At 37.6% G+C, this 1,153,433-nt stretch overlaps 4 protein-coding genes, 1 long non-coding RNA gene, 4 other non-coding genes and 3 pseudogenes across 16 annotated transcripts; 4 read left to right on the plus strand and 8 right to left on the minus strand.

Annotated features, from left to right (window-relative positions):
* Nucleotides 1-3,256: 3,256 nt before the first annotated feature.
* Actn2 (actinin alpha 2) lies at nucleotides 3,257-77,759 on the plus strand. The gene is made up of 21 exons (XM_005005241.4): nucleotides 3,257-3,586; nucleotides 35,797-35,911; nucleotides 36,815-36,934; nucleotides 37,919-38,005; nucleotides 40,919-41,006; nucleotides 42,586-42,664; nucleotides 45,776-45,857; nucleotides 49,556-49,641; nucleotides 51,180-51,272; nucleotides 52,889-53,119; nucleotides 55,879-56,026; nucleotides 58,102-58,252; nucleotides 60,821-60,929; nucleotides 62,046-62,186; nucleotides 63,585-63,767; nucleotides 65,615-65,749; nucleotides 66,794-66,973; nucleotides 67,684-67,830; nucleotides 69,424-69,489; nucleotides 70,343-70,501; nucleotides 75,732-77,759. The coding sequence occupies exons 1-21, from the start codon at nucleotides 3,461-3,463 to the stop codon at nucleotides 75,888-75,890; spliced, it is 2,685 nt and encodes an 894-aa protein (XP_005005298.1). The 5' UTR covers nucleotides 3,257-3,460; the 3' UTR covers nucleotides 75,891-77,759.
* A 4,802-nt stretch (nucleotides 77,760-82,561) lies between these two features.
* LOC111757889 (small nucleolar RNA SNORA33) lies at nucleotides 82,562-82,694 on the minus strand. The gene has a single exon (XR_002792144.2). It is a non-coding gene; the product is annotated as a small nucleolar RNA SNORA33 (small nucleolar RNA).
* Nucleotides 82,695-84,482: 1,788 nt separating this feature from the next.
* Nucleotides 84,483-193,182, plus strand: Mtr (5-methyltetrahydrofolate-homocysteine methyltransferase). Of its 3 annotated transcripts, XM_003473381.5 has the most exons (33): nucleotides 84,483-84,822; nucleotides 94,596-94,810; nucleotides 100,396-100,485; nucleotides 101,746-101,815; nucleotides 103,974-104,066; nucleotides 105,804-105,910; nucleotides 109,132-109,191; nucleotides 110,253-110,347; nucleotides 114,036-114,136; nucleotides 115,405-115,466; nucleotides 116,659-116,726; nucleotides 118,950-119,029; nucleotides 121,808-121,920; nucleotides 124,087-124,227; nucleotides 126,168-126,353; nucleotides 146,828-147,007; nucleotides 148,866-148,982; nucleotides 149,223-149,363; nucleotides 154,811-154,900; nucleotides 156,814-156,966; nucleotides 157,886-157,993; nucleotides 159,046-159,146; nucleotides 166,012-166,079; nucleotides 166,676-166,796; nucleotides 172,897-172,978; nucleotides 177,225-177,323; nucleotides 178,298-178,373; nucleotides 181,224-181,379; nucleotides 182,799-182,995; nucleotides 186,740-186,940; nucleotides 187,566-187,758; nucleotides 189,092-189,204; nucleotides 189,537-193,182. In XM_003473381.5, the coding sequence occupies exons 1-33, from the start codon at nucleotides 84,789-84,791 to the stop codon at nucleotides 189,621-189,623; spliced, it is 3,798 nt and encodes a 1,265-aa protein (XP_003473429.2). In that variant the 5' UTR covers nucleotides 84,483-84,788; the 3' UTR covers nucleotides 189,624-193,182. The 3 variants fall into 3 exon arrangements, with proteins under 3 accessions (XP_003473429.2, XP_063116170.1, XP_063116171.1); XM_063260100.1 differs by lacking the exon at nucleotides 124,087-124,227; XM_063260101.1 differs by lacking the exons at nucleotides 84,483-84,822; nucleotides 94,596-94,810; nucleotides 100,396-100,485; ... (5 more) ...; nucleotides 114,036-114,136; nucleotides 121,808-121,920.
* Nucleotides 193,183-241,278: 48,096 nt separating this feature from the next.
* LOC111757931 (small nucleolar RNA SNORA2/SNORA34 family) lies at nucleotides 241,279-241,415 on the minus strand. Its single transcript, XR_002792178.1, has one exon. It is a non-coding gene; the product is annotated as a small nucleolar RNA SNORA2/SNORA34 family (small nucleolar RNA).
* Nucleotides 241,416-272,572: 31,157 nt separating this feature from the next.
* On the plus strand, nucleotides 272,573-932,368 carry Ryr2 (ryanodine receptor 2). 6 transcript variants are annotated; one of them, XM_063260107.1, is made up of 106 exons: nucleotides 301,409-301,607; nucleotides 498,706-498,825; nucleotides 555,002-555,106; nucleotides 564,920-564,940; nucleotides 573,318-573,332; nucleotides 579,036-579,110; nucleotides 582,735-582,813; nucleotides 585,923-586,035; nucleotides 595,326-595,425; nucleotides 596,069-596,165; nucleotides 609,994-610,068; nucleotides 612,504-612,660; nucleotides 626,454-626,618; nucleotides 630,884-631,005; nucleotides 633,537-633,720; nucleotides 635,578-635,713; nucleotides 658,257-658,352; nucleotides 669,752-669,870; nucleotides 670,420-670,553; nucleotides 672,091-672,332; nucleotides 676,128-676,320; nucleotides 678,330-678,546; nucleotides 680,508-680,612; nucleotides 683,847-683,950; nucleotides 687,455-687,538; nucleotides 700,976-701,135; nucleotides 702,658-702,805; nucleotides 715,410-715,618; nucleotides 718,423-718,597; nucleotides 726,401-726,609; nucleotides 727,335-727,687; nucleotides 728,263-728,377; nucleotides 729,381-729,541; nucleotides 731,434-731,593; nucleotides 731,936-732,022; nucleotides 735,602-735,828; nucleotides 738,619-739,423; nucleotides 741,366-741,566; nucleotides 747,084-747,189; nucleotides 748,732-748,875; nucleotides 750,923-751,196; nucleotides 754,035-754,149; nucleotides 755,523-755,655; nucleotides 756,704-756,807; nucleotides 760,694-760,829; nucleotides 761,360-761,546; nucleotides 763,175-763,280; nucleotides 765,673-765,793; nucleotides 769,295-769,464; nucleotides 770,702-770,922; nucleotides 772,662-772,752; nucleotides 774,289-774,429; nucleotides 775,662-775,825; nucleotides 777,915-777,993; nucleotides 778,893-778,982; nucleotides 779,711-779,848; nucleotides 783,748-783,825; nucleotides 785,484-785,559; nucleotides 788,980-789,103; nucleotides 789,615-789,730; nucleotides 792,877-792,941; nucleotides 795,502-795,623; nucleotides 801,870-801,919; nucleotides 812,027-812,087; nucleotides 813,228-813,466; nucleotides 814,853-814,934; nucleotides 818,348-818,478; nucleotides 822,110-822,430; nucleotides 823,962-824,202; nucleotides 824,532-824,619; nucleotides 827,056-827,148; nucleotides 829,226-829,396; nucleotides 830,400-830,459; nucleotides 833,867-834,001; nucleotides 837,534-837,573; nucleotides 838,388-838,496; nucleotides 840,869-840,965; nucleotides 842,893-842,996; nucleotides 844,520-844,571; nucleotides 847,359-847,412; nucleotides 848,633-848,656; nucleotides 859,087-859,186; nucleotides 860,373-860,452; nucleotides 862,315-862,391; nucleotides 863,145-863,218; nucleotides 874,062-874,142; nucleotides 875,078-875,166; nucleotides 880,144-880,272; nucleotides 885,556-885,660; nucleotides 888,394-888,475; nucleotides 890,444-891,741; nucleotides 892,593-892,660; nucleotides 894,517-894,664; nucleotides 897,667-897,753; nucleotides 898,359-898,580; nucleotides 900,094-900,224; nucleotides 901,532-901,574; nucleotides 903,112-903,245; nucleotides 906,469-906,529; nucleotides 909,879-910,025; nucleotides 912,388-912,522; nucleotides 925,776-925,932; nucleotides 927,144-927,208; nucleotides 929,218-929,318; nucleotides 930,138-930,189; nucleotides 930,900-932,368. In XM_063260107.1, the coding sequence occupies exons 1-106, from the start codon at nucleotides 301,560-301,562 to the stop codon at nucleotides 930,993-930,995; spliced, it is 14,931 nt and encodes a 4,976-aa protein (XP_063116177.1). In that variant the 5' UTR covers nucleotides 301,409-301,559; the 3' UTR covers nucleotides 930,996-932,368. The 6 variants fall into 6 exon arrangements, with proteins under 6 accessions (XP_063116172.1, XP_063116174.1, XP_063116173.1 ...); XM_063260102.1 differs by lacking the exons at nucleotides 301,409-301,607; nucleotides 498,706-498,825; nucleotides 555,002-555,106; ... (1 more) ...; nucleotides 573,318-573,332; nucleotides 837,534-837,573 and adding an exon at nucleotides 272,573-272,593 and having other exon boundaries at nucleotides 579,034-579,110; nucleotides 838,384-838,496; XM_063260104.1 differs by lacking the exons at nucleotides 301,409-301,607; nucleotides 498,706-498,825; nucleotides 555,002-555,106; ... (1 more) ...; nucleotides 573,318-573,332; nucleotides 837,534-837,573 and adding an exon at nucleotides 272,573-272,593 and having other exon boundaries at nucleotides 579,034-579,110; nucleotides 838,384-838,496; nucleotides 892,599-892,660.
* On the minus strand, nucleotides 285,413-285,519 carry LOC134478593 (U6 spliceosomal RNA). Its single transcript, XR_010051343.1, has one exon. It is a non-coding gene; the product is annotated as a U6 spliceosomal RNA (small nuclear RNA).
* On the minus strand, nucleotides 296,409-301,104 carry LOC134478415 (uncharacterized). The gene is made up of 2 exons (XR_010051037.1): nucleotides 300,882-301,104; nucleotides 296,409-297,175 (listed from the first exon to the last, which is right to left on the minus strand). It is a non-coding gene; the product is annotated as an uncharacterized LOC134478415 (long non-coding RNA).
* Nucleotides 315,789-317,214, minus strand: LOC100714963 (ras GTPase-activating protein-binding protein 1-like; annotated as a pseudogene).
* On the plus strand, nucleotides 502,097-502,229 carry LOC134478590 (small nucleolar RNA SNORA2/SNORA34 family). The gene has a single exon (XR_010051341.1). It is a non-coding gene; the product is annotated as a small nucleolar RNA SNORA2/SNORA34 family (small nucleolar RNA).
* On the minus strand, nucleotides 645,130-647,096 carry LOC106028430 (kinesin-associated protein 3-like; annotated as a pseudogene).
* A 41,025-nt stretch (nucleotides 932,369-973,393) lies between the features above and the next one.
* Nucleotides 973,394-980,078, minus strand: Zp4 (zona pellucida glycoprotein 4). The gene is made up of 12 exons (XM_063260108.1): nucleotides 979,839-980,078; nucleotides 979,477-979,598; nucleotides 979,271-979,397; nucleotides 978,253-978,408; nucleotides 977,368-977,555; nucleotides 976,692-976,789; nucleotides 975,808-975,938; nucleotides 975,444-975,633; nucleotides 975,219-975,369; nucleotides 974,906-974,984; nucleotides 973,728-973,844; nucleotides 973,394-973,541 (listed from the first exon to the last, which is right to left on the minus strand). The coding sequence occupies exons 1-12, from the start codon at nucleotides 980,062-980,064 to the stop codon at nucleotides 973,438-973,440; spliced, it is 1,689 nt and encodes a 562-aa protein (XP_063116178.1). The 5' UTR covers nucleotides 980,065-980,078; the 3' UTR covers nucleotides 973,394-973,437.
* Nucleotides 980,079-1,036,587: 56,509 nt separating this feature from the next.
* On the minus strand, nucleotides 1,036,588-1,036,769 carry LOC111757895 (U1 spliceosomal RNA; annotated as a pseudogene).
* Nucleotides 1,036,770-1,153,433: the final 116,664 nt, after the last annotated feature.

A 1,153,433-nucleotide genomic window follows, 5' to 3' on the forward strand; every position in this document is an offset into this window, starting at 1 on the left:
GATCCATTGGTTACCTAGAAATAAATGTATTATTAAATTTTCAAGTATTCAAGGTTTTCCAGAGATCTGCATGTTACTCTAATTTAATTCTATTATGTGACTTGAATCCCTTAAATTTTAATGAGAACTGTTTTATTGCCTGAGTATGATCTATCTCATTGCTCATGCTGAGGTTCTCCATAATCCTTAATCCCAACTAGGATACAAAAGGCCCGTGATAGAACTCTGCACAATAAAAGTCTCACTACTAAAGAGGAACAAGGGACTGAGAGTGTAGCTCACTGGTAGAGCACTTGTCTGGCATGTGTGAGGCCATGAGTCCAATCTTTGGGCTTCATGACATTTATAGTAATCAAAATCAAGACGATTCTTTTTCTAGGAGAAGATAATGACTATATTGGTGAAGGGTGCTCAGTTCCAAATACAACCCAAAGAAATGGGCTGGGAGGAGAACTAGCAGGGTCTTAGCATCTTTGGTATATCAGCCAAAATATGCAGGCATATGGAGAATCTGTGGTGGACTGACCCTCCAACAAACTCACGAAAACTCTTAATTCTTTTGGATCATTTTTTTCTTTCTGTATTCTATTTTGGCTAGTTTGCTTGGCTATGCTTTCAAATTCATTAACCTTTTTTTCCTGCAGTGTCTAAACTTCCTTTAGTGTCATTTATTGTATTCTTCATTTCAGACATTTCAGTTTTCACATCAAGATGTTTTGTTCATGTTTCAAAGAATATATCCCATGTCTTTAAGTTTTGAACAGGTGGAATACAATTATATTGTGTATTTTAACATCCTTGTTTGCTGATGCTAACATTTATATCAGTCTTGGGTAAGTTTTGAATGTTATTCTCATTATTACAAGTTGTAATTTTTTTACTTTTTGTCTGTCTAGCTGACTTTTATTGTGTGCCAGATACCAAGATTTTTGACCTTGTCAGATGCTAGAGAATTTTGTACACCTATAAAACTTCTTGAATTTTGTTTTGTGATGTAAATTTTTTGAAAATAGTTTTATCCTTGTGTCTTGCTTTTATGATTTGTCATGCCACTGTAGAGCAGTGCTCATCTAGGACTAATTATTCTGATTTACTGAGGCAAAATCTTCCTAAATATTCTACTGAGTGCTCCAGGAGTTAAGAGGTTTTTTTTTTTTTTTTTCCCCAGTGTAAGCAGGTACTCCCTGGCCCTGTGTGAATGCTGTACACTGATTTCTCTCATCCTTTCAGGTGGTTCTTTCCTTGACCTTGGGTAGTTTCTTTACAAATGTACTCTGTAGAATAATTATGTGGAAACTGCAGATCTCTAGGGCTTCTATTTTACAGAAATTGCAGATTTTATTTTATTGAGGGTTGAATGTTTTTATACTCCTGTAAGTATTTCTGAGCTTTGTTCTGGTGCATGATTAAGTTTCTTGGAAACAGTTTGCTTTTTTTTTTTGTCTTGCTTTTGAATTCTTTTTTTTCAGGTAGGGCAAAACAACATTTAGTCAAGAGCTAATTTCCACCCACTTCTGAGTACTCGGTTAAATCTTATGTGAATTATGAGGTTTTCTACTCTGGCTGATGAGAACAAGAACTATTTTATTCTTAGCTCTTTATGAGCTCAGATGAGCATTCTTTAGTCCTTTTGAATGCTTCTTTCCTTGGGCTCAGGTACAGTATGTTTTTCCTGTGCATTACTGATCAAATTCCACATTGGCCCTCTGCAGATCTGTAGGATTCTCTCCCTTTGAAATTTGCTGTTTTCCTGTAATTAGTCTTGTTAACTCCATCTGCTTCACTTAGGTTCTCCCCCCCCCCCAGTTTATAGAGACCACGAACTGTGAGTTCCACTTTATGGTAATGCACCTTAGAAATTTCCTCCAGGCAAAAACTGACACTATGGACAATCCTAATGCCTCTGTTATTTCTTTTCTGTCATTCAGAAAATTACCTTTTCTTGCCTAATGACAAAATTGAAAATCTTTCTAGCATATATTTTTCATGCAGGTTTTAGTTATTTTGGACAGGGCTATAAGTTTGGCACTATTTATTTTGTGTCCTCTGGAATCTTAAGTCTCACGGGTTAATTTTGAAAACTAACACCATAGTTTTTTTGTAACAATTTCTAATAGTTAAAGCTTATTGATAAGCATAAAGTATTTTAATCCAAACTATAAGATTTAAATTTAAATCGAAGCAAATTAGTTCACTGTTTTGAGGGATACTTCTTCCTTCAACAGGTATTCAAGCACCTGCTACGCAGTAGATACATGAAGTTGCTGAAGATTGCTACTGTGAGCAAAACAAAATCCTTGCCCACTCGGAGTTTACATCCTATGAAAGATATTTTTTAAAAAAAATTTAATGCAGTGTACTTGCTAATTGTCAAGGTCTTGCTGTAGAAAGTCCACAACAATAAAACTTTTAAGGAACATGATCATCACAGTGATACTTTCACTTTGAAACATGTTAAGAAATTAGAAACCCTGATCCTTGAAAGATCCTATAGTTCTCCCTCCCCAGTTCAGATATGAATTTAACTGCAAGCAGGTGCCCTATCAGCTGGCCTCAGTAGCCGGGGCCCAAGGTGGCGCCTGATTTACAGTACATGCTTACTATGTAGCTGATGTAAATTTTCAGACTACTTGTCTCACAGGTCCTGGGTTGTGTTTCCTTCAGCGGCGTCCCTGGCAGGGAACAGCTAAGTAGCAGCACCAAGATGAAAAGCCAGAAGCACTACACCTCAGGATGACAGGGAGAGTAGGCAGAGCTGACTGCTCCGCCTCCATTGTCAGTTCTCCTAAATTTATGACTGGCAGGTGAGAGCTGAGGCTTCTGCTTTTGGTTAGGTTCCTGACATTTCAACGCTGCTAGTCCAAGTACTTTGCTTGATTTCCCCAATGAAAACAGGGAGGAAAGAAGAAAAAAACTGGGGAATTTTATGACTTTTAAACTTTCCTCCTCAGGGCTGTGTTTGTGGGTTAATGAGGCCCAGAGGACGCGGGAGGTCAAGACCCCGCCCACTCAGAGCCACCTACTGCAGGTCACAGCAGCGAACCAAAAAGCAGCGAGGTAGCCGCGGCGTGGGCCTGGCAGGAGCGCAGCTCTGTACCTCCGTGGCGGCGCTTGCAGCCAAAGCGGCGCGGGCAGCGGCCGCCGCACGTGCTCGGGCGAGGCGGGGCCTGGGCGGGGTCTGGGCGGGGCCTGGGCGGGGCGGGGCCGGCGCGGCACGTGACCCGCGGCGGGGCTATTAAGCGGCGCGCGGCGGCTCCCACGGTGAGCTCGCGCTGCGCTGAGACCCAGGGTCCCCGGCGTGCCGCCTGCGAGGAGCCGCGCGAAGGTCGTCTGTCTGCCTGTCCTCCTGTCTGCCGTCTGCTGCCAGCCCGCCGGCCCCGACGCGCTTCTGCCTGTTCGTCTGTCCGTCTGTCAGTCTGTCCGCGACCTGCCACAGTCCCAACCACCCCCGCCAAGCACCATGAACCAGATAGAGCCCGGCGTGCAGTACAACTACGTCTACGACGAGGATGAGTACATGATCCAGGAGGAGGAGTGGGACCGCGACCTGCTCCTGGACCCGGCCTGGGAGAAACAGCAGAGGAAGGTCAGGGGGCCCTGCCGCGCGTGTGTCCCGGTGCCCGCGGGGGTCTTGCACGGGCATCACCAGCAGAGCAGACTGACGAGGTCGCCCAGGGGGATGATGTGTGGTCCCCGAATCCCCTTCAGAAAGGAGAGCACGCCCAGCAATAGGCAGGACACCGGGCACACGTGTGTGCATGCGCGCGTGTGACATTAGAGTTAGAAAACAAAAAAATGTTAAAGGAAGAAGAGTGCTGTGTGAGTGTGCTGTTCCGCACACCTGCCTGTCGGAGGCTGGAATCTGACAGTTTCAGGTCTGCGCCTGACCCCCCACTGGTCTGTGACCTTGGCCACGGGGTTACTCTTCACTGGCGCTGACCTGACCCTTTTCTCTTTAGTCCATCTTTTCCCAGATAACAGAGACCAAATGAGCATCACCTTTGAGTCAGTCCATAGGGCTACTTTCAGTCATTGAAAGTCATTTATTTTGTGTTTTGGGCTCCTCAGGGAGGGATGCTAAGGAAAACTATTCACTGATAAAGTCACAATTATTCACACTTTATTTATAGTTCATTGAGGTAAGCACACAGGGATGAAGGAGTCAGCCAGGTCGCAAGTGCTCCCTCCTCATTCTGGTTGGCGCTCTCTGAGGCCCAATGGAACATTCCACTATTAGAAGGTTTCAGCCTTGATCCTCTTAGGACAAATAGGGAGTGTTCAGTGGGAGGCTACATCCCACCGCCTTTTCATTCTGGCACAGTGGCTGACTGGTCAGGCATGATGATGGAGATCTGAAAATCCAACCTTAGAGTGATATTGTTGTGGCCAAAGCCAAAAGCCTTGGGTTCCCCTTCGTCACACAGTGGATTTCCCTTCTAAGGACCTACTTTCAAATGGATAATCTGTGTTGATCTTGGCAATCTGTAGCTGAGACTCTGGGTGATCATGTGACTATGTGGAGAATACTTGTGTGATGGAAAAAGCGCATGTCCTATACCTGTCTCTCAACACACAGCTGGAAGGAGAGAGACCTTCTATGTAGATAACTATCAAATAACCAAGCACTATTTTATTTTTGTATCAGGAATTCTCTCTTCTTGTCTACCCTATCCCTCAGAGTATCACTTACCACTATTATTTTAAAACTCCAATTTAGTTACAGTTTAGTCTTTACTTAAAGTTTCTACCATCACTATCTAAGAGTATGGCAAAGAGAAATAGAAGTTGAGTCTACAAAGAAAAGCAAAATCAAACTACAACGTTCTATAAGTCTACTGTGAAGGAAATACATGGCCTGAGGGTTAGCAATGTATTATTACAGTGCTTTCATTGTTACATCATTAGTCAAGAAAAAATTAAAAAGTGACTTAACTTTTAGCACTTTTTTTTTAAAGTTTCACAACAGTTTTAATCACTGTATTTTTATGGGTTTTTGTTTTAAAAAAGACTGCTCCCTTGGCAGGCATGGTTGCACATACCTGTAATCCCATCACTCAGGGAGTCTGAGTCAGAAGGATTGCCATGAGTTTGAGGCCAGTCTGGGCCACATAGTGAATTCAAGACTAGCCTAACGTACATATTGAGACCCTATTACCAAAAAGAAAAATATCATTTCCCACATCTTTGTTTCAAAGATGCTTTTCTCTTACTAGAAATAATAAAATAGTTCAGGAACAGGACAGGTTCACTACCCTTATTTTATTGTGTAAATTTATTTGTTTGGGTTTTTATTTTATTTTACAGTACTGTACTGAATATTGAACCCAGGGCCTTCACATTGAGGTACATCCCTAACCCATTTTTTATTTTTAGTTTTGAGACAAAGTCTTGCCAAGTTAGTAAGTTTTTCTGGAGGTTTCTGTTGAGGTTTTAAAAGTACATTATCATAGCAGGAAAAAACCTATGTGAATTCCCAAAGGCTATAGTTGACATATTTTCTGTCATATTTAATTTTTAAAGGTATTTTCAATATTTTTGTATACTGACTAATGACAATTGTGGTAGTTTATTTTAGGTTTGAGAGTTCTCTGTGATCACATTATTATTGTTGTAGAATGCTTGAATTATATTATTAAAAAAACAGACATACTTCCAATCCCAGTGTAAAATAATGCTGAAAAGTTTAAAGTGAGAGTTCACTTTTTCCCTTAAGATAGATAGAATGTTGTAGATAATGGGTGAAAAAAACCCCTCAGCTTTCATTAGGACAGATCCAGAGCAGACTCTCTTTCCACTTTTGGTATAGGACTTGCTCAAGTCACTGAAATTATGTGGAACCATGAGCTCAGTGTGGCCAGAGCAGAGGCCTCTATTTATGTACTATGAGACAAACTGTTGGAACAGGGTGAGGACAAGATGCCATTGTTTCTATTGTGGGCTGCCTTCTCTACACTTGCCATTTCAGTGATATGCTGGGCATGCGATCTGTCAACAGATGCTGGTGGCACATGATGACGTCTGTGGAGTTCTAATGGATGCAGTACCTAATTATACCCACACTTTATAGAGTCTCAGGGACTGGGTAATCCTTCCTGGAATGCCTTGCTCTGAAGACCTTGGTGATAGTGCAGTGCTTTTCCCAGGAGGTCAAGCAGATGATGATGGTCTTAGTATGAGTATGTACAGGCATGTTAGAGTGCCCACCTTATCTTAGAGGGGATGTTTAGTTCCTGAAGGTCACACTATTTATATTCCTCGTATAGAAAATCATATTTTATTTGTTACAACTCTTGGGTTGGAGAAACGCTCTTTCAGTATTACAGACACAATATTTTAAATAGTAATGACAGGTTAAGAAGACCAAGGTGAATGGAGACATGCCTTCAGAGGCCTTTGATTTATGGTTGAAGTTGGAGAGACCCTTTTACCATTCAGGACACTTTAGGGACATCAGTTTTCAGGTAGTTTGGGTTGTCTGTAGGGGGTTGTTGGAACTTGTAGCACATTGGAGTCTGGAAACAAGCTTCCTCTACATCACGGAACACATTCGGCCTTTACCTCCTCGGAAACTCATGGCAGGAAACTGCCATTACCACTGTGCTGCTGCGTGCACCATCCAGCTGTGTGCTATCCTTAACCTTTAGGAAGGAGGTTAGCTCTGCCTGTAAGGAAATCAAGTAACTGTTTCCATACTTGAAGGGTCCTTAAATCTTACTCTTTAGATGACTCCACCATCAATAAACTTTTCTAAGAGTTCTGAATGATTTTAGTAGTTCCTACAAAAGTCCAAGTCCTGCACTCTTCCCACTTTGTATACCCCAGTTCTCCTTGTAGCATCTCTTGATGGTTTGGCCTTCCAGCTAACATGTTGCTATGTGTGGTCAGGCAGTATTGGAAGGATGTGTGTGCAGGTGTCTACAGGTAGAGGTTAGATGGGGAGATGGGGGCCTCCAGACTGCCTGTCCTTAGGGTTCCATGGGAACAACTGCCTGATGAGGGTGTGAAGTCCAGAGTCCTCAACTCTGCCTAGTGACACACATTCTTTCCAGGAGAAAAGACACTAACTGTTTGGACATATTAACAAGCTTATGGAATTTCTCAGATTCATCAGACCCAGATAATTGTCAGCTTAGCCTGATACTCTGTTTGACCCCAGCTGGGTCCCTAAAGCTTTCAAGTCTTAATTTGTTCATCTAGGAAGTAAAGATAAAATATTATCTTCACTTCCCTGGGCAATGTCTGGATCTAATTTGCATTGAAGAGGCTTTCTATACTGTAAAATGAGCCATAAATGTTTGAATATTATTATAATCCTCCTTTTGCAACAGTATTTTTCCCAAGTGATTTTAATACCAGTCAATACTGCACTTGAACTTTGTGAATGATGAGAAATTCACGCTCCCACCACTATCCAGTTCTAGAGCTTTTCCATCATCCCAAGCTGAAACTCTGTACCCATCGGACACTCACTTTTCATTCTCTCTTCCCCTCTGTGTGCGTTCATGGCAGGGACTGAGGATTAAACTTTGAACCCAGGATATTTTCAGTGAGTTATATCCTTAACATTTTCTTATTTTTATTTTGTGTGTATTGAGACAAGGTCTTGCTAATTCTTGTAGGCTGGACTTAAACTCGAGATCTTTCTGCTTAAGCCTCCCAGAATGCTAGAATTAAAGGCCTATGCCACCAGGCCTGGCTTCTGTTGTACTTTTAAAGACAGGATTTATAAACCCAGGTACCTTGAACATAAGAAATTATTTAATCTTAAGTGGTGGGTGCTAGTCTAAAGAGTATCTTAAGTGATGGATGCTTGTCTAAAGAGTAAATGTCATTGGAGGTCAAATAAGGAGAATTGTCGTAGGTGGAGAATAAGAAGGAAAGAGTTTATAAGGAAGTGGAACTTGGGTTGAGCTTCATTGGAGAGATAACAAGCTATTGGCTAAGTGGAGAGGGGGAGAGAGACAGCCTTCTTGGCTAGAGAAATGTTGTGAAAACCTGTTGTGTGCTTTTGTGGGGAAAAGGAAGGGAAGAGAGATCAGTGGAATATAATACACGTTTACCCACTGCTTTCACACTAACAATGCAGCCTTGCTGGAGTATTTTCACCCTGTGTTAAAGAGGAAGCAAGTTCAGAGGTGAGGATGAGTACTCAAGGCTGTCACACCAGCGCTTAGGACTCTGGAAGCTTGGCTTCATATTTCAGGGTTGTTGAGGGCTCAGGATGTGTTTGAGGAATTGTAAAGAACAGAGAAGGTGTAATAGAGCTGAACATGCAGAGTCAGATTTAGAGAGACTATTGGAGAGAGGACACAGTCAGGTTACCACAGCCGGGGGTGCCAGGATGAATGGAGACATGCCTTCAGAGGCCTTTGATTTAGTGGCTCCCTGTTTCAGGGCCCTCCTGAGTGGCAAGTGCCTGGAGCTGGGAGATTTAGGAGGAAGCCCACTAGGGACCCCGTGGGCAGAGCAGTGAGGATTAGGACACAGGGGCTAATAGATACAGCAGTGAGGAAGGCATCCATAAGAGAGGGATCTGGTGGGCTTATAGCAAGTATCAGGGCTGGGGCTATAGCTCAGGGGCAAAGTGCCTGCCTGGCAAGTGTGAGGTTGTGACCAATAAATAAATGAAAGTATCAAATAACCACATGTACACTGGGTATGGTGATATATGCCTGTAATCATAGCACTTGAGAGGCTGAGGCAGGAGGATCACAGTGTGTTCAGGCCGGCCTGAACTACATAGGGAGATACTGTCTCAAAAAACAAACAAAAAAATTGCATATGGTTCCTTGATATACCATTGCACAAATCCAGTCAAACAGATGTGATTCTACCTGGGCCTAAAATGAAAGACAGAGGTGTTGACATGTAGCTAACAAACTGATGAGCATCCGTTGTATCCCCAAGGAAAGTGTATCTGTCTGGGAAGATGAATATTTACAGGATGGGTCATCATTGAGTCGAAGGAAATGCTGAGGTGGCCAGTCTACAGAGGGAGGACTAGCGTTCGGGGTGGTCTTCCATGGGCAGAGAACATTCTTGATGAGATGGAGGGTGAAAGAAGAGATAAAAGCCAAACCTTTATGAGCTTTAGGAAACCTACACACCTACTTAGGGACCCTTCTTCTACGTGTACACTTGAGAATCCCAGGCATAGGAGTCAGAGATGGAAAAATCACTCTTTGTCTTTGCAACTTGTCTTGGGCACTTCATTATGTGCTGGGGTCTGCCTTGTCTTTTCAGTCAAATTCACCAAGAAAGAAATATGCGCCCCGAATAACATTCCATGTGTGTGGGAGGATGAATATAACTCTTAGCTGGGAACCTTAATTAACGCAGCCTCTGAAAGCTGTCAGAAAGCACCGCAGTCCCTGCTGCAGCTGGGAGACACCTACAGAAAGGCACAGGCTGGAGTGGGCGGGGACGCGGGATTCGCAGAGGAGTTGGTACTGTCGGAGGACAGTCAGAACTCTGCCGCCGTTTCCCTGGGAACAGGACTGATTCTTCCAGAAAGAACAGAAAGCAAAGAGTGGAGAAAAGCTCGCTAAGTGCCGGGAGAGACAAATTTCAAAGGAAGAAAAATCTTACGTGTGAGCATTTGCTCTTTCTGGAGAAGTATGAGGAAGGTTTTCTGTACAGACACTTGTGTGAGCACAGGCTCCCACATGAACAAACATACACCCCACACACAGTTTTCCAGGTTGGAAACTAGGGGGCATTTCTACCTGCAGTCCGGTCAAAGCGTAAAACAGAAATGGTCACGGCGTGGTTGTTCATTCATTTATTTGGTAGTCATTGCGTATGGTCCTTCGAGGGCCTACAGGGGAAGACTGAGCTGATACTACCTGTAGGCAGCTTGTGAGCCCCACCTAGTCTCAGAGGCAGAAGAGGTGGTGCCCAATTCAATAAGGCTAACAGGAAAGAAGCAGAGGGAGTGCTCTGCTTGCTGGCTTTGTGTCAAGAATGAAACATCTTCCCAGGAGCCACATCAGAAATCTGTGTTCCCCTGGACACTTCTGTCTCCCCGCCACCCTGGCCTGTTGCTCCCCATGGAATGGGTCTCCCCAAGTCCTCTGACCTTGCTCTTTCTCTTGTTGCTTGTTGTGAAAATGTCATGCATCTCGGGGCCTGAGTCCCGTACTGTATCAAGTACTGGCCATTTCTTTTGTCACCTTTCCACAGATCATGCTTTTCTGCAGCCTTTTCTCCATGAGGCTCACAAAAATGATCTTGAAAAGATGTAAGACTCTATGGGTGTTATGTTACATGCCTGTAATCCCAGCACTGAAGCTGATACAGGAGGATTGCAAGTTTGAGCTTAACCTGGGCATCTTAGCAATTTAGTGAGACCCTGTCTCAAAATTTAAAATAATAAAAGGCTGGGAATGTAACTCAGTGTGAAAGTCCTGGGTTTAATCCTCAGTGTCACAAAAACAAAAACAAAAGGCACAAGCCTGACTGTGGTGTTTTCCTGTGCAGTGTGTCTTTGGTTCTTTAGTGCCTTCTGGAGAGAGTTCTTGAGCTCTTTTACTCTTGGTAGGCGAGGCCTGAGGTGGGCCCTGTCCACTGTCCAGTCCCTCAATGGTTCTTTAGGATGCTATCCCGATGATTGCCTGTCTTTGTGTTTTACCTGCCCCTTTACCTCATACACAGCCGCTGTGTCCCTGGGATGTTCTCCCTTCAACAGCACCTCCTCTGGGATGCCTGCTTTCTAGGTCATGTGTCATCTGGCACTCTGGCTCCCTGTTAGGACAGTGAACTTTCAGTCTTCTCTGCAGGACCAGTACCCTCACCTGGCTGCAGAATGTGTATTCACATTGATTGAATGAAGAAATTATGAATCATATTTTGGAAAAAATTTAGTATGATTAGCTTCTTAATTTAAAGTTTTAATTTTAACAGTTATAACAGTTTTTATAATGCCTTGAGCTATAAATGTCTAAACCCTAACTCAGGTGCTGTAGAATGCTTTTTAATATGTTTCCTTATTTTCTTAAGTCTCTGAAATAATGGGGTTCTCTGATTTAATTATTGTTTTAAGACTGAGCTTCCAGAGACAAGTTACTCATTAAAACAAAACAAAACAAAACAAAACAACAAACCTGGAATTTAAAACTCTTGGAATTGAAGATAATAACATGCAGATTTATTTTAAATTATAAAATGTGTCACTATTTATTTAAAAAGTTCTAGTAACCTAAATTTGAATTGAAATGACTGCTTTTTCCAGATTGGAACTCTTCACCACTTAAAGAAAATTTCAAATTCATTTATAATTCAGATAAATATAAATTTAGTGTGTTTTGTGTATAAAACATGGAAAACATTTTGAAGATGATATGTTTCACACACAGCCATTGAATTGGAAAATGGAGAATAGGTATGAGTTACACTGCCTGGGGAAGAATTGGCATGTGCAGTATTGGTATCTACCATGTCTTAGACCTCGAGTTAACATCACAGTGATTTGTCTTTCATTTGGTTTCCCAAAGGATCAGTGTGTTGGTCATTGTTTTGGCAAATTACTATACATTGAAAATAGAGTCGTCTTAGTGTCCATTACCACTTTTTTGCTAAGAGCCATGCTAGCTTGAAAAAGACACTCGTGTTGTTAGTGAAAGAAATGAACAAACAAGTGAATATGGATTTTTTTGGGCAAATATAAAGCTGTGTTTAATACAAAGCTACACAGTTGTGCTTTGCACAGATAAATTGTAATTGACATTATAAAGGTAAATCAAGAAATCCTGTTTTTTGGGAGTCATAAGGAGTCTTTAAGTTACTTCATTATAGTCAGACAAGATGTGAGAATACTTTTTGGAAGGTAGGGAATCTCACTGCTCTTTATTAGGATTTTGAGATATTTCATACTTATTAGGTAGAACCATATGAAATTCTCAGAGCTATTTTGACTTCCTCAAATTGAAACTTATTATGGTTCAACCCAATGAAACCACTTTACCACCACTGACTCATTATATTCCAGATGCTTGGCCAGTACTATCGCTGATGTCTTTGGTATTCATGCAGATGAGAGTGTTAGGGTTTGTGGAGATTTTTTTTTAAGTGTCTTTTTGATCAAGGGCTTGTTTTTCTAATGAGGGTAACCAGGAGGCAGGGGAAAGCTGCAGATTAGGTGCAGGAATTATCCTCACAGAGACTGAGTTTGAAACTATGTCAGAGGGAACTGGAAGAGGATTTACCAGGACTGTACAAAGTGAGCTAAGAATAGAGGACTCCGGAGGAAGCAGTGACATTAACTCAGTGTGGAAGTCTTGCTTCTCTGGATGAAAACATGCATGTATTAGACACTTGGAACCACTTGAATTGTCAAGATGTCTCTGATTTTCTTTCTGGAGGAATCTCACTTTGGGATTTTATTGGAATTTTGCCAGTCAGCCTGAATCTGGCATTTGGGTTGGGTTTAGTTGCTGGAATAGAAACCCAGGCCTTGGCACTGTGGAATGGGATATCTCCTAGCTTCTGAGACAATTTATACTTTCAAAGCAAGTGAGAATCTGTAAAGAATTATTTATGGTGTGTGCTAAAGTCTGGGACATAAAATCCTTCTGACTTGGAATGGTCAATGATTGACTTTTTTGAAGAAGACTTCATTGAAAATTTGTAAGGATTACTGAAAACTGTTTGTTGCATCTTAACATACCAACTGTAGTATACAACTCCAAGATAAATCTTCCTTCCATAATTTATAAAATTACAATAATAAGATTATTGTCCTTAGGAAGCTGTTTTAAAAATTTTAAATATGTAATTACTTGGTGAGGGGTGGGGGTGGATGCCTGTAGTCCCAGTGCTTGGGAGGCAAGAGGACTGCTGTGATTTGAAGGCCAGCCTGGGCTCCACACTCTAGCCCCTATTGGCCATATAAAATTACTTTGGGTAATGGAGAATACCAGTCTTGAAAATGGCAAGAGACATACACAGAATTATATCAGTTTAGAGATTCATCCCTACAGATTAAAATTTTTAAATTTGGAAACAAAGACATTTTTTGAGGGGAGGTAGGAATCTTTTGAGGGGAGATAGGAATGATGAAAACTATGTTTTACATTTTATAGGTTAAATTATTCTATCCTATAGTTGCAGTTTTATAAAATAAGAGGTGGCTGATTATTCTATTGCATACTCTCCCCTTCAGTATAACACCAGTATCAAAAATATTGCAACCAGACAAAATAGAAGTGATATTTTCTTTTTTGTTTGTTTGTTTGTTTTTTGGTACCAGGGATCAAACTCATGACCTCGTGCTTGCAAGGCAGGCACTTATGCCATGGTGCTAAATCCCCAGCTGGAAGTGATATTTTCATGTATGGAGTAGATTTTTTAAAAGATACATGTGTGTGGTGGGTAGGGAATTAACATATCATCCCCAGTGTCAGTATATAAAGCAGAGAAATAAATGTTACTGAGAATTTCCAGGCAGTATTTTAACCACATTTATTATTGTTTGATCTTCATAATAGTCGCAAATGATGAGCATTATTACTTTTTGTCTAGGGACATTAAGTCATTTTCCCACTGGTGATTGAGTATAGGGAAGTAGTAGTTGGAAAATGCACACAGAATTATGTCTAAATTACAAAGACATGGTTCTGTCTCTCAATTAGAAGTTTATAGCATAATGGAGGTGCTAATGATTTTATTCCCTAGTTTGAGTCTGTAAATGGTGTAATTGCATTTCGGATCCGGGTGAGGCTGCTTTACTCTGAGGGCCAGGCTTTTTAACCATTACACTTTTCCAGTTTTGCTTCTTTTTCCAAGTGACCCAGAGCAGATGCCTGGCATTCCGTTTTTCCAGATTTTCACTTATTAGGAACCTCTTGCCCTTATGGAAGGATTTTTGTGTCTGTGAATTTTTAATTTCTCACCTGGGAACCTGGGATTATCTTATGGGAATAAAGAACTCTAGTTTTAATACACGGGCTATGTTCTTGTGCAAAGGTTTTCTCCAAGCAGAGCTCTGTTGCTGCTTTGACCAACAGAAATGCCAATAGGAGGAAGGTGCAGCCCCCTGGAAAAGCTGCCCAGCCTATCAGACATGCCATGGAGGGCACATCTAAGAGATATCAACTGCTGGTGTGTCTGACTCAGTCCCACCACGAATCAGAGGTCAGATGGCCTTTGGTCTGAATTTTCCACACCCTCCCTCCCCGGAATTAGAAAATGAGCCTTTCAGAGGCAAGAGTACATGTTGGAATTGTACTCTCAACTGTGTGCAGGAATTCTGCAATCCAATTTGGCTTAATATGTTGGGAAGTGAAAGTACCATAACCTTGCTTTACAACTGAGCACAGGGGCACAACACTTGTAACACCAGCATTGTGGGAGGCTGAGGCAGGAGGATTACAAGTTCTATCCTAGTCTAGGGAACTCAAAATAAAAAATAAAAAGGGCTGGATGTAGCTCAGGGTGAAGTCCCTGTGCTCAATCCTCAGTACCACAAAAGAAACAAGGATTCATTTTATATTTAAATAGCCCTGATTTTGCTTTTACTTAACTTCTCATGGAAATTTTCAAACGTATACAAAAGCAAAGAATATAAGAAACTTCTCAGAAACCAACTGACAGAGGAGAAACCAAGTTTCATAAGGAGACATTCTATTCTAAAAGGTAGAGGAGTCTTTATGATTACTAAATGTCCATTCTGTGCCTCACAGGTTGAACATACCTGTGTTACAATAAAAAAGAAGTTTTGTTACTTATACACGTGAACTATGTTACTTATTTTACATACAGGCCAAGACAGTTCCTCTTCACTGAGTGTGGCCCATGCAAGCCAGGCATGTCCAATATGCAGACAAGGGTTAGACGTGCCCCCAGGGAACTGGGCATTGGATGCTAGCATGCTGGCTGCTTTCCCCTGTCTCCTAGTCTGTCTCTTCCCCAAGCCCCATACTTTCAACTACCCATTCTGAGCCCTGGCCCTCTTCAATCCACTGCACACTATCCCCAGTCCCCAGATTTTCTGAATAATTGTTGATACCCTTGACATTATATTTTATTCTTAAGAGGATACAGATTACCACAACCTGCCTTTCAGGGATCACCAAAATGTGATTGAAAAATACAGTAACATTTTAATTTTAAAAAATTATTATAGTAAAAGATACATTGCTGTTAATCAACCTCAAAATACCTTCCTCACTTTGAACATACTTATCCCATGGCTCATAGCACTTTCTGAAAGCAGGTTTGGAAGTCCTGTTTCGAGAGTGTCTTTAAAATTAAAAACAGTGAATCCTGCTCCCAAGAGCCATCCAGCAGAAGAACAGCCTTGTAAAAGCACCACACTGTGCTCTTACCCACCTTAGTCATCAGATCTGCTTCTGTGTGAGTTCCGGCTTTTTCCCAAAGTCAAATGACCATGAAAAGTAAGTGTTTTGAATGGATTCAGCATATTGAAGTAGCTACAACAGTGTAACTAAAGACATGAATGAAAACTTCCAGAACTGCTTCATAAAGCAGAAACCACAGGAGGATACGTGTGTTTGAAGTGAGGAAGAAAGAGTATTCTGAGGGGATTTGTGGCAGTGTTTCTTTTACTATAATAAATTCTTAAAAATTTAAACAATTTTCTATCACAGCTTGTATTGTAAAGGTGACTTTTTATTTTAAAGACAGTATAATAAAAGAGGACACAACAAAGCAAATCAGAACAGAACAATGTAAGCAACGCAGCACTTCACAACAAGACAACCGGATATCAACGGTAGCTACTGTAATATCTCTTTTCTTTGAAATGGTTGAGTATACCTTCACACACAATAATATCAAACATAACAGAGTAGTATAAAACCATTCAAGAGGATGAAAGTGTTACAGGATATTCAAAACCAAATAACCGATAATGAACAATGGCTACTATAATATCTCATTTTCCTTAAAAAATTTGTTTATACTATCACACATATTAAAATCCAATGAGACACAACATAGTAGAACCAGTGGAAACAGAAGGACAAAAGCATGGTAGGACTTCAAAGCAAGATGATAGTAAATCAGCAATGGCTGTCATAATGTCTTGTTTTCTTCAAAGTAGCTGTTCATACCATCCCACATAATAAAATCAAACAAAGCAGTATAAACCATTCCAACCAATGAATGAAAACATAAGACTTCAAAGCAATATAATGGAGAACTATGATTTCCATAAAATCTTACATACTCTTACCATTTCTTATACTAGGGAGACTCTACGATATTTATACATGTGAGTTTGATTTATTTCACTTATGAGTATGGTCTTGTTGCATCATTTATTTATAAATATCTCATCGTGATCATTTTTTATAGCTAAGTAGTACTCCATTGCATAAAAATACACCTTTTTTGATGATTTTGGGCGCGTTCAGGGTGGTATGGCCGTAGACAAAAAAATACACCTTTTTTATCCATTCTTCAGTTGATGGACACTTAGGTTGTTTCCAAGATCTGGCTATTACAAATGTGCTACTATAAACCTGGGTGCACATATATCACTGTAGTATGATATTTTCAGTTCTGAAAATATGCCCAGAAATGGAATAGCTGGAACAAATGGGACTTCCAATCCCAGCTTTTTGAGGAATCTCCGAACTGACCTCCACAATGTTTGCACCAGTCTATACTCCCACCAACAGTGCAGGAGAGTTCCTTTTTCCTTGCAGCCTCTCCAGCATTTGTTATTGGTAGTTTTCTTGATCCTGGCCATTCTTTCTGGAGTGAGATGGAATCTCAGAATGGTTTTAATTTGCATTTCTCTAATGACTAATGATGCTGGACATTTTTTCATGTATTTATTTGCCATTTGTATTTCTTCATTTGAGAACTGTGTATTCATCTCAGATACGCATTTTTGGATTGGATCTTTGAATTTCAGGGATCTGATTTCTTTTACTCCTTTATATGTTCTAGACAGAAGCCATAAAAATGACTTTTTTGAGGTAATAAGCTGATTGTCTAATTTGGGTAAATTTCACCCTCAGTGGAGAAGAGGGTGGAGCTCTACTTTGGCAGAAACCAAGCCTTTTAGTATCCTGTAGATGTGGCAGTTAGCTGACCAGTGCCCTGAATGTGAGTACTGTAAGGATGAACATTTCTATCGGGAGTAGTTGCCTCTTGCTGTGAGCTGGTCCTGCAAACTGACCCCTGTCCTCTGTAAAGCCTGTGATCTGGTCCTCTTGTAGTGCCATGGTCACTGCTATTCCTGCATTAAACAGAAAGCATGAATTTGGGGCAGAAGTTGAGAATAATGTCTGAAGATGCTGAATGTGGTACTTCTGCGTCTTGATTTTCTCCACCTCCCATGAGTACAGCCAGAGGAAGGAACACTGAACAGGTTCTTCAGGAAAGGTTATTTTTAGGGAGCTATCTTGTCCAAATTGCTTCTGGGGGTTTTATGAACACACAGAGCAGCCCTCCAGCCTCTTAGATACTATGTTTCCAGGGTAGCCCCAGAAAAAAAGACGATCATTTACTGGTCTACAGTAGTTCTGGGGCTATCTTTTTCCTTCCATGATTCTCTTAACCTTAAAAGGTGAAAGATTGCACGAGAAGCAGTACAGTGGCCTGTGACCTTGGGCAAGGCACTTACCTCTCATGACCCTGTTCTTTATAAAATGCAACGATGGAGGGCGGGGAATGTCAGGGATGGGGTGACCCAAATCCAAGTTTGCTCAGGTCTATGGCTGTTGTCCCAGAGGATTATAAATATCACCTCCTTTGACTCTTAGAAGTGACCTAATTTAAACACCAGTTGGTCACCCTCACAAAGAGGTATGCAAGGCCACCACATGGGAAAATAAGGTCAAAATAATACTGATACCTGATTAATTTCCACAAGGGGTAGAGATGCTTTTCTCAAAGTACTGGCTTATTTCTGAACTTTAAAAAACGTAAACATTGGTGAAATCATTTTTTAGGGGGATACTGGGACTCATACTCAGGAATTATGGTTGCCATGCAGGCACTGTGCCACTGAGCTATCTCCCTGGCCCTGAAGCCAAATTTCTAATACTTTGATAAATGTATATACCAGGACTCCAGTAATTTCTGAATCGCCTAATTCCTGAATCTTTCAGAAGACTAAGCTTTGCAAATAGCTGTGAGGGTGGGGTAAACTCAGTGATTGGAGGAACAGGGAGTCAGGTCATCCTCTAAAATGCCTGTCTCCATTATACTTCTGGTTTTTATATGCTGTGTGTATGGTTTTATAAATATATGTATACTCCCCAAACACTTTTATATTAATCTGTGCTAGGCATTAAAGATACTTGATTTGTGCAACTGAAAAACTTCATAGTTACGCATTATTTAAATATCAGAATCAATTATCAAAGGTGTCTAGTTTTGTGCTTCTAACAGTTTGTTTCAAAATTATGAAGCCGCATATGGTGGTACATGCTTTATAGTCCTAGCTATTTAAGAAATTGGCAGGAGGATTGCAAGTTTGAGAGCAGCTGAGCTCACAATAAAAAAAAATGAAAAGGGCTAAAGGTATAACCTAATGTAGACTGCTTACCTAGCATTTGGGAGGCGGTGAGATCAATCTTTTGTACTGGGGGGAGAAAGTCTGTGACACTTGAAAATCTGGGGGCAAAATGGTTATAGGTATGATTACTATGTTAAAATCATGACCATTGAGGCATTTATGTTTTCTCATTTCTCTGGTGAGACACAAGTGGGATTGTCATTCGTGTCCTTTAAGGACTTGGGTGGAAAGCAGGAAAAGCCATGTCAGAGATGCCTGGGGTGTGACAGTGTGCTCTATTGCTGTAACTGGCATGTAGGTAACTGGATACGAAGGACTGGGAGGATTCTCTGCTGTGGGCATAGAACTCAAACAGTGCGTACCTGCCCCATTAGGATTTTAATGTGTGATATCAAAATAGGAATTTTAGTGTGAAACTTCAAAAAGTATAATAAAGTAGCATTTCGTTGAGTGATGAACTTATGAACTAAGGTTTCTAAATTAGTGCCTCTTCCCATGTAAGAGTGTAGAGTGTTAATGCAGCAAGGCTAGCCAGCATAATTACAGAGATAATCAGGGGAGTGAGAAAATAGGCTAGTAATCCAGACTAACAAATATTATATACTCTCCCCTTGGTGGTAGTTTTCTTTTCTTTTTTTTGTGGTGCTGGAGATTGAACCTAGGTTTTCATGTTTGTTAGGCACGTCCTCTGCCACCGCGCTACACCCGAGTTGCTTTGTTAAGGTGTAGTTTTAATGATTACATAAAGAATACATGTTCATTTGTTGAATATATAGGTAAAAAAAATTTTAAGGTTACAACTCAGAAAAAAGAAGTGTTAACATTTTTCTGTAGTGCATACTAGATTGCTTCATGCTATAGTTTAAAAACATATTTATATATTTTATACCATGATATGTAATTAATTGTCTGAAATGGCTCAGGACACCAAAACATCATTATATATTTTCATGAACACTTTCCAAGCAGCGGGAACCCTCTTGATAGTAGATATCCCAGCCTGGTTACCTCTGGTATGGACTCAGCGTCCCTGTCTTCATCCCATATGCTTACCCGGGGTTCTCTCCATATGTAGAGAAAGTTGTGAATGTACCTGCCTGTGTCTGGGACCACAAGGCAGAGAATATGGTGTATTACAGAGGGCTGTTTCCTTCTAAATGAATGCTTCTAACCCTCTGTGTAGGCATTTATTTGGGTCCCTGGAAATAGTAACAGTATGGTGAAATTGAATTAAAGAATATTTTGCGGTCTGTGTAGTACAAGCTGCTTCCCCATTTGCCAATGGGCTGAGTGGGGAAACATCCATGTGCTTTTCTTAAGCTCAAATTCACCCCAAAGAGGAGGATAAGCAAAGTATAATACATGGTGCTGTTGCCTAGAACAGCACTAGTTGGCTATGCCCTGTCATGAAGCTGTATCTTGTGCATAATTATCCAGGCTCCACAGGAACAAGTTATTTTGGGAAACATAGCTGAGGATCAATCAGATAGAGGGCTGTTTTTTGGGAACCTTGATATGGTTGCAAGTCCGCAGAGGAATTCTCCACATGCTTTGTGCCAGCTTGGGGGAGGCAGGTGTGACCCTGCAGAATACCATACTAGTGGCTAAGTTAGGCTTTGGCTGAGCATGTGTTTAGGCTCAGATGACCAGGCACCAGCAGTTTTCATGTGCTTCTTTGAGTTTACTGCTTTTTTTTAAAAAAGAAACCTTTTAGAGCATAAGTGACTTAGAATTTGATTTTGAAGATATTTAATTTGATTAGTATAACATATGCTTCCAGCCCCTAAAATAGTTTGGAGAAAATCTGTGTATTTCTGGTCTTCACTCTTTCAAATTGATAGTTAAACTGGGCCATTTCACTAGGTTCCCATGTGAACACATGTGAACCTTGCTTTTCAAGGGAGAATGTCATTTTTTTAATAATTAAAATTTTGCTTTAAGAATTTTAAAACATCCCTTGACATTAAAATAGAGCTATCTTGCAAACTAGCATCAGGAATCCATCACTCAGTAGCATTTGATGTCCTTAGGTTACTTCACTCTAACTTGAGGATGAGAGAGAGGTAGAGATGAGTAATTGTAGCTGAAAGATAAAAAATAGAAGAATGAGTAATAAGGACTCCTTTAAGTGGAAATAAAATGTTTGTAAGAAATTTCCTTGAGCAGTGAGGAAATTAGTGACAGAAATATTGTAGCTTTTTGATAAATGTAAGATCTTTATGAAATAGAGAAAAATGCTAAATAATTCAACCTAAATCCAGTAGTATTTATGATGATCAGCTTCCGAGGGAACATAGGGACACATACTGAGTTTTAAATGAAGAGTCATGGAAAAGGAATGTAGTGAACCTCTACTTAGGACTGTTGTCAGTTTCACAGAACAAGAGAGGTACACTACAGTTACACAGCAAGTGACAGACTTGCGTTTATTCTGTATATTATTGTCTGTTACTGTTTGCTTTCATCAAAATCAGTAAGATTTAAATTATGTTTTAGCTTATTTGAATGTTGATATCCTTAAAGAAAGAGTCTTAAATATTAAAGGCAATTTTCAAATAAAGGATAATCATAGTTCTCATGCAAATATAAAGGTAAATATTTTTTAGAGATGATACTGAACTCAGACAACCAGTGAGACCTTGCAGTCCGTCAGAAGACCATCCCATGGATAGACACAGACACAAATCAGGACTATTTAAATGAATGTCTTAATTGAGGAAGATTTTTCTTTTTCTTTTTTCTTTTGATTAAGTCAGGGTTAAAATGGGGAAGCAAGTCACATGGCAAGCAGGTGTGAATATACACTAGGGCCTTTGCTTGTAGGGGTTAGTGGCTCCTTCTGGCTTCTTCAAGGTTATTAATACCTGTGTAGAATATCAATCCCTGATATTTATCCTTAGGAAGTATATGGGTATATTTGTTTTATCTTTTGTCTTGAGGTCTGGACCACAGTGCAAAATGTTTCTTCCCCACAGTTGCAAGCTATCTGGTCTTCTGCACTGGCTCTATCAAGGGCCTGGCCCTGTCTGACTGCCTATAATATTCTATCTATCTTAGCTGCCTATAACATTCCCCCCTCTGAAGAACTATTCAGACTCCTCTGAGGAAGTAATGGGTGATAACTGATCTGGCTTCTTTAGGCTAAACGGAGTTGCTGTAGTTGTGGTAGTTGTTGATTGACAGTCAGAGATACTCTCCAGAGGGTTGATTGACAGTCAGAGATACTCTACAGAGGGTCTATCCAAAGGCCCTTAATAGATGCCAGGCATTTTCATCTTGAGTAGGCATACAGCTGTAAGTCTGGAGGAGACAAAGGCAAAGAAACAAGTATGCATGGGCCAAATAATAGAATCAGCAGGGTAATTATGAGTATAGCTAACAAGATTTCCACTAAGAGAGTTAGTAATGGCTTCCCATAAGGAAGGCCTTTGCCTGTAGGGGATTGGGTTAGGATAAGGTCCAGAGAATTTTAAGGTCTGACCTATCATTGATTTGTCATATAATATCTTGAATAGCTATTGTGATATTAACAGTGGGATCAGGAATGTACACACAACATTCAGTTTTTACAATTGCACAAATACCTACCCTGTGCTGCTGTTCAAATATCTAATGCCATCCAGTTTTGGAGAACAGTGAGGCCAATTTTTCTATGGGAGAAGGAGAGATTACCCCTCTGCTGGATTTCACTTGGGGATCTGTGGACAGGTGATTTTGCATTGCTGTCACTTGTCTGTACCTTAGAATAGTAAAAGCCATGGAAGGTAGGCTGTTGACAACAGCCCAGTTTCTCACTGGAAATCAGTGACTATATGACATTGTCATATATTAGCCATTTCCACTTTCAAGATTCAGAGTGGTAATCTTGCTCACTCTTTCTGTAAATTTGTCGTTTCTCAAACTGAAGTTAGTCTGGACTCAATTCGACTTTGTTGAAAAACCTCAAAAGCATTTCCCACCCTACTACATAACTTCAGAGCTTAGCACCTTGCTTTCTGTGTCGTAAGCATCTGTGTTCTAAATGGAAGTCAGTCTCATGAGCCTGGCAGCCGAAGCCCAAGGTTCAGCTAAAAATTTCTGATTAAAACCAGACCCGGATAAGACTGTCTTTTCAAGTGCGGGGACAGCCATCTTTAACCTACCCTCTTAAAAGATCATCCATTAGCTATGTTCTATTTTTAGGCACCCTCAGCAGAGAGGTCGGTTGCCTGTTACTTTTGCAAGGTCTTTTCCTCTGTCTTTGTCTCTGTCTCTGTCTGGCTCTGTCTCTCTCTTCTTTTCTTTCTTTTTTTTTTTTTTAGATGCTTACAGAGTCTTTAACATTTAAGAATTTTGTAGTTAAGTTTGATATAATAATATTTTTAAACCTATATTTGAATAGCTACACATTTTTAACTTCTCAGTATTTTTCATTTTTTTGGTTAAAAAGAATCTGATAACCATGCTCATTGACCTCTTCCAGAAAGCCCAAGTAGTTAACTTGTATTTAAGAAATGGTTCTTGAAAGCCATTGTATTCCAAACATTGTCTGGAACTCAAAACAAAAATTTATGTTTCTTTGTATGTCACTTTTACCAGTATTTCTGAGAATCTTCAAGTGGTAATTATGAAGAGACCTCTAGAAACTTGACATCTTTATAGGCTTTACTGCTCCTCAGTATAATTTTCTACCTATATACCTAGGCATTGAATAGAATTCCCAAGTCCTGCATGCAGGCAAAGTTCACTGGAGTTAATCAACAGAAAAAAAGAATACCTCTTTTTTTCTTTCCTGCCTTGTTGTTGTTTAATTAAATTTGTCTTCATCACTGCATTTGTTTTACTGTTGAAATTTCAGTTTGTTTATGGTAGCTCATCACAGCTTAAACTTTGAAATGGTGGAGGGTGGAGTAGGTTCTAACTTGGTACAGGCAGTTGAGACTGGAGTTAGGTTTTCTGGGCAATGCAGAGGTGAGGGAGGCAGCAGTGGAGGCTGCTATAATCAGTGTGGGTTTACTATGTGTGCATGCAGGCATCTAAATGGCTGAGCAACCAAGTCGAGGTCTTCTTTTTCCAATGGAATGCAGTGGGATTTGAGTTTTTTACAAGGCTTTTTGTACCTGTTATATTCACAAACCAAGTCTTGATTTGAATGTAGCCAATTATTTTAATTATCCTCCCTTAGTAGTAAGGGTTTTTAATTGCTTGGGCAAAATATTTTTACTCTCTGTTAGCAAACTCTGATGATCTGAGTAGGTTCTACCTGAGAAGATTAAGATGTGTGAATGATGTTCTGCATTCTCTGAACTGTGCTGGGAATATGTGTGCTACATGTGAAGATGAAGACTTTCGAAGTGTTCTGACTTCTTGGATCTTCACAGACCTTTTTGTATCCCCTTTCTGTCTGTGTAGCAGTCTTTGTGAATTGTGCTAAGCGACACTGTGTTTATCCTTGGTAATTGGAGGCAGAGTATCTGATGCTCAAGTAGGCTTTCATTGTGACTAGAGGTTGCCTTCATTTTTCTGAGCCATCTTGCCCTACTCTTTTGGTTTAAGGCCCAAATCACATTAAATTTCTTTGAATTACTATTACTCATTGTATATGTTTATAAAATATTTTCCAAACTCTTAGGATTCATTGTCCTTTCTACAAACTAGTTGAACTGGAATAGCATATTCTTTATGGGAAGAAAAATACTACACAGAGATGAGCTGATTTTCCCTCATCAGACACTGAGCTGATCCCAGAGCTTAGCTTCAGAGTGTGAGCGGCTGTATTCATGGATTCTGATCTGAGCTGTTGTGTGCTATGTTAGCTAACAGGATCTTGGAGACTAAGCATTATGGACAGGGAACAAAAGAACTGCCCACTATTTAATCAGATGTCTAGTTATATAGGTTATGAGAACATCAGGGCTCCAAATGGACATCCCAGTAATTAATTATAGCACATGCAAGATCTTTAGGAATTAGCATTCTTACATTTGTATTCTTTTTTGTTTTGATTAAATTTTAAAATTTTGTGTGAATAGTTAAAAAACATCTCTGGGCACTTGACAATCTCAAAGGGTTGGAATTATTTTTAGCTAGATGGTTATTCAGTGTTCATTATGGAAGATGGTTCTTCACCACTGTGAGTGACGTTTGAGTCCAGAGTTGACCTTTGAGTCCCGGATGTTCATGTGACAGCTAGCAGAGACACTTCTTTTTGTACTTGTATTACTTAACTTTAATATACATTTGCAATATATAATGAATACATACATTCATAATTGAGAGTTGGTATATGTACCCATTATGTCTTAATGCTTATTTCCCCTTCTCCCTTCCTTCTCTTCTCCCTCCGATTCTAGATCTTCTTCCCATCTCCAAAAGATTATTTTCCTATAATCTATCTTTTAATTTACTCATCAAATTATTTATACTGGATTTCTCATGTAAGAGAAACCATATGGTGTTTAACCTTTCTTGTCTGATTGCTTTTGCTTAGCATTGTGGGACATCAGTTTTTCTACAGATATCTCAACATTATCTTTATAGGGTTGGGGATTTAGCTCAGTGGCATAAGCACCTGCCTGACAAGTGCAAGGTTGTGAGTTTGATCCCTGGTACAACAACAACAATAAAATCCTTATGGCAAAGTAGTACTGCATTGTGTATAAATACTGTATTTCTTTTATCCACTCATCAATTGATGGACACATAGGCCATTTCCAAGATTATTGTGAGTTAACACTATTTTTCAGATTTTTCAAGATAGCTGTTTGAATATTTAACTTTAAGGCCACATCACTGATTTCTGATGTGGGTCTAAAGGACTTCATGGTTTGGCACGGGCTGCTGGTGCATTTGTGAGAATCACCCATGCCATTGTGCTGTGAAGCATACATGTTGGTAGGGACTTTCTGGCTGGGAGATGCGAGACTTTGTAGTGAATCAAGCAGTTCTGCTTTTGCCAGCTGCATGAAAGGCAGGAATTTAGAGCCTCTCAAGGGCTTAGGCCATCTATTCCTTGGGGGAGCAAATCACCTTAACTCAAGTAAGGCTACAATGAGCCCCTCTGCTTCAGAGGAGCAGCTCCAGTATCCCTTCCCCACTTTCCTTGAAGATTCTAAATAAACATGCAGCTTCCTGGAGCTCCCCTGCTTTTGCAGCATTTTTAAAGAACCAGGAAAGTGATTAGAAGTGATCCTGGCAAATTGAGAACTTGTGAAGTAGAAAAGAAGACACTATTAGACTCATTATTACAAATAGAAAATGGAGCTTTTTCTCTTTTTTCCCCCGCTATTTTTCTTGTTTCTTTTTCATTTTTAGAAAATTGTCTTAGGGGAATTGAGGTTTTTAGTAGTGTTGTGTGAAAGGTGTTCACAGCCACACTGCTAGGTAGCATGCTCCCACATGTTTGTGTTTTTTCTTCTCCTAGTAACCTTTTGAACTCTTTCATAATGCCGATCGTGGTAATGCACGTCTCTTTTTTTATCACTGGGAAAGCATCAGCACATGAAGGGCAAATAATTGCATGGTGTCAGAGTCAGAAATAGAATCTGAGTTTTGAGCCATGACTGTAGGTTGAAGCAGGTATCTTCCCTGTTCTTTCTGAGGACTTGGTCACCCACCTCACAGCATACAAGATAGGGCAAGTGTCAGGAGAAGCTTAGAACCCTCAGAATGGACTTCTTGATTCCTCAAGGAAAGTAAGTAATATGCAACTTCAAAATCATAGAACATGTTGACAGTTCCCCAGGTCTGGCCTGGCAGGCCAATTTGCGATATAAGTGGTAGGTTTAGATTTGAAAAGTTACTCAGGCTGTCTTCCCTTTACTGTCATGCTGTAGACCCCGAGATCACTTGATTTGGAAAAACCCTGATAAATTTCCATTTTAGAAAATGTAATTGTTATTAAAGAAAAGACAAATTAAAGAATGATGAAGGAAATTTATAAATCTGTTGCCAAATTTTTCATTTGGAGAACATGGAAGGGAAATCGAACAGATAGTTACCAGAGCTGGTCCAGGCTTAGAAACTTATTTCCAAAAGAAGTAACCAAAAGATGAACCAGACTCATTGAGACAAGCATTTCAGACTCATGATAGATCTTTTTGTCCAAGTGTGTCCCCACCAACCCCTCTTCCAAGGTAGGATTGTGCACATGTGTGGTCAAAGAGGAATGATGTACATACTCACAGACATACCTCATTTGGATGAAAATATTTTTGCTACCTTTACCCCATGGAACAAGTGGAATGCCAAAAGACTTAACTAACCTAAAAAGAAACCAAGTTCAAATGCATAGCAACTGCACAACACAAGTTGATCTCACCAATTCAATAAGGACATAAGTAACTTTTGTCATTGAGGACATGTGCTGACTGTCCTGCTGTATAATTTCACTGGGAGAAGGGCAATACTCTTGTAGTCCTCATGGACTGAGAACTTTTCTCACAAGTCCTCCATGAAAGATGGAACGTTCTTTCCTGCTATTGGATGGGGTTAGCACTTCTTGCTAATAGGTAATTGTGGGAAGTTCCTTCAACTGATGTTTTTCTCAATTACTTTGTTTTAGGAATTGCAGAGTATTTTCTGGGCCTTTAGCTCATGTTCAGAAATATAAAAGAGGCAGAAACTACTAACAGTTTGAGTCTCCTTCAGTGTTACAGAATGAAAGCTGACTACTGTGAGTCTTGGAGCTTGGCCTTCACCTCAGGCCCCTTTTTTTTCCCATTGTGCTTAGAGGGCATCCATTTGCATCCAAGAAAGGCCACACAGGCAGTGGGGAACAGCCCATGCCATAGACTACCCATTCTGGTCAGTGACTCAGGGGTTGTGATTCCTCATGTTCAGGAAAGAGATCCTTTTTTTTGTTAATCGGTAACAGGGATCGAACTCACAACCACCTGCTTGCAAGGCAGGTGCTTATGCCACTGAGCTAAATCCCCAGCTAGGAAAGAACATTGCCTAAAAGAACATTTGTTCCAGTTGTCTGAGGAACATATGAGGTGCAAGCCAAAAATACAAGGACTAAATCTAAAAAATTTATTATGGTAAAAAACATATAGCCTTTAATCCCCTCTGGAATATACCTCCTTGCTTCTGACATACTTATTCCGTCATTCTTGCCACTTTCTGAAGTCCTCTTTCATGAGTATCTTTGATTGTGTTGTCATGGCTGCCTCGATGGCCTGAATGAATCCAAAGCATGTACCTTTTTATGGTCATTTCAACTTCGCAGAAGAGCCAGAAATTTCACTGTGCCACATCTAGTGAATAAGGTGGATGAGGATACACTATGTTTTTATGAGTCTGCTTTTCTATTGGATGGCCCTCAGCAGGAGCATTCACCATATTTCGTAGCATAATTTGTAAACATTCATGAAAGAAGACTTCTAGAACTGGTTCAGAAACTGGCAGGAATGATGGGATAAATGTTTTAAATGAGGGAGAGTATCTTGAGGGGGATTAATGGCAGTGTATCTTACTATAATAGTTTTTAGATTAAAACATTCACCATACATTTTGACTACCTCTTATATACAGTGAGAAAACAGTCACTACAGTTCTTTCTTTTCTGTAACTTCAGTGCATTTCCCGGTTGCTTTACCTTAGACTATTTGGAAGTTGATAAGGTCCAAGATGATTTGTTTTTTATTCTGGCAATAAATGGTCTTGTGGTTTCCCATTGTAGTCTCCTTTGGGTGGCTCTGAAACATCTTTATGTCTTGGATTTTTGAGATGCTAAGAACATTTGCATTTATCACTAGTTGCAGAGGAATGGAGAATAAAGAGATAAAGAAAGGCTTCACTTGAAAGCAAGGGAGGATGTTGGACAATCTCATTGTGCCTTGAAGCTTCTGGGTTAACTATGGAGTGGGGTACAGTGGTATCTTTCCCCCGTGGGCTGTTTCTGATTCATAAAGTGCCATTTCTCTGCAGCAAGGACGTATGGCTTGGTAATCTGGTTTGAACAAAGCCCACCTCCAAAATCACATGGACCTACCTGCATATCCATTTGAACATTCTAGGTTTTAGGTTCCAAAGTCTTTAAAATGCAACCACTGACTCAAGAAAGTCCTCAAGCCCCTGGTAACATGTGTTGGGTTGTGTTGTTGCTGTGGGTCTTTTGTATCTCATCCTGGATCAAAAGGATTTTCATAGAAACCTCATCAATAGAAATATATAGCAAGTCTCCTGAGCCATGGTATTTAAAAATGTAAAAAGAATGAAAATCAAACCTTTTGCTAAAGTTTAAATTTCCTTTTCTGGGTGCTTTGGCCTCTTTGCAAGCAATTACCATAGGAAAGAATCTTTTTTCCATGTTTAAACTGGTTAGTCACCACCTTCCTGACTCTTAAGAGAACTCATTAAAGGTAAGGAAACTTCATTAGACGTAACTCAAGTAAGTAAATTGACCTTTTAGATTAAATTTGTTCTCTGAATTTCACAACAGAATCACTCATCTATGGCAAATTACCTTGATTGCAGGTATAGCTATGAAAAGGTAGTATCAGATAGACTTTCACAATATTCTGCTGCAGAGGTCAGGAGGCATTCATAACTTCATGAATGACCATGGACATGTGTCCAAAAGTATATCTGATATTTTTATTATGAGGCTTTTAAATAATTAGATAACAAGTTGTGGTGACTTAAACCAGCAATACAAGGTGTGATCTAAAAATACTGTAAATGTTTTCATTTTTAAAATATATTACAATAAAAGACATTGCTGTTAATTCACCTCAAAATACTCCCACTTTGAACTGACTTACTGAAACATTCTTGTCACTGTCTGAAGCAGTTCTAGAAGTCCTGTTTTGTGAGTATCTTTCATTGTGCTGTCTAGAATCCACTCAGAACGTTTACCTTTCATGGTCATTTTGATTTTGGGAAAGAGCCAAAAAGTAGCATGGTGCTAGATCTAGGAATAAGTGGGATAAAGGCACACTGTGATGTTTTTATTTGGCAGAAGTTTACATAAATGTTTTGAATTGGTTCAGGACGTTGCGGCAATCATAAAAAAATACTCATGAAAAAGGACTTCCAAAACTGTTTCAGAAAGTGGTAAGAATGATGGAACAACTGTGTTTGAAGTGAGGGGAATGTTTGAGGGAGATCAGTGGCAGTGTATCTTTTACTATAATAAATTTTTAAAAGTACAAATAAATCCCTTACATATTGATTACGTTTGGTACTTGTCCTTTTAAAGTAGAATTAAATAAAAACAAATGTTTAAACTACTGTAAATGTTTAAACCACTATACTTTGTCTCTGTTACTTTGAGAATTACATCCTTCTGTTTCCACTGTACCTTTCCTGTAACATCAGGTACAGGTATTCCCTATTTAACAACCATTTGTTCAATGACTGGTAGGACTTACAACCTGCTGCTTATACTTAAAATTCCTCTTATTTTGGGGGGTACAGTTCTGTACATATTATTTATAGAGGTTTAGTATCTTTTTCTGTACAGTATACCTTTTTTGCAGTACTGATATTTTTGATGACTCTACTATATAGTACTGTACTATAGTTTTATGTTCTGCTATACATTACAGTACTGCACATAAGAGTTATGCAAATAAAATCAGAGTCATCAAATTAGAGTTTCCTTTGACCATTTCTTTTCTCCAAATATTATACTTTAATATTATATACAGTTTCTCATTTAACAACCAACTAATGACCAAATTGGAGGACTGTAACTCAGTCATTAAATGAGGAATGTCCTGTATACAATTAGCTTCAACATTTGTTTCTTAAAAAACATCTCTTGAAGTAGTTTTGAGGCCAGGAAGGATCTGGGATGACTTTGCTAAAAAAATTTAATTAGAAACAACCTGAATGTCCATTCATAGGGAACCTATAATATGAAGTATGTTATGTACAGTTCAGTAGAGTTACTAGGCAGCTGCAAATAAAGGAATGATCTGTGCTAATGGGGAATGATGTCCAGGTCACATTTCTTAAGTTTGTAAAAACAAGCAAGATATAAAACAAGGTGTATACTATGATTTGTGTTATAGGGTCAAAAACCAAAACAAAATAGCTATACATCTCTGAGTTCCTACATGCATAGTTGTGGCTGGAGGAAACATAGAAAACCCCCTGTTTCCTTCCTCTAGAGAAGGGTAGTAGGGTACGAGGGAACAAAAGTGAGAGAAAGAGTGTTTACGTTCTATGCTTTTGTTCGACTTGATTTTTGAACCATGGAAATACATTGTCTATTCAAGAATGTTAAATATATACAATTGACAATAAGAGTCTTTTTTCTTTTTAAAATATTTTTATTAGTATATGTTTTATTAGTACGTTTTTAGTACATTTTTATTAGTACATGTTTGCAATACATAATGATTACATTCATCATGAGTTGGTACAGATACAAATCATATTTTAATCCTTTTTACCACATTTACTTTATCTGTTCATCTGTTGATGAACATATAGGACATTTCTAAGATTTAGCTATTGTGAATTGTGCTGCTATAAAAATAAGTGTGCCTGTATCACTATAATATAGTATCTCTGACTTTTTGGGGAAGATGCCTAGGAGCGTAGCTGAATAGAATGGAATTTCTGTTTTTAATTTTTTGTGTAATCTTCATACTGATTTCTATAATGGTTGTAGTAGTTTACATTCCCACCAGCAATATAGAACGGTTTTTTTTTATCCCCACAACTTCAGTGTCCTAGATACTTTTCTCACTGCTGAGACAAAATAACCAGTATACAAAGTTAAAAGGGGAAAGTTCAGTTTAGCTCATAGTTTGTAGATGTTCTTGTCCGTCATCAGCTGGCTCCAAGGCAGGATGGTATGGCAGAGGAGAAGCAGTTTGTGGTAGCGGAAGACGGCAAAAGCAACAAGCAACGGAAAAGACAAACCTCTTTCTGTCCTTTATATTTTTCTAGGCTACTAAGATTAGGGTGGTGCCAAACCAATCAGTGGGCTGATTTAGTAATCATACATCCTTAATTTCAGCATCGCACACTCTTGGTTCAGCCACCTCTGAAAAAGCCCCATCTATGACTGCAGGAGGCTTTGGCAGGACCTGAACCATAACTGCAGGTTTGGCAGGACCTAAACCATGACATTCCACCCTTGCCCCAGAGACTCATGTACATTCTTTTACACAAAAGGCATTTAGTCCATCTCTAAGAGTTTCTAAAACTGTTAGGAATTTGACAACTGTGAAGTCCAGTCCCCAAGGCTCTTCTGTGATTTAAAGCAAACTCAGCTGTGAGTCCCTGTACAAATGAAAAGTTATATTCCCTCTCTGGGGATTTAGCTCAGTGGCATAAGCTCCTGCCTGACAAGTACAAGGTTGTGAGTTCGATCTCCGGTACCTGTCCCTCAACATACAGTGGTACAAGATAAAAATTATCATTCCAAAAGATACGTATAACTATGAGAATAAAAAGAAATGGAACCAAAGCAAGTCCAAAATCCAGCAGGGAAAACATTAGGTCCTGTAGTTCCATGTGCAGCATTCAAACCAATCCATGGCAAGATACAAACCCTAGAAGGCTTGAGTGGCTCTGTGGCATTTCTGGTGGTGATAGCTTCCATGGCCTCTTTCTTGGGCCTGTTTTTCTCCTTTGCAGTTTTCCTCAGATAAACCCTATTCTTGACTTCTCCATACTTCTGGAGTCGCCAGTGCACCTTTGGCTTCATACTCACAGCTTCACATACTGCCCTTTCAGGGGCACACTTCCTGGCATCCCAGGCCTTCTTCTGAAATCTGGGTGGAAGTCTTTCTGACCTCACAGCTCTTGCATTCTGCATGCACCTAAAACCAGCACCATGTGGATGACGCCAAAGTCTGCTGCCAGTTGGAGAAGTAGCTAAGCATTCCCTCTCTCTTGGCTCTAAGGGGAAAGTGCCTGGATTCCTGAGTACTCTGAATTCAATCCTCAGGAACAAATTCTCTAGGCTGCTGTCATTCTGGAACATGGTTCTCTGTGGTCTTCTTCTCAAAGCAAATTCCTTCACCTTTGCAACTCTGAGGCTAGAGAAGTTGGAGTCCTGCTGGTTCTTGTGCTGTCTCAGGCCATATTTTTTGTTGTCCTCTGAAATACTTGACTTTTCCTTGCGAGTCTTTTCAGTGACCAATTTCTCCTCTGTTCCATCTTTTCAGAGTGCAACTTTGCGGGAGCTTTCCTTCTTGCCAAACTTGCTTTGTTTTGAATCACTCCCTTGGCCTTCTTGCTCTTGATTCTCAATATAGATCTGGCAGCTATGTCCTGACCTCATTAGACTGCCTTGAAATTTCTTCTGCAAGATTAATTAGTCTATCACCCCTAATTTCATTCTCAGGCAAAGTCTCTGGACATGAGAAAAATGTAAACAAATTTTCTGCCAAGGTATAACACACACTGTCTGAAGTCTAACAGTTAATTCAGTCCTTCTTTCTAGCAGAAACCTGCTGTACCTAGTCTTTACCAGTAGAACCTCTATCAGTCTTCTGGCCTTCTACTCTAACCAGAATCTCCCACCTCCCTAATGTGTTCAGCTCTACTTTTTCAACTGGATCTTTATACCTGTCCTAACCCTTCCTCATCCCACAAGCAGTTCCAAATACTCCAAAGCCATGTGGTCAGGTATAGTGTGCAACAATCTCACTTCTCTAGTGCCAAATTCTTTTAGTTACTTTTCTTTCATTGATGAGACAAAATATCTGACATCCAAAGTTAAAGGAGGGAAGGTATATTTAGTTCACAGTTTATAGAGGTTTCAGTTGTAGAGGCTGGTTCTAAGGCAAGGGGGCTTGGCAGAAGAGTAGCACAGAGAGAACAATCCATGGTGCCCACAAGGTGGCAAAGCAAAAAGGAACCTTAACAGTGTCTTTCTTATCAGACTAAGGATGGGTAACACTCACACTCTTAATCCTAGTGCTTTTAAGCCTAATGTTGCACCATGAATCAATTGCAGCACCACACACTCTAGATCTTGCCACCTCTGAAAAAGTCCCACCTGTGACTGCATGAGGCTTTGGGAGATATCTAGACATAAGCCATAACACTCACCAACTTTTTTTTTAAGTATTAGATGTTAGTCATTCTTTCTGGGGTATGATAGGCTCTTAATGTTATGATTTGCATTTCTCTAAAGGCAAAAGATGCTGAACATTTTGAGGAAGTAATTACTGACCATTTGTACTTCTTCAGAGAAGTGTATTCATTTCAATTCCCCATTTTTTTACTGGGTCTTTTAAGAGGTCTTTATATATAGTTTTTGAGTTCCTTATATATTGTAGATCAGTGGTGGCAGATATATGGCACATGTGTTGCAGTAGGCTGTTCATATCATTGTAAACTTTAAAGGATTTGTCATCACTGCTCTAAATATTAGTTCTGTATTCAAGAATAGCTCACAAAAAAATTCCCTCATTCTGCAGAGAAAGCAATCCAAGGCAATAAGAGAAAAGCTGGAGGCATCACAACTTTGGATTTCAAGTTATATTACAAAGATACTGCCATAAAAACAGCATGGTACTGGCACAAAATAGAGACATGGATCAGTGGAACAGAATAGAGGATGCAGAAACTACTCAGGCACATTCAGCCATCTAATCTTTGATAAGTGGATCCAAAGTATATGCTGGAGAAAAAACAGGCTCTTTAATAAATGGTGCTGGGAAAATGGCTTATCCACATCCAGAAGACTGAATCTCAACCTATATCTTTCACACTGTCCAAAATAAAATCAGAGCAGATTAAAGACCTACATATTAAAACAGAAACACTTTTCTTCTGAAAAATAAAATAGGTGAAACTTGAAGACACAGACACAGGCAAAAACTTTCTGAACAGAACCCAAATTACATGAAAAGTAACACCAAGAATCAATAAATTAGATTATATTGGATTAAACAGCATCTGTGCATCAAGGGAAATAATAGATTCTTACAGTAATTTTACCTTGAAAAACTAACCTTTTATTATCTCAAGTATCCAGAACTGTATGACAATGGGAATGTTCTACAGCTACATCATATCACAACTGATCCATGAGCACTAAAAAGGTGGGATTTGCAGCTCAGGGGCTTAATAATTTAGATTCATTTTAATTAATTTTAAGCTTAAATAGCCACTTGTAGCAAAGGGCTATCACATTAGTTGGATACAGATCTAGAATATTCCCCTGTCTAGACCTGACTAAAGTTCAGATATGTCTTAGGGGAAACACATTCATTTAGGCTCTCAGGATAAAAGTTATTATTGTAATCCCAGAAATTCTATTTTTTTCTTAGCCCTTGAATTTAATGCCAACACATAATTCTTGAAATGAGTAACTGTTAGATTTAAAAATCTTTATTACCAAGAAAATCATTTTTATGGACACTGTGTTTTTCTAATCTTGCTGGGAATGATTTTACATGTTCTGTAAGAGGTTGCTTTTATTATCCTGAAGATAAACCTTATTTGTGTGTCTCCTGCCTCCCACCTCCAGTTTAACATGCCAGACACTTTGTCCTCAAGCCCAGCAGCTGTTGTAATACAAGGGGACAGTTTGCATTCTTAGCAGCTGCCAGAAGCATTTCTAATCTGGCTTTGGCAGGAAATAGTACACAAGTGGGAGCCAAGTTAAAAGAAGCTTGAAAAATAAACAGAATAACTTTGGATGCCACTAAAATATGGTCCATTTTCTGCTAAAGATTACCCTACTGATTGGTAACCTGACTGGATGGTGAGCCCTTCAAGAACAAGGCTGCATCTAGTGCTGCTCACAGCCCGGAATAGGCTGGTAGTAGGTGGTGGTTGTTATTTTTTAAATGCATATACTGCAAATTTGTTTAATTGGTTAAGTTAAGAGCTTAAAACTGTTGTTCATCCGAGATAAACTGTTTGTTGATAATTAATGGTTATGGGTCCTGCCTTGCTTCTCCTTTCTGCTATACAATATCGCCCACCTCTGCTCTAAAGAAAGACATTTGAATATTCCTTTAACATTATTTATGAATCCATTCTGCAAGCAAGTTTATTTTTGTTGTACACAGTGAATAAAGTACATCCTAATTTAGTCTCTTTCCTACAAAGGACGAGTTTTTCAGAAGGTGGAGTTACAGGTGTAAATGTGGGAGCCTTTTTAGCTGAAGGCAAAATATCCTCCAGCTGAAATAGCAAATTCATGAGTTTTTGTCTCCAAGAAGAAATTTTTACTAAAATCTTAGCTCCAGAATTACAGTTCTTCCCATCACTTTCTGCTTTCTGTAGAAGGTGCAGGGAGCTCCTGCCTCTGAGACTCTCTGGGCTGTTTCAGGTGTCAAGAGTTATCCACAAGATGGGGGTCTAATGGTGCCTGTGCTCAACAAGTCTGGTTTTCCTTGCAGACTTTCACAGCCTGGTGTAACTCCCACCTGCGGAAAGCTGGCACCCAAATTGAGAACATTGAAGAAGACTTCAGGAATGGCCTTAAGCTCATGCTGCTTTTGGAAGTCATCTCAGGTGGGTACACATACTCTAGTCCTGTATTTAAATATACAATCAGTAGGTCAGCATCTGTTTGAAGATGACTTCATTATAAGTTATCCTTTGAACTTTGTTAGGCAAGAACATGTATTACTGGCAAAGAAAATCTTTTCAAAGAACAATCTTCTTGGAGTTATTTTTCTCTTCTGAAGAAAGAGTGAGTTTTGTTTAAAATGGACTTATTAAAAACTGCTTATACTACCCACACCAAAAGAAAATAAGAGAAGAAAAATGATATTTATATCACCGTCCACCCTGTTCACTGTTGCTCCAGCTAGTGTGCATTTTAGAAATCATCTTTTGTCTGAAGTGGCAGTGTCGATGTCATCAGCACTCTTGACCACATGAGTTAGCTCCCTGTGGGATTTGATTTTCCCTGAGTTTCAAATTGACTGGTTCATCCTGGACAGGATGGATCACCCTTACAGAAGTGTGCCTGGGAAGGAGGATGGCAAGCCTACCCTGGCCCATATATCTTCATAAGCAGATGTCTAAGACAAGCTCTGGCAGCCACTGCTGTGATTTTAACTAGGGCACCCAACTTCCTCAAACAGTGAGCCAGCAGTGCTAAATGCTCCAGGGAGGGTAATGGACTTCTCTCTTTACACATGTGAAAGTTAGCTTCTGGGCCAAACCACACTCTCAAAGTCAGTTTGAAAAGCACATAATCTTAAACCTGTGGCCCCTCACTGATAAACTTGGTCTTGATCCTGTTTGAGTCTGCTGTTCCTTGTATCCTGTGATTTAGAGAAACCAGGACATGTCAGAACCATGTGAGTAAACATTTCTCTTTAAGGAAAACCAAGGCTCTGAATTTCACCTTCTTGATTCCACACCAAGCCATGACTCTGTCTGCACTGTTCTCTTTTCATCCTACAGGAGAAAGGCTGCCCAAACCAGACAGAGGGAAAATGCGGTTCCACAAGATTGCAAATGTCAACAAGGCTTTGGATTACATAGCCAGCAAGGGGGTGAAACTGGTGTCTATTGGGGCTGAAGGTGAGAGGTGTGACATGTGATCTGCACTGACCTCAGGGTCTAGGTGTAGCCTGCAACACGAATTCTCTCCTCCCTCCACCATGATGTGGACAACCTGTTCCAGGCCCTCTGCAGGGCCATGCAGAGCTGAGAACAAATGGTACCAGGAGTGGGTGACCAGGCTCAAGCCTTATTTGTTTTTTTGGGTTTTTTTTTTTTTTTTTTTTTTTGTCTTTTTCATTTTTATTGGTACCGGGGATCGAACTAGCAAGGCAGGTGCTTATGCCGCTGAGCTAAATCCCCAGCCCCTCAAGTCTTATTTGTAAAGAATACAGTCAATTATAGCACTGTGTCTTCTTTATAGCAATTACAGGAGAAAGGAAGAATGTATGAATCCCAAGGTCTCTTAATATGAACTAATTAATAGAAAGATGAGCAGCCTCCTCATTCTAAGAGATGGAGAACCTGTGGAGGCCCCTAGGGACTCGTTGTAACTCATTGGGCACAGCAGTCTTGCTCCCACCAGCTGGGGATGGCTGTAAGAAGAGTAAGAGTACAGACAAGGCTGTGTCTATCTTTGATTGTTTTAAAACATTATCTTGGTAGACATGGTGGTACACACTTGTAATCGTAGCACTTGGGAGGCTGAGGCAAAAGGATCTTGAGATGGAGGCCAGCCTGAGCTACATGATGAGTTCAAGGGAGACCTGAACTATATAGTAAGTCCCTGTCTCAAAACAAAACAACAAAACACTGTAGCTCATAAAGTCTTAAAACTGTAGAAACTCAAGATGTGTGCTTGTGATTAACTCAGAACTCACTTAAAATGGAGACATTTGGTTATGAATACTACAGCTATAACTAGACCCATTGTGGTGGTTAGAAAACCATAAACTGGTCTTCTCTATAAATATTTTCCAGACAATTCTGAAACCAGACTTATCTATAGGAAAAATTACTGACTATGGTATCTTTCCATTAATTAATTATTTTTCTCCCCTATAGAAATTGTTGATGGCAATGTGAAAATGACCCTGGGTATGATCTGGACCATCATCCTTCGCTTTGCTATTCAGGATATTTCAGTTGAAGGTAAATCCATGTCAAAAGTCTTAATTGTATAATTTGGAAGTCAAGTTTGAAAATTAACATTTGAATAGGATGTTATAACATTGAACAGTCACTTTTACATGGTTGAATGAAAGGCATGCAAGCTAAGTTTTGATAAATTATATATTGTGTGGGAAAAGACCCTAGCAGCTCAGTTTCAGTCATGGGGGTGGAGTCATTTTGAAAAAGAAGAGCACATGTTCAGAACAGAAGTTGAGTTTTAAAATGAGCATTTATCAAGCTTCTGAACTTCTTATTATGCTAATTTACAACTGCAGCTGAGTTCTTTAGGCTTACAATCAAAATACATATTTGGGGGGGATGCAAAAATAATTGACCCAAGTTCGTTCATTTTTTCCCTCCTTTTGTCTTTCTTCACTTCTTTCCTTTTTCTTTTTTCTTTTCTTTCTTTTTTTTGGGGGGGGGCAATAATAGAAATAGCTAGTCTTTCAATCCTTATTCTCCCTCTTCCCTGCTTCTTTCCAGAATCTCTGTTGTCCCTGTATCTTTTGGCCTAACAACTACTGTGTCATTGTAACAGAATCTTCATCCTTGGGCTGCTACTGAAGATAAAAAAATCTTCAGTGTTTTACACCCAATACATTCCTAAATATTTGATAAATTCAGTACTATTGAAGAATGTCAAGTTGGTATTCTTAAAATTAGAACTTTGCTTTAGTAAACTCTCAAATTACAACATGTATACCACAGAATATGTTCAAGGGCAGGTGGATTGTCCAGTGAGTCAGCCTCCCCTAACTTTGTAACTCAGCAGACACCCAAGTACAAGAATGAGGAGCAATGAGGGCACTATTTATAATTCTGCTCAAACCAGAGGATTCCATGATTGGTTTTTTCCAGTGGTTTTAATTACTCATCACATTAAGTGTTAAGAACAAAGAACTAGCTTAATGTACATACCAGGTGATTTGAAGCCTACAGTAAGCTACAGTGCTTGCCTTTAACTAGTTTTTAATTTCACTTAGATTATTCCATTTTAACACCAAAGACCCACTCATGTCACCTAAAAATCAAACTAAGACTTAATCACATTAAAACTTCAAGTCAAGCTCTCGTGTATGACAGCCAGATTGAATTAATAGTCTGAACTTGAAAACTGCTGCACAATGAAGTTTTATTAAAGGATGTCCCCTTAAGCTAAATGAAAATAACAAAATGTTTCCTAGAAACTTCTGCTTTAATAAAAGTAAGTTGTTACTGCAAACATGTACTAATGAAAATTTTAAAGTTAAATAAAAATAATGATAATTTGTTGCAGTTCCCTCACATTTTATACATTTCTAAATTTAAACAGTTGAGTCTGCTTTAAAGAACAAATACTGTATTTTAAAAGTTTGTTCACACTATCACATTAGCTGGGCTAGCAAATCCTTTTCCAGCAAACATTAAAGGATTGATTGGATTTGACCTTGGTTTTTATTTATTTATTTATTTTTGATTGTTTAATTTTTGCGGGGAGGTACAGACTGTTGAATTCAGGGCCTTGTGCACGCTGAGTATGACCACTGAGCTATACCCTAGCCCCTGTTACAAATTCTGAATTGGTAATAATATGAATTTTAAACTTAAATTTTATTTTAGAAGTAGCTATGAATGGTATCAGCATAGTTTCCCCAAAATTATTATTTATACACCCCAAATAGTAAAATCACTGTTTTGTAAAATGTCACAGAATATTATGCATGTGTTCTTCATAAGACTAAGAAACTGAACATTTAAAAAGTAGTGATTTCATGTCAGCACACCTAAATCCCTTCCAGAAGATGTTTTTCAGGGCCCAGTACAGCAGATAATGTTAATTTGCTAACTTACATTTTTAAGTTTAGTTTTATGAAGTAATAATTTCTATTAATCTATAGAAAATTTACTTCATTTGTTTTAGTGATCTATATTAAATAGGAAAGGAGGCTGTTTATAAAGTTGAATACTTTTCTGCATGTTGTGGCACACGCCGGGGATCCCAGCACTCAGGAGGCAGAGGCAGGAGGCAGAAGGATTGCTTGACACGTGGGCTTCATAAGCGAGTTAAAGGCCAGCCTCCTTTACATAGTCTCAAAAACAAAACAAAACAAAAACAAAAAACCCTGAGAATTTTGAAAAGCCAGTTTTCTTTAATAGAATTATGGGTGGGCCTCTTCCAAGAAAGAAAAGGAGAGAGTTAGCTATTACCAAAGTAGCCAAACACATCAGGAGAAAACCTTGTTGGACATCGGTACCCTGAGTGCGATCAGACATGTTTAGGCAGAAATTAGGTGGGACTTGGTGTCACTAGATGTGGAGCTAGATGTCACTACTAAGTCTTCAGGATTTTGTTGTTTTATTTTTCAAACCTGGTAAGTTTTGCTTAAACTTTGTAAGATACAGCCAGTTATTTCCCTTTTTCTTAATTTACATTGGTTAGGATGCAAAGTATCACCTCACAGAGTGGGGAGGCCACATGTTTTTTCAGTTACTATTTTTGCTTTAAAAAGAGTAAGTTGCCAACTAGGGGTTATGATGCTATGATCCCACTATTCAGGAGACAAAGGCAAAAGGATCATGAGTTTGAGCCCAGTCTGGGCTGCATAGCAGGGCTCTACGTCAAAAAAACCAAAAATACATAAAATAAAAAGAAAGTTACTAATCACCCTGAAGTCTTGCTTTAGTATTTTTTGTGATTTTGATTGCTCCCGTGTTGTTCTTTTGAAGTCCCCTAAGTGTTACTAAATGTTCATCTCTTGGGTCAGTGTCTCAGCTTCCTTCTGCTTACAGAGGCTGGAAGGAGAGCTGATATGTTGGTGAATGGCCCCTGCGAGGCTATTTCAAAGGCATCTAGGAGTTGGGTGAACTAAGGAGTGTGTCCCTCTATGGACAATTTCTTGTTTGTCTTTACAGAAACGTCTGCCAAGGAAGGTCTGCTGCTCTGGTGCCAGAGGAAGACTGCTCCTTACAGAAATGTGAATATTCAGAACTTCCACACTAGGTAAGCACAGGGCTCTTGAGGCCCTTCCCATCTTCCTGAAACCCCTGCTGCCAAGAAAATCAGGATTTTCCATACCCAAATTCCCTCTCCTTTCTGAGCAGTAGTTTTATATTTGCAGGAGAACAGAGGCTTAGAATTCTGGATGCTTGGAGGCTCCCACAGATCCATTAAGGTGTGGGATGCTGAGGAGGCAGCACTGTGTCTAAGTGCAGGGCATCTCTTCGTGGTGGGAGAAGACAACAGGAAGGGTGCTTGCTTGTCAGACACCCTAGCAGACTGCAGACTTCATGCATCTGCTGCGACCTGGTCCCTCAGGATGCCTAATCCATCAGCTTTTCTCTGGCCAAACTCAAGCAGGAAAATAACATTTGAAAGATTATAGGGAATGGGATGGGTAAAATCCAGACATGATACAAGACCATGATTTTGTTACTTGCTTTGGTCATGCAGATTTTTATCATTGTCCTATATAGGTGGAAGAGTTGGTTATGGTTTCCACCTTTGGATGGTGAGTGAACATAAATGGGTTAGTGACCGATGAGAGAAAGGAAGGACCAAAATGACAGATTGGTGAGATTAAAATATCTACCAGGTGTCAGCACTGAGCCAGGACTCATGAACACAGATGAGAAAAGAAGTCATCCTATCCCTAGAAGCAGTCACTGGGTAGATGAGAGAGCTAGGAAGCACTGTGACTTCTGCCAGAACAAACAGCAGACTTCCCAGACTATTTCCACTCACTTTCTTGGGCTTCTGCTGGCCCCACATAAACACAAGCTTCTCACACTGAAAACTAGAACTCCTACCAGGGCCTCCTTGCACCAACCCCTTGGGGACTAGGACTCCGTGCCTAGGTCTCACTAACCCTGCTGTCACCAGCCCCTGTGAACCCACAATGGCCAAGGAGTGATTAGTGCTGTGCCTATGGGAAACAGGCTACATCAGGAACCTGCTTTCACTGTGTGTCCCCTTCACCTTCATACCTTGGCCTTTTTTTTTTTTATTACAGGGATGTAACCTAGGGCCTTCACTCTGAACTACATCCCCAGCTATTTTTTGAGAGAGGGTTTCACTAAGTCCCTATTTGCACAGGTACAGGTTTCAAATTTCTAATCCTTTTGCCTCAGCTTCCCAGAGTGCCACAGTTACAGGCTTGTAAAGTGTCCTACGTGTTGGAAAGACTGTCTCCCAGACATGGGCCTTGCAGGTGTCCTTGAGACACTGGACAGTTGTAGGGAGGGGTAAGAACCAGAGCAGGTAACTTGGAGAAGACAGTGGGAAAAAATCCAGAAACTAGGAAAGGTGGGGACAGCAGTGGAGGCACCTTCTTTCCTGTCATCATTTGTGCTAGCACAGACCCCACTGGGACAGACCATAGGGCAGGGCCAGTGAAGAGGAGACAAACTGGCTGGAACTATGCAGTGAGCCTCCCAGGGGCCATCAAGCTTGCTGGACAGGAAAGGGGGACAGTTCTCTCTTGGTGCGTGAAGCCAGACAGAAGTCACATCCCACCTACCAGATCATGCCTGCTGCCTTCTGTCCGTTAACCCAAGTTCCTCCTCTTCTCCACGCTGCGAAGCTGGAAAGATGGCCTTGGACTCTGTGCCCTCATCCACAGACATCGGCCCGACCTCATTGACTACTCCAAGCTTAACAAGGTCATTCTGGGTGACCCAGCATGCAGTGTCCCCACCTTGCGCTCAGCATGTCATCCTGAGAGTGAGCACATCAGCACTAATTGCACAGATCTTAGCTGCCCATAGCAAGGCCCCTAGGAAAAGCTGTTCTACCAATGAGCTTCTTGCGTGATGGCAGGAAAGAGTAAGAAAACACTTACCATTAGGGGACAGTCACCTGTCAGGGAGACCAGTCCCCTGTTACCTGTCACCTACCAGGGAGGCCACTCACCTATCACGGCAGTCACTCATCTGCCAGGGCAGACACTCACCTGGCAGGAAGGACACCTACCTGTTTGGGAGGATGGTACTAAAAAGCTAAGCCTTCCGGTGGAGCCCTGTCTGTTTAAGCTTGATGATTGGGCTTGGTTTCCTAGGAAGGCTTTAGATACCTTAAAAATTTGGTAATAAGAAAGATTTATATATGCTAAAATTTCCTTTACCTTTCTGGAAGTTTACTTGCAGATATATTAACTCAGGATTGATAACTTGTTCCTCACACATAGACTAATGATAATTGTCTGATTATTTATAGGGTATTAGCTGTCACATTAGAAAAGAAGTTTTGATATTTTTTCAGAAAAATTGAACTTAGAAATCTTTAATTCTCCCTTTATGCCTAAAGTTTAGTGTGCCTAGGTCTCAGATCACCATTTTGATATTCTGGGTGGGGGGGTGTGCTGGGGGCTGAACTCAGGGCCTTCACATTGAGCTACATTTTAACATTTTGACTGTTTTGTTTTATTTTGAGACAGGGTCTTGCTTTGTAGTGCAAGCTGGTCTTGTACTCATTATGTAGCCCAGGTTGGCCTTGAACTCACAGTGATCCTCCTACCTCAGCCTCCCAAGTGCTGGGATTACATTTGTGCTGTACAATGCCTGGCTTCATTCTTTAATTTTGAGACAGGGTTTTTGCTAAATTGTTAAATTGTGCAGACTGGGATTGATTAAGTTTTCAGTTTTCCTGCCTAAGCCTCGCAGAATGCTGGGCTTACAGTTTGTGTCACTACACTCAGCTTCCTACTCATTCCTTAGCTGTAGTTTTAAAATGTAATGTGTGATGCAGAAAGGGATGAGGGCCTGTTGGGAATGGGAGTCTCACTGCCTTAGAAATAACAATATGTGAAAATTCAGATCTGAGAGCTCGGCCTACCTCTGTTGGACATCTCCACAGTGGTAGTTAGACACATTTCCTCCAGGGTGCTGGTGTGCTTAGCTGGCGTTCACGTGTGTTGTGTGCTTCCATGTGAAACCTGACCCTGCTGCATGATGCCCTCTCTGTGTGGTGTGGACAATCACAGGAACGGTGTCCTGGGTTACCTTGTCTCTTGAGTTATCACTTACTTGCTCACCCTCTGGTACTCATAGAGAGCATGAGAAGAATTGATTGACACTCTGCAGATGAAGACTATACAATACTGTAGTCAGGAATGGAGCTTTTTCCTAGCCATCACAGGCATATGCTTTCTTATCCCTCAAGTTACCATGAAATATTTTAAATATATAGACCATGTACTTTTCCCCATAAATCTCTATTGAATTTGCAGAATGAAAAGTTGGACCAAATAGACTTAGCTTCTCTAGCAGTTTATAATGGTCAATTTCATCATGAAAAGATTCAGAATTGTGGAAATTGACCATTTACAATGAGAAAATGAATACTGCAATGAATACTTCTCTAGTAGTTCTAGATCAAATACTGTTACAAATAAATAAATATGTTTGCACGCTCAGATTGTGTGCACTTGTGTAAGATCACATACATACATTTATTTGAGCTTCATTCCAAAGTCGGTACTGTTATCCCAATATAATACACCAGTAAAGTGGCAACTTTGGTGATCTGGCTGTGGTCACATGGCCAGGTGACTGAGCTAGGCAATAACATAACTGCAACAGTTTATCTCTTATCCATTAAGTCTAAATGAGATAACTTTCATAAAGTCTCAGAGTCATTACTCTGTGTTTTTAATGCCAAAGTCCTTCCATATTTTTTTGGAAAAAATGTTTAGTTAGATATTTGGCTTCATAAATATATCTATAAAGTATGAAGTAAGATTTGGTTAGTGAGATGGCTGCTTTCAACCAAATAGTTATGTGCTTTAATTAAAACACTAGCCAATTGGATTTTTTTTTTTTGGCCTGGAAATAATTGTATACGCTATGAAGACAGGAAGTTGAGTTTGGTGTCTTCACTGAGCGCATTGACTGTGTTTTTGAAGCCCATGCTTTTCAAATATTTCACTGTATTAAAATGACTGTGCTCAGTCAGCATTGCAGTTTCTAAAAAAGTTTAAATGACTTTGTTGTTAAAATTGACTACAGTCATCCCTATAGTGACACTAATTTTCATTTTGGTTTTTCTATCATATTTTGTCCCATTTCAATTTCATTACAGCTAATCTGCTTAATAAAATAAAATATGTTAGGTCTTCTAGTTTTTCAGTATGTCAGTTAAGTGCTGCTGATTAAATTTATTATGTTATGTGTATTTAACAAGTTTTACAGTGATAAATAACTGTTCTTCAAAAATTTTTTCTTCATGAATTCATGTATAATTTTAAGGTTTTGTAAATTCTTTTAGCATTTAATCTCACAGAAATATGATTTTTGTAACCTCTTTAGTGAGCTTAACATCTCACTGGCAGCACCTTCTCATCATCTCTCTTTCCCAGCTTTGTAAGTTTAAATCCAGTATGTTGGAGTAAACGTTTTCCAAGATCACCTTCCAGCTTTCATGATTTTTTTGAATGATTGAAACTATGTTATTCACAGGCTGGAAAACAACTTCTGATGTGTTTAGGATGTTCTTCCTTATCAGTGAGAGGTTCCCTAACAATTTCTGTCTTCTTCTCACAAAGCATTTCAAATCTTTTGCTTAGCTCTCATGGAGTGTGCATGGGTTGTGTGGTTTCCGTGATTTTTGATCCTTCTCTAAACATTTGAAGTGATGGGGAAAAGGTAAGGAAAGTTACTTACATGTTATGGTTGTGTGGGAACAGGAAGGCATCTTGCCCTAAATGAGGGATATAAAAAGCATTATTTATAAGTCCTGATTCAATAATTTTTTAAAAATCTGGTTTTTAAATACAGGATGACCCCATAGGAAACATTAACCTGGCAATGGAAATTGCAGAGAAGCACCTGGATATTCCTAAAATGTTGGATGCTGAAGGTGAGATGAAAATTGTGCTTACTGTGTTACAGAAAATCTGTCGATATTACAGCTACACCCCAGGGGACTTTGTAAAACTACAGCTATGTTATACCTGCAGTATTCAGTTTCCTCCTACCGACCTAATCTATATAAAATATCTCCTGCTCGAAAGCAACTGAGAAAAATCATAGTGAAAGAATTCATCAAATATTTCAGCTAAGAAGCAGAAGGCCTTAGCTTACAATTTTTAAAATAACATTTTTTCAGTACCATAATGTATTTTCCTTAACTGCAAAGAGAAAAGTTTAACAAATGAATCCTGGTGACATACTTAAGGGAAAAAAATTCTTTTTCCTGGCTAGAAGTTATAAAATTAAATATAAAATATGGTACCAGAGTACCATACAAACTTTCATATTTCATTTTTAACTGTCTAATTAAATTTTAACTTTGTTAGATCTGAAAAACTCATGTATATTTTGCACTTTTGCTGCACTCATGCTGGGGACTTATTTCACATGCTTTTTGTGCCATTTTTATGTGGCGAGTTAATGTGAGCTGGGCCTATGGCACACCATCTAAAGCATATGTGTACAGATCACTCATATGCTTTGTGTGTGGTTCACTTAGCTTTCAATAGACCTTTGTTGAGTGCTTTCGATGAGCAGGATCCTCTGCTAGGTACTGCAGGAGGTGATGAGAGGATGAGACCCTGCCCACAAGGGTATTGTATTCATATATTATTTTGTTTCCATTGTTTTTACTAATTAGCACTGTTAGGGAAAAGCAAAGAGCTTAATTATAGTTTGTGGTTAATCTGTTTCTTCTTATTCTGATGATTCTTTGAGGGCTTCTGTAAATGGTTACAAACTGGGTAGCTTTAAACAACAAAGATTCATTTTCCCTCCTAGCTCTGGAGGTTGTGTCTGAAATGAAGCACTGGCCAGACCTGAAGGGGAGAATTCTTCCCTCCATCTTCTAGAAGCCCATGCATTCCTTGGCTTGTGGCAGCATGAACCTACTTCCTGCCTCTGTCTTCACAAGGCCTTCTGTGGTCTGTCTTGGTGTGTCTGCTCCTCTCATAAGGATACCTGTTGGATTAAGGGCCTTTCTTACTCTACTGTGACCTCATCTTCACTCAATTACATCTTCAAAGACCCTTCTTGCAAATAAGATCATGGCTAGCCCTTTAGCATCTGTTCTAGGAGGACACGGTTCATTGTATAAGAGAGATTTTTTGACTAGGACTCTCATATTGTCCATTTATTAAATGTACTGTTATTAGACACTGGTTCAAGTATTCACATTTGAAGGTAGTTTCTATTAAACTTTCTCCAAGGCTCTTTAGAGAAGGGATTTAAGTCAATACAGCAAGTAGTTAAAACATAGAAAGTTTCATTTTCCTCTTTATCCATTTATATTCTCCAAACTAAATTCATAATTTTGTGGCTCCTTCTTCTGTGACCTTTCCATATGATACATAACTTCACAGAGTTCTTGAATTGATAGCCAGGATGAATTAGTAAATTCATCTGATTCAGTAATGTCTTTAGACTATCCTAAATTAAGGACAAATCTTACTTGAAGCACTCACTTATGATCATAAGCATGATCACCATCATCATTCTTCTGGCCCTACTTACATTTTTCTTCTCAGTTCCTACGCTTTCTCTTAGTCTATGTTCATTTTTACTGGCAATGCGATGTGTTAGCCAGTAGTTACTTCTGCCTCCAGCCTTGCTTTCATTGCTTTTCATTGTCTTTCCTTTTTAGTGGTCCGGAAGAGTGCTCACATACTGTATTGTTAGTTTTGTAGATTAAGTTTTATAATCTTCTGAACAGTTGTGATCACGACTCCCTTGGGGAGGAACACACTGTAATGTGACTACTCCACAGATTCACTCTGCCTATTATGCTTTGTGCTGTCTGCACTGGGGACGTCTCATCACCTCCGTTCTGCAGGAATGCTTTCTCATCACTGTGTACTTTCATGGTAACACTGGGGCCAGGTCTCCCCTGCTCTTCTCCTTAACACTTCTCACTGAATCCGTGCTCTTCCCTCCTGCTGCCTGGATCTCACGTTTTGTGTTGGTCCTTGAACTCAAGTGGGTCTCTTCAAGTGACTGATTTGGCTACCTACCCATGAACTGTACCAGTGAAAATGGGTGACATTCTTCTCATCTTAACTATGTACCATTTGTGTTTTGCACGATGAACCTGTTTTGAGATGAGTCCCAGGTTTGGCTCATGTGGGCACACATGCTCCCTGCAGACTTGCCAAATGGATCTCTCTGACCCTGCACCTTCACGTGTATAGTGGTAGAATGAGCCTGGAATTGTGCTATAATTCTCAAAGTCTCTTTCTGCCCAGAGATGTGCTTTTGCTGCCAGTAAAGGCTTTTCTGGATTAGCCAGGGCCTGCCTTCTGATAAATCCTTTATTTCTCTTGGCCATTCTCAAAATGGCCAGAGTAGTGACTTTGCAAGTATGAGTTTTTTTGCTGTGAGCCAAGATTTTAAAAAGTGTGGGGCAAGAAGAAGATTTCTGCCTCAGCCTTCTCTGAGAATACACTTAGCAGAAGCCTTCTGGTGTTTGCACATCCAAGTGGTTAACTCTATTTTATCCACACAGACTTAGTACTCACTGGCAGACCTGATCGTCATAATGAACTATGTGTCTGGTTACTGTTATGCTCTTGATGCTAAGTAAGTATGTAAAACACAGGTCACCCTCACCCTTTGCCACTCGTGTCAGTTTTCTCTGTTGAAAAGGTTCTGAGCAGGCAGTCCTTTGTGTTTTTTGGTTTAATTGTCTTTAAAACTTACTTTCTGTTCATGCAGTGCCATGCCATCCAAGTTCGTTTCCCAGAAGATCCCAAATGCTTACCCAGTTCTACCTTGTTTCCATTAATAACCTCTGCAAACCCAGTGGCAGGGTTTCACTGCACTGTAGGGAATAATTACAGAAGGTATTATTTAACTTCATTCTGTTCATTGACTAGTTTGAATTAAAAAGCAGTTTACCAAAAAATGGAATTGCCAATGTGGAAAAAGAAAAGATGTGTGTTGACATGGTTCTATTTCTCTTTTTCAATTGGATAAATCAGCAAATGTAAGTTGTAGCAGGAGTCATAATGAGCACAAGTGTGCACACCCTTCTCTTTACTTGTTCTGTGCTCTTGGTGATTCCTGTAAGCAGCATGGTAAGTATGTGTAGGCAGTATTAAGGGACATGGCCTCTCCAGTGAATGTCACTCTCATTCCCAGGGAGGCCTCCAGAACAGAGAGCCCCAGCAATTAGGAAAGTGGAGATGGGGTAGTAGTGGGGCATTCCTGCTGGTGTGTCCCACATCCTTCAAAGTGATATGCATGCCTTAGTACAACGGTCAAAAGAGGAGTCTTGAAGGGTGACAAGTCAGATGTGCAGCAGATAGGTTTCCAGGTTAACGTGTTAGCTAACACTAACAGTACTTTCAAAAGCCCATGGGGGAGTCACAAGCCATTAAGTCAGTCATTAAAAAGTCATGCAGATCCAGAGGTTCACATTTCCTCATCATTTCAGTGCTGTACGGTCTTCCTGGGGGTGAAGTTCTTGAGCCTAGAAACACATAGAAAAGTGGTCAATGTGAATTAGTTTGTTTTTCCCTTTGTTCACCCTGGTTTTTCCTCTTCACCTGTGCATGTCTTTGTGTCCTGTGTTATTTTCTCCCCCCTCAGACATTGTGAACACTCCCAAACCTGATGAAAGAGCCATCATGACTTACGTTTCCTGCTTCTACCATGCTTTCGCGGGAGCGGAGCAGGTATTCGACCCGTGTACCTGGCCAGCTGTGTTGCTCTTCTGTTGTGTGTGTGTTTGTGTATCTGTTTGTGCACGCACATGTGTGTGTGTGTCTGTGTGCTTCACATCTTACCTTGGACTTTGTCGTTGTATTGTAATGACCTCTAATACTTCAAGTTCCAAACACAAATTCTTTTATTAACAGCTTTGGCAGTTCATAAAGTGCTTTTATTTATCTTTTCCTTCTAATATATTTCTTTATTAATGAAATACAATTACCAGTGGGGTAAATTGTAGAAAACATTTCAGCTTTAGAATGGAAAAAGTGTCATGAAAATCAAGCCATATGCTTCAGGCAGTGAAGGGGAAATTAACAAGGACAAATGCCTTTCCCATATCTGCCTATTCTCATCTATCTGGAAATTACCTTCACTCTTCTGTGATATATTCTAACATCTTTCCAGAATAATCTTATTTTTAGTTATATAGTGAAAAGGATAGCAACATTACACCCGCAAAAATTCATATTCCCCAAGACAAAAAGCCCATGGGACATGGGAAGAATGTTCTTCAGTTTCTGCAGTCACATGCTCTTGTTACTACCCCTTTATTTTATTTTATGTGGAAAACCTAATAGGCTGGGTAGACAGAGTATAGTATTTCTGCAACCTCTTTAAAAGCCTCACCAGGAAATCATGATAACAGGAAATTTTGCTGTGCTCATTAGGGCTTTAGAGGCCAGACTTTTTGGTCAGGCCAGGCTGGAAGATGAATTATTTTTCTACCTCTTATTTTGGATGGTGGTGGGGGCAGTAGTGGAAGTGAAACCCAGGGGTTTGCACATGCGAACAAGTGCTGTACTATGGAGTTATACTTCCAGCCCAACATTCTTCTTGATGAACCATATGATCATAATTTGAGGGGTATAGTCCAGGTTCCCTTCCAGAAATGATGATAGAGAACTATCACCTTCATGACTCCTTATGTAGGTTAAAAAAGTAGATTAAGCACAATCTTAAAGCAAGTCAGCTCTCTGGGAGAATCACTTCTGGAAAATTGTGTGTATTCATTTTAGGAGGTGAGGTCTCCACTGGATTCGAGTGCAATGGTATGTCTATATAGTCAAGATTCAGTTATTTTGCTTTGATTTCTGAAGATCAGTATCATTCATGGAGTTTCCACTCCATTGCCATGAGATTGGTGTCAGGAGTGTTCAGGTGGACAGACATTTAGGGACCGAAGATTTTCGTCTCTTTTCCATATATTTCTGTTACTAACATGCTCAGTGTTTTACAAAGCTTGCATCTCAGACTAATGTTATCTCCCCGCTACTCCCTACAGTCTGTTCAGCCTGCTGTGAAAGTCTGTGTGAAAACTAAAAATGGTGTGAAATGATTCATAGTTTCAAAAAACCATGTCCCATGTCACCTCCCGTCCTAACCCCGATCTGTGCTATTTCCACCATGCCACCCCACTCTGTCACCCTTACCTACCATGTCCAGTTTTGTGTGTGCGCAGCCCTGCAGCCAGAGCCATCCATTTACCTATTGTGTTTTGCAGGCTGAGACAGCGGCTAACAGGATATGTAAGGTTCTTGCTGTGAATCAAGAGAATGAGAGGCTGATGGAAGAATATGAGAGGCTAGCAAGTGAGGTAAAACTCTGTCCACACTCACCCAGGGGTGAGATGTAGAGGGGAGAATGGATCATCAATGGTTTTTGCGTATTTCACCTCAGATAGAATGAAAGTAGAATATACTCCACCCTCAGTTTGCACCCTTGCAGTCAGATCTAGATTGCTTGGGTTTACTCGTTATTTAACCCATGGCTAACCAGCAGCACATGAGATCTTCTCTGTAAAGGAGTCTTGCTCTGTAGTTACCTCACACAAAGGGACTCCCACAGCCCATTGTGGAGAGGTGGCTTAGTCTGTGTGTACATAGCTTCCTTGAGGGAGTTCTGGGATAGCAGAGCCCGCCCTTCAGGATATTCCACCCTGAGTTTTGATGATGCTTTCCCACACCTCTTCAGCCAGGTTCTTGGTTAGTGCAGCACCTTCCATAGCTCTTGTTCTTTTTGTCCTTAGTGTGTAGCATAGACAACAGCAGTGCAGTCTCCTTATTGCCCCTGTGCTGTTTTCCCTAATAGAAGCACAAGTGGCAGGTGTTCCATACTATATCCTCTGGCTTTGAACACAAATTCAAGACCAGCTCATTTTTGCATGGATTTCATTTACTTGCTTTTTGGTCTGTTACTGAGAAAAATATCAAGACACTTAGAATAAATCTTTCCTGAGCAATATTTCATGGTAATTAATCCAATGGTGCTGAGTTTATATTTTTGTATTGCTGCTAGGGAAAGGTTTAGGGTTTCCTCCATCTTTTGTTCATATTACGGCCATGGCAAAACTCAATTTGATAATGGTTAGGCCAGTGATAAATTTCAGAGTTGAAATATGACCAGGATAGAAGGATGGATGATCCTTGGGAATGAAATCTGTTTCTTACTGGCCCTTCATTTATCCTTCTAACACCCTTAGACAGCAGAACTATACTATTTTAACAGTTCTTTATTTTAGTCTACCTTCATTTTCCAAGTGATCAGTACACATAAATGTAAATGATGAGGCTGTAGGCAGGTCATTTCCCATATTGGGCAGTCAGTCATTCACGAGAGTGGCGTGTATTTGTTCTTGGAAATTCATTTATCTTGTGGGGATCTACTTAAAAACTAGACATTAAAATATACTTTGGCACTGAGTCAGTCCCAGGCTTATAGTACATTTGTCTAATAAATAAATTCACTAGATTTGAACTTACTTTTCTTAATTGTATTTTAAGTTAAACCCAGTTCCTTGTTGAATTTATTACTCTACATTTCTGCCATATCAGGTATTTTGGTTTTATTTTTGTTTCTTCTTTTAATTTGAAAGCTTCATTCAGCATTTGTCTGCTAGTGTCTGGTCCCTGAGTTTTTGTAAATGTCACATTTTTGTAAAACATGACTCTGCGTGCTGACTTTTAAGTTTTTGACCTGTGTGTGGTATTGTTGGGGTGATCACTAGTGGCCCTGTGTGGACACTGAATAGTTCATATATTGCAACTGTGCCTAGATCTGTCTTCCCCTTCTTTAGGTCAGGGGCATTATAACCCACACTTCCACAATTTGGGGGATGTTAGGTGAACCCATTCCAAAATATCAGCTGTTTCTGTTTTTTAATTGTGAGAAGTTTGCTAGTGTATTTAGCAGCCTTTTTGTGTTTGGGAGCAGCTTTTGGAATGGATTCGGCGCACAATTCCCTGGCTAGAGAACCGAACTCCTGAGAAGACCATGCAGGCCATGCAGAAAAAGCTGGAGGACTTCCGAGATTATCGTCGGAAACATAAGCCCCCTAAGGTGCAGGAGAAATGCCAGCTGGAGATCAACTTCAACACCCTGCAGACCAAGCTGCGGATCAGCAACCGGCCAGCCTTCATGCCCTCTGAGGGCAAGATGGTGTCGGTGAGTGGCTTCAGGCAGCCCTTGGGCCCTGGGGAAGCCTCGCACTTTCCTAGTGCTGCTTGATTGTGTTCCCTGATGGGTTGCTGAGCAGGAGACCACAACATCCTGAATCTTGACTACTATGTGAATGTAAGGCTGTGTCACCACTTCATTCTTGATATTTTTCTACCTATTATCCTTTGGCTTAGCCATTGACAGTGACCATGAAGAGCAGAATTTCAGCAGAAGCTTCAAGACCTCTCCCTTGCTCTCTCTGTGGCCTTGTCCCTCTTCCCCCAGAGAGCTACTCCCATCTAGATCTTGAGCCCTTGCCCCCTGCTGCTACTGCCACTGGCCCTTTCCACTGTCTCAGAATCTGAGCCCCATGTCCATCTAGTCTCCCCACATCACTTCCCCTCTTGGTGGAATCAACTCCTCGATGTAGTGCTCCAGCCTCTGCTAGAACCTCATCACTCCATAGCCCATTTCTCAGTTCTGTAGAAAGAGTCCTTTTGTGGCTTTTACTTCCTTCCCACTCATATCTTTAATTCTTCAACATACAGTCCTGGTTTCTGCTCCCTCCTGACATCTCTTCAACATCAGCAGCGTCCACATTGACAGTCCAGTTGGCACTTACGTTTCAGTATTCCTGGGCTTCTCAGTAGCCGCTGCCCAGTTGCCGGTTGCCTCCTCCTTCACCAGCCTAGGCATTCTCCAGCTCTACCCACAGCCCTGCCTCCTCTGCTGTACAGACGTTGAACATCCCTGGCTCTGTGAGGAGCCCCCTCTCTGTCTTTATACCCTGCATGTGACCTTATCTAGGCCTGTGGCTGTAATCACCACACAAGTGCTCAGGCCTCTTGAATTTCACCTCCCAGCTCTGGCTCTCCTTAGCCAGGCTCATATATCAACCTGGATGTCTCAGAAAACATTTTAAACCTGGATGTCAAGAGCTTTGCTTTTGTGTGTGTGTGTGGGGGGGGTGGTATTGAGCCTTTACAGTAGGCTATATCCTCAGCCCTTTATTTTTTATTTTGAGACAGGGTCTTGCTAAATTACTTAGGCTGGCTAGCAAATTGTGATCTTACTGCTTCAGCCTTCCAGAGGGCTTGGATTGCAGGCATGAGCCACTATGCATGTGAGTCTCAGAAACACTTCAAGCCCGGATGTCTCAAGAACATTTTAAATTTGACCTGTCTAGAAGAGGCCTTCCACAATCCTCTACCCTAGAAATTGCACCCCTGTCCCCTAAGTTACTAAGCCTCGAGCCCAGGTTCCGTCTTCTGTGTTTCCCTTTCGGTCACTCTGACATCCAGGGCCCCAGCTAGTCCTTTGACTCTCCTTCCTCATTAGGCCTTCGCTCTTCCCTTCTTTCCTCCTGCACCGCTGTTACCGATGCTGGGCCTCACTTCTCTCTCCTTGGACCTGTTGGTATCCCCTGAGCAGCTCTCCTTTTACCACTGCTGTCTGCAATTCATGCCCCATGCAACAGCCAGTCACGGTTTAAATATGTACATCTGAGCTTGCCACCCACCTTCTCAAAACCCTCCTGTGCCTTCCTGCAATGTTCAGAATGAAATCAAGGGCCATTATCCTGCCAGTAGCATCCAGCATGCCCTCCTCACCTCACTGGAGGCATCTCTTGCTGCTCCACCCATTGTCACCATGTAGCGACCACACTGGTCCAGAATGGGTTTTTTCCCCACACTGAGTGTTTCTCCTCGTTGTGTCCCTGAGTCCATTCCACACTTTTCCCCATAACTGGCTCTTCCTGTCTTCTCTAAACTTCTGCCTAAGGATCCATCCTGAGGACTCTCCATATAGCCAGGTCCTATTTTGTTTAAGACATATATTATTACTTCAAGACATATATTATTACTCACAATGAACTTATTAGTTAATTACTTGATGTATCTTTTCCTTACCCCTTAAGAAATCCATATTGGGAAAGAAAACCAGACAGAGAACCTATTGTTTAATTCTTTCTCGCTAGTGCCCGGGACACACTAGGCACCTAGGAAGTAGCTGATGACAGCCTGATGATTCATTACAGTAAAAAAAACATTTTGACTTGAATCACTTGGAGGCTTCATCATTTTGAGCCAGAAAAGTGAAACCTTGTATATCTTTTGTCCATATTTGGAGAAGTGTCAGCTTGGCTAATGAGAACAGCATATTTATTTTAAAAGATCCCAGTGATAATAATTAAGACATTTGGTAATTTGGGTGGTAAAAGGGGTGGCAGTGACACAGAAGAAGGACAGTATCAAACACATATTGAAGGATTCACAGAAGTAGTTCAAGGGGTTAGTATGTCTTAGTTACTTTTTAGTTGCTGAGACAAAATACCTAACACCTAAAGTTAAAAGGAAGAAAGGTTTCTTTTGGCTCACAGTTTGTAAGGGTTTCAGTTCATAATTAGCTGCCTCCAAGACAGGGTGGCATGGCAGAGGAGCATCTCAGAGGAGAAAGCAGCAAGTAGTGAAGAAGAACCTGCTGCAGGGGCCCACCTCTCCCTTTTATGCCGTTTGGGCTGCCTGCCCCTTGGGTGGTGCCATCCACACCACACCCGGAACCATGCCAAACCATCATTGGACTCATTAAGTAATCATGTATCCTTAATCCCAGCATCATCACTAAATCCCAGGATCACACACCCTAGATCCAGCCCCTCTGAAAAACCCCATCCATGACCACGTGAGGCTTTGAGGGGACATCTAGAAACAAGCCATGACATTGGGTGAGACAAGTGTACCTTTGCTTGTCTTCCGACCTTCCAGGATATTGCTGGGGCTTGGCAGCGGCTGGAGCAGGCTGAGAAGGGTTATGAGGAATGGTTACTCAACGAGATTCGCAGACTGGAACGTGTGGAGCATCTGGCTGAGAAGTTCCGGCAGAAGGCCTCGACACACGAGACATGGGCCTATGGTAAGGAGCAGGACTCACATTCCGTGTTTATTTCCAGTTACACTGTGCACAGCCACAGCACATCATTAGCTCTGTCTCTAATGTCTGTGACGCCATGGACAGGTGTCCTCACCTTTCTCTACTCTGTTGCCTCAGTGATGTATTTCTTCTAGAGGTAAACAGGAAAATACATTTGCTTTCCTTTCCTCTCTCTCCCTCTCTCTCTTTCCCTCCCTTCCTTTCTTTTAATCCCCCCAGTACTTGGAATTGAACCCAGGGCCTTTACACTGAATCACATCACTAGCCTCTTATTTTTATTTTTTATTTTGAGACAAAGTCTCATTAAGTTGCTAAGTTGCCCAGGCTAGGTTCAAACTTGTGGTTTTCTTGCATAAGCTTCCCACAGTACTGGAATTATCAATGTGTAGGAAAATGTATTTTCTAAACAGGCAGATAAACATGTTTCTTCATCAGATGGTACCCAAAGCATGCTCTTCAGGTTCTTACCTATGTACTCCTGGCCTCCTTTCACCTTTTCTGTTTGACTGCACTGTATCTGTTGGCTCTGAGTGTGCGCTGAACAGCTCTGGCCCTGCTCTCACTTCTGCCAACCGAATACATAAGGCTGCAGAGCGACATGATACACTTCTTATTAGGAGATCTCATTAGAAAAGGGAATGACGCTGGCTCATTTTCTGTAGTCTAACTTCCTTATTTCAGTTGCTTTCATCTGTTTCTTTCAGGCCTTATAAATGTGCCTGTGACTGTAGCCATGATAATATGGTTGTACTTTTTGGCTGTCTACTGGACTAAATGATCATTTTTTGCTGAAGTAGAAGAACAAAATATTCTCCCCATCACATAATAATCCATTTTGAGAGCCACCAGAGAGTCCTTCCCTCATTCTTTGGTTCCTTTTGTTGTTTTTCTTGATGTTTGATTTTGCAGAGCAAGGTGATAATGAATCCAGATGCTGGAGCCAGACAGTGTGGCATCCATGAGCCCTGGAGTCTTTAGCCTGTGTGTGCCAATGTCCTGTTCAACATGGACCTAGCAGTAAAAACTCCCTTGTAGGGATTTTATGCAGATGCGGTATTTTATTTTTCTCATTTTTTATTAGTATGTATTTGCAATACAGTATAGTTGTATTTCTTTGGGAAGATTGGTATGTGGATATAACATATCTTTACCACTTTCGAAACCTTAACTTCTCTCTACTCTTGCAATGAGCATTTTAATCACTGTCTGACAATCCTATGTTGTCATTAAACATGAACATTTGTTTTTCATTTTCAGCTTTATAGAATTAAATTCTTAAAGATCACTATAAATATTAATAAAGGTAGACCCAGTTATTCTACCCCAATAGTTAATATATTAAGAAATATTTATGAGTAAGGTGTGTTTGCACATGCCTGTAACCCAACATTCCAGGAGCCTGAGGAAGGAGGGTCATAAACTCAAACCCAGCCTAGGCAACTTAGTGACTTATTAAGGCCCTGTCTTAAAATTTAGAAAAGGGGACGGAATGAATAGCTCAGTGCAAAGGCCTGGGTTCAATCCCAGGAAGGAGGAAGGAGGAAAGAAAACAGAAATATTTATAGGGAAATAGGAAGAGGTTCAAAGAGGAAAACGTCTAATATTTGCCAGGACAATCATAGGCTACATTTAACTACAGAAACTATTGCTTTTAAACACAAAGATGTGGGGCAGGAGGGGAACCTGTAGATAGGCAGTCAGAGCAGGAATGTTTTATTCAACCACCCAGGTAGTGCTTAATTACTAACTGAACTGAGTTTCAAGCTGCTGAGGAATACAACCTGGCTCTGTGGAATCCCTTCGGTGTCCCCCCCTCCCCTCCCCACACTTCACTGCATCATAGTATATGCAAGTGAGCACCTGAGGGCTGGGTGTGCATTGCAGGTGACATCCTGAATGCCACCGCAATGGGGTCTGCTTCTATGTTCCTACCACTTTCAGCCCCTCCCCTTGCTTCTTTGAAATCTAAGTATTTTCTGAGCACTTTGCTGCCACAAGGAAGCCTTCCCATTGTGTGACATTGGGGTGTTCATACTGTCTTGCTGCCACTTTTGCAGGCAAGGAGCAGATCCTGCTGCAGAAGGATTATGAGTCAGCATCACTGACGGAGGTGCGGGCTCTGCTGCGGAAGCACGAGGCTTTTGAGAGTGACCTGGCTGCACACCAGGACCGAGTGGAGCAGATTGCAGCCATTGCACAGGAGCTCAAGTGCGTGTGGATGCCCCAGCCCTGGGGTCTGTACGGGGATTCCAGGGAGAGAGTAAAGGTGGCTGGCATAACCCTCCCATACTCGATTCTCAGAGTCAGGCAGAGCAGCCAGGGTATGGCTGCTTCTTGCTTCTCTAACTAGAAACAGATCGGGCTTTGGTTCTTAGGTTGTAGCAGAACCCCTGTTGTCTCCCACTCACAGCCCCTGTCAATATCCCCTTGCCATCTAGCATCACACAGCCGTGGCACAGGCAGCTCACTGCCAGGGGAGTGAGGAATCAGAATTAGCAGAGGCCAGAGGCTTGGATTGGTCTGGGAGGCCACTGCACCTTGGCTAGTGCAGGGGGTGAGACCAAAACGGACGTAACCATCTGTTCTACTCTGATGGTTTTTGATCTGCAGGGAGGGCTAGCATGTTGATCTGTTGAGGCTCAGCTAGCTAAGCACTGAGCCATCATTCTCTATCCCTGCTTTGTGCCGAGGGAGCCTGCATGGTGGCCATCCTCTGGGGTGGGGGCCTCCATGCTCAGGTGTCTCTGAGCTTTTATATGGCCTTTGCCCTCTTTTGATAAGTATAAAATTGCAATCCTTGCTCTTCCTCATTTGTTATAGTTGCTGATATATCTGCAGAATTTTTGAAGCCTAAGGCATACCTGTAACTTTAAAAAGTAAATAATTACGGGCTGGGGATTTAGCTCAGTAGCATAAGCACCTGCCTTGCAAGCAGGCGGTCGTGAGTTCGATCCCTGGAACCGATAAAAATGAAAAAGACAAAAAAAAAAAAAAGTAAATAATTAAAATTTATTTCAAGATACTATATTATATAACTCCCAGCTTCCTCACCCTTGACTAGAGCAAAGTCCTTAATTGACAAGTAGGGCCACTTTGACAAGAGTGTCCTGTTTGCAGCCTTATCTATATAGACTGTTAATTATATGTGACCTTCACATCCAATTTGTACACATTTGTGGCCTTCCTGTGGTCCTGTTTATCATGCTTCTTGCTTGTTGGCTCTTCACTGCTCACTAACAGTTACTCACCAATAAAATATGGGAGTAAATAGGAACTCAAGCTATTTAGTGCTTTGTAATGGTTCCCACAAGTAATTTGGAACAGTTTTTAGTGTAGGCTATAAAATTTAAGCAATAATTTTATATAATTATAATTATTCCTGGTGCCCTGGGTGCCCATTTCATCATACTATTGAGATGAACCAATGCTGAATTTAAATCTGTGATCCTCTTACTAACATCCTTTTCCTTTTTCCTTGTCCAAAAACGAGAAGTCAAACTTTTTGTTCAGTTAAAGAGCATAGTACTAGTTACACAAACTTCATACAATATGGATGAATTAGTGAGAAGAGACCATAAAGATAATGTCAGAGGGTGAGCAAACCCTTGGGGTCCCCCAAGGCCAGTTGAGGGACTCTTAGGGTTTTGTTTCTGTATTCTTCTTTTTCATATTTACATTTTGAAGAGCCATTGGCATTCTGTTTAGTATTCAGGGTTTGTAAACTATTGGTGTGATTTGCTTTTTTTGGTTATAACAAATAGGCAAAAAAATCTTAGTCATCCTCAGTCAGATGTGCGTATTTGTAGATAGTTGCTGCTTGCTCTTGAGAATAGAACAAGCTGTAACAAGGTGACAGGGAGCTCTTTCCCTGTTGGAATGTTCTGGAAGAACACGGAAGAACACTCAGACCACAACTATATACAATTAAGTCAGTAAATATGAATTAATGTTATTCCAGGAAAACAAAGTGAATGATCACTGTCATAACTTAAAATGTAAAAAGACAAATAAACCTAACTCTAAGGGAAATGATTGGCAGGGTAGGAGGAGACTTCTAGAAAGTTGTCTCATCCTGGATCATGTTTGAAGAAACCTCCTCACTTTCAGCTTAACTAAAAGGGTGATTGTGTTTTGTACAGGATTCAACCTGTTATCCCTGGTATGAGGGTGACCTTCTAATCAAGTGTTTCTTTAATAGTAATTCCAGTTCCTTCACCTCAATAAGACTTCAGATAGGGTACTTAAACGGAACTGGCTAGGCAAAAATAAGCATTTAGCAAGAACTCATTTTTTTTTTTTTCTGTCACACTAGCAGCACAAGCCAAACTAGAACCTTATTGTACCTAAGTGGAAGGGCTCTGTCCCTTTTAGAAAGCCCTGTGTGCTAGATAAAGTCAAGGCATCCCGCTTCATTTGGTGTCAGGTTTCATGCCCTTTTGGAGTAGCCAAAGACCCTAGGTGGTGGGAGCCTTGACTCTGTCCATAGACTCATTCTAATGTTCCAGTCATTTGTGAGTGTAGGGCTGTCAGCAAGTCAATGGCTGGCTTCACTTACAGTTTCCATTTTAAAATCAGGCCCTCAGAGGGCCTCACTAAGAAAACCAGGTAAAAGAAAACTAGCCCAGGCATAAGTTTTACTAATTCTTCTGGTCATTTACCCAAGGGATAATATTTGCAAAGGCAGTATTAACAAAACCTTTAAAACTCCCCTATTTGAATCACTTGTCCTCATATCACGTGGGTAAGTTAATTTTTATTTTTCTTTAACTTTCGTAGTGAACTGGACTATCATGATGCAGTGAATGTTAATGATCGGTGCCAAAAGATTTGTGACCAGTGGGACAGATTGGGGACACTCACACAGAAAAGGAGAGAAGCTTTGGAGGTGATGTCTTGAAACCACCCATTGACTTATTTATGAAGCCATATTTGTTCATGAGATCTTTAATACATTTTCTTTAAGTCACTGAGGCTATTTCTCTGTGACCTTGTGTGTACAAAACACCATCTAGTAAATATGAAGAATGAGAAACAGAGAGATGTGGGAGGTTGGTAGCTTTGTGCTATAACTTATCCATACAGCAGTGAAATGTACGTGGATTTTTTTTAAAAATCAAAGGTTAATGAGATTATAATATAAGCCTACTTTGTGTCAAGTAGTAATTACAATGACTTTCCAAAATTTATTTTATTCATGTTGAGGAAATTAGGAAAAATGAAATTCTTCCTAAGGGGAAAATGGGGGAAAAAATGAAGGAAAGAAAAATTGATGTGAAACAGAATCAGAATGCATTGGCTTTATCCAAGTATAAGATTTGGGTAAATGACAGTTGATATCTGGGCTTAACTAAACCTGATTATCTTTTGACATAAAGACTAATGTTAAGTAAAATAAATCAGACACACAAACAAATATTCCATAATTTCTCTTACAAAAGCAACCTCAAAGAGCAAAATAAAGGCAGCTTAGAGGAAATAGGGTAGTAGATCTTTTGTGAAAGAGAAGAGGACCCAAGAGTTGGAAGGAGAGGGAAGAAGGGAAGGAAATAAAAAAGAATTACTATGTGTTGGTACATATACCAACTTCCCACGATGAATGTAATCATTATGTACTACAGACATGTACTAATAAAAAATTTTTAAAAGACTAATGTGACATAAAAGCAGTTGACCGATTTTTAAACATTTCTACTTGACTTTGAAGAAACCTATAAAATATGTGAAATCAAGCTTCCTAGTTGCCAAGTAGCTGTCACAAATCTACGTAGAGGAAAAGAATGTTGAGAAAGGAAAGACAGGGCAAACATTTTAGAATGTGAGGAAATAAAAAAATGAATGCAAGTCATTCATTTTTAAATGAGCTCTACCTGTTTGAGCATTGGTTAGTCTTTTGTAGACACATGCTAAATATCAGATAACACTGTTTTCTAGGATACATATTTACATTTGTGCATCAAAAATATTTAATCTATGATGATGCTTGCTTCTGTTTAATCTTCAGAGGACCGAGAAGTTGCTTGAAACCATTGATCAGCTGCACCTGGAGTTTGCAAAGAGAGCTGCTCCCTTCAACAACTGGATGGAAGGTGCTATGGAGGACCTGCAGGACATGTTTATAGTCCATAGCATTGAGGAGATCCAGGTAACTGAGCCCTGACCCTGAACTCCTACTGTGTAGGGATCATCATCTATGTATGTTCGTGTGTATGTATCTATCATCTGTCTGTCTCAATCCACCTATTATATATATATTCGAACCTCTTATCTTCTTACTAAGGAGCAGTTTACTAGGATTTACTCCTCAGTGTTGAGAATTACAGATAGCCCCTAACATAAGTCATAAGCTAATTTTATGAAAGTGCAAAAGTGATAGACATTTAGTAGAACATATACTTGAAATTCTGAAGTTTGATCTTTTCCTAGATTAATGATTGAGTTGAGATACAGTCCTCTCTCTCATGTGGTACTAGGCAACAGCAGCTTCTGGTCAGCCCTGTGATCACAGAGGAAACAGCTGGCCCTTTGTAGTGTGCTGTGTTGCTAAATTATGATGTGTGGTAGGTAAGTGCATTCCGTACACTTTCAATTCAGGTTATTTTTAAACTGTGGAGGGCTTATTGGACGTAACTGCATTGTAAGTGAGGCAGCATGTGTATTCTTGCATGTTGTAGCTGTCATCTGAAGGAGGCGTGGTGATATTTCTTAAATATACACCAAGGCACAGGCTGACATCCTGAGCATGTTGCCATTGGTGGTGGTGTGTTGTTGTTTTGAGACAAAGTCTCACTATGTAGTTCAGGCTGGCTTTGAACTCACTCTGATGCTGAGGTGGCCTCCACCTTACAGCAATCCTCTTGCTTTATGGTGAAGCAATAGGTTTGATAAATGGAAGTTGTATAGAGCCTTGTGGTAAAGTGCTGGTTTCTGGTTTTCTTTTTGAGGAGTAGAGATGTTTTTCCTGGTTATTTTGAAATATATAAGTAAGGCAGCAAATGATAGTTACTTACGTTGGTCTGCAAAGGAAAAACTGGTCATTAGAAAGGACAGCTAAATTCTGTTTATCAGTAGAAAGACTAACCTAAACAGTAGCTGGGGACCAGGAATAATGTACCAAACATGACTTGAAAAAAAAAAAAGAGGACCAGGGGTTTAGCTCAGCAGCATAAGCACCTGCCTGGCAAGTGTGAGATCAAGAGTTCGATCCCTGATACCAAAAAAAAAAGCTCTTTTCTTTGATACCAGGAACCAAACTCATGCTTGCCAGGCAGGTGCTTGTATCACTGAACTAAATTCCCAGCCCCAAGATTTTATTTTTTGAAGAATAGATAAATGGTCATTAATTAAACTGCCTTGATATCTTTCTTCTATCTTCAAGGAACTTGACTTCTGCACACCAGAGAACTTTTCTGAAATATCCAGACTTTTTTTTCCTCCAGAGATCCCTCCAATCTAAAGACATTAACATGTGTGTAGAGGGAACAGCAAAGCCTGTAAAATGGCACTAAAGTCAAATTTTTTTTCTGTACTCATTCCCTGGCAGAGTCTCATCACTGCCCATGAGCAATTCAAGGCCACGCTGCCTGAGGCAGATGGAGAGCGGCAGTCCATCGCGGCCATCCAGAACGAGGTGGAGAAGGTGATTCAGAGCTACAACATCAGGATCAGCTCCAGCAACCCGTACAGTACCGTCACCATGGACGAGCTTCGCACCAAGTGGGATAAGGTGGGCATCAGAGGCCAGGTGGGCAGGAGGGCAGCGTCTTCAAAGCCAGGGTCAAGGGGCAGGACAAATACTTTAGGGACTTAGGGTGGCTGCCTGTCATAGCATCATGATCAGGATTTCCCTTCATCCTAAATTTCACAGGCAAACTACGTTAAACTCTTAAATGCTATCTAGTCACTTCTGCAGTTTGTGGGGAAAGTGAGGATTCTTTTCCTTAAGGAAAATCTTACAAATTTTGGTAAAGTCAGAACAGGTTATAATACTAATACTATAAAGAAAACCCTTTTTAAAAACCTCAAATATTTGATGAAATCAGCTTGCCTATAGTACTTCATGAAAGAGTTTTTGGATTACAGAATGGACATGCCCCAAATGTGTGTGAATTTTAAATGCAGAAAAATTTTGTAGAAAATTATATCTGAAGAACCAAAATATTTCTACAACCTGTTGCTGGCTTTTAATTATAGTCACAGTGGGATCAGCTGAACCCCTTTCCTTTTTTTTTTTTTGGTGTCCAGGAATTGAACTTATGACTTCATCCTTGCCAGGCAGGCACTGTGCCACTGAGCTATATCCCCAGCCCGATGCCTCATTTTTAAGACAAATTTATTTTCATAATGTAAATTATAATAGTCATCTCAGTATGAGATGACTGAGACATGGTCTGTATGAAGAATAAATCTACCACATGGATTCTAGATGGCTCACTATAAACTCACACCTAACAAATGAGTTATACACAACACATAACAGAGAAAAACACAAGTGGGATAGTAGTTAGATAAAGTAGAAGAGCTTTGGAAGTAACGTCTGATCTTCCTAACAGTCAAAGTAAAAAGGGAAATGTGTTGATCTAAGGAGTTTCCTTGTGAGGGAACGGTAGAAATATGTCATTTCTTAAAGTGAAATAAATATTTCTTCCTTCAGTAAGTTGTAAAGCAAATTAGACTTTTGTACAAGGAGCACTGAATCATATAGCAGCAGTTTTGCAGATAAAACATACAGCATTTCCATAGTGACTATTTTTGTTTGTTGATTGAGAGAGCTGAGGGGCAAGGCATTAACATATAATTCACAAGTAGAACAAAATGTATGAGACCAGGTGCCAAGCTTTGCTGTGGTCCAGAATTGCACAGGATTCCTCGTTGTGAACCCAGCAATGTATGCTTATGGACTCTTTCAAATAGTTATGTTTGAACATACATAAAAATACTTAAGATGATGAAGGGAACAGATTATATTGAAAATGTAGTTATTAAAATGTGTTAGAAGTTGGGAGTTGATAATGTATGTCCCTCTTTATTGATATATTTAAAAGCAAGATCTAAGAGCTGCGTGCTATTCTTGAAGAGCTGAATGTACATGATTTTGCTGGGCAGTGATCAGCCCAGGGCACACTAAAGTAAAGGTGACTACGTCCTACTGTGGCTTTGCTGACACATTCAAGACCAAAGCAAATGCTAACTTTCAATCAGCAGGGCTGGAAGTTGTCAGTCTCCATTCATGTTCATAATTCTGCACTGTACACTGGGCCCCATGGAGTTGATACTTCAAAGGGGAGAGCTCCTTGCTGGAGAAATGGCCAGCATCCCTTAATGCAGACTCTTAAATACCTTTCAGCTTGTCCAACCTTTCAGCAGCCGCTTGATGGCACTAGGTGGCAGTCAAAGCTAGTTCCCAGAGTAGGGACTCTTGACTGTCCTGCCTTTTCTTATCCTTTTCTTCCCCTGCCTTACTTACCTTCCCTCCCGCTCCACCTCTCCCCTCCCTCTTGGACACTTTTCCTGTGGTCATACCGATGAGACCAAACTAGCCTCTCACCTGTGTTGTCCTCGGGCCGTTAACAGGTGAAGCAGCTGGTGCCTATCCGGGATCAGTCCCTGCAGGAGGAGCTGGCTCGCCAGCACACTAATGAACGCCTGCGGCGGCAGTTTGCTGCACAGGCCAATGCCGTTGGGCCTTGGATCCAGAACAAGATGGAGGTAGGTCATGCCCTTTCCTGCCTGCGCAATCGTGGCCTTGGAGACAATCCCTTGGCTGATGGAACAGTACCTCCTATGCTGTGGCTTCCGGCCACCCCACTCATCCTGCTGTCATTCCAGGCTTTATCTTATCAGCTTCCGGGCTTCTGTGGCTGAGCACGGATCAGGGCTTGGAGGGCATGCTAAAGTGTGTGTGTGGAGGGAGACAAAGGTACTCCTACTGCCATCTGTTTATTTTGTTGTTAAAAACAGTGACTAGCTAGGCATGGTGGCACATGCCTATAATTGTAGCACTCGAGGCTGAAGCAGGGGAATCATAGTGAGTTCAAGGTCAACTTGATCCTACATAGCGATTTCAAGGCCAGTCTGAATTATGTGACAAGACTGATCCTGTTTGCAAAAGGAGAAAGAAAGGAGAGACAGATAGACAGACAGACAATGTTGTTTCTTACTTTTTGGTCTGTAGGAGCTAGTTTTAAACCACTCATCCCTAAGGAGTCCAGTAAAGAGTCACTTTGCACTTCTGGAGCACCCTAGGAACAGTGGTCTTTCAATGGCTCTGAGGTCTAGGTTGCTCCTATCAGTAAGAACAGGCAGGAGGCATTTTTTCTTTCCATCTCCTTCATGGTGATAAAACTTTACATAAAGGGGATAATACTTAAAATCATAAGAAATTCTGCTGGAATGGGTAATGGGGTCTTACTGCCAGCTTTGCCTTGCCACCCCAGCCTGTGGCGCAGAGGAGCAGGACGACTGCCCCAGAGTGTCCACTTGCTGACAAGAAGTCTGGCAGGACACATTCCTTACCCCTCTTTCATCTCTGCTTTGGAACTTGACTGTTTTCCATTTTTTCACTTTCCAGCAGACCAGAGCTAGACCTTGCTCCATCCAGTGATCCAGTTTTCCGTCCTGTTTGGGGACATCCAGTGACCTGGTCTGCTGCTGGATGTGGGTGTGGCCTCTGATGCAGAGTCAGGACTGGTGACTCCTGAGGGTCTGCCTCAGAGACCACTTTATCCCCATGTGCTCATTTGCCTTCCCCAGGAGATTGCCCGGAGCTCGATCCAGATCACAGGGGCCTTGGAGGACCAGATGAATCAGCTGAAGCAGTATGAACACAACATCATCAACTACAAAAACAACATCGACAAGCTGGAAGGAGACCACCAGCTCATCCAGGAGGCACTGGTCTTTGACAACAAGCATACCAACTATACCATGGAGGTATGGCGGCAAGACAAGTCCGTGGCCCTTGCTTCTGCTGGCTATCTTGTCACCTTCTCAGGGCATTTTCTACATGAATTTGTTTGTTGTTCCTTTTTTGCAAGTATGAGCATTGAGGATTTTTAAATCTTTCCACTGAATGTATGTGGAGAAGTTCTGTGAACTCCCTCTAGCACCATGGCAGAGTTAGATTATCACAACGTGGTTATTGGCTAGAGGTTAGCTCAGTGGTACAGCACTTGCCTAGCATGTCTGAGACCCTGAGTTTGATCTCCAGCATTGCAAAAATAAATTTAATAATTATAGTTTTACTATCAGTTAATTAGTTACATTTCTTTGTAGAGAGTACCAGGAATTGGTCATTTCTACCAGTTTGGCCCAGATTGATTTTCCTGAGAGCCAGCATTGTGCTACTTAGTAGACAGGACTTTATCTTTAGTGATAAATAGACTACACATTGTATATTGAGTCTACAAAGTGCAAGTTGTCACTGTTAGAATCCTGGCCTCACTTCTGAGTATTTTCTACTACAGAATCTTGCAAAAAAGGATGAAGAGGTAGAATTAAAAGGGGGAAAAACTGTATAGAAACGTCTACAACAAACCCTACTTGTCTTCATTTGGCTTGACCCTCCTGTTGTGAAAATGAAGAGACAAGGCTGACAGGCTGGAAAATCTAAAGCTGATCGCTTTCTCTTTTACCTTGCATAGCACATTCGCGTCGGATGGGAGTTGCTGCTGACAACCATTGCTAGAACAATCAATGAGGTGGAGACCCAGATTCTGACAAGAGACGCGAAAGGCATCACCCAGGAGCAGATGAATGAGTTCAGAGCCTCCTTCAACCACTTCGACAGGGTACCTCTCTCCTTTTGGTTATGTGAAAGGCAATTCTGTTTATGTGGAACAATGCAGCTAAAATAATATGCATGTTATCACTTTTAATCTTAATGGCCCAAAAAGTTTACTGGAAAACTAATGCCAAAGGATAGTAGCTACCAAAACAAGGAATGCTGAGCTCTGGTGCTGCTGAGGATGTCTTGAAGTATACATATTGGTGCTGTTTTGTACATATCTCTTAACACATTTGTAGTTAATACCAAAGCTTAGTTTCTTCTGAGTAAAATTATATCCTTAACAAAATGTGCTCATTAGGTTTTAGGTCATTTTCTAAAGACTTAATTCAAACCTCTGATATATTTTTCCTAAGTAATTGTTTATGTAAAATTTAACTCACTCTTTCAGTTTATAAACTCAATTTTCATCTAGATATGGGGCTATATTCCTGTAATGTTAGTACTCACGAGGCTGAGGCAGGAAGATCACTGTGAATTCAAGACCGGCCTGTGCTACATAGTGAAACCCTGGCTCCCCCACAAAAACAAACACAAAAACCCTTCAACTTTTTCAGTTAACAAAACTGACTGATGGTATATTTTAAGGAAAAGAGACCCACAACGTGGTAGCATTTTTTATAGTAGAAGCATATAAAAAGTTAAATACTGCTTGTAAAATAGTTTGCAATTTGATTTGCATAATGTTGAGTAAAACTTATTCTTTGTGACAAAATGCCTACACTCCCAGCCACTCATGAGACTGAGGCAAAAGGATCACAAGTTCAGGACCAGCTTGGACAACTTCATGAGGCTTAAAATTAAAATAAAATAAAAAGTGCTGGGTAGGTAGCCCATTGCTGCCTGTGCACAATCCCAAGTATCGCCAGAACAAAATAAATAACAAAACACCACTAACCTTCCATTTAACAGTTGATTTGACCAATAAAAGTATTGTCTTATATTTAATTCCATGTTGAAGATTAGATATCAGCTGATTCCTTCAAAACCTTTTCATCATGTCCAGGTCTTTGTATTGACTCCCCTGTTTCTGCAAAGCTTGGGATGTGGTTTGGCCTTACCTGGCCTCAGCTGAGAAAGCTGGTGTCTATGAGGAGCCATCTTGCACACTGTTCTTACACACTGAATTTTGGACAAAGCTTGAACAAAGCTTTCCATGTGGAGGAGCCACTGCCACCTGACCCAAGTGATTGTACCAACTTTCCAGCTGTTAAAGTTCTGGAAATGCTTTCATCTTGGGGAATTCTACAGATGACTTAGGCAGGGCCATTAATGGCATTTCTCAGAATGCTTGCAGTGTGTTCCACAATCAGTAGGTGGGAGTGATGAGCTACTGACCGGTTCCTTCTGTGCCTTTTGCAAATGGGGTCTCCTTTCCTTTTAGTCTAGTCTGCCTCCGTAAATCCTACCCCTTTTTCCTTCCAGAGAAACTATTTTGTAACTTTCTGTGTTGGCTCTCCTTCCAGTAAGTCCCCAGGGATCTTTATAATCTTCGTAGGGCTCAGGGAAGCCCTTCCTTTGCCAAATGTGCTTCCTTGGGCAAATAGAGCTGTTCATCTTGCCACTAATTCTCTGTGCTCTTCACATGTCCCAACAGAGGAAGAACGGTCTGATGGACCATGAGGACTTTAGAGCCTGCCTGATTTCCATGGGTTATGATCTGGTAAGAGCACAGTTAAAACTGCACTGAAGTGATATTTTGTTGCACTTGGATTTATATTGTTGGGAAGTGACTGGTTTAAATGTAAGGTAACACATGTGGGATTGGTCATTTTCATTACTTTTAAAGACCTGCTTCATGAGAACCATCTCTGAATTGCCTATTTACCATATAAAACCAATTTTACAAAGCAAAAACTTACTTTTATTCAGTAATTGGTTGGATATTTTTCCCAGTGAAGAAGTCAAGAAGATGGACTTTCCCAATGATTTTTAGGAAGGTTACTGCTATAATTCACACACTACAGTTCATTTCTTAAAAGTGTACACTTCAGTAGCATTTAGCATCCTGGTGACTTAACCTCTGGTTTAAGGTGTTTTTGCCTTTAACATTTTAAAAGGTAAAAAGGTTTTAGTAATAGGTAATAAGACATTTCTATGGACTTTGTTTGTTCCAGTATACCCAAACTTCTCTGTTTCCTTTTGATGCATATATTTAATATGATTTGCTTTAGCTCCTTCCAGAAATTGAATATAAAATCATGAGAACCATCTCTGAATTGCCTGTTGAGCAATATCACTTTGTCACTTGCAGTCTAAGAAAAGGCCCAACTCTTGCTTTAGTCTTCCTTCGTTACCTTATATGACCCAAGAAAGCATCATAGATCACAAGAGAAAAGAATTCTTATATTCAGGTACTTCTGACTTGATGCTACAGCAACTCTTAAAATTGTTTGATGGCAGCCTAATTCAACCATAAAGTGAATCTCTTTTAGAGACTGAAAGAAAATGCCAGATTATTTAGGTTTTCAGTGATAAAGAAACTGAATTTCTGTCTGTCATCTTGTCTCACTCAGGGTGAAGCTGAATTTGCCCGCATTATGACCCTGGTTGATCCCAACGGACAAGGCACGGTCACCTTCCAGTCCTTCATTGACTTCATGACTAGAGAGACTGCGGACACTGACACTGCAGAGCAGGTCATCGCCTCTTTCCGGATCCTAGCTTCTGACAAGGTCTGAATTGCTGTTTTTCGTTCTCCTTTAGCAGTAATTCACCACATAATTTTAGCCAAATAAACAGGTTGCCAAAAGAAACCATTCTCATAGCAGTGCATTTTGCACAGCATCAGCACGGAATGCGGCAGAAGCACAGTAGGGTGCTGCATACAGAGAAAAGGCACCTTCCATCCCTGGTATTTGCACTGTGTCTCATGCTGTTTTATAGCAGGGCTAATAGTGTGTATCTTGTACAGCTATGTGGGCATGGGTTACTGATTTAATCCCGTTATACATTCTGGGTTGGTGCATGTGACACAGAAAGAAGACATTAAACAAATCAGTTGTTAGAGAACTGGAAATTTTCCCTGTAAGGGTCACTGACCTGACTTTGTGCTCAGCTGCTGGAACAGTTACATATAACTACTCAATCATCTTAAAAACTGGCAGGAATTTCATTATACAGAGCCTAGAAATTAAGAATGTTACTGCAGGCTCAGAATTTTAAAATTTCATCTCTAAACAAAAAATGTCTCAGAATGCAGAAATTCAATTTGGAAAAGGATTATTTTACCCTGTGTTCTAACTGAATGGTAAAAAAACTATCCCAGGGGAAATGGGGATGCTAGAACATATCAGCTCAGCCATGTTTATTACCATAAAAATCAGACAGGAGCAACAATTTCAAAAATAATGTTTGTTTTACAGTGAATAACTTACTGTAAGAGTGGGGACAGAGAGAACATCTATTTTTTTTTATTTAAGGAGAAAAGAAAAGAAAAAAAAACAGTGAAGGGGTACAAGTTATACAGATTTACAGAAGAAAAAAATGTGCAGTAGGAGGTCACTAGTTACTGGATTACATATTGCCATCTTAGAAATAATTGTTCAAGTCACAAAATTAAAGCTTGTAGAGTGGACATTCCAACAATGATACTGCAAACAGTTCTGTTCACTGATCCAATAAAACTCTGTGATATCATTTTCTATCTCATACATTTAAATATACATGCAGTTATATAGTTTAGAGCACTTTCTTTTCCTCTCTTTTGTACTGTGACTATTACACATTTTGGGTTTCATTGCTCCCACAGTTCTTATTGCTTTTTTGGAAGAGAGTAAAACCAAATGTGACATAACAGAACCGAATCGGTCAAGTCAAAAGGGTGGATATAATAGATAACATAAAAACATAATACAAGGTGATCAACAATGGTTACCATAATGCCTCCCGCTATTTCTAATAGAATTGCCTATATCATTAGTTGTAATACAATTGAACAAAACAGTATAGAATAAAACCGACAAAACCAAAACATTGGAGATATTGTAGGTCTTCAAAAGTAGATAAACGTCAACGAGAATGGGCGTTATAATGAATCTCATTATCTTCTCAGCTGATGCCTATACTTTCGAACCTGATACTATCCAGCAAAACAGAATAGAGGAACCTGAGTCAAAAACAAGATGGTGAGAGTAATACAGGGCTTCAAATCGAGATAATAGAAAGTCATAGTGGGTTACTATATTATATCCTGCTATTTTTTCCCTTTAATTAAACGGATAAAAATAAAAAAGTAAATAATGGAGTGGAGATTGAGAAAAAAAAGAGGGCATAACAGCGAAACAGGGCAGATCAAAACATAACCATTTAAGCAGAATAGTGTTTCACCACCAGATATTTCCGACCCAAAAGTAGTTACCATATTGACTCTTTCCTTGAAGTCCTTGAGTACAACTTCGTATACTGTAGCATTAAGTATATCAAAACAATGTAAAACCATTTAAGAGAATGACAGCATTATAGAGTATTTAGAATCGACTAACAGAAAATGTACAATGGTTTCTGTATAGTCTCCTTGTCTTTACAAGGTTTTTGCTTATACTATCGTACATAATAAAATCCAATAAGATACAACCTGTTTAGACCATTGGAGACAGAAGAACAAAAGCTAGATGAGACTTCAAAACAAGATGGTACTAAATCAGTATTACCTATTAAGATGTCATTTTCTCCAAAATAGCTGTTCCTATCATCCAGTCGTCTCTGTCTCATTTCTGTTGAGCTCTGTTTCTGTCAGTAGCTGTCAGTTTGTCTTCTTCATTTTGTTCTCTGCTCCATTCGTTGTAGCCTCCCCGCCACTATTTCTGGGTTCTTTGTATTTTTCTTTTTTTAGAATATCCTGCAATACTTTCTGTAGGGTTGAATTGGTGGTTGCAAATTCCCCCAGTTCCTCTTTATCCTGGAAGCACCTCGTTTTTCCATCAATTTCCAGGGACAGTTGTGCAGGATATCTCAATCTTGGCTGGAGATTATTATCTTTCAAAGCTTGAATTATTTCCCCCCACGCTCTTCGTGATTTGATGGTTTGTGAAGAGAAATCTGCTGTAATTCTGATGGGTGTTCCCTTGTAAGTAGTCTGTTTCTTGTCTCTTACAGCTTTTAATATTCTGTTCTTGTATTGAATTTCTGGAATTTTTATTATTATATGCCTGGGTGTTTCTCTGTTTGGGTTGTAGGTAGCTGGGGTCCTGTATGCCTCATACATCTGAGTATCTTTACCTTTTGCTAAATTAGGAAAATTCTCCTGGATTATTTCTGTGAGTAGCTTTTGTAGTTCACTTGTTTGTGTCCCTACTTCTTCTTTTATGTTCTTAATCCTTAAGTTATGGCTCCTCTTATTATCTTCTTGTCTTTGTATTATTGCTGTTTGTTTCTTTGTCATTTTTAAGAAGTTTTTCATTTCATTCTCCCATATTACAAGTCTGCCCTCCAGTTCAGATAGTCTGTCCTTAGTTTCTTTCAAGCTGTTATGCCAGTCTTCGATAGACTTCTTAATTTCTTGATAGTCCCTTTGAACCTGCTTCACATACTCAATCTGTTTTCTCCATCAAGCAATTCTCCCCTCTTTTTCTGTTCTTCCATTCCACCATCTGTTTTTTCCTGGGTGGCGCTTAGCATTTCTCTAACTATTCTGCATACTTCTAGCTTCAGGTCGTTGATAACTTCATTCCTGAATTGGTCTATGAGGCTCTCTAGATGGCGCTTAATGTATATTGGTGCGGTGTCCACTATTGCCTGTTTCTCAGGATTGGGGGCCGAGGAGCCTTTTTTGTTGCTTCCCTTCCCCATATTTTCTCTTCCTTATAAAATGCAAGCTTACAAAGGAAGCCCGGCTTCCCTGCCTGTCAGCCACAGCCTGGTCAAATTGCGCTGGCTAGTTGTTCCCGCCCACCGCTGCGCACCAGGGAGTCACGGAGGAGGCAGCCTACGCGGGAGTCAGTCGCTCCTCCGGGCCACCGTCAGGCTCTGGGATCTGGGTTAGGCCAGCCTAGGGAGTGCGCCAGCAGCGTCACTCAGGCCAGGGACTTTTCACCAATCCCGTCCGAGAGGGGAATGTGTGGCTGGAGTTGCCACGGCGCCCTGCTCTTACAGGACTGCCCGAGCCCAGAAAAACCTCCGCTGGAGTCAAACTGTGGTAGGGGCTCAGTTTTCTCGCTCACCTTGCCACCAGTCAGTTTTCGTGTACGCCTTCTTGTCCGTCCTGTTTTCGACTCCGTTCGCAGACTCCCGTTCCCGAGCTTCTGCGCGTCTCTCCTTGCCGAGCCGCTTGTGGAGGCAGCCAGCCGCCGGGCGGCGGGGAAACCCAAATCGCGGCGGGATACCCAAATCGCGGTTTCCAATGGCGCGTAGTCGAGCCTCCACACCGAGCCTTTTCTGTTCCTATTTTAGCGGCAGGACTATATTTTAAGTTGGTTTCTCTCAGCCCAGTTCGTTCCTGAGTCAGCAGAGCATATCTCTACTGGTTCGTGACTCCTTAGTCCGCATCATTCCTGGCCTCTGAGCCGAGTCTTCCAGAGAGCCTTCGGTAGTTGCTGTTGTCTGTCCGCCATGTTCTCCTCCTCCCCAAGAGTTGGTTCTTTGAAAGATTAAAATTTGGGGCTAGGGATTTAGCTCAGTGGCATAAGCACCTGCCTTGCAAACAGGCGGTCCTCTTAAGTCAGCTAGCCAAGTCTGATGATGATGCTTATAACCTTCTCTGGAAAGCTGAGGAAGGAAGATCACAAGTTTGAACCAGCTTGGAAAACTTGGACAGACACTGTAATCCCAGTAACTGAAGCAAGAGGATCTTGAGTTGGCAGCCAGCCGAGAATACACAGTGAAACCCTGTGGTCACTTGAATAGAAGAGTCATGTGTGAGGCTCCAGGGGTGGGGTGGTGACTATTCAGTTCACTGTTCCATATCTTAGGGGTTTCATCCATAAAATGAGTGGTGTGGAATTCACAAGATAATGCAGTCAGCAAGAAAATCAGGAGGTCTGGATTCCACTCCCAACACTGTGACCTTGAATTAGTCACCTCATCTCTCTAGGTTTAAGGGTCCTCCTCCGCTACCGCGCGGGACAGAACAGGGGAGGGGGCTGGTGCGGGGCGCCCGGACGGCGGGGACGAAGGGCCCCCCGAGAGAACATCTAATTGAGCAGTAAATTCAATCAACCATTGTCCCCCCAAAAACTCCTACGCTATGGGTGATTAATTTATTTTTGACCATTATTCACCAATCCACTTTATCATAATTGTCCTACTTCTCATTGGCTATCTGACATTTAAAAAGGAAAACTCCACCACTAAATGTCAGTCATATTATAAACAATGGTTTTCTCCTGTAGCAACATATTTCTAGGTTTTTTATTTTTTTGATAATCCAAATTGGAAAATTACTGCTTTTTCTTTTTTTATCGGTACGAGGGATCGAACTCACGACCGCCTACTTGCAAGGCAGGTGCTTATGCCGCTGAGCTAAATCCCCAGCCCCAAATTACTGCATTTTCAAAAAGCTCATGGCACATACATTTTTGTTTCTAAATCAGTATACCGATTGAGTTAAATACATACTCTATTCTCTTCAGTGAATGACATAAATTAATTGAACTATGTGATATGAAATTTAGATCATAATTTTTATTGCCCACATTAGGAGTCTGTTTGAGAAACATTGATGATGCTTCTCCATTGGCCTTTATGAAGCAGTATTAAATATCCTCTTGGCCAAAAAGCAAGTTACTTTGTAGATATCCTTCCACAGTAGGACTCAGCGTTTTGTTGGTTGTCTGGTACAAATGCTTGGTAGGCTCCCTTTAAATCGATCTGTTTTTTAAACTAAAGGCAAGAAATGTGTAAGTATAATACTGTTCAAATGCAATGTTTCCTGGGACTGACTTGGCAAACACTTGTGTGTTTTTGCAGCCATATATCCTGGCAGAGGAACTGCGCCGAGAGCTGCCCCCAGATCAGGCCCAGTACTGCATCAAGAGGATGCCTGCCTACTCAGGCCCAGGCAGTGTGCCTGGGGCCCTGGATTACACTGCCTTCTCCTCTGCGCTCTACGGAGAGAGCGATCTGTGATGCTGAGGTTCTGTAAACCTTGATCCTGTCAGAATGCAATAAAAGCTGAAGTCACAGTTGGTTTCCTGGGAACTTTGACAAGCTTTATTACAGTGGGAAGAATTTTGTAGGAGCTCAGTCTAGCAGAATAACGTGACTGAAATGGATTTTTGATAGTATGGCATAGTGTGCTTCATAAATAGTTTTATTTCTGAATTCTTTAGCTAAATGCAATATGCAGTTAGTTTGTTCCTTTGAGTAAGCAAAGCAATTTATTAGCTTTAAAATGAGGAAGATCTGGAGCTAGAAGACAAGTTTAAAAAAAGAAAAAAAAAAGTGAAAATCCAAAATACTCAAGATTCAAGATCAGGGGAAAAATCACAAGTTGCTAAATGTTTGATATTTTTTAAAAAGCCCTCATATCTAATATGCTTATGTACTTATCTCTAGGAGAATGTTAGAGGTTGTAGCACTTTATTTTCTGGTTTATCCAAAGATTAGCTCTACCTAAGTATAAATGGTACTGCTGTCTCTCTTTAGTTGAGTAGAATATCTGAGAGGGACCTGCCCGGCAAAGAAATGAACTATACAAAAGATTTAGTATTTAGAATTTTTGAAATTGAGTTTACAGTCAGTTGTTCATTGTCTAAGACTAGATAATCCCTCGGTGGATTTAATGCCTTACTTATCTGAGGAAACATAGAACTGAGTTGTTTGCTAGAGATGAAAATGTGGTCAGTTAGGTAAATGAGTTTTAGAATTACTCAGATTCCTGTGCTTTTCCCAATCCTTATTCACAGAGATTCTTTAGAGATGCCATAGATGAGTGCTCTGATTTTAAATAAGTAGGCTCCCACAGTAGTTGTTTATAACAAGAGACAATAGGTACCTTCTAGCACTCCAGATTGGCCTTCCTTGTGCTATGTTAAGATCTGTTAGAATGAAACCGGAGTTAACAGGAAGGATTTAAACCTCTAGGGCAGTAGAGGTGAGTTCTTTTCCCTGGTGGACCAGTCAGCACATAGCCTTTGGGTGGATGCCTTTTGTGCAGCATGCAGTGGGAGAGGCTTTTGTTGGTGGTCAGGGGTTCACCACCAAGAGGGGATAGTGCCTTCTAACAGGTCCCAAGTTTGGCTGTGTTGGTGTCAAGCCTGGCTTCATGACACCAGATGCCAACAGCGCTCCTGACGTGGAGCCCTGCTTTGTTCAATGTTTGTTCACTTTCCTGCTTGTGCTACCATATGCTAAAACCACTCTTTCTGTTATTCCCCTTTGTTGACAGCTTATGGAGAACAAAGCAGAAACTATTTATTTGGGTCCTTAAAAACCAGGAAATGAGTAATAAAAAAACCCAGTTGCAAACAGCATTTAAAGTGTTTTAGAAAAGTAGCAATATGTCTATTTACTACAGTCTGTTTCCTTAGATTTTTGTAGATTTCCATAGACATCTGGAAATAATGACACTTTCCATTAGCAACTGTCTGGTAACATGATACTGTTATTACCGCACTGACTCACTTAGAATCCTTGACCTTTAGGCATTTAATTTACTTCATTACTAAGTTGTTGGTAGTTACAGATTTCTAAAATATTTGAACCTTGAGTTTTATGCCAGATACTTTTTGAGTAGTGTGTAGGTGAGCTCTTGACTCTTGTTTTATTTCAAGCAGGTGCTATATCCCATCCATAAACATGAGGGAGAAACTGAGAAGTTACTCTTCTTTGAGGGTATTACTAGGGGAACTTGTGGTGTTTTAGGGCTGGTGTGGCTAACTCACCTACCTAAATTTTTAACTTTACCACATTCAGTGAGAAAACGGATCAATACTATCTGCTAATAAATGAAGAAAGGAAATAAACTGAAAAATAATAAACATGTTTATACTCTCATTCTAGAAGTCACTTTCATTTCTGATGCTGAATTATCAATTAAACTAAATTTGTAAAAGAAAAAGGATCCCTGTTTTTATTTTTTCAAAGAAATAACCAGCCACTTTGGTTACATGCAAACAAACTTATTCTTTTAAAATTTCCATCATATTTTAAACTCTCATTTACATCTCTTAAAGAAGTAGAGAATGGCATGTTTGGTACAGAGTAAATTTAAGGTAGAAACCTAGGGTTGATCTAATTAGAGGTGAGTGAAGAATGGATTAGGAGCAGGTCACTTGTGAATTCCCAGTTGATAAATATAACACCCAACTTTGACCTCTAGATTTCACATTGTGAAGGTCTAGGTTAAGCCCTGGATATATAGATATAGATATAGATATAGATATAGATATAGATATAGATATAGATATATAGATATATACATGCACATATTTTCGGGCTCTGTGAAGATTCTAAAAACCTCTAACGGTAAACTTGTGGATTAAAGAGTTAGCTAAAAGCAATCAAAAAGTTTTAAGATCATTAGGAGAGTCCTGACAAATATTGATATGAAGTCCCATCACAGTAATGGGCACACAAAATCTTGTACATCTAGTTGGTAATATAAAACTGCTTGAAAGTAACTAATCGGTTTTACATGGAAACATTTGACTTTCTCATCTTAGCTGGAGATGAGCTCTCTACAGTTCTCACATGAAAGGAAACATCTAAACAATATCAAATCAGAAATTTACTTTTTAAGAAGTGTTAGTTGTTACCAAGATGACAAACATTTACCCAGTTTTCCTGGATTAGTTAAAAAGCTGACACCAAGTGTTTTTGCTATTTCTTTGCATTTTCTCAAGTACTCTAGAGCCTGCACAGGGGTCACACTGAAGTATCAGAAGTGTTTGCATCCTGCAGATAACATGGCAGTGGAGACTGGTTTTTATTTTTTCCTTTTGAATTCATTAATAACTCAATCTTGCGAGGCCTGATGGTACAAGCCAGTAATCCCAAGGCAGAAGGATAGCAAACTTGAGCCAAGTCTGGGCAATTTAGTGACTTACAGAGACTTCTTGCATCAGCCTGCCAAAGTGCTGGGATCATAGACTACCACAATGCCCATCCATTAAACCTTTAAAAGTTCTCTTGGCAGCAGTGCAGACTTCTCCATTGTTAAGACAGATGGACAGAAGAAATGCTGGGGAGTCCACCAGGGTACACTCAGAGATCCTTTGGCATGGCTCAGAGTTTCTGGGAAACCATTATAGCAGAAACACAGAGCCAGTTACCATGAGCCCTTTAGACAGCAAGCTACTAGAGAAGGAAAAGATTAGCACTGTAGGTAGCGTTATACACGGAGAAGTAGAGTATGAGTACTTGGTGTAAACAAATAAATGCCATTATGTTCACTTACTTGAAAAGGGCTGATCTGAGAAGAATAGATGAAAAAAGATGAGGTGAAATTAAAGTAGCAATGAAAAAAACATTTCTGTAAAGACAAATGACCAAAAATAGAAATGAAAACTGATCTAAATTTTTTAAAACCGTAATTATTTTTGAATAGAAATAGTAATCAAAAATGTCATTAAATAAAACTTACATTGAGTAAAATATTGTAAGTCCCTAAAGAAGAAGGATAAAAAGAAACATACATTCTGCTTTTTAAAAAAATTTTTTTAAATTATAAAGACAAAATAAACAATTATCAGGCATGAGGTGGTATATGCCTATAATCCCAGCTACTTCGAGGGACTGAAGTACAAGGGTCATAAGTTTGAGGCCATTCTGGGCAATTTAGCCAGAGCCTGTCTCAAAAAATGAAAGGGCTAGAGATATAGCTCAGTGGTAGAAAACTTGCCTAGCATAGGTTCAATTCCCAGCACCACAAAAAACAAACTACAGTTAACTAGACACAAAAAGAATAAAAATTCTGGCCTTCTACACAAAGTGCAAAAAGAATAATCCCAGCACTTCAGGGAACTGAGGCAGGAGAATCATAATTTGAGCCCAGCCTGGGCAACTTAATGATTTCGTATGACCCTATCTCAAAAAGGAGCTTGGGATGTAGCTTAGTATGAAGGCCCTTGGGTTTAATCCCCTGCACTGCAAAACGAAAACAAAACCCCCACAGGTGGTGTCAAGAAGGTAAAATAGGGAAGGTTCAAGAATTCATTCCCCTACCAAAACAAGTGAACTGGCAGAGGTGTCTGAAGGAACTGTTGTGGAATTCTCATCTCGTAGCATGAACAACAGGACCCAGAAGGGAACTTCTGAAAGAACTGGTAGTTGATTTCAGTAAATTTCAGCTTTCTTGCAGTAGCCACCACTGAATCCCAGGCCTCAGTCTCACAGCAAGCAGCTGTGCAACAGCACCAAGCATTCTTGGTGTGGCTTGTGGCAGCCAAGTGGGCAATAAGGACCTGGCACTCTGAAAATCAGGGTTGTATGTTTACTGGTTGCTGAGGGCACATCACAGGGCTCAGCTGCTGTTTCAAACCCTGTGGGTTGGCATGACTTCCCAGCCAGGGACATTGAAAGAAACAGAATTTTACCTTCCACCTTTCTAGAGCCAGACATTTAAGGAAATGTTGGTAGTTGATGGAGAGACAGTGGAAGAGAAAATTTACAGACCACAACCAGAAGCATGCATTTTGTAGAAATAATGTGGCAGTCACCGAAGGCATACTCCAGGCCCCAACAGACACAACCCAGAAATCTCTGAGGAGTGCGAGAATTGTATTTCAAGAGTTATCAGAATATAATACAATTTCTAATTCTCAATAAAAGATCATGAGACATGCAAAAAGTAGGAAAGTGTAGTCTATTCATAAGAACTAAAGAATTAGTGACTGTTTCTAAAGAAATCCAGACATTGAAATTATTAATATTAAATCAACTAGCATAAGTATGAGCTAAAAGATAACGATACGCAAAGACAGGACACCAAGAAAATGATGTACAGACAAAATGAGAATGTAAGCGCTCCTTAACATACAGTGGGGTTATATCCAAACAAATGCATTGTAAGATGAAGATATCATAAAAATGTACTTAATATTCCTAACATACTGAACATTATGGCTAAGTCTAGCCTACTTTAAACATGTTCATAAAATTTATATTAGCTTACAGTTCAGCAAAATCATCTAACACAAAACCTGTATTATGAAGTATTTAATATCTCATGTACATATACATGGGCATTTTGTACATCTTATGGGATGCAGAAACATAAAGCACAAATTATGCAAGGTGAACAACATGCATTAGACCTGGTGAAGGTATCTGACCTACCACAGCACAGGAAAGTCTGGAACAACTAACACTGGAGTTTCACGTTTGTTTAAACAACGAGCCAAGTAGAAACATCTCCTATCGAAAATGTAAAGCAGTTAAAATTCCAGGATTTCATCCCGTATTTAGCTTTCTGTTGTTGGGACAAAATGCCTGACACTCATGATTTAAAACAGGAGAGGCTTACTTAGCCTCGCAGTCGCAGAGGTCCATGGTCAGCAGGTTCCAAGACAGGAAGTTTATAGTGGAAGGTCATGGTACAGGAAAGCTCCTCAATTGAGACAGCCAGATTAGCAGGGGAAGAGCTCTGAAGGACGGGACCAAGCGCCCATGTAATCTCCAACGTTATGCCTTCCCCAGATTTCAGCCCAAGGTTTACCATGTGTTACCATGATCTGAGGGAATTGTCTAACTTCTCTTTATCTTGTGTTTCTTATCAGTAAAATAAGAATAACAGCAACTAGTTTTGAGTGAGATTCTGCCATAGCAAGAATCTTTAGAATAATCTATAATATATGATAATATATATGATTATCATTTATTTCATGGAGCCAATAAATATTTGTTAAATAAGAGATAATCCAAACAAATCATAGGACTTCAACAATTGCATCTTTAGATACCAATAGACCATCCAGGCATGGTGGCACACGCCTGTAATTCCAACACTCAGGGAGGCTGAAGCAAGAGGGTTGACTCCATTCCAGGCCAGCCTGGGTTATATAGTGGGTCCAAGGCCAGCTTCAACTTTGCAGAAAGACCCCATCTGAAAAAACAAAAACAACCTCCTCTCAGTAGTTCAAGAATACTTTTCATGACTTTGAATTGATCTAAAATACAACAGAAATTCTAACTTTCAACTTGATATCTTAATTGGATCTTACCTTCTAGACAGGGCCAGAAACCAATGCTGCCTAATTCTCTTAATTCCTACATTTCAATTTAAAAATTATTTCTGATTTCCATGTTTATTATGTAAATTTCCAAGATTCAAGTAATTTTTAAAAATACTTACTGAATTACTTTTATTTTTATGTCTCATTTTTAAAAAGATGTATTGGTAATTATCAAGTTTAGCTCTAATTCAAGATTTTAAGGTGATTAATATTGTTATCTACTAAATAAAAATATTTGTATTATTCTTAGCCAAAACCAAGTTTTAAAAAACCCAAAAAACAAAGAACAAAACAAAACAAAAAAACCCCACAAGATCAAACTAAAAAAAAAAAAGAAAAAAAGAATACCCTCACTCCACACTTACTTGGATTTTCTGAAGAAGTTTAAAAAACATTCTTGCACTTAAACCTTGTATAAATATTCCTTTTAGTTTTTTGGGACAGTGAACCAAAATTTTTACTCATTTGTTTCTTACATGACATCCTTGGCCTGAGATTCTTTGTCATAGTCCTTTGAAAATTACATACAAGTTTTTATTGATATTTAAAAGTTTCACTAGCTCTCAGCACTAGCACTAGATATAGTAAAGTTTTAAAGTTACAAAAATGCTTTCCATCATTAAAATTTGTAACCATTTTTCGGCACCTTAATGACTTTAATGTTTTTAAGGCTCATAATATGGCAGCATTACTATTACCAGCTTTTTCTAAATTTCTGTAGAATCACATACAGATAATCAAATTCAATAGCTGGCTTCCATCTGTAGTTTGAATACTGACACTTTTAGAATTTGGAAATACATTTTGCTTACTTATTCCCTGACTTACTGCATTGGGTGCTGACTCCTGGCTGAATAGTAGGGTAAAGATTAAATACGAGCGCACATAAGATTTTTAAAAGTTCAGTTCCTAATTAGTAATATCACATAACTAGTTAAATTCTGTTTTTGCTTTTAATATCTACCTTTGGGTGCTAGCATAGTTAGCTTGCTAAAACATAGACTGTTTTTGACAACTAAAAGGTGTATTAGTGAACACTTGTTATCTCAACTATTTGAGAAGCCCAGGCAGGAGGACTGAAAATTTCATTCCAGCCTGGGAATGTTTGGGACTCACCGATTCTGTATCAAAATCGTTAAAAAGGGGAATTGGGAATATAGTTTAATGCAAAATCTCTTGGTTGAGGGTGCCTGGGGTGATGGATGCTTTTGGAATCTGTAGAGCAGATGGCACAAATGAAGTCAACTGATCCCTAGGTATCAAATATCACAGAGAATGGTAATTTTCTTAATGTAGGAGGGAAGGTAGAGGGAAGCCTGTTACAGGTATTATATTTAGATATAAATCCCAAATTTCCTGGCTTTTTTTTTTTTTTTTTAAAGACAGAGTATTACTCTGACTACGAGTCCAGGCTGGCCTCAAACTATTCCTGCCTTAGTCTCCTGAGGGCTGGGATAGGCATGCACCACCATGCACCACCATACATCTGGTTCCTTTCCATTCTTTGAAATTACCTTGTATTGGTGTTAGAGTCACATACACAGTCTCAAAATCTCTGCTTATTTAGTACAATCTGTGTGGGTAATCATATGTTCATATGTGATACCAAGGGTGGGTCTAAATCTTTTTTTCTTTTCTTTTCTTTTTTTTTTTTCTTTTTTCTGTCTTTTTCCTTTTTATCGGCACCGGGGATCGAACTCACCACTGCTTGCTTTCAAAGCAGGCGCTTATGCCGCTGAGCTAAACCTCCAGCCCCAATGTGGGTCTAAATCTTAAAATTCTGGAAGAATTTGAGGAAGGGAGATAACAGGGTTCACCTTGGGGACAAAGTCTCCAGTCTTCTCCAGAAAGCCAAAGGTCACTTCAACAGACCCCGGCTGCAGCAATCCTCTGTCCCAGATCTGGCCCTCAGTTTACATTTTGAGGACTCTGACTAGCAGGACACAAAGAATAACTTAATGATTTTCTACACACGACCAAGTCCACAGAACAATGCATACAGCTGGCATATGAATTTTCTGCTTGTATAATGTAAGCGATGGATATTTAGGTTCACTCGTATCAGAACTTCTTCCTATGAGGATGAATCCACTGGGAAAGAAGCCTCACACAACCAAGAAAGTGTTGGAAGCTTAAAGTCTAAACTGGGTTTGGGGTGGATGAGTTCAATGGGATTTACAGTTCTATAAAATAGTAATTATTACCAGACCCCCATCTCCTATTTTCAGTATTATAGAGAGTCTAGGAGGTTATGTTGCCCAGGCCAGTAAAAGGAAACCAGTGCTGGCATCCTGACCCGAAGTTCCTGGCTTTTAACACTGCTGCAGGCCAACGCAGTTTTGGCACCCTAATTTGAACTTGCAGGAGGCCCAAAGCCAAACTTTAAGAACAAAGCAGCGATGCTTCTGGTCTCTGCGGAAACTTGGCATCTAGGACTACGTTTCCCAAAGGGCTCAGGGGTTAAGACTCCATCGATTGGTTAAGACTAAGAGCCAATAAGACGGCGTGCAACTCCTACAGACCAGTCACAGGTAAGAGGAGGCGGGTTCTCTTACGCGAGGCTAAATGGTGTGCGAAGGTAACCACGCTGAGAGCTACGCCTCAGCCTGAAGGCTGAGGGTGGTTGCAGTCACGTACTCCGCGAGTGTCTGGCTGCGTGGTTTGCGCCGAGGACCCGCGGTGTGCCTGGGAAGCAGCACGTGCCCAACAGCTACGGGCTAAATGCCCGTCTGTAGTCACCTTGCGGAAGTCGCGCCACTGGCCAGCTAGCTGGCTGGTGTCGCCGCGGCCGTCACCTGCGGAGAGCGCGACTCCTCTGTACGACCCCTGGGCAGGAGCGGGAATTGGGGCCATGTACCCCGCGCTGCGCGACCTGCCGCAACCTGGTAAGGCTGCGACCCGGTCCGCGGGATTCGGTAGTTTGGTGTGCGCGCGTGTGAATTCTTATCCCCCCGGTGACGTCCGGGTGTGGCCATGCTGGTGGGGTTCCTCGGTTGCTCACGACTTCTTTAGAAACCGGCCGAGAGAGAGCCGCGAGGCTGCCTTTCTTGCTTCTTTTCCTCCCAGGCCAAGAAAACCCGCCCAGGACTTCTCTCCTCAATGCCAGAAACACTCTTTCAACCTCAAAGTAATTATGGTTTTCGGCTCAAAGAAGCAACATATTCCAAGAAGGTCCTGCCAAAAGTTTTGCATAATGTAACGTTCTTACTCAGTAAACATTTACTGAATGTCTGCTGGCGAGGAAAGCTCAGGGGCCGGGAGACTGATACCCAGAGGACTACTGTAAATGGGGATGGAACAGTTATTTTTCACTTCCACTTCCACTTCTACAAACTCCAGTCTGGTTAGTGTCTTTAAAAATACATCAGCAAGCTCCACCTCCACATACACAGCAGGTCTGGATGGGAAATACTTATCTCAGTTGGCTCAGATTAACCACGAGGAAAAAAAGCTAGTTGAAAATAAGAACGAAGTTACTTTAGCTTTATATGAGCTCAAGGTCTCATAATTTGTGGACAAATACCCCATTAAAATGTATGACATGTGTGCTAGGAGGTGTAGAAGCGAGAGAATCAGTGGTAAGGGCTGTGGTAACTATCTAGTGACAGCATGCTCAACTCCAGAAGAAGAATGAATGCTAAATTTATAACGCACAAGGAAATTTGTCAGGTGATCCCATCGATCCTGGAGTCCTGATGGAGAGGGTTGATAGACTTGATCTTGTAAGTCCTGGGACTAGCAGAGAAACGTACCACTTGCTTTAACAGGGAATCTGCATCTCTCATAGAGGTATCACAAGTGCTTGAATACTTATACTAATGACTTCAGGCTCCCACCTGCCCATTTACTTTTAAAAAGGAAATATCTGAAGGTAGGCACAATGCTTCTTAAGATTTAGAATATCGAACGATCGTTTTACAGAAAATGACAAGAAAATTGAGTGTTTAGATTGAGCCCTGTCCTTCACAGCCATGTGAACGAAGAATAACCAAGTTTAGGACCCTTTAAGGAGCTCTGAATAGGCTTTAGATGTATTTTTGCTACTTACAGTTTTATCTTCCTAAAAACCACTAGTCAATTATTGGTATCTAGTTTTAGGTGTGTGTGCACTTGAACACTTTTTCTCTTCTTTTATTTCCTGGTGCTAGGTACATGCTCTAAGACTGAGCTATACCCCAACTCCATAATGTTCTGTCTCTCTTTGTGGCAGTATTGAGGTAGGTGAGGTTAAGGTGTGGTAAATTGCCTTGGGAGTATGGCCTGTTAATTACAGTTTCCTGACACACTGCAGAATGGTTCCAAAGCCCTACAGATGGAACCAATCAGAGAGTGCTACCTTTAGTTTTTTCTACTAGAACTGGACTGGGCTTCTGATAGGATGGCCTGGACCTGTCCTCATTGAGCCACTACTCTTTCACACAGTAGAGTGTACTTCTTTTCCTAGTTTTAGTTGGCCTGAACTTTCTCTGCAAAGCATGTTTCTTCTCTTTTTATATCTGTTTTCCTCTTACCTTTAATAAATATAAAACTTCATTACTTTTTACATTTGTCTTGACTAATTCTGTGTTCAGGATAGAAAGAACGTAAAACTACCTATAAGAAACTCCAGAACCCCAAAACCAGGTAGCAGCATTGAGGATTGAACCCAGGGACTCCTTAGCTACTTTCTCAGCCTATTTTTTGTTTTTTAGGACAAGGTGTCGTAAGTTGCTAAGTTGACCAGGTTGGGCTCAAACTTGGGATCCTTTTGCCTTACCCAGAGTACTCAGATTCCAGGCCTGCACCATGTGGGCTTGCTGTGTGGAATCTTTTATTACTATTATTACTATTATTATTATTATTTTATTTATTTTTCTGAGACAGGATCTCATTATGGCCTTGAATTTAGTGTCTGAAACTAGAGGTGATTCTCCTGCCTCAGCCTCCTCTGAGTGCTGGGATCACCAGGGATGTACCAACATGCCTGGCAGTGAAATCTTAATGTAGCTATTTAATGAAGAATTGGGAATTCCTGAATGTCAAGGTTGGGGCTTTGAGATTAAATGCCTGTGACCTTACAATGTCTGTGATCCCCTTGGTTATACGTCTTGGGGAAGGTGACTGATGGGCTAGAAAATACTTCATTTGAGAAAATTTGAACTATAGCTTCTACTTCATATTATCCTTGCTTAGTGCATTTATGTTATATGGAATTGAGTTGATGAATAGTAGAACAAAGAAATGATAAAGTGAATTAATATTAGTCTAATCCTTCTAGGGCATATTAGACTCACAGGTGGAAATAATATTTTTAAAAAATGGAATAATACACAAGCAGAGAGATGACTGCAAAGTGTAGTAGGTAAGCACAAACTAAAATTAGAAGTCCAAAAATAAAAAGTACCTCTTGGAAAGCAGAAGTAAGATATTGTAGACTTCAATATAGTGAGGGCAATTCAGTGCTGAGGAAGCACTGAAATCATGTACTAATGTGCAGGAAAAAAGACTTATTTTTTCCTTGCTTCATTTGGCATGGTGGAAAGGGAAATCCTAGGAATATCAAACCTATATGGATTGGGTTGAGGAAATAGGTTCCTGACACATCTTGGGGGTTTTTGGGTTATGCCTTCATACTGTCATTCTTTAGGTGTGTAAAGGTATTACTCTCTCACTCTGTGCTGTCACCTGTTAATCCCATGTTTATTGTTTGGGATACAGTTTTATTAACTAAAGAAGAAAATGTTAATACAGAAAAAGTACATTGGCTAGATCCATTCAAACTCAGGGAACTATTGTATGATCTGTTGAGATTACTAATCAGTATTTCTTGGGCCTGTATTTCAGTTGCCTGCATCATATACTCATTTATAAAACTACTTCTGAGTTAGAGAACTAATCAGCTAAATAATGAACTGTACGACTACTATTGCTATATTTATTATGAAATATGTTTGAAAGAATCCATTCTATTTAGGACATGACTAGTCAGTAGTAAAGTGTATAAAATATTCTAGAACTAATGGACCTAATACAGATAACATTTTTAGGAGGAAGGTTGATCTTCATAGAAGAGCAACATTTCAGTAAATGCCCACTCAACAAAAGGAAAGCATAACTAGCCTAGGGATCTACTCTTCTGAGAAAGTTCTGATGGTTCAGTAATTAGAATAGCAATCAGAAGCCAGGGAAAAATAATCTCCCACTGGAAAAGCTGGGGGCTTACAGAAGGTTAAGAACTATGGCTACTTAACAGCGGAGCTTCTGGAGGAAGACTTCTTAGTTTCACTAAGTGGGAAATCTTATATTATCCCCTGACGGAAAAATAAGTAGGTGGATGATGTCGAAGCAGTATATTTTTTTTTTTCTTGGCACCAGGGATTGAACTCAGGACCTGGTGCTTGCCAGCCCGGTGCTTATGCTGCTGAGCTAAGTCCCCGGCCTGAAGCAATGTATTTTTAAAGATCTTAGTTGCAGAGGAGTTTTGTAGTCCATTCCTATAATGCATACTCATACATTTTGTGCATTCCTTTTTAATATGTATTTCCTATTCACAAGTCTCTTGCTCCATAGGTAGTATATTTTACATACATATATTTGTATGTTTCCTTGTAGACTGTAGCCTGTGTACATATTTTTAATTTGCATAAATGGGATCTTGGTAACTAATCATTTCTAACTTTTTCATTCAAAATTCCATCCTTTTACTAGCCTTATGTTGCTTCCTTGTCATTCCCACAAATAGCCTGTTTGTGTTCCCTTAGGGATTTGTAAGAGACTTTCTTTGGAAAATATACCCGAAAGTGAAATTTCCTTTTTTTCCTGTCTTGTCTTGTCCTTTCTTCCCCTTTCCTCCCCTTCTTTCCTCTCCCTCTTCCTCTCTCTTCTCCTTCCCACTCCCCCTGCCATTTAGTTATTTACTTTTTATGTATTTAGGGATATGATGACACTTCATGCTGAGCTACATTACCAGCCCTTCTTATTTTCTGTTTTGAGACAGGATTCACCAAGTTGCCCAGGTTGGTTTTAAATTTGTGATTCTTGTGCCCCAGTCTCCTGAGTAACTGAGATTACTATACAGGCATGCTGTGCCCTGCATTGATTTTATGTACACTTAATTTTACTGAGTTTTGCTAAGTTACTGTATTCCACCAAGCACACTTGAGGGGATATATTTTAATTTAAAGAGAATAAAACTGAATAAAGCTAATCAGAACAGAACAATGAAAGTAATACAGAATTTCAAACCAATATAGTAGGAAATCTACAATGGGTACTATAATGTCTCTTCTTTTTTTTTTTCCCAAATAACTGTTCATGGCATCAGATATAATAAAACTAAACCAAACAAAACAGAAACCACTCAAAACAAAGCATTACAGGACTTCAAAATCAGATAATGGCTACTGTAATATAACTTGTTATCTTCAAAATAGCTGCCTGTACCATCAGACACAGTAAAATGAAACAAAACAAGACAGAAGAAAACCAAACCTAACAAAAGTATGAAAACAATACAGGAATTCAAAATGAAATAATAAGAAATTAACAGTGGTTAGTTACTACCTTGCCTTTTTAGATGTTTTCGCCCCTATCTCTTTCACAATATCTATTATACATTTTGGATCCCACTAACTTCTTCAGTTTTTTATTCTAGGGAAATGACACGATGTTTACCCATATGAATCTGAATCATTTCACCTGTGAGCATGATCTCACGTTGTATCCATTTACCTACAAGAGCCTCAAGATTATCCTTTATAGCTAAGTAGCTTTCCATTGTATGAAAATACCATATCTTTCTTATCCATTCTGTGATTGATGGGCAAGCTACTCCTGCTTTTTTGTTTGTTTGTTTCCTGCCTCATAAAACAATTGTTTTCTTTCCTTTGACTTTTGGTCTATGAATTTCTGTTTCTTTTTATTGGTGAATTGAGGCCATTTACATTAATGATTATAGCCATTAATGTACTTCTATGTTAGTGGTTACAACCATTCATGTAGATAATAGAAAATCAACAATGGCTACTATAATGTCTCTTGTTTTCTTCAGAATAGCTGTCCATACATCAGACATGATAAAATCAAAACAAAACAGAATACAGCTGGGCTGGGGATTTAGTTCAGTGGCATGAGCATCTGCCTGGCAAGCCAGGGTCATGAGTTCCATCCCCTGTTCCAAACAAAAAAACAAAACAAAACACAGAATAAAATCAATCAAAACGAGGTTATACCTAGCATGCATTGACTTGTCTCTGTCATGCTCTCCTTCTGCCATGGCCCCCCACTTTTCCCTTCCATTTAGTTGCCTACTCTGTTCTGTTTGTCAGAGTTTATATATTTTTGTCACTATCTATTGTTCTAATTATTGCCTATCTACTATGTATAAATTAATATGTTTTAGTTCATATTTCTGATAGCTAATGAGTTTAAGCATCCCTTTGTAATTTTGCTGACTATTTAGTTTGTCTCTTCTTTGACTATATCTTTTGCCTATTTTTCTATTTGGTTTCTTTGATTTGTAGGAGTTTCTTGTATGAAGATTCAAGATGTTAGTCCCTTTTAATTTTCTTTTTTTTTTTTGTATTGGTTTTTTTGAGACAGAGTCTTGGTGTATAGCTTAGGTCGGCCTTAAACTCATTATATAGCCTAGGCTGGCCTTAAACTCAGCAGTTCACCTGTCTCAGCCTCCTGACTGCTGGAATAAAGGCATGCACCACTGCACCTAGCCTTTTAAATTTTTGACAGTATGAAATCTTCTCCCAATCTATCATTTTATCATTTATTATTTTTATCTGTGGTGACCTCATTTAAAGAAATTTTTAGTTTTTATGTTATCAAATTCATCTTTAAAGAAAAATAGGGAATTGGGAGTCTAGCCCTTGCTTAGCACATGCAAGGCTTTGGGTTCAATTCTCAGCCTAGGGGGAAAGTCTCAGTCTGTCTCTCCATGTCTTTGTCTCTGTGTCTGTCTGTCTGTCTGTCTCTCTTTCTATATATGTGTGTGTATGTATGTATGTGTGAATGTATGTGTGTGTGTGTGTATATGACTTTAGAGATTTAAGTTTCTCCCCCTTCAAAATCATAGAGATCCTCCACTTAAATTATAGAATAAGTTGGACAATTTCCTAAGGTGAAAAACAACCAGGTATTTAGCTTAGCGTTTTCTAAAGTCTTTGATCTTTTTGCTTTTAGGGTGCCTCAGAAGATAAGATTGCAGTGTTACTGGTTGTGGAAGCTGGCTTATTTTATGTTAATAAACTACCTTAAATACTGAAAACAAAGTTTATATTTCTAGATTGAGAAGTGAGTACAACAAGAGTCCTATGAAAAATACTAAGACTTTATGAAAATGGGAAGAGGACTTGAGGTATACTTGTATAGTCAGATTTACTAAATGGGTTTATTTGTCCAGAGGAAGAGATAGAAGAAAAAAAGACATGTAAATGATGTTAGTTGATGATTGACCATTTAGTTGATGCCAAAGGATATATTTCTTTTTCTGTGACTGAGGTTGTATTTTTTCTAAAAGATTTTGAATATCTTTAAAAAGTGACATTTCACATGTATGACTTACTCCTCCACTACCATACTCTTGTGTTCTCATTATTCTTATGATTCAGTCACCCACTTGTGCTCAGTTGGTCTCATTTCAGAGTGAATTACAGCCAAATAGCTTTAAGGAGAAAGGAATTGAGTTGGGCATGCTATAGATTAGAGCTTGTAGTCCTCATTTACTCCCTCTTCTGATTCCTCATTTGAATGATCTCCACTTGTTTTCACTAAATGTTGTCTTCTTTCTGCCCTGATGTTTATTTCCAAACCTGTGGATATGCCATTCCTGTCCTAACATGAGTGAGGCTGAGAGCTTTTGGCTTTATATGCTGGCTATGTTTTCTCTGCTTCCTGAGCTTTATGGTACATAGAACATAGTCTTTAGAGTTTCAATCCTAAGTATGTGATAGTAACAGTGTAATAGAAGCAGCTAACATTTATCAGATGTTCACTGTGTATCAAACCTCTGTGTCTCATTTCATGACTTGTGTGACTTGAGAGGTCCAGCTTCTAACACATTGACTCACTTTATTGTCAAAATTCTGCTGGTTTTTTTTTTTATTTTTTTGAGACAGGATCTCGTTATGCATCCCAGGGTGGCCTTGAACTTGCATGTATCCCCCTCCTTAGTGTCACAAGTTCTGGGATTACGGCGGGTCCCACCATGCCTGGGTTGATGTTGTTCTCTTTTGCTGAAACCAGAGAAATCTTATTTAAAACCCTATAGCTACTTAGGGGAGCTGAGAGTAAAACTTAGATTTCTTAGCTTTTCTCATCCTTGCATGTTTAGGTAATCCTATAAAACTCAGTGTTTATTAGCTGAGAGGATTCACTTTGTGGGGTGTCTAAACTTGCCATATTGAATTTGCTTTGACTATAGCTAGAAATGACTGCACCATTCATTGCCTAATTACTGCTAGACTTTCTGTTAGACATGCCCTATTCAACCCTTCCTTTTTGTCCATATTTTCCAAGAAGTGCTTTCCTTTGGTATTTGAAGTATTATTGGATTTTTTTTTTCCTGCAGTACTGTGGATTGAACATAAAGACTTTTCATTGAACTATATCTCTAGTCTATTTTATAGTTTTTATTTTTAGAGAGGGTCTTGTTAAGTTGCCCAGGCTAGGCTTGAATTTGCAATCCTGCATCAGCATCCCAGAGTGCTGGTATTACAGGTGTGTGCCACCATGCTGGGCTTGGTTGCTGGATCTTAACTTTGTTCTTTTGTCAGGAAATATATTCTCACACCTGCATGCTCAATAAACACAACTAGTGAACTAGGTTTGGAATGGAATAGAACACCCTGAAAGAAACATAATATACTTTGAGAAAGAAACTGCTCCTTACAGGTCACCAGAGCAACCTCCCTTGAAATGTGCTTATAGTAAGTCACTGAGAATGATTCTGTGGCCACCACTTACCTGCTGTTTTTATATGGTGTGCTTGAGAGACTCTAGACAATAATAAAAGGCAAGGTGGGGCCCAATGCTAGCTAATAAATATTCTTACATTAGTGGTTTGGGTTTTAAGTAACCTTTATTTATTGAAAATATTTATTGAACATTTAGGCTTCAGGTACTGACCTTGTGTTACTAGTGATAGAGAGAAGTTGGTCTACACGGGTTTTTCCTCCAAGAAATAGCTTTAAAACCATTCGATTTGAGCTTTGTTTCCTTCTCAGGGAACATAAAAATTGACAAGACCGGTTGGTGTCCTTGTGATTTGTGCAGTGGGGAACCTTTGAAGGACTCTGCAGAGCAGGGGAACCAAGTCATTTAATATTCTCTTGTGGTTCATGGCTATCATGGCTATCATCTCAGCACTTTGAGAGGTAGGAGGATTGCCAACTTGACACACACACACACACACACACACACACACACACAGCTGAGAATGTAGCTCATCCATCCCCAGTATTACCAAAACAAACAAAACTCTTGGAAGATTAATCTAGTAATGATGCATAGGATGAATTAAAGCCTAGTGACTGGGAATGGTAGAGATCTTTTACCTTTGTACAATACTTGATTTTTTTTTCTTTTTGAGTCAGGGTTTGGCTTTTGCAATTCAGGTTAGCCTTGAGTTCACTTTGTAGCCCAGGTTGGTCTTGAACCACAACATTTCTCCTGCCTCAGTCTCCCAACTGCTGGGACTACAGGAATGCACCACCATGCCCAGCTAATACTTAATAACTTACAAAGCACCTCCACATATGTAGTCTGACCTCATTTGTATGCTTGCAAACTGAACTATTGAGAGGATTTGTGCTGGCTGCCATGTACAATGAGAGCTTGAAAAAACCCAGATCACCAGAATTTCCCAGCCATTCTTAGAAACCAGAAAGTAAGACTAGAAAAGGTAGGTGGGAATTGGAGCCTCTTCAGGGCCAGGGATTGGAAACTAAGGAGCAAGAAGGGAGTTGTGAAATTTGAGGGTGTTTGTCAGTTGTTATATCCTAGATGACGCACAGGTAAGTGAGTAAAACCTGTTTGTAGGCTGTTACTAGTTTTGGCAGTAGGTTGAGGAGATGACAGTAAACGCTTACACTTTAAATGTCAGTTTGGAATCACTAATGGTTTTCAATTATTCATGCTAAGTCTCCCTGTTAAGGAAGCATCTCCTGAAATTAATAAAGAGCCAGAGGATTCTCTAGCAGCCTGGCCTAGGATTTTGTTGCTTGATTCACTGTTGCCTGTTTTTCTCCTTTCTGAAATAGTACTGGCTAAGCCTCCTTTTATATTGGTTGGTGGTTCATTACTGATTTTCTGCTGTATACAAAATGTTATTTTTTTATTGTTATGATTTAATGACATTTTGGGGGTAGTATTTTTCTTATGCTATAGAGTAGTAGATACATCTTTTTGAGTACTACTTAGTCCCTATTGTGAATTATTATAAATTACTCTAAAATTCTTCCATTGAACATTTTTGTCACCTTTGATTCCTTTTTATTTTTATTTTTTTGAGACAGCATCTCATTGTATAGTTCAGGCTGGCCTTGAACTTAACCATGTAGCCCAGGCTGGCTTTGAGCTCACAATCATCCTCTGTCTTCAGTGTCCTAAGTGCTGAGATTACCAGCATGTGCCACCATGCCTGGCTCTAAAGTACAATTTTTATTTAAAGGAGATATGAAGGAGACTCTTCAGGATGAGATTGAAGCCATTCTGCAGAAGAGGATTATGGTGCTGGATGGAGGGATGGGAACCATGATCCAGCAGTACAAACTGAGTGAAGAAAGCTTTCAAGGTCAAGAATTTAAAGATCATACCAGGCCACTGAAAGGAAACAATGACATTTTAAGTATAACTCAACCTGATATCATTTACCAAATTCATAAGGTAAGTTACTGCCAGATTCTTATATATTCATTCAAGCTATTTCTTATATTAATGTCAGACCACTGTGCTATGCATTAGCACATATTGGAAAGAAGAAAGACATAATTTATTACAAAAGAAAATGGTTTATTTAAAAAGCATACATACATATATGTATGTATTTATATAAACAAAAAAAATACATATGTATATGTGTTTTTCCTGCCTTTGAGAAAAAAATTATATCTGTTAGTTATCTATAGTGTCAATACATATGCATATTATATAGATAAATAAATGTACATATGCATATATAAACATAAAAATATGTATACATGTGCATATGCATTTTTCCTGCCTTTGAGGCATTAAATGCCAGCAAACCCTTAAAAAATCAAGGGTAAATTTAGAGACTTTATGTTTACTGTCTTGTTAAGTTACAGTAATAACCTTTATGACAAAATACCAAAAGGAGAGGTCTTCATTGTTTTGGGTGACTGTAACATTATCATAGACTAGGTGGCTTAAATGATATCTTCGTTGCAGTTCTTGAGAGTGGGCAGTCTGTGATCGGGATGGCAACAAACCTTGCCTGCTGTAGGCATTCTTCTAGTTCACCATCTTTCAGGCATTGTCTCTAGTCCTCACATGGTGGAGAGCAGAAAGAGGAAGCAGGGTCTTAATGTCTCTTTTTAAGGGCACTGCTATGGTCTAAATTTTTGTGTGTCTCTCAGATTCATATGGTAAATCCTATTTCTTGGTTTGGTGGTATTAGGAAGTACCCTTGTAAAAGAGACCTACAGGAGCTTGTTTACCCCTTCCTTCCACTGTTGGAGGACACAGAGAGAAGATGGCTGGCTGTGAACTAGGAAGTGGGCTTTTGCCCAAAATAAAGTCCCAAGACATAACTGCCATTCACATATTTTAGTTTGTACTTTAAAAATCTAAGGCTAGAAAGAAAAATTAAATTGGGTCTATGTTGTTTTATAATTTGCATTTTTTACTTTTTTTCATGAGCATTAAATGTTTGCAAATGCAGTTTTCTAAGTTCATTATCTGTTCTATGTGTGTACTATTTACCTAACTAATAATTCAGTATTCCTAGGCATTAAAGTGGTTTTCAGGTTTTCTTGATATTTTTAAAATAAATTTTAACTAATTCATTCTTACAAAACAAAAACTCATAATAAAAAAGAATAAATTTCCATTTGACTACTACTGCAAGTTGCTGTTTTTTTCCTCAGTTACCCACTATTAGTTAATATGTCTTTCTAGTTCCTTCTGTTATGTTTATATAGGCAGTACGAGCTGAGGGAAGAAAGCTTTCTTTATATATGTAAATATATTTATCTAGAAAACCCATAGTACTATTTGTGAATGTATATATTTTAGTTTAATGGGATGCTTTACATATTTTATGTTTTCTCATTACTCTGGAAGATCTTAAACTTATTTGCAGATGTATATAAGATTTTTTTAGCTGTCATATAGTGCATAAGAAAATAAGTATATGATTTATTTAGTTGTCTCCTTATTGATAGTATTTAGGATCTTTGTGACTTACTGTTACAAATGTATTTATGTTATTTTTCATTTTCTAGCTACTGTGAAAAAGAAATCATCAGTTTAGAAATGGCTGAGTTTGTTCATTGTTAGAAAATCAAGGTTCTTGAGACATAATAGGGTACTAGTCAGATTGGAGTTGAGATGATGTCCCAAGAGTGAAAGCAGGAGGATGAGTTTCCAGCAGAACAGTAGGGCCTGAAGTCGTTAGTGTTCCAGTAAGGGTGCCAGTCTGAGTGAGAGGGACTAAGAGAGATGAACTGAAAAAAAATTGGTCAAATTTAGAGATCTCAGAGATTGTACAGTTCTCAGTGTCGACCATGTTGTACTGCAGCAGGAAGAAAGGTAAAGGAACAGAAGAGCTATTTGTTAAGTACCCAAGATGTACTCGGTGCTTACCAAAGAGCCATATTGTTTTCTTTTTTTTTTTTTTTTTTTTTAATTTTATTTAAGGAGAAAAGAAAAAAAAAAAAGCAGGGAAAGGGTACGAGTTATACAGATTTACAGAAAAAAAATGAACAGTAGGAAATCACTAGTTAATGGATTACATATTGTCATCTTAGAAATAATTGTTCAAGTCACAAAATTAAAGCTTGTAAAGTGTACATTCCATCAATGATACTGCAAACAGTTCTGTTCATTGATCCAATAAAACTCTGTGATATCATTTTCTATCTTATACACTTAAATATACATGCAGTTATATAGTTTAGAGTACTTTCTTTTCCTCTCTTTTGTACCATGACTATTACACATTTTGGGTTTCATTGCTCCCACGGTTCTTATTACTTTTTTGGAAGAGAGTAAAACCAAATGTGACATAACAGAACAGAATCGGTCAAGTCAAAAGGGTGGACATAATAGATAATGTAAAAACATAATACAGGTGATCAACAATGGTTACCATAATGTCTCCCGCTATCTCTAATAGAATTGCCTATATCATTAGTTATAATACAATTGAACAAAACAGTAAAGAATAAAACCGACAAAACCAAAACATTGGAGACATTGTAGGTCTTCAAAAGTAGCTAAAAGTCAACAAGAATGGGCGTCATAATGAATCTCATTATCTTCACAGCTGATGCCTAAACTTTCGAACCTGATACTATCCAGCAAAACAGAATAGGGGAACATCAGTTAAAAACCAGATGGTGAGAGTAATACAGGGCTTTAAATCAAGGTAATGAAAAGTCAAAATGGGTTACTATAATATATCCTGCTATTTTTTTCCTTTAATTAAAAGGATAAAGATAAAAAAGTAAATAATGGAGTGGAGATTGAGATAAAAGAGGGCATAACAACGAAACAGCGCAGATCAAAACATAACCATTTAAGCAGAATAGTGTTTCACCACCAGATAATCCTAACCTAAAAGTAGTTACCATATTGTTTCTTTCTTTGAAATCCTTGAGTACAACTTCGTATACTATAGCATTAAGTATATCAAAACAATGTAAAACCATTCAAGAGAATGACAGCATTACAGAGTATTTAGAATCGACTAACAGAAAATGAACAATGGTTTCTGTATAATCTCCTTGTCTTTAAAAGGTTTTTGCTTATACTATCGTACATAATAAAATCCAATAAGATACAGCCTATTTAGACCATTGGAGACAGAAGGACAAAAGCTAGATGAGACTTCAAAACAAGATGATACTAAATCAGTATTACCTATTAAGATGTCATTTTCTCCAAAATAGCTGTTCCTATCATCCAATCTTCTCTCCCTCATTTCTGTTAAGCTCTTTTTCTGTCAGTAGCTGTCAGTTTGTCTTCTTCATTTTGTTCTCTGCTCCATTTGTTGTGGCCTCCCCGCCACTATTTCTGGGTTCTTTGTATTTTTCTTTTTTTAGAATATCCTGCAATACTTTCTGTAGAGTTGAATTGGTGGTTGCAAATTCCCCCAGTTCCTCTTTATCCTGGAAGCACCTTGTTTTTCCATCAATTTCCAGGGACAGTTGTGCAGGATATCTCAATCTTGGCTGGAGATTATTATCTTTCAATGCTTGAATTATTTCCCCCCACGCTCTTCGTGACTTGATGGTTTGTGCAGAGAAATCTGCTGTAATTCTGATGGGTGTTCCCTTGTAAGTGGTCTGTTTCTTGTCTCTTACAGCTTTTAATATTCTGTTCTTGTATTGAATTTCTGGAATTTTTATTATTATATGCCTGGGTGTTGCTCTGTTTGGGTTGTAGGTAGCTGGGGTCCTGTATGCCTCATACATCTGAGTATCTTTACCTTTTGCTAAATTAGGAAAATTCTCCTGGATTATTTCTGTGAGTAGCTTTTGTAGTTCACTTGTTTGTGTCCCTACTTCTTCTTTTATGTTCTTAATCCTTAAGTTATGGATCCTCTTATCATCTTCTTGTCTTTGTATTATTGCTGTTTGTTTCTTTGTTATTTTTAAGAAGTTTTTCATTTCATTCTCCCATATTACAAGTCTGCCCTCCAGTTCAGATAGTCTGTCCTTAGTTTCTTTCAAGCTGTTATGCCAGTCTTCGATAGACTTCTTAGTATCTTGGTAGTCCCTTTGAACCTGCTTCACGTATTCTATGCTTTCTCTGTTTTCTCCATCAAACAATTCTCCCCTTTTTTTCTGTTCTTCCATTCCATCACCTGTTTTTTCTTGGGTGGTGCTTAGCATTTCTCTAACTATTCTGCATACTTCTAGCTTCAGGTCGTTGATAACTTCATTCCTGAATTGGTCTATGAGGCTCTCTATATGGTGCCTTATGTGTATTGGTGCGGTGTCTGCTATTGCCTGTTTCTCAGAATTGGGGGCCGAGGAGACTTTCTTGTTGCTGCCTCTTCCCATGCTGCCTCTTCTTCTCTGTTCCTTATATATGCAAGCTTATATAAGAGGCCCAGCTTCTCTCCCAGTCAGCCACAGCCTGATCGAATTGCGCCAGTTAGGTGTTCCCGCTCACCGCTGCGCACCAGGGAGTTACGGACCAGGCAGCCTACGCGTCTCCCCTCCCGGCCACCGTCAGGCTCTGGGATCTAGTTTGGGACAGTCTACCAGGTCCGCCGGCAGCGTCACGCAGGCCAGGCACTTTTCACCAATCCCGCCCGAGAGGGGGATGTGTGGCTGGAGTCGCCACCGCGCCCTGCTCCCGCAGGACTGCTCGGGCCCAGAAAGTCCTCTGCTGGAGTCAAACTGTGGTAGAGTGTCAGTTTCTCTCACTCACCTCACCATAAGTCAGTGCACGCCTCCCTGTCATTCGCAGATTGCCGTTCTCAGAGCTTCTGCACGTCTCTCCCCTTGCCGAGCCGCTGTAGAGGCAGCCAGCCGCTGCGCGGCGGGAAACCCAAATCGCGGCTTACAATGGCGCGGTTCCAGCCTCCACACCGAGTCTTTTCTGTTCCTGTTTTAGCACCAGGACTGCATTCCAAGTTGGCTTCTCTCAGCCCAGTTCGTTCCTGAGTCAGCAGAGCATATCTCCACCTGCTTATGTCTCCTTAGTCCGCACCATTCCAGGCTTCTGAGCCGAGTCTTTCAGAGAGCCGCCGGTAGTTGCTGTTATCTGTCCGCCATGTTCTCCCGGAAGAGTCAAATGGCAACTTAATTGTGTGTACTGAGCAATTGGCTAGATCTTACATCTTTGACATCCTCCATAATATATTAAAAGATCACTGTGTGTCTTTCCGGTCTGTAAGAGTCCTTCCATGAAGCCTGTAGGCCGTAGAAGTCTCAGTAAGCAGTCTAGCCGGGACAGAAATTCTCAGCACTACGTTGTGGTCAGGGCAGCCATGACACCGGAAGTTCATATTGTTTTCAGAAGAGGATTATTAGTGCTTTAAGATGAGGATACTGAGATTTAGCGTTTAAAGAACTTGACTGAATTTAAGTTTATTTGTTAAACCTCTTGCCTTTTGGTGAAATACTTGCAGTTTCCTGCATCTTAGCTTTAGTGTACTGCTCTACTCTGAGTGGTCCAAAGGTGATTGGTAATGGTGATAATGAAAGGACATGATCAGTGTTGGTGGACAGGGACTCTAAACTTTCAAGAACTGATACTCTTACCTCTTGTTGCAGGACTACTTGCTGGCTGGGGCAGATATAATTGAAACAAATACTTTTAGTAGTACCAGTATTGCCCAAACTGACTATGGCCTTGAACACTTGGTAAGAATCATGTTTCCTTGTATCTAAGATGCTTATGAGCATTTGCTGCATTGGTAATTGTCAGAAGGAAAGTTACCTGGAGCTCTAGTCAAGCTAATGCCTAGTTAGCTGTTGTTTGTGGTAAGACAGGGATAATGGGTCAAATCTACTCTGGTTTTAAGCATAGTAGCCGATGTATTTTATAACTAGCTTCTTTTTGTGGGCATGTAATACTTAAGTAAAAATGGTACTTATTATGCAGTGACTTTTCTTTACTTTTTTTGTCTTTTTGAGACAGAGTTTCACTCTGCAGTTCAGGCTGGCCTTGAACTCACTTTGTAGCCCAGGCTAGTCTTGAACTTGCAGCTATCTTCTCCCTCAGCCTCCTGAGTGCTGGGATTACAGGCGTGTGCCACCATGCCTGGTTTATGCAGTGGCTTTTGATGAACGTAGAATCATTGCTTACATGCACATATAAGACAATTTGTAAATAAATGGTTAATGACTATGTTGTAGTAAAACTTTATTTACAAAAGTATGCAGGAACTAGATTAGACCAATGAACAATGCCAGTTCTTACGTAGAATATTACAGTTATTTAATTGTCTAATGTGGGGCTCCATGACACCTGACTGGATAGGAAGGGATTGTGAAAATTACAAATCTAGAACCACTGATCCGGTGTGTAGAAGGGTTTCTGAAAAGCCACTAACATCCTTAACTTGCAAGCCACACTTTGTATGTGTACACATTTTATTTCCTAGTAAGAAGATTCATTTTTTTGAATTAAGTTCGTACGAAGTTAATAATCTGTAAAATGTGGAATGAATGATAACCATCCATTGTACAGTAAAGGACATTAAGGCCAGGGGAAGGGGAAGCTGTGGGAAATGCCCGGCAGGCAGTGACAGGGCTAGTCCTGGAATGAGGCATTCTGCTTCTGTAGCCTATATTTTCCTCTACCATACTGTTTCTAAACTTATGTATTGTTTAGTTGTTCTAGCTTATTCTGTAATATGCCAGAATGTCCAGAGGTGGTCCTTTTTACCACTGGCTCTGGATTTAGGAGAAGATCATAAATGAAAGCAGTTGTTTCCAAGAACACTTGCCATCTTCTCCTGCCTTTTAAGGCTGGGGCAACTGATAGAACTTGGCTACTCAGCCTCAGATTAATTCATTTTACATTTCCTTACTAAATATAATTAGGCGTTAGATGGTTATAGATTCCTTATTGTATAGAAGAAAAGCAGCACAAACTAATACTAGTGGTTGATGTGTTAGGCCTACCGAATGAACAAGTGCTCTGCAGATGTGGCCAGAAAAGCTGCTGAGGAGATAACACTTCAGACAGGTAACAGATGTTTTCTCTGATGTTCTTAGCTGTATGTACTGTCTTTACTGCAATTTTTACTTATGTTACTGACCTTTGGCCCATAAGCAACTGCATATACTGTATTTTAACTTATTTGTAGTTAATGTCTCTGTTACAACATTTTTAATATTTTTACATTCCCTACCACTCTGAAGTGATGCTGTCCCTGTGGTGCTTGGGTTCCAGATTTACTCTTTTACTCTGCTGATGTCAGTCGCCTGACTTTTGAGCTAGTCCTGTGTATTTAGAGCTGACATGATTTCTCTCATTTTGGAAGCACATCATCAGGGTATTAACAGCTGGATGATTTATTATTTTGGCTGTTGTTAGGATATTTGACCTCTTTCTTCTAAAGCTGCCCTCCTCTTCATAATTGTGTTATTTAGGCAGAGAGATTGGAGCATTTTGTTCTTTCCAGTACTGATGACGTTGACAGCTGTGCAGCACATAGAAGAGTGTAGCATTAGATTCAGTATTGCTGGGACTTGAAAAGTGACTCTAGTTAACCTCCTGAATGGATGCTGTGTCCTGACACAGCATCTGGGCACCAGCTGGTGGGGGCTTTGAGAGAGGGAAAGGAGTAGAAGAAATATATGGAACTCCTTAAATTTTGAAAGTGTGAAGTTATTGCCAGTAGGAAAGATGGAAAGCAAAATTGTTAAGAAGTTAGCTGTAGCATACTAATGAAGACCAAAGCAATTTATAGGAATTCTGTTCTTGGTGTGATAATGTTTAAATCCATGGAAATGCATAAACTGTTTCACCAGTAGAAAAGCAGAGCAGAGCATATTGAATCGACTTAAGCAGTGAAAGAAAAGGATGTTTTCCTTGTACCTATATTATCTCTCAGTTTCAGAGAAGATAAAGAATATTTAGGCCTGTAACTTGTGCGTAGGTTTATCAACTAGTGACCTTCTTCAGTTCAATTATAAGGCATAGCCCCGGTTATTAAGTAACTAAAATCACCAAAAGTAATGCATACTATGATCTTGGCTTTTGTGATGATATGTGACCACAAATTGAAGCCATTTTAGATGCACCTTGATTCTGGTCCAGAGGGAAGGTTATTAAAGTAGTAACATTCCATCTGCTTCATACTTGAATTTCAGACTTTATAGTTGTTAATTATGCAAAAGGCCTGCAGTACTAGAGAGTGTATCAGATTGAATGCCCCTGTGAGGCACTTTGTTGTGTTCAGGGTCTTCAAGATTCCCAAAGTATTGTGAGAGAAAAAAACTTGTCCAAACAAAACTGTAGTGATAAGAAAGGATTATTTACAGAAGTACTTTGAGGTCAAATGTCTTGAGAATTTATAGTTTTTTTTGAATTAGTTTGGTGGTAATATTTACCTATTCTTATTATCAAATCACTATCCTGGGCAATGGTTTACATATCCCTTATTTTACATATATTAATACAAATAATATTTACATATCCCTTAATAATATATATAATATTTACATATTCCTTACCTTATTATCAAACCATTATCCCTATCTTATCAGAGCATTGGGGAGACCTCTAAAACTAAAAATATGTTAGTAAAATCTGTGAATCATGCCACTGGTAGAAAAACTATAAATAGCCTTTTATTAGTTCAGTAGAAATCAAGTTTTATCCTCCAGTGAATTTAGAAAAAAATTTGGGCTTTTATAGATTTTTGAATTTCAGAGTTGTGGACAAAAGGTATCTTGGTTAACTTTGTTGTTGCTGAAACACAATACCTGACATCCACAGTTGTATGGAAGAAAAGTTCACTTTGGCTCACAGTTTATCCAGGGCAGGGCAGCATGGCAGAGGTGATACAGCTCATGGCATTGTGGCTGCAGAAGCTGAAAGGAATCAAAGGATGTAAAGGGATTTGCCGTTCCAGGCCACACCCCCCAGTGATTCACCTCCTCCAACCAAGCTTCATCTCCTAACATCACATTTAGCCATAAACTCATTAGTGGACTAATCTGCTGATGAGTATCAAACTCCTATAGTCTTATGACTACATGAGGCTTTTGAGGAGCATCTACAAACCACAACAAAATATTATAACCCTGTGTTCTGGGAAAAGTCTGATAGGCTATTGATTCACAATAAAGAGATTGAGCTGTTTAGAGATTTCACATTTGTTTTTCATTTCCCAAAGGAATCAAGAGGTTTGTGGCAGGAGCTCTGGGTCCAACTAATAAGACACTCTCTGTGTCCCCATCTGTGGAAAGACCAGATTATAGAAATATCAGTGAGTATTTATTGTATGTAATTTGGGTCTTGCCTTGGTGTTTCAGTAATCTGTAAATCTCTAAAATAGAAACAATAGCAGGACTTACCCCAGGGATGTTATAATTTTATCTGTGGGTTTATAGCAGTGCCTGAAATATAGTAGACATCTGAATAAAAAATTGCTGTTGTTATTAGAACTTGCTTGAGGATGGGTGTGTATAATGATGTGTTAATGCTTCTTTATCAAGGCTGGAACTATAAGCAATTGAAATAAAGTTTTAAAGTAAGAAGAAAAATTTTAAAGTGAGAAGATAAGCAAATTTGCTTACCAGCTCTTGATCTATTACAAAATTGTCTACTATATCCCAATGTAATAATATATCAGAAAGCAGTCCACATTACCTAAGCATACTAATGTTATAAATGAGTATATATAAGTGTACTGTATTGAGATTTGACAAAATCTGGGAATCTAGGTTAATGACTAAGCATCAAGACTATATAAAAAAGAATTAAAATTTTAGAGCTGAATAGTTACGATGTATGGAATGGGTTTTGTATAGATGACAATTTCTTTTTTGTTGTTGTTGTTTTTTCCTTTTTATCAGTACCGGGGATTGAACTCACGACTGCCTGCTTACAAGGCAGGCGCTTATGTCGCTGAGCTAAATCCCCAGCCCTAAATGACAATTTCAAGTAAAAACAGTTTGTAGGTTTTTGGTACAGACTTTATATACTGTGATATCATACTTTTTCATTAAGAATTGCACTTACCAGGCTGCTTGTGGTTATTGCTCTCTTTGGTCTAGACCTGACATTGGGGAAACTAAGCTCTCTTGGTATCTTATAAAGTCAGGCATACTTAGACTAAGCATAAATTTCCTATATAGGTTTTTCTATTGAATATCTCATCATGTTTTTGTTTTTTTTTTTTTTTTGTACCAGTGGTTGAACTCATGACCTAGCGCTTGCCAGGCAGGCGCTTATGCTGCTGCGCTAAATCCCTGGCCCCACATTTTTGTTTTTTCATTGGAAGATAAAATGGAAAAAAAGGATGAATTCTCAGGTTGAAATAACACAAGATTTTTTTGGGGGGGTTGTTTTGTTTTGTTTTTGAGGCAGACTCTCACTGTATGTTTCAGGCTGGCCTTATACTTACGGTAATCCTCCTTGCTCAGCCTCCTGGTTGCTGGGACTACAGGTGTGTGACACCACGCCTGGCAACATGAGATATTTTTAACAAAACGTTAAGAATGATGGAACATTTTTGGTTGAGACTTCTGCTTGGTAGTCTTCTCTTCAACAGAATTTGTATAAGGGCAGGAGTGAAATCCCTGCCTATATAGCCTTTAACCAGAAAGAGTGAGATCTGAGGCAGGCTGTAATATATTCAAATCATATTTCTTTCTTTTTTTTTTTTTTCCTACAAGAACAGTTGAGTATTCAAATCATATTTCTTACATTACCCTCTTGATTGGCTTACTAAAGTGATCTGCGGGAAGAATGATATGGTTTAAAGATGTTGAGCATAAAGCGTATAGTTCGAGAAGTTTACATACCTTTTTACTCCTAGTTTATGCACCGGAAGAGGAGGTCATATATCAAGTGTTTAGGACAGCTGTGTTCAGTTTGTTTGGCTGCCATTGTTGCCATATTTATTTATTTAATTTGCAATGGTTCATGGTGCCTGAACTGAATCCAGCATATCCAGAGGGTATGGATGATTGACATGCTGGGTGTGATTTGTTTTTTGTAGCATTTGATGAGCTTGTTGAAGCATACCAAGAGCAGGCCAAAGGACTTTTGGATGGAGGAGTTGATATCTTACTTATTGAAACTATTTTTGATACTGCCAATGCCAAGGTGAGTTAAGGGGAGAAAAGGTGAGGATGAGGGCTGGGCTGGTGGCTGTGAAGAATGCTGTAATGTAGGAAGACGATAATAGCCATTGTCCAAGTTGAATATATTTCCTGTAGTTCCTCCGTTTTGGTCTCAAATATTTTTCACTAAGGCCAGATGAATACGTAAAATTACAAAAGAGCTGTGTAAAGTGTTCTTCTAATGCAAATAAATGTTTGTATGTATCACTACTGTGTTTACCTATTTGTATACGTAGTGAATATATGCTGTGGTTGTAAACTTGAAAAATGCATAACTATATTGTATGAAAAGTCAGTATCCTTCTTTAATATAGTCTTGTATATTTAGCTTTATTTCCAGAAACAGCTACTATTACCATTTTGGGAGTCTTGTGAAAGATTCTATTTATTTAGTTTTCTGAGAAAGACTACAGATACAAGCATGTGAGTTTGTGCACACACATGTGTGTGCATATGTGCTCTTTAAGCATGCAGAGTGGAAATTATTTATCTCTATATTTTTGTACAGTACATCTATAAGAAAAATTTCTGCAAGTGAAATTGCTAAGTCAGAATGTATACTTTATCCTTAGTGTCAAATTATCTTGTGTTGAGATTGTACTCAATTTGTGGCTCCATCAACAAGCAGTTTGTAGTAGTGCTAATTTTATTATATCTTCTCTGATAACATGTCTTACTTTTTTTAACCTTTTGCAGTCTTACAAGTACAAAATGTGTAACTCCTTGTAATTTTGTGTTTTTCTACTGTAAATGAAATTGAACATCTATGTAGTTGTAGAGCCATTTATTTCTTTTCCTGTGATTTATGTCCTCTTTGTTATTGGAATTTTTTTTCATTTTCTTTTTTGTGGTGCTGAGAATTGACTCCAGGGTCTTTTTATTGAGCTACATCCCCAGCCTCATTTTTATTTTATTTTACTTTATTTTATTGTAAATTCTGACGTAGAATTTGTTATTAAGTTGCCCAAGATAGGCCTGAATTTGCAGTCCTCTTGCCTCAGCCTCTCAGCACCTCCCTGCCACCACCACGGCCAACTATTCCTTTAAATTCTTGTGAAAATAAAACCAAAGATTTAAAGATTTTAAGCCTTTTCAAATATTATTTGCCTAAATACATGCATGCAGGAAGCCATTCCCAGCAGAAGTTGGATGACTACCATGTTAATCAACTTTCCTTCATTTTTACAAAATAACTGAGGTAATTATAAAGAAAAAAGGTTAATTTTGGCTCACAGTTTCTGAGGTTCCTACTTAGGACTCATTGGTCCTCTAGTAGATGACAGTGGTGGAGAGACATGGCAAAGTAAACTGCTTACTTTATGGGGCTCTCAAGATCACCTTGTATGTGACCTAAATACCTCTCACTATGCCAAACTCCTATGTAAAAGTCCCCACCTCCCAGTACTGCCAACTTGGGCACTATACCTTTAACACATGGATCTTTGGAGAACATTCAAGATCCAAATGACATTGCCCTACCTCACTTTTTTTTTTATTTTTGGTCTTTTTGAGACAGGATTTCAGTATGCAGTTCAGGCTGGCCTTGAACTTATTTTGTAGCCCAGGCTTGTCTTGAACTCATAGTGATCCTCCTGCCCTAACCTCGCGAGTGCTGGGATTATAGTCATGCACCACCATGTCTGGCTACCTACCTTATTGTTAATGTCACTTTTATCAGGTTCTCTCTTTCAGAAATTATTTTGTGACGTTCGGCTTTGTGGTGCATGCCTCTAATCTCAAGATACTTGGGAGCCTGAAGATACTGTCTGAGTCCTGCCTTAGTGGAACTGTCTCAAAATAAATACAGTTTAAAAAGTTACTGCAATGTAGTTCAGTGGTAAAGCACTTGGCATACATAATGCCCTGAGTTTAATCTCTTGGCACTTAAGAAAAAGAGACTTTTGTGATCTTAGATAAATGAAAATTTTAAAAACAATTCAGGTATAATTTTGAAAACAAAAGAAATTAAACAAGGAAATACCTGAAGTGAGATTCAAGGCAATTCAGGTATAATTTTGAAAATAAAAGCAGTTAAAAACAAGTAAATATTGAAGTGAGATTCAGATGTACATTTGAAAATAATCGTAATATTGTTCACATTAGAAATACGAGTGGCAAAACACTAGATAAAGTGTTAAAGGTATGTTTTATTGCATGAGATCCTGAGTTCAGTCCCTAGCCAAAGTATCTTTTCTGTTGAGTTTTTAAGTCTTAAGATGTGTGCCATACACATTCTCTTGATTATTAAGGTTTCCCTCATGATACTTCTGGAATTTTAGAGTCAGAAATACAGGAGATTTTTTTTTTTTATTATTATTATTACCTGGTTTTTCTAATACCATCTACTAGACAAACTGTTATTTCCTAGTGATGGGAATGATGTGGAATGTTACCCTTAGTCCTAAATTCTGGAGTTCATTTGTGTCTCTTCTAACAGTTTGTTTACTGATGTACTATTTACCAGACTATTAGAACATGTCTGAGTCACTGTGATGCTTTGTTCCTTTTTATTAACCCTACCTTTTCCCCCAGAACTTTTCTGACTATTCTTATGTGTTTTTTTTTCATAAGATTTTTAGGTCCAATTTTTCTAATTCTAAAAAATAAATTTCATTATTACTGATTTAGTACCTTTCTATGAAAGAAACACATTGTCAGATAGAAGGTACACATTAATTATAGGTGGCATTCTGATTTTAGAAAATTAATTGGGAAAATATGAATATTCTTAAATCAGGGATATAAAAAGAGATGATCCATTGCCAGGAACTTAAAACATAGATTAACCAACACAGTGTAACATGAGATTCTGTCTTTACAATCCAGTCCAAGCTCATAGTTTTTTCTTCCATGATACACATCACATTCATTTACCATACATACTATATATATATGACAGGATGAAGAAGACACACATCTGTATGTTAGATTGAAGGAGGGAAAAAAATAATTCTTTCACTTTTCCTCAGAACAAGTATTAGTTCATAGGTGAAACTAGTCACTTTTTTTTCTTTGATATTTACAGTATCACTCTTGAGAATGGGGCACTGTTGTGCTTTATAGGGAAGATACTTCAGTGCACGGAGGGGTATGTACATGTGTCTTATCTGAAGAGGCTTTGGCAAATGATGGGTTTGGATCAGACAGACAAACCTTAGCCACATTGTCTTGGAAATAAAAATACTCTTTTTTTTTTCCTGATAGGCAGCCTTGTTTGCACTCAAGAAACTTTTTGAAGAGGGTTACACTCCCCGACCTGTTTTTGTAAGTTTTGGAATGTTTGTATGATGATTTTTATCTTCTATTAATAATTGTCAGTTTGAGGACCATTGATGTTGATTTTTAGAAACCACCCACTCTAACTTTCTCTGTTTGCACTTTCCTACTACCACTTTTAGGTCAATAGCAGGCTCACCTCTGAGCAGGCAATGAAAATGAACCAGAAGTGATTAGTGGGAGGCAGGCTGTTCAGAAGAAGACCTCCTAAAACCAGGGACTTAAAGACCCAATCTTATGAAGGTTCAGGGAGTGATAGACTCACGTGCTGACTGTCAAATATTCAGTACTGAAGATTCCAGACTCCAGTTCATTAACTTAATAGGCAGACCCTATATGAGAGTTCTAAGATTGGTTGGTGAGAATAGAACAGAATCAAAACAAGAGAATCCAAAAATAAGATGTTTGACAGCAGAAGATCAGATGTATTAGTCAATTGCCATTGGAACCAAATACCTGCTCTCCCTAATTTAAAGGAAGAAAGGTTTATTTGGTGTATGATTTAGTTTTAGTCCACAGTTGGCTGACTCCAAGGCAGAAACATGGCAGAAGAGCATGGCAGAGTAAAGCTACTTAGTTCCTGGTGTCCTGGAAATCAAGCAGAGGATCCACACCAGAGAAGGGGCTAGGGACCAGATACAGTACCCATGACCCACCCAGACACACCCAGGAATGTGTTTTGCTAATCTCTTTGTGGTCACTATCAAGCTAATCAAAGTTGACAATTAAGTGCAATCTTCACACCAAAATAACTTGAACCTTCTCTGGGAAAGCTCCTCCAGTGGCGCTGGATATGTAAAATCTAGTGCTGTTTAAGGCATTACTTTGCCTCAGTGATACTCTTCTTCCTCTGTTCCTGTGACTCCTCCCCTAGTCACTTGGCATATGTACATTCTGGCTCTTATGCAGACTGCTACCTTTGAATTTGAGTTCCATGGTTTTCTTTGTGAAAGCACAAAAAACATTAGCTTTTTCATTTTATTTTGTCTTTGTGATTATATTCTTTATCTGAGTCTATATTATTGACTTTGTTTATTTTATTAATTCAGATTTCAGGTACCATTGTTGATAAAAGTGGCCGGACTCTCTCTGGACAGACAGGAGAGGCATTTGTCATTAGTGTTTCTCATGGAGACCCACTCTGGTGAGTGATTCTTTGCTTGACTCTTGGGGAATAGCTTTCCTGATAGCTACAAACTGTGATGTGGAACGTGATTGCTTCTACATTTCAAGTGGACCACTTTTATGGTGTATTGTTTTTAAGTACTTCCAAGGGCTAATACCTAAAATAGGTCACTTGGAGGGAATGGGAGAGCTCGTACCTCTGGGGAAACCAACGCTTGCTTCTCATCTTGCTTGTAGGTATCTCTTGTGACTTACAGACTATGCTTGGCTGAGTAACACTTTAGAGCTTTTATTGTTTATTTACATTTTGGGGACAATGCTTTGTAAATTTTAGAGCAGCACCTCTCCCTACTTTTGGGGCAGCCAGCTAGCTTTGAACAAGATGGGAATTCTAAAGCTTAGGTTTTATCTTTTGTCAGTCTTATAGACTAAAGTAGTAGATAGAAGGCTGTAATGTATAAGAAACTATTGTTTACTGATTTGTGATTGTCACAAATTATGCATATTAACAAAGAACAATGGGACAGAACCCTATATTATTAATTCATTTATTGAAATCCTGCTGTGTGCCCAAGAATATTGGCAAATGTGAAACAGTCACACTAAGCATAAATAAATTAAAATATAAAACATCAAATTGTGTACGGAAAATGTGCCATACACAGGAGTAATGGGATCCTTAGGAGAAGGTGACATTTGAGCTTTTCTGGAATACATGAGGCAGTTCACTAAGCAGAAAGGCAGGATAGATGTATTAGTCAGTTAATGTAGACATGAGAACAGCATAGTTGATCAAACATTTCTATGTATCATATTTCATTTGAACTTTAACATAACCCTGAGAACTGAATGTTACTTTCTTCACTTTACAAATGAGGAACAGAAGTTACCTAACTATTGAAAAGGCAAATGAGAATTGGGTTGGAACTGAGTTTGGAAAAAATCAAGCATCTAGTCTAATAATTACACTGTGATTTAAAAAAAAAATTAAAGTTTTTTTAAACATGTATTAAGGACAGCAGTATAAGATGAAACAAAAAGTTAAATTACCAAACATGAGTGTAAAATAGCTAAACAAAATAGGTCAATTTTTGGAGTGGGTGGGGTGCACAGGGATAGGTTCTCACTATGTATCCCGGGCTGCAGTCCTTCTGCCTTAGCCTTCCAAGTGCTAGGGTTACAGATGTGTGCCACGAGGCCCAGCTAGTCTCGCAGTCTTAACTGAGCACTGCTGTTAGGCACTAGTGATCACAGAATCGTATTTGTTTTAGATCAGTTACAGGCTTACAGAAAAATTGAGCAGAAAGTACAGAGAGTCTCCATATACTCTCTGCTTGGTCAATCACCTATCCTGCCTTCCTCTCTTACTTTCCCTCTTACCCTCTTATTAACATCTTGCCTTAGTGTAATAAATTTGTTGCAGTATGAATCAGTATCACATTAACCAAAATGTTTGTCTGTGTTAACCTTACTCTTGGTGTTGTGTATTCTGTGGGTCTGAAAAATGTGTAAGGATGTGTATCCACTGTTTAATATCATACAGAGTATAGTGTTACTGTTGTGAAAATCTCCTGGGCTCCACCTATAAAGGTTTTTTTTTTTTTTTCTTGGTTTTTGGCAATTAACTTTTTTACTATAGTTTTCCTGTTCTGGAATGAAATATAGTTGTAATCAAAGTATGTAGCCTTTTTTTTTTTTTTCATTTTGCAATAGATGTTTAAGTTTCCTGTATATCTTTTTAATGGCTTAGTACAGTAGTGGCAGACCTATGACACATGTGCTGCAGCAGGCTGTTTGTATCATTCAAAACTCTACAGTTTATCATCTCTGGATGTCTCAGTTACTTTTTTCGTTGCTGAGACAAAACAATCCAACACCCAAAGTTAGAGAAGGAAAGGCTTATTTAGCTTACAGTTTGTAGAGGTTTCAGTCCATAATCAGCTGACTCCATGGCCAAGTGGAGTGGCAGGAGGCAACCATTCTTGGCAGCAGAAGCAACAAGAATAAAAATGGGGAAGAAAATATCTTTATGCTTGTTTTATACAGACTGCTGGGATTTGGACAGTGCCATTCCAATCAGTGGACTGATCCAGCGGTCACCCAGCTTTAATCCAAGCACCATTATTCCCAGCATTTGCACCACAAATCAGTCACAGACTCTAGAATCAGCCCACTCCCATTGACTACCTGAGGCTATGGGGAGACATCTAGATACAAACCCTAAGCCTGAGTTTATAGCTAATTTCTTTTTAGTGCTGAATAACACTCTGTTGTCTGGATTTACCACAGTTTGTACTTTCATATACCTTAATTGCTACCCAATTTTACTTACAAATAAATAAAGCTGCTGTGAACATTCAGGTGCAAGACTTCTGTGTCAGAATGTATGACCTCTCTTTCTTCCAATTACCTGTGGTTTTAGTTGATTTTCCCTGTGTAGCTCCAGTGTGGCTCCTCTCTTCAGCCATGTTGAATTCTTTGGATGTTTGTTAAATATTTTTTGAAACAATTTCAGATTTATAGAAAAGATAATTCCAATATACTCTTCATCTAGTTTTCCCTAACATACTACTTAGCCAAGGTACTTTTGTCAAAATTAAGTGTTAGTATTACCTAAACTCTAGACACTCTTAGATGTCTTTTAGTTTTCTCCATGCTGAGACAAAATACCCAACACTCAAAGTTAAAGGAGGAAAGACTTCTTGTAGCTCACAGTTTGTGTAGATTTTAATTCATAACTGGCTGAATCCAGGGCAAGGTAGCATGGCAGAGGGGCACTGCAGAGGAGAACCGTTTCATGGTGGACACAGGCACCAAAGCTGTGAAGTAGTGAGCAGATGGAAGCTTCCCCTTTTTACTCACACCCAGGGTAGGCCTTCCCATTATTGATACCCAGAGCTATGCCAAGTCAGTCAGTGGACTAATTTAGTAATCACACACCCCGTAATCTCAGCACCACACACTGAATGCTAGCATCATACACTAAATCCCATCATCACACACTCTAAATCTGGTCACTTCTTTAAACCCCTGCCTATGACTGCATGAGACTTTGAGGGAACATCCAGACACAAGCCATACCATTGCAATTTTAAGAATGTTTCCACTAATGTCTCTTTACTGTTCCAGGATCCAATCTAGAATGCCATGTTGCACATAATGAAAAAGAGTAGGGAAAAAAGCACAATATGAAAACAAAAGATCACATAGTCCAAGGGCTTCATGGTTGATTGCTGGGTTCTAGAAGGCCTTGAGGCCCAAGTTCTAGGGCAGCAGGGACTGTACTTATGTTCTGCTTTTCTGGACATCAGGATGGCTTCCTTTTTATTATTTCATGTTCCTCCTACCTTAAGATTGTCCTTTTCTCTTCCTTTACATATTTCCAGATTGAACTTTTTTGTTAGTAGTGGCAGTTTGCTATTTTTTCTATCTCACAATATACTTTTTCAGCTAATTTGTGTACATAAGGAGTTACACGCATGGCAAGTCCATTAACTGTAGTACTATCTGAGGTTGGATCCATGGGCAAACATACTTGGTGCTGTAGGAGACCTCAGTGAGATGACTTTGACTGTAATTGAATAAAGTGCTTTGAAATAGGCAATTTATTATTGGCTTGGTTTTAGGTGTATTGTCTTTATTATAACTGTTGTAAGTATTTTGAATAAAAGATGATCCTTCTAATATTTTCTTTTGCTTTTTTTCAGCATTGGATTAAATTGTGCTCTGGGAGCAACTGAAATGAGACCTTTCATTGAAACAATTGGAAAATGTACCACTGCCTATGTCCTTTGTTATCCTAATGCAGGTATGTGTTACAAGGGTTTGTCCATGGAAAGAGGCATGTATATGGGCTTACAGATCTTGATTAGAAGTGTTTGTTTTACAGATCTTGGTATATAGTTGACATTCAAAAGGGATTTTCCAAAAAAGCAGTTTGAAGAATATTTTGGTTTAGACTAGTATTTTCCTTTGTACCTAAAGGAACAATTTGACTCAGTCTGAAGCTGCAGAATAGGGCATACTTACATAGATTGAGCCTATTTATATAGCTGACCAGAGCCTTACTTTTACTAACAGTGATTGTGAGTGTGACCAGAGAGATGACCAAAGAGGAGAGTGATATATTTTCTCTTATAGCCCATAGCCCATTAGCAAACAAGTAGCAGAAGAATTTTTTTTTTGTGGTGATAACCTTTTCCTCTTTAACAGCTAGGATTTCTAATTTATTGTGTGTAATAGTTTGTAGGTAGTTCTCAAACCATTCAGTTACATATTGGTAATCTGTTCGGTGTTAACCAGATTTTGTTTTTCTTTCGAGAAAGGATATTATTAAGTAGTTTGCGTTGTCCTCGAACTTACTATGTGGCCTAGGCTGGTCTTGAACTTGGGGTGATCCTTCTATCTCCATCACTGAGTGCTGGGATTACAGATGTGTACCATCACACTCAGCTATTTTCTAGCCCTCTTTCTCCAAATGCATGCATTTTAAAATGCACAATAGAGTCTGGGACATAGCTCAGTGGCACAATGCCTGCCTGGCAAGTGTGAGGTCATGAGTTTGATCCCCAGCACAAAAAAAAAAAAAAAAAAAGAAAAAAAAGAAAAGAAAACCTAAAATAAAACGGACAATACATTTTATTTCTCACCAGAAGTAAGATACCTGGAAGGAGATAATAAGATTTATTTGGAAGGAGACCAGGTGTTTTTGTTTTTAATTAAATGTCAGGTAGTCTTTAGTTCAAAGAACATGAAGTGGTTCCCTGCCTCATCCCCAAGCAGCTCGGTAAGAATTTCTTTGTGGAGGTGGAGTGGAACTATGGCTGTCTATTAGTTGTGCATCAGATAGAGAAGAAATAGTGTTTATTTCCTTTTGTGATTGGGGAGGGAGGGCATGTGGTATCTCTGTTTATTATCTGAATATTAGTAATATATTACTTGATTTTGCAAATAATCCCTTATCAACACTAACTTTTAAAACTTTTAACTTAAGGCCTTTAACAATGTGAGGTATTTGTATACATTTATGTATTTATTAAGGTAGTTTTGAATAATGGTTGAAATATCTTTTCTCAGGTCTTCCCAACACCTTTGGTGACTATGATGAAACACCTTCCATGATGGCCATGCACCTGAAGGTCAGGGAGCCTCTTTCACTTGGGTTTTTAAGACAGGATTTTACAAGCAGAATTTCTCCCCAATTAAATTCTCATATATAAATAACAGAAGTTTGGCTACTCTGAATTAAGGTTATAGAGGGACAGAGAAGAGCTGGCTTTAGCTATCAGCATCATTATTGCTCACGGCACTTGTAGCTGTTGGAAAATTCCCACTGAAGTTGACACTGGACTCTCTGGATGTTGTTTACTGTGAACCCTTCCCAAGTAATAACCCCACACACACCTCTGTCCCCTGTCCCCATGATCTGCTGGGTTAATAGATGTCTTCATGGTGCACGGTATCACTTACAGTATCCTACTTACCCTCTGAATCATGGGACTCTGATACCCACTACTATTTTTTAGTGCTCCCATCTCAACCTCTTGGGCTCTTTCCTTTCATTCTTTAAACTTTTTGATCCTGACTCCCAGATATTGTCTCTATTTCTAACTTAATTCTTGTGATTCCGGTATCTTATATAGATGCTTTCCCCAGTGTTCTTGCTTCAGGTCCTTGATGTTTTGTCCCAATTCCTGGGTTCTTCATCTTTACTGAAACTCCAGACCCTTGCTGTCCAGGATGGAGCCACCACTGTGTTTTGCTTATTGGAGTATTTGACATGTAGCTAGTGTGACAGAAGAACTGATTTTTTTTTTATTTAAAAATTTTAAAATTAAATTTAAAAACTGATAATCATTTCATGTGCTATTTGAAAATACATCATCTAGCTCATACTCATTCATCTCAGCATATGAGTAAAAAAACTTTAATGTCTTCAGACAGGCAAATGAATCTTTTCCATTTTAAGTGGCATGAAATATTTCATAAAGTCTGTTTTCCCTTACATCTAGAGCTTATGAAATTTTTATAACTAGAGTTAAGTATGTTTAGGTTTCTTTTTTGCTAGTTACCTATCTTCCTATTGACTGACATATCTGTCTGACAGCATCTGACTGTATAGTCCAGACTGGCCACAGACCTGTGATCCTCTTGTCTCAGCTACCCTAATGCTAGAATTAGAGGCATGTGCTTCCACATCTGGCTTGTTTGGCTTTCTTGTTAGTGCAATCTTAGTTATGCAGCAAATATAGTAAGTAAAAGATTCTATGCTGAATTGGTTTTGGTGAGTTTAGAATTGAAATGAACTTGCTGATACTTTCCCTAATGCAGGACTTTGCAATGGATGGCTTGGTCAATATAGTTGGTGGATGCTGTGGTACAACACCAGATCATATCAGGTAATAATCACCTGTCAATATTTTACCGATTATTGTTTTGCTTTAGTACTAGGGATTGAACTCATGACCTCATACTTGCCAGACAGGTACTTGAACTGTTGAGCTAAATCCCCATCGCCCAACCCCCAGCCCTGATGGTTATGCTTTGAGTTATATTTGCCAAAAATTTGTGTATTGAAGTCCAAACCCCTAGTAGCTCAGATTTTGACTGTATTTGGAGATAAGGCCTTTGAAGAGGCAATTAAGGCAACAGTGAGTCCATCATAATCCGGTATGATTGCTGTGCTTGTAAGAGGAAGACACAGATGCATGTACTGAAGGAAGACCATATAAAGACCTGGGGAGACGGCTATCTTCAAGCCTTGGAGAGAGATCTTAGAAGAAACTGACTCTACCAATGCCTTAGTCAGATTTCTGTCTTCTAAATTGTGAGAACATAAGTTTCCATTGTTTAAACTGTTGGTTCTGTGGTACATTGTTATTGCAGTCCAGAAAAGTAATACATCTTTATATTATGAAAAATTATAAAAATAGAGAAACAGTAAAACAAGTATCCATGTACCTGTCATATAATTGCCATAATTTTCAAGGTTTTGCCATTATTTTATTTGTCCCTATATGATGAAGCAAATCCCAAACATCATACTATTCTACCCTTAAATAACATTTGAGTATTCAAAAAGAGCCACCTCACACTTCTTGTGGGCGATTCTTAAATCCATTAGAATTATTTCGTGGATGGAAAAGGCAATCAGACAAGTATCTTGAGGTCAGAAAGCATCTTCATCTGACCTGGTACACAGTGATTGCTTAATTTGTGCTCTTAAATGAAATGTGTGAAGGCAGTGAGTGAAACAAGAGCAAAGCCATGTGTGTGTTTAGTTCCTTATCATTTCTGTGGCTTACTGGAAGACTGGAATTCCATGAACCAGCGTGTAGTTCAGAACTTTTAGTGTTGTCTTTTTCCATAAAGTGACTGATGATCATATTTTGAACCAGTCATCTCAGCGGTCTATTTTCATGCATATGATATGAGTCCATAGTCCCGTTTTTGTTAACTTCCGTAGTAGACTATGTGTGTATGGATTAGTAGGGATTGAACTCAGGACTGCATTCATGCCAAGCACATGTCCTAACACTGAGTTAACATCTCCAGCTCCAATTTTTAAAAACCTCTTTTATATCTAAAAGCCAGGGATAGTTGAATATACCTTTTCTTTGGATCACAGACTTGTCTCTTTTGTTTTTCAGGTTATTTCCTCTTTAAAAAGAGGGATTGTTTTAAATATCTCTCTGTATTTCTGTTTGTATATCTATCATCTTTTTATCCATTTGATCCTTTCACTTAGCCCTCTACCCACTAATTTAGAAGGCAGTAGAGAGAAAAAGTTCTCAGTAGAGTTCACTGGAAAAACCAAACTTGGATTGATCAAAATCGTGATTCACTAGAGCTAAGAAAGTTAAAGAGAGTATAAATGACTAAAACAGTTTGAAGAGCATTTTGAAGTGCTAATAATCCTTTTTTTGGGGGAGGTACAGGAAATCGAACTCAGGGCCTCACACACACCAGACAGATGCTGTGCCTCTGAGCTATATCCCAGGGCCCATAACACTCTTAATACTGTGTATCCTCTCTACTATGTGTCCTGTAATAAAAACTGGTTCATAGGTCCTGATTTCCCTTTATTACTGATCCCTCTGTTCCTGTCTTTCTCCTCCTCAGAGCTGAAGCTTTTTTTTGGTTAAACTATTGAATAAGCAGCAGGCATGTTCTTTACATACATGTTCTGTGTGTGGATTTGAAGAGTAAAGGACATCTGTGTGGTGAAAGGGAGGAGGTTTGTAGTTTGTGTTTGGGAGACCATCACAGCTTCAGGTTCAAGGGCAGAAACAATATAGCACAAAGCCAACTGGGCAGGCACATAGAATTTAAGGGTTTTTTTTTTTTTTTTTTTTTTTGGTACCAGGCATCGAACTCATGACCATGCACTTGCAAGGCAGGTGCTTATGCCACTGAGCTAAATCCCTGGCCCAAAATTTAAGGTTTATAGATTAATTTCCTGTATTTTAGGAAGCTAGGAAAAATTGAAGGCATAATTCATGTTAAGGCATATAATTATGTGCACAGTTATAATAGTATGGACTTAATTTCATAGCTGAAAAATTGTTTTAATTAAGTTTATCTTATTCTGTGTTAATGAAGAGTATTTTCTCTTAACTCAGGGAAATTGCTGAAGCTGTGAAAAATTGTAAGCCTAGGGTTCCACCTGCCAATGTTTTTGAAGGACATATGTTACTGTCCGGTAAGTCTGAAGAAGTGGTGATTATGCTTTCAGAAACCATCTGTAGAATATATTTAGTATGCTTATTCTACATGATAGTGATAATTTGTGCCAAACAAACAAGTCAAAGAGGAGTACACGTTTTCTTGGCACTTAAATTAATTCTGGTGAAGAACCCTTTTTTTTCTAGGCGTGGGGCTGGGAAGACATCGGTTTCTAGGTAACATAAATGAAGGTTCCAGGTGATTTGCCCAGATTACCATGTGAACTTGGTGGTCCTGTCTCTATTGTGCACTGCTCTGAAGAACATACCCTTGAACACAGCCTAACAAGTTTATTGTATAGGTACTAGTTACTGAAAATTCCAACCTGCTAAGGATTATTGTTGAGTAATAGCAGCAACATCTTCCTGGAAAATTTTGTGTACTTCCAAAACATTATTATTGTAATCTTATATTTATTGTAGGTTTGGTATGTCACAGAGAAATGTGTATTTATTTTTTGTTTGGTTCTCAACAGTTCTATTAAGGTAGATAGCCTCTTATTTTCAATATTTGATATTAAAAGAAGGAACTAGTAAAATCAGTCTTCCTGCTTACTTTTAGAAAAATAACTTTAAATTTCCATTTTTTTCCTGATATTCAATAATCAATGGCAAGTTTAAGTCAAAAAATATTTTTATACAGAAGCTACACATAATACGTGAGAATTTATATTCTCTGGTAGTTTATAATTAACATCTCTATAAATTAAAATATTTTTATTTCATATGTTATCCTAAGAAAAGCAAAATAAAAGTGATGGAAGAGTAATACCAACTCTTCTCAGCTGGAACATATTCATAGAATTAGCCCCAGTTGAGTCAATAAACATACCTCTTTGTGGTACTGTTGTTTTCTTTTTGTGCTCCAGAATGTAGAACATGAACTTAGGAATGGTGGAGTTTATGATTTATGACTTTGTCAGAGGAAAATGTGGCAGAAAGGTTTGCCTTATCCTTGAAACCTGCAGTTCTGTGTTGCTTTAGCCAAGCACTTGTAACAAAGATATGAGACCTTCATTGGAATCTGAACAACACAACCATTTACATACGGTTTATTCTTTTTAGAATTTATATGTAAAAATCTTTTTTTCTTGAATTTTAATTTCTTACTCTATTTCTAAATTTCTTTAAATCACCTTCAATTAGATATTAATAGTGACATCAAACACTTGTTTTTAACTTGCTTTAATTCTTTTATAAATTGCAGACAAAATAAATCTGTTTTGGTATTAGGTATTTGATGTTTTAATAGAATTGAACTGTGTGAAATGCTGTTAGGGAGCTCACATCAGGACTCTTAAGAATTTAATTTGCTGGCCTTTCCATTTGCCTATTCTTTGTACAACCACTCAGCCCTAAGGGTCAGGGTACTCTGAAGCTAACTTGGGGTCATTACCAGCTGAAACTATGGAATATGATTGTCTTCTGAGTGGCTGAACAAATGTTTTGGGATGGTTTTACAGTTAGTTGGCTTAGATTCATTAATTTCCTCATCTGCTTTTTCAACTAGTGTTTTGGCAAAGGACTCAGAAGCCATATTCTTTTATTTTGCCAGTGTTGATTGCCAGTGTTAAACTTTGTGCCTATGAGTCATTTTCAGTTTCGTTTGTACAACAGTAATATGAGGTAGATACTTTCCTGTCATATTTTATAAGCTTACAGGCTATGTAAAATAGCCTCAGGTTGTCTGATCATTTAAGTAATTTAAACTCAGAGCTGTTTGTCTCCAGAGCCTACCTATAACCATCCAATGAGAGTGCCTTCTGTCTTGGTTACTTTTCTCCAGTTGCTGAGAAAAAATACCTGGCACCCAAAATGAAGGAAGGAAAGGTTTATTTAGCTCACTGTTTGTGGAGGTTTCAGTCCATAATCAGCTGGCTTCAAGGCAGGGTGGTATGGCACTGGGGCAACACTTCAAGGCAGCAGCCAGCAAAAGCAGCCAGAGCAAAGAGGGAGTAGAGGGAACAACCTCTTTTCCTCCCTTATATTGTACATAGGTCACCCCTCTCCCCTCCAGGGCAAGTGCAGCACTCACAAAATCTCCTTGCCCTCCTCTGAAACAGGATGAGGATATTTACAAAGTAAGATCCCTGGCTCCCTGCTGAATCTTTTAGTTAAACTTCTAAACTTCTCAAATTGACATAATGTATCAACCATAACCCCATCTCTTAATAGTTTAAAAATAAGTAGAACAAAAGCAGTTCAAACCCTTTTCTGTATCTACACTGTATGTTGCTTTGTACTGTAGTTAATTTGCCTATATGTGTTACATTACATTTGCTCCTGTTTTGGGAAATGGAGCAAAGTTGTACATACTCTGTTGCTGGAATTTAAGTCACTTGTACCATCAGCTTCAAGCTGATGTCTGAGATATAGAACAATCTTCTTTTCATTTCCAACTTTCTTAATGACTTTTGGCCCTCATACTTGGTCACATAGGGATATGATGATAACTTTTCCTTCTTTCTCAGAGATGGTATAGTTCAGCCAGTTAGAGATAGTTATAGTATTAAGCCCTGAATTATTTCTTCTTTTGAGAGTTCTGGCTGGAAATGTAGCCACAATACATAACCTTTGTTGCATTTGAATCTCCCTGAATCAGATTGTAGTACTCTTCCCACACTGGGTCTTCTGTCTGTCTGCTCAGATGGGCTTTAGTACAGTGACTTCTTTCTTACTGAAAACATTAGTGTCTGTGAGTCTTGTGTCATAGATATGTGTTTTCAGGAATTTTAAAAAATGCTTCTCCTTTTAAGGTCTAGAACCCTTCAGGATTGGACAATATACCAATTTTGTTAACATTGGAGAGCGCTGTAATGTGGCAGGATCCAAGAAGTTTGCTAAACTCATCATGGCAGGAAACTATGAAGTAAGCATCCTCATGAAACCCCAGAGGCATCTACCGTGTTTCTGGCTCGATGCCTTTGGTAGTGCTGTTAGAGGGTACGGGAAGGGTGCGAAGATGGTAATGGGTGTTTGCAGGTGATTAGTGGGAAGATGAGGCTTCATACAACTGAAGCTGCTGTTGTCAGTATTTATTAAAAAGTACTACATTGGGGGCATGAAGTGATATGAGGTGGGTAGGGTTCAGGTTCTCCCTATTTCTATTAACTGGCAAGTGAATACTCTTTATTTTGACCTCTTACAAATCATTGTAGGAAAAAAGAAAACCAAGAAAAGTTTTACCTGATTCCTCTTGAGTGCTTCAAATGCTGATTGGTAAAAGATCAAGCCTATTAACTGTAGACTGAAACAAATAAAATAGACCATTACTTTGGAAAATTTATGTAATGTCACTCTGTGGATGACCAAAATTTAATGTACACCAAGTTACTCTGTGACTGGCCTCTCTAGTCAGCAGTTTTGCAAAGCAGAATAAGATCCAAATTCTTGAGGCATCATTCTGTGTTCTTCACCAGGGTCTGGTGCTTTCCTATCCCGATTGACCTGCCCACCCTACAGGCTTGCGTCCTCGGCAGAGCCTGGCTCATGTTAGCTCCTTTCAGAAGTGCTGATGACCCCGTCTAGTCAGGCCATGTTCTGCAGTTGGCAATGCTTCTGCTTATGTGTTGATTCCTCTGGGGTGTCCTTTACATCTCTCTGATTTAATGAATTTGACTCTGAGAGCTGAGATTACTTCAGGAAGAAGCAAACTGGTAGAAGTAATAGTATCTGCTGTTTAATAAGGTCATTTCTTGGTGCTAGTATGGTAGTGTCAACTGTGTGATGTACTCCAACTAGACGTAAACCCTTCAAGAATGGGGACTGGGAATGGCCCTTTTTTTTTTTATTATTTACATTATTTAATCACTGCTGATGTGGAAAAAACATTTTGTTGAATTCAGTTGTGATTCTTTCTCAGTGCATCCTTGCCTCACATCCTTGCCTTGTTTCCTTATGGCCTGTTCCAGAGAATTTCATTCTTATTCTCTCACAAAGGCTAATAAAAATTCCTATTTGATTTTCTTGGACTAAGAAAAAATCTGAACATATCAACACCTACTACTGATTTTATACTTGATTATTTTATTACATTGAAGTCTACAGTAAGGACTTGAAAAGACTGCTTAACTAGTTAGAAAGCACTACTGAATATGTCCATTTTTTCCCAGCAGTGTTCAAAGTAGGACTATATAAGGCCTTTCTTTGATTCCAGATACTTCAGATCTGTTTGGAGGAGTAACTAGGAGACATGAACAAATGAGTAAATTATAATGAAATAAGCCATATGATAATGATGTCAAGAGGATGTAGTCATTATGGAATAAGCAGTGTTTTCCAAAGTGTGTTCATTGGAACATTGATCTTACTAGAGTTTCCTTAAATGGTCATTAGTGGGAGATTCTGTTTATAGTATTTTATTCTTGGAGAGTTGCAGTGTATACTAGAATATTAAGGGATTTGAGAAGCCTTCTAGAAGTGTGAAAACACTGGAATTTATCTCAATTCTTTCTTTCATTTTTATATGCTTCTGCAAACACTGAAGAGTTATGGGACTGGGTGATTTCTTTAAAGACTTTTTCTGTAAACTCTGTGTGTGTGTGTGTGTGTGTGTGTGTGTGTATGTGTGTGTGTTGCAGTACTGTGAACTGAACCCAGAGTCTTTGCACTGAACTACATCTAAGGATTTTTCTTAAAGGAAATGGGACTTCAGCACAGTCCAAATCAACATAGAAGGAAGAGGGAATGTGATCTGTGGAGGTGGATTTGGCTGGTTGTAGTATATAGTGGGGGCTGAGCAGGCAGTTCAGTTAAGTGAGAAGGCAGCCCGCTCCTTGACTACTTGTTGAGTTTAGATTCTTTATCATATGCAGATGGCATTAGTGGATTCCAAGTAGTGAAATGATGTAGTGAAAGACATATGTGAGGAAGGTTAATCTGGTCAGTGCTGTGGAGAGGAGAGCAGGCCCACAGTCAAGAGTAGGGGTGGCGAGTCTAGAGTAGTTAGCAAGGACTACTGGACGTGATGAGGATTTATTTTTGTTAGGCTTCTCTGAGTCTCCTAATGATGATGCTTCTTGAATTCTTCCCTCAGGAAGCTCTGAGTGTTGCCAAAGTGCAGGTGGAAATGGGAGCCCAGGTGCTGGATGTCAACATGGATGATGGCATGCTAGACGGTCCAAGTGCAATGACCAAATTTTGCAACTTCATTGCTTCTGAGCCTGACATTGCCAAGGTTGTACAGAGTTTACATTCAGCAAGGGAATTTATTCCATCACTCAGGTTTGCCAGTTGCTTCAATTATCTGTCCAAGGATTAACGGGTTTTCCCCCCTTACATTGAGAGCACAGTGGTTTCTGATTTTCAGCTTCCTTGACTAATGATGTTTTTGATATAAACCAGATTTTGAAGGGTGATATTCCTTCAGCTTTGCAGTTTGCAAGGCTTCTATAATTGGTCATGAGAACTAAATGAATTTCCCTAGGCGGTTGGACAGACTGAGACCCCACTTCTCACATTTCAGAATGGTGTCCTTACCTTTCCTGGCATGTTACTGGTTCCCCACTTCTGTCTTTGGCAGGCAAACTTAGTGCTTCCTTATTTTAGGAAGAGACCACCTTGTTAGGCTTACCAGGTTAAGACAGTAGTGTGAAACAAGGTTAAATCAAAGCATTATGTTAGCTTTTGTGCCTGTTCTTTAAAAGGTGAAAATTTAACTCTTGTGTTAGTCTTTTCAAAATGTTTAGAAGGGTTCAGAAATCTCACCTAATTTCTCCTTCATTAAATCTGTGACGAGGAACCTTCACCCCTTCAGTCCTGGGGAATGAGTGCAGGGACTTACATGTGCCGCGCAAGAGCTCTACCATAACCTTTCTTAAAATACTTTTTTGAGACAGTCTTGCAAGTTGCGTGGGCTGGCTGCAACTTGAAGTCCTCCTGTCTTAGTCTCCTAAGTAGGTGAAATTTCAGATGTGTGCCACCCCAGTCGGCTTGAGATTGATTTTTATAAAGTAAGGAGTGGTATGTCTCAGGTTGAACTCTGATTTTCATTAGGCTTCAGAAAATGCTACAGTTAGAAGTTATGGTAAACACTACCTATATTTCATTTGTGTATTTAAAAAGCTTCATCACTTGTGAGAGTGAACCTTTTGAGAATTTGAAGTGCTAAGAGTTTAGTTCAGAGTCAGTCAGAGTCATGGGAGCCGGCTGTTTATCAGCTATGGCGGGAAGAAGGGTGGCTCCCCATTCACTGAAGAACTATTGACCCTGGTTTCCTTCCTTATATCTGAGATGTGCTAGTCATACCTGCTTTACCTGATTGGTGAATTATAATGATGCAAGTGCCTTGTCAGCCATGAACCTCATGTAACTTAAGAGATTATTATTCTTTTGTCCTCTAATTGCTGCAAACATTTATCTTTTCTGGTTTTCACCTAAAGTACTACTAAAATTTATTGGACACCAACTGTCTTAGTTACTTTTCTCTTATCATTGAGATGAAATACCTTATACCCAAAGTTAAAGGAAGAAAAATTTATCTAGTTCATGATTTGTAGAGATTTCAGTCCATAATCAGCTGGCTGCAGGACAGGGTGGATGGCAAACAAGCCTTGCAAGAGAGAAGCAGTTCATGGCATGCAGAAGGTAGCAAAGCAACAAGAAAGAGACAGCTCTTTCTAGTGCTTCTGTCTTGTCCAGCCTACTTAGGGTATACCCATAATCCTACCATTGTACTGTATAGCACTACACACTCTAGATCCAGGGTCAGGGGTATAACTCACAGCACAGAGCTTGCCTGCCAAGTGTGAGGTTGTGAGTTCAATCCCTAGTTCAAAAAAAAAAAAAAAAAAAAAAGATTGAACAACTCTAAATCCAGCCACCTCTGAAAAAATCCCACCTAAGACTATATGAAGCTATGGGGGGACATCTAAACCCAACGCATAATACCAAGTTTTGGCTAATTATGGTAAAGCACATTTACTCGCACATTTTTACCAGAATCCAAACACCAGATTGTCACCAGAACTCTTTAACATGTTCTCAGCTGGGCCAAGGTATGTCTTGTTCCTGGGCAGGTCTGAACCTTCAGTAGTATGTGGGTGACTACTTAGGAGCCCTTGGGAGGGAATTTATGATGACTTGTGACGCTATGATTTTCTTTCCCCTCTATCTCAGGTGCCCTTGTGCATTGACTCTTCCAATTTTGCTGTGATTGAAGCTGGGTTAAAGTGCTGCCAAGGGAAGTGCATAGTCAATAGCATTAGTTTGAAGGAGGGAGAAGAGGACTTCTTGGAGAAGGCCAGGAAAATTAAGAAGTTTGGAGCTGCTGTGGTAGTAATGGCTTTTGATGAAGAAGGTCAGGTGAGTGATTTCTGTTGGCCTGGTTCCATTGTCTCACCCAGGTCAGATACTGAGAGAAAACAAAGTCTGAAACAGTTACACGTATATTCACACACACACACACATCCCCATGTCATATACAAGCACGCACATAAGCCTACTTATTATCTATATGAAGATTTAATATATAATAAAGTCTTTACGTTCAGAGGAGAAAGATTGTATTATTAAATAAATACTGTTGGGACAACTGGTTATTATAGATTTGGAAGAAAATAAAATTAGACCCTTGTTTTAAACCATTTTGTGCTGCTGTAACCATGCTATACACTTGGAAGATTTTAAACTATTTATTTGGCCTTCTATTCTGTAGTCTGAAAAGTCTTAAAATTAAGAGATTATATCTGGTGAGAGCCTTCTTTGCCACATCATCACATGGATGGAGGACAAAGAGAGTATGAGAGAGGAAAGAGAGGATGGAACTTGGTATTATAGCAAACACACTCTTGGGGTAACCCAACATTCAGTATTCTTGTGATGACAGCATGAATGAAGCAAGAATGCTCATCACTTAATCATCTCTTAAAGGCCTCACCTGGGCCCCCATCCAGTACTAACCCCCATTTCCCACTATAAGTATACATTGATTAAAGATTTAAATGTAAAAAGTTTTAAATAATATAGAGAAAATATTAAACTTGTGACGTAGATATTACTAATCTAAGAGGTCAAAAAGAAAATTGTAGAACTTTATATGGTAGAAGACATGATGCTATTTATAACATGAATAATAGCAGTAGGTTAGTACCTAATATGCACAGAGCATCTATAAGTCAGCAAAACATCCCAGGTCAACCGTAGAGGAATGGGCAAAGGAGATGATTAAGCAATTTGTAGAAAAATGATTACAAATAGTAAATCTATGAGCAATTACTAAGTTTTGTAATGATTAAAAAATAAAGCAAAACAATGAGATTAGTTTCCTCTATAAAGAATAAAGATTGATAAGTGGCATAATATTTGTGCCACAAACTCAGAGTGGGGCAAATGAGGCTTCAAATCTAATAAGGCTGGGGATACTGATAGTGCTGGACTGCTTGTGCAAATCCCTGGATTCACTCTACAGCACCACAGAAGGGAAAATAAATATATTTATATATAATGGCTCAATTGTGTGATGCATATACAGTGATTCTTGTTTGTCACTTCACATAATTTTTATACATATTTTGATCTTCAATATTTGATCTAAAACAATTGAAAAAATCCATTCCTTGTGATTAACTCCTGGAAATCTTGTAACAGATTGATGTAATAGATTGTAATAGATGTAATAGATTGATGTAAGAGTATTTGTTCCCATTCATTGTAGCTTTTTGGTAGCAAGAAATTGATTTTGTTTTGGTTTGTTTTTGTGATCCTAGGGGTTGAACTAAAGTTCTAGGCAAGTGTTCTGCTGAGGTATAAACTGTCAGTAAAAAATGTCGAGAACATTCTAAATGCCTAACACTAGGGAAAACTGTAAATCTTGGTACGTGCCACAAAGAATATTATGCAGCAGCTAAAAAGAATGAGGTGATAGAACAGACAAGTGATACCATCCCAAATTTTATTTAATAAGGACGTGTATATTTAGAAATATGTCTGTATAAACAAAACAAATTGTCAGCTAAGAGATTTGGGCTGGTCTCACATGGAAACACATTGGTAATTAGCAAATGGTGGGATAATACGTACTTTTTCTTCCCTTTCTGTTTTTTTTTTTTTATAAGTGTTACTAGTTTTGTACAAAAGCTACATAGTATCGTGAAAAAAATTCAGGTAATCCAGAAGAATGCAGAAGAAAGTAATTTTCATCATTACCATGTGACTCTTAACTCATACCAAGCAAATGTACACAGCATAATAAATTAGTTTTTCTTCCCAGCATGTTAACTTTGAGTATCTGTTATTATTTTTGTTTGTTATTTGATGCACCGAAGCACTGAGACATTAGATGTCACACAGCTAATAAGTTTTAGTGTTGGGATTCAGGTCTTCAGGAACTGGTTTCATGCATCAGGGCCTGTTCTGTAAAAGACCCAGGGAAAAGGTCCAGGGAGGAGTTGTAAAAAACTGTAAAAAACCCAGAGAGGAGTTGACTCTTTTTAAAAAGTAGTCTCATAAGATCTCTTAAATCAGTTGAAAACCCAGTAAGATGTAGGAGGAAAACGTGAAGGCGTGGAGAAAAGTAGCAGTTCCAGTGAATGGAAAGTTTTGTATATGTGAGATTAGATCTGCCAGTCCCTAAACTCCTAGCTTGACAGAATGTGGGCCTTTTGTTTTTCTTTTTTCTTTCTTTTCGAGTCAGGGTCTCACTGTGTACTTCAGTTCAAGCTGGCCTTGAACTTTTTGTACTCGCACTCCTCCTGGCTGCCTTGTGAGAGCTGAGATTACAGGTGCCACTGTGGCATCTTCCCATTGTAGTAAAAATGGATTACAATGATGGTTGTATCATATTTCAGTATATACCTCAGTCTTTTGCACTGATTTTTTAATACCATAAACAGTGGCCAGTGAATATCCTCTTATGTAGTCAGTTGCCTTGTACCAAAATTTTCTTTACAGATATCTGGTAGAAATAGGCCAAAGGATGTGTACATTTAATATTTTGATGCATATTGCTAAATTGTAAACACTACATCTAGTCATGTGAGTGGGATCTTTAGTTATTTTTGTTAAAGAAATATATGTAAGTAGACAAAGAGTTCTATCAGGCTATTAATGAAAAGTGGAAACCCCCAGTCCTTCACATCCTCAACTTTTTTCTTTTATTTATTTATTTAATGGGTACGGGGCTCGAACTCATGACCTCACACTTGCCAGGCCGACACTGATGCTGCTGAGCTAAATCCCAAACCCTGCTCTCACCTTTTAAAAGTGATTTTGTGGCATTTACATCTTTTTCTTCAAATTCTAGTTTAAATTTTTTATTGACTGCCAACAGTGGTTAAAGATTTAGGTTTTCACTGTTGCCTACTCCTAGTACATACATCTTTATTTTATGTCTTCGTCTCCCAGTTTGGTATATTGTAACTATGACTATTTTCAGTGTATAGGTATTAAACATTGTAAAAACTTAATCATGTAGTATACTCTGATTGCGCTTCCTTTCCTGCACCTTGTTTTCCACATTAGTTTCTTTTTATTTGCATTGTTTTCTCTATATTTTACTTTGAAATTATCTGCTAGTGTGTAAATCTCTACTACCCACTGTGTCCGTACACATTTGTATTTCTTTTTTTTTTTTTTTTTTGTCTTTTTCTTTTTTATCGGTACCGGGGATCGAACTCACGACCCGCTGCTTGCAAGGCAGGCACTTATGCCGCTGAGCTAAATCCCCAGCCCCTACATTTGTATTTCTTGAAGAATTCTCCAAGACTTCCAGCTTGATCTGAAAGGCCACTCAGCAGACCAACTGCACAATTTATCACTGTGGGATGTTCCTCTCACCTGTCTTGTAAGTTTTTAGATCTCACAATTGCCCCATTTGTAGTTAAACCCTCATTTGATAGAATGGCTCCTCTGGTAGATTCCTGTGAAAGAGCACATGACACTGAATATTCTTGAGTCCCTTTATGGTTGCAAGTGGCTCTATCCTACTTCATTAACAATTGCATGCTTATAGGAGTACAAACTTGACAGAGTCCTGTTTTGGGAAGGTCCATTGACTCCTATTTTTCATTGGTATTTGTAAAAAGTCCAGTGCTATTCTGACTTTTGACAATTTCTATGAAGTTATTACTTTATTTTTTGTGCTCCAAATACTTGGCTCTTCTGTGTCCGTGGTGTTCTGAGCCCATATGAGGATGATCTACTGCATTATATGGGGACTTAGTCCATTCAGTTGAGAAACAATTGCAGTTGTAGGAAATAACTTTGAATTGTATTATCTCTCTTCACACATTGTTCAGATTTAGGATGTTTTTGATAGATTGCATAATTAGGTGTCATGCTTTCTAATTTTGGTGTTCTGCTGTATGTGTGATTTGCATATTTACATTATCCTCCAAATCCTGTAATGAGTTTTTGTTTCTTCTTTTTCTAGAACTTCTTTTTTGTTATTTCAATGTTCCTTTAAAATATAAATCAACCTGTTACTTCATAATGAGTCAAATATATGTCAAGTCACATTCTAGGCTTTGAGGAGATAGCATAGAATACAACTTAGTTCCTCTTCTGATGTTGTGATTTATATTTATCTTCATAATTTCTGTTCCTTTAACAGAATGCACAGAATGCACAGTCTGGGCAACTTATAAACAAAGAAACTTTCTGACCCATGTTTTAGAGCCTAGCATATACTCTTGTTGCTAGCATCTGGCATGGACCTTCATGCTGTGTCATAACATGTTGGAAGGCAAATGTATATGTGGAAAGAGAAGGGAAATCAGATTGGATTGATCTTTTTTTATCAGGAAGCCATTCTTAAAGTAGTAGATTCTTTCAGTAATGACATTAATCTGTTCAGGAGGGCAGTGCCATTGTGACACAATCATCTTTTAAAGGTATTACCTCTTAATACTGTAAAACCAACAAAGCTATGAGAGTTTGAGGTTTTGTTTTTCTTGGTGGTGGTTGGTTGTTTTTGTTTGTTTTTTGAGTTTCAGAACAGAGTCTCATTTGGTAGTCACAGGCTGGCAGGGAATACCCTATATAGTCCAGGCTGCTCAGAGATCTTGGTCCTCTTCTCAACCTCCTGAGTGCTGGGATTTCAGGTATATGACATTGCATCTTGCTACAATTAGTTTTTGAGCAGACATTCAAAATATAGTATAGCCGTATTCTCAGGAAGATAGAGAAATACATTGGAAGCATGCATATATGTAGATAATATATGCAGTATGATTAGAATATCTGGTGAATGTTTAAATTATAAAATTATATTTGCAGTACAAGACACATTGCCATAAATCTCCCTCAGAATACTCCATTGTTTTTGCCACTTTCTCAAGCAGTTCTGAATTACTCTTTTGTGAACAACTCACCTTGATATGATAAAAAATGCACTGAATGCTGCTGCCAGGTATCCAATAGAAATGTAGAAAGGCATAAAAACATGATATATCCTCAGCTACCTAGTTCACTGCAGTCAGCATCATGTGACTTCTGGCTCTCCCCCAAAGTGAAAATGATCATGAAAGGTAAATGTCTTCAATCAGTTCAGGACATTGAGGCAACCATGATAGCAGAGCTAAAGATCCTGATGAAAGGGGACTTCCAGAACTGCTTCATAAACTGGCAAAAACAGTGGGTAAGTGTGTTCAGAACAAGAGAGAGTAATGGGAGGGGGTTAATAGCAATATATCTTTTATTGCAATTTTATTTATTTTTTTTTTTTTTAAAGAGAAAGCAAAAGAAAACAAAATAGAACAAAGCAAATCAGAACAGAACAATGCAAGCAACACAGCACTTCACAACAAGACAATAGGACATCAACAGTGGCTATCATAATGTCTCTTGTTTTCTTCAAAATAGTTAAACATACCTTCATACATGGTAATAGCAAACATAACAAAATATATAAAACCATTCAAAAGAATGAAAGCAATATAGGACTTCAAAACCAGGTAATAAGAAATGAACAATGGCTACTGTAATACCTCTTTTTCCTCAAAAAAGTTGTTCATCCCATCACATGAAATGAAATCAAATAAAACACACCCAGATAGAACCAATCAAAACAGAACAAAAGCATGATAGGACTTCAAAGCAAGATGATAGGAAATCAGCATTTTCTTCAGAATAGCTGTTCATACCATCACATATAATAAAATCAAGCAAAACAATAAAACAAATTAAATGAGTGAAAGCATTGTAAGACTTCAAAGCAATATAATAGGAAGCCACGATTACCATAATATATCCCATTATATTCAAAATAACTGCCCTTATTAACAGAGTAAAATCTAACAAAAAAAGAGCAAAGCCAAACCTAACAAAATTGTGAAAACAATACAAGTGTTCAAGACAAGACAATAAGAAATTAACTCTAGCCACCATCTTTCCCTCCCAGGTGTTTCCTCCCCTATCTCACAATAGTTATCTTACAATAACTACTTTGCTTTTAGATCCCATTAACTCCTTCTGTTTCTTATGCTAGGGTTTATATATATAGGTTTGAACTGTTTCGGCCATGAATATGACCTCCAGTTACATCCATTTACCTACAGGAACCTTGAGATTATTCTACTTTATAGCTGAATAGCTTTCTACCGCATGAAAATACCATGTCTTTCTTGTCCATCCTGTGGTTAATGGGCACATTACTCTTGCTTTTTTTTCTGGTCTCCTGTCACATGGAAAAATTGTTTTCTTTCCGCTGATTTTTGTTCTATGAATTTCCTTTCCAGTTAAATGTGTTTCTTGTATACCGTATATCAGTGGATCTTGTTTCTTGACCCACTGTCCCTGTGTTTCTTTTTATTGCTGACCTGAGACCATCTACATTAATGGTTACAACCAGCATATTGGTTTGTCTCTTTCACACTATCTTCCTGTTGTTGACCCTCTACTTTTCCCCCTCATTCAATTGCCTGTCTTGTTTGGTGATCCTCCCCTGCTGCTGTCCTTAGAGGCATGGTCATCTTTATCTCTCTTTAGAATATCCTTTAGCACTTCCTGTAGGATTGGTTTGGTAGTCATGAATTCCTTCAACTGTTCTTTATCATGGAGGTATCTTATTTTTCCATCAATTTTGAAAGATAGTTTCGCAGGGTAGATCAATCTGGGTTGGAAGTTGTTTTCTTTCAGGGATTGAAACACTTCACTCCAAACTCTTCTTGACTTCATAAAGTGTTGGTAAGTCTGCTGTGATTCTAATTGGTTTTCCTTTATAGATGATCTGTTTCTTTTCTCTAACAGCTTTTAATATTCTATTCTTGTGCTGAGTTTCTGGGATCTTGATTATTATATGTCTGAGTGTAGATATACTTTGGTTATGGGTAGTTGGAGTCCTATATGCCTCACTTATCTGCATGCCAGATCCATTTCCTATGTTTGGGAAGTTTTCCTCTATTACTTCTGTAAATAGCCTTTTAATTTTCATTTGTTTACCCCTGCTTCTTCACCAACACCTATCACCCTTAAATTATGTTTCTTTGCATCATCTTGCAGCCATTGAATTATTTCCTGATTCCTTGTTATTTTTAAGAGATCTTTCATGATCACTAGCTGCAGTCCTCTCTTCAAAATTTGAGTGTCTGTCTTCAGTCTCTTTCAGTTTTGCCAGCTTTTGATTGAATCTTTTAATTTCCTGGATTTCTCTTTGAACCTGTTTCATGCATTGTAATTCCTTTCTATGTTCATTCAAAGTTTCCATCATTTTCCTATGTTCCTCTTTTTTGTCTTATGTCTTCTTTAGACCTGCTGGATAATTCTTTCAATGTGTTTGTGATTTCTTCTTTTACCTGAGACATTATTTCTGATTTAACTGCTTTTACAATCTCATAAAGTTGTTTCTTTACTTCATGTGCTATCCTTTCTGAGATTTTGAGTGTGTGACTTCCATTTTCTTTCATGACCATGTCTCCCACACTTGTTTGTGGGCTGGAGGTCTGAGATTGCCTTTTGCTTCTTCCTCTTGATGTTCTCTTCTTTTCCTCCCATAATAAGCTGGTTGTGGGGCCCCAGGTACTTCCCATGTTGGATGCCCCTAAGGCAGTGTAGTGGGATGGGACAGTCACCTAGGTTCCTCTAATTCCTGATTTACAGGGAGATAGCAGGGCATAGAATAGGCTTCTCTAGACCTATGCAGCTACACTGGGGTTTCCTTAAGGATCAGGGGTAGGTGAAGGTGGGGCTGCTTCTCTCAGCCTGTGTGTCTACACTGGGCCTCCCATGATGGTGAGACACAGGGTGTATTTATCTGAATCTGCTATTGGGTCATAGCTGCCCGAACGAACCAAGGGCTTCCAATGGTGGCCTAAAGGTGCACAGGGCTTACCTGACTTTGTGGCCCTGTTCCTGCTGGCCACTTGTAGGAAGGAGCCTTCCAGTGGCAGCTTCCTACTGGTGGAGGTAGATCTGCTGGTTCTCTCTGCCTGCACTGGCTGCCCACCCGGTGGTGGCACCTGGCTGGCAGAGGCAGATCTGTCTGGCTCTCTCTACCCATGGTGGCAGCCCATAGGAAAAGGGCCTTCTGGTGGCAGCACCTGGCTGGCAGAGGCCAGTCTGTCTAGCTCTCTCTTCCCATGCTGTGCGCCCATAGGAAAGGGCCTTCCAGTGGTGGTGCCATCAGGCTAAAGCAGATCTGTTGGCTCTGTCTGCCCATACTGTGCACCTGTAGGAAAAGTATTGAATGCAATGAAGAGAAATGAAGAAAGCTAGGAGGATAAGGGAGTACCAGAGATACAGTGCGGGTTGCTGTTCTATGAGGAATAATGTGCCATTTTAACAGAAGCCTGAAGAAGGTGACAGAATGTGCTACATGGTGACGGGAGAGTGTTCTGGGCAGAGGGATTCCGTGGACATTCATTCATCACATTTTTTTTTTTTTTGTCTTTGTCCTTTTTATCTGTACCAGGGATTGAACTTGCTACTGCCTGCTTTACAAGGCAGGCGCTTATGCAGCTGAGCTAAATCCCCAGCTCCTCACTCATCACATTTGAAAAACAATAGGGCAACCCAAGTAATAGAAGCAGAGAGGAGAAAAGATTAGGAGGATATGAAGTTAGGAAGGGATCAGCTCACAGCACAGTGGACCTTGTGAACCATTGTTAACACTTTGGTTAACATTGTTATCTAAGTTAAACTGAAAGGTCTTGAGCAGAGGAGAAGGTGAGATCTGTTCTGCTTTACAACTGTGGTGGAAAAAATGGGAACAAAGCAAAACTATTGGAGTTTATTGCTATAATCCAGATGAGAAATAGCGATGGTTAGGACAAAGTTAGAAGCAGTAGAGGATGCTGAAATTCATGTTTCTAGATGAAGTTGTAACGGTATATGGAATTAGCCTTCACATTAGTTATGGGTTGTAAAAGAAGTCAGGGTTAATTTTCAGATGTTTTGGCATGGACAGTTGAAAGGATGGAGCTCTTGAGAGACAGAGGAGCAGGTTTGGGTTTAGATACAACATTTGTGCAGGGTATGTTGCATGTACAGTTTGTACAGTAGTTCTGGATTTTGTGGACAAAGTCTGATTTACAGGTAGGATTCCCTTACTTGGGAATTTGTACAAAGGTGGTATTTAAAACAGTAAGAACTGCTGAGCTTACCAAAGGAACAATTGTAGAAAAGTCCTAAGACCAAGTGAACCTTGGAGCTGCCATCTTCAGTTGCTGGGGAAGAGACTCCATCAGAAAGAGAGGCTTGTTTGGTAGGAGGGAACCAGAATTCTTCACTTCGAAACCAGGTAAAGGACAAGTTTTGAAGACTGTAATCAGCTGTTAAACATCACATTGGATGTGACCAAGAATTACCATTAGATTTAAATGGAATCACTTGTGTACTTGTTGTACTGTTTTCAAGAAGATGAGAACTTTGTTGGAATGGGTTTGAGAGAGAAAGAATGTCAGAAGCAAGTTTAAATGGCCTGACACTGAGGTTAGGACAGTGAGGTCAAGAAAGAGAGAGAGAGAGAGAGAGAGAGAGAGAGAGAGAGAGAGTGTGTGTGTGTGTGTGTGTGTGTGTGTGTAGATGATGTGATAATGTTTTTGTAAGCTGATGGAATGATCTAGTAGAAAATGAAGAATTGATGCAGGAGAAAAAAAGAGTCATATGTTCAATCCACGACCTTCCAAATCAAGAGGGACGGCAACCATTGTATGAGTGGAGGGGCCACTGCTGAGCAGTTGGTTCCCGGCATAGGAGAGAAAAGTAGAGAGTGGAGATCCGCTGGTGTGCTGGCTCATGTGCTGGTGTGTGATTTCCCTGTGAAGATGGAAGCAAGGTAAATGCTGAGAGTTAAGAGTGGGTTGTGGTACTCTCTGGAGCTCTTTGGTGCTTTACCAGGAGTGTGAAGCAGAGTCACTCTGACAAAGAAGGATAGCCCCTGTCAGAGTGTTTTATTTTTTTAAGTTAATTTTGTTGGTACACTTTTGATATACATAATGGTCACGTTCATCATAGCAACACATAACACATCTCAGTTCTTCTTTTCGTTCCATTCACTTCCATCAGCTCTTCTTATTTACAGTTTTCAGTTTTTCTATTCTTTTTTTTCCTTTTCCTTCTCTTCCCTTCCTCCCCCTCCCTTTTTCCCCCAGAGAATTTTGTTTAATAAAAAATAAGTACACTCTCGGACCTTAGCCCTTGAGGTTTTGACTCTTCAGTGTGGAATGAGGCCTGACTTTTGTAACTTTTTAAAAATATTTAAAGAGAAAAAAGCAGCAAAACAGAAAAAAGGGTAGAAATAATACAGAATTTCAAAAGAAAAAAGAAACCACTAGTTCATAAATTACATACTGTCATCTTAGAAATAGCTGTTTAAGTTACAAAATTAAAGCATACAAAGTAGACATTCAAACAGTGAGACTGGTTCTGCTTAACAATCAAACAAAAACTTAGTAGTATCGTCATCTATCTTATACACTTAAACATACATGCAGTTATATTCTTTAGAGCACTTTCTTTTCCTTTCTTTTACAATAGTAATTACACATTTTGGGTTTTATCATTCTTACAGTTCTTATTACTTTTTACACTAGAGACACAATGTGATATTTATAAATATGATTCTTATTTATTTCACTTATGAGGATAGTCCCAAGTTGCTTCCATTTACCTATTAAGGCCTCAAGATCATCCCTTTTTATAGCTGAGTAATATTACATTGTATAAAAATACCACTTATTTTTCATCTACTCTGCAGTTGATAGCCATCTTGGTTGTTTCCAAGATTTAGCTATTACAAATTGTGCTGCTATGCACATCATGCACATATATCACTGTGACGTGACCTTTTCAGTTTTTCTGGGAAAATACACAGGAGGAGAATAGCTGGATTGAATAGAATTTGCAGTCCTAATTTTTTGAAGAATCTCCATACTAATTTCCATAGTGGCTGCACCAGTCTACACTCCCACCAACAGTGGAGCAGTGTTCTTTTTCCCCACATCCTTGCCAGTATTTGTTATCAGTTGATTTCTTTTTTTTTTGTCTTTTTCCTTTTCCTTTTTATCGGTACCGGGGATCAAACTCATGATTGCCTGCTTACAAAGCAGGCGCTTTTGCCGCTGAGCTAAATACCCAGCCCCTTCAGTTGATTTCTTGATGGCAGCTACTGTTTTCAGAGTGAGATGAAATCTCGATGCTGTTTTAATTTGCATTTGTCGAATGACCAGTGATGGTGAACATTTTTTTCATGTATTTATTTGCCATTTTTATATCTTCATCTGAGAACTGTGTGTTCATCTCAGATGCCCAGTTTTGTTTTTTTTTTTTTTTTTTTTTTTTTTTTGTCTTTTTCATTTTTATCGGTACCAGGGATTGAACTTACGACTGCCTGCTTGCAAGGCAGGTGCTTATGCCGCTGAGCTAAATCCCCAGCCCCAGATGCCCAGTTTTGGAGAGGGTCTTTGAATTTGGGGGACTTGATATATTTCAGTTATTTATATGTTCTGGATATTAAGTCCTCTGTCTGAGGGGTTGCTGGCTAAAATTCTTTCCTATTCTGTGGGTTTACTTTTCACTCTTGGTGATTTTTTTGAAGTTCAGAAACTTTTCAATAATGTGAGATCCCAGTTGTTGATTCTTTGAAGTGTTTCCTGGGCATTTTGCCTTTTGTTAATGAATTCTCTGCCTACCCTATGTCTCCAAGATTTCTACCTACCTTGGCTTCAGTAGATTTAGTGTTTCTGTTTTAATATTTAGATCTTTGATCCATTTAGATTTTAGTTTTGTGCATGGTGTTAGGCATGGATCTAGTTTCAGTCTTCAGCATGTAGAGAGCCAGTTTTTCCATTACCATTTATTAAAGAGGCTATCCTTCTTCCAGTGAACATGTTTAGTTCCTTTGTCAAATATCAGGTGGCTGAGTGTCTTTGTAGTTATGTTTGCATCTTATAATCTGTTCCATTGATCCTCAGGTCTATTTCTTTGCCAGTACCATGCTGATTTTATCACTGTGGCTTTGTAGTGTAGTTTCAAGTCAGGAATTGAGATGCCTCTTGCCTTGCCTTTGTTGCCCAGAATTGCCTTTGCTATTCTAGGTTTCTTCTGTTTCCAAATGAATTTTAGAGGAGTGTTTTCTCTAGATCTGTGAGGTATGTTAATGATATTTTGATTAGGATTGTATTAAATCTGTGTAACAGTTTTGGGAGTATAGCCATTTTCACAATGTTGGTTCTTCCTAGCCAAGAGCAAGGAATATCCTTCCATTTTCTAATATCTTCTTCAATCTCCTTTTTTAGCATAGCATAATTTTCAATGTATAGTTCTTCAACATTCTTGGTTAGGTTGATTCCCAAGTATTTCATTTTTTTAGATGCTATTGTGAAGGGCAATATTTCCATAATTTCTCTCTCAGTGAGTTTTTTGTTGTGTACAGGAATGCTATTGATTGTTGAACATTGACTTTGTATCCAGCTACACTGCTGAATTTGTTTATTCCCTTTAGTAGTCTTTTAATGGAGTCTTTTGGGTCTTCTATATAGAGTACCATGTCATCTGTAAGTAGTGATAATTTAACTCCTTCCTTTCCTATCTTTATTCCTTTTATTTCTTTCTCTGGTCTGATTGCCCTGGCTAGGATTTCCAGAACTATATTGAACAGGAGTGGTGACAGTGGACATCCTTGTCTTGTTCCTGATTTTATTAAAGTGAAAGCTTTCAGTTTTTGTCCATTTAGTATAATGTTGGCTGTTGGTTTGTCATAGATGGCCTTTATAGGTTTGAGGCAGACACTGTGTATTCCGAGTTTCTGAAGGGTTTTTATCATGAACATGTGTTGGACTTTATCAAAAACTTTTTCTGCATCTATTGAGATGACCATGTGGTTTTTGGCTCTGTTGATGTGATGTATTACATTTATTGATTTGCGTATGTTAAGCCATCCCTGCATTCCTGGAATGAATCCCACTTGGTCTTGATGTATAATCTTCTTGATGATTTGCTGCATTGTATTTGCAGTATTTTATTGAGAATCTTTGCATCAGGTTCATTAGTCAGATTGGCCTATAGTTCTCCTTTTTGGTTGGGTCTTCCTCTGGTTTTGGTTCAGAGTAATACTTGCCTCTAGGAATGATTTAGGGAGGATTGCTTCCTTTTCAATTTCACTGAAGAGTTTAAGGAGTATTGGCATCAAATGTCTAAATTTCTTGTAGAATTTAGCCGTGAATCCATCAGGACCTGGGCTTTTCTTTGTTGATAAATTTTTAATTACATTTTCAATTTCAATAGCTGATATTGGGTTATTCAGAATTGCTGTATCTTCTTGGTTGAGCTTTGGTAGTTCATATGTTTCTAGAAGTCTGCCCATTTCCTCTGTGTTTTCCAGTGTATGTGAGTAGAGATTTTCAAAGTAGGTATTCATGATCTTTTGAATTTCCATGGGATCTGTAGTGATTTCCCCATTTTCAGTCCTTATTGCATGAATTTGGGTTTTTTTCTTTCTTTTTCTTGATAAGGTTAGCTAGAGGTTTGTCAGTTTTGTTTATTCTCTCAAAAAACCAGCTTTTGATTCATTAATTCTTTGTATTTTTTTTTTTTTAGTTTCAATTGTATTGATTTCTGCTCTAATCTTCACAATTTATTGTCTTCTGTGAGCTTTGGGTTTAACTTGCTCTTCTTTTTCTAGAAGCTTGAGGTGTGCTCGTTCCGTTTTCTTGATGACAATTTATTGCTCTCTCTCTCTCTCTCTATATATATATATATATATATATATATATATATATATATATTTTCCTCTTAAGACTGCTTTCATTGCATTCCATAGATTACACTATGTTGTTTCCACATTTTCATTGAATTGTAGGTATTGCTTTATTTGTTCCTTAATTTCATCTGTAGCCCACTGGTTGTTCAGAAAGTTGTTATTTAATTTCCATGTATTTATGCAGGTTTTGCAATTTATTTTGCCATTAATTTCCAATTTCAGTGCCCTGTAGTCAGATATTACACATGGGGTAATTTGCATTTACTTAAGAATGTTTTATGGGATAATAATGGTCTGTTTTGGAGAATGTCCCATGCGCAGCTGAGAATAATGAGTATTCTGATGTGGTTGGGTGGAACACTCTGTAAACATCTACTAAGTCCAGTTACTCACAGGTATGATTCAGCTCTATTATTTCGTTGCTGACTTTTTGTCTAGTTGATCTATCTGTTTATGATAATGGGGTATAAAGGTCCTGTGTTATAACTGTGTTCTTGTGTATTTGTTTTTCATGTCCATTAGTATTTGTCTTACATAGTTGGCTGCTCCTGTATTTGGTGCATATATATTTATAGTTGTTAGTTCTTGCTCTTTAATTTTTCTACTAAGGAGTATGTAGTGACCTTCCTTACCTCTTTTGATCATTTTAGGTTTGAAGTTCACATTGTCTGCAAATAGAATACTTACCCTGCTTTTTTTCTGGGTTCCTTTGCATGGAATACTATTTTCCATCCTTTGACTTTCAATCTGTGAGTTTCTTTTTGGGTCAGATGTGTTTCTTGTATACAGCATATTCTGGGATCATGTTTCTTGATCCATTCTGTCAATGTATTTCTTTTGATAGTTGAATTGAGGCCATTTACATTTATGGATGTAACTGATATGTACTGACTCAACTTTGCTATGTATGTTCCAGTTGTTTGCTTTCTGCTTTTCCCCTTTGTTTAATTGTTTGTCCTACCTGGTGGTTTTTTTCTGTTGTGTTCTGGTTTTTGGTCATTTTTATCTCTATCTCGTATGTCTTTCAATACTCTTTCTGCAGTTGGTTTGGTGGACATGAATTTCTTCAATTGTTCTTTGTCATGGAAGTATATTATTTTTCCATTAAATTTGAATGAAAGTTTTTCTGGGTACATCAGTCTGGGTTGAAAGTTGTTTTCTTTCAGGGTTTGAAATTCCTACTCCAAGCTTGTCTTGACTTGAGGGTGATTCTGATAGGCTTTCCTTGATAGGTGAGTTGTGTCTTTTCTCTGACAGCTTTTAGTATTCTTGTGTGTTTTTTTTTTGTTTTTTGTTTTTTTGTTTTTTTGTTTTTTTTTGGTACTGGGGATTGAACTCACGACCTCATGCTTGCCAGGCAGGCACTTATGCCGCTGAGCTAAATCCCTAGCCCTAGTATTCTGTTTTATGCTGCATATCTGGGATTTTAATTTTTATATGTCTGGGTGTAGATTTATGTTGGTTGTGATTGTTTGGCATTCAATATGCCTCACTTATCTGCATATCAGATTTTTCCCCCATATGTTTGGGAAATTTTCTGCCATTACTTCTGTCAATAGTTTATAGTTATGTCATTTGCATTGACTCCTGCATCTTCACTGATGCCTGTTAGTCTTACATTGTTTCTCTTGGCATCGTCTTGAAGCTGCTGGATTGTCATTTAATGCTGCTTTGTTGTTTTTAAAAGTTCTATCTTTTCATGATCACTAATTGTGATTCTGTCCTCAAAGTCTGAAATTGTATCCTCAGCTTCATTTAAACAGTTTTTCCAGCTTTCAATAGAATTTTCTGTTTCTTGGATGTCTCTTTGAGTTTCTTTCATGAATTCTGTTGTTTTTTATATTGTTCATTCAAGGTTTCAATCAGTTTCCTATGATCCTGTACTTTTTTTTAATGTTTCTTCTCTAGCTGTGCTGAGCAACTCCTTTACTAACATTGTTATTTCTGCCTTTTATGAGAGATTACTCTAATTTGATTTCCTTTATAGCCTCATGGAGTTGTTTTTTTATTTTACTTGGTATCTTTTCAGAGATTTCTTGTGTGTTACTTTTAAAGTCCTCTATTTCTGTGTCTCCTGTACTTGCTCCTGGTGGACTAGATGTTTGAGATTGTATTTTGCTTTTTCGTTTTGCCATTTTCCCTTCCTTCAATCCCACTAGTGTCAACTGTTGGTGGTGTGCATCTTGGGGTCCTACTGTAAAGTTGATGTTTGTTCAGTTGCTGGGCCCCACAATGAAGAGGTGGGCCAGACACCTGAATTCCCCCTGCAGGGCCTGTTAGATGAGTTCTGTGTTCTTCCTACGTTTACAAGCCTAGGAGTACTGATGGAAATCAACCCCTAGTTCCTGCTTTTATTATATTATCAGGTTGTTCAGAATCATCAGATTTCCCTGTTTATGTGTTTTGTCTCAGCTGGTACCCTACTATGTCTCTAGGTGTCCTACAGACCCCCTTAATTTTCTCCAGATTAGGGTAGGCCTTATTGGCACCCTCCTCAACCTACCTGATACTCTCTGTGTGGAGGGAGGACTCACCCACCCACTTGCCAAGCTTGCCTATTGCCTACTTCTGGAGGGGATTTGCTATTGCTCCTGTTTACCCACTGAAGGTGGCAAACTATTCCTATTTTAGGGGCAAACTCACCTCACTGATGGAAGCCTGCTGAGTTTTTCTGTTTAAATGAGGGGTTTCTGAGTCTCCTTTTGATACTTCATGGTTAATCCACTGCAGTCCAAGGTTCTGGGAGGAGGTGTGGAAGCCAAAGATCAATAACAATACTAGGTCCTACTTCATGGTTAATCCACTGCAGTCCAAGGTTCTGGGAGGAGGTGTGGAAGCCAAAGATCAATAGCAATACTAGGTCCAGGAGGTGGGGAGTCCCTGATGGCAGCAGTGGGCCTGCAGGGCCTGCATCATGGGCTGGAGTCCCTAGGTCCTGAGGTGGGTGGCCAGAGCTATGAGGACATGGGAGCCTGGTTCTGGGCAGGCCTGCCTGCGCTGCTGGCTGGAGTTCCTGGGTTCTGTGAGGTGGTCTGCTGGGACAGCAGGGGGTGGGAGTGGGCAAGCCTAGCCCAGCTCTGTACATGCTGCTGGCTGGAGTTCCCAGTCTGAAGAGGTGGTCTGCTGGGATGGCAGGAGTCACTGGAGGGGCCTCGGACCAGCCTGGTCCCATGCAAGCTGCTGGCTGGAGTTCTGGGTCCCAAGTGGTGGTCTGCTGGGACAGTAGGAGTCACTGTGGGTGGGACCGAGTCTAGCCCGGCTCCATGCGTGCTGCTGGCTAGAGTTCCCGGTCCCACAAGGTGGTTTCTCGGTTTTTTTTTGTTTGTTTGTTTCTTTTGGTACCGGGAATTAAACTCATGATCTCACACTTACTAGGCAGGCATTGTGACAATGAGCTATTTTTCCAGCCCAACTTTTATAACTTTTAAAGCCTTCGAGGTGATTCTCATATACACTCTAATTGACAGCCACAAACAGAGGTCATTCATGGCAACTACTATCTTTTAGCCGTCATCCCATTTTACAGTGCACCAAGTGTTGAGAGCCCTAATGGAGGAAAACTCCCATCTTGCTTTACCATACTTTGGTTCTGGACATGTGAAATCAGCACCATGTTTATTGCACAGCCCTACCTGAAGAATAAGACAGGACTGTAGAGAACCACATGGTACATGTTACGACATGCTCTGGGGAAGGATTGTTACACCAAAGTTTTAGTCACTCTGAGATCCATTTGTTTAAGCACCAGTTAGAAGCTGAGTGGAATAGTACGTCAGATTTTGTGGAACAGTCTGATAGGGACGTCAGCTTTGTGGAGGTTATAGTGAGTAACTGATTTTGGTGACTGGAAACAAATCCCTGTCCTCCAAGGATGCTCTTGCATGTCTCACAGATTCCCTCTGTGGTATGCTGATAGATGTCACACTCTACTCCTCTTTATATCACACTTAGCATGCCCTGCTCGGCCAGATAGCATTCATGTTGGGGGGCGCAGGGAGGGAGTGGGAGGATTGAAGAGGACTATGGCTTCTTTGGGTACTATTAAAGCTAGGTTACTAAGAAGTATCCGAGTACTGGTAGCTGTGCTGTCTGCTGAACCTAGGGCCTAGAACGCTCTTGTGTTCCCTAGTGAAGGCTAAACTGAAACCCACAGACTCTAGGTAGCCTGTCTGCTTTTTTCTGGCCCACCTTGTAATTTTATTTAACCTTATCACTAATTAAAGACAGAAGTAAAAATTCATTAAATTTGAGGACAGTGAGTGCTTGCTGCCTCTCATAAAGCCTGCAGTGGGGCACCAAACATACTCTTTTCTTTGTTTTCCTTTTGTTAATCAGCTAAGTTTAGGGGTACTTCCTAAGTGGGAGGTGAAGTCTCACTTTACCAGCTTTAGGGGCTATCCAAGAGACCAGAGAGAAAAGTGAAGACGCTAACTAGACTGCTGTAAGTGAACAAAAGGTAGATATGAGTGAGTTAATTTCCCTGCCTCCCCTTTCGAGAAGATGTAGTCTGACTAAATGTCCTTGAGCTGTGTCAGGCGCACCCCCCCCCCCATCTTGGCTGGAGAGCTCTCTGTAAAGGGCTGGACGTGTGTGATTGGAAATGACTTTCAGAAGACTCAGTGTCTTAGGTAATGGTATCCTCACTCACTGTAGGCTCCACAGAAGTCCACAATATGTATTTCAGTGGAGTTGAGTCATGTTTCAAGGACATTTTGCCCTTCCCTTTGAAAGCGCCCTTCACGATGGTAGGTGAGTTATTTTTGGGCTCACTAGTGACAGCAGTTGCAGTAGTTCCCCTCACGTGCTGGAGATAGAGTCAGCCCTGGAGATGCCTGAAGCCAGGCACAGGAATCCTATCCTGTACATACTGTTTGTTTCTATACTTATGATAAAGTATAGTTTATCAATTAGAACAATAATATAACAGCAATAACTGAGAATAATAACTACGCTGTGACCACTGTAACTGTGTCTCAAAACATGTTCTGTACTTCACCTTTTCACTTAAAAAAGAACCCCTTTTACGACCTCTCTTTGGCATATCGCAGTTGCCAGCATCACTACTCTTGTGCCTTAGGGCCATTATTAGCTAAAATAAGGATTACGTGACTATATAAACACCATCGTACTGGGACAGCGAGACAGCTAGGAAGTAACTGATGGATAAGTAATATATACAGTAAGTATACAATGGACAAAGGAATGAGTCACATCCTGAGAGGGATAGGCCACAACAGTGTAGGACAGTTTGAGATTTCATCACACCACTCAGAATGGTATACAGTTTAAAACAGGAATTTTTATTTCTGGAATTTTCTATTTAATATTTTTGAGCCGTAGTTGACTGAATAACTGAAACCATGGACAGTGAAACTGCAGCTAAGAGGATACTGTATTCATCTTTTTGACATTTCATGTAACCAAACATTCAGACTATAATAAGTGAGTATGCTGTGTGTTGAGGTTGTAAGTTTGATACAAAGCCAGCTTCCATGACAGTGTTACAAATGCTTTGGGTGAAAGCAATGGTCATGCATTCACTCAACAAATAATACTAAGCACATACCGTGACAATGGGCATGAAAGATACTGACGTCCTAGCTAGGGGAGACAGACCAACTATAATAGAAACAATAAAAGAATAGTTACGGCCCAGGGATTTAGCTCTTAGTCAGCTTTGTGGAGGTTATAGTTAGTAACTATAACCTGGCAGGCATGAAGTCCTGAGTTCGATTCCTGGTTACCCCCCCCCCAAGTGCTAAATTAATACAGTTTTTAGAAAGATGCTTTAAAGAAGAGAGGTGCATCAGGAAAGCTGGCATTGGGCTGGTATTGGAGAGATTAAATCAAGCTTCTGGAAGAAGGGATGTTTGTTTATATACCTGAGAGATACGAAGAACAAAACTATATCATGTTCTGGGTGGCGGCAACAATAAATATACTCTGGGGTAGCAACAAACTTGATAGGTCCAGCAGCATTGGAGAAGCAGTGTGAGTGGGGGTGGGAGAGTAGACGGGCACATGGCGTGACACGGCTGATGAGGAGACCCTGACTCTGAGGATGCGGAATCGCCTGGGAGCATTGGCCTTGCTGTAGTCCCTGTTTTGCCTTCTACAGTCTCTATTTGGAAGGGTCGTACTAATTTGTAACTTGGGGCACGTGTTAATAAGCCAGTGCTGTGGGGGCTGTGGGGATAAATATGTATCTTTAAATTTATGTAGAATGATGCTGTACAAAGATATGAGAAAGAAATGACAGGGTTCCCCAAGTGACATACTAGCACCCTGCACACAGGTCAGAAGAGGAAAAGACACTTACTTTTAGTCTGTCCCTTGGTAGTAGTTGAATTTATCACATTGCACACATTTTTAGAAGCCTCTTTACTAGTAAACCATTTATATGTATCTGTGATTTAGTTTTTAGGCAAAGCATGTAACTTGTGTTGATGAAAATACAAAGGGACCTTTAAACTGATTTCTTCCTCTGAGATGATTTGATAGATGTTTAGAGGCTGCTTAGCATTTGAATTTCTGTGAAATCCAGGCTTTGACACTTGAGTGCTTTGGATGAGTAGCATATACTGTTTTCATAGATGACATTTTACTTTTCTGTTTTAAATGACTTATTTGTTCCTTTTTCTAGGCAACAGAAACAGATGTCAAAATCAGTGTGTGTACTCGAGCCTACCATCTACTTGTGAAGAAAGTGGGCTTTAATCCAAATGACATCATTTTTGATCCCAATATCCTCACAATTGGTACTGGAATGGAGGAACACAATTGGTATGCCATCAATTTTATCCATGCGACCAAAGTCATTAAAGTAAGTATGAGTGTTTCATCTAGGACAACCTCAGATTTATCACACAGGTCTAGCAAATGGCTAGAGTGTAACATATATGTTTTTTTCTAAGAATGTTGAGTCTTAGTCTTATTTTTCTTTTTTTTTTTTGTCTTTTTCATTTTTATCGGTACCGGGGATCGAACTCATGACTGCCTGCTTGCAAGACAGGCGCTTATGCTGCTGAGCTAAATCCCCAGCCCCTTAGTCTTATTTTTCTAACATTTGAGGAATTGGTTTTTCTTTTATACAGTGCTATTTTAAATTGTGAACTATCACACAAACCTTAGAGAATATGTAAAACGTGGTTGTAGATATAATAAATAACTAGGAAGGATATAATAGCTTTTACTTAGACCAAAATAGCACATCACTAATGCCTTACGTCTCTGCTTTTCTGGGTACACCTCATTGTGAATTTCATGAAGTAGCCATCATCCTGATACTACATTGTTACTGTTTTCTTTTAGTAACAGAAGTGTTAACTGTGTTTGTACTTTCCCAGAGGAGGTTGAACATGAAGACAGTCTGCTTTGTTTCAGCTCTCCTTCTGTAAACTAGCTATCTATTTAGGGACCTTTTTATTTTTTTTTTCTTTTTGTTGATTTCACTTTAAAAATTATCCTCAAGCATAGTATTAGTACTGTCTGGCATTTTTGAATATAAGGAGATGTGCCTAATGGAGAAGTTACGTATTAAGTAAGCTTTGTTTAGGCATAAGTTACAGTGCTGTTGGCCGTGACATGAATTCAGTGTTAATGAATCAGCACTCGATATTAAACATGATGTCTTTAAACACACATAAAGCAAGGTTATGCCTTGATGTAAATATTATGACCAGAGGGATGTTGGCATCTAATCACTCTTGTGAAGAGTGTTCCAGTGTTCTGTAACTCAGGGTTTTCAATGACTATAGGGCACCAAGGAATAACAAGAATCAACCGACTAAGCAGTAGAGTTTAGTTTTGCCTGTTTTTGAGTTTCAGATAATCATAAAACATGTGTGTTTCCTTAGTCTCATTTTAGAGATTTATCTGTGTTGCTGTATCTGTCATTTATTCATTTTTATTGTGTAATATTCCTTTGTGTCACTGTGCTACTATCAACCATTCTGTTAGTGAACATCAGGTTAGTTTCCCGTTTTTTTGGACATTATGAACAATGCTGCTGTGAACATTCTCACATATGCATCTTATGCACACGAGACTGAGCTTCTCTGTAGGATATACCCAGAAGTGGGGTGATTAGGTCATAGGACCAGATAATGGCAAACTGTCTCCCTGAATGCTTGAGCCAATTTGTACTTAAGTCAGCAGTGAGAGTTCTTGTTGTTCTGTGTGCCTGCTAATGCTTGATATTGTCTTAGGCATCATAGGAATCTCAGTTGCCTTTTGTTCTTTTACAATTGGTCATTTATAAAGAATTAGAGAGTTTGTTCATTTAGGCTATAGAAGCCTTTTAGTAGTTGTGATTTTAGCAAGTAGGGAATGTGTGTGCACTCTGGTCCCCTTTTTGATTGTTTATCCAGCAGTTACTTCAAGAAATACTTTATGTTATGTCTTATCATGGAGTTATAGCTGTATACAAAGACAAAGTAGAATTTTGCATTTTTCCTTAGGCAGATGAAGGTCTAGTAAGAACAACTATTTATGAAGCTATGCATTTTTGACACTGTAATACAGAACATTTTAGTCTGTGTCTAGTAGCATCAAGCTCTGAATTACTTTGGTCTTTATATATTTTTTACTTTCTACTCTTACATATGAAACTTAAAAGATGTGATTGATAGCTGCTTTTGACAATACAGGAGAATCTTTTTGCATTTTTAAATGTTTTCTAGGAAACACTACCTGGGGTCAGAATAAGTGGAGGTCTTTCCAATTTGTCCTTCTCCTTCCGAGGAATGGAAGCCATTCGAGAAGCAATGCATGGGGTTTTCCTGTACCATGCAATCAAGGTATGGTAACATCCCTCCTTACCCTGTCAAACCCAGCTTTCTAATTCTGACTTGCTGCCTGTTTCTGTGAATGAGATTTTGTTGGGGCACAACCACCCTATCATTCATATGTATATTCTGCTTTTAGGCTGCATTGGCAAGTCAAATAGTGATAATCAAGGCTGTAGACTAAAATATTTTACTTTAGGCTATGATTTAGAGCCCAGTGGAAATCTTCACTTTTGTTTTTATTGCCCTTAGTTTGGTATGGACATGGGGATAGTGAATGCAGGCAACCTTCCGGTGTATGATGATATCCATAAAGACCTCCTCCAGCTCTGCGAAGACCTCATCTGGAATAAAGACCCTGAAGCTACTGAGAAGCTCCTGCGTTACGCTCAGGTAGAGAGAAAAGTGTCCAGTGGGTACCTCTTCCCTGTGTTTGAATTTTCATTCGCTTAGACTTACTGGATTGTAGGATAGAAGCAAGATTGTGCTTTCTTTTCTTTTCTTTTTTCTTTGAGACAGTCTTGCTGGCCTTGAACTCACTCTGTAGGCCAGGCTGGCCATGACAATCCTCTTGCCTGAGCCTCCTGAGTGCTGGGATTACAGGTGTGTGCTACCACACCCTGCTAGAAGTAAGAGTTAATTGTATCTTTGGACCACTGAAAATTTCTGCACAGTTCCAGAGCTGTTACAGTTAGGGTGAAGAAAAAGAAACAGACATGCCTAGGCTGCTTTAGCATTCTGAACTTCAGTTTCTTTTAAAGTGTGAAATATATTTTTGTTGTATCAGGCAGTACATATTAATTCTAGACATTTTGTGCAGTACAGATAAGCAAGTGAAGACTAAAGTCACTCATAGTCCCACCACCCAGAGTTAACCATTTTGAGATTCCATTATAATATCTTTTTTTTGTACTTTTAGATGTGTCTATACACACATATTTTACAAAAATAGAATTGTGTTCTTGAGTCTTTCGGTAACCTTATTTAGCAATATCCTGGCACACCTTTTAAATTTTTTTCCTACTTCATTCATATAAAAAGACTTGTATTTTCTCATATGGTACATTAGCATTACTTGGCTAGTGTTGTTAGGTATTTAGGTTTGTGTATCTGATCCCTCTGTACAGGGTTCTATAGTTGGTTTGAAGTCAATGTGCATTTTAAAACATTTTTTATTTGTAGTCTATATTTGTATTACATAATGATGACATTCATCATGGAAAGTTGGTGCCTGTACACAACCCATCTTAATTCTTTTTTCATCCCCTTTACCTCCATCTCTTGATCCCTTTCTCTTTTGCAAGAGACTTCTGTTTCCTATTGTGTCTTTTATTTTGCTTATTAACTGATTTATACTTTTGGGTTTCTCATATGAAATAAACCATGCAATATTTATGTGTTTTGGTTTATTTCAGTTAACATTATTGGTCTCAAGGTACATCCATTTTTCCACAAATGACTGAAATATATTCTTTATGGCAGAGTATTATGTGGTATGTAAATACCACATTTTCTTTATTTATTCCTTAATAGAAATATAGGTCACTTCTAAGATTTAGCTTGTATGAGTCGTGCTGCTGTAAACACAGGTATGCATGTATTTCTGTAATGTGGTCTTTTTTAACTATTTTGGCAAAATACCTAGAAGGGGAATTGTTGGGTCAGATGCAATTTCTGTTTTTATTTTTTTGAGGCATCTCTATATTGGATGTACTAGTTTATCTTCCCTCCAGTAGTATGGAAGGATTCCTTTTCCCTTACACCTTGCCAGCATTTATTACTTGGTTTTTTGATGATGACCATTCTTTCTGGAATAAGATGGAATCTCACTGTTGTTTTAATTTTGATTTCTATAATAGCCAGAGATGTTAAACTTCTTTTTTTTTTCATGTATCTGTCAGCTGGTTTTTCTAAGAAGTGTAGATGAAGTCTATACACATTGGGTTTAGGAAAACGAGAATTAAGTGTAGAAGACTGAAAAATCATCCTAGTTTCTACTTATATATTGGCATAGTGCTAAGCTCAGTAAGTATCAGTCTTGGATGCTGTTCCCTAGAATTCAAATTAAAGAAAGATAAGCTCTTTACATTAAAGAAATAACTCCTTTTAGTTTGTGTAAGAGTAATGACTAAAAAGGACATTTTCCCTGCATCATGTGTTGAGAAAGTGATGGGCTGTTTTTCTATATATTTCAGCTTCGTTAATGTTTTCCATGTTAGGATTTGAATTTCACTCTCAAGAACTCCTAACTCTTCTTCTTCCACAGAAAATAATAGAATGTTCTGGAAGAAAGATAAGAAAATATAGGATTAATTGCATCCTTGACTGATCAGCCTTCCCAGTGATGACTTGAATTCTGAAACCATCTGTGGAAACCTCAGACCATGTGTCACTGTGTGCATGACCCTGCAATCTCAGCTCCCTAAAACATTTCTAGTTTCTTTTGGACCAAGGACAAAATGTCTCTTGTCATGGTTGTTGCAAATACAGCCAGGTTCTGCTTTTCAACTAATTACATAAGGAATAATCCCTAGGATTGCTTCTGTTTCAGTGGCTGTTTATATGCTCACAGAGCCAAACTGCTCAGCCTTTCCTTAGTCTCTAAGCTTGGAGACAGGGCACTCCTCAGGTTTTAGTGATACCCTGTCTGCTGCTTGGCAGAGGCTTCGTTAGTAACTGCCTTTGACTGGGTTGCTATTGAAGGCCAGTGGACATCATAGCTTGTAGAATTCATAAAGTCACGATAGAGAGTTCTTAACTCATGAGTTAAGCTGTCACTGCATCTTTTCTCCCCACTTGTCCAGAGAACACATTTTGGAAAAAGAGGCTTCTCATTTCTCAGACCACTTCTATTTAAGGTTTTGTTGGCGTTGTATTTTGTCAGTTTTTCTTTCTGGTTGGATATCAGTTTTAGCACTTATTTACAAGGTTTTGTTTTTATATACTGAACTGAGTTGCCAAGAGGTTTTGCCTTTGGGAGCACAGCTGAATTGAGGGAAATCTTAATAGCAATTGCAAGATTCAACAATCCATCATATAAGGAATTTTCTCCTTAAAGTAACCCTGGAGGGAGCCAAAGGTGCAAAGGCTCCCTGCTCTGTAGGGGGCTGCTCTTGAGTGAATCTGGATCTCCAGAGTATTCTTAGTACTGTTTTGGAAAGTTCCTCAGGTCTTCCTTAACCTGTTCTTTGATCTGATTTTGATTCTTCTTAGAGCCATGTGAGCCCATGATCACATTTAACTGTCTCTGGAGTAGTCTACTCTCTTGAGTATGGTCCAGTTTGATTTGAGAAGAAAACTCAGCTCACCACAAGGGCCTTGTGCTAAGTGGACTGGAGAAGTAAAAACTGCTATGAAACAGGAGGAAGTTGTTTTATAACCAGCTTTATACATGTACAGTTGCATGAATGAGCCAGCTGGACAGGGGCACAAATGGTCCTTTTACGTGTTGGCTCTATAGTTTAATCAACTGCTGTAATATACTTGGAGTCAGACTTGCCTTCGCAGGCACCAAGAAAACTACATGCAGTGTCTTGTACGTACATAGCAGAGAATGCCCTGTTGAATACCTGTTTGGAAAGCAAGATAGGTTCAGCAGTCTGTTGTGTACTTCTGAAATAACTAAATGTTGATTTTCTTTATCAAGTTTGTCAGGTTTGGGAGAGAGCTATCAGTTGGAGCAGTTTTATTCATTGCAGCCCCCAGCACTTGAATGAAATCTTTAGTGGCCTTTGTGTCCTCATTTGCTGCTGTCTGTATCACATATTTATTCCCCTCAATGTCCCATGAGTGTGGCACATGGTATTCTCTGTGAACACAGCAAGCCCCTTTTCAAGAGTAGTGGAACAGTCTGCTCTGTTTTCATATGGCACCTGCATCGCCTGGGCAAGAATTGCCTGATTGTGTGATTGATGGAACAGATGCAGTTTATGTGTATCAGTGATGGGAAGGTGAGTGATAGGAGAACCTCTTCTTTAATACCATCTTGTTTAGTATTTCTGATATGATAGTGCCCTGACTCATTGTTACTCCAGTTCTTACCCTGTCCCTAAGTTTTGGCATTTTCCCAGTTTCTTTCTTTTCTCCTCATACTCATTGTCATTTAGTGACTTTATGTTTGTCCTTATCAACACTGAGTTCAAGTCTTAAAAAGTGTAGCTGCAGAATTTTGAGTAGTTTTTCTTGTCTCCACCTCCATTTGCCTCCACATTCCACAGTTTGCATTTCTGCCCTCCTGCATCTTAACCTCTACTATCCTGTATAAAAAATACTCAAGCAACATCAGCTCTTCAGCATTAGCGCATTCAGCTCATGTTCACAGATCTCTCCCTCTATATTCTGTGTGTTCTGTGCATCATTGATTGTAGAGGATCTGACTAGTAAGAGCTGTGCCCCTACCCTCTGGGGCCTGAGACAGGACTTGAAACAAGCAAAAATGTATAGAAATGATGGCGTGACAAGTACTTCAGTAAGGCAGGTGCATACTGTTGTGAGAGTGCTGATGGGGTGCTGACCCAAAAATCTAAGTGGTCAGGGCAGCTTTCTAAGGAAGGGTGGTGGATCAAATGAGACCTGGAAGAGGTACAGGGATAGGAGTTAGTCAGACCAAGGGTTGTGGTTAATGGAGTGCTGCCGGTCCTCCATTCCAGGGGAAGGCATTTGTATCATGATCAGTCTGAATAAATATATGTCAGTCAAGTTAATGTTAAGGCCTAGAGGCCAATGGTGATGGAGAAAGTGAGGACGGGAAAGGTTCTGGGTGGCTGAATTTCCCCTGGAGTGGCCTTGGGGGCATGGTGAGGAGTTAGCACTGTATCCTGAGAGCAGTAGGGAGCTTGGAAAAGATTTTTTCACAGAGGACTGGTTTGGTCAGATTTGTATAATGGAAAGATCTCCCTGGTTACAAGGAGGACACAGAAGACAAATTGGAAGTGTGGTTCTCAGGTGTAGTGGACAGTTAGTTGCCTGGAAAGTAGAAGCAGGGATAAGAAGAAGTGGAGGAGATGTAAATATTAGGACAAAGTGATGGATTAAGTGTGAGAAACGAACGGAGTTTCAGGGATGAAACTTAGGTTTCTGACTTGGGTGGCTGGTGCCACCAGTGGAGATCTGCCTGAGATCTGCCTGATATGCCATTATTATTGCACTTCTGTACCTGTGCTGAATCTGTCCCCTTAAGACCTTACCCTAGGCCCTCTCTCTGTCACCCTCAGAAGTAAAGTAAGACCCAAGATACAAGTCACATTAATATTAAAGAAGCTTTTTTTTACCACCTCAATTTATGATGAGCCCTGCTTTAAAATTACCATGTTCCTTGTCTATATTGTCCTCACAGCCCCTAACATATATTTTCTCCTTCTTTGGTATTTAGGTTGTTTATCTGTGCATTGTTTACTTCACGTATTATTCGGCAGTCTTGGGAAATGTGATCCATTTCTTCCCCTTCTTAGTGTGCCCCACTCCAGGGCGCTGTCTGCTTAAGCCTCTCTTTAGCCTATCTGCACTTGTTGGCGATGGGCAATCCTTGTTAAGATCATTAAAAGCCTACCAGGGTTACAGTATAGCTTCCTTACTGCGTTAGGAGTATTTTCGTTCTGAGTTGTTTTTTAGAAAAGAAGGAAAAAAAGATGGAACCTTACTCTATCTGTGCTAAACCTCAAACCTTAAAAGATTCCTCTTTCTGTCTCCACTCTCAAACATTTATTAAGATCTTCATTTATGCTGGACATGCCTCTAGAGGCTGGAAATTAAAAGAAGAATCAAACAATTGTTTTACTTTGCTGCCAGAGAGTTTAGTAAGTAATTGCTTGTATCCATTTTTTGGTCCTAATTTCATTCAGACTCAGGGCAAAGGAGGAAAGAAAGTCATCCAGACTGATGAGTGGAGGAATGGCCCCATTGAAGAGCGACTCGAGTATGCCCTCGTGAAGGTGAGTACTGGTGCCTCATCTGCATGATGGATCGCTCACTGAGATGATGTCATTGCTAAGGGCTGGTGCCAGCAGCTGCTAGAGGAGCCTCAGGACATTGCTGTCCACTGATTCTCAACCCAGAGTGCCTGCTCCCTACCCCATATAACATATATGATAATTTGGATTCTGTTGCTCAGGGAAGCTGCTAAACATCCACTGCACAGGACACCAGCCCCACACAACAAGAACTTTTCCAGCCCTAATGTCCTCAGTGCTGAGGCTGCAAACCCTGCCATGGACTAAGTTGCTTTCAGTCTGTCAGCAGATAAGCAATGGCCCTTCTATGGATAATTGAAATTTTAGGCAAGATAAATGATCTCTTGGCTTCAGTTTCTTTCTTTATGAGTCTGGAGAACTTCAAAATTCTTCTTTACTTTTTGGCTCTAGAATTTAACTTTTAATTCTTGAGCCTTTTGAGAGTCACATATTTCAGTAGTGAAACTAGCTAACACATCCAATAATTGTTGAGCAGAGGACAAAGGTGGAGGGCTTGTCAGCAATGGCAGGGGAAGTTCCTGATTTTGAACTTCACCTGAGTTTTGAACCTCCTCCACTTAGGTAATGTTGCAGTGTGAAAACGTTCTGATTTCATGAGATACTACTAGAGTATAATCTGTTGAAGTACTCGGATGCATATTTAAGGTTGATTTATTTCTCTTAACATTATGGTCTCAAGGTACATTCATTTTCCTACAAATGACTTGTCTACTCTTTATGGCAGGATAGTATCCCATGGTATATAAATACCACATTTTCTTTATCCATTCATCTGTTGATAGACACAGGGACTTCTTCCAAGATTTAGCTGTTATGAAGTTTGCTGCTACAAACATGGGTATGCATGTATCACTGTAATACAGTGTCTTTAATTCTTTGGGGAAGATAATTAGAAGGGGGATAGTTGAGTCGAATGGAATTTCTAGTTTTAGTTTTTTGAGGGATCTCCACACTGATTTCCATAGTGGTGGTCCTAGGTTACATTCCCACTAACTGTAGAAGGGTTTCTCTTTCCCCACAGCCTCTCATTTGTTACTCAATTTCTTGGTAGGATGTGTTATGTTCATGTTCCGACTCTGAACAAGGAATGTAAACATTATCTACTACAAACCGGTACCAAACAATAGGAAGGAGATGGGGGGATGGGAGAAGAGGGAGGGAGGGAAGGGAAAGAAGATGAAAAAGGAATTAAGGTATGTTATGTACGTGTACCAACTTCTCATAAGGAATGTGAACACGTATTGCACATGAACATATAAACTAAAATAAAGGATACTAGGGCACAAAGTGTTATTTATTTATTATACTAGGGATTGAACTCAGGACCTTGCACTTGCCAGGCAGATGCTTATGCTGCTGTGCTAAATCCCCAGCCTGTAACTTATTTTGAGTTTGAACTGTACCAGTTTGAGTCTACATTCTCTAATAGCTCATTTTTATGGCACTTTGTATTGATAAAACCAGCTGACAGTTTACGTGTCCTGTCTCCTTTAATAATCTTTAAATTAAACATATGCATTAGATACTGTTGTGATTTTCTGAGTGAGGAAACTGAAGCTTAATAAATTACATAAATTAGATAAATTAGAGCCAAAATTTGAACTCCTGCATTCTGCCTCTGGAGCTCACACTTTTTTGTTTTGTTTTGTTTTGGTTTTTTTTGAGACAGAATCTCACCTTGAACTCATTCTGTAGCCCAGGCTGGTCTTGCACTCCCAGCGATCCTCCTGCCGCAGGTCCGGGGTGCTGGGATTATAGGTGTGCATCTCCATACCTGACAGGGACTCATATTCTCAAGCATCTTTGTGATTCTTCTCTTTTTGCTGCTTGGATTTAAGCCAATTTTTAATGTGATCTATCTTCTTTTTTTGAAGGGCATTGAAAAATATATTATTGAAGATACTGAGGAAGCCAGATTAAACCAGGAAAAATACCCCCGACCTCTGAATATAATTGAAGGACCCCTGATGAATGGCATGAAGGTTGTTGGTGATCTTTTCGGAGCTGGAAAAATGTTTCTGCCTCAGGTTGGCCAAACATAGGGAGATATTTTCACAATTGAATTTTTCTTTGTGTTTCAGTGAATAATGAGTATTATTACAGATATTTTTCTCAAGTTTCAGTTTGGACAAGAGCTCAAAAGCATTATTTGTTCATTCTTTCCCTAGATGTATTTGGAGTCATGTCTGGAAAGAATTCATCTTTAGAGTAGTGTGGAGTTTAGAAGTCATCTAGAAATTCTTAACATTGTAGTCTTTATGTTTATGGCTTTCTGACTACTTCTTACCACAGTGCCTCTTTCTCTCTTCCTTAAAAGTAAAATAAGACCCAGGATATATGTGGTTAATATTAAGACTTGATTTGACTAACTGGTGCTCATCTTTAATGATGCCTACTTTGAAAACTACTGTGTTAAAGAGTTACGTTTCAGGTAAATTCTGAGGTGTTTGTGTTGCAGGACAGCCACTACTACATCAGTAAACAAACATTTGCTGAGCTTGTAGCTGAGGGGCCTTATGGCATATTAAAGACTGAAGGGCTTCCTGCATAAGACTTAGTTTTAACTGAGTTATAATGTGTAGCATTAAGATAATAAGGCTGGGAATGAGAGCATGGTGGGGAAGCTGGGGACTTGAAGAATACACGGAATTCACAGAAGTGATAGAGGGCCTTCTAGGCAGAGACAAACAAGCAGAGGTCAGAAGACAGAAATCACAGTGTTTGGTCTCTATTCGTGGTTTCCTTCGTTGTGCTTTATTTACAGGCTTTCCCCTACACAGCTTATTCCTCAGCCTACTCACTGTCCAAAAGTGACTCCCAGGAGGCTGGCCTGAGGTCAGAGCATGCATTACGTTTTCACAGGTGGCCATTAGCAGTGTGTTGTATTTTGGAATGACTGGTAGTTGGAATGGTTAATCAGATAACCTGTCTGTGTTCTTTTCTCAGGTTATAAAGTCAGCTCGGGTCATGAAGAAGGCTGTTGGTCACCTAATCCCCTTCATGGAAAAGGAAAGAGAAGAGAAGAGAGTCATTAACGGCACTGTAGAAGAAGAGGCAAGTTGGTTTATCCATGCCTGTGGGCCCTTTAAGTAGCCTCGTACTGGGTTGGGTTTAAGCATTTGTGCTTGGCTGTGTTTGTCCTTGAAGACGAAGTACAGAAATGATCCAGCATTTGACCTTCCCTTACCAAGCTTCAGTATACTCTGAGATTTTCCTTTAAATATGGCTTAATGTACTTTTTAATATAAATACATTTTAAAGCCCATGATTTCAAGACAAAACTAGTTCATTCCCACATTGACTGTTTACAGAGTTCCTACTAGGTACTGTACCTACCAAGTTCTTCCCTTGCTTTTGAGGTACTTAAGTAATGTTTGTTTTTAGAAAACTTTACCTGAATATTTTTCCACTGGTAGTATACTGAATACCACTTCTAGGTTCAGTTTATTCTTGCTAACTACACCATCAAAGTAAATCATTAAGCCCTTCAACTTTGTTTAGCTGTTTGGGAAGCTCAGGCAATTTCAGCCCCTGGGATTCGAAGTTCTTAAAATGACTGAGTTTGTAAATGGTGTAGACAGACTTAATGCTTATAAAAATGCTGCTTTCCTTGATTAACTTTCCTCTTCTACTTCTGGAGGGAGGGGAGTATGTCTACAGAACTCCACGTCAAAGAAATAGACACTCAAGTGCTTTCTGCCCTGGGCTGATATGATTGTTTTCAGATTTTGAGGGAACATCTTTATAATTAGCTAGCTGTTCCCTCCTGTTCCTCTCCTTTTAACTATTGACATTAAATATTTGTCCGTTTGGAGGGCCAATTTTGTGGTGGGAATGTTCTGTGTTTGAGCTTCCCTGCTGCTTGAGATGTTGGGATGAAGGCTCTTGGTTGAAGTTCCTTGGGCTTACCATGTAGGCAGGCTTCCTGACTACCGCTCGAGCTTATAGCATTCTTAAGAGCACAGGATTTGAGTCTCAGGCTTATCCTCAAGGTGGTCTTGGTTATATTAATTCCTGTCTTTGTAGACACCTGCCTGGCTCTTGAGAGCTGGGGGGTCTGCTCTAAATGATCCCAGCCCTGCTCAGCTGCTTGACTTACTTTCCAGGACCCTTACCAAGGCACCATTGTTCTGGCCACTGTTAAAGGTGATGTACATGACATAGGCAAGAACATAGTTGGAGTGGTCCTGGGCTGCAATAATTTCAGGTAATTTAAGTCTTTACCTCTTTTAACCCTTTTGATATTTAAGCATCCAAGTGTTTCATCAGGGTAATGCTTTATTGCTTAAGAGAGGTAGGGTATGGTAGTGGATATTAGAGGTTACTGTTTATTTGGTTTTATCTGCTGTGTTTTCGAATTGTATACAATGAACATAACTTTTCAGGTGAAATAAGTAACTGTTACATGTTCCTTAAGGTCAGAAAGAATATGAAAACTGTTCAGGCAGGTTGAGGATTGACCTGGGAACATAGGCTCTAAACCTCTCGAACATCAAGCTCTGCATGGCCAGAGGCATTTCAGATTTCCCCTTTTTCCTCTCAGTAGCTGTCAGAGTGTAGGTCAGAGATCTTATGGAATTTGGCTAAGTGGAATTTTATAGGAAGGCTTTGCTAGGAAGGCTTTGTCTATACCTGTCTCTACTGGCTTTAAAAGCCTATAACAGTACCCTGTGTATTTCTTGGTGGTGAAGAAGCTAGATTTTAGAATGTTGGATGCAAATAAAACCCCTTTCAAATATACATCCTTATAAAAAATAAATATTTATAACAAAGTTACTTCCACGTGAGAGCTAGTGGCCCATAGTAACTGTATGTTTTGTTCAGATGTCAGCATATTTTTTGCAGTGAAGAACCTAATACAACAAATGCCTTCCCTGGTTTGGGCCATGTCCAGTCAGCAGTCCATTTGTCCCATGGACTTCTTTCCAGTATGCTATTTTCTCTGAGTAGAGAAGAGAGATTAATTGGAGTTAGAGCTGTGTCCCTTAGAATTCTCTTTTCTGATTTCAAGTAACAGTGAGCCTTTAAGGGACCTTTCTACTTTAACACTTTTCTCCATCTCTTCCTTCATTGCTACTAAATGTATTCAAGAGGTAGTGCTAAGGGTAGAGGAGCAGTGCCACTGTGCTTGAGTGAGTCTGCAGATCACCAGTATCAAATCCTTGCTTTTCCCACCTTTTTAACATTGCTGCAGTAAATCTCATGAAATGACTGCAGTGCTTTTACTCTGTGGAGAAAGAAAGAAGAGGACTAAAATAGTTTGGTTTTGTGGGAAGTATATTTCTACATTTAAGGATTTGAATAGATGGAGAGATGTATTTAACAACAGTCTACTAATAATCTAATGCTTGCTTATCACTTAATATTTTATGTAGGTAGTGCTTGCATACAAGTTTGCTGTTTCAGTCCCCCCCCCCTTTTTCTTCTATCCTTTCTTCCCTTTGATAGCTTTTTTTTGAGATTTTTTTTTTTAATTTTGAAGAGAAAAAACAAAAACAATGATTCAGAATTTCAAAACAAGACAGTAGGAGATAGCTGAACGTGATACATGGCTGTAATCCCAGCAATCAAGAGGCTGAGGCAGTTGGATTGTTGCAAATTTGAGATCTGCCTGGGCTACAAAGTGAGCTCAAGGCCTGCCTAAACTGCATAGTGAGACCCTGGCTAAAATAAACCACAAAAAAAAAAAAAAAAAGATTAACAGTGGTTAATATATTGATATTTTTTTCTTCAAAGTAGTTGCTCAGGTTACAAGATAAAGGCAGAAAAAATTGTTCAAACTATATAAGCACAAAATGGTCTTTTCAGTGGACTATCAGAAATCAGTAATATAGTTATCTTAGCTATCTTGTGTGTTTTATATATATATATATATATATATATATATATACCCGTATATATGCACACAAAGGACATATATATATATAATATGTATTTCCTTTCCACTTCCTTCTTTTCTCCTTTCCCCCACACAATTGTTCTTTCCTTTTGAGCAGTTTCATGGCTTTGATCCTGCCCTGCCTGCATCAGAATAATTATATTTCTCATTTTATAGATAACAAAACTGAGGCTTAGAGAATTTTAGTGATTTTATGGTAACATGGCTCGCAAGTGGCAGTCTAGACTTGGCTTCTGATTCCAATATCTGTGTAATTTTACTTTCTGTGTACTGTGAAATTTTACTTTCTAATATATTTTGACTTGCGATCAACTTTAATTGTAGTATCTCATACTGATAATCATAATTGTTCTTAAGTAATTTAGACTACTTGAAGTATTCTTGATCAGATATTTCATTGCAAAAGAGTTAATCTAAGAAGTACTAAATGTAATTAATAACTAAATGTAAATATAGTAACTAGTAATAGCTCTAATAATATAGAAAAAGACATATGAGGCTTTTCCCACTTAATAGATATGTACACTACTATATACAAAATTATGATTTATCAACAGATATGTTTAAATTATATGTCCTGTACCTACTTGGTACTTTAAAAAATATGGATTTAGTGAAAAGATAGACATATGTGTATTTTCACCAGGGGTTCTTGTTTTTGTTTTTTTGAGACAGGGTCTTGCTGTGTATTTCAGGCAGGCCTTAAACTCATTATGTAGCCCAAACTGTCCTTGAACTCACAGCAATCCTCCTGCCTCAGCCTTCTGAGTGCTGGGATTATAGGTACTCCAGTCGCTCCTAATATAACTCTCTAGTATGAATTAAAAGTGAACCATATTTAGTGAAACATGAAAACAGTTTTAAAGTGTGTAATATTGTCACATGCAGCCAAAGAAGGAGGTTAATCTTGCCTAGGAGCCTCACGTGCACCAGTACTTTTTTTTAGAGGCTTTAGATTTGATGAGAGATGTTCAAGAATTTGTGAGTGTGTGTGAATGTGTTTGTTTGCTTGTTTTGGAAGAAGTGGTAGCAGGCGGTTAGGTTAGCGCTGCTTACCTGCAAGTGGCAAGCAGTGGCCAGGGCCATAGACTGGTAGAACATCTCCATCTAGCGGCAGAATGCATCAATTGCAGGGACAGCTGACCTGCCACCTTCCTTCCTAACAGAGAAAGCAAAGGGATAGCAAATATTAAACTCATAAGGATGCAGGAGCACAGATTTATTTCTTTTTTTTACCTCTTTTATTTTTTAATTAACATATCAACATTTATGAGGTACAGCATATTTACGTATATACAGTGTGTGGCAGTCAACTTATGGTAATCAGCATTTCTGTCTCCTTACCATTCCTTATCTGGACCCTTCAAGCTCCTCTCTTCTAGTTATTCATAAAATATATAACAGGTTGTGTGACCTTCAGTCATGCTGCTGTACTGTACTGAGAACACTGGTGACTATATTTTGGTATCAATCCCTGTTAACCTTCCCTTCCTCATCTCTAGTAATTACTCTTACATGCTCTTCTACTTTGAGGACAACTTTTTAAGTGTCTTCATCTGAGAAGTAACATCTTTTGGTGTCTGGCTTATTTCACTTAATGTCTTCCAGTTCTATTTTGCCACAAATGGTAGGATTTCATCCTTTTTTATAGTTGAATTATACCCCATTACACAGTCATATATTCCATTAAATATATATAATTATATATTCTATCTATACATATGAATTCCAAAATCTATTTACATATATTCATTCCTTGGCATATGTGTGTCTATGTATGTATGTGAGATGTGATCACAAAATCTGAAGTGACGTCTGACAGAAAGGCAGAATCTTCAATACAAGAAGCAACCCTGGTAATAGTGTATAACAAGTGTCTTGTTTGGTACAATTGGTTGTGAGCGATGATTGAGAGAAGGTGTGTTTTCAAGTGTTCCATAGATCACAAATCATGAAGAATCCACTAACATGAATTTTTATTTCAAACTGCAGTACAGTTCATTGTATTTTTGATTGCACCTCTGGTATATGTATTATTTTTCTTGCTTTTGTCCATTCATCCATTGGTACACTCCAAGGTCAATTCCATGTCCTGCGTCTGTATAATTTTATTTTCCTTCTTTATTTCTTCTGGAGAGGAAAAGAACTTTTTGTCTCATTGTCTAAGTTTTAGATTCTTAAATAGTAGTGAATGCCATTGCTAAAGCATTTAGGGTAGCTTACATTTTTCTTTTTTTCCAAATTAGAAGCCCAAATTCAATGTGTATGTTCATAGTTCCATTCTGAGTGCTCAGAAAAAGAATTGTGGAGTCAGGCATAGTGGAGTACGCTTGTAACCCTCGCCACTAGGGAAACCGATGTGGGAAGATGCTAAGGTCAGCCTTGGCAACCTTAGCATGACTCATGTCTCAAAAAAAAAATTAAGCCTTTTCTTTCAGTTTCCCTCAGTCTCTCAGATGGCACGATACAAAACTGTGGATAAAAGGCAAGTTGACATGGGTTTAGCTCAGAGTGAGGACGAGAGATTCGAGGAACAGGAAGTGTGTCAGGGCTGGGAGGAGCAGGAAGTAGCAGTAGTAGAGGAGGGACCGAGTAGGGAGAGTGATCATGCAGGCGAGACACTCGTGGTGACAAGCGCTGCTCTGAGCAGAGAGCCACATGATTTTTGCTGTCATACTGTCACTTTTAACTGAATTGTAAAAACATGCAATATTGAAAAAAAGCAACATTGAAGGGCATGCCTTTTTGTCTTGATTTCAAAGCAATATGCCATTTTGCCCAGTTTTTTACACTGCAGCATATGTGTAGCCATTATTTTAACAAAAAATCTGGTTACTAGACTTTCTTCAATATGTTAAAAAAAAAACACAAAGTGTTTGTGATACCATCCTACTCCTGTTACAGCCTGTAGGGTTATCTGTTATACAGTTATCATTGATTAGAAACTTATTTAACTTCTTACTGAGGATTCCATCTGGGCTAGTTTATTTGTTTTTACTCGTTTCTTTTTCTCAAAAGTAATATGGAAAAAGATAGAAATCCAGTAGCATAAAGGACTTATCATGAGAAACAAGTTTTCTTCCTGCCCTAGTATCCAGCACTCAACAGCTAATATTATGGCATGTAGAAATTTTTAGGCATGCTTTAAAAAAATTTTTTTTTTTTTTTTTTGTCTTTTTCATTTTTATCGGTACCAGGGATTGAACTCACGACTGCCTGCTTGCAAGGCAGGCACTTATGCCACTGAGCTAAATCCCCAGCCCCTTGCTTTAAAAAATTTTAAGAATTGTTCACATAATAATTCCATGCTGTAATTTTCAAGTGTCTTTTAATAAATACAGTAAGATTAAATTATAAAGCTGACTGATTTATAGGTACTCTACCTAAAACAGAAAAATAGAACACAGAACATTTCCAAGGACAGGCATTATTTTTTCCCTCAAGTTCTGAGAGGAAGTGCTTTTCTCCAAAAATGAGAATTTCTCCAGCGTTATTATGCTCTCTCAGAGCATGCTCCAGGCCTTCTCTGCCCGGTGAATTTAGTGCTCTCTCTCATGCCCACCCAGTGTCAGCTTTTCCTTCGAGTCTTGTGTGCCTCTCTCCCCCTTGCCTTAAGTAACCAACTTTTCTTGCTTAAGCTAAGCATGTGCAGAATCTGTCTGCTCCTGTTTCCTGACTGGCTTCTGTCCTTAACAGGTGTTCGTTGAGGAACTTACCCAGCATTTTTGTTGACCTAAATGGTCCTGATTCACATCCCAGGCCTGCTGCTAATTAATTATATGACTAGATAAATTGCTAAGCTTGTCTGAACCCTTCCTTATTAAAATAGAGTCCATGGTAGTTACAGGCTTACTGTAAGGGTTAAATTAATCTGTTATGCAAAAATGTTAGCATAGTAGGAATAGCCCTGATATCTACCAGTAGATAAATGAATAAATAAAATGTAATGTTTTTGTAAGGTTTCTGTATGTATAACAGATACCTGAATCAACTTATAAAAAGAAAAAGTTTATTTTGGCTCACAGTTTTAGAGGTTTCAATGCATAGTTGGTTGGCCTTATTCTCTTTGGGCCAGTGATACAAGCAGTATATCATGTCAGGGAATATCAGACCAAAGCTACTCAACTCTTGACCAGGATATGAGAATAAGAGAGGAAGAGGTAGGAAGTGTAGGAAGAGGCTTCGTGGCAAGTCCTTACTGACCAGAAGGTTCCTACCAGGCTCCATATCTTAAAGGTGCCACCATGTTCCAACAGTGCCTTGCTGGGGATAAAGGTTTTTAACACATGAATCTTGGTGAGTGTGTGTGTGTGTGTGTGTGTGTGTGTGTGTGTGTGTTTTCCAGATCAAAACACTAGCAGGGGTATATTGTACATAATGAAATGTTCAGCTTTAAAAGAAGAATTAGATTCTGCTACACACTAAAACATAGAAGAGCTTTGAAGACATCGTGTTAAATGAAATAAGCCAGACATAAGAAGACAAATGCTGTATCTGGATTGGGCAAATTCATAGCGACAGAAGAGGTTACAGTAGAGGTTACCAGAGGCTGTGAGTTAGGTAAAGTAAGGAGGAAGAAGGAAGAATTATTGCTTAATGGTTATAGTGTTACTATGTGGGTGATGGAACAGTTTTGGAGATAAATAGGGGTGATGATAGTTGTATAACATTTTAACTGTAATGCGTTGAATTTTACTTTTAAAAATGCTTAAAATGAAAAGTTATGTATACTTTTAAAAAGAACATATCAGAAGCTGTTGAATTGTCCATTTTGGTTTGTTTTGTTTTGGTTTTTGAGATATTGTCTCACTGTGTGGTCTAGACTGGCCTCAGACTTATAGTACAACTCATCCTCCAGCTTTGGCCTCCTGAGTATCTGGACTATTGATACATGCCACCATACTTGACTGAATTGTGCATTTTAAATGGGTAGGTATGTGGAATATGAATGTATTTTAGTAAAATCATACACAAAAAGCCTAGCATGTGCCTGGCATATGGTGAGTGCATAATAAATGATAGTTGTAGTGGTGGTGATCATGTTCAGTGAGCATTTCAGTGTGATTCCAGTTTATATTAGAACATTATTTAATGACTGGGATGAAAATGTTCATTCAACTTTGTCTCTGATGGGCTATTACTAGTTTTCTAATGTCTCATTTCTGTACCTCAGGGTTATTGATTTAGGAGTCATGACTCCCTGTGATAAGATACTGAAAGCAGCTCTTGACCACAAAGCAGGTACTGTGCAACTATCTTTTGACCATTTCACTCTGTCTCTTCCCCAGTAATCTGTGTATCAATGCTCATAAAGCTCATAAAGCTCATGAGCTCATAAAGCTCAGGCCACTGGGGTCGGAGGGACATTTATCCTGTCAAGTGCCAGCTCCTGTGTGGTGCTGCTCTGTGACCCTTTACATGGAGGTTGGGAGAGGTGAAGAAGTGCTCATGCAGCTCTGGAGATGCAATGGGGACAAGCTTCTTACAACAGAATCCTTATAGGCAGTGTTTTTCTGTGTGTAGTTGTTTGTTTGTTTATTTAGAACACTGATTATTTGAATCTGGGATATTATGAACTAAAGATACCTTGTGTTGTATTGCTTTCTAAAGTTGTGTCAAGTTCATTATTGCAACTCTAATTTATAAATCTCATTTACTACCAAGAGCAAGTAATAAACTAAAACCTTTCAGACAGAAAACATGTCTTAGAATTAGAAATTCATGTCAGGTCATGTGTCTTTATTACAAAAATTTAAAAATGGGTCGTCGTGCTTTTTTCTCACATCCTCCTTCTTACTGTCCTTTTTTTTTTTTCCTTTTCTTTTTATAAATAATAGATATAATTGGCCTGTCAGGACTCATTACCCCTTCCCTGGATGAAATGATTTTTGTTGCCAAGGAAATGGAAAGATTAGCCATAAAGATTCCATTGTTGATTGGAGGAGCAACCACTTCAAAGTAAGTCATACCAGTGAGTTTGTGCTCACTTTATTTTTTCATTCATTTATGAGATGAGATATTACTGTGTTGCCCAGGCTGGCCTTGAACTCCTGGGTTCAAGTGATCCTCTGCCTCAGTCTCCTGAGTAACTGGTACTATAGGCATGTGCTTCTGTACCTGGCTTTTTGTGTGTGTTTTTTTTAAATGTTAGGGTTTACAGTGATAAACTTTGCTTTGTGTTGTGTGTGTGTGTGTGTGTGTGTGTGTGTGTGTGTGCGCGTGCGCATGCATACGTGCATGTGTTTCCCCTTATGATTAAAATTGACTTCTCATTATGTGGTTTTCCTGGTCTTCACTTGGGTGAGAGTCACTTTTGAGGCATATGGAAGGAAACTTCTGATTCCCTGCTCTTTCTCTTTTTGGGGATTCCTTTAGTTTACAGTTATCTTTTTCTTAATCTACTCACTTGACAATCAGTTCCTGAGAACTGTAATAAGCTTTTATCTCTTGAAGTGACACTAAGTGGGGAAATCGTGTTTTTAGCACAGAGATAAGTGTTTAAATTTCTCACTCTGTCTTGAACCAAGTGTCTAATTGAAAAACTACAGATTCTCTCAGAAAAGAAGCACTAACCTTGTAACAGTTTTGTGTCAAAAAACCCATATATGTAGAATGAACTGAAAGATCATTTTGAGGAGTTGTTTCTGAATCTTGAGTAAAAGATGCAAGATCAAAGTTCACATATTGTCACATGGTCATTGTTTCATCAGATTTTTTTCCTGGGATTACGATCATGGTGATTTCATGAGAAATGTTAATTATAGATGCTAGACTTCCTTTGCAATATTTCTTACAGGATACGTTGTTTACTTTGGTAAGGAATTACTAGTATCAAGCTAGAGTGTTAAATCTGATAGTCCCATAGCATGCAGTTCATTTTTCTTGTGGAAAAGTATAGTAGTGGTCATAAGTACTCCTGAGTTCCTTGGAGAGATTTATTTTAAGAAATTGGTTTTTGTGATTTTGGAGACTGGCAGTTCTGAAATTTGCAGGCTGAAGCCAAGCAAGAGTTAATGTTGCAGTCTTCAGTTGGAAAACAGTCTGCAGGCAGAATTTTTTTTCCTTATAGAGAAGGCAGAGATTTGGTCTTTTTTCCTAAGGCCTAGTGATTCATGAGGTCTGCCTACATTTGGAAAATAATCTGCTTTACTCAGAGCTTGTGGATTAAAATGTTAATTACATGTAAAATAATACCTTCACAGCAACATTTAGATTGTGGTCTGACCAAAACTGAGGGCCATGGCCCAGCCAAGTTTGCAAATTTATAATCTGAATGGATGATTTTCACAAATAACCACGTATTGTATATATTTTATCCATTAATTGCTTTTTATACTTGAAGGAGTCCAGTTTCAGTGTTGCTGCTTATATTAGAAAAATGAGTTTTTCGTAAAGCACTTAGCTACCAGGCAGGATGGCAAATTGTTCTCAGTTGATAAGTGGATTTTACTGAGCATGATTTTGGTTAATTTATGAGAAACAGTAGTGATAGTTCTAAGGATTATTATCAAAATGGGAGATTTTTTTTTTTTTTTTTTTTTTTTTTTGTCTTTTTCCTTTTTATTGGTACTGGGGCTGGAACTCACGACTGCCTGCTTGCAAGGCAGGCGCTAAATCTCCAGCCCCTATTCTTTGTTTTTTTTTTTTTTCCAGAATGAGAGATCTTTAAAAGTGACACTTGAGATAGGCATGAGGCCACATGCTTGCAATCTTAGCTATTCAGGCTGACGCAGAACAGTCACAAATCTGAGTCCAGCCTGGGCAGCTTAGTGAGACACCCCGCCTCAAAAATTTTAAAAAGGCTAGAGAGATCAATGATAGAGTGCTTAGTTGCTATGTGCTGTGCAAGGCCCTGGATTCAACCCCTAGTACTGAAAAAGAAACACCACAGTTGTAAAATGGATTATTTAAATGAGTAGTTGTACTAAAATGTATTATGGCTTATGTAAATTTAATGGTGGTGTCAAAAATTAGAATCTTTAATGTAGTAAGATGCTATACTCAAAAATTTAAGATCAAGAATTTGCCACTTGCACAGATCTGAACTTAACCAAATTATCCATTGTAAGCATCGCCAGATTAAAGAAAAAAACATTCAGAAACAACATAACTAGCTTTTCAAGATATATCATTGGCAAAATTAAGGTCATCCATGATTCTTAACAGTTACAACTTCATATATCAAAGGACACTTAGTGATGGGAAGTCACCAGTGTCCAGGTACTGCCAAATATCTGTCTGTTTTCATCACTTGCAAAACTGAAGGCAGAAGTCTGGATCTTCAGACCTCCCAAAATTTCTTTCTTTATCAGAAATATGCAAATAGATCCTTCAAGTCTTGCTTATCTTTTGCTATCTCACCAATTGCGATTTGTGAGTCACAGTGTTTTAATTTTTGTAAAGTCTTGATTTCTCTATCTCTTCATTTATAGTTAATATCTTTTCTATCTGAATAAGAAAACCATCTGCTCCCAGGAAAGCCTGCTTGGTTATAGGCCATTTGGCAGTCTGGAAGCCCTTCTGAGACCCCTGACTGTTTCCTCCTAAGACCTGTTAGGGGCTCATCAGGGACTAGTTCTTTCCTTTGCTGAGTGTATTTGAACAAGTGGAATCTTAAGAATTTCAGATTTTCATGAATATAAGGGAATATAAGGTTTTACAGATGCTAGTAACCTGCAGTAGCATAAACAGAATTAGACCTGTGCCCCTTAGACCCACTAATGGCAGTTAAGGATGTCCAGTGGATGGTCCTTAGAGACATTGAAAGGGTATTATAGATTTGGGGTCAAAGATGGGTGCAAAATTATGGTTGGATTGTCCCTTTTTTAACCTATAGGTATAAAAAAGAGAGAACTGAATCATCTGTCTGTAGTGTATATAGATGATTTTGATGTCACATATAAAAAAAGGTGGAAATCTGTATAATAGCTCAAGGGCATACACTGTGGTAGAATTTTTCTGAGTATAAATATTTCCTTACTTGCTAGAAATTAATGTATTAAATCATATAACATGATTTTGTTTTCGTGTTTCCATTGCCCACAGAAAAGCTTAGAATTTAGCTCCATGTATAAAAATTCACTGAGTGAATTTGTATGCTGATCTCACTCCTGATTCCATCTTAATTTTCCCATCTTTATTTTTTCCCTGTCTTCCATTTTTCTTGTTAGATTTTAAACATTGATCCTGCTATAAAAGACCTTAAAATTAAATCTAGAATAGGGCAGGGTGTGAAGTAAATGCTTAGAGTACCTTTCTTACTCACCTTTTTTAAGAGGTCTTCTGAGGTTAACACATCATGGGCGCATGGCAAGCATGGGAGGTGGACAGTGGGATCCTGTGTCCAAGAGTGACTGGCAGGGGCAGCATTTGAGATTGATTGCCGTGGGGTGCAGGAAGGAAGGAGTCCAGTGTTGTGCATCTTTTCAGGCTGGAGAAACTTGCATAAGTAAAGGCCTAGAGGGAAGTAAGTGGAATCAGTGTCATTATTTTATAAAGAACCAGAAGCATTCTCAGCAGCTAAGGAAACTCAAATTGAATGCCTCTAGTTAACCTGCTTTGTCAGTTTTTATGCTGAAAAGCAGCACTTTGCTTTTATTTGTTTTAAAATACTAGAATCCATCAGTTTCTTCTCAGTGCCCTTGTCTAGAAGATCAATTAGATGGCACTTACTTGAGAACCCTCGAGTGCTTAATAAATACTTTGTTGATTTTAAGACATAAAGTTATACTGGTTTTCCCTGAGAGAGAGGTCATTTGAGTGTTACTGGGTTTAAAGTAATGCTTCTGTGTAGAGCATGTATTTCAAGTGGAATATACAGGAAATACTGTAGGAGCTTATCATCTGAAGAGGCAAGCAGCAAGCTTAATGTGAGTTGTGCTGCTTTACGACTGAGGCAGCTGCTTCTTTAAAACTTTTTCTATTTTTTGAAAATCATCCTTCTTACGTAATACTGAAGGTGGTGTCAAGGTTTGATCCCTGTCTTAGTTACTTTTCTAAATGCTGAAACCAAATGTCCAATATCCAGAGTTAAAGAAGAAAAAGTTTATTTCATTTCATGATTTATAGAGGTTTCAGCTGATAGTTGACTGACTGCAAGGTAGGGTAGCATGGCATAGAGGCATCACAGAGGAGGAATTGTTCAAGGCAGGCAGAAGATAGCAAAAGCAGCAACAGCAGTCCTCTTGCTTCCCCTTATGTTCTATCCAGGTTACCCTTACACCCAGAATCAGGCACTTTTAATCCTGTCATTGCACTATGAATCAACCCTAGCATCACATCCTTTATCCTAGCATTACACACTCTAGATCCAGCTATCTTTGGAAAGCTTCTCCTGTGACCACCAGGGGATTTGTGGGGACGTTTAGATACAAGCCATTACAGTCCCTGAGCACACAGCAGGGATGAGGTGCATACTCAGGAGGCGTTGGAGTTCCTTTCATGGCTCCAGGCTGCACCCCCAGCGCCTTCCAGTTGTTGGCCACCAGCTGCAGAATGGAGGTTGTGCAGGCCTGAGCTCCTGCTTCCTATTCATGAATGGAAGTGTTCCTAGAAAGTGAGTCCTACCTTGTTATGAATGTGTTTTTAGAGCTTCCTAGAGAGACAGTGTGGGTGTGGGAATGTGGTTTTGGGGATTGAACCCAAGGTCTTCTCACTTAGCTATATCCCAGTCTTTTTTAAAATTTAGTCAGGGTCTCACTAAGTGGCTGAGTTACCCAGGCAGGGCTTGAGGTTGCAGTCTTCCTGCCTCAGCCTACCAGAGTACTGGGATTATATTTGATGCCAATTGGGTTTTAAAAGAGTAATCTACACTCACTGGAACACCTCAGACATTAGAGAAGAGTATAAAGTAAAATGTAGCCTCTCCCTTCCCACCTTTAGCCCAGCCTTCCATTTGATATGTATCCCTCAGTGGTTTTCTAAGTGTGCAGAATTTTAGACGTCAGATTGATTGATTGGGCAGTTTGAGGGTGGCGTGTTTGTTTTTTAAAAATGGAATTGCATTAAACTTTGTGTCCTGCTACTTGGTTTCTCATACAGTAGCATATTCTGGATAATATGCCCAAAATCATCCACTTTAATTGAAGGAAAGAACATGAAAATACCAAGTTTGCAGAAAAGCACGTCTACTTTGGAGAGAGGGAAGAGCAGGAAACATGGAAGCCCTGTGCTGAGAACTGCTGCCATCCTTCCGTGCAGGCTGGGCCAGTCTGTGCTTCTCCTGTCCTCGATTCTCATCTCAGCAGAGCAGCAGGGTTGTGTATGTTTCAGTTCCCACTTTAGTTTGGTATGTTCTGTAATGAAACATTAGATATGTAGCCTATGCTAGTGGTATAAATATACTGCAACCAGAGGGCAATTTGTTTTATACTTTAGTTAATTAGGTAATTTTAAGAATTAAAGATTGTTTCTTCCCAGTACTAACATTTTCAAGTTTGACAGTGGGGATTTGGGCTGAGTCAATCAGTATAAAATATTTTGTTGCTTTTACATTCTTTTCTTTCCTATTGAATTTTGGGTCTGGGGTGCCTTACTACAAGTATAAGGTGGAGTTGGGGGACCGGGTGTTGGTGTCTCCCATAAGGATGGAGCAGCAGCTGGTTAGCATGTCTTCTGTTCTCTGCTTGTTTGCTGGTTCTCCAGGGACCCTGGCTGGTCTCCCAGTTTGTCTGGAGGAGGGAAAGTGAGCAAAGTGAAATGGCTGGGGTGGTTCTTCCCTTAGTCCAGACAGGCTGCTGCTGAGCACATGGTCTAGGTTCTTGTTGACAGAGGGCTGGTGCTCTCTTTCTCATTTCTTCACAGGCTTCTTTGTAGACTGAGTCTTATCAATTCATGTTGTTTGACCTTGTTTTCCTCATCTTGGGATAGGTAAAAAGTCATTTTCTTTTTACAATTTTGCAAGAGAAATTTGAAATTCAGTGTTATTATAATAAGCATGTTGAAATCTTTCTCTGGAAAACACTGTAGAAACACACTGTGTCTGATGGTTCTGAACAACAGTTGTGTAGGAATTGTCACTGTTGATGGATATGCTTTTCTTCCTGACCTTTCTTTCCAGAACCCACACAGCAGTTAAAATAGCTCCAAGATACAGTGCACCTGTAATCCATGTCTTGGATGCCTCCAAGAGTGTGGTGGTGGTAAGTATGAGCCTTTCTATTTTATTTCAGAACATAGGAGAGAACAAAGGAAGCAGTAATAGCTAAGCATGTTCCCTGAGATCTGTTTGTTCAAAAGAGACATAAAAAAGTAGCCCCAGGCTTATGGTGTGCCACACAGCATCTGCCCTGTCAGGAGGAGATCTTGTGAACATGTCCTGTGCTTTCAAAGACATTTAGAGAACAAGAAGCAGAGAGGGGTGGTACCAAGGTAGTCTCAACTTGAACCTTCCCAACATACAGATTCGTCCAGTTTATAAATGTGAATAGATACTTTCTTGTCGACTGCCAGAGTCAAACAGAATGTGAGATTTAAAAAATAATCTAGATAAAGTTTGAGAATGGGCTGGTTGACCCAATCCTAAAACAGAAAAACATTCACTAGGTATTTAAAAACCCCCAAGATAGATTCTGTTTCTAGTGAACATAGTGAACAACTCAGGCCCTGCTTTCTCTTGCAGTGAAGCCTAATTTCTTATTATCACGAGACATCTTCAGAGATTGTGTGGCCCTGTGGCTTGCAGTTCTGAGCTGCAGAGCCCTTATCTTTGACATTTCATGGGGAAACTGGGTGTGGTTGGGAAAGCTAAGCTGGCCCTTCTGCCCTTTATCCCACTTGTTCTCATCAGAAGAGCACAATCTGAGAACCACCAGTGAACTTCAACCTTCATATTTTAGATGATAGGAAATCTACTCAGGGGGCTTGGTTAATCTGGGAGATTTCAATGACAGCCTGCTCTAGAATCACATTTCCCAAACCTCTTCCAAAGGAATTCTTCAGATCTGTGAATTTATTTACATGGAACTTACACAGTAATCACTATCATTGAAAATTTACAGTGTGCTAGGTATTGAACTAAGTGCTTCACATAGATTATTTTATTCAACACATTCATGATGGGGCCATAGTTTGTATGTCTCACTGCTGGATGGGTTGAATTACTGGTGATACATGCATGATTGTACCATTGCGTGACTTTTTATTAATTTTATTAGTAAAAAAACAAGAAAAGTGACTAAATCCATTTGTATTACAAGTGGTACAAGCCACCCAGTGGGACAGTTACGCATGTACTGCTGGTGGTTCAAACCAGTGGGAACATATTAATACTTAAAATGACCTCAGAGGTAGGTGCTTCTTTATCCTCATTTTAGAGATGAGGATGTAAGAAGAACAAAGAGGCCACTAACTCCTGAAGCCACATAGCTATCAAGTGACAAGCTTGAGATTTGTACACAAGGAGACTTACTCTGTGCTAAATTAAGCTTTTTTATTAATGTTTATCAAGTTTTTAAAAGGGTAAAATTAAATTGGGCTGCAATCATAAAGTTGCCATTTTAAAATTTTCAGTTGAAATAGATTAATATGCAAATAAGCTACATTTCTGTAATTTGAAAACAATGCTTATAGCTTATTTATGGATTACTTTTCATTGGAACTCAGATCTATGGTTGAGTGACCAGTGGGCCCCTTTTTAGGGTTCATTGCTGTTTCCACGTGCCATGAATGTCCCTGAAATTTTTCTATTTGGAGCCAAGCCTGGTTGGATATTTCCCAATGTATTGCTCCCGAAACAGGTCAAGGAAGGAGTTAGACCTCAGTTCCATGTGTGGAAGACATGCTACCTCCCTGTCCTGAAGAGCTCAGTACCCCGAGCTTTGCTGGGAGCCAGGCAGGGGACGGAGTTTGGCCCTGCTGGATAGTGCTGTGCTTAGCTTGTCTTATATACAGAGAAATGGCCACTTTTTAAAGTGACTCAAGTATAAAGCTCATGATAAATAATTTGGGTATCTGCTAGTGGCACTTTCTAGAATCATTGTCTCCAGGTCTTTTTCACTAACTGTAATGAACAATGGAACAAAACATGCAGTAGCAACTGCTTGGTGTATTTAAAAGAGTTTAAAGAGGTACAGCAAATACTTAATGGCTAGAGTGTAGGTTTGGGGATTACCTTTGTTTTGTTTCCTCTCATTTTAAATAAAGCACAAGGTGTCAATATTTAGTTCTTTTTAAATTATAAAAAAATGTCAAGGTAGCTATTGTTATGAAAAATTGTAAAGGAAGGAATATCAAAACTAACAGTGTCTTGGTGGTTGGTGTGAAAACACCTGATGGTAAACACTTAATACTTTGGTAAAAGGTTTCTGTAGATTAGCCAGATATTGGCCTGAACTTCCTCCTTTCCCTCTTCTCTCCTTCCTGTCGTCTTACTGAAGGATTGAATGCAGGGAGTCACTAGTCCTAAGCTACATCCCCAGCCTTTTTTTTTTCTTTAATTATTCTGAGACATAGTCTCACTAAGTTGCCCTTGTTGTCCTTGAACTTGTATTCCTCCAGCATCAGCCTCCTGAGTAGTGGAGTTATAACTGTGCCTTTCTACACCTGACAGTGAACTTGTGTAAGTTCAAGCCAGAAAGACTGGGCTGGAAGGAGCTCTAGGAATGGGAGTCTCCCTGGAGTGTGGAAGGTGCCAGCAAACTGTAGTATATTCTTACTGCCTGATTGTTCCTACATGCCAGGACCTGGTATGTTCTGCAGCTCTTAGGGAAAATCAGGTTTTACTTTCTTAGGGTGTGTGATCTATCAGAATTAACACTAAAGCTCAGGAGTCTGTGTCCCCCTCTTATTTTCATGTAGCTCTTCTGAGTTTCCTAAATGAGGTCTCTGTGGAGGTGAATTTAGTGTAAGGCAGGGAAATAACATTATTTGGGATCCTAGTTGTAGGCCTGACACAGTGGCCTTTTCTGTTTACATTCCTTAATGCAAATAATTTTGTTCCATATTAATTCATAGGTGATTGTTAATAGAGATACTTAGAAAACTCTCACAGATCATGAATTTTTAAAGCTAGGAGGCACTTTAGCCACCATCTAGTCTAAGCTGTCAATTTCAGATGAAGATACTGACATTCCTTTCCTTTTTGTGTTAGAAAATCTTGGAGAAGGAAGGATAAGGCAATATTGTGTATTTCAACTGATGTGATCAGTAGCAGCCATTTCTTCTTTCTTTATAACTTTATTTTCAGCTTTGATTATAGCTAGTCTTTATTTTGTCTTTTTTTTTAACTTCTTTTCGGTACCAGGGATCCAACTCACAACCGCTTGCTTTCAAGGCAGGTGCTTAGGCCGCTGAGCTAAATCCCCAGCCCTATAGCTAGTCTTTTACTAGCTTGATAATCATAATCATGAATTACATTGTTTACCATTTAATGAGTATTTTTATATTTTCTTAGATTATTTCCTTTTATATTTGGCAAAAGCTTATAGCTGACCATGCTGAGTAGCCTCATTCTTTTATTAAACATTTAGTGAGGCTGCTGCTTGTACATGGCAGGCACAGAGCTAGGTACCAAGGGTATGAAGGTGGCTCTCAAGGGCTTGTGCTCTAGTAAGGACAACAGACATGGCTAATAGACAGGTACTATAGTAATCAGGTACTAAAGCCTGAAGTATGTCAGTGATAAGAGGTGAACAGAGTATCTTTCAAACATTGAAGAGGACATTGATCCCATATTTTGGGTTCCCCAAGACCACTCTCAGGTTCAGTGATTTACTAGAAGGACTCACAGATCTCAGAAATATTTTACACTTAAAAATCACAGTTAATTATTACGAAAAGCTGCAGCTTGAAATCAGTGACGGCAAAAGACATAGTGCAAAATCAGCAATGATAAGCACAGGCTTCTGGTGCTTCTCCTGGTAGAGATGATAACTAATTCTTCCACAGTGGTGTATATCAGCAAACAAGAGCATTGTCCACCAGGAAGCTCATGAGTCCTTGGTATCCTGGGTGTCTATTGGAAGTTGGCCAGTGACGTAAAGCCTGGAATGTCCATGTCTTGCCGTAGTTGCTCAGTCTTCAGTCCTCCCAAGGTCAAACAAGTATGGCCTGACCCAAAGCCCCCAGAATGTCACATGTTAGTATAAACTCTCTGGATAGCCCAAGATCTGTGAGATACATTGATTCTTACCCACTGGGATATCCCATGGGATATCTTCTAGGAACCAGTTCTGGACCAGGCCGCTGTTCGGCACATGCAAGCTGATGGCATCCAGGTCCACCAGGATTAGCCTGTACTGCACACAAAGCAAGAGGAGGAAGTTAGTGTAGCAAGAGCAGATATTGTTAGAGAAGGCTTCCTGAGGGAGGTGTTGCAGAGCAGCCCGTTACTGCATGACTTTTATTTTTTGCTCTCTTGTTGTTATGGAACTTTATCTTGCATTTCAGTGTTCTCAACTGTTAGATGAAAATCTAAAGGAAGAATACTTTGAGGAAATCATGGAAGAATATGAAGATATCAGACAGGAACATTATGAGTCTCTCAAGGTAGGTGACAGAAATAGATCTTTATTCATTTGGGTGATGAAGTGTGATCCTCCAGTTTTTAATGTGACTTTATTTACCATTTTGAGGCAGGTAAATGCCTAAGGTCCTTTCAGAGAAATCTTATTTTCTAGTTCAAATGAGATTTCTTCAGCATTTAAGTTCCCAATAACTTCTGGCTAGATTGAAAGGAATTTTATGTATTCGGCCAAGCATGTGCTATGTCCCCAATAGGTGTTAGATGCTGTGCTAGATACCAAGGTTATGAGAATAAATAAAACATGAGCTCATACCCAGCACGAAATTAGTAAAGTGTCCAGAGACAACGCTCACAGATCCCTGTTACTGAGGATGTGGTGGAAGGAAACAGATGGCGCAGCCCTGGCTGTGCAGCAGACCTGTGTTGGGGCCTGTCTGTAGATTTTAGAACTCGATGATCCTTTGAAGTCAAGAGGAGATTTCCTGCTTATCTGCCTCCTGGGCTCTTGTAGCAGGGCTTAGTGAACTGCTAGGGATGTGACATCAGAGAACACGCAGCACAAAAGAAAAGACAACATTGGTTTGTTAAGAGAGCCCCAGATGCTGCATGTGGCTTTTCTCTGTCTCCATAGGTTTAACTCAGAGCTGTGAGGTTCTGAGTTCTGCCTTTCAGTCCTCAGGTGTTTGATTGCAGGCCAGCAGCTCCAGGCCTAACGTGCTCTGAAAGCACTAGCAAGCTCACTCACTATTAGGCGTGCAGAGTTGACCTTTCAGTGACATCCCTAGCTAGTGGGCGCTTACCAGTCTACTGTCTCTGGTTCTGGTGCCAGTGGAAAGCATATGGAAATAGAAAGAAACTGCTTTTTAGGATAAAGGTTTTATTAAAAGAATTTCTTTTTTTTTTGCGAAGATTCTATACTGGCTCTCTTAGTCATGCTTTCATAGTAGAGGAGGAAATGCTAAGAGTTTATGACTAAATAACTGTTTTTCTTCAACAGGAAAGGAAATATGTACCCTTAAGTCAAGCCAGAAAAAATGGTTTCCACATTGATTGGCTCTCTGAACCTCCCCCAGGTCTGTGTGGCTTTTTGGAGACAGAATAGGTGTGATCAGCATGCTGAGATGTTTGCGGTTTCATTGCTATAAAATGAAACTGGCAGCGAAGAACTTTGAACCATGTGTAATAATAACTTTGAACGACGTATAATAATAATAATGGTGATGATGATGATAAGTGATCCTGATAACTGACAAGCAAGATCATTTAAGGAAAACTCATACCAGATGCTGCCCTAGGGTGGGCACAACATAGCTCACTGAGTCCTTCAGACAGCTCTGTAATGAATGTGGGTATTTTCTCCATTTTAATTTATGAAAACTGAGTGAAACTTGAAATTCTACCTTGGATCTGTCGTATAACCTTCTTCTGCACTGCACTTCAGTGGACTTTCTTCAGGGTGCCCCAGGTCTCATGTGGAATGTACAGCATAGAAAATAACCTTTGCAAGTCAAACATGATCTTGCATACCCGTAATCCCAGCACTGGGAGGCTGAGGCAGGAGGATAACCATGCATTTGAGGCCAGCTTGTACTACATAGTTAGTTCAAGATCAGCCTGGATTATACAGTGAGACCCGGTCTCAAAAATCTTTTAAAAAAAGGGACTTTTTTGCATTCACTGTTTGAAAACATTGCAACAAAGCTAAACCGCCTACTTCTTATCACATTATTATTTTCTCCACTGTTGGATCCTTTACTTTCATCTCCCTTGTTTTCTTCCCTTTTGTATTTCTAGCCATCTTCTAGCACCTTTCTAGGTGTTCATGAGGGAATAAAATATATAAGATGTTATGAGAGGCTTAGAGAGGCATGAGATACAAATACAAAACAGACGGGTGAACAGGGGTCATATTAATTGAATCCTTATTTTCAAGGTATTATCTCACATCAGCTTTCACTGCTCACGATATCTGTGTTCCACACATGCTTGGCACAGTTGAGGAGGTCAGATTGGAAATGTAGGTGTGTGTGATTCTGATTTCCCTCCTCCTTCGTTCAGCATGGGTTAGTGGGAGAGTACAGATTGAGGGCCCAGAGAGGCCATCCCAGCTCGGCTCCGGGCTCCGGCTTTTGAGGTGACCTAGAATGCCTTACATCCAGATTGAAGTTTCTAATGGGTGAAAAGGGAGTTATTTAATGGAAATATTGGAAAGGTAAAAGAGGATATAAATGTAAAAATCCTTAAAGAAACTAAATCACTTTATAGTCTGTGCTGTGATTACTTACTCTTCCATCTGTTTTGTTTTTGTTTGCTTTGTAACACAGTCTGTGTCATCCAGGTGATTTTAAACTCATGATCCTACTGCTTCAGCCTCCTGAGTTACTGGAAGTACAGGCTTATTTCACCATGTCTAGCTCGTTCCTCATCTTTCACTGTACAGCTAGCTTAACAGCACTAGGGCAAGTCTGTTTTTGGCCAAATTAAGCAACCAAAATGTACATTGCTAGAAATAGCCCTGTAAAGGCGCACAGTGCCCAAAGGAACACTTTCCAGGTAGCCATTTTAAGTCTGGTGTGCAGCTGCAGTCCTGCCCTGCTGTCTAAGGGGTGGGTGGCCCCAGCATATAGACCTCAAGTGTTTTGCGGACAGCCTAGTGTTGGGGAGCTATAGGAAGTAGGTAGAGGGAGAAAGAAGGGTATTCTCTTAAGGCTGTAGACGGTAGAACCCAAAGCAGCTCTTGGACCCTGGGGGCCAAACTGGGTCAAGGGTAGCACTGTCCTCCATCACCCGCCACCCTGGCAAGGGAACACTTTACTCAGGAGACTGTTGGTAGTTTCTTTTCAGCTTTTCCCCTGAGGAAACTATACAAGCCTTCTTTTTTTAAACTAAACAAACTGACGTAATAGAGTGTTTACAAAAAAGGAAGTATCCTGTGAGGTAGGAACATGACAAGGAACAGATCAGGCACAGTCCCAGTGCACAGTGTGCAAAGGCAGAGATCCTAGGCTCAGGTTGGAACCGCTCCTGTGGCTGTCCTCCTGTGCACTCACTTTGTACTTTCCCCGTCACAGGAGAGCAAGTATCCTGAGACGTCTGTGTTCTCCCAGGCCACCTGTATTTGCTGGAGCTGGAAGGCCTCTGATTCCATAGTCACAGGGAGGGGAGAGAGAGTCATCCCCTGGGGCTTTGATCCGTCATCCCTTGGGCTAGGGTAGTACTGTGTTACTGCTTTCATTATCCCAGAAAGCCTGGCAGTGCCAGTGTATGTGAGGTCTTTGGCATTATGTAAATTATGATGTATTCAAACCTATGGACATTTGGCTAAGAAAAACAGCTATCACTTGTTCTTTTAAAAAAACACACAGCAGGCATACACGGTGGCAGTGCCCTGTGTGTGTCTTCTTCCCTTGCGGAAATAATCACAGTGCTGAATTTGGGGCTTTATTCTCATACCTTTCCTTATACTTTGGGCATCTATGTCAGTGGGCAACACAAATTATGGTTTCATGTCTATAAACTGTATAGAATAACTCTCTGAATCCTTGAATGTCTTTCTGCATGGACCTTTATTTTATATTGGCTTTATTTGTACAAGTAAAACTTAACCCAAGTTGGTTCTTGTTTGCTTGGTTGATTGTCGGGTTTTTTTTGACTAGGGGTAGAGGATGAAGGGTTGAGGGAAGAGTTTCCAAGGTGTAGTTAGACAGCTGTATGGGAATAATAGCCTTATTTAAGATTCAGTGCAGAGTTACTCCTTTACAGTAATTTAAGGTTCCTCCCTTCATAGACAAGTCCTACGGCTGAGAGAGGGAGGCCAAGGGCGGGAGGCAGCAGAGCAGTGAGGAGCTCTCAGGCCAGGCCCTCCCAGGAAGGGCTGGTCCCAGCCTGGCCTCTGCTTTGACCACTCTTCTTCTTTCCTGTAGTGAAGCCCACATTTATCGGGACCCAGGTCTTTGAAGACTATGACCTGCAGAAGCTGGTGCCCTACATTGACTGGAAGCCTTTCTTTGATGTCTGGCAGCTCCGGGGCAAGTACCCGAATCGAGGCTTTCCCAAGATATTTAACGACAAAACAGTAGGTTAGTTCAGTGAGTCCCTCCTTCTTACAAGGCATTCAAGATGTGGTGTTGTGACTCTGATGACCAGACTAGACGATAAGCAGTCTGTTTGGATCTGCAGGACGCAACTGCTTCCATCTTACTTATCTGCTCAACTTTTACACTTTATAGTCAGTTCTTATGTCAACTAAATTTGAGATTTTGTTTATTCATCCTCTCAATGAATATTTACTGACTTCGGTTCCATGCTGGGTTCTGTACTAGGGATAAACAAAACAAGGTAGTTTAATCCGTGCTGTCTAGTTTGTAGCACAGCCCGCAGTACTGGGTGCATGCTGGGCTCTTGCAGACATAAGAGGAGGCTCTAGAGCTCAGATAAAGATGGAGTGTCATGGCAGGCTTCCTGGAGGAGGTGGTATTTGAAGTGCTTAAAGATTAAATGGTAATGACTGAGGACCTGGGGACATGAAGTTGTATTAAAGAAAAGGCTATTCCAGACAGAGGGGACAGAGCATGAGATGGCACAGCACACCTATGTTGGAAACCACAAGGAGTCTATTGTGCCCAGAGGACTCAGGGAAAAGACTGGGTGATAAACTAGAGAAATGGGTGAACTGATAAATTGTTACCCCCAGTTCTCACATCTAACCTTACCCCTGAACCCATCCGAGAAATAGGGGATTATGGTGCAAAGCCATTCACACGGCCATAAGGTGAATAGTTAGAGCGAAGTGAGGTGAAAGGTGGACTCGTAGGAATCTGAAATTAGAACCTGGAAGAGCCTGAGAGACCAGCCCCTTGTCAGTTTCCCAGAGAGCTCCTGGGCATTCTGTTAAAGGAGCATGGTAGTGGGCAGGGGTCTCCTCAGTGTGCTGCCCCTGCATCATTACTGGTACCTGGTCAAGGGGCTGGGAACTGGCTTTCACTGTGGTGGTACAGGTGGAAAACCCAGGGAGGCTGTTCTGGAGCCTGTCTGCTGCTCTGCAGCTGGTGAGACTGTCCAGGAATGGTGCTGAAGCCACTTGGGAGGATTTGGGGCCGTGCTTTACTCGTCTCCCTGTCCCATCCCCCAAGGTCACTGTGAAGTCAGTGGAGTTGCATGTGTCATTGAGCCAGGAATCTGGCCTTTTTTCCTCGCCTTCTGCCTGATAGAGTGCTCTGGGGAGCCACAGCTTTGGCTGTCTGCCTTTGTTGTTGAATGGAAACTATACGTGGCTTGACCTGGGGGAATCAGACTGTGGGAGCTGTTCTTCACAGGAACCACCAACCCCTGCTTTGCCTTAAGCTGTGTCCACAGCAAAAGCAGCAGTCTCTGAGGGGAGTGGTGAGGGGTGAGGGGCAAGGGAAGATGACTGACAAGGGGCTGTGGTTTTAAAAGGAAGCATTCTTTGCCACTTATTGTTGGGATCTTTAAGTGAATTTACATTGTTTTCTCAATAGGTGAAGAAGCCAGGAAGGTGTACAATGATGCCCAGAACATGCTAAACATACTGATTAGTCAGAAGAAACTCCAGGCCAAGGGTGTGGTGGGATTCTGGCCTGCACAGAGTGTCCAAGACGACATTCACCTGTATGCGGAGGATGTGGTGCCCCAGGCTGCGGAGCCCATAGCTACTTTCTTTGGGTTGAGGCAACAGGTATGGAAGGCGTACGAATGGGCAACAAGGACACTGCTTGTGCTTTTGGGTTTAGGCACAAACCCAAACAAAACATCAGTGAGAAGCCCAAGCTTGACATAAATGGTAATCTCCTCTACCTCACCCAGAATGACCAGCTAGAGGCCGAGCCCAGGCATTTGTAAGGATGATGGAGAGAAGGCCCCATAAAGGTGTCCGGCAGTGTCATTTGGGCACCAGTGGGAGTGAAGTATTTACTGTGTGTCCACGGATGGACAAGAGCATTGCCCAGGTGCCAGATACCAGATGCCAGATCTGTTTCTTGGTCTTCCAGTTTCTCATCTTCCAAAGCAAGAGGGTGCTAACTTGTTTAATAGCATCGGTTTGCATCTGTGTAGATGATTAAGTAGGCTGGCAAGGGCTGCTGGCAAGGGCAGGCCAGATGAAATAAATACTGAATGTGCATATGTGCAGGTGGTCAGGGGCTGCTGGGCAGACTGTTCTACCTCACTTTCACACGGCCCTGGTGTCAGGCAGTTTATGTTTTCATTTTGCAGAGGAGAAATGCAGGCTGAGGGAGGTGGTGCTGAGGTCTGCATCAGAGGGCGAGTGCACGTGCCGTGCTGTTCTGGGCACTGACTGCCTTCAGTGCAATGAGAAGGGGCTCCTCTCAGCACGGCCCCCTCTCATGTCCCCACCTTAAAAAACTAAAATGTCTGTGTGGTTCCCATTAACTGTTACAAATAATAGTTGTCCCAGTCAAAAAATGAGACCAGAATTCATCAGCATCATTAATAAATGTAGTAACTGGCAGAAAATGACTTCCAGCTATACTACTATTTTTAGTCATTTAATATTAGCAATGATAATACTGCCCTTAATCACAACGCAATATAATTCCTAAGGATAAGTATTTTGACCATAATATCTGGAGGGATAGTCAAAATTGGGCCTTAAACAGTACCATGAAGAATTAAGCAAGAAAAGCTGCGTCCTTACTGTACGCACTCTGGTTCAGTGATTCTTGGCTATATGCACTCAGGCTCAGACGTCACAGAGACAAAGCTGGGGATTCTAATGTTAAGTTCCAGCTCCTGCTTATTAGTACAGCTCCTCCTGTGCTAAGGTCAGAAGCCTCTGCTGGGCCCAGTCTTTAATCCTCCAGTGCTGTGTCTTCCTTGACTTTTTACTTCCAGAGTAAAGTGAAAAATCTCACATCTGGACAGTCTGTGCCATCCTAGATTAGGACACGTAATACAGTGGATTTTCATCATTCACCTTTTAATAACTCTGAGAAAGGAGAACTAAACTATGTACTTACATTACCTACTTGGATAGATACTTCTAAGGCCATGCTCTCTTCTGGTACACGCTGCAGAATTCTGGCTGCGGTGCCTTATTACTTTGGGAGTCTTCTGTTCTGAGTAGGCTCTAATCCCCATCCCTTCTAAAGTACCATGAGGCCCGTGACCTGTGTATCTTGTGCTGCAGGGGACTTTTGTATGCCTCTCTGGCTTCTGTTAACAAAGAACAGCTGATAGGCAGAGTACAACTGGATAACAGCTCCATGCACAGCTGACTCTGAGCTCTACAGCTTTCCGCACGCTTTTATCAGATGCTCCTTACCTGCGGCCACTTAGGATTGTATGCCCAGCGTCAGCCTGGACTTGCTGTTGTGACTGACAAGCCCTGAAGCTTGTGAGTGTGACTTACTGACCAATTGATCAGTCTAAAGCAGTGCCATAGATGCATGAGCATCAGTTATTAGTACTTACAGAGAATGGCTGTCAGCCTGCTGATCTAAGCCTAAACTGGTTGATCAAGCTGTCTGTGCCTCAGGTTTCTTGCCTATAAAGTGGAGCTGATGGTTATCACTTATTTCACAAGGCTAAGCGAGTTAAATTAGTGATTTATATAACGAACAGGCATAGGATAATCATCAATGCATATTAGTTGTAAGCTGTTTATCTACTCAGCACTTATTTATTAGCTGTGTAAGAGAGGCACCCAGAAGGTGGAAGCTATCATAGGCTGTGGAGGAAACCCAGAAGCAAATCCTGTGGATTCTTTTGTTTCAGGCTATTGTGGTATCCTCCACTGTTTCCTGTACTTTGCCTGTGGTGGGCAGCACACGTGATGTTGACCCCAGCAGTTTGTTAAACTGCATCTATTGTTGTAAATGGCAACTTAAGCTGTCTCAGTTCCTTTCTTCTTACTGACACACAATACTGCACCTGCAACTTAAAAGACAGATATACTTTGACTCATTCTTATAGTCTGTGATCCACTCCCAGGGAGCGCAGCATGACAGAGGGGCAGAGCAGAGGAATAGTCACTCATGGCATGGTTGAATGAAGGGAAAAGCAGGATAGGGGGGATGTATGCCTTTCCAGGCCCACCCCAGTGACCTGCCTCCTTTAACACCAGGCTCTACCCGCCATATCACACTTAGCTGTAAACTCATCAGTGGACTAATCCTCTGCTGATTATCATACCCCTGAGGTCCAGTCACTTCACAAAAGCCACATCTGTGAGTGCATGTGAGCTTTGGGGGGGACATCTGGCTATAAACCACAGTGTACGTTTAGTGGGTTTTATTTGAACATAGTATCAGGGCTTAATGTTGGTCTAAATTGAAATCTGTTTTGAGGGAAAACATTTTTAAAAATATGTGATTGTTTAAGGTTCAGTTCCTAGCTACCATAGTGCCTGTAGACACTCAGGGTGTGTTTGGTCAGTGTGTGAATGAATGAATGAACTGGTTTCTTGTTTATATATGTTATTATGTTACATCATTTTTCATATTTCATTTTATCTGTGTCTTATTCTATTTTCTTTTGATTGTAACAGAATACCTAAGGCAGGGTTATGGTTGAATCCAAAATGTGTCCCAGAAATGCTCATTGTGTTGCAGGCTTAGTTGCCAGTGGGCTTCCTGGGAGTGATGAGATAATGAGAGCTCTCACTTCACCAGTGGATTAATCGTGCTTTGTTGGCACTATTTGGAGGTGATGGAAACAGCCTAGTTGAAGGGAATGGAAAATGGGGTTATGAACTTGGGGACTATATCTGGTTCCCTTCCTCTAGTCTGGTTTGATCCCTCCTGGCTCCCTTCCTGGCTGTCATTTGCCTCCACCACTCCATTCTGATCTTGCTATCTTGGCACTAAAAATAAAATGAAGCCATTTGACCATGGTCAAAATCAGTATTGTCTCCTCCAAATTGATATCCTGAGCTATTTTGTCGCAGCAATGAAGAGCTTAGTAATACACTGAGTAATTTGTAAATAAATAAAGTATATTTTATCTCATGGTTCAGGAAGGTCCAGTAACCATGTGCTGCTGTGTAACATAATGGAAAAGAAAGAAGGGGAGGACAGAGGCACAGCAGTGGGGGGGGGGGCTCCCAACTCCTGCAGTAGTTAAACTGTTCCAGTAAGAAAGACATCAGCATATTCCTGAAGGCTTCTTCCCTATGATTTGAACACCTAGGCTTCACCTCCTAATATTGCTATATTGAGGAATTGAGATTCCAACACAAGAACCTAAGGTGAAGGGGAGTTGTGCTCAAATCATACTGGCAATTTGTTCAGCAAGTATTTATTGACTATTCTCTGTGCTGGGCACTGTTCTCAGTGCTGGTGATATAACAGTGAACAGGACAGGGAGACATTTCGGTCCCCTAAGACTCATATTCCCTGAAGATTCCAGATTGCTTTCCACTGTGTGCTGGTGTTACGTTCTCTGGTTGTTGCTTGGGTTTTAGGCCGAGAAGGACTCTACCAGCACAGACCCTTACCATTGCCTCTCGGACTTTATTGCACCTCTGCATTCTGGTGTCTGCGACTACTTAGGCCTGTTTGCTGTTGCCTGCTTTGGGGTGGAAAAGCTGAGCAAAGCCTATGAAGATGATGGTGATGACTACAGCAGCATCATGGTCAAAGCTTTGGGGGACCGACTAGCAGAGGTAAGGTGCTGGTGGTGATGCTCCAGGGCCCTGAGGCAGAACCTAGGTGGTGGGGATCCCATGATGGTGTCAGAAAACTGATCAGCTATTAGAGTCAGTGTTTTCACTTCCTGAATCAGGTGCCACTGGCTTTAACATTTTAAATCATGTATCCCCCAGATGGCTTTCATGTATACTCTCAGAGAAAGAAAAACCAGTGGTGCTTAGTTGGCTTATTACCCTCAGAATCTCCACTCTTGACTTAGGGCTGATGTTTTCCTTTGCTTGTTGTGAAGTTTTAAAAACAAGAACCGTGTTTCAGAGCTCTTCATTCTAATGTAGGCATCTTCTCTGTGTGCATTTTTGTCACGCAGAGGATGGACCATGGCTATAGGCTGTCTCCACTCAAGCAAGCGTAGAGGAGTACAGTCCTGGGCCCTCTTCTCTGCTGCTCTTTCCATAGGGGAATTGTGGTCTGGCCTTGATCTTTAAATGTAATACCTCAGGATCCACTGAGCAGCAGCAGAGTGGCCCGCAGAAGTATGGTCACCTGAGAATCTAGCCTGTCTGCCTCATGCCAGAATTGCCCTGGTGAGTCTGCTGAGGAAGGCTGGAAGCCTCAGGATGCCTCTGCTCTGTATTCCAGGCCTTCGCAGAGGAGCTCCATGAGAGGGTTCGCAAAGAACTCTGGGCCTACAGTGCCAGTGAGCAGCTGGATGTTGCCGACTTGCGCAGGCTCCGGTATGAAGGCATCCGGCCAGCTCCCGGGTACCCCAGCCAGCCTGACCACACTGAGAAGCTCACCATGTGGCGACTGGCCAGCATTGAGCAGTGCACAGGTGTGTGGGGCGTGGCAGCGTCTGTTTACTTCACTGAGTGGACACTTACCAATGTAATGGCGCCTATCGTTAAAGATTTTTTTTTCTTTGTACCGGGACTCCAACTCACAATGTCACGCTTGCCACACAGACACTGTGACGCTGAGCTGTATCCCTGGCCCAAAGACTGTTTTTAAATGGGAAAGCTTATGGTGAAATCATCCCCTGTCCCATCTTTTCTTACTTTCAGCTAATATTTTTCTGATACTTTATATTATACTACTATATTGTATTTTTATATCATCATTTTAGATTTATGAGTTTAAATTAGTTGACCCGTCACAGGAAATCTGAGTGACTTATACTTTCTGTGCCCTCACTCTAGTTTTCTGTGGCTGGTGTCTTTCACCCCTCCTGTCTGTCCTGTTGGTAGTACTGCCCGCCTCAGGCTGAGCTTGCTCACAGATGATGTCTGGATAGCAAGCTTGCAGAGCGTGCAGGTTTCCCTTCAGCTCCTTTTTCTCTTTCTACACTATGATTAACAGTTATGCTTTACATTAATCATAATTCTTCTGTGTTTGAAAAGGTGACATATGCCCTATTGAGATGGCCTCAGCATCCTTGGCCCAGGGCAGAAAGGTCTGGGTTTGTAGCTATGTTGCCCATCTGATGCAGGTTCTGGCCCATATTACATAAACCATGGTTGAGATGGTCCAGTCTCAGTTTTCAGTGGAATTAACCATGAACATTTCATCAAAGCTAAGTCAAGATCTAGAGTTCAGTGAGGACCTATGGGCTGTGTTGGATCTGGGTCAGCAGAATAGTTGACCCAGGAGATCTGGGGTCCCATTTCCCATAGTTTAGGGCCTTTGACCTTGTGGGCCTTGTCTCCTGGTGCATACAGTGAGTGGTGCAGAGAGGATGGCCTAGAGTGTCCCAGGAGAAGGTATCACTTTCCTCACAGTGCTGAGGTGGGCTTGTGTTTTCGCTGGCATCACTTATCTGTCCCCCCTAGTTTTATGGGCCCCAGAGCCCTTCAGATGGTCCTGTCAGCTCCAGGATTAGTTCTTCTAGCTGAGAATAGATCTTGGAAGATTGAGGAGTAATATAGAGGACCTTTTCCAGTCCTGTCCTCCCTGGAGAGAGGCATGTGCAGAGTTTGTTTTTCCATCTGGCAGGAGTTTGCTAGACTCATCTGGTCTCAGCTTTTGTGCTGTGACACATGAGTGTCAACTTAACGGCAAGAGTTGAGTTTACCTTCATTCACTGGTTCCACCATTGTCCATTCAATACTAGCTCCACCCGTGCCCCATGCCTACTGCCCGGTAACAAGCATCTGTGTTGCACTCTCTAGGCATTCGGTTAACAGAGTCCTTGGCCATGACACCTGCCTCAGCAGTATCAGGGCTCTACTTCTCCAATTTGAATTCCAAATATTTTGCTGTGGGGAAAATTTCCAAGGATCAGGTAAGTTTGCAGTGTCTTTAGATGCCTGTCTTGTTTTATGGGGAACTCTAGAACCTATTTTATTTTAAATGGATACAAAAATAAAGTGAAGGGTGGGGGTGAAAAAATTTACCTCAGATAGTGTCTTAATTTAATCTTGGCCTATTACCCCAGACCTAGTCCTTCCCAACACCCATGTGCCACACAGCTAGCTTCTGAGCAGAAAAATATCTGTCTCCATGTTATTAAGATAGGAAATGGAAGGCACTCAAGTTTCTTGGCAAAACCTGTGGAAACTTGAGCCTCAAGTGTCTTAGTATTGTAATTTAATAAGGTGCTTTTGTCTCTTACAGATTGAGGACTATGCTTTGAGGAAGAACATGTCTGTAGCTGAAGTGGAAAAGTGGCTTGGACCTATTTTAGGATATGACACAAACTAACTTCTTTTTTTATTTTTTAAACTTTTTTAAACTTCTCTCTACTTGCTGATCTCAAGGAGATAGGAGCCAGAGTGCCTTAAAAATAACAACAAAAGGCCTGCATGCTTCTGGTTGGCATGGCCCTACTGTTGGTCTTGGAAGATTGTCTTGTAGATTACTGTAGAGGAGCAGGCCTTCCCGTGATTCTGGAAAACAAGTGCTGTTTTTCAAGGATCGAAAATGGGAAGCAGTGATACTACAAGGGTATCCTTGGTTCCTAGGGGACTGGGACAGAATGACACAGTGGTCTTTTGCATTTCAAAGCAAATCAACTTGCTTTTTTCCATTTTTACCTTGGATCCAGGAAGACAAGTAACCCTCTTTTTCTCTTCCCGCTCCTAGAAAAATGTCTGAAGCACAGTTCAATAGAGAAACTTTTATAGAGACATGTGATCCTGAGGCAAAGTGTCACAGTGAGAAATGGGGCATTTTAGTCTAAATGGTTCCTATAGTAGACTCTGACAGGGAAGAAGATGACAGGGAAGTGTATCTCGGTGATCTCTTTGGAAGATCTCATTTTCTAAGAGTCAGTTAAATGGTTGCAGAATTCCTTTTGGCCAAAGCCATGCCGTCAGTAATTTCCTGTCAGAAATACTTGAGCTGTTTCCCCTGATGGGACCAGCACAGTTGCATTACCTGAGCTTTTTTCGGTCATAACCCCTTCTCCAAGAGAGGAGAAAAGGAAGTGAGGAAGTTGTTTTTAGAGTTGAGCAGGCTGTGATGACCTGTGCAGAGCTGGAGCAGTGGAGGGCATAATGCTACCAAGTCTTTCTTTCTGTACTGCCCCAACTCGAAGCGCATACGGAGTAGCAATAGCACAGGTGCCTTGTTCTGGATTATTTTGGGGAAAATAGTTAAGAGCCTGAGCTTTGAATCAGGCATGCATGGACTCAAATTTCAGCTTTGCCAATTAATTGCTGTATGACATAAACAAAGAATCGTACCCATTTTACTGCTTGCTGTTCTGTCTACTAAGGAGCTGATTTGTGGGATGAGATTAGGTCATAGAGTACTGCACTCCTTTGAGCTACTCTGCAAGCTCTCATCCTCCATTCATGCTGAATTCTGTAAAGAAGATTCTGCCTTTTCCCCCTTCTTTTAGGTTCACTCCCAATAAATACTTGGGTGCCTGCCATATGCCAGCTTTTCCCCCTGTCATCCTGCCCTTAATTTGATGAAGTTAGGTGTGTGTGTGTGTGTGTGTTTTCCCACCTTTCCTGCCACTAATGGTCTCTTTGTTACATCTAGCCAGGTGTGATAGTGCATACCTGTAATCTCAGCACTTGGGATGCTAAGGCAGGAGGATGGATGGCTATGAGTTTGAGGCCAGCTTGGGCTATATAGTCAGACTCTTATCTCCAAAAACAATACGAAAAACAAAACGAAATAAAACAAAAAATCTTTTAAAAAATTGTTAGATCCAATGACCTTTCCATCCAATGGGTTTCTGCTCTTTGGATACTGTTCACTTCTTCAAAGCTTTTTATTCTGGTTCCCCCTTGACATCACTCTTCTGGTTTGCCTTCTCCATTTATGATCATTTCTCAACCATTTTCTCTTCCCCTGCATACTTAGACCCTCATGTTTCTAAGGGTCTGTCTTTAGTTGCCTTCATAGTCTGTATCAGTTCAGTGGTGACCTCATTCATTTGGTGGTCACTCCTTCCGGACTCCTCTCTCCTGAAGAACATAGCTGTAAATACGTTCAGCTCCTCAGGAGGACGTGCAGGCATCTCACACGCAGTGTGTCCCAGACCAGCTCACAGACGATGCTTCCTTTTTAATCCCAGTGTAGTCAGTAGTGGGTGGTGCTGCTACTCAAGCAGCAGACCTCATGCTCACTGCATGTTGTCTCTTTCCTTGAACGGTTACAGCTTTTTAAAAACTTAGCACATAAAAGCTACCCTACCTTATTTTAGATGGATAATGGTGGACACATTCAAGGAACGCAGTGACTGAGTCCTGATTTAGAACCTGAAAGATAAAGATGGAGCAGCAAGGGAAGGACAAATGGACAGCTGCCTTTGTTCTTGAATAGGAGTGCTGAAGGCGCTCACGACATCAGAGTTTTCCAAATTGAGCTACAGTTTCGGTGCCATTTCCAACAGAGTTTAAGTTAAGCATAAGCAGATACTTGCTATATGTGGAATAGCAAAGGACTGAGAATGGTCAGATGCTTCTAAAAATGGAAAAGTTTAGGGGAATTGGCTTACAACATAACAAGTTCTGTTGTAGAGATAGCATCATATATGGTACAGAGCTGGCTTTCTGAACAATGGAGGAAAACGAGCCCAGAAACCAGCCTCAGCCGTCTTTGAGTTCAGACTGTGGTAGTGTGGGAGATCAGTTGGGACAGGAAGGACTACAGAAGCCATATAACAACGGTGCTTATTTATTTAGCAACAAGGGAAGCTGATTCCTGCCTCACACCTTCCTGAGCATTCATTCCAAACATGTAAAAAACTTTAATAGAAAAGGGAAAATAGTGAATGTTCGCAGGAAAAAGACATGCAGCAAAGGATTTCTTGAGAGAGAAAGCACTAATCGTAAAAAATGATAAAATATGACTATTACATCAGGCCTACCAAAACTAAAGTTGAAGTGCAAAGACAAGGCACAACTTGAGAAGAACTTTTGTAATTAAAATAACTGAGAAAGGATCAGCAGTTGAAAATATAGAGGATTTCTATTTAAAAATATTGAAAGGACTCAGGGCTTTCACATTGCGCTGACAGACAGACAAAGCATTAGTGATCAGAGGAGTATGAATTAAAATCACAGTGAGAGTCCACATTATATTAATAAGATTTGCAAAAATTGGGCCTGACAGAACCAGTCATTAGAGAAGATATGTGGGAACTCACATACTGTGTCACACAGTGCCACTTCTTAAGAAAACAGTTGTGGACCTGGCTAGTTAGAAATTCAGCAGAATCCTGTGCTTTACTATACTCGGGAATGTTCAGCCATGTTCATAGTAACATGTTGATAATTATTAACTGGAAAAAATGGAAATGTCTACAGAAGATTGGATTCATAAATTAGATACATTTACCCTAAAGGGATACTATTCTGTGGTGAATGAACTACCGCTGTATTTCACAGTAAGAATGAATCTCAGGGAAAAAAATGAATCTCAGAAGATATTACTTGGGAAAAAATGAGTTGTAGGAGACCACATGTGGTATGGTATTATTTTTATTGAGCTCATCAGCAAAACCAATATATTGTTTAAACATGAATATGTGACAAAACTATATTATAAAGGGTTTAGAAAAAGAACAGAACAATAAGTCAAACTTTAGCTTAGTCATTGCCTATGGAGGGAGAATAAAAAGGAAGAGAGAAACACAATGGTATGTGATAGTTATGAGGAATATTCTAGTTCTAGGGTGGGAGGTCTATGGGTGTTCACTACATGTGGTATTTTTCTTTGTAAGATACCATTTTGTAAATCAGTATGATACATTAATACATGTATTGACTGTGTTGTTAAAAATAAAGACAATGTGAAATGATAACCCAAATCTGGTGCTGTGATTTTTGTATATCATGTTTGTATGTGTCGAACATTTGAAAGAGGAGAACGTTTTAACCAAAGTGCACAGCAGGCACAGGCAAGAGTGTGATGTGTTTGTGCGCTGGTAGCTCCCAGACAGTGGGGCTTTGATGGCTGGTGGCTGGAGGAGTGGAGAAGAATTTTGAAAACATCTGATGTGACTGAACTGAACACACACATGTGTGAAAACTTATATTTTTGTTTATAGTACCTGAAATAGTGCTTGTTTCATGATGGGTCCTCAGTTAATTTTGGAAGATCTTCTATTTATCCCTGCATTCTTCAAATATAATTTAAAAAATGCCTTTGCCTCCAATCTTGCCTTTAAGTATTATTGTAATAGTTCCTCATTATCCTTGAGGGTGTTGCTTCAAGACCTCATGGATACCTGACGCCATTAACAGTCCCAGGCCCTGTGTACACATAGGCTGTCTTCTCTTGCACAGACTTCTACCAGTTGAATGCCTTTTCCATCTTAACTGAGCTCTTGTCACTTACTTTGGCTGTAGCCTTTTGATGTTTGGGTGCAGTAGAAAACTAGCACGGATATGCTTTTCACTATTTCACAAAAGATGTATTCTTACCATAGATCTTAGGGATATTTTTTTTTCCTCAAGTTTTCAGAATTTTAATGATTCACTTCGGAGGAAGCATTTTACAGCTTCTTAATGGCTTACCTGATTTGCCAGCATCACTGCTGTTGCTCTTTGAAGGCCATTATTAAATAAATGAGGATCAATTGACAGAAGCATTGCAGTATTGTACCAGTTGGTCCGATCACCAAGACAGTTGCTAACCAAAGGATGAGCACTGAACAGCAAGGGTGCTGGACAAAGGGATCATCCATGTGCCTGGTAGAACAGCAGGGACAATGCCAGATTGCAGCATGCTACCCACAGTGATGGGCAACTTAAAACTTAGACGACTTGCATATTTCTGCAATTTTCCATTTAAGGATTTTGTCTCATAGTTGTTAACCACAATTAACTGAAACCATGAAAAAGTAAAATTTTGAGTAAGGGAGAGGTATGGTGAATCCAGTAGTTTTTTGGAGACTCACAAGACAAGCAGACTTAATTCTTGCCTAAGAAAGGATCTTGGATTAAAAACAACTTTTTGAGAAGCCTGAGGTTATATGGACTATGAAACGAAAGAAATGGAAACCACATACTCAAGTGATGTTTATCACAATCTCTGTCATCTCTAATGCAAAAGTAATGTGACAACTTGTGTGAGGCTTGTGGCAGCTGAAAACTTTGAACTTTTGTAAACCTGCTTATTCTATCCAGAGAGCAACTCAAAGGAAAGTGACATTGCCTTCCAGATTATCTACAAGAATGGGCTGGGGATATAGCTCAGTGACACAATGCTTGCCTGGCACTGCACCTGCTTGGCAAGTGTGAGGTCCTGGGTTCGATTCTCAGTACAAACAAACAAAAAAACTAAAAGAATTTCAGGACTAGGGATATCGCTCAGCAGTGCAGTACCTACCTGACAAATGCAAGATCCTGAGTTTGATTCCTAGTACCAAAAAAAAAATTTTTTTTCTTTGTTTTTTTTTTAGTGCTTACTGCCTTTAATTGCCTGACATTGTTTTATTTATTTTGTGCAACTTTTCAATGAAGACCTGTAAAACCCGATTATCTTGGTAGATGGTCCTAAGTTATCATTAATGAAAAATATTTCAACCTGATGTTGATAGGTTTTTTTTTTTGTAAACACTTCCATTGAAATGTGCACATGGAAATTTGAAGGGTTCCAGGAGAAAATATCCTAATATTAGAATGTTTGGTTTAAAAATCATGCAACTTTTTTTTCCCAGAAAAGGTAGCAGTTTGCTCCAAGATGTGTTTCAATAGGTTATCTTACATAAGCCATTTTTTCCAGTCATCGTTAGGTTTTTCTCCACCTTGGTCTAGGCAGTATTTAAAGGCTACTGGGAAAGCTGACGTATGTACAGCACACTTTAGGGAAACTTTGATCATCTCCAGAACTTGGTTTGCAGAATCTCTTTCATCCCTAGGACTTCAAATTAATTGAATAAAGTTAAGAAATATCAGTCATATCTGTGTCCCCCAAAGTTATATTGTAGAAGAAAGGAGCCCACCTCAGCTTAGTGTAGAAGTAGGTTGGATTCAGTTCTCTTTTGTAATTGTAAAAAGTTGTCCAAAGCTTCAGATGGTTTAGAAACCTCATAGGCTTCATGCTCTGTACATTATTTCTGAGTAGATCAGATGCATGAGGAGAAAGACTATAAAATTGCTGATATTCACAATGCTTACAAATATCACAACATTCCCTTAGCACCTTCTGCATCATCAAAGAAAAGACATTAAAACTGAATACCCATTATTATATTTTATCATGTAATTACTCTATTTGAAGATTGACCACCCAAGTATGATAAATGTGCACCCTCTCCTTTGGCATATAGAGTAATCAAAATTCTTCCCCATTACGCCAGAGAGCAGAGTATTTTCTGCCATGACCATAATATGGCAGGGGAGCCAAGTGTGATATTTAAATTGGAGACCAGAGTTCTGGAGCTGGTTAATCAGTGTGGATGAAAAGATGGTAGAGCAGAGTGGTTACAAAATGAGCTGGTGTTGTGACAAAGGATGTCAGCTCAAGCCAGAAAGCTGAAGAAGCTGGTGCATGGCAAGGGTGAGTCATTTAGTGCCATTGGCACTGAGGGGGAAGGAAAGTGCTAATTTTGGCTGATTTGTATCGGATTAGCAGGATATCTGATTTAAGAAAGCAGAGTAATTATTGGGTTTTATCAAGTTAAAAAGTCAGGTTTGGATTTAGATGTCACCCAAAGTTTTACTCAAAAAGTAGGCAGGGTTTCCAGGGATGGGAAAAGTTGAGATTTCTGGATGATGAACAAGGATGAATTGTGCAAAGAGTTTGGTAATAGAAATGGCAAACATTTGTGGGCATATTACGTTGAGAGGGGAGTAGAAAAGAGAAATGGAGTAATGATAGCTCTAAAAATGGCTACCGAGTGGAGAGAACTTCATCTGAGTGTTTTTTTTACCCCAGCTTTTGAGGGATAAAGCATGCGTCCAGCAGGGGAAAGGATGTGGGTATTCCTTCCCATGAGATAGGTGTGTCGGTGCCCATGGCTTTGCTATCGTGCATATATTTCTATTACATCCTTCAGTTAAAAATTGAAAGAAGGCTTGTTATTTTGTAGATTTGATTGGCATCTTGTTATCAGGGCTGGGCCAAGATTGTTAGCAATTAAGAGGAAAACCACTTACCTTTCAAAATTGTCTTCTATTGAGTTCAGTGTTCAAGACCTGATAGGAAGCACTTGGCTGGACACATTCCCTCTGCTTTTCCTGTGGCTGAGATTTCTAAGAGTTGGTGTGTTTGTTATAATATGAAGTGGGTTCATTCATTCATATCCACTAATTTGTATGTTCATTCATCAAATATGCATTGGGCCAGATCCTGTACAAGGACTGGGTATAGAGGGACAGCCAAACTCCTTGTCCTCCTGGAAAATAGCATTCTCTGAGAGTTTGTTCCAGTTCCTTCTTGCCTTTGTGTTGCTCAAGTCCTACAGTCTTCCACTGTTGATTTAGAAGCAGCGGCCTAAAATTTTCAGGAACATTACTCCACTGATGTTTCAGGTTTCTTTTGCAAGGTCCTGCCGGTGGTTAGGATTCTTGACCTTTTCTCATGTTCCTCCTTGTGCATCTCCAAGTTCAAATGTCTTAAGCAAACTTACTTTCATGTCCTCTTGCTTAGTCTGCCTTGAAACCAGGATGCTGTATCCTAGCATTGAGATCACTGGTTCTGCATCCTGGCAACAAATTAAATCAGTTAATTTCTGTTGCTATGCCAGAATCAGGTAAAGTCTGTGGCTATGCACACTTATGCACAAACATGTGCACAGCCTGTGTCTTAGAAGGAAAGGTCTGTGATTAGTCATGGGCATAAATACTGTGCAGCGCTGCTTCGTGGATATAGAGCCAAGAGCAGCTGTCAAGCCACCCCCTCCTCATCTTGTTAATAAGACCTTTGAAAACAAAAGTGCCTGGACATCACCCCATGCAGATTAACAAGTGCACTTCTGAGGAGCATTTGCTGATAAACATCTGCCTCCTGAGAAGAAACCACTTATTTAGCACTCTGCTCTCCAGAGATTTACAGGTGCAGCTCGCCTCCCTGCCACTGCTCTAGATCATGAGGCCTTTCTTTGCCTCCTGCATTCTCTTTTGTAAATATTTGCTGTTTGAGCAGTACTGCAGCTTCCAAGGACTCAGTAATTTCACATTAACATAAGCAAAGAGAAAGCCCCCCACTCACTTTAATTTTTTTAGTCTAGAACAGGACCTTGTTTATAGCATCAGGCTGCTTTAGACACCTGCTGCAGCTTGAATGTCTCTCCACAGTTCCATGTTCAATCATATGGCCATTTAAAAACTATTTAGAGCATTTAGAAGTGAAAACATGAAAAAGGGATTAGGCCAGGAAGGCTGTGCCCTCAGGAATGGATTAATGCAGTAGTCAGTGGTACGGATTAGTTACATCAGGAGTGGCTTCCTAATAAAGAAGATGAAGTAGGCCCAATATCCCCCCACACATGTGCTTGCTTGGTTGCCATGCTGTGTAAAAAGGCTCTTACCAGCATGTGAACTTCCAACCCCTTGAACATTGCATCAGATTAATTTATTTATAATTTATCTAATCTGTGATATTGTGTTACAGCAGCAGAAATGAACTAAGAACACTAATCTCCTATGATGAACTTCAAACTCCACTCTTACTATCCCTCCAGTAGTATGCTTTGTTTCTTCCTTATGTTAAGTTTTTGAAGGCATATATTGATTGGTAAGTTTATGTATGCCATAGGCTATATGTATGAACTCCAAAACTAGATTGCATGATATTTGAAAAAAATAAGAACGGTTTCTTTCTTTGCATGTTTTAGAAACTTTACTAGAGTCAGGAGAGAGCAGAGGTTTAGGTGTTTGTGAATTAACAGCCCAACCTAAAGAGAGGGTGTTCTGAGCACAGGTGAGTAGCTGTAGAGTGTAAATAGTACCTAGTGTTGTGCCCTGAGGTCTCCTGTCTCTGCCTCCAGTGGTAGCTCACCAGGTGACTGTGGGCAGGTTTCAGGCCCAAGTTCCTGCTTCAGTACATGGAGAGGAAAAAGTAAATGGGAGTGCAAAGATCCAGAACAAGCATTCTGCACAGTTCTGCTTTACAAACAAAACCTTCCTTAACAGAAAAACAACAATGAAGACCCCTGGGCAATGTTCAGTTGTTTCAATTCTTCACCGAATCTCTGCTTTGTAGACAAAACAAATGTACATCTATAAAATATACCTGATTTGATGGACAATATACATAGCTCGTTGTGAATATTAATGACCCAGAGCAGGAGAACAACTATGAAGAGAGTGGAAATGTCCTCGAAGGAGCTGCAAATATTACAGATGGGCTGATGGGTGTGATCAAGGCTATGCTGCCAATTAAGAGAAGGCACACTGTTGGGCATTTCCAAAAATCTTATCATGACTGTGCTTTGCAGTTTTGTATATTAACTATCTCTTAGGGGATGTTTTAATGTGAATTTTGAGTGGGTTAATTTCTGAAGAATCTTTGGTGGGTAATTTATGTTGGTTCTACAACACAAATCAGTTAAGCCTGATGTAGACTGACATCTTACAAATGGATGACTCTAGTTATGAGGAGAAAGATAATCAGAACTACTGGAGCTGCAGAACTTAGTGGAACCCATCCCACACCTGGACATGTGCCCCAAATACATTAAGCTATATCAGTTTTAAGAAAGCCCCTATTATTTTATTTTTTAAAGGAAGAAAATTTTGTCTTGAGTCATGTTTTAGGAGTTTTAGTCTTTGTTCAGCAGGCTCAGACACAGAAACCACATGGTGGAGGGACCTGAGCTGAGCAGGGGACAGCTTCTCAGCTTGTGGTGGCCAGGAAGAAGAGAAGAAAGGAAGGAACTGGGAAGAGAAATACATCCTGCTAGGCCACACCCTCAGTTATCTGCCTTTTACAACCAGCTCTCATGTCCTAACATTGCATTTAGTTATAGCATCCCACGAGTCAATCACTTCAAATTCCTGCCTTTGAGTGCATGAGGCTTTGGAGAGACATCCAGCTACAAATCACAACAGTCCACCTCTGGCCCCTAAATAACTCATGCATATCTCTTTATCCAAAATGCACTTAGTGCATCTCTAAGAGTTGCCAAAGCCCTAACAGTTCCAGTATTGCTGAAAAGTCCAAGTCCAAAGTTTCGTTTGAGACTCAAATTCTTAGCTGTGAGTCCTTGTAAAAATCACAGAGAAAATAAAACACTGCCAACATACAATAGTCCATGGTAAACATTTCCATTTCAAAAGAGAGAAACACGGAAGTAAAAGGGAATGGACTCCAGGTGCTGCTGGGTATGTGGGTGCTGCTGGAGTGTGAGATCAACACATATTGGTGGGGTGCTGGAGATCAAGCTCTGCAAACTGCCCTCCAACCCCTGTACCACAACAACTGCATGCAGCAAGCCCACCGGGCCCTGCATCACCAATATTGCACCCCCTGCCAGCCCCTGCCCCTTGCACACCTTGTGTCCCTCACCCCCGCTGTGGGCCCTGCAATTCCTTAGTGTACTAGGACCGAGGGACACCAAAGCAGCAAGGATGCCTGCAGGGCCTGGTACCCAGAGCTGACTTGGGTCCCTTGGACAAAAGCAGCCTGAAAACACAACTTCAATGGCTGGAGTAGCCCTGTGTGGCAAACCTACTGGAGGCCCCCAGCCACCCCTCTTGCTTCAGACCCTTCCTTGCCCACCTTTTCCTTTATTGGGTCTGTTTTTCCCTCTGCTTGTCCACCTCTCTGAAGCGCCAGCAGCCCTCTCTTGCTATTTCCTATTCCCTACTTTTCCTGGCCAAAAAAAAGGAACAGACCCAAAGCAAACTAAAGCCCAGTAGGACAAACGTTAGATCCTGTAGCTCTATTTCCAGTTCCTAGGGCAAGTTGTGGCAAGATGCAAACTCCCAAATGGCATGGATGGCCCCAAATCTTATGACACTGCCAGTGATTGTAGTCCTCATACGTCTATTTTGGTCAGCTTTGCTCACTGCCTGTTGTTTCTTCAGATCCTTATTTCTTCAACTGTGTCTGTTGTACTTTCAGCTCCACATCCTTCCCTTTCAAGGGCACATTGCCTGAACACCCACACCTTCTTCTGAAATCTGAGTAAAAGCCTCTATGACCTTGTACCTGCTGGATTCTGCATTTCTATAAGATTGGCACCACCTGATTGAATCTTAAGATCTGCCTCCAGCTCTAGCAATAATCAGGCCCTTTTGCATCATAGTTGCAGAGGCCTTTTAAGGCCTGGATGACTCGGTACCATGATATCAGAGACCACAAGGAAGATAAAGGCCTAACTGGCCTCTTCTGTAAGCACTAGGTGAATGCACGCTGACATACTTCAGGGAAAATGAATACAACTGGGCTCCTGTTGTTTACTTGGATATGTACCATGGATGGTGGGAAACAGGTGAATTCTGTTTTATTCTGATTGCTTGTGTCCATGTTGACTACATAAAGCCAAGGGACACAGTCACTGGGGGCTCTTTGTTGAAGGGAGACAAAATCCTCCTGCAAGCACCCACATTTTAACCTATTCTGTGTCTGTGTTTCATCTTCACCACTCCTAGGTCAGATTCAAATTCATAGTTTGGCTTCCTACACTGTACCAAATCCTGGGCATTCAGTTGTCCCAGTAGACTTTGCCTTTCCAGCCAGATGCCTTGAGTTAGTCTTCTTAAAGCAAAGTCTTTCATTTTTATACCTGTGAAGTATAGGATCTTGATGATTTCTGAGGTTTCCTCAAGTCATCTTTCTTATTGTCTTAATGTAAATTGTCTTCTTTTTGAAAATTTTTTTCTTTTAGCATCTTTTGTTCCATTTTTGTAGCATTTTTACTTCTGATAAAACTGAAAACTTTTTAAGTGGGCTTTTTTGTTGTTGTGCCTGATTTGTGGTGTAGACCTGGCTAGAACATGGTACTCGTGCCACACTGGGTCTACTTTTAAATTTCCCCCGCCAGATCAATTGACCCACCACTTTTAATCTCAACCCCCTGCAAAGTCTCAGGACACGAGCAAAATGTAGACAAATAAGAAAGTACATCATAAGATGTGGACTTTTTCCTTATAAACTTTGTTAACTGCAAAAAAACCCTTATAAACTACAGAGATGTATACAGAGAAGATAATTCATAATGCTATTGTCCATGCTTAGTTACTGTTAATGTTTTATATATTTGCCAATTTTTATTGTGATAGTTGTGTTGGTTATGTCAACTTTACTGGCTAGGAATCTGCCCAGGGGATTGGTGGAACACACTTCTGGATGTGTCTGGGTGGGACACTGGACACTAGCCTGGGCCTTGACCTTTTCTTCTCTGGCACTATTCCTCTGGTCTACTTTCCAGCCACCATGAACTAAGCAGTTCTTTTAGTTCCTCTTCCATGCCCTTTCACCACAATATTTTTGCTTTAGAACCAGATTAAATCCCCTTAAAATGTGAGCCAAATTAACTCTCTTTTTCTTTTAAGTTGTGGGTGTCAGGAATTGTGCAGCAATAGGAAAGCCAACGAATGCATCTTTTTTCCTTTCTTTTGCCATCATTTTGGGTGTAGGCTAAACAGTAGTCCCCCTTGTATCCATATTTTACTGTGAAGAACCTATGAATATTATTGAATATTAATTGAATATTATCTTTTTGGGTTTTTTGGTACCAGGGATCAAACTTACAACTTTGCACTTGTCAGACAGGGGCTTCAACCACAGAGCCAAATCCCTGGGCCCTGTGAATATTATCTTATATGGTAAAAAATGTAGTTTAAAAATCTTGAGTGGGGCCATTCTTGTGGACCATCCAGTGGAGTATGTATACCATTAAAAAGTCTCCTCAGCAGAGCAGAGAGTGACAGGAAGGAGGAAGTCACGTGGCCACATCTGAAGTAAGATGCTGTGTGGTGAGCCTGGGAATGCAGGCACCTTCTTTTCAGAGGATCTCCTCTCAAAGCCTCTCCAGAGAGTTCCGCCTTTCTAGAAGTGACTAAGCAATCTCAGAATTTCTCACATATCTGCAGTAGAAAACCATAGCACCACAAACCTAGCAGTTTTATATAAATCTATCTACCCACATGTAATATTTTATATGACTGATATTTTACAGTGCATGTATATATATCTGTATACATTTTTATGGTGGTGAAGTATATATAACAAAGTTTGCCCTTTTATCTATTTTTCAGTGTTCTATTCTGTGACGTTCAGTGCATGTACATTGTAGCACAGCCATCACTACCATCCACCTCCGGGGTTTGCTCTTCTTCCCCAGCTGATACGCTACCCACCAAGTATTAACTCTCATTGTCCCTTTCTCCGCCCCCTGGAAACTACCCTTCTACTTTCTGTGCCTAATGAAGTTGATTACTTTACAAACCTCATATAAATAGAGTTATTAAATATTTGTCCTTTTGTGACTGGTGTTTTTCTTGTAGCATGTCCTTGAGGTTTATCCATATTAGTCAGTCAGAATTTCATTCCCTATGCTGGAATTTGTTTCTTTTTAAGGCTGAATAATACTTCATGGTATGGTTGTATCACTGTCGGTGTCGCTCCCGGCCGGCAGGAAAAACACACGACAGATTCTGACGGTGTGCAACCTTGTCTTTATTTGTCTCCGCGTGGGCCCCACGAGGCCTCTGCTCTGCCACCAGTCCTTTCTCACCGGTGGACTTTCTCTATCTCTCTATTAGCAGCGTGGGTCACACACATATATATGGACTCATTGTCCAATAGGGCAACAGCAAGCAATGCAAGCTGATTGGTCATCGTCATTGGTTGCTAGGTAGACCAATCTATTGCGCGGGCTGTTTAAGTCGCCAGGGCAATCAGGGGGCAGGAAGCAGGCGCCAACTTGGCTCACTCGATGGGAGGGGTAATCTAGCTCAGGCTTTGCTCTTTCCTACAGGCCTCACGTCCGCCAAGTAAGGCGACCGGGCTCGGCCGCGGCTCCCAACATCTCCCCCTATTTTATTTTAAATGAATACGCGCATCGCAGCCCGTCCTGGATAGAGTGCAGAGGCCTATGCCCTGTGTTGAGGCCCACCGTAGGCGCTTGGCTTGGACCCTGGTCGGCCGTCCCTGGGTCTGCCAAGGCCTTGAGACCCTCGTCCTTTTTCCAGGGCCAGGAGTGAACTGGACGGAACCTGGATGCACATAGGCATGCACTCATGCCCCTCCGTGCGATCCCCTCGGAGAGACATCTGGGCAGATTCTAGTAATCCAGCGGCTTTCGTGCAGTATGGGGTAGGGCCTGGCTTAGGTCGAGTCGTGCTGGGGAGGCACGCTCTTACCCGTCATTGACTCACCTACCCTGCTGTGTGGTGTCAATAGGGAAGGAGTGCGGAAGACCCGCCACATCTAGACCCGGTCGTAGGCCAGTCGAGCGAGCCATGCGTAAGCCTGGGGGTCATTGTGCCCATCATGGGCTGCTGCCAGGGCCGCATAGGCAACCAGGCGTACTTGACGCTGGGCCGCCGCAAGGCGCCCATTAATAAATGATGTAACCCATCGGAGCAAGAATGGTCCTACAAGTAAGAGCAGAAGCAAGGAGCACAGGGGACCTAGCATGCCTGAAAGCCTCAATAATCTATAAGGAAATGAAATAAAATTGCAGTTTAAATTTTTCACATTTTTTCATTAGAAAAAACACCAAACCCAGGTGGTTTTCATAGGTGAGATCTAACAAATTTTCAATGAAGAAATCATTTTAATCTTAGGGATACTCTTTTAGGGACTAAGGAAATATCAAATACCCCCAACTGGTTCATTGCTTAATTTAATCTTGATCACAAAACCATACAAGCCCAGCAGCCTTAGATGCAATCTTAACAAACAAGATAACATAATAGTCATTTATATATTAAAGCTAATTTACCATAATCAATCTGAATTTCCAGCAATGAAAAGATAGTGTAATATCAGGAAAACACACAGACAGACAGACAAACTATCACATACACTACATAGAATTATGAATTGAATGAATAAAAATTTTATTAATAGAAGCAGAAGTATTGAGGGAAAACAACATTTTTAATAGAAAAACTATAGAAAACCAAAAGAGTGGCATATCCTTGATGTGACAAAAATTATGAAAAAGTTTACACAAAGCATCAATATTAGTGGGGAACCTTTGTAATCATTTCCATTAAGGTAAAAATCAAATTAATTAAACATTGAATTGATGGTCCTAACCATTTTTGAGCACTAGGTCTCAACAGTGGGCTTAACACAGTAAGTCATGAGCAGAGACACTGTCCTCCAGGCTTTGTAGTTCCATCCACAGCATATGGGCAAGCCAGAGTTGATCTAATTCTGCTGAGCTCAGGGAGCTTCAATATGGTGATTGAGTTTTGCCTTCAACTTGAAGTCACCAGCTGAAGTACCCCCAACAGAAATTTTGAGCCATGATTTATGCTTTCTGGCTAGAATGGATTAGGTTATAGTGGATTGAAGTTTTCATTTAAAAAGATTAGAAAATACCTACTTAAAAAGTAATTGGGGGCTGGAGATTTAGCTCAGTGGCATAAGCACCTGCCTTGCAAGCAGGCAGTCATAAGTTCGATCCCCGGTACCGATAAAAAGGAAAAAGACAAAAAAAAAAAAAAAAGTAATTGAAAGCATCACGGGACTGTGGAGGAAACTGGCCTTCTGAAGCATGGTCCCTGGAGAAGAGCTCTGCACAGAGGTAGGCTGCTGTTCTCAGCCAGCTTCCTCTGGGAGTGTGTGCTGGCTCTTAGTGGTGAGATGAGGAAGATGTGATTCCAAGTAGAAAGCTGCACTGAGGAGCCAGGCTGCCTGCTGGATTTTCTCAGTCTTCCAGGACTAGCATGTCAGCAGCTGGACTCCAAGGCTGATACACCTTCAGAACCTGAGCTGGAGAGGAGTTAAGCTCTGGTAGACATGTAAGCATAGATCTACTGTAACCAACCATCTGCTGATATTCCCTTTAAATACTTGCAAATTTTCAAATTCTTTCTTAAAAGTTATTTACATTAGTTTATTTAGGGCTTCTGTCTTTGCCTCAATGGATTTTACCTATTTCCCACATGGTTCTTTATTTGTTAGCTCATCTAGTTCTGAAACGTTTTTCAGCTCCATTCTGATTAACCAGCTATCTGTTGTCAAATATCAAGTTTTCTTTTTCCAGTAAGTTAATACTATTTTTTATTAGTACATGTTTGCAGTACATAATATTTACATTCCTTGTGGGAAGTTGGTACATGTATGGAACACAGTTAATTACTTGTCTTTTATCCCCTGCCTTTCCTCCTCCCTCCCTCATCTCTTGATCCTCTTCCCATTTGAGAAAGATTTGTCTCTCCAAATCTTGTATCTCGTTTTGTTTTTTATTTCCATTTTGGATTTCTGATATAAGAGAAACCATATGATACTTAAGTTTGTGTCTGATTTATTTTACTTAACATTATGGTCTCAAGGCATATCCATTTTCCCACAGATGATTCAACTTTATCCTTCTTTATGACTCCAGGATTTTCTTTAAGAGCTCGATTAACTCCAGTTACTTCTGATGGAGGAGAATGGAATTCAGGGGCAGCTTTCGGCCTCTTCAAATCACTGCCTCATCTTGCTTTTTCAGTATTGTCCTAAGCTCAGGCCAATCATAGGAAACGCCATCTCCCAGAGCTTCCTGTGCAGACTTGCAGATGTCCACTGCCCCCATATTGTGTTCTGTTGTCACCCACTAGGGTTTCTCTGTGCATTTAGACACCGAGGGCAGAGTGGTATATGCACAGCATCAGGAGGATGCCCATCCTCACCATGGGTCAACACTCCAGGGTCATAGTTGGGAATCTGCAAGACTGCACTTTAGGTGTGGGAAAGGTGAGAGGTAGATGAAATCTTTTTTAAAAATTGTAAACCAGTCCCTGATCAACTACCACTTTATTGGCCTCCTGGAAATTAGGCTTAACTCTTGTGGGAGGAGGAAAACATTATCCAGAGCCCAAAGTACAAAATCATGAAGGGTGTCAGTAGAGAAAGAGAGAGAGAAAAAAGACAGTATAAAAGGGCATACAGAGCACAGCATTCTCTGGTATATAACAGAAATGGAGGTTAAAATCTCTGTTAGTCACATATTCAAAAGAAAGAATGACGAAGAGAAGAATTTCACTTGAGATCTGGGAGAATTCATTGGCAGATTTTCCTAAGTATAAATAAAGCTACTATAAACATTCTTTTATACATCCCCTTGTAGATACATTTTTATTCCTAACAGTGGAATTTCTGGGTCATACATAGGGAAATTATATTTTAATTTTATAAGAAATTGTCAAATAGTTTTCTAAAATGGTTGCACCAATTTATGTTGTCACAATTTACTTTTAATAACCAAACACGAGGAATGAAATCTTTAAAAGAAGAAAATTTCTCATATGTGACAAAATGGATAAACCCTGAGGACATTATACAGAGTGAAATAAGCTGTACATAGAAGAACAAATACTGCCTGATCTCATGTGCACAGGTATATCTTGTTTTATTGTGCATTGTATTATTAGAGCTTCACAGAAATTGTTTTATTTTGACAAATTGAAGGTGTGGGCACCCTGTGCTGAACAAGCCTGTCATTTTTCCAATGTACTCACTTGGTGTCTCTGTATCACACTTTGGTAATTCTCACAGTACTCGGCCTTTCCTAATATGATTATATTTGTTACGGTGATCTGTGATCAGTGATCTTTGGTGCTACCACTGCAATTGTTTTGGAGTGCTAAAACTGCACCCAGATAAGGCAGCAATAATGTATGTTCTGACTGCTCCCCCACTGGCTATTTCCCAGCTCCCCTTCTCCTCAGGCCTGAGACACAGTGATTCTGAAATTGGGCCAGTTAACAGCCTTCCAGTGGCCTCCAGGGGTTCAGCTGAAAGGAAGAGTTTCAAGTCTTGTACTTTAAATCAACAACAGTAAGTGACTGAGCTTAGCATGGAAGTCCTGTCATAATCAGAGAGGCCAGAAGCAAGGCTTCTTGTGCCAAACAGTTAGCCAAGCTGTGAAGGGAGAGGAAAAGTTCTTGACAGAAACTGCCTCAGTGTACACAGGAATGATAAGAAAGGAAAACAGACTATTGCAGATATGAAGAAAGTTTTAATGGTCTGGATATAAAATCAAACCACAATATTCCCTTAAACCCAGGCCTAACCCAGAGCAGAAGTGTCACTCTCCAGTTCTAGGAAGGCTGGGGAACGTGAGGAAGCTGCAGAAGGAGCATTTGAAGCTGGCAGTGGTTCACTCATGAGGCTAAAGGAAAGACACCGTCTCTGTAACATCAGAACACAGGCAGAGCAGCAAGTGCTGAGGAGAAGCTGCAGCAAGTTCCCGGATCTAGCCGAGGTCACTGATGGAGGTGGCTGCACCAAACAGCAGATTTTCAGTGCAGGTCAAACAGCCTTCTGTGAACAGAGAGGCCATCTAAGACTTCGATAGCTAGGGAGAAAAAGTCAGTGTCTGGCTTCAAAGGACAGGACGACTTTCTGTTGGGGGTACTTCAGCTGGTGACTTCAAGTTGAAGGCAAAACTCAATCACCATATTGAAGCTCCCTGAGCTCAGCAAATTAGACCAACTCTGGCTTGCCCATATGCTGTGGATGGAACTACAAAGCCTGGAGGACAGTGTCTCTGCTCATGACTTACTGTGTTAAGCCCACTGTTGAGACCTAGTGCTCAGGAAAAAAAGATATTTTCAAAATATGACTTCGATGCTCCTAGTCGTATAAGAGCACGATGGAGATGTACAATGCCATTAATGCTCTCATGCCTGCTAATACAACATTCATTCTGCAGCCCCTGGACCAAGGAATACTTTAAACCTTAAAGTCTTAGCATTTAAGCAACTTATTTCAATAGTTGCAATAAATAGTGATTCTCTGGTGGTCATGAGCAAAGTAAACAGAAAACCTTCTGCCATCATCCCAGATGCCATTAAGAACATTTGTGATTCATTAAAGGAGGTCAAAATATCAACATTAACAAGAGTTTGGAAGAATTTGATTCTGACCCTCATGGATAACTTTGAGTAGTTCAAGACTGTAGAGGAGGAAGTAATGGCAGATGTAGAAATAGCAACAGAACCAGAATTAGAATTGAAGCCTGCAGATGTGACTGGATTCTTACAATCTTATGATCCAACTTTAATGGCCAAGGAGTTGCTTTGTATGGATGAGCAACAAAGGTAATTTCTCAAGATGGTTCCTATTCCTGGTAAAGATGCTGTGAATGTTGTTGAAATGATAACAAAAGAATTAGAATCCTGCATGACTTAGTTGATAAAGCATTTTCAGGGTTTACAAGGACTGACTGTAATTTTTTTTTTAAAAAGAGCTAGTGTCTTGCAATGTTGCTGAGGCTGGAGTACAGTGGTTATTCACAAGTACCATCGTATCACCACTACTTACACCAGATAGGCGTGATATGGTACAGTCCCAAACTCCTGGGCTCAAGCCATCGCTACTCTCAGTTTCCCAGCTAACTGGAACTGCAGGTGTGTGCTATCAGGCCCAACTCAACTCCGACTTATTTATTTTTAGGGTGCCATTATTTGTGTTTATTGGGAGGCAGGTAATAAGAGGTGTGTTTGCTCGAAATGGGGAGAAGATGAAGGGAAGGTCTTAATAGGAACTGGGTAGACCCTATCCTCATATCTTTAACCACTTCACAGTCCAATTATTTAAATACACAGTGATCAAAAATTGCTTATTTTTATTTGTATGAGATAATATAACAGGTAATATTAAAACAACAATTTTATCAAATATATTCAATAATTTTCCTGTGTATGGTATATCTTAAAACATTGAATAAACAATGTAACATGAGAATCTGGACAGTAGTATCTAGTCTCTGTCCAATTCTTTTTGCATTATTATCTTTCTTTGAACTGTCATGTTGGCCTTTCTTTTTTTCCTTTGAGTGGTATAATTTCAATAAAATATCTACCCACTAAACATAATGGTGAGAAGGTCAATAATGGACATCCTGGTTTGCATTTTGCCATTCTATATTTTTCAATTATTTGATCTATTAGATCTAATCTAAGTTATAAATGACTTTCCAAACCCTCTTGTTTTGAATAAATAACAAATGTGTTCTAAACTGTTTGGTCCAGAAGGTGCATAAATATGTTAGAGTAATATTTTTTACTTGCCTTTTGATTACAGGATAGCTTGTTAGATATTGGTTAATGCTGTGAATACCACTTTACTATAGTCACTCTACTATACTATAATCATTGACCACTTTTGGAATTTTTTAGTTTTATTTCTTCTTTAAAATTTTATCATTTCTGTATTATGAATAGTTGACAGTGAGGGGACATCTTTTTTATCTTTCCATTTTGCAACACACTTTTCTTCTGATATGCTCACGTTTCTCCCCTTTTAAGTTTTTCTTTTGCAGATCTTTCCTTTCTCTTCAGCCTCAGTGCTTCAAATATGTTCATTTTGTATAGTAAAAGACTATCACTCAGTTCTGGAAAAATACAAAAATTATACCTAATATATGTATGATAAGAGTTTTTATAGACTGTAGCACAAAACTATAGGTTACTTTTCACAAATTAGTAAAAATAAATAATCAGAATTTATTGTTAGATTTCACTGAAAACAAACATCAAAAGCAAATACAATGTTCTTTTAGAAAAACAGTAGTCATGAAACAGATATATAAGTGCATCTTGTGCAAACAAGAATCGACCAGTTGAAACGATACCTGCCCAAGCAGTGCTCAAGATAACCAGTGTAAACAAATGAGCTGTCCGAGTGATGCTCAGGGTAAACTGTTAAATGGTTAAAAAAATTATTTTCAGTACTGAGATGGAACCCAAGTAGTGCTGAGCTCCATCTCCAGCCCTTTTTACTTTGTTTCAGAGTTTCTCTAAGTCACCCATGTTGACCTCAAACTTGCCATCCTCCTCCCTCAGCTTACTGAGAAGCCACCACTCTTGGATAAACTTTTTTGAATTTGAAGTCACATGATAATATATATATATATATATATATATATATATATATATTATAACTATTAAATTTCACCCAGTTCTTACATCTGCAGCACACCATCTGGGTAAGATAGTTTTCCCCTTTAATTATTTTTCCAAGTGGAAGAATCTCTTGGTCTTCTTAGATTTCACAAGCAATTGTAAGATAGTGAAATAAGTCCATATGCATCTACTTTAATCTGAATATTTCTATCAGACATTTCAGCTTGATATTACTTAAATTTTTATTTTTGGCTTAACTGGAGTAAGAACTCACAAAATCTTGGCAGATCCGCAGTTCAGACAACATCACCACCTTCAATTACTTGCCTGTTGCACAGTTTTTGGGAAGACTGACATGGAGAATGTGGGACGAAGTGTTGACCATCTGAGGGACATAGCACAGCCCAGTGCTGGCAGGGCGGTTCCGCTCCAGGTCAGGCCCCTGTGTGTTCTCCTCTCCTATCCAGTTGTAGCAGGCAGAGTAGTCTCATTGCTCCTCAAGCTTGCCCGAGGCCTGATGATGCTGATGCTGGTGTCTCTACTGTGATCATCACAGACCCATCCTCTGGAGCAGTACATTGTCTTCTGAGCATGATCCAGCCCGTGGGTCAATCTGTGGGGTGTACCTGGAGGGGGAATGGGGATGAATAGAACAGGGGGGAGACAAAGAGAGATTGAAGCAAGTTGAGAGAATCTTATCAAGCCTCGTTTATTCAGGAAGTGATCACATCTTTTATAGGCCAAGGGTGGGCTGGTGGGACAGGAAGAGGCTATGGGGTGGTTTCTGATGGGTCATCATCACATCTGGGTATGTGACATAAGCAGGAGAGGATTATGGTTAATGTAGGCAGGTGCATTATGTGCCCATAGGAGAGAGAGACGGGGAGGTAGCACTGGGGCTGCTGCGCTGCTCCCTACATCTCCTCCCTTTCTATATTATTTAATCAGGAGTATGGCAGACCCTGTGAGGACAGCACCTGTGTTAGGTCAAGGACCCTCATTACATGAATCCAACCAGGCCTTACCTGTCATGGGCGTGCCGACAGCAGTTGGTCCTGTGCCTGTCTTAGGTGGCCAGTGGAGTAACATGCAGGTCCTAATTGCCCGTCTCTGGCTGCCTGTCCATTGCCCCAGGGCAGTTAGGCTGCATCGTCACATGGGCCACTCGTGGGAATTCCTTCCCGGTAGGTTTGTTGATGTGCCATCTCCAGCTGGTGATAGCGTACCTGAATGGGCTTTGCCATAAATGCGTCTATCTGGCTATTAATGAGCATCATAATCCTCTGAAAAATACAAGAACTCACAGAAATGAGAAACAATAGGGCAGCTAGGGGACCCAAAAGGGGCATTAGGTAAGTGAAAAGTCCCCCCCACATCGAGGAGAAGGGGTTAGCAGCCATTTGTTGTCGTCACTGTTGAAGCCATTCTTCTATTTCTTGGAGCTTGTCTTGCATAACACCAGACTGATTGACATAGAAGCAACATTTTTTTGCAGTCTATTTGGCTGATTTGTGTTCCTCCAGACCGAAAAGAGCCTCCTCCGCAGTTACAGGGGGTTCTGTGCATGGCTGTCAGCAGTTGTAGTCTCTTTGGCAGGGTCCAAATCCACCATGGATGTGGTACGGTCCAAGGAGAAGGCTGAGTAGGCAGCATAAGGCTCCAAGGGGTTGTGTCATCTGTAAAAGAGCACAGGGGGTTGTGCTTCAGGAAATGACATTATTCCTAGGCATCGCATGAGGTCTTTGAAGAACTGTCTACTTGTTTTACAAGGCGCTCAGGTAGCCATCTAGCCTCTCTGTCTTGTTGAGAGTATACACATACTGAGCCTCGTCCCCATATGAGAATGGGGTCAGTATGCTATGAATTAGTGAGGGGGTGTCTCCATAGTACAGAAGCAAATTGCTTTTGTGTTTCAGCATGCTAAAAACGCATGGCTGCTGACTGTCCAGAAGCATCCAAATTTAAAAAATTAAGGATGAAAAGGCAGGAGATAGAATATTTTTAGGTGTTCTCTTTGTGGAGTACCATTCCCCCTTTTTTATTTCATCAACAGTAAGTTTTAGGGAGAGATGTGCCCTTTTAACTATGTCTTGACCTTGAGGGTTATAAGGTATGCCTTTTATATGATCAATATTAAGATTTGACAGAAATGAGCAAAGGCAGAACTAGCATAGCCCGGACCATTGTCAGTCTTTAATTGTTGTGGGCATCCCAAAACCGACAAGGCAGCCAACACATGGCTAACAACATGTCTGGTAGCTTCGCCAGTCCGGGAAGAGGCATAAATGAAACCACTAAAGATATCTATAGTTACATGAACATATTTAAGATTGCCAAACTCAGGAATGTGGGTGACATCCACCTGCCACAATGCATTGGGGATAAGTCCTCTAGGATTAACCCCAAAGTGTGGAATTGGGAGGTGTATGGCACAAGAAAGGCAATTTTTTACTATCTGTCTGGCTTGTTTTCTAGTGATCTTAATACAGAATTACAGAAAAATAAATGGCAAGAAATCACTAGTCGACAAGTTACATACTGTCATCTCAGAAATAGTCACCCAGGCCACAAAATCAAAGCACGTAAAGTGACATCCAAACAGTGACACTGCCAACAGCTTCACCCAATGATTCAATAAAAACCCAGTAACATGTTTATCAGTCCCACACACTTGCCTTCCATCTCAAAGAGGGCAAGACCAAACATATCAAAACAGAACAAAACAGTTTTTAAAAAAAGATTTAAAGAAATACAGATTTTAAAGCAAGTCCACTGGAGATCTTCACTGTTTATCTAATTGTCTCTAGTTTCCTCCAAACAGTTGTCCCCATCTTCACGCACATTAAATACACACTGCATATTATAGAACTAATCAAATCATTACAGGATGATGAAGGCTCCTCAGGTTTTTAAGATCTGACATTGGGGAAGACAATAATAACTACCATAGTGTCTCTCATTCTCCTCTCAGCAGCCGTCCCTATCCTTACATATGCTGAAATTAAACTTAAGAGACTAGACCAGTATCACTCCGATCAGTTAAATGAGTCAAAGTAATTGACATTGGAATCTCTATCGCTGGAGTCTTTTTGTAAAATGACCAGTCTCTCTGCAGGTAAAACAGTTTTGTTTATGCTTTTGAGAAAACAACTGTCTAACTGTAAACCCCTGCAAGGCCCCAGCCATAGCAAGGCCTTGTTGACAAGCAGTTTCAGTATCAGTGGTACCAGGGATTGAACTCACAGCCTTTTATTTGTCGCGCAGGCAACTGTGCCACTGAGTTAAATCTCCAGCCCCTGCTTAATGCTCCTGAGGAACTCATATTGCCCTTAAATTGCTTTTGGGCCTCTCTGTTGGCATAGGCATCCTCCACTATTAACATATTAAGGTCCCACCCATTGCTGGCTTGTGTATTGCATCTGGCAGTCTCTTTGCAATTTTTTGTATATTCTGATTTTTACAAAAGATTATCCCCACCGGATAAAGTCACTTGGGCCAATCTTTGTCAATCTGTAGGTGTGAGCCAGCTGTCAGCCAGAGAATTTAAAACAGCAAGAGTGAAAGCAGCTGTAAGGCCATATTGGGCAACTGCTGTCTTTAATTCTTTTAAAGCTGCCACTGTGAATGGCGTATGGGTCCTAATGACTTGTGGAGCTAGTGGTGTGGCACTCATGCTGTCTTGTGGCTGTGTGGCACCATCTTGGGGAGGTACATTTGTTTCCATCACCGGAAATGCAATTTTGGGGAGGGCCCACCCTGTTGGGGTGGAAGTGAGGCAAGTGCCATTTTAAGAGTGCTACCAGGCCTGCCGGAGGCAGGAGATATCTTAGGAGCACTATAAGGCTATGTAGCTCGGGGGGGGGGCCTTGTGCGACCATCTCCTCAATCTGAGGATCTGCATGCTGCTGGGCAAGCAGCTCAGAGATTAAATTCCAGTATGCAAAGGTGGTCACCAGAACCTTTTCCAGACTGAAAACCCTATAATAAACTTTTAAAGCATCTCCTACTCTTTTTCACCTCTTGGTATCTATAGAGCCCTCTAGGGGGAACCAAGGGCAAACTTTATGGATAAATTGAAAATACTGCAATAATTCTTTTGCTCTAACCCTTAATCCTCTTGTCTTAATGCCTTGATAAGGCCTCCCACAAACAATTTATGTTCACTCAATGCTTGACCCATGTCCGGGAAAGGGAATGGGGTTGCTGTTCACTCACTGTGACGTAGGCAGCGTGCCGGGTGGTCATCTGTGTAGGCCTCGGTCCTTGATTTAATGTGCTTTCACCTTTAACCTCGGTCCTTGATTCAGTTTGCTTTCACTTTTAGCCGGCATTCTCAAACGGCTCCCTTGTTGACTCCCCTGTACCAGGAGCCCCACATTGGGCGCCACTTGATCCGGCCCACGGATCAATCCATGGGGTGTATCTGGAGGGGGAACAGGGATGAATAGAACAGGGGGGAGACAAAGAGAGATTGAAGCAAGTCGAGAGAATCCGATCAAGCCTCGTTTATTCAGGAAGTGATCACATCTTTTATAGGCCAAGGGTGGGCTGGTGGGACAGGAAGAGGCCGTATGGGGTGGTTTCTGATAGGTCATCGTCACATCCAGGTATGTGACGTAAGCAGGAGAGGATTATGGTTAATGTAGGCAGGTGCATTATGTGCCCATAAGAGAGAGAGAGACGGGGAGGCAGCACTGGGGCTGTCGCGCCACTCCCTACATGAGCATTGGCAAGTTTGCTCACAGTCCTGGAAGTCGTGGCACTGTTGCTTTCTCAGGGTCCATCTGACCTCTCGCATCAGGGCTTACTTCCTCAAGTAGGAAAATGACAGAGGAGAGCTTTAGCATGTGGGGCCACAGAAGGTCTGAAGGACAGTGGTAATGGCTTTTTTTTTTAGACAGTGTCTCACAATGTAGTCCAGGCTGGCCATGAACTCACTTTGTAGCTCAGGCCAGCCTTAAACTCACAACCATCCTCCTGCCTCAGCCTCCCAGATTCTGGGATTCCAGGTGTGCTACACTACAACTGGCTTCCTAATGACTTCTTGAATGAATAGTTGATTTTTTCTTTTTTCCTATGAGGTCATGATTGTGCCTCCTTTTCCCCTGGGTGCTGTCATGCTTAGCTGTACATGCACTGCCAAAGCAAGTACTTGTGCTTGGCTGTAAAACTCGTTCTTGAGAAAACTATCTGAATTTTTCTTCATTTCTTTGCATCCTTTACGTAGTTTGTTATTCAGCCCTTAACTTGCAGGACACTTATCCATCACAATTTATCTATTATCCATTTTCCTCTGGTGGTTTCTTTTTGACATTCTTTCTGTCTTATGTTGGTTTAACCTTTCCTTCTTGTCAATAAACCTCTCCTGGTGGCACCTATAAAGTGAATGAAATCTCTGCTGTGGATGCACTGGGCACTGGCGAGGCCAGCTGTGCTGTTGCCCAGCATGGGCTGCTCAACAGCCACTTACAGCCCCTCCGCGCGTTCTCTGTAGAGTCCACCAGGTCCCGGATCCAGTGTCCAGGCCCACAGTCTGGAAGATTGGGTGCCAGTGCTCCCTTCCCACTGGGAGATGTCATGATGGTCTGACTCCACTTTTACAAGAAGGTCTCCTGTGAGTAAAATTCTACCAAATGATATCACATGCTACTAAAATCTTTTGTAGAAGGAAGAGCCAATCAATGTGCAAACTTCATTGTTGTTTCCTTTTAACGAATTGTCACAGTCACCTTAACCTTCAGCAACCACTACCATGATCACCCACCAGCCATTAACATGAAGGTGAGAACTTGTACCAGGAAAAAGATTATTACTCTCTGAAGGCTCAGATGGCCGTCAGCATTATTTAGCACAAAGTATTTTTAATAGAGCTATGTACATTCCAGAGGCATAATATATTACGTACCTAATAGACTACAGTATAGTGCAGACAAAACTTTTATATGCACTAAAAAACCAGAAAATTCATGTGACACAGTTCATTGCATTATTTGCTTCATTGCAACAGTTTGGAGCCAAAATTGCATTGTATTTCAGAAAGCAGTTACAAATATAGAGCAGAAAAAGAGATTATTGCCAAAGGCAGTCTCTTTGTTATCTTTATTAAATATGAACTTAAAAAATACTAGAATTCAGAAACATTGAGATAAATAGCAATTCATTGCATAATGAATCAGAACCTCGATAGTTACATTCTTTTGTAATGTGTCAATAATTTCCCATTTAGCATTGTTCTAAGACAGTATCTTATGTGCTTAAAAGATTCTTCTTTGGTTTGGAGTTTCCAAAGACTTTTTTTAAAATATCCTTTCCCACAAAAAGAAACAGTGGTTTTCAAAATATACACACAAAAGCGAGGAATTTTCTGTCAAAAGCCAGCATAGTCCTTCCCTGGTAAAGCCTAAATTGTCTGCTGTTGCCACTTTAAGCCTCTTAGTTGTATTTCTGTTTCTATAGAGCAAGAGCAGATCCCTGAAAAGTAATTTTTCTTGCTTTGTAGAAACTTCTTTATCTGGCAGAAAATGGTAACTCATCAAACCTGCAACAGAAGGCAACATTTCGACTCTCAGTCAATTCAATCAACATTCTGCATCCATCAAATGAAGGATCAGGGTGATAACCTTAAAAAAAAAAGCCCTGCTGGGCAACTAACTATTGATTCTGTGTTCAGCCTGATGAATGGAGGCACAGAAGCAACAAGTGATGGCAGAAGGCACAGCCTGGGCCACTGCCCCCATCCTGCTGTGTCAGGCAGGACTGTCCATGGCCGGAAGCACCACTGTTAGTTTTACCAAAAACCCTATTTCCTCATGACAAATTAATCAGAACTTGATCCTTGCTGAGATCAACTTCTCCTACCTTCTCCTTGAGATCTTCAGAAAAGCTCAGAGAGTGAGTCAGGATAAAACTTTAATTACTTTTAGCTCTGCTATTCGAGGTCCACTATGATTGGAACTGTTTTGGAGATGATGTTTGTGATACACAGTATACCTGAAAGGGAAAAAAATACTTACGTTCATTAAAGAGCTTGTAGAAAGCACTTAGTGTATTTCAGAGATTAAATTTTTTTAAGAGCTCTAGAAGCATCAAGTCATATTAAAATAATAAACGCGTTAATTACAGTTAAATCATTTCAGCTCATTAAGCCAGCACAGCAAGACCTCTCATTAGGCCTCTTGCTACTGGAGTGGTTAGAAAGTTTACAGGTGTTGCCCAAGGATGCTGTGGTCAATCCGCTGGTGGATCCCTGGGCTAGCCTTGAACAGAATCAGCAAGAATGAGATCTGTCTGAAAGTATCCAACACCCTTCGGGTTTTTTTGTTTGTTTGTTTGTTGTTTTGCCTCAACATGGCTAAAAGATTTCTCTGCTGAGTTGTCTTAAGAAGGACCAAGTAAATAAGTTGAGTTTTATTATGGCGTTTGTAAGATCCTGTTACAATGATTTATTTAGGTTTCTCTCCTTTCTAGACTGTGACTTCTGGTCAATACATTTTTTGTGGAAGAAATTAATGTATAATTAATGAAAGCTGTAGATGACTGATTCTGTCTGATTTCCTTAATTCAAAGTCATTAACATTTAATGAGCTAGATGATAAGCTCCTGGTGGACAAAGAGTGAGTTTTATTTAAATTGCTTCCTTTGGTGTAATAATGTCTGGCACAAAGTGATTAATTAATAAAAAAAGTAATAAAAAAATCAGTGACAATCTCACTACTACAAAGAAGCAAGCTCTAGTGGGAGAAATCTGACCTTGGAGGAGAGCAGACTTTTAGATGGGCATCTTTCAACACATTTTTTTTTTTTTTGTCTTTTTCCTTTTTATCGGTACCAGGGATTGAACTCACGACTGCCTGCTTGCAAAGCAGGTGCTTATGCCGCTGAGCTAAATCTCCAGCCCCCTGAGCTAAATCTCCAGCCCCGATGGGCATCTTTCTAGTTGCCCATATGAGCATGTGGTCTCTCACCAGGAGCCCACAAAATGGAAAGGCTTGTAAGGTTAACTCTCTTTAACTCAGACTCTGCAGAGCCACTGACAACCGCTGCTGGACAATAGTGAGTCAGTGGTCACTGGAAGTGGTCAAGGAGACTCTGAGTACATCCAGATTGGCAGATCAGTCCTGCTTCTAAACGGATTACTTTAGCTCTGAGGTTCTCTGAGGATCAAGTACTTAATTACTGCATCCTTCACAGAATGACAAAAGGGAACTGCCGTTATCAACCACCAGAGGGGCTCAGCATTACCAAAGAAGCAACAAGAACGGTTCCCACCCCAGAGTGTGACAAGTTTTTCTTAGCTAGGTTGGATACTGGAGCATATAAATCAATACCTGTCTTAATCACTCAGTGTGTTCCATAGTCTGAAAAGAGAATGCTCCATACAACCAGTTATGTAACAAACCTCTGTCTGTAGCCTGTCACCCAGTAATCTGTCTTTCCTGCCTGAGAAACTGTGAACAAACAGATTCAGGTAAACAATGAACAAGCACATGTTTCGCACCTTTCCTCACTGGAAGGTGTGATAGCTGGAGTGTTGTGTATACTATCTCCAGCTGTTGAAAGAGGGAAATGCCCGTGTATCTTGTGCTTTGTAAATCTGTCCATGAAATGCCCAGAGGGTGTGATGTTCTTACAAAACAATCCCGTTGGTTAACACTTGGTTTAGGAAAGAAAATCTCCTTAGAAGTTTCGGGAAGGGAAAAGAACCATGATTCACTCTTGTGCCTGTCTGGCATTGATTTGGAGACAGTGGAATAAAGGGTGAAATAGAAGTGTAAGACAAGTGGATCCAAAGACTTCTGGGGTTGATCCCAAGGGCAGGGCAAGGGACAGAGTATAATCTTCTGGTCAGCCTGCTTTCTCAGTTTCACCGCTGACTACAGAACGAGGTCTTCCTCAAAGCCTATTTTAAGGAAGTTGTTTGAGTCTGAGATGACTCAGGAACACATTTGGAATATTTTGGGGAGATATGTGTGTGTATACATGGAGAATATAAACAATATAAATCCTGAGGATCTTCCAAGCTCTAACAGTTTATTTCAGTAGAAAGAAAATTCTCTTAAGTGACTGAGGACATTTCAGAAGGCACAAAGTGGGGAGGGTGGGGTGGGGCAGCTTAAGTATGTACTCCTGGGCTAAAAGAGGACAAATTCGTTCATGTAGAAGGAAGTAAGTGAACATGAGATGGAGACCATTACAAGCAACTCTGAGCAGGATTTAAAATTAACCAATTGGCTTTCTATGATTATTTGTGAGTCTTTCCAAGGCCTAAGCCCCTTGTCTGGAGATGGGCAGTGGATTCCTAGTATGTGAACCCCTGTGAGTCACTGGTCCTGACTGAGGTTGTAGTGGCCTGTGATGCCATCCATGATGCCTCAAAGGGCAAGATAAGGTCACAATTAGGGATGCCTGGCTCCCACCCCAATGAACTAGGTGAAGACTACAGCTGCAGGCATCTTACTCCTGCAATGAATTCAACCTGAGATAAGATAGTTCTCCCAAGGTCCTGCTCAGTTTCCCACATTTTGCACTCTAACCTCTTCCTTGTTTGAAAACTAAATACATATGGGCCACCCAGAGAAGTTCTTGGTCTAAGCCCCCAGAAAATCTTGAATTCTGCTAGAGGCTTTGGATCTTCCTGGAGCCCTAAAATCATACCACTTGTCTTTTTTATTTAAACGTTTTCAGTCTACTTATTTGGAAGGTTATGGGCCTGATTAGTCCACAGTAAACATGAAAGGAAACAAAGTTTTTAAGAGGAATGAATGATGAAGGAGAAGACCTTTGTTAAGGATGGAGCTTTGTGATACCTTGATGCATGATGACTCTGACCATTGTCCCCATAAGCAAGTTGTGATCTATGCATCCACATGCAAAGGCCCCCTCTTTTTTCTGATTCCCATATCTTACCCTTCAGTTTGCCTCCTCCAGCAAATATGTCACAAACCCAACTTCTCACCCCTGTCTATCTCTTTGGTCCCATTTTCCTGTAATAGTCTCTTAAACAGACACACAGTGTCCACCCTCACCCCTAACAGCCTGTTCTTTGAAAGGTGTTCACAACAAACCTTTTAAAATTGTCTGCCCAAGACCCTTCAGTGATGTGTTAGTCAGGATTCTATTATGTGACAAAATACCTGACATAAAAAATTTAAAGGAGGAAAGACGTAGTTTTGGCTCATGTTTTAGTTTTGATAGCTGGTTTTAGTTCTGATAGCTGTTTCCATGCTGTAGGCCTGAAGTGAAGCAGATGTCATGGTGGAAGGGTGTGGTGGAGCAAAGCTGCTTACCTCTTGATGGCTGGGAAGCAGAAAGAGAAGGAAGGAGCTAGAAAGGAAGGGGTCAGGGACAAGACAAAGCCTACAAGGTCAAGACCGCAGAACCCACTCTCTTCAACTAGGTCCCACTTCCTAGTACCTATTCAGCTATGAACTCATGGGTTCATGTCTACCAGCAAGGGCCTTTATTACGAGTTGTGATTCTCAGAGCTTCTTAAGGTGGAAGACATGTGTAAGTCATGGCTCTGACTTTCCTGTCATGTGTGAAAAACTGTTTCATTTACAGTGAACATTTCATAGTGGAAAACTCAACTGCTCAACTCATAAGTTTCCTTCCATTCTCATCCCTTCTCTTCCCTTCCCTTCCCTGCTCCTACCTTGTTTCCTGTGGCTTCCATAGCAATACTTCAGGCTGGGGGTCTACGCAACAGGAATTTGTAGTTTTCTGGTCCTGGAGAGTATTAGCTGGGCTGGTTCCTACTGAGGCTGTGAGAAGTCCGTGTCAGGCCTCTCTCCTTATTTCATGTTCACATGGAGTATTTATGGCTGTCCGATTGTGTCCAAAGTTCCTTTTTAAAATATAGACACCAGTTGTATTGAACTAGGGTCCACTTAATGATCTAATTTTAATTTAATCACCTAGTGATATGCTGAGGTTTTCCAGGTTAGTAGTTCAGTACACAGATTTTGAGTGGATAGACTTCTACTCTTAATTCTTACTGTATTTTTGCCATAGAAGAATTGAGTTTGTATAGTTTTCCCTTCCATGAGCAAATGCGTGATCATGTTTCCTTTATGGGATATCCTATAACCCGTGTTATCTAGGCTTGTAGGTTAAAATGCAGTAGAGGAGAGTTTAGAAGTTCTTTTGCTAAAACAAGATCACCTTTGTACTAATTTCACCTTACTGTCAAACCCTAAATTGTTACATAATTGTCTCTCTTTGCATTTTTCTATGATGTTCTTTTTTTAAATTTTTATTTAAAGAAAGACTAAACAAGACAGAAAATAGGTAGAAATAGTACATATGTTCAGAGAAAAGAATAAGCACTAAGAAATCACTAGTTGATGTTTACATATTGTCGTTTTACAAATAGTTGTTCAAGATACAAAAATGGAACATGTAAAGTGGGAATTCAAACAGCAAGACTGCAAACAGTTGTGTTCAACTGTCCAACAAAAACTTAGGAGTATGGCTGTCAATCCAATACACTTAAACATACATGAAGTTATCCATATCTTCATTTATGTTTAGATTAAACAAACTAAAGTGGCTAACATCATTCTGAACAAAGAATAATAATATTGCTAGATTTCATATCATGACACTCCATGATCATCACTGGGTACTGTAGTGTCTTTTTTTTTAAAATTTAATTTAAAGAAAGACTAAAAACAGCAAACGGGTAGAAATAATACATAATTTCAAAGAAAAAATAAAACAGTAAGAAATCACTGGTTGATGGTTACCAATTGTCCTCTTACAAATAGTTATTCAAGATACTAAAGTGGAGCATATAAAGTGATGATTCAAACAGTGAAATTGCAACCAGTTCTGTTCAACTATCCAACAAAAACTTAGAAGTACACTTATCAGTCCTATACATTTAACATACATGCAGTTATCCATATCTTCAATTATGTTGAGATGGAATAAACCCAAGCAGGCTAATATCACTCTGAACAAAGAATAATACTATTGCTGGGTGTCACATTATGACACTCCAGGATCAGCACTGGGTATTTTAGAGTTTTTTTTCCCTTCAAAGTATCTGTTCATTTCATCATGTGTCATAAGATCAGTTCTCAAAACTGTTTATAGATTCTATACATGCATGAGTCTTACATGTATTTATATCCTTTCTATATTAGAGGGAGAAACAAAACAAAGCAAGACAAAACAAAACATATTCTGATAAACACATGAAATGAAAAAAAAAACATATAAGACCATTGTACAAAGAGTTCTACCAAGGTTCCTGTGTTGTCTCTTGTTATCTCCAATAGAATTGGCTTTATCATTAGACATAGTATAATTGAATATATCAGTACATAACAGTATTAATAAAAACACAACTTTGTATAGAGTATAGAACTTCAAAAACCAGCAGTTATCAAACCAGAATTTGTATCGTAGAGTCTTGTCATCTTCAGTGTAATTGCCTATACTCTCAGCCTTGATACTATCAATCATATCAGTTTTGAATAAAATCTTCTCTGCCTCATTTCTGTTATGCTCTTTTTTGGCCATCAGTTATCTGCTTATCTTCTTCAAAGTATCTGTTCATTTCATCATGTTTCTGCTCCATTCATTGAGGCCTCTCTGCCACTGTTCTTGGAATCCTAGTACTTTTCTCTCTCTAAAATGTCCTGCAGTATTTTCTGTAAAGTTGGACTGGTGGCTGCGAATTTCCCAAATTCCTCTTTGTCTTGAAGCATTTTGTTTTTCCATTAATTTCTAGAGACAGTTTGCAGGGTATATCAATCTGGGATGGAGGTTATTTTCTTTCAGGGCTTGGAATATATCTCTCCAGGCTCTTCTTGACTTGATGGTTTGTGTTGAGAAGTCTGCCGTTATTCTGATGGGCCTTCCTTTATAGGTTATCTGTTTCTTGTCTCTAACAACTTTTAATATTCTGTTTTTATATTGAATTTCTGGGATCTTGATTATTATATGCCTGGATGTAGCTCTGTTTTGGTTGTAGGTGGCTGGAGTTCTGTATGCCTCATATATCAGAATATCATTTCTTTTTCCTATGTTTGGGAAGTTTTCCTTAATTATTTCTGTGAATAACCTTTGTAATTCTTTTGTTTGTACCCCTGCTTCTTCATTCACATTCTTCATTCTTAAGTTATAGATTCTCTTGTTGTCTTCTAACCTTTGTATTGTTACTGCTTGCTCCCTTGTTATTTTTAAAAAGTTTTCCCTTTCATACTCCCACTTTGCAAAATTGTCCTCCAATTTGGATAATCTATCCTTAGTTTCTTTCAAGCTGATTTGCCATCTTTCCATAGAGTTTTTAATCTCCTGGTAATCTCTGTGAATCTGCTTCATGTATTCTATATTTTTTTATATTCTTCATCAAATGGTTCTCTCCTTGTTTGAGTTCCTCCCTTCTTCCGTCTGTGTCTGCTTGAGGGGTACTTAGTATCTCTTTTATTAATCTTCTTATATTTTACTTTACTTGGCTAAATATTTCACTTTTGAACTCGTCTGTGAGGTCCCGAATATATCTTTTCATGTCCACTGGCGCTGTGTCTAATATTGCATGTTTGCTGTTCTCATTCTTTGTATTTAACTGTCCTGGGGTCAAGTTCTCAGGGTTGGAACCTGGGGACTTTTTGTTGTTGTTTTTTTGCTTCTTCCAGGAGGCCCTAGTTTCTTTCTTTGTTGGTTACAGTTCTTCTGAAGTGCACTGGGTAGATGACCCTTCCCACTGTCATGTGCTAAAGAGTTGCAGAGAGGGACAGGGTATGCTGGCCCCTCCCCTCTGGGTCAGTCAAGCTGCTGTGGCCTGCACTGTATTACTTTGTACACCTCCCCTCTGGGTCAGTCAAACTTCTGAGGCTTCACTGGGTTAGTGACTTGATTTCGGATAACCTATTTGGGTCTCAGCCAGGTCACGTGACCCAGCCTAGCTCACTCCACCAATCCCGTTGGGAAGGGAACAACTGACTGAAGTCACTGCTGCCCCTTGTACTTGCCAGTCCTGCCTGGTCCCAGAATGTTGTCTGCTGGAGCCCCCTTTCTATGGAATGGCTCCACTCCTGTTACTCACTACAGGTCGATGCGGCACCCTGCCAACTCAGCTCTCCTTTCATCTCACCGACCCCTGAACTCAGTGTAACTGCACCTCCAGTGAGTCGAAGTAGTGGACTTCTGTTGGCTCAGCAAGTCGCGGTGGGACCTCGGCAAGTCTCGGTGGCACCTTGGATGGTTGGCAAGTCACCTGCTGCAGCGGGGACACTGAACCTTTAGCTGTTCCAATAATAGCACCGGGACTGTATGTTTGGTTGGTACTTCTCACCTTAATTTCTTCTTGGGACGAGACAATTCATCTCCCTCTGTTTGGGACTCCCCACGTTGTATTATGTTGAACTCTAAGTTGACTATCTCAGGGAGCCCCTGGAGCCAGTTGTTATCTATCTGCCATCTTTGCTCCTCCCCTTCTATGATGTTCTTAATCTTACCTCAACATCCACCCACCTCCTCCAGCTTGTGCTTGGCCCCAAGAAAGTAGATGCTCTGACAAAAGTACTACCAAACTACTACCATTATGATAAACTAAAGGATGAAGACAATAACCTTGGCAGGAATGAAACAAATTTTCTTGCTCTCCCATTTGCCAGGTTGAGTTTTGGTTAAAAACCCTAAAACCTAGTTTCTAATAATATTAATTGCAGAGAATTTAGTGTTCTAACTGAAGAGAAGTAGCTGTAATATTGGGGAAAATGTAATTTCAAGTAGGAAATGATTCAGGAAGCTAAAGAAATAAGACCAGCTTAGGACAGGATATTGAAAGCAAATTTTGACCTAAGATGAGGGCCCAGAAGTCTTTCACACCTTCCTCCTTCTGCAGTCCTTCTTTTCTCCCTGCCCTGTCCCTATTTCTCATTTTTCTTCTGATGAGCTTATCTTGCAGACCCTGTGATTTCAGGATGAAATTAATTATACTTAGGTTAACGGCATATGGGTTAAAAGGGCTTTTATGCATTGCTGTAGAGGTCAAACATTTTTCTTGTTTTATGCTTTCATTTTTATTTAAAAGTAATATAGCACCATCAGAAACCTTTTACCCATATCCCTACTATTTTATTACAGCTAATTTCATTTTTCTGTAATACCCTCGGGCATGCCCATATGCATAAATATTTCTGTGAAGCATTAATTACAGAGCACCTGCCAAGTGTATCTTCTGAGTCCTTCACCAACATCATATCATACTTTCCACACACATCATAACCATTTTTATATTTGCATAATTATACAACACACTAATTTTGCTTCCTTTTTTAAAACTAGGGGTTTTTTTGTGGTACAATTTAATATTTACTTCTTGAGTTTAACAAGAAATCATTGACTATCTTTGGTTCTTTTTTCCCACTGCATTGGTTTCTTGAGATTCCACTGAGATTCCTTGAGATTTCAGGGTCAATGATTTTAAACATACCCATGTTTTTTTGGGGGGGGGTCTTTTTTCATTTTTATCGGTACCAGGGATTGAACTCACGACTGCCTGCTTGCAAGGCAGGCGCTTATGCCGCTGAGCTAAATCTCCAGCCCCCATATCCATGTTTTTTAAAAATATAAATTTATAACATTTATTTCATGGGAATTCTGAGTCCTTCAACCTTCTACAAAAATAAAAATTTCTCACATTGCTAGTCTTAAGATTTGGGACTATTTGATATTACATTTGTATTGTATAAATTTAAACTGAGCACAGACACCAAATGTATCAGTCTTATTGTGAATGGGTTGTGTATTCTCAGTTTCTCAGAGCCGCACCATTTTGCTTGAGGGCAGGATTGCTGTTCCCTTCCTGTCCCTGGGACATTCTCAGCTTGCCAAGAACGTTAACAGATGTACTGAGCTGGATTCCATTGCCAGGGTGGGGCATGGGAGGGGAGGCGGTGTCTCTGGTGCACTAATGTCTTTCTCTAGAAGGTTCCTGTAGGCGGAAGGAGTAGGAAGTGTTGTCAAGGCCGAGAAGCAGGATGCAGCTGCTGCTTTGAGCTCTCCGAGGAGATGGGAGGTTTCCTTGTGGGCTGCTGTCTATCCCCTCTCAGGTGAAGCCACTTTTTAAATGTCTTGCTAATGTTGTTCTCAGGAGGAGCAGAGATTGGTTTTTTTCCCCTGGAGCCTGATGCCAACTCTGAATTATTTTCTGCAGCTGGCAGGGCTGCCAACAAACATGTCCAGAAAGGGATTTAAAAGGAGGAAGATGGAAAGGACTTCCCTTCCTTCCTTCCTTTTTTCCTTTTTCCTTCCATCTTCTGTTCCCTTCCTTCTTCCCCTTTCTTCTTCTCTTTCTCCTTTCTTTCTCAAGAATAAACAAACAAAAACACAGAATCTGTCCTTTAAGGGAAAAGCCAACTTTATGCTGACACTTCAGGACAAAATGTGCCACCCTACAAGTAACAGCAAGACAGCCCCTGGGCGCAGACCCTCAAAGCTGTGTACCCACATCTCTCCTCCTAAGTCCTTACCCACCATGATGGAATCACAAGGGAGACTGGGGAGTCACAGGATGGGTGAGCAGCAGGACCCGACACTCACAGCACAGCGCACACGCTGGCTAGCTCACAAAGGAGAGTTACACTGCTTGTCCTGACATGGCAGCAGATGGGTCTGGGCTTGCTTCTGTAAAAGGAGTGATGGTGTTTCACCGGGCCTGGTGAAGTACCACTTCTGTTCCAGGTATTTAGAGGCTGAAGCAAGAGGATCACTTGAGCCCATCAATTCAAGGGCAACTTGGACAATATAAAGACACCCTATCTCAAAAAAAATATGGAAAAAAGGTCATATTTTACCCTAGAAGTGGCTCCAGTTCCAGGGAATGGGAACGACTGCAGGTAAAACAGGCCTTGCACTGTGTGCAGCCGAAGCCTCAGCCGTGGTCATCAGAAGGGCCGTCCTGTGCTCCTTCAGTCTCACTGAGCAGTGCTTCATCACAACAGGATCCCTGGACACAAGCTGCACTTCTTCCTGCCCACACCAAATCCACAGAAATGATAGAAAATAAACTTTGAAAAGTACTATTTGCACCCAAACAAGTTCAGTGACATGGAAGCCTGAGAAATCTCCAAGAAAAAATAAAGGAAAGCCTCAGCTGATGACTGGCTTGGGGCCAGGCCTATATTTTAAAGAGCCCATCTTTGTGCCTTATACATACAGGCACACAAACAGAATCATGACACACTCATGCACACATGAACATATAATGCATGAACATATATACACACATAGTGTCACAAATGTACACACCTGCATGTACAAAGGCATGTACCTATGTACTTAACCACCCACATGCACATTTATACATGTACATACTGCACACATAAATGCACACATTTATATGTACCTGTGTACATGTGCACATGCACTCACACAAATTAGAGGATGCTGTGCACCTGCACCTGGCACCTAGTGCTCAGTTTGGGCACAGTGAACTTTGTCATCTGAACATATTTTCTGGCACCTGATGCGTCTTTGACCCAGGGAACTTCTTCACAGATTTGCCCACTGTCTTTAAACATCAGTCTCACCTTACCAAGCAATGACAGTCAGAGTTGCTGTCTCCAAAGGGAAAGCTGACTGTGGGAACCTGATTGGAGAGGGAGCAGGGCCCCAGGTGAATAGTTACACTTTATGAACACTGAGTCACCTGGGGTCTTCCTCTGGTGATAAGGACCCTTCTTCCTTTACTTCCTGCCACTAGAAGCAGGGCCAGTAGCAGCAGCAGTGAATCAGTCCTCCTTCTCTGGAATAGGCTCTGTGTTCTCCATAACAGATAGGTGAGTACAAGTCGGAATCCCCAGACATAGGAGCAAAACAAGCCCCACAAAAGGGAATGACAAATGTATGAATATACATTTGAAGGTATAAAGTTAACAGAATAATCATAAAAGTGTTTGTAATAAAAAAAAAGCAGTGAAAGAGAGTGTCCTATTCCTCAAGTAAGAACAGGTAGTTGTGAAGCAAGAACTCATGGATTTGACAAAAGCTATTTGGTTGTTTAAGAGACAGGAAATGCAGTTTTGCAGTAGCAACAATTTCTTCCTTAGCAGAGGTGGAAGTCAGAGCATGAGGGAGAAATCTCTCTAAAGTTCCAAGAGGGTGGAGATTTGTGATGGAGTTAGTACTTGGCTCTAGGATTCTCAACCACAAGAACCCTGAGAAGTAAATTTCTGTCACTGAAGCCACCCAGTGAATAGTATTTTCGTTATAGCAGCTTAAGCAGACCAAGAAATCCACAGGACATGGAGACATTAGAACTGGCTTTGAATGTCAGCTCAGTATTTGTTAATCATATAACCTTGAGTAAATAACTAAATCTCTCAAAGAATCAGTTTCTTAACAATAAATTGTGATGTTTCAGGTGACCTTCTGGGCACACCCTGGCACATAAAAGGTCATCCACAAATGTGATTTCTTCATTGATCTGCAAGACAAGGACCTAGGAGGTTTCCAGGGATCCAGGAGTGGGCCTATAAAAATTGACTATATTAAAGGAATTACAATGAATAAGTGCTATTCGGGTGGTATAAGTATTGCTATTTTGGTGCGAATAACATTGCTTTGCAGACTTTTCCTTCTGTTGGTTTCTCCCAGTTTCCATGGAAAATGTTTAAGCCCAGGATGTGTAGATAAGACAGAGGAAGTATTTTGAAAGGAAACTTCTAGGTTTATAGGTGAGCACCATCTGTAACTGGCAGTGTAGCCTCAGATAAGTCATTCCACTTTTGGGGGACACTGTAGGGAAAGGGGCTGGGTCACTACTGCAATTTCCTCTCCAGCTGTACTAGTCCATAGTTCTGCGTGTGATGGTTCATGTACTGCACATGAGATGAGCTGTGCCATCTCAAGTTGACATCATTTGGGATACAACCCAGTGATGGATCTGGGTGGTTCAATGCTAGAACAGTGATTCTTCCTCAGAGTGAGCCTCTTTTTTGGTGTCTACTGACATTCCCCTTTACAGACTAATTTTAGTCTGTACATAATCAGAGTTTGAACTCTATTATAGATACAACTTACATATGCTTCAGAAATTTCAGTTTATTTGGAAATTCTATATTCTACATTTTATAATTTTTGATCTTGTGGAATAATTTTCTTAAAAAATTCCTCAGTGTTTCTGTTTTGAATTGAAGTCAAACAACATTCTGAGGAAGTGCCTTTTTTTTCCCTTCCCATGGGGGTATACCATGCACCTAATCTTATTTCATAAAAGTGTAAAATCCACTGAACTTGTTTGGGATGTCTTTTCTTTTGAAACATCCCTGGGCCCAGCCTTCCTGACATATGGTGAGCAAAATTATGCTCTTCCCTGGGCAACAGCAGCTGATATGCTTTGCTCCAAACACAATCCCTGGCTCGAGGGATGGTATGAGCAGTTTGGGCTACACATAAATGGAGTATAGACTCACAATTGGACTCTCTTTCCTGCTAAGTCCATCTTCTCTATCAAATACTGAACTAAGAATGCCTGACTTCCCATTTATATCCTGCCACTAACTGTGTGACATTGAACACATCACTTAACATCTTTGATCATTAGTTTTTCTTATGCAAATAAGAGCAGTGTACTATATTTGGACTGGCAAATATTGGACATGTAGTTTACCAGCTGCCAAACCTGGGCAAAGAGTAGACATCACAAATCAATTACAGCACTCCCAATGCTAGAGAGAATCATATTAATTCACTGAGGTCAGCGCACATATGGCATCAATTTGTCTTCCTGGCATGAAATGATCTCTTAGATCTCCCTCAGTTTGTTTGAAATATGAGAAAATGCAAAAGGTGGCCAGTAGGTCATGCTCTCATTCAGCAAGGCTGAGGAGAGTCGTATCTAAAGACAAAGGAAGAGTAAAATGACCCTAAAATTTCCCAGTATGCCTATGATCCTGTAGCAATCAACAAATGAAGCCAATATTTGTTACACACCTGCCGTGATCATAGCTCTCCTCCTAGTGACACCGTAACGCAAAGACAAATGACCATCCCTGATCTCAAGAAATGAAAAATTGACAAGAGGAAGGAGAATGAAAAAGGAGGCAGAACTGTCTAAGTGCAAACAGCAATGTGAGCCCCAGCTGGGAGCGGAGACCAGAAATAACCTCTGGTCCTGTTCGACATTTTCAGCACAAAATCTCAGTCCTCTCAATGATCAAATGACAAGATTTTTAAAGAAAATTACTATCCTTAGTTTTCGGGACAAAGAAACCAAGACCCCATGAAGTTAAAAATTTGCCTAAAGAATGGTATGCTCAAAAGCTATGGTGAAAGTTAAACAGTTAATTACGGTAAAAGATACACTGACATTTAAAATGTCAACATTTGCTGTCTTTTTTGATTATTACTTGTACATACTTTGCTAGTAGTGAGGTCAGCAATTAAGGGATTCCAAGAGGTTAGTGACGCAGCACACAGGCATCTGACTTGGGAGATGTGATTTAGTAGGCAAGGAAAGGAGTGAGCATTCCAGGCAGAGGGAGCAGCACTGCATTGGTCAGAGGCTTTTCAGGGCCAGCAGGGCCTGCAGGACACTGACAGGGATATTTCCAAGCTCTTGTCCTTCTTTAGAGTATTCCCAGCAGGTACAGAATCCCAGGCTCAGTAACTGTTGGTTCCACACACGGTTGGATGAACAACCATGGGTGATGGCTGTGCGGTAGGTGATGAGGCTGTGGGTGAATTTAGGGACAGGTTTTGCAGGACTTGGAGTGCGATGCTGATGAGTGTCCACTGAGGTTGCCCATCCTGTGGGGCTCTGCAAAGCTGGAGGTGCGACAGACCTTTTGGAAGGATGAAAACCCAGACCCTGATGTGGATGATGGATCAGAGAGGCAGGAGCTGGCAAAGATGTCTGGGGCGGGGGAAATCCTGAGCAAGGACAGTGTCTGCAGAATAGAGGGAGGATGTGAGTTTGGGAATGTGAGTGAGTGAGCAGACTGGTTATAGTCTGCTGATGGAGAAGATGGGACATATGTACACACGAACACTGGGTGAATCTGTGTGCAGGTGCATGCAAACATTCATGCACATGTATACACACAGAAACAGGGATGTGCGTATGTGTACACATATGCTTCTCTGTTCTGGCCTGATGCTTTTCAAAAAAACCACTTAAACTAGGCATTTTGGTCATCCTTTTAATTCTAGTATTCTAGGAATCTGGGCAGGAACACTGCAAATTTGAGTCTTACCCAGGCAGTGTGGCAACTTAACAAGAATTTGTCTCAAAAAACAAAACAAACAAACAACAAAAAAAAACAAAAACAAAAACAAGCAAACAAACTGAACAGGACTGAGCTGGAGATGGAACTTAGAGGCCTTGGAGCTCAATCCCCAATGTTGAAAAAAAAAAAAGAAACCAACCCAAACTGGTTATGCTTAAAGGCTATGCAACCCGGTTCCATGATAAAGTGTCTTATTGGGCTGAAAGTAGAAAGCAGAATTGGCTGGACATAATCTTTCAGGGTCCATGTCACTGGAGCAGACACTACAAGAAGGCAGACGGACACACAGAAGAAAGCCGGGGACAAATGCTAGCCAGGTGCTCCTGCCCAGCCCCACTCTGGCAAGTCAGTCAGCAACAACACATGTCTGCTTCTGAGGACCAAGGACAGCATTGTACCTGAGCACATGGACAAGGCCAGGCGACAGAAGCCACTTTTAATCTCATTATTAGACGTATTCACAATTTGCACACGTCTGCATACATTATATGCTTTAGACCTCAGAATTTCAGGTAGAATTTTTTTATTTTAAAAAGCAAAACAGAAAAAAGGAACAGAAATGGTACAGAATTACAAAAAAGGAAAAAAAGTAGGGAATTAACATGAGTTAATATATTGCACGTTGTTATCTCAGGACTAGCTGTTCAGGTTACAAAATCTAAATACAAAAGTGATCAGTCAAACAATGACAGCACAAGCTGCTCCTTTTGATGAACTCAAAGAGACTGATAGTATAGTTATCCATCTAGCATACATATACATATAAAAATTTATATATGTTTACCAACGTACATATAATCTTTTCCTTTCCCCTGTCCTAGTAGTTCTGTCCTTTTGAGCACTTTCTTTCCCTTTTGTTATTACATGATCTATTGTACACTTTGAATCTTATTACTCTTTTAGTTTATTATTATTATTATTTATTTTTTACCCCAGAGAGACTACAATATTTACAAAGCAGTTACTTGGGCTAGCCTCCAGAGAACCCAGAAGATAATGCATATGTTCAGATTTGTAATTCTTCTTCCCTAGAGCAAAGCCCCCATATTAGGGTTGGAGGTATGAGGCGTAAGAAATGAAACCATTAAGCAGCAAGTTCCAAGGAGATGGAACGGGGACAGTTTACAAATCAAGGTGTGCCCGGGCCTTCCGGGTCACTGGGAGACTGTCCAGTGGCTCTCAGGCTGAGAGGTGCTCAGCACTAACATAATCCAAGGCAGGGGAGGAGGTAGGGGATGAGTGAGGCAGCAGGGCGGGTGAGGAGGGGGTAAGCAAAGAAGAAGGGAGAAGAGGGAAAGGGAAGAGAGGATTTTTCATTTCCCCAGCAGAGGAAGTGCTGGGGAAACATAGAAGATGAGGCATAGAAGATGAGGCATGGTTTTTAAATTCTAAGGTTTTTTTTTTTCTTTCCAGATAGGGTCTTGCTTGAGAAAGGATCTTGCTATGTAGTTCAGGCTGGACTTGAACTTACTATGTAGCCTGGGTTGGCGTGGATTAGTGTCTGCCATCCAGCTTGGCCCGCCTCACCTCCCACCCATGTGAAGAAGTCCCTTCCTGTCCCTAACACACACTGAGAACCTGAAGATTCCCTGCAGGGGCACAGAAAAGCCATGAGGCTGCCTCACCTTGGGTGTGTCACGGGTAGACACAAAGGAAAGGCTCCCCACGCTCCCAGCATGAAGGACTTCCCGATGGAAAGAGCACTGCGTTAAGCCCAGCTGCATGACCACTGCACCAGCTGAGGCCCGAGTGAGTGAGAGGGGACTCAGTGGAGCTCAGGGCACAACTCATAGCCGGGGGTGTGGGTGAGGGTGAGCCCAAGCACCTGGGCTGATGCTGAGGAGTGGCAGGGGTAGGAGCACTGTCACATCCGCGTGTTGAGGTACCACATCCTCTGTGGGTGTGTGCTGTGTGTGACTGCAGTAAAATGCAGAGAGCTGTGTTTACTGCAGACACAGTCCTTACTCACAGCGTTGCTGTTGTCACAATCAGGCCCTGTCCTGAAGAGGCCCCAGTGGTGTGGATTCAGTGCAAGCGGAAGGCGGCTTCCTGATGCACACAGGCAGGCTCAGAAAGCAGCTACCTTTCTTCTTCAGTCACGCAAGACTTGCCAGATAGGCAGCAGGGAACACATGAGGAATCTGGCCAGGTCATCTGATAATCTTCCAGCCACACTTGGAAGGCTATAGTGGATGAAACCCTGTGTGTATTTTGGATTAATCCACCTTGCTTTTGCAGAAAATAGGAGGGGACACACTGATTCAATTAAAAATATTTTTCCCATCTGAGCAATTTTCTGTATCAGATATTGTAAGGGCAGCAAAGACAACCAAAACACAGTCCTGATTCCAACGGTGGTGGTAGGTTGTGACATAAACTGTTGGATCAGGTGCAGTTTGGTCTTTTATTCCTTGAAGGGTGTGTATGGCAGAGGAGCTGAGCTGGACAGGCAGTGTCAGCCACAGCACCCTGGAGAGAGCCAAATGGGTTAGTTTTCAGTGGGAGCCAATGGCTTGGGGCCTGAATCTTGGCAATGGAGATGGCCTTGGGCATTTCACACATCTTTTCTGAGAGGACAATCCCCCCTTTATAAGTTGGAGAGAGTACCTCCTGTGGACACTATTGTTAGGATATAGTGCCACACTGATCATGATGGCATTCAGGAAATCATGCAGTCCTGTATGAATGCCAGCTATTAATGATAAATGGATCCTCCTCCATCCCTTCGCCTACCACTGTCTTCCAGCCCAACACATCCGTGTGCTCAGCTCCGTGATACTTCAGGAATCATTTCCAGACTCTTCCCTTCGTGGGAAGTACCTGCTCCCCTTTACTACTCCAAACCTCAGCTGGGCGTCAAACAGCTGAGGATTGGACAAACTAAGGAACTCACTGGTTGTTTGGGAGATTCTAATGATGCACTACAGATCTGATGGTTTATGCAACAGAAATATAAAACGTAGATCTGGATGCTGGAAATCCGAAGTCAAGGTCCTGGAAGGTGGGTTCCTTTGTGGCCAATGTCTTTGGTTTGTAGTTGCTTATTTTCTTCCAGTGTCTTTACATAATCTTCCTCTGTGTACTGATTGCCAAGGGCACCAATCTGATTATATGACAAACTACCCTCATAGACTTACTTTAGCTTACTCATCTTTCTGGAGACCCTATCTCAGACTGTGGTCACATTCTGCGGTTCAGAGATTTAGGGGTTCAACATGTGAATTTTTGGGGAACATGATTCAGCATGGAAATAGTGACAAACAATCCCTTTCTGAAAGTGTGCATTTGTAGAGATGATGCCGGAAGAAAGGCTGTAAAGAAAGGCTGTATGCAGGAAGGAGTTAGCATCTCATGACCAGTTGTGTGAAGGTATTTTTGGTGGGACCTTCTTGGCACCTTTCATATTCCAGCTTATAGGCAGCCACCTGCTCTGCCCACAAATATGTCTGTTTTATTTATTTATTTGTTTATTTATTTATTTTGGTCTTTTTCCTTTTTATCAGTACCAGGGATCGAACTCACGACTGCCTGCTTACAAGGCAGGCGCTTATGCCGCTGAGCTAAATCTCCAGCCCCAATATGTCTGGTTTTGATTAGAAAGACTGATTTTCATTTTCTTTCTGGATTCCAAAGAAATCAGCCCATCTCACCTTCCTGCCACTAAGGAAAACTGGTGTTTTAAAACATTCTTTGTATGGCAGCTGCTGCAGCTCTGTCTGGAGGATTTATCTCTGACCCAGCCACCTGCTGGGCACCACAGGGAGGGGTACTGTGGGGCTCTCAGGATGTCAGAGCACAAGCTCCCTAGCAAGGCAGGGCAGGGTCTGGTAAGAGCTGTTGCTTGTGAAAGCCGGGAAGGCCATTTTCACTCCTGCTGTGGTGAGTTGTGGAGACATAAATTACTCAGTTTTTGTGAGGGAAGAAAGAGAGAAATGGGCCTTTTAGCTCTCTGTAAAAAGACCAGGGCTCCTGCCGTAGGTAATTCAGACTCATGGCTGGGATACAAAATATATTGTTGGCAGAAAACAGAGTGAGGAGCCCAGTAGGAGCAGAGGCTGGCAGGGGAGGGTGGCTGGAGTTGCACCTGTGCCCTGAAGCAGCTGGATGTCTTCACCTGGTACCCAGGATGTGCACACTTTGCCTGGAAAGGGCAGAACCCTTTCCTTATCCCCTCCCCTGTACCAAAAATGTGTGTGTGCATGTGTGTGTATATGCGCGCACATGTGTCTGCATGCAGATGTGTGGACAGATGCTTTAACAATAAGAATTTGAATTCAGAGACTGCTGGAGCTTTTAGAAACAAATACTTTATAGGCACTCAACGCATTTGTCTTGCTAATTAGACATTTGTCTTGCTAATGCCCTTTCACACCAAAACACACATCCATGCGGCTAATCTTGTGCATTGAGAAAAACAGATGAAATATTTTGCTTCATTCCCCAACCTGGCTCAAACACAAAAAGATTGTTATACCAAGGATTGATTTTCTCCTGGTTCTCACCCGGTTCTTGGTCTCTAACCCCAGGACTGTCAGCTTGTGTGGACAGACTGACAGCAGCCTGAAGGTGATGTCCTGGCATCCGGAGCTCACTATCGCCTTTATCAGTAGGGTTTCTCAGGCAAGGCGGAGTGAGCGGGCCTTTCCCTCTCCCTGGAGTGGTGATTGGATCTGTCCTATTGAAGGACAGAGATACAGGAAAAGCTCGCTTCAGATGCTCGCATAGGAGAGGCCCACCCTCGCCTAGGACAGGCTTGTTAGTCACTCGCTGGAGACGTTCACTGCTGGATAAAATGACCAGCTGTTGGGAACAAAGAATTTGATAGAAGGGCATTTGGGGAAAAAGAGGACTGCTGCCTTCAGCAAAGAGGAATGTGAAGAACAGATACGGAAAAGATCCTGGTGAGAAAGTAAGAGTCCATCACCCAAAAGCAAGCCAGTGTCTTCCGGGGTGACACTGACACACATCATAAGGGTGGCTTATGATAAGGGACTGTAAAAGCAGGTGGAAGCCCCCCAGGGAGGGAAACGTAGCTAGAAGTTCACTGAGAAGGGAGGTGGTGGCTCAAGATGGGTATGTGACACTGCAGAGTTTAAAAATCTCACAAGAAAGTGGGATAGTTAGTTTTCCATTGCTGGGACAAAATACCTGACACTCGTAACTTAAAGGAGGAGGAAATGGTTTATTTGGTTTACAGTTTAAGGGGATTCAGTCCATGATATGCTGGTTCCAAGGCAGGAGTATCACGGTGGAAGGGTGTGGTAAAGGGAACTGTTCACTCCATGGTATCATCGAAGCAGAGAGTGGGGGAAAAGCCTGAGAAGAAGAGCCAGGGACCATATGTGATTCCCAAGTTCATGCCCCCATAACCTACCCAGACACATCAAAAGGGTACTTTACTATCTGCTGTCTATAGATCTTCTAGGTGTCTCTCAGGTCACTGAAGTTGAAGATCAAGATTAACTACCACTAGCCAGATATGGTGCCCACTTGTAATCCTGGCATTCTGGGAAGCTGATGCAGGAAGATCACAAATTTGAGCTCAGCTGGGGCAACTTAGCCAGAACTTGTCTCAAAATAAAAATAAAAAATAAAAGGGCTGGAGGAATGTAGCTCAGCAAAGGCCTTGGGTTCAGTCTCCAGTAATAATAAAAAAGATCCACCATCACAAGAAGAGAAGCTCACAAGCAGGTGCAGTTTGAGCATCTCTTATCTAAGATATTTGGGATCAGAAGTGTTTTGAATTTTGGATTTTTCATTTTTGGAAATATTTGCATGTATATAATGAAATGTCTTCAGGATAGGATCAAAGTCTACATATGAAACTTATGTTCATCTACACTTTAGACACGTGAGCTCATTTTATACAAGGTAATTTTATTCAATATTTTTCATGCATCTGAGTTTTGTCTGCAACCTCTCACATACAGTCAGGTGTGGAATGTGCCATCACTATATCATACTGGTGTTCAAAAGTCTCAGATTTCAGATCATTTGGGATTTTGGATTTTCAGATAAGAATGTTTAACTTGTATATATATATATTTTTGTCTTTTTCGTTTTTATCAATACCAGGGATCGAACTCACAACTGCCTGCTTGCAAGGCAGGTGCTTATGCCACTGAGCTAAATCCCCAGCCCCCAAGAATGTTTAAATTGTATATTAGTTTCTTATTGTACTGTAACAAGTTACTACGTGGTGCTTAAATCAACACACAGTTATGGTCTCACAGTCTTGAAGGTCAGAAGTTCTAAATCAATGGGTTTTAACTCAGGTGTGGGCAGAACTGTGCTTGGGTAGAAGGCTATTATGGCTTGTATGTCAATGTCCCCCCAAAGCCTCATGCAATCAAATGTGGGGCTTTTTCAGAGGTGGTTGGATCTAGAGTTTGTGCCACTGGGATTGATTCATGGTGCGATGCTAAGATCAAGGGCACCAGGATTAAGAGTGTAAGTGCTACCTGCCTTAAGTAAGCTGGATGAGATATGAGGAATAGAAAGAATTGTGGTTGTCCCTTGTTGCATTGCTGCATTCTGCTTGCCATGAACTGTTTTTCATCTGCAATGCTGTTGGGGTCTGTACCTGGATCCCCAATCCTCCAAAAGGGTGCAGGGCGAAGGCCTAAAGGAGTGAGACAAGAGGCATGTTCTTTAGGGCTCCAGGAGACTAAAATCCTTGGCAGAGCTCGTAACTCCGCTAGCTGACTGGCGGACTGACCCTGGGCAGCCTGTATTTAATCACAAGCGAGGAGTTGAGTGGACAATGGAGGAAACCTGAACAGGATCTTGGGAGGGGTTCAAGGACTCCTCAGAGCAACAGACGACGCTAATTAAGAAAAACTATCCTGAAAGTCTCCAGGTGGCCTCACCCGTGGCTATCTTGCCCCCTGAGGTGTCTCCCCATTCTCAGTTCAGTCATGCCCAGGTCACACCACAGCCCTGCACTGTATTCAGCTTCAGCAGTCTCCAACACCATGCCATCCTGCCTTGGAGCCAGCCAATTATGGACTGAAACCTCTGCACACTGAGCTAAGTAAACTGGTACCCTTTTAACTTTGGGTGTTGGATATTTTGTCTCAGCAACAAGAGAAAAATAACAAACACGAAGGCTCTAGGGAGAATGCACTTGCTTCCTTCTAGCTTCTGGAGCTGCTCTTGGCTTCTGGTCCCTTCCCTCATCTTCAAAGCCAGCAGCATAGCATCCGCTTCAGTTGTCACATTGCAGTCTCCTTCTGTAGTGAGATCCCTCCCGTCCCCAGGACTCAAATGATTGGTATTTAGGGCCACAAACAAATTGGGAAAATAAAACAATTAATTCTGGAAGCACTTCAAATAATAGAGGCAACTTCTGAAAAGAACCTAAATATGTTTGACTCAGCAAAGAAGTAAAGTAATAACACTCATAAAGTGAGCACAAAAAATTTTGAACCAAAAACACAAGTATTGAAAAGTTGGCACTATTGAGTGTCCTGCTGAGGACACTGTGGACTATGGTCCACTTGTCTCCAATTTCTGGTTTCTCCTGGCCTCTACCTCTGTCTACAGAATTGACCAGGGAAACCCATATGCACACTGGCTAGGAGTCCTGTGAGTCCCCAGGCAAGACCCCCATTCCTCTCCCATTTCCTCTTGCGTGACTCCCACCTCTCCACCATGACCATTCAGAGACACACAGTACCATCCTTTCTATGGACCTTAGTCCCCAAATGAAGGCTTGGGTCACAGGACTCTTCTTTTCCCACCTGTAAGGGAAGCCCTCACTCTCTGTACCCTCCCTGATTTTATTGTTTTCTCCACAACACTTACTACCATATACTCTCTATTTAAATTTATCTATATTTATTACTCATTTCCTCATTTTAATTGAAGGAGAGCATATGCTCCTGTATTTCATATTCTAGAGTCCTCAGAGCCTAGAAAGGTGCCTGGCACCTTGTAGATACTTAACAAATTACCTCTATCATCACAAACAGATAGAGACTTAATAAAGAGCCCATTACAAACCATGGAAAGGAAAAAAATAGTTATTTAAATAATAACTACAACATATGTTGGGTACATGCTAGGCTAGATGCCACTTATAAGAGAATTTAATAATTGGAAAAGCTGTGGATATAGCTCAGTAGCACAAGTGCCTACCTGGCAAGTGCAAGGTCCTGAATTCCATTCCCAATACCAAAAAAAGAAAAAGAAAAAAGAAAAAAAAATGAAGATACCCCAGGAAAGTGACCTGGAATGTAGGTCATATATATATATATATATATATATATATATATATATACACACACACACACACACACACACACACACACACACACACACAGATCAAGATTGTGGAGATGAATTATTAGGCTCTAGTGTCCACCCAATAGGGTTTAAAGAAGTAGAAATCAAGAGTCAATATTTAGAAGAATTTTATGGCTTAAAGACAGACAGTAATCTTCCCATCTTTTAATTGGAAGTAAACACCGGGTCTCTAGCAAGACTGATGATGCACAAGATCCTGTACCTAGACACAAAAATAATAGAACTGCAGAGCCTGAGAGAGAGAAAAATCTAAGAGACTTCCCAGGAGAAAAAACAAGTTATCATAAAAAAGAAAAAGCAGGCCGGCTGTCCACTTCTGCAAGCAATGAAAGGTGCCAGAAATCAGGGCTGAAGTAAAGCAACTCATCACAGTGCTGAGGCAAATCACTGTGATCTAGAAATCTATGCAATTAAACTCCCACTCGAGAATGGGGAATGTAGCTAAGATGCTTCCATACGCACAGGCACAGAGTTTATCACTCCCAGATCTTCCTAAGAATCTGAGAATTTAAGCAAAGGTAGAATTAGGAGTGCAGTATAACAAGACTGGTAAACAATGATATCAGCAAAATGCATTGGTGAAATGCATGGGCTATTGGCCTTTCATAAGGACAACTGGAATCTGTTGAAACAGGAGTGCAAGGAGGAAGGTTGATAGCATGCCAAGATAATTCTTTTATTTTAAGGAGAATAAAACAAAATGATAAAATGAAACAAAGCAAAACAATGGGAATAATACTGAATTTCAAAAACAAGACAGTACAAAATCAGCAGTAGTTACTGTAATGCACATTGTTATCCTCTAAATAGATGCTCAGAGCACCAGAGGCAGGTATGCAAAGTCAATCAAACAGCACAAACACTAAGTTGTCTCTTTACTTCAGTTGTTATCATCTCAGAAATTTCAGGTGTGTGGCTTTTTATTTCCTCTATGTCTATGTCTCCTGGACTTGTTTTGAGTGAGATATAGGCATGCAAAGTTAATTAAACAGTATAAGCACTAAGTTGTCTTTTTACTTCAGTTGCTATCATTTCAGGAATTTCAGGTATGTGACCTCTAATTTATTTTGTGTCTATGCCTTCTGGATTTGTTCTGGATGGGCTAGATGTTTGAGATGGCGCCCTGCTCTTTTGTCTTGATGCTTTTCTGTATTCCTCTGAATCATCAGTTGCTGAGTCCTGGGTGATTTCTGTACTGGCTGCCGGTCTGGCAGTGCAGGGAATTGGGTTAGGCACCTGGGTTTCTCCGATTCAAGGTTCCCCAGGTGGGGGGAGTTGCAGGGTGGCTGCTCATGGATGTTCCCCTGATGGCAGTGGAACCCCAGGGGTGTGGCTTTGTCTCCTCCTGGCCTGAAATAGTGAGCTTATGGGGGAGGGAAGGTGAGTTGTTTCTTTGTAATGAATTGACCATTACATTTCCAAAGCTTTGAAATGGCCAACAGATCATAGAAAGATACCATTTTAGGCTCCTGCTTGAAAGCAACAGCTTTAGAAAACTGCCAGCTTTGATTCAGGGCCATCCCAGATAATTCTTGAAATTCTGGAGTGAAGAACATCCAAAATGGTCAGACATTAGCCCGTCTTACTGTGTCATTCTTCCAGCATGATTTTTCTCAGAGTAAAACTACAATCACATGGCTGTTCCAATGTATGCTATTCATGTGAGAAATAAAATTTTTGTAGCAAGCCTTTTCCTAGAGCTATTATTATGAGCCTTGTTATTTGTTCACTTGCTTTTAAGGAATCTGATGTCATAGTCTATCTACAGTTGCTTAAGTTGCCTCTTACAGTGTCTACCCACATCAGTCATCCTATTCATTTAATCTTCTTGAAAAAGTCCATCCTGTTGCAATTGGGATGGGCTGCCCCAGCTGTCATCTTGGGTCCTCACCCACCACCATCTGGGGATTCCATTTCCCTTCCTTTCTTGTTTCCTATGCTTGGTTTCTTCTCTCCCCTTTTATGGATCATGACTTTTCCTCTATCCATTTGCTTGGTTCACTCCCTGATTGAAACTATTCTCTAGGGGGATCTTTCTTAGAATGGCTATATGGGAGTTTACAACATTGTGTTGAATGACTATGGCTTTATAATGTCTCAACATCGTACAGAGGTAGCTTCCCAATTCCAGCCCGAACTTCCTCTTCTTCAAAATTATTGTGACTATTCCTGACACTTGAGTTTTCCATAATATTCTGCTCTTTCATTTAGCAACCAACAAGTACTGATGGGACACCTATCCCATACACCCTGCAGAAGCTGGTGGGTCCAGCAAAGAAGATGATCACTTCTGATTTAGCAGAGCACACATTCAAGTGGAGGAGACAGACAATGAACACATACAAAAGCATAATGTATCCTCATAAGAAAATACAGAATCAGAGCATTAGGAGTTGGGGGATGCCAGTTTACTCAAGAAAGGCCTCTCCGAGACTATGACATTTAAGCAGAATCCTGAAGGAAGTCATAGGGCAGCTACAGCCATGTGAACATGTAAGATAAGAGTGTCCTGCATGTGGGGAGAACCCACAGTACTCGGGCACTGAGACTTAAGAAACAGGGAGCAGACAGTGTGGATGGGGGCAGTGTCTTACAGTGTTTGCTTTGCTATAAAAATATTTCTATAGACTGGGTAAATTATAGACAGCAGACACTTCTTTCTTACAGTTATGGAGGCTGGACAGTCTAAAGGCAGGGTGCGGGCAAGTCTCGGCTCCGGGGAAGGCCCATTCCTTAGGACGGTGTACCCTGAGCATCTGCCCCATGGTCAGTGGGGAGGAGGAAATACAGTATGTAGCAAAGCAGCAGGATCAACTGTTTGGCCTGTGACATGCCTGCCCTCAAGCCATGGCCTGGGTAGGCTAAGAGAGGGTAGAGAGACAAGTCTCTGGACAAGAGTTTCCAAGAGCTGGTGCAAGGGATTGCGGAGAGCCACGGGGGCCTGACAGGATATAAGGGCACAGAAAGATAGAAGGATGCTGATGTCTGAATAGAAGAAATGGCCAGTGGTGGGAAGGGCTGGAGCACTCTGAAGGATGGGTGTGTCTCATGGGTGTGTCATCTGCTAAACTGGGTCACTGTGAAAACTCCTGCCTTCTTCCTGCATCCCTAGCAAAATTCCTAGCACGGTTATCTTCTTTCAGTGGTGTCTGTTACAAACCAGCAGCTGTCTCTATTATCTGTATGTGACCTTCCTGGTCAGCTGGTGGAGAGGGAAAAGAAAGGGCACAAATATCTGTACCAGGACTCATCTTCTTGCCCATGTTAGTCTTTCTCATATTAGTTTTAAGAACTTTGTACTTACAGGAGGAACAGTGAATCTGTTCAAATTGCCTTTTTTAGATTACTTGATAGGGAAACAGGTAAACTCTCAGTGAGTAGAAAATTAAATTCTCTTATCTCATAGCAGGATCTAGTGGAGAGTTGTGGACGGAGAGAAGGGCAATTGCACTTTAGTGATGGTTTTCCCTCAGGAATGAGCCAGTTACTGTTAGATATGGGAAGCAAGAGGGCAGCCACTTGGTTCAAAGGAATTAGAGTGAAAATGGACTTTCAGCTGAGTTTAATGTTGCAAAGACTGGCCTTAGACCTAGGCGAACTTGACATTCAAGGAAAACACGTGGGAAAGAGATTCAGCAGCAGATGAGATATAGGAACTACCAGTTCAGTGGAGTCCTCAACACTGGGACGTGTCTATAATTCCAGTGCTTGGGAGGCTGAGGCAGAATGATACCACAGATCAAAGCCAGTCCAGGATTCACATGAGTTCAAGGCCAGTCTGAATTACATAGAAAGATCCTGTTAAAAAACCAACCAACCAACCAACAAGGAGTCTCAGTTCTAAAATCATAGCATAGTGGAAAAAGCTGGGGATGCAAAGACACTTTTAAGAACACTAATCCAATCCAATTAACAGATGATTAAATGCCTATTTCCAGATGAAAGTAGAAAATAAATATTGATTTATTAGTTTTGTATTTTAAAATGATAAATAATTTTCTGATTCTGATTTAATCTTAAGCATAATTTTGAGTGGATGTACACATTAAATTGTGTCCCCCACGCCCTCATGGCTATATTTAAAGACAGGCTTTTAGGGAGATACTTCAAGTTAAGTGATGTCGTAGGGTGGAGACCTCTTCTGGTAGGATCCGTGTACTTAAGAGAAGTGGAAGAGACCCCAGAGTGTTCTTTCTCCTAGGTGCAGAGAGGAAGGATATGCGGAGACACAGAAAGAAGGTGATTATCTACCAGATAGAGAAAGAAAGCCGAGAGGCAACAGACCCCTGTGACTCCTGGGTCTTGGACTTCTTTCCTTCGGAAATGAGAGGAAATAAACTTCTGTCACTTAAGAACCCTGGTTAAGGATTTTGTTATGGCCGCCGTCACAGATGAAGACAGTAGGAGACAAGGAGGCCAGAGTGCAGTCGATGAGAAGACCAGGTAAAGATGTTTGTTCTCTAGATGGGTAGAAGGTAATAAAGGAGAATATACACTGTCACCCTGGTATCATTTTTAAAGTACAATCTTATATATAAGTGTACATTTGCATATGTCTGGAAAAGTACACTGAACAAAATAGTGGTTTCCTGTGGGTGGGGAAAGGGTTGTTTTTATTTGTCCTGCTTATTTCCATGATTTTCTAAATTCTCTAGAATAAACATATACATGTATAACTATTTTTTTTATTTTTAATTTTTTGTCTTTTTGAGACAGTGTCTTACTATGCAGTTCACGCTGGCCTTGAGCTCATTTTGTAGCCCACGTTGGTCTCAAACTTGCGATGATCCTGTTGCCTCAGCCTCCCGAGTGCTGGGATTACAGGCATGCTCCACCACATCTGGCATTAAACACTTTTAAATGGACACTTATGAGAAATGAAGAAAATAATAAAGATAAATAAGTGAGTGCAGACAGCGCTGGATGCTCCCTATTCCCTGTCGTGGGGAGGCAGAGGCAGTTAGGAGGTCACTTTTAGATTTGTATGTCGGCTGCTGAAGTTAAATAGACCTCCCGAGTGACTCCATCCTGCTCCCACACCTCACTCAAAATCCACTCTTAAATCCTGTTGCTTCTGCATTCAAAAATACCTCCAAGCCAATCTCTTGTCACTTCTCCATCTCTAGTAATTTAGTCATCGCTTCCCTGGACTCCACAACTGGCTCTTGTCTGCTTGGAAAGCCTCTCCTCCCAATGTTTGTGTGGCTCTGCCTCTTTCATCCTTTAGATTTGTACGGGACCCACTCTCACCTTTTGGGAAGCTCTCTTCCACCACGCCAGGTAAACCGCGGCCTACAGTCCATGCCTCCTCCCTGTTCCCTGCTTTGTTTTAGGATGTGTCTCTCCTCTGTGCCTATAGTAGTGCCTGACATATAATCCTTAACACACTTTCATGGATTAAATGAATGAATAAACAGCTAATATATATTCATTATTAATACAACTGATTCAGATTGTGCTTTCATGTGTACTTATTTTCTATCACAGAAAACTGAGATAAAGTAGTTACTGGGTCCTTCATTCCTAGACCCAAATTCTACCTAAATGACCTAGAAAATTGAGATCAAACTTTTTTTGACCCAAATATAACAAGAACTGTTTCAGCTCTCTTTTTCATTTTGTTAGTAGCAGCCACGCTCTAGTTTGCTGAAATAAATTAGATTTTAGTGAAATTCAGTCATGGATTGTTGGCCTAACTAATGATGAGTAAATGAAATTTATATTTTCTTGCTTTTTAAAGTGAGATCTCAGATTTTACTCATTGTTCTTTGTGTATTTAAGACAACTACACATAAATACTAATTTCTTGAGAGTTTTTTAAAAGCTGGAGTAGTCCTTTTAATAGAGTAAATGCTCAGCGTAAACATCAAAAGGGCTCCTGTTTCCTTATTCATTCACAGGAAGCCAAACATTTGCCCCTTTCTTATTTTTGTAAATTATATATGGAAAGGGAGGATTTGTCTATGATCTCGTCTGAGTCGCTGGCAGAATGGCTACTTCTGTCCATCTTATGTTCTGTTATCCAAAACAAAAATTTTAAATAACATAAAAAATGAACTAGAAATAGGTGTTGTGTTCATGGATTGGAAGACACAAGGTTGGTAAGATGCCAGCTCTTTCCAACTTGAGCTAGAGGTTCTGTGCAGTCCCAATCAGGATTCTAGAATGTTGTCTTGTGGATGTTAAAAAACTGATTGTAAAGTTTATATGGAGTCCCAAAAGGCCCAGAGCAGTCAACATGGTACTGAAGAAGAACAAAGGTGGAGGATGGACACTAATGATCTGCAGGAATTAAAAGAATACAAACTGTGGTCAAAGACAGTGTGGCAGTGATGGAAGAAGAGGCCAGAAGAACTACAGAACAGAACAGAGCTCAGAAATAGAGCCACACAAATAGTCAACTGTTTAAATGAGTGTCAGTGGAAAGGGACTATATTGTCCATAAATTATGTTGGAACAACTGTGTGTATGTATGCCAAAAATCAACAAAACAAAACCTCACAAACTCTGAGAATATCATACACTCAAAATGCAAAATGCAATTTGAAAAAAGTTCACAAAGAAGACAGGGGAAGCCTAACGACCGTGACTTTACTGATTAAGTTTTATATATACTAAGAACAAGAACATGATCCAAGAATGAAGCATGTTGATGATAAATTGTACTTCATTAAAATTCAAAGCTTCTGTTCTAGAAAAGACACAATTAAGAGGATAAGAAGGTAAGTCATAGACTGAAGACTATATTTGTGAAACATATGTGATAAATGACTGATATCCAAAATATGCAAACAACTTATAACAACATGAAGAAAGCAACTCAACTAAAAAATGGGCAAAACATCTGAACTGGCACTTCCAGAAAAGGATATACAAATGGCAAATAATCACATAACAATATTGTTAACATTGGATTTCTTTAGAGAATTATAAATCAAAACAATAATGTGATATACTTCATACCTCTTAAAATGGCCAACATAAAAATCCTTGACAATACCAAATACTAACAAGAATACAGAGGAACATAAACTAATTCAGTGTTGGTGAGTGTGTAAAATGGTGTAACCATTTTCAAAAGCTGTTTGGCAATTTCTTGCAAATCTATCAATGTTTACCTCTTAAAATCAAACCCTGAAAATTAATGTTTATTTTTAGAAGGTCATTCAAAATTGCCAAAATGTAGAAGCAACTAAGATGTACATCCACAGGGGAGTGGATAAACAAAATGTGGTACCTTCGTAGTATGAAATGTCATTCAGAAATGAAATGATTTACTGAGTCATGAAAAGACAAAGAGGAGCCTATGTCCACATCACTAAGTGAAAGAAGCAAGACAAAAAAGGCTATTCCCTGCATGATTCCTTACTGTATGACATTTGGGAAAAGGCATGCTATCAATACAGTGAAGATCAGTGGTTGCCCAGGGTTTGGGAGAAGGGGAGACCTGAGTAAGGGATATTTAGGGGACTGGAGCTATTCTGTATAATTCTGTAATGGTAGATATGTGACACTATAAATAGTCAAAAACCTAGCACATGAATTTAGCAGATGCAAATTTAAAATAAAACTATTTAGGAGGTCATGTGTTCTTAGGAAGTAACACAGATAATGATAAGAGAAATTACAAATACATAAAACAATCTCAGAAACAGCAGAAGGTGGAAGTGCTCTAAATGAGTGGCTTTGGTAAGACCAAAGGCAAAAGGAGCTGTGTGTCAGCACTGAGTCTCACTACTGAAGCTTCTTCTCATGGGAGTTTAAAGTTCGAGCATTGCTGGTTATGTTTCCTGAAATAGAACAATCAAGGAAATGGGTAATGTGGTCCTCACAGTTGGATGGGAATTTATAGATAAAAAAGAGGAAGAAGGCTAAAGTGGACTATGTAGTTATGAACTACAGCTGGATACATCTAGTAGTAACTCATGTTTAACTCAGTCTGGATAGTTGTGTGTAGAAATATATACAGATATGCATATGCAGGTTTAATGTGTGGAAATAGATTTCTTGGCTCTGTCAGCTGAGAAAGTCAGAAAGCAATGATATCCCAGGGGCAGAGGGCATCCTAGCACCCAGATCTTGGTTTCTAACCCCATTCTTCAATAAAAGGGGCCAGGAATCCTTGGAGAAATAGCTGATTCTAGGACTGGGACAGAGGAAACATTTTACAATTCCAGGAAATAAGGAATTCCTTTAAAAAACATTTCACATGAATTTGGATATGTCAAAGAGTCAGAGAATCCAACTGAAGGAACTTTCAGTGGGCAAAGCTGGAGAGTATAAGCAATAAATACACAGAACAGAATTATAACCTAAGGTTTAAAATAAATATGCACAATTCTGTAGTTACAAATATGGAATAAATTAATAAATAGGAGAGAAAAGGAGAGACAAATCTCTTAAGCAGAGTAAAGAATTCGGCAGATGCTCTCAAGGACAGGGAGCACACCCTACTCTACAACAACTCAACCCACTCCTTCCATGTGGCTGCTCTAGCGACTTCCTGCCAGAGAAGATAGGATGGCAAGGAAAGAGCAACAGAAACGACGTCAACTGGGTGATCAAGTTTAACAGTGATGAATCATATTGATAATATATATCCTCGTGGGTTGAATTACCTCTTCCGGTAAGATGTGCTGAAATTCTAATCCCCAGTGACTCAAATTGTGACCTTATTTGGAAACAGGGTCATTGTAAATGTAGTTAAATTTAGAAGAGGTCACACTGGAGTTTTATGGGCCATTAACCCAGTGTAACCAGTGTTGTAGGAAAAGGAAATAGTCACACGTGGGGAAGACGGTCTGTGAAGAGGAAGTGGAATCTGGAGCTGTGGAGCTGCAGCCAGGGCCTGGAACAGGCATGGAAAGATGGTGTGGGTGGGGAGAGAAGACAGTCCTGATGTCTTGGTTTGAGAATTCTGTCCTCCAGAACTGTGTGCCAGTAACTTTCCATCATTTCCACCATTCAGTTGTGGTTTTTGTTTCCAGCATCCTTGAGAAATGAACATGTCTTGGTCTGATAAAATGAAAATGACACGTTTTGCTCTGTGATCCCCTTCTAAGCCCCAGAGTCCCAGTCTAATCATGAGACAAAAAATGTCGGGCAAATTCTGACACACAGCAGTGTACAGGATGCCTGACCGGTTCTCCTCGAAACTGCCAAGGCCATCCAAAACAAGAAAACTCTGAAAAACCGTCACATGTCAGGTGACACAGACAGCTAATTATGATACTGGCTCCCACGTGACGGCCTGTAGCAGATTAAGACATAAAAACAAGAAAATCTGAAGAGACTTTGAACAATATATCGATATTGTTTCGTCAATCCTAATACATACAATGTGCTAATGGCAGGAGAAACTGGGAATGGGGTTATGCATTGCACACTCTGTATTATCGTCTGTCTCAATTTATGAAATCTGAGTTTTCAAAAACAAAGTCTTTTAAAAAGTGAACATAAAACTAAAAACAGGCGCAGGTGGCCTTGCTCCTTTAATTACCAGCCAACTCACTTCTTTCACGGAGCTTCTGATTTTCACTCCCATCCTTTCTAAACATGTGCCCTTCCATGAAGCCTGGTCCTTCTCTCCCACCAGAGTCCCAGGACACAGCCACCTACCACTTCCCAGGGTCTGGATTTTGCTAGGGAGGGCTTTGGAATGCCAAATTCCTTCTCACCACATCTGAAGTCTTTCTTGATACATATGTAGAATCTATTGTTTCTGAGAGTCATTGTATATCTTTAAGAGAGGTGAAAAGCCAGGCACAGTGGCTCATGCCTGTAATCCCAGCACTCTGGGAGGCTGAGGCTGGGTAGGATCCCAAACTGAAGCCCAGCCCAGCCAATCAAGTGACACTGGGTCTTAAAATATAAAAGGCCTGGTGGTGTAGCTCAGTGTGAAGGTCCTCCGTTCAACCGATATGAGAAAGAGAGAGAGAGAGAGAGAGAGAGAGAGAGAGAGAGAGAGAGAACGAGAACTTGTATCACAAGTAACCAATAAACACAATAATAAACCACAAACTAGGGTGAAGCAAGGACCCCCTCAGGGGGTTTGGTGAGACAATAGCTTTGACAACACTTTCATTTTAATAAATAAACCAAACCAACTCAGTAATAATAAGGAAGTCATACATGACAATAGGAAAAAGACAAATAACCCAATATAGGAAAATGAGCAAAAGTTGGAAAAAGTATATTTCACAGAAGAGAAACCACTTACAACCAACAAGTTCCACAATGATGTTAAACCTCAGGGTACTCTTTTTTTTTTTTTTAAGAAATCAATTTTTTTTAAATTTTTATTTTTATTTTTATTTTTTTATTGGTACCGGGGATTGAACTCACGACTGCCTGCTTGCAAGGCAGGTGCTTATGCCGCTGAGCTAAATTCCCAGCCCCCTCAGGGTACTCTTAAGCCAGTGCACCATCAAACACCACTTTATACTCCATAATTATAGAATAAAGCTGTCTAGCAATACCAAATATTAGCAAAAAAATTATCAGTGAGATTCCCTATATGATGTTAGTAAAAAATAAGTTAGCACTTCTGCCGAGGAAAACCACCTGGCAGATAACTGTGCAACAGAATGTCTGCACATTTGACATTCGAGTTTAGATAAATATTCAAGAAAATCTTTACATTTGTATATTAAGATAATACACAAAAATGTTCCCAAAATTCTTCTCTATGTAGTAAAAAATGAAAAAGAACCCCTCAAATATCCTTAGTCATAAGCATGGATAAATCAAACTATATCCACAGGATGGACTATCTTGCCACACTGGATGTAAATTGACTCCATTCACATTCACTCTGGGTAAAAAATGTTAAGTAACAAGAAAAGTTTAATAATATATTGGTTAGAGATACATGTCACCAGGATAAAAAAGGTTAAGAATGATAAACACCAAGGTCCTAACTTCCTCTAAAAGCCAAGCAGGGGTATGGAATAGTAGATGAGCACATAGGTAAATGTGTATTGTTGGTAAATTCTTAATTCCCAGGTAAAGTTGGCTTAATAGCATCTATAATATAAAAATAATGACAGTAAAAGAGGGCCTTTTATGAGGATTAATGATGATTCGGCGTCATCAACGAGGGATTATCCATGTATACCTCTATGTTTCTAAGGTCCAAAATTGAAACACTAAGAAGGGGTGCTATCTTAGTACATCCCTGCTGCCATAACAAAAATTCCATGGACTGGGTAATTTGTAAACAGAAATTTCTTGCTCACAGCTCTGGGGCCTAGGAGTCCATGATCACGGTGCTGATGAACTCTGTGTCCAGTGAAAACTGCTCTCTGCTTCCAAGCTGTACCTTTGTTGTGTCCTCAGGTGGCAGGAGGGGCATAAGGGGCAAACACTGGGGTCCTCACAGGGCACGGGAGATGGAGGAGATCAGGGCACTTCTATTCTTTTCTCTCCTTTCCTTTCCTTTTTTTCCTTTCTTTCTCTCTTCTCCCTTCTTCTCCCTTACCTTCTCCTCTCCTCTCTGTCTCTCTCTCTCTCATATTACTGGCAATTGAGCCCAGGGCCTTTGCACTGAAGTACATCCAACACTTTTTTTTTTAACCAAGTTTTTGAAACAAGGTCTCACTAAGCCACTAAATTGCCTAGTAGGGCTCAAACTTTTGCTCCTGTCTTGATTCTCCACAGTGTGGGATTATAGTGCACGGGTGTTACCACAATCTGTTTCCTTTAATTTCCTTTGCAAAATAACCCCATGTCTCTTTCGTGCCTTGGAATAGAGAATATCGCATGTTTCATGAGCAAACCATAGGTAAGAAGGAACCTGGGCACAGGCAGTTCCAGAGCGGACTGATGTATTGGTTCCACCGTGTCAGGCTGTGGCCCAGTGTCCTGTGCTGCTCTTTGCTTCCTTTTGTTGGTGTCAGGTGGCTAAGGCACTGAGCACACAGGGTCGTACAGTGCACCACCCTGGTGAGAGAAAGCTGCAGGGTCTTGGTCTAACAGGGAGGAAGAGATCTCAGCAGAGCAGCTGCCAGTTGTGCATTGCTCCTTTGGTCAGAATGGACTGCCCTGCTTGCCTCATAGCATCAGAGCCAAGCAGTTCTTCTATGGCTCTTTGGGCGACATCATGGTCCATCCTGCACACAGAACATAAAGCCACCTGCCACCAAACACAGCTGAGGTTCAGCCAGCAAGCAAGGGATTGGAGTGGCTGCTGGGGAGTCCACAATAGCATCTGTACCCTTTTGCTCTCTGGATACTTCAAAGCTGGGTTTTCAATGACCGTCACAATACTCTGAATCCATTCATACCTCACTTTGCAGAGTCCTCACACAGTGTTTCATTCTATCTCACTGTAACCTCCAGAGGTGAAAAGCAGCTGTCCTCATCCTCAGACAGAGAAGGGGACTGAGGACTGTAGGTGGCAAGTGAGTCAGTCACCCATGGTCCCGTGGTTTTTTAGAACTGGAAATAAACTAATGCTTCTGAGGTGAGTGTGCATTAGTTTTGCTGCTGTTCCTTGCAGGTGAAGCCACACTGGAAGTTCTGTGTGCACCTCCTTTCCTGGCTGATGCCCCTACATATATATAGTGGTTGCTGGGTGCTGTTGGGTTGAGGAGTAGGTGGTGAAGCCACATTTTTACACAAACATGTCTTGTGCAATCTGAGTGATGTGCAGACAGAGACCAAGGTCCTGCAGCTGAGGAACAGCCCACGTGCAATCCAGGCACTCCAAGCAAGAGGCATCTGGGCCTTCCAGCTTTCTGTCAAAACTGGCTCTGACTTGCGTCCAGTCGTAAGCTTACTCTTACTGATTTAGATCAGGTAAGGAGAATGGCATCACAGAAGCACCTGGAACATGCAGACACAGGGAAACCCAGCTGACCACTGTTTAAAGCAGCAGCTGAAGGCAGTGAATTTTCCAGATTTATAAACCAGGGTTCTCTCAGCATCACTTGCCATCTGGTCCTCAAGGCTGGTCTCCACCCCCATCTGTCAGCTGGAAAACTATATATGGTGTTGCTAGTAGCAGTCTATGTTGAAACACTTCTTTCTGAAAAGCAGTTTGGAAATATATATCAAGAAGCATAGAGTCAGGTTCATGCCTATAATCCTAGCACTCAGGAGGCTGAGGCAGGAGGAGTGAAAGTTTAAGGCCAACCCAGACTGTATAGCAAGTTCAAGGCTGGCCTGGATTACATGGTGAGAGCCTATCCCAGAAAAGCCAAACCAAATCAAAAAAAAAAGCGTACAATTTTTTTGAAGATTAATTCGTTCCCTCTTTTTATTAGGTATTAGGTATAGTGAATAATTAATTTCATGGTGGTATTTTCATGTATGTGTGTAACCTTCACTGATACTATCCTTACTCTCTCCTTGCTTGTCTTCCTCTTTTCTAATAGTCTCCCTTCTATTTTCAAGAAGAATAAAAAGGTAAAACCACTTAAACCTTCCATCCCACATTTGAAACTTCATATTAAGGAAATAATTAAAGGGAAGAAAAAAGCACTAGGGGAGTGGTGGTGGTTATTCTTTTGCTTCAAGTGAATAGTTGGAGGTAACCAGATGATCTACACATAGAAATCAAGTGGTTGTTAAAAACACAATTATAAAGGCTGTGATCCACTCAGCAAAAATTCACTGAATGCCTGGATCATATCATGCAGAGATCAAATCCCTGCTTTCACTCAGTATCTGCTCTAGTGTGTTTGGCAAAGGGGAGCCGCTAGAATGACAAAAAAAAAATTGTCTGAGACTTAGGAAAATGAAAAATGCAGAAGAGAAAAGTTGTGTGTATGATATGACTCTTTCCATTCAGTATGCTAAATTCTATGAGCAAAGACTGGAAAAAACAAGGAAGATTAAAATGGCTGATGTGGTTCTGAACACTTTTCTTTCATTTATTGTTCATGTTTTTTAGTGCAATATTTTAAAAAAATCAAACGAGAAAAAATGTCTGATATTGTCAGCATTTACTCTTTTGGGTCAAAAGTGGTCAGTCATCTCACCGTATAGACAGGAGAGTGGTGGCAGGACCCCCACAGATACCAAAAGCTACAAATGTTGAAGTCCTTTCAACAGAATGACACAATATTTGCATAGAACTTCCCCAGATCCTTCTATACGCTTTAAGTTATCTCTAGGCTACTTATTATAGCTAACACAATGTAAATACGATGTAAATAGCTATTATACCATGTTATTTAAGGAATAATGACAGAAAAGTCTGTACTTGTTCAGTACAGATGCAATTTCCCCATTGAATATTTTTGTTTCATGGTTGGTTGAATCTATGTACGAGGAGCCCCAGGATTCAGAGGGCTGACAGTATATTTACCCAACTTTGTAGATGTTGAATAAACATAATAAAAATGTATTTGTTGAAATATGAAAGAAAGGAAATGAGAGAGGGAGAAAGATCTATCTGTTCCTCAGAGAGCCCAATTCACCAAATCTGGGTGCTGGAAATTCCCCAGAGAGGAGAAAGCAAGTGGGTAGATGGGTTGGGACCCGAACCCCTCACTTGCAGTGAGGATTCTGTAGCTGGTTGTGAGTGAGGCAGACAGCCCTGACCCTGGGCAGTGACCCAATTACTACAGGGCACACCAGGGTTGTTGATCAGAGGGAAGGAATACTCTAGCAGGTAGAGGTGTCAGGTATTTCAGAAATGTTGGGAAAATAGTTAAGTACAAGGACAGTGGAACTGGGAAGCTAGTGACTGATTATTGAGAAGAAAAGAATGAAATGCTAAGTGCTTGAAGAGATTCTTGTCTATTCCAGGAGGAGACAAACAGCTGAGAGCCAGGCCCAGGTCTCAGCCACTAGAGTATCAGGACTTGAAGAGTTTTACACAAATACTTGTGCATGAATGGTCTCTGTGGCATATTCATAATAGCCAAAAGGTGGAAAGATACAAATGTCCACTAACAGAAAGATGGATGAGCAAAATGTGGTATCTTCCAAGAGCAGAATTGAAAGGAATAAAGTACTGATGTATACTACAGCCTAATTTTTGAAAAAATAGTGATGGTAAGTGAAATAAGCCAGTCACAAAGGTCCAGATGTCATATGATTTTATTCCTATGAAGTCTAGACTAGGAGAAACCAGAGAGACAAAAGGTAGGCTAATAGTTACTTAGGGCTGAGCATGGAGTGCAGTAGGGAGCAGCCCGAATGTCCAACCACAGATGAATGGATAAAGAAACTGTAGTATTTGTGCACAATGAAGTACTACTCTGCTATCAAGAAGATAAACTTGAGTCATTCATAGGAAAATGAATGCACCTTGAGACCATGTTAGAAATAAATCAGACACACAACCTTAAATGTCACATAGTTTCTGATATGAGAATCTCAGACTGAAAATAAAGAGCAAAAGAAATGACAGATAATGGGAAATAGGAAGACAGATTATTCTCAAAGGGGAAGGGGATCAAAAGATAGAAAAGGGGACAAGGAGGGACCAAGGGATGAAAAAAAATGTTATGTACATGTACCAATTCCATACAAGGAACTTAAACATTATGTTCTAAAAATGTACACAGAAGTGGTGGGGGGATCGAGAGATAGGTGGAGATGGGAAGGATGGAAGAGATAGGGGCAAAGATAAGGAATTAAGATGTGTTATGTGCATGTACCAGTTTCCCACAAGGAATGTAAACATTATGTACTATACACATTTACTAATAAACTAAAATTTTAAAAAATTAAAATCAAGAACACTTTGGTACAGAGACAAGGGAAAGCAGCTATATTAGTCACTTTCCTGTCTTTGAGACTACATACCTGATACCCACAATTTAAAGAAGGAGAGGTTTATATTGGCTCATAGTTTTAGAGAGTTCAGTCCATGGTTGGTCGGCTAGAAGGCAGAGACTGCATGGTGGGAAGGCCTGGGCAGAGGAGGGCTGTTTACTCCCTGGCAGCCAAGAAACAGTGAGAGAAAGAAAGAACAAGGGACAAGAATGTAGATCAGATCCCCAGCGACCAACCTCTAACCAGGCCTTACCTCTTAACAACACATTTACCTACGAACTCGTCAATGGACGAACTCATCAATGGATGAATCCATCAATAGATGTATCACCCCTATAATGCAATCACCTTCCAAACCAATGAAACATTTTTTGGATGAAGGATACCAGGAATTGAACTCAGGACCTCATACTTGCCAGTTAGGCACAGTACCACTTAACTCTGCCCTCACCAAGAGACTTTTGAGGAACATTTTAGATCTAAAATGAGGCCTACTGCTGCTAAGGGAGGTAAAGGTCTGTTCTTTGGGGAAATGAGCAGACACAGAGCTGCAGCCTTCCTCCCCCAAGCAGCACAAGAAACATCTAGAGACCATCTTCTGTGTTATGGGAAAAGTGGCTGTCCTGGGCATCCCAGTGCAGATACTGCAGCAAGAATCACTGTGATGAAGAATGAGACCAACTACAATATTCACCAAAAAAGTGACAAGTGAACAAATATCTGCCTTCATAGATGGAAGACCACTGCAAAGCAGGCTGACCAATCTCCACCAGGTGAGCTAAGAAGCAGATTTGCCCAGGCATGACATTCCTAAACTGGTATTCCAATTTTCTTATCATTTCTCTCCTATAGTCTCTTTTTTTCTTTCTATTTTACTTCCAAAAGACTGCCTCAACTATATTGTCCATAACATCTGCTAAATTTCCCATATTTTAAATTTCTACAAGTTCTTTTATTCTTTCTTTCTTTTAGAAAGTTGTTTTTGTTGTACGGAGGATATCTTTAGTATTAAAAGAAATTTTTACAGTTTTCTTTTTGTATAGCCTTTGTAAACTTTCCTTTTACTGTTTGTTATTTTAGCTTCTAGTACTTCTAGGAGCTTTACTTAAGGTCTCGTCATTTGGGGTCACCTGCTATAATTTAAGAGCGGGGGCCCCAGAAGACTTAGACAGTCAGAGTTGCTAGTGAGGCTTGTGGATCTGTGGAATTCACTGTAGCTAGACTGCTGCGTGTGGGGAAGATTTTCTAATCTCCTGCATAGAATGATGAGACTCACTAATAGCATCTGGGGGCTGTCTTGGAGAGGGTTCTGTCGTCTATAAATAATTTTACACACACAAATGTTCACTTAATCCCCTTGCTTTTAGTGTAGCATTCCAACTCCGGCTGGGGCCATGACCTCTAGCTACCCTCCTTGGAGAGATCTATTCTCTCACTGGGATAGAAGGGGTCATTCGTCCATTGGTATGGTGGGTGTTAGGGAACAGATCTAAGATCAAACTTGTAAGCCATTAAGCATCATTTTGTTTAGACCTTCCTACACACATACTCACATGCACACATGCACATACCTGTACTGCTTCTACAAGTAATCATTGTCCATGGGTTCCTGAGCCTTTGGAAGCTGTCTGGTATAAACTGTGTTGGTTCTTGGCTTTTTTTCAGAACTGACTTATGATTCAGCTTTCTCAGGTGTCATAATTCATGATCACTTTTCTGATGTTTTTTTTTTTTAGCTGTTTGTCTCTTTTCTCCTATTGCTTTATAAAAGAATTCCTTCACTCTCATTATCAGTGGAAACAAATAAACATAGAGGCACACATTGCCCACTCTCTGTGGAAGTTTCTAGTCCCTTGTCTTTATGAGGATAACACCCAGTGATCCTCCCCTGAGTCCTCAATTTTTCTCCCCTCCCTGACTTCCCATCCTAGTCACACAATTCCAACAGTCCCCTAAGTGTATGACATCCCAGTGTCCACTTCAGTAACTACTTAATGAGCATCCACTAAGAGGACAAACTAACTCTGTTGGGCGCTAAGGGCACAGCAGTGGATGTCTCAACACAGAGCCCTTTCTTTGACAGCACTATTATCCTGCAGAGAGAAACAAACAGCAAACAAGTAAACACATAAGACAGTTTCAAATAACAAGTGGTAGGATGGAAATAAAACAGGGTGTAGGATAGAGTCTTGAGGTAGGAGGGACAGGACCATTTTATAGTTCGGCACACCCAGTGAACAAGCCCAGGGGGTTGGAAGGATTGGAGACCAGCTCAAGTTAGGGAGGATGTGGCAGAAATATAGTCGAAGGAGCCCAGGGATACTGGTTGGGAAGTTTGAGTAGTATCAGAAGGGAGCAGGATTGAGTAACTTGTAGTATCAGAAGGGAGCAGGATTGAGTAACTTGTAGTATCAGAAGGGAGCAGGATTGAGGAACTCAATGGATTAGTCCTGATGACCTTTCTAGTGGGAGATGAGTCTGGCATCCAGGTCAGTGCCCAGAATGTTTGGACATTTGGAGTCTCTGGGCCATGGCTCTCTGCTATAGAGAAAGCAAGATCACCAGGGTGATCACACAATTGTGACCATTTCTGGCAAGATCCTTCAGTGGGCAGGGAGGCGTCTCTGGAGCAAGTTCAAGGTATTGTAGCAGTTTTCTGAAGAAGCTCTGACAGGTGCGCGGAGGGAAGATAGGTCTGGGGTCATCTAGAACATCTAGGATATGTGTCACTGCATACACGGACAGGTACCTGTTTAAGGTGTGGCAGGAACATAGCTCACACAGAGTGGCTTTCTTCACAACTAGTCCTTATCTCTGAAAGTTTTACTAATATGAAGCTCAAGTTAATGAACTCAGAGTTCATTCTGATTGGTGACTCAAGCAGAAGTTTGGAGGAACAGAATATCATGAGAACCTTAAACTGTGAGACACCGCCATGGTCACTGGTGTCCTTGTTTGCACCATAAAGTCATGCTGGTTACACGAGCTTGATAATTGCTGCTCACTTTCCCTAGATGGAACCACAGAGAGCTGTCATCTGGGCATCCATACTGTCACATGAGGGCCTAGTTGTTCTGTGTCCCTATCAGACCCACTTACTAACAGGATTGTGTTCACAGCTTTGATAACCTTGACACGGAGAGTTCTACACCCCGGCAGCCTGATATTGAAGTGGCACCTACTGGTCTGTCATTCCTTATTGTCACCCTGTCACACACCACTGGCTCTATTTCCTCCAGGACCCTCAGGGCAGCTGATACTGTGGTTACTTGGTAACCTCATATGCTTCCGTAGGGAATGGGGCTGGTTGCTGTGTTTTCTCTAACACTGGGACTGATCTTTCAACACCATGATGGTTAGTGGAAACAAACAATTTCCCCCAAACTCACAGCTTCGGGAAAGAGGCAGAAAACACTACCAGTAAAATAAAAAGTCACAAAAGAGCACCATAAATTCTTGCAGTAGGAGTGTTTTAAAAACTATTTGAATATGATAGAACTAAATAAGGCGGCTAAACTCTATGCTCACATAATTCAGCTGGCAGACAAGAGTTTTGCCATTTTTACTTTATCTGAGAGCCAGTTAACTGGCAAGCTCTGGACCTGCCTGGCTGCCCCAATGCTCAGGACTGTTGGCTCAGTGCAGCCTGTGGCACAAGGCGTGGCTTCCTGCCTGACCACCAGATGGACATACTCAGGATTCCTGTTCTTGTTACGATGGTTACTCCAAAGGCAAAAAGGCCAGTGTTCCAGGGTTCAGTGCAGGGTCAGGGTCATGGGTAGGCCCAGGTATGCTCTTTTTTTTCTATTCACTCTTACTTGGATATTCATTTCCAGAAAACAGAGTTAGGGATTCTCTGAAATCATAAACTCCTTGACCTTCCTTGGGAGACCACAAAGACTCCGGGCTCTTACTCATGAGGCCAAAGCCCCTTTGGACAGGTGTGAACCAAGACCTTGCCGCGAACTTGGTGTGTTCATGGGTAAATCTCTGTAACTACAATTAGGGCAACTTGGGGACTTTCTCATTTTAAATATTCCGTAGTTCTAACTACTCTCTGGTAGCCCATGAGCCATGCACTGTTAGGTTTGCCCTCTATAGGCAGGAGCTGAGAACTTTATTGATTGAGTTTGGTCAAAGGATAGAGAGAAAGCCCAGGCATTCACATTCTCCTAATTTATTTTTCATGTTCCATGGCCGCTAGTGCTTCTGCAACCAGGAGAGGACGATTGGCAGTGTCACTGGGACTTTCAGATGTCTGCATAACTCTCCATGCCTCCTACTTCTGGAGCTCCCCAGTAGGTCTAAAAAGGGGCCACAGCTGCCCCTGTTCTTTGCTCTTTTCAGAGATAGTGTGGCTAGGAAGAATTGGGGGAGGGAGAGTGAGGCAAAGGAGAAAGAGGAAGGGAGAGAATCTTGAGTAATTATGTCTCCTAGTTGAGAGACAATGGTTCCTATCATATTCTAGCAGGGAAATGCTAAGGTGGCCCACTGGCTGTTTCAGAGAAAAAAATGGCACAGGTACAACTTGAATTATGTTTCTTTTCATGAAGCAAAGCTGCCTTCTGCTATGATGTTAGGGTTGACTTTTCCAAACCATTATGAAGATAGTGACATGTGTCACTGTAGGACACAGTTCCTTTCTTATCAAGATGAGGTTGTGGGGCTTGTTCTGTAGGGAAGTGATGTGGGATGCAGCAAGCACAGACACACCTTCTCTGTGCTTTGTTAAATAAAGCACAATTAGCACTATCAAGGAGTTATGGAGTCTATGACTCTTTTGGAGAGAGAAGTCTATCTGGTATGTCTAGTTCCTAGCTAGGATGATCCTGTAAGCAGGTGCCTACTAGGTAGGAAGGAAAAGAAAATGAACATGACTCTGACTTTTCTCTTACTTAGAGATCTCGGCACTGGCACTATCAATTTATGAGCCTAGAAAAAAGGGTGCTCTAATGATCAGTAGGTCTTTTACATCTTAAAAGACATGAGCCTCACTTCCAGGCTTCCTGATGTAGCTGAGAAAGTCAACACTGAATCTCAGAATATTCCATAGATGTCATCTGGTACAGTTTCCTTGCTTTCTCCAATAAAGTGGTCCAGAGACTCTACAAAGGGTGACTTAAAAGGTGACTTCTTGTGTTGGAGAAAACTATAGTGTGAACAGGACCGCAGAGAGAAGTGATGGGTGGTCAGCGGAGGGCTGTGTGATGTCTGCCCGGTTGGCCTAGTTCTGTTGCTCTTCTTGCTCTAAAGAAAAGTGTGGAGGGGCAACCACTTTCCAAGCCACCTTCTCTCTCTCTTAGACAGAAACTATTTTTTCTTTCAATAATCTCTTCCTACTCACAAAAAAGTGTGGAGTGCACCCAGCAGCCTCCTGTTGGGAGGTTTACTGGAGGATGAAACACACTTCTTACCAAACCTAGTCTTACAGTTTATATCAGAACTGTTCCCCAGATGTCTCATGTGCTTGGAAGGTGGTTGGATTATGGGCATTGTACTTATCAGTGGATTCATCTGCCGAGTTCAGTAGCTGACTGTACATTAGGAGGTGGGGCCTGGTTAGAGGTGGGTGACTGGGGGTGTGACCTGGAATGGTGTGTTCTCCTCAGCTCTTCCCTCTTCTTTCTGCTTCCTGGCTGCCATGAGGTGAGCAGCTTCCCTCCACCATGTCATTTCTGCCTCCCAGCCAGCCAAATGGCCTAAACCCACTGGAAACTGTGAGCCAAATAGGCCTCTCTTCCTTCAAATTGTGGGTGTCAGGCATTTTACACCAGTGATGGGAAAATTACTAATACACCCAGTGATACGTCTTCAAGATAGGTCTTCTTTAATCTATTAGTAGCTAAAAGTATTTCTTTCATTTTTGCAGCTATGAACTATAGAACATTCTTTAAGGAATGTCAAACTAGGTATACAAAAGAATATTTCTCATCATTTTGACGTAGAAGTTCCATATAATGTTTAGCTTTGCTTTTGACCAGATATTAGTAATAATCTGAAGTGAAGCACATACAAAACAATAATTGCCATTGAGATGCTAAATATGTATAGACACTTAGAATCCACTGAGTTTGTTAGGCTTTTGGGAATTCTTATTTCTTGTTTTTTCAATGCAGCAGAACTGAAGAGTACGTCTGGAATTGTACAAGAATGCCTCAAGCATGGCTTTGTGTTTATTTTGATAGCAAATTCTCTATTAGCTGTGCTTACAAAGATTCTAATTGATCTCACAATTGGGTTTCCAGCAATTGAACATACCTTTTATTCTTCTTAAACTCAAATCTTTTTTTGTTAATTTCACGTCTTCTCCATTATAAGTAATAGTGCTAGGAAATAAAACATAGCAAATGATATTCTTTGTGTAGAATGCCATTTGCTTCAGCTCTAAGGAGCTAATAGAATGTTCTATCTATGTTGCATCCTGCAGGCTACTTATAATAGATGTCTAGTGAATATTTATAGAATACTTAAATAGATGGTTGAGCCAATAAATACAAGGATGCTGACATATAACATTCTGTAAGTCACTTGCTGTTGTGTTTATTTTTTACTCTTTCCCCTCACCTGGATGCGGGAGTCACGAGGACAGATGTGTCATCTTAATTGTTTACAAGCATGTCCCCAGCACCCAGCACAGTGGCTGGCATGTAGAAGACATGCAGTAGCTCTTTCTTGAACAATTAATGGGTCTGAAGTCATCATCCCCAATTGTCCTCACTCATCTCTGCCAGATGGTTCTCATATGTATATTTTTGGTCATAAGGGGAACTGGGAGAAATATTCCAGAGTGTTAACAAAGAGAGCAGATTGCTTAGTGCTCCTGTCCCCTTTACACAAACCTGGCTGCCCTTTGAGTGTCATTCATGCTGGGAATGTATGCAAGACATCCACAGAGATTTATTTCTTAAGAGTTATAATCCCACACATATGGTATATCTAGATAGTTAAATGCATAGAGACAGAGGTATAAAAGTGGTGTCCAGGGACTAGGAGATGGGGAGAAAATGGAGTAAAATTACTGTTTAATGGGTATAGAATAACAATTGGATAAAACAAGTAAATTCTAGAGATGCATGGTGGTAAAGTTACACAACATCAACACATGCCACTGAACTACATACTTAAAATTGTTAGTTTTATGTTGTGTATATTTTATGACAATAATACTTTTTAAAAATAACTCATTTGCATCCATTTTGGCTCTGTTATTAAGCTTGTACCCTTTGTCTTGCTCTTGGTTTGAACCCATGCATGGAAGTCTTCAGGTATGAGCCTAAGATAGGCTGGTGGACTTGCTGGGCTGACTCAATGATCTGTGGCATGTTCCTGAGCTGCCACAGAAGAAACCTTGAACCCATCATGCTGGAGATGTGCCACGGCTTTACTCCATAGTCCCAGAAGAACTTGGTCCCCATTAAAGCACTTGGTATACTGGGAAACCATATTAGATCCTCTGGTCAGCCACCTGTTAGCCGAGCACACTGAGTGGCCTCTGTCAGTGCTGCATGGAGCAGGAGCCTTGCCTAGTAAACTCCACCCTGAACCTCTGACTCACAGACCATGAAAGGCAGGCGATGGAAGCCACTGGGCTTTGGGTGATTTGCAGATGGCTTTTGCCATATGACACATTGTTGAAAATGAAATTGTATGATGGTAAACGACACATTGTCATTGATTCCCCCATAATACTCCCCTTCACTTCCAACACATACATCCCATTGTTTTTGCCACTTTTTGAAGCAGTTCTGGAAGTTCTATTTCATGAATGTCTTTAGTTGTCACAGTTGCCTCAGTGTCCTGAGTAAATTCAAAACATTTACTCTTCATGGTCATTTTGATTTCACAGAGAAGCCAAAAGCCTCAGGTGCTAGATCCAGTGATTAATGTTTTTCCAAGCATGCCTTTCTCTTGGATGATACTTGGCAGAGGAATTCACTGTATTTTTTAATCACATCTCATAAAGACACCCATGAAAGAGGACATCCAGAGCTGCTTTTGAAAGTGGCAAGAAGGATGGGGTGAGAGTTTGAAGTGAGGGGAAGAATTGAGGGGATTAATGCAGTATCTTTTACTATGATACATTTTAAAATTTACACACTTGCTGTATTTCTCCAGTCACCCCTTGTACAATAACCTGAGAACCTCAAACACAGGAATCCACAGCCTGTCATTATCTGCCTGTGACATACCTTCAGAAAATCAGCATTACTAGTTTTTGAGTCAGGGTTTGAAGTCTTATTTTGTTGTTGATCTTGACTGGTGGCTCCCTGAAAGGGTTTGAATTTTGAAGGGCTTGCTCTTAGTTCTGGTAGCCAAAGTCCCTGTCTGTGCCAGGGTTTCTTTCCAGTTCCATGTCCCCTGCTGTTCCAGAAGCAGATCAGATGGGCAAAAGGTACCCTTAGTTGGCACTCAGAGGAGCTTTCCTTTGGGGATTATCTGCTGTTGTTTAGCTAACTAGGTCAATATACTGGGGAAGGTCTACACTACAAAGCTGCCCTATATACTTGAGATATTATGGGTCAGAATTTCTTTAGCAAAACTGATGACGATTGTTACAGTTACAGGGATGACTGAGGTAGCCCCACTGTTTCAACTACATTTGCACGTATATTCGAGGGGATCACAGACTACTAATTTTGGACTAGGCTTTTTGCCCGTGTCAGTTGAACAATTAAAAAAAGTGGAACAAAATTTCTTCTGTATTTATTTTCTCATATTAACTGTTCTTTGTTGTTACTTTGTTTAATCAATGCAACACATCCTCATGCCTAAAAGAAACTAAACAATACAACTATTGTTTGTACTACTGTCATTGCCTTGCTGGGCTGCTTCTCAGAGACAGTCCCTGTCACCGTCACTCAGTTTTTGGCTGTTTATAACTCTAACTTTGTAATAGGCTCATTACTTTGTGTTCTGAACTGTTGACCTTTGATGGTCTCTATTTACTCCTAGGGACTAACAATGAGCAAGTTCTCCATTTACATTGTTTCCTGCCTCCTTGTCTTCAGCCTGCTTACAAATTTGTCATTACTTGATGTTCTTCTGATGGTTTACCTTGATAGTGTTAATAGACATGAGCCTCTATGTCTTGTTCTATCCATGCTTGACACAGCATTATCTTTCTCCTTATCGAGTAAGAAGCCCTTCTTGATTATCTCTGTTTCAGCTTTTTGTGTTGTTACAATAAATGGTTACTTAGTTCATGGAGGCTGTACCCCAGAGTAAAGGGATAGGGGCCAGCTACAGATCACAAGGTCACATTTCTACAACCCCCTCAGACATACCAGAGGTGTGCTCCACCAATCAGGTGCAGCTCCTGAGATAATCAATTTGGCTCACTGAAGCTTAATTAACATATAATTCTTCCTGGGATTCTGGTTCTTGGTTTTGCTTTTCCCCGTGTAGCTTAGAAGCCTACCTGAAAGGGAGCTTGGTAAGTGGGAGGTAGTGATATTAGGAGCTAAACTGCCCTGTAAGTTACTTACCACCCTGTAAGTAATCCCTGACAAACTCATTTACTCTTTATTCTGGACTTGGCTGAGTCATTTTTGGTCTGTTAGTGCTACCACAATTTGGAGGCAGAAAAATTTTTTTTATGTCTTCCTGGGGAATTCTCCTAGAAATGGTGCAATCAGTTTCACCAGACCTCTGAACAGAGCTCAGTTGTACGGTCCCACCTAAATGCAATGTGCATAGGTAGGGATGTTTGTGGTTAGAAAATGTAGTTTAGTTGTACATCTCAGGAAGAAGGGAACTTGACTTTGGTGAACACTAACAATCTACCACGTATTTGCATATGAAAAGTATGTATGCCACTTTCTAGTTTGCTTCATACATATACATTCCCATTCTTGAAGCCGCATGTGCTTATATGACTTTCTTTGCCTAATGCAATGTCAGCCAGTGATGGCTGCATGGCTCCTTCTTTCTTGGCTACATAACTGGTTTCCCTGAGTACCTGACTGAAAACGATGCAGAGTGGGGCTCACGACAGAGGGGGTGAGCAATAACACTTTTTTAAATTGTTCAACTCACACCAGCAAAAAGTCCAAAACACAGAGATCTGGGTTTTATTACTGCAGTGTAACCCAACCTAACCTTACAGGAGCACATTTCCCTTATTTCTGATTCTTTCTCCTCCTGCCTCTGACATTTGGAGCTGTGGTGGATTTCCTCCAGCATCTCCTCACTCTCAGTGCAAGTTCTGGACCATTGCTTCCTACACTGTTTTTCCCCCCTGTTAAAATGCTTCCTGCACTTTCCACATTACAGAATTTGTCAAAAAACAACTTCAGTGATAGCTAACTTCTCCCATTTGTTGCACTATTTTGGTGTTATTCCATCTTATATCTTTTCTCTCTCCTCCAATTAAAGAGAATCTGGAAAGGAAGAGGAGTAATTATACATGTTACATTTATTCACCATCTTGAGTCTAAAGCAAAGAATTCATTTTTTTTCTCATTAGGCCATGCAGTCTCATTTAGGTCTCCACTGAGAATAGGCTGAACATGTTTGTGGAAGCAGGAAAAAATCGGGAACAATAGGTTGTAATTATCAAACTATTAAGATGGTGTTGCAGACAGAAAAGCTGCTAATATTTTAATGTAATACGCACAGATGTGTGCACATAGACCTTTAAAGTATTTGTAGAGGTATTGACCGGCGCAGCCCCCCAATGAAACAGGAGACAGGAGACGCTTTTGTGGACGACAGTTAACTGCTAGTTTATTTACGTGGGCTCTGGTTTATATATTTGGCCGTGACCAATCACAGGCTGCCACAAGGAAGCAGGGCGGGAATGGGATGCAGGCTCTGGCTACTATATCCAGTTGTGGCCAATCAGGAGTTGCCACAGAGTACGGAGTAGAGCGCGGGGTGCGCACGGGTTGGCTAATTTAAAGAGGGACGTAGCGCATTGCGGAACCTGGCGTGGTCCTTAGTCCCGGCTGGGGTATGGTATGTTGAGCGCCTGCACCCAACATCTCCCCCTTTCTTTATAACTGACGCAGGGTCTCCAGAGGTCAGTGCCCCTCGTGAGGCGTCATGCTGCGCAGTCATGACAGTGCCTCACTACTCGTTGGTGCTCTTTTGGAGGGGGTGGGAGTATTGTTTTATGAGCCCAACCCACATGCTCACCGACATGGGGACCGGGGTGTCTCCTGGCCAAGGACGACACCCCCTGCGATGCTTTGCTCCACACCTGCGTCACAGCATGGCGAGCCATGCTGCCGGGCTTTGACCAGATTCCATGATCAGCAATGCTTGTTTGGTACTTTGTCCCTATTCCTTTGTCTGCGAATCCGACAGAGCAGAAGTAGACTGCTGAATGCGGCAAGTGTAGTTATGGTAGCCAGAGCCCCTGTTCCTGCCCATTCCTTTATGAAAGGCAATTGGAGAGTTGGCCCGAGCTGGATCACAGGAAACTCGTCTGAGTCCGCCATAACTGGAACCGGTGCGAACTGGAGTACCTGCATAACAACAGCTGAAAGTGCACTGTTATCCCAACATTATAACATATAACAGGTTGCGGTGGAGCAATTTGGAAAAGTCATATTTGTGGTGTTTATGGTGGCCAGGGAGAATCCCCATAATATCTCCTGGGAGTATCCATCCAGGAGGTCACAAGCGGTAAACTGGAGGACCCTTGCCCAGATAGGGGTGCAGAAGGATCCCTGGGGCCTCCGAGCTGGCGCGCCCTTAATCAAGGCGGGCTTGACTTGGGCCCCTTGCAAGATGCGGGTCGGGAGGTAGAGCCGTAGGTCTTATACGGGGCGGCCCTGGGATCCCGTACTCGCTTTCGTTGACCCATTTACTCTGAGAAATCCTGCGTTGCAGCTCATTTATGGCCTCAGAGTAGGGCCCTCTCGACTGCGTGTGTGTGACTTCCCCTCTTTCGGTGGTGTCTGCATCCGCCATTTTGTATACTTCTCCTTCCTCCCCCTCATTATCTGACGAGTCTGGGTTGGGTGGAGTTACCTCGCCTGCGGCACTGGGTTCGCGAGATTGCTCGCGGGAGGATTCTGCCTGATGGTAATCAAGCGCCATGGCGCCAGCCCTTATATGGTCACGACAAGAGGTGTCTGTGAGGCAGCTTCTCACTACGGCCCAAAGGGGTCTGACTCCTGGCTCCAAGAGGCCATTTTCTGCTGCAAAGTCAAGATCTCTCCCTAATTTATCCTAGCTGGGGATGGTAACGGACCCCGTGGGACCAAACCAAGGTGCTACCTTATCGACCTGATCGAGGAAGTTTTGAATTTGTTCTCATTTCATTTGTAATCCCTTTTCTCTCAGTAAGTCGCTTAAGGCGACTGACAGTGGCTGAGTAGCTGTGTTACCCATGTTAACCGGAATTTCAAGAGTTTCTTTTTATTTTTATTTATTTTTTTCTTTTTCCTTTTTTTTTTTTTTTTTTTTTAATACAGGGACAGCCTAGTCCCCGCGCCCCTTTACGGCGCCCCCAAAACTGGCCTCTTTACGGCCCCCGGAACTCTCTTTACGAGTTCCTGACCCTTGCGACGCGTCCGCCCAAGGTTGCCCGATAGCCCCCGCCATCTGGCCCGCAGCCCCCGCTGCCTGTTGCGTAGCCCCCGCCACCAACGTTGAGCAGTTTAACCTGTCAGCCCCCGCCCACCAAGTAGCCCCCCGCTATTGGCGCTTGACGGTTTTACCTGTTGACGTCTCTGTTCCGTCGAGAGAGGTTCGTTCCCCGTACTGTCGGAGAGAGGGTCTCAGCGTTCGTCTCAGCGCTCGTCTCAGCGCTCCCCGTACGGGCCACCAGTTGACCGGCGCAGCTCCCCAATGAAACAGGAGACAGGAGACGCTTTTGTGGACGACAGTTAACTTGTAGTTTATTTACGCGGGCTCTGGTTTATATATTTGGCCGTGACCAATCACAGGCTGCCACAAGGAAGCAGGGCGGGAATGGGATGCAGGCTCTGGCTACTATATCCAGTTGTGGCCAATCAGGAGTTAGGGTTAGGGTTAGGGTTAGGGTTAGCTGGCGTGGTCCTTAGTCCCAGCTGGGGTATGGTATGTTGAGCGCCTGCGCCCAACAAGGTATTCAGGTGAATTGTACATTTGTTCATATAATATCCTCTGGCACAGAGATTTAGGAAGGCAGGGATTCTGGTTTGTTTTTCTTTGCTTTCTATTTCCACTGCTTCATCTGTGAACTAGGTGACTGATCAATATTAGTTAAATTAAGAGTAATTTTACACACACACACACACATACACAGAGAGTGAGAGAGAGAGAGAGAGAGAGAGAGAGAGCATCATTGCTGCTTGTGGCTTATTGACTAAATGATGTTATACATACAAAGAAACTCCAATATATCAGAACATTTGACGTTTTGTTGTTATTGCTGGGCATTATCAAACTCAAACCTTGGGCATGCTATGCACATGTTCTGCCACACAGTTATAGTCCAGTCCCAGAACATTTAGCTCCTGACAGCTTTCCTTTTCATGCCAAACTGTAATCATGAACTGTTGTAAATGACATTTCCTCCCATGCTTTCCAAAGGGGCTTGATTTTAACTATTTTGTATTTCAAGTAAATTCTCTTTTCCTAGACTATGTTGTGCATTTTCAATTTTATAAGAAAGTTGGAAGATGACTTTTAAGGGTATTAATAATTATGTTTGTAGTATATAAAGGAGGAAAGTACTGAATTTTTTGGTACTCTTTTTAATGTTTTGAAAACCTCACAGCAATTTAATAATTATTAAATTATTAAATTATCTAAGTAGGATATAGTAGCAAGTTATATAGACTTTTGGATGTATTTAAGACATCTATAATGTAATAATTATAGGTGTAATACCAGTTTATGGGTAGAAGTCAATATTTGTTAAGCATTTCATAATTACTTTTGTTAGTTTACTTCAGGTTATTGCCTTGAGACCACATAAGACCATGTATTGTTAATTTCCTAAAGTTCTTGGGAAGCAAACACTGCAGTTTTAGAGGTAACAAATGTCACAAATTTAACTGATTTGCCACACAAGGAAAAGATGAAAATTTCAGAAGTGGATGAAAACAATACCAATATTTTCTATTATGCATCACTCTGAAAATGTACTTGAATTTCTGCCTGGCCCCTTTGTATCAAACAAATGTGTTGTATTTTTTCTACGATAGAGCTTTTCTTTCAAGGCAAGTCAGAGCTGGATTTTCTCACCTGGGGCATCTCCAAAAGAGAAAGAAGGGAAAGGGCTGAATTCCTGCTTTAACTCCACAGTTCCGAAGTGGCTTGCTAAGTTGCTTTCTAAGAGCTTAAACAATTGAGGAACAAACAGAGCTAAATGGGGAGACAGCAAGAGTGGAGTTGCAGGAACGGGTGGGAAGGCACTCACCTCTTTTGTCCCTCAGGTCTCCCACCAGGACCCCTTTCTGGGTTTCTCCATCACTTCCTCCTTAGCACCTCATTTGCAGTCAGCTTCAGGAAAGGCATGGCATCTAAAGGGCTGCCGAGGGCTGAGGGACCAAAATAGAGGAAGTGGAGGGGATGGTTCTTATTAGACCTTTTCAGTTCTTTACTTTCTCTCTTTGCTCTTTTCCTGGCCCATTCACTTTTCCCATGCTGCCGTCCTTTGTAAGTGTGACCACAAGACTCTGTAATATAACATTAAAACTCCAGTTACTGAAAAATCAATTTGTCTATGCAGAATAGGCATGCAAAGAAAAAAGGATGCCTAGGCTCTCACCACCTGAGGCTTTAAGTGGAGGAGATGGAAATGCTGTATGGATACACTGACATCCGACATCCGTCATGTGGTTATCACTGAATTGCTGGTGAGCAGCAGAATTAGACAGGAAAGCTTGGCCCAGCTGAACAGAGCCAAAGTGGCCCTCATTGGGGTGAGGAACCCACAAGGTAGGAATATAAAGCTGCAAATAGAAAGCGCTTCATGTGTAGTAACTGTGGCCACAGGCCAGAGTACGTAAGCAGCGGTGCGGGTGCTATGTGCAGGCATTTTGGGGCAACTGGCCTAAAAATGGTATAATCCAGAATTAGAAAATGACTTTGTATATCTGAAATATACAATAACAGGTGGAAATTACTATGAGAAGGTCAGACACACTGGTCCACATATGAGATAAAACATTTGCTAGATTTTAAAAATTCTTTTTAAAAGTCCTTTTCTTTCTTTTTCTCCTTTTGAAAGAGGGTCTCACTAAATTGCTAAATTGTCCAGGCTGGGCTGGAACCTTCCATCCCTCTACCCCCACCTTCCAGAGTGCTAGGATTACACATGTGCTGCACCACACCTGGCCAACATTTGCTAATTTTGTGTAAGAAACATATTTTAAATAAACAATTTTAAAAACAATTTCTTACATAATCTCACAACAACTCTATAATGCAGATAGGAAATTATGTTAAATAGCTCAGCAAAGATCCTCTGACAGTTGTGTCTGTCAGTAACCCCTCACTGGGCTGAGGACTGCTTATGTCCGAATTATTGGGGCATCATGCTTCCCACTTCTGAGCACTACACTGTCTCTCACCTCTTTTGAGGTCACATGTTTCTCTTCTCCAGTTTGACTTCTTCCTCACCGTCTTGTGCCTTCATTTCTGATCAATTATTCAGACTCTGTGACAAAAGTCTGTCTTCTTGGGCTTCTCCAATCCCAATTCTACTGAACATGGCTTTCGCTCTCTCTGCTGTTGATGTCATTCCCAGAATGATACACCTCTGGTGAAGGTGGCCCAAAACTTTGGTGAATGGTTAGGGCTCAGCTCTGCTGTCTGCCTCACTGACTTACTCCTCCAGCCTCTTTCCTTTGGTGTCAGAGTCAGGATGGCCTGGTATCCATCCTCCCACCTACACTGCTTTTCAGCCCGATGGTCCTGGTCTCTTCTGGGTCCCTACCCACAGCCTCCTAGCGGCCCAAGGAGAGTCCAGTTTCTGCCTTAGGGTTATTTGTGCCTTCCCTACCTTCTTCATATCTGACAGAGTTTGCCTTTATTCATTCCTCCTGGATCCATGCAGAACCTCATCACAAACTGTCTTAGCTGGGCACCTCTGTGCCACTGATTTGGGTGACAGCAACTAGTTTGTTAAACTCCCCGAGGGAAGGAAGTGGTCTTACACCACTTAGGACAGTGTGGTGGCAAATGCTCGGCGCTTTTTGTCAAGTGACTTCCAGAGCAGGAGCCAAGTACCCAAGTTTCCAGTTCTCTGTCCTAACAAGCTATTGTTCTACAAGTTGTGGTACTGATACCCTAACTCTGTAGTAGCTTCTGTGTTTAGCCAGATAACATGCCAGTTCCATTAGGCAAGGCAAGTCTGAGGTATGTTGCTCACTGGAAAGTAAATGACACCAGCATAGTTCCATCTGTTCTTGAAACTAATTTGACCACATTTGGAAAAAGGTGATTATTTATGTTTCAAAATCACTTCATATATAGACAAAGATTCAAAGTGTGTGTGTGTGTGTGTGTGTGTGTGTGTGTGTGTGTGTGGTTGTTTGAAGGAATGATAAAAAGAAACATTTTTTCTGGTCTCAACTATGGTTGAAAACATCTTAATGATAATGTTGTCAGCTTTTTAGATATTTCGAGGTAGTATGGTCTGTATTTTATAATTCCTGTTTTCAGTGTAAAGTATGTGGAACATTTTGGAAAGCTTGTAGAGTCACCCAGTTCCATTCTTAGCTCGTTGGTATATAAATAGAGCATTATCTTAAAAATAATTCTAACTGGGTGACTAATCTAACAGAGGGATGAGATAACTTTTTGTTCCCACAAGTTGATTTTGCCACGTTTGCAGTGTTGCCCAAGGTCAGCGGCACAAACTCCTCTTCACCAATTGCTGCTGATCATCTTACTGTTCACCAGCTTCCCGCTACTGGCCCCAGACCATGTCCTGAAGGTCCACCCCAGCTCCTGCTTCCCAGTTAAGCCACACCTGGAGCAGGATGTATGTTAAAAATTGGGCCTTCCCTAATAAGATTCATGATGAAGACTGGGAGGTAAGTCCTGAGCTTCCTGGCACCCTGAGGAAACCAGCAGACTTTGTTAATTGCAACTTCTCCCTGGACTCATCAGTTTTCTTCCAGTGGTGGGATGTCTTTCAGAGCAGGTTTTGGCTGTGATCTTCGTTCCAAAGTTCTGACCTTACTCAGGCTATGATCTCCAGCTTGAGACAAGGTGTCTGGTATGGAAAGACAAACACAGTAAATCCCATGCTGAGTGACCAGAGCCAGGAAATAGATCTTGGCTGATGACTGATGTGCAGGTTGTTCCTGCCCTTGATGACCAGGCCTTTGTGCTCCTTGGGATGTGAATACTGTACCTTTTTGGGAGGCATGGGATCAGACGTGAACTTCCACAGCCTCACGGTGCTCCTGGTCATTATGCCTCTCTTGCCCATGTTCCAAGTTACAGCCAGGCTGAGACTAGATCTAAGGGTGACAACCGCAGTGACAATGCCCGTATTGAGTATCAGTGATATGCTATAATAATGCTTGTCATAATTTTCTCATTTAATTCTCACCACAGACCCATAATGTAGGAATCTCTCCTCCTTTGTAGGTCAGAGAACAAGATCAGTAAATTAAGTCATCTCCAAGGTTACTGAGCTACTGGTAAAAGTTGGGGTTCAAATCTAGGTCCACATGACCCTAAGCTTTCACTCTCAACTACCAAGACATTGGTAACTTTCAGCAGAATTTTGGATTTTCTTCCTTTCCCTCAACTACCTTCTTTTTAATTTAGGCTCAGGAGGGGAAATATATGGGTTCACATTAACCCAAGTTTACTTTTCTTGTTTGCATTATATCCTTAGCTAGATCAGTGTCCATGTAAACCTAAATTTTTTTTTTTCCAAAGCCCTAAGCTCAGTACTGTGCACACAGTGGGTCATCGGGTAGGGACTAGCTGGCCAAGGATAGGGCCATGCTGGCTAAACACAGAGACTGTAGTGGCAGTAGGATCCAGCTCAGCCTTTCTCCCAAAATCTGGTACCCCTGGCAAAGTCAAACCCTTGACAGCACATTAGTTGTGGTGGACTTGGCAGTACATACACTGCTATCTACAAATAGGAGTTCAGCCAGCAACTGCCCTTTATATGCTGACAGGATGTCTGGCCCTATATAAACATTTCTTTTTTAGGACTAGTTCCTAATTCCTGACCTCCTCAGTTTATCATTCGTTTTTCTGTCTACATTCTCCAGTCCGGGGATGATGAGGCAGGCCAGAGATCCAGGCCATTTTCTGGGTAGTAGCTGGACTTTGGGTCTTGTCCTGTTCGGACCCCTGCCAGCTTGCCACAGAGAGATGCCCCTTCCTCCTCCCAGTGGCCAGTGCCAGCCCTTCTGCTCCCTTCCTTTTGCCACGCCTGTCTCTGTGGTTGCCAGAGTGACCATAAAAATATTACTCCGCATGCTTTTTGAGAAAAAAATGTCAGTGCACTTTGCTATTGTTTTAATTTAAAACTAATGTGTGAAAATAACTCCAGCCTGAAGAAATTCTATCTGGTAGATAACTCCTCTGGGAAAAGAAAGATACAAAAATCAGTGTGACGAAGGCAGAAGTAGCAAAGATATTTAGATTTATTAAAGAGCCTCTCCTCCTACATCTAGCATACTGTTAAGTGTTTAACAAGTGCTTATTTAGTAATGAATGATTGAAAAATGTGGCATACATTTTCACACATACATCACATTTTTCAATGTGGGAATGTGTGTGTGTGTGTGTCTGCCTCCCTACACATCTGTGTCTACTCAGAACCTCAGAATGAGATTTTCTTTGGCTATAGGGTCTTTATAGATGTAATCAGTTGAGATTGTCACAGTGAAATCATTCTGGACTCAGGGAGAGTCCCAAATCCAGTAACTGATACCCTCAGGAGAAGAGGCAAGAACATAGAACATAGAACATAGGAAGACAGACAGGGAAGGACACTTGGAGATCATGTGACGAGTGGCAAAGATTGGAGTTATGCTGTCAGCAGTCAAAGAATAGCAGGAGCCACCAGGAGTGTTAGAGGTCTCCCTCTAAGCTCCCAGGAAAGCATGGTCTTGTCAGCATCTTAATTTCAAGTTCTGGCCTCCAGTGTTATGAGAGAATATATTTTTCTTGTTAAAGATACAAGTTTGTGATAATTTGCTATTACAACTCTAGAAAACTAACTCAGTAGGTTATTTAGGATTAATATTGATGTTTACTTCTAAAGAATTGAAGGACATGTTATGAACTTACCAGGTGTGTAGAAAAGTAAACTTTTTTTATTATTATTATTTTTATTATTACTATTATTATTATTTTTTGGTACTGGCATTGCACTCAGTACCTCATGCTTGCAAGGCAGACACTTGTGCCACTGATCTAAATCCCCAGCCCCCAATTTTTTTATTTTAAAGATAATGAAACCAAGCAAAATAAAATAAAGCCAATCAAAATGAAACAGTAAAAGTGATATAGGACTTCAAAACAAGAAAATAAAAAATCAACAATGGCTACCGTAATGCCTCTTGTTATCTTCAAAATAACTGCCCAAACCATCAGATATAATAAAATCAAACAAAACAGAAAAGAATAAAACCAATCAAAACAAAATAATGTAAGCAATACAGGACTTCAAAACAAGATAATAGGAAATCAACACTGGCTACCATAATATATCTTGTTATCTTCAAAATAGCTGTGCATGCCATCAGATAAAACCAAACCAAACCAAACCAAACAATGAAAATGATACAGGATTTTAAAACAAGATAATATCGTGAGTTCGATCCCCGGTACCGATAAAAATGAAAAAGACAAAAAAAAAAAAAAACCACAAGATAATAAGGAATTAACAATGGCTACCACCTTCAGAAGGAGATCCCTCTCCATAGATGCTCTGAATTATGGACTTTAGGCCTGCAAAGTCAATCAAAGAATACAGGCATTAAACTGCTGTTTTTACTTCAGTAGCTATTGTCTCAGCCTGTATTTCTCCAAGTTAGCCAGTTGCTTGCAGGTGGGTGCAGGGGGGGGGGCAGTGCTTGGCATTTCTTGACTCCCGGTCTATGCGCTGGCTAGCTTACAAGGAGGGGGTGTCTGGCCCCTGACTGCCATTGGCTTACAGGAAGGGGTTGGCCAAGTAAACTTTTTATGAGGATGATGGTAAAGAAAAATAATCTACCTGGTTTGATATTGACTTTTCTGCAATAAGGCCATTTTGAGGTGTTTTCTTCTTTTTGGTAAAACTGTATATTTCCAATTGCTCAAAGATGCAGATATAATGGGAAGAAAAAAATAATTGAAAATTTGGACTAAGGCTAAAGAGGAAGGTAGAATTCTTATCAGAGATGCGGTTTTTTAGGTACTAGAGAATAAACTCAGAACCTCAAACCTACTAGGCAAGCACTTTTGTACTGCACTACCTCCTTGACCCATTTTTAAATCTTGCTTTGAGGCAGAATCTTGCTAAGTTGCCCAGATTCCAGTTTGATCTTGGAATCCTCCTGCCCCAGCCTTCTGAGTATCTGTGATTACACGTGTACATCCCACTCTCAGTTAAGAAGGAATTCTTAGGGACATAGCAAAGTTCCTGATATTGCTCTGCATAATAGACATTTTTAAAAAGAAGATAAAGAATTCTGTGCATGAGATAGTTCTTGGAGAGCAAGTAGTGGGCTCTACAGAAAATGGGGGGGAGGCTCTGTGGGCAACATGGATAGGAAGTGACACACAGAGTGGTCAAGGGAGAGGGAACAGAGAAAGACAGACACCTGGGCTCTGGGAAGGCCAAACCCAAGGTCAGTGGGCATTTTTGGCAGAGAGGCTAGCAGGTTGTTTGCCAAGTGTGCCTTCTCTTTCTATAAAAGCCATCTGTATACATCACCTGATGACAGGTGTCAGCACTGCCTGGGGATATGCAGGAGGCCTCTGGAAGTCTTGTGTAGGACATGGGCAGAGGACACTTCTTGAGTAGTATGCTGGCCGTCCCCATTACCATGCTCTCCGTCGGTAGGAATCAGATTTTTACCTGGGCATAACAGGCTAAAGATGTACTCCCCACATCTCCTTGCAGCTGGCTGTGGCCGTGTGATCACCAACCGCGCTGGGGGCAGGTCTCTAGGGCCTCGCCTCCTGCTTTATGCTAACGTGATAGGTATTAGAAACAACTGGACAAGGTTAAGATACTAGAGAAAGAAGCAGGGGCCAGCTTTGGACAGCTTATTCCCAATATTAGATAACAACAGAGAGACACAGCAGCCCCCTAGATCCATTTTTCCAAGACCAAGGTGAATGCCTTAAACTACAGAGAATACTGAAGTCTGAATATACTGTTTTTTCTACATGTATACCAAAGATACGGTTTAATTTATGTTAGAGATAATAGAAGTGTAACATTGATTGTTCATAACAGAATGATTAAAACAAGATAGTGAGGAGTGAAAAATATGGTGAGTAAGTTTAAAAAATTATAGCATTAGAGGATACATTCCCTTCTCTGCGTGCCCAGTGTAGGCTGAAAGAACCAGGAGATAGGCCTTTGCCAGCCACATGTCACAAATGGACCCAGTGTGGGTTGAGGGAGACAGACAGATCCACCTCTGCCTGCTGTGCACCACCACCAAAAGGCCACATACTGCAGGGGGCCAGTGTGGGCAGAGAGAACCAGCAGATCTGCCTTCACTCTCAGGGAGCTGCCACCAGAAGGCTCCCTCCTGCAGGCAGCTAGCAGGAGCAGGGACACACAACCAGGTAAGCCCTGTGCATCCATAGGCCATCTTTGGAGGTCCTTGGTTCCCTCAGGCAGCCATCACCCACTAACACAATCAGACAAATATACTCTTATGTGTCTGCCACCATCGCATAGACACACACAGGCTGAGAGAAGCAGTCCCACCTCAATGCAAACCTGATCATCAATGAAGCCACGGTGTACTGCATAGGTCTGCATAAGCTTGCTCCAAGCCCTGCTATTTCCTGTAAATCTGGAATTAGTGGAGCCCAAGTGCCTGTATCATCCTCCTACACTCCCTAGGGGCAGCCAACATGGGAAGTGCCTGGGGCCCCACAACTACCTTGTTGGGTGGAACCCAGGAAAACGTCAAGATGAAGGAGCAAAAGGCAAACTGAGACCTCTAGCCCACACAGAATAAGTCTGGGAGATACAGTCATGGAATAAAATGGAAGTCACACACCTGAAATTTCTGAGAGGATAGCAACTGAAGTAAGGAAACAACTTCATGAGATTGTAAAAGCAGTCAAATCAGAAATAATGTCTCAGGTAAAAGTAGAAATCACAAACAAGAATTGATCAGCAGGTCTAAAGAAGACAGAGACAATAAAGAGGAGCATAGGAAAACGATGGAAACCTTGAATGAGTGTAGAAAGGAATTACAATACATGAAACAGATTCAAAGAGAAATGCATGAAATTAAAAATTTAATCCAAACCTGGCAAAACTGCTTGAAAGAGACTGAAGATAGACTCTCAGACCTTGAAGAGAGGATTGCAGCTAGTTATCATGAAAGGAAAGATCTCTTAAAAATAACAAGGAATCAGAAAATAACAACTCAGTGGCTTCGAGATGATGCAAAGAAGCATAACTTAAAAGTGATAGGTGTAGGTGAAGAAGCAGGGGTAGCAAAAATGAAATTAAAAGGATATTGGCAGAAGTAATAGAAGAAAACTTCCCAAACATGGAAATGGATCTGGCATGCAGATAAGTGAGGCATATAGGACTCCAACTAGCCATAACCAAAGTAAATCTACACCCAGACATATAATAATCAAGATCCCAGAAATTCAGCACAAGAATAGAATATTAAAAGCTGTTAGAGAAAAGAAACAGATCACCTATAAAGGAAAGCCTATCAGAATCCCAGCAGACTTATCAACACAAACCATCAAGTCAAGAAGAGTTTGGAATGAAGTGTTTCAAACCCTGAAAGAAAATAACTTCCAACCCAAATTGATCTACCCTGCAAAACTATGTTTCAAAATTGATGGAAAAGTAAGATACTTTCATGATAAAGAACAACTGAAGGAATTCATGACTACCAAACCAATCCTACAGAGAGTGCTAAAGGATATTCCAGAGAGAGATAAAGATGACCATGGTTCCAGGAACAGCAGCAGGGAGGATCACCAAACAAGACAGGAAATTGAATGAAGGGGAAAAGTGGAGGGCCAACAATAGGAGAATAGCAGGGCAGAGACAAATCAGTGCATGCCCATTGTAACCATTAATGTAGATGGCCTCAGGTCAGCAATAAAAAGAAATGTAGGAAGAGTGGATCAAGAAACAAGATCCATCGATACACTGTACACAAGAAACACATTTAACTGGAAAGGAAATTCATAGACTGAAAATTGAAGGAGAGAAAATAATCGTTCCATGTGACAGGAGACCAGAAAAAAAAGCACCTTTCCCATCAACCACAGAATGGGTAAGAAAGACATGGTATTTTCACGCAGTAGAAAGCTACTCAGCTATTAAAGTAGAATAATCTCAAGGCTCCTGTAGGTAAATGGACCCAACTGGAGATCATGTTCATGGCTGAAACAGTTCAAACTCATATGTGTGAATGCTAGCATAAGAAACAGAAGGAGTTAATGGGATCTAAAAGCAAAATAGTTAATATAAGAGTGAAGGGAGGAAACATCTGGGAGGGAACCTACTGTTAATTTCTTATTGTCTTGTCTTGAACTCTTGCATTGTTTACACAATTTTATTAGGTTTTTCGTTGTTCTGTTTTGCTTTGTTAGATTTTCTGCTGTCAGATGGTAGGGGCAGCTATTTTGAATATAATGGGATATATTATGGCAATCACGGGTTCCTATTATATTGCTTTGAAGTCTTATAATGCTTTCATTCATTGGTTTGTTTTGTTTTGTTCTGTTTTGTTTGATTTTATTAAGTGCAATGGTATGAATAGCTATTTTGAAGAACATAGGATATTATGGTAGCTATCTATTATACTGATTTACTATCATCTTGTTTTGAAGCCCTACCATGCTTTTGTTCTTCTGTTTTGATTGGTTCTATCCTGTTGTGTTTTATTTGATTTTACTATGTATGATGATATAGACAACTTTTTTGAGGAAAATGAGATATTATAGTGGCCGTTGTTCATTTCCTATTATTTAGTTTTGAAGTCCTGCAATGCTTTCATTGTTCTGAATGGTTTTATACTATATTGTTATGTTTGATATTAATGTGTGTTAAGGTATGCTCAACTATTTCAAATAAAAGAGACATTATGGTAGCTACTGTTGATGTCCAGTTGTCTGGTTGTGAAGTGCTATGTTGCTTGCATTGTTCTGTTCTGATTTGATTTGTTCCATTCTCTTTTGTTTTATTCTCTTTAAAATAAAAATTTAAAAAACAAATAAAAGATACATTGCCATTTATATGATGAATGGCAATGTGTCTTTTACTGTCATATATTTTTTGAGTTAAACACGTACCACATGTATCAATCAGTTTCTGAGTTATACTTTTCTGTTTCAGTATATCTTAGGCTGCATTCACCTCTCTTCTTGTGATGATGCGAGATGGTCCAGTGTCTATGTGGTAAGATGTAACTGGTGGATGATATAGTCATTGGGATGTAGCAGTAGGCTGGTGTGTAAGGATGAATTGAATGCAAGCCCTGCCTTCTGCAGCATCCAATCCAGTCACCAGATAGCTTGTTCAGTGACCCATGGGGACCCATTTGATGAAGTGATTATTCACATCCCATCCAGGAAAGCAAAATAGCTGGAGAATCATAATGCTACACACAATGGACACATTAAAAACTTACCAATTGTTTATTTCTGAAATTTTTTATGCAATAGTTTTGGATTGAGATTGATGTGGGTAATGGAATCCATAGCAATGGAAACCATGGAAAGTAAACTATAACTGATGTAACTTCAATGTTGTTTAGATTCCTGCTACTGTGAGTCTTTTTACAGAGGGTGAACATATATTATGCACAAGGAAGTTCACTAAAATATAGTATGTTTATTGGTTCAAATCATTTGTCCATTAAAAATTAGGCTATTGTTTGCTTGTCATTAATTGGTAAGAATTCTTTATATACTCAATATAAATTCTTTATCAGATATATGATTTAAAAGTATTTTCTGATAATCTTTGGATTGATTTTTCAGTTTGTAATAAAAAATATTAAATTTTATGAAGTCAAACTTACTTTTTTCATTTGTAGTTTATTTTTTCTCTTATAACATCTTAGATAAAAACAAAGTAATGAATATTTCCTCTGATCTTTTTTCCTAGATATTTTATAGTTTTAGACTTTACATTTAGGTTTACAATCCATTTTTGGCAAAATTTGGACTTTATAGTGCTCTAAAGGATACAACTGCAAGTGTGTTTAGGGGTGTTAAATAGTTGACCATATTAATGTTTTTGGTTGGATCATTGAACACAACTGTTTGCAGTCTCTCTGTTTGAATGCTCACTTTGTATGCTTTGATATTGTGACTTGAGCAACTATCTCTAAGATGATAATGTGTAACCTATTAACTGGTGATTTCTTACTGTTGTTTTTTTTGTTTTTTTGGTAGTTCTGTATTACTTGTACCCTTACACCGCTTTGTTTTGTTTTGTTTTTTCTCTTTTTCCTTTTAAATAAAATTTAAAAAATTTGGACTTTATTATAAGTTATGACTCAAAAGTTGTGTCTGAATGTCTTTTAGATCTATATAATAATATTAAATCTTTCCAGCATTAATTGTTGAAGAAAACTACTCCTTTCTTCATCTAATTCCCTCCCATTTTCATCAAAAAATCAATTGATTGTGCTTGTGTGAGTATATTTCTGTATTCTTTTTTGTTCTACAGAATTAGACTTACTGCACTAATAGCACACTGTGTTGCTTATTCTGGTATTAAAGTGAGTCTTGAAATTTATAATTTGTTGGCTGGAGGGTGTTATTCAGTGACAGAGCAACTTTCACCTTCCCAACATGCAGGAGGCCCTAGGTTTGATTCCCAGAACACACACACACACACACACACACACACACACACACACACACACACAGACACATACACACATACACACAGGCACGTGTGCGCATGAGTCTGATGCCTTTTGTTTCCATCTTTTTGTCCTGACTTGGAATTATAGCATGAAGTTGCCTAGAAGTGGTGAAAATAGATACCCTTGTTTTGTTTCCTAATCATCTTTCAACATTAAGAATGATATTTGCTCTAGTAATCTCATAAATGACTTTTAGCAGCTTGAGGAAGTTTCCTTTGATTTTTAGCTTGCATGAGTTTATTTTTTGTCAATCTTTTTGAGACTATTTAGATGATCATTGTTGTAGTCAGAGTCTGCAAGGGAATAGATTTAATACAGGACACACAATTAATGATTATTTTATAGTATTCACCCAGAAAGTTAAATGCAGAAGAGTGTAGTAGGAGATCTGTCCACAAACTAGAGAGTCACAGAATCTAGAGGAGAGCCTGGATCCTATGGCAATGTCCTGAGCAAGTCCAGCTGAAAGACCTACAGCCCATGGCAATGTCCTCCATGAACCCAGCTGAAGGCCCAGAGCCCAAGACAATGTGTTATGCAAGTTTGTATCAAGGATCTGCTCTGGGAAGGCCCAAAGCCAGTGGTGGTTGCTAGAAAGTCTGCATTAGTGGGATAAAGAACCTGTGCCAGCAGGCTGAGGATCTGCTCTGGAGCCAGGAAACAAAAACTCAAGGTAAGAACCAGATCTCCCACAACAAGAGCCATAGCCATCTTAGTGACAGCAAGGACCCAAGCTCCTCTGACAGTGAGAACAGCAGAATTCATATCAGGAAAACCAGCACGACAGGCTTCTCTAGAAGATTCAATAGCACACCATCTTTTCCTCAAGTTCTCCTTTTATGCTGTTGGCAACAGTCCTCAGGTGGGCCTTGCATGCCCAGAGCCATGCTGATTCAGTTCATCTGGGTGCTACAAGGGGACCATTAGCCCACCACAATCATACTAGTTTAATGTTGTTAATACTAGGGGTGAAGCCAATTTTGCATTCCTGGGATAAACCTGGTGATGCATTTTTTAAATATATTGCTGGCTTGATTTCTATTTTGTCAGAAATATCATGAAGTATGTATGACTTTGAGGAATATTGGCTGTAGTTTTCTTGTCTTATAATGTTTTTATCAGGTCTTGCAATGAGAAGATTTACAGAGAAATATTTCCTCTTTCACTGTTTTTTGAATTTTCTTAAAATTATTATTATATTTCCTTAAATGTTCATTTAAACTCACCTAGACCTAGAGATATTTCATGCAAAAGGATGTTGGTGATGAGTTGAATTTCTGCAATAGATACAGTATTATTTGTGTTTTGCTATTTCATTTGTATGGAATGTCTTTATACACTTGATTCACAATAAAATGCTACTTTTATGAAATGTAGTCTAACGATCTTATCTTTTAACTGAAATGTTTATACCATTTACCTGTAATGTAATTAGTGATATGTCTGGGTTTAATTCTCCTATCTTGCTATTTATTTTCTTTTTGTACCATCTTTTCTTTAATCCTGTTTTCTTTTTTTCTGCCTTTTTTTCAGACCAATTGGATATTTTTACAATTCTAGTTTGTTTTTTATATGGAGGGATTATAATACTTCTGTTTGTTTGTGGTTTTAGTATTTAGAAGGTCCATATTTTAATTTACAGTTCAAACTTTCAAATAGTCTTATACCACTGCACATATATGTGATATAATAAAAAATATACTGACTGCTTAAATAAAATTTAATATAGTCATTACAGGAAAAGACACATTGCCATGATATACATTTAATATAGTCATTACAGTAAAAGACACATCCCCCTCAAAATACTCTCTCACTTTGAATATACTTATTTCATCATTTTTGCCATTTTCTGTAGCAGTTCTGGAGGTCCTCATTTGTGAGGTATGATTAAAAACTTATGGCAAATGGTACTGCTGAATGTCATCTAATGGAAAGGCATACTTGTAGAAACATTGTGCTGTGTCTTTACCCACTTTTTCACTGGATCTGGCTCTTTCCCAAAGTTACAATGACCATGAAAGAAACGTTTTGAACATATTCATGATATTCAAGCAGCCGTAAGAGCACAACTAAAGATAGTGTAATAGAAAAATGCCCCCGCCCCAGCCAGTGTACTTCAGCTTCTTAGTTCCCAGGTAATAACTCCTGTTCCCGTTCCAGTTGCTTCTGTCTCTTAGAAATGGCTGGCCACTGTGACGCATGGCTGGTCATTCTGATGTACACTGTAAAACCAATCTCCAACTGACAAGTCATTCTGCCTCTGTATTTCCTGTTTGCTTATCCCATATAAGCCCTAGACCACCAGAGAGCAGGGCCTGATATTTTGGGAATGATCACAATCAGTCCATGACGATGTAAAATAAATCTGCCTCCAAATCCCACGTGTCATGTTGGTGTTTCTGTTTGCCTCTGCAATTCTCACAAAAGAGGTCTTCCAGAACTGCTTCAGAAAATGATGAGACTAGCAGGATACATGTGTGTGGAGCAATGGGCAGCATTTTGAGGAAAATTAATAGCATTTAAAAAAAAATTAAACATTCACTGTATCTTTTATAGCTTGTAGCTCAGAAACTTTACAGCTTCAATTTACTCATCCCATCTACTGTCAAATGTTTTACTTAACATAAAATGTTAGAGACCTCACAGCACATTGTTACTACTTTTCTTTAAATAGCTAAATCTCATTTGAAGAAATTTAAAAATTGGGAAAAATAATAAAAAATGTTCCTTACTACATGAAAATTCAGTTATTGTTACTTCTTTGCTTAAAATCTTTCAACAGTTGCCCATTGAACACATTCCACAAATTTAAACTATTTTTTTTCAGATAATTCTTTTTTTTATTTAAGGAGAAAAAGAAAAAAAAAAAACAAAAACAGAAAAAGGGTACAAGTAATATAAAATTTAAAAAATAAACAGAAATCACTAGTTAATAGATTACGTATTCTCATCTTAGAAATAGTTGTTCAAGTTACAAAATTGAAGCACCTAAAGTGGACTTTCAAACAGTTAGAGTGCAAACAGTTTTGTTCAGTGATTCAAAAAACACTCAATAATATGGTTATCTATCTTATACACTTAAACATATATGCAGTTATAACCTTTAGAGCACTTTCTTTTCTTTTTTTTTTTGTAGAATGACAATTACACATTTTGGGTTTATTACTCCCACAGTTCTTATTACTTTTTTTTAAAGATAGTAAAACCAAATGCGACATATCAGAACAGAGTCAGTCAAATCAAAAGGATGGACATAATAGATAATGTAAAAACTAAATATAAGGTGATCAACAATGGTTACCATACTGCCTCTTGCTATTTTAAGAATTGGCAGTTATAATAAAATTGAACTATCCAGGAAAGAATAAAACCAAAGCATTGGAGAGATTACAGGACTTTAAAAGAAAATAATAGTCAATCGGAATGGGCGTCATAGTGATTCCTATTGTCTTCACAGTTATGCCTATACTTTCGATCTTGGTACTATCAAGCAAAGCAGAATAGAGGAAAATCAGTCAAAACAAGATGGTGAGGGCAATACAGGATTTCAAATCAAGTTAATAGGAAATCAAAGTAGGTTACTATAATGTATCCTGCTATTTTTTATTTATTTTTCCCTTAATTAAAAAAATAAAAAGAAAAAAGTAAATAATTTTTAAAAAAGGGGGGGGATTGAGATAAAAGAGGGCATAACAACAGAACAGCGCAGGTCAAATCATAACCATTTAAGCAAACCAGTGTTTCACCACAAGATATCCTGACATAAAAATAGTTACCATAAAAATATAGAACGCTTCACGAATTTGCGTGTCATCCTTGTGCAGGGGCCATGCTAATCTTCTCTGTATCATTCCAATTTTAGTATATGTGCTGCCGGAGCGAGCACCACAAATTTAAACTATTAAGGAGAGGAAACACATAAGCCTGTTTTCAACATCTAGCTCCATGTTACTCTCATGGAAAGTTCTTAAGAAATGGTTGCATAGTTAAGTTAATTTTTATTTAGTGTAATTTACATACTAACCAAAAGAGCCATGTAACCTAAATGAGGGTCTCATGGTAAAAATGGTGAAAGTCCAATCTCCCCAATCCCTAGACAGAAGATACACTCCCTAAGAAGGGGACCATCTTCATCATGGTCTAGTATGGTGTCAAGCTTATAGCAGGTGATTAGGGGCAGCTGGATACAGTTGTGAATGGATGATCTGTGGTCACTGTGAGAGAGCTTAGCTACTCTTTGGTTTCCCTGTTTCTCAACCAGCTAGTGCAGCAGCTACTAATACACTCAGGCCAAGTGTTATGGAGTAGTTTCAGTTGAGTACTCACACTGGCTGACCCTCGCCTGGCTGAGGAATGGGTCCTGTGATCTCAGTAAGACAAGGAGCAAGAGTCTCTGACATTTATTTATCTGAAAGAACTTCTTCATTTTAAAGTCTCTTGAGACACACAGCCTGTTAGATTTTTTAAAACTTCAATGCCAACCTAATTTATTGTCCCAGATAAAACATTTTAATATAGTTTTAGTCTGTTATCACAGTAGGTTGTTTTAATTTCCTCATTTTGTACTTTCCTCAGTTTTGCAATGTATTTATTTATTGGTTGAGCAGGACAGCATGAACTCGTGTGGAGCTGGAGTGTGTTTTCTTTCTTTACTTTCATTCATTGCTAAGCATACCCCACCATAATATTATACTCTTATAGCTAAGTGACACAAGAGGTGTCCTGTTCCTGGCAGGGACACTTGGAAACTCAGAGTCTGACAACTTATTTGTACAGTGAGATATTTCTACTTTGAAAATTTCTGGGCCTCCTTTTCTCACTTATTTTGGCTGGAGAATGTTTGTTGAGGTTTCAGGATGTGAAATTTCACTGCTTTCAAAATCTTAATATCATGGGTCAAATTTGTGATGCCCCTTATTATGGCTTCCCAAACAGTGGATGTATTTAAGCAAAGTCCTTTTGGAGAGCTATTGATTTTATCCTTCCCTAGGTTTCGTATGATTAAATAGCTTTGTAGTCCCTCAGCCTTACCAAAGGGGGTTTTTGAAAAGTTCTGAGTAGATCACACATATAGGTTCAATCTTGTCCATGTGTCATTTTATCCCCTCAAAGAATCCAAGATGATTTAGGCATGATTTCCTGAGATAGAAATGATGGGGCCTTGTGTTCACTTTCGGACCCCTGGTTGATATGTCTACAGAAATCTATTTTGAAGTACAAATATTTCCCACCAAATTTCTTGGTTGAAATGTTAACCCCTAAGGTGATGGTTTTAGGATGTGGGGCTTTTGGGAACAGATTAGGAAGCAAGGTTAGGAAGTAAGAAGGTATTATCTACAAGCAGACATCAGAGCCTCACCAGACATAGAGCCTTGGTCTCGGAGTTTGGAGCTTTTAGAACTGTGAGAAATACATTTCTGTTGTGTAAGTCACCTAGTTTATGGCATTTTGTTATAGCAGCACAAATGGATTAAAACATCTATGGTCCCATATTTTACAATATTATCATTTCCACCAGCTTATCAAGTGGAAAAAGGATTTTCCACTTGCCTAAACTCTCCACACACTCTCCCTCTTTCCCCTTCCCTCCCTCCCTCCTTTCTTTACCTCTTGCTATAGTATTTTAGGAAAACAATTTGTCACCTAATCACATCAGATGGTTTTTTAGAGAACATGACTGCTTGCATTTGTGATGTTCCTCACCCTTTTGTCTTGTGTTTTTAATAGTTTGTGGTTTCTAGATGCTTTCTGCAAGTTATTTACTCTTCTTAAAAGATTTTCTTTATCATCACTGCCATTTTTTGGCAGTAGGTGTGGCATGGTTTATGTCTGGGCCCCCAGGCCTCATGGGTTTGCATTGTGCATTTGTGATCTGTTCATTGTCTAGTGCTTGGATTGATGGTGTCAGTGCTACATCCACTTAGGGGTGGAGCCAGGATGTGATGTAATGGCAGGAAGAAGGTGTGTCTTGCTCTTTTGTGGGTTTCTGCCTTGCTATTTGCACGCACCATGAACTGCAGCCCAGCCATGCCACCCTGCCTTGCAGCCAACTGAGTATGGACTGAAACCTACAAAACCTGTAAGAAATAAACCTTTCCTTTCCCATCTTGGTGCATGAGGTATCTTGTCTCAGCGATGAGTAAAAAGTAACTAAGACAGAATTTGGTACCGAGGAGTGGGGTCGTTTGCTGTGACTGTACCTGACCATGTTTTTCGAGAAGCTTTGGAAATGGCTTGTGGGCAGAGTTTGGAAAGGTTTGGACATGTCACCTGGATGCATAGAGCTGGAGCAGCTTAGGGTGTTCTGTAGAGGAGATTCTGGTCAGAGCTAGGAGACCAGAACGCTGATAGAAAGCCTGATGGTAAAGACCAGGCTTGGGAGGTTTCTGCTGAGAAGAAGGACTGCATTGGTTGTTGGACTCCACATGATGTGAGTTATGGCTTGACAGAAAGTTTGTCTCCATTTTGCTCATGCCCAGAGACTTTGCCTGGGACTGAGAGAAAGGACAATGGACTGATTAATATGGAAAAGGAAATTACAAAGCAGTCAAATGTTGAGGCTGTGGCATGGCTATTGTTGGGGACTTTTAGCCAGCTTTACGTTGCAAATCAAGAGCAAAGAGCCCAGCAGGATAATTTACAACTCTGTGAATTTGGCCAGAAGGAAAATTCCAGGAAGGCTGTGGATTGTAAAGACAGGGTTGAGACTTTGATGCTGAGGAGAAATAGAGAGATAAGAAAGATGGCCCTGGAGCATCCCAGGAAGCAGGTCTCCACCCTTTGCAGCCTCAAAACTGCAAAAGTGGAAGAATTTGCTCAGAGGAGAAAGCTGCAGAGCACTATGCTCCAGAACAGTAATGGAGGCCACATGAGGTTCCAGAACGGCAGCAACATAGAGAAGCTTTTCTTCATAATCAGGTTCATAGAGCCCAACAATCCAGGCAATTGACCCCTATAGCCAAGAGAGAGAAAAGCCTGGCTACTGCTCCAGCTAGCAGCAAACCTTGGCGGCATCCACATGGTGCTGATTTTAGGTACAAGGAAAATTCACCAATTCTGAGGATAAGACGGCTTCCACCTCGATTGCAAAGGACCTGAGAGGCCAAGCAGTGTGCCCCTGAGAGGGCAGTTGGTAAAGATGTAAGGGTGAAGCCAAAGGTGCAGTGGAGACCCCAGAAGTCTGGAAAAACCAGGAACATGGATCACCCAGGGAAAGCTGCAAAAAGTGAGCAGAGAGGGTTTAAGAGAGAAGCTGCGGGAGCTGAAATTCCTGGAAGTGCCTTGGGGGTGGAATCACCCAAGCCTTTTGGAGTTTGCAACCTGATTACTTAAAATGCTCAGTATGGAACTCTAGGACTTAATGTTTGCCCTGCTGGATGTTGGACTTGCTTTGTTTCCAATGCTTTATATTCCCCTGTTTGTAACTTTTAGAATGGTAATGTTTATTTTGTGCCTTTGAACTTCAGATATGTTTAACCTTGTTTCATTTGTACAGGGGTTACAGTTAAGAGTTTGCCATAGATCTTGGAGGAGACTTGGGACTTGGACTTTTCAGCAATGCTGAAGCTGTTAGGACTTTGGCAACTCTTGGAGGTGGACTAAATGTCTTTTGTATAAAGGATGTACATGAGTCCTGGGGGCCAGGGGTGGAATGTCATGGTTTATGTCTGTGGCCCCCAAGCCTCATGCATTTGCATTGTGCTTTTGTGATTTGGTTCATTGTCTAGCGCTTGGATTGATGGTGTTAGTGCTACACCCACATGGGGTTGAGCCAGGATGTAATGTAATGGCAGGAAGAAGATGTGTCTTGCTCTCTTGCCAGTTTCTGCCTTGCTGTTTGCAGCCGCCATGAACTGCGGCCCAGCCATGCCAGCCTGCCTTGGAGCCAACTGAGTATGGACTGAAACCTCAAAGTTGGGAAAGGAAAGGTTTATTTCTTACAGGTTTTGGAGGTTTCTGCTGAGAAGAAGGACTGCATTGGTTGTTGGACTCCACATGATGTAGTTATGGCTTGATAGAAAGTTTGTCTCCATTTTGCTCATGCCCAGAGACTTTGCCTGGGACTGAGAGAAAGGACAATGGACTGATTAATCTGGAAAAAAATCTTTGTCTCAGCGATGAGTAAAAAGTAACTAAGACAAGGCGCCAGCTCCTTCTCTTTCTCAGAATGCAGGGTTTATTGTCCTGTGCCTGCTGCTACCCAGAGCCACTGTGAACTTGTCACTGAAGACCCTGACACATTTCCTTTCCTTGTGGACTCTCAAGTGACCTGTTCTTACCCTCACCCACATCTGACCTAGACATGGCTGGTGTTCTGCCAACATGTGTGTGGGTCATGGAAATTCTTCATTCTCCTTAACTGACAGATTTTGATGTTTCTGGCGCTGGAGAAAGTCCCTCCCTGTTCAGTCTCCATGCTGTGCTGCTGGAAACAGAGCTTCCCCTTGGTGCCTCCCTGTCCCATCCTGCGCCCTTTTCTAGCCCTTGAGTCCACCATACTGAATGGATGGAAGGGCATGTCTGCACTTGACATGTGCAGGCTGCTCCACTGCCCACTGCAGGGTGGACATTCACTCTCATGGCTTCTATGTCCTTTCCTTTTTTCGGTCTATGTTCATAGACTACCAAGCATTGGGCAGTGGGTCCTGGGGAACTTTAAGGAGGATGAGGTACATCGCTCCTACTTTTTGGCCTTTTAGAGGTTGTGAGTGATTTGGTCCCTCTGTCCTATTTATAGAATGAGATGATAAAGTGTGGGTTAGGTTTTTTTCTCTCTCTGTACAGCACACCCCCCATCCATGGTTTTCATTTCTGAAGTTTCAGTTACCTGTAGTCAACTGCAGTCTAAAACCATTAAGAGGAAAATTCCTGTAATAAACAATTCATGACTTATTTTATTATAGTTATTGCTATAATTGTTTTATTTTACTATTAGCTGATGATATTAATTTTACATTATGCCTAATCTGTAAATTAAACTTTGTTGGTATTCATATTAGTATGGCAAAAAAATAGCAAATATAGGGTTCAGTTCTATCTGAGATTTCAGCCTTGGGATGTATCCCTGTGGATAAGGAGGGGACTATTAGATATGAGGCTGCATAGTAATGGTGTTACTTTCATATGTATCTATATTTTTATTTTGTACCTCTCTGGGCCATCTGCTGAGTAGCCCTGCTGTGGAATTTTCCATAGTCTGCTTAGACCCCGGCTTCCTGCAGCTCATCATCGTTAGTGAGCAGCAGGCACCTGTTCCCCCAGGAGCTCAGAGGGAGCTCAAACACAGAGTGATGCAGACATTTTCCTCACCACCCAACTCTTTTAACCTGGAGGCTTCAGTATGTACCAGTGTTGCATACTTTGCTTCTTCTCTCCCTCCCTCTCTAATATGTGTGAGAGGCCATGTTTCCTAGATTGGGACACCAGGCTTTTTCATATTTCTGTCCTATTTTCCATGCCTGTCTTTTTTATTCTACTTCTGTAAAATCTTTTTGGCTTTAATATATTACATCTCTGTTGAAATTATTCTTTTGGTTAACATTTAGAATTTCTAAGATTTCCTCTTTATTTTTTTACTCCTTTTGCATAGAAGCCTACTTTTGTTTTAGAGGTGGAAATATCTTATTACTTTGGGGATATCTAATGTTGTCATTATTTAGATTTATTATGTATCTTGTATTTTCTCTATTATAGGGGTCTTTTTTCTGTGCATTCTGAGTTTTTTTTGTGTGTGTGTTAGTAGCTTTCCTAAAATACCTGCTTATTTCTTCACATATATGTATGTATGTGCAAATATAAAGACACACACACACACACACACAGTTTCTTTTAAGTCACACTGGGCAATGAATTCAGAGAGCAATAAGCTACATTCCCAGCCCTTTTAATTTTTTTAACATAGGGTCTCACAAATTGCCAGGCTGACCTTTAACTTGTGACCGTCCTTCTTTAACCTCCCAAGTAGGTGGGATTAAAGGTGTTTACCCTATATTCAGCCCTAGTTTTATATTCTAGTTTGGGAAGAAGTAGTATCAATTAAGAGTCAAAGTGAAGCTTCTGTAACACAGCGTTCCCCCAAACTGCAATCTCCTTAATGCAAAGGAAATCTGTTGATCTCTCTCATAGGCAGATTAGAGGTGAACTGTCCTAAATAGTGGGCAGCTCTGCCCTACAAGGTAATTGGAGTCCAACAAAAGTTAACTGTGGATATCAGTTTATGCCAAGGATTGGGGATGCATGGTGAAGCAAAAAGACAGAAGACAAAGTGAGCCAAGACATAACAAAAAACTCTAATAGAGGACAGGAAAACATGAGCATGGCTGGTAGCAACAGGAAGAATAGTAGGGGGACTATTTGGTCAACAATATCAGGACAGTTTGCAGGTGAGTGGAACCTGGAGAGGACTGTGACAAACATGAGGCAGTCTCAGCCTAGCAAGGGACTAAGAGTCAGAGCAAGATCTAGGAGGAGGAGAAACTTCAGTTTCTTGCATTGGGTGTCAGATTTGGGGAACAAGGGAAAGAGCCTGTGTATGGTTTCCTAAATAATATGACTCGCTATTGATATTGTTGACTTTCAGTGCATAGAAATGAGGAGTAATTTTCTTCCAGCTAAAGATATCTTATGCCGAGCAGATTAAGGACGATGAGCAAATAATTAAAATGCATTAAAATTTATGCAAATTGAATTAGTAGAAACTGAAAAAGAAATGAAAACAAAGCCAAAGCAGAAACACTGAATATTTTTATATATACTGTATTAAGAACCAAATAGTAATTTCCATATATAGAAAAAGAAAAATATACAGTGAAAATGAATTAACTAAGCAAAACAGTTTCTCGGTGGAGCATAAATGGAAATGTTACAGACATCAAAGTGGGGCAGTCTGCTAGGAGAAGCAAAGACATATGAAAACTAACAGAAAAACTGAGAAAATAAAAGCAAAGTTCATCCCCTGTATTGCTCTCCCCACCTTGTTTTGACTGATTTTACTTTATTCTGTTTTGTTTGATAGTATCAAGTTTGAGGGTATAGGCAACTACTTTGAAGACAGTAAGAGTCACTATGGTACCCATTCTGGTTTGACTGTTATCATCTTTTGAAGTCCTGTAAGGTCTCCAATGTTTAGGTTTTATTGATTTTGTTCTGTACTGTTTTGTTTAATTCTATTATACTTGATGATATAAGCAACTCTTTTTAAGATAGCAAGAGGCATAATGGTAACCATTGTTGATCACCTGGTATTCTGTTTTTACATCATGTACTATGTCCATCCTTCTGTTCTGACTGTTTTGCTTTGTCACATTTGGTTTTTTTCTCTTCAAAAAAAAAGTAATAACAACTGTGGGAGTAATAAAACCCAAAATGTGTAATTGTTATTGTAAAAAAGAGAGGAAAGGAAAGTGATCTAAAGGATATAACTACATATATATTTAAGTGTGTAAGATAGAAAACCATATTACTAAGTTTTTGTTGTATCACTGAACAGAACTGTTTGCAATCTCACTGTTTGAATGTCCACTTTGTATGCTTTAATTTTGTAATTTGAACAACTATTTCTAAGATGACAATATGTAATCTATTAACTAGTGATTTCTTACTGTATATTTTTTCCTTGAAATTATGTATTACTTGTACCCTTTCACTGTTTTGTTTTCTCTTTAAATAAAAAAAGCAAAGTTCATGAAGGAAAATTGAAAAAGGCTAAATGCTTTGATCATGCGGCATATAAAAGAGTTTTTGTTAATAGATGTACATAGAAATCTGATTTTAAATGATAGCTAAGTGATTAAGATATTACAAAAGTCTACCTACTTACCTGTCCATCTTTCTGTCTATAGTGAAACAGTATCAATGATTTTATTATGGAAGTGCAAATTGAACCCAAAATATAGAAAACTTGGGAAAATCTGAGTCATATACATCATACTTTTGTTTATTAATCATTGTGAGTACTGTTCAGTGATTAGTTCCATTTTATTTTATTTTATTTTCCCCCATCCCCTGATTAGTTCCATATTAGAGAATTTGTGGGGGAAACATTTGGATAATAAAAAATATAATAAGTTTCACATTTATAGAAAGAATGACCCAGAAGTTTTCAGACTGATAAACTGTATCAAGGAAGAAGCCAGAGAATATAGTTGAGAAATCATCCCATGCATATTTTAATAAAAACGATGGCTCACACAGTGTGGTAGTACAAAGAGCACATCCCAGCAGGCTATGGCACCCCTTCCTCTAATGATGACAATTCAGCTAATTAAGAGGAAAGAGACATTAGCTATCGTGGTTTCACTGAGGGGTCTGAGATGTCCTGCCCAAGAAATACGTGACTGAGGATTGAGTAGTGCTAACTAACCAATTAAGAAAGAAATAAAACAAAATAGTAAGAAGAAATGAAGGACAGGAAGGTGCCTTAGAAATGGTGGCCAGCAGTGCTCTTGGACAGGACACTCAGCTAATGAATGAAGAACAGCCAGTTATGTGACAGTCTGAAGGAGAGTACTGCACACAGTCAGGGTCCTTGGCCTGTGTGCTGCACACAAAGAAAGGCAGGGCTGTGAGGTGCCTGAACAAAGGGACAACTGTAGGACAATGGCAGGGGAGGGAAGGACCCTGTAGGTGACTAAATAGCATGGCTTTCATTCAAGGGCAAAGGAATGAGGCACAAGATAAATGAGGCTGGAAGAATCTATTCTTCCAGTAGAAGAGGCTGCAGAGGTAGAACACAATTGTGTGTGTGTGTGTGTGTGTGTGTGTGTGTGTGTGTGTGTATGATCAGGAGCAACAAGATGTAGAAGCTGTTTATACTTGGGAACTGACCGTGGATTCTTGTGGGGAAGCGAGGGCAAAGCAGAGTCCCAGGCTTTGGTTGATCAGCTTTGCTCTACTAACTGCAATGGGGAAGACTCAGTATTGAAACCTGGGAAGAGATTTGGGACTAGGCATTCTGCCTGAATATTTGACTTGCCTCCTTTCCATTCATCTGATAGAAAGGAGGATGTGATTCTGGGGTGTAAGGGCAGAAGGTGGCACTGAGATACAGTGGTTAGAAGTCACGGTGTAGCAGTGATATTTGGTCATCTCCTTTGGGTCTTCAAAGTTTGTGGGTGAGGTAGCAACTTATAAATAAAGATGGATGATGCGAAGCCCTCTCTTAGCCTTTCCAAGGTACACTATCTTATATCTGCAGAGGAAAGATTCAAAGTCAGTTTCTAGCACCTTCTCTGCAGGTCCTACCTATGGCTTCTAAAATTTCTCTTTGTAATGTGGGAGTATTTCCCACCAATTTTGTTGGTTTGGCCTCTTGTAACTAAGCTGAAACTGAGATAAGAAAATGCCGATCTCACCATCATTACACTTTAATTCCTAGCTCCCTAAACTTGATATGACCCCTGCCTCCGAGGGACAGTCTGTATGTAATGCCTTGGCCCATCTCAGTTCCTGTGGATATTCCTGGGATAATACCACCCTTTCACTGCTCCTCATGGCTCATCTCTGAGCTTTCTCCCTCCACTAAAGTCAATCCTATGACTTTTCACCACAAAGACAACAGGTCTTCCCAGACCCACTGTTCTCGAAACTATGGATAACACCTTCTTATCATTCAGCTTGCAGGTCATTTGTTCCCATGTCCCTAATCAGCCTGTACTACACCTCCTTACTCTGTGTGCTTGTCCTGGCGCTCAGACTTCTGCACTGCCATCCTCTGTGAGCTCTAGAAATATGGGTGATCACCACCCTGCTCTCTCCTGAGAAACAAAGACCTGCCATAACCTGTCCTTGACCCCTGATTCACCCTATTTACTGAGATAAATAGAGCTGGATGTATTGGAACAAATATTCCTAGTAGTACAGATGCCAGCTTTGCATACATCAAAACTATCTATGCATTGCTAATTACAGCTCTCTGTGCCTGGTATGACTACAAAATTTCTTTTCCCTTTGCCCTTTACCCTCTGCTATGATCTCCACTCATTTTCCGGATGGATTAAAAACAAAACAAAACAAAACAAACAAACCCCATGAGCTTTGGGAGATGAGGTCTTTTGTTCCAGAGAGAACACTGGGTCATCCCAGAGCTTCTCAATGGCAGAACATTTTCTCTTTGTCTTTCTTTTGCATCCATGTGCCATATTTCCAGTTAGACCGATACCCTTAGCAGGAGTTTTGGTATGGGAGTGTTAGGGTTCCTGTTCATCCTGTCTCCCAGAAGCGAGCACAGAGCAGGCAGTGGTAATGCTGACTACATGGCTAAATGGATGGACGAATGGGTTGAACATCAACTGGAGAGCTTACTGGGTGGTCTGTCCTGTCTTTGCCTTCAGATGTCTTAGTGCAGAGTTTATATTTTGGGGAAGATACTGGTTTAGGCAACCTCCTTCTGCATGGTCAAATTCACCTCACATTGTTGGTGGGAAAGCATAGAAGAATGCCTATTCTTGCATCCTAAAGGCTGCAAAATCATGTTGATCTTTTCTCAAAGTCACCTGCTTTAGTTCTTCACCTTTAGAAAACTCACCATGACCATAACAATTTAAAAAACATATTTCTTGTATCATATTTCTTGTATATTGTATCTTGTAACATATTTCTTGTGTATTTCTTGTATCATAGCACCATTGCTCACTCCATGACCAGAAAAATCCTATAGAAGTCAGTGTCAATGTGTCCTGGATTTTTGCCTCTTCCAGAGAGGAAATATTAGTGGCACTCAGTATTAGTGACTTGATGTAGTCAGGGGTTGTGCAGAAAACAATTAGAGTCAGGACATGGAGTTTATAATATTGTTTTATGATGGTCACTGGGAGATAACACAAGAAAATGCAGGAAATCTATCCACAACAGCAGAGACAGAATATTTAGCCAAGGGCCTGAATCCCACAGCAGTATCCCACATGAGTCCAGATGAAGACCAGAGCTCATGACAATGCTTCCCATGAGTCCAACTAGAGCTCCAGAGCTCACAAAAGGACTCACGCCAGTCTCTTTTATGGATCCGTGCCAGGAAGGCCCAAAGGTCAGCGGTAGAAGCTAGGAAGTCTATGCCAGCAGGGTGAAGGAGCTGTGCTGGTAGGTTGAGGGTTCTACGCTAGAGCCAAAAAGTCACCCTCACAACAAAGACCAGGGCTGTCCTGAAAAGCACCACAGCCATCCTCAGCAACATCAAGGCCCCAAGTTCCTGTGATGATAAGCACAGTTGGGTATGTGTCAGGAAGCCAGTGTGACAAGTTCATCCTGAAGACCAAGCGGCGCACATCTTCCCCTCCGGAGCCAGGAAGCAATGCTCGATGTGAGGACCAGAGCTTCTCCAAGAGAATGAACGGCTCAAACAGCAGCTCATAGGAGAACCCACAATGCCTCAACCCCTCAATGTACCTTAATGCCTAGCTTCTCCTTCTCCACGTCTCTATTTATGCTGGCAACTTTCCTCAGGTGGGACATCTACACTCAGCACCATGCTGATGTAATCCAGCTGGCATTAAGTTGATCAGCAGTTTTTAATACACAACGTGGCTCTCATGGTAAATCAAGAAGATCTAGAGTAAGATATAACTTTGTGGTTAAAAGAATAAAAATCCAGTACAACATATGTAGGGGATATCTAATTTATGGACATCTGATTAGACTGGGAGATAAAGACAGAAGACACTTGTTAAGTTCCATAAATGTTTTAGACTTTTGAGGAATATCTAAAGTTTTTCCATGTGGGCATTAAGAAGATGCAAGTTTGATCACATGGCATGTGTCTCTTTTCTGCAGCAATTGAAGACATTGTCAAGACCATTCTCTTAACTATAAACTTACGTACCTATATCACAGAAAAGACATCCACAGTGGGCTCTCTACCTTATGTTATCTGTGGGTTCTACATTTGTGAATTCAAAGAAGTGTAGATAAAAAATATTTGAAAAAATATCACCTGTACTAAATATGTACAGGTTTTTTTGGTCACTATTTTCTGAACAACATAACAACTATTTACACAGTGCTTATATTGTGGTAGGTATCACAAGTAATCTAGAGATGATTCTGTTATCTGCAGAATGTCCTCAATCCAACTTCCAATTCAAGCCATGAAAAACCAGAATCTCCTAAAAATACACACTGTGAAGGAAGGCAGAAGCTGAATTTTATTTCTCAATTCACAGAGATCCTTGTTTCTTTCCAGAAATTAGTTGGCATTTCAAGAGCTAGTAGGACCCAGGTTTGGGCAGAAGCTAGAGACAGGGGCTGGCAGTCATTTAAAGTCCTAGACTTGGGTTTTCCATTCTTGGATCAGGGTGGGCCAGTAGCACAAAATAATAGTAAAGTTCACTGCCTGGAGTCCTCAGACCCCTGCCTCACCACTCAGAAGCTGGGTAGTTAAGCTATATAACTACTGTAAGCTTCGGTTCTATCTAGCTAAAATGGTGACATTGGCTATGTGTGGAGACACATTCCTCCAGGAGGCTGAGGCAAGAAGATCACAGGCGTGAGCCCAGGCTGAGAAATTCAGTAACTTAATGACACATTGTCTCAAAATAAAAAATAAAAGGTGGGCCATGGATGTAGCTCAGAGTTAAACTCAATCCCCAATAAAAAGGCATTATTATGAAAATGAAAACAAACAAAAAATAAATTGATCAGAGTATCGCAAATGCTCACTCAGTGAGACCCCCAATGTCATTGTCATCATCATCATCTTTAATGTCATTCCTGGCCCATGCTGTGATGTTGACTCAGAGATTCAGGCCATATCAACCAAGGACCAGCTTGTAATCTCCCCAAGGAAATCCTGGTGATTTTTTTTTCCAGGGGATATATTGGAGTTACATTTTATAGTACATGTGATAAAGACGTGACTATTGTGGAAATAGTCTAAAGCCTTGGTTTGTTGCTCTCTGAAGTGAAATGAGGATAAAATACATGAAATGTTCCTTAGATATTTAAAATCTGGTCACCTAGGAATGGGCCAAATCTCAGGATGTTAGGGCTTCTCCGATCCCGTCCTTTTGGGATTGAAGAGTGAACCCTGGGCCTTCAGTCACATGAGCTGCAGCCCCATCCCTTTTCTTATATTTTATTTTGAGGCAAGGTCTTGCTAAATTGCTAACAAATCATAATGAAACTTTCAAAAGTTAAAATGTTTTCTAGCTTTCATTGAATTTTTTTTTTTTTTGTAAAAAATCATCTTAAGGAAATAAGAAGTCATCTTGCCCTTCCTGTGAGCCAGTGGCAATCATGGGCAGAGAAGAGAGAACCCAGAAGTGAACCCACTCTTTTTGTGAACTGGCAGCAGCCAGATGGGCTAGGAAGAGAGCCAAGAAGTCAATGCACTCTTCCTGTGAGTCAGCTGGTGTGCAGGCTGGGAGACAAGAAGAGCCTCTTCTGCCAGCAGATTTGGAGGAGCATAGGCTGGGATGATAGCAACTGATGTACAAAAACAATTGAACGCTTGTATTGACTGACGGACTTTGCAGGCCTAAAGCCTGTAGTTTAAGTATCTGTTTAGAGGGTAACATTATGCAATGCAGCAACTATGGGGGATTTCCTTCTGTTTTGCTTTTGAAATCCAATATTGTTCCCACTGTTTTGTTCTTTTTTATTGTTTTGTTTTATTCCCTTCAAAATAAAAAAATCATGTTAAGTTTTATAATTATGAAATATATCAATATTTTAGGGTACAAAATAATACACATCCCTATAACCAGTATTAAATCACTTGCTGTATTTGCTTTAATTATTCTCTAAACAATAAATATTATTTATCTTTCTCAAGCATGTTTTCATACTTGTCTTCCAGATTAGAGATCTAGAAATCTCATACATTTTTGAATTTTAAAGTCCACATAAATCATATGCTTTATAAACATCTTCTCTATTTGCTTTTGAAGACTTTGTTGAGTGAAAAATAATTATTGAGTGCCTGGGTCCTTTAGCATTATTTCATTTATATTGAGAGAATCAAAGACATACTACATACAATTCTTGCCAGAAAATTTTATAACTTAGGTAAAAATACTGAAATGAAAAAATAAGAATTTTAATATCTTACCTAACATATAGATAGAATGGGGATAATTCCCAACCATATAGAACTTGTTTTAGGTAAGAAATTGTGCATGGTTCTAAATAAAATACTTGAAAAGATCAATTTGATATGTTCTAAGTTTAGAAGATCAAATTTTTTGGCATTAAATTATAAGCCAATTCCAGAAAATAGTCAACCCATATTGACAATTTTTACTTTATCTTCTGCGAGCTCATTCAGGGACTCCTATGATTAAAACTTCTGATAAATAATAATTTAAGATTTGGGTAATCACCATGGATACAAGAATATGTTAAGTTTTTAGGTAAGATTACTGGTACACTTCTGTAACATGAGGCAGAACATTATTAGTTCCACCACAGGGGGAGACTATTTTTAGATTTTTTTTTTTTTTTTTTTGTACCGGGGATCAAACTCACGACCTAGCACTTGCCAGCCAGGTGCTTATGCTGCTGAGCTAAATCCCTGGCCCCTAGATATGTTCTTTATGATATTCTTTCACTTAGAAATACACAAACACTAGTGTACTTACACTAGTAAGTACAAAGTTGGTGAAGGCTGGAAATAAAAGTAAGCTGCATCAAAACTTGTAAATTTTGTGACAAGTAAGATGCAGAATGTGAAACGTAAGTAAACTGATGCAAAAGTATTTACAGTTTCTGCTTTATAGAGCAGGCGTTTGTAAATTTTACTTTGTACAAACTTAAATTTTTAAGCAACAATTTTGAAAGAATTGTGGACTAGGAACAAGGGAGATGTGCTTTCTTTTCCAAATTGTCGCAGACCCAGCATTTCCAAAGTGATAGCTGTTTGTGAAGAGAGGATTTGGTGGACTATTGCATGAAGGATTTTGAGAACTAGATGGTGTTTGTGGTGAAATGCTGGACTTGCTTCTCCCTGAGAGCGTAGAAGATGCCACCATCTGAATTTACAGCCAGCCAGGGATTCAAATTCATAGATATTATCCCATACTTTACTACAATTCCTTGTTAAATTAGACTATCAAACCGCGGCTCTGTTGTACCATATTTTCTGACATAAATGCTCATTCTATATCTATTGGAGGAATTTGTTAATGTTCTGTGCGCCAAAACCACGCAAATCGTTGGATTACCTGTGAAAAGCATGGTGCCCTATACCTAAATATTAAACAATACCCAACTTGATCGTGAATCAAGGGACCCAAGTGTAAAACATCATGTGTTGGGTACCTCTAACTTGGAGTTTACCCATGCCGAGCACCCCGGAGGGAAATGGGTCTTCGTGCCATTCAAAGTGTCGTGGAAGCCGGTGAGGAGCATCTTATCCCGGTGCAGGAGGAAAGAGTGCGGGTTCTCAGGGGCTCTGGGTCAGAAAGGGCAGGTTGATGGCCCAGGCCCCCTTCTGGGCTCCGGTGAAAGGCTCTGCGCCCTCCGAGCGCACGCCGAGCCCGATTCCAGGCTCCGCCAGTAAGTGGCGCTGGGCCCCGCCGACGCCGGGCTGCGGATCACCTGCAGCGGCTGGCCCGCGAGCTCCGCCCCGCGCCGCCCGCCCCCGCCCGCCCCCGCCCGCCTCGGCCGCCGCACTAGCCGGCTCCGCGGGCTCCACGGGCTCCGCGCACACGCTCCGAGGAGCCGGGCGAGCGCGCAGCCGGCTGCGCTGCGGGGCCCCTTCCCTGAGCGCCCGGCGGCCCGGCCGCCCTCCTCCCGCACAGTGCAGCGCACGGAGGCCCCGCGCTTCGGCCGCCCCCGCGCTGCCTCTTCTGCTCTGCGGGCGGGGACCGAGGGGCGCTTGGCACCTGCAGCGCGGGCCCCTGTGGCCCCCGGCTCCGGGCAGCGGCCCGAGCAGGCGAAGGAGCGGACGGCGCGCGGGGCGGCCGCCGGGCTCCGCAGGGCTCGGAGCGCGGAGCCATGGCCGATGGGGGCGAAGGCGAGGACGAGATCCAGTTCCTTCGAACTGTAAGCGCCGCGCCGCGCCGCGCCGCGTGCTCTCCCCGGGGAAGGGGCGCCGGGGCTTCCGCTAGCCAGGTCCCCGAAGAGGGGCGGCGGGGCGGCGCAGGTGCCCCTCGGGCTGCGGGAGGGCTGGCGTCACCAAGTGTGTGCAGGTGTGCGTGTTGGGCCGAGCGCGTGTCTGTGCACGCGTGTGGACAGCCGGGGACAGAGCGTGGAGAGCTGACGGGAAGCGCCCAGGCTCGGACTTGGAGTATCCGGCACCCGCGCCTGGCAGCTGTGGGAATAGGGGCGACAGGGGCAGCTGATCTGGCGGGGCACAGACCTTTGGGGTTGCCAGGGAAGAAGACATAGCAGGGTGGCACTCGAGGCGCAGGGGACGTGAGGACTCGGGCTGTCGCCGGGAATACCGTTGCCACGCTGTCCCTTGGGCTTTGGGACCCGTGCGCTGTCACGGAACGGAGATAGCAAGATCGTACTTGGCTGGTGTAGCAGCGGCCAGCCAGGTTGAGGGTGCAGGATGCTGCCCTGAGATAGCCCTAAGTCGGCTGCTGCGAAGGGTGTGGGGAGGTTGCCTCTGTGGTGCCCGCGGTTGCCGGGACTGGTGCCAGGGGGTGTTGTGACCGCTTGGAGAGTGTGGAGGCTTGGGAAGTGTGTGTGTGTGTGTGTGTGTGTGTGTGTGTGTGTGTGTGTGTGTGTAGGTGGGTATCATGAACATGTCGTTTTCTAAATGCTGGCTTATTGAGTGCAGCAAAGTGCGTGCCTACATGCGTGCGTGTATGTGTATGTGCGAGCGCGTGTGTGTGTGCAAGGCCAGAGTGGTTGCCCGGAATTTCCACACCGGGTGGCAGACAGGGAAAGGTTGGCTCCACTCTAATACAATTTTTTTTCTCCTTAAGTACCTCTTGGCGCTGCTCTTCCTCGCTCTGATTTGTTGAAACACTGCGGATACTCCCAGACCGAGGCATTGCTCACCTCCAAGCAGGGGCTGAGAGCCTCGGGACCCAAAAAGCACTCTAACTTCGTGTTCCCAATAACCCACTTAGCCTTTTCAGCGTCCTTTCAGTCCTTCTTAGCTTCAGCTCTCCTTTCCAAATGTTATTCCCTTAATGGATTCTCCTGGACCCCCACGGAGGACTGCAGTCTCTGCTGTTACCCTTCCCAGCAGTGCAAAAAATCCCACTGCCCAGTTATTACGATTCCTTGTATAATCTCGGGAAATCCTAGAGATGGTTGCATTGCTAAACTACTAACCAGATGGCAACTTTTAGGTGTGAAATGGTTTTGATGCTACATTTTGATAAAATTTGCACAGAACATTATAAAAGGCCATTTTTTCTTTTGCTTTTCCTCATCTGGGGGGAAGGACCTCATTTGTGCACTAAAAGGGCTGGGAGGAGCCTTTGGAAAGGGAAAATTCAGGGCATCCATGAAATGTGGAGTGGTCTGACATGGCTGCATGTCTGCACCGCTGTTTGTACTGTTGGAGGTACTGTTGCCCAGGACCTGCTGTTAAGAACAGTTTCTCTAATACCTGGCTCTTGGGGAATATTTTAAACCTTAAGCCTTCTAGTAATACAGTTTGTGATTTTTCTTAGAGGAAAATTGTTGTTTTTAAAAAAATAATTCAAAGCCATATTTGACTTTTTTCTCAAAACTACGACGTTTTTTTTTCAGGCGGATTAAATGTTTATTCGTCATGCGATTTTTAAATTAGAGTTTTATCAAGCAACATAGGGTTAAAATTAGCTAGGAAATTTTGGATGGTTTCATGCACTCAGGAGCTTCCTGCGGGCTTAAATGTTAAGCTGAGCTCATGGAGGTGCTGCTATCAGAATGCTTAATGGAACTGTTCTGGTGATGTGGTTTTGTACATATAAAGCAATGGTACCTCGGTGCTGCTCGACAGCTGCCTGTCAGCTGGTGCAACACCTTTGATAAGTGGGTCTTGGGTATGATCTGGCAGCCCTGCACTGGAATTTTTCCTTTAATAAAAGGTCTGTAAGTAGTTGTGCTGATGATAAATGACCTTGAAGGGAAGGTAGCACTGTGGTGTGGGAAGAAGGGGAATTTCTTTTTTTACTAGCATTAATATCTGAAAGAAAAAAATGGGTCTTTTCCCAACATTTTGCCATTTTAAAATGGAAATTTTCAAATGCTGTGCTAGCGCTTGTGTCTACTGCCTTGAATCCTTTCCATTTTGTTGTCTTAACCTGAGAATGTTGACGGTTTGGAAATGTTAGTAGGATTAGTAAGAGAGAGCATGTCGTTCCTACGTTAAATTCTTCGTTTTTTCCCCTCTGAGGCATTTATTTCTTTGTGATACAGAATCTTGTCAATATGAGTTACTTCATCTTTTTTTTAAAAGAAAGTATTCCAAGGAATATTCAGATCGTACATTTGATAAAATAGTTGTCTGAAAACTTCTGATAGTACCTGATGAAGTTGTTGTGCATAGAAAGCATGATCAAATAGTCATTACAACGCCCTAATTGTGAAGTTGTTCTGGTTTGAGTACCCTAATGATTATCTCAAGCAGATCCTGTCTGTCGAGTTTGTATTCAGCAGTCCAGCACATTGAGGCATCTTTGTGGCTACTGTCCACAGCTTTTTCTTTTTCTACAAGAGGTCTGAGGTCATTGTTAAGGGGAGTGGAGGTTACATTTTTAATAGATTGAAAATGAAGTCTTAATATGTGAGTTTTTGTCACTTTTTAGCTTATACTTCCCTCTCCCACCTCCTATCATTAATCTGGTACTTGTGAGCCTCCCAACATTCCTTCCCACCAGTTGTGGAGATGAACAATCTGCTTCTATTCAGTGACTTCCCCGTGGTCTGGTTATCTTTAGAGAGGTTGAGAATATGTTCTGTAAACTCTGAGATAGGCTGGGACTTTTAACTAGAGGAATCCTATCATAAAATAAACCCTCAGCTCCTGATGTATTTCTTCACTGTCATATCCCATATATCCGTGATTTGAAAGACATGATTTATTTTATTTTAAAGTTTCTAATTTGTAAACATCAACATGGCAACAAACTGTACCTCGATATTTTAAAATGTGAGTCTTTTTAGCTACACTTGTCTTTATTTCAAGCAATCTCTTGGATTTCATAGAACGTGGATACCTCTAATGTTTAAGAAAACTATGATGTCAAGGGCTGATTTTTTTTTTCCTGAGTACTTTTTCTTTAAATTTGCGTATGCACAGTTGAAGTACCCTTGGGTTCTATTGTGTCATATGGTCTTATATTTATGTGCAGATGGAGACTTAAAACAGTCTTGGCATAGAAATGATTCTGTTAGGAATGCTTACAGCCTTCCTCTGGCCTTCCTTCATAGAGGAACTGTTTCACTATAGATTTCTTCTCAGTTCTTGTACATCTTGATTCACAATGACAAGAACCAGCTTAGAACGTATTCACCAATTCATAGCAGTAATAATAAAGTGTTGATGCTAATGTCTGACACTCTGTAGGGTAGGTTGAAATACTTGGTCCTCGCTTGTGAGAGGAACAATGGCTCAGCTGTGCAGAACTAGGACTGAAATGCGAATCTCAGGCCAGCAGTGTCCTTTGCGGGGGAGAAAGGCTGCTCAGGGATGTGTTAGGTTTACAGCAAACAGTGCCCCCAATTTTCTCAGCTGTGAGAGTGTCATCCAGTTCAAAGGAGAGAGTGAGTGAGTGGTGGAGATTTATACCTTTTGCTCCTTTGTTAATGAAGTCATGCCACTTAGAGCTTTAGATAGATGTGCGTGGCGGTATTTTGTCAAGGAACTCCATGCCCTCTCCCCCAAGGCTTATGTCACCAGATTTTTTTACTTAGAAGTTAGTGTGTACACATTGGCAGGAAGAGCAGAACCTAAAACACTATGGCACTAATTTATTTGCCATTCACTTGTATTCGTACTTTGTCTCTAGATAAGTGTTTTTATGAAGGCTGGATTACCTGAGGAAGGATTCCAGAAGCATGGGCCACTGTGGGGAGTGTTGTGGGGAGAGGAAGGAATGATAAGGCTCAGATTTGTCTCCTGAAACTCTACCACTGTGGGCATTTTATTAGTTCAGAAAAATATTTGTTGAGCACCTTTTGTGCGCATAGCATAGTTTTGAGTGTTGAGGAGGCATTCCAAGTAAGTAGAAAAAAGGTTTATAATTATAATGCACAGAAAAGACTTGGAAGCTGGCCTGGTACAGTTAGGAGGAAAAATGCATACCCAATCTCTAGTACAAGAGTAGGAAGAAACCTTTAGGAAATGTTCCCCAGTCTTGCAGATAAGAGAAACTCACACTCCAGTTAGTGCATAGAATAATGCAAAGTGTATGAAAATCGCTGAAGCATTGCCAAAAAATGTAATGCATCAGCACAGTGTTCTTTCTAGACCAGGTTTAAACCCAAGTGTAACATTTTATCCTTACCTTGACCTTCAAAGTGTACCTGTCTGTGACATCTCCCTTTTCCTTCCAACCACTGAAAAGATTTCTTTTCTTCTTTTTTAAGGGTGGCCCCTCATATACCCGGAATGCTGGTCAGTATGCATGCTTCATGTGTTTAAAATGTTTAAAAAAAATCTGTTTCTTTATCTGATTCTTCTGATTTATCTTGAAGCACAGTAATTGTTCCCATCTTAAAATGTCTTTTTTTTTTTGCCCAGGTGCTTTATTTAGCTGCTCAGTTCCTCCAAACGTAGTCTCTACCCACTGCTTGTCTCCCTCTGTAACTCCCTCCCCCTGTAACTACCTGCCTTTTCCTTTTGTTAAAACCACATTCAGCTCCTCCTTGCTGTATCTCAGTGTTGCTCTCCTCTGTTCCCATAGGCTCCACCTCAACATTCAGAAACATGGTGATCCTTCTACTCTGGTTATGGAGACAACATTCTGGGCTGTTTTTACACATTCCTGGGCACTTTTTTTTTTTGGTAGGGGGAGTTAATTTACTTCCTTTTGCTCCAGCTCGGTTATCAACCCTGAAGATTCCATTTTATTTTCTCTTCTATCTATTATTTTGCTTCCATGAACTTGTCTGTGTCACAAAGTCTGGATCTTTTGGATAATGGAGTTTGGAAAGACTTCATGACTTTATCCGGCTTTGAGAGGTAGAGATGGAATCTGTTTGACATGGGTATTAATCTCCTCCTGAAGGCCACGACCTCTTTTTACCATCACCTTGAATGCTAGCATTTTAATACATTAATTAGTGGGATCAGGTAGGAGATAAATATTGACCAGAGTATGATAGTTCTTGTTCCAGTTCTTGTTGTTCAACGTCCCCAGTTAGGCAGCCTACCCTGAATGCTTCTGCTGTTTTAATGAAGAGCTCAGATTCCTGACATACCCAGTCTCCATGTTCCATAGAATCTGCTTGGATCTTGTCACTCAGTTCTCATTTTCTTTCTCTATCTTTTGAGTTTTCTTAGCCAATTCTGTACATTTTGTCATTTATCAAATGCTCCAGAGGAACAAAGGAGGACCGTGTTGGAATGTTAGTTTCCTGTGATACTTAGCACACTGTTAGCTACCAGGATAGGTTTAAGAGAACTCTTCTGGAAAATAGATCAGGATGTGGAACTCGGAGCCCCAGTTAAGTGTGAAGATCACTTGATTGTATTTTAATAGAGGTAGAAAGCTAAGAATCTGTTATGTGGGAAGGCGACAAAGATTGTGGAAGTGAGATTTCTCTTACAGGCAGAAGCGGAAGGTTGGTAGGTCAAATTCTGAGATGAGGACAAGAGGCAGGTAGGACATGAGAGGCGCCATTTTGAGAGTGGCTGGGCCATAGGCAAACCTGTGCCATCTCAGTGTTTAGGGCAAATAATGTTTGTGTGCCTTTTTGATTTTGCCTGGGATCTTCTGACCTGAAATACATGTCAGTTCTAAGGAATAACCCCCTTTCTGGGATGGGCTTAGCCAGGAGGCCAGAGTTGTTTTATATAATTCCATGCCTGCTGGCATTGGTAATTTTATGTCTTGTAGGTTCATTTTATATATGGTGTACTATATCTGCTCTGACTATTCACATAAAATTTTCTTACAAAATCCTAACAGAATTCTTCAGAAGTTGGGAGAGATTAAATCACTAGATCAGAGTTTGCAGATTCAAGTGGTACAGCTATGGTTTTGGACTGCTGGCTGGCGCTAGAATTCTTACTCGGCCCTGAAAAAGGCATAGGCTGTTAGAGATAAACATATTTTAAAATGAGAGGGAGATGGGGCTCTGCTAGTCTCTTTAGAAACATCTTTTATGATACTAAATGTGAATTTCTTAAACTACCAGCACCTTGTGGGATACCTGAACCCAGTGTTTAATGCTTGTGGAATTGAATTAAATCTGTGAGACAGGGTTTGAACAACAGATATAGAATAGGGCAGAAGTCTGTAAAGTTTACTCTATTGCTTTAATTGGCTACATGAACTAGCATATGCTTTGTTCATAGCAGTATGCCAGGCCTCTAGGAAGTGCCCTGGAGGCAGAAGAGGATGTGTGAGATGTGATCAAAAATATAGTGAACACTTAATTTGAAAAAATTATTACAGTAAAACATACATTGACATTGATCCCTTCAAAATACTCCCCCTATTTCTAACATACTCACCTCATTATTCTTGTTACTCTCCAAAGCAGTTTCTGGAGTCCTTTTTTGTGAGTGCCTTTAGCTGTTCTTTTGTGGCTGCCTCGAAGTCCTTATTGATTGAGAACATTTACCTTTCATAGTCATTTTAACTGTGGCAAAGAGCCAGAAGTCACATGGTGCTACATCCAGTGAGTAAGGTGGATGAGGACACACTGTAATGTTTTTATGAACCTGCTTTTCCATTGGATGACACTCAGCAGAAGCATTCATCATATTTTTGATCACATTTTGTAAAGGCACTCAGGAAGAAGGACTTCTGTACCTGCTTCAGAAAATGGCAAGAACAATGGGCTAAGTGTGCTTGAAGTGACGGGGATTACTTTGGGGAGATTAGTAGCAGTGTGTCTTTTACTGTACTAATTTTTAAAGCTTAAACATTCACCGTGCTTTTCAGTTAGAGTTGAGGTGCGGAAACAGTGGGAGCTTATGGGGAGGTTGGAAACGGTGAGCTCAGGTGCTCTGTGTCATTCAGACAGAACAAAGGTGAGGCAGTGACAAAGGTGGCTGTGACATGGCTCCCAGACTCCACCTCTGCCTGGTAGAGCCAATGGTGTAAGAGCAGATTCCTTGCACATGAAATGTGGAAATAACCTAAAGCAACACTAGAATGTGGAATGACAGGGAAGGCAGGCATTATAGTGTCAGCAAAATGCCACGTCTCTCTCTGAAAGAGTTCCATAATTCCTTGCCTTGAGTTCCTGAAAATTTTAATTCATTTTGAGCACAGTTGGAATTTGGGGAGTGGGCTAAGAGAGGAAAACACATTGTAAAATATTAAAAAATCTAGATGCTATAGGTCAGCAGCACACTCCCTGCATGGCAAATTTGAGTTCATGAGTTTGATTCTCAGTACCAAATCGATCAGTCAATCAATCAATCAAAAAACACAGATGCTATTTTAAAGAACTATCTTTCAGGGGCATGCAGTGGTAATCAGGGAGACACAGTGTCTTTCTGCCTTTCAGGGTAGAGCAACAGCATTTTGCAGAATGACTGGGGCACTTGATGGTCCTGGACATGTTTGACATGATGTGTCTCTAAGAACAACGCCTGTATTAGGAATTATGGTCAGCTCACACCTGGCTTGTGGGGTCCCTGAGTAATCAGGAGAGCATTTCATCTGGAGTCAAGATGAATTGCAAGATGCCATGAAATGTCTGCTTGGTGACCGTCAAGGAGCCTCAAGTGTCCAGTTTACTTCAATCCCTTTTTGGCAGTGAAGGAGTGTCATCTCTATGACATCTCCTGGGTATTATTTTTGTCAGCATTCTGCCTGTCAGAGAACTGTGTTGCCCAGGATAACCTGCAAAATCTGCCCACTTGGAGTCCTCTGTCCATCAAAGGGGACACATACATAAGTGAAGGAAAGAGAAGGTTGTCACCCCTCCTGTTCCAGTATCTTGTCTCTTCATGGGGCTGAGTCTGGAGTGTTTGTGGACTGCCTACTGTGTATAGTACATCTTGCTGAGTTCTGGGGCTCAAACCGATCTAGCCTGCTCCTTCATTCTGAGACTTTGTTCTGTCTCTGGAAGGGGGGATGCAGAAGGGAGATACTAAAAGGGGGAATGATAGCAAAGAGGGAGAAACACGCAGCCCATGAATGTGGTCATCCAAGCAAGGCTTCCTGGTGGTGGTGGTTCTGACAGTTAAGAATGTTCAGACTGAAGAGAAACTCGGGCATCTTGGTCCAACACCTTGACATTACAGTGGAAGGAAATGAAAGGACGAGTGTGTTGTCCACATTCATTCAGCTCAGACAGGACTGCCATAATTCACTGGGTTCCTGGAACAATTCATTTAATCTGTAAAGCAGTTAATTGCATTTAGACAGATCAGGAAACTGAGTTGCAAAGAGGTAAGATACTTGTTCAAGGACAATTTATGAGTAAAGGATGTTGCTGGCCAACTGGAGTCTAGCAGATGCCAAAGCCCTTTCCTTCTTCCCTTTGTCTCTTCCTCTGTCAAGAAAAACTCAAAAGATTGTGAATTGAATAAGAAAAAAGGAATTACTGCTTTTTCCTTCCTCATTCATCCTGGGGGATTATCTCTGCCTTTTATTTGTCCTTGGGACAATTTGCACCTCTGTGAAGTTGCAGTAATGGTTTTGGAGCCTCCCATTTTTGCCGATGGAAAGTGTGTGTGTGGCTGGTGGGGTGAATGGCTGCTTTGGGCAGTTCCCCAGTGTCCAGCACCTCCTCCCAGCATTCCTTTAGGCTCATGGAGTCTCCTTTGAACCTCAGCATGCTAGTTCTTTTGTTAAGGAATTAAAATCTTTGCCACGTGTTCATTTGCTATTCGAATCATGTATTTACTTTTTTATAAAAATATTTTCTTTTACTTCATTGACATTCCTCCTAAAGTTGGGATGGTTGGGATTTTGATGAATTTGGGCAGGAAGGGTAGAAAGGAGGACATGAGGGGAGGCTGTGCGTTCCTGCTGATTCCCTGTCCCCTGGGAGACTTCATTCTTCATGGCTGGGCTTTGTGACCAGCAAGCTCCTGCTTTCTGAGTGCTGGGGACGTTATATCCTCCCCTGGAGCCTCATGAGGGCGAGCGAGGGGTCTTTCTTACTGCTGGTCACTACTTGTCCCACTGTCTGTGTGGGGTCTGATGCAGCCCACTCCTTGGCACATGATGCTTTCCTTAGACTCTTTGAAGTTAATCCCTGGAGAGTGCTGTTCTTTGCACTCAGGCAGGAAGTTCATAGGGACACACTGGGGGAAAGAGATGACAGGAGAGTGTGAGCCGTGGCATTCCTGGAAGATGGGGTACTTGGAGAGCAGGATCAGGGGTTTGTACTTAATTCATAAGCAAGAGGGGCCTTTGGAGTCTCTTTCCTCCCCTTTTTTCCCTGTCACATGAGAGAAATGGGTCAGAGCTGTCCATTAAGAAGATTAATGTGGCAGCGATTTATAAGATAAATTGGGATATAGAGTAACTGGAGAGAGACAGGAGCTAAGAAACCTATTCGGAGAGTCACCACAGAGTTGGTACAAGATACTTCAGGCTCATGTTGGCTGGCAGTACAAAAAATGGGAAGGGGACACCATAAAAGGGTTTACAGGATTGGCAACTGATTAGACTGTAACAAGAGGAAAAAGATAAAGGTAGCTCAGGAGACTTGGTGATGGCATATTTTATAAATCAGGAGGAAGGGAAAATTTTAGGGAATGGCAGTGGGGCTTGTTTGGAATTGATTGGGAAGTATGTCGTGGATTTATTTGTGTTTCTGTGAAAAGATAGGTTGAGGTACCAATTTCTCATTATCTGGAAAGGATCTTTACAGAGGTAATCAGGTTAAAGAGAGATCATTAAAGTTGTCCTGTGATCTTACACAACTGCTGCCCTTGTAATAAGAGCAGATGAGGACACAGACACAGAGGAAACAAGCTGTGAAGACCCACAGGAAGAACCCCTGTGAAGGTTAAAGCCCCGCAGCTACAGGCTCAGGAACTCCAGTGACTCCTGATGCTAGGCAGGGCAAGAAACAGATTCTCCTTTAGCTTCAGGAGAAACAAGCCCCGTCAGTGACACGTTCATCTTGGCTTTCAAGCCCATGGAACTGTGAGGCCATGAATGTCTGCTGTGAAACTGTCTTGATTGTGGAGCTTTGTTACAGCAGCTGTGGAAAGGTGGGCCCACAAAGGCAGACAGGGCACCATTGGTGGGATAGTCAAGCCATGAAAATGGCTGACTCAAGAAGGAGCTTGCAGAGGCTCAGAAGTAAAGGTGGTGAGGAAGTTGACTCCTGAGACTGATGTGGCCGTCACAAGTTTACTGGAGTTCTCTGAGAGGAAGGTGGAAGTAGATGACAAATCTCAGGAGACAGTGAGAGGGTGACACTAAGTGATAGTAGCAGACTTATACTCTTTTTACCACAGATGTAGAGGAAGACAGGAAGTGGAAACAGTGATCAAAGAAAGTGGTGTTAAGTAGCTTTCTATTATTCTAACAAATTCCTGAGGTAATGGCTTACAACGAGGAAGGCTTTAATTTGGCTCACATTTTCATAGTGCCTAGTCCAGGACCATTGGCCTTGTTGCTTTTGGGCCTGGGCAAAACTGCATAAGGGTGAAAGTGTGTGGTGGAGCAAATCTTCATGGCTCAGAAGGGACAGGGGAAGAGGAGGGGCTAGGGCCCCACTCTTTCCTTCTGGGGCACATTCTCAGTAACCTGACAGCTTCCCACTAGCCCCACCTCGTAAGGTTCTACCACCTCCTGGTAGTGTAGCACAGGCTGGGCCTAAACCTTTGACCCATGGGTCTTTGTGGGACACTGAAGATGCAGATGATAGCAGAAGTTAACTTTTGCTTTTTTTCCTTTCTCATGGGAAGACTGTAATGGGGTCATAAGCTGGGGGGGGGGTGATTACTGTGCTGGGTCTCAGGGATAGAAAAAGATAGAGACCTGGGCCCTGTTATACTGCACCATGCAGAAGCTGATACATTGCCTCTGGTTTTACAGATACTTAATTACTTGTTGCTTTACCTAATTTGGGAGCATACATATTTTCATTTGCCTTTGGTTTTGCTTTACATAATTTCATTTTCTGTTTGGTACCTTTTGGTAAGTAATTAAAATTGGAGCTCCATAAAGCTTTCTTGGTTCTAAGTTGGGCGTGTTTTGTTTGGATATTGCAGGATGTTGGTGATTAAATAATCTAGCTAGGCTTGAAAGCAAGCACATCTCATTAGGGTGAGTGGGAAAAGTTCATATTGCTACTGATTTTTTAAAAAAATGTAACTACTGACTCAAAAAGATTGTAGGATTTATGTGCAAGGGCTACTTAAAAACTACAGTACATGATTAAAATTTACAGTTATTACAGTAAAAGTTACATTGCTATTAATTCCCCTCAGAATACTCCTGTTTGGTTCGAACACACTTATCCCATCATTTTTGTCACTTTTTTCCTTTTCATATTAGTATGTGTTTGTTATACATAATTAATACCTTTACTTGGGGAATTGGTATATTCTTGCCATTTCCTGAAGCATTTCTGGGAATCTCTTTTGCGAGTGTCTTTACAAGGTGTGATCAAAAACATGGTGAATGCTGGTGCTGAATGCCATCCCACAGAAAGGTAAGCTTTTAAAAATCATTATGATGTAGGCTGGGGATTTAGCTCAGCAGCATAAGTGCCTGCCTGTCAAGTGTACAGTTGTGAGTTTGATCCCTAGTACCAAAAAAAAAAAATCATTATGATATATTCTGATCCACCTTAGTCATTAGATCTGACATTGTGTGTGTGTACCTTCCGGTCCTTCCTCTAAGTCAAAATGACCTTGAGAAGTAAATGTTTTGAATTGATTGAGGACATTTAGGCAACTTTCACAGTGCAACTAAAGACACACAAGATGACTTCCAGGACTGCTTCAGAAAGTGAGAAGAATGAAAGTGTGTGTGTGTGTGTGTGTGTGTGTGTGTGTGTGTGTGTGGAGGAGTATTTTGAGGGGGATTAATAACAATGTGTATTTTATTATAATAGATTAAAAAATTGAACATTCATTGTACTTGTTAAAACATGCCTTGTAGGTAATTACAAATAAGTTTTAAGGAAATGGTCAGTATAGGAATATATTTGAGTGATTTCCTCACAGGTCAGGTCAGGGGAAAATATTGCAACACCTTGGGAAACAAGATGATTCTGCTAATAGCAACTGCTTTTAGCTATCCTCCTACGATAAATGACTTGGCTTGCTAAACAAATTTCAGTGATTTTTTTTCAGAAAATTAAACAATTTTTATTTTCAGAGATATTTTTCATACCTTTTTTGTGTAATTGGCACTATATTGCAGTATGATTTATAGCTTACAAAGCACTTAGACTAAACAGTCAATGTGTCTAACACTTACATGTACAAATTTTACAGTGTGTTTATACTTAACACCAGTGATTTAAAAGTAAAAGCTTTCAACAAATGTCTACATTTAATAATAAAGCATGTATCCTAACCTCTTTAGTGCCTACCGCTGTCTCATAAAAGGAATCTGCCTTTGAGATAATTATTATTGTAGGATCTGTTTACAGCTAGCCAAACTACATGTGTACCATATACCAAAGATACCATTAAGACAAATGCCATCTTCTGTCCTTATCAAGTTAGATATCGTATCTAATTTGTCATACCACAGTATGTAGTGTATGTGCATATTGGTATATGTCAAATGCCAATCAAAGTTATATATCCTGTAATTTTTTAAAGAACTTTTTTCAACCAGTTATGTGCTGGGTACAGTACTCCTCACCCCCTTTATTTGTGTGCCTTCTGTGCCCAGGGCTGCCAATGCTTTGTCAGGCACGAAGAGGCCCTCACAGTGTGAAGACCAAAGGTTCTCTATTTCCACGTGCCAGCACTTTTCACCAAGCCACATTAGCCCTGATTTTGAAATTTTGAGTCAAAGTCTCGCTAAGTTCCCTGGGCTGGTCTCAAACTTGAGATCCTCCTGTCTCAGACTCTGCAGTAGCTGGGATTATGGGCCTAAATTATTTCCCCTTTCTGGGGGAAACTGATGTCCAGGGTTTGGAAGAGGGCATATACAGATGGCTTACTGGGGTATATAAATGAATGTTAAAGTGTTGGTGTCCATGATGTTACCATTGCTCTTGAGCATGAATGATAGAGAAAAACTAAAATCGGACCAAAACAGAGTCTTGAGAATTAATCAGGAAGACATATTTGCAGGTCTTGCCAGAGAGAAAAAATGAGTAATGGCATCCTTTTTGGCTTGTTCTTCATGATGCTGGGAGTTAAGACCTCAGCATAATTTAGCTGTACAATTTCCAAGAAGGGCTCTGATGTTGTGGATAAATAGTCTACTTTAAAGATTACATAAATTCAGCCTACTTTTCATGGAAAGTTATTGCCAGTGTGTATTTTTTCTTTTTTTTAATGAACAAATATAAATGAAAAATTCTACTTCAAAAAATCTAATAGTTTAAGAAAAGCTTATCAGTTACATTCTAGGCATTCAAAGCCTAGAAAGTTCTGCCAACACCTCTTATTTAGTTTTTAACCATGTCAGTGAGTTGTTCTTCAAATTTCTCATACGACCATTTTTCAAGATCAGAAGACAGTCATGACTCTCAAGAAATGATCTGGATTTTTCCTGCCTCCAAAATGTTTATCAAATCCTGTACTTCTCACAAGCTTTTGAAACACGTAAAAAATAAGTCAGAAATATTTCAATGAATGAAACATACCAATTGTCAGCAATAAGTGACACATTCCTTTGGGGAAATGGCTATTTAAAAAAAAATCCAGTCTGTATATGCAAAGTAAGTGAGGAAATTCAGTCTTTTTTTTTGTCTTTTTTGGTACCAGGGATCAAACTCATAACTTCGTACTTGCGAAGCAGGCACTTGTGCCACTGAGCTAAATCTCCAGCCCCTGCCTTTTTTTTCCTTTAAAATTCCATTACTCCTAAAATATCATTCCACAAAACTGGAAGAAAGGCCTAAAAGACCACGAGAAACAGGAGAAAGGGAGGGAGCACATACCATCAACACAAAAGCAGTGGGATTGTACAAACTGAAGCAGTTTATAACAGACTGGGGTCACACTGGCAGGCCTTGAGGGAGGGATGGCTGAAGGTGTTCAACCTTCTGCAGGGGCCAGAGTTCTGTGCTCATGGAGATCCATGAGGGTGATTCACTGCTAGGGAGCACCCCCCCCCCACCTACCCTGAAGCTGGGCTCCTGCACCCTTCCTCCACGGGGAGGGCCTTGCATGCCACTGCCCAGCCTACCTCGAGGGTCTGCAGGTCCCTGCAGGTGGTTGTCTTAATGGTCCCCTTCCCTGGCAGCGCGGGTCTTCTTCTCTTCCACATTCAGTTGGGCTTCACCTCTGAACACGATGAGCCTGTTGCTAAGGACCTTCTGCACATTGTTAGAATCATTAAATGCCACAAAACCAAAATTGGGTAACTTCCTGCCACCATTTATGCATAGCTCCCTCACATTCCCATGATTTTGAAAGAAATCTTTGAGTTCTAATTTGTCTACCTCACCGATGAAGAGCTGGTGGCTGTCAGGATGTCTCAACTTCTCCGGGGTTCAACCTCACCTTGCTCCCCAGGCTCATGAACTGGTCTGGGTCCCCTCTGGGGAGGAATATTTATTCATTGTTCTCACACTTGTTGATCCCTGTGAGGCCTCTGTGGTGGAATCTGAGATTCAGGTTTAGACTCTGCCGGGGCTGTGATGCTGGTACTTTCATAACATGAGGTGGTGTCACAGTAACAGAAACAGCTCTGCTAGGATGGAGGTTCTTAGTGGTCATAGATACCCAACAAAACGTCCTCAAAATCTTCTCGCACTGTCTGAGCTATGTCTGCAGGTGCTGGAGAAGAACTCTTCAGGAGCAGCTTCTCCTAAAACAGGCTTGGACTTCTGCTCTTGGATTTCACATGTAGGTTCTTGCTCTGATACAACAATGGGCTTCTCCAAATGTTCTTCCAGGTCATTGCTGAAGTTTGATCATAGAAAGTTCCAGAATCATCAGGTACAACATCAGGTGTCTGCTTTCTTCAGGCTCGTGTACTTCCTCAGATTCCTCCTAAGACAAAGCTGTCAGACACCTCATTTTGGTGTCTGAAGATATCATTATGACATAGAATTAATTTGTAATAGAGCCCTCAGGAACAAGGACAGTTGTCTGCATGAACCTCTGCAAAGCCTAGTTGTTGTTGGAGAGCAACCATGTTACCTAGACCACCACACTGTCACTCTGGCTAGCATACGTGTCCATGTATGGATCTTGGTGTGGCCATTGGTGAAGTTCTGTGACATCATTTTCCTATGAATTTCTTTGTGTCTGTAGATTGCATCTGCAGGTTTTTCATTTGAATCCAATCCCCCATGGACACAGGAAGAGTTCTTTCCATAAAATCGATGCAGCATGTCTGGGGCCTGGTTCAGCAGTGTATAATTGTTTCACAGATTTTCACTGGACTAGCAGGGCACTAGGCTTCTCGAACAACATTGCTTTGGTCAGTTCAACCTGCACAGCTGAGTGGGCAAGGAACAAGCTTTGCTACATGGCATGGAAGGTGACAGAAAATCCCTTACGCAAGTATTTCTGCTGCCAGAGTATTTTTGATAAGGTTCTTCAGTGTTATAAACTTAAGAAATACTGAGAGCATAACGGTTTTCCACATGAGTAAGACAGGGAAAAGAAAAGCTACTGTAAATTGCAGGAGGCTAAGGTTATGCATGGTTTTATTTGGAGACTAGTAAGTTTTCAAGCATCTTTTTAGTTTAGCTACATGATTGGCTTTGTGGCTGCTTTAGGTCATTATGAATTGGCTTAAACATGCTAGGTTAATGTTTTTACTGGGTAGTGCTACTTTCTAGGTACTGGTATTGTTACATGTAGCCAAAATACAGTCACTACCTTTTGTATATTAGGGGTTTATATGTGGTAGGTTTATCCCCACATATCCTTCATTTGTATTTTCAAATAGTTTATGCATAGTTACTAATAAGACTACATAGGAAAGGGCTAAAGATAGAACCCAGTGGCCAAACAGATTTCCTTCAGGGTCTGTGTCAAATCAGTCCCATGTTTGTCAGTAATCTTGTAGTCCTTTCAGTCAAGGAGGGAGTAATGGGAAAGATCAAATGCTGGGGCTCTGCAGCTATAAAAATATAAATTGCAGTATGTAAAAATATATATTTACATGCATATTGTTATGATTATGTATTTTAATCGCGCACACACACACACACACACACACACACACACACACACACACACACAGTGTAAGTGTGTTTGTTCCCAGACTGCTCTTATTCATATTCGAAGGTAGTATCTTCTCCAAGGTCTTATCTCAATTCTTGGGATTTCCCCAGATGCTTTTTGTGGCTAACAAGATCTCAATTCAGTGTGATATTGCCCCAATTTCTACACTCTAACTTGGGAAATTATGTTATGTCCTATGATTTGGTTATTCCGTACCATCTTGGAATAATCCTGTACTTCACCTAGTTTTGTAGTTAGAATAGAGTGGAAGGTTATTTCACCAGGAGCTCCTTCATCATAGCCAGGGACAGAGATCCTTCACTAGAAGTTAACTTTTGGCAGTGAATGACATAGTCCTGCTTATTTTCTTTTATTGTATTTTTAAAAACATTTTAGGTTGCAGTGATTCTGGAATCACAGTACATATTCTCTAATTGGTTTCTCCGTTGGGTATGTCTTAAATAATAGAGAGTAAAATGTCACAAGCAGAAAATGGGTGTTGGCATAAAACACATGTATAGTCCTATATTTATCATAGGTAGGCTTATGTGGTCCACAGTCAGAATGCAGAACTGTTCGACCCCACAAAGATCCCCCTTGTCAGACCTGTACTTCTTACTGCCACCACCTCTAATCTCTAGAAGCAGCTCATTTGTTTGCCTGATCCATAATTTCATCGTTTGAGAATATTACATAAACTGAATAACATACAGTATGTGGCTTTGGAAGCTGGCATTCCTCACTCAGTAAAATATCCTTCTCATGGTGTGACTGAATCACATTTTGTTTAGCCATTCACCTCATGGAATAATATTTTGTTTGTTTTAGCTCTTTGATTAACATGTGGCATGATCAGAATATATGGTGCGTGTTTAAAAGAGAATTTGCAGTAGAAGAGACATTGTCATTTTACACTTCTACCCCTCCTTACTTTGAACTCACTTATACCACTGTTCTTGCAACTTTCTGAAAGTTTTGAAAGTCCTTTTACATATCTTTATTTGTTCTGTCATGGCTGCCTTGATATCCTGAATTAATTTAAAACATTTACCTTTCATGGTCATTTTGAGTCTGGGAAAGAGCCACAAGTTGCATAGTTCCAGATCTGGTGAATAAAATGGGTGTGGATATGCCATAATGTTTTTAATTTGACAGAAATTACTCTAAATATTTTGAATCAGTTTAGAACTTCAAGGCAGCCACATAAAGATTCACGTGAAAGAAGACTTCCAGAAGTGCTTCAGAAAGTGGCAAGAATAATGGGATTAGTGTGTTTAAATTGAGGGGAGTAGCTCTTTTTAGGGGGGATTAATGGCAATTTGTCTTTTACTGTAATACTATATACTCTTTAAAAAATTTAACATTCACTGTATTTTGTAATCACATGGAATACCCTCATAGAATTAAAAGTTCCTGTGCATAATCTTATTCAAGCATTTATGTAGATATGTGTTTTTCTTTTTCTGGGATAAATGACCAACAATATAATTGGTGGGCTACTTGATAAGTATATATTTAGTCTTCAGAGAAATTTGCTGAATCCTTCTCATAGCTGCTCTGCTATTTTATACCACCATCAGCAGTGGCTAAGATGTCCACTGTCTCTCTGTCCTTGCTGGAATTGTCGCTGTGTTAAAATTTTAGCTGTTATGCAGATGTGTAGTGAAATCTCATCATGCTGTTAAATTTGCATTTCCCTAATGGCTATTAATGCTGAATATCTTTTCATGTGCTTATTTGCCATCTGTATAATTCTTTTCAGTAAAATTTCTCTTCATGGTTTTTGCTCACGGAATTTTTGTTTTAGTATTGAGGCTTGAAATTCCTTTATTCATTCCAAATAGGATTTCTTTATCAACCAGGTGGTTTGCAAATATTTTCTCCCTGTCTGAAGCTTACTTTTTTCTTCTTAATGACATCTTGTACCCAGAGTATTTAATTTTGATGAAGTACAATTTATTAATATTGTTATTTTGAAAATTATGTTATTGGTCTGCAATAGGAATTCTTCACCAAGATGTTGACCTAAATATTTTCTACTAGAAATTTTCTAGTTTTATGTTTCACATTGTCTTTTCTCCTTTCTGGTTAATTTTTATGTAAGGTATGATTTAGGTCAAGGTTCTATTTTGGTTTTTGTTTTGGTCTATTGATAACCAATTACATTTGATAACAAGACTTCCATTCTTCCATTGAATTTATTTTATATTTTGTAAAAAATTATTTGGCTTCTGGGTTTTGTATCTTTCCTGTTCCATCTGTATCTTCATTTGTTTACCTATACCACAATCTTAATGTCTGTGGCTTCCTAACTCTTGAAATCAGATCAAGTGTTTCTACATGACTTCTACTTTAAAAAATTAGTTTAACGTCGTACTTCTTTTGTCTATCTGTATAATTCACAAAATATATAAATGTATTTGTTTGATACCAGGGATTGAACTCACTACTTCACGCCTATCAGACTGGCGCTGGTTTGACACACTGAGTTAAATCCCTGGCTTCGCAGAATATTTTTGTCTGTACTTAGAAGGGAAATTTCATTGAGGTTTTTATCATTGAAGTTGATAGGTAGGTTTACTATCTACCTATCAATTTGGCCTGCATTGATACCTTTCTTGAGTCTTCTAACCCATGGACATTGTGGTTTTGATTTATTTGCTTGCTGTGGCATTGTGGAAATGTTCCGGATAAACTTTTAACGTTTTGTTCTTTATTCATCACATATTTCCTTAAGCTGAGTTTTTGGTTTTTTTTTTGACCTGTGAACATGTGAATTTTCCGTCACTTCTTGGTGATGATACTCATTCATCATGTATCATATACAGTATACGCCAGACAGGTAATCTACCAACGGATTCAACATTGTGTGTCTCAGATTATGAGAAATTCAAATGTTTTGGCTAAGAAATATACCTATTGTTAGATTCTTCATTTCCTTGTTCATCTTAATTGGCAGCACTAGTGTTTGGCTTTCTCTCTGGGGCCATTTTCCTCAGAGAGATATACCTTTTTGTTTTGGGTTGCGTAGATTAAGCCATGGCTTGGTGATACTAAGCACATGCTTTCTGACTGAGCTATACCTCATGATCTTCTCCTTAAAAACCCCACTTCTTGAAAATAAGTTTATATTGTATGGTGATTGCAATAAAGCCACACTGACTGCAAAGGCTGGCCTATTGACTAGAATCTGTCTTATCAATAACTAAAATGTTTGCTTGGAAAAATATTAATTTTATAGGTCATGAGCCTTTCAGCATGTCTCAAGAGCAGTCGAAATTGCTAAGTTATATAAGTATTGTTGAAATGTTTATTATGACAGACGATTGTGTTGGGCACCCATCTATCCTTGTCTATGAGTTCATGTGTATAAGTGTGTTTTAGCCCACAGGTTCATGTTCTTATTGGTTGATGGGTGTTCTTCTCTGTTTTGAAACAAATTCCCATTTGTTAATTTAGTCTCATGTATCCTGTATCTCCTCTTATAATATTTGCCCTGGGATTGGATGTGAGAATTTTTTTAGGAAAGCCTTTGCTCTGTTATTCTCTGAGTAAATACGTAAGTGAATTCTTGTTCACCACAGTTTCTTTTTACTTTGAGTGTTAAGTGGTTCCACATTTTCTGGTTTTACTATGTAACATAAACTTCTGGTGATGGTTTTTAGATCTCCCTGTACTGTGACCTTTAACTGACAATTTCTTTCAACTTGGCCTGAGGTAAGTGAGTTGAGAATAAGAGACATTGTACAGGGCAAAATTTTTTGCATCTCTTCATGTTTTAGCATAATTGTAGCAATTGCAGAGTGAGTTCCTTTTTCAAAGTAGAGGTAGCAAAGAAAGAAAAGTTTGATGATGGATGGGGCAAATAGCTCCTTAGGGCATTGTGAGCTCTAATTTTTAAAAAGTAGAAATATGGTTTGCTCTCCACTGGGTTGCTCTGGAGGAACGTTGGTAAACACAGTATATTGTAAATCCCAGAAAACTCCATGTTGTAAATTGCTGCATTTTTGATGATAAGACAAAGAGAAATACTAAAGCAAACCACTTAGCAGTAGAATTTAAAGGGAATGATTTTAAAAGGGTAATTTCTAATGTGTATCCAAAATATAAATTGACTTTAGGAATTTAAAAATTCTTAATATTATTTATATCTAGTATAAATAATTCATTTCAAAATAGGCACAGTAAGCTAGACATTTATAGCTTGTATGATGGGAACACAGAGGACTTTTGTGCTGGTCTTAATTATTAATGTCTGTCAGCCAGATGACTTAAAAGTAGTCCATGAAAATCAGGAATGTTTATATAACATTTAACTTAGGAGAGAAGTATTTCCCAAGGACATGCTTGATAATATTTTTATCAGTCAATGCTGCTGCCTTTCATAATCCATTTTAAACGAAAGTGGAATACTGATTTATCAGGGGTGAACAATTTGTTTTAGTATTTTAAATATCTTTGCAGAGCTAGTTGGTTTTCTTGTGTAATGTCATGGAAGAGTTTGGGTATTTTTTTTTGATGTTTTATTTCCAAGATTATTTTCTTTAGCATATTTTTATTAGGACATTTCTCAAGGAATATGTTTTATTTTATTGTTTTTCAACACAATACTGGTTTCCCCAAACCATTACATTTTATTAGGAAGTTTTTCTTAAAATCTTAATATTTGGAGTGAAACACCAAGAGGATGAAGCACAGTATTCATTGTCCTTTATTTTCCTTACCCTAAAGTTTCACTTTCCATTGTGCATTGCCGTAATGTAAACTTGTCATATTCATATAAGCCTATCATTTGGCCCAGTTAAGCTGTTAGGAGATGGTTTGTGTTCCTGTGTTTGAGTTTGACATTTTTCCTCTTCCTTTGTTTTTTTTTTCCTTTGCATGCTGACTTGGAGCAGAATCTGTTGCAAGTTCTTCTCACTCATCAGTAAACAGCAGTGTCATCTGTATGATAGAGGAAATGGTACATTAGTCCCTGTCCTCATGGATTTAAGGATGTAAGAACAGAGAGAAGGTTGGCTGCCTGACAGTGTTGTGCAGCTTGTGATCCATGTTAAGAAATTGTATAGCCTTGATGCCAGTTGAAAATTCTGTTGCCTTCTAGGCAAGGTGTCCTGGTGTTCAGTGGATAGGTAGAGAGGGTGAAGGAGAAAGGGTTGAAGGAAATACTTATAACAAAGGAGCAGAACTAGGAGGCCTTAGCTGTGTCAAGAACCTGGCACTGGAGAGCCAGGCTTCTTCAGAGTATTTTCATCAGTGAAGCAACTGGCAGCATGCAGGGAGTACATGCTGGAGATTTCCTGGAATGTCCATTTTCAAGCTGTTTTCTGGAAGCACAAAGTATATTTTGAGGCTTTTATTTAAGCAAATTGGTAGAGTTTTTGGCCTTCTTTTTCAGTATATGTCAGAGCATTTTACCATAAAAATACTCACCAGTTGGGAATCCCTGCTGCTCCAGGAAGATGTAGCACATTTGCCTTGTGACCCATTTCTCTCTGCACCCCACTGCATACTGAAATAGACATTTGGAACCTGGAGTAAAGGATTCACAGCGAGAAACTCTGTAAAGAGTTAAAGGCTGACCATGAGTGTTGTTTTGAGCAATGAAGGTTTTATCCTACAGTATTAGGTATGTAAGAAAACTTTACTAAATGTGGTGGGTGCTGCACAAGAACACAAACAGGGTTCCTGCTTTCAGTGGGCCCTGCTTTGAATAGACAAGTCCAACGATGTTGGGTAGACAGATCTGGCTGCAGTGTGGAGTGGGCAAGGCTGGAGACCAGCCACACAACTGTGTAGTTGTACTTATTGGTATTAACTCATATACTTACCAAGACTGTGTTTACTAATCAAATTTCTGTCACTGTAATGAAAAATTTGGGATACTCATAAAGAGAAAAAGCCTTATTTTGGTTCACAGTTTTGGAGAGTCCAGTATATGATCAATTTGCTTTCTTGCTTTGGTTCTATGGCATGGCAGTGCAAAACTGCTCACCTTATTGCCAGGAATAAAAAAAAAAAGTTAGGGGTTCCACGTTCCCTTTCCAGGGCATACCCACAATGACCTACAAACTTTGGGCACTCATAATGACCTAAAATCCTTACACTAGGCTCCACCTCTTCATGGCACTACCACCCCCATAATAATGGAGACTAAGCCTTTAACACACTGATCTTAGGGAGATGTTATCCAAACCATAGCACTGTATAAAATACATACATATATATACACACATAAATACATACATATATATTCATAAGATATATAACTATATAGTTGTTATCTCCATAGTAACTGAGGCAAATGCAGTTTAAATGATACAGCTTGTCCTTTTGAGCCAAGGTTCAAAATCTGTGGTTCAAAACCTGCCCATTTACTATGTGGTCCTGTATCCTGCAAGCCTGTTTTCCAGGTACTTCCCCATATTGCCTGAAGACAAGGTCACTTCTAGGAAGCTATCCAGGAACTGAGATGTTATTTTTAATGGTCTGGAAGTGAAGTGTTAAAGTAGTTATGTCAGTGCACCATTTTAATTTGTTGGTGCTGTTGTCATGTATTGCCCCATTACCTTGGTGGAATTAAGAACCTTCAGTTATGCTGTCAATTAAGAAGAAAAAGTGTGTAGTACACTAAGGCCCCAACTTACAAATGAGTTCCCTTCCTTGAGAGCATTCATAAACTGAATTTCTTTGTAAGTCTGACAAAGTGAGTTCTATACACCTTTGATACAGACATGCAAGGTATATTACTTTGTGCTTCCTAGCATCCCTTACACATCACTACCACTTTTCCTCTTGCTTCTGAGTATCCTGCTCTGATTGAGCACTGTAATCCTGTATACTATCATGCTGTACAGTAAGCACGTAGCACAACTGTAACAATATCCGGCAAACATGTGAGCCACCTCTGAGATTTGTTTGCATTTGAATGTTCCTAATTCAAGATCTGTTTGTATCTGAAAGTGTGCAACTCGAATGTTCATAAGTTGGGAACTTACTGTGTGTCAAAGAGAGAGGAAGCTCTGCTGCAGTCCTGTAGTGTTTCTGTGTTCTCAGAACTGTAGAGTTAACCCACTAAGTGCTTGAAGAGGCAGATGTATATGGGTTAAGGACTCATTAGTCTCTCTTTGAGTATCTTCTATATGTAGAGTGTTACATTGGACCTTGCTATTGGTATTATTTTTTGAGGAGTGTAATAAGGGAAGTATAAAAGTGATGCAATTTGCATGTGGAATACATATTTTTATCCGCACCTGCGGATTTATTCTTACATGTCCTTGCTACTGAAGAAGGTACAAAAAGCCTGAATAATGTCTATATTTTTGAAATGAAGACTTGGTGTTTTTAAGTAGTTGATAGCTGTAAGCACTTTCTGTAAGCTCGTACACATTTTCTGTTTTCTGAGTGTTTACAAGGCCCATAGCCCTCCCAGAACTGCATCTGGCAGGCAGGAGGGGCTCATTTTTGTCATGGGTTGCGCCATGTAACTTATAGGTAGCAATTACCCCTTTCAGCATTTGTTTAGTTGGGGGCTAGAGAGTTGGAAGAAAAAGCAGTTGAAATGTTTTATGGCAGTTTGGTGCAAGTTGTGTTTGAGATCATTTAGTAGTAAAATCCCTGACAACCATATAGAGATTTTTTTGATGAGTATGTATTTTGAACAGTAACACTTGAGAAGCCAACAACTGGTCACAAGTCCTTTTAGTGGTGCACATGCATTGTTCGCAGAACAATCAGTTAGCTTTTTCTCTATACTTCTAGCTTTTCTCTTATCATCTCTAGGATTTAAAGCAAAAACAGAAACATGGAAGGCCCAAGCTCTTTTCTTGCTAAATTGAAGAATACATATTTCATTGCGTGGCCATTATTTATTTATTTTTTTATGGCCATTTTTCTTATCTGTTCATGTCAGCATGTGAACTGTCCCCAGATAGCTTGGCAGGTATGAGAATGTGAAACGGAGAGGAACCATGTCCATGTCTTGCTACTATCCAGTGGGATCTGGAGTGCCATGTATGAATATATGCAAGTCTTCTTGCTAAATAACAAAATTAAATGTCCCTGATTCTGCCACTCTGTTTCTCTGCTAAAAAAATTCTACAGATGGTGATGGTTTATTTACTTCCTCTGTGGTCTGCCTTACTAGTCTCCAGAGTGACTTTCTGGAATATTGCTAGTCAATTCTTAATTGATTTCCCCTTGTACATCTCTGAAAGACATGGGGCTTTTTCTACCTAGGCTTCAAAATTCATTCAGTCAGTATTTTGTACTCAGAGCATCTCAATGTGGACCTAAGTTTGGTTCCTGCCCCACAGCTTATCTCGCTGGAAGATCCATTCACAACCATATCACCAGGTGTGGCAAGAAACTAGCCCAGTGCCTTGTCTCCATCTTTAGTGGGCTGCCCCGTTGTATCTGAAATTTAGCTTTAAAAAAAATTCATTGTGTAAAGCCAGCTTTTCAGTGCTTCTTTTGTTTTTCTAGCTTCTAATATTTTCTATAGTTTTATAAAGCTGGTGAAAGATAATTAGACTGTGTAAGCAAAAAAGATGTGGACATTAAGAACCCATGAGCTGAGGGCATTGTGGAAATTGACACTTGTTAAGAAAGTCCAACATATTTAATGATATGCATAGTCCTTATAGGCAGCAAGGTGACTAGATACATACAGCTGTTCATGAACATTAAGCTCGTATTACTCATTTATGGGCAGAGCAAGCAATTTGGTTGCTGACGAAAAAGTGGGGGAAGAGGAGCTCATGCCCTTGTCCTCTCTCTGATGCTTGAAGTTGCTGAGGCTTTGTTTCATCAAAGCTGAAGCTGTTGCTTTCTCACCTTGGCCCCATTCCTAGAGGCTGATCTTGTAGTTGCCTGGTATCTTTGTTCTTCCTGGTTTTCCTGCCTAGGAAATATGCATTGCTTTTAGTCAGGCATTTACTGAGTGTGCGGATGGTTTATGTGTTCTCTAGAAGAATTAAATGAAAAGCTGATTTGAGGCTTAGTTTAAGATTTCACCCTCGTTATCCATGCAAGAGGGATGAATAAAGCAGGGCTGGCCCTTCTGGACCATGGCCTCAGAGAGCTAGAGTGACCTTGTCAACAGAGCTGAGTACCTCAAATGCATAATAATGATAGAAAAGCATGGAATTCATATTATCTTGTTCTATAATTACTTTATGAAAGTAGATATTTTGCTGTTTTATCTTTCCTTAAAACTATTCAAGGGTATTGCCATTTATGTTATTTTTGGCATGGTCTGTGAAGTTTGAAGTTCCATGTTTTATAGTGTAGTTTCTTTATATGCTTGCATGATAGGGAGCATTTAATTAGTATCAATTTAAAAGAGTATTAAGGGTTCTAAGGGTATTAAGATACTGTTTATACTTAATTTTTTTTTTTTGCTAATAGATTGTTCAATAAAAATCTGACCATTTTGACTACATAGAAGAAACTGACTTGGTGGGAATAATACAAGTTTTAGGGTCAGAAGTACCTGTTTTCAGTTCTATTAGAGAAGTTACTTTAATCTTTCTGAGTCTCTTCTGTTTTGCATTAATAAAATCTACCCTATCAGAAAAAATTTGTAACTTACTCAGGAAGTGCTAATTTCCTCTCTGACATTCCTAGAAGCTGGAGAGGGAAAGGAAATGATGAGATACGATTGAAGCCACAGAGTATATTCTAACTGTGATTCTGGAATAGTGTCTCTGTGTGTGTATGTGTGTTTGGGTTATTTTCTTAATGTTTGAGGTGAAATGCCCCATGGTGTTAGATGGGGAACAGTGTGAGGGCCTGGGTCCACAGAAGACTGGAGGAAGAGAACACCAGGTGAGCAGTGCAATGCACAACGTGCACCTGGCCTGTGAAGACAGTTGGGTGGGAGATCAGCAAGGCACCCTTGTTGCATGGTGAGCTAAGGCTTGATTTCTGCCTGCCTTTATTAGCTGCTGCTTCATCCAAAGATTACAGACTAAGGATTTAAGAACAGAAATTAATTTTATCATAATTCTAGAGGCTGGAAGCCTGAGATCAAGGTGTCACCAAGGTTTGTTTCTTCTGAGACCAGAGAACCTGGGCTTGGAGAGCTTTCTCTTTACATGTGTCTGTATTCTTACCAGTGAGTTTGGTTTAATGACCTCATTTTAATTTGGTTACCTCTGTGAGACCACGTCTTAAAATATAGTCACATTCTGAGGTACTGTTTGCGCTTCAGTGTATGAATTTTGGGAAGTAAAATTCAGTCCATAACCCTTTCCATCTGGCGGTGAAGAGTTTTGGATTCTGTGCACTGGAGTTGTCCTTTCCTCTATTGACTTCATCTTGGGTGTTCTGGTGGAACAAAAAGAGATGGTACTGGTGTCACAAGGTCATGTTGGTTAATAATACCAGCCAGGACCCTACATAGAGGTGGGGTGCCAGTGGGACCCTATCATTTTACTTGATACCAGGAGTGTTTGGGTTTTGGGAGCCAAGGTCACAGGGAGTGTTATGGTTTAGTGTGTGAGGGAGGGTATTGGGCTTCATTTCCTATCTGCACTAAAACCATGGTGGCTAACAGCAGAAGAGATTATGTTTTTTAATTGGATGGACTTGACAGTGGTGGCCAAGTTAGTACTATCCCCAATGGAGTATGGTATGTGTGCCTCCGAGTCTTAGATTATAGTGTCATGGCTTGTGCTGCCAGATAAGTTCTCTTTCAGGCTTTGTGAACTATTTTTGTGACCACTGACTTGAGAAAATGATTTTGGACTTACGTGTGAGAAAGGTAGGAGGCTCCCTTTTACGTGACTGGTTGGATTCCCTGCAGAGGAGCTGTGTTAGGGAATTGTTTGGATTACTGAGGTTCTCTGCTTTGCTATTGAGTTGCTGTTGCATCTAGAGGGGCCCTGAGCTAGCAAATGGACTAAGTCAGGTATCCTGATTTTCATCATTGAGCTTGGCCGTGTGTATTCACAGCCATTCTTTCTACATTTTGTCTTGTTTCCAGCCAGGTTCAATTCCAGGCTTAAGACATACTGCTTATTTCACTTTTGTTTACTTCTTCCTCTCTTACTTTTTTTTTTTTTTGCCAACACGGCTACCTACCAGTGATGAATCATCTGATTTTATAGTCTAGCAAAGTAAGGATAAAAAACATAAACGTTTTTGTTTAAATGGAGATGCACAGTGTAAGAATGAGTAGTGATTTACTCTTCAAGTACAGTTTGCAGAGATAGATTTATTCCCAAAACCAGATGCACCGAGGCTTTTTTTCTTTCAGCCCACTGAAATGTCAATAAACAGAAAGTGGCGTTTGTGTGTCGTGTTAGAAACCGAGCATAGGAAGGTTGATTACACCATGTGCCCCAATTTGAGATACTGACACAGGGGTGCCCCAAAGTGTCTGGGTGGCTATTCTGGGCTCTCTCAACATTCTTCCTTCCACAGTGGGTTTGGATGTGCTTTTAAAAGGAGCCTTAATAAAAGTTTGAAAACATTTCAGTTTTATGTGGTTTTCATCCCATCCTTATTACTTAGAATAAGGAAAACATTCTAGGAAACTTTAAAGAGAGTATTCACTGCCATTGTTTCACTGAGATTGCTGGGTCAAATAATTGGTGTTTGTGGCACCTGTCTGATATCTGTTGGCCAGAACAGAACTATGCCCAATAACATCTTCAAATTTAGAGGTAAAATGATGGCTACATTTCCCATTTTCACCTTTGAGAGAGAACTGGAAATTGATGTAAATGAAGAGAAGATAAAATGTAGAACTTAATCCTCCCAACCAGCCCTCTGTTGAGTGCCTGCCCTACAGGCCTGGTGTGTTTGCATTTGTGCACTGGCAGCGTTGTGGTGCAGGCCGAACACAGAGGTCAAGGAGGTCTGCCCTCTCCCACAGCCCTTGTGACCAGTGCTCATGAGCCTTCATGCATGATCAAGAGACAGGAAATGGTATTTGTCCTTTTCTTTCCTCATATTTTTTACAGAACTGGACCTTACCTGTAGGTTCTGTCGATAGGTATATACATGTGTCTTGGGTTCCTTCTGGGTGTTTGCCACTGGAATGATGCTTTTCACAAATTGTCAATGCACACTTCTATGTTTGAGACCGAAGCAAGCAAAAAACAAACAAACAAACAACTACAGGTACACCGTTAGTATTTTAAAAAATGTTTCTGCTCTGTGATTTATGCCTTCAGTTCCATTTTGAAAGTGGTAAAAAAGTGGCAGAGAGAAGAGAGGAGGGGAGAGGAGGGAGGGGGAAGAGATTAGAGAAAGAAAAAGAGTGAATGAGACAGACAGAACACACCTTATTATCCCTCGAGGAACACTGGTGATACATTACGAGGTCATCTATAAAATTACATTTTAATTTAATTCATTCTTAGAAGATTATTTTGTAAAAAATCTTATGATCTTTTGGTTATTTCTTACTTACCTCTTATGGACAAATTTGAACTAGGACTAGACCAGTGATGGCAAACCTTTTAGAGACCAAGTGCCAAGATTGTAACCCAAAATCCACTTATTATTGCAAAGTGGCAACACTGCAATTAAACCTGAATACTGAGGTATTAGTTGTAAAGAAATAACTGTTTTCTGGTGCTCAGCTGCTGGCGCAAACTGGATTGTATGCCGACAGAGAGGGCTTTGTGTGTCTGCTGTGGCATGCGTGCCATAGGTTTGTTACCAACACTGTACTTACACTGAACAAAAATTATTTTCTTTTATAGCAACTCCTTGTCTAGAAAATGGCTTTAATCCATTCATGATTGCTCTGCATTCAGGTTCTAATCACCTCTGATCCTCCCTTCCCCTTAGCATTATTGCACTAGGGATTGAGTTTCTAAAACATGAATTGCAGAGGGCACATTCAACCTGTAGCAAAGGGTACAGTAAGTTCCTATCACTTTGCCCAGCTTTGTTTCTGTGGTAGGCAGTAGTTTCCCCTGGTGCTTAGACATATTTGGGTAAGGTTGTCATGTGAAGGATACAAGATGTGGTTCGTAATACCTTGCATTTGAGCATTTTTATTACTTATAAAACTAAAATGACCATTTCTTGCCTGAATTTTCAGTGTAAGAGGAAAAGCCTCTTTCGTTTCCTAATAGCAAACCAAACCCTTATAACTTTACAAGGCTGAGTTTTTTAGTCACCTTCCAATTAAACATACCCTGACTCATGGGGAGATGCCCCTGGCTCATTGTCCTTTTACTTTGCTCATTGTTACCTTTTAGGTATCCTCTCAGGAGACCCTCGTCCATTCCATTTCCCTCCAGCCTAGGCACTCCCAGGAGGATGACTCTATTGTATGACGCAAGAGGTCGGGAACTCATTTTTCTTGGATGTAAATGGGGAAAGCTAAGATCTAGGTAGGTACACGAGAAAGCCCTTTTCTTCCCATTCCATTAATTTTCAAATTATCAGGTGCATTTCCAAATAAGATAATAGTGTGAAAAGAACCGTTTCATATACTGTTTTATTCTTTTTGAGAACATTTATTATTGAAAATAATTTTTGTTCACTTCAGTATTATTCAGATTTTTCCATAAGAGGTAGTGAGACAGTAAGAAATTTAAGAAAAAAAAGCTGTATAATTTAAAAAAAATCTAAGAATGAATAAGCTAAAATGTATCACATCAATTTTATAAATGACCTCATATTTTATCAACAACATTCCATGAGAGAGAGTCCACATTACTTTTAGCAAATATAATTGCGTTTTGTTTTCAGAAATATGAAAAAGTCAGTAGTCTAAAATCATTTAGAAAACTAATTTACATTCCTTTTAGCTAATCCCAGTGTATCCTACCTAATGTTGAAATTCATAATGCAAATATAAAACTTCTGTTAGTGTGACTGGATAATGCATGTTTCACTAATCTCTGGTATTTCAAAAGATTATTCTTAATCAGATAAGCTGCAGAGATGAGTTTATAAGATTGATGTGGTTGACAGAGTAATGGCCCCAAAGAGGACCATGTCCTAATCCTTGGAACTTGTGACTATGTTACCTTACGGTTAAGTCAAGGATCTTGGGATAGGATGATTTTCTTGATTATTTGAGTGGGCCGATGCAATAATCACAAGGTCATTATATGAGGGAGGCAGGGGCCAGGAGTCAGAACAGATATGCCAGCAGGAGCAGAGGGGTGTGTGTGTGTGCATGTGCATGTGTCGGTGAGAGTGAGCGAGCGAGCAAGAGTGAGAGATTTGAAGATGTCATACTATACTGCTGGAAGGAGCCACAAGCCAACACATGGCCCCTTAGGGTTCCCAAAACAAGTGCAGTCCAACATACTCCTTTTAGACTTTTAATCTCCAAAACTCTAGCCAGCACATCTGCATGGTGTTAAGCTCTTCTGTTGTGTAATTTGTTCCTGTAGCAATAGGAAGCATTCATTTAGCTGTGAAGTATCACCTTTTGATAGGCACATTTAGAGCAATCTGCTCAAATGGTTTGAGGCCTTGTACACCATTGGTTATACCTGGCTGTCTTCTCTCATCTTTCCATGAAGTCTGTGATTTGATTTTTAAATGTGAGAAAGTTCCCAATTCAAAAGTTCACAGAGAAACTATTTGACATGGCCAGGTATTTCATGAGAAAGGCTTAGTTTTAAGAAAGAAGGTTGATATGAAGCATAGTTGTTAAAGAGCCACTGTGTCATGTTTGAAATGGATTCATGAGAACATTGCCATACATGTGTAAAGTGTGGTCATTTTGTAATGAACAGAAGTCACATGAAGATTATGTTCTTGTGTTTAGTAATGTATATTGACTTTTGGAAACGTCTTCACATAGTATTTATGTGAAGGAAGTTTTCATTGATACACCAGGGTTATGTTTTGGAGGGAAATCTTAATGGCATTTGAATTAAATGGTTAATTCGTAATGTGTGCTTGGGAAATAGACTGAAGAGAAAGAAATCTGGCCTCAACCATCCCTGTTAACTACTGTGGGGAGGGAAGGCTGTGAACTTCCAGTTACCCAGGCTGTTTTTGGATTTCCCTGTCGAGTGAGCAAGTGAACATAAATTCCTTTAGGCAGCAGCTCCTTATGAAGAAGATGTCATCTTTGAATGGTAATCTGAACTCGGAACTCCAAAAATATAAAAGTAGCAGTCTCTGTTCAAGACTTGTTCTTTAACTTCTAAACCAGGGCCAAAGCTGAGCCCCTATTTTCCTTCCTCTGAATTCTTATCCTTTAAATTCCAGACCTGCACTGCCCAATATGGCAGCCCTAGCCAAAGAGTTGTTGATGGCAGGTGCCCTGAAGGTGGGAAGCACGGCTTTGATGCCAGGGCTCTTGGCTAGGAAGAAGGGGCAATGGGGAGAAGAACAACGGAGCCAACAGGGCTCAGGTTCATAATGGAGGCGAGTGTATTTGATGGCCAGATGTTCTTTTCCTTTTGTTTGTCCTGTCCCTCTTTGGTCTTAATTTAACACATAGAGCTGGAATAAGAATTACTTGGCCAAAATATATTGAGCATGTTTATGATATAAATCTCAGGGGAAAAGAGTCTTTGTAGAGAAGATGAACTGTAAGGGTTTGTTGAATAATGGGCTATGGTCTGCCCATGACTGGGTTAGTTATGGGTTAGGGTTATCTAGGAGCAGTAAGGTGCTGTTTAGGTCACATAAAGGGGTATAAAAGTGGATTGAAATATTCTTAGGACCTAAATGACCTTTGTGATGTCTGAGCAGCCCCTCACATGCAACAAATTTATTTCCTTGGAGAGGACATTAGTGTCTTTTTAGGTTCTGCCATTTCTCCTGTGTGCCTTTGCATATGTACTTCTGCCATATGAAAAGTTACCCCATTTGAAACCATGTCATTAAAAACAAAATTCTCCAGTCAGATATGGATTACCTGTCATCTCAGCTACTCAAGAGGCTGAGGCAGGAGGATTGACAGCTCAAGCTCAGCCTGAGCAATTTAGTGACTTTGCAAGACCCTATATTCAAGGATATAGCTAGCATGGATGTAGCTAGCTCAGTGCTAGGCCCTGGGTTCAATCTTAAGTACCAGGGGGAAAAGTCTTCATGTACTCAAGACACTGTATAGGCACAATACAGTCTTATGAGTTCCAATCTTACTTCCATCATATTTCTTGGACAAATTCTGCTGCACTACATTGCCTTCTACCCTCTGTGTACCAAGCTGGCCTCTTCTGTAGCTAAGTGACAGCACATAGTGCAAGCCAGGGTTCCTTTGCAGTGATGTCCTTCACAGTCCCCTGTGATGATGGGACTGTTGTATACCAGGAACACTGCTTGCACATCCAACGCTCAACCTCCAGCTACATATGGCCTCTAAGTCCTTGAATTGTAGTTGGTGCTACAAGGACTTAACACTTTAATTTTAATTAATTTAAATGTAAATAGCATCACAAGACTAGTGGCTACCCTTTTGGATGATTTGAGTAGAGGAACTAGGCACCAAGCCGAGAACCTAGTTTTGAGGGATCTGTAATCACTTTGGATCTTAGGCATGCATAATGCAGTGTCCTGAGGGAGAAGCTACTGAGACTTAGAAAACTTCATTATATAAATAGAGGGCAGATGGTTCAGTCATGAGGTGGAACTCCCTGGGTATTCAGCCTAGAAAGAGATGAAGGATGTGGGAGATCAAGGATGGCCCAGAGGGGCTGCTATGTGACCCTGACTGGACACCAATGACTGTCTCAGACAGGGAGAAAGGGAGGAGGGAGAAGGGGATGGGTAGAGGACTCAGGGCTAAGACTGAAAGTACTTTGCCCAGGACCTTGGGTTCTGGAGAGCTAAGTGTGCTGGTAGGAATGGGCTTTGGGGACTGGGGGTGTGATGGACTGACCAATGCTTAGGACCTGGAGCTTAAAGAACAGCAGGACGTAGTGGGGTATAGAGGGTAGGTGGCCAGAGAGGCTAGCTGATTCTTTGGTTGTATGAGCATAATGGTGGTGACCTTCACAAATTGACATAACTCTAGAAACAAGAGTCCTGGGCACTCTAGGATGTGTTCCTGAACTACCGTCAGGGGCCTCAGGAAGAGAGGTTGCTTTCTGGGGAGCTGCAAGACTAAGCAGAGGCATCTCTGTTTGGAAGGGTGGGTGGATAAGCTGGTTGACCCCTCCTGGGCTCCTGCCTTCCCCCTCTTTGATTTTTGCACACAGACACATCTGGCATAACAGATCAAGAGGCATCCCTGAAAAGGTGTTTCCAATGACCAAAGAAAAGCAACTTCAGAAGGAGACTGTCATGCACAGGATCCTTGTGGATCATCCTTTGGTTTCAAAATAATTGCCACTAAATTTATTGGTTCTGTAGAGGATCAGCTGTCTGCAGTTGTCTTTTAATTTTCTTTTTATATCAAAAGCAGTACCTGCTTTTATGTAGCTTTAAAAATGTATTTTGTGTATTGTTAACTAAGTAATGAAATCCTTATAAGTGAGGGTCATAAGTGTCTTTTGCTTTTTGTGGGCAGGGAGAAGGAATGCTATTTATCGATATAATCTTGAGACATGTACATGCTCCATCAGTATTGACATGCATGGTACGGTGGCAGACACCTGTAATCCCAGTACTCAGGGGCTGAGACTAGATGACTTAGTGAGATCCTATCTTAGAAAGAAAGAAAGAAAGAAAGAAAAAGAAAGGAAGGACGGACAGGTGGACTGACTGAGCATGTAGTTTAATACTTCCTGGGTTTAATCCCTGGTACTACAAAACAAACAAACATAACAAAAAATTGATTGACAGAGTGACCTAATTTATGTACTTATAGGAAGCTCCCTTTCATTTTATAAGTGCATTTTGTCTTCTCAAACATTATTAGCAAATACTTCAAGAGGTTGTTCATCAGTTGTTTTCTGAGTGCCTTGCTCTGTGCAAAACCCCAGCAGCCTCCTCAGCGCTGTTGTCCTAATTCTACCGATGAATCTTCTGTGCCTTAGAGATTAGCTTCTTTAGGCTCCAGCTACAAATCAAAATGTTAAAAAAAATGCACCATACATGTAGCAAGCTTTATGTCACTTCAGTTTCTTTCTTTTGCTTTTTTTCCTTTAACGTTTTAGAGACAGTAAAGCAGAGGACCTGTCAAGGTGTCCAAGACCCACTTTATTTATTCAACCATGTTTGCCTTGCAAAGAGGGGTCTTGGCTTCACATGTGACACTGGGACTTGTGTAGTCCAGGCTTGGGTGCTGCATATGTGTCCAATCTGTGTCTCCAACTGGGTACTGTTCCACACAGCTCCACCACAGTGGCTGTTGGACTGAGTAGCTAGGTCTGGCAAGGACAGTATGGAAGTTACAGAGTCATCCTCCTCCTCTGCACTTATAAAAAGTGAATCTTTTCCCTAGGATCATGCCTGAAAGTGCTACAGCTGAAATGTGCTATACAGAGGGAAAGGGTTATTAATCGTGATTTTAGCTGACAGCAGGGTGTGGAATCCTCATTCTCCCTCAAGGCAAGTACCCACAAGGCAAGCTGCAGTGCATTCTGCTAGCCTGGTGACTGAGATGAAAGAGGAGGCTCTTACAGACCATCTATGAGGGACCTTTGGGCATTTTGTGAGGCTTGGGGAAAAGTAACTACCAGCTATTTCCCCAGAGTGCTTCCTGCTGGGGAAAAGCGCCATGTAAAAGAGACCAATCAGGTAATAAGACAGCGCATAATAGGCTACGTTTGCATGGCTTAATGTGGTTGGCAAGAGAATCCTGCAAAGAGAGAGATGGATGTCAGCTGGATGTTCTTGTACTTGACCTTGAAGTCTAGGTGTTCCAAGCAGAAGGTTCAGTATTAGCTCTGGGGAAACCAGATTCACTAGAATGGCTTTACTAGAATAGTTTTCCTTTCTCATACAGAAGTCTGAGTCTTCAGATAAAGTCTTGTAAAGAATGGCTTATAAACTATCACAGAAAAATGATGGAGGTTGTGGCCCCAGAGATCCTGGACATTATTTTGTGTTTTCATAGACTTTCATGGTCCTGGATTTATGGAAGGGAGGAATAAAAACCAGATTTGACAGTCTCTTCCTTCAACAGAAGAGATTGCCTTTTAGTGTATGACATTAAGCAATGTCCCACTTCAAATATTTTCCACTGCAGCAAGGGTGCCCTTTGGTGCCCAGCTACCAGCCTGGTAAAGCTCATCCTTGGCTTGTTTGGCTTTGGGATTAAATCATATGGAGCTCGTTTTTTCCTGTCTTGTCATTCTGAGATGCTCCTATTTTCTCTCTCATTTCTAAACTGCAAATCTGTTATTCTGTTTAAAAAAAACCTCCAGAAATGTGAATTTTTATTTTTCCTAGGCGAATTGTTTCTTTATAGCAGTGTAAGTTGGAAAACAAGACTGGAAGTTTAAAGTACTGAATATGAGACAACATTATTTTCTTTTTCTTTTTGAGTAGCTCCTGATTGTTCTCACTCTAGCAGTGGTATCTGGGAGTGATGTTGACTTTTTGCTGGTAATGCCATCTGTAACCTGCTTCTGAAAAGAACAATATTGAACTTTGTTAACTATAAAATACCACTTGGACCAATGATGAAAATCTCAGAGAGAGCAAATGAAGTGATCTTGGTATATGGTTGGGTGTGGTCTTCTGTGTCCTAGTGGTTAGAGAGCGTGGTCTCTTGTCCTCTTTAAATCTGTCTGATATGTTCTTGAAAGCCTTTGTCATGGTTTTGAATTAAGAGTCTACACACTGAACAAATTGCAACTCCTGGCCAGTACCCTAGGTTTTCTGTTGGGGCAGAGTCCCAAGTGAAAGCTTTTCAGTTGCACTTACGATCTGAGTCTATTTTAGTCATCCGTGTTTGTTGAAAATCTTACTAAAATTGGGGTTGACTGATGGTCTCCTTAAAACTGGATTGATTTTAGCTTGAGTGTGTATTTTCTTTTCTTTCTCAACTTCTGCATGGCTCATGTTCCAACTAGTATGATTCAAGTATTCCAGTGCAGTAAAAGATCCAAACTATGTCCCTTAGGTAGATAAATAAATAGAGAATGGAATTCTTTGGAGCTGCCAAACTGACCTTTTCCATCAGCACTAAGCTCTCTGAAAAAATAGTATGGAGATCTAAGGCTTTTAGTTACAAAGGGAAAGAACAGAGATGTTTGAAGTGAAGGATTTAGGAGCCTTGTCCTGTTTGTTTCCTCACTCCTGTACATTAATTTTTAATAAGGAAGTAAACCCCAGATGCAGAACTGATTTGCCTTTATTGAGTGACTGTTCAAATCTATTCCATTGCTTAAATCAGGTTAAATGAGAAAGAATGATGCTCTGCTAGTCTGGCCTCTGGTTCTCTGATATATTTACAGATATTTCTGCTTCATACTTATTTCTGTTTCCCAGGCATTCTCACAGTACCACCTTCTAGTATACTAGAGGGGAAAGGATAAGATGGAGGAAAGAATATCTTATATTGCAATCCATGGTTTTCTTCAGAGAATAAACGAGCTTAATTAGAAGACCCACTGCACTCTTTCTGGGAATTTGAGCCATGATGAGGCAGCATTGCCTACCGGGTGGATGAGGCTGGAGAGGGAGGAATAAGCCCCCTGCTCTGTGATCTCGGGGCAAGCAAATGTCCCTGGTCCTCTTGGCCTTTGCACTGCTGCTGTTTCATTGGTACACATTTGTATTTTAGATAAATACATTAGGTTGTGATTTGAATTTCAAATTGAATTTCCTTCACTATTTTCTTTATTAAAATGTATACATTATAATTTTTATACTTGACAATAAAAAAATCAAGATTGACTCTGATGATCTTTTCCTCCTTATTCATTTCCCAGAAGAATGGTAAATATTCAATTATTCATGTATAAATATGGCATTTAAGACCTTGAAAGTAGAGAATATTTGGCAAGTCACTTGTGCCAAAAAATTTCTGAATGCAGAAGCGGGGCCAGCAACTCCATTTTTATTGATCGGTTGTTTGATGTATTTTATTTTTCTCTCTAGCTTTATTTACATATAATTGATAAAATTGTATATATTCAAATTATACAATGTGATGTTTTGGTATCATGAAATAATTACGACCATCAAGCTAATTAACCTATTACCTCACATAGTTGGGTGTGTGTGTTACAAACACTGAAGATCTCCTTTAGTGAAGTTCAAAACTATGACTAGTGTTACTAACATGCTCTCCATTTGTTACAATACCCTAGATACAGAAACAATTAAGGATGACTGAGTAGATTAGTGAAATAAGGCATATGTGTGCAGTGGAATACTGTTTGGCCTTAAGACAGAAACAAATCCTGTCATTTGTGATAATATGGGTGAGCCTACAGGACATTATACTACATAAAATAAGCCAGGCACAGGAAGATAAAGTACTGCTTGGTCTTGTTTATATGTGGACTCTAAACACGTATAACTCATACAAGAAGGAGACTACAAGCATTTTCCAGGGGTGTGGCAGGAGGGGATGGGAAGATGTTGGTCAGAGAGAACTAGGTCATTTCTGAAAGACTAAACTATGGATACCTAATGAATCAACACTGATGTAAAGAGAATTCCATGTGATTTACTGTAGACCCTTCAAAATACACATCAGGAATTTACTGTCAGGGGTGTGAGCCATGACAAGACAGCATTGCCAACAGGATGGGTGAGCCCCATGTTCTGTGATTTCTGGGCAAGCAAATGCCCCTGGTCCTGTTGGCCTTTGTGCTGCTGTTGTTGCATTGGTACACATGTGTATTTTAGATAAATACATTAGTATTAGTATTAGACAGTCTCTCCCCATGGCACATCTTTAGCCATCTTTATCCGAAGCAGATATGAGCCTTAGTACATACAATAAGAAGGTACCTGAAAATCTCCACACTCATCTGCACAGTGTTGTGCCACATCACCCCCACCCCGTAAGTCAGTGGACTTAATAATTTCCTCTAACGATAAGAAAGTAGTGTGAACACTAGAGAAAGGTACCCAGAAAATGTAATATAATAATATAACATAATACGATATAATATATGTAAGTTAGTTTAGCTCAGTGGTTGACAGAGGGCATTGTTATCCCCATGCCCCTGGACCACTGCAGCAAGCTGGCCTCCATGTCTTACCATTGATTGCAAGGTGAATCCAAGAACAAATTAAAAATCCTTTGCTTTCGTAGAAAATTGTTTAGTTAGTGCCACATGGCTTATTGTAAGTTAATGGAACCTTCTTTTTCTCTGAGAAGTATTACTGCTATTTTTTTGTATTGGAGATTGAATACAGGACCTTTGCATTGAGCATCCCTTGTTTTAATTAAAAAAAATTTAGATTTTGAGACAGTGTCTCCTAAAGTACTAAGTTACTAAGTTGCTTGGGACCTTTCTGCCTCCACCTGCCTGAGTGCTGGGATTATAGGCATGTGCCATCACATCCAGCTAAAGTGGGACATTTTGAAATGAAATTGAAGTAATTGAGACGAAAATTAGAAAGGTAAGATATTGAGTGCTGGGCACTGTTCTAAGTGCTTAATCTTACTCCCAAAGTATAAGGTAGGCACCTGTTCTTTTTTTCTACGTATTACATGTATGGAGACTGAGGCAGAGTGAATTCTGTAGCTTCTGCAAGGCTCAGCAGCCAGCTGGAAGCAACATTGGACTAGGAATGCAGCTGCAGCCGGGTCCTGCTCTCTGTGCTGCCTCCATGTTCCCGGCAGCCGCCTCAGTGTCTCCCTGTGCCTCCCTTCCTGGGGTCCAGGCACTTGCTCACACCGTGGTGTTTTCCTTCGTGGGCCCTTCCATCTGCCCTTCCTGACTTTAAGAAATGGATTTGCTTCTGTTTCTCTTAGGGGCTTACTGAGACAAGCTGAGATAAGGGGCTGGAAGATGGTATGAAATTAGTCCACTTTATATCCTTTAATTTTGTAAGTTGAACAACTATTTCTAAGATAACAATATGTAATCTATTAACTAGTGATTTCCTATTGTTTATTTTTTTATAAAATTCTGTATTCCCCTTTTCTTTTTTTTTTCCTTCTTTTTCTCCTTAAAAAAAAAAAAAAGAATAACAAAGAAAATGCAAAGGCAAGCAAGGGCTTGAGGAGTTAAGGAACATGGCTATCCTTCCCTTTCTTCATCCGGGCATTACTTACCCAGCTGTCATGGTCTGAGCCTTCCAGGGGCTCCAGATCTGGCATGTCAGTGGACACTTGCTGAATGAACAGAAGCTAAACCAGTAGAGGTTTTGTGTGCCTGGGATTTGTTGGAATTTTCAGAGTCAGGCACTCAGACTTACCTTTGTGTCTGGATCCCACGTGTGGTCTGATGTTATATCCCTTGGCCCCCTGTTCAGAGGGAAGATACTCCCTATGTGGCATCTTGCCACCTCCTCTCCTGGTCTTTTTACATGCCATCAGTCCAGCTCCCAAAGGCTCACTGGAGTCAGAGGCTCTCTGCTCTGCTTGGTTTGTCACCATGTGATGTTTGGGGCAGTCTGTCTCTGTGACCTCACTTCCTGGGCGCCACCAGTTCTGGAGTTGCATGACTGTGCTTTCTTTTAGGCCCTCCTGTTAAGCTCATTGGCAAAACTGGAAGGAGGTGACTCAATGAATAAGCAAATTCTGACACTTGGCTCTAGCCATTTGTTCTGTTAGGTGCATCCTTCTGCTGGGAAATTACCTGGGAGATTTCAGCTGCTGCTTTTCATACCTTTAAAATAAACCTTACAGCAAAATCTTTTGTTGTTTAGATACAACATTATGCAGTCTAACCATTAGTGAGAGGAGTGATCTCCTGAGACTTTTTAAAATTATTATTCCTCTCCAAAATACAGGCTTCATTGGTGCTCATTTCCATTTTTGTCTTAAAATACTCAGCCAGTTAAGTAGTATCTGTTGGACACTTACTAAATCCTAGAGATGGTGAAAATCACGTGCACGTATGCACACATTACAGACTGGAAGCAAGAGCAAGAATTCCTTCTGTATAATTTTTACTATTGTTTAAAGTACCCATACAAATGCTACATAGCATAGCAGGCAGTATCAGACAAGTAACAAATTGGAGGCAATCAGTTTTATAACACCATGCAAATCTTTATTTGTATAAAAGCAAAAACAAGTGACTTGACTGTTATTAGAAGAGTTGTCCCAACTCTGAAACCTAGAGCCTTATGCATGCTGGGCAAGTGCTCTATCACTGAGCTACACTCCCAGCCCTCAGAGAGGTATTAAGATATTATTCAAAATTAGTTTTTTAACCTCTAATTCAGTTTTTCACTTAAAAAAGCATGTCAGCTCCTTAATATATATTAAGTATTTAGTGTACACCAAAGTGTGAGAAAAAAATGATCATGCCTATGTTTAAGATTTCAGTCTTGTGTGCATGTGTGTTCCCAGCAGATGAGTTGGTAAGGCTGTGTCAGACAAAGCCCCATGGGCTTCTCACAAGGAATAGTACAGGAATTAAGTGGCCAAAGAGATAACTGAGGGTGGGGAGGTTGTGTGCAATCTTTGTGGTGGGTGGGCTGGCGTGAGTCTTTACACGTGAATGAGACAGACAGGTGGGAGGTGCCTGAAGAGAACAAGGTACCAGAAGGGGTGTACATGAGTCTACCTGCAGCAACAGCTTGTGGGGGATGAACAGGTGCTGTGAGTGGGACAGTGGAGGGGCATCTTGGAAGGTTACAGATTTGTCACTACGTGACATTCTTCATCTGTGCTTACATATATGGCTATACCAACAATCATTCCTTATTTAAAGCCACTTTTTTACAAATACAAATGCATCTAGGAGGTTTATACCTAACTCTTCATTTAATAAAGTGGTCCAATCAAAGTGGGAAGCTGGGCAGCAATAAATACAAACTTGGATGTTTTCCTACAGGTTTCATCAGCTATCTTAAGAGAGTTTTTTTAAAAAAAAAATACGTATTTTTTTCTTCTTTTTTTCCAGTTTCTTTTTTTTTTATTTAAAGAGAAAAAAAAGAAAGGAAATAAAATAAAAAAAAAACAAAGCAGTAAAAGGGTACAAATAATACAGAATTCCAAGGAAAAAAATACGGTAAGATATCACTAGTTAATAGGTTACATATTATCACCTTTGAAATAGTTGTCCAAATTATAAAATTAAAGCATGTAAAGTGAACATTCATACAATGAGATTGCAGACAGTGCCGATCAGTGATCCAACAAAAGTTCAGTAATACGGATTTCCATCCTACACACTCAAACATACATGCAGTTATATCCCTTAGACCACCTTCCTTTCCTATCTTTTTAATAACAATTACACTTTTTGAGTTTTTTTCTCCCACAATTCTTATTATTTTTTTGGAGAGAATAAAACCTAACGTGGCTAAACAAAACAGAGTCGGTTAGAACAAAAGGATGGGCATAGTACATGATGTAAAAATAGAGTATCAGGTGATCTAAAATGGTTACCATTGTGCCTCTTGCTATTTTTTTTAAATAAGTTGCCTATATCAGGTATAATAGATTTGATCAAAACAGTACAGAACAAGACCAATAAAACATACACTGGAGACCTTACAGGATTTCAAAAGAAGATAATAATCAAACCATAATGGGCATCTTAGTGAATCTTATTGCCTTCAGAGTGGTTGCCTATACCCTCAAACTTGATACTATCAAACAAAATAGAATATAGTAAAATCTGACAGAACAAGATGGGGAGAGCAATACTGGGGATCATACCAGGTTAATAGGAAAACAAAAAAGTTACTATAATATATCCCGCTATTTTTTAATTTGGTTTTCCCTTAATTGAAAAAAAAATGTAAGAGAAAAATAGATTAATTTTAAAAAAGGGTGGGATTGAGGTAAAAGAGGACATTGTATTAGAACAACACAGGTCAGAACCCAACAATTTAAGCATTGTTGTGTTGCACCCCCAGATAATCTAACATAATAGTAGTCACCATAGTGCCTCCTTCCTTGAATTATTTGAGTATAACTTCATATACTATAGCATCAAGCATATCAAGTCAGTCTGAAGCTATTCAAGAGAATGAAGAAATTACAGGGTATTTAGAACCAGTTAACAGAAAATGAACAATGGTTTCTATATTATCTCTTTGCCTATAAAAATTTTGTTTATATAAAAATATTGATGGGAGAGAAAATTTTTGTTTTTATTGTCATAAAGTACACATGTAAAATTTACCATTTTGAAGTGCACAGTTCAGTAGTACTAAGTATATTCATAATGTTTTGCAACAGATCTCCAGTCTTTTCATCTTGCAGAACTGAAACTGCAATGGAGAGGTTTTTCATTTGTTTTTGTTTTAGTATGTGGGTACTTTCTAGCATGGCAGAACTGGGAACCTAATCTTGGCTATTCTCTGACTTTATATCTGGGAACACACATGCCTGGTATCAGTAGGAGCTGAGAGGCCACACAAGATAAATTCCCCACTGAGGATTGTGTGTAGTGATAGAAATTGTGTAGTGGACATTTTTTAAATTTTGTTTTGGACATCTGGCATCTGAGCCCTGTCCTACATCCAGACTTCAACCCTGCTGTGAGTCACAGTGCCTACTGCAACAGAAATGAGAAGGTCAGAGCCTGTTTTTCTGCACCCTGCTGCCTGGGGCAGGCAGCCTGACCTTAGCACAACCAATCCAGTTCTGGCTGGGTCTTTGATTCTGTAGTAAGTAATGTGATGAATGGGGGACAGGTGAGAGTGCTGGGCATCCTCATTGCTCCTGGGTATCCCTTGCTGTGGGCCCTCTGGCCAGCTGCTTTTGGATCCTGCCCATTTTTCTTCAGGCTCCCTTGTTTCCAACTCAATTGATACCTGTTGTTTGTAGCTAAGAACTCTGGCTTTCTTGTCTTCTGGTCACTATGCCTTTATTATCCTGGGCAGATGTTCCTTAAGAGATTTAGTCTCTTGTCACCTTCACTGCGAATGCATCAGTCTAGCTGTTGGTCATTTATCCTCTGAACTCAGAAAGGGGTCTCCTGTCACGGCTCATCTCTCACCCTTTGTATTTGTGGGGGGTCTGAAAGAGCAGCAGTAATCCATTATCCCTGGAAGAAGCCTTGTGACTTGGGCTTCAGGGATTTGCCTAATGGTCCCTTGCATTGTATTTGGTCCCTCATTGTTTGGAAACAAGCGTCCCTCATAGTGACCATCTAGGTCTCCAGAGCCTTGCATTGGTACTCTGGCCTATTTTCTTCCATCACAGTTGGATGGGCCTTTTCTGTTTCCTCTGAAGTCTTGCGAGGTGCCTGGTGAGGTAATTCAGGTGTGTTTTCCTTTTCCTGCCTTAATCCAAGCCTTCTGGTTTCTCACTGGATCTGAGTTTCCTTAGGGCCCTGCCCTCCCGTGCCTCTGCTGCTGCCCGCAGGCCCCACACATGCCCCAGGGGCATCTTCCTGACCATCTGTTCACACCCATCCCTCCAGTCTCCTCTTCTGTTAGTCTTTCCTGTGGTACTCCAGTCCAGTAAGCTGATCCCACAGCTGCTTTAATGGGTTCTGCCTTTTGTGGTTTTGCAGCTGCTGTTCCCTCTTCTTTCTTAGTTTTCCTGGCAAATCCTGGTGTTCATCAGTCGTTTCTCCTGTATGATGACCTGTATGACTCTCCCAGCTGTCATTAGCCCTGGCAGTGCTCTGCAGACCTTCATAGATGTGTCTGTGTGTATCTCCCTTGACTAGACCCAGAATGTGGGAAGGACACTGGCCACTGTGAGTTTCTCAGCACTTGCCACTGTGGGGCTGGCTTTCTACATGTTTACTATTTTGCGATATTCAAGCTGACTAATTTGTGCCCACACAATAATGGCAGTGAAGGTCTTATAACATCCCTTCTCTCCAGAGGCCGCATCCAAAGGTTTGATGATACTGCTGAGAATTTCAGCATTCTGGCAGTGAGAGAGAGAGGGAGAGAGAGAGGGAGAGAAAGAGAGAGAGAGAGAGAGGGAGAGAGGGAGAGATAGAGAGAGAGAGAGAGAGAAAGAGAGAGAGAGAGACACGGAGAGAAGAGAGGGAGAGAGGGAAGAAGGGAGGGGGAGAGAGAGAGAAGTTGACTGATTGATTTCTGTGCAGATAGTCCTCTGGAACCTCACACATAAGGGTTGCTCCTCCAGCCCGTGAATCATCCTGTTCTGGCTACCACCAGGTGGTGGGACCACCTGGTTCCCTACGTGCTGTCTGGGAAGTGTTGATGGAGCACCTGAGCATGTCCTTGTAGGGCTTAGGTGCTGGGGAGACAGGGTCAAAAAGAGACAGCAGGAGTCACTCTGTATGTTAGAAAGTTGTAAATACAATACTGTGGAGTAAAATGAGTAGAATGGGTTGAAGGAAGGAAAGAGAATTTTATAGGTTCAGGTAGGTGGGATTTCTCTGGACTGTGGTCTTTGAGTGGGCTTGAGGGGGTACAGGGTAGATGTAGGGGCTACAGGCTGAGGGAGCAGGCAGTGTGGATGCCTACTGGGAAGAATCCTGCAGAGGTACAGAGGAGAGGTCATGTTGGGAGGACTGGCAGCAGCAAAGGGACCAAGGGCAGTGAGGGCCAGGCACATGGGCAGCCTGGAGGGGTGTTATGGGACCTGGCTGTCAGAAAGTATGCAGAGCTTTGAGTGGAGGGCTCACTTGTTCCATTTTTCATTGTAAAAGGGTTTTCTAATTGCTGAATTGAGACTAGACAGGGCCATCAGGGAGACCATCTCCAGGTACCTGCTTAGACCAGGACGCTGGGTGTGTCTGGAGGTAGAGCTGGTTCCAAATGTGGACTGTGAACAAAGGCATAAGGTATCTGCCCAGGGCCAGGTGGGTAGCATTTCCGGCTGCAGAGCTGCAGTGGGAGGGTGCAAGAGTGTGCTTTTGGGAACATCTGTGACAGGACAGTCGAGTGGTGCTGTGGGGAGTTGTGAGTACGAGGAAGAGGGCTCTTAGCCTTGAGGATGTGGGTTTCACAGTGTAGTGAGTATGTGACCTTCCTTCCCCAGCAGGTTACTTTACTCTCTTCAGGTTACTATACCAAGTCAGTATGGAGGGGGTGTGCTGTGAGACAAGAAATTCATTTCTCAGAGTTCTGGAGGTTGGAGAGGTCAGGATAAGTCACCAACAGGTTCCATGTCGGAGAAGGACAGTTTCCTGGTTCATAGATGGTTGCCTTCTCTCTGCAGCCTCATAGCACTAATCCCATCCATGAGGGCTCCACCCTCATAACATAACCACCTTCTGAAAACAAAAAGAAGACGTCCCAATGCACAGTCCCATGTGGTCTTAGTTTGCAAGTAGCACCTTATGGGGGAGCACACAAGGGCTGCCCCTTTACACGTGTGCAGACTGCCATCTCCTTCCCGGGGGCAGACTCAGACTGTCTCACAGCAGGGCACTATGCTCTTCAATGCTGATTTTTTTTTTTTTTTAGGCATTAATCTCCTGGTGAAAATGTTTTCATCTTGGGCTCACAGTTTCTCTGACTTTCCTTTGTGGGAATAATTCAAGCAAATCTTACGTTACTGAAAACCTCTGTAGAAGATGGTTTAAGTCTACCCCAATTTGAAATAAGGGGGACCTCAGTACTAGAATATTCTTCAACAAAATTTGTGGATAATAAGACTCATCCAAGCTCCTGGCCCAGTCATCAGGTTCTGATTTAGAACTCTGGAACCAGAAGTTCCCATTGGGGAGTGTGTCTTGGTGTGTTCGTCAGCTTTCTGCTCTCTAACACACAATTCCTGACATTCACAACTTTAAGGAGGAGAGATTTAATTTGGTTCATATTTTCTGGGAATTTAGTCCATGGTTGACTGGCTCCAGGGCAGAAACATAATTGGCAGAAGGATGTGGTGAGACAAAGCTGCTTAGTTCATGGTTGCCAGGAAGCACAGCAGGGGAACAGTGCCAGAGAAGAAACAGTGAGGCTATATTGCATATAGCATTCAGGGTTACACCTCCTTGACCCAGGTAGACATACCCAGGAATGTGCTGTACTACACTACAGTCTCCTAGTTATGAATATTCTCATTGCAGACTTTGACAGGTGGCCTGTGTAAGAGTCACAGGTGTGCTGTATCAGTCTCACTTTATTAGATTACGAGCGAATCTGATTTAGGAACATTTTCCATGAGTGGAACTCGTTTGTAAATCAAGGACTTTCTGTAATCTGCTAGGTGTTTCTAAGTCCGGTGAAGCTGACATATCAGAATTAACAGTTACACATTAGAATCTAGGCAGTTATACTGCACCTGTTGGAGATATCCCAGGGGTCCAGTATCTAATATAGTACTTCCTTTTCCTGCCCAGGTTCTGAATAAATTGAGAGAAAAACAGTGACTAGGGCAAATGGAAGGTCTGAATGGCAAGCTTGGCTGTAGGGCAGAGCATCCAGCCAGCCAACCCGAGAGGCCTGCTAACTGAATTCCTGGAATGATGCTGATGGAGGAAGAGGCCCCAGCAGACCCTCCCTGGGGGCAAAGCCTTGGAGAACAGTGGAATTTTTTTTATTTTTAAAAAAAGATTAAGATAAAAGAGGACATAACAACACAGGTCAGAACAGAACAATTTAAGCAATATAGTGTTTCACCACAAGACAACATAACAGTAGTTACCATAGTGTCTCTTTCCTTGAAATATTTGAGTATACCTTCATATACTATAGTATCAAACATAATAAGACAGTGTAAAACCATTCAAAAGAATGAAAATATTACCGAGTATTCAGAACCAACTAACAGAAAACCAACAATGGTTACTGTATTATCTCCTTGTCTATAAAAAATTTTGTTTATACTATCACATATAATAAAATCCAGTAAGATACAACATGATAAAACTGATGGAGACAGAAGAACAAAAGCTTGGTGGGACTTCAAAACAAGATGATATTAAATCATCACTAGCTATTATAATGTCTTATTTTCTTCAAAATAGCTGTTCATACCATCACAGACAATAAAATCAAACAGCCCAAAATAAAACCATTTCAACTAATGAGTGAAAACCTTATAAGGCTGCAAAGCAATATAATGGGGAATCATGATTACCACATATTTTTATGTATTCTTACCATTTCTTCCACTAGGGAAACTATTCGGTATTTATACATGTGAGTTTGATTCATTTTGCTTATGAGTATGATCTCAAGCTGCATACATTTATTTATAAATATCTCAGTGTGATCATTCTTTATAGCTGAGTAGTACTCCATTATATGAAAATACTACATCTTTTTATCCATTCCTCAGTTGATGGACACTTAGGTTGTTTCCAAGATCTGGCTATTACAAATTGTGCTGCCATAAACATAGGTGCACATATATCACGGTGGTATGATGTTTTCAGTAGTTCTGGGAGTATGCCTAGAAGTGGGATAGCTGGAACAAATGGGGCTTCCAATCCCAGCTTTCTGAGAAATCGCCAGACTGACCTCCACAATGGTTGCTCTCCTGAACAGTGGAGTTTTGCACTGCCAAACCCAAGGTGGGAGCAGAGTGGAGCTAAACAGGGGCTGCAGGGACTCTTTTGGGTGTGTCAGTCAGAGAATGTCCTCCTCTTCCTTGGGAGGATCTAGAGAGGCCAGGAATGTAGTGGGGTCACATGGGAGGTTCCTGACCTCAGAAGCAGGAGTGGGAAAAGGTAGTTTGCATGATTGGGGAAAGCTGGAAGGTAGGTTTCAAGAAGTTCACAGAATTGCCTCTTGCTCTGTGATTTCACTGCCTTCTTTATGTTTGTATCTGTAATATGTCTGAGTGGGCTCAGCTTGTCTATTTTAGGTACTGACTGCTAAGGGCAGTTGGTTTAATTCTGAGACCTGATCTTACAATTTCTGCCACTCTGCGTATGTGTGTCTAGCAGAATATTAGTAAAATGAATCATACCATATATAACAGATATGTATGTAATATATACTTTTAGTTTGAAATAATTTTAGATTCATAGATTACAAAGAAATTTATAGAGAAATCTTATGCTCCCCTCTAATTGACATGTTCTTAAAATTGAGAAATGTAATTTTAGGAGGCCAAAAAAAAAAAAAACCCTACCCATTAAAATGGTAGAGAACCTGCAGTTAAATTCGAACGGGAAAAGGAAATTGTTGTTGGTTTTTAAATTTTTGTGGCATTGATTTTTAAAAAATGTGATGTTAGCTGTATGTTTTAGAAAATTCAAAAGCAGTATCTGATTATTGTGCTTCATGTCCCCCAAACCACCAGCATGCTGTGGCTATTGATTTTGCAGAAAGGCCCATGTGATGGGCCCCGGAGAGGGGGAGGCACCTGCTCCCTGTGGGTGGTACGTGGGCAGCATCCTTTCCAGCAGTGCCTGGCAGCAGGGATGCAATGCAATTGATTTGGGAAATTTAACAGGAGCATTTTCTAGAGTAAGTAGGGGAAACAGAAAGTGAGCTGATTTCCAGCCTCAAGGCCAACTGCTTTCAGAGGGTGTCACCACTGTGAAGGCCTTTTGTTTTGTGTGTTATCTTCACGATTTCAGCAGTGCTCCCTGAGTGTGTGATTCGGCTTTGAGCACCCCCAAAATTTCCCAAATAAAAGGTTCCCTAGCTCAGTCATAAGACAGACATGTGACCAGTACAGTGCAGTCAAGTGTACCCTCTTTGCTAAGCTGAGAATTTGGATCCCCAAGCTCTATTTCCCAGCAGTGGAAATGTTAAGGCTATTTTATGTCCTGTGCTAATTTTCCTTCTAGAATATAAGACTCTGGGGTGGAATTTTTTGTTCTCCTGACTTTTCTCATCAGGAATTCTCCAGCTTGTAACATAATCTTTTGGAGGCCTTGGTAAGATGCAGCTTTCTGGGCCCCAGCCCTGGAATTCCTGAGGAGGTGTATGTTTTAGGGCCTTCGGATGGGCATTTCTAGCAGTTCCCTCTTCTGATACCGCTGCTGCCAGACTGAGGTCCTCACTTTAAGGATCACTGCTCTAGGCACAGCTGGCAAGTTCATCTCAGACAAGTGCACACCCGCCGCATTCATAGATAAGCAGTGTTCCTTGGCTGTTGTGTGTCATCACACCGTCACCCATCCCTCTGGGTGCCCAGGCTCCGAATCCTCCTATTGTGGACTCTCAAAAATGCTGTGAGTGATTAAAGGGAAGATGTTTGATGTGGTTATACTAGGCATTTTCATGCTTTTGTGGTATTGGCTGCTAGGCTGCAAGGGGCTTGCCTTTGTTGTTCAATTTTACAATGTCACAAAATCAGTTTCAAAGTCTCTCTTTATTAAGACTTGAAAGTTTACTGACATTATCAGGTCATATGTGACGCTGAGTGTACCGCACTGTCTTCCTTTTGGATTGAAGTCCCTGTTAGGAGCATTTGTGAGTCTCCTTCAAGGGAGGACTAAATAAGTACATGTTTGTTTAGTAAAAGTTGTTATGTCGGGCTGTTTCAGAAAGGGGAAATCTTGGTTAGGATGCTGTTCCCTGCACTGTGCTTCCTGAGTCATTTGTAGAATTGCCTGCTTTCCACCTGTTATATTTTATCCTTTCTCCCAAATGCAGCAGAGGATGGAGGGACAGTTATATTTGTTGTGAGAGGAAACAACTATAATTCATTCCATTCCTTTCATTTCCCACAGTACCTCTGGGAACAACAGAGAATTGGGTGGCGATCAGATGGTAGTCATTGCCTTGAGGATGTGGCCATGTGGTGAGGTCTTCAGGGAAAGTGAAGGTTTCAAGTCCTGAGTATGAAATGGACATAGAGATGGAAACTGTCAGGTAGAAGACTGCCAGTCTTCAGGTTCTCTTCATGTATTGCTAATTTGTCTATCCTGAGAGATTCATAGGAAATTTGAATTTTGGGGTCAGACAAATCCACCTGACTTGTACCCTGACACTGTTCCATACAAATTGGAGTGTAGGTTGGGCCTCTCTGAATACAGGATTGAGTTTCTTAGAGCCCAAACAATAGGGTGACAGAATGTGATTTACTCCAGGGGAAATTCCATGAGATCAGTGTCCTGCGTGGTACCCCAGTGGCACCCACCCCTCACCTCCCACCTAGCAGGCTGTTGATTAGATACCTGGCCATTGGGGGTGATTGCGTGGATCCTGGGGGGCTGTCAGAGGATTAAGTGAGATAATATGTGTATTGAAGCAGGAAGAGCGTGGGATGAAAGTTTTGTTCCTTTCTCTGTTTCTCTGTGCTGTAGTACAACTGGCCCCTTTTGTTTAAGCTTTCCTACTTCTTTTTTTGACCAGGCTGTACCTTAGGGAGAAAGAACTCCTACCCAGTCCTTCTTTGTAAACTTTAACATTAAAAACAATCAACTAATGGCTCACCCAAGGCAGGCAAATTTCTAGGATTAAATGACTTAATGTTTTTGTCCTCTGATACAAGGCTTACCTCTCTACCCACATATAGTAATAATTACAGTTTTAAGTTTCTTTGGATCCATGTTTATTTGATTTAATCTCCCCATGAGGATGTAAACCTCTTAGGAACGGGTACGATGATTCCTCTATGACGTGCAGCTGACTTTTAAAATAACAACTGAGTTTCTGGCTTGCACTTAGTTTATACTCCATTGTATAACTAGCTGTCATTCTTGTGTTTGTCTGGATTATGCTAATCCTGTATCTTGATTGTTTTCTTTTTTTTAATCCCTAAGTGCTACACCTTGCAGAGTCTAGGCATAATGTAAATATTTATTGAAGGAGCTTAGCAGTGTTCACATATCCCAGCAATAACCCCTTTCCCCCACCGCATCCTAGACACAACACCCTGTAGGAGTCCAGGGTAAACGTCAAGTTTTTTAGTGCAAGTATTTTCTGAGGCTTAGTTCTAAGAAGCTCTGTATGGGGGACTTTCCACTCTCTCCGCACATAGAGCATTTCAGCACTCTGTCACATGGTCTTGTAATGGTGTTCCTGACCCCAGAGGCTAGAATTACATTGCACTGGTTTTTGCAGTCTGCAGCCCTAGGTCTCAGTTGTGGCCTGATATCTGCACTTGATGAATGTGTGTGAAATGGAATGGAGACTGTCATGAAATAGGATAGAGACTCTATCTAGCACTCTACTGAGAAGAGAGCTAAAAAGCAGAACTTTGTAGGCAGAGGGACAGAGAGAGCTAGAATTCATTTGGCTCATACTTATCTAGGAGTAGAGAGGTAACTTCTGATCACATTTGTTTAGATATCATGGAGTGAATTATTTTTAAAGCTTTCAGTGCACAAGTCTGGTATTGCTACGTGCTTAGCTCCTGTTGAAGGGACAGTTTTGAAGAAGTCAGGGCCTTGGGCTCAGGTAGAACAGGTAGCCTCAGCAGGGGAGTGATCAGAGCAGACCACTTGAGTCACAAAGGTGCTTTTTGTGCAGAAAGAAACACTTAAACCTGTGCTTCTCTGGGTGTTTTTGGTTGTAAAATTATCTGTCCAGGAAACTGGGAGAATCAGCACCAAGTGATAGGACGTGAGGGAGGCTCCAAGCTTAGGAGAGACAGCCCTCCACCCCGAGCTGTCCCATTCACTACTGGGAGCTGGAAGGAGCTGCAGCTGGTCAGGAACTTTGGCTGCCTTGCTCTGGGGCCGTTGGCAGCCACTGCTTGGGGTGGACACTTGCCTCCCTGACACAGCATCCATCCTTGAAGGAATCTTTTTCCTCTCCAGGAACTTGGGGACCACAGAGCTATCTCTGTACCAAGGCTGCTTCCACTCACCCTGCCTGGAGTACAAAGGGAGCTCCAGTGATTAAGAAGGAAAAATTGGAGAGGGATCAGGGAAGCCTTTTTAGGAAGTGTGGTAGCAAGTTCTCCTTGTGTGGAAGAAAGTGTTCCTCTTGATAATGAAGCTGATTTTGTGGTAACTGCTATCAAACACAAAGGTTCATTTTCGCAAAGAAAACGTGATGAAGCTCCAAACACTGGAATGCAGTTTTGATTGTAGGAAAAGGTAATAAGATATCTGCCTCTCCTGGTGAGAATAATTATAGTCTTAGTACTTTAATGACAACAAAAAATTCTGTGTTACTGGAGATTGAACCAGTAGACTGAGCTACATCCTTAGCCCTTTATTTTAAAAAACTTTATTTTTATATTTGAGGCTAAGTCAGTAAATTTCCTAGGCTGAGTTGTCCCTTGTGATCTTCCTGTCTCAGCCTTCTAGAGTTCTGGAATTATAGGCCTCAGTGTTTTTACAGCTATGAAATGTGACTTCAAAAACTTAACTGAAAAGCTAATTTAGAAAATCTGAAACTTTGCTCCAATGGTGATTTTTTTTTTAAATCAGGCTTACTCTAGATAGGAAGATTAAATGTGATTTTGATGTTACAAAGTGGCTTTATTTGTTTCTGTTCAATTTAGTTCCTTAAGTTTTTAAATTTTTTGTCTTTTTGAGACAAGGTTTTACTATACAGTTGAGGCTGGCCTTGAACTCACGTTGTAGCCCAGCCTGGCCTTGAACTCATACCACACTGGTTTTAGTTTCTTAATTTTGATAGGTACATATTTTTCCTGTGATAGAATTGAACACAGTGTCTAGGCAAGTAATCTACCACTAAATTATATCCTCAGCCTCGAATTGCACACTTTTGTGTTTTCTCATCTGTGGCTGAGAGGTGAAAGAATGAGAAAGAAGAAGAAAACTACAACGATGATTTAATAGATCATTTAATAAAGATGATTTCTAATGATCTTAAAGTCTGAAATCAGGATATCAGAATCTGAGTATCTTCTATTTAAGAATTATAATTAAAAAAGATTATAATTTTTCAGGGTAATCTTGCAGGCCTTTGCTGATTGTCACAAAACTGTGCAAAGGGGAGGCAGCGGCTATTATCCTGCCCTTGTTCCATAGAGAGAGAAGGGGAGCCAGCGACTACCATAGACCCAGCTGGCATGCACTGCTGTCACCAGGGAGAGCAGAGAAAGGTGGGAGAGTTGTTCCTGGCTTTCTTCCTTAGGGACCTACTCTGTGTGCCAGAAACTGTTGCCAGGCCTTGGGGAGTACAGATGACTAGAACACCTTGCCTGCCCCAGGGAGGTTCTGGTCTGGTGGAGAGGCTCCTGTAAGGAGCTACATGCACACAGCTATGTGTATATAAAGAGAATATATGGTGTATTCATCTATCCATTGTGAGTAATTGTCTCATATGATTGTGGGAGCTAAGCAGTCCCACAGTCTTCCCTCAGCAGACCCAGGAAGACTAGTGGTGTAGATACTAGCCCGAGGGCAAGATGAGACTTCTTAGTGGGGCAGAAATGGGGAGGAGATGATTATCTTCCAATGAATTTTGTTCTATTTAGGCTTCAGTGGATTGGATGATACCTACCACCACTGGGGGGGGGCAGTCAACTTCACTGAGTCCTCAGATTCTATATGTGATCTTATTAGGAAATATCCTCACAGACACACCCAGTAACAGTTTTTAATCTGGGCACTTTATGGCCACATTAAGTCTCCATATGAAATTAATCATCCTGTGTAGAGGGGTGAGCCAATAGTCTGAGTTCAGAGACCAGGAAGAAATAACCTTGGTGTATAGACAAGAAAGACCTAGATTATAGCATCTTCTTAGATAAAGAGGGTGCTGGAGGAGGAGGAGGAAGAACAGGAAGGCGGGGAACAGGAGGAGGAAAGAAGAGCAGATGAAATAGTAGAGAGACAGTGTCTAGAACCTTGTAGGCAATAGCAAGAGTAACTTGCCCACTTGGTGCAGAACAGGGAGATGATGGGAGGGGTGGAGGAGGCGGATGGGAGATCTGTTATCCTGTGAGATTCCAACGTGCTTTGACAGCAGTGGGAGCCAGCAGGGCTTTGCATGAAGAGAGGGGCACCATGTTAATTGTCTGGAAAGATAAATATGGTGGCACTGTGGGGGATGGAGAAGTTGGGTGGAGGCACTCATTTTCTTCCTCTATTGTTCGCCACCTAAGGTGGGTATTTCTGGATCTCTGCAGTGAAATTGAGCATGTCCTCAGACCCCAGCTTGGGATTTTAATCTTTAGGAAGACTAGGGTCCATGACTGGTTGGCTGGACTTTCAATTTCCAACCTTTGTATTTCGCAGTTACATACATATACCTGCAAGTGCTTGTGCCATCATTTTCAAAGAACCTACAGTAATGTTCATGTATGTAGGTGCATTTTAAATTGAAGTTGATTGGAAATTATTTACTTCTTGAGTAACTTTTTGAGAGTTGAATTTTCCCAGGAGCGTTTTGAACTCGGGCTGGGAACTACTGCTGTGGATCTCCATGGTCCTTCCTGACCATATCTGGTGTAAGCACTGTGGTCACAGTGGCAGTGACAGGCATTTGCTAGATAGAGTGATGCAGTTCCCCATGTCATCATTTGGAACCTCCCTGAGCTGCATCCTGGATGTTGTATTTGGCCCTGGACAAGTCAAAATAAAATCACTCACAGTCTTCTTGCTCAAATTCTTGAAGAGAGAAAGTAGAGTTGTGAGGGAGGGGAACACTGGGAGTGATTATTAATGGGAACAGTTTATTTTACGAGATGGAAAAAATTCTGGAGCTGGATGGTGATGATGGTTGGTTGTTCAACAACAATGGGGATATAATGTCACTTAACTGAATACTTAAAACTGTTAAGATGGCAGATTTTATGTTATGCAGATTTCACCACAATTAAAACTAATCTCCTCCCAAAAAACTTGTGCATGAGTATGCACATGTAAATAATTTAATTATTTTCAAAGTGTGTTCTGAATATATTGTGTGTATGCATTTCAGGAGGGCTTACTGTTTTAAGACATAATGAGGAAGCTCAGGTTCACAAATCTTTGGTGCCTGGATTGACAGGACAAATGCTAACAAAAGTAACAAATGTTTCCAAACCCTCCTAGAGGTAAGTTTGGTGCGTGCATATATATGTAGTTATATATATCTATATATCTTATATTTACATATTTATATATAATTTTTTAGGTGATAGGCATAATATTGAATATGATGCTATGTAATCCATATTTTTAACTTAATAATATATTGTGAACATTTTTCTGAGTCGTAAACATTCCTCAACTACATGCTTTTTCATGATTGTATTAAGACATTGTAATTCCATTTATTTATCTTTTTTTTTTTAGTGCTGTGGCTGCAACTCAGGGCCTGGTACATCCAGGCAAGTGGTCTGCTACTGAGCTACAGCCTTAGCTATTTAATCAGTTCCTTTAGTGTTGGGCATGTAGGAGGCTTCCAAAGTCTGCAGGACATTTACTTCCTTTTATGGAAATGTTCAGAGTAAACGTATACATGTGGAATTTGTTGGTTCAATGGAATTATATCTTTATTTTCCTTTTCTCCCTATTGTTAACAACATTTTTCAAATAATTATGGCTAAGTGTTTAAAGGAACCTGAATTTACAAGTTTTGGTTTTTAGACCTTATTGTCTTAGAAAATAAAAAGGAAACATAATTTGTAAAAGATGTGCTTTAAATGAAACTGTCCTGACTGGTTGTAAAGAAGTTTATCTCTAATGTGGATGTGATAAGCTGAACTGTGCATTCTCAAAATTGAAAGGCTGAATTCTTAAGCTCTGGGACCTTGGAATGTGATTGTGTTTGCAGACAGGGTCTTCAGAGGGGGGATGAAGGTCGAATAAGGTCATCTAGAAAGGCTCTAGACCAGTGGGACTGAAGTCCTGATAAGAAGAAGGATACCAGGAAACAGTGTATACAAAGAACATGCCACATAAAGACAGGCCGAGCATGGGCATCTGCAAGCCAGGGAAGGGCCTGTGGAAGGAGCCAGCCTTACTAACACCTTAATCTCCAATGTCCAGGATCCAGAACCAGGATAATATGGATTTCTGTTATTTCAGTTACTCAGTCTTTGGTGCTTTTTGGAGGTAGCCCTTGCAAACTGCAATGGGTGATTGTTAGAACTGTGCACAGTCATGCACACACTGTTTTCTTAATGCACCTGTGTGTGCATCTGTGACTGGTCATGGCAGTTGGGCTCCAGGTGTCCAGAGACAGATGTCCAGGTGTGGAGCTGCAAGCTCCATGGGTGCCTCTCTCTGAGGGCTCTCTGTGGTTTGGAAGATTCACATCTGATGGATAGCAGGAGAGGCTGCTTTTTTATCCATTCCTCAGCTGATGGGAATTTAGGTTGTTTCCAAGATCTAGCTATTAGGAGCACAAATTGTGCTCCTATGAACATGGGTGTGCATATATCATTGTGGTACGTTTTTAATTCTAAGAAGATGCACAGCAGGGGATTGCCTGGGCCAAGTGGGACCTCCAATCCTAGTTTTTTGAGGAATCTCCACACTGATTTCCAATAGTGGCTGCACACAGTTTGCACTCCCACCAACAGTGGAGAAGGGTTCCATTTTCCCTACAGCCCCACCAGCATTTGTTATTGGTTAATTTCTTTTCTTTTTTTTCATTTTCTTTCTTTCTTTTCTTTTTTTGATACCGGAGATCAAACTCATGACCTTGTATTTGCCAGGCAGGCTCTTACATCGCTGAGCTAAATATCTGGCCCTATGGTTGATTTCTTGATACTAACCATTCTTTCTGTGGTGAGGTAGACTCTCAGTGATGTTTTAATTTGCATCTTTCAAATGACCAGTGATATTGAACATTTTTCATATGTTTATTTGCTGTTTATATTTTGTAATCTGAGAAGTGTGTATTCATCTCAGCTGTATTTTTGGATTGCATCTTTAAATTTTGGAGGACTGATTTTTTTTTTAGTTCTTTTTTTTATGTGTTCTTGATAGTAATCCTTTGTCTGAGGAACAGCTGGCAAACATTTTCTCCCACATTGTGGGTTGTTTCTTCACTTTGTTGGTGTTTCTCTTGCTGTGCAAAGCTTTTTAATAAGATGAGATCTCAGTTGTTGATTCTCTGTGATAGTTCCTTGTAATCGAGGTTTTGTTCATAAAGTCTTTGCCTACTTCTATGTCTTAAAGAGTTTTTACCTAATATATCTTCCAGAAGTTTCCTTTTTTAATATTTAGATCTTTGCTCCATTCTGAATTTAGTTCAGTACATGGTTAAAGATATGGGTCAAACTTTAATCTTCAGCATGTGCAGAGCCAGTTTTTCTAGCAGTAAATGTGTGTAGCATCTTTGTCAAAGATAAGATGGCTTAGTGTGTCTGGAGTTGTTTCTGCATCTCCTGATCTGTTCCACTGGTTTTTGGATCTGTTTTTTTATTGCCAGCAACATGCTGTTTTTATCACAGTAGCTTTATAATATAATTTCAAGTCAGGAATTGTGATACACTCTTGCCTTTGTTGCCCAGGGTTGCGTTTGCTATTTAGGTCTCTTCTGGTTCCAGATGAATTTTAGGATTATTTTCTCTATTTCTGTGAGATAAGTTATTGCAATTTTGATTGGGATTGCATTGGATCTGTGTAACAGTTTTAGAAGTGTGGCCATTTTCACTATATTGGTTCTTACTACCCAAAAGCATGGGATATTTCTCCATTTTCTAATATCTTCAAGTTTTCAACATAGCATTCTTTTACATCCTTCATTAAATTGATTCCTAGGTGTTTCAATTTTTTGGGTGCTATTGTGAAAAATGTTGTTTCACTGATTTCTCTCTTGGTGAGTTTGTAATTTGTATATGGGAGTGCTATTGATTTTTGAGTGTTGACTTTGTATATAGCTATACTGCTAAATTTGCTTATTAAGTCTACCAGTTTTTTAGTGGAGTTTTGGTGTCTTCTATGTGTAGAGTATCATGTCCTCTGCAAATAATGATAGTTTAACTTTTCCTTTTCTATCTTTATTCCTTTTATTTATTTTTCTTGTCTAATTGCTCTGGCTAAAGTTTACAGGACTGTATTGAGTGTTCCTGAGTTTATAGTGAAAACTTTCAGTTTTTGTCCATGTAGTATGATAGTGACTATTGGTTTGTCATAGTTAGCTTTCATAAAATTGAGATAAAGCCTATCTATTGCAGTTTTCTGCAGAATTTTTTTTATCATAAATGAGTGCTGGACTTTTTCAAAATCTTTTTCTTCATCTATTGAGATGATCATATGATTTTTGTCCTTGGCTTTGTTAATATGGTGTATTACATTTATTGATTTATGTATGCTGAAGCATTCCTGCATTCCTGGGATGAATCCCATTTGATCATGATGTATAATCTTCTTGATGATTTGCTACATTCTGTTTGCTAATATCTTATTGAGGATTTTTGCATCTATGTTCATTAGGGAAATTGGCCTGTGATTCTTTTTCTTAGTTGGGTTTTTGTCTAGTTTTGGTATCAGGGTAATGCTTGCTTCCAGGAATGAATTTGGGAGTATTGCTTCCCTTTCAATTTCTTTAAAAATTTGAGAAGTATTGGTGTTAGGTCATTTCTAAATTTCTTGTAGAATTCAGCAATGAATCCATCAGGGCCTGGGCTTTTCTTTGCTGATAGGTTTTCAGTTACATTTTTGATTTCACTGATTGATATTGGTTTACTTAGCATGTTTATATATTCTTTGTTCTGTTTTGGTAATTCATATGTGTCAGGGAATCTGTCCATTTCTTCTGTAGTTTCCATCTTGTTAGATATATGTTTTCTTCTTTCTTTATTTCCTTTTTTTTTTTATACTGGGGACCGAACTCACAATCTTGTGCTTGCCAGGCAGGCGCTTATACCACTGAGCCAAATCCCCAGCCCTAGATACAGGTTTTCAAAGTAGATATAGATGATCTTCTGGATTTCTGCACAGTGTGTTGTGATTTCATCCTTTTCATTCCTAAGTGCATGGATTTGAGTCTTTTGTTTCCTTTTTTTTGATAAGGTTGGTTAAAGGTTTGTTGATTTTATTTAATCTTTCAAAGAACCAGATCTTCAATTCACTGATTCTTTGTATTATTATTTTAGGTTACAGTGCAATAATTTCTGCTCTTTATAATTTTCTCTTTTGTACAAGCTTTTGGCTTATCTTGCTTTCCTCTTTGTAGAAGTTTGAGGTTCACCATTAAGTTGTTTAAATGAACTTGCTGTGTTTTCCTTATATGAGTATTTATTGCTATAAAATTTCCTCTTAGGACTGCTTTCATTGTGTCCCATAAGTTATGGTGTGTTGTACTGTCATTATTATTTAGTTATAAAAACTGTCTAATTTGTTCTTTAATTTGATCTGTGACCCTTTGGTTGTTTAGGATGGTGCAAGCCTGTCTTCAGTATCTGAGATACCTATCCTCACATTGGCCCAATATTCTTCAAATACTTGAGAATTTTTATTCTCCTGGGTATTTGCTTTATGGATTCCATTTCGTTCCTATGCTAGGCTTCCATAATTTTCTTAAGCTTGTGTATCCTTTTGTCTGAATCTGCTCCACCATCACTAAACATGATCCTTATTTTAGACACTAGCTCTGTAGTTATCAGCGATTATTTCTGATTTCATTTTTTCCAAAGCCTCATTCAATTGCTTTGTTGTTACTACTTCAGAGAGGCCTAGTGGGAGACTTTTGGAGTGTCTCATCTCATTGCTCCCTGGATTTGCCTTTGGCAGACTCACTGTCTGGGGTTCCATTTTGTTTAAGTGTCATCTTTTTCTCTCTTTTGTTTATTCATTTAATTCCTGGGATGATGCTTGTAAATTGCCTATGGCATGTTGCTTTATTCCTAGTATTTAGGACCCTTAGGCGATGGCTACTTCTCTGAAGTATCTTCCAGTGTAGCTGGTTTTTGGCTTTTGAGTCTGTTCAAGAATCTTGCCTCTTCAGTTTGCTGGAGATGAGAAGTTGTTTGGCCCAGTCCCTGGTTCTTTGGCACTGTGTCAATCTCAGTTATGGAATGTCCACACCAATAGCTGTTTAGAACAATTATTTCAATTTTGACTATAGTGGTACCAGTAGCATCAAGTAGAGCTTAGAAATTGACAAACTAATCTAACCCTTAATTTGCCATTCTTAACTGTATAAACTAGATTTGTGGTTATATGAAAAAATCTAATGTAAACCAGAAAATTTAGTATATAATGATATATCAATGGATGTGTCAATTTTGCCCTCTGAGGTTAAAATTTAATATAGTTTATGGAGAAAAGAGAGAATTAGAAAGAGAGAAAGAGATTAGAAGTAAGGTTGGAGGACCAAGGGGGATCATGATAACCTTGGGAAACTGATGTAGAAGATTGGAGAGAAAGAGCAAAGGAAGAGATGGAAAGAGCAGAACAGAGCCACAGAGAGGCTAGACATTCACTCTCAGATAAAAACAAAATCAAACAATGAAGAAGCAAGAAAGAAAAGAAAAAACCCTCAAAACTGTAAATCAAAAACAATGTGAGTGAGAGGAGGGAAAAGACAGAAAAAAAAAGTGTACTTCCAGGTATGTCCAGGTTTGCCTCTGCTTTTACGGCAGACAGCCTCGAGAGACAGCGTCCCTATCCATGTGCTCTATCCCAGCATGCCACAAGTAGATTTTTTTGCGGAGTAGTATTTACTCTCAGTAAACCTGCGCTTTCTGCTGGAGACCAGCCAGTCACATTTGGCTTACTGTCTCCTGAGCACTCTCCATGGGTCTGAGCCTTGCTAGTAGACACTGCAGGGAGCCAGCTGCAATTCTAAGTTCCAGTCTCAGGCTGCTTATCTCCAAGATGGCTGCAGGCCAATGGGTTTCCCTGCTGGCAAGAGCAAGACCCCTGCACTCACCGCCAGTCAGTTCGGTCCTTCATGTCTGCAGCTGCCCTCTTCATCCGCTGTTTCTCTCCACCGCCGCCTGTCTGTTCAGAGGCCTGTGGGGTCACCAGCTGTCACCCTGACCATTACCATGACTGCATCTGCAGGTTTGAACTGCTCCTCTCCTGCAGTGCGTCCCGTCTAAAGGAGAAGGCACTGCCAGCTACCTCCTTCTACACTGAAGTTTCTCCCTTTACTCTCTCCAGGGGATTTAGTTCACACTTCAGATTCTCCTGGATCCAGGGCACCCACTTTCCTCCTCCTTGTCTTCCTCACATTGCTATATTCCAGCGTCTGAATGATGGCTCTCTGAGAGGCACTTTTTGTGCTGTTTAGCACTCCACTGTCTTCCCAGACCATGAGTTTATTCCTAATGGAAGAGGTAAAATAGTGAAATGCCTATTTTTATGGTCACTGGAGTAAGACCATTTAGTTTTGCTCTTCTTTCCTGCATTTGCTTTATATTCGTCAGCAAATTTGTTGACTTCTGCAACCCTCAGTTTCCGTGTCTTTAATAGTTCCTCATGTTAATAGTCATTTTTTCATCATGGAGGACAGGGAAGATTAACAAGGTCATCTCGTTATGGCCCGTTGTCACATTGCCTGACACATAACAAGTCATTGATAAATGTTGGCTCCTATTGTCCTATAAAATGGTACCTTAGGAATTTAGTGGTTGAGAAATGTACTTTGAGTTCCAGCAATACTAAACTTCTTAGTTACAGTTAAATTTCTGTCAGAAATATAGTAAATTTGATGCAATCAACTTAGCTTTGAAGTGTAGGTTTTTAATTTTTTTGCACTAAAAATCATATTTATTTAAATTTACAGAGACCATACTCTAAAAAGTTTTCTGCGTTTTTCTACCTGATGAAATGCAGAATTGTTATGAGCCTAAAGAGAGATTATGCATGGGAAAGGTGTAATGTAGGTGTGGAGTTGTGTAAGTGTACAGTAAATGGTGGCCAGAAAATGCCAAATCCAGAGGGAGATAATGTTGGTTTGGTCTGACTTCTCCCCTTAGTGACATAGTGTCCTGAAAGAGTTCTCTTAAGTTCTTTAATCCTAGGTTTCCTTGTTGGTAAAGTATAAACGAGAACCTGCCCACTGAGGATTGTTCTAAGGTTCCAGTGTGCCTTGTGAGCATAGTTTAGTTTTGTATTGTTACTGTTCTTATTGTCCTCTGATTTGGCACTCTAAAATCTTTGATGGCTGATGAGAAGCAAGAGCTTTCCAGGATGGATTTCTGAGTGGTGGGTGGAACAGTTTTTATGGTGCACTGGTGGCCTCCATGATGGCCAGATGTTTAGAGACCTTAGTGGGATCTCTCCCCTGTGCCACATTGCATCCCTCCCTAGTCTGCAGTCACATCAGCGGAATAGCTCTCTTAGACTGGACTGAGGGTGGGGAGTAGATTTCTGGGCAGACAGCGGCAGTTTTCTTCTTATACAGGAACCATAACTGCAGTTTTGTTGTGTACTCTTTATGTGTGCATACATGAACATATATGCTTAGTTACTGGAACCTGACTGATAGTAAGTAGCACATAAGTGGTAGGATATGCAAAAGCATCAGCCTGGAAGTTGGCCACAGAAGGTTTCCTTCAGAGGTGAAACCTATGCAGTTTGGAAGGAGTAAACAAAATAGCAATTACCATCTTTCTTGAGTTGATGTAGGTTACAGAGAAAACTGAGAGAGCCTTTCTTTGGTTCCTGGTGAAATGAGAAAAGGAATAATGCACATGTTTTTTTTTTTTTTTTTGGAATTTTTATTTTAAAAAAGAAAAAAAAAACCAAGCAAATAAAACAGAATAAAGCCAACATAAATGATGTGGGACTTCAAAGCAAGATAAGAGGAAATCCATAATGGTTACCATAATGCCTCTTGTTGTCTTCAAAGTAGTTGCCTATAGCTTCAGACATAGTAAAAATCAAACAGAATAGAATGGAACAGACCCAATAAAAACAAAACAATAAACACAACGTAGGGCTTCAAAACAATAGTAAATCCAAAATGGCTACCATAATATATCTTATCTTTTTTTATTTAAAGAAAGATAAAACAAAACAAAATGGGCAGAAATCGTTTCAAAGAAAAAAACAGTAATAAATCATTAGTTAATGTTTACATATTGTCCCCCCACAAATAATTGTTCAAGATACAAAAGTGGAGCATATAAATGGGAATTCAACCAGGGAGACTGCAAACAGTTCTGTTCAACTGTCCAACAAAAACTAAGTAGTATAGCTATCAATCGTATACACTTAGACATGTACTCATTTATCCATACCTTCATTTATGTTGAGACCAAACAAAACATAGCAGATTTAAAATCATTCTGAACAAAGCTTAATAGTATTGCTGGATTTCACATCATGACACTCCAGAATCAGCACTAGGTACTGCAGTGCCCCTTTTTTCCTTCAAAGTATTTGTTTATTTCATCATGTATCGTAAGATCAGTTCTCATAAACTGTTTATAGGTTTTACACAAGCATGAGTCTTAACATGTATTTCTATCCTTTCTATATTAGAGGGAGAAACAGAACAGAACAGGACAGAACAAAACATATTCCTGTAGATATATAAAACTAAAAAGACATGTAAAACTGCTGTACAAGGAGTTCTATCATGGTTACTGTGCTATCTCTTATCATCAACAGAATATCAGATAAAGTATAACTGAATATATCAGTTCATTACAGAATTAATAGAAATACAACTTTGTAGATAGTGTAGAGCTAGAAAAATAGGTAGTAGTCTAATCAGAATGGGTATCGTAGTGAATTATTGTCATTTTCAGTATAGTTGTCTATACTTTCTGACTTGATACCATCAACCAATCAGTTTTGATTCAATGTGTCAATAATAAGCAGCAATCAAACAAATCAGATTTAACTAAGATCAGTCAATATACAACAGTATAAGTCATACAGGGATCTGGATTAAGTTAATAGAAAATTAAAGATGACCACTGTGCTATATCCTTATATCTTCGGGACAGCTGTCTGTGCCCTCAGATCCAGTGCTTAAATACAAACTGGGATGGTACAAGTTCTATCCAAGCAGAGTGGTGTGAGTAATATGGGCTTTAATTCCTGATACACTATTAGCAATATCTTCTTGCTGTCTTTTTTAAAAGACTTTTCCTCCCCTTTCACTCCCCCAGGATGTACTTGTATTTTTGGGTCTCTCCAACACTCTCGGTTTTATATTAGGGGGGCAACCTGCTATTTACCTAGGTGTTTCCGAACTTTCTCAGTCCTGGACTTGATCTGTAGTTGTATTTCTTCTTTATTAAAGCCTGTCTTTTCAACCTATCCATAAGTACTGGTCTATTTGCCCCTATTACTCTCTGGTTCCCTATCACATTGAGTTCTGTTTTCTCATATTTGATTTTGGTCCATATACCCTTTTCCAGGTTAATTATATTCCCTATAAAGAGCCTCTTGGTGGACCCTACCTCTTGATCCACTCTGCCTGCGATTCTCTCTTTTTTCCCTTAAGTTGGTGTATCTAGGCCATCTATATTAGAAATTATATCCAACTTTCTCTGCCTCATTTCTGCTGTGCTCTTTTTCCGTCATTACTTCTCTGTCTTCTTCATTTCGCTTTTTGTTCCATTCATTGGGGCCTCTCTGCCACTGTTCCTGAAATCTTGGTGCTTTTCTCTCTCTTTAGAATGCCTGGCAGTATTCTCTTTAGAGTTGGTTTGGTGGTTGCGAATTCCTCCAATTCCTCTTTATCTTGGAAGCATCTTGTTTCTCCATTAATTTCTAGGCACAATTGTGCAGGATAGATCAACCTTGGCTGGAGGTTATTTTCTTTCAAGCCTTGAATTATTTCGCCCCATGTTCTTCTCGATTTGATGGTTTGTGCCGAGAAGTCTGCTGTAATTCTGATGGGTGTTTCCTTGTAAGTGATCTGTTTCTTGTCTCTGACAGCTTTTAATATTCTGTTCTTATATTGGATTTCTGGGATTTTGATTATTATTTGCCTGGGTGTAGTTCTGTTTTGGTTGTAGGTAGCTGGAGTTGTATATGCTTTATACATCTGAGTATCTTTTCCTTTTCCTATGTTTGGGAAGTTTTCCTTAACTATTTCTGCGAATAGCCTTAGCAGTTCCTTTGTTTGTACCCCTGCTTCTTCATTCACATTCTTTATTCTTAAGTTATAGATCCTCTTGTCATCTTGTAGCCTTTGTATTGTTACTGCTTGTTTCTTTGTTATTTTTAAGGAATTTTCCTTTCATGCTCCTACATTGCAAACCTGTCCTCCTGTTCAGATAATCTATCCTTAGTTTCTTTCAAGTTGTTATGCCAGCTTTCAATAGAGGTTTTAGTTTCCTGGTAATCTCTTTGAACCTGCTTCATGTATTCTATGTTTTTCTCTATTTTCTCCATCAAACAATTCTACCCCTTTTTTTTGGTTCTGTTCTTTCATCTGTTTTTTCTTGGAAGGTACTTAGCATTTCTTTAACTATTCTATTTATATCTTGCTATACTTGGTTAAATACTTCACTTTAGAACTCGTCTATGAGGTCCCAAAGATATTGTTTTATGTCTCTTGGTGCCTTGTCTGATATTGCATGTTTGCTGTCCTCATTCCCCTTTGCATTGACCCTTCCTGGATCAGTGTTCTCAGGATTGGGTTACTTGTTGCTCCCTCTTCCCATACTTTTTGTTCCTTCCATACAAGCATATATAGGAGGCCCAGTTTCTTTCTTTGTTGGTTTCAGTTTGTCTGAATTGCACTGGCTAGGTGTTCCCGCCCACTGCAGTGTACTAGGGAGACAGGGGCAGCCTATGCTGGGCCTGCCCCTCCAGGTCAGTCAACCTGCTGAAGGCTTCACTGCATTAGGGTGCACTGCCAGGCGTAGGAACTTGATTTGGGCTAGCCTATTGGGTCTTAGTCTGCAGAGTTACCCAGGTCGAGTGCACCCCACCAATCCCTCTTGAGAAGGGAGTAGCTGGCTGAAGTCTGCTGCTCCTTGTTCTAGCCTATCTGCCCGGTCCCAGAATGTCATGAGCTCACCCTTCTCTATGGAAGAGATTTTATTCTGCTCACTCACTGCGGGTCGATGCAGGGTTCCCTGCCAGCTCTGCTCTCAATTCGATTTGCCAACTCCTGCCCTTGGTGCGAACACCTCTCCAGTGAGTTGAGGTTGGCAGGCTATCCCGGCTGCGCCAGTTCAAAGCACAGCAGTGGCAGCGAGTCCAAGCAGGGAGTTCAAGAGGCAGCACTGAGACTGTAGCTGTTTCAATCATAGCACCGGGACTGTATTTTTAATTGTTTTTTCTCAGCTTAGTTTGTTCCTGGATTGGGACGGTCTATCTCTCTCTGGTAGGGACTCCCCATGCTGTATTATTTTTGGAATCTAAGTTGACTATCTCAGAGAGCCGCTGTTGCTTGCTGTTATCTATCTGCCATCCTTGGGGTGGATCGAATTCACATACCTTTGAGTACCAATTTAGTGACAAGTGCTGTGGCTGGCATTTTACAAAAATTCTCTCATACAGTCTAAGAGTAATTGAAGATAGAAAGGATGAGCACTGAACTCCTGCTTTGTTTCTCAAACAATGAGAAGACTATTTAGAGCAAAACTTTGTACAAAAATTGAAGCCTATGAAATACAAGGCAACAAGCAAACTCCCAGTGAGTTGGTTTCTTGATCTGGACAAATTGTTCCTACAGTTTTTCCAGAATCTGTCATGCAGATTGCTGATCCACTGCTATGAGCCACTGAGGAGCCATAGAGAAAGAGGAGAGATAGAAAGGCAGAGAACTGAATTCCCCAGATTGTTCATTGGTATTTTTGTATTAATCTCAGGTGATAATCTGGTGATAACATTTTATCATCAAATATGTGTTCCATGAGAAAGCAATGCAGTAATCACAAGTAGCTACTATGGATTCATTCAGACAATCATAGTTGTGATCTCATTGGGCTGATAGCATTACCTGGCTGGAAAAATCATCAGAATGCTGTGAACATTAGGTTATGTAGATTCAGACATGATATATTTGATAAAGTCTCTTTTGGTATCCTTGGGGAAATTAAACAGCCAAATGCAAGAAAAAGCATAAGGATGATGATGATTCATTAGAGACCAAATTAGTTCAATGGCTGTTTCCTCCAGGCAGTGGTTGGGAGTTAAGAGTTGACATCAGCTTGGAGAGAAGTTTACCTAACCCCTTTTGGGCTCAGTGTTTTTATCAGTGCCTTGAATGAGGTCATGGATGATGGGCTTATCAAATTTGTGGAAAATTTGGAGTTAGTTAAATGTTAGCTGTCAGAACATAGGTGTTGCATTTGGAGATCAGAGATGCTGATAGGAATAATCCAGTTAGAGGAAGGTGATCCTAAGGTGAGGTTGACATTAGCAATGAAGCCTGCACATAAACTGCTTGCTGATCTGAAATGAGAAATGAGTTTCTAAGTAAGGAGAGACTTAACAGAATTATGACATCTTCTTTTCAAAAGATGAAAGTGAATAGGGAACATGCACAAAAATGATGGTATACATTGGATGAATATAGACTTAGTCAGCAAATACTATGATCCTATTAAAAAAGAAGAGAACCAGTTAGCTAACTTTTTTAAAAAGGTGTATTACATGAGTTTCATTATATACTATAGAAATACTAAATTTTGTAATTGCAGACAAGCTTAAGCTATTTATAATTGGACCATCACTTTCTCAATTAATTTTTATTGCGAGTTAACATGTTTTCTCTTTTAAAATATTTTAATGAAAATTCTTATGTACAGAAGGACTAAAATAGAGTTGCCATGGATTCTGAGATAAAAATATATTTATATCTTCCTTGACGTTACATAATGAGCAAGTGTTAATGGTATTGTGATCATGTATAACTCTGTTTTTCTGTGTTGCAATTTTTGTGTGTGTCATTTGTATTACATTTGGTACTGCTGTCCTCTCCAGATTGTGCAGACCTTTGGGTTATGACCCATGGCAAGAGCTACAATTTTCATGGTGACACATGTAGTCATATAGTTACTCTATATACAACTGAAACAAAAAGTCATTACCTTGTGTCTGATCATTTCTCATAGTGTCTGTTTGGATTCTATTATATTTAAAATACTGATGAAGTCCTTTGTTGTTGGATTTTATTACTGGCTACTTTTAAAGCATCACTGCAAACGAGCCTTACACATGTTGAATGCTGTAGCTGTCCTGTTCTTCCAAGGAGAAATTGATTTACAAGATCATTTCATCTTACATCACTGTAAATGATGTCAAGTGGAATATTTTCTGACAGCCGGGAGTTTGTCTTTTACCAAGAGAGAGCAGAGTTAGAGGGAGTGTGTTGTAATCAGGAAACAAGATGGCATGTGGCCATTTGGGCTTATGGACTATTTTGTGATTACTTGCCCCAAACCTGTCGACCATCTCATGTTGCAGAATTAGGGAAAAATACAAATTTAGCATTCCTAATCTGAAAATATAAAATCTGAAATGCTCCAAAATCCAATACTTTTTGAATGCCAATATGATGCCAAAAGTGGACAGTTTCAGACCTGACCTTATGGGATGAGTTGCTGCCAAAATGTTCATATAATTAAACATGTAGAAGTTTACCTTCAGGTTATGTGCATTTTATGTTTAGATTTCAGTCCTATCCCCAAAGTCTCATCTATATGCAAATGTTTCAGAATCTTGAAAAATCTATAATCCCAACATTTTGGATGAAGGATAGTCAACCTGCATTTGTCTTTGAGTAGGAAAGAGCAGTAGAGGTTATCCATTGTGACTTCTCATTCAGTTGAATGGAGATCATTTTTTGGCCTCCTCACAATTGACCATTCAGCATCACTTGCTTACCTTTAGAAACAGGGAGTGCACTGCATGGCCTCAGTTTTTATTGTGCTGTAACAAATTGCCACATATTTAGTGGTTTAAAATAACCCAAATTTATTATCTTAGTTTTGTATTTCAGAAGTTTGCAGCGAGTCTTGCCAGGTTACGATGGAGGTGTTAACAGGGCTGTGCTTCTTTCTGAACATCCTAGGAGGGAATCTGTTTTCATGCCTCTTACAGCTTCTGGAGGATGCTCTTTGCCTCAGCCCTGCTTCACCGCCAGAACCACTAGGGCCGTTTGAGTCCTCTTGTATCTCAGTACTCTGACCCCTGTGTCTTCTGCTTCACCTATCTGTAACATTCCTTCTGCCTTTCCAGGTAAGCTAACATCCATAATATCTAGGGAGGATGACAAGGAAGGAGGACTGATCACTGTGTCAACCACACTCACCACCATGGGACTGGCCTATTTATCTTCCCTTCAGTTCTAATTTTGGAAAACACGTGTGTTGACTTTTAACAGTGACTTCTGTACATGCAACAGGTGAGCTTTTTAATGTTAAAAAAGGAACTCAAGTTATTGAAAAAAGATGTTCAACTTTAAGAAACCCGATAGTTTTGAAGGCTGAGACCAAGAGAAAATTTGGTGGAAACAAATTCATAGAAAGTAAGTGCTCCCTCTTCTGGCAGTGAGGTTAATGTGCATTTTATGGAGAAATTTAGTTGGTCTTGGCCAAAAAGAAGGGAAACTATGCTCTTGGATAAAAGGGCCAGAAGAATCTTTCACCCACTGTGAATATCTGAGTTGTACTGTTATTTCTCAGTCAGCATTGGGAAGGTATTTTTATGGTGGCTGTGACCAGGCCATGGAGGTTTGGTGGATCATTTGGCAGTTTTGATTTTATACAGTGTCTTCTGCTGAGACTTTCTTATCAATTTTGGTTTGAAGTCTGTGACTCCCAGCTATGGAGAGAAAATAGCTAAGTGGTGACTTACAAGAGTCTATTTAGTTAAAAAATTTGCAGATCCTGTGACTTAATGCCTCATTATAACAGTTGAGTAACCCTTTAGAGGATTTTGCTCTTATGAGAATACCTTCATTTTGGAAAGGTTAAAATTGATCTATAGACTGAAAAACAGATACAGTAAGGAATTATGTAAAAATATTAACAACATTGTTTATATCCTAAGTTCCTCAAGTGTGTTTAGAAATTATCAAACCCCCATACTGCAAACAAACAAACAAACAAACAAAAAATCAAAACCATACTGCAAAAAAAAAAAAAAAAAAAAAAGAAAGAAATTATCAAACTGAAGGAAAAAAATCAGTTCAGACACAGGTATTCAAATCAGAGTCCTTTGTGAAAGGCAAAATAAACATATTGCAAAATGAATCTCACTTTTTCTTTTGGTGCCTATTTTGGTTTTAAGATAGAATATGCAAGATGAGACCTTTGTTATAAATATGCCTCTGTCCCTGGAAAGTAATTCTAAGATGTTCTGTATAGATCTAAAACTGAATAACTACTGAGTCCTAGTTATACTGTCTTTCTTCCTATCCATAAAATACACCTGTTAGGTACTGTAAGAGATTGACATCAGAAACTAATAATAACAGAACAGTTATAAAAATGTACTATAATAAAGTCAGTTAAATCTTACGAATATTTTATTTCATGAATTTTCTACTTCTGGCTGTGGGTACTAAAACTATAGAAAGCAAAACCTTGGATGGGGAAGCTACTGTGCTTATAAAGGCAAATATTGCTTTTCACAGTGTCAGTGTCTGTAATGTAGAATATTGGATAAATTTTTCCAAGAAGTATTCAGCAGCCATGGAGGTGCCACTCAACTGTGCTTCCAGAGAATCTGCCATGAGGGTCATTGATGGTATTCTTCAGCTGAAGTGTTCGTATTGGATCCAGCTGTGCTTGGCTGCTTGAGCTCATGCTTGGGCATGGCACGTAGGCCAGGAACTAGAGCTGGGTGTTTTTTGCTCTTGGTAAGACTCTTCTGACAGGCAGCTCAGCCTCACCTAGACTCTGAGAGCTGCACTTCAGTGGAGGCTCCTCCTTCCTATCCTGTCTTCTAAGTGTTAGACTGGACTCTAGAGCTAAAGGTTCTCCTGATCAATTCCTGCTTTTCTTCTTCTTCATGCCTCCTAGGCATCCAGTGAACATAGCCAGCTGGTAATATTTCTGTCCTGAAGTGAGTCTGGGGAGGTTCTGATCTGTTGTACATGTAAAGAAGCATGGGACAAATTTTAAAGTCCCTTTGGGAAGTTGTTCATTTCTCCCATTGCCAGGGACATCAGGGCCATTTTGTAGATTTGTACCATAGCTTTGAGTGAAATAAGCCACTGGGAGCTTTGAAAATGTGGAGGATATTAAATTAAGTGAAATAAGCTTGATGCAGAAAGGCATATATCATATAATCTCACTTATATGTGGAATCTGAAGAAGTAGAGTTCATAGAAATTGAGAATAGAATGGCTGGGGGTTATAGGAAGACTGGGGAGATGTTGTTCAAAGGATCCAGTGTTTCGATTATGATTACGTCTGGAGTTGCACTGTGCGGTGTTGTGACTCTACACCTCCATGATGGGGCCATAGTTCTTATGTCTCATTGCTGGGCATCTTGAGCCACAGTTAGGACATTTATGACAGTCTTATGCATACCTGTACCACTTCTGCCCCCAGTAATACAAGCCACCCTATGGGACAGTCATCCATGTAGGTAGTTCAAGCTGGCAAGAATGTTTTTACAATTAATGTACTATTTATTTGAAAATTGCTAAAAGAATAGATTTTTAAATATTTTTACCACTCAGAAACATAAATATGTGAGGTGAGATATATGTTTTTAACTAGTCATTTGACATTGTATGCATATCACATACATTGTGGATGTGTATACAGTATTATAGCTTTTGCCTTGTTCAGAGGGACCTCTCATCATGTATGGAGGGCACATAGGTAATCTGCAGAGGGAGAAGCGGAGGCCTCCTGTCAACAGCTAGAGCCACTTGAGTGAGTCACCTTGGAAGAAGATCCTCCAGTTTTGTCCCATCCTTCAGTTTGTAGCTCTGCGTGACATATTGATGGAATTGTATGATAGACCTGAGCCACAGCACCAGCTCAGGTGCCCTTGAATTCCTGATCCTGAGAAATGGTAAGATGATAAATGGTAACGGCTTAATCCACAAGCATTTCATTTTGGGCCAGTTTACTTGCAGAAATGGATAATCAGTGTCTACTGGACATCTCAGAGGCAGAACTGATGAATTTGAAGAAAAGTTATCCAAACCAAGACATGAAGAACAGGGAAAAATACACAAACAAAATTGAACAGCACTTCTGAGGCTTACAAGAAAAATACAAAATACGTATAGTTGGGCTCCCAGAAGCAAAAGAGAGAAAGAGACAGAAGAAATGTTTTTTAAAAAATATGGGTAAAGTTTTTATAAAATTTGAAAAAGACAACTAATTGCATATCCAAGAAGATTAGAAAACCATTAGTAGAAAAACATAGAAACACGGTACAAACTATCGAGAACCAAAGATAGGAGATCTTGAGGGTGGACAAAGAAACAACACAAATAGGAACAAAGGTAAAAATGGTGTTCATCTTCTCACCATACACTATCCCAATAAATAAGTGAGCGTGATTATTACCGTGAAAGTGCTAAAAACAAAACACATGTATTTTCCTAGGATTATTTTTCCCTGAGAAAATATCTTTGAAAAATGAAAATAATACAAAAACATTTTCACAAGCAAGAGCTGAGGAAGTTCATTACTATCAGACCAGATATTTTCAGTGATGCTTAAAAGGCATATGGGAGATGAAAACAGATGGAACTTTGAGTGTGACTGTTGCTGGAAGTGATACAGATGTGGGTAAATAACAGTAAAAATTTTACTGTAATTTCAGTATCTTCCAATAATCACAGTCTGAAGAAAAGTAACAGCACTGTATTGTAGAATTATTAACATTTGTAAAAGTAAAAATGTGACAACAGTAGCTTAAAGAACAGGGCATTGTAAGTGGATGGATCTTCAGCCTTATGTGAAGTGGAATAATATTTGGAGGTAGATGGGGATGTGTTAACAGTGTATATTGTAAACTCTTGAACAGTGACTAGAATAACATAATCGTAAGAGCCATGCTTAATAAGCAAATCATAGACATAAAATAAAAATTTTCTTTCTTTTTTTAAAATTTTATTTAAGGAGAAAAAGAAAAAAAAAGCAGAGAAAGGGTACAAGTTATACAGATTTACAGAAAAAAATAAATAGTAGGAAATCACTAGTTAATGGATTACATTTTGTCATCTTAGAAATAATTGTTCTAGTTACAAAATTAAAGCTTATAAAGTGGACATTCCAACAGTGAGACTGCAAACAATTCTGTTCAATGATCCAATAAAACTCAGTAATATCATTATCTATCTTATACACTTAAATATACATGCAGTTATATCATTTAGAGCACTTTCTTTTCCTCTCTTTTGTACAATGACAATTACACATTTTGGGTTTTATTGCTCCCACAGTTCTTATTACTTTTTTGGAAGAGAGTAGAACCAAAAGTGACATAACAGAACAGAGTCAGTCAAATCAAAAGGGTGGACGTAATAGATAATGTAAAAGCATAATACTAGGTGATCAACAATGGTTACCATAATGCCTCCCGCTATCTCTAATAGAATTGCCTATATCATTAGTTACAATAAGATTTGAACAAAACAGTAAAGAACAAAACCAACAAAACCAAAACATTGGAGACATTATAGGTCTTCAAAAGTAGATAATAGTCAACCAGAATGGGCGTCATAATGAATCCCACTATCTTCACAGCTGTTGCCTAAACTTTCGAACCTGATACTATCGAGCAAAACAGAATAGAGGAACATCAGTCAAAACAAGATGGTGAGAGCAATACAGGGCTTTAAATCAAGATAATGGAAAGTCAAAGTGGGTCACTATAATATATCCTGATATTTTTAAATTTATTTTTCCCTTAATTAAAAGGATAAAAAAGTAAATAATAAAATGGAGATTGAGATAAAAGAGGGCATAACAGCAAATCAGCGCAGATCAAAACATAACCATTTAAGCAAAATAGTGTTTCACCACAAGATTATCCTGACATAAAAGTAGTTACCATACTGTCTCTTTCCTTGAAATCTTTGAGTATAACTTCGTATACTGTAGCATCAGATATATCAAAACAATGTAAAACCATTTAAGAGAATGACAGTATTACAGGGTATTTAGAATCAACTAACAGAAAATGAACAATGGTTTCTGTATAATCTCCTTGTCTATAAAAGGTTTTGCTCATACTATCATATATAATAAAATCCAATAAGATACCACCTGTTTAGACCAATGGAGACAGAAGAACAAAAGCTTGATGAGACTTCAAAACAAGACGATACTAAATCAGTATTACCTCTTAAGATGTCATTTTCTCCAATATAGCTGTTCCTATCATCCAGTCTTCTCTGCCTCATTTCTGTTGAGCTCTTTTTCTGTCATTAGTTGTCAGTTTGTCTTCTTCATTTTGTTTTCTGCTCCATTCATTGTGGCCTCTCTTCTGCTACTTCTGGATTTTTCGTATTTTTCTTTTTTAGAATATCTTGCAGTATTCTCTGTAGAGTTGAATTGGTGGTTGCATATTCCCCTAGTTCCGCTTTATCCTGGAAGCACCTTGTTTTTCCATTAATTTCCAGGGATAGTTGTGCAGGCTATATCAATCTTGGCTGGAGATTATTATCTTTCAAAGCTTGAATTATTTCCCCCCACGCTCTTCGTGATTTGACGGTTTGTGCCAAGAAGTCTGCCGTAATTCTGATGGGTGTTCCCTTGTAAGTGATCTGTTTCTTATCTCTGACGGCTTTTAGTATTCTGTTCTTGTATTGGATTTCTGGAATTTTAATTATTATATGCCTGGATTATTTCTGTGAGTAGCTTTTGTAGTTCATTTGTTTGTGTCCCTACTTCTTCTTTTATGTTCTTAATTCTTAAGTTATAGATCCTCTTATCATCTTCTAGTCTTTGTATTATTGCTGTTTGTTTCTTTGTTATTTTTAAGAAGTTTTTCATTTCATGCTCCCATATTACAACTCTCTCCTCCAGTTCACATAATCTGTCCCTAGTTTCTTTCAAGCTGTTATGCCAGTTTTCGATAGACTTTTTAGTTTCCTGGTAGTCTCTTTGAACCTGCTTCATGTATTCTATGCTTTCTCTATTTTCTCCATTAAACAATTCTCCCCTCTTTTTCTGTTCTTCCATTCTACCATCTGTTTTTTCTTGGATGGTGCTTAGCATTTCTCTAACTATTCTGCTTATGTCTAGCTTCAGGTCATTAATAACTTCATTCCTGAACTTGTCTATGAGGCTCTCGAGATAGTGCTTTATGTCTATTGGTGCTGTGTCTGCTGTTGTCTCTTTTTCAGGATTGGGGGCTGAGGACCCTTTCTTGTTGCTGCCTCTTCCCATATTCATTGTTCCTTATATATGCAAGCGTATATAGGAGGCCCAGCTTCCTTCCCTGTCAGCCACAGTTTGATTGAATTGCGCTGGCTAGGTGTTCCAACCCACCGCAGCGCACCAGGAAGTTGCAGACCGGGCAGCCTATGCGGGGCCTGCCACTCCAGGTCAGTCTACCTTCAGGAGCTGGGACCTGGGTTGTGCTAGCCTACTGAATCTCAGCCAGCAACGTCACGTGGGCTAGGCACTGCTTACCAATCCCGCTTGAGAGGGGGATACATGACTGAAGTCACTGCAGTGCCCTGTTCCCGCAAGTCTGCCCAGTCCCAGAATGTCCTCTGTTGGAGTCTCCTGGACCGTGGCAGAGTCCCAGTTTTCCCTCACTCACCGGAGGTGGATGCACAGCTCCCCGCCCGTCCTGCTCTCAACTCCATTCACCAATTCCCGTTCTCAGAGCTTCCGCGCGTCTCTCTCCCTGCCGAGTGGATTTAGACACAGCTGCGGCAGCAGGAAACCCGAATCGTGGCTTCCAATGGCACCGGCTCCAGCTTCCACGCTGAGGCTTTATCTGTTCTTGTTATAGCACCAGGATTACATTCCCAGTTGGTTTCTCTCAGCCCAGTTTGTTCTTGGGTCACCGGGGCATATCTCCTCCTGCTTATGATTCCTTACTCAGCACCATTCCTGAATTCTAAGCTGGGTGTTTCAGACAGCCTCCGTAGCTGCTGCTATCTGTCTGCCATGTTCTCCCGGAAGTCCCCCTAAAAATTCTCAATTAAAGGAGGAAAGCAGGAAAAGGAACAGATGTAACAATCAAAACTGAGACCAAAACAAATGCCAGAAGTAAATACATATCCAACATATTGATGATTACACTTGATGTAATTAATCTATAAACATACTGCTTCAAAGGTTGAAATTGTTAGATTGGATAAAAAAGCAGATAGCTGTCTGTCTCTCTATTCTTTTACAGCTATCTGTTCTTTATAAGAGACTCACTTAAATTAAATACAAGCATAGATAAAGAAAAAATATTTTACTTAACGAACATCAATTAAAGTAAAATTGAGCTAGTGTGGTGGGAAGAGTGTGTAATCCCAGTATTTTGGAAAGATTACAAATTCAAGCTGAGCCTGGGCAATTTAGGAAGAGACTGTCTTCCTGTCTCAAAAAAGAGGGCTAGGGGTGAGGGAGTGGCTGGGTTCAGTCCCCACCCTACTACTGGAGAGGAAAACAGAAAATTGCTATAATAATTCTGAGGTAGGTGCCAGAAAAAGTTGTATCGCAAGGGAAAAAGAATGACACTGTGTAGTGAATAAAGCCATTCATTATCACAAAAAAGACATACTTTAAAAATATACACACCTCTGATAACACAGCTTCAGAGTGTATGAAGGAGAAACTGATAGAACTGAAAAGAGAAACATAAAATTTTAATCGTAGGTGGGTTTTCCACATTCCTTTTTTCAGTAATCAATTAAAAATAGAAATTCCTGGTGTAGAAGATTTTAGCAGCATTATCAGCCAACCATATTTATAGATCACTGAATACCAAAAGAATACATATTCTTTTCAGATATTCTTGGGCCTTTATAAGGGTTGTAAATTGCATATAAGCCATAGGTACATTTCTTAATGATAGAAGATTCATTTAATGATTCTAAATTTACATGCAACTTACCATCCTAACAAACTAAATCAAAAATTGGCAGAACTTTGCTAAGTAATAGATTGACAATCATAAATGAGTAACTGATAAGCAGATGGAAGTCAATAATGATTAAAAGTTTGAACATGGAGAAAAATATTTTGTCAGTCTTTTAGATTCTCTGTCATATTGAGGGTGTTCATCTTCCTAGTTTTGAAAGATTTTTATTATGCATGGTTATTGATTTTTAGCAAACATTTTTGAAATGATATTTTTAATTTTCACTGTTACTGTGGTGAATGATATTGTAAAGTTAAAACAAGCTTGCATCACTAGAACAAGCCTAAATTGTTGCAATGTATTATAATGTTACACTACTATAATAGTGATTTTCTCATATTCTGTTTAGAATGTTTACATTTATATTGATGAATGACATTAGTAACTATTTTATTTTTGTGTAATATCTTTTTTGAGTTTTGGATGGAGCATAAATTAGAAAAACATTTTTTTAGTATTAAAGATATGTTTCAATCGCCAAGCAGTTTCACTCTTTGGTATATACACAACAGAGATGCTTGCATGTATTCACAATAAACACATAGAATACATTTATATTTACTGTAGTGAGAGACTATGACATTTTTCTGGTTGGCTCTAATTTTTTAGTGAAATAGATGGGTCTTTACTAAGAGTAAAGAATAGAAAAATGTTGGAGTGTTGAGTGAAAAAAATTTGAATAGTGTAGGATGATGTGAAAGTGAAGGGCGTGGTGGATTAAAACTGCTGGCCAATTTAAACAGCATCTGAACTGAGTTAGCGTGGTGCTGAGTGTAGATGGCCCACCTGAGGCAAGCTGCCAGCATAAAAGGAGAACTGGAAAAGAAGTAGTGTTGTGGGTTCTTCTAAGTGGTGGTATTGTTGGGAGCTGTTGGTTCCCTTGAGGAGCTTGTTAAGAACTAAGCTGCTGTCATTGGAGGTGCTCCGGACCTTGTTGCTGAGAATGGCTGCAGTTCACTTTGGGGGAGCTCTAGTCTTACTTGAAGCATCATTTCCTGGCTCTGGAGGGGAAGATGTGAGCTCTTCAGTCTCTAGGAGAAATTTGTCATGCTGGCTTCCTGGTACCAACTTGACGTTCTCATTGTTGGAGGAGCTCAGGACCTTATTGTCACAGATGGTTGTGGTACTCCAGGGGAGCCCTGGCCTTTATTTTGAGCGTCACTAAGTAGTGAGGCTCCAGTGCAGAACCGGCAGCCTACTGGCACATATCCTTTACCCTACTGGTACAGACTTGCTCACTTTTTCTCCTGACCGTGGGGCCTTCCCAGTGCAGATCTGTGAAACAAACCTGCATGAGTCACTGTCGTGGGCTTTAGGCCTCCTGTTGGACTCGTAGGGGACATTTTCATGGGCTCTAGTTTTCAGCTGAACACATGCAGATTATTACCATGGGATCCAGGCCCTTGTATAGATTTCTAGGTCTTTAGTGTGTGGACAGACTTCCTGCTCTTTCTTTGTATTTGACTCTTCAGGTGACTATCATGAAATAATATTGTAAATTCTGTGTTCTATATATAATTGTTTTCCTTGCAATTCCCTAACTACAGCGGGATTCCCCCAGGCCTCACTTAATTCAGATATAGGTGCCCCCCCCCCAGCTGGGGTTGATTTTTTTTTTTTTAAGGCAAGGAAAGGGAAGAAAGAGAGGACATGAGCTGAGGGTGTACACAGGAAATCATACAGTGATGGTCATGAATTTCTACTGAGTAAGAAGGGACACGAAGACTTTGGGAGATGAGACAGGTTTGGAGGCCAGTGGGTAGGTAACAGAATCAAGAATTATAGAGTTCAGGGATCAGACATAGGACTTGCAAGATGAGCATGGGCTGCTCAGGAGTGGTTATGTTTGGTAATCTGGGACTACCCCTGGATGTGGGGTACAGAGATGAGGCGGGAGCAAGAGCACCAGAAGAGGACAAGTCTAGAAATAGGCTATTTTCGTGGATGTGCTGTTCCTTGTGATGTGGTTCATTATGGACTTGCTGGTTTGTGTGATTTGAATCACTGATTTAGAATGTATTTTCCAGACTGCTTTCCATCTTTGAAATTTGATAGGAGTTAGGAAATGATTTGCTTAGCCTTTGATGAAGTCCTATGTATCTTGCTCACATCCAGGGGGGACAGGAGGTGAAACTGGCTTCTCCTATGGAAGGTAAGAACTCTAATATGCTCATAATGCCTTTTTTTTTAATAACTTAGGTGTACGAAGAAAATGTATAGCATAGTATCTATTTGAATGTTTAGTGCTGCATGTACATGGTTGGCTGTCCCTCAGGACAGATAGACATTTCCCCCATTGATTGGGAATGGGAAGGTGTGCATTTGGTGTGGATGTGGGTCATTCCTGTGGGACATGTAAGAAAACCCATGTGCTCTTTTCCCTTTCCACATTCCTGTTTGCAGTTTTGAGAGGTGCTTCCTTGGATTTGCCCCAAACTCAGGGGAAAATTGTGGGTGATTTACCCACTGATCTGACAAAAGTTAACACAGAGGATACAGGAGGGGTAGAGGGCTTCTCCTAAGTCTGCACAGTGTAGCAAGCCTGTGAACTTTTGGCATGGGTACTGCTCTGGAACCATCTCTCTACCCCTCACCCCCCAGCTTGGCACACTCTGATCTAGCCAGATAGGTCTTGCTATTGTCCCCTGCCTTGGAATGAGGAATTACTTATTTTTGGTGTCTGTCTGATTTTCTCTTTAATTATATATAAAGATGGTCAGAGTGAAATGCAAAACATTACTTCTTTTCTTGTCAAAACATTAGCGGTCAAAAGAACTGTCAAAACATTTGACTCCATAATGTTTAATAAACCCCAGCTGTAGGAAGTGCTAGGGACTATTGTAAACATTTAATATTTATTAACCTCTTTAATTCCTGAAATACTCTTTGGTAGCTATCATCACCATCAATTTACATATGGGTAAACACTGAGTCACAGAGTCAGTGAATGGCAGCGCTGGCTTCACATACAGATAGCTTGGTTCCCAAGTTGTTGTCTTGCTATACTATGCTATACTGTGTCTCACTGTGGCAGGGGAAATTGAAATGCAATAGAATCACACCTAGAACTTGAAAGTGGAGGCAGAGCCCAGAAAATATGAAATTCAGATCATTTTTAGTTAACAAGCCATTTGCAATGTACTTATATGCAAGGACTTGGTGGTAGGTGAGTCATGCTTTCAAAGCTTTATGTAAGGTATTTCGGTTACATGAAATTTATTTTCAGGTATCTTTAGGAATCTTTAAGAAATCTTAGCAACAGCAACCAGGGATGGTGTGGCATCTCTGTTCAGTCATCCTTGTGTTATAATACCATGAGACAAGTAGAATCAAAAAGTCTCTGTAATAGAATTGCATGGGGGAAAAGATTTTTTGTTCTCATTTACAAATTCTAAAATCACGCTGTGCAGTTTTCCTTAGTTGGTTTTTACTACATGTGTTTTACATTGAGTTTTGATTTATGGTTTCTTGAGAGTCCCTAATTTTGACAGATTTGTCTTTTTGTTGAGCCTTTGCTTTCATAATTATCTTTGTGTGAATCCCTCCAGAGGATCTGTGTTTTGCTGAGTACTGTTTTTGGAGGAGATGACATGAATTACAGAGAAAGTACAGATCCTTCATTGAGAGGATGTACTGTGAATATAAACCTGCTACTCATCTACTTGCTGTGAGTTTTTGATTTGCACTCAGGCTTCCCTGGCCTGGGAGAGTTGCCCATTGCTGTTGGGCACAGGGATGGCCACTTAGCCACCCTACCCATCTTCTGCAGGTCCTGTATATTTGCACAGAGACCAGGCAATGCACTAGACAGGGTCTTCTAAGAGCTCTTGGAGACAAGGACTGGATAAGAGCTTTTCCCTATTGTGTGGGTTCTCAGAGTCCCAGTGAGTCTGTGAAGAATCCAGCCTGCTTTCTCCAGCAGCCCTTGGGAGCCTTCTTGGTTAGCCAGCTTTCTGCTACTGTAACAAAACTTCTGAAGTAATCAGTTTATAAAGAGGAAAGGTTTATTTTGGTTTCAGTTCATGCATGATAATGTGTGCCCAGGAAGCACATTATGGCTTTAGTGAGCAGCAAAACTTACGACCAGGATAAGGAGGAGAGGAAGAAGAAGAGGCTGGGTCTCAACATCACTCTAAAGGTCATGTGATAAGGCCTTCCACTAGGTCCCATCTCTGATAGGTACTGCCGTCTCCTGATACTGTCATGGGCATAAGCCTTTGTAGGACACTTACCCAAACCATATTGCTTGGCCATATTGCATTGTGGTAGTTATTGAGGATTGGTGCTGATGATGGATCTTTCTAGGTCCAGATGTGTGAGGGAGGTAGGAAAAGCTTTGCCTGTTTGAATGCATTACAATGTGAAAGTAAAGCCATGGTACTTACCATCTCACAGGTTAAGGAAGGATACAAGACAAAATATTCCAGATCCTCTGGCCCACCTTAGTTCATGACTATTCTAGGGTTCTTGCAGAATTTTATTTTACTTTGTGAATCACTGGATACTTCATTTGTAGGAATGTGCTCCCAATTTTAACTGTGAATTTCACTTCCTTTAAGGGATGATTAATTTGCTAGTGGTAGGAGCCTGGTCAGGGAGAGTGCAGAGCATTGCTTATTTCTCCCATTGTCTCAGTTTTATTGTCCTGTGTGTTCTGGTGGGCCAACCTCTATTTACTTTCACAGCTTGGAAATTTCTGAGGAGCCAGTACTGGGCTGCTAAGTAGGGTGAATATTAAAATTTTTAGTAGCTACTGTGATATTCGTTGTGGTGCTAATAACTTCCTGGTGTGATCGAAGAATAGGTATGATCCTGAGCAATGTGCTCATTTTAGAGTTGACAAGATTGTTAATAATTTAGTGATCTTACGATAAATGTAATTTTCAGTCAAGTGGTAACAAATGATGTTTATCAAAGGGAAGTCACCAAGAGGAATAGGTTACCTTTGAAAGCAGTCCTTTGGTATTTCTGTGCAGAATAAATTAAAATGTGCACTATGGTCTTATTTTTATTTTACCCTATTGATGATCGGCTTCAGGTAAATTTCAAGGAATTTTATTTATCAAGCATAATCTCATTGTTTAAAAAGTTTCTTAATGTGAAACATAAAGTCCATACAACATACATAAACAGGCAAAAAATAAATATGTGAGCTTGTTTAATCATTTCTTCAAATAGAATGTTATAAGAACAACGGTAGTTTATAATGATCCCTGCTCAGCAGATCACCACTTCTGACTTTTGTAACAACCATTTATTTCTGTACTTACTTTTTTTATCACCTTGGTATTGGGCATATTTTGATGTGTAACACAAGGGTTTTTGAAAAATTAATTTTGTTGTTATCCTTCATTTAATTCTAGAAGGAGAATAGCCTGGGAATCAAGAGACTATTTTACTATTTTTTAAGCCCAAACTAGGTTTGACATTTAAAGTCATGGGCTTTATTATATATGGGAAAAAGGGATAGAATTGATTAGATGATTGGTTTTATAATTTTTTTGAAAAGTCATGAAATTGTTTATGAAACACCAATATAAAAACAAAATAAATTAGTATTTAGTTTTTAAGATTTATAAAATTCACTCATTACATAGTGAATAAATGATATCACATTAGCGTATTGCCTGGCAGTATTCAGTGAATTCAGATTTGGAAACTGGAGGTCTTCTATTTTAAGTATAATTCTACTTTGAATATATCTAACAGTTGAATGCAAAAGCAATAAATGTGAAAATATGCTCAAGTTTGTTATTAGGGAAGTACAAATCAAAATCAGAATGAGAAGTCATTTTACCTCTACTAGGTTGATTTTTCACAAAAAAGACAAATGTTATTGAGACACTAGAACATTGCTGGGAGTAATGTGAGATGGTGTAGCTGCTGTGAAAAAGCCTAGAATTCATTTAAAGGTTAAACATAGAATTAATGTATATGTTAGTCACATATATTATGTGAAAAAATAATGAAATACCTTAGGCAGTTAATTTATAAAGTGAAAGTTATTTCAGCTCATAGTTCTGGAGGTTCCAGCCCTAGACTGGGCAGCCCATTACTTTGGGCCTTTGCAAGCGTGGCATATTATGGCAGGAATGTGTGAGAGAGCAAACCACTTATGCCATAAGCCAGGAAGTAAAGAGAGAGCTGGGCAAGGCCAGGGTCCCACAGCCCCCTTGAAGTTCATGCCAGTAATCTCAGGACCTTGCATACATAAAACCTTATCTCCCAAAGATTCCATTATTTCCCTATAATTCTGCCTTGATCAAGCCTTTAACACATTGATCTTTGGGAGACACTCTTCAAATTATAGCACCATATAACATGGAATTTCAACTCCTGGAAATAGAACTAAAGGAAATGAAAATATATGTTCTCACAAAACCTTGCTTATGAACGTTCAGAGAAACAATATTTGTGGTAGCCAAAAAAGTAGAAACAATCCAAGTGTCTGTCAACAAATGAGTGGATGAAAAAATGTGGTGTTTGCATACAATGGACTATTTGGCCGTACAAAGGAATGGAGTACTCATGTATGTTACGTGTGTATGAACCTTAAAAATTTACTGAGTGAAGGAAGCATTTACTGAGGACCAGCTTTCATATGATTCCATTTATATGAAATGTCCAGAATTGACAAACCTTTAAAGGCAGAATATAGATGAGTTGGCTTCCAGGGGCTGAAGGCAGTGGTTGAAGTGGGGGTTGTGGCTATGGGATGCAGGACTTTTTGGGAGTGAAAATGTCCTAAAATTGTGGCAATGATTGTGAAGCTCAGAATATCTGAAAGCTACTTAGCTAAGGTCTTTACCGGGGTGAACTGTGTGGTAGGTGAGTTGTCCTACATTAAAGCCAAAAAGATGTTGTATGTGTGAATGTAAGTTAATAATTACATACAATATTAACCAGAGTGGGGGCAGAGAGAATAAGGAGTGTTCCTGAGAGAAGCAGCAGTATGATCACATCACTGTGACCACCGCTTGCTGTGAGCCTAGTGGAATCCTTGCTTTTCACATTTTCCACAGCTAGAGTCACCTCTTGTGTCATGCCTACTTTCTGATGATTTTGTCTCGTGTCCCTAGTATTTTCATCTTCAAACTATTTCGTGTTTTATAAATCACAAAAATGAAATGCACTAACAGTTTCAGATCATTTTATGAGTGGCATTGAAAACTCTGGCAGCTTTGGAAAAATGGAATTGCTGACTGGCAGACAGTATCTGGTGAAGTGGTGGCTCACAGTGTGTGCCCAGAGGTGCAGGCGAGTTCCAACTGTGGCATGTGATAGGCATGGAAGTGAGGCCTCTTACGAAGCTAAACATGGACAAATCGGTGATTTCTCACATAAGGATAACACTTTTGAATGTGTATGTTTCTTTATAATGGTTTGTGTAAGCATGGAGGCCACCAGGATAATAAATTAGAGGAAAAGGTTTATGGAACCCTGAAGTACCACTGAAGAGCATACTTTGTGTGTTAGTCAGATTTTGGTCTCTGTGACCAAAAATCTGAAAAAGTCAACTTAGGAGGAGGAAAGGTTTATTTTGGCTCATGGTTTGAGATGTTGCAGTCCATGGACAACTGGCTCCATTACTTTTAGGTCTGGGGTGAAGATGAACATGATGGAATAAGAGTGTGATAGAGAAAAGCTGCTCACCTCATGACAGGTAAGAGACAGAGACAGTAAGAGCTTGAGAGGAAAGGACTGGGAACCAGATATAGTCCCCAAAGTCATATCCCCACACTCATTTCACCTACGTCCTGCCTTCTGTTCCCAGTGCCTTCCATTAGTGCCATTAAGCTATGTCTCATTAATAGATTAATCCGCTGTTGGAGTTAAAGGTCTCATGATACAGGTATTTTCCAAAATCCTATGCTCTGAGTGAAAGGGGAAAAAGTTTAGATATAAACCAGATCATGTCTAACTTTTTCCTAGGCTTCATATTTTATGTAGTTTAAATAAAATGATAGTTTAAAGAAATATCTATTGTCATGTGAAGGACTTGATGGATGGATCTGATACATACAGAATTGTGGAGTAATCATTGTACTTCGTTCTTTTATATGATAAAGTATAAGATTATCTTCAACAGTATTATGAATGGAAGATATTTTTATAGGGCCACACACATTTATTCAGTCAGTCATCACAAGTTAGGTTGAATTTATTTTTATTCACACTGCTGTGTGAATTTGAATTTTCTCTAGAAAGACATCCAGCAGTGATGCCCCATTTGAGCCTGTCAGAAACATCCAGTACCAAATCCATTTATTCATAGGTGCCTTTATGTTCTCTTATTTGAGTAGGAGAAAAGTAAGGTTGTTGGAAATGACCTAGCTCAGTTTTCTCATTTCTAAAAATATTTGAAATGCGATATGTTGAGTTGGTGTACTTTCTTGGTGCTGTGAGGTAAAGTTAGGAATTTGGAATTAGGATTAAAAAAATTAAATAGGAGAGCTCTGGAAACTGGAATCTCTGGTTTAGGCTATTGTTTGTTCTTAATTATTTTAAGATTAAAAATTATTTTAAGATTGCTCTAAATAGGTTAATTTGGCTCACTTTGGATCTAGGGTTATTTGGAACATCTGCATGAAATCTGTCTTTGTTACCACAACTTAATTACACCTTTCCTTGCTTCTCAGTGTCTTTTATGCAGAATTGGACTGAGCTCAGCATCTTTGTAACTGGTATCTGCAAATCAAATGAATGTTTCGTTATATTCCATTGTGATTGCAACTTATTTTTATATTCTCATGTTGATGGACATTTACATTGATCTTTTTAAATATTTTCTCTTATAAAACAATTTTTTAGTGAAAAATGTTGCACATATTTCCAGTACACAGTATGGGACATCTTCTAGAGGTGCTTAGAAGTGAGATTCTTGAGTTGTACAGCATGCACATATTTTATTTACCTTTATTATCATGTTGTACCTCAGTTCATTTCTGGTACCATGATTTATAGAAGAACTATTGATAGTATCCTTGTCTCATAGCTGACTTTAAGGGAGATTGTTAATGTTTCACCATTAATTGGACTGTAGGTTTTTGGTTGAAACATTTCATCTTATAAGTGAAGTCCTCTTATTCTTGTTTGGTAAGTTTTTTTAAAAATCACAGATGGTAGTTGAATTTTACCAAATTCCTTTCCAGCCAACTTGTTTTAATCCAATCCTCCAAGTCTTTCACATTGGGTACTTTCCAAATTCCCTACTGTTTAATAATCAGGGGGATAGTGTAGGGCCTCCAGTGACTTAAAATTAGCATCATAATCTAGGAGAGTAATGCGACCTTTACTTGGCTCCACAGTATCAGAGTTTCCACTTCCTCAGACCACCTTTGAGATTTGCCTACAACAGTCCCTCTTTAAAACCAACCAGTCAGATAGATTCTGATGTAAGAGGCTCCTCTGAAGGGTTTCTTGATGCCTTCACTGCCTTGGTTTGTGCTACTGTGCCATTGGATGACTGTCCTTACCCTCTTGAGCATGTGAGCTTGGCCCAGCAGAGTAAGAGGAGGTGTGTGCATCTGGGCAGGGTCTGAGCCCCCTCTCTTTCAATTCCCACCCAATTGTGCACAAAGACTGCTTGTCAGGTACTTGTATGAAACTGACATCTTGGTGTCTCGTATTTGTGGGCAAGAAAGGAAGATGGCATAATTTGCATGATATTTAATGTTTGAGTGCTCTGTTGGTTGTCAAGAAAAGTCAAACCAGGCTGGAAGCTGAAAAAGCAGCCTCTTCTTCCATTTGTCTTGCGTAAATTTGAATAGTGTTTGAGCATGAGCTACAGTAGGAGGGAAGCAGTATGGTAGGATTAAGAGGAAGTCTCAGTAACCTGGGGAATGGAGAGAAAGTGAATTCAGTTCCTAGCAATAGCCACGGCACTACACTGTGAAAAGGCTTTTCGCATGTGGGAATCAGGAAGAACAGACCTCATTTGGGGGAAGAGATTTCTTATGTTGAAGTATTCATCTCATGGATCTGATAGAGGGCACTGTGGCCCTCAAGTTGTTCCTCACAGGCAGTTTATGGTATTCTTCCCTGTGTCACTGTAGGCTGGGTATGGGCAGAGTAGCAGAGGTATTGTAGCCTCTCCATGATCTCTGTGCGTGGAAACCAGTAATGGGGGTAGGTTTGGGATCTCTCTGTCTCTGTTCTGCAGCTCCATGCTAGAAAACATATACCTGTGTTCTCTCACTGCAAATTGGATGGTTCAGTATAGATAGAGACCATCATTCCATTTCTGCATTCTTTGTAGAATGAAAGTCCAGTGGTCTCAGTGGTTAATTTGACATTCATGATTTGTCAATGTTGAGTATGATGGTTAAGATTAGTTGTCAACTTGCTTGGCTTGGGAACCGTCTAGGGGAAGGATTAATTCCCTGTTAGGAACTGGCTCACACAGCGGGAGGTAAGAGCTTACCAGTGAGTGAAGCATTCTTGGTATAGCTGCTCCTCATCACCTGAGTGACTGCGAGCTCATTGTCCTGTCAGAGCAGCGGTGGCATTAGAGTTTCATGGGAGCACAAGTGTGAGCTCTGCATGTGAGGGATCTCGGTTGTATGGTCTTCTAAATCATCTCAAAACCACCCCATGGAAAAGTTATCTTCCATGAAACCAATTGCTCGTGCCAAAAAGGTTGAAAACCACTGCCCAGGGGGTTAGTAAAGCACACTTCTTTTGGTGGATGGTGGACATATGACCTCATCCCTGGGCCCTTCTTCTTTGACATTGTTCCCTTGCTTTGCTTCTTTGTCCTCATGAACTAAATAGCTTTCCTCTACTCTACCCTACAGCTATGATGTTCTGCCTTGGAGCCAGTCAACCATGGACTGAATCCTCTGAAGCCATGAATCAGATAAACCCATCCTCTTTTAAATTGTGGGTGGCAGGTGTTTTGTCTCAACAATGGGAAAGTTGACTAGTCACTGGCTAACTCCTAAAATCTATAACAAGACACATATTTATAAATATACTGAAGGGTTAAAGTACCTGTGTTTCCTTATTGTTTTGTTGTTCTGATTTGATGGTGCTAAACTATGAATTGTTATATAAAGCATTAAGTCCTGTCATTGCCTTAAAGTTCTTCAGTGAATTCCCATTGCCTTTAAGCTAAAGCTCAGATTTCCTCACATGACCTAAAGGGCCCACAGCCTCTGCCTCTGGCATTATCTCTGCTGTCATTCTGTCCTTCCTTGGTGCAGTACCTGTCTATAAACTTCTCTCTCCTCAGCTGTACAGCGCTTAGCTACCCAGTATAGACTTTTCACCTAGTCTTTGGGGAGATTACTCCAGACATGGGCTGCTTTGCAAACAGCAGCTGCTTACTGAGAATGTACAAATCTGGATGCCCTCAGAATCTTGTAACTGTCCAGAATGGAAGCACAAAATGCCAGATCTTCCTGAGGCAGAGACTACATGCTCATTTTTACTGGGGAACTTTAGCCTGCCATAACTGCCCTTGCTTAGCTGCCTCTCTGCCCCTGCCTTGCTTATCAGCACCCAAAGAGAACTTCATTATTAGTCTTATACACAGCTTTTCCTAGGCTCTGCTCTTTGGGAATCTGACCCAGGATGTCATCTAATTTGAATATATCCCCTCCAACTTCTGTTTGGGAAATATAATTAAAAACCACATCTCCCAGTCCAAAGAAACCTTCCCTCAAAGGATACAGAGAAAGAGAATAAGTTTAATGGATTATTGAGTCAGCATTAAACCAGAATATTAGGCACATCAGACCATTCACCAGAGATTAGCACAGACTGCAGTCTCACCCTTTGTGTCAGCCAGTGGATGCTATTTTTTACATACATGTTCTTGGACAGACAGCCAAACTTGAAAGAGGAACTGAGAGCACATCATTGCATATAATCTGAAATTTACCTAATAATGGGGTGATCATTAATTAATTAATTCATAGCTTTATGACAGGTTTTAAAACTTAGCAAGGGGACTACCCAGGTTAGACTCCTCCCCTCTCATGGAGTCTGGGAGATAGAAACCTCAATGCCCTTGGCTGTTGACAGTCCTCAGTTGGTTCCCAGGGCCTTGCGGGAGATATTTCGTGGTGGTCAGGTTAAAGAACTGATAGAAGCTTTACTTAACTTTTAAAAGAATTTACACTCACAGTATTTCAGAGACACAAGCAAGTTTTCTATAGTAAATGCTCTAAGAAAAGAGAACAAATTTAAGAGCAAAAAGATTTAAAATTTTGTTTTTACACTATCTCAGTCATAGCTGGTCTAGAGACTCCATCATCTCCTTCATGTTATTTTCTCCATAGTTTTTTGAATGTACTATGCAATGCATGCACAGTAGTATATGTAACACATACCTAAGTTATGAAATCTGGTAATATTTGTAAACTGGAATCCAACTACAGAACTGGATCTCATGTGTCTCCTGTTCTATTCCCAGAGGCCTCATACACTGAATTTAGTATTTATTGTTTCCTTACTTGTACCATGTAAGTATGATTCCCTAACCAATACCTCTAAATTAAACCTTTAATTCAGCTCTGCCTAGTTTTGAATGCAAAAACAACAAACAACAAAAGAAAGTGCAATCTATCTTCAGTCTTTGGGACTGGCAGTTTCTAGCCTGCATTGTGTTCGGCTCCCATGTGGCCTGTGGCTCCAGATTTTGGTTAATATAGAATAGTCCACTGTGATAACTCTGTCAGCTTTTATTTCTCCATTCTCCTGCCTGTGGATCACTGCTCTGGCTCCTGTTTTGAGAGACTGGTGACAATGCATATGGGAACGTTTTCATTGCTCCCCTGGTACTCTGTGTATGTGGCTGTCCTTTGTGTACTCTGAGAGATGAAAGTCTGGCCGCCCTCTTTTATTTTCTTCGCAGTGCCCATGCCTCTGAAAATCTCTTGTCCTTGGTTCAACACTTACTGTCTCTTCTCACTGGTGCACAGGTAAGCTCTGTTACTGTGGACCTTTGTTTCAGCTCAGGAGAGGTTGGGGTGTAGGCCTGTTGTACTTGTGAACATGAATGACCCATTTCCTGATCATCAGCTTTCTTAAACAGGCTTTCCAGAGAACACTCATTCTCCAATGTAGTGATAGCAGTAAAAACAAACAAAACAACACCCCAAACAAACAGGCATTCCCCTCACAAAAAAAACCCAATGCTAGGAAACTGGTGGTTCTTAGTCTGAAAATAGATGTTTCACAAGAGAAATTATATATCTTAGTATTTTAAAATATGATGTCTTTTTCTCTTCCAGATGTCATTGTGTTTGATTAAACAAAAATCGTGTTTAAGGCCTCAAAGTCTTAATAAACAGGATCATGTTGGTGTTAATAAGAATGTTAAAGTAAAATTTGAGTTGAGGTACTAAGTGTATTGATAATAGATGTTTACTGTGCAGGAATTTAAGATAGCAGTCATTTGAATAACAAGTTTGATATGAGACATTGTCTGTGATGTAATGGAAACACAGTTGTTGAATTTCTCTTAACAAAATCTCCTGAGAAAGTGTGAGAAGAGTTTATGGAATGGCAGGGTTTGAAAGTTAGGGAAATATCCTAAGTAGAACTTAAGATTTGACTTCAGTGATTCCAGCATTTTGAATCTCAAGTTTTAATTTAGTGTGTGGTATTCCTAGGCTTTCTGTAAGCTTTGTAAAGAGCATACCAGTGTTGGAGAGAGACACTGTTGAGTTTTGTGTGTGATTTGTGTCTTGATGAAAGTAGTTTGGTTGACATGGAGACGGAAGTGTGGGAATGGGGTTCCAAGAATCCCCACGTACCTCTCCTGGGACCCACTGTGAAGCTGTAGATAATGTAGCAGTCAGCATTGCAGGACTCAGCAGTTCCCACCATAGATAGGACTATCTGAATTGCAACAGTTTAAATCATTTTAAAATTGATTTTATACTAGTTTCTGTCCACTAGGAAGTTTCTTCTTCGGTCTGCTTGGAGTTGGAGCTATTTTGAATTGTCACTTTGCCAGTTTTGTTTCACTTGGAGCTTGTGTTAAGCTATTTCCAGAATGCATTTTAAGTATTACCTTCTTCTATTCGAGTACTTTCATTTCTGAATTTTGAACTATTGAGTCATCATTTTTTTCACACTCTGAAAAAAGAGACTAGAGTTTGGAGACATTGTCTGGAATTTTCTTCTACTTAAAATCCATTTTGCATCAAGCATAGGACTTTTTAAACTTTAAGTTTGCCTTTTCTTTTTTGCTGTCTTTTATACTAGCTTTACGTTTGAGGAGAGGGACTGCAAATGTTCTTTGTTCTGGGGTGGAGATGATTAGCGTTTATACAGAATTTTTTGTAAGAAGTCTTTGGAATCAGGCAAATTGAAAATATACTTTTGAAATTTTAGCAAACTCTTTACCTAAAATTATTAAGTACCAGAAAAAAATCAAGAGTACTGTGCTAAATTACATATGTGCACAAAACGAGTTGAGAAATCTTTCTAATTCAAAGGTAACACAATTTTTAGAACATTTTAATTTTAGTTTAAACAATTGAGAGTTCTGCTTGGTTTTCTAACTTTGATAAATGTTTCCATTTTTGTTACTGTAAAAGGAGTGTGATCTATAGTTATTCCAGTAACTAACAGTCCCCATTGGAAAAAAATGTGATGGGAGGGGTACATACAAATTGTCTGTTGTCTAAAGTTCTTTCTTTCTTATCAATTTTTCCTCTAAACTTGAGCCTCTAACAAATCCATCATCTGCTTGCTAAAACAATGACCATTTTATACCTTTTATGTGAATTTATCTGGAGGCAGTCAGACAATCTTGGGCTTTCACTGGCGATCACATCTTGAAATTTCATTATGAATGACTTTTCTCCAGATGGCAGCTGCCAGCCTCATGGTAAACACAGGACAAAATATAAGCCATAGCTTATCATTTTAAGTTTCTCTTATGGTAGACCCAGCATGTAGTTACTGTAAAGACTTCTCATGCTGGGGTAACAATTGATAAGGTTGTGTTGGCCAACTTCAGTGGTGTTTTATTAAAAAAACTTCCACTGCTCACTTCATCTTGACCTTGGTCTTCCAAAGGCATCCCTACTTGGCTTTATTCAGGCAAGAGTTTATTTTAGTTTAGGAGGCTGTGTGGTTGGGCCATTTGAAAATTTCATTTATCAAGATAGTTCTCTTTTGAAATAGGCCACCCCATAAGTAGATTCACATGGGCTTAAAAATCAAGTGTCCAATATCTAGTAAAAATCAGAAAGTAGGACAAATAAGACAGTTAATAAAAACGCTTTTTCATTCCAACTTCTCTATTTATGGGGGAGGAGTTTTTGCATAGAAACTTATGTATGTAGATAACTATTGATGTGGTTGTTGTAAATAGACCTGATGGGAAAAGGTAGCATTTAATAATGGAAAGAACTTGGGTTTGAATCCATTGAGCTTGTGTTTGAATCCTCGTTCTGGCTATGTGGATCTTAAAAAAATGGTGACAATTTCAAGGAAATGACATTTATGAGGTGACAAATATCCTGATCTGCTTATTGCACATTCTATAAATGTATTGAAATACAATCTTTGAGGGCTGGGGATTTAGCTCAGTGGCATAAACGCCTGCCTTGCAAGCAGGCAGTCATGAGTTCGATCCCCGGTACCGATAAAAAAGAAAAAGACCAAAAAAAAAAAAAAAAAAATCTTTGTTACTTTCCTGTCCCTGGAACAGAAGAACTGATCACATATTTAAGAAGAGGAAGTTTATTTTGGCTTATGGTTTCAAAGAGTTCATTTAGTCTGTGGCTGGCCACTCCAAGGCAGAAATGGCATGACAGAATAGCGTAGTTGAGGATAGCTGTTTCACGCTATCCAGGAAGCAGAGAGAAACACACAGACCCTCCAAAGGCTCACCCCAGCCAGCTTCTCCAGCCAGGTCCACTCCTAACAGCATGTCCAGCGTTGGGCTTGTCAGTGGCTCAGTTCACTGGTGAGTATTGTCACCCAGTGATCCAGTCACCTTCCAAAGTCCAGGTGCTGAACACAGACTTTTTTTGGGAGACATCTTCGATACAAACTATGACATCTTATTTTGTAAATATTAATTTATGTATCCGCGAGCAGTAAAAAATAGGAAAAATGATGATAACCTTATCTATTTTGTCAAGTTGTTACCAAGATGATAGATGATAGACGTAAAGTGTCAGGTATATACTAGATTATTAAGTGACAGTACCTTTGCTATTTTGTTGTTAGTGGAATTACATTTAGAATGTAGATCAAATAACCTTCTTAGTACTATTTTCTGAATTTTTGGAAAATTACTTCCTTACCCCAAATTTGTTAATTCTTCAAATTCGTATATTTTTTATTCACTTCTGTCTCCAAGCCTTAGCTTTTGATTGGTTGGATTGGTCTGCTCCGTTGTATGAATCAGGTAGTAGAAATTGTTAGAGCATTGCTGGAGTGTTCAGAGGATCAAAATACCAGGCAATAATTGATACCAAATATAATAGGGAAAACATGCTGCTTGCATTATTTTGTGTTTCTTGCTATCTCTCTCTCTCTCTCTCTCTCTCTCTCTCTCTGTGTGTGTGTGTGTGTGTGTGTGTGTGTGTGTGTGTGTATGTATTATATAGTGGTACGTCACTTGACAAGTGCTTTTTGTTTGCAGAAAGTTTGATTTGCAAACAGAAACATTTGGCAAAATTTTATATTTATGTGCAAACTGCATGGGATGACAAACATGGTTGTGGCCATCTTTCTCATACAAACACAGACATGGACACATTTTACAAAATTGTAGGACAAATTAAGTTTATGAACCAAGGGACTATTATATATATATATATATATATATATATATATATATATATTTATATATTTCTAGAATAAAGGACATAAAAAATCTTGGTATGGCTAGTTATCTTACCAGGTTATTTGGGTGAGAGTTAGCAGTTAGGTTCCTCTGTTGGTCCTTTTTTCAGTACTGTACTAAAATACCAGAGGGAGATTTACTTTATAAAGAAAATAGATTTATTTTGCTCACAGTTCTAGAAGTTCAAAGGGCTAGTGCTGGCAGCAGGTTGGCCCTGGTGAGGATCTTGTGGGGAATAGGCATTTGAGAGGAAGAAGTCACATCACCAAACAGGAAGTCAGAGTAACTGGGGTCCACAGTCACTGCTGAAGGTACACCTTCAGTGACCTAGCTAAGCCCTGCCTCTTAAAGGTTTTACTGTTTCTCAACATCCTCACACTGAGGACCAAGCTTCCAGCTCATCGATCTTTGGGAGACAACACACTCAAACATATCCAAATTATAGCAGTCTCCAAAGCATTCTTGTGGATGAAGTGACATAAAGCAAATAAAATGGTGAATGCATTTAGTAAGATTAGTCATAGGTAGCTTTCCCATAGAGAGGGAAAATAAAGGATGGCAGCAGAGTTGTTTTTGTTAGATCTTACTTAGAGTGAAATGATGGCTTTTAAAAATTTTCTCATAAAGTGTGATGAAAATTCCCATGTATTTTGTTAGCTCGACTTTTATTTTGACTTCTCCATTAATTTCTGGGGAACATGAAGATGTTTTACTACCTTTCCTTGGTTATTATATTACCTTTTTTACGTTTGGAAAGATGGCCTTTGGGAATTGTTAAGTGAGGAAGATAGACATGAATGTTTTCAAATTCAGGAGACACTGCCATTATGATTACACCGGCTTATTTTCTACCCGAGAAAGTTCATTAGTGAGTTTTGTGTTATGTAAGAACTTTGAAAGCTCAGTATAATGGCTGTTATTGCTATTGTATAACTTTCACTCAAAAGCAGCATCCCTTAAATCAGACACAGAAGATTAAATATTGCATGGTTTCTCTAATATGAGAGAATCAAAATATAATTAATTTAAAAAGGAAGTAAAAGATAATAGGGAGGTATATTCCATAGATTCAGGAAGGGATCTAGAGAAGGAGGAATGGGGAGGGTGTGGTGGTAAATGTGATCGAGATGCAATATGTATATGTAACAATTCCCCAGACTGAATGTGATTATTATGTATCCCAAATATATATTAATAAAAAAGTTAAAACAGTGTTTTCTGGGCTCTTACCTGCACCAGTGCCTTGTGTTATATTTTCTGTGCATTCTTGCTTTTCACAACTTTGAGTATTATCCTTAGAAATCCCCATATTTCCCATTATTTCCTAAAACTTAGAAGCATTAAGTAACTTTTCAAGGACACACAAGGGTAAGTTACAGCATTGGGGATCATACAGGGTTGTCTATCTGATGTCATTGCCTATGCTTGCGCACTATTATATGCCTCTACTCTGTAAGAGCTGCTTCTGGAAATGGAATTAAAAAGCATTGAGATCATAAATATGTATAATCAGTATGTGTTAATTAAAAACATTTTTTTAAAAGCATGAGGCTGAGATAAGAGGATTGCAAGGTAGTGTTTTATTTCCTATTTGGCTCTCAAACTATTGATGGGACAAAATGACAGGATGCAAGGTTCTTGGAAAACAAGTTTCTGCAAGAGCTGGGAATAAGTCTTTCTACTTTAGTATCTGCATTATATCTTCAGTGCTTAACATAGAGGCAATAAGAAAATCTCTGACTGGAGACTGAGTCATGAGGATTGCAAATTTGAGCCCAACCTAATCAATTTAGCAAACCTTGTCTCAAAAGAAAAGTTTGGGTATGTAGCTTAGAGCTAAGATCCTGGGTACCAAGCCTCTACACAGGCGGTGAGAAATAAAAACCCTCTGAATATAGGTAATTCATTGGAAAGGACTTTTTATTTTTTTGACTCCTAACAATGTCTGCCTAACTACATCCTTCCTTGTTCTGTGGGGGAACAAAACAAAACAAAACAAGGCAAACAACAACAACAAAAAACAGTGTACATAAAATTAGGCTAGTGAAAGTAATGGTGGTATGGGGCATTTAAACAATTTTCATTGAAGACTTAGGATACTTGAAAATTCAAGGATGAGTCTTTGTTGTTTTAGCTGGAAGATTCTAGAAATCTTCTTGTCTGGAAGAATTCATAGAAAGATTCCACCAATTTTAGTTTCAAAAGTTTAAATTTGTTTTTTGATTGTCAGAGGTCTGATGAACACTGTCGTGCTGAAAGAAGTGAATGCTGATTTGCTAACATGAGGGACAAGGGCTTAACTCAGTGGTTGTAGTTTTACTTAGGTAACCTCTTTTTATTTGGATCTCAAGCTTATGACATTGAGAATGAGATTTAACAATTAAACAAGAATCACAGAAAGTAGGTTGGGTTGATTAATTTTATGTAGATTTTTTTTACTTCTGATTAATGTTAGATTTAGGAATAATAATAGTGCTGTTAGGAAGATAGTTTTAGGGGCTGTTAATTTTGCATTTGGATTTTGGCACACTTGATTTTTTATTTTAAGCTTAGTATCAAGAAATTAGTATTCAGACACAGTTCTAAAATTGTTAGAACTGTCTAGAAATCGTGCCACGACTCTCTTGAAGGTCATTATTGCTAATATAAAACAAAAACTGGGTATATACCTACTTTAGTTACCAGATGTGTCAGAGTAGAATACAGATATTTCTTGTTTTAATGACCAAGCTCTGTTCTTATGATTAGGTCATTAAATGAGTTGCTCACTTAATGAGGGATTGCATATAGTGTGAACATTACAACATTGAAAACAAAGAAATGTTCAAAGGAAATTCAAACTTTGGTTTATTTTTGCATATCTCTTACAAGCAGTACTATAATGTATAATGGATCATAAAACTACAGTACTTTATGTGTAGTAAAATCAGCAAAAATGACAGTAATGTAACGTAGAAGCAGCCACTGTAAGGCTGTACTGTCACTTGTGTTCCTGCATTGTAAGTCCTAATGGAGGTCTGAATGAATGAACAGTAGTTAAACAGATAGGTAGTTAAATGAGGAATATTGTAAGTATCCTAACTGAAACAGGCACCTTAACTTTTTTTTTTTAAATGCAGTTCTGGAGATTGAATCCTAGTCTTTTGTATTGAGATGCAACACTAACCCTTTTAATTTTTAAAACTCTTAAGACAAAAATTTAAACAAAGATTAATTAATTAAGTTTGGAGACAGAGTCTCACTGAGTTGCCCAGGCTGGGCTCAAATTTGCGGTCCTCCCGTCTCAGCCTGGGTTACAGCTATGCATCACAAACCCTGGCTTTGTGTTTTGACTCTAGAGAAAATGCTGTTTATTATTGCGTATGGCACCGCCTAAAGTGTTCTTTGGATGTTACTTATTTTATTTAGAGATCAAATTAAATAATTTCTGCTGTAACTGACCTTTAAACGTTAAGTGATGTGATTAGAGTATGTTAGACCTAGGTTCAAATCTCCCTGCTTGAGGTTGAGCTGTATTTTCATATAAAATTGTGTTTCTTTTCCTAGCTGAGTAAGGACATGAATATCTCAAACAGCTCTGAGACACACAATATTGAATTTTATGTATGACCATTGCTGATGAAACAGGAGAATAATTCATACTTCTTGCCCTTGGGAGGTGGTGGCTGGCTAGGGTAGAGGCAGATGGTCTCACGCAATGGAATGGGACATGGCTTTTGACCTAGAAAATACTTATTAAGGGTTTTTATGACAGTTGCTATATTGGTTTTGAGATCAGATTTGTGTTTTAAATAGGTGAGTTAAACTAAGTGTAAATGAGAGAAATGAGGATGCTCTTGCCTGGTGAGAGATAATGAAGGTCTGGACAAATAGATACAGGTGAAGGACCACGTGGAATAGGCTGAATGGTAGACTTGAGTGGGGGAAATGTTGAGGGAGGGAAAAAAATGAATTATGAATGAGTAAAGGTTTTTTTTTTTGTGTTGGCAGTTGAGTAAGTTATGACTTTATGAATGAGTATAAAACATGTAAGAGAAAAAGAACCAAGTTGGTAGCAGATTGGAAAGAAGACCATATTTCCTAAGGAAGCCTTTAATTGAAACCTAAATTGCTCTGTGTTGTTTTTTAAGTAATGATGGGCCTTTATTACCCATCATTTTTCTGACAGCTCAAATTAGGTGATAATATTTCTGTTAAATAATTCTGATGCACTGATGCAATACATCTGGAATAATAATTTAATGTTGAGTCAGCTGGCATGGGACATTTATAGATGGTGCATAGGATATGTATGCACCTCCACATTTGTTTTCCTTTGGGTGTTTCTTGAAGGTTATAAACCACAACTCAATAAGTATCTTTAGGTTTTTCCATTAAGTTTGCAGGCAGCCTGTAAAACCAGTTTTTAGGCCACTGGTGGAAAATGAACATCATAAATTCAGATGATGCTTCTTTCTCTGAATTGTTACATATTTTTCATTTATGTCACCCTAAGGCTATATTTGTATTGGAAATCAAGAAGTGGTTTTCTGTTGTAGCAATACTGCCTTACCACTGTGCATAGAATATTGTTCAACTTTAAAGATATACATTAAAAATATTAAATAAATAATTTAATAATTATGCCTTTTAATTGTTTCCTAGGTTGGTACTTGTCAAATCCCAAATTTCCCATTATAAAGAATAGAAAATTTAAATAGTGGGTGACCTTGGGAATCAGGTTGCTCATAAATGGAAGGTACAATTCAAGAGTTTGATGAGTAGGAATAAAAATTACAACTTGGTAGAGGAGTTTTAGGCTGCAGAGAATATTGCTGAGCTTCAGTGATACTGCTTTCAGGGAGTCATAAGAGGAACTGTGGGTGTAGATTTTGGTGTGTTTCCTGCACAAGTGGGACGTTGGGCTTTTCCTCAACTTAGATATGCAGTTCTGACCGCTAGTAGTGGGGCTGATTTGCCATCTCATTTTTGCTTTACAGTGACACAAGTGGATGGTTTGCTTTTGTTTCAGGTGCTGTGAGCACAGCTCTGGCCCAGCAGCCAGATTTGTCAAGATCCACAGTGACCTAAGGAAGCAGTTATACCTTGTATGGTGGGAAGAGCTGGCCAAGGAAAGTCAGTTGTAACTTATTTTCATGTTTTGGTCAGTACGACATTCCCACTTTACTCAACTTTTTGAAAAAATTCAACTTTTAGCTGAAAATTTCTGTAATGAGATGAATGGTTTTAGACCTCTTCCTTTTCTCTGAAGAAGTTTTATAGATTTATAGTATATGGTAACACACATTGTTTAAAGGTCTTGTACTGGTGTATGTTTTCCCTCATACTTCTTGTTGGGTTTCTGGGTAAAATAGGATCTATTAAATGTTTGTATAATTTCCTCTATAGCAGGTTGCCATTTTTGTCAGTCATAAAGATAAACAATTACTCCATTGTTGAGAAAGAAAGAAAGAACACTTCATCTTTGCTTATAGTTTCTTTCTGTTTTTCCTAAGCCTGAGATGCTAACAGGAGCCAGTTGTAGTCCATGCCATAGAGACCTTAAAATTTACTTTGGGACATTTGTTTGTTTCCACCAATTAAGCTCCCTAATAACAGAAGGGAAATGAAATACATTAATATCCAATAATAACTAATGGTTTATTAAAATAGAGAAAGGAAAATTAGGTTTACATTGTATTTATGAGGATTTTGTGTAGTCTTATTTATGAGGAGTAATTTTTTGGTTTGAAACTGAAGGTGAATGCTTCCTGTTTTTTTATTAGAAAATTCAGTAAACTTTCAGGGAATGATTAAATGTTCATTTACACGTTCTTATGATCTGTTTTTAAGTGATCTAGTAGTATGTGAATGCTAATTGTTCAGTGATTTTTACATGTAGTTATACATCTGATTAGGATTAAAGGAGGTTAGGCTGTTATAGATTCTTCATTCTGAGAAGAAAAGTTGAATTTTGAGTTTTCACATTCATTGATTAACTAACTATGGATCAAAGATACTCAGAAAAAATTGTGTCTGTTCTAAACATATACATATGTATTTTTTCTTGTTATTTACTCCCTAAACAGCATTATAGAGTTGGTTAAGATACATGAGAGGATTATGTAGGTTATATGAAAAAACTGTGTTCTTTTATAGAAGGGGCTTGAGTATCCATGAATCTTGGTATCTTTGGGCAGGGAGAGTGTCAGAACAAAATCCCTGGGGACATTAGTGAGTCACTGTAGATGAGGCCACGCTTTTCAAGCCTGTTGGGATGCTACCTATCAGTACTGGGCTTTTATACTGCTTTTCCTTCTGTGCAGCTTTATGTTGATCTTCTTTGGATAATTCTTTTTTTGGGGGACAAGATCTCACTATGTAGTTCAGACTGACCTTTAATTCACTGTGTAGCACAGATTGGCCTTGAACTGACAGTGATCCTCTTGTCTTGTTCTTCTGAGTGCTAAGATTATATAGCCCTATGCATTGCTATATCCTGCTTTGGCTAATTCTTGACAATGGGAGTGGCTTAGTTACTTTTCTCATTGCTTAGGCAAATTCCCAACACCTAAAGTTAAAGAAGGAAAATTTTATTCTGGCCCACAGTTTGTAGAGATTTCAGTCCATAGTTGGCTGGCTCCAACACGGGTTGGCATGGCAGAGGGGTGTTGAAGAGTAGAAAGAGTTCATGGTAGGCAGAAGACAGAAAAGTCTTCTGAGGAAACAGCAGCAGCCTGCTTCTCCCTTTTATCCCTTCCAGGCCAACCACCCTTTGGATGATGCCACTCACATCCATTATCCACACCCAGAACTATGCCAAACCAGTCAGCGGACCATCTTAGTAATAACACACTCTTACTCCTAGTGTCACACACTTATTCTCAGAATCGCATGCCCTAGATCCAGCACATCTGAAAAGCCCCACCTATGATTGGATGAGGCTTTGAGAGGACATCTAGACAAAAGCAATAACAAGGTGTATGGTTGGATGTCTCTGGTGGAGGGCCTGTCTGATCCTTCCTTAGTAACTTGGGCTATGTGTTCTTAAGGTATCTTACTCTTCCCTTACCTTGGCCTGCCTCTCATAGCAAATATTCCTCACATAGTGTTCTAGGGGGTTCCACATCAGTGCTGTTTTTCACAAAAATTGATGATCAGAAAGTTCTAGAGTGGATGTTGAGGTGGTTCCTTGTGTTGTGAATATACTTTATGCCACTGAACTGTGCACTAAAATGCTTTTTATTATGTGTATTTTATAGTAATAAACCATCAAAGTCTGGGAATAATTTGTAATACATTCACCTCCTGGATGTTTTACTGTGCATATCAGTAGACTAAAGAATATGAGAAGTCTTAAACCTATTAGCTTTGCTGAACTCAGTGTTATCAAAGCAATTCATAGATTTTTAAAAAATGCACAATTACCTGTTAATGTCCAGTGAATTAGTATTCTCCAGTCTGCTAAGCTGTAGTTGCTTGGTTGTCTCTCTCCTACTAAATGGCATGGGAAGAGCATTTCTGTAGTCCTGGACTAGAGGTCAGAAGAAGCTTTCACTTAAATATGTGTTGAATGAAATACAAGAGTCAGTATCACAGTGTATGCAGTGCAGCTGGGTGGTATGAAAAGTATGTGGAATCATAAGGGATCAAAGTTTAACTCTTACCATTTCACATTTACCTGTGTGACCATCAGTAGAGTTATGAGGATGAATGGAGTTCGTATATTTTGAATACACGGCTTAGAAGCACCAGGTGAGTGGAAGATTCTTTCACTTCCCATAGAAAGTTAAATTATCGTACAGTAGTTTCTGGGGAAGTGAGTTGGTTGTTTAGGATGAGGTGGTTTCTAACTGTTGGGAATAAGGAAGGTTTTGCAATCATTTAAGTTAAAGGATGAAAAGAATGTTGGACATGTGGAGGTGAAGTTAAAGAATATTGAAGAGTGTGAACAAGGTGCATAGACATCAGGAAGTGAGAGAGTGAACACATACACTTTTAAGAAAATATCATGTTTCTTTCCACAGTTTGTACTTTTCATATACTCTTTCCCCCTGACTTTTGAGGAGGAAACTGATTTTTCTTAGCTGTGTATCTACGAAGATTAGACTATTTTGTCTTATTTCCCTTTTTCTGTCCTATTTTGTTCCTAAAAGTGACTAGACCTTACTTTCCCACATTCAGTTTTAGCATTTGATGTGCCATGTCTTTTATCCAGAATAATCTGTCTTGATGAACAATTGAACAGTAGACTATATGCTCCTTTAGGGGCAAGAATCCCATTCAAGTTCTGTTTCATCAGGGCCAACGTAGAGTAGGTATGGAATGAATGATTTCCAGATGAATAAATAAGTAAGAACAGACCTAAGACTGAAGCTCTTGATAATGAATCTGCGTCAAGTGCCAAATGGTAGCTTCTATTAGACACCAAGTCCTTCTGTCTGTGGTAATGTGATCATAATATATCAAATTGTAGGTAGCAGGTTATCCATTGATATTAGAAATTTCTGAGAAAATCCAGGTATAGAAATGAGATACAGTAGTTATCGTTGGACCTGGATAAAGTATGGTCTGTGGGGAGAAAATCTAGGGAAGAAGATGTGATCAAGTCATCAAGAAGTTCTGTTAAATGCCTGTCCATACAGCTCCTAATCTTACAATGATAAAAATATTCTTATGTGTTTATCTCACTTGTGATTCAGCTCATTACATACCTATTTTAGGGTATGCTTAACAGTGGGCCATAAAACAGGGATACAAAGAGCTTATGTGGTAGATTGATGCTTAATAAAACAGAAATTTGAACCATCTTTTAAGACTCACATCAATCACAGTCCCCATGAAATCATTCCCAGTGAAAACACTCCTATTACTAATGTGCAGTTGGAAACTTTTATGTTTTATGTTTTTTATGTTTTATGTCACCTTATGTAATTTATTCTTTATTTTCTTTTTTGGTTTTAGTCTTGTTTGCTCTTCGGCTTGAAGATTTGAGGTCAGGGACCATGCTAATGGAATGACCAATAAATGGTTAACACTTTGAGAATAGTGTTAGGTAATTCCTGAAATTTCTGACAATCTCCACGTGATGAACACATCCTTCATAAACAGAGGGATTTTGGTACTAATTTTCTTAACATTGAAGAATACCACGTACTTATAAAGCAGTCCAATCCAAGTTTGTATGTATTATTCATATTAATTTCATTAGGATTTGGAACATGTACATTAATGATATGTTTTGGAAACAAAAGATTTTCAGTTTTTATACTAAAAATACTCAGTTTTTCTATGGTGTCAGCTTGGTTCAGCAATTTTATTATGGTCTTCAGTTGTATTTTTCCTTCCTCAATATTGCTTTTAAATTCTTAACATCTAACTAATCCTTAATACCAGGAAGGGTGCATTTTTTAATTTAAGTATACAGATTTTTCTATCTTGAAAGACAGTTTCCTCCTTCCCTCCCTCCTTGTTTTTCCCACCTTTCTTCCTCCCTTCCTTCTTTTTCCCAATTTGTAAGTCCTTGTTTTCCCTTGGAACAAGTATTTGATTTTTCTTTTTTTAAATGTCTGAATTGTATATTCATCTTCGTAGTAATAGAGTGTCCACTTCACCAATATCTATGAACAGCCTTTTGTTGGTCTTTATAGTTCTTCTTTGGGAAGGTGAGATTGTATAGGCCCGGCATGATTGGTTTAAGTTAAACTTGGATTCACTCCCTCGGTCAGCTAGTAGATGGTTACAAAAAAATCAAGAGAACTAGAAAACCAAACGTTGAGTCTAAAAATTGTTGATGTTTTATCTCTGTTCTAAATCAATCCAATTTATATTTTACTAGTATTTGTACATATGAAAATGTAATTTTCACAAAACGTATATTCACATTTCTTGGTACTAGACCTGTTTTAGGAGGTTGTCTAGTGCACTTCATCACTCACTGCTGTTGTTCTCTGTAGAAGACATTTAAGAAATCATGAAATTTAAACTTGCTTAAGATAAAACTAAGTGATACACTAGCAGGCTTGCTAATTTAGGAGTTTGTGGTATTTATAGATTAGGAATCATTTGTTGAAACAGAACTAAATACAGAAATAATGTGGATAAAAAGAACATGTAAGCATTTTGAAAATCATCTGTGAACAGATGAAGTTGTGACTCTAATGTGTATTTGATTATGACTTTTTATAACAAGATAAATTGGTAGGACTTTTTTCTAATTGTAATCGCAAAGATTTCTATTACTTTTAGCATTTTTGGATCCTTCACATAGTGTAAGAAGCCCTACCATCACATTAATTAGCCAAATTTTTGAAAAGAAAACCTGTGTAATGAAAGTGGATTATAAATTTAAATGCAACTAAAGGAAGTATGTATAGTTCTGTGAACTAGAAGTTCTTTCAATTTACTGATAATATGGTATTTAATTAAAAATTACTTATTTCTATTTGAATTTCATTAGAAGAAAGAATATTAAATCTTTCCATGTAACTATTTACAGGTTGAAAATTACTAATGGATCTTTCTCTTTGCAATCAGAAGAGTACTTGTAACTTTAGATATTTTTGCATATGTCCATCATTTCCCTCATACATACATGCCGATATACTTGTTGATGAGATCCTTTTTCCAGTGTGAGAAAATACACTATGTGAAGTGAGTAAGTGATGAAAAAGACCTGACAGTGATCATAGAGAGGCTCATATTTGGGTAGAAATGTATGAAGCAATGAAGTAAGACATTAAAAACTAAGAAAACAGCCAAACGCATTTCAAATCAAAGTCTGTTAACTCCAAACCTCACCTCCTTTGCAGTATAAGAAAAGACCACATCTTTTTTTATTTGTAGAACTCATTATCAGAAGATCTGTGATACACCAGGGGTTGTTTTAGTTTTATGTTTGTGCTATCCAGTAGGGTAGCATCTAGTACATTTGAGTATTCAAACTTCAAATGCATTAAAGCAAGAATTTATAAGCAGTTCCTTGAGGGGAGGAGCCATACTTCCAGGGCTCAGCAGTAGTCACGTGTGGCCAGCAACCCTCATGAAAAGAGCAGCTTTGGAACATTCCACCAGCTCCGAGGGCTGGAGTCATAGCATAGAAGTGGTACGATTCTTGCCTTATGGGAAGGCCTAATGAAAGAATTCAGAATGTTAGATGAGCATGAGTGCTAAGGAGCAGAACTACAGAGAGGGAGATCAGAAGATTTTTACCATGAGCACTACTGGAGTCTTAGGGAATGAAAGTCTGGGGATATGGGATGTTGGAAGTTCTGGTCCCCATTTGGAAGCTGCTATAAATAAGGATCCAAGGAATTGTTAAATTTTGGAAGGAAGTGATGATAGTATTGTGATTCCATGTCTTTTAACTAGAGTAGGAGAGTCCTTAACTTTTAGGTGTACATAACTAAAGGTATGTACAAATTAACTATGTTTTGAATTTGTTCAAAACAGTCTTGAGGAAGAACCGGTGGAGCAATAAAGGAAACAGTCCTTGCTAATTAGTAAAGTTAGATGGCAGGTACAAAGGAGTGGATTATACTCTCTCTATATGTTTGAATATTTCCATTAAAATATATTTGAGGCTGTGTAAAATTGATCCTGATGGCCTCTGGCAGTGACAGTGAGGCCATGAATTTGGTCTGAGGATATGACATCTCTTTCTAGAAACTTACAGGGTTTGCAGGCCTTGTCTCAAAAGCTGGATCCTTTCTTATATTTCAGTGCCAGTCATTCGGTAGGGACCACCTGGAACATTCTTTTAGAGAACATTTCTCTTTGGAAAGATCAGATAGAGAGGTCTGCATGGAGGGAGAACTGGGCACTGTGTCAAGCCATTTGTTATCTCTGAAGCATGCCGTTTCCTTCCAATGATAGCTGAAGGATAATAGGTGGAACGGGGAGAACTGCTCTCTACTTGTCACTCAGTGGTCTGTTGTGCCTCCTAGGGCAACAGAGACACCAAGGGCATTGTCTGGGTGATTGAAGGAGATTGGCATAGTCTTTGAATCCACTGTGCTATAGAAGGTCGAGTATGCTGTGGTTAGTTGGGGTTATGTAACTTTCTCTGAGAAGGAGAGTTTTGGAAATGGGTTAGCCAGCAAAGTCTTTGTGTGGATTATTTATGTATCAGGCATTTGCAACTTTGCTTGGTATATTAATAAAGAATAATGAAACTAACACATATTACGTTGTTTATCCAGTGAATCTTTATTGGCTTCTGTGTGTCAGTAAGTCCCTTTTTGCCCTTGAATTAACCACAGCTTCTATCCTCCAGGAGGTTAAAAAAGAGTAGATCCTGGGCATGGTGGCACACATCTGTGCTAGCACTCTGAGAAACTGAGGTAGGTAGGAGGTTTGCAAATTTAAACCCAGTTTGAGAACTTAGCTACTTAGTGAGACTCTGCTGGGGGCAGGGGTACAGAGAATGAGAAGAAACTGAGGAGGTATCCTACTGTAAAGATGCCGGGTTCATTCTTTAACACTGAAAAACAAAACAAAGTAAAGTAGAGAAAATTAAGGACTTGCTTGTCAAAAGCCTCTTTAAATTTAATAAAGAAGCTATAATTTAGATCTACAATGTAGAGGGTCAAGTTCTAAAGGCTTGGTCCTCAGCTTGATGCTATTGGGATGTGGTGGCTCTTTGAGAAGGGGGTACCTAGGGCAAGTTAGGTCTTTAGAAGGGGCCTGTAAGAGGGATTGTGGTGTCTTCCTTTCTTTTTGCTTTCCAGGTGCCATGAAGTGAGCAGGTTCTTCTGCTCTGCAGTTTTACCATACACTGCCTCACCATGTATCCCAAAACAGTAGGTTAACCAATCCAGGTTTTGGCACAGGGTCTTCACCCTGTCAGTTTTTCACAAGAGACTTTATATCCTCTGCCCCATGGAGATTGGAATGAAATATCTAAAACTGTGAGTCAGAACAGACCTTTCCTCTTTCTAATTTTATTTTTCAGGTATTTTGCTATAGTAACAAAGCTGACCGATACAAGGCATAAATAATGTGAATTTTAAACAGCACATTTAATTACTGAATGGAGGCAGAGTTTGAGCAAGAATGAACAGGCCATCATCTTTTAGTTTGAATGCTGAATTGCAAAACAAAACCACTCCCTTAAAGCTTTCCTTTGCTGATTTTGGGAATCCATAGTGATCTCTAAACTATGTATAACTTGATTCCTACATGGAAGGTAACCAGTGACTCTTCCTTTTCCTCCCTATACAGAATATGCCATTCTCTATTCCTATCCATAGCATTTTATCCCAAATCAAGGTGTTTTAGAAACCCACAGGAGTATGTGATCCACTTCAGTTGTGTTAATCGTTGTTTCTGTTGCTGGGACACCATGCTCAACACTCACAATTTAAAGGAGGAGAGTTTTAATTTGCTTCATGGTTCAGCACCTTCAGTTCATGGTTAACTTTAAAGCAGAAACGTGGCAGAACAAAGTTGCTCAGTTTTTGGCAGCCAGGGGAAAGTCAGAGCAGGGGAAAGCGTTGGAGAAGAACCAGGTAGGCACCAGATAGAGTACTCATGGGCACTTCTCCACAACCGGACAGAACACCCAAGAGCACACTTTACTAATCTAGTAGGCATTTCTTAATCTAATGAAGCTGACAAATCAGGATTAGTGGTCACAGAAGGCCTGTGGGTTTGTCTAGAAATCACTGATGAAGATATCATTGGTTTATCCCTGGTTTTCTAGTTGTTATTATTTCAATGCTGATACTTTTTTTTTTTTTTAGACTAAAGTAATATTCTGCCAGATATGGTGGCACAGGCCTGTAATCCCAGTACGAAAGAGGTTGCGGTGGGAGGATCAATGTGAGTGATACCAGCCTGGACTACATAATGAATTCAAGCTCAGCCTGAACTACACAGTGAGACCCTGTCGCAACAAAACCAAACCAAGTCAAACCAAAACAAGATACCAAAAACACTGTTTTTTTTTTTTTTAAGAGTATGTGTTTGTGGTGGTTGGAGAATTGAAAACTAGAGGCAAATGAGGGAGTTGGAAGACATGCTGCCTTTTGGTTAGTTCTGAAGTATATTAGTTTTATCATCAAGACTTTAGGCTGGATTGGTGGTTGAGAGATTAGGCTTTGGAGGTGACACAGAGCTGTTGGAGCCTGTCATTGCATACGTGTCAGGTACAAAGGAAGCAACAGAGATGGACGGACTGTCTCTGGCACCTGATTGTCAGCCTGAATCAGAAATGTTAGTGTTTTGTAGTTGGTGATGGAGGAGCAGGAGTAGTATCAGAATGCTTCCTGGGTGACTGATGCTGAGTTGGGCCACCATTGCTGACTGAAATCTTGCAGCTGCCCAGTGCAGCTGGATGGGCCTCAGTGTGGAACTGGTCATCATACAGTGTGCTCAGGCTCTTAGGTCTTTTGTGAACCACAAATGTATTCTAGGATGAGCTAGAGGGAGGTGTGGTGATAGAGCACAAGTAAGCTGCTCCCAAAGGAGAGGAAGAACTCCCAAATGACACAGTAGGTTCTGTGTGAGGGGTCCAACAGAAGGCTGGGGCAGCCAGTGACAATGTCTTGATTAAACATCTGGCTGTAGCCAGAGGGACTTAATGAACTTGGAATCATGGGCCCATCTACCTTTTGATAGATATAGACTTCTTCTTGTTATGTTTATAAAGACAATCCTGTTCCTGCCAAATCTCTTGGGAAGTGATTCTGCATATCTTTGTCCAGTTTTGTTCCTGCCTCTTTTCACGCTTTCAAAACATAGTCTTCTTTCCATGCCCTACCCACTCCCATAAACAGATTAGCTATATGTTTAGCTCCTGCCCATACCATGTTGTATGTGTTAGGTATTTAAAATCATAAAGTAATCTGCCCCTGAGTACGAATGCACTTTACAGAATTATAAAAATGTCAGTGATTTTAGATTGCATGTTACTTATCTGCTTTATTTTTATTCCTGGGATAGGTGTTCAGATGGTACAGGCAGATCAGAGGGGGGAAGTGGCTGAAATCCAGGGGATGATTGAAAACCAGACATGTTTTAGAAGGGAAGCTTATTTTCAGGGAATCTTAAGTCTTATTAACAGAGTCATGGAAAAATTCCATCTTCAGATGGGTTAAAATCACTGTTCTTTTGGCTTATTTCCCTTGGACATTGTAGAGACAAATTTTTACATTTTTGATTCTATAAATGATCCTTGCTTCTCTTTGGGTAGAGGAAATGCCTATTCTCAATTATACAATGTTGTATAATATATTTTAAATAATGTTATATTTATTATGGAACCTTTGGAGTAAAAGCTGTGTATGTCCTCTATCAGATTACTCTGTGTGTGTGCGTGTGTGTATGTGTGTGTGCGTGCATGTGTGTGTTGTGTGTGTGTGTAGGGTGCTAGTCCCATTAGGCCAAATGGAGCTGAGAACTTAGCTTCTTAAATTGGATTTAGCATCAGCTGACTTAGAACACATGGTTATCTTTCCAGTTTCCCCTTCTCTGATATTGTCAGCCGTCTTTTGAAAATAATATCACGTATCAGCAGCAATGAAACTGATACTTGCTGCGTGAATGTGTTTGGAGGCAGAGAGATGGGCCAATTAAGTATTCCATGTTCTTATGCGTATGAAACATGTGGATGATTCTTTTGAAATTTGTGATTTGCTACTACTTACAATGAAATTTAAACTGAGTTCTCTCAGGGCTGGAACCCATATTTTAAAATTATTAGGAATATTTTCTTTCTTAATGTGAAATTATAGTGAGTAGAATCAGCCATATGGCTAATGTTGGACCACTAGCAGAGGTAACCATTGAAAAACAGGTAAAATGAGGCATGGATTTTATTCATTAGACATGTTATATCAGTTAGTCATTTAATGAGTATTTAAGAAAGCAAAAACAATTCTCTGGAGCTCCTGAATTCCATGTTGGCAATTTGGCAGAATAGAGCATTTGCAATTCTAGTTACAAATTGTACTGCAGTGCAGAAGGCTTTGTGGCGCTTACAGCATTTGCTACCTCATATGTCAGTTCAGCGATGAGACAATAAAAACATCGGAGTGTACTTGTTAGGTTCTAGGCTTTCAGGTTCAGTCTCTGCACAGAAAGATGTAACAAGAAAATCGGCAGACACCAGTGTGTGTGTAGTATTAAATTACCTGAGGTGAAGTTAAATGCTTTTGTTTGGGTTTGAACAAAAATATGCCGAAAAATAATGAAGCAATAAATCAACTAACAAACAAAACCGATCTCTTCACTGCAGACTGGCTCTTAATGCTTAGCATTCTAAGATTGTTAAAAAAAAAAAAGGTTGCCACCAAAGCTTTTTAATTTGATTTTGAAAGCTGGGCTTTGTTGAATATTTGATGAAACTGACTGCAGATATCTGCAGTGGCGTTCTTGGTGAGTCCCTGCTGGCAGCTTTAGGAATCTGCCCTTTTGGAGATTTCCCGGGGTTGATTCTCCATCTGGGGAGCAGGGAAGAGAAGCCTGATTATTCCAATCAGATGGGCAGGCCCCGGAGTGATAGGTGAACACTCAGAATTTCCCACCTTCCAATAAAAATCCCAACGGTCCTCACGTCAAACAGAGTAGTAGCCAGGCTTTCCGTAGAGGGACAGGAACTGCCCAGCAGATTGCCTCCAGAGAGGGCCGTTTTGCTGAATAATATCTCCGGATGATGGTGAGGATCTCCTTTTATTTCAAATAACTTTGCGACTTGGTGAATATGATAGCCTGATCATTCTTGCCTGTAGGGCAGAGAGGTAAGCAGTGCAGCTGTCCAATAGGCATGGCCTCTGAATGCAGTAATCAGTGAAATTCTGTGATGGCTGTGAGAGAATTTTGCATGTAAGAAATCCTCAGCTAAAAGGTGTAGCTTCTTGGAAGAAGCTTTTTGTCTCTGAGAACAAAAACTCCAGCAGTAACAACTTCTTTTCCTGGATGCTCACTCAGCCAACTGGAAACTGATTTGCTGGGATACCAATCTCCAGAGAGCAGGAATCTAAGTTAAGGGATGAGGGGTGGCTGGAGGCCGTGACTGACACAGCGTATCTTGAAGGCTTGTGATCTCTCACACAGTTAACCTGTAAATGCTTTCATGGATCCTGCAGGGTTGTGATGCCCGGCTGGCTGCAGGGTAGAGATGATCCCTAGTCTCAGCCTGTGTGGGTGATGTCCTTTTGGGAATCCTGGGGGCTAGTCCTTAAATGTCATTAGGAACGAAGCTCTAAAGAGAACTAGTTTGATGGAAATGGGAGGAGAGGAAGAGACAGGGAAAGAGAGGAAAGGATGGAAAGTGAGAGACACAAAGAGTACTGATTCGGCTGATTTGAGGACTTCACATTTGAATTTTGAATACTGTATTTTTTCCATATGGATCACTTATTTGGTAGTTTTTAACATGGATAGGTGTTGGCTTCTTGTAACCCTGCCCACTAAAAATAAGAGTCTGTTATTTGTTAAGACAGTATCCAGCTGCAAGGATTCCCAGCCTTCTGCTCATCTAGTCTCTTCTAGGAAACTGGTCTTTAATAAGAATATCCCTGCTTCATGAGGCTGGAGGTGAATAGATATCCATCCATAATACCCAGATTATAGTTTTGGTGAAAGAGATTTTGAGTGGTAAAGTAATTGGGAATTGTTTATTTCTGTTGCAGGCTTTGCGTGCCAGCAGGAGCAACAGAGCTCTTGCCTGCTTTCAGAGGTTGAGTGCTCCACACTGGTTGGAGAGCTGGTGGTCAAACCTGTTTTGCTTTCTGGTATTTTAGGATGTTGACTTAAAGGCACTAGGGATTTCAGCCTTTGCTCTGTATGGGACCCTTGCTATATGGTTACTGATTGTAGTTTTTTTTTTTTTTTTTAAACTTAGTTAACCTGAAAAAGCAAAGTGGGTTAAATGTTTCAATTAAGGCATTGTATTTTATGACTCTTTTTTCCCCCCCCATCTTTGGGTCTCCTATAAACAGAACAGGAAACTTTGAATACTTGCATATGTCATGGTAATTTCTCTCCTTTGGTTGAGATAGAAAAAGATGTCTATGATTGCATAGATTATTAAGTTGTTATTAAGTTTTAGTTAGTGTGAACATGGATTCATCATTTTCTAATGTCATCTAATCAGATTCTAATTCATTTCTCTTCCAGATACCAAAAGATCCTTTTGTTTTGGTCTTGGCTTATGATCTAAATGGGCTGCTGCATGTCATTGCCTTTTAATTCAGTGAAATATACTTTTAGTTTCTGCCAGGCTTTAAAGTATTAATGACATTTTACTTTCATATTTTAGGTGCAAAATATACTTGAAGTATTTTAAACAAAAAATAATAAGCTAAGAAGATCTTGGAATATAGAAATACTTGTACAATTTATACCTAAATGGGGTTTTCATACATGGATAATTCATATACTGCATTATCAGTATAGGCATGATGTCTATTTGGTGAAATTCTGAGAATGTATATCACTTAAACTTTTGCCTATTATGAATTGCTACATGTCATACTTTACACTTTAACTTCTGTAAATGAGCTGTTTAATGTTGATTGAATTATCTAACTTATAGTTTGGACACATTTTTCTTCTTTTATTCATTCCCTTGGTACTGTGTGAATTCATTATATGACATTAGGGATTTAATGGTGATAAAAGAGACAAATGCCCTTCTCTCTGGAAGTTTCTCTTGGAAAATGCAGGGACTCTGAGAGTAAAGTAAGCAGACAAGATAATTATAGCAGGGTGTAGTTTTGAAGGGAAAACTCCTGACATAATGGGAGCGAGAACATGTGGAAATTTGGGGTTAAGAAGGAGGTATTTAGGTAGGTTGATTTGATTACTTAGTCCCTGTGATTGGGCTGTGGAACAATCTAAAGAGCATTCAGAGCTCAAAGCAGCAGCCACTTAGCTTTTGGGAAGGACTTACGGTGTGTGAAGATGTGATGAAGGGCACACTGGCAGTATGTGAGTTGGGGGACAGATGGGGCTTTGAATGAAGACTTGAACCTCACACTGCCCAGCTCAGTCTCAGCCAGGCCCCCTGGGTAACAGCCAGGCCAACAGAGGACCCATCCACTAGTTAGAAAATGTAATGCAGTGAACAGAAGCAACTTTGAATTTATGAGAGTATGCATTTCATTTTATCTTTATAACAAGCTTAACATTTTTTTATAAGAAATATTTGTTAAAGTGCTCTGTGAGGACACAGGAAGCAAATTTGGAAACAAACGAGGTTGTTATCCTTACAGATGTAGAAAATCTTTCAAAGAAGCGTTGAGAAGATGCCTGTGACTTAGTGTCAGTGGCTGTGCTAGAGCCGGAGGAGGATACAGCTGATGCCAGCCACGGAGCTTGCCTGAGCTCAGAAGTGGTTCTGGAAAACAGAACACATGTGGGTGTTGGTTCATCAGGAGGTGTAGGAGTGGGTGTAGGTGTGTGCACGACACCAGTGATTTTCCATCTGTGTTCTAAGCAGTTCTTGTTGAGGCTCCAGGAAGGATATTGATTATGCTAAAGAGGAGAGCAAGGCCAGATGGGTGGGCTTTTTTTGAACATCAGTCCTGCCATCAAGAAGATGAACTCACTGAGCCTGTCCTTTGATGAGCACCTTCTGAGTTGACGTCAGCACTTGGCCCAGGAGGCCTGTGATTTAAACTGACTCCCTTCTATAAACCCACTTTCACCGTGTGGAAACCCTCCTTGCTCAGTGTCAAAAGTAACCTTCCTTTTTACATTTTGCTTGTTAGTCCTTGCACTATCAAAATATTATCACGTATTACCTGGGGATGAAGAATCTTCAAGGTTTCTTTGGAGCTTATTATTCAGATTGTGATTTCATCGGAGTCTCTAATTATGCAGTGCAGTGGTTCAGAAAAAGTCTGCAATAGATTCGTCTGTACTTGCCTCATTGCTTCAGATTTCTGTATCACATAATGATTAATTTGTGCCTTCTCTTCCTAAGAAGGCTGAAGATTATGAAGCTCTGTGCAAACATAGGTGGTTTCTTAGCCAGAATATTAGCTTTTATAAATAGTTGTCTCTGCTTGGTTCCCAGGAGGTTAAGAGCATTTGTTATTCTTGTCAACTTAGTGTTTCCTGAACATTGACCCTGTTTGCCTTAACATTGTCTGCTATGCAGCAAGTCTCTTCTCTTAAAAGTACGCAAGCCTTTGAGAAGAGAATGTCATATTAATTCGAGTGTGTGCCTTAAATGGTCTCCCTTCTCACCATTATTATTTGGGTATAATTAAATTATAATGTTATTTTTTTTTATTAGGGAGCTCTTTTTCTCTTTATGCAAGCTCTTAATATACAGTCATAAAAGGTGGATTTAATCAGTAAGATCTTTGACTAGATTTTGATTTTTGGTTGCTCTTGGATGGGGAAAACTCGTTACACATCTCAGGCCTGGTTCTAGCAGAAACTTCCTATCCTTAACTTTTTATCAAGTGGAGAATATGTAATATGGTTACCACCTGTGAGGACCATATTTAAGAGGTTCATTAAATCACAGAAGATCTATGTCATCTTGTTCACAGATGTTGTATAGCAGAAGCAAATGAGCTGATAACTTAAAACCTATTATCTTTCATTTTAAATACCTGTTTTGATTTCGTTCTTTAAGAAGGAAAGCCAGTTCTCCAGTGAGTAGAACAGCACCACAAAGGTAGGTGACAAATAGGATACTTTTTTTAGGATGAGTCAAAAGAGATGCAAAAAGAAGAGAATCTTTTCAGAAACTTACCAAATTTTCTTTTGTCCTAGGTTTTCTTGACCTGTTTTCTTTAGGTACACATTGTGTATACAGTGGTGGAACCATAGAAACTTCTGATGTCATTTACTTATGAAATTGACTATCCCCCCACCCCGAGATTCTTGAGGTTTTGGTTGGTGAAAGAGTCAGGATTTGGAACCAAAATTTCCTGATTCTGGGACACTCATTTGTGTTACACCACCCTATAGGCATAGACAAGTGATAGATTTATATCTGGGTGATGGCCCTCAACTGTGTTCAAATGTCAGAACTTGCATTCAGAAGGAGGATATGAAGCAGCCTGCTAATGTGAGTTGTGGCTGATTGGCATGCATCAGGGCAATCAGAGAGCTCAGTCAATCCTCATAACTCTGCTAAGGTTACTACAACAATAGTTATTGCTACTACTACTGAAGTATTATGGACCTGAATTTTGGATGAGAAAAAAGGCTCAGAGAGATTAATCTGAAACCACGTGACTTATACTAGATATGATAAAAACACAATGAATGTTTAAAAATTACGGCAGTGTAAAACACATTGCCATTAATACTCCTCAGAATACTCCCTCTCATTTGGAATACTTTTATCCCATTATTGTTGCCACTTTCTGCAGCAGTTTGAAAGTCCTCTTTTGTGAAGTTTTGAGTTGCATTGTCACGGCTGCTTTGATGTCCTGAATCAATTCAAAATGTTTTTCTTTCATGGTTGTTTGGACTTTGGGGAAGAGCCAGAGGTTGTACAGTGCCTGTTCTGCTGAGTAAGGTGTATGAAGGTACACCCTAAATTTTTTAGTCATTTCTTCCTAAACTAAGTTCTGTGAAACAACTGAATTTTGATTTCCAATTGGCCTGCTCTCTCTTGATATTAACCTTTTGCATTTGTCAATCTCCAGCCTGCTAAACACACCCCTCACCCCAGCCTCACTTTTCACCCTGCTTAGTCCTACTTACTAAATTCCTGGCTTACCGTGTGATCACTTTTTTCCAGGGGCATTTGCTGATTGCACGACACGCTGAGTTACAGATGTCATTTGAATATGAAAATGCTTTGTTTTTCCTTTAGACCCAATCTGAAATCTACCCATTTTAGGCTGTTTCTGATATCCTAACTGCTGTTTCAAATAGCTGTCGGCAGAGTGTGGTGATTATGTTTTAATTTGTGGTCAATATTTAAAGTAGTTTCGGGATGGGGTTCCCTTGGAGTTTTTAAAATAAACACTCTGACAATGACAAGGAATCAGGACTAAGTGGCATTTATGAAACTAGTGAGGCAAAAATGGTCTATGAGATAGGCTGCACATTTGTAAAATTAAGTCATGAGTTATGAAAATTTATCAACAAAGGCTAAATATTACTGTGCTACTTGAGGTTTCCTGTTGCCAATATTTTGAAACATTTTTCTCCAGATTTTAAGTGTATTACCATAAGTCAACCTTTACAATTGCAAAGATTTAGTTTTAGTAATAATGTATAACTTTCAAATGAGTCATACACTTATGTATATCACTTGAATATGTAAATTTTATGATCCTCATAATCTTAAGGCTCATATTTTTCTACTTATCTTAAACATGTTGGGTCTTATTTTCTTTACATTTTATGGATACATTATGTCCTATATGAACTCGACGCATTGCATTGAGTCAGCTTAGTGTCCTGTTAGGGTACCATAATTATATGCTTTGTTCTTGAATTCTTTTATGTATTTTTAAGAAATAGTTTGTCTTTTTTATATTCCTTTTGTATTTTAAAATAGCAGAAATGGTTGCTTTGGAACATGGTGTTACAGATGTCAATCATCTGGAAGAGTGTTTCAAGGTTCTTTGTTTTTAGTCATCTTTTTTCAGCTTTTAGAACTTTTTATAATTGCTTTAGCCTCATACTCATAACCTACAAATGATTTTTGCAATATATGTTTGTCTGCATGTACTTCCATATCTACCCATGTTGCTGGTATAAATGTGCACCTAGGATGTATTTGAAAATTGGCTGAGTTGTAATTGATTCGATTGAGATAATGGAACTGTTAATGTGAACTCTTTAGGGATATAATCCCTATATCATAGCTCAGATACAATTTTAGTGACTTTTGTAACTAAAAGTATTTGATTCCAAGCAGAGTACCATGCTATTAGAGTCTACAGAACAACATCTTTTGGGTTCCAGGTCCATCTTTGTCTCATTCCTGGATTCCTCATTTACAGACAGAAGGGTCTATCCCAGTCTCTTTCCTATATTGACAGCTGTTACTAGTAGAACTCATAGTTGAAAAGTTAATTTAAAAAATTATAGTTCCTGCAAACTCTGACAAATGGCAAATGTTATTCCATTTGGATCCTCACCATAGAATGTTCTCAAATAATTTTGTCTAATTATTATAGAAATGGTCCCTATATTAAAATATACAAAATGATGATTATTTACTGAATTCTGGCACTTAAATGCACCAACTATGCTTTGAAATAAGTAAACTCTTGGTTTTGATTTATTATTTCTATTGACTTTCCTGATTTTGTGATCAAACTGTTAGTATTTTCTACACCTAAGAAACTATGTACTATACAAATTTTTTAACACTACAGATATTAACTTTTTGCTTGGGATTACCATGAAAATATTGATACTTTATCTGGTACAGAGGGAAGCATATCTGTCTTTCACATTTTTTTGCTTTTGTCTGATGATGATGTTCTCTGAGTTCATATAAAAGTGTAGTAGAATATTCAAAACACAGTATTTCAGGAAACCTTCCATCTGAAACAAGTTAATATTGGGAACAGATCTATGTGTCAGATGTTTCGTTACAGAGAAGGAAATAATTTCTTGATATTTAGTGAATTTGACAGTGCTTTTGTAAAAAGTAACTTGATCTTTGGCTAAATAAAAATAACCTTTAGTATATATTGTGTTGTTCAAAATATTACTTCCACTCATGAAGTGTGGAGCTTGGCTTTAGTGACTTAAGGGCATTTTGCTTTCCTGTTTTGCTGAGGAGTCTGTCTGGGATCTTTGGCTATTACACACTAGAGTCAGACGTCTACTTTGGAAATACAGTATAATATTTTGATGTGGTATGACATAGCAAAGTTCATCTTCACGTTCTTTCAAAAATTACTCAAGTTCAGATTTTAAAATAATGTTGCAGGTATATAAATTTGGAAAGCTAGTAATACATTGAGCGTGTGTGTGGGTACTCTTCAATGTAAGAAGCCTTGTCAACTTTTAATGATACCCTGGCTCTACTTTCATCATCAGAACTCTTTTCTCGTCAGAACCCTATTCTGATTTTTTCTCATTTTCTTGTTTTTTAAATTTTTAAAAAAGCACAAGTATGTTATTTATGCCTAACCTTCAAATTATTTCATGTACTATAGATGTTAAGTTATTTCATATACTACTGTTATATCTTGCCTTTTCAAACACTATAATGCTTCTAACATTCATCCACAATGGTGTTTGTAGCTATAGCTCAGTCATTTTCATCAAGTATGTAATATTCCACTGTATTTATATGTGGCAGTTTATTCATGCAAAGTACTGTTAAAGATCATTGGAGTGTTTCTTTTTAAAGGATTGCTGCTGTGGACATTCTCATATACATCTTCTATGTGCGGTTTCTCCAGGACTTATGAATAAAAGGAAAATTCCTGAGTTGTAGGATATTTGGTGATATTCACAAGATAAAACTAAGTTGTTTTCTCCAGTATAAATATGTATTCCAGGGTAGCCAATACAGGCTATAAAACAATTTCAGGTTATTTATGATGAGTGTTTCTAGGGTCATTGTGTAAGAAGTCTGGTTCTTCCACATTGTTGCCATACTTGATATCATCAGAGATTATTTTTGACTGATAAAGGCAAAGCAAAGTCTCATGATTTTAATGGGCATTTTTCTGATTCTTAATAAGCTTGAATATCTTCTCATTTGTCTTTTCAGTTGATATTTTTCTTTTTAAAAATAATCTACATGCTAACTTTTATCAGAGACTTAGATCAAAAACATCTGTTTTCCTCCAATTTTTAGACTGTGTTTTCCATTCTCTTTCTGTAGCTCTTCAGTGAACAGATGTTTATATAATGGTATAATGTAAGGATATAATATGAAATATAAAATAGTCTATAATTCTTACAGAAGAAGAGTTTGTTATTTTTTCTTATAATTAAAACTTTTATGTATTTGGGTTAGGAAATCTTCTCCAAGGTCATAGAAAAACGTATCTTAAAATTTTTCTATTAAAAATGTTCAAGTTTTGCTTTCAACTTTTAAATCCTTATTATAGGAAGATTATATATACTGTACAGTATGGCATAGATATCTAATATTAAGTTTTTCAAAATGTATATCAACCACTGTCTTGGTATCATTTATTGAATGGGCTATCTTTTCCTTTTGACATCTTTGTCGTATGTGTTTCTGAACTATTGATTCTGTTAGATTTGTCTATTCCGATGCCAAGGCCATCTTGCCTGAATTGTAACAGGAATTCAAGTGTGAGGCCTTTTAGGGAAATCTTTGTATTTCAAGAGCATGTTATTAGCAAGGTTTATTTCTGCTCTGAGAATAATGACCAAGTAAAGAAATAGACTAGAGCTTCTGTATATGTTGTTTCTATTCATCTTCAGAAATAGTTCAAATAATAAGAGATCTTCTCAGAGCTCATTAGACAAAAATTCATTAAAATTGCTATCTGCTGATAAGGCTTATTACATTGTGTTGAACTCATTTTTCTTCATTATATTTTTTTACAGGCAAGCCTGAAGATTTAGCAAGAAGTTCACAAGGTTGGATTAGATTTTACTTGTGATTTCCCCTAGGAAATTGTTTATATTTAGAAGATGAGGAATACCTTCAGAAATCCTTGAGATAGTCTTCCAGAAGGGAAAGAGAAAAGAAAACGGAAGAAAAGAATTGGCATCTGTGACTATAAGCTACTCTGTGTACAATATCTCAATTAACGCCCCAGCATGTCTGGGATGGGATTCTTCTTTCCTAGAGCTGTTGCCTGATCTGGGTCACATACCCTGTCTGTCTTTGTGCAGAATACACTGTCTTCCAATCCACAATGGCTACTCCTGCAAATTGGGTTGCCAGTGATACTGGCCATAGAGGGATGTACAGTACAGATAAGGTAGCACTGCAGTATGTGGACAGCTGTTGAACTGCGGAAGCCTGAGGATGTTTGCCAGGCTGAGTCTCAGCATCTTTGGCTATACCCAAAATCTTTGCAGAGTTCTTTGCTGAGTTTACTTGTTTGATTAAGTAAAAGCAGAGAGGTTCCTCACGCTTTCGGTAAGCCTGGAGGACAAAGCAGGGTGCCAGCGTAGTCCTCACTTTCTGACTACATTTCAGTTCTGTGAAACAGGAGTGGTAAGGCTGTAACTCCTGGACTGTGTTAGTGGCAAGCCCGGCTTGTTGAGTCACATCCTTGTCATTCATTAAGGGGTGCAATTCAGTGTCAGGGCAGCTTAGAATCCCCTTGGGGAAGAGTATATGGGAGCTGGAGCCTGGGTCATCTGTCTGATGGCGAGTGTTGTGCTCTGCTCCCCATGAAAGCCAGGCTCTTGAGGGCTGGGTGAAAGGAGGAAGTGGCAACCAGGGAGCAGGTGAAGGATGACAGTGGAGGATTCCTATCCCCTTTTTTAGCTCTTGTGTCCTCTGTCTTTTCAGCTGTGGACTGTGGCTTCATTTGAACATCTTCCCTGTTATTCGGATCCTGATATCACTCTTGATTCTCTACCAGCTGACCCTCTGGCTCCTTTATTACTGACAAACAACTTGGCCTTATATCCCTCTGAGACTTTTCTTACTTTTGATCCTTCAGTACAACTGCTGTTTATTTATTTATTTATTTATTGCTTTGTCTTCCTGGGCAGCTCAAATAATCATAGTAACAGTGATAATAAAAGTATGGATGTGGCAAAATGAATAATATTATAATCATAATTACATTTATATTAACCAATCATTAAATATAAATGTAAGGTATGAATTAATGTTAATGAAATAAAATTATGTGACTATTAATTATTTAATTATGTGATGTTAATAATTATGACATTAATAAATAATAATTTTTTTAACTCTCCTGTGCAGATCAAGCCAGTACTGAAGGCACTTTTATACTTTCTCTAACCCTCAGGAAGCTCAAGAGAGAAGTGCTAATGATTGTGCCTGTTTTATAGCGCAGGCAGGCTAAGTCCTTGTCTCAAGGTTAAACTGTCAGTAAATGATGATTTCCTGATGACAGGCGGGGAGCTCTTCAGACATTTGGCAGCACCCATCAAAACTGCCCAGGGGGTCAGATGAGACCTTTTGATTCTGAGGTGAACTGGTATTGTTCTGCTGTGCTTCAGCTAGAACTAAATACAAACGGATAAAACCAACCCCCCCCCCCAGTGCCCTCTGGGAATCACACTGAACTCTTGGTGCCATTTGCAGTGCCAGGTCTAACAAAAGCGTCATGTGGCTGGAGACTAGGTTTGGGTGCCAAGAGGTGCGATAATTTTGATACAGTCTAAAGAAAAACACTAATGGTGACACAGTGTTATTCAGGTCTCTAAATCCTGTAACAGCTGGTTTTTTATGTAGTGGCTAAATCCTTCTCTAGAAGGACTGTAGTCAGAATCTTGCTACTAAAAAACAGTGGTTTACCATGACTAGAATGTGCATGCATTAAACTGAATTGGGTTGCATTTTAGTTGCAGGAAGTCATGGGTGTGGCACAGTGTACTTGGTTTTAAATTTCTTGAAAAATTATGAAACATTTGACACATACCAAAGACTATATGTTATGTATGTGTATGTTCTGTGTTTTCCTGTAAAATGCAACTTCCTAGGGCTTTTTCCTGATCCTTTTCTCTGCTTTTCTCTCTTCCTAGAAATTTTCAGTATCTTGCTTGTATTTTGTCATTCTCTTAATTTCTTTTATTCTACCACACATATCACAGATTTGTTCTTAATGTATTTTTAGATTTACTTGCTTTTAAACATCAAAAAATGACATTACACACTGTATTTGGTCATTTGATGTTTTTAGGATAAATCCATTGTAATGTGTGACTATATGTTATTCATTTTCACAACAATGTGTTCTTCCATTGTGTGAGTATGCGCAAGTTTTAAGTATCTAGTTTTTCCCTTTTGGGAGATTAGATCCAGTTGGTATATTTGTGGGACCGAGGCACAGGAAATGTAGTTAGGGACCAAACATGTAAACTTCTCAGACCACCGTAAGGAGTGTCAATTTTATTCTAAATCCATTGAGATTCCAACAGACCTTCCAAGTAGAAATCAGTTGTTGTTGAATTTATGATTTTCTTCATTTCTACCTTATTGAGTACTCTGCTTATTTTGGGAACCAGTCATATAAACAGTATAGTTACCAGAGTACAGGATAACATTCAGCCCAGCTACACTAATATTGGCAACAGGAAGTCATCTCTGTACCAACTAGATTCTGACCAAGCTCTTTGGATTAATTGCCATGTACCAAGTCAACTGTGACTGGACTGACAGGTTTTAGTACAAATCACACCCATTTTTTCTCTTTTTCAAAATGTTCCACCCCAACCTCTTAACTCTTTGCTTGCAAAACCTACTTTGCATTAATTTGCTGTATTTGTCCATGGAGTTCTAGGACAAGCCATTAAGACTTTTGTGGAGGAAGACTCTATAGAAAGTGTCTGGGGAAGATAAATTAGAGCAACAGGGCTGGACCAGAAAGGACAGAATTTAGGGGGAGGTACAAGATCACAAGAGGTCTCTGTTGGTTTTAAGAACTACAAATAATTAGTCCTTTTAATTTCCTAATTAAGAGCCCATTGGTGACCTTTTGCTAGCAGTTTAGGAAAGATATGAGCATGAAGCCACTAAGGACCTAAGGAAGACATATGTATTTAAACATTAATATGATGTATTTTGGTTAGGAGAAAGGTTTTCCAGGAAGGCAAGCTAGGGGACATACATAGAAATGAGACCGAGTAAGTAAAATGTTAAGATTTAGACTAACTAAGAAATAGAGATAACTAGGTGGCCTTTCAGTGACTTTCTTACACACTGTATTGTGTTTCATTCTTTGTTCCCTTTAGTGATTTACCTTTGTCACTGTCCCAGTGACTGGAGGACAAGGGCTAAAGAGGAGGAAGGACTTTTCTTTGTTATTGAGGGTAGGTGATGCTAGTGAGATTTTCCATAAACGTTTTACTTTATTTGGTGGTAGAAGGTACAGGTTCACATTGCATATTGCATATTGAGTCTGTGTGGTGGTTAAGTGGTTAAGCGGTTAAGTTGGATTATGTCACTATGATTGGCTTGGAAGCTGGCTAGGAGATTGGTGGAACATACTTTTAGGTGTGTCTGGATGGATCATGGAGGAGTGATCTTGAGTATTACATGATCAGGTCCCTCACTCCTCCCTCTCTGGCACTTTCATCTACTCTGCTTTCTATTATGAACTAAGCAGCTTTGCTTAGTCATGTACACCCTTGCATCAGGAGTTTCTGCCTTGGAGTCCGTTAGCCTTGGACTGAATCTCCTTAAGATGTGAGCCAAAGTAAACCTCTCCTTTAAGTTGTTGGTGTAGGGTATTGTGTCTGGCAATGGCAAAGCTGACTAATTATCAGAAATCCAAAACCCCAGCTATTTAGAGAAGGAAGTTTCAAATACTGGAATATCTTACAGTGAAGTTGCCTTGTCTTCTGTTGTAGGAAGGCTTCTGTTTTTGTGCTGCCTCTGGAAGGACCTGTCCTCATGTCCTCGCATGGAGAAATGCTGAGCTGAGATTCAGTGTTAGGGGAGTGAACTAGTCTGCCACATCAGACTGTACCTGCAGCAGGCCACTTGCCTCTCTGGGAAAAAGCCTGCATGTGGAGTAAGAGTCCAGTAGCTGTGAAGAGGGATGTGGGTGCACAGAGCAGTGCAGGTCAGCAGGAGTGAGGAATCAGCTGAAGACTGGATCACGGCTCTTAGCCCTTCCCCTGTGAAGTAGGAAGATACTGACTCCACAGGCTCCACTCATAATGACACAAATTTTAAGTTTTCTCAAATTATGGAATACAATTTACAGGAAGAGAACTACTTTCCAGGAACCACAAATAACCTTCATTAAATCTTAATTTAATCAAGAATATTTTTTCCAGAAACTTGCAGAATTTATTTTCTGTTAAATAATAGGTATAGTTATATAACTTGTAAGGTTCTTGGCAAGATAAATAGTTTGATAAAAATAATATGTTGACTGCTTTTACTAAAAAAAATAGATAACAGGGACTTTAACTGTTACTGAAATGCCATCTGGGGAATGGTGGTAGATTGATCTAGGTGATTTATAGCTTCATGATTATATATTAATGTTTACCATATCATAATGCTTATATTTTCTAGTACAGTAAATTTTTTTTTTTTTTTTTTTTGGTGGTACTGGGGATTGAAGTTAGGACCTTCACACTGAGCTACAGCCCTTTTTATTTTGTGACAGTCTTCCTAAGTTGACTAGGCTGGGGCTGAACATGCCATCCTCCTGCCTCAGCCTCGCAAAGTATTAGGTATTTATTTTTTTATTGATATGCTTATAGAACCTCCTGTGGTCTCACTGAAGGAGCACCAGTTTCTTCTTTAGTTGAAAGGTCCTATCCCTTCTGAAGAGGTCTTTGTACAGAAACATTTTGTGTGTCACTGTGTAGTTAACACAACAGCATAATTTGTTGAGATCTTGGTGTGTTTTGCCAAATTGATTTCAGATAGGTTTTGTGCTCCACATATCTAAACAAGGGCTCATCTTTCCTCTGCATATTCCTTTCAGCACGTCCCCTTTGGTCTTTCCGATGCTACTCCTTGGCTTCAAAAGAAGGTTTCAGATTCTCTCATTGCCGCTATTGTCAGTTAAATAGCAACCTGTTGGGTGCTTTTGTGCAACTGTGTAGAAATCAAGAGTCCCCTCTGCATAACCTTGTGGGTCTTCTTGGACAGGAAGTGAGGGTGTATGGTTGTCCATACCTTGAGTAAAGTGCTTGGTCCTGACTCATTGCTCCCAAAATTTCCAGCCCATTCTTCAGGTTTGGATCTGGGAGCATTACATTTCTGGAGGTGTAGACAACAGGTGAACCCAAGGCAAGCAAAGGCCAAGTGTGCAATCATGTTTTTGTTTCTCTTGGTACTTTTGTGTGTCTGCTGTGGTTAGACTGCCATGTGCCTTCTCATAACCTCTTCATTTTATCTTGTTAACATATAGGCTGCTTCCTTCACCTATTAGAATGTTTTGTTAGAATTCTACTGATACAAATCTGTCCTCTAGACAAAAGCCCTTGATTGGTTAAGTTTCAGGGATTTTAAAAATATGTTCGGGGAGGTCTACAGCAATGACGGCGAACCTTTTAGAGACTGATGCCCAGACTGCAGCCCAAAACCCACTTGTTCACTGCAAGGTACCAACACTGCAGTGAAACCTGCATACTGAAGTTGTAGTTTAGAAAAAGCAACTCATACTGTTGGCTCATGTGCCAACAGAGAGCTCTGTGTGCCTGCTACAGCACACATACCATAGGTTTGCCCCAGTGGTCTAAGGCCTGGGAGCTGACTTCCTGTCTGAGATCTGAAGCCCTTGTGTTGGTAAATGCTGTGTCTTGATTATGAGATATGGGATCTTGACTTGCAGCCATTAATAGTTGTGACTTAGGAAAATCCTTGTTCCATCTTTTTTTTTTTTCCCTCTTTCCATTCACAAATGTAGCAGAGTCTAGTCCTTTGGGCAGGCAGTGAGTGCATTTGGAATGTTTTTCATACAAATGTGGTGGTTATGTTTGCCTCTTTTATAATACATAGTCAACATGTAAAACTCAAACACATGGTCCTCTGAGATATGGTTAGTAAGTGAGTGAAAGAGCCATGGTGGCCTTCTTCTTCAGGTTAACTGGATCCAGGGGACACACGTGCTCAGATATTATTACGTGGCTTGATTTTTTTTTAACTTTTAAGTTTCAGTAATCTGGTTTTAGGGCAAGTGCTTTGATCTACAGTTGTGCTTTTTTCAAGTTTGATTATCAAGATGATAAGACATCTTCTGGATGGTAACCCTGAGCATTATTTCTAATAGAACAACAAAAACAGAGCAAGATTCACTTGCATAACTGGCCCCATCCCTGTGAGGAAGAGTACAGGCTGTCCTTTCCCACATGTCCCCAGAAATCCCATCATCTTGATTTACTGTTAAAAACAGAGAGAAAAGCCTTTAAAAAATAATTACTTGCTTCTCCCTGTGGCTGTAAGTGTAGCTGAAGCCTGCAGTAAGTTCTTGGCGTCTGGACGTATTTGTGTCAAGCGGCTGCAGAGCTAATAGGCTGCAGAGACTGCAGCCTGCGTGGAGAGGCCCCTGGAGAGCCCTGGTCTGTTGTTGTGCTGCCTTCCACTGCAGCACTGACGGGAGAAGACATGGTTTGAGGTGAAGAGGGCTCAGCTTTCTGCCTGTTTGCAGAGCCAGAAGCAGAAGTTGGCTTCAGCCTGACTCCTGTCCAGTTCCAGCCTGACTCCTGTCACAGAGTGGATCAGTGAGCTGCTTGGCACCCCTCCATCTAGTATTCAGACTGGAGCTGTAATAACATACAGTGGTAAGAGTGTCCCATAGAGAGAAGCATGTTGGCACATACCTGTATTCCCACCACTGTGGAGGCTGAGGCAGGAATATTTCAAGTTTGAGCCTAGCCTTTAGGAAGACATTGTCTGTGGGGGAAAAAAAAAAAAAAAGCATGGGGCTAGAGCTCAATGAGAAGGCCTTGAGTGAGAGGCCGTAGGTTCAATACCAAGGCTACACCCTCCCCAAAAAAGGTGTGGGGGGGGGAAGAATGTCACATAGACTTTTTAATCTTGGAGTTGCTTTCTTGACGACAAGCAACTATATTTGATTTTATTATAGAAAAGTGTTTTTTAGTTGTTTTTGTCTCTTTTATGAAATTTTATGTACAAATTTTATTTTTTAAAAAATTTTTATTTTGAAGAGAATAAAACCAAGCAAAAATAAAACAGAATAAAGCCAATCTAAACAAAGCAGTGCAAGTGATACAGGACTTCAAAACAAGAAAATAAGAAATTAGCGATGGTTACCATAATGTTTCTTGTCCTCAAAATAGCTGCCTATATACAAATTTTATTTTAAAAAGCTTTATTGCTGTATGTTTGTGATCCATGTCAATTGCGTTTGTTCTGGGAAATTGATAAATATACATATTACATCTTGATCACCATAATTTCACTTTTCCACCCTTTTCTGTTTCCCTTCCCCCGATCCCTTTTGCATTTCCATGAAGTCTACAATACTTCGGTGTCTGTCCTCTTAAATCTCATTGCCATTTATGTTTGTCCTATTATACATACCTCTACGTGGTCTTTTCTTTTCACATGTTATTTTTGTCTTTGCCAAACTTGCTGAATTAATGATGTTTCATGAACCTCAAGCCTTGAGCACTTGGAAAGTTTTCTTGTCTGAGGCAAGAAACCTGATATAGCTCTGACCTCTTGACTGCTGTCATTGGAGAATGTTAGTAATTTACACCTGGTGTGTGATTTTTCCAAGAAAGGGCAGTGAGTGAGGATATGTTAGCTGTAAATTATCATTCCCCAAAGGTGGCTTTCTGGAATTTGTTTAGACTTAAGAAGCCAAAACGAAAGAACAGTGAGGAGTCATCTTGGGGTAGGTTCAGTGAACCATCTGGAATGAGTGTACGAACTTCACTTTGGATAGTTCTGTGAGGTTGTTTTTCAGCATTGCTTTATTTGGCCATTTAATTTTACATAATTAGAAAATTATGGATTTTATTCTCTTGTCTAGGTAGGTGGTCGGTCAAAGAAGGTATTAGATATTGCAATATGTAACTCAACACAGAGCAGCCTGGACTTGGAGTCATGGGGTTTTGATTGGAATGTGACCTCGCTGAGCACCAGTGTTTTCTATAAAATAAGGATTTTAGTTCCTGATCTAATAGGTAGGATTATTAAATGAGACAGTGTGTAAAGCTTTTAGCTTGGAACCTGGCATCTGTGTTCCTTAAATGTTAGCAGATATTATGTACGTTTAAGATGGATTCTGAGATACAGTGAGGGAGGCTTCTGCTGTGGTATTATTTTGTGGGCTCAATGTTGACTACTTTGGATTTTTTTTATAGGGCTTTTTTGTGTGTTTTTTTTTTTTCTTTTTTCACTATAATAAACCAAACATTTACATTGTTGAGCAACAAACTTTTAGAACTTTTTAATGTCTCAAAATTAAGACTCTGTATGCATAAAATACTGATTCTCTTTCCATTTGTCAGCTTTTGATAGCCACCTTTCTACTTGCTGTTCTATGATTTTGGTTACTTTAGATTCATAATATGAATTGGCATTGTACATTATTTGTTCTTTTGTGAATGGCTTAGTTTGCATATATATATATCATATATATTTGACATAGTATCAAGATTGATTAATGTTGAGTGTGTGGGCACATGGGTTGTTTCCACATCTTGGCTATTGTGAATGATGCTGTGGTGAATGCATATGAGAAGATGTTTGAGATCATGTTTTGAATTCTTTTGGATATATATCAATATCATAATTGTTTCATACCACTTTTATCTCTGATGTGATATGTTCAAGTGTAACACCTAATGTGATGGTATACTGAGGTGGGGACTTTGGTATGTAATTAAATAATGGAGGTGGAGTCAGCAGGATTAATAACCCTAAAAAAGAGAAGTCCAGAAATCTAGGGCTCTTTGTTTCTATCAAGTGGGGATACAACAGGAAGGCAGCAGTCCTGGAAGAGAACGCAACCACCCTGTCACCTTGATCTTGGACCTTCAGTGTCCAGAATTGTGAAAGAGAAATTTCTGTTCTTTATAACTGAAACTACTTAGTAGTAAGGTTGCTGGACCAGAGGGTAGCTTTAATTTTAATATTTTTTGAGGAACTGCCATACTGTTTTCCATTGTGGATGCACCATTTTATATTTCCACCAAGTGTGCAAGCATCTGATTTCTCCATAGCACCACTAAATTTGCCTAGGCTGGACTGGAACTTGTGATCTTCTGTCTCAGTTTCCCAGAGTGCAGGGATTATAGGCATGTGCTACCACACCTGGCTTGCATTGAGCTTCAGACAAAGCTGCTCACTAGTCTTTACAAGAAAAGTGAATTGTTGGCTGTGAAATTTTTCTTTTGCTGCCCAGTGGACTGTGTTGCCAAGCATGTGTTCTGATTGGGGCTAGATGAGAGGACAGCACAAGTACATCATGTATCCTGTGGACAAACGATCCTTATCTCTCAGTGATGAAAACAGAAGAATATTGTAATAACATTTCATTTGGTGATATAAACACAGAGCATTACTTATTGTTGTTGATAAATACCAATTTTAAATGAAAGCACCTCATATCACAATTTCAGATGCCAGGTGACTAATAGAAATCTTGAGCAGAGGAAGCAGTAGTTGATTGGTGTTTTCTTCTTGGTGCTGTTCTTTGCTAATATTTGCAATGTTTTTGGGTTGGGTTCCTTAAGTGAGAATTCATGCATTTTGCATTCTGTTTCCTAATTAATGTAGTGATACCTTTTCACATTTCTTTTGCAATCTCATCACTTGCAGTGAAGTAGGCAGAAAAGAGTTCAGTATGAGGGGACCGGGCTCAAAGGAGTTGAGTGGGTGGTTCAAAGACGGGTGGTTCACAAGGGTAGGCTGACAGCCTAATCTTATGCTTCTTGGTACCAAAGCTTGTTTTCCTTCCTGAACAAAATTGGTTCAGACAATTCTTAAAACATTATTCCTAATTCTAAGACTCTGTGAACGAACATATATCAGAGAACACACAGTCAACTATGAGGCCACTTAATTAGCCTCTGGACAGGGCTTTTACCCAGTAGTCAGAAGGCCATGGTCCATGTTAATTATGGTAAAATTCAAGAATGAGAGGGAAGCAGAGGGTATTTAATTTTATGCAAAGAGTTTAGGGTAGAGCCATAAGTATAACTCATGACTGATAAGTATAACTCATGAAGAGCCCATTTTCTTGATTTTTACTTTACTTCACTTAAATGTGCTTTTTCAAATTAATCAGTGATTACGTACTCATCACTATGAATCATTTGGAATAGTATTCTAGATATTAGCTAAATTATTTGATATTGTTTAGTGTTCATACCTAGTGAGGCAAACTAAATAGATATGTTCAGTATTTTTCCAAATTCAAAACCCATGGGCAGGATGACACCTGTTTGGAGTTTCTTTGAAGATTACCATTCTCTGCATTGTAGAAATAGCTGGAGAGTTTTTTAGTGACGTCTTCTAACTTGTCACCATGATGAGGATCACTGATTAAAATGAATCTGAGGAGACTGATTGCGTTCTATCCCTTATCACCTTTACCTGTCTGGGCACTAAGTGCTGAGTCATATTTTTTTGGGGAAGATGCTATTGGAAATTGGAGACTTCTGTGGATCCTTTTTTTTTTTTTTTTTTACCATAGTTGTTGTTTTCCAGAAACTCTGTAAGTAAGTTACACATTTTCTATTAGTGTCAGAACTAACAAGTTTGAATAAAGAGGTGCAAATACACTGCAAAATGCTATGAAACAAAATCAAAGCTTAGGACTTGGAATTCTAGAAGAATGACTTTGTTATATCTTTGTCATTTTTTTTCTTTACCATACTTATAATACCATGGTAAAAAATCTTCTAATGAAGAAAATATTATTTTTTTTATTGAGTCAAATGTCTCATAACTGCTATTCTATCTTTAATTTTTCTAAAATTTGAGGTGCTAGAATCCTTTTGATGTCTTTGTGTACTTACTGATTGGAGCATTTGAGAATGAATTTTTCATTCTTAAATATTTCCTTTGCATAAGTGCATTTAGTTTATCTTTTTATAACTCTGGTGTAGTTGCTAGCAGTGTATGCATATGATTTTAGAATTTCTTACTATATATTGATTCCCTTTTCTAATGCAGGACATTGGTAATGCAAGCTTTGAGAATCCTGGATTGGAAATCCGGAGAGGAGAAGCTTTGTAGTCACCATAGTTCTCCTAGACACAAGACAACAAGATCATTAGTGTATTCACCATTGCTGGGCCTATTATTCCCCACTATGTACTATGCACAATGGAGACGCAGCAACAAGGTGCTAGCAGTCCAGTCTTGGAGATGACTGTGTAGAAGTGGTAGGAGTGGTAGGTCTGGGCACATGCAGTGATGGTGGCATGTCTAGTAGAATACCAGGTAGTGTACAAGGTGGTTGACTGAAGCAGGAAGGTATGGGGGGTGGGCCCAGAGCCTTTGGCAGGCAGGTGCAGAGGTTCAAGTATTTTTAGGGAATCCTTTACACGTTCATCTAGATACCAACCCTGAGCCTGACCCAGAAGCAGACTAACATTCTTCATTGAAGCAGGGAGAGTAAGAAGGATGGCCAGACCTGTTCTCACTGAACAGAAGATGACACTGTGTCTTTGCTTCTTCTGGAACCTGGTTGGAAAGAAAAGGATGAAGTTTTAGCTGCCAGTGTCCAAACACCATGGAGTCTTCAAGCAAAGCTTCTCTGAACATGCAGCCGTTCTCTTCCCTTGTCTGTAGGGCATATGTTCCAACACCCCAGTGGATGCCTGAAAGCATGGACAAAACTAACCTGATCTATGTAAACCTGTAATAAAGTTTAATTTTGATAGATTAACAATTAAGAGATTAACAATGATACTTAAAATAATTGTACTAAAATAGTACCATTGTAACAGTAAACCATAATAAAATCAAAAGTGTTATGCTCTAGTAAAATAAAGGTTAGCAAATACAAGCACCATGACACCAAGACAGTTCATCTGGTCACTGAGCTGGCTGCTAAGTGACTAAGGGGAAAGTAGCATAGACAGTGTGGACCGACTGGACAAAGGCATGATTGCTTCCTGTGTGGGGCAGAGCATGGCAGTGTGTGATTTCATCTTGCTACTTAGGGTGAAAAGCAATTTAAACCTTATGACTTATTTTTTCTAATATTTTCTACTTAATATTTTCAAACCAGTTAATAGCAGGTAACTGAAACTGTAGAAAGCAACACTGTGAATGTGGAACTGAGCACTGCAATAGAAAGGTGCCTTTGGAATAGTGGAAGGAACCCTGGGATGCAGTCCTCCTTTCTCTGGGAATTATGTGAACCCCAATTATTTTATGGGTAAAATGGAAATATTTTCAGCCAGTCTGTATTAAGATGACGTTTGTGTAAGTGCTTCATGGTGTGCCTGGCATCTGTGAAATGATCAGTAAGTTTATTGAATATTATTTGAATAGGTATGTTAGGATGTGTCCAAGTTCCTTTAACTGTTTTAATCTGTTTCTTAAGATGTGAAGTTTATTAACACCAGTTTTTTTGGTAATTTCCCAGTATGTTTGTTTTTGCTACAAAAGTTCATAGTATACCTTTAGTAAAATACTGTATGGAAAAATACAGAAAATATGATAAAATTCATTAAAATTCCCTTAAAATAAAAACTAAATCAGCCATCATCTTAGTACTTAGAAATATCGAGTATTAGAATTTAATTGGTTACTTTCCATTTTCTATTATTTAACTAGGCAGTACATTCTCTTTTCCCCTTTGACTATGTGAGTGTGCGTGCGTGCACGCGACGTGTGTGTTAAGAATGTGGAGTAGCGGCTAAAAATACCAGATAGACATAACTCTAGTCTTGCCAGTGGAAAATCTTGAGTTATGCCTGTTTCCTCATCTTTAAAAGGAGATAAAACTCTCCATTTCGTTGGGTAGATATGAGGAATAAATGATGTAGTACGTGTAAATGCTTCCTGTAATTTCTGGGAAACAGTGAGTGCTCGAGAAATGTTGAGTATATTTACTAGCACTTAATTGTGACTTAAATTTTATCTCTGGCACTGGAGATTAAAACCAGGACCTTTAAACTGAGCTGCATTCCCATTACTTTTTTCATTTTAGACAAGGTCTTGCTAAGTCACTAAATCGCCCAGACTTGCCCGCAGTCCTGTGGCCTCAGCCTCTCAGCTGGGATTACAGAACTGTGCTGCTACCCAGGACTGATTTTTGAATATTAATGATTAACCACAAACAATTCTTTGGGGTTAAAGTTCTTTTATAATTTCAGCTTTTCAGATCTCTGGTTATCTTAATTTTTCTTTTCTGGCAGGTTGATAAAATCATGTGGTACTGACAAGTTACTCACTAAGCACTTTTCCTATTTCAAGAATTACCTTTCAAGGACAAAATAGCCGTGCTTTCCCTTTTATATGAGATCATTCACAGCAAGTGCCAAACACATGGCAGAGTAAAGAACACCTGCATGTATGATGACCTAAGAATGCTCAGTAAAGTGTTCTTTTGGGTAGGCTTTTGATATTCTGCTAACAGACTGTCTCTAATTGCACTTTAGTCCTGTTAAAAAATATATTGAGATAAGGAAAAAACATTAAAAATTGTTGAGTTGGGCAGACTACATAGAATAAAACACATGGAAACATACTTACATGGCTTTATAATATTGCCTCTGTATATGTTACCGTATACATTTTCATATTAGATTTTTTTTCACAAAATCTTAATAGCAAGCTGTATTAAAACAAAAGCTGTTTGTATCTGGTTTAAAATTTCTCTTTCATGTCTTCTTTTATGCAATTTCTAGGGTTTTTTTTAATACTAAGTTCTCTTAGAGTTTCTTTGGAAGTTCAACATAGTTTTTCCTATACTGATAGTGATTTATTGTTATTCTTTTTTATTCCAATAATATGTATGCCACCTCTGATGAATATGAACTTGCAGTATACTTACTGCTCTCATTTCATCCTTCCAAGTCTGTTCTAATTCTGTGTCAGTATTGCCGTGACTTAATAACTGTGGTTTTATAGTACGTTTCTTCATGTCATTAAAAATAGTCAAGTCCTTTTTATCCAGACGACTTTGCCTCAGTAGCTCAGTGTTACATGATTACATAATTAAAGGATATGTAAGAGATTAATAAAGATAAAATCAAGAGATTAAGTAAAACTATTTAATAAAATGTACCCTAACTTAAAATGTTTTCCTGATTGTTTTGTATATGTGTAGGTATTTTTATTTGAGTTCCTAATTATGTTATTTTAGTGTTTATAAGTAAGAGTTTTCTAAAGTAACCTTCTGCCTGTTGAAAATGGGAACAGAATAGGTTTTCAAGTTGGAAGATTTCTTTGTTCTTCCTGATGTTTTGATCTTTACTTTTATAAAGAGAAACATAAATGGCAAATAATCTTCCTATTGTATTCAGCAAAAGTCTGAATCCAGTGATTATCCGAATTTATTTGGAAGTTCACATTTTTAGGGATTTAGGAAACTCATGAGGAAGATTCAGAAAATCAATATGGAAAAAAAGATTTTGAATATATATTTTCTCTCTTCTTATTTTTGAGAAGTGACTAAGTGTGATTGAGAAAGATTTTCAACAGCATGAAGAATTACAGCCTAAAAAAATTACAGTCATATCAATTCTTTATTCACAGTAAAACTTCAACAAGTTCAGTTGAATTCAGGTAAATGTCATATAAGTTGTTGTCAGATTAATCCAGGTATGTTCATTTTAATGAGTGAATGCTAGTACTTTGTAAGGTCCTACAGAGTGTATGAAATGAAAACTGGATATAGTTTTTCTCTTCAAGGGAATCTTACTTTATTTTCTGGACAGAGCTAAGACGTGTAATGTGGATTAGCATGAAGCTGTATCAGTTCTCTGGATTCTTTGAATTCTAGATTTATGAAAAATAATTTTATGCCCGAAAACATGTCATATACATTGGAAAATTGAATATAAAATAGTTTATTACTAAAATATTGATATTTCAGATTTAGATTTATAGTAAGTAAATCAAAATTGTACTAATTAGGATTTATTTCATAAATTTTTATCCAGGCATGATGGTATATGCCTAGAATCCCAGAACTCGGGCAGGCTAAGGCAGAAAGAGCACATGTTTAAGCTCAGCCTGGGCAACTTGATGACTTATCAAAGCCTTGTTTCAAAAAATAAATAAGCAAACAAAAAAAAGTGCTGGAAATGTAGCTTATTGTGAAGGTCCTGAGTTTCATAACCGATACCCCACTCCTCCAAAACAACCCCTCAAAATAGAAACAAAAAACTCCCCCTGCCAAGCAAAAGGAAACACAGTTCGTTAACATACTGTTTTTTCTGCATATTGTAATCATTTCTTAGGGTTTGTCACATACATATACCAAGTGCATTACCACTGATAATGCATCCAAACTGTCAGAGGGACCTTATGAAATAGGATTTTTTTTTTTTAACTATATAAGCAAACAAGACAGATTAACTAGTTTTCCCGATTCCATACTACTAATGTGGGGGAAGAGCTAGAATTTCAGTTCTGGAAGTCTAGCTCCTCTTTCATTCTTAACCTTTAGTTTTATTCTTTCTTTATCAACCCCTCTCAATTTTATCCTTTAAATGTTTCTTACTGTTGTTAATGAATGGAATAGAGACAGGTACTGGTCAGAGAATTAATGGAAACTTTGCAAATATGGGGGGAATCACTTTTTTATTCTGAGGGTATATTTAAAAAAATAATTTTGAGTAAATTGAAAGAGAGAAACTATTGGAAGTAGGATGCTACATTTAAAAACCAATGATAATAAAATGTTTCAATACTTGTGTCTTAGAATTTTGTTTAAAGGAAGCCCAGTTTTCCTATGAATTGCTGAGGCTCTGCCCTCTGTGGGTAGCTCTTTAGTTTTGACTCTCTTGCCTGATTGCTTTTGGTTCTATCCAGGATGGACCTCTGGATGGGCTGGTGCAGCAGCGTTTAGGAACCTGTCCTCATCAGCCTATCAGTCATATATGAATCATCCACATAAGCCTCCCCAAACCCATTCTTCCTGTCCTTGCTGCCAGGCCTTCCTGCATGGTTTTCCATGACACAGGATAACATTTGTGGAAAGATAGTAATTTTGCTGATTTGGAAACTTTAGAGTTTCACTTTCTTGAGTTTTGATCTTAACTAAGCCCTTTTAGTCAAGAATTGCAAATGATTGGACCAAGACATGTTTGCCCTGTGCCTTCCCCATTGGGAACTAAACAGGAAATTCACCTGACTTGAGGCTTGCTCACTCTGCAGTCTATCAGTGTCACTCTGAGGTCCTGGCGCTGCCCTTGATCTTACTCAAGGTCTTGTTTTACTGGCAGGACTTGGTCTTGACAGCCTTCTGGTTGTTTTTTCCCTAATAGTTCTGGACAGATATGTTGATTTGTAGCATCAGATGAGATGCACACTTGTCAGTTGGGATGAAAATAGCTTTGTGAGTCTTGCTGTGAAATCTCATTTGTGTTTATCTGGCCATTATAGGGAAACTGTAAGGAGACATGGGTAGCATGTCTTTTTCTTAAAAGCTTGATATTATTAGATGAAATTAATGAGTAGCTCATAGGTTTGGTGTTTTTAATAATTTAGGAAAGCCCTTTTCCAAAGTTGGGTATTAGCATCTACCCCACTGTCGTCATCATCATCATCATCATCCTCTTCCCCCTCACCCTTCGTTCCTCCTCTCTCCTCCCTCTTCTCTCCTCCCTCCTCCCTCCTCCCACTAGGTTGGAAAGGCACAAGTTTCTGGACAGCTGCTGATCTCTCACTCCTTCATGGCTGTCTGATGACTGTGATCCTGGACTGTGTGGGTTATGACAGACCTATGTAGGCTAAAATTGTGTGCCAGGCCCAGGCAAGAGAATTATGAGTTCAAGACCAACATGGACTATGTTGTGAGTCCCTGTCTTCCAAAAAAAATAGTCTACCAGGTTATGGGCTAAAAAACTACACATTGAGGGTTAGTTGGATAAGCTCCATTTGGTTCTGAGTTATTCCATCTTACCTACTGATTTGTTGAATTACCTGTCAGATGGCTAAATGATAGGCTATCACAGTGTGCTTGGATTTTATTTGCAGCTCTGAGAGAATGAACAGAACAGTAAAATGAAACCAAACAAAACAGTGAGAACCCAATATTGGATTTCAAAAATAAGACAATAGGGAATCTACTATAGTTACTATATTGCATATTATTATCCTCTAAATAGTTGTTCAGACTATCAGCTTAAGACCTGTAAAATCAATCAGTATTTTATGATACATAGGAAAGGATTTTATTCTATCCCTCAAAATTTTATATTTTCTCACAAACTTTGCCTTACAGTTTTCCTTAGGTTAGGCATGTGTATGTGACCTGACAGATATTGCAAAGACAGGAATGTTTCTGTTTAGTGACACTGCTGTCATTCCTTTGTGATTCACCTCTAATGGCAAGTGCTTCTCCCTCCCATTCTTTTTTTTTTTTTTCCCAGTACCAGGGATCGAACTCATGACCATGGGCTTGCAAGGCAGGCGCTTATGCCGCTGAGCTAAATCCCCAGCCCCTTTATTTTTTTATTTTTTCTCCCATTCTTGATTAAGAACTCTTTAGCACTAGGAGTAGAGTCAGTGATCACTTGTGGCATAATTGAAGTCTCTCCTGGTCCTTTTCCTTTAAAAGTGATACATGTGCAATAGCTACCTATAAAAAACCACGTTTTAAATAAAAGCTTATTCTGAACAGTTTACACTGAGAGATCCTGAAGCTGGCCATCTCCATCTTCTCAGTGTTTTTCTTACTCACACAGTTCCTCTTGGCTGTAATCTTTTAGCTTTGTGATAGTGAAATGTAGGAAGAATGTAGGTGACAGTGCAGGAGATGTGGAATGGAGGGGAGGGTCACGTGGACAGGACGGGTGCTACTGTGCACACTACTCCCTTCTGAATGCACTAAGTTAACATAGGAACGACTTGATAAAGCAACATAATGGAAACTTTCTTAAATATAATATTTTTACAGTCCTTTCACTCTCATAGCTCAGCTACTCCTATTTGCATATGTGTTGACTATAATCCATGTATAGTTCCAATCACAGTATAGGCAGTTTGATTTGTTGCCTTATACAGTTTGCATTGTGTCATACTAGTATGTTCATCCCAATATTTAAATTTCAAATAATAATGCTATATTGTTACGAATACTAATATTAAATAGACAGATTCTTCCCTATTACCAATATCTGTTGTATGTTTTGGATCTTATTTACTCCTTCGTTTTCTTACACTAATGAGACAATACAATGTTTACATATGTGTGTCTAATTTATATGAGTATGGTCTTGAGTTACATTCATTTACCTATGAAAGTCTCAAGTTTATCTTTCTTTATGGCTGAATTATAGATAAAAAAACCTCACATCTTTTTTATCTGTTCCTTGACTGATGGGCATTTGGGTTATTTCCAAGATTTAGCTATTACAAATCATGCAGCTAAAACATGGATGCAGATGTATCGCTGTGGTGTGATGTGTTTAATTTTTCTTTGAAGCTACCCAGAAGTGAATAACTGGGTCAAAGGAGTCCTCTAATCTTAGTTTTTTGAGGAATCTCCACACGAATTTCCACAGTGGTTGTACTGTCTGCACTCCTGCGAGCAGCACTTATTACTGGTTGAATTTATTACTGGTTGATTATTGGTTGATTTCTTGATGACAGCCATTCTTTCAAGAGTGAGGTGGAATTTCAGTGTGTTTTTTTTTATTTAAAAAAAGAAGAGAAAAAAACAACAAAACAAAACAGTGTAAAGGTACAAGTAATATAGAACTACAAAAAGAAAATAAAACAGTAAGATATCACCAGTTAATAGATTACACACTATCATCTTTGAAACGGTGATTCAGGTCACAGGATCAAAGCATACAAAGTGAACATTCAAATAGTTAGACTGCAAATAGTTGTGTTCAATGATCCAATCAAAAATATTAATATGGTCATCTATTTAACACAGCTAAACACATTTGCTGTTGTATTTCAGTGTGGTTTTAATTTGCGTCTCTTGAATGACCAGTCACGCTGAATATTTTTTCATGTATTTATTTGCCATTTGTATTTCCTCATCTGAGAAGTGCAGATTCATTTCAGATGCACATTTTTAGATTGAGTCCTTGAATTTGGGGGGTCTGATTCTTTTCAGTTCTTTATATGTTCTAGATATAAATCCTTTGTTTATGGGACAATGGCTATAATTTTTCCACTCTGTTGTAAAAGCTTTTTAATAAGGTGAGATCCCATTTGTTGATTCTTTGTAATATTTCCCTTGCAGCCTGGGTTTTGTTCATGAAGTCTGCCTATGCCTGTGTCTTCAAGATTACTACCTATTTTCTTTTCCAGTAAATTTAGTGTTTCTGTTGTAATGTTTAGATCCTTGATCCATTTGGACGTCAGTGCATTGTGATAGACGTGTCTGGTTTCTGTCTTTGGCATATGGAAAAATAGTTTTCCCAGCACCATTTATTAAAGAGATTATTTATTTTCCAGTGAACATGTTTGACCTTTTTGTCAAAGGTAAGGTGGGCTGAGTGTCTTTGTAGTTGTGTCTGCATCTTCTATTCTGTTCCATTGATCCTTAGGTCTGGGTTTTCTTTTTGCTAATACCTTGTTGATTTATATTTTGTAGTTTATCAGGTCAGGGATTGTGGTGCTCCTTGACTTGCCCTCATTGCCCAGGGTTGCTTTTGCTATTCTAGACCATTTAATATGGTTTGAATGGGTCCACAGTTGAGTGTTGCCAGTGTAATGGTATTAAAAAGTGAGGCCTTCATACATGATTACCTTGTGAAGGCTGCACTCTGGCGATTGGGCTTGGGGGTCTTTGGAAAGAAGCCTCATCCTGCATTTGTCTTTCCTTTTCCTCCTATGTTCTGCCAGGTGAGGATGAAGTAAGGAGGCCCTCACTAGATGCAGACATTTTGACTTTGGACTTTCAAGCTTCTAAAATTGTGAGAAAATAAATTCATATTCTTTATAAATGACCTAGTCTTGAGTACTGTATTTTTTTATGGCAGCATAAGACAGACTATGACATTGCTACTAGAATCCCTGTAGTCCAAAAAACTTGACATTCTTTTCACCTTGATAGTAGTGTGTTAATGTTGCCTTTGTTTTTTCTCAGATGGGATTATGGAAAATAGATAAGAAATATTAGCGAGAGTGTAAGGATTCAGATTTGCTCTAGGTGATGTCCATGTAACTCTAGGCAATCATTTTGCCCCAGGTGGGCTGATGCTAGTTGGCTGATCAGAATTAGGGAAGAATTGATGCTTATGGACACATTTTCTCCAGTTGCAAATGTGTGCATTTTATAATTATTTTTGTCAGAATAATGTATTAAAATATGTATAGACTAGTTAAGTTTCTTCTGTTAAGCATCTAGTCAGGAACAAAAAGAGATATCATCTTTATTGAGTTTGCTGATTCAATATTGTCAGTTTATTGACAATAGTAGTGAGTGGGCATGTCTTAGACTTTATGCTAATGCAGGTTGATGAGTGATGTTTTTCCCCGTGGGTGTATGCGTGCGTTTTCCTTAATTGAAGCACTGTATCTTCCATTGTATTAAGCAAGATGTTGGAATGCATATACAGTGTGATTTCTTTTGAACAATGCTTGAATAATACATAGTGGTTGAACCAAAAGTCATGAATCATGTATGCTTTTTGGGTTGTTTTAGAACATTTTGTTGGATGGACATGATTTTGGAAATGCCATCATCTTAAATTTTTTTCTGCTTTATTAAGGTGTAACTGAAAAAGAAACATTTATATATTTGAGATATATGTTGTGATGTTTTGATGGTTATATAGATTGTGAAATGATTACCATAATCAAGATAATTAACATATTCATTACCTCACTTAGTACTGTAATCACTTGTGTGTGTATGATGAAAATATGTAAGATCTACCTTTTAAAGCAAATTTTGTATGCAGCACAGTCATTAAATGCTATGCATTAGATCTTAAGAACTTTTTCATTTTATGGCATATTTATACATTTGTGACCTTTGACCACCATCACCCTTTTGCCTGCTCACTAGTTCCTGGTGTCTGTCCTTTACTCTCTGCTTTTATTTTACTTTTACTTTTAGGAAAATTTGAGGCTGGGATATAGCTAGTGGCACAGCCTGGCAAACGTGAGGCTGTTGCGAGTTAAACTCTTGGTAAAACAAAACAAAATAGTAAAGAAAAGAAAATATGACTGTACCTATGACAACATACATTATTTGAATCTGTTGGCTCCAATTATTTACATAGCTCTGTCCTGAAGGCATTATGGATTGAATGTGACCTCTCCAGAATTCAGATGCTGCCACTGTAATGGTGTTAGAAACAAAACTTTTAAAAAGTGAGCGGGTCATAAGTGCTCCTCTCGCATGAATGAGAGAAGGAAGCAGGGTAGGATCATCCAGGCAAAGCTGGGATAATTGCTCAGTGAGTAATAAGTCCTCACCTGATATTCTTCATTCCCAGTGCTATATATTTGTGTAGCTTTTAGGTATTGTCATGGGTTTTTCTGTTGGACAAGGTGGAAAGACAAATGACGCTTAGTGAGTTAGCTGTCATTTCCACAGAGATGCCTCTCATCGATTTGTTAATAATGGAGATGGGGCTGCTGGGAGAGTGGGCTTGATTCAGTGCCAAATTCAGTCTCAGCCCGGATGATGCTGAGGTCTGAAAACATGATGAGAGCTGTGCATTTCCCTTTGGGAGGGGCTTGGAAACCTCATCTGTTGCTTAGCAGCACACAACTTGAGGAGATCACTGTGGCCTCTGTTTCAAGTACAGTACCATCATCGCGTGGCATGGGCCTCGGGGACTTGTTACAGGCAACTAGCATTTGTACTGTGTTTGGCTATATGCATACAAGGGTGATCAAAATCACCATGATTGTTTAAATTTTAAAAAATAACTGCAATAAAAAACACATTGCCATTAATTCCCTCCAAAATATTCTCCCTCATCTCAGGCGCACTCATCCTAGCATTCTGGCCACTTTCTGAAGCAGTTTTGGAAGGTCTCTTTCTTCATTGCCATTGTGGCTGCCTCCATGTCTTCAACTGATTTAAAATGCTTACCTTTTATGGTCATTTGACTTTGAGGAAGGGCCAGAGGTTGCATGGTGCCAGATGCAGAGAGTAAAGTGGATGAGGATGCAGTACGATGTTTTTACAAGCCTGTCTTTTCATTAGATGGCACTTGGCAGCAGCGTTCACCATATTTTTTATCACAGTCCATAAAGCCACTCACCAGAGGACTTCAGAACTGCGTCAGTAAGTGGCAAGAAGTTTGGTAAAAAAAGTTTGAAGCCAGGATATTTAGAGTGGGGTCAGTGACAATGTATCTTTCCCTGAATTTCTTGTTTTTGCCATAACAAAGCTTTTATTTAAACTCACTCTCTTTCTATATATCTATGTATCTATATATCTATATCTATATCTATCTATCTATATATGTATATTACACACACACAATTTTTTTGGTACTGGAGATTAAACTCACAACCTTGCACGTGCCAGAAAGGTGCTTGTGCTTCTGAGTTAAACCCCAGCGCAACACACTATATTTTGATCCCCTTGGTATAAGACCTCAGTGTTTGCAGTGATAATAGAGACACTGATATTTCTAAGAATTGGGTATCCTCTTTAAGGCTTATCCTTGTTAGCACGATTTTGCGTTTACACCAAGTGTGATCCCCTAATGTTTTTTAGAGTTAATATTTCTTCAGGGAGGAATTGAAGATTCTTCTACTCATGAATATTTATGTTATCTCCAATTTACTACTGTTACAAAGGTTATAGTAAATACTGATATGCACATGCATTTGAAAAATTGTTAAATTCTTTTAGAAAGAAAATTGACAGTATTGAGGAATCAAAGCAGGCATATTTTAAAGCTGATACTCATAGGCATTCTCGGTCATGTAAAATGATGCTCATTTCCCAATACGTTAGGTGCTGTTTTTTAAATTCATCTCTTTCTACTTGCCAGACAGGCAAAAAATAATTTATTGGCTTATTTTTGTGCTTTGTATTTTAGTGATGAGGTTGAACTTTGTCTCTGCGTGTTTTGCTGCGTTGTGACTTTTCTACTAACTACACTCTTTGTTTTATTTTTCCACTTTTTCATCTCAGTATTTAAGAGCACTTACATGATACAATTATTTACTTTTAGTGAATCTTACGTAATTACTTTTTGTAGTTTGTAATTTTCCTTTGATGGGGTTTATGGTGTGGAGATTTTTACATTTGTATATGTATCTTCCTATCAATATTTTACCAAACTCTTATTAAATTTTCCCCATTTTGGGATATACCCATTTGATCTATCTGACATTTATCCTGGCTTTATTTTTTTCCAAATTGTTGCTTGTCCCAATCTACTTATTATTTCATTGATTTTAACAGTTAAAATGTATGTATGCATTTTAAAGCCTTTTTGTTAGAATATATTTCATATTGCTTTACCACAACCTTATATTCCATATAAAGGAATGTAACAGGGGTAGCTAAATTCAGTGCACTAACTACTTTTCGCAATTTTTTTCTTTCTGATGAATATATTCTTCCAGATGAACTTTAAGAATAAAAATATTCATTGAATATATTTGCAAAATCAATGTGAGAAATACAGTTCTTGGCATAGCAAAGGCATCTTGGGGAACAAATATATCTAGAAGTTTGGAATATACATTGGAAATTTTGCAAGGCTTTGGAGACAGGGATGGAATGAAGGATGTGTTCCTTGTTTTAGACAAATCAGCATAGGGTGGGTGCTCTATGAAGAAAAACTGGTGGCTTCATTTTTGGATTCAGCGTTGAGCCAAGAATCCTAGGTTAAGTTTTCTTGAATTATTTCCCCTAACATCATTTGAAAATCTTTCAAGGACAAACATATAGTAGGTAGTATTGGCAAGATTTAGTGAAATGTTGTGGGGTTTTTTATATTTTAAGGTTTTTTTATTAGTCCGTATTTGCACTACATGATGTTTATATTACTTGCGGAGTTGGTACATGTACAGAATGAACGTTAATTCCTTTTTTCACCCCTTTCTCTCTCCTCTCCATCTGTTGATCCCCTTACCCTTTGAGGTAACTTCTCCTTTCCACTTCCTATTATCTTTTATTTATATTTTGGGTTTCTCATATAAGAGAAACTATATGATATTTAAGCTTATATGTTTGATTTATTTCATTTAATATTATGTTTTCTTCCTAAAATGACTATGCTGGAAATGGTTGTTTCTCTGGTTCATCAAGCTTCAGTGTCTGAGATCCAGTCAATTACCCAGGCATCTAAAAGTGAGTGCTTGAATAAGCAGATTTTCCTTATGATATGGTAACCCATATCATAAAATTAAACTATCATCTCTGGTCTGTTACTATGGAGGACCACCAAGATGATTCCCACTAAAAGAAGATGATTTGCCTCCATTGGTTCACCTTTGCTCTGCTCCTGTGTACAGAGATGCCCAGAGCTGACTAGGGAGATGCTCAACCCCCCCAAGTGACTTTGAGCAATACAAATGGGGCTAGCCAAGGCTCTGTAGTGTAGCCTTTGAAGCAAAGTGACAGGTCTGTGGGCATTTTCGCCTACGGCTTCCTCTTACTAAATGTGAGCTAGGCCAGCCAAGAGACTCCAAACCTGTCTGCCTGAGATGGAGCTTTCAGAAAGAGGCAAATAAGGCAGGTATCAGAGCTGAGGCAGTGAACCCAAAACACAAGATGCTTCCTTAGACTGTTATGCAGAGTCCTCCAAATTTACAGTCTACCTCTTACTGGAATCCAGTATACCTTCTGCATGTCTCTCTCTGCATGTAGAGGAGTCACCATTATTCTTCCTACCTCGCCTACCTCACAGTATTCGGGTAGTTCAGGCCATTCTCACATTACTCAACCCTGAGCAACTCCCTTCTCTCCGTTTGGTCCTGGTTCATGATGTTCGTTCTGCCTGAATTTTGGACACCTGTGGCTCCCACAACTGCAGATATATCTCTGTCTCTCTTTTCTCACAGTGACTTGCATTGGAAGTGGTAGATTGAAATTTACTTGGAGGAATTCCAATAACTTTTCCCTGAGATTATAATTTATAAGCTTCAGACAGGGACGAGGTTCTAGGTGTGTTTATATGTTACCATCTTGCCAGATCTCACTGTTTGATCCTTTGATCTAGTTTGAGGTTCCACTATTGTCGTTATTAATCCCATCCTGATAAAAACTTCATCAAGCTCAACTGCCTTTTTTTTTTCTTTTTCTTTTTCCTTTTTATCGGTACCAGGGATCGAACTCATGACTGCCTGCTTGCAAGGCAGGTGCTTATGCCGCTGAGCTAAATCCCCAGCCCCTCAACTGCCTTCTTTTAGTTTTAAAATATCCTTCAAGTAACACAATTTGCTTTAGAATGACCATAATTCTTGTCCTTGTAGATCTTTTTTAGATGAATAAAACTAAAAGCCAAATAGGCTAGATAGAGATAATTATGAATTTTAAATTTGAAACATGAAATAATCAAGGCTCAGCTTACTCCAAATCCACAATCATTTTTGAAAATTTGGAAATCTACAAGTCAGATGTTTATTGGGCACATAAAACCATTACACATTAGAACCTTGTGTAATGCTGCATTTGCAACTTGTAAGCCACTTAAATACTGATTAGTCCTAGTGTTGGGGCACAATTATAATGTAAGAAAATGAGGCTTTGAAGAACAAGATGTACAAATTTACTAATCTTATAATCTTGGGAATTTTATCCTTGTCTTTAAAATGGGGTTAAACAGATTTATATATGTGCACATATATACTCTACTTATCTTAGTGTATGAGATGCAGATGGGACTTTGTATGATAGTGGAGAAATTTCTTTATAAATTTATAGCAACAAATAATTTGGGAATTAATTTTGTATGATATTCTCATGTTGCTGTGGATTCATATTTTAATGGATTAATATTCTAGTAGATCTAAGGATTTAAATTTATCAGTTGTTGACAGTTTTCCAAATATTTTCTATATTGGAGTAATTATGTTGCTGAAACTTTCAGATCATAAAAATTAAAGGAATTAAAAATAGGACCCTGTCAGATTATCATGCTATTATTGTTTGTATTTCATTTTCTGTGAGTTAAGTCAATATTTACAACCTTAAATAAGTATAAATTTTAAATATTTAAGGAAAGAATGTATTACATTGTTATTAATATAAATCCTGTAACAACACACGGAATGAAAAATATTAATCCAGTATGATCCAGTAAGGCCTTCAACTTAATTTTGACTTTTGAAGACTTTTGTGATTTATATATTTAAGTCCTGTATTACACCTGAATTTCTATGAATTTGTTTTTTTCTCCTTATGTAATTATTTCAGTGGATATTCAGAATTCAATATGCAGCCTTGTATATTGAGTCTGAAAACCAGAGTATTTCTGATTATAAAAAATATTTTAAGAATCTAAGTTAAAACCTAGAAAAGTAAATTTTCCAAGGTGTAAATTGGATGTTCAGTGATTTTACCTTTCAAAAACTATGTTCTCATTGTTGTATAGGTAGTGCATTTAATATTGGGCCCAGCATAGTACACACAATGGTAGAGCACTGTGTCATACTTATGGTAAGTGTTCAGTTAATGTTTTTGAGTGTGAAGAACTGTCCCCCACATCTCTTCCAGCCCTCCCAGAGTAATTGAAATTCCTGCCACTGTACCTTAGATATTTAATACCAATAGAAAATAGGAGTTTTGAGCTCAGGATTTAGCTCAGTGGCATAGATCCCTGCGTAGCTAGCATGCGGATGTGAGTTTGATCCCTGGTGTTAGAGTTTTCTGTTGCAATAAAGGAGCAGAATATAAGAAAAAATAAAAATGGCCTTTGTATTTAAAAGATGTGGAGAGGAGCTCACAACTAGCAAGGGTTTGGCTTTCTCCTTTGCCTGGATATGGGAATGTGGGGTATATGTGACCTTTGACCAGATGTGGCATTTGGGGCAGGCATTGATAATGTATGAGAAGCTGATTGGAATTTTCTTTGCATGCACTGAGAAAGGGAAGTAGAAGCTGTAATCAGGGAAGAAGGAGGAAGTGGCCATCAGGGTAAGCATCCCCGATTTGGCCTTCCACTATATCGAACTGCTGCCATAATGTCCTGTAATTTATTCTAGGGAAAAACTCTTTCATTATTATCTTTTTATTTTTAGGAAAAGGGCAAAGACTCTGTCTTACTACTTCCTGCTGAATGGGGGTGTCATGTTGGTGTTTAGGAGGGTTGATTGGATGACAGTTGATGCCCATGTAGAAGCTGGTACCAGGTGTTTTTAAACTTTATTGGACAACTTTATTTTTGGTGAATGCTCACATCTTGAAATGGAGAAATAACAAGACAAGCTGCTATGAGGAGGCAGGCCGCTATCATATTTAAAGAATCCAGGAGAGGTAGTAGAAGGAAAGGTGCCCTTGATCCAAATGTATCATTCCATCAGAGCCATGGTGAGGAAGAATCTGAAAAATGAGCATGGAGTTGTGAGAGGTGAAGTTAAGGGAAGCAATTATTCCCCCATCTGGAAGGGTAAAAGTGTAGGTAGAACTTGTCCTTGGTCCAGGGGTTGATCTGGAAAGAATAGGAAGTATGAGAAATATAAGACCTGACAATTTAATCATGTTTGGGAAATTATAGAGCAGGGATGAAGAGGGCTGTAGCTATGTCACTAGAAGGGATACAAGTGCCTAGACCCACAGGGGTCTCATGTTTAACTAAGCAGCTGAGAGTAGAGAGAAAAGATAGTTGTTATATAGAAGACAATTTTACATATGATGTGGGAGTCTTTAGAAAAGACTCCCAAAGTCCTACAGAAAAAAACAAATTAATAGAATGTAAGGGATCAGGAACCAAATAGGATAACAAAATGTGACGTAGCCTGAAAATTGTGGCTATGGGGCCTTGGTGAGATAGAGACAGGGAGATAAGAGATGAGATGACTACTCAGGATGTTTAGAGTCAGGAGATTCAGGGTTAGGAGTGCACTGCTTAGCTTGAGTGATGTGGAACCAGGATGGCAGTCCAGCGACTTGACTGCCGTTGGAGTTCCGAGGAAGACCAGGTAGGGGCCACTCCATTTTGGTTATAGTTCTGTTGAGAGATCTGAGAAATAAAGGCTGGACCATTATCTGACTGGATACTTGGAGGTAGATCAAACCTTGCAATGATTTTTTGTAATGGTACTTTAGTACCTATATCAGCAGTCTCCCTGGTTGTGGGAAAGACTTCTGTCTATCCTGAAAAAGTACAAACAAAGGTAAGAAAAGAAGATACTTGAAAGTTTTGTGGTGGGGCATGTGTATGAAATCTATCTGCCAATCCTGACCGAGGGTGTTTCTGTTATATTGATGAGTAGGAAAGGAAAGGGATGGTGTGTGTCCCTGATGAGAGGTTCTAATATAGAGATGACAGGTCTAAGTTGTTGAGATCTTAGAGTATATGGGTCAGCCTATGTAAGTACAAAGGAATCCTGACAATAGGATGTAGGGGGGATGGTAAAAAAAGGGAATTAAGGTGTAGGACTATGAAGTGAGTGGTGGAGGGAGGAATATGAGAGAACATAGTACAAGGATTTGGCACCATTAGGTGAATTGGGGTAACAGCATCATTGATTACTCTAAGTTCTTGTACCAGACCATAGGACCCATTAGGCTTGAGTTTTGGGGGGAATGGGAGAATTGTAGGGTAAATGCATAGGTTTAAGAAAACCATTGTCTAAAAGATGCTTGATTATAGGTTTAAATCCCCATAAGTGTTTGGGAGCTATAGGGTATTAGGGAACACAAGGAAAAATTAAGGATCCTTGAGATGAATGAAAATAGGTATAGCATGGGTAGTGCAGGTGGGGTTGGAGGTATCCCAACTTATGGGATCAACTAGAAAAGAAGGGAGAGGAGAGGATGGCTTTGCAGTGCGCTGTGAGGGTGTTTGGAGGACAAGAGCTGTGCGCAGGGAAAAGGTAAAGGAGAAGTTATGCTTTTGGAGAAGATCTCTACCTAAAAGGGATGTGGAACATGTTGGAATTACCAGAAAGCAGTGGGTGAGGAAGAGAGTTTGGAACCTGCATGGAATGGGCCCTGTTTGTAGAGGCTGTGTAGGTTGGCTGTCAACACCCACTATAGAGACTGAGGATTTAATATAATAGCCTGAAAACTCAGGAATAACACTATACATGGTCTCCATATACAAGTAGAGAGAATGTCTTACCTGAGACATCCAGTGAGACTTGAGGCTCTGAGAAGGATACTTTAATGGGAGCTGTGGGCCTCAAGCTACATCAGTTTTCAGCATCAAGGCCAAGTAGATCAGCAAACAATGAATCCAGTAGTGAAAAGATCTCCTGTGAGGCAAAGGAGTTAGAGGATGGCTTACTAGCTCTCTGGTGGCTAAGATAGCTCTCCCAATGGCCCTTGAGATTTAAGAAGGAGCATTCTCTTGCCAGTGGCCCTTTTGTTGTACTTGAAGCATGGTCCGGGAGGGGCTTGGGCAGCTCTATCTTGTCTCAGTTTACCTGTCTTAGAGCTCCAAGTGTCACTGATAAAAGATCAAATTGTTATTTTTCTTCCTTTTGATATAAATATCAATATCTCTGTTGAAAACATGGAAAGCAATACTAAGAAGGTCAACCTGTGGGTTTGAGGGCCAAGTTTAGCCTTTTGTCTTGGGATCTGGCCCACAGCAGGAGGTATCTACCTCCTCCACAGTCACAAGACATCTGGTCCTCTGTGCAGCTCCTTTGAGGCCTTAGCCCTGTCTGACTGCCTATAATATTTTTAACTGTCTTACCTCCCTGTAGCACTTTTCCTCTGAAGAAGTAACCCAAACTGCTGTGAGGGGTAATGGGTGATGACCGATGTGGCATCTTCAGGCTGAAGGGGGTTGAAGTTGTTGAATGGCCATCAGGGATACTCTGCAGAGCTTTTAACTAGTGGCCCTCTTTAGGTAGCTGGCATTTTCATCTTAGGTAGGTGTACAGCTTTAAGTCTAGAGGAGACAAAGGCAAAGAATCAATGAAGTATGCAGGAGCCAAATAATAGAATTAATAGAATCAACAGGATATTTATAATTTTAGTAATGGCTTCCCATAAGGAGGATAAGGATAAAGTCCAGGGAATTTTAGAAACTGACATGGCATTGATTTGTCATACACACATTTAGGTTTTACAATTTAAGTACCTCCTATGCTGTTAGAATGTCTACTGTCATCTGATTTTGGAGGATGGCCTGTTTTACTAATTTTACCTTTTTTATTTAGGAGAGAGCTCAGCTGATCAGTTAAGGCCAGTTGAGTATAGTTAATTATGGCCTCAATATGCATCATATAACCTTTTTCTGAAATAATCTGGTGGATCCCAGTAAAGGGAATCTAAAAAAAATTTAGTATATTTGTTACTGTTTTTATCTGTATGATGCCTTGGGGTCTGGCACCTTTTAGGCAAGAATAAACTTTAATCAAAGCATGTATAATCAAAGTATACAAAAGCATGTATAATCAAAGCATGAGCAATAGGGGCTGACAGTTTAGAAACTACTTTTAGGTTATAGAAGTTGTAACTCATTGGCTCTTAGGTCCTTTTGTTAATGGACAGTATATAAATTTTGTTTAAAAATTATCATTTGACTGATAACCTTATGTTGGTTTGACTTGAATGTTTTGGCTGGAGCACAAGAAAAAGACAGATGTCTGGAGCTGAAAGAAAATATTTATCATCATAATCCCAGTTTTGTGTTTCAGCAACAATGAATTGTCTTAACCATATGAACTTTAGATGGGTGTCTCCCATAAGGCTATGGAGATTATTGGGGCCTCTGATTAATGAATAAGAGCTGGTTAAAGTTATCAGGTGGCCACTTTCTTATTCATCAATTGAAGTCTTGTCCAGTATCTCCTTACCCCAAGGGACTTTGTTTAACCAGTTTTAGCATCATTTTGATCAGCTGGCAATCTAGGTGGAAGCATGCTTTTTAAATCTATAAACCAAATAAACCTTGATTAAATGATCTGAAAATGCAAAAGAAAAAGAAACAAAAGATTGTTGAGCTCAAATAAATAGGAACAACTGTTTATAGACAGCCAAATGGGCAAACATGGACAGACGGTATGTATAGTGTAAAGAGACCGGACAAACAGACAACAGGTATATAGACTGACAAACATCTTACAAAATCAAAGTGCACTCAAATATATTTGGCCAATTTGAACTATAATAAATAGACTAGTGTGAACCTTTTTGTAGGTTCTCCTTTTCAAGAAGATTTCTTGAAATAGGAATAGCAGAAAAGGAACCTAATTTGTGGTTACTCTGAGATAGGCCAGCAAGGGGAAAAAAGAACATGAATATGAACTAGTCCTCAGGACCAGTCTGTTCCTGAAGGAGGAATAGGGACTGAGGCTGAAAAGGCTGTGATTGGGAGGTATAGATGGCCACTGAGCAGCCAACCACCCAGCAGGCATTTGTGGGCAGTTACTGGTTTGTCAACCACAAGATGACCACTTGGCACCATGTGACAGGGAAGCACAAGATGGTGACTGATTACCATGAGACCCACAGCAAGATGGCTGCTGTTGGTTACATGGTTGTGGGAACACAAGATGGTGACTCACCATCATGTGACCTACAACAAGATGGCTGCTGCTGATCCTATGATGAGTGACCACAACATGGCGGCCATTTACCCTGTGACCTGTTACAAGATGATGGCACACTGTCACATGACGGAGGGCTGCAAGATGGTGCCTGTCCTCCATGTGAGCTGTAGCAAGATGGCTGCTGAGAACTATGTGGCCTGCTAAAACCCATGAGAACTGAGTATGGTGAGCTGGCAGGGAAAATGGTGATGCAGGAGTAGGGGAAAAAGAAGAAGAGCTGTCCAATGGAATAGATGGCTCAGGTGGAGGAATTGAGAAATCCGAGATGGGGGAGAGAAACTAAGGGAAGGATTAGAGGCCACTGGGGGTGAGAAAGGGGAGAGGATTACGCAGAGGGCACAGAAACCTCTGGCTGAGAAAGCTGCGGGGTTTGATCTTGGAGATATGGGGAAAGAGCCATAAAGACAGGAGATGCATCATCTAAGGAGTCTGGTGGGGAGAAGGGAGAGTTCATGGTGGAACAGAGTGAGCCAGAAGTATTTGGGCCATCATACAGGATAGAATGAGAGAAGGTCACATCCTTAAAGTGAAAAATGCCTAAAAATGAGGGGTTTCTGCCAACTTGCTGCCATTGTGACAAAAGTATAAATAGAAGATAAGCTTTTTGGTTTTTTATAGCCTTCTTGAAGCCAAGAGTACCTCAGAAGTGTGTTTTTTGGGGGATAGGAAGTGGTCCCCATGGATTGAATTATAAGTGAGCTAGAGAATAACTTTGCCTCAGGCCATAAGAACTTTAGCTTCCCCCCCAAGGAATGTGGAAGCTGACCTGGATCACATTTATCAAAAGAAGTCTTCACCTGTTTTGAAAGTATGAGGTGGAAGGTCCCAACAGCAGTTCTTACCTGTTATCACCAAGAGTGCAGGGTGGGGCCCCAAAGAACAAGAGGGTAACAGTTTTGCCTCAGACTGTCCTGCCCAAAGAACGTGAAGACTGCTATCTCTGTCCAGGGCAGCAACAGACAGGTTTTCTATTGCAAGCTTGCGAATTTGAGGAATGGAAACAGAAAACCTTGGACAGCAGCTCACCTGTGATGAACGAGGAGGGTCCATGTTACATGTGGATTAGCAAATAAACCGGTCCTGGAGGAAGGAAAGGTGGTTCCTAGGCAGGGGAGCTCGAACTGGGAGCGACTCCCAGGGGCTAGTGCTCTGCCATCCACGTCTCAAGGCACCAAAATGTGAGAGTTTTCTGTTGCAATAAAGGAGCAGAATATAAGAAAAAATAAAAGTGGCCTTTTAATTTAAAGAACACAGAGAGGAGCCCACAACTAGCAAGGGTTTGGCTTTCTCCTCTCCCCAGATATGGAGGTGTGGGGTATATGTGATCTTTGACCAGATGTGGCATTTGGGGAAGGCAATGATAATGTGCGAGGAGCTGATTGGAATTTTCTTTGCATGCACTGGGAAAATAAGGAAGAAGTGGCCGCCAAGGTTAGCATCCCCAATTTGGCCTTCCACTATGTTGAACTACTGTCAAAATGACCTTTAATTTATTCTAGGGCAAAACTCTTTCACCTGGTACCAGAAAAAAAAAAAGACAGTAGGGATCTGAAAATTGAGAGAAATGATACAGGAAATCTAGAGCTCTTCTTCAGGAGTTTTATTTTAGAGCCGGCTTCCCCATGGGAACCTTTATCAGGATGCCAGCCTCCTGATGGAGTAGTACCATCCAAAGGAGAATTCAGGTTCCCTCTATCCCCCATCAGTCAGTGCTTTGAAGGACGAATTTGATTTGTTTTTTATTCAAATCATTGTTTTACTGTCAGTCTGTGCTCTGTATAATATTAGTTCTTGCCTGCAAGAATTCTAGGTGCTGAATTTGTTCATCTATGTGTTTTCTTGTTACACTTTAAAAGGTATGTTTTCCCCAGGACTGTGCTGTACTGAAGTGACCATAGGAGTCTCTGGAGACTTTAGTTTAGAACTGTAAGTTTCTGCCAAGGGCTTTATGTAGGGGTTCAGTTTCAGTCTGCCCTGGCCTGAATTATGGCTGCCTATTCCTTACCAACCGTGTGGCCTTACAGAATTCTAGATTAGCATTATAGTCATTTAGTTATTGAGTATATAGTAAGAACTCAATGTTGGTGGTAATGGTCTGTGTGCAGATCCCAAGATAACAGATAGATACAACAAGCAGTGGTTGCATCTTTTGGGGAAACAGTAGCAATTTATGCTGGTCCCCTTTACCCTGTGCTCTCTAAAAGATCATGCTAGTGTGTCTGTCGCACCCTAAGGATGCACAGGGAGAGGGAGAGAAAGCAAGAGAGATTGGTGCTTTGGATTTGTGGTCTGCAGATGCAGATTTTTCTGTACTTACTATGCTCAAAGGGCCAATTGCTGTGTGTTCAGAATGTGACATGATTGCTAATGGAGGCAAGAGGATTAATAGCAGAATTTAAAAATCATTTACTGACTAATAACTTAGTGGCTTATAAAACCTGTACCTTGATATGCAGGGTGGCTATCATATTAACATTTCAAAGCTGTTTAAAAGTCAGTTGGATACTTTTCAGTGCACATTCATTTTTCATCTTTGTTCTTCTATTCAGGAAACATTCAGTAGCTCAATAATTCCCTGTCATTTCTGGAAAGATAAATAAGATTATAGATTATTAAGGGTTATTTTTCATTTTGATGGCTTATAAACATTAAAAGAACTTACTGAATGAAAACTGTGACTTATTGATTATGCCAGTAGAATTTATGTTAAGCCACTCATATATTTCAGTGCTCCTAGATTTTGTTCTAGTGCTCTGTAGTTACATTGAAGAATACTATTAACTGATTATTATTAATCATTAAATGCTTGCAATGCACACACTTAGGACTTACATGTGTTATGACTGATTCTGCCGTTAGCTTCTCAGAGTGTGTATCTTATAGTTGAGGAGATACAGGCTTTGAGAAGTTGAATAAGTGTCCTCAGAAGATTGAGATTTCACCTTCTTATCTTTTTTTTACATCAAAACATTTTATGTAGTTGCCTTGTCTATGAAACAAATTGTCTTCAATTTTCATGTGGTCTAACTCTCTATAGTTTAGATGGGAAATCTGACATTTGAACTCAATTGTTGGCTTATAGGTTTAAATTAAGTTATGTGTGCCAACTATCTAGAGGGTACGTGTCACAAATCCACTGCTTTATCTTCACTTGTCCTGTGGTTTGAGCTCATACCACACCTTTTGAGAATCAGTGGGATGTATCAGAGAAGAGAACAAGCTGAAGAGTTAGAGAAACCTAAGCCTTAATGTGGCACCTTTCACCGTTGGGTAGCAGGCCCTTTGGAATTCTTGAGGCTTCAAGTAAGAGACTGTTGTTTCTAAATGCTTGATACCAACAGAAGTTTGTATGTGTAAATTATATATATTTGAAAAATATATATTTAGAGTTATCCAGATGGACTCAGTGTAGATGATTCCAATTTTGTTAGTAGTATTTAAAGTGCCATAAACATACCAGTGGAACATACATCCTCTTCTCTCCATCAGATTTGATCAGTGTTGACACTGGACATATCAGTGCCATTGAGCTATTTTACAGGCTGTGTAGTGTTGTGCTTACTGTCTTGATATCTACCATTTCATCTTCTTCATAGTGACGGCTCAGCAGCCTGGGGGACTTGATGAACACATTGTGGTCAATGTCTTGTTTCATGTGAGGGTGATACCCTTGGATTCCTTCTCCTTCGTAACAGCACAAGAGCTCAGTAAAAAACAGAACTCATTCCTTTCTTATGGGGCCACGTGCCTCAGAGGGAGCCATCCCACTCCAAACTGCCAAAGATTATTTTTACTTTGTTAGTACTTGTAATTATTCTTGGAACGGGCATTTAACCAAACTGTGGTTAATGAGACAGCAACAAAACTCTCCTAGGGTAAAGAGTGTTTTGGAAAAACGTTCCTGACTTCTAAGAAGAAAAGTGACTAGAAAGAAAGAGGCTACTGGAAGAAATGGTGTTTCCTCTTCCTATGGATATGGTCATGTCTGGATACCTATAAAACCTGCAACCATCTTAATACACATTAATAAATCAAGAGACATCAAGTATAAAAATTAGGTGGACCACTAACTCTGGGACAGTTTTACCTCAACTTATACTCCATTTCCCTGAAAATAATACTTAACCAGAAAATAACCAGGCTTGAATACTAAGGATAAAAAAAATGCCAGGCCCAATCAGCCTATCCTTGCTTTTTAAACTCCATTGTTTTTCATGACAAATGTTTTCCAAAGTTGGGAATGCTGTAGTGTAGTTCACATATGTTTATAGTTGTTATTTCTTCCTGCTGAATTGTTCCATTAACTAATTTGTAGTAACCATCTTTACCTCTCTTGATCAGTTTGGCCTAGAGTTCTCTTTTGTAAAATTGCTAATCTTGCTGCTTTCTCTGGGCTCCTGTTGCATGGAAAATTGTTTTTTTATCCTTTTATTTTTAATCTGTGAAATTGTGTTTCGTACATATATATAGCCTATCATTGGGTTTTGTTTCTTGGTCCATTCTGCCAATCTGGATCTTGATTGGAGAACTGAGACCATTCACATTGAGAGTTATTACTGAAATATACTGACTATTTCCTGTCATTTCATTTTTTCTTGATGCCAGTTTTTTTCTTTTGCTTGCATATCTGCTGACCTTGACTTGTGTGTTCATTTTATTAGACATTTTGGCCTTGTTGGCTTAATTGTTTCTTTCTAGGATATTCTTGAGAATTCTTTGTAGTTCTCCATTACTTCTTCATTAATTTTGCAAGATGGTTTTTCAGGATATATGTCTCTGGGTTGGAAGTTGTGTTCTTTTAGGGTTTAGAACACTTGAAGCTTTCTTGGCCTGTACAGTTTGTGTTGTTTCTAATGGGTTTGTGTAATTCTAATGGGTTTAACTTTATAGATGATTCATTGCTTTTCTCTAATAGCTTTTAAGATTTTGTCCTTATGTGAACTTCTGAAATTTTGACTATGATGTGTTGTGGAGTTCTGTTTTGATTGTGGCTATTTGGGGTTCTGTATTCCTCATTTACCTGTATGCTTTATTCTTTTCCTACATTTTTGAAAGTTTTCTGCTACTGTTTGTGTAAAAAGATTTTTATACCATTTGTGCTATTTTGTGAAATTTCACTAAGTCCAGTTAATTAGTCTTTGTATCATCTAGATGCCGTTGGGCCCATTTTTCACATTTTCTGATTGTTTTTAAGGTATTTCTGACAATTGATCTCTGATAGCAGACCTGTCTTTTAATTCTGACTCTCTGTCCTCACATTGGTTACTTTTCCTGTCCATATTTTCAATACAGACTTTCCGTAGAAGTTTTAATACTCTGGATTTTGGTTAGAACCTTTTCATGGACTCTAATTCTTTTCTAAAATGGTCATTCCTGTCTCGCATTATTTTGTTTAGCTCAGCTAGTTTTTTTTAATTAGTGTCTTCTGTAAACTGCCTGATTATTTTGTTTATTGTAGCTATTATCTGTTTAATTATATCTTCTTTTAGACTATTAATTTTTTTAAAAAAAGCTACTTTGTTATTCTTTTGAGTAGCTCAGCTGTATGGTGTTTGCTTTCCTCCCCTTCAGTGTACCATGGATCTGCCTTGACGTAGAAAGGAGTTGCTGGAGTCCTTTTGTTCTGCTTTCTTACATAACCATTGGCTTTGTTCATTTGTTTTATGCTGTGTTTGTTCAAGTACATATAGTAGAAAGACTTTGCTGCTAATGTGGAGATCTCTTTAGTTAACATTTGCTTTTCAATTATGTACACTGAGTGTGGCTAACTATAAGCCTTTGACTCTGTCCCATGATTTGACCACTTTGGTTAATTTGAGAGCAGAAGATGCAGATAGTTAACTCAGCACCCAATTCTCCAGAAATGGACCACAGTATTGTTAATGATTCAAAGGGAATCCAGGTGTTAACATGTGTAAAAAACTATTTATTGCAGATATATGTAAAAAACTGACAGCTTTGTCACCCCGGTGACATTAAGTAAATGAGCAACAATGATACTGTCCAAAACAAACTGGATATTGGTGCGTAACAGTCAATAATGTACCACCCTTAACCATACAAAACAGAGGTACTGTATAATTGCTTACAGCATAAACACGAAGACAAATCAAATATTAAAATACAGTAAATATCTGGTAAGTGCTACAACTATACCTCAACTAACAATAAAACAAATTCAACATTAATGGCATAGTTAATTATCTAAAGATTAATAATGTTAATGGTTCTATTATAAAGATATGGGGAAATGAGGAACAGGTAAATGAAAGAAGAAAATTTTGAAAAATTAAACAATGGAAAAGGAGAAGGAGGAGAGAAAAGTGAGATAAAGGACCCTCGTGTCCACGGAAACAGGTTCATCTTCCTGGGAGCTGGGATGAGCTTCCAAACTGCTTTATTCTTTTCTCTGCAGTGTGGACCATTTCTCCAGCTTCTCTGTAACTTCTAATTTTCTTGTCAGTTTGTGCCATATTCCCAGCAATCTACTATTTTTTCTTCTCAAATTTTTTCTTTTCCAAGTGTTTCTAAGAGAGCCTGAATTTTGCTGCTGATTGCTACTTCGCCATTTTAGTCACCCTCAAAAAAAGTTAATTTATTAAAATTTCAATGAGAAAAGAACTTTCATGGAAAACACAGGTTTAATTAAACACCAAACAGTACACCCCTCCCTTCTTTGTACACAAAGCTGTTTAAAAGTCATTTGGAGGCCGGGGTTCCTGAAATGTGAAAGAAAAGGACTTATTTCTCTGAAGAAAGGAGTCCGTATTTGAAAAGTGTTGATGAATTTGGTTGAAATCATAACCATGACATTACTAACACCATTTCCTTTTAGGTACTGAGATAATACTTTTGTAAAAAACTAGGGGAGCATGAAAACATGGAAAGTTTAAGGCCATCTCAAATGGCCAGCTATTATCATTTTTATTTGACTTAGTCCCACATGCTGCCATACTTCAAGAAGGAAGATTTTTGATGCTTTGCCTTATTAGATACATATTCAGAAGTAAAGTTAATTGCTAGTTTTCTATCCATTTCTTTCATTTCTTTTTAGTACTGGGGCTTGACCAAGAGTCTCATGCTTGCTACAGCATGCACTCTAGCCACTGAGCTGACCTCCTTCCTAGTTTTTTGTTTAAGGCACATGTGAAGCATCTCTGGGATGTGACAGGGTGAAGAAACTGTAGCTCAAGAAGGCTAAGAAATTTGCTTACAGGTTTATTGTTGGTAGAGGTTTTGAACATTACACTCTAGTTGTTTTTTTTTTTTTTTCTTTTGACTTCTAACCACTATGCTGTGGTTTCAGTGTTTGTTCTCTGTTGCATAACTCTGAAAGTTGAATTTTATTTGCATCCTCTCAGGTGATGGTCTCTGGATAGTTCGAGTCAGTGGCCTTCATTTTATTCCTTGGGTTCTGAACAATTCGGGTGAAGAAGAGAAAGGCAGTAAGTCCAGGATTCTTACTGATAGAATGACCTGTTCTGTTTTGGACATCCTGCTCTCAGGAGGAAGGAAGAGCAGAGCAGAGTTGAGGATACCCACTGCTCCCCAAAGTTTCCAATCACAGAGGCAAGGGTGGTGCTTGAGAGAAGGGAGTGAAGGAACAGTGGGAAGCCCAGAACAGGGGTTTAGAAGGATTCCTTCCTGATGAGCGTCTGGAATGGAGGAAAGGGATGCTCAGTGATGGAAGTGTTCTGAGATGGTCGGATTGAGAATTGAGTGGAAGGTTAGCACTGCTCTTACACTAGCGGACAAGGAGGATTGCTGTGATGTTCAGTTTTTTGGTTTTTTTTTTTTTTGTGGTTCTTCAGGAAATAGCATTTTGGTATAAAGATACAGTAGTACCTTGGTTCAAGAACTTGATTTTTTCCATAATTTTGTTGCAAACTGAAGTGGTCAAGAAAGCAAATCAAACTCAGTGGTTAGATTTAATGGTGAGCTATAGGGACATTTAATTATTTAATTTGATTCTTGTCCAATTCAGTTTGTGATCAGAATCACAGAAAGCATTAATTTCATGAACCAAGGCGCTATCGCCGTTAGAATCTTCTCCTGAGTTTGTATTAAATTGTTGCATACGTTGTTGTCACTGATCTCTGAAGTTTAAAATTATATCTCCCTGGCTGACCTGGTAGCACATTCCTGTAATCCCAGGACCCTGGAGGCTGAGGCAGGAGGATTGCTTCGAGTTCAAGGCTAGCTTACGCTACATAGTGAGACCCTGTGTCAAAAAAACCCTCCCTCTGAAGAAACACCCCCACATGCCAAAAATGATATCTTCCTGAACCAATTATCTTGTGTTTGTTTTCTGTGTATTTAAATATATTACATATTTTTATTATTGGCTGTGTGGCCAATTATTATGCTTCAGAAGGTGTTCTTGTCTTTAAGAATGTTATATATTATTTAAAAAAAAAACAAATCTCACAGCTATTTGGAGAGCTCAGAAAACAGTGTTAGAAAAGATGTTTTATTGGATTCTGTCCTAGATCTTTGATCTCCCAAACGAGTGTACGGCTTCGAGGGTAAAGACAAAGGATTCTCTGGATCAGTCCATTTATATTTGGACCAAGGACAAAGGGCAGAGAAACTGAGGAAAGTGCAGGCAATCAGCAGAAACTTGGGGAGTCGCTTCAAGGACATCTCCAAGTCATGAATCAAGTCAATTAGTAGCACTGTCTTATCACGAAGACATGGTAGAAGTGAGACTGTAGGAGTAATCTTTGCAGCTGCAGTAATCTTTGCAGCTGGTTGGAGCCAGAGTGTCCGCAGCTGTGACCTTGTCTTGCCCTTTGAGGTGTCTCTGGCCTCACACACAGGCCACTACCGGCCTCAGCCAGGGCCAGTGATTCACAGAGGTTCACTTACTATGAATCAGCTCCTGTTGCCAGGCAAGGGGCCGAGGCCGAGGACAGACTCGCAGATTAACATAGAAAGCCAATTAATAAAATTTAAATCCTGCTCAGGATGGCTTCATAGTGGACTCCAACAATGTTTATGATATAACTTGGTACCTCGTCAGAATACAACCTGATCCTGGTTGTAATAGCCATTGAAAAAAGTTCATAATAATGGGATACTACTTCCCTTTGTAGAAAAGAAGTGACTAGAAATGAAATTTATGGTATTTGACAGCAATAAGACTCTGGAGGTGGAGGAGAACAGATTTTAATTTTTAGAGAAATGGAGTTGGGCAGGCATCATTGTCACACTGAATTTAAGAGTTAAAAGTGTAAGATGGGAGATGTTGGTCAAAGGATACAAAATTTGAGGTAAAAAGAATAAATTTTGGTGATCTTTTGCATAAATGGTGAGTATAGAGCATTGAGAAAATTGCTAATATAGTAAATTTTAACTGTTCACAAAATGTAAAGTGATAGGACAGTGGAATCTAATCATTTCATCAATATGCATATAACAAAATATTGTATATGCTAAATATATATTTATATAAATTGAAAAAACAATATATATTGTTTTGTCAATTATACTTTTGTCAGAAACTAATCAATAGCTAGTGTTAAAGAAATGAATGTGGCTATGTTAAAAAAATTTCTTCATATACAAAAAGGGAGGAGGAGCATGATCTACTCTTGTTTGCTGATGTCACAAAGTAAGAAGAGGCTCATTGCCTTAGAGTCATATCTCAGTAAACTCATAATAAATTGAAATATTATTATGTTGCGAATGCATTTCAAATGCCCAGTTTAGCAAGCATCATAGCTTAGCAGCACAACACACTACAGAGTTCTTGCTTAATTATCTTCACAAACAGGTGGTTAACTAGGACTATGATTTGGTGCTACTGCTCAGCACTGTGAGACAATATTAAACTGCTTTTCACCAACCTGGGAAAATACACAAATTTGAAGTTTGAAGTATGATTTCCATTGAATGTATATAGCTTTTGCACCATGAGAAAGCTGAAAAATCATGAAGTTGAACCATTTTAAATTGGGGTCAGTCTGGGATAACAATGTGAATTTTTTGGTTAAAAATGTGAATTTTTAAGGTGAAATCACCTGAGTTTTAATCTGTTTGTAGTTTCCTTGCTCTATTACCTTGTGCAAGTTATTTAACATTTCAGTAAAATGGGAATACTAATTAATTTTCTTATTAGGACTAAAATAAAGGATAAATAATAAATATTGTTTGGGCAAAATTTACATAAATTTGTGATCTGAAACATCACAAAATTCTGTTTTTTCATGGTTTTTTGAGTGCTGTTTGATATGTAGCTTGGAGTAAAGGCTTTTTGATGGCACAGAGGAAAAGGGAAAAAATGTTAGTTAATATTTATTGTGCACTTAAAATATTCCTAAAGCTGTAACAACCTTCCATCTTTGCTTAATTTAATTCCAAAGGTAGTGACCATTTTACAGATATGGTATCAGATTTTCAAAGGTTATGTTCCTTTTCCAGAGTGTAATGCCAATTGGTGGTATCAGCTGTCAGTTGGCAAGTGGTAGGATTTCCCTTAGGAAGCGAGAGATGATGAGTGATGCTGTGTTTACTTGATTTTATTTGGGTTGAGGGGATAGAATCGGGAAAAGTAATTTCTCATATATTAATAAGTGGAAACATAGTGAAGGTGCACCAGAAATGCATCTTGGGGACTTTTATGCATGTTGGAGATGGAGAGTTGAATGCTATACTTTTGCACATTTTGAGTTTCACTTTGTTTGGTGCAGTGGGATTTCCCCTATAGTATTACCTGATTGCAGGCCCTGGGCTGAAGGCTTTTATCACAGGGCTGATTTCTGGTTCCTGGAAGTGATCCTGTAGCTGGAAACTAGATGTGAACATGCTAGAGCTTCCAGGACTTTGAGTCTTTCATCCTCCAGTATTAGAGCAGTATGAGCCTCAGATAGCTGCTTGTGAACAGGCAGGTGGTGGTTGGGCCAGTTAAAGCCTTTCATCTGCACACAGGTTTTAAATTTATCTTTATTTTAAAAACACAGTGAATTGACAGAGAGTTTGGAAGTGGAGTTTGTCATACTCTTTTTGCAAACTCCAGTCACTGGACTTCCCCTGAGTTCTAAATGTTAGGTCTCCCCCATGCCTAAGCATGCATAAATGAGAGCATGTGATGTCGATGATCTTGTGGATAGTTCCCTCTCAACACCATCACTGTGTGCCAAAAATCACAAGAGTGACCTTAGACGATAGCCTTCTTGTAGTATAGAACTCTGCCGTTTGCCTTAAAAGTGCAGTCCAAATAATTTCTTTAGTGCTAAGTATCTGTTATTGATTTTAAAGGTGAATAAACTACTGAGATATTATATTTACCCAAAGACAAATCACTAAAATCGGTTATAAAATCAACTATACTTATACTGGGAAACAATTGAACTATAGACAAACACAAAAACATTGTGGCAGAGTGAGAGAGAGAGAGAAAGAGGGAGAGCGAGGGAAAGAGAATGAATCAATGAATGTTACTATAGTGGTACACACAGTAGCTTTTGAAATGTTACTAGTATTATCTCTAATACTATTTTATTTAAGGAGAGTATTGCCTTAAATCATTTTTATGATCACAATTATAGTTTTAGGTTTGTTATCAAATTACTTAATAGAAAAGCACTTTAGAAAAATAACCAATCAATTAGCCGACAGTCACGTGAAATGAACATTTGTCTCTTAAAATTATACTGATATTACTTTTCAAATTGAGATATTTTAAAGAAGTAAAGATGGTTTTCAGGAGTAGTTTTTTTAAAAACTGAAGTTTTCTTTTTGCCAAATGTACGCTTAATCCTGACCCTGATAGTTGCCTTAATAGAAGTCAATTGTACACTCAGATGTTTTTATATTTTAAATCATACTTTGTAAATTAGGACTACTTGTAATTTGGAATGTACTTAGTTTTCTTGTGTAAATCAGTGGTAATTTTAAGAAGATCATGATTTTAACATGATGAATAAGGATTATGAGATGTTTGTGTTGCTGATGTAATTGCTATGTTTCTAAACAGCTGTCCATCAAAGAATGTCAAAGAAGTGTATATTTTTGTGTCTTCTTTTTCCTTGTTTATTTTTAAGCCTTGCTGAACGGGGATGGGTAAATGAGTGAGCACTTTTTAGAACTTCCACAGCAAATGTAGTTCATGTTTGTTAAACTTATTGGTTCTGTGATGGAGAGCCCAGCATTAGCATTAGGGAATGGACATAGTTTATTTAAATAAATTTCATGCCTTTCCCTAGATTTTGTTTTACCCACATAAACCCCCCACAAGGCCAAGTCTTTGAAATCTGTATATGATATACATAAATACCATAGAAATATATATTATGCATACTTACGTGTTATATAATTTATATTTTATATAAAATGTGTACATTAAATATATAATGTTTTATATATAGACAAAATTCAAGGGTATAAATACAGAATGTGCTTTGTCATATTCTCTAGTAGAGAGAGATAAATGGTATTAGGAGAATCCATAACCAGGTGGTCTGGACTTGCTGATGTGTAGGAGGCTTTCAGTCATTACGTTGTAGTCATGGCTCAAATGGTTATGTGTGGCTGAGCTTTCTTCACTTTCCTGCTCTATCTCATCCAGTCTCCTTCCACTTTGCATTTTTGAAGAAGACATCATGAATTCTGTTTCTTTTTTTATGAATGAAGATATGGTGAACAAATTACTTAGCATCTCTGAGATTCCTGTGGGCTGCTATTTAGTAAAGTGACCCCTGTTCTCCAGTAGGTATTCTCACAGTTGTCTCCCTCATTTTTAGCTCAAGATGAATTAATTTTAGGTAGCCACTTCTTTATTCTGTCTGTGAAAATGTGAACATAAGAGAGCAAGTTTGACTGCTGGAATAATAGGAAATTACGTTGGAATGTACTTCAAACACTGAAGACATTTTTGTTTACTATATCGCTCATGCAGGGTTTGGGGAAAGCTGCACATAGCTGATATTTTGATCAGCTTTGCCCAGAAGTTAAGGTGTAGAAAGAGGTAACCAGGAAGGCTGCAAGAAAGGAGTGTGAAGACTGAAGAAATACCTTTTTTAAGTTAGGCAGGGAACATTTATTCAAAGAAAATGCCTGGAAATAGTTCTTACATTCTCATTGGTACTCCAAATTGTGTTTGTTGTCTGTGATCCAATTCATTTTAATGCCATAATTGTTTAATTACAATTGGGAATGAGATTCACAGGTTACCTCTATTCTTGAAATTCTTCCTTGCACATACTTATCAATTGAACAAATATTTTTTGTTACTTTCCGACAAGAAAGAGGTGTTTGTAATGGAAAAGATGGTTTTAGAGAGCTTTTTTTTTTTCCTTCTTGATCTTATCCAGCAATTTTTCTTAAGTTTGTGATAGACTTTTTTGAGATGACTTTTTAATACTGCATTTCCACTGGGTGGATTTTTTTCAGAATATTTATTTATTTATGCATTCTTTTTGGGTACCAGGAATCAAACTCGGGATCTCATGCTTGCCAGGCCAGCACTGCACCACTGAGTTAAATTCCCAGTCCCACTGAGTGGATTTTTGATTGATTTTTTTCTATATTTTTATGTGTCTTACCTGGCTGAACTTAGCATTTGTGCAGGTCAGTCAGGACTAATAGCTGTCAGTACCTTAGAAGTCATATGCTTAAAAAAATGTATTCATAGTTCTTGTAGTGTTCCCTAAGGGTAATAAGTATTTTTTAATGTAACTTTATTAGACAGTCTACAGATCCAAGCACCAATTTAAATATAATTCAATCAATCATTGTGGTGTCCACTGTAGGTATGCAGGAAGGCAATCATGTTACTAAACAAGACTGAATACTCAGTATGTTGGAGCCTCAGTGATACCCAGCGTCCAGCAGAACTTTTCTTAGCTTTGTGCTACAACATGGATCACTGAATGTACTGAATAGTACCAAAATGAGAGAAACTTCTAGACGTTTCTTCTGAGTCTATCCTTATCCATTTAAAATTTTTATTTTGAGAAAATATCTCACTTACTAAATTTAAATTATCAGGGTTTGGCTTGAACTTTCAGTCTTCCCGCTGTAGTGTCACAGAGAGCTGAGGTTATGGGTATGTTCCACTACGCCCAGCAAAATTTCTTTTTAAAAGGAACTTCACAGCAGCTACATGTTATTTGTAGAAAGAACAGCTTTGGATTCCCACTCTGGAGGTCCCAGAGCCTTTCCAACTTCTGGGAGGAAGGATGTCCCACACTATTCCCATTGGAGTTTTTTTTTTTTTTTTAAAACAAGATCTGCCTCTTATCCTCTGTCAGAAATTTAAGTTTTAATTCCTTCTTTCTCCAAGCCTTTTAATAATGTAAGCCCTGCCAACTGGAGCAAAAAGAGTTCTTTTTAATTAAAAAATAATTTGTGTCTCTTTTTTCTTAATTCTGATGTTACACTTTCTATCTTTGCTCATTTTTGTTACTTCACAGGCAAAATATGTTTCTTCTATATTTATTTTATACATTATTCAGTTTGCTGAGACTGACAGTATTTTGAATTTAGTCAAGGACTAAATTTTTAAGGATGTTTATATTCTGAGTGTATTCATCAGTGTGGGAGATGTGTCTGTTATGTACTGTATTCGAGTAGCAAGTGACCTAAGGGAATATACTGAGAATGTGATTATTATTATTATTATTATTATTATTATTATGCCTGCCAACATTTTGTTTTTAGTCTATTCCAAATTAACTTTAACCCAAAAGTAAAATCTTTTATTCTTCAGCAAGAATCACTAAACACTACACCACAAATTCTTAGATAAAAAGGTGGTAGAATCATGAGCAAGATGAATGGATCTTTCAAATGAACCTTTAAACCATTCCTAGGTGCCATCCAACCTGCTTTTTATCTCCTTTGTCTGTATCTGGACAGAATTAATAGCATTTTCCAGAATGTGGTTTTGCCCATTGGTGAATTGTGGCATTTAATTACTTCATGAATTGTTTATCATGGAGAGCCTATGAAATTAGAAAAGTCTACTTTTAGAATATCTATTCCAATAGGGTCCAAGGAAGAATCTAAATGAACTCCAGGATGAACGCTAACTTTGCAAAGCCTTAGAAATCTATACAATTGCCTTATGTTTTATGTTGTAGATGACGAAACTCATGTCTAGGAGAACCATATGATTTGACCAAAGTTTCAATTGGTAAAGTCTAAAGTTCTTTTTAGTTTTAAAATAAATATTAAAAATTATTGTAGACAAGATAGCAAAGTCTTTCTCCTTTGAGTAGTCAAAAGAGAAAAGAATTTAGTTTGAATTAAAGCAACCCAATAGACTTTTAAAACTTTTTAAATTTAAATTTAATGAAGTTTACATTCATTTGGGGGAGTTGGTACATGCAAAAAACACAGTTTTTTTTTGTGAATTCCCTTCACACCCTCTTCCTTTTTTCCGTCTCTAAATCTCCTTTTCCCATTTTCATTCTTGTCACTATTATTTTATTGATTATATTTATATTAATATATTCATTGTTTATGACAGAATGTTTACCTTCATTCTGAGGATTTGATACCTGTGCATGTCATATCTTACATTTTCTTACTTCCCCTTCCCTTCTCATCTCTCATACTCTGGGTCTCTTAGAACCCTTCCTATTTTCAGGAGATCTATACCTGTGTTTCTTTCTATCCATCATTTATTTTGCTCTTTATTTTAATACAGATTTTTTGATGATAGAAATTCTAAATATGGTGCATTGAATATTATATTGAAGAGATGTGTAATACAAGACATTTTTGTTATGGTCCTATCCTAAAATTTAGGAGGAGAATGATTTGAGGATCTATGGACATCCTTTGCTTATTTACTATGGTGTTCTAGCAAGGTCCTGCATTTCAGAGAAGGAAAATATTGATGCTAAAATATTGATAGTTCAAATCTATTCCTTGATTTCCTGATTTTGGCATCCTTATATCTCGGAAAGTCACGTCAGATGTGTAGTACATCTGTAGTTACATTTACACATTAATGATTTGACTTTTTTATTTTTGAATTAAATAATAAAATATCATCTAGTGTATTTATTAGCATTGGTGAGTAGATTATTTATGTAAAACAACAGTAAAAATCATATACTGTTTATGATGATTTGAGGACATTTGGATGACTGATGGTTCCAGGAAGGTCAACATCAGCATAATACACTTTTTTCAATTAGATTCTTTTTTTATGTAGACATTTACTGTAGTCAGTATAAGAGGTAGTAGATTTTCTTATAAAATTATGTATCTTTATTACATAAATTTAAAAGATAGGGTGAACTTTTGCCCTTTTATAGATATATACATGTTTGTTATTGGTATTTCTTTGGAAAATGCTTCTGAAGGAAGTTAGAGTGCCCTGCCCTTGATCATCATGAACCATGAACAAAGCTTTTACTTTTTTTGCTTAGCAGGTGTTACACAGCATCTACACCAAGAGAACATCCCAGTTGTTTTTTTTTTTAGCAGTTTGCTCTGCAAAGCTTCAAGGATTCTGAGGAATAATTAAGATTTAAATATTGCCCTCAGGAAGGGAGTGTGTTGGGATAAAGCTGTATCATCCTTGCTTTAGGATCTCATCATAAGGAAAGATCTTGGGACTGGACCATGGGAACTGCTGTTAGTGCCAGAGCACGAGGGACAAATGCTTTCATTATGCATTGTCTATGGTTTGCACCTGGTGTTTCATTCCCTAAGGTAGTATCATAAAAGTATCTGAATCTCGGACATTTCTGCTGATGCAAGGTCACCATTGTCAAAGGAAGCTGCTACCTCTCTTTGGGCCTGGGATTTGTAATTATTAGGGATATTTAGAGTTCACATGTTATCTATATTTTCACCACTAAAATTCTTCTCTTTCTGGCTTTCGCAGATTCTCTTCCATGTGTACCAAATAGGGCCACAGAATATAGATTTTGGAAAACAAACTGACACCAGCACTTGTCCTTTAGCACCTACAGTTCTATCTCCTCTAACTGATGCCCTTAACTGGCTTCTTTTCTCCTCCTACTTCCTTTGCTCAGACATGCCATCCTGGCAATGCACTCAGAAGATATTAGTATTAACTGGATGAAATGTTCATTTTTTTCAATTGCCTCTATCTTTGACCAGGTTTTCAACTCTGTAGAATGTCCTTCCCTCCCTACTTTGCTCTCACTCCTGATCTCTTGTTGTCTGGCAAAAATTGATGTATCCTTTAAGATTTCATAGAAACTTTCTCTGACATTCCTTTTTAACCTCTGTCCAAAGGCAGAGTGGTTTTTTTTAAAATTTTATTTAAAGAATAAACAAAATGGGTAGAAATAATACATACTTTCAAAGAAAAAATAAACAGTAAGAAATACTAGTTGATGTTTACATATTGTCCTCTTACAAATAGTTGTTCAAGATACAAAAGTGAAACATATAAAGTGGGGATTCAAACAGTAAGACTGCAAGCAGTTCTGTTCAACTGTCCAACAAAAACTTAATAATATGGTTATCAATCCTATACACTTAAACATCCATGCAGTCATCCTATCTTCATTAATGTTGAGATTAAACAAACCAAAGCAGGCTAAAATCACTCTGAACAAAGAATAATAGTATTGCTGAATTTCACATCATGACACTCTGGGATCAGCACTGCATACTATAGTGTCTTTTTTTCTTCAGAGTATTTGTTCATTTCATCATGTGTCATAAGATTAGTACTTGTAAACTGCTTATAGGTTCTACGCATGCATGAGTCTTAACATGTATTTCTATCCTTTCTATATTAGAGGCAGAAACAAAACAAAGCAGGACAAAACAAAACATATTCCTATAAACACATAAAATGAAAAAGACATATAAAACCGTGGTACAAGGAGTTCTATCATGGTTACTGTGTTGTCTCTTGTTATCTTCAATAGAATTGGCTATATCATCAGACATAGTATAATTGAATATGTCAGTACATAACCGTATTAATAAAAATACAATGTTGTAGATAATGTATAACTACAAAACAGGTAGTAATCAAACCAGGATGGTATCGTAGTGAATCTTGTCACCTTTAGTATAGTTGCCTATACTTTCAGACTTGATACTATTAATCCAAAGGCAGAGTGTTTTACAGTTCTATTATTTATAGCGTACCCTGATATGATATTCTATTTATTTGCCTGTTTCCTGTACTAGATAAAAATATATTTGAAAGGTACAGACATTTTTTTTGCTCTCAGTTGTCAACACTGACACCATGTATGCAACCAATACACAGCTGACATTTAGTGAAACAACTTCAGATAAGACTGGCATGCTATTCAGCTTGTGTAGTGGGGTATCATTGAGTCATGTGTCTGTCTACCTTTAATCTATCATAAATATAAGTGGCATGATAGCCAAAGTTTTCAAAATCTGGAGTGAGGGGAATTATGGATTTCCTTTTATTTTATTCCTCTGCTCTTTGAGATGGGCCAAAGGACAGAGATCCACTGAGGCCTTTCTTGGTTAGAGTAATTATATTGAAAAAGTCTGTCCTTACTACTTTAATAACCCAAGTTTTAGTTTCCAAAAATGATAAAATTATTATGTTTAGGTCTAGAACCCCTGCCCCCCACCTTCGTCACTTGCATTTGAACTGTGATTGGACCTTAGGGTACTATAGCTGAATGTGTTGTTAAGAAGTGGGGTCTGAAGCAGGTTCCTGGGAACATGACCTGGATGGGTTTATCTTCTTCCCTGGCTTCTACTCTCTTTCTCTGCTTTCTGGCCACCATGAAGTAAGCGGCTTTCCTGCAAAGCAAGCCCTTCCCCCATTCCCTTCTTGCCTTGGAGCCAGCTGACTATGGACTGAAACCTCTAAAAACCAGGAGCTCAAATAAACTCCTCCTTTAAGTTACAGATGTTGGGTGTTTTGCTCTGGAGACAAGGAAAATGGTTAAGATGGGATCTTGGTATATTCTTTCTTTCTTTTTTTTTTGGTACCACGGCTTTGCGCTTACCAGGTGGGCACTTGAGGCACTGAACTAAATCTCTGGCCCCTCTTGTAAGGTATTTGTTGTGACTACTTGACCATGTAGTTTAGAAGCCTTTGGACGTGGCTCACAGGAGGAGTGTGGAAAGCCTTGGAGATGTCAGCCAGAGAAGCCCCAGAATGCTGTGAACTGAACTTGAGGAGAGATTTCGGTCAGAGTATAGAAGAGCAGAATGCCAATAAAACGCAGATCATAAAGACCAGGCTCAAGAGGTTTAACCTGGGGACAAGGACTTCACTGCAGTTGGAGTTTAGACTATATATGCTGTGTTGTGGCAGAAAGTTTGTCTATATTTCATTTATGTCCTGAGACTTGCTGGGAGACTGAGATTAGGGTGGTGGGGGTATTTAATCTGGCAGAAGCAGCTTGAAGCCAGCTGAACATGCAGGCTATAGCATGGATACTGCTTGTTACTTTTAGTGAGATTTACATAGAGAAAAATGGAACAAAAATTCCATTTAATTTTATTATAGTTCCTCCAGAAATGAAGGCCTACAAAGTTGGAACAGAGGAGAGATTGATTCTGAAAAGAGTAACATTAAAAAGAAAACAAGTACTTTATATCTGGACAGTAGGAAAGCCAGCTTTTAGATCATGTGAAAAATCAGGAAGACCCCACCATTCATAGGCTCAGGGTTATAAAAGTGAAAATTTTTGTTTGAGAAGAAAGTCTCAGGATACCCTCCTGGAGAAAGGCCACCTAGGGAACAGTAATGACCCTTCTAATATTATCAGTGTCTTAAGATGATAGGGCATTTTGTATGTTTCAGAGAACATTCACATATATTATCACTTTACATCCAGTGGAAGTGGAATGGAATGAACATTGCAGTATATGTCAAGCCTTAATTGTTAGGGTGATGGATGCTGGCAGTTTAAGAAGAAGGCCAATCGCTTTAATTTGCAGTGTGTGCTGCGCAGTACAACTGATAATGAGACAGGGATCACTAGGATTGTTAGTCTGTTGTAGGACATAGTTTCAACTGGAATTCTCTTCCCTAGAATAGTTAGTTGTACGGTGTCAGGTTATAAGTTTGTGCTAATTACATGTTAGCATATGTATGGTGTCCTCCATGTTTGAAGCATCCTAAGATCAAATATGTTGAACTGTGGATAAATGTGTCTCAGAATGGGTGGAATCTGGTATATTACCAGAGCTGATTTTCAGAACTAATGGACAACAGCTTGGAGTTTGTTATTCTGCTTAAGTGCTTCTCTTAACCACTTAACAGTTTGCCTCAAACATCACTTGGGCAACTTACTTGTTTACATACTGACTATCCTGAGTGTTGCTTGGGCAGTTGTATTAGGTACCCGGAATGAAACTCAGGACTTCATGCTTGCCAGATTGGTGTTGGGCCACTGTGCTAAATATCTGTCTCCAGGTGTCATTTCAACCAGTTAATTCTTACATTGAATAAATTTTATAGAATCATCATTTTATATTTCTTATTATTTTATAAAATTAATGAAAAAATGTGCAATTTTTGGTCACCCTGTATACAAATAATTGGACCAGTAAGTGTTGGTCATTGTATTTAAATACTTCTAAGTGGAGAATGTGATATAGATATTTATCACTAGCACACAATGAATAGTTAAAAGGACAGATTAACAGATATGCCCTTTAGAAAGATATAATTTTCTTCTTGACTATTTTAAGGGTTTGACTCCTTCAGAGATATGAAGGAAAAGAAGAAAACTACCATTACTATAAATGTATTGTGGTGAATGAAGAAAGATATTTCTCTCAGGAGAAACATGATACAATCACAACATATTGACAATTGTTTTTTTGGTTATTCCATTTGTATTTTGAAAGTCACATTTTTCTATCAAGTCCAGATTCTAATTTCATTGTGCCGTTTGGACCGTCTTGGGCTTTTTTCCCTCTCAGGTTTTGAGTGGCAGCTTGATTATACATAAAGAATCCTCAGGGATAAACTAAGAGACTCTAGAAATTATCCATTGTACCCTCTTCACATTATACGACACTAATCTGCGACTTGGAGAAATAAATATGATGTTTAGGATCACACACCTGTGTTGCCCATTAGCTTGCAGTGCCTTTGCATGATGCAAATGGAAGTGATGGATCACTGGAGTGCAGCTCTGCTCGCTAGCAGTCCTCGTGTCACCAGATTAAACTGGGTAATGCTGGATGCCAACAGTTGACACAGCCACCACTGTTGCTGGCCCCACCTTCTGGTGCTGGCTTGTGGCAGACACTGTAGGTTGATTTTACCCAGTGCTGGCCTCGCTGAATTTCATAGATGTTGGTTTGGAACTCTTCTGTGTTAACAGCATCTATAGTTTATTGCCTATTTTTTTTTAACTGCTGCTGTTGCAGTACTACTCAGGATAAGAACTCTGAGAAGATTTACAAGAGTTTTATCACTCACACTACATGAGAAATAAATCACAAGCAGGTTTTCAGGATCACCGAAGTGAGGCTTTATTGTAACAGGGCTGGTGCCATATCACATGGGGTTAGAACACTGAAGGGAGCCCTCCTAGATTAACCTGAGAAGTACCTTGGGGGCTGCAGGCCTGTGACTGGTGCAGGGGAAGGCCACTGATTGGTGCAGCGCTGCTGTACCACCTCATTTGTCATGGCTGAGATCCAGTGAGGGGCAGGGCTGAGAGCAGGGCATCTCCTGGAAGACCAGCTGTGGGGTTGGGATATTAACAATGGACCCAGATGCCTCCCATCGTGTTCTTAATCTTGCCAATGTGCCCGTCTCTGCTTAAAAGGTGACAGTAGTGTCTCAAGTGGCAGAGTGAGGGAGGAGCACTACTGTGATAGTCAAGTTGCACTCATAATGGAGTGGAGTGGAGGAGAGTGATAGCCAGATAGCCACAGAAGACCATGACAGCTTGTTCCAGGTCCATTGGGTGGGAGAGGGGAAGCAAAGCAAGGTGAGGGGGTGGGCGGTGGCACAGTGAAAAATAGGAGACTCAGATGCTTCTCCTTTGTGTCACCTAGATTTAGGGCCTTAGTCAGGAGCAGAACCTTGTAGCTCTTCAGCTTGGACAGTTTTAGGTTAACTAAGTGGAAGGATAAAGGGGTGCAGAAAGATGGTTGTAAACATTCTTAGTAAGCTTCAACTCAAGTTTGATAGAAGAAATTGACACCTTTGAGCCACGAGATTTGATCTGACCTAGGAGAATGTAGAGGGAATTTATACCAATTCAAAAAGTTGGGTATTTTACTGAGGATGTGTATTCTTATTATCTGTGTTTTTTACATTTAATTATGAAATGGGGGGTTTGAGAAATTACATAATATGCAATTTTTTGCAGATGAGTAATGACCTTATAAAAATTACTTGAGTACAAGGTCTCTGCTATAGTTTGGATCCTCCATGGCCCTCAAAGGCCTGTGTGTTCCCAAGAGTTGTGTCATTGTAAGGTGGTGGAAGTTTACAAGGTAGAGTCTAGTGGCGTGGTCTTTGGGTTACTGAGGGTGTACTCTTTAAAATGATAGTAGTCTCTTCTTTTTCCCTTTACTTCGCTGCTATGAGGTGAGCTGTTTTGCTGCATAGTGTAATCTACCATGATGTGCTGTCTTGGTACTGACTAAAAGCAGCAGGATCAAAGGGACTCAGAAAGAAACCTTGAAAATTATGAGGCAAAAGTTAAGCTTTATCTTCGTTAGTTGTTATAATGATACAAAGCAAACACAGTGCCCACCGAACTTGCCTGTAGAAAATAATCTCCTTTCATTAAAAAGGTTTTAGGTTTGAGGTTGGTTGATTTATAGTTCCAGTGTTGCCATTGATGTATTGATTTGCAGAGTTACTGATGACATGGGAGCCTTGTGTGTTAAGCTCTTTTGGAGTATGTGTAGAAAGCTACTTGAAACTGGCCTATGCCAAAATAAAGAAGAACTGTGCTACTGAGTCACATAAGTGAAAAATTCAGGGCCAGTCTTTTACTGAGCATGACTTTCCAGGGTTTCAAGCTGTGCAAGTCCCACAGGTGTCTCTGTGTCATGGTTGAGCTTTCCTCAAAAATGGCTTTGTGTGCAGGCAGGATTTCCCTGGGATATCAGGGTACTCACTAGCAGCTCTGGGTACAAGTTCTGTCAGCTCCAAGCCCAGAAGAAGCATTCTGTCCTTCCTCCTGATCTCATCACTGGGGTTGTCTCATTGTATTGACGTAGGCAATATCCCTAGTAAGGTGAAAGGTACTGCCATGAGCTCAGACATACGGAAGTGTGAACTTGTTCTTCCAAATCTTAACTGACAGACATTTGGGAGGGAGGTTCCTCCTGAGGAAGAATGTTGGTGTCCAAATAATAGATGACCTCTACCTTTCTCCTAAGTTGTCTTGGTTACTTTTTTCTTGTTGCTGGGACAAAATATCTGATACCCAAAGTGAAGAAAGGAAAGGTTTATTGAGCTCACTGTTGTGGAAGTTTCAGTCCATAATCAGCTGGTTCCAAGGCAGAGTGGCATGGCACGGGGGCAACACTTCCAAGGCAGCAGCCAGGGCAGAAGAGCAGAATCAAGCCTCTTTTCCCTTATATTGTACGCAGGCCGCTCCCAGACCCCAAGGCAGGTGTAGCACTCACAAAATATCTGTGCTCTCCTCTTGCACAGGATAAGGATATTTACAAAGTAAGAACTGTCTTACTCTCTGTTGAGTCTCTCAGTTAAACTTCTAAACTTCTCAAGTTGACACAATGTATCAACCCTAATATGTGTCACTATCATTTGGATTCATGTACCAGGTACATTTAGAAATAGCTTTCAACATCTTATGTCTCTTACTTCAGGCTGCTCCCAGCATCAGCACGGAGGCTTTCATTCTCATCTACAAAGGCTGATTAAAAATGTGGTGTGCGTTTAACTAAAAATAAAAATCATTATCATAAAAGACACATTGCCATTCATCTCTCTGAAAATATTCCTCTTCTTTTCAAACACAATTATTCTGTCATTCTTGCTACTTTCTTAAGAGGTCCTGTAAGTTTTTTGTGAGCACCTTTATAAGGTGTGCTCACAAACATGGTGAATACTATTTCCAAGTGCTATTCAATAGAAAGGCAAGTTCTTAAAAACTTCACACTGTATCCCTACCCACATTATTCACTTGGTCTAGGACCGTGTGATTTCTGGCTCTTCCCCAAAGTCAAGATGACCAGGAAAAGTTAACATTTTGAATTGATTCAGAATATCGAGGAAGTACTTGTGGCACAACTAAAGACACTCATGAAAGAGGACTTCCAGAGCTGCTTTAGAAAGTGGCAAAAGTCAAATTAGTGGGTCCAAAATGAGGAGGAATAGTTTTGAGAAGAATGAATGCCAATGCATTTTTATCGAAATAGTTTTAAAATTTAACATTTTGCTATATTTTGTGATTGTATCTCCTATACCAAGTTCTTAAAGTAAGACTTACCCAAACCAAAGGACTCGCTGTTTTATTTCAAAAATTATGTTTAGTCACCCATTGTTTTTACATTTACATTATTGTTAAGGATGGCTATGTTTGTGGTAAGATCAGCCAGTCCAGAAGCTCCTTTGGTTCAACCTGAACACCTCTCTCTGGAGCATGGGCCAGTGCATGAGTCAGGTTACACAAAGGCTTCTCCTTGGAACCAGCTACCTGTTGGTGGAGAAATAAAACTTAACACTTTCTGTATTCATCAGGGCTCAATAGCAGCAAGGATATGAGGTTAGAACATAGGGAAAACTTCATTTCCATTAAAATATAAACAGAGTGGGGCAGAATTATTGAAAACAAGCTTCTACATATTCAGACTCAGGCTTGGAGAGTTTAAAACTATCAAACTGGGAGGAAAATTCATCAAAGATAATGTGAAAAGGGAATGTTGAGCAGGGATTTATAGACTAACTTGGAATTAGGATGCATTTGTTCTGTCTCATCATAGCGTCTAAACAGGTTTGCCAACCAACAATTGAACACTTCTTTTAATTCTAGAAGCAGCCTTTGTTTACAGTCCCTATATGCTGCCAAGTGTTTTGTTTTTTTGTTTTATTACACAGCTCAAGCCTTGTCTATGTCAGCAGCTTCCTGTACCTGAGGACTGACAGTGCAATGCTTTTGAAGATAGGTCAGGTTCATTATTGTGAATACCAGCTTTATTTACGAAGTACTTGACTCTTCCAGTAACATTAATGACTTCTTCATTGTAAAAGGGACTGAATCTTCTCCACTCATAATTTCTTGGCTTGGTTATTTGTGGCTTTTTTTTTCTTATTATATCTCACTTAATTTTACATAGAAATAGAATTGTCTTATAATTTATACTTTTAAAATACTGTTTGCTTTGGTAGGGTTTGATTTAGTGACCTCTAGTTTAATTTATAAATTCAGCCACACAATGGGAAATTTAAAATATTTTATTACCAGATTTAGTGGAAGTGTTGGAGTCATATTTTTGCCCAAGTTACTTTACTTATGACCCTGTATATTTATTTGCTAGTGATTATTAATTGAAAGCTATCTTTTTCAATTTCAATTTGTTTAATACTGGTACTAGTATAAATGTTACTCGGATCTATTTCTCATTTAAATTTGAAAAGATCTTTCAGTGCTCTTTGGCTTATCATGAATAGTTCCATAAAGAATTACTTTCCTAACTTTTCTATGAGATCACTTAAGAAGAAAAAGCAAGCCATGAAAAGAATTAAATAGTTCCAGAAGTATAAGCATTAAAGTCTGTGAAAAATTGTTTTTTAAAATCTGCTTTTTGCTCTAGCTACACTTTTCTTGTCATTTCCTTTTGCTACTGAATTTTTAAATTACGCAGGCAGGCATGTGAGTTTGCTCACTCTCCCACTCGCCTATTCATCATGCAAGGCTTCCTGTCAGGGCTAATATTTAATCAGAGAGGTGGTTTCCAAAGCTCCAACGGGGAAGGAGACAAAAAATGAGTCCACTCAGAAGTCAGGGAGCAGCAAGGTGCTGGTGGGCTGGAAGTCTCATTATGTTCAGCTGCCAGCAGAGACTTCTACCTTTGAGAGAAGCCTAGGAAAAATGGCTCCATGACAGCTTAATAAGCTGCCCCTTGCTGGTCATTGTGGTGCCGTCAGATATGCATGGTACCATGGGAAGATCATACAAAAGAGGAACAGTGCAGGACAAAAACTGCTCCATGGGTGTTTCAGTAACTAGAGAAGGTGGAATAGAAGCTGGTTGGTGACCAGTCGCACGTAGAGAATCAGTTTTCCTTAGTAGCCTGCTTCCTATTATGCTATAAGAGAAGAGAAGGTATCCAGGATGCTTAGGTGGTTTTTAAAGTAAAAAATTACATATAGTCTAGTTTACAGTAGGATGAAACAGAGCAGAAATTCAAAGATCTCTGTGACTGCTGATTCCTCAATTACAAATCACAATGCTGAAGTGCATTTGTTGGCTATTGGGAGAAGAAAAAGAAAGATGACCCATAATTTGGGAGGATCCACAGAGTTCAAAGAGAAATAGAGTTCAGTCTTAAAACCTCATTGTGTGACTGAATCACTGCTGTGTCGAGACGTCTTCAACATGAACCAGGGGATATTTTCTGGGTTCTATTTCTTGTCATCAGTAAATCAACCAGAGATTTCCAGGCTGGAAAGTCTTTTAATTAATATAATTTAGTTTTTGCTTGTCATACAGGCTTCACACCTTTCTATTGCTAGAAAAGGATAGAAAATGATGTTTTAATAAGATGTGATATTTGCACTGTAAGGCTTGGAAAGCAGTGAAGGAAGGAACTCAATTTTTGTGATAGATTGAGAAAAATAGAGCTATGATATCACCTTATCACTGAAAAATCTAATTTGGAGATATACAAAGATGGCCAGACACTGGATGTCTACAGATTATAAAAAATAGTTGAATTGCATGTCTTTGATTGGATACTGAGTTTAAGGAGCCACTTTCTATCTAGATATAATTTCGATGACAACCATGGGAAGATTAGTAAATTCTCTGTCCAAATCAAATATGGCTTTTGTGTTGCTCTTAGTGAATGCCTTGCACATTTTTCTTTACATGATGTCTTCCTCAAAGTCTCTGTCTGCCTGGGTCACTAAGCCTTCTGAATGATAGATCTCACCATTACTGGTTTACTGTCAGATGACCTTTATATCCTGTGTTACTAGTCCAAGTTATTAGTTATGCTGGTGTTAATAATTGTTATTATGTTGTACTTCATGGCTTACAGAGGGCTTTTGTGTTTTTAATTTAATCTTTGTGATAATTATGTAATGTTGACTTGGGTAATGATCATTTATTCTTCTTTTTTAAATAAATGAGACAATTTAATCTCATTAAAGTGGATTATTCAAAGGTTGGGCAGCAAGAAAGGGAGAGACTTGATATGTTAATGAATGTGCTTTGATTCTAATTCTGGATTCTTTCTCCCTATGTCTTTCTGTCTCAAATATTAAACTCAAGAAATTCTATTAGTTGTTTTTCCTGTATTTTTCTGCCTTGGCTAGAGTTTATTCATTTACATATTTTCCATCATCCATCCATCACACATGTATTGAACTTCTGTTATATTCCAGGTGTGATTACAGACCCAGGCGCACCATGATAAGCCCTGAACTTTGTCCTTGTAGAGTGTAGTCTAGGTTAAAAGAGAGTTGTAAGCACAAGGTATGGTGGATGCTGTGCATTGTCATCCTGATATTTGGAGCCTCAACAATACTCTGTACTCTGTAGAAATAGAGATTTTAGGTGACCTTAACAGCCTTTTTTTATATACCTCATGTATTGGTAGGGTGGATAATTCTGAGTTAGGAAACCAGGTCAGGTAGCTCTGTAGAACTTTGCTGCATTTAAAAGCAAGAGAGACAGGCCCACCAGTCAGGCTTGGAATTCCAGTGGGGTGGGGGTTGTCCTTATTTTGGGTCACTGTATTGTTTCAAATACATAGTTGGTTTTCATCAGTTAGCTACTTGTGTCTTCTCCGTAGGGTTACTCAGTGCTTCAGGGCCACTTGTTGCTAGCATTTTCAGAAAATTTAACTTCCAGCCCAATCTGTTCATATGCTGAGTGCATTTTATCATCTCTACTGAGCAGCCTTTCTTCCCTCTTCTTTTTGGTTACAGTATCACATGTTCCCATAGGACATGTTGCACCCGGTGTTGGAGAGGTCTAGACTCATGTCAATCCTGACTGGCCTGCCTTTTCTTAGGCAATTAACTGCCTATTATTGTTCCAACCCTTTCTTCCCTCTTCATTCCCAGCCAGTGAAGGTCTTACTTCACAGAGAAAAGAGGCAATAGAGAAGAACTTCTGCATCTTCCCTCTACAATCAGCCTAGCTCTGCAGGCTTTGGTGTCCTACTAGAATCCTGGAGAGGCGCCTGTTTCATCTCGTGCCTAGATCTCTGACTTTTCCCTTTATCGTATCTTTTTAGGATCATTTTCATCAGCCTGCAAACATGTCTTTATTACTTCTCCAGCATAGCAAGGCTACTCCTCTATGAGACATCCTTATGATTTCATTCAGATGTGATCAGAGAGGACTTCCTTGGTTGGCTTACTTAAAATATCAAACTATAATTTCTTGGTCTTACCCTATCTCCTTCATCTCAGTTTCTCGAGAAATGTGCTTGCGTGTAACTGTGTAGATAGTTTATCATCTACTTCTCCTATTTCATTTCCACGAGACCAGGAAGTTTTGTCTTCTCTTTTCGTAATTTCTAGAAGAATGCCAGAATTTTTATAGAAAACCCCAGATATTTTCTTCGTTAACTTCATATCCTTTCCAATATGATTCCATTTCTTTAGGACTTATTTCAACAGCTACCTATGTCTTCTGGTTTTCTGCCTCTTACATGACCTCTTTTTTATTTTTCAAAAAAACTTTTTTTATTTATTGTTATTTAGGTTAAAAAATTTGTGCTGAGGACTAATCCAGGGACTTTTGCTCTGCAAGCACTTTACCACTGAGCTAACTTTCCATATGCCTCCTGTTCTCTCTTACATTCCCTTGATGCGCCATTACTGACCACTACACTGCTTTCAAACCTGCACGATTGCCCTCACTCTTGTATCAACTTTCATCATCTTCCATATGTCTGTAAGATCGTATCTGACCTGCTAAGTCAGTCTCTGTTCCTCTTTCTTCTTTCCAGCCTCCTGCCAGGGCCCCCCAATCCTGACCCCATGGAGGGGACAGAGGAGCTTGCTGCCCTTTCCTGCTGGAGTATTCCATGTTTTCATTCCTGGCTCTGTGTAGGGCTTGGCTCAGTGTGCCTTCATCAGAGAGGTGTTTTCTGACTGCTTGTCACATGCTCCCTTTCAATTCTCTCGATCCTGTTCTTTTATTCTTGACTCTTATCATACTCATGTTAAAATTTGTAATGATTCATTTGCTTATTATTGATCTCTTCCTGGAGTACAGGCTCATGAGTGCAAGAATTTGTTCTGTGTATGTTAAATGAACAAATTTAATCCTTACAAAAATAGGAAGGAAGAGTGAACAGTTACTTTAAACTGCATCTGGGTTTGTTTTCTTGGCACTTTTTATTATGTTTTGATTAATTTAATCTCTCATAACAATCCTTTAAGGTAGAGTTTCATTTATTTTCATAGATGATTAAAACGGCAGTCACAGTGGCTATTAAAAGGAGAGCTAGAAAGCCAGGATTCCAACCCTGGGTGTGTCTCACCCAAGAGTAATGCTCCATCCAACTCATTTTTTTACTTATTATGAATTGAGAAGTAATAATTATATAATGGCAAAGTTACTATAAATGATTTTCATAGGACATATTAGTTCCTCTTAATAGACAACAGAGCTGAGGCTGAAGTGACAGGAGATCTGCTTAGGATTTTGTCCCTAGGACCCTCTGTTTGTGGCATCCAGGGGCTTCAGAATCTAGCTCTTGAATTCAGTCCTAGTAGGCTCTTTTTGCACAGCTACAAGATTTCTGTACACAGATATCTCATACATCTTACTTTATGTAAGTTTTATCTACGTAAGCTTTACATTTTTCATCTAGTATATTTGTATAAATTGATAGAGGTTCATATATATGAATTCAATATATTAAGCGTTTGACAATCGAGTCTTAAAAACTTGCACCATGATTATTCTTCACATACAGATTGTCCTTTACATGATTGTTACACTACCCGTGTAAACTGAGTGACAACCACAATTGAGCTGAAATTTTCTATTTTGTTTGGATTCATTTTTCTACAGTACAACTTGACTCTGACCAGGACCAGATTATTGCTCGAGCATTAATTGCTAGTTCACTGTCTCATTCCCAGGTCAGAGGAAAGCTCTCAAGTGAAATATTTACTGATTGCAGGAAAGTGAGGTAATTTACTGAAAGTTTCTAAAATTGTGGAAGTTACAGTTTCTGGTACACAGACTGATAATTTATATTTTAATTAAAGAATTACAAAAAGAGAATAAGTTTACCAGTAACAGAAATAAACTTCAGTTTGAAATATGAACCCTTATTTCACAGTTTTTGGAAAGGAAATCTGTGTTTTTGTACATAAATGTTCTATCCATACATGTAAGATCTAAAAAAGCCCTTGTGTAACACATGACACTTGGGAGAAACATGTTGAAACATATTCCAGAGACAAGATTGAAATTACTTTATGCATATTATATCATTCACCCTGTTTTACCCAAAAACTCTTTGGTGTTCTCCTGTGGTATATATCAGGGATGGTAAACCGTTTAGAGCTTTCAGTGATAATGAACGGCTGGCTGCAGCATGTGTGCCATGTTTGTCACCATTGGTGTAGTGTGTATCCAGATTGCTATATTTTTTTGCTTATTCTTAAAAATTTGTCCCTATAAGAAAGGACAGTGTGCTGAAAAGTCCAAATTTTCTTTATTTCAAAATAATGCATTTTGTGTATCCAGATTCAGATCTTGAAAATTGCCTCTAAAATTACTTCTCCATCTTTCCTTGTATGATATTTGAGGCCTACGTAATGAATAATCATTTTAGTCTCCTTACTTGTAGTACTTTTAGTAGCCTTCATTAGCATGTAGTCTTTTTGGAATCCTTACTTAAAATGTCGAGATAATTAGTACTCTGTGGTTTTCTTTTCAGGATTTAAACATAGATTATACAATCTGTGCCTAGTGTGACATGGTAAGGTGTAAATTTCTAGCACTTGCACATTGTGGTCTCTATCAGTGTTTAGAGAGGATGAGTGTGACTTTCAACATCCTAGATATGCACAGTTAGAAACCAAAATATCCTATATAATATATGCATATATTCATATATGTGGGTCTCATCTGCTCTTCATAGATACTAAGTCTTTCAGAGTAGCATGCATGAATATATTTAATTTTTTCATAGAGACATTGTATCCTACAGTTAGTTGAGGAAGCAGTACTCTCGGATGCAGTTGCCAGGGTAGATCTTAAGGGGTCACGTCTGGTTCTTACTTGGGTCTCTTAGTATTTTGTGCTTGAGCACCTACAGGTGACACAGAGATATTGATGGTTAGATTACTTTGCTTGTCACTCTGTTGATGTTAATCCCCTAGGAGTACTCATTTTGTTTAATACAAGTTGTGATTGAAATCCAGAGTCAAGGCTGCTACTGAGTGCCATTCAATGGAAAGGCAGGCTCCGGCTCCTAAAAACATTATGATATGTCCTCATCCACCATATTCACTGGACTTGGCACTGTACAACTTCTATTTCTTCCCCAGAATCAAAATGATCATGAAAAGTAAGCATTTTGAATTAATTCAGGATGTCAAGAAAGTTATTGCAGCATAGTTAACGACTCTTGAAAGAGAACTTCCAGATTGGCTTCAGAAAGTGGCGTGAATGATGGGATATGTGTGAGGTGAGAGGAGTATTTTGAGAGGAATTAATAGCAATGTATCTTCTATAATAAATATTTTTGTCAAAGCTTCAACCTTCACTGGATATTTTGGGAATACCTCATAGCCATTTTTTAATCTTCTTGTAGGTGTGAGAGAGGTGTGAGAGCATATTTTTGTGCTAAACACATATATTACAATGAATTTTAGCTGGAGTCTTGATATATGAGTCGGTCTTCAATGCCATGTAGGAAATATAGATCATTCAGAGGTTGGAAAACAGGAACAGAATTTATTCATGGTGTTTTTGAGTGGAAAAGGGAAACAGATACATTCTTTGGATGTCACTGCTTGGTGAATTAATTGTCAGTGTTAATCTGCATCTTGCATGCAGCAGACACGAAGTTTGAAGGTCTGAAATACGTCCGGTCTTTCTGGATCTTGTTTCTTATTTGCAGGGCAACTTTTTGTAGCACAGTTCAAATTAAGTGCTTAATTTTCCTAGCTCTTTCCATTGATGTGATTGTATCAAAAAGCCATGTATTCTACAAGTCATTTTAGGCTCTTTAATTTCCTTTATCATTTTCTAGCCCTGATCTTTATTTTATCATACCTGTTAATAGTTCGGAAACTTATTTTCAAGGATTTATTACATAAGAATGAAGAGATTTCCTTTTCCTCATGGTTTATGGAAATTTGTTTCTTTGTTTAATGTTTATCAGGAAGTAAACTTCACTGTCACTGAGTTTCAGATGGTGTTCATTAAGGCAGTTTCCATTCCCCATCTAATACTTCACAATAAAATTTCACCAGACACTTGGCTTACTGAGATCTAGCCCACCATACCTCCTTTTTGTTTCTCATATGTGCAAATCAAGGCTGACCTGGTGGTGCATGCCTGTAATCCCAGCACTCTGTGAGGTAAGAGGATTGCAAATTTTAGTCCATCCTGTACCACTAGGTGAGTTAAGGAGAATCTATCTCAAAATAAAATATAAATATAAAAGGAATAGGGATAGGCCTCTTTGCACAGGCCCTGTGTTCAATTTCCATCATCTCAAAAACACAAAACCCCAAATCCATCCTTTCTTGCTTGCGTCAAGGCCTTTGCTTTTTTATCCCTTTGACAGAAATGTCCTTCATTACGTTGTGGCAAATCCTGCCCAACTCTGGTCTCTCTAGTTCTTTCCTAATGTAGCTCACACTCTGATTGCTCTTGTGAGCACTGGGACAATGATGTGAATGGATGTTGCAAAGGGAGGCGGACAGGGATGCCGTAGGTTCTGATGGTGTGAGGAGGACCTGACCCACGCTATGGCTGGATAGTGGCAGGGCAGCTTCCTGGACTTGGGGAGTTAGCAGAGGAAGTACAAATACATCTGGTTTCAGTTACTGTTCGATTGATGGTACACTTATTGAGATACAGAAAAATAGTGGATGGGAAAATTTCTAAGAATTAAGCTAAAATGATTGTACTACTAATTCTATTAGTTATTGGAACAAAACAGTTCACATTCATAGGATTAGATCAATTTTGCATTTTTGTATCTAGTAATCTGAGTAACTCTTTTGAAGATAACTATGCAAAGTAACAACCTTAGTTATGGTCCTACCACCTTGTTTTGAAAGCCATATTATTGTTTTGGGCTCTTTGTTGTTGTCATTTATTTGTCTTTTGTTTTTTGTTTTTCTTATATTTTGTTTTGTTTTGTCTTTCCCTCTAATATAGAAAGGATAGATGTACATGTATAGGCTTGTACATGCCTGGAACTGCTCCTAAAGAATTTACAAGGATTGATTTTATTACGTGTTGATGGTATGGTATGAACAGCTACTTTTAAGAAAATGAGACATATGGTAGCCATTGCTGATTTTCTGTTGTCTTGTTTTGAAGTTCAGTAATGCTTTTATTTTTTGTTTTGATTGGTTTTAGTCTGTTTTCTATTATTTGATTTCAATATGTGTGAAGGTATGGACAGCTATTTTGAAGAAAACAATATACGTTATGATAACCATTGTTGATTTTCCTATTGTCTGGTTTTAAAGGCCTGTAATGCTTTCATTCTTTGTTTTGATTGGTTTTATACTGTTTCGTTTTATTTGAATTCATTGTGTGTGAAGATATGGACAACAGGAAACATTGTGGTAGTCACTGTTGATTTCCTGTTGTCTTCTTTTTAAATCCTGTGTTGCTTGCATTATTTTGTTATGATCTGCTTTGTTCTGTTCTGTTTTGTTTTATTCTCTTAAAAAAACAAAAAATTAGAGCAGTATTTAATTTTGGGCATGTCAGATTCCAAGGAGAAGACTAGACTTATTAAAAATGATATAGTTATTTATCAGTGATTTGTAAGATGAAGGCTTGATTATGTCTTTTGTATTTTTGTGATACTTAAGAATGAAATTTAAGAGCTCCATAGATATATTAGTCTTTGATTTTGCTGAGTCTTTGTTGGCATGAAGCTAAAACTCTTCTGTCCACGTTGCTGATGGTCTGTGAAGGCCTGAGAGTCAGTCTTGGAATCTGAGCGTTGAAGATGAACTGTTACGTACCATAGGACTGTACTTTGAATTTATTGGTATAGTAAATTTGCACAATGCTGATACATTTTTTGATTTCCTATATGAAGATGAAGATGGAACTTTTCTTTCTAATAGGGTTGTTTATTTCTCCTAAATGGTACTAGAAAGGCATTGATGAAATGTTTATATAGTCACAGACAGCATTCTGCTTCCTGCTTTCTGCTTTAGCAGCTGTCATCTCTGTTTGCTGGATGTTAGGAGGTCCCCTGTTCCGATAGTGTCTGGTGCTTGAGTGTTTCTATCTAGTTCTTCTTTTGCTGATATTTCACAGGCCGCTTGTGACTGTTGGCCTCACAGCCCACAATCTCTCACATGGCATTTTTTATATAAACTTTCACATAAGAGTTATCAGCACAGAGCAAGACATTACTTCTGTAGCTTTGTTATTTTATGGTATAAAAACCATTTCTGTCACTTTGCATTAGCCCATATATTCAGCATTAATAAGTAAGGTTAGCAGTGGAATATTCTCTACTTCTATTAAAAACAAAGCCAGAAATAGACATATATGTAAACATGTAAGAGTCTACTTAATTCTAACTTTTGAATTTGCTTAGGGTTAGAATTCTCTTCCTTTTGTCTTTTGCATAGAACCATGAAACCATAATATTGGAGGCATTCAGTTCATCTGTGGTGGAAAATGGAAGACTAGGCAGTCACACTCTAGTCACACTCGGCAGACATGTAGTCCAGACGAAATCATATCACTGAGAATAACAATATGATCAAGGAGATTAGATTTACCTGTCCAAGATTCTTTAGTATTACTTTACTTAAAATATTGACCATTATCAAACCACATACACTTCATAATCAGTAAGAAGTCAGTGCATTCCTTTTCAAGGCTGTTGGTGATTGGTTACTGTGTACCTGTTATTCAGTTTATGTACAGATGGCAAAACATGTGGTTGGGTTCCCTCCCTGTGTCTTGGTAATTAATGCAAGGGAAATTTAAAAGAATAGATTATTGGCGGTTGGGAAGCAGATGAAATATATTCAAGAAATGAAAAGTGATTATATTGGATATTATGATTTAGATCTAGAATGAGTCCTGAAAGGCTCATGAGTTCAGAAGTGGGGCTTTTGGAAATCAGTTGGATCATGGGGTGCTATTCTCATGGTGGATTAATTTACTAGAGTTCAGAGCTGACCATGCTCTTAGGAGGTTGCATCTGTAGGGCAGAGGTGGGCACTTCTCCCATGCCCTGCTTGCTTTGGAGCCAGCCAACTATGAACTAAACTCTCTAATAACCGTGAGCCCAAACAACCTTTCTTCCTTTAAATTGTGGGTGTTGTGGATATTGTGTCTAGTGACTAAGACACTGAAAATGGAGTTTTTGTTGTACAGACAGGATGATGCAGAAAGAAAATCAGGATGTACAGTGGAGGCTGTGTAATGTGTGGGAATTTTCCCACCCTGGGAAAGACTCTGTATGTACAACCAGAGGATGAACTGATAGTGAACTTGTCAGAGTAAACGAGAAGAGTGATTAGGACCAGGAGCGTGAAGATGTCCCAGAGGAAGCGGAATGGTGGAAAAACTTCCCAGGAAAGGAACTTTCAGAGACATTTTATTGTGTTGACAGCACAAAAGTGAAGATGGCAGAAGCTGAACCAAACATAGAAGAGTGTGATGGTTTATCAAGAGGAAGAGAAGATGTCAGTACACACAGAGTCACATGAAAGGAAGAAGCTCTGGGACTACCCTTCATAAATGATTTACAAAGAAAACTCTTAATTCATTGCGTTTCAAGTGTTATAAATCATAGTACACCAAATAAAGTTTAGTTTTATTACTTTATGTTTTTAAATAATAAATCCATAGCGTTTGAGAATTTTTAATGTTTGGACCAAAATTTGGAAGAGGTCATGGAACAATCATAAACCATCATTATTTTCTCAAAGATTATTTGAAGACAGGACGTTTCTATGGTCCTGTATTAATGTGTCCTCTAACTGAGGACCACTTGTATATTTTAAGAGCTTCATGCTCTACTGAGGTTGCCAAGCTCCTAGACTGCTTGTATATTTTAAATAAATACTAAATGAAAGTCCAAAAATGTTACCCTCTCTTCTCTTTGTAATTATCTCAACTGTTTGCTGTTAAGCACTATAAGAAGAAATAGTATAGATAATATTTTATTCAGCCATATGCCTCTAAAGCCCAAATCAGTGATGGAATCAATGAGAAAATGTGGTAAGCACGCTTCATAGCACTTGCAGCATAATAGGAACTTGATAAAGGCAAAATATATAAAGAATGTGATTTCTCTGCATCTCCAATGTTCCAGCCTGTTCTGAAGCACCATATCTTCCACTCCCAAATGGTTGCAGTAACCCCAGTAGGTAACCGTGTTCTTGTATCCAACATGTAGCCCAATGAGCTTCCTCTTCTCTTAAGAAGTGAAACAGTTTAAACGCTGACCTCAGAGCCTTTCATTGTCTGTTCCACCATTGCCAGCCTCACCTCATAAAGAATCATCCTCCCCTCTGGCTTATTCTGCTCCAGCCATAAGGTTCTTTCCTTTTTGTTTTTCCTTCTGGGGCTGAGTTGAACTTGGGCTGTTAGGCATACTTAGGCCTCTACTGTACCCGTGAGTAATACCCCAGCTTCTTTCTGTTCTCAAGTGTGCTGAGAGCACATGTTAGGCCTGAGGGCCTCCCATCAGCCTTTCCTCTCCCTGCGATGTTCTTCCATTGTCATGGGACTGTTTGGGTCCTTGCTCAAGACCACGGTTCAGTGATCCCTGTTCTGTCTTAAAGTCTTCATCTTCCAGTCCATTGCATTTTAGGCCCTCTGTTTTTGTTTTTTTTCATATAACTTTGTATCTTCTAACATAACTGTATACTTGTTTTGTTTTTGTTTATTGACTCTCTTCCATTTCCAGCAGGTAAGCTTAATGAGCTTATAGATCTTTGATTCATTCAACAATTATCTCTGGCATTTAGAACATTTCTTACCACATATTGTGTTCTAAGCAAATATCTATTAAGTGATGAGTGAATATTTTAAAGAAGCTGTTAATATCATCGGAGAATTATTTTCTATGGTATAACACTAGACTTGACAGTTTTTATTACCAAAATACTGTCTTAGTTACTCATCTAAAATTGCGTTAGATACAGCACTCTAGTTCTGGGCTTTCTCCCTATAAATATTAGACCTCTATTCTAAAAAGTTTCAACGTCAAAGACAATGCATGAAAAAATTTAATGAAAAGAAATCAACCCAACCTATGTTTTCTGAACATTTACTACATCAAATAGTCTAATGTAGATGATTTTATGATTACTTTAGGTTTCAAATGAAGCATTTATTTCCATTTTTTAATTTCTGTGGCATTTCATTTGACATGCAGGACAGGTAGTGACAGGGTAGGATATATAATGGGAGCTATTTGAATGATAGCTAACCCTGGAAAAAATTCTCATGATATAAGCCAGGAGAAAACCAATTAAAGAAAGTCTAAACTTGGGTAAACCTTTTGGAAGATGAGTATAGTGAGAGTTTAAGGAAAGTACTTGGCATGATCTAAGGATTTTGTAATAGCCAGAAAAAGCATTCTTGAGCTTTAAGCTCTGTATGATTGATTTGCCTGGGTTGTGTCTACAAAGAATATTGCAATCAAAGCCTTATTATGTGTATGTAGAAATATGAGAAAAATAAAGAAATGCATTACTTTTTTCCCTATGATTCAGTTGAATTTTGTATTGATGCTATGGATAGTTAAGGTACATTTAAAATATGTCACAGCTATCATAGACAGGCTTCATAATTTTCCTCCAATATTGCAAGTGAAACCATGAAATCACTTATTGGGGTCATACAATACTGGAATTAATTGGAAGTGAAATAGGATCTTACCTTGACAATTCTAAAAGGACACTCCATCTGCAGCATGCAGTGTGCATTTATGAACATTCATAAATAGATTTGGGTCTGCAATCATTTAGTGCATTATGCTTGTCACACACATTGTTAGGCAATGGAGATACATACTTGTGGTCAAGATGGATCTTGTCTCTACTCTTCAGAAAGCTGCTAATACTAGGGGTCATTGAAGTAGTATGGTCAATGCTTCTTAAAGGCATTAATTCCCCCAGAATATTCTTCTTTACTTTGAATGCATTTATGCCTTTAAGAAGCAGTGGAAGTCTATATAGTGTGATCAAAACGTACAATGTATTCTACTGCCAGCTAATATCCAACAGAAATTCAGATTTATAGAAATATTATACTGTGTCTTCCTCCATCTTATTCACTGGATATGGCACCATGCAGCTTCTAGCTCTTTCCCAAAGTCAAAGTGATCACAAAAGGTAAACATTTTGAATTGTTTCAGGACAAAGAGGCAGCCATGACAATGCGACTAAAGATATTTATGAAAGATTTCCAAAACTGTTTCAGAAAGTGGCAAGAATAATAGGATACATATGTTTAAAGCAATGGAGAGTATTTTCAGGGGATAAATGATAGTGTCTTTTATCATAATGAATTAAAAAATTAAATTTCTATTGTGTTTTTTGATGAGGCCTTGTACCATGGTGACATGTAGGGAGGGGCAGAATGTGGTCTATGCAATTGGAAAAAGTAGTTCCTTTCTGTACATGACATTCCCACAGTTTATAAAGTATATTCCTTAGTAAGTATCAGTTGGGTAGTTAATATGGAAATGCAGTGGGAGATGCTGAATTAAATACTTGGGCTCATCCTTGACTAACTAAAAAGTGTCAAGATGTTAGTACTGAAGTAATTGAGTGTTCTTGATTCTTATTTGTATAATAGAAAGACATAAAATACTGTAAGTGCCACCCATTGTGTGGATGGAACTCGATTATAGATCATTTATTTATCCATTCACTCAACAGATATTTCTTGACTGAGTGCTTCCAATGAGCTGGTGTTCTTTAGGCCATGGTGAAACCCATCAGCGGGACAAAGTCCTTCTCTTTATAGAACTTGTAGTCTAATGGGAGAGGCTTGAACAGCTAAGAGTTATATAATATCAGATAAGGGCAGAAAAAGGGGAAAAATCAATAAAAAGGATTCAAGATCAATAGAGACTGATAGAGTGGGTCTGGACATGGCTTTCCAGGTCTATGTGATCTAACAGGAGTGTGAGTCACAGTCAAGGTAGCTTTGCTTAAAATTACTACACTCAGACACAAACTCACTCTCAGTAATGCATCCTTCAGTTTCATCTCCCTGATCTGCTTCTCTCCCACTATTGCCACCTCTGATCCAGCATATAGATGTTCTGGTCACCAATGGTTTGGCTTTCTCTCTAATCTGCTTTCTGCTTATCTTTATCTGTAGTCTCTTAGACTATTTGATTTTCAAAGGTTTTCTGTTTTATTTATATTGGCTGTTATCAGCCAGAGTTTTCTAGACAAATTTGAGGTTCTTAGACAAATGTCTTACTCTTTTTCTTTGCCAAGGCCTGTGTTTGTCTACATTGCAGCTAAAATATTTGATTTGACCAGTCCCTGGTATGGTTATGGTGGTTTGTAGAAGGCAGGATTCCTTCCCCAGTGAGAGGGATCATGTTGAACTTGGTTCTTGAACTGCAGTATCTGAAGGGAGAAATCCAATAAGAGGATGTATTAATTTAGCAATGTTAAGTTATTACAAATTTTGGCCACTGTTCTTTTATTTATCAATTCAACTATTACTTTTGAGGCCCTCTGTTATCTCTGACATTATGCTAAATATTGATACTATAATTCTAAGTAGTAATAAGCTCAGTTAAATAATTGGACATTGATGAATTGTACAAATGAATATGTGAAACCAGCTTCAGAAATGGAAAAAAAAGAATATAGTACTACACCAGTGCATGAGTACATGCGCACACACAGGTGCACACACTGAAATTCATATAACCCGGTGGACAGGGGGAGCTCATTCCTGGAAAGGATGCCTCAGTAGGTTTTGCAAGGCGAATACGCATTAATTAGAGGAGGGAAATGAGATTTACTAGTAAATATAAAAGTTCAGAGTTTAGGAAGAAAGTAAGGGTGGCTGCAGGAATTGTTGATCTGGCACTAGCATTGCAAGGCCCTGAGGGATGATGGATACTGTTTTTTTTTTTTTTTCCTTTTAAACAAGGAGAAACCAGTAAAAGGTTCTGAACCAGAACAGAGTCAGGGGTTTGTGTGATCTCAGTGTAAAGACACCACTGGAAGGGAATTACAGTGTTTGGATTTCAGAGAAGCAAATGAAAAATGATTATAGATTGGATTGAGGTGACATCAGATGTATTGATGGAACAGAATAAATAGACCTGGATGAATGTAAGCTGATGTCACCCTTATTAAAATGAAGCTATTTCATTATTTGAAGGTTTTTATTTTTAAAAGTAATTTTACAATTACTTTGTTGTATTCTGTATTTAGAATTTGTATAAGTATTAGTAAATTCACTTTTTCAAGTTTGTTTTACAATATTGCAAGTCTGGTATAGGGTGAAGTAATTTTAGGAACAGCAGGTTACTTAACCTTATTATCATGGTAGTTATAGTTAATGGATTTTAAGATTTAAAGATATGAAATATAATAAGTTGAATCCATTTTGTAGCATTTTGTCTATGTATTTTGATTTTTTGTGAATCAAATCTAAATGTGTTACACAGGGCAAGAACTCTACAAACCATAATAAAGGGTGAACACTTTGGGGGTACTTTTAGTTTTTATGGGCTAAGGTAGGAAAGTAATAGTTATGTAGTGCCTTTTAGCCTCAGTTATACCATTTGTGTATACTACCAGATGTAAGAATGAGAATTGTGAATTAGAAGGCTGTATGTCATGAACTGGGTATTCAAAACTAATCAGGAAAGGGTTTGTGACTTGCTTCAAATGAATTTTTGTCCTTCTCTTAACTGGGCATTGCTAATCTTCTGGATCTCATTGATGTTGGACAGTGTTAATCTTTACTTTTAAAGATAGAAACTAGAATGTATTTATGAATATGCAAATTTTCACACATGTGTACATAATTATATAAAGCACACACTGTATATGTGTGAACCATAATCAGGATTATTACAGATAGAATAGAGTAAAATAAATAGAAAAACTTGAGTTACTTACCATAACCTAGCAATGCAATATCTGCATGCTCTCCAACTGCAGGGATGTTGTAGAGTCAGATTTGAGGTAAGAGATGGACTAATGAAAGGGAACTGGCATGTGATTTTGTGTTTTAGGTCTGTATTTACGTTGGTCCATCAGGTGTTTGTATGTCTTATTTTCTGTCAAAAAGCAACTCTGAACTTACTAGAATATAAAATAAAATATAGTATGTGTTATTTGCAGTCAAATCATGATTGAAAATCTGTCTCCATGGGGGTGTAACAGAGCTCCAAAAAACATAGTGTTGTGTTTGTGGCCACTCTGTCATATAGTGCTAATGTGCAGGATTAAAGTGAGTATAAGTGAGTTGATTACATAGAAACAAAACTTATTTATTTCTCTTCTTATGTGTAGGGCACTTCCCCATATTGATAGGCATCTCTACATGAGCTCTGTATTAAACAACTTTCCTGTCACTGGGGTAAAATACCCAACAATCACAATTTAAAAGAGGAGAAACTTATTTTGGCTCAAAGTTTTAGTGGGTTCAGTCCAGGGTCAGCTGACTCTATCCCAGGAAATACATGCTAAAAGGCCTCATGGGAGAAGGCTGCTCATATCTTAGGGGTCAAGAATCAGATAGATGTAGATGGAAGGGGTCAAGGACAAAAATATACCCATCCAGCTCACACTTCCAATGACCTGCCTCTTCATAGAGACCTGCCTTGTTTTCAAAACAGACGAGAGTTTTGTGGGACATTTTTAGACTTAAATCATAATATTTGCTCTTAGTCCTCAAAATGCCCATGTCCATCTCATTCAAATGCATTCAATTCATGTCTAAGAGTTGACAGTCTTAGGAATTTTAGCATTGCTGAAAAGTCCAAGTCCAAATTATTTTCTGGGAATCAAGACAATGTCCTAGCTGTGAGTCCCTCTAAAAAATAAAGTATTTCTTAAAAAATGATAAAAGGTAAACATTCCTATTTCAAAAGGGATGAATGGGGGATAGAAAAGAATCAGACTAAGCAAGACTGAAAACTCTTTTGAGTAAATATTAAATCCTGTCATGTCAAGCAGTGAAGTAAATTGTGGCCAGATGTGAATATTAACCGTTTTGGGAAGACCTGCCCCAATAGCCTTACTGGATTCAGCCCACATGACCTCTCTCATAGGCTGGTTGTGTTCACTGGCTGTGGCTTTCCTCAGCAGGAATTCTATATTCCTAGCATATCCAACTTCCTGGGGTCTCTGCTGTACGTTCAGCTTCACTCTTACAGCTTTAAGAATCAACTTCCCAGGGGCTACTCGAAGGGATTGTGACCCGGTTACACATTTTATCCAGCCTTCCTGGCCTTTTTCTGAAATCTAGACGAAAGCTGCTATCTATGATCTTCATTCTATGTGCCTGAAAAATCAGCACCAAGGATAGCACAAAGGTTATCCAAAGGAGCAGTTAAGTAACCAGTCTCCCTTGGATCATGGCTGCAGTGGCCTCTGAAGCCTGGATGACTGAACAGTGGGAAAATACTTTTCTAGGTAACCCTGAGTAAGCTGGCTCTCTGGGGCTCTCTTCTCAAAGCTCTTTCCAAGTTGCTTACCCTTTGAACCTAGAAAGGGTGGAGTTTGGCTAATTCCTGAGATCTTTCCTGTTGTTTGGATGTAAGATATTTGGGTTCTTTATAATGTTAATCTTTTTAGTAACCATGTTCTCTTGCCTGCAACTTTGGAGACTCTTTCTGTTGTTACTGCAGAGTTTTCATATCTGTTTTTTTGCTGCAAATTTTTACTGTAGATCTGGTTAAGAGCAGGCAGCAGTACATATGCCATAGCCTTGACAATGGGCTGCCTTGAAATTGGGGTGTCTTGAAATTTACTCCCCCTGATTAGTCTACAATATTTAAATTTAGTGTTTCACAAAATTTTAGGATCCGGACAAAATAGGGAAATTCTCTGCTGTAATGTAACATGCATGGACTCTAGCAAAAGGAAGTGGAGTCCTTTTACTAACTGATATTTCTTGAGCCATGCCTTTTCTGTCTACATTCCTGTCAGCATCTGGTTTTTCTGAGTTTTAACCATAATTACCTATTAAGCTCTGCATATAGCAGTACAGCTTCTGTAGCCCTCCTCTCCTAACTTTTCCAAACTCTTCCTGCAAACAACTTCCAAAGGCATCTAAACCACATTGCCATTGTCAAGTATACTCATATCAATGACCCCACTTTCTGTAGTAACTTTCTACATTAGTTTTCTCATCAATGGAACAAAATATCTGTAATTTAAAGTAAGTAAAGTTTATTTTGGCTCAAAATTCATTGAATTCAAACCACAGTTTGAGGAAAGCTGCTCATATTATGGTGATCCAGAAGCAGACTGAGAGGTGGAGAACCAGGAACAAAACCATACCCTTTTTGGTCCCACCTTCTTCACCTCTGACCTGATTCTTGTAAACAGAGCTCATCTTTGAATAAATGAGGTTTTTGAAGGCATTTACCTAAACCTTTACAAGTTCTGATTTCTGATTTTAATATACAGCTGTGAATGGTAGTTGTCAAATGCCTAACAGAGACTATTCCTGTCCCCCAAGATCTCTACATCCTAGAATTATGGCTCTTGTCCTTCAGCGTTTGTTAGAAATGTAGCCAATGTCCCACTCAAAACATAGAGAACCAGAATGTATTCTTTAGCAAGATCCAGGAGCAGTAGGATGCATATTAATGATCGAGCAGCACTTCTACAGATAACAAACCCAGGAAAATCAATTCAGTCTCAGCAGTGTAGACCCTGTGACTTTTATATTCAGCTAAATTAGATTCAATGACATAGTTCCTAGATTTTGTATGATAAGTGCTCTGTGAGTAAGAAGTTAATTCATGCCTCATGTTCCTCATCCATATGTGTGTTGAGTAGTCATTGTATCATTTGAGTGCAGTGAGGATTAAATAAATTAGTGCCAGTGCAGGTAAACCCCTTATTTTTGGTAATTATGGTATGCCATCTTGTCTTTCAGAACTTTTTCAAGAAAACTGTTCCCTAAGCTGTCTTTTAGTGATACATTAAAGTAATTATTTACTAAATGGCATTTAGATAATGTCCAGTATCCAAAAAATCTTTTGCTCAAGAGTGTCATTTATATATTAAAACTAGTTCCAAAAGGCAAATGAGACAAGATAGCAAAAATCTGTGGGGACTTGGTTAGGCATGAGGAAATCAGCACAATTTTTAGTTTTTTCTCCTGCTAATACATATTTCAAGAGCACCACATATCTTTGATCTTGCAGACATAAGGTGTTTCATGAATTTTTATTATAAGCATGGTATACATGAATTTATATTCATAAGTACTTGTATGAAAATGAGACAATTTTCCTTAACAGATGACTTTTTAAATAAAATAAGTGTTCACTGAAAATTAACAAGGGCCTGGAGGGAAAGTTAGAAGGTGGTTGATAAAATGGTTGTGGCTGGTGCTATAAACTAGGTGTTAAGTGTGGCTGTGACCTTATAAGATATAAAGATAAATGCATAGTGTTACATAAGTTTGAAAGGCAAACTAGAGTTGTACTTTTGTACCTATAATGGTATTTTCTTTAAGGTTAACTAAAAAAAAAAAAACCTTTTTTTCTGCTTTTGAAAATTTATCACATCTCTCACCTTTCCTCTGTTATTTTACTTTGATGGAACATTTCCAGGACAGAATTGTGCATTCCTTTTCACTTTAACTCTACTTAAAAGGATTGATCAGTATGTTTATTTAACTTCTCTTGTTATGATTCCGTCTGTATCTTTGATATTGAAATGTCAAATACAAACAGACTTTTTGGGGATTTTCCATTTAGAACCTGGTAAAATGAGATACTTTGCTACAGTTTATTTAGTGCCTATTTAGTATTATTTGAGTGTCAGTTATTGTGTATTTTATGTCTCTTCATTGCCTTAGAGATTCAGAGTGTTGCTTAAGATCACATGACCTATTTATGGTAGAGCCTAGCTAGGCATCTAGATTTTGATCTTTTTGCTTGTACTCACTTCTGTTTATTGCTTTTTCTCCTGTGTAGTTTTTCCTGTAATCCTGCTTCATTAATTGATTGAAAACCAGTGTTGTATTTCAGAGGTCTCCTTATAAATTTTTAAGAGCCCAAGATAATCTCAAATACAATATGTGGTTCACCTAAGATGACTTTTATAGTCAGTTTGAACTGAGAAGTTCATTTATTGTCCTGCTATACTGTGTTAGTTTTGGAATGACAAGTGTGCCTGCTATTAGACTTTATCCATTTCTTGATGGTCCTTTATGTCTTTGGAATGCATCAGAATATTTCTTGGTAATTTTTATGTTTTGTGTAAGACTGCTAATATGAAAATCCTGTACTTTGGTTATCTAAGCAAGTTGCCTCCAGGGAAGGTATTAGTGATTACAGTGAGAAACCCACCGATCATTTCAAATGCAGCCCCAGTTATTTTTTTTTGCAAATATAAGATACTTTAGGAATTGATTCTGTAGTATCTTCCCCAGTCACCTATTGGACAGTTGTTCTTTTTTGATTCAGTTTTTTAAAATGCTCGATATTTAAAGACATTCTAAAAGCACGTTCTTCTAGATTTGCTTTAGACTAGTTATATTAAATCTCACTTTTTCTTCTCTATTTGTCCCCCTTTGCAGGATGATGAAGTGGTCCTGCAGTGTACCGCAACTATCCACAAAGAACAACAGAAACTATGTTTGGCAGCGGAAGGATTTGGCAACAGACTTTGTTTCTTGGAGTCTACTTCCAATTCCAAGGTGGGATGAAGTCATTCAAAGTCATTCAAATGTGTCTTTCTACTTGTGACACTGAGGTTGTTTATGAGCACTCTGCTCTTTTCTGTGGAAAGCACACTACATGAACTAAGGGGGCATGAAAATGGTTTTACTCTGCAGTATGGAGAATTTTAATTCAGCCTCTAGTGGGTACACAGAACTGGAATACAGCTGGAAAGAAAAAGAGACAAAGTTCTTGCCTGTGATGCTTTTATTCTAGTGGAAAAGTAAGCAAGTCATAAGTTATGTAATCTGAGAATGGAAAGGGCTAAGGAGGAGAGTAGACAATGTTGAGCAGAAGACTTATCCTTTTACAAAGAGAATTTTTGGGAAGGTTTTTCAAGGTGGTGAGATTTGAATAAGTTGGAAACAAGTGAAAGAATATGTCATACTGTGTATTCTTGAACTTTCTACAGAGAGGAGCTTAGAAATGCAAGGTACTAAGGACAGAGGTGCACATGCAGAGTATTTAAGTAGCATGAGTGAAGTAGTCAGTGGCAAGAGATACAGTCTTGGGCCAGGTCTCAAATGGTCTTCCAAGCCATAGTTAAGAGTTGAGATTTTTTGCTAGTATCAAGGAGGGGCAGGGGGAGTGAGAGCATTGGAATAGGGATGTGGCACCAATTTGGTTTAGGTGTTTTAAAGATTATGTTTATGCTTTTGTCAATTTGAGACTTACGTAAAGTGGAAGTGAAAGAGCAGTTGGAAGGTGCTTGCTGAAGAATGGGTGGGAGCCTCCAACTGTAAGAAACAGCTGGGCTGTCAAGAATGCACTGTTAGTATATGGTGGATTTGCTGATCGGTCAGACTGTGAGAGAATAAAGGAAAGAGAAGAAATGGGGGTGCCTCTGGGGGTGAGAAAATACTCAATTTCATAGTCTATTGTATGGCACTTTTTGGTTTACAAGGTACTTTAACATTCATAATCTCATTTGTCATAATGAAGGAATTTGCAGTTATTGTTCTCATATTCATTGCACACACAAGGAAGTGAGAAACTAATAGAGATGAAGTACTGTACTTATAATACTCAATATGACTTCAAGCAAATAGTTCTAGCAGTGGCTGTTCACATGGAGACCTAGGTCTTTAATATCAAATCCTTGATTTATTCTTTATACTGTGGAACTTTTTTGGTTATTTTGTGAAATCAGTTGTGTGTGTATACTTTAGTAGTTCATGTAAAATAACATTATAAATATTATAATAGTTTGTAGAAGAACATATATTTTATAACCCTACTTAAATTTATTTTATTTGATGATTTTATGGAGTATTCTTTTTGTTCAACTTACTGTGACAAATTTGGTTGTGAAAAATATTTTTCTTAAATATCAGTTAATTTAATATGTAGCATTTTCTCTGCAGTTTCTGATATTTCTGCGGTGGCTAGGACCAGGATAGCATTTTTAGTTAAGCTAGGCTTTTTACTTTCCATATTATATTGAATAATATTCTAATTGTTGGTCTTTTTTACCAGTCTTTTATAAAAAGACTGATGTCAAATACTAAAAACTAGTATTCCTGACTTTATTCTACGTAAGTTATGTAAAGTATTGAAATATGACTAGGTATCCATTTAAATTGTTTAGTTCCTAGCACTGATGCTAGACTATCTAGTGACTACTGATTATATTGTAAACTGAGCATTTTATTCCTTTTGATTTTCATGCTTGTGGAGTTTTCTGATTTATCTGACAATCTACATTTGGAATGAGATAAATTATTATAAAGCATAGAATTAAGAAGGAAATTAAAGTCCATTATGCTAATCTGAGCTCTTTGTAAAGATCTTGCAATTTAAGTACTTTTTTTTCTTTCCCCTTACTGTTTGGATCATAGGTGATTCCCACCACGTAGGATTGTCTTGTGTTTCCTGGTGCCTTTGTTCTTCTGGTTTGTCTTTCCTGCAGTCTTCCTACCTGATAAAATCCTGCTTGTTCTTTAAAATACATCTATCTTCCTGCCTTACGGGCAGCTTTCTTTTCCTACTTCTGTGATCCTCTCTGTGTTTACATACTTTGCTTATGTTATAGCTATTTGGGCCTAATTCTGGGTGAAATCTGCACCAGCTTCTCTTCATGAATACATGCAGACGTCCTTCTAAGGTCCACACTCCAGCTCTTGAAGCGCTAAAGTCTGGATAAATCTCCATTGTTTTATTAAATTATATTTAGTGCCAAGCACAGTGCCTTTAACCTATAAAATTTATGGATTATTAAATTGGAAAGAGAACTAATAGTCGAGCTAATTCTATTTTTTCGAAGATAGAATTTCAGCTTTCTATACTAACAGAGTTGAAACCTTAGATCTTAGTTAATGTTCACAATATGTAAGCCTTCCAGAAGATGTATCTGGATTTTATTTTCACTGATATAAAACAGAATATACGGTCCACTTCCCTAATTGGTTTCTTTTGTACGTAGGATAAAAGTAGGGAGAACAGAGTGATTGTTATAATAAGTAGTTGGACACTGTAAATTATATTTTTGCTCCTGGAATCAGTGCCAGAGCTATCTTAAGCTATAGAATTGTTAGTTACATACAGAGTAATGTAAAGCCAAGAGGTAATGGTGTTTCCCCACAGATAGTATCAGTACACATAGAGGAGGAAGCAGAGGGAAGGCAGTGCGATCCGTGTTGTCTGCAAAACCTGGTAACGTGGTGGTAGAGTACACAGGAAAGCAGCAGCCATGCCTGAGAGAGGAAAACAAAAGAACAGAACAGAACCGAACGGAATCAAACCAAACCAAACCATGGACACATGGGATGTTTCTTGAGCAAGTTGGGACTTGGGCGCTTTCGTAAGGAGCGTAAGTAGAGCTCTGTTCAGAACAAATCCCTGCTCTGAGCAGAAACAATTGCAGATGCAGTCTGCATTGAGCAGGCATCTGAGGATAGACTAGGTCCAGACAAAAAGGGGCAAGAAAGTAGAATCAATACAGCTGGTAAGATAAGAGGTGATGCTTCAGACACAGTAGGACACAGTGGGAGAATCATGGAGGCGGGTGCCCCAGGGCCATGGAGCACTCAAAGAAACAAATGAAATCAACTCAATTTTTACCTGTTCATCTGGCATGCCTTTATTGCCTGTAGATATTATAAGATAGTAATACATATATAATCATGTAAATTTTTTCTATAAGAAGTCTAATGTGTATGTGTTTATAGAATTATTTACAATTGTCTTTAATATATACATATATAAAATTATCATATATAATTTTAGATGTAAAACAGAGTGAGATCAGAAATGTCCCTGAATCAAGACTGACAGTGTTCTGAAGGTGTTGAAAGCAGGATGGTAAAGTGGTATCTTTATATGGTCTAATGGCCATTTTAGAACTTCAGAAATGTAGTGGTTAATTCATTGGAAAGAAACAACTCCCTCCCTGTCCCCCAGTGAGCCTGCTGCTGCAGGCCCTTAGGAGAAGCTACTCCCACTGGTGAGCCTGTGGTCAGGGGCCCAGAGGAGAGGAAGCCACCCCACTGGGTTTCCACTGACATGGAGTGACTTTGATGAGCTGCTGCCCATACTCCTCCACCACACTGGAAACCTTGGGTTGGAGGAATCTAGGTGCCTAGCCCAGTGCCCTATACCATGAGATGGGCAGCCAGGGAAGGTAACACCCAGGACTCAGCATCCAGCTGATTCACAGGAATGCAGTAAAGTGTCAAGATGAAGCAACAGGGTGCACTCTCAGACCTCCAGCCCACCCAGAACAGAACAGAAGACATAGACACAAAAAAATTAGAAGTCACAGATGTGAAATTTCTGAAATGATAGCAACTGGAATAAAGAGACAACTTAGTGCTTATATTGTTTAGTGTGCTTTTTGATTGACTTGCATGCCTGTGTCTGGTGGTCTAAGCGTTTATTTAGAGGATAACAATGTACGTTACAGTAACTATGATTGATTTTCTACTGTCTTGCTTTTGAAATCCAGTATCATTCCCATTGTTTTGCTTTGTTTTGTTCTTTTTATTTCATTTTATTCTCTTCAAAAATGAATAAGAGCAGAATAATGTCCATAGATAATATAATTTACCTGGTAAATAAATTTACAACCATTACTTACTATTTCAAAATAAGCTAAAAAAATTTTGAAAATCAGAGACACTATGAAGGAGACACTGTAAATTAAAAACTCAGAAATAAGATAAACAGAGAGATAAAATTTGAAAAAAGAACTAAAAGATAACAGGAACAGGTTGTAAATGAAAGAAAAGGTAATTTTAGAAATGGAGACAGAAGTAATAGGAATGCCAGAAGACATACACCCACAGGTAATGTCTTCAGAGATAGAAGATGAGAAAGGGAAAACTTTCAGAGACCCAAAAGCTGTAAAGAAGAGATGAAAAAAATGGGAGCAAGTGTTAGGTATAGGCAGTAGGAAAAAATGCAATACATTTATTGCAGAGGATGCAGGTAGAAAGCCAATGCAGATAGAAGACACATTTGTAGTTGAAGAACTTTTATCTGAAAGTACACATTTGAGAGGGCATAGCACACCTAAGAAAGTGAATCTTGTAGCCAAAATGGTTATCTAGAACAAAGTCTTAAGAGTTTAAAGAAAAAACAGTCCTTTTGAATTAAGGCAAAAAACAGTCACTTTTAAGAGAAAGAAGATCTAGTCATCATTCAACATTTTAGCAATTGCTTTCTGCCAAAAGAATGGAGTAATGGTTTTTTTGTGTCTGAGTTTCTAAAATATGAGTCCAGGTTCTACTCAAAATGACTTTTTCATGACAAAGATCCTCAGCTGTTATGAACATGGATAATGCTGAGATGTTTGCATGACCCTTTCCTCAGGAATTTATTGAAGTGTGAGATCCTGACAGTTGAACTCTGGAGGAGGCTTGGGTGTGAAAGGCCTTAGAGCATCCTGTGCAGTTTCCCTGAGGATCTGAGCGCCAGCCATGGTTTAGGCAGAAGGATGTCATGTGAAGCGGTTCTGTGCTGTTACAGCACAGTCAGTGCAGCTGCCACAAAGCGGAGGGGAATGGGGAAAGTTCATCAGAATTATATTTAACTTTGTGATTGTCTTAAGTAAACAATGCAACTTTAGCCCGGAGAGGAAGGGAAAAGCAAGGAGTTATTAATAGCAGTATTGCTATTAGAACTAATATGTAGTAACCATCAAAAAAGGGACTTAAGCAGTTATTTAAAGATGCTAATATACTACTATTGATATTAGAATAGTCAAAACTTCTTAAAAGATCTTTTATCTAGATTATATATCTAGATATATTATTATAATATATATTAATATATATTATATATCTAGATTATATATCTAGATTATATATCTAGATACGATATAAAAATATGTATATCATATTTGTGTATATATATACACACACATATAAATATGTTCACTTTTTTTGACAAACACATGGATATATACACATGCATGTATACATATATATGTCTCATTGTATAAGACAGATTCACACATAAAATATACTATTGGACGTGGTGGCACACTCCTGTAATCCCAGCACTTGGGAGGCTGAGGCAGGAGGATTGTGGCAAATTTGAGATCAGCCTGGGCTACAAAGTGAGCCTAAGGGCAGCCTAAACTGCATAGCAAGACCCTGGCTCAAAAAGACAAAAAAAAAAAAAAAATACTATAAAGTGTGTTAAATAAAAGGAACAATTCAGTTTTAAATTAAATGTTATATTTAGCCTTTTAGAATAAAAACAAAGAAAACAACATTAGAATTAATAAAGGTATTGAGTTGATTTTAAAGATTGGTTCTTTGAAAAAATCAGCAGACAGACTACTAATTAATCTAATCAAAAGGAAGAAAGCATAAATATTCCAATATTAAGAAGTTGTGTATGGGCTAAAAGGGGATAATGATGAAAATGAGAGGAAATGGAACCATAAGGGGACTATTTGTGTAATTATATGCAAATCTATTTTAAAACCTTCATGAAGTGAATCATTTTCTAAAAAAATTATTTTTTTACAGAAAATATGAACAGACCCATTTAAAAAGAAAACAAAGTAGTAAAACTGTTCCCTGATAAGACATGCATCAAGATTATATAGACCTATGTACCTGTGCCTCATAAATTGTTCCAAAGCACAGCAAAAGAAGAAAATCTTCCAAATGTCTTACATCAGTTAAGCATGAAGTGGATTTTAAAATCTTATAAGATTATTTTGCAAAAGGAATTTGTAGATCAGTTTTGCTTTGGCTGATACAGAAATCTGAGGTAAATATTTAACAAAACAAATGTTTCATTAAAAAGTATATCATATTAAGGTTTCCTCTGGGGCTTCAGGAGTGGCTCCATCTATTAATATTATTCTTGATATTAACAGTGATAAGAGGAAAATTTTCAATCTTTTCCTTAGTGAAAAGATTGGATAAAAATTTAAATTATATTTGTACTTTTAAAATAATAGGATATGGATTGATAATGTCTGCACAGTATTATTTTACAAGGGCAGATGCAGTATGAGGAAACAGTTTATTTCAAGGTCAGCAAGAAGAACTGTAGTGGAAAGGTCAGATCTAAGTTAAAGACGTCCAGTGTGTCCTATAACTATTTTCTTGGAAGTGTAATAAAGCCTGAAGACCAGATTGAAAGAGGTAAAACTATTTCCAATTGGAGAAGATTTGATGACATATCTAACTAGAAAAATGAACAAAAGTATAAAAAATGAGAAATCAGTAAAGAAGCAGGTTACAAATCAATGTATCAAGAAATCTATCTATCTATATCTATCTATCTATATCTATCTATCTATTCTATGTATAGATAAAGCTTAGATATATTGGAATGCAGGTATATATGGAATGATATTTGGCACATACAGAGTCATTTTTATTAGGTCAGAAAGGGGACCAGTAATAATCTTAGGCCAATTATTTGCTAATATTCGATGATTAAAATTTAACACGTCATATTTGTTTGCTGTTTTTGATAGCAGTATCAACAGATTGTTTAAAGTATGTGTGCATACACTAATCAGTTAACTTTCCATATGTATTGCATGAATAGGTTTGTTTAGATTGCACATTTAAAGTCCTGTTTTTGTTTTTCTTTGTGTGATGTTTTTAAACTCAAGTATCATCGGCAGACTATGTGAAAATATTTGTCAAGAATATTTATGTAGAAAAGAATACATTCTGAGTCCCAGAAGTCTTTGCTCTTGAAATAAAAGATATAATTTAACATTGTCTTAATTAATGCTTTTAAAATTTTTATTTATTCTGGGAAAGACTACAATAGAATACAACCATGAATATTTTGTCCACAACTGTGAATAATGGAATTTGATTTGTACTTCTGAGAGCTGGCATTAAATTTTGCAACCCAATTTTACTGTTGGGCCCCCTTTTCTAAAAGTAAATACCTAACATTCTGAATTAATTGGACTGTCATGTGGAAAATACAAACTTAAAACCCTCAACTTAGCCTGGGCTGGCTTGCTTTTCTGGTAACTAAGCATTATGATGGAAAATCACACTCCTGGCTATGCAGCTAATAATCATGGCCTTTGTCCGGATGTATTGCAGTATTGCTCTTCCTCTCTCTTTTTCACTTATAATCACTTTAGGACCTAGTAAACTACTTGATTAAATGGAATAATTGCCAGTTAACCTAATGTTCCTTTGATAATATTTGGGTTATTCTAGAGTTTAACTTGAGTTACATTAAGAGACAATTCAATATGGATATTTAATAGTTATAATTAGGAACATTTAACATATAAGCAAATTTAAAATGAATGTTCTGTGTTTTTTCATAGATAGATGAGAAGAATTTTAGTCATCTCAAGTAGACCAGTCTATTTTGAGTTCCTTTAAGGAACAGGGATGTTTGTTTAAATAGTGATCAAATGAAGCATACGAGAAATAAAACTGCCTATGTAGTTCTGAGAAGGATTTCTATAATATTTGGTTTGACAGTTTCACTGGGACCTAATTTATTTGGTTTTTAAGTGCATAATACAGTGTTCTTTATAATAATGAGCAATGGTTAATATTGATTGTTTCATAAGATGCAGTATGCTGTTAAGCCTCACCTTGTTCACAGGATCTAAAACTTATGACAGTAAACACTATAAAATACTGAAATACCTAGTTTTGTACTAAATTGAGTCAAATTTTACTAGATGAACTTTTAATTGCTTTATGAATGATTATTGCATAAGTTAAAATTGAGTGAGAAGTTAAAACTCTGGGAAATACTTTAATTTCAGACCACAGCAAAAAATTCCATGAAACACTGGGTTCCATAGGAACACAATCTGGAAAACATTATTTTATACATATGTGACAGTTGGATCCATGGTCATATGGTATTGTCTTCAAAGAAGAGAGATTTACTTAAAAAGATGCCATTTTTATTTAGTGATCTTACTGTAACAAGTACAGTTTCCTGATGTTTATCATTGTGAACTCAGAGTGGGACAAGTAATAAGTATCTTTAAAAATTTGTTGCAGCTCAAAATTTCATGATTCTGTATTTCCAGGATGGGTCCATAACCACTATATGTATAAAAAACGTTGATTTTTAACAGGCTTCCAAAAAGTAAGTTGGCCCTCTACGTGTGGCAATAAGAAGAACTCTCCATTTCTTCCAATTTCTATGGCATCACTTTAATTAAAAGTATTTCTTCTCGTAATGGAACATGATAGAGCAATATTTTATCTTCAGTGACTCATTTCAGGATATTATTCACCATCATAAATAATACATTAGGATATTAATGATGCATGATAGTGTGCTATTCCAGATGAACAGCCCTTTTCATTCAAGTGAGAATTTTTGAATAATAAAAATGTCAGTATAAGATAAATGCTAGATGATGTAAGAAAGATTCACTTTTAAATAAGGTTTATGAAGCATCTTAAATATCAGAAACTTATTTTTCAATGTTTTCCCTAAAATTCAATTGGAATAAAACAATTATAGGGAGATAAATATTATTGTTTTCTTTATTCATTTTGAGTTTCACAGAATTTTATTTTGCATATAAGGAATGCAAAAGAACAATGTGTTTGGGAGAGAAGAGAAATGATCCCTAACTGTATTGGTTTTTTAATATCTTTGTGTTTTCGTTTTATAATTTATGTTAATTCACCAGTATTTGAATGGAAAAGAAAGTAGGTGGTAGATGTGGTTAAAAAAAATGCTTCAGTGATGTGCAAATATCCAATCTATAAATAATAAGCAATTAGATAGATTATGTTCTGGTAAAACAGAACAATTACAAGACAGTATCTGTTTTTTGACAGAGTATTACATTGAATCAGAATGGAACTGTTTGCTAGATTATAACATAAGTTACTTTATAATGAAATAATTCTTGCTAATATTTTAAACATGCACGGATGCTGTTACCCAATGAAGGTCCTAAGTTAGGAAGCATTTTATAAGATATTTGAATAGTATAGCATCAGAAAATTGAGCTACAGATTTGTCCTCAGAATCTTTGAAAGATTTGAAAGAATCATTCTTGTGTCTAAAAAAAAATGAAAATGAGCTCCTGATTTTGTATTTTTTGTAAGATGTGGAAAATGAAGTGAAATAAACATTAAACAGAACACCTAAGACTGAAAATGTGTAACCTGTACTGTGGTGATGATCTTTACTAAGCATAAGGTAGGTGAGGAGAAAAACCTACCTGGATCTCACCTCTTGCACATTTGAAGTCACATCCAGTACTGAGAAGAGGTTGTGAGACACTTTATCCCTCTTCATCTGTCTGTTCAGGCACAGTGGCCATGCTGACAAGCGCAGTGAGCAGCAATCTTCTAGTCTCTTTTGCCCCTGTCTAATCAATTGAGAATTTCCTCTATGGTATGAACATTGATAGATAGTAAGTTGGTCTAGTATGTCCTAGAAGCTTTAGTTCTCACATATACTAACAGGAACGGCTCTAGAAGAAGCTTGGGCTGAGGCTTATGATGTTGATTATGGTATGTCCATTGCAACAATAGAGAATAGAGCCAGAAGTACAGAAAGGAGACACTGCCCAATTCCGAGGATCAGAGCTGAATTAGGGTAATGTTTGTGAATAGCTGCTGACTATTCTGGGATCTAGGGTACCATCTTCCTTTCTAGATCTGAGAGTGTGACTTACCCATCACTGAAGTGAAGCACACTGCTGCAAATGAAGCTTTAACACAGGTTTAGCATATGCTATCTGTGAAGAACCAACTAGCAAATATTTTAGGTTTGTGAATTTTATGATATTTGATCACCTCTGACACTGCAGCATGAAAGTACCCTTGGAAAATAAGTAAATAGACGAGCATGGCTGTGTTCCCCCAAAATATTGCTGTTTGGCACTGAGATTTGAATTTCAAATAATTTTTTGTGTGTCCTAAATTACTCTTTTTTGGCAATTTTTTTTCCACCAGGGAAAAATGTAATATCCTTTCTTATCTCATGGGCTGTACAAACATAATTGGGGGGACAGATTTGGCCCAGGGCTTTAGTGTGATAATCCCTGACCTATCATATATACAGTATTATATCCAGGAAGCAGATGCTAGGACAAATGCAATAGGAGCAGTCATCAAAATTGTGATGGAAGAAAAATTTTCTGCCTGTAGGTTCAATGCTTTTGCCCTGTGCTGAAGGTAGGAAAGAGAGTATTTCCTCCGGGAGAGCTTGGTGGAGTTTCATGAGGCCCTGGCATGACTTGGTGTGGGTGTCCCTGACAGATGGCAACTAGTAAGTTAATAAGTGCTTTTGAAATTCGAGAGTGAATCAATGGGTAAAATGCGAATGTAGATGAATAGAGTCGGGGGTAAAAAGAAGGGAGCATTTCCTAAGAGGATGAGAACAAAGGCACAGAGCAGAACCATTTAACTGTGACTGGAAACTACCAGCACCTCACAATTTGCAAAGTTAGAGGGAGCTAGCTGACAGCTTTTGCATGACTTTTGTTCTACCTTTTCCTGGAAAACATTCTGCATTCTTCACCTGAAGAAAGCCTGCTCTTTTTTTGAAAGCTACCAAATATGCCAAAACCTTCCTGCATGTGTAATGCGTGCCCTTTCTCTCTAAGAAGGTGACTCCTTTTGGGGATTATGGTATATCCATTGCAAGGTAACCCTTCCTGCTCCTGCCTGTCTTATTTTCTCCTTCACTGGCTTTACTTGCTTGCTGTTTCTTTGTCTCTTTCTGTCTCCTTCCATCCCCCTGTCTGTGTCTGTCAAACAAAATGAATTCCTTCTACAGTGCCGGTCGAATCATCCATCCTTTTTCTTTACTTTTGCCTTGTTGTAGTTATGAAAACACTAGCAGTCAAAGACAGTCCCTTTTCTATCTTACATCTCAGGCACTAATATTTTTTTTTTTTTTTTTTTTGAAGGAAGTAGACCTTCTGGTTTAACTACTTCCTTCTTTAGACTGATAACACGGATCTATTTTGACAGTTTACCACTTGATTTGGCTTCTTAAAATTCCTACTGTACTTTCTAGAGAGTTCACAGACATTATCTTCCTGTTTCAAGGAATTAATCTAATATCCTTAATGTTGCTAGAGTAAATATTCACATTTGTGACTATATTAATGCTTAATCCTTTATAGATTTTAATGGTGTTGGTGTAGTGCATTTGCAGAAATAGTATAACTTCCTATAAAGAATAAATCCTCAGTATGCGTAATGCACAATATATTCAGAGACTTCATAGAAAAATCTTTAAAATATACATGTATAGTTGACAAAGTTTACATGGAATGGAATGTTAAGACATTTTGCCAGCATAGCTTCTGACACCTTTGTATAAAAGTATTTTGGTTGAATACATGGTTTTACAATAAGTAATAAAGATTTTAAAATTATATTTCAGTACAAAATGGTATGGTCACTTTGAAAAACAATTTGGAGGTTTCTTATAAAATCAAACTTATGAGAACATATAGCAGTCCACTCTTGGTTATTAATCCAAGAGTTATTTACCCATGCTTCTAGCAGCATCTTATACATACATTTTTAAAGCAATTTTATTCATAATAGCATAAAGTTAAAAGCAACCAAAATTTGCATCAACTGCTAAAGGTGTACTATGTGGTTAAAGAAGAATGAACTCTTAATTTGTGCAAGTCAAAGTCATTAAGTGATAGAGGCAGCACACTAAAGCCCTTATATTGGATAACCCCCTGTACATGAAATTGGAAAACAGTGACATAAAATAACTGAGTGGTGGAGAGAAGTAGATGGGAATATACTGTAGAAACAGGCAAACATTTTTATTCCATAAAAGTAGGTGGAAATGTTCCATTTTCTGATTGTGGTGGTGTTAGATAGTTGTGAAAACTAATCAAATTTTATATATAAAGTGGTAAATATTAGTGAATATAAGCTTATTTTTAAAAAGTTCAAGAAGCACAAATAACAAAGCAAAATAAGATTTTGACACAGTAAAATGAAAGGCTCATGGGTAAAAAACAAATACTATAACACAAATAACACAATACCCCCATCACATGAACATGAACAAATTTTAAAAAGTTTTGAATTGGGAAAAATATTTATTACTTAAAATATATAAAGATCTCACTATAAATTCACAAATGAGAAAGAATATCCAGTTAGAAAAATATTCAAAATATTTGGAGAAGTTTGAAGAAAATGGAAACTTAAATGAATTCCAAATATTTTAAAGGATTTTCAAGATTACTTGTAACAGAAGATGAGCAAAATAAAGCTATATTCTAAATTTGCATGCATGAAATCGGTAACAGTGTAAAATGGTGGCAACGATGTGGACCAAGAGGAATTTATATATATTTCTGTTAAGAGTATAAAATGACACACCCTCATTGGAAAGGAACATATTTATACTTGTTAATGTTTAAAATGATCATAAGTGGGACCAGCAAATTCATTCTAAGAAACATGCTGGCTTAGATCAATTCTTTAATATGTGCTTATGAAAACAAGCACATACCTTTTCATGTTTGAGTTTTTTTTTCTAGTAATAAAAAAAGGAAAAGTTTACTATAAACCTATTAGAAGGGCAAAAGTCCAAAACACTGAGACATCAAATATTGGTGAAGCTGTTAAGCAGAGGGTGTTCTTGCTTATTGCTGATGGCGTGCAGATGGATCAGACGCTTTGGAGGACAGCAGGACAGCTTCTTCCATCACTAAACCTCTCATAATGTGTCATCATACTCCTTGGCCAAATGAATTGAAAGCTTAGGGCACTGCAGAAACCTGCACGTGAATGTTTATAGCAGCTTTAGTCATAATCACCCAATCCTGGAAACTACCAGCACATCTTCAAGCACATGAGCAAGTAAACTGTGGTTCATCCAGAAAAAGTATTATTCAGAACTGAAAAGAGATGAACTATTCACGAAGAGATGTGGAGGCACTTTATATGTCTGTATCAGTGATAGCAAACCTTTTAGAGCTTTTAGTGATAACAGCCAGCTGCAGTACATGTGCCATAGGTTCACCATACTGTATATGATTTCCAACTATATGACATTCTGGAAAAGGTAGAACTGTGAGGACAATAAAAAGATCAGAGGCTGACCACGGCTCGTGGAGTGGGAGGAGTGAGTAGGTGAACACAGCAGGCTTTTAGGGAAGGCAAAGTGTTCTGCATGACATTACACAGCATTATAAAATTGTCAAAAGACAGAGAATATGTTACAAAGAGGAACCCTAATGTGAGTTATGAATTTGGAGAAATAATGTCTCATTGTGGACTCATTAATAATAGCCATTGTGTCACACTGGGGATGGATGTTGATATTGAGGCTGCAGTACTGAGACAGGGAGTATATAGGAACTCTTGTATCTTCTGTTCAATTTTGGACTGAACTAAAATTTCTGTAAAAAATGAGTTGCATTTGAAACAGAAATGAAGCAATAAAGAAAACATCTCTCAATGTTAATTAGTAAAGAAATCAATAAGTAGATTTTAGTAATGATATCCTGCACACAGTGAAACTATTAGAATACACTAATAGTAATCAATACGTGAACATATAGATTATGGTACTATTTTTTGTATGTTAAAATATATCAAACAATTCTATATAAATTACTGTATATAGGTATATGTGTATAATAACATGTTATAACATATATAATATATAACAGTATAATTTCATAATATAGCAAAATTCTAATAAATACTACATTCAGCAAATGGTTATTACTACTGCTTCATGAGAGTGACCAGAGTAAAATCAGGGCTGGATACCTAGTTGGTTTCAGTTTTGTACATACTGATTTATTTTTTAGCTTGGTATTGTATGTAGTTTATTGTAGAATTTCTACATATTTGTATTTCTGAAATATTCCATTAGAAAATGCTAAGAAAATGATGCTGGATTTCTGGCCAGAATATTTTTAAAATAAGTACTCAGGTAATTAGGAAGTTCTGATGCTATGAATAATAATTTTTTGTCTTGTTAAATTTACATTTTCAAAATTAGATAGATTAAAAGGCTCTAGCAAACATTGCTTAACTGGAATTTCATTATGATTCAAGGTTAGGTGTTGTGGTAAGATAATCAACTTGGTGAGTAGGAATAAAGAATAAAGATGAGGTTTTGCACTAGTTACTGCAACTGTAAGTCCTACCAGTCTGCAGTTTACACTTGCTGTTCTGGTTATTAAAGACTATTTCATTAGTCTTTTAGATAAAGGAATCAATTTGTATAAAAACCTAGGACCAAAGTCAAGGTTTCAGAAATTTTTTGCACACCATTCAGCAAAACACAACCAGATGTGTGGAGGTTGTCCTTACCTACTTGGAAATTCTCCAGACACTGAATGTCCTATAATTTGCTTCAGTTTTTGGCATGTGCAACTGGACATGGCCTTAAGTCCCAGTCTCACAAGACTACTTCTGACTTCAGAAGCCTATTACAAGTAGAAGAGTGTCACCTGTGCTTCTGACTGAGTGGCTGTAAACTGAGGCTTCCCATGATTATTTTCTTATGTTAGATTGGCTCTCAGAACTCAAGAAAATCCTGATGTTTAAACATTGATTATAAAAGGATATTACAGAGGGTATGGATGAACAGTCAGATGAAAGAGACATACGTGATCAGGAGTCTGGGAGGGTGTGCCAATTGCCATCGTCTCTCTCAATGTGTCACCCTCCAGATGTGGTTTTGGTGCAGAACATTTCCTGTTTGAGAGTTTTGGGGTGCTGTATTATGAAGGCATGGTTGAGTGTGTAAGGTCATTGGTGATCATCTGCCTCTCTCCCCTTCCTAGAAGTCAATGGGAACCACTAGTTCCATGGTTGGTTTCTCTGGCAGCCTGTTGGCAGCCTGAAGCTATCCAGGAGCTCACCAAAAGTTTATTTATTGTTCGCATAAGGCTAATAATTTGATGAGAGAAGCAGCATTTAAGAATGTGCTAACCTGATGTAGTGTTTTAGAATTGTGTTTTTTTTTTTTTTGTGTGTGTGTGTGTGTGTAGTCTCTTTGTTAGTGTTACATTTATAAAAAGCTATAGAGAATATTAAAATGATAAGAGAATAGAAAATGGATTGTATAAGTGGGCTGCATAAAAAAGCAAATTAAAGCTTTGAGTTTTCTTCATTAGGCAAAGAGAATTACTTTAATAGTATTACAAATAAAATGTTGTTTGTCCCCAGCATTGCACACAAGGTACATGGGCATGGACCATTGTGTGCATAATTCCTGTTTCTCAATATCTTAATTTGGAGTATATGTGGTAATTATACTGAGTTTATAGTATCTTTATGATATAAATAAAACATACTTCAAATGGTAAATATAACCATTGGCTTTTAATGCTTAATATTACTATTATTGTTAATCTGAATACAAATCCGTTGTTTTCTACTACTATAGAAAATTAAATGTGAATAGATTCTTAAGGAAGTTTGGATAGATTTATGATTTACAGAAGAATTTTTTTCTCTTAAAATTGAGAAAGAATCAAAATAACCCATAAATGATATTGAAAGATTAAAAAATAAGTTAGCTTTAATTCTACACTATTTAAAAATAGTGTAGAAATGTACTGGACTAGGTATGTAGCTACCTCAGTGGCACAGTGTTTACATAGCACCTCGCATGTGCAAGGCTCTGGAAGAAGGAAAGAACTGGTGGTGTTGCTGAAGCCTGTAATTCCAGGATGCACAGGAAGATCCCAAGTTTGAACCTGGCCTGGACAATATAATGGCTTAGTGAGACCCTGCCTCAAAAATTAAAAAAATAAAAATTAAAAGCACCTGTGAATGTTATCTCAGTTTTAAGGGCTTGGGCTCAATCTCCAGTCACACACAAAAAGTACGTTTCTCTTTTTAAATTTTACTGTGATGAATGTGATCATTGTGTATCTAAAATGTACCAATAATATCTGATTGAAAAATATTTGCTGTGTTCCATGAATTTTGAATAATTTATTCATTAATTCATTTAACAGATATTTATTGAGCACTTACTAAGTTTTAGGCTCTAGGAATAACCTTGTAAAAGTGTGATTCCTGCTTGGTGTTGAGTCAGACAGTAAGTATCTATACCTTTTAAGGGCTGCCTATAGTCAAGTACAAATGCTGATGGAACCCACAGGAAGGTCACCTTTCTTAATCTGAAGCTTTTGGGAAAATTGATGCTTCAGTCAAGTTCTGAACAATTATTGAGGTTGCTTGTAGTGAGAACCTAAAATTAGTACATGCAAAGCATAGATTCCTAAATACAACACAGAAGGTAGACTGGACCTTAGAAGTAAACAAATCTTGCATGTGTTTAAATTATCTATAGGTGCAGTTTTTGGAAAACATCAAAATGTAGTAATAGGTTTAGTCCTTGTAAATACAGAACTTGCATATGATTTAAAATGGACTTTCAGGGTTTAAGTCAGTTTTCTAAGGATAATTGAGCATGTTTAGATTTCTGACTAGAATTAAATTTTGAGACAAGATTTTTAGAATATTGACTTGGGGTTAGGTTTCATTGCTGTTTACACAAAGAGTGGGTTTCCTGTACCAAATGTCTTGACATTTTTATCTTTGATGAATAAAATGAGATGGGTAATAACTCATAAGGCAAAAAGATTAAAATCAACAAGTTAATAAGTTTATGACTCCTCATATATATGATGGCTTCTTATATATATCCAAACAAATGATTAACTGTGTTCTGAATAATTGTTTCAGTTATTATTTAAATTTTTGGTTTGGAGATAATTTCAAGTAAGTTTTCATCCACAAGTTTTCACTAATGAGAATAGTCTCAGAATTCTGCAGACTTATCAGTAAGATAGGACAGAGATCAGTAGGAATGGGCAGAGAACACTGAAAGCCAGAAGAGCTCAACAGGTAGAAGTCTAATCAATGAGGCAGCCGAGTGACATGAGATGAAGACAGAGATAGTGGCTGATCATCAAGACTGTCGAGCATTAAAATAAGTTTGGTTTATATTTTACATTCAGTAGAGTGCTGTTGTATCACTGTAAACAAGTGCATCCTATGACCTAATTTATGTTTGTAAATGATTTTGCCATTGCTGTATTGGGAGGGAATTGGAGAAAACAAGAGGCTGTTAGTAACTCAATCTGGAATAGTAATAAAAGTAGTAGAAGTAATAAGATTGAGTTTTCTTACTGTGTTAGATGTAAGAAGTCAGAGATGTTTGGGTTTGAATGTACTGTCTAGATGAGAGAAGTGGAAAGAATAGAGGAAGGAAGACTTACAGATATGCAGAGCTTTATTTTGACAATGTTTGATATTAGACATCAGAGTGAGGATGTCAAGTAAGCCCCTTGATGTTTGCCTTGAGTACTAAGGAGAAATCAGTGCCTGAAACATTTTTAAGAGCCTTAGGTAGTATTATGTCATTTAAAAGCACAAATTTGGATAAAAATCACTTGGAGGAATAACATAGTTATAAAAGAGAAGGAGGCCTAGCTCACATAATTCCCACATGTATATATATTTCAAAGGTGAACTACCCAGCAGGATGACACTTTTTCAGCCTGACTCATTCTTGGAATACCTGTTGTCTAAACTGAACAGTGGGCCATCAGTTGAATACATTCCCAAGACACTGCAAACTAAAGCATAAACATGGACACAGTTAAATTTTAGTTGTAAGTATATTTTGTTACAACAAAAGTTGAAGTGTACATGATGAACACAGAAAAGTAAGAGCACATTTTTGGGAATTATTTGACAGATGAATATATTTGGGAAAAATCAGGAATGTAAGAGAAACAAAATAGTTGTCAAAAATGAAAGCATATATATATTTAATTACACTCATATTTCTATGTGGGACAGAAAGGGAAAAGTATAACTAATAGAATGTTCCTTTGCAGAAATAGAAATACTTGAGAAGGAGAAGACTGCTTTATAAAGAAAAGCAGGGAAAGAATTAAAAGAAGAAGGCTGAGCCATGGATTTAAATATTTAGAGGGAAGACTGGAGGTAATCTCTATATTCTTCCATAACAAACTGCAGGAAGAGGCAAGGCCTATATGCTGTCTGTTTTTCATGCAGACTAATGACTTCTGTACAAGTTAAAATCACGAACTACCTTTTTTTTAGTAATACACTACCTCCAGGAAGGTAAGACAAAGCTAGGTGTTAGACTTGACTTTGCAGCACCTTTAAAACTTGGGAACAATAACTATTTCAGACAGTTTAAAAGCATTTTTAGTGGGTTCATATCAATTAGTATTTATGTGATGGTTTGATTCCAAGTAAGTTTGAAGTAATGTAGTTGGCCTTGAACATTCATAGTAGCCTAGACTTTGAAGTTCTACATTTAAAAAAGTCTGGAATTCATATTGAGAATTTCACTGTGAAACAGCATCTTCCTCATGAACCATGAGTACTCAAACATAGGTCTGTGCAAAGGAATGTACCTGAGTATTGTGGGGCCAGTGGGGAATGTGATAGTTTAGGTCTGATGTCCCCCATAGCCTCACGTGGTCAGTGGTGACTGGATCTAGAGTGTGGGATGCCAATATTAAGGGTGTGTGATTACTAAATCAGTCCACTGATTGGTTTGGCACCACCTTAATCCCAGCAGTTTACACACAGTATAAAAGGGTAGAATGATTCTGTGTTAAGGTTTCTTGATGCTTTGCTATAGTCTATCTGCCACAAAACTGTTCTCTGCCAGGCCACGTTGCCTTGAAGCTAGTTATGGACTAAAACCTCTAAAAACTAAGAGCTAACTAAACTTTTCCTCCCTTAAGTTTAGGCATCAGGTATTTTGTCTCAACAATGAGAAAAGTAAATAGGACAAAATTTGGTACCAGACAAGTGAGATCATTGCTATGACTATACCTGACCATGTGGTTCAGGAGTCTTTGGGTAGAGTTTAGAAAGCTTTTGAGATGCTGCCTGCAAAAGTAGAGCTGGAAAATGTTAGGTGGTACTTTATGTGAGATTCTGATCTGAGCTCAGAAGACCAGAAGACTGATTGAGATCCTCTTGTTAAAGATGAGGTTGAAGAGGTTTCTGCTGGAGAAAAAAGACTACATTGGCTGCTGGACTCCAGATGATGTGTTTTATGCCTTGATAGAAAGTTTGTCTGTATCTTACTCATATCCAGATTCTGCCTAAGACTAAGATTAGGTCAAACAGACTAATTAATCTTGCAGAAGAGATTTCAAGGCCATCTAATGTTGAGGCAGTGGCATGGTTACTGTTGGGAGTCCTTTGCCAAATCTATGTTGAGAATTAAGAGCAAGGAACCCAGCAAAATGATTTAAAACATTGTGATTTTGGCTATAAAGGAAGCTCTAGTAAAGCTGTGGACTGTAAAAATGGATCAGAGGAGATCTGAATTGCTGAGAAGAAATAGGAGAATAGGAAAGATGGCCTGAGGACATCACAGGAAGTAGCAGAACTCCATCCTTCACAGCTTCAAAATTGCAAAAGTGAAAGGCCCTGAACACCATGTTCCAGAATGGCAGAGAAGTTGTTCCTCAGGATTTGATTCAAAAAGCTCCCTACACTTAAGAGAGAAGGAAGCCTGGCTACTGCTCTAGCTAGTTTCAGATCTTGGCATCATCCATATGGTGCTGGTTTTAGGTGCATGCAGAATGTAAGAGTTGTGAGGTTAGGAATGCTTCCACCAAGATTTCAGAAGAAGGCCGGGGAAGCCAGTCAGTGTATCCCTGAGAGGGCAATGTATGAAGCTGTAAGTGTAAAACTAAAGGTGCAGTGGAGACTACAGAAGTTTGGAGAAGTCAGGCATGTCGGTTGCCTAAGGAAAACTGTAAGGAGGGAACACAACCAGTCCAGAGAAAACCCATGGAAGTTACAACCACCAGCAATGCCTTAGGGGTGGAGCCATCCAAGCTCTTTGGAATTCCCAAATTGCCACAGATTGCCAAGGATGCTAGATTTAAAGCTTGGCAGTTAAATGTTTGTCCTGCTAGATTTTGAACTTGGTTTGGTCCTTTGTGTTCCCATTTGTAACTTTTAGAATAGAAATGCCTATCTTGTGCCAGTGAATGTTGGAAGTGTTTAATTTTCATTTGTACAGGGGATGCAGCTAAAAGTTTCCCTTAAGTCTCAGAGGGTACTTTGGACATGGACTTTTCATCAATTCTGAAACTATTAGGACTTTGGCAACTCTTAGAGATAGACTAAATGCCTTTTGCATAGGGGGATTCAAATTAGTCTTTGTGGGTCCAGTGGCAAGATGTTATGGCTTGTGTTAGATGCCCTCCCAAAGCCTCACATAGTCATAGGTGGGGCTTTTACAGAGGTGGCTGGATTTAGAGTGTGTGATTGATTCATGGTGCAATGCTGGAATTAAGGGTCTGGGATTACTAAATTGTTTTACTAATTGGCTTGACACTCTCTAGTCCTGATAGTTTACATAGAGTATCAAAGGACAGAAAGATGCTGATAAGAACTCTTGTTGCTGTTATTACCTTGTGAACCGTTCTTTGTGATGACCCGCTGCCAAGCCTCCCTGCCTTGGAGCCAGCCAATTATCGACAGAACCCTTTACAAACTGAGCTTCATACACATTTTCTTTAATTTTGGGTATTTTTTCTCAGCAACAAGAGAAAAGTAACCAGAGCAGTGGTTGACTTTCCATAGCCAGGTTTTGTCTTTATCTCTCCCTTCTGTCCCCTTCTGTTCCCTTTGTTTTCCTTTCCTCCTCTTGCCCTCACCTCACCTTCCTTTCCTTTCCTTGTCTTGTCTTCTCTTTTCCCTTTCATTTTCATCCTGCTCTTGTATCATGTACATGCCTGTGCTAAGCTACTTAGCACATCTGTGGATATATTAAATGGTACTTTTGGTCAAAATTATGAATCCTTCAATGAGATTCTTGAGTTTTTTAATTACATAGGTCAATAAAGATTTGTATCTAAATGATAAAGTCAGTGTTGATCTTAGATAAAATTGTTAAAGTACTATGAACTTTTCTTTCTTCACTTTGTTCTGATGGTGGAATTGACTTATGATTGACTTGGATTTGGGATATAGCTCACTGATAGTGTAATTGCCTGGTATGGTCAAGACCTTGGGTACTATCCAAGCACTGCAAAAAGATCATTTACTGGAGTGCTTTTTCGCTAGTATAATTTCTAATGGTGACTTTATGCTAGAGAGAAGGGAAGGAACTGGAGATAAAGTTTACCTTTTCTAAATATAGAAGACAAGTATGAGTGATTTAATGATAAAAAGTGATACATAGCAAGATTATTAATTAGACAGTGTCTTTAAACAGGAAACTGTTCTCAAAACTGCTGTGGGGAATTCTCAGCACTATCATGACCCCACAAGGGTCTTTTGAGACATCTGTGATATTTCTCACACCTGCAGGAGCTGAGTCTAAGTATAGTTTTCTTGGGAGGTGAGTTACACTGATGGCTAATAAAAACTTTTATACTTTGACATGTTTGGATAAGATTTTATTGTGGGTTATGAATGTTTAATATCCTCTGAGGGGCTGTTAGGAGGATATGTTTTCATAACACATGTGGTGCCTTTACCCTTTTAGCCAAACTAATGGATTTTAATTATACCAAAGGCTGTAGACCCCTGAGATACTGACAAATTCATACAGTGTTTTAAATTGTCAGGATGGAAAGTACACATCGAAGGTTTAACCTGGAATAGTGTTTGGAAAACAATTTTCCTGTGCTAAGCTGCAACCTGTCATTTTAATTTCTCAAGCTGAGGAATAAAGTTGAGTCATCATTGAGTCAGACAGCACATTCCTGTCTGCACCATGGAAAACACAAAACACTGAACTTCACTTCAGGTCAACACTGAACCCGGATTAGTGGCCGGATTTTCACTTTCTTTCTGTTAGAGTTTGTTGAAGCACCTGATATTACACATTGTCCCTGCCTTGGTTGTGCTTCAGGGGAGAGCTAAAATGTGGGAAGAACTACTTAGTATTACTGAGAGATTCGGATAAAATGACACAACAAACAGCCAAATGTGAAAGAACACATCCTTATTTCTAGATCTGTTAAATGTTCTCTACTTAGTTAGGAATTTAGCTAATCTTGTTCATCTTTTCTCTTTTTGATCAATGTCATGGCCTTCTAACCTTCCTCATCCCCTTGTTCGATTCACACACTTCATGGGTGGTACTCTGTGCTTCCTTTTGTGACCCTTTTGATATGTAGGTATGTGTCATTTTGTTTTTTTACCTTATCTTTTGATTCTAAAAATGAGAGAGAACCAAAGACTGCCCTTAAAGAATTTAGTAAAGTTCTGTTCCATTAATAGGTTCTCAGGGATCATGTGCTTAGGTTGACTTTCTGGGAACAAAATTCCAACCTGAACTGAGGCAAAACATTTCTTTCCTAATAATGTTGGTATGGTTTGTCAATATATATATGTAGTTACCATGATGATAGGTAATTAATTGGTGCTAAAAAGGATACCTGTGACACATTTCCACATTTTAAATAAACATTTAAGAGTGTACTGAGGCATTCCACAATTCTTTTCCATAATGCTGAGGACATGGTAACATCCATGAAAATTGTTCAGTTTTCTGCTGGTGAGACTGATTATAATTACAAATATGTAACTATCTTGTTTTAACTGAGCAGAATTTAATGAAAGAGTAAAGTTCTTGGGACATAATCAGTACTCACTAAATGTTTGTGAAGCTGACTGATTAGGTCTTCCATTTATCCCAGAGGAAATAAGTTGATGTATTGTAGTTACGGGAATTCTGAGTGCATAACTTTATAGTGCTAATGAAAGTCCATGTATTCTCTAAACACTAGCAAATTGAATTTGATAATTAACAGAATTTAAAAATCATAGTCTTGAGCCCAGCGAACTCTCTTCTTTGCCTGGGGACCAGGCTCCGGCCTCCTATTGGATGGGTAAGTCCAGCGGAGGCCCAGAACTGTCTTCTTCACCTGGGGACCAGGCTCCGGCTTCCTGTAGGTCGAGTCAGTCCAGTGGAGGCCGGGAATTGTCTTCTTCATGTAGGGGCCAGGCTCCGGCTTCCTGTCAGGTCGAGTGGGTCCAGAGGAGGTGGGGAGCCCCATCCCAGCCCTGCGGAGCTCTCTTCTTCACCTGGGGACCAGGCCCGGACTTCCTGTCAAGATCAGTAAGTAAGGAGGGGGCAGGGAATTCCGTCCCAGCCTGGCTGACCTCTCTCCCTCACTTGGAACAACACTTGAAACTCAAAAATACAGGAAAATGACAAAACAGAAGACCAAAATGCAGTCTCAAACATCCAGCCAATCCCAAGAAGCCCAGGAGCCATGTGCATAGAAGAAAATACATACCAGATACCTGAAATACCTGAAATAATAGTAACAAATAAAGAAGCAACTCTGGGAAGCCTTAAAGGAATTCAAACTAGAAATGATCTCTCAGGTAAAAGAAGAAATGATAAGGGGTTGGGGACTTAGCTCAGTGGCATAAGCGCCTGCCCTTGCAAGCAGGCAGTCATGAGTTCGATTCCTGGTACCGATAAAAAGGAAAAAGAAGAAATGATAAAAGAAATGAAGGAGATGCTGAACATATCTAAAGAAAACACAGTTAAAAAATTGGAGGAGATAAACAAAAAGATAGAATCCCTGGATGAACAATATAAGAAATAAACACAATATATAAAGCAGATGCAAAGAGATATACAGGAAATCAAAAACTCCATCAAAAGCTGTAAAAACCCCCTGAATGAATGTGAAGATAGAATCTGAGACCCTGAAGACAAGATTGCAGCCAATGAACAGGAAAGGAAAGATCTTTTAAAAATAACAAGAAATCAGGAAATAACAATTCACCACCTGCAAGATGATGCAAAGAGTAACATAAGGTTAATAGGGATAAATGAAAAAGAGGGGAACAACATAAAGGATGTCAAGAGGATATTTAGAGAAGTAATAGCTGAAAATTTCCCAAACAGGAGATTGGAAACTGATATCAACATCAATGAAGCATATAGAACTCCAAATAGCCATAACCAAAATAAAACTACACCCAGACACATAATAATGGCCATCCCAGAAATCGAACAAAAAAATAGAATATTAAAAGCTGTCAGAAAGAAAAGAAGATCACCTATAAAGGAAAACCTATCAGAATCACAGCAGACTTCTCAGCACAAACAATGAAGTCAAGAAGAGCATGGAGTGAAGCATTTCAGATCCTAAAGGAAAATGATTTCCAACCTAGACTGATATACCCTGAAAAACTGTCCTTCAAAATGGATGGAGAAATAAGATACTCCCATGACAAGGAACAGCTGAAAAACTACATGATCACCAAGCCAACCCTGCAAAGAATACTGAAAGACAGCCTAGATATATTTAGGAAAAAAACACTAAACAAAGCAGACAGTTAAACAGAACTGAAAGATAAAGATGCAATAGCAGAAAGATAACATGTCAACAATAAACCAATGTATAACAGTTATAACCATTAATGTAAATGGTCTCAATGCACCAATTAGAAGAAACAGACTGGCAGAAAGGATCAAGAAATAAAATCCAACTATATGTTGTCTACAAGAAACCCACCTAACCCAAAATGATACCCACAGACTGAAAGTCAAAGGATGGAAAACAATACTTCATGCAACAGGGACCCCAAAAAAAGCAGGAGTGGCTATTCTGTTTGCGGACAATGTGAACTTCAAGCCAATAATGATCAGAAGGGATAAAGAAGGTCACTGCATACTGGTTAGGGGAAAACTCCAAGAGGAAGAGATAACTATCTTAAATATATATGCACCAAATTCCAGAGCACCCAGTTATATAAAACAAGTACTAACAGAAATGAAAAACCAAGTTAACAGTAACACAATTCCAACAGGAGATCTTAACACACCATTGACACCAATGGACAGATCAACCAGACAGAAAATCAGCAAAGAAATAAAAGAACTGAATCGCACCTGTGAACAAATAGACTTAATAGACATATACAGAGTATTCCACCCAACAACAGAATACACATTCTTCTCAGCAGTGCATGGGTCATTTTCTAAAATTGACCATATATTAATTCACAAAACATATCTAAATAAATGCAAAAGGGTTGAAATCATCCCTTGCATGCTTCTGGAACATAGTGCTATGAAATTAGAAATTAATGATAAAAGATACTACAAAATTCCCACTAACACATGGAAACTGAATAACACACTCTTGAGTAATCAGTGGTCACAGAGGAAATGAAGAAAGAAATTAAACACTTACCTACGAGAAAATGAAAACACAGATACAACTTACTGGAATCTGTGGCATGCAATGAAAGCCATCCTCAGAGGAAAGTTTATTGCACTGAATTCCCACATCAGAAAAATAGAACGAATACAAATAAATAACCTGATGCTACACTTCCAACATCTAGAAAAAGAAGAACAAGTCAAGCCCAAAGCCAAAAGAAGAGAGGAAATTATAAAAATCAGAGCAGAAATCAATGCAATAGAGACTAAGAAAACAATCCAAAGAATCAATGAATCAAAAAGTTGGTTCTTTGAAAGAATAAATAAAATTAATAAGCCCCTAGCCAACCTTATTTAAAAAAGGGAAGAAAAAGCTCAAATTCATGCAATAAGGAATGAAAGAGGAGAAATCACTACAGACCCTATAGACATACAGAAAATCATCAACACCTGTTTCGAAAACCTCTACTCTCAAAGGTTTGATAACACAGAGGAAATGGACAGATTCCTAGAAGCATACAAAGTACCAAAGCTAGAACATGAAGATGTAAAACTACTGAATAGCCCAATTTCTATTAATGAAATTGAAAATGTAATTAAATCCTTACCTACAAAGAAGAGCCCAGGCCCAGACGGATTCACTGCAGACTTTTACAAGAAATACAAAGAAGACCTAATGCCCACACTCCTCAAACTCTTCAATGAAATTGAAAGGGAGCAATCCTTCCTAAATCATTCCTAGAAACAAATATTACTCTAGTACCAAAACCTGAAAAGGACCCAACTGAAAAAGAGAACTACAGACCAATCTCCCTAATGAACACAGATGCAAAAATCCTCAAAAAATATTGGCAAATAGCATGCAGCAAATCATCAAGAAGATCATACACCATGACCAAGTGGGATTCATTGCGGGCATGCAGAAATGGTTCAATATACGTAGGTCAATAAATGTAAGACACCATATCAATAGAGCCAAAAGTAAGAACTACATGATCATTTCTATAGATGTAGAAAAAGCTTTTGATGAGGTCCAACATTCATTCATGATAAGAACCTTGCAGAAAATTGGAATAGATGGTCTTTACCTCAATATAATAAAAGCCATCTATGACAAACCAACAGCCAGTATTATACTGAATGGCCAAAAATTGAAGGCCTTTACTTTAAAATCAGGCACAAAACAAGGATGTCCCTTATCTCCACTCCTATTTAATATAGTGCTGGAAATACTAGCCAGAGCAATTAGATAAGAGAGTGAAATAAAAGGCATAAAGATAGGAAAAGAAGAAGTTAAGCTATCATTATTTGCAGATGACATGATACTCTATATAGAAGATCCCCAAAACTCCATTGAAAGACTGCTAGATATAATAAATAAATTGAGTAATGTAGCTGGATATAAAATCAATACTCAAAAATCAATAGCGTTCCTATATACTAACAACAAAGTCACAGAAAAGGAAATGAGAAGCCACACCCTTCACACTAGCAAACCAAAAAATGAAATATTTAGGAATTGCTTTCATGAAAGAAGTGAAAGACCTATACAAGGAAAATTATAATACACTGAAAAATGAAATTGAAGATGATCTCAGAAAATGGAAAGACATCCCTTGCTCATGGGTAGGAGGAATAAATATTGTGAAAATGGCCATTCTCCCAAAACTGTTACACAGATTCAATGCAATCCTGATAAAAATACCATCAACATACCTCACAGAACTTGAGAAATCACTCCTAAAATTCATCTGGAGTGAGAAGAGACCTAGAATAGCAAGTACAGTTCTAAGCAGCAAAGGCAAGGCAGGAGTTATCACAATCCCTGACTTGAAGTTATACTACAAAGCAACCGTAGTAAAATCAACATGGTACTGTAACCAAAACAGAGCTGAAGATCAGTGGAACAGATTAGAGGATACAACCACAACTACAAACACACTCAACCACCTTATCTTCGATAAAGGGGCCAAACATGTTCACTGGGAGAACGAAAGTCTCTTTAATAAATGATGCTGGAAAAACTGGCTGTCCATATGCCGAAAACTAAAATTAGACCCATGCTTATCACCCTGTACTAAAATAAAAACTAAATGGATCAAAGATCTAAATATTAAAACAGAAACACTAAATTTATTGGAAGACAAATTGGGTAAAAACCTTGAAGATATAGGGGTAGGTAGAGAATTCATGAATAGGACTCAAACCGCACGGGAAATACTTCCCAGAATCAATAACTGGGATCACCTCTTATTAAAAATTTTCTGCACATCAAAAGAAATCTCCAGCATAGTGAAAAGAAAACCCACAAACTGGGAAAAAAAATCTTAGTGAACAGCCCCACAGACAAAGGACTTCTGTCTAAAACATATAAAGAATTAAAAAAAAATCAGATCCCCCAAATTCAAAGACCCAATCCAAAAGTGGGCATCTGAGATGAATAAACAGTTCTCTGATTAAGAAATACAAATGGCAAATAAATATATGAAAAAATGTTCATCATCATTAGTCATTAGAGAAATGCAAATTAAAACCACACTGAGATTTCATCTCACTCCTGAAAGACTGGCAAAGATCAAGAAAACTATCACCAGCAAATGCTGGAGAGGTTGTGGGGAAAAAGGAACTCTCCTACACTGTTGGTGGGAGTGTAGACTGGTGCAACCATTGTGGAGATCAGTCTGGAGATTTCTCAGAAAACTGGGACTGGAAGCCCCATTTGACCCAGCTATATCACTTCTAGGCGTATTTCCAGAAGAACTGAAAGCATCATACCACAGTGATATATGTGTACCCATGTTTATAGCAGCACAATTTGTAATAGCCAGATCTTGGAAACAACCTAAGTGTCCATCGACTGAAGAATGGATAAAAAAAGTTGTGGTATTTTTATACAATGGAGTACTACTCAGCTATAAAGAATGATCACATTGAGACATTTATAAATAAATGCTTGAGACCGTACTCATAAGTGAAATAAATCAAACTCACATATATAAATACCTAATAAGTGATAAGAATACATAAAAGTACGTGGTAATCATGATTCCCAATCATATTGGTTTGAAGCCATATAATGTTTTCACTCATTAACCGCAATGGTTTTAACCTAGGTTGTTTGATTTTAGTATCTATGATAGTACAAATAGCTATTTTGAAGAAAACAACACAACATAAAAGCTAGTGCTGATTTAATATCATCTTGTTTTGAAGTCCCATCAAGCTGTGGTATATCTGTTTCCACTGGTTTTAACATGTTGAATCTTACTATATTTCACTATATGTTATAGTATAAACAAAATCCTTTATAGGCAAAGATATAATAAAGAAACTGTTGTTTGTTTTCTATTAGCTGGTTCTAAATACCCTGTAATTCTTGCATTCTCTTGAATGGCTTCACACTGTCTTGATATGCTTGATGGTATAGCATACGAAGTTACACTCAAATAATTCAAGGAAGGAGGCACTATGGCAACTACTATGTGTTGTTCTGTTACAATGTCCTCTTATCTCAATCTCCCCCCTCCTTTTTAAAAATTAATCTATTTTGTCTCATTTTTTTAATTAATGGAAAACTAAATTAAAAATAGCGGGATGATTATAGTAACTTTCTTGGTTTTCCTATTAACCTGATTTGAACCCCAGTATTGCTCTCCCCATCTTGTTCTGTCTGATTATTCTATATTCTATTTTGTTTGATAGTATCAAGTTTGAGGGTATAGGCAACCACTTTGAAGGCAATAAGGTATACTATGATGGCCGTTATGATTTGACTATTATCCTTTTTTTGAAGTCCTGCAAGGTCTTCAGCGTAGGTTTTATTGGTCTTATTCTGTGCTGTTTTGATCAATTCTATTATACCTGATGATATAGACAACTCAATTTAAAAATAGCAAGAGGCACAATGGTAACCACTTTTGATCACCTGGTATTCTATTTTTGCATCATGTACTATGCCCACCCTTCTGTTCTAACTGACTCTGTTTTGCTTAGTCACAGTTGGTTTTATTCTCTTCAAAAAAAGTAATAAGAACTGTGGGAGTAATAAAACCCCAAAAGTTTAAGTGTTATTGTAAAAAAAGAGAGGAAAGGAAAATGGACTAAGGGATATAACTGCAGGTACGTTTGAGTGTGTAGGATGGAAAACTATATTACTGAGCTTTTGTTGGATCATTGAACAGAACTGTCTCCAATTTCACTGTATGAATATCCACTTTACATGCTTTAATTTTGTAATTTGGACAACTGTTTCTGGGAAGATAATATGTAACCTATTAACTGGTGATTTCTTACTGTATATTTTTTTTCTTGAAATACTGTATTATTTGTAACCTTTTACTGCTTTGTTTTTTTATGTCCTTTTTTTTCTCTTTAAATAAAAAAAATCATAGTCTTATGATTAGGATCCTGCTTGAAGACTGAATAATACCTGTAATAAGAGCTACTTTTATCTTCTTCAGTTGAGTACTTACTTTCCAAATCTGTAAAATTCAAGGTTAGAGATTTTTGATACCATATGAAGGTTCTGTGCTTTCATTAATGTTATAAATATTACTTATAGCATTTTTGAGACAAAATTCTGTGCACAGTATAAGGAGTGTCTCCATTACTGTATGGAAGAATTTTGCAAAATTTTGCAGTTTTTCGTGTGGTTGATATGCATTTGAACAGGTAAGTAATTCCTTTTTCTAAAAACAAAACTGTTACAGCAACAAATTTCATTTTTTAGAGGATTTTTCTTCTGGTATAATTATGTAACACCAGTTTATTGGTAATGAAGATGCTGAAGCACAGGCCAACCTGATGAATTTTGTGTCTTCTTGATGGCAGATAAAAGCAGTGCATGGTTATTTATATAGTAGTGTGAGAGAAACAAAATGCTGGTGATAAAACCAGGATTCTCATCTGTTAAGGCTTCCCCATCTAAAGAAAATTTTAGCTACATTATAACTTGCTAACATGCCATCAATTCTTTAAAGCTGTTTTCATTGAGCAGCAAATCCTGGCTTATCTTATTTGAAGTAAAGCATAATTTAATTGAAATGTGAATGTGATAAATGTATTATTGCAAAATGTATTTTCATGAAATTTAGTGATAATAATTGATGATGTAGCTTTTAAATACTGTCAAATTCTACTCATATAACTTTTCCATTATTTTGATTCATAAATTGATCTTCTGTCAAATAAAAATTGAATAAAAAATTAGAGACATGTTTGACTTCCCTTTATCACCAATATAATAGCTTTTTTAAATTTTATTTAAGTAGAAAAAAAAGCAGAGAAAGGGTACAAGTTATACAGATTTACAGAAAAAAATAAACAGTAGGAAATCACTAGTTAATGGATTACATATTGTCATCTTAGAAATAATTGTTCAAGTCACAAAGTTAAAGCCTGTAAAGTGGACATTCCAACAGCGAGACTGCAAACAGTTCTGTTCAATGATCCAATAAAACTCAGTGATATAATTTTCTATCTTATACACTTAAACATACATGCAGTTATATCATTTAGAGCACTTTCTTTTCCTCTCTTTTGTACAATGACAATTACACATTTTGGGTTTTGTTGCTCCCACAGTTCTTATTACTTTTTTGGGAGGGAGTAGAACCAAATGTGACATAACAGAACATAGTCAATCAAATCAAAAGGGTGGACATAATAGATAATGTAAAAGCATAATACAAGGTGATCAATAATGATTACCATAATGCCTCCTGCTATCTCTAATAGAATTGCCTATATCATCAGTTATAATAAAATTGAACAAAATAGTAAAGAACAAAACCGACAAAACAAAAACATTGGAGACATTGTAGGTCTTCAAAAGTAGATAAAAGTCATCGAGAATGGGCGTCCTAATGAATCTCACTATCTTCACAGCTGTTGCCTAAACTTTCGAACCTGGTACTATCAAGCAAAGCAGAATAGGGGGACATCAGTCAAAAACAAGATGGTGAGAGTAATACAGGGCTTTAAATCAAGATAATGGAAAGTCAAAGTGGGTTGCTATAATATATCCTGCTATTTTTATTTATTTTTCCCTTAATTAAAAGGATAAAAATAAAAAAGTAAATAATGGAGTGGAGATTGAGATAAAAGAGGGCATAACAGCAAATCAGCGCAGATCAAAATGTAACCATTTAAGCAGAATAGTGTTTCACCACAAGATAATCCTGACATAAAAGTAGTTACCATATTGTCTCTTTCCTTGAAATCCCTGAGTACAATTTTGTATATTGTAGCATTAAATATATCAAAACAATGTAAAACCATTTAAGAGAATGATAGTATTACAGGGCATTTAGAATCAACTAACAGAAAATGAACAACGGTTTCTGTATAATCTCCTTGTCTTTAAAAGTTTTTGCTTATACTATCATACATAATAAAATCCAGTAAGATACAACCTGTTTAGACCAACGGAGAGAGAAGAACAAAAGTTTGATGAGACTTCAAAACAAGATGATACTAAATCAGCATTACCTATTAAGATGTCATTTTCTCCAAAATAGCTGTTCCTATCATTCAATCTTCTCTGCCTCATTCCTGTTGAGCTCTTTTTCTGTCATTAGTTGTCAGTTTGTCTTCTTCATTTTGTTTTCTGCTCTATTCATTGTGGCCTCCCCGCCACTATTTCTGGATTCTTTGTATTTTTCTTTTTAGAATATCCTGCAATACTCTCTGTAGAGTTGAATTGGTGGTTGCAAATTCCTCCAGTTCCTCTTTATCCTGGAAGCACCTTGTTTTTCCATCAAATTCCAGGGACAGTTGTGCAGGATATCTCAATCTTGGCTGGAGATTATTATCTTTCAAAGCTTGAATTATTTCCCCCCATGCTCTTCGTGATTTGATGGTTTGTGCAGAGAAATCTGCTGTAATTCTGATGGGTGCTCCCTTGTAAGTGGTCTGTTTCTTGTCTCTGACAGCTTTTAATATTCTGCTCTTGTATTGAATTTCTGGGGGGCTGGGTATTTAGCTCAGCGGCATAAGCGCCTGCCTTGTAAGCAGGCAGTTGTGAGTTCGATCCCCGGTACCGATAAAAAGGAAAAAAGACAAAAAAAAAGAATTTCTGGAATTTTTATTATTATATACTTGGGTGTAGCTCTGTTTGGGTTGTAGGTGGCTGGGGTCCTGTATGCCTCATACATCTGAGTATCTTTACCTTTTGCTAAATTAGGAAAATTCTCCTGGATTATTTCTATGAGTAGCTTTTGTAGTTCATTTGTTTGTGTCCCTACTTCTTCTTTTATGTTCTTAATTCTTAAGTTATGGATCCTCTTATCATCTTCTTGTCTTTGTATTATTGCTGTTTGTTTCTTTGTTACTTTAAAGAAGTTTTTCATCTCCCATATTACAAATCTGCCCTCCAGTTCAGATAGTCTGTCCTTAGTTTCTTTCAAGCTGTTATGCCAGTTTTCGATAGACTTTTTAGTTTCCTGGTAGTCCCTTTGAACCTGCTTCACGTATTCTATGCTTTCTCTATTTTCTCCATCAAACAATTCTCCCCTCTTTTTCTGTTCTTCCATTCCACCATCTGTTTTTCCTTGGGTGGTGCTTAGCATTTCTCTAACTATTCTGCTTACTTCTAGCTTCAGGTCATTGATAACTTCATTCCTGAACTGATCTATGAGGCTCTCTAGATGGCGCTTTATGCCTATTGGTGCAGTGTCCGCTATTGCCTGTTTCTCAGAAAGGAGCCTTTCTTATTGCTGCCTCTTCCCATATTCTTTGTTCCTTATATATGCAAGATTATATAGAAGGCCCAGCTTACCTCCCTGTCAGCCACAGCCTGATTGAATTGCGCCGGCTAGGTGTTCCTGCCTACTGCAGCGCACCAGGGAGTTATGGACCAGGCAGCTTACGCAGGGCTGGCCCCTCCAGGTCACCCTCAGGCTCTGGGATCTGGGTTGTGTTAGCCTACTGGGTCCGCCAGCAGCGTCACGTGGGCTAGGCACTGCTCTCCAATCCCGCTTGAGAGGGGGATATGTGGCTGAAGTCGCCACAGCACCCTGCTCCCGCAAGTCCCAGAATGTCCTCCGCTGGAGTCAAACTGTGGTAGAGTGTCAGTTTCTCTCACTCACCTCACCACAAGTCAGTGCATGGCTCCACGCCCGTCCCGCTCTCAACTCCGTTCACCGATTTCCGTTCTCAGAGCTTTCGAGCATCTCTCTCCCTGCCAAGCCGATGTAGACGGCAGCCACCGCGTGGCAGGAAACCCAAATCCAGGCTTCCAATGGCGCGTGCTCCAGCCGCTACACTGAGGCTTTTCTGTTCCTGTTCTAGCACCAGGACTGCATTCCAAGTTGGTTTCTCTCAGCCCAGTTCGGTCCTGAGTCAACAGAGCATATCTCCACCTGCTTATGATTCCTTACTCCACACCATTCCTGAATTATGAGCCGAGTCTTTCAGAGAGCCTCGGTAGCTGCTGTTATCTATCTGCCATGTTCTCCTGGAAGTCACCAACATAATAGTTTACTGTAATTGTTTAATATACTGGGAAACATGCAACTTATTGTCACAGTAAAAAAGACAAAAAGTTTTCTTTAAACTTAAGAAATCCCAAGAATTTGGATCAAAGATGCAGTTGTTATAATAAAAGAATTAAAGGGAGACTTAACAAGTCTTGTTGTATTACAATGGGGTATCCACAAGTTGTGTTGGTTAAGTGCCCTGATTAATGTAGGTCTTTCATCTCAGTGAGCTGAACATATAACCAAGCTTATCTGCAATTTATGTTGGTTATTACAGGCTTAGGAGAAATGTTAGGTTAGGAGAACTGAATCCAAATTTTTTAGTCATGTAAAGGCAAAATGCCTCCCCTTAAATTCCTAGGACTGTTACTTGTATTTGTTTTCCTAGTTGTGTGTGTGTTGGGAGGGATACTTTTTTGCTTTTATTAAACAACATTCTAGTGAACAGCCATGTATGAGTTTGTTTGAACACTGCTGAATATTTCCTTAAAATAAATTCTACAAATGAAGCGTCTAGGTTAGAAGCATGCATTTTTCAAGACTTTTGATATGTGCTGCCTTATTAGCTTTCAGAGTAATTGGTGATTTTATGTTCATTTTTCCATATCTTTATTAGCACTGGGCAAAAAAGTAAAGAAAAGCTGCTAATCTGAAAGATAAACTATCTCTCTTTTAGAAAAATTGTGCATCTTTGATTATTGATGCGACCAATTACTTCTCATGTTTACTCTGTGGTTGTGAATTCTCTGTTCATATCTTTTGCTACTTTTCTGTTAGAGTACTTGTCTTTTTTGGTATGTAACTTACTTATTCACATACATATGCAGACAGATACAATCATTTGTATATAACAAACTGCTTTGGTTGTAGTATTTTTCTGCACTGAAATATAAAAATGCATTTAATAAGGACTATTGATTTTGTTTTTTATGTGTGCCCTTAGAAAAATCTTTCTTATAACATACTTACAAAAATAGCAATATTTTTCTTCTAGTAGTTGCATAATTTTCCTGTTTTTAATTTCTGTGGAATTGATTTTGATATGAGACATAACTTTAGAATGTGTTTTTGAATGGATGATAGATTTACCAAGTACAAAATTCAAGAGCTACAATGAGAGTCTTCTTTTAACCCCTAAGTAATATGAATTTCACTATACTGAAGTGCCAAAGAATAAAATGTGTTAATAACTGAAAACGTTCTTATTCATATAAAATAGCTCTAGTTTGTCCCTCATAATCTTTTTTAAAAGTTATGTTTATTTCATCTGTAAATTCTATGATTTCACAATATTAAATTTACATATATAGATAGTCCTTACTTTTCCTGCCAGTTATATAAATTAGGATAATCTTTATGATCATGGTGAGTATAGAGATTTTTCTCCAGTTTTTTATATATTCCTCATCGATGATTTATATGAGTTTGGGGAAGGATTTATGTGACTGCCAGATTGCTTGAGAATCTAGACTCAGAAGGTCAAATCAAATAAGTAATTTTTCTGATATCGCTAGTTTATCAGACAGATAATTTCAACCATCACAGCCATGTTTACTCTTCTTGTGTAAGTTTTCTGTGAGGAGTGGACCGTGTGTTGTAAGGAAAATCTTGACTTAACAGATAATGGGTGGTATAGAAGAGTATAGAGCATCCTCCTATGAACTTGGCTTTGCAATAGAATGATTCCTGAGTATGATGTGATTTTTTTTAAGGAACAGTAGGTGACATTTGACTACATGTATGGCTTTAAGAGAGTGTCACTTTTCTTGCCTTGGTCATATTCCTTCCTGACCTCGGAAGCCAGTGAGATGCTGAGGAAGGAAGCCTGGGCTAGATATCAGGTGACCTGAACTTGCCTTCTTTTCAATCAGATGGGTTCTGGAAGGTGTCTGCAAACTTGGACCATAAGCAAAAAATGTTAGCACAAAATGGAAAAATTTCCCTTCTTTGTAATTTTACTAATGCTGTACTAATAAGCAGATGGGAAAATCTGTAGATCAGGTAAGAATGATTTGTTATCTGGTAGGTATAAATGTTTACTGAACTACTGAATTCATATAGCAACTGTAAAATTAAGTGCCATTTTGATAATTTTCTGATTAGCTGCTCACTATGCTAAAATATCAGCCCAAATGAAGTCTTTCATCTAGTCATAAAGTTTAAATTTTTCTCTGGCTAAACTAAAGATAATCCTTGTGCCTGTCAAACATCAAAATATGTAAGTCTATATTTTTTTATTAATGCTTTGATTGGTTAATGATAGTAATACAACACTATCTCAAAATGCTCATGTATGAAGAGTTTATGAAATCTTGCATTGTTTAATGTTTTTATAGTAGTGAGTTTCACTTGGGTACATTGAAAAGTTTTTGTTTAAATCAGTTTTTTTTTAATTGATGGAAATGTAGAATAACCATTTGATATTGTTCTAGTTTTATGTTCTTGACATTTAAATTGTGATTTGACCTTTTCTTTTGTGTAATAAACATCTTTCCTTTAATGTTTTGACTTTTTTGCATGCGTTTTGGTTTTCATGATTTAATTTGTATTTATGGCATTAAAGACTGCAAAAACAAGTCTGTTAATGATGTAGCAGAATGAACTGGAAGGAACTTTTAAGTAACTTGTCCACTTCTCATTTCCACTTGAAGAAACTGGGACATTGAAGGTTAAATAACAATAACAGAGTCCTTTTAATGGTAGAATTAAGCCTTATTTGGATTACTGAATTTCAGCCCATCATTTCTGTTGTATCCATTCTGCCCTAGTAGGATGACTCATTATAGTATAAATATACATTTTAATTAGTGATAAGATGGTTTTAACAATTTTATACAAATTTATACTCCAACACTTTCAGTAACTTGTACCTAAGAAAAGTATAGTATCTTGATGACTCATATTCTGCTTATTTTCTGTATTATATGTTCCTTATCCTAATATCCCATTTTGTCTTCTTACTTGAATCTAGCAAGTATTTTCTTTTTTAGATTAAAAGCTCTGGCACCAGTTGTATCACTGCCTGTTAGGTACTGCACATGCAAGCTTTCATTTATTCTTTACATCAGAAAGCAGAATCTGAGGGTTCAGAGAATTCTGGTGATTTACACCAGATTGCACATCAGTTGAAAGCTGAGTGTGGTGGTACATGCCTGTAATCCCCAGCATTCAGGAGGCTAAGGCCAGAGAATCTCCATGAGCTCAGGACCAGCCTGGAATACAGAGCAAAACCCTGTCTCAAAAAACCCGAAAACAAAGCAAACAAACAGAAAAGGCCCAACCCAACAAACAAAAAACACACATCAGTTGAGCAGCCGGGACTCTAACACATGCTAGCTACCTACAACATGATGAATTGTCTTAAACATGATACAAGCAGTTGATTTGTAGTGTCTTTACAGGCTGCTGCTGCCACCTCTTCTTCCTTTTCCCTTTTTTCTGGTACTAGGAAAAAAGGACCTCATGCGTGCTAGCCATACGTTGTGCCATTGAGCTATATCCCATGCCCTACAGGTGTTCTTAAACAGCAAAGGTTTTCATAGTACAGAGTAAGAGTGAGATAGTACCGTGTGAAGGAAGTAGGAATTTTACAGTGTTTCTATAATTACTATTGCGGATAAGCTTAGTTTGCTTTTTAGCTTCTGTATCTATTCATTGACTTACATTCTTTTCAGCTTTGCCCTTGAGTTTTTAAAATCAAGCTAATTTGAATTTCATTCTTATTTTCCACATTGGTTAGTATTCTGTCAAAACATCATGGTTTTTTGAACACACAGTAGTTTAACCTTTAGAGTCTATTTCTTATAATATTTATACAAATCTTGAGAACTGTTGCTTCTATGCTGAACTCAGCTTAATACAAGTTTGTGTCTTTGTAAGCTATGTTTGAACTATTAATGGGTTTCTTTGAATTGTAATCCTTTAGCTATATTATCTTGCCAATATTATGATTCTGTTGCAATCTACAGAATGATGGCCTGCACCTCCTAATATATCACTAGTGGTGATCTCCAAAGTGATTACCTCTGGAGGATGGACAAGATAATTCAGTGGAATGTGAGGAGATAATAACTTTTTATATATTTATCCAAAATAGTTAAAGAAAAATTTGCTAATACATTAAGTAAATTAATATTTACTATATAATCTGACAGTCTTTTCCATGGTTAGTACAATTAACACCACCACCTGCTACCTGTAAGTTATATTAGATAATGTATTTATGTTGCTGAGCCATAGTTCCAAAACTAGAGTGCATTTGAAAATATTTAATAAGTGCCTATTCTATATAAGTCCAGATGAAATTGAGTTAATATATGTCAGATTCTCATAACAGTAACAATTAGTGTAAACACTAGTTGGGGGTTAATATTCATTCATTCGTTCATTTATGCTATTGGGGATTGATGCCAGGGCCTTCTCACTCAACCACATCTACAACTTTTAAAAAATTGTTTATTTTTAGACAGAGCCTTGCTAAATTGCTCAGTTGCCCAGGCTAGGCTAGAACTTGTTATTCTTCTTCAGCCTCCTGGAGTGCTGCGTTTATAGGCATGTACCATGATGCCTAGTTTATATATTATATTATTATTAAACATTTTAGTTCTGTCTAAATTTGCTCAAAAAATGGACTGCTGATTTTAAGACATTTTTGTGGAGACACACTAATTGAAGACTGTACTAGCAATGTAAGCATAAATTAAAAAACATTTGAGAGCTGGTGTTTTTCCTCTTTCTAACAGAGACTCTTTGCTCGATACACTATGAGGTTGAAGCAGTTAGTTAAGACACGAAAATGTCCCAAAATGTTCAAGTCTGTCTGGAATGGGTATGTCAGTTTAATTCAACTACAAAACCTACTGGTTTGCTTTTATCCTTGTGATACAAATAAGTGTGAAGCCATTGGGTTAGTGACATATGGAAGAACTCAGTGTTTAAAACATGAAATTGGTGCATCATATGACTTTCTATGCCCTCAAAAGATACTTGGAAGTCTCCTTTTTGTCTTCCTTAATCATGGAAAACAAAAATCACTGCCCCTTGTAAAATACACTTATAATCATAGAATTAACTGAAATAATACTATAAAGCCACATTTCACATACTAAAGTGCATTCCTTTCTCATTAAGTACTGTTGGAAGGCACATAGAGACTTCATACAAGTTGTGAAAAAGAAAATGTTAAGAAAATCATTCTGCCTTAGGGCACTGAGTGTGTGATTGCATTAATTATGCTTCAGCAATGAACATTGTGGAGGGGAACTTCTGAAAGACTGAAAAAAATATAGAGAAAAATGTATTGTCCATAGTGAATGAGTGAGACTCTGAAAAATATTTTGGAGAAGATGTGTTATACATAGAGAATGAGTTCTTTGGTAAAAAACAAGGATTTAGGATTGGTGGTATTATAAAGAACATTTGTGAAAAATTTGTAGTGAGTTCTTTGGTAAAAAACAAGGATTTAGGATTGGTGGTATTATAAAGAACATTTGTGAAAAATTTGTAGCATACAACTGCTATAGCAATTGACTGCTTGACTGGAAATAAAAACCTTAGCTAGGTTAAGTTCCCAGAAGTAGCAAACTATATGGGATTTATTCTTTTCCAGACAAAGTATTGCTGAGAGATGTTAGAACCAGAATATAAAATCTTAATAGTATTTTGTAATGAGATGGAATTCATGGACAGTTTTCTTGAGGCAGAGTTCTTAAAATTTTACAAAAAATGACACGTTCTGTTAATGGAGTGATAATTGGAGAATTTTACAATGTAGTCCTTTGAATATATTTTCAATGTAAAGATGATTTATTTTATTTTTTATTTTAAAGAATAAAAAACCCAGGGCCAAGGATTTAGCTCAGTAGCATAAGCACCTGCCTGGCAAGCACAAGGTCATGAGTTTGATCCCGGTACAAAACCAAAACAATAAAAACAATGGTACAAAATTTCAAAACAAGATTATAGGAGAGTAATAATGGTTAATACATTGCATATTGTTATCTTCAAAGTAGTTGCTCTTATTACAAGTTACAGTCATGAAAAATAGAGCAAACAATATAGGCACAAACCTTTCTCTGCAGTGGACTAATAGCAATTAGTAGTATAACTAAAGGATGATATTTTTAGCAATGAGAAAGTACCTGCTTTTTGTGTAATCTGAGCCTGGAGGGAATATTATGAAAAGAAGTAATTGGATGTATTATTATAAGAATATGTTCCTGAAAATGTAAACATATCACATATTTAAAAAACTGCCACCTAGGTGGCCTTTAAAAAAATGAAAGTATTTTTTAATCCAAATAAAGAAATTGAGATAGTGCATGCTTAACTTGTAGGACTTAGTTAGTTGGCAGTGGAAAAAAATGGAAATTTGCTACATGAATTCCAACAAACCCTTTTAAAATTGGTAGGACTGATATAAAAAAGAATTTTTTCCTCTTTACATGTATTCATGTTTGTGACATTTCATTTTCAACTTTGAAAGTCATTAAACTAAAATATTAAGATAAACTTAAGTCAAAGACAGGCTTTCATTATTGAATCACAGAGTATTTATGATTTTAAAAAGAAATGAAGCATAAATACAATTTGTTAATACCTCAGTGTATTTGTCTTATTAAAATATGGCACAATTTTTAGAAAATATTTACTTAATGTACTTCTGTCATTGCATTTTTCAAATGCATAATTAAAATATACTTGTGGAATGTGTATGGCTCAGTTACCTTCAAAGATATTCAGAATTAAATCCTAGAACCTTATGAATATTACATTATATATGACAAAAGGAATTTACAAGTTGGATTCACAATTTTGAGATGAAATTTTCTGTTAGTGAACTCAAAATGTCATCGTAATTGTCCTAAGAGGGAGGCAGAGAAAAATTTGACTGTAGAACAGAAGATGTAGAGGCTGTAGTACAGTTTGAGGGGTGAGCTTTGATGATTGGAAAGGGACTACAAGCCAGGGAATGCAGGAAGCCCACGGAAGCCAGAAAGACAAGGAAATAGTCCCTCTCTCCTTGCTTCTTGAAGGAGACAACCTAGATGTATCCTAACTTTAGTGCAAAAAAACTGATTTCACATCATTATCTAGACTAGTTAAGAGAATGAGTTTGTGTTGCTGTAAACCAAAGTAATTTGTTACAGTAATATTAGGAAAGTGTACTTTATGTGTACTGAAACCATTTCGAGACTGTTAATCTCTACTCTAATTTAATAAAACATTCCTGCTAGCAGTTGCTGAAATTAATCTTTAATTGTTTTATGAATCTTTTCTTCCCTTCCTTTCTCCTTCCCTTCCTACCTGTCTCCCTTCCTCTTTCTGGTTGTCTACCATCATATTACTGATTTCCATGAGTTTTTGACCAGATTTCACATCTTACTTCTAATAACATTTTCAGCTCATTTGAAAGATTATATGTACGTAATAGGAAAATTAACTTTAGAAAAAAACTCAGCAGATAAACAATTTAAAAAGCACTTTGTTTCTGCGTAAATTTGGAAAGGCAGAATACTTACCTCAATTAAGCATCTTGAAAAAATAAGCTTTACATAAGAAGTGTACTATTGCCTGTTTCTTTTCTTCTTTGTAAGAGAAAATCTTTTTTGTCTGTGTCTTGGACTGTGTATTGGGGTATATTGGCAATAATGATACACAGTATATAAGTTATTGTTTGTTATTCTCTTATTTTGTTATGAAATTTTATTGTCACAAAATAAAATTATGGAAATCTTAAAAGAAAAATGACAAGCAGCAGCTGAGTTTTTGTAATTTCTTGAAATGTTGATAGCCAAAGGTTCAAAATTATATAGTACTACTCTCCTACTTTTCGAGTTGCTAGTCTAAATCTGAGTACATATGGCAAACAAATTACTAGTTTTGTACATATCAGTCAACATGTGTTATGTGAGTTTGTATTAACTAGTTTAGCAATTAAAGACTCTGCTACTCTGTTGGACAGAGGTGAAGGCTTCTTTCTGGTCTGTAATATTTTGTATTGCTTATCTTTTTTGCCCTGCTGCTGTCATGAAGGAATTGAAATTGGTTTCTTCAGAAAGATGCCTTTTAGCAGTTACTAGGGACTTTCTGGATCATTTATTCTTTAACTGTGGATAGTCATAAATACAAGTGACCACATAATGCAGATAAAATTATTATAAACTGGCAATAGCTTGGAGAAAGTAGAGGAGTGGTTATGTTAATGAAATAAAATAGTGAAAATTTAATGGTGGTTATATAATGAAATCTCTTTAGCATAATTTAAGTTGGCATCAATTACTGGTTTCCATTATGGTATTTGTCAAATGAAATACTTACAACTGAGTAATTTGTTCAACAGTCTGACTGCTGTAAAGAGCCAAGTTAATAAATTACATGTCAGTGAAGTAGGTGAATACAGGTATCTTTGCTTTTCACATCTTCTTTGTCCAGTTTCCACCCATTCCTCATCTGTCTACCTGCGAATGGATTGGCTCTGTCCTTCCTACAGTGAAGAATATTGAAGTAATAGAGTAAAGGTAATTTTGAGTTTTTAATATCTCACTTGGTGAAGATACTGCGCCTTTTTTTCCACATCAGTATGAATCTGAACTTTTAGTCTGCTATTAAAATTAGTTTTTATATTAAAATTAGTATTTATCATTGGAAGAATCTTTTACTTGGATTCATTTAAAAAATAATATAAAGCTATTTCTTGGGGAATGTTTAAAAGTATGTTTCCAGTGGTTCATTTGTAGTGATGTGTATCCTGACATAAAAATTGTATTTTCTTTTAATGCTCAATCATGAAACATGGGCAACAGTGAAGAATAGTCAACATGATGGCTGGAGTACTAGGATAGGAACCAAGTCTTCGTAACTTACGTAGTGTGAGAGATGTGTTGTAAATATGTGCTTTATGAGGTGGTTAGAGTCATCAGGAAGTCTTTTGTGAATGATGTAGTATTTGAGCTTGGAGTTAGAAATGGAAAGTCAGTTAAAAAATGATACAGATGGAAAGAGGAACTACATGAAAAGTAAAGTTATGTTATTTAGCTTAATAATGGTAAGCATACGTGTGTGCTGGAAAATTACATTAGAACCTGCTTCCGTGTAGCAGGTAGAGAGCTTGCACTTGAGTAATTCCTTGACTGGCCTAAAGTGTTATTGGAGGAAGTCTCATTTGGTAGAAACAACTCAAGATGGAGTGATAATAGAAGATAGGCATATGGGAGGTATGGAAAGAAATTCATGCCTAAGAATACTGGCAAATAAAAATAACTAATTAAAAAACTGCATTGAAACATAGAATATAAAAATTTTTTTATGTTACAGTTCAAAGGGCTTTTACTTGATTTTTACTTTTAGATCTGAATGTGATGGCTTATTTTCTAGGATGTTGGTGATTCAGCTGGAATACATACATGAGTATATCGCTGACACCTTACAGTGTTTCTTGCCTTTCTTGTTCTTCCATTTTAATAGCCAGTTTCTTAAATTGTCATTCTCCATCTGTTATTGCTGTGATACAGAAAACATCATCTTTTATAGGACTTTTGGAATAGATTTTTTCTCTAGTACTGCTACTAAAATTGTTTTTCTTAAATATGTTTGGTGGCATTTTAACTCCTTGATCTAGAAGCTCTGGCATTTTCACCCTATTTCACCTCCCTCCCCAATTCGTAGCTTGAAAAATGTGCTGTGCCTCTCTTCCTTTGATTGCCGGGTTTATCACCTGCCAATTTTGTTTTTTTCTTTTTGGTTTTGTCCCTTAACTCCAGCATCTTTCATTATTCCGTAATGTCACCTTCCCCAATGTCTTTTCCTTGTTTATATTGTTGCATAATGTCTTTCTTTCATTTAAAATAACATCTATTTCAGACAGAGGAGAACTTGAGCTCTTGAGGAGGCAGTGAATGCTGACTGAGAACAGGTGCACAGTAGTCCCTGAATTAGTACTAGCTAGTATTGTCCTCTCAGTACACTCAGGACTTTCCTTCCTCTGCCACCGGAAGACATTCACATCTTCCCATCCTCTGTTGCGTGAGCGTCTCTCTGACATGTCTGACATCTTCCTGTGAAGTCCAGTTTGTGGCTAATGTTAGGGTGTCCCTGAGAGAGTGTATTATCTTCTTCCTCACGTCTTCTCCTCCTCCTGTGTCCTCATTTCAGTCAGTGGCAGCACCATCTGGGTAGTGTTTCCTGTTTAAAATGCTGGCATAATCTTCAGCTCCTCTGTCACCATCCACATCCAATTACTTGTCAAATCCAGTTTTCTTTCATCTTTTGTAATGTACCTCAAATTTCCCTTTTGCCTTGGTTTAGGTTCTTCTTTACTTACTTAATTTTGAAGTGGTTCATTTTATATCTCGCCTTGTATCCTTGTTACAGATTGAGTGTTCTTTCTCTGAAATGCTTGACACCATAAGTATTTCAGTTTGGAGTTATTCTACATTTTTTGTCCTTTGGAAACAGTCTCACTGTGTGGTTTAGGCTGGGCTTGAGCTCATTTTGTAGTCCAGGCTGGTCTCAAACTTGCAAGGATCCTGCTGCCTCAGCCTCTCGAGTGCTGGGATTACAGGCATATGTGACTATGTCTGGCTTATCCTGCATTTTTATCATGTTTTTACATTTTATGTATTTTAACTATTACAGTAGGCATGATTTTAATTCACCTTGACTCATCAAATCTTCACAGTTTATTTTATATTAATGCTAATTTAATTCTAGGAAAATACAGAAAATTTGTTTTAACCTACCTTAATTTCTTTTCTCTTATTTTGTGCATTTTTGTTATTTATACATGTATATGTTATTACAGCATATTGCACCTACATATGTTCTAAACCCACTAATACATTATTATAACTACTTGATAGTATTGTAACTATTTCTTTACAAATTCTTATGTCTTTTAAAGATACTAAGAAATAAAAGTTTTAGAATCTTTTATATTGATCCAATATTTTATATTTTCCCTTCCAGTATGTTATGGTTTGTTTCTAGATGTCCTGTCAAAGCCTTATGCAGTTTTAGGTGGGGCTTTTTTTGAGGTAGCTGAATCTAGAATGTGTGATTGATTTATGGTACAGTGCTGGTGAAAGGGAAAAACTGTACAACAGAAATTGTTTAAAAACTTTGTTGTTTTTAAACTGCCTAGCTCTGTGACTGCTTCATGATTTTGTAGTTACTTTCTTGACCTTTGTAACCAAACACACAGGATACTATTGTACCAAGCTTTGGGGTCATTAATCTAGCTCATTAACTAATGATCTCACCCTGCTAGCTAATCAGAACTGCCAGGCTGTTCAGTCTTGCCTTTGTACCTCTTCTGTACCTCCTGCTTGTGTCTTATACAAAAATCCCTAGACCACCAGAGATTAAGGGTGCTGGGATTAAGGGTCAGCGATTGTTGAATCAGTCCTCTGGACTGGCACTACCCGAATCCCAGTAGACTGGATACAATATAGGGAACAGAAAGAGGTTTGTCTCATTCTTTTCTTGTTGCCTTTCCTGTCTTCCATTGCCATGAACTGTTTTCTGCCAAACCACTCTGTTTTGGAGCTAGCTAATTATGGGCTGAAACCTCTACAGACTGTGAACTAAATAAGCTCTTCCTCCCATAACTTTGAACGTTGGGTATTTTGTCTCAGCAATGAGAGAAAGTGTTATTTTATTTCTTCCTCTAAATTTGCAGTAAACTAAAGAATGTTAGTATTTTTTCTAAGGCATCTATGCTCAAAACAAATCCTCAGTCTTTACCTGGAAATGTCTTTATTTTACCTTCATTTTTGAAAGACAATTTAGGTAGATTTCAAATTCTTACTTGCTAGTCATTTCTTTCGGCTCTTTGAATGTGTCATCTCATTGCCCTCTGACCAAATTTCAAATAAGAAGTCAGCTGTTAATTATGTTGATGCTGTATCGCATATGATAAATATTTTTCTCTCTTGCTACTTTAAATATTTATTTTTGTCATTGATTCTCAGCAGTTTGGCTATAACGTACCTAGGTGTATTTGTCATGCCCAGAATTCATTTGCTTCTTACCATTCTCTTTTATTCTTCTACATCTCAAATTACATGCATATTAATACAGTTGATATTGTTTCAAAGATTTCTGAGGCTTGATATTGTCCCATGGGTCTCTGTTCTCGCCCTCCTTTTTTTTGTACTTCAGATTAAACTATTTCTATAGGACTATCTTTAAGTTCATTGATTCTTTCTTCTCCAGTCTGTAGTTGAGTCCTTCTGACATGATTATTATTTCAGTTACTATTCTGAAATACATAATCTCCTTTTGTAAATTCCATGTTCTTGTGAAGAATTTTTATTTGTTGGCTCAATGTTGTAATAATTTTCTTTAGTTCTTTAAGCAATCTTTTCCTCTTTTCTTCCTCCCTGTGCTAGGAATTGAATTCAGAGCCTCACACGTGCTATACAAGCATAGTACTATACCACTGACTGTCTCCTTCCATTCTTTTAACATATTATAATCATTTCTTTCAAGTTTTTATCTGCTAAGTCCAATTCAGAAGTGTTTTTTCTTGCTGTATTTCCCATCAATATGGAAGATAATATTATAGTGTTTTGCCCATGTCATAATTTTTTTTAAAACTGTATATTTGGTAATAAAATAACTCCAAATGCTAATACTTCCTACTGGAGATTATTGTTGTATGTTTTTGGTTGTTTTTTCATTGTTTGGTAAATTTTTGGACTAAGTCTGTAAAATAGGTCTCTCCTGTGATGCTTAGGCAATAGTATTACTTCTAATTTCTTTTGAATTCTTGTCTATAAGACCAAATTTGTAAGTGGTAGAGTTTGAGTAACGGTTGTATAGAAACTGTGCACGGGCGTTTTGGGTGCTGTGCTGTCCATGCAACATAAGTGGACTTGTGTGTGGGTAAGGAACTACATGAGAAGTCCTGGCTACTGTCATGTCTGCCTAGAAGTACCTTCTGCTGGGTCCTAGTTGCCTTTTTTGCGCATGTGCAACTTCAGTCAAGAATAGATTGAGTCAGACTGACAGAGCAGTTGGGCCTTCCTGGAATGTGTTCCTCTCACAAATAATGTAGTGTGCAGTATATGTGATGTGCTCTAAATCACATGAGCAGCACTTCGATGAGGAATAAAAACTGCTGATCCTTATAGTCCAGGCCATGCTTTTGCCCAACTGCCATGTAAGCCGACCTGGGGGAGATAAGAGAAGCCCGTGGAAAAAAACACCATACTGTTCTTACTCAAAGTTCACTGCTTTTTTTTTTTAAGCATACAAATTTCTTAAATGTTAGTATACCTTAAATTAATTCCTACAGCTCTGAAAGTGATATTTTTGTCAATTTTATTGGGCTTGCTTTTTAGGGAAAGGATATGCCTACCCCTTCCTTCAGCCATAAGAGGAGGTCCCCATAATTTCTTTTAAAAATGTGGTTCATAAACCTTTTTTCCTATCCTGAGTTGATCCTTGAACATAAAAATGTATCACATGTAGAGTTTAATTCATCAAGCTGTTAGCTCCTAAAATATCCTTTGAGTTCTTTGTGTTACCTATGGTTGCTTTTGAACAGAATTATGTGTTAGGTGAGATGAAATATGTGGTTTCCTGAATTGTATTTATGTTCCATTAGGCTCCTCTACAGGTTTATTGTTGATATGGATTAATGGATCTCTATATTGTGTCCAGATTATCTAACATTAAGTCAATCAAGCCTCACAAAACAACTTCAGCATCTTTAGGCCTCATAACCTAAAATACCTACCTTGACTTAGGCTTTTAATTCCATACTAGCATATTTCTAATTAGAGTTCCAAGGTGCAGAGTGTTTCAGTCTGATTCTTACGTAGAGTTTTGTGGGGAATCACTCAGACTGCTTCAAAGCTCAGGAACATCTAAGGACCCCTGACGATGTGACCCTGTTTGTCTAGCTCAGGTGCGCAGCATGATACAGTTATATAACCATGACTTAGCACAGGTAAGCACATGTGCCTTGGTTACAGCACTATGTAAGAATATAAATGTGAGATAACAACCTGTATAAGAATTATACAATAAAGATGCAGGTGGCTCTTGCTCTTGTTCTCTTCTCTGCTCCATGTCTCCTGCTGTTGTTGCTGGTGTCTTGCACATGTGTGATCTTTAGCTTTGGGACCTTCCCTGTGAAAATCGTCCTTGGACCCGCTGAGCTGCCCAACAAGTTTCTTGTTTCTGAGGTTCCATGCTATATAAGTTGCTTCCAGCTTGATCAGACAATATGCTGAGCAGTTAATTGACATTTGGCTGTTTTAAATTAATTGAGATAAAATTAATCTAGCACAACTTTATGAAATTATACACCAGGTAAGAATGAGATGTTTGGTATTTGTGTGGTTATGCCTGGATCATGTACACTGTATTATATAGCTAGTTAAATTTGAAGACATCCTCTTATTGCCTACATAACTTGATTTGGAAGCCGTAACTCTTGCTTTCTTCCCCTTTTCTTGTCCTTTTGACTTGGTGGAACTGTAGCTCAGTCACAGTCTCTTGGTTCACTTATCCATATGTTTGCGTGAGCTGTTCCCCTCGTTCACCCCGACTGTGAGGCAAGGGACCATGGCTCTTATAGTAAAAGACATACTGCAGATGGTTAGGTTCATCTGGGTACTGAAAAACTATTTACTCTTCCTTACTCTCTTTGGGCGTGTTCTCTCTAAATCTCCTTTTTGCAAAGCTCCCTGGAGATGGCGTTGTTGCTAATCATAAGAATTTTTCACTGAGGACACTATTAATTTTGTTCACAATCTGTGATTCACTGGTAACTTGTGTACAGCAAAGCTGGAATTTCACTTATTCTTTTATTCAATGAATATTAGGGGCATATATTATTTTTATCTTTGTTATTACTATATCTTTGTTTATGACATTGCCAAATGCTTAGAGTTTTTAAGGAAAATCACTGAGAAGAGAGTAATGTATGGCTGTTTCAGCTGCCTCAGTGGTTTAAATATTTCAGCTAATTACTTTGTCCCTTCAATTTATTTAATCATTCATTTATGTATTTCTTCAGACAGCTCTAAACTTTCTGAATTTAGCACTTTCACAAAAGGACCATACTTCATATATCTCACTGCTAGGAAGTTCTGGTTGGAATTCAGTGATTCCCATGTACTTTAATTGTGGGTAGTAGGTACATGCATGACTGTCCCATACGATAGCTTGTACTGCTTCTCAGAGTGTCTTTGATTACAATAATGTAAAGAAAGGCATTGATTCAGCTTTTCAGATGTTATCATATTACAATTCCTTAAGGAAAACATTAAAATAGTATAAAAGTTGTAATACAGCCAATTTTCCGTACAGCAGTTGTAATGCACATTAGATACACAAATGGGATACTTGTAAGAGTTCTATGTTAAATTGTAGAGAATTATTGATGAGCTGTTAACTATGATTGCAGATTACTCAAATTTTTGGATTACTAGTATGAATTTTTAAATTATGAATACTATTAATATTTATATTTGGGAAATAATCAAATCAAAATAACTAGATTTTGTAAATTTATAGAATTATTAGTTTTAATAGTAAAAAGACTGATACAGTAATTAGATCTGTATTACCAGAAATTCAAGTCATCTAGTGAGACAGTCAGCTATGCACCACCTATGGTTCAGGCCAGCAGGAACATGTTATTGGTGAGACTGTAATGGTGAGACTGCAGCTTCTCAAAACATCATTATAGTATATATATAAATGGTGGAAATTATATCCTAAATGCAACTTGTGTGATTGGGACATTACCTGGAGTTCAAATAAATTGATTGAGATCGTGACTGATCTTTGTTATCATGAATAATAGGTTAAAAATTAGTCTGAGATCTGTTTGGTGTTAGTGTTTAGAAGCAAGTGGTGACATAAGTTGAAGTATTAATTTGCAGATCTCATGTGGAGAACATAAAGATTATCTTGACTATCAGTTCACAGCAGGAGAAGCATCTCTTCTGGTTTCCCTTTCAGTGTTTTACTTTCCCAGTGCCATGTACTTTTTGCTCATCAGTGAAAAATCCTTCCCAGGATGTGTGTGAACACATTTGACCTGTGACAGACAGTGTTGCTTTGTTATGTTAAAGCAAGAGAGGCATCACAAAATGAAACAGTAAATTAGTCCACTTCTTATTTTGCACAGACATAGGTAGGTTTTTGACTTTTTAAATGATTGTAAAAATAAGATGATTACCATGTCTATGTAATATTATTTATTTAAGGGCTTTGTATTACAGATACAGAGAGGCAAAATGAATGCTGAGCAAAGCATGTGAAACTCCACTGATTCACCAGGGATTTTCATAATTAAGTGCTTAATTAGCACAGCTGTGGCCCTTTGCAGTGGCAGTGTATTGCTAATCACTCATTTAAACCTGATAATACATCCTCTCTCACCTGGACACCACTGTTGTCAAGAAAGCCAAGAGCAGTGCTTTATCTTTCAGAAAGCTGAGGTGAAAGAATTTATTAGCACAGGAACAAAGACCATCATGTTAGCCTTTGGCGCAAAGTGGGATAAAGACAAAATGAGCAGGACAAGGAAACTAGCCAAACCTGGAACACTCAGAGAAGCTCTGGAAATAACTTTTCTGGGCTGGAAATATGGTGGGATATTTTGACTGGAGTTTTGGAGAAATATGAAGAGGAAAAAATGGAGTCAGATTTACTTATAATCTGGTTGATAATTCCTTTCTGCAGTATTTCATGCAAATCAAAAATGTAGCACCGTGTTTCCTACAAATTAGAGGGATGTAAGGCCATAGTTTTATTGCCACAGTGGCGTCTCCTCTTTAAAGGAGATGATTATTCCCCATCTGGTAGCTGAAATTAGGCCTAGTGTCATGTCTTTGGTTGGTAAATTATCAACAACAACAACTTTATCTTTTGGAATAGTTTGATATCTCTCTAATGTGGGAGGAAGTTGACCCTTAACAGTCATAGTGCCTTGCCAAAGGCTCTCAGCAGGTGGTGGCCCAGCAAAAACAAACCCTTCTCAGCATCAGGCCATCTGTTCTATGTGCATGTATACTGTGTTCACTTGGTAGATGAGCAGCTTTGGTTTTGAGCTTTCAATTTAATTTAGGGTTTTCTTAAATTGGATGCATAAAATTATGTTTCAGCTCCTTTTTCCAGTTAATATTGCATTGCATTTCTTATTTGAATCACAGAAATTCTTCAAATGTATATGTGTTTTCCCCTTACCAGGTGGGGAAACACAGATTTACTTCAGAAGGGCTCTTGGCAAGTTAATTAGTAGACCTGGATTCTGAGTTCTTTATATATTTTCCTATCACACTATCAAGATTTTATTTTTTATTTTTATTTTTTTCTTTTTGGTACTGGAGATCAAACTCACGACCTTGTGCTTGCCAGTCAGGCACTTACTCTGCTGAGCTAAATCCCCAGCCGTCATACTATCAAGATTTAACACATTATTAATTACAAAAATATTTTGCGATACACTTTGTTACCCTGTGCACAATTGAAAATCGGTTTAAAAAGCCAGTTTAATGGCCTTCATGATAGAAACCTTAGGATTGTTAAAAGAAAACCAAAAAGTAGAGAAATCTCCTGGAGCTGTAACTGCCCCTGAGCCTACATGCATGTTTCCTTTTCCAGAAATAGATGAACTCACAGTTCGAGGTTAACTCATCAAACACTGAACACTTTCTTCATGCAAGTCACTATATCGGGGTGGTCTGGTAATAAAGGGAGTCCATGATGAATAATTGTGCCTTCTCTATAAGGAAAATGTTTTCAAATGTGATTTTATTTGTATGTAATTTAAAAATATGAAATCATTTCCATATGTAGGACATGGAGATGGGTATTTTGAGCAGAGAGAGCAAAAGAAACCCATTGGCCAAGACCCCAAAATGTTATAATGGAATAGGTTATTGTAGTGTTAACAGGAGAGATGGTATAATGTCACTTATATGGTTTTAAGTTATTAGGTACAGTTTATTTAAGGTAATGACATGGCCATAGGTTTTTAAGTGAATTAGGCAGATACTTCTGTAGAAAATCGTTTGGTGGGTACCTCAGGTGGAAGCTTAATTGATTTTACATGGCCTCTGCAGTGCCAACAAACCAAATGCTGCTTTGTGGTCATTCTGGAGAACTTTTTCCTCTAAGATTATGTGACATTCACTTGCTAAAGAGAATGATGACTAATTTTTATTTTAAAATGAAGAGAAGGCACACAGCCATGGTGGTATCTGAAAGCATGTTAATTTTGTCAAAATACAGACACCTTGATGAAATTAGTGTCATCTCCATAAGAAAAACACTAGTTAATTCCTGCCTGCTTACTTTGGGCACTGTTCTGTCAATCTGGATAGACATCCAGACAGACTGGGCCACTTTTTGTTATTTAATTTTGCAGGGCATGTCATGTGTGATGTAAGAGTCAAGTGTGCATGCTCAGTGGCAGTTTTGGGTTTATTTTCCGATATGATCTAAGTGTTTTGAAGCACAAATAATGGAAAGAATACTATATCAAGATTTCCTTTAACATTTGGGATCATACATTAAAAGTAAGCAAAGTACTTTCAAACTGAACTTCTAAAAGTTGACGTTCTCAATAATCAGAGTTGAGTGAAACAAAAATAAAAAACTCAGGAAAAGTTGACAATCTTTCAAAACTTGTGAACTGTAACTTCTGCCATGAATGTTTAAATAGTATTTACATCTTCTCTTCTGTGCCTAGTATTAGGAGTCATTCAGTCTGGGGACATGTAGGGTGTTTTTGGTTAATGACAGACTATTTCCCAGAGTTCAGATATAGTTTTAAAAAGAGGAGGAATGTCAGTGCTGTAGTGGATGTAAAAATGTCAAGGTTACTGGAGAAAGTATACACAAGAAAATGGGTTAAGTCCACAGAGACAGAGAATTGCCCTTGAGGGTTGCTGCATGCTCCTTTCTGCTCTCCTTGTCTGGAAGAATATCTGTACCAGGCCTGTCACTGTAAAGAAATGAAGTTCATTTGCCAAGATTAATTCATTTCAAATCCATGAAGTTTTTCAGAATCTTTAAAATAACATGTATAGCAATCCATATATAAACACTTTGATCGAAGTGAGGTATAAAGCAATGTAAATAGACTCAGAATATAAACTTGTAACTGAAAATGCCCTTTCTTGAAACTACTTGATATCTTTCAAGTGTACAACTTAATACTAGTCTTCCATAAAGAAAGAGAAATTTGAGTTACTTTTAGGGGACTGGATGCCCTGTGAAGTTATGAAATTCAATGAATTAAATCAGACCCACAAACTTAAATATTGCTTATCTTCTATGAGATAATTTAAAGAGCAAAATAAAAGATAGGCAATAGGAAAAAAGAAGGTATATCTTTTGCAAATCTAAGAGGAAGGAGATCTAGAGATGGAGCAACTGGTAAAGAGGAGAGGAGAAAGAAAGTTTAAAAAATTAAGATATGTAAATGTACCTACTTCCCACAATAAATGTAATCATTACATACTACTAACACGTACAAATAAAAAAAGAGAAAATAATAGAGCATTTTGATTGTTATGTTATGGACAGGTATGTAGTTACAGATTTGTATTTTGCAATTCTGCCTGCCCAAATTAGAATCTGTTTAAGAACCAGCTTTAATAAATGAACAGATACTTCATAGATGTATGAGTACAGACAATTTACAATATGAAGCCTAGTGATAATGGATTGCTTAGTTTGAGTCTGCTATGTTCTTGACACGGATAAATTCTTTACATATACTATCTCATTTCTTTTTCCCAACCACAATATCAGGATGATATAACGATTATCCTGTTTTTCAGGGAAGGAAGTTAAATACTAGAATAATTAAGAGCAGGTAATTATGAGGCCTGAATTCTTGCTCAGGTGGCCTGTTTGTTGCATTCAGTTTCCTAACTTTTATGATATACAAATTCTAAAGCAATTAATGGATATTGGTGTGAAATCAGCACAATGTTGTGGTTGAAACAGTTCTTAACACTACTGAAAGTTGATTGTTGACATTTTGGATTGTTGTGAGCTGATTTGTAAATTTTGATACACTGAACCCGGCATTGATTGAAGTATTTACATTACAAAAATAGGCAAATGCTATACATCAAAACATTTACTTTGTGTCAGTTCTCCAGCTTAGCGTTTAACATGTTCACAACTGGGCCATAATTTGTGTGTCTCACTGCTGGGCAACTTGGAGGCAGCACTGGTACATGCATAGCTATCTCATCAGGTGGCACAGGACAGTAATGTATGTACCACAGTGATGCAAGCTGGCCAGAAAGTGTTAATAGCATAGCATCCTAGCAGTTTTGTTTGCCAGAGTACATCTGATAGGGATATGAATGAAGAGATCACTTCCATTAATAGATTTTTTGTGTGTGTGCTACCAGGGATTGAACTCACGACCTTGTGCTTGCCAGGCAGTCGCTTTGCCATTGAGCTATATCCCCAGCCCTATTATCAGATTTTTTTAAACCTGATAGTGTTTGTCTTCATCTGAAGCAGAGAGAAAGAATAATCAATATACTTATAACTCCGGAAATTAAATTTAAGGAAAACTGTTCATTCCTAAATTCATAGTGGAAGAATCTCTTTCCTGGCTTCCAGTCTTTTACCCTTGGATTTGGGAAAGTAGGCCCCTCTCTGACTAGCTGCAGAGTGTAACAGCAGTAGCCAGGCTCAGATTTGAGAGGATTCCTGACTGCTGGCTCAGCTTGTCCAAGGAGGACAGGAAGTTGGTCAACATGGGGCATGGAGGCCTATGATTGCAGCAAGGAGGAACTGAGAGAAAGAAGGTTCATTTAATCAGTAGCACATTGGTGCTGCAAAGCTTGTGGGATGGAATAAGCCTTGTGGCCTGATTATGTCTTTCATGTACTGATGAAATAATTTTAATGTTAATTCTGAAACCCTAGTATTTAGTCTTTCTTTGAAACCAGAAAGCGCCACTCTTTGCTAATGAAAAAAAATTCTGATGGCTGTGATTTAAGTAATACCTACTTAAAACATTATTAACTGCTCCTTTGATGTATTGTAACAGCTTACCTTCCTAGTGTTGCTTTTATGAAGAAGATATAATCGTCCTTATATTTTGGTTTAATGTATTTATAATGATCTTTTTTCATGGATATCTCTGAGCATCTCCCTGTATCTACCTGGACCAGATGCATACTAAGTCCTGCTTATCTCAAGCTGAAGCATGGCAAGTCCAAGAATGTCCAGTTAGCTTTCACTTGTCAATCTGCTCTTACTCTGGTTCCTTTCCTTCTTTAGTAATTTCATTTTGAGATTTTCAAAAAATCTTATTTTATGGAGTTAATTATGGATTATGGAGTAATGAATGTGAGTGGAGAGAAAAAGGAGCAAAAATTGGTGATGAGAAAATAAAGCTACATACATATGTGCAGAATGAGAATTTAATTTCTGATCCCCAAGCTAGAAGAGAAGAAAAAAGGACATACAATGAAAGGAAGATAAAGTAATTTTTATCTTTGTGCATAATGAGAAACCTGTGAAATGAATATTTTACATCAATTCAATTTTATATTTGATTAACTGAAGTACTGACTTCAGGCAAGCATCATTTCTCAGTTATTATTATTATTGTTGTTGTTGTTGTTGTTGTTACTATTATCTTTCAACAGCCTGCTTGTTTAGAAATGAATAGCTGAACACTGCAGAAACCTGGCTTGCACATTTTGTAACTCTGTAACTTTGGAAAAGTAGCTTACTTTTTGTTTGACCCTATGATGATAGTGAGAATCTGTACTGTAGATGACCACAGAGTTACGGATGAAGCTCCAGGTGCAGTGCATGTCCCAGTGAACACTCCATAACTTTCAGCTTTTGTTACTGTGAGTTTTCGTATATGTGCTGCTGAAAGCATTATCTGTGAGTTCAGTAGCGTATGAAATGCAAGTGGTGATGACTGTGTCTCTTGATGGTGGGGAACTGACCGCAGGGTACTACCGAGTTGCTGGACTCTGTAGGAGGGCCTGGCGTACATGAAGATAAGCTACCCTTGATGCTTGATGAATATGGCATACTGATGACTCTTTCTCTTCCTGCACAGAATGTACCCCCAGACCTGTCCATCTGCACCTTTGTGCTGGAGCAGTCCCTCTCAGTGCGGGCCCTACAGGAGATGTTGGCCAACACGGTGGAGAAATCGGAAGGGGCAAGTACTAAGTTTATGTAGACTTGCAGTGTTGTAATGAACTCAGCTGCTGTATAAATAGTTGCTCCCACAGGGGCTGGAGATCAATAGCTATTACTTGTGATTTCTTTAGATTTGACTGTTTATTTTGTCTAGCAGACCTGTGGTGTCTTGGAGATTAGAAAAAAAAAAAAAAAACAGTCTTCGTGTGATATGTGTTGTGGCACCTCATGCTTATATCTGGTTTAAAATAGAGCCTTTCTGTGAGCATTTGTGTGTGTCCTCACATGTTCAGAGCTGTTGTTCTTACTGTTTTGACTAATTGCTTTGTGCATGGCTGTGTTTCGTTAACTTTTATTTGATTTTTAAATGCCTCTAACCATGTGACTGTGTTCTGAGCTTCTCTATGGCAAGTAATATTTCATGGCACTGTTACATATTTTAGGTAAAGAAAGTATGTTGATATGGCTTCAGTCAATTGTAATTTTGAAAACACCTAGTAATTTTCTTTTGAAAATTGAAATTTTTATTCTGCTTCCCAAGGTAGACCTTCTTTTTTGAAAGCCTATTTGGTGATTTCTTATTTTCCATGAGACATGCCATTACTAATTTCTGATATATGCGCATTTCTAACTACTTTAGAATTAAGTAGGAGGACAAATTACCAAATTTTTCTTTTTTTAATACTTAATTACCACAGTTTTGTACAGCTTAATTAAGTATATATTCAGAAATACAAGCAGAATTTTGTTTTGCTAAATGAATATTATTGTTATTATTATATCATTGCTCCAGTTTGAGTGAGAGATTTAATGTTAACAATCATTTCATATAAATGAGCAGTCAGTTCTGAGCTTTTTTCCAGCTCCCTATAGTTTTTAAAATTTCAGTGTCATAGCTTAGAATTTAAATGTGTTTGTGAATTAATTCTAAAAAAATTTAATTTTTTTTGTCTTTTTTGTTTTTATTGGTACCAGGGATCGAACGCACGACTGCCTGCTTGCAAGGCAGGCGCTTATTGCCGCTGAGCTAAATCCTCAGCCCCTAAAAAAATTAATTTTAACATACTAAATACAAAGGATACGCTTCAGTGACTTTTAACCCGGTGATGGTGGTGCGTACCTGTTACCCCAGCACTTGGGAAACTGAAGCAGGAGAATCACCATGAATTCCAAGGCAGCCTGGAATAACATAGTGAAACCTTGTCTCAAAAAGCCCAAAAACAAAACAAACTTTAGTGACTTTTACTTGATAATAGCATAAAAGTTTATTTTATAAAGCTCCAAAATTGTGTTTTTTAATATTTCAAATTCACTTTCTGGTTATAACAAAGTTGATATTATTGTATTAAAATTTATGAAACTTCTTATAAAATTCTATACATTCATGTAAATATTTATGGATAGGCTTAAATAAAGTGTAACCATTTTCAATTCAACTTGTTAAAGTTTACCTAGAATAGTATCTCCTGATTTTTAAATATCAGCATGGCCTACCGATTTTGAAATGCAAATCTGTCTTTACAGAGAAAAATAAATTTTCTTTTGCATAAGAAATTCAAAAATGTGTATTGCTATTTTGCCTGTCTTTGTAGGTGCCAACCCAAATTGCCCTAAACTTAACTTTTATATTGCTAACCTGCTTTTTCTAAATTTAACAACTATACAAAGATCTTTTAATTGCCCCCAAATCATGAGGTTGGTCTAGCCAAGTTCTAAATATTCTAAGTGTATAAGAAATGATTTAAAATACTATTTTAAAGTGTATGCTTTTAAGATTATTTATTAGTTAGAATATCTGGGTCCCTCCCTTTCAAATATTTTTATTTAGATGGATTTCACTTTGAATTTTTCTCTAGAAAAGCTTTTACCAGAATTAAAGAGGTAATTGATGAACTGTCTGGAATATCATTTTATAGAACCCAATGTGCCTATGATAACCATTAATTAGGTTGTGTAATTTGAGGTAAATCTGCTATAGGAAAGAAATATATTTTATGGAATTGAATCTTACTTTTAGCTACTGCTATCTTTTGGGAAGAAACTACTGTCCAATAGCAACAGGTACTTTAATTTAGATTGCTGAGTTTTTATTATGTTCAAGAGTGATATTCAAAATGTTTCACAACTGCTTTGGCATAGCACCTGCTTTGGCAGGTAGTCAGGTGGCCCCTAGCCACAATGCTGGATGTGCAGGTAGTCTGAGCAATTTTCACAGATATCTAGGAGGACCCTGCAGTGGTCCAGATTAGAGAGCACTTTTGCGCTTTAGGACAGTGACTGTTTATCAGGAGGGGAAGCTCTTTTCCACATCAGTGACAACTTTAATCATAGGAATGTATACTGGCTAAATAACATGGCTGGTCATATGATAACTAGATGCTGCTGGCACTTGTCGGAATCAATTATTAGACTGTAGATATCCATGTCCTCTTTCCTTACATGTCACAGTGTTTCCTTCGAAAACATCATGGAATTCTATGGTAAACTGTTTTGTCAAGCACGATGACATTTACAATTTAATAATATTCTGCAATAGATTTGCTAAAATGTAGATATGTTTTTCTAGAATGATGTATCAGCAAGGAAGTGCTAATTTTGTTGAAATTATTGTTTTCCTGACAAATTGGCAGTGCATCAAAAACAACCTTGTATATTATCTGATTGCTCACTTTCATGATCAACTTTATTTACAAAATCATGTTCCTTTTTAAAAATAATTTTTCTGAATTCTTTATGTAATTCAATAAGTGGAATAATACTGATTCTGTTTTATGTTCAGCATGCTCTGATGTGCACGTAGCAATGAAAATACAGTTGGTGATGATAAGAAAGATTTCCATTTAGAACCATGCCATTGCATTTTGTGTTTAAGAACCACTTTGTTCTTATTCTTGGGTTTATTAATAAATGCATGGTTTTCATGAAGGTAAAGGAAACCCACCATGAAGTTCTCGACAATATTTGTGACAAAGCAAATTGTGACGATCACTGGTAACACACACAGAGAAAAGAGAAATGTGTAACGTAAAAGAGAAAAAAACATTACCCACTTTGTGTGAGATTTTGATTCCCTGAAGAATGGATTGTTGTGACTCTTGAGTAAAGTAACTAGAATCATTCAGAAAGATTTCATCTGAAATAATGTTGAGTTAAAAATGTGTAATAAGACAAGATATTAACCCAATATACACATAATTTCCAGCATTCTTGGAGACTGAGGCAGGAGCATCTTGTATTTGAGTCCAGTGTGGGCAACTGAGTGAGCCCTTCTCAAAATAAAAGTTTAGTATAAAGGTCCCAAGTTCATTTCCTAGTACCTCAAAAAATATTTTTTTTCATCGAATGCTACTTAATTGGTTTTTCAGTGTATGCTAACACTTGGCATATCTTAGTAGCTGCTCTCAGAAGCTTTAAGATCTCTCAATGAGATGGAGATAATATCCATGCAACAAGGAGAAAGACATGCCTATTGCATAGTGTCCCTCACATTTCTTTGGCCCAGCTGTGTCTGGACTTCTGTGCAGGTACATCCTTGCTTTTCTGTTATTTCTTCTGTTCTCTCTGGGTTTTATGATGGACTTGTCTGCATCTGGACCCAACTCTGTGTGTCTTGCTTCAGAGATCTACTTTTCATGTGTGGTGTATAGGTTAGAGTTAAAATCAGCGACTTTGTCACCTTACAGAAATGCTCAATATTACCAGTCCTGGAATTCATTAGCTCTATGACCTATTATCCGACTTAAATAATTGTTACACAATAGAATAGGTACAGTAGTTAGCACAGTGTAAGCATATATTCAGCAGCTATGACTCTTTTACTTACTCTGTTTTCCCTTTGCTTGTATACCCCCTTGATTAGCCTGTCAGCAATTCCTGGCCATCTTTTCTCTGATTTTGACCACTTCCTTCCTTCTCTGTGCTCTTAGCTAATCCTCTTCTCTTTTCTTGTCCAATATTCCAAAGGGCTCTGCCACATGTAGTTTCTTAGTTTCACAAGAACACAATTATTTTAAATACTGGGTTGAGGATGGTATTTAGTTACCATAATGTGTTTTTTAGTTATAATAACTTTAATAAACTTTTACTTTTGGAATTTTAATTCATAAAAGTAATTTATAAATATTTTCTTCCATACAGTATTATTGTAATACATAATTTAGCAGAAGAATTACATTTGATATGAGTAAAAATGTCAAGTAGAGGTAACACAGTATAATGGAACAAGCTTGGTTTCAGAGTCTGTATTTACTGAAAATTCTATATTTGCAAATAATATTTCTAATAATGTGAAAAGGCATTGCTTTTGTTTCATTCCATGAGCATAATACACAACTTGCAAAGTCTATTTAGGAGAATATGCTTAACAACTATAACATTGGCTGGTCTTTTTGTTATTTCATTTGTTTCTAGAAGAATTGGAAGACCTTGTCCCTTTTGAATATGTCCCATATTACTTAACTATTGGTCCTATTGTTAGAGGATTGTAGCTTGATCTAGAAAAAAAGAGTTAAAATGAACTAATACTTTGCCCTTACATCCTGGTTTTTGGTGAGGAAGTAGGTTGAAATTTCTATTTTAGATTATTATGATTTATAGCACTGAATTATAATTTATGATATGTATATTTTTCATTAGTACGAGAATTGATAGTTTACTATGCATTATGAATGATGCTTTTTAAATTGATAAAATTCAGAATGAAATAAAATATGAATAATATTGAATTCAATATTGAATAAATTCAATTATAGTCAATTTACTTCATGCAAATGTTAAGATAAATTATTTCTTACAAGGACTCTGCAGATAGATGAATAATGTGTGAGTTTTGTCATTGATGAGCTTATAACTGCAAGGTAGAAAAACAATTTTAGTGTTAGCATGAAGATGGAACTGAGCATGTAGAATTTGCTATTTCTTTGAATGTTCTTTAATTTTGTAGAATAATTTTGAAAATTATATAATATTGAAACTACAGTATAAAATCTATTTGAGGTTCATCTCAAGGAGCAATTTGATCCCATTAAATTATTCTTTAGCAATCTAGTAGAAAACTTACCAGAAATACAAGGAAAAGCATATTCAGTGATATTCTTAAAATAATTTTTATGTTTTAATTAAAACAGCTATTATTAGATATTAATCTATAAGACTGGCTCTCATTTTGAAATAATACAGTCTAAAGACATGAAATATTCTAGTGATTTTATTAATATAGATATCCATCATACCCAGATATCAGTTTTTATGAAAAATGGTGTTGTGGAATGTGGAATGTTAGTACACTTCAGTCACTGTTCTAAGAGTGTCTCTTTAAGGCATATGCAGCAGTCTCAGTGACCAAGATTACCCACACAATAGTTCACCGTACTAATAAATGTCTGGAAAGTAATGGCCACCACTTTGAGTACCTCTTGTAATTGTAGAGGTCAAAGATAATTTGTATTAATCTCATGATGCCTTAATGAATTTAGCATTAATTATTTATGCAGGTTTTTCCTTTCCTGAAGTTTATATACCTTTTTTTTTTTTTTTTGCAAATTCTGTATATAATATATACCAAATACTCTCTCATGGGACATTTTTCTCTCTAGTCATATAATGCAGTGCTTTCAATATGTTCTTGCATGTAAGCCTTACTGTTTCCAGGATGATGAAAGTCAAAGCATTACAAGTCCTTACATCCTATTTTCTATTTAGTACAATACATGTCTCATTTTAGGCTTTATTTAGATAGTACGGAAACACAACTGATCAAAAGCCCTGCCCACTGGGTCCATACTCTAATGGAGAAAGTAATCTAATGGTAGGTAGTTAATAAACCAATCATGAACACAGAGTGTGTCAGAAGGTAGTAAATGCTTTGAATAAAACTCACAGAAAATGTCTGTCAGTTTTTTTGTTTGTCCATTTGTTTATGTGGTTGCTTTTTTGGGGGTGGGTGATGGAGTAATAGGTAGTACTATTTTATAGGTGGTAAGTAAGTATTCCATCTAACTAGATGAGGATATACATTTATAAATAAAATTATAACTTTTAAGATAGAAAAATTAAAGGATGTTTGACTCAGTGGATTCCAGATATCTTTAAATCACAAGTAATTGTGGAAGAATTTATCATGAAACTTCACCATCTGATTCATTTGTCAGCAACTATTTACAAATGAAAAAATTTTCTTTTGTAAAAAAAAAAAACATAAAAACAAACCTGAGAAAGAGTTCCAAATTGAATGACACTAATCTAATAAAATAATCTATACATTCAAGATTCCTAATCTAAAACAGTGCTTAACTGTGTCCCTGTGATTAAATTACATGCTGATCGAATTGACCTTCTTATTGAGTTTGAGGCTAAAGACTGCATAGCCTGTCATTCAAATGCATAGGGTTATGTAGTATCCTTAGTTTCTGACTTTAAATTCTCTGCCTTTACAGAATAAGGCAGAAAAAAAAAATGAATGTATCTGGATCAGGGTACATTTCTTATTTCCAAAATTCAGCTAGAAGACTAATAAGGTATAACTAGCAGCCTTCAGAGATAAAATGGAGTATCAGAATATTTGGGTAACATAAAAAATAAAGAGTAGAGCAGAAATGAGACCATATGGGATCAAATCTGTTTTGAAATTAGATTATGATGAAAGTTTGTAACTCTGTAAATATACTAAAGAGCTTTGAAATGCACTTTAACTAGGTGAACTTCAAGGCATGTACATTATATTTCAGTATTTTAAAAGAGAAAGAGATGAATAGTTTACGAATGATAGGATAGCAAACATAAACTTATATTTCAATAATAAAACTAATTGTAAATGGTGAAATTAGTTGCTACTTTTATATGGCCTATACATTTAATTATAATAGAACTCTGCACTTTAAATATTAAAACAGCTAAGCAATATGGAAGAAGCAACAGAAGATTTGTTTTTGTTGTTAAATTTATGGACTAATTCATGCCTATTACCCTAAATTTGTAATCAAAATGTGAATGCAAATAGAGATGTTGTATCAGTTATCTTCTTTTCATATGATGATAGAATTTTTAGTTACTGATACATTGGATTCTTTTGTTCCTTACATTTAAATGATTGTTTCTCTTATGTGAAATTTTATTTTTTCTTTTAAAAGTGAATTTAACCTTTTTTATCAGTTAGTATAATAAAATAGTGTGATAAAATATTTACTGTAATTTTCTTCAGACATTAAATATTTATTTTCTGTAAAGTAACAAGATCAACATATTTCTTAAAAATCCCACGTAGTTGGATAAGTTATTCAAGAAAAATGTTCATATGTCTTGTTTTATGTATTTGGTAATTATTCAAATTCTGAAATTGTTCATTTCTTTTGACTTTTATATTTCCTTTTGTAGATTACTTCTGTAAAAATCATTCTATTCTTCCCTGTTTGCAGGAATTTTATTAAAGCAGTCATGTTAACATTAATAAGAGACGTGTCATGAAATCGCTCTGCATCGCTTATGCATAATTACAACTTTGTCGTACTTAGTCTGTCTTGTAACCCTGTGGACCATTTGTCTTGTCTTGTGTGTCTAGCTGATGATTTCACGCCCCCCCCCCCAGATATGCCTTACTCTGGGTATTTAAATGTGGAGTCAGTTGTGTGTTTTTAATTCTGATTCTTACTGCTTATGAAACTGTGTTTCTCTATGTATATCATTAAAGGGTGTCTGTTGCTGATAATAATTAACTATGACTCTTGATTACAAATTATTTCTTCTGCTGAATCCTTTATCTTTGTATTGGAGTGTGTGTGTGTGTGGTGTGTGAATGAGTTTGGAGTGTGTGAGTGTGTATGAGTGAATGTTCACATCTACCTGTGAACAGGATGCTGTGACATATTTTTGATGATTGTTGTTAGCACTAATGATCTAGTATATCCTGTTTTCATGCTAAATATGGAAAGGAATCACTTCATATATTTTTGAATTATTTTTTGGGAAATAATAAGTATAAGAATTTGTCTTTTTGATGGAAGAAAAATACATGGTAGCTATTCCACATTGGATGAGGTTTTTGTTTCCTGTTAGTCCAGGATATATATAAAAAAAAGGATTTATTACTTAACTATATTAATATTCAGAGGAGGACTTGAGCTTTATATGAATGTGAAAAAATGTATAATACAAATCAGACTTTTTCATTTAATAAAGTATCCTCCTTCAAGTTATGATTTTGTTTTAAAAATGCCTGAAAGATGAATTTAGAATGATTTTTTTCTGAAGACTAGATAAATTACTAATAAAGCCAGAATTAATGCTGTGTTGTAGATAACATTGAATTTTACAAGGCTATCAGAAAATTTCATGTGTATATTTGGGTGATATTTTTAACATCACCTTATAAAATTTAAAAATAATCAGTTTGTATGTTGTATTTTATACACCTTGTCATCCAAGAACTTGCTTATCAAGAGATTGAAATTCTTTGCTGTAGCCCAGATTTTACCCAAAGTGATAATAAGCCCTTAACATATTTTCTAAGGAAAAAAAAATTATAAATCACAGCCATACCATGGTTGTCAAACTCAGTTCATTTCAAATTTGTGTTCAAACACCAAAAAGTTCGACTGTGTATTTTCCCATGAGTAATAACTGAAAGCCAAATAATTGGTTCTGAGACTCAGATATTATGCTTATAAATTCATTTTTCCAAGACTGGAACAAATTTCACAATGATCTCTTTAACTGAAACGTGATTCTCACAGTTTTCCTCTTGCTTCACTACTGGTATCACTAAGTTTTTTTGAACATTGGTGATGATATTTTGCACATATAAAGTGTGAAAAAGCGGCACAATGACAGATATGACAGTGTACAAACACAAGCACCGTATGTTGGTGGGCAGGAGCAGTGTTTAGACTGTGTCCGTGGTGCGATGTGCCACATGCGTTACTCTCGCATATACAGGATTTTTCAAGTCAGATTTTCAGTTTGACTATGTTTATGAACACCAAGCAGGTTTTTATTTTTGAACTTTGCTGTTCACGTAGTTAAAAGTTCAAGCTGTGAGCCATTAGACAACTGAGGTACCACTGAAATTTATACATGAAGAGTCTGAAGAAACCTTAGTTCTCATGGAATACGAATCATACATTCTAAGACTCTTTAGCTGTTGAGTTTGTCCCAGAGGATAGAATTTATTATTCTGATTGATTTGCTGGGAATCTGAAGACATTGTATTATTTGATTTGTTTGCTTGATCTGAGGACTGACAAAACAGTATTTGTTGATACATGTTTTGTTCTGTTGGCACTGAGGATGCTGTAGTCACTTTTTAAAGAGTAACATTGTAACTATAATTTGATTTCCTATAGTTCAGAATTTTTTTGGTAAATCATAAATTTTTCTTGAATGTGAAATTTTATATAATACTCAAAGGAGTGAGGTAAGAGAAATTTTACTTTAAATGCTGTAAAAGAAATTATAATTACATGCTGTGTCTCCAGTTGATCTTCCTAATTAAATAGAAAATTTTAGTAGTAGCACCTAAATTGGGATGCCTGTTGTGTTGGAGAATTAGGTAAATATTCATATTTGCTTTTGAATGTATTCAATTGTCATTATTTTATGTACATATTGTATTTTCAGTCTGATGCCTTTTCATGTTCTGATTAGTAAATTATTTGAGTTTTTTGTTTGATGAGGTTGAATGTTGCCAATTAAAGGTTTGAATATTGTTTTATTCTCTAGAATTAAAAGTAGATTTTGGTGCATGGACCATATTTCAGTTGACTTGTATAACAATCATTAAAACATTGCTAGATATTTACTTGTTTTTTAAAAAATTTATTTTGGCTTTTTCTTTCCACAGCAAGTTGATGTTGAAAAATGGGTATGTGTTTCCATGTATTTACCAAGAAATTGTGATTGGAAAGTGCATGTTTGCTCTTGCCTCTAATCCTTTTATTTTGCTTCCTAGTGTGGCTTGTCTTTTCATCCAAACTAACTGCCCTGCTGAAGTGAACAAAGGTTTTTCAGGCCTCCAGTTAGAACCTTATGTGTCTCTGGTTTTGCTTCATTTGAAATGAATTCTGTTAAAATTCTTGACATTCCCAGTAGCATATAGTTGTTACAGAATTGACTTTAATTATAGAAATTATGATGTGTTACTAGCCAACAAGAGGCGCTGTCTCTTTTGTCAAAAAACAGTGATTCTTTAATTTTAAAATCTTACTACTTAGACCTGGTACTATAGAAAGGGCCAGACCTAGTCACGTGATTTTAAAAAGTGAAGGTGAGTAAGTATAACTTGTGAGTATACTTGAGTATATAACTGGCAGTTTCAGGCTGCTGGAGTCTATGTTTGAGAACCTTAGATGTTACCAGTTTTATGATGTACAAGTAACCTTGCCCCTTAGTCCTAGTTTCTCCATCTTCTAGGACAAGAAGGGTGGTGGAAGGACAATGTGAACCAAGGTTTCTTCTGATTCTTAACACTTGAGGATTTTGAATAGAAATTAGAGTCTCACCAAGATGGATGCTTCCAGCGCGCCACTTTCCTTCCCCCAAAGTACCAAACAATGAAGTTTTTCAGCTTTCTCTCTGCCTCTGCCTCTCTATCTCTGTCTGTCCCTCTCTCTTTCTTTCTCTCTGTGACTTAGTGTGATGAAATATTCAGTGTTGACCTAGCTAGTACCCTCATCCTGCTTTTATTGTCCTTGGCCTGGGGATCCTGTTTGCTTGGTGTGAGGACCTGCGGATTTTCCTGCCTTCTCAGTAGCCCTCCAGGGCTTCCTCAAGTATGTTCCCCAAACAGCTGCGTGGCCAGTTGGCTTTTGCCCTTCTGTGCTCCTTTTCACTATTTTTAGCTCTTAATAGTCCAGAAATTTGTTTAAACATTTTCTGTTTGTTTTTAATTTTCTGTTTCTGTAGTGCTCTTAGAGAACTACAACTGGTATATTTCCTTCTTGTGAGTAGTTTAAGTTCATCATCTGTTTCTTTGTAACTATACTACTGCTACTTTGTTCAGCTGTTTCCTTTTGATATTTTATGCCTTGCCCTGTGCCTGGTTAAAATTCTGATCCAAACTCCACAGTGATGTCATCTCTGTTTTCCTAACACCCCTATCAGATTCCCAAAACACAGCCTATGTCTTTTGATATTTGCATCCTTTGATTTTTACTCAGTATTTCTGTGCTATCTATCCCCAGATTGCTATTTTTTGACCTAGCACTCGAGCCACTTTTCATTGTTTCAGAAATATGGATACTGTGTAAGGAATTAAAAACACTGTTTTTGGTTATTGTTAAATCATTCCCTCTTGCCCCTCTGTGCGTTTGGTTATTTTTGATTTACTTCACTGTGTGTCTTTTCTCTATTTATGTAATACATTATCAGCTTAAAAGATTTATTTCATTGTCTATTTGTAAATCTATTAAGACAGATAATGGAAACAGATAATAGAAGATAATAGAAGTATCCCTGAGGTGAGCATCATGAGGCTTAGCTTAGTAAGTGACTAGCTTTTGTGGCCTTAGGTAGCCCCTAAAGGACCATGATCTTGTCTAGAGGATTAGAACTGGGTAACTCCTTTCTTACTCTCCAATATTCCTGTTATATTATTGATAAAACACATTGATTCTGAAATGTGTGTTCACTTAGATACACACCAAATGATGAAGAGGTTCTGTAGAGTCTTTCTTAGAAGACCAGTGGTCTGCGTAGACATGTATTAGTAAATTTCATAGCAGAGTGACTTCTTTCTTTGAAAGCCTGTACAGTTCAAGTATTTAAGTTTTCCATATTAAATTAGAAGGGGTTCCATGATCCTTCTCTATAAGAGAGTGAAGCACTCCACAGTCATTTTGAGCCATCCAAGTCTTGTTTTAGTATTAAACTGTCCTGTTCTGTGTAACAGGTGGCCCCCTGAGTGGCATTCAAGTTAAGCTGTCTGGGATAGTGGTGGTGCTCCAGGCAGGACTTGGGAAGTGGCTTCACACTACACTCTGCAGGCTCTGAAGACTGTACTCCATAACTGCGTGCCAACTTCTGCCTTCTACTTTCTTCAAGGGCCAGTGGAAAGGGAGGTGGCAAGAAGGTTGGCAGGATCACTGGGCTGGCCCTTTGCTCAGAATGCTCTTTTCCTCAGGCACTTGGCAAATGCTTTGAGGGAGTGCCTATCACCAGAAATCCCTGGCCTGCAATTCTATCCTGAGCCTATCTGGATGCTGGGAAAAGACACTTCCTCCTGGGGGACCTTATGATGTTCTCTAAACAAATCCCAGAGTCACTCCCATCTGCTCTGAGCTAAAGCTCAGACCTATCAGATATGGGCACTCTGCTACTGAGTCCCATTCTTTGCAGACAAGATAATCTTTGAAGCTATTTTCACTAGGCTTGAGGTGAGTACTAGTGGGGAGGGAAGCAGGTCTCTAAGATCCTATTGTCTCTGTCCTCTCTGGCCTGGTGACATCCTGGAGGTTAGTGGAGTCAGCTAGGGGCAGCAGGAACTTTCAGAGCTACTATCATTGGTGTCCCTACTAAATGATATAACAATAGTTTTAGAATATGGTATTACTTATCATTGTTTTATTCTGAGACAGGCATTCTGATGTGACAGACTGTCTGTTTAGAATACATTGCAAAAACCTGCATTGAGATCTCCAGGAATCTCTTAAAACTTAGGTGTATATAGAAATTCATGTGGCTTCTTTGTAGATTTCTGATAGAAAAAATTCTTTTTTTTTGTCTTTTTTATTTAAAGAAAAACAAAACAAAACAAAACAGAAAAAGGGTAGAAATAATACATAATTACAAAAAAATAAGCAGTGAGAAATGACTAGTTGTCATTACAGGTAGTTGTTCAAGTTACAAAAGTGAAGCATACAAAGTGGACATTCAAACAGCGAGACTGCAAACACTTCTGTACAAAATTCTTCATATTTTCAGGAAAGACCAGATGCTATTCCCGTCTATCTCCCCATCCCTCCCTCACTCTTTGAGCTCCTCATTTCCTCTCCCTCCCTTCTCCTTCCCCTTCTACCTGTGTCTCTTGAACATCAGTGTACTTGTTTAAACCTAATCTCTCTGAGTTATCAAGTGCTGTTCTTCATACTCTAAAACAGCATAACATTTCTGAATTCTAGCTTAAGAAGTAATTAAGTATTATTTCATTTTACTGCTCTCACTCTCCAGAGCTCTTCCCTGACTTACAGCAGTGGTTTCCAGTGTGAAGGCCTCAGACTTGAAGTCATAGCTGGGGACAGTCATACAGTGGGATGTGCTGTGAAGTGGTGATGAATGAAAACTCAATGGACCAAGTGATATCTTGTTCTTTGTTCTTTTAAAAGTTAGTTTAATGGGGGCTGGGGATTAAGCTCAGCGGCATAAGCACCTGCCTTGCAAGCAGGCAGTCGTGAGTTCGATCCCTGGTACCGACAAAAAGGAAAAAGACAAAAAAAAAAAAAAAAAAAAAAAAAAGAAAAGAAAAGTTAGTTTAATGCTGTTGAATTAAATATAGTTATTTTAAATATTCCTAACTCAATAACTATTTGAAAAAACAATTTTCACACATAGCAACATATTTCAAAAGATGTATGTGAAAGTCTTTGAAATGATTTCATATAATCAAGATTTGTTCATTTTGAAATGATTTGAAAAAGGTACAGAATTTTCTATATCTTGGTACAATTTTTTTTTTTTTTATGTACGTGGTCATCTGAATGTGGGGCAGTCTTCACATGGCTTCAAGCTGTTATGCTTATGTCCTCTGAGGAGGTCAATGTAGTTGTTTTTGACTTAGAGAAATTCTCAGTTAAGAAGAGGAAAAAGAAGAAACCTCTCCAATCTTCTGCTACTTCATATTTTAGACATTTAGGAACTCTGTGATATATAAATATGTGCCATAGAGATAAAATGTCAAGATTTATATTAGCTTATCAGAGTCATTCATTTTCCTTCAACCTTCTAAACTAGATAATTATATATACATATAGATATATGTCAAACCCATTACACTCACAAAGAAAGCCAGCCCATATAAATATTGCTTGCACAGAATTATTGATAGGTTGAAGAAACAGCAGTTGCTATGAATCTGTCAAAGATATAGTGTATTATTTTTAAACATATCTGCATGCGTACTCAGCCAGATTTCAGTATGTGACACAAAAGCCACTTCAATGAGAGCTACAAGCTCATCTCAATGGGAGGTATCATATATAGAATTGCACTTTATGGGTTGAAAGCTGATCTTCTTATGATATTTTATAGGCCTATAATCAACATAGCTGTCTCATCACTGTGGTCTTGAATATTTTTAGCAGGGGAGTCATAGAAAGTAAAACATTCATGTAGGATCTTCCATCACAAGAATAGTAGTTGTTATATTTCACAAATATATACCCACATACGCTATTAGGCAATTTATACTGGTACGTGTTTAAAACTTGAAATTGCTCACATTAGTTACCTTTGTGTCTGAAAAATTATTTGCAACATTAATTAAGTATAGTTTCCATCAAACTCTGGTATTTGGTAGTGAAATAATTTTCCATTTGCTCAACATAGTGAAATACCAGATATTTTCATGTTAACAAGTGAGATGATATAGTTGAAGGGTTGTAGGAAATCCTAGTATCTTGCTACTTGTAAAAAAGAGGTGGCAAAATAGGCTTAAATTTGATGGACATTTTGTGTTCAGACTAAGAGATTCCATCTCTCTACTGGAAAATTCATGCCAGAAGGGCTCTTGGACCTAAGTTTTGCCTATTTTCTAAGTTTTGCTAATTATTTTAATTCTTCTTTGTTGCCAGTTTCTTATCTGGATACTTTTGGGGGAGTGGTTTTGGTAAAAGTTCATGTAAAAGTTCTAAGGTAGATCCTATACAGAATTACTAAGTTTTTGAAATATTTCATTTAAATAAACTGAAATATCAGTTGAAAAAATCAGAATCAAGTTTGAGCTCAAAAGCATCATTAATGGTAAAGGAATTTTTCAGTATTTTATTTTAAAGATAATAAAATCCAACAGAACAAAGCCAATCAAACCAAAGCAGCAAAACTGTTACAAAACTTCAAAGTAGGATACTAGGAAAACTACAATAGCTACCATAGTACATCTTATTATCTTCACAATAGCTGTCCATTGCATCAGGTATAGCAAAGTCAAACCAAAACAAGACACAATAAAACCAATTAAAAGAGAATATTGAATAAAGCAAAATCAATCAGAACAAAGCAAAACAGTGAAAATAATATTGATTTCAAAGACAAGATAGAAGGAAATCTCCCATATTTGCTATATTGTATACTATCATCCTCCCAAGAGATGCCCAGACTGCTGGCCCCAGGTCTGTGAAATCAACCAAGCAACACAAGCATTTAGTTGCTTTATTTACCTTAGTTGCTGTGAACTCAGCCTGTCCTCTGAACTAGCTGGTTGCTTGGTGGGGGACAGTGTTGGGGGGGCTTTGATTCTCAGCCCATGTGCTGGTAGGCTCCCCGGAGGTGCTCTTTGACTTTTCTCTTCCTGGAACCCATACAGCTTCCATGGCTTACCAGAAAGGCTGTCTAGTTGGCTTCTTGTTGGGTCCTCCCAGTCCCAGCATGTCTGATTCTTGGGAGGCACTGACTTTTCTAATCAGTAAAGGAATTTTTATACATCACATGAATTAGTTTTTTTCTTTGCGCTGATAACAAATGGAATATAATTTTGCATTCTCCCCATGTCCATTGCTAACAATATTCAGAGTAAAGTATTGCTATTTAACTTGTTTTTCTATTTGTAATGATTTGCATTTGCTAAGACAAATCTCATAGGTCTTTTAGGTCTTCTGCGTTCAGTGACTTAAACTTATAGAACAAACATGATTCTGCTGCTTTTTGGCATCCGTTTGTCTCTCAGTACCATCATGTTTATGCTAAAATGCCACACTAGCAATTGCTCTCCCTGATTTCCCTTGTTATCGGAGGTGGAGGTGGTTATGACCCAGCTCTTCCTCATCTGGAGTGTCGTCTGACCTATCAGTTCTTCAGTAATTAGATTAACCCTCAACACTGAGTTGCTGCCACTTGTAGTTTTACCCTACAGAACTAAAACTTCAACCCTTTATGTTTAGTGCAAATTGATTTTCATCCAAAAAATCTTTTAGGGTGGAAATCGGGTCAAGACCCATGCTGTGTGCCTGTAATATTATTGCCTTCATTATCACTTACTGCTCTACTTCATCCAGCGGGATTTTCATGAATGAAATAAGTCAAATTCTTTCTAAAATTATTGTTAGCATAAAATGATATTTTCTACACCTAAGGGAGCTATTTTCTTTTCTCCACTTTCTATCATGTTAACTGTTTTTTAGAGGGATTTTCTTATTCTTTATTGGTTGAGTTTTATCATGCCTAAGCAGTGTTTACATTTAGATTAGCATAATATGTTCATCCTTCTTTTTCTTCTTCTTCTTCTTCTTTTTTTTTTTTTTGGTACCGGGGATCGAACTCACGATCTTGTGCTTGCCCGGCAGGCACTTGTGTCACTGAGCTAAATCCCCGGCCATATTCATCTTGACTTAATGTATTTTGCTTTCTTCTTTGCCCCTGAATTATCCCCCTTGGAATATCTCATAATGCTATAACTTTGATGATATTCAGCACTTAAGTCAAATTCACCAATAAAATTTGTACAGCAAGTCAATGTTAATAATACTGCAGATAATTTTTCATGCTTTTAGTTATCTTCTGAAAATTATGTGTGCCTATTACATCTGCTGTGCTTTCTCATTCTACAGATGGATATTTTACCCTTTGCTAATTTGCAGTATTCTGTCTATTTTATTGTGTATGCAGATTCTGTACCTCATCTTATGCTTTCTACAGTAATATACAACTTAGGAATTCTGAAGAGCAGACCTCATAACTCTCCTGACACTCTTTTTATGTGTTACAATTTTAAACTAGTTCAACTTTGAGAACTGACAAAATAAGACTGCTTTGAAAGAAAAATCTGTCAAACCTGGCTAATTAAAAACAAATCTCATGAAGATAGTGTCTCCTATAAATCATGTGTTATAGCAGAACACTGGATTTTTGTGGTTCTTTGAATTAAGGCATAAACTTGATTTTTTCCAAGTTCCTCACTGGTGGATATTTCTGTCATTGGTAAATCATATGTAGGCATGAATGTGGTCAGTTTTAACATGGAAAATAACTGTGCTGATATAATTCACTATTAATACCAGTTACACAAATGTAACCAAACATTGTATTTTCTAAGTCAGGAAAGACTTTTTTTTTCCATTTTGCCCTTGAAAATACAGTATTGAAAATAAAAAATATCAGTCTCAAAGAAATTTTCATTTAGTAATGTATGTATTGCTCTGTATGTATGTTTCGGAAAGAGAGAGCTGTAATTTTAAAAATACCTATATTGAAATACATTCCTTTGTGGTTTAAGACCAATGTGAATACATTATCTTATACTCTAGGACTGAGATATATTCCTAACAACTAAATTCAGCCCCGTTTTTGGAAATACAACATTTTCTTTCCTTCTCCATTCTTTTTCATCTTTGTACCTCTCCTAGGAATAAGTCAAGGAAACTTTAGGGAATCTTATGAAAAATGGAGGAATAAAAAGCCATATTTTGTAGAAGAAAAGAAGAGCTATTATAATTCATGAGCAGAGACACTGTCATTTTCAAAGAAAAAGAGAGGCATTTTTGAGATCTTTCTTTGAAGTTTACCTCTGACAATATGCAGTGTCTAAGGAATCGCTGCCTTATTTTGCATGAGAGATGCACATCTTATTGCATTAGTTTAAAACCTACCTTGTTTCTAATTTGTTTTTACTAAAACTCGCTGTGTTGCTACAGTATTTATGTCATTGCATTTATATGCAAATGATGAAATAAAATGTTTTCTATTAAAGACTTTCAGAGGTTCAATTTAAGATTATACTCCTTTCTTACCTTTCTTAGTGCTTAGGTATGCTGTACATGGAATCACGCATTGCAGTAGGGTGGCATGTTTTCACAGAAAACTGAAGAACTAGTATAAAAATATATTCTAAAAAGAGTTTTGCTTGCTATAGCTTTTCTCTAGCATGTAGTTGATACTAAATTTTGTTGCAACAATGCAGTGAATTTTTAAAAATATTTATCTTTATATAGGGCCGTTTAGGACAGTGGGTTCTTTATAAATAAGAGAAATTTTGAAATAAATCTTTGAAATGACATATATTTAATATTTTCTTTCTTTTCCTTGTGTCCCTACAGAAATTCATGATGAAGGTAAGAATTTGGATCATCTGAAATGTATATATATATATATATATATATGAAAGTAAGTTTTCAATATGGTCATGCATACTTGTTTTTAGTTACTTGAACTGTTGTTTACATTTTAAATTTTAAAAAATTAAGTCAGACTTTGGAGTCTTTATGGTAAATAAATTAAATTTATTAACCATTTTGATTTAACAACTTAATCTCTGATATACAGGTCATATTGTAACATTAAACTTAGTTCACATTAGAATTTTCTCTCATAGTTGCCCATTTTTTATAGCTATATATTGAAAATACTTGAGGGATGATGGAGGCTTTTGGGTATGTAAGTATTCTAGCATGGATACTTTAGGAAATTTTCACGTTGGGAAATTACAAAAAAGCAGAAAACTACTTTTGGTTACTGTATGAGAAGTGAAAATAATTCAGCCCCTTAAAATCTTTTAAGAGAAGAGAAGATTAAACATCTGGTTCTGTCATGGAGGATAGACGTCAGAAAAGAAAACCAAGAAGAGCAGAATACTAGCTATTTTACAGTGTTACTGAAAAATTGTGTTTCATTTTAATAGACCCACCACATTTCTCCTGAAACTTTCATAAGATTTAGTGTTTTATCTTAACAGCCAAAAAAGGTAGATAATGACATTTATTTATATTTAGTTAATAAGGACTTAGTATAATTTATAATCTCAAAAGAATGTCATTCCGAAGATAAAAACTTCAAAAAGTGTTCATCAAAATTCTGGACAAAGTTTGAGAAGGTTACTTTGCAGGATTAGAAACAGATTACTCTTGCCAGTTTCCTGAATTACTTATTTAAGCCCGTCATTCATAGTTTACAGATGTTTGGGCCAGTTGTACTATGGGGTGTCCAAACTGGACCAATATATTGACTAGCAATAAAAAATTTGACCATTTGGATGGATGACAGAAGTGAGCATTTCTTTGATATCAACAAAAACATGAAACATCTTCCAAATTATCAAATAACTTTAGCTCTTAATTTCAATAGTAAATATGATACTATTATATTATAAGTTGAGGATATTATCTGCTAAGTTAGTTGTATCATGGCAGAAGGGTTTTGGTTGGGAAAATATTGTATGCAGCAGTAAAACATGAATATATCCTCTCCTTGCAAATATTATTAATAAAATTATGTTTGAAAAAATTCAGTCTTTCTTGCTAAATCTGCATTGAATATATTCACTTTATCATCTCATTCCTACCTCAATTTCCTAATCAATATCATATATATTTTCTCTTTGGTTAAATGGAATAGTTACCTAATACATTTATCTTAGCTCTTGTGCAAGAGCAGATTCATATAAAACTGGTGTGAATAGAGAAAGTGGTGTAGACTCAGTTAAAACTAGATAATATGTCTCAAATGATTTAATTAGGCTTTGCTTCTGTTAACTGCAAGGCCAGAAGCCAATGGCACATTGTCATACCTGCACTGGGTGATCTGGAAAGGTCAGGATTTGATTAAGGGGAGGGCATATGCATGCAATTAGAGTAATTTAAGCCACGTAACAGGAAAAGCTTGCTGAATATGATTTATCTTTCACTGTTCCATCATGATTTTGTCATTTCATTCCTGGAAAGGCATTGTTTTACAGCTTAGCATAGTGGTGGTGAGCCTAAGGCACATGTGTTGTTTTTCTTTTAAGATAAAAGATGTTAATGTATGAGTTGTTTCTAAACAAAACAGAAACCTCAGTATTCAGGTTTATTTTCAGTGTTGGCGCTTTGCAATAAATAAGTAGGTTGGGGGTTGCAGTTTGGGCACTCATCTCAGAAAGATTCTCCATCCATGGCTTAGTACCAAGGATGCCCTCCTGTTCCAGAGGCCCATTCCTGCTTGTTGTGATGAGCAGTCATGCTTTGATAGTGTTACGAGTCTGATGTGTTCCCTGAGGGTCTCCTGTGGTTAGGACACCAATGCAAGTAAACCATTCAGTGTCAAGTGCCCATTTTGACATTGGCCACCTGGCTTTGGCAGGCAGATTGTACCCTGAAGCCTGGCTTCTCCAGGAAGTTCCAGGCTCACATTCCCAAGCTGCCTCTATGTCTCTGTGTGCTACTTTAGTTCATCTTCGGTCATTCTTAGATGGTGGGAGGGATTAGGTGGTGAGAGTTTTCTCCCTGAAATCTGTTTTTCAAGTACTACTATTTGCATTTGAAGCTACACCTAAAAGCTTCTCCACTTGAGTATGTGAGTGCCCTGAAAGAAATATTTTTTACCACAATATCTAACATTGGCAGTGTGATTCAGTATTGCTTGAAGAAATAAGCCTTTTAAGAATCTGTTTCACTTGCAAAATCTCATATGATATCATAGCAGTCAAGATAAGAGTCACATAATAAAGGCCTAAAATTTTGAGAAATGGCTTAATTGATTAGCATATCATTATTGTACAAAGAAGATGATTAGGAAAATGAGAAAACCTTAAAACATTTAGATATTTGATATATAGTACATTAAATGACTTTAATAAGCAATGTAAGACATAGTTTAATAAGCCAACATGTTTCAAACATATTTAAAATATATAACCAAAGAAACCCTATAAAAATAACATATAAGAATAAAACATAGTTCCAGTAATTGTCATTTGCATATAAATCTCTTTAGCTGATCTCCATAATTATTATTATGGTTTTATGTTTTATGGGTTTCTGACCTGGTACATTTTTAGTTTATGACAGTAATACTTCAGATATAGCTATAATAATTCAGTTTGTCTCCCCTTCAAAGAAAAATAACTGAAGATGGGGTCAGGGATTTAGCTCAGCAACATAAGCACCTGCCTGGCAAGTGCAAGGTCATGAATGCTAACTCCAGTACTCCCCCCATAACAAACAAAAAAACCAGACGAATAAGTTATGCTGTATTAGAGAGTGTTGTTCTACAATGTATACAAAATTAGTATTTACAATGAAGCTTTTGTTTATAGTGAGTGTTCCATGATTTGACATTTATGACAAGAGCCTAGAAATCTAGAGATGTACGAATCTCTAGTAATAAAATTGGAATTAAAATAAGTTGTGAAAAACTTGAAATGTTTTCTTTATGATATTGGCAGTTGATTACATTGTGTCTGAAGGTTTGGAGATCTTTGTCCTCTTACAGTTCATGTTTTACGTTATTATGCAGTAATGAGACCAAGCCCACACACAGCACTGGAACAAAACAATACTAACTGATATTTTCAAAAAAGTGAAATTTTACCTTTTAGTAAATGATGCAGGACTCTGCTCACCAGGAATACTTACATTACTGGGAGGAATTTGGAAATGGTACCTCCCCCCACATCCAAGAGAGGAGCAGCCCCTTAGTATAGAGCCTGGTCATCTGTGGATGACTGAGCGTAGAAGATCCTGACTTCAGGCCTCCTATTCTGCGAAGTCTGGAAGGAGGGCTGCGAACAGCTTGCTAACTGCACTGCTGGCTCCAGAATTAGAAAGAGGAGTTGGGGTGCAGTGAGTGACAAATACATTTTCAAGAACAGATAGGGGCTTTGTCACATTTTCAGAAGTACTTCAAGGACGTGTCATTCCAGAAATACTTTCCTTAAAAGGACCCATTAATCCATTCTATAGTTGGAGGTGGTAAGAAATATGCAAAGATACAGTTCTCAAGCTTCCACTTTCTTTTGTCTTTGCTGCTGGTGTGCAAATATTTTGAAGGCAATTGCAGTGGATTTGGTAAATATTTGTTAATGAATAATTTGAGTTTTGCAAGATGACTTTCATTTGCAAAGCAGAGGAAAAGAGACTGTGAGCTTATTGTTGTATAAGATCTTTGGCACTAGTGATTATACCACTCAAAAAATATTTACTGAATAAATATTTTTTGAATGAATACTAAAGAGTATTTCCTTTGTTTAATTCTATATACTAGAGAATTAGCATGCATTAGAGTATACATGACATTGTGTGAATTGAAGATTTATTTGTACTGCATAAAATTTATTTTCCTATTTTTCTTTTCAGTTGGAGTATTGAACGCACTTCTTAATTTGCCACTGTTTTAGATTTCGAGGAGCAATTTGTAGATCTTGAAAAACATCAAGTTTATTATTATTTTATTTTGAGGTGTCTTTGAAAGACAAGCAGCTTGCTGTCCCATGAATCTGACTCTCTTTCTGTTGGGCCTAATCAGCTCCCAGAGCCACAATTGGCAGAGTTACTCAGGGCTTATAATTTTGGGCTGGGGTAGCTAGAGAAGAATGAACCCTTGTTCTAGAGTGCTGAATTACTTCTCCTTGTGATATGTCATCCAGCAGTGATGGGCTTTTCTCATTGAGATTGGGGTGGGAAGTCCCTCAGCCTATGCAAGGTATTGTAGACTTGAATTAATACCCCTAGTGGTGGCTCACCAATGTTTGCTGTAACCAGCCTTAAAACTTACCAGTAATTCTCCGCAGCAAATACTTGTCCAGTTCATATTTACTTGTTCGTAAATATTTGTTCAGTTAGTTTAAAGCAAGGATCCAGATCAAATTTAACAAGAAAACTGGAATAATGATCTAATTGAAAGAAGAAAAAACAAGAAAAGAACTAACATACCTTCTTGCATGAAATCCATACACACAATTATTTGATAAATGTTTATTGAATAAACAAGTTATGCAACCTGCCCAACAGTTGATACTCTATGTTTTACTTTGTTGTGAATCAGAGCCAATTAGAGTGGCTGCATTTAAAACGACAAGTTAGAGGAAAAGAGGCACAGAGCAGATGGCAGCAATGACATTCATTTTTTGTTAACAATGACCTCTTAGGTAACACAATTAATTTAGTATGACTTACCTGGATACTTCTTAAGAATCCTGTTGACACTAAATCTGCACCACAAATTAGCATGTAACTAATGAGAAAGTATTATAAAATCTGTATTTGTTTACTTGTTTAAAATCTCTAGTTGATGGGCTAGTGGTGTACTTCACAGGAGGAGCATATGGATAGCATTTACCAGGTCCTGGGTTTGACATATTTTCATATAGGTATAAATCAAATATCTAAGGAGGACTTGATTGTAAAAGGAATATTTTTTGGTTGAATCTAAGGTCTTGTCCTTAACTTAAAAATATCTTGTTTTAATTAGTGTCATTGTCAATTGTTATTAGAGCTTACTGGATTTTATAGCTGTGAAATTTTAAACTGGTATGGAAAAGAGAGCTCCTATATATAAGCCAAAACAGATGCATTGGTACATACTTATAATCTCAGCGACTCTAGATGCTGAAATAGGAGGATCATTTGAGCTTTTGAGACCAATCTGGAAACATAGTAAAATTCTTACTATAAAAGTAATCCAGACCAGATTAAATAAGTAGAAGCCCTCCTGGCTACCATAAATCAAATGTATTATAGAATAGAATATTCCCTGAAGCAAACCTCATTTTGTGATTAAATACAATTTTTCAAAGTAGATGTTTACCTTTTCCTCCTATTAATACTTTTAAATATCTTTTAAGAATAATTCTGAATTTAAATTCATCTCTTAAATGCTAACCCCATAGTAGAGGCTTCTTTGATAGCTGTATTCCAATTTAAGAATCATTTATCACTGCATGCTTTTGCAGTAATTTTTACAGTGTTATTCCCTACTAAACTTTCTGTAAAAGGCAGAAAAGCATTTTACTGACTTAAGTTTGTTGATTTTTGCTTTCTCTACCCTTTCTCTTCTCTCTGTAGACTGCCCAAGGTGGTGGCCATCGGACTCTCCTCTATGGACATGCCATACTGTTGCGCCACTCCTATAGTGGTATGGTGAGTGGGCATCTGAGTTCATCTTTCTGTGGTCATAGTGATCTACTCGGGGACATATAATCAGGAAATGTTGGTAATATTATTTCTACAGTAGTATTAATGAGCTTTCATGTACATGCCTTGACTCAGTATCTTATGATAGAGTAGTTTAAGAGTAAATAAGAAATATTTTCCTTTATAAATGTGTCTTACGCAATTCATTTATAAAAGAATTAAGACATCTTTCTGAAGGACACCATAAAAATACTGCTTATGCTCTTCAGTGTTAATTTTAACCACTTACTTTTTTTCCTGAGTAGGTGATTTCTTTCCTCAGTTTCTTTTACCCAGTTGTTCATTGGCCTTTTGTCAGGCACAGTTTTCTCATTCTCAATTTTCTATATTGATAGTGATATATATATATATTTTAATGTAATTTATAAATGCTTTTTAAACACATTTTATATATATGTGTGTGATATATAAAATATATAAAAGTTTCATTCCAGCAGTTTAAAAGCACTTTAAATTGTAAGATGAATACATATTTGTTCTATATTTGGAACTTAAAGAAAAAATATTTTATTATACTAATATGATACTATAGTAATTTAGGAAAATTATTAGAAAACTTATGAGATTATACTACTATGATTACTTCTTATTATACTGCTATGAGATTATACTAATATGAGAAAGCTGTTGGAGATTTTTAAAAGCATTTCTCTTCTATACATTTTTATATAATTTATATCTTAACATATAACTAAATTTTTATCATTTTAAATATGAGCATTTTCATGTGATTTAAATTATTCAATGTAATTTTTAATGGCTTTGCAATAGTCAGATATCTAGAAGCATAATGAAATTAATTTCTTTTTTTTAAAAAAACATAGTTTCCATACTGTATGTCTTAATTACTTTTCTTGTTGCTGAGACAAAGTATTCAACCCAAAGTTAAAAGAGGAAAGGTGTTTTTCAGCTTAAAATTTATAGATTTTTCAGTCCATAATCAGCTGGCTCCAATGTAGAGAAACATCATACAGGAGAAACAGTTTATGGCAGGCAAAAGGCAGCAAAATCATCCAAGCAGCAAGCAACAAAGTGACAAGTGACCAGACACTTGCTTTTTGTTCTTTATATCTTATCCAGGCTACCCCCCTTAGGGCAGTTAGCACTCACATCCAGGGTGGGGCAGCATTATCCTACCCAGAACTATGTCAAGTCAATCAGTAGACTGGGTTAGTATTCACACACCCTTGATCTCAGCATGACACATTCCAGATCCAGCCATCTCTGAAAGCTCCACACATGACCACATGAGGTTTTGGGGGGACATCTAGACACAAACCATAACATTGTATAAAGTTTTAAACACAGCCTCAATACCAAGGTCAAGCACATACAAACTTAATCTCAATTATGCATAGTGGTATAATAATTTGATTTTTAAATATCAGGTTAATGAAAGTTAGAAGTAAAAGTGCATAAAAAGTATAGGCATGACTTTAATGGTGTCTTACCATCATTTTTATTGATGTACTATACCATATAAATAAAGTCAAGCAAGAAAAAATATTATTCTAACAAGTGCTGAAAAGTTTTCAGTAAAAAATGTGCATTGCTAATGAAAACTAAATATTATTTACTTGGTCATAAAGAATAGCATGTCAATAGCTAACACCATAATTACCAATCCATGCATGATAAAACTACCTAAAATCAACAAATAAAATAAGAATATGTTTTATCTACCGTATCTAACATTGTTCTGAAAGTCTTTGATAATATGTAAATACAGTAATAAAATAAAATACAATAGTGGCTGGATACAAAACAAATATATATATAAACTATTGGTTGAGCATTTCATGGAAAGAATTCTTCTTTTTTTGGTAGCATTCAAAACTCATGGACTGAAAATTCCTCTTAGAATATTTTAAGAACCTAGAATAGATGTTTTGGTAGAGTTTAGTCTTACTTTGCTAAATGCAGACAACCTGGAATACCTTATTCAATCTCAGTAAGCCTGCAATTGTGTCTGAAATTTCATCTATTATATAAATATTATTGAGCATCTACTGTGTGCTAGGCACTGAATACAGTATTGAACAAGAACAAGTTCTTGCCTTTGTGGAACTTAATTAACATTTAGTAGAATATAATAACTACTTTAATGTTGGTGTGAAATTTAGAAGAATGTATTTGAGTGGTAGTAGTACCCATTCTATTTTTGTTAGGAAATATTGCAGACAATTTTATTAGTGCTTACCTTATGATTTTGCTTGAGAAATTTGATGGTTATAAAGTTGTTAATTTTTCCCAAATACAGATGTTTAAAACAGTTAAGATCTTAGATCTGTAAGCCCCTTGGGCTGCCTGTCTGAAGATCAGATTCACATCCTGCACTGGCTAAAAACAGATTTAGGAACCCTTAAAGCCTCTTTGTTTTTGTGGTTTTGGGATCCAGGACTTTGTAGTCAAAGGATTGAATCAGTCCCCAGGTCTGTTTGTTCTGTACCTCCAGGCACTCACTTTCTCCTGCCATGCCAGCATATCTGTCTCTAAACAACTCAGCCTCCACCCTCTCACGTTCATGGACATGTGTTTACCTGCAGGGGTCCTGTTTCCTAGTAGTAGTTCTATAGGCTTTGCATGGTTTAATTGCCTTTGCATTAATTGGAGTGGCCTAGGCTTGTTCAGACCCAAAGCTGTCTCTGAGTACTCTTTGTAAGCCCCTATGCTTACTGGCAGTACATTTGCTCAGGCAGATAGTAGTGTATTTTAAGCTCATAAACAGATTTCTCTTTGTGTCCTCATTCTAATAACACTTAATAAGGTGTTTTAAATTGAAGTAGAAGGGAGGTTAGTCTGATAAATGATCCTAAACCTTATGTCCAAGAGTATACAGTTAAGAACTAGGAGTGGTGACCCATACCTGTAATCCCTGCACTTGGGAGGCTGAGGGAGGAGGATTGCTGAGAGTTTGAGGTTGGCTTAGGCTACATAGAGAGTTCAAGGACAACCTGAACTATATAGAAAGTTCCATTGTCAACAACAATAACAAAAGAGTATATAGTTAGGAAAATTTAAGGGTGGGGGGACAAAGGAAATAATACAGTGAGTGAGTGATTACTCTGCAGGAAGTGATACATGTATACACATTATGAGACCTCCATTGTTCACACCAAAGTTATTATAGGATGGATTTCAAAGAGTTAAAAAGGTTTCAATGAAAACAAAACTAGAAGACGAAAGGGAAAAGATTTCAAATTTCTGTTTGGGAGAGATTTCTGACTGTCAGATCATGATGAGCTTTGTCTGATGGTCATGAATATCACATGAAGTGAGAGATGTACAAACACATCCCCAGTTACTTGTCGTCTTGTACTGACAGAGCAAATTTTCTTAGTCTTTATGAGGGGGGAAAAAGGACCATATTTCCTTTCAACTGTCGCTTCTAATGCATGCTATGTAAGTGCTGTTCTGCATAGGAATTTAAGTCTTGGCTTTGTGCAGAAGCATCCAGATTGTTAGAAAAAGACTAATCAGCAGAGATAGACAGATGTCAAATTGCTTGTCAGGATAAGACTTGGCTCTGACTGTCAACATTCAGTGACACTACTGATTCTATATTTTCAGTATCTGTGCTGTCTGTCCACCTCTCGGTCTTCAACTGATAAACTGGCTTTTGATGTGGGTTTGCAAGAAGACACCACAGGTGAGAGAGCCTTGTGCCATGGTGAAACCATTTTCAGACAGACCCTTCCTGGGACTTGGTGGGAGGACATATGTTATCATACATGATCAAGGATGCATTAGACATGTGCTTTTATGGGCAGAGAAACTTAAAAGAAAGAAGATTATGGTATATCCTCATTCACCTTAATCACCGGAACTGGCAATGTAGAACTTCTGGCTCTATCTTAAAGTCAAAATGACCATGAAAGGAAAACACAGGAGTCAATTCAGAATATGTGGGTAGCTTCAAGAGCACATCTGTTGAAGGATGACTTCCAAAACTGCTGCAGAAAGTGGCGAGAATGTAGGGATGTATTTGAAGCAAGGGAGTGCATTTTGAGGGGGAGTCGACAGTGTATCTTTTACTGTAATAAATTTTGGAAATATTAAAAATTCACCTTCTTCTTTAACTATCCCTCATAGGTATTTTCTTACTGGTTATTCCCATGTAATTACTTGACTGTTTATACTAGTCTTCATGCCTGATCTTCTGGGATGTTTGGAGAAAACAACCAGAACTTACTTGATTTACTGGATGTGATGCATAGTCATAAGATTAGTTTGTGAAGTATTACTGCATGTCTCATATCTTTCATCTTAAAAATATTTTTAACAGTGAAAATGTGGCATTCACAATCTCAGTATTCAACCAAAGAGGTGGAAAATCTTCATTTCTCTGCCCATGGGTACTGTGCTACATATATGTCTAAACACACATGTGTTTCCATATTTTTGAAGTTAAGAAAAATGTGTGTATTGAAACAGAGTTGCTACTAGAAAGTCAAAATAGGAAAGCACAAGTTTTATTTGTATTGTTGTTTTCCATTCTGCGAGGACATTTTATACCTTTGACAGTTTGTCTTATTTTTACAGTGATAACATAATGACTTTTGTAATGAAAGAATATATCAAGCAGAAAAAATTGAAGGAAATAATCCAGATCTTCTTTTAAGAAGGAATTAAGTTATCCGCTCACATTCTGACTCTTTTAAAAATATTTTCTGCTGATCTGGGGCTTTAATGACGTGACTCAGTGGTAGAGCATTTGCTTAGCAGACTTACAGCCCAGGCTTTGACCTTCTTCCCAAAAGAAAAAGAGAGAATCTGGTGTTCTGTAGTATATAGGATCACTATAGCAATTAGTGATGTTTAACTCAACAAGATAAAAGAAAAAATCTAAATATTTTTAAAAAAGCAATTAGTGATGTTTAACTCAACAAGATAAAAGAAAAAATCTAAATATTTTTAAAAAGCAAATGACAAATGCATGAGGAAATAAAAATCTTCAATGTGATTTGAACATTACATAATATGTGCATGTATCAATACATTATGAGCTACCCCATTAAAAGGTATACTTTTTATATTTTTGTCTCTAAAAAATAACTGAAAAGTGCTTTCTTATATTCAGATTTTCAAAATCCATACATGGATGAAAATAAATCTGTATTTATGGACCTAATTAACTTCTGAATGAACAAACCTGTTTTGCATATGAACTTTTGAGAATACTTAGCATCAGAAAATGTGTTACTCTGGTTTTTATTTTTTATTGGCTTAGTCTGATTTTTTCTAAATTTTATTTTTCTTGTTTGAACTAATATATTTTACTTATTGTATTTTAGTATGTGGTTGAAAAGGAAATCTTAAGTTTGGTTTTCGAAAGAAGTACAAGACATGATCCAGAATTTGTGTTCATATGCTGAGATGGTTACATAATAAGCAGCATTACAAGGCAGTCCCTCGTCCTATTTCTTGATCCCTTTATGCTACTGTCTTTATCCCAAAGCTATTTCCTCTGAATTACTGAATTTTAAAAATTATATGTATGCCTTGTTGTATACGTGCCTAAACTAAACTCACAAAGTGCATGATATTTTTCCCTCTTATTTGTTGACATATCTCCAGCTACTGAAGCAATGATTGGCAAATAGAGGATACACTGTAAATATTTGGGTGAATGCATGAAAAGTGCTTACAGCCCTAGCAAAGTGGATTGGGTGACTGAAGATAAGGCGCTCTGTCTGATGTAGGCAACTAAGATTGATTCGTGTAAGAAAAGCAGCATAAACCACAGATTACATATCGACTGTAAGCTTGCTGAAGATTTATTATGGGATGATTCATGTGTTTGTTCATGCAAAATTAATTTTATTGAGTGCCTCCAATATGCTTGTAGAACTGGGAAAATCCTGGTGAACAAAACTTACAGTGTCCCTGCTGTTCTGAAACTTACATTCTGACATTGCAGAATTAGTCAAGAAAAAGAAATGTATTAGAGGAAAATAGTAAAACTAGATAAGGGAAGGGAACAGTAACTAGTAGATAACAGATATCAACAGAACATTGTTGCCGATGTTTTGTAGACTTTAAATTGAGATTTTAAAATCAATTGGGAACAGATTGCAGAAAAGTGTGCATCCACTTATATAACAAGACTGACGAATAGTGAATAAACATGTAGTTTGTGTTTATGTTTGACTTGTTGTAGAAGAAATTTTTTAATTTAATACATGCCCAGGATTTCTTATAATACATCTATAATTTTTATATTTGCTCTTAGATGCAATTACCACAATGTAAAATGACAGGAGGCCAAAAAAAAAAAAAAAAAAAAAAAAAGAATAGTGAGACTTTAGATGACAAGTACTTTGCATCCTTTTTTGAATTAGCATCCCTCAAAAAGTACTGGGATGTGCATCACAAAACTCCAGGTCATTTTGGAAACGAAGTGTCAACAGACTAGAGATTTTTATAGAGAGCATGGTGAAGAGAATAATGACACGTGATTGCATACAGAAGGAAATCAGTTTAGGATGACTGGTAGACTTGGTCTTATGTTTGTACACATAAATATCCTTTCAAAGCGCTTTATTATGGGGTCAGGTATCAAAATATTGTACCCTGTTTCTATGAGAAGAAACTTGGCATTTCCTTAGGTCTTATCCTAAGCCAAGTACTTTTCATTTTTGTGGTTTAAAAGGTTAACTTACGTGAAATTTCACATTTGAAGAAGTCATGTCAGTGGTAAAGGAAATGAGATTTAAGTTACCAGGCACATCTGTGTGTTTTACTCTATCAATCTGCAGGTGAGGCTTGTTGGTGGACTATACATCCTGCTTCTAAGCAGCGGTCAGAAGGAGAAAAAGTACGGGTTGGAGATGACCTCATCTTAGTTAGCGTGTCCTCTGAAAGGTACTTGGTAAGTGTGGGAAGTAGGGGCATGGATTTTGTGCTATGATAAATGAAAAATCATTGCAATTACCTCTTTAGAGTTTACACTGCAAATTATCTCAGAAAAGTGCTTATAAATAAGCCTGTATCTCTATTTGGTGAGCTATAAATAACTCCTCATATACGAGAATAAATGTGCAAATATGACATACCAGCTCTGTTGAGGCAGGCTTCTCTCCTGACCTTGACAGTGTGTTCATGTTATTGATAGTACTTGTTGATAAATTGTGTTATTAATAGAGTGTAAATGTAGTCTAATCAGGAATTCCAAATTTCATGATCTTTATTTTGTGCTCAATGTAAAGGTCTTATTAATGATGTGATTACCTATTTTGATATTTAAAAAGTAATTTAATACATGTGAGAAACATTATGTTAGGGAGAAATAGATGCAATAAGAAAGTTTACCTAGTGTTGACTTTGCATTATTTCTCAGAGTATAGCTGAAAATGGGTGAGTGAAGAAAGAAGTGTGTTTACTCATTTCATATATTTTAAATGTTCGTGGTGAGGCCAGTTCAGTATTTAACTTACTTAGTAAGTTATGGATTTATTAAAGCACAATCCTACACAGAAGGATATAGAAGATTGAAATCTGTGGCAGTATGAAGGATTCCAATATAAAATATTACTTTTAAGATTGAGAAGGTAATTAAACATGAGGCATTGTAAGCTTTGCATGAAGCACTCCAGATGCGATTTTTATGTGAGTGAGGATCAAAACCCAAATCAGAGGCAGAACATGTTACAATGTTATGAATCAAACTTGTGTGTGACGGAGTAGGATGAAGTAAACAGTTGGTACCTGTTTGCTCTGTTAGCATGGAAAGAAGGAGAGTTGGGGGTGTTTTAAGTCCGTTTTGATTTACCAACACCTTTAGCTTCAGCTTTCAAACATTTGTGGGAAGAATGGTTTTGTTTCACTCACTTCATGGGGAGAGACAATGATACAGACAGGAAAGTGGCACAAGAGTGCCTCGTGTAACTGACAGGAACTATTAAATTAAATGAAGTGACTACTGTTGCATGGCTGTAGGGAGGCCTGAAGCATTTCTCTACTTCTGTTTCCCAACTGAAATAGGTGGAAATTGTCACCATGCAGAGTTCTAGGAAATCCAGGTGTGCAGTTCATTCAATAAGCATTTTTTAATCCTTTGCTATGTGGCCGAGCTAGTTTTAGAAGTTGGTGTATTTTGATCAGCACATGTGCATTTTGAATTGTAGTTGTTATTGGAAACCAATTGAGTAGAAATAATTTATGTAAACTTTTCAATATATAAATTCTATACATTTATATACAATTTATACTTTTCACTATTTAGGAAAGTTTATTGGACAGGATTATATTGTTACAGAATGAAGTAGTAAAGAGATTGGAACTTCTAATATCAGTTCCGTAGCTGACCATGTGAGCAAGTCATGTAACTCTCTCAACTTTAGCTCCTCATTTGAAGGTGGGGTTGATGCTAATGATAATATGTGATGTCAGGTTTACTGTGAGGAAGTAGTGAGATCATGAATTTGAATATGCTTTAAAGTATAACTCAGTGTGCTAACAGTGGCAGTAATAATAATGGTGAACAAGGCTTGCCTGCTATTAACTTTGGAGATAAATTTCTTATTAATTAAAAAAAGTCACAATTTATAATTTACATTTTGTGTAGTTACATTCACTTTTCTTCATAACTTTCTACATAGGACTGTAAAAGAGCAGCCTTTTTTGTTAAAACTTCAGTTTCATTTAGTAATGAAGTCAGTATTTTACTGTTTGTAGATGCTGGAACCTAGGATATACAGCAACAGGAGCAACAGACAAGACTAAGGGCGCAGTACACAGAATTTTTGACTTCAAGGAATTATTGGAGGAAATAAACATATTAGTCTGATTTCTGTCACTCTGACAAAATACCTAACATAAGTAATTCCAAAGGAAGAAAGGCTTATTTTAGCTGATGGTCTCGGAGGTTTCAGGCCGTGATCATTTGGCCCCATTGGTTTGGGGATTGTGTTGAAGTAGAACATCATGGCAAGGAGTGCACAGGAGAGCAAGGCTGCTCACTCACTGGTGGCCAGGAAGTAAAGAGAGAGAGGAAGGGGTTGTGGTCTTAATACTCCTTTCAGGGGCACACACTCAATGGCCTACATTCCTTCCAGCCCCCACTCCACAACCTCCTAATAATGCCATCAGCAGGGGACTAGCCTTCAACACATAAGCCTTTGTAGGTTAATTAAGATGCAAGCCATAACACAAACCAAACATGTAACCATGAGACATTAAACATGTGTTGTGGTACAGATTAGGGTTGCTGAGGAAAGTCCCTCTGGATAAAGAATGGTTTATGATCATCACATGTTTCTGCTGTGATTGATTAGCCAGGTGTAGAGTGGCATGGACTTTATGGTAAACTCAGTGATTAAGCCAGAAAAAAAAAGAGCAAGAAGTGAGGTAGTAAAAGGGCTTTGGAATGTACAGAGGCCACTAGAACAAGCCACACACTGAACCCTAAGTAACTACAGATAGGTCGTATCCGTATATCGTCATTCATCAATTCCAAGCCTGATAAGTGAGGCTGAGGCAAATGTGTAACTTCTTGACCTTATTTCTTCATCTGCAGGATGGAGAAAATAAAGAACTTAATGTGCATAGGTGTTAGGATTAAATGCTTCAATTCCAGTAAGACTCATAGCTTTTGCATCAGTGGTTGCTGTCATCAGTTAGTTACCCTGGGAGATTTGTGCCTATGGGAATGATTAAAGTAACTGCATATATTCAACCCCAAGAAAACAAAGTTGGGAAAGAGAGAGGCAAATTACAGGAGATATTAAAGGGATATACACTATGTGAAAATACAGTTTATATTCTGAGAAAATGCTGACGTGGCTCAAAAATAGTTATTTTTTGTTCTAAAACAAATTGGTTAAAATAAACATTTTCATTTGTTGCCTCAATAGGACGATGTGCTATTTTTCTTTCACTATCAGTGATAACTAAACTCAGGTCAAACTATTTTTAATTGTACATTTTAAATACTATTACTATAGAACATTGGAATGCTAAGTTGATTAAAACTGACTTAAGTGTTGTTTTTTTTTTTTACCCCATGCTCTGTGAAGGCATTATGTCTGCTTTTGTAAGTCGGATATTATGACAGGATTTTGTCATAGTTGTAAACTACTCACCCAAATTAGGTATTTTCTAGTTTCTGCTATTCTATATTTAATATCAAAGGATATCTTAATCCTCTTTTCAGGAATATCTAAAAGAAAAGCAATTTATTTTTCTCCTGTTGGGATTTTTGTCTTCTTTTAAAGAGAGCTTTAGCAAAGCTGCTTAAGTATTAGAGAAACATACAATTTTAAGTACAGAAAGCAGGAAAAATGGACCTTGCTGCTTGGTAAAGCATGCAAAACATTTTTACAAATGCTAGACGTAGAATCATTCCATCAGAAAAATTTCTGGGCTTATATTGGGTTGCTTATATTGGAAGAGTGATTGATCAGGTCACCTATAGATAGGAAATGTTTTTACAATACAAAAGTATTGCCAGACAAACAGCTGGTTAAAAATAAATGAGCAAAGCAGAATGTTTTATTCGACACAAAAAAGCTACTAATAATAGAGGCCATAAAAAGGTATTCTACATGTCTCCTCCTAGCTTTGGGATTTTTGATATATAAAAAGAAGTTTTAATTGCAGAATTAATTACTGAGTGGTCTCCACCTGCATAAAAACTGGTAAAAGATAGTTATTGTAAGTATGTGCAAATGTTTTATTATACCAACAGATTAGATTTTGGAGCGATGGTGGTGAGGATTGAACCCCGAACCTAATGCATGCTAAGTGTGTGTTCTTCCTCTGAGCTATATACCTTTTGGCCCTCTAATTAATTTTGATTAATTTACTTTGAGCTATTTTTTTAATCTCCCCTTGGCTCAGATGATGAAATCATGGACTGACATTTGGAAAGAGGATCTATCTTTATGCCCCTCACTTAGTTTTTCAGGAGAAAACACTGAAGCCTGAGGGGTCATATGACTTGTTTAGTTTGCGTGGATGATAATTTATTCAGAATGCTGGTCGCCAGAGCCCAAGTCCCTGACATTTAATGAGAGATAAATAAATGAGTAAACAGTTGAATCAAATAAAGGTTCAGAGATTCCTAAACAATTTATGGTTGTGGATGCCTCTAGCAATCTTACAAAGCTTTTTGACTTTATGTCATTAAAATGTTTTAAAATGTATAAAATAAATACACAGTGTTACAAAGGAAACGAAAATTATCTATGTATATGCTGTGGGCTTCAGGTTTAGCGGGTGATTTATTTTTATTTTTACTTTATTTTAAAGAGAACAGAAATTTCAAAACATGATAATTTGGGAGTAATAATGGTATATACATTGTGTAATGTTATCGTCAAGTCAGTTACTCAGAGTATAAGACACCTGCATTTAATCCTCTGAACAATATTAGTGCACCTTTCTCTTCAGTGAGCTCAGAGAAGTAAGTAGTGTGACTATCTTAACTGTTTTTTATATAGTTTCTTTTAGCTTCTCACACTAGCAAGACAATATGATGTTTACACCTGCATGTCTGATTTATTTCCCTAATGAGAATGGTCTCAAGTTGAATTCATTTACTTATAAAAATCTCAAGTAGGGGGGTGAGTTATACTGTGATTTCTTTTGTGGGAAAGTGTGCTTCTATCGTATAGTTATCTTATATAAAACAAGTTTTTGGACTAGCGTGGTTGCTTGTACCTTATTTCTATTAAATTGGAATCAACAATTTTGATAACATACTCAGATGACTCATGTGCTTTATAAAATGTGAAAACATTACCATTTGATTAAAGGTAAGGCCAGGGAGTAGATGGCTGTCCAAATCCTTGATTCTGCAGTGTGATTATATAGATTCCATGGCGGTTACACTTTTCAGCCTAAGACAGATTTTGCTTTCAACCTCTGCCAACATCTATTTTTGCTTTAAGGACAACTCATATTTGTTTCAGCAATTGAAACTGTTCCTGCATTTTTGAATATCTAATACCACAGGCCTGACTTGATGCTCTTCTTACTTCAATGTCTCTTTGCTGTTTAACTAGTAAAATTAAATAGAAGCAGCCAAAATTTTATGTCCAGAGAATATTTTATTTTGAGAAATTGACATTATGTAGCTAACTTTCTATGATTAAAAGATTTTAAGGCTATACTTAGGACTTTCTCTAACAACTAAATTTTGAATATTTTTATAGTTCTTTCACATGTATGATTTGTCTTTAGCCTGGGGTATAATTTGAAAATTGCATTTTGATTTCTGTACCGCCTCATTGCCTATCTAAAGCAGTAACCACTTACTGCCTAAAATATGTGGTCTGTGGTCTGGGAGTAGCCTTTATCTGCAGGTCTATAGAGCCTCACTTCTGAGAACGTCCCCTAAGTGGCAGAGAGGACACACTGCTGTTTTCTGTGTTCCCACCTTTCTGCCCCTTTGGTTGCAGCCTTGCCTTTGTCATACATTCCCCTTGTCAGACCTTGTGAAATGGCGAGGCAGGCCCAGTCTTCTGCCAGTGCAAAAGTTTCTAGTTAATCAAAAATGAAAATCAATAAAGTGATATACAGAAGTTTGTGTTTTAAATAGTTACACATAACACATTAGCACTGTTATTAGCCTTGTTTAAAGCCACTGAATGCATACATTTATTTGGAGACAGTGTCTTTAAAATGCAAAGGCCAGCCAGCACATGCCACTTGTTCCCTCAAAGCCCGTGTCCCATGAGAAATCTCACCCTTCTCGTGGAGGTGCCCCAGGCCTCCCTCATACAGTGAACTCTGCTCCCGTGTTCCGGCAGGAGTGTTCTCTACATTTTTACATACTGCACACAGCATTCGGTGTCTGCATTGTACCTGCCCTACAAGATTACAAGCACCCTTAGAGAATGCGTTCTGTTAATACTTGTCTTTTTTTTTTTTTTTTTTTTTTTATTGGTACCAGGGATCGAACTCATGACTGCCTGCTTGCAAGGCAGGCCCTTATGCCGCCGAGCTAAATCCCCAGCCCCTCATTCTGTTAATACTTGACCCAGTGTTTTATACACAGTACATTCAGTGAATAAATGATGAATTAACAAATGATTATAATATTGCATGGACTTACACTTGGTTTCAAAACCAAAATAAAAATATTTGTGTTTTTAATTATTTTTATATGGTTTGATAAAAATCTATGTGATATACACATACATACATATGGTTTTTTGTCATTAAGTATTGAAATAGGAACATTTGTACAATGTCTTTAGAATGTTTTTAAAAGTCTTTTGCCTTTATTTTAATGCTAGGGATTAATCCCAGTGCCCTCTGTATGTTAATTAAGTGATCTACCTCTAAAACTTAGGCCGCTTTGATTTTAAAGATTTGATTCACTGCTACATGTAATTATTTACTGAATAACCCTGTATAGGGTTAGAAAAACAGTTGTGAAATTGGTTCAGATAGGATAGAAGAAGAAACAAAATACATCAAATAATTACATATGAAAATTGCTGTGAAATGAAACATAGTTTGCTCATTTGTAGCATTAGGTAGGATATGATTAATTAGTAGTCAAAGAATTTTGACATGTTGAAAAAGAAGTCAGGTCTGTAGAGGATTCTCAGCTGGGATTATGCATAAGAACGATGAGGCTCAGGTGAGGAGGAAGTTGTACACAAGTATATTTGCTGTGCCTAAAATCCTGATAATGTCAGCAGAAAAGGCTTATTTTGACTTGTGATTTCAAAAGTTTTAATCCATGATTGAGTGGCTCCCAGGAAGAAATGTGATGGAGGAAAAGGGTGTGGCAGTGGAAATCTGCTCATCTGTGATAGCTTGGAAGCAGAACAGGAGGCGAGCCAGAAGAGGGGTAGAGAGAGGGAGAGGAAGGGAGAAAGGAAGGGGAGGGGAGGGGAGGGGCTGGACTAAGAAAGCACCTTCTGGGTCCTGTCCCCTGTGAATACACCTTTCCAGATCATACTTCCAGCCAGGCTCCAGCACCTACCAGAACATTCAGCTATAAAATCTTCAATAAATGAGTTTTGATACTCTATAACTCAATCAGTTTCAGATACCTTGCTTCGTTAAAAAAGCAGTATATATTGGCTGTATGTAATGATTATATTAATCTGAGGAAACTGGTTTATATACATACACATCTTAGTCATTTTTCCTTCCCCTTGTTTTTCTTCGCTGTCCCTCTTGCCATGCTCCCCTTCCATCTCCACAAAGTCTGCATCCCTGTTTCCTACCCTTTCTTTTTTATTTTGCTCTTTATTTATGTTTTGGGTTTCTCATACAAGAGAAACCATTCAATATCCTTTTGTGTCGGATTTATTTCGCTTAGCATTATGGTCTCAAGATTCATTCATTTTTCTCCAGTTGACTCAAATTTATTCTCCTTTTTGGCTGACTAGTACTCCATTGTGTACAAATACATTTCCTTTCTTCATTCAGCTATTGATGGCGATATAGGTTGCCTCCACACTTTACCTATTATGAATTGCTGTGTTGTAAACATGGGGATGGATATATCATTATAATATGAAGTTGTTAACCCTTTTGGGAGGATACTCAGAAGAGGTACAGCTGAATCAAACTGAATTTCTGATTTTATTTCAAAAATTCTAGTTCTGAACACAAGAGCCTTCTAGGGGAGCTTTTAGATCAAATTATAACAACAAAGAAGACAACCAGTGAAAGTTAAGGACAGGGATATGAACAAGAGGTTGTTTAATACCTCATCTGATACACTTTTACCAATTTGGAAAAATTACTGATGTTACAATTATGTATATGTCACAGTATCAAGAGTTTGTTCATTTTTTGAAAGACAGAAAAACAAAGACCTATTCTTGCTAAGAACTTGTGAGCTGCTTGAGTAGCCCTGTGGGTTTCTAGGTGTTCCTTGCACAGAAAGTGTCTACTTTAAGCTGTGACTAACCTTTAACTTACTAAGATGGTCAGAATCCTAGGAACTTGCTGATGTGATTAAAATCTTTAAAAACTAAGGCTGCCACTAGCATTGGGAAGGTGTTGCAAAACATTGAAGAGATGTTAGTGTTATTTTTGGGGGGAAGATACTAGGAAAGCAGGTTTTAGTTTGTAGTTTTGAAATTGTGAAGGCAGCCAAGTAGTGATTAGTATTATAACCATGTCATTTGGCTGTACTTACACTTTTTTCTTGGTGCACATTTCGTAAGTTCCCATGTTATGTCTCAAAGATATCAAGCATGATACCATTTTAACAAATTTTTATTTTTAAGAAAGAGAATTTATAATATCTAAGTTTTGGAAGAAATTTATTATGCACTTTCTCATAGCTACTGGGAAATATTGCCATCTAATGGCTATTATATCAAATTGCAGATAACAGCTCTTAAAGACTCCATAAACTGAAGACATCAGTTCAGTAGTGCTTATCTACCTGTGTCTGTAAACTAACACAGTGTGATATGGATAAAATTCATTTACAATTTTAACTCCCTACCTCCCATACCACTTTGTCCATCAACAAGTCAATTCAAAATTAGTTGCTTTTTACAAATTTATTCAGTATATTTATTTGTGTTTTTTGATTATTAATTTGTTAGTAACTTATAGAATGAAGCTGAAAGATATACCTCAGTCATATAGCAACTTTTATTATTATCTTTTGCTACTAGTTTTTGAGTTTGTGTTTGTGTGCATGTCGGGTAGTTGTGATTCTGCAGATGGAACCTGGGATTTCACACTGAGATGTGTCTCTAGGCCATGTTTTATTTTTAATTTTGAGACAAGGTCTTGCTGAGTTGCTGAGTTGCCCAGGCTGGGCTTGAATTTGCTTTGTTAGCTGGCTTTAGGGTTTTTTGGGGGGTGGGGATTGAGGGGGTATTAAGGGAATTAAATTTGTTAGGCCATAGGGGCTGGGGATTTAGCTCAGCAGCATAAGTGCCTGCCTTGCAAGTGCATAGTTGTGATCCTTGGTATTGGATTTAAAAAAAAATGTGTTAGGCTTTAGTTTTTTTGTTTGTTTGTTTTGGGCTGAAGGGGTGTTCCAGGAATCAAACTCAGGACCTTGTGCTTGCCAGGCAGGCACTGTGCCTCAGAGCTTCATCACCAGCCCTCTTCTTTAGGTTTTGACTGCCAGGTGTGAATTAGTTCTCTCTACCGGCAGCTCTAAGTTCTTAGTGTTGTGCTCACGTAGTGGAATTTACCAGTGGTGCCTCCTCTTGCCCCTCGCTGCAGCACTTGTCCTATGGCACTGGCAGTTTGCATGTGGATGCGGCCTTCCAGCAGACTCTTTGGAGCGTGGCCCCAATCAGCTCAGGAAGTGAAGCAGCCCAAGGTAATGACTCCACTTCGGTTAGGGACTCAGCCTATGCACAGCTGATGGTCATCTTTGGAATTGTAATAATAAGCTGGTTGTTAAGTAGAGATTGCCTTTGTTTAAATATTCTCTCATGCAGATACATGAGGCGAAGGATCTTGTTGAAATTGCCTCTTCAGAGTGAAGCCTGTGTTAAGATTTATCTTGCCTAACTTTTATGCTGCTGTCAACTTGAGCTTACTTGTTATCTTCACCCATCAGCTTTCTAAAGGCTGTTGTCTCTATACTTTTTTGGCCTTGGGGTATTGCACCATTTCGTTAATGTTGCATTTCTGATTTTCCAGGCTTCTGCCTTAAAGCTGTATCACAACAGTGTTTATGCAACAGGTTTCCCAGGGCAGTATCTGTTCTCGCTTGCATAGGTTTAAATCTGACCCTGTACATGATTGTATGTCTGATGGGGGACTCTGCATGGCTGAGGTTAGGAAAATCAATGTTTCTCATAAGTGCCAACCAACATTGGCTTCCTATGCGATGTTAGCAAGGTTCTTACACCTTGTTAGACTGTGGGCAGTAAAAGATTAGACCAGATTATGAGTCTGACCACCAGCACCTAACAGAGACAGTTCCAATGTAAACGACTTCTAATTACTTCTTGCAGGGTATCTGATTGGTGGCGATGTCCTAAGGTTGCTGCATGGACACATGGATGAATGTCTCACTGTCCCTTCGGGAGAGCATGGCGAAGAGCAGCGGAGGTTGGTACTTGAATTGAGCTCCTTGCACTGGTGTTGATGTAATTGGGCACATTTTTAGTTTGCCTTGATAGAAATTTTAACTAAGAACACAGAATGTTAGCATGACACATGGCAGACCATGGGCATTCATATGTCCTTTGAGGTGATCCATTTTTTGTTCTCCTTGGAAGTATTTCTTCTTGTGTTTTTCTTACCTATCAGTAGAAGAGGAATTGAAAATTTTCATATAATTACAACACATTAAGATGCATTGAGCAAAACAAATAGAGGAATGAGCACATAAAACTACTTTAATGTCATTAAATATTCATTAATTTGGATTAATTATCTGTCTAAAAAGTTTAATCTCATGTTCACTTGCAGAGTCAAGAGTTCTCAAATTGTGCAAAATTTCAGGACCTTTTGTTGGCACCTCCCTTTTTTGAGACATAATGCAATTTACTATTTTCCCTCATGTTTTATGTGATACGGCATCTCTCTTCTGTTAATATTTCTGGCATTGACACAAGAGGAAAGTAGTCTGCATCCACTGTGGGGGAGATTCACAGATATTACAAAACTGTAAAAATACTTAGGGTGATTTGATGCTACTGCTTTACCTCACAAATTAATCAGTACATTAGTAAACTGAATACATCTGTGAAGGAGATCACAATGGGAGAATGGCTGGATGGCTTTTTATGTGTCTTTAAATCTTTTAGTGGGCATTCTTTATATTATTAATATAGATGCTTGCATAACTTGTTTTATAAATAATTATTATAGTGATTTAATAAAAAGGCATAAGGAGCATTTATAAAATTCATAAACATTTAATGAGCTCAGAAAAAGTCACTCTGAGACCTAGTACTTTACGCTTATTGCTTCCTGGTGGATCTAGTTTATAGTGAAGAAACTGCAGACCCTGGGAAATTGCCTAGGCTAAATGTGCTGCATTTAATGAGTTAGGAAGAGATGGTGGTGGTGGTAAAAATCCTATATAAGATGGGGAGGATATCGAGCAGCACTTGACTTGAGGAATTCGTTGCAGACAGAATGCTAAACAGAAGAGGCAGCATAAAGGATGGCAGCATTCTGCGAGTAACGGGTGATGTGGCAGGGACTGAGAGAGCTGAGAGAGCATTTTAGGCAGTTGTTTTGACATTCCTTGGGCTGGCTTTTCCTCTGAGATAGCTGGGAAGGGTCCTGGCACTAGGGTGGGGTTGATCACAACTGTGATAGGCAAGAGAGGTCCAGTGTGGTGGCACACATCTGTAATCTCAGCACTCTGAGAGACTGAGACAGAAAGATCACAGATTGGAGGCCCAGCCTTGGTAACTTAGTAAGACCTTGTCTCAAAAACTTTAAAAAAGAGTTCTACCCCCAGTATGCCCAAAAATGGACAAGAGAGGCTTTGAGAAAGAGCGAGGAGAGTCTGAGTCAAGGGAACCAATTAGGCGAGGGCTATTGCAGTATTTTATGTCACAAAGGTAAGACCCTTAGCCCCAAAAGTGGCTTCAGGATGCAGAGAACTGAGCCAGAGGCATTCAAGTAAAAATGAAGTTTTCAGGCAGATAGTAGATATGAACTGTGAGAGTATTTGTCAGGTAAGGGGCAGCATGATATCCTGGCTCTGGGACTATTCATGGTGCTGAGGACAGCAGGAGGGGGCATATATTGCTATGAAAGGTGGAGTTTAAATGGATATAGGTAATATTAAGGGTTCATGAGACATCAAGCTGGAAATTGGAAAATCCTTTACTTTGGTGTGGCAAAAACATTGTGTATAAGCCACAAATGCATGGGAATAGTTGAAATAATGTGCATCCATCATGGGATCACTCGGAAAGACAAGGAGGAGCCAGTGTAATGGGAATGTGTTTGGCAATCTAGTGCTGGCTTTCAAAGACTGAAGGCCGCTGGAGCAGACATGGGGAGCAGGAAGCTGAGATGAGAAGCCTGCAGTACACTAGTACTTCAGGCCTACGTGGAGGAGGGAGAGTCATCAAGGACACAGAAGGATGGCTGATGGAGAATGAGGGAAGGAAGCTGTGGAAACAAAGAAGGCCTGGGGTGTGGCTGTGTTAAATGCTAGGATGTATTCACGTGGAGTCAGGGCTGGTCAGGGTTATAGCACTGTGTTTTTGAGTCTTCCTTCCTTGATTTGTTCGGTGGAAAACAACCAACCAATTGTTGGACTCTTCTGGCCATTTCTGCAGACACCATAGAGATCTGTGGTTAGGCCGATTGAACTAGAGAGTCAGACAGACTCCCTGTGTGACTCATACAGGTAACTTAGAGTCTTTAAAATTCATTTTTTTCACTGTAAAATATAGCTTAAATGCCAGTTCCTACTTCATAAGGCTGTTGAACAGATTAAGTGAGAAAATGTGCATAAAATATTTAACACTTAGAGCAAAACATTTATTGTAATGGTTGTTGTGATAGCCATTATTCTTCAGACTATACAGGCAGCATTTAGCCAGCTATTATGGAAAAGATTGAGGAATCCCGATCATGTGGATAAAAGTATTGTAGAGCCTGGACTTTGCTGAATAAGAGGCCAAAGTAGACTGAAGAAAGTTCTTTAGACAGCCCATTATGACTGTAAGAAAGCTAGAGGGAATTTCAAACATGTTTCTATACTGTCTGGCAGACTCCCCTGTTGCATACATGTTTAAGCCTGCTCCTCCACCCCAAAAAATAGTCTTGATTTAATGTTGATAATTTCCATAGCAATTTAATATCAGCATATATTCGGTTAAATATATTGAGGCCCTTACAAGATGATGGTGACAGTAAGAATACATGTATATGTGTCTCTTTTGATAACATGCTCACATGTGTGCAATTAGATTAAAATACATTCCAATCATAATTTAAAAAGAGAAAATGAGTCAGAAATAGGTAGTATGGGGGCTTAGGGACATTGTGAAGAGAGAAGAGGTATATTTGTGTTGATAACATAGCAGGATTGGGCATAGCGCATAGTGATGAAATAATTCCTTGAATTTTAAGTTTGTGGAATGCTTTATTACTTCAAGTCTTGTTAATTTCATTACAGAGACATTTTAAACCTATGTTCTTAACAGAAGCCATTGCCTGAGCCTTGGGGCACTGAGAGAGGTAAAGGACAACCTTATCTAGAGGTGGCCTTTCTTTAATTGATGTTAGTCTGTTGGGAGAAATGCATCAGGATAATCTCATCTATATTTTGAATCATTAAAAAAAGTAAAAATAATTTTATTCTTGGACAGGAATTTTAAAGGTAGGAAAATTGCAGGGAAGTATATAAATTTTTCTTTCGTCTCTGAGCTCTTCGTTGTAATTTGAGAAGCATTGAAATGATCAAGGAGATGACCAGTGGTGACATTTACTTGTGAGAGGTTTAGGAATGTTTTGAACATCACTGTTATATTCTTAAATGGATTTGTCAATTTTCCCTGCCTAATTCCACTGACAGGTATTGACTATACATACCTATAATTGTAGCTATTGAAAATGTAGTTCAATAATGTATTGACTATACATACCTATAATTGTAGCTATTGAAAATGTAGTTCAATAATGGGTCCTGTAATTCTAGGTATGGATAGATTAGTATTTAATTTTTCACACTGATATATGGTATGTATATGTGGATGCATATGTATATGTATATGTGGTTATCTATTCATTCTCATAAGGAATATTAATAGGACTCTTAGAATAGAGAGCTGTGTGCCATTCAGTTAAGTAGGACTGAATTAGAAAAAGACCTATCAAAGTTAATTAAGCTAATAGATATTTTCCTAAACTTCTTGCCTATATTAAGTACATCATGGACTTAATTCTGAAATGCTTATGAAATATAGTGTCACTGTTGTTTTAAATTGCTTTATATTTTTCTCAGGAAGGCATGATAGAGTGAAGTTGGAATATAATTTGTCTAAAAAATTATAGTGATAAAGACAGAATCTGTAGCAGTTATGAGTGGTCAGAATGTTAAAGGGAATGATGTCTTGAGTATTAACTGTGGGATTCAGACTTCTGTGTTGTTACTCAGACCTTGCAAACAATGAGATAGATTAGTGAGAAACAGGTTCTGGTAGTTGGTAAGGGGGCTTATGAGATATAATAGTTTTTCTTTATTGCTTCTGGAGTCTTGAAGTTTGATTATCAAATTTTATTTGAAGCATATTATATTGTATATGGCTAGTATCATCTGTTCTAGATGTTGTGTCTGAATTACATATCATTAATTTCACCCATAAGTTTATGTGAATGTAATAAAATACCAACACACACATTTATGCATTACATGTGCCCTATATGAATTAAGTATGACATACTTAATTAAATTAGTTAATTAATTTAGTGATACTGGTGATAGAACACAGGCTCTGTACATACTAGTAAAGTACTCTACCACTGTGCTACACTCTTAGCCAGTTAATAAACTTATAGAAGACTAAATTGGCAGAATATTATTTGGGATCTCTTCTCTGGAAGCTAATATTCGAGGAGAGTTGTGAAGCATTATTTTTATGCCAAAAGTAGGTTTGTTAAGTAGCTTGTACATACTTTTATTCATTCAATAAAAGTCTCTGAAATAATTGTGTTCTGGATTCTAGGGCTCTACAGAATATCGAAAGAGACAAAGTGTTCTCTCAAGGAGTTTATCTTCTGGTGGGAATAGGAGATTATGAAAACATGAATGCATTTGTTTGTAACTGTACATGTGTGCACATACACAGAGATAAAATGCATTAAATGATAAGTATGAATATAAAAATGAAATGGGAAATAAAGGTGCACATTCAGCTGTGTTGTGTGTTTTGTGGAAGAGAAGTGGGAGAGGGGCTGTCCTGTCTACATCTTAGTGGATGTCACTCTTGGCATGTATTTGTCTTGTCTTGTTACTTTAAAATGCAGGTCAATTAAATGATAGTTCCTGATGATCTGCGAATAAATGTTACATCTGCTTTCCAGCATGTAACTCTGCGGAGAAAAGTCATGTTATGTATGTACATGTCAGCACTTGTTGTTTACCTCTGTGCCCTTTTAATATTGTGATGATTTAGTAAGCTGTAAGGGCAAGGGATTGATAAGGCAAGCAATGGGCTTGATATAATGAATTGAATGTCTCACTGGGGCTTGGAAAGAGAGCTAGGGCTCATGTTCCTATAGACAATTGGGCAACTACTGTCCTGGTAAAATACCATCTTCAGTTACTTCCTAGGTGGTAGCTTTTATGGTAGCTTTTGTGTGTTATGTAATAGTCAAGGATGAAGTGATCCATTATGAAGTGAATCAGTTTTTTTATATTTTGACAAGTGAATGTTCAGTTGTTGAAAACACTATCACTTTTTCATTGAACTACATTTGCTACTTTGTCAAAGATTACTTGAATGAATTTGTATGGGTTTGCTTCTGGATTCTGTCTTTTGTTACAATGATCTATTTTTTAAATTCCTTTCCCAGTCACATACTGCCTTGATTACTTTAACTTCATAGGTTAGCTTTATTTAAAGAAAAAAAAAAAAACAAAAAAACAAAAACAAAAAAAACTTTTGAAGTTAGGTCATACCAGATCTCCAACTTTGTTTTTCTTCATTATTAGATTGCCTATTCTAGGTGTTTCATCTTTCCATCATGTTTGCAAAATAACTTTCTGGGATTTTATTTGAGGGTATTTTAAAGCTTTATACAAAATTCAGAAGAACTGACATTTCGACAGTTTTGGGTATTCCTTTCCATGAACATGGACTGTCTTCCATTCTTTTAGATCTTCCTTGATATCTGCCATCAGAGTTCTGTAGTTATCCTCAGGCAAATCTTTTTCATATTTTCTAGATTTATACAGAATGCTTAAATTTTTATTATCTAATTATACATAATATTTAAATCTGTGGTGCTCATAGAAGCAGTATTATTTAAAAACACCTTTTGTTAATTGCTGATATATAAGAAGGTAGTTGGTTTTTGTATATTAGCTTGTTATGCTACAACTTTTCTATAACTGATTGTTGGTTTCAGGAATTTTCACTGTTGCTACTGATTTTGATGGGGGAGGGGGAGGATTGTCAGAGTCATATTGAGTACGAAGAGAGTTTCCTTCTTTAATACTGGTAGGTATACTTTTAATTTTCGTATCATACTGCCATAAACAGAACTTCCAGTGCAATATTGAACAAAAGTGGTGAAGTGAATGGGGTTATCAAACTGAAGAGAATCTGGAAAAAAAATGAAAGATGAATGTGTATGGAATCTGAGAGTAGAACTCTGAGTAGCTCTACTCAAATCCCCGCTGCTGGAGAAACCCATGAGGGTCAAGAGTAACGCAGTGACTGTCTAGATTTAGGTGATAGGAATTGGGAGATGACAAACAGTAAGTAAAGTGTTTTGACTTGGATTAGCAAGAACCTTCTAAGTTTGATTGTGATTGTGGTTGTACAATTCTGTCAGTATGCCCAGGCCTATTGAAGCTTACATTTTATGTTTATAAATTATGTGGTATGAAGACTTTTGTTTTAATGAAGTGGTTTTATTTTATTTTATTTTTTGTTTTGGTACCAGGGATTGAACTCAAACTTCCACTTGCCAGGCAGGCATTTATGCCACTGAATTAAATCCCCAGTTGTTTTATTTTACAAAAGAGTAAAACACAAAGTTCACTTGGAACTCACCTCAAAGGACTTTTCTATGTTGAAGAAACAAAACAAGACTGAAGCATGTCCCAGTGGTGTGTGTGCGTGTGTGTGTGTGTGTGTGTGTGTGTGTGTGTGTGTGTGTGTGTGGTGTGTAGGGGCCTTGTTGTATAGTCCAGGCTATCAGCTGTTCTTTTATGGGGATTTTGTTTTTACTAGAAACAATATTCTGGAGCACTCTGAACTTACCTATTTCTACCAGACTGAAAAGAATCCATTCCATTATAGATATTAATTCCAGAATTAAAATGTGATTGCAGGTAACTAAGACGGCCCTTCTTTGGGGCTCTCCCTGAGATTACATGTACCAACCATGTAGGCACAATGGCTGTTTTGGAAAGGTAGTATTAGAACACAGCTGTGATAATTTTTCAAAAATATTGTCTGTTTGCTTTTCTGTTACGACAGAGTTTAATGTATCTGAGACCAAGTAACCTGTAAAATCGCATGTTTTACTCTGTCTCTTTAAAGAAAAGGTTTGCCTACTCTTGTTTTAGATCATCTTTTCAAGTGGCAGTGAAACTTGAAGTTGGGCTGGGGTTTCTTTCAGCCCAACAGTCCTGGAGACACATAGATTCCTTATGCTGAGAGCCAGGCAAAGGGTGACAAAGCAGGTGACTTCCACAGTACATTTATCAAGGAGAAAAGAGTTGAGAAAAGAGATACCCTTTTGCTCTCTATGATAATGCATATTCTCTTCAGAGCTTGAATTTTTATAGTATCCTTTTAGTATCAAAGTGTATCGTGTACGTGTGTAAGTAATGCTGTTCAGCCCCCAAAAAGAGAAGTTCTATTTTTGCAGTAACATGGATGAACTTGAGGGTATTTTGCTAAGTGAAATAAGCAGCAAATAAGCAGGAAGATGTTGATCAAGGGTTATAAAATTGAGTGTAAGAGATCTATTGTACAAAATGATGACTGTTTTTAATATAAGGGTGTATAAAGACATTACTGTAGCCATGGTAGATCTTCTATTATCTTGCTTTAAAATCTGTGTCACTTACATTGTTTTCTTCTGATCTGCTTTGTTCTGTCTTGTTCTATTTAATTTTAGCCTCTTTAAAATAAAAAAAAAATGCAAAAAAATATATAAGGGTGTATATATGGTCTACTTGAAAATGTCCAAACAGATTTTAAATGTTCTCACAACAGAAGAATAGTAATTATAAGAGGTGATGTATACAGATAATAAGAAAATAACTGTGTTAATTGGTTTGAATTAGCGATTCCATAATGAATATACATATTTTGAAGTACCATGTCATAGCATAGTGAGCCCTACCTGGACCTCGCTGTGGTCTGGGAAGTTTATATTTGTAATCCCATGGACAAGTTATTGGAATTCTAATAAGTTAATTCTAATCTACCACTTCCATGTAACCTATGGTGAGAATAAAGGCTTATTTGTAGTTGTGGGGTACCAAGGGGATCCTAAGTCCATTTGGGGTGATGGTTAACTGGAACAAAGGCCTTGATTCAGGGTTGAACCAGGAATTTATTAATTCATGGAGAAGGGAGTGGCTGAACGATACGTGACTGAGAATGGCTGAAATTATGTGAATGCTGTGCACTGGGCTAGGTAGGAGGCCTGAAATCACCTCTGCAATATGTACAGAGAAGGATACGCAGAAAGGGTGATCTGCACTACACAAGCTGAGGTAGTACCTAATGTTTTGGGGTTGGTAGTGAGCTCGGATGTGTAATCTTTTATGCCCTGGGAAATCATAGGCTCTTATTTCAAGGCTTCATCTTAGCCGACAGCAACAGTGTGGAGCCTGGCTCTCCTTCCTGCCCAGCTTACACATGTTTTTGGGAGCTTGTTACCTGGGTGAGAAACACAGACTTGTCATCTTGCTTCAAAGATTACACATCAGCACATCAGCTGGACTGATTAAATTGCTTATACCAATTGAAGGGATAAGGAAAAAATCTAGCTGGCCCTGTACACATCAGTACGTGGAAATAGGGCCAGGTTTAGCCAAAATTGAGGTAATTGCTCTTTTTTTGAGGAGAGTCTTCCAGGTGGTCCTTCGCAATGTAGCATAAATGTATACAGTTTTGTAAGTTAAAATATATTATAGCAGATGCAAAAAAGTCATACTGATTATTTAATATAAATGCTAAGACTAACGTGTTTTCTAAGAAACACGATTCGTAACCTAGAACTACTTAAAGAGAAAAGAATATGTAGCCATAACTGAAAGGTATAAATGTGTGAATGCTTGTATTTGTTCTGCCTGAGGGACACTCCCCAGTTTGAATTAGATCTCAGTGAGCTGTCAGGTAGCACTGCTGAAGGAGAGAAGGCCTGGGGCATGATGAAGTGGGTAGGGAGTAGGGGTGGGAGCAGTGAAGACATGCTGTAATGGGAAAATCCTCATGAAGCCTTGGGCAGGGACCGTGGAGACAGAACCTGAAGACTCCTGCCCACAGCCATGGGACTAAACCATCTTGGAAGTGGTAGTCCCAGGGGAAGCCTCAGTAAAGTCTGAATTGCAGCCCCACAGAGACCAAGCCAAAAGACTGTGCTGGATTCCTGTGCTGTAGAAACTGTGTGAAGTAATAATAGATACTGATCATGAGAAAGAGAGAGAGAAAGAAAAAGAGAGAGGGACAAACAGTCAGACAGACAACAGAAAATGCTGACATCCATCTGTAGCAGGAGCCATATAAGGACACCATCCCTGAGATGGCCAATTTAGGATTGAGGAGCAGTCACCTCATTTTCTACTCATGTTGCCCAAGCAATTTTATGACAGTGACATAGTGTATATTGGAATAGCAACTTGTCTATAATGATATTGTTTTGGCAATGGTCAGTTCAATTTAAATAAACATTATCGAGATCTTAAAGTCTGTGTAAAGGATTGGACATAACCCCATCAATATCATCATCAGGCTAACGTGTATTGTGCAAGAGACTGCCAAGTAGCCTCGATGGGTTATGTCATTTTTTTTTCATCCCCATAGTAACCCAATGAAAATGATTCCTGTTTTACATTTGAAGAGCATGAGCAGAGTTAAACAACTTGCTCAAGTTTGTATAATAACTAGCATCTTCAGAAAGTTAATAGTAATGAACCAAGAAAGTGACTTGTCAACTTCTTGGTGTCCTGCACAAGCAGTGAGCTCATAATTGTGATGCCATCTGTCAAAAATGGCCCATGTCAGAGCTTACCCTTGCAGGGTAGAGGGTCTCTACAGTGTCCAATCTTTTCTTAATTGTATCTTTTATGATTCTGTACTAAAGTCCACTAATTGAAATTGTATATCCTATAATTTTTTTTATAAATAAATACCATTTTGTCAGGCTGTTAAAAGCTTGTGAGGTTTTACGCTTTTGTTAATATGCTAATGTAGTCTTTTCTGGGCTCCAGATTTTGAAGATGAATTATCCTATCTGTCAAAGTGCCTACTTTTTACTGAGAAAACAAGTGGTTCAACAATTGAGATAAGACTTAAATTATATTTTATAACCTCCAATACAGAAATAGCTAACTGCTTTAATTTCAGCCAACCATATTATAATGTCTATGAGAAGTTGAACTGATGATATAATAGGGTGAATTTGTAAGTATAACAGAATAACCTTAAAGGGCCTCTTTCATCAGTTTTATGTGGTCAGCTTGAAATATGAGTTCCGTAATGAGATGTATTATGTTGGAGGACAATGTGCTACAGAGGCATAACTTACAGCTTGAAGCCTGAAATTATTCTAAGTACTGTTCAGTGAGCTCACACCCCTTGTTACTGCACATGCATATTTTAAAAATTCCTGTTCAGTGAAATAGTAATGATAATGACTTTGACTTTTCTGCTCATAAAGTGGAAGTTTCTCTACATTTTTTTTTTTTTTTTTTTTTTTTTTTGCGTAGAAATGATACCACAGCCAGATGTGGTCAGGGGTACATCTATAGTTCCAGTTACTCAGGAAGCTAAATCACAAATATCACAACTTTGAGGCCAGTCTGAAAATCTATCTAGACCATGCCTCAAAAAAATTAACAAAGAGGTGGGTATGTGTGTGTGTGGGTACTGGATCCTTAGTTTAGTGTAAAGGCCCTGGACTCAGTCCTGAGTACTATAAAAACAAAACCCCCAACAAAACTAAATGAAAATACCACAAAAGCAAAGGAAACTCATATCAAAACAAAAACCACTTCAGTAAACCTAACACTAGGAGTCTGAGACAGGAGAATCACAAGTTTGAACCTAGCCTGGCCAACTTAGTTCACTTAGTAAGACCCTTTCTCAAAATAAAAAAAAGAAAAGGACTGGAGAATGTGGCTCATGGCACCAACCAACCAACGAAACCAATCAATCACACCAACCATCAAAATGAAAAATCAAGAAAAGTTCAAAAACAAAACAAAGACATAGTATCAGTGTTTTGTCATTTTAACATGTGTTCTTTTTCCCATTAGCTTATTCTTTTCCGTAGTTGTAACTCTGTTGCAAAACTGTATTTGTGAGACAACTGCACAGTCTTCAGGGAATAGAGTTGCATGAGCATTATTTTTTTCGTAGCCACGGACTGCCCCTTGAATTTTGACACTATTGCTTCCATTTGCTTTGACCTCCAGTGAAGGTCAACTGCAAAGGTGATAGCTTCAGGTCTGCTTGATTTCTTGAAGAATTGTCTCCCCTTCTTAGTTTTCCTGTGGGAAAGATAATTGACCTGATGATAATCATGTATTTGTCTAAGTTTAAGAAGGTAATGTCATTTGGTAAACTTGTTGTTTAAAGCAATTGTCTTTATGATCTTTGATTTTATACTTGATATATATTGCAGATAAGTGGAATTATCCTTTCATAGAACAGGAGTATTCCTCTAGATGGACTTATTTCTAGACAAGCTTGAATGTTCTTTCTGTTAGGTATGATCAACTGAAATTCTTGTTACATTTAGGATCTCAACATTATCATGCCGTTTTTTTGTCTGAAATAGTTGATGAAGACAGACAACCATTGACACTCTACACATGCCATGTATGGAAATGAAGGAAATTCAGTAAAATGGATAGATTCCCTACTCAGGAAAGCAACCAAATGAGGTTATTAAATTCTCTACATCTACCAATGAAACAGTTTTTAAAAAGTAGAGATAATTCATGGCAGAAAGACCATGAGGAGAAAGCTAAATATATTTCTAGTATGAAGGAGCATCCTATTTTATATTCGTGTCCTAAAATTTTAATTAAAATAGTATTAGATTTTTGCTTAATTAGATAAAAACAACTACATTAAAATTTTGAAAGATAAGATATTTGAATGGCAATTCTTTATGTACTTCATTATATATATAATTTTACATATAAACAGATTTATGGTATTTCTATCTTAAAGACTATTTTATCCTTAAACTTAATGTCTCCAACCCAAATGCCTATCAACCGTGGAATAGATAGGAAAAAAATGTGGTTTTTTTAATGTAATGGAGTGTTACTGAGCCATAAAGAAAGATAAACTGGGGATTTTTATAAGTAAACGAATGCAACTTGAGACCATACTCATAAGTGAAATACATCAGACTCACATGTGTAAACATTGTATAGTCTCACTAGTGTGAAAAACTGAACAAATAAAGAATATCTAAAATGTTGAAGAGATATTGTGAATGGGGAAGAAACTATTCAAAACAAAAGGGAAACTGCGGTGGGGGAAAAGAAAGGAAAGAAGAGAAAAGGAAAAAATACATATACACAAGGTATTCAAAATAGTCATACAGCTGTTTTCTGTTAGTTCACTTAAAGGTTTGTGCAAATATTGTTTGGACAATATTTCATGCATATATCTTGTACTCTGGGTAACTACTATGAAAATAATACACAATATATTAATTATTGTTCTTCTCATTAGCCTATTTTAAAGCTCTGTTTTATTAATATTATTTTCTCTTTAAAAATAAAAATGAATTTTTCTATCTTTTCCTTATGTAATTAACATTTTGATGTTAAACTTCACTCATATATCAGAATATATGAAAATATGATGGATTTATAGTGATTTATTGTTGTATAGTAAACATGCATCATTTAATATTATGAACCATATTTATCTATAACAACCTCTTTATTTTTTTTTAGTATTTATATACAGTCACTGAAACACACACAATGTCTGTATTTTTTCATTCATTAATTTTTGACGTATGCCCAGAGAATGTTGTTTAATTAATATGAGTATTTTATCTTCATTAGTTTTTTTAAAGTGGCCAGATCAAGGTGGGGGATTTAGCTCAGCGGCATAAGCGCCTGCCTTGCAAGCAGGCAGTCGTGAGTTCGATCCCTGGTACTGATAAAAACCAAAAAGACCAAAAAAAAAAAAAAAAAAAAGCGGCCAGATCATTACAGTATATAGCCAAGATTAAGTCCATTATCCTGGGGAATAACACATCTTGCCCTGTGATTCTCAAAATGTGGACCAGCAGAATCAGCATCCCTGGGGACTTGTGACCAATGCAAGTTCATGAGCATCACGTTACACCTCCCTGGCAGTGGGACCAGCCATGTGGAATTTAACAAGTTCTCCAGATTCCACCTCATTAAAGGTTAAAAACCACTCATCCAAACCAATTGCTATATACCACAGAATGATTTCATCCCCTAGGGGACCCCTGGAAATGTCTGAAACAGTTTTGATTGTCATAACCCCGTAAGAGGCTACCACTGAGATTTAGTTACTGAAAAGTGAGGTGTTTGAAAATATCCAAGCTGCACAGTACGGCCCTTTCAACAAAGAATTACCCATCCCTCCACAGCAGTACAACCATGGAGAAATCTACCCAGACCTTTAGGTAGATTTCTTTGGTTCCCCATTACACTCAAGTACCGAGTTTAAAAAGACCCTAACTGCAGATCATGTGAGTGGTCATTGATGAGGATATGACATAGGATTTTAAAAGCTAACCATGTGATTATTGTATGCAGCTATGATTGAAAATCACCATTCTAGTTACTGCTCCTTGATGTACCTAAAACTCTTAGGCCCTAACAATAGGTCAGGGTGATTTTGAACCTACAGGTGGACTTTAACATTAAAAAATAAACTGTTTATCTACATTCCATCCCCTTTGCTTTTCTCTTTCATGAATAACTCTCTTAAAATGTAGGGGCTAAAGGGAACAAACATGTTAAAATTGTACTTTTTCATTTCCACAGAACTGTTCATTATGAAGGTGGAGCTGTGTCTGTCCATGCGCGTTCCCTGTGGAGACTAGAGACACTTCGAGTTGCGTAAGTAGAATATAGACCCAGCCTGGAGCTTCAAGAGCACAGAATCCTCGGTTCTCTGGGCCTCTGCTTCCCTGTGAGATGAGCACACTGACAGCTCTGGCAAACAAGCAAGTGAAACTCTGAAAAGAAGGTGGAAAGATTCTTTTTCCACTTTCTCTTACTGCCTGGTGTGTTCATCCTGGCTTGACAGGTGGTAGTCCTGCGAATGCTTGATGATTTTGTGTCTTCTGCTTTGGTCTTCAGCCTCTTTTGTTTTGGAAGATCACCTCATCTTAGAACCCTCATCTCCTGGCAGAAAGTGTGCTGGGACAGAGTGCTGGAAGGTTGAGAGGCAGCACAAGGTGCACAAACCTGGTGCATGTTTAGATCTAAAGTCTAAATCAGTGATGGTGAACCTTTTAGAGCTTGTACGGTTACAAATGACTTGCTGTAGCACATGTACCACAGGTTTGCCACCATTAGACTAGAATTAGCCTTCTAACTGCACGTAGCAAACAGAGGGAATTTGAACGTGAGTGGTGGGACAAAGAGTCATTACCAGTGGTCACTATCTTTTCTTACAGATATCTTGGGAGCTAAGCAAGAACTCTGGATTATAATTAAAGTGATTCTATATCCATCATAATAAGAATTTATACACATAATTTTCAGATGAATTCAAAAGCTTCCTGAACATTGCGTTTTAGTTTCTTTACATAAATGCAATATTGATGATAAAGGTGCAATTTTAAATAGAATTAATATATCAAAATTTTTTAATAGTTGAAAGATTCAGTCCTTTGTCTAAAAACCATTGAGTTTTTAATGTATTTTTCATCTATCATGTTACACTTTAAGGGAATTACTGATTTAAGACTCTATAGGTGGGATAAAGGGACTGTCTTATTAAAACAGCTATTTTTTGGATGTGAAATTATTGCATGTCTACTGGTAACTAAGAATCTTTAATGGTCTTTAGTTTGTTTTTATCAAATAAGATAGTCCGTATGATAATTTTGAAAACTTAAATACATCCTTATACACTGTAAGGTGACTTAGTTTTTTTTTCCTTTAGTAGCAGGGATTGAACCTAGAGCCTTTGCACTAAGCTACATGCCCAGCCCTTTTAAAAATTTTTACTATTTTGAGTGTCTTGCTAAGTTGCCCAGGTGTCTGAGTTACTTTTCTTGTGTTACTGAGACAAAATACCCAACACACACAAGTTAAGGGAGGATAGATTTATTTGGCTCACAGTTTGCCTACATTTCAGCCCATAGTTGTATGACTCCAAGGCTAGGTAGATTGGCAGAGGGGCATCACAGAGGATAAACAGTTTATGGAAGGCAAGGATCACAAAAGCAAGCAAGGAACCTCAACAGCATGTTTCTGTCCATTTTATAATGTATCTAGGCTACCAGAATTAGGGAGGTGCCAAACGAATCAGTGGACTTGTTTAATAATCATACACACTAAATCCTAGCATGACACAATCTAGGTTCAGCCACCTCTGAAAAAGCCCCACCTATGACTGCATGAAGCTTTGGAGGAACATCTAGATAGAAGCCATAACACTTGACATGGCTTGAACTAGTGATCCTTCTGCCTCAGCCTCCCATAGTGCTAGTATTACAAGTGTATGCCATAACGTGATAAAGCCATATAGATATAGATATAGATATAGATATAGATATTGTAGTGCTAGGGATCTAACCCAGGGCCTTGTTCATGCAAGGCAAGATCTCTATCATTGAACCACATCCCCAGTCCTCTAGTACATTAAAGAAGTGACATTTTCAAATAAAATTGTTATACCTCTCCTTTAAAAGTATTGTGTACAATTGATAATGACTACTGTTGTGATTTAATATTCACCTTCATTTATATAAAACACTTAATATCATCATCTTTAATAGTTGAAAATCTATATTTTCTCTTATTCATTTTTGATACCCTTTCATGACAGTACCCTGCTGAAGCATATATTTTTGTAGTTGAAAGGCTTTTTGCTGATACTTCTAAAAACATGTTTTATCATATGTTTTCCCCCCCGTGTTCATTCATTTTTAAATGTTAGTCTATAACTTTTCTTCAGTATCATTATTAATAATTGATAATATTAAGATTCTAGGACATTGAGTAAATCCACTTAGTTTTTAAATTTTTTGATAAATGTGGAGTTTAAAAGTTGACTTTGTGGGACATACACTTCTTAATCAGATAGAAAAAGAAAATATACACTGAATGACATGGGGAAAAACTCATAGTTTTTATATTTTATAATTATTCAGTGAATTTGGGAAAAGGGACCAGAATTAGATAGATGTGTCTCCTTTACCTCATGTATTATAAATATGGCAACTTTATTTTGTTTGTTATAAGTAGGCTGATTCCTATGTTTCAATTGCTGCTTTTGGGACTGAGGATACTTTGGATCAAGTCCTGATTGGTTTTGTTAGGTGGAGTGGGAGCCATATACGGTGGGGGCAGCCGTTCAGACTACGCCATGTCACAACCGGAAAATACCTAAGTCTCCTGGAAGACAAAAACCTTTTACTCATGGACAAAGAAAAGGCTGATGTAAAATCAACAGCATTTACCTTCCGGTCTTCCAAGGTAAAATGGATAATATCGTTTTGGTTTCTCTGTAAATATCTCTATTATTTCGTTTGATATTAGAAAAGTAAAAAGAGATGATACAAGTATGTTTTGCATATATTTCTAAATTTTTGGTTTTTCTTTCATCCATATTCCTCTCTAGGAAAACCAGATATTTCCCTTGGTTTCTGGTTCTTTGGTTATTTACTAATTTTATTTCCATCCCTTTTCATGTATTTTTTCCTAGGTGTCAACAGTACAGGTACTATAAATCCTGTTATATGACAGTACGACAATAAAGCAGACTAATTTTTTCCAAACATGCATTTTCTCATCCACTCCACATACAGACCTTTCTTCTTAGCTGCACTGAATCACTTTGTGTAATTGTGAAGTTTGTTGTAATGATAGCAATGGTGTTCAACTGCTGGCTAGCTTCTGTCTTTGAAAGGCAAAACTTCATGATTCCATTATAGAAAAAGACTGTACTTTTCATTTTGATTCTCAGATTAGTTTTGCCTTTTTTCTGAGATTATCTTCATACTGTTTGGGCACAGCCTCCTTTACAATATTATGCAGGGCCTCTATTTTTTAAAAAAATTACTGCTTTTTATATTACTAGAAAACTCAAGGTTCGCATCATCCTTCTCCATAGTTTGTGTTCTGCCTGAACTCAGGTTGCATTTGTTATACCAGTGTGACCAGATAAAGAAAAGATAAAGGTGGTCTGTAAAATATAGTCCTCACAAGGTCAACAATTGGATTACCATGCTTTTTTCAAGATTTTAGATTAGGTTTTGTGCCTATACTTTACCATTTTCTGGATATCTGTATTTCAGCATTATTTGTAAGAATTAATAAAAATGTTTATTCCCCATCTAGTTGAATATTTTACCTAAAAGATCAATTTTCCATATTTTTAATGAATGTTATATTATTGATCTAATAGTTGTATCCTTTTGGGGCATAGCATTGACAGCCTGAACACACAGTTACTGAATTTGGGAGGGTTTGCAGATAATGTGTATTTGCAGTTGTTAGTGGATGCTGCTGACCATTTTCTTTCTACCTTACAGTGAGTGTCCAAAATAGCAAACATTAATTTTACTGAGCATGAAAAAGTGTTTTTACTACATTCTTCTTAATATATTTTATATTAATATTTAAATTACAAGAAAAGTGACATGCCATTTAGAATAATATTGTAACAAGGGTTTCACCATTTATTGCAATTTAAACTTAACATATATATTAGTCTTCTAACAAGATTTTATTTCTTCTGGTTTTGGAAACAATTTGTGCTTATGTTAAGAAAACAGAAAATTCAGAAAAGCGTATTGAAGTAAGAATTCTGTACTTATGTAAAATATTGATGTTTCAGTTATTTTCTTTATGTTTTATAATTTATTATAAAAATACACACATTTATAAAATATATTTTTAGTTTTAGTTTTAATATCCTGCTTTCATTAGACAATGTATTTTTCTATTTTATATAAAATAGAAATATATAGTGAGTGCTATAATTTATTTAATCACTATCCTTTATTGTATATTTAGATTATTTTTGTACCTGTATATTAACCAGTATAGGTAACGCAAAAGGTATAAAAAGTCACAGGCAGGCTGGCAGGAACTCTGAGAGGACAGTGACCTGGGATATGCTGGGGCTTTTTTTTGACGACATCTGCTCTGGAGGATACTGCAGGTGTGGAGATGTTGCTGATTCTGAGTAGACAGTGTTCTCCATGCTGAACACAGACAGCAGACTTGGAAAAATTCAGTAGGTGACCCCAGACAGGATCTGCATATTGTAGGCTTGTGGTCAGAGTGGGTACTGTAGGGTTGAACTGCTCCATCTCTGTAGTTAGAAACACAGTTGATCTCACTGTGCAAACCTCAGAACCTGTGGCCCTGTTCCTGAAGTCCACATAAACGTGGAGGTAGAAATTTCCTAGTTTATCCAGGTAGCACCCCAGTGGTGAAAGAGAAAAATCTAGCTGAGACTGACCTTTCTCTCTCTCTCTGTCTCTCTTTTTTCTCTTCCTTCTTTCCTTCCTTTCTTCCTTCTTGCCTTGCCTTTCTTTCCTTTTTTTTCTTGCTTCCCTTCCTTTCTTTCTTCCTTCCTTCCTTCCTTCCTTTTCTTCCTCCCTTTCCTCCTTCTTTCTTCTTTTCTATTTCCCCCTTTCTTTCTTCCATCATTTTCTCCCTGAACCCCCAACTATTGAGGGCTACCTGATGTCTTGGTCTGGAGAGCTGTCCGGAGACTCTATCCCTAATTGGACAGTCATTCCTTTTGCACAGCACTGTTGGAGGATGGACCTCATCTTGGCTGGGGGATGGGAACATGCCGTTATCTGGTGACTTCCAAGAGCTAGATAGTGAGGCTCTTAGGAAGCTGGGTTCTTCTCCTCATTCCTTGGTGTTTTAGAGAAAATGGTTGCTGCCATTTTGTAATTCCTTAAGAACTGGCCAGCAGAGCTGAGGACCCTTTTATACATGATCTCATCTAATCTCAGAACCTCCACTCTAGAGGAAAGTAAGGCAGAGAGAATGAGTCACTTGTCCATGACACTGGGTTTGGAGCATGATAGATTTAAGGAACACAATGTTTTCTCTCTGCCCCAAACCACCTGGCCAGGGTGGTTATAGAAATAGGGTCTTGGCTTTAGTCCCTGCATTAGCTTTCTCATTCCTAAGACACAACACTAACACTACAATTTAAAGTAGGAGAGATTTGAATTTAGCATATGATTTCAGATTCATTGTATGGTCAGCTGGCTCCAACGCCAGAACACTATTCATATATACACCCTTTGACCTAACAATCCATTTTTTAAATGGAGGAAGTGAGTTATCTTATAGGAATACTGTACAGCCTGCATGTAGGTATTAATTTTTGTCAGAGTAAGAAACTTTGAAAAGACTCAAACGTTTAATAAAAATTAGATTATAAAGCAACTGGTATTAATTATCAGAATATTTTGATCTGGAAAATATCCATGAAAATATCAAGTGAAACAAAGCAAGTTGTATTAGATAGTGCAAATCTTATTTTTTAATTAAGGAGGAAATCTTCTGCATGTGTTTGTTCATATTTCTATGATAACAATGGAAGCAAGTTTTAACTTAACTTTAGAGTGGTGAATGTTGAAGCTATATGAAAATTTCAAGACAGTGGGAGATTATTGTATTTAACTTAAAAAAATAAGCCTTTGCCTTATTTTATGTGTTACAATGACCCTGTTTCTTATGTAACAATAAAATCAGGTAAAGGAATAAAATCATAAGAGTGACATTCTGGGACATAAGTCTTGTACATGTATTTCATTTTTTCATTAGAGTAGAATCTGAGAAATAGAAATACTGATTCAAAAACTGTGAATATTTTTGAAAGCTCGTGATACATATTGCCCACAGCAAGAGCTTTTGATACCTTTTTCTCCAAATTTTTCTCCTAATAGTTTGTCAGTGTTAGAGTAGAGCTCGTATCCTGATTCTTTTCACTGCCCAGGTCCTTTTGTACATTCTGCTGAGGGACTCACATTCTGAAAGCTGACAATTGTGTAATGTCACAGCTTACTCTGAAGGCAGAGCAAGGCCTGAATGTTACTCTTAAGTGAATTTTTCAGTTCCCTGAAACACTCTCTTGCCTGGCCATGGCAGCATGTTAGGAACTTATTGTGACAAGCTCCACTCTTTTAACTCCTAGTGGTGATAGAATACAGTAAGATGTGAGGGGCGTGAAGGTGGAGGAAGAAATCCAGAAAGATGTTTTACTTTAAAAATTATAGTACAGTTTTCATTTTCATATCACTGGCAGAAAGATTTTTCTGTGAGGCAGAGGCAATAACTATTAGCTTTTTTTTTTTTTTTTTGTCTTTTTCCTTTTTACTGGTACCAGGGATCGAACTCACGACTGCCTGCTTGCAAGGCAGGCGCTTATGCTGCTGAGCTAAATCCCCAGCCCCTTATTAGCTTTTAAAATTATTCTTTGTTATATATTTAATATATAGTCAGAGTCACTATAGAAAAATTTTAAGGAGAAGATAGTAACATGAAAATGGGGAAAACTGAATCATTCACAGTACAACATTGTGTGTGAGTGTGTGCATGCACACACCTGTGTATGTATTTTGATGTTAAATAGGATTAGTTACTATGTTGGGTTTAATTTTTAGTAATATATGATGTTGTTCTATATTCCTTAATAGCGTTTTGGCAGTAATTCAGTATTCTGTTATATAGATTTATACTTTATTGAACCACGGTCTTATGTTTGAATATTTAAATTATTTTACCTTGTCAACTGAACAGATTTATCTGTATTTCTACATATTCCTGGATTAATTCTGTCTTGAAAGTAGAAATATTTGGTCAAAGAATATGGACATTTTCAGAGGTTTTGGTACTTGGAGTTCCCAGAGGGCAGAAGTATGACTACTTTGTTCAGCAAAGTGCAGAGGCAATACTGGGTGCTGTCTGTAGTAAGTAAATGCATGTGGCCAAAGAGCTGTCCTAGGTCACCACAGTGTTCATTGTAAGCAGCAGAGTATGAAAGTTTGTTATTTATGTGAAGCCTCATCAACACATCATTTTAAAACTTTTCTAATCTTGATAAAAATCAACTGGATCCTATTATAGATTCTGTGGGTAAACTTAGCTCTATTGTAAAACTGTGTCATTTTGAAGGCATATTACAATGTTTGTGTCATTCCATTGAATGACATATATACCACATAAATGGTTCATAAAAATGACTTCTTATAATTTGCCTGGGCACATGTAGATGATTTAGGAACCTAACCTTCTTGCAGTGTGTATCATATCATCCAGGACAACAACTCTGGATTTTCCTCTAGGATGTGATTTTTGCAGTTTAATCTAGATTATGCTTCCATTTAGCTGATGTACTTTATGTATTTTTAAATATATGTATCTTATACATTACTAATACATATTTCAAATGAGTTCCTAATCGTTAGCTACAAAGACAAAAATATAATCAATCAAAAGCAGTAATATATTCAAGGTTGTGTACTTCTGAGCTGATCAGCAAAACTTATTGCAACACTGAGCATAAACACATTTAGGTGGAAATGAAGACTTACTCTCTAGGGGATCAGAGTGGTGCAGAGAGACTTGATTCTGTTGAACATCTCCTCTCTGTCTTTCTACTATAAATGACTCACCCCTCACACCAGAGAGAAGGGTGGATAGAGGAGAGGGGAGGCCAGGGTGAGGAGAAAGAAGAGAAATGAGGAGACAAAATAGGGCAACACGATGCCTCTAGAAACTCTGGGCTCCCCCTAGCTAATACAGGGGCAGTGATAGGTAGGGAAAACAAAAACCAGACATCTTAATTATATGAAGTGATAAAAGAGGAGACAGATTAATAAGGTAATTAATGAGCTTAAAAATGATATACACAGATAATGAATTTAATAAAATTATCAATGAGCCTGAAGAAAACACTATTAAAAATCTAGCTGAGCAAAATAGAGCAATACAAACATGAGCAGTTTAGTGAAGAATTACATCCACGAAAAGGTACCAAATGAAAATATAAGAGGTAAATTGCTACTGAAAGTAAAGGCAGCAAAGTGACCGATGTGTGGACAGAGTGTGAGAACTAGAAGATAGGTGGTCATGTGTGCTAAGATACCTTAAAAATAACACGAGAGCCTGGAAAATATTGCAACGATAGGAGTAAGTCAGTACTTTTAAGTACTTGAATAACTCTCAGTGTGAATGGTCTCATTTGGGGAACAATGAAATACACAGATTGGTAGATCAGATGGAAAAGCAAAATATAAAGGGACTGCTGTAAATAAAACAACCATATTTAATCTGAAAAGAAATTTATAGACTAAAAATTTGAAAATAAGCAGGAGCAGGTATCTTATTTTCAGAAGAAATAGACTTCAAGCTGAAACTGACCAGAAAAAGCAATGAAGAGCACTACATATTAATTTATATATATATATATATCCTAATGTGATTAAATAGACACCATTGAACAATAAAATTGAGACAGTAAGAAAAAACAACTATCAACTAAGAAAATCCCAAGACCCAATGAATTCATCACTGTATTCTTCCCGAAATTCAGGGGAGAAAATATGCCTTGAACTCTTTAGTGAAATTTAAAGGGAGGGAATACTTTCAAACTCCTTCTGAGAAGTAAGAATTACCTTGATTTCAAAACAAGACAGGGACTCAAATGAACATAGTTGCAAAAATCATCAAGAAGGTACTGGCAAACTGAATACAACAAGTCATTAAAAAGGTTATCTGTCATGTTGAAGTAGGCTTAATCCCAAGTATGGTTCATCATATGCACATCAAAAAGATAACACAATATATAAATAGGGGCAAGAACAAAAATCACATGATATTTCAATATATAAAGAAAAAGCCTGTGACATGTGTTTCTGATATAAAGCTTTAAAAGTAGATCATAAAAGACCTTATCTCAGTCTCATAAAAGCCATTTATGCAAGCTTACTGCCAGCATCACATTAAATAAGGAAAAACCAAAAGCTTTTCCTCTAAAATCAGGAACGACAGAGATGTCCACTATCCCCTCTTCTGTTCAGTATGAAACTTTAGCTAGAGCAATCAGATAAGAGAAAGAAATAAAACAGATATGTAAAGAGAAGAAAGGATATAAACTATCTCCATATTTGCAGATAAAATAATCTTTTATATAGAAAACCTGAAATATTTCACAAAAGACTCCTAGAACCAACAAATTCAGCAAGATAACAAAATATAAGTCAACACACAAAACTCAGTAGCATTTTTTGTACACCAATGATGAACTCACCAAGACAGAAAATAGGAAATACCACCATTCATAGTAGCAATAAGAGAAATTAAATACTTAGTGATTAACTTAATAATGGAAATAAAATGTCTTTATAACAAAAACTATAGTACTCTGGAAAAAGATATCCAAGAGGCCACCAGAAAATGTAAAGATGTCCTATTCCTAGACAGACAGAACCAATGTTGTAAAAATGTTCATACTTCTAAAACTGATATATAGATTTAATGCCATCCCAATCAAAATATCAACATTCCTCACACAACTATAGAAAACAATCCTAAAATTTACATGGAACCCAAAGAGACCCAAAATAGCAAAAGTATCCTGGACAAAAAGAGCAAACCAGGCTATATTGCAAAGCTACAATGATTACAAACAACAACAGCAGCAACAAAACCCAGCGTGATAGTAGCACAAAAATAGTACAATATATGTAATGTATAATTTGATAGTTTAATTTCAACTGTTACAAAATATAAATGAATATTCCACAAAAGACAGTACACAAACACATACAAAAATATTTGTGGATAATTAAAGAGTAATTAATAATGCTGATTATAATGTTTATGACAGCCTGTTAGAATTTAAAGGATGTTGAATGAAATTAAAATTCATTCATCTTGAAAAGTGTTTTCTACAATTACATATTCAGGAGCATTGAACTTATAATCAACCCAAGCAGAATAAAATTAGAGTTTTCATTCTTTGAACAGTATATGAAAAGTGGTGTAAACACTTTCATTCATTGTTTTGTTAATGATCACATTTGGTCCTGATCCAAGGTCCTTGTCCTTTAAAATAAATATTGAGTTTACTTTCACGTTAAGTTGATGCTTTTTTTTCTGGACAGTTGGTTGAAAGTATATACCACGCTTTTGCATATTTCTATTACAATATTTTCACTGAAAAGAATTTAGTATTTACATTTAGGAAGAAAAAAATCTTTTTATTGCATCTTAGACTCAGGTATGTAGTTCATAAATGAATTGATTTCCATAGTTTCTGTACTGAAAACCACATTTTTATTATTAATGAAAGAGTAACTTTTCTGTGTCAGTTGAAAATAGCAACTTTTATCTTGTATTTAGAATTATGGTTTATAAATTTTGAAATGGAAATCAGTACTGATGAATGCTTGTGTTGACATTAGCAGGCCCTTATTTCTGTGGAAGCTATCCCTTATTTCTGTTGAAAGTACATTTTATTTACATTTTGCAAATCATTAAGGTCATTGTCAAGATAAATAAATGAGACTGGCTTAAAAGGTCTATGTGAGCAGTTAGCATGAGGGCTTTTACCTTGATGACCATGGGGGTGTCTTAACACTAATGTGAACCTTCACGTTAGTGGAAAGTCTCAAATTCAGGATTTGACAAGAGAATCACAATTGCTATGTATTTGCGACATTAATAATCACGTAGTAAGTAGTTTGCCACCACATAACCTAGATTGGCACTTTCTTAGGGAAAAGATTCTACGTAATAAAGAATGCATGTTCATAAATCTAGGTTTTCTTCAATTATTTTCCACTTCTTTGCTTCTAGAACATTTAAGTACCAATCAAAAATGTATTTAAATGTCATTTAGAATCATGAGGTAAGTCTTGCTAATTGTGTATGCATTATAACCTTCCCCTAACTGAGGTTAACTTTTTTTTTAGATTAAAATGCCACTGAAACGTTCTTCTGCAGGTGATTTCCTATAATTTTCCACCTATTACATACCCAGAATAGAAGTCTGTTGCCACTGACATGAAGCACTGACAATCTCAAATAAGATCTTTGATGAGATTACAAAGACTGTGAAGCAAATGATAAAAATAGGTCATTTTTAGGATCTTATTTTTAATATATTATTTTTCTTTGTGGTCTTTATTCTTGGTTCAGAAAATGTTTAAGATATTTCAAAATATGCTTTCTAGCACAGAGAAAATAGGAGTAAAAGTTACAATTTGTTATATGTAAAAGTGCTAAGCACCTTTTATGCATTGTCTCATTTAATTTTAGTTCAACCAACTAGAAATTAGAGACATGTTTTTAATATTCTTTATGTCATTGAGGAAACTGAGGCATAGCCAAGTGACATGAGAGATTTGCACTGTGAACCTGAGTAATAAACCCAAACTTTCTTAGAAAATAAAGACATCAGGTAGAGGAAGCGTATTGCTCACTTGTCATTATTTATTACTTAGTGATTTAAGAAATTGAAACTAAAATATCTAAAAAAAGGTTCATTTTCCCTGTCAAAATAGGTATATAAAGCAATCAATGGAGATTAATATTACATTTAATCAAAATTAAATTCAAAGGTTATATTTTCAGTAACCTTTTCTGAGGAGATATTGATAAAATAATGGAAAGTCATGGAAATGACAGTGTTACAGGAGATACAGAACTTCAGTTACAGTTTTTATGGTGATCCTTTTTAACAGCCATGAGCAACTAAATAGATAAAACTGTCTGCAACCTTCTGTGGTTAATATGGAATGTCCGAACCAGGCTTCAACCAGAGAAGGAGACCCAGAGGGAGATATGCACACATCAAAAGATTTATTATACAGGTACAATTTGCAAGATTGGGACAGCTATTTGAGTAGGCTGAGAAGAATCAGGAGCAATCTAGGCATGGGAAGAGAAGGAAGGATCAAAAGTAGGGTGAAGCCCATAGCCTCTAGATGTCTGTAGTCTGTGCTTAGGGAAAGGCAAAATTCTAAATTATTTTTGGCTCACTAGGTTACCTTGTATCCAGGATAATTCCCCATGTCTTTACTCAAAGTGAGCTGATAGGCATTTAATTATATCAGCAAGCACCCTTCCTCTTATTGGAAAGATCCCCCACACTTTCCTTAGCCCCGCCCACACTCAGCTGGAGGGCTGTGCAGTGTATTACTGGGTAGTTACTTGGGCTCTCTGATCTGGCCTCCTTGGTTCCTTAAGAGCCCCCCAAAGACAACTTTTAGCCTGGGAAATTTTCTAAATCCCTTCACTCCAAAAAGTCCACCTGCCACTCAACCTACTGTTGAGATTTCTGAATCTCAAGGATAAATAGAGTTATCTAGTTTTTACATCGCTGCCCTGGATGAAGGAAGTCTGCCTACACATTCTATGATCCTATGACATTTTTAGATTTATTTTCTAGTGGTGGCCTATTCTGTGCTGTAATATGAGACCATGAAAGGACAACAAAAAATTTCTTTTGAGTTTCCTAAATTTAATCATTATTTATCCTAAGGAGACTTGGTTAATAAAAAATAGGAAAAATAAACAAAAACATCATCACCCAAATAAAAACATCATCATCCAAAAGGTAAAGGCCCCTCTTTTTCTTCCTATCAGTCATCTGACAGAATGATTTGGATAAATTTAAGGACTATTTCAGTGGATGTTAGAATTACCCATCTGTACTACCTGATACAGATTACTAGAATATAAATGTACATACCTAGTTTACTTCCTTTACTGAGTCTAGTTTGGTAAACCTTATGCCTGTATGTCATGTTATGAGGTCATTGTTGTTCAGAAATAGCTCTGGCTTTAAAACAAGGCATTTTGGCATTACCATGCTGAATTACTGAGTATTTTTCAGGCCAATCTTTTTTTACTTCTGGGAACATTTTGATCTTCATTTGTAAATGAGATTCTCCCGGAATTCATGAATGAAATTATTTGAATCCTTATATATACATTTTTATGGGGAATTCTCAGAAATTAATTAATTAGTTAATTAAGCACATCTTCAATGAGAACCTGGCATTCATAGACTCAATTCTGGTCCTGAGGCTATAGAGCAATTTCAGTGAATTGCTACATTGACCTGACACAGAAAGTGTAATATTCATAAGATCTCATGAATCAAAAGAGAAGATAGTGAAAGAAACCTCTTGCAGTGAATATGAAAGTCTTTACAATACTAATCATATGCTGTGTTAAGGAGAATTGTGTTATCTTTGAGCATTTTTATGGTTCTCAGCATCTCAAGATAAGTGAAAAATTATGGGAGTTAATTAAAAGATCATAAGGACCTCTGCATTCCCTTGATTAATTGTAGCAGGTTAAGAATTAAATTTTACAGTCTTTTGAGAGAAATTTATCTTTAATTGAAAAGTATTTATGCTACAGTGCAATGTAATTTTTAATGGTAATGTAAATTTCAGTTTGGAAAATTTTTGCTAACCTAATTTTAACTTCATTGGCTCTCAGACAATTATTAAGTCACTGTAGCTAATTTTTATTTCAGTTTTTGTTTTCATTTTGTTAACATACTTCATTTTTGTGATTTCTATTTTTGGCTGAGATTACTTATCTATTTGTTCATTATGAATATATTTTCCTTTATATCTTTTTACATACTTTGTACTAATAAGAGTTGTTGTAAAGTCCTGTCTGCTAGTGGTTAGATCTAGCAATCATCTGTGCTTTTATTTCTGTTGCTTCTTTTTGTATGAGTATATGTTTAGTGTGGCATACATCTTTTTTTTGACAGGACGTTGGGTACCAAAAATGATACATTATAAAGACTGAATTTTGTTGAGGTTTTTTTCTCAAAGAGTTAGTTGGTTTTGCAGTTAGTTAATCTTATTGAAGTGAAACCCAAGTTTTTTTTTTTTTCTTTAACAGTGAGCAGTTTATGTTTCTGCTCAGTTCTTTTAGCTTGTATCTACCATTATGTTGGATCTGCCAAAAGTATGCACACTGTAGTAGTTAGGAAGAATTTAGATGAATTTTATAATAAGATATTTTGGGTGCCTCTTTAGTCCAGGGTTTAGCCCATCCAGTCTTTTGCTGCCTGTGTGCCCTAAGGTGTTCCCTCTGAGATCCCAAGCTTGTAAGACAACAGATCTCTTCTACCAGAATGGTGGGTAGAATGGGCAGGACGTCCTTTCAGGCCCATGGCAGCCAGTTGTGAGTTAGATTAGTTATTATTTGCTTTTCCAAAATATTCATCTCTCCAATTTCTGTTTGGTTTTGTCCTTCTCAGGTGTCTTATAATAGACTCTTAAAAGTACTTTTCCCCCACATATTATAATAGTTTCCTATGGGAAGACCAGTGCATACTAAACCAACCTATCATTTCCCTGAAGTACAAGAACACATAGAAAAATAATGTTAAAAACTGATGCTATGATTCAATAAAAATTTTAATAAAAAATTTAAAGCATTGATTTGTTTAAAAAAAAAAAACACAGCAAACTAGTACCAAAAAGGCCACTAATGTAGAAATAGGCAGCTAGTGTAGAGCTTTAGTAAGGTCATTACTATTTTAGCCTGGATTCTTTATATCTAGCAATATAGGCTAATTTTCTGTTAGTTTTCTCATGTGTCATGTTCTTCACTCGCTTGTGCTTATGGTACGTCAAAGCACCAAGCTCATTTTTACATGAATTTCTCTTAAATCTCAGCTATGGAAAATGATAGAAAGTAAAGGCAGGAAAAATCATGAATGACCTTTGTTCTTTTCGTTCAGGAGTGGATGTTACTTTTTTCTCCTAATGCGACTTCAGCAGTGTTTAGACTGAATAGTCAGAGAATCTAAACACGGTCATCATGAGACATCATAACTAAAGCTTAGACTCTGCAGAGAGGTTTGAGCCATTTCAATAAAACACAAAAAGCATAACTTTATAGCCAATGACTCCATGATTTTTCAAAACACAATCTGCAAGCGCATAAATAGGCTACAAACTAATTTTCTTGGATAAAAGAAAAAAATGTTTACAAGGTCTTTATTTTCTTCTGAAGAGAAAATTGCATTGTTGTATTTTCCCCCAGAATTTAATTTTCAAATTGACAGAGTAGGTATAAGTGGATTAGTAGTTTATCTCATTTGATAGAATGAAATTAAAATTGTTTATCTATTTTATTGCAGATCCTTAGACTATTTTTCCAAGTTATTTGAATAAGAGTTAAGTTAATTGATAAGTATATATTTTCTTAGATGACCTTGACCTTTCTCTATTGAGAATTTCAACATATTTTAATTTTAATTTGAAGAAGTGTTCATACTGACTTTGGGGCCAATCATTCAGAAAATACATGACATGAAAGATATGAAGTTTTGTTTTTGGATTTCTTTAATTGTTATTTCGATATAACAAATATAAATTTTATTCCAATTTGTATTAAAAAACATTTGTGTAACTACAACTAATGTCAGACAATAATTAAATAAGCAAAGACAGCATAAAAATAAATTAACCAAGGAAAGTTAGGTCAAAAAAGAAAAGATTGCAAAAGGAGGTATATTAGGCTTTTTGGCTATTTTAAGGATTATGCAGAGCTTTAAGACATAAAGTCCCTGAACATTAATCCCTTGTGTAGTAAAACCTTCTGTGGTCCAATTTGGAAATTATGGTAGTAGAAATAGAATTACTAGTTCATATTGACACTGACACCATCATCACTGTTGTCACGGTCAAAATTATCCAAGTTTGTTAAAATGATTATTTTATCCCAAGTACTATGGTGAAAACTTTACACACGTTATCTTCTGATCCTATACAGAGGTACTTTTACTAGCTTTATTTATAGATGAGAAAATTCATGTTTAAAAAATTTGATTAACTTATTAAAATCTTAGAGGTCACAAGTGGCAGGGACTGGACTCAAGACTAAATCTTTCTGACACCTAATGTATGCTGTTAACCACCAATAATGAAAGAAAAACCTGGGAAGATTATGAAGTCTGAATCATTAATTTTAAGATCTGTGGTTTAAAGTTTGCCATTAAATAAAATAAATATTTATGTTACAACCACAATAATTTTCTAACCGTATAAACAGTTCAGCATTATGCTATTTATTTTGTTATTTTCTCATTTTGTTTTTCAGTAAATATTATGCTGTTAGAATAAAGTGTCTGATCATTATTATTTTAGGTGGCTTCGGAGAGCTGTATTTTTGAAAGAACATATTTACAATAAGGCAAATAACTATTGATAGTAACTAGATGTTTGCTGATATCTTCTATTTCTGTTTAGGAAAAACTGGATGTAAGTGTGAGAAAAGAAGTTGATGGTATGGGAACATCTGAAATAAAATATGGCGACTCAGTATGCTACATACAGCACGTGGACACGGGCCTGTGGCTTACTTACCAGTCTGTAGATGTGAAATCCGTGAGAATGGGTTCTATACAACGTAAGGTAAGGTTGCATAAAAACATAATTTGTAACAGTTTTTTTAAAATAAAAAAAAAATATAAGACCAAAGAGATAGACAATTCTTTCAGCCGCCTGAGAAAGTTCATTACTTTACAAGCTAGAGGGTAAATCCCACCATATGTTAATTTTAGTCCTGTAGCCAAGTTATGCTGTATGTACCAAATTTCCTGCCAGTGTGTACAACCCCATCTGCCCAATTTGTTTAAATGGGAGGAGACACCAGAGAAAATGAACTATTAATTTTTAAACTGACAGCTCTTCTGATCCCTATGAAATACCTCTGAATAGACTCTGGGTTTTTTGTTTGTTTTGTTTGTTTTTTTGGTGGGTATCAGGAATTGAACTCATGACCTTACACTTGCCAGGCACGCACCTATGCTGCTGAGCTAAATTCCCAGCCCTTAGACTGGTTTTGGAAGGAGAGCCATTAACAGAAGTGACATCATTAATGTATAGGACTAGGGGGTTCATGTATATAAATATTAAATGAAGAAATATACTGTCTTCTGGGTTCTGGCTTAGTTTAGCTAATTTCCTTTGTTCTCCACCCATACTGCTAGTCTTTTACTGACCTCCTCTAGCTCACATAAAAGAGATCCCTCTGGGAGGTACTGTGCTACTGCTCTTCCTGGTCTGCCCCTTTCTCCTGTTCTTTTGCTAATTTCAGTTTTCTTATCACAGAGCTTACAGCATATTCTTTGTAATTCATAAAAGCTATGACTTTTACACACTAGTGCTTTTGCATGATCTGTTTCTTTTGCCTGTAAAGTTTTCTTGTCTGCCTAACTCCTATTCATTCTTCAGATTTAAAAATCATCTTAAAAGTGCTTATTTCAGCTACTCCACTACCTCTTCCTTTGCGTTCTCATAGTATTTGATAAGATTTATTGAGTTTATTCATTGAGTTTCACTCTCTGTGCTGTTTTATTTACTAGGCTACAGTGTCTCTCTCCCCTGATTTGTGAGTTCCCTCAGGCAGGATGACATAGTAGATTGTTATAGTTGTACATACTGCATGCAGCCCGTGCATGGAACTAAATAAGACACACATTAGTTCTAAAAATGGGAGGCCCTGGTAAAGAAGGCTTTATTGAGGCAGAAAACTTTGTTTTCAGCAGAGTATTTAATCACAATTTGTTCATACATTCCAGTGTTGATCATTCACCATTACTGAAACCTGTTAGAGCCATCAGTGGTGATTTTAGGGAATTCAGAGACTGATGCTGTGTTGATGGGGTTTGCCTTGAGTACATTCCTGTGCTTTCTTCCTCAGAATGCTAGAAGGATTTTTTTCAGCCAATTCTGTGAGACCTTCATCTTTATAATGAGATGGTCAGTTGTTTTGTGTGCTCACAAATTTAAATATATTTTTATGCATTCAGTAATTTTCAAAACGTTTATTATTGCCTACAATTGGACCTGCCTGTTGTAAAACTTACTATGAAAAATTGAAATGATTACAAAGCAAAACAAAAAACAAAAAACAAAAAACAAATAGTATAGTCAACCCATTTATCCATCATTCAACATCATAGTCACCCTGTAGTCCTTCCCAAGTTTTCTCTGCCTCTTTTCCCCAGGGCAGTCATTTTCCACAACAGATTACTTTTGCTTGATGCAGATTTTCGTATAAGTGAAATCATACCCTCTAGGTTTTGTTTTTCTTTAATTCGGCAGAATGCCTGTCACTTTCATCCATCTGCTACCATATTTGGGTGCAAATTGCTTTTTGAGTTTTTGAGATGCCAAAGAGCTACAGGTTAAACCAAGTTCAGCTCACAGTCTAGGAGGGAGGGATAGGAGGAAAGGAGGAGACAGGAAGCACAGGCTTGATTTTGGCTGTCTCCATTGCTAGACTCAGAATGGAAGCAAGTCTCTTTGTTTCTGAGTGTCATTGTCCAGCATGGTGCCAGAATCATGGTAGATGATCCTCAAGTGTATTTTAGATGAAAGCATGTATTTTAGTTTGCTGGTTTCTTTCTCAGGAACATACTTGTTCTTTATGCTGGCCATCTTCCTTCAGAATAATCTTTGGTACTGTTTTGCTCTTTAACTCTTTCTAGTGCCTTTGAAATTTTGTTTTCATGTGTGTTTGTGTGTAAAATCTCACCACCTATCTGGTTGTTTATTAATCATGGCATATTTTCTCACTATGATGTTTCAATCTTATTTCCTAGAAGTCATAATTTTTTACATCATGAGGACAACAAATTATTGTAGTCTCTTGCTATTCCTGTTTATCTTTTTTTAAAAAAATAACACTGATTATGGAATCATTCAATTTATCAAAGAAAGTAGATTAAAAGTCATGTTTTTATTGTCCTTCAACTTACTGATAAATAAATTACCAGACCTCTAATTAGTAAGACAGCCTTACAGTCATGGAATAAACCCTACTTGACATAGTGTGTTCTTCTTTTGAAATCCTATTAGATGTAATTAACTAGTATTTTATGCAGAATTATTACTATATTTTCATGAGGGAAATTAAATTATCTTTGTTTATGGGAATTAGATTTGAATTTCATAAAATTTTCATGTTTACTAGTTTTCATGTGTAATGAAAAGTCATTCTTATTTGGACTTTTTCCAACCATGTAACAGTGAAATAACTACCCTTAGCTCACAGGCTTTATAAAACAGGCATTTTGCCAACCCCGGTCGAGACTAGTTTACTCTCAGGAATTTCTGTTCTCCAAAGGTTTGTGAGAGCTCCTTTGTAAAACCATTCAGTCCCAAGGGCTTTAAATACTATGTCTTAAATTTTCTGTCCAAGCTTTTAAAAACAAACGTCGGATTAAGCGAGGATAGTTCTTTTGAGAGTGATGATGATTATTATTTAAACAAACGGTCATCTTATATTGCCCAGGCTGTTCTCAAACTTCTGGACTCCTGATCCTTCTGCCTCAGTCTTCTTGGTATTTGGAACTACAGGCATGTGCTAAGGTGCCCAGCTATAAGGATTTTTCTTAATTTACTATGAATCCATCCTATTCTTCTGGAATCTCCTGTTCTGTTTGTAGTATTTGTCTTCTTTTCTTTCAGAACATTACTGTATTACTATAATTAATTTACCATCTCCTAAGTTTCACTTTCTATTTTATTTTTAGCTTGGTTTTATTGATCTCAAAGAATAAATTTTGAATTTACTCATCCTTTCTATTTTAGTTCTAGGTCATTAATTTCCTCTTTGTCTTACTTAATTTCACTTTATTTGATGTTCTTTTATGTCTTAAAATAATTGATACATTCTTCCAGTTTAGTCAACTTTTCTTCTGTAGTATTGCCAAGGGAATAATACTACCTTTGGGTGCAGACATACCTCTCATTGATTTTGATATTAAAAGTTCTTCTTGCTTTCTAGGTAGTTTACACTTGTATTCCTAGGGACTAATTCTAGTTCGTACTCATGATACTAAATTATCTTGCTGTGAGAGTTGAATGAGGCTGGGCACCAGGGCGCTTAATGACACTCACATATAGGGCACAGCTCACCTGTGCTGGTGATGTCTGTAAGAGGATGAACCTTGTGAAGGATGGGCAAGAAGGAAGGTCAAGGCTGTAGGGAGCCTGGCCTCCAGTATTCTCTTTCTTTCATGGTCTAGGTGCTAGTTATGCATTCACATTTGGAAATTCACTGTAGTGTTCACTTCAGATTCTTGCATTTCTCTCTCTTAATATAATGCTTTCATAGGAAGCTCAAAATGTAAAGCCTCGAAGAACTAATGAATATGTATAAATTCACACATATAACCATGAATTATGCAAAGTTGAGATGCCTTAGAAGCATTGTTCAGTACTTTGTGATCAATCCGTGTTGAGAACTTCTTTATAATTGGTAGTGTTATGCAGTAATATAATGCTGAGTAGTATTTCCTTTGCTCTTCGTTCACAGTTTGCTTAGGCAAACTGTGATCAGTCATTGAATATAGATATGTAGATATTGAATATAGATATGTATAGATCAGTCATTGAATATAGATATGTAAAGATACTCTGCTGTGTGTTTTATTCAACTCAGTACATTTACTGAATCATTCTTTTAAACCGTGACTGAATGAATGCATTGAATGGACAATGTTTACAGGGTACTGTGTATGTTGTTTAATCTGAAAACATCATCTCCACTATCTTCTCTACACATCTTTGACCTGGAAATACCATTATGGATCAACTTCTTGAGTGTGCATCTTACATTTGATTTGGATGGGAGATCCTGGGAACAATGGCTTTCTGTTTTCTTTCAGGCAATTATGCACCATGAAGGGCACATGGATGATGGCTTAAATTTATCTAGGTCTCAGCATGAAGAATCACGTACAGCACGAGTCATCCGGAGCACAGTCTTCCTTTTCAATAGATTTATAAGGTACTTTTTCTACTGTTATTTTTGTTTTCTTCCTAAATTAAAAATGGACAATTCCTAAATATATCATGATAATAAATGTACAATTTAGTATTCAGCAGAATATAATAAAAAGAGCATCTGTTTGTACGCTATTTTGCCTTGCTTTTAAATCAATTTTAAAATAGATTGTACTTTTAGAAATTGTATGCATAATTAATTGTAATTAATAGCTACAAGTCAGGCTTATTCTGTAACTTGTTTTTGTATTGGATTTATTTAATTCCATTTTACAGTGATGAGGGTAGTAAAGCTTGTAAGTTTTTTATACTGCATTAAAAAAACAAAGTGATTCTTACAATAACTAATTTTTCCATTTCAAAATTAAAATTGTTACATGTCCATAAACTAAATCATACTTGTGATCAAAATGTTTTCTAGTAATAATATATAGGCTGACCCATGGTGAATATCATGTCTCTTTAAGTTTGCAAATTTGATGGAGCAAGTTTTTCTATATGCATATAAGTTTTTATTTGTATATGTACACACAATATGCAAAATTATATAAACAATTTGTATTTCATTTTAAAAATTTACACACTTATTTCTTTCTCCAGTTCCTTTTGTGAGTCATGGGAATGTATATTCTTTATGTTTATTTACTGTGTTGTTTCGCTTATTGCTTTTATAATTTACCCTATTTCTGTTATTATTTCTATTTGGCTATTATCACCTTTTATCTTAGAGACAGTAAGGCCTGACGTCACTTATAAATTGCAAATATTGGGGTCAGAGGAGTAATACCTGCCTGGCAATCATGAGGTCCTGAGTTAATTCCCAACACCAAAAAATAAATAAATAAACAAATAAATAAATACATAGCACATATTTTCTATAACTTATTCGTTTTTATAAGCTGTACTTTTATTTTTTCGTGATAATTAAATTAATTGCTTTTTGGTTTTTTCAGTATTAAACAGGCTAAACCAAGATTATATTAATATTCATTTATTTTCCATATCTTTTATATACACTGTGTGTGTATAACTAAAGAACATGCACCACATTCAGCTGAATCACATCCCAAAAAAGCACCACTTTTTTCTCAATGAAGTATACTTTTTTATGTTTATCACCTGCATTACTTTTGAGTGTTACTTGTATTTATTATTATACCATTCTATATAGTAGTTATTTATTTTGATAAATGGAAAAGCTTGGAGAGATGACATAACTAGAAATAGATGAATTCCATTGATATGACTGATAAGGAATTTCAGGCCAAAACTTTAGAATACTTGTAGTAGTTACTATTTCTGTTGATTAATAAGGTGGAAAATATTCTTAAATTATTAGTAATCCTCATGTACATGGTAATATATTTAAATAATATTTTAAGATTTGCAAAATTCAGAGCTATATCTCATTGATAAAGCTTTTAGTTTTAAAATGTAAGTTCCAGCATAATCAGAAAATTAGAAACATTTCCTTGCAATAAAATGTTGCTGTAGCATTATGTTTATGCAGAGAGTACAAATGGAAGTATAGTATTTTTGTGCATTAACTTTTGTCATGACTAAGAGTACTACTTTTGCAACCATAGTATAGATATTTCTCCTATGTTTATGGTATCTTTGTTGTGTGTTTTGTAAAGCAAACTTTTTATTTTGGAATGCTTTTGAGTTACAAGCATCATTGCTTTATGTGCTTCTCCAGATACATTGGAAATGATAAGTTTTGAAACAATATCCATAACCTCAACAAATTAACATGTTTCCATCCCACTAAGGTTTTTCTTCAAAGGCTAGAAAACATCATCGTTGTTTCTTAATCTGACTTTTATATGCCTTTCTTTTGAATAATAGAAGAGCAGTTTGTTGTGTACTCATTACTAGCTAATTATTCTAAATTAATATAATATAATTTTTAACACAGGAATTAGACATACTAGCAACTGGTGTCAGTGATCACAGTACTTCAGAGAATTACATTTTTGAAAAACAAACCAGCGAAAACTAACATTAAGGCTATGGGTTTTGGGGGAAGCAGCCTTAAACCTTAAAGTATAAAACATAGCTTATAGAAAACAGGGAGATAGATCTTTTACAAATAGAAAGGGAACCAAGAGAATGAAAGAGAGATTATATAAAAACAATTAAGATGTGTCACGTACACGTACCAAATCCCAACACTGATTGAAATCATTATGTATTGCAAACACATACTAATAAAAAATGTGGTACTTCTAAATGAAAATTAGTTGGTGTCATAGTCAGTTACTCTGCAGGCTTTGGTCCTTTGGCCTGATCTGTTTTGCTGTGATGAGTGACCCTGCATGCTGGAGAGTAGAACACAACATGGCGGCTCCGTGACAGGATGCAGGGGTTCTAAAGTAAACGTATTTGTTATTGCTGCTGGAGGAAAAAAGATACTTCCTTGCATGTTCCTTTTATGGTAGTACAGGGGCAGAGAGTATCATATCTACAAATTGAAAAACAGTAGAGTAAAATTGAGAAGTACTGACATAGAGAAATATTTGCTGTTGCCCTTAGGGGCCTGGATGCTCTCAGCAAGAAAGTGAAGGTGCCTGCAGTTGACTTACCCATAGAGTCCGTGAGCCTGAGTTTGCAGGACCTCATCGGCTACTTCCATCCCCCTGATGAGCACCTGGAGCATGAGGACAAGCAGAACAGGCTGAGAGCTCTGAAGAACCGGCAGAATCTCTTCCAGGAAGAGGTGAGGCTTGGCTTACCTAATTTCTTTACTGTCATTCTTTTGGGATGGGCTGCGTGTATGTGTGTGTGTGTGTGTTGGGGGGGGGGTTGTTGGGAAAAGTCTTCTTTTGTTCCACATCTTTGACTTCTTCATTTTTGGGGGGCAGTAACAGGGACTGAATCCAGAACAATTGCACTGAATTATATCCCCAGCCCTCTTTTTATTTTGAGACAGTCTTACTAAGTTGCTAAATTGTCCAGGTTGTGTTTAAACTTGTGATCCTCCTCCCTCATCCTCCCAGAGTGCTGGGATTATGTATGTGTGAGCTATACCGAGCTCCTTTTGTGGTGTATGTGTGCACACTTGAACCCAGAAATCAGGCATGGGCAGAACCTGTCATTATTATTTCTCCATTAATGAGTATTAATTTTACAAGATTAAAAAGTACATGTACTTTGCAATTAACCTTCACCTGGGCACTTTTAAGCACTGCAGTTTGCTTCATGTTGGTTACATAAATACAGAACCTTTAAATAATACAGGCTTTTAAAAATATCAGGGCCTCTGAACTATTCAGCAGGTGCTTGGGGCCTCTGTAAAAATGCCCCAGGACCTCAGAAGCTCTTCCTTGGAGAAGGACAGAGAGGGCTGCCCCAGGAGAAGGCTGAGCCATAAGATTCCTGGACAGAATACCCCACTGTTGTTTTTTGCATTTATGTATTTGATGTTACCAACAGTTCCAGTCCTAAAAAGAGGTCTAGTGCCATTCTTCATAAGCAGAGTAAAACAAGGATCAGGGGATGTGACCAATGATCTAAACTAGTGTCCAACTATTGCCATATATTCAAGAGTATTAGGAAGAGGCTGTTAGCATTGAGGGGGCCAATCCGGGAGCTCCTGCAAAGATTTTCAATTCTTCTTGGCGTTGCATTTTTTCTGATATAAAATATCTGTGTAAAGGGTGGAAGAAAATAACTAGAGGACATTATTGAGTTCCTGTATCTCTGAATCTGTGTTTCTGTTTTCAAAGCTGTTTTCTGATACCTTTGAAACAGACGTTTCTTTTTGAAGACTTTTTTTCCTATGTACGTAAAAGAAATAATTTATCTAAGACCAAAGGGATATAAAAGAAAAGGAAATATCAATATCAACCAAAGCAACCTGGAGTAGTTCATTGGGAATTTCGAACTTTATACAGGCTAAGTTACTAGATTGTTTATATTTGGTTTATTTAACATCTGGAAGAGTAGGCTGGGAACATTTATAATATTGACTTAAATGTAACCAGCCTAATATTGAGTTAGGGATTCTTTTTCTTCTGTTTCTCTTATGAAGCAGTTTGGATGGTACCTAAAAATGTTCTGAGGTCAGTGTTTCAAGATACCTCTGAAATTTTGAGTGATTAGTCAACTCTTTATTATAATTTTTCCCTTTATTTTGGAAACCTTGATCCAGTAATAAAGTAAAAGTATAATTTCAAATGTGGGCTGCTTTGTAGAGTTTCAGAGTGAATTTTAAAAACAATTAATTTAGTAATTATATTAGTATCTGTGGAACAGGACTGGCTCTGAGACTTACTTAGCAGCAGAATGTCTTTTATGCTCAGTCCATTTACTCAAGGATTAAACTTTGTGACTGTGAGTACAATGTTCTTCCATGTCTGTTTGAGAATGGGAGTTTGGGTTTAAAATTCAGTTGGATTGTTTGAAGAACACTTCTTATGACATGCTGATGTGTATCTTCTTAAATAAACTGTTTTAATATTCATTAGGATTAATAGGCATACTTTTAGCCACATTTTAAAAATCAGTTTTCCATTTTTGGTCCGTGAGCAGAATTACTGTATTTTCATGTGATTCCTACCGCACCCCCTACCAGGGAATGATCAACCTTGTGCTGGAGTGCATCGACCGACTGCACGTGTACAGCAGTGCCGCACACTTTGCTGACGTCGCTGGACGGGAAGCAGGGGAGGCCTGGAAATCCATTCTCAATTCTCTGTATGAGTTGCTGGGTAAGAGGGAAGTTGGATTTTCAGAGCAACTGAATTAGTCCATAGCATAATAATTATAACACTTACAGAATATGCTTTCTAATTTTTAATTTATTTGTGCTAACCACAGTGATGTTTAGTGTTTATATCCTCCTATGAATAAGAAAAGCAGCCTGTGCTGCAGATTTGCCTCTGTTAGCTGAGGATTGGCCAGGGTGTCTTTTCTGTTTTTTTAATTTATTTTATTTATTTATTTATTTATTTATTTATTTATTTTGGTGAGAGGTAATTTAAGGATATGTATTAAAGTTTTCTTTCTTTCTTTGTTTCTTTCTTTTTTGGGGGGGGTTAAAGTTAGTGTCACAGGGTTTCCTTCTCCCCATAGTCCTATTATGTCAAGGGTCCATTTTTTGTTTTCTTTCCTTAGTCTTGATAAGATCTGTGCTCACCTATTTCCACCCACGTGTGGCCTCTGTTAAATGATACTTGCAGTGGTTTATGGCACATTCCTATTGGCTTCATGCAAATGTGTCTCCATTATTTTTGGCCTAAACTATTAGTATAGCTTGTTTCTTATTAAGAATTAGGAAGAGTTTAAGATTTTACACTATTTACAAGCAAGGAAGCATAATTAAACTTTCTTTATCTGCTCTCTTGCCTCTTAGCATTTGCATGTATTATCAAATATGTTTATTATTTGATTATATGAGATATGATCACAAAATATTGTATATATAAAATATATTACACTCAACACTACATTGCCATTAATATCCCTCAAATGCTGTTTTGTCTTTGAGACCAAGGTCATATATATTCATCAGAAAATATGACAAATGTTTAAAGAAAAATTTAATAGTATTATATGAAGAGACACATCATGTAGTCCTCTTCACACACACCCGCCTTGCTTTAAACACAGTTGTCAGTCTTGCTATTTTCTGAATCAGTTCTGGAAGTCCTCTTTCCTATTGTTGTGTTATGGTTACCTTGATGTTATGAATCATTTCAAAATGTTTACTTATCATATTCATTTTGGCTTTTGGGAAGAGCCAGAAGTCACCTGGTACCAGATCTAGTGAACAAAGTAGATGAGGACACAACATCATCTTTTTTTTGGCCCAATGTGCTGCAAAAATGCTCTGAATTTACTAAGACATCCAGACAACTAGGAAAAGAGCCTTGGGAAAGAGGACTTTCAGAACTTCTTTAGAAAGTGGCAAGAATAGTGGGCTACCTGCGTTTAAAGAGAGGGGAATTATTCAGGTGGGATTCATGGCAATGTGTCTTTCGTTGGAATAAAATTTTAAATGTTTATTTAAACATCTGCCATATTTTCTGATCATATCTAGTTTAACCCTGGTCTCAAAACAAGAACTACTCCTTTCTGTTTTTTGTGTCCCTGCAATTTAACTTAATGGCTGTCGTATAGTAGATACTCAGTAAATGTGTATTAATTAAATGAATGAGTCTAGTTGGGATGTAAATGTGTACCTGAATATAGAAAAGAAAGTATTTATCAGAAAAGTGAAGAGTATTCAAAAAGTGGAAAATTCTTTATAATATAATTGAACTTCATTAAAATTTAGAGTCATAATATAATTTATCAAATAAAACTCGTTGCCTATTAGAAATTTTAGTATGTTTTCATTAGATGGGCTATTACATGCATCAATAAAATTAAACACATGAAATGTGGTTCTTTTAGACAAATAGATAAGTTGTGGCTGTGTTTCCTCTGAACAAGACCAGAGGAATCTGTATTCATTATTTTATCTACAAGAAGGATTTTGTGATGCCAAAAATTCTAAAGATTTCTTTGGAAATGCAGTGGCTATCGCACTGAATTTCTGAATGTAAAAGAAACTGTTGTGTGGTAGTGTTTTCACAACCCAGTGTCACTTGGTATAATACCAGCAGAATTCCTCAGATGAGCTCTGTGCTTCTTGTCCCTGACCCATCCAGGCAAGATGGATTCTATGCAGAGGGAATGTTGCTGTAGGTAAATTGAGATAATACACAGCTCCTTACTTATCTTGTCGTGTCAGCACTTTCCATCGTTAGTTGATCCCTTTAGCAGCCCCTTTGCTCATGTATCCATAACAAATGAGCAGAGAGAGGTACAATGGCTTTTGTACACTCTTGGAAAAGCAGAGTCCACTCGTGAGCTTTACTTCTGAGCTGCTTACCTCTCAGACCTATATGTCCTGTAACTCCCCAGAATTCTTTGAGAATTCAATTTGATTATTTTTGAACCTACTGAAGTAGCATTAATATACTGTAAAAAATGCTAAGGACTTGGGTGTGAGCACTGTATCACTGTAATTCATTTCGTGGCTTATTATTAGATATGGTTGGAAATCTGATTTTAAAGTGGCATACTCATGCTTATTAAAACCAGCAGAGAAGGAGCAGGTGGTGCAGGTGGAATGACATGTCCATGAGGATGTGCTCCCTTGAAGTAACAGAGTAACCCAAAGAATGCCCCGATGGAATCGAGGCTCTGGCGACTTGAAACAGCAGAATGATCTGTGGGCTCACCTTACTGGCCCACTATCCATATGTTTAACTCAGTAACTGATTCTGTCTCCACAACTAGTTTATGTCACAGCTCTGCTGCCGTCTTGTCATTGTCTTCTCAGCCTTCTCCTCTCTTGCCTCTTCCTCTTCTTCCTCCTCTTCCTCTTCTTCCCTAGTTGACCTTGTGATCCTCCTGCACCAACACACCTACCTGCTGCTCAGCCTCCCTGTGGTCAGCTTCTGTGTGGCCCACTGGCTGCTGCTTCTAGTGCTGCGCTTTCCCCATGACGTGTGGAAAAGTGAACTCTTGAGAGCGAGCATGTGGTTTCCTAAACCTTTCCCTGTAGACCATGCCTTCCATTTCAGTCACCAATTGTGGCTGTCCCTGAACCAGTCATTCTGGGGAGTGTGGGGGAGTTTTTACCAGCACTGCCTCTAGCTGGGGTGGGGCCCATTCCTGAAACCCAGTCTGAGTGCTTAGACTGTCTGGATGTCATCCAGAGTTTGAGAGCGACAGAGGAAGCTGAGAAAGAAGCTCAGATGTCCTCCACAAATAATGGCTCGTTCACTGTACTTGTCCTATCTATTTGCTGAACCGAATTTTCACCACAGTGCTTTTACTCACTACCTACTGTCACCTGTAAACAGAGCAGACCCTCAATATGTATTGTTTGAGTTATTTAATAAATACAAGGTGGAGTTTCTTATTGGGATTTCATCATCAGTTCATGCTATAAAAAGCTAGTGAGCCTAGTCTTCAATTAGGTCCTTTTTTGGGGGAAAATACTATGCTTTCATCTGAAAAATCACCTTCTTCTTCGTCATTCAGAGTTTTTGGGCCCTGTCTCTGCCACGCCATGGAGGTGATTTTGGACCAGATTTGTGCTCAGTTTTCTTATCTGCGAAGTGGAGGAAATAAAATGCTTATATTTTGAGGATTATTGTGCCAGTTTTATGACAACACAAGCCACTTAAAAATACCAGACATATAGCTAGTGACACCTACTATGATAAATATCATCTGTGAAGTCACAATGGTTCCCCTCCCATGATTTTTGACTAATTTGGTAATGAAGTTAAAATAGTTAGCATACTATTTTTCTTTTCCTGATCGTTATTCCAGTTTCTTTTAGATATTACTATAATCACCCATCTTCTTGTTAACATAGTAAAGGTTTCTTCTCTACTTTCTGCTTCATTTTTGATTTTGTTTTCAATTGTTTTAGAAAAAATAAAACTTCTCTTACCCTATTCCATAGAACAAGGGAAATTCTGGAGCATGGTTTATTTGTTTGATTTGTTTATTGTATACAATGGCTTTTGGTTTCTTCCACAGAAGAAAGAAAAATAAAAATTTCCATATAATTTTCTCCACATTAAAAACATTCTACTCTATGCATATTCTCCCCATTCTGTAAACACATTGTCTCCATCTCACACATCTATATCCTCAGCATCTGGTGGACAGCTCCGATTCACTACAGCCAGTTTTCCATATCTGTGTGTTTCACATCCATAGATTTAAGTAATCAAAGATAAAAAACCTGGAAATAACTGCATGTATAACACATAGACTTTCTCCTTTGCATTAGTCCCTAAACAGTACAGTTTAACAACCATTTGTGTAGTATTTGTAGCCATTATACTAGTGTTTGTACAGTTTAACAGCCATTTATATAGTGTTTGCATTGAATTAGGTTGTATAAGTGATCTAGAGATACTTGGGAATGTGTGTAGGTTCTATGCACTAGCTAAACCATTTTATATAAAGGTCATTGGGATCTAAGGATTTTGTATCTCCTGTGTTATAGTTTATATCTAGATGACCTTCTAAAGTTTCATGAGATCATAGGTGGGGCTTTGGGAAGTGACGATCCTGGGGGCATGAAACTCAGCAGTAGATTAGTCCACAGATGAGCGTATAGTGAATGTGATGTTGGGAGGTGAAGCCTAGGCAGAGGAAACGGGTCCCTGGGACTGTGGCCTAGAAGGGTCCCTCCTCCCTCCGTTGTTCTCTCTGCTTCCTGCTGCTGTGCCATAAGCAAGTCTCTTTTGCCACACTGCCATGCCAACCATGCCTTGGAGCAGCCAACAAGGAACAGAAACCTTTACAATCTGTAGGCCAAAATAAACCTTGCCTTTTTAAATTTGTGACTGTCAGGTATTATGTTTCAGTGACAAGAATGTGGGAAGCATGTACTTCAGACCTCAGTGATGTTCAGATACTCTGAGCTTTGATTATAGTCTCCTCCTCCAATGCTTTTTTTCCTCCGAGCTTAATCCCAACCCCAAGGAGTCTGTGCACACTTCCTCATGAATGTCCATGGCTTCTAACAACTGAGTGTAGTTTTCATGATGCCATAGCCCTCGGCCTGGTGTTTACCATTCTCTCCATCCCTGACCTCACTCGTTCTGCCTCCAGTTGCTCTGTGTTATTTCCTTCTAGTGTTTTCCTCCAACTTCCTGAAATGTCTAGAATTAATTAATAGTGGAGAGATTTGAATATTTCTTTAAATATGTGAAAAGTTTATGTAATATTTAGATGACAAGTTTATAAAATATTTTAAAATTATTTACATATCATTTGATTAGGAACAGCTTTGATGGTGCCGTTACTTAATATTGATGTAATGAGAATCTCTCAAAACTCACGCCTTTAGGACATTTACAGTATAATCACCTTTTTCAGGTTAATTATATTTGCTGTAAAGAGCATCTTGGTGGACCCTATCTCCTGATCTACTCTGCCTGTGTTTCTCTCTCTCTCTTTTTTTTAGTGTATCAAGGCCATCTATATTAGAGATTATAGCCAACCTTCTCTGCCTCATTTCTGTTACGCTCTTTTTCTGCCATTAGTTGTCTGCTTTTTTCCTTCATTCCACTTTCTGCTCCATTCATTGAGGCCTCTCTGCCACTGTTCATGGAATCCTGGTTCTTTTCTCTCTCTCTAGAATGTCTTTCAGTATTCTCTGTAGAGTTGGATTTGTGATTGCGAATTCCCCCAGTTCCTCTTTGTTTGGAAGCATTTTGTTTCTTCATTAATTTCTAGAGACAGTTTTTCAGGGTACATCAATCTGGGCTGGAGGTTATTTTCTTTCAGGGCTTGGAATACTTCACTCCAAGCTCTTCTTGATTTGATGGTCTGTGTCAAGAAGTCTGCCATGATTTTGATGAGTTTTCCTTTATAGGTGATCTGTTTCTTTTCTCTGATGGCTTTTAATAGTTTGTTCTTATATTGTATTTCTGGGATCTTGATTATTACATGCCACGATGTAAATGTGTTTTGGTTGTAGGTGGCTGCAGTTCAGTATTCTTCATACATCTGAATATCATTTCCTTTTCCTATGCTTGGGAAGTTTTCCTTAATTATTTCTGTGAAGAGCCTTGTAGTTCCTTTTTTTGCGCCCTGCTTCTTCATTTGCATTCTTTATTCTTTTTTTTTTTTTTTTGTCTTTTTCCTTTTTATTGGTACCAGGGATCGAACTCATGACTGCCTGCTTGCAAGGCAGGCGCTTATGCTGTTGAGCTAAATCCCCAGCCCCACGCATTCTTTATTCTTAAATTATAGATCCACTTGTCATCTTCTAGCCTTTGTATTGTTACTGCCAGTTTCCTTGTTATTTTTAAGAAATTTTTCCTTTCATGATCACACATTGCAAACCTGTCTTCCAGTTTGGATAATCTATTCTTAGTTTCTTTCAAGCAGTTTTTCCAGCTTTCAATGGAGTTTTTATTTCCTGGTAATCTCTCTGAACCTGCTTCATGTATTGTATGTTTTCTTTATATTCTTCATCAAACATTTCTCTCCTTTTTTTGTTTTCCTCCATTCTTCCATCTGTGTCTTCTTGAGAGGTATTTAGCATTTCTTATATTAATCTAATTATATCTTGCTTTCCTTCGTTAAGTATTTCATTTTTGAAATTGTCTATGAGGTCCTGAAGATGTCTCCTCTTTATGTCCACTGATGCCTTGTATGATATTGCATGTTTGTCATCCTCAATCTCTTTTGTATTTACCTCTCCTGGATCAATGTTCTCAGGGTTAGGGGCTGGGGACTTTTTCTTGTTGCTTTCTCTTCTCATGTTTTTTGTTTCTTCCATACAGGTATATAGAGGAGGTCCCAGTTCCTTTCCTTGTGATTACAGTTCTTCTGAAGTGCACTGGATAGGTAATCCTGCATACTCCAGTGTGTTGTTGAGGTGCAAACAGGGGTGACGTATGCTGGTTCCTTCCCTCCAGGTCAGTCAACCTGCTGAGGCCTTCACTGCGTTAGTGTGCACTGTGCTTCGGGAATTGGTTTGAGACAACTTTTTTGGTCTCAGCCAGGGGCATGACCCAGGCCAAGCATACCCCACCAATCCCATCTGGGAAGGGAACTACTGACTGAAGTCACTGCTGTTCCTTGTTCTTGCTAATCCTGCCGGATTCCAAAATGTTGTCGCATTGGTGCCCCTTTCCTGTGGAAGGGTTTTATTCCTGGCATTCACTGCAGGTCAATGCAGATCCCTTGCCTTCTCTGTTCTTCATTGGGCTCACTGACCTCTGACTTCAGTGTGACTGCAGCTCCAGCGGGTTGAAGCCGGAATTTAGGTGCGCAAGAGCATGGAATCTTAGCTGCCTCAATAGTAGCCCTGGGACTGCATGTTTGACTGGTTCTTTTTGCTTTAGTTTCTTCCTGGGTCGAGAGGATCCATCTTCTTCTGTCTGGGACTCTCCATAATGTGTGATTTCAGCATCTGAGTTGTCTGTCTCGGGAGCCTCTGTATTCTGCTCTTATCTTTCTACCATCTTTATCCTTAGTGTCAGTTTTTCCAAACATCTTAGTTTGTTGCACAGTGTCCTGATGGGAACATCTTTTATAAGAGATACTGTCAGGATGGGGAGGCAAGAAATTGATATCTGATGGATCTCAGTGTCAATAGAAGCTCTTATTCTGTTTGGGTCATTATTAATAAAATATTGTAAGGTGGTTAGGAAATGTGTCCTGGCGATATTTTTGAATGTATTTAAAAGGCTAGCCACTGTGAAATTGTGCATAAATAGCATAAAATTGAAAACAATCATTTGATCAATAGTGAATTTGTTATAAAATTATAGTATGACATAATTGTATAGTGTAATACTGTGTTATTGAAAATTGAGATAAGTCTGTCATTTGGAAAATTATATGAAATAGACTAATATGTTGCTTCTTTTACTGTGGCAACTTGTGGTATGCATTGTAGAAAAGAAAAACATTCAAGCCTTACTATACACAGATTAAGATTTCAATTGCATAAAATTAAAAATGGGTCAAAAGGTTATGTTCTTACACATTTCTGAAAGAAAGCACATAAATATGACAGATGACTTCCTCAGAATGGGTGTTATGTTTTAGTTTTCATTTTCTCCACATTCTGTCACATATTTATTCTTAACCTTTTTGCATGCTTTGCTTTTATAATGCAAAAGTTAAAAATATATGACTGTGCTAGGTAACTGATAAGATAAAAATATACTTATTAATTACAGTTGAGTAAAATATTAAAACATTTTATATAATAGTATATAATACATAGTATATAATTTACAACATTATATATGCTACATAGTAAGATAAGTGATGTTCCTTTCTTTAATAACATGTATAAGGTTATACATAATGTATATTATATATATTATATACATATATACATAATGTCAGTAAGGATACTGCTTTCTGTTATATACAGAGCAATTTTAATGTGGCAGAAGGAAGTGTTTCAGTTAGAATTATGAGAGACTTTGTTTTTAAATGTTCCTTTGATTTTTCTTTTGGTTTTATTGTAGTGAACATTGATTTTACAACCAGAAAAAAAACTATATGTTGAATTTTGATATGCAAAAGATTTAACCAGTTTTTTGCTACTGATAGTTTTAATTGCCTTTAGGATAATCCTAAGATACCTGTGCATGTTTATAGTTCATTATGTCTGGAACAGTCTCAGTCTTCATCTGCAATTGGCATTAAATAAGATATGCCATTGTCCTATATCATGCTGTCCTTTACTAGCTATCAGAAGGTCTGGTTCAAATATCATCTCTGAATTCATGAAGCCTCCTCTTTCTAGACAGTAGATTTCCTCCTGGGGTTATGTGTGACATAACCCTTTTCTTTTTTCTATGGCTGTTTTGAATGGAGAAAAAAAAGAAAGTGAGAGTGATAATCTGTAACAATTTAGTGTTTGACATTCCATAGATTTAATACATGTTTTAGATAGCAAATGAAAAGGTAGGTTAATGAACTGCCATCTGGAACACCTCAGAATGTTCTAGACGTCGATGCTTATAGTTTGTAAAACATTGCTGTGGTGCCCTTTCATACATCTTTTCTGATATCCACATCATTAATCTATAAGATGCTGGCAAGTCAGCATGGCTCCAAAAGATGTCTGAGAAATGGCTCTTTGGCAATCTCTTTATGAATGCTACTGACTAAAAATTCAAAGTATGAAACAGAAGAGATGGCTGTTTTTTAGTATAATGGAAACACCAGTTTACAAATTCTTGAAGGCTTGTAGAGAATACAGCAATTAGGGATTTCTGTACATCCAAACTATTTTCCTAGTGTCCCAGTAACTGAAGTCTTTCTAAATACCATAAACTATTGAGGAAAGCTTGGCATGGGAAGTAAACAAAGATCCTGGGCTTCCAGCGCACTCATGCAGGTATTCTTATATTTGTGCAACAAGGTAGTTTGTCCTGTGCTCTGAGAAATCTTTGGAAGGCACCACATTTTTAAACAAGATCCACTGCTTTCTTCTTCTGTTTTGTAATGTGCTCATCTCTATGAAATGATGTGTCAGTCATTACCATGTTTTTAGTAAAACCTTATTTTGTAATCACTTTTGAGATTTTATCAATTTTGTTTATTTATTTTAGATTTTTCTTGGAAGACTTTATTTGCTAGGAAATGAATGCTGTCCAACTACACCTCAGTTTTGAAGGTAATAGTCATTAAAAAAATGTGGACTGGTCGTTTCTTCAGGGGCAGATAATCCATCTGAGCTATAGAAAAGGTCAGTGTGTTTGAAGAATTTCTGTTTCCTACATCTTCCATCATCACCACGTCACCACACAAGTGCTGCTCATTCTTGTTCATCTGATGACTTTTTCCATTTTGTCACTGAGAGTTCAGCCAGCAAAACTTTTCCCTCTAAATTTTTCTCACCCAGTTCTTCACCATGTTCTTCTAGGTATAGTGTATTATTACAGACCTTTCAACTTTCATTATTTTTGTAGTGTATCAGATCTATAAGATATGCTGGAGAATGTGCTTCCTTGACTGTGACATCTCTTGTGGCTTGGTGGAAGACCATCTGGTAGGGCACAAAATTATCTGACAAACAAATTCATCATCTTCCTATTAGTATTTAGCAGTTCAACAGGGGCAAGGATTATTTCAGATTAAGAAAATACAGGTGCACGAGAGTCTCACATAGATACAGTTTTAATACTTATAACCACTTCTAAATTACGATCATTTCCTGTAGGTCTGACTTTAGTTTATCCTTGACGTATGGAACCAACTTGTAATCCTTCAGAACCAGTTTCCAGAGCAAGTCTGGAATGGTCAGATATGTTAGTTCCCAAACATTTCCTCACAAACTCCTCCTCTTCATCATTAGAGATCTGGGTGACAAGGTCTCCACGATAATCAGTAAACAGATTTTTAGTTGATCCATCATCCTGGGAAGTATTTCTGATCATTTTCATCAGCAGTGGATTTTTGAACTTCAGAACCCTTTTCATGAGAATCTTTGCCCATTATGTCTACATGCCTCTTATTAGCTGCAAGATTAATGTGGACAGAAATGAGGTCTAAATCAATTCATTCATCTGAATATTCAAAAAGTATATCGTTACTGTGATATAGAGTCTGTGTCTACCAACATTGATTTAAAGCAATTATCTATGTTAATGTGGTAAAATGCACATATTACTATTTGTAGTTTTCATTGCCTAAGAGTGAAGTCTGAACTCGTATCATTTTGTACCTCAGTCCTGTGTGAAAAGACAGCTGGAGAATGGTATTCAGAAAATTTTCATACTTATATGGTATCATTTTTACAGCTTTTTAATGATACCCATTTCTTCCATATCATTTTTAGTGTCATAAAAATGATATGGCAGAAAAAATGCTCAGTTTCTTTAAAAATGTTTCAACTATAATAGCTCAAAATTGTCCTGATCAAGATCATTCACCAACGTATGAACTGTATCCTTCTTTAACATCTTTATTTCTATATGAATATCCTCATCTAGATTCAGAAGCAAATAAAAAACAACATTCAATAATTTTTCTTGTTTTACCACATACGTGCTTTTCACAGTACTTGCTGGAGCATGGAGAGTAGTTTCATTTAATCATAATTATACAAGATAGAAGATTTCTGGAAAACTGCAATATCAAAGTGAAGCCTTAAGCCTTTTCAAGAATATCTTCATACAATAATGCAGTGTATTCATCCATGTCATCAATGCTTACAACATTATCAATCTATGTTCTGTCAAAAGGAGGCATATCTTTAGGTTTGTTTGATTTTTCCTTTCCTGGCAATGAATCATGAGTGATTCTACTGATAGTACAACAGCTGTTGTACTTAGTTTAGTTTTGAGGGATGAATATGTTTATATTCTTCAACCACCTCTGTACCAGGGAAATTACATCTGTGTTGGAATTGTTGCCCTTCAGACAAGTAAGTTTTGGCATTCTTTTTGTTATTTCAGCATGGGATTGCCCATTTCTCCTAAGAGTGGTAGCCTCCACTTCATATTGATGAATAGGTGCTTTTTCCAATGAATATACATCAGTATTGCTTCCTTTAACTTTCCTTCTGAAGTATCTGATGCCCTGTATTTCCATGGTGACAGCAGTTGAGAGACCAGTGGCCTACTTTGGGGTTATGGGTCAAGCACCCTCACCCAAAGGAATAACACTTTGTGAGGCATGAGGCAGGCACAGACATGATAAGGCTATTCTCACAACCATTTCCCCAGCTGCCACACAGGTTGCCATGGGACCCCTTCTTGGCCCTTCTTAAGGTGCCTGCACAAGTGCCTTTGCTTCTTTTTTAAGCCATTTAGACACCACCAGGATCTTCCACTTGTTCTCCTTTCTAGAAAGGTAGTTCCAACAATATGAGAAAATGTCAGTAGGTGAGCAGAGACCCTGAGATCCAGAGGCTTGGCTTCAGCCTTGCCTGTGCTGTTGTGAACTGTAGTGACCTGGCCAGACTGACCCTCTATCCGAGTCCCTTATGCTTCCCAAGAAAGGTGCTCCTGCTCAGGGAAGGAGTGACAGATAGGGACTGCACAGTTGTTACTTGGTTACATGATTGTGTATCCACTGGCTCTGGCCAGAATATCAAAGATGACTTCCATGGGGGTCTGGAAGTGGCCTCAGCTGCAGGTACAGTGTCCCGAATGGCAGGGACAGTGAGACAGCATCTTCAACAGTGGGAATGCTGCCTCCAGGTGCAGGGCCATGGACTCAATCTTTTTAAGAGAGTCAACAGCACTATTTCCCTAAATTCTTCAGGTCTTATTTTTATTGGTTTTCCAAGAATTAGAGATGTGGAGTTATTAACCTGAAAGTTCTAAAAACTGTTTGTGGATTCCAGATCTATTGGCCCCTGTTGTGTGCACTGCCCAGAGCCTGTTCACCTAGTACTTGCATGCTTTGAACGTGAGCTTCTTGCAGGAATATTGTTTGACTTGTGCTCTATAGTCACCACCTAGAACAGTGACTTGATGTATAGTGAATGATTAATGGTGGCTGAATAAAAGGATAAAGGAAAAGTGGCTTCTTGGAAGACTTTTAAGTCTCAGTCCACCTGTAATTGTCTGATTCTGTATTTCAAGAAATTGTGAATTTCAGATTTTCCATTCTGAAGTATGATGACATGAGAATATCATGGGATACTGCAGATACTCTTTGCCCTCTAACAGGGTTTGCAGTGAGCTTTCCAGTTGTTGGGACAAAATATCTAATAACCATAGTATAAAGGAGAAAATGGGAGAAAAACAGCTCAGATGCTGGAATATTGCATCCTAGAGAAGACCAGATGAAGGAAATGGATCCTCTCAACCCAGGAAGAAACTAATTTAAAAACAAAACAAAAGAAAAATGTGTACAGAAGGCTGTAGCCAGATGCACTCTCACCAGAGCCAGCCCCACTGTGTGCAAAATGCCATTGGAATCCGAAGATGCACAGTCATGGTGAAGTTGGGGATTGGCAAGCCCAAGAGCCTTGGTGGGAGGATGAATTCGCAGAAGGGAGCAGCAGACTGGAGAACTGCATCGGCTTGCAGTGAGTGTGTGGGAACTCAATCCTTCCACAGGAATGGGTGATAGGCTGGCAACAGTTTGGAGTCAGGCAGGATAAGCCCAGAACCAGAATTGCAGCTAGCTTCATTCAGCCATGTGTAATGCAGAGCAGATTGTTGAGAACTGCTTGGACTGAGGCCCGCCCCTGTGGGCGATCCATTCTCCAAGACTGAGGTCTCCCTGAAGCTATCCCTAACCGCCGCTGACCATGTGGCACACACTAACTTGGTGAAGACTCCCAGTGGTTAACCAGCTCAGAAGGGAGGGGCTAGTCTGCCTTGCCCCTGCTTGTACTCCAGTGGTCACCAGCAGACTAGAGAGGGCAGCAATCCCTGGCCAGCATGCTTCAGAGTAATTGTAACCAACACAGGAAGGGCTGGAGACCCCCTCTATCCATTTGTCAAGAAGAAACCAGAAACATGACAAGAGGAAGAAACTAAAGAAGTCTCCAGCCTTCATCCCAGGAGAGGTAAACACAGAAGAGATCAGGGTTGTATACCTACAGGTTCTGAAGAAACAGCATCTGACATAAAGAAATATCTTTGTGAAATTATAAAAGAACTTAAAACAGAAATACTAATACAAGTAAAAGAAGATATAAGAAAATAATAAAAGAAATTCTAAGCACCTCTCAAGATGACACAAATGGAAAAATGGAGGAGTACAGAAAAAGGAGGGAAACCTTTGATGAAGATTATAAAAAAATCTAGAATACATGAAACACATTCAAAGAGATTACCAGGAAATTAAAAACTCCATTGAAATCTGGCAAAACCACTTGAAAGAAACTAAAGATAGACTATTAGACCTTGAAGACAGGTTTGCAATGTGTGATTGCAAAAGGAAAAACCTCTTCAAAATAACAAGGAACCAGGAAGTAACAGTACAAAGGCTAGAAGATGACAAGAGGATCTATAACTTAAGAATAAAAAAATGTGAGTGGAGAAGCAGGGTAAACACAAATGAAAAACGAAGGCTATTTACAGAAATAATTACACAAAACTTCCCTAGCATAGGAAAGGGAAATGATATTCAGATATATAAGGCATACAGAACTCTAGCCAGCTATAACCAGAATAGATCTACACCCAGACATATAATAATCAAGATCCCAGAAATTCAACACAAGAACAGAATATTAAAAACTGTCAAAGAAAAGAAATAGATCATCTCTAAAGGAAATCCCATCTGAATCATGATAGACTTCTCAACACAAACCATCAAATCAGTGAAGTATTCCAAACCCTTAAAGAAAATAACCTCCAACCCAGATTGATGGATCCTGAAAAACTCTCTCTCAAAATTCATGTAAATGTACTTATTCCATAGAAGATGAAATATTTGTTCATTTCCTTATTCTGAAAAATGACATATCTTCTAAGTTTCATGCACTGTGTAAAAGTATAATAAGGTAGACTATTAGATACAAAAGAATATAAGGAAAGATTTATAAACCACTGTGTTATGCTCATTTTATGCAAGCTCATATTCATGGTATCAACCACAGTACTTGATACATTTATGTCAGTGTTTTTAAAATAAAAGGAAAAAATGGTAAAAGGATAATGAAACATCTTAATTTAGTCTTTGGGGCAATTAGGTAGTATTTACTGCTTTTAGATATTGTACGCTTGCACTGCATTTGGGACAAGACATTTATCTTAGGTTTTGTAACTTGAGGCAGTCTGGAGATTAAAGGAGCCACTGCACTGTGGAGATGATAGTAGTCCTCTGAGATTGTGACAGTGATTGGTGCTGGCAGTAATGATGTTATTGTTCACTTGTCTTCTTGAAGAGCAAGCAATTTTATTGTATTACTCTATTTTAAAAGTAATATATCTTTAATATAAAAAGTTAGATAATCAAAGAAAAAAGATAGAAACTTAAATGTAACCTCCAATTTAATGCATAATCTTTTAGAGTTTTCCTTTTAATGTATCTCACATTATATACATGCAAAATGATACCATGTGTGTATGTGCATGTGTGCATGGTACACACATTTGTGTACTCCTAGGCCTTCAGCTGTGTCCTTTTTCCCTCAATGATTTGGTTATCAGTCCAAATTTTAGTCTCATGGACTGAGTCTAAAGCTTTCCTTTGGAAGTTTAAACCTTTGGGATTTATTTGATTATCTTCTCACTTTTATACTTCTCCATTATTATCTTTTGATGCTCTAAATCTAAATAATAATTTAATTCTGGAAATAGCCCCTTCACAGATTTCATACTTTATTCTTATTGAGTGCTGAGAATTGAACACAGGGCCTTTCCCCTGTGCTACATCCCCAATCTTGTGTTTTGTCAGTTTTGAGACAAGGTCTTGCTAAAATGCCCAGGCTGAGCTCAAATTTGCAATCCTCTTACCTCAGCCCCTCTGAGCACTTGCCATTTTTAAAAGAAATCTATTGCAGACTTAAGGTATCACCCAAGGAGAGCAGTTCTACCCACTTCATTCCTCTTCATGTTCTCCATTTATACCCCAGGCTCCTATCAAAACAGGTCGCCCACAATGTTATTCTCATTCCCTAACAAATAGTCTAAAAATCATATTTTTGCTGTTACTCAATAAATTATATATATATATATATATATATATATATACACACACACACATACATATATATATCATCCTATGTTCTTTTATGGCATATTTTTTACTTTTTAAAAAAATTTTATTTAAGGAGAAAAAGAAAAAAAGCAGAAAAAGGGTACAAGTTATACAGAATTTCAGAAAAAATAAACAGTAGGAAATCACTAGTTAATGGATTACATATTGTCATCTTAGAAATATTTGTTCAAGTTACAAAATTAAAGCTTATATAGTGGACATTCAAACAGTGAGACCAAACAGTTCTGTTCAATGATCCAATAAAACTCAGTAATATCATTGTCCATCTTATACACTTAAATATACATGCAGTTATATTGTTTAGAGCACTTTCTTTTTCTCTCTTTTGTAAAATAACTATTACATATTTTGGGTTTTATTGCTCCCACAGTTCTTATTACTTTTTTTGGAAGAGAGTAAAACCAAATTTGACATAACAGAACAGAGTCGGTCAAATCAAAAGGGTGGACATAATAGATAATGTAAAAACATAATACAAGGTGATCAACAATGGTTACCATAATGCCTCCCGGTATCTCTAATAGAATTGCCTATATCATCAGTTATAATAAAATTGAACAAAACAGTAAAGAATGAAACCAACAAAACCAAAACATTGGAGACATTATAGATCTTCAAAAGTAGATAATAGTCAACCAGTATGGGCATCATAATGAATCCCACTATCTTCACAGCTATTGCCTAAACTTTTGAACCTGGTACTATCAAGCAAAACAGAATAGAGGAACATCAGTCAAAACAAGATGGTGAGAGCAATACAGGGCTTCAAATCAAGTTACTAGTAAATCAAAGTGGGTTACTATAATATATCCTACTATTTTTATTTATTTTTCCCTTAATTAAAAGGATAAAAATAAAAAAGTAAATAATAAAATGGTGATTGAGATAAAAGAGGGCATAACAACAAAACAATGCAGATCAAAACATAACCATTTAAGCAAAATAGTGTTTCACCACAAGATAATCCCGATGTAAAAGTAGTTACCATATTGTCTCCTTCCTTGAAATCTTTGAGTATAACTTCATATACTGTAGCATCAAATATATCAAAACAATGTAAAACCATTCAAGAGAATGACAGCATTACAGGGTATTTAGAATCAACCAAAAGAAAATGAACAATGGTTTCTGTATAATCTCCTTGTCTATAAAAGTTTTTGTTTATACTATCACATATAATAAAATCCAATAAGATACAACATGCTAAGACCAATGGAGACAGAAGAGCAAAAGCTTGATGAGACTTCAAAACAAGATGATACTAAATCAGCATTACCTATTATGACGTCGTTTTCTCCAAAATAGCTGTTCCTATCATCCAATCATCTCTGCCTCATTTCTGTTGAGCTCTTTTTCTGTCATTAGTTGTCAGTTTGTCTTCTTCATTTTGTTTTCTGCTCCATTCATTGTGGCCTCTCTGCCACTATTTCTGGATTCTTCGTATTTTTCTTTTTTAGAATATCCTGCAGTATTCTCTGTAGAGTTGAATTGGTGGTTGCATATTCCCCTAGTTCCTCTTTGTCCTGGAAGCACCTTGTTTTTCCATTAATTTCCAGGGATAGTTGTGCAGGAAATGTCAATCTTGGCTGGAGGTTATTGTCTTTCAAAGCTTGAATTATTTCCCCCCACGCTCTTTGTGATTTGATGGTTTGTGCCGAGAAGTCTGCTGTAATTCTGATGGTTGTTCCCTTGTAAGTGATTTGTTTCTTGTCTCTGACAGCTTTTAAGATTCTGTTTTTATATTGGATTTCTGGTATTTTGATTATTATATGCCTGGGTGTAGCTCTGTTTGGGTTGTAGGTGGCTGGGGTCCTGAATGCTTCATACATCTGAGTATCTTTACCTTTTGCTAAATTAGGAAAATTCTCCTGGATTATTTCTGTGAGTAGCTTTTGTAGTTCATTTGCTTGTGTCCCTACTCTTCTTTTATGTTCTTAATTCTTAAGTTATAGATCCTCTTATCATCTTCTAGTCTTTGTATTATTGCTGTTTGTTTCTTTGTTATTTTTAAGAAGTTTTTCATTTCATGCTACCATATTACAAATCTGGCCTCCAGTTCAGATAATCTATCCTTAGTTTCTTTCAAGCTGTTATGCCAGTATTGATAGAGTTTTTAGTTTCCTGGTAATCTCTGTGAACCTGCTTCACGTATTCTATGTTTTCTCTATTTTCTCCATCAAACAATTCTCCCCTCTTTTTCTGTTCTTCCATTCCACCATCTGTTTTTTCTTGGGTGGTGCTTAGCATTTCTCTAATTATTCTGCTTATGTCTAGCTTCAGGTCATTAATAACTTCATTCCTGAACTCGTCTATGAGGCTCTCAAGATAGTGCTTTATGTCTATTGGTGTGGTGTCTGCTACTGCCTGTTTCTCAGGATTGGGGGCTGAGGGGTCTTTCTTGTTGCTCCCTCTTCCCATATTCTTTGTTCCTTGTATATGCAAGCGTATATTGGAGGCCCAGCTTCCTTCCCTGTTGGCCACAGTCTGATTGAATAGCACCGGCTAGGTGTTCCCACCCACCGCAGCGCTCCCGGGAATTATGGACCAGGAAGCCTATGCAGGGCCCGCCCTTCCAGGTCACCTTCAGGTGCTGGGACCTGGGCTGTGCTAGCCTACTGTGTCTCAGCCAGCAGCGTCACATAAGCTAGGCACTGCTCACCAATCCCACTTGAGAGGGGGATATGTGACTGAAGTCACTACAGCACCCTGTTCCAGCAAGTCTGCCCGGTCCCAGAATGTCCTCTGTTGGAGCCTCCTAGCTCGTGGAAGAGTCCCAGTTTCTCTCACTCACCGCAGGTCGATGCATGGCTTCCCACCCATCCCGCTCTCAACTCCATTCACCGATTCCCGTTCTCAGAGCTTTTGCGTGCCTCTCTCCCTGCCGAGCCAATTCAGATGCAGCCGTGGTGGCAGGAAACCCAAATCGCGGTTTCCAATATCGGGGCTCCAGCTTCCCTGCTGAGGCTTTATCTATTCCTGTTATAGCACCAGGATTGCATTCCCAGTTGGTTTCTCTCAGCCCAGTTCATTCTTGGGTCAGCAGGGCATATTTCCTCTCTTGCTTACGATTCCTCACTCTGCACCATTCCTGGATTCTAAGCTGGGTCTTTCAGAGAGCCTCCGTAGTTGCTGCTATCTGTCTGCCATGTTCTCCCAGAAGTCTATTTTTTACTTTTTAGTATGAATATCTTTCCTTGGCAGTAACTGTAGGTCTTCATCAGTTTGAGAAGATATATATGACCTTTCTGAGGGGATGGAGCATCATTTATTTAATTAGTTTCACTCAAGTTGCTTGATAATGTGGTATTACAAAGCATTTGATGAGTTTTCTTAAGTTTATTTGCATACCTTTTCATTTCTTTAGAAAGTTGCTTACCTCACTTCTTAACTCACTAATTCATGTGGTAAGTCATAACAGTTAATGTACCCCATTATCTATGAAACATACCCATTGCTGCCCATAGTGTAGGGCTAGACACACACACATGCAGGCACATAGGCACACATTTCTGGGTGTTCTATTTTATTGAGTTAATCTTATTTCCTTAGAACTATGTATATTTTCAGAGTCTATCAAGATCAGCATATTTTTGTGCATCTTTTTAGAGGTTCCCTAATAGTTTTTCATTGGAAGAATTGTTCCTACTGGACTGCTGACTTTCTTTTGTAAATAAATTGTAAAATAGTTTGACTTGTAAATTGTAAATAAATCCTTGTATAAGATTTGTGGGTTTATATCAGGTCCTGACCTAGATCCCCAATCTCCCAAATGAGTGTACAGCAGAGGCTTAAATAAAATGAGACAAGTGGTATGATTTTAGGGCTGCAGGAGGGTCAAAACCCTTTAGCTGAATGCAAGACTGAGGGCTAAGACAAAGATCTCACTGGACCGCCAACTTTTATTAGATCCAACAACAAAGGATAGGGAAACTGAGGAAAGTGCAGGGCCTTGGCAATCTCTTCAAGGATGTCTCCAAGTAATGAATCTTGGCAGTTTAGTAGAAATGCCTTATCATGAAGACATGGTAGGAGTGAGACTGTAGGAATAATTCCTGCAGCTGTAGTCTCTATCTACTTAATTGATGTTTGAGCTAAGTGTCCACAGCTGTGGCTTTACCGTGCTCTTTGAGGTACCTCTGACCTCACAGGTCACTACAAGCCTCAGCCAGGACCAGTGATTCATAGAGGTTCACTTACTATGAATCAGCTCCCATCACCAGGCAAGGGGCCTAGAACAGATTCACAGATAAACATAGAAAACAAATTAGTTAATTTTAAATCCTGCTCAGAGCCGCTTCATAGTGGTCTCCAACAGATTAAGAGTTACAATAAGAGTTGCTTCATGTTTTTGAATATAAATGCTTTTTGTTAGGTTTTGATATCAGATTTATTGATACTTCTCTTTAAAGCAAGGTGAATAGTTTAAATATTAAATATTAAAGTATTTAGAATAGTTTAAATATTAAAGTATTTTGTGTATATAAAATATGTTGGTGCTTGATAGACTTCTCAATATTATTGGCTTAAAATTATATTTAAATTTTCTCTCTGCTATTGGGTCAATGTTAGTGAGAAAAATACCTATTCTGAGCTATTCTTTCCCTCATATTCAGAAGTTTTAGTACTGAGACATATAAAATAGTTGTATTTATACTTTTTTCTTCTCAATTTTTTCTCTTTTTATGTTTTTATTTTTAGGTTAAAGTAATATAATTGGCTAATATTAAAAATTTTTTGAAGGTTGGACATTATTAGTGCATGACATGTCCATTTATGGAACTGTACAGGTAATCCTTTCAATAAATAACATTAACATGTTGACAATAATAAAATTATTTGAATATTTTGATCAGTTTTACTATTTCTGTTATATAAATCAATCTCTAGTGTATTAATTTCGACTTTTATTTGTATTTATTTCTCTTTTTTTTTTTTTTTTTTTTTTTTTGTACCAGGAACTCAAACTCAGGACCTTGTGCTTGCCAGGCACACATTGCACCTTATTTCTCCTTTCTACTTAGGTTTTCTTGGTGTTCCTTTACTATATTTTGAAAGAAGTGTTTTAAGATTGTCATCCTATTTTTTAGCAATTAAATATTCAATTAATTTTTCTCAGTTTTTGCCATTTATCTCAGGTTTTGTTAGGAAATGCCTTCATTTTTGATATTTATTAAATATTACCTATTAAAGCAGTGGTTCCTTCATATATACAAAAGTTGTATGAACAAAGTTTAAATTTTTTAATGCCCAATTTTATTTTTTCCCATTTTTCTCGTTAATTTCTGATTTCATTATATAATGTCAAGGAACATGATCTACATCTTTTGTTTCTAACAAATTTAATGAAATTTTATTTGTGACTTACTATATGATTTTCTTTTATGTCTAGTAGCATACTAAAGGACTTGATTCTTGCACTCTTAGTTTCTCCAAGAACCATCTTATTCCTGATATTTGACCTTTATTAGATGTATATCTTTGATTTAAAAATAATTAAAAGCATCAATTAAATATTATTATATGAATGAGGGCCAGGGATTTAGCTCAGCAGCAAAAGTGTCTGCCGGACAAATTCAAGGTTGAGAGTGAAGTACTTACCCAAAAAAACTGTGTTTGTGTGTGTGTGTGTGTGTGTGTGTGTATCTGTGTGTGTCTGTGTGTATGAAATGAATGTGAGCTTATAAAATTTAAGAACCTCCATCTTACACTTTTAACCAGTTGCTTTTGTCCTGAGTTTGGGGCAGATATCCCTAGAGTCTGCTTATGTCTCCTCATCTGTCTGTTACGTTCCATCCTTACTCCTGTTCCAAGCACCTGCCTCTCACTGCCTGACTCCTAGATGACTGCTAACCCCATAGCAGGGCAGGGAGAACCTGGGCTAGGAGTGCATCGTCTTGTCATCTTGGTACACATATCCTGGAGGCAGCCAGGGGCTCTTCTTCACAGCTGTAGGAAGAAAAGATTTCTTGCCTTGGTCTATTTCAGACCACATTTTTTATTTATTTTTCTTTGGCAAGAGGAGGTGAGCAGCCCATCTTTAAATTTGGTTGCACATTGTAACCTTGGGGCCCCTTCCAACTTTTTCTCATCCAGAGAGTACCTTCAATCTGCTTCCTAGTGGGACAAGACTGTAAATAGTGATTTTCCCTATGAGAACATCTTGTTTCCTATAATATACCATGCTCTTAAGAAATATCACCAAAGCTTTGAAATCTGTTACAGTGTTTTTGAACCATAGTACAGATTTAAGAATAAAATTATATTTAAAAAATAAGCCTTACTTTAAAAGTATTGAACTCACTGGATTTTTAACTGAAAAATTAAATATTTTTAATTGAATACATAAACTGTGTTAAAAGTCATGTAAAAATTTCATGCAAGGAAGGATATTTGGTCAAAGAATAAGATAGTCATAGGGTAAGCCAAGTTAGAATAGGTTTTTTATTCCAAGTTATCTCACAGTCCGAATATGCATTGTGAATCTCCACATGGGAAGATAGGATATATAAAAATGTGTACATGGTTTCAGTGTATCTTAGATATCAACCTTCACACCATTTCTTCCATGTGACATTTTGTTGCATCAGTGTACCTATAGGGTTATAGTTACTAGTTATATCTCCTAGTATTTTGTGATATGTTTTTAGGAAAATTGATGTGCACTTCTTCCTTGTATAGGTAAAAAAATTGGACTCAAGAGAGATGAAATAATGTAGTTTCTTGGCTAATTAAAAGCAATGAGTTTTAGGATCTGAGTGAGAAAACTTGCGGGACACTGGTTTTTCCATTACCCTTAATTATCACCTCCCAATGTGAAATGTTACTTTATGGAATTATATTCCTTCTAACGAGCAGTGTTTTTTTTTTAATCCCCTGTCCTTGTTAATAACAAGTGATTTTTAATGGCTCAATTTAGTGTATATATATATGAGTATGTATTTGCATAGAATTTAGATAATTTAGGAAGGTACTTTGTTCTTGATCCAACATTTTAGGGCTCCTATTAGCTAAACTTGATTTTTGTACTGGAAAGTCACATAAATGTGAAAACTTTTTCTTTTGCAGCGGCTCTAATTAGAGGAAATCGTAAAAACTGTGCTCAATTTTCTGGCTCCCTCGACTGGCTGATTAGCAGATTGGAAAGACTAGAAGCTTCCTCCGGTACGTTTTTCAATTTTCTTGTTGATGTGCTATCTTATTATTTTTTCTTTCATTTCATATCTTTTAAGACATAAAAACATAGTCTGATGTTGAACATAGTAAAAATGTTTCCTTTATAACTGATTAAACTTTTCTGTTGATAAACCACTAGTATTGTCCTTTTAAAATTTTTGAGTAGCAGTTTAACCATATCCTATCACTTCTGTGTTAAAAAGGTTAACTATGAAGTCCTGAATGCTAATGAACAGACAGAATTCTCATTCTTTTTCAAATTGGGGACTCCTTCTGCATTTGGTAAACAAAAAATACAGACTTAGAAATTCCATTTTTTCATTGTATTGAAAGATTATTTGTGTACGTTTTGGGTATGAGGGTTAGTTTCTGAAATCATGTAGCATACCACTTTATTTAAAAGGGATCTCATAAACACTAATAAACCCCCTGTGTAATAGAACAGTAGTTCTATTACAGCCAATCTCAATTCCAGCGATGGTGGGGATTGCAAGACATGCCCAAAAGTTCACTCACTGATCAAAGAGTTGGCCTGGGAGGAAGGAAGGGTTGAACACTCACTATGTTTAGGACTGAATAGTCGGTGTCAAAATTGGTGGTAAGTAGCCAAATGAGAAAAAAAAGAGAATAGACTCAAAGGATCAAGGGTCACAAAGTGAGATTTTATGAAAGGTAACTCCAAACTTCTGTCTTCCTTTTCCTTTTTTCACTGTTTTCTCACCAATATATTTTACATCCGGCCTCTAAAATTAAACCAAAGAAGACACCGATAATTAAAAGAATTATCTCCAACTTTAAATGTCCAGCAACAGATCCTTCTCTAATGTTATTGTCAACGTTTGCATTCCCCTTAGGGATTTCTAGTTTACTTGAATTGACTTTCAGATACTTTCCTACAATGTCATGAATTCTGGATCCTGTCATTGCTGTTGCTCATGAGAGACAGAAAGATATTCATACATGTGGAATGGAGCAAAGTGTGAAAGAGGCAGTGTGACTGATGAACTGAGGAGAGGCTTTTTTCTCCAGGCCTAGAGACTGGAGACACAGGAGGCTGAGCTGCAGTTAGCCCCTGACTGATAGAGAAGTGCTGGGTACTGGGGAGCTTCTGGAGGGATACATGTAACTATACCTTTTGGGCCAGGAGTTGGCATTAGCATTTTGGTTACTCTGACTAAGTAAAAGGTTTTGCCTAAAGTTTTTCCAACTTCATTCTCTGCTAGTATTTGGGGCCAAGGCAGCCAGGCTTAGAATGCAGAGTGAAGATCTGTACACTGAATCAGAAGGCATTCTAATGTTGGTGTGGAAGGCTGTGCAGAACAGCTCATTCATTCCGATGGGTAGACACATTCTTCTTTGTCCTGTTTACTTTTAGAAGCTGAAAAGCACAATTGCAAAATCATAATGTCACTTAAAACTAGGGCTTTCTGGAGTTGCCTTCTGACATGCGGTAAAGTACCTGGGACAACTTTGTTTTGCAAAGAAAGCCATTCTAGCAAATGAGACTGGTCTTTGCTCCTCTTGCTTAGAACAGAGATATGTAACTGCTACTTAGCAGCTATCCACAAGTCTGAGAGAAAACAATCCCCCGCAGGACCTGGAAGTCACAGAGCAGAAAAATCTGGGTCACATGGTGTGGACCTCAGTACCACATCGTGCCCCTTTCGGGTTTAAGCCAGGCTATTAGGGCTTTGCCTTATTTGTAGCTAAATGGCATGTATTAAAAGGTCTCTTGTGATATGCAGCAAGTACTGCAAGAAATGATCTCTTATTTAACTTTCATCCAGGTGCCAGATGCTGCTTTATGTGCTTTACAAATATTAATCATTTAATTATCATGATGCTGTAGAATAGGTGCTACCCCATATCATAACAAGACTCAGAGAAATTTAGTATCTGCACCTAAGCAGGGCAGCTCTGGACACCCGTGTCCTTATTCATAGGCATCCTGCTGTGCTGTGCTTTGAATGTTCTTACTGAGTATGAGATTGAGTTCAGTGTTCTTTTTATTTTTCAACACATTCTAAAATTTCTAAGTAGCTTTCATGGACATTTTCTTGCTCTCATTAGCTCTGACCCTATTGGCATACTCCTTAATTCTTCAATTGTATTTACCAATTATAAATAGCAGTTGTGAGAAATGATCAGCAATCTCAGAATTGGGGAATAAAAAAGGAGGAAAGTAAAGACATCACTTGTACTGGGAAAAGCAGCAAAAATTATAAAGATTCCAAGGCACCTTTTAAATATTTTTCTGCAAATGGAGAATGATAAAATTGTATGTATTTATGGGGCACAAATGATATTATGATATGTGAATAAAATGTGGAATGATTACTTAAAGTTAATTAGCATATCTATCACCTTAAAATACTTTTTTTGTGGTGAGAACATTGGAAACTCATTCTGAGATTTTGGGGTATATTTTATTATTGTTATGTTATATATGATAATGTACAATGGATTCTAAAACCTTATTCCTCTTGTCCTCTGAGTATACCCTTTCATTCACATCTCACCGTGCCCCCACTGCCAGCCTCTGGTACTCAGCACTTTTTCTTCTTCTTTGAATTCCATTGGTTTAGTTCCCTAAATGAATGAGAACCTGTCATGTGTTTCTTTCTGTGCTTGACTTATTTCATTTAGTGCAATGTCCCTCAGTTTCATCCATGTTGTTGTGAATGTCAGGATCCTTTTTCTTCTCTTTTAAGACTGCTATCTCATTGTTGATACATACAACATTTTCCTTCTGTATTATCCATGATGGGCACTTAGGTTAATTCCATATGTTAGCTATTTTGAATAGGGCTGCAGTGAACATGAGAATGCAGATACCTCTTTGACATGCCAATTTCAGATCCTTTGGCTCTCTGCCCAGAAGGTGGATTATTGGATCATATAGTAGTTATGTATCTAGTTTTTTGAGAACCCTTACATACTTTTCCATAATGGCTGTACTGACGTTCTCCAGAAGTCCATGTCTTTCTCAATCCAAGTCAGTATGAATATCCCAGGGAGGGGTGGGATAGTTTTAAAGCCCTTGCCCCTCTAATGTACCTGAGGGGCAAAAACCATTGCCAGCCTGTCCATGTCTGTACATGAATGACAAAGCAGAGATGGGGCACCACAACACTTAGGTTTCATCCAGAAAAGCAATGAGAACACAAAACAAATTTATGCAAATTTAAATAGAAATCTGAAGGAACCTTGCAAAGATTAACACAAAAGTGTTAATGAAACCAGTTGTGTTAGATTGGGTCCTACTGGAAGGGTACTTTAAAACAGGGAATCCAGGGAAAATTTCTTTGAGACCTGAGTGAATGGGGAGCTAAGTATGCATTGTTATCTAGTTGTTTAGCACAAACTGCCTTTTTTAATGTCCTTTATTGTTCCTTCATTATTCAAGTATCCTAAAATTGAAGGCTACAAACCACCAGAAGCCTAATTAAGGCTTCATAATATGTTATAATGCGGTGGCTTATTGTATGTGTTTTATTTCAGCTAATTTACATCAGAAAGTGTTTGACTCACATTCATCTTATCTACTGATAAAGTCTATCATTTTTGTGTGTTCATTTTTCTTATTCATTTATAATATTTCATTATTTTTCATATTAAAATAAATGTGGAATAACCTAACTTCCATTTTTATTAATTTTTCTTTCCTTTAACTAATTTTGACACTGTACTATATATTTTTAAATTTTTTTAAAGAGAAAAAATCAAATACCAAGCAATCAAAAACAACAAAAGTAGGGGCTGGGGATTTAGCTCAGCGGTATAAATACCTGCCTTGCAAGCAGGCAGTCGTGAGTTCGATCCCTGGTACTGGTAAAAACGAAAAAAGACAAAAACAAAACAAAAACAAAAGTAGAATAACAACAGCAACAACAAAAAGATAGCAAATAGCAATATAGACTTTCAAAACAAAGTGATAAAAATTTAACAATGAGTGCTATCTTCACACATTGTTATCTTCAAAATAGTTGCTCAGGTTACCAGGTAGAGGCATGCAAAATTGATCAAACTCTATAATTTCCTTTTGAGCAATTTCTTTCCTTTATTGTATCTATTGTAACTTTATGATTTTATTTACTCTTTCAGTTTCTTACACTAGTGAGACAATATGGTGTTTACACATGCAAGTCTGACTTATTTCACTTATGAGTATGGTTTCTACTTGCATTCATTTATGTATAAAAGCTTCGAGTTTATTGTTCTTTAAGGCTGTGTATTCCATTGGTCACTGTATTCTATTTTAATCTTCAATCACTTTCTCTCTCTGCAGCTTTCTGTGATCTCAAGATTTAATGAGCTTATTCTTTTCCTTATTCTTAAAATCATTATTTAAAAAATTCAAAGTACATGAAATTATGTGCTTTTCCAATTTGGCTTGAAACTACTTCTCTGGCAATTGTTATTTTTCACTCATTATATATTTGAGTATTAATATTAATTTAATTTATTTTTCTTAAGTCAGAGGTGGAAACCCTATTTAGAATAACTGTAACGTATTTCATGAGTTAACTTGATTAAAGAATGAAAACAAAATATACATTACTTTTTTATGTTTCATCTGATACTTATCAGAAATGCTTTTAAAAATTTAGAATTTGATCATATACTGAAATGTAAATAGTTTTTTGACTTCAAGTGTATGAACATTTATTTATTTTTTAAAATTTTATTTTTAAAGAGAGTAAAATTAAACATAACAAAACAGAACAAAACAGATCATAAGACAACAATGATAGAGACCCAGATTTCAAAGCAAGACAACCGGAGCTTTTCACTGTCTATCACATTGTCTCTTGTTTTCTTCCAAATAGTTGTCCATATGTTCACATACAATGAATTCATACAAAACAAAATAGTATTAAACTGATCAGAACAGGATGATGAAGGCATTTTAGGTCTTCAAGACTAAACAATAGGGAAGTCAATAATAGCTGCCATAACGTCTCTCATTCTCTTCAAAATAGCTGTCCATACCCTCATGTATGTTGAAATTAAACAAAAAAAAAAAAAAAAACAGACTAAAATCACTCTGAATAAAGAATAATAGTATTTTTGGATTTCACATCATGATGCTTCGGAATCAGCACTGGGTACATTAGTGTCTCTTTTTCTTCAAAAGTAGCTGTTCGTTTCATTGTGCATTATATAACCGATTTTCATAAACTGTTTAGAAGTTCTATGCATGCATGCATCTCTACATGTATACCTATCCTTTCTATATTAGAGGGAAAAACAAAACAAAACAAATTCCTAGAAAAATACAAAATGAGAGAGACATACAAACAACAATAGGAAAGAGCCAGAACACTGACAATATAGGCCTTCAAAACAAGGTGGTATGAGCATAACCAGGGTTGTTGTTTTACGTAATGATCTTCAAGAGTTCCTCAGATCACCATACGACAGTATGCACAATTGTTCCAATATTATGAATGTTAACTATTTTGTTCCAAGAACTTACAGAGTTTGTAGCATAGTCATCTTAGCTATCTTAAGTGTGTTTATATAATTTTAAACGTTTTCCCTTCCTTTTTCTTTTTCCTCATTTTCCCTGAGATATTATTTTTCTACTTTAAGCAGATTCTTATCCTTTCACTGTATTTATTGAGTTTGTTGTATCATTATGTACTCTTACCATTTCTTACACTAGGGAGACTATATGGTATTTACTCATGTGAGTTTGATTTATTTCACTTATGAGTATGATCTGAAGTTGCATCCATTTACTTATAAATATCTCAGTGTGATCATTCCTTTAGAGCGTAGTAGTACTGCATTGCATAAAATTTTATCCATTCCACAGTTGATGGGCATTTAGGTTGTTTCCAAGATCTGGCTATTACAAATTGTGCTGCTATAAACATGGGTGCACATATATCACTGTGGTATGATGTTTTCAGTTCTTCTGGGAATATGCCTAGAAGTAGAATAGCTGCATGAAATGAGACTTCCAATCCTAGCTTTTTGAGGAATCTCCAGAATGACCTCCACAATGGTTGTACCCGTCTACACTCCCACCAACAGTGCAGGAGAGTTCCTTTTTCCCCACAGCCTCTCCAGCATTTGTGGTTGGTAGTTTTCTTTATCCTGGCCATTCTTTCTGGAGTAAGATGGAACCTTAGTGTTGTTTTAATTTGCATTTTTCTAATGACCAGTGATGCTGAACATTTTTTCATTCATTTATTTGTCATTTGTATTTCTTCATCTGAGAACTATGTATTTGTCTCAGATGCCCATTTTTGGAGTGGATCTTTAATTTTGGGGATCTGATTTTTTTTTTAATTCTTTACATGTTCTAGACAGAAGTCCTTTGTCTGAGGGATCATTCACTAAGACTGTTCCCTAATTTGTGAATTTTCTTTTCAGTGTGCTGGAGATTTCTTTCAACATGCAAAAACTCTTTAATAAGACATGATCCCAGTTATTGATTCTGTGAAGTATTTTGCGTGCAGTTTGATTCTTGTTCATGAATTCTCTACCTACCCCTACATCTTCAAGATTTTTACTTTGTCTTCCAACAAATTTAGTGTTTCTGTTTTAATATTTAGATCTTTGATCCATTAAGAATTTAGTTTAGTACATGGCGATAGGTATGGGTCTAGTTTTAATTTTTGGCATATGGAGAGCCAATTTTTCCAGCACCATTTATTAAAGAGACTGTTTTTCTTCCAGTGGACATATTTGGCCCCTTTATCAAAGATAAGGTGGTTGAGTGTGTTTTTAGTTGTAGTTGTATCTTCTGATCTATTTCATTGATCTTCAGGTCTGTTTTTATTCCAGTGCCATGCTGATTTTATTACAATAGCTTTGTAGTATGTATGTGTATTTAAAATAAAAAAAATTATTTTCTTGGTGATGTTTCATTTTCTTGGTGGAGGGCTGGTAAATATTTGAAAACATGTGTTGCAATTCAATTATTTAATCTTCATTATTCAATCTTCTTCCTCCTTTTTCTTCTCCTCTTTCTTCTTCTTTAATCTGGGTGAGCATAGGGAGAGAAAGTTAAATTTCTAATCACTTCCAACTAGAAATTCCTATTATTTCATTTTCTGCACGTTTCCCAAGTGCAGAAAATGTTCTTGGGAGAAAGAAAACTGAAATGTAGCATGTGATTTGTCATTCGTTGGCAATTGAATTTAAATTAGGGAGAACGCAGCAGGTATGTGGCATTATCAAACCCTCTGGACTGCACAGCCTGCACACAAATTCGTGCTTTTACTTGTAATTTTCCATTGCTGTGTAGAGAAAACCAATGAAACAAAACACACTGCTTTGGATTTGTCACCAATGTGGAGCTCGCCCAATCATGTCTTCTGTGATTCTAATAGTGGTTATTTCATTCACATCCTTTCTCTTCTGAAAATATTAATATTATGGGAAGGAACTCTTGAGAAGCAGGAGTGTTTTGTATTGGTACATTTAGTTAAACTTTGACTGCATTTTTAGCTCAGGTCCTCCATTGTCCTAGATGTGCAAAGCCCTCTGTAGTGCTGCCTCATTCTGTCGTCAGAGTCTAATACACTGATGCAGTTACCCCTGGATTTACTAACACAGCTTGTTTCAATTACGGTGGTAGTCTTGCTTCTATTTCTTCACAATGGTCAGTAAGTCTCTTTCCTGAATTCCCCTTCTGATGAGTGATATATCTGTTCAGCATTCCTTGACCCCTTATGTCTAATTGTTAATCTCTGTTACAAGGGAACCAATTGGTAATTCCTCCCTTTATTTTTTATTTGACCTCAATTGCCTTTAATATTATTTCTTGAATCAGTAACATAACAATAGCTGGTGGTCATATAGCACAGCTCTGATCCAGGCCCTCTGATCTCTATGTTCTATATGTGCTGTACTCTTCTCTTGGCAACCCCTGCTGTGTGCACTGCAGTTGTCTGCATTGTGTGTATGCACTGGAGCACAAGAGATTGGGTAACTTGCCTAGACCTCCAGAACACAAATCAGGGCACTGGCTTGAATCCACAGTATGATCACTACATAACTAAATGGAATAATCATGGTACCTCTTCTTTGGATATCTCCTTATTAACGCTTGGAAATATCATGGCTATCCGTGTCACAGGCTGGTTGCTCCTGTTGGGCTAACTTTGGCCTGTATGTGTGTGTTTTCCTTTTCTTTTTTAGTCATTGCCCAGTTTATCTATCAATCCTCCAGTCATTTTTTTCTTGTTATGTTACTGTGTTTAAATTTTAGTACCCAGGGTTTTTAATACATATTTTATTTCTGTAAGAGTTTAGTGAGCTTTATACAGGTATTTTTAAGGTTATGGCTAAAAGACTGCCAGGATTTTCTACTTCCAGGTATGGAGAAAAGGACATCTAAGCCTGCTGTTTGAGTAATTTGCAATTCAAGGTTCTCTGATTGCAACTTCCCTGATTCTGCAGTGGAGACTCATTGTTATGGATGGAGTTTTACCTGTGCATTTCCCCTGTGTTTCCTTCATGAGATAGCACTTTATTTATACTAATTAATGCTTGGGATGGGGCTTTCTCCTTTTACTTATCACTAGCTTAGCCTAGCCTGTACCTTTTAGAGCTTTCAGTGTTAACTGACAGCTGGCTGAGCCATATATGCCATAGGTTCCCCACAACTGGCCCTATGTCTAGGTGAATAATAACTATACACAAATGGAGAACAGGCAAGCATCTACATATATCCATATTTTGTCAGGGAAACTGAGTCTTGAACTAAGCTGCATAGTCTGAGTAAGTACATTCAGTGACAGAAATAAAATGGAGATAGACATTGCTTGTATTGTGTTTTTATTTTAATGTGCATTTCTTAATTAGGAATGTTATGAATTGTTCATTTCATAGAATTTATGGAACATTGAAAGAGCAATATGCTACTTTAATAACTAGTAGTAATTTTTTAATGTATTAACTGCTAGTCTTTTCTGAAATAATGTGTTTTATAAAAATACCTTTTTCATAGTTGTAAACAGAAGGTGTATCTAATTTTGTATCCAGGCCTAAATATTTACTTTATATATTATGTTACCATACTATTAAAAATTAGACTAACATAATTTATTATAACTTGCAAAATCTAATTACTTTGCTTTACTATTTTTTGATCATTTTTGTAGCATGGCCATAACTCTGTTATTCTAGTAATACTATTATGAGTCTGTTAACTCCTTTAATTTTCATTTGAGCATGTAATAATAAACTTTATGAACTACTAGTCTTTCTGGGTCTTATTTGATATATTTACTGTTTAGTGATCAAATCATCTGTAGTCTATTATAGCCATTATAATCTTAGACAGTATTTGTGTGTCTCCATTGTCACCCAAAGGTTCAAAGAAGTGTCAGCATTTTCTAAATATGTATTTAATATAGTATAACCATTCTTTCTTTTGAGAATGATTTCTTTGGTGTTTCTTGTTTTCCCTTAAGAATTTTTTACTACAAAAATTTTTGTATTCATTCTAACAGTTGAAAATATGTTTTCTTTCTCATTTTATTGTCAGAATTAGTAGAATTGGAAAAAATAAAACTTTTAAACTAAATGTTTATTTGTTGGAACTGACCAGGTAGAATTAAAATTTGGTATTAAACCCAGAATTCTGGCAGCCGAGGCTCAATATGAGAAAAATCAGGAGTTTATCCTCATGTTGCTCTTCTCGCATTTTGTGGTACATGTTGTTCATTTACAAAGTCTAGTCTTAAATCCTAATTGGTATGGGCCTTCATGTATATTTATTTACAGAGATAATTCATTGTCTTGTTCTTCCTCTTCTTGATCTTTCATTTTTAGTGGTTAAATTTGTAGCAAGAATTGGCTTTTTCTAGAAAAGGCTAATGTATTAATTTAGGTTGTTTTAATAAAATATCTTAAGCCAGGTGATTTATAAGCCACAGAAACTTGTTATTCATTGTTCTGAAAACTCTGAAGCCCAAGATTTTGTTTTGGGTGAGGGTCCCCTTTTCTTCTCATAGAAAGCTCACATTAGTCGGCCATAACACCCTGAACGCGCTTGATCTCGTCTTATCTCGGAAGCTAAGCAGGGTCGGGCCTGGTTAGTACTTGGAAGGGAGAAAGCTCACATTATGGAAGGAACAAACTAGTTGCCCTGTGGCTTTATAGGACCTTTATAAAGGCACTAATCATATTCAAAAGGTATCCCCACTCCTCACCTCATCACTGCTAAAGGCCTGCTTCCTATCACCATCACCTCTGGGCTAGAATTTCAACATACCATTTTTGGAGAGGTAAACATTCAGGTCTTAACAGCCAAATAGAAATTAATTTAGGCTCCACGGACCCTAAAGTCTCTGTTAGACACTCAGCTCTGCCTTTCCCATGGTGAGGCAGCCTTAGACTTGAAATGACTGCAAGGACTACAATCAAACTTTCTTTCTAAAATAGGCAGCTCTATCTTCTGTAGTAAAAAAGAAAGAACAGAGGAGAAAACAAATACATCAGGATTATATGAGCACGCTTTTAAACATACTTTTCCATTTTCATTACTGGGGCTTTGCACATGCTAAGGAAGCCATTGTACGGCCAGCACATTTTGCTACATTTGTAATAATGTAAAAGAAGTGAACAGTTTCAATAAACTTAATAATGATAAAAGAGGTATATAGTTTCAGTAAACTTATACAAACATCTTTAGTTTATTCATCAGCTTCATACATTATTTTTTTCTGAATGTTTATCATCAGGGATTGTTGGAATATTGCACCTGATTTTTAATAACACCAAATTCAAGATCTTTTGAGATACTTTTTGAAGCCAAATATACCTTCATATTTCAATAAATTAAATCATAAGAAATTACTATGAATGACCATTTTATAATAAATGGATCAGGACTTGGGTCAAGTGTAGATTGTGACAGCTATCAAGAATGATTTTTGTTCCACTTTTGTAAATGTGATACTTTGTGTTTCTTTCTCAGAAGATGAACTCTGTGTGTAAATTTTTCATGGTGCTTCTTGGAGGCCCTTCCTAATTCTTGTAACTGTGAGAGAGAGACCACATACTCTTTATGTTGGGTCTCTTGGCTATTAATGGTGTGCATTCATTACTAACATGGCAAGATTTCTCTGAGCAAATGAACACATATGCACACATATATCTTTCCAAAATCATGCTAAACATTCTGACAATAAAATTTATTTTCCTCCTTTTAAAATTTAAGATTAAAAACTATATATTCTATGTGGCCTTTTATTATAACTATATATTATATATTTCTATTTATTTGTTGTATGATTCTCTTGTTTTACAAACTGATAAAGATTCTGTATCATAATCCTTAAGGAGAAGTGACTGATCTTGCTGGAACAGAACATGCTGGTCATTGCAAACTGATTAGTTACACATTTCCCCTTGGTTTTTAGGTATTCTTGAAGTTCTACATTGTGTGTTAGTGGAGAGTCCAGAAGCTCTAAATATTATTAAAGAAGGACATATTAAATCCATTATCTCGCTCTTGGACAAGCATGGGCGAAACCACAAAGTAAGTAAACTGTTTTATTTCCATGAATAAATTATAGGAGCAGTCAAATATAAAAATGTATTTTTCACTATACAGTGTGAAGAAAAATAGCTAGAAAATATTTTAGCTTTAAATAATGAAATAATAATATTTGAGGACATAAATGTGTTTGCCTTGATTTAAACATTATACAACATACACATGTATTGAAGCACTACATTGGATCCTATAAACGTGAACTTTTTACAATGTTATGTGTCTAAAATTTAAAGTAAAATATGCTAAAATAAGATGACTTTTTGAAGATGTGTTGACTTTTTATGAGTGTTTTTTATGTTAGGTGTGATTGAGTGACATTGTTTAGTTTGTATGCATAGCTTCAGTGGAAGGGTAAGCAATTCTCCACTTGTGTGTGAAGGAGAGTTGAAGGATCAGTGAGATACATGCTGTTATGTTGAAATGACTGAGTCAGATGGAACTGGAGGGAATGGTGTGCTTCACTGCAGGTACTGCTGATGCTTGAATTTAAAAGATGAGTTAGAATCCACTGGAAGTAATTTCTCCTTTCAGGTTCTGGATGTCTTATGTTCACTGTGTGTTTGCCATGGGGTCGCTGTCAGGTCTAACCAGCATCTCATCTGTGACAATCTCCTGCCAGGACGCGATCTTTTATTGCAGACCCGTCTTGTGAACCATGTCAGCAGGTAAATTCAGATGGACGATGTCATAAGTAGGTAACATAGCAAAAGTTTTCTAAGTCTGACTCTGTAGCTAATACCACAGATGGTCCGTTCATTTACTAGGCTATTTTACGTATCCCCCAAATTAATAATAGAAGTATTACTAACAGTATATCAGTTTGTCACAAATACATATGTAAGAGCTTTTGCTCCATTCATAGTTGAATTATCATTGACATCATTAGGTATAAGGCGAGAATTATAGAGATACAGTTGTATGTAGTTGTGTTGTATGTCTTAGAGTTAACTAAAAACACTTAACCTTCAAAACTTCTTTGAGTTGTTCACTGTGTATGATTAAAAAAGAGGTTTCAAATATATATATATATATATATATAATAAATATAATAAATTCCACAAATAGTCAATTAAATTACATCTTCAGTTAGTTCTACCTTCTAGAATAGCTAACATTCATTGAGTGCAACGTGCCATTTATAATATTGGGTACTTTACGCTTCATTTGTACTATTTTGTGTGTGTGTGTGTGTGTGTGTGTGTGTGTGTGTGTACTTTCCTGGGCATTGCTGTTACCTACAGTTTATGGAGCCAGAAGTGGATTTCAGGCCTAATTCCAGACATAGCTCTTAATCACTACACCACACAGCCTTTCTTATCCCCACTCATAAGCAAATAAAGAACACGTGATAGAGTCTACAGTTAGCAAAATGTTTTGTGTGACAGACGTAGCTTTGGTATACTGCATCTCACTGCTTTCCAGGAGATAATTTGCTGCTTTATACTATTTTAAACACAAGTGTGGAATAAGTGTATATGTCTATGTTATGTTTTTTAAACAAGATTGGTTTTGGATCTTTGTTGTTGTTTATATAGCCGACTTAATGTTAAAGAATAGCATTTTCCAAGACCTCCACTAATCCCTGGCATTACCGTAGAGCATAAGTTTCCTCTTCGCATGGAATAAAACTTGCTAAAAATTCCTCTCTTCACAAAGAGCAAACAGCCTCAAAGGCAACTTAGTGCTTCAGCTTCTGGCTCCATGTGACACGAAGCTTGCTTTAGGAGGGTCTCTGCACATCTTCAGTTCACAGCAGTGCCATTAATTCTAAAGGCCTGCTACACAGAGTGTCTCATTTTGTGGCTTACATTTAATTTAACATGAAAATGATGAGTAAGAGGGTTGAATAAAAAGTACAATTGTGGCACATTTCCAAAGGACAGTGCTGCTTATGAACAATGTAAGAAGTGACATTTCAATATGTGAATGAACTACAAAATGTTATGAATTTATAAAAGTTAAGAAAAATAATATTAGACCCCTGAGTGACATTGCTAGTAAACCAGAAAGTAAACACTGTTTGTGACCTGTCATTCTGTATGATCTCGGTGGTTATGTTAATTCTGTAGGATTGAAGACAGCATGTGTTTAATATGTAGCTTCCCAGCGAGCAGGACTAGCATTCAAAATAGCAAGACAGAAATGAGGACAATAAGAGACATGTGTGGTCTGCTCTCACATGTTGTTCCTATCTCTTTAAAGCATGAGGCCCAATATTTTTCTGGGCGTCAGTGAAGGGTCTGCTCAGTATAAGAAATGGTACTATGAGCTCATGGTGGACCACACCGAGCCATTTGTGACAGCAGAAGCAACTCACCTGCGAGTGGGCTGGGCTTCCACCGAAGGCTACTCGCCCTACCCTGGGGGCGGTGAGGAATGGGGCGGCAATGGTGTTGGAGACGACCTCTTCTCCTATGGATTTGATGGCCTGCATCTCTGGTCAGGTAGGCACTCTCCACTTTCTCTCACCAATTTCTAGTGACCCTGCTATGTGGTTCTGAAAGCTGTCAGTGCTGCTTCTATGGATAATTTGATTATTCAGAAATTTAACATGAAAACGATGAGTAAGAGGGTTGAAAAAAAGGCAGAATTTCAGTAGATAAAAATGAAAATGATTACAATTGTAGCACATTTCCAAAAGACTGTGGTGCTTTTGAACATTGTATTTAAAATTAACATTTCAAAATGTGAATGAACTACAAAAAACGAGTGTTTCTGAATTGTTTTAATTGATATATGCAGAGCTTTAGCTTCCAGTTTGAAAAGCACAAAACACAAACCCTGCATAATAATGGGAAGAAAGAGACTAGTTCAGCCTCCTGCAAATTAATGTATAGGCAGATGTCAGTAATCCACAAAGGCCTGTGTAACTAGTCTAGTCACAATGCAATACACTTTGACGAGAAAAATAGCATAAAACTTTCTTTTTAATGAACTAAGAGAAACTAGTAGTACAAATGCTATGACCTGTTTCTGTCATGTAAGAGTCTTTTTTATCTATGACTTGTACTCTGAATAACAGTTTTGGCCTTTCTTTTAAGATTATGGTACACAGGCTAATAGCTATTGTATTCTCTAATTATTTATTATGAAATTTGTTTTTTATAGAGAGTGCTTGTTAGTATTTTCTTTGTTAATATCTACATATATTACATTAAAATAAAAAAAAAGTATTAAAAAGGTTAGAAGTAAATGCATAGTTCAGTTCACTAGCTACCAGCTCCCAGTTGTCATGGTTGAGTACATAGTGAGTACTATGTATTAGAATAATATTGTTCTCTGATTCATGAATAACTATGTTTTGGTTAATTTTAAAATGCAGTTCTTGCTCGTGTACATATTTTTTTGGATAGTGGAGTTCATTTGGAATCTATACAGATCTATGCTTGTGTTCACAAAGCTGCATTTAGAATGGGGTCCTGGTATGGCCTCAAAATATTTTATGAAGTGTTCAGTGTATAGAAGATACAGAATACTGACTTAAGTTACAAAAATCTGACCTTTATAATATAGTTGCAAGTAATGTTCATTTAGCAGTGCTGGATAGGCCTGAAAGCTTATGACAAGAAATCTTAAAATTAAGTGAACTAAATCTAAGTTTATGATAACACATTTGTAAACTCGTCTGTATAACTGCATTTTAACAATAATAGTTACTGAGTTTGTCCATTAGTGCCAGTAGCTCTGTTGTCTAGAAGAAAAGAAGCTATTGTGTATTTTGGGTGGCTTATCTAACCGCCATAGTGTGTGGCAGATGTCAGGGTACCCAGGATTGTATGTATGCAAGAGCACTGAGCTAGACACAAGGTAGCCACAATAGTCACTTGTTTTCCCATTAGACCAGAGACTATGGGGAAAAGCACTACTCATTACTCTGACAAGAAAATTCTAAATTGTTCCCAATTATTTTAGCCTCGTAACACATTTTACCTGTTTTATTTTACATTCAGTTTGATGCTTTTCCTTTCACTGTAGTAAAAATATCTAGTACTTATGGAGTAGAATTGGGTTCAGTGTGTTACAAAGTGTCTTAAATAGAACAATAAGACCAAAATATTTTAGGAAATGTATTAGCTTTCACCGGAAGCATGGTAGGTAAGTTTTGGAATTTCAGGAGAAAATTACCTTAAAACTTTATTGTCAAGAGCCAATATTTGTTCCTTTAAAAAAGCGAGAGAAACAAAAGAGTGTGTAGTGTATCTTGCTTTAGTTGAAAATTTTGTTATCTCCAGTTAGTAAGGATCTGTTGTACGCGTTGCTAGGTTTTGATTCAGAGGCAACGAAGTGAAGTCTAATATAGTTTGAGTCTGACTGAGTTACCAAGGCTGAATTCATAGTAATTTAGCTCATCTTCTTGGGATTCTTCTCTTATTTGTTTTCTTTTTTGATTGTTAATATAGAATTTAAAGTGTCAAATATTGATGATTGATTTTAACTACTGAACATTTTGTAATTGGTGAACAGAGATGTTCCTTGGCACCCAGATTTGGTTCAGCAGCAAGCATTTTGAGCTATATCTTCATTTATTCTCCGTAATGTAAATGTTGTGTAGTGTTACTATTTGTACGTTCCAGATGTTTGAAAGGGGCAAAAATGTGAAAAATCTTGGAGCTTTTAGAGAATTTGAATAGTAGAAGTATAGAATAGAGGAATGATGAGCAATAGAAAAGAGATGTTCAGATTTCTCACCTAGGACCTGTGAATCCAGCTGCAGTTAACCCTCTTTCTGCTCATGCAGAGAACAGAAATACAGTTTTTGGGTGGATTTGATAGTTTCATCAATGCATCCTAAAAATGCTATTTAGTGGCTTGAACACTATGAGTGTCATTCAAACTGTGGGCCTCAGTTTTTTCACTAGTGGTTTTTTCTATTTGTTTCAAAGATTACAAAACAATTCACTGTGATGACTGTTAGACAGTTGCTAGCATTAATATAATATTATTATTCAAACTGAGCAATATATTTGGATTATAGTAAACATGTGTTTTTACTAAAATAATTAAAATAATAATTTTATTAGCTGCAGATTTTGACACAAACTAGGAAATAAATCTTCCTCCATGAACTGTATTGCATTTACATAACTTTGGAGAAAGCTGGCCTTATATTCAGGAAATTCTAGAAAAGCCTCTTGGTACTGACTTTGCAGCTTGCAGATTTGAAAATTGATAGTCCATATTAAAATAGAACCTTCATATTAAAAAATATTCTCAATAATTTGCAATACAGATATGTTCTTGGTAAGACTTTAGGCACTCTAGAAATTAAAAGAAGCATTATAAAAAACACAAAGCATATATCATGAAATCCATTTTGTGTTTGCTGAGATCAAAGTATATGATTGTATCTCTCAGTATATATATTTGGGGGAACTTTACCTTCCTTTCTTCTAGTGTGCTACGAGAAGCAGATGACTTTGGGGCTGATTAGCAAAGGGACTTTGAATCAGTCAAAAAGGGCTTAGGCTATTGGTTAACTAATAGTCTAAGAAGAGACACTTAATAAAAGTTATTTTCATGTCCTCAGTTGTATCCTCTATACTTAAGAAGAAAAACCAAGTCCTTGTGTGAAATAAATTATAAAACAAGAAAAATTAGTTGGTATATAATGGCCTCAAAATAAGCTATGTATGACAAGAATGAATGATCACAGATTCTGCTTTCATTATCCTTGTGTAGTTTTATGTTATACTTATTGAATAGACGGGGACTTTGTCTTTGATAAAAGAACCTGACCTATGGTGCCTGCTGTGCTTGAGACTGTGCTCTTTTTAAACTATTAATTTAATCGTTATAGTACTTCTAGATGGTAATGGTGTTTGATGTTCTAAGAAATAAAAGTTCAGAGCAGTCAAGGAATTGTTGGTTATATAAGTAATAGGTGGTAAGGTAGCTATTTTAAGTCAGATCTTTTCCTGGAAAATTTCTTCTGACATCATTATAATATGTACTCTTAAGATAATTTCTGCATCAAATGCCATCTGTCTACCTGAAGAAATTTTTATATATCAAAAGGATAATTTTCTAATGAAGCAGCTGGGCTTCTGGAAAAACCAGTGGTTTTTTTTTTTCTTTTAGACTAAGAATTTAGCATTTTACATTAGGATGGACTCAAGATTTAGTTCTTTCTCGTCATGTTCATTGGTATCTTACTGGCTGCTTAATTATTTGACTTTGGTTCGGAAGATAGTTCTCTGAGATGAAAATGTATTACCTTTCTCAATGTTTGTACCCAACAGGTTGTATTGCACGTACTGTAAGCTCACCAAACCAGCACCTGTTGAAAACTGATGATGTCATCAGTTGCTGCTTAGATCTGAGTGCCCCAAGCATCTCATTTCGAATTAATGGACAACCTGTTCAAGGAATGTTTGAGAATTTCAACATTGATGGCCTCTTCTTTCCAGTTGTTAGTTTCTCTGCAGGAATAAAGTTAGTATGTCTGCTTTCCCATGTGTTTCCCTTCTTATGTCGCACATTTCCACAGAAGACTCGGCCCTGTCATCACTCTGCTTTTTCTCATCTTTGTGGCTGTCTCCTGTGCATCTGTCCGCATGGTATTTGCCTGTTCCTTGAAGAAGGAGATAAGCTTCACTCAACTGGTTACTTCCAGAAGCAAATAGGTTGCCCACCTAGTGTGTGCTTCAGCTGCGTAGTAACTGATGTTTCCTCAAGTCAGTGTCCTGCAATACACTAGGTCCATTTTTCAAGTTCATTGTACGATATAATAAGGGAAAATGTGTGATACTATTAAAAATATGATTTTCTTATATTGATTTTTGTTTCTGTTTTACCACAATCTTCCATCCCATTTCAAATCCCCTCATTCTAGAGAACATACATGTTCTTTCTATGGCGAAGTCTAAATGACTGCCTTCCGTGGCCACTCCACCTGTCCCCCTGGTAACTCTCTGCATGTAACCAGCCGTGTCACGGTAATTTCCTCTGTTTTTGTCTTGTTTTTGTTATTACTAGGGGAAAACAATTATAATTCATGAGAGTTCTACAACGAATCCCCCATATATATATATACATCATTTGTTCCTGCCAACTATTTTGCTTATTCTTTTAGTTATAATTCTCACAGGAATACTTTCTAATTACAAAAGCATCACAATGAAAAACAATTGAGAAATCAATTAGCTGTCCTTTCTAGTATACTAGATATGTTTTTTTTCCCCATAAGCTTCTGGGTTGTTTTAAAGTTTTTGGTTTTCATCACATTTTGTTCTTGGATGTTTCTTTTATTTATTTATTTTTCCTTTCCTTTTTATCGGTACCGGGGATTGAACTCATGACCGCCTGCTTGCAAGGCAGGTGCTTATGCCGCTGAGCTAAATCCCAGCCCCCGTTTGTTTTATTTTTTAATCTGGAATTGAAATACAAATTAGAAAAGAGATTATATTAAAAATGAAAAATTTTAATTTTTTTAAAGCTGAAAGTCCAAAGAAAGTGTCATTAAAATGTTTCATAATGTGTCATTCAATGGAATTCACATTAAATGTTTTCTAATTAAATGAGTATGATGCATAAATGATTTTAGTAAGTTCTTTTTCTTTTAATATTGAAAGTGATAAAAGTGGAAAAAAATAAGGTCATCTGCTTTCTTTAGCAAATGGAGATAAGGCCTGAATCATTTTTAAAGAATTTCCTTAGTAAATTGGGCACTGAGAAGTGACTGTTCTCTTTCTTTATACCTAATTTAGTTGTACAGTTTTAAGCATATAGATACTTAGATCATGCCTTGTTTTTGTCTGTTTATTAGTTGGCCTTCTTGGGAAATTAAGTGATCAGTTGCTATGGACTCGTATTTCATTTACATAAAAATATGCATATACTTCTAGTTATTTCTAGTCACTGATAAGCCTTCTTGATTCATTAATATAATTTATCTAGGTTTTTTTCTTTTGATCAATATGATATCCTCATGTTTTGCTTTTTATTATTAGAAGCTCTTAGGTCATGACATAATGATACTTAGGGGAAAATGTAGCTTCCGATACAGTTAATATTTTTTCTTAATGTTTTGTTTATTGGAAAACTATCATTTACATCAGTGGTCCCCATCTTTTTGGCACTGGAAACTGGTTTCATGGAGCAGTTTTCCATGGACTGGATGTGGGTGTGGAGGGGGATAGTTTGAAGATAAATTTCCATAAGGAGCAGGGAAGCGAGATCTCTCACATGAGCAATTCACAGTAGGGTTCATGCTCTTATGAGATCTCATGTCCCTGCTCATCGGATAGGATGACCAGTTAAGACAGTGATTCCAATGATGATGAATGGCTGAAAATACAGAAGAAACTTCTTCCACCATCCTGCTGCTCACCTCCTCTGTGCAGCCCACTTCATAACAGGCCACGGACTGGTACCAGCCCAGGCATTGGGGCTCACTAATGTACACCAAAGATGTAACTGACTTTGACATGGGTTCTTTTTAGGGTCCGCTTTTTGCTTGGGGGGCGACATGGAGAATTCAAATTCCTTCCTCCACCTGGGTATGCTCCTTGCTATGAAGCTGTTCTGCCCAAAGAAAAGTTGAAAGTAGAGCACAGTCGTGAATACAAGCAAGAACGGACATATACACGAGATCTGCTGGGCCCCACTGTTTCCCTGACCCAGGCTGCCTTCACACCGATCCCTGTGGACACCACCCAGGTACTGAAATCACCTCTAATGGCAGAATCTTTTGTCATATAGCCATTCTGATAGCAGTGCAAGCTCACACTGCAATCCACTGAGGTGCACTTTTTAGTAATACAAATGACGTGTCTGATTGCAATAAAATCTTATAAAATCATGCTCCTTGCTATTGTCTCTATTTCCCTACTTTTAAATTTGCATTTTGAAATCACTAAAGTGATTTCCTAAGGTAGTAATGGGTCACAGCCTGAAGTTTTAAAATATTGTTCTGGATTGTCTTTAAGGTTTTATTAAACTAGTTAATCTTATTTAGCTTATGAAGCACATGTTTTAGTATTAAGAGACAGGGAGAACTAGTTGCAAAATTGTACAAGCAAGTTTAAGGTTTGCTATATTAAGATGACTTAATGTCTAGGGTAATATACATTTGAACTAATATGCTGTAATGCACAGTATTTTTAAAGGATACTTTTCTACAAGGAGTAGATATGGAGGTTTTACTTTCTTTTCCAATCTATATTATTTGAACCATTTAACTGAATTTTATCTTAAGTAAAAAACTGAGCTGAGATCAGAGGTTCCTGAGTCAAAGCTTAAGTTCAAATGCCTCATCTGGGACCTCGAGGAAGGTCTCTTTGTTCAATGGAATGCCAAGAATATGTTGACATAGTTAATAGATGACACATTATTTTACAAAAAGACACCTAAGCGATGTTGGCCGTTATTTGTGCTTTTCTGTCTAATAGATGTCATGACATTCCTAGGTTGACAGTGAATTAAATATGAATAAGTCTCTTGACTTACAAATGAGTTGCCTTCTGGGAGAGTGTTTGTTAAATTGAGTATGTTCATACTCTAACAAAGTGAGCTTTTTCCAGTGTCCCTGTGAATCTTACATAGTGCACCTGTGAGAGTTTCCAACTCAAATATTCATAAGTCAGGGACTTACTGTAGTGCTGTAGTAACTCCAGTGAGGTTGGCTAGAAACTCACAGTTTGTGTATTAGTCTCTGGAGATTGAAAGCCTTGTTTCAAAGTCTGAAGATTAATTAATACTAAACCTCAGAAATTTCAGTTGTTTGGCTCCTTGAATTATTTTTCTTACTTCACTATGCAGTTTCATGTATCATGTAGTTAAAATAAATATACAAGAATATTCTTGGTTGGGATTCTTTTTGTGTTGTTCACCGCTGAAAATGGCAGGGTACCTAGTCATATCACAGTATAGTGGGAACATGGAATTGGGCAGCCAGGAATGCAGTGGGGGTACTTGGGGGATGCCTTTGACCTCACTGATGACTGTTGCTCAGGGGAGGGTATATGGTAAGGGCTTGCACCCGGGCTAAATTTGGCTTCATCCACTGACACCATGGATCCTGTTGAGGGACTAGTTCTGGGGTCACATGGGAGGGCTATATCAAGATATAAACAATCAACTCCTCACCTTGTAAATCATCCTGTGTTCTTTATGGAAAGGTGATTAAACTTCCTCTTTTTAATGGGCACACGTGAATATTTTTTTCTTGAAGCTTATATTTGGGACCCACTAGACTAACACCCTACAATTCAGGGAAAATATAAATCACTGTAGTCAGACATTTACAGGCTTAAAGAGCCAATGCAATATAACATGGACACTGACTTTCCTTCACTTTGGCTTGTAGTCACTGGCAAAATCGGTGCAAGACTGCTGGGGAGACTTTTCTTTTTAAATAATATACCCCTTGGTCATTGCCCCAATAATGTCATTCAGTTGTGCTCACCCACCCTTCGTTTCCTTTGTTCATCAGTTTACCTACTGATAGAACCCTAAATTGTTGCCAAAAAGCAGGGAGAGTTGTCCAGGCATTTATATACAAGACATTGTGAAGCCTATCATTGTGTCTTAATGGTTCATGAGACAGTGATATAACTGATATTGAATCTTACTGAATTTGTTTCTGATACATGCTTTCTTTTTCTTTTGAAAAATTTTAGATTGTGCTGCCTCCTCACCTAGAAAGGATAAGAGAAAAACTGGCAGAGAATATCCATGAACTTTGGGTTATGAATAAGATTGAACTTGGCTGGCAGTACGGTCCGGTACATATTTTGAAATTTATTTTCAGATTCTGTCAATTCATCTTTCTGAAAATGTAACTTTCTCTCCTTTGTCTTGCTATGGAGTTATACAGATCAATGGATTGATTTATTTTTTAATTTGGCTGCAAATTAGTTTTGTGTAGTATTTTTACTAAAAGGAGTGAGCTTATTGACAAGTGCATTGAAGAATGGCTTAACTGTGTAAACAATTATAAAGGTATCAGTCTTTGGAGGGAAAGTTATACTTTCAAATCAAGATTAATAGAGACAATGGATTTTAATTTTTAAACCAGTTAAAAGTCTCCATGAAGCTCAAAGTACAACCTGAAATGAAAAAAGAAATCACTTTACTTTCTCCTCTTTGATAACCCTTTGTTCTTAGTTCCTTTTGTACACTGCAACCAGAAGTCTGTGGACAAAAGTTTACAGTTGGTTATGCAAATGGTAGATAAGCAAAGAAATTATTGCATGTTTCTAAATTATTTTGTTTTTTTGTTTAAGATCTGAGTTTATAATTTGTCAATAAGACTTAGATTCCAAAAAAAAAAAATCTTCCTATGTAATGTCACTGTATCATATACCTGTTTTTCAGCAGGACCTTCCTTAATAATTATTTCATTTCCATAATATTGTTATTCTAAGTATCTTAAGGGCTATAGTAGTTGTTTATACTTAACTGAATGTAGAAATTAGTTAATTGGTAATATATAGGCTATTTCTGGTGTGCCCCCAAAGCATTCTAGGTTTCCAAACCCAGACTCAGTGGCTCGGACCCATCTTTCATATACTTGCCCAAGTTCTCTTTGCTTGGTGGTTCAAAGCAACTTTGAGCTTCTTCTCTGGGCCGTATCCTTCATTCTTCCATTTTAGTATATGTGCTGCTGCAGTGAGTACCCTTCAATCTTCTCACATATGACCTTCATGCTGCTGCTTTTATAACGTATCTAAAACTCCTTTTAGTTCAGTAGTTACAGTCCCTGGATTTATGATTTCCATTATTTTGGCTGTAGTTATTTGTCTGTGACTAGGCTGATTCCGTAGCTCATTAGCATTTTAAATGAGAATCTTCAAGTGTGTTTTTCTTTAAAGTAGTTTTAATTAGCTGCCCAGTAGGTTGAATTACTGCTTGCCTTGCAAAGGCATCATTGCTTCTCTATTTCCTAGGAGCATCATGCAAGGACTGTTTTTTAGAATAACATTGAATAGATCTACTTTGTCATTTTTGGTCCTGTAACATTCTAGGCCTACAGTTTGCTTCGTTGTCCTTGGTACTGGGCTCAAAGATGGAAAGATTTTGATGTTGTGGTTATGTTTGCCTTTTAGGAGCTTACTGTTTATTGAGTGATAGAAATGCAAACAATCAGAGTGAAAAGGAAATATTAGATCTTTCTTGGGAAATCAGGGAAGGCTCCAGAAGGAAATAAATGATAGATCCGAGGCATGAAAGATAAGTACAAACACAAGTTGATTTTCAATTAGAGAGCATGACCGTAATCTAGACAGGGTTCGGTGTGTATGAGATCAAAGAGGTTGAAAGATTAGGTCACATGGGATGACTTTCAGTGGTGTAACACCGTCGTAGGATAGAGAATGGGGTGCCACTGTGCAGAATGGTAGAGGTGGAGACTATGGCTACTCAGGCAGGAATTGTGTCTCAGAGCGCTTTGAGCAGTTTGTTTTCATTCTGTAGGTGGTAAAGAATATTGGACAATTCCGTCATACAACTTTTCTGTTATGTTTAGAATTTAAGATTAGAAGTTTATAATTTAAATTTTGTAACTCATTTATAAACCCTATTCATTTGTAATGATCACAAGAAAGAAATTTATAAAGATATCACTTCTAATGTGGTGACTTGTGAAGACCTAAAAAAATTCTCACTCATGTTTGCCTACTTTGGCGCACTTAGAGAACCTGGTAATTATTTCCATGGTGTAAAGAGTAGCCTGATAGCATATGAATGCCATTCAGGTGCCACCATGGAAGTAATATCTATGTAATTCAGGGCTATAAGAACAAAAACCTAATTACTACTGCAAGGACAGAGAACACCTTCCTCATTAATTTATCCCTAAAATCTTGCATTTAGTTTAATATGATTGCTACTATAGTCAGCAGTCTGCTCTCTTCAGATACCAAATTTGTAGATTTGACCAACTATAGATTGAGCTAAACATGTATAAATTTCTTTTTTGTCATTATTCCTCCCTGATACAAGATGATGGTTCTCTCTGTAGTCTCTACCTTATACAGGAATCATAAGTCATATAGAGATGATTTAAATTATACAGGAGGATGTTCTTAGGTTGTATACAAATACTGTATACTTGTATAGAGGGAACTTGAGTACATGTGCATTTCGTACCTACAAAGAGTCCTAAAATGAATCCCTGGTAGATGTCAAGGAATGACTATATGTACTTTCAAAAGATTAGTATGAAAAGCAGTTTTGTTATTATGATAACCAGTTTTGTTAAGGTAACAGAATGATTTGTGAGAGCAGATGATTATTTACAAGAGATAAAATGAATAATCAGAATCACTTCAAAGTTTGTAATAGTCACGTTGCTCATGGATGATCCTGATCAGGTTAGGTCTAAACAGAAAAATTACTACAAATTAAAATGAACTCATTACTCAGAATGTTTCAGTTTATAAGAATGTACTGAGTGTCTGCCATGGGTTCAGCATATCCTAGCTATTTATAATACATCAAAAAACAAAAGAAACCCCTATCCTTGACCCTTTGTTCTTTTTTTCTAAATGCAGGGATAAAGGTAGTAACCCAATAAATATGGATCTAGGGTGTTTGCAGGTGATAAGTATTATGGGGAAATTGAAAAACAAAGCAAAATGAAAGAAGAATGAGATGTGTGGGCAGATTGCTATTCTGGGAAGGTTGGCCGGGTAAACATTATCAGGCAAGTGAAGTGTTAGCAGGTGTGGGAGGAGCCGGGTGAGCAAGTGTGTGGGCCTGGGGATAGGAGGGTGCATGGCAGAGCCATGGGAGCTGAGGCGTGAGCTGTGAGAAATGAATTGGGATCTCAGGTGATGCCAGCTGTAGCACTGGCCTTTGGAGTCAACTGGACCCAGGAGATTTCCCACGGCAGCTTCCCTGAGCAGCACCCCAGGTGTTACTTCTTGCTTTCTGCCTTCGCACAGGGTTACATTAATTACCACTGCTCCTGTGTGACACTGGAGAGGGTTACATGCTGACTTCCTGTCTTGTTTCAGGTTAGAGATGACAATAAGAGACAACACCCATGTCTGGTGGAATTCTCCAAGCTCCCTGAACAGGAACGCAATTACAATTTGCAGATGTCACTGGAGACCCTGAAGTGAGTCCTTTAACTCTGTGTTTTCCAGTTTTCTCCATCTCAAAGAAACCATGTTATCCTTTCAATTTAGCTGAGAAGTTATTTGAATTCCAGCTGGAAATTTCTGTAATATATAGATAGATTAGATCAATATTTGTGGGAATTCAACTTTAATCCAATTATTTTGTCTTTCTGCTGTACCTCAGTGTTTCCCAAATACTATTCTTCAGATGCTTATGGGTATTATGAAATGTAAGAGTTTCATGATCAATACAAAATTTGGTCTACTTACCAGAGTGTAGACCAGGAACCAGAACCCAGGCAGGTTGTGATAAGTGCGGATATTAAGAGTAAATGCTTAGAATCTTATATACCACTGTAAGAGAAAAATCTTATGCCTGTTAATATAAGAACTTATTTTAAAATGTAGGTCCAGTTAAATACATTTTTATTTTCACTGATGGGCTCTGGAGAACTTTTCAGATTGTCTTGTGTACTGTCAATCTCTAAAATGAGGTAGAATCTTTTTTGGTGTTTTGTAAACCTATTCAGCCATAGCATTCTCTTTCAGGGAGTAACTCTTGGACCAATTATTTGAGCAACATACTTTGAGAAAAGCTGCTCCAGGCTGTTTTATATCATATCATAACTGCCAATTTTGCTTTTGGTGACTTTCACAGTTGATCTCTTGAAGTTGCAGCCTTCCTTTGAAGACAGAAAATGGGGCTAGAGTAGAATACATAAAGGAAAATATTTTCAAATTTATTTAGAAAAATTCAGAAAAAAGACAGGGTCTTACTATTTAGTTCAGGCTGGCCTTGTACTCATCTGTAGCTCAGGCTGGTCATGAACTCACAACAATCCTCTTGCCTCAGCCTGTGTACTGGAATTAGGCTTGCGCCACCACACTCAGCAAAAAATATTTTTGAAAAGCCTGTAACATTTCTTTTTCCCTCTTCCATCTTGTCCTATGAAATTGTTTTGTTCAAAAGGTCACTTATCCTGTTTTTTTTAATTTTCCATTTTTTATTCCATTTTTTAAGAATAAGAAGTTTTTTCCACTGAAGCTATTTTTTCCAAGGATATAAAAGTTAAATAATATTTCAGATTGCATGGTTTGGGTTAAGATGTATTTTATATTTTTGAAAAGGCAGATTAATTATCATGGAAATAAGTAAATTAGGCACAAATATTATTCATAATTTAAAAGAACGAATGTGTACAAATCAACTACATTAAGAACCTACTAAAGGTTAAACCCGACAAGGTGGTCTGTAATAAGGAATGCAGTACACATTACCATGACTAGGGCTATTAATTCACCATCTCCTGTCTTCCCTCATAGTCATGACATGAGGTATTTACATTTAGCTCAGTAATTTATTACAGCTCATGATCTCTCTATCTTTTAAAACATAATTTAGTTAAATATTAAGTATATTTCTTATCATTTTGGCAATTGACAGCTAGGCTAGCTGTTTCAAAGAGTAAATCCTGGAGTGTAAAATCTCTATATTTGCCTTTAGTATGTTTAGAGTTTGATGCATATAATCAAGGCTAACGAACTAATGCTGATGATTGGTTTGATTTGTGTGCCCTGGTGCTGTTCCTTAGGGGAATACTAATGACACTTTTCATGACCTAATTCTTAATGTTTCTCTATTGTTTCTTTTAGCGAAGAAGCATATATTTGTATGATTTTATGTAAACTGATTTTACCTATGTCTTTAAAAATTAAATTAAGACACAAACCCATACTTTTCTCAAGTGTACATGTTGTCTCTTTCCTCTAGTTAGAGGGAGCCTCCTGCTTCTTTCTTTTAGGATTTCCTTTGTTCATGTCTTCAGTTGGAAGGTGCAAAGTCCTCCAGAGTGCAGGTCAGAGTGTCCTGACTTCCAGGGCTTGCTCCACAAAGAGAATCTTCTCAAGTGACTCGGTTTCTCTGACCTTAGGCTTTCTTCTCTTCAGGGAAATGGGGATCATAATGGGGCTACTTCTGGGGAAGATGAGGGGAACTAAGGAATGAAATGTTAATAAATGCTTCAGCAATACAAGAATGACAGATTGAGTACAGTCTAGCATCTCGATTTATTTGCTTTACAGAAAATCAGGGGAGGAATTAACAACTTGATTTAAATCCCAAGATGTGACAAGCAGCACGCAAGGCATTGTTCTAGTGTATCCCTTGTTCAGGGACAATTTAATGTGAATATGTTTTTGATCTTCTGTGACTTTCTGTCTTGTGCCTTGTTGACAAAGGTAGCTACTTTAGATCCAACTTGTCATTGTATCTTGTGTGTTCTACCTGCCTTAGTCTCCCAGAGTGCTGAGATTACAGGTGTGTGCCACTATGCCCTGCAGAATGATTTTTAAGACATGCACGATTGTACACCTAACCCTAACACATTGTCCACACAATACTTCTCAGATGTCAGCTTGCTTGAATATTTCACATGTTCTTAAAACTCTGATTTTTTAATTCTTTCCAATTTTAGGCTTCTTTTATTTTCCTGCTCCTAGAGTGTACAGTGATCTCCAGAAAACACAGCGGAGATACCTAAGAGTCCTTTTGCATACCTCGTTTTCCCACACTGTGACTTACTGTTGATCTTTTCATCTACCTGTGTCTTTTCTTGTCCCCTATCTTAATGATGCTGTTACCACACCATCATCTGCAGTCCTCTCAACACCTACATGTTTCTCGTCTCAACAGGCATCGTTTCTCATCTAAACCTACAGTGTAGTCCCCAGAGATCCAGTAGACATATTCCCCATCTCTCTCTTGTCCTGTCTGTATTTTGCCACCACCCAGATTGTTTCCACGTAGTTAGGTGTCATTCTCCCTATTTAAAAACCTTTAATGATTTTCCCATTGCTCTTAAACTGAAAACAGTGCCTTCCTTTGCTTAAATATTCCCTGTGCCCGTTTGCCATCTTAGCACCCCTTCCTCTGTGAGGTGCCCTTTATTCTTGTTGGGTCCCCTGACTTCTGATTGATTTGTATTTTCTCTCCCATCCAGTCTTTGATGTCCTCTTTGTGGAGCCCCCATCTGCCCTCTGTGCAGTTCTGTATGTGCATTTGTGTAAAGATAAAAACAGTGTTCACAATGCACACACATGCACATACACATGCATTTACCTTAGTATGCTCATATCTCTCCAGCAGGATGTATGAGAATTGGTAACAGGAGTTATCTTTGGGAAGGAACCAGAAATAGCTGGAAAGATTTAGAGGGAGATTTTAAATTTAATTCTATTTAAATTTTGAGTATTTTCCTCTTACTCAAGAGTAAACAACTTATATAACATACCCTTTTGGTTTAAAAACAAAAGACTTCAGTGACAGAATGTTACAGCTCTTTTTTTTTTTTTTTTTTTTTTTTAATTTAAGAGGAAAAAGAGAAAAACACAAAACAAAACAAAGCAGTGTAAGGTTACAATCTCTTTACCTCCTGGTGTCCTGTTAGGGAGTTGTGGACACAGGGAAGGAATTCTGGCGGCTCATCTCTGCTTTTGTTTTCCAGGACTCTGTTGGCACTGGGATGCCATGTGGGTCTATCAGATGAACATGCTGAAGAAAAGGTGAAGAAAATGAAGCTCCCGAAGAAGTAAGTTGAAGGAAGAGACCATATCAAACAATCTGCATGCAGACTTGGTGAGATGCAGATGGCTTACTCTCAGAGACACGATAAAATGCAGATTCAAAAATTTTACTGACTGAGTCACCCTGGCATAGCACATCAGATTCTGCTGAAAGAAATAGGGTCAGGGTGTATTTGGGAGTTTGTTATATGAAGTGTGTTGTTTTCTGTGTGTGTGTGTGTGTGTGTGTGTGTGTGTGTGTGTGTACCTGTGTGTTCTCTTTCTAGCTGATTATATGTAATTTGCCATTGCCTACAAAATTGTTCATAAGTTTTCTTGATTTTATGAGGAAAACATAATTGCAGAATAAGGAGAAAGTCAGTATTATTAACCCTATATGAAGGTGAGAAATTTAAGACAGGTACATGTTGCAGGAGTGGCTTTGCCTGCTGTGCTATATGACCTGTGTCTGTGGCACTATGTAATTTCTTAACCCTCAGCCCTCTGACTTATTAATAAGCCTTAATGATGCCAGATATATTAGGAAGATTTAGGCATTAAATGAATAAGTGCTCAATGAATGGTAGCTGCTTTGTGGTACTGTTCTTTTTTCCATTTTAACTTACATATGGAAGTCACTTTTCTGCGGCTTTAAATTATAAACAGGAAGTCTGAAATGTGGTAAGTAATACCATGAGATAAGAACAAAATATCTGCCTCATAATCTCCAGGCCTGATGATACACCCTAGATAAACAGAAAGTCCATGTAGAAATAGTGTGAATTCTTTCCAAATACAGACCCTAGTTCAACAGGCTCCGTTTTTCTCAGGTGTTTCCTGGAAAAATTTATGAAAGCTGTATCATTACTTTGTACATTTTTAGTTTCTAAACTTTTTCTCTGAAACTTAAGCAGTTCAAAAGGATGTCATTGTGCGGTCTGTTTCACATATTTTCCTTTCAAAATGACATTTTCGCATCACCTTTTTGGTGTATTTAATGAAAGGAGGTCCACTAATGAATGCAGATCCACTAATGAATGCAGATCCAGTGATTAGACATCATCAGAATCTTTTCAAAACTACAGGAAAACAGGAAATATTTTCCCCTTGGAATTGTAATTCCAGTCCATTTTTTTAAACTGTATTTTATGCCATACATATTTTTGTGCTGGCCAATTTTTGATACCTACCCTATTTTAATAGCCTAAATGTGTATTTAAATATACTTTTTAACATTTGTGTTTTCTGTAGTCATAACCATTACATGTTATCATTTTTTCTTCTGCATTATCATTATAATAATTTTTGTGTACTAGTGCTCAAAGGAAGGTACTTTTTTTTTTTTTTTTTTTTTTTAAGACAGCCTTTTTCCATGTATCCAGGCTGGCCTTGAATTTGTGGCAGTCCTCCTGCTTCAGCCTCCTAAGTGCTGGGATTACAGGCGTGTACCACCACTCCTAGCAAAACAAGATAAATTTCAAAAATCCATCATAGTGAAAGGAACTCTGCTGTTCTTTTTCCAGTTATATCATGCATTCACATATAATATTATTTATCGATAGAAGCTACAAGTTCAATTGCATTCTTTGGTCACAGAATAGTTTTTTATTATAAAAAGGATCATTCAGTTCAGTGAACCAAAAATCAGTTCATCATGAAAAATCATAAGTAATGATCTTTCAAGTGACAACTCAATCATGACCTTGTTCGGTTTTTTTAAAAGAAAAAATTTGGGAACCATCTACCTTGCAGAAGAGTCATTATTTTCTCATTAAAGTTATTGATTCAGGTTTTTGGAAAATACTTGAAAAAGACATATTAAGTTTTAAAGAGCAAAGTGAAAACAAACTGGTAAATAGACTTTTTACTCTGTCACTTGGATAAGAAAATTGAAATGTTAATTTTACATTATGTTTGAATGCATAATATTAAATGTATTGAATTATTTTTTTCTGTGCTCTGCATGTGTGTGAGGCACATATGTGTGTGTGTGTGTGTGCACATATGTATGCTCTGCATGTTTATATCTCATTAAAACCTTGGAGTCCAGTTTAGCTTATTTTATTTATGAAATTTATCTGTCATGAAACCTAGTTAATAAAGTTAATTTTGGTTGTCAGAACAACCAATTGGAAACAGAATTATCTTTTGCCACAAGGAGTCTGGCTTTTATTTCTTGGCTTTTTAAATTTCTTTTCAAATGAGTTAATGCATGCCTCCATGAAAACCATCTTAATTCTGATTTCTGAATCTAGGAGAGACAAGAAGCACAGGGTTGGCAGTAAGCTTGTCTTAGTGGGAATTAAGATTTTCTTTTTTTATTATGTATTATTGATTTTTTCGCATTGCATTGCTGTAATTATGTGTGTGTTATTTTAGGGTGGGTTGGACAATGAAGACGGTGAGGCCATTAAATGAAGGCTGTCCATATAGCGTCTGTACTATTCCTAAGTTTGCCACGTGGTACTATTTTATTTTTATCCTCATTGTAAAAATTATGGAATTGATAATATGAGGCATTTGGATCAACATGAGCACAAACCTAAAAATCTGGAGTGTTTTTATAACCATATTTAAAGAAAATGTGGTAGTCATCATGAAAAATTCAACATTTCAACACTTTCGCACCCAAAGTTCCACTCTTAGAGATGGAACTCTGGGTATGCTCTGGATGCCCGAGAGGGACCACATCAACAAATGTGCAAATCATTGTTTTAAGAACATTATTTTTAACAGCAAAAAACAAAGTAGGGTGGGTTTTAGAGATGGGAGGAATATTTTTAATATGAAAATGGATTACATTGTATACAGTCTAACAAAATGAATGAGTTGTAATTATAAATGATAACAGATGACTATAAAAATAACTGAGGATATAAAAACAAAGCAAAGAGTCTCAAAATACATTCATGTATATATGGATATTTGCTATATACCAAAGGTCTCATTACAAATAAAAAAGATAACGATAGACAATTCACTCAGTAGTATCAAGATAATTGATTAGCAAAATGAAAAAAAAGTTATATTTCTATCTTATATTATTCATAGCCATTTATATACCTAGGTGCTAGAAACAAACAAAAAAATTTGAAAGCAACAGAGTGACTATCTTCAGAACCTTAAAGTGGAAAGGAATTTTTTTTCTTAATTTCAGAGAAGGCACAAAGTCTTGTTTTTAAAAAATATTTAATCAAATATAATCTTCTTTGAGAGGTTTCCTAATTATCTATCTGTGTTACCATGATTGTTTCCTTTGCCCTACTGATATTTTTCATGTCCCCTAAACTGAAATATCCACTCAGTAGAGATCCATAGTTGTGTTTACTCCAGTTCTCCCAGTTTTTAAAAACACGAGCACTTGGCAAGTGTTCCATAATTATTGTTGAATAAACAGTTTAATACATTTGAATACATTAAAAATGCATGAATCCGAATAGACCATAAACTTAGTGGAAGGACTCATTGAATTATATCAGGAACTTTTAAAAATTAATTAAAAGATTTCCAAATAGAAAAAATGACTAAAGGATACAATCAAATAACCCACAGAAAAGAAGACTTACATTTCTAGTAGATATATGAGAGACATTCAGCCTCACTGTTCTGGCTTATAACTAGAGTCCCCCCAAAGCTCTTTGGAAGTGACTCTATCTACCATGTATAATGCTGCAGTTAAGAGTGTGATGGTGGGATTAAGGGTGTGATGGTGGGATTAAGGGTGCCCCACCCTTCATGTGAGTGCTGGGTAGCCTGGATGGAATATAAAAGACAAAGCTTTCTGCTGCTCCTGCTGCTGTTCCTCTGCTTTTGGTTCCTGCCTGCTCTGTGATGCTTCTCTGCAGAGCCACCCTGCCTTGGAGGCAGCTGATTAGGGACTGAAACTTCCACAAAATGTGAGCCAAAATAAACCTTTCCTTCTTTATTTTTGGATGTTTAATATTTTGTCTCAGCAACAAGAAAAAGTAACAGTCAATCACTAATAATAAAGGAAATGTAAATTAAAATCACATTGAAATCTGTATCACGCTTTCCAGGCCGGCAAAGTTGGAACATTATGATGGGAATCAAATTAATACAGTTACTTTGGAAACCAAATTACCCAAGCCTTAACAAGATGGTGATGATTCAGTTGTTTTTATCTAGACATAAATCTTATTGAAACTTCTGCACATCTGTGCAGATAAGTCTGAAAAGAGTGTTTTATGCAGCCTAGATTATAAATAATTGCTGCAAACTGGAAACAACTGAAAGCCTGTGGATCTAAGAATCTGAAACATTTGTAGACTTGTGTATTGAAATGCTATAAAATACTTAAAATATGTTAACTATTACAAAATGAAGTTACAGTACAAATTTCAAAAACATGACCTTGATCAAAACAATCCCCTTCCCCCCTAAAAAAGTGCGTTACCAAAAAGATAGAGTGTAATTCTGTTTAAAATTTAGGAAAATTAAATGCAATTTTTCACATAGTTTATGGAACCAAATATGTGTTGGCATCATATAAAAATCATGCCTACTCTTCTTCACAAAACTGGAGAAAACAATCCTAAAATTCATTTGTAACCAGAAGAGACCCAGAATAGCAAAAGAAAACCTGGGTAAAAGAACAAAGAAGAAGATATCACAGTCCCAGATATCATGTTATCTTACAAAGCTACAGTGATAAAAACAGCATGGTACTGGTACAAATACAGACATGAAAGTCAATGGAACAGAACAGAAGATGCAGAAAGAATCTCAGGCACATTACATTTTTTGTTCTTTGACAAAAGGGCCAAAAAAACATACACAGAAAAAAGATAACCTCTTCAATAGATGATACTGGGAAAACTGGCCATCTACATTCATAAGATGAAATCTAAACCTGTGTCTCTCCATGTCCTAAAGTAAAATCAAAATGTATCAAAGAACTCAATCTTAAGACAGAAACACTTTCTGGAAGATAAAATAGATAAAATTCATGAAGACGCAGGTGTCAGCAAGAATTCTGAACAGAACTCTTAATTCTGTTAACTCTTAATTTGGTGCAAGGGAAAGAGCCCCAAAAATCAGCAAATGGGATCATATCAAAATAAAAAGTTTCTGCACAGAAAAAGAAACAACCAACAGAGTGAAAAGGTAACCTATAGAATTTGAAAACATTTTTGCTAGCTCTGCCTCAGAGGACTCATACCTAGAATATATGAAGAACTCAAAAATATTAACTGCCTCCAAATAAAAGACCCAGTCAAGAAGCTGACAAGTGAATGAAAAGACGTTCACAGAAGTAGAAATGGGCAATAAACACACGAAGAAATGCTGAACATTGCTGACCATAGAGAAATGCAAATTAAAACAGCACTGAGATTCCATCCCACCCTTGAAAAATGAGTTAATCAGATAATAATAAATGCTGGAGAAGGTGCTGGGGTAAAAATTTCTGAATTATTTGTAGCAATGTAAACCAGAACAGCAATGATAAAAATTAGTATTGTGATTCTCTTAAAAACTAGAGCTAGAAATTCTATTTGGCCAACCTATTTTCCTTTTAAGTATTTTTCTAAAATTTAAAGTCACTGGACTAAAGTGGTACATGCATATCCATGTTTTTAGATGTTTAACTCATACTAGCTAATTCTTGGAAGCAGACAGTGTCCATCAACAGATGAAATGGATGAAGAAAATACAGTACTTACGATGGAGTACTACTCTACCATAAAGAAAGACAAACTTGAGTCATTTGTTGGAAAATGGATACCACTGGAGACCATAATTTTATGTGAAATAAATCAGACACAATCTTAAATATCATGTTTTTTCTTATAAAAGAAATGCAAATTATAAATAAAAAGTTAAATAGAAGGGACAGGAAGAAGAATATTTCTCAGATAGTGAAGGGGATCAAGAGATGGAAGGAGGGCAGGAAAAGATATATAAAATGAATTAATCCTGTTATGTATGGAATCCCTCTTTTGGCACCTAACAGTGGCACATCGTAATTTTTTTCTTTTCAAATTCTGGCTCCTTCAATTTTTATAGGTAACATATATGAATTTAATGCAAAAGCCAGAACATTGTAACCTTTGGCATAATAGATTAAGATGTACAGCTCCACACAAGGATTGTGCACAAGATGTTTTGCAAACATTTCTGATAAGATGATTAAATAAGAAAATTGAATGCAGGAAAAAAATAAGCACTTCAAAATCTGAAGAAGAAACAAGCAATGACAAATATAATACATATATCTGTTCCCAAATTCATTAATTTCCTCACATTTTTTGTGAAATTAAGTATTTTGCCCACTATATGGTTTGGTGAACATAAAGTTGAATTGCTTTGTGAATAATGAATAAACATTCCACTGAAGAGTGCGTGGTATCTTCAATTCACTTGTGTGTATTTATGTTTGTGTGTGTGTGTGTGTGTGTGTGTGTGTGTGTGTGTGTGTGTGTAATTTTAGGTGGGCTGTTGGAAATGCATGGGTAGACAGAAGCCCAGGGTGCACCTGGAAGTATGCTCTTGGGCTGAGGATGTAGCTCAATGCAGAGCACTTGCTTAGTGTGTGTATTGTCCTGGCTTTGATCCTCAGCACCACAAAAACAAAGCAACATTCTTTTTATATGTGCTTGGCAAATTTTACTGGCCTCAAATTTAAAAGTGTTTTTATGTAATGTTTTTTATTTTCTCTGATTGAATTTAGTTTCAGATTTAAGCCTAGTGGGTCTTGTAACCAGAGTACAGACTGATGGGGGGGATTTAATCACCTTCTGTTTAGTTCAGATTCAAACAAGTTGATGTTTCCTGTGTTTATTTCCACTTTTAGCTCTTGATTCTAATGTCATCATTTCAAAATGATCTTTCTCAATTTCTATAGAACTGTACCTTAAAATTGTACTCCCCATCTCCCTCGTAGCATTTGTCTTTCTGTATACTACTTTTACATGTATATTTTGTTTTCTCCATGATTCCCCATAAGAAGATACTTTCTATGAAAATACAGGTTTATGTCCTCATCATTCTGTGTTATATCATTAGTTCTTTGAACAGGGCCTGAGAACATTCTCCTGCAGAATGAGTGCTGGTTGGTGAATTTGAGTGAGACTGCACATGTTCTAGAAATTCATCTGAAGCTTGTGGGTGTTCTTCTTTGGTTTCTCCCATTTAAGTGGGCTGTCACGGGCTGACTCATCTCTGTTTACCTGTGCTGACCTCTTAGAGAATGCTCTCCCATTGACCTGTGGACAGGGATGTCCTCCTTTTTGTGGGTCATTGCTCATCTCTCTGGGGCCTTGCAGTGCTCCAGCAGCATGGAGATTGCAGTTTATTGGTGGGGGGAAGAAAGGGTTTCTCAGCCCTACCTCATCTGTTCTTCTGAAACATCTGTTTGCTTGAGCTGTGCTGCACAAGGACCAATGATAAGACCTGAGTATTTTACTGGGCATAATCTGGAAAGTAGGGCAGAAATTCACCTTGACTCTACAAGGATCTATCTGGTCCCCAGAGGGGAGATATGGAGAAAGTACTTGCTTTCTTCTGATTCTCCTTACTTGTAGATCCTTCCACGTTTAGCCTGTCTCAGACTGCCTGGCTGTCCTTCACTTCCATCCCAAGGCATAAAGGCTTTGCTTTCGAGTACTCAGAAGTAGATCTTACACTCTCACCAGGCCCTCCTCTGAAAGACTGTTGTCTCTGTATTGGATTTACAAAGCTATTTTAAAACCTCAAAGTCACAGTTAGCTTTTGTGGGATCAGTCTTTTGAAATTACCTTTTTGTAGAGCCAGTGAATGCTTTCTAGTCTTCTTTCAACCATCTAAAGTATGCAGGAAAGCTATGGAGTGACAAGGAACAAAGGTGGCAGCATAGGTTATGTTGCTGTATTAAATAGGTATTTGTTTTAAAAGAAACAAAATAGAACAAATACATCTCTTGTTCCCTATTCTAATTTCTGTTTCAAATTTAATTCCTCTGTATTTGTTTTCTGGAGAACAGTTTTTGAGTAGTCTTTGTATGCTTCCTGTGAACAATCTGAGCTCAGAATTCATTTCTTGTAGATGTGCTTCCAGCAAAACTTGTTCCCAATATCTCTGGTGTGCAGTCATGTGAGGTTTTCCCATTTGTTCCAAGACACTTGAAGGGTTGCTGTGGTACTGAAATTTACAGTTAACATCCAATGAACTTGGACATCATCTTTTCATGTTTACTGTGCATCTTTCACAACATAATGATTTCCAAGCTTCATTTAACTTGATTCATACTAAAGCAAGCGTGGGAGGTGAGAGTGGCTGGGAAAAAAGAAAAGGCTTGCTTCCTCATGTTTTTGGTATTTTGCCACATTTTTGTTCCATCACTTTAATTGACTCTTCAGTGAAATTATACCAACGACTCTTTTCACAGGCTTATTTAGTATACCTGCTTAGGAAAAATCTGGGTCAGAAGAAAATGAAGTACAAAACTGAATTACTACTTACATAACAATTCCTCTGGACCAAAGGCTATCAACTTTTTGTTTATATCTTTGGCAATTTGATGTAAATACAACTGGTACTTTGCGTTTGATTTTTGTTTCTTTTGATTTTGTTCTTTTCTACAGAGATGTTTTATTTTTGTCTTTTGAGATAGAGTCTTACTATATGGGTCAGCCTGGCCTTGAGCTCACCTTGTAGTTCAGGCTGGTCTTGAACTCACAACGATGCTCCTGCCTCAGGCTCCCAAGTGCTGGGATTGCAGGCATCCAGAGGTATTTTAAAAATAAATTTTACTGTAAGGACACGAAAGTCCAAACTTTTTGGCTAATTTATTAATCTCACTGCCATTTTTGTTATTTTATATTATTAGGTTATATACTTACCAAAACAAGATTTAAAACTAATAAGTACCAAAGAATCTCAACACTTTGGAAAGTGAATTGATTCCTTGTATTTGTTTCATTTTATATAAATTTCTCTGAAGCTAATGTTGTAGGCTAATGGCTGACATACAGACCTGACATATTAAAGGAAGGAAAGTAAAAGCTAGACAGGAGACACAGACTGAGTGGCTGATTCTGGCAGTTTTCCCAGGGTGTTCAAGAAAGGGAGAATGTCATATATCGATGTTTTTAATATGAACTTTAATTATTTTGTATTAATATGCTAATAATCATAACAATTTCTTCTATTTTGGGTTGATTACAGAATTTTACGTGCTAAGCAATTGCTCCTTCCTTTTTTTTTTTTTTTTTTTTTTCATTGTCTTTTCGAAACAGGGTCTTGCTATGCAATTTGGGCTGGCCTTGCACTCACTTTGTGGTCCATGAAAGATCTCACACTGGTGAGAAACCTTATGTATGTAAGCAATGTGGGCAAGCTTTCAGTACAAAGAGTTATTGTAAACTACATGAAAGAGTTCACACTGGAGAGAAAACTTACGTATATAAGAAATGTGAAAAAGCATTCAGCATATTTGCCATTTGTAAGACATGAGAGACCTCAACATGCAGAAAAATCTTATGTATATAAGCAGTGTGTGAGTTTTCACCAGCCATGAATATTGTAAAATTCATGAAAGAATTCACACTGGAGAGAAACCTAATATATGTGAGCAGTGTGGAAAACCTTTCAGCACACGTCAATATTGTCAAAACCATGAAACAGTTCACACTGGAGAGAAACCCTACGTATGTAAGGAATGTGGGAAAGCTTTCAGCAGAGACAGTCATTGTCAAAGACATGAAAAGACTCACAATAGAAAGAAACTACACATGTGTGCAATTGGTAAAGCTTCCAATACACATAATTATTGTCAAATATGCAAAAGAGTCCACAGTATAAAAACCCTTTGTATGCAAGCAATGTAGAAAGAGATTTTCTAAGTCTTCATTACATAGACATTAAGCAATTCATTGGGGAGAAACCCTATGTCCATAAAAAATGTGCAAGAAGATTCAGTGCGCATGTTAAGTACATCATTACATATTTTATGTCGAATGAAAAAGCACCATTGGGAAGAAACTATATATGTAAGCCTATTTTGAAAACCCCACTAGGATGTTTCATTTAGTGAAATTCTGTAGAAATAATACAAAGGGTTTTATGTCAATTTTTCCTCACAGATGTTCCAAAGACAAAAATCATAGATGAAGATATGAGAAACTACTTACATTATATGGTTTTAAATACACCACATTTGTAGACTATTTATATGCAGTGTTTTAAAATATTGAATTTCCAGAATGAGATATTTATATCTGAGTGTCTGAGCTTAGTCCTTGAGGTCTTAATTAAGCATGGTTGACCAAAATGTATTTTTTTACTTTCAAGTACCATTAGGGTTTGTGCTGCTTTTATTTTATCCTTAATTTTTGGAGGAATAGGCCATTAAAAACCTTAATTTAAAAAAAAAGAATTTTCAAGGATCTTCCTGCCTCAGCCTCCACAGTGCTGGGATTATAGGCATATGTCATCACACCCGGTTCTTCTTTATTTGTTTTAAATGTCTATAAGTCAGTCTGAAATTTTGTTTGAAACCATTTACTCTCCAAGATTCACATCAGTCATATTTTATTCCAAAAACTATTCATTTTTCATCCACAATAAGATAATCATATTAACAGTTGATAGGCCTTTCTGTGTCTTATTACATGGTCTTAATAAGGTGAAATTGACATTATCTCCCAAGGTATATTTATTTTCTTTATAAATATCATTTGTTACAATTATTTTGTTCTTAATTTATTTAAGATATTCTACAAAGGAAAAATGGCTTTATAAATCACTTCATACCATTAATTTATATTAGTGAAACATTTATTAAATCAGCAGTTTCATCAAATACAGTTGGTTGAATTGATAAATCTCAAAGATCTTTGTATTATGGCTATACACATTGAGATACAAGAGACATGGAAATAAAAAGCTTTAAGTACAATGATACTAATTTTAATTTGAGTTGGATTATTTGCTGTTTAAACCAAGCATTTTAATAAAGAAGTTTAATAAGCATTTTAAGGAAGTTTTGTCCTTCCCAGTTACAGAGAATTATTTTAACTAGAAATGAGTGTGAACTAATTATTGGGCTACTTGAAACCAACACACGCAAATGCATGTTGTGCATTTTCTCTAAAATGAACAGTTAAAACTTGGAAGCAATTCTGCCTAGGAAGAGGGAAACAAAAGGAGATGTTATGTATTATCCAGCTTTACATGTTAATAGGACTTGCCTGCATTTTTTATTTGGAAGGACTTCTACTCCTCCACCTTTTGAATATACTTTTTCAGTCCAAACGAAATTGTTAGAAAGTCTCCCATTAGAACTGGTTACCAGAGAGTTTCAGTTTTCTGTATGGATCTTGTTTGAGGATGCCATACAAAGCATCAGCTGTAATCAGTGCTTTGTAGATTAATACTGATCTTGATCACCTCTGTGTCCTCTGTAACACCCACGTTGGATCAAGGCTCTGGAAAGTCAGAAAACTAAGAAGGGTGTGTGTGTGTGTGTGTGTGTGTGTCTGTGCATTCCTGTGTGTTGGATGACTGTGGGCAAGTTGGTAGAACTGCAAGAGGGGTGGAAGTGGGGGCATGTAAACCTAGGCTCTCTGTTACCCTCGGAAAGCTACCTCTTGCAAACAGTGTTAAACTTGGAAATTAAACTGTGCTGACGTGAGTGCATTGGGAGCTCTTTCTTGCAGAAAGTATCTGAATTGTGAGGTGCTTATCTTCACAATTTAGAATTTTATTTGGCCATGTAAAACATCAGAATTCTATCATATACAGTGATTTGTTGGAGCAGTTTAAAAAGTCCCATATGACTTCTTTATGGGAAAAACAGGAAAGGATATTGGTAATTACCCATGCTTACAGGATACTGATTTAAGACTGCAAAAAATTTTCATATTTGTTGTATAATAGTGTAAATTTTATGTGATAAGACAGTTCTATAGTTAGCCATAATTATTGCTAGAACAATCTAATTCACTTAAAATAATATTTCTGTGACTTTTATTCATAGGTAATTTACTTATAAAATACAAGAATCTTCATACTGAAATAGAATTAAAGTCCAAGTAACTTTATTCAGCTTTAAAACTGAAATATTGCTGCAATGTACTGGTTCACTAAACATGTCTATTGAATGTGTGTGATATTCTGGGGACCACCTTAGGTTCTTGGATGCTGTTGGCAAGCTGCTCAGACCATCTTTTCTCAAGAAGTTCACCTCATAATGATGCCAGCAATGGATCAGACAAAGATCACTTAAAAGTGTGCGTGTGTGTGTGTGTGTGTGTGTGTGTGTGTGTGTGTATGTGTGTGAAAGAGAGTCAGGGTTTCCCTATGTAGTTCAGGCTGGCCTTAAACTCACTTTGTAGACCAGGCTGGCCTCAAACTCATAATGATCCTCCTGCTTCAGCCTCCCCAGTGCTGGGATTACAAGCATGTACCACCATCCCAACTACAGTTTTATTTTAAGGAGTATTTTCCTACATGTTCTAATAATTAACTTTTAAAGTTAGCATTATCTAGTGAATTTTCTTGTCTTTATTTCCACAAAAGGGTAATCTTTGAGATGCATTTTTCTAGTTACCTGACAAAATCTGTTTCTTCAAAAATTTGCAGATTGAGTTGTAGCTGCTGGGAAATATTTTGGGTATAATGAAAATTACAAAAAAAATGGAGCAAAACAAATTACAGTATAGTCAAATGCTGGTAATAAACCAGAGCAAAATCAGAAACAGTTGTGGACTGGGCTTTGTGTGAATCTCAGGAGTGAAGTTGGGTGTTGTGTGTTGGTGTGGAACAGGGCACACTTACGCCTTATGTATGTGTTGGTGAAAAATTTCATAGTTTCAATTTTTCATTTCTTGCAAAGATTAAAACTTAAAACTGTTTTAAGATCTTCTCTCACTTGGTCATACTGTAAGTGACACCTGCCTTGAGTCCCTTGAATTTCAGAGAAATAAATAAATGGCATTACATTTTAGGTGATTTCATAGCTAGTACTTCTTTCCTTTGTAGCTTCTCTTTTTTATGATAGGTAAATAAATTACAAAAGCATTAGAATTTCCCTGTAGAATAAAGAACGGATAATATGGGAAAGGATACACCAATTTATGAAACAAATATTTCATTAATATGACATTTAAAATTTGAAGAAAAATATGAGTGCTTTATAGGAAGAGAAAGATCATTAAATATTTTAATAAATGAGCAGTATTTTGCTTCAGATTGTACAAAAACCTTAGCTATAAAGAACACCCATAATGGTACGTCCTTTGCATTATCAGGCTTATTATGTAAAATGACAACATAAAGGTCATGTAGCTTTGCTTCTTACCAATTATCAGCTGAAGTGAAAGAGACTCAGGCTTCCTCAGTGGTGCTCTGTCACTAGCGACCACTGTGCTTCGTGGAACTTTTGGACTTAGGTGGGACAGTGACAAGACTGTCTTAAGATTTTTATGGGAAGATCAGTTATGAATTTCTGTGTCACTGCTTTGTAGTTACCAGCTGACAAGTGGATACAAACCTGCCCCGATGGACCTGAGCTTTATAAAACTCACCCCTGCACAGGAAGCGATGGTAGACAGGCTGGCAGAAAATGCTCACAATGTGTGGGCCCGGGATCGGATCCGGCAGGGCTGGACTTACGGCATTCAGCAGGTACGTGACCTGGAGTCACTACATTGGATTTAGCGTAATTGGCAGCTAGAGAGACTAAATTATGGCTGTTTCAAAGCTCGTATAGGAATCAGTGTACTTACACATATGCACAAAACCTGCTTAACCTTGCGCTCTAGAAATTGGACGCCCTTACTTCAGGTGCCATCATCCGGAACACAAAGCAGGTACACAGTGAGTAATGCTGCAATCTAAATGTGTAATATGGGTTTGTGGCATTTTTCTCCCTGGAGTTGTATTATAGCTTCACTTAAAAATAAGTGAAAACATTGAAGAAAAATGATTAAAAAAAATAGGCCTCGAATTTCTTATTTGCAAACCCTGGGGCCAGATGAATGTCGGAATTCAGATTTTTTAGGGTAGAGGTTTTCCGAGTGATAATTTCATGACATGTTACTTGTTCTGCAACACCTTCATTAGGGCAGCAGAGTAAATTACCACACATTCAGCAAAACATAGGCACAGAAATACCCGGGAGGATAAATAGACTGTATTAGTCCAGTTAAAGTTTTGCCAGGCAATGAGTTTTTGCTAAATTTAGGAAGGAGAAAGTTTCCAGAGTTTTCTGGATTTCAAAATAGAGCATCAGTGGAAGCTTTGAAAACGCTGCAGCAGCGTTGCAGTGAATTACTGGGAAGAGTAATTTCCCAAGTGGCCGTGCACTGAAGACTTACAGGTGTTCACATATCTTTGTTTAACCCTAAAAATAAATTCTGTATCTCCCCCCAAATTAGATACCTATTTACCTGTCCTCATTCTTTGTCAACATGTTAGTATGGGCTCCATTTATAATTGGAGCCTCTTTTATAATAGACTTAAGTCGGGGCTGGAGATTTAGCTCAGTGGCATAAGAGCCTCCAGCAAGCACAAGGACGCAAGTTTGATCCCCGGTACCAAAAACAAAACACAAAACAAAACAAAACAAAACCCCAAAATAATAGACTTCAGTCTTTTCGATATTCTTGGTATTAACCAGTTTTAACAATTGATGGGAGTCAGCCTTCATGCTATTGGAGGGACGTAGAATGACTGTCCATAATGCACTGGGTTTTCTCAAAAAAAAAAAAAAAAAAAAAAAAGGAAATTGACTTGGTGCTGTCTGTTGATTCACAGTCACTGAAGTTTGACCAGCACTGATTTGGCTCTTCTAGTAACAAATGCTTATAAGCAAATGTAGGAAATTACAGCTGTCTGTGTTGACCAGATACCTAAGTCCATGGCACCGGGAAGGTGGTTAGAGATCAGTGAAGCTAGATTTTGTTATTGTCTTTAGTCCTTTCTCTTCTCATGTAGAAAACCTATTTTAAATTGTTGCACTTAATCATTTATTTAAATCCTTTACATTGGTGGTGTTTTGATAACTTCTGGATCTGGGGAAGACACAGGGAATGTGGAGGGGCAGTCTCTAACCTTAGAGCCTTTAAACTTTGATGTATTTGGTGGCTGATTTATTTCCCATAGCCACTTGCACTGCTTTGATGATTTCATACCTTTTTTGCTTTAGGATGTCAAGAACAGAAGAAACCCTCGCCTTGTTCCCTATACCCTTCTAGATGATCGAACCAAGAAATCAAACAAAGACAGCTTGCGTGAGGCAGTGCGCACACTGCTGGGGTATGGCTACAATCTGGAGGCCCCGGACCAAGACCACGGTACTGGCTTCGCTCTGTTCCCTTTGCTGTATTGCAAAATCATGCTGATTCTTCAAAGTCAAATAAATGAATATAAGGAAAGGATTCGATAGGGTCTTCTAGACCAAGCACACATTTAGGCCAGTGGATTTAGTTCGCTGAAAATGGGATTAGACCCACCTGTCAATGGGGTAACAACGCACTAACTCTTCAGGGAAAGAGAAAGCCCAACTTTCCAGACAGTCTGTTATAAGCAGTGACCTCTCTGATGATAATGACCTCCTCTCTTACCTTACCAGTGCCCCTCCAGAAAAGCTGATTTTAGTGGGAGCTAGTGTTTTACTAACTCTCACCTTCATACTCATTCATATCAGCAATATTTAATTAATTATTGTGAAGCTTTTACCAGAGGAAATGCCCTAGTCACTTTTTTCTTGTTGCTCAAACAAAATACCCAACTCTCAAAGTTAGAAGAGGAAAGGTTTATTTGGCTCACAGTTTGCAGAGGTTTCAGTCCATAATTAACTGGCTCCCAGGTAGGAGGACTCAGCAGAGGAGCACAGTCAGGACAGGCAGAAAGCAGCAAAGCAACAGTGGAGAAGAGGCAGGCCTCTTTCTGTTCCTTATATTGTATGCAGGTTACCTGTCGCATGGTGGATGTAGCACTCACACCCCTAATCCCAGCACTGGATCCTAAATCAATCACAAACTATAGATTCAGTTACCTCCAAAAAAGCCCACGAGGCTTTGGTGGGATATCTAGACACAAACCATAACAGGAACACATTAGAATGAACAATAAATATTTCTTGAGTTAAGGTTTTTTCCCCACTTTGGTGATACTTGGAATAAAACCCAGGGCCTCACAAATGCTAAAAAGGTCCTCTATCACTGAATTATGCTCCAGCCCATAAGTTAATGAATTTTTAAAGGTGACGTAAGAACATATTTATCTTAAACAATTTTTTAAGAATATGATTTAAAGTCTTTTACTTCAACCTTTCTCATGCAATTTTATTTTATCATTCATATCCATATTTTAGATTTGGCAAAAATTAAATGCCAATTTTTGTCTTTTATTGTACTACCTGTGTTTTTTGCAAGGAATTAAAAAACTGTCCCAAATGTCCTCTGTTTAATATATTCATTGTGATATCTGCATGAGAGTGAATTGAGATCTTAAATAACAATAATAAAATAGTAGTTATAGAGTCCTTAATGTATACCTTTCATATGCCATAAGTATGTCCTAAGACCTTTGGAATTGTTGATCACTGCTTTGAGTAACTCTGTGAGAACTGTATTCATATTATGTTCATTTTATAGGTAAGAAAACTATGATCCAGGGTCTTCTGTGTCTTCCTCTTGGCTCATTGTTAAGTGCAAGGTTCTGACCCTGGGCATTCTCATAGATTTTAGTTCTTTGAGTTGATTAAGTTTATACTTAAATATTGAGAGACTTAGTAGTTATTGGATCCATCTTTTCCTGTAAGTAAAATTAAGTATCCATTTGATAAAAGTAATATTCATAAGCATAATACAACTTTTTTTTTTTTTTTTGCAGCTAGCTTTATAGATGTATAATACCCCTTTGGCACTAGGGATTGAACTCAGGACCTTTATGCAGAACACTTTCCAGCCCGTTAAAATGTTTTTGTTTAGAGCACTTTCCCAGACTACATTTGAAATTATTATCCTTCCTGCCTTAGCCTCTCAGAGTGCTAGGATTTCAGGCATGTGCCACCATAGCTGGCTACTGGTACACTGTTACAAACAGATGCTGTTAGATACACACAGGACACTAAAAAGATACCTATCTCAAGACTTGGAGACTGCATTGCAACTGTGTAGGAAGTGAACAGTAAAAGGCTGCTAGACCACAAAACACAATATAAAAAAAAAGAATTCTACAACTGCCTCATGTAGAACATACTTGGAAAGCTGACTGATTCTGTATTAGATTAAATTTTTATATTAAAGTATAATTTACATGTGAAAGAGTATACACATCTTAAATGTTGAGTTTGGTGAGTTTTGACAGTTTTATGCACAAATGGAATTTTCAACCAGAACTATAGGTTCAACACGTTTTTACTCCAGAAAGTTTCCTCGTGGTCTCAACAAAGTAGCTACTTCCTAAATTCTATTATCTCAAATTAACTTCACCTCTTCTTGTGGTTTGTATACATGTAGTCACTACTTTATGAATTTTTTGGCATGAGGCTTCTTTTGTTGAACACAGTACTTTTAGGATCATTCATGTTTTTATAAGTGTGACCACATCTTTTGCTCAGTGGTATTCATGGATAGTATATGCCACAATTTGTTCTCCACCTCTTCTGCTGAAGATTGGGGTGGTCCCTAGTTTTTGGTGTTGTAAGAAATCTTCTCTGAAGATTTATATACAGGTCTTTATGTAGATTGGTGCTTTCACTTCTCATAAATACTCTGGGCTATAATTGCTGGCTGATATTTATGTGTTTGTATTTATGTGCTTTTAATCCTAAGAAGTATTTGTTGTACTAAAATATAAAAATTTTCCCGCAGAGGTTTATTATTTTAGATTTTATGTTGAGGCTTATGATTCAGTTTGAATTAAATTTTGTTTTGCTGTAAAGTTAAGGTAGTGACTCTTTTTTCCCCCTGCATTGGACTGGGAATTGAACCCAGGGCCTTTGCACTGAGCTGTATCTCCAGCCTTTTTTATATATATTTTAAAATTTTGATATAAGGTCTTGATGTGTCATTAAATTGCCCAAGATGGGCTTGAAATTGCTATCCTCCTGCCTCAGCTTCCCTGGGCTGGGATTACAGCCATGTGCCACTGAGCTCAGCTAAGCTTTAATTTTTATATAAATGAAGAGCCAACCATTCCAGCACTATTTGTTGGGACATTACCTTTCCAAATTATTTTATCTTGCTATCTTTGTGAAAATCTTCTGACCACATGTAAATCAGTATGTATCTGGACTAACTGTTCCATTTCATCGTCTATACACTAGTGTATGTCATACTGTCTTTACCTTTATCACCTTACAATAATAAATCTTAAAATTGTAGAGGGTAGGTCCCTCCACTTCTTCTTTTTAAAGGATCTCTTTATTCTCATTTTCCCTTTTGCATTACTAAATACATTTTATATTCAACTTATCTTATGATGAAATTTCATTTGAGTCTATAGATTAATTTTAGGAGAATTGATGTTTTAATAATATTTACTCTGTGCGTTCTGGCATATACCTATAATCCCAGCACTCGGGAGGCTGAGGCAGGAGGATTGCCATGAGCTCGAGGTCCATCTGGACCATGTAGTGAATTCAAGGCCTGCCTGAACTATTGGTGAGACCATGTCTTTTAAAAACTAAAACCAACCCCCCCCCAATATTTAGTCTACCAATTCATGAACATGATACACTCTTCTGTTTAGTTTGGTCCTGTGTGGTTCATCTCAGCATTATTTGTAATTTTTAGGATAGAGGCTTTACATATTATTTGCTATATTCATCTGCTATTTTGATGTTATTTTAAATGAAATTAATTTTAATTTCATTTTGCTTTCTAGTTATTTACTGTGAATGTGAGAAAATTAATATTTGAATATGAGTCTCATAACCTTTGATCTGGGTAAACATATATACACACACACACACACACACACACACACACACACATATGCTTTATTTATTTATTTGTAAATTCCATAGAGCTTTCAGTATACATAATCATGAGATCTGTAAGGAAACAACTTAACTTTTTCTTGACAATTGCTATGTCTTTTTTGGTTTCCTAACTGGTAAAGAATTCAGAACAACGTTGAATAGAAATACAGTAGTGAGAAAAGTTATCCTGCCCCGTCTCCAGGTTGGAGGAAACAGTCATAGTGCTTCTCTACCAACTCTGATGTCAGCTGTAGGGTTTGTGTCAGTGATGGTGACCTGTTGGTGGTAACAGACAGCTGGCTGTGGCATGTGTGCCATGGTTCACACTACTGTGCAGATGGTCTTTATCACATTGACAAGATTTCCTTAAATTCTTGGTTTGTTGGGATCTTTTATCATGGATTAGATGGTGAATTTTGACAAGTACTTCTTTGTGCCAGTTATTGAAAAGATTATATAGCTCTTCTTCTTTATTACTGTTGACATTTTGAATACTATTTGCTTTCAAAACTTAATTCCAGTTATAGTATGTGATTTCCTTTTTTATCTAGCTGGATACTCTTTGCTAATATTTTGTTTAGAATTTTCATATCTGTGTTTATGAGGAATTTTGGTGTGTAATTTTCTTGCACTATTTTTATATTTTATCAGATTGTGATTTCAGGGTAAAGGTGGGATCCAAGTAATAATTTTCCTTGCAATACCTTTTATCAAATTTTGATATCAAGTTAAAGATGTCCTCATCATGTGTTAGGAATTATTCTTTCCTCTTAAATTTTCTGAAAGGAATTGTTAAGGTTTTATATCTATTTTTCCTTAAATATTTGATAGAATTTGTCACTGAAACCAGCTGAATTTTAAATTTTATTTTATTTTTTGTCTTTTTTTTTTTTTTTTTTTTTTTTTTTTTGAGACAGGGTTTCACTGTTATGTTCAGGCTGGTAGCCCAGGCTGGCCTCAAACTTGCAGTGATCCTCCTGCCTCGGCCTCCTGAGTGTTGGGCTTGCAGGTGTGCACCACGATGCCTGCCCTGAAATTTTATTTTTTAAAGAAAGTTATTTGGTTATGTTTACCAGGATATTCATTCCATTTAAATTGCCATATTTATTGGAATACAGTTTTAATGTCTCTTATCCCTTTAATGTCTGTGAGATCTGTAGTGATATCTCTATTTTGATGTTCACAGTTGTTCATTCCTTTTTGTCTGTATCAGTCTTCTTATGTATTGATTTATTAATCTTTTAAAGTAGTCGATGTTAGATATATGTGCTTTGTGTTAAGCTTTCAGACATTTTTTTACTTTTCCATATCATCTGTTGTTTTGAGTAAAGTCTCAGGATTCTGAGGGATGATGCATCTCCTCAGGAAGTCACTACTGAGTAACCACAGCAATGGGCAGAGCTGGTCTTTAGTTACAGTGTTGAGAGATCCTGGTTTTACAGCACCCTTTGAAATGATCTATTGAGTATGATTTTGAATGAATGGGTTTCGAGAAGAAAGAAAAGATGGTCATGTTTACAGCATTCCAGTGGATGTCAATATTGGATTTGAAATTCTCATTCCATGTGATTGTAATATATGGATATTTAATGCCTACTGTGTAGTTCTGGGGATTCGAGCATAGGTAAGGTGGATTTTGGCCCTGGATAGCTCTCAGTGCCTGCATTTGACTGCCTTGTAATTTCTTTTGCCAGATTAGTTAATTTATGGCCCTTAATCATAGTCTCAGGCAAAGACCATGAGCTTGAGTAAAATGTCATTGTGTTCTTTGGATATATAAATGAATGCTTTTTAATTAACTCATTAATTAATTTGATACCAGGGATCGAACACATGACCTCACACTTGCCAGGCAGTGACTTGTGCGGCTGAGCTGTGTCCCTGGCTCTTTTTCATTAAATTTAGAAAGTGTTTGCCTGTTATTTCTTCAGCTGTTCTTTCACTGCTTTTTCTGTTTCTTCACCTCGTGTGACTTTCATTGTGTGTTTGCTTGGTTGTGTCCAACAGACCTCTGAAGTTCTTACTTTTCTTTGTTCTTTCTTTCCCTCATTTTCATTCTTAATTATCTCAGTGAGTTTATTTTTAATTTGATTAATTCTTTTGTTGGCTGAAACCTGTGTTGAGCTTCTTCAATGAATTCTTAATTTCAGTGATTGTAGTTTTCAACTCTAGAATTCTATTTGGTTCCATTTTATATAATTTCTTTTTGTTTATTGAGCATTTCTATTTGATAAGACACTGGTCTCATGGTTTTGCTGTTGTGGTTTGTTTGTTTGATGTTTTTTACTTAATTACATGTTTCCCTTTAGGCTTTTGAATATGTTTAAAATAGTTTAGTATTTTTGTCTAGATCTTATCCTACGGGGTAATTTCTCTTATGACTGTTCCCACCTTATCCCCTGTGTACAGGAGATGCTTTCTTGTCTCTCTGCATGTTTCATCATTTTTTACTGAAAACTAGGTTTTTAACTAAGTTGTGCTTGTTGTTTACTTAGTGATTTTTCTAAGCCAGATTTGTGGTGTTCATATTGTTTATAACATATGGCCACTGAAACTAAAGTGTCACTAATTTAGCCATTAGCCAGTGATAGGACAGAGATTTCCTTAAATGCCCAAGAACAAGAATTTGCATTGTTCTTGCTGAGGTTGAGGCCCCGTCTACCTGTAGGTTCGTGGCTCCCACACCTCTGACTTCAATTTAGCCTTCACCTACTGTTGTGTAGCCTCATAGTCTTGAAGACCTTGTGAGGTCTTTCCTAAGTACCTGCACAGCCAAAGGGCTAACCATGACCTTGTAGATATGCTGGTGTTCTTCATAGCCGGCTGTGCATCTCATTCCCCAGATGTTTCTTTTAAAATATTTGATCAGCTGTTGTTTATCTCAACTATTATTATCACCTTAAGGAGTTACACTGTTAAAAAATTGCCTGTGATATTTTTCAACCAAATGTCTCTATGGAGAAATCTGTTGCACTGGGCAAGGTCTAAGTCAGTTGGAATACAGACTAGTCTCAGAAGTCAGATTTTCCAGTGAAGCACCAGCAAGGTAAAATCACACAGTTACCTGGGAATCAAGCATGGGGGCATCTCTGACCCTGTGCTGTCCACTGCAGAGGCTTCTGGGTTCTGGCTTCACTGAAATGAAGGGCTGTTGGTTTTCTGTGTGTCTAGAATTTGGGACAGGAAGAGGGAGAGAGTGGGGCATGCTAAAATACCACAAGACCTATTGTGCAAACATGGGCTCATTTTCATTAAATAACTATTCCTGCCTTTAGCTACTTTTCAGGACTCTGGAAAGGCTGAATAGGGTGATTTATAGGGAAGAAGATTTCTAGAGGTCCTTACTCTGCCATTTTTGCTGATGCCAATCATCAGCAGAGGTTAGAACTACCTGTTTTAAAAAAAATTTTTTTTTTAAGTCGTTCCTTGGGATTGAACTCATGGCCACACACTTGCAAGGCAGGCACTTATGTCACTGAGCTAAATCCCCAACCCCAGGCCAAACTAGCTGTTTTGTGAAATGAAACAGAGAGAGAACTGCAGGTTAGAGACAGCAGAAAAACATGAATGATCCAGTGAGGTGGAAGACCACAAATTAGTAGTGATACCAATCTGCTCCTTACATGTGTTTTCCAGGAGGCTCAGCAGAGCAGGTCTAGAAGTCAAGAATGAAGATAGTGAAGTTGGACAAGAATCGGGGTTGACAGAGCAATTAGAGAGAAGAGTCATAGGGACATTCAATGTGCAACATTCTATAATAAGGAGAAAGATGGACTCAATGAGTTTACAGAGTGAGTGTGTTTGTAAAAGGACATAAGCCTGGGAGAAAAGTGGTGATTAGATACCCACATTGTCTCTCGATTTTAAGAATTTAGAGATAGAAGTATTGGCAGTCGACAAAATTCTACTTCTCTGAAGTTACATGAGGAATGATCAAAGAGCTTAAGTGTTGTGTACTGCCCAGGAGAAAGTGAAACCATGTTTCTTGTTCACTGTGCCTACCTGATAGTAGAGATCCATTTGTACTCTCTGTTAATTACAAAAGAAAGATTAACTGTCCAGTGAGAAGAACCAGTAATCCTCTGAGTGAGATCATTGACGGGAACAGAATTTTCAAGAAGTAGGGATTTGTGTCAGAAAGGACGTCCCTGCATGAGGGCTTTAGTGAAAGCCTGTCTTATGTGATGAAGCAAGGAAAGAGGAAGAAAGACGTCTCTTCAGGTTAAATGCATGATAGAGGCGGAGGAAGTAGTAGTGGCTGAAGAAAGGAAGACTGGGACAAAATACGGAATAGCAGAAAAACAAGCTCGAAAGATGTAGATACATTTGCACAGGGAGTTCCCGCCACAGGAGCTTTTACAGCATCGCTTGATGTATGGCCTCAGTTTACCATAGCAAGGTAACTAGGGTAGCGGTGGGAAGGAATGGGTCAGGGGACAGGGCTGGGAGGCAGGCAGACCACTCAGAAAGCTTTGGAAACATCATGATTTTTCTGAACAAGGGATATGGTAGTGGAAATTAAAAGATGAAAGATTTGATGGTGTAAAACAAAATGAATTTGGTGATTAGGTACAAGTATTAATTTGTAACCATTCTGTTGGTGAAATTTTAAAAAGTTAAAAGTAAAGAAATTTTGTTATGATCGAATTTAGCTCTATTAATTAGGGCTACAATTTATTTCCTCTTTTTCAGCAGACATTTATTCCAGATTAAATGTTGATTCTATTTGAATTTTAATATCTTTGAAATATTATTTTCAATGAAATATTAAAACCTTTGAAAATGGAATCTACTTTTATTCATGACAAGGTCTTGTAAAGGTATAAATTGATTTATTCAAAACAATACAAGGAATTTGAAAGGCTTCTAGATACATGTAAAATTTTGGAGATTAGCTAGCCATTCCTGTAGCTTTAGCTGAGGACTTTAATACATAAGTAGATATTGACTGCCCTCTAGTGGTAGACATATATATTTTTATATATAAACAACATTGTTTATATATAGTGTATATAAATTGACTATGTAAATATATATACATTTGTGTTTGATACATACAATTGTTTTTGATGTATAAGTTTATACCATAACTTTTATATAAGTGTTTAAGTAGTTGTAGGTAAAAAATATAGATAGATGGAGAGACAGATAATCTTAGACTGGGTCTTTTAAAAACATTTCTGTGGACCCAGACTTTGCATTAGTATTTTCTTGTAGAAACAGAATTCTAAATTGTTGCTTCTTTAAACCATGGATATAAGCTACTTTTCACTATTTTAATAAATATAGAATATAAACTGTGGTCTACCCAGGCATATGCAGGAAGAGGCATGGAACAACAAAGAATAACAAAGTACATCATTCTAATGTCCTTGCATGTAGACCAAGAAGCTTCTTATTGTTATTACTGCATGTTCTGCATATGGTCCTCAGTTTTCATTCCTGTGTTAGTGGAAAGCACTAGTGACCTTTCTTGATACCAAAAGATCTGTAGTGAGCTTTGAAGGAAATTTACCTGTTATATTGTTAAATCAAATTTGCCTTCTAAAATATTCGATTAAAGTTACTATTAAAGTGTGCTAAACTATTAGTTTTGCATTACTTAAGGACACAGTATATTTGCAAAATCTGATGTCCTGAAAACATAACAGGAAAATGAACCTGGGACTTTGTAGAAATTTACTTTCTAAAGATAAAAACTGAATAAAACATACTTAGAAATTGTTAACTCTGTCACTGAATATTAGAATATAATCTAGAAATTTTATTTCAAATGTTAGCATAAATAAACATAAGTACATGAGAACTTTTTCTTCCCTGAAAATAATCTCCCAAAGTTTGTGTGATTCATAGCTTGTATTCTGTTCTTAGGTTAATTTAGGAAGTTTATAACTATAATTTTTTTTAAATGGGTTAGTAGGCTGTACTACATTCTGCACTGGAGTCTGTGCCTGGATCCCCAATCTCACAAATGAGTGCACAGAGAAAGCCCAAATGAATGAGACAAGCGGTACATGATCTTTAGGGCTCCAGGAGGACCAAAACCCCCTGCAGGTTTTTAACTCTGGTGGCTGAGACAGTGTCTCTGGGTAACCCATATTTATTTAGTATTCAAACAAGGAAGCGATTAGCCTTGAAAATGCAGGAAACCTGAGCAGAACCTTGGGCAGGGTTCAAGGACCCTGCCAACCAAGAGATGATGCTAATTAAGGAGAACTGTCCTGGGAGAAAGTCTCTACTTGTCCTTAGCTGTGACCTGTCTTGTCCCCAGACATCCCCTCATTCTCAGTTCAGCCGTGTTCGGGCCATGACACAGCCCTGCATGTGTATTCAGCTTCACAGGCTCCAACAATTCTGAATGAAAATTCAATTTTTCCTGTGATTTAAATTGTTAGTATTGTAGCATTGAGAATCATTCAATTAGTAATTGTCTTTAAGTAGCATATATTTTGATAGTATTTTTTTCTCAAAAAAACTCCCCATATTTAGTAGTAGAGCTGAAACTTTTTTTTATCCTTTCTAAAGAGATATTTCTTGTATTCAGAGACTTGACCTGACTTTTGAAAAGTCAGTCAGTGGATGAAGTCCAGCTATCTGTTACGATCTGCACTACCATTATCATGAAACAGTTAATGACTATATCATTAATTAATCGCATATTAGGAAGTTCTGTGATTCTGCAGCCCACGATCTTTTATGGTTTTACTTTTACATGATCTTCAGCTGTTCAATCTGTGTGTTTATTGGCAGTCTTCAGAGTGTATTTGTCTAGATGACTTTACAGTTGTAATTTGGTAATAACAACTCAATGGTTAAACTGTTATTAAACTGTTATTGTTTACAAGGTCTTGCCCAAGTCTCTAAAGGGAGCAAGTGAGTAGTCAGCACATACTAATTTCATGCCAGCAACCGGAGGCAGCATATGAGGAACAGGCTCATAGCATTAGATGGCTCCTCAGGTCTGCCGCTTATGGCTTGTGTGATGTTGGTCGAGTCCCTGAAGTTTCCACTTCTGGATCTAAGCCAGATCGTGAAGAGGTGCCCTGTTCTTGCGCGCATTATCAGTTCAGGGGACTCTCATCCCTGCCCCCTGGCTTCATGGCTCTCAGTCAGGTTCACCCTCCTGGCCCTCTCAGTCTCTCTGGCGTCTCATTTCCTGCTGTTATACTTTATGTATCTGTATATAGCTATGGAGTATGTAAGCATCCACACAGGGAGACATGTATGCCAAACAGTGATATAGCCCTTTGCACCGTACTGGGTCTGATGTTGGACTCTGACCCTTTCATTTTCTCCTCAGATCTCTTTGCTATATATATATATATATATATATATATATATATATATATATATATATATATTTAATGTTATTTAAGGAGGAAAAAAAACAGAGAAAGGGTACAAGTTATACAGATTTACAGAAAAAAATAAACAGTAGGAAATCACTAGTTAATGGATTACATATTGTCATCTTAGAAATAATTGTTCAAGTCACAAAGTTAAAGCTTGTAAAGTGGACATTCCAACAGTGAGACTGCAAACAGTTCTGTTCAATGATCCAATAAAACTCAGTGATATCATTTTCTATCTTATACACTTAAACATACATGCAGTTATATCATTTAGAGCACTTTCTTTTCCTCTTTTTTGTACAATGACAATTACACATTTTGGGTTTTGTTACTCCCACAGTTCTTATTACTTTTTTGGAAGGGAGTAGAACCAAATGTGACATAACAGAACAGAGTCAATCAAATCAAAAGGGCGGACATAATAGATAATGTAAAAGTATAATACAAGGTGATCAATAATGGTTACCATAATGCCTCCCGGTATCTCTAATAGAATTGCCTATATCATCAGTTATAATAAAATTGAACAAAACAGTAAAGAACAAAACTGACAAAACCAAAACATTGGAGACATTGTAGTCTTCAAAAGTAGATAAAAGTCATCGAGAATGGGCGTCCTAATGAATCTCACTATCTTCACAGCTGTTGCCTAAACTTTCGAACCTGGTACTATCAAGCAAAGGAGAATAGGGGGACATCAGTCAAAAACAAGATGGTGAGAGTAATACAGGACTTTAAATCAAGATAATGGAAAGTCAAAGTGGGTTGCTATAATATATCCTGCTATTTTTATTTATTTTTCCCTTAATTAAAAGGATAAAAATAAAAAAGTAAATAATGGAGTGGAGATTGAGATAAAAGAGGGCATGACAGCAAATCAGCGCAGATCAAAATGTAACCATTTAAGCAGAATAGTGTTTCACCACAAGATAATCTTTGCTATATTTTTTTAAAGACAAAGTTTTTTTTTTTTTTTTTTTTTTTTTTTAATTCTAAGTATTGAACTCAGAACCTTGCACTTGCCAGGCAGACACTATGCCACTAACCTAAATTCCAGGCCCTCTTTGCTATATTTTTATAGATATATTACACTGAAAATGTGGGAGAAAAGTTTTGAATCACATCAGTGAGTCCATTGGCTGTTCTCTGGGGGATAATTGTCATCAGTTATTTTGGCCTGTAGTTACATCTTTTCTTCTCTTAATTTGTCTCTGTTTGTCTTCAGTTCCTGGCTGCTGCTTTCTTTTCTGTCTTATCCATAAATAATTTGTTTGTTTCCTAGCAGAGCTTTTTTAGCTTTCTAAGACTCCCCTTTCCAGCCAGACCCTCAAGTTCTGATCTTCCATTACCAAACTCAAAGCGGCTGGTGGGATTTCCTCCTTAGACAGCTCCCTCTGGGGAGGGGATGCAGGAGGGAAGGGAGCCTGCCACGCAGGTCAGCACCCCTGAGTCCCTCCCCAGCCTAATCCAGGGAAATCCTGCACTCTCTACAGTGTGCACTCACGTGTGCTTGGATGGGTAGATAAGAAGACACTTGGCAGAAGTGGAATAAGAGCTGGCTGACTGATGGCTTAATCATCTTCTCAATTCTCCCTTCTCATCTGGATCACACAGCAGCCAGGGCAGAAGTGTGCAGTGGCACTGGTGAGCGCTTCCGCATCTTCCGAGCTGAGAAGACATATGCAGTGAAGGCAGGACGGTGGTACTTTGAGTTTGAGGCTGTCACTGCAGGGGACATGCGGGTCGGCTGGAGCAGGCCAGGCTGCCAACCTGATCAGGAGCTGGGCTCAGACGAGCGAGCGTTTGCTTTTGATGGCTTCAAGGTGAGTAAGTGGCCTTGGGAGGACTGATGTCTCCAGGTGGCCTTTCCTGTCCCCTGCTGTACTGTTAGGGAACAAGGCGATCAGTACCGTGCAGAACATGGCCTGAAGTACCAAATGCTCAGGAGCACCTTATTCCTGGTAGTCCTCCAATGCTGTCCCCTGTCTGGTGGATACGGTGAAAGTCACCCAGACGGATGAGTCATTTTGTTCATCAAAAGTGTTACAGATAACGTTTGTGAGAGGAGACAAAATCTACAGTGAATGTTTAAAGTTACTAATTATTTAAATAAAAGGCACAATCCCATTAGTACCCCTCAAAATACTCTCACTTTAAACACACTTATCTCATTGTTCTTGCCACTTTCTGAAGCAGATCTGGATATCAGCTTTCCTGAGTGTCTCTCATTGCATTGTCCTGGCTGCCTTGATGTCCTGAATTGATTAAAAACAATTACTTTTCATGTCACTTTGACTTTGGGGAAGTCACAAAGTGCCAGATCTGATGAATAAGGTGGAGGAGGACTCTGTAATGTTATGGGCCTGCCCTTCTGTTGGACGACACTCAGCATACAGTGACAGCAGCATTCACTGTACTTTGATCATACTGCATAAAGACATAAAAGATTTTCTGAACTGCTTCAGAAAAAAACCACAGGATAAGTGTGTTTGAAATGAGAGGGAGTATTGTGGGTTTTTTTTGGGGTGGGAGGCAGTTAATGACAGTATGTTTTCTGACATAATCAATATTTTAAAATTTGAACATTCTGTTATCAAAAGTGCATATAAATTAACACTGTGATTCTAATATAAGACTTGGTCTCAAGTAACGATGATGTTTGCATGAGCAGTTAGTAACCGCAAAAGTGCTAACTGCACAGAAATTCAGAGTAGATTGATGGTTTCCAGAGGTGAGAGGATGGGGAAAGACTGATCCTAAACTAAGTTACAGTTACAGGAGCCAGAAGCTTCGGCAGGGGCCTGCTGTTGCGTGACAGGGTGGGTATAGATCACGACAGGGTCTGGAATATTGTCACTGTGGAGCAGTGACGGTGTGAGGAGACAGAGATGTTCAGTGTAAATTGAATGTTATGTAGCGTGTCCATGTATTGAAATATCACAGGGGACCCATAAATGTACACCATTTTTATCATTAGAAAGTAAATTTAAGGTAGTTACTAAGAATGTTGAAGGCAATGTTAGTTAGGATTGCAGTTTTTATTTTCAACATTATTAGTATTTATATTTCTTAGATGGGAGCTTATGAGGTGCTTATTTCATTATTGATATACTGTGTAAATGTTTAAAGATTATCTTAGATGAATAAAATGTTTAAAAATATAAAAATTAATGTATACATGCTCATAAATACAATAGGATTAAAATAGTCATTTTAAATTCACAAAATTATAGATTTCTGTATTGTTTTATTATCTGATTTTCTTTATTAAATGGGTAGTCTTTTTCATATGAAGGAAGAAAGCTAATTTAATAATAAAGAATATGAGAATAAATAAGCAGAAATTGCCCTTTCAGTATTTCAGGTGTGTGTGCTGTGTGGGAAAGCATCTCAATTAGAAATTAGGATACTTGGCCAACTTTGTTCTATAGCATCGCGTTTCTTCAATCCTGTTTTTTATTTTAGAATGAAAATTTTGACATTTTTGGGGGGTCCAAAATTAGCAAAGCTTATTTAAATTTTGAAAAAGAACCCACTAAACATGCAGTTTTAGCCTTATCCTGGCTAAAGATCAAAAGTTAGGATCCAGGGGAGGTGCTTGTAGCAAGTTAAAGTACCCAAAGTCTCCCTACCCAAGCACAGGCAAGGAAGGTCCTCAAGTTGGGGACAGATATTAGGTGGGGCAGGAAGGTGATGACCAAAGCTAAGTAAGTAAATTCTAAATTTTAACGCCTTTGGACAAGTTGTTTTGGTAGGGTCTTTTAAAATACAGTGTTATTTTAAGAAGAATATGTCATTGTTTTGTGTAGATAACTGTACACCCTCATGGATCAGTTCATGTGATATGTGAAGGTATATAGTTAACAACAAGTGAAGGTGATACGCAAGAATTTAAAACATTTATCTTGAGAAAGCAAATTAATGTAAATAATTTTGTATAATAAACTAGTAGATTATACTTCTAGATCTAACATATATATTTATCCAACTTATGTTTCAAACGCATCTGCAATTTGAGGTTTCTCTGATAGCAGCTATATTCTATTTTTGATTTGCTATTATAGCAAATATTTTAAGAACAGTTTTAGGTTTGACTGAAAACGTTTTGGGTTTTATTATATAACTGAAAAGCTTCTGGATTTTCATTTTGTTAAAGTATCTTTGCCATGGGTTCTAAGAAATGAAATTTTATTTTGAAATAGATGAAAATCATAATTTTAAATGATAGCTTTCCAGCTTTCAAATCTTTGTATTTGTAGGACCACAGAAAAGCAACCTTTTTGCAGGGAAAATTGTCATTGTGGAAAATACAATAAATAGAATGAATGAATAATAAATAATAAATAAATATACATTATTGATTGAAAGCATGTGGGTTAGATTGTAAAAATAACATGCTTTAGGTCATGATATGGCATTTGAATTGTTTCAAGAGTTAAGTCACATGCCATATTAATATCAAGGATAGAATTCATAGTCATCTCTGTATGGCTCAGATCATTGCTGCAGGCTGATAATATCCTGGCTAGAGCTCATCCCACTGCTGAGTTCATAGAGTTTTATCAGTTTTGGTGGGGTGCTATTCCCTTGTATGACACTGTGACAAGAACTCTTCTGTCCTCTCTAGGCTCAGCGATGGCACCAGGGCAACGAGCACTATGGCCGCTCCTGGCAAGCAGGTGATGTTGTGGGCTGTATGGTTGACATGAATGAACACACTATGATGTTCACACTGAACGGCGAAATTCTGCTTGATGACTCGGGTTCCGAACTAGCTTTTAAAGACTTTGATGTTGGTGATGGTGAGTGCACTGTCTCCCATGTCATTTTAAATTTTACATTACAATGAGGCTGTTTGTTCTAATGCTTCATAACCAACCCTCTTTATTTGAGGGTGACTGAACAGATGAGCTACAGCTGTAAATCACCAGGGTCCCCTCTCTCTGATTTGATCAGATGCCCTTAAAACTGCTTTAGCAGAAATATTATCTGTACCACTTAGCTAGGATTTTGGTAAGGTGGAAATGGCTTTGATGAGTGCAGGAAAACAAGCAGCAGGCTGAGATGCGCTCCACAATGATTACATTTTCATTTAGATCCTCCCTGGTTAATTTCTGACTGATCACCTTTCATGTTCATTTCACAAAATGGAATGAGAACTGACCGTGGAAGTTCCTTGTGCCGGAAGCTGAGGGGACAGAGATGGATAAAACCCCGCCTGACGTGATTTGCCAGAGAGACTGACATTTGTGTAGCTCCTGTTCAGTGGGTATATGTGACTGTGAAGTGCAGAGAAGTCCACTGAAGCACAGTGAAGGCAGCAAATACTTGTGTCCTGTGGTGCTGAGATGACCAGCGAGCAGACTTTGAAGGAAATCTGGGAGCATTGGCAAAGCCCAGAGGAAAGCAGTTGTTCTTCATTTCTGACATGGTGGCCACTGCCACACGGAGCCATTTAAATGTAAATCAGTGTAAATGAAATGAAGTTAAAAACTGAATTTTTCAGTTATATTAGCTACCTCTTCTTACGTGTTGAAATATTTGGTGTTGCAGTGGTGCCCCGGCGGGGAGGTGGATGTATAGAACATTTCTGTGAGCACACTTTCACTGGACTGCTTTGCTCTGGAGCACATAAACCTGACAGCCTTTAATGAAAGCATTTCAAAAATAAATCTCATTTCCAAATGAGCCAAGACATTTTCATGACTTTTGAATGCATATTTTTATGTACTGCATATTTATATACATAAGTATACATACATGCATTTGCATATATATAATCTTGGATCTCTAAAATATACCTCAATCAGTATTTTAAATATTCTATACACTCTTCACTGATGCTTAGCCTGTTAGTTACTTTGTTACTTCATTAAGTTCTTCATTCAAATATTGAGTAGCATCATTTCCCAAACACAGATGTGTAAAAATAGTAGGGATTCTGCATTTTTATTACTTAATTTTTATTTTAAACACCTGTATTTCTGGGTAGTGAGATTGCCACTCTAACTTTCCCTCACTCTGGGGTCAAAATACCAAGGGTGACTGGGAGCACTGTTGCTGTCTGTGTTGTATACACTACGAATCTGACTTGAGATTGTGTTTTTAATTGTTTTTATTTGAATACTTGACTCCTGTGCTTCCCTTCGTGGGAGTTAAAGGTATTTATGCATGTTTGTGAGTTCTGTCATGTGTCTATGTCACAGCAGATGCATACATGACAGGATGCCCCTCCACACTGTTGAGGCATGTCACAAATGCTAGTGGCATAGCTCTGTTGCCTAGAACCACTCACCATAGCAATGATAAGACAAGTCTGAAATAAGTCATATATGACAACTGTATTTATTACTTTATCCTTTACTCCACACAGTTTTTTTTTTTTTTCAATCTGAAAAATGACTTTTGCCTTACCTTGATACCTCTACCACAGAGTTAATACTGGAATCTGATGGATTGTCTGAAAGTGTTGTGGTCTGCCTGGTTGGACTGTGTTGGAAGTTTTGGGGAAGTAGTCCCTTTTTTTTCTTTTTTTGAGAGAAGGTTTCACTGTGTAGCCCAGGCCCAGGCAAGCCTTGAGCTGACTGTATCCCAGGTTGCTCTTGAACTCACAGTGATCCTCTTGCCTCAGCCTCCTGGTTACTGAGATTAAAGGCATCTGCCACCATGCCCTGCAGAGAGAAATATTCTCTAAATCTCCAAAGGAGATTATAAGCTTAATGTAGCTGTGATCATAGCTGTTAATTTAGTAGAAAACATAGTTTGACTATGTTTTATACACTTCGTACAACTAAAATGATAACTTGTCCAAGGTAAGTTTTTAGCCCAATATCTCAAAAAGAAGAGGTCACAAAAGTCTTTGAAAGACTGATATAAGCATTCAGTTAAATTCAGCTGGAGATACAGTCATTCAGCTGGATCTGCACAAAACTAGGGCTCTTCTGTAAATATGCCAGTTGGACTTTTCTAAGGAGTTTCAGCTTTCTTTCCTCAACAGAGACTTCAGATTCCCTCAGTGACCACATACCTGACACTAAAGCTCATATAATAACTGTATGGAGAACACATTGCTGTGAAACATTGGTATGTAACAGAATAACGTGAATCCTTTAGCTCTCAACCTCTTGCAAAAGACTAGAACTTACATGGTCAAGATGAAGAATATGACTGAATACCTATTGGAGGGAATTTTCACGGATGGAAGCCCACTTTCTTTTTGGCAAATCCTCTTTACAATTCTTCCTTCTAGAATTTTTTTCCTTTAAATTTCAGAGTATCCCTAGGGAAATAAGGGAGATTGATTCTTCATGTTAAAAAGACTCTTCTGATTGTAATATCAACAAATTAGTACTGCAAAGCAGATATAAGAAGCAGTCTCTGGCAAGCTTTTACAGGAATTATTACTCATCATTTTTGTCCACTATTCTGACAAATTCCTAGAATTAGAATTGGTGGGAGATAAAGGAAAGAAGCTTTAATCCCACTGCTGCTGACAAAATTCAAAGATTGCCCCCAGGTGTCCTACTCCATGGTATAGAGTTCACCTTTTGCATAATCCCTTCATCATAAGCATCAGCAGAATTTGATAGAATGGAATATGATGGAATTATCACTGTTGCAATTAGGCTACCAATCAGTTGCCTTTATGTTATCCAAATAGAAATTACCCATGGGCCTGATCTAATTGGAGACCTTAAAAAGGATTGGGCTTTACTTGAAGTCATTTAAAATGCTGACTAAATTCTCTTATGGACCTGAAGGACCAGACTGTTGTAATATGGAGAGGGCCTTATGGTAGGGACCTCTGGACTGTCCCTGGCATCTAAGAATTGTCTCCAGATGATATAGGGCCAGAAGAACTAGATCTCAGCTCTTCAGCCATGGAGCACTGAATTATTTGAGCAGCCAATGGGCTCAGAAGCTGACTATACGCCCATGATGAGAATATAGCCTGTGCCAACACCCACCTTGGTTCCATCTTCAGGACACTGAGAAGAAAAGCCAGCCGTATTACTCCATTTCCGCTCTACAGAATCGGGAGATAATTAATGGCTTCTGTTTTAAATAGCCAACTTTGTGTTAATTTGCTCTATAAAAACAGATAACAAACACATAAATCAAGGAGTTTTGTTAAGTTCTGCTGATCCTTTAGACTCAAAAAATGTTAGAGACCACTGTTAGTGCCAGTCTTCTCAGAGAGACAAAGAACAGAACCCATGTCTTCTCAGCAAGATAGTCTCAAGGGTTAATCTTTAGCAGAGTTGTGTCAGATGTATCTCCAAGTCCATGTGCAGTCATATAATTGACTTTTATCATAAGCCACATTGCTTGATCACATATTTAATATTCCAGATTTTACCCACAAATCTCTAATGGCCAATCAAGCTGTGGCATCTCTTGCATATCGAGGACCTGGAAGAAGCTTTCCTGATGCACCCATGTTATAAGGTTATAACATGGTTTAAGGTAAAAGAGGTTTCCAAGGTAAAAGACTGATTCCAGGACATATAATTTATAGGGTTACTTTATATTATTCATCCCAAGAGACAAATGCAAAAGAGTACAGGATCTCTGTCCACTCACTGGGGACCCAAAGAATCCACCTAAAGGCATGGATCCTATGGCAGTGTCTTCCAGGAGTCCAGCTGGAGGCCTAGAGCCCATGAAAATTCTCATGCAAGTCTGTATCAAGCATCTGTGTGGGAAAGGCCAAAGGTCAGTGGTCGAAGCTCGAACATCTGTGCCAGCAGGATGAAGAATCTGTGCCAGTAAGCCAGGTGTTCTGCATTGGAGCCAGGAAGTGATGCTCAAGACAAAGGACAGAACTCCTCTGAAAAGAACCACAGCCATCTTTAGCAACAGTGAGGTCCTGAGCTCCTCCAATGATGAGAACAGCTGAATTCATATCACAAAAGCCAGCATGGCAAGCTTCTCTAGGAGAATCAACAGCACACCATCTTCTCTGGCTCTATTTTTATGCTGTTGCAGCAATCCTTAGGTGGGCCATCCATGTTCAGTACCATGCTGATTCGGTTCAGCGGAGTGTTACAAGTTGACCATTAATTAATTGACCACAACCCATTATCTGATACATCTTACTAAAACCAGAGGTTATTCTACATCAAGTTCTGATACTAAGGCTATTTCATTTAAAGCAGTGACTTTATATGGAGCATTTTTTCATGTACATCTCCCTCAAGAACTTTGTGGAGGTGTCTCCCATCATTTTAATTGGGAAGGAACACATTTCATTTATATATTCGTTCGTCTTACCACATGTTATTATGATTGCTTTTGTAGCCATTGTGTGTATGACTGAGCTGGCTCTTTCTGTAGAAGCATAAAGGAATTGCAATCATAGTAAGATATGCCAAATCAAGCAGTGACACAGATACAATACTGGTTGGGTATAAAAGAAATTTAAATATAAAGCATTTATAAAACCTTTTAGTAGTTATACAACCATAATATATTCCTGGGCTAAAAAAGTTCTTTTAAATGATTTTTCAAACTTGTCATGTGACAAGAAAAAAAAAAGAAATTTGAGATGGTAAGATTTGGAATAAAGGGAACAATTCAATCACTACTTGTAGATAGTATTATTTTTAGGGAAAACATTAAATAATCTATAGCTATTAGGAATAATTGGAAGGTTTCACAAGTAGTATTTCTGTACCTGCACCATGCCTAGGAAACCAAATTAAAGGAGATACTATTTATAGTAGCATCTGGGACTGTCAGTAACAGTTTGACAGAAGATATATAATCCTTTTATAGAAAAATTATTGAACCTTATTAAGAGATGGTTGATGCCTGAAAAGATAGTTTTTTACTGTATTTCTCTCCTATTCTAAATAATTGAAATAGTATTATTAAAATAACGTTCTTTTAAACGTTATCTTAAATGCTGTCCAAATACATAATAATGTTGTAAACATAATTTAGATTCTTATCAACTTTTTATTTTGACAAATGTTGGTTCCATGATCCTGCCATCTGCCTTCTTCTTAAATGGCAACTCTTTTACAAACCCCCGACTCTGGTCTTTCCACTCTGCCTGTATTCCTTGTGCCCTGCATAGATGAGTAGAAGGCTCTTTTGGTAAAACTTGTTTACTTATTTGTCTCCCTCTTGTCATCAGCACCTTTCAGCTAAGAGCTCTGTGTTTGCCACCTTTTAGTCTTAGTGTCTGTTAGCTGGCAGCTGTTTAGTAAATATTTATCAAATAAAGATATAAGTGATTGAAAGTTTCTTAATACATGTTAGCCATTTTCTTGGCTAAATCTTGTACTAACTTAATGCAATAAGCAGGACTTCTGGTACTGGACTCATCACACATCAGCCTTCAATATTAAGGCTTGAAATTCGGGCAATTAAACAGCCACACTGTTCTTCCAGAATTTTTTTAAATGAATAATCATGTCCTGTTTTAGTAAATGAAATATGTTAAATAAAAGTTTAATTTGTCTTTATAGTAAAATGTACATTCAATGAAGGAAATTTGTTAAGTTCAAAGATACAAAAAAAATAAAGTGTTAAAATTCAACCACTCTAAAAACTTTGATTTAAAAAAACCCTTGTGATGGTTTTATATCTAAAAGTAAACCATGCATTATATATTTTATCACATAATATTTACTGTAAGTATTTTCTTATATATTCATTGAATCTTTATGACTGAAATTTCAAGGTCTAAATAATAGTCCATCTCATGAAAAAGGTATCTTCGTTTAAAATGTTATTCTTGAGTTGTAAACTTAGCTGTGGTGACCAGTTTGGGAGATTGCTTGAAATATTAGCCAGTTTCTTTTTTTTTTATTAAAAAGAATTAAAAGAAAGGAAATTAAGATAAAAGAGGACGTAACAACATAATAATACAGGTCAGAACAGAACAATTTAAGCAACATAGCGTTTCACCACAAGATAACCCGACATAACAGTAGCTACCATAGTGTCTATTTAAAGGTGCAGAAAAGTTAAGAGATGCGTATGGCAGAAGACTATTGTGTAACTATTTATAGGTCTCAAATTACTTTCCTTATACACTAGAAACTTGTAAAAATATAGTGATCGGAGATAGGTGCTCACTATTAGGGAGTCTTTTTCTATCTCAGTGTTGCTTGGTTATGGCAAATAGACATTAGGTATTTGGCAGTTCGTGCTAACAGAGTTCAGGCCATCTCTGATCCGTTGCATTTTTTTTCACTCATTTTCTTTGATTTCATGTTTATTAAAACAATCTTTCTGGTTACTGCTTTGGCAGCTGTTCCAGTGGCAGATGACACTGTAGGTTCTTTAGCTTTAACTAGAAGCTCTGCATTGTGCTCCCTGGAACACACCTAGACATTTCTTTCCATAGCTGGTAGCAACTTTTGCCTCTGTTTCCTAAGTGCACACTACCATTAATTATTATTTCTTCTTTCTTCTTTCTTCTTCCTCTCTCTGTCTGTCTGTCTCTCTCTCTCTCTCTCTCTCTCTCTCTCATTGTTTTTCTTGGTACTGGGGATCGAACTCATGACCTCGTGCTTGCCAGGCAGGTGCTTGTGCCACTGAACTAAGCCTCCAGCCCTACTGCCACTAGTTTCTCAAGGCAAAAAGTGTAAATCATAACACTAGGACTAACTGAAATTCTTCTGAAAACCATTGGCTTATTATTAGTTTCCATTTCTTCTTTGATCTATAAATTAGAAAATTCAACTAGATCCTCTAGTTTGTTGTCTACCTAACAACCTAAACTTTATTGTGCTAACTACTTACATATTAGTATAAAACATTCCAGAAAGAAACAAAGAATGTATAAACATCCCACCCTGAAAAACATTTTTATCTCCTTAATGCAAAAAATATCATCTCAGCTCTTTGACAGTTGGTTCCAAACAAACTTGAGCAAAAATTTAGTTAACATTTTTTATTCAACAAAATTTAGTTAACATTTTTAACTCAACAGTGGAAATTTTTGCTGACAGTGCCACACATTAGATTATTTTATGAAGTACTCTATTGGTTTTGTCCTAATTGTCATTGCCATTGTGATCAAAAGCAGCTGTCAGTGGATGGAAACCTTTTGTAGGTAAGTGCCACCCATCCTTTCCTTGAGCTATGTATGAAAATGTATAAAGTGCAACCATGTCATGTGTTTGGACATAATATGCTCTTTGACCAGAGTGAAAAGCAAAATACAGGGCACCACACGTTCCTTGGCTTTGGTTCTTTTTCATTTCTCTGCATGAAAGAGTGACTTGTACCACTGAGCAACTGGGCTGTTAGGTAGGGATTGCCTTTAGACATTTGAGGATCTTTGGAGGACCAGACAATGCTTAGCTGTAGCCTCACTTTACAGAATAACTCCAGGATACAAGAAGGGAATTATCCAGGGCCGTACCTAGTAATTTACAATGCAGAGATTAAATGCTGTTCTTCATTGCCTTACATTTAATACTTTATGTCAGGTTTTTGTTTATTACATCATTATTTCTTTTCCTCCTGCAGGGCTGGCTATCAAAGAGAAGGGCCCTGGAGGTGTACATCTTTTTGCTTCTATACTAACAGGACCCCCTACTAATGATGCAAAAGTTTCTCTGTTTTTCTTTTTTTTTTCTCCCCAGGATTCATACCTGCCTGTAGCTTAGGTGTGGCCCAGGTGGGCAGGATGAACTTCGGAAAGGATGTCAGCACCTTGAAGTACTTCACCATCTGTGGCTTACAAGAGGGCTATGAACCATTTGCAGTTAATACAAACAGAGATATTACCATGTGGCTAAGCAAGAGGCTTCCTCAGTTTCTCCAAGTTCCATCAAATCATGAACATATTGAGGTTTGCTTTTTCTTTAAAAATCAGACCATTTTTAAAAAAAAAAAACTACAAGAATATCTTTGTATGTGAGACTTCTTACTTGGACAATTAGAATCAATTAAAATAATTTCCATGGTGTGTTACATAGCACATTAAGGATTGTGTTCATTACCAGTAGCATGTTAGGCTGATACGTGATCTCCTTTTTCTGCATAAACAGTGTCAGGCCAAATAAGAATGTGTGCAATTTTGAAAATTAATTCCCAAGCCATATTTACAGTTAGGAGCAGAAAGAACTGTGTGAATACTGTTATCACTCTTTATAAGTTATTTGTTCCAGAACTCTTGTGGTTACCAATATCTGTAGATGCTTGCATCTCAAATGCAAAATGATGGAGTGTTGGCATTGAATCTATACATGCCATCTTATATAGTTTAAATTGTCTGTAGATTGCTTATAATATCTTGGAGTATAAAGACAATTGTGCTATACTGTTTAAGGAAGAAGTCAAGAAAAAAATCTGACAACATTCAGTACAGATGCAGTTTTTAAAAAATATTTGCCATGGATGGTTGGTTGAATCCACAGATTTAGAACCTGCGGAGAAGTAGAGTCTTTTCTTACAAAATAGTGCATATGTGGATAGTGTTTCAAATTCTGAAACCATGATGCATGTTAATCATCTTTAGGAGCAAGAAATCAACAATGGTGATTAGAATGTGAATATCATTTCTTCATTTGCTAGGTGACCAGAATAGATGGCACTATAGACAGTTCCCCATGTCTGAAGGTCACGCAGAAGTCCTTTGGTTCTCAGAACAGCAGCACTGACCTCATGTTTTATCGCCTGAGCATGCCGATTGAATGCGCGGAGGTCTTCTCCAAGACCATGGCTGGGGGGCTCCCAGGTGCAGGACTCTTTGGGCCCAAGAATGACTTGGAGGATTACGATGCGGACTCTGACTTTGAGGTTCTGATGAAGACAGCTCATGGCCATCTCGTTCCCGATCGTGTTGACAAAGACAAAGAAGCTTCAAAACCAGAGTTTAATAACCATAAAGATTATGCTCAGGAAAAACCTTCTCGTCTGAAACAGAGGTCATTTGCAGATACAGTATGATTCTGAATATGTAGTTGTCCTGTGAGGAGAGTTACTGTATAGGGTAAAGGGTTTCCCAATATTGATTTGTTCTTCTTCCAAAAGATTTTATGGGAAAAATAGAGCAGCCTGCTGGTCTTCTAACTTGTTAGAGCAGATTTTATCTATCCCAGATCACTTTTAAAAATGCGTATATTTATATTCTTGATAAAAGAGTGTTCTCTCTAAATGGTATTTTTATGTTTAGAAAGGTAAATTATTTTAGCATCTTCTCTTGCACTCAGAGCTTCTCAACTTCAGCATGCTTGAACCTTTAATCAGTTCCTTCTTTGCTGTTAGAGACTATACTGGGGACTAAGGAGGGATAAGCAGCATTCCTTGCCTCTCCCACTAGATGCCAGTAACACTAACACTGGTTATGACAACCAAAAATATCTCCATGCATTTCCAGATGTTCTCCAGGGAGCAAAAGTGACCTAGTTGAAGACCATCCCCTTGATCATATGCTCATATTAGAAGTTGGCAGAGCATTTGTTTAAGCATTGCTCATTGCTGGTCCTCTGATGTATTTCAGATTTTTACTTAGGAGAACAAAGCCAGATTACAGCACAAGCCATTCTGCAAGACTCACTGAAGATGTCCTGGCAGATGATCGGGATGACTATGATTACCTGATGCAGACCTCCACGGTATGAGATTGCAGCTTTTGTCCTTTATTTCTGCTTGTCAATGATTATTATTTATATTTCATACAGTGTACTTTATGGTCTAGGGTTGTAGTTCAGTGGTAAACTTCTTGCCTGGCACAATCTGGGTCCTGGATTTAATTCCCAGCACCATAAGATAAAATAAAGTCTAACAGTAATCTTTGATTCAGTTCTTAAAATAATCATTTGCTTATGTTTTTAGATATATTTTGGGGTCACAATATTTGAAAAATGTATTGTAATATATGCTATGCAGTAAGAGAGCTACTTTAGGGAAAATATTCTTAATAACATCTGTAATTGATATTTTTGCTATCCTATTTCACTGTAAAAATTTAACTCACTACTTGCATTTTCCAAGTACATATAATTTTCATTGTAGTGAGTAGTCTAAAAGATCATTTATCATACTTTGTGAGAGGTCAGGTTTTGCTCTCTGCTATTTCAAAATTTTAAATCTGCTTTTCTTGAAATTCCAGATGGAAAAAAATATAAAATTGTGTGTGTTGTAGAATGCTCCCATGTTTGGGTTTGGTATTCACATGTTAGATTTGAACTATTTCAAAGTGATTTAAGATGTCAAAATATTGTATATCCAAAACAGGAAAGTCCAAGTATTTGCAAATGAGTTGGATGGCAAGCATAAAAACTCTAGCATAGATTAGCACTCTTGCATCAACTTGAAAAACTTGAAGCTAAGGTACCTAATGGATTGATGTGTTTAACTACATACTGTATATATATATGTACATGGACACACATGCATTGCTCAAGAAATCTTTTCTCTTTCCCGTTATTTCTGATTTAATTCAGATTTAAAGATCTCTGATATAAAACATTTTCTATTTTGCAATATTCATCTTTTGCACCTGTTGTAATTTATGCTAAATATTTTTTAAAAATTTATTCTCGGGTAATTCAGAGACTGAAATCAGAGTTTCATTTTGCTTTGCTTTGCCAATTTTTGGTTTTGCTATCTTGACAGTACTATTACTCAGTGAGAATCTTTCCTGGCCAAGAACCTGCTAACGTCTGGGTGGGGTGGATCACATCTGATTTCCACCAGTATGACACAGGCTTTGACTTGGACAGAGTCCGCACGGTGACTGTAACTCTAGGAGATGAAAAAGGAAAAGTACATGAAAGGTTGGTTCTCCTCAGTTTATTACTGCAATTACATCAAAACTATTGGTAAACCTGGGAATTTTTATTTCTTGGATTTTGTGTAAGATTTCTATTTATGAAAACAGTGTGAAAGGTCTGGCGATATAGCTAGCATAGCAGTGCCTGCCTAGCAAGTGTGAGGTCCTGAGTTCGATTCCCAGTATCCCCTCAAAAGCAAGACAATGTGATGAAATCATTGATGTCAGTGTCCTTTTTGTTACTCGTGCAAACAGTAAGAATCTAAATATATTAAAAGCAAGAAGCATAGAGTAAGAGTGGTACATCCTTTGTGGGTGGTAATATCTGCCCCAGTAACGTGAGTAACCTGGGTTTGCCAATACTTACACTGTGTTTTAAGGATGAGAGATGGGTAAAGTGAGCTGGTTAGCATTTGGTCTGGTAAATATCGGGAACTGGCTGTGTGGTGGGGAAAAAATAGGAAGTCAGCATGGGCTGGTAGTTTAGACCAGTTGGACATGTGTGAACTCCGACTGAGGAGTAGTGGGTTCTTTCCTCAGCTTTGCCTTTGACTCGCTGTGTGGCTTTGGGTAAGTCAGTTACACTTTCTGTGCCATCCTTTTTCATTTGTAAAACAAGCCAAACTCAAACCAAACCTTCAAAAAAGTGAAGAAGGCTATCTTCCTTGCAGAATCAGACAAGAGAAGATCTCACCATTTGCTGCTACCTTTTGTGCCCATGAATCCTCTCTGATCTGCTGTGACAGGTCTCAGAAAATGTTCTCCATAATGTTGCTTTTCCTCTATATCTGTACCATCCTTTTTGGTGACCTGGAATCTCAGTGTTCTGCTCTCAGCTTTATACATTTGAACATGATGGTCTCAGCACGTAAGATAGGGCCTAGGAAAGATTTCAAATGAAGAGTACTGTACATTGATACGGGACCCAAAGCCCTATGTTTCTAGGAGTGTTATTGGGAGTGCATTTGGTTTTCAGAGATAGAAATAGTGTCAGAAAAAGAACTTATTCTAGGGATGGGATAACTGATGGGTGATTTGGGGTAAGAAAGAAGATAGGAAACAGTCACTGAATCTAATATGCAAAGAAGCAGAGTCTGAATTTGATTATACAAACTAACTTTGTCCCAACCATTTTTTTTTTCTTTTCCTCTTGCTTGCCTGAGTTTTGCCTTTTTTCAGTAGATGTTTATGGGCTTACCATATAATGCTAGAGAGGGCACAGAAATGAAGCTCAAAGTATTTTACTTTGTTACCATCTTTAATAAAGATTTTGGAGAAGGTAAAAATTGGGCGTTTTCTTGTTGATATCACTGGTTTTGTGCATTCTCTAGTTAACTCTATCTCTCATAACAGATCACTAGGAATTGTCCAGTTGGGCATCTATTTAGCCAAATTTAACTATGTTGAATCACTGAAGGCGATGGCGCATGTAGAATTTGCCTAAGGGCTTGGATAGTGTTTGAAAATGAACACTTCTCATCTCTGAACCCGTAGTTACAAAGAAAATAAAACCAAACAATGGCATAAAAATTACAAATTTGGATATTAATTAAATAGTTAAACTTTTTTGAACCTCAGAAAAAGGTCCAGTTTGGTTTGAGTTTTTGGAGAGAAGGTGCAGGTCAGTTCCTTATTCGGTTCCAACTCGTTGGCCTGTCTCCATTAGGTGTGAAATTCAGAGATGAGTCAGACCTGATTCAGACGTCCACTGCAGTCAATGGAGTTTTGCTCAGAATCACAGAATCGGCCCATTGTGCACCTCTCCCATTACAGCATGAGCTTGTTGCTTGCGCAGCATAATTTAGGTTTAGATTGCAAGATATACATGCTTTCTCTCTTATCTGTGGTTGTACAGAGATAAAATCCGTCTTTTTTTCTTTCTTTTTTGCAATTCAGCATCAAACGCAGCAATTGCTACATGGTGTGTGCTGGTGAAAGCATGAGCCCTGGGCAAGGACGTAACAATAATGGGCTGGAGATCGGCTGTGTGGTGGATGCTGCCAGCGGGCTGCTCACATTCATTGCCAATGGCAAGGAGCTGAGCACTTACTATCAGGTACAAGACTAATGTTTGGGACTTTTCTATCTCTCAAAGGAGCGCATACTTTATAAGATCAAAAGTGATTTAGAAATGAAGAAAAGATGGAAATGGAAAAGTTAATTGTGTATATGCTCACTTCTGTTGAATATTGGTGGTGCCATAAGCTGCTTTAAATAAATAGATCCTCCAAAAATGTTTCACAGTCATAAAATATTCTGAGTCATTACTGAAAGAGTATCTTCATGTGAGAGAAAGGGGACATCTCTGGTTTCCTCCTGGCAAGGGTTCTAGGGTTGTTGTACTGAAATTATTTTTCTTGACCTTCACTTTCTACTAATACTATTAACTTTATTTAAGGTGGAGCCAAGTACCAAATTATTTCCTGCAGTTTTTGCACAAGCTACAAGTCCCAATGTTTTCCAGTTTGAGTTGGGAAGAATAAAGGTAAGAAAAATTTCATCCCTAATATTTTATTGGTACTGTTTTCTATTAGGGCTTAGCATGTGCTTCTTAAATGAATTCAGTATTTTATTAGTATGGATATGAATCAAATAAATTATTGTTTAGGGAAAGTGAACTGTGTTTGAAAAATCTATCTCAGGTCATTTTGGTAACATAATTTAAAATTTTCTTTTTATATCTTAGCTATATTATTCCATAAAGTGTGGTGTATAATAACCAGAAAATGCTAAGTTGTACACAGAACAGTAATCACCGAACATCTAGGTGGTCTAGTAAACAAATGTAAAGACTTGAAACCAAGTGATTTAGAACAGTGGCACTAATAATATTCTGTGAAGAAGTAAAGAAAATTGTAGCTGAGTTGGGTGAGGGAAGCAGGTAAATATGAATGACTGTTATTTAGGGATTCTTGGGGACACTGACTAGAAGAATGTATTTTGAAAAAGAAGGAGAAAGGAAGCAAAAGTGTCTAAGAGTGAAAATGTCAAGGTGAAGTGATTCCACGTGACCATAACAAAGGATGCCTTCTTTTGAAGATTACTATGTGGACCAAGTCCAGACTGGAAGTCTTGAGTATTACGCTAAGAGTACCCTAGTACATATAGTGATTATTGGAAGTTTGATGAAGGAAACTGAGTATAATGGAACTAATTTTAGAAAAACATGTTTGTAGTCATGTTCCAGCAAGCAAGACTGGAAGAAGGTGGGAATAGATAAGTGTTGAAAGTTTGATACTGTCTGCATCGGAGATAATGGCAAGAGCCAGGAAGGTCACAAAGGAGAGGAAGAGACAATGAAAATATTTTATGGATTTGATAATGAATTGGATGAATAAGGTTCTCTTAGTTAACTGAGTTCAAGTACTGGTGCCGAAGTACTAATTTCTTTTCTTTTATGTTTTGGACTGTTTGGTGGTGATAATGCCACAACTAGAAGAGCTTATTGAAATTTACGAAGACAAATTTAACTTTACAATTTTAAATTTGAGGTGCTACATAAACACAGTAGTTGTTCCAGGACAGTTTAGTAACCTTGGACATGTTTCTTAAAATATATGAGCACAGTTTCTGCTTTGAAAAATGGGGTTCATAGTGTCTGTTCTGTGGAGTTAAAAATAATATAATTAAACATTTCAAGCCATGACTTATACATAGTATCTGATCAACAAATTTCTACGTAATATATGATGCAGATGCATAATGCATACATATACACATGCATATATAATTGTTCTCAAACAAAGAAATATACTGGAGGATCAGATTTCAGCTACCAGGAAGTCATCTTTGAGAGTGAGTGAGATATCCCTGGGAAAATGTAGAAAGAGGGAAGAAAAAGATTGCATGGAAAACCTGATCTTGTGAACTGAGGGAACTGAACCAACTTGAAGTCAGAGAAAGAAACTATGAGGAAAGCAAGAGGAAGACAATAGGAGGCATCTTCCTCTAGCCAGGCAAGGAGAGTTTGAAAATGCGCGGGTGGCAGATGCCACCAAATGACCGCTGCCTGTTGGATTACAGACTCCATGGTTCTTGTTAGCCAGAAGGGCTTTGGTGATATTTCCAGAAGAATTTCTGACAGGAAAGGCATGTTATTTTGAATCCACAATTGAGGGCTGAAGGTGTAGCTCAGTGGTAGAGCATGTTTTCTGCGTGCCCGATGCCCTGGGTCCCACCCCTAGCCTAAAAACAACGATAACACAACAGACTGAACAGAAGAGAAAGACGACAGAAGTGTAAATGACATTTTAGAAGGTGAATCTGAAAAAAATGTGGCAGTGTCTCCAAACCTAACTGGTATATTCTCTTGGCTATTATGGCATGTCTCCCCACATCATCCACCCTGCCTAGCAGGTCCACCCCTCATTTCCTGAGCATCGTGGATCCCACTCTGGCCTCTATCATGCTGTCTTCCTCAGATGTCTCAGGACCGCCAACTGGGTGTTTTGTTCTTCTTTGCCCCACTGCTGATTAGGAAGCAATCAGTGATTCCCTCCACTTTACAAATTATCAGGTCAGATCATCCCACTGTGTAGAGCACTGGAAATGCTGTTTCCCTAAGAATGAAAATCAAGTACCTTATGTTAGTCCTTGAGCCCCTCAAAAGGTGTCCCATCCTGCCAACCCTCTGCCTACCTTTATGGTGCTCCAGCCTCCACTCGATGCTCCATTCCTGGAGGCCAAGTGCTCCCTATACCTGTAGGCCCCTGTCCTGGCCATCTCTTCCGTGTGGAAATGTCTTCCCCACTTAGCCACATAGTGCTTTTCTCTTTGGTGTTTCTTTAAATGTCATATTCTTAGTCGTTCCCATCTGACCACCACTGCCTTGCATTCTGATTCCCGATTCAGAACCCCACCCCCAACATCTCTTAGTATTTAATTTGCTCATTCAGTTTATTCTATATCTTCAGCAAGAAAAATTGAAGCTGTATGAGGGCAGGAATTTTGTTTGTTTTGTTCATTGACATTCTCAGTGACTAAAAGTGCTTGATTTTGTTGTTGTTACTGTGTTCTTTGTTTTGTTGGTAGAAAGGATTAACAAAGGAAATCCACAAATAAGCTGAAGGATAAAACAGACTAGATGATGTAGTAGAACAAAGAAGCTGAAGGATAAAATAGACTAGACGATGTAGCTCTCAAGAGAAGTAGAGATTGGCGATCATGCAGAAACGCCAGATACACATTTTCATATGATCCCAGAGGAGGCTAATAGGAATGATACTAGGATAATGAATGTCCAAATGTGCTTTGAGCAAAGGAGAGAACTCTCTTTCCCTGAGGCCTAAGGAATTAAGACTTGCATACCAGATGTGGAAGAGAAATAAGTTGTGTTGGCTAAAATCAATTCTGATTTTCTGGTTGGCGACTGGGTTTACCTGTTGAGCTGTCCTTTGATATAGTATATTGCTGGTTCCAGGGCACAGTTTAAGGGTGATGAGTATGATAAGGATAGACAATCAGAAAAAGTCAAGAAGATGTGACTGAGTTTGAGAAGTTTGGCCTTGATGGCCAGGTATGGTGGCATATAACTATAGTCCCAGCCTTCTGAGAGGTTGAGGCAGGAGAATCACAAATTCAAGTCTCATGTGGACAGCTTAGTGACTCAGCTTAGTGAGACCCTGCCTCAAAATTTTAAAAAATGAAATGAAAAAATTACCTAGAGATTTAGCTTAATGTGAGGGCCCTGGGTTCAATCCCCAGAACTAAGAAAATAGATTGACACAGAAAGTCTTTATAGGCTTGCTAGGTTTCCCCTGGGTTCAACCTGGCAAAGAAATCTAAAGGGGGCATGGTTATTCTTCCTTTATTGCATTCATATGGGGTATGTGGGAAAAACACATCTCAAAAGCTGTTTACTTGCTCTGAAGTTTTAGGTGTCTCATCCACTTGTCTTTTGAGGAGTATCTTTTTCAACCCAGTTTTTCTGTCATTTCTGATAATGGGTTTTGTTCGAGTTGCATTGTATCTTTCTTCTCCAATGTCTTTCCTTTGTAGGATTTTATCCATTGCTTCAGGAACTCCAACAGATGCTATAAATTCATTCTCTTTCTGCTTTCCCTAGAATGTGATGCCCCTCTCTGCGGGATTGTTCAAGAGTGAGCATAAGAATCCTGTGCCCCAGTGTCCCCCGCGTCTGCATGTGCAGTTCCTGTCACATGTTCTGTGGAGCAGGATGCCCAACCAGTTTCTGAAGGTGGATGTATCGAGGATAAGTGAGCGCCAAGGCTGGCTGGTGCAGTGCCTGGACCCCCTGCAGTTCATGTCCTTGCACATCCCCGAGGAGAACAGGTCAGCCCTTGGCACTCTTCCTGGTCTGATTAGGACACTAGGCAGTAGATCTCAGTCTGAGGGCCCAGGGGTGCTGCTGGAGAGGTGAAATGAGGGCCAAAAAGAATGGTTGGCAGTGGGCTCATTATTGTTCACCATCCAGGTTTAAATCTATTTCTCAGCCAGTGTGTTATTGAAATGAATTGTACTGTAATTGACACGTGACATGTGACAATGTATGATTTCTTCCTTCACTCTTTTTTCTCTTTTTAAAAAATTTTATTTAAAAAGAAAAAAATAAAACAGAAAAGGGTAGAAATAATTTCAAACAAACATACACAATTTCAAAAAACTAAATAGTAAGAAATCCTAGTTGATAAATTATATATTATTCTCTTAGAAATAGTTGTTCAAGTTACCAAAGTAAAGTCTACAAAGTGGACATCCAAACAGCAAGACTGCAAACGGTTCTGTTCAATGACCCGACAAAAATCTTCACTCTTAATTTACTCCAACATGACATGCATTTCACACAGGTTACAACTGCAGTATGACTTAGAACTTGGCAAAAATAATATAATGCAGAGTGGTAAAATATTAGAGATGGAATAATAGGAACCACTTAGTTCAACTCTTCTTGTTATAGACATGAAAAACAGTATAAAATGAGAATGAAAGAAAATTGTGAAAATACTGTATGTGTGCTCTAAGCAGTAGGGATGCCAACATAGGGCACAATACATTCTCAGAGTTAGCTTTGTTTATGGTTTTCCAGTTCTCCCTTTTACTTCTAGTTAAACCGCACAATTGCATCCCAAATACAGAGAAAGTTTTAAGTTTTGGGTCAAGATTCCCCTCTTTAAATACCATAACATATTTAATCACAAATTCAGTGAAAATATAGTATGAAAACAGTGTAAACATAATTGTTCTCATTTTAAGTCCTTAATCTTAATATCACTGTGGGACATGTGCCCTCTTTTATTAGTATATGTTCATGATACGTAATACTTTCATTGTGGGAATTGGTACAAATATATACCTATCACATCTGGCTCCTTTTCACTTCTGCTTCTTTCCCTTTCCTCCTGTATCCCTCTATCCCCTATTCCCTTTCCTGTCTCCACATAATTGATCTCCTGTCTTTTTTTGCTCTTTAAGTGATTTATACTTTGACTTCCTCTTATAAGAAAAATCATGCTATATTTAACTTTCTGTGTCTAATTTATTTCATTTCACATTATGGTCTCAGGGTGCATCTATTTTCCTGTAAATGACTCAAAGTTATCTGTCTTTATGACTGATACACACACACATATACATACATATATATATTTCACATTTTCTTTATTCATCTCTTTGTTGATTGGCATATAGGGGTCTTCCCAGATTTAGCTGTTTTGAGTTTTACTTTTTAGTTTGAAAGAAGGTCTGACTATATTGCTTTGGCTGGTCTTGAACTTGCAATCCCCACCTCAGCCTCCTAAGAAGTGTATTTGTTTATATGGTTGATGTTGTAACTTGATACCTTTACCATTTGGCTTATGCTTTGGGAAACAACTCATCAGTTTCTCAGAAAATTAAACATAAGATTTATCATATGACACAGCAATCCCACTTTCAGGAATATGCCCAAGAGAAAGGAAAACATAACTTGCCCATTAGAAAGTCAACTACTTTCCCTAGGCACTATGACAGGCACAAGAATAGTAGTAAACCAGATATTCACACACATACACACATGCGCACGCGCACACACACACACACACACACACACACACACAATCTGCACATACGTCTGTGCTCTTAGGAAGAAATGATTAAGTCTGAGAACATCTTTCAAGATAATTCTTTTGACTGAGGTTATATCGTGTTTCTACTTTTAATACTATAGTTTCACCCATGAACAATCTGTATAATTAACATAGCTTAGAACACATCACATCTGAAGAAAATATGTACTCTGTGTTAGTTAACTTTTCTGTTGCTGGGACAAAATACCTGACACTTGCACTTTAAAGGAGAAGAGGGTTCAGTCCATGGTTGCCTGGCTCTGCAAACAGACATCGTGGTGGAATGACAAGAGGGAAGAGAACCAGACAAGAAAGGGCCACGGGCCAAATTCCCCAGTCTTGCCTCCAGGACCCACCCAGACATATCTAGAAGTGTGCTTTACTAATTCACTGGGTATCTCTCAAACCGATTAAGTTGACAATCTAGATCAGCTATCATGTGTTCATAAAACTGATTTTCCCTTAGGTACCATCTGGCCATAGGCTTTCACAAAAGTAAAATGACCTGAAGTAAGCATACAGTATGAGCTCCCACTGCGATAGAAATTGAAAGGGCCCTTGGATTTTGCTGGGTAGAAAATGCCCTTTACTGTTTGTTTCATGAGCTGCACATACCTGTGTGGAAAGGTGGGCAGTTGTGGCAGGAGATTTTGGGGACTGTGAAAGATATGTAGGAAGGTGATTTACGCCAGAGATATTAGCACTCTGTTCACCTACTTCTGAGTGGTCAGGCTAAAAGCCCGATCATAGGACAGAGATGAGAACTGATTGCTCCTGAGCAAATCTTTCTGGCTTCTTGAGCCAAGTTGCTTAGTTGTAGAAGGGGATTGGAGATTTGTCAAAGGGCGTGAAAATTCTGAAAGAAAGGTATCCCAGTTTTACATTGCAACTACATGTCAAAAAGAATTATCTAAAACCATGATGGAAGATGGAGGAGGCACATTTTGAAATACATAATTCAGAAAGCGCTGTTGGTCCTTTCCTAATCTTGATGCCACTCCCCTCTCCTATTCCACAGATCTGTTGACATCTTAGAGTTGACAGAGCAAGAGGAATTGCTGAAATTTCACTATCACACCCTCCGGCTGTACTCAGCCGTCTGTGCCCTGGGGAACCACCGTGTGGCCCACGCCCTGTGCAGCCATGTGGATGAACCTCAGCTGCTCTACGCCATTGAGAACAAGTACATGCCTGGCTTGCTGCGCTCTGGCTACTATGACCTGCTGATTGACATCCATCTTAGCTCCTACGCCACTGCCAGGCTCATGATGAACAATGAATTCATTGTCCCCATGACCGAGGAAACCAAGAGCATCACCTTGTTCCCTGATGAGAACAAGAAGCATGGCCTCCCTGGTATTGGCCTCAGTACCTCCCTCAGGCCACGGATGCAGTTTTCTTCCCCCAGCTTTGTAAGCATCAGTAATGAATGTTACCAATACAGTCCTGAGTTCCCATTGGACATCCTCAAGGCCAAGACCATGCAGATGCTGACAGAAGCTGTTAAAGAGGGCAGCCTCCATGCACGGGACCCTGTTGGGGGGACCACAGAGTTCCTGTTTGTGCCTCTCATCAAGCTCTTCTATACCTTGCTAATCATGGGCATCTTTCACAATGAGGACCTGAAACACATTCTGCAGCTGATTGAGCCCAGGGTATTTAAGGAAGCCGCCTGTGTGGAGGAGGAGGGTGATGTGCTGGAGAAAGAGCTCAGTACTGAAGACTCAAAGCTGGAAGGTGCAGGGGAAGAAGATGTCAAAGTTGGGAAGGCCCCCAAGGAAGGCCTGCTCCAGATGAAATTGCCCGAGCCAGTTAAACTGCAGGTAACTGGAAGAAAATGAGCATGAATTTCAGCACTGCTAAGTATTAAAATGTTAAAATTTGCCTGTTTCTGTGTCTGTCTGTCATTCTCTCTCTCTGGGTATGTGGAATACTTCATACAATTAACTTACTCCCTATTCTTATCCCTTCTATGCATTGCAAGTCTCCTTATGCTTCTTCTCTTACTTATGCAAATTTATTTCACTGCATAATGTTGGCATGACTGACATTTAAGGTACTTGGCACCCCTCTTTCTTCCTGTCTTTCCCACCTTAGCATACTTGGTCGCCAGTGCAGGTGACCATTCTTATGTAGCAAAATCCCCTCCCTGGCAGGTTTCTGAGGAATCAAAGATATTGCCTGTCTTTTTGCTCATCAAGATGTATGAAATGTCTTTTCTTCATGCCTCTGTATTTCATTAGAATTGCTGTGAATTTGCATGATTGGCATGAGTTTTGCTCATTCTGTCCATCAGCACTAATAGAAGCGGTAATCTGGCCTGTTCTCTGAGCCAAGAGAAGAAAGTGAATGTGAAACTCACAATCTCTGAGAGAAGTGATGCTAATTTCTGCATTTCCTTTAAAATATCTTATTGCTAACTGCATTAAATACTCTGAAGTAAAAGAGTGAATTACTAGAAGAAAGAATATTTGGACTATAGTTGGAAAGGAGAGGAAAGGCCTCTCAGAGATGGTGACTTCTGAACCTAGGGCAAAGCAGTGGGAAGGGTAGGGTCTCCCACATACAACAGACATGTTGGCAAGGTCTTGGAGCAGGAGAGCCCAGCTGGCTGCTGTGAGGAAAGTGGATAAAAGAAAGAGACAGATGTCTAGTTCACGCTTGTTGGCAGCCTGCCACCAGGCTGGTGCAGACCTGAGAGGGTGGTGATCATGCTGAGTTCTCCATCAAAAGAGATGGAGAAGTGGTGGGCACTGGGCAACTCTAGAGAATGACAGAACATTCTCTCCCACGAGTGGACAAAAATGGTTATGTTATGTTTGGAGACATGCAGAGTTTTAGAGTTGTCTTTAATACCCTTGTGGATTTGTATCATAGTTGTTATTAACTGTATATAAATATTTTCTAAACTTGGCAGGATATGACCTTAGGGACATGTTTCTGTCAACATACCGTGTCAGTGAAAAATCCCTTTGGTTTCCTGTAAGAAAACACTCATCTAGCCAGGCATTGTGGGGGACACCTGTAATCCTAGCTCTCTGAGAGGCTGAGGCATGGATATTGCAAGTTTGAGCTCAACCTGGAAAACTCAACCAGTTAGTGAGACTGTTACAAAGTGAAAGGGACATGGGTGAGGGAGCAACTGCAGCATGAATCTGAGAGCAAAGGCCTTGGAGTCAAAGGGAAAAGGAAAAAGAGGGAGAAAAGAAAAGTGAGAAGGAAGAAAACAGAAACACCCAGCTCACTGGTGAGGAGAATTCTCTCCTTAATTAATTTGCATGCTTACATATAAGGTTTGGAGTTTTAGAATTGGTACAAGAACTCTGATAACATCAGAAACCAGATCTTAGTATCTTTCTACTCTATGATACTCAGCCTGTAGTTTTTCTTCTAAGAGACTTCACCAGATTCCTCCTGTAGGAACCAGATCTTAAAAAGTTACATGTGTTTTGAAAATAAAGGCATTGTAGTCAGTTATCAGCGGTGAGAACTCTTCCCAGAGAACCCTAGGAAACTGTTGCTTATTTGCCATATCACCTGAGGCTCCAGGGGAGGCTCGGAGTGCGTATCCACCAACAGGACATGTACTGGGCATTTAGGCTTAGAAAAATAATACTTATTACCTGGTGCTGAGGACATTGCTGCCACACAGGCTGAGAATACTGTTCTTAAAGGAGAAGAAGAGGCAGCTAAGTGCCAATGATGTTTTGATATGCATTAACTATTAAAAATTTTGTTTCATTTAATTTCATTTTTTATTCTTAGATGTGCCTGTTGCTTCAGTACCTCTGTGACTGCCAAGTCCGGCACCGGATAGAAGCCATTGTAGCCTTTTCAGATGACTTTGTAGCTAAGCTCCAAGACAATCAACGTTTCCGATATAATGAAGTCATGCAAGCCTTAAATATGTCGGCTGCACTCACAGCCAGGAAAACCAAGGAGTTCAGGTCTCCACCCCAAGAGCAGGTATAGGAATGCAAGAAGATTCTTTCTTTTTACTTTGAATTTTAGTTCATCCAGGGTCTGTTGTAAAATTGTATCATAATTATTATTCTCTGCTCTGCTTCAACTGGTCAGGTTGATTCAGACAGTAGTCATAGTTTCACCAAAAAAATTACTTGGTTGTTTTAAACAAAAGAGAAACTCACTGAAATATACTGAAAATACCAGATACATCACAGATGTTTTGAGAAGCTCAGAGTGCCACAGCTTAATGTTCTATAAATAGTAACAGTACTCCCCTACAGATCGGTCTTCTTTGGCTGACAAGGCATTGCCCTTGACATGTCAGAAAGACTGCCAGGTGCTTTCCATTTGATCTCCAAGGAAGAACCAACTGCCTCTACCACTTTGTGTTCTGGAAGGTCAATCACCTTATTTGTGGACAGTTCTCACATTGCCTGCACACCCAGATCTCTTGAGAAGGCAGTAGAACCACCAGAATGTGCCTGAATCAGAGCTAGTCTGAGGTTAAGAATTTTCTGGAATCTGACATGGGATGGGACACAGTGTGGAAAACTAGCAAGATGGAAGGAAATTGAATCAAAGATACAAATCACAAATGTTGTTTTTTATATTTCACTTCATCATTTACCTCTATATCCAAATTAGCTCAGAATGAAAGTGTGTAGGGACACAGTTTATTTTTTACTACCAGAATATAGTTTCTTTGAGGCAAAGGATATGAAATTTTCGGTTGTTTGCTTTTTGGTGTAAGCCATGTTTCCTGAGCAGAGGAGAAGGCTAGTCTCTATTAAACTACTAGTGGGAGACTTCTGCCACTGAGAAGATGAAATGTGTGTGTTCTGTCTTGTTCTTCAAATACACTAAAATCCTGGATGTTACATGTAAAGCTACACAAAGAACTCTGCAAGGTAGAGGGCAGGATGACTGGCTATGGAACCCAGGACTTCAGGATGTAGTGGTGGGATTCCTGGGTTTCCATTTTGCCTCTTCTCTCCTAGACTTGAATATAAAGAAGCCTGCGTCTAGGGAGTGCCAATAGCATATCCAAGAAATCTTAACCAAAGCCTACTGTAACCATGCAGAAGTCCAGGATAGGGACGGCTTAGCAAGATAAAATCTTTTAGGAAACAACTACACTGCTATAACCAAGCTCTGCTTCACCCCCTCTGGCCAAGGCTGCATGAGAACCTCTATGCCTACTCTCATTGGGCTGTAATGGGATATCTCCCAAGGAGAGCTCTGGTTTTATACTCAAGCAGTGGTAACAAGGTCTGCTCCTTCCAAAATATCCGCGGAGGCTGTGGAAGAAGAAAAAGACACCCTGACCCTGTTCAGCAAGAGTATGTCAAAACAGGAGTAACAAGGAACCTGAACTCTATCCCTGCCCAGCATGTGTGACCCTTTCTCTGAATCCTTCCCCTGCCCAGTTGGAGTAGGGCATTCTCCCAATCCTTCTCTATATTTTCTTTTGTGAGCCGTGTCAGAAGAATGTAGCTAAGCCATAAGTGAATAGGATTTTAAAGTTCTGCCATACTGACCAAAATGTTCAGATTTCAATTAAGTCACTTATTATAACAAGAACCAGGATAATGTGAATGAAAAAAAGATAATCAACATTAAGACAACAGAGTTGTTAAAACCATGAAGATACTTTGAAACATCCATCCCAAAAGTGCTCCAAAATGGAGAAAAAAGGAAAAGAAAATCACAGCAAAGAAGCAAAAGATAGAAAGAAGATCCAATGGAAACTTTAGGTCTAAAAATTATAATAACTGGCATTAAAAATTAACTGAATGGGTTTAACCATAGAACAGAACAAGCAGAAGAGAGAATCTGAATTGAGAACAGAATGGTAGAACCACCACCTTCTGAGGAGAAGAGAGAAAATAAACAAATAAATATAGCATCAGTGACCAGCATGAATGAGACAGATTTAATATCTAATATCACATGTGTGATATTAGAGTCACAGGAGGATAGGAAAAAGGCAAAAAAGAAAAAAGAAATGGTTGAAAATTTTACAAATTCACTGGAAGTTGAAATTCACAAATCTAAGTAAATCCCTACCAAAAACATCCAAATCTATAGTAAAATAAACTAAAGTCAAATTTTTGAAAATTAAAGACAAAGGCAAAGTGGGGTTTTCAGAGATCACCATGCCAGCAAGAGATGGACAGCATTCTCACATGCTGAAGATGAATACTTGTCAGCCTGACGTTCGTATTTCATAAAAGTATCCTTTCAGGAACAAAGGGGAAATTAAGATATTTTCAAATGAGGGAGAATTATGAGAGTCCATAGCCAGGTTGCTCTCATAGGAACCCTAAAGAAGTTCTTTAAATAGATGAAAGAAGGATATTTGGAAAATCAGAAAGGAAAAAAAGAATAATAGAAATTTAAAATATAAGTAAATATAATCCCTTTTTCTCTTCTTCTGAGGTATTTTAAATTATCTTTGGTAGTTCAAGCATAGATTATAAATGATAACTGATGTTCTAAATGGATGTATTATCAAATTTTAAGGCAGAAAAAGGATGTAGAAGGAGATAAGGTTTCTATATTCAAATTGGTAAGATATTGATATCAGTAGACTCATAAGATATGTATAAATAAAGTTAATGCCTAGGACAACTACTAAAAATTCTACACAAAGACATACACTTGGAAGTACCATGGATGGATAAAATAGTATTCTAAAAATTATACGAGTAATCCAGGAAATGTCAGCAAAAATAAATCAGAAGAAACAGCAAATAAGATCATGACAGTCTTAAATTATAGCATATTAATAATTGCATAAATGGGGGCTGGGGATTTAGCTCAGCAGCGTAAGAGCGTGCCTTGCAACCAGGCAGTCATGAGCTCGATTCCTGGTACCAGTAAAAATACAATAATAATAATAATAATAATAATAATAATAATAATAATAATTGCATAAATGTAAATGTTTTAGTTTTCTTGCTTCTGAGATAAAAATAAAGGTTTATTTTGGTTCACAGTTTGTGGACGTGTCAGGCAACAGTTAGCTGGCTCCAAGGCAGAGTGGCATGGCAGGAGGGCATCCCAGAGTGGGCGGGAGGCAACAGAAGACAAGCAGCAGCCAGAGAAGGAGCAGCAGCAAGTGATGGATGGCATCAGCCCTCTTTCTGTCCCTTATGTTCTATCCAGGCTCCCCATCCTAATAGCAGGCCATACTCACACCCAGGATGGGACACCCTTAATCCTAGCATTGTGCCATTAATCCCAGTTTTATGTCCTTAATCCTAGTTTCACATACCATAAATCCAACCACCACCAGCAAATCGCACCTATGGCTACCTGAAACTTTAGGGGACATCTACCTGTGAGTCACAGTAGTAAATAACCTCTGTATACCAATTAAAAGACAGAAATTAGCAGAGTAGATTTAAAAGTTCAGTGTAACTAGGTGCTGTCTACAATAAACACACTTCAAATTTAATGAAATGAATAGGTTGAAAAGATGTGAAGGTTGTGAAAAGATGAGAAAGATCTAATACTAAAAAGAAACCAGAGGTGAACATGCCATATGGACTTCAGAACAAAAAAGGCACCGGGCAGGAATATTATGTAATGATAAAGTGTTAGTCTGCCAAGAAAACTATGCAGTAAACAACAGAGCTACAAAAATATGAAGCCAGAATTTTTAGAACTGAAAAGGCAAGTAAATCCACAACTATACTGCAGACTTTAATATCCCTCTCAATAATTGAAAGAACAGCTAGATAGAAAAACCAGCCATCACATCACTCATCACATTATCACTTAACAGAACCTGTGAATATCTGTAGAATAATCCATCCAACAACAGACAGTACACTCTTCTCATTGAAACACTTGCAAAGATGGATATGCAAACACTTGCATACCCAAAAGTATAACAGTCCCCCCTGCAATTTCTTAGAATTGAAAAGATACAGAATATTTTTTTTCTAATCATGTTAGAATGATATTAGAAATCAAGGGCAAAAGATTTCAGAAAGATCTATTAATTCTTACGAACTTAACGATAGAGTTGCCAATAATCTATTCAAGGAGGAAGTCTCAAGGGAAACAAAAAAAATATATCAAGCTAAAAGAAAATAGATGTATCCCATGTGAAGATCTATGACTTACCTACAGAAGTCCTGAGATGGAAATTTATGGCAGTAAATGAGGACCTTTAAAGTGAGGCATTTAAAATGAAGAAAACAGATCAGTAACCTAAGCTGCCACTCAGAAATTTAAATTACAAAGAGCAAAACATACATAAAACAAGCAGAACAAAGGAACTAGTGTGGGCAAAAGTAGAAATCAGTGAAAGTGGAAAACAAGGCCAAGAGAGAATAAATCAACTCAAAATCTGATTATTTTAAAAAGATTAGTAAAGTGAACAAACTTCTAAAAAGACTGACAAAGAAAAAGAGAGAAGACACGAATTATACCTAATGGAAGGAAATGGGAAATCACTAAAGACTACAGACAGCAAAAGATTACATGGAATTTTCTTTGTTACTGTGTGTGTGTGTGTGTGTGTGTGTGTGTGCATGTGTGTGCATACACAGACAAGTAGATGATACGATTCGTAATTAACTTGATTTAATCTATATAGTGATACATATATCAGAACATTGTACCATATGTATGTATGTCAAGTAAATCTTTTTTAAAAAATGGATTATATGAGAATGTATGTATACTGTTTTATTTTTAAAATAGTTTTAAAATGACAAAATTACAGAGATGGAAAATAGATTAGAGGTTGTCAGGGGCTAAGAACGAGAGAGAGATGATAAGATGATGTGGTCATAAAAGGATCACAAGAAAGACCCTTGAGGCAATGGAAGCACTTGTCTTTTGTTTTGGCTGTACCAATACCCTGATTGTGATATTGTACTGTAATACAATAAATATTGTTTATTATGGCAAAATACTTTATTGTCTCTGTGGGAGGTTGAAAAGGAATATACTACCATTGGAGAACTAGGTAAAACGAATGAAAGATTTCTGTACTGTTATTCTGTTCTGTACTATTATTTCTAATAGTAGCATATAAATCTGTAATAATTGCAAAATAAAACATAGCAAAAATATAAAAAATTAAAACATTTCTTAAATATGTTATAGCATTCATTTATAAATTTAATCTAAGTGTTCCTGATGCTAAAAAACATGGAAAAAGTATCTTACAACTTTATTGAACCATTAATATTACTAGTAGATCTCTTAAAGATTCCAAAAGTATGCAAGAGTCTAACATATAGTAGAATTCAGAAAAAGGGCTCAAAATTGTGTGACTGGTTTGTATCCTGATAGGTTTTGGATGATCTGGCTTATTTTACGATACAATTGTATTTTGTGATAAAACAATAAATATGATATGTCATTTATTGCACAATAATTTGTGAACACTTGAAAACTGATTTTGAACAACTTTAGTTTTATTTTTTCTGTATAATTGTTGAAATTGCCTTTCTTTTATCTCTTGATCTTCCTCTATTTTGCTTTTCCTATTTTCAGATCAATATGCTTCTCAATTTTAAGGATGATAAAAGTGAATGTCCTTGTCCTGAAGAAATTCGTGACCAACTGCTAGATTTCCATGAAGATTTGATGACACATTGTGGTAAGATCTCCTTGATTTACAAGTATTACTAAACGTCCATTTTTAATCTATATGTAAGAATACAAAACTTACTACATATGTGAATGTATCTCGTTAGACTGTGTTAGAATCTCTGTGCATCAGAACTTGGTTAGAAGTTCATATAAGAATGTTTTATATAACAAAATGTGTGGCAGTTCATGAGGGCCAGAGATGCCATAAGACCAAGCTGAAAATGAGTGAAATTCTCTCTCTTTTCTCTCTTCCTTCCATTGAAAGTGAAGGAGTTGGAGTAAGAGGGACATGTAGTTGGGTGGTTACGGAAGGGAAATTGCATCTTATATTGCTTTAGTCACTGGCTGTAAATTTTCCATTTCACAAAATTAGCAGGTCCTAGAGATCTGCCATATAACATATGCCTACAGTTAATAAAACTGTGTTGTGCACTTACAATTTGGTTAAAAAGGTAAACTTCATGTTCTTGCAATAACAGCAACAATAAAACAAGAGAAATGAAGCACAAGGCAACTTTCAGGTGATGGAATTACATCTATTGCTTGTAGTAGTTTAATGAATATATGAATATATCCAAACTACTAAATTACATATATTGAATATGTAAAGTTTTTATCTATTGATTATACCCCAATAAAACTTCTTAAAATGAAAGCAAGAAATTTGATTAGAAACAATTGTATCTGAACTGATTGAAGGACCATATTTTAGGATTGGTGTAGGAAATCTAGGATATGTCCTTTGAAATTAATGAGTGCCTAAGGAAATCTTACATTATTTTATGTCTTTAGCCCAAATTGACTAAGACAAATCTCTTTTTCTTTTTAAAGAATTTTCAAAATAGAATTGATGATATGTTCTGAATATATAGTTCTTTATTCCTTTATGAAATGGTATAAACACGGTCATTCAATGAAAGAAAATGAGTCATTGTTCACACACACACACAACCGGTGGAATTGTGTTTCTTATTTTAAATGCGGAGATAAATGTATTCATTATGTACTGAAGATCCAGTGACTATCTTAATTTATACCACATACTGAAATACGTGATACTGACATTCACTTAGAATTATTAGCATAGATATAAAGCATTCCTGCTTTAGGGTACTTACTTGTGCCTTTTTTTTTTTGTCTCTCAAGTTATAAAAATACAATTGTCATTTTTGGTCAGAAGAGAAATTAGAAGCTGGGCATGAGTGATGTGGTGGAGTGATTAGGAAGAGCAGGACTGTGGGTTCACATGGATGGCATCCAAAGTTAGAAAAGCCTAAAGGATCAGCCCAAAAAGCATGATTGATATTTGCTGTTAAGAGTCTTTGATCTTTTCTCAGGCCATAATTTATCCTTGTTGTTGACAGCTCTAAACTTATAGGCACAGGAGAAAAAGAGGCTAAATCTCAATTGAGTGGTTAACTCAAATGTTGTCACATGTTTTAGACACTGCTTGAAGCTATAAATGGAAAAATTTGCAAAGCCTGAAATTTATTCCCCAAATATGTATTTTTCAAATAAATACTCATTTTCTCTACTTTTTTCATGCTAGGCATTGAGCTGGATGAAGATGGGTCTCTGGATGGAAATAGTGACTTAACAATCAGAGGACGCCTGCTGTCATTGGTGGAAAAGGTGACATATCTGAAGAAGAAGCAGTCAGAAAAGCCAGTTGCAAGTGATGCCAAGAAGTCCTGTAAGCATAAGAGTGATCCTGGCAGAGTAATATGACCACACCATTTACTAATGAGTGCATGTTCCACTTACATTTACTCTTGAGTAAAAATCATACTGAGTTTTTTTTAGTGAAAATGAGTATCACACTCCAAAAAGGCAGTGAAATAATGGCATTTACAACTTTCAAGAGTCAAAATCTTGATTTCATTCATGTAGCTCCCAGAAGTAGCCAACAGTGACATACTGTATTTACAGGTCCAGGGTGACAGGTAGCAGCAGGACATAGATGGATGGCCTCCAAAAGAAGTAAACTAGATGTTTGATCAGATACTCTCCAGAGACAGTTTAAGGGGAGAAATGTTGCTTTCATGTGTAAATACTGTATTTGCAGTTGATTTTCAGGTGACTGGGTCAAGTTAAACCTTTCTTTTAAAAGCTAAATCATATATTGGCTATGAAAGGTTTCCCTTTTTGGGTTCATCCTTATCCTGTGCATTGTGATTGAAAACTATAGTAAATCTTTAAATGAAAAAATTATTACAGTAAAGCCACATTGCCATTAACCTCCCTCTAAATACTCCTGCAATCTTTAGAAAATTCAATAATAAAGTATAAGCACTGCTTCCAAGTGTCAGCCAATGGAAAAGCAGGCTCATAAAAACATTGTGGTATGTTCTCATCTACCTTATTCATGAGACCTAGCACTGTGCAACTTCTGACTCTTCTTCAACATTAAAATGACCATTAAAGATAAATATTTTGAAAGTGAATATTACCTTAAAAGGCAAATTGAGCGTTTTGTGGTAGCCATAGAAGTGCAACTAAAGCCATTCATGAAAGAAGTCTTCTAGAACTGCTCCAGACAGTAGCAAGAACAATGGAATAAGTGTGTTCAAAATGAGAAGGAGTATTTTGAGAAAGATTAATAGCAATATATCTTTATTATAGTAACTGTAAATTTAAACATTCCCCCCATATTTTCGGATCACACCGCATATTTAACTATGAATGAAGGATGCTACTCTGCTAGGAACCAAATAAGCTCCCTTGGCTGTGGATCTCCTGGGAATTACAGTTATCCTGTTGGAGGAACCAAGAATCTTTTAGGGATCCACTTTTTTACTTCACTTTTAAGTCTCCTGATTTTATTATGCAGTACTGGCTTATTAAAGGCTTTTTCTGAAGGAAAGTATTAAATTCACTAAAAATTTTAATAACTCTCAGTGCAAAACTTTTATTCATGCAATTGCTTATAAATTTGTTCTTCACAGTCACAACCAAATTTGAGTCAGGTCATTTTGAAATTATAGTTGAAAGACTTTTATTAATCATATTTTGTTGTTAGCATATTAATGATCTTATAAAAATTATAGCATGATTGTGAGACCTATGAAATATACAATGGCATAGTGCCTTACTAGGTATATGAATCAGTGTCACATTGACTTCATTTAAATTGGGTAATTTTGCTATTTGCATTGAGATATTTGGAAGTGTTGCCTGTGACATTTGGAAATAATCTTGTGTTTATGAAGTAACTTCTTACTTTAATATATCTTCACAAATCCTTCTGAAGACATTTTTAGTGACAATGCAATTCAAATAAATATATGTAGTTAGTCTTGCAAATGACCAAACTAAAAATCAGCAGCTACAAAACCACATACCTTTTTGAAATCTATAAGGATATTGATGTTAGATTTTCTGGAAAGAAAACTATGGAACCAAAGTTAGAGTAACTTATATTGTCATACTGTGAATTACTTATGGGCTGCCAACAGTAATTTTGAAAAAGAAGTTGTAACTTTAAAAGAGCATATTTGATGCTAAGAATACCTTTTAAGAAATGTTTTTGTATTTTTATCCTTGGATGACATAATCTTTACTGAAATAAGATACCATCGAAATGAAACTTATCTTTTTCAAAAACCATTCCTAACTTTTTCAATTTGGGCACAAATAGAGATACTTCTTTGGAGGCTATGATGTATGAACTTGATATGTCGAGCTGAAGTGTCTTTTCTTCCTGTTTTCCCTTGTTGTCTATGCCCATGATATCACTACAGCCAGTCTCCAGCAGCTGATTTCTGAGACCATGGTCCGGTGGGCGCAGGAGTCCATCATTGAGGACCCTGAGTTGGTGAGGGCCATGTTTGTGTTGCTACATCGGCAGTATGATGGCATTGGGGGCCTGGTTCGGGCACTGCCGAAGACCTATACCATCAATGGTGTCTCTGTAGAAGACACCATCAACCTGCTGGCCTCCCTCGGTCAGATCCGTTCTCTGCTGAGTGTAAGGATGGGCAAGGAAGAAGAGAAGCTTATGATTCGTGGATTAGGGTAAATTATTTAACTATGTGCTTTGTCTTAGAAATTTTTTCTAAGTTTTATACAATTAATACTTCAGTTGGTGCTCTATACTGCACATACACAATCTGGATTATATGATCATTATATTGTCACTGTTTTTCTAGAGATTATATTTTTCAGCTCAGAGAGTTAGTAACAGCATCTACTTTTTCAGCTAGAAGCTAAGGTAATATGGCATATAGCAATTAGCTTAGAGTTTTTCTGATTCCTCAGTAATATGGAGTTATACATGAAACTTAATAAAAACACATTAAAAACTGTGAGGGGTTGAGGGAAAACACTTAACCTCAGAAAATAATAAAGAAACTTGTCTTCATATACTGGGCCTTTGGATAAAGGAAGAAGGGGAATACTTTTGAGTATCTAAAAACATCTGTTTCACATGGATTTGGTGGTTTAAATTTTTACCCTGTTTTCAGAAATGAGGGAAAAATAAGTAATATTTTCTTTTAAAGTTATCTTTGAAAGAACTTTAAAATTTGGGGCTGTGAAAATAGGAGTAGTTGACATAATTACAGAAATTCAAAGTATACAGATTAAGCTATATGATGAGGAAAATGCCTAAAGATGGACTAATCTAGAATGGAGAACATTAAAAATGGTTAAAAAGAGAACTATTCAGGAATAAAAGAAATTCTAGTGTAATTAAAGATCAGGCAAGAAGAGACAATAAAGGTGATGCATGAATAAGATAGATCATAAAGGAATAATAAACTGGATCAAAGAAACCTGTAGTTGGTTCTTTGAGTAAAACTAATGAAGCAGAATAAAGCAAGTTTTTTGACTAAACTATACTGAAAGTATAAAGCAATTGCACCAAGCCACAGATTGTATAGTGTCATTTAAGCACATACTTTAATCAGCTTTCCCACTGGTGGATTTAAATACCAGACACCCACAATTTCAAGGAAGAAATAGTTTATTTAGCTCATGGCTTCAGAGGTTTCAGTTCATAGTAACTGGTTCCAGTGTAGAAACATCAGGGTGAAAGCGCACAGCAGAGCAAAACTGCTTAGTTTATGGAGACCTGGAAGCGAACCAGGAGAACAGTGAACGAGAGAGAAGGGGCAAGGATCGTATGTGTTACCCAAGGTTACCACCCCATAAGCCACCCAGATACACCTAGAAGTATGCTCTACTAACTTCCTAGTGCTTCCTAAGCCATTAAAATGGAAACAATCAAACATAGCTCCTCAGTACTTTTCAAAAATCAGAAAACAGTATATGCTATGGGCCTATTTAGTATCCAAATTCATGAAAATAGACTGGAAGAGTATACTTCAAATTCATGAAATGGTTACACACTAATAATAATGTGTTTAATAGGACAAACAGGGAAAGCAGAAAAAAAGCATAGATTTTTTATATCTCCAAATGCAAAAATTAAGATCTTTATCATTGTATGAGCATGGACCTAATATGAATAGTTATATTTAAATCTTCCCTAAGGGAGCCTCTTATAAGATGTTATCATCATTACATAGATGAAAGCCTTCCTATAGAGAGATGAATTTCTTTCTTAAATAGACATAGAAACAATCATATGTGTCTTTAACAAAAAATTGTTTATTACTGATAAAATTCAAAGTGATATGAAATAAAATCCTACTCTTGTAATATTAGAAGTATTTCACATAAAGGACAAACCTGGTAAATGATAACTGTACTACTTGGCAGTATAATTATAAATCTACCTAAAATAACTAAAATTTATTAGATGACTAAATGAACAGGTGAGTGGTTCAGTGAAGGAGATCATATTTGAAAAAGCTTGTTTTCTTGCAATAAAGTGTTTTATACAAAAGGCTCTCGCATTGGTTTGATTATGATATAAAACAGCAAAGCTTTTCATTTAAAATAAGTGAAACTTATTACTGAGCATTAAGATTCTTAGACTTTGACACATACCCTGCAGTAATGTTTAATGCAATAATAATGACAATATGAATCATTTTAGGTATTTTCAGCTGCTGTTTCTTTAAATTGAATGTTTTTTTAATGAGCTGGGTTACTTGTGCCTGAACTTCATAAGCATTCAGTTTCTCCTGGAGAATATACATTCTTTCAAGCAGTTCACTGAAATGATAACATGAACATAGCAAAAAATATCACTAATGTAATTTTACATGCAGATATTGAAGGTAGTACTAAAATTTGTGTAATTAGGTAGAAAGTATAACTCAGTGAAGCACGCTTGTCTAGCATACATAAAACCTTGACTTTAATCCCTAGCATTGCAAACACAGCAAAAAGAATATGGAAAAGCCAGAAGTACTTAAACATCAAGAATTTACATATAGCCAGGCATGGTGGTTCATCCCTATAATCCCAGCACTCTAGGAACCTGGGCAATTCAGTGACCTTGTCTAGAAAAATAGAAAGACAGACTGGCTGTAGATACAGGTCAGGGAGAAAACCCTGTGTTCAATCTCCAGCACAAACCAAAAAGGAAAAAAGAAAATAATTCATATATAAATGTCATGTTAATACTGATTATTATCTCTAAACCAAAGAAGGTTGAATACATGGTTAGATTAGGAAAATATATTTCATGTGATAATGTTTACATATTTGGAACATTTTTTATCATTGGAAAGAGTATGTAAATTGTATACAACTTTGGTAAAGTATCAATATTTTTGTAAAAATTCAGTTGCAGTCATTGACATTTGTGGCTCAACTATGACCACTCTTACTTTTCCATACACAAGTTATTACTAAAAGACTTAACAGGATCCCAGATAAATGTTTATTTAACTTTTTCTCTGAATTTCATGCCTCCCCCACTTTCTCCATTGACCTTTCTAGGGACATCATGAATAACAAAGTGTTTTACCAGCACCCTAATCTCATGAGAGCACTTGGGATGCACGAGACCGTGATGGAGGTCATGGTGAATGTCCTTGGAGGTGGAGAGTCCAAGGTAAAAGAGAGTCTTTGATTTCTGAGATACTATTCAGTGTAACCTCTTGAGTATGTGGATTGCAGAGAGCTCATTAACAAGGGTTTCTTAAATCCCTTTTAGAGAACTGCTTTTAAAGAACATCACTTTTGAGATGAGAGTTGGATGTGCTCCTAGTCATTTCCTTGATGGTGATAAAAGTTTCTACTTAATTCTGTGTAATTTGCTTTCCCTTGAATTATTATCAGTTAGGTGCTATTTAGGAACTTTCAAAGATAATGCTACTGTAATTTATTTTGAATTATAAGTTGAGTCCTAACACATCCCAAGACCATGACACAGGCATGTGCTTGAGACTTAGCTATTGTTTATGGATCAAACAGAAGTTGACTTCACTAAATTTCTGAACCATTCAGAACTCAGCAGTGATGCTCTGAAATATATCTGTTGTAAGATTCTACAGTGAACTTTTAAACTTTGTTTTAAAACAAAGTCTTTGAAAATGAAATTGATCAAATCATAATAACATGAATCAGTATAATTTCATAACTTCTAATGTACAAAATGCATTTCTCTATTTTAAATTTTAAGATGTATTTCTCACATTATGGAACTAAGTCCATATTTCTCATCATCAGGCTGTCTACCAGTTAGAAAAACTTGAAAAGATATTCATAATATATTCTATTAAAGAAGGACTCAAGAGAGTATCAGGGTAAAATGTAGGTATGGTCCACGAGGAGCCTTTCTAGTTAGGGGGCTAAGTATACAAGCTGTGTGCTAGTCATGGAGGCCTTGGATCCTGGAATCTCATTACTATCTCCACCACCACTACCACCACCACCACCACCACCACCACCATCGTCATCATCATCATCGTCATCATGATCATCATCTTGAAAGGCATACCATGTTACAGAGCTCCAAGTACTGAACTGTGAATATCTCAGAAATTATCTTATTGTATCCTTTCCTCTTCTTACTTAAAAGTATTATCATTCATATTAACCCCATATTACACAATCAAAGACTATATAATTTCCCAAGGAAGCACAGCTAATAGTAGTAGTCAGGACTCATAACCGAGTATGCCTGATCTCTAAACAAGGCTGTTGCTCTCTTTGAGTTTAGGGCTGTAGCTTACAGCCTTACAGCTTACAGTTGTGCATACAGCCTGCTGATGTTAATGAGGCTTCTGAGTTAGTCGCCAGACTTGATGTGCAGTGACTCAAGACTTAAGATGGGTCAGTCTGCACCTTTGAAGGTCTTCAATATCTGAGGTTCGGCAGACATGGGCATATATGATTATATAATGTGATTGAGACCTCAGTGTCTAAACTAAGGTAAATAATGATCATTTGCTTTCAATAACTACCTAAATGCTTTTTACATAGGAAATCACCTTTCCCAAGATGGTGGCCAACTGTTGCCGTTTTCTCTGTTACTTTTGTCGTATAAGTAGGCAGAATCAAAAAGCTATGTTTGATCATCTGAGTTATTTATTGGAAAACAGTAGTGTTGGTCTTGGTAAGTAAACATAGCTTCTGTTTAACTTTTAAAATAAAGTACATATTACACTTTAAAATTAAATTTCATGTTAAAAATAAGCAAAGGTTTTAACAGATTTTTCTCTAAAGAATATATCTGTGGCCAACAGGTATATGGAAAATATTTAGCATCACTAAAGAACATTGAAGCTATAATAAGATTTCTTCACAGTTGTTAGAATTACTGTCATAAAAATGGGATGATAAAGATGAGTACCATTGCACACTGTTGTTTCCACAACAGTGGATTAGTACAACCAACCAACCATCTAGATTACTACAACCAACATGAAAAACAGTGAGGAGGTTCTTTAAAAGTTAATAAACTGCCACATGATCATACAGTTTCACTTATGGGTACTCTTCCAAAAGAAGTGAAATCATTATGCTGAACAGATACCTGCAGTCACATATTCATTGCAACATTATTAATAATACCAACCTCAGTTTGCATCAGTAGAGGATTAGATAAAGAAAACATGGTCTACAAGCACATTGTAATACTTTAGAATGATGGACATCTTGTGAGTTGTGACAGTGGATGAGTTGATGGACATTACATTAAGTGAAAAAAGCCAAGCACAGAAAGGTAAATGCCAAAGGAACTCACTTAAAAGTTGATCCCACAGAAATGCAGGCTAGAATAGGGCCTGAGTAGAAGGAACTAGGAAAATGTTGAAGTACACAAAATTTTACTTAGTAACAGTGTATTATATTCTTAAAAATTAAAGAATAGATTTTAAGTGTTCTCACCACAAAAATTGTTAAGTGGTTGAAGTCATGCATATGTTGATTAGTCCAATTGAGTCATCCCATACTGATAACATATTTCAGAACATGTTGCACAGAATAAATATATGTACATTTTATTTATTAAAATAACTTTTTAAAATTTAAGCTTAAAATGATTTATAGTAGTGCGATATGTGTAGTATGTAGAAATTAATTTTTAAAACACTGCACCTGTCTATATGGAGTTCATAGTTACAGCACAATCTAGGTTTGATTCCCATATTTGTCTGAATCAGCCTCACCAGCTATGAGAGGTTCAACACCGCTGGATGTAGCGGCAGCTTCCGTGATGGACAATAATGAACTAGCCCTGGCTTTGCGTGAGCCTGACCTAGAAAAGGTGAGTTGTGCTCTGGCCCCGGGTGTCTATCTGGGCAGTGCTTTCTCATAGTTCTTTCTTGGGGTAATTTTAATATAAAAACTATAGTATTAAAATTGTACTACATTATTACACTGTAATTTAATATGTATTGTAACTATATAATTCTATTGTATATTATTATGAATACCATGAGGTTTTAGATATGTTATCTCTTTTGATCACTAGCATTTTCTGTGAAATATTAGTCAACTTACTGTAATTGTGTGCTTAGGTATTTTTATCTTTTAATGATATTTGCTAGCACTTTTGTTTTAGTCACACAGTTTCAATTTCCTAATAAATTGTTTTAATATCTCTGACATACATTTTAAATCATAACTTCATTTATGTATCTCTGCACAATATATCAGTTATAGTCCTAGGGTGTACAATCTGAGCACATATGGCCATATGTATATTGTCTAGCATGTAGAGACTTTCCCCATAGTGTAGTTGCCACAACATTCCAAGTGATTACCTGATGCTTCCCTTCTTGCCCTAAAGCAGTAATGGTGAACTTATGACAAGTGTGTTATTTTTCTTTTGAAACTAAAGATATTAAAATGTAAATTAGTTTTCTGAACTAAAACCTCAGTACTGTATTCACATTTAATTGCAGTGTCCACACTTGACAATAAATAAGTGGGTTTTGGGTTGCAGTTTGGGCACTCCTCTCTGAAAGATTCGCCATCACTGCTCTAGAGTCTGTTCTCACCTTTAATGTCATCTCTTTGCCCTGGACTTTCTGTGTTGCTCCCAGTAGAAACCCAAGATGTTATAATATCCTTGCCCCCAAAATCTTATGATTCTTTCCCTGATAGCCTTCCAGTCTTGACCCCACATCACCTTCTTGTTCAGCTCCTCCATGTCCTGAACTTAAAGGTGAAACTCTGTCCTCCTTCCTTAACCATTTTGTATTCCCTTTAATGATTTACTTACCACAGTTGAAAATACATTTGTATGTATTATGCATATTTTAAAATTTTCATATTATATAACTATTTACATTTAAGGTATATATACACACATATACAGTCTTGCATCATTTAACAAAAACATATTCTGAGAAATGCACAGTCAGGGAATGTTTTGTTGTTGTGCAAACACTGTAAACAGCGTGTGCTTACATATACTAAAACAGCTACAGCATCAATGGGAGATGTTCTGTTCGGGGTCCATGGTCAGGCATGTGGTCATTGCCTGAAGCACTGTGCAGTGAATAACTGTAGTTCGTAGTTTTTTAAATTCAAATCATTGAGTTTGGAGTGTTTTTTTGCACTGTTAACGGCTTTTTCCAGTCTTAGAGAGCAGTGTTAGGACTGATGCTTTGTGTGTGATTGCTGCCTCAGCATCTCTCAAACTCCTCCTAAATCCTCCTTGCATACCACACCAGGCTCAGGAAGCCTTGTATCTCTGATCTGCCACCGAAGACTTTCTCCATTTATCATCTAAAATCTTTCCATTGGCACACTCATTTCAATGACTAATTTGAAGAATCTTTTAACCTCAAGTGTAGAGGAGGAAAAGGAGCAATTGAAACCCTCATAAACTACTGGGGTGAATAATAGAAGTCAATTTGAAAAGCACTTTGACATTTATCAGTCATTAAACACACAGCTACCATGAACTGTATGTCTAGACTTCTCAGTTCCTACCTAGCAATTTACTCAATAAAGAAAAAAATATATATCTGTCTTGGTTACTTTTCTCTCATTGCTGGGACAAAATACTTGGCACCCCAAATGAAGGAAGGAAAGATTTATTTAGCTTACAGTTTTTGGTAGCTTCAGTCCATAATCAGCTGGCTGCAAGACAGGGTGGTGTGGTACCTGGGTAACAATTCAAGGCAGCTGCAAGCAAAAGCAGCCAGAACAAAACCGGGAACAAGCCTCTTTCCTCCTTTGTATTGTACACAGGCCACCCCCTACCTCCAGGGTGAGTGTAGCATTCACTAAATCTTTGTGCCCTCCTCTTGCACAGGATGAGGATATTTACAAAGTAAGGATCCTGGCTCCCTGCTGAGTTTCTCAGTTAAACTTCTAAACTTCTTAAGTTGACATAATATATCAACCATAACAAGGTGCATGCACAAAACTTGGACGTGAATGTTTTTTAGCCATTTTCTTCATTATTGTAAAAACTGCAAGCAACTGAAGTGTCAATGACTGTATGAATTACCAAAGTCATACAGTGGTATGTCATATACAGTGCAGTGTCATTAGGCAATAAAAGAGAATTAAGTACTGACATGCTACAGTGTAAATGACTCTTAAAATCAGTTTGCTAAGTGAAAGAAGTCAGATACAGAAAGATACATACTTTAAAATTAAATGTATAAATGTTGCAGAAAATCAGAGCTAGTTTATAACAAGAGTAGGTAGTTTGTGGTTCAATGTGTAGGGAAGGGACTCAAAGAACACAGTAACCTTTGAGGATTGATGGGAATCTGCTACCTCTTGATTGTGGCTGTTTTTGTGGATGCAGACAACTTTGAAAGCTCACTGAATTTATACTTTAAACAGATGACTTACCTGTACATCATTCATACCTTGATATTGTTATTAGTTTTTAGCTGTGTATTTCTTTTTAAAAGTAATTTATCTTACCTAGATGTAATTCAATTTGTTTGATAGATTTATCTTAGCAGACTATTACCATTGAGAATAACTCCTTTTGGGATTTCTTGTAAAGCTGAATCTTTCATGAAATATTATAGAGGACCAGCATTCATACTGAACAAAATATTTTAAATGGGGAAGATACACAGAAACTTTTAATGTGCTAATTTCAACCATATTGGAAAGTAGTTAGTATTTTAGATTGAGTATTTTTTATTAAAAAATCTTGGAACCAAAAATGTTATACATTTCAAAATGCTTTATGGATTGTTTATGTATGCATAATGATATATCTTGGAGATGAGACTCAATTCTAAACACATTATATCCATAGCCTGAAGATAATATTGTATAGTATTTTAATGCATCTACATTTGGTGGGAGCCAGGATCCTTACTTTGTAAATATCCTCATTCTGTGCACAGCCCATCCTGTGAGGTCAGGTGTAAAATTTTCCACCTGTGGCATCTTGTGGACACTCAAACAATTTCAGATTTTGGAACATTTTGGATTTTGCATTTTTGAGTTAGAAAATGCTTGGCCTTTATCACAAATTTTTTAGCACATGTCTGCAGTATACAATATTTACATTATATAGCATTAGTGTACATAACATAGTATATCCTAATTCCTTTATCCATCCCCTTTTCTTCTTTTCCTCTCTCTGCTAGACTGTGGCTCTAAAAACCTAGGTAACTTACTTGAAATGATGACTCTAGTGAGTCATGTTAGTCTGATTTGAATCCAGAATATTTGCCTCTAAATTTAGGCTTTCTGTATTTCTCTGTATGTCTTTTCATACCCACTGCCCCATTAAGTGAATGAGTCATTTTGAAAATAATTCACCTTTTAAAAATGTGTATTGTAACGTATCAGATAGATTTTTCAATATCTCAGATGCACTGTGTTTTTACATTGGGCCAGAGGTCATTAGACATTCTGAAGTTTATCAAATATATGTGTAGTTCAGGGTCTCAAAATAAATGATTCAAAATTCAGGAATATTGTTCTTTCATGGATTTGGTTCATGCTTTATGAACATACTTTATTATATTTAAATATTTCTTAATTCTGAGGTTTTACTAAAGGAAGTGCATTGGCTTATCATGAGACTAAAAAAGAATTACGAGAATGCATTGTTTTAAACCATCCTTTGATGTGACTACAGTTACACTAGCTACCATACCTATCGTAAGTGTCCTGGTGACTCAGGCAGAGGGTGTCGCTGCTTATTCTCTTTTTTGTAGGTAGTTCGTTATTTGGCTGGCTGTGGACTGCAGAGTTGCCAGATGCTGGTGTCCAAGGGTTATCCAGACATTGGGTGGAATCCAGTTGAAGGAGAGAGATACCTTGACTTTCTCAGATTTGCTGTCTTTTGTAATGGTAGGATTTGATTGCTTGAGGTCATTTGTGGTCATTTCATTAAAACTGCATGAAAATAGCGATTCATTCTTTGCATATTCATGAAAGACATGAATATTGGTAAAGAAATTGAATATTTTATAAGCCCTAGGGCTGTTAAATAGTAATAATTATAAATATATTGATTATTTCATTACTGAAATTAAGATCTTTACAAACCTCTCTTGAATTTTTCTTGAATTTCATAAGTGTGCTCTAATAATTAGGTTTATGACAACTTTTTCCAAAACCAATTAATGAGAATGAATAATTTATGACTCCATCATGCTTTATTCTGCTTTGAAAATATTAAGTGAAGAAAAGAAACTTTCTGTGCTTTATGTAGATAAATTCATAATTTATGTGAAATTTTGACTTTGATAGTATGTTCTTGCACTTAGCTTATTTAAGCAGCTCTTATTTAAGTAAGAGCTGCTGGTTACTTGTATATTTATTTGATCACAATTTCCATGCAAGGTTAAAACTTGCTTTGGTTCCTCTTTTGTCTTTAGGAGAGAGCGTGGAAGAAAATGCAAACGTTGTGGTGAGATTGCTCATCCGGAGGCCTGAATGCTTTGGTCCTGCTTTGAGAGGGGAAGGTGGGAATGGTCTCTTGGCAGCGATGGAAGAAGCCATAAAAATAGCTGAGGATCCATCACGAGATGGCCCCTCACCCACTAGTGGATCCAGTAAAACACTGTAGGTCTAATGTGCACACCCTCATTAGTAAATTATATTTTTTGACTCCAGATTATAAAACATATTTGACATTCTGCTAATAGAAGTATAGTTTCTGGTACTGAAGACTTCTCTTGAAACAGAATGTTTTACATGTGGATCAGTGGACTGACTTTGCTGCTGGAATAGACTGAATGAATTGAAAGGGAGCTAGGGAAGACTGTGGATTTAGTAGAGAAAAATCAAAGTTATAGGAGGAGAGACATCTTGTAGATGTTCAGAGGGAGCAGGTAAAGTGGTTGGTTGTACATGATGGAATATGAAGTTTGAAGATGAATGACAGTCCAGTGGGAAGGCAGTTCGAATGAGTTCCTAGGATGTCATCAAAGAGAGAGAGGCATGACATTAGTAAAAGAACAGAGGATTGACTAAACTGTTACAGTGATAAAATCCAGAAAAGAAGGTGTCATTTTGAGAAGTATAAGTCTCAGTTAAGATATTAGGGACATACAGGAACAGTGGCCACTATCTTCCATGATAGAAATTATTAATACTTAATTCCATATTGGACATACGCAGTCCAGGCATGGTTCTTATCTTACTTTCATAGTTTTTTTTGTCATCTGTGGAAGGGAAAAAATGTTCTAAGGGGACTTGTAATCACATTGTTAACACCGCATTTCTTTTAAAAATAAAAGAGCTTATTGAAGACAAACTATCAGGCAAAGAAATAATAGAGCACACAGAGCTCCTAGACCCCTTCTTCTTCCACATGTAGACTGAACATAGATGTTCTATTGACACCATGGCCAGATTTCCAGGAGCACTATGGGCCAAAGAAATCATCTGCATCTACACGCATACATACACACACATGCATATATGCAATGTTACATGTTGTCCTCCCAGAGCAAAAAACATACCTAGAGGCCTGTGGTCCAGCACCTCACTAGCAGATGTATACGTGATGGCCCTGGGACAGCTTTGAGTGCCTGAAAGTGAGGTGGTCAGCCCAGGTCTTACTCCTGTGCCGCAGACACTGAATCCAGCTGAAGCAGACTCTTCCAGGTGATGAAGGAGGAAGGACATGATCCTCCAAATTATCTCTCATTAGAAAGATGATAGAATACTTGTGTTTTTCTTCTGGTGACTGGGAGACAGATGTTGATTATTTGTGGGAAGTAGGTGAGGGTAGGGTCATTGCGATAGAGGCAGGCAAGTACATGAAATAATATTTCTAAATATTACTCTGAATTGTGTATTACATAACATTTATATCACCTTTTATCTATATGTGTGCTGTTTATAATAGTTGTCTTAAACTTACAAACTAGTCTTTCCATCAATTACTTTCTGTAGTTGTTTTTTTTCCATTATAAATGAGATGAATCTGTAGAATTAGAAATTCTTTTTCCTCTTTGAAGGGATTTTAATAATAAAATTCCCACAGATGTGTAAGAGATCCTTAACTCAGACCCTTAGCTCATTATTTTCCTTTAAGAATGTCAACCTATAAATATAAAAATATATGAAAAGTGTCAGAAGAAAAATAATGCATCACCCTGAAGGTCCCCTTCCCTGTGAGATGTATGAAAAGTATGAACTGTTACCTTGTTTACTTTCTTTTTCTTTTGAAACATCTACAAAAGTGATACTGAGGAGGAGGAAGATGACACCATCCACATGGGGAATGCAATCATGACCTTTTATGCAGCTTTGATTGACCTCCTGGGACGCTGTGCTCCTGAGATGCATGTGAGTCCATGGGGACCCAGGGTCTTTTGTCTGGGTTCATCTGTCTGTGTTAAGACACTCCTGGTGGGCAAGGATCACAACAGCATTCAGAACCAATAATAATCATGCTCTATTAAAAGCAAGAGTTGTAGCCTAATTGCTGAATAAGTGTTTGTTTAGTTGGAAATGGACTAAAAATTAGTAGTGAGATTTCAGTACAGGCCATTAATGGAATACTTAGTTCCTTACACATCTCTAAAACTTAACGGCCTCCCTACATTTTAAGAAGAAAAGAATGTATTTTTCTTGTACAGTTTCCTTTTTTGCAGAAGACAGCTGTTCCCATGAGGTTTTTAGCTTGATATGCTTGCACTGGATCAAGAGAAAGTGAGTGGGTGGGGGGCAGGCAGAGGGAAAGACCATAGAGATTAGTATTTTTTAAAATTTTCTAAAATTAACCAAATTAACCAAATTGAAAAGCTTCATAGAAGAATACTTTTACTCTGTAATACATCCTGGTATTTTCTGACTTGTTTTCTTGTAATCAATTCTAGTTTATTCCATTGCTTGTAGGAAATGCTAGCCAGTGCCCATAAACTGTCCTCATGACCTATAGATGGAAACAACCCTAGAGTTTGAAACATGTTGACCAGTCCTGAGTGGTAGGGTTAGGAGTTGCAGGTCACCTTGTTTGCTTGTTTATTTTTTTGTGTTAGAGAACACCAAATCAAGGCCTTCACAAGGAGCTGCATTTCAAGCCCTTTTATTTATTTTTTATTTTGAGACAGAATCTTCCTAAGTCATCAGCGCAATGCATGAACTTTCAAACCTCCTGTCTCAGCCTCCCAGAATGCTGGGGCTATACGCATGTGCCACTGTGCCCAGCTTACAAGTCACTTTTAAACTGAGTTAAACATGAAGCCAGAGGGCTTTGCTTGCTTTCCCTAACCCTTGGTGTCTGTGTTTGTTTGTTTGTTTTTTTTTGTTGTTGTTGTTGTTGTTTTGTTTGTTTGGAGTGTTTTTCTTTTACATTCCTAGGTCAAAACTTACTGGATGTACCTTTCCATTATGAGAAGAATCATAAAATAGAGAAATGTTAGAAAACGTAGAACCTGTTTTTTGTAAAAACAGCCATTGCTGCTAATGAGACTTCCCATTTTAGCAAATTGGAACAGATTATGAAAAATGTATGTGCCAGAGGTGATTCCATAAAAAACCTTAATGCTGATGTGGTTTCTTTTTCTCATCTTGGTTGAAGATCAGAGAAACTAAAAAAGTATACTGAAAAGTAGAAGCTTTTTGTTCTTCGGTCATATCTTTGTTTTTAAGAGATAAAAGCACTAGTAAGTGAATGATCAAAGGATTCACCTTGGCACTTCTGAAATTAATTTATCTTTGCAACTATTTTCTATGGCCTCCTATGTTTTAGAAACAGAGTATGAGTTTTTTGTGGTATGAGGAAAGAAACAGACACCTGCACTGGCTGTAATCTGTCCCAGACGCATTGAGATTCTTGACTTTATGCTGATCTACTGTCATTGTATTACTTAGCTTTCCTGGCACTGAGGCCCAGTACATAATGCCTGAAATTTAAAATGAGAGCGACTTAATTTGGCTCACGATTTCAAAGGATTCAGTCCACAGCCAGCTGCCTTCAAGGCAAGAAGATCATGCTAGAAAATCATGGTAGAGCAAGGATGTTTAATTCATGGCAGTCAGGAAATAGAGCAGAGAAAGCATGCCAGAGAGGAGTGGATTAGGCAGCAGGTATATACCTCAGGGTCCTGCCTCCTTAACCCACCTGTACACATCCAGGCACACCCAAAAATGTGCTTTGATAATTTGTTACGCATTTCTTTGTCCAATCAAGTTGACCTATGAAGATTAATGATCACAGTGGCAGTCTTTAAGGGACTGTTAGGTTCATGTTCACCATTCCTCTAACATTATAAATCTCCCTTGGGGAAGTAGAATATGGAATAAAGATGGATATGCCATTAATTTCTCATCGGAAGGCAAGGAAAATGTCAACTCAGTCATAAATATTAGTACATGTTCTACAGCTACAAATAATGTTTAGCACATTGTGTTATTATGAGTAATGAGCGTTTATAGACTTACCAGATTTTCAGGATGTTTTAATACTCCCAAAGAGAATTAAAAACTGTTGTTGTAGTTAGTGAATCCAGAGGATAATATATATGATTTGGTGCTTGCAGAAGTTAAAAGCATTATGGACAAGTAGATATCTACCTCTACGCCTAAAACAATTTGTGAGAGAGGTCTACTTTGTATGTAGTGCTAACAGAAATGTATTTTATAGTTGTGTTCTCCCATTCCAGATTTTTCAGACAATTAAAATGTTGATTTCACGCATGTATTCTAATGTTTCTTTATCTTTCACTCTGTTTAGTTGATTCATGCTGGTAAGGGGGAAGCCATCAGAATCAGGTCTATTTTGAGATCCCTGATTCCACTGGGAGATTTGGTAGGAGTCATTAGCATCGCTTTCCAGATGCCAACAATAGCCAAAGGTAAGGCCACTGTCCATTCTGTGATGGTCATAAGGATGAGGGAAGGCATGACATTCTAAACTCCTCTATCAGTACTCAGCAACCCCCTTCCCACACAATGGCCAGGCCGAAATTTCTTTCTTTTCTTTTTGTCTTTTTCCTTTTTATTGGTGCCGGGGATCGAACTCACGACTGACTGCTTGCAAGGCAGGTGCTTATGCCGCTGAGCTAAATCCCCAGCCCTGAAATTTCTTTTAAAAAAAAAGGAATTATAAAATGTTTCACTTCATATAGCATTTTCCATTGTCATCATTTTTAAACAACTGTATTTTGATGAAATTTTTATTCTTTTTCACGTGGTATCTCTGGACACTCAGACTGTTTCCAGAGAAGAGGAAATAGGCATCTCCACTATTTCCTGGCCTATGATGGCCCTTAGTTTCTTCTGTCCCTTAATGGATGCTCTTTGATGATTTTCATTGTCACTTTCTTATAATGCTTTTCAAAATAATGACCATAGCTTCTGACTTCAAGATTTAAGATTACCTCTGTGTTGAAAAAGAATTCCGTTCAAGACACAGGAGAAAATTTTTTAAATATCTCAGGAATTATTGGAGACAGCCTAAAGACTTGTCCCATCCAAAATTGTACTTTGGTTTTATTTGTTCACATTTCAGTGTTGAGTTGTCTGTTACTTCACTGGCTGTTTATATAAAACCATTTTTACTTCACTGGCTATTTATATAAAACCATTTTTACTTAAACTTCTAATTTTAGGAAAAAAAAACATAATTAGGTAGGAAACACATGCTGTGATCTTTGTGTTTGATGAGTTATCACCCAAAGAACAACTCAAGCCTAGATCAAGGGGGTCACTGTGACCTGCAGGGGGCTAATGGTTGTTGACTGACAGGTGATAACCAGAAAGTAAAGCCTCCTGTGTGCTTACCTTGCAAACCAGTCATTCCAATTTTAGTGAAAGCTGAAACTTAAAAGCTGTCCCTGTGCTGTATCTACTCCACTTGCAGCAGTTCATATCCTTATATTACATCAACCTTACCTGCCTTGTCTTCATGTCACCTTTACTTATGTAACAGATCCTTTTCCTTCCCCTACGTTGTGAGCCTGCACACTGACACTGTCAAACAAATGTAAGAGTATTACCAAGTGCTGTGAAGGTTGGTAACTTAAAAAGCACTAACCTGTGTAATAACATTGTGATAAGGAGTCACCGACAGTGTGTACCCAGGGTCCCTTTCAGAAAGGTCCCACAGCCTCAGGTCCCTTTGTTTCCTCTACACATCCGTCAGTAGCAGCCTCCATGAGTGTTCAAGTTCTTTTTTCCCAACTCTACATAGTTATGTGTTAGTCATATACTTCTATGATGTTTTTACTCATAAATATACTACATTGTTTACATCAAGAGTTTAAGAAGTTTTCTGTTTTTGTAAACTTTCACAATCACAAATGAGTTAATTTTTAAAACGCATTGATCACTGGTAAATTGTTGGGTTTTTTCTTCTACTGCTTACTTTTGTGGGCCAGGCAGACAGAAACCTGAACATTTTTATTTTGCTCTATCTATGCATTCATCTGAAAAATTTAAAAATATAAGTATCCCTTTGTCTGTTTCAGGGACAAATCATTTCACTCTGTAAATGTTGTCAAGTAGCAGCAGCTTTGATTATTCTATATTTGATGTGTAAAGTTCATCTCCAAAGATTATTTTTTTCTTCCTTAGTATTTCTTAGACACATGTTCTAAGGCCTTCCAGCCATTTAAATCAGGTTCTGTCTAGACCTAGAGCATGCTGCAGTATGATAACAAAAGTGAGAAGGTTTAGAAGCAAGCCCATAGCCGGCAGCTGTTGGTTCAGGGACTTGTTTGGTCAGCCTATCTGCAGCCGTAATTTCAGGTGAATGAAGAACAAAGATGCTGTGGGTGCCCCAAGGGAAGGCCGTGTGCCAGACCATGTGGGTCCAGCTCAGACACTCCCGGAACTCTATGAGTGGCCCGTCTCAGCTTTATTACCGCTCATGTGTTGAGGGAACAGTAACAATAAAACAGCAACTGTGGCAGTTGATAGCTTTGAACCCCAAGGCAGATGCAGTTGAGTTGAGACTACATATACACTTGAATATGTGTTTGGATAATAAAATTTAGGTTAGGATCATTGAGTTGTTGTGTTTTTTTCCCCTTTAAACAGCTATATGTTAAAATAACAAAATCTTGTAAATTTAAATTCCCTATAAATGTGATTTTAGGAGACTCAAGTTAGAATTTCATATATATTTTTATTTGAAAATTATAGCATAAACTAACGTTGTATCTATTTTGACTGGATTTTAAATCTAATTTTCATTCGTTTAAATACAACTTTACCAATTACTAAGTTTATGGCTTTGGACAAAGTTACTTAACGTCCCTAATAGCTTCCATCACTCGTTAAGTGAGGATCATAACACCAACACGACTTCATAGCTGGATTATGGAAACCTTGTGTGACCCTGTCTATAACATCCTTAGTATACTGCCTGACAACTGCACAAACACCAAGAATGTTTATTTTTAGAAGGCAAGGGAAGTATTAGTTATAGGAGGGATTATTGTAATAAGGAATGGAAACTATTGGGGGGATCTTTCATCTAATTTACTTTATTGCATTATTTTTTTCATTTTCATGATACAAGTGTAAGTCATTTATTGACTCCAAATAAAATCAGAGAAGTTGTCATGTCTTCTTTCAGGATCAGCATGGTCATATGTAATCTTTTTCTGTTTGTCTTTCTTCAGCATATTGTCCATTTAAAAAATTTCCATGATATTTTTCATAGACTCTTTTAATGTGTTGTTAGCACCAATTTGGTGTAATTACATGGTCAAACAGAAACCAAATCAGTTTTTTTAAGTTGACATATAATCTTATAATTTCTGATGTCAGGGGTTTCCATCCTATGGAGTCATAAAGGAGTTTCTAATCTCTAAGTATCAAGGATTGACTCTTGATAGAAGAAATGATACAACTCTCAAATGTTTAAAATATTAAATGCTATTATCAATAAAACATTTCATTATTAATCATTTTATGATTATTCTAAACCATAATAATGGAAATATGCTAAGATTATCCCCAGAGGTACCTGACCCTTATTGGTGTTTCAAGGAAGCTCTCCTTGACAAATGGAGAAATGCCCGAGTTATGTTGTAACTTTTTGTGATACAACCTTCTTTAACAAGGTAGATTTGATGTTTTGTTTTCTTTTTATTGTCTAATACATATAATGCTGTGTCTTTGTAAAGTATGCAGTTAATAAGTAAATGCCCAAATGACATTTAAATGACCATGGATTTAAATTGCATTGTTATATTCTCTCAGCCAATGTAGCATGTGCTTGAGGGTAAAACAGGGAATCATTTCATCAGTAACTTTGTTTAAAATGAACCAACTGGAAAGAAGCCATTTGTAATCCATCCACCTATGGCCTGGTCATTGACGCCAAGATGTCACCTTCTCTCTTTTAGATGGGAATGTGGTGGAACCTGACATGTCTGCGGGGTTTTGCCCAGATCACAAGGCAGCCATGGTTTTGTTCCTTGACAGGGTCTATGGAATTGAGGTGCAAGATTTCCTCCTCCATCTTCTCGAGGTTGGCTTTCTGCCAGATCTCCGAGCTGCTGCTTCTCTAGATACGGTACGACAGGGCCAATGAAATTCCCTCCAACCTGACTCTGTAGTCTGTGCCTTCTGACATTAACTCATCTATTTTCAACAGACATTTGCGATGTACCTATCTTGTGTAAACCAAGAGTATGTAAACACAAAATGTGTCATTAAGAAATTTATTGAATACTGAAACTGACCACCTCATGAGCATGATAGGAATTCTGATTAGTGCTATGAGAATCCCTATGAGGTTCCTAGAACTGATTTGGGAGATCACAACAATTTCTGTTAACCTTAAGCTAGCCTCAAAAGTGGCCTACACAGTTATGCTTCTCAGTGAAAGCAGTTCAGTTATTTAGGTTATTTAAAGGACTCTCTTGAGTCATGTCGCTTAAAATTATACCTTCATGTCTTCATTTGGTAAATTACAGATTGTTAAGGTCTGTCATACATATCAAGAAGTCCACATACTTGCTTGAGAGTAGAACAAGGAAACCATTTCACTGATAACTTTATTTAAAATGAGCCAACTGGAAAGAAGAAATGTGAATCTGCCATTATCAGGTTAGATGTGCTGCTGTCTACAACATAGTAGAATTAGCCAAAATTCCATGAGATGATAGTAATATTTGCTTTTCATTTGTTTATCAGCTTGCTTGGTCCTTTTGATATCAGAGGATATTACATCTTGAGTTGATAATAGCTATTGGATAAAATCCATGGATGTAGAAGCATAAAAATGAAAGAAAATTTTTCTTTATTGTTTGAGTGTCCACACCAAATTCTGAATCTGAATAGTATAGATGATAAGCTAGGAATAAAAATCAACTTTTGATTATTTAGCTGATCAACATGAGCAGAAATATAAATGCCATTAATAAATAGAACTCAAAGAACTTGTGAATATAAGATCTATTCTGAAAATAGACTCTTTCTCTTCCCCTAGCACAGGAAGATGCTCACACCTTTAAGATCATTATTACTGTCTTCCTTTTACTTGGCTCTATATGGATATTTTATGATAGAGCCTAGAGAAGACAAATGTCATTTCATTTATGTTGTCTACTTAAGAACAACAGGTAGTTGACTTTTCTTCATGGTAAAGATCACTTGACCCCGTTTAAAGATATACTACCTGAGGAAGACATTTCTGGCTTTCATCTTAATGTCATTTGCAGGATGATAAAGTTCTCAACATGTTGCTTCCTTTGAAAGTTGTCTCCTGCCCAACCCAGATATTTTTGTACTGTCTCATCCCTTTGTAGGCTGCTCTGAGTGCTACAGACATGGCCTTGGCCCTCAACCGATACCTGTGCACAGCTGTCCTGCCTTTGTTAACAAGGTGTGCTCCTCTCTTTGCTGGCACGGAGCACCATGCCTCCCTCATTGACTCCTTACTTCATACTGTGTACAGACTTTCCAAGGGCTGCTCACTCACCAAAGCTCAACGGGATTCCATAGAAGTTTGTTTACTTTCTATCTGTGGGTAAGTAACAACCGTATGGAACTCTGTACCTCGCTTTGTTTTTCTGTAAAGGTGAAAATTTACCATTGTGAATCTCAGTGAATTGTTAGGAATTTTGAAAGTAATCTCTATAGCAAAATATTAATTCATTTTAAGATGTCCTCTATACTGAGTTATTAGTCTTCTCAGGAGTCCCTTGATCCCTAGGATGTCTCACTGTTGGCTGTTGCTTTGGGCCATTGTAGAACAGAGCTCTGGACTTTGGGGGAGATGATTGTGTCAGGCTTCCCTGACCACTGCATTGTAAGGTTAATAGAGTCACCCCTTCTGACTGTAGGTGATATGTTTTCACTCCTCCTGAAGAGGAAAAATGTAAAAAGGGCTTCGTTAAATGGAAAGATGTATAGTTAAAAGATTGCTCCTGTATGACAGATATTAAAGCTGAATACCTCCCTCTGCCTGGAAAACTTCTTGGGAATATAAGTGTTTCTTACTCTGAATGCCTGAACTGTATCTTCTCCTGATAATGCTTTCAGGGTGAAAGGGACAATTCCAAGCCAGAGCAATGGCTGCTTTCTAATTTTACAGGATCTGACGGGAGGTCTGCAGCCTGGCAATCCTTGGTGAAGGGAGGGGTGGAGTGTATGGGGTAAATGGAAGGGACACGGGTGGGTGAGAAAGCATAATAGTTCTGTAATCTCCACGACCTTAGATTCTGTAAAATGGAATCACATACCTACTTTCCAGAGGTTTTCTTGGTATCAAATGAAGTGAAGTAGATTTCTTTCTGTAGTAGTTTTCTTTCCCCACTCCTCTGTCAATGTTGCTGTCTCATACCTTTTTGCCTCCGTCCTGATTCTACATACCCTGTTCTTTCTTGCTTTCAATCATCCACTGGAGTAAGGGGAAAGGAAGCAGCTGCTAAAATTCGTGGAGGGAGATCTCTGCAAATGGTGGGGCTGCATTTGGGAGCAATTGGGAGGCGGGGAGCATAAGAGGGACTTCAGATCTGGGGACAGAGCTGGGAAATGTATCCTTATATAAGATGAAATACAGCTATGCTTACTTAATGACCAGGATATGTGCTTAGAAATGCATTGTGAGAGGGTTTTGTTGTCATTCTAAAGTCCTGGAATGTACTTGTACAAACCTCAGTTGGTGAGTCATTCCACGTGACTTGTTAATGTAGTCAACAGACTAAGTAAAGTTGAAATGAATGAGGCTCCTGAGGCGTAATGTGTCATGTTGTTTTACAGTAATTTTTCCTTTGGTTTTTGTTTTAAATATGGATATACTCTAAAGTAAAGGTAAAAAAGTATAATGTAGCAAATACATAAGGCAGTATTTCATTCAGCCTTTCATTGTCATATATTATGTAAATCAGATACTCATCTGTGTTACACTTATATGTGACTAGCATACATCGTTTGTCTACACCATCATCAGCACAAACACATGAACAATGTGCTGTGCTAAAACATTATGCCAGCTATGACTTTGCTAGATTATGGAATTGTTTTCACATCCATTGTATTCTTATGAGAGCACTGTCGTATATGCAGTCTTTTGTTGACTGAAACGTCATTGTGTGATCCATGCCTGTAACTATTGGCTATTCTTTGAGCCAAGAGCACCTAATGAATACCATCTGAAGAGAGATACAGGTGTAAGTTATTTGCTTGAATAATGTGGTCTAATGAAATATCTTCTTATTTTAGATGTATTTCTCTTATTTATTAAAACTGGCTTTGTTCCAACAGCCAACTGAGACCTTCCATGATGCAGCATTTGCTCAGAAGACTAGTATTTGATGTTCCATTACTGAATGAACATGCAAAGATGCCCCTTAAGGTAAATACAAGTGTCTTCTGTTATTTGTTTTCTTTGATCTTATTGCCTCTTATTACATGTGCATCTCTTGGATACAGCATGTTTGGTCTTTGATGCTAGGAATTTTCTCCCAATTTTTGGAATGGCCACAGATACACTACAGAAATGTATACATTAACCTATAACGAACAAGCAATAAAATATAGAATTCCTAAGGTCAATATCTTTGGAAATTAATGGACAACAATGGATCACAAAAAAAAGATAATCTGATGTCTTTGACTGGAAAGCCTGATCCTAGGCCTGGTGTATATTATTATCAACTTCAAGAGGTATAAATAGGCTTTAAAAACATTTTCTAAGTTGGTAATTATGTCATAAGTTCCAAACATGATCTCACAGAGTCCAAAGATAACCTCTGCGTATATACACATGCATTTTGTTGCATTTGTTTATAAAAGTCACTGACATTTTCTTTGTCCAGCTTTACTATTTAATTCATGAACAAACAGACCTCGTTCTATATACTGATTTATTTATTTATTTTTCTATCATTTAATATCCAAATCTAGGCTCAGGAAAGTAAGGTCTGTACATCAAGGTTATGTGGCTGCCTCGCCCCCACACAATATTTTTTGAGTGACGATTCTGTAATACAGCTAGTAGATATTTTCCCTCCAAGGCTATCCAGTAATAGCACTGTAGAAAAGATTTTTGGAATGTATATGAGTCTGTTTCTTAAGCTTTTATTAAAAGCATGCTTTGATATTTAGGAAAAATAACCTTTCTCAGCCAGGCACAGTGGCACACATCTATAATTCTAGCACTGAGAGATTGAGTCAGGAGGATTGTGAGTTTAAATCCCACCTGAACAACTTAGTGAGATCCTATACTCAAAATAAAAAATAAAATAATGTAAAATAAAAAGAGCTGGAGATGGAGGTAGGTGGTACAGTGTTCCTGGGTTTAATCACTGTACTGAAAACAGGAAACAAAAAAACATATGTAAAATATTTTTTCTATGATGATCTAGTTTGATTTGATAAATCTAGATAAATTCATGAGTCAGGTAAATTATATCCTTGCTATATTACAGAAGTTTTGAGGCAAGTCATAAGATGTCATAATTAAAAATAGGCAGAGAGGGAACAAAAATAGTCAGATATGGAGTTTCCTTTTGTGCCCCTGGGTCACCCTGATAGGAATCTCCTCATTTTTATGCATGAATTTCCAGGAGATAACAGTTCATATAACTGAATGAATGATAATGATGAGCAGAGAACACAGATCTATTCAAAAAGCTCATTAAGATTGCTGTTCAGATAGTTATTTACAAAATTGAACATTAATCCTGGTAGTGTGATCACCATTAAATTTTAAAGAGAGATATCTAGCATCCAAAGTAATTGTATTCTTCAAAAGAACTCAAGTGGGATTGAGCGATTTCCCTTCAGTTGTCCTTATTACAGAACATGGCATTAGAATTCCATGGGAAGGAAGTGGAACAACTAAGCAAGGTGTCTCAGCTCAGAGCTTTGTAATTGCTTTTCCACGTAGCTCCTGACAAATCATTATGAAAGATGCTGGAAATACTACTGCCTGCCTGGAGGGTGGGGCAACTTTGGTGCTGCCTCTGAAGAAGAACTTCATTTATCAAGAAAACTGTTCTGGGGCATTTTTGATGCCCTATCTCAAAAGGTAATTTAGTTTTGTGACTTTATTTGCATTGATAAGATGATTAAAAGTTAGCATTCCTAATTTATCAAGAAAATGAGTGCCTTTCTAATGAAGACTTAAGCAGTTTTTTCTCATTTCTGAATAAAATATTGAGAATAAAATTTATATTGCTTTCCATAGCCCATTATGGTATTAAATTCTTTGTGATCATAATGCTTTCTGAATTTAAAATAGCTAAGCCTTTTCAGGAAATAAGGTGCATGGTTAAATTTCTATCCATTTATATTTGTTTTCTATGAATATAGATTTGGTTTCAAACTCTCCCTAGTTAGTTCTGTAGCCTTAGGCAATCTAAAGAAATTATATAGAAGACTATAAAATATAAAGTCTTTTAAATTAGAATATTACAGTGCCTATTAACATTTTCTGTTTGTTGCCATAGAGATTTAAGTACCTATGCTTAATATTTGTCTATATGCCGTTACCTTCTATTTGCACATTTGTAACATATAGGGATAGTTCGTTTATTTTCACATGACCACAATATGATTTCAAAGAAAATAAGAACACACTTTCTAGGCTCATACTTAAATTGATCAATATTTGAACTCATAGCCACTATCAGATGATTGGACTAATGTAATTGCAAGTTTTATATACAACATGAGAAAGTTTATCCATAATTATGTTGAGTAGCTACATTCTGATGCATTTTCTTACTTAATTTCTTTTAGTAAACGAAGAATCCTTTTCAGGTAAAGGTTATTGCTTTACCACATTATAGTGACAATACATGAAACAATATACAAAGGATTATTTCACTCTCCAGAGAGTGAAAAATTTTAACTCATTCTTACTGTATCGCAAAGATATGAAAAAATGATGTTCGAAACTAGGAAATAAATTCTATGGGAAGTGCATATACTAAAAATTTCTGAGAAAATTTCTGTGACTGACATTGTATCCATGTGGTAAAGACATTTCGTAAGTTTACTTCATTTAAAACATGGGAAAATACACTCTTAAGAAGGGAAGATTTTATTGTCTTGAATAAAATCACAATAAGCCTGCTTCTCCTGCATTTTCTAGGATTTCAAAATGTGTGTTTCATTTGTCCAAAAAAGAGTTGTTAGAGAGTTACGTGAGCCCAAGGTAATCTAGATGCCCTATAACGTCACATCAGCCATGATGACGTGCTGACAACTTTTGATATCTAGTCACATTGTAATTTTTCTTGGTCCTTTTCTTCCCAGAAATATGAGCAAGAACTTTTCAAACTGGCACTTCCCTGTCTGAGTGCAGTGGCGGGAGCTTTGCCCCCAGACTACATGGAGTCAAATTATGTCAGTATGATGGAAAAACAGTCATCCATGGATTCTGAAGGGAACTTTAATCCACAACCTGTTGATACCTCAAAGTATGGACTCTTTCTATTGCAGCAGATTTTTATTGTAAATGATGTGTGAAGTCTGAAATTGAATAAGGTACTGAAGTGAACTTTCTCTAATACATGCCCCTTTTGAATTGGTATCCTTTTAATAGGAGTCCCTTTAATTTATCAAATGATGGTAATAATAATCGTTATACTAATATCAGAAATAAACTATGCCTTCTAGGTTACACTCTTTAACATAGTGAAGATTCTCTGTGTATAACATGTATTATAGGTGATACCTATAATAATGAGAATCAAGAAGGTATATAAGCTATCTTTTTCATTGAAAATTTATCCAAAATGTTTATCAAGAACTAAATAACTTCTTTTTATGTCATGTCTTTTATTTAGAATGACCCCAGCACAATTTTTTCTGTGCGCGAGGGGAAATTCCTTCACCCACTGTGTCTCAGGCAGACCCAGACTTAGTGGCTGATGGTTAGCATTATAAAGCATTTTGTGAGATTGAAGGGGATATCTAATGACAATGTTTATGAAAAATTTAGTGAGCAGTTGGAATGTAGTTTGACAACCTTAACCATAAGTAAAACATCAGTTAACAAATGAAAATCTTACATATATTTTGTTATTTAAATCATTCTACAAATAGGGTGTTGGAGTTCTGCAAGTGTTGGAAACCTCAGAATTTTGTCATTCCTATTGTCTTTAAGTAGGACCATCAGTCCCCATCTGCAAGGAAAACTGTCTCCTCATGCCACAGTATCTTATTGATTCTATGGTGACTGAGGAAGATCAGTTCTAGCAAGATAGTCACATGGTAGTTTTTATGTACCACTTCTGAATTTGCTTGCAAGTTCAACTTTAAGGCTTCTAGGCAGCTTCAATCACCAGATCAAAATTTTATCCCAAGTGAAATGCCATTGGTCAGATATGCTTTAAATTTGCATGTTTGGTATTGACCACAGTCCTGTGAGAAAAGATTCTACCCGCACAGTATTTGGCTTATGTGATTGATCATTTTGTTATCTCTTCCGAAGTAAGTAACCAAAACATCACAGTCTCACATTCCTACATGGGTAAGTGTGGTTTGCTAACATACAGTATAATCCAGGATTTTAAAGAAGATGTGAGAATAATGTCATGGTTTTAGTACTGATCAGTTAAACCCAGCTAAATTTCTAAGTATTGGGCATGTATAGTAATTTACCTGGGCTTGCCCCTTTGGGAACTTCTCAACAGATACAGAATTACATGATGAGATCAGTAATTTCTACATGATTATGATTTTATATATTGTTTCTTACCTGTCTATGCCAAAAAGTAACTGATATTTTTACTAGGAAAAAACCTCCAAGAAATCATTTAGTTACACTGTTTCATTTAGAATTCTATTCTCAACGTTAATTGCTTTAGTAAATTATATTCACTAATGAATGGAATTACATATATATTCAATTTTTCATTCATTATACATTTGATATTGTGAATCATATTCATCAGATTTGGTCATCAGTTGCATGTGCTTGATCTTTGTTCAGGGGTTAAATAGTTAAACATAAAAAAATCAAGAATGAATGTTTTCAAAACCATAAATCATTATTTGATCACTTTTTACTATCAGTAGCATTTCTAATATTGTTTATAATATACTAGTTGTACGAAATTAAAGTACAGAAGATCTGATTTCAGAAATATTTTATGCATTTCCAGTTGTATAAGAGACAAATCAAAAAGGAGAAAAGATTCAAAGAAAGAGCATGAAAAAGTCTGTCTTTAATCTTGCTGTATCTAAGCTTCATTTGGTATTGGTTTCTCTTTTGTGTAATCTGTTATTCTCATCTTTGAATGTGTTTTAATATCATAGATATTTTAATTTTTAATTTGTCATATTAATATAAAAGACACGATTTAAAGTGAAGAGACAGACCATTTTCTGCTTGACTTTTCTAATATTGTTCTGAAAATATGAAAAAATACTTTGTTAAAATTGTTTTTAGATAGTTATGAATTCAATGGAATCTAAGCATTCATAAGTTGTGAGTAAATTTTTAATGTTACTTCCTGTAATTTCCATGAAAATCAAACTTTCCTTTCTCTGTTTTTCTTGTAGTATTACAATTCCTGAGAAGTTGGAATACTTCATTAACAAATACGCAGAGCATTCTCATGACAAATGGTCAATGGACAAGGTAAAAATCAGAGCACTGCCTCCTGATTTAATGCTGCTGTTACTAACAGTTGGTCTCTGCCTTGATATACCTGACCATGATACTTTCCTCTTTTAAAGAGAGAACTTTGTGTACATTAAACATTTAATTACAATTTGCTAAAATATTTAGCTTGTTCTGTAATTATAATGCACCTATGAATGATTATGAATTTTAAGATTTCAAAAGATCATTAATTAAATTATGAATATAGTTTTAAACACATATTGTTCATAGGGGCAAAAGGTACTTAATAGAGACTTGAGGAAAGATTGTGGAGGAAAGTAGGGATGTGTACAGATTGGAAAAATAATGTGGGACAGATCTGTTGAAAAATAATGAGTCATAGCAATGGGCAAAGCAGGTGGTATTATTCTGGGAAGACCCTGTGGTGTGTTCCCCAGTTCTCCTGTTTAAAATGAGTAATTGCATAGGCTTGTCAGAGGTCCAGTATATGTCAGCATAAATAATACCAGGTTGTATGGCCCTATAATCTTCTAAGGCATGGTTTATGGGTACAATTATAGATGCAGTTCTATTTAAGGAAAACAGGATGATTCCAATGCATGAATTAGAACAGCTTGTTCTAGATGATTATTAAAAGTAGCATGGATTAGATGGAAATTTTTATATTAACTTAAATTAGATAAAATTTAATCTGGGGGTTTAACTCAGTGGTGCAGTGCCTGTCTGGCAAACCCAATATCCTGAGTTCGATTCCTGGTACAAAAGAGCAAAGACAAACAAACAAAAAACCCTTGAGTCTGATTCCTTGTCTTGGTCCAGTTTAGTTATTAATACGCACACTTAAACCACATGCATACCTGTATTCTCTATAAGTAATATAAGTACAACAGTTTTTGATGTCTGTAAATTTTTAGTTGGCAAATGGATGGATTTATGGAGAAATATATTCAGATTCTTCTAAGATTCAACCATTAATGAAGCCATATAAGTTATTATCTGAAAAGGTAAGGGATTTTTTTTTAAAGTTTGTAAAAGTTTTAACTAATATGTTTTATCATTAAAATATCTTTGTTTTATTTATGATTTTTACCTTTGTTCAAAAATTTCATATTTTACCTTCTTATGTATTTTTTCTCCATTCCCATTATACATCAGTATTTCATTACTTATTCTCTTTTCACCTTAATATTTTCCTTTCTTTTTTTCTTTGTATTCATCTCCCCTATTTTCAGGAACTTTAGAAAATATTGTTGTGTAAGGGTTTTTTTTTATGAGGGACGAAAAAGTAATATTTATTATGCTTATTATATGTAAGTTTTTCTATATTTTACTTTGAGGAAAGATGTACATTTTGATGGAAAATTATTTCTAGCATAGTGTTTATGGTGGAGGAAGAACTACTTCTCTATTCAGATGGTAGAAAACCTTTACACACAAACCACGCAATCTTCACTTTCCATTTTCTTTTTTTCCATTTTCTGCCCAAGGTGTCAGGAACAGGGCAGCCAAATTAAATTGACCTTCATGTGCTCTCAGGAGCAAGGAAACCTTTTAGCAACATCAGAAATTTCAGCGCGCACTTTTCTCTTTAGAACTTTTACATTGTTTTTATTCTTAAATAAGTGATACTAGTCAAATTTCTAAAAACTGTAGGCTATTGCAAAATAAGTCATTTAACATTTAAAATTTTAATTCATAATATCTTTGTTATTTTCTTCTTTTTTCTTCCTAGGAAAAAGAAATTTATCGCTGGCCAATTAAAGAATCATTGAAGACTATGCTGGCTTGGGGTTGGAGAATTGAAAGAACCAGAGAAGGAGACAGCATGGCTCTTTACAACCGGACTCGTCGTATTTCTCAGACAAGTCAGGTAAGAATTAATGATTTATGATTTGTTTTTACTAGTAATGCTTCTAATTCATGAAATATATAATCATCTTGGAGAGTGGTTACATGTACACATTACAACTTAATTCTTTTTTTAAAATCTCTTTCCTCTCCCCTCCTTCCTCCCCTGGTTCCCCTATATGCTTTTTCATAGTTATTATTATTTGTCTTATTTGCTCATATTGTGGCACATAGTGTTTACATTAATTGGGGTTATTAAGTTCTCATACATGACATATCTGTATTCTTCTTATTTCCCTTTCCCCTCCTCCTCATACCTCACCCTTGTTACCTTGCACCACTTCCCTTGCTTATGTTATTTTAAAAATGATTCTGAGTCAAGTATGATAGCATAAGCCTGTAACCCCAACTACCTAGAAGGCCGAAGCCGGGGAATTACTTGGACTCAGGAGTTCAAGACCAGCCTAGTCAGCGTAGAAACACCTGGTCTTGGACAATAATAGTAATTTAATTCTTCTAATTATTTGGTTTTTCAGAACAAATAATTTGAAAATTCTGACACCAACATAATTTAGAAAGTAGAAGAAAATACTATATTGGTTTGCCTTTAGTTTTTAAGAGAGCTTAAAGTGTGTTTAAATTCAGGAATTTTTATACCCATCCTTCTTTTGGCCATAGTAGAGAAGAGCACTTGCCTGTAAGATCTTGTGGCTTTTCTAACCAACGCTGTGCAATGTGTTCAATCATTAAAAACAGATTGCCTGCAGAACTTTCTTCCCATTTCCTCTGAGACCTGAGAGCTAGTTCTTAAGGAAAAGTGGGGTGATCAGACAGTGGGTCCAAGGTCTAGAGCCCATAGCACACTCCATGCAAGTGGACACAAACACCTGTACGGGTGCTGAGAAAAAAGGCCCTGCAGGCACACAGAGCAAGGATTCCAGGGTGTTGCTGGTGGGAGATGTCAAAGCAAGACAACAATACTACAAGACTCCAACCTTTGGGCTTCATGCTCAAGGAGGAGAAAATAATATTAAAGGTGGGAAGCAAGTATCAGCCATTACAATTTAGTCACAAGGCTATTTGAGCTGCTCACATCTGGCTATTTCCTTTCTCCTAAAGCCAAAGCTGTCCTTAACCTTTGCTTCCTCCTAAGACCACTATAAAAAATATCATAGAATATTTAATTTTCTCAAACATTTTTTCTCATTGTTAAAATAATTAAAAAGTAATAGCACTTTACAAACATGTTCTGGCAATTATATGAGATCCTTTGTGAGTTTTGTTCATGATAAACACTCATTTGTTAATTGCTGTTATTTTTACTACTGTGTATAATTTTAATGTTAAAGTCTCTGACTCAAAGATGGCTTATAGTCTACGTGACATAAAATTAAGGATCTGTCTTTGATTTCTGCTTTAAAGGAAGGAAAAATCATGAAAAAATAAAAGCGTGTTGAATTATTTGCATCACTTGCTGTTGAACTATTTATTTCTATAAACTGATCTGTAGGATTTAATCTACAGATAAAGTTTATAACTTTCATTTATCAAAGGACCATTGTCCAAGAGGAAATTAAATACTAAGAACTCTGTTTTGAAAACAAATAAAAAAATCTCAATATCAGTTCTATTTTTTACATTTATTCTACAAAATTTATAGTCTCATGCTGACTGTTATCTCTTTTAAGATGCATATTTACCATATTTAGTATTTGTGAGATTGGGAATCATACTATAATACAAAAGTTGGTGATTACAGGTATATGTCAAGCTCTGAAACTATTGAAATGAGTAAAATTCAGCCCAAGCCCACAGATTTTTACAGTAGAGTGGCAAGGGTTAGCATTAAAAAAGAAAATGAATCTTTTAGAACACAATTTGGATACTAATAGAGAGTTAATCAGCAGATGGTGAGACTGAAGCAGAAAAACAGATATTTTGACCAAAGGCTTAAGAAATTGGAGAAGAGAAGTAATTAGATCTTATTCCCTGAGACTCTATCTTGAGTCAGCAAGACCATAGTTTCAAAGGGCTTAAGAGGGCTGGGGGCTACAAGGAGTCAATCATGAATCTGACTTTAGATGCTGTGATAGACAAAATCATGGTTCCCAAAGTGATCCCAATGACCTTATTTGGAAACTATGGTTATAATGGATATTATAGTCCTAACAGCATATTAATAATAACAGCTATTTGCAAACATCCCTTGAATAATTTACGTGTGTCAAGCACTGCTGTGGCCTCTATGTCCATTGTCTAATTTCAAAGCTGACTTCAGATTGGCTTTTGTGTTAACTCTATTTAACATGTGGGTAAACATAACCTTAAAAGTGGTTAAATGGCCTGACCAGATTGTACCTGGTAGGACACAGGCAGCAGTAACTGCACCACAGGATCTAGTTACTGACTCTGTAATGGGAGCAGCAATGAGAATGACTGACAGATGGAGGTAACTAATGGGTAATTTCGTAAGAGAAAGACAATGAGTTTAGGCAATTAATGCTTATTTGATCTTCTTTCCTTTTCTTAAAAAAAATTTTTTTTACTGAAGTAAGAGGTGGAAATTAAATAAGACCTTGCCTATCTTCTGATTTCTGTGAATTATATGAAGGAAAGTATGTAGTAAAAAATTAAAAAGAACCTGTTGTTGAGCCATTTGATTTGATTATTACAGGAAGGATTTAAGTACTAAAAATGACTAAAGCTTGAAACAGTCATCCTCGAAAGGGGTGTGGACTGAAATGCAGTTGCTAAAAATAATGCTATAAGTAGGGTGCAATTGGAGTGGAATTTGTAATTTTTTATGACTTTCTGTAAGAATTAGGTATAACCAAAAACCTGGAAATGCTTAGTTAAATGGTAGGAAACCTTACCCACTCTAAAATTCAGAGATCATCTAAAATTCATGTTTACTTACAAATTCCCTTAGTATCATACAAGGCCCTGTAGGGGACTCACAGCTAGTTAAGTAATACAGGTTTACATTGAACCCCCAGCTTGCTTGGATCATGGGAAACCAAGCCTAATCTTAGTTTCCCAATTTTATATACAACACCATTAGATTCCTGAGCTGTGGCGAAGACACAGAAGTTGGTGTTCCATCGAAACTTACCTTCAAGTTAGTTGAGCACCACTCCTGAGTTTATACTAGTATTAGCTGCCTTCTATTTTACAGGCATGGGTTTTTTGCCAGAATGTATATATTCTCTTTGCTTTTTGTTTATCCATTTATAATAGAGTATACACAGTTATGAAATACATCAATACAGAATTTTATATTTGTAAACAGATACCACAGCTAATTTGTATGCCAGTTAGTGGTATGAGGTAAATGCCTACGGTGATTACAAAACTTTCTTAAAGTTGATGAGGTACATTTCGCTTTTTAAAAGACAAAATATAAAAATTCAGAAGTTATCTGGCCATCAAGGATATGCTAGTAAAGCACTGTATAACCTAAGCTAGATAGTTATAATTAAAATTAGGTTCTATTTTATTCTAACATTTGACTCATGAGGATATTGACTTCTTTGCCTCATTATTGCCTGGAGGAGGAAAGGTAAATTTCATTGCAGCAAAATAGGATTTGTAAAGAATTCATTATTAGTGACCCTTTGGATAAGGTAGCATCTCAGAAATTTGGATCTATAGCATAATTTATTGAATTCTGATTATTAGCTTTGGGGATTGTCAATCCCTAAACTATTATGATGAGTTATTCAGTCATAACTAATAGTCAGACCCCAAATATAACTTCATTTGCTAGATAAGTTTGTCAAATCATTTTATGCAGGTGTTTGCCTCTTTTATCTGAGAAAACATCATGTTTGGAAGTTTTTTGCCCTATTTTTATAAAGTATTGCTTAAGTCTCTTCCAAAGGATTTTTAATGAGGTTCTGTTTTTTTCCATAAATGAGCTAGGTTTCAGTAGATGCTGCCCATGGATACAGCCCCCGAGCCATTGATATGAGCAATGTTACACTATCCAGGGACCTACATGTAAGTAATATTTTAAAATTATTCTCCAATGTTATATTTAAAAAGCACAGCATAACACTTTCCCGCATGTATTTTGCAGCATTGATTGTTTAAATATGGAGATCATACATGGGTTCATGGAGTTCATAGCTATTATGTACCCTAACCTTTTATACCTAGAAGTTGTTAAAGATAACCCTACTTATGTATGATTCCACTTTCCAAGATTTCAATTACCTATACTTCACTGTGCTCTGAAATATTAAGTGAAAATTTCATAAATAGACAATTCATAAATTATAAGTTGTGGCCCATTCTAAGTCATGGGATGAAACATCCTGCTATCCTGCTCAATCCTGCCCTAGATGTGGATCAGCGTTTTGTCCACTGTATGCAGGCTGTATACACCATCTGCCATGTATTCTCTTAGTAGCTGTCAGGGTTATCAGCTCAACTGCTGTTGCATCTTGTTACTTGTGTTCAGGTTACCTTTATTTTATTTAACACAGGCTCCCAAAACACAAGAGAAGTGAGGTAGGGGAGGAGCCAGGAGGTAAAACATGGAAGGACAGATTAACTCTGGTACTTTGTGGGTGGGCTGCAGGCAAATGGGAAAAAACACAGAGGATTCAGTAGTAGCAGAGATTCCAAGCCTCCGCTGGGATGTGTCTCCCAGACCAAGGTGGACTGTACATCTTTTTCTAGGATGTTTCCTCCGCAAAACACGTTTTACTTAAAGACAAAAAATCCATTTGAAAAATCCTAACCTAATTAGCTGTGTGAGAGTAAATAAACAATAAATAATGGTTTATTTGAGGATCACTTTAGGTACTCACTAAAAAGTATATTTTTTAGGCAGTTTACTCAGAGAAGTTGGCAGCATTTTGCTTCCACCATCCATAGTCTGTTTTCCTCTGTCACTAAGAAACCTACTTTGTGACAAACAACTGATTTGAATGAAAAATAAATTTTTATTCCATAGAACAAAATTAACAGGTCAAGATGATCCAGTTATAGTGGCATTGTTAACATTATACTGGGAAATAAAAGTAGAAATGTAAATTTAGGTACCGTGTAATTGTTTGGTTTTCTCATTGGCATGAGAAACACCTACAGAACTATAGGAATCTATTAAGATGATAGTAAATTTGAACGTCAAAAATGAAAAGAATATTAGAAGTATTCTTACCAAAATTCCAAGAACATAGAGGATCGTGTGACTTGTCCTAGATCTGCTCCCTGGTTTATACAGAGAATGTTCTAGAAGCCAAATCATTATCTATGTAATGTTTTTTTGCATTCAATGTTTAATGAGGTTTAGATAATATTCTAAAGTTTGGAAGCGAAAATAAGAGCTTGTAAATAAGTTTATTTTGTGGTGAAGTTCATAGCTATTTTGAAGTTTCATTACCCAATGAAGAAAATATATGTGTGTAAACATTAAAGGTAACAATAAATATTCTTATCAAAACATATGTTGTTTATTCACTGTGAAGTTTCATAAATTATTACAATTCCATGGACTTCAAATTCCAAATAAGAGAATTTTTTTTGATTATCTTTCAAATATATTTTAGCACTACTACTTGGATATTTCAAAATTACATACTAGAAAGCAGAGTTATACTTTTGTAATCACCAAAGTTGGATTTGGCTTGTAAATATTTGACTTGTTTCAGGCTATGGCAGAAATGATGGCTGAAAACTACCATAACATATGGGCAAAGAAAAAGAAATTGGAGTTGGAGTCCAAAGGTAATAATTTTAAAAACTCATTATTAAAATCAATCAGGGTCTTTAACTACAGAAGTGTGTGGTATGGATGAGATAATTATTCTTTTTAACACAAAAGTTCATTATATCCCAATTTTATTAGAATTTTTCAAATGTCCTATGCTTGATTAAAGATGGAAATTCTGTAATTTCCTGACTTCTGTTTACATTGCCTCATTTATGACATTCTTTTAGCCATTTTAGCAAACAGATATATGTACCTATAAAAATACAGAAGTATCAGATATTACTTAGACCTCTCTCCTGACTCTCACCTCCAATTTAAATATTTCTTATTCCCTTTTATTTCTGTTTCAGCCTATTCCTTTTTCTCAGCATCTTTTATCCAGTTTTGTTACTTTCTCTTACATGCTGTGGTTGCTTTATCTTCCTTTAGTGTTAGGTATTAAGATGGCCTAATATCCTTAGTTGCTTATGAAATATTTTCTTGACTATCTGCATAAATATTTTGTTCAGTTTAATGCATGGTACACTGATGATCTCTTTCATTGCCTTTTATTTGACATCAGTCTGTACAAATATTGTGCATGTGTACGTGTGTGTGCATGTGTGTGAAAGAAACAGTACAGGAATCAGTGCCAAACATGTTTCCTTTCCCATTACTGTGATGACTTTTTATCATTCTTGAAATCTTTTGCAGAAGAGGAATCTGCTTTAGAAAAATCTAGAGAAAAATTACTATTTTGCTTGTTCTGGTCATGTGAGCTCCAGTGTTCTCTCAGTTCACTGGCAGAATTTAGGAAAGTTTGGGACATATCAGCTACTGTAAGGATAACGTGCATCATTAATAGAAAGAATGGAGGAAGTGTCCGGAAAGTATTATAAGTATTTTCAGAATAGTGAAACATCTCAAGAGCTGGCATTCCTTTCTATTCCTCTTCTCATACCACTACTTCAAATATTTTGTGTTGTGATAATCTGTCATTTAGCTGAATACAGCTGTAGAGTTAACCTATTGTTATGTTTGTTTATGAGTTTACAAGCTAGAGCTATATGTTTGAGGCATTATCCTAGTAATTACTGTATATTCATTTAGCTCCATTCTACACTGCTGCCCTCACCCATTTTAAGTGGGAAGATGAAGATTGGAAGAGCAAGATGAGTTCCCTCCAGTCTGACTTCAAATAATGTATCTGCCTATCTGGCTCAGGGAAGCTCTAATACCATGAAAAGCATGTCAGAGTCAGAGGTACTTCATGTTCTTGGGATTTTTGAATTATAGATTTTTATTCTGTTTCACTCACTATTGCTCTTTCCAACTGCCCTAGACTGCCCAACTTTCCTTGCTTTCTGACCCCAGAATCATTGGTTATAGATGAGATTACCAAATTAACATAATCCTCTAGAGCTAAATACAGTAGTGAAGCTCAAAATAGGTGATTATCGGTTGGAGTGATTATGATAGACAATTTTTCTCATAAAATATCTTGTTTAATTATATTTTTGATTATAGGAAAAGTCAGTTTGATTCCCAGTGCACTTAATAATACCTTCTGTATTCTCATGTTGTTTACAGGGTGTTAGTATTATCCTCTGACAATTGCTTATGCATGACACTGTTAATACTATATTAGGAATAAATGTGGTTCCTTACTAGGTTTAGTATTTGATTATTCTGACCTGTTCCCTTGCATTTATGATAGTATAGCATCACCTAATGTTCAGAAAGCTCAGTCAGTGATTATCTATCTGTAGGTGGCACTCTTAGGCAGAATCTTCAGGAAAAGACAGCAGTACCTTCTTTGCATTTTTGCTGGCTTGTTTGCCTAGAAAGGCAAATTCAACATTCATAATTGCTCTAGTGGCATCAGCTAAACTATTTTCAAACTCATAGACAATAGTTTGTCATAATTTTAAAAAATATTTATTTCTTTTGTCTTTCTCAAACTTCCTTAGCAGTTACATTTCAGTCAATTCAGCATCTCATACAATATATGTTACTATATATGCTTTATAAACTTTAAATTAAATTTAAACATACCAAATTCTCCAGTTTGCTGCTACCTTAATGGAATTCTTTATACTAGATTATTATACCTGAAATTAATGGTACATTTAAAAATAATTTTTAATATTTAGATTTAAAATTTTTTTATTTTTTGTTTTTCTCATTCATTTTAAATACTTTGTAATATTTTAATCTAAAAGAATAAAATGTGTATAGTATTTTTCAGCAGAATAGCTATGTTAGAAATCAGGAGTCTTGCCAGTGAGTACTTGTAAATTTTTTAAATCAGCCAAATATTAGGTAGTAAAAAGTGATCCAGTTTGACTTGGTAAACCTCGCTATGGTTTTTATGTATTTATAAAAAGTTGACATTAAGTACTTTCCGTTTTGGGAGATGTAATAAAAATTCTTTGTTGCAGCATTTCTTTATCTTAATGCTGCAGGTTTGGAAAATGTTACCCCCAAAACTTACCTTAGAGTTTTGGTGGATACCACTGTGAACATTTTAGTATTTATTTTTGCTCCCTACACTTAGAATTTGTTTGAACAGAGAAAAGCATGAAGCTGTTTCTCCCTTTTAGGTGACTGCAGATATGATTGGTACTGTATATTGTGACTGCTTTTACAAGTAAGCAGTGAATGTTTAAAGTAAAAAATGGTGAATGTTTATAGTAAAAAATCAGTACAGTAATGTTTAAAGTAAAAAATAAATCAGTACAGTAAAAGACACAATGCTGTTATTAGTCCCTCCCTCCAAAATACTCCCCCTTGCTTCAAGCACACTTATCTCTTTGTCTTTGCCTCTGTCTAAATAGTTATAAAAGTGCTTTTTTTGTGAATGTCTTTGCAAGATATAATAAAAAATTATATATGGCCGCCCAGTGCCATCCAACAGAAAGATAGGCTCAAAAACAACAGTGTTTCATCATTCAACTCATTCGCCAGATCTGATTTTTTCCCTAAGTCAAAATGAGCCTGAAAGGTAAAAATTTTGAACTAACTGAGTACACTAAGGCAGCCATAACAGCACAACGAAAGATACTCACAAAAGCAGACCTCCAGAACCTTTTCAGAAAGTGGCAAGAACGATGGGATAAGTATGTTTGAAGTAGCTGGAATATTTTGGGAGAGGCTAACTGCAATGCACCTTTTCTTTAACACATTTTTAATTCAAACGTTCACAGTATGTTTTGATCATACCTCATATATTCATTTTTAAATACCTATTATAAGATGTGTGAACAGTCTTTCTTTGAATAGGGTTTCTGAATTAATTGAAACCCTAAAGGCACCAGAGGGTGAAGAGTCGTGTGTGAGTCTTGTATGCTCTGTGTATTATTAAAGTCATCAGAAGTTCCACCATGGGATCCTCTTATATCTGTGCTATGGCTCATTGCAGATTACGTTGTGTTTGTGTCTTAATGTTCTCTTAGGAGGTGGAAATCATCCCCTGCTGGTGCCCTATGACACACTGACAGCCAAAGAGAAAGCCAAGGACAGGGAAAAGGCACAGGACATCCTCAAGTTCCTGCAGATAAATGGATATGCAGTATCCAGGTAGATTTACAGCTGCTTTATATTCTTCCTATAAGACTGAATGTTTGAATACCCTCTCCAATTGGTAGCTTAAAATGAACTCAGCAGTGTAAGGCTTGGAGCTACTACTTAGTATGTTCACAATTCACTCATGTTGTAATCATTAATGCTGTTAGTGGTTTGTCACATAACTGAATTCCTGTTTCTACTTGTATTAAGTTGCCATCCATCATTTAGGCAAAATTACTAGGCAAAAAAAAAAAAAAACCAAAAAACAAACAAACAAAAAAAACCCAAAACCACACTTGATTTTCATAAAGGGAGCATGTTATTGCATAATAATTGAGTTATTCACTGTGGTTTTTATATCCAATTCAAAGTGTTCCTTTTTAATTAAATGTTCTTTTTGCCTTGAGCTACAAGAATATTGGATCATTTCCAAAACTCATGTGTACATATGTTGTAAATAAAGCTTTGCCTTCTAAGAAGTATTGTAAACATTGGTTTGTGGATTTCTTTTTTTCTGTTGAAGAGGATTCAAGGACCTGGAACTGGACACACCTTCCATTGAGAAACGATTCGCATACAGTTTCCTCCAGCAGCTCATCCGCTATGTGGATGAAGCCCATCAGTACATCCTGGAGTTTGGTGAGCTTGTGGGCCATATTACTTGTACTCTGGCTTTTGTTGTTTTTAATGTTACAGTAAAGAGAGCAGCACAGACTAAGGGGCTATTTCCTGATTCTGTTGGCATATTTTGTCCTTCATACTACTGAGTCCAGTAGCCAAGAGACAAAATTTGCTTATAAATGAGTGAAGTTTGAAAACATTAAAGAAGTTAACAGCATAATTCTTTTCTTTTTACAACGTGCATTGGCGTTGCCTTTTTATTTTGAAAGGTATTTTGGAAGGGCATTAAAATTTTAAGGTATACATATGTACACAAGATAGTTAACTATACTACTAATTTGTCAGTTCATCTAAAAGAATAGTTTGTGCTTCCCACTGTTCAATTGCTTGATCATTTTTTTCACACCTATATCTACTACTTTGAAGATAACAATATACAATATAAAACCAGTATTAATCTCTTATTGTTTTGTTTTGAAATTCTGTATCATTTTTATTATTTTTTGTTTTTAAAATTAAAAAAATTAGAGTAAAATCTCCTATGAAATTAATCTCTCTACCCAGAAAAATGTACTGTAAAACTCAATAGATGCTCACAATTTCTAAGCACTGTAAACTGAGTTGAGCTCTTGCAAGGACACCCATGTGTAGCAGAGTGCTTGCAGGACAGAATTCTTAATTGTCCTCTGAGGTGACAATGTAAAACCTTTCCAAATCTTAGGTTTAGAACAGAGCATCAAGGCAGCCTTCCTTCACTGATTTGTTTCAGTGGGCTTTGTGAAAAACCCCCAAGTGTTAATCATTGACCCGCCTTGCAGACTACCTGTCAGCCCCAAAGTAGTCATAAATCTAGAAGTCAATTTGTCCTTTTTGGAAAACAATGACACTTTTGGGGACACCCTTTCATCTTCCTTTTCCCCTCTCAAGGTTTATTTTTGTTTTTGTTTGTAGTGTTCATTCCTTCTCTCTGGGCCCAGCACCCTTAATCCCTTAGCTGCCCTTTTTCTTAGCGTTTAAATTCAGTATTCTCACAGCTTTAAATTAGGTTTGTAGAAATTCCAGCTGTGATATTTGTTTTTCCTGACCTCATGCAGCACAAATGTGATTAAAGATTTTGCAGTTTAACATCATTTTCATAAGCCACTGTATGGCTTCCAACTTGCATCTTTTATAGTCCAAATATTCTTTTTTCTCAATAATCTAATGATACAAACTAATTTATAACACATAATATCTCTATAAATCATATAACTATAATTTTCAAAAATAGCCTAGTATCCTAACAAAGAGCCAATTAGTCTAAATTAATGAAATTCAACCCAAGAAGAACAAAGGAAGCAGTGGTAAAGTATTCATATTTTAACACTCAAAGTTCAGAATTGGAATTTCTGATCTCCATATAAAAGGATCTAATAATGGAATCCACCCAAAGATCTAATCTTCTTTTTGGCAAGTCAGGAGAGGTAAGAATGAAAAAAAAAAGAATAATCATTTGGAGAAGGGGATAGGAAAATTATTATTATTTTTGCCTGCATGTGGAAAATAGAGACATATGAAGGGTGGTGATTTGTTTAGGTATTAATCACACTCCACTCAGATTTCTGAATAAACTACCTACCACGGTGCGTACTGGGAGTGGTGAGAATCTTGGTCCAAGACAAATTTACCAACTTGGTACATTTCATTCTTTATACAGGGTAGAGGGTCTTATAAACACAATGCTGGGAGAAAATAGGCTACAAAGATGGAGCCAAACAAAATAGCATTTTTTTTTACAGTTTATGATATTGCATGTATTTTTTTCAGGTAGCCAATGAGAACAAATTGTAAGACTCAGTTAAAGGAAAAGGTGCAGCTGAGATTGTCAGTGCCATCATTGGTACTACAGTCAAAACTGCTGTGTTGCCTTCTTCATTATCTTTGACTTCATTGACTTGTGGCATATCTTATTTATAGATTTCACCTAATTGTGATAGCAAGAACATACTATGCCTAAAATTTTTGCTGTATTCTCTCCAATTCATTTGCACATAAGCATTTTTATTAAAAGTATAATGAAAGAAATAAAAATTATGTAATTTATTGAAGTATTAGCAGATTTGACTGTGCACAAAACTCTGTTTTGACATTTTTAAGGATCTAACCATTTTGCGTATTGTTCTTGAGAGAAATTTAATGCCAAGATAATACAAAAATGACATGTTCAAGAGATAAAAATCATTACTTTGTTTTTTCTGTGGCAACAGCATTGTTCTAATATTACAAAAGAGTACCTGACTTTCCTAAAAATTATCTTGAATTTATGTCTAAGATTTGATAAGGTAATATTCTATTTCTAATTGCAAAAACAAGCAGAAGTATGATTCTTATAGAATGTTATATCCAATTCTGAATTTTTAGCTCTTCAGTACACTCTGCATAACATCATAATTATTATCATATATTTTTACCTGTTTTGTATGCATGAAATCTTTTATGTATGCATGAAAGAGGTGGGAAAGGTCACTTTCTAAGCTAAATACATTAGGTCAATCAATTCTTAACCTTGAAATGTTTTTAAAAACCTTGAGTAAAATATGAGTGTTTTTGCTTCACTTATGGAAATTATCTTTTGACATAGGTCAGAACTCCTTTATTCTTTTGTAGACTGCTAATTTTGTAGGCTTATATTACAATTACTACCCTCTTGCTTGTGACAAGCCCCAGTTTCTGTAATTTTTCAGTTGTATATTCAAATCATAAGCCTTTATGTTCAGTCACAGCAGGAGATAATCATCTTTATCAGAGACCAAAGTTAAACCCTAACCAATTGTGTTACCTAGTTTGTAGTTACTTTTCCTACCTGTGAGCTTCCTTCTCCAAGACTCTTGACAATGTGCAACGTAGACTTTATTCCAGTTTTCCCCCTGACATGCCAATAGGCTGTCAAGGCTACTCAAAAGCGAATTTGTATTCATAGACATAAATAAGGGGTATCTGCAGTAGTATTTTTATTTAGATTTGAATATTTTTAAAAATGTTTTTAATTGTGTTAAATTTACCCTTTATATTTGTGGTTGACTTTTTATTTTCTGTGTAGTGGTAAAATATATTTAGCAGTACATCCTCAACTTTGCATTATGTTTGAAGTACAACATGTACCTAAAAACTCTTCATATCTACAGATGGTGGCAGCAGAAGCAAAGGAGAACATTTTCCTTATGAACAAGAAATCAAGTTCTTTGCCAAAGTACAGTATACAATCCGTCTTGTTTCTGTTTCAATATGTGTGTTTCCAAAATATATTCATTAGATCATTGCTTCTTTTCAGAATTCGCTTGTCTCTAAATGTGACTTTCACTACAAGTAAATATTCTGTGGCACCAAAAGAACTGCATGAATCAAGCAGGATAAATTTCCTGCCAGCATACTTGGTCACACTTCAACTTGATCAGCTTTCCCTTAAACAGCTTAGTTGTAGTGGAAGTCTAAAGCAAAATTTTACCTGTTTTTTTTTTATATTTTCTCATATGTCACAGAGAAATTAACATTTGAATATTGGCATGATTTACTGGTTTTATATAAGCCTTTCTTTTCTAAGGAGGGAAAGCATTAACTAATTCATATATGGTATATTGCTAAAACATTTACTGTAGAATCTGTGTTGTTGATCTTTAATCGTTTTACAGATGGGAAAGCTGAGGTTTAAAGAGAATAACTATTCATATACCAAGCATATTCCATTATCCTTTCCATTTAATAAGGATCTAGCAAGGACTCGCCATATTTTTGGAATGTTCATCATTTCCTTTGAGCCGAAAAGGGAGGAGACCAAAAGTTGTAATGTCTCCACATGGGGCTCCCTCACTCCCTTGGTACTTAGTATGTCCTGATCTGTTTCAGGCTATAGATTATGGCCTAGGGATTGTCACAAAGACATATGTGATGCCCTTGCTAAGCATTTCTGTTCATGCTATTTTTGTAGTTGACTCCAAGACCTAATTATTGCTCTCAGCTTTCTTTCAAAATACTTGCATTTGACTGTTATTACAGATAATTTACTATAAGCACAACACTTGAATACTTTAAAATGGCATGATTTTGGTTAATATTTGGCTTCTATTGTATTTTCACAATTTCACCCTTTATATAAAGAAAATTTGTCTTTTCTTTCTAACTCAACAGAACACTCAGAGTCTGTTCCAATCATATAAAGATTTGGTTCATTCTGTGGTGTACAGTGTTGACAGATAGCTCTATAAATTAATAGATCAATGAATCTCTAGTCCCTATTAGATTATAATTCACCTTGATAGCAAATTATCAGAATACTATATTCGTGGACTTTACTATACTCTTAAAATATATTCTTGTTTTTCTCAACTTTTTTCTAGGTGCTTCACATGGTTCAATTTCTACTAATCCTTTATTTCATTCATACACCATATTTATTGAATACTTATTATGTGCCAACCATTAAATTCAGGCAGCATCACAACTTTCAAGGACGACAGATAAAATTTATACATTCTTCATTCTCTAACTATTCTGTATCACATAGTAGGAAAAAAAGGGTATAGTAGGTGGACTTGAGTTTGAATACTGGCAATGCTATCATTTTTTTTTTCATTGATTCATTGGAAATCTATTTCAAACTGTTATCTAGTGCTTGCTATAGGCTCAGCAGCCTTTCCCATTAGAGATCCTCTGGTAAATAAAACAGGAAAAGTAACAGTTCTCATGGCAAGAAAGAACCTTAATGGGAAATAAACCCAAAATTAATTTTGCTTTCTTATACGTCATCATCTCTTGGGAAGAGAAACTTTAATCAAAATTCATATATATAAAATTTAAGATTGGCAAAGATGTAAGAAGAGCAGAGAATATAGAATGTTAGCTAGTTGAGAAGGCCAGCAGAGGCTTATCTGGTGAAGTTCCCCTGAGCTGAGCTCTGTAAGATGGGTGAAATAATTTTTGAGCAGGAAAAGCATCACAGACAGAGGGAATTACATATACAAAGACACATGGTGAGGGTCCTAGAGCACAGGGAGCAGAATTTGGCCCGAGGCCAGCAGAATTAAGTGTGCAGAAATAGGACACTGGATCCAGGTGTTGTGGTTATAGTCACAGCTCTTGGAAGGCCAGGGCAAGAGGATCATTGGAACTTTGAAGCCAGCCTGGGGTAGATAGTGAGTTTAACTCTAGCCTAAATATATAGTGAGACCTTGCCTGTAACAAAAAAGAAAAAGAAAATAAAGATATGGGATGTTGGCTTTGAGAAAGCCAGGTTAGAAGAATATTACTTAGGAAGTCAGGTGTGATGTGACTTTAAGCCTCTTCCTCTCTTTGTCTCCAACTAGTACTTGTAAAGCAAGGACAGCAGCCCCACATCCAATTGCCATGACAATAAAATGACACTATATCCTTTGTGGTCCTGACAGTTAATACTTGCTCAGTGTGTGGTCATCATGCATTATTTTGGAGCTTGTTGAACTACATTGTATAAAAATACTGATAATATCTCATTTGGAGAAAAATTTCAAACTATTAGAAATCTATTTCCCATTAGTCACTTCCCACCACACTCAACTCCCACTCCTCCACACTGTACACACACACACACACACACACACACACACACACAGAGGACATGGAACCCACAGAGAGGACAGAGAGAGGCAAACTTTGCTATGACGTTGACCTGGGGCCTGTGGCCTGGGAACAGAACTCTGACTGTTCTGAGCCTTTTCTGTAACCCATTCCCAGCAAGAGTCCACTCTGTAGATCTCTTTTCTTTTCCTTTCTTTCAGGTTGTTCTTCCTTTAATTGATCAGTATTTCAAAAACCATCGTTTATACTTCTTATCTGCAGCAAGCAGACCGCTCTGCTCTGGAGGACATGCATCAAACAAAGAGAAAGAGATGGTGACTAGGTAAAGAGCTACAACCATATAGCTTTGGGTGGGTTCTGTGTGTATGCATTTGGCGCAGACAGCTGTGGTGGGGCCATAAGCAGAGATCCCTCCCCTGACCTTTAGTCTCTGGCCTATTAACATCCAGTGCTGGGTGAGGAGAGTTTTTGTAACTTAAGATATGTGTTCTAGATGTTTCTTTATTCCTTGCTGTTAACTGCATTGCTGGAGAGGAGAAACAAAATACACAAAGCAGAATCCACAAGTAGAAGGCCAGGGAGGTTAGTCTCTGTGGAACACGAGGCTTTTAACACTGATTCCTTTAACATTTCTATAAATCTAATATGGTGCTTTTTGCTAGCTTTTATTTTTCAGGAAGATAAAATCCTACTTACATGTATTTTAATGACATAAAAATTTTAATGACCAATCTTGAAAAGTACTGAAATAAAAAATTTATTTTCTGGATATTTCCCTCATGGCACTCAAGCTAGTATCTTAGAAATGCCCTCTCATCTGTGCTTAAATTTAAGAATTCTTTCTATATATTTTTTCAGTTCTGTTGGGCATTTGCAATTTGTTTCCTCAAAGCTCTGCTAGAACTTACTATACATGGGAATTGATTACTCAGCATATCTATTTACATATTATTATGTTGCTCAGAATCCATACCAGACTTTTAAGAATGTATCTGAATGAAATGAAATTTCTATAAAAGTAAGCAAAATGTAGAAGTCAGAGCACTGGAGAAACTGCAGGAGATCCTTGGCTGTTTAATGCTGTGCTGAGTGAAGGTGTTGTGTTAACCTACTGGTGAAGGTGACAAGAAATTGAAGAAGTCCAATAGGATCCTTGTATTATTTAATGTGGGAGGAGCAACCAGGAAGTGATTTTCTGCTCATTTATTTAATTTGTTATCTATATCTCCAGCTAGTCAGTGTCCAAATACATAATATAGGATTGCTACAGCACTAGAAATGTCCTCGGATCACCTCAAATAATACTTTAACTCTGAAGCTGATGAAATGGATGATAGTGAAAATAATAGATGTGATTTATCACAGTGGCACATTTTGTTTCCAAAAATGCTTGTCAGATAGAGAACCACACACTGTCCCTTTCTTTCCCCTCCCACTTGGGCGTGACCTTCTTTCCCACCTTTCTTTGACAGGAGGGTACCTAGCCATCAGTATTTCATGACCAAGCCCAGATGTTGGAAAGTCTTCGAATGTTTTGTAATTGAAATTTAATTCCCAGAGGATACTGTAAATTTAAATTTCACTTGATTAAATAAACCAAGAAAAAATGTTATCAGAGAAAATAGTGGGCACTTTTTTTTTTTTTGTCTTTTTCATTTTTATCAATACCAGGGATCAAACTTGCCACTGCCTGCTTGCAAGGCAGGTGCTTATGCCTCTGAGCTAAATCCCCAACCCCCAGAGAAAATAGTGGGAAGATGCAGATAAATTTTTGCAAATTCTGCTTTCTCTCTTGTGTTATCTCTATTAGGTATCAGATTTATCCTCCAGTTTTTCACTTATCATAAAATATACATGTATCAAAACATCAAGTTGTCCATCTATAATATACACAATTTTTATTATTAGTATACATAAATTAAAATAGAAAAAATCAGTGAACTACACTCTGAAAAGAATTAATTTCCCATTACCATCCCTCATTGAATAAGTTTGAAAAGTGTTGTTATTCTATGCTAGCCTAGAGTGATACAAGTTTGAGGCCCAAAACTAAACCTCAAAGTTTCCTTTCTGTGATGATACTACACAAAATGTTTTCAAATGATTCAATTTTATTTCCATCTAATAGAAAGAGGATTATTAAATTTAGTTTTCCCATTATTATTTCCAAAAAAGTAACATATGCCATTTAAAATTCTAAGACATAGAAATGAGATGCATAGTGAAGTAACATATTTCATGATAATATATTAGTAACTAACAGGAATTTAACCTCAGGAAAATTCATAGATGAAAAATGAATACCATAATGATAAATAAGTTATGTACATGCATGTACAAAATAGCATGTGAAGCTATTAAAATTTTATGGATATGAATAATAGTTTAGGAAAGTGATCATGGAGTAAAACAAAATATATGTTCAAATAGTATTAACCAAACTTTCGAAAATACCTAAATTTGTATATGTAGAATGCTAGGAACAAATAAACTTAATTTTAAAAACTTTTCTTCAGGTAGTGTATTAGAGTTTTATTGCTATTTTTGTGTATTTTCTAAGTTTTAAAGATGTAAAGATATTATAACAATACATTTCAAGACAACCAGTAGCAAGCACCATTAAAATTTAAAAGCTAGCTCAATAATTAGGCACACTGAAATGGAACCATTGAAATTTATACATATCTGATTTCTTACTGCTTGAATTCAGTATCACAATAAAATAGGTAAAAATAAACACAGACAAAATCTGGTAAAATAGGTTAAAAAAAAAACCCACCTGCCTATGCTACTGTGAATAAAAGGTATGTATTTAAACATGCACTACAGTGATGGTTTCAGTTATGAGTAGCAATTTTACTCTATATTAAGATCTCCACAATTAAAAATTGATGTTTCTGTGGCATTAGAAACTGTGTATTGAGCTTTACACTGTTTGAAACCAGTACTGTTTTTCTGCAGAAATGAGATTTTGTCCCTCTTCCAGAAAGGTATCTTGTAATATCTAAATACAAGAATATAAATATAATCATGTTAAAAGAAAGCCAAGTGATTTCATGAGGTTCAAAGTTAAGTCTAAGCATGATGGAGGGGTTAGGAGAGACTAAAGACTATGGAAACCATGACATGCAAAGCTGATCAAAAAGAAGTCTAGATTAGAGGCTGAGCGAAGGGAACATTTTGCGAATAGTGTGTAACCACTTCAATAAAGTATAGTGTCAGGTAATTTAGAGAAAGTCTAAGTCATGTAGACTGTAATAGATTTTAATTGCCAGAATAAGGCACCTCTGTCTTTCTTTTTAAATTTTAAAGTGTTATTTTCAATTAATTATTCATTGACACTAAGAAGCCATTGTAGCCTAAATTGGAGGATGATCAGAATGGCCTTTGGGAAGGACAACATGAAAGCAGAAATGGGTGGACAGGAATGAGAGAGCCGTATATGGCAGAATTTCAGGACTGGAGCAGGACTGCAGACCGTCACAGCACAACTGCCACCCACTGGATGATTCAGTAGACACTTCTGAGAGCCTGCCATGCACAGCCAGACGTCCTAGGTCTGGAGATAAACATACACCCAGCAGAACACAGTTCCTAACTGTAGGGAGCTTGACAGTGAAGTAGATGTACACCTGTGGAGCTGACTGAATCCAAAGCTGTGATGTGTGTCAGTGGAGATGGATACAGAGTACTGAGTAGAGGAAAGAGCTGCCAATGTTGGAAGAAGCTGGGTGTACAAAACAAAGTCAGCATGATTGGCAGTAATGTGGCAGTTGGGAAGGAGCCGATTGTGGTGCTGAAGTTTTAGCTGTAGGTTGTTGGAACTTATTAGTGTTGCTCAATAAAACAGCTTATTTCAGGAAAAGGACTACTTTCCAGAGATGAAATTGATTAGTTACTCATTGAAGTAAAGTAAGACATTCAGCTGAAAACATTCAGCAGATAATTGAAAATATGCACTTGGTTCTTGTGGGAAGATAAGGGCATCATATGACATATTTAGGGATTATCTGTCCATGTGTGATTCTCAAAGCTGTGAAAGTAAAAGAAATTGAAGGACGCTGAACAAGAAGCAAAAGGTCTGACTACCAATCCTGGAGAATTGTTAGATTTGGAGAATTTTCAGTCATTGATCTTTGAAGAATATGAAGCACTATTAGGAAGGGAAAATATTGCTATAAAACAAAATCGAAGGGAGATAAGAGTTTTAAAGGTTTAAGTATGCACCAGAAAGCTACCCAAGAAGTAGACTAAAAACGAGTTATTAGATTTCCTGATGAGGAGTGTTGGTGAACTTCAAGGCAGTGTTTCAGAATGAGATAATGACCAATGCTGAAGGAGTGTAGTTGCCTTACAATTACACATTCTGAAGAATGTTATTAATGTCAAGAAGATCAGAGAAAGACAACAGTATCAAGGGAAATATTTTTAGAGAAAATATAGGCTAAAGTTGATAATCACACTTTATAGTCTGTATTAGAATTTGGCCCTTAAAATGGATGGCACAGAAGAACACAAACATATAATTTGTCTTTCTGTAGAACATAACTTTCCATATCTGTGTTTCTCCCTGGTGGCATGTACAGATAAGAAGCATCAGATATGGTTAAGAAATCACTTTTCTCTGACACATTCTCAGTCATTAGATAGAATCTGGTGGAATGAAATACAGCAAAGTTTTACACAAAGCAACCTATATTTAAATTAAAAGAGTTAAATATAATCCTAGCATTGTAAATCCAACATCTATTGTACCCTGAGTACTAGAGAGTAATAACTAAAAGATGTCACCATTTAAAATTAATTGAAATACAGGGATACAAAGTATGCAGTTCTAAATGTGATTGCTCTCTTTAGGAAATGTACTTGCATACAGGTGTTATCCAGAAAGCTCAGTAGATGGACTAAGTTTTTTCATATATATACATATGGTATTAAATAATACAAGTCAGTGATCTAATCTCTAATCTTCATCTAGTAGCTGCTTGACTGGGTTGTTATTTTTAAAAATTTTAATTATTATAAGAGATTTACCAAAACCTCAGCTTTACTCAGACATTTTGGCTGCATATTTTCTGATAAAAACTATAGAATGCCCTATAGTATTAATTTAAATCAATAAATTAGTCCACATTGATCCTGAGGTACGATATGATGGCCAAAACTTATAAGAGAGGTTAACCTCACAAAGGGGACCCTCTCTGCATTTTTCTCCACCTTACCTTAGGTTGGTCACCTTCATTTGTCTCTGTGGCTGCTCCACATCCCTAGTATGGGTACCCTGGGGATTTGCCTAATGATGAAGTTTCCCAAGAGAACCTGTAATAACAGGGCCAGTAGGCATCTACTTGTCCTCATTCTTGGGAAAAAATCAAGCTGGCTATGAGTAGAATTCATACATGTTTCTTCAAGCTTAGCACATTAAGAAGCACTAGCCAGGACAAACCTCTGTTCCTGAAAGCTTGGAAGTATCGGTCAATTTGAAAATAATATCAGTTATCATCAGGAACATCAAGTGCCAGAGAAGAAAGTGGCCTCTGGCACTGGCAGGGAAGAAATATCTTTCAGTGTGGTTTGAAAGTGGTACTGGAGATCTGGGGTGTTTGTTGAAAAGGTATTAAAAAGGCTGTAGCTGAGTCCTGAGGCATGGATAGGATAAGAAGTAGCATAGCCTGGGTGTGAGGAGAGGCTATTCCTGAACAGAGAGACCTACTGCCTACTGGACTGAGGCTTGGTGGACTGACAGCGCATTCTAGGCTCTCCAAGGTTCAGAGTCTGTTCTGAGAGGTAGTAGATTTAGTGCCTTGAGACTGAATGTTGACTATAGGAAACTGTTAGCAGACTCTTCCATTGCCAAGTGCAAGGAGAGGCTTCCCAAGAACTTCTTGTAGCATATATACGAAATATGCTCAATTTATAGATTAGTGTGAAGAATCCTTTAAATTATCACCTCTGTGATTTCTTCTGAGTGATTATCAGTTGTTCAAATTATATTTCTACTTCACTGTTTCTGAATTCACTGGAAGTCTGGTAACTGTGTAAGGTCTGTGCTCATGATTGGGACAGAAAGATATTTTGAGCAGCAAAGTACACTAAAATTTAAAGTAATATTTTTTTCCCAAAGTGCTATATTTTTCTTGTTAAGTCATGTCCATAGTTTTTCTTAAAAAAGATCTAGAAATCCAGAGGTAAATTTGGGAAGATATAAAGTTTTTCCTTATGGTTTTCAGTGGTTATATTCTTATGGGGTTCATACAGACTGCTTTTATATTAATTAGCTTTGCTTTCAATTTTTTTCTTTTTTTGGTTTTGGTTTCTTTACTTATAATATGTGCTTTTTAACCATGTTTGTTAAAGATACACACTCAAAGACTCTTTCTTTAATACCTTTATCCACATTCTGCTCAGAGAAGTGATTCTTTCTGCGTGACATCATGTTGCTTTTTCCGGCTCATATATCAGCTGTTTTTTTTTTCTTTTTCTTTTTTTATTTTTTAAAATTTCTCCCTGTCTTTTCTACCTTCCCTTCCCCCTTCCCTTTTCTCTTTTGTTTTTCTTTTGTCTTCAGCCTATTCTGCAAACTTGGAGTTCTTGTCAGGCATAGGATTTCACTGTTTGGTAAGGAGACCCTTGGAAAAAATGATTTGCATGGCTGGCACTTGGTTTTCTTTGCCATTTCGCATTGTGTTGTGTGCTGCAATGTTGCATGAATGCATGTTTGCACGGCTGCATGCATGGTCGTTATAGGCCAAGGCAAGGTCCTGGAGGTTCTTGCTAAGTATTATCTATGGTGATACGGGGCTCGGTGTCTTTTTGTACTGGTCCAAAGAATAATTAAAACTCAAAAAGGCATGAAGAGAGAATGAATGAAAATGGCAAGTTTTTATTTTAGTGTAAAACCAAAAATAGGTCCTTGGAGTTTTAAAAAATCTCTCATAGATTAAATAATGAGCTATTAAAAATCAGAATTTTAAAATGCACTTTTTAATACAGATTTGCATGTTTACCGCATTCCAAACATGGGAGCTCCGTAATCAAGATGGCAAAAGTGATTTTTCTAGCACCACTCAGCCCAGACTCAGTCTTTCTTGTGTCCAAGAACTCATGTAGCTGAAGTCCATGCTCCGGAGCACCTGCCTCTGGACAGCCAAGCAGGGTGGGTGCTCACTTTCTGCAGACTTTCCCTGCTACGGGACTTTAGAGCCTATACCAACTGGCAGAATTCCTGTGTTACACATTCCACCTCTGGTTTTATCAACTGCCAAAGAAAATTTGAGCCCTTTGCTCTAGTGCATAGATTTTAATGTTGGAAAATTTGACCAATAAAATACATAGAGGTGTATTGATGAGATGCAATAATTCAATTGCAGGAAAAATTAAGGTTAAAAATTCTTCTCTATGACTGCTACATTAATAAACTGAGACACACACACACACACACACACACACACACACACATATATATATATATATATATATATATATATATATATACACACACACACACATGCACACCCACAGACAAATCACTAAGTTCTTTATAGTTTCTGAGAAATGCTAGCTTTCTTGGTATACCTAGCCAATGCTGTAGTGTTTGGCTCCTACTATTTGCAATATTCAATGCTCTTAAATTTTGTGTTTAAAGTATATGTTTCATACAGATTGCTAGAGTTTTTATATTATTCAGTTGTTTAAAATCAAAGGACAATTGTGGCCAAAATAATTTCTGGGAAAATTACTTTGGATTTTTATGTACTGTTTCACCTTCCCAGTAGATTCAAACATCCTCCACTTTTCTTTATTGAGTACTACTTACTTATATATAGCTCCTATTCAGGGGAGGACTTCTCTAATTTTTGCATTCTTATTAATAAGCATAACAAAAGTTTGTTGTGATGTTTCTAACTTTCATATATAATTTATTCTTGTTTTCATGTGTTGTATCGCACTATGCTAAAATTAAAAAAAATCTTAAGAATAAATTGGTGAAATTTTGCACATGTATACATCCATTGAATCATTGTTTGGGTCAAGCCAGAGCCTTTCCAACTTTCCAGAAGCCTCCAGTGTGCCATTTTCCAAATGTACAACTGTCTGCAAGGAACCATATGTAGACTTCCATTACTGTGACTAATTATGCCTGTTCTTGAACTTCTGTTTTTCCATTTGAATATATCATCCAAGAGTTTGATAACTGACAATAAATTTTCTGCATCCATCATTTTTCATTCCTAGTAAGGAAAATACCTGAACTTTTAACAGTAATTCCATCTCTTTGTAATTCTAATATTTGTTTAGGATTGTGTTCTAAATCTGTTAGTCTTTAAACACTATTAATTTTATTTTTAATAGGAATTTATTGGAGACCTATTTCATAATGTTGTATAATTTTACATATTCTTTATATTATTAAACATGTCCTTAATGCTTCAGTTTTGCTTCAGTATTTGTCTTTATGGTAGTAAAAACTCTAGGATGCCTTTAACATACTGTATTATAAACATACTCTCTCATTAAATCTTAAGCATTTAAACCCTAGTGTTATCACTTAGTTTAGGCTAATATAATGCCCTGGAGGAATAGTGGTGGTTGAATCTGAAAAACCTAGATGTAAGTACTGGTTTTATAAATTAACCACCTGAAGTATTTACACAAAGGATTTAAACTGAACCTTTCTTCTTTCATTTTATAGTAAGTTAAAGTCACTAATGTTAGAGATACATTGTGTACATCAAATCTAAGATAATAAATGTTGAAGTGCTTACAGCTTTCGCATGTAAGTCATTCCTAGTTTGACTTCAGATTTATTTAAATCACATTTTATATCTTACATAAATCAAATTACATAAGCAAACTAGAGGACTTGGCTATTTGAAATACACATACTGTGAAATCTTTATAATTCATTTTCTAGACTGAATCAAAAATAGTTTAAACCAGGTATTTACTCTGTGTCTTATCAGCTATGCCACTGTGATTTTTCCAGAAAAGAGAATCTAATAGCATATATGCAGTGTTTGTTTGTATATAGTCATATTTATCTCTTATTTATTTCTTTTACCTTACCTTTATATAATTTGCCTGAATTCTGGTAGGAAATAAATAAATTATCTAATTATCTTTCCTGTTCTGTTTTAGTTAAAACATTTCATGCCCTAACCTAGAAATAAATTGAGACAGAATTCAAAACTGTCAAAGAAATAGTTGGGTTTCGTGATGATGAGCAATGGTAAATATATAGAAAGACAGACATAAAACATAAAAGTCAGGCATTGGAGACAAGAGCAAGTCTTAAAATAGACACAGTATTCATCCTCCTGGTAGTAATGGTGGCTAGCAGTGTCTAATAAGTAATGGAATATTTATTACAATTTGGTTGCCAAATTATAATTATATATCCAAATTTTATGTATAGCAAGAAAAATTTTCTGTCATCCAAAGAGGGGACCATAAATTTCGGACTTCCGTATTTGTGTATTTGACCTACTTTAAAATATTTCTTGGACATTGAACCACCTATGTAAGAAAAGAAAAGCTCAGTTGTGGTCTTACATCTCATCTGCTCTTTTGGCAAATTTTAAATCATTGTGTTTTATGTTGGGAAAGGTAAAGTTTGTTTTTTTTAAGAGATGGTAAACTGTATTCCCCACAAATTTCTGAAGCAAGCAGAAAGGGAAACACCAAGAAAAATCATCTCATTTTATATTAGGCTTCCTTGCTTTAGTTGTGGAATGTTTGCTAGTGATTGTGAGTTAGTGCACATGTGTAGTTGAAAATTTACTTAGGACATTAATAGAACCTACACAGGCTGACAAGTGATAAGGACTCCACTTAGCATTTTCAAAGACCCTTTAATAACTAAAGTAGTGCTGTGTTTTTAGATTTTATTTTTTATTTTTTATTTTTTTTTGGTATCAGGATTCAAACTCATTACCTCGTGCTTGGCAGGCAGGCGCTGAGAGTAGTACTGTTTTTGTTTTATTTCTTTCAACTTTCGTTAATTAGAAATTCTAATTGCTAAATTCAAGGCAGTTAGAGGATTCTCAAGGTCTCCTACTATAGCCTATTTAAACCTTCAGTCATTTTTAGAGGAAGCAGAATATAACAGAGACCCCGCCAGTGCTAGGACTGGTGAACAGGTCTTTGTATATCAGGGCCCTTTGAGGGCTTTAGGTTAGCATGTAAAGATAAATCTAGTGCCTTAACTGCATTATTCAGTTGACACTGATTGTGTGTCTGCTGTGTCTGCATTCTCTCATGACATGTAGATAGAGGAAGATTTTCTTTCCACTGCTACATGGAGTCCTATTTAATACACCTTCACCTGGACCACTCCAAGACCCCAGTGACCATTCTCTCTGAATCTCCTCTTGCCTTGTTAAACTATATTCTGCACAATCTTATCTCCCCCAGAGCACCAGTCTGTCATATCACGTTCCTTTCTTTCAATGATTCCATTTCTTTAGAATAGACACCAAATGTCTTCATTTAGCCATGTGGGATCACTGCATACTGTCTTCCTCCTGGAACACCCTATCCTCATTCTCTTGTCTTCTGGCTCATTTTGCAATTTTAGCTTCATGGGCCTTCTTTCTGCATGGGCTCTTTACATATGCTACAGTTATCACCTGAGGATGTCCCTATAAGACATGCATTCTCAGTTCACATCCAGAATAGAGTACATTTCTCATGCTTCAGATTGCAGTACCACTACTCCTCTCTGAAAATCTTTCCATGGTGTCTTAGTTACTTTATGCTCGTCACTGAGACAAAATACCTGATGCCCAAGTTGGGAAAGGAAAGGTTTATTTCTTACAGTTTTTGGAGGTTTCAGTCCATGCTCAGTTGGCTTCCAGGTAGGCGGGCATGGCTGGGCTGCCTTTCATAGGGGCTGCAAACTCAAACTAGCAAAGAGGAAGAGACACCTTCTTCCTGCCATTACATCACATCCTGGCTCCACCCCTTTGTGGGTGGAGCACTGACACCATCAATCCAAGCACTAGACACTGAATGAATAACAAATACACAATGCAAACTCATGAGGCCTGGGACACAGACATAAACCATGACACATGGCCTCTCTAATCATATTGCTACGTCTTACTTTCATACCAGTCTCCTGCTCTATATATCTTTGCTTCATATTGCTGACAGTGTGTTTTTTGGATTAAAATGTGTCCCTCGCAGGACTCTCAGTTCTGTGAGGGCACATAGTCCCCTCCACCCCAGGAATTAGCAGGCAATGTGGTACAGATTGTGTTTTTAGAATAGCTGATGAATGGCTGAATGACCCAACCAGATCCTGCCTTTAAGAAGCCTCCAGTCTAATATACAGTAGATCAAAAAGAAGGTACTGAGTATAGTGAAATGGTGCTGTAAATTTGAAGTTTTCTTATATTCACCAAGTTTAAGACTTTTTTCTTGAGATTATTAATAGTATTATATCCAGTTATCCTGTAGTTTAATAAAATCATGTCTTTAAATTTATTTTTTAAACTCCATCTAGAAAAATTAAAGTGCTTATATTTAAAAGGAAATAATATGCAATAAATGGCCCTTTAAATACCAAGATTATGAAAGTCACTCAACAGTGATCCTTTCATTTCCAGGAACTATTTGAGAAGACTAATATGAGATATTTGTCATTTGTAGACTTTTTCTACTTTCTCCTACCAGTTTTCTGGTGAATTTCCAGTACCCTAGTAAGATACTAAGTCCTCTAGACACCTTCCAAAGTCAGTGGAGAATTTCTGAAATTTTGACAAGAATTTCTTGGAAATTTGCCACAAGCCAGTATTTTGCACATCATGAGCACACTACTGCAGAATTTCTTCTGATTTAAACTTCATTGACAGAAGAACTCAATATTAGTACAACTCCAATATTACCTTCAGGAATACTGATCAAGATACATATTATGTGTTTAAAATGAAATAGTAGGCAGTAAAAATTTCATTTTCCACTTGAGCGCCTATTTTAAAACAGTGCATAAATCTTAATATTGTGTTTCAGTTTTAAAATTAAATACTAGAGTAGTACAATGAATTCTTTCTTTCAACTCTTATATTTCTCTGATCAATAAATTACTGTGTTGGGTTTATATTGATATTGTTGGTTTCTCCACAAAATCATTCATATATTTAAAAGACTGCTATTCTATATCAGTAGATACTAGAAAATTAATATATGTTTATGTTATTCCTATTGATGTTCAGATTGTGCCTTGTTTGGTAGCATACATGTAGTGGAGGGAAAATTATTTAAAGTACTAAGAATAGTGCATTTCTGAGAATTGAATGTCTCTTTATCTTGAGAATTTAATGATTTGGTCAGGTACAATCTCCTACCATGTATTGGGTTCTTTTATTTGAAACCTGAAAAATCATTAAAGTGTTTTCTAATTTAAAATTCTGTAGTTTTATAACAAATGCTTGGTCAACTCAAAGTTTTCTGAATTTAACTTGACATACATACTGTAAAAGAAAATGACATATTTCTTATTGGATAATAAATTCAGAAATATTGGAATAAGACACTTACAATGAAAAGAGTTTTAGAAGGTAATATTAGAACAGTAAAGGCATTTCTGTTTCTGTTAAGCATAACATTAGTGGAAAATTTCTTGACCTTAGGACAAATCAATAGAATAGGCAATTTTCCAAAATGTATTCTCATTTTAACTGAAGTTCTCACTAAATTAGGGGCAAATAATTTTACTCATTCACAAACTGCAAAAATGATAGTCAATGATAGTTTTCAATTTCCTTTTAATCCTTCATAATTTTAAGAGAAATTTCTGTTTTAGTATACTTTTATTTCATATTATTAATAATTCAGCCAACATGACTCTTTTCTTTAAAGAGAATATAATGAAATGTTATTTCACGAGCAGCACTAAAAAGTAGAAAAGAGTAAAAATAGAGAGAATAAATATTACCATGACTGCTATTGTTGTCTACAAAGGGGAAAAGGTTACCACCCTGAAAGTTCTCAGTGTATCAGATTATAAGACAAAAATGGTACATGATACCTCAAGTCTAAAAAAAAAGATTTAGAGTTCCTGAATTACAGAAACTTTGTATTAAAAACAAAAAATAATTTGGGCTTAAAATACAAAAAGTATCATTTCTTTATATTTTTAACAGTAAAGCAAAATAAAAATAGAACAATGATAGAGTTTCAAAACAGGATAATAACGAATTAACAATGGTTAATATATTGCACATTGTTGTCTTCAAAATAGTTGCTCAGATTACAAGATATAGGCATGCAAAATTAACCAGTATAAGCACAAGCTGATCAAAATATCATTTATATTCCATTTTAGCTGTTTATTATTTATTAAATTGTAGTAAGTTGTAGAATGAGAGTCACAACATTATTTGCAACCCAATGTTGTCTGTCGTATCTATCTCCAACAGATGCAGATACACACACCCAACCTAAAATCCCAATAGGATACTGCTTTCAGAGCATGTAAACCCTTATGTGTTTTTAATGATATGAAAACTTAATTACCACTTTAATGTTTTGCCATCTTACCATACTTTACTAGCCTTCCTGTTCTTACTAAAAGCATGGCTAACATGTCTGGTTATGGCAGTTTGGGTGGCCTTAAGAGTTACATTTACTTAACACTCCTTGGTCACTGCTTTCTTCTAGATTCACCATTACTGGCTCCTTAACCTATGCTAAAGGAGTTGATGCTTTTGCTTGGCCTGTAAATTAAAATGTTGAAGGCAATACTTTTTTGCCATTCCTTCAGGTTCTTTGTTGACATTTTTACACTGCAGTGATTCCATTTAAAGTTGTTCTGTGTGTAATAGGTGTATGAGGAAATAGAAAAGGGGTTTGTAGTTAGTCTCAACAATCACAGAAATCTCATTTTACCAGTACTCATTTTCATTTGATGGACAGAACATTCTGGCCACTAGTGCAGTTCCCACTCTTAAAGTCCCAGAGTCATTCCATAAATATTTAATCAAGTGCTTGCTACATGTTAGACACTATTCTAGGCGCAGTGGAAAAGCAAACAAGAAGCTCAACCTCTCAAGCTTGTGTGAGTAGAAATTTACAGTACCTCCAGCCACTCCTATGGAAAGAATGTGGTTCATCTTCAGGACCAAGTAAAACACTGATAATCTATAATTAGAGACAGAAGATCACAGAAGAAAGGGAAAGAAAAAGCACGTGTTTTAAGAGAGCAAAGGACCAATTTCTGTGATCTGGCTCTGGATAATAGCTGCATGGACTGATAAGCGCTATTGTTTCCCTTCTTCCCTATGGACTTTCTCTATCATTTTGGGACTGCATCTCATTTATCTTATATGCTTCAAGACAGTAGAGGTTCTGGGACCTTCTCCCATATTTTTGTTGACTAATTTCATTGAGATTCATAGTTTCTAAATTTATTTATGTACTTTTGATGCCCAGATGTATTTCTGCACTCCAGAGTTTTATAGCATCTTCCACATCTGAATAAGCCCATCATATTTAACATGTCCAAAGTGAGTGGCACCACCCATACATAATCACTGCTTTCCCCTGAGCTCCCCACACACCAGTGAGTGCTACCACATTCCCTATCTGCTCAGGCAAGCCATTGATGTTATCTCTGTCTATTCTTTCTCTCATCTCACATTCCATCCATCAGGAAGTCCTTAAAACATATCCTTAATGTCTTCACTGCTAATAATATCCTAATCCAAGTTTGCTATCATCAGTCAAGTGCTTCAGCTTTCTCAATCACTTCCCATTCCTGTTTTTCCAGAGTACATCGTGCATTACTCCTTTTAAAATAGAAATTGCGTTCTATCCCATCTTGCTGGTAACCTGAAGAGTCTAACAGTGGTTATGAGGCTCTAGAACTGGGCCTTTCCCAACTCTCCATCTTAAATCCTTCGTTTTCCCTTCATCTCATAGCCTCAGCCACTCTGATGTACTTGCCTGGAACACCATGTTCAGTTTTTGCCCTGACCTTTGCACCTACTATTTCGGTGTCTGGGTCTATTCTCTGCGTGATATTTTTTTTTCCCTCATGACATTTGAATCTGTTCAAATGCCATGTCAAGGAGGAACTCATGACCATGCAGTATTCTAGCCACCTGCTCTAATTCCTACTCCCTTTTGTATTCTATAGTCATATAATTATATATTTTATTGTGGCATGATAATTATGTTGTGTGCTGATTTTTTGACTTAATGGTTTCTTCATTCCCATTAAATTCAGGTACCACAAGGACTGTATTTTGTTTTTTAATGAAGGCTAGGCATGGGTGGTGTGTACTTTTAATCTAAGAGCTCTGGAAAACTGAGTCAAGAAGAGTTCAAGTTTGAACACAGCCTTGACAACTTAGTGACTTAGCTAGACCTTGTCTCAAAAAAGAGATAGGGATATTGGTAAATGCAGAGGTACTAGGTTCATTCCCTAGTACTAAAACAAAAACAAGGAAAACAAGATTGAAGGAGCCTAGTATTTAATATTTTCTTGTTGAAATAATTAAATGGATAATGTGTCTAAGGGTTATACTAAAATTTCTGGAGCTGGATTCTGCCAATAAATGATAGGTAAATAACAAATTCTACCTTCTTATTTTATGCACACTAATACCAGAAATTCCCAGAGTCAAAAGACAAATTAATGAGACATTGTCTTAAAAACTCAGTCCCAGTCTTAAATACCTTAATTTTGCCTTTCTTTGTATTTCACTGACTTGGCTTTGCCCATGTTCTAAGATAGATTAATTTTCACATATATTTAAGTCTGTTAGCATTATATAAAGAATATAACATATTTATTCTAAAAACTTTTTTTGAAATAAGAATTGTCACCCTCAGAACCCAGGACAACGTGTGTGTGTGTGTGTGCGTGTGTGCGTGTGTGTGTGCCTTTGTATATGTGCAATGAAAGTATAGAATGGGGAACAGATAATGTCAAATTATATGGAAGTGCTCAATATTACTTTGTAATCTTTTATTTACTTTTTTTGTATTCCTATCAAAAATAAAATACATAAAATATTTATATCACTAGTGTTTCTGCACACCCTGATGAAGCATGCCAACCCAAACGAATGAATCTCACCTTACTTTGAGGAAGAGTTATTTCTGTTTCAAATATATCATACATGTATTGTTTGATTTCTTCAACCTCTGATTTTTTTACATGCTGATATTATAAGATGTTTCTTTTTGCCAAAATAAAACAATAATGTTCAGGCAAATCAATTTATCTTACTACAATAAAATTCAGGCAAATTAATTCATCTTAAAGCACTTAATGAAATAAGAAAGCAAAGACACCTGGAGTAATTAAAGTGGGATTAAAATGCTTAAACTTTTATCCCACCTCATTTTATAAAGATTATGAGCTGACTTTAAAAATCTGCCTACGATATGCCTTAAAAAGGAAATTAAGTGGTGTGGGAGGGGAAACATACATGAAGAACTCAGTTAAAGTTCTTTTAGCTTTGTGCAGTGCTTTTGAATGCTTTTTGAGCATGTCAGCTATTTGATAAGACATGCTTTATTGCTTTTCTACTTACATTTGCATAACCACTTTTAAGCAGAAAAACTGCATGATTTAAAACTTGGTTATTAAAAGTTTTTAATTGAGTTATTACTAAGTTATGCCATTAACTAATTTTGCAACACAAATATTAGTAGAAAAGAAATACCTTGAGAAATTCTCAGTGCAACTGATATAGCTTTTTGTTTCCCCTTCAGGAAATGATGCAACCTCAATTGTCAACTGTCTTCATATTTTGGGTCAGACCTTGGATGCAAGGTAAATGGACACATTTTTGTCTAAATAAATGAATGTATTCTTATGATTCATAAGAATGCTAAGAAGGACCCAGTTTTTGGAATTGTAGTAAAAACTTTAGTAGAAAGAAAATCTTTAGTAAATTATGAACATACTGGCAGTTTACTTACATGATTATATGTTATTTAAATTTAAAATAATTTCCATAGAAGCTAGGAACATAATGAGGGTGACGCTGAGAATGTATCATGAGAGAAAAAATTCTACAGTAACAGCTCTAGGTGTCTAAATAGCTTCAAAGTGTAAGTCTTGTGTTTAGCATTCATAATAATGTTTGACTTTCTGGAAAATATGAGAATTTTATCCTGATTTTGAAAATGGATAAAGTAATGCTTAAGATTGCATGGCAGGAATGCAGGTAGACTCAAGGTGATGTTCTCAAGTGATGTGCTTACTATTCTGCCCTATTGTAGACTTGATGAGAAATCCTGTATGTTGACAAAAAAAATCATTTTATTTAGTATGATAGTATTACAGCCTTGGAGCTTTATATTTAACTCATATAGTGTCTAAGATAAATCACAATCTAGTTCTTAGATGTCTCCCATAAGAGGATATTTTTTGTCATTTGGTATCATGGTTTAGCTGGTATTAAATGTTTCTTTCATGCTAAGTGTCTGAGGAAATGCTACTATTTGGTTGGATCTGGGATTAGCTAACCAGCTCAGAAGCTGTGTTTTGCCCATTATCTTATAACTATCTCAAAATTTGAGAGCATAAAGTATTTGCACAGCCTTTTTCTTTGAAATCTTCAGTGAAATTGATGATGAAATCACTTGGAGAAAGCAACTTAAAAAGTTACATTTTCCTGTAACTTCAGATATATTTTAAAAAAAAACTTGTATAGTTAATTTGAAAAGTTTGGAGGACTAGGAATGTAGCTCTGTGGTGAACCAATTGTCTAGCATGCTTGCAGTCCTGGTTATGATCCCTAGCATTGCAATAATAATAATAATAATAATAATAATAATAATAATAATAATAATTACAATTCTGGGGGGCGCTGGGCGCTATAATGGAGAAATAAACATAACATAGGCCACATGTTTGCATTTCATTTGTACCGTTGGAAGGTACAAGCTCTCTCATATTAATTTTCAGGACTGTGATGAAGACTGGACTAGAGAGTGTTAAAAGTGCACTTCGAGCTTTTCTGGACAACGCTGCGGAGGATCTGGAGAATACTATGGAAAACCTTAAACAGGGCCAATTCACGCACACCAGGAACCAACCTAAGGGGGTGACTCAAATTATCAATTACACTACGGTGGCACTCTTGCCAATGCTGTCATCTTTATTTGAACATATTGGCCAGCATCAGTTTGGAGAAGATCTAATATGTATGTAAAATCTATTACTTAGAGTTTCATATTTGAGATGGTACAATTTAGAAATTGTATAAACAACATCTGGGTCATTCAAGAGTTTGCTTATGCATTAAAATGCCTTTTTTCCCAAAAAAGTTTATGTGTTGACATTTGAATTATAGAAACCATTTGTACAGAGTTAGCTCTCTAAATCACACAAGTCTACTGGGAAAACTGGTAAAGTGCTGATTATATACAGTGACTTCTACATTGTTGAAATATGGGTTCTAAAATCTATTTCTTCATTGAGTCTTTCCATTAAATTTTCTAAGTTGGATCATATGACATGATGCATTGAATATTTTCAAATTGTTTGATGAGCTATACTACTTAATAGTATGAAAACTACTGAGACACAAAGTCTGTGTGAACAATTGGGCCGCGAGGAGTACTCAGTTATCTTTGGTTTCTAGGTTTCAGTCAGTTTTCATGGAAGGTGTATTTGGTTGTAGCTTAAATTCTAGCTACAGAAAATATGTACAGACCTTCCCAAGATTAAATGGAAAACATAAAATGTGAGCTGGTCTAAGATCCTGGTTTGTCGCTGGTCTGAACAGGGGACCCATTCACACACCACACTTCCAGGATATGGGTTCCTCAGGTGGTGGGCAACACTCAGTGAAATTATCTTTCAGTGTCTGCCACAAGTACCAGTTTGAAAACCTTGGTTCTAACAAGTAGGAGCATTGATTACAGCACAGTGTGTACACAGAAACAGGTCTGAGCACAAAGGTTATTTCTCCACTCCTGATGTGGTGTATCCACCAGGAATGCTACCTGACTTTAACTTACAGATTCAAAGTCCTTAGATTCCTTTGCATTGTAAATATGTTTTATTGGATAATAGATCATCTAAAAGGTTTTAATTTACCACCATTAATAAATACCAGAGTAAAATGACTGATGTCTTGAAGGTCAAGTCATTTGGAAAGAAGTAACAGATTGCTCCACTTGGTATCCTCATTATCATTTGATAGTTATAGCAAACAATGCAGTTATCACATGCCTTTGGAACAAAAGTCAACAGCTGCCCATATCCTCCTCCTTCCAGATATTCTGGTGGTTAAGTTTATTCTTGGAGATATCTCTTATGTTTATACCTAGGGAAAAATTACAAAGAAATTGTTTCTGATGATTTTCTGGGTCATCACAGCATGTTCTTTAGAAAATTTTCAGTTCCCTAAAGAAATTAATTTTGAAAAAAAATTTTTTCCTTCATTTTGTCTATCTGTTCTTATTTTGCTTTTTTTCAAATGTTAAAATAGTAGAATATGTTTAATAAGGACCTTTTTTTAGTCTAATCTTGCTCAGGACAATTATAAATGGTTTTGTTTTAAGTGAGATTCTCTTTTTCCTTAGTGGAAGATGTACAAGTGTCTTGTTATAGAATTCTGACTAGCTTATATGCTTTGGGAACCAGCAAGAGTATTTATGTGGAGAGGTAAGAACTTTAAAGTTTAAATTTGTATTAATAGCTGTTTCAAGACTCTTCATTTTGTAACTGTCCTTCTAAGCTAAATCAGATAGACCTTTAAATTCTTTGAGAGTATAGTAATTAGACAAAATTTAAGCTAAATAAAAATTGGTAAAGGATTGTGGAGTTATGCAAAAAAAGTAAAACCAATAATGATAAAGAACATATTTAAAGTTGGGACAAGTTTCTGAAGAAACTTGCTAGTACAGTTTCTCATTGTAGATCACATATACAAAGTAGCCTGAATATAGGCAGTTCTTCAAATCAGTTTATGTTTCTAAGTTCTCAAGTTTCTAGAGAAACTAGTCTGGCGTTGCCAACTGCTGAAAAAGTAAAAACAGATACTGCATTGAATTCCAAGTAAGACAACATTGGCAACTTTAATAAGAAATTTCTGAGGACCAGAGAAGACAGCCAGGATGGATAAAATAAGCAGACATTATGATAACACAGTTGGTATGATCACAAGAATGTTGAATGTGTTAGAGTAAAAAAATACATTGTCATTTATCTCCCTCTAATTACATCCCCCCACTTCAAACACGTTTATCCCATATTCTTACCATGTTCTGAAGCAGTTCTGCACATCCCCTTTCATGAGTAGATTTAATTGCAATGTTGTTGCTGCCTCATCCTGATTGCCTTTCATGATTATTTTCACTTTGGGGGAGAGGCGGAAGCTGCATGGTGCCAGATCCAGTGAATAAGGCAGATGAGGACACACTGTAATGTTTTTATGAACTTTCCTTTCCATTGAATGACACTCAGTAGCAATAATACCCTTCATCATATATTTTTGATCACATCTTGAAACACTCACAAAACTTCCAAAACCACTTCAGAAAGTGGCAAGAACAATGGAGTGTGTTTGAAGCTACGGGAGTATTTTGCGAAGGATTAATGTCAATCTATCTTTTAATATAATAAATTTTAAAAACTGAAATATTTGCTATATATTTTGATGTCACTTCCTCTACCAAAAGTAGATATAAAGCCTCCCCACATTAATCTATAATTAATAACAATGCATTTTCAAAAACAAATTTGTTTTTTACTGAAATTGGTAAAATAATCTGCAAATTCATTTCAAAGAATAAGCCCATGAAACTAGTCAGCAAAATGTTGATATGAAAAGAGACAGTGATAAAAGGGTACTCAGCTACCAAATAAAACTCACAAATCTAAAGTAAGGAAATAGGGTGACAATGACATAGAAATATAAAATTATATGCAGACAGTGATGATTTATTTTACTCTTAATAATTGGTAAATTTTGGCTATATTTTATGAGCAATGCTTTCGTATGGTTTTCATATTTATAAAATATCTTAAAAAGGAAGTAAATTTATGTCATAATATTTTATTTTTGACATGTAGGATATTTTCTCTTTTTCACTAACTTAAAAAAAATGCTCAATTGGGGCTGGGGATTTAGCTCAGCAGCATAAGCGCCTGCCTTGCAAGCAGGCGGTCGTGAGTTCGATCCCTAGTACCGATAAAAATGAAAAAGACAAAAAAAAAAAATGCTCAATCTGTGTTATGTATACATTTTTTTTTCCTTCGCTATATCTCAGGATCTGGAATTCTAGATTAAAGCCATGCATAAATGAAATTATTATGATAGCTCAAAATCTTTTCACAAAATTGATGCAGTTTATATTTTCAACTTTTATAATCAAATACTCATTTTCTCATTTCTGATGATTTTTAATATTTGAAAATTTAATAGTTAAAACTAGAGGTTCTGTTTTTTATTTTTGAATGTATTTCCTTAGTTCCTAGTTATTTCTATTTTTATACTTACTTTTTCACTTGTATTTCTTAACTTTATATTTTTCTCATATATTATTTCTCTGTTAATGTTCTGTCTTAATGATAATCATTTTGTCCCTTAAAGTGACTAATCTCTTGGCTGTTATTTTTCCTGTTTTTATAAATGAAAGCATTTTTATACCTTTGTAGTATTTATATATAAAACACTATGTACAGATAATGTTTTATGACTTGGGAAATTTGAATTTTTATTTAAACAAATTTAGATATATTTAAACATATATATATATATATATATATATATATATATATATATATATAGCAAGTATATAGAACATATATATGAAATAATTGATAGTTTAAAACAGTTTGTAGTACACTTTTGGCAGGTAAAGATTCAAATATTTATTTTCCTAGATGTTTCCTATTTTCAGTTGTGTTATACTTACCTTTTTAATCCTATTGTTAATTCATTAAATATTAATCAAGTGCCAGATCCTGGGACATACCAGTGAACATGATAATTCCTCTCCTTCTTGGCTCTTACATCTGATGGGAGAAACCAAAACCAAACAAGATAAATACAATACTGTCAAGATTTGATTTGTTCTGTGAATAAGCACTAGTATAGAGAACCAAGCAGTTAGGGATGTATCTTTTAGAGGTTGACATTTAAAACTCATAACCAATAAATGTGCACAACCATATAATCACCTAAGGATATGTTTTTAGAATATCACCCTATTGCTGAATGTCATATGGTTATATGATAATTCTGTGAAAATTTTAAAACTGTATCCTAAGAGAAGTAATGTTTTTCTGAGAATGTCAGTTTTAAAGTAGTTTTTATTAAAATCTTTATAGGCATTTATAATGTGTTGAAATGGTTCTCACATTAGTCTACGTTTAACAAACAGCTTAATGTGCTAGCAGAGTCTTGGGTTCAGCAGCCTGCTAGTGGAGAGGTGGGGTTAATGGCAGTGGCAGAAGAGCCTCAGGTCAGAGCCTACCCTAGATCAGCTGGTTATAGTCTGATTTCCTCAAGAGCTCCTTTCTGCTGTAAACTATATATCAATTTTAAATATTATCAGTAGCATTTAGCATCTATCATGTGTAAGCATTTCTGCAGCTATCTTGAAATTACTTTCATGTAGTGCATTTGCAAAGGATGTATTAGTGTTTTAGTATCTGTGCTTCACTTTTAACTTTTCTGAATTCAATTAGTCACCTAGCAAGAATTTTGTTTTTCAGTAGGTCATTCTCTTAAAGAAAAAAAAGACATAGAGGCACAGAGGGAGAGAAGGAGGGATGAAAATGTTTAAATTTGTGGGGGAAAAACAGTGCTTTCTTATAATTTTGTTTTATCTTGTTATTTTGGTCTGTACTCTTTCTACCTTCCTGTTTAGTAACAGATAATTTACCTTTTATTAAGTGGAACATGGTTTGCTTTGGAACCCATATCATGTTTCGCAATCTAGAAATTGGATGAGGGCTTTACTTTATTAATAGTAATATAGTATTATTCCTTTCGTAGTCAAACATGGCAATTTTAATATAACTTCTTTAATTATTCCTTGGGAGACAAAATAATGATTTTCTAATTACAGGCAACGCTCTGCATTAGGAGAATGTCTGGCTGCCTTTGCTGGTGCCTTTCCTGTGGCATTTTTGGAAACTCATCTCGACAAACATAATGTTCACTCCATTTACAATACCAAGTCTTCAAGAGAGAGAGCAGGTAATGTTTTAGAAATATGTATGGCTAAAAGTTAATGACATTTGCTGTATTTTCCTACATTAGTTCTCAATAGGCAATTTCACTTTATGATTTCTCATTGCTCTTTGTTTTTAAGTAGTACTGATATAGGGGATGAAACTCCCAATCTACTAAATGTCCCAGTACAAGTTTGTTTTCTCTAAAACTGAAGAATGGTGTTTTGTTTCTTTTCTAATAACCCAAAAGGTTTCCAAAATGCAAACAAGATCTACCTTGTCTTCATAAATGCATGTCTCTCTGTGGGCTTCCTTCTTTATGTAAATGCATGTTTTTTAAATTTTATTTAAAAGTAAAAAGAGAAAAAACAAAACAAAGCAGTGTAAGGGTACAAGTAATACAGAACTACAAAAAAAAAAAAAAACAATAAGAAATCACCGGTTAATAGATTACATATTATCATCTTAGAGATAGCTGCTCAAATCACAGTATAAAAGCATACAAAGTGGACACTCAAACAGTGAGACTGCAAACAGTTGTGTTCAATGATCCAATCAAAAACATTAATATGGCCAGCTATTTAACACCCCTAAACACTCTTGCTGTTGTATCATTTAGAACCCTTTTTTTCCCTCTCTTTTTTACAACAAAATTTACACATTTTGGGTTTTATTACTCCTTAGTTCTTATTACTTTTTTTGGAGGGGAGAGAAAATAAAGTCAAATATGGCAAAACAAAGCTGTCAGTCAAACCAAGGATAGACATAGCACATGATGTAAAACAGAGTACAAGGTTATCAACAATGGTTATCAACAATGTCTCTTGTTTCCTTAAAAAGAATTGTCTATCTCATTAGATATTATAAAGTTGAACAAAACAGTAGAGAACAAGACCAATAAAACTTAAGCATTGTAAACATTACAGGACTTCCAAAGGAGACAATAGTCAAACCAGAATGGGCATCTTAGTGAATCTTATTGCCTTCAAAGTAGTTGCCTATACCCTCAAACTTGATACTATCATACAGAATGGAACAGAGTCTAATCAGTGAAAACAAGATAGTGGGAGTATTACAGGACTTCAAAACAAGTTAATAGGAAATCAAAAAGTTACTATTATATACCCTGCTAATTTTTAAAAATTTTCCCCTTAATTAAAAAAAACATAAAAAATAACTAAATAATTTTTTAATGAATAAGGCAGAGATTGAGATAAAACAGGACATAACAATATAACAATACAGGTCAAAGCATGACTGTTTCAGCAACCTAGTGGTTCACCACCAAATAACCCGACTTAATAGTAGTTACCATAGTGTCTGTCTTTTTCCTTGAAATATTTGAATAAAACTTCATATACTATAGCTTCAAGTATTTCCATATCAAGAAGCCCAGAATAAAGCTTTTCCAATTAATAAGTGAAAACTTTATAAGGCTTCAAGGCCACATAATGGGGAATCATGATTACCACATATTTTTATATATTTGAATCATTACTTACATTAGGGAAACTATTCGGTATTCATACATGTGAGATTGATTTATTTCACTTATGAGTATGGTCTCAAGCTGTGCCCATTTATTGATAAATATCTCAATGTGACCCTTACTTATAGCTGAATAATACTCCATTGTATAGAAATACCACAACTTTTTTATCCGTTCCTCAGTTGATGGAAATTTGGGTTGTTTCCAAGATCTGGCAATTACAAATTGTGCTGCTTTAAACATAGGTGCACATATATCACTGTGGTATGATGCTTTCAGTTCTTCTGGGAATATGCCTAGAAGTGGAATAGCTAGAATAAATGGGACTTCCAATCCCAGCTTTTTGAGAAATCTCCAGACTGACCTCCACAAAGGCTGCACAGTCTACACTCCCACCAACAGTGTAGGAGAGTTCCTTTTTCCCCACAGCCTCTCCAGCATTTGTTGTTGTTGGTTTTCTTGATCCTGGCCATTCTTTCAGGAGTGAGATGGTATCTCAGTGTGGTTTTAATTTGCATTTCTCTAATGACTAATGATGATGAACATTTTTTCATGTATTTATTTGCCATTTGCAGTAAATGCATGTTTTAATTAGCTCCTGGTTGGTTAGAAGAGAGTCCTATCAAGGTATTTTTCAATCGCTTAAATAATTATTATTTAATTTACTTATTTCATAATACCAATTTTATATAGCAGATGAAATGAAAAAATTAACTGTGTCTAATATTTTTCTACATAATTTCTATAATTTGTAAGAAGTTAGCGAAAAAATGGTTAGAACTGAACATGGTGATGCACAACTGTAATCCTAACATTCTGAAAGGCTGGAGCAGGATTGTAAGTTTGAGCCCAGAAGGCAGTTCAGACTCTGTCTTAAAGTTTAAAAGTCCCAGTGCAAAAGCCCTGAGTTCAATACTCAAGACTAAAAAAAAGTATTGTGTTAAATTATTAATCATCTAGATAGACATAAAATCTTATTGAGACTTTTCTAGCAGTTAATATTTCAGCTGTGAATGAAGATTATTTGTTGTCCTATGACAACCAATAGAATGTGTGAAGCAGTAATTTTCCTGCTTATGTTTCAGTTACATTTGTATTAACAAAGTAAACAAATTAAATTTAATGGTTTTATTCATCTTTTAATCACCTGACCAGCAACCAGATTTGTGATATATGCTTTGGTAGTAAAGGAAATATTCTATAAAGATGAATAATATATGATTCTTTTCCTCAGAAAATTTTTAGGTTCAGTAGCCAGAGAAAAATTAATAAACACATGTGGTGGATTGCAGAATAAAAGCTAAGCACAGAGGCATGTATCTGAAGTCCCAGCTACCCCAGAAACTGGCAAGAGGATTATTGGAGCCCAGAAATTTGAGAACAACCCAGGCAGCATGCAAAGACCCTGTCTCAAAGTAGTAGTAATAATAATAGTAAATAACTGAGAATAAAGACCATTAAGGTCACAAAAAAAAAAAAAAAGAACAGTTTTAGCAAAGATCTGGAAAGACTGCCTACTATTTATTCAAAACAAGCCATGAAATTAGAAGACTGGTACACTTGCACATAGGAAAACCCTGGAGCATTTTGACAGTGGCTGGAGATAGCTTTCAGAAGAGGGAAGAGTCAAAGATTAGAGTGCACAATCAGAAAGTGGGGCAATGAGTAACCTTCTCATGTCAGAGAAGGAGTGAGGACTATGCCAGTGGCCAAGGCGAATCCCTTTCCTGGCTTTGCAAAGAGAGTAATATGAATAGATCTATATTTTAGAAATCTCCTAGCAAAGATATGAAAGAAAAGCAACATTTGAGACACAGGTTATTCTTGTTTGCTGTCAGGTAGGTGGAACACCTGTTTAGGGTTTTCACAGGGGTAGCCATAACGTCATCCTCATGGGAACTTGGGAGGAAGAGGCGAGTCTTTGAAATAGTTGCCACAAAAAACCAAACCAAAACAAACAAACAAAAAAACCAAAAAAAAAAAAAAAAAGAAAGAAAAAAGAAAAAAAAAAAAAACCACAAGAAGCCAATTGAAGGCACACAGGTGCTGCTGAGTTCTGAGCCCCAAAATGAGCTGGTTGCTCATGTCTGTTGTGCACAGTGGAGACCTGCCACCTTGTACCAGGTGTTTCTTTGAATGTAACCTATTTCCCCCTGTGCTTCTTCAGCTCTCAATCTTCCTCCTAATGTGGAAGATGTGTGCCCAAATATACCATCCTTAGAGAAGCTCATGGAAGAAATTGTGGAGCTGGCCGAGTCTGGGATCCGATACACACAGATGCCACATGTGATGGAGGTGGTGTTGCCCATGCTGTGCAGCTACATGTCTAGGTGGTGGGAACACGGGCCTGAGAACAACCCTGAGCGGTCTGAGATGTGCTGCACAGCCCTGAACTCAGAGCATATGAACACCCTCCTGGGAAACATCCTGAAAATCATTTACAACAACTTGGGGATCGATGAGGGAGCGTGGATGAAGAGATTGGCAGGTAAGACTCAGAAAGAACTGTACCCCTCTACAGTTGTCTTATTTCCCAGGATGATTTTATAATACAGAAGCATGAAATGTTCCTGCACAGTCTCTATCATGCTGGTTTTTTAAAAAATTTAGATATAATCAAAGATTGGATAATGTTCTATAAGTTACTACTTTTAAAGAATCATTTTTGACTCTCTGTTTGAGATTAATCAATAAGCACAGTAATGATTCATAAAATCAGTAAACAATGATTGTGCAGACAGACACAAAAATAAAACTGGGTATTTAGTCAACCTAGTTTATCAGTTTATCCTGTGAATGCAGGAAGAACAATCAAAGGATAAAGTCAAATACTCAACAGTTAAGGCTAGCTATGGTTACAATGTTTATACTGAAAAATTAGAAGCAATCTAAATACTCAACAATTAGAAAGTAGTTTAATAGGTTATGTACATTCTTACCAGAACATTGTGCCATATTTAAACATACAATATTTTGGAAAATGCTTATCTCAGGGTGAGTGAAGAGAAAGTTAAAAAATGATTTATAAATGAATGTTATGTGCATAATATAAATATTTTTGAATTTATCTATTGATGAATACTCCAAACAAATATAGTGCCTTACTAGTTTGGATAGATGGTTGTGTTTGATTTTTAATTTATTTTTCTTTTGTATATTTCCCTCCTGTTTATGTGTTACTTTTAGGGAGAAAATCTATTTTAATAATGACCTATTCAAATTTAGAACTATTACTAACTACTGAAACCATTACTAGATAAAGGAGCAGTATTCCATGGGCTGAGAATGGGGAGAAGTGAAAATACTGTGTGTACTCTCATTGATTACGTAGCAGAGAGTGTTTCTCTCCTAAAGAAAAATCTGGGAGCATGTTTATTTCTTTGTCTGTAAATAAGTTGATTCCCAAGGTGAATAAAAGTCTTTTTTAAAAATTCTAAATTAGCTGTCAATCTTTCTGAAAAAAGCAAGCTCTTTTAGTCAGATTTTCCATTTCAGAGACATAGTACCTGAAACTCACAATTTAAAGGCAGAGAGATTTAATTTGGCTCATGGTTTAGTGGAATTCACGTATAAAAGGCAGGCTGCAAATGAGAAACATCATGGAAAAGGAGTGTGGAAGGCCAAAGATGCTTAGTTCATGATACCCAGGGTGTATATAGCAGGGGAACAGTTCCAGAGAGGAAGGAGTGAGGGACTGGAACATCCCTTAATGTTGGGTCACTATGACCCATGTGGTCTCACACAGAAGTGTGTTCCACTAATGCCCTGGCCAGATTCTAAACCAATTAAGTTGATACAATCAAGCTTAACCATCACGTAAGCACACTGAATTCATGTCAGCAGTCATTTCTGAAAAGCAACTATCCATTTAGTTGGTCTAGAAAAATGGCAGGACAGAGGTTTTGTCTTTAAGAGTCGGGTAGTGGGGGGAGAGGCAAATTAATTAACTGCATTTCAATTGGCATTGCAAGCTGTCCAAGTTTTAATGAGGCAGACTTCTAACATCCATCTTTAAACAGTGTTTTCTCAGCCTATCATCAATAAAGTAAAGCCTCAGCTCTTGAAAACTCATTTTTTGCCTTTAATGGAGAAACTGAAGAAAAAGGCCGCCATGGTGGTGGCTGAGGAGGACCACCTAAAAGCTGAGGCCAGAGGGGACATGTCTGAGGCTGAGCTGCTTATTCTGGATGAATTCACCACATTAGCCAGAGATCTGTATGCCTTCTACCCTCTCTTGATTCGATTTGTGGACTATAACAGGTACAATGTTCAAAAGTAGTGAATTTTCCTTGATTCATGGGTTCCTACAGAATTGTTTCATTCTTCACTGACTGGTTGGCCATGATCTTGTTTATGAGGTGCTGATGGGTAAATTAATTTTTACTAAGCATTTCAAAATTAGAAATTGCATTCTGAAGTATTTCATATGCGAAACTTGGCACTTGGACAGTTATAACATTTATGTGTTTTTAAGTGTTATAGCTGTACATTGAAACCTGTATGAGTTTCTAAGTTTGGGAGAGAAGAGGAAGTTTTTTAAAAATTAATTTTAGAAACTAACAGAAATTCCTTCTTACTTTGCAATCCAGGGCAAAGTGGCTGAAGGAACCTAATCCTGAAGCTGAGGAACTGTTCCGCATGGTGGCTGAAGTCTTTATCTACTGGTCAAAATCTCATGTAAGAGGATATTGATAGATGATATCTATGTTCCATTTTTGTAAAGGCTTTGTAAACAGGAAGCAGTTGTCCAGCCCCCTTGGTAAACATCTGTGGGATTGTTGCTTAGATTTGCCTCCTAGGATTCATTAAACCACAGAAGTGTATTGCTGGGGATTTTCAGAAAATATAATCCTTGTCTTGACTTTTAATTTATCTTTCAAAAATGGCAAAGGGCCAGGCAAAGTGGTACGTGCCTGTAATCCCAGCTACTTCAGAGACTGAGGCAGGAGAACTACAAATTTGAGTCCTACCTGAGCTTTAGGGAGACCACGTCTCAGTAAAAAGGGATAGTGGTGGAATTCAAGTGAAAGCACATTTGCCTAGCAGTAGTGAGGCTCTGGGTTCAGTCCCCTGCACTACAGTCGGTCAGTGAACAAGTGTCACAGAGATTTTTAATTGCATTGCATAAGCCTTTTTAAGATTCTGTTCCTAAATCATAGAGTGATATTGGCATTACCCAGAGCTATGCCTTCTTTACCCTCTAGCTTTCCCATCTTTTGGCATTTCACTGCCCAACCCAGCAGTACTCATGTCTCAGTTTGAGAAGTGCTAGCACAGACTGATACTTTCCAACAACTGAGTATACTTGTTTAATGTGTAAATTTATTTTATCGTCACACACTCATTTCAGTAGGAGTCTAGCTTGGCACATGTTTTAGAATCACTTGACATTTAAAGTACAGTCTCTGCTAGGAATTCTCTTGATAAAATTTCTATAGTACATCTTTAGTAAATTTTCATTAATTTATATGTTGTAAGTAGAATGATATTTTTTAAATTCTGGAAAATTTTTATGTATAGAAGAATTTTAGAGTGTTCAGTGAGTTAATTTTAATAACTGGCAGGATACACATAAATATGGGCATTTACCATTGTCCCAAATTATTTCAAAAGCTTATAGTTTTTATATCAATTATAGTTCTTTGTCACTTTTTAAAGAGGAAGATTCAAAAAGTAAAAATAAGAACCTCAGCCTTTGTTTCACCATCTGAGGAATTGTCCCAGTTTATGTAATCAGATTTATAAATCAAGTCACTTTAACTATGTAATTTTTTAAAAAATATATTTAATGATATAATAAATATTAATTATTTACTTATCTAAGGAGTCCATCAAACTTAATATTAAAAACACAAAACATATGACTTAGAATATATAAAATAACTTTAACATGGCTATTTATATCTTCACTCTGAGCTTTATTATCTATAATATGAAAGGAAATTACTTTAGGGTCCTCTGTTTTCCTCTAAGTAAAATCAGATGAATTCTTTTTTTTTTTTTTTTTTTTTGTCTTTTTGAGACAGGGTCTCGCTATGCACTTCAGGCTGGCCTTGAGCTCACTTTGTAGCCCAGGCTGGTCTCGAACTCGCAAGGATCCTCCTACCTCAGCCTCCCGAGTGCTGGGATTGCAGGATGAGCCACAACGCCTGGCAATCAGATGAATTCTTATCCTCCATAATTCATTTTGAAGTGATGTGCTAGATCACTCAGTGTTTCTGGAGTAAAATTTAAAGTTAAAATAAATCAATCCATCTTTAGTTGTGAAAGGAAAAAAACCTGAACTGCCAATCATTTGTCTTTTTTTTTTTTCTGAAAAATTGTTCATCAATAGGAACCCAAGGATAAATCACCTCAGAAAACTAAAAGCTTCGTACTCTCTCTTAGGGAATTGAGAGTATCCAACTATGTCCATAACTAAAATACCATAGAAGCTTATTAAAATATATATGTAAGACAGAATTTTGGAACATGTATTATAAATAGTAGGTTTTTAATATAATATCTAATACTGTGAAAAATAGGACAAAAATCTGAATATATACTTTTGAATTTCATTTATATATTTAAAGTAATATGCCTCATATCCCTCCCCAAATATTTATATGAATCAGATATATAGACTTCAAAATAACTAACAACCACATTATAGTTGTAAGTGTCTCTGGGAAGTCTATGTTTATCTTAGGACACATATAGCTCTTCCTATTCTGACATATATTTTATCTGCTTTAAAAAGTTAACAGCATTATTTTATTCTATACATTTTTATGCTGAAAACATAAACAAGAATGTCACAGTCAGTTCATATTAAAATTCTATTAACCAGCTGAACTGGGCTTTAGCACTTATTCTATCATTTGCTAGTTGGTGACCTTGTGATTTAAGTTTTCTGAAGTTTCCTACATATTTGTTTGCAGTTCTTGGAATTTTTACCCTACAACCAAGCAACCGCATGAGATAGTCAACACATATTTGCTTTCTTTCTTCATAAGTCTTAAATATCAATTTGACACTTGGTCTTGAAGAAACTTTTGGCACCTGTCTAACCACTAATTATATTGGTTTCTTATTTAAGGGCTTTTAACTGACATTTCCTTTATATCTTCTTAGAATTTCAAAAGAGAAGAGCAGAACTTTGTTGTGCAGAATGAAATCAACAATATGTCTTTCCTTATTACGGATACCAAGTCAAAGATGTCCAAGGTATTGTTCAAATATGTTGCTCTGTTGTTTAATGGAATGACAGATTTGATAATGTTACTTCATGATTAGAAGCATGCACACTACTTTTAGATTAGCAGGATTCATTTGAATCAGGTACAGAAATGACTGTACAGATGCAGATGCAGAAACGACTAGCATGAAGGCAGAAGTTTTTATGTGCAGAGCCTAGAAACAGGGCCAGCACTGTGGAGGTATCATGTAGGTATGCACCCAGGAAAATGTAAGTAAGAGCCTTAGTGTGGTTTTCATGGTGAGTCAGGGTAAGCAGGGTTAGGATTGGATAATTTGTAACTTGTACACAGGTGTCTGTGGTGGTCCAGTTTGTGGCCATGGGAGATGAGGGTAAATGGGGAGTGACCCAGAGTGTGAGAGCCTCATGAAGGACCGGGGAGAGGTAGGCTCATATAGGTGGGTTTGTACACACAGGAAAGCAGACTGGGAATCATTTACTTCTCTAGCAATCTCCTGCTCTAGGAAAGGTGGTCTTTCTAGGATATGCAAGGCCCCAAGTGTCAAAATGTCATAATAAAGACATGCTTTATACACTCACTCACACACACACACACACACACACACACACACACACACACACACACTTGCACATACTATACTTATAAACTGCCAGTCAGTATAAGGTGCATACAAGTTCTGCATGTTTTTCAAGAGTGATGATTTGTATACTTAAATATGCCTTAACTATAGATCTCAAAGCAATTAGGTGCATTATTTAAGAACCACATTGATGAATTCTCATTCATGAATAGCATCTTTCAAGAGCTTCTGATCTCTTGTTGTCTCTGTCCTTCATGTTAGGAAGAGGGGAAAGAAACTTCCCTCCCAGCATTTTAAATTTATGCCATAATCACCTGAGTTAGTATTAAACAATAAGGGCAAACATATTTGTATATGGAGAAGAATAAATGTATTCCATGAGGTAGCACACAAAATGTATTACCAAATGGCCTAAGATGCAAAATAGAATGATATTCAATCAAAAGAAATCAGCCTCTATGAATCCCATCAGTTATACTCCTCCTTACAATATGATGAATCAGTTGTTTCACTACTTTTGTTGTGCTGAAAACTTTTCTCAGTAGCATACTGTGATATATTTTGCCTTATTTTGAGTAAAGCAAATTATTTGTACATTAAATTGTTCTTTGTTGTTTACCTCAAGAGCCCAAGCTTATTACAGCGTGTCATTATCATGAAAATGTGTTTCAAGTTTGAATTAGAAATTCAGCATATACTCAGAAATGAATATGGGTCAGTTACTTTTACTCTGATATATAGACCATTCCCTTGTAATAGAAAGAATGCTTATTATAGAGTGAAAATCAATCTATCATTTGAACTAACTCCATGGCATTTCAACAGAATCACAAAAGAGCTCTGAAGTATCTCATGGCAGTATTTGGTTGTAGCCTGATCATTCAGGTACTTTTCAGTATTCATGAATCATTGATTAGTTTATCACTCCTATTTCTGCAGGAAAAGGATTGAGACTCTAGAAGAAAAGTTTATAGACGCTAAGAAATATATTTTATAATATATATATATATATATATATATATATATGTATAACTAGATATGGTATATTTTGTGTGTGTAAGCACATACCTATATGATATATGGTATATATAAATTTCTCTCCATGTAGATGTATATAGATAAGCAAAGTGAGCATTTGTCTGAAGAAATACAAACTCCTATTCCTATATTTCTTTCTATTAAGCTTTCTAAATTAGAGAAAATATATACCTCAAATTACCATTTAATTTCTCATATTTTACCTCCTTAGCATTATGGTATGTCTTTTGCTTCTAAAAAGTATAGGAAATGCATACTAATGAATTTTAATGACCTAAAATTTTGAAAGTAGGACTTAAATTAGCAAAAGACATGAAGTTGGAAGGAAAAATATTCTCAGACAAGCACAATTTTCAAAATAGGGATGAGCATAAAGTCTGGAAGACAAAATGATAAGCAAGAAGCCACATAGCCGTGAATGGGAGCACAGGAGGGGCGGGTCCCAGTCTGGCTCTTTGTTCCACAGGCAGCTGTTTCTGATCAGGAAAGGAAGAAAATGAAGCGCAAAGGTGACCGGTATTCTATGCAGACTTCTCTGATTGTCGCGGCACTGAAGAGGTTACTGCCCATTGGATTGAACATCTGTGCCCCTGGGGACCAGGAGCTCATTGCTCTGGCCAAAAATCGCTTCAGTCTGGTAAGTCTCCTTTTCACTCTAGTAATGGTGATCACCTTTGGTCCAGGTCCCCGTTCTTTGGGCTTGCTGTTCTATGACAGTATTCTATTTGCATTAAATGTCTCAGTGAATAGTTTCTCTGCATAAACCAAAGGATTTAAAGACTGCTTTTTTTTTTTGAGGCTGTTTTTATTTCTAAGTTATGTTAATCATCTCCAACACATATTGAAGAATCAAACAGAAAAAAATGGATTTTATATGAACTCCTATATAAAATTAATGAGAAGCATATTCTGATTTACAGAGTCATTTTTCAGTGTTAGAAGCATGACACATTGTACCAAAGGTGGTGAGATACGGTTTTCACTTTTATGTCAATGGACGTTTTCCTTTGCAAGCGTCAAGATTTAAGTTCTCAGAATTCCTTTTAGGCCCCTAGTTTTCTTCTAAAAAGATGAAAATGCAATCTTTCAAAAATATGCACTATAATTACTGTTTTAATTTGTGCAAACTGGAAGACATACTCTATCACAGTTCCACAAAGAATCATTGAAGCACCTCTGTTTATCCTGAATTTGGCAGTCTAAAACAGTGAATGGAAGGGAGATGTTGGCCTAGCGGGCTGCGCAGATACTGTCCTGTTGGTGATTGTCTGATGTCTGATTCTCAGATATACACCTTTTCCTGTTGATGGCATTAATAGCGTTTTATGGTTGTTTTGAGGAAAGTTGTGGATACACTTCTTTCTGAGCCTAAGGAAACATGCATCTGTTACTCTTCTTGTTTGGAACTGAGAACTTGGTTCTATTGAATCATGATATGTTTACAGTGGAGTTAAAGTAGGCTGTTGACCTTAGTAAGCTACAGCAATACCAAAAAATTATCTGAAGAAAATTGCCCCCAGTGCTTGGCATTTTGATCAAGATGTTCGTTAGACATACGCTATTTCAAAGGTGTTTGAGATGTTCTGTTGAAAGTTGATGCACGCCAAGACTTCTTTGAGGTAACATGTATTTCTTGACAGAAAGACACTGAGGATGAAGTTCGAGATATAATCCGCAGTAATATTCATTTACAAGGCAAGGTAAGCTAGATTTTATTCTAAAAATACTTCTAGTATCCATAAATTAATTCATGTATCTTTAATACCAAAACTAAAATTACATTAACAATTAAAAGAGTGAAATATTTTTATCAGGTATTTTCCTATTTGCAAACCCTGTTATATTAACTCTTATGGTAGTAAATTATATATTCTTAAAGTAGGTCCTCAGAAATTGTGATATTTTGAAAAACTGTGTGTCAGTTGAAGTAAAGCTTGGGCATAGCATTTGTATTGCTGAGTTTTGAAGGTTTTTGAACATGGAAATAGATATTCTTAGGAAACTGACATTGCACCTCTAGGAGTCAGAAATTAGTATATAGAAGATACTCAGAGTTGCTGCAATAAGAATAAATGAGTTTAAGATATGAATATTCATATAGAAAGAAAACGGGTAGAAACCAATGTAATATGTACTATATAGGGGCAAGTGAAAGAATTATTAAACGTAGTTTTATAAGTTTTTTTATGCCAGTGAATAATTATTCATTTGTTTAGCAACCGTATTATGCCATTTGACAATTCTGTTACTTTGATTCAACCTGTTTGTTTCTATTCTGTTGTCCCTTCTGTGGAATGTTTTTAAATTAGTAAAATGTCTAGGTATCAAACAGTAGTAACAACAATATAATTTATGCCTTTAATATATCAAAATGTCTCTTTCCAGGGATCCATGCTGTTTTCTTCTTTTAGGACTTGGGAGTATAAAATGAGAGAAGTGAAACATACCCTTACAATATTCTCAACACACAGAAATTTAAGAACAGATCCCAAGTGAGCACACATCAGAGACCATTTACTTAACCATCAGCCTTAATTTACTATAGTAATAACTTTACTATAGTAAGAGGTTAATGCCTATTAGGGTATGATCTTTTCAAACAGAAAAGGCATTTTATTCATAAAGCCTCCAAATACATCTTAAATAAAGTGTTCATACTATAAGCTTTCTTTCCCTTTGTTGAGAGACACTACTTTAGCATCCCTGGGTATTTGAGGGAATCCTGTATTCTGAAAGGTCCCAGAGAACCCCAGACCACACTTCAAGGCCTGCTGGTATAATACAACTCCTCAGCTGGGGACAGGGACTGTTTTGTGGCTCTAAAAAGGAGTTGTTACTTATGTGGAAGAATTTATAGCCAATATTTCAGTTCTAGGTAAATGGGACCTGAAAATGTAGAGGTAAAAAATACATATTTATTTTCATGTTTGTATGTATGCTTTCTTATGCTAGAAGTAAGGCATATAATTCATGGGTATATTGAAGCTTTCAAAATATACATATTGTTTGTTCCTAGTTCCTTTTGAATAAATTGCCTTGAAGTTGTAGGGCCAGTAATTATGCAACCAGAGAAATAATTCTGTATTAGAAAAAAAAACACATTTCATTTCATGAAATATTTATTAAGTACAAGTCAGAATGTTGATTGAAATCCAGAAATACCAAGCATAGTCTTCAACTAAAAAAAAAAAAAAAAAAAAACTGGGAGGAAAGCATTGTATTTTATCAAAGGATGCATGGTCCTGTGCAAAACTCTTATCTGTTGGTTTTCCACTAGATTAAAGTTATTTTTGACCTTTCAAACTCCATTTTCTCAGGCTAGGACTGCAGGTTTTAAATGTTGCCCATTTGTTTCTGTTTTATAATACTCAATCTCTCCTTTTAAATGGAAAATCCAAATCAGAAGAAAAAGAGAAAGGAACTGTTTTTCCTATTTTTAATGTTATAAGGTATATATTTTTTATTACTTTGAAGTAACATGCTTTGTCCCATTATGATTTATAATAAACTTTCTATAAAACATGAAGACTTCAGTTATAACTTCCATTTAAGAAATTTGACAATACTGACAACTAAAATATGTAAATACCTTCATGTTGAGTATAATTTTTGTAACCTTCCATTGATTATATTATTAAAAATCTTTGTTCCAATAAAACTCTAATAATAAGCTCTGCTTTATTATCCCTATGTTCATTGATATAAAGTGTGATTAAATGATATGGTGAATGTTTAAATTTTAAAAATATATTATGGTAAACATATTGCAATTAATCTTTTGCAAAATACTCCCCTCTTTTTTTTTGATACCAGGAATCAAACTCATAACCTTGACTTGCCAGTCATGTGATAAGCCACTGTGCTATATCCTTAGCCTCTCCCCCTCACTTTGAAGACACTCATTCTACGAATGTTGACTCTTTTTGAAGTCCACTTTCATGAGTATCTTTAATTGTGCTGCTGTAGCTGTCTTGATTCCCTGAATTGATTCCAAACATGTGATTCCCTTGGCTGTTTGGCCTGTGATTCCCATGGCTATTTGGATTCCCATAGCTATTTGGACTGAGGAACAGTCAGAAGTCACCTAGTGCCAGATCTGGTGAATAAAGTGGATGAGGATGCACTGTGATGTTTTCAGGACCCTGACTTTAGGCTGGGTGGTGCTCAACAGCAGCAATCACCATTATTTTAAGCACTCTTCCGGAAGGCACTCAGGAAAGAGTGGTTTAAAACCACTCTTGCGCTGGAGGCAGGGACTGTTTTGTGGCTCTTTACTGTTTCAGCAAGTGTCAGGAATGTGGGATAAGTGTTTTCAAATGTGTGTGTGGGATTTTGGTGGGGATTAATGGCAGTGTATCTTACTGTGATAAACTTTTTAAAAACATTCACCATATATTTTGATCACATTTTGTAAATATCCTATTCGTTCTTATAAAATTGAACATATGATTCTTCAACAGTTAGAATGTAAATGGAGAAGAGGAAAAGGTTGCCTCATGTCTTTCTTGACCTATCTCCAACTCATCCTTAAGCTCTTGTTACAACTTTTCTTGCTTAAGAAAATATTTCCAACTACTCACAAAGTAGGTTATAGCTCCTGTGTCTTATCTTTATTTTAGTAATCCTCATTACAATTTCAAATACTCATCTAAAAATTTTCCTCCTAGGTAGTGAATTCCAGGACTACAAGGGCTCATCTAAAATTTTCTTCCCCACTAGGTAGTAAATTCCAGGACTACAAGGGCCTTTTCTGTCATCCTCTGCATAATGCTTTTTGTTTAGTTGTATGTGCTTAAGGTATAAATATATTCTGATAGACGTACTGAGATGATTACGGTACTTAAACAAATGACCATATCCATTTCCTCATATATTTACCTTTTTCTGTAATTTGCTGAGAAAACTTGAAATCTATCTCCAGCAAATTTCTAGAATGTGGTGCAATGTTATTATGGCTATTGTACTCTACATAAGACATCTGCTCTTACTCATCCTATATAACCTCAGTCTTTTAACCTTGTACTATGCCTGATAATAATAGTAGGTGGACTCTTCTCTCTTTTAGTTGTTGTCTTGTATTTTATATACATTATTTTTTTTTCTGCAGTTGGAGGATCCTGCTATTCGATGGCAAATGGCCCTTTACAAAGACTTGCCAAACAGAACAGAAGATACCTCAGACCCAGAGAGGACAGTAGAAAGAGTACTAGATATAGCAAATGTGCTTTTTCATCTCGAGCAGGTCAGACTTTGTGTTAATTCAATTATATATGTCTTAATGATGCACAAATATTTTAAGAAGACAATGTTAATTTGTTAACTAAAGCTCCAAAATATTTATTCAGTATATTTGTTATAAAGAATATATAGAAGTATCTAGTATCTAATAAATAAAACTTCCAAACACATAATTTTACAATAATGTATAAGTAAAGCATTTTAGGAGATCAAGACCTTTGCTTTATTATCTTTTATTAACTCTATCTAAAGTTATACAGATGGCTAGGATTATAGTTCTAATTTTAAATCCTTTTAACAAAATATTTAGAGGTTATATTTGGAAGTATATATGCTTTCATAATTTTTATTACTGCTCATAATAACATGTTTACAATATTATCTTTCACTATGTTACTGTTTGAAGTATTTTCATTTTTGTTGATTAAACTTCCTTTTTATTAGACATATTTTTGAGCTAGTTTACTGAGAACAAGAAAAATTATATATTCAGAGCAATGTATTGATATTAAAACTCCATATGAGATTTTTCAGTTATCCCCTATTTTAATCCTACAAAGCTGGCTATATATTTTGTTTAGTCATTAACTCTCTATGCTCAAGCCTTTCTAAAACAATATGTGAAACATCTTCAAAAAAGGATTATCTTTTTACAGAAGTGATCCTCTGGCATAACGTGTGTACAACAGAGAGACAAACTTCTTTTGTTTATAAAGCCCATTCAGCAAAACCATTAGGGTGAAGGGATGAATATAACCACACAGAGTGGCCCGCTACTTGCTACATGGCCTCTGTGACAGTACCTGCAGGAATTGTTTCCTTTATACTGTTTTATTAAGTAATAATAAAGATGCTATCATCTTTCAAGTTTTACCATTTAAGTGAATTGAGTAATATATTTTTAACGCTGTATCACCTTTAGCTGTATTTGAATATATTATCATAGCAATAATAAACAGCCTTAATTCATGCTGTATATTATGTGATATTCCACCCTTATCTTGGTGGATTAAATAACATAAGGGTATTATCTAATGTATTCTTTTAATTTCCTTGTGTGGTTTCCCCAAACGAAAAGCTTTCCCTTGCTGGGTAATTTATCACTACACTTGATGGTATTAGAATAACTAGAATACTCTTAGGCTATCTAGCTGTTAGCATGTATTTACAGTATGTGACTGTGCTCAAATTTAGTGTTTTTCCTTGACTACTTCCATGTTTTCATAAAATGTTTAGCTCATGACTCAACAAAAGACAAGGCTGAGATAATTAAATTTCAAGTTATATATATATAAAGTCATAGAGATATGTTTCCAAAATTGTATATATATTTAATGATTATTAAATTTTAATTAAATGACTACTGCAGGTTCATTTCTGGCAGTTACCCTAAGTTTTTAATTCTTCCTGTTTTTATGTACATAATTGGATTTGCTTGAGTGAATTTTAGATAAATTCAACAAAGTTTGTTAAAATGTGCTTGTATGTTATTTATGATAAATACTAGAGTATATACTCACAGGTGTGTCCAGTCATGGTGACTGAAGTCATTCTTGAAAAGAGGTTCAGTGAACTACACTTCCATTCATGCCATGGATATTTTTGGGGTGCACTGTGCTAGGCTGACTCTCCAGATGCTTGTTGTTAATTCTTACCTGGGTGTAGGTAGCTTAGGCCCTATAAAGACACAGAAAGAAAAACAAATATAATGTGCTGAAGAAGGTACAACAGGAACCCAAGGCATCCAGCCTCCTTTTTAAGTGGGTAAATTCTTGTGTGTAGAACACATATCTTTTACACCCCTCTTCTGAGGCTAATTTGTTACTAAGTCACAGAGTAATGTGAAAGAATGTTGTAATCAGCTGAAGTCTATGCAGTAACAGTAAATGTGCTGCACCGGGAATATAGCTTTGTTGTAGATCATGCACTAAGTATGCTTAAAGCCTGGATTGGACTTAAGCTTCAAAAATAAGCAAACAAATAAAACAAAATGGTTGGTGCCTAAAATATACTTATTGATTTAATTTTCCACAAGTATCAGCGACATTTATAGATGTATTGAGTGTTTAAAAAATAAAGTGTTTAAATTTTTAAAAATTATTATAGGGAAGATATATTGCCATCCATCCTTCAAATATACTTATTCCATCATCCTAACCACTTTCTGAAGCAATTCTCAAACTCCTCTTTTGTGAGTATCTTTATGAGTTATAATCACAAATATAGTGAATGCTTCTGTTGAGTGCCATGCAATGGAAAGGCAAGCTCATAAAAAACATGAATGTGTGCTCACTCACCCTTATTAACTGGATCTGGTTTTATATGACTTCTAGCTCTTCTTTCCAACTCAAAATAACCATAAAAGGGAGACATATTAAATTAACGGCATCAAGGCGGCCATGACAACCCAATCAAAGACACTCAAAAAAGGACTCCAGAACTTTTTGAGAAAGTTGTAAGGAGGATGAAATAAATGTGTTTGAAGGGAGGCAGAGTACTTAGTGGATTAACAGGGATGTGTCTTTTACTGTAATTAGTATTTTAAATTTAAACATTCATTGCATTTTTAATTATGTATTATACTGTGCTTCCAGTAATTATTTTCATGAGATAGGCCATGTGTTGACTTTCATTATACTCCAGCTCTAGCCACGCTAACACATAAGCACATGAAGATGACCACAGTTACAAGGTGCACTGTGGTATTTCACCTTTGGATGAAAAATCCTATATATACTGATTTATTTGATTACGGGAAAGCCCTTAATTAAGGTTTTGCCTTGTTTAATAAATTGCGTGTCCAGATGGTGAACTTCATGGTAAGAGGAATATTTTCTAACATGTTTATACGATACTTAATGTGTATTGGTTGATTGTTACCCATGCTGATCAGAATGCTGAATGTTAGGTGAAATAAATCATGAGATTTCTCTCATATGGGAAACCAAGGTATAAATAAAGAGAAAAATAAATAATAGATAAAAGGAAACAAAGAGATCTTTTGCAAATGGGAAGGGTGCCAGAAGATGGAGGGAAGAGAGGATGAAGAAGAGAAGACTAAAAAAGAATTAAGATGTGTCATGTACATATACCAAACACCCACAATGAAAATAGTCATTGTGTATCACAGACATGTACTAATAGTTTTTAAATGCTATATCCCCATTAAAAGCTACACATTTAAATTCTCAGACCTCTCAGTAGAACTTTAAATTGAGTCATTATGAGTTGATCTGACTGATAAACACTGTCCTTGGTATTTTTTCCTATAATGTACTCAGTGCTGACACCCTCATGTAGAACAAAATTGAGGTGAACATTTATTAACAAGTTTTATTCAGTGGAAAGAAGAGGGCCATTGAAATAAGTACTTTTTAATTACACAAGTTGCCTTGTTGAAATTTTTAAGCCATGATAGTCCAAACATTCTTTATGCTTTCTTCAGTCATAACTAGATTCATATTTCATCCCTTTACTGTAAAATACAAAAATCCAGTTTTACTTTTTGGCTAACATAACATTTCTATTTCTTCCAGAAATCTAAATGTATTGGCCGGAGATATTACAATCTGGGAAGTACATCACTCAAATGTCTAGAGATTAATAATTAACTTAGAGTCACATGTTGTGTTTTTTTTTTCCTTTCTAATACTGCAATTAATCTCTCTTCCTCTTGGAGTTCCAAACACCATTGGTTAGATAAATAGCTTGCTTGCATCGTTTACTGTAACTTTAAAATTCTCATTTGTCTCTAATAAAAGTTACATATTTTAATATTTTTGCAAAATTAAATTCCTGTACTTACTCTTGGCACTGTGTTCACAAAGTCTTGTCTTCCTGCACTAAAGAACAGTAGATGTTTTATTAGCTCTATTTGTGTTTACTGCTTTAGCTCCTATGATAAAATTAATTCTAATAAATATATGAATAAGAATATGATTTTTGTATACACAGAAGCATGTTTAAGAATATAAAAGGCAGAAGAAAATTTTGGGAATAGAAAGATTTTAAAAAGAATGCTTTTGTGTTCTTTTAATTTTAGAGATAACGAAGATTCTTATATGTACATTGATTAGAACATGATATTGTAATAAAGGACATTAATGTAACATTTGAAACGATCTCAAATTTAGCTATAACTTTTAGGCATGAACTTTTCCAAAATAATTTGGAAAATAATTTTGTAGTTGGATTGTAAATTTATAAGTATTGGGCTGGGTATAAGCTCCGTAGTGCAGTGCTTGTCTAACATGTGTAAAATTCTCTGTTCAATCCTTAGCCCTCAAAACTAATCAAATAAAGAAGAAGTGCAGTTGCCCAATGCTATGTTATTGAGGGTAGTTTGAGGAGTGAGTAATTATGTATTTGTGTCTTTTTCTATCTCAGGTAGAGCATCCTCAGAGATCTAAAAAAGCTGTATGGCATAAGCTACTCTCTAAGCAGAGGAAAAGGGCTGTAGTAGCTTGCTTCCGAATGGCTCCTTTGTACAATCTGCCAAGGTCAGAGTTTTTAAATGTTTATAAAACTAAGTGTTGCTAATAGATTAAAATTATTTTTCCTGTAAATTACATGTATCTCTAATCTATCTTAACATGGTGCAGTTGTCCAAGAGAAGAATGGAGGATATTTATTTGTTCTGTGTAATACTTGAGTTTTGCTTTTTCAGACTTTTTGTGGTCTATAATGTAATTGATAAATGACTTTTACATACTGAGGAATATCTGCTCACATATATAAAGTAATCATAAGTGATTTGGAATGCATTCTTTAAAATGAAACTGTATTGATTTAACCAAGAATCTCAGCTTCCCTCCTGTTTGGCATTGGTCAACTTATTTATCTGACTTTGTGCTAGTTTTGTCACCTAGGTCGTGGTAGGATCTGTTATTATTTGTGCAATTATTAGCACTGGGAGAAAACAATTGATACTGTACTGACTGTACTGTACTGCATGGGAATGATGTAAATAAATTTGACAAACAAATTACCTTCTTTCAGAAATGTGGCAGATGTACTTGTCAATAAAGAAGTGACCTGGGTGAACGAGGGTAACATTTTAGCCTTCTGGTGATTCTCCTAAGAAACTTTGTACTTTTCCTCTGTGAACTTTATAGAATGTGACTCATGCTTATGACTTGTAAATAGGGCTTAGCTCAGATATGTCATTTAGGGGGGCATATATGACCTTCTTGAAAGTCAAATACTTTGTTTTATTTGTTTCTCAGTTTCTTTTACATACTTCTAGTTGTTGCAATACTGGGGCTGTTTGATTCTGACTTTAAGATACTTTATATTTTATTTAATCTTATAAAGTTTATATTTTCAGCACCATGGACAGCGAATGGTGCTAGGATAGTAAAAGAACAGATGCACATGTAAGAAAGTAAAAAATACAAAACTAATGCAAACAAACAAATACCACAGTTTTCCCTTCATTAAGATAGTTGAATTCCTTAACATAGTCGTAGTTACTAAGTTAAAATACATTGCATAGCTTCTTCTCAAATCTTGTGCTGCTTATAGTTTTTGCTGGTGCCAATGTCAAAAAGGATAGACTTGAACCTCATATTTTCACGCCTATTCCAGTTACTCCAATGCATTTCTCTAAATTCTATCAATTATCATGACCTATTTCACATCACTAGTCCTTCCCTTATTGGCACCTAATATGAAGTGGATGGTAGCAGAAACTCAGCAGTTTCTGTGGTGGCAGAGTTCTCACTCCCTGCAATATGCATATGTGTTTCTTATTCCAGTAGTTCTCCAACATGGTCTTTTAGGAAATACTGTACACTTAAATGGACTTAGGAAGTGTCCAGGCCTGAGTGTATAGAATTAGTATCTGCAGACCTAGCATCTCTGAGGTTTAAAAGCCACATAGATGATATTGAAATACTAACAAGTTCAAACATGTTCTTTGGGATTCCTCTTTTATGTTCAAGAATTTGTGGTAACTTAACATTGGTGCCAGCTAAGTTTTTCATTCTTTTCCTCTGGTTTCAAGACCCTTCCTATATCTACACCCCTTTTCTTATCCGTTGGCTCAACTTGCCACCCTGCAGTGACATCATTCTGTTCACATCCAATGTTCTATTATGATGTCATGAGATTTTTTTCTTCCTGGCTTATATGGAAATCTTACATCTCTCATTAATATCATGCTGAGTTCACTGTTTCTGCTAGCCTTTACTCATCTTTTCTTTCATAGATGGCTATCATTATTCCAAAGTTTAATCATCATTTATATACTTCCATAAATTCACATTATATATATATATATATATATATATATATATATATATATATATTGATACCGGGGAGCGAACTCATGACCTTGTGTTTGCCAAGTAGGCACTTATACTGCTAAGCTAAACCCCCACCCCTACACTTAGTATATTTTGCTTTGAAACCCTCAGGGCTTATATTTAGTGTTAATTGAACATATTCCCTATTGACATGTATTAATTGTGAGTCACTTTCTTTGGTAATAGCTGCTGGTTAATGAATAGCTCTCCAACTGCGCTTTCTTCTTTTATCTCATTTTGAGTCTTGTAACATGGAAATGTAGATGGGATTATTCTATGTTTAAAAAATATGAAAGAATGAAACTTGGGAAACTTGAATAACCTGACCCCTGTCAGAAAGCTGGAAAGAGACAGACTGAGGCAGGTTTTTATTCCAGGTCAGTATGTGATCCTAGAAACTTTGTTCTATTTGCTACAAAGTGCTGCCTCTGAAAAGAAGAAACAAGTAATATAAAGTTTATTTTGATTTTCTTTTTTTTAGTGCAGAGATAATCCAATCATAAAGCACTAATGAATTCCTTTTCGATTTTTTAAATCTTCTGATTGAACTTGTGCTTATCTTTTAGGCACCGAGCTGTCAATCTCTTTCTTCAGGGATATGAGAAATCTTGGATTGAAACAGAAGAACATTACTTTGAAGATAAACTGATTGAAGACTTAGCAGTATGTTTTTAGTATGCTTATAAAATGAAAGAAGGTTTGGGCTTAAATGGACTACGAAGGTGTAACAGTTGTCATATAACATGAAGAAAATATTGCATTATATTGGGTTTAAGAAACTTTTGTATTCCAATTATTACTGTGTTCAGTGTTTAAAGAAAAAGACTCTACTTATTTTCAAGAGCTATCACAAAAATTAAGTGGTTCAATATTTCAGATTAAAATGCAAGTTTATAGCTGATCATGATTTGTATATTTCTATGTTTTTTCTCAAAGCCCCTTTAATCTCAGAATCATGATAAACTATGAAAAGCAGAACTTTAAAATGTTATCCAGCTAGGTGTAGTGGTGCATGCCTGTAATCCCAGCACTTGGGAGGCAGAGGCAGAAGAATCTCCATGATTTTAAGGCCAGCCTGGGTTACATAGTGAGTTCTAGGATAGCCGGAACCCCATAGCAAGACCTGTCTCAAAAGATTAAAACAAAATTATCCAGCAAAAATAAGTTGAGGGTTACCAAAAAGTTGCTGACATCTAAAAACAAATGGGACAGTGGACAATAAAGTGGACATAGAAAAGAGGAGGCTGATGTTAATAGAGTGGATGGCAAAACAGTTTCCATCAACAGTGCTCAAAGAGGTTTGTGTTACTGAGGGCACCACCTGTTGGTGAATGACCACCATCATCTTTTGTAAGTTGAGAATCTATTTAAAAATTTGACAAAACAATTTTCCCAAAACCTCTGTAAGCATACAATGTTTCATAACTTTGTGGGGGTAATTTTTTTTTTTTTTTTGGTACCGGGAATCAAACTCACAACCTTACACTTGTCAAGCAGGCACTTGTGCCACTGAGCTAAATCTCCAGCCCTTATCATTCCCAACTTAAGCATCTCTTGCTTGAAAATTATTTTTTAGCTTGCAAATTTTGGGGGGATAAAATGTAATCCAGGTCTTAAAAACCTAACCATGATTTCTTCTATATGTTTTAAAAATCAATATGGTTCATCTTTAGAATCAAAACATTTAGGCCATTTGTATATCTTGTAGAAATTTACTTAGTACCTGTAACATTTTTATAGGCTTAAGATTCTTGAAAGAATCTCATTTGTGTAAATAGAATGGGCACTGAAGACATAAAATTCTTTAATTCATTTAATTAAAGATTAGGATTAATTACTACCACAAGCAGTAAAAATGTTTAATAATTGACCTAGTTAAAAGTTCTGTCCAATAATAGATTTTTTAAAGTAACTGAAAAAAAATGTATATGTAGCCCAAACATTAGATTGTTTAATATTCTTTGCCTAATATTCTTTAATAATTTTTCATCTTATAAGCACTTTGCATTGCTTGGTAGACTGTATTTTCATACTTAGCATGTCTTAAAAATTCATTGCAAATTTTTATAATCTAATCCTCCCCAAAAGCTGAATTTTATACAGAAAATACTCTTTCAGTTGGTAATAACTCTGCTTACAACCATAGTATTCAGAACTTTTAATTTCTGTGAGTCTTCTTTGCCCATAATGTTTTCATGTCTGGGAATGAATGTAGCTTGTTAGTAGAGCCCTTAACTGGCTTGTGTGAGGCCTTGTTTCCATGCTCACCCACCTGCCCTGCTACCACAGAAATAAATAAGATTATATATGTTTTTGGATACACAGTTTTAAATTGATACTATATTAAATATACAGCATATATGTATTATATGATATATATGCAAGACATAAATACATGTATAGAAATGTGTTTATGTGTATTACATGGTATGTGCATATACAACATGTACATGCATTATACACTTATCAGTTTATGATGCATGTAAGATTCATACAACAGGGAAAGAAGGACTTTTCTTTTGTTCTTTGTTCCTATCCCAGTTATTGCTCCTAGATTTGAGTGAATGTGACATATTTGACTTCTTTGCAGAAACCTGGGGCCAAACCTCCAGAAGAAGATGAAGCCGCTAAGAGAGTTGATCCTCTGCACCAGCTGATCCTTCTGTTTAGTCGCACGGCTTTGACTGAGAAATGGTATGGTGGGAAGGGTTTGCGTGATACATAGGAGGAACAAATAAAGGAATGTGTCTGAGTCTTCTGCGTCATGTATTCATGTTTCAGTGTCATCCTGTGCTTGTCAAAAGAGAATGTTACTCAAAGATCTCACTGTCTCTCATATACCCCAGACCAGCATTCATTCAGTTCCATGCTTTAATGGCATCCTGTAAATTCTGTTTCTTCTCTACAACTTTGTAATTCACTGATTTAGTTGAATCCAATTCTTTTTATGAAAGTGTGTTTCCCTTTATCATAAATAGTTTTAGTAATACAAGAAACCAAAGCAAATGCCTATGCCAAAAGTGTGTGGAGACCAGTGGTGACTCCAGGGCTTCCTGGTAGATTATGTCTCCAAGGTGAAGTGTCTTAGGAAGCCTTTAGGATCTAGGTAAGCCATTATCTCCCCTTGAGAGTAGTTCTGAGATCTGTTCTAATGATACTGCCTATTTTTTCTTGCCTTATGTAGTCTTAGTCATACAAATGTCTCAAAGCCTCGAAGGGTATGTTTTCACGGAGTCAAAGAAGAAATGTACTCTTAGGCTTGATAATTAAATCTTGCAGCACCTGCTTACTACAGGAGCACTGAAATGATTGGCACTACAGATGGGACATTACAAAGGTTATACAAACCTTATTTGCTCCCCTTCTTTGTGAAAATTGGCTTTGATACAGGTCTTGCCTATTCTCTACAGAACTAGGAGGATGATTTAATTATCAGTCCATAGCCCCACAGGTCTTCCCAGAACTTCTGAGGAATTCATGTGACCTCTGTGCATGCCATAACAATGTACATTTCTCCCTCCTAGCTACTGGGATCCATCCTTTCTCTTACTATTTCTCTCTTATTATTTCCCAACTAACAAAATCATCTCATCTTTAAGCATAGAGCAACTCTCTGCCATTGTCAGGTAATGAGGTATTTCCCATAAGTAAATTTTTCTTATACTTAAAGTTAAAATTGCTAAGGTAACTTTGCAGATTTCAGGTATTTTTTGATGGAAACTTTTTTCATGTATTAATGATTTCCCTACTTCTTTAAATAGAGGGTAACAAATATATTTTGTCCTTTCTCAATTTTTAAAAAATCATCATTATAACATCTTATTTTGAAATCTATAACACTGTAATTTGGAGAGTCCACCAGATATCAAATATCACTTCTGCTGCTGAAAGCACTTATTTAAGTTTGCTTGTTTCAAATTTTGTAGTTTGAAGAAAATTAAAGTCATTACATTTCTGTGTAAATCAATGTACCATATACTTTCTAAGACAAAGCCTCTGGCAGGTAAGGAGGGATGGCTGGTTAGGAGCTCCAAAGCTTATTCTAGCAATTTTTTTTTTAATTCTAACATAATTATAAATGATTACTATTATCTAAATTTTGTATTAATTTAAGTTTTAAAAGAATACTTTCAGGAAAAAATTTAGGCATTCATAGTATGCCCATATATGAATTGCTTTCTACCTAAAAATTTATATTCTTTCCTTGTTTTCCATAGCAAATTGGAGGAAGATTTTTTATATATGGCCTATGCAGACATTATGGCAAAGGTCAGTAAATACTTTTCCTACTTTTAATGCTTTATTTTAATAATGAGAAATAATTTTCATTTGACAAAGAATAAGAACATATATATGTAGATTAAAGCAAAATTTTGTTATATTTTAGGAGTGTCAGACGTGAGAATCTCAGCTTTTAATTTGTTGCATGAATCTAAAATATTGCTTCTCCATATTTTAACTTTTTATTTGCAGGTAGTTTATCAATTTTCCAAACATTTCTTTAACAAGTAACTCATTGCATATCAAGATACAAAGATAACATAGTGAATGAGAAAAAAAAATTATGTGTACATTATGGCTTGGAGTAAATCATCTGTGTGCAGACAAAAGTTAAATAAATGATTATTTTAAAACTGATAAATAGAGCAAATACTGGGGATGTTGAAAATATGTCACATAATATAGTGCTGAGGCCTGCTGAAAGGAATTCTTGGTTGTTGAATGATGGCTTAGCAGTGCTGTATTGACTAAGTGCTTATTCAGTTTGCTCCTGCTAAGACGAGGATGAATAAGGAGATGAGTAGAAAAGAATACTCAAAGTTTTATTGGGGTTACTGGTTTGGGTGCCATATCCTAAGCTAGATATCCCCAGAAGGATTGCAGTTACCAGATGAAGAGGATAAATACTGGACATATTAAAAGTGCTTATAAAACATTTAAGTGGAGATTTCAAACATGTAATTGGACATTATGTCTCACATCAGTTTCTAAGTATCCATTTGAGATTCAGTAGCAGTAGATGGACACTGAAGCCATAGGGGAGGATGATCTTGCGCCAGAAGAGAAGACAGCTTGAAAAAGAAGGCTGAGGACCAATCTTGTAAGGACAGAGGCCTAAGAGATGAATAGATTAGGAGCCAATATGCACGTGTGTGTGTGTGTGTGTGTGTGTGTGTGTGTGTTACACTCTATCAGAACATTAGTATGATCTGATAGACAAGTTAGAGAGGTTAGTGTGTGAACCACAAACCCGTATTGTGCTGAGGATGCACAAGGTAGGGACTGAAAATGTCTTGATTTTATGAAGTGTCCATGTAGCACAGTTTCGAGGACTATGGAGAGGGTCCCGGGGAGGCAGAAGTGCTGGACTGTGGGAAGTAAGTGAGGCTTCAGGTGTGAGATGTATTAGAAATGAGAGGGAGGTAAAAGAAACAAGGTGACAGATACCTAGATGGAACTATGAGGTAAAAGGGGAGTTGTTTTTGTTTGTTTGCTGTTGATTTCCTCTGCTTTTGAAAGAGAGCTCTAAGCACATCTGTTTCCTGCTGAGAAGGAACCACTAGAATGGACTCAGGGATAACTGGAGTGAACCCTGGTTATAGCAGTGGAAGAGAAAATGCTGGGGCTTTGTAATTTTATTTTAAATGATAACCCACATCAGAAATATATTTACCCAGAGTATTTAGAGAAATATAAAATACCTGGAAAGAAAAGTTTCATGAAATTATACTCTTAAGAGCACTATAATCTGTTATCTCTTATTTAAACAAACATAGATTACTAAATTGATTGCACATCAGGTTCATGGTTTAAAACTATAGTTTAAACAGTGAGTTTAAAACATAAAAGAGAAAGCATTCTTTGTAATGAAAATAAATTCTTCTTTTATAATGAAAAGGAAAGATTCTTCTTCTTTTGTAATGAAGAGGTAAAAGGGGCCATGCCCAGCAGGAAAAGGGCAAGCTGAAGTGTCTTCTGCTTGCTCTTTGAAGAAGAAAGGACAGTTACCTGCTGAGACTAAAAGGTTAGGGCATGGAGTCTGGACTGGAAAGTCTGAGTGGACTGCACAGCTGAAGGAAGCATTGTGCTAGTTGATGTGGCCTATTGACTAGAAATTTAAAAAAAAGGATTCCCAGGAAGTATAGAAAGCCTCATTCAGGCTGTTTTCTATGAATTTGTGACAGAAATGGTCTTGATTGTGTGGCTTCTTTCTAGCAATTCTCAGAACCAAGTACAAATTCAGGAAACACTAGTGCTTAGATGTGGCAAGGCAGACCACTGGTGAGGATCATGCAGTCATAGGTGTTTATACCTACTACTGAGGCCTCCTTTACAGCCTATGAACTAATGAGCATGTGCAGTAAAAAATGAGACGCTCCTGGTTTGAGAAAAGGCCATTTCTGATTACTAAAGTCCACCTCCTTAGCAACCAGAGTTTTAGCTGTGTGAATTAGATCAGAACACATGAATGATTTAGTATAACTCCTTAATGATTTCTGAGGGAAAGAATGCAATAGTCAGTTTTATTGTTTTTACGTATAAATAGAACAAAGTTCATTTTCTTCAACTAAGTGAAATACCATACAAATTAACTTAAAAATTACAAGGATCAATTTAACTAATGGGTGCTGCTGCTATTAATTTAAATTAATGATTATTGCATGTAGCTATGTTAGTGCATAATTAGGACAGCATAAAAAAGAACAGGACCCTGTCTTTAAGGCTTGTAGTTGGATTTGAATAAAGAAAATATGTGAATAGAAAAAAATACAAGAGTGAGTAGTATGTAAACTATGATGTGGACTTTAATAATCTGCTACATATATAATAGGCAACTTAATATTTTAAGTTTATAAAAGCATTATATATAGAATATGCTTTTCTTTTAGGTCATGAGTTTCTATTGATCATATTATCTAAGTATTCTATCTGGTATATATGTATTTAAATGATGTTGATAATAAATTAATATAAAATACTTGTTCTGTATTAAATAAGCCTTCTGTCCTCTCTACTTCACCATATTCTTGTTTCTTTTTTTTTAACCCATGTTAGAGTTGTCATGATGAAGAGGATGATGATGGCGAAGAAGAAGTGAAGAGCTTTGAAGTAAGATGAATCCTTCTAGAATTGCCTTTTCTTTATTTGGAACATTGTTTCATAGCTTATAACAGACCTTTATGTTTCTTGCTTCATGGCTTATTGCAGCTTATTGTATTGAGGAACTGCATGTCAGAGCTGGATGGACAAACCTGAGTCCTAACATTTGCTGAGGTTAAGACCAAGGAGCATAGCATAGCTGACCAATAGAGTAAAGCCCATATGTTCAGAATGAGTGTTCCTGAGATCTCTAAGAGATGAGACTGCTTCAAACTACTCTCATTTCAGTAATGTTGTTGTCTGGAATTTCAAAGAGATGTGTATGGGAAATATTTACTGAAGAGCAACATGGCATCAACTTTCTAATTACACCTTTGGTTGTGGTATTTTTTTTCCTGAATTGAAGTCTTAAAAGATTTGGCCTCTTGATTTCTGCCTGACTGGGTCACTCATTCCCTGTACATATGTAGATGGTGGCACAGGATGCAGGATGCAGTTTGCTTGCATGAGGTAGGAGAGCACCTATTTCTAGGATTTGATTCTATTTTATGGTTATTTTCTCAAATAGTCTCAGCTGTTAAATATGTCATGCAATTTGAAATGCTGCTTAATGTTAATTAGCTGAAAGAAAAGCTAATATTATTTTTCCCTTTGCTTGTAGTATACTTTTGCTTTTCTGAGAATAGCTATTTATTGCTATTATTTTTCTTATTTATTGACTTTTTTTTTTAGAATTTTCAAAAAGAACTTGAGTGAAGGAAAGGGTTTAGCTTAGGTTAGATTCTTTTTTTCTTATTAATTTACATGACTGGACTTTGAGCTAGAAATCTGGAAATAAATCAATAGCCAGCAATGAGTCTTTAATTATGGTGGACCCACAAAAATGTATAGCCAAAGAATGAACTGAGAACAATCAGTGCCGCTTCCTGGAACATTTTTTTATCTGCATCTCTGCAGCATTGTGTTAAAAAAAATGTGAAAAAGAACTACTTGGAGAATAACCCATGACTATTGCTGGCTGGTGAAAATGCCATAGGATTAATTTCCTATATAACACTATGTGTTCTAGTCTCAAATCCATCTTTTTGTTAGGAGACAGATAAATTAGAGTGAGCTGCAAACAGCAAATGATATTGTTTTCCTGAAGCACATACCATTTAGGGTCTCTTGGTTGTGTTTAGAGCAATTGTTTATTGCTATTTTGCTTCTTGTCCTCATCCTTCCTTAAGGTCACAGGATCCCAACGCAGCAAGGTAAAACTATGTATATGTGTGTATTTGTCTGGGTCTGAGTTTTGGTTTCTTGTGACATTTACCTTTGTTAGACCCAACATCTTGGACTCTTTTGTGATAAAAGGTCTTGAAAATCTTTCTACAAGTTTGTAGCTCCAAAGCAATTTAGTCTCTTAAGTATCCTTTCCTTGATTTATTCTTCTTGCAGTTTAAGTGACTCATATTTTGAAATTTTATCCTCCTTCATGAGAACTTTGACCTGCAGACTCTACTGGATAAAACAGCTCAGCCCTTTAACAGATAAATGTGTATTTAGGGATATTTTGATGCAGCTTCTGGTCTCATCCATCTTAATGTTTTCTGTACTATTCTTGTTACTTGAAAGCAGACCTAGTAAATGGTATTGCTGGTTAGATTGGACAGTAGTCTACTTTTCATTGTGCTATTAGTATCCAGTGATTATATGCCCTGATTTCAGTATTGACATTGGCAATCTATTAGAACTATATGACTGTTTCTGTATCTTAATAGTTTAAATATTTGATATGGATTTTCTTTTCCTAAGAGAAAACATTTTGGTCTAGAAGTACAAGATTTTTTTTACTTCGGTGTGGATAATGTTCGGTGTAAACTTTATTTCCATTGCACTATTTTGTAGGAAAATTTATCATAAACATCCCAAGCAGACAAGGCCTGGCTGTAACATCTTTAGTCTGTAGGTGGGAAGTACTAGCCAAATACTTGTGTAGCACCACCAAAAGCAAAGTTTTTCAGTAAATGAAAACTTCTGTTTTCTCTTCTGTTAGAAAAGTGAGATATTTGCTACTAAAATAAATTCACATTGTCATGAATAATCTATTTAGAAGAAACAAATTTTACTGTTTAGCTCACTAGTATATTTGAAAGAATATATTGTTCATGCAGTATTTCCTGAACTTTGTAAGTGCATGAAAAGTGCATGAAGATACTGCCAGATACAGTTCCAATCTGATGCACACAGTGGTTAATGTCACACAGTAGATATAACTTTAATAATATTTCACAATAATGAACCTACAAATAACTTGATAGATTTTGACTACATAGTCGGTAGAATTCCTGTGAATTGTTGAAAGATTAAAGCATGTAAGAACCTGTAACATCAACAAAAGGTTTGATCACCTAGTTAATAAATGCATTCATATCTCTTGAGTCTGCTGATAGCTGTACAAAAAGGGTGGGTGGTACAGGACAGGATGAGAAGGGATTGTCAAGAAAAGCATCTTACTTTGAGGCAAAAATGCAGTGTTGGGGAGACCTAAAGGCAAGCCCAATTTAATAAATAGGATCAAATTTGGTGACTTTGGAAAAGCTGCTTATTCCAGAAAGAAGTATAGGAATGACTGACAGTGGAATCTCTGTAAGCATAGTATAGAATTCAGGACAAGCTATGAGATGAAAAGCAGGTGACATGTACAGCCTGACTGGAGAGATAGAGCTGCCTGCATTTGGATTTAGAATGTTAGGCACATTCATGTAATGATGAAACCTGGTAATTAATCCCAAAAATAGGAGGTTAGATAAGCTGCTTGAGATACGCTTTTTAAGTTGCTAATGATTTCCACATATTCATATGTGTAACACAGTAGACCAAATTTGGAGGTTTTCACTTTCTAACAAGTTGTTTTACTGATCTTCATGTGATTCTGGATTTTACATTTGATTCTTTATGATTAATTTTGTAAGGTGGAACTCTGCAACATACACACCCTGAGAGTACATGATATGAAACTGTACACTGTTGAAAACCAGTTGTATACAATCATCTGCAAAGATGCCCACCTCAAGGTTTTTGATACCAGCAACACTATTGAGAAGTTTAACAAGACAATTGGATTATTACATTCTTTAAACTTTAGTAGCCTACTAGATTTTTTACACTGGTAATTTGACATAATTTGTATATAATCTAATAGTGGAATTTTTCATGTGAATTATAAGGAATCTGGAGGGTTCTTTGGCAGTTTCAATAGTTCTTACAACAAATTGTGTTAAATAAGTTTGTACAGAATATAAAATGTATGAGTCTTATTGGTATCACTGGTTGGTAGTTAATATTTTTTGCAGTTGCAACTTAAATTATTATTGAATACTTAATACTTAAATTATTATTGATGACCTAAAGTATTCAACAAAGACACTGAGAAGAAAAAATAAGTAGATATATTTAGTTTGGCATCTTAGATAAGATGTATCATTTGATATTAAAAATAAATATTTTAGAGGAATATGGGAAAGCTCAAGAAACAGTAATGCACATCTGTAATCCCAGCTGTCTCGGAAGCTGACCCAGGAGAATCACATGTTTGATTCTTGCCTAGACAATTTAGTGAGACCTGGACTCAATCACAAAGTAGTAAATTTTTAAAAAGGTCTGGGGTCATATCCTAGTATGGATGGCATGAGTTCAATCCCCAGTACCAATAAAAATAAAATAAGGCCTGGAATATGACATATATTGTGACTTAGATCAATAATTTAGTTCTCTTTTTTAACTACAAGATAATATAAATATGCCTTTCCTGTAGCTATTTAATAACTTTATTGCATACTTAATTATTTTTAGATTTATGGTTTCTTTATGATTAAAACTTTTAAAAGGATGGTTAAATAAAGACCCAGAACTAATTAAAAGGAAAGAAATTATTTTACCAATTACCTGAAAAGTTAATTATTGAATTGAGTGCTTTAGTAACACAATGGTTGTTTATTTCCTTGCTTAACTATAAGAATATGACATAAAATGATTTTTCAGAGGAAGCATATGTTTGGACAATAAATGTGCTATAATGTAAATTTCTCCCTGATGAGCCTGTTATTGGTGGTGGAGCTTAGATAAGTAAGAGGAATAAAGAGTTTGATTTTCCTCCAGGGCATCTTTCTCAAATAGTGGGCAAAATGCATCTTCTTTTGGCCAAAGCCCAATTTCTACATCACATGTGAATTTTATTCTGAGATCCTATTACTGTGTAATTAGGATAATTTCTTGTGTCTTTATTACTAAATATCCCTGTGGAAAAACTGAGAGCCTATAATAAAAACTTAAGAGATTAGTGTATTTTTCTCTTGGATGTGCCTCCTATGTAACTAAATTGATTTCGCACTGCTAAAGTACTCAGACTAATACCTGGTCCATATGTTCATATTTTAATGTTTGTACAGCATTATGAAGCATGGAAGAATCAAATTAGAGCCAAAATAGTTTTAGTGCTAATGTTACTAAATAGCACTACTCCAGTGATAAAAGAACTTCTGTTGGGTTGCTCCAAGTATCTAACATTGAAGAATTACATTTTTAAGATTTCTGAATGAACAAATTAGATATATGATGTACTGCCCCCACCAGTGGCTGCATAATTTGACTTTGAATGTATTTAATTAGTAGTGATACAGGGGAATGAAACTTCCAACCTGTTAGATGTCTGATAGAAGTTTATGTTCTCTAACATCAAAGAATGAATTTTAGGAACAATGGAGGTTAAGAGCAGAATATATTTATTGTGATAAAGAAAGCGGCTGTCTGAGAGAGATAAAGAAGGCATCCTGAGTGAGTTGCCAAAGGCTATATTTTCTAGGGACCTTTGTAGAGTAAATCCATGAGATGAGGCAGGTGCAAGGTGGGGAAAACAGGGAACTCAGCAAGGCAGATGGGCATGAGGTGGAACAGAACTATGATAAACCAATAAGTTTAATTGTTCAGATAGAATTGACCAAATCAGGGACAAATGAGGAAGACAGTCTCATAACAAGCAGGCATTCTTATGGAGCAGTGACTATTTCCGTAGGGGGTTGGGATGATGGCTCCTGGTTTAAGGTGAACCACATCTATGTAGAATAACAACTACTGAAGTTTACACTTACTGTGGTGTGGCTGCTTCATTGTTTTGCCTTTTCTCTTGGCCCACAGAAGGGAGTGTCTGTCTCCTCCAAGATCACATGATTTCAGGTCTTCTGTGCTGGTTGCCTCAGGGCCCAGCCCTGTCTGACTGCCTATAGTATTTCTATCTAGCTCATCTGCCTTTAACAGTAGAATCTTTAAAGGCCTAAAAACTGAATATATAGCTCTAGATAAAAAATACCTATATTCCTTCTCAAGAAAATTTATAATTCTTCGGTTTCTGTTGAAAAAGCTGCATATGGTACCCAAAATATGGACTGATGTGTTACCATTGAATTGTGGAAGGGAAAGGGGGAAGGAATTTTGTGGGCCAGTGTTGTCTAATACTGATGCAATATGCCAGCTTCATTTTTGTATGTGGAATTTTTTACCTCAAATAATGGGCACATCTTAGTCAAGGTTTTCTAGAAAGCAGAAACTAAAAGCTTATATGCTAATACTTTATTGTTACAATTCTAGGGGAGCAAGAGTGAGGGAGAAATGATACAGGGAAGGACATAGGGTAAAGAAGTAGTCTGTTCTTAAGCTGACCACATATATTCAGCTGTTTAGAGGCCTCAAAGGGCCAACACGCATCACAGACTCCCGAGGAAAAAAGATGAGTATCTTCCATCTCTTAACGGTCACTGGAGTGCTTTTCCTTAAGCTTCCTCTTGATATTAACTGACTTTGTCAGGCAGACACTGGGGAAGCCAGAGCTACCCAAGCACTGCGGTCTCACATCCACAGGGATCTCCTTTGTGAATGTTTGTAGTGCTAGCAGCCAGGTTTCATAGACATTGTGTAGCATAGGCCAATTTTTTGGGTTATTGTGGAAAGGCATGAAGAGAGTGGAGTTAGGTGGAAGTGGGGTTTTGTCCCATGTACAAGAAAAGTCACCAGGAACACAGTCTTCCATAGTGTAGGGATATGTGTAAGGGACTCAGAACATTGTCACATAATGATAAATTCTACATAAGTATTTAAATTATTGCTACATTTAAGAAATTCCACTTTCCCTGCCAAAAACAAATCAGGGAAGCTCAGAGAGAAACTTTTGTAGGACAGGGAGCACAGTTCAACACACCCCTGGATGCCCTATACCTTTGGCAAATCACACCTAACTACTGTGTCTCGGCTTTGTCTTCCTGGAGTGAAAAGCTTTCACTTAGATGTTCCCAAAATCAGAGCCATGTTTAAAATGTTTTTCTTATTTATTCTTTGTGCATATTCTTTTCTCATTTTTTCAAAACAATTTCACAATTCTTTTAAATAGGTAAATATTGGTAAAGGGACACAAATCTACATTACTTTTTAATTTTACTTTTTGTGGAAGATCCAAAAGAACATTCTGCCTTTAGAGAGTCAGAATACAGTGAAAATGTTTTATAGAATATAATTTGTATATGTGCATACCTATTGCCACTTTTTCCTAATTTAGTATTTAAAGAATCATAAACATAACACATTAAGATAAAGAAGAAAAAAGTACCAGAGGATATGAAATAGAATGTTCCAAGAATAAAGTAAAGCCCTAGATCTGTGCCACAGATTTACTGTAGAATGTCACCACGTGTAATTTTGAACTTTCTAGAAAACAACTTGAAATTACCTAAATTTAACAGGTCATTATGTCAATGGTTTTCTTTCTGGGGAGAAACTTTTTCTGAGGATAATATATAATATAATTAAAATGCTCAACAATTCATATATAGTAATTATTTGAAAATTTACAAAATTAAGACCAGTTATACAGGTTACATCTGTGGATGGAGTATCGGAAGATGGATGCCAAGGTTCTGGGAGGAAGGAAGAAATGTGTAACCTTAAGACAACCTGCAGAAAAATTCTTCTTCCAGCTAAAGAAGTGACACTTTTCCCAGAATGAATACTATATTAAGTACTTAGAGTTCATTGGAATTAATTATCATTTATGAAAACAGAATCACAGACTCTAGAGTTCTAGAGTTACAACTTCTTAAATTCCAAACAATGAATTCTTATGATCTGCTCCATGATGAAAATTCTTCAAATTTTTCATTTCCCAATAATTAACACAGGATCCTGGCATCTTCATGATCTAACAATAACTTTAGACTGTTGTAAGTCATTATTTACTTTCTTAATCTTAGTCTACATTTGTCAGGCAATAACAGTACAGGAAGGGCTATGTAGCAATTACTTTCTATATTCAAGGCTTTTATGGCAAAAACAAAGAAATTGATACCTGAAAACTGTTTTAAATCATTTTTTGCTGAGGACAAATAATATTCCTGCTGTTGAATAGCTTAACTTTGTAATTTATAACTTCTGATTTTAAAGTTACTCTTCCCTCACAATTTATGCCCTGTTAATGGAGCTCTTTATGGTTTAGTATAAACTTTACCCACTGGATTCTGTAAGAAAAGTTATTAGAATACAGTTAAGTTTTATTGATTTTAAATAGTTCTAAATTTTTTAGCTGAGGGGAAACAGTATTCCTCTCCAAATGTTTTGTTTATGAAAGCCATGCAGTTACATCACACAATACATCTAAACTTCATCTTCTAGACATTTGCTGAAGTCCATGTCTCTTAGGTTTTGAAAGTAAACTAAATAAACTTTCACATTATACAAGTTTTGCAGCTTTTCAAAGTAAGTGATAACTTTTTTAATATTTCAAATTGTGACCACAAACTATGTGATACCATATTTTGTTCTGTATTTATTTGTTCAAATTTTCATAAGCACCTGTTATCTGTAGGAACTATACTAGATATATGGTATATATGTGTTCTAGTTTTGTGATTATAACAAAGAATATGGCTCCAGTCTTCATATTTTTTCCTTCTAGGAAACTCCATATACATTTATTTGATTAAAACAAAAAAAAACCTTTTAGGAAGCGTCCATTATTAAAGTCATAATCTTATTGTTTGCCATGACTATGACTAATCCACAATTTCAAAGCTGGCAAAGAGAACAAAATTAATTCAAGTGAAGAATGGGATTTATGTCTAATTTTGGTTTTGGCTCTCCATAGTCTGAATTGACTTGTAGCATAAACCATATTTTCAGTGCTGTCTTACCTCATCCTCTTTGTCCCCATAGATGTCCAATTCAATCTTACATCTTTTAGCCTTTTTTGATAGTAATATTGAAGTTCAACATTACCTTATACATAATAACTGTATTTAAGATAGCAAATAATATTTGAAGTTGACATGACATTATTAAATTACAGAAAATTTTTTTAGGGTTCTTCATATTTGGGCAGGGTGGTACATGCCTGTACTTCCAGCACTCAGGAAGGTGAGGAAAGAGGATTTTAAATTCAAGGTCAGTTTGGACAACTTGGCAAGACAGTATCTCAAACACAAAACAGAAAAAATAGACATAATCCTAAAAGTTCCTACCTTCCTGGATTATAGCTTTTTTTCACATGCAGTTTAAAGGGGAAAGCATTACTAAAACCTTGTTGAAGTCTTGGAAAACAAAGGGAAAAAGCCAAACAGCTAGGTTCTTCCTCAAGATACAGAGACTTCCCCACTTTAAAATATCTTTTTATCTCCACTTTTAGGATAAACTACTTTCTCCATCCAGGAGAAAGGAACAATTATAATTTTATTCTTATTTCAGTAATTTTCTCATAAAAATTGATGAAGAACTAAATGTATTTTTTATTCTAGGCTTTCTATCATACTTATTTGCATCAGATGTTAAAATCTCAAGGCACTCCTAGAATGAGATTAGCTATTTAATTGCAAACTTCAGTTTTACAAAAAGTTAATCATGATGTAGAAAACTGTTCAGTGCAAGTGATTTGATCATGACTCTACTTTATGTCCACATGTGGCTCTGGAAGGGCTTACTCTAATCCTGTTAGGATAAGAACTGATAATTTGTGGTTACTTTTGGCAGTGAAAAGTTTTTGCCTAAGGGAAAATTGAAATTGTGAAACTGATGTTATTTTTTTTAACCTTCTTTGTAACCTTGGAATAATTTAAAGGTAAAGTGCAGGTTGAAGACATAATGATGTTTATCTAAGACCCTTTAGCAGATTGAGTAGGTCTGGAGAAGGGGAGAAACTCTAATTTTAAAAGATGCTTTCAAGATTCTCTGTCCCCCAATAAGATACTTTTAACAAAATCTATCCTCAATTTACCTAGAAAAAACTAATATGCAATAAATTTGAAATAAAAGTTTTAATCTTTCTTCTGCACTACATTTTATTGTCTGAGCTCTTTCTGGTTTAGTTTTCTAGGTTTATTTTGTTTAATCTTGTGATAAAATTTCCCAGTGAGCAAATTAAATTATTTACCCAGAGACAATTCTCAAAAGATAAACCACCAGGAAGAAATAGTATTACTAAATTCTTAAGAGAGGGCTTCCAGTGGAATCTTAGAGGAAATTCAAAACAAGGATTGGCCTGCTTCTTTGTGAAGAACAGATATTTCTGCTTCTAGATCAGTATTTCTTTTTGACTCAATGTTACATTCTTTGTTTTTGTTTGTTTTTAAATGAGTCTCATTATCTCCCTTGATGTATTTACTACTGTTGATTTTTAGATGCCAGATAGGAAAATGAGAGTGATCTTTGTCCTGGGAATTTATGTTTAAGAAAAGAGTTTGATAACATGTCATTTTCTTGGTCTTCTTGAGTCATGCATCATGCATGGTTTCAGCTGCTTAAGAGGGTCTGGGGAGCTTTGATCTATTTGCAAGTTGTCATACCCCCTTCTGGAACATAAGTGGCAAATTGTTTGTTTTGTCCTGGAATTTGAAGCATGCTGTCATTGTTTGTCTTCTGTTGTTTCCTGATGCTATTGACTGTATTCTTTGGGGTCAGTGGAAGAATGATTCTTTCTGACTTTTTTTTTCTGGTGAATGTAATTCCCTAAGCTAGTACTTTCTTATCATGTTCTTCCTTAAAACTCTTTTTGTAAAAGGAGTTGGTTAAGCTGTATGTGAGGGTTCCAGTTTTAGTTCTGGTGATGGAAGGAAAGTAAAAGATTGTTGGGTCTAAAAGAAAGAATCAAATGTTGCTCATCAATTTTAAGTAGCACCTGAAGAGCAGACAAAAGGATCTTCTTTCAGTTCTTCTGAAACCGTGTTGTACCAACAGTATGGTTTTGTGTGTCTGTGTGGTTTTGTTTTCGTTTTGTTTTTGGCTTCCCAGGAAGAGGTTTAAACATGAAGGCAAACCTTTTAGATGTTAGCATGGCTACATATGAAGCAAAGCTGCCTCTTCTTTTCTTTTTTCTGCTTCCATTTAGGCCTATCACATAATTTAAGAAAAAATAAAATTTAACCACAGGAGCTCTAACTATAGTGTGAAAAAAAAAAAACCCTGATCAATTTTGTTTTCGCAGCACGATATTATCAAAGATTTAAGAAACAAATTTGCCAGCCTCGGCGAGAACTCTCTGGTAACAGCATAAATGTCTGTGTTGGTTGCTTTTGATTTAAAGGTTTCTTTTTTCATTTGTTTGAGCCCATTTATTTCCCCCCTCCTTTTAGTTTACTTTATTTTTCATATTCTGTAACTAGCAAGCCTTCATTTTTTAAACCTCTTCCATCTTCCAGTGTCTATTTTCCGTACTTTGGATGGAAAGTTTACGGCAGCAAAGCTGTCTCTCTGGCTACCTCTGCTGCAGCTCTTACTGCTCTTAGGTCATATATGTTTTGGCCGTTGTGTTAACGGACATGATACTAATTGAGCGTTTCATGTCCCATTGACTAAGCTTCTCTACCACGCCATTTGATGGACGCGCTATCATAGGGCTCTATGCAACTTTCATTCTGCAACTTATACTGCTTAGTTCCGTCTCAATTCTCCAGCGAACTGGATTATTCCAGTGAATGGTCATACCAGTCTTGAATTTGCTGTGCCTTTATATTTTATTTTTATTTTTTCTTCTTTATGTTTGCAGTGGTAGCTTAAGTGGAAAAGAACAAACTCCAGCCATTGCTCTTAGTGGCCCATGCAGTCTTGTTTATAACCACCAGAGAATACAAAATATAAAGGCACATGGCTTCTCTTATTCTTTGGGGGGTGACTGGGGAGAACTGTATCATGAGTCTGCTATTCAGTTGAAGCCTACTTTTTTATCCATATCAGTTTTCAATTTTGCTTAATCTCTAAGACATCTCAGTTCATGTTTTTCTGTGATTCAGTGATAACTTGCTGAGCAGTATCAAGTTATGGCCATGACATAGGAGATTATCAAAATCATGACCAACTTATGCACAAATGTACAAATCGGAAAGTGCACATTTCAATGATGAAGTACAAAACTGATATAGGCTTTGGATTAATTTCAATTGAGAAAAAAATCCATCCTGATAAACCTGTGCCAAAAGTCTATCAAGAAAAATACAAAGGAAAAAAAACAACTCAAGAGTTGAGTACGTGACTATCTGTTTGATGAGATTGTCGGTGTTGAAATGGTCCATAATGTTGTCATAGAGCCCATACATGAAGAGATGACTAAAAATATTGAGAGCTGCTATGCTTATTGATCTCTACAACATAAACGGTTGGGATTTGTGTTCAGGAAAAAGAAATGGAAAAGCAAAAGCTTCTATACCAGCAAGCCAGGCTGCATGACCGAGGGGCTGCGGAGATGGTGCTACAGACTATCAGTGCCAGCAAAGGTGAGGCTCTCCCTGTCCTGGAGCAGCATCCTTTTATAATTCCCACTTTGCTTGGTGAGCGCTTTTTGATATCAGTTCACTGTGATTCTATTATCCCTGAATTTCTGACTCACCGTTGTTTCAGGTAACACTTAGCAAATGCCACAAATGTCATCACTTACAGAGTCCAGTGTTAGTGTTTTCACTTACATTAGAAAAACTTATTTAATGTTTATTTTTTAAATTTTGGAAACTTTGCTCTAGCTAAACTTTAGCATACTGACCCATATAAATCAGGAGTTTGAAAACTTCCTCTTTAAGGCCACAGAATGTTTACTTTTAATTTGTTGGGTCCTGTACTTTCTTGCAAATCTTTAGTTCTACCATCAGAACGTAAAAAACATCCAGAAGAAATAGGAAACAACGATTGTGTTCCAATAAAGCTTTATTTACACTCAGAGGTAGGAAGCTGTATTTGCCCTTCAAGCCAGTTTCCTGACCCTTCATTTAAATGTTTTGCCATTTTAAGTGAATCTTTTTCAACCAATTAAGGTGCACTGCCTATTTCTGTATCCAGACACATCAAGATGATTTTTCCTGCATTAGTAATATATTCTTTATGAAAACATTTTTAGTATTAATTTTGATGAATTAGAAAAATAATATTGGTGCACTCTGTTGTTAAGGGTTACTTTCCCTAAAATCAGAGATTATTTTTATTTCCAGGTAGAGATGAGCAATGTAAAAATAAAGCATAATATACTAAATAACACATAACTAGTTGAATTTTAAAGTGTCTTTATCTGAATAACTTAAAATTGGGAATAGTCATCCTAATGAAGCCTAACTACACACCTATTAAAAGTAATGATTGAAAATATAATATTGTTCAGTGCGGGAGAGAAATTTTCCTTAGTTTTAATTAGTCAGTATTTATATCAGTATTATTTTAATAAATATGGTTACTTTGAATCCTAATAATTTTAGGTCTCAGTATTTCAAAATGTTGCTTCTTCCTATGTTTCTGTCTTTATTTAGATAAATTCTTAAAAATATTTTACAGAATATAGTTAGGTTGTTGATGAAAAATATAAATTACTACTGTTTAACTAAATCAGTTTATCTTCCATAATTACACAGAATTGTCATAGATAATAATAATTTTAAAGTATACATTTGATGAATGCTTTTTTAAAATATTTTAAAGGTGAAACTGGACCAATGGTAGCTGCTACTTTGAAACTTGGAATTGCTATTTTAAATGGTGGGAATTCTACAGTACAGCAGGTAATGTCTTTAAGAAATGTACATAATGTACCTTTCAAACAAATAGAAAAAACTAAATTTTTTCTTTATGTAAAATATCTCTATTTTAACTTACCAAAATAACCAAAAAATAAAAAGCAAAGAAATGAAGTAATGGTGTGATAGTCTTAGAAGTCCAAACAGAAAATGGTTTGAAAACATTAGTCTAAATGTGGTCTTTTACTATGACAAATGGACTTTTAAATTGAGGCATGAGCCACCCTCTGATCATCCTTATATCAAACTATGGGGTTGAGTTTATGTAAACTGGCAGGATGAGCAGCTTGTTCTGTTTTCATAGTAAGTGGTTATATTACTTGTCTTAAAATAGCAACTATTAGTGTCTGTCACTTTTTTCTTAAAAAATAACCACCCTCCCAAATGTCTATATATTTTACCTGTCTCTCTTTTTCTCTCTGTCTCTCTCTCTTTACATATATATATATGAGTGTGTACACTCTACATGTGGGTATATATGTGTTTGTATACTGCGTGTATCCTTTATTTATTTAGTTTACATTACATTTGACTCTGATTTCTGAAAAATATTACTATAATATTTTAGGTTGCTTAGTTGAGCCCTATTTAGAACTGCAGTCATAATAGGATTGTTTTCATCTGATAAAGAGTGGGAGAAGCTGAGCATGGTATCTGACACTTGAAGTTCCAGCACAATTGGAATCTGAGGCAGGAGGATTGAAAGCTATATGCAAGCCTGAAACAGTGAGACTGTGACTCAAAATTGAAATTTTAAAAAGGCTAGAAATGTAGCTCCGTGTGAAGGCCTTGACTTCAATCCCGATTAAATACACACACACACACACACACACACACACACACACACACACACACACACATACACACACACAATTGGCAGAAAAGCAGAATCTTTACTTCCTTAAAGCCTTTGAGTAAACCTCTGTCATTTTGTATGCTCCTAGACTTGCATTGTGGTTTTGTCTAATAGCTCATAACTGAAACTCGTCAAGTGAAAATGCATTTGTAATACCTCGTCTATAGAATATCATAACTTAGCAACACTCCACACAGTAGAGTGTAGACTGTTTTCCATTTGGATGATGTGACTGATGGACATGTGGCTCACTGTTGTCACAAAGCATCAAGAGAGAATATCATATGTGTGTTGTCAGCCCATGAAGGAATTAGATCTAAAACTCAAAAGCATGATTTGTACAGAATGCGTATCATAGTTGCAACATCATAAAACTGAAAAACCCTAAACCCTAAAGTGTTGCTTTAGCATTTTTTAATGTTATGCTTTACTTAAAATATCAGTTATAGATGCTGGACATCACTTTAAGAACAGGGGACAAAAATTTCATAGAATACTGGTTCTTGCCTTGCTTTAGATTCAGAGACCATCATAGCAAAGACTAGATTCTTGTCACAGCAATAGGGAATTCAGAACTCCCAGCTTGTAATGCTATCTAGAGGCACAATTCCTGCATGGAAACCTGGGAAGAGCAGCCACATGGGCTTGCCTTCTGGTTACTTGTGCAAGTATCTGCATCTTACACGTGTACAGAGAGATAGGAAAACGAATTCCTGCTATGGCTCCCCCCAAGTATCTGTGATTCTTGTATTGGTGCAGAAACAACTCCCTAATTCATCATGTTTGTTTATTGCTGCATCTACAAATGTGCAGGCAGTCTTGCTTGCACATGCTTGTTACTCTTTCATGATTGAGGTGACATTCATAGTATTTGTATGTGCTGGTTATTATTTTAGCTTTCCTCCAAAATAAGCGAGCATATTTTTGTGCGTTAACAAAAATCAATGGTTTGTGTTCAATATGCATGTAGTTGGCTTCTCTGTTTCTACAGAAAATGCTTGATTACCTCAAGGAGAAAAAGGATGTGGGTTTCTTCCAGAGCCTGGCTGGCCTGATGCAGTCCTGCAGGTAAGGCCCCGCCTCACCTGTAGATTTTGAAGGATTTGCTCAACATTGGACAATAATTACACAAACCAAGAATTTTGATGATGAATGACACTTTAAAATGGGACAACAGGCAGTGTCTTATTTCTTGTCTTATTTTTAGTATTAGTAATGTTATGATTACTAACTTAATATTGTTAATGTCCTAAAAATAAGTCATTTCTCTGCCTCAATTAGGACCTTGAAGAGTTAAGATACATACTCTGCATACCTAAACAGGAATAATGTATGATTGTTTTAAAGAGAAAAAAAGAAAGTTCTGTTGAATTTCATTATGGACCTTGTAAGACATTTCTCATTTTTTCCGACTAAGTGGTCCTTAACTACTAATTTGTGACATCATATTTCTTTATTCTTCAGTAAAATTGTTCAAGAAGCATGTGACTAAGGAACGTGACACAAAGCTTGGTGTACTAAGATATTTCAACTTCATAAACATGATTGTTATAGTTATATTTCTGCCTGTGCGCTAACTTCTGAGTGTTCTTTCCAAGACAAAACCTATGAACTTTGCATTTGACCTTCTCATGGATCATTTCAGAAAATGGATCATCTACTATTAGGAAGCTGTTGTGATCAGAAAACTTTGGCTTGGGACACAGTTATGTGTCAACATGTTGTTCACAGTTTCAGACACATGTTATTTAGACGTTTACTCTTCTGCATGAAGAAATCATCCTATTGGTCCTCTAAACCATTTTCTCCTTGTTATTACAGTGTTCTTGACCTAAATGCATTTGAGCGGCAAAACAAAGCTGAAGGACTTGGGATGGTGACAGAGGAAGGATCAGGTATATATATTAATTACTTACATTAAAAGGACCTCTGTCCCGTTCTTCCCTGAAATAAGTCCATTGTCAGTTACCTTGTCAAGCAGGGCAATATAGGGTTGTTTTAAAACTGACAAATTTAGACTCATTTGAAAGTTCACAACTGGCCATTATCCAGGTCACACCCCAAAACTAATCTATTTTGGTCTACTTCTGATTCTTTTTTTGTCCCAGCCATACTTTCAGCACTCATTTCCCTAGTTGGATTTTTAAAAAGAGAAAAATTCTAATAAGACATAAAGACCCCTTATTTGAGAATTACATGTTTAATCACGTAACACAAACATGAACCAAAGTAAAGACTGTTTGACTTTCTTTGACTACTTTTGCAAATTGTCAGGCTCGGATTTTTCTGTTCTGAGGTAGTAATGCAACCAGATTCTTCAACCCACCATGAGTTCTGTCTCCTGCCTTTCTGCACATGTATCCTTCCCACTTAACATATCCAGTGTCTTTTGCAAGTCCAGACTGTGTTATGAAAGAAATATTTTTTAAATAATTTGGAATCCATTATTAACACTTGTGCAAAAGTAATGCTTTGCACTGTTTTAGAATTTTTCTTTCTGGAAACAGATGTGGGTATAAACTAAAAAGTTTAGCATATATTACATTTAAAACAGAAATAATGTACCTCATTCACTTTAGGAATATTTATGAGGAAAAATTAATCTTCAATATTTTTGTTGTAATTGGTTTTACTCTTTTATGTATGATTTTTAAATTAGTTTTAGTGAAGCCTATGTGTTTGTTTTTGTTGATTTGGTCTGGTTTGGACTTGTTATCTTGTCAATCAGTGTAGTAGTTTGAGTCCTTTATTGGACTAAACTGATTTCAAAAAATTAATTTTCTCTCTTAGTCTTTGCTGCTATTCTGAAAAATTCTAGAATTAAATAATCTTTTATCTATGTATTGTTATTCTCACAAAAAATAAAAGGGCCACTTATTCTTTACTGTATTTTAAAGCATTTCACTTATACATACTCTAACCCTGCCCATTGTACATGGCATCTTTTGACATTGTATGTGGCCTCTGGGTGACATTTGAATATGTAGGTCCAGTCATCAAATACAGATCATACGGTTACTTAAGCAAGTTAGCAACCTTCACGAAAAATCACCAGCACCACTTTGAATTTACTTAGATTATTTTGCCTGAAGACTCTGTCTGGAGAGCCTAACGCCACAATAAACCTCAGGAGAAGTCACCCACTTGTCTCTACCCTCTCCTAGAATCTTTTAGTTTTCTAGCTGTCAAATACCTAAGAACGAATGAGTTCTCTGCCTAGATTCTAACTTCCTTGTCTTAGAACTAGAAATCTATTTCATTTTTCCTTGTGGTTATTACGTTGCGTTCTAGGGTATCTGAACAAATTCCCATTAATGGTTCTCAGTCATTGTTAATATTAGTTCCCACAAAGAAATAATAGCCAATCTCCTAGCAGTTGTTGGCCCAGATATATAAAAGAATAATGATTTTTGACTCCAAAATCAGAACTGTTGTTTTTGAGAATGACCATTCCAATGAAAGAATTATTTGCATCTCTCAAAAGGATGTTGTTGCTTTAATTTGTGTATTCTTTTTCAACACACATAAAAATAATTGCCCAAAATGCTTGACACATTTTGTATTTTATTTCATTACAAGTAGCAAAACAAAAACAAACTCTCAACTTCTTTCTTTTTCCCCATTTCCTTTTCTTTCGACTACTATAAATGCTGTAAATGTACTACCCTCCCTTCTCAGTCATCACTCATGAGCGTGGTAATTATTAAAAATGAACTGCCTTTTGTTTATTTGCTCTTTTATTTGTGGTTAGCTTTGTGTACAGACTTGGTAGTGGTAGTTTTTGTGCATTATTTTTCCTTTTGTAGTCTGTCTTAATAAGTAGATGTCTTCATTTCTATCATTATGCATCCTGTTATTTTTAAAATTCATATACCTAGCTTTTCCCTTTTCTTTTCTTCTATGAAGATGTACAGTTAAATAATGTATCAGACACAAAGGGGCCACAAGTATTTAAATTAAATTTGTGGGGTTTTGGGTTGCGTTTCTTTGATTTACAAAAGTTCCTGGTGGTCCCAGTGTTTGCAACTGTTGTGTGAATGAAGGAAGCCTAGAATGTATGTACTTGTCCTCTTGTGATGTCTCTGTCTTTACGTGGCTTTATGGCTGCACTGAGGGTGCATGGCAATCAGTGACAGATCCAAAGTGACTTGTCATCAGCTGAGTGTGCTCTTTCTACTACCTTCCAAGTATTGGGAGGTTCACAAGGTTTTTCTCTATTCTTTTGAAAATATCACAGGTTAAAAATCCTTTGACATAGAAGCTAATTTTCATTCTTGAAAATAGATTAAAACAATAATTAGAAAGCAGCAGCTATTCACTCTTTAACATTGCAACAAAAATGACATTAATATTTTTCAACTATCTTAAACATATACTAGTCAGTAATAATAGGGGATGAAATTTTTGCATACAGCCTAATACATCAACAAGGTCTTCAAGATAAAATTGTGCTTTCTGAATATTGGCAGTCACCTTAATCAGGGGACTTATTAGGTGAACATAGAAAATAACTTACTAGCTCTTAATATTATGCTGTTTCTCACATTGCTTTAAAAACACCTATACTAACACACTTTAGGCATATTTTAAAATTTCCTGTTATGAGGTCATTCTTTTGATTAAAATTTTATAAAACTTATGAAAAGCTCATATCCTCACAGGATAAAGAAATTGGTAATCCCTTCATGGAAGATGTGGAAAAGAATGAAGACTATTATTGATATGTATAATTGCTTCACAGGCTTAGAACATAGGCTTAGCACTGAAAAAAATGATCTGTTAAATCTCAGTTTCCATCTATCTTTATTAGGCTAATTCTCTTTCTGATGAGGATAATATGACAATAACCTACATAGTCCACTACATGGAAAATGTGTAAACTTAAGTGCAAGAATTTTGTGACACCCATTTTGTGACACCAAATGAGGTAGCTATGCCCTGGATTTTGTAGATAAGGAGATTGAGGTCACTTGGCTTTCCAGTATTGCACGGCTGAGTGGCAGGGCAAGATGGATACATGCACACACATATCCTGCCTCCCACTGTTGGGTTTGCTGAGTCCCAGACCCCGATTGCTTTCCCTCCATTTTTTCATATTCTTTAGGGCCTTGTTTCCTGCCCAGCATTGTAGATAGTACTTTTTGCCCTTTGAGTTACTGTTCTTTGCATCATTCCAAAACACCAATCTGTTGCTGTCATTGCACTTATTGAAATTTCAAAATTACTTTTGAACTTTTCATGATTAAAAGTGCTTTTTATAATCTGGTATCAAGATGCCATTAGGAAGTATGTATTTGTGTTTCCTTAAGGTATGTATATAAAGATTTCAGACTAATGATTTATATTCTTTTTTTCTACTGCTGTTATTATCATGTAAGTTTGGCCTGTACCTCTATCCCTCCTCAATATATTTTCCCCCATTTCAACAAAAGTTGGGATCTCCACTTGTTAAAAATATTTCTTCAGCAAATGTGTTTGGTGGATTTGTGATGTGCTCAATGTTGTCCTCTCTGTATAGTTTAATATTCATATAAGGCTTTTAAAAATGATATAATGAAGTTCAAAGGCCAATATGAATATTTAAAATTCCATTCCATTTTTGGGTTTTTAATTTTGTTAATTAGAACCATTTAGTTAACCTCATTACCAGATCATTATGAACTTGAAAGTGCAATTTTCCTTCTTCGAAAACTCTTGGAAATATAGCAGATGATACCACATTTTGTTTTGGATCACTTAATAATGGTCCTAAACTTCGTGAGCAAAATAAAATCTTAAAATTGATCTGAATCCATAAATTGATTTGATTTTTAAAGTCTTATCTAAAACATTAACTACAAATCAACATTCTCCAAAGTCTCATTTATATCTCGTTATATCAATATTCTTATTGACATATCTGTAATATCAAAATCATCAAATCTATATGAAGGAACAAAGATTAAGTTTTAATTAATTAATCCTTGAATATTGGCCACCCTAACTTGTTGGTGCAGGTTTTATTGGTTTGTTATTGATTGGCTTTCTCTCCCTGAAGGTTTTTGAGCATACTTTCACAAGTGCAGTCTAGTAGTCTGCTCACTTTATTCTGCCATTCTGTGGGAAAAAGTCTTTAAGGAAAGTCCATGATATTGGCCATGAGGACCAAATAGGTTTTCTAAATGTTTTTATGTAATTTTAAACTTTGAAGCACTCATTTAACTTTGAGTAACTATTATGGGTTAGATTGTGTCCTTGGCATTGGTAATGACTTTGGAGCTTAGTAGTTTGTAGGCAGAGTCACAAACACCTAACATCAGAACAATGCTCTATGTGGGCAAGTTCTCTAATGCTCATGTACTTATACAGCTAAATGTGTGGAAGCATTTAGTTGCCAGAAGTGTGCCTGGCACAGTGCAGTAGAGATAACTTTTGACTTGAAGTAGGTGTGCATCTCTCTGGTAGGTAAGGAAACCAAAAAATTTCCACTGGGAGGAATTGCAATTACAAGAGTTCAGGATAAAAAATGTGACAGAGAACAGTGACTAACCTGATGGAGTTGAAAGGAGGCGATCAGTGTAGAAAGATAGTTGGTGAAAGACCAGAAGGGACTTTCTTTGTTCTGCCAGGAACTTTATATTTCCCTGGGGCCATGGAGAGTCCTTAAATAAGTGATATTTAATATCACTTAATATTAGTTAAGTGATTAATATCTCTTAAATGATATTATATATGGGTTAAATAACACACCTGGAGTTAATGTCCTATCACCCACTGTTAGAAGAATGCATCTGTTAGACTATACTAACACTAAAGGCAAAGATTTCGTGATCTACTCTGCCTGTGTTTCTTTTTATTGGTGAATTGAGGCCATCTACATTAATGATTATTATTATTATTTTTTTGTCTTTGGATTATGGCCAATATTCTCTGCCTCATCTCTGGCATACTATTTTCCTGCTGTTGTTGCCTACTTTTCCCTTTCATTCCATTGTCTGTCCCACTCAGTGAGCCCCTCTGCCACTGTTCCTGAAACCATGGTCATTTTTTCTTTCTCTAGAATGTCCTTCAATATTTTTTATAGGTTTGGTGGTCATGAAATCCTTCAGTTGTTATTTGTCATGGAAGTATCTTTTTTCTCCATTAATTTTGAAAGACAGTTTTTCAGAGTACATCAGTCTGGGTTGGAGGTTATTTTCTTTCAGGATTTGGAAGCTCTTCTTGACTTGATAGTTTGTGTCGAGAAGTCTGTTGTGATTCTGATTTTTCCTTTATGGGTGATCTGTTTCTTTTCTCTGACAGCTTTTAATATTCTGTTCTTGTGTTGAATTTCTGGGATCTTGATTATTATGTGTCTGGGTGCAGATTTGTTTTGGTTATAGCTGGCTGGAATTCTGTATGCCTCACTTATCTGAATATCATTTCCTTTTCCTATGCTTGGGAAGTTTTCTGTAATTATTTCTGTAAATAGCCTTTGTATTTAATTTGTGTTGAGCCTTGCTTTTTCACTCACATTTATTATTCTTAAACTATGCTTCTTCATGTCATCTTGTAGCCTTTGAATTGTTTCTTCCTGGCTCCTTATTATTTTTTAAGAGATCTTTTCTTTCACAATCACAAGCTGCAAGCCTGTCTTCAAGGTTTGAAAGTCTATAGTTTCTTTCAAGCAGTTTTGCCAGCTTTCAATGGAATTTTTAATTTCTTGGATATCTCTTTGTATCTGTTTCATGTATTCTAAGTCTTTTTTATATTTTTCATTCAAGGTTTCCCTCATTTTCTTATGGACCTCTATTCTTACATTTATATCTTCTTTAGAGATGTTTTGCAATTCTTTCATTATGTTTCTCATTTCTTCTTTTACTTGAGATAGTATTTCTGTTCTAATTTATTTTATAACCTGATGAAGTTGTTTCTTTATTCAGTTATCATTACTGCAGAAACTTCAGGTGTGCAACTCCTGATCTCTTCTGTGTTTACATCTTCTGGGCCAGAACTGCTTGGGTTGGAGGCCAGAGACTGCCTTTTGCTTCTTCTTATTATTATGCTCCTGGTTTCTTCTGGAAAAGTGGGTAGTGGAGTTCCTGGCACTTCCTATGTTGGCTACAATTTCTCTAAAGTGAGACTGTTTGATTTTTCTCGCCAGTTGGGTATTTAATGGCGACCATTAGGCTCGCTGATTTAGGGCTCTCTGTGGCTTTTCCCAGCCTGCTTTGGTTCACCAGTGGCTGGTGGAATGCAAGCAGGGGCTGGGCAAGCTGCCATCTCTTTCCCAGCTGGTTAATAGCAGGGAGCCCCCACTATATAGAGTGCAGGGAGCAGAGCTGGTTAGGGATAGCTTTAGGGAAACCTCAGAGATGGCTGTTGGAATGCCCACAGTGGCGGGACTTAGTCCAAGCAATTTCCACCAGTCTGCTCCAAGCTAGGAGTGCCTGAAGGAAGCTGGTTGCATTTCTGGTTCCAGGCTTATCCTGCCCTTCTCCAAAATGGCTCCCAGCCAATTGCTCTCTCCTGTGGGAGAACTGAGTCCTGTACATTCACTGCCAGCCAGTGCAGTTCTCCAGTCTGCTGTTCCCCTCCGCCACTGCGTCTCTTTGCAGAGGTCTTTGGGCCTGCCAGATACCACCTTCACTGTGGCCATGTGTCCCTGGGTTTCAACAGCTCTTCTCACACAGTGGATCTGGCTCCAGGGGAAAGCACCCCCAACTACCACCTTCTTCTTTGAGTTTTTCTTTTTGTCTATCTCTGTGGGCTTCAATTCTCATGGTAGTTCTTCCCGTGTCAAGGAGACTCACTTCCTTCCTTCTTGTCTTCCCCACCATGCTATATTCCAGCATCTGGACTGTTTCTCTCAGAGAGGCTGTTTACTCTGCTGCTTGCTGTTCTGCCATCTTCCCAGAACTCACTTACTTCTTTTATGCTTTGCAGATTTCAGAGCCATCTACTTATTTAAACTAATGTGATTCTATCAACAGTCTATGAAGTCACAGCTTTTTAATTACCTTAGCAAAATGATGAAACCAAGGCTCAGAGAAGTGAACTGACTTCCATAATGTGCTATATTTAGAAATGATTTTCCTTGCTTTCTAAAATTAATGTAAACAAGTATGAGTTCACAATTTAAAGAATATACAGTGATTCTTGGTCAAGTATTTTACAAAGTTTAAAATCTATGATATACCAGAATTAGAATGACCACACGATACTGAAGCAAATTATCTCTTTATTGCCTTTCCTTCTATTGGTCTGTGCACATCTGTAGGTTAGAGACTGTTCACCTCATAAGCTGCAGGAATAGAAGAGATGCTCAGTGAACACTTAATGAAGTTCACTGGAATCAAATCCTTCCCCAATGAAGAGCTGTATGTCATTAGATGAGTTACTTAATTTGTTTACTGAACCACAAAATTGGATTACATTTACCTAATTTATAGGATTATTATAAACCCCAAATAAATGATGATATATATAGCACAGAAGCTCATTATAGTCCATAAGAACCTTGAGTCCATTTTTAAAAATTTATTTTTGTTAAATTATAGTACAGTTAAGCCATCTAAATAGTGATAAACTATCCACCATGGAATAAATTACCTACTTTTATGCTTTTTAAAAATATTTTTAGCATTCTTTAGTTTTTCCATTGTTCAAAATAGATAACTTAGGTCCTTTAAAGATCAGTAATCAGAATGATTTCCTCCACAACAGTGGGGCATTTTGAGTTACATTTAACACTAAGTTATATGTTGACCTTTGATATGACCCGTCTTATATTTTATGCACTCATTCTTTTAACTGTCATTGTTAGAGACACTGACATGACAAGAGCTCACAACAATGGGAACTTTAATTAGACTTTTTGAATACTTATCATTTTAAAATGTGTATGCCAGGTATTATTATTTATGCCATTAAATTTTTATTAGTAAGTATTGATAATTAATACCTAATAGTAATCATGAGCAATTAAAAGGAGCTTTGTCTGGAGAATAGGATGAAAACTAAACTGTGTCTTAAGTAAACACTGAATGTGTGCACACACACACACAAGCACACACCAACACACTCAAACATGCTATTGAATTTAAGCAAACACTTGCATACTTTTCCACTAACTAGACAAACCAATTGTGAGTACAAAAGTGGCCTTTAAAAGTATGTTGACTTTATTAAATCTCTAAAGGAATTACTATTCATTGTCAGTTAAATAATAGCTATCAACCATTATTTCCAAGTGGAAATTTTTAATTTGTGAATATTTTGGTCCCTTAAAACTAAGATGGCGTTCAGGAAATATAAATGCACTTAATAAATACAGTGAGATAATTATATTCATAAACTAGGCATATTGGCTGTCTTTTTTAGTGTTATCACCACTGCTCCTAATATGCTAGCCTTTTCACAATTCTACAAATTTTGAAAAGTCAGTTAAAGGTAGATACTATCCTCATTTATAGAAGAGAAAACCAAAGCTCGAAGAATGTACTCATCCTAAGCTACAGTATTGTCTTCTGTTGTTAGATATGTCAGCAACTTGGAAGAAGAAAATCCAAGACATGCCCTATATAGTATTTACACTGGATCTCATGAAACCATTACAAATAATATTTTTTAAATGTAAGAGCACTTTCAACTACATGTACTCCATTGTGTTATTTGTTATTAATCTTAGTTTCCATCTTCTAGTGGAATTTCTTTTGCATACTTCATAGAGTAGACTGTTGCTCCTGTACCTTCTGCAGACATAAAGCCATCCTCCATCTCTGTTACTGGACCACTTCCTTGCAGCATGGGCAATGGCAGCATTTTAATCTGGTAGTAACATGTTCATTAAGCACACCTGCTATCACTTGATAGTAAACAAAAGCTGGATCTATCCCCTTCCTTCACCTTCCCCTCCCTATTGTTCTGTTGTGTGCGCTGTGTCTATGAAAGTGAGTTCCTTGTTTGTTTCAGTTTACATTTAAGAAAATACTGTGCATGTCCATAATAAATAAAACCTTCTATTAAAACTCATTTTGCATTATGAAGAGCATCGTTAGGCACATAGTTAGACTATGCATTTATCTCAGTGTTAACTTTTCTAAATACTTTCTACAAAGGTTATTTCACATTGGATATATATAACCACTGAAAGTATGTACATGTTTTATAAATTCAATTTTCTGGAAAAATATTGTGGATGAGCTCACAGAGTAAAGCAATCAATAAAACAATATAACTAACATAATATTTTGATTTAAGTATCATTTTAAGAGATTTCTGATACAAATAGCTCATGAAAATGATACTAAGTACCATCCATGAAGAGTTTAATGTAATTATCAGCCTAAACTTTTCTCCCTTTCTTACCCCATCATGAACTTAAACACTGAGGAATGGACTTATCAGCCATCTATGGAGATGCAAAATAATGTGTGTTTCACCCTTGAACTTGAGCCACAACATCTGATTTGTATACTTGGTGATGGTAGCTTGATCACCAAATAGTATATCTTGTGGGCTAAGAGGGATATGAGTACAGTGATTTTATATACTTTTTTTAATGTTTATATTAGTTATCAAAATGGTTTTGCTTCCTAACCCTACCATTATATGAAGCCTCTCACTTTGAAAGTCACAGACTGCGGACTGGTAAGTCCATCAGCTCTCTGTCATTATGATCATCCATCATTTTAGTTAAAGTAAACACATGATCATTGCATAGTTTTTTTTCTTAGCCCAAAGTATTTCCAGTCTGTGAAAAGTTATTTTCTTGTAAAAAAATAAAAATAAAAAAAAAATATGCATATTCATTCACTGGCTAACCAACATCTTTTTGGTTATTTTGCTTTTTAAACATTTAAATTCTAGAGCAGGCACTCATAACATTGAAATTTTATTTTCACTGATACTTTTCTAAAAAAATCAACTTTCATTTGTGTGGTACTGTTTTGTGCTTGTTTATTTTTTTGCATTTTTGCTTTCAAAGTAAATTATGGTCAAGACGCAATGAAGTTGGAATGTAGGAGAATAACCCAATGCTTTTGCTGACTTCATCTCTGCCCTTCAAATATTTTTAGTTTTTGGTGAGCAGGGTGGCTTCTCTGACAATAGAATGCCCTTCCTTTTTTTTTTTTTTAAGTTTAGATCTCACAGCAGAGCCATCAAAGGTTTGATATTACAGAAAGAAGTCTGCCTGTTAGCCCCCAACCCCACCTCTGGAAGTAATGTTCCAGAAGTCATGTTTCTATTTTATATATAAGCAGTTAATTAAAATAAGTTCATAAATATTTTTAAGGGTCCTACTACTTCATGAGAATCCTTTAATTATTCTTCCATAAAATCATCCCTTGACATTCTTTTATGATACATTAAAGTATCTACATTGAGTCATTGGTTTATCCCCTGGGAAGAAAGCAAATTTAACATTTATAAAAGATGCAGAGATCATTTCCATACACATCTTTCTCAAAAACAAGAGGGAAAAAAATGTTTAAACCTCCAGGTCATTTGTAAAATGTTGCCAAACCCATGCTGCTGTTTTTAACAGAGAGAAATCTGAGTTTTAAGATTCAAATGTTCTTTTCTTACAAAGAAAAAGTACATCTATCTGCCAAGCGCATGATCTTAGGAGCTTCAGATAGAAAAGTGGTTATGACTTGTGACTGCTATGAGTTCAGAACGATGCTACATGCTAGATGAACTTGCAAGTGGTGGAGGTGGGGGTAAATGGGAGGCACCTGACAGCTGGTCATGTTCACCCCTCTGTACTTCCTACAGGAGAGAAGGTTCTGCAGGATGATGAGTTCACCTGTGACCTCTTCCGATTCCTGCAGCTACTCTGTGAGGGTCACAACTCAGGTTGGTGAGCCCCTGGCCTGGCTGCCAGCACCAAGGAATGAATGTTTGCAGCCAGTGGCTGAGGGAGTCTCTAGTTTTAATTATGCTTTAGTTCTTGAATCAGGAAATAGTCCTTCAACATCATTCTTAGTGCTCACAGTCTACTATGGGCCATTTTACAAGTGATTTTACTGCTTCCAAAACTTGCGCATAGCTGCTTCACTTGATTCTTACATTAGAGAAGACAGGTGAGAGGTAGAAAAGACATAGAAATCCTTAGAGTAATGTTGAAGTTTCTTTCTTTTGGACCACTTCTCATTACCTTGGAAGCATACTTCATTATATTACTTAATGTATTTTCATTCATTGTTTTTACATCTGCCTATATGCTGGGTTGTGGAGCCCTGGAGGCAGGAATTATATCTTTATTTTCCCAGAATTTTGCATAGATCAAATGATTGCTGAATAATTTATTCCTGTATCCTTAAAGTTGGAAACTCTTTTCATCTATTACACACATATACAGCTCGAGAACTATAAATAAAGAAATAAGCATTAGCAATACCTTAGACAGTCCCTGACCTGTAGTCTCAGTTACTTGGGAGCCTGTGGCAAGATTCCAAGTTTGAGGCCAGTCTGGGCAATGTAGTGAGAGCCTGTAACAAAATAGAAAGGGCTGAGGATATAGCTCAGCATCCCCAGTCCAAACTCCAGTACTGAAAAATGAAAGCAACACCAAGCATTGATATCATATGAAGTACCTGTGAATGGAGTAATTGTTCCTTTTTCATGGAAAATACCAATTATTTCATATTAAAATGATCATGATTAAACACCACCATTAGGACAATGATTGTGCTGTTAGATATCATCATATACTTTCAGAGTTATTCGAGAAAGTCTATTTATTTCAAACTTTTGAGTGAGCATCAATAACATCTTTTGATCTTACATAGATTTTCAAAATTATCTGAGAACCCAGACTGGCAATAACACGACCGTCAACATTATCATCTCTACTGTGGACTACCTCCTGAGAGTGCAGGTGGGTTAGCGTGTATGCCCTCAGAAATACTAAAGAGAGGACATTTGGAATAGTGTGGCATTGTTGTTAAACTGACATGTTGCTTTAATGTGTTTGTGTTTATGACTTGATATAGTTTTTGAGATATTTTGTTTTTCTTCACAAGACGATAGGAATATCGTCTTGAGGCAAAACTGCTAAGTTATTATCTCTGCTTCCAATCCTGGTTGTGACTTTTGCTCCTTTGTGTTTTCTTCTAGAATATTTTTCAGATTTTATTTTTCTATTTGTACATGGTTGCAGTATGTAATGATTGCATTCTTTATAGAGCTGCACATGTACATAACACATTTCAATTTTTTAGAGAAAAAAAAAGCAAAACATAAAAGGGTAGAAATATTACAGAATTTCAAAAAACACTAAGAAATCACTATTTGATAAATTACATATTGTCATTTTAGGAATGTTCAATCTTAGTTGTTCAAGTTACAGAATCAAAGCATAAAAAGTGGACAATCATACAATGGTAGTACAAACTATTCTGCTCTGTAAATCAACACAAACTGGATAGTATGGTTTTCTATCTTATACACTTAAACATACACACAGTTATATCCTTTATAGCACTTACTTTCTCTTTCATTATTACAATATCTATTATACATTTTGAATCTTACTACTCCTTCAGTTTTTTTTAACTAGAGAGACAATGTGATATTTACAAATGTAAATCTGATTTATTTCACTTATGATAGTCTCAAGTTACCTCCATTTCCCTATAAAAGCCTCAAGATCATCCTTTTTATAGCTGAGCAATATTCCATTGAATAAAAACACCACATCTTTTTCATCCATTCTGCAGTTGATGGGCATTTTCGTTGTTTCCAAGATTTTTTATTACAGATTGTGTTGCTATAAGCATGGGTGTACATTTATTGCTGTGACATGATCTTTTCAGTTTTTCTGGGAAAAGACCCAGGAGGTGAATAGCTGAGTTGAATAGAACTTCCAATCCTAACTTTTTGAAGAATCTCCATACTGATTTCCATAGTGGTTACAACAGCCTACACTCCCACCAACAGTGGAGCAGTGTTCCTTTTTCCCCAAACCCCCACCAACATTTGTTATCTGTTGATTTCTTGATGTCAGCCATTCTTTCCAGAGTGAGATGAAATCTCAATGCATTTCTCAAATGACCAGTGATGTTTCTTCATGTATTTATTTGCTGTTTGTATATCTTCATCTGAGGACTGTGTGTTCATCTAAGAAGCCCATTTTTGGAGACAGTCTTTGAATTTGGGGGCTTGATGTTTTTCAATTCTTTATATGTTCTGGATATAAGTCCTTTGATGGATTGCTGGCTAAAATTCTTTCCCATTCTGTGAGTTTTCTTTTCACTTTGTTGGTGATTTCTTTTGAAGTGCAAAAAACTTTTTAATAATATAAGATTCCATAGTATTTCCTGTGTGGTTTGCATTTTGTTCAGGAATTCTTTGCATGTACCCTGTGTCTCCAAGATTTGTACCTACCTCGTCTTCCAGAAGAGTTAGTGCTTCTATTTTAATAATTAGATTTGTGATCCATTTTTACTTTAGTTTAGTGCATGGTGACAGGCATGGGTTTGCTTTCAGTCTTTGGCATGTGGAAAGTCAATTTTTCCAACATTATTTATTAAAAAGGCTGTCCTTCTTCCAGTGAACATGTTTAGCCCCTATGTCTAATATATGGTGGCTCAGTGTCTTTATAGTTGTGTTTGTGTTCTCTAATCTGTTGCATTGATCCTGAAGTCTGTTTCTTTGCCAGTACCATGCTGATTTTATCACTGTAGCTTTGTAATATAGTTTCAAGTCAGGAATTGAGATGCCTCCTACCTTTCTTTTTGTGCCCAGACTTGCCTTTGCTATTCTAGATTTCTTCTGTTTGAAAATGAGTTTTAGGAATGTTTTTTCTAGATAGTTAAGTTATGTTAATTGTATTTTGGTTGAGATTACATTCGGTCTGTGTAACAGTTTTGAGAGTATGGCCATTTGCACAGTGTTGGTTATTCTTAGCCAAGAGCAAGGAATATCCCTCTATTTTCTAATATCCTCTTCAATTTCCTGTTTAAGAGTAGTATAATTTTCAGCGTATAGATCTTTTACATTGTTGATGAGGTTGATTCCTAAGTATTTCATTTTTTTAGATGCTGTTGTGAAAGGCAATATTTCCATAATTTCTCTTCCAGTGACTTTTTTGTTGTGTACAGAAATGCTGTTGATTTTGGAGTGTTGATTTTGTATCCATCTACATGCTGAATTTGTTTATTAACTCTAGTAGTCTTTTAATGGAGTTTTTAGCTTCTTCTATGTAGAATACCATGCTATATGCAAATAGTGATAATTTATTTCTTCCTTTTCTATCTTTATTCTTCTTATTTCTCTCTTTTGTCTGATTGCTCTGACTAATGTTTCCATTACTATATTGAACAGGGATGGTGATAGCGGACATCCTTAACTTGTTCCTGATTTTAGAGTGAAAGCTTTCAGCTTTTGTCCATTTAGTATAATATTGGCTGTTGGTTTGTCATAAATGGCCTTTATCAGATTGAGGTAGATGCGATCTATTTTGAGTTTCTGTAGGGTTTTTATCATGAACAAGTGTTGGACTTTATCAAAAGTTTTTTCTGTGTCTATTGAGATACCATGGAATTTTTGTTTTTGTCTCTGTTGATGTGGTGTATTACATTTATTGATCTGCATATGTTAAACCATCCTTGCATTCCTGAAATGAATCCCACTTGGTCATGATATATAATTTTCTTGATAATTTGCTGCATTCTGTTTGCCAGTATTTTATTGAGAATCTTTGCATCAATGTTCATTAGTGAGATTGGCATACAGTTCTTCTTTTTGATTGGGTCTTTCTCTGGTTTTCATATCTGAATAATACTTGAGTTATTATTAATGAGTTAGGGATAATTGCTTCCCTTTCAATTTCATTGAAGAGTTAAGGAGTACTGGCGTCAAATGTTCTCTAAATTTCCTGTAGAATTCAGCCATGAATCCATCAGGACTTGGGCTTTTCTTCATTGGTAAATTTTTAATCCTGTTTTCAATTTCATTAGCTGTTATTGGGTTATTCAAAGTTGTTTTATCTTCTTGGTTGAGCTTTGCTAGTTCATACATTTCTAGAAATCTATCCATTTCCTCTGTGTTTTCCACCCTGTATGAGTAAAGATTTTCAAAGTAAGGATTCATGACCTTTTAAATTTCCTTAGGATCTGTAATAATTTCTCTATTTTCTTATTGTGTGAATTTGATTTTTCTTTCTTTTTTGATAATGTTAGTTAGGGATTTATCAATTTTGTTTATTCTTTTAAAAAACCAGCTCTTTGATTCATGAGTTCTTGGTATCTTTTTTTAGTTCCAATTGCATTAATTTCTACTCTGATCTTTACAATTTCCTCTTTTATGAGCTTTGGGTTTAACTCGCTCTTCTTTTTCTAGAAGCTTGAAGATGCTCATTCCATTTTCTTGATATGACAATTTATTGCTCTATATTTCCTTCTTAGGACTGCTATCATTGCCCCCCACTAATTGTTCAGAAGGTCATTATTTAATTTGAGTATGTTTATGCAGGTTTTGCCATTTCTTTAGTCATTAATTTCCAATTTCAGTGCACTATGGTCAGATAATATGCATGGGATAATTTCAATCCCTGAGCATTTACTTAAGGGCATCTCAATTCTTTTTCACCTCCTTCTTGACATCTTCTGTCCTCCTCCCTCTATCTCTTGATCCACTTCCTATTTGAAAAAATCTAGACAATCTTATTATGTTTCATTTTGCTGTTTATATTTTGAGTTTCTCATGTTCTTGCTCAGAAAAACCATGTGCTCTGCAAGCTTGTATGTCTGATTTATTTCTCTTAACTTTATGGTCTCAAGGTTTTTTTCTCTGATTTTGAGTTTGATGACATTTAGATTTATTTTCATTTTTAAAGCTCATTTACACTGTGTTCCTTCTATAATTGATAAATAATTGGGGAAAGGTATTAGAAATATCTGACTTGCGTTAATTTTATAGCTAACCTAGCATCTTATCATTTAACATATCTCTAATATCATACTCACATTTAGTGTTAACTAAACAGAATCCAAATTGATAGTCCTCTTAAATGATGAGTGCTCTACATGAATTTTATTTCCCTCATTTTACTTACAATAATAGAGATCAGGTACAGTATTTTAATTACAAATATTACACATTCAATGTTTTAGTTTTTCATTTAATATTTAAGGATATAATAGCACACTTTTTAAAAAAAAGCTTAAAGATTAATAGAGAGGAAAATTCACTTTTAAGAAAATCCGTCAAGTAGTGTTGCTGAGAACATACATGTGCTTTTAAAAATCATGTCTCAACATTCAATTATAGTGCATATGTTAGCAACTAAACTGTGTTATACATTTAACCAATAAAAATCACTTCAAAATATATGCTAATATTGAAAATATTGGTATTCTCATTTGGGCATTCATTCACAGTTGTTAGTGTCTATAAACTGTCCCACTACTGTTTTCAAGGGCAGCTATAAAAGCAAGGAATATCCTGGCTGAAATGTTGCTGATGTGTTAGAGAAAAATGAAGGGATGTCTATAGCCAGAAACATACTGTCCCTTGATACATCTAATTTCTAAGCTCATTTTCTAAACACATGCATCAGAAAAAATATGTACCAATCTTAATGAATCCTTATGTTTATGAAATTTAAAAACATCTACAGACAGCAATTTTTGAAGCTCAGTTTTCTGCTTCTTGTCTTCTATCCAGTTTTTATTTATGTCTGTGGAGTAGGCATCTATATGTGTGTTTAGGGAGATTATTAACAAATGATGCTTACTTCACAGATAGTATTGTTTGGTATCATAGTTATTATTTAAAATACTTTTATTTGTAGAGTCCAAGACTGAGCAGATGAATGATAGCTTTATAGCACTCTCATCTCCTTTTGTTCCAGGAATCAATTAGTGATTTCTATTGGTACTACTCTGGGAAAGATGTTATTGATGAACAAGGACAACGGAACTTCTCCAAAGCTATCCAAGTAGCAAAACAAGTCTTTAACACTCTTACAGAGTATATTCAGGTAAATATTTAAACATTGAAGCTCTCCGTCAAAGAGAAAAGAAACAACTTCCATAGAAAATGTAGCATGCCTAAAGCTTTTTCCACAGCTACTGTTTTCTGTCATTGTCTCTTCATCGGTGCCATCAACTAAAATACTAGATTGAAATGTCTACTTATAGGGTATAAACTTCCTCCGTTAGGTGGGTTGAGATATAATTCCTTAAATATGAACCATGATATTAGCTAGTTTGTATCTTTAGGGCCTGGCCTGTCATGCAGCACTCAATAAATCAAGGAAGAAAATGGGAGAAGAGGAGGAAGAGGAAGAGAGAGGGGACAGATTATTAAACTACCTTTAACAGCATTCCCTTAACAGTGTGTTCATCAGCTTTCCATGGTTGTGACAAAGTAGTAGGGGAAAACAGCTTAGAGGAGGAAAGATTTATTTTGGCTCACGGTTTCAGAGGTTTCGTGGTTGGCTGGCTGCATTGTTTCTGAGATTAGGTGAGGCAGGAATATGGCAGAAGGGCATGGTGGAACACAGAGGTCTCCTGACAGAAAGCAGAGAGCAAAGGAAAGAGAGAGAGGCTAATGGTGAGAAATGGCCTTCTAAGGCATCCCCCCCACCCCCAGCTTCTTCCTCTATGTTAACCCCACTTTCTGACAGCCTGCTCAGCTATGAATTCATCAGTGGGTTCATGTGGTGATGAGGTTTGTGCCTTCATGATTCAGGCTCTTCTGAAAAGCCCATTAGCTGGCCTTTGAGGGACATTTTACATCAAACCACAATAAACATTGAGGAAGATATTTTATAGCAACTCAATAAGAAAAAAATATTTGAAAACTGTATTTGCATGTGTGTGCGATATATATCAGAGATAAAATTCCAAATATCATGGAGAATGTTTCTTCTTTTTCACACTGATTGTTTTACTTTATCGTCTCCTTCAGGTAAATTTCTAGTGTTAAGATCAGATTCTCTAAAAGGTTTTATATAATTCTAGTGAGTTTTTTTCCTACCCAGAAAACCCTTGCTGTTTCTTAGTTTCCAGTCAGTCATCTTTTCTTTCTGTCTTTCATCTTGATGGCTGGTACACATTACCCTGAAACAGCAACTCACTGTGGTGGATGTGCATGTTGCAAAGATAAGAAACAGGAAAAAAGTTACAGTTCATTTTGTTAAACTAATCATCATCTTGTGGGAGTAAAAAAGACTAAGTGAGATAAAAGCAGATTGTATCCCAAGAGCCTCATATAGTGACAGGTGTTTATTGATTGCAGTGGACGCCACCCTGAGTAAGAATGATAGGGGTGGGCTGACCTCCATCAAATGCCTTTTCTTTTCTGTGTTGCACCCAAGTCTTTGAAAGGATCTCATTCATGGGTGAAGAAGAACATCTTTATTTCAGCTTTTCAAGATGGAATAGTCATACTTGATGATTCTATATAGTTTTCCCTAAAATCACATGTAAGTGATTTCAGCCCCTTTATTTTCCAGTGTCTTCTCTGCCCCTCTTCCATTATTGCATTAGAATTGTCATCCATAGCTGGTAAGATGTCAGTGCAAAATTCATGTGTGCTGTTCTGATTGAGTGAGTGACTGAACTATAAAAATAGTAAAATAGTTTCTCCGTTACAAAAGGAGCAAGAATACTTTTCCGCCAGAGGTGAATAGTTCTTAGTTCCTAAAACATGAAATTTTGATTTCATCTAAAGCTGGAAGCATCCACTGAACTGTCATGGTGTGAAAAACCCTTTAGTAGGTGTGTCACCAAAGAACAGGTTTCTAAATGGCTGTTTGAGGATAACAGGTAAGGTCATACGGCTTACTGTGCTTCCTTTACTTTAACTTCTACTGTTATCCCTGTTCATATGTTGTGTTCTTATAGTTTAATCTTTTCTGAAATATTTTATATATTCAGAAAAGCTGCAAAGATAATTCAGAGGGATTCTATTTAAGATTCTCTAATCTTGGAATTTATCAAAATGAAGAAATTAACACTGGCACAATCCTAGTAACTAAGCCACAGGCTTCATTTTGATTTTTTTTTTTTTGTTTTTCCAACAGTGTGCTTTTATTATTCCAGGATCTAATCTGGTTACCACATTGCATATAGAAATATATTTATAAAAGCTTATCTCAGTATCATATTTCCTAATAAATGTTGATACTATAAAAAAAGGCCTAGTATGAGCTTCCTGCTTATTTTGGACTGCCTTTTAGATAGTAGCTTTGTATATTGCTTTTTGAATCAAATTTTTGCTAAGTGTAGAATATCTAAGGAAATGATTCAAAAGCATTGTAATAAAAGCAATCATCTATAAAACTGCAACCCTGGTTTTAATGAGAGGAAAAAAGGGAAAAGAATTGCTTGAATAAAAGGATGTTATAGTTCTTGTTTCCTAGAGTAAGACCATGGAGTAATTAGAGGAAGTTTTATCTGTTTTTACTGCAGGTCCCTCTAAAACTGACTACTCTGCCTTCAGGTACTTGGCAAAGGTTTATATGCTGCAGACACTGGTTATAACAAAGGCCATATCCTTTTCAGATTGGTTAACAGCTCCCAGAAGCCAAGATCAAAGGTTAAACAAATCCTAGAAAGTGTACTCAGTGTGTTTTAGTTTTCAAAGATGTCAAAAGTCACAGTCAGAACAGTTTCACTTAATGTCTTAAATTGGCTTTATTTTCCAATCTATAGCTGGGTAACGCTTTATTCTGTAAAATAAAATAAATGCTCCAAGAGCAGAGAAGTTTGTTTTTCTATTCTGTCTCTCTGGCCCTGTCTTACAAGGAAAGTAACTTTGACCAATTATTTCTCTATTCCCTGTTTCTGCTTTCAGTCTTTCTCCATAAAATCAACCTCCTCTGCTCTGCTCAGGTCACTCAGTTTACCTTTGTTGTAAAGATTAAAGCAGAGGAAAATTCATTATCTTGCCAGTTGAAATAGACCTGTTTGGGAAATGTGGCTATTATCTTTCTCTACTGATTCCTCAGGAGGTCAGATAAACAGCTTGTTTTCAGTTTTGTGACGTGGTGCTTTGTGTATGACATTTTATTATTAGCCTGGTCTACATAGGAGAGTAGTCCAAAACAATGGTCGTCTGTAATTTTTAACAAAGGAAACATGGGAGCTTAAGCCTTGGGCTTGCCATCCTATTGCATAAAGGTTGCTAAAGCAACTGTTCACTACTTAGGGCTTACAGAAGATCTTAACTGTTTACAATATAAAATTTTAATTTCTGGTTAAAACTTTAAATATCACATGAAGAAAATTATTTCTTACTTAAAGAAAAATCACATTCATTTTCTTTAAGATAACATTCTAGTGATGGCTCTGAGTCTGTAAGCTCAGTTCCATTGCAGGAGGGATGCAAGGGGGAGATGTCAGCACATGGAAAGATCTCTCGAAGTATCCTTCATTTTAGCTTTAGCTCTTTGACATCATTGTTACTGCATCCAGTTTCTTATGTATAGTAAGAAAAGAATTGCATGGTGGTGGGGGAAAAGTAGATACATTTATTGAAGGTCACAACCAGAGAAATGGATGGCAGTAAAGGACACTAAATGCCATGCAGGGAAATCAGGTGCTCGGGCTCAGCAGTGAGAGAAAAAAAGGGCTTATGTATGTGCTTTGGTCAAGGCTTCTATGGATTGCTTCTAAGGTGGCATCTGAGCTCAAGTGGTGGAGGGTGGTGATTTGGGTGGGAATGCTTTAGGGCGGTGCTTAGGGTGGTGCTCCAGGTCAACTAGGTGGAGTAGAGCAAATTCCTTAGACTCCAGTATCTTATCTGTGCTACTTAGATGGAAAAGTGTATCATCTCTTACCTCTTTTGCAGGCATAGAGCCTTGTTCTGTATTATGAAGGTACTTGGTGCTCACTGTCTTCTCATTTAGGGAGGCCTCAAGGGAAGCTGAGATGGTCCCAAGTCCATCTTACCATCTTGATCATTTTGCCCCCTCTTGTATCTCAACTAAAATCTGAAATATTTTAATGCGGCTTTCCTATATAAACTCATTATGAGTCATTTGTATAAAGGACTAAATCAGCTAGATATTAAGAGACTATATTTTAGATACTTTTCTCTTTTGAAATAAAATTCGTATTGTTTATTTTCATGGTCAGTGTGGGTGTGTTTACAAACCTGAATAGTTGTAGAATTTTTCCTTAGAAGTAAAAGCAGAAATTGTCTCTGGCAAAACAGTTTGTCTACCACACCACACACACATTCAATAGTATTGATGAATATTGCTTCATAAGTATGAACCGAGGAAACAAAGTTGGCCTTGTTGAAGTGTAGGCACGTTAAAGTTTTAATGCATTTATTTACTCATTCCACTGTTCATGAATAAGTAGCATGAGCCTACAAGTGATTCAATGTAGTGTTCAGGAGGGAAGTGTATGTGTGTGCGTGCACGTTACTGGGATCAGACCCATGGCCTTCTCACTGAGCTACATCCTCAGTCCTTTTATTTTTGAAATGATTTGCTAAATTTCCCAAGCTGAGCTTGAATTTGCCCTTACCCTGCCTTGTTTCTGAGATTACAGGCATGTGCCACCACCAGTGGCTGGACTAATCTTTTATAAGGTGTTCTAGAAGAAAGAAAGAAAAAACTAATTGGTTAAAGTGTAAAGTCCTTAGATGTTAGTTCTGACTGGTTAAGTTTAAGTTTGCATTGTTTGAATTAGCGTAAATAGGAGCCCAAAGCTTTTAGGCCACTCAGTTAGGCAACCTCCAAAGCAATAATTTTAACAGAATCCCCAACTGCCTTGAGTTATAGAGAAATAAAAATAATGGCCAAATATCAAAATCTTTCCAAAAAGTCTAAATGGTTGCACTATCTGTAAAATAGTTTACACCTAAAAAATAGCAAATACTTTATCCAGCCTACTATATAGGAAAAAAAATCAGCCCCTGGCTTATCAAGCATAGTCTTATATTCTTTTTGCACAAGGTAGTGGTTGCTGATTGATTTGATTAAACAACGCAAACTCAAAGATAGCAAAAAATGAAATGACTCACTAACTCTTATACCAGTTTTTTTTATTACTTGTACAGAAATAGGATGTAAAGTCCTTTAGAAACATATTTTGAGCTTTATTTAATCATTCAAGAAGAATGCAGCTGTTTCTTAAGGTCCTTTGGTTATTACCTGTCTCTTTCCTTTTATTTAGGCCCTTATTCTTTCAAATAACATGTTTGGAATAACATATATAAACACTAAGTTAATTTTTCCCCTGTTACTTTAATGTTTATTTTGGCAAATGAATTATGGAATGACTGCTGTCTGTCTATGTTCCAGGGTCCTTGCACTGGGAATCAGCAAAGTTTGGCACACAGCAGGCTGTGGGATGCAGTGGTGGGCTTTCTTCATGTATTTGCCCACATGCAGATGAAGCTGTCTCAGGTAAATTAACTACTTTCTCACCTAATGAGCAAACAGGAGACTATAACTGTCAGCAAACTGAACATGTTTTTCTGTGTTAGAACATTATCTTATCTGGATCATTTGCTTAAACACCTTTTATGCTCTATAAAAAATTGGTTTCTTTAACAAAAAGAATGAAGGGTGGGAGTCATTCAAATTTGAAAACAAAGGATGTTAAGAGATGGAGGAATAAATCATGGGAGTCTCAAGGCATTCTCCATTTCATAGTCCTGATATTTGCACATTATCGTTCTCCTTCTACTACTAGAGGAATAATTGAAAAGGACATATAACTTGTTACCAATCTCTTGTCAAAGGAAGATAGTTATTACAGGGTCATCAACAAGCAAAAAAATAGTCACCCATTATGAGCCCATTATGAACAAGTTTAACTTCCTGAAAATCAAAAGAAAATAATGACTTTCAAAGATGACAAAGAATTAACACACTTTCTACCATGTTTTACTGTTATTTCAGGAGGCCTTTGAACATATCAGCCTTCTGTTTTCTCAGTACTGTGTTCCATTTGGAACTAAAAGATGCAGGAATAAAAAAGTTCTTAATGTCAGTCTTGGATAAAACTTTTCTTTTATATGGTGAATTTGATGGAATATTCTGTTTGTGAGGTATGGTATTTGCCAAGTGGTTAGGAAGAAGGAAGGATGCTAGATTTAGAGTCACAATGCTGCCATTTCAGTCCCTTAAGTTTCATTCACTTGTCCAACAAGTGAGGACCAGTTTCCTCTCTTCTAGGCTTATTTCCTCTGCAGTGAGTAGGGATGCTAACTCCTGCCCACTGACCCTTAAGCAGGGGCATATTGGTAAATCAAGCTGGATATTATAGAAGTCAGGAGAGGGTCTACTCAGCAATAACTGCTGCAGCAAGGAAGAGCTCGGTGTGAACTGAAAGCACTTTCAGCTTATATGGAGGTAGATGAAGATTTTAAAAGGAGAAACGCAATGAGGGATGAGAATGAGCCAGAAATCCAGCCAGCCATGTCTACTAACTAATCGTTGGTCCTGTATGTGGGAGTTATATGGAACAATAAATTGGATTTTCCCAAGCAGGTATTCTGTATTGGGTAAGGGTCACCTCAGGGAAACAGCCTTGAGCTATTAGAAACCATTCTAGTGTTTATCCAAATCTGTGTACATAGATGTTGAGACCTAATCAAGAAGAGGGCTCAGAGGCACCTGGCTAGAGTGTGGCCAAGGAGAGAAAGTATCTCATTGTTGGTGACGGCAACCAAAGAGTGATAATCTCATTCTTTATCTAACTGTTAATGATATTTTAGTAAGTAAAGGAAACTTGGCTGAACCAAATTTATTATACTCACAGGAGAATTCTCATTTGATGTTCTATATTTCTATCACTTTATTATCATATGTTGCTGCCGTCTAGCAATTGTTTCTGGTTCATCATGTTAACAAATATTAGACTAGCTGGTAGACTAGTAGACTGAACTGGTAGACTAGCTTAGTGGTAGAGCTACTTGCCTAGCAGGCATATATCCTGAAAAGAGAAAAAAATAAATAAATTGATTAATGTGGCACACACCTGTAATCCCCAGGTGTCTGGGAGGCTGAGGCGGAAGTATCGCAAATTCAAGTCTATTACCGGGCAATTTAGTAACTTACAACACTGTCTTAAAAAAAAAAAAATTGGAAAGTAGCTCAGTGCAAAGACTCTTACTTCAATGTAGAAATTCAGCCACATATATAACAAAATCCATGTGAATAAAATACTACTTTATACATTTTTTAAGAAAAATATTTTTAAAGAACAGTTTAGATAAAATTGGTAGTGTCATGTTATGTGTGTGTAAGTGTATGGAACCATTTTTCCAGGCATTAGATCTAAGCATGGTGATGTTTAGATATAACATACGTACTTAAAAGAATTTTTTTCATGGTAATTGATCAAAAGCAAAGCAAAAACAAAATTTTAACCAAAAATACAGGAAAACTTAATGAAATGGGCTAATAAGATGTATCATGTGATATTAGAATAGGTAATATCTGTGTGTTTTAATTAGATGTATGTAAGGTGAGTTTACCTGTCACTGATGTGCCTGCATTTTTCTGGAATAAATGAATTTTGCTTAATATTTAACACCTTTAGGAAACTATTAAAAATGGGAAAAAATTAGTCTTTCCAAGTTTCCAAGTTCTGAAGAAATACATCAGATGTGCAGCAGCCTGTGAGTCTTGCCTGGCACTAAAGCATCTACCACCACTTGGGGTCTATCATATGCTTGTTAGACATGTTCATGGTTGGTACAGGTACTTTAATGAGTATGAGTTGAAATCAGTAGTAAATATCATTGAGTCCTGAAGCATATGTCACTTGGTGTGGTGGTATACATCTGAAATTCCAGAGCTCATGGAGCTGGGCAGGAGGATCACAAATTCAAACCCAATCTGGGCAACTTAATGACTTAGTAAACCCCTATTTAAAAAGAAAAGTAGAAAAAGGGTTGCGGATGATGCTCAGTGCAAAATCCCTGGGTTCAACTCCTATTACCATGAAAAAAAAAAACACCTAATTTTTAATAAGTAGCATAATTACATTTGGGCTTCTTTTAATTTAGTTGAATGATGCTTTAAGATATCTACAGCGAATAAGCAGCATTTTTTGTGAGAATGAATATGATGTTCATGCCTGAATACTTTTCTCCTATTATCTCAAATGCAATATATTAATATCTTTAGGATTCCAGTCAAATTGAGCTATTAAAAGAATTAATGGATCTTCAGAAGGATATGGTGGTCATGTTGCTGTCCATGTTAGAAGGTAGTTTTTATTTATACTTTCAGATTCTCTTTATTGTTTTATTTTTATGATTGCGTGTGCTTGCTTATGAAGTCAGCCTGCAGTGAAGAATAAAATAACACTTAAAATGTGACAGATAGCTTGGATTTATTGCTGGTTGTTATTTTTGTTCTCAAGTTAGCTTTTAAGAAAAAAATCCTGCATGCATCAGTTTCTGTGTATCTACAGAGTGAAAACAGTCATACATTCTAATTATAATTTCATTTCACAGAGACTCCTAGTTAGTAAGCTCTCTAGAGAGTGTATGAGGAACATTTTATTGGTTTCTTCTTCTGTAGTTCGTGGAGCTCACAGATTTTTCCATTTATTCCAGTGGTGCAAATTACTGCTTTGAAATGACCACAACGTCCCCACTGTGGCTTTTTGAGGTCTTGACAGGGGAGTGAGATTGAGCTGCCAGCACAGCCGTGGCCCATCTCATTCGTCAGCCCACTGGCCTCTCAGTTTTTATTCTTCCTCTGTTCTCCCTCCAACTTATTTTTCTTTGTTTCTGCATTTCTTTTCTGTATTACAGTAAACATGGTGGTTAAGAACTTGAGCCCCGAGACTCACCACCAGGGTTCCCTTCTTGGCAGTGTGACCCTGGGGCAGGCTGCTTTTCTATTTTCCCATTTCCTTCTTTGTAAAATTGATGTAATGATGGATACATGTGAGAAAGCGGTGAAGTCATGTAGATGCCGTCAAAGCAACTAAGAAATGATTCATACTGTGTTAAGTCATTTCATTTCTCCTCCCCTCTCCCTGGTTCTCACCCTCCCCTGCCATGTGTTGCATTATTCCATTTTGGTGAGCCGAGCTGGTTGTCTTGTTTTCTGCGAGGCCTTCAGATAATGTGGAATTTATTAAAACCCATAGTTAGCGCCAGCAGCAGCCACTTCACACTCTGATCATAGGCCTCACGACCTCAGTTCAACTTTTGATTTAAATAGTAACATTACGGATAATAAAAATTGCAGCAGTAACAGCAGGGGATAACTTACCTCTTATGATGTCCTAGCTGCTGGTTTAGGTAATTTCTAATTCTAACAATAGGTTTATGAGTTTGAAGATTATAATTTTCCTTGTTTTATAAATAAGAAAACCAAAGTGCAAAGAAAGCCAAGCAATCTGCCGGAGTTGTTCAGTGACCTGAGTTGGTGGAGCCTGGACTTGGCCCACTGAGGAGCTCCAGATCTCACAGGCAAACCCACTGTGTCTATTGCCTCACCAACAGATCATGCAGACTTCATGCCATGCACTGTTTCTACTCTCTGTCTTTTGTTACATTACACAGCACATTCTACCCAGAGAATCAAAGAAATAGAAGTAGTCTGTGATTCTGTGGCTTAGGTTCATATTTAATTTTCTTAAGATATCCAGGAACCTGGCCTTTTCTACCACTGACACTCTGGATTAGGAAAAGCTATAGGAAGGCACTTTCCACTGTGAGTCAAAGGATTACATAACTTGCTTAGTCTTGATGTTAGCCTTTAATAATCATGTCTCAAAGAGCATACTATAAATGTGCTTGGTAAAGCTCAGTTACCTCATTTACAAAATTAGAATTAATAAAAAGTTCCTGCCTAACATGTATAACATTAATTCAAGTATTTCTTTGATAGTGATTTTTAAACTATTGGCTCCCATTTCCTTGTCTAAAACATGTTATTTATTTTATTAATCTGAGGTAAGAAAAGTCAGCTTTCCTTCAGACACTGTTTTATGTGAGTCACTAATCACTTTGTGAATATGGTTTTGCATGTGGAATCACTTTTAAAATCTGCAGTTTACAAATTGTCATTCATCTTTTCCCAAGACATCATACATTGTGAGATAAGAAAAGAGATAGCCTTGATTTTTTTTTATTACAGATCTACATTATTTTCTCAGTAGATCAAATAGTTTCATAAGAATGCTTATTTTGAACAAATGCAATTGTTTTATCACCAGGTAATGTTGTGAATGGAACCATTGGCAAACAGATGGTTGATATGCTTGTGGAATCTTCCAATAATGTGGAGATGATTCTCAAATTTTTTGACATGTTCTTGAAACTCAAGGACTTGACATCTTCTGACACATTTAAAGAGTATGACCCAGATGGCAAGGGAGTCATTTCCAAGAGGGACTTCCATAAAGCCATGGAGAGCCACAAGCACTACACACAGTCAGAAACCGAGTTTCTCTTGTCTTGTGCGGAGACCGATGAAAATGAGACTCTGGATTATGAAGAGTTTGTCAAACGGTTCCACGAGCCTGCAAAAGACATTGGCTTCAATGTTGCAGTCCTGCTGACAAACCTCTCTGAGCACATGCCCAATGACACCCGCCTGCAGACATTCTTGGAGCTGGCAGAAAGTGTGCTCAATTATTTCCAGCCCTTCCTGGGCCGCATCGAAATCATGGGAAGTGCCAAGCGCATCGAGAGGGTGTACTTTGAGATCAGTGAATCCAGTCGGACCCAGTGGGAGAAGCCCCAGGTCAAGGAGTCCAAGAGGCAGTTCATATTCGACGTGGTCAATGAGGGTGGGGAGAAGGAGAAAATGGAACTGTTTGTGAACTTCTGTGAGGACACCATCTTCGAGATGCAGCTGGCTGCCCAGATCTCAGAGTCAGACCTCAATGAGAGGTCCACAAATAAAGAGGAGAGCGAGAAAGAGCGGCTTGAAGAGCAAGGGCCCCGAATGGGTTTCTTCTCCATCCTTACAGTCAGGTCAGCCCTACTTGCCCTCAGGTACAACATCCTGACCCTCATGCGGATGCTCAGTCTGAAGAGCCTGAAGAAGCAGATGAAGAAGATGAAGAAGATGACCATGAAGGACATGGTCACAGCTTTCTTCTCTTCCTACTGGAGTGTTTTCGTGACCCTCTTGCACTTTGTGGCCAGCGTCTGTAGAGGCTTTTTCCGAATTGTTTGCAGCCTGCTGTTGGGGGGAAGCCTGGTGGAAGGTGCTAAAAAGATCAAAGTGGCAGAACTTCTGGCCAATATGCCAGACCCCACTCAGGATGAGGTGCGTGGAGATGGGGAAGAGGGAGAGAGGAAGCCCATGGAGACTCCGCTGCCCTCGGAAGACCTGACTGATCTGAAGGAGCTGGCAGAAGAAAGTGACCTGCTCTCAGACATATTTGGCTTGGACCTGAAGAGAGAGGGAGGGCAGTACAAACTCATCCCTCATAATCCCAATGCTGGCCTCGGTGACCTGATGTCCAACCCCGTCCCCATCCCAGAGGTGCAAGAAAAGTTCCAGGTAATGTATCTTGAAGTTGGCTCTCTCTGTAGGCTTTAAGTCTGTAAAACAAATGGGCCAGGCTTTGAGCTGGTGACAAAAGAGTATTAAAGACATAAACTTCTGGAAAGGAGTGGCTTTTTGTTAAACAAAGAACACAAGCTTACTCTTGTAAGTTTTTTGGGTTTTTTGTTTGTTTGTTTGTTTGCAGTGCTGGGGGTTGAAGACAAGTGCTATATTTCTGAACTACATTCCCAGCTCAATTAAGATTCCTTACAAATTATTAAATTATCTTACCAAGGTAGAAGCTTAAGAATTTACCTTAATGATGGTTCTGTTCAGCCAGCTGCCCAGGAATAGTTGTTAGTGTTTACTGTGTGTTTGACAACTTTGGGGCCATAGAGAATTATAGATAAGAAGTGATAAACAACTTATGTGGCGGGGGAAGGTCTAACTCATGTGAGGAACCTAGGAAATTACTAAGTGTTAAATAGGAGAGTCAGTGGACATGAGAGTTTACATCTGTTGAAAAAAATGCAAACACCAGTATGGGTTAAAGTAGTTAAATGGGGATTAAGAGGTAGGACTTAAATTGGCCTTGAAAGAGGATTTGTGGATGTGGATAAACTATAGGATACTTCTTAAATGAGAAAAGAAAGCAGAAAGGATGCCCCTGGAAAGTTTATGCCTTGTAGAAAAGTAGCAGAGCATTTGGAGCAGTGGAATGCACTGCTCACATGACTCTTCCCTCTCGTTGTAAGCAAGAGGATGTCCTGTCTTGGTCAGGGTCTGGCATATGGTCACATGGCTTCCTGAACATGGTCAAAAGTGATGTATAACCCCGCTTTTCTTTCCCCACTGACTCCTTCAAGGAACAGAAGACAAAAGAAGAAGAAAAGGAAGAAAAAGAGGAAACCAAATCTGAACCTGAGAAGGCCGAGTATGTGCAGTTTCTGTATTGTGTCCCTCTGGTTCAGAAAGTCTCCATTTCTTGTCCTCTCTTTGGAAGCTATAAGGGAGCATTTCATCCAGCAAAGGAGCCACAGGATACAACCAGGTTCCTCAGTGGAGAGATGGTAGTGCCAGGGCCTCAGCCCACAACAAGGATAAGTGACATGCACTGCTGGGCCGAATGCCACTCTCTTCTTCCTCTTTGTCCTGTGAGGGTTCCATCTATATGATCCTTTCACAGCACAGAGGATTCTAATGACTCCATGAGTTCTCTTTAAATGATGACTGAATTCTGTCTTTAAGACTGTACATGCATTTCCACTCTTTTGGAGAAGGATGGAAACAGGCATTCTAAGTAAGGTGTCCAAGGATCCTGTGGTATCATATTCCTCAAATGGCAGTTCCAGGGCCAGATTTAGAGAATCACTTGGGGTGTTTGTTAAAAATGTGGGTTCTTTTGGTCTGACTCCAAAATTCTAACTTACCATGTGTGATGGTGGGGCCCAGGAATCTTTATTTTTATGAGCAGGCATAATGATATAGAGCACAATTATAAATGTAGCAGGAGAAAATAAAGAACAAAATGCAATTCTGTCCTATCCCTGGCTTTGTTAATAATTGAAACCTGTATCTTTCTCTAAATGTATGGACCATTAAATGAACATTTTGAAAAATTGGAGAAAGAAATGAAAGTTTAAGGCTACATCTTATTCTTTTCGTTTATTTTTAGATTTTCTTTTTCATTGCTTATTCTTGGCACTGCCATTATCATAGATCATTCATTGTTGAATCTGTTGCACAAATAGCCATAAAAATGACAGATAAAGAGGAGAATCTATACCTCTTAAGGGTTAAATATTAAGTAATATATATATATATATATATATATTATAAGTTGTACTTATGTTCGACTTTTAATATTGTCTAAATATTGAAATTTAACATCAAAGGGCTTGGTTTTCTATATTAATACATTTCTATATTGATATATTAATACATACACAGGATAAGACCAGGTATGTATATGTGTGTGATGTATATGTAACTTTACTTTCAGAAGGGATTGATATTTTTAACTTAAAGACTTCCAGGTATAAAATTTCAGTCCTTTTAATTTCATTACTATTTGGAACTCATAAAAATATAATGAGCACTTACACTAAAATTAATACACTTTATTTAATAAATGATATTTGTATTTTTTTGTTTTGGTAGCACAAGGACTGAATTCAGGGCTTTCATACAGAGCTACATCTGCAGGCCTTTATATCTTTTATTTTTGAGGCAGTGTCTTGCCAAATCACCAACTAGAGGAGGCTGGAATAGGATTTGTGATCCTTCTGCCTTAGCCTCCCAGGCATGTACCACGTGTACCACATGGATTGCAGGCATGTACACAACCTCTGATAATGTATTAGTATCCTCAGCCCTTTGATGTTAAATATCAATATTTAGACAATATTAAAAGTCAAACATAAAACCCTATCTTAAAATATGGAATGTAGGAAAGTTAAAACAAAAATCTTTGTTGTTATTCTCTTCTATAGTTACATGCTTTTATTGCACAATTAAAAGAGAGGTGCTGGATATGAACATAAAGACTTTTCAAGCTTGAAAAAATCTAGATGTGAACTTAAAGAATTATACACCTATTAAGAATTGTGACCATCAAGGAAATCCCGCCATTTGGTCTAAAATTCAGAATAGTATCATTCATTGGAAGAGAAGTTAGTTTTCAAAAATGACTCTGACATGAAGTGTTTGTTCACTTGTTTATCTTTGTGCAGCTCCTATTTGGTTCTTTAATTTCTGGATATCTTGTGCTTTATTCATTTGCTTCCATAGGGGAGAAGATGGAGAGAAAGAAGAGAAAGCCAAAGAAGACAAGGGTAAACAGAAATTAAGGCAGCTTCACACACACAGATATGGAGAACCTGAAGTTCCTGAGTCAGCATTCTGGAAGAAAATCATTGCTTATCAACAGAAACTCCTAGTAAGATGATTTAAAATAAATGTTTCTGATTTATTGTGAGACAATAATAACTCAGACTTAGTAAATATTTATTGACCTACTCTTGAAGAGAAATCTCATAGCCAGCCATTTAGTCCTGCAGACACAGGTGTCTGTCATTATTTGGAGAGCTTGGTCCCAGGACCTGCTTCCACACCAAAATCTGTAGATGCTCAAGTCCCTGTTATAAAATGAAATGATTATTTACATAGAACCCATCCACATCCTTTTATAGACTTTAAATTATCTCTAGATTACTTATAAAATCTAGTACAATGTAGATGATATGGAATAAATTGTTATACTACATTGTTTAGCAAATAAAGGTAAGGGGAGAGATGTTTAGAATGGAGGCAGTTTGACGGAAAGATTTTCTGTCCACAACTGGTTGAATTCATGGATATAGAACCTGTGGATACTGTGTGTTTTATCCGCCCATCTTAGTGTGTTTATTTTTTCACAGTGAATGTCTTCGGTCCATAACTGCCTATTGTTTAACACGTGACCTCTGCACATGTTCACACTACCCAAAATCCTTTGATTTAGTGACTGCCAGTGCCCTGCTCTCAGTGTTTCCCCTAAAAATCTTGAGGGTGCCTAAGTACACATATTAAGAGGCCTTGAAGAAGCTTAAGACAAAACATGCTTTCTAGGGGTTAAGTAATTAATAGTAAAGTTCTAACTGGTTTAGTCTGTACCTCTCAAGTGTCCTCTTTTTGTGTAGGAAAAAGTCCAGTTAAAAAATATTCTTCACCAACTTTCCATTGATGACATTTCAAAGTTACTCTTTAAGTAGAGACAAATAAAAAATAAAGGAATGAAAAGAGATAAGACTTCTTTATGTATACATTTTGGCAGAACTGTTCCCCAAATTCTTTATTTTCTAATATCATTTACTGCAAAGCACACTGCACATAAATATTTCAGAGACAGCTCTGGATAATCATTAATGTGATATCCCACAGTGGGTGCAATGTAGCAGACATAGCTGTTTCAATATACAGGTTGAAAGGATTCCCCAACACCTAGCAGTAGTCTCATGGGTTCCTGAAGAGTGTGTTTAACTACAGTTGTATTAATTAAGCAGTTGAAGTTTTACTTCCATCTCTCTCTGGGCTCCACATGTTCTCTTGTCCCTGAAGAGCTCCGCATTTTCTTGCTTGTTTTTGCAGTTGATTGTCCCTGCTCACCAACTTGCATGCTCAGGACTAATCATGCTGCCACAAGACCCCATCTCCCTTGCTCCATTGCTCAAATCCTGATCCCTTACCCCATCCTGCTCAAATAATCAGGGTCGGCTAACTCAGGCCCGGTGGCTTTGTCCTACCTTCTGAGGAGAAGCAGCATGACTGGCTCACATGGGTGTAGTGGCCAGCCTTTGTGCAATTAGCTGTGGCAGCAGACAGGGCTCCCTGTGGGGAGTTGGCACCAACAGAGGTGGGATGTGAACACAGAGGGATATTGTTCCTTTGATGTGGCTTCATGATGCTAAAGCCGTGTGTTTCTGCCTGAATACTTCATACATATTGCCCATTTATGACCAAAACAAACACTTGACTTCCCCATAGTCTCTATTTCCTTAAACCCACTTCCTCTAGGTTATTTTGTTGTTATTGATGATGTTATTTTCCCAACTCAGTAAATGGTACCAAACATTTACTTAGCACTCAGCCTCGAAATCTGAAAGTTATCACCTTTGAATCCTTTTCTCTTACCTCAAATATAATTGCACAATAATTCTCAGTGTTTCTTTCCAAATGCATCCAGAGTAGGCCAGATTCTTGTCATCTTCACAGCTGCCACTGAGTCTAAGTCACCCACACCAATATCACCTCTTCCTGCATTCCTGTAAGAACTCTTAAGTGGTCCCCATTCTCTACCCCCACCCCCATGACCTATTTTCCACATAGAGGGCTGGAGAAATCTTTGTATATCATAATCCAGTTACATCATGTCCTCTTCAAATTCTCCATTAGCTTCCCATTGACCCTATAGTAAAATAATAATTATAATTTAACAATATGTAATCTTTTATAACAATGAATATAATAAGATTAAAAGATATCGTTCTATATTAACTCATTTACTCCTCAAAGCAAAATTATGAGGTGGCTTCCATTGTTCTCTGAACATTACCAATAAGAAAACTGTTTCTATAGTAGTGTTTAAGTCAGTGATGTTGAAACTTTTAGAGATGAGTGAGCCAACCTGCAACCTGAAACTTTTTTTTTAATTGCAAAGTACAAACACTGCAGTTAACCTGAATACTGAAGTTTTAGTTTAGATAAAACCACTCATACATTAATGTCTTATGTCCACAAAGAAAAATAACACATTTGCCGTAGGCTCATCAGCAGCACATTTAGGAAGTGCTGGGTACTGCCTTCATACCAGGCAGGGCAGTGACCCTCACGGTCATTGTCTGTTTCAGAGGTCATAAACCACTGTAGTGTAATAGTGTGAACTGTCATCAGAAGTCTTCAAAACCCTGATTCCTGCCCACCTGTCTGACCTCTTCTTACACGTCTGTGGCACTTTGTTTACACAATTCCTCACTGACAACAACATTGCTCTGGATTCAGGGCTGCCCTTGTTGCTCCTGACTCAGCACAGTCTTCCCCAGGCATTCAGAGCCTGAATTGCTCCAGGAGTCCACTCTGTGCAAGCTTCCCTCCTGGACAGTCCTCACCTGAACACCTCTCCAAAATACCATCCCATTCCATCAGCCCTTAACCAGGTGTTTTTGTTGTTGTTGTTTAGCTTTGTTTTGTTTTGCTTGGCTTTCAGTGTACTTCTTTGTTACCTGATTTCTCTGTGGTTGCAAAATCTTTCTCCTTCTGTGTGTGTCTGTAGCACCAAGATTAATGCTGAACATATAGGCTACCAACCTATAGTTTAGGGTAACTGAGTAAATGCTTTATTTAAATTTTCTAAAAATTTCAAGTGTGTTGACTCAGTGACCTCATAACTTTTTTCACCTTCAGAACTATTTTGCTCGCAACTTTTACAACATGAGAATGTTGGCCTTATTTGTCGCATTTGCAATCAATTTCATCTTGCTCTTTTACAAGGTGAGTACATTTAGTGTCTCAACAAGCAATATAAAAATACAAGTAGACTGAAGTGCATATACACATTTCTCAAACCTACTAAGGAGCACATCTAACTGTATTCTAAGTTGCATTTTAATGAAAGAGAAAAACTGACGCCCAGGTGTATCGTTGATACCCTGGAAGGCAGGATGGATTTGCTCCTTCAAAATCAATGAGAAATAACTCAGCTGTGAGTATTAGATTTGGCTGAAGGTTTGTCCACAGTGGCCCCATTTAATTCAGCCAAATACCTTACTTGTAATTCCATCTGAGTGTGATGTAACCTGTGTTGAATTCTTCTGATAATTGCCATGTCAGCAACCTATTTTTTTTCTTGCCTCTGATAGAATCCTTATAATTCAGTTGGATTAGAATGAACTTTAGAAACCTATTTATTACTTGCCTTTGATGCTTGAAAAGCTGCCCTCTTGGCCTTTGTTCTTAGTCTTTTCATCATGAAATGACTTCACATCCAACTCTTGGCTAAAAAGGTGGTGTTGTCCTTGTTTTTTTGTTATCTTAGATGCATCTTAGATGATATCTTAGATGCAGAAACTGACTACCCTTTACATGGTTTGAATCAGGTCTCCACTGCTTCTGTGGCTGAAGGAAAAGAGCTGCCCACTCGAAGCCCTAGCGAAAGTGCCAAGGTGACCACCAGCCTGGACAGCAGCTCTCATAGAATCATTGCCGTTCACTACGTGCTGGAGGAGAGCAGCGGCTACATGGAGCCCACATTGCGTATCTTAGCTATTCTGCACACAGTCATTTCCTTCTTCTGCATCATTGGCTACTACTGTTTGAAAGTAAGATAGTAAGGCACCAAGGCATCTGCATACATCTGTGCATGTGTGTGAAGGTGTGTGTGAGCAAACCACATGCGTGTGCACATGTGTGTATGTGTGTTAAGAGATTAGAATTTCAGGGAAGCTGATTCTGAACCGGAAATTATGCACCTGAATTTTATTTGGAAATGTCCCATGAATCCATACCTATAGGCCAAAGGAGGAAGCAGGATGAAGTGGAGGGCAAAGCTGGACTATTGTACAAATCAGCAAGGTTTGGTCATAGACATTTGTCACTGAAGCCGAGATACCCTTTCATGGTGTTCTGGTCTGGCCTTTCTGTATCTACACTGGCCTGCCATTCACTGCAGACTGCACTAGGAAGGGAATTCGTATTGTGGCTTTCTCTCTTCTGTTGATAATTATTCACACCCATAACTTGACCCCACAGCAGAAATGAGTTTATCTCCCACTGTTTCTCATAGAGACGTATGTTAGGACTTAGAAAAACATGCATGTGTCATTTTGATCTGTTACTAGATAAGTATCTAGTGCCATCCTTGGCAGAAATGCTTTATGGCTTGTGGCACTTTACCTAGAAAATCATACAGCTTTATCCTTAAAGCTCTGCCAAGGGAACAATAAAATTTGGTGAACAGAATTTAAGATAGTCCCTCAGAGTGCTTACAGCTGCACATTACTTGGCAAACCTTTTTGTCTCTTCCTAGCAAGGCTGCTTGTCATTTGTGGTTCCTTTATTTTGCTGTCCTTTGCCTCTGGTAGTAAAGGGTCCAAAAAACTTGAGAATTCAGGACCCAGGATAAATGACTAGGGTGTTAAATGTCCTTTCAAGCAATTTAATTCCCTTTTCTTCACCTTGTTTTATAAGGTATATATTCCTGGGATGCTTCCAGAATGCCTGCATCTCCCATCTGGCTATGCCTGTGTACAGTTGGTCCACATGAAAAGAGAATCCATACGTTCTGGAGACAGCTTAGCAAACTGAGAAATTTTTGCTAAAGTAGAAAAATTGTTTCCCCAAATAATGTGTGTTGGGCCTGCTGAGCATGGAATTGTTAGGGATTTTCAAATAAACTATATTTTTAGAAACACATATTTTGAAATATTAACAAGATTGCTAGATTTCTATGTTCATCCACATTGATACATAATACATATATGTGACATATATATATATGACAGTCATATATATATGTGACAGAATATATATATATATATATGTGACAGTCTAATGCTTATCTCTTTATTATTTAGGTGATATTAATGAAATTATCTGTTAATTTGCTATGTGTTTAAAACATATGCATATGTATTTCCTCTGTGTTGTGGTTTTCCAAAACTTTTTAGATGCTACTTTCTACTTCAGTGTAGCTGATTCATTTTTGCTCGATTTTTACCTTCCTGGAAATATATGGGAACTATTTCTTTTCTAAAGCTGTTTTGTAAAGATAGTGACCACAGGAGATGCCATTAAGTCTAAACTAATTTTAGTGTGTTTATTTTTCATCTGCAGGTCCCATTGGTTATTTTCAAGCGAGAAAAGGAAGTAGCACGAAAATTGGAATTTGATGGGCTTTATATTACAGAGCAACCTTCAGAAGATGATATTAAAGGCCAGTGGGATAGACTCGTAATCAACACACAGTGAGTGATGAATTATAAATGACATTTCTGCACTCCAAAATTTCAAAACATAAAAATACTTTGCTGAAGTTCTGGCAAATTTGTCAAAAGTTCAGCACAAATAAATATGAGTTACATATTCAGCCAAGAAAACCTAAAGTAGACACTGTTAGCCTCCTAAGGGATGCTCTCTATTTGTCCTCTCTGTTCTTGAGATCTTTATTCATGAAGGGCTTTGGGGCTGTTTCTATACTGTGATTGGAGTCGGTTCTGTGGCTCACTGCTCAGGGAAGCATGTGGCAGGAGGGATGTAAGCTGTAGCAGCAGTGTTTTCTCACCTCAAAGCAGAGGAAGCCTAAATTAATCACTAAGGAAAGAGTTGTACCATTAAAGATACAAATATTAAATTTTACTCCTTTATGTGTCTGAGTTCTAAACTTTCAGTTAAACCAGTAGGCCACTGTATATAAAGCTAGCTAAATGTTGTAACAGGATATAAAGTATACTACAGAAGTACTAAATCTCTTTCTCTTCAATCATTTAGTCTTATGAATTCAAGATCTAGTCTCCTAGTTGCTGTTTTAGGTATAAATCTATCACACTACACAATTTCCTACCATAAGAAGGATTAATGATATAATCCTTTCTGAGTAGTTTACACTACTTGAGAGTAAAATATTTTCCAGTGATTATGATTAGCTTGGCTTATTGTTTAAAAAGTTACAGTTTTTAGTAGGTTCCTAGTTTTCCAAAGATACTGATTTATTTATACACTGTATATGTATGTTTACTCTAAATGCCAAATGTTTTGTTTAGCAATTCTACACATTAATACTTAACCTACTAAAGTTGATCCCTTTTAGTAAATTCTGTATGTTAATCAAGATACAAGTGTCAAGGATTAGTGCTCTACTGACAGTTTCTTGGAAAATAGTTGATGGGAATAAGACTTTTTATTTTCATTTGAAAAAACAATGATTGATTTCTAGATATTTTAATTTTTAAAGACCATTGACTAATTTGTGTTGATATTATAAACAAGTGATGAATATAACCTAGTATTTATTAATAAGTATGATTGTTCATTAAAATATCTACCCATAATTTTAGTATGATTTATGTGAATACATTTATATATTAATGTTTAAAATAATGTTTAATGTAACTGGGACAATGAAAAATTAAGCAATAAGATGATAACCTAATTCATTGTCCTTTGTGGATGGAAATGTTTATATGTTATTTCAAGTATTTTATTTATTTCAAGGTGATATCATTTATCATTTTAAAAGAATAATATATTACTTCTCTGTCATTGTATTTTTTAGGTCATTTCCCAACAACTACTGGGATAAATTTGTTAAAAGAAAGGTAATCCTTCTTAGAAGGAATCAGTTTGCTATTTTTTTTTTCTTATTGTGCAATTCTGGTTTGAGTTTGATATGGTTTAGATACAGAGTGAGATATTGAGGGGTGCTTTGTCTGCCTGCTAATGTTATTTTCAGGTGACAATTTCCAAGTTATTTCCAATGATATTTTCCAAGTGCACTAAATATGAATTTTAAGAATAGCACAGAATTCATACTCTGTAGCTCCAAAATAAATAAACATCGTTTCATCCGCCCATTTTCAGACTCAGCTGAATCAACATGCTCAGTTCATAACAGTAACAAAGCTTGGTAAGGATTTTCTTTGAAATTGTCTAGGTTATCTAAGTTGGCTAAAGGCTATTTTTACTTTCTTTTTATAGCGTTAAAGATTTTTTAAAAACACAAGGCCTTATCCTTCTGTTTCTGGCTACCTTGGAGTGTGATAGGGAGAACACTTGATTCAGCAATGACTCTGAAATTACTATGGCTCTGATGTTAACCTTCTGGCTCAAGGATCAAGGGTCACTTCTGTAACACAGGTTTCCCTGTTTTTCTGGGATGAAATACATGTGTGAAATACATGAAATATACTTGTATATTGCAACCTGCCATTTTTTGCAGCTCCTTTCTTATCTTTTGAACTATCCTAACTGCCAGAATAACTCAGGCAGCACACTATTTCATAGCGAATTGTAGCACCTCAGCGTACCAAACATACAAATGGCCAGAAACGCCCACTGGATGAAGTCATTTTCCTTTGCTTTCACTAATTAAGTGCTGCTTCAAGGGTAGATGACAGTGAATTAACGTGAGGACAGAGATGGATGGTGACAAAATTGCAGGTCTGGGAGCTTTTGAAGGATTCCTGGAATCAGGAAACCAAAGGGAGAGAAGTGGGACAGAGACTTTGGTTGCAAAATTGTGGGGTTGAAATTGAGACCAAGAAGTTGTGATGCCATTCCTGTGATGTCCAGCTTGGTGGGATGCAAGGACTAGCAGAAGACCATCGGTTGAAGACTCAGTCATTACCTGGATGTTGCCAATCTCATCTCTTGCTAAGTTTAGCAGCTTTTTAGTCATGTAATGTTAGCTGTGTAAGACAGTTTCTTTGTAACAAAACGGGATGCTAATAATGTACAACTTGAATATTATGACAGCCATGTGAAATAAAGGTTAAAACTTAAAGGTATGACAATCTCATGCAATAAAGCAGAATCCCTGCCACAGAATACAAATTTGGTGATGGCCATTTTGCTTCCATTTCCACTTTTTACTGTTTTACTGCAGTCCTTCATCTTCTTTGTATATGGCTCCCACTCTGGAAGGAGAAATTTTGTTCCTCAGATGTGTATTATTTAAAATGCTGTAATCTGATTAGCTGTAAACAATGTGATTGTGGAAGATGGCCCATAAACTGGACTTTAAGTGATTTTTAAAATATGGCAAATAGAAAAAGTATTCATATAATTAGACACTGGTATACATACATACATGGTGTTGCTCATTGATGCCAATAAACTGCTCTTTCCCTGCTCCAGGTAATGGATAAATATGGAGAGTTCTATGGCCGAGACAGAATCAGCGAGTTGCTGGGCATGGACAAAGCAGCACTGGACTTTAGTGATGCCAGAGAGAAGAAGAAGCCCAAGAAGGACAGTTCCCTGTCGGCTGTGTGAGTGCCATTTCTGGTTTCTCCAGCAGACCAAGAGCTGGGAGGAAAAAGGAGAAAATAAGTATATTTTTGAACTTGTGGGATTTCCTATACTTTGCTATCAGAGGAAGAGCCAGATCCACAAAACAGAGTGTGTGGTGGAACACACCAATAATCCAAGCATTCTGGGAGCCCTAGACAAAAAGATTATGAGTTGGAGCCCAGCCTAGGCAATTTAGCAAGGCTGTTTCAAAAATAAATAAGAAGGGAAGGAAGGAGAAAGGCTGAGGATGAAAAAGGCTCTGGATTCAATCCTCATTACTGAAAAATAAGTCAATTTCCACATATTTGAGTATTTAGATCTATGAAATAGCTGGCTTTTTTCCTATTAATTTTTGAAGAGATTTTTTTATTTATACAGAGCACAAGGAAAAATAATATTCTTATTCTTAATTTAAATTGTCTTTTCCACCCTTAAATGCCCTGTAAAATCACATAAAACATGAAAAAATACAACATATAAATGTTTTTTGTTTCTTCTTGTTTGAGAAGTTTCTGAGGTGTTTTCTGTTTCTTCTTGTCTTTGTTATAGAAACTACAACTGGTTATATTTTTCTTAAAATATTCAAAGTTCATATCCTTTTGTTATAGTTACTATATCTTTTTTAAAGTAGAAAAGTCTTACTATGCTACAAATACTATACTATTTCTTTCTTGGAAGCTTATTCAAAATGAAATACTTTTTACATAGAATTTCCAGTGAATGCTGTTATAACTAGAAGGATATAAACCAGTTGGATTTGATTCTCCTGAGATTGAGTCTGTGCTTCACATAGCTATCACCTCCTCCTTCCCTCCATCCCTTTCTCTCTCTGTCCCTGTGTCTTTCTCATTGTCTCTGTGTGTCTGTCTCTCACACACATAAATTTATGTGATATAAGTACACATATATATCTGTTTATCATATGCAAATACATAGACTGTCTCTAAAGCATTTAGCCAAGGTCAGGCCCATTCAGGGTGGTGTGGCTGTAGACTCCTAAGCATTTAGAAAGCCAGTGTCTTCACATTGTGCTACATCCCCACCTTTTGATCGTCATTTTTAACCTTTTTTTTTTGTTTTCTTTTGAGACAGGGTCTTACTAAGTTGCTGGGTTGCCCAGGCTGGCTCAAAATTGTGATCCTCCTGCCTCACCCTCCCAAAGTTCTGATATTATAGACATGTGCCACCACATCTATCATAAATGCTGTCTTAAAGTGAATATCCAGATAAAAGGAGATTCATGTATTTGTTTAATTGTCAAATCCATGAAGCCTGGTACACATCAATTTAAGAAAGTGGCTAGCTTCCTTCCTGGAGGTAGAAGGCTTTGGCAGCCAGAAGGGCTTTGTGATTCATGGTGCCATTATGAGGCAAAAGCAGCAGCTCATTTATCAAAACAATCTAGCAGAAGTCCCCAGCTTGTGGCTTATAGCTTACCCTTTATCCAAGGCCTGTGGCCAGAGGAAAACTGAGTCCTGATTAGCCAGTATCAGCCATAGCTGTTCTGGGGATGGGGTCAGCTTGGGCCAAGCATGGCTACCACTCTCACTAGAAGAGACTCTTGTGTCCTACCAAAAGAAATGGAGCTACTGATGATGGTAGCACATCATCAGCCTAACAGATGATAGAGATCAAAAGCAACTAATAATAAAAAGTATCTTTAAAACAAAGTAAAAAACTATAAGATTCAGACATCCTGGTATAAATCTTTATTTTGCTTTAAATTAGTTTTGTGGAAAATAATTCACTCTCATATCATTTCCAACTTTCTGTTTTTTACTTAAGAAAATTTATTCTTGTATTGGAACCATTGTTAATGTCCAAGGAATTTTTAAGAGGCTACTATAATAATAAAAGTAATTATAGCTCAGAGACAGCTTTATTTCTTTAAAAAATAGAGCTGAATGCAGTGATACATACCTGTAGATACAGCACTGGGAAGGTTGGCCTGGAGAATCTCTTGAGCCCATGAGTTCATGTCAACCTGGGGAGCATACTGAGACACTCCCACGGCCATGCCAGGCATGTTTTTTTTGTTTTGTTTTGTGTTTTAAGCAAAAAGCCTGAGCTAAGGTAAAGGAAACTTCATCCTTCTGCAAAAAAAATCTCTTAAAACATCACCTTTGATTAACAACTACTTGTCCTGAAACTTCTAATTTAAGGTTATCCTAATCAAAGGAAAATATTAAGGAAATAAATACTACAACACTAAGTCTAAAGGAGTCCTTTTGGAAACAATACTACCCCATTATACCATACAGTATCTTTTTCTGGCTTAGCATGTCAGTTACCTAGAATCAGAATATTGAAAGACTGACTAAATGATTATAATTTCTATACCACAAATCAATGATGAGTCCTGAAAGTAATGAGAATTAACAAGTATATTGTAATGTATGTATCTTCAGTTTGCAAAGAGCATGAATATTCATGATCAGATTAATACATTCAGTGTATATTTATTGAGAGGAATTTAATGTATGTGATATGCTTGTTGGTAAGGTAATCACAGACCATGATGGAGACCCATACACACGAACACACACATACAAACACACACTCACAAGGTGACCCCAAACAGCTGCAAACAGAGTGGAAATAACAATAAGGGGAAGTCTGTCGAAACCACTGAGGAAACCAGGGGACAGGATTACATTCTTCACTGTTAGAAACCTGAACAGAGAAGGTGAGGTTTCTAAAGACAAAAGCAAACAACCATGTAAAAATACTCTTTCACAATTAAAATAAGCATAGTTGTAAAATAAATTTTACAGTTGACCAACATCATTCTGCACAAATACAATTGTAGGTGTATAACAAAAACAATTGAGGTAACCTTAGAATTGTACATATTGGCTAATTTAGTACAGCTTCCAGGAATAAATGTCAATTACAAAGTGGATTTAGCTAGTACTTAATATAGGAAAAGAAAGATGAAGATAATGGGGGTGGTGTCTTTTGTTGCTTTCCAGCACCCCACTAAAAAATAAACTCACAGAGCAGTGGTTTATATACTGAGAGGAGCTCCCTACAGATCTTTGGACACATGGGGTGGAAAGGAGTCCCCTGGGTAGGCTTCCAGTCTTGCCCCTGAAGATGAACGCATGTGGGCAGCCTCTGTCACAAGCTCATGGTCTTTGATTAATATGCATATCTACACATTCTGCTAGTTATTTACTTATTTATTTACTGTCATTCCAGACTGAACTCCATTGATGTGAAGTATCAGATGTGGAAACTAGGAGTCGTTTTCACTGACAACGTAAGCCTCCTTCATCACCACCACAGAAAGAGTGCTGAGATTAGATGAGTCTGTAGCTGAAAGGACCAGTGTTTAAGGAAGTTACCCAAATACCAGTGTGTTTAATTCAGAGCATTCCCTATGTGTAAACATGATTAATCAGCTCCGTCCATCATTCCATCTCTTAAAAACCAAAAGGCTAAACTAAAAATATATCTTTACAAGAAAAGGAAACCGAGATGCAAATTCATACGCATCTCCAGTTAGATTTTTAGTTGAGCAGAGCATACTTTAACTTGTGTATATGTTAAAAGAAATTGCTAAATAAATAAAAGTCATTAATTGTGCTAACTTTAGGTTTTTCCCCAAATTAAGAACATTATTATATCCCTTTTCATGAATGATCTGTCTGTTTATCAAAGAGCCTTTGGAAAGGAATCCTGGGGCACAAGTATATATTCAAATATAGTGAAAACAAGATCACTTTCAGCTGAAAGCCACCGTCTCCAGATTTCATTTGTTAATTTTACTGTTGACTTTTACAGTGAATGTTAGTTCCCACTGAGCTATCTAAATACCTATGACACTTTCAAATTTTATTCCCTTCACTCTCAACTCTATGCTATACCCTTCGGGACCAGAACTTTGAGTATTATATAGATATCCCCCTTTGCCCCCAGAGCTTGAAATCATGTCTCCTAAATATCTTTAAGAACCATAATCTGTTAACGTGCTATCTTACAACTAACTTATTTAATACAATTATATCTCAGTTCACAAATACTTTTGTTTGCAACAAATAGCATTTCACAGAATTTTTTTTTTTTGCAAACTCTACATGGGATAATAAACACAACCATGGTTATCTTTCCCGCAGAAGCACAAACACGTCCATCTTGTCCAAAATCATGGAACAAATTAGGTTCATGAACCAAGGTATTACTGTAGTAGAAACCCCTGAGGATAAAAAGGAGCACCCCAAACTCCAGCTACTCAAGTAGCTATTCCATCTGATTTGTCAGTCTTCCATGCCACAGTCCTAGTGTATCTCACTTTTACCCAGGCAAGCTGTCTGTAACAGTCACCTTGCTGTGGTCTTCTATCAAGTAGTGGCCCCGGTAGATCCTGAAGTCAGAAGCCCTCTCTCTACACATCCTTCAGAGGCATCAAGGTCTCTTCCACTGTGGCTTTATGGCTTCAGTCTGGCCAATCACTTCTCAAAATGTATTCAGTCCTCAGGAATGAGATTTCTCTCCAAACATAGTTAGGATTACCTAGATTCAATAAGAGAGTCCCAGGTACATCTCAGTTATCTCCAAAGGGGGGCGGGAACTAGTGTTAGATATGTGCTCAGTACTGAATGGCACATACTGAGACTAAAAGTGAGTCATTCTTTATCTCTCATTCAGGTTTAACTGGGCCAAATCTTGGCTCAGCTTATCAGTTATCCTATGCCCTAAAGTTGTCCATTTCCCTCAACTTTTCTATTTCTTAATAGCCTGCTAGTTACTTACTGCTGGTTACATTGCTAGTATCCTGTGGCAAACTGTCCCTCCCTACCCTCCTCCCTACTGAATCCAGACTGGTAGCCACACACAGTTTTCTCTGGTACTGTTTTTTATTGTTTATGTTACCCAAGCTGCAACTATTCACTTCAATACCACTTTTTCCTTCCCCCCAATACCTGCTGTGGCCCTTTGCTTAAGCTAATTCTGAACCCTTCTGACTTTGCCTGTCTTGCTGCTTCTTACAGATTGCAGCCTCTAACTGGAATCAGTGCATTAGTCCTTTGAATTTAATGGCCCTGTTTCTTGTAGATGTTTTAAGGTAGTAGCATACTCAGAGGGAGCTCACTTTCCTCGTTTGTAAATTGAACCTAAAGATGCCTCTCTGACATGGATATGGCTAGAATAAAAGGAGAAACTGTGTGCAAGTATCCGGAACAATGAGCAGCAGTCAGTAAGTGCTCAAGACAGTGCGCTGCAGTGCCTCTCCTCACAAACCACTCTCGTGCTCCCGACATTCTACTTGTTCCCAGGAGCTTCGCATTGTCTCCTTTAACTTGCACTTGAGGCCTTCCAGCCTTTGCAGCCTGATGTTCCAAAATGGGAAGCAGTACTCAAGCCCACTCTCCCTCCCAGGCAGACGCTACTGTCTGAGTGCCTTTGGTGTGCATGTGTGCCTGTATGTGTGGAGTGCTAGAAATTGAATGCAGGGCCTTTGAACTGAGCTACATCCTTAGACCTTTTTATTTTTTGTTGTAAAGCAGGGTCTTCCTGTGTCTAATTTGCCCAGGCTGAGCTCAAACTCTTGTCTCAGCTTCCAGAGTGCTGGGATTAAGGCATGTGTCACCATGCTTCAATGTCTTTTTTTAAATGCCCCTTTCTTTTCTTCTACTTGGCCTTTAGCTCTGGTCCCACATTGCTCATAAAATATCTTTATCAACAAAGATCCTCTTTCTTTTTTTCTTTTTAAATATTAGGATATATTATAGTCAGAGCAAAAGTTTCTACCTCTTTCCAAAATAAGTACTCCTGATCCTACTGTCAATATACTTAATGAAAAGGAACTCAAATCCAAAAAATGAAAGCAATCACAGGAGCTTTTTCTATCTTATTTGGTGCTCCCCAAGTATATACATTTTCTAGCATGTGTCCAAATTAATTATGGTCTGGATTTCTACAAATAGCACCAGTTGTATTATTAGATTTATTATAGATTTTGATGGCATCAGGAGCATTTTGATTTCTTTTACTTCTGTTCATGTAAAGTGAAATGTTTGGTTAATGTAACTCCTCACATATTCTCTTATAACTTGTAGGTCTTAACAAATACTGATTTAAGGAGTGAATAAATGAAAAAGGAAGGAAGAAAAAAGTTTTTATTTCTTTGACTGACTGTAGACCAGAGGTGCTCAACCAGAGAGAATTTTGCCCCCTTGTGACTTTGGCAATGTGTAGAGACACTTTGGGTCGACACAGCTGGGTACTCTTGGCATCTAGTGGATGCTAGCCATCCTGCTATGCCTGGGGCAGCCACTCCTGTAAAAAATTACCTATTGCAAAGTATTGGTTGTGCTGAGATTGAGAAAGTCTGCCATCAAGTAATAAATCAATATTTTTTCTCCATGTGATGGTAAATAACAAAAATCACTCTGCTTTAAAGGTGAGGCTGACATCAAACATTTCCATACAGAGTAAAAATAAAATACCCAATGTGCTACCACAGACAATTAGAATCATAAAGTTATAGTCTAAGAATCTGAGGTAGACTGAGACATTACACCAGGCAGGTTGAAGCCAGAGCTGCTTTTGACGATAGTCGTATATTCTGTCTTCTGACATGACTATCCCCTGATTTGTGTTAACAGTCCTTCCTCTACCTAGCCTGGTACATGACTATGTCTGTTCTCGGACACTATAACAACTTTTTTTTTGCTGCTCATCTTCTTGACATTGCTATGGGATTCAAGACGTTAAGAACCATCTTGTCTTCAGTAACTCACAATGGTAAACAGGTAAGTTGTTATCATTTTCTTCCCCTTGTAGAAACTAAAAAAACAAACACAGACAACAAATAAAACAATTGTTTACTGCACACACAGAGCATGAATTTTTTTTCTTGTTTGTTTTTTGCAGTGCTAGGGACCAAATTTGGCCTTGCATAGTTGGCAAGTACTCTATCACTGAGCTATTACACACTTAGCTCATGACAGTGTAGTTTTAAAGTTGTTTTCCAACTCTTATTTCCAACTCTCCTCTTCTGTTCTAAATTCCTAGGATTAGTAGCTTTAGAACCTCTTAGACCGGCTTTCAAAACTTGGTTTGAACTAGTAGCTCTATGATTCTGTATAAATTAATTAATGTTTCTAAATTTCAGTGCACTTATTTTGTAAAATAAAAATACTAGAAGTGCTTATCACATTTTAATGAAAATTAAGTGAAAGCAAATGGCGAAGATTTAGAACAGTGCATGTGAGGCACGGAGGAAATGAGTTACTGTTTGGGCATTAACCATGTTTGTTCTACTTGACATTGTGGGAACCAAACTACCTTAAAGTGTACGGAGGCATTAAAATTTAATTTAATGTGATGTGTTAAAATTGTACTCTTTTTCTCCACTTTTAAATTAGACCAGAAAAAAAAAAAAAAGATATCATGCCTGACAAGGTCATCCTGACTTGTAGGAAAACTCTAAATCCAGAAAATCAGCTTATGTTCTCATGGGATGTGGTTATTTTGTATTAAAATTGCCTGTTATTGTGAAACCCTTTGCAGAACATGTATTTACTACTTAATTAGCTATTTTTCAAGTGGCTACTGGGGTAACAGATTCTATGTTAGGTATTTGGATTAACAGAGGTTTTATTTTCCAGAATCTTGTAGCCCAGCATGTTTTAAAAATCTGTGTCCCTCCAAAAACTTGAGCCTTTGCATTTGCATTTTCATGGCCCATAGTTTAAAGATTCAGCCAGAGATTCTTTCATAGTCACTTTCAGCTCTGATTGGCTGTGACATGCACAGCAAGTTGTGGTCAGCGATACAGTTTCCTGTGCTTGCCCACCAGTCAGTGGTATGTGTTTGAGCTAGACTGGAGGTCCTGAGTCACTTGTATATTTCTACACAAAACATCTGGCTCTATATCCAATCAATTTGTGAGCTTTTGTGGAGATTATTCTTATCCTTTTGAGGTAGCAAATTTTCATTTGCAGAAATATGTAGAGCTGAGGAGCCTTAAAAGGGAGCACATGCAAAAATCTACAGTGTGGTTGTACTTCGTGGATAGAAAGGAATTAAGCTCTTAAGCTTCTATTAAGATAACATGTATCTCAACATAACTGTGAAGTGATTTTATGAAATATATATATATATATATATACACACACACATACATACATACATATATTCATATTTGGTCAGGAATATGTAGGTATATTGTCATCAGACAAAGTACATGTAAACATAACACCCTATATATTTTCATTTTATATTTGGTAAAAGTCATTATTTAAATGACTTATACCATATTTAAATGACATATACCAAATGCCATATAATACTGTAGCATATAAATATTCCACCAACTCTCTGTCTCTCTCTCTCTCCTTTCTCTTTCTCTTCCTTTCTTTCCTTTTTCTTCTCCCTATCTGTCTCTCATTCTGTCTCTGGAATTTAAGAAAGATGATGTAGAATTGAAATGAGATCAAACTGTGGCGTTTAATTATATGTCAAGAAAACTTGCCTTTAAAATAGTGTTGTTCCTCTATGATCCTTCTCATTTTGGTTGTTATGTTTACAAAACAAGATTTTCAGTTTTATATTTAATCTGTTTATATTATTATTCCAATTGTGTTTCTAGATTTCAGAATTCCTTATTAGTTCTAAAATATGATTGACAATAATTTACAACCCCTCTTACTATCATAACAAAAGTAAATGGGTTTATTAGGGGTGTAAATTATTTATAGAAAATACTGTTCATTAAAAAATGAAAGTGCTTCACATAATATACATCATTAAGTATGTAGAGATAAGAAAAATGAATGTTTTGTTTACTAGCATTATCAATTTTATTTGGATATGAAACGAAATTGTAATTTATTTACACGCCAGCTCTGCTACACATTTATTAGTCAAGTAATTAGGTTTTGTATAAAATAGCCTGACAACTTGATAAAAAAACCTAGAATCTGTAAATAAATTTCTTTTCTAGGAGGAGCTTAGAAACGTGAGAAGTAATGAAGTTGTGGATTTTATTCATTGCTAGTCAGTAAATTCAGCTATATTGTTATCAGCTATATTGTTATCATCCTAAGCAGATGTCAAACATACCAGTCTTTGGTCCTCTATTTCTAATACATGTTCACTGTCACTTTGCAGCTCGTGTTAACTGTTGGCCTGTTAGCTGTTGTTGTATATCTGTACACTGTTGTGGCATTCAATTTTTTCCGAAAATTCTACAATAAAAGTGAAGATGGTGATACACCAGATATGAAATGCGATGATATGTTAACGGTGAGTTTACACACTTTGATCTCATACAAGTGAGAAAATTAATCCGGTTTTTTTCAGTCTAAGTGATTGTGTATTTACTCTTTAATAGTGCAGAACAGAAAATACTGAACATAAGAAAAAACTGAGTAGCTCTTTAAAGAATCCCCAGGTTTCATTTTTTGCAGATTTTAGAAAGGACCATTTTTATCAATTTTCTGCTTCTGCCACCCAGACTGGTAATTAGTAAAAAAGCTGAGAAACATAATTAAAAGTAGGATGAACAATTTCATTTCTATAACTTGTTGTTCATATATTCCAGGGTAGCAGAAAAAACTATTTCCTGAAAAGTATTTTGAAACCTTAACTTATTGTTTGACTGAAGTTACTAAAATACAAAATGAAAATTTTAATGACTTTGCTACTTTGTGCTTTTATATTGAATATCTTGGCTTAAATTTCTGTTTTGGTCTTGGTTTTCAAAAATCAACAGATCTTCAGAAAATTTCAGATTGATTTTACCACTGTTTCCCAACTGCCTATCTGATAATATCACACCAGAAATTATCATACATGAGAGATTAGGTAGGGGAGGAAAAATCAGGCACAATGTGTACTGTTAACTAGAAAGAGTTGGATCTTTCAACGAGCTTTTCAGGGAAACATCAACCTCACTGGGGTTGTGGGAGCTGCTGTAATAATACCAAAATTACTGTACAAAAAATAGGTATCCTAAGTCATGGCAGAGAACTACCACTATTATAAAGACTAAACAATTTGATTTTCTTTTCTACTGCAGATTGATGCATCAAAATAGAACAGAAATATAGAGTAAAACAGATACAAATACTCATGGAAACTAAGACTTGATAAACATGCAACAAGCATGACATGAAAAATAAGTTAATAAATGGTATTGATATCATGGACAAGCTGTTGGGGGCAAGTGATACAAGTGGATACCTACCTTGCTCTCTCAGTCAATAACAATGGGGACATATTTGACTCTTAAATATAAGAATAGTAATTTGTAAATGAGGCAGAATCAAGATGATATAAAACCTAGGATGTACAAAAATGTAAAAATTATCTTTAAAAACAACTATAAATGAAGTATTAATGACAAAAGATACACTGGCAACAATACACTCAACATTATAACAAAGGGTAGTTTCCCTCATTTTCTTGATTATTATATCATTGAAAAGAAATGAACCAATAGAGAAGTGGGTACAGTATGTGACCAGACAATTTATAATAAATTCGTGAGCTAATAAATGAGACCATCAGAACAGAACAGAAATATAGAGTAAAACAGATCCAAATACTGGTTTGGTCTCAGCTTCGACCATAATGAAAGAAATGAAGGGCAAAACAAGGAAAGAACATTTTTCATTGTAAAACAAAATAAAGCTTGATAATACCTACAGCTGGTAAATCGGTGAAGTCAGCACTTTCTTGATGCTTACTGGGAATTTAAATTGAGGCAACAAATTGTTAAGGGAAATTTGTAGAGACTTTTTTTTCAATATCTAGCATATGTTTCCATTTTGTTGCTCTTGGACCTGTTGATTCTACTGCTAGTCACTAAAAAGTTTACTTACAAATATGCCTCTGTATATTCAAGCATATTAGCTACACTCACAAATTGGAAATAATCTAAATTCTCATCAGTCAAGTCCTGATTAAAATCTGTTAAAGTATGCAGCTATTTAAAAATGATATGCTAATTTTAATTGCATTTAAGTGTGTGTGCGTCAGAGGTAAGATGCTAAGTAGCATCATAGGATGCATCAGGAGTAAGACCTCAGATCACAAGAGAGACAAAAATGTATGCATTTCATTTTGATACTTTTCTCCTGTCTGAATTATTCCTGTTTTCTTTTTACCACATGCCATGTTCTTTCATTTTTAGAAACCTATTTTTCTTCATCATGTTATAAAGGAGAGCTTAATTTAGTTCCTCTCAAAATTAGTGTACCAGCACCTTGGGAGGCTGAGGCAAGAGGATCACACGTTCAAGCTGAGCCTGGGTGCCTTAGAATAGGCTGTCTCAAAAACAAGAGGCAGAGTGGGTTTGTAAATTAGTGTGAAGGCCCTGGGTTTGATCCCTAGCACTGCCAAAAATATTGTTAATGTAACTGTTATATGGATTATTTCCTAGTGAGCAGGAGGGGGCGGAACATGAGGGAACCTAACTGGGCAATTAACAGGAATTCATAATTTTCATATTCAGCAGTATCTCAGTTGTCGAACCCAGTTTGTTTGAAATTTGTGTTTGAACACCAAGACCACAACATATTTTTCCCATAAGAAGTAATGGAAAACTAAATAATTGGTCCTGAGACCCCCAAATTATACTTATACATTCATTTTTCTATTTTTTAATACATTTCACAATGATATCTTTCTTTACCTTTTTCATGGTTCTCAGTTTTCCCCTTGGCTTCATTGCCGGTATCACTAGCTTACTTTGGAGCTATTTCGTGCAAATAAAACACCAAACCAAAAGCACAGTGACAAGCATTTTAGCTCACACGCACACTACAGTAGATATTCCTGGCGAGAGTGGCACTTAGACTGAAGCGCCACGTGTTTGTCCTCACAGCTAGATCCCAGATGTGACTCATTCTCAGATACACAGGGTTTTCATGTCGGATTTTCAAGTTTGACTTTCAGGCAGAGTTAGGAAGACTGAGAATATTTTTAAAACTTTGTTGTTCAAGTGGTAGAAAGTTTGCGCTGGAGCCATTTGACAGTTGAGATATTGCTGTATTTCGTATCACTACTGTGCTGAAGATATGCTTATGACTTTGTGATATCTATGTGCTGGTCACCTGTTTGGAGAACATAAAGTGGCAGCTAAAAAAAAGTATGATGGTCATGCTCTTTCATCCACAGACTTTAATTTTTCAAGTAGAAGATATCATCCCAGTTATAGGTTCATAATTTAGATTATGCACTTATTAATCAAGAACTTCTGTAGCACTTATGAGAAATGGTATTGTTCCAGGTGTTTTCCTAAGACCCTCACAAATATTAACTCATTTAATCTCCTAATAACTTCATGCTATAGAGAGCTTTACAGATGAGAAAACTGCACTGCTGATTGCTTGAGTAACTTATAATAGATCACACATCATATAGAAGAGGCCAGACTCTTTAACCAGAATTCTGTGCAGTGCTCCCTCATGGATATCATTTAGTTTATCTTGGGTTAACAATTTAGTGACATTTAGTAACAAAGACTTGTCAGAAGACCTAAGTAAATAGTCAGCCCTCAAGGAACTTGCATGTTAAACATCTTAGAAACCTTGATAAACTTGTTCCTAGAAAAGAGTGCCCCAGAAAGTCCCGGAGTTTTCGAAACATTACCAAACACTCAATTTGTGGGTAGAAAGCAGGGGTGACTTCAGGTGGCAACCTTTGGTGATGTGTGTTAGGTCGTAGGAGCCATCTGTGACTGTGGCTCTGTTTCACATGCCAGGGTGACACTTCTGCCATGCTCTGTAGTCATATTTGATGCTATTGAAGTTGTAATCAGGGCATCCTTAACAGCACTGCATTATCACACTTATGCCCCATATTTGTTTTCATGAGTTTGATTAACTTTGCTGAGAAAAACAGTGGACTTCACTTACTTGATTTTGCACTGTTACATAGACCATGAATACTGAAGACAGAAACTTGTCTCACTTTAGGATGAGGATGAGGAGACTGGCCTCTTTTGATGGGTGGATGACTTACCTAGACTTTCTCATTTGAAGGATTTCTGAGGGTCTAGATGGCTGAGACACTTTTCCTGGCTCTGTTGTAGGTTTTTATCTCCCTACACCTAAGCATAAACTTTCCATCTTACCTTGGATTGGGGTGAGGTTGGGGACACGAGGATGGATGGCAAGTTCCTCTCTGCAAGAAAAAACTCCACTCCAAGATGCTAGCATGTCCAGGTCTTGGCTCCTTCACAGGACATGCCAGATGGTGGAGCCAGAGGCCACATTACCTAAGTTAACCTTAAAACTTTAAGACCCAAGAATCCTCTTTTTTCTGGTTTCTTACTAATATATACATATCAGCTTCTTTTCAAAAAGCCAACACAGTCTGAAATATGCCTGTTCACTACATTGCCATGCCCTTCCAAAGCAGAAGCAAGACTACACCAGACGGCCAGTAACAGAGAAGCATGCAACAATGGCATCTGCTCCAGGAATCTTGTCTGTGTCAGTTCCTTTAGTGGCACAGGGTAAAATATGCATTTGTATATGAAGTCCAGATTCATCTTGAGATAATGAATATTTTCCTCTTGTTTTATTTGGCTTCTTCCCTTGTGTGCCCCGCCCCACTGTTCAGGCTGTGTCCCAGAAAGATTTCCAGGACTTCACTCTCAGCTCCCCTGGTTTACAGCAGGTGGCGCTATTGCTGCATATTTACACAACGATTCACCTGGGAACACCCCACCACCATGCATACCATTATGGTGTTTTGAGTCTGAAAATCTAATTAAACTAGCAGTGTCCTGATAGAATTTGAACCTCCTCTCCAAGAATGTGGGAGGATAAAGTGAAAAATGATCTACAGTTCAGGGTAAGAAGATGATTGTAGCTAGGTAGCTGGGGAAACTGACTTGGATATACATAGGGACCTGTTTCCAAAGGACAAAAATTCCTGGGGCAGCTCCATAAACCCACAGGGCTGGTGGCTCAGCCAGACCCCGGAAGGAGAGTTGCATGTGGGCTCTGAGGCCTGTGTGCTTTGGAAAACACTCTTCAGGTTAGAGAGACAAGGAATATTCTCCCAAGATTATTCATTACCTCCTTCATTGTGCTCATTTTCACAGACTGTCCCAATGAGTAAGCTCTCTCCTTAATTCTCTCTTTAGTTTTTTTTCTCGCCCTCTAAGAGGGAGGGACAAGAGATAGTTTCTTAATGACCTTCACCAACTCACTAGAAGTTGTCCCTGGCTGTCTCCTAAAGGCAAAAGATTGATGGACCTCAATAATCCGTTCAGGGGATGCATGAGGAGAACAGCTGGAAGATATGAGAGACTTGACAGTTAGCATCTGCCTATTAGCAATTTTGTAAGACCAGGAAGTTTTCTTCCTTGTCATTCAGATTCTCTGAAATCTATATTTTATCTCACATAATTATTTCTTCCCGTCTCCCCCTCTTATTACCAGATGGAGGCTAGCTATGAAAAGCGAGGTGGACAAAAGGATTCTCATTTTCAGGAGCAAAAGGGTAATTTGCTTAGAAAAATTGACAGCTGCATGTTAATGGATGTTTACCATGTATCCCACGTTTTACTACAACAGGCATCTTTTACTCTGTCTGAGGCTAACCAAGGAGCAGAAGAGAGTTGGAAAACTGAAATCCCACAAAGAAACTGACCTTTTATTCTTTTTTTAATGTAGTATTTTTATTAAGTCTAAATAATCAAATCTGCAAGACCCTTGTATTTTCTCAGCATGACCATAAGTCTGCTATTAAACTGTGCTAGAATCTTTTCCTCAAAATGCAGAGTTGTTACTGGATGCAGATGAACGGTGACATACAGGGCTAACACCACAGAAGGCTACAGTAGATAGCTGATGAGAGATATGAAAAGAGAACATTCTCTTTGGTAGTTTAGTTCCATCCCATTGTTTTATCTTTAACTTTATGTATGTAGAAGCTAAAAGTGAATCATTCTTCAGTGAAAATCTTGAATTAACCAGGCTCTTCCAACTCTAATGTATATGTAAGGTTGCCAACACACTATTCAATCTGGAATCATGATCAGCAGGAGTCAGTAAGAGAAAGTAGCTGGATGGTCTTCATAAGCCACACCTCAAATAACCAGGGATGGAAAACTAGAACTTTCCAGAACCTGGACTGAAACTGTGATCATGGTTGGCTCAGAGTTTGGCATGGAGCAGTCCCAGGCCAAAGGCAAGTAGATTGTCCATATTGAGCCCCCAACGAGAAGAGGGGGATCCATCCCATAGCCATATGGATTGAATCCAGAAAAAATGGACAGTGAAAAAGGTGACCCTTATCCATTCACAGCTGAGGAAAAAGCAGCTGCAGATACAACACCTTGTTTCTGTGGCTCTGACTGAGTGAAGACCCAGACTTGAAAGAGAATATATAAATTCAATTTTGTTCTTAGTGAAGACAAGAAATATGTGTGGTAAAAAGAATTCAAGCTATGCAGAAACATAAGAAAAAATAAAACATCCTCTTACCAGAAAGCCACCATTTATAGTTTTAAGCACCAATACTGAGATTCAATTCAGTATTCTAAGGGATTTTTTGTGACTGTCTTCAGACTTTCACTTCCAGGATGGATTTAGGTGGCACCAGGAATTGGAAAATCCAAACTTTCAGGAAGATGGGATATGAATTAGGTTTGGGTACCTTGGCTTGGTCTGGCTCTGTCTCCCAGAGAGAACCTTCATAGGGCTCAGAATTGCTCTAGGGTGAACACAGCAAGGTTAGCCTTAGGGTACTTTTTGTTTGTTATGGCAAGGTTCACAGAACTCTCCTCTGAATAAATGGATCAAATAAATAAAATGTTAAAACAGAAACAATCAGCTGGGAGATAAAGTAGGTAAAACTCTTGAAGATGGAGGGAGGTATAGGCAAAGACTTTCTGAACAAAACCCCAGTTGCCTAAGAAATAACATTAACCATCACAAGTGAGATTATAACAAATTAAACAACAACTGGACAGCAAACGAAACAATCAACAGAATGAAGAGACAACCTACAAAGTGGGAATACATTTTGCCAGCTATTCCACAGACAGAGGACTAGCATACAGAATATATAAAGAACTCAGAAATGAGTAGACACTTTTCAGAAGTACAAATGGCCAATGAATACATGAAGAAATGCTCAACATCTCTGGCTGTTAGAGAAATGTAAATTAAAACAACATTGAGGTTTGAGCTTACTCCAAAAAAAAAATGGCAGTCATCTAGAAATCAAATAATAACCAATACTAACTAGATTATGGGAAAAATAAACTGTTCTACATTGTTGGTAGGAACATAAACTAGTGTAACCACTGTGGAAATAAGTGTGAATATTCCTCAAAAAAGTAAAAAAAAAAAAAATAGAAATTCTATTTGACCTAGATGTGCTCCATCCTAGGTATCTTCCCAAAAGAGTCAAAATCAGCATATTCTAGGAATACATGTACACTCATGTTTATAACAGCACAGTTTATAAAAATTAGGTTTGGAAACAGTATATACGTCCATCAACAGATGAACTGATAAAAAAATGTGGTATTTATACACAATGTAGTACTATAGTACCAAAGAAAAGATAAACTTGAGACATTCAAATGTGAATGGATGCAACTTAGAAAATAATGTTAAGTGAAATAAATCAGACACAATACACTATATTAAATACCACGTGGTTTATTTTATATGAAAGCCTCAAGTATAAAAAAAAAGATAATAGGAATTAGAGCAGTTAGATAAGAGGGAAAAGAGGAATAAAAATAGGAAAGGAAGATGTTAAATGTCATTATTTGTAGATGATATGGTACCCAAAATCACGACATTCAATAGTGTAATGGTGTAGTCAGGGGTTGTTCAGAGAACAATTAGAATCAGGACATGGAGTTTATAATATTGTTTTTGTGATGGTTACCAGGAATTAACACAAAAAAAAAATGCAGGAAATCTATCCACAACACCAAAGACATGGAATATTTAGCCAAGGGCCTGAATCCCACCGCAGTATCCTATATGAGTCCAGATGAAGACCCAGAACTCAGGACAAAGCCTCCTACGAGTCCAACTGGAGGTTTAGAGCTTACTCCCAAGAGTCCCACAAGAAGGACTCATGCCAGTATGTTGTATGGATCTGTACTAGGAAGGTCCAAAGGTCAGCAGTGGAAGCCAGAAAGTCCATGCCAGTAGGGTGAAGGAGTTGTACTGGTGGGATGAGGGTTCTGCGCTGGAGCTGAGAAGTCACACTCACAACAAAGACCAGGGCTACCATGAAAGGCACCACAGCCATCCTCAGCCACATGGAGGCCCCGAGCTCCTCTGCCCACAAGCACAGTCAGGTACCTGCCAGGAAGCCAGCGTGACGAACTCATCCTGGAAACTAAGTGACACATGTGAGCCAGGAAGCAATGCTCAATATGAGGACCGGAGCTTCTCCAGGAGAACCAAATAGCAAACTGTAGGGGAACCCACAATGCCTCAATCCCTTAATGCAACAACATGTTAACACCTTCCTTCTCTTTCTTCACCTCTCTACTTATGCTGGCAACTTTCCTCAGGTGGGACATCTATGCTCAGTACCATGCTGATGTAATCCAGCTGGCATTAAATTGACCATCAGTTCTTAGTCCATAACAAATGGGATACAAAAAAAAATGCTCAAAAATCAGTAGCATTTCTGTACCTAAACAACAACCCCACAGATAGAAAAATTAGCATCTAAATAGCATCTAAAAAATAAAATACTTAGCAATCAAGCTAATAAAGGATGTAAAAGATCTGCACAGTGAAAATGACACTACCCTAAAAAAGAAGGGTTATCAGAAAATGGAAAGCTATCCCTTACTTTTCGATAGGAAGAACCAACATTGTGAAAGTGGCTGTACTCCCAAAAACTGTTATTCAGATTTAATGTGATCCGAATCAAAATACTATTAGCATACCTCATCTAGACAAAACATCCTTAAAATTTACTGGGAACCAGAAAAGGCCTAGCATAGCAAAAGCGATTTTGGGCAAGAAAGGCAAGTCAGAGGCATCACAATCCCAAACCTGAAATTGCACTACAAAACTGCTGTGATTAAATTAGCATGATATTGGCCAAAAACCAAAACAAAACAACCAAACAAACAAACCAAAAAACCAAGCCTGAGGATCAGTGGAATAGAATATAAAATGCAGAAACAACCCAAACACAGTCACATTTTCTTTGACAAAGGAGCCAAACATGTTCACTGGAAGAAAGACAGTCTCTAATAAATAGTGCTAGAAAAACAGGTTTTCCAAATGCCAAAGACTAAAACTATGTCTATTCCTTAATAAGCCTATGTCTTTCACCAAGCACTAAAGTCAAAATGAATCAAAGATCTAAATATTAAAATAGAAACACTAAATTTACTAGAAAAGAAATAGAAATCTTGAAGATATAAGAGTAGGCAGAGACTTCGTGAACAAAACCCAGACTGCAAGGGAAATATTACAAAGAATCAACAAATGGGGTTTCATCTTATTAAAAACTTTTGCACAACAACAACAAAAACAAACAAACAGTGAAAAGACAACCCACAGAAGAGAAAGAATTATGGCCGGCTATCCCACAGGCAAAGGACTTACATTTAGAACGTATAAAATACTGAAAAAATCAGATTCCCCCTCCCCCCAAATTCAAAGACCCAATCCACCAATAGGCATCAGAAATGAATACAAACTTCTCAGATGAAGAAATACAAATGGAAAATAAATGCATAAAAAACTGTTCTCCATCATTGGTCATTCAAGAGACACAAATTAACAACATTGAGATTTCATCTCACCTCAGAAAGAATGGCTATCATTAGAAAATCAACTGATAATAAATTCTGGCCAGGCTGTGGGGGAAAAGGAACCCTTCTACACTGTTGGTGGGAGTGTAGACTGATGTAACCCAAAAATCTGGGATTAGAGGTCCCGTTTGACCCAGCTATTCCCTTTCTGGGTATCTTCTCAGAAGAATTAAAAACATCATACCACAGTGATATATGTGCACACATGTTTACAGCAGCACAATTTGTAATAGCTAAATCTTGGAAACAGCCCAAATGCCCATCAACTAAAGAATGAATGAAAAAAGATGGGATAAATACTACTCGGCCATAAGGAAGAGTAAACTGAAGAGTTTTATAGGTACCTGGATACAACTCTTAAGTGAAATATATCAGATCTGTATGTGGAAACATCATATTGTCTCACTAGTGTGAGAAACTAAACAAGCAAGATCCAAAATATTCAGTAGATATTGTGAATTGGGAAGAAACTATTCTAAAGCAAAAACAAACTGTGAGGGGAAAGGGAAAAGGGAGAAAGGAAAAAAGAAGAAAATATATGTATACATGTCATAGTTCAGATAACTATACAGCTAGTTTATCTTAGTTCATTGAAATGAAAAGTTTGTGCTAATATTGTTTCGACAGGACACCATGCCTATATTTTGTACTCTGAATACTTCTATGAAGACAATATGCAGTATATTAATTAACCTCCTACTAACCTGTTTGGAAACTGTCCCATTGTTATTTTTACCTTTTTTCTCTTTTAAAGAATTCCTCAAATTAATTATTCTGTTGTTCAAAAATATTTTGATATCTATGCTAGTTTTTTATTCATACTACTAGTTTTTCTTAGTTCAGTGAAAATTAAGTTTTGTGTTGTTGTTTCTTTGTAAGAAAAGAATCTTTTTTGTCTATGTCTTGTACTCTGAATACCTTGAAGATAATAATACAGTGTTCTAAATATTGTTATCGCCATATTTTGTTATCAAATTCTGTTTTGTTTTTTCATAAAATAAGAATTGAGATTAAAGAAAAAAGAAAAGAAAGGAAGAAAACAAATCATGCTTGTGAGGCAGAAAAAAGGAAGCCTTTTACATTTTTGGTGAGAGTGCAAACTGCTACCATCATGGAAATCAAAGAAGGAATCCTCAAAAAACTAAAACTACAAATTTTATTTAACTCTGCCCATTTCCTTCCTAGTACCTTCCCACAAAATTTAAAGACATTATATCATGATGATAGATGCGTACCCATAATTCTAACAGCGAAATACTACTAAGTAATAGTTACATCTCAGAAGTAAACCTCTGTGTTCATCAGCAGATGAGTGAATAAAGAAAATGTGACATTTATACGTAATGAAATGTTACTCTACCTTAAAGAAAGCTCAATTGAGTCATTTATAGGAAAATCATTGTACCTTAATACCATAATGTTTAGTAAAATAAATCAGGCTTAAGTACCACATTGTTTCTCTTTTATGAGAAATTCAAAATATAAATAAAGAGAAAAAATTTAAAAAATAGATATTTCAAAATAGTGAGATAGATCTTTCACAAACAGGAAAGGAACCAAGAGATCGTGGGAGGAAGAGAAGGAGGTGAAAGAAGGATTAAGCTGTGCTATGTACATGTGCTGACTCTCCATGAGGAGTGTAACATTATGTTTAGCAAACATGTATTAATAAAAGTAAGAATTGAGACAAAATGAATTCTGCCATGAATGACACATCTTTATTGAATTCTCCTTCAGTTCTGGCAGCTAACCAATAAACATTTATTTTCTGTGTCCCTCAAACCCACAGGGTAGGCTTTTTGTTTCACAGTTGAGCTAGGAGTATTCTGGTATCCCCTTGGTTACTTGGTCTTTGCTTACACCCTGTGCTTTTTACAGTGACCTGAGTACTTGTGGTTAGTGGGTTGCGGAGAGAAAGACTCCATGGAAATGTCTGGTCTCACTCCTCATTCATCTACAAATGATTGAGAGTCCCTCTCTTGCACTAGACATTGTTTTTGGCACCAGCAGTAACATAAGGAATTCTTATTGTAGTGGAGCCAATTCCAGTGGAGCAATATGGACATCAAAGCTAAGCAAGTGGAGTTCAGTAAGGAGGCTATGGCTGGACATAGGAAGAGTTGGCAGTAATTGGCACAGGATGACACCTTCGCTGAGAGACTGAGAAAGTCCCCTAAAAGCTGTTCTAAGGAAAAAAAGAGATCCCAGCACCAGGAAATTATTTCCGAGGGAAAGAAGGGGATGAGGAAGATGGGGTAGTGATACAGGAGTTAGTATCAGAGCCAAGAAGTGCAGTGAGTCACCAAGTGAGAGGTTTAGAGACCTTTGCCCCTTCATTATAGAGGCAGCAAGTAAATAGGTTTTGAACTGCAGAGTGGCAGACACATGAATTGAGAAAATAAGTCTGGGTCAGTCTAAGACTTCACAGAAGAAGGACAATTAATGTCATCCATAAAGGATGAATAGGAATGGGGTAAGAACAAAAAGTGTCACAGGATAAAAGAGGATGCGTGCCAGCGAAGAGCTGTGCTTGGTGGAGACCTCAGGGAAGGGAGACCATTATGGAGGAACCTGAGAGAACAACTTCAGAGATGTGTGTCAGGCTCGAATTGTGGCCTGAGAAGTGGAATTGGGCCCTATCTTGAATGTGCATAAATAAACCACTGAGTACTCTTAAGCCAGTGATTCTCAATCCAGTGCAGCTTCATCCTGTAGGGAACATTTAGTATCTGAAGACTTTTTTTTTTTTATACTGGGGATTGAACGCAAGCGTGCTCTATAACTGAATTGTGTATCTCTACCTTTATTTCAAAGGAGAATCTCATTATGTTTCCCAGGCTGGCCTCACATTTTTAATGATCTTGCTTCAGCCTCCTGAGTAACTGAGATTGGAGATGTGCACTGCTACTCCAGCTAAAGACATTTTTCATTGTCACTTTTGGGTGCAGTGCAGTCCATATGTAGTGTGTAGAGGTCGAAGTATCCTTCTACAGTGCACAGGACAGTCCCTCACAGCAAGAAAGTCACATCCAACCCCAAATAGCGGTGGTACCGAGGCTGTGGACCCTGCCCAATGGCTCTTCCTGGGGTGCTCCTTTCTCCGCACCAGACATCCGTACCTGCTCTTGGTGGCTTTCATGTTTCAGGGTTTAACCAGTGAAGTATTATTTCCTCTGTGTCTCCCCCTCCATCTTCCTTCTTTATCTTAGATATTAAAGTAGATTAATTCTCTACCTCGAGGTAAGGGAAATTTGGGTCTGATGAAGTCTGCTTTTTACTAGCTTGATTTCTGATACTCCATCTTTTTCCACATAGAATTTTTATATCCATTTCCCTACATCTTTTATGGTCAAAATAACTGGACAGTGCAATTACATGTAGTTTTATGTCCCTAAATGTCATCATAATACCTTATTATTCCAGATGGTTTGGAGCCAAGATGATAATGGTGTATTTTTAATTTTCTCAAAAATGAGACAAAAGGTATGAACAAAGGAGACACAGAATGGAGTTTTAAGAGACATGTATTTATGTCACAGTTACAAAGATTAAAATGAAACTCCAGAAATTATCAAAAAAGAAAGCCAGCAACCTCATTGTTTTCTGGAGTGGCATCAAGAGCTAAAGCTGGAGAACAGACCTTAATCCAAAGTTTGAGAGCAGATCCCAGGAATGTTGGGTGTGAAAGTGGGTGACACCCTCCAGAAGTGGGTCTGGGTCTTTTTTCCAGTGCTATATGTTCCACATGTATGTGGGGGTGCGAGCCGGAGGAGGCATTGGTGATGAAATTGAAGACCCAGCTGGAGATGAGTATGAGATCTACAGGATCATCTTTGACATCACCTTTTTCTTCTTTGTGATTGTCATTCTCTTGGCCATCATACAAGGTAAGCTTGCCCTTGCTGAAACTGACAGAGATCTGGGACTTGGGCCAACTGTTAAGTTCAGACTTAAGAATGAGTAACTTTGCGAAAGTGTGTGGCTATCTGGAGTTGGGTTAGAACTACTTCTGGTCCAGGCATCTGGCTTCACAGACCTCCCAGAAGCCAGGCCACACATTAATTCTTTCTTTTACTGCATGCTAACTTAGAGTATGGCATTCTTCTCTTTTAGGAAAATCGGTCATATTATTTTTCCCCCTGTTGAACACATTTATTCTGTCTTGTGTTAAATGTTTGTAAATGTGACTTCATCCTTTAAGTCCTACAGTCATAAAATGATACTGTCTTTTGGTAAAGTGTGTGAATGGGTTGAAAGGATTCATAAGCTTTTTGCTGTGTCTTTATTGAGCATAACAATAATGTGTTGTATAACAGGGCAAAGTCATAAACACTTAGAGGAAAGGCTGCAGCCAGTAAATCACAGGAGGCAACAGGGGCAGAAATACAGCAAACTCAGTATAGTTTCTAGTTCCTCCTTTTAATAAAACTATCAGAGCTGATGGAAAAGAGCCTCACAGAGCTTATAGAAAAGGTGCTTTGAAGCAAATTTATTACAGGCTAATGTTGTGTTTCCAAATTGATACCTGAAAATCTTCTCAGTGGGTATTCTAGATTTCACAGCCATGAACTGGAATTGCTGTTTTGCAGCATGAATTAAGTACTAACATATCATCTGTATGTACAAAATCAACTGACAGTTTCTTGCTCAATCATTTCATTTTGCAATGCTCTTTAAAGTTGGGCTTAGTGGCACACTCCTGAAATCCCAGTAATCTGGGAGGCTGAGACAGAAGGATCACAAATTCTAAACCCAGCCTGAGCAACTAAGTACCATAGTGATATCCTGTCTCAAAAGAAGGAAAGAAAAGATGGAAAGAAGAAAGATGTAGCTCAGTGCAAAGGTCCTGGGTTTAATCCCACGTACAAAAAAAGCCTTTTTAGTGACTATTTACACCTCTAGCTGTGTGTACTTCTGTCCCTAAAGATCGAGTTGCTTACCTAGTGAAGTATGGAACGTGGAATTATACTCTACCATATGTTAAGCATCTAGCATGATTGTAGGTTTTTCATCTCCTTGAGAGGAATAGCCAAGGGATTATGAAGTTAGATATATTCTCTGGTTGATAAATATTAAATTAAGTCTTTTTTAACCATAGGTTTAATTATTGATGCTTTTGGAGAATTAAGAGACCAACAGGAGCAAGTCAAGGAAGACATGGAGGTAAGCCACTGTCTGTGACTCAGCTGTGCTGTTGTAGGTGCTCATCTTCCTCACTATCTGTACCAAGAGTCGTTAATGTGAAGTCAAGGGTGGTTTCATTGGCCTGCTTTGCATTCAGGCAATACATATATATCTAGGCTGGGAACCAAAGTGGACTCCAGACAGCAAGCAATATGCTATTCCCCTGGCTCTCGGGAAGAGATGGTCCACCCAGAATGTTAGATTTGGCAATAGCTAAGAGCACACGTGATCATAGGGCAGCATGCTGAGCCCTTGGGGGAAATCATTTCTGAATGCTGGGGTCCATAGAGCTGGTGTTGGCTGCCTCCTGGTCAGAGAACTTCCTAAAAGAAGTTATGCTGAGTCAAGGCCTGAAAGTTGTGACGTTACGGGTTTGAGGGGCAGAGAGCAGGAAAGTTGAGGCCACCTCCCTTTCCCTGTCCCTTCCTCACCATGCTCACCTTGATGTGTATCAGTCACACTGGTTTCTGAGAGAATGTCAGCAAGACTCTGATTTTAGGGAACTTGGTATGCAGTATTTTTTCTAAAAAGCGTTAATGTTTCAGGATGAAACATTAAATTCTAGTGTTGGAGCTAGGGAAGAGGGCCAGCAAATGAAAAGCCTAATCACTCATTTGAAGAATTTGCAGTTTAACGTTCAGGCTATAGGAAGCAGGACAAGGATTTTGAGGAGGGTGACAGATGATGAAATTTGCATTTTGAAAGATAGCTGTGGATTAAAATATGAGGACTATACTAGACTAGATACTGGCAGTGAAGGAAGCTGTAAGGCATTTTCCAGGTAGAGATTATGAGATGGCTTTTGTGGAAATGTGCCTGCCATGTGAGATGCTTGTGGGACTTGGTGATTGGATTTATGTGGAGGATGAAGAGGATGGAGCAGGCCAAGAGTCCTGATATTCAGGCAAGAGTCACCCGATGGGTGGGTGGTGGCTCAGTTAGCTGACATGGGTAACACAGGAAGAGACAGTTTGTGGATACAGCTAGTAGCAAGACCTAATTTTTCTCCAGTTGCTGAAAGTGGCCTTTGTGCTGAGCAGTTGTTCTCCTATCCATACCAACCAGGCTTCCAAGATGAGATTGGACACAGTCAAGATGGTATGGCTGTAGACTATCAGCAGTTGCTGATCTGTATGGCAGGATTAATTTTATGAAGTGTGATCATCCTTATCCTAGGCTCTGGGATCCAGAGCATCTTAGATGTGCTTCAGGTGAAATGAAACAGCCTCTAACTGGCAGCAAAAGAGGAGCATGTGCATTGCAGGAGGACAGTAATCATTGAATCCATTTGAGTCAAGATATAATTATTATATTTCTATAATTCTGTTCACGAATGGAAGGGTGGCTTCTTGGGTAATGGACTGGGCCTACAGGTACCAGACTTAAGCAGGTGCTGCTTTATAGTCTGCAGGAAGAAAGGGGTATTATTCAGATGGGGGAAGCAAAAGAAACAGACACCTGATTTTTGGACATTTTAGTTGGTTAACACTGTGCCTAGCGCAGTGCCTTAACCCCTGTTGCACTCAGTGGACTTCCTTATAGCTTGGCATTTGTGTGACTTTCTCCAAAGGGAAGCCATTTTTTACCATTACCCCTCAGTGCCAGACTTCATGTGAATAGATATCATTTTCAGTTTCAGTTGAGAATTCAGTTACTCCTGTCTGAGTAACTTTAGCCAATGTGTGAACAACAGTGATCTCTAAGGATGGACATTTACAGATAGGCTGCAGAAAATAAAGCATAGACCTTGCTTTTTTCATATATTTTCTGCATCTATTCTTTCTTGCTGCTGGTACCTATATCATTTATACTAACATCAAGATATAGCTGTGGTTTCAGTTAGATTTATTTTCAGGGGCTTGGCACAACCTGCATGTGATCACATTTGATATAGATTAAGTCAAATAGCTGCCTTTAACAGATGAACACCATATTTCCCTTAGGTTTTCTTTGTTAACTCTCCAACACTATCTCTCTTTGTCTTCCAGACAAAATGCTTCATTTGTGGCATAGGCAATGATTACTTCGACACAGTGCCTCATGGCTTCGAAACTCACACCTTGCAGGAGCACAACCTGGCCAATTACCTGTGAGTGCTGGTGTCAGACTTGCCCGCCTTACTCAGGATCCTGCTCCCTCTCATCTCAGGAATCCACACTGGCCTGAGAGGCTGCTGCCTGCCCTTTATTTTTGCTCAGAAGCTTTGAGAGGGAGACTACCCACTAGTGGCTCACTTGACATGAAATTGGAGTGGGGTGGGCGTACTTTCAGGAAGTGTTGGTGGTATTTCCCATTTCAATCCCCATTTCAAACAGGATTCCTCCAGCTGCTCCCTAGAGATACATGAATTATTCTCTTCCCTATTTTTTTTCTTGCTGAGGACTTGTAAGGTTCTTTAAGAACTATTGGAAACCCAGTAAAAAAAAAAGTCACTTTTTTTATACCATAGAAATTTGACCACTATTTAGTACTAGCCAAAGTTATAGTTTGATGAGATGCTATTCTTAGTTTCTGACCCAGTTTTAGTATCAGATAGTTAAGATGCAGAGTAGCATTGAAGGAAAGAACTGATTGAGCTATATTCAATTGAACTGATTGGCAAATTGGAACATCTTATTAAGCTAGTCTTCATTTAAATTTCATCAGTGTTGATTTCATTCTGACAAAAATGTGTATATTCTTAAGCTGCAGCCAGTATGCAAAGGGGAAAATCATGCATTAGGTAAGAAAGATCAAGTCTAAAAATAACCTCCACTCCTTCTGGTACACTGTAATTAATTTTCAGAAAAATATTTGTTGTTTTTTTTTCTCTGTGCCTCCTGCTCTGTAATATATAGGAGCATTTTCTCTCAGTTTACACTGGTAACTTCATACAGTACATTCCTCATCAGTTTCTCTGTGTCTGCAGGTTTTTTCTGATGTATCTCATCAACAAAGATGAAACAGAACACACAGGACAGGTAGGCAAACAGAGACTATATGGCATCTTTAGAAAGATTGCATGCTGGAACAAAACGTGTGCAAGGGAAAGGAACTGCTTTCACACTTCAGTGGTGATTATCTGCCATAAAATTCCTGTTTCCTTGGATAAGTGTGAAAAACATTGCCTCCCTTGAAAAATTCTAATTTTACATGTAAAAATAAGCTTTTATTACCTGAAAATACTAGGTTTGCATTTTAAATCCCTTGTATGAGAAAACTGAGTATTTCTAATTATGAGGTCCATGGTTACTTAATCAGATGGCAGATGATTTAAAATAAACTTAAATTCATAGCATTATCATCAGTTAAAAATGACTAAATATTTTAAATGTTGTGTAAATACTTAAATGGTATGTAAGCTTTTTAAGCTATTTGAAATTCCCCTTCCATGACTCCTCACAGTAAATTGTTCATAGATTGAACTTAAAGATCTAATGAATAATAATAATCATAGTATTATAGTAGAACCCTCAGAAACATGCCACAAATATATTCTTAACATTTCTATATTGTAGTCAAAATAAGGATTATTTGGTTATTAGAAGTAACTAAGTTCTAATATAATTTGAAACTAAATGATTTAGGATTTTGCCAATTGTGTGTGATATAATGCAAAAAAGTTGAGTACATCTTGTGTTAGCACACCAGTTTTGGAGAGAATGTTAATACATATCCTTTGGTATTACAGGAATCTTATGTCTGGAAGATGTACCAAGAAAGATGCTGGGAATTCTTCCCAGCAGGAGATTGTTTCAGGAAACAGTATGAAGACCAGCTAAATTAAAATCATGTCCTTATCGTCTCTAAAAACCAAAACCAACTCTCTTCCTCTTCCCCTTCCCCTTCCCCTCCCACTCTCTCTTTCCCTTTCCCCCTCTCATTCCCTTCTCTCACAAACATCTGGCTGACCATGTGGATTGTGGGCATTCTACGCTTTCTGGGAGCATCAGAACACAAACTCTGAAGAACTGACTGCTTTGATCAGACTGTTTCCCCCCACCTCTTGTATTTTCTTTGAAAAATAAAGACTGAAGAATAATCTAACATCATACACAGGCAAAATAGGATCTCTGGGAAGACAACCATTGCAGACACTCTATCATACCACTCGTGGACAGTTTCTTCTGAGGGTCCTGGAGATCTCCCTGAGCCACGGGACCTTCACCTCGAAGCGTGGCAGCCACACTCACCCAGCTTCTTTATTTCACCATTGCAAAAGGAACCGTCTAAGGGTCACAGAGCACGCTAGCACTTAAAAGATTGCTGTGGACACCAGTCGTGAAAGGAAATAGTGCCTTACTATGTGGGTTGAGCTATGCAGAAGATATGTGCATGAAAATACATCTTTATTTTCTTTATGTCCACTTATTTTTTCTTAGTAGATTGATTTTGTGAATTTTTTCATTCATTTTCTTTGGTGGGGGAGGGTAAGAAAAGCCGTTTGTTCACACCCTTTCTTCAAAGAGGGGTGTTGTGTCTCAGGATGGAAGGAGGGAAGGAGGCCCTTCTCATTCAGTTACTCACATTTACCCTCCCCATCTACTCCTGCTCTTATTTTGGTGATGCTCTGATGCAGCATTGCAACTTAATGAAACCTTTGTATGAAAACACAAAGACTGCAAAAAAAAAAAAAAAAAACACTTTCAAAAGAAATATTTCATTGCATGTTGATATGCAAGTCAAAATGAATCAAGAAAACTTTCAGAAGCAAGTTGACCAACATGAGAGATCTTCCATGATAATTATACTCATAGTAATACAGTGTTGTGGGCTTAAATGTATATTTGGAGCCAGTGTCATCTACCAACAATGTGATACATTCTGAACTTGACAGTAGTGTTGGGGTTCCCTCTTTCTTTTGCCATCTGTGATTCAGGTGTTGATGAAGGACTTTGCATCAGGCCATTTTTTGATATCAAAGCTGAAGCAATATCCATTCAGGGATTTCATCAGGCTCATCACAAGACATGGATGATATCAATTGCTCCATTTTTTTCCATTTTGAGTCCTTTTAAATGTAATGCTAATCTTTACAATTAAAATGACAGATTCAGAATGGAAGCAAGGTCATTTTGCAAACATTGGAGCTCTTTTATTACAAGTCTGCTTGTTAATTTTAGAATTGTAAAACTGCTCTGATTAAACTATTTAACTAACTTTCTCACTTTCTTCTTTTGCATTTTCACTTATAACTGAATTACATCAGACCTTGAGCTTTTGCATTAAGGTGGGCATGAGATAGTCTGGAATACTATGACAAGATCTTTGACACTGCCAAGTGCTGGGTAGTTATTGAGGTTTGCAGTATTTGTGATTATGGATCCTCAGAGCCATCAGCCACTCATTCCTATCCCTGTCATTTCTATCATGAGGTCACCCAGTGACAGAAAACAAAAAAAAATTGTGCCTTTGCACTTGTTTAAATTCTGGACATTTCTCATTTTACAAATCTCTTGCTCAAGGAACCTTTTTTCCTGTAATACTAATGATCTATGTCCTATCTTCATATGAGAGCAAATTGATACATTAGTAAGTGTTAGCACTACAACAGGGATTGAACATGTGCTGTATGCAAAGAACTGTGGTGAGGACTGGTGATGCATCCTGTGTTACTTTACACCTTAACAGCACAGCATCCAAGCTGCTGTACCTGGACCTTGTGTTTGTCTTCTGGCATCATTTTTATTTGAGGGAAGTAATATCACAGGAATAATCTCTAAATTTTATGAGGGAAGTGAAGTTATGTCATGAGGAGTCTGAATGAAATAAATCAGATCAGCTTCGTAAAATATCAAATAAAACATTGCCCTTTGCCTTGAAACTGCAGAGGGAGCTTCTAGTAGAGAAAAATACATCTTCCAGGACATTAAGTCCACTAATAGATTCAGGTCTTCTATTTATAATGCCCAAATCACAGTTGTCACAAACAACAGTATAACAAGAGGCAAGGAAGTAAGCCCATAGTGACCCCTAGATTTTGCAAGCTCCTGTCCACTCTTATGAATGCTTCCAGCTTTGAAGTTCTGAGAGGTGACAGAAACAGAGAGGTGAGGATCTGGTACAGGAGGCATCCTTAGGTGTAGACTTTGTTCACACCTCCGTGTTGAGGAAAAGATAAAAGAGCAGAACTGTGCATTTGAGAGAGCCACATACTTCCCAGCCACATTGCTCAAGGCCTCCCCAGGGAAGAGGGAGTCATTCAATGTCTCAGTGGTTTCCAGACATAGTGTGACCATGCACCTTGGTTCAGTTTATCGCTGCCTGGCCCGAACTCCAGAAGTGTAATCCTTTTGGAAATTTTATATCAGTGCTCAAACATTCCCAAGGAATGTTATGGACTTGCATGTATAAATATATTAGCTTCAATATGAACAGAATTCACTATAATCTTCATGTACACAAACATTTGCACATATATATGCATATATATATATATATATATATGTGTGTGTGTGTGAATTTTTTTCCTGGCAACAACATTTAAATCTATTCTATAGGGTAAGTTGGCAGTCATAATTGAAGCTGATATTTACAAGTGCACTCTTAGGTGTCCGAGTGGGGATCCTTGAGCAGATAAGAATTTTTCATGTACAATGAGGCAGTTTGTTCTGAGCCTCACACTCATTTAAATGTCATACAATAATTAAAATACTTCATGTGTGATTATATAAGTCACATGCAGGAAACTAATATTATTTCACTCTCTTGCTTTGCTGGGAAAATGTTTATATTTTCTTATTCTCCTGTTTTCTGGATGAATACACCAGTGTGGTCCCATTTCTGTTAAGGTCACTGCATGGTGGTCAGTGGTGAAGGCCTCATTTCTACTGGACATAGTGAAAAAGAACTTTTAAAACATTTATTATCTTTACTAAAGCATGGAATTCATGAAAGTTTACTATCGAGAAGGCTTGTATGGTTACATCTGCCCCAAATTATTTCCTAAATATCTACTATGTTGTGAAGAGAATAACGTCACAGTCACCTTCCTGATGACATTTCTGTCCTGAACTCAGTACATCAGTGGCAGAAGCTGGGGAAGAAAACATCTTGTTCCCTACACATGGTGACATCTGGATCTGTTAATAGCCATAAATACTGTAGTAGTAGACATCCTTAGCAAGGTAGAGCTCCAGGTGTTGCTATCTGAAAGTATACTATATTAGGTAGTAAAGGTGTGCATAAAGCAGGCAGCTTTTCAAACCACAGAGGTTTTTTTTTTAAATAGGCCAAAACTTGGTATAAAAACAAGTGGCTAAATAAACATTACTCTCCCAGATAGATGACTTTCCAGGGCACCCAAGACACTAGAACTGGAAAGGGACTCTAGCAGGCTCCATTGCAAATGGAGCATCCAGGCATATTAAATCACTTGACTGAAGTCACTACTGCTTGATCCATTTACTGTGGACAAAAGTAAGAAGAAAACTTTATAAAATACTATTTTTACTGCACTGCTGGCTAGCTGGGATAGCTGGAGTATTTTCATAGGAGTCAGGTTTCTTGTTAAGCTCTTCCTTAGAACCAGAATAGCTTTAGAAACAATAGGTTCCTTATGGCCTAGCAAACGTAAAAAAAGCAGAAGTATGAAAATTTTGGGTGAAATGTCATCAATGTCCACTGATGTTTTTGCTTCTGTGATAAAGAGGTTCTTGTAGAGGGTACATTAATGGAATAACTGGCTTAAAATATCCCATTGAAGATGAATATATCTGAATTAAGAAATGTGTCCCTTTCAGGAAAACAAGGAAAACTGCTTCATATTTTGATTCAGTATCTAATTTATTTCTACAAAGAACACTTGCTTTTCATAACTTATAGTGATTAATCTAGTTCCAGTTGTCATGTTTATCATGATTAAAATAATTCTGGCTCACATTTTATTAAAGGTTTTGAACATCGTTGGTGAGTATAGATCCCAGAAGATACAGGAATCACACAGGTTAGTATGTCAGTGTTGTTTTAATGGCCAAGGAACAAATACTTCATCTGTCTTGCCCTTTCATGGAGAAAAACTTTCCTCTACCTTGTTGTTTTTAGTGTTTAGGACCTTGCAAGTTAAACTAGCAAGTGATGGGTTAATAAAAAGAAAGTCAGACTTGTGCTTATTTATGTGTCTGTAAGTTCTCAGGAAAATGCAAGTCAGAAATACTGTAAGAAATGGGGATTATAGACCATCTTAATAAGACATGGGGTGGGGCCCAGGAACATTAATAGGAGACCAAATGACTTCTTAGAGAAAAAAAAAGGGCACTTATAAAAAAGCAAATGACTTTTTGAAATCATAAACATGACCTTCAGAGACCAGATGGGAGACAGTTTGGTGAGACTGTGAGTGTGGTGCTGCCTCTTTCTTTTGACACAAAAGGGGGCTCCCAGAATTGTTAATTGTTTACAAAAGTGGCAATAATGACATAATCAGTATGTTCAAATTGTGTGGTATGTGGTGCGTGTGTGTGTGTGTGTGTGTGTGTGTGTGTGTGTGTAGGGGATAATTTTTACGGGGGATTCTTGGCACCATGTTGGCATCTTTCTTACTATGCCAAATATGGGATACCTTTATTTTATAAGTGTTTAGCCTTAGTTCATTCTGGAACTTGGCCTTTTTGAAATTTTTATATGTAGGCATATAATTCAGGAGTCACAATCTTTAAACAAAAAAATAAATAGTTTCTACCATTTACCTTATAAGAAAACAATACTTAAATATTATTTTTCTTCTAGGGCTGGGGATTTAACTCAGCGGCATAAGCGCCTGCCTTGGAAGCAGGCAGTTTTGAGTTCGATCCCTGGTACCGATAAAAAGGAAAAAGACAAAAAAAAATTTTTTTTTCTTCTACCTTTATGCAAATGGAAAAATACCAAAAACATTTGACCTTGAATTTTTATATTTCATATAATATCTTGCCAAAGATTTTGTTTCAGTAATCTTAATTTCATATGAGAGACATACCACCTAGTTAGCTTAAATATGTTTCCATTTTTTTTCTACAGGGTCTCACTGTGTAGTTCAGGCTCCCCTTCAACTATGGTACCCAGGCTAGCCTCAAACTTGCAGTGATCCTCCTGGCTCAGCTTTCTAAATGTTAGGATTACAGGCTATTCTGAATTCAGTATATTCTGAATTCATATATATATACAATTTGAAGTATAGCTACCTTTACTTTTGTTACTAGGAACCAAACCGGTGATCTCACACAGGTAGGCATTGTGCTGCTGAGCTGTATCCCTCACACTTAATTTTAATGTATTTTTTAATATGAGGTTCTAATCTGCAATTTTTTAAAGTCACAGTGTTCAATAACATTGGTGGGGCTTTTAAAAAAATTACCTCTATCATTTCTGTGTATATGTTAACATATTTCTCATGCTAGGAGCATTATGTTTTAAAATATTTAGTAGGGTTCACCAGGCCTATGAAAAGAAAATTCTTTCCACTACAAACAAAAATCTGAACACCTTGCTAGCAGTGTTTACTGCAGATACTGCCTTGCTACATAGGATGAGGACAAGGGGAGGAACCAACACACCAAGGACAGGAGAGACTAGGCAGCAGACCATGAAGTCCTGAGAAAAGGTGTCTGGCACAAGAAGCTAAGGTGGAGTCAGCCAGTAGCTGGAGACCCAGAAATGAGGAGATGCAGAGGAAATTTGAGGAGACACAAGGTTTAAATCTGTTGTAAAAGTCCATTATACAATTTTTCTTTGACTTTTTTTAGGTTTGAAATATTTAATATCAAAAATGATAAGGAAAAGTTGCACTAAAGTTGGAATACAAAAATGCTAATAGGTCTCAAAAAGAATATTTTCTTAATATCTATCTTCTTTTTTATATAAGGAGAATGGTATAATTATTTGAACAAAATCATAGTGGTATACTTAACAAATTTGAAACACATAAATTCTAAAAGTCATAGAAAAAATTTCTGTTTCTAGAAGTTAGCTAGAACCCTTTGTTATAAACAATATGAAAGCAGAATTTACTCAATTTTACAATAGTCTTTTAATACTACTGCCCAACAGTAGATTAGGCAATTTTGGGAAGTATGGTGATCCTTCATAGAGGCTTCATAGTAATTTTTCATCATAATTTTATAAAAATAATCTTAGTACTTATAAATAATTCAGACTTTGTAGCAATACTCTACAATATTCTGATTTGGAAGTTCTGATGAGTCCAACCAATTCGCATGATTAAGCATCCACCAATGCACAAAACTGATAGAAGTGGTTTATGGACTGCTGTGTAAGGAGACACTGCATCCATGGTTTCGAAGCCCCTAAGATCCTTGGCCATTTGATGATTTTTTATACATTGGCCCATAAGTGAGAGGTGTGTTAGATTACTACCTTAGAAGGCAAGGGCTCACCCCCACTTTAAGCACTTATTAGCATTATACCTTTGTCAAATTTATTTAACCTGTATTGATAAAAATCATTAAAAAGTGGGTTGTCTCATTTATAACCTAATGGCAGAGCCCTGAAGGCCAGAATTTAGCAAATGCAAAGAATTGGAAAACAAAGAGTCAAGGCTAGAGACTAAATATCTTCCTCAGAGAAACAAATGAGATTTTTTCAGCAAATAGTCGGTGCCCCCAAGTTTTCCTAAGACTAAAACATTATCTGTTTGGTATATTTATAAATGTAAAGCTCACTGTCTTCTACGTATTTACCTGATTGGGAAAATCTAATATAGTGCACTTGGTTAAAGTATAATTCCAATTGTTTCTGCCTTATTTTCTGGCTGTAAAAGAGAGTTTTAGATTTTATGTTTATCATCACCTTTGAATTTCCCACTTAAGTTACTACAGGGCCTCAGTTTTTCCTCTGAGAGAATTCTCAAAAGTATAAGGGGTTGGGTCCAACCAGGTTTAAGGCTGACAAAATGATCACTTACTTTGAAATTCATCTCGGCTGTAGTGCTGGAAAAAGAAAGCAGTGACGCCTTGATTAAAACTGGAAATGACGGGAAAGAGGATGAAGAAATGGGATTGGAAGCCTTCCTTCTTCTCTACCCTAATATGAAAATACCAGGGTAGCAGCTAGGTAGGAACTAGAGACCAAGGACTGTTGCCGAGGACTTTGAAAGTGTCTAATGTTTATAATTGTTTGTGGTTTTCCCTCAATTTTTGTCAGTTGAAAGAAAAATCTGAAAAGTTGTCTTAGTTGTTTTCCTCATCACTGGGATAAAATATCTGACACTTGCAACTTAAAAGTAGAGATTCATTTTGGTTCACATTTGCCATCCCCGGTTGGATGGCTCTGAGGCAGGGCAGCATGACAGGGAGGAGCTGCTTTGTCATGGCAGCCAAGAAGCAGGGACAGAGTCAAGGGAGGAGCTGGGGAGGTGGCTGCTCCTGTCCAGGCCATGCCACCAGCGATGCTCCTCTTTCAACTAGACCCCGTCTCTAACAGCAGGTCAGCTATGAGTCTCCACAGCCCATCTCGTCCTGCCTATGAGGAGGCTCACAGGGGACGTCTAGGTATATAACATAACAAAAGGAAAAGAGAGAAGCTAAGGAAATATTTGAAAAATAATAATTATTGAAATTGAACATATCAACACTTGTGGGATACAGCTACAACACTAGCCCATGACAAATTCATAGCTCAAAAATTCTTATCAGGAAAAATCAAATGCTTAAAAATTCATAGTGTAAGTTTCCATGTTGAGAAGTTAGAACAAACAAAGGAAATTGAATCCAAAGTCAGTAAAGGGAAAAATGAAGATAGAGAAAATTAACAAAGCAAAGATTGGTTCTTTGAAAAAAATTATAGAAGTTCCAAAAATGCTGTGAAGTCCATCATAAGATTAAATATTGAAAAATACAAAGAAAGCCCAAGTTACTAGTATTTTGAATAATAAATGAAGGAACATCATAAAACATTCTATAGACATTAAAATGGTAAGTATTGTTAGTACCATATTTCAATAAATTTTACAACTTAGAGATTTTCTAAAATGAAATTGCCTTTGAAGAACCCTACATATTTCTGCCAAGATGAGTTAAAACTAGTAGTAACTTTACATCTATTGAAATAAAATAGGAATAGCCCTACATCTATTGAAGTAATTGAATTTGGAAAAAAGTTTTTTCTTCAGAAATGGATTTGTTGGTAAGTATCAAACTTTGTTTCTCACTATTACTTCAAGTGGCTTTCTCCCTTATCCTTGTAGAACAGCCTTTATTGTTCAAAGCAGGTCTGTAAAGTGAGAAACACTTCTCCCTGTGATTGCTACAGGGATAGGTAATTGACTTAAAATGGACACTTGGACTTTGCCTGATGAATATGAGTTTTGACATCATCTATCCTCCGGATGTGAATGACCAGCATTAGGCTCCAGTAGTTCTGATGGTAATTTTTTAATGATGAATGAAGACAATCTAAGGATAAGATTGACAGAAGGCAGAAAGACTGGAGATAAAACACAATGAAACAGAACACTGGCACCAGAATCATGAACTTCAAGATTAAACTATTGTCAGAAGCTGACTTTTCATTTCTGTGAAACTACATTTTCATTATGGTTAAGTTAGCTTGAACCGAGTTTTTTGATACTAGCAACAAAATGTGTGTTAATAGATCCAACATTAGGATTAGTTCTAACCACAAACACATTTAACATCTTCCATCATTTTTCATGCCTTCCCACGAAATACCTCCTGAGTTTTCTACGCTTTAATTCTTTTTAGATAACAAGCAAATCATTTTGTAAAGTTCTAAAATATCACCATTGAAGTGTCAGCCATGACTTCTTTAAAATTATCAATTACTTTTGGAAAATTGACATCTCTATAGTTTGTTGATTTAGAAACATGTTGAATTTCCAACTTAACGTTTGTTGTGTTCTGTACCAGAATACAAAAAGCAGGGCAACTTAACTGCAATGTATTATCTTATAATTTTAGATGCTAGAAGTCCAAAATCAATGATTTGATAGTACTATATTGGTTTCTCCCAAGGCTATCAGATGGGAAATTTGTTCCATGTTTCTATCCTGATTATAAAAATCATATCTATGAAAACAACATGTTTTTCACTCTCTATTGTGCCTGGAAAAATATTTCATTTTTCTTAAGCTCCTATTTTCTGGGTAAATATACCAACAGAGAACTATTTCTGTTAAGGTCTCTGCATGGTAGTTGAGTGCGAATGCCTCATTTTTCTGGACATGATGAAAAAGAATTCCTTAAATGCTTATTATGTTCCCACAAGCATGGAGTTACTGGCAATCACTGGCATGAATTGGCCTGTAGATATCTGCCCCATATGTGTATATATATATATTTGGCACTGGGGATCGAATTCATGACCTTGTGCTTACCAGGCAAGTGCTTAAGCCACTGAGCTAAATCCCCAGCCCTCTGCCCATTTTCACATAGCATTCTCCTCATGTGTGTCATTGAATTTATATTTCTGTTTTCAGAAATATAAGGAACCCACTCATATGAAGTCAGCTCACATGAGCTCATTGTAACTTGATCACCTCTGTAAAAAACCATGCCTCCAAGGAAGGCCATATTCTGTGTGCATGGGGATTAGTGAAACATCTACTGTTAGGACTCAATTCAACCTATAACAGTCTCATAGTATATTTTTTAGATTTATTCCTACAGGTCAGTATTTCTCTTTGGTGTCAGTGAATTTTTCTATAGTAATTTATATTTAATATTTAATTTCAAAAAATAAGATCATTATTCATGATGGTTAGTTTTTTTATTTGAAACAACAGCATTAGTATCAATGCTGTGTCTATGTTAAAGAAGATATTGATGAGAGTCTAGGGAGTCAAGAGTGGAGAGAAAGAGGGACAGAGACAGAGAGGCACACACAGTCATAGACACAGACACAGACACATTGAACACGCTGTAGTTGGCAGAGTCAGAAGCACCTAAAAGAACTCTCTCAGGCTAAAAGCAGAAAAGATCTGTCAGTTGGAAGGGGGTATTAGAGAGAATCAAAGTGTTAGAAGTACTTGAATCTCTCTTGTTAGTGTTAAAGATGGAAGAAGAGAGGCACAGGGCAGTTAATGCAGTTAACCTCTGGGCTCTGAGAATGACCCAAGCACATAGTCAGAAAGGACACAACAGCATTTATCCTGCAGCTGTGTGGAACTGTGTGTGGCCAGGGGTCTGAGTGAGCTGTAAGTGTGTTGATCCCTAGGACCATCACAGCCTTGGTGACGTCCTGAGTCCAAACTTGCAGAACACAAAGCACCTGAGTCAGCTCTGCCCTCTAAGGAAATAAAGGAGCAGTGGTCTAAGATGCAAGCTGGTCATTTGTTATGCCAGCAAGAGAAAACTAACACTATTAGAGATACAATAATTTAAGAATACATTGTTTAAAATGAAAAACATGTGAGAGGACCTGAGTTCACACTGTAGAAGTCTAGTGGATTGAAGAAGTAGCAAAAAAAAAAAAATGATCAAAATACATGAGGGAAAAAGAATTGAAAACTGGCAGTTTATTTTAAAATTTTACATAGCACCAAAGTTACCTCACCATATAAATAAAAGAACTAACCAAATCCACATTTTTATGACAAAAAGTAAACAAACATTTAGTACAATAATAGTGCCTTTGAAAACCTCAACAAAGAACACATTGTGAAAGGCTGAGTTCTCTCCACTAGCGTTTGCAGAGAAATGTCTATGCAAACTATTTCTATTTAACTTTATAATTTATATTCGTTATGGAAACAAGACAAGAAAAACAAGGAAAAGACATTTGGGGTGACAAGGAAAAAGTAAAACAATGGACAAAACTAGGGAATATGTGTTTCTATGTCTCAGATATACCTACTATATATACTTGTATGTTTTTATTTATTGGAAACAATGGATTCAAACTGACATCTCCAACGCCAGTCCAACACCACAGTCATATTTGTCTCTTTTCCTACTTGTAATTCTCTCATAGTTAGAAACCTTAATAGATTCACTTACCACTCCTGATCACTAATATAATTCCCATGGCCACATCATCCTCTTAGTGAACACCCTCTTCACTTCTCTCAGGTTCTGATACATCACTGGGCTTCTTCCCAGTATGCATCCAGTTACTGCTGCCATCACCTTTTCTATCGAAGAATGATTATTCCACCCCAGTGGGACAGCAGCAGTGCTGCTCCTGACAAAGACACCCACATAATGGTTTTCAAGTTCAATTTTTAAGGAAGAAAAGGAAAGGAATGAATGAAGGAATGAGGGAATAAGGGAAGGAAGGAAAGGAAGGATGGAAAGAGTGGAGAAAGAAGCATCTTCATCTTCTGAATACTCCTTATTATCTTGCTGGCTCATTAAGGGTCTTTACTAAGTTGATTGTTTTATATAGTAATAACAGCCAAATGTGATTACATGCCTTTTGTATGAATCAGAAATTACACTAGCAGATAAACATGCAAGTGCATGTATGTAGACCAGAAAACACATGCAGTCATTTTCATAGCTGTGTCATCTGTAACAGCCAAACACTGCAGGAAAATGTCCATTAGCAATGAAGTAGGCACAATTAAGTTGACAAATACATTTCATACTTGTGTTTTGTGCATTTAACGGTGCATTCTGCATCAATGAAAATGAGTGGGACAATGGCTGTACAACACTATGAATGAATCTCACAAGTTAATGAGAGAAGTCAGGCAAATAAAAAAAATTAGATGATTTCAAACAGGCAAAATAACCAGTGGTTTAAAGTCAACTTGGGAGTAAATGAGAGACTCATGAATGGGAAGGGGCACACAGTGACTTTAGGAATGCTACTAGTGTTACACCCATTTGTCTAAGTGGTGGCTAAATGGCTTTGCTCACTCTGTGTTAACTCTACAATCATTTTGACTTTTTTTGTGCATAGTGGGCATTAATCAAAAAATTATTTAAACCAACGTTGGTGTTAATATTTTGTTTAATATTTTTATTCATATTCCTTGGGAAAGATGATCAAGACTACTAGTCTGCTGTTAATCACAAGAAACAAATTCTTCTCTCTGTTTTATATGAATTTTAAAGTATCACTTTACAAAAACTTTTTAAAAATCTCTTTCGTTTACTTTTATTAGAAAGTAGACTATTGAAGCTCAGTTTTACTGCTTTATTCTGCATTTATTTGGCATTGCCTAAAATGATTTTCAGTAAGACGCATATGTTCAATAAATGCTTGTAATATGAATAAATGACTTTTGTCCTCTGAATTTGAGACATGATTGAAACGTTTTCTGATTGAGTTTGGCCATTTGGCTGTCTTTCAAGATCCTGTCAATTGGATTGGTTTTGGTTTGTTCTGCTTTGGTCTGTGGATTAATTCCTCAGCATTTGTGGGATTTCCTTGCAAAATAACCTTACACAGGGGATTAGAGCTGGTGGTGCTCTCCATGGTCCTGAAAACATTTTCAACCTCCGCAATGAACATTTGCAACTTCATTGATGCTAGCAGAGAAGGCATAACCAGAGCCAAGGAAGTGAAATTATATTGAGCAAGTGGTAGACAGCCAGCCTGCATTATCCCCAGTTTGTATTAACACTGAGTCTCTCTGGGGATCAGTAATGGAGGAGAACAACAGGGAGAAGCAGTACCAGTTTTGTGAATCCTCTTTGATGCTGCCTTTATTTTGTATCACAGCAGTATGCTCTGCTCCCAGTATAATTATCTAAACCACACTGCATGAAGTTGAGACACCATTATTGCTTGACTGAAGAAATTCATATATACAAGGCATGATATCTCCTGGTTTTGGTGAACATGACATCTATTGCCTAAGTTATATAATTCTGATTTTATTCTTTTTAAGCTTCTATTTCAAAACTTTCCTGAGGGGATTTTACTCTTACCTTCAGTAAGCAATTTCTTTCTCTCCCTATGAAAAAACACTGTGATGACTATCTGTTGTTGAATACTTAGGAGTTTAGACTATTCATAAACCTTGAAATTTGTGGCTACTTCTTTAGTTTATAGCTCTTCAATTTTTAGCCTGTCTTGAATTTAGGGAATAGCTCTTGGATTGAGAAATGAGATAATGCCTATATGTAGGTTTTATGTAGTATTTCCATAGTCATTATACTGTTTTAATAGATACTCCTCCTGATTAGCCATCAAATACTGAAGAAGGGAAGTCATATTAGCTATTAAAGATTGTTAATATTATGATACTTAAAATTACACTTTGCAGTCATATTAGCAATAAAAAATAGAGTGAAGATCTGAAAGTTTTGGCATTAAACATTCTAGGGGTAGTCATAAGCATCAACACTTCATTTATTCATTAGTTCAGTTGATCATTACCAAATGTCATTTTTGGAGACACTGGGCTGGGTATTCTGAACACAGGAGTAATAAAAAATGAATATACTTTCTAACCCACTTAAATCTCAATTTCCTCCTCAGATTGAGGGTAACACTCTCTTACTTCATTGCATTGTCATAAGAATTAAATGATATAATGTAACCCATCTTACTATACACCTGAACATTAATATAAATATTAATCTTCATCATATTTGTTAATAATCTGAACTATATTTCAGTCATGTAGTAAATCAAATGCCTTGATGTGGATAGGTGGCTTTAGTTGTTGTGTTCAGTATTTTAAAATAATACTAGGTCTAATTGATCTTAGTGTTTTCACATGGTCTTTTCTATCCATATATCAGTTATTTGCTTATTGGAAGTTCTTGTTTTCCTTCCCTGGAATTTATCTTCCATGGAATTTACACTTCTCTACCACCTATTGTTCCAAATCAATTATAAAACAATTATCTGTTTTTAACAATCTCCTCTGTGAGAATTTAAAAAAAGAAGCTTCTGCATTTATACCTGTAAACCCGTTGGCAGGCAGGTTTCATGTGGATCCCTCCCAGAATATCACCTCAAACCCACCTCAACTTCCTTGTTGCTGTCAAGCTCAGCCTGAGCTTTTGCCTCATTTGAACTCCAGGGGTCAAACTTAGAGTGGTTTTTGGATGAAATGAGTACAACCAGAACATTATTTTATTATCTTTAATCATTTTATTGAGTTACATACAAATATATCCATAGCTTGCATTTAAATCCCTAATTTATATAATGTACTTTCAGTGTAGCTGTCCTGACAATACGCCACTTGCTGCCTCTAAAATCCTCTGTATCATCTTTGTTTCTTAGTGTCTCAACCTTGCCCTTCCTAAAAGATTTCTGTCTTCAATTTCTGTTCTATTTAAAAACTGCTCACCTTACAAATGTTCCTTTTTAGATTTTGTCCTACCTCTAACAGTGTGCCCTCAATCTATCTGCACCAGCCTTGCCACAACCATCTCAGCGGATTCTATCCTCTTCTAGTTTCTCACATTCCCCTCTCACCAGCATTCAGTGGTGTCATTTTGGATACTAATTTTGTCCAAATTTCCAAATGGTCTTAGATTAGATAAATGCTATACCTAAAGCTTATTCTTCGTATACTATGATAGAATTGAAAGTATTCTAGCAATTTAGAGACTGAATCTTTTGAGGCTAATATGCCATTATAATTGCTTTTATGTCATATATTTCTCTTAAAACATCCTTTAGGTAGAAAAATCACAGTAGATAAAAACCACAGTAATACAAGATGTGATCAAAAGTATGGGGATTTCTAAATTTTAAAAAATGTAATATAGTCACAGACACATTGCCATTAACTCCCCTCAGGATACTCCCCCTCACTTTGGACACATGTATCCTATTATTCTTTCCACTTTCTGAAGCAGTTCCTGAAGTTTTCCTTCTTGAGTGTTTAGTTGTGCTTATCCTGGCTACCTCAGTCTTCTCAATCCATTTAAAGTGTTTATCTTTCATGTTCATTTTGCTTTGGGGAAGCTCCAGAAGTCTCATGGCGCAAGAGCCAGTGAGTAATGTGAACAAGGACACACTGAAATGCTTTTATGATGCCTTTCTGGTGGATGGTGGTTGGCACCATTCATGGTACCTTTTGTATCATCTCTTATAAAAACCCAAAAGAGGACTCCCAGAATTGCTTAAGATGATGGAAGTAATGAAGGAATAAGGATGTTCAAAGCAAGGGGGCTGTGGGGGGGTTAATTACTGTAATTTTTAAAAAATTAAACATTCAGTAGTTTTCCATCACACTATGCATATGCCAGATGTATTTCCAGGACTTTCCTTTGTCTTTGTACTGCACACAGTATAGTCCCATTCTACTGCCCTCCACAGCTTGTAGTCTGGCTGAGGTCATAGCTTTCTGCTTGGCTCTTGGCTTCTCCAGTGCTGCAGAGTGAAAAGCCTGGCCTTGCTTATACAGCTACCACCTGGGAGAAGAGCTGCTCCCTTTTCCCACTGGGAGGATGGTGCTGAATGAAGGCTTCTCAGAAAAAGGTGTGGTCAAAGGCTATAAATTTTGAACTATGTGATGGATAAGTCCAAGGACGTTGGTCAGATGGTATAAACTTTCAGTTATAAGATGGATATGTTCCAGGAATCTAATGTGAAGTGTGGTGACTGTTAATAACTTGGGATGACTTAAGTGTAACAGTATTTAACTGAGCCAAGACAGCCCCCAAAACCAGAAAGGTTAAAGAAATCAGCTTTAAACCTGCAACACTGGCAGACTTCTTCCCCCACCCTTCGGTAGTGGGGATCGGACCCAGAGCTTTCATACTGAGCTACATCCCATTCTTGCCCCTTTTTATTTTTTATTGTGAATCAGATTCTCACCAAGCTTCTAAGTTGCCCAGTCTGGGATCAAACTTGCAATCCTCCTGTCTCAGCCCCCTAGAGCATGGGGATTAACAAACACGAGAGACACCATTTATTAACAGAAAACCAAAGTGATATACAGAGACAACTTGATATTTACCACCTAGTATGCCTCAGTTGAGTGTGGTATGATCAGCTGGCCTCCTATGACTGATGCTCAACTTCTGTGATTGGATGAGACTCAGCTATAGGCTACAAACTGTATTTCTCAAATAGACTCAGTGAGTTTGCATACTAAATCAAGTTATAGTTTATTATTTAGGGACTCAATGTACAAAAGTGACCTCAGATATAGTTTCATTTAACTTGATTAGTTAATCATTTGATTAAAAATTACATAATTCTTAAATGTTCTTACAACAAGAACAAAAAAAGGTAGCAGGCTGTGTGAGGTGCTGGATATATTAACTAGCTTTACTGAAGTAATTATTTCATAGTGCATACATATACAAAATGACCACATTGTACCCATTTCTTTTTAGATCAGTTATACTTCAATAGTACTGGAGGAAGGAGAAAAAATTGCATAGGATAGAGCACCTGGCTATTGGTGATATGGCCAAATCAACAACATACCCTTGAATTGCTTTCTTTTCCTTGCTTATTTCTGTTCTCAGGCTACATCCCTACCAACAAGAAGAGTACTTGCATGAAAGGATGACTTTGTCTATCTCTGATTTCAGGAACATCTTATCCACAACATCAATAGTTTAGTCTGAACAGCTGAATTAGACTAAGTGCGTAGTATGACTGTGTGACTTTTCTTACAGACAACTTCTTTCTTTGGAGGGAGAGAGGAAGGGGTGACAACAAGTACTCAGACCCTGAAGAATTTATAGGAACACCTCATACTTAGATTTGTTAACAAAACAAAAGGTTCACAAACTAATCATATTCTAATGAAAGAAAGAAAATCAGTAATTACAATAAAATCTCTGAGGGGGATGACTTTAGCAAATGCATATTTAATAACTTAACAAGACAAGATAATTAGGCACAGTCTACTTAACTGTGTGTGTGTGTGTGTGTGTGTGTGTGTGTGTGTGTGTGTGTGTGTGTTGGGGGGAGCTGGAGAGATTGTCACAACCGTGAGATCAAAGCTCATTTATAAAGTAATTAAATCCCAAGTGCTGTGGTTGCCCAAAGGAATTTAATATTTTTTTTAAAATGTAATCTTTGATTCAACTTTCGTAGAGTTGGTTATGCCTAAACCTAAAAACAAGTCAGCTGTGAGTGATGCATTTGGTCCTGGTGGGTTTGGGAGTGAGTACTTGGCAGTGAGAGATGTGTTACAACCTTGGACACTTTTCTGCCCTGGCAAGTGAGGTGAGTTGAGAAGAGAAAGAGAGTGTGTTCTCTGTTGGTGCTTTAATGTCTTTTGCGTTAACTCCATGATATCTTGAAGGAGTAGGTATCACTAATCCCATTCTGGAAACAAAAGATGAGGGTGCCTGGACTATTTGACTCCTGCTACACCTCACCTTGGGACTTGAGTTCAGGGAGTGTTTGGTGAAAACTGACAATAGTTCAACTCTCTCCCTTGCTGAAAGTGAAGAATATAAAGGAAACACTTGTGTTTCTCTGATTCTTTTCACCAATGGTATACATTGTATATGCATAAAACCTCTTTAAACCCAGACTGAGGCATGATTATGATACTGAGTTTTCCTATAGGAAGAAATAAATGCATGGGTCAGGATTATTCAAGCACACTCCCCTCACTAGAAATCATAGATTTCACAGGAAAGTGAGTTGTCATTCTTCTTTACTCTGTAGTCTTCTTATCTTGTTTTGAGTTTGCATCAAATCTAGGGCAAGGAATCCACACTAGGCACTAAAAATAGTTTCTGGATCCACAGTGTGTGGATATAAATGTGGGAAAGAACCCAGATCTTCTGCTCTTCCAGGTCTCTAGAGCTACCCATCTCTCTCATGTTCTTTTCATGTAAGTGGCTTAACCTAGAGCCTCCAAGTTCCACTGAAATAGCTGTGAAACCCCTCGAATAATAGATCATAATAGTCTGTCATGTGATTATTTTTAAATGAGCAATAATATTCTTTCAAATATCAACTGACACTCAGAAAGAAATCAGTGATTTGAAAATGAGTGCTAGCTAACATGCTGGTTTCCATGACTGTAGAGATGAATATTAACAATAATAAAATGAAGATTACTTAACATTTGTACAATCCCTACAGTGTGCCAGGTACTAAGGATCATTGCTGAGCCGGGGATTTAGCTCAGCAGTATAAGCGCCTGTGTGGTGAGCACGGGATCGTGAGTTTGATCCCTGGTACATACACACAAAAAAATTGTTGCTGCCGCTAGTCAAATTTCAATAATCTTATCATCTATGTTTTGCAGAAAAAAGAACCAACATATAGGAACATGAATAACTCATTGATGAAGAAGACATGCCAAAGGATCCACTCTGGCAAGGAGTGGACAGGAAGAAACCATACCAGAATGTGGTGATGCTAATTCAAGTCATATCAGAGGGTGGTAGGAAGTGGGCAAGATGTAGTGTACTCCTTCAGGAGGAGTTGGGAAGAATATCTGAGGGGCTCTTGAAAAATAGAAAACGACTTTCAAATTAGGACAATCATGAAATAACAAAGAGAGGACCTCCACCCTACAGTGGTCATAGATACGTCACACTGGAAGCAACCGAGATGTCCTTTTAGTAAGTGAACAGATTAACAAACTGTGTAACATCCAGACAATGGGATGTTATTTAGTGATAAAAGAAATGTGCTATTAATAAGCCCTGGAAGGGCTGTGGATTTAGCTCAGTGGCACAAACACCTGCCTGGCAAGCGCTAAGTTGTGAATTCAACCTGGCACTGAAAAAAAAAAAAGACATAGAGAAACCTTAAATATATCTATAAAAGGGGTGATAAAATATATAAATGCTTACTTTTTAAAAGTCATTACAGTAAGTGATGCATTGCCAAGAATAATAGGATAATTGTGTTTGAAGCAAGGGGAAGTATTTTGAGGGTGATTGAGTGGCAACATGTCTTTTAGCATAGTAATTAGAAAATTAAATATTCACTGTAGTTTTCTTATACTGTGTAATTGAAATCCAGTCTAAAGGCTACATACTACTTGGTAACAACTGTATGGTATTCTGGAAAAAGAAAAATTATGTTCACAGACAATAAAATAACCAGTGCTTTCTTGTGGCTGGGGAGAGATGTGCAGGAAAAGGACTGAAACTGTATAGGGCAGTGAAATTCTTCTGTGTGATACTGCAGTGGTGAGTGTGTAACAGGATTCATTTCTCAAACCCATAAAAAGTACAATACATAAGAACATCCCTTAACCTGAACTGTGGACTTTGGACAAGCATGCATGGCTCATCAGCTGTGGTAATAAATGTACCACAGTCCTGCGAAATGTTAGGGCGGGGTGTAAAGAGGAGAATATATGAGAGTCTCTCTAGACTTTTTGGTTGGTTTTCTATAAACTTAAATACTAAAAAATATACTATCAGGAGAGAAACAGACAGAGAGTTTTTTAAAAGTACAGATGGAGTATCACAGAAAGTACATCACATCTTCAGTGTTCATTCAGAATCCTGAATTAACTTGGGAGTGCACAAGAGAAGCTTTAGGCTGTAAGTAATTGACATTTTAGTATAAATTAAGTCATTAGTTTTATTGTCACTATTAGGGCTCAACATGTAGAGCCTATGAAGATTCCTTCAGCTACAACTGAAATAAACCTAGCTCAGACTTCTTAAAACACAATGAAACGTATCACCCAATATAACCTAGAAGCCAGGTGGTGATACTTCAGATACAGGGGAATCCAGGAATGCAAATGGGGCAGGTTTCTGCTTCTTCCTCCTTTTTTTTTCCATTTCCCCCTAATTTTCTTCTTATCTCCCCTACCTTAGATGATTGTGGGCACTTCTGTACTTGATGGCAAAATATTTTCTTTGTTTGCGGATCTCTATCAGTCACAAAAAAGCACCTTCAAGTTAGTCTGTAAATGGGATGTTCCTGTGATAGCTCAGGCTGGATGGGAGAGAGGTGGGCAAGGAAAACAGACAGGACGTTTCCTTTGACAGAAGGAGGGGAGTGGTGATGATGACTGACAAACCCCAACAGTTTAAAGAAGAGAAATAGCAGTGTATTTCAGCCATGGCTGTGGTTTGCAAACCATGGAAGCTGCATTGATCTGTCTATCTGAAGCATATTAATCGATCAACTGGAACTTCAGGGTTCCCAGTAGGGACAGCAGGCAAGAGAGTCAGGCTGGTGAGCAGGCAGAAAACACAGAAGACTCTGATGATGAAGCAGCAAGGAGAATATTACACATCTGCCTCACTTGCTGGGACTGGGACAGAAAATAAGAGCAAAGCCAGGAGAGGCAAGAGGGTTTCCATTCATCAGATTGCTCTCCATTCTGTTAGGACTGGGCTCTGTGAATCTGAAACATAGAGATAGTTCCAGACAACCTGAGTGTCGCCCTGATGTAGCAGGCAATGACAGGCCTGTTTAAACAGTTATAATGGTTGAAAAATGTACATGTTTAATAAAAATATTTATGTCTTACCTGTTTCCTGAGAAATGAGTACATAAATAAATTATGTGACTTCTGCCAGGCATTATCTAGCAGACAATTGCAGATTGCTGGGATAATGTAAGTACTTTGCTTTATTAAAGCATCAGAACTTGACAGAACAAACTATGAAGTTTATATTTTTGGCCTCAAAGAGTTTAAAATTTAGAGGTAGCAATTTTCTACCTGCCCCATAAACCAGTGGGAGGTTTAGTTTTATGCAGAACTACATTTGAGGGAATTACGTTAGTGAGTCAGGCTCAGTATTTGCTGAATAAACAGATGTGCTATCCTTTCTGACATAATTACTTTTTTTCCCCTCATGATTGTGCATTTGTTCATTTATTTATTCATTTGGGCCTCAACCTTCCCACTGAGTCATGAGGCCTATAGAAGCCACTCCTGGGTTTGGGAGATACCATGGGCTTTAAGGAGGTCACTTACTTTCCCACTTGTTTAGAGGATGGGAAGCATGCTTAGGGTTTGCATAAATGCTGAAACAAATTGGTCGGATATACATTTGATTAAAGGCTGGCTACTCTCCACTGGGAACTGAATGACTACTGATGAGTGTGCTTCTGTGGTATCCACACAGCATTCGAAAGCAGACCTTTGTGAAGCACCTGCTGGATCCAGAGCTATCTTAGGAGAGAGAGAAAAGATACCAGAACCATTTTTATCATGTGGCTCTTGTCCAATGGTGAGAAGGACCTGTAGGAAACTGAGGCTTAGTACTGGTAACGGAGGCAGCAGAGACAGAAAGAAAACATCCCTGTCCCTGCCCCTGCTCAACAATCCACCTGTCTTCACATTTCACCACTGCCAACATTCTCCCTCTTTTTCTTTTTGTCTGGGAAGAAACAGATTAAGCTGGTGGAGTAACTGCTGAGCTGTTTCAAATGAGACAATGAAGAAAAAGTGTTTATCCCACAGGAGCTCAGTCAGCCCTACAGGATTTGGCTCTTATCTCTTTGTACCAGATCCTGCCTGAGGTAACCTGAGAGACACTTGCATTTCAAATCTGCGGTTTTCTGTAGTAGCTTAAAGTTTGTTGTTCCTTTGTTTTACAGTGGGAGAAAATTTATTTAAATAGGTCTCATTTTGTAAAGATTTAATTGGTCATGAAAGAGTCTAATCTGTTCCTTCTTGAAACATTGGAGTTGGGTTGCTTTTGCCTGCACCTGAGTTATCTCTTCCCAGGAGTCCTGAATGAAAGAAAAGGGTTTTGGCTTTGGGGCTGGACCTCCTGAGAGCCCAGCATTGTGTCATCTCCTAGTGTGCTAATCTCCACAGGGGACCTATGGGTCCCTTAATTGGGAACACAGAAAAACTGAGATTTAAGTCCCTCTCTCACCTTAAGGAAATAATAAGAGTGTACACCCAAAGAAAAGCCCTGAGTTTAAGCTTTAGGATAAAAAACAGTTTAAATTAGCTTATGAGTAGTCTGTTCTACTGATAAGAATTAAAATAAAGATTTGTGCTAATGTTGTACTCTGTGTAACTACTATGAAGATAATACACAATTATTATTATTATTACTCTCCTATTAGCCTGTTTTGAAAGTCTTTTTAAAATTTTTTCTTTAAAATGAAAAAACAAGACTTCAAATAACAGGTTTTCAATATTTATTTAAGATTTAAAATGGAAAGATTAATCTTTTCCTTTCAATGCCATCTGTTTCATGAAATATCTTTTACTTAGGTAAGTTTACCAGGTTAGATTCATGATTAATTCTGTTCCTCATGGGATTTTTGTTGTTGTTGTTTTGTTTTTGTTTTTGATATCACAGATCAAACTCATGACTTTGTGTTTGCCAGGCAGGTGCTTATGCAGCTGAGCTAAATCCCTGGACCCTCATTTTAGTCAAAGCATTGTGATCATGAAATAAATATTGATCATAATCATAGTGCTTAAATACTGCTGTTGTGCTCTATCTATGTTTCCAATTAATATATTCTTGTCTACAATTTCATCAGACCTAAACAGGGGAAGTACTTTCATTGTACTACCATATTTCAAATATTAAAGTTTTAACACATATTTTAATTAATATTTTGTAGCCAAAAGAAAATGACTCTAGAGTTATCAGAGAATTAAAAAAATAGAGGCCAGAATGTCAACTGAGACAATCTTATAAAATAAGTGTGATCAAGTGGAATAAGGAAAGGAATTATTCACAGGAAACAGAACATCAAATTGATTGGTGCTCAACCAAGGGCACTGAGTCACCCCAGAGGTGTCTCAGGGCTTTGGTGTCATCTCACGGAAGTCACTCCAGTAGATTGTGTTAAGATTGTCTGCATGGTAATTGCAAAAAAGGTTGACTCATGAAATTTAAATGTGACTTTGAGAAGGAGCTGCTTCCTTGGCCCTCATTGTGAGTGGATTTATTTATAAGTACCTTCCCATCACCTCTGTGTAGTCTGCTGGATAACAGAAAAATGCCAGGAACAGCAAGGCTGCACAGATTCAGTGTTTGAAGGAGATAAGGAATAGAACATGCAGTGTCTGACCACGAGCCCAGAGAAATGCAGAATTTAAAAGCACTCTGGCCTTGAACTTCCTCAATTTCTGTTTTGCTGGAGGGATCTCAGCAGAAGAAGCCAACAAACATATTACTCCCGACCAGTATGGTCAAATCAAAGTCATCTTGTAACATAGTTTTTCCTGCATGCAGAGTGCTTTATGAGGGCACATGAGAGGGTGCAGATGGAAAAGTACAGCTCAAGGCCCTGGAAGGGCTTACTCATCATCCTCAGCCATCACGTCTGCTATGGTTAGGAGCCAAAATGTCCCCTACAAAGTTCACTTTGGGAAACAATTAGATCATCAGGGTCTAATGTCATCAAGTGGATTGATTCATTGATGAGATCATAGCTTACTGGGCTTATTGGGAGGTGCGGCCTTGTTGGGAATCACTGGGGGTGGAGTTTTTATTTCTGGTTCTTTCCTGAGTCTCTTGCTCTCTGGTTCCTAGCTGCCATGAGCTGAGCAAATTTTTTTCCCCTCGTGCCCTTCCTCCACATTTCTGCTTTACCACCTAGCCATGGAGCCAGTTGATCAGAAACTAAATTCCCTGAAAACTTGAGGCAAAGTAAGTTTTTCCTCCTTCAAGCTGACTTTCTCAAAAGTTAATGAATTATTCTTACTTTGTGAGGGCCATAGGATTTCTGGAAAAGAAACAGATATCATGGGTACATAGGGAAAACAGCAAAACAGGCAAAATGGAACGACGGGTTATTACTCAGCCACAAAAACAATGAAAAGTGTGCTACCATATGGATGAAACTCAAAAACAGTATGTGGTGTGATAGAAGCAAGTCATAAGAGGCCAGATTTAGTATGATTTCATTTCTAAGAAACGCATAGAATAAACAAATCTGAAGGGACAAAGCAGGCTTCCCAGGGAGCAAATAAGAAGAAGGTTATGACGAGTGACTGCTTTTATCTTTTCTATTGTCCTGGAGCTTCCCACGGATCTATATCACACACCTCTTATTTTTTGTTTTAAGACACAGACTTGCTAAGTTGCCCAGCCTTTTGGTCTTCCTGTCCCAGCCTCCCAGAGAGATGGGATCACAGGTGTGGACCATGACCTCCAGCTAGTCGGCAACTTCTGCAGCATATAAGGTTTCTTGTGATGTGGTAATGGTTGCACAATTTATGAACACACTCAAAGCTACTGAATTGTGTAGTTTAAATGGCCAAACTGTGTGAACTATAAATAGCCCAATAAAGGAGCTTAAAATTTCTGCAAAACAAAGGCTGGTTCTCTGAACAAAACAGCCTCTAGATTTTGAATGTTTCTGTGAGCATTTTTATTTTTAATTTTAATTTTTATTGTTGTCAAGTGCTTTTCCTTAAAAGGAATCATGGGTGTTTTAATAGGAAATATTAAATCTGAGTATTTCCAGAATACTAAAAAAAAAAAAAAAATCAAGAGAGTTAAATTCTGGCAAAAGCCTTTGTGATCTTATATTTTTTTCATTCCTTTGAAGCAAGTGGTCTCATCCTAGAGACAGGAGGAGATGGGGAACAAAGAAACAGACAGCCTGCCAGCCCTGTAATTCTCCAGAAATGACTAAGTTAGAGAAAAACATATTCTGGGCAAAATTTAACCATTCTATGAAAACTTTTCAGACTTCTTTAAATCTAGTTTTTGAGGTTTGATGTAATTCCTTAGCAAATATTCACTGAGCTCCTGCTCTGTGTCTGACCATCTGTCCTGGATAAGAACAAGGGAATTTTTTGTACCAAAGTCTGGCTTCAACTAGTCTGGGTAGCAGGCCAGGCAAGAAGGTGACCAGCAGAGAGGACTGGCTCTCCCCACCACCATCTGGCCTCTCTTAGTGCTACTTCTGGGTGACCATGTCTGCACTGCAAACAAAGGGTGACCAATGGAAATGTCTCTTTTCTGTCTGTCTAACATTTAAAAATTATTCTTAAATGAAAAATAAAATTTGTTTGTATTGATTATGTACAGTATGTCTTGAAATATGTATACTTGTAGAGTGGCTAACTTCAGCTAAATAGCAGGTTCATCACCCCAAGTGAGAATGTAATCTCTTGGTGATTTTCAAAAAACACAGTGAATTATTACTAACTCTGGTCAGGATGTTGCACAGTTATTTATGAGTATATTCTTGTTAACCAACATTTTATGTTCTTTCACTGACACTTCACCAACTACCCTTATCCAGCTTTTGAAAATTAATCTAGACAATTTTGACAGATGTAAAATAAACTTCATATTCTGAAAGCTCTGTGTTTATATTCTGATAATATAAATTAATTCAGCATGAAATAAAAACATTTGATATGTTTGTGAGCTTTCAGGTATTATGACAAAATACCTGAGATAATCCACTTAAGAGGAGGAAATTTTATTTGGGCTCATGCATTCAGAGGCTTCAGTTTGTTGTCACTTGTTACAGCTGCTTTGGGTCTGTGGAAGTGCAATTCATCATAGTTGGTGAACTGTGGCAGGGGAGGCCTGCTCACTTTGTAGCTACAAGGACAGGAAAGAGAGTAAGGTGAGGGGCTGAAGTCCCAGTGTCTCCTTCAAGGGGACAGCTCCAATGACTAGGGCTCTCCTAGGGCTCACTTCTTTTTATCATTATTGTTCATTGATATAATTCTCACATTCATTATAGGGAATTTGCACCTGTATGTGATATATCTTGATTATTCTTTTTTTCCTGTTGCCCTTCCTTCCCTTCAACTTCTCTTTTCCTACTTATTTAAAAAACTCTGTTTCCATTTCATACTTCTTTTCTCATTTTTCCCTTTCCTTCTTTTCCCCCTCCTCCTTCCCTCATTCCCCTTTGTCTTAGTTACTTTTTACTCGTCACTGAGACAAAATATCTGAAGCCCAAGTTGGGAAAGGAAAGGTTTATTTCTTACAGTTTTTGGAGGTTTCAGTCCACAGTCAGTTGGCTCCAAGGCAGGCGGGCATGGCTGGACCACAGTTCATGGCGGCTGCAAAACAGCAAGCAGGAACCAGCAAAGAGCAAGACACACCTTCTTCCTGCCATTACATCACATCCTGGCTCCACCCCAATGTGGGTGGAGCACTGACACCATCAATCCAAGCACTAGACAATGAAGCATCACGAATGCACAAATCAAACTTATGAGGCCTGGGGGACCACAGATATAAACCATGACACCTTTTCCCTTTGAAAAATTTATTTCTATTTTATAATATCTATTATATATTTTGGTTATTTATACTTTGTTTCTCACATCAGAGAGATAATGTGATATTTACACATTTTTCCAGTTTATTTCAAAGTCCATCCATTTTATCTATGAATGTCTCAAGTTTAATCTTTCTTTATGATTGTGTAGTATTCCATTGTAGAAAGATCACATCTTTGTATCCAGTTATCAGCTGACAGGCATTTGAGTTATTTCAAAGATTTAGCTATGACAAATTGCTGCTATCAACATGGTTGTGCATTTATCACTATGGTATGATGTTTTTAATTCTTTTGTGAGAATACCAAGAAAGGGAATAGGTAGGTCAAATAAGACTTCTGGTCCTAGTTTTTTGAGGAATCTCCACACTGGTTTATGTAGTGGTTGCACCAGTCTACCTCCCCACATCCCTGCTAACATTTGTTACTGGTTGATATCTTGATAATGGCCATTTTTTCTTATGGTGAGAGGGAATCGCACTGTTATTTTACTTTGGAACTTTCCAATGACCAGTGAAATTGAACACTGTTTTTCATATATATACATGCCATTTCTACCTCTAAGAAATGTGTATTTATCTCAGATGCCCAGTTTTGGATTGCGTCTTTAAATTTGGGGGATCTGATGTTTTCCATTCTTTATATGTTCTAGACATTAGTCTTTTGTCTGAGGAACAACTGCTACATTTTTTTCCCATTCAGCAGGTTTTTCTTTTCACTCCATTGGTGATTTCTTTTGCTGTGCAAAAGATTTTGATGAGATCCAAGTGGTTCTTTGTAGTATTTCTGTTCATTCAGGGTTTTGTTCATAAAGTCTTTGCCTACTCCTGTGTCTTCAAGATTTCTACCTATTTTCTCTTCCAGCAGATTTAGTGTTTCTGTTTTAATATTCAGATCTTTGATTCATTTTGATTTTAGTTTAGTGCACAGTGATAGACATGGGTCTAGGTTTAGTCTTCAGAATGTGAAAATCCAATGTCTCTAACACCACTTATTAAAGGTTATTTTTCTTTCAGTGGATTTGTCTGGCCCCATAGTCGAAGATAAGGTGGCTCAGTGTGTTTGGGGTTGCTTGTGCATCTTCTAATCTTGCTTCATTGATCCTCAGAGAGTTTGTTGTTTTGTTTTGTTTTTACAAATACTATGCAATTTTTATCATAGTAGCTCTGTAGAATAATTCCAAGAAGATATTGTGATGCCCTTTGTCATTCTTTTATTGCCTAGAGTTTTTTTTTTTCTCTTCTATATCTCTTCTGGTTCCAAATTAATTTTAGGATTGTTTTCTCCGAGATGAAGAGATAACAATCATAAATATATATGCACCAAGTACAGATGGACTAGAATACAGAAAACAAATATTATTGGACATTAAAAATCAAATAACACTAACATAATTGTAATGAGGGACCTTAATCCCTGAAGGTCACAAATATATAGATCGATTAGTCAAAAAAATCAAAAAGGAAATATCAGAATTGAACCAAACCTGGTAACAAATGGACTTAGTAGCTATTTACAGAGTGTTTCACTTCACAATATCAGGATACACATTCTTCTCAGCTGCACATGGGGCATTTTCCAAAATAAATCACAAACTAGTCCATAGAACATGCTTAAGCAAATGAAAAGGAATTGAAATTATCTCATGTATATTACCACACTGTAGAGTAATGAAATTGGAAAACAGGGGCAAAGCAAGCAAAACAAAACAAAACAAAAAACCCTCCATAAACATATGAAAATTAAATAACACCCTCCTAAATAACCAGTGGATCACAGATGAAATTAGATAAGAAATTAGACCATTTCTATAATTAGGTGATAATGCTGATACAACGTACCAGAATATATGGGACACAATGAAAGCAGTCCTAATAGGGAAATTTATAGCAGTGAATTTTCATAGCGCAAAGATAACAAGCTCAAATAAACAACAATATTGAACCTCAAACTTCTAGAAAAAGAACAAGTTAAGACCAATGCTCCTACAAAGGAGGAAACTATAATGATCAGAGCAAATAAGGCAACAACACTAAGAAAACGTTAGAAAAATCAATGAGTCAAAGAGTTGGTTCTTTGAAAGATTAAAATAGATAAACCCTTAACTAACTTCATAAAAAATAGGAAATAAATGACTCAAATTCATGAAATTAGGAACAAAAAGGGTAAAATTACAACAGATCCTGTGGAAATCTAGCAAATCATCAATATCTACTTCAAGAATTTTTTTTTATTTTTTAACTTATTTTTTATTTTTAAAGAGGGTAAAATTAAATATGACAAAACAGAACAAAACAGCTCACAAGATAACAATGTAAGGGACACAGATTTCAAAGCAAGACAACTGGAGATCTTCACTGTGCATCACATTGTCTCTTGTTTTCTTCCAAACAGTTGTCCATATCTTCACATAAAACGAATTCATACAAAACAACGTTATAGAACTGATCAGAACAGAATGAACAAGGAATTTTAGGTCTTCAAGACCAGACAACAGGGAAGTCAACAATGGCTGCCATAATGTCTCTCACTCTCTTCAAAAGAGCTGTCCAATACCTTCCTCTATATTAAAATTTAACAAAACAAAACAGTCTAAAATCATTCTGAGTGAAAATTTATAGTCTTGATGGATTTCACATCATGATGCTATGGAATCAGCACTGTTCTTAGTGTCTCTTGTACCTTAGTGTCTCATTTTCTTCAAAGTAGCTGTTAATTTCATCATGTATTATATTATCGATTCTCATAAACTTTTTAAAAGTTCTACGCATGCATGAGTCTCTACCTTTATACCTATCCTTTCTGTATTAGAGGGAAAAACAGAACAAACCAAGACAAAACCAATTCTTAGAAAGACACAAAATGAAAAAGACATAAACAACAATAGCAAAGAGTTCAGAACAATGGCAATGTTAGCCTTCAAAACAAGGTGGTGTGAGTGTAACTAGGGTTGTTATTTTACATAATGTTCTTCAAGAGTTCCTCAGATCACTATACAATAATACGCACAATTGTTTCAATCCTAGGAATGTTAACTGTTTTGTTCCAAGAACTTAAGGATTTGTAGTGTAATCATCTTAGCTATCCTAAGTGTGTTTATATAATTTTAGACATTTTCCTTTTCCCTTCCTTTTTCTTTTTTCTCATTTTCCATGAGGTGTTTTTTACCCTTTAAGCAAATTCTTATCCTTTCACTGTAATTATTGAGTTTTTTGTATCTTATGTATTCTTATCATTTCTTACACTAGGGAGACTATCTGGTATTTATACATGTGAGTTTCATTTATTTCACTTATGAGTATGGTCTCAAGTTGCATCCATTTATTTATAAATATCTCAATGTGATCATTCTTTATAGCTGAGTAGTATTCCATCGTATAAAAATATGCTTCTTTTTTATCCATTCCTCAGTTGATGAGTGTTTAGGTTGTTTCCAAGGTCTGGCTATTACAAATTGTGCTGCTATAAACATGGATACACATATGTCACTGTGGTATGATGTTTTCAGTTCTTATGGGAATATGCACAGAAGTTCAAGAAATTTTAATAAGACAGAAAACACAGAAGAAATAGATTCCAAGATACATATGAATTATCAAAATTGAGTCAAGAAGATATAAAAATCTAAGTAACTCAATATCAATTAATGAAATATAGTTAAAACTTTATCCACAAAGAAAAGTCCAGATCCTGATGTATTCACTGCTGAATTCTAGAAGAAATTTAGAGAAAACCTAATGCCATTACTCCTCAAACTCTTAATGGAACTGAAAGGGAAGCAATTCCCCCCAAGCCTTTCCTCGAAGCAAGTATTACCTGAATACCTAACCAGAGAAAGACCAACTGAAAAAGAGAACCACAAGCAAATTTCCTTAGTGACATAGATACAAAAATTCTCCATAAGATTCTGAGAAATAGAATTCAACAAATCATCAAAATTATACACCATGACCAGGTAGGATTCATACTAGAGATGCAGGGATGGTTCAATGTATGCACCTCCGTAAGTGTAATGCAGCATATCAACAGAACCAAAGACCAAATCACACGATCATCTCTACAGATGCTGAAAATGCATCTGACAAAATCCAACACCCATTTATGATTAGGCCCTTTTATTTATTTATTTATTTATTTATTTATTTAAAAGGAAAAAGTAAAAAAAACAGAACAAAACGAAACAGTGTAAGGGTACAAGTAATTCAGAACTACAAAAGAAAACAAAACAGTAAGCTATCACCAGTTAATAGATTACTCGCTGTCATCTTAGAAACGGTGTTTCAGGTCACAGGATCAAAGCACAGAAAACGAACATTCAAACAGTGAGACTGCAAACAGTTGATTTCAGTAATCCAGTCAAAAATATTAATATGGTCTTCTATTTAACGCACCTAAACACCCTTGCTGTTGTATCCTTCAGAGGCCCTTCTTTTTAAAGGTCCCATCACTTCCGAATAGGGCCTCTGGACCAAACCTTCAACACACAGATCTTTGGGTGACATTCAAGATCCAAATTATAGCACCTAGTAAGCTTAGAGGGTAACTTTTACAACTCAGTCCTCTACTGCAATGTTTAGGTTAAAAGGCAAAATTCAAGCAGGTGCAACTTATTTTCTCCAATGTCATCGAAACCTCTTTATTTTATCCCTTAAAACCCTTTTTCAAGGAGTGCTCTGTTGTTTCCCTTCTCAATCATTTGAAATGAGAAATGAGAAATACGCTTGGTGTGGCCAGCTCTTGTCACAGAATCAGATACTTGCAGTGTTGAGAAAGGTGATTTATTTCCCTTCAGGAATGTTGAAACTCTCTCACATCCTCAAGGGTAGAAAAGCAGTGCTTCTTGTACTTTTCATAAAAAATAAAGATCTGGGTACTTGGTATGGAGGCCTCATTCCTGCTCTCTCTGGCCTGCACGTGTCACAGAGAGGCTCACTCACGATGGCCTGAGAGGGCAGCTGGGCATCAGCAATTAGCAAGCAGGAACCCGCTGTGGCATGAGAGAAAATTCCATAGCTGGCTTACAACACAAAAACTCTTAGCAAGGAACTAGCAGAGTAACATTTCCAAGGTGTAACCATGAATCCAGAGCACTGGGAAAAGTAAAGGGGGTAAAGAACATTTCCACAAGCAGAGTTTTAGAGCCTGAAAGCTAGAAATAATTTATATTGGTGATTAAAATATGGTGAGGGTTTAAATAAAAAAAATCTTCATTACATAAAAGACATTGCTGAGAATGATGGGATTCTGTGTTGGGGGGTATTTTGAGGGAGATTTATTGCAGTATGTCTTTTACTGTAATGAATTTTTAAAATTTAGACATTAGTCCTGTTTGACAATCACACCTCTTATAAGCCTATATAGAAAGTGAGTGATGCTGAGTCCGTAGACATTGAATGCTTTGCTAGAAGCACATAGGTGATTTTCTAGTCTGAATGTCATGAAGACGAAGGAAGAATGGGAATGACATTGTTTTTTAAAAAGAATGGGCTTCTGCTCGAATGCCAACTTGTGGTTTTCTCCATTCCTCCTGTCCCTTCCATTTTGAGAGTTTGAAGGGACTGCTCATAATTTAATCTCATTTCCTAATCCAAAAGGGAATTTTGTTCAACCCAAATATGCTATGAGATGCTTCAGTACACAGTGCTGATGTCAAAATCCTGTTTCCAATCATCACCAGCTGACTTAGGTTTGACTTCTATGGTTTATCTTAGATAAATTTTTCCCTGGAACATGAGCAAGAAAGAATCTTAACTCTTTTTGAATTAAGGTGTTGGTGATCATCAGACCTCTGTCCTTAATTTACAGACACTAAACATTTTAATTTCATGGCTGGCTATTCTTAAACTTAGTTTTTATAAATAAGGAGTATATGAAATTTCATTGGCTTTTAAAAATTTAATTGCAAAAAAACTATTATGTACATGAGGAATGAGAAAAAAACTTATTGTATGGTAATAACACCTAAAATTCACTCTTAGCAATTAAAGAATACACTGCATTATTAAATATATATCTCTTGGACCTATTCTTAGATTTTGTATCCCTCCTAACATCTCTTCAACCTCCACTCCTTTCTCTGTGCTCCTGGTATGACCACCAAGCTACTGTCTCCTGTAATTCACTTCTCATAGATTGCAATATGTGAGCTTGTGTGCTAGTTATATTTGTGTTATTGGCTTGCTCCATTTAAAGTAACACTGACCAGGTTTATTTGTGTAGTAACAGAATTTCCTTTTTAAATCTGATTCATTTTCCCTCATGTAGGTATACATTTTCCTCAACCTATGGTACCCAGTCACAGCAGGCTTCAAAAGGTTGTCATTCCCCTATAAATTAAACCTAAGCAGCAAATCCTAAGCTTACCACCCCAAGAAAGGGTGGGGTGCAGTCTGATAGGATCTGATCTTATAAATTTGTATAGTGGCCCAAACTAGAAGAGAGAAGGCAGGTGTGGCCCTTGACAGAGAGTCACCTAGACAGCCAGGATGAGGAGCTGGACAACAGCAGGTCTTATCTCCAAGAATAAGTGTCCATCCTCAGAGATGTAGGGCAGCAGAACTCCTGTATGTGAAGAAAAAGAATGTAGGAAAATCTGAAGCTGACATTGGTATGGACTACAGAGCTACCTCTTTACAAAGAAACAGGACACTAGGTTGCCAAATAACAGCCCCACAAAGTAAATAGTAGGAAGTCAAGCAAAATAAGCAACAGTTTTATTCATAAAACCCAAAGATGGATATCTCAGCAAGCAGGAGAGCATCACCAGTACTGGAGGCCCCATGGCCTATGGTAAGTGCCCAGGGCACTCTGCCCCAAGCCCAGACTGTTCTGGATCCTCGAGCCTTCGGGTGCAGTGAATTGGCTAAGTGGGTCTGAGGCATCTATATCCACCTCCCCATTCTGGCTGCACTTGGAGAACTATGGAGTTTCCAGCAAGCAGGCGGGTGCACAGTGTCCCTGGAGCCCAGCTTATCTGGAATTACAGAGTTCTAAACAGGCAGAAGAGGGCCACTGGTTCTAGAGGCCCAGCAGCCTGGGGGAACTGGGTGCCAGAGTCCCAGGAGCTGTGAGCATAGAAGTGGATTTCCAACAGACCCTGAGGAAGCTTTCAAATAACACTTGAAACACAGAAATATAGGAAAATGATAAAACAAAAGACAAAATTACAACCTCAAACCTCCAGCCCATCTCAAGAAACCCTAGGAGCGATGTATGTAGAAGAAAATATATGCCATACACCTCAAATATATCAGACATAATAGCTACTGAAATAAACAAGCAACTCCAGGAAGCTTTAAAGGAATTCAAACTCGAAATAATCTCCCAGGTAAAAGAAGCAATGATAAATGAAAGAGATTCTGAATATATCTAAAGAAAACACAGTTAAAAAATTGGAGGAACTAAACAAGAAGATAGAATCCCTAGATGAACAATACAAGAAACAAACAGAATACATAAAGCAGATGCACAGAGATATACAGGAAATAAAAAAACTCCACTGAAAGCTGTAAAAGCCACCTCAATGAAAGTAAAGATAGAATTTCAGACCTTGAAGACAGGATAGAAGCTAGTGAACAGGAAAGGAAAGATCTTTTAAAAATAACAAGGAATCAGGAAATAACAATTCAACAACTGCAAGATGATGCAAAGAAAAATAACATAAGATTGATAGGGATTAATGAAAAAGAAGGGGACAACATAAAGGATGTCAAGAGGATATTGGGATAGAGAAGTAATAGCTGAAAATTTCCCAAGCATGAGATCAGAAAACGACATCAGGTTCAGTGAAGCCTACAGAACTCCAAATAGTCATAACCAAAACAAAACTACACCCAGATATATAATAATCACCATCCCAGAAATCCAACACAAGAATAGATTATTAAAAGCTGTCAGAGAGAAAAGACAGATCACGTATAAAGGAAAACCTATCAGAATCACAGCAGACTTCTCAGCACAAACAATAAAGTCAAGAAGAGCATGGAGTGAAGTATTCTGGACCTAAAGCAAAATGATTTCCAACCTAAACTGATGTACCCTGCAAAACTATCATTCAAAATCTATGGTGGAATATGATACTTCCATGACAAAGAACAGCTGAAGAACTTCATGAACCCCAAGCTAACCCTGCAAAACATATTGAGAGACAGTTTAGATACACAAAGAAAAAAACCACTAAGCAAAGCAGATAATTAAACAGAACACAAAGATAAAGATGCAGCAGCAGAGAGATAACATGTCAACAATAAACCAGCATATAACAGTTACAACCATTAATGTAAATGGTCTCAATGCACCAATCAAAAGAAACAGACTAGCAGAATGGATCAAGAAACAAAATCCAACCATAAGCTGTTTACAGGAAACCCATCTAACCCAGAAGGATACTCACAGACTGAAAGTCAAAGGATGGAAAACAATATTTCACACAACAGGAATCAAAAAAAAAATAAATAAATAAAAAAGCAGGAGTAGTTTGTTTGCAGACAACGTGAACTTTAAACCAACAATGATCATAAAGGACAAAGAAGGTCACTACATACTGGTTAGGGGAAAACTCCAAGAGGAAGAGATAACTATCTTAAACATATATACACCAAACTCTAGAGCACCCAGTTATATAAAACAACTATTAACAGAAATGAAAACTCAAATTATCAGTAACACAATTGTAACAGGAGACCTTAACATGCCATTGACACCAAGGGACAGATCAACCAGAGAGAAAATGAGCAAAGAAATAACAGAACTGAATCACACCTGTGAACAAATGGACTTGATAGACATATACAGAATGTTCCACCCAACAACATCAGAATACACATTCTTCTCAGCAGTACATGAGTCATTCTCTAAAATCGACCATATATTAGCTCACAGAACATATTTAAACAAATGCAAAAGAGTTGAAATCATCCCTTGCATGTTGTCGGATCATAGCGCTTTGAAATTAGAAATTAATGATAAAAAATACTGCAAAAATCCCACAAACACATGGAAACTGAATAACACACACTTGAATAATCAGTGGGTCACAGAAGAAATTAAACAATACCTACAAGAAAATGAAAATGCAGAAACAACTTACTGGAATCTGTGGGATGCAATGAAAGCTGTCCTCAGAGGAAAATTTATTGCACTGAGTTCCCACATGAGGAAAACAGAACGAATACAAATAATAACCTGATGCTACACCTCAAACAGCTAGAAAAAGAAGAGCAAGTCAAGCCCAAAGCCAAAAGAAGAGAGGAAATTATGAAAATCAGAGCAGAAATCAATGCAATAGAGACTAAGAAAACAATCCAAAGAATCAACGAATCAGAGTTGGTTCATTAAAAGAATAAAATTGATAAGCCCTTAGCCAATCTTATTTAAAAAAGGGAAGAAAAAGCTCAAATTCATGCCATAAGAAATGAAAAGGTGAAATCACTACAGACTCTACAGAAATACAGAAGATCATCAACACCTATTTCGAAAACCTCTACTCTCAAAGGTTTGATAACACAGAAGAAATAGACAGATTCCTAGAAACATATGAAGTAGCAAAGCTAGATCAAGAGGATGTAAAACTGCTGAATAACGCAATCTCTATTAATGAAATTGAAAATGTAATTAAGTCCTTACCTACAAAGAAGAGCCCAGGCCCAGATGGATTCACTGCAGAATTCTACAATAAATACAAAGAAGAGCTAATGCTGACACTCCTCAAACTATTCAATGAAAATGAAAGGGAAGCGATCCTTCCCAAGTCATTCCTGGAAGCAAATATTCCTCTAGTACCAAAACCTGAGAAAGACCCAACTAAAAAAGAGAACTATAGACCAATCTCCCTAATGAACACAAATGCAAACATCCTCAATAAAATATTGGCAAAAAGGATGCAGCAAATCATCAAGAAGATTAGACACCATGACCAAGTGGGATTCATCCCAGGAATGCAGGGATGGTTCAACATATGTAAATCAATAAATGTAATCCACCATATCAATAAAGCCAAAGGTAAGAATCACATGATCATTTCTATAGATGCAGAAAAAGCCTTTGATAAGGTCCAACATTCATTCATGATAAGAACTTTACAGAATATTGGAATAGATGGTCTTTACCTCAATATAATAAAGGCCATTTATGAAAAACCAACAGCCAGCATCATACTAAATGGCCAAAAATTGAAAGCCTTTACTTTAAAATCAGGCACAAGACAAGGATGTCCTTTATCACCACTCCTATTTAATATAGTACTGGAAATACTAGCCAGAGCAATTAGACAACAGAGAGAAATAAAAGGGGTAAAGATAGGAAAAGAGGAAGTTAAATTATCATTGTTTTCAGATGATATGATACTCTACCTAGAAGACCCCCTGAACTCCATTGAAAGACTCTTAGATATAATAAATAAATTCAGTAATGTAGCTGGATACAAAATCAATACTCAGAAATCAATCACATTACTATACACTAACAACAAAATCACAGAGAAGGAAATAAGAGAAACCACACTCTTCATACTAGTAAGCAAAAAAATGAAATGTTTAGGAATTACTCTTACGAAAGAAGTGAAAGACCTATACAGGGAAAATTATAATACACTGTAAAAAGAAATTGAAGATGATCTCAGAAAATGGAAAGACATCCCTTGCTCATGGATAGGAAGAACAAACATTATGAAAATGGCCATTCTCCCAAAACTGTTATTCAGATTCAATGCAATCCCAACAAAAATACCATCAACATACTTTATAAATCTAGAGAAATCACTCCTAAAATTCATCTGGAACCAGAAGAGACCTAGAATAGCAAAGGCAATTTTAAGCAGCAAAGGCAAGGCAGGAGGCATCACAATCCCTCACTTGAAGTTATACTACAAAGCAACAGTAGTAAAATCAATATGGTACTGGAATCAAAACAGAGCCAAAGATCAATGGAATAGATTAGAAGATACAACCACAACTACAAACACACTCAACCACCTTATCTTTGATAAAGGAGCCAAGCATTTTCACTGGATGAATGACAGTCTGTTTAATAAATGGTGTTGGAAAAACTGGCTCTCCATTTGCTGAAAATTAAAGCTAGATCCATGCCTATCACCATGTACTAAATTAAAATCTAAATGGATCAAAGATCTGAATATTAAAACAGAAACACTAAGTCTATTGGAAGACAAATTGGGTAGAAACCTTGAAGACATAGGGGTAGGTAGAGAATTCATGAACAGGACTCAAACTGCACGGGAAATACTTTCCAGAATCAATAACTGGTACCACCTCGTATTAAAAAGTATCTGCATGTCAAAAGAAATCTCCAGCATAGTGAAAAGAAAACCCACAAACTGGGAAAAGATTTTAGGGAACTCCCCCTCAGACAAGGGACTTTTGTCTAAAACATATAAAGAATTAAAAAAAAACTCAGACCCCCAAAATTCAAAGATTCAATCCAAAAATGGGCATCTGAGATGAATACACACTTCTCAGATGAAGAAATACAAATGGCAAATAAATACATGAAAAAATGTTCATCATCATTGGTCATTATCGAAATGCAAATTAAAACCACACTGAGATTCCATCTCACTCCTGAAAGAATGGCCAGGATCAAGAAAACCAACAACAAATGCTAGAGAGGCTGTGGGGAAAAAGGAACTCTTCTACACTGTTGGTGGGAGTGTAAACTGTTACAACCTTTGTGGAGGTCAATCTGGAGATTCCTCAAAAAGCTGAGATTGGAAGTACCATTTGTTCCAGCTATTCCACTTCTAGAACAGAAAGCATCATACCACAGTGATATATGTGCACCTATGTTTATAAAGCAGCACAATTTGTAATCACCATATCTTGGAAACAACCCAAGTGTCCATCAACTGAGAACTGGATAAAAAAGTTGTGGTATTTCTATACAATGGAGTATTACTCAGCTATAAAGAGGGATCACATTGAAATATTTATCAGTAAATGGGCGCAGCTTGAGACCATACTCATAAGTGAAATAAATCAATCTCGCATGTGTAAATACCGAATAGTTTCCCTAATATAAGCAATGATTTAAATATGTAAAAGTATGTGGTAATCATGATTCCCCACTAGGTGGCCTTGAAGCCTTATAAAGTTTTCACTTATTAATTGGAATGGCTTTATTCTGGGCTGCTTGATATTATTTCCTGTGATGAAATGAACAGCTATTTTAAAGAAAGTAAGTCATCATAATAGCTAGTGCTGATTTACTATCATCTTGTTTTGAAGCCCCACCAAACTACAGCTCTTCTGTCTCCACTAGTTTTATCATGATGTATCTTGCTGGATTTTATTATATGTGATAGTATAAACAAAAATTGTTATAATCAAAGAGATAATATAGAAGCCATTGTTCGTTTTCTGTTAGTTGGTTCTAAATACCATACAATGCTTTCATCCACTTGAATGGTTTTACACTGACTTGATATATTTGAAGCTATAGTATATGAAGTTATATTCAAATATTTCAAGGAAAAAGACACTATGGTAACTACTACTAAGTCGGGTTATTTGGTGGTGAAGCACTAGGTTGCTGAAACTGTCATGCTTTGACCTGTATTATTATGTTGTTATGTCCTCTTTTATCTCAATCTCTCCCTTATTCATTAAAAAATTGTTATTTGTCATGATTTTTTTAATTAAGGGGGAAAATAAAAAATTCAGCAAGATATATTGTAGTAACTTTTTTGATTTCCTATTAACTTGATTTGAAGTCCTGTAATACTCCCACTATCTTGTTTTGACTGATTAGACTCTGTTACATTCTGTATGATAGTATCAAGTTTGAGAGTTTAGGCAACTACTTTGAAGGCAATAAGATTCACTATGATTCCCATTCTGGTTTGACTATTACCTTCTTTGTCCTGTAATGTTTACAAGGTTTAGGTTTTATTGGTTTTGTTCTCTACTGTTTTGTTCAACTTTTAAATACCTAATGAGATAGGCAATTCTTTTTAAGGAAGCAAGAGGCATTATGGTAACCATTGTTGATAACCCTGTACTCTGTTTTTACGTCATGTGCTATGTCTATCCTTGGTTTTGACTGACAGCTTTGTTTTGCCATATTTGACTTTATTCTCTTCCAAAAAAAAGTAATAAGAACTAAGGAGTAATAAAACCCAAAATGTGTAAATTGTGTTGTAAAAAACAGAGGGAAAAATTGCTCTAAAAGATACAACTGCAAGTGTGCTTAGGGGTGTTAAATAGCTGACCATATTAATGTTTTTGGTTGGATCATTGAACACAACTGTTTGCAGTCTGTTTGAATGTCCACTTTGTATGCTTTGATTCTGTGACTTGAGCAACTATCTCTAAGATGATAATGTGTAATCTATTAACTGGTGATTTCTTACTGTTTTTTTTTTTTTTTTGGTAGTTCTGTATTACTTGTACCCTTACACTGCTTTGTTTTGTTGTTTTTTTCTCTTTTTCCTTTTAAATAAAATTTTTAAAAAAACCCAAAGATATACAAAAAATTTTTTGGCTTGATTTAATCAGTTCTTTAGTCAAAGAGAAGTCAGCTGTCAGCTAGAAATGAGTTTTCTAAATTTGGAGGAAATGGTGAAAATCGAGAAGAGTTTGGGATGGCAAGTTATTCTTTTATACGACACAACAGGCTATTTAAACTGGACAAGCATCATAAAAATAGTTTAAGAATGAGGGACCCAGGAACAATCCAGTTACTAACTTATCTGATAATATTAGATAAATAGATAATATTAATAAATTACTCAAGTTAATTGTCCCAACTGATATTTCCCCTTAGAACTATGATTCAACTTTAGGCTTAGTAATTCTGGCCAGGGGCTATTCAATTCAAGGGTAAATTATAAAAAAATCTTCCCTGAAAAAATATTCATTTTTCTCTGTTGATAAGACTAAGTTAACAAATATTCTACAGTTAGAAAACCAGTAGTAATATATTTGCAGAAGCATATTTTATGGGACATTTCTCCTTTAATATTTCCATGGTGAAATGTATAGGAAATAGATCCTCACCCTCTGACATTTCACAGAATGTTAACGGCTCAACAAGCTCCCTAGAGAAAACCTGGAAGATTCTAGGGAGAGGATTAAGTACTATAATTATTGCCTTTGGTTAGTTCCAACATACATCTTGTATTAAGAACCAGGACATAACCCTCCTTCAAAAACAGGGACAAATTGACCCTAAGTGACTTCTGCTCCAGGTGCTATGTCAGATCAGCATTTCTCTCAGTGAGAAGCTCAAATTCTTGGATCATCAGGTCAGTTTCAATCAGAAGATCCTACACAACTGTCTGATAGGGGAAAGCTAAGAATGCATATTATATCCACTTATTTCTTACAGAGTAAGGTGTGATTTTATAGCCATAAAGAGGCAGCTCCAGGCAAGCTTTTGAGTATTTAAAATTTGGTTGGTACAAGGGTTGAATTTACTTCAAGACAGATACACTATTCAGTTATCGGGAAATGTAGCTTGGCTTATGAAAGATCAAAAGTTGGAAAAAATAGCCAGCCAGCACTTGGGAGGCTGAGCAGGAGGATCGTTTCGAGTTCAAGACAAGCCTATGCTACAAAGTGAGCTCAAGGCCAGCCTAAACTGCATAGAGGGACCCTGTCTCAAAGAAAAAAAAAGTTGGCAGACGATTTAACATTTCACCTAGAAGTATATAGTATTTTCAGTTAATATTTACAATTTAAGACTTGCTATAAATATATATGGCTTTAGGAGACTGAATATATAATCATGAGTTGGTTAGTTTGAAACTTTAGGATCTCAATAATAATTATTTTTCTATTTACCTATTTTATCTATTAGAATTGACTCCAAGTTGAGTCAATTATACTTGACCATGACTCTTGTCATTGAGAAGGCTCAGCCTGGAGCAGAAAAGGTTGTCAGTAATCATAACCTTTGCACGTAATACAGCCATTTCTCCGCAAGCACCAGGCAGGCAAGCCTAGAAAAGACCTTCAAACTGAACCTGTCTTTCAGTGGGAACTGGTTCCCTGGACTGCTGAATATTTTCAATACAATATGAGGGAAAGAATCCATGTTCTGGAATTATGTTCAGGTTCAAATAGCAGCTAAATTGTTGACCGAGTGACATGAGTTGACTTTTCATCCTAGATTCTAGACTTTGGGAATGAATAATCAACTATTTCATTGTCATATGACTCCACTGTATTAGTAACAGGGAGCACGTATAATTGCTACCACAGGAAATGCAGGTAGTAACCCTGTGAACTGAGTAAGGGTAATGTCTAATATCCATTCCCTGTGTAAAAGCAGTTTAAAGTGAGGTCAGCTGAATTGCAAAGCAGTCATTAGATCTAAGATTAACACTTATTTCAAAATCTCAAGTAACCTAGATGTTTCTTCCTTGAAGGAGAAATAAGGAAACCTTGTTTACTTAAGGTTAGTTTTCAGAGCATCACCATGGGAGCAGACTGTTCCCCAGAGTATAACCAGTAGCAGTTACTGGAAAGTTCTTTGAACAGTATGTTTTTCTTGAGAAATCCATGTACTTGCACTCTCGGTAATTACTAATCAGGAGACTGTCAGTTCTTTATTAAAACTAGGCCTTTCTTGATCAAGCCACCTTAGGTGACCAGTGAAGATCAGATACTTCCTTTCAATCACCAATCTAGATACCGTTTTTTCAAAACTTTGATACTCTGATTAGGAGGATAAGCATCAAAAAAGAATTGGTTAGAAATTCAAGTTTAAGGTTAAATGCAGAGCTATTTAATCCAACTAGGGGAGTACAGCCCCTCTCAAATCCTGAGACATCTTACAGTTAAGAAACCAGTAGTCTAGAAAGTTCAGGGTCTTCCTATTCACTTGTGGATTTACAGGGCTTTTCTGAAGGGTCTTCTGTATCTTGGAGTAGGATCATGGCCCCCTTGTTATAAGCTAGTTCTACAACTGTTTGGTTGCTCTCATCTCCTTTTTATTCTATACCCCATTGAGTTTATAAAGCCTATTGAGTCTGAGGTATCTATCTTGTAAGCCTATTGAGTCTGAGACTGCTTGAATTATGAACTATATGAAGTTATACCTATATGTTTATTCTGTTCATGAGTAAAAGGCACTGACATACATGTACCACCCCAGGCTGGAAATATGAGGTGCTAAGACCTGACTGAAGGATAAAAGTTGTGAAATTAAGCAAATAAAGAGCTTGACACATGGTGGGATTGCAATATAGTTTTATTGACACATTTGGTCTGACTACTTTACTTCCATCTCCTGATAGCCAAGTAGGATAATAACAAGGCTCCAACAATGCAGGTGCCAGAAAGTCCTGCTACCCACAGAGTTTGCGGGTTCACAGGAGCACCTAGAGGAGGAAAAGGTAGATTAGCAGATGCTAGGAACAACCATGTGATTCTGTGTCAAAAACTGAAACTTCAAAAGGAAGATGTTACCCTTTTGAGAAAGCAACAAGGATCAGAGGTAGGCGGGGAGAAGAATGCCTTTGGATTAATTGATGATTCAGGTAGCTAGCCAGGAGTTCTCTACTCACCTGTAGATTTACGGAGCTTTTCTAAAGGATCTTCAGTAGTTTGGAGTAGAATCATAGGACCCTTGCTAGAAACGCTGGCAGTACTGTTCTGAAAATACAGGTCAGATTTTCTTCTTCCTGTAGGAGAGATGTAGTCAATTGGGAAAATTATATTTTTGCATTCATGAGATTAGGGGTAGGAACTGTTATTGTACAAGATGAAGTTACTTAATAGGTAGAGCCTCATTCTGTACTTTGCAGAAACTATTATGTGAATAAAATTTGTGCTTTTAGTTAATGCTAGTGTCATCAGATTTGGGCATAAGAGACCATGTTAGAAACAATCCTGCTTCTAATTTTCAGTTATAAGATCTTGAGAAAGTCTACATGGCTAGCTCTTTGGAAAGCAATGTTATTACATACAATTGGAGTAGGATAAATATTCAGTGTAATGCCTTAAGAAATAGTTCCTATGAGTTCATTTTGCATTGGGAAGAACTTAAAGCCACAATGGTCATGAAACCAAAACAGGGATTAAACAAATAACAGCAGACCACGTAGAAGTTCATCTACACTATGGAAACATCTACAGCTAGAAGTATATATTCTATTTCTAAAGTCACATCTTACTGAGAGGACTTTGGACCAAGTTGCAGGCTGCTTTAACATGGCTCTAGACACTTAAATTGTGAACCAGCAAATGGTTCTGTCAAGTTGATTTAGATGAGCTGGGCACAGTGGTGCACACCTGTAATTCTAGCACTCTGGGAGGCTACGGCAAAGTTCAAGCCCACTCCAGGCAACTTTAGTGAGACCTTGTCTCAAAATATTTAAAACAAGGGTTTTGGATGTAGCTCAGTGTGCTAAGGTCCTTTGTCCAATTGCCAAAACTTGGAGTGAGTGTGTGTGTGTGTGTGGCAGGAGGGAGGTAAGCTAGGAATATGCCTGGACCAATTAGCTTCAAGTTTATTCCAGTTTTATAGGAATAAAACCAAGGTTAGATCATCTGAGTGTAGTTTACATTTTAAAAGCTTGTTTCTGGGAACTAGTCATCTCTATTTTAATGCGTTGTAAGTATGTAGGTGGTTTAATGAGACCAATATTCAGCTTGAGTCACTTGTCTAGACACTGAGAAAGGTTAGAAGTGAAACTCAAGATTCATGTGTGTGGCCACTAGTGTAGGCAGCTGGAATACTCACGCTTGGCAGGAGAACAGGTGACCATGCACGATAGCATCCCTGTAGGCTGGCACACGGATGCACTGCAGTGCAGAAACACCTGGTAGCCAACAGAACACAGGTCATGATAGAGTACCACCTGCCACTGTACCAGCCCCCTTTGTCTCTCTAGGAAGTTGATATAACCATCAGGAATCTTGATAAAACTAGAGTCCAGATGACACATGACATTCATGTCCTTGGTACCAAGGGAGTACCATTGGCCAGCATTAAAGGGGTCCTAGGCTGAGATGCAGTAGCTTGGAGAAATAATCTTAAGAGAGCGGGTTCCTACCTGTCCACTCAGAGCCTGTTTCGCCCTTGTAGAGTCCACAAAGCTGAAGGTGGAGAAACTGAAGCGCTGGTGGTGTGAAGGAAACAGTAGGTTTGAGGCGGTCTTGACAGGGATCCTCTGAGCCTGGTAGTTGTCCCCAGTGTAGGGGCAGCTAAGCAAAGAGATATGTGAGTCAGGAGAGTCTTCTTTAAAGGACTGGTACAGAGATGTACAATAACCACTTACCCTTTCACCAAGATGGGCCACTGCGGTTGGTGCAGGGGGTTGGGGCTAGGTGTAGCCCAACACTGATGTAGGAGGAGCCCCAAACTGGGGTCTGTCCTGTGAAGAATGGAGACCTCTACGTAGACTGGATCCCGAAGGAATTTCACCACTGGGTAGTCACTAGCCACATAGTAGGAGCCATAGTCCTTGTCTGCATAAGATCAAGATAGTCAGAGTAAATGTAGCACTAACAACTTTTTAGTCATTTACAACCACTTATCACCCCTAAACACCTGTATATACCTCTTATGACCAGTATAGGGTCTTTATGCCCAGAAACATTAGTTTGATTGTAGGTCTAGTGCTCTAGCTGAGAACATCTTACCCTTGGCAATCTGAAGTTCTAGAGTGAGAGGTCCATCCTGGGTCTTGGGAAGAGGAGGTGAAAGGGTAAACACCTGGACACTAACTGGAAATGTGTTACTCTTTAGTGAATAGCTGCAGCTGACTTGAAGCCTGTAGGGGGGAAAAAATGTTTTAGCTCCCAGTGTGGCCACACATGCTTTGATTGTTATCTCCTGGGCAGCATTAAGTGACCAACAAGATCCCTGGCCTTGTGGAGGTTGTATTTTAGTCAGGCCAATATATAAATTGGGCTGACATGAGTTAAAATTATGTAATACAGTACCATAGATGTCTGCTATAGAGAAGATGAGTCAAGGAATATCTTACAGGTGACTTGATATGGAGAATAGCAGGGACCTTGTAGAAGTATGGGAGAGGACACTTGAACTAGAACAAGGTAAAGAAGTGACAAGGAGCTTGAGAACTTTTGGAAGTGTCATAAGAGGAAGCAACCTGAGCTTGGGGAACAGTCAGGTAGGGGCAAGGTCAGTCAGGGTGAAGAGGGACACAGAATCGGTCTCCCCTTAGCCATAGAAAGTTATGGTCACATTGATGCTTTAGTGACAAAGAAAAAATTAAGTGGGAGATCTGGCCACAGTAAGGTCTCCAAGATTCTTTTGGTTACAGCACAAACCATGGCAGGGGAGACAGAATGCCAAAATGAGCACCTGAAAACCCATTTAGGTGGAAGAGCAGATGTCCACATTGCTATGACTCTGAGGAGACAGCTATAAGACTCAAGTTGAGGTCAGGAAGCTTGGCAAACGCTGTGCAGAATCTCTACTGTTAAATTACCCTAACCCTCTGGCCTTATGGAAGGGGAGTCATTCTGGTTTTGTAGGGCCAGGGTAATTGATACCTTACCTGAAGATGCTGTCACGAGTGATAGAGCCATGATCCCAAGTTCTTACATCCCTAATGGCAGTTAACTCATTTTCATATACTGTCTGGTCTCCAGTGACCTATGGGATTAGGCAAAGTGGAGTCAGTCATTCCTGCTAGCAAGATGCCACTGCTGAGTTTGCTTTGACCTGGATCTCAGGGACTATATTTTATGGGACATTTCCTGTTCCCCAAGTAGAGCCAAGAGCAAGAGCAGTGAACCTGGGAATGACTGTTTTGCCTTACTGTGCAGGAAAGAGCTTTGAGTGCTAGATAAAGCAATCACAAATCCTCCTGATTCCCAAATAGTGCATGGCAAAGAACTTGTCCCCTCTTTTTTCTTGTTAATTGATTAGCATGATTTAGGATTTGTGGAAAGTGAGGTTCTTGGAAAAAAGCTCTAAACACAACTGCAGAATATCAACCATTAAAGCTGGTATTCTACTGACTTACAGCTGTGATGGCCTCAGTTGAAGGCCCAGGACAAGTCCCAGCTTTCTCAGCGTGTTCTGCCCTAGAGAACACCCTCCACACCCAGCAGGTGTCAGGACCACCCTCCTGGATAGGATGCTCCAGCTCTTCCTTGCTCATTTCTAGCATCTTCCCTCCTAGCCTCCACAGGCAGATACAAAATCCAAAGGCAGCCTGTCCTGCTCACCCAGCTTGTGGTTCCACAGGAAGTAAATGGAAACTTGAACAGGACAAAGGCTCGGGTTACCATCACGGGCTCACACCCACTGTCATTCCCGAGGACCAGACGCACAGAATCCAACCGTAGTGGGGGAGAAGCTACTTCCCGGGACACAGCAATGGAGAAGTGGCCTTCCTGGCTACAATGTGAGGTCACTGAAATCCCAGAAGAACAAAGAAGGCAGTTTATCACTCTGATTGCACAGAAGTCCAATAACTTAGTTGTTTTGAACCACTTCTCTCCAGTCCCCACCTATTGATATTCCCAAAGGTAAGGTGGGAACAAGTTCAGCTGTGTACAGCTTACCTGAGGCTCAAACTCACTACCTGGTCAGTCTTGTGCTTACACCCACTGTGTTACCCACGGAAAGGACTGGTTTCCTTTCAACCCATTTATAGAACAGGGATAGTAACACCCAATTCATCTTAGAATTCAGATTTTTAGAGGTGTGGTATGTAATTGCTCATTTAAGAGAAATTTTTCATAGTCAAAAATCATGAATTAAGAGCATGATTTAGGATTTGTGGAAAGTGAGGTTCTTGGAAAAAAGCTCTAAAAACAACTGCAGAATATCAACCATTAAGGCTGGTATTCTAGGGGGAAAGTTTAAGACTTAAGTTTCTTGAGCCCCTCGAATGTCATTTGCTTGTCCAATAGGGTGTGGGAAGAGTAGACAATGCAAGATGTAGAAAGCTTTATTCTTTAGGGGCCAAAAGTTCTAGGAGACATTTCTTATATGTGAGGCTCCGGTTGCTTAGTATTTGCCTCCTGAACAAATCTATCCCCCTTCCTCTGGGTTTCACAAGTAATAACTGGGGCTTTTCCTTAGCTGGCTCAGACAACACAACACACCTGTGTTTCCATAGTAACAGGAACTGGCTTCTCCTGCAGGGCTGAAGCAGCAGCCCAGCTCTTCACAGTCTGCTTGAGAAGCCTGAGAGGATACACATGGTAATCTGTCCTCCACAGGCACGGAGTCACACAGGTCAGCACCTGGAGCAGCTTGGCCTAGATGTGGAGAAAGGAAGAATAGCTCAAGCTAAGAAGTGGAAGGCCATCTTGTTACAGAGCCTCAACACTGAAGGTCTAGACAGATGTTTGCAATAGGTCTGTTCACATTACATGCTGGAGATTAAACTTTAGAATGCTAGGTAAATAGGAAGTCACTTTGTAAGTGGATACTTACTAGACCAGTAGGATTTGTGGGGCTACTTACTTTCTTTCCCATAAGGACCCTTCTCAAGCTTTAGCGCCAACCCAGGTTACCTTTAGGTTACTTCATTACCTTCTTTATGAAATTTAGGTCTGGAATATGGTGGTCCTTGACTTTCATTTTATCAGTATCACCTATCCAGACAGTTTTGAGTAATCAGGCAGTAAGGAGAGTGAATTCTAGGTTTAAATCTGTTCTGTGAGGTTGGCTCTTAGACAAAAATCAAGCAGAATTTTCAGATGGGGATAGACATCATCCTCCCTGAAAATTCCCCAAGATCAAGTAGGCCCAGCTGGGAGTCAGACTTGTGTTCTAGTCAGGAGACAGAACCAGCTGCTCTTCGACACTGGTCAGGTCCTCCTGATAGCTCAGCTGCCTTTTCTGCCATTCTCAGTGATGAGAGCTCCTAGTCACTGGCTAATTCTTGTTTGAACTCCAGCATGGCAAGAATGGGTGGATATAACAGGCTTTATGCAAGGAATGGTTTTATTCCTTCTAGAGCATGGTAGTGGTTAGGGGAGAAACAAGCAGAGCAATGGCCACACTGTCCCCCACTGCTCAGGAGAGAGAGTTAGAAGAACTACTCCTTTCTGAATGTCAGGAGTCACTGTCGAATAAGTAGAGGCCTAAGGGTCCCTTCAAGGTAGCTTCACTCACCCAGAGTCTGAAGTCTCCAGCTGTTACCTGGAAGATTCACAGGACACCTGAGTAGCCTCTTCATGAGCATCGTGTGTCCAGCTGCATCTACTCCTTCTACCCCGATAGGCAGGATGTAGTGAAAGCCCTGGAGGAATGACCTTGGAAAGTCAGCCTGACTGGTGGAGGGAGGGTCTCAGTGTTGCTGACACCTGAGTTCTACTTACCCGCTCCTTGACGTAGCAGCCACTGTAGTTGGCTTCCAATATCACTGAGCCATCAGGGTCCTCCCTCACCCACATACCACACTCAGAATTGTTCACCAGCTTGTGTGGCAGCCCTTTGTTGTCTGCAAGGAGGAAGGTGAAAAGCATCAGTGGTCAGTCATCTTGGTTATTAGTGTAGGGAACTGACAGCTTGGCAGGCCCCCCTAACCCCATGAAACTGTCCAGAAGGAGAACTTGAGGTAGAGAAGTTCAGACAGCAATTACAGAGCTCCTTAAAGGAGGAAAGCATCAAGCTAGGAAGATGAACAGTAGCTCTCAGCAGCAAAGTCTTTCTTGGCTAAACCAATAGTGGTCAAACCTACCCCAAGCTATGAACACAGGCATCATTCTGTCCTGGAGGAGATAGTTAACAATGAACTGAAAACCCTGCTGCCCACAGTGGAGCACACCAGACATATTTAGTGCCCCCGGTGTCTGCTGACCACTCAGGGCAAGCAACAGGGAAAAACAGAATAAGAGGCATTGCATTTGCCACATTTTGCCAAGAAGGGCCCTGGCCGGTTGTGAACCTTCTTCTTCCTCTCCCATGAGCCACTCTTCCCAGCACCAGATTTTCTTATATAGAGATAAGGCTTGGTTTCAGCTGTGTGCCTTTAACATTGCAGCCAAAGCGCCTCTGAAAAGGGTAGCTTTTCCAGGCTCTTCCGCTTTCAGGGCAAGCTACAGCTGTGTTACATCAACTAGCACAATCCATGGTGTCTTCAGAGCCCAGAGGAAGTACAGGGTTTTTTTGTTTTTGTTTGTTTTTTAGGTAACCAAGGCTGTCTTGGGTTCACTTTGTGTAGCACAAGTTTCCTGACTGGAGACATTTTTCTAGAATTTGGCATATTTGGGTGTAACTCCCAGATCTACCATCGGTATGCATGGGATTCTGTAAGTTCCAACCTCTCAGAATTTTGATTTTCTCTTGGTAAAATGTATGTAGTATCTCCTGGAAGCAGTGTTCTTGAGTGTTAAGTGAAAGATTCTATATCATGTGCCCAGCACTATTCCTGGCCACAAGGGCACAGCCAACATTTTTGGGTGAGAGTTGACATGCTTTCTCCTATTTTTTAAGCTTTTATGAGAAGTCACTGAAGAATTGATTTCTGACTTGAAAGCTGAGAAAAATTTAAACCCAGTTCCTAAGGGAAAAAAAAAAAAAAGATGACTTCATTGACTTCTGGTCCTAAGAATCTCAAGACAGAAATCTCTTCTTGACAAATCCCAAAGTCTTAATTGCCACAATTGTCCTATCAGGTAACCTCCCAGGATAGAGTGGGAAATGTGAATAGGTCACTAATTTCCTAAACTAGTTCTGTCTTTTGCACTAGACAGCTGAGGGTAAGCCTATATTTCTGGCAGCATCAAGAGGGCACTGAGGTTTCTTATTGGCTCACTTTCCACATTTTTGTCCACATTTAGTTGTAGGACACAAAGTACTTGCTTTGACTACTCTTCAGCTCAGTGTTGATCAGGATGCTGAGGATTCCTGAGGGATTTAGGGGTGAGTAGAGGTGAGGCAAGAGTCTGGGAATCCGTTTCTGTGGTTTCCCATTTGTGCACCTAAGTGGTCCTCTGATTGTATTCACCTTGACATTTATCTTTGAAAGGTTTTCCTGGGTGGACTGAAAATACCAGCTAAAAGCACTGAGACTATGGAACCAAGGGTCTCTGATTCTCTTTGTTGAAAGGGAGCAAGTATATGTCTTAAGGGAAGTTGAGTGATCCCTTTAACCAGGTTGTGACAAACTCAAAGGAATGTGGGCTCGGCCCCCACAGGTGGGAATTGGCTTCCTGACAGCCTACCTGGATTAGGCATTCACAATGGCAGGGGTAGGGCATTGCATTCCATTTATTTGCCCACAGGATTAACCACACTGAATTAAAACATCTTCTTTACTCAGTTTCCCTACTAGAAACAGTTAAGGACAAACACTATGTTTTACTTGTCCTTGCATCCTGAGTATAGAGTGAATCAATGTAGTGCCCAGTCCTATGGCCATACCATTTGAAAGTATAGTTTCAAAATCTCACTAGTCTGGACTGTTTCGCGGTGAGCTCAAACTCACAGCCTTTAGGTATTTTCACTTTAAATAAATGTACATTGGATAAGAAAGAATATGAGTAGATTATTACAAGATATCTCAGGAGTTAAAGGTTCAGTTTTCTAACTAGACTTACTAATGCTGCTTTATAAAGTAGTGTAAGAAAAAGGAATGGCATTTTACCAATACCGGAGTCATATAGTAGACTGGTTAAATCGGAGATGTTATCACAGTACAGGTTGTTGGTAGATAATGTGACGTGTGTACACTGCTTCTCACAGTGCTTGTTGCATAAGAGTCACTCACTACATTGTCACTGTCAACAAGATCTGCCTGGGGGCATAAAGGTGTAATGGAACTCTGAGGGAAAACAGCTGCCAAACAACACACTTATTGGATCAGTGGGGAGTGTGAGCAACAGCCTGGTCTCTGGGCTCTGTAGTGACACAGCTTTTAGGAAATCTAACCAGTATAATACCACTCACCTGAGTGCTGCAGAGGGTCACAAATGAGCAGTAGGGTAAGGCCACAGAATTCAAATTTGGTGACTTTATGCTTTCTCCTGTGCCTTATCTTTCAAGGACATGGTTATTTTACTCCGCTACTCAAGTTCAGAATAGAAAATGCAGTGTCAGTGTTTGAACCGCCTCAAGAAGCCCCAAGCTTAACAGATAAACTATCCTACCTCCTATTATCTCAACTTTCTGACTTCTGGATTTGGAAGGGTGAGTGCTAGTCTTTATCTCATATGAGAATCACCTGGCCATTTAAAACTCATTTTAGTGCCATTACAATCAGATTATGAAGCCTCATAACTTTTAGAGACTTACCCAAATTCAATAATCGTTGCCATACTCATTGGGTACATTTCACCCATTTATAATTTATGATATCCATTGTCACCTATGAAAGTACTTGGAAGTTCCACATAGAATGCTACACTGCATCTTCCTTATCCACTGATCACTCAGAAGGATACTTTTGAGAGGGAAGAATAAGAGCAGCCTGTGCCTTAGAGAAACACCAATAGATCTCCAAAACTCATGTTCAATTCGGCACACTCACATTGGAATATTTCCATTTAAACTACAGAAAAAGGGCATACCTAAAGTAACTATGGTGTCCCCTTTAGTGAAATATGGATGTACCCAGTGTTTGCTCTACAGATCAACTGCAGGTCAGTAGTACTGGAGTTGTTACAGAATATTTCCTGGCTCTTGGGTGGAGACTCCTCAGGCTGTGACCTTAATAGTGTTTTTCCTATTGTCACCAGAGCAGTATTCCCTAACTGGAGTAGATGGTTTCAGGCAAACAAGGCCCAGGAATCCCTCTTCAAATGTGGAAAAGCAATAATCAAGATTACCTCCAACCATGGAAGACCAATTAAATCATTGTGTGTGCTAATCAGTAATTAAGAAGCAAGGAAGGAATAGCCCACTGATCTCAGCATGTGGTAGAAATCAGGGCGCTTCCTCAAGAAGATGCCAAACTCAATGTACTGAAAGTATTTCCATGATTTTTTTGCAAGAAGCAAGAACAAAAGGAAATCTAGAGTTACTTGTGACATGATGTGTTCTATCATGGGTCTTTCCTTTCAATTCCTCTCACTGCTCAAAGCCACAACACACACTCTCAAATGCTACTGTGCTGGCTACATGACATTTACTCTGTTTTGATTTATTCTCTCCTCTCCTGCTTCTCCCTTCCTTTTCCCAAGGTCCATCTTCATCAACACCAACCTTCTCCACCACAGGTAGGTTGAGGCCCAGCTGAAATTTTTTTTTTTTTTTTTTTTACTTTCAGAGGAATTTCAGCTGTGTATACTGATTTTCTCTTCTCTCTCCCTCTCTCCCTCCTTCTCCCCATCTCCCTCTCTTCCTCCCCTGTCTCTCATCTCTCTGCCCCTCCCTGTCTCTCATCTCTCTCTCATCTCTCTTTCTCTCTCTTCTCTCTCATCTCTTATCTCTCTCTTTTTCTTTCTCTGTCTCCCTCTGGAAAAAAGAGATAAAAGATTTTTTAAGAGGGGAGTAAATTGCTGAAGGGCTAAAATTTAGAAGTTTGGGATGAGGATCTAATGATAAACTTGCTATTCTCATGCACACCCACTTTTAGTTATATACATTTTCTTAAAGGCAGGTCCTGCTCTTTGCTCTGTACATTGTGTGGGTGACTACATGGTCTTAGCAGTTGATAATAACTTCTAAGCACCATAAACCAATTGGGTCTCTCTCAACATCTCTTTAGTGTCATCAAAACATACAAGTGTTGTAACTCCCAATTCTAACTTTTAAAATACTAACAGGGGAGTGAGAACCCTAGTTCAAGTGATTTCAAGTAACTTTTTTTATAGCTTGTGAGAATAGGCAAGTTGACCCTAGATTGGCCCCTGCCTACTTATGATTTTGTCAAGCTGTATTCTTCCACTGTAGAGCAATAAATGTGAGTAGAAGAAAAAAAAATTAATTGCTAGATTTATTGGCAGCTGGGTAGGCCTGACATTAGCAGGTGCCACTGAACATCACTGGCCTTTCACTTGGAGGTGAGTGGTAACAACTATTTTAATATGTGTAATCCCCCCCACCAAAAAAAATAGGAGACCCTAGGAAAATATCCTTCTTCACCATGTGCTCTCCAAAATACAAAACAAATCTTTCCATAAAATTGTGGTTTGAGAATCAATAAGGATTACTACTCTGGTTATAAAAACCACCTAATAGGACAGAGGTTATGTAAATATGCTGCTTAAAATAGCAAATATGGTCAGTGTGTGTTGAATTATTTTCTGCATTTTATTGTAATGGTGCTTCCCCACATAGTGCCATGGATTGGGTGACTCAAAACAATGGAAATGCATGGTCTTATAATTGTGGAGGTGAGAAGTTTGAGATCAAGAAATAGCAAGGCAAGCTCACCAAGAAACTTGTAGAAGAGAAATTTTTTGTCTGCTGTGTTCCTTGTAGATGAATCCAACCTTTCAATCTTCAGTGCCACACCTTATAATCCCTGTGTGTCTTCCCATTGTCTTCCCTCTGTGTGTGTCTCTCTCCACATCCATATTTCCTTTATTGTAAGGACACTAGTCACATAGGATTAAGACATACCCAAATGATCTCATTTTTACTTGATTACTTTATAAATATGGCCACATTCTCAGGTACTGGGCTCTAGAAATTCAATGTATCTTCATGTGTTTGTGTTGCGGGGGTACCACTCATCCTAGCATATCTTACGAACTATTATAAATTTATATTAGCAAGCTACTCTTTGTTTGGACTGAACATTTTTTAAAAGGGTGAATTTCCTTGTGAAAATAGTGTACATTTCCTTGTGAAAATTCTCAACTTGGCCTTGATTCAACTAAAGAGATTTTTATAATTCATTTTCATTTAGAGGGAAAGATTTAGTTGTTCCTGTGCCCATTTCAGTTCAGAGAGAAGGAAGACCCTGCCAGCTAGGACAGTTCAAGGGTAAGAATTTAGCAGTAAAGATGACCATTGTCTTATGCTGAAAACTGCTATGTTCTGGTGCAACTGCTTTCAGGTAACAGCAGTGAATTGGATAATTAATACACCAAGGGTGATGTATATCTTGTAGAATGCACCTTACCTCCTACCCTGCCTTGATGGTAACAAGTATGTGGTCTTGTTTTTCTAAGCATGTGCTTTTATGTCCATGATTTCTTCACTGTGGGATACCCACAATCATGTCTCTATTGGCTCAGCTGACTTTCCTTTGGTGCACGGGTTCTGGAAATGTTGTTCCTGGACTATCAGTAGGATCAGCATCACCTGAGGACTTAGTTAGACATGAAGTTGTGGGCCCTCACTCCAGACTTACTCAGTTGGAAACTCTGAAGACAGGGCACAGTACTTGCAGGACCTTCAGGTGACCCTGATCTCATGCTAGTTGAAGCCACTGAACAGCTCTCCAGGCCTTCTGCTAAGGAAAGCCTCCTAGTCCCCAGCTGGATGTCATTTCTTCTCAGTCTGAATTTCTAGCCCTCCATCTGTTCTCTCCTTGGGGCAGCTACTACTGGGACCCCACGCCCCTTCCTGGACTGTAAGGAATTTGGAGGTGGGTCATAATCACTTTGCATTGTCCACATGACTTTTGACTCAGACACAGAAAGTATTTGTTGGATGACTGAACTTGGGATAATGTCTGTCTGTCTTTTATTTTGTTAGTCTTAAAAGCTTCATTTAAAAAAATAACATTCTGATTGTGAATGTGTCTTCAACACTTCCATAAGCACTTCCATGCTCTTCAATAAAGAAAGTCTGCCTGATTCTGTCACAGATACATGTATACACATAGCTATGGTTTGTCTTTAGCTGCCCCCAAGCCTCAAGGCAGTCATGGAGGCAACTGAATCCAGCATTTGTGATTTGTTGTCTAGTTCTGGGATTAGCTGTGTGAGTGCTACACCTGCCCAGGGGCAGAGCTGGCGTACAAAATGAAGGAGGGAAGATGATTTTTTTCCCCTTTTGCCCTTTCACTCTTGCTGCTTTCATTCTGGCTACCATGAACAGCTGCTTCCCCTCAGCTATGCCAGCCTGCCTTGAAGCCAGCTGAGTATGAACTAAAACCTTCAAAAAACTGTAAGCTAGATAAACCTTTCCTTGTTTCACTTTGGACATCAGGTATTTTGTCTCAACGATGAGAGAAAAATTACCAACATGGAGCCACCATATACCCTGCTGAGGTGGTTTTCCATTTTAGACACTCTTGAGAAGCTTTAACTCTCATTGACTCACCTGAATACAAACCACATGTTGTGGCTACAGCATGTCAGTGTGTCAAATGCAGAGATGGACCATTTTCAGTGCCTAAATTCTAGATTCTTTCACCTGAGAACCATTACTTAATGATGTTCATCCATTATTTAAAGGGAGCTGTTTTTGCAAGGCCTACACATACCTGCTCTACCTATTTGTGGTTTTGTTTACCTCAGAGTGTTAGCCTACTGTTGCTATTCCAAATTCAACTTAGATAACTAACTTAGAGGACAGATTTATTTCGGCTTACGTATTTAGAAGTTTGAGTCCATAACTGTGTGACCCTGTTGATTTGGGATAATGGTGAAGCATCATGGCAGGGAACATGTGGTAGGGCAAAACTCCTTACCTCGTGCTGTTAGGAGGCAAAGAGGGAGAGGAAATGGCTGGGAGCTCAGTATTCCCTTCAAAGGCCCACCCTCAATGGCCTAACTTCCTTACACCAGGTCTTACTTCCTGTAAATTGTTCCACTTTATACAATAGCTGGGAACATCTAAGATCCAAACCGTAGTAAGCATGTGTGTGAAACATCCCACTATTTTCAGGATAAGATCTAGTCTCCTTTGCATGGCCACCAAAGTCCTCTTCCATCAAGATACTGCCTATGCACCCCACCTAGCCTCTCTAATGTCACCCAATATCTAGTCAAAAAGAAGCCCTTGGTAGGTACTCAACTCTACCCTGACTTCTCCCAGCCTTGCTTTGTTGCTTGTGTTTTTTCTTCTGCAATATTCTCCTCTTTTGTCTACTTGTTTTCTCTTGGTTGCCTTCTTGTATATATTTCCCTTACTTTGCAGAACCTAACAGAAACATGACGGTGGAGACCTCTCTGGCCAGGCTGGGTGAGGAGAGGATATGCCTCTTGAAACTCCAATGCTTCCTCCTCTTGGGCCTGAACTTCAGAACATCTTCATTGCTCTAGCCTCTAGCCAGATCCCTGTGGCTAGAGGTTTCTTGAGTGTAAAATATAACTCAATATCTCTCAGCATTTGCTACTTCTTGCCTTGCATCCCACAATGAAGAGAGTCACCTTCTTGTCATTCAGTTAAACTGTCTTTTTTATCTGCTTTACAGGTTTCCCTGGTGGGACTAAATGATTTTTGCCAAAACGTATTTATACACAGACAAAAATATGTAATGAGTAGCTTCTGTGTTCAATTTCCCCTAAGTAAATATCAATAGAATCAAAATTTTAGTGTTAAAGCATATTTATCCAATCTAAACACAAATAACTTATGTAACATACTGTATTCAATATGTTTAGTAAAGCAGTTATTCCACATAACATTTATGAGCACCTATTCTTGATCTAGTATTTTCTAAGATACCTGGAAGAAAACTTACCTTTCTCCTATCTTAATTGTCTTGTCTGAATTTTTCCTTCACTGAAAATACTGTCACATATTGCACTAGGCTCAGAAAATGACAATAAATAGATTTGGTCTCATATTGTGCTTGATATATAATTAATCACATATATTTCCTATGTCAAGCAATGGACACTTATTTATGAATGAATAAATGAATAGATGAAACTATGGAATCACAAATGAACTGATTTCAAATGTTTCTATACATTTCCCATAAGAATAGCTAGAAACTCACGCTTGTGATTTGCGGGCTTTCCAATATTGTCCTCCATTTATTTCTTACTCTAGTTTTTCTTTCTGTCTCAGTCCTAGAAAGAAATGACAGGAGAAATTCAGAGCAAGAGAATCTATTCATGGCTGAATTTTTTTCCTTGTGAATTTTAAAGCTCTAGTTTTACAGAAGCATCAGAGTCTCTGGGTCTTAGCAAAATATAAAGAAAGGTATTTCCAAATTCAGTGGAAGCCTGTGGACACTAGTTTCCAGACTGCTGTCTGTGACTGAGGAAACCACACATTTAAAAGGTCAGGTGCAGCTTTCTAGTATGAGTCTCCCTAGGAGCTGGCTGTGGTCCTCATCATCTGATATTCTCTGGTAGAGAGAAACCCCTCCTTATTCTCTTACCTGCAAAGTAGGCTATCATAGATATTCAGAATTGATGCAAATAGTTGCAAGGACAAATTTAGGTAACAGCTGGAGAAATCTGCCTGTGGATCAGAGATGCAAATTGGCCACAGCATTGGGTAATGAATGGCTCCAATCTGGGTATGAGACTGGGGTCACGCTTATTACAGTCCCACACATCCATGCTGCTGAGAGCAAGACTTTGGCAGCAATTTATCAGGGTATATTAAAAATGTCATTAGTGAAAAATTAATATTACAAAGTATTTTAGAAGGGCTGAAGCAATCATCTCACTTTAATAACAAAGGACAGTTCTCATAAGCACCCTTTATTTTTTCCTCAAGCAGAAAATGAGGAACATGTCAGGATGATCAGATCTCACCCTTTCTTTCAAATTGCAAGCTGAAACTGTCGCTCATTTCATTTCTTCTTAAATAATATTGGGCTGTTGAGCTGCCACATGAGAAGCCATCCATTTCCCTTCACTTAAAGAGACAGTTAGTGGCCCTTTGTAGGCAAAAGAAATGTTTCTTGATGGCTGAAAACAAGTTTTTAAGATGGATTTTTAGAAAGACTTTTGATTTCAATAAATACTGAGTTATATGTACATCATCTTTGGCCATACTTACATGTAGGGAGATTTTTGTTACTAAACTTACTAGCAAAGTCCAAGTCAAACATTTTCAAGACACCAATTTTAATCCTTGAAGTTCTGGGCGCTTCCAGAAAATGACCTCATGATGCCTGATAAAATTCCTCTTTGAATAAGCATCTATTATATGTTATTATCTAGCAGTTGAAAAGCGTAATAATAAAACCAAAAGCAACAAATCTCTGAATAGTATTTCTGAATAGTATTCTGAATAAATTTCTGCATACTAAATAAAATCTTAGACCTACAGACTATTAGAGTTAGGAGAAATTTTAAGGATTTATTTTATATAAGAAAATGGAGACTCATGGATTCTGTTCAGCCTAATTAGAAGTGGATGAGAAAGGATTGAGGAAAGCAACTAGCACCTTTGATTATTTAGAAAAGAAGTTAAGCCTTAGACAAGTATCAAGGCGAAAACAGGAAGAAAGTAATAAAAATTCTGGAACACCAAAATGAGGTATTATATAATCAGATGGCAGAGTGTGTGATGCACACGGCAAGGTTTTGGACCTCAGAGCTGAGCGAGGCATATGACACTGGAATGAAAGGTACTAGAACAGGAGCTGGAGTTTCAGTTGACGGTTGAGTGAGATAGATGGTATGGAAGAAAGCTGGTCTAGATTTGATGAATAAATGGCTGATGAAAGCTAAATGATAAAGAGATGGATAAACATGTGCAAAAGGAATAAACAGGATGTAGGTAGGAGATAGTGAATGGTCATACCCAGGAAACAAAAGTGATCTGTGTTGGCAGTGACATAGCTCCAGCTCCTCTCCTGTTCAGTGAGTGGGAGTGGGAGCACAGGGATGAATAATTTAGATCTTATATGAAGCATGTGTCTAAAACCAGGCTCTTCTAAATCCTAGCCTAAGGACCTTTCCATAGAAACAAGTAATTTCCTGCAGCTGTATCCTCTGACAGTATGTGCACATGAATTTCTGTTGTTCAGTTAAAAAAACTTAGATTCATGCTTGCCAAGAGAGTTAAGGAGGCTTCATTTTGTTTTGGCATCGGAAGCATTGATGAGTTGGGAAAACAAATACGAGGAAGCAAGTTGACAGTGGCAGTGCTGGCGTAGCCTGAGGTAGTCCTTGTGGGGAGTGAATTAGTAGTAAACACAATTGAAACGGAAACGGAGACTATGGGAGAGAGAATGGGAAGCAATTTTTCTAATCTCACACTTTATACATGTTAACATATTTCTCCGCCTCTATGAGGAGTTCAATTTCATCAGAAATTCCAAAATTTTCCCCCAAGTTATGAGGCTCATTGCTCATGCTTCCCCTGATCCCATCTGGAGCTTTCTTCTTTGCTGCTAAATGATGTGGCAAATTGATATTTCTGCAGTAGCACAGGGGAGAACACTGACTTGTTTTTGATTTATGCACTGCATTTTCATGCTCTGGGGCATAGATAATTTAACAGTGGCTTAAAATGAAGGAGAAAGCATTCAAAGTCATGTGGAGACTTGATAATACCATTGGGTTGAATGACATTGGAAATAATTAATTTCTCAAATCTTTATTTCAGAGTTGTTAGTTTACCTGTGTGTAAAGTATTCCACTATGGGAGATTCAATTATCAGAGCTTTGGGGTTGGCTGGGTATTCGCCAATGCAATCTGGCACTGAATGACATTCTACCTCAATACCCCATAACAGCAGAGGCTGCTTCAGTGCATTCTCTTCTTAAGTATGTAAGACTTTCATACCAGGATCAAGGAGACAGATGTCAAGTTCCAACCTCAACAAAGACAGTAGACTCTTCTGTGTATAATTTAGTCATCATGGGACTTTCATCCCCAGGGCTGGTACATAAGAGTTATGAACTTCTTAGTTCATTTTGCTTTGCTGTAACAAAATCCTTAAGACTAATTCATTAAGAAAAGAAATCCATTTAGTTCACAATTCTGGAGGGCCAAGATCATAGTGCTGGCACTGACTTCTGGTGGTACTCTCAGGGTGGATGTTGTAACATGATTAGAGAAGAAGCCCAGAAAGCTGAACTCACTTTGAAATATCTGTGGTATCTAAGCCAGTCTCTGAGAGACCTAAGAAAACTGGAGACTTAACCTATTTCCTTGAAAGAATATCAATGCAGTTCAGTTAGTAGATTCCTCATAAACCCAACATCTCCTAAAGTCCCCACACCTGTCAACACTGTATATTAAGAACAAGCCTCTACATGAGTTTTGATACAGACAAATGATACTCAAAACACAGCATCAACTAATATGTTACTGAATGGGTGGTAGATATTTGTAGAACTTTAAGCATTCACTTTTCATGTCTCAGTTTTCTCAATCATAAAATAAAGCATCTTTGTCAGTAATCTGTGAAGTCTCACTACTGCACTAAAATCCTATAATATAACCCTTTGGGGATTTTGTCTTATTTTATTTAATTATTATTTCCATTATTCTGATAAAATTGTTAGTTGCAGTTTGCAATGAATTGAAAAATCTGCAAGGGACTGGGGATTTAGCTCAGCGGCATATGTGCCTGCCTTGCAAGCAGGCAGTTGTGAGTTCAATCCCTGAACTGATAAAAAGGAAAAAGACAAAAAAAAATCTGCACTGGTTTTGCCAGTGGTGAAAATCTGATTAATGAAATCTCTGGGTTTAAAATATATATATATATATATATATATATATATATATATATATATATATATGATAGTCATGAATTATTTATGCATAGAAGACCATAATAATAGCAATGAAATAAAAAGGAATAGTTTTAGTTAAATATATTCATTTTTTCAGAACATATTACCTTCATCCACTTTATTTATAATTTTAAAAATTAGCCAATGTGGATGCTTTTACCATTATGAGCTACCCAGGTGAGACAAAGATACTGACACAAAGACTTCACCTGAAACAATGTGTAGGAAATACGTATCAGGTTTGTTAGTAAGCAGACTCGGTATGAACTATTTTATGCTTCCCCTGCAAATGCATTAGAATGACCTAGATATTACATTTTAAAATTTTGTCTCCATTGAAAGAAGAGCCAGAAAATTGCTTTGGGATTTCTTAAGAGACCTGACTGTTCATCTTCAACACTGGATGTTGGTCTTCTCTGGACTAACTTAAGGGCCCCCCTAAAGAAGGAGAAGAGCTCCTGGTCCCTGACTTGCCTTCTTTTAGACAGATGGGGTTGGTCAATAATGCTGTTTATAAAGAGAAAGAAAGTCCCTTGACTTATATGTAATGATAAAAAAACCCACAGTGAATAGTAAAAGCATTTATTACAGTAGAAGACACATTGCCGTTAATTTTCACTCAAAATATTCCCCCTACTTCAAGCGTACTTAATCAGTCTTGGCAATCTGGCTTTTACTGTAATAATTTCTTTTCTAAAACTTTAAATATTCATTGTAGTTTTCAGTCACCTCTTGTAGATGTGTTGCTTTCAAACCTCTTGGAGACCCAGATCTGTAGATACTGAAGTCCTTTAAATGAAATGACTTGGTCTTTGCATGTAACCCAGGCACGTTCTTAGGTACTTTGAATCATCTCTAGATTGTAATACAATGTTAATAGTTGTTATACTGTGTTGTTTAGGGAATAATAACAATAAAACACTTAACAAGTTCAGTAAGACAGATATTTTTTGAAATCTATGAGTGGCTGAGTGCATGGATGGGGATCTAAAATAGGTAAAGAGGTCACAATTGTATAAACAGACGCTGTATAGTTTGTATTTTTAAAGGGAAATACATGAGACCTCTGGAACATGGATACCTAGTTGGGGAGGAGATGAGGAAGTTTTGGACCAGTAAGGAGGTAGACACAACAAAATCAGCCATGATCTGTTATGTAAAAGCTAGCCTGGTCCTTGGAAGGTAGCTGTATACAGCACTGTAGACATGAACCTTGTGTGCATGTTTAGGGACATAAAGGATTATTTTAACATTAAAGGAGCAATGTGGACCAACTGGAGAGAGCCATACAAACACAGGAAGGCCCAAATTCTTTCCTTGAGCGGGGGATGGGGACATGTGCCTTCTACAGGGCCAGAGATTGCAGTGAGCAAACTCCAACCCTGCCTGTGCTTGGGCAAAGCTCTCTCTGGCCTCCTCAGATCCCCTGACTTTTGGACTGTTAAAGTTGGACAATTCAGGGAGTTAAAAGGCATCTCAGAAGTGGTTAAAGGACCTCCTGTTAAGAATACAAGTCAGGGCTTGAACCATTAAAAGAAAAATAATTAAAAAGTGATTCTATTGGCAACTTGAGTTAATGAAGTAATTCATCTTGATTTTATAAAGTAATATATACTCATTAAGAAAATGTGGAAAATGCAAAGAAATTAAGATCATTCAAATTTCCAAACTCAATAATGTTCCCTGTGAATGTCTTGATGTGACTGTGTTCCTTCCTAAAAGAGAGAGTTTTGGAACTAATAAGCTGAAAGTATTCAAGAACTAACTTACACAGAGTGGGGGGTCAAGACTATCCCTCAGGAGGGCCAGTCTGTCAGATTCACAGGCATGTAGATGAGGTTTCATTATGGAGTAAAAGCCCATGAGGGGTTTAGTCTTTACTGCTAAGCCCCAGCAGCTAGAAACAGACTGATTCACAGTTGGTACTCAAAATGTACTTGTTGGGGAACGAATGTGTGTTTGTACTTTGGTTAGAATCACCAGATTTAGCAAACCAATATGCAGTGTGACTACTTGGATTTGAATTTTCAAAAACTTAATTTCTACTATGATATGCTCAAACATTATATGGGCCTACAAATTCTACAATAGTATTTGTTTTTCTATATGGCATTCCAATTTATGTAGCCATTCTGTATTACATCTAGCTATTCTGATGTGTATATGTCTTCCTTTTATTGTGAAGGTTAAGCCATCTTTTCTGGGAGAAGGAAAGTAGATGACTAAAACGCAGAAAATGTAGAGGTAGAGGAACTGGGCATGGTGGCACACACCTGTAATCCTGGTACTCTGGGGAGCAGAAGCAGGAGGACTGCAAATTCAAGTCCAGTCTGGGAAATTTGGAAATTTATACCCTGTCTCAGACTAAAAATTAAAAAGGGCTGGGAATGTAGCTCAGTGCAAAGACTTCAGGTTTGTTCCTCAGTATAGAGGATCAAGGAGAGAAACTAGAAGAAGGGTTTTCACAGCTTGCTTCACCAAAGTGGATCCTGTACCTGAAGTCTTATCAGGGAGAAAAGACCTTTTACTTGGCAGAGATGTGTATGACATTTCTGCCAATACTTGAGGGAACCATGACTGGGTGACCTTCAGGAAAGAAACTCAGTGACAGTTTCTTGTCAGTGAAAACAAGTGAAGTTGATCCTTACTTAACCTTAGGCTAGGCAAAGAGTCACCTAAGGAAATGATAAAAACATATCCTTGAGAAATTCCATCTTCAATCCTAATGCTATGTATAAAACTAGGGAAGTAACCAATGCAGGGAAATACTTTCACAAAGGTTAGGTATTCCATATTGGTTTAATTTACTACAATGCTACCAGGATCACACTTTCTTCTTTGAGAAATTAGGAAAGTCATCTCTTCCAAGAGGTTTTTTCTTTGATCTTTCTCTCTCTTTTTTTACATCAGATTTAAAGTGTGTACTCCCATGTTAGAACTTATAAATCACAAATCTGTTATTTTGGATTCTGACATTCATTCAGTAAGTATATTACTCATATTTATGTCACTATGGAAAATTAACTCAAAAAAATAATTTGAGTAAGAAAAGACTTCTTCTGGATCATGATTTTACAGGTTGCAATTCATGGTTGCTTGGCTCCATTGTTTCTGGGTCTGTGGTGGAGGAGGCTCGGCAGAGCAGACAGAAACTGCTCAGTTCATGGCATCTGGGAAGCAGAGAGTAAACTGTCCACTAGACACTGTGTTGCTTAAATTGTTCATTCTGACCTGTGCTGGTATGTCCTCTTTTAATCTTTTTTTTTTTAAATTAACAAAAAAGAAGAGGTGGAACAACGTATGCCTTTTAAACTCATGCTCCAAGTGATCAGTTTCATCCAATTAGGTCTTGCTTTCATTTTCTTTCTTTCTTTTTTATTTAGGGAAAAAAAACAAAACAGAAAAAAGGGTAGAAATTATACAGAATTTAAGGAACAAAAACCCAGTAAGAAACTACTAGTTGATAAATTACATGTTGTTATCTTAGAAGTTGTTGTTCAAGTTACAAAATCAAAGTATAAAAAGTGGACAATAAAACAGTGACAGTACAAAATACTCTGATGAACTAACACAAATTTAGTAGTATAAGTATCTATCTGGCACACTTAAACATACAAACACTTTCTCTTTACAGCACTTTCTCTTTTATTATTAAAAAATTATTATACATTTTGGATCTTATTATTCTTTCAGTTTTTATTATTTTTATACTGTATGGTATTTAAAAATGTGAGCCTGATGAGGATAGAGCATCTTTTTTATAGCTGAGTAATATTCCATTGTATAAAATACCACATCTTTTTCATCCATTCTGCAGTTGATGGGTATTTGGTTTTTTTCCAAGATTTAGCTATTACAAATCATACTGCTATAAACATGGATAGCCTCTATAATAAATGGTGTTGGAAAAATTGGCTTTCCACATGCTGAAGGCTGAAAATAGACCCATAACTATCACCATGCACTAACCAAAAGTCAAAATGGATCAAAGACCTAAATATTAAAACAGAAACACTAAATCTACTGGAATATAAGGGAGGTGGAAATCTTAGAGACATAGGGGTAGGCAAAGAATTCATGAACAAAATGCAAACTACACAGTAAGTACATCAAAGAATCAACAACTGGGATCTCATCTTATTAAAAATTTTTGTGCTACAAAAGAAACCATCAACAAAGTGAAAAGAAAACCCACAGAATGGGCAAGCATTTTAGCCAGTAGTCCCTCAGACAAAAAACTTGTATCCAAAACATGCAAAGAATTGAAAAACATCAAGCCCCCCAAATTCAAAGACCCTTTCCAAAAGTTGGCATCTGAGATGAGCACACATTTCTCAGATATAGATATTCAAATGGCAAATAAATACATGAAGAAATGTTCACCATCACTGGTCATTTGAGAAATGCAAATTAAAACAACATTGAGATTTCATCTCACAAAGGAAAGAATGGCTGCCATCAAGAAATCAACTGATAATAAATGTTGTTGAGGCTATGGGGAAAAAGGAACACTGCTCCACTGTTGGTGGGAGTGCAGATTGGTGCAGCCACTGTGGAAATCAGTATGAAGATTCCTCAAAAGCGAGGATTGGAAGTTCTACTCAATCCAGCTATTCTGCTCCTGGGTATTTTCCCAGAAAAAAATGCTTTCATTTTCTAATAAGCTCATTGAACTAACTCATTCATGGATTAATTTATTGATGGAGTAAGAGTCCACACTACCCAGTAAACTCTCTAAAGGACCATCAGCTAGCAATCTAGTCTTCAGCACAATATGCCTTTCAGGGAACATTCTAAATCTCAACAACATCTGAAGGTATGTACCAAACATCTATGATGTGTGAGCAAGATGGTTGGGGATAAAATATACATAAAATACATTTTATTTGAAAAACATGTATAAATATACAAAATAAATATGTACACATTCATATGCAAAATATATATTGTAACATAATATATGCATTGTACACATTTTATAAATATATAATATCATGTATACAAAATATATATAATACTGGCCCTACTTTGGAAAACAGTCTTTTAGAAGAGACATAATCAAATTATTAAAAAATAAGTACTCTATATGACTGTTATGATAACTTCAGCAGAGGAAAAATAGAGTCCTATAAGACTGGCAGAGAAAAACTGTAAGAAGGATGGCATAACTGGGGTGGAGAGGGGCTGGGCTAGCTCACATAGAGCCTTGTGAGCCACCTGATGTATTTTGCTCCTTACCATGAGAGCAATGGAAGCCCACTACAAGGGTCTGAGCTAGAGAATGAAATACATTTTTTTTTTTTATTTAAGAGGAAAAAGAGAAAAACACAAAACAAACCAAAGCGGCGTAAGGGTACACGCAATACAGAACTACAAAACAATACATTTTACACACTTAAAAGCTTTCTCTGACTCGTGTGAAGAACAGGTTCAAGGTCCATATTGGAAATGGGCAGGGTCTGTTAGAAAGTTTTAGCAGCAGTTCAGGTAAGAGATGATAGCAGTTTGGTTTAGGGTGGTGGTGGTGGTGGTGGCAGAGACATAAGGGAGTCATGTGGAAGTTGAGTAAGAAGCAAATGGTGGGATCTGTTGCTGTGTTAAATGGTGAGTGGTAAAGAGAAGCATCAGGACTGGATCTTTGATTTCCAGTGTGTACAGCTTGACAATATTAGTACCAGTCACTGAATCATAGAAGAATAGAGATATGCCAGGCCTGACAAGGAAGATCCTCAAAATTAAATTTATTCAGCTTTGAGATGTCATGTCAGAATGGTTTATAGGCTACTGGGTGTAATGGTAGAGGAATTCAACAAGTCTGTGTTATATATTTAAATTACAGTTCATTGATTGAACTGGGTAGAGTTTGAAGCCATGAGCTTGTCTAAACAGTATAGAATGAAAAACAGTGTGAGTAAGGATATATTTAATTTTTAAGAAGCAACCTTATTTAAAATGTAGACTCTTTGAAATAAAAAGTTTATGTAGAGAAGGAGAAATTTGTCTATGACATGAGGAAAGCCCAAAGAAAACCAGTGGTGAGTAGGACATGGGTGCTAAAAAAATGAGAACGGTTTAAGAAATAATTTGTGAACAGAATCTCTTACAAGATTAAACAGAGAATAATCATAATTACCAGAGATAGGGCTATGGCAGTGGGGGAAATGAGTTGATAATGGTCAAAAGGTCAAAGTTTCAGCTGTGTATAATGAAAAATGTTTTTGAGATCTACTGTATAGCATAGGGACTACAGTTAGTGTATCGTATACTTGAGCATTGCTGAGAGAGTAGGTCTTAAGCATTCCTACCACATACACCCAAAAGGCAACTACAGGAGGTAATGGATATGTTAACCATTTGTCATGGACAGTTCACTAGGAATATGCATATCAAAATGCATTGTGCACACTTTAAATATAATGGTGTCAATATTTTTTAAGTATGAAAGACACATTTCAGCTCTGAAGAATTAGGTTTGCTCTGAGAAAGTTGAAGCCTCCTGATGGTTTCAATGTGTATGAGGTCGCAGGAAAGGCTGCTCACTTACAGAGAGTTAGGGAAGTTGGTAGTGTTGTTTATGGGCAGTGAATTCCACCAGGGTTTGTGGTGTGAGCTCAGCCGGAAAGATAAGCCAGAACATCCACTGAGTTGGAAGTATTTTGTTGGATGAGTGGATGATTTGAATAGAGCAAATGTAAAATTCTTCATTTGAAAACTTTCTGACTTTGACATTGTTTATATTACTGTTCTGGATGTTTCTGGGAAGTACTAATCCACTTTTGCAAGCTATCTGTCTAATACAAAGACTGGAATTCTCCTCAAGTGTAATTAATAATAATAAAGCTTTAAAAGTATAGTTTATGCACATCAAGCTCAAACATTAGGTTTAAAATGTTATTTCTATCATGGAATGTTATGAGCATCTACCAAATATGTGCACATATATCATTTTTGTGCTTCAGGAAAATTAGCAGTTTTCATCAGCAAGAATTGCTTCTAAAACTAGTAAGTTGGAATTATCTTTACTATGGCATATGTGAAGTTAAGAATATGAGAAACCAGTGTTAAGAAAGAAAATATAAATTATGTTGAGTTTTTCTTAAAGTATCTCTCTTTTAAAAGTATAAGTAACAGTGATTCAATATAAATACTAGAGTTTGAAGGAAAAGTGGAATTTGCATTGTTCGCTGCAGAAAGGTGAGGGTTAGTTTTTCTGGATCCTGAATTAAGTGAGGCAGGGATTATATTAGAATGTTTTCCTCCTCATTTAACAATTTTCCATTCACGCAGAATATATTTATATTTTAAACTTTAAAACTTTTCTTGTCCATTTGTCTTTGTGCAAGTGTGCTGATGTTTGTTTAAATTCATCGGCTTAGTTGTAGATAATGCCACAAAAAGTAAAGTAGAGCATTAAAAATACAAAGGACAAACTCCCGAGTAGCAAGTGCAATGCTTGGCCAATTAACTTCTTGTTTCTTTAGCTTCCTTGTTGGTGATGAAGATATTTAAATACCCTCTCAGAGGCTGAGTGAGCACTTCTGTATCCTTGAACCCTAATGAAGCTACAATTCTCCAACAGAAAAATCTTTGTTAGCAAGGAACTAGAAAGTGAGTCAGAAATGTAAAAGATACCCAATTTGGAGAATTCAGAAATGAAGTAGAGATGATAGACTGGCAGTGACAGACAAGCCATCCTCACAAGCTCATATTCCCCACCTGTACATTCCTTAATTTAAGAATCACCTTTGTTAAAATACTAATCGCTTTAATAAGGTTTTAAAACTTTTAAAAGCAATAGTTGATTGGATGTTTTTCTCATTTTATAAGAAGAAAAGTACAGTAATTATTAACAAAGCAATTGAAAGGTCAGAAGATTTATGTTGCAAGTTTAGTACGTTTAAATCTTTTTCCCTTAGAGCTCATTCTTAGGATTGTTTTGTATACATGTCCCTAAAATGCTTTCCTTTCATATCCATGAGTTCTGCTGTTTTGAGTCTGATGGGAAGACTCCCAGAAAGGAAATCACTGAGGGCTACATAGTTCTTTATTGCCAGGTTTGCTGAGGACAGTTGGTAAGCGATAGTGCTAATTTAACATGAGTCTGCACTATTTTTGAGCATGTGAATAAGAAAGAAATCTGATACTACCAAAAGAAAGAAGGAAAGGGGTGAGGTATTTTGCATGCCCACAAATGGCACAAATGTGTCTGTTTTTCACTGATATTAATCCTCTCTGTGTTGGAAAGGAGTTTCCCATGACTGCTTTGAAATGACCCAGAAGACAGTTCTCACCATAGTGAATTCTGTTTTCCTTAGGTTAGTAACACTGGACAAAGTGAGAAAACACATCATAGCATAGCAAAGCCCAGTCCAGTAGAACTCAGTACAGCTCAACACAACATAACAAATCACTTCTTCAAATTACAGAGCAGATCTCAGCCCCAAACACAGACTGCTGAATTCATTAATCCATTTAAGGCCAGAAGACCACAGGCCCAGTAGAAAGGCAAGTGCAAGTCAATTCTTTAAAGAGGAATTGATCTGATTCATATGCTCAGTATACTACCAGAAATGTTTTTTAAAATGTCTGCGCTATCTAGAAAAAAGAATAAAAATACCATGACAAAAATACAAACTCCTATATTGCCTTTACAAATAAACAATGAATGTTTACGCAAAAAGATCCTGACTTGAGTTTGCAAGGTGTTCTGGAACTTCTCTTCAAACCTTGAGAGAATTTGTTAACACCTGCTTGCCCCTGTCCAGATGTAGGGCAATGGCTGACAGATGTGTGCCTGAATTTCCAGCAGAGAGCCAGATTTGGATTCTGCCAGTTCTGTGACTTTGGGCGGCTTACTTAACTTCTCTGAGTCTCAGTTATTCTATCTTTAAAGGACAGATAATAGTATCAAACTTCATAGGGTTTGTTCTATGTATGGAACAATATGCATAAAACAATCAGAATGCTGTCTTGTATGTGATAATAATTCTAATTATTGCAGTGATTATTTTATCCCCTCATCTAGTGATTTGATATTCATGTAGGTGCTGAGGAAAAGGTTGAAGAAGGTATGAAAGATCATTCCAGATTATAAGGGGGCAGAGAATATCACGCTTGTCACAGTCTAGTCTTTTTGCCATAATACGTTTCTGAAAAAATATCATGAAGTATTATCATAAAGCTGGCTATAATTTCCCATAGGAACATATTATGATTTAATTTGATGAATAGGAACTGAGCTCTATCTTTCCCAATTGATATGCCTGGGGCCAGAAAGTTATAAGGAAAAATAAAAGATGCATTTTCTTGCCTCTGTCTTCTCCCATAAGGGTTCTCAGTTGAAGAGCAGAACTGCCCTGAAGCAACCACCTGAATCCAAGTAAGGGTCTAGTGGGAGGAAGGGGTATCAACTTAGGAGCCCAGGGCTGGCTCGGGGTCAGTATGCCTGGGTTTGTATCTCAGCTCCACCTATCACAGGATGCACCTTCCCAGGGCTTCTGCCTCTTGTTTTCCTCCATAAAACTGGGATCAGTAAGATCTTCATCATGTGAGATATTAGGAACATTAAATCGAGGTGAGCTTTATAGAGATTATCGTCAGGCTTTATAGAGATTATCGTCAGAACATTAGTTCTACTATTTTTCTTTACAGTACAGAGAAAATACATTTTATGAGGGGACTAGGGAAAGTACTCTTATTGTTAGGGTTTTGTTTTTGTTTATTTGTTTTGTTTGTAAATTGGATATGATAAGATTTTGTTGAATAGCAGAAAAAATGATGCACTAAAGAAGAAAGAGAGAGAGAGAGAGAGAGAAAACTGAGAAAGAACCATAGGCTGGAGAACTGCATGGAATGGGCTGGACCACTGCCTGCTACAGGTACAGCAAACATGCCCAATCCTACATCTCCCTCTTCTTGTACCAGTGGGGAGGGTAGTAAGGTGGTTTGGATCAAAGCACAAAGAGCTCTCTAGCTATAAACACTATGGCTGCTTTCTTGTCCAAGAATTCACCTTCCATAAAGGAAACATTTTTACTAGTCAATAATAAATACACCAATAAAGCTATGATTATTAAAAATGCTGAAATGTACTGTCCAGCCTTATAAGGTAGATGGAAATATTCCTCAATAATATGAGGGCATCAGATATTAGGATATATGAACAGGCTAACTAATGGTAATGAGTTGAACTAATTCTAATGCTGTTATTAACCAAAATTTAACAAGAGCTTGTTGCCATAGAATGTAGAAGGGTGGTGGCAAATCTATGTTATGCATGCTAAAGCCAGCTGTTTGTTTTCAATGAAGGCTTTAAAAAGTTCACCATCACTGATGTAGAACATTACCATATAGGATTTGCACATGCATGTAAAAGTAGCCCATGGCATTTCAGCGGCTAAATTGCCTGAATGCTGAATCATTTCTTTGATTTCATATGTATTCTCAGTTGGGACGTGAGAGCATGTACTTCAAAAATACCCACTATTGAGTAGAATTACTGGGCCCTAAGATAACACTATGGTAAAATTTGAGTAACTGCCTAGCGCTTTTCTAGAGGGTTTGCACTGTTCGGCAGCCATCCTCAGCAGTATTTGTGAGTTCCAACTTCTCCACATCATTACCAACATTACAAGGGTAATTTTAAATTGCAAATAGCAAATGTTTAAATTTACAAATTTATTACAGTAAAAGACACAATATGTTCAAAACAAGGGGAGTATTTTGAGAGATGTTAATAGCAATGTGTCATTTACTACATTATTTTGAAAATGATTTAAGATTCTCTGTTTTTTGATCACACCACATAGCTGTTATTATAGTTATCCTTGTGAGTATAAAGTGATATCTTTTGTTTTTGATTTTCATTTGCATTTCCTAGTGACCATTAATATTAAGCCTCTTTTCATATGTTATAGGTCTTTTATGTATCTTTGAGTAAATAGTTTTTTGAGCCTTTGCCCATGTTAAATGTGTCATTTGTCTTCTTATGGTTGAGTTGTAAATTTTTGTTTAATATGTGGGTTATATACAAATATAGATATTGAAATGTATAGTGAGATTAATTCCCTCATTTGATGTATTATTTGCAAATATTTCTCCTTTTCTATGGGTTGTCTTTTCACTTTCTTACTGGTAGTGTCTTTTGAAGTAAAAACATTTTTAATTTTGATGATATCTAATCTAAGATAACATTGTCGAAGTTCAATCACAAAGATTTGTTTCTGCTTTCTTTTAAGGGTTCCTACAGTTTTAACTCTTACCTATACACTGTATATATGAGTTAATTTTTGCATATGTTGTGAGGTAGGGATTCAGATTCATTCTTTTGCCTGTGAATAACCAGTTGTCTCAGAACTATTCATTAGAAATTCTTTTCCTTCTTCCACTGACTTATTTTTGTACATGTGTCAGAAATCAATTGAGATAAATGTTTTAATTGTTGTGTGTTTGCCAACTATGAAATCAAGGGATATGGCCATCTCATACTTTACATTTATTCAAGAATGTTCTTTTCTTTTTCTTTTTTTATTTATAGGAAAAAAGCAAAGCAGAAAAAAGGGTAGAAACAATACAGAATTTTAAAAAAAGTAAGAAATCACTAGTTGATAAGTTGCATATTGTTATCTTAGAAGTACAGTTGTTTCAGTTACAAAATCAAAGCCCCTCTAATCACAGCAGTGTCCAGCCCAGTGTTTAATAGATTGAAATGTTTTGTCTCATTACAAATAAATAGACTATAACTGGAAAAAAACTAGTTTGTACCATCATTGTTTGATTGCCCACTTTTTAAAGTTTTGAACTTGAAGAATTTAAGTTTGCAACTTGAAGAATTTTCTTTTGCTATTAACATTCTCTACATATGAATTTTAGGATCAGACTTCTTTTTCAGTTTATGCAAATAGTCAAGTTGAAATTTTGACAGGAAATGCACTGAATCTGTAGATCAATTTAGAGAGTATTGTCATCTTACCAATATTAAATATTTTAACCTATGAATATGGACTTATCTGTCTATTCATTTTGTCCTATTCTAAATAGTTTCATTGATGTTTTGTAGTTTTTGTATACAAATCTTGCATTTCTTTTGTTAAATTTATATCTAAGTATTCTTCTGGATGCTATAATAAATGAACTAGTTTTAATTTTGGATATGTCTTTGCCACTTTATACAAATGTAATTGATTTTTGTATATTACTTTGTATCCTGAAATCTTGCTGAATATTTTTTTTTAGTTTTAATGGTTGTACAGTGAATTCACTGGAATTATCTACATTCAATATCATGGCATCTACAAATAGAGAATGTTTTACCTCCCCTTTCATTCAATTACCTTGACAAGAACTAATTAGATGTACTTTAGGTAAGGTCCATGTATTTGTTTGTGATAACGTCTATGTATTTTTCAAGTTCAAAGGACTGGACCTTATCTTTATGACAATTTTGGGTGCCATAGATATATGTTAGTTAAGCTGCTGAAAGACACCTTGGCTGGTGATCTCCGTGTATGGTTGGAGAAATAACATGACAATGTGGCTTCCATTCTACCCCATCCCCTTTGCACTTTTAAGACTTCATTGCACTTTTAAGATTAAATAGAAAAGCAACAGCTCAACAGCTAAGGAATACTGAATGTTTACTATGTGAGGTGCTAAACTAAGAGTTTTCTGTTGATTATATTATCCTCAGTATAAAACAAAGAGATTTAACTAGATTTAATAGGCTGACCGAGTTTTTCCAAGTCATACAGCTTAAAGTTTGTGGTTAGATAAATGGTGGATGCATAGTGGAGTTTTCCAGAGAGAACAATGTATCTCTTGAACATTCTGATGCTTGCATCAGTTATGGATGCATAGTGGAGTTTTCCAGAGAGAACAATGTATCTCTTGAACATTCTGATGCTTGCATCAGTTATTTAGATGTTAACATTGGATATTTTAAATAATAGAACTTTTAAAAGATAAGCTTCTTCAAGTTTTCCTTATAAATTAGAAACTCTCAAATAAGATTTTTCAAATGGAGAACACTTTGAACTTTTCAAGAAGCTTTAATTTGGTCTAATAAGATAGGAATCAATTAGATCTATTATTTAGAATGATTAGTGTGCTGAGAATACTCCCAGCCAGTCCTTTGAAACTGATGAAAACATGTAGTCTAATCTGACAGGGATCATCAGTTTGTTACATCGTTCCACAATTCCCTGTTATTCTCCGTGACATTTCCAAAATTGTCCAGAGAATTCAAGCTGCTAGAACAGCTTCTTTTATCAGCCATCTCCAGAGGCACATCAAACTGAGAATTATATAATTTGTTTGAAATACAAGTGGCACTTGGCAAAGAAGGATCCTTTGGAAGATAATATTACTAATATCTAGCCTCTGGTTTATGATTAATACTTGGTGAGTGATTTTAATATTAATAAGAGCAACTAACTGAATGTTAAACCTTTGTTCTTTAGAACAAAAAGAAGAATAATCACACTAGGAGGGTTATCAACTGATAGGCTTTAAAGGTGAAAATTCTGTAACATTGCCATGTGTTCTAGGCCTTTAATTTGACTCATGAATGACATTGCCATGGGCTCTAGGTCTTCAGCTGGACTCTTGCAGGACACTGCCATTGGATCCAGGGTCTCAGCTGGATTCTTTGTGTGGGCAAATTTCCTGCACTCTTTTGTATGTGACTATTGTAAAATAATCCTAAAAATTATGTGTCCTGTAAGAAATTGTCTCCCTTGCCAAAAAAAGAAAATTCAATGATAACCCAAAATTAAATTTATTCTTCATATCCATTATCCAAATTTCTAAGTTGTTGTTATGTTTATAATTCTATGGTTTTATATTGACATAGTTTTTTTAATTCAAATATAAAAGAAAAAAAAAGACAAAACAGAAAAAAAGGATAAGAATAATATAGAACTCCAAAAAATTAATACAAAGAAATCACTAGTTGATAAATTGCATATTGTCCTCTTAGAAATTGCTGTTCAAGTTACAAAATCAAAGCAGAAAAAGTGGATAGACATTCAAACATTGAAAGTGCAAACCATTAGACACTTTATTTAGAGAATATTTAAGTGATTTTATTAAATTCCTTAAATATCAAGCCTAGATGATCACTTGTTTATGGCATTGCTTCCTTTAAAGAATGAATAAAGCAACATCTTTATTGTTATCCTAACTCTAACCTAACCAAGTGAAACATAGCCTACACTTTTATGAGAATTTTTCTCATCCCAACAATAGACCACAGCCCGACGATCTAAGTATGTAGTTTTGCCAGTTCCTAGCATTAACATTATACTAGTGGGACTAGAAGTATTTCTCTAGTCATGGATTTTTAATTTATAAATTATGTAAAGTGGCTGCTATGCTGGCATTGGTCTTTAAAAGTTGGGAAAATACAATTACTTGTCTCTGAAATGTTTACCAATACTTTGCCTATTATTTTTCTTTTATTTTCTTACAGATAAAGCAAGTTGCTGGTCAGGTGTGTTTCTGAAAGTCATATTGTATGTTGGAGGTGCCACTTGATACCTGATGGAGTGTGTTGCTCACTGATGTCTGGAGAATCACTCCTTGCTTCACAACAAAGTGGCACATGGAGCAGAGCACAGCAGGATCCCAGGCAGCCACTGCCATCCCCCTGGAGCCACTAACATGTCCGTGATTTCAGGCAAGCCTCTAAATTTTCCTGATTTTTTGTTTCCTCACTTGTTAAGAGGGATGATGGTGTTACTCATGTCTGGTAACTAGAAAATATTTTTAAAGTTAGAGTTTATATTAATGAAGGTTTTTTTCCCACAACATATTAGTAAAATTATACATGTTTATCTTTGTGCTCCAGCTGATAAAACATTTTGTTTCTCCACAATCACAGAGTAGGTTGGGATCACCCCCATGACTTCTGTTAATATTTCTAAACCACTTCAATGAAAGGCTACAATATTTATTTATTTGGAGGAGGTCATGAAGAATCTAATATTTAGAAGATTAGTTTCATATTGTACTTGACTCCATAACAAAATATTTTCAGAATACTGTAATCTAATGAAAAAAATTATTCAACATTGAACTTTTTGAAAACTAAGACAATACCTCCAACACTCCTAAGATATTTTTCTCCAACTGTCCAGGAAGGAAAATGCCAAGCTCCATTGTTTATAGGCAGGTAATTTAAGCTGAAAGAATGTGATTTTCTCAAAGCAGTCATAGCAAAATGAATCATCTGTTCTCGTACAAAAATGTTAAGGGCTCCATTTTAGCTGTTATTTCTCAGAAGACAAGTGAAGTGAGTTTAGGAGATTAGAAAATATGGATCTAAATCCAGTCTGGTCTAGGGATATATACTCTTTGAATGTCTACATGGGTAAAATCAGGAAAGCATTTTTTTACCTTCAAAAGTTGCCTCTGTTTTGAATGAATGTTTAACTATTTATGCACCTAAAGGAAATGTCTCTCTAGTTTCCCGTACTCTGATTTATGTTTTTGGCATTTCCAAAAGCAACACTGTTAAAAAATACCTCTTCCATAGAAGTTTATAGAGCTCCTGCTACAAAATGTGAAATTTCTTCTTCCTGTCCCAAGAGTCACTTCTACATAAAGCCTCATAACAGAGACACATGAGCAAACAAGGTTCAGGGAAACACTTTGATAATTTTTCAGTCTATGAAAATTGTAAATTTCATGTGAGAATTTATTTTCAGTTTTGTCATGAGACATGCTAAAGTATAGTAGAATTAGCAGCGAGTACCTGTTAAAAATTTGGTTGCTCCTTTATTATACAGGAAAGTGTGACACCAGCTTTCCAGTCTTTGCAGCATTGTTAGGAAATAGAATACTTTAAAATTTAGGGACACAAAATGGAAATATTCAATGTATTTTTAATCATTCAGGCCTTCGCCTTGGGAGGGAAAGTGAGAGGATTCTGAAAGAATGTGAGAAGTTAGTAGCATGGCAGGCTTTAAATTCACAACAATCCTGAGGAAAAGAAAGGATAAGTAACTAGCCCAGCGAGGCAAGTGACAGTATTAGAGGAGATATACAACCCACTACACTGGTAATAAGCATACAATAAATATGAGACAGTGAGGGCTACACAGCTCAGATGAATTACATCTAACCAAGGAGAAGAATTACAGGGTATGCTCCGCTGAGAAAGTGGGGCTTTTGAAGGATGAAACCTCTTGACTAACCCAGGAAGGATAAGGAAAAAGAGGGAAGATATGGAGAGACACTAAACAATGAATGAAATTTTTCATAGGGTGGGAAACTCCTGACTGCATCCAGAGAAGATGGGGTGAAGGATTTAGTTGGACCCCTGAGAGGATGTGAGGGGAAAGCCTGCAGGTGTTCTTGGTGGGTGGGTAGTGGAAGTCGGTGAAGAGCTGAGCCATTGAAAGGCTTCATAGAGGGTGGGTTACTTTTGGGGATGGAAGTCAGTTAAGCAGATTAGGATATGTAGATCTGAATTTCGTGATCCAGTCTTGCACTCCATACAATAAAGAACAATATAGGATTATTAACTTGTTTGCATGAAGGACTAGAAGTGTCAGAGAGGTCAGAGACATGAGTGTATGGTGTAGATCAGGATAAGAAGAGAAAACTATCTTGGGAAAGGCTGGTACAGAAGTGTATGTTCCAACATCCATGGTCACCTTCAAGTTTGAAGACAAACTTGGCTTTCCGTTAGGCACAATCCTGCCAGTTTAAGAACTGGTTTTGTCAGTCTCATCGCAGCAGCTGGATGTGGCACGTACTTGAGTTTTGTGTAATGAGATGTAAAAAACATATATGGACTCCCAGAAAGGGCTGGGTTTACCTCCTTAAGGCTTTGCTTCTGGCTTGGTTGGTTATCTGCCAACAGCAGCTGTGGACCACAGTGTCCCTCTGATGATGGTAGGCACATGGGGGCAAGGTGAGATGTAGCCCTGGCCACTCCATGGAGTGCCACTGCAGCCCTGAATGTTTCATTCAAGGTTTTGCTTTTTTTAATGGTAAAGAGAAATAATTTTTATCTTTGTTAGGGTACACTTATTGGTTTTTTTTTATTAAAAAACCAAACTTCACCCCAACTAAGGAACTGATGAATAACAGAAGGAAAAGGAATGCAAAAACGAACCATTAGTGTTAGTTGGGAAGTGACAGGTTGTTGCAGTCACAGCCTCTGTGTTGTCTCTATGTGTTCCTTGAAACTCCAAGGCTTTGGAGAGCCAGCAGGTTCCAGTTGTGCTCATGTTGTAAGCGAACTTCATTAATCTTAATGTTGCTCAGGTGCTTTCCAGCAGCTGGCACTTGTGAGCACTTACAAGGTATGATTGAAAATTATGGTAAATCTTTAAAATCCTCCCCTTCACTCTGAACACACTATCCTATCATTCTTGCCACTTTCTGAACTAGTTCCAGAAGTCCTTTTTTCATGTCTTTAGTTGTGCTGCCGTGGCTGCCTTGATGTCCTAAATCTATTCAAAACATCTGCTCTCCATGATCATTTTGACTTTAGGAAACAGTCTAAAGTTTCATGGTGCCAGGTCTTGTGAATGGGGTGAATGAGAACATACTCTACCTTTTTATGAGCTGAGGCAGCCTTTCCACTGGATGGCATTCAGCAGCAGTATTCACTATAGATTTTTAAAATCACATTTTGTAAAGACATTCATGAAGGAGGACTTTCAGACATGTGCTTGAAGTATGTCCAAGTTAAGGTGAATATTTTGAGGACTATGAATACCAATGCATTTTTTAGTTTATATATATATATATATATATATATATATATATATATATATATATTGCTCAGAATTGATCTCAGAACCTTGTGCTTGCCAGGCAGGCTCTTCACTGCTGAACTATATCCTTGGCCCTAGTAATAGATTTTGAAATTTAAGTATTTGCTATATATCTTTATCATATCTCATATGCTCAGGTGAAGAATTGATTTCATTAATGTTTGTATTTGTACGATTTCTTCCTCCACATGATGGTATTCTTCCTGTTTCCTCCAAATTGGTATACTTCCTTCACTCCAGTGAGTCTCATATATTTTGGCATCTTATGCCCTATACACTAAAGTGCTGATTTCTAGTTGCATTTATACCTTTGATGTTTCCACACTAACTTAGATAAATCATGTGCAGCAAATAGAATCAATAAATTAGAGCACTTCTGTTTGTAACTCATTTGTAAGGAAGCCTCCATCAAGACTAAAATTATTAAGTGTCACTAATCACTTCTGGATCTTTTGTTGCTTAGATCAGGAGAGTGAAGAATATGTCAGAAGGTGATTTTTCATCAGGATTTCTATCTAGATCTTCCACAGGGAGATGTGACTTGCTGTAGTGTTGTTGGCAACATGAAGGATCAGAACCAAAAGACATAATGAGGATGAGGAGAGATGCCTCAGAAACTTTGGTCCCCTTACCAGTAAGTGAAGTAGACTATAAGAGGTTGCTGCTTGGTTTGGACATGCTGGGTTGCAGATGGCACCATAGACACATGGAAAGATCTAGTGTAAGTTTTATAACTAGACAGAGTAAGCATTAGAAGAGACCAGCCACCAGTGGCTATTTGATATGTACATGACCACACAGACTGACAAGAGATGCCTAGGGCAGCTCATCGCTTTTAGGGGCTGGCTCAGATTCTAGGAAGTTATGTTTTTCTCTTAGATTGAACTGAAATGGAGAACAAAATTCAGAGAAGGGACCACAACATGTTTTTACATTAAAAAAAATCTTTCAATCCTAACAAAATCTTAGAGAAGAAGTTATTAATGGTGACCGAGGAGGGGTTCAAGCCAAGGGCTCTCTGAGCACATGGTCTATGATGCTTCAAAACTACCACATGGACTTCATAACAAAGTTGGACATATGGTATGCATATATGCACATGTGTGTGTATACCTATGTAGATATGTTCAGATGATAAAATGAACTTACATTTAAAAAACCAAATTCTGAATTTGTAACTGGCTTGTTCCAAGTCAGGGTGGGGTGGCAGAGGGGTATTGCAGAGGTGAAGAAGTTCATGGCTGGCCAAAGATAGAAGACAGAAGGAACTGAGTACCAAGTGACAAGTGACAGTAGTAACTTCTTTTTGTCCCTTTTATATTCTATTCAGGACACCCAATTTAAGGCAAATGCCAGGTTAATTAATGGACTAATTTAGTAATCATAGAACTTAACCCCAGCATTACACATTCTACATCCAGCTGTCTCTGAAAAAAAAAAAAAAAACAAAAAAAAACCAATCTATGTCTGCATGAGGCTTTGTGGGGACATCTAGACACAAGCTATAACACCAGCTAAATTTCCAGAGAAGCCTTTTTTAACTGAAAACATATCTAACCAGGTACTTCCCAAGCAAAACTTGCTCCATAAATCCTATTTGCTAAGGACTCACAGAAATCTCTGGAAGGGGCAACCTGCTGTTCTGGGGCCTCTAGCAGAAGTTGCTGAACCATGGGGCACAGCTACCTTGGTGAATATCCAGGAAGATGCTGGGGTAGATTTCTACTTTAAGTTATTTTCTGTTCCTTGCTTTTGTAGTTTTTTTTTACTTACTTATTTTAAGTACTGGGGACTAGATTACTATTTTCTGCTCTGTGACAACTGTCATGACTAGCAGCCAGTCCTATTAGGAATGTGGTCTTTTCCCCTGAACTCTGTGCTTCTGGGACCAGATCCCCAGGCATGCTCACAGATTATGTTCTCAATTTCCTGCCCAAGTGCTGGTCACCACATATACATCCCAAAATAGCCTAAGCTCCATGAGGGGTGGTGGATTTATCATTTAGCAAATGTTCACTGAGTGCTTACTCTGTGCCAGCCTCCAAATACTGAGTTCAAATACTGGGCTCAGCAGAAATCTATCAGATGATTGCTCTAATTGGGCTGATAGTGAGTGGGGAAGACAGGCAGTAAACAGACATTAGTAAATAAATAGTGATGTGTGTTGCATGTGGCCTGGAACGATGAAGAGTCCTTAGTTATAGAACACATGATTATTTGAGATGGTTTGGATTAATAACATCTTCCCTTGCACGAGAATCTTGAATTCCTGTTGAACTGTTTAGCTCTGTTTCTTCCATGAAGGTAAACATGCCAACTATGATATTTAAACAAACTTACTTGTGTTATATATGATTTCAGGCTAGTAAATTCCATCTGAATTGGAAGGTTCAACAAATCAAGTCTCTCCATGCTTTAGGCTTCTCGGAGTGCATGAGCCTTGTACCTGAGTTGTTGGTTGTAAAGACTGTAAAATATGCCTAATGATTCACTGCAAGAGTATTGGATTTTGTAGGTTAGGGCAGCTTCTACACAGCCCAACATGGCTGACATGGCTGTCCTGCACTGCTGGGTATCATTGCCTGTGAGGGCTGCAAGAGCCTCTATGGCTGCTGATGCCTGAGGCCATGTCTTGGCAGGCTCCATTTTGTTCCTTTCATATATCCTCTTGGGTAATATGTGTCATGCATGGCCTATGGCCATCTCCTGTTGAGTATCTCCTGATGGGTATAGCAGAAGGGGAGAGAGGTACTCAGGAAAGAAGGGCTGAAGGGACACAAGGACAGTTGTCTCAGGTTGGGGGACAGTGAGTTCAGAGGCCCTGAGGTAGGAGCAAGTTAACGTAAGTGGAGAAAAGAAGGAAGGGCTAAGTATCCAGGGAGTGTGTGCACTCCTGGTTTTATTTCTATACTTAACTTCTGGACAGTAGGTGCAGCTACAGGAGGGTCTTCTGAAAGTGGTGCTTCTAAACATGCTATTGGGAGTTACTTTTCCTTTTCTAAAATTTTCAGTCATTTTGAAAAAATTCTATTTGTATGCTTTTTTTAAGGCATTAAACTGTGATTTGTTTTACAATTATACCAGTTAAGCTTGTCTATTTGACTGACTTGAGATTTCTGAAGAGTTGGTTGAGTTGTGAGGGCACGGATTTCACCTGTGGGCCAGCCAACTGATGAATTCATGGCTGAATGGACAGTTAGAGGGTGGCCCTCAAAGGGATGAACTGGGTCAAGAGGGTGTGACTTTGGGATTTACCTGGCCTCTGCCTCCTTGATCTCTCTTCTTCCTCTCTCCTGCTCTCTGCTGTCCAAACACTATGAGTTAAGAAACTTCTCTGGGGCTTCTCCAATGTGATGCTTTTGCCTTTCAGACAGCCAATCAAGTGCTGAAACCTCTGAAATCATGAGCTAAAATAAACTTTTCCTTCTTAAGTTGTAGATGTTAGGTATTTTGTCTCAGCAATAGAAAGTTGATTAACATAACAATATACAGAGTTATTTTGGTGTACTTTTGAGGTCAGGATCACATTTTCTTTAGTTATGTATTTCTTTCTTTCCAGGAAATTGTAAGGAGGAGGAACTGCCCTTGTTATTACCCACTCTTCCTGCAGCCAACACCCGTTTGTGTTTTAGGTAGTTGACACAATCTCAGGATACAGTGAACATCACGGTTGACAGTTTTCAGATGCAAAAGTCATATGTGATATGGTTAAAGGTATAATACTGTGGTAGAACTGAAACGTGAACTCAGATGTTTTGACAATTATTTTTCTACTACCCAAGGGTTGGGACCTTTAGACTACTTTGTATTTTGTGTGATTATTAGATTGAATGGCATAGTATCACATTTATATTCAAATGATGCTTGTTTCACTTAATAATGATCCCAAAGCACAAGAGTAGTGATGCTAACAATTCAGATATGCCTAGAGTAAAGATCTTCTTTTAAATTAAAAGGTAAATGTTCACCATGTAATATGGAAATAAAGGAATCGTGCTGAGATTGCTGAGACTTATAGAAAGAACAAACCTACTCATGAAATTATGAAGAAGGCAAAAGAAACCCATGCTACTTTTGCTGTTATATCTTAAACTGCAAAAGTTATGGTCACAATGGTTGATAAGATATTAGTTAAGATAAAAAGGCATTAAATATTTGTGTGAGTGCATGTGTGCATGTTGAAAGGGTTTTGGCCCAGACAGGATACTGTAGCCAAGAAAACCTCAACTGGAACCAGGAAGCCCGAGTCTCCCTCGCCCCTGGGAATTTACTTATGGCGTGAAACCTAGGACCAATGGGCTACCCGTGCATCCCTGATGCCCCCTTAGGTTCCACCCCAAACCGAGGCTACTTACATACCCCCACGCCACGTGTCCACCAGAGAGATCGCCAGATGCCACTGATGGGGGGTGCCAGTCATCTCTCTCCATGTTCTCAGAATAAAGGCCTCTTTTTGTTTTATACTTCTCATCTTTTGGAAATATTTTTCATCTTTTGGAAATAATCCTATCACATGTGTGTGTTTGTGTAGGAGAAATATGAAATACATAAGATTCAGTTTTATATATGTTTTCAGGCACCCACTAGAAGTCTTGGAGCAAATACTCTCAAGACTAGTGGGGTCACTAATCTCTCTAGCTTGTTCCTTTTCTTTTGAGGTGGCTGAACTTTCTTGTGTCTTACCTATGTGTTCTCTCTGGCCTTTCAAAGAATCAGTTCCTAAGTATCATATTTGGACTGTTAATTACCATTTGAATTACTCTGGCTGGTTATGGTAATGGTCTCAGCCATCTTCTGCTACTAATTCCCAAGCTGTGATAACTGGTAAGCTATCAAGGACTACCTACCTTTGATGCTTTTTCAGTTAGCTGCTGGTGGGACTTCTTTGACTTCAGAGAAAGTCCCATAAAATAACATGAGCTCCTCCAGGTCAAAGGAGAAATAATAATGGCTTTTGTTGCCTTCCTGTTTCTTTATTCCAAATCCATCTTTTTTCTGGTATCTTTAAAAGAACTTTTAAGAAACTGAGATCATTGACAATTGATGGAGGTTGGCAGGAAGAGCTGAAATCTGGTTCCTTGACAACAACAGGGGGCAGCAAAGAGTTGCAGCAGAGGACACTGGAGGACGGAGGGAAGGTGGAATGGCTTCCCCAGCTTCCCCATTGCGTGGAAGCAGGACCTAGGACTGCACTAGGAGTCAGCAACTCAGGAAGTTGTAGCATCATTCCTGATGGAATAGCAGGCCATGTATAAGCAAAACATTTATGCAGGATGACAAATGGAAGCTTTTGAGATAGCAATATCCAATAAAAACATTATACATGCCATAAATATGAGCTACATTTGTGTTTTAAGTTTTCTAGTAGCTATATCATAAAAACATGAAAAGTAAAAGGTGAAACCAATCTTAACAGTATATTTTATTCCACTTGTACAATATCATTTCAAAATGTAATTAACATAAACACTATGGAAACATTTTATCTTCTCATTGCATGCTACAACTTTAATGCCTGAGGTGTACCTTATATTCACAGCACATCTTATTAGGCATAAACCACATTTCAAGTGCTCAGTAGCCAGGTGTGGAAGGCTCCACTGTATTGGACAGGACACCTCTGAGATGACACTGGAGGGGAAAAAAGTGAGGCAAAGAAGTCAGAGGTGGTTGGGGGAAAGATAATCCAAGAGGAAGATCAGAGGCTAGAGGTGTAGACAGTTCTGAAAGTTGTACCTTGCTAACAAAGCAATAGTATAAAGCTTTATTTTCCAATCAGGACCTTGCCTTTTCTAATTTATTGATAAAACTCTTTAAATGGGATGAATGGGTTGTATAGAGTATCAACATCGGGTTGGCTGTTCTTGGAGATTATATACTGAATAGTGGGGACTGTAGTTTTTTTAAAACTCCTGAACCAACTGTGATCAATTGGTTGAAACAGCCTAGAATACTATACTGATTACAATTCTGAAGTTCAGTGCTTACAGAAAGGAAGAACTCTATGGTTGTTTTTCAGGAACATGACATGTACTATCCATCACCCTTGCTGTATGTACTGTGAAAATCTCTAAGTTTTGAGGAACTAGAAGACCTTGTATGAATGTCTGAACATTTCTGAGTTCAGTTCCCCACCTTAAATACCTGCTCACACTTTTCAGGATTGCTGGAGATATCAGACAATAAGATGCATGTCAAATAATTCTATAAGTTCTGATATCCTTCTGATTTTCTGCTTTACTATTTGATTCATTTGTTGAGAGACTAATGTGTATTCCATTTTGTACCATGTATTATGGGGAAATGAGCCGTGTAAAATACTGTTCTTATCTGTGAGAAACAAGTTATTTTTAAATGATCACACATTAAATAGCAGCATAATATATACTTATGAACTTTATTATGGATCAAGAAAAAAATGTTACAACTGTTAAAAATATGAACAGAAAGCCAGAAAATGTTTTATTAAGGATTTAGATCTTGAATTAGAAATATACATATAAATTATGAAATTCACAAAAATAGATTATTTTAAAGAACATGGACTCAGAGCTCTCAAATTACTTCCCAAAGTGAAATTTGAATCCCATCAACTCAGCCCCTACAGAAAGAGGACTACATTAGTATTATAGTATACCTTACAGTTGATTGTGGATGTCATCGTGCCTCGTTTATTAAAGTTGTCAAATTTGAAAAGTTGGAGGAGAAACTTTATTGCATCAAAAAGTTGTGTGTGCTTTACAAGGGCTGAGTAATACTTCCAGAACAAATTGTTTTCTCTGATAGTCTCTTGTGGAAGTTTCTTAGATGGTGAAAGACTGACTTATAGAACCCATTTAAGCCATTTCACATTTAATCTGCTTTGATTCCTTCATTTTAATTCTAAATCATTTTATTTCCTACAGCCAGAATGAGTCTTTGAACTTTGCAGTCCTTAATCAGAAGATTCATTATTCCAGAAACATGCCTAGGTTTATGATTAAAAAAGTCAAGCTGCACACTTCTCATTTTTCCTGTGAGAATCCATCAGCCAGCAGTGAAGTATATCCCTCGAAGGCTTGCTTCCCTTAACAGGACCAAAGGCCAGCTCTGTGGCTGTTAAAGGAATTTTAGCCATAATGAATTTATGCATTAATTTTTTTATTTACAGAGGAATTATAGGGGACTTTGGAATCTGGATGTTCTAATGGTTTCCTGCTCTAGATTAGTTACTTTCAGTTTTCAAATTTGAGTCTATTTTACCTTGTGACTCAAGATAAGATCTACATATCTAATTCAAAGTAGAGTTTCATAATCTGTTCTTGCATTTACCTCATGTGAGGTATGTACTTGATAGTTTTCTATTCATTTCCATTTTAATACGTTCATTTCAAAAATGGTTGAGTGGGAGAATGATTGCCTAGCATGCACTAAGTCCTGAGTGCCATCCCTAGCAGCATAAAAGAAAAAGAAAACAAAAAAAGTGAGAAAAGTAATGTACTTAACAATATTGAAAGATTGTGGCTTGCAATCTGAAAGTTCTGTTGTAGACAAACCAAGAGGTCCCTTCCAGTAACAGTGGTATTGCAAGATGTGACATCACTGGTCTAGAGAGGAACACAGGACAAAATTTGCTACTGAGCACTGGTTAGCCACAAACAGCACTGTGGCCACCTACCGTGAAAGTGAGTGCTGGAAATGGGCAGTGAGAGGCATCGCAGAACACAAATGTTGTTAGGTTGAGTCTCAAGTTTCTGATAGTATTGCTGACTTGGTTTTTCAAAGGATAAGAAGAGTTCCCATGGTGATGTCTTCTTCACATTGTGTCATGCAACACATCATTAGACTTATTTAAAAATTATTTTTCTTAAAGCGGTTGATTTATTTGATATATGGCTAAAGTAGAAATGTGCATGATAAAACATAGATACCATGACTCTGGCCAAATATATGGTTAATGTAAAAAAATAAATTTATTACTACATGAGGCACATTGCCATCAATCACCTCATATTCTCCCTCTTGCTTTGAACACAATTATTCCATAATTCTTGTTGATGTGTCTTTTACTACACTAAGAGATTTTTTTTTTCAATTTAAGAATTTAGGTCATTTTTCAGTCATCCTTTTGGTACAGTACCAGGTGGATGTATATTCATTATTGCTCTGTTTCATATTTTTGTAAGAAAATTATATATATATATATATATATATATATATATATATATATATATAGTTACTAAGCTTTTAGCACTGTGTGATATTTTGTGGGGTCACATGTAGGTCTTAAATTAGCCAGATGGTGTTACTGATTTACTTTCAACAGAGAATGTGACAAGAAACAACAGAAAAAAACTAAGTTCTAGTTTTGAACATCACTGTTTGGTTGTGAATTGTGCGAAATATGGGCTTATACAATTCCAGAGCTTGCTTATTAGTAATGATAGAAAGATCTCCTATCCAGTCCTTGGAAATGGTGCAGCAGAAAAGAAGTCCCGGCTTAAGTTGTCCAGGTTCCCCAGGATGGAGCATTTCCTGTTACTTATGGACTTCTGTGAACGTAAATGCCCTAGGTGGAGTTAAATCTTAGCTCTGGTCCCATTTGCAATTCGTGCTACCAATGGATTTAACAGTTCCCACACACTTTTTGAATTTAGTGTCTGATCTATATTCAAACCAGCACAGGTCATTGGTTTTCATTTTTGCTTACTTTAGCATTAGAACCTGGGAGGTTGTGCAAAGGAACCAGTAAATTCAGAATATCAAAGGTTTTGATGAGGGTCTTCTAACCCACAATCAAAGCTTAGTTGAATTTTAATGAAGCCAATTTACTTTCCCCTCTAGTTTTTATAAGCAACATCTCATAACATTAGATTTGCATGATGGGCATGAAAAACAACTGCTAATATATTCCTGTTGTGTCACTGTCTATTTAGGGATTCTTTAACACAGCTGTTTGACATAATACTTGCTAATGCTTCTATTAATGCCATTGGATTGTGATTTGACAGTATCTCTCTAGGGGATCTTTTAAGCTATTCTTTTGATTCAATGTACTATACTGTTTTCTTGAGTGTAGTTAGGGTTTATAATGCCAATGTACAAATAGGAATCACATGGCATCCTAAGCCACATAAACAGAGTAACAAGTACTAATGGTACCCAGGAAATTTACTTATTGTTTAATTCTCTGGTTTGTATTTCTAAAATCCTTATATTATGATATTGCATGTCACCACTCTACTGTTATTACTTAGATGGCAACTATTTCTTTAACCACAATATGCTTGGCATGTTTGTAGCTGTGCCCAAGAAGATGGCTTATACACACTTGAACTTCCTTTAAGAAACTGTTGGTACTACTCCTGGTTCTCTGTGTGACGTCCTTCTGTAGATTGGACCACTACACTCTGTGCTGTGTCTTCTTGGATGTCTCAATAGCAGAACCCATTTCTGCCATACAAGTGTCATTACTGCTTCAATTTAAACACACACTGATGGTTTACCATCTCATTTTGGGGTGTTCATAGCAAAAATGCATTTAAAACAATAATAAAATATGAATTGGAATACAATGATAATCAGATAACTATAGGTTATCTTCTTTTGCAGAAATTTCTAACCCTCTCAATTGAGAACTACTTCAAACTCTACTAATGGCCAGAGAGGTTCTCTACCCCACCCCAATGCAAACAAACAATAGTTGCTTACAATTTAGGGGCTTCTTGAATTTTCTGAAGTCCAAACTTGCACCTGTAGATACCTGTGGATCTTCAAGAAGACCCTGATTATGGTGCTCTTTCATTTACAGAATATTAAATAGCTGAGGTAAGAAGACTTGTCACAGATAGTTGATGTTCCCTAGGAACATTCCTAAAGACAATACTGACTGTAACAGAGACTGAACTTTGCACTAAGTAATATATGCAGTGACCAAGACCAGCCCAGATCCATGTTGAATATGTTTCCTAAAGTTTGAACGAATATATTAACTACTGGCCTTGGTGACTTATTTGCTCAGCAGTGGCACTGGTACTTCACACTTGAACCACAGCAGGTATGGTGAACGGCCATAAAAAACAGTGCTGACCAAATAAGGCAGCCAGCCTTTCTTCCTTATGTTCCTCAATATAGAGAAGAACAAGTCTTTTCTTTTTTGCTTGCTCATAAGATTCTCAAGACAATTTAAAAATGTATTAATTTCATATCCTCAAAAATGTAATGTTTAAATTGAAAAGGAAAGCAACTTTCCGTCTTTTTAAAATTTCTTTTGGTATGTGGAAGAGCATAGTATAGAATAAAAGACATTATTATCATGTTGGAAGGACCAGGGGTTTGACTACCAGTTGGAAGCAGTTTTAAAATACAACTTCACTATGCACTAACCGACTTTCACTAATATCATGGAGCACTTTTGAACCTTGAAGTCTTCTAATGGAGGTTGGGAGGTTATGAAATAATATGGGGGAACAAGCATGCAATAATTGTTTAGTATGTAATAGCTCTCCAGCTTTGTTATGCTGTCTTTTTCTGTCCCTTTTGAAGAATATGGTTGGCTCGCTAATGTCAAGGGAAAGGAAATGTTAATTCATCCATTTACTTGTTTATCTATTATCTACTCATTTTTCTCACCCAGTTCTATAAACAGTCCTTTAATATCTTCATTGCATTAAGTGATAAGCAGAATTGAATAAGTTATAGTTCCTACTCTCAAAGAAATTACAGCCTGGAGACATGTTCACAAGTAACTCACCCCAGTTGGCGTTCAATGCTTCTCCGAAGTGTCCAGAGTTGGATCTGCCAATTAAGTCTTTTCCTTTTGGCATCCCTTACTATATTTTATAGCTAAGTTTTAAGAGAGGAAAAAGAACAGAAACTTTTAAATTACCTCTCATTACTCTCACATAGATAGGAAAAAGCATTCATGAACCTACAATGTCAAGATTGGATGCTTGGGGTAAGTTAGAATGGCTGTTGTGTCAAATACTCCAATCCATGTGATTAAACAAGCCTTTAATCAATAGTAAAGCAATTAGTGGTTTGGCTTTATTACTTCTGGCTCTAAATAAATGCATTAATTTTAATTTGTCTAAAAGACTGCTTGACATCTTAGAAATGCAGCCTATAGTAAGAGTGCTCAATAAAAATAGTAACTATTCCTGATTTCTGATCTTGGAAATTCTTTCAGTTGAAAAGCCATTCTTTTTGTTCAAGTGGCTCCTTCTAGGCATTTAGCTATAAGTGGAAGAGCATTAATTTAAACTTTATGGGTTTGCTTTAGTCTATGTTAGTTCTTCAGGCATATAACTTAAAAGAAATAATATACATTCCAGGGAGAATAGAGTACATTCTCTTCATGACTTTGATTACCATTATATATATTTTCTTCTTTAAAAATGAAAGTCCCACGAGTAACAATTTTCAAATTTGAAATGTCGATAGATGGAATTCATATTGCTGCATTTGAAATGAGAAAATTACAAAGATTCTCAAGGGCTGTACAAGAGAACATGAGGTTTAAAATGTCAATGGAAATTAATGGAGATAGTTTGATTTTTAATTGTGTAATGTAAAACATGTGGTATTGCCAAGGGGGTTGGGGGAGGAAGCAGGAAAGAGAAAAGGAAAAACCCTCTAGATTTTTGAGCTCAGAAGCTCTCAGACAAGTTGAATGTTGAAAGAACCTTTATTAATTTTATCAAATCCTTCTGAAATACAGTGCAAGAATTAACACTTTTCCTTCCTAAAATATTCTACCAGTAAAGAGGAAACTTTAAGGTAGTCTGTTCAGGTCGTCTTAGTGTGTCTGTAAGAGATCAGTTTGGTTGTTTTTGCTTTTGAGTGTAGTAAAAAGGCAATGAAAAGGAAATTAGAGACTCAGGAATTTGTAGCCATTTTTGGTCTCTAGAAAAAATGTTTTACCATTTGCAGAGTAGACCATCCTCCCATGCCGTTTCTCATTTTTGGATGGCCATATCAAAGTCTTAGAGTTCACTTATCTTTTCTCATTAATGCTTGATGGAGTTCTTGTTGCTTTTATCCTCTTCAGATAATAGAACACTTTGTAATCTAGGAAAAGACAATTTTTTTTGAGAGGAGGGTGAAATTCTATACTTGGCAAGAGAAAACAATTTAAATTCTAAAAGGGTTTTTCCTGATGCGGCCAATTTGAAGGGAGGACATTTAGACTAAATGCAAACAGTTGACAGTGCCAGGAAGCATGATAGATGGCTCTTTCCCACTGTTAGTGCTGCTGCTGCTGCTACTGCTGTGATTAGAATCAAAGCTATTCCGCTCACTCTTCATCTCCCTGTTTAGCATAAAAGATCTAACACCCATGTTCTCAGATTTAAAGTAATGTGTTTAAGAAAGTTTTCTCCCCAGCAGGGGGCTGACTGATTCATAGTAACTCCAAAAATTAAAAATATATATATATAGTATTCAAACACAAATACTTAATGCAACAAAGCCAACAGAATTAAAACTATCATCAATATACTGTACTGGGCCGGGAATATAACTCAGTGGCACAGGGCCTTCCTGGCAATCAGGAGGTCCTGAATTTGGTTCTGGTACCAAATAAAACACACACACACACACACACACACACACACACACACACACACACACACTGTATTACATAAGAACTTGTCAGGATGTGCTTTGTAACTACCATTCTATATTTATCACATTCCAATATTCACCTTTGATTCCTGCTTCTGAGCTCAGTCTGATCAGGAGAATACACACACACACACACACACACACACACACACACACACAAATGCAAGATTTTTTCTTTTGTTCCTCTCCTCACTTGGCTGACATTTTTACTGCAAATTGAAGCTCATTGTCCTTGCTTTCTTTGGAAGTGCTGGATTTTACAAATAATACCTGTTTATAATCTCTTAAAGCCATTTACAGAATGTTCACAGCAATGCTGTATGAATTAGTCAGGAGGAACGACTCTGGACTGAAGAGCCTGAAGTCCTCTCTTCCAACATGAGCTAGCCGTGTGACTTTTGCCCAGGCACATAGCTGAGTGATTCTCAGGGTCCTATTTCACACTTAGAGACAGTGTGCAGCTCCTGACTCCCTCCCAGGATCTTGTGAGGACCCAAGCAAGGTTTATGGAAAGTGTTTTGATAGTTCACAAAATATTCTGTCAACTAAAGTTTTCTTGAATGTTGAGTAAATTAGTAAAAAGGAGAAATCCTAGAATGTAAATGGAACTTCAACACATTTCAAAGATGAAAACTATGTGTGTAAATGTGACAATAGATTGAAAAAAAAATCTTCACCTGTATTCACTTTAGAGAAGAAACTGTCTATTAAAAGTTGCTTTAGGTGAAGTAGGAGAGAAAAAAGAAGTCCTAAGTCACCTGGGTACATGTGTGTGGATTTGCTAATGGAAGATAGCTCCTCAGTTGCTTCAGAGAAGAAGGTCAGGTGATGAGAAAGAGAAAAAAAGGTGGTGGCTATGAAGTCCCAAAGGTGGCAAAGGCTGTTTCTCAGACTTGCTGTGAACCTCCACATCCTTAGTCACTCTGAAACATTCCTTATGGAACTGGAAAATTTAGCATAATCACTCATGCATCTAGCATAAGAGGGATGGGACAGAAGGACTCACAGAAACCAGGAGAAGCCATTTATCATGCAATTCAAATGCAGGTCAAGGCTTACTAACTTTCTCAAGGTGGCAGATCACTGGCTTATGCTACAGGCTAAACTTGCTATCTCTCCACCAGCACTAACTCTCCTCCTGCCCTTAATACTAGAGTATTTCATTTTTTTTATCCTCTTGGCTCATAGGGAGTTAGTGCCCAAACTCTGACCCATTTTTAAATTCCATTATTAACAGAAGTTATATATAATATGCACAAAGCAGTCATTTCTAACCTTGACTTTTTTCTTACCAATTTAAATTGGCTTCAGGGGAACCAAGCTACATTTAATATTTAGAATTATTAAACACAACCCAGTAATGATCTTACTAGGATCTTAGCTGTTTCAAAAGTATTGTTGTCATTTCCTGCAGAATTGTGTCTACTCTGTTCACTATTTATTTAGGCCAAGCTGTCTCATTTTAATGGGTAGCTGTTAGATTTACCTCCAGGGAAGGTTTTTGTTTTATTTACACATGCTACAGCGAGAAAAATGAGGCTGTGCAGGTTAAGGGTGATTAATGATGGAGTTTCCAGGGCACAGGGATCCCCTGCAGAATACTCTGAGTTCTGCTCAGGAGTGCAATGTCACCTCAAGGTGGTTTGTAGACTAAACAGCAACTGTTTTTTGCCAGTTGTTAGATCTTGTTACTGTTGTTTGTTTGCTTGTCTAGTACCGATATTCTGCTTGTCACTGGGGCTTTGTTTATTGCCTTTGTTTTAATTAGGCTACCCTGAGGAAAGAGAGGATTAAAAAGGAGATTCAGAAGCAGTAAGTTAACAACTGCTTGTTCCAAAGTTTCAAGTTTGGTCATAAAGGTGGTATAACACAGAGCAGATCCAGGTGTTCCCTACCTGCTAGGCATCCTTCCCTGCACTGAAGAATTTGTCACTGAGATATTGATGGTCCTGCCACATCTTTCAACTATTGGGAAAGTGTTGTAATATTCTTTAGAATTATTGTGTATTCTTGTGTAAACACATTCTCAAACATGATTTTGATCAGTATAGACTTAGTTCTTTTTGTTTCATGTTGGGTTTCTACTTTCTAGTTTGGGCTTTCTAGCAATGGTCAAATTAGTTTGAGGTAAGTGGGTGTGTTTCAGGGGAGAAAGCAAGAGGACAGTGTGAAGAAAATAGTGAAAAAGGAGATATCTGTGGTGAGAGCACTGAACAGGGTGGCTACAAAAACTTGAAAACCTGCTGGCACCCAGCAGAGGATCAGTGGCATAGAAATTCATAGGATATTCAGTCAGCTGAGGCAGGATCAGAATTTTCATTGAAAAAGGCAGCCATATATCCAGACAGACCTTAGGAGCTGAGTACAGGTGGCTGAGCACATCCCATAGTGCAAGGACAGGATGAGAGCCCAGAAAGAGGTCTGAGAAACATAGGTCATATCTCGAGGCTGCAGCATCAGGGCATGACACCTGTCCTGAAAAATAAAACCAAACTGAGACTTAGGGTCTCTGATGCAGCAGTATCTGAGGGAGGTTGGTAATTTTGAAGACCCAAAGGGCAAATGTAGTGGAGGCCAAGGCAGGCAGATGGGCAGGGAAGGCAGAGCTATAGCTTCCTGGGAGCCTTGGTGTATTGAGAGAGCAGAGCCTCAGAAAAATGTGCACGTGGCCAATGAGGAACTGGGGCACAAATTAAATGCCACTTTATCCTAGGCAGTCCTGCTTGCATTCTGTCTCTTGGTTGACTTTTCTTCCCCAGACACTGTGAATTTCCCAGAGCAGGGGCTGATCTTATTCCTCTTTATTTTTCTCTGCCTCTGGCACAGTTCTCGACACAGGGAAGATTTAGGAAAGCTGATTGAATGAATTCAATGAAAGAAGGAGCAAACCAGAAGTAGATACCACAAATTAAGGGAAGACCAGTGTCGAGATAGATGTTGGGTATGCACATGCCTAAAGACTTTGATCACCATTTGGGGTCCAGATTCAGCCTAGAATCTGGGGTGTGGCTATACTTACAACTGTGTAGTAAAAAAATCTCTTCTATAATTGTAGAAATATAATGAATAATTATAAACATCTTTGTGGTTCTGGGGTTGAACCTAGGACCTCATGCATGCTAAGCATGAGCTCTACCACTGAGGTACAGTCCCAGCCCCTTGTCCCTTTTTGGAGTGACTCACAGGAGATAAAAGACTGAAAAATATGATTGCATCAGGCAACACTTTGCATAATCATCTGTGCCACAATTTAATGGCTTAAAAGAATAAACAGTTACATTTCCATGGTAATGGATTTATCAAGTACTTTTCTCTGTCTCCGTCTGGATGAGTTGAGACTGCTGTTCTAAGGTGGCTTCACCTGCATGCATTGCTCATTGACTGATCGGGGAAAGGGGGCCTTAGCTGGCAAAGATAATTTCTGTCTTCTGTGGTCTCCTGTGGTTCATCAAATTGACTGGGGCTTTTTGAAAGACAAATCTCAAGTTTCCAAGTCTCTGTATTTGCTATTGTCTCATTGCCTAAAATGATATAATGGTCACATCAGACTCAAAAGGAAAAGAAATGGAAGAGAATCAACAGTTCAACTGTTGATTGGAGAGAAACTGTAAAAAAAAAAAACATGAAGATAAAATGTAGTGCAAGAAGCATCTGGGGCCACCTCTTACCATTCAGCAAAGTAATTCCTCATATTTTGCTTATGTTTTAATTCTTTAGATTTATAAGAAACACAAAAGAAGAGTTAAGATTGGGGGATTATTTCTAGACAGTGATTTTTGTAAGACAATAAATTTATTCATTATAGATAAAAAAAGTAAAAAAGGTTACCCACTAGGACCTGCCACAGGCTGCATGCTCTCGAGTGCCAGTTCTCTCACTTGGCAGCCTGCTGTGTAAGTTGGCCCCATGGGACCCCAAAAATGAGAGCTGTAGCCTTTGTCTAAAAGCACCAGTTTACTTGATATGGAGGAGGATCAGAAACAATTTGGCAGCAGATTACAAGATATAGGCATGGCACCAGAGGAAACCACAGAGAGGACCATGTGCCTAGGTGCCAATGCTGGGTGCCCCAAAGTTTTCTAAAGAGGCAGGATGCTGATCTAGCTGTAGAAAAATCAGGTCAAGCTAGAACCTACCTCTGTGGTGGAAGGAAAAATGTGAGTGAAGGGCTGTAGCCCTATGCACTCACTGAGACCCATCTGTGCTGTGCTGGGAGTGCCATGGAGTCAGGTGATTCAAGGTTAAGCTGAACCCATGGCCTCTGATAATGGGAATTGTTGAGTTCCAAGCCCTTGGTGGGAGGATGTGGCACAGCGTGGAGTGGAGCCAAGAGGAAAGACTGCATTGATTCCTGGTGAATGCCAGTGATTGGGTCCCATGGCTGCTGTCACTGGCTGGAGGACATTTGGAGTTGGGCAGAGCCCGGAGCCATGGCAGCATCAGTTGGTCACCCCTGGTGCAGAGAGGACTAGTGGGCTCTGCTGGGGCTGAGCTACACCTCTGCTTGAGACCTAATAGCCACCGACAAAAAGGTCATTACTCTATGATGTCCACAAGGTACAGCCTAAGTTGCTGAAGGAAATTGCAGCTCGACTGACTCAGAGGCTCAAGGCTAGCCTGCACTGTCCCTGCATCCCTGCATGTACCTCAGATAACAGCAAATCGGGGAGAGCAGCAAAACCTCAGTCAGCATGCTTCGGAAAGACCCTAAGCAATACAGAGAGGGCCAGAGACTCCCAGGATATGCCTATCTGAAAGAAACCAGAAACATGATGAAATAGAAATAAAACAAACAAACAAAAATCCTCCAGCCACTGAACCTGGGAAAATAAGCCCAGGACAGGTAAATACAGAAGAGAACTAGTGCAGTAATCATGCAATATTAGACACAGCATCAGTGGACATAAAGAAATACCTTCGTGAGCTCAAGACAAATTTAAAACTGTACTTCTGATCCAAGTGAGGAAGATATAAGAACATTAATTAAAGAAATGATAAGCCCTTCCCAAGAGAACACAGATGAAAGAATGGAGGAACTCAGAAAAGGAAAAGAAACCTTTGATGAAGAATATAAATAAAATCTAGAATACATGAAACAGATCCAAAGAGATTACCAGGAAACTAAAAACTCCATTGAAAGCTGGCAAAATGCCTTGACAGAAACTAAAGTTAGCCTTTGGAAACTTAAAGAGAGATTTATGATGTGCAATCATGAAAGAAAAGATCTCTTAAAAATAACAAGGAACCAGGAAGAAAATTCAAAGGCTAGAAGACAATAAGAGGATTTATATCTTAAGAATAAAAAATGTGAGCGAAGAAGCAGGAGTAACCACAAATGAACCACAAAGACTATTCACAGATATAATATGGAAAACTTCCCAAGCATAGGAAAAAGAAATGATACCCAGATAAATGAGGCATACAGAACTCCAGCCACCTATAACCAAAACAGATTTACACCCAGACATATAATAATCAAGATTCCAGAAATCCACCACAAGAACAGAATATTAAAAGCGGCCAGAGAAAAGAAGCAGATCACCTACAAAGAACAAATCATCAAAATAACAACAGATTTATCAGTACAAACTCTCAAATGGAGAAGATCCTGGGGGGAAATAGTCCAAACCCATCAGAAAATAACCTCCAACCAAGACTGATGTACCCAGGAAAACTCTCTCAAAATTAATGATGAAACGAGATATTTCCAAGACAAGGAGGAACTGTGGGAGTTCATGGCCACCAACCAAACCCTACAAAATATACTGAAGGACATTCCAGAGAGACAGAGAGGGAAAAAAATACCAAGATTCCAGCAACAGTGGCAGAGAGGCCTCAATGAACAAGAACAGTGCAATGAAGGAGTAAAGTGGACAAATAATAGCAGAAGAATAGAATAGCAGAGATGAGGCAGACATGGTAAGCTATAATCTTTAATAGAGAGAGCCTTGATACAGTAACAAAAAAGAAACACAGGCAGAGCAGATTAGGAGGCAGGATCCATCAAGATGCTCTAAATAGGAAATACACTCAACCTGAAAGAGGGTTAATAAACTGAGAGTCAAAGATGAGAAAACAAGGCTATATATGACAGGAAACCAGAGAGAAATAGGGACAACTCGTCCAGGAGCCACAGATAGGTTGGAAAGTTATGTCACTTTTGGGAAGTGTAGAACTACACAGCTGGAAGGAAGGAAAATCTTGTGGCTTTAGTAAGTAAAGGAGTATAGCTCAAGATTAAGCTCAGGGGTAAAAAGATTCAGCAACACTCAGATAGATAACAGGTTGAACCCCTAGTCTAAAAACTAAAGGAGCTAGTGGGACCCAAAATATACAAAGCATCCTGAGAAGGGGAAAGGTGGGGGCTGGGAATTTAGCTCAGCGGCATAAACGCCTGCCTTGCAAGCAGGCAGTCGTGAGTTCGATCCCCGGTACCGATAAAAAAAGGAAAAAAGACAAAAAAAAAAAAAAAGGGGGGGGGGAAGGTGAGAAACTGCCTAAAAAAGGAAGGCAGAGGACATTGTTAAAAGTGTCTCAGGATTTAAAGGCCACAGTAGTCTTATTTAGTTTGTTTAGTTTATTTAGTCTGTTTAGTTTGCTTATATTTTGTTCTGGTCTGTCTACTCATATGAGATTTGAGGGCACAGAGAGATAACCCCAAAATAGCAGATTATAGCACAGTAACTATCCTTAATTTCCTGAAACCCTGTATTACTTACATTGTCTTACTATGACTGATCTTATTTGAAGCTGGTTTGTTAGACTGTGGTTTTGCCTTGACTGATTTTATTTGAATTTGGTATGCTTGACAGTACCAAGTCTAAGAGTAGAGGGCAACTACTCTGAAGATGACAAGATGTAAAAGATATCCATTCCGGTTTTGATTTTTAACTGCTTTCAAGTCCTACAATGTCTTCAAAGTTGTGTTTTTATAAAAATAGCTATGTAATGCTATGCTTAACTATATAATGCCTGATGATGTGAACAATTCTATTGAAAATAACAAGAGAAAGCATAGTAACTACTGTAGATTATCTAATATTGTGGTTTATATGTCTTTTTTATTTCATTTTTTTCTAGGAATTTGTTTTGTTGTCTTGTTTTGATCTGTTTTTCCTTAAAATACAGAAATGATAGATATACATGTAGAGATTCACACATAGGTATAATTTCTAAACTATTTACAGGAAAAGATTATATAATACATGATGTAATGAACAGATACTCTGAAGAAGAAGAGACACTAAGAAACCCAATGCTAATTCTGTAGCATTATGATATAAAATCTAGCAATATTATTATTCAATGTTCAGAGTGATATTAGTCTAGTCTCTTAAGTTCAATTTCAGCATACATAAAGATAAAGACAGCTACTACAAAGAGAATGAGAGACAAATTCCCCAAAATCAGATCTTGAAGACCTCAGAAGCCTTCATCATCCTGTAACGATTTGATTAGTCCTATAATGCTCAGTATATATTCAATGTGTGTGAAGATGGGGACAACTATTTGGAAGAAAACTAGAGACAATAAAATAGACAGTGAAGATCTCCAGTGGACTTGCTTTGAAATCTGGGTTTCTTTAAATTTTTTCCTGATGAACTATTCTGTTCCATTTTGTCATGTTTAATCTTGCCCTCTTTAAGATAAAAAACAAGTGTGTAGGACTGATAACCATATTACTAAGTTTTTGTTGGATCATTGAGTAGAACTTTTGTAGCTTTAATTTTGTAACTTGAACAACTATTTCTAAGATGACATTATGTAACTTAGCAACTAGTGATTTCTTACTGTATATTTTTCTGAAATTTTGTATTATTTCTACCCTTTTTTCTGTTTTTTTTCTCTTTAAATAAAAAAATGATTAGGAGATTAGCAAAACAATATATGAAGCAAATTAATAATATGAAAAAGTCATGTTGCCTATAGCGTGAGAGGCATGTTTTTTAATCTTAGTTTTGTTAAATACGAGAGTTGTCTTAATGCAGCAGGTATTTCTGTAATTTCAGATACAATATCTGGTATATACCAGCCTTGTCCATTCTTTTTTCTCTGTTCACAATTTCCCCCATGTCTTCTGTGTTCTTTGGAACTTAGTAATGAAGTCCTGTTCCCAGTTAAGGAGAGGAGAGTAAAGCTTCACCTCCCATAGCAGAAGTCTCTACAACACATAAAATTCTTCTCTAAGAAGTCACTTCTTTTACTTTTTAAGAATTATAAAAGTCTCCAAGATCTTAGTAACATCCCATTTTTTTCTTGTCCTAATATTATTTGACTTTCTCTGTTCTGCTTATCTGTTTGAACTTTTGATTCTTATAGGTGAAAGTTCTTTTCATACTAAATAAACTATTTTAAGGTTTTTTTCTGATATGTTTATTTTCTACCTGTGTTCTTTATTTTTTTAAAGTTACATTTCTTGCTTTTAACTTAATAGTTATTTTTTAGCTATTTTATGGATAATGAGTGCATGGATTTTTGTGTGTGTGATCTTTGGTAATAATTTATTCAAGAATGGGGTGATCATAGAACTTTCTGTTTAATTCTGTAGAAAAATAGGGAATATCAGTTTTTTAGAGTGAAAAGGGACACTGTTTATTACTGTATTGGGACCACAGATGGAAATAAAGCCTATCCTTGACCCATTTCTTCATTGGAATATTCACTGAATAGGTAATGGTTGATAAGATCACCATATAAAGATTATTATTGTACTTTAACCAAGAAGTAGGTCTAACAATATAGTTATCTATCATATATTTATATACACATACATATATATGTGTATACATAAATATATATACAATCTTTTCCCTTCTTACTTTTCTCCTCTCCCTATCCCAATTGTTCTTTCATTTTGAACACTTTTTTTCTCTTCAATTTTCACAATATCTATTGTATGTTTTGGATTTTATTTACTCTTTTTTAAAAAAAATTACACTAGGGGGACAATGCAATGTTTACACATGTGAGTCTGATTTATTTCACTTGTGAGTATGGTCTCTAGTTGCATCCATTTACCTATAAAAGCCTCATTTATCCTTTTTTATAGCTGATTAATATCCCATCGTATAAAAAATACCACATCTTTGATATTCCATGTTGATGGACATTTGGGTTGTTTCCAAGATTTAGTTATTACAAATTGTGCTGCTGTAAACATAGGTGCATATATATCACCATGGTATGATGTTTTCAGTTCTCTGGGAAAATACCCAGAAGGGGAATAGCTGGATTGAATGGGGCCTCCAATCCTTTTTTCTTGAGGAATCTCTACACTGATTTCCACAGAGGTTGTACCAGTCTACACTCCCACCAACAACTGAGAAAGCTTCCTTTCTCCCCATAGCTCCACCAACATTTGTTATCCAAAAGAACATTTGTGTTTTCATTGTCTGTTTGATCATTTTTTCTTCCTAAATCTTGTAATCTGAGCAACTAATTTCAAGACAACAATATGTAATGTATTAACTAGTGTAAATTTATTAGTTCTTTTTGAAATTCTTTTATTATTATTTTTATCCTTTTTTGTTTTTAAAATTAGAAAGTAGTAGATCTAAATACTTGGGAGTCAAATAAGATATTCATTTTCCTCATATGTTTTTGTTTTATGGCTTTAATTTTGAAATGCATATATTTGAGTGTTTTCCTCATATCCCCAGAAATACTGTGTGTAAAGTGTAGCAGACAGGAAAGTAGGGGATTACTGTAGACAGAATTGATGTGACAGGAAGTTGCAGCTAAGAATTAGGAAACTCATGATGAATGTTGTAGACGCCTATCTAGAAAATATATCAAAGATATTTGAGTGGAAATTTATATAAGCTAAGGGAGATCTCAGAAGAAAAATTGAGATAAATTGAAGAAATTAAGATGGTACTGGGGTAAGGAGTCAGGAGGGCTAAGGATAAGATCTAGATTCTACAGGGAGATGATAGAAATTAGGACTCTGTACAGGTTCCACAATCTGTTTTGGCATTTCTTATGGCCTGCAGTTGGGCCAATGCACAGCAGGAAGACTATATATATCATTTGGAAACACTTGTCTTCCCCCAAGTCATTATTACAGTTGGTTATGAGAGAGCCTTTATTCATTCCTTTGGGATAGCAAATAAACTACCATTTGCAAAATCCTTGTTTGCCTCCAGAAATATGAAGAATTTGTGATCTATGTTGAATGTAAACAGATTTATAAGGAAGTCCTGAGCAGTGGACTTGTTTTTGAGTGTTATAAACTGTCATTAAATTGTGTGTGTGGAGGGGTGAGTGTATATTAGAATTTTGTGTTCCTTCCCATTTCTTACATATTCATCTACTGATTGATGCATAGAAGCATTAATTTTTTATTGTGTTTTATAAAATCAAAATGCTAGATAAAATTCAAGTTGCTCATTGTGGTGGATTGATAACTGGTGGCAACTTGTGATACCAGCTGAACTGAATCAGCGTAGTTCTGAGAATGGATGGCCCACCCAAGGATTGTTGCCAACATAAAAGGAGAATTGGAGATGGTGTTGTTTTGGTGTTGTTGATTTTTTCTGTGCCATGGTTCTCCTGGAGGAGCTTTCTGAGCTCCTTTTCAGATAACTTGGCTGTTTTCCTCATCAGAGGAACCCCAGGACCTTGTTGCTGAGAACGGTTATGATTCACTTCAGGGGAGCTTTGGTCCTTACTTTGAGCATTGCTTCCTGGCTCCAGATGGGAAGATAGTGTGCTGCTCAATCTCCAGGAGAAGCTTGTCATGCCAGCTTCCTGATATGAATTCAGCTGTTCCCCTCATCAGAGGAGCTTGGGACTTCATTTCTGAGGATGGCTGTGGTACTTTTTGGGGGAGCTCTTTTTGTTATTTTGAGTGTTTCTTTCTGGCTAAAGTGAAGAACCCTCAGCCTGCTGAAACAGATCATTTATCCTGCTGGCATAGATTTTCTAGCTTTTACTGCTGACCTTTAATTATCTCCAGCAAAGATCTGTGAAACAGGTTTGCATGAGTCATTGACGTCGACTCTAGGCCTCCAGTTGGACTTGTAATGTTCATTTTTATGGGCTCTAGGTCTTCAACTGAACTCATACAGGATGTTATCATGGAATCTAGGCACTCAACTGGACTCTTTAGGTCTTTAGTACTGGGGACAGATTTCCTGTACTTTCTTTGTATTTGACTCTTAGGGTGACTATCACAAATAACACTATAAATTATGTGTCCTTTATTGTATTGTTCTCTTTGCAAACTCTGACTACAACACTGACCTTCTACTTTTATCCATGCCCTACCTGACCCTACCCAGAAAGTCAAAGACGGCAGAGAATTTGCTTCTGAGAAAATCTGTTTGAACTTCACTATCCAACTTAACCTGGCTTTTCTTCTTCTACCAGAAAATATCTGTTAGGTTAGAAATCCACAAAGCAATAGTCTGTATCAAACAAATCAGCCTGAGTCAGAATCAGTTCCTAGGTATAACTCTGAAGCTTCAGGTCAAACTATTTGGTGATGTATTCTGAAGCCAGAGGTGACAGAAATCAGCTGAATTGTTCTTTCTGCTGGCTGGACTCAGCCTGCCCTTTGGTGGTTCCCAGGGAGTTTTCAGTGAAAGAGGTTTATATTGTACTAAGATTCTCTCTCCATTCAGGTGAAAGTATTCCGGTTTCCTTTAACTCACACAAAAGGCACCGGAATCCTATTCACCTGCAAGATCTTGCCATGGAAAAGGAAAGAAAGAAACCCAGTGAATGGCTTTTCTCTCCCAGCTTGTCTTCAGCGGCAGCTGGTCTCACGGAGTGTGGGGTGAGGGACAGAGGCCCGGCCAGGGCAGATGGTCTGTCAGATGATATAGATGCAAGGCTAAAAAAAATTGAAAAGCATATTTTTTTTTCATGAAAGCATTATTTCCTCAACTGGATCAATGAAGCTCTGTGGTGGCAGCTGTGTATATCCCTCCGGGACTGTCACGTGAGTGCTGTTACCAGGAAACCCCCACTGTCTCGCCTTCTCTTTCAGATGGACACATGTTGGGTTCTGTGGAGCAACCTTGGGTTCATTTTTACCTGCCACAAGACATTTTAGATATCAGGCAAGGCTGAGCTGAGTCTGACAAGGGTAAGCAAGATCATTCCAAAATGTGCTTTCCTGTGATCATTTGGAAGTGACTGAAACATTGATCTGACGTGTGGGTTACTGTATATTCATGGCATTTTGGGTTCTCAGAAGATATAAATGCACATTTATAGACAATTCAGTACACAAGGAAAAACTTCAGACATATAAATAAATAAATAAATAAAGTGAGACTTCAGTTTTGAAAGAGTTCACTGAATTCTAGCTTTCTGAGGAAGGCGTATTGATAATGCTTGTGACAATATTATTTTCACATTGTGTAGAATTTATGTAGGAAGAATGGCTATGCAGATCATATTTCCAAAGGTAAGCCATTTCTTGATGATCACACATTTTGCTTGGGTATAACTGAATTGTTATAAAAATATGATGTAAATTAAACGTTGATCACAAACATATAAACATATAAATTATTCTGTACTGGGAGATCATTCAGAATATTAATATTTTATCTATGTGTGTACTTGAATGATAAGTCAAACAACCAAATCACTAGGAGCTAGATTACGATTTCCTAGCATGTAAAGAGGTTTGAATACCTGCAAAATATTTTGACACTCATTCTTGCTTCTGTTTCTCCCTACTTGTTTAAATGTCAACCAGTGAGCCAGACTCCTGCATATTGAGGTAATACGGCCACAATAACATCTGATGTCCTCATTTCCTAGTTCCCAATGCAAGAGAAGTTGGTCTCAGTTTAAAAGTTTCAGTGAAGGGTTACATTGGTCCATCAGGTGTCCAACCACAGAACAATCAACAAACGTTATGACAGTGGATACTGAAGGGATCCACTTAGGTCATTCATCTTTCCTTGAACAAGTGAATGTGGCTAAGAGAACAGAATTGGTGAGAATTTGGAAGAGCTCATGGATATAAAGATTGCTATAGCAAGAGTTTCCATGGCAATGGGGTGGAGTGCACAAAATGCCAACATCACAGATGCTGTCATTAAAAATATTTGAGAGGTCTGTGACAGCAGCAGCATCCTTTCTCTGCTTCTGCTCATTAAATATCATACCTCATACATTGTGCTGTGAGCATGTGAAGTTTTCCTAAATTTTGCATCATAGGAAAATATTTCACCTGTTTGAAGACATGTTATTGTGGCTGTTTTTCTGTAGCCCTCTAATTTAGGATTCTGTACAGCTGTTTCACATAAATAAGATGAATAAGGCTGAAATGCTCCTGTGGAAGTAAAACAAGTGTTTTTCCATTTCCTAGTTTGGAAGTAATGTGAAGCAGGTGGGGCGGGCAGAGTTTCAGGAGTTGAGAAGGAAACAGAGTGAAGAAAACAAAATTGCCTGTGCTCAGGTACGTGATTCTGGGAATGAAAGGAGCTCCTTGAAAAAGACATAGGTACGTGTCCTAGTAAAGCTTAGAAGCACAAACATGAAGAAAAGCACAAATACTCAAGAAAAAACAATGTTTAATTACAGTGTGAGAGAGCTGCAAATTCTGAAAGAGAGGATTACATTGCAACAGCCTTAATCAGTCAAAATGTGTTTATTTCCTGGGGAAAAAGAAAATTGTATGTATAGCTCACATGAGAGAGGTGCTAGGGAAGTGTTTTTCAGCATCAGATTAATGAGAGCAGAGATCTCAGCACAAGGACAGATGACAAGGAAAAGGAACACTGAGTGTTAACAATTTCCTGCTGGTGCACCTGTTGACTTATCTTAGAAGATATGTGCTAAGTATGTTCTCCTAGGGAAACTCTTTACCCTTTGCATTTCATATACTAGCAGAATATGTACTTGTGCCTTTTCTCACCAAGATAAATGCCACCTCAGTAATGGATAAAACTGGTGAATATCACCCTAACTTAATCATTGAACTTCTATCACCAATCATGGGATCCTGAAATTGTGTGCCTCCTGATACGATGCTCAGAACAACACAGTATCACTGGATAAATGCTCTTGTCAAAATGTTTAACCTTAAACTCTTCATAATAACATTGAGATCAGACAAGTCTACATTGTGGAACATTTTATGAACAAAATGTCAACTCATGTAATATTTAAAAACAAACCAAGGGAACTCTTTTGAAGAGATAGGGCATCCGCTGGAAATGCATGGTCATTGATTGCCCCAGAACTGAAAAGTCCTTTAAAACAAGGACATTTGGGGGATAATTAAGAAAGTATTACAGGACTAGATATTTGATATTACTTCATTGATTCTTGGTGATTTTTTTTTCATACCAGGAACTGAATTCAGGACCTTGTGCTTGCCAGGCAGGTGCTGGGCTGCTGGGCTATATACCCAGCCCTACTTCAACAATTCTAAAATGTTAATTTTTTAAAAGTGATATTGATGTTCTGGTGAGTAAGAAAATATCTCCATTACTATTTCAAATACCCTTATAATCAACTTATAAAGAGAAAAAGGGTTATTTTGATTCACAGGATTTTTTTATTTTTAAAATATTTTTTTCAGGGAATAGCATCAACCCAGTCTCCCCCCGCCCCACCCAACCACAAATTATACAGTCAAATTTCTCACATTTGAGGGTTTGGGAAAATTGCAGGATTCAGCACATCTGGAGTGCAAAGGATAAGCCTTGCCCTGGGAAAACCACTCTCATGATCTTGGTATCTCACCTGCTAGGTAAGTAAAAGTTTTTTAAACTTTCTTTTTAAAAAATTTATTTAAAGAGAAAAAAAAAACAGAAAAAGGGTAGAAACAATACATGATTTTAAAAAAATAAACAATAAGATACCACTAGTTGATAAATTACATATTGTCCTCTTAGAAATAGTTGTTCAAGTTACAAAATTAAAGCATACAAAGTGGACATGCAAATAGTGAGACTGCAAACAGTTCTGTTCAAATATCCAACAAAAACTTAGTAATATGGTTATCAGTCCTATACACTTAAACAAAGATGCAGTTATATCCTTTAGAGCACTTTGTTTTCCTCTCTTTTTTACAATAGCAATTACACATTTTGGGTTTTATTATTCCTATAGTTCTTATTTCTTTTTATACTAGAGACACAATGTGATATTATAGCTGAGTAATATTCCATTGTATAAAAATACCACATCTTTTCCATCCACTCTGCAGTTGATGGGCATCTTGGTTGTTTCCAAGATTTAGCTATTACAAATTGTGTTGCTATGAACATGTGTGCACATATATCACGTGACATGACCTTTTCAGTTTTTCTCGGAAAATACCCAGGAGGGGAATAGCTGGATGGAATGGAACTTCCAATCCTAGTCTTCTGAGGAATCTCCATACTGATTTCCATAGTGGTTGTACCAGTTTACACTCCCACCAACAGTGGAACAGTGTTCCTTTTTCCCTGCAGCCTCACCAATATTTGTTATCAGTTGATTTCTTTCTTTCTTTCTTTCTTTCTTTTTTTTTTTTTTTTTGTCTTTTTCCTTTTTATGGGTACCAGGGATCGAACTCACGACTGCCTGCTTGCAAGGCACGCACTTATGCCACTGAGCTAAATCCCCAGCCCTCATCAGTTGATTTCTTGATGGCATCTATTCTTTCCGGATGAAATCTCAATGCTGTCTTAATTTGCATTTCTTGAATGACCAGTGATGGTGAACATTTCTTCCTGTACTTATTTGACACTTGTGTATCTTCATCTAAGAAATGTGTGTTTATCTCAGATGCCCATTTTCGGAGAGGGTCTTTGAATTTGGGGGGGGGGGGCTTGATATTTTTTAATTCTTTATATGTTCTGAATATAAGCCCTTTGTCTGAGGCCAGGAAGTGGGAGACAGGTATAGTGAAGGGAACAGGATCCCTTCACCCCTATAAAGGCATGCCCTCGTGAAGACCTTCCCCCAGTCCCCTTCTTAAGACTCCACCACCTTGAAGCACTAGGTTGCTGAAACAGTCATGCTTTGACCTGTATTGTTATATTGTTATGTCCTCTTTTATCTCAATCTCTCCCTTATTCATTAGAAAAATTATTTAGTTATTTTTTATGTTTTTTTTAATTAAGGGGAAAAATTAAAAAAAAATTAGCAGGATATATAGTAGTAAATTTTTTGATTTCCTATTAACTTGTTTTGAAGTCCTGTAATACTCCCACTATCTTGTTTTGACTGATTAGACTCTGTTCCATTCTGTATGATAGTATCAAGTTTGAGGGTATAGGCAACTACTTTGAAGGCAATAAGATTCACTATGATGCCCATTCTGGTTTGACTATTGTCTCCTTTGGAAGTCCTGTAATGTTTACAAGGTTTAGGTTTTATTGGTTTTGTTCTCTACTGTTTTGTTCAACTTTATAATACCTAATGAGATAGACAATTCTTTTTAAGGAAACAAGAGACATTATGGTAACCATTGTTGATAACCTCGTACTCTGTTTTTACATCATGTGCTATGTCTATCCTTGGTTTTGACTGACAGCTTTGTTTTGCCATATTTGACTTTATTCTCTCCCCCCAAAAAAGTAATAAGAACTAAGGAGTAATAAAACCCAAAATGTGTAAATTTTGTTGTAAAAAGGAGAGGGAAAAAAAGTGCTCTAAAGGATACAACAGCAAGTGTGTTTAGGGATGTTAAATAGCTGACCATATTAATGTTTTTGGTTGGATCCTTGAACACAACTGTTTGCAGTCTCACTGTTTGAATGTCTACTTTGTATGCTTTGATACTGTGACTTGAGCAACTATCTCTAAGATGATAATATGTAATCTATTAACTGGTGATTTTTTACTTTTTTTTTTTTTTTTGTAGTTCTGCATTACTTGTACCCTTATACCGCTTTGTTTTGTTTTGTTTTTTTCTCTTTTTCCTTTTAAATAAAATTAAAAAAAAAAAGACTCTACCACCTTCCATTAGTAGCCTTGGTGACTTATTAAGGGGAGCTTGAGGCATCACAAGAGATAACTTGTGCCTCTGCAGATTACACTCAAGTTTGAAAACAAAGTCAGAGGCAGCTGACTGCAGCAATCAGAAAGGCAGTCAAGGAAATTAAACTCAGGCGGGTCCCAGGTAGCAGGAGTAACAGAAGGCTAAACTGCTTATCCATAAGACCTCCACCCATAATGTTAATCTCCATGAATAGACAGAGAAAGGTCATACAGCTTGAAGAAATCCAAGGGAAGGACCAAAGGTAGCCAGCGAGCTAATCACATTCCAGGAACCTACATAGGGAGGATAAACCCAAACCCAATAAAAGGAGCTGCAGACAAAAATCCAGGAGTATTTCCCTTTCAAATAATTCCTACTTGTTTAGAATACCACTCAGGTTTTCTCTGTCTCTCTCTACCCCCTCTCCCTCCTTTCCTCTCTCTTCTTACCTCCTACCTCTCTTTCTCTCTGCTTCTCACTCCCACATTCAAAGAAATTATCTCCTTTTACTTGATAAACTCAGCTTGTTTAATTCTTACTGATGCTGTGTTTAGGATTACCAGGAGCTACATGTTTCAGCAGACCAGTGGCATGGTGAGATGTGATATTCATCCCTTTCCAGATGTTACAGTGACATGTAGGGCTTTGGGGACCACTTAAGATAGCAGTTTATATGGTAGTGGATCCAGGTGAAAAAGATACAGGTGGTTATTGTGGTAGCCTTTCATCTCTTCTGATAGGCTTGACATTTTCTGAAATAAAGGTTTGAGGAAAAAAGAAGAAAATATATATCGTAAGGAGAATTTTAATTTAAAAGTCTATGAGTTAGGAGTAGGACATGAACATGGGGATATGAAAGCATCACAAAGTCATCTCTTCTGGAGTTGTGGGGGAGATTACAAGAGACAAAGTAAATGTATTTTAAGTCTTATTTTATTGAATCTATGGGTGAGGTAAATACAGGTGAGACAGAACATATCTCAGTGAGGAAAGTAGTGCTTCTTATTGGAAAAATACTTCTAGATAATTGGAGAGAAATGGGTCTGATTTTAAAATCTAGAGAACATAATCATTAGAGGAGTGAAAAAATGTGATGAAAATTCTAAGTGAGCTGTGGGTTATTTTCATAATGTTGAATTTTAGGCAAATATGTCATATTATATATTTAGAAATAGTATCTGATAACAAAATTTGAAAGTAAATGACAAATATAAAATAAGATGAAAATAATAGATGAAATATTAAGTTGAAAGAAGAACTGACATGAGCTAAATAAAACCTATAACCCTCTATTACAGATCTAACATTTGAACAAAATAAAGCCTGGGGGTATAGTCCTTTATCAGGTAGGAACTAATTTGATATCCTGTTATTGAAAATCTTAAGAATCCAGAAGACAATGAAAAACAATTTCTTTTTCTTTTCAGTCCACATGGATTTGCCTGAATTTCAATCTTTTTTTGTCCATTTTTAAATGCAAGCACTTGGTTCTTTGAATCTATCCTCAAGGTCTTGACTCCATGCAGTAGCAGTATCTTTAACTCAAGCTCAGCTATGCAATCTGTAGGATCATGTGAAAATGAAAACACAGGCTCTTCATTTAAAAGTCATTACTTTTAATTGATTAAGAATTTCAAGATGACAGAAGCAGCTTATTGAGCCCTGCGAGTGTTCTCTCTGAGCTGGGGCCTTGTGTGACCACTCAGTCACAGGCCCATGAAACCTGGGCTGCTTTCCTGAGGACTCACTGTCCTCAAAGAAAACCAGTAGAGTGTGAGTGTGTGTCTTTGCAGAAGGCTATGGTTCTCTGAAAGCTAGCCTGGTAGGAGACAAGTCTTTCTCTTGCCAAAACTTGCCACATTGCCTACTATCAATCACTGCTATGTTATCAGTATCTCTTTACAGAAGACACCTCTCCTTTCCCAGGGCTAAACAAGGTGAGAAGGCAACAAGTTTCTTTGCCATAAATTGTGGTAAAAAGATTGGAGACTAAATGACTAGGATGGAAATCTTACCATCTCCATTTCTCCTCTTGTAGGAAAAAAGGCAATAATTAACAGAACTCTGGGAGGATCTCTCTAGTGTACTTGGATGATGTTGTGTTTGGTGATTACAATGAAAATTTATTTAGATTACTGCAAGTACTCACTGAGGTGAAAAAAGAGTGCAGTTCAGGTTTAAAAAGCAATTTTGATGTCAATTCTCTTTTCACTGATTAGAGATATTACATAAAACGAAGCACAAGATCTGATTGCATTATTTATCCTGTACACACTTCACACATGAAAAGCTCAGTTATTTAGAACCATCATAGAAAAAAATTGCTGGCAGGATCTCAACATGACAAATTGAAAATCAGAATCCATGTCTAACACTGCCTCCTTGTAGCTCTCAGGGATCAGCAGCCTTCAGATACTTATTTTGGTAAATATCAAAATGTTTATAGAGGCCTGACAGTTGCTTACAGGTTGAATCCCTGGGAAGGGCACCAGGCAGTATCCTTCCCCATTGAGTATAAATACCACATTTTAATTATCCATCTATCTGTTGACAACCATCTAGGCTGTTTCCACAACTTCTATGAATTTTGCTGCCATAACAATGAGTGTGCTTATATAATTATAGAATGAAAGTTTTTATTCTTTTGGGAACATACCTAGGAAAGGTATACCTAGATCAAATAGAATTTCTATTTTTAGTTTTTTGAGGAATTTTCATACTTATTTCCATAGAAGCTGTATCAGTTCACATTCTCATTAACAGCATAGGAGAATTCCTTTTTCCTTGTATTATTGCAAACATTGTGCATGTGTGTGTTTCTCTCTGTGTGTGTATGTATTAATGATAGTCATTCTGACAGGAGTAAGATGAAATCTTAAAGTTGTTTTGATTTGCATTTCTCCAATGGCCAAAGATATTGAACACTTTTGTATGTATTTATTGGCCATCTGCATTTACTCATTTGAGAAGTATCTATTCAGATCATTTACCTTTTTTTAGGGGGTCATTTGCTTTTGGTGGGTAAGGTTTTGAGTTCTTTATATATTTCAGGTAATAGTCCTCTATCAGAAGAGTAGCTGGTGATGGGCAATTTTTTTCTCTTACTCTGTGGTTTTTTTCACTTTATTGTTTTTTCTTTTTTTTGATGTGCAAAAGCTTCTTAATTTGATATGCCCATTCATTGCATCAATATTGTACTTGGAACCAGCCAGATCAACAGGCAAGATTAAAAAAGGGGTACAAGAGAAAAGAAATAAAATTTATCCATATTTGCAGATGATGTGAAGAAGTAAACTTGTCCCTCTCTTCAGATGATTTGACTTCATATAAAAGACCCTAAAACCTCCTCCACCTGAAGACTTTTAGATCAAATAAACAAGTTCTGAAAAACAGCAGTGTACAAAATAAACACATAAAAATCAAAACTAGGAACCAACAATGAACCCACTAAAAAACAAGAATAGTTTCATTCACAAAAGCTTTAAAAAATTAATACCCAGGAATCAACCTAATCACAGAGATGATAGATGTCTACTTTGAAAATTAGAGGACTCTGAAGAAAGAAACTGGAGAAAGCATTAGAAAAAAAAAATAACCCTTGTGTTTGGATTGGCAGAATTAATATAGTTTGAATGGTCATATTACTAAAAGTGATCTACAGAGTCAATGCAACTCCTCTTAAAACACCAACAATATTCTTCACAGAAATAATTTTTAAAAATCCTAAAATTCATATGGATTCAGAAAAGACCTATGATAGCCAAGGCTATCCTAAGCAAAAAGAACATAGCTGGAGGCATCACTATACTAGACTTCAAGCTATACTAGAAAGTCACAGTAACAACAATCTGATACTAGTACAGAAACAAACATGTACACCAGTGAAATAGAAAGGCAACATAGAAAGAAGCCTATGTACCTGTGGCCATCCAAGTTTTGACAAAGGGGCCAGAAATAAATGTCAGAGAAATAACTGCTTGTTTAACAAATGATGCTGGAAAAATGAAAAGCCATTCTCAGAAGATTGATGCTAGATCTCTGTCTCTCACTTTGTATTGTAATACAGAAATCAAAATGGATCAAAGGCCTAGATACACAAACAGAAATTTCAAAACTGCTGGAAGATAATATAGAGGAAAAAATTAAATCATTGACATAAGCTGAGAATTTCTTACCAAATTTTGTTTTTCCCTTAATTAGCCTTTATTAATGTAACTGATGTTTTCATTCTGTTAGACTGACTCCATCCACTTTATTTCTGTATTAGTTCCCTAGTCAAACACAAATAGGAAATGGGTGCCTTTATTTAGTTTACGTGCACATATGTGTTCAGCTATTATTTTAACAGAATGATGGTGATGGAGAGTGACTGTGTGACTTTAGCCCTTCTGATTACCACACTCATCTGATAGCTCAGTGATCTCATAAAGACTTCTGTGCTTGTGTGAAGAAAATAGTGACAGGCAGGCTCTCTGTAGTGCATGAAGAGTAGGCAGTGACCACCCTTACCAAACCAGACAAATGGTAGAAAAGAGTGCCCTGTCACTCACAACAAGAGTTCCAGCCCCCTTCTACAAAGCTATTCACTTGCTTCAGAAAGCAGATTCCCAAGATTTGCCTATGACAAGTATTGTTTTCCCACAGGGGAGTAGATGAGGTTTCAGGGTGCGTAGAAAACTGTTCTTATACTTAATTTCCATTAATTCCTGACCTTTGATCCTCTCCATCCACAGCTTCACACACATACATATTCTCAGATGTTAGTACGAGCCCTTCTGTGTATGCTTTCCTGTCCAAACCTTTCTGAGAAGTCCAACAACTCTCTCATATGGATTCTGTAGCTCCTTTTTATTATCTTATTTCAAATTTACTCTTTTGTGCTTTGCCTTCATTTCAAAGACTTCATGGGAATGAAAGCAAAATGCATGTTTTTGAGACACAGTCTTGAACCTGAAAACTTGATTTAATTTATTATATGCCTTCTGAGATATGAGGACCATCATACCAGATGCTGAAGTCTCAAGAATGCTTTCTGGCCATGTGAAAATCACTAAGAGATTAGTTTTTCCCTTATTATTTATGTAATGTGGCTACTGTTTTGGGCCACTATGGTGACAATAGCAATGCTTAAATGTCTTGTTTTGCTTGTGTTTTAGTTTGATGTGGTGACCTTTAGGGCTGCTCACAGACATTCTGGAAATTCTGGTTCTTTGTTTTTGTAGTTGGGGCTATACTATCCTACTTACACTTGAAGTTGAGGTGTCTGTGGGAAACCAACCAATGCAGTATGACTGGAAATAAGTATGATGCTCATGGAAGGAAGTTTAAGTTTTAAGGAAGTTTCTAAGCTCTCTTAGCTCTTGTCTCTGGAGATAACTGGACCAAAACAGAGTTAAACTTCCCTTCTGCATTAATGCTATAGACTGAAGACACCAGCTTGACTGGTCATAATGCTTATAGGTTTTAAATGTGGCCATGACTAAATTTATACTCTCCAGTGCTTCAAACAATGGAGGCTTGATGTCAACAGCTCCCCCGTGCCCACTGTGCTAAGGATGGAACCCAAGGCTTCACAGCCCTTTTCCTTATCTGTTATTTTGAGGCAAGGTCTTGCTAAGTTGCCCATGTTGGCTGTGAATTTTTGATGCTCTGATGTCAGCAACACAAGTAGCAGGGTTTACAGGTGTGGGCTATACACCTTTTGCATACTTCTTAATGTCTTTGACATTCAAAATTTCATCATCTGAATGAAATAAGGCTGTGACTAGATCTTTAAGGATCAAGAACTTTATTTTGGAAAGCATAATTTCTTCGTATTCTCACTGTGGACAAGTGTCTTCATCTACAATTAGTTATCTTTGCCTGGCAGTGTGAACAGACAGGACACTCAAACAATCCATTAAACAGGCCCTATTAGGTTTTACCCTAAAGTCTCCTATCTCCCGGAGACATAGAAACAGATCACACTCACAAAAATTTTGAGAACAAGATCAGTCTTCTGAGATGCCCTGGGCATACTCAGAGAAGAAGGTAACCTGGTTATTTTCACTCTCGGGGTATAGAACAGCAGTTACTTTCTTATAGTGACTACCTAATGAGGCAAGAGAAGCTGCCTCTGCTACCTACAAATACAAGTCAAACTAGAAATGGCCAGATACATTCAGCTCTGGAATCACAAGTGTCTGCTTGCTTTGTTATTCAAGTTATTACTTGCAGAATAAAGATCTGTTTGACAGGAACTTGCTGTCACTTCCATGCCTCGAAAATGAATCTCTGGTAAGACTCTTGAGGGTTTGCATCTGAGGAGGAAATTTTTTCTGGAGCAACCTTCTCCCATGGGCCACAAACTCTCTGTTTAATCTCATGAACCACTGTGAATTTCACTCTGCTTTCAGAGGATTTTCAGTGCTAAGGATTTTAGTGTGCCACCCCACTTAACCCCCGATCTGGCAAATGACCTGAGGGCAGAGAGACTGTAGGATGGAGGCAGCCCTAGGGTTTGCCCAAGGCTCTGCTACTTCCTTGTTCCCTGATAGCAACCTTTGACAAGACAGAGCCCTGTTTCTCACACCTGTCTGTGCCCAGAATTGGCAACAGAGGTGAGGCAAAAGCAGCCCTGCACAACTTTCACGTCTCCTGTGAACTGTATCTAGTTTTTCTTGACTCAGCACTTCTCTGCTGCCTTCAAACACAACTCAATATTTAATGTGTCATTTTAACCTCTGTTTTAATTCTGGCTTTTCTAGTTCTTCTTAGTGGGAGGAAGGTTTGTCTCACATAAATTGTTGCCTCTCACTAGAAATTAATAGTTTTTCATCTTTATCATTTTACTTCTACAAAGTACTCTTATTATATAGAAATTTATCCTGAAAATCTATGGAAAAATTGGGATATTTCAATCCAGTCTCTGAATTGTTCCAATCCACATAATAGAATGTTGGGAATCCACTTTCAGTTTTTCTAATCTCAAGCATACTCATACACATCCATATACATAGAGTATTATACATGTTACTCTATCTGTCTATCTATCTATCTATCTATCTAGGTTTCTTTTAAACTGTGATATGGCTTAGTTATGATTGGAATGTCCTCTTGGCTTCACATGTTCAAATTTAATCCCCACAGTGAAGCATGAAGAGTGCAAAACCAATCTGACTGCAGTGTTTAGAGATGAGGCTTTGGCAGGTACACAGGTTGAAATTAGGCCCTCAGCATTGAACCTTTGACTGATGCTGCCTTCATCCTGCTGTGAGGCTCTGCCGGCAAGAAAGCCATCACCAGATGCGCTCCTCTGCAGCTCTGAGCCAAAATAAACTTCTTTATAGCTCTCTCAGTCTGTGGTATTGTGTTACTGGTGGCAACAGAAAATAGAGACAGTCTGCAACATAATATTCTTCAGTATAATTTGATTTTTAAAAAAATTTTATTTTCAGTTAATATCAGACTTTTTAAAAGATCTCATTTTAGTATATACACAATAATAAACAATCTTGGAGATTGTGTGTTAAAATTTTAATAAGTATTCTCAATTGCCCCCTACCTTACTAAAAAAATACCATTGATTTAAACAGATTTCCTGATTTCAGCTGTATCACAGGGTAGTAAGCAGCATCAATGGGAGCAAGTCCTCAAGACCTCCGAATCACATTTTTGGTTTTCCTTTTCATGAGGTGCAAAGATCACTAGCTACAAATGAAAATCAGACAGGTGTTGTTATACGTATTCGATGTGTTAGCCTGGGTAGGGAATTTAATGTGGACTTTAAAGGAATAGTATGACAATTGGAAATGAGCCATCTAATTGGCATAGTTCCAGGAGAGAGACTGACCTTGAGTTATAACTGGTGACATAGAATATCAGTTGTATTTTACTTGGACTATAGAAATTTTGTTTATTTACTTCTAACAATTTTGTGCAACCTTTATATGTATAGTTACTTTGGGTTGTATTTTACCAAAAATTATAATTTAAATGAGCTTTGATACCTTGGTCATAAATATCAGTCTGGAAGCTAATGTATTTTCTCTCTGGAGCATGATCAGAGGAGTTGCCATGTTTATTGGATAGTTATCCTAAATTGGAGTAAAATATCAGAGAAGGAAGAAGAGACACAAGGAAGAAATTGGAGGAAGGGACAGAGAGAAAAGAGAGAGACAGACAGACATACAGATAGACAGAGAAAGACAGACAGAGGCAGAGAAAAAAACATTAAAAGAATGTAGGTAAAGAAAAAGAAAACCCTTATTAACCATGTAATAATGAAGTGTGGTTCCCTGTGCACAGCATTAGAAAGTATCTGAATTCCTTGGACTAACAGCCTGTGACAATTTTTGCTCTAAGGAGAGGCTGTCACAGTGGCCGTGTTCTGCAGAACACTCCAGTCTCACCGTTCCTTTGAATGCTGTGTCTGCTGTCATCCTTCCCAGAAGGTTATGGAATTGATCTTTATCTCTTCCAAATCGATAAACTTCCTCTGAAAGTCACCCATTAACAGGATACCATAAAACCGAATGCACTAGGTCAGCACTACTTTCTTATGGAAAAAGCTGCATGTGCATGTAAAGTAAGTGAAACATCACCACTAAATAGAATAAGGGGTCTGGGGGAAGAAATCCACACTATAATCTGCTTTCCTTTGTACATACCTCTTGCCTGTTATTGCTCATTTTCACTAGAGGTTACTTTTTAGCTGGAAGTGGTTTCATTAATCGAAGTGTTGTGGGCTTGTACCAAACATGAGAGCTCTCTGTGGGAAAGGAGACTCACACAGGACACAACTGAGAAAAACACAGGCATGGTGGGAAAATATATCCAGGTTTCAATTCTCAAGTTTGTGCAGAGACAGGAAAACCAGCTATAAGAAGAAAAATATAGTCACCATAGAGAATTGACTTAGGCAAAAACAAACTCAAGAAAAGCATATCTTTTAAGAGAATTACATGATTTGGCCTCAGAAAAATTATAAAAAGTTTTTGAAATCTATAAACATCAGAGAATAAAAAGAGATATTTTGAAAATTTAATATAAAATTATTGAAGTAAAAACAATAGAAACAGTGGAACAATGTTTGGGAGACAAAAGAATACACTTAGAGATAGAATATATGAGTAATAATTCTAGAAATCTAAAATAGAGGAAGTAATTACCAAAGAAAGAATGCAATGAATTTTCCTAGAACTGAGAGATAAAAATCTCCATATTAAAAGACTGAATAAAACTTTTTAGAATAGCAAGGACATCAAGTTATTTAAACTCATAGCCTGGGAAAGGTGGTAACTTATAAAAGAATGAGAATTTGAATTAAATTGAGGTTTATCTTAATCAAAAATAGACTGTTAGACTCTGTCAGATAAAAATTACAACAAATTTAGTTTAAAGATCTTATTGAGTTTTTTGATTATAGAAGCAGACAACACTTCATTCCACTTTAGTCTACAGCACAGAATGATTGTGCCAGTATGTGAGGGAGGGGCATAGGACTCTACAGGCAGCAAAGGGCTGGAAGATTGAAGGAAGCAAAAACAGAACAAAAACTCACTGAGGCTGGAGGTGTTGACATATGCTGTAATCCCAGCATTGTGGGCAAGACGGGAGGACTGCAGGTTCAAGTCCACTTTGAGCACCTTAATGAGACCGTGCTTCCAAACAAAAACAAAAACAAAAACAAACAAACAAAACCTGGGTACATAGCTCCATGTGAAGGCCCTGAATTTAATCTCCCGTTAACCCCACATACACCCTAGCTACTGATCAGTTCAAAGTTTTTTTTTTCTTCTAAGATTAAAACACTGGTGACTTCCTTGTTACTCTGGATCAGGCTGATAGGCATCTCCTGGTTTTTGTTGTTATTGTTTTATTTTTAACTCGCACTTTTCAAACTTAATTTTGATTATATTGCCTTTCACACAAATGACTCCTTTTGGTTTGAACTATGAGGACTAATGCAGGAACTCACTCCAAAATAATGGTGTCTTTTAGATCATATTTAACAATGAAAATGATAAAATGGCATCAGAATTCCTTGGAAATCTGCTTTAGGATTTTGAGTTATATAGCAGACAAATGATGACTTAATGTGAGTCCCCAGTAACAATTACAAAAACTTAGATAACTTACCTTTTATGTATTCTATCTGAAGAGTCTCAGTATATATGGGTGTTATGATTTAGTTCAAAAATGATACCCAAGACTCATGTGATCAGAGGTGGGGCTTTCAGAAGGCAATCGGATCATGGGGGTACTATAATTGGGAGATGGGATCTTGTTGGAAGAGGTGGATTCTGGGGCTGTGGGAGGATGACCTGGAAAGATGTATCTTTCTCCCAGCTCCTCCTTTCTCTCTTTCTCTGCTTTCTGGCTTACATGACTGGGGCAGCTTTCCTCTGCTTAAGGCTTTCACCATGCCACCAACCATGCAAAAACTGAGACTTCTGAAACTGTGAATTGAAATGAGCTTTTCCACATTTTAGATGTAGGTATTGTGTATTTTTTTTACAGTAATATGGAAAGTAACTCAAACCCTAGAGGGAGATGAGAAATATTAAAAATAACTTATGGAATCTGGAAGACATTTCAGGGAAATCCAGGATCACAAATGCTTCAGTCTTTTAAATAAGTGGCCTAAATTGCAAGACAAAATCATTGATCTCCAAAGAATATCTTAAAAAAAAGATTAATGCCTTGCAATAAAGTTAACATGCAAGAGCCTGAATGACATCACTGTCATGAAGAGGAAGAATGTGTCTTCTGTTAATAAGAAAAATGTAAGGTAACTAGAAACTCTAGGAAAGAAAAATGGTCATAGGAAAAATCATTGTACTAATACAAAGAAAACTACTACGTAGTATTATTTTAAATCACTGATAGGCAGTTAGAATATAACTCCTTTGTTCTGTTAATAGGTGTCCTTTTCCATAAGTAACATAGGAATTACTCATTTAGGCTTGTGGGGAAAGGGTTGTGATCCTAGTTTACTACGTGGTTCAGAAACAAATGCTATTTTCCTAGTGTTACAATTGGTTTTGTTAATTTTAAAGAGAATAAAACAAAGCAAATCATAACAAAACAATGCAAGCAACACACCACTTCACAAGATAACAGGACATGAAGAGTGGCTACCATAATGCCTCTTGTTTTCTTGAAAATAGCTGATCATACTTTCACACACAATAATAGCAAACATAACATTTTGTTATGGTATAAAGCCATTCAAAATAAAACCATTCATTTTGCTATTGGTTTTATTTATACCATTTTGAATAGTATAAAGCCATTCAAAAGAATGAAAACATTATAGGACTTCAAAACCAGATAATAGGAAATGAACAATGGCTACTATAATATCTCATTTTCCTCAAAAAAGTTGTCCATACCATCACACATAATAAAATAAAATAAAACACAACAAGATATAACCAATCTAAACAGAAGAACAAAATCAAATTGGACTTCAAAGCAAGATGATAGGAAATCGGCAATGGCTACTATGATGTCTCATTTTCTTCAAAATAGCTGTTCATATCATCATACATAATAAAATCCAACAAAATAGAATAAAACCAATTAAATAAATGAATGAAAGCATTTTAGATTTCAAAGCAATATGATAGGAAATCAATATATATCATAATATATCTCATTATATTCAAAATAGTTGCCTCCATCATCAGACAATAAAATCTAATGAAACAAGACAGAACAAAGCCAAACCTAAAAAAATTATGAAAACAACAAGAGTTCAAGACAAGGCAATAAAAAATTAATAGTAGTTACAGCTTTCTCTCCCTCGTGTTTCCTCTCCATCACTCTTACAATAACTATTTTGCTTTTGGATCCCATTAACTCCTTCTGTTTCTTATGCTAGGGTTCATGCATATGAGTTCGAACTGTTTCATCCATGAACATAATCTGCAGTTGGGTCCATTTATCCACAGGAGGCTTGACATTATTCTACTTTATAGCTGGGTAGCTTTCTACTGCATGAAAATACCATGTCTTTCTTGTCCATTATCTAGTTGATGGACAAGTTACTCTTGCTTTTTTTTTCTAGTCTCCTGTCACTTGGAACAATTGTTTTCCCTCCTTTGATTTTCCTTTCCAGTTAAATGTGTTTCTTGTATACAGTATATTGATGGATCTTGTTTCTTGATCCACTCTCCCTGTGTTTCCTTTTATTGCTGACTTGAGGCCACCTACATTAATGGTTACAACCAGTATACATTGGTTTGTCTCTGCCCTGCTATCCTCCTGTTGTTGGCCCTTGACTTTTCCCCCTCCTTCAATTGCCTGTATTGTTTGATGATCCGCCTCTGCTGCTGTTCCTGGAAACATGGTCATCTTTATCTTTCTCTAGAATATCCTCTAGCACTCTCTGCAGGGTTGGTTTGCTAGTCATTAATTCTTTCAGCTGTTCTTTATTCTATAAGTATGTTATTTTTCCATCAATTTTGAAAGATAGCTTTGCAGGGTATGTCAATCTGGGTTGAAAGTTGTTTTCTTTCAAGATTTGAAACACTTTACTCCAAACTCTTCTTGACTTGATGGTTTGTGTTGCTAAGTCTTCTGTGATTCTGACTGGTTTTCCTTTATCAGTGATCTGTCTCTTTTCTCTAACAGCTTTTAATATTCTATTCTTGTGCTGAATTTCTGGGATCTTGATTATTATATGTCTGGGTATAGATTTACTTTGGTTATGGCTAGTTGGAGTGCTATATGCCTCACTTATGTGTATGCCAGATTCATTTCCTAAGTTTGGGAAATTTTCTTCTATTACCTCTCAAAAGACCCTTTTAATTTCATTTATGTTGACCCCTGCTTTTTCACCCACATCTATCCTCTTAAATTATGCTTCTTTGCATCATCTTGCAGCCATTGAGTTATTTCTTGTTTCTGTGTTGTTTCAAAGAGGTCTTTCCTTGCACAATCACTAGCGCAGTCCTATCTTTAAAATTTTAAAGTCTATCTTCAGTCTCTTTCAAGAAGTTTTGCCAGCTTTTGATCAAATTTTTATTTTCCTGGATCTTTCTTTGAATCTGTTTCATGCATTGTAATTCCTTTCTATATTCATTCAAGGTTTCCATCATTTTCCTATGTTTTCTTTTTTATCTATGTCTTCTTTTGACCTGCTGAACAATTCTTTCAATATGTTTGTCATTTCTTTTTTTACCTGAAACCTTATTTCTGATTTGACTGCATTTACAATCTCATGAAGTTGTTTCTTCAGTTGCTATCGTCTCAGAGATTTTAGGTGTGTGACTTCCATTTTCTTATATAAGTGTATCTCCCAAACTTGTTCTTCGTGGTCTAGAGGTCTGAGATTGCCTTTTGCTTCTTTGTTTTGACATTCTCTTGGGTTCCTCCTAATAAGTTGGTTGTGGAGCCCCAGCCACTTCCCTTGTTGGCTGCCCTCCACAGGGAGGGGATGGGACAGGCACCAGGATTCCACTAACCCCAGATTTACAGAGAGGTAGCAGAGCATGGAGCAGGCTTCTCCAGACTTGCACAGCTAGAGACTTCCCTGATAATCAGAGGTGTGTGGAAGTGGGGCTGCTTCTCTCAGCCTGTATGTCTATACTGGGAGTCCCACGATGGTGGCAGACACACAGGGGTGTATTTTTCTGATTCCACTATTGGGTGATTGCTGCCCAAAGAAATCAAGATCCTCTAATGGTGGCCTATAGGCGCACAGTTCTTTCATGGCTGTGTGTCCCTGCTCCTTCTGGCCACTTGCAGGAAGGATCCTTCTAGTGGCAGCTCCCTGCAGGCATAGGCAGATCTGCTGGTTCTCTCTGCCTGCACTGGCTGCCCTGGGAAAGGACCTTCCTGTTGTGGCACCTGGAAGGCAGAGAAGGATCTGTCTGGCTTTCTCTTCCTGCACTGTGTGCCTGTAGGAAATGGCCTTCTGGTGGTGGTACCCATTAGGCAGCGGTAGATTGGCCTAATTGTTATAATAGAAATAGACAAGTGAAAATCATTATATCATAAATGCTTTCTATTGTTTTAAATGTAATCAATTCTCCATTAGTCAGGTTCTCTAGAGAAACAAAACCAATAGAATGTGTCATCTATTGGTTTCTTAAAATAAATAACTAAAGTTATTTATTTTAAGAAATGACCTCATGTAGTTGTGAAGATGGACAACTCTTTAATCTGCACCCAAGTGGGCATGCTGGATACTCCAGAAAGAACTGCTATTGCAGCTGGTGTTAAAATTCCTTGAACCTCTGTCTTTTCTCTTCAACTCATAGGATGGGGTCCTACACACTGTGGATGTTAATCTGCTTTACTTAAAGTATACTGACTTAAATATTAATCTTGTCTGAAAATACCTCTGTAGTGAAGATTTTGACTCTCATTTGATGGTATTTACATGGGTAATGTTAATTAGTCAGTGGCACCTAAAATAGTCAGAAGAGCACTATAGCACAAATATGGAAGATTTATATATGGTCAAAGAAAAGACATAAATATTAACCTCAACAACCTAAAAATTAAAATCAGAGTAGCAGAAAATGAAACATGGAAATGTAGAGGAGAAGTGGTAGGAACTATATCCTAAAGACAAGTTATAGGTATAAAATTGGTGGGCCAAGAAACAGAAGATCAGTAAATATAGAAAGTTATACAATAGCCTAAATTAAGAAGAGGAATGGTGGAAGAATATGTTAACATGAGTGGAAAAAATCCTGATTTGTTATAGTAGAAAGTTGATTCCTCCTGCATGAGTTTTATGATAATGGCATAAGAGCTGGGCATAAGAGCATGGGATTCTGGGAATTGCAAGGTTAAGAATGGGCTAGGCAACCTAAAGATTTAGTGAGACTGTCTCATAGTAAAACATAAAAATATTCTGAGGATGTAGCCCAGTATGAAGGTCCTAGGTTTAATCCTCATTTAAGAAAATAGTGGCATAGTATTAAATTATTTCAGTCAAAGACTACAAACTGGATTAGATTTGTTTGGTGAATAAAATTTTCAATTCATCTTAAAATTTTGACTTTAGACAGATATATAACTGTTTATTTGTTATATTCCAGTCCCTAAAGGTAAAAATGCTTCTATATAGCCCACTGTGAAATTAACGTCCTCAGCCTGATTTCTGTGGGAACCTATGTTTAAACCCTAATTTAGAGCATCTTATCTACAGACAAAGGTGAGTAGAAGTGGTTGCCTCAAGGAATTTGAGAATTAGGACAAACCTCAGGGTGTACTTGCTTTATGTCTTTTTTCCCCTCTCTTTCAAAATTATATGATTATATATCTTTGATGAAAATAAGTGGAATAAATAAGTACAGTGAGGGAACTATACTATAAGTCTTGGAGAAAACAACAAAAGTAAGTGAAGAGAAAGAGAAATGCAAGAAATGAAAGAGACAGAATTAAGTGTGGCTAGGTGGTGCAAAGTGAAATGTAAATATTAACTTGATAATGTATTTATAAGGCGTCAGTGATGTAATTCTGTACATGGAGAATGTAAATTTATTTTAAAGCACTTCTTACAATTAAATACTTCTAATTACCTGGAAATCCATTTATGGTATCTTTTTATAACTGGGTCAATATTTTGAAAATTGTTCCCTGGCTTTTTTCCCTTTTCTTATTTAGGTAAGATTTTTGTCATAATCTGCTTTATGAATCAGTCTACCTGCAGAGAGGGGCTATGGATGGAGATTAGAGGATTAAGAATTGCCTTTTGGCTTTGTAATAATACCTACAATAGGAAGGGAAAGGGAGATATAGGGACAAGCTCTGGAGAGAGAACTGATTTTCCTAAATCCCTTCATTGTTATGTTAGCATGTCATGCCTGGAAGAGCTCACTCCTACCTCACATCATAAGAATTATATATTGGTATGATACCACATTCCTGTAATCCCAACATTGTGGGAGGTCAAAGCAGGAAAACTTCAAGTTTGAGCCAGCCTGGTCAATTTAGGACTGGACTCAGAAGCAAAATGTCTAGATCTAGATATACGAATGACTGACTGTGGATGTAGCTCTGTGTAAACACACTAAGTTAAATCCCTGATTCTGCAACACCAGCAAAAATAAATCCTCACTACATTTTATATTTCCCTAAAAAGGATATTATTTATTCTGGGGAAGTCATTAGTGTGTAATCATTGTTCAATAACAAAAAATACTATTTGGTAGTTACAGGGTTTTGCTATATGTGAAAACACTAAATATCATCTCCTTTATTGTCTTGAAAAAATTCTATATCTTTTCTAGGGTCTCCCAGCTCTGAGGTTTTTTTTTGTTTGTTTGTTTTTGTTTTTGTTTTTTTTTTTATTTAAGAGGAAAAAGAGAAAAACACAAAACAAACCAAAGTGGCGTAAGGGTACACGCAATACAGAACTACAAAACAAAACAAAACAAAACAAAACAAAACAAAACAAAACAAAAAAACATAACAGTAAGAAATCACCTGCTAGTAGATTACACACTATCTTCTTGAAAATAGTTCCTCAAATCACAGTATCAAAGAACACAAGGTGGACATTCAAACAGGGAGACTGCAAACAGCTGTGTTCAATGTTCCAAAAACATTGATAAAGTCAGCTATTTAACACCCCCAAACACACTTGCTGTTATATCCGTTAGAGCTCTTTTTCTTTTTTTTTCCCTCTCTTTTTTACAACAAAATTTACACATCTTGGATTTTATTACTCCTTAGTGCTTATTACTTTCTTTGGCGGGGGGGGGGAAGAATACAGTCAAATATGGCAAAACAAAGCTGTCAGTCAATACCAAGGATAGACATAGCACATGGTGTAGAACAGAGTACAAGTTTATCAACAATGGTTATCAACGTTGTCCCTTGTTTCCTTAAAAAGAATTGTCTATCTTATTAGATATTATAAAGTTGGACAAAACAGTAGAGAACAAGACCAATAAAACTTAGGCATTGTAAACATTACAGGACTTCCAAAGAAGACAATAGTCAAACCAGAATGGGTATCTTAGTGAATCTTATTGTCTTCAAAGTAGTTGCCTATGTCTTCAAACTTGATACTATCATATAGAATGGAACAGAGTCTAATCAGTCAAAACAAGATCGTGGGAGTACTACAGGACTTCAAAACAAGTTAATAGGAAATCGAAAAGAGTTACTATTTATATATCCTAATTTTTTTGAATTTTTTCTTTAATTAAGACAAACATAAGAAATGACTAAATAATTTTTTTTGAAACAATAAGGGAGAGATTGAGATAAAACAGGACATAACAATATAACAATAGAGGTCACAGCATGACTGTTTCAACAACCTAGTACTTCACCACCTTATAACCTGACTTAACAGTAGTTACCATAGTGTCTTTTTCCTTGAAATATTTGGATAAAACTTCATATACTCTAGCTTCAAATATTTTCATATCAAGAAGCCCAGAATAAAGCCTTTCTAATTAATGAGTGAAAACTTTATAAGGCTTCAAGGCCACCTAATGGGGAATCATGATTACCACATATTTTTATATATTTGAATCATTATTTACATTAGGGAAACTATTCGGTATTCACACATGCGAGATTGATTTATTTCACTAATGAGTATGGTCTCAAGCTGCGCCCATTTATTGATAAATATCTCAATGTGATCCTTCTTTATAGCTGAATAATACTCCATTGTATAGAAATACCACAACTTTTTTATCCATTCCTCAGTTGATGGGCACTTGGGTTGTTTCCAAGATCTGGCGATTACAAATTGTGCTGCTATAAACATAGGTGCACATATATCACTGTGGTATGATGCTTTCAGTTCTTCTGGGAATATGCCTAGAAGTGGAATAGCTGGAATAAATGGGATTTCCAGTCCCAACTTTTTGAGAAATCTCCAGACAGATCTCCACAAAGGCTGTACCAGTCTACACTCCCACCAGCAGTGCAGGAGAGTTCCTTTTTCCCCACAGCCTCTCCAGCATTTGTTGTCGGTTTTCTTGATCCTGGCCATTCTTTCAGGAGTGAGATGGTATCTCAGTGTGGTTTTAATTTGCATTTCTCTAGTGACCAATGATGATGAGCATTTTTTCATGTATTTATTTGCCATTTGCATTTCTTCATCTGAGAATTGCATATTCATCTCAGATGCCCATTTTTGGATTGGATCTTTGAATTTCGGAGGTCTGAGTTTCTTTAATTCTTTATATGTTTTAGACAAGAGGCCCTTGTCTGAGAGAGAGTTCACTAAAATCTTTTCCCAGTTTGTGGGTTTTCTTTTCACTATGCTGGAGATTTCTTTTGACATGCAGAAACTTTTTAATAAGAAGTGGTCCCAGTTATTGATTCTGGGAAGTATTTCCCGTGCGGTTTGAGTCCTGTTCATGAATTCTTTACCTACTCCTATGTCTCCAAGGTTTCTACCTATTTTGTCTTCCAATAGATTTAGTGTTTCTGTTTTAATATTCAGATCTTTGACCCATTTAGATTTTAATTTAGTACATGGTGATAGACATGGGTCTAGCTTTAGTTTTCGGCAAATGGAGAGCCAGTTTTTCCAGCACCATTTATTAAAGAGACTGTCGTTCTTCCAGTGAACCTGCTTGGCTCCTTTATCAAAAATAAGGTGGTTGAGTGTGTTCGTAGTTGTGGTTGTATCTTCTAATCTATTCCACTGATCTTCAGCTCTGTTTTGATTCCAATACCATGTTGATTTTACTACTGTTGCTTTGTAGTATAACTTCAAGTCAGGGATTGTGATGCCTCCTGCTTTGTCTTTGCTGCTTAGAATTGCCTTTGCGATTCTAGGTCTCTTCTGGTTCCAGATGAAATTTAGGAGTGATTTCTCTAGATCTATAAGGTATGTTGATGGTATTTCTATTGGGATTGCATTGAATCTGTATAACAGTTTTGGGAGAATGGCCATTTTCACAATGTTTGTTCTTCCTATCCATGAGCAAGGGATGTCTTTCCATTTTCTGAGATCATCTTCAATTTCCTTTTTCAGTGTATTATAATTTTCACTGTATAAGTCTTTCACTTCTTTCATAAGAGTAATTCCTAAATATTTCATTTTTTTGCTTGCTAATGTGAATAGTCCAGTTTCTCTTATTTCCCTCTCTGTAATTTTGTTGTTCGTGTATAGGAATGCTATTGATTTCTGAGTATTGATTTTGTATCCAGCCACATTACTGAATTTATTTATTGTATCTAAGAGTATTTCAATGGAGTTTAGGGGGTCTTCTATGTAGAGTATCATGTCATCTGCAAACAATGATAATTTAACTTCTTCTTTTCCTATCTTTACCCCTTTTATTTCTCTTTCTTGCCTAATTGCTCTGGCTAGTACTTCCAGTACTATATTAAATAGGAGTGGTGATAAAGGACATCCTTGTCTTGTACCCGATTTTAAAGTAAAGGCTTTCAATTTTTGGCCATTTAGTATGATGCTGGCTGTTGGTTTGTCATAAATGGCCTTTATTATATTGAGGTAAAGACCATTTATTCCAATTTTCTGTAAAGTTCTTATCATGAATAAGTGTTGGACCTTATCGAAGGCTTTTTCTGGATCTATAGAGATGATCATGTGATTCTTATTTTTGGCTTTATTGATATGGTGGATTACATTTATTGATTTGCGTATGTTGAACCATCCTTGCATTCCTGGGATGAATCCCACTTGGTCATGGTGTATAATCTTCTTGATGATTTGCTGGATCCTATTTGCCAATATTTTATTGAGGATTTTTGCATCTGTGTTCATTAGGGAGATCGGTCTATAGTTCTCTTTTATAGTTGGGTCTTTCTCAGGTTTTGGTACTAGAGTAATATTTGCTTCCAGGAATGACTTAGGAAGGATTGCTTCCCTTTCAATTTCATTGAATAGTTTGAGGAGTGTCGGCATTAGGTCTTCTTTATATTTCTTGTAGAATTCTGCAGTGAATCCATCTGGGCCTGGGCTCTTCTTGGTGGGCAAGGACCCAATTACATTCTCAATTTCATTAGCAGAGATTGGGTTATTCAACAGTTTTATATCCTCTTGATCTAGCTTTGGTACTTCATATGCTTCTAAGAATCTGTCTATTTCTTCTGTGTTATCAAACTTTTGAGAGTAGAGGTTTTCGAAATAGGTGTTGATGATCCTCTGTATTTCTATTGGGTCTGTAGTGATTTCTCCTTTTTCATTTCTTATTGCATGAATTTGAGCTTTTTCTTTCCTTTTTTTAATAAGGTTGGCTAGGGGCTTATCGATTTTATTTATTCTTTCAAAGAACCAACTCTTTGATTCGTTGATTCTTTGGATTGTTTTCTTAGTCTCTATTGCATTGATTTCTGCTCTGATTTTTATAATTTCCTCTCTTCTTTTGGCTTTGGGCTTGACTTGCTCTTCTTTTTCTAGCTGTTTGAGGTGTAGCATCAAGTTATTTATTTGTATTCGTTCTGTTTTCCTGATGTGGGAACTCAGTGCAATAAATTTTCCTCTCAGAACGGCTTTCATTGCATCCCACAGATTCCGGTAAGTTGTATCTGCATTTTCATTTTCTTTTAGGTATTGTTTAATTTCTTCTTTAATTTCTTCTGTGACCCACTGATTATTCAAGAGTGTGTTATTTAGTTTCCATGTGTTTGCAGAATTTTTGCAGTATCCTTTGTCATTAATTTCTAATTTCAGAGCGCTATGATCCGATAATATGCAAGGGATGATTTCAACTCTTTTGCATTTGCTTAAATATGTTCTGTGAGCTAATATATGGTCTATTTTAGAAAATGATCCATGTACTGCTGAGAAGAATGTGTATTCTGATGTTGTTGGGTGGAACATTCTGTATATGTCTATCAAACCCATTTGTTCACAGGTGTGATTCAGTTCTGTTATTTCTTTGCTCATTTTCTGTCTGGTTGATCTGTCCCTTGGTGTCAGTGGTGTATTAAGGTCTCCTGTTACAATTGTGTTACTGATAATTTGATTTTTCATTTCTGTTAATAATTGTTTTATATAACTGGGTGCTCTGGAGTTTGGTGCGTATATATTTAAGATAGTTATCTCTTCCTCTTGGAGTTTTCCCCTTACGAGTATGTAGTGACCTTCTTTGTCCTTTATGGTCATTGTTGGTTTAAAGTTCACGTTGTCTGCAAACAGAATGGCTACTCCTGCCTTTTTTTTGATTCCTGCTGCATGAAGAATTGTTTTCCATCCTTTGACTTTCAGTCTGTGAGTATCTTTCTGGGTTAGATGGGTTTCCTGTAAACAGCATATGGTTGGATTTTGTTTCTTGATCCATTCTGCTAGTCTGTTTCTTTTGATTGGTGCATTGAGACCATTTACATTAATGATTATTACTGTTAAATGCTGGTTAATTGTAGGAATGTTATCTCTCTGCTGTTGCATCTTTATCTTTCTGTTCTGTTTAATTATTTGCTTTGCTTAGTGGTTTTTTCCTTTGTGTATCTAAACTGTCTTTCAATATTTTTTGCAGGGTTGGTTTGGTGTTCATGAAGTTCTTCAGCTGTTCTTTGTCATGGAAGTATCGTATTGCACCATCTATTTTGAATGATAGTTTTGCAGGATATATCAGTCTTGGTTGGAAATCATTTTGCTTTAGGATCTGGAATACTTCACTCCATGCTCTTCTTGACTTTATCGTTTGTGCTGAGAAGTCTGCTGTGATTCTGATAGGTTTTCCTTTATAAGTGATTTGTCTTTTCTCTCTGACAGCTTTTAATAATCTATTCTTGTGTTGGATTTCTGGGATGGTGATTATTATATGTCTGGGTGTAGTTTTATTTTGGTTATGACTGTTTGGAGTTCTATATGCTTCACTGATCCTGATGTCAGTTTCTGATCTCATGCTTGGGAAATTTTCAGCTATTACTTCTCTAAATATCCTCCTGACATCCTTCATGTTGTCTCCCTCTCTTTCATTAATCCCTATCATTCTTATGTTATTCTTCTTTGCATCATCTTGCAGTTGTTGAATTGTTGTTTCCTGGTTCCTTGTTATTTTCAAAAGATCTTTCCTTTCCTGTTCACTAGCTGCAATCCTGTCTTCAAGGTCTGAAATTCTATCTTCACTTTCATTAAGGCGGTTTTTACAACTTTCAGTGGAGTTTTTTATTTCCTGTATATCTCTGTGCATCTGCATTATGTATTCTGTTTGTTTCTTATATTGCTCGTCTAGGGATTCTATCTTTTTGTTTAGTTCCTCCAATTTTTTATCTGTGTTTTCTTTAGATATATTTAGAATCTCTTTCATTTCTTTTATCATTTCTTCTTTTATCTGGGAGATTATTTCGAGTTTGAATTTCTTTAAAGCTTCCTGGAGTTGCTTGTCAATTTCAGTGGCTATTGTGTCCAATATATGAGGTGGATGGGATATATTTTCTTCTATATACATCGCTCCTAGGGTTTCTTGAGATGGGCTGGAGGTTTGAGGTTGTAATTTGGTCTTTCGTTTTGTCATTTTCCTATATTTCTGTGTTTCAAGTGTTATTTGAAAGCTTCCTCAGGATCTGTTGAAAATCCCCTTCTATGTTTGGAGCTACTGAGACTCTGGCGCCACGCTACCCCAAGCCATTAGGCCTACAGAACCAGTGGCCCTCCTCTGCCTGCTCAGAACTCCGCATTTCCAGACAAGCTGGGCCTCAGGGACACTGTGCGCCCACCTGCCCCTTGGAAGCTCCACAGTTCTTCAATCGCAGCTGGGTTAGGGTACTCACTACAGGCCGCAGTGCTTCAGGAACCTGTGGACCCTCCCTGGTTGCAGAGATACCCACAGTCCTCCAGACACATGGAGAGGCCGATGCAGGCACCCCAAATCTGCCCAGCTCCTCCTCTGCAGACCTGTGGCCAGGCGCGGCAGCTAAACAGGCTGGGCTAGGCTGGTAGTATGGGCCAGCCCACCTATCGGGAGCTCAGCAGGTCTCCAAATGAAGCCTGGAATGGGGAGGCTGATGTGGAAGCCTCAAACCCACCTCTCCCCTTCACTGCACCTGGAAGCCTGAGGGAACTCCAGCAGTCTGGGTGCAGATATCCAGATTCCTCCAGACACGCAGAGAGGCCAGTGAGGGCACCCCAGATCTGCCCAGCTCCTCCTCTGCAGGCCTATGGCCAGGCGCGGCAGCTAAACAGGCTGGGCTAGGCTGGTAGTGTGGGCCAGCCCACCTATGGGGAGCTCAGCAGGTCTCCAAATGAAGCCGGGAATGGGGAGGCTGATGTGGAAGCCTCAAACCCACCTCTCTCCTTCACTGCACCTGGAAGCCTGAGGGAACTCCAGCAGTCTGGGCGCAGATATCCAGAGTCCTCCAGACATGCAGCCAGCTCTGAGTTTTTAACAGTTGTCAAAGTGAAGATTAACGAAAAAAAGTTTTACTTAGGGACTTTTTTCAAGGAACAGTGTAAATTATGACTAAAAGAAGACTGTATGGGGAAGACTTTATTTGGATCCTATTATAGGTGAAAACCTCGTGTTAATTTATCATAAAAGATACATAACAAATTAGTAAAATCTAAATATCTTTGATAAAGCTAGAAGCTTCTCATTTCAATCGATGCTAGTAGAATTATCTTTCCTGGCACATCATTAGGGCTCCTTCAGGAATTAGTAGCTGACTTTAGTTAGTTGCTCTTTTTATCTTTTTCTTCTTTGCGTATTTCCCATTAACCAGTTGCCTAATGGTTTTAGCATCAGTTTTTGCCTTCATCAATAATTTCTTTGGATTTTACAAAAAGGTGTCATTCATTACACATTTATTAATTAGAAGTCTTCTGAAAGGGCTTTTCCTGTCAATAGAGACATTTGGCTCTCCTGAAATAAAGTGTTTATTGGACACCTGCTTATTTTTCCTCCTTAATTATCAATTTTCAGATTGAGACCAGGTTTAATAGCTTGCCTATTGAATGGTGAAGAAGTGGACTTATTATGGCTTTTGCGAATGATGTTATGGGCCATGGATTTTTCTTAGATTCACTGCCTTGCAGTCTCCTATCATTCTTATCTTCAAACTACTGTTCTTGTAGCAACTGAGAGCCCTTCCAGTTGGCCCCTCTGCCCTTTGCTCATTGCATTCCAAGATGATTTTAGGACCTCTGAAGATACTTAAAGACTACTTTTTCTTACCTTGCCTGAAGTGTGAAGTTAGTCATTTACCCAGAACGGCTCATGCTGCTCAGTGTGAATGGCATTCAGGTTAACATCTGTGTGCAAATCAAGGTCACTGCTGCTCGATGACACTGCCTGGGGTACCTTTCCAGACAGCAGACCTAGAGAGAAGACTCTTAACAATCACGAGTGAGTATTGATAATTCTCAACTTCATTTTACTATCATACAAGTTGAAATCAATTTCTTTGATTTCACAATCATTTTTTTCTGAAAATCTTGTTTGTAATATTACTAGAATTAAATTATTTTGCTAATAACACAAATAAATAAATGATATTATTACCTAAAAAACTTCAGCTTACTCTGTGGCATGCTAATGAAATTTGAAATTTCTTTATATTTCTTTTCAATCCTAGAGAACATCCCCCAAATATGTAGAATGTGTAATTTGCTATATCCAACACATACTTATAGATAGGCAGATGTTATGGTTTGTATCTGGATGTCCCCCAAATTGTCATGAGATCACTGGGGCAGGCTTCTACAGTTTGTGATGGTCCAATGCTGGGATTACAGGTGTGAGTGCTGCATCCACGTGGGTATGGCCTACACACAATGTAAGAGTGGAAAAGAGGCTTGCTCCTCCTTTTCCCCTTTTCCTCCTGTTGCTTTTGATATTTGCTGCAGCCACCATGAATTGGTGACCTTAAGCCATGCCATCCTACCTTGGAGCTAGCTGAGTGTGGACTGAAATCTCCAAAAGCTATAAGCTAAATAAACCTTTCTTCCTTTATCTTTGAGTGTCAGGTATTTTGTCCCAGCAATGAGAGAAAAGTAACTAACATAGTAGATTATATAGTGATATACCATATTGATTTCTATGTTTCTATTCTATATAGTTTAAAGCTACATAGATGTGTGGTATTTCAGGAAAATTGAAGGAAATCCATTGGGAAGGTTCCCATTTTGTAGCCTGCAGGCCCAAAGTGCAAATACAAACAGGGTTCAGTTTATCATTGAAGACCGCATGGAAAATGCTCTGCTCTTTTTCATTCATGACTGACATTTTAAAAGCAGAAATGATACTGAGGCTGTGTGGTTACACATCCCTGTAGCCTCAGTATTCAAAGCTGAGGCAGGAGGAATGCAAGTTTGAGCCTGGGCAATTTAGTGACTTACTAAGGTCCTCACTCAAAATAAATAATGAAAAAGTGGAAGAGGGTGGAATGGAAGCAGAGAATGTAGCTCAGTGCAAAGCCCTCCAAGTTCTATAAGTAATACTGAACAAAAAAAGAAAAGAAAAATACATTAATTTCAGTTTGACCAGAGAAAAGAAAGGTGCTTTAGGACACGCTGGGAAAGCCCTTTGGAGCGGGAGGGCAAGTTTCTGTCTCAACCAGCAGAAATACAAGATAGGATAGTGAGTCATTGCAAGCGAAGATTAATGCAGAACTGTTGAATGTCATGAGTCTAATTTTATTTCAAATGTGTAAAACACAGAAGATGAGTCTGGAAATCAATATTTTACTTTTAGTAGAATCTGATTGTCGTAAGTTTGCAAAAGATGGAAAGAAAAGCAAAACTCTCTTAAGGCCAATTTTCTGATGCCATGAGAGCTTAGTATTTATAATGTAGTACAGCTATGCAATATAGATGAACTGGGAGGATTCTATGTCCTCAGTGTTAAAGGCTTAGGGTAGCACACTGCCTGGGAAGATGTATGTGTATCTCTCATCCCTCCCTCCAAGGACAACTTTATTATAGGATATGTGTAAGCTAGGAGATATTGGAAGGACCTAAGAGCCTGTCTAAAACCATATCCTAACTTTCTAGATCAAACAACTTAGCCATTGAAATGCCAGGCATTTGCCTCAACTCACAGAATGAGGATGTGAGTATAAACTTCATATTTCCAAGTAGTGCTTTTGTCTCTCCAAATAAGTAGAACTTCGCACAGAAAATATACACTTAGAAGTCATGAATCAAACCCAAACTAGTTTAAATGGTACTGGCTATGCTTTTGTAAATCTTTCAAGGAAGAAAAAAGAGGAATCTCTTGAGGGGAATAAAATGTTATAGTTATCACCCCCCCCCAGCTCACTCTAAGTTCAGAGCAAGTATTACAATGACCCATATCACTTTGAGGAAGCTGAGGACTTCCTTTCACTGAGGGTATAATTTCTTTCCTGGCAGGCTTACCCAGACACTGGAACCTGCAATTAGAGAGATGACAATTAGACCTCCTCAGGACCACTTGGAGGACTGTCTCCAGTCCTCCTGATATATTCTGGCCTCCATCAGCCAGACTGCCCTAGGAGTTAATCAGGAGTTAATTAGAGGGAAGAAAGGAGAGGTTAGCCTCTAACTGGCTAACCAGTTAGAGTTAACCAGGCATCTCTAAATACTTAGCAAAATGTTTCCTATATACCTACATTTCAAACACTAGTTCTCTTTATGGGCAAAATGCAGAATTTTAATAGTTACTGGAGCAAATTTTACATTTAAATATAAGTAGCCCAATTTGTTGTGGCAAAGAAAAATTTTGTTACAAAGTAGTAACTTTAGTTAATAAACTGCTCCAAAAACACAAAGTCAATATACACCCCCACATACTCAACTCTGTAAGGTACACACAGATATACTGACAGATTCGCAGGCATCACACAATACCATCACACTGGGTAGCTGATGAGGACTCTATCTTGGACTTACAACCTTCCTCTATACAAAATTGTTGCTCATAAATGAAAAAAAAATCAGCAAAAATACTTTCTTTTTGGCTTGACCTGTATTTCCAGGTAAGATAAATTGTTTTCTGTTTTTCTCTATCAACGACCTCATCTTGGTAAGACATAGAACTTCCTTAATATTTTAGAAGATTAGTTTAATTTTCCTATGTTGGCAGCCGGTACAACCTTTGTCATATTCAGTCTAGGAGAATCCTTTCCCCTGGCTTGACCTCATCCTGGGCATTGTGAATTTGTGTTTCTCCATCCTTAATGATGTGAGCGTCCTTTGAGACACGGCCATCCTCCAAGGTCTCAGCCATGTCACCCTTCATTTCTGACCTGAGGTTTCTTCTTCTGAAGCTCTCTATGTGACTTTAGGGTTTGCTTAGGGCATATAGGTACTTTTATGCTCGGTTTCTCTTTAGACCACGTATAGGTGCCAGTCATTTCTCTTTCAGGATTTCTCACTTGGAAATAAACTCACAGACTCCCTAAATTTTCCAGGGACCCTATATTCGGAAAGCCAGTGTGCACCCCTTTCCAGAGCCCAATTAGAGGCTAACCTCTCCTTTCTTCCCTCTAATTATCTTCTCCCACCTCTTTCCCCACTTGTGGAATTTTTTCTGCTCTTAGAAGGCAGAATCCTTTCCCTAACTCACCATGTATTCTTCTGCATCTATCGTTCAGGCCCTGAGTACCTCACCAGTGTTTAGGGCGGCTGTAGATTGAGTGATTTCTGTCTTTAAGATCTTTTTTTGTCATCATCTTTTGAGGCTATGAACACTGATTGCTCCAATATATTACTGAAAGAGCCAGGGGAAAAGGAAACAAGAACACGGCTCTTTCCTAGTGTTTCCAAAATGTTACATCACCCCTGAGGATTAGCAAAGGCATTTTATTTTGACAAGTTCAGAGTCTCAATGCAAACAACAGTATACACTAAAAAAGAAGGTTATGCAACTTACAAAGTTCAGCACTCAGGTATTTTAAATTGAACACTGACTGTGGCTCTGCTGCTTTGTCTCTAGTGTTCTGCAAACACCTATGACTCAGGACCTGAAACAGTCTCATTTTAAACCAAGAAGTTGTGTTCCAGAGATCTCTCCAGCTTGTAATATTTGCTCCTATTTGTGCTCTTTAGTTACCACCTCTTAGTTCATGACTAAGTGGGGACCCAGTTCTGTTATTCAGAGCTCTCTGCAGCCCCAGGAATCTGTTCTGTCCTCTATTGTTGAGTCCTCGTGTTCCATGTGTCCATTAGACCCTTCCCTTTAATCAGCCTCCTTGGCTTTTAGCTCTTCTCATTTCAATTCCTCATTTGCTTGCTCTTAAGATCCTACTTTCAAATCAGATCTAGTGGTGTCTGTCCTTGTGATTATAAAACCTTGAAAGGCTCCAGATTCCTTCAGAGGACTGTTGAGGCTCATTAGATACTGAGGTGAACTGTGTCTATGCTCTGTCTGTTCTTTTGTCTACAAACACTGAGGGGTTTGGCTGCAGTGATATTACACAATTCATCAGCCCAAGAAAGAGTCAAGTACTTTCACACCTGCTGGGATTTGAAGCTTTTTTTTTTCCTTCAATGCTGTGCAAATGCCTTCCTCTTCTATTTCTAGCATTCTGTGTATTTTGTGGATCCCTATTCTTCCCTAGGGAGGCCCTCTGTGTTCCTCATTACGTGCTTACCACCTGGTAAATTGTGGGAGAGAGCCTAGGGGCACAAAGATTAAAAGACACACTCAAGTCTATTGTTTTTAGAGTTAATCAACATTATTGAACTGTGGGTAGTGGGTCTTGGCATGGGCCCAGGCACAGACCTCTTTTTCTGTTTTCTTCAGAAGACCCAAATTCTCTGTTTTCATAGTGATTATATTCCTGTGGAAGAAGAAAAAGTAATGGAAATCAATAAAATAACAGACTAGTAAGTACAGCTCATAAAGCAGCATTAGAGGGTGATAAGAAAAAGTGCTACTCTACTGCCTTCGCTCAGGAGGCAGGAGAGGCCAGGAATGGTGGAGAGAAGAGAGGGGGTTACCCCCATTTAAATGTCTGACCTCTCAAAGGAACTATCTTTGCAAAACAGCAGTGACAGCTGATGTGGAGGTGTGTGCCATGGCACCAGGAGCTATGAGAAGAAGGCACTTAGTCTGTCTTGAGAGCATTATAGAAAAATGTGCCAGAGGAGTTGATACCATATTTAAAGACAATTGGGTGTCATACAGAAAAAAAGAGCAAAGAAGATTAGAGGATATTTGAGGTAAAATGTTGGGAGCCGCAGCCCCGAGCCCGGTCGCCTCACTTGGCGGACGTGAGGCCTGTAGTAAAGAGTGAGGCCTGAGGTAGATTACCCCTCCCATCGAATATGTTAGTTTCCTGCTTACCGCGTAAACAACCCGCTCAACAATATAGTCTGCCTGGCAACTGATGATGTTAGCCAATCAGCTTGCCTTGCTTACTTTAACATGATTGGACACTGTACCCGTATATATACCGGTGCCACCCCTGGGCGGAAGTAGAAGCCAGATAGAAGCCCGGAAGTAGAAGCCCAGAAGGAGCCGCGGAGAGCGGACCGGTAGAGGCTTCGGAGCGAAGCCCGGAAGGAGCCGCGGGGAGCGGACCAGAGGAGGCTTCGGCTGGGAGCGATCCCAGGGCAGGCTGTACGGAGAAGAAAAATAAAAAGAAAAGGCTGTCCACTACCAGACTTTGTCGTGTGTCCTTCCTGCCGGCCGGGAGCGGACATCGACATTTGGAGGCCCGCCCGGGGACTGATCACCCCCGAGACGTGGAAGTGGACAACGCTCCAGTACAGAGCTGCGAGACAGGTGAGTTGGGGATAAGCCTGGGCTCTGGGTGGCGCGCACCTACAGGGCTTTTAGACTCCCCTCAGGCTCACGCGTAAGTGGCGGATTCCTTGGGCCTCACGCGGTGAGTAACATATTAAAAAATGGGAAACATGCTAGGTAGCGGCACTAAGAGCGAGGGTGGTTGTGGAGAAAGCTCTCAAGAGCTTACAAAAGTACGCAGGGTATCTGAGCAGGCCCAGTCAGGGAGCTCCCGAGAGGGGTCCGTCAAGGGGAACAAGGATGCTAAGGAGGAGGACGGGGCTCTAGCCTCGGAGTCGTCTGACTCCGAGGACGAGGGAAAGTTGAATGGCAAGGAGGCCAAAGAGACCAGCTGTCAGGAGCCTAAGTCGCTCGATAAGGAGTCGCAGGGTTCTTTACCTTGGGGGCCGTTTCCGGAGGCGATCCCTCGCCACGAGGCGGCCGCCTGGGAGCTCTCTCCCCTTTCGCCAGAACAGGAAGTGATGCACGGGCCCCCATTTTCCGCCCAATCACGGCCGCTGTCTTATGCTCCGCCGCCGGCGGGTCGGTATTTTTACAGGCGGCTTTGGCAGGGGGGACGCTTGTCTCATGAGGTACATCCACCTGGGATAGATAGTGGCCCCTACGAGATATTTCCTGTACAAGTAGCTATGGGCCAGGGACGCAATGTATGGGAGCCTTTTGAGATAAAGCAGATTAGAGAACTTAAAAATGCAGTTACAACCTTTGGGCCGACTGCGCCTTACACCATTGCCATGCTGGAGAATCTGTCTTCTGGGCCCCTCACCCCCGCGGACTGGATTCAGCTGGCAAAGGCCTGTCTGCCCTCGGGCAGTTACCTGGATTGGCGAGCCTGGTACGCAGAGTTCTCTGCAGAGCAGGCTGAGAGAAACGCCAATCGAGGAAACCGGGGGTGGAACAAGGAAATGCTTATGGGAGAAGGTCGGCACGCTGATGACCAGACCCAGTTCCCCGGCGCTGTCTATGAACAAATCAATGCCATAGGGCTCCGCGCCTGGAAACAGGTAAGTGGTGCTGGAACAGCCTCCTTGTGTCTTTCAAAAATAATTCAGGGTACCACAGAGCCATTTGTTGACTTTGTGGCCCGAATGCAAGATGCTGCCGATAAGATATTTCCTGATCCGGGAGTGGCTCGACCGCTGGTAAGGCAGCTGATTTTCGAACAGTGTACAAAGGAGTGCAAGGCAGCGATAGCTCCTCATAAGAACAAGGACCTCAATGCCTGGATTAGGATATGCAGAGAGATAGGGGGGCCGCTCTCCAACTCGGGAGTGGCTGCTCTCCTGGCCGCGGCTATACAGCAGAGGGGACCTCGCGGGTTAGAAGGGGAATGTAAGGCTAAAGGGTGTTTTGCCTGCGGGGAGCCAGGACACATTAAACGTCATTGCCCAAACAATGCAGATGCTAGGCCTCGCCCTAGGAATGAAGAACCATATGTTTGTGGGCGATGCAAGAAGGGATCACACAAAGCTGAGGAGTGTAGGTCGGTCTTTGATGCTCAGGGCAACCGTATTTGTGGACAAGATGCTAGAGAGCCAAAAAACGGCCAGAGGGGGCCCCCTTCACAGCCGGGCCCCCGCCCCAGAGACAGGACAGCTCAGGATGGCAGCCTTCAACAAGGGCCACCCCTGGGTCAGCAGGTGTGGACCTCAGTGTCGCCTCCAGACTTATACAGAAGGTCACCATTAGGACGGATGGCGTTAGGACCCTAAATGACATGCAAAAGCTATTGGGAGACATTAATTGGATTAGGCCATATTTACATATACCAAATTCAGATCTCAAACCCCTGTTCGACCTTCTGAAGGGAGACCCAGATATAGCCTCCCACAGAAGGCTCACTCCTGAGGCAAGAGCTGCCTTACAGAGAGTGGAAAAAGCCTTAGGTGGGGCTACCTTACACAGAATTGAACCAGGGCGACCCTTTGATGTCTGTTTGCTACAGACTAGTCTACAGCCCACAGCGGTGATTTGGCAGAAAGGACCATTACTGTGGATACACCCTAAGGTCTCACCTGCAAAAGTCATAGAGCATTACCCGGAGGCAGTCGCTTCATTGGCCCTTGAAGCGCATGATAGAGCTGTCCAACATTTTGGCTCAGGACCACAAGCCATCCGAGTACCCTATACCGCCAGCCAGATCAAGACCCTGGCTGCCTGCATAGATACCTGGGCCATTCTGAGATGTGTTTTCCATGGGGATATAAACAATCAATACCCTAAAGACCCTATCTTGTCATTTGTCACTCAGCACCCTATAATTTTTCCAAAGGTTACTGCCTCTGAGCCATTAGTCCCAGCAACTACAATATACACAGATGGCTCCAAGACGGGGATAGGCGCCTATGTGATCCTAGGCAAGCCCCCGGTTACCATACAATTTGAACCAGATCAGCCTCAGGTGGTGGAACTGCAGATCGTTAAAATGATTCTTGAACGGTTCTCAGAAGCCATTAATATTGTCTCCGATTCTAGGTATGTGGTCAATGCTATGCAAGTGCTTGAGACTGCCAGTTTAATTAGATCCACTTCCACAGTGGCTGGACTGTTCCTGTCTATCCAGACATTGCTTCAGAACAGACACCATAAGGTCTTCACCACTCACATAAGAGCACATACATCCCTGCCAGGGCCTATGGCACAGGGGAATGCGGCTGCTGACACTGCCACTCGCCCGTTATGGATTTTTACCTTACTAACACCAATCGAGCGAGCCCGTGCCTTCCATGATAAATTTCATGTTAATGCCAGGACACTAGCAAACCATTTCCATGTTTCTAGAGCAGATGCACGAGATATCGTGCGACTATGTGACTCCTGTGCCACATACAAACCTGCCATACCGATGGGAGTAAACCCTCGAGGTTTGATCCCTGGTGATGTTTGGCAGATGGACATCACACATATACAGGAGTTTGGGACTCTTAAATATGTTCATGTTTCCACAGACACCTGTTCTCACGTCATATTTGCAACAGCAGAAACAGGTGAAAAAGTGTCTAATGTGATCAATCATTGCCTGGCAGCTTGGGCCGCATGGGGCAAACCAAAAATATTAAAAACTGATAATGGACCAGCCTATATAGGCAAAGCCTTCAATGAGTTCTGCAAAATGATGGAGGTTCAATTAAAACATGGTATCCCATACAATCCCCAAGGTCAAGGAATCATTGAGAGGGCTCATAGAAGCCTCAAAGAAATTTTACAAAAACAAAAAGGGGAGTAGGCCAAGGCCTGGCCCCAAAGGCACGATTATCCATGGCACTATTCACACACAATTTTTTAAATTTAAATAATGATAATCGCTCCCCAGCTGTGGAGCACTGCAACCCTTCCCCCAACCATAAAGGGTGGGTGAAGTGGAAAGATGTCCTGACAGGACAATGGATGGGCCCGGATCCAGTGGTCAGCTGGAACCGAGGCGCGGTTTGTGTTTTCCCACAGGAACCGGGACGAGAACCACTGTGGATACCGGAGAGACTGACACGGACAACAAAGCCCTCGACTAAAGATCAGACCTGCCCTACTGGAGATCCATCACAGACCAACCAACAAGATGAATAGAAATAGCGGTAGCCCGAAATGGACAAGAAGATCCTCAGGCATATGCATGGCTCGCTCGCCTAGCCTACGACCGAGTCTAGGGACGGTGAGCTTCCCACACTCCTCCTCTAAAAAATTATGATATAGCAGGGTAGATGAGTCAATGACGGGTAAGAGCGTGCCTCCCCAGCATGACTCGACCTAAGCCAGGCCCTACCCCATCCTGCACGTAAGCCGCTGGACTGTTAGATGCTGCCCAGGTCTAAATTTCTCTCCGAGGGGATTTCTTTACGGAGAGGAAATGAGTGCAAGCTTGTGTGCATCCAGGTTCCGTCCAGTTTGTGCCTGGCCCTAGAAAAAGGACGAGGGCCTCAGGGCCTTGGCAGACCATGGGACGGCCGACCAGGGTCTAAGCCAAGGACCTACGGTGGGCCTACGCATAGGGCATAAGCCTCTGCACCCAGTCCAGGAAGGGCTACGATGCGCACATTCATAAAAAATAAAAAAGGGGGAGATGTTGGGAGCCGCAGCCCCGAGCCCGGTCGCCTCACTTGGCGGACGTGAGGCCTGTAGTAAAGAGTGAGGCCTGAGGTAGATTACCCCTCCCATCGAATATGTTAGTTTCCTGCTTACCGCGTAAACAACCCGCTCAACAATATAGTCTGCCTGGCAACTGATGATGTTAGCCAATCAGCTTGCCTTGCTTACTTTAACATGATTGGACACTGTACCCGTATATATACCGGTGCCACCCCTGGGCGGAAGTAGAAGCCAGATAGAAGCCCGGAAGTAGAAGCCCAGAAGGAGCCGCGGAGAGCGGACCGGTAGAGGCTTCGGAGCGAAGCCCGGAAGGAGCCGCGGGGAGCGGACCAGAGGAGGCTTCGGCTGGGAGCGATCCCAGGGCAGGCTGTACGGAGAAGAAAAATAAAAAGAAAAGGTTGTCCACTACCAGACTTTGTCGTGTGTCCTTCCTGCCGGCCGGGAGCGGACATCGACAGTAAAACAAGTGTGGATTGTGTAAAGTGCAAGCAGTTCTGAATTGCTGGAGCCAAAGAGCAGGTGAAGACAGAACATTGTGTGTTTACAGAGGGAGGCAGACACTGGATGAGCAAGAGCCATGCAGGAATCTGAGCTTCTCTAGGTCAGGGCCATGGGGATCCTTAAGCCCCTGCATCACCCCTACTATGAAATCTCAGTAGTGGACTACAGCAATCAGAGTTTCCATATTTGGAGAAACCTGAGCCTTGATAGATTTGTCCTGTACATGTGTGTATAATGAGATATGTGTGCATAGTGTGTGCACAGATCCTGCACCTATGTGAGTAGCTGAGTGCACATAGTGTGTGAATGAATTTTGCATATGTATATATAGCTGGGTGTGCAAAATATGTGCCTGCATCTCACATATATGTTAGCCAGGAGTGCATAGTGTGTACACATATGTGCCACCAGAGATGTGGAGCTGGCAGGATGGATCCTGTTGCCCAGTCACATTTCCTTTTCTTGGCTAGCCTCTCCCTCCTTTCTGGTTGCACCTGTGTACCATCACCAATGCCTGGTATACTCCTGTGATGTGCACAGCCTGGGAAATACCATGCTCAGGGAGAAGTGCTTGATACAATTCCCATCACCTGGGAGGTGCACACCAAACAACAGTATTGTCATTGCTCTCCAAGCCTGAAATAAGGACTAGTGATAGGGAAGCGAAGGAGCTCAGAAATACTGGAAAAGTAGAGTGTGAGCAGGATTTGGGACCTTAAATAAATGAAGGGAAAGGTGAGGCATTTGCAGATGGTTCCTGGTGCTTTGATTTGTCACACTGAGCAGATGATAAAGCATTTGACTGCGATAGAGAGAAAGAGGAGTGGCAGGTTTGGGAAAGCCATGAAGAAATGTAGAGAGGATGAGTTATCCTCTAGGTGATTCTTGGAGCTTCAGGTTGGAACATACGTTAATGAGGCCTCAGGAAGCTCCTACCTGTCTGGTCTGCTAATCCCATTTCCCAGATGCTGGGGTGATGAAGCAGAAGACTGTGTCTATCTTGATTGCACTTAGCTCAGTAATTCCCAAAATGATCTATACATGAGACTGACCTGTGTGGGTTTAAAAATTTCAGCATTCAAATTATACCTCAGATCAAGTAAAAAATAATCTTGGAAAGTGAAACTCAGGTCTGCATAGTTTTTAAGCTACTATGGAAGCAAGTTGATGTCACTGCTTAGATGAAGAGTGCCAACTCCTGGAGATGCCTGGGAGGCTCAAGAGATCTCTCTAGTGGTTTGTGTCTATGGCTCACTGATTGAAGATATAGAATTGCCCCCAGCTGGGACAAACTTCAGTGTGTTTTCTGTTCCAGAATCACGCCCTCGCATCTGAAACTAAACTTCTGATACCACATTGTTGCTTAGTATTCCCCCTTTCTCTCGTCTTTTGTATGTTTCTTTCAGAGCATGCTCTCAATAATCCCCTTGGAAAAGAAGTTCCTCCTCAAGCTCAGCTTCCAGGGAACCCAACTCAAGAAATGAGTTGTCAATGACTGTAAATGGTAGGGAAATTTGTTAGCTCCAGTGTTTTAAGCTTCACAGATATGAGCCTGCTTAGAGGCAGAAGAACCCAAATCCACAGAGAATTACGACTAGAATTAGAATTGGGATTATACAGGTATGGATAGTGACAGGATCTTGGTACCCTGATCATCTGGGTAGGTCATAGTCTTCCCCACATCATGTTATGTTGTACCATGTCATTCATTCATCAAACATTTATTCAGTGCTTGTTATAAGTCCAACACAAAATAGCATAAATGGCACAAAATAGAAAAATAGGTAAAGTTCTTATAAGGGCTGGTTGAAAAGTTTGGCAAATTTTTTAAAGTTTTAAAGAATATTACAGTAAAAGACTGATTACTATTAATCTCCTTTAGAATACTCCCTGATGCTTCTGATACACCCATCCAATAATTTGTCTCAATTCCTGAAGCAGGTTCTTTCCTGAGTGTCTTTGTGAAGTCTGGTTAAAAAAAAAACAAACAACAAAACAAAAAAACAACAGTGAAAGTTGCAGAGTGCCATCCAAAGGAAAGGCAGATTCTCAAAAACATCCGGTGTATCTTCACCCACCTTATTCCCTGGATCTGGCACCATGTGACTTCAGGCTCTTCCCCAAAGTCAAAAGAACCAGGCACGTAAACTTTTTGAATTGATTTAGGACAATGAGCTGGCCAAGAGAACATAACTAAAGACACAAACAGGACTTTTAAATTTGCCTCAGGTGTAAAGAATGACAGAGTGAGTGTGCCTGCAACAGGACAGGGTATTTTGTTTGCCTTTGTGGTGCAGCATATTGAACCTAAGGGCTCCTAGATGGTAAACAAGTACTTTACCATCGAGCTACATCCTCAGCCTGAGGAGGAGTGCTTTAAGGGAGATTAATGGGAATATGAATTTTATCCTAGCGAATTCTTGTAACAGAGGTCGAATTTACGACCTCACACTTGCCAGGCAAGTGCTTGTGCCACTGAGCTAAATCCCCGACCCGCAAATTCTTTCATTTAAGCATACATGATTTTTTAAAAATCACATTTCATAATCACATGGAAGTTCCTAGCTCAGTCATTTGACTTTAGTGTAAAAAATGGACACAAACTGTCACAGGGCAATGTGGTAAGTGCTGGGGAAAGGACCAAAATTGATGTGAAAGCCCAAAGACAAAGCATCTGATTCTGACCTGGGACAAAGAACTTTTAAAGGAGGAAATTTTGCAACTGGCAGTTAAATGGTGAGTATAAAACATGCTTTGGGTCCGAATGGGGGGTGGCTTATGTATCCAGACAGAGTCACAGCCTTATGATTAATTGGTCTGTTTGGAAGTCGGTATCCTACCTCAGGTGGTGATTCATCTTTCTCCTCAGTATTTCAAACTGCAACTTTTCGGACATTACTTCTAAAAATGCAATTTTATTTTTTAAAAATTCTGTAAGCAAGAACAGAAGGAAGAAAGCAAAAGAAAGAGAAAATGTATATATTTTTTTTTCTCCTGGCAAGAGAGCTTACAGAGTTGTTATTGTGGGTGAAAAAGCCTGGTCTATTTACACTTTTGGAGCGAGCTGACGCCTTTGCATGCTGCCTTTGGTAAGCAGCAAGCAGATCTGTAAAATATTTAAGCATTTGGCTGCTTGCTTCACACAGGCATGCCTCCTCCAATCTTTCCATCTGGGAAACTGCACTTACACTGAAAATCCTCAGTCAAATTTCAGATCTTCCTTAAAGATGCCCTAGCTGCTGGCAGCCTACAGAAACTATTATCTGTCTTTTGATTCGACCAGAACTTTCATTGTTTCTTTCTAAAATGCTCATTAACTCAACATGTTTGTGCACTCATGTCCAACATTCTTTTACCATGCCAGAAAATGGACTGATTCATTCCTCAGTGAGTTGACATATGGGTAGTTGTATCTTAAAGCACCATGTGATAATAATGTCATCATTACAGATGCCAGTGGCGTTGATTTGAATGTCAAAGCACAAATATTTCCTTTTTGCTTCATGTTATGCACTTTATTTTTATTTTGAAGAGAAATAATTAAAAATAACAATAAAACAGTTTCAAAACAGTTAGTAGGTGAGTTACAACAATTACTATATTTTGCATTGTTGTCTTTGTAGTATTATTCAGAATAAAAGAAATTGGCATGATAGCTTGTCTAAAAAATATTAACACAAATCTTTCTTTTCAATGAACTAAAAGTAGCTGTATAACTATCTGAACTGTCTTGTGTATAAGTATATATTTTTCTTTTTTTCCTTTCCCCTTTCCCCCATCACAGTTTGTCTTTTCTTTTCAACAGTTTTTCCTAATTCACAATGTTATACATTTTGGATCTTATTTACTCATTCATAATGAGACAATATGATGTTTACACATATGGGTCTGATTTACTTCACTTGTGAATACAGTCACAAGTTGCATTCATTTACCTATAAAAGTCTTCAGTTTATCCTTCTTTATGACTGAATAGTACTCCACTGTATAAAAAAACCCATATCTTTTTACCCATTCCGTGGTTGATAGGTATTTTGAGTTGTTTCCAAGATTTACTTATTACAAATTGACATATATTGCTGTGATATCATGTTTTCAATTTTTCTGGGAAAAATACTCAGAAGGGGAATAGTTCGGTCAAATGGAACCTCCAATCCTGGTTTATTTGAGAAAAGTACACACTAATTCCCACAGTGGTTGCAGTAGCCCACCAACAATGGGGAAGAATTCCTCTTTTCCCTTAGCTCTGCCAGCATTTGTTATTGATTGACTTCTTGATGTTGACCATTCTTTCTCAAATGAGATGGAATCTCAGTGTTGTGTTAATTTGCATTTCTTGGATAACCAGTGATGCTGAACGTTTTTTCACATATTTATTTGTCATTTGTATTTTTTCATCTGAGAAGTGTTCAAAAACTCCACTGAAAAACTTGTATATCTAATATCCAAATACAGAGTATAGGAGGATATAGAGTAAGCACTCAAGAATCAGTTATATTCCTGTATACAAGCAACAATGTCACAGAAAGATAAATTAGGAAAAGCACACCATTCACAATAGTATCTAAAAAAATGAAATGCTTGGGAAACAATCTAAAACAGAATGTAAAAGATCTATATGCTGATAAGAACAGTACTCTGAAAAAGGAGAAGAGAATATCAGAAAAAGTAACAGTATCCTTTGCTCTGGGATAGGAAAAACCAACATTGTGAAAATAGCCATACTCCCAAGACTGTTATACAGATTTAATGCAACCCCAATCAAAATACCATTAACAGGGGCTGGGGATTTAGCTCAGCAGCATAAGCGCCTGCCTTGCAAGCAGGCAGTCATGAGTTCGATCCCTGGTACTGATAAAAATGAAAAAGACCAAAAAAAAAAAAATACCATTAACATACCTTACAGAACTAGAGGAAAAAACTTCTAAAATTCATTTGGAATCAGAAGAGAACTACAATAGCAAGAAAATTTTGGGCAACAAAGACAAGTCAGACAACATCACAATCCCAGACGTGAAATTATATTACTAAGCTACTATGATAAAGTCAGTATGGCACTGGCAAAAAAAAAAAAATGAGTCTGAGGATCACTGGAACAGAATAGAAGACAAAGACACAATCCTAAACACACTCAGCTACATTATATTTATTTGACAAAGGATTCAAACATGTTCACTGGAAGAAAGGTAGTCTCTTTAATAAATGGTGCTGGAAAAACTGGCATTCCACATGCTGAGGAATAAAACTAGACACGTCTATCACCATACACTATACTAAGGTCAAAATTGATCAAAGACCTATGTATTCAAATAGAAACACTAAATTTACTAGAAGATAAAATAGGTAGAAATCTTGAAGATTTAGGAGTTGGCAGAGACTTCATGAACAAAGCCCAGAATGCCAAGGAAATATGACAAAGAATCAACAAATGATATTTTACCTTATTAAAAAGTTTTGTACAACAAGAGAAATCACTAACAGAGTCAAAAGACAACACATAGAGTGGGGAAAAATTATAGCCAGTTGTGCCTCAGACAAAGGGCTTATATCTAGAACATGTAAAGAACTGAAAAAAATCAGGCCCCCCAAATTCAGAGATCCAATCCAAGGATGTTATTTAGTTCTGTTTAAAAAAGAATATTCAGATAAATGATCATCACACCCAAAGTCCATCTTGCATGTGAATATATGTATGAATCAATTCTTTAGGAATTTCTTTCCTCTGCCCTACTACTTTCTTGTTCCTAACACTTAATACCAGCAACTAACAGACTAGAAGTAGCAATATATTTAAGGAACAGCAACTTTGAACTGCATAGATTGTGAAAGGGGAAAATAAATATCCCAAGGTTTGGTTCTTATTTTTCTTACTACCCATATTGAGTATATTTGATACTCAACTTTTAGAAGTTTAAAAATTGCCTAAGAAGGATATTAAAAATGCAAAATTTGGGCATAGTATTCTCATTCTTATTCTAAGCTAAGGTCTTGGAATCTGAATTTTTAAGACTATTTCAAGAAATTCCACAGTCTATCCTTTATCAAAAACTGGTTCTTTCATTGCTTATCTCTTTTGGAAGAATGCTTGAGTAATCTCAGACATGACAAACCATTTAAATGGGTATAATTTTTTTTCTCTTTCAGAAGAGGATATCAGAAAATAGAAAGTTAACTTCTGTTCATGGATAAGCAGAACCAATATAGTCAAAATGGCCATACTCCCAGAACTGTTACAGTAATTTACTTCAATCCTAATTAAAATACCAATAAAATTCCTTAAAGAACTGGAGAAAGCAACTCTAAAGCTCATATGAAACTAAAAGAGACCTAGAATAGCAAAAACAATTCTGAGCATCAAAGGCAAGGAAGAGGATATCACAGTCCTGGACTTCAAATTATACTTCAAAGCTGCAGTGATAAAAGCAGCATGATATTGGAAATAAAAGCAAACTCATGGATTAGCAGAACAGAGTAAAAAATATAGAAATAATTCTATGCACATTCAGCTATGTTATCTTCGACAAAGAGACTAAGTATCTTCACTGGAGGAAAGATGGTACTGGCTATTCTCATGCCAAAGTTTGAACCTAGACCCATATCTCTCACTGTGCACTAAAATCAAGTAGATCAAAGATCTAAACATTAGAATAGACACAATCTGCTGGAAGACACAATAGGTAAAACTCTTAAAGATATAGGTTGTAGGCAAAGGCTTTGTGAACAAAACCCCAGTTGCACAAGAAATAATACCAAGAATCAACAAACGAGATTCCATCAAATTAAAAACTTTTGCACAGAAAAAAAACACCAGCTGAGTAAAGAGGCAACCTGAAAAATGGGAAAGAATTTTTCCAGGTAATCCTCAGACAAATGACTAATATCTATAATACATAAAGAATTCAAAAACTAGACCCTGTCCCAAATTTAAAAATCCACTAGGTATCTGAAATACATAGGAACTTCACAGATGGAGAAATACAAAATGGTCCATAAATACAAAAAAATTTTCAATGTCACTAACCATTCAAGATGCAAATTAAAGCAGCACTGAGATTCCATCTTACTCTAGAAAGAATTGCTAACATCAAGGAATCAGCCAGTAACAAATGCTGGCATGGCTGTAGGAAGAAAGGAACGCATCTCCATTGGTGGCTGAACTATAAACTTACATAAGCACTGTGCAAATCAATATGGAGTTCCCTCTAAAACTAAAAATGGAAATTCTGTTTGCTCCAGATATTCCCATTCCATGTAGCTTCCCCAAAGAATTAAAGACATCATACTACAGTGATATATGCATGTCTATTTTTATAGCAGTATGATTAGTAATAACTAAATCTTAGAAGCAGAATATAACTGCTGCTTCATCAACAGATGAGTAGATAAAGAAAATATTAGGTTTATATACATGGACTACTACTCTGCATGAAGAAAGATGAATTTGAGTAATTTGTGGCATAGTGGATTCACCTTGAGACATAATGTTAAATGAAGTAATTCAGACACCAGCTTAAATACTGTATAGTTTCTTTTACATGAAACTTGATCTATATCATATTTATATATACATATATTGTGTACATATATATATGATCTATATAGGTATATGTATGTATGTATGTATATGTATGAAATAAAATATAATAGGAAAAAAAGAGATAAAATAAAAAGTATTGTGACCCAACATGGACAACGTATCTAAACATCTACTTTGACCTATTACAACTGTCTTTCATGTTTTATCTGTCCTTTGGCCTATTAGTCTGGTTTTAAATCTGTTTATATGATAATTAATTTTATAATGTCTTACAAGATGAATAAATGAATATGATGTAGGAAAAATAAAAGTGTTGGAGTGAAAGACAAAAATTAAAAATAAAAAACCTGAAAATGAAAAAAATTTCAAATATGTTATGTATATGTGCCAGTTCCCTACCTCGTATATAAACTTGAAAGGAAACAGAGTCCTCAGGGTAAATACCACTGTTTCAGTCTGCTTCACATTGCTATTACAAAATGCCCAACTCCAGGTAATGCATAAAGGAAACAAGTTTCTTTGACTCATGACTCTGGGGCATGGTACCAGCCTGCTGGAGAGGACAACCTGGCTTTGTCATAACATGGCACGCAGAAAGGGATCTAGTTGGCTGTAGAATTTTCTTTTAGAACAATTCACTTTCTCAGAAATTAATCTACTGCTACAAATTCTGATCACTCCCATGATACAGTATTAATTCATCCATGAAAGTAGATTCCCTTGGGCTTATTTACTTTTCACCAGGCCCAACTGTACTGTTCTACCACTTCAAAACTTCTACTCTGGCAACCAAACTTCCAGCACATGAAACTTCGAGAGACAAACCATATATGCAAACCAGTAAACTTAACCAGTTTACCACTTAGCAGTGTTATTTGTATATATTATAATGCTTTAATTTCTGACTCACAAGCAAAGAGCAAAAAGAAACCTTGTTTATAGGAGGAGATTAAGTGAGTTAATGGTATAAAAAAAGGCAATTGGGATATTGTGAATGATCAAGAGAGGCACAGTTCTACTTGCTTCTCTAGAAGCGCATTAATCTAATGAAATGCAAATCTCTAGTTGTAGATGTAGGTAAACTAAAAAATAAAACCATTTTCCCTTAAGGAAAATTATGTAACATGTAATTTGAAAAGGATATGTATTCTTGGAACTCTGTATAATCTTATTTTAGTTTACAAAGAACTCTGTATAATTTTAATTTGGTTTACAAAGAAGACATGTTATGTTGTGCCTTGCACAATAAGAGCCATCTTTCATAGAAATGTAAGTCTAATACACAGAGGCAACAATGAATTTGACATGAATTGCAGTGGTAAGATGTAATTCTGAAAATGGCTGTTTGGCAGTCTTCAATCTCTATTATATGAATTTAAACATCATAGAGATATTTTTCTTTTTCTTTGGTGTTTTCTCCAATGAACCCTCCAAGAAACTTTAGCAGACAAACAAGGAATAAATAAAAATAAAATGTTATAAATGAGACTTAGTAAAGAAATAGTGTTAAGGGTTCATCAAGAAAGTATCCTACAAGTTGCATAGATCTTGACAGACAGATTCATAATGGGGCTGAAGTATGGGGCTGAGTTTAACTGCTATTGGACAAGAGCTTGTCTCAGAGCAAAGGTGTAGAATTTCACTTTTCATACAGCTGCTGAGCATAGTACACTTAAGGACCATTTTCCTGTCTGCAAGCATCTGTGTTTAGAGAGACTCAAGAGATATAACTTATTTTCATCACATCATCTGTGATGAACCTCTAGGTGATAATTATAGGTTATTATTTCTATAATGCATATGTAAAGAAACATATTACAGAAAAGAGAATATCTTTATCACAATCAGAGTTTCTTCTGAGACTCACTTTACTAAGAGATATAAGAGAACCATTATAAAATTTCTTCTTTTCATTAATCTATCCTAGTTACTGAGCCCATATTAAGTTCATAATTAGAATTCAATTGCTAGACAAATGAGTCTTTGTTTTGGCCATATTTGAATCCTTGCTGTATAGAAGAATGTCTGGAGTATACTACTAGTATAAATATTTGAACATTTAGATTAGCTGGTAAACACTGAACTTCATTCTACACAGAAAATAAGAGGTCCGTAATATATAATTATTTTATTTGGAGGGACTAGAGCCTTGTAATAGTGGGTTATTTTTGAAAAGCATGATCATGATTTTAATAGCAACATGTACTTTTAAGTGTGTTTTTAGCTTATGCATGAATCAGTTTCTCATTCATTCTGTCAATGTATGGTTTGGTAGCTACTATCTTTGCTTAATGTGTAAAGACTAAAAATGAGATTAGTAGCCAGGAAATATTAGCTGAAGATGCTCAAGTGCCTCTGTATATTTCTAAGCACATTTTCAAGTCTCATTAAATTAAAAGATAAGAATCAATATTAGAAAAGAAGTCATACACTAATAAAAATTTCCTTCCCTGCCCTTATACTGTGATGTTGCTCTGTAGGCATTCATAGTGGGAAAAGCAATTTCTCTTCTCATAAAAAAAATTATGAGCTCACCAGAGAGCACTGAGTAAGGATACATTGCTATTCAAATGGCCATCTATGCATATGCTTCCATTACCGTGAAGCCACAGTGGTAATTCTGGCATGAAGGATGCCCAGTTTAATAAACACTCTTAATGTCTGTATGCTACATATTGTCTGTCACTGCTCCGGAGTAGCCTATATTTAAGTTAAATTTGGAAAAGGATACATATGCTTTGTTCTTATGGGGTTTCTTTTCATCATTCCTGGAACGTTTCATTAATCATTATGTATTCATAAGAGATGTGTTTACTTTAAATAATGGAGAGAAACTGAGCATGAGAGGAAGAGAAATGGTCCTAACACAATTAAATGTAGCTCACTTTCCCCTCAGTTTGAGCAAAAGTGAGTTGGCACCTATGGAGCTTGGGCAGATTTCAAGTTTAAAGTGGGAAGAACCATTTTTTTAATTGTGGAAAAAACATATAAAATTTGTCATTTTAAAACCTTCTGTAATGTGCAATTCAGTGGCATTATATGCATTAATCTTGTGTAACAATTACTACAATCCAGAAGACCATGGCAGGCCAGTGACCACACTGGTGACCCCACTGTTCATCTAGGAGACCATGGTGACCCTTCCCTCCACCTAGGTAACTGTAGTGGATCTGTGATCATGCGACTGACTCTGCCATCCTTTAAGGGACAGCTGTAGGCCTTCCACCAGCCACACTTGTATCTCTGCCCTCCCATCTAGGGGACCATAGCTGGCTTGTGAGATTCCCAGTGACACAGTAGAGCTTAACTGGGGCATACATGGTGAACAGATGGGACTAGTGGCCCAGAAAATCCTGTTGCATTGGTAATGATATCAACCATGAATCTCTAAACTAGCCAACATAGAAAGAATACAGGATGTACTAACTAGCCACAAGAAGGAATTCAGGTGACTGGCCCCTGCCCTACACCACATGACCGTGACTATGGGAAAGCCAGACACACAGTAGAACCCTGAAAACAGTATGCACGAAGTACAGGTGAGACTAGAGATTGAAAAGACCAAAATATGAACCAACCGCCAAAAATGACAAGATGAAAAAGCAAAATACAATCTCAAATTTCTGGCTCATCCCAGAACAAGTATAGGAGAAATTAATATACAAGAAATTGGAAAACACATACTTGAAATTTCTGAAAAGATAGCTAGTGAAGTAAAGAAACAAATCCATGGGCTATAGAGAAAATCAGATCAGAAATAATCTCTCAGGTAAAAATAATAAATGGTGTCCATAAGAAGGGATTGCTTAGCAAAACTAGAGAAGACATAGAAAAAAAATAGAGGAGCACAGGAAAATAATGGAAATGTTGAACGAACACTATTGGAAAGAAATAAAATGCATGCAACAGATTAAAATAGATATCCAGGAAATTAAAAATTTCACTACAAGATGAAAAAAATGTCTGAACAAAACTGAAGATAGACTTTCAGAACTTGAAGGCAGGATTAAGGCTTGTGATCACAAAAGGAAAGATCTCTTAAACATAACAACCAACCATGAAATAACAATTCAACAGCTCCATGGCAATTCAATAAAAAATAATATAAGACCAAAAAGTATCAACAAAAAAGCAGGAATCAACACAAATGACATAAAACTATTTGCAAAAGTAATAACAAAAAACTTCCCAAGCATGGTAACAGAATGGGCATACAATAAGTGAGCCATATAGAATCCTAAGCAGCCATAACCAAAATAAATCTATACCCAGATGTATAATAATGGAGATACCAGTAATTCAGCACAAAAACAGAATATTAAAAACTGCTAGAGAAAAGAAACATCACCTATAAAGCAAAGTCCATTAGACTCATGGCTAACTTCTTAACACAAACCCTCAAATAAAGAAGAGATTGGGGTGAAATATTTCAAGCCCTAAAAGAAAGCAACTTCCAACCAAGATTGATGTACCCTGAAAAATTATCTTTCATAATTAATGGAGAAATAAGATACTTCCATGACAAAGAACAACTGAAGAAATTCATGACCACAAAATCAACTGTACAAAGAGTACTGAAAGATATTCCATATAGAGATAAAAATTTCCACAATTCCAAGAACAATATCAGTAAGAAACCACCATGCAGGGAAAGCAATTAAACAGAAGGAAAAAAAACACAGAGAATCAACAACAGGAAAATAACATTAAAAAGATAAACCAATACATATTAGTTATAACCATCAATGTAAATGACCTCAATTCACCAATCAAAAGAAACAGATTGGCAAAATGAATCAAGAAACAGGATCCAACAATATGCTGTATACTAGAAACACATTTAACTCAAAAAGAAACTCATAGACTGAAAGTCAAAGAATAGAAAATAATACTTCATGCAAAAGGAACCCAGAAAAAAGCAGGGATACTTCTCCCTTTTTCACACTAAAAATGATTGAAAGAGATAAGGAAGGTCACTATATACTTGTTAGGAGAAGAATTCAGGAGGAAGAGATAGCAGTCATAAATATATGTGTACCGAATACATGAGCCCTGAACAATATAAGAGAAATCTTAATGGACATGAAAAATCAAATAAGCAATAACATAGTTGTAACAGGGGGCATTAATACTCTACTGTCACAAGGAGGTAGATCAACTAGATGAAAACATCAGCACAGAAATAACAGAACTGAATCAAATATGTGAACAAATGGACTTAGTAGATGTTTACATAGTGTTCTACACAATGACATCAAAATATACATTCTTCTCAGCTGAGCATGAGTTCTCTAAATTAGGCCATATACTAGCCCATAGAACATGCTTCAGTAGTTACAAAGGAACTGAAATTATTCCATGCATATTATCTAACCATAGTGCAATAAAATTGGAAATTATGGCAAAAGGAACTGCAAAAACTCCATAAACACATGAAAATTAAATGGCACTCTCCTGAGCAACTGATGAGTCACAGATGAAATTACAGCAGAAATTAAAGAATTTCTGTCATTAAGTGAAAATGCAAACAATATACCAAAACATGTGGGATACAATGAAAGTAGTCCTAAGAGGAAAATTTATAGCAACAAATTCTCTCATCAGAAAAACAGAATAAGCACAAATAAACAATGTCTTAGGCTTCAACAAAAAGAGCAAGTCAAACTCAAATTCCATAAAAGTGAGAAAATTGTAAAAATCAGAGCAGAAATTAATGCAATTGAGACTAAGAAAATAATACAGATAAATGAATCAAAGAGTTGATTATTTGAAAGAATAAACAAAATTGATAAATGTCTAGCTAACCCATCAAAAAACAAAGAAAGGAAAACCTCAAAGTTATGCATTGAGGAATGCAAAGGGTAAAATTACTACAGATCCTGTGAAAATTCAGAAGATCCTTATTACCTACTTCAAAAATCTAAACTCACATAGGATATAAAATGCAGAGGAATTCTGAAAAACCCATAGAATGGGAAAAAATTTTAACCAGCAACCCCTCAGACAAAGGACTTATATACAGAACATATAAAGAATTAAAAAAACATCAGGCCCCCAAATTCAAAGACCCTCTCCAAAATGGGCATCGGAGATAAACACACATTTCTTAGATGAAGACATACAAATGGCAAATAAATACATGAAGAAATGTTCACCATCACTGTTCATTCGAGAAATACAAATTAAAACAGCATTGAGATTTCATCTTACTCCAGAAAGGATGGCTGCCATCAAGAAATCAACTGATAACAAATGTTGGAGGTAATTGAAGACTGTCCTAATAAGTGAAACAAATATGAATCATATTTAGAAATATCACATTGTCTCTCTGGTGTAAAAAATGATAAAAACCATAGGAGTAATAAGTTCCAAAATGTGTAATAGCTAATGTAAAAAAAGGGAAGAACAGTGCTCAAAGGGATATAAGTGCATGTATGTTTAAGTGTGTAAGATAGATAACTGTATTACTAAGTTGTTGTTGGATCATTGAACAGAATATTTTGTGTTCTGATTGTTCCATTGTCCAATTTCTAAGATTTAATTTTGGGACTTGAACAACTATTTCTAAGATGACAATATGTAAATAGTCAACTAGTGATTTCTTAGCATTAATTTCTTTGCAATTCTGTATTACTTCTACCCTTTTTTCTGTTTTGCTTTTTTTCTTTAAATAATAAAATAAAATAAATAAAATGCAAAAGAAATGGACAGATTCAAGGAACCATATAATTTAAAATGTAAATACAACTTACTAACAAAGAAATACTACTAACAACTTACTAACAAAGAAACTGTTTGAAAGAATCAGTAACTGGGGTCTCATTTTATTGAAAAGTTTTTCTTTATGTAAAAAAGCCCAGATCCTGATGGATTCATGGTTGAATTCTACAAGAAATTTAGAAAAGATTTAATACTAATACTCCTCAAACACTTTAATGAAATTGAAAAAGAAGCAATTCTCCCATACTCATTCCTAAAGGCAAGTATTACCCTGGTATCAAAACCAGAAAAAGACCCAATCAGAAAGAAAACTAAAACCCAATCTCTCTAGTGCACATAAATATAAAATCCTCAGGAAATACTAGCAAACAGAATGAAGCAAATCATCATGAAAATTATGTACTATGACCAAGTGGGATTCATCTCAAGAATGTAGGGATGGTTAAAATATACATAAATACATGTAACATACTGTATCAGCAGAGACAAAGACAAAAATCAAATAATCATCTCATAGATGCAGAAAAATCTTTTGATGAAGTCCAACACTCATTCATGTTAAAAACCTTACAGAAAATCAGACTAGCTGGTCTCTACCTCAATCTGAACAAAGTCACATATGACAAACCAACAGCCAACATCATACTAAGTGGACAAAAACAAAGCTTTCTCTAGAATCAAGAAGAAAAGGAAATCCACTATCACCACTCTTATTCAGTATAGTTCTGGAAACATTAGCCAGAGAATCTGACAAAAAAGATATATAAAAGTAATAATGACAGGAAAGGAAGAAGTTAAATTATCATTTGCAGATGATATCATATTCTACATAGAAGACCCCAAAAACTCCACCAAAATTCTACTAGATTTAACAAGCAAATTCAGCAGCATAGCTAAATACAAAATCAGCACTCAAAAATAAATAACATCCCTATACACAAATGACAAAATCACTAAGAGAGTTATAAGGGAAACAGCACCTTTCACAATAACATCCAAAAAAAAGAAAAGAAAAGAAAAGAAAATACTTAGCATTCAAATAGATGAAATCTAACAAAGAAAATGAAAAATCTATGCATTGAAAATTACAGTATTCTGAAAAAGGATAGTAAGAGGATCTCAGAAAATGGAAATATATTCCTTGCTCATAAATAGGAAGAACCAATATTGTGAAAATGGCCATATTCCCAAAACTGTTATGCAGATTTAATGAAATCTCAATCAAGATTCCAACAGCATGTCTCACAGATTTAGAGAAAACATTGCTAAAATTCATCAGGAAACAAAAGAGACCTACAATAGTAAAGGCAATCCTGGGCAACAAAAGCAAGGCTGGACGCATCACAATCACTAACTTGAAATTATAATACAGAGCTACTGTGATAAAATCAATATGGTACTGGCAAAACAAAACAAAACAAACAAAAACCAAAACAAAAAATGCGATAGGCCTGAAGATCAATGGAACAGACTCGAAGACAGTAATGAAATTACACATACAGTCAGCCACATTATCTTTTTACAAGGAGAGCAAACATGTTCAATGAAAGAAAGATAGCCACCTTAATAAATAGTGCAGGAAAAACTGGCTTTCCACATGCTGAAGACTTAAACTAGACCACAGCTATCATTGTGCACTAAAATCAATGTGGATAAAGGGTATAAACATTAAAACAGAAACACTAAATCTACTGAAAGACAAAATAGGTAGAAATCTTTAAGATATATGGGTAGACTGATAGTTCATGAAGAAAAACCAAATTCACAAGAACTGTTTGAAAGAATCAGTAACTGGGGTCTCATTTTATTGAAAAGTTTTTCTTTATGTAAAATAAAATAACCAAAAGAGTGAAAAAACCCCACATATTGGGAAAAAAAAATTTGCTGTCTCTTAGACAAAATAATTCTATCTAGAACATGTAAGGAATTGAAAAAAATCAGGTTCCCAAATTCAAAGACCCAATTCAAAAAAGGGCATGTGAAATTAATACACACTTCTCAGATGAAGAAATACAAATGGAAAATAAACACATGAAAAAAGGTTGAACATCATTGGTCACTTGAGAAATGCAAATTAAAACAACACTGAGATTCTATCTCACTCTGGAAAGAATGGCCAATATTGGGGCTGGGGATTTAGCTCAGCGGCATAAGCACCTGCCTTGCAAGCAGGCAGTCGTGAGTTTGATTCCTGGTACCAATTAAAAAAAAAAAAAAAGAATGGCCAACATTAAGAAGTCAACCAATAACAAATGCTGGCAGGGTTAAGGGGAAAAAGGAACTCTTCTCCATTGTTGGTGGGAGTGTAGGTTCCCGCAACCACTGTGAAAATTAGGGTGGAGTTTCCTCAGATAAACCAGGATTGGAGGTTCCATTTGACCCAGCTATTCCTTTTCTAGTATTTTCCCAGAAAAATTGAAAACATCCCATCATAGCAGTATATGTACACCTTTGTTTATAGCAGAGCAATTTGTAACAGCCAAATCTTGAAAACAACCCAAATGTCCATCAACCACGGAATGGATAAAAGAGATGTGATATTTTTATACGTGGAGTGCTACTCATCAACTCAAGGCTTGTGTAGATCAATGGATGCAACTTCAGACCATACTCATAGGTGAATTAATCTGTATAAATGCCTTGTGTCCCTGTAAAGAAATGAAAGAGCAAATAAGATTCAAAATCTACAATAGATACTGTAAAAGTATAAGAAATTGCTCAAAGGAAAAGAACAACTTGGAGGAGGAAAAGGAAAAAAGAAAGCAGGAAAAAAGAAATATATATATATATATATATATGATAATAGCTAAGATAATTGTACTATTCTATTAGTTCAGAGAAAGGAATAATTAGTGCTCATACTGTTTCATCAATTTTGCATGCATATATCTGGTAATTTGTATATCTCTTTTGAAGGTAACTATGCAGTATAATAACCATTGTTAAATTCCTATCATCCTGTTTTGAAATCCTATGTTGCTATTGTTTTGGGTTTTGTTGTGGTTCTTTTGTTGTTGTTTGTTTCTGTTTTATCTCTTTAAAAAAAACAATCATTGCTCTCCATTTCCAGAATTTGTTTCCTCTTCCAAAACTGAATTCTGTACCCCTAAACAGTAATTCACTGATCCTTTCCACTCCTAGCCTGTGCCAACTTTTACTTCTGTGTCTATGCATTTGATGATTTTGAGGAGTTAATATAAGTGGAATTATAATAGAAGCTGTTCTTTGGTGATTGGCTTGTCTCACTTAATATAATGTCCTGAAGGTTTACCTGTGTTTGCACAGGAATCAAAATTCCCTTCCTATGTAAAGTTAAATGGTATTACATTATATATATACATTCATTACATTTATCTATTTATACTTTGATGGATACTTGCATTAGTTTCCTCAGCTATTATGAATAAGGCTGCCAAGAATATAGGCATAGGGGCCTGGGGATTTAGCTGGGGGCTGGGGATTTAGCTCAGCGGCATAAGCGCCTGCCTTGCAAGCAGGCAGTCTTGAGTTCGATCCCTGGTACCGATAAAAACGAAAAAGACAAAAAAAAAAAAAAAAAAAAGCCAAGAATATGGGCATAATATCTGCATATGTACATATTTTAAGTTCTTTTGGACATAAAAAGAGAAGGGGAATTTCTGGGTATCTTAGTTATTTTTTACTCATTGTTGAGACAAAATACCTGATGTCCAAAGTTAGGAAAGGAAAGATTTATTTTTTATAGTTTTTGGAGGTTTTAGTCTATACTCAGTTGGCTCAAAGGCATGGTAGCATGACAGGGCTGCCACTTATGGCCACCACAAACAGCAAGACACCAATCGGCAAGAGAAAGAGAGACACCTTCTTCCCGCCATTACATCATGCCATGGCTCCATCCCTAGGTGGGTGCAGCACTCCCACACCAATGCAAGTGATAAACAATGAACCAATCACAAACGCATAATTGCATGAGACTTGGGGGCCACTGACAGAAACCATGACACTGGATCGCATGGGAATTCTAGTTTTAACTTAAAAAAAAAAAAACTCTATATATTTTTTTGGATTGTGACAGGAAAAGTAAGTTTTGAGCTTCAAAGAAGCAGCTTTATACAGGTTTTCTCTTTATTCTTAAAATTCATAAATAGGATTACAGTTGTGTGATATCCTGGTGATGTTTTCTTGGCTTGCTTGTGAATTATTTACTTTTCTGTCACAGGGACAAAATACAGTACCCAACACCCACAATTTGAATAAGGAAAGTTTTCTTTTGGCTCGTAGTGTTTGTGGTTTCAATCCATGATTTTCCAAGTTTAAAGGCAGGAAGGGAAGAAAGCTGCTCACAGCATAGTGGCAGGATGTAGAGCAAAAGGGAACATTCAGGGGTACGAATATAGCCTTCCAAGTCACAGCCTCAGTGACACCCCCCCATTCAGGTTCTACCTTATAGTAGTACACAAACTAATTCATCAGTAGATAGTCCACTGATGATTACAGAGTCCCACAATTCAATCACTTTTACATGAGACTTTTGAGGAACATTTTAGACCCAATGTATAACTCTTATCATCTCATCTCATCATCTCATTTTGCTTTTCCCTCTTTGAGAGATTCTATTACTTTTTAATTGGAAAATTACAGATAATTTATATGTTGCCATGGAGAATTCTAGTTTCAAGTTAGTCCTTGATCAAAGGACAAAAACATCATTACTGAGGGCAAAGTTTAGTCATTGCTATGACATCACCTCACATTTAATGGAAATACCTAATTATTTAATACCTGCTATGCAATAGGAACTTTTCAAATGTAGAGGAATATTTTATATTGTGTTTTAAAGATAATCCTAAGGGATTCACTTACTTTTACTTACATGAATGTTATGCTTACAAATATTGTTCTAAGTTTAGAAGAAAGTATCTTGGTAATATATTATCATAAAGTTGGTCTGAGATCTTATGTTATATTATAGTAAGATGAATGAATCCCTGATTAGAAAGTCAAATATATGTATATATATGTAAATTTAACTTCTCTGACAAAAAAGTGTATTTTGGTTTTTAATTTCTTCTTTGAATCATAAGTTATTTAGTTGAATATGTTTTAATTTGTTTTCACCTTTATGTTAATTTCTAAATGCATTTTTAGTAGACAAAATGGCTTGTGACACTAATTCTTTGACATTTTTGAAATGTGCTTTATATTTCACAATATTGTTAAACTTTCAGTGGAGATGACCTTTAATTTTTTTCCATTTAGAGATTCCAGAAAGCAGTTTCTTGTCATCCTGGAAAGCAAGGAACTTTTTTACTCTGCTTTTATGTTTTATTATAAATGTAATAACTCACAATCTAAATTTACATGGAGTTCCAATTTCCAACTCCTAAAAATTTTGTGCCTCAGATTTTTGTCATCTGTTTTCAGAGTGGTCTGTGTTGTTAAAACCCAAATTTTAGATTTCTAGTACTGTCAATTCTCCCAGGACAAATATAGCTTTGGACTTAGCTCATCCATCTACTTCCAGTTCTGCTTCATTTTTGGTCCCTGAGTTTTCCCTAGCTACGTGCTTGAAAACTCAATTATGGCCTTTAAAAATATTTGTTGAAGTACATCTAGGTATTTTTTTGTAGAAAAGATGGTCAGAGAATCTGTTCTACTTTTTCTTTTGTAAGAAAGAAAAGATTTTAGCTTTTCCTCCTAAGTAGAGGGTACTGGTTAATTCAATCTTTGACATTGTAAAAAAATAGCTTACGTTGATATATTTACCCAAAGTTTCCCATTATTTACTCTTGAAAATGATTATTTATGGATTCAATCATGGTCTTAGCCTGGGAAAATGATACAATATTGGGTTTACGATAATGCAGCCTCTTGGTTTTGTGTTACCCAATCCTGTTTTATTTAATTTTGTGAGAGTTCTAGGATATGGAAACTAGTATCATGATTTTTTTTTTTCAGTTGAGAAAAACAAGTAGTTGCCCCAGATTATCATCACATGCATCTGAATTCATATACTATGTTGTTTTGCCTTCTAAAATTCTTGGTGCTTTTATATTTTAGTTTTGTTCCACAAACATTTATTAAGTTTCCATGACATTTGAAGTGTCAGAAACTTATTTATTATATTTATGCTACCATTGTAGGAGCTGGGGAATAAAGATATTTTAGAAGTAGTCATTACTGTCAAAATATAAGAAATTACACCTAGTGTCAAACCAATTTTGTGAATACTCAGAGGTAGGTATAGATCCAAGTAATAAGACCATAATTCACTTAATATGTTATATCAACCAAGAGTCATAGAATCTGGAATGTACTTTATTGAGTTGTGTTGTAATTTCATTTTAAATATTGTTTTTGTTTATAAAGCCAAAAAATGGTCAGATTGCATATATAACAAATGATTGGAGTTGTGACCAATTGATTTATTTTCTAATACTGTATGGGTCTTAAACCTATATTGATATCCCAAATCTAACTTTGATGGCTTTCTAAAATAAGAGTAAAACAGAGATCATCAGATTGAATTTGAAATAGATTAATATACTACAATAATGCTAGAAAACTATGTGTTAACAGATCAAGATATATGAGATTTTGTAAAACAGCAGCAATAAAAAGATAATTTTAACTTCTTTATTAACTTTTGTTAGAACTATGATGATAAGATTATCAGACTTTAAGCTAGAGGGCTGGTATGACATTGTTCCTTTGTAAGTCAAATCTAAGTCTACAAATGTCTTTTACAGATAAATATTAATGAAGGAATTACATAATTCAGTTCCACACAGGACAATGTTTCTTTAGCTGATGTCCAAGATGGTTAGGTATTGATGACTGTATAGATTTAGTAGACTCATATCTTGGAGTGTTCGTTGATTCTTTGAGAATTTCTACATCTAAGAATAAGAATTCAAGCTTGAACAATGGGCAATATCTAGGAATTAGGAAAGGTAGAGAAAGAGAAGTGTAATAACAGATTGGTAGGTTGCCATTAAACAGGAAGAGAAGTAGGAGCGGAGATCTTGCAAGTCTAAAATAGAATGTTTGATCTAGTGTTAGTAGAGGAGGATGATCAGCTTTGAACAAGAGAGAATCAATTTGCATTGAGAGCAGAGAAATGTGGCATGGAAGAAGATGAAGGAAAATTTATTCATAGGTATCAGGAGAAGGAATACTATTCTCATGAAAGGTGTGAATTTATGACATGTTGGAGCATAATGAATGATTTCCAAAGATGTACCAACTTACTTTTTTCCATAGTGTATGGATATGGAAAGAAAATCAGGTCTCAAAGTCTAGTTAGGCAAACACCCTAACATACTTTCTCATTTCTTACATAATGTTTTTAATCTCAGTGGTTGACATGATGGGAGTGTGTGCATGTATGAACATTCATGTATATTATTAGATTCAATATAGACAGCTTGTGACCTGGGTAAGTCTACTTCACAACATTTGGTTTTCTTTAGCTACTTGAGAACATATGTAGTGAAACTTTCCCTCTATTCTTGGAGAGTCTTATAACTGAGTTTACAAAATTAACTGGCAGTAGGCTGAAACTCATGCTGATGAGTGCATGCGTGTGTGTCATTTGATTCAATATAAAGACAGTATGGTGACTAGAGTGAAGTGTCAACTTGATCAGCTTTGGGATCTGCCTGGGAAACTGGGGAAAGAGACTTCTAGTGGTACCTGGGAAGGCCATGGAGATGTAGCTTTGGGGTCTGTATCTAGTCACTCAACCTTCCTTCTCTGGTGCTGTTCCTTTCTCCATTCACTGGCTGCTGTGAACTAAACAGTTTTACTCCATCATGATGTTCCTGCCTTTAAACCAACTGACCATGGACTGAATCCCCTTGAGTGCTGAGCCAAATTAACTCCTCCTCCCTTAGTTTGGATGTGAGGGCCCAAGTCTAAGAGTAGGAAAGCCGACTAATATAGATAGCTGGTGACCTGGAGAATCTACTAACTTTCACTTTTCTTTATTTGAAAATGTAGATGAGGGAAACTTGACTTCTCCCCTCAAAGAGTTTGGTACTGGAATCTATGAAATAAACTGACAGTAGGCCAATTAACAGGAGAAAAAACACACAAATTTACTATGTGCACAGGAATATCCTAGGAACACAAAATGAACATGGGAAAATCCAGTAAGATTTAGAAGCTTATGTGTCCTCTTTATAGAAGTATGTGGGGGGAATCTAAGGGAATAGTGTCGTTTGGGAAAATGAATGAGCCCTCCAGAGAACAGGTGATAACCTCTTACAAGTTTATCTGGGTGTGGTGTCAATCTGAAGTCTCCTTTCCTATGGTATGAGCTTAATCCTTTCAGGTTAGCTAGACTCCTGGGAAGAAATTCATGACCACTGATATCCCTCTGGAAGATCTGAATTTAGTCAGATAAGGAAATCAGATAATTCTTCTCCCCAATATTGATGTTGCTTGGTGCTCCCAGTTTGATTAATCAGTGCATCAGAGTACTGTATTTGTGGAATTTCCTACATTCCTTTAAAAAACACAATTTCAAAAGACAAATCCAAATTGGCTTTGATCAAAAAGTTGTATAACTCATAATTTCTAGGTTTTATGCTATTACACTGTAAAATTAAATAGTTTCTTTTTCCTTCCTTCCTTTCTTCCATCCTTTCCTCCATTTTTCCTTCTTTGTTACTTCAACATGCCTCTGTTCACCTTTGTAGATATGACACATGTGTCTTAGTTAATTCACTTGTCTCTGGGACATAATATCCAACACCCACAACTTTTAGAGGAAAGGTTTTCCATATACTGGCACATGGTTTATAGAGATTTAAGTGCATAATCTGCTGACTCCAAGGCAAAGTGGCAAGGTAGAAAGGTAGAGGAGAATGGCAGAGGAGAAAGTGCTAATGACATGGACCTGGCAAGGATAATCTAGCATACCTTTCCTGGCCATACCCCTAGGGACCCACTTTCTCTCATCAGGCTTTACCTCCCCACAACACAGCTAAATATACATTTATCAGCAGGGTAATTCACTAATGATTATCATGTAACAATTATCCAGTCATCTCCCCAAAGCCCCACCTATGAGCATATCAGGCTGGGGACATCTACATAATACAACATAACATCACGAATATTCCTCTATATTTTCCACAATGCTCAAACAGTCTAGAAAAATCATTTTAATTCTGGTTCACCCTTTAAACTTAGTTTAAGTCAGTTGTGCTGTTTAATTCTCTTTTGTATCTTTTTATCTTTCAACTATCATATTTTTAAATTTCAGAAATCTTTCTTTTTTACTTATTAACTTTGATTTTGAAGGAGATTTCTATTGAGCTCTATCTGAAAATATAAAGCTTTTAAACTGTTTTCTTCTGTTAACTCTAATGCGTAAGTTTTACTTCTTTTCTGACTTTGAACACTCTCTTTTGGACATATTTGATTGATATTTCTCCTTTTTAGTTTTGGAAAATTTTGCTTTGCTATCACTGAACATAGGTTCTTGTAGTTTACTGGGGGCAAGGCCTGGGATGTGGAGCCCAAGGCTAGATTGAAAGAGTTTAGTTGGGTGGCTTCTCCTGCCTCCAAAGCCTCTGGTCCCAGGACACCAGTCAAGCCTCCTGGCACAGTGCTATGGCTCTGGTGGACCACACTCACATCTAGAGGTTCTTCACACAAGAGCTGTTTGATTTCTTCTAGTCCCAAAAGTGAGGCCATCTTTTCCCCTGGAGGATCAGGTGTCTAAAGTGTTAATGTTGTGTCCAGGGAAGCTGCTATTTTCCTTCTAAAATGGTGAAAAGGTGGTCCAAGGCTGATTCCCATGCTCCAAATATAGTTTCCAGTGATTTTTCTGACTTGGTATCAAGACCCCTGTCAGTTTTTGCGACTGCCTAGCTGAAATAAAACCTCTCTGGATTTGTTTGTACTGTTATAAGTTATTTTGGAATTATTTGAGCTATGATTTCTTTGTGTTCTTTTTTTTTTTTTTTTTACCACTAGGATCTTACCTACTTTCTGTGTTATAGCAATGCCTCCAAATTTCTGTTTTGTTAATGACAGAATTTGTTGTTTTCTAGGGTGTATTTATTCCTCTAAGGAAAAAAAAAACAAAAACAAAACAAAACAAAAAAAACCTTGTATCACTTTATGGTATTTGTGGTGGGAATGGAAATAGGTCATATGCTTTAAATACTCTCAGATAGAGATTGTCATTCAGTTAGTGGAAAGGTAACATAAGGTTTTAAGTGCTTGTCATGTGCTTGAAACTAAATTTAAACTGTCAGTACTGATGCTAATACTAATCTGTGCTCAGTTAAGTCATGGGCCAGAACCTCTGCCTAGCAGAAACCATGCAAATATTTGTAGGTGTGTCATTTCTAGTTTAGGGAGAAATTAAGCTCTTGAAACTTATGCAACTTACCCACTGTGCCAAAAGAAATTACTAGAAATGAAAAGTACATGACACTGTACAAGTAAAGATAGTGTGGGGAAGTCAAATGATATTTTTTAGTAAAAGTGGACAAATTTTGTCCTATGTTTTTCAGAGCCTATTTAGGAGACTGAATATAGTAGAAGCATGTTAAGAATAGTTCTAATTGAGGGTAATTTCTGAAGAACATTGAATGACATAGTTAGAACTGATTGAGACAGACAAGTGGACAGCAGGCTTTCAGGTCATGGCCAGGGAAAGTCTTGGTCTGCTTCATCAGACTGCGATGTCAGTCCCTTTTTATGTTTCAATGGGAGAAGAGATTTCTAGAAGGTACCAAAATATTTCACTTTCTTATACATGTGCTGTTAGTTCAAATCCAAGGTTCTGAAATGTTGTTCATACAGTATAGCAAATCTATGCTGGCCAATCAATTGATGGCTCACATAATAACTGGTTTATAGGTGCTCCACATATTGCCTTATGTTTTCTTTCCCATTTGTTTTTAAGTTCCTGAATGCAGGTGTAACATGAATAATAAGAATGAAGTAGGTTAGATTTGTTTACTGTCGATCTTTCTCTTTGTTTAGTATGCACAAAACAGCATTATAGTTAAGAGGATACATCTTCATTCTTTTCCAGTTTTTTCCCCCCTACCCTGCCCCTCCCTATCCATTTCTCTCTCCTTGATCCTTCCAAACCACCCGGCGATGGTTTTTCCTGGGGCTTAGGGAGTCTATGTCAGGAGAGGTGAGTGAAGAGGCAGCATAGGACTCTTTCTTTTGGGTGGTTAATGTGAGTGTTATCCACACTCCAAGAATGTAACAGAAGTCTAGATGAGATTTAGGTCTAAATAATCCTCAAGGCAGTAACTACTGACTTTTAAAAGACACATAGTTGAGAAGGAAGTGCTCTTTGCTGAAGCGGATGTAGTTATTCAAGAAGTGATAAGGTATTAGCCAAGTGGGTTAGGCACGTTGAAGAAGGAAGGCAATTGTTAATTACTAATCTGCAAATGAAGATTAAAACATAGCGTGATTCAAATCACCATCATGAGATAAGTAGATGCACAGAGTAACACCAGTTGTACTATCTCAGTTATAGCATTATGATTTAGATGTGGAATGTCCCTCAGAACTCTCATGCATTCAGAGGCTGAGCTTTTGGAGGGTAGTGAGATCATGAAGGTGCTGTACTCACTGGCAAATTCATCTGCTGATAAGCTCAGTGGCTGAGTGCACTGTTGAGAGATGCAACCTGTTTGGAAGAGGCAGTAAGGAGTCAGTACGTATACATCGTCATTCTTTCGTTAATTAATTAATTAATTTACTTTTTGGTCTTGGGGAATTGAAATCACAACCTTGCGCTTGCCAGGTAGGTGCTTACACAACTGAGCTAAATCCCCGGCTCCTACACTTCTTCATTCTTTTCCTGGTTTTTCCCTTCTACCCTGCCTCTCCCTCCCCATTTCTTTCTCCTTGATCCTTTCAAATCTTTGTCCCTTTCTCATTTGTAAAATTTATATGTTAATTTTTTTCTTCAATTCCTTTTCCCCCATGCTATTCCTTCTTCCTCCCTCCAGCTCTTGTTTTCCCATTCAAATGTACAATATTTATTATCCATATTATAAATAATGTTTATTATACATTATATGTATTTTTAAATTTCTCATATTAGAGAAACTGTGTGATAATTAAGATTGTATGTCTGACTTATTCCACCTAATATTATGGCTTCAAGTGCTTTAACTGGCCTATATATAGCTTAAGATTAGCATTTTTTATAACACAATAATAATCCATTGTGTATAAATACCTTTTCTTTTTCCATTAATCTGTTAGTGCACATATATTGTTTTCAAGATTTAACTGTTATAAATTGTGCTGCTATAAACATGGGTATCCCTGTAATATGACTTTAACTCTTTCAGAAAAATACCTAGAAGAGAAATGGCTAGGTCAAATGGAACTTCTATTTTTAGATTTTTTGAGGAATGTCCACACTGGTTTCTGTAATGGTTGTACTAGTCTATATTCCCACCAACAATGTAGGAAGTTGCTTTGTATATGCAGCTCATCAGTATTTGTTATTTGATTTCTTGATGACAGTCATTCCTTCTTATAGTATGATGGTATCTCAGTGTTATTTAAGTTTGCACTTCTTGCAGAATATGTTGGCCAGCCCAAACAGAAGAATTAGTTAAGAAATAGTAAAAAGTACTCTCAAATATCATCCCCTCCCCAGCTTTCTTCAATATGGCACCTCATCTACCACAGTGTACTTATCAGAACTGAGAAACTATAAATAGTTTAATACTACCAACGAAATTTTAAACTTTATCCAGGCATTTCTATTTTTTTCTCCATTAATCTCCTGCTGCTCTTCCTAAACCCAATTCAGAATAAGTCATTAGTTATCATGTCCTTTTAGTCTCTTCCAATCTCTGACAAGTTTTCAGTATTCCTGATCTTGACAGTTTTGAGGAGTACTAGTTGGGTATTTTTTAGAATGTCACTCAGGTTAGATTTATCTGTTTTCTCAAGATTACAGTGAAGTTACAAGTGCTTGTCTTTTTATAGCTAAACAGTCCTCTTACTTTCTAACTTTATTAGTGGTTCCCTCTCTCTTTTCATTTTAATTCTCAAGAATCCAAACTTTAAGTTACTTTCTTCGTAGGACTCACTTCATTTTTCTTTAAAACCAAAATCAATGAGAATATATTTTCTGTGGTTAAATTAAGTTTTGATAGTGTAAAGGACAGAAATAAAATGATTCAGTCATTAGGGGAAACTGCATTTCACTGGATGTCTGATAAGGTAAGATGTTCAACAGCCACCATATGTTATCTGTCAGTGACTGCTGGAGAGTTATCATTATAAGGCAGATTATTTATGGTGAAGAAGTCACTCTGCTTGCATAGAAATGATTTTCCAAACTATTAAGGTAGTGAAAGAATTCTCCATAAATTTAAAGCGAAAATGATCATTAAACCCAGCTCTGCCTCAACCTGATCATTAATGCAGTTTCTTCCCAGTGAAATAATCTAATTGAGTTCAACAGAAATACTGTTTTCCAATGATCTTGGTGTTTGATGCAGCGTCCCAAATATAAATAGTCTGCAATTTTAGAAGGGAAATACGGCAGTAAATTTGGGTTTTTGAAGATATAAACTGCATAAAGTGAACAGCTCAGAGATTCAGTACTAGCTGTAATACTTTCTGTTACAGTTTGTGGTTTGATGTTCCCTCAAAGCTTCATGCAATTATAGGTGGGACTTTTTTAGAGGTGGCTGTGCATAGAGTATGTGACACTGGGATTGATTCACGGCAATAAAATTAGGAGCACTAGGGTTAAGGGTGTGAGTGCTACCCACCCTAAGTAGCCTGAATAAATCACGGGATAGAAAGAACTGTGATCATTCCTTGTTACTTTGCTACCTTCCACCCACCATAAACTGTTTCTCCTCTGTGATATCACCCTGCCTTGGGGCCAGGTGATTATGGCCTGAAATCTCTACAAACCGTGAGTTAAATAAATCTTTCCTTTTCTAGGATTGGGTGTTGGGTATTTTGTCTCAGCAGTGAGAAAAGTGACTAACACAGTTTCTGATGTGATAATCAATTGTATGGCAGTTTTCTGCCCATTCTCTTACCATGCAGATGCGATATTTGTCTTTTATGTATATTTAGAGCAAGAACAAACAATGAAATGTACAAGTTACAATATGCCCATAATCCTGATAGTGTTTGTTGAATGATCAATTTTTAGGGTAAAGATAGTGGCAGGATAGGGGACCAGCATATTAAGGCTTTGATTGTTCTCTAGTATAATTATAGGACATATAATTTTGTGAAACAGAGGTGCAAGCCTACTTTAGACTCTCACCGGAATTAAATGAAGAATGGGAAAGACTTTGCTTATGGCAAAAACTTTCCTTAGAATTTAATTGTCACTAAATCTACAGACCAAAATAGCCACTTTCCTTTGGACAGTTTGGACAGCTGATCTAGTGACTGTGCTCACTGCTGAGATATGCAGCTTCTTTCTGGCCATCTACTTTTCTGAAAGAGGATCTGATCCTCTTTAGGCAGCATATACACATCCAGGAACAAGGAGACTCTGCCATCATGGTGTATTTCAAAACCTTTGTCTACATAACACAAAATCTTTGTCTAAATAACACAATAATGGAGTATAATCAACCAGAGAGAGACAGATACTATGTAGGCAGAGTTTTGCTATGATACTTACATATGAAAGCCAGACTCTATGAAATCCTGAGAACTTTCAAAACTTAAGAGTGGCTATACTTAAACCTATAGTCTGAGTAGATGTCTTTAAGCAGATTTAGTGGGCAGTCAAAAGGGATGGGCCAACTCCTTGAGCTTTCTTTTAAATTAGCATATGTGTATGTATTTAGGGATGAGGATTAAAATTTACTAATAGGTCACTTGTAGAGGATTCTAAGGAAAGAAAGAAAACCACATTTGGGTTGAAGAATACCTGCCTCAGTTTTAACTGAAAGGAAATAGAGTGCCATTGGTATCGCTTGGCAAAGCCCTTGAGTTTAGTTTCTAGGTGTCTTGGACCTTTAGTGCCATTTTATAAGCATAGCTCATTGTTATTGAAAATAATAGTAGAGAAAGGAAAGCACAGATGTAAAACAAGAGATGAAAGAGAGAAGAATCTTCTTCAGATATATAAGAAAAATTAGGTAGAGGAAAGATAGCTACCAAACCTCCTAAGGGAACTTTTGTCAGTAGTTTACCAGGTGATACCACTGTGCGGGTTAATCTTCATTGTCAATTTAGGAAACTGCTGTAGAAGTTATTGAATTATGAAGGCTCAAATCTCATCAGTGGATTAAGCTATGGATGAGTTCATAGCTGAACATACTCTTAGGAAGTGGGACACAGTTGGAGGAAGTGTGTCTTGAGGGCATGGCATGGGAATGGTATGTGATCACTACCCCCTTCCTCTAAGGAACTTCCCCTGCTCTTTGTTTCCTGGATGCTATGTAGTAAGTAACTTTGCTCTACCATGTTCTTTTTCCATTATATTTCTGCCTGCGGACAGCTGACCTTGGACAAAAACTTCTGAAACTGTGAGCCAAAGTAAACCTCTTCTCCTTTAAATTGCCTATGTCAGGAATTTGTCTCAGCAACAGGAAAACTGACTAATCCAATGACTTGTATGTATCTACATTCAACTTTTGTGTTTTCAGCGTTTCCTGGGAAAATATTGAAGAACTGAGTGTAAATGAAAAGCTAGAAGCTCAGGATTCAAAATAGTCACATTAACTGATGGAAGGTAGGTCAATATGGGCAATGCAGTTTGGAGCACAGCTCATAAAAAATGGGATGTACTCCTCATATTAGTGACTAATCAAAAATCCATTTATACTAGATGTCACGTTTTCTCTTCCTTAAACTTCACTTTTTTTTACTTGTGTAGAAATTTAACTATTGGATACCATATATTAGTTGGGAATCTTACTTGTTATCAAATCAAAACATAATCACCATCTTTAAATGGTTGTTAAATTTCCATCCCTATAGGTAACAAATTACTTTAGAAAATGGTTTTGAAATCTTCAAAATCATTCAGTAGCAAAGCACTTACAGAATGCGAGAGAATGAATGAAAACAAAGTCTGAAGACTTTTGAGTGTCGTTTGTTTTTCTTTCTACTTTCATAACTTACTAATATTCAGATAATCAGAAACTATGAGACATCACATCCCACATAAGTAGGAATAGTAGTGGAGAACTTTATAATGATTCAGTTTAGTGCTGTGTGGAAAGAACAAATCTAATGGGGGAGAGAGACTTTAAAATTAATGTTTATAAGGCAACATAGTAAAATAATATGTCTTATGAACATAAAGATGAAACAAATACCTCGTCTTTGAAGAGTTGAAGAAGATTATGGAAATATAGGATTGTGTTTATTTTAGCAGAATAGAATGGGCATCTGAAGCAAAGGACTTGGAAATTCCTTAGGAAAACAGTATTTGGTTGCAGTGGGACTGCAAGGTTGCAATGACAATAGGGTTGCAATAGAAAAGATCTATACAATGGGAAAGAAATGGAAACTAGAGCCAGCTGACAAGGTGTCTAATCCATGTGGCTTTTATTCTGCTGGAGCAGTTATATATTCATTTTAGAAAAACAAGTAGCAGACAGCAGATGTAGAAAAGGATATATTTTGGCCAAAGTATCATTTAAGTGGCCATTTCTATAATGTCCTTTAGAAACAGTAAAGGCTTGAACCAGGGAAATTGATTTTAAGTCCATTCAATGTGTAGAGGAACTCAATTTGATGAGGATGGGTGAGTGGTAACAAGAAAAAATATGAAGTGTAAGGATGAGCTGTTTTCTTTTTAGTCTTAGTAATCCATTGAAATAGAAAAGGGATTAACCTAAAAATGTAATGAGTAAGTATATATGTATTGAAAGGCCATGAGTGAGCCAGAGTTAGTCAATGTTGCACAATGATCATACTAGCTGAATTTAGGTGAGGATGTAGGAGACCATGTCATGCTGTCATTTTCCATTTTTCTGTAGTTCAGATATTTTTCTCAAGTAAAAAAGCTTTAGTTATTTGATCTCTTGACCTTGAAGTTGGTGCATATAAAGAATCTGCTGTCTAGGATCAGCTGTGGTGTCTCTGCCCAGATTCTTCCCATAACCTTTTTTCCTTTTCCCTGCAGCCACGAATCTGCTATGCTTTATGCTTTTAATTTATATAGCACAGTGGCAAAGAGAGAGCATTTACTTTATACAGCAGAATGCCAAAGAGGGAGAGCATTTAATTTATATAGCAGAAAGGCAAAGAAAGAGCAACACATACTTTTCAACTACGAATTCATAGAACTTGAAAATTGAAAGATTTTATCTTATATGAGAAACTAGGCAACTTTCATGTAGCTAATGTGTCTGTTGGACACATTCCAAGTTCTTATAGTTTCAGATTCTTTTTTTTTCTGCTTCTTTGGCATTTCCTAATTACATCCTATGTATCTTCCATACTCTATCTGTTAACACAAGAATTTTCACTTGTACCCAAATAGACAAAGACACACCATCAAACACTTGGCATTTCTTGTGCTTTTTACCCTTTAGCATTCCACTGGTGCTGTCATCTTTTAAACAGGCATAAACAATTCTTACAGCAGAAATGCAATGAATTCTGAAAATAGAAGTCTTACAAAGTGGAAAGCCTTGACATATCCATGCCTTTGAAACTTGTGTACAGGAATCATTTGTGTTACATCTAATTTACTCTGCTTGCATAAAACCAAACACTTTTATCCAGGGTTTAATATGTCCACAAAATTTATGCATGTTCACATGTGTCCTTTACAATTGTGGTTATTTTTTATTGAGGAGATTTTTCTTTTTTGTATTTTAAGTTTGAGCTTTTAACCCCTTGTGTGATAGTTATCTAAGGTTAAGATCCAATCTATTCCTGTGTGCTTCTCACTTCTCCTAACCCCCTACCTACCCTCAGACTGCAGAGCTGTGCTTGTCATGAAAGCAATGATGTACACAGCTAGTCTGAGTTTTAGGTGGATAAACATGCTACTCACTAAGCAGGCCAAGATGGCCGAGCAGGAATGAACATGATGGAATGTTCTAATCAAATAAGATGTTAACAAGGTGGATTTAGACCTTTTTTTCATTAACAAAATTATATTATATTCTTGTGTTGAACTATATATATATATATATATATATATATATATATGTTACATATGTATGTATATTATATATATACATACATATGTAACATACATATATATAGTTTTGTGATACAGGGTTTCACTATGCAGTTCAGTCTGGCCTTGAATTCACTTTGTTGCCCAGGCTGGCCTTGAAGTCGCAGCGATCCTCCTGCCTGAGTCTCCCGAATGCTGGAATTACAGGTGTTCACCACCATGTGCGGCTAGACATGTATTCTGTCATTCAGATAAATGTAGTGATCATTTTCACAACTGAAAGAGACGAATTCCAACCTTTCACAAGATAGAATTTTTGTCCCTTCTTTTCCCCCTTCTTTTCCATTTTCTTCCCTTCCCTTATAAAGTTCTAGGCAAAGAATGCTAAGAGTTCTAATTCTGAGTAGTTGGCTTGCTCAGTTATTGTTGTGTTTGAGCACATATTTGGAGCTACTTCTTGTCCCACATTGTACATTGGTATGATCCAGAGCCTTGGCATCATCTTTGAATATATGGGGTCATACCTCTCATTTCTACTGGTAGTGAAGCCTCACATTTGGAGGAAGAAAGATCAATAAACAGCATGATTTTTTCTGATGTTGATGTTGAACAGTTTGAGTTAGAAGTTATTGCATCTTGTTGAATAAACATAAATGTCTCCAATGCATATTGGTTGTTGTAAAAAGACAAAAGGGGCATTGAAATAAAGTTTGGACTTGGATAGAAAAGGTTAAGAGAGACAAGGATGGTTGTACTAGCTACATACCTTCGATGACTCTAGGTGGCTGTGTGTGATCACCAGTTCTTAATATTCTGTGGCCTGAGCCTGATTGACTCCTGACTCAAAAAAGTTGTCACACAAGCATGACTCTGGTAAAACGATGGCTTCAGTGAGCTGAAGATCTGCAGTGCTGAAGATGTGAGGATGGAAACCCAGGTCTACTCTGGCCTGGAGTTTCATTGGCAAATACTGGGAGGAGCGCCTGCTTTCTGTCTTTGGACCCTGAAAAACTGCTAGTGGAGCAGGAGTTGTTTTGTGTGAAGTTACTGTGTTGCTCCTCATGGGGTCTTGTACCAAGCCAGCCCTCAGCTCACACAGCTGCATCAGCAGTGGACAGCTGTGCTCTTTATCTTAACAGGCAAGACTTATGGGTCTGATCACTCACTGGCAAGGTAATAGACACCAAAACAGCACTTGGATCTGCATTAGGACTGGAGTAGTTGATTTCCTATGAAACTGAGAAAAGGTAAAGATGAATATCATTCTTATCCAGATCAGAAGGGAAATTTACAGCAGACTTGCCTAAACAACATAGCAACAAGTGATACTTAACAGAGGGCAAAAAGCTTGCATATGTGTTGAGATATGACCCGACTGAGCATATTATTCTCATAGTTCTAAAACCTTGTTTTTTAAAATGATGCATTTATACAAGGATAGACTAATTATTTTGCAGAAAATCATAAAAATATTATAATCTATAGAGCCTTTATAGGTTCCCATTCTTTATTTTTATCCATATTTGAATAAGCACTAAAAGAAATCTTAATGATCAAATGTAAGTTTGTATGATATGAAACAGGGATTTTCCACCCTATTTCTTGCTTAGATCTTTGCAGAAGGAAGATGCTTTCATGTCTGTTATTCTATTTATCTTTCTTATTTTGGAGGAATTATTGATTATCCCTATTGCCTACTATGGTGAGATTTGAATAATTTAACATGTGTATTATTTTAATATGGCTCTCAGAGTGTGTATTTCTTGGTTGTTTCCCTGGAATGTAACTGATTTTCCCGTAGGGAATCCACTCGTGTCATTTTGGTCCAAAGGCTTTCATGGCTTTGATTCCTTTTCAAATTTTGATTGCTTTTCAAACTGGTGATAGGACCTAATTTGTTTGAGCAATTTGAAGTATTACAATCCCTATACTTCAGTGACTGTTTCAAGGATTGGCGATCATCCAAACAGAGAAAAGGAGGTTTGAAGACACATTTCCTGGGGCACCTGGTTTTTTCCTGTGAAATTTATCCAGAGTGACTCTCCCTTTCCTAATCTGCAGGAAGCTGTCCCTGAGCACAATTGGCAGCCACTCTGGGAACAATAGGAGGGAGTCTACTTACGTTTAATTAGATCCCAAAACATTGACATTGACAAAAAAAAAAAAAAAATGGACAATGGTAAGTGGGATCCTTGGCCAGGTTCAAATTCTAAGCTAACCACTGAAATATTTTTCCATTCAATCAACTGTTTTAGCCCATTTTAGTTGGACTTTTCTTTTATTTGAACCATAAAGGCCTTCAATGAAATGCAGAAAAAATGTTGCCTAGATTCAAGGAAAAATATATTAATAGTCATTTTACTAAAGCTTGCTACATCTTTACAGAAAAGAATTCATAATCACAAGGAATGCAGTCCATATGTCAATATATGTTTAGAATTAGAAAGAAAAGAAATACATTTTACTGTTGGAGCCACTGAAGGTGAATACCCACGCAGGATTGTGGCATGGCCCAGGCAAAGCTGAATTGAGAATGAGGAAACACCTCAGAGGGTAAGATAGGCCACAGCTGAGGCCACCTGGAGACTTTCTGGCTAGTTTTCATAATTATCCCAAGCTCCTCCTCAGGTTTCCTGTGTTTTCCACTCAACTTCTTGCTTGTTCTGATTAAATATAGTCTGCCGAGGGTAGGTCGGCCAGCCGGCTAACAAAGTTATGAGCTCTGCGAAAGATTTTAGTCCTTCTGGAGCCCTGAAGATCTTGCTGTTTGCCTCATTCCTTTGGGCCTTCGCCGTGCACCTGTTTGGGGGACTGGGGATCTTGGCAGAGACCCCAACAATTTATGAGATAGCACATCTGTGCAAAGGGAACAGCATGTGTTCCATGTTGTGGAGTCAGTTTTTGGGTTTTGCTTTCCCAAAATTGGGTTAAATGTATCTTGAAATAATTTTACCTTTGTGACTAGAATTACAGGAGTACAGAGTAAAGTTTTGGTGGATTTAAGTTTGAGGAGCTTCAGATTGGAGAAGTTGTAAGTGTGTGTGTGTGTGTGTGTGTGTGTGTGTGTGTGTTGGGCTGGGAAGTGCTAAGTATGAACCAAATCATTCTGGTCATTAAAAACTGCTGAGTTCCATTTCCACTTAGCTTTTTATTGGCATGTACGTTTTGGAGTATATTTTATTTGATGTACTTATTGCTTAGTTAGCAAGGACTTGAAAGTGCATTAAGAAAGTCTGGTGTGGTGAAATGCATAGCTGGGGCTGAGGTCCTTAGGATACCCTAGGTAAGGTGCAGGTAAAGACTCTGCCTGAGCTCCTGAGGACGCTACCTGGGCTCTACCTAGGGTAATCCTGTTTTGAAATCAGTGTGTGATTCACAAGAAGGGAAATATAAATTTGTGTGCCCCAAGCAGAAAACATGAGTTGCGACTTCACAGGCAGGGATCTTTAAACTCTGGCAGATGTGATATATGCTGTTGGTAATTCATTAAGGATCTTTGCACACTAAGCATGTGCATCTCTTCAGATTTCACATAGTACTGACAAAGAAGGAGAAAAAAGATTCTTTTTGCTGGAAAAATGGAAAAGGTTGACATGGTAAGTACTTGTTATAAAAAATTAATAAAAACATATAGGGGGAAAAGTGCGTATCTGAAATCATATTCTCCTGTTCTGTCAAAGCACATTTCTGGTTTAATTGTAAAATTCATTAAAAGTATTATTTCCTTAGTTTAGGCATTACTGTCTGGAATAAATATTGTTCTCATATGGAATAAAAATAATGAAGTAAATTATATATTTCTAACTAAGGTTTAATATTTTTAAAAAAGAAGAATAAATTTTTTTTTGTGATGAAGGGGTTATTTTCAAGTCTGGTATATAAAAGCTTTAGTATAAATTTCTCATTGTTCATTATTAATTTATAATAGAGTGGTACATGTGTTTGTTGAAATTTTCTAAGTTGAAAATACTCTCTGACAAAATACTTGAATATGCATGTGGGCAGAGAACTTCAAAACTAAAATCTGAGCCTACATCTTGATGGAGTCAGCTATGTTTTATATCCCAACAAGATCACCAGGAAATAAACAGACCTAAGTAAACTAAAATCTGAAAGACATCAAGAGAGTCATTTCATGTCTGGCAAAATGGTGATGTTGGGAGGACTCTATCAAAGATGGAAAAACCAATTAAACAGGCTTTTAAGGTCTATCTCTGGACTGATGAGATAAATTAAAATATCAAAGAACCCCCACCTCAAAGTGTCTGTACACATCCCATTTCTTCCCCATGTCTTTTACTTGAGTGACTGTCTACAGTATGCCAAATGCTGGGACAGATAAAATAACTGAGATAAAATATGTCAAGAGATTTAGAGGCTATTTCTGTACATTAAGAGATAAGACAATATTATGATTAACTTTATGCAACAGATTCAACAAAGTAGATAAAATTTTGAGCAAGTCTTTGAAAAAGTACATCTCAGTATTAATAGGAATCAAAACAGAAAAATCCAAATCAGCCCATACTGAGAATGTAGATATCATAAAGAAGAAAACCATCCCTAAAACAAACCCCAAGTCCGTCCGTATCTTCACTAGTGAATTCTAGCAAATGTTTTATGAAGAACTATTATCTCTGTTTCATAAATTATTTCACAAATTAGAGAATTAAGTATTTTCCTAGTTGTTTTATGAGGTAATACTAGTATCTGATTAAAAAATTATATGCCACTATTCCTCATGAACATAAATGCAGAAATCTTAATAAACTGCTAGTGGATTAAAGCTTGCAATGTATAATACATTAAGATCAGGTAGGATTTATGCAAGATTAATTTCATGTCTAAAAGTCAAACAATGAAACATTAACATGATAAAGCAAAAAATTATATGATTCTTTTCAATAGATGGAGAAGGAAACATTTGACAAAATTCACCTATTTATGAAGTAAAGGTCAACATGTCAATAGAGATTAAAAGGGCCCCTTCAGGTCCTGCTGGGACTGGTCGGGGTCCTGCTGCAACTAGTTGGGGTCCTGCCGCAACTTGCCGAGCCTTACGAGGTCTTGCCACTTCCACTCACGGGAGGCGCAGTTACATTGAGTTCAGGGGTTAGAGAGCAGAACAGAGGGCTGAGTTGGCAGGGTGCCTACATCAACCTGTGGTGAGTGATGGGAGTGGAACCATTCCACAGCAAGGGGGGCTCTGGCAGACAACATTCTGGGACTGGGCAGGACTGGCAAGACAAGGGGCAGCAGTGACTTCAGTCAATGTTCCCTTCCCAAACAGGATTGGTAGAGTGAGCTAGGCCTGGGTCACATGACCTGGCTGAGACCCTATAGATTATCTGAGGTCAAGTCCCTGCACTAGCCACACTGGCCCAGTGGGGCCTTGGAGGTTTGGCTGGTCTGGAGGGGCAGTGCAAAGTAGTACAGTAGTGCAGGCCACAGTAGCTTGACTGACCCAGAGGGGAGGGGCCAGCATATGCTGTCTTTGTCTGCAACACACTAGCACACTGCAGTGTGAAGGGTCATCTAGCCAGTACACTTCAGAAGAATTGTAACCAACAAAGAAAGAAACTGGGGCCTCCTGGAAGAAGCAAAAAAGATGGAAAGAGGAAGCAACAACAAATATTCCCTAGGTCACAACCCTGAGAACATTGACCCAGGACAGGTAAATACAAAGGAGAATGAGAACAGCAAACATGCAATATCACACAGCACCAGTGGACATAAAGAGATATATTTGGGACCTCATAGATGAGTTCAAAAGTGAAATATTTAGCCAAGTAAAGCAAGATATATGAAGATTAATAAAAGAGATACTAAGCACCCCTCAAGCAGACACAGACTGAAGAAGGGAGGAACTCAAACAAAGGAGAGAACCATTTGGTGAAGAATATAAAAAAATATATAGAATACATGAAGCAAATTCAAAGAGATAACCAGGAAATTAAAAACTCAATGGAAAAATGGCAAATCAGCTTGAAAGAAACTAAGGATAGATTACCTAAACTGGAGGACAATTTTGCAATGTGGGAATATGAAAGGGAAAACTTTTTTAAAAATAACAAGGAAACAAGCAGTAGCAATACAAAGGCTAGAAGATGACAAAAGGATCTATAAATTGAGAATAAAGAATGTAAATGAAGAAACCGGGATACAAACAAAGAAACTACAAAGGCTATTCACAGAAATAATTAAGGAAAACTTCCCAAACATAGGAAAAGGAAATGATATTCTGATATATGAGGCATACAGAGCTCCAGCCACCTACAACCAAAACAGAGCTATACTCAGGCATATAATGATCAAGATCCCAGAAATTAAATATAAATACAGAATATTAAAAGCTGTTAGAGACAAGAAACAGATAACCCACAGAGGAAGGCCCATCAGAATAACGGCAGACTTCTTGACACAAACCATCAAATCAAGAAGAGCCTAGAGTGAAATATTCCAAGCCCTAAAAGAAAATAATATCCATCCCAGACTGATATACCCTGCTGAACTGTCTCTAGAAATTAATGGAGAAGCAAGATGCTTCCAAGACAAAGAGGAACTTGGGAAATTTGCAACCACCAATCCAACTCTATAGAGAATACTCCAGGACATTCTAGAGAGAGAGAAAAGTACTAGGATTCCAGGAACAGTGGCAGATAGGCCTCAATGAATGGAGCAGAAAACAGAATGAAGAAGATAAGTGGACAACTGATGGCAAAAAAAGAGCATAACAGAAATGAGATAGAGAAGATTTTATTTAAAACTGATATGATTGATAGTATCAAGTCTGAGAGTATAGGCACTACACTGAAGATGACAAGACTCTATGGTTTGATAACTTCCAGTTTTTGAAGTTCTATACTATATACAAAGTTGTGTTTTTATTAATACTGTTATGTACTGACATATTCAGTTATACTATGTCTGATGATATAGCCAATTCTATTGGAGATAACAAGAGACAACACAGGAACCATGGTAGAACTCTTTGTACAACGGTCTTATATGTTTTTTTTTTTCATTTCATGTGTTTATAGGAATATGTTTTGTTTTGTCTTGCTTTGTTTTGTTTCTCCCTCTAATATAGAAAGGATATAAATACATGTTAAGACTCATGCATGTGTAGATTCTGTAAACAGTTTATGAGAACAGATCTTATGACACATGATGAAATGAATAGATACTCTGAAGAAAAAGAGACACTAACATACCCAGTGCTGATCCTGGAGTGTCATAATGTGAAACCCAGCAATAGTATTATTCTTTGTTCAGAGTGATATTAGCCTACTTGGGTTAATTAATCTCAACATAATTGAAGATATGGATAACTGCATGTATGTTTAAGTGTATAGAATTGGTAACCATACTTCTAAGTTTTTGTTATATAGTTGAACAGAACTAGTTGCAATCTCACTGTTTTGAATCCCCACTTTATAAGCTCCACTTTAGTATCTTTAATAACTATTTGTAAGAAGACAATCTGTAATCATCAACTAGTGATTTCTTACTGTTTATTTTTTTCTTTGAAATTATGTAGTATTTCTACCCTTTTTCTGTTTTGTTTAGTCTTTCTTTAAATTAAATTTTTAAAAAAGACACTACAGTAGCCAGTGCTGATCACAGTGTCATGATGTAAAATCCAGCAATACTATTATTCTTTGTTTAGAATGATTTTAACCTGCTTTAGTTTGTTTAATCTAAACATAAATGAAGATATGGATAACTGCATGTATGTTTAAGTGTATAGGATTGACAACCATGGTACTAAGTTTTTGTTAGACAGTTGAGCAGAACTGTTTGCAGTCTCACTGTTTGAATTCCCACTTTGCAAGTTCCATTTTTGTATCTTGAACAATTATTTGTAAAACGACAATATGTAAACATCAACTAGTGATTTCTTATTGTTTATTTTTTCTCTGAATGTATGTATTATTTCTACCTATTTTCTGTTTTGTTTAGTATTTCTTTAAATAAAATTTAAAAAAAAGAGAAAAAAGGGCCCTTCAATCTGATAAAGTACACTGATGAAAAACAATAGCTAGCTGGGATTGGTGGTACAGATCTGTAATCCTCTTATTCAGGACACTGAGGCAGGAGGATCACAAGATCATGGTCAGCCTGAGTGACTTAAGGACACTGTTTCATAATGCAAAGTAAATGGACTTGGGAATGTAGCTAAATGTAGAGCACTACGTGTCCACCATGAACTGGGCACGGAATCAATTCCCAGTATTGCAGAAAAAAGAAAAAAGAAGCTGAAGTCAAATTTATACTGAGATTGAAACTCTTTCATGTTTTCTTGTTAGGAACAAGAAAAAGACAAAGAAGAGATGTGCTGTCATCACTTCCATGAAACATTATGCTGAAATGTTAGGCAGGAAAAAGAAACAAATGACATAGGAGTTAGAAAAGAAAAAATAAAATTTATTTGTAGACTATGTAGTACATACCTATAAAATCCTATGAAATCTGTGTACACACGTAAATTGCTAGAACTTATAAGATCATGACATACAAAGTCAGAATGCAAAATAATGCCATTTCTAAATATTTGCAATAAGCAATTTGAGAATGAAAATTAAAATGCTATTTAAAATAATTGTAGTATAAGCAATATCTGGTAATAAAGGTAACAAAATACAAAGGGTGATCTAAAATTATCATGAATGTTCAAATTATAAAAATTTATCAGTTAAAGACACATTGCTAATTATTCTCAAAATGTTCCCCCTTTATCCTATTGTTCCTTCCATTTTCTAACAATGTTCTTAAAGTCCTCTTTGCTGAGTTTCTTTAAGAGTTATATCAAAAGTACAGTGAATGATACTGTTGAGTGCTATCTAATGAATGGCAGCATTCTAAGAACTTTATGGTGTGTCCTCATCTGTCTTCACTGGATCTGGTACCATTCAACTTCTCAACTTCTAGCTCTTCCTCAGATTCAAAATGACTAGGAAATGTAAACATTTACATTTAATTTAAAGGAAAAAACTGCCAAAATTTCAAAACACAATGATTAGAGGGTAACGATGGTTAATAGGTTGTGTCTTTTTATCTTTCAATTGGTTTCTAAGACTACAAGATAGATGTATTTAATTGTTCAAACAATTTTAGCACACCTTTCTTTGCACTGAACTAAGAGAAGTTAATGGTATAACAATCTTAACTGTCATATTTCTTTCTTTCAGCTTCTCACACTAAGGAGACAATATGATTACACATCCAAGTCTGATTTATTTCAGTTACAAGTATGGTCTCAAGTTGCATGCATTTATCTATAAAAGAATCAGGTTTATCTTTTTTAGGAGTAGCGCTTTGTTGTATAAAAATACCACATCTTTTTTATCCATTCTTTGGTTGATGGCCATTTAGGTTGTTTCTAAGATCTAACTATTACAAATTGTGCTGCTGTAAACATAGGTGTACATATATTGCTGGGGTATGGTGTTTTTAATTCTTCTGGGAAGATGCCCAGAAGGGGAATAGCTGGGTTAAATTGGACCTCCAATCCTAGTTTTTTGAGGATCTCCACACTGATTTGTGGTTATATGACAAAACCTAAAATGAACCAAACAATTGTATGCAGTAAATGTGCCCTTGATATGGCAATTTTACCCCCAGGTACAGGATGGGGGAATCAAGAAACGTAACAACAAGAAGGAATTTGAAGCAAGGCTAGAGGACAAACGAAAATCATGCAAATTCTGGGAAACTGATGGAGAAGACAGGAGGGAGAGAGAAAAGGAAGAAATAAAAACAAGAATGAAACAGAACAACAAAAACAAAAATACTGGACACCATGTTCACACTCATATAAAAATAAGAACAAACCATGAAGAAAAAAAAAAAATAAAACAAAAACAAGAAATTAGAGAAAGAGAAAAGTCCATTTCACTGTTCTGCTGTCACTTAGATAACTTGGGCAGAGGGTGGATCCAACTTGATTAATTCCAAAAAGCCTTTTGTAGCTTTACAGTGAGATAGTGGATAATTCAGGTGAACCTGCACTTTTGGTTCCACTTAAGCTCAGCCTTGTTTCTGGCTGTGAGGCTGGAGCTAGACTTGGTTAGCCTGAAGCAGTCTGTGTGCTTCCAGCCAGCTTTCACTAGGCTCCTACCTGCTTGAATTTGTTTCCCTGACGCCAACACTGGGAGCCACTAGATGGAACCAGCAGTTGGTGTCAATTCTAAACTTAGTTGGCTTCACTCCAAAACTGTTCCTGGCCAATCATCCTGTCCTGTGCGATGTCTGAACCTGACTAAACAGCCACTGTCATCTGTTGTGTCCTGTGCTCCGTTCCACTGGTTTGTTACTCCATGGAGGCCTTGGGGTTGCCAGTATACTCTGGGTCTGCAGGTTTGATACACTCCTCCTATGCAGTGAGTACTGGCTCAGGGAGAAAGTACTGTCTGCCACTTCATACTTCTTTGAAGTTTCTCTCTTTGCTTGCCTTATAGGCTTCAACTCTCAGATTTCAGATTCTTCTTGGTTCCTGGAGACCATCTCTGTCCTTGTCTTTTTCATGTTGCTATATTTCTGTGTCTGGAAAGCAAATCTCAGAGAAGCTCTTTTTCTCATGTGCAATACTCTACATTTGCAAGAAGTTTCCATCATGCTGATCTTAAATGTCAGTTTCTTTAACTCTGTCTCTAATCTGTCTTTATATTTCCTCTTTGTGTGAGTCTCTGCATTCTCCCTCTTCTACCCTCTTGTAATGATATGTATGATTTCATTTAGAGCCCAACAGAATAATCTAAGACACAGCTTAATTACATTTACAATATGTTACTTTTTATTAGCATATATTTACATTGCATAAGGGATACATTCATCGTGGGGAGTAAGTACATGTAAAATATCTTTTTGTTTTCCTTTGCTATATGGGATTGGTATGTAACATCTTTATGGACTAATGTTCAGTTTATGAACCCTATAGATTTTACAAAATCTTTCACTTGAAATAAAAAATATTTAACAAGATAATTGGATATAACATAAAAACTCATATTCATTTATATATATATATATATATATATATATATATATATATACACACACATATACAAATTTAGTCTGTCTCTGTCTCTGTCTCCCCCACTCTGTCTCTATTTCTTTCTTTCTCTGCCTGCCCCTCTTTATTATTGGAGAACGAACCCAGGACCTTTATATAGCAACATCTCTAGTCCTCCTTTTAGAATTTTTATTTACCAATAGGGTATTTCTAAATTGCCTTGGCTGACTTGAAATGAGTGGCCTTCCTGCTTCAGCCTCCTGGTGCTGGCATACCTAGTCTATAGTTTTTTTTTTTTTTTTTTTTTTTTTTTTTTTTTAAGGTCCAGAGTAGGAAAATTTATTGGACAATAGGAATGAGGAATAGGAAATAGGAATAGCTCCTGAGAGAAAGAAGGGTCCCAAATGGGTTGCTCATTATAGTTCTCAACGCTATCAATAAGTAAGTAAAAACTGGTATAAGAATGATGTTTTCAGTATGACAAGAAAAATCCATCTAGTTTCTAGCAATAAGACTAATATGGTCAAGAGTTATATACCAAATGCTACCGAGTACTTATGAAAATAAAGATGGCCTCAACAAAAGAAGAAATAATCATATCCATGAGTTGTAAGAGAATATCATTAAAATATGAATCAATCAAATTTGAATCAAATTTTCAGTTAAACTTCTTAGGAAATTAACAAGATGTTTGTAAGACTTGTATTAAAATACTAAGAATCTTATATACCAAGCACTTTTGAAAAAAAAGCATTAAAATTATCCATCTACTACAAAGCTACTATAATAAACATGATGTAAAATATGCATTAAAAAAGACACACAGATTAGTGGAAGAGAACAGTTTCCAGAAATAAATCAATACCTATGCTGTCAATAAGGCTGTGGTGTCAAGAAGAACATATTTTTGTGAATGTTGCTAGAACAGCAGAATGCATGCATGAAATATTTTTAAAATTGTAACTCAATATGCAAAAAGTGGTTCAAGTTGGATCATAGGAATAAATGTAAAAAACTGTAAATATTCTTGAAGTATACCTGGTTATGTATTCTTGGAATCTTTGGCAGATAAAATTTATTAGAAAGAGCATTAAAAAGTCACAAATAATATAAGAAAATAATTTGAACTAGACATCATGAAAATCAAAATTTCTGCTCATCAGAGATGTTACTAAGAAAATTAAGAGGCAAGACCCAGACTGAGAAGAGACATTTGCAATACAGGTATATTATATGGCAACCAAATCCAGAATATATTTAAAAGTCTTAAATATAGAAGACAGAAAAATCACATAAAATGGGCTACAAGTTGAACACACATTTTGGAAGAAAGGATAACGAGATGACAAACAGGTACACAAAGAAATGTTCAAATCACAGGTATCAGGAAATGAAAGTTTAACCACAGTGAAGTACTATTTTACATAATCTTGATGACCAAAGTTAGAAAGTCTGCTAATACAAAATGCAAGGAAGATGTACAGAAACCAGGACTCTCATACATGACTAGTGTTACTGTAATATGACACAACTGCTTTGCAAAACTACATGATAGTATAAGATTAGAAAACTACCATCTAGATTAGCAGTTCTTCACCCATGCATTTAAACCGTGTCCACAAATAATGATAACATATGTCCACAAAAAGACTTACATACAAATGTTAACAGTAGTTTTATTCATAGTAGGTTTAAATTGGAAATTCACATGAACTTAATAATCAGTAAACTATTTGGTGGTATAGTCATGCAATGAAATGCTATTCAGCTATGAAATCATACCAGTGATGGATACAGTAACACAAATGAATCTAAAAACAGCTCGAGCAATAATTGTTCACAGTAGTGTATTATATGATTCTACTTGTATGAAATTCTAAAACAGTAAAGACTAATCAATGGTGATAGAAATCAGAGAGAACTTCTCATTCAGTGTAGGGAAAGGGAATGGGAAAAATATATTAGGGAACTTCCTGAAGGATGAATATGTTTTGTATATCTTGTTTGGAGTGATGGTTACATATAAGCAACAGTATCAAGATTCAAACTGAACACTTGAAGCCTATAATACCTTGTGTAGGGACTTAGCTCAGTAGTTGATATTATACCTATCATATGTAGGTCCTTGGCTCAACCCCAGCCCCATCACAGGAGAAAAAATTGAAATATGCATTTTATTCTTTGTAAATCATATCCATTATTGTAAAGGATTCCATTAGATATTTTGTTTATACTGCCAACTCTTAAGTCCAACTCCAGATAAAGTAAATTAGAATCTTCAGAAATAATTCTAATAAATATTAAATTATGAAAACCATTACCAAATGTTTTAACATGCAGTGGGATTTTCCTCTAGATGTATTTGTGCAAAAATGTAGAGAAACTCTTTCTAAAGAGCTTTATCTTTGTACAAAAGTGGAAAATAACAAATAAAAATTGCTCAGGATTCTTTCTTTCTTTCTCTTGTCAGAAAAGGAATTGTATTCTGGGGTAATTAAGGACCCATATCCTAAAGGAAAGAAAAATTTGAGTGAATGGAGGTTTTTGTGGGATGAAAGTTTATGACATACCAGACATAGTTACACTCTGTGTTAAGTTCTGCTTGGATGGGCTGGAGACCTAATTGACGTTTATCTAAATTGCTTGTTGGATGCAATATATCCTGAGTCTTTAGCAATTGGAATAGACTCTAATGATGTTGGGAAGCAAAACGTGAATTAAAATTTTAAATTATGAACAACCCATACAGAAAACAAGACAAAACAAAAATATTTTTAAATGACAATTGAGAGAGAAAAGATTGTGTTAACGAGTAGATTTGTGAAGAGAAAGAATTATTCTATTGTAATTTTATAAGCTAAAGTCAGCAACAACAGTTAATAATACTAATAGTAAGTAAAGTATTCTAAAAGCTTTCTTGACCACTTACTCAAGGAAGCAAAGCCTGAACTTAGGCATATTATTTCTTAGGCAAAATTTCAGTGGACTTGGTAAAACTCTAGGCTACTGTGAATTGATTCAGTTCTCTTGTCACCTACAAACTGGTTTTGGCCAGAACTTGGACTAATTATAGCTTGCGAATTTGTTTTTTTGAGTCTTGTTTCTGGGGAAATTTTCAGTTTTTAGTTTCTCTTGAAGAATTTCATAGAAAATCACCATCACTCATAACAGTGGAAGCACAAGCCTCTGCTATGTCCTCTGTGAGTTTAGCTTTGTTTAACAGGTAGGAAGAGGAAGCTGATGGGAGTTGAGCAGATCTGTGAATTTGGCAGGACTGAGCTCTAAAGGCAGTTGCAGGATCTTTGGGCTCAAATTGTCACTGAACAGGGTTCAAGGAAGTTCCCATTGAGGTAAGGAATATAAGTCCACTCTACTTACAGAATTGAGTTGCAGTTTTACTGAATTCCATTGGAAAAAAAACCTTTCATGATGGATCAGTTAAGAGACATAAAGAGATTTATTAGGCAAACATTTAAAAATACACACTCAGAGTAATAGAGTTCAGACCCTCAGGAGAGAAACATATTGTGATCTGGAGCTAGAGTATCTTTGGCATGTCTTAAAATTGGGTAACCCTAGGGGCTGGGGATTTAGCTCAGTGGCATAAGTGCCTGCCTTGCAAGCAGGAAGTTGTGAGTTCGATCCCTGGTACTGATAAAAAGGAAAAAGAAAAAAAAAATGGGTAACCTAAGATGTGTATTATTACTGTCTGGTAAGCTTTGCTGGCACAACCCTTCAGGTTGGCTATGTCATATTGCAAGCCATTTGCCTGTGTTTGAAGTTGAGCTCTGCTGCGCAATAACACTCCTGTTTCCTTAAGGATGGATATCTGTGAGAGGAAGTATAATTTACAGGCTGGGGAAATTTTTTTCTGAGTGAAAAAAATCTGGAAGAAAAAATATTTGAGTAAATTTTGTGTCCTGAACCTGCAGTTTTTCTTAAAAGTACAATTTTAAAATTTCAATTTTCCCTTCTCTCCTTTTTATTTCTTTAATCCTATCTCAAGATGACTTTGAAATTACCTAAAACTCTCTTAAGAGAGAAGGTTGTGAAAAGAAGGCTCAATGGATTCTTTTTCTTCTTTGAAGGGAAATGATTTGGCTATGTTGACTATCCTTATAAGTTCCTAAACAAGTGTATGGCAGAGGTTAAATAAAAAGAGACAAATTGTATGATTTTTAGGGTTCCAGGGGGGGGTCAAAACCCTTTAATTAAGCTTGAGACTTCAAGGGTAAAGACAATGAATTCTCTGGATCAGTCCACTTATATTAGGACCAAGGACAAAGGGCAGGGAAACTGAGGAAAGTGCAGGCAGTGAGCAGGACCTTGGGAGTCACTTCAAGGACGTCTCCAGGTCATGAGTCAAGTCAATTTAGTAGCACTGTCTTATCATGAAGACATGGTAGAAGTGAGACTGTAGGAGTAATCTTTGCAGCTGCAGTCTCTACCTTGTTAACTGGGGTTGGAGCCAAAGTGTCCGCAGCTGTCACCTTATTTTGCCCTTTGAGGTATCTCTGTCCTCACAGGCCACTATAGGCCTCAGCCAGGACCAGTGATTATAGAGGTTCACTTACTATGAATCAGCTCCCATCTCCAGGCAAGGGGCCTAGGCCTAGGGCAGACTCACAGATAAACATAGAAAGCCAATTAGTAAAATTTAAATCCTGCTCAGAGCTGCTTCGTAGTGGTCTCCAACATAAGTCTATGCTGCAAACTCCAGATTTGCAGCTCTTTTCTATGCAGTCATGCTCCAGATCTGGCTCAAGGGTACCCCAGTGTGGCTATGCTGCAGTCACTGGGGATACTGCTGCTATAGCTTTGTTGGCACAGCAGAACCTGGAATCACTTCACTCCACAAGCTACTGCTTGGCAGACTCTAGCTCTATGTCTGTTTCATAGGAACTTGGGCATGAAACACAGTATTGTGAGGCACTCACAAGCTGGACACAGCACGCAGAGGGTTTCCTTGGGCATGACATTCCCATGGGAAAAACAAAAGATCAGTATATCCCAACAACTGTGGTTACCAAAACCCCAACATCTCTTGTGCTATTATAGAGACTGTAATCTTAACCATAGAGGACTTCTGAGATATTTGCTAATGCTGCCCTCAGCTGACGGAGCTCCACTGGATCTTCTCTGGCACTGGATCCACTGCTGCCCACCCACTGAGTTGAAAATTTTGTATCAGCCAGGAAGTAAAAGTCTTTCCTCATCAAAACCCCTATACAAAGTCTGGAACAGATAACTGTTCTAGCATATGTGTAGGCATCCATGCAAATTTGCAAGTAACACACAGTTGAGGAAATATGACATCACCAAAACAGAATAATTTCCTAGTAATGTATCCCAATAAAATAAAGAGTTCTGACTGTCCCCAGAAAAATTCAAAATAATTATTATAGCAAGCAATGTTCAGTGAGCTATAAGAAGACATATATAGAAATCTCAATGTTATTGGGAAAAGTACCAGAAATTATTTATAAAGAAACAAAAATTCTGGAATTGATAAACCCAATGAATGAAATGAAAAATGCAATAGTGTGATTCAACAGTTGAGTAAACCAAGCAGAAGAATCTATGACATTTAATATAGTTTATTTGAAATGATCATATCAAGGGATTAAAAAAGGGGAAAAGGAGGAAAAAGAGTAAAAATAACAATGAATTATGGTGTAGCATGAATACCCTTGAGTAAAATAATGCTTTAACTGTGAGAATTTTAGAAGGTGCCTAAGAAAAGGTAGGAAATTTACTTAATTGAATAATTGAATATTTCCCCAGTCTAGGGAAAAATAAAGACGTCTAGGAACATCAAAGCCGTATTTTCTCAGGTATTATGAATTAGGAACTGTCTAAAAAGAAATTAAGAAGTCAATGATTGACAAACATCATAAAATTGTAAAACCAGGAACAGGAACTAAAGAGTAAATATTAAGGAATAAGTAGGAAAAATCTTTAGTTGAGCTAAACTATTATAAAGATACTCCCCTTTCCATAGACTTGCCTCTTCCTCTGAGTGTTGCATAGTATTTTTCCTGACTTTCTTTGAAGAATGTTAATCACAGTTATTACTTTTAGGTACTTCTTTTGAAGGTAAATTTGATTTTCTCTGCATTATGAAATCCATGTAACAAGACCATAACATTTACCTTGCATTTGAAAATGCTATGCTTCTTTTATTTTCTTTTCACTGACTGGTTTTTTATCTGTAGTATTGATTTCTAATTTATTTTTATTCTTTTGTCCTGAATGTGAAAAAGTTTGATGCAGTGCCTTAGAATAATCAGGAAGCAAGTAAAGAAAGAAAAGAACCCTCGACTGAGAATCAGAAAGAACCAAAAGAAAACATTATATTTTAAAACTGTTTGTTACTTGATTTCGCCTGTTTGGTTAGTCACATTTATGTTCCATGATATATTTTACTACCTAGTTAATGTAAGTCAAAATAACTTTTACTACTGGATGAAGATGAAAGATTTTTTAGTTATAATAACATGTGTAAGTACCACAAATTAAATGATGATGAAAAGCTCAGTCAGAACTAAGAATGGTACTGACAATTTCAATGTACTGTACCAGGAATTATGCTGTCACTATAGCACTGAATGAGACAAATGTAATTTTTCTTGAGTCCACTGTCTAGTTATGGGTGCAAGGAATACAAAAGGAAATATAAAGAGATAAAAATGAGACCAGACAAGACATCTAACTATGGAGATTTCAAATGGCAATGCTATAATGGACCTGAACATAAATCCTTTTCATCTTATTATCCACTGATATTTTGAACTTCATAGGTAAATAAAACACACACACACTTTCCATAATGCCAATGGTTTCCTCCAAAAATGTTTGGCTTTTGCTCTTCCTTCATTTGTTCACTCTTTCTCAATTATTTCTAATTTTTTAATATTAAAATATAATTCTTCAGATATTGGAGACCAGATGTTCATTCATAGAAGTGCTAAGTAGAAGCAGCACAAATAGAACTATTTATACTAGAAAAGTACATGGGGACTTGACAATTCAATGTAATTATCTTAATGAATTTAGACTTTTTTGACTAGGAAGAGCCTATATATGTTCTGTGGACATGACATTGCCAGGAAAAAAAGTGTGTGTGTGTATATATATATATATATATATATATATATATATATCCCCATCTCAGAAGTTGGCAGTTTATAGAAACAAATGGTTCCAAGCTGCTGATAGAGTTCATGCTCCTGCACTTGCCTCTTAGCAGCTGCTACTTGGGATATAGCACCCCAGAAAGCCACAGCAGCCTGATGGAAGAAATGAACAACTGTGGATATGGGGATCTGTGGATGTACATTATTACCTACACAGAATAGAAAAATATGCTGTGTGCCTATGGGTGTGGCACTCAGCATTTAGTGACTTGAAGCTGTCTCCACACTTTAAGATAAACAGTAGGCTCCTGCATAAATAGTATATTATAACTTCAATGTGAAAAAATATTTTGCTATGTACTTATACATGCAACTCTGGAAAGTTGTTGAGGTTGATGTCTGTGCAGGTAAGGATGGGGTCATGAAGAAGGTGAAGAGTACATCCAAAAATTATAATCTTAGCAAGAAAATCTTGGCATGTTCTTGGAGAAATTATATCAGAATAGATATACAAAGTAAATAATCTTTATTTGCTTCATAGATAGAATTGGGAACAGAGTACCAATTATCCAGTGTTAGAAAACATTTTTCTCCCACTTATACAGGGCATGCTGTCATCCATGTTTTTAAGTTAGAGTGACTTACAAGGTTTTTAGTGAAGCAGTTATGTGTTAAATAAAAGTTACAACACCAAAATGTTATTAAATGATGCATAAAATTTATGAGTATCTGTATATAATGCAGTAGCAACCAACAAAATTGCATGAAGAAGATTTGCTATATTTTTCCTCCCTGTTAAAACTTCACATGTACCCTTCAATACAAGTTTAAAACAAACAGCAATTACAGTTTATTTTTCAATTCACAGAAGGAACTCCTTTGATTATGGGTCTTTCTGAGCTTGTTAAATTCCTTTGTTTGGCTTTAATTTGAGAATCAGCAGGATACAATAGTATGTGTCTGATGGAAGATCTTTGTCTTGTCACTCAACATTCAGTGACTTAAAGCTGTTTCCACATTGCTAAGAGAAACAGTAGGTTTTCTGCATAAATAGTATATTATAATTTCAATGTGAAAAAAATTTGCTATGTGCTTATGCATGCAGCACTGGAAAGTTGCTGAGGTTGATGTCTCTGTAACCCTAATAGTTACAGCTTTAAATTTATTGATCAAATTTTTGTCAAAGTCTGTGTTTGACAGACACTCTGTTAGACAGGGCTATATAAGGAAAAAGTGGACCCTTTTAGGAAACTACTGACACTTTAAAAAGAAATAGGTAATAAAAAGATAGTCATGATGCAAAGCTTGAAATTCTGTAATATGAATAAAAAGTAAGATTTAGATAGCAAGACAAAGAACCAGATATAGTTTTGGATGTGTGTATGTGTGTGTGTGTGTGTGTGTGTGTGTGTGTGTGTGTGCATGAAAAAGAGAGACAGAGAGATAGATAGACAGAGAGAGCCAAAAGGACAGTGAGAGATAGATCAGAGGGACACTGAGAGAGACAGAGAGATTGAGGAGAGAGAGAGAGAGAGAGAGAGAGAGAGAGAGAGAGAGAGAGAGAGAACAGGCAGTCTGACATGCCTATATGAGTTCTATCAAAAATGAAACCCCAATAAATTAATTCATTGAATTCATGTTGGAAATATAATAGAGAAAGAACATTTAGATAAAGAAATTAGCATATGTCAAAGCCAGAGAAGAGGGAGAGTATTTCTTAGGAAATTGCAAATAATGAGGTTCCTTCAGAGGCATAATATATAAAATGTAGAATTTTAAAGAAATAATGATGTAAAATGTACAGATTTTTTTCCTCTGACTCAAAAATTCTATTCCTTGTACTCTCTCTCAGTAATACACTGGCAATGACTAATGGACCCAGCATTATTTGTAGCAGCACAAAGATGGGAATTATTGAAATGTCAATCAAAAGGAGATTGGTTAAATAAAAAATGATATATTGATAAAGTTGAGAAATATGTAGGACTAAAAGATGTGGTGGTACTTCCTGCATTCCTAGCAATCTGGGAGACTGAGGAAGGTGAATTGTAAGCTTCTACCCAGCCTGGGCAAATTAGTGATGTAGCAAGACCTTGTCTTAAAATAAAATGTCTAGGGTTGTATCTCAGTGTGAAGGTCCTGGGTTCAAACCCCAGTACCACAAAAAGATTCTTAAAAAGAAATGATTCCTAAGATCCGTCTTAAATAAATATAGCAATAACTGTGCAGACAAGTGTTTGTATTATGCTTCCTTTTACACAAGGAAAAAAAGGTATTAATGTACACACACACACACACTTGTGTCTACCTAAAGCTAATCATATGTTCAATGATGGAGATTAAGAAGGGAAATAGGACAGGATTAGAGGTGACATGTGCATTAGTGTTATATATCTTGAACTGTAAAGTCTTGTGACTTTTTGTGTAATAAAAATTGAAACTTTAAAATGAATAGAAATAAAGAAATTTTTCTTATTCCTGGGTTAGGTTACGAGTTTAGTAATTGATCTCATAATGTAAACGTCTATAACAATGATTAAAATTGTCTGTTTTTAGGCGCTGAACGATAGGCAACGGCTGGCTCTGACCATTGCAGGGGAGGAAAATCATAAGATGAGCTCCACATTTGTTCCAACTTTTTTGCCTAGGGCAGTTTCTGTAAAAGGACACCAGGAAGAGGAGCCTGAAAAAAGATCAGTGTTTTCACAGAATACAGAAACCGCAGTTCAGGAACTGTGCAGTGGTCCTATTGTTAAACAGGATACAAGAAAAGAGCAAACTACGCAGGGCAAAACCCTGAACATCTCTGTGTAGGTTCCCTTGAATTTTTGCCCAAATACTAAGAACATGTACAGTAAGATTCCAAAGGATTGATCAGAGAAAATCTGCATGAACACGGTGAAATAAATAAGACACAGGGAACCCATGCAATGCTGTAAATCATTAGTACTCAGGTGAGTCAGACTGCATGAGACCACACATAGACCATGCTTAAGGTGTAGGGTTACTTATGGCTTCCTAACATATGGGAACTTATAGCCACGATATATATAATTTAAAATGCAATTATTCATTCACAATCGTTTAAGTGTTCCATCATGACATGTGGCTATGGTAATGTTATTAAAGACTGAAAACTTAGACACTTCTATCACAGAATTTTATTCTGCTTAGCACTGATTTGAGTACACCTGTTTTATCAAAGTGCAAAACTAAACTTTGATGTGAATAAGCCAGTCTATCAGTAATGAAATGAACACACGATGAAACACAACAATGTAACATCTAATAAAAGATTAGTGTGAAGGAAGAAAAAAGAGAGAGATCCATAAACATAAGGCAAACAATCCAATCAATATTAGAAGTTCTAGAATTGTTACTAGAATTGGTATAAAACAAGTTTGAAAAAGTTTTTTGCAAATGTGTGCAGTGATTTAAAGGAAAATATGAATGCAGTAAGTAACTATGTAGTGCATCCCAGTAGAGAGATGGAAAATATAAAAAGTAACCAAAAAAAAAAAAAAAAAGCATTCTAGAACAAGTATACAAAAGTCTCTCTAAGTTTACTGGAAGAACAAATTGACTTAGAAATGAGACATTAGAAAACCATTGAAATTTAATCATGGAGAGATAAAAAATAATGCTCAGGGGAAAAAAGAGCCTCAGTATCTAGTGGGAAAATAACATGCTAGCATATATAAAGTCCTGAATGAACAAAGAGACAGAAGTAAATTATAGTAGAAGAAATATTTGAAGAAATAAGGTGTAGAACATTTTTGAGTGATGTAAATACTTACATGCACTCCGATAAGTATAAATATACTTCTGTATGTACTTCAGTACATTGTGCTCAACTTTTTAGAGCAAAGATAAAATAAAATTTGAAAAATAGAGTAAACATTACAATAACGATAAGAAAAACAGCCAATATCTAATTATAATGTAAGAGAGAGAAGAAAATTATACTTTTAAAAGGAAACAAAACTATCCATATGAAATTCCACATCAAGCAAAGTTTACCTACAAACAGTATAATTTAATAGTTTTCTACATGCAGGAACATTTTTAAAAGGGGAATTTGGGCTTTTTGAAGCATTATTTTATTTGGACAATTATCTTTTAATTTTTCATATTAATCCATGGCTTATTACAATGTAAAATAGTTCTAATCTATCTTTTCATGTTTGTACTGATGCGATGTGGAAGACAGCAACATCGCATATCCTTCATTGTTTCTTATTCAAGCAAAGAATCACAACACCTCAGGAGCTGCTCCTGTGTCCTGGTTTCACAGTCCTTAGCATTTTGGTTACTCTTTCTGAATTTATTTTCATTATCTTATATCCTTTTTAAAATGAGCATAATTCTCCCAAATAGAGACATTTTCCAAGTATTGTGTGGCAATCTTCACATGAAAAGACCAGAGAAACTTGACAAGAGTCTTCTTTGCAAGCTATACAAAATAATGCAACATACATACACACTCACACAAATACATATAACCGTGATAGTATTTATATGATCTCATAGTCAACTAAATCCTCTTGGTCTTTTCAAGTGTAGTTTTTTGAGATACTTTTTCTCCTTTGTGTTCTTTCTTTTGTTGATTTCAAGTGTTCTAAGTGCTAAATCTGCTTCCTATGCAACAAAATCTGATTAAGATTTAGGCACCCATCATGATTTTTTTCTGAGGATTTGTGTTCATCAACGAGTTTAAACTTTATTATGTCACAGGATCCAAGCTAGAGATAAGAGTGTTTTGTTTTTAGTGTGCAAGTTTTACATTCCATAGAAAGATGTTTTCTGTTTTTTTTTTTTTTTTTTTGCTACTTTAAGAAAAATGGTATCGATGAAGAATGTCAGTTCTGGGATACATAGACCAGATGCTAGGCCAAAGTGTACCATTACTCTCATTATAGGTGGCTCAGTCAAATCAATTCTTGAAACAAAAAAATTTGTTTTGTACTGTGATCAGAACTATAAAAATCGATAATTGTAAGGTCTTCAGAAATTATATCTGTGAGATATCTATGACTGCACTTGAACACACATCAGTACGTTTGAATAAAAATGAAATGAGTAAAAACATGTTTTCTTATATACACCGCTTCTGCTTATTTACTCTGAGACTAAAACCCAGTTACCTTAGCTCTGATTTGAATCCTGGTTGAGAGCATGCTCTTTCACAAAAGGCCTTCTTACATTCACCGTGCAATTCTCTTTTTAAAATATCAATTTGCTTTTCCTAAGGCTTTATTTTAGAAAATAAAAGAACCAAGGCTTATCCAGTTGCTGTAACTCACTGTCAGGTTGTCTCACACTTGACAGCTTGAAGTCTCCCTTGAGCCCACAGCTGCTTTGCCTTTCCTTAGCACAGCATGGTTTCCTCAGTCCACCACTTAAACAGGATATGGGCAGAGGTGCCCTGCACTTCTGCAGGAGCTCACCCCTTAGGACAAGCCCTAGAGGGGCAGCAGATATAGTTCCTGAAGGGGTTCTTCATTGCAGAACAGTGTCAGAATTCACAGGGTTTCTGGGGTAGTAAAATGGCTAAACCCCCAATGAATAAAACTACCCTACTGCAAGCAAAGTTGTGATACCATGATATAGTGAGGGGGAGATAGCATGTAATTCTTTGCATTCTGAATAGTCAATTCAAGGTTGGAATTTAAAAAAAATTATTTTAAGACAAATTTATATGCAGTGATAAGCACAGATCTAGATTTAAAATGGCAGCTAAACATACATAGCATATGTTTTGCCCTTTAAATCTTTTTTATGTATACACTTTCTTGAAAGCTAAGTATTCTTACATTGTTCGTTTGTACAGATCTTAAATGTACTATACAGTGGGTTTTAGTAATTGTACATGTCTTAGAAATCAACATTTCTTTTAAGGCACTGAGTATGTTTATCCTTCTGCAAAGTTATCTTATGTCCCTCAAGAGTAAGATTTTCAGATTACTTACGTTTTTCTATATATCCTGTTTTTCATTTTAAAATGTCATATTAGTGTATAGAAAAATGACAGAATAGAATTATGCACTTGGTCAAGTTATACTAAGGTACTGAAATGTGATGCAAGCCAATGGGGGATCAAGAAAGAGAATAAGAGGAAAGGAAGATTTTCTAACTGTTGTACAACTGGAAATAGGGTTAGTGAAGGCCATGCCACATTCACCTCTCTTGATCTAGTTTAAAAGTGTTGTCATAGCCCATGTGCCTGCCTTTTGTCATCCAGATACTTTCCCATTCCTCATGGGCTGCTGAGACTACCAACTTTGGGAAACTCTTCTAGGAAGAAGTATCAAGGGCACATTGAATTCATAGCATTATGCATCTGTAATGGCAATAATCTTCACAAGGTCTGAGGATGTGCTCTTAATGACCCTAGAACCTGGATGATCCTTTATTTCTTGGTCTACCTTATCTGGTGCAGTTGGCAGCACAGGCCAAGATGATCATGATTAAAAGAGGATCAAGGGAAAATATGATGGTGAGAGATACATTATTATTTTATCTACAGATCAGGATCAGTAGCTGCCTTTTGCTTAGGATCGCCTTAAAAATCCCTTCTATGAATATGTGTGGATAGAGATGGAGCTATTAGGTGAAGGCAGTTTATGAACCAGAGAACTCTCAGAAGAGAAGATGTCCCTTCTTGTGTCAGCTGAGTGATGCTAGCTTTGGTAGTTTAGGTGGATGGAAATTTGGCTTGGAGATAATGCTGTTATCTGGAACATTAGCCAGGTGGAGCTTGGGACTGGATCAGGGCCTAGAGGGGACTCTGTGTGATTTGGTCCATTCCTGTGGAAGCAAACCAGGGGTTTACTCAGGGGTGATGGGTATTGCACATTTGCTAAGGCACTTTGAGAGGTAGAGTCTGCCACCCTGGACAGACCCTCTGTCACTGAACAGCCCTACTCTGGCCTAGCTTAGCTAGCTTGAGTTTTCAGGACTCTTGCTGCTACATGGCCCTACAAAGGGCTTCATCTGCAGTAGTACACAGTCACTGGAAAAGCTGCTTTCCTCTGGAAGCAAGTGGCTTAGTTTGTGCCACCTGAATGAGGATTGGGGGGAACCTCTAAACTTCAGTGTTAGTAGCAACAGGATCCCAATGGAGAATAAATACATCCTTTACCTTTAACGCATTGGCTTCCATGGGGGTAAAGAAGAAATACTTTAGCCTTCTTGGTTTAATAAACCAAATGATTATCTTTCTAGAGACTGTCCTATTTGAGTTCAGAAGAGGCTAACACTAGTTTATTTTGGAGTGGGACAGACTGGAAGATCAGAAGGCTGTTTACTCTTTTAATTGCAGGGCATATTTCCTGAGTAAAAGAGTTCTCAAGGGACCATGAGATTCAGACTGGCTTCTCCTGATACTGTAAGATTTACTGTTCCTGGAGTCCTTGGAAATGGAGCTGCTGTGGTGAGGGGCTGGTGGAGATACAGCTGTGGCTTTGCAGGGATATGACACTTAATGTAGTTCAGCTTCATCTTGTGCTCCTGGTGAAAGTTAACCTCACATTGTATCCACTTGAGAAGCACAAACTAAATTTTCTGGTTCAATATTCCTTAAATGCTTCACAATTGAGTCATTTTCTTTGCTAATGGCTGGGAAAGTGTCTCTGACTTACTACTAGACTTACAGATTAGGGGAAGCAACACAGGTTGCTTGTGGGCAGCTGGATCATTCTTCGTGAAACAGCCTGTTTATGGGCAGCATGGGTGTTGTATTTTTTGCTTTTGTTTTTTTTTTTTTTTTTTGTTTTTTTTTTTTTTGGTCTTTTTCCTTTTTATCGGTACCAGGGATTGAACTCACGACTGCCTGCTTGCAAGGCAGGCAGGGCAGCATGGATATTAACACAGATAGACCCCAGGGAGACGAGGGATAGAAGCCCTCTCTTCTCTGTTGCTGCTTTCTTTGACAACAATGAAAGATCATTTCTCAAAGATCTGACTTTGGATTAAACATGTGTTTTTGAAAGTAAATTTGGTAATGGGTTATTTTCAGCAGAAAATAAGTCACAGTTGGTGGAGGACATCAGAAAAACCGAAAAAAAAATTCTTGATGAAGAATCCCCTTCTCTGAATTAAAGGTCATTTTCCTGTTATTTTTGTATAATACTGAGAAGAACAGATAACTTACTCTTACCACAGGTTTATGGCAACCCCCCTGCCAAAAAGATGAGTATCAGGATGACTCACTGATGCCCTCTCTCCTTTCTAAAGTTTTTATGGTCTCCTATGGAACCATGAATTTGTCTCTGCTTCTTGATCTCAGAGAATGGCAAGTTCTGGGCAGGCTCCAAGTTTTAGCACCTTAAAAATCACCCATCTTTTGGATCTACTTGGGAGAATCTTCTTACACTTTAGTCTTGTGAAATAAAGTGTGACAGAACTATGGAAGAACACAATTAATATGGATTATTAGCAGAATATAAAGTTATAAAAAGATGGACCATGATGGTTTCTTTAAAATGTATTAACTAGACTAAGTTGGAGTCTCCAGTTTTTCTACCAAATACTAATCTAGGTAGCATTGTGAAGGGATATTGCAAACATTACTGAAGGACTGTACCTGAGTGAGGCAAGTGATCCCTGATAATCTGAATGGACACAGTTTAAGCAAGCTTGCTCAAGAGAGAAGAAAATTCTCCTAAATCCAGTCAACTCTAACCTCCTTGAGAAGTTCCCTGGCTGCCTGCCTGCCCTAGGGATTCCAGACTGCCTTAGCCTGCCTACAATTCAGTGAGTCAGTTCCTATAACAGATCTCAAATCGTACACATCTTCTAGGCTCTCGTTCACTTCCACGAGTTTCTTCTCCCTGGAATTTTAGTTTCTCTAACCCTTGTCACTTTCATGGATCTCTGGTGTCTCTGAAGATACAAACATTGTAATTCAGTGGTTCATTTTTATTTGTCCCCACGGGAACTTTGGTTCTCCAGCATCTACTACAGATTGTCCCAACAGACATGCAGTGGAAGAGAGGGAAGAGAAGTATCTTGCTCAAAATATGGATTGGGTGCTGTTTTTATATTAACAAGACCTAAATACTTATATCCTGACATAAATATTCTAAGTATTTTCTGAAAATTGATAACAAAATTTTATTTTTAAATTTTATTTGTTGATTGATAATAAAATTTTAAACTCTATCTAAATAGTATTTAATAAAGCTTAATGGTGATTTAAATATGACACATTGCAAAGTGAAGTGATGAGACTAGAGCCATAAAGAAAGAAGTATAACTTGATGAGTGCATCTATGTTGGTGTTCAGGTCTTTTGGCCTTTGACTGACCTTCAATTTCAGGCCTATTTTCCCTCAATCTTCTCTCATTGCCCACTTCTAATTCTACCACCTTGATCTCCACCTCTGCTCTTGGTTTCAAAACTTTTTGTAGTGTATTACAAAAAACTGCTACAAAAAGTCACTGAACTCAATTCAGTTGCCTATATCCTCCTAAGGACATCCTACATATTTTTAAAAGAACAATTTGCTACCTGCAGAATATCTTAATTTCTAGGGAGGGAAAAAAGACCTTTTCAAACACAATGGCAGTGCTACATCTAATGATCACTTTATCTATTTAAGAATGTGCCATTTGCGATTATTTTTCATAAAGTCATAAGGTGAAAAATAGGAAATGGTGATAGCCGCAAAGTTATTTAAACTTCGATTTTAGCTTTCAAATTTAGGCAGAGATATTAGAATTTTTACGGTTTAGGAAAAAAATGAGAAAAGGTCTTTCAGAGACTCTTTTTGCTGAAATTGTGATTCTAAATAAATAAATAGGCACACTTGAATTGATAACAAGGGTTTGAGTTATTCAGCTTAAAAATAGGCTCGCCCCATTAAGATTATTAAACTCAGAGGCATAGGCTGAAAAGAGCTTCTGAAAATGGGTTTCTTGCAGACTGCCATCAAATATTCATAGATAAAATAATTATGTGGAAAGATAAAAGATAGTGGAAATTGAAAGGGTCTGACAATAAAGGGATTAGAGAGTCACACAAACTTTTTGAGAGGGAGGGTTTTTAGATAGATTTAGACAGGAAAATTTGAGCATCACTTTTAGCATCACAGCTGCTTATCTCTTCTGCTTGTGGTATGAAGTTCATGGGATAAGAATGGTGTGTAGGTAAACAATGTCTTGACTATAGTGGAATTTAACTCCTACTCAGTTCAAGTTCTTCTCTGATTGAGGATCTGAAACAAGTTTTTACCTCCCCTGAGCCGGACAAGGGAGTGTGGTACTCTGTGCAATCTCAGTAGTGTCTAACGCTGCTCGGGATACATTTGGCTGGACCACAGGTTACTGGCTGGGAATGACACCCTACACTCTAGTTCTCATTTCCTTGGTGCATGTTGATATGTGAGACACTTTCATTTTTATGATCTTACAGCTAATTGTGGCTTCACCAACTTATTTATTATCTGAATATTTGATGGTAGAATGTATAAAATCATGTTTGAAAGAATTTTGTAGAAAGTTCTTATAGATGAAGTGCTTATTGTATAATTTCCAAATGCCCTCTTGGATAGTAGCTGGAATTCACAGTGGATATTTGTCCTTTTCCCCTCTTGCCTAATCCTTTTAATTCTTGTGACTCTGCCTTCTTATAAAATTGAGGCCGGTGAGTGAACCAGCTGTCTCCTAAATGAAAAGGCAATGCACCTATTGTGTAGACCTCACACAGAAAAGTCTTCTTGGTCTCTATCCAGTGGGAACTTTCTCCCCAACACTCCATGGGAAATAGATGCCTGAGCCAGGGTGGTGTGGTCAGAAATTTGGTTTCAAAATTTCCGTGTTATCTAGAATAGAATTATGTTTTACTATATATGTTTATTATTATAATAAATTATATTATATAGTTAGTATATATTTTATATTTATTTACTTGTAACCTACCTTATATTTCATATAGTATAGCATAATATAAATATAGTATATATATATATATATATATATGTATATATAATGTAAGATATGTTACAAATAAATAAAAGTTATGCACAGTGAGAATAATTTAGTGAGAATTATTTAGTAATAACTTTTGTTGTTTACTACACAATCAACTATTGAGTAAGCATGTGAGGCTGCTCCAAATCCACTCTTCATATGAAGTATGAATATATTTAAAATACAAAATAAATAACCGTAGAGATGTTTCACATTAACATTTTCTATATGTTTTCTACTAAATAATGAAGAACAGTGAAATCTTTCCTTTATCATTTAACAAGATAATAATATGTTGTATCAAAAACTTATTCAGTACCACAGTTGGTTCCAGGAACTAAATTTTAAGTATACAAGGGGTGATTGAAATACATGGTGAATGTTTAAATTTAAGAAAACTTGTTACAGTAAAAGACATATCCCCAAAACAATGTGATAAGCATATTCAAAGTGAGGGGGCAGTGTTCTGAGTATTTTGGAGAGGAACTAATGGCAATGTTTCTTTTACTGTAATAAGTCTTGAAATTTAAGCATTCACTATATTTTATGATCTCCCCACATTGACTAAATGTTTACGACAATTCTGTTAAGTAAAACATCAGAGTGTACCTCATCCATCTTATTCATGAAAGCTGGCACCATGTGATCTCTGGCTCATCTCCAAAGCCAGAGTGACCCTGAAAGTTAAACATTTTGAATTGAATCAGGATATCCTGGCAGCCAAGAGAGTGCAAATAATGACACTCATGAAAGAAGGCTTCCAGAACTACTTCAGGAAATGACGAGAGAGGGGATAATGTGTTTGAAGTGAGCAGGAGTATTTTGAGAATTAGTGGCAATGTGCCTTTTACCTTAATAAATGTTTTAAATGTAAACATGCACTGTATTTTGTGATCAAATCTCATAGAGGAAAAATATGTATACCAATGAGTCAAGGAGACACAAGGCTGCACTGCACTCAGAGTTTAACACAGAAAGCTCAAGAGGCTGAGGGCTGCCCTGGGAGACTGCCTGGTCCAAATAATACCAAAAGCCTTCCAGGCAGGTTGACATTTAAGCAAAGTCCCTGTGTGTTTTTTTTTTCCCAAAGCATAAATGACCTGGACTCTTTTCCTGTAAGACTCTACCCTAAGCCACACTAAAAAGCTACAGGAATAAATGCACACTGATGTGTGGTGTTAGCTGATGACGGCCTCTTGTGTTATCTCTTTTCATATTTTAATAGAAAACTAGAAACCTTATGTCAAGCTCTTCTAACTCAAACGCTAATCATTAATGATGTAGTCTGAAGTTCCAATAGTGTGGTGAATTAATTTGGATAAAATGTGTAGTCTAAGCTTTTTCACATTATGAGTACTTGTGGCAGGTAATAGTGGTTCTTCTCTCAGTTCTGCTCTCTTTGGCTGCTGTGTGCTTCTCCACTTTTCCTCCCTAGAATTTCAAGGACATTTCCAAGGCTCTGAGCTAGATCTTAGGATCTTCTGAGCACAGATACAATCAAAATGTGAGAGTCTAGCTTTTTATGTTGATTCAAAAATCAACCAATATAAAGTCAAGGAAAAAAAGTTTAAGCATTTTTATTTTAAATTATTTTTTGATTTATAGGCGTGTTCTTATTTATCTTTCTCCAAAAAGGCCCTAACATTACTATCTCATGTCACTGCAGTATGATGATCAAAACCAGGAAATTAAGATTGGTATAACTGGTATAAATTGAATATAACCAAATAATAAGAAAATAATAATAGTTCTTATACCATGTATCAGTATTTTCAAAGTAATTACCCAGTACAAAACATAAACCAAAAATATTCTTAAAAGTAAGAGACAAATAGATAAAAAATTCATTTCAATGAACTAAGCTAAACTTAGTATAAATGAAATAAATTACCATATATATTGAAATATTTTTAAAACAATGGAACATGAATTTGGGGAACTTTTTGAACTTTTCCCAACTTGCTATGTCTTGTTTCAATACATAGCAATATTAGGATCCAATAACAAAATCTGATATTGTACTTGGTCTCCTTGAGTCCATAATAATTCTTCAGTCTTTCATTGTCTTTTATAAACCTTTGGAAGATTACTGATTAGTTACTTTGTAGAATGTCTTTCATACCGTATTCATCCAGAGCTGTCTCATGGTTAGGTTGAACTTAGGTGCTTTCAGAAGTGTCACAGGAGTGTTGAACTATTTTAGTATAGTGTACCAGGAGCAGGCAATGTCAGTACGTCCTATAGCTGATGTTATTAACTTTGATCACTTGGTTAAGATAGTGCCTGTTGGATTTCCTTGTTGCAAAGTTACTATTTTCCTCCTGTAGTTAATCAATATTTTGGGAGAAATACAATACTTTCATACTGTGAAAATTACACATTGTGAATTTCCTCGTGCACTTCTGGTACCCATCATACCAATACTTTTGACAAATTGCATCCTAGCCTTCCCTTAAGTATGGCACTTAGAAGGAATATAATTCCTGTCACCTTTCCCCAGCAGTGTGACAATTAGCCTTAATTATCTCATGTATTTGCTTATTTGTTTAATCATAGTATGAACACAATGGTTTTGGAATTGCTAAGCCATACCTTTGTGTGAAACAAATTTACTAAATAGAGCACAGTTTTTGCATAGAGTTGTTTTTGTCTTACAAAGTTATTTCTTAGGCCTATTCTTTCCCACTCTTTGATGTGTTTAAGATTTCATTCATTGTGATTCATTAGTTACCACCAGTACTCTATTTTCAGTCTTTTTTCCCTCATACTGATTGATTTTAATACATGTTTTGTGTGTGAAACTTTAATAACATTTTAAGAATCAGAGCTACAGAAAAAGATAGATTCTGAGAACTGTTATTGTTTGATTTCTTTCACTCCTTTAACATCCACCTCTGTAGGTAACGTTAGGACAGTTGGGATTCTCAGCAGGGTTAGATTAGGGAACAAGGGCCCTTCAACAGGTAGAAAGGCGGGAGCCTCTGCAAGCAGCCAAGCTGTCTTGGCTTTTTTTTTTTTTTTTTTTTTTTATTTTATTTAAGAGGAAAAAGAGAAAAACACAAAACAAAACAAAGCAGTGTAAGGTTACACATAATACATAACTACAAAAAAAAACATAACAGTAAGAAATCACCTGTTAATAGATTACATAATATCATCTTGGAAATAGTTGCTCAAATCACAGTATCAAAGAATACAAAGTAGACATTCAAACGGAGAGACTGCAAACAGCTGTGTTCAATGATCCAAAAACATTAATATAGTCAGCTATTTAACATCCCTAAACACACTTGTTGTTATATCCGTTAGAGCTCTTTTTTTTTTCCCCTCCCTCTCTTTTTTGTAACAAAATTTATACATTTTGGATTTTATTACTCCTCAGTTCTCATTACTCTCTTGGGGGGGAGAGAATAAAGTCAAATATGGCAAAACAAAGCTGTAAGTCCAAACCAAGGATAGACATAGCACATGAGCTGTCTTGGCTTTGAGACCTGCTTCTGCGTAGCTACTCTGAACTGACTGTGGTTTTGACACCTGCCTCTGTGCAGGCAGCACTGTCCCTTCTAGTGCAGGTTTCCATGCTTAGACAAATTCCTCTATTAACCTGCAAGACCAAACCCCTAGCAACAAGCCCAATATCAAATCAATCAAGTGTGGAGCCTCAACGGGTATGGAGATGGGACCTCTACCTCATAAAACAGGGCCCCAGTCCCAGATTCACCTTTGTTCCAGCTCTAGGCCCTGCCACTCCTCCCCAATGGCTTTTTGTTAATTCTACTTGTAATAGATAAAAATAAAATTACTTTTGCTTTGCCCTGGTCTTCTCTGACTCCTCTTCCTCTTTCTACATTGGAGCAAGACAAACCCGGTGAGGGTAAGTCTGGAGATCCTAGACCTCAGAATATCCGATGTAACAGTAACCTTTATTTTATTTTTGGTTTATATTTCTTGTATTTACATAAATGAACAAATACACATCTATTTACTTTTACCCTTTCTTTTGTACAAGGGGTAGAATAATATAATATTTTGCACATTGATTTTTTCATTTAACAGTTGTAGAAATCATTGGGCATTCATGGAAATCTTCACCAGTCTGTTCATGGAGATCTTCACCAGTCTGTTATCACAGGTGGAACTGTTCCATCATGTTAGCAGTTAGTGTAAGGAGTTTTATTCAATTACTCTGTGATGTACAGGCATTTAGGCTGTTTCTGCAACTACAAATACTCAGTGTTTTGCAATTAAAAATGTTGCAAAGCATAAATGCCCTCACATGTGTCCGTATGGTCAGAGGTGTGTCTGCAGGACAGATTCCTGGAATCAGGACAGCAGGTTTGGAAGGTAACACTAGCTTCTCCAGATGCTCCCCTACAGAGTGTGTTGTTACACTTTGTGATTTTTAGCAATCTGAGGTGAGAAATGCTAACTCAGTGTTGTTTTATTGCACACTTCTCTAACTATGAATGTCTTTGAATACTTTTCTTTTTGTATCTGATGGTCAAAGTTTCTATCATTAATGATGGATTATATATTCTTATTTTTAAAGACACATTTTCAATAGAACAGAGCAGAATAAAGAATGATAAAAGTTCAAGTGAATATCTTTTCTAAATTAATTTTTTTGTACCAGGGATTGAACTCATGATCTCATGCTTGCCAGACAGGCACTTATGCTGCTGGCCCTCTAAATTAATTTTTACTGGTACATTTTAGATATACATAATGATCACATTCATCATAGGGAATATGTATCTGTACACAATGTATCTTGATTCTTCTTTTGAATGGCTTTGCAATATCCTCAGATGTATCAATTTTTAATACAAATACGAAGGAAATTTCACTTTCAAGTCAATGTGTGGTATAAGCAGACATTACATTTTTAGGTCATACATACTAGACATAAGGTAATATAATGACAGTGTCATCCTCAGACTCATGTTCCTCTCCATAAGTAAAGGATTCCACAGGACCAAGAGGACAGACCACTCACAGCTGGTGCATACCTGGTATATGGGACATGGGTGTTCTGTACCCAAATAGTTCTGAGCCAGTTTGTGGTCTAGGATAAGACTTTTCTCTTAATCTGTTCTCTTGGGGGCCAGCCATGCTGGGCTCCTTGGTAGCCACAGATGGCTATCTGGGAGGTTGGGGATCCTAAACTAGCGTGTGCAGCCAGAATATACTCATGTTTACATCAGGCTTCTCTTTGTGGAGTGAGACTTCAGTTGAGAACTAGAGCCCTCACACCTATACCAAGTCTTGCAATTATAGTGGCAGCTTTATAAACTCAAAGAATCCTTTTGTAGCACAAAATACCCCCACTACCCAGCCAGTCTGTTAGTTGCCCAGGGTAACAGTTCCTCTTACAAGTTCCTGTTATGTGTTTTTTAGAAATGGGTGGTCACTGTGATGCCTAGTCAGTATGATGCATATTGTAAGAACCAATCAAAGCCCGAGTATTCTGCCTCTGTACTGCCCCTTTCAGCTCTGTAAAAAACCTCCCTCCCTGGCCCTTCAGGGCCTGAAATTCTGAAAATGATTCTGATCAGTGCCCATTGATGTAAAATAAATCTGCCTCCAAATCCTAGGTTTTGTTTCAGTGTTTCTGTTATCATTATAACATGATAATGGATTTATTACATACTTTAGTCAAATATTTTAAAAATTGGATAAGATAGGATACCTCTGAGTCTCAAAATTTATATATATATATATATATATATATATATATATATATATATGTATATGTAATATATATATGAAACAATCATTTGAAAATGTTGCAGGGAGACTGTGCTCTACACAGAGCCAAGTTTTAGTTAGAGCAAAAATATGAAGGAACTTTCAGCGAGAAGGAGAATCACAAGGTTTTGTTGATGACAAACCTTGATTTCCAGAGGGCAGGATGGAGTTTCAGGTGAGGAAAAGGAACAAGGTGTAGGGTGGAGCAGGGTGTGTGTGTGTGATACAAAGATGAGTAAGCATAAGACATGAATTGTGAATTTCACGTGCTGATCTTCCTGTGGCAATTTTAATAGCTTTATTGCAATATAAATTCTCATAATATTTATACAGTTATTTCTGAGATAGTACATACCAAGACTTGTGCAACCACTAGCATAATCTAAGTTTTGGATTATTTTCATTGTGCTAAAAGAAACCCATCATCCACTAGCAATCACTTTTAATGCTCTTCCCTGGCAGCCTCAGGCAAGCACTAATTTACTTTCTACATCTGGATTTGTCCCTTTTGGAAAACTTCCATAAATAGATTCATAAAATATGTGGTCATTTGTGACTGGCTTCTAAAACATAATATTTTCAAAGTGCATCCATGTTGGAGTATGAATCGGTATGTTATTTTGTTAATGCAGAATAATATTCTGTGGTATAGATATACTACAGTTTGTTTAACATTTCAGAGGTGGGTAGACATTTGGATGTACTCACTTTTTGGGGAATTATGAATAATACTGTCACAAATATTTTTGTACACATTTTTATGGGGACATTGGTTTTCATTTCTTTCAAGTATATGGCCGATAGTAGAATTGAAGGGCCATGAAGAATATAGTATATAAGTACACAAAAGTGTCTATGTCTTGATCCTATATGGTATAAATCTTCCCAGTAGGCCAGTACTCATCAACTCAAGGTTGACAGCAACAAAATTGAATTTTTACATATCTAGTTGTTTTAAATATAGAGCAAATAAGCATACTTTTAGCCATTTGGCACCTACCTACTTGGTATTACTTGCAAAATAATACCTACCTTCTAAGCTTCCAGTTATATGGCAGATGAACTCTGGAGCTGTGATAAATGCCAAATTGCTGCTGTGTTGCAGATTCCCTGATGTGGGGCTAAATGACATCATTAAGACTCATAGCCTCTCTTTATCAGCCCCAAATCCCTCACCTTCTCCCACTGAGTGACGATATGCAGGCCTTGTCTTCAAAGTCTTCTGCTAGGAGATGCTAGGAGTATCTTCCTCCACAGTGAAACTGTCAAAATGTTGCCTAAATAGAATTTGTGCTATGTCTTGAGTTTATCTTTCTTTATGGCTGAGTAGTCATCCATTATATAAAAGTATCACATCTATTTATCCATTCATCAGTTGATGGGCATTTGGTTTGTTTCCAAGATTTAGCTATTACAAATTGTTCTGCTATGAACATGGGTGCACCTATATATTGTTGTGATGTAATGTTTTCATTTCTTCTGGGAAAATACTCAGAAGCAGAATAACTGGGTCAAATAGAACCTCTAATCCTAGTTTTCTGAGGAATCTCTACACTGATTTCCACAGTGGTTGTACCAGTTACACTCCCACCGGCAGCAGGGAAGTGTCCCTTTCCCCCCACAGCTCTGCCAGCATTTGTCATTGGTTAAATTCTTAATGTTAGCCATTCCCTCTGGAGTGAGGTGGTATTTCAGTGTTGTTTTAATTTGCATTTTTCAAATGACTGCTGACGTTGAATATTTTTTCACATATTTATCTGCCATTTATATTTTTTTATCTGAAAAGTATGTATTCCTCTCAGATGCCCATTTTTGGATTGGATCTTTAAATTTGGGGTCCCTGATATTTTACAATTCCTTATATGTTCCAGGTAAAAATCCTTTGTCTGAGAGACAGCAAAAATCTTTTCCTAATTTGTGAGTTTTCTTTTCACTCTGTTGATGATTTCTTTTGATGTGAACAACTATTTAATAAGAAGAGATCCCAGTTGTTGATTCTTTGAAGTACTTCCTATGCAGTTTGGTTTTTGTACATAAACTTTCAGCCTACCCCTATGTCCTGGAGATTTCTACCTACTTTGTCTTCCAGTAGGTTTAGTCTTTCTATCTTAATATTTAGATCTTTGATGCACTTTGACTTTAGTTTAGTGGAAAATGATAGGTTCAACATATGTAAATCAATATATGTAATATACCATATTAACAAAGCAAAATATAACAATCACATGAGTATCTCAACAGATACAGGAAAAGCTTTTTATAAAATCCAACACTGATTCATGATAAAAACTCTAGAGAAAAATCGGAATTGATAGTCTTTACTTCAATCTGATAAAAGCCATTTATGACAAACCAACAACCAAAGTAACACTAAATCTTCAAACATTGAAAGCTTTCACTATAAAAATCAGGAACAAGACAAGATTGCCCACTATCACCAGTCCTATTCAGTATAGTTCTGGAAACATTAGTCAGAGAAATTAGACAAGAGAGAGAAATAAAATGAATAAAGATAGGAAAGAAAGAACTTAAATTATCATTATCCCAAGATGGCATAATACTCTGCATAGAATCCAAACACTCCACCAAAAGTCTACTAGATTTAATAATCAAATTCAGCAGCATAGCTGGGTACAAAGTCAAAACTCAAAAGTCAATGGCATTCCTGTACATAAACAACAAACTCTCTGAAAGAGAAATTAAGGAAACCACATCCTTCACAATAATATAAAAAATGATGAAATACTTAGGAATCAGTCTAACAAACAAAGTAAAATATTTATACATTGAATATTTATACAGTACAGATCTGGGTATGGTGGCTAATCCCTGTAACCCCAGCACTGGGGAGTCCGAGGCAGGAGGATTGCTGTGAGTTTGAAGCCAGCTTGGACTACAAAGTGAGCTCAAGATCAGCCTGAACTGCATAGTGAGAACCTGTTTCAAAAGACAACAAAACAAAATAAAAACAAAAAAAGAAAACAAAATGAAAGTTACAGTGCTCTAAAAAAAGAAATTGAAGAGAAATACAGAAAATGGAAAGATATCCCTTGATCATAGATAGGAAGAACCAACAATATGAAAATGGCCATACTCCCCAAAATGATTTAATGCAATGTTGATCATTATCATGTTTCACAGATCCAGAGACAACATTCCTAAAATTCATATGGAACCATAAGAGCCCTTGAATAGCAAAGCCTATGCTGGACAACAAAGGTAAGGCTGGAAGCATCACAATCCCAGACTTGAAATTATAGTACAAAGCTGCTATAATAAAATCAGCATGGTACTAGCAAAAAAAAAAAAAACAGACCTGAGTATCAATAAAACTGAATAGACGATACAGATACAATTACAAACACACTCAGTCACCTAATCTTGGACAAAGGGACCAAACATATTCACTGGAAGAAAGATAGCTTCTGTAATAAGTGGTGTTGGAAAAACTAGCTGTCTATAGGCTGAATACAAAATGTTTAATTTTGATGTCTAATTCATTTGTTTGTTTGTTTCTTTTTTCTGTTTGATGTCTTATCTCAAAAATCATTGTCTAACTCAAGGTCGTGATGATTTATTGTTTTTTTTTTCGTGTGTGTGTGTGTGTGTGTGTTTATTTATTTATTTTTTCTTGGTCTCCTCACAGTTAGCCCTGTAAACCACTTTGTGCTACTTTTGTATATGAAGTGTGATACAACTTTAAATTCACTCTTTTTTATTCAAAGACCTAGTTTCTCCTACGTCCTCATCATATTTGTTGAAAAAACTATTATGTCTTCAGGGAATTTTCTGGCAAACTTTATTGAAATCAATTGACCATAAGTAACATTGTTTCTGTCTGAAGATATCTTTTTAGTAAATGCTATTCTTATGGAAGTTGTGAGTGTTTCAATTTTATTCTTTTGAGACAATTTATCTTTTCTTATTCCCATTTGATTCCATAGGAAATTTAGGAGTAGTTTGTCTATGTCTATGCCTTTGCCTGAAAAAAGTAGCTGTGATATTGCTAGCAATTATTTTGATTCTATTGACCAATTTAGGGGTGTATTTGGCTATATTGATAGGGATAAAGGTTATAATTTTAGCATATATTTTGATAATACACAATCGGACCATACAATAAGTAATATGTTACGTGATTTTAGCTGAGGAGATATTCTTCCCCTTACTAACAAGGAAGGTGTACTAGTGAAGGCAGTTAGTCATATATTTTGTTGAGGGACTCTCTCACAACAAATTCAAATGACTTCCTTAGGGGATGGATAAGGCTTCCTTAAAGCTTAGGAAGTGGGTTGGTACAGGATCTGCCAACACTGATGGTCTCACAGGCCAAACTCCTCTCCACCTGTCGTGCCCTGCTCTCTCACAGACCTCTCTTACACTCCATGTTTTAAGGTTGGAATAAATTATGACTGAGATTTTAAAGTTATAGGTCAAATTTACCACAGTGGTCTAAATATTTTTTTTCAGTGAAAAATGGAGGGCTTTATTCTATAAGACACTTTTCATCTTCTTGGGAAAATCCCAACAACATTATTATAAAACTAGAGGGCAATGAGATTAGAAAGCTATGTAGCTGGGGTGGGTTTGCTCTTGAAATCCAATTTGCTCTTAGGCAGAGTGAAAATTTATAACAAAAAACTGAGAAGGCTTCAGTATTTCACATAAGAAAATGGTTTTAGAAGAAAACACAGAGCCTCCGGAAAACAAGTGACTTTAGAGTTGGCAGACAATTCAAAGAATACTGAGAAACAAGCAGGAAAATAAATTCCTTTCCTTAGGTTGGAAGACATGAGCTACATCTGTTTGAAAGGCATAGAATGATAATAGAGGCAAACTAAGAAAATACAGATATTTCCTGTGAACAAGTTTATGCTGTTATTGGGAGTTAAAGGAGAGGGAAGACAGAGAAAAGAATCCACAAATGAAGACCCTTTAGTCTTCTTAGTGCTTTGAAGGGAACAGATTCTGAAGCATGAATCCTTGCAGTTCAATTCATTTGAGCTCTCTGTTGAAGACAACTCTATACAAGGAGACAACACTGGGCCAAGGAGAAATTTCTCTTAGGATGCAGCACTCATAAACATACAGGAAACCAGGGCAGGAGAGTCAGTTAAGATTATGGTTGGGCTACTGACTGAGAGTAAAATGACTAGACTTCAGGGAATACAAAGTTGTAGACTTTGCGTGAGAGTAATGAGGGTAAGTCTTCTTGCAATAGAACTTTGAGGTATATCTCTATGCCATGTAGTGCTGGGAACACAGTAACTCAAGGTGAAATAGAAATGGAAGCAATTCAATTATGCTGGTCTATTCCCATCGTAAATATGTGACCACTTGGTTCTTCCATTTAACATGTATAGTTGTACTTTAGAAGACAAGATCACTTTAAATAACATCTCTGTTAAAAAAGAACCATGTATTGGGCAGACCCCTCCCAGGAAGCATAGCATCACAATTAACCTCATCTGGGCACTTTTTCTACTTAAGTGCAAATTCATACGTTGTAGATCAAATAGGACCATATTTATTAGTAGCTGATGAATTATTATGCAGGGTAATTTCTCTTCTATTTCTTTATGTTTTCTGGTTTCTCCAGATACAGTACATTAAATTTCTTCTACGGTTTTTGGCTGGCAACCATATGTCTAGAATATGAAGCATATTGGTTTATCAATTAAGATGATTTTGGCCGGAAGTAGCAGAAAACCACACTCAAAATGGCTTATTCAATAAGAAATATACAGTTTCTGATAAATAAGAAATCTAGAGATACCAGAGGCGTCAATATTGGTTTATTTAGCAGCCCAATGATGTGATCAAGACCCCAAGTTCTTCCTTTCTGCTGTTTTGTGGCCTTTTACATGGATAACTCAGTGAAGCTGAGAGTGTGTTGTGATGATTCCCATCTTCTTATGGTTTTAGATAAGAGTTGACTTCAAGGTAACTTTGCATGAGATTTGGAAGTGAGGGTTGAAACTGCTGCTGCTGTTCACACACACTGTCTCCAGTCCACAGGTTCATGTCCAGGGATAGTGCAGCAGACAGGTGTGCAGTCACCAGTGCCAATGCCAACCCACTTTTGGCTTTCCTGAGTCCTGGACAGATGAGTGCATCTCCTTGGTGAATGACAACAGCCTCTAAAGGTCATGCACAGCATTAAGGTTGGATATTTGGGAAAGAGGAACAGGTTTCAGTTTGACTTCATGGATTCCAGTGAGCTTGTAGGGTTGAATGGAAGGTCTTGTGTCAAGACCGGAAGTGGTATAATTTCTTCCCTCATTCCATTAGCCAGTATGATTTCTGTGGCTGTCTGCATACAAGAGATGCCAGGAAATTTAGTATAGTTTTATAAGCAAAAGAAGAAATGTCTTTGATAGATATTATGTGCTAATTGTGTCCCCAAAGAAATTAGAAGCAGAACCTCAGAGTGTGATTTTGTTTGAATATTGTCATTTGTGAATATAATCATGTAAAATGAGATAATACTGGAGTAGGGTTGGTCCTTAATCCAGGATAACTAATGTCCTTAAAAAGAAGAGGAGAGACACAGCAAGAAGTAGATCAGAATGAAGCCCCTACAAGGGTTGATCATATTAGGTGTAAATAGCTGCAGCTAAAAGACACATGTAATGATTCTCTTCTACAGGTTACAAAGGAAGTACAACCCTGATAACATCATATTTTCAGGCTTTTAGTCTCTAGAAAAGAAAGTTTCTGTTGTTATAAATCACCTAGTTTATAGCAATTGGTAACAGCATCCCAAGAAGATGAATGCTGGGGAGTACTTGCCCATCTCTATGACTATGCACTTTGCTTTTCTTCTGTCAGTATGTCCAAATATCATTTGAACATAGGTGATGGGGAGGAGTTGATCAAGGGTTTAGTAACCTGAGTTAGGAGATCACACTGACGTGGAGTCTCATATCCCTACTATGAGGGTCCTGGCCTAGGTGCACCAATCTGCTCAGGGGCACATCGACAGAATAAAACATAGACAAAGGGAACTAAGATGTTAAAAGCCCAGTGAAAGACTAAAACCAAGAGGCATGGTATCTCTGACCTTTATTAGGTGCACAGCTTAATTGGGGGATATGCTGGTGGGCTTCAGGAAGTGATAGGGATGAACTGCTGATGTGGTCAAGGATCAAGGATTGAGGAAAAACAAATTTTTGAAAAAAGAGCACAGGAGCAGATCCTGGTTAAATAGTAACCTGATTGTCTGCTAACTGTGGCTACTGAGCTAGCAGGAATTTGGACTACTCAAAGGCCTCAGTTGTCATATTATCTTGCGTTGAGGCACTGGAACTTCATAGACCATTTGGTATTCTCAACTTTGGCTGTTGGTATAAAGATGAACCAGTCTGTAAGCCAACCTTGGGTCTCACCACAAGTCACGTAGGCCTCGGACAGACTCTCAATTTATTTTTGTGCTAACTTATTAATATCAATTATTGCCTGCTCTGTACCACATCAAGCTGGTCCTCAGCAGCTACCTTCCAGATAAATGCAATGCATGTCCTCACACACTGCTTCTTTAAGGGCACATAAGACTCAAATAAGGCTTATTTCAGGTAAGGGATAAGTATATTCAAAGGCATGTATATTCATGCTCATATAGAACTTGGGGAGTATGTGTGGAATATAGAACAAGTTTTATAAAAACAGGGGCTGTAATGTCTTCATGCCATATTGTAAACAATACAGATGATAATGGAAACAAAGATGAAAATCCAACTCTATGAAACCCTGTAATGTTCCCATGAGAATCACAGCTCCTAAATTTTGCCATAGTGAGCAAGGCAAACATGCTCCCTTTGCTCAGAAAGCTTGGGAAAACGATTTGGAAGATTATTCCCTGTTGAAATGAAAGAATAACTAACCAAAAAATATCAAATGAAGCACGATTTTGAGTTTTCTAAACAACTATTTTTTACTGTCTTTCTGAGAGAAAAAATGGATTAAAAAAGACATTTATTTTAAAACTCAAATTATAAGATTGTTTATTGAATTATTTGTTTCCTACCTAAAACATCATCATGTGTATGATTTTGATGAATATTCTCATAAAGTGGAAAAATTATATAATGTCACTTAGTCACTACTGACTGTTGCTCTCTATTAAATTTTATCACCAGTCTGCAGAGTTCTAGATTCTGTGGAAACTGGCTTGTCTCTGTCCTATTTTCTAAGCTGTCATATTGACAGCTTAAGCTGATACATGTCTGTTATTAAAATCACAATGAGCACTTTATCTTGGTCAGGGAGATAGTAGGCAGGGAGAAGATATCCCTTGTTCATAATCTCTTTGGACCTGATCTTATTAACCAAGGCTCCTCTCATTCATTATATCTAATGGTTTTCAGTATGTTTTTATTTAAGTTCTTTAGCAGAAATAAAAGGAATTTCAGGAGATGGTTTTTCCCAGTCTTGACTCTGTGCAGTGAGAAACTTATTCATCTACTTTCAGGTCCATAAACTATTTCATTACATTTCCTCAGCTCAGAAGACTTGTCTTGTTCATCTGGTGGTGCACATCTGTAATCTTAACACTTTAAGGGGCTGAAGCAGGAAGATAGCAAGTTTGAGCTCAGCCTGAGTAACTTGGTGCATGACATCCTGCATCAAAGTACAACATAAAAAAGGAAAAAGGGCTGGCTATGTAGCTTAGTGAAAAGGCCCTTGATTCAGTACCTAGTACCATGAACAACAAAAAGAAGGAGAAGAAAGGGAGGGAGGGGAAGAGGAAAAGGGGGAGGAGGAGGAGGAGAAAAAAAGAAGGGCCTTTATATTTTACATATGTGAAAACAAGTTGCTTAAGAAAAAAAAATCACCCTTGTAATTGGTCAGAATGCACTAGTTAAAATGGATATTTCAAAAGATAAAATAAAATAAAATAAGATGGAGATTTCTCCTAGTTGACTGCGGGGTTATGGTAATACCAGTGAGGAAAAGTAGAAAAGTTTTAATATGCATTGATTTATTTTGTGTTATAACAAAACTAATGTTTCAAAACTCATTATATATGATTATATAATGTTTGTATATTCATTTCATAAGAAATATTATTTATATCTCTATAAGGGATACAATTCCAATAGCTTCCAGATATGAGAATAAGGCCTATATACCACAAAGGAAACCTATAAAAATTATAAATATGCTTATGGTTTTCTTAGACATAAGAGACAAGGTAGTATTACTAGGTATAATTAAACATCATAGTTTTGAAACAAAACTCAGGACTTAATAGACAGAAAACATTATTTTAAAATGCATAAAAAGATCGAGGTTTTGATTTGGGTTACTCCTTGGCATCCCACTAGTCTGGGTTCCTCATGTAGCAGGTATGGAAAGGAGTGCTGAACTTAACATTTTCAGATCCACCCAGAACCCTCATTTTGGAGGCATGGCCAGCGAACATGGCAGAGCCATAGCTTGTGTGTGTGTGTGTGGGTGGTGGTGGTAGTGGTTACACTGGCTTCTTTCTTCAGGAAGAGGAAGAGGATTGAGAAAGGTAACATGTCAAATGTCAGGTGCCTAGTTCTTCCAGAAATGAAGGTTTGTGAAGATGGCTTTGAACTTTGTCCTTTTGGGTTGTTATAATAAAATACCATAAGTTGCATTATTTATAAACAACAGAAATTGACTTCTTGCCGTTCTGCAATAACTTTTGGGAATCACAAAATATCAGCAGGCTTGGTCCTGGTTCTAAGATATTGTTGCTTTGTGATTGGTCCAGACGGGAGGAGGGCAGTGTCCTTACACTGGATAACAGAAGAGAGAGGAACTATGGCACAAGTCCTTCTCAGTTACATTAATCTAGTTATGAGAGCAGAGCCCTTGTAAGCTGCATATTCCTTTTATGCCCAGCCTCCCAAATATTGTTACATTGGGGGCTAGATTTCCAACACATTAAAACTATAACAAAAGGAAAATCGAGTCTGGAAACTAACTGTAAACGTCTCCCATTTTTAACCAAAATAAAGAGTAATTAGGGGCTGGGGATTTAGCTCAGTGGCATAAGCACCTGCCTTGCAAGCAGGCAGTTGTGAGTTTGGTCCCCAGTACCGATAAACAAACAAACAAAAGAGTAATTAAAGAAGAGAAATATTTGTCAAAATATCAAGATTCTGCAGAACAAGATCATCATTTCTCAAAAGTATTCCTTAGCTGGTGTATGTGAGTGTTCTGAATAATAGTGGCTTTGCTGAAATTGGAGCCATGACTAGTTGATGAGAAAATAGCCTATTATATCCTGGAGGTGGCACAGATGTTCCAACTGGAAATAAATATGTCATGACACATTACCCTACTTCTATGTATATACAGTATCCCCAAGGAATTGCTCAAACATGGCCATTAGGCAACATGTACAAATTGCAAAATTGTGCACAGCAAGAGGAGGATAGATTTCAAGCAGAGTGAAAAATAAGAAACAAACTATAAGAACTTTATTATAAAATCTATAGTAAAATGTGGGTAAGTTAAACACTCATTCTATACACATAAAACTTTCAAAAGATGATCAAAATATTGTGAAAGTTTAAATTTGAGAAATGATTACAGTAAATGATACATTGCCATTAATCTTGTTAAAAATAATCCTTCTTGATTCAAATACACTCATTCCAACATTCTTACCACTTTCTGAAGCAGTTCTGGAAGTCCTTTTGCATGTGTTTATGAAGTGTGATCAAAAATACAGTGAACGCTGCTGTTAAATGCCACCCTGAGGAAAGGCAGGCTCACAAAAGCATTACCACATCGTCTTCCTGCACTTTATTCACCAGACTACCGGACTTCTGCCTCCTACCCAAGTAAAAATGATTGGTAAGGGTAAACATTTTGAATCAATTCAGGATATCAAGGCCGCCATGAGAGTGCAATTTAAGACGCCCATGAGAGACGATTTTCAAAACTGCTTCAGAAAACGGCAAGCAGGAAGGGAGAAGAGTGTTTGGGGTGTATTTTGAGGGAGATTAATGGTAATTTGTCTTCTACTGCAATAAATATTTTTAATTTAAACACTATTTTTAGATCACACCTCTTATTAATCAGTATTTAGGAGGGCTTCAGAGATAAAAAATGAATTAAAAAGAATAAGCCAATTGAATAATTGTAAGGCAAGAAGTATGTCATACAAGATTGAATGAAATCATTTGCAATGAACTGAAGAATACAATTTATTTCAGCTTTCATGTCTGGGTTTCATGTATGGAGGGAGCAAGGAGGGGAGCAGAAAAGAGCGAGAGAAAGAAAAGAGGAGGAAGAAAGTTTACTAATAGCACATTAATGGATTCTCTGACTGTAGGTTAAAATCAACTGAAAGATGCAGAACATGCCTTGTGGAATTTTACAGTTTAGTGAGCAGTTCATAAGAAGGCCATAAATATTCATTATTTTTGCTCCCTTGCCCTTGCTTGCCTGTCCCTTTTCCTGTAAAATAAACTACAAATAAGGCTCTTTTGATTGCTACTGAGAGGTAAAGAGAGAGCTACAATGAGGAGTAGGGATTTTTGTCATTTTCTTATATTCTGCACATGTTGCCACATTTTCCAATTCACTAAAAAATTTGTTTAATATTTGTCATTTATCATAGTTGTGGAGCATGTTTATCCTATTAGAGAATGTATGCCTGTATGCCAAGGTGCAGCTCGGAATTCCATATATGCTTATTTAAAAACTAATTTAAAATAAAATTATAAGCACTGATCACATAAAATGGATGAAAATTGAGGAAATGGTTGGAAAGTGAGACAGGAAAGGTAATGTAGGTTGAAGTGTCAGTCCCTTTTGTTCCCTATGACAGCCTAGGTCTGAGCTGTCCCTGAGCACTCCCAGCTGGCTTACTCTGGGCCAGATCTTGCTCTGGACACAGGCCCCTCCCTCGGGCAGCTTTCTCCCAGAAAGCAAAGGCCGATGTGATATGTTCTCCATGCTTCAGGAAGACAAGTCTGCTGTCCTGGACAGATTCTCTGTGGTTCCTCTGTGGAGCCCTTGGATAACCCCGCATTCCAAGTCTACTTTATCCTCACAGAGGCTCCAAGAACATACCCTATTGGAGTCTATTATCTGGATCTCTGTGAGTTTTGTCTTTAGTGGAGCTTGACCTAAAAGGATAATAAAAGAATTACCAATGAAAGAAACAAAAACTCTTGTGATGTCTAATGCCCTCACTACCACACGACAATCCCACTATAGTTATATAAAATTATAACTGTCATAATCGTACAAATGACACCACTAGTAATAGAGTGCTGAGTTTTTATCAAATACCTGATTAAACAATAGAGACAGAGACAAGTAGGATATAGCCCTAGGTTGGAGAATCTTGAGATGAGTGATTTCTACACAATTATTAAAAACAAATTACCTTTTATTTATGTATCTTTGTTATTGCTATGACTATTCCTACTCCCAAGCATATTGAGACAGTGAGTAAATCCCTAGAATTATGTACAGCACTAATATACTAGGTTTATTATGTCTGCCTGCCCTTTGTATTTCTATCATCTATCTATCTATCTATCTGTCTGTCTGTCTGTCTGTCTGTCTATCTATCTATCTACCTATCTATCTATTTGTCTGTCTATCTACTATCTATCTGTCTACCTAATATATATTTTTATGGTGTTGGTGATGAAATTGTAAACTTTACACATAGTAAGAAAATGCTTTATTACTGAGCCCTGTCCCTGGCACTACTAGTATTTTTAAATCAGTGTAAAGTATGATACAAAAATTTGTACTTCTATTATGTGGTGAATAATACATTATTTGTTTATTTTTGTTTTTCCTGTCATGGTGTCACTCAGAAAGTTCTCATCAGCTTGAGCTAAGATAGGTAAAATACTCCAGTGATAAAAATAGGTATTAGTGATGAATTATTCAGTGTGATCAAAGTTGTATTTGTATCAGATTTTCTTCCTAACACTTTGCACACTGAAGGTACTGTATAAGCATGGAGAATTTTAGTGATTTTCTTAAATTCTTTTGACATGATTTGTTAA

The sequence above is a fragment of the Cavia porcellus genome, unplaced genomic scaffold, assembly GCF_034190915.1.
Source record: "Cavia porcellus strain 051 isolate PalLab524CR breed Dunkin Hartley unplaced genomic scaffold, mCavPor4.1 scaffold_13, whole genome shotgun sequence".
NCBI lineage: Eukaryota > Metazoa > Chordata > Mammalia > Rodentia > Caviidae > Cavia > Cavia porcellus.

What these genes read in the sequence shown, in the direction of transcription:
- Actn2 (XM_005005241.4), top strand. Translation starts at nt 3,461, where the DNA reads ATGAACCAGATAGAGCCCGGCGTGCAGTACAACTACGTCTACGACGAG. An exon ending in TAAAATGTTGGATGCTGAAG is followed by an intron (nt 45,858 to 49,555) that starts GTGAGATGAAAA and finishes CTCCCCCCTCAG; the next exon opens with ACATTGTGAACACTCCCAAA. An exon ending in CCTTCAACCACTTCGACAGG is followed by an intron (nt 67,831 to 69,423) that starts GTACCTCTCTCC and finishes ATGTCCCAACAG; the next exon opens with AGGAAGAACGGTCTGATGGA.
- Ryr2 (XM_063260107.1), top strand. Translation starts at nt 301,560, where the DNA reads ATGGCCGATGGGGGCGAAGGCGAGGACGAGATCCAGTTCCTTCGAACT. An exon ending in AGTTTCTCTGCAGGAATAAA is followed by an intron (nt 676,321 to 678,329) that starts GTTAGTATGTCT and finishes GGTTCTTTTTAG; the next exon opens with GGTCCGCTTTTTGCTTGGGG. An exon ending in ACAAATGGTCAATGGACAAG is followed by an intron (nt 777,994 to 778,892) that starts GTAAAAATCAGA and finishes GTAAATTTTTAG; the next exon opens with TTGGCAAATGGATGGATTTA.
- Mtr (XM_003473381.5), top strand. Translation starts at nt 84,789, where the DNA reads ATGTACCCCGCGCTGCGCGACCTGCCGCAACCTG. An exon ending in TCGAGTATGCCCTCGTGAAG is followed by an intron (nt 154,901 to 156,813) that starts GTGAGTACTGGT and finishes CTTTTTTTGAAG; the next exon opens with GGCATTGAAAAATATATTAT. An exon ending in TGGGGGACCGACTAGCAGAG is followed by an intron (nt 186,941 to 187,565) that starts GTAAGGTGCTGG and finishes TCTGTATTCCAG; the next exon opens with GCCTTCGCAGAGGAGCTCCA.
- Zp4 (XM_063260108.1), bottom strand. Translation starts at nt 980,064, where the DNA reads ATGGGAGAGGAAGAAGAAGGTTCACAACCGGCCAGGGCCCTTCTTGGC. An exon ending in CTGGAGACTTCAGACTCTGG is followed by an intron (nt 978,409 to 979,270) that starts GTGAGTGAAGCT and finishes CTCCACATCTAG; the next exon opens with GCCAAGCTGCTCCAGGTGCT. An exon ending in AACAGGCTCTGAGTGGACAG is followed by an intron (nt 974,985 to 975,218) that starts GTAGGAACCCGC and finishes GTTGGCTACCAG; the next exon opens with GTGTTTCTGCACTGCAGTGC.